Below are 1,153,433 nucleotides of genomic sequence, written 5' to 3'. Positions count from 1 at the left end.
ACACTGTACCACACAAGCGGCTTGTAGTGAAATTGCGTGCTTTTGAAATATTGTTTCAGTTATGTGACTGGATTTGTGACTTCCTGTCAGAGAGGTCGCATTTCGTAGTTATTGACCGAAAGTCATTTGGTAAAACAAAAGTGATTTCTGGCGTTCCCCAAGGTAATTTTATAGGCCCTTTGCTGTTCCTTATGTATATAAACGAATTGGGGCACAATCTGGGCAGCTGTCTTATATTGTTTGCAGATGACGATGTCGTTTATCGACTAATAAAGTCATCATAAGATCAAAACAAACTGCAAAACGATTTAGGAAAGATATCTGAATGGTGCGAAAATTGACAGTTGACCCTAAATAACGAACACTTTGAGGTCATCCTCATGAGTGCTAAAAGGAATCCGTTAAACTTAGGTTACACGATAAATCAGTAAGATATAAAGACCTTAAATTCAACTAAATACCTAGGAATTACAATTATGAGCAACTTAAATTAGAAGAAACACATAGAAAATGTTGTGGTGTTGTAGGGAAGGCTAACCAAAGACTGTGTTTTATTGGCAGGACACTTAGAAAATGTAACAGATCTACTAAGGAGACTGCCTACTCTACGCTTGTCCACCCTCTTTTAGAATACTGCTGCGCGGTGTGGGATTCTTAGCAGATAGGACTGACGGAGTACATCGAAAAAGTTCAAAGAAGGGCAGCACGTTTTGTATTATCCGAAATATGGAAGAGTGTCACTGAAATGATGCAGGATTTGGGCTGGACATCTTAAAAGAAAGGCGTTTTCGTTACGACGGAATCTTATAACGGATTCCAATCACCAATTTACTCCTCCGAATGCTAAAATATTCTGTTGACACCGACCTACAAAGGGAGAAACGATCACAACGATAAAATTAGAGAAATCGGAGCTGTTACGGAAAGATATAGGTGTTCGTTCTTTCCGCGCGCTATACGAGATTAGAATAATAGAGAATTGTGAAGGTGGTTCGATGAACCCTCTGGCAGGCACTTAAATGTGATTCGCAGAGTATCCATGTAGATGTAGACCTGCGATTGTCGAATAAATTGAAGCAATTTTATTGTTTGATTCCTGTATATGTTTCCCTAGAGCTTCATTTTCAATTCAGCTATAAATTTCCAATAATTCTCATAACCATCCGTTGGTAATTGTTATAGGAGGTGCATTCAAATTGCAACACCTTCGATTTTTTCTTCTCATGAAACTGTGTAGCTTATGTCACTTCTGACGTAATCTCCCTGCAGCTATAGAAATTTTTCGCATTGTCTAAACCATGATTCTCTAGCCGCTGCGGACGCTTCTTGAGGAGTGTAGTTTGACCACTGGAAAGTCTCATGCATTTCTCATCCGTTGTCACAGTCGATGAAAAAATGTCCCTTTCAACTCACATCGTGCGTCAACATTGCTTGGCATTCGTGGCATCCCACTGGAGGACATTTTTCGTCGTTTCAAGTATCAGAAGCCGGCCGGAGTGACCGAGCTGTTCTAGGCGCTTCACTCTGGAACCACGCGACCGCTACGGTCGCAGGTTCGAATCCTGCCTTGGGCATGGATGTGTGTGATGTCCTTAGGTTAGTTAGGTTTAAGTAGTTCTAAGTTCTAGGGGACTGATGACCTCAGATGTTGAGTTCCATAGCGCTCAGAGCCATTTGATTTTTGAAGTAACAGAAACTATCCCCACTTTCAGTACTGCCGCTAGAGTGCTATGTGCTGTACAGTGCCGCTATCTCCTTCACGCATTCAGAACGAGTGCATGCGTATTAAAAAAAAAAAAAGGAATGTTTCTACGAAGGGCCGGCCGAAGTGGCCGTGCGGTTGTAGGCGCTACAGTCTGGAACCACGCGCCGTTACGGTCGCAGTTTCGAATCCTGCCTCGGCATGGATGAGTCTGATGTCCTTAGGTTAGTTAGGTTTAAGTAGTTCTAAGTTCTAGGGGACTGACGACCTCATCAGTTAAGTCCCATAGTGCTCAGAGCCATTTGAACCATTTTTGTTCTACGAAGGCTGTTCGAAAAGTAAGGTTCGGTCGGTCGCGAAGTGGAAACCACAGTGAAAATGAAAAATGTTTTATGGTGTAACAGTTTGCTAAACCTTCCAGCTACTTCTCTACATAGTCTCCGCTCCAACTTTGACTTTGTAGTAGCGTATTACTGTCGTAGAATGCAGCTGCCTGTGGTTTCCGCCACTTCCATACGTTGGCCGGCAGTTCATTGTCTGTGTCAAAATGTGTTTATAGTCAGCAGTTCATGCAAGCAGAGATAAACATCAGAGGGAGACAAGTCCGGGCTGTATATTGGGTGATCAATCGCATCCCATCGAAAACGCTGCAGGGGCGTCCTCATTTCCCCTGCAGTGTGCGGCCGAGTATTGTCATCAAGATGGAAATGCGTGGCAGATACATGAAATCGCAGCGGACACCCATACTGGGCGGGAGACTTTACTGCTCTAGGCATCTTCACGTGCTGACTGTATGCTCAGAATTGAAAAGCGTGACGTGACGCGATTGCAGGCACACTAGACACACTGCCCAAAACATCTATCGAAAGCTTCATCGGATTTTCACTGTCGTTTCCATTTCGCGATCTATCGGACCTCAACTTTCCGAATAGCCTTCGTATCTGTTTTCAGTCCAGAGAAAAAAATCGCCGTTGTAACGTGAATGCACCTCGTTATTCACGTTTCGTGGACAATCCCACTAATAGCAGGTACGTCATAAAGACGTGAGTCAAACGCTCGTTTCTGTAGCAGTGGAAAAGGAGACTTGACCTTACTGCTCGATTGTGGCGTTCCCACTAATCAGTGAGTGGTGTTGGGCTTCGATGGAACCTTTTGTTAGCCGATTCTTTTATGGGACACAGTAGCCGAAGAGTGCTAAAAGGTCAGAGGTAGCGGGGCGGCTGCAGCACCGGGCAGTCCCCCGGCGTGAGTGAGTGCTTTACGGAGGACGGCTGCAGGCCTTCGCGGACTTAGCAGCGGGGTTAGGGGTGGTGGGGATGGGGTTCGAGGGAGGGATTTACTGGCGTGCAGAGGTGCCGGAGAGGGGCGTGATGAAGAGCTCACATGTAGCCGGAGCCGGAGCTGGGGGCGGCACGCCGGCAGTGGAGGCGGCCCTGGCCGGGGGCCAACTCGCCGCCTCGCCCTCCAGACCGGGTCCACAGCCGCTCGATATCTGCACTTAGGCGGCTGCTGCACCGCGCCGCGCCGGTTGCTGGCTGCCGGCGGCTGCTGGGTCGGCGCCCCGCCACGGCCGAGGGCCCGCGGGGGAACCCCCACACGTGAAGGGTGCGAGGGCGCATGCGCAAAGTCGCCACGTCAGCTGCTGCCTGCACTATCGTTTTGGCGCGTCTCCAGAATTTCCCAGCGGCACCTCGACCTCCAGGGTTAACATTCGTTTTTTTAATTGGCGTACATCGATCAGCTGACAGGCAACACTATTCTACAAGGGTTCTATTTCTGGGGTGAAAGTGCATGATTCTATAGGATTTGTTAGTGAGCATCTCAGATCTGAAATCATAATTTCACTGTTAGTGTTTGTTTTTCAGTAAATTGACCTTTACATAAAAAGCAAAGCATAAGTTACGATAAAAAGTAGTTGTGGGACAGTACTAGTTCAATTAGATCTACCAACTCTAATCTCTGGTATGGTTAGTTTTTTGTGTGTGATGACGTTTTTTCTAATAATTTCAATTGTCTCTTTAACAGGTATATTTGTGAACAGGTTGATAACTACTTTTCATTTAATAATAAAATCTATCAACAGAAAGAAGGCTTAGCTATGGGTAACTGCTTGTCAAGTTTCCTAGCTGACATTTTCATCAACCACTTAGAGAATAAGTTCTTCAAAGGAGAAAATAAACCTGTTCAAAAAAATTGTGTATTACAAGAGATATGTAGATGACACACTACTCTTATTTGATGGCACTAAAGATGAACTTGAAGAACTCCTCACATCATTCAACTCACTCCACAATAAACTACAGTTCACAATAGAACATGAAACAAATCAATCCATAAATTTCTTAGACCTCACATTTGTGAATGAGCAACAGGAACATAACTTGTACATTTACCAAAAACCAACCTATACTGACATCACAATACATGAATCCTCATACCACCTGAACACACAAAAGTATGCTGCATTTAGATCAATGTTGAACAGGGCACGTACATTACCTTTAAAACCCAAAGCACTAAGTCAAGAAATAGATATTATCAAAACAATTGCAGTAAATAATGGTTACTCGGTTAAATCAATTGATAAACTACTAGAAAAATTGAGACCAACATCATCCACAAAAACACTGAAAAGAAAACTACCGACACAAAACAAATCTTCACAAGCATTCCATACTTAGGCACAGTATCACAAAAAATAGCTAACTTATTCAAAAAAATCAATATTAAAATATCTTTCTCCACAAACTGCAAACTTGAATACCACTTACCTCACACAGTGAACACAAACCAATAACACAACACAGTGGAATATATAAATTACAATGTAACAGTTGCCCTGCATTTTACACAGGAAAAACTGGAAGAAACTTCCGCACACGGTATAAAGAACACACCGACGCCTTTCGACTAAACCATTTTGAAAAATCTACAATAGCTAACCACATGTATATTAATAAACACAGACTTGACGACATCCACAATAGCCTAACTGTACTTCACACAGAACCCAACAGTAAAAAACTTAATCTACTAGAACAGTTAGAAATAATGCTACATAAAGAAAAATATTCTGGAAATTTGTTGAATGAACAAACATAGTTTAACAGCCTCAATTTTTTCTACACCTTTAAAAGTTTATTTTTTCCTGAGAATCAAATCTATAATAGTACAACAACTGACAACCTACAACATGGTGCCAAATAATTATTTTAATAATACCTGTGTACTAGTAATACTATATCATATTATCTTCTGTGAAACAAGAAAATCGATTATATTTAGAAGTAGAACGTATATACTGTATTTGCACGAGAATTTTTGGCATGTTTCCGTTCTGCTACTACAATGTGCGAGAAAGTGTGTGACAATGTATATATCCCAGTATGTACCGCAAAATTAAAGATGTGTATTGTGTATACCAAATGCACAACAGAAGCAGACATCATAGAGTCTTAAACTGTAACTTAGTTTCATTTTATTAACGCTGTTAAACTTATATCTACAATTACCATGTCGTAACACTAAAATGTAATATCAAAAGGCAAACAACTAAAAAACCTGATGTAAATCACTAAAAAGCACCTGAAGATGAGCCTCCAGGGCTCGAAATGCATAGTAAAGTAAATAAACGCAACTTGTGACTGAAGGCGGTTTGTTCTTCATTTTACGATTTCTATATAATATTTGGCAATATTAAGTTCTGTAATTATGTCAATAATTTAAGTGTTCAGAAGTTGGCACTCCTGTCCTGGGATATCAGTTATGGCTGAAGCATCCGGTTTTCAGTTACATCCGTTTTTTTCAAAGCCAGTTAACCCCGAGTGTTAAAACCTCTCAAAATAATCTGGTTCTGAAATAACCGATTTTTGATTTTTTTATTCCTACTGGTTCCTATAATAAACGTAGAAATTGAACAAACATTCAAGAATTTTGACTTCTTCAGTCTCAAGATACATAGAATCAAAGTAATACATAAAATAGGCGATTAAGAGAAAGCTTAGCCTGTTCACTATTCGCTGCTTTTCGTGAAAAGTGATGAGTGGTTGAATACTACAAAAAATCTCCAGTAATCTCCTATTGATTCTAATTTATTAAAACTCTGCTCAAAACTCATGTTGCAGTCAAGGATCAAATCACGATTTGGGCATTACTAATAGTGCTAAAGGGTGAAAACTGAGTTTGAAAAACTTCGTATTAATTTGTTCGTTGGCTACAAGCAGATAAAGATGCGTTACATAGACACAAGTACAGGTCAACTACTTTCAGTTTTTACTATAAACTATGAATGAATTACTATAAGTTCTCTCCTTTGTTGTGGCCCTCCTGTTCTTAATCTTTTAAAGGAACTGGCGCCTTGAACTTCACTGCCACTGCACTTCATAAAACACTTCCAGACTAGGGATGTTGACACTCTATATTATAACTGATATCCCACGAATACAGCGTGAAATTACCATATAGACAAGGTGGGGCAAGTCTCGCAAACTTCTTTACACGTTTCCACTCGTTTACCACTCTACAAGCCCGCCACATGGTAATGATATATTATTATCTCAACGATGCTGTACCAGTTCTTGTGCCATATGTTTGCTCGTTTCTGTCGGAATTGCTATCAAAACAACACTGATCGCTTTTCACATTTTCTACAACAACGCTGTGAAAAATTTACGAATAAAAATTAGTCCTTTTTTAAAAGGCTTATTTAAAAACCAAAAATTTTAGCACTGCTAATTGATATTTCGTTATTTTTATCAGGTTATTAGTAAAAATAAAAAAACAAAATCTGTTATAACTGAGACCAAAAAAATACTGGGAATTACCGGTTATTCAGAACTAAAATACCGGTATTGCTTCCTGCTTCGGTCTCGATAGTGTGCCAACATAAACATAATTTCTTCAAACCTAACCTAATAGCCACTGTCAGCAAGCCTTAAGTGTTACTGCGTTTGAAGTGATTAATTTGGATTTTTTTTTGGAACACAGGAAGTAACAACTAAGTAAGTTCGTAACGAAGAAGGGGGTGAACAGGAAAGTATTTATATTGTACCAGCTGAAGAGTGTACTGTTAAGTGTTTGATATTTCTAAAAAAAAAACCCTAGTTGGCGCCAACTCTATATACTACCGACAGTTTCTGTTACATTTGTGGAGAAGTGCATTTGTAAAGCACAGAAAGAGAGTTTCACCTTTTCTAAACAAAGCTTACAAACATTATTGTGGAATAGCCGTTCGAGATAAGAATAAGCAATGGGCAACATATACTATGTTGCGCAACTTTTTGTAAATTAAGTAAGTGCTGGAAAGGAAAAGAAGAGACTGTTTTATTTGCTGTACGAATGAAATGGACAGAACCGAAAGACTAAATCTCAGATTGTTATTTTTGTGCGACGAATACTCAGGGGTAAATGAAACACTTTGTTTACGTAGATCTACCTTCCGCACGAAGACCACTGCTACACTCTGAAAGTTTTCCAGTTCCTTCAAGACAAACACACGAAGAAATCGATAGTGATGGTAAATTGGTTGGCAATGAGTAAATACTACCAACATTGGTGAAATTAGACACACAGAACGTATTCTTATTTTCCTACTTCGCAAGCGTCCGCCCACGGTAGCTGAGTGGTCAATGCGACAGACTGTCAATCCTTAAAGGGCCCGGGTTTGATTCCCGGCTGGGTCGGAGATTTTGTCCGCTCAGAGACTGGGTGTTGTGTTGTCCTAATCATCATTTCATCCCCATCGACGCGTAAGTCGCCGAAGTGGCGTCAAATCGAAAGACTTGCACCAGGAGAACGGTCTAGCCGACAGGAGGCCCTGGTCCCACGCAAGCGACGGGGCACTGACGTTTGGCAACGATGCTGCTGGCTTAATGAAAGCAATTGACTTCAAATAGAATCCACAGGAGTGGGGAATCTCCATAGATGCATCGAAAATTGCTCCACACTGGAAATGAAATGCTTCCTGTCCCAGTTGTATTTGCGTAAATAAAGGTACGAAATTTTAGAAAATATTCTCAAATTAATAATTAATTACAGTGAGGATACATGGAAGCTTTTTAGCGATTTAAAAGTACGGTATCTGCATTGTTATTGGGAATTCAACAAGGCTACAGAGAGTAGCCTACGTTCGTTTTGTGTGTGAATGTGATAGTCATGATAGAAAATCTCACTACATAAAAAATAGTGATCTGAACGAAATTGCAAAGTGGGTGAAAAATGCTCAACGTCAAATTCTGGTAGCTCGTGAAATTATCCTTCCTCCACCTCTTCACTTTAATTAAATAATTTTCAAAGGCGACAGATCAAACTGGCAGAGCGTTTGCACATCTTGCTGAAAAATTTATTCGTCTTTCAGCAGCAAAAGTAAAAGAAGGTGCATTTGTGGGCCCTCACATTAGGGAACAGAAGTGCGAGCATGGTAATGTTTCAAGAAAGTAAGAAAAAACGTCCTTGGAAGAACAGCTGTAAATTACTAGGAAGTAGTGAATCAGATGATTAATGCTTATCAAGATCTCGGCTGCAACATGTCTTTGAAATTACATTTCCTGGATCCTCACATTGAAATCTCCTCAGATAGCTGTTGTGAAATATCGGACCAATACGGAGAAAGATTCCATTAAGACATAGCTACCACGGAAAACCGGTTCAAAGCCAAGTGGACGCCTACAGTATATACGTGGACGCCTACAGTATATATTACTGGTGGAGTATCATTCGAAACAAGAAAGCCATTCCATACAAATGAAAAGGTAATTTTTTTGTTGCCACATTTGTATCAAGTTCTCTTTTTCTGTGTATCTTCCTTTAAAATATATGCTTGAAAGCGAAAGCTAATGTGAATACAGCCCCAGACATCAGCTTCTTAGGCTTCCCTACTTAGATTATTTAACTGAAATACTTGATCTTATTATTTCTTGAATTCTAAAAAAGAGGTTAGAAACAGATTTCGGTTGACTTTTGAAATTAGAGTATTCGATGTTTAAGTATCAATTTACATGCTCACTTCATAAATATGAAATATTTTGTATCTGAAAACGTCATCCAATGCCGATACAAAGAGTCGAAATTTTATGGACCATGCCTGCAGCTAGACAACTACTCCATCCTTTCGTTAGCAAGTATTGATTTATCAGGAGTAGTTATAACGTTTTAATTGTCAGATCTACGTGTGACCACGGAAACACCCCGAATAGCAGCGCGCGTTAGCACGTCGCTTCCGGGATTCGGGGAGGCGCGCTGGCTAAGGATCGAATCAGACCGACGTGTTGACGACGAGGACCGGTATGCTGGTCAGCCTGCATGTGGTTTTTCGACGGTTTCCCACATCCAGCTGGGTGAATACCGGGAGGTACACACGTCCCGCCTCAGTTACACTGTCCGCAAACATTCAGAAAGAGCAGCTTTCCAGACTGAGTCTCCAGATCGTTTGTCTTTATATCCACTTGACCGGATTCGGGCCAACTGCCCACAATGAGATCTATTACAAAAATTTAAATTGCAATTAGTTCAAATTACAGATGATTTAAGATTTATCACTAGAAAGCTGCAAAATCCTTAAAAATGTGCAAGTTTGCTTGGCCTTCAATTCTTATTGGTTTCGCCGTCTTAAACTTGCTGCAATTAATTAAAAAGAATTTTACACCAGACGCGTTTCGCTTTTATTTACGCAGCACTTTCTGTGGTCATTATTATGCGAACCACTGCCTTTTCCTTCTTCGTTAGCGGAGGTTAAGGGTGAAAGAAACTTCTTTGAACATATACACTTTGCTGTTATTTGCCTTTTTGCACTTACTTTTACGCTGCACTGGTGTTATTTGCACTTCTCCTCACTCTTGGAAATAGAACTGCATCAACACTGTGGTGAGTGCGAACACATATAGCTACAGTTCTATTTCCGAAAATGAGGTGAAGTGCAAATAGCGCCATAATAGCATAAGAGTATGTGGAAAAGAGGCAAAAGAACAACCAAGAGTTTATGTGCAACGAAGTTTCTTTCAACCTCAACCTCCGCTAACGAACAAGTAAAAAACAGTGGTTCGCAGAATATGTGAACAAGAGACAGAAATTCCAATGATCACGGAAAACGCTTCGTAAACAAAAGCGAAAAGCATTTGGGGTAACTCTTTAATTAACTGCTTTAAGCTTTAGACGGCGAATCCAATAACAATGAAATTAGTTACAGTACAACAGTTGAGTAATATACCTTGTGTTACTGATACAGAGTAACCTGTCGAACACAGCACTGAACATTCAATGTCCTAACTAGCTTACTGCGGTTTTATAAAAAAAAATTAAGAAAACTGATTAGTGCAACAGATACAGCGCTGCAAAGTGCCCTTTAGCTGTAAAGAGGGGACATAAAAAATGCTCCTAAGTGTAGAATGAAACACTGACGTGGAATTTAGTAGCATTACGACATTTTAAAAGAACTTTATGGAAGATTAACTTTTTTTTTTTTTTAATAAGGATCCTAACTGGTGCGAATTTCGTAGCGTCCAAAAATGCCCTCCATGGCCGGCCGCGGTGGTCTAGCGGTTCTGGCGCTGCAGTCCGGACCCGCGGGACTGCTACGGTCGCAGGTTCGAATCCTGCCTCGGGCATGGGTGTGTGTGATGTCCTTAGGTTAGTTAGGTTTAAGTAGTTCTAAGTTCTAGGGGACTTATGACCTAAGATGTTGAGTCCCATAGTGATCAGAGCCATTTGAACCATTTTTTTGTTAAGTCCCATAGTGCTTAGAGCCATTTGAACCACTTTTAGCCCTCCATGGACTTTGTAGTGGGACGCGAAATTGAAGCGTCACCCATCCACCAGTATCAGCCCAGTTTGCAGGTGAATATAAGATAATTTAGTGTTTGTTTATGTATTTTTGTAATATTTGTAATAGCTGTGAATTATCTAAAGTTTTGTATTTATTTTTTATGTTTCATGTACGGAGAGGGCGGCGCAACGAACGGAGACAGCATCTTCGCTGCCGGGACCAGAGAGAAAATGGCTGGCCACTATACGTCGCGGGTCGACAGCCAAAGAGCAACAGAAGATCCTGAAACCGAGTTGCGTCGTGTTTCTAAAAAATGGAAAAAAATAAGAATTTGTAATGTTTGTACAACAATGACGTCATAGAAAGTTTGATCATGTTGTAAATAGTTAGTTCTGTCTTGTCAAGGCTCAGGTTCACGTCTATATGTAGTAAGATAATAAATTAGTGGATGCTACTAAAGTTGAAATACATGTCCCGAGAATTTATTTATGGAGAATTATGTGAATGAATTAATAATATATTTGACAAGATTATTAAATTTTGACAACGTTCATCGCGAGTTTGAATCTCGAAAGTTTATTCAATGTGGTTCTAATATTTATTAAATCAGATAACGTGCATTAATATAATTTCTGAGGAGAAACAAACGACGTCTAAATTGAAAAAGTTTGCGCAAACCAATTGGACTGAGTGACGTAATTCTGCGCATACGACTCAAATGATGTTTTACAGTTTTGTTCAAGAACCATTCTGAGACAATTTAAAAAGGAATAAAAATAATTTTGAAGTGTGTTGTAACTGACGTAGGTGAAGAAGTCTGCACATGGTCATATAACAAAAGAAAACCGTTTATACAAAACTTCCATCGTTACACTACACCGTGGCGACCTTGGAAACAGGACTTGTGTGCAACTAAGGCACACAGGTACGAAACAATTAAAACATCAAGAGTCCTTCGGAAGTCAACACGAGTCTTCGTGGAGCCTTCACCAACCAGTGGCGACTTCGTGGGTGTGGGCAGCTGACGGAGCGCAGCCAAGCAGTACGGTCAAGCAGTTATCCCACGAGAAGGCGAATCTGTTGGGCAGCAGCTGAACGCTGCAAACCCCGACCACCTCTTTCACCCTAAACTAACAGGCCCAGTGCGTCAGCTGGGGGGCGTTCCTCCGACTGTTAGTAGAGGTGTTACTGAGGGCTTCGCCTGTCTACGGTGCGGCCGGGCGTAGTTGCAGCCAGTGACGTCTCCCGTGTTCGACTCAGCGCCCTGCCGGTTGCGGAAGCGGGGTCGCAGCATCTCAGCGGCTGCATCGACGGCTGTTACTTCTGCAGCCCATAGCAGCACACTGATCACCGAGAACTACAAACTACAATATTAGTGTCCGGCGAGTCTGTTTTAAGTTGTAAGTGGAGTGTTGTACATAGGGAGTGTGCTTTTAATAGGATTGTTGATTACAAGTCTGCGTGTAACTAGTCAATATCTTACAATAATGTCGGGGAGTGAAATGTCAGACGAAGAGCAATCTGTGTCCGATAGAAGCATGAGATCCCTTTTTAGGGCGATCGCTAAACTAAAACAATCTAACGAAGAACCCACTGCTAGATTAAAAGAGGAACTAAAACAGGAATTAAAAGTCTAACAAAGAATCTATTGCTAGATTAAAAGAGACTAATTAAAACAGTCTAACGAAGAGTCTACTGCTAGATTAAAACAGTCTAACGAAGAATCTACGGCTAGATTAAAAGAGGAACTTAAAGGGGAGCTAACAAAATCGACAGACAGGTTACAGGAACATCTTAATGAAACCAGTCGAGAATTAAGCGATAAAATAGAGGCTTCTAAAGTTGAAATGCAGGAAAAACTAGTAGGACTTAGTAATAAGATTGCTGATAATTGTAAAAGGTTAGAAGAACATATCCAGGAATCGCGTGAGGAAAAAACTCGCATGCGAAATGATATTACTGACTTAACCAAGAGACTAGTGTAGTGTAACGACGTATAGGTTTGTTTATAAATGATTTTCTTTTTGATATATGACCATGTGCAGACTTCGTCACCTACGTCAGTTACAACCCACTTCAAAATGATTTATATTCTTTTTAAATTGTCACAGAATGGTTCTTGAACGAAACTGTAAAACATCAGTTGAGTCGTAAGCAAAGAATTTCGTCACTTGGGACAATTGGTTTGCGTAAACTCTTGCAATTTCAGACGTCGTTTGTTTCTCCTCAGAACTTATATTGATACACGTTATCTTGATTTAATCGAAATTAGAACCACACATTAAATAAACCTTTTTAGGTTCAAAGTTGCGATGACCACTGTCAAAATTCAATAATCTTGTCAAATATACTATTAATCAATTCACATAATTCTTCATAAATAAATCCTCAGAACACGTGTTTCAACTTTAATAGCATCCACCAGTTTAATAACTTCCTACATACAGACGTTCTGAACCTGAACGTTGATACGACAGGACTGACATTTTCAATAAGAGTAAGCTCTCTATGACGTCATTGTTATACAAAAAGAGTACAAAACATTCTTTTTCGATTTTTAGAGGCACGACGCAACAACTCGGTTCCAGGATCTTCTGTTGCTCTTTGGCTGTCGACCCGCGACGTATAGTGGCCAGCAATTTCCTCTCTGGTCGCGGCAGCGAAGATGCTGTCTCCGTTCGTTGCGCCGCCCTCTCCGTACATGAAACATACAAAAAATACAAAAAACTTTAGATAATTCACAGCTATTACAAAAATATTACAGAAATACATAAACAAAACTAAATTAAACTTATATTCACCTGCAAACTGGGCTGACACTGGTGGATGGGTGACGCTTCCATTTCGCGTCCCACTACACTAGATAATGTCAATGTCTTAGTTGTAAATGATATAGAGAAAAATAACGACAAGCTACGAGATGAATTTTCAATGCAAACAGAAACTGTTCGTAGAGAATTATTAGAATCTATTAAAGAGGTTTCTACCAGACCTGTAGAGATTTCTTCAATAGATAATGTAGAATTAGAGATATTAACTCATCGAGTAGAAAAAGATCATACTGAAATAGAAAACATGAAATTTTTAATTACCGAAATATGCAGTAACCTTGAGACTTCCAAAGATAATAACATTGTTGAAGGTACAGAGCGTTCACATCGTGAACACAGTGAAGAATCGATATTAGCTAATCGCATATGGTTCATATGGCTCTGAGCACTATGGGACTTAACATCTGTGGTCATCAGTCCCCTAGAACTTAGAACTACTTAAACCTAACTAACCTAAGGACATCACACACATCCACACCCGAGGCAGGATTCGAACCTATCTATTAAAGAGGTTTCAACCAAACCTATAGAGATTTCTTCAATAGATAATGTAGAATTACCCCGGACTGATCGCATATCCGATACAGAAATGCGAATACAGGAAATTACTAAACGGTTGTCGGAATTAGATAATAATGAAAACATTTCCAGTAGTAGAAGTAATAACGTAATGAGAGACAACAGTCGCATCGTTATTGCTAGCTCGGACGACAACAACACAAATAAAGAAAATATGGCAAGCAAATCCGATGCAACTCCGTCTCTGCAATCTAAACAAAATCCAACTATGTCTCTCGCAGAATGTTGGGATGATATAACGACAAATTCAAATGTAACAAGTCGATTTCCTGTATTCAAACCAGGAGGAGAACTTCACTCTATAATGTTTATAAAAGCTTTTGAAACTTCATTATCTCCTAAATGGAGTAATGAAAAACGGATTCAATTTGTAATAGGACATTTAGAAGCAGAAGCTACGGAATGGGCAGTACTGCATAGAACTGAATTTAGGGACTGGGATGATTTTGTTAAGCAGTTTAAACAAAATTATTGGTCAAGAGGAAAACAACAACACTTAACTTTAGAGTTGTTAGACCCTCCTTCATATTCTATATGGTGTGGAGCTAATAGGAATTATATCGAATGGCATTTAAACCGTGCTAAATTAATTGAAGAACCAATTATTGAAAGTCATCTAATACGTGTCCTAATTAGTAGGTTGCCGTATTATGTAAAGGAAAGAATGATAGAAAGGGAATGGTCACAACCGTGCGAATTATTAGGATATTTAGAACAGCTAGATATACTTAATAGAGAAAGGGAAGACGAGAAATTTAGATTTGGTAGAAATGACAATCCTCGAAATAATAATAATTCAGAACCACGAGAATTTAACAACAACAATCATAGCCAGTTTTGTTATATAAAACGTCAATCTAAAGATAAAGAGAGCCAACAAAATCGTGGTAATAACTCTAAAATGCGGAAATTACACAATAACGATAATGAGATAAATCATCCTCAGGTAATTAATGAAGGTCAAGTTGTCGGTGACGTTATCATAGAAAGTTCGGAAAACTAGTAAAGTCCTTTAGTACTGGTCAACTAAAGGGAACTGTTAGTCAAGATTATACAAGACCCAATTGCAAATTATCATTAAGCTGCCAAAAGGAAGGTGATTGGCAACAAGATTTACTTCAGGAAGACAATCATATAAGGGAGAATATAACTTATAAACCCGTTATTAAAGGTTACATTAAAGATACCGAAGTAAATATTATAATCGATTCGGTTAGCGAAGTAAGTATTTTATCTAAAGAATTATTTCAGCTTAAAAGAAAATATTGGAATTTCCCAAAAAATGGTTCAAATGGCTCTGAGCGCTATGGGACTTAACATCTGTGGTCATCAGTCCCCTATAACTTAGAACTACTTAAACCTAACTAACCTAAGGACATCACACACACATCCATGCCCGAGGCAGGATTCGAACCTGCGACCGTAGCGGTCACGCGGTTCCAGACTGAAGCGCCTAGAACCGCAAGGCCACACCGGCCGGCTGGAATTTCCCAACATTATCTGTAACTGGGGTGAAAATTATAGGAGTTACTGGTAAAAGAAGTCAAAATATTATTAAGGAAGTTTATTTAACTTTTGAAATTGCTAAACAATTAATTGCTCACTCTGTACTTGTCGTAGCCAACTTAAAAGTGGCCATAATTTTAGGTATAGATTGGCTATGTAAATATAAAGCTACATTAAATTTTAAAGACTCTTCCTTAACCATTCATAAGGAGGCATGTGCTTTTAAAGTGCGGTTTTCTAATAATCAAGTACCCGAAAACTGCTACGAATCCTTACAGATTAAGTACACACAGACCATGAACCTATTAACAGATTTTAGTGATCTTGAATATGAAGTATATCAATGTGAGGCTAGTAATGGTATCGAAACCGAAGTGAAAGAAAAATGTTATTCTATGAATTGTCTATCCGAACGAGAAAAGGAAGAATTGGAATCTTTATTGTTAGAATTTAGAGCTGTCTTCTCAGATGAACTGGGGAGAATCAAAGATTACGTTTGTAAACTTAAGATTAAAGATCAAAAACCATTCTTTAAGAAACCTTATCCTATTCCAGTACCATTCAAAGAACCGGCTAGTAGAGAAATAAGTAAGATGCTAGAACAAAACATTATCGAACGATCATGTAGTGCTTTTAACAGTCCTTTGTAGGTAGTTAAGAAAGCTACTGGTGGTGTACGACTGGTTCTGGATGCCCGTGAATTAAATAAAACTATCGAGATGGAAAGAGACAGACCTATTCCTATGGAGGACGTACTCCTTAAGATTGCGGGTTCTCGTTATATGAGTACAATGGATTTAACTGCTGGCTACCATCAAGTAATATTACACCCGGATTCACGGCAATATATGGTTTTTCTTTTTGAAGGCAGATCATATCAGTTCCAAGTTTTACCTTTTGGACTTAATATATCAGTGTCAGCTTTCATTAGGGCATTAGATTCTGCTTTGGGTCAGCAATTATTACAAAAGATTATTTTATATGTAGATGATATTTTGGTAGCCACTAAAACGTGGGAAGAACACGTAACGATATTACGGGAATTGTTTAGCCGTTTCATTGACAGAGGAATTACTTTAAAATTATCTAAGTCTTACTTCGGAAAGGAGGAAGTGAGATTTTTGGGGCATATAGTGGACAGTACGTATTGAAGCTATTGCTCGATGCCCGAGTCCTAGAAATCGGAAACAACTGAAATCATTCTTAGGAATGGTAGGATTTCTGAGAAGATTTCTTCCATGGCAGGATGTTGTTAACCCTAAATTACTGGATTTATTAAAAGAGAAATCAGTATGGCTCTGGGGAAAAGAGGAAGAGGAAGTTTTTAATAAGATAAAAGGAGCGTTAACAGAAGCCAAAATGTTATACCATCCAGATTTCAATCAGGACTTTTGTATGTATACAGATGCCTCTGATTATGGTGTGTCTTGCGTAATATTCCAAGGTGATCTGACCAATGAAAAGGGATTATATCGGCCTATTGGATTCGCTAGTAGAACTTTAAATAAACATGAAAGAAATTATTTTGTAACCGAGAAGGAAGCTTTCGCAGTAGTATGGGGTTTTCAACGATTTAGAGGATTATTAATGGGAAGAAAAACAATTGTATATACTGATCATCAGGCTTTAACCTTTTTGAACAATTGTCGGTTACTTCACCGTAGATTGTTACGTTGGGTATTATGCTTGCAAGAATTTCAGTACGAAATTAGGTATATAAAAGGATCTCACAATGTAGTTTCGGATGCTTTGTCGAGACTTCCAGTAGGAATGGAGAATATTAACATTGCAGAAGAACCAGGAACAAATTACCATGTTTATTTCCTTTTAACTCAGGAGAACGAACGTAAGGTTAAACGGATAGTAACTGCTATTAGATGCAATCAAAGAAATGACGATCAATATAGGGACCTTATACAAAACCTTAATAATGGGGACGAAACAGTTAACACCCGGGGTGTGTGGTTATATTTCACCGACTTGTTGTATTGGAAAGCACAGAGGGAACACCAGAGATGGAAAATCTGCATTCCGAAAACTGTTGTGTACGAATTAATTACTCATATTCATGAAGGTTACGGGCATTTTGGAATTCATAAATGTGACGCTTCAGTTTCGCGTCCCACTACATACCCCACCCACAAGCTCAGTTTGTCAGGTTTCAACCGAAAATAAACTTTTTCTATATACAATATTTAACTGTAAATACATTTTTCTCACATTTTACGTAATCTAGAGTCCTTGCTTAATCCTTTTACTACAATATTGTTGTGACTATTTGTCATTTACTTTTAATTGTGCTATTATGGTAATTCACAATCGAATATATAGAGATTACTCCTTTTCATTTAATAGTTGCTGGTAAATAATAATTTAGTACGTTCTTTAACGTTTTTACATTAGGACAGAGCGTTCAAATTGTGATAGGTTAGTTTCAGTTTTATTCATTTACTAGAGTTATTCTTTCCAAAAATGTATGTTACTAATAAGTTTCTCACAATAACTAATAGTACTATTTACTTTACGTCGTTCTTTTCCCTAATGCTTTATTTATGCCTGAGGTCAAGAAGAAATCAAGCAAAACTTTCTTTAGAATCACGGCACGGCTTTCTTTACTTTCGGACACCTTGTTGGGTAATGGCAATTTATTTAGGAGAAACAAGCGAGAGAGCCCCGTTTGGTGTGTTCTACCTTAACACTATTACAAATCTCTATTAAAGGCACTCTGCTATGTTCTCGTGAGCCATATAGCTCTGGACGCCCATGGTCTCTAGAATTATTAACCATCCCCTTTGGTTCCTACTATCCGAGTAAATATGTATAATATATACAAAATTCCTTCTGACCTAATAACAAAACTTTCTTCCGTATAAATCCCCTTTTAGTTATCTTTCCCTTTTTGAAGTACCGGTAGATTATCGTAGAACACTTGTTTAAACTTCCTGTCATTTCTGTAAAATAACACGTAACTATCACGAAAAACTTCACATGAATAAACTATGAACGCTCGTCCATATGTAACATATACTAAATAATAACTTATTTAGGAATGAAGGGTTTAATTTGATCGACACTATATAATCCTTTAATTACACCTGATGAAGGTTCCATAAGAAGTAACATTTTGGGATGCACAATCTTATGAACAACATATGGACCTTCAAAGATAAAGAAGAATTTTCTACATTCCTCATTGATCTTCGAACTTTTAGGATGAGATCGTACTAATACAAGGTCTTCCTTTTCTCGTTCGGATGGACAATTCGTAGAATAACATTTTTTTTCATTTACATAATACGGTAACCCACTAATTAGGACTCGTATTAGGTGACTTTCAATAATTGGTTCTTCAATTAATTTAGCACGGTTTAAATGCCATTCGATATAATTCCTATTAGCTCCACACCATATAGAATATGGAGGAGGGTCTAACAACTCTAAAGTTAAGTGTTGTTGTTTTCCTCTTGACCAATAATTTTGTTTAAACTGCTTAACAAAATCATCCCAGTCCCTAAATTCAGTTCTATGCAGTACTGCCCATTCCGTAGCTTCTGCTTCTAAATGTCCTATTACAAATTGAATCCGTTTTTCATTACTCCATTTAGGAGATAATGAAGTTTCAAAAGCTTTTATAAACATTATAGGGTGAAGTTCACCTCCTGGTTTGAATACAGGAAATCGACTTGCTACATTTGAATTTGTCGTTATATCATCCCAACATTCTGCGAGAGACATAGTTGGATTTTGTTTAGATTGCAGAGACGGAGTTGCATCGGATTGGCTTGCCGTGATTTCTTTATTTGTATTGTTGTCTTTAGAGCTAGCAAACACGATGCGACTGTTGTCTCTGATTACGTTATTACTTCTACTACTTGAAATGTTTTCATTATTATCTAATTCCGATAACCGTTTAGTAATTTCCTGTATTCGCATTTCTGTATCGGATACGCGGTTAGCTAATATCGATTCTTCACTGTGTTCACGATGTGAACGCACTGTACCTTCGTCAATGTTGTTATCTTTGGAAGTCTCAAGGTTACTGCATATTTCGGTAATCAAAAATTTCATGTTTTCTATTTCAGTATGATCTTTTTCTACTCGATGAGTTAATGTCTCTAATTCTACATTATCTATAGAAGAAATCTCCACAGGTCTGGTAGAAACCTCTTTAATAGATTCTAGTAATTCTCTACGATCAGTTTCTGTTTGCATTGAAAATTCATCTCGTAACTTATCGTTATTTTTCTCTATTTCATTTACAACTAAGACATCGACATTATCTAGTTTCTTGGTTAAGTCAGTAATATCATTTCGCATGCGAGATTTTTCCTCACGCGATTCCTGGATATGTTCTTCTAACCTTTTACAATTATCAGCGATCTTATTACTAAGTCCTACTAGTTTTTCCTGCATTTCAACTTTAGAAGCCTCTATTTTATCGCTTAATTCTCGACTGGTTTCAATAAGATGTTCCTGTAACCTGTCTGTAGATTTTGTTAGCTCCCCTTTTAATGTAGCATTAGATTGTTTTAATTCCTCTTTCAATCTAGCAGTAGATTCATCATTAGATTGTTTTAATTCCTCTTTTAATCTAGAAAGGATTCTTCGTTAGATTGTTTTAGTTTAGCGATCGCCCTAAAAAGGGATCTCATGCTCCTATCGGACACAGATTGCTCTTCGTCTGACATTTCACTTCCCGACATTATTGTAAGATATTAACTAGTTACACACGCAGACGTGTAATCAACAATCCTATTAAAGCACACTCCATATGTACAACACTCCACTTCCAACTTGAAAGAGACTCACCGGACACTAATATTGTAGTTTGTAGTTCTCGGTGATCAGTGTGCTGCTATGGGCTGCAGAAGCAACAGCCGTCGATGCAGCCGCTGAGATGCTGCGACCCCGCTTCCGCAAACGCAGCGAAGATGCTGTCTCCGTTCGTTGCGCCGCCCTCTTCGTACATGAAACATAAAAAATAAATACAAGACTTTAGATAATTCACAGCTATTACAAATATTACAGAAATACATAAAAAAACACTAAATTAACTTATATTCACCTGGAAACTGGGCTGACACTGGTGGATGGGTGACGCTTCAATTTCGCGTCCCACTACGACTTGTAGCATACATGATATAACACCAGACGCGCACAAAGGGGTACATAAATTCCGAACGAGTGAGGTGGGAGGTGGAGCGACAGGAAATGCATCCGGCCACCCTCTACCATTAACACTGCCAAACCCAGAATAACATGGCGACCCCACGGAGCGGTGGGATAAGCCCAGGAAAAAGAAGAAATGAAACTTGGGGAAGGTGTTGGTCACCTACGTATTTATCCGTAATTCGACATATTTTTTTCTATGACGGATGGCTTGGCACCAACCTTGGTTGTAAAAGTCTGCATTTTGGCTATTTCAGGAAACGTTTAATTTCGAAAACCATTTCGTCATCTTTCTGGAAGTGCCTGGCACGCAATGATTTTTTTTATCCCGTCATGACCCGTAGAAAACATTAAAAATTTTAATTACCTGTCAGCTCAGAAAATGTTAATAATTTTAATTACGTCTCAGTTCGTAACGTAATAAGTGAGAATGATTTCGTGTGCGAGAAGATCTGTGCGTGTGACAGAGGGTAGTAATACAGGATATCAGAGACAGATAACGAGTATCAAAGCAGCTGTATACCATTTGTTTCTTCGAGGCTGATCAAATACGCCTGGAAGGAGTAAACTTGACACCTCACCAGTAGCACCAAAGCTTGAGGTCAACGGAAAGATAAGGCATTTTTCAATCTCGAGTACAATTTAGAATGATAGTTAAACATTAAGACGATCACATGTCGAGGAAAGTTTCTAAGAGAATATTCCTGACCGATCGCAGAGGGCAGTGTGCACCCAGAATGCGTGCAGAACGAAATAAAACCTCAGAGAGGGGAAAACTAAACGACAGTGACAGCAGGAATACAGTAGTAGCAGAGAGGAGATTTAGCGACTAATCCGAGCAGCCAGAGGGCGGTGACGCCCCTGGAGCAACAGACACTTCACCTATAATAAAATAGTGGTAGACTCTGGTGGACACAGGAACTGCGAGCTAAGTAGTAATTTTTAGAATTCAGTGGAACAGCATTAAACAGGGACTACCTGTCTCTGTCTTATAGAACTAAGTAGAGGAATTACAGTGAACAGCAGGTACAGGTTACTGATTGGTACTTGTCTCCTGTACTATAGGCCAAGCGGCCCTTTGTTGATAGTGAATTATTACAAAGTGTTGATGTGTATGATTTAGGTCAAGGGGCCAGTAGTTCGAAGACTGTCAGTGAAAGCACTGATCAAGGTCCTTCCTGGTGATCATTGAAAGCAGTTGACATTCTGTTAAGGGGTTCGGTTTTCTACCTCAAACCAACGTGCTGAGAGAACAATAAACGAAACGACTAAAAATAATTTGATACTTCGGCAGATCAATCCTGCCAACATCATGAAAGTTACCAATCTGTTGTAGCTGAATACCCAACTCTCATCTTCGCTATAAAGGTTGACAAACAAGCTAACTAAATGCATGTTGGCGTTAATGTCCTGGTTGGCTACACAGATAACACTGAAGCCAAAAGAGAGAGAGAGAAAAAAAAGATTGGTGTAGGAAATTGTGCCGACACGTGACACTAAAAAATTTCGTGTCAGATGTGTGGGGTGGTGTTAGCAAGCTGTCGTGGGTTAATAAGTTAGGTGAGTAATGGAAAAAAACCATTGTAAGCAGGAAAATGAAACATATCAGTTGTGTCAGTGAGTCTCATCGCGAGAAGAAGGAGAAGAAACACATACGAGTAGCAGCGCCCAAGATTGGAGATCAGCAGACTACTCGTGTAGCAGTATGCAAGAGTCCGCCCCATTAGCTGAACGGTTACCAGCATGATAGCTCAGCGTGTTCGGTCAGAAGGTTAGCTGCCCTCTGTAACAAAAAAACTCAGTGAACGGATCAACGAAGAGCCTGAACGGGTGTCATCAGATGTCCACCTCGAATGAATTCAACGAACAATATAGAATAAAATGAGATTAACGAAAATAATAATAATAAAAAAAACGGTAGGCGCGTTGGAATGCCACGCACGGGGGCGCGGGTTCAATTCCCGGCTGGAGTGGGAGATTTTCTCCCCCCACTGTCGACGCGCATGTCACCCAATGTGGCGACGCACTCAATAAGACTTGCACTTGGCGGCCGAACTTGCCGCCTGTGAACTCCCGGCCACTGAGGCCATACGATCATTTTCCAGTGTGCAAGAGACAGTGGATCAGCAGAGCCCAGCAGATCCGAGGAAGAACGGGAATAGTAAAGCGACAGACCAGGCAAGCCGGCGCGACAAATTAAGAATAAAGTCCCTTGGATTATAATAAAGTGACGACCTCCTGTAGCGATATCGTTACGTAAGTGCTTAGGATGCGTTAGTTTTGGTTCTGAAGACGTCTGATGGCAACAAAAGAGTATCGAAAGAGTTCGCTAAAATGTGAATATCGCTTTTGAAGTAGTTAAAATCGAGGATACAAAAATATTAATATGTTAAGTCTAATTTAACAAGGGATTCTAGAGCCAATTGACAGCAAGGGAAAACACGAATAATTGGCTGGAAGTAAGAAATATTTAAGTGAATAACAATTCTGATAAAAAAGTAAAGATTGCTATACCTGTTGTATATTTAAAGCCAGTGAACACCCTGAGATCAATTGACTCTTGGGGAAGCAGGATAGATGAGCTGTCCAAACTGTTCAGAGTTTCCGCCATGAGAGTAAGAGATAGGGAACAGCTAAAGGATACTATAGAATTAGGTTATGCACTAGACCGTGCACTTATTAATTAAGGGTTAACCAATGAGACAATATAAACGACTGTGCGCAGTCGAAGCGAAAACGTGAATTAAGGAATTTGGGCGATACTGTGGAAATAGCCCAACAGGAAGAGAGCGCTATTATGTCAGTGAGAGAAAAGAATCAGGCTTCAAGGGAATAATAATAGTAAGAATCAGCCAAGACATGTAAAATGTCATACGTCTGGTAAGACGCGACATGTAGCCAAATGTTCCCGTCACAGAACCCGAGTAAAATGGGTACGGACTCCCAACAGAGCAGCAGCATTGAAGTTCCAAAATTATTGTTATCATTGTGTTGAGCCAGGACATAGGATGCAAAATGTGACAGGTTTACTGTTACATTAAAAATGTCAAAGGTGGGGGCACAGAGAGAAGGACTATCGAATTCCCAAATGTCACAGATGTACTAAATATAGCCACACAGCGCCAGAGCGTAGAGAAACAATCGGAAAGATTCCAGGGAAAAGGACGGGAAACGAAACAGATGGTACGGACAACAGTTGTGCGTAGCCACCGTTCAATGGCACAAGATGAGGGTAGTAGGCTGCGAGGCAGAAAATGATGTAATGAAGACATATTGCGAGGAATTAGACACAGAACTGGAATTTTTAATAAATACAGGTGCACATATAAGTTTACACACGGAGGAAGCAATAAACACCGAAATATCGATAAATCATCAAGAAGTACAGTGGTTAAAAGGGGTATGATTAATACGATCCGTACAGCAGAACTGATCTTAAGAATTGCTGGAAAGTTGTTAGGCAAGCGTAGAGTCCATGTGTTAAGAAAGAGAACATATGGGCCATATAATGGTCTGGTAGGCAGACATTTCTTAAAACAGCAGAGAGCCGTTATTCATTATAACTGGAGACAAATGACAGTGAACAGGTGTGAAATTCCGTTGTTGACAGTACCAAAAGAGGAGATATCTCCAGTACGAAGGGGAACCTCGAAACTGTCAGATACAAAAGGGATTCCTAAAAGAAGAGATCCGAAAGATAAGAGCGAGCTAAGCGAGTTTTATGAGGAGAAATGATGGTTTAGGAAGTTAGGACAGCGATCTAAAAAGGGAAGTTACAGAATAAAACAAAGGTCCAGTGAAGGAGGTTTACTTAGTATGACACCCGTAGAAGAAATGGAAAGTTATGAACCAATGGAAAAGATTGGACCCAGATATGATAGAAATCAGCAGGTTCCGCCTGAAAAGGGAAGAGATGTTTCCGGAAGGCGAAGCGATAATAATGTCAAAACAAGAAGTACGAACGAGTGTATATATTCCAGAAGCCATATCGCAAGATGTTCAAGCAAATGCATTATTAGTATGGTGAACACTAATGAGGGAGAGTGAGATGCGAGTTCAGTATACTTAATTACGGAGCCCGTATACACTGAAATAACAGTACGGAGGGTAATAGAAACGCCGGAACGGGCACCGGATTACACGAATTTATAGCACAGATAAGAGATACTTTACGAACGGAGCACTTAAATGAGGAAGAGAAGTATGAAGCAGAAAAACTGTAGTGATTATTGTGATGTGTTTCGTTTGAAAGGGGGTAGATTGCCATTTACAGAGAAAGTAGAACATAGACTTCCGACGTTTCCGAAGTCCACAGGCAAGATTATAGACGCCAGACCATATCGGATACCAGAATGCCAGAAGGCGATATTATGAGAACATATAGAAAAAAATGTTAGTAGACAATATTATTGTAGAAAGTCAAAACGCATTGAAAGCAGAAGTATTATTAATTCCCAAAAAGTGGATTCCGGTGCAAAACTAAAGTAGGGGTTGGTGACTGCATTGCCGATCCCAAATACATCGGAAATTCAGGATCAGCTGGGGAAAGCTATACTTTTCCACACTGAATTTATCCATCAAATATCAACAGATGCTCATGGAACCCTAGAGCCAGGAGAAAACAGCTCTATCGGCACTATGAGTACAAGAGGGGTTTGAAAGAGCTCCTAGTACATTTCACTAGTTAACGAATGTTGCATTTTCAGGATTACGGGGAACAAAGTATTTAGTATATTTGGGAGGTATTATCCGTTTCAGAAATTCTTTAAGAGAACATAATGAGAAATTAAGAGAGGTTTTTGATAGAATAAAGAACAGTCCGAAGTTGCCGCTATACATTTGCGACTTTTTAGAGAAGAAAGTTATATTTTTGGGACATACGACCATCAATATATGAGTACACACAGACGAGCAGGAAGTGGAGAAGTTGTAAAGACTGCCAGTGTTCAAAGAAAGAACTGAAAGGTTGTCTACGTCCGGTAGGACACTGTCGAAAATTTGTGAAAGATTTCAGTAGAATTGCAGCTCCTTTACATGAGTTGCTGAAGGACAACGAACGGTATGAATGGGAAAGGAAACTTCAGGAAGCGTCAGAATATTTAAAAGAAAAGTTATCCTGCCATACTACACTATACATTATTCATTGTTACGACGGAAACAAGTGAAACAGCACTTGGCCAATATTATGACAAGATGAAGTCAGAAGCGCCTACTAATAGCGTATGCTTTCAGGGCATAAAATAAAGCAGAGAGAAACTATTCAACCACCGAGCTGGAGTGTTTAGTATAGGAAATGAAAGACTTTCTACCATATGTGTATGGAAGGACATTCAAAACAGTAACAGACCACAAACCATTAACGTAGATGTTTGTTATGAATGACCCAGCATCACAGTTATTCATACTTGATTGTACGTGAGCCAGACAACTGAATGCCAATGCAAATGCATTAAACAGAATGCGACAAAGTAATGAAAAACACAAAGCCAATTACAAGGATAACTGAGACTACTGAGTTAGATGAAGACGTGTTAGAGCTACACTAGGCGATATGCCTATACACAGATAGCGTCAGTATTGCGTACACAATGTATATAAGAGAAGTGCATTGGCAGTGCTGTCAGTTGTACTCAGGTGACTCATGTGGGAAGGCTGCAAACGTGATTCTGGCGGCACAACGGGAACCAATGGACTTTAAACACAGAATGGTAGTTGGAGTTACATGCAAGGGATAATCCATTTCGCAAATCGTTGTTGTTGTTGTGGTCTTCAGTCCTGAGGCTGGTTTGATGCAGCTCTCCATGTTATTCTATCCTGTGCAAGCTTCTTCATCTCCCAGTACGTACTGCAGCCTACATCCTTCTGAATCTGCTTAGTGTATTCATCTCTTGGTCTCCCTCTACGACTTTTACCCTCCACGCTGCCCCAAATACTAAATTGGTGATCCCTTCATGCCTCAGAACATGTCCTACCAACCGATACCTTCTTCTAGCCAAGTTGTGCCGTAAATTACTCTTCTCGCAAAGTCTACTGAGTACCTCCTCATTAGTTACGTGATTTACCCATCTAATCTTCAGCATTCTTCTGTAGCACCAAATTTCGAAAGCTTCTATTCTCTTCTTGTCCAAACTATTTATCGTCCATGTTTCACTTCCATACATGGCTACACATCACACAAATACTTTCAGAAACGACTTCCTGACTCTTAAATCTATACTCGATGTTAACAAATTCCTCTTCTTCAGAAACGCTTTCCTGGCCATTGCCAGTCTACATTTTATTTCCGTTCTACTTCGACCATCATCAGTTATGTTGTTCCCCAAATAGCAAAACTCCTTTACTACTTTAAGTGTCTCATTTCCTAATCTAATTTACTCTGCATCACCCGATTTAATTCGACTACATTCCATTATCCTCGTTTTACTTCTGTTGATGTTCATCTTATATCCTCCTTTCAAGACACTGTCCATTCCGTTCAACTGCTCTTCCAGGTCCTTTGCTGTTTCTGACAGAATTACAATGTCATCTACATCTACATCTACATCCATACTCCGCAAGCCACTTGACGGTGTGTGGCGGAGGGTACCTTGAGTGCCTCTATCGGTTCTCCCTTCTATTCCAGTCTCGTATTGTTCGTGGAAAGAAGGATTGTCGGTATGCCTCTGTGTGGGCTCTAAGCTCTCTGATTTTATCCTCATGCTCTCTTCGCGAGATATACGTAGGAGGGAGCAATATACTGCTTGACTCTTCGGTGAAGGTATGTTCTCGAAACTTTGACAAAAGCCCGTACCAAGCTACTGAGCGTCTCTCCTGTAGAGTCTTCCACTGGAGTTTATCTATCATCTCCGTAACGCTTTCGCGATTACTAAATGATCCTGTAACGAAGCGCGCTGCTCTCCGTTGGATCTTCTCTATATCTTCTATCAATCCTATCTGGTACGGATCCCACACTGCTGAGCAGTATTCAAGCAGTGGGCGAACAAGCGTACTGTAACCTACTTCCTTTGTTTTCGGATTGCATTTCCTTAGGATTCTTCCAATGAATCTCAGTCTGGCATCTGCTTTACCGACGATCAACATTATATGATCATTCCATTTTAAATCACTCCTAATGCGTACTCCCAGATAATTTATGGTATTAACTGCTTCCAGTTGCTGACCTGCTATTTTGTAGCTAAATGATAAAGGATCTATCTTTCTGTGTATTCGCAGCACATTACACTTGTCTACACTGAGATTCAATTGCCATTCCCTGCACCATGCGTCAATTCGCTGCAGATCCTCCTGCATTTCAGTACAATTTTCCATTGTTACAACCTCTCGATACACTACAGCATCATCTGCAAAAAGCCTTAGTGAACTTCCGATGTCATCCACCAGGTCATTTATGTATATTGTGAATAGCAACGGTCCTATGACACTCCCCTGCGGCACACCTGAAATCACTCTTACTTCGGTAGACTTCTCTCCATTGAGAATGACATGCTGTGTCCTGTTATCTAGGAACTCCTCAATCCAATCACACAATTGGTCTGATAGTCCATATGCTCTTACTTTGTTCATTAAACGACTGTGGGGAACTGTATCGAACGCCTTGCGGAAGTCAAGAAACACGGCATCTACCTGGGAACCCGTGCCTATGGCCCTCTGAGTCTCGTGGACGAATAGCGCGAGCTGGGTTTCACATGACCGTCTTTTTCGAAACCCATGCTGATTCCTACAGAGTAGATTTCTAGTCTCCAGAAAAGTCATTATACTCGAACACAATACGTGTTCCAAAATTCTACAACTGATCGACGTTAGAGATATAGGTCTATAGTTCTGCACATCTGTTCGATGTCCCTTCTTGAAAACGGGGATGATCTGTGCCCTTTTCCAATCATTTGGAACGCTACGCTCGTCTAGAGACCTACGGTACACCGCTGCAAGAAGGGGGGCAAGTTCCTTCGCGTACTCTGTGTAAAATTGAACTGGTATCCCATCAGGTCCAGAGGCCTTTCCTCTTTTGAGCGATTTTAATTGTTTCTCTATCCCTCTGTCGTCTATTTCGATATCTACCATTTTGTCATCTGTGTGACAATCTAGAGAAGGAACTACAGTGCAATCTTCCTCTGTGAAACAACTTTGGAAAAAGACATTTAGTATTTCGGCCTTTAGTCTGTCATCCTCTGTTTCAGTACCATTGGTCAGTACCATTGGTCACAGAGTGTCTGGACATTTTGTTTTGATCCACCTACCGCTTTGACATAAGACCAAAATTTCTTAGGATTTTCTGCCAAGTCAGTACATAGAACTTTACTTTCGAATTCATTGAACGCCTCTCGCATAGCCCTCCTCACACTACATTTCGCTTCGCGTAATTTTTGTTTGTCTCAAGGCTTTGGCTATGTTTATGTTTGCTGTGAAGTTCCCTTTGCTTCCGCAGCAGTTTTCTAACTCGGTTGTTGTACCACGGTGGCTCTTTTCCATCTCTTACGATCTTGATTGGCACATACTCATCTAACGCATAATGTACGACGGTTTTGAACTTTGTCCACTGATCCTCAACACTATCTGTACTTGAGACAAAACTTTTGTGTCGAGCCAACAGGTACTCTGAAATCTGCTTTTTGTCACTTTTTCTAAACAGAAAAATCCTCCTACCGTTTTTAATATTCCTATTTACGGCTGAAATCATCGATGCCGTAACCGCTTTATAATCGCTGATTCCCTGTTCTGCGTTAACTTTTTCAAATAGTTCGAGTCTGTTTGTCACCAGAAGGTCTAATATGTTATCGCCACGAGTCGGTTCTCTGTTTAACTGCTCAAGGTAATTTTCAGATAAAGCACTTAAAAAATGTCACTGGATTCTTTGTCCCTGCCACTCGTTATGAACGTTTGAGTCTCCCAGTCTATATCCGGCAAATTAAAATCTCCACCCAGAACTATAACATGGTGGGGAAATCTACTCGAAATATTTTCCAAATTATCCTTCAGGTGCTCAGCCACAACAGCTGCTGAGCCAAGGGGGCCTATAGAGACATCCAATTACCATGTCTGAGCCTGCTTTAACCGTGACCTTCACCCGAATCATTTCACATTTCGGATCTCCGTCAATTTCCTTCGATACTATTGCACTTCTTATCGCTATAAACACGCCTCCTCCTTCACTGTCCAGCCTGTCTCTGCGGTGTACATTCCAATCTGAGTTTAGGATTTCATTACTGCTTACGTCTGGTTTCAGCCAACTTTCTGTCCCTAGTACTATATGGGCGTTGTGACCGTTTATTAATGAGAGCAGTTCTGGGACCTTTCTATAGACGCTCCTGCAGTTTACTATTAGCACATTAATATTGTTATTCCCTGTTGCATTTTGCCTACTTCTACCTTGCCGCGTCTCAGGAGGCGTCTTGTCGGGCCTAGGGAGGGGATTCTCTAACTTAAAAAACCCCCATGTGCACTCCACACGTACTCCGCTACCCTTGTAGCCGCTTCCGGCGTGTAGTGCACGCCTGACCTATTCAGGGTGACCCTACATTTCTCCACCCGATAGCGGAGGTCGAGAAATTTGCACCCCAGATCTCCGCAGAATCGTCTGAGCCTCTGGTTTAAGCCTTCCACTCGGCTCCAAACCAGAGGACCGCGATCGGTTCTGGGAACGATACTGCAAATAGTTAGCTCTGATTCTACCCCGCGAGCGAGGCTTTCCGCCTTCACCAATTCCGCCAACCGCCTGTACGAACTGAGGATGACCTCTGAACCCAGACGGCATGAGTCATTGGTACCGACATGAGCAACAATTTGCAGTCGGGTGCACCCTGTTCTCTCTATCGCCGCCGGTAGGGCCTCCTCCACATCTCGGATGAGACCCCCCGGCAAGCAGACAGAGTGAACACTGGCCTTCTTCCCCGACCTTCCCGCTATTTCCCTAAGGGGCTCCATCACCCGCCTAACGTTGGAGCTCCCAATAACTAATAAACCCCTCCCCCCGTGTGCCTGCTCGGACCTTGCTGAAGGAGCAGCCACATGTCCACTCACAGGCAGAGCGGGCGATGCCACACGGCCAGCCTCCACATTGACCTTCCGCCTCGTGCGCCGCGAACGCCGCTGAACCCGCCACTCCCCTTGGGGAGAGGATGGCCCAACCGCGCCCGGTACCCGCGAAGATGTCTCGACAGCAGGGACAGTGGGTGGAAGCATGTAACACCTGGGGTGTACCTTGCGACGCACCAGACTCCCCACTACCGCTACACTCCGAGGCAGCAGCCTGAAGACGGCTGACCGCGGCCATCAACACGCTCAGCTGTTCGCGAACAGTGGCCAGCTCCTCCTGCATCCGTACACAGCAGTCACACATCCTATCCATCCTAAGGAATGAATTTACTGAAGAGAGTTAATCAACCTTTAACTAGACTGCTAATTCACTAAAGGCGGCTGTTTATTCACTAAACTGTGGTTGCTAGCCACTTCTTGTAGAAAACAATGAAAATAGCACTAGCTGTCTCTGGACTGTATTGAAAACAAACACTAGCACTACTGGCACTATGGTTGACTAAAGGGACTCTCTCTGACTGTATTAAAAACAAACACGAAATCTATGGAACACTATTAATAGCACCCGACAATTAAAGCTTCCTAAAAGCAAATACACACGGAAGAAGTGACAAGTAAGAAAAATACAGTTAATACTTAAATTATGGTAGCTCGCTGCACAGCAAACGTGAAGCAGACGGCAGTTACGACGACACTCCGTATCCGTATCCGTCATTGGCGAACCTTAAAGTTTTTATTTCTTCTCCATGGATTTTAATACCTACTCCGATTTTTTCTTTTGTTTCCTTTACTGCTTACTCAATATACAGATTGAACAACATCGGGGAGAGGTTATAACCCTGTCTCACGCCCTTCCCAACCCTGCTTCCCTTTCATGTCCCTCGACTCTTCTAACTGACATATGGTTTCTGTACAAATTGTAAATAGCCTTTCGCACCCTGTATTTTACCCCTGCTACCTTCAGAATTTGAAATAGAGTATTCCAGTCAACATTGACAAAAGCTTTCTCTAAGTCTACAAATGCTAGAAACGTAGGTTTGCCTTTTCTTTATCTAGCTTCTAAAATTAGTCGTATGGTCAGTATTGCCTCACGCGTTCCCATATTTCTACGGAATCCAAACTGATCTTCCCCGAGGTCGGCTTCTATGAGTATTTCCATTCGTCTGTAAAGAATTCGCGTTAGTATTTTGCAGCTGTGACTTATTAAACTGCTAGTTCGGTAATTTTCACATCTGTCAACACCTGCTTTCTTTGGGATTGGAATTATTATATTCTTCTTGAAGTCTGAGGGTATTTCACCTGTCTCATACATTTTGCTCACCTAATGGTAGAGTTTTGTCAGGACTGGCTCTCCAAAGGCTGTCAGTAGATGTAATGGAATGTTGTCTACTCCCGGGGCCTTGTTTCGACTTAGGTCTTTCAGTGCTCTATCAAACTCTTCACGCAGAGTCATATCTCCCATTTCATCTTCATCTACAACCTCTTCCATTTACATAACATTGCCCTCAAGTACAACGCCCTTGTATAGACGCTCTATATACTCCTTCCACCTTTCTGCTTTCCCGTCTTTGCTTATAACTGGGTTTCCATCTGAGCTCTTGATATTCATAAAAGTGGTTCTCTTTTCTCCAAAGGTCTCTTTAATTTTCCTGTAGACAGTATCTATCTTACCCCTAGTGAGATAAGCCTCTACATCCTTACATTTGTCCTCTAGCCATGCCTGCATAGCCATTTTGCACTTCCTGACGATCTCTTTTTTGAGACGTTTGTATTCCTTTTCGCCTGCTTCCTTTACTGCATTTTATATTTTCTCCATTCGTCATTTAAATTCAATATTTCTTCTGTCACCCAAGGATTTCTACTAGCCTTCGTCTTTTTACCTACTTGATGCTCTGCTGCCTTCACTACTTCATCCCTCAAAGCTACCCATTCTTCTTCTACTGTATTTCTTTCCCCCATTCCTGCCAATTGTGCCCTTATGCTCTCCCTGAAACTCTGTACAACCTCTGGTTTAGTCAGTTTATCCAGGTCCCATCTCCGTGAATTCCCACCTTTGCAGTTTCTTCACTTTTAATCTACAGTTCATAACTAATAGATTGTGGTTAGAGTCCACATCTGCCCCTGGAAATGTCTTACAATTTAAAACCTGGTTCCTAAATCTCTGTCTTACCATTATATAATCTATCTGAAACCTTCTAGTATCTCCAGGCTTCTTCCATGTATACAACCTTTTTTTATGTTTCTTGAACCCAGTGTTAGCTATGATTAAGTTGAGCAAAATTCCGCCAGGTGGCTTCCTCTTTCATTTCTTACCCCCAATCCATATTCATCTACTACGTCTCCTTCTCTTCCTTTTCCTACTATCGAATTCCAGTCACCCATGACTATTAAATTTTCGTCTCCCTTCACTATTTGAATAATTTTTTTTATCTCATCATACATTTCTTCAATTTCTTCGTCATATGCAGAGCTAGTTGGCATATAGACTTGTACAACTGTCGTAGGCGTGGGCTTCGTGTCTATCTTGGCCACAAAAATGCGTTCGCTGTGCTGTTTGTAGTAGCTTACCCGCATTCCTATTGTTTTATTCATTATTGAACCTACTCCTGCATTACCCCTATTTGATTTTGTATTTATAACCCTTTGTTCACCTGACCAAAAGTCTTGTTCCTCCTGCCACCGAACTTCACTAATTCCCACTATATCCAACTTTGACCTATCCAATTCACTTTTTAAATTTTCTAACCTACCTGCGCGAATAAGGGAGCTGACATTCCACGCTCCGATCCGTAGAACGCCGGTTTTATTTCTCCTGATAACGACGTCCTCCTGAGCAGTCTCCGCCCGGAGATCCGAATGGGGGACTATTTTACCTCCGGAATATTTTACCCAAGAGGACACCATCATCATTTATCCATACAGTAAAGCCGCATGCCCTCGAAAAATTACGGCTGTAGTTTCCCCTTTCTTTCAGCCGTTTGCAGTACCGGCACAGCAAGGCCGTTTTGGTTAGTGTTACAAGGCCAGATCAATCATCCAGACTGTTGCCCCTGCAACTACTGAAAAGACTGCTGCCCTGCTGCCCCTCTTCAGGAACCACACGTTTGTCTGACCTCTCAACAGATACCCCTCCGTTGTGGTTGCACCTACGGTATGGCTATCTGTATCGCTGAGGCACGCAAGCCTCCCCACCAACGGCAAGGTCTCTGGTTCATGGGAGGAAATCGTTAGGGAATCCAATATTCCGAGATCCACAGTGTCAAGAGTATATGAGAAAACCAAATTTCAGTCATTACTCCTCACCACGTACAACACATTGGCTGACGGCCTTAACTACGGCCTTAACTAAATGACCGAGGGCAGTTGCGTCTGCACAGAGTTGTCAGTGCTAACAGACAAGAAACACTACGTGAAATAACGGCAAAAATCAATGCGAGACGTACAATGAACGTATCGGTTGGGACAGTGCGGCGAATTCGGCGTTAATGGTGTATGGCAGCAGACGACCGATTCGAGCGTCTTTGTTAACAGCACAAAATTGCCTGCAGCGTCCCTTCTGGGTTTGTGACCATATCTATTGGACCCTAGACGACCGGGAATCCATTGGGTGATTATATGAGTCCCGAATTCATTTTCTAAGAGTTGGTGGCCTGGTTCATGTGTGGTGCAGATCCCACGAAGTCATGGAGCCAAGTTGTCAACACCGCACTTTACAAGACGATGATGACTCCATAATTGTGTGGACTGTATTTATATGGAACGCATGGGATCCTCTGGTCCGACTGAACCGATCTTTGACTGGGAATGGTTATGTCGAGCTACTTGATGACGATTTCCTACCGTTCATGGACTTCATGTTCCCAAACAACGATAGAATTTTCATGGATGACAGAGTGCCATGTCGGAACACTCTGGACAATTTGAACGAATGGCTTGGCCACCTAGATTGCCCAACATGAATCCCGTCGAACATTCGTCGAAAGTGATCGTCAGGTCAGTTCGTACACAAAACACCGACAGCTCTTTTGCAGTTATGGACGGCTATAGAGCCAGCATGGCTCACTATTTCTGCAAGTGAGTTCCAACTACTCGTTGAATCCATGCCACGTCGACCTTCTGCCTTATACCAGGTATATGACATCCGACATGATATTATGAGGCATCCCGTGACTTTTGCCTCCTCGTTGCAAGTGAGGAACGAAAGGCCGAAATTGTGGAGGAACTACAAGACAATCCATAGGGGACGACATCAAGGGATTCACAGGACCCTGGATCGTCTAAAGAGATATGGTTCGTGGAATGGAATAAAAGAGATGTCGAGGAATACATTAGAAAGTATGATAAATATAAACCTTGTTAGTTATTACGGAGCGTGCAGAAACCGTGTTTGACAAATGTATGGATACAATCGGTCCATTACATGTAACCGCAGCAGGCAACGGAGGTATTTTAATTTTTCGGGATGATCTGAGCAAGTTTACTGTAGCAGTTCAGATAGAGAGAGAAGTCATAGACTCAACTGCAGAAAAATTAATTGAAGAAATTGTGTTGAAGTATGGTATTACTTCAGTAGTGTTGACAGATCAAGGTTCCAATTTTCTACGTCAAGTATTCAAGAAAGTACGCACATCACTGAGAATAAAGAAAATACAGAAAAAATGGTTCAAATGGTTCTGAGCACTATGGGACTTAACATCTATGGTCATCAGTCCCCTAGAACTTAGAACTACTTAAACCTAACTAACCTAAGGACATCACACAACACCCAGTCATCACGAGGCAGAGAAAATCCCTGACCCCGCCGGGAATCGAATCCGGGAACCCGGGTGTGGGAAGCAAGAACGCTACCGCACAACCACGAGCTGCGGACCGAGAAAATACAGAAAACCGCCTCCCACCCGCAGACGAATAGAGCTTTGGAGAGGACGCATTGGACGCTAGTTAAGTATTTGAGGCACTTTATAAACGACGATTATAGCACCTGGGACAAGTAGGTTACCTACAGCATTTTTGTTTTCAATGCTACACCACAGGTTAGCACAGTGTGTATCCGTTTTGAATTAACTTTCGGAAGAACAGTGAATTTACCCGGAATGTTACAAAAGGAGACAGATACAATAGGAAATAGTAATGAGGATTGTGTGCGTCAGTTCAAAGCTGTGATGCAAGAAGCGCTTCGAGTGGTGAAAGATAAAATAAAAAGAGGCCAAAGAAGCAAGCAAAGTTCATTATACCAAGACGGAGTATCAGAGAACATTTCAGGTAGGAGACTGAGTGTTACTCCATGATGAGACAGTAAGACACGGGAGATCAAAAAAGTTGGATTCCCAATTCACATTCCCATAAGAAATAACACGAATCGAATTGTCTAATCTAGTAATCAAAAGAAATAGGAGACAAGAATGAAAAATACATGCGAGCAGATTGAGAACTTATTACTAAGATGAAGTTAGACGTGTAAGTTCCAGATTTCGCTTACAGACCCATCTTGATGCCATTGACCGCGATGACATGAATTCTGATTATCAGTGGCGGATGGTGGACCTACAGTTGTCACGAGTACAGAGAGGTGAATGATGTAGTGAAGATTCGCACGACAAAGACATCACCAAGGATATTCTACCACTAGAAAGGCGCCGTCGAGACAACCAGTACGATATGGAAATTAGTAATCTATGTGGACGTGAGGGCACTAGATGAAAAAAAAATCACGCTGTAAGAAGGGTAGGAGTAAAACTGATCAAGCAATGTAATGAGAGACTGGAGCAACGAAACAGTAGCCAAGAAAAATACTAGTTAACTAGTTTACCCACAATGTAAAACGATTGCAAGGGACCAAACGCCCCATAAATCCATTAAAGACCAGTAAGGAGACAAAAAGAGAGGTATTCTTAACTTTGTAGGGGAAATCGGTAAAATTTTATTCGGAGCCCCGGACCAGACAGATGTTGCTTATTATAAAACGCACATCAATACTACTTCGTCGAGATCAGAACAGTTGCTGATATTGTCCGAAGAACAAGTGGTCGTAGTCAGAGCCACATTGTCAGGTTTGTATGAAATCGTAGGTGCAATTGCAGGAGCAATTGCTCAAAACTGGAATGAATAAACGAGAAAATTTTATTACCTGTCCTCTGAGGACTACAGAGTACGGTCTAAAGTGGACTGCCGCATTCGTGGCGGTAAATGAACAACTTTTGCAATAAAAGTTTTATTTAGTAAAGTATTTATGGAATACGAGAAATTCGTTAGTGTGCCAATTAATTCACTCTCATAAGGCCATTATTACCCCTGACATTGTAAATCCACTACAAATTGTTGGATATCTAAGGATAATTCAAAATGAGTTAAGAGAAGTAAAATTCTCAATATCTCTAACATCAGAATGTGGATGCATATTATTCAAAATAATGGACCTCGATGTCTTTGTAAATAATGGGATATTAGGGTATGTGATTAGGATTCCATTAATTGCAACGAAGATTTTAATTTGTTTAAAATGTTACCGGCTCCAATTAAGTTAACTACTGGTACAGATCAATGCTTACATACAACCACACAAGGAATATTTTCTGGTAGATAGCACTAATAAAAAATACGCTAAGTTATCAATGATCAATTAAACTGTAAAGAACTGGACAGTCAAAGATGAGTACGTAAAAAAACATTTGAATGTACAACTAGCAGGAAGATTGCAAAGTGAAATTGTTACAAGACAAGCACATACCTTGTAACTGTGCCAAGAAAATGATTTCGTTAGAAAGAAGTTTGTGGACTAGTTTAAGAACTAATGGATGATTGATTATATGTAATACTTACACAGAAGAAGGCATGACTGTTTTGCGTAGCACGTATCCAGCAAGCGATTTTAAATTACTGTATACGAGATAGGAATACTCAAATTACGAAAAAACTGAAGGATACGGATCACATGTGTATATACAATCAGACGAAGTGATACAGATGAAATGCGCCAAGAGAGACGTAATACCAAATGTGAATATGAACTTAGATTGTTGTAACGAAATGGAAACAAAAAGCGTCAAAAATAATGGCAAACGAGAAACGTTAGAGTAATGAATACGGCTTTGTTACACACGCACACCAACCCAGCTTCACACCGCGAGGCCTTTTTCTCAGCTGATTTCGTCACGTTACACTGGCTGCAGCTGCAGCTGCCTTACACAACAGCTAAGTTACGCGCAGTGTCGGAACATGAGAGGAAATTGTTACGTCCCGCGCCACTGTTTGGAATCTGTTCCAGGAGAAATTTCCATGGCATTCTGCGCCAGCAAAAAGGACCATACAGGACCTGATTGAAAAATGGCGGAACACAGGGTTGTCAACATGCTCCCAGAAACAGATAACCACCTGTCTGCACACATAAATTAAAGAGGCATGTGCAGGAGATAATGACAGAAAGTCCTTGTAAGTCAACCAGGAGATTGAGTCATCTGGTTCATGCGAGTGAGAGAAGTTGTTGACGTGTTTTAAGGCAGTCTAAAGTCAAAACGTACGAGATAAGCGGTGTGCAAGAACCGAAGAAGCCTGACCTGCAGAAGAGAGGGCATTTCTCTTCATGCCTTTTGAGAAATTTTGCTAGTGGTGTCTTGTACACACTAAGGCTCATCATGAGTGACGAGACGTGGTTCCACCTGGCTGGGAACATCAATTCCCGAAACAATCGGTATTGGACGACAGCAAATCCACACGCGACCCACCAGGTTCCCAGCAAATCCACATGCGACCCACCAGGTTCCCTTGCACGACGAGAAGATTGGTGTTTGGTGTGCAATTTCGTCCACACGCGATGTGGGGCCCATATCCTTTGAGACGACAGTAAACAGTGACGTGTATTTGGGAATCCTGGAGGAGTTTTATTGAAACTTGACAGAAATTGAGAGTCAGTTACGTTACTTTCAGCAAGACGGTGCAGCATGCCACACATCAGCTGCATCAGCTGTGCATGAGGTGTTCACAGCAGAGAGGACAGTCGGCAAAGGGTTGTGGCCTCCTCGGTCACCAGACTTGTTCACTTGTGGGGCCTGTTAAAGGGAGGAGTATATGAAACAAATCAGCACCCACTTGCAGATCTCAGGACCAGGATGCACGACGCCGTCAGTAGCGTCACAACACAAGAACTGACAAATGTATATATGAATCTCCTCAAGCGTGTTCACATATGCGCTGAAGTTGGAGGGGAACACTTTTAGCACCTACTGTGAAGGCGAATAGTCATATTCAATGCATTACATTTCGTTTTATGTTAATGTTTCGACTTCACTGGGCGGTTTTACGTGCCGCATCCTTTTGTATTATTGTATTTTTATGCTGTGTAAAAGGTAATTGTTACAAGTACTTACATAAAAAATATTTTGATGAACCTAGAGATGGGAACTGCTGCCGATCCATTTGTGCCAAGACAACAGTAGTTCAAACACTTGAAATAAATGGAATATCCTTACTATCAGTAGAGAGAGGCGAGGAAACTGTCACATATGAAAGAAATCCGAGAGAAACAAAGGACCGACTAGCAATTTTCCTTCAAGTACATAATAAGGTCAAATAGATGTAACAACTTCGTAACTGCGATAAGATGTTTTCTTTCAGATATAGTAGTAAAGAAAATTGAAGTCAGTTTTTTTAAATGTATTAACGGCACTTTGGAAATGCACATCAATATTCTCTTGCGGGAAGGTCTCATAGCCTTGAAAAATGTTAACAATTTTAATTGTATGTTAGACCAGAAAAAGTTAATAATTTTAATTAATTTTAAAACACTTGTTCATAGAGCTCATACTGTCTCAGGTCTAGATAGGTTACCTCAAGAACTCGACCATCTAAAGACAGTATTCAGCGAAAATGGGTATTCCATCCGGCAGATTAACAGGGCACTAACTGTTAAAACCAAGAAGCAGGAAGTGAATAAAGAGGAGAACATGCCGGAACAATCTTCAGCTTTCCTTCCTTTCGTTGGCAGCACTTCGTTTAAAATAGCAAGAATTCTCGGAAAATTTCAGGTAAAAGTGGTTTCCCGCTCACCATCGAAGATTGCGGACCTTGTGGGATCAGTTAAGCACAATCTGTTACTACGAAAGGCCGGAATTTACAAGATACCGTGCCAATGTGGTATGGCTTACATAGGTCAAACCACACGCACCGTGAAAGAACGCTGCACTGAACATCAACGTTACACCCGCCTTTTGCAGCCAAACAAGTCCGCTGTTGCTGAACATTGTAGTTCTACTGGACATTCAATGAAGTATGAGAAAACAATGATTTTGTCCACAGCAACGTCTTTCTGGGACTCCATTATTAAAGAATCCGTAGAAATGCGACTGGCGGAAAATCTGTTAAACCGTGACAGTGGCTACCAGCTGGACAGTACATGGACTCCCATCATCTCCACGATTTGCTCTAATTGAAGACGACAGAGTGCGCCGACGGCCGTGGCAAACAGCAACGCAGAAGGCGCCTGAGTTCCGCTATTCCACCTGCGAGGGCGCTGCTGGCGGGCAGTGTGGTTCATCTATCAAGTTTTCGACGCATGCGCAGAATAGTTACAGTACGCTATATATTGCGGAACGGAGGACGTTTTCGTCATCTCCGGCGGTAATCCGGAAGGATACCACCCTTCGATGGTGTCATTCCAGCACTAATCGAAGCGTTAGGGTTTCAGGTGCCAGCCAGCCAGCCAGCCAGCCAGCCAGCCAGCCAGCCAGCCAGCCAGCCAGCCAGCCAGCCAGCCAGTCGAGCAGCAGCGGTCCAGCCGAGCAGCAGCAGCAGCAGCGGTCCCTGCCAGCGGCAGCGGTCCCGGCCAGCAGCAGCAGTCCAGCCAGCCAGCCAGCCAGCCAGCCCTCCCGCAGCAGCAGCAGCCCCGGCCCCGGCCCCGTCCGCGGCAGCAGCAGCAGCAGCTGCGGCGTTCCTGCCAGCCGTCGCCAGCGCCAGCAGCGTGGGACTCTGGTCTTCGTCCGTCTCCTGTTTTTGTCTCTCTTTTTCGTCCTGTGCTTTTTTCGTTCATCCCTGCCGTCATGTCAGCCCTCACCACCACTGCCACTACTACCACCACTGCCATTGTTTACACTCCGCCCTCCGCCGCCACCACCACCATTACATGGTGTGCCCAGTCACCCCCCTCTCTTTCCATCCCTCCTCTTCTCACTCGCCCTTCGCCCTCGCTCTTTGTCGCCCCCTCTCCAGGTTCTTCCTCCCGCTTCTTTCCCTCTGATCTTTTCCCCCCACTCCCCCAGCCTGTCACTGCAGCTCCAGCTAGGGTGGTGGCCCACTGGCCACTGCCCATGCCCAGCTCTCCCCATCGCCTTCGCCGTCGCCGTCGGCTTCACCGTCACCATCTCCGGCATCTCCTGCCACTTCCCGCCACCGCCCGATACCTCCCGTCCCTCATGTCAACACCGACCCTTCTGTCGCCGTTAAACGCCCTAGTGGCACCACCACCTCTTCCGCTTCCATAAAGGCACCGCCCCGTCCTCCTTCCCCCCCCCCCCCCCCGAGGATGCCATGGATGTCTCCCCACCTGGCCCTGCTCCCTCCGCCTCCGCCTCCTCCACCTCCTCCTCCTCCTCCTCCTCCTCCTCCTCCTCCTCCCCCCTCTTTATACAAATACCTCCTCTCCCATCCCGATCCTTCCCTTCTCGAGGCCTGGAACCTCTCGCTCCTCCTCCGCCAACAATTCCCTTGTGCCCCCATCTCACTCCTCACTCCCAGACGGGATTCCATTCTCATCTCCTCCCCCAGCCCCACCCTCCATGCTGACATCCTCTCCCACCTCCATATCACCCGGTTTGGCCCCAACACTTCCCTCACCCCTGCTCCTTCTCCATCTCCTACCCACCAACCCCAACCCCCATATCGCCTGCCGACCCTCACCACCGTGATCACTCGGCTTAGTCCGACGATCACGGAGGAGGAGGTGTTGGTAGAGCTCAAGGCGCATCCCTCGCTGGAGGTGCGGGCGGTCCACCGCATTTTCAACTCGGCCAGCCCCACCCGCCTTATGCGGGTTTTCTCTGAGGACGCCCCCTCCATAGACTGTCTCCTGAAGGAAGGTGCCCTCCTTTTCAACCAGCGCTATGAGGTCGACCCCTCCTGTTCCCCTCCTCAATCCCTGCGCTCCCAGAGGTGTCTGCGCTATAATGCGCACCCAACAGCTGAGTGCCGCGAGGCCCCCATCTACCCACATTATAGGCAAGCACACTTTCTCCGGCAGTGCCCTAACCTTCAATCCCCTCCCTCCTGCAATACTTGCAATCTCCCCCGTCCCACCCACTCCCAAAAGTGTAAAGCCCGACCCCCCTCTGACCACTCCTGACCTCACCGTCCCTATCCGTCCTCTGGACGCCCCCACCCCTCCTGGCAATTCCCTTCGTCCTCCCCCTCACCACTGAGGACATCATCAGGTTCCTCACCAATGTCCTGCAAAACGTCCACCCTTTCCAGCGCCCTCACACCTTCCAACAGGTCTCCCTCGGCGCCTGTTCCGTCTTCCACCTAAAAATGTATGCCACCTACTCCCACAACCAGGCCCACTTCACCTTCTCCCGTCTCGACACCCTCGTCTAAATCCCTGTCATGGTGCGACAGCACCGTATCCTGTTTAACAACATCCGTTCCCTTCCCGCCAACAAGAACCTCTTCAGGCACACCCTTGCCACCCACCACGTGGATGCCTTCCTCCGCAATGAAACCTTCCTCCAACCCCACCACACGGTCCACACTTCGCTCCAAACCTTCACCCTTCCCATTAACTACGTCCGTGTGATCGGCTCCTTTCTCTCCCACCGTCCTTCCTATGTCACCATCCATAACACGGATTCCTACACCTTTTTTCCCTCCGCTGGTGTGCCCCAAGGCTCCGTCCTCTCCCCCCTTCTGTACCTTTTGTATATGGCGGACATGCCGTCACCCCCCCATCCACCTTCTCCAGTTTGCCGATGACACCGCCTTCCTTGCCTTTGCCCCCACCCTGCTACATTCCCAACACCTTCTCCAATCCCATCTTGACTGGTCCACCACTTGGTGCAACCAGTGGTTGCTCAAGGTCAATCCCACCAAAACCCAGGCGATCATTCTAGGCAAAACCACCCCTTCCTTCCGCCTCCTTGATTTCTATCTCACCATCTATGACCGTTCTATCGCCCTCACTCCCACCCTTAAGTACCTTGGCGTCACCCTCGACTGTCGCCTCTCCTGGACCCCCCATCTCCCGACAATCCAAGCCAAGGCATGCTCCCGACTCCATCTCCTCAAGCTCCTTTCCGGCCGTACGTGGGGTCTGGACCCCTCCACCATACTCCACACCTATAAATCCCTCATCCGCCATATCCTCTGTTACACCCATCCTGCCGGGATCTCCGCTCCCCCTACCTTTTACCAATCCCTTCAGATCCTTGAACGCCATGCTCTCCACCTCGCCTATCGCATCCGTCTCCCCTCCCCCACACGGAACCTGTACGACCTCATTCCGTTCCCCCACCTCCTCCTTTTCCTTGAACGGATTCGGATCCTGTACATCTCCCGAAAACTCGATCCTCCTCACCTGCATGTCTCCCCCATCCTCTTCCACCCCCGCCCGCTGCAGCGCCTGTATTCCCACGTCCCACCCGGTCTCCATCTCTCCATCCTCCTTACCCTCTCCCAAGGTGGCTTCCGCCAGCTCCCTCTCCCTGATGATGCCCTCTTCACCTCCATCTACCCCTCCTACCAACTTTGATCCTCCCTTCCTCTTCCTGTGTTTGCTCCTTTGGGCACCCTCCCTCCCTTCTCTCCCTCTTGCCTCCCTCTTCCATTTCTCCCCACTCCTCCCCCAGGCTTCCCCTCCCCTGTCCCTCTACTCCTCCCCCCATCTCCTCAGCCATTGGCATCTTTGTTTTCCCCTCTCCTGCGAGCTTCTGTAAAGTTTGGAAGGTAGGAGGCGAGGTACTGGCAGAAGTAGAGCTGTGAGGACGGGGCGTGAGTCGTGCTTGGGTAGCTCAGTTGCTAGAGCACTTGCCCGCAAAATGCAAAGGTCCCGAGTTCGAGTCTCGGTCCGGCACACAGTTTTAATCTGCCAGGAAGTTTCATATCAGCACACACTCCGCTGCAGAGTGAAAATCTCATTCTGGAAACCCCTTGAACATTTTAGAATTATAGTTAAACATTAAGTTGATCACATGTCGAGGGAAGAGAATATTCCTTACACATGTCGCAGAGGTCAGTGTGTAGCCACAATCAATGTAGAACGAAATAAAAGCTGAGAGAGGGGCAGATTAAACAGTAGTGGTAGCAGGATAGCAGCAATAGTAGCAGTAGACTGGAGATTTAGTAGTAGTAGTAGTAGTAGTAGTAGTAGAGAGGAAGGTAATAGTAGACACTTCAACTACGAGAAGATGGTAACGGACTCTGGTGGACACGCGGCAACTGCAAGCTAAGCAGCAATTCTGAGTGTTCATTGGAATAGCATTTAACAGAGACTGCCTATCTCGGTCTGAAAGAAATTAGAGGAATTTCAGTGAATAGCAGGAACGAGCCACTGATTGGTACTTGTCTACTGTAGGGCAAGTTGCCCGTGATTGTTAGTAGTTAGCAGACTGAGTGACAGTGAAAGCACTCATGTCTGATAAGTGTTCCTCCTAGTTATTATTGAAAGTATCTGACTTCCTTTTAAGGAGTTTTGGTCTGACAACTCAATAAACCAATGTGTTGACAGAACAATAAACGAATTGACTAAAAGTAAGAACTTGCTACTTTAGCAGATTAGTCCTCTTAATTCCATGAGAATTACCAATCTGTTGTAACCGAACACCCATCACAAACAAGGAGATTTGCTCCCTATCACTTCCGCTATAAATAAAGGTTGACAAGCAAGATATCTAAACTCATATTATCGTTAAAGTCCTGGCTGAGCCAAGCAGATAACACCGAAGCCAAAAGAGAAAGAAATTTGGTGAACGGAAACTGTGGCAAGACGCGACAATCCTAGAAAGGAGTCGTTACGTGCCTTGCCAGGAGAATGTTTGAAGCGGGGAGAACCCGAGAGCCCAAAAAGGAGCTTGCGCGACTATGCCCTGTGCAGAATAAAATGCGACAGTCTTGTAGGAAAAAAAAAACCTCCACGCTGAACAGCTTCCCACGACGGTAAGTCATAACAGCCTTTTGTAAACTCATCAAGAGGTTTCGACAGTATGATCCTGTGACAGTTTGCTCCTTAAGTGCTCTGCAAGCACCATTCCACGGCAGGCCCAAAAAATCACTTAGCATCGCCTTTCCCGCTGACGGTTGGGTCTTCGCGTTATTTCGCGGATGTGGATCGACATGTTTTCACTGCTTACCGTATCACTTTGACTCGGGGCCGTCGTGATATATCCAACTCCCGTCCGTGCGGATTAAAAGACTGGAGAAATGCAGGGTGGGAAATGGAATGCCGTGTGGCTAGGGCCTCCCGTCGGGTAGACCGTTCGCCTGGTGCAAGTCTTTCGAGTGGACGCCACTTCGGCGACTTGCGTGTCTATGGGGATGAAATGATGGTGGTAAGGACAACACAACAGCCAGTCCCTGAGCGGAGAAAATCTCCGACACAGCAGGGAATCGAGCCCGGGGCGGTAGGCATGGTATCCTGTCGCGCTTACCACTCAGCTACCAGGGGCGGACATACAGGGTGGTTATGGTACTTACACTTTCCCTTGTTGAGAGGGCCCCCGCGCAAAACGAGTGATCGTAGGGAAACGAAACTCTCTGGAAACATTTGTAAGGACATGCGGGAGAAAAATATCGAATAAACAAAGGAAACAGTTTAATTTCCACATGAGAGGCTAAGTTTTGTTAACTGTGTGCCTTGTTTGCGTTCCATGTTACAAACGATGCTTTGTGTGTCGACTATACGCTTTCACGACAACCTGGAACTATTTTAGAGATTGCTCTCCTGTTGTCCGAAACGTATGAGGTGGAATGGAGGAAACACCTCCCTCGCTATACTCGGCTGCCACCTCCGGCGTACGTTAGTGTCCTGTTAATAAAAGCTGTCCTTCACGTAACTTCTTAAACAATTTGTGGGACAACTGGCCGTCGGCGTCTCCGAGAGGGAATTCCCAAATAGCCTGTTAATTCAAATTTCCAAATCATGTTCCTGAAACTGATGAGGAAAGAGGACAAGGCTGCATATTATTTATTTATTTTTCAAGACTACGTTTAGACGAGTAGGGTTCACTATCTCATAAATTTTGTGCGAGCCGTTGTGCTCCACTTAGTTCTCTTCGCCGGTACCCACGACCCCCACCTCCTAGCGAAATTTGACTACGCACTTGAGGCCGTGAGCACCGTTGTCCATATGGCGCGACGTGGTGATGGGGCTCCGTGGAGATCTTTTGTCCATTTTTGTATGAGATACAGCTGTGATTACTTCTTGAAATTATAACTCACGAAAATTCGAAGTAGAAAATTATAAAAAATTTAATTTTCAAGAACAGAAAAAAAGAGGACAGGAGATAATGGCGTTGGAGATGGCTGTCCCTTCAAAAGGCGCTTCTCAGGGAGATGGTCTCGGAACATGTTACCGTGCCTGACGTCCCTGAGCAGTGCGCCCGTTGTTAGTTTGTTACACAAGATAATTCACGACTCAGATGTGATGAGCCGACCCTTCTCTGATATCTAATTTTTATTTGCTATTTTATACTGTACGTGTGGTAATTAGTAATATTACTACACCTACCAATTCCTTCAACGAGATACTCGTGAGAAGGTGCAGCACTATTGCATCTGTTTTGATAAAACAACTTTACGAGTAAAGCCCTGCTCGCCTTGTCCAGACCTATGTTGACTGCAACTGCAGTGCACACTGATGCCTGTGCTTCAGCCCCATGTCGCCGTACCAGTACCAGCGTCAACACCAAGTCGTGGCATTAACACTACTAACAACGATAACCGTGCAGCGTACAGTCTGAACATCATTCCTATAAGCTTGGGTAAGCATATGGTAAATAGTTAACAGTCTACATCGGCTCTAGAGCAGAAGCTTAATTATAACAACACTGTATCTGTATTGATATGACACAACGGAAAATTTTCCGTTGCTCATTTCAACTGGCTTCTTGAGTGGATGTGGGCAGTGGCGGAACCCGCAGGCGAAGACAGTTGTCACTTTCAGAATGTAGTGAGAGATGCTGGCAACTGATCTAAGACTGATGAACATTTATTCCACTGTCGCTACGATAGTGATATGCCGGTCTTCGAGCACGGTGCCCACCTACTTCTTTTGCGATTCCCGGTTCCACACAGAAAAGAGACCCGTATGCTCAGTCTTCGTTACTCAAATCTGTTTGACCACTCTGGAAGCATTTAAGCCTTGTCACTACTCTTTCACATAATATGGTTAAACAAACCCAGCATGTACACTATGTGGCCAAAAGTATCCGGAAACTCCCCAAACATACGTTTTTCATATTAGGTACATTGTGCTGCCACCTGCTGCCAGGTACGCCATGTCACCTCAGTAGTCATTAGACATTGTGAGAGAGTAGAATGGGGTGCTCCGCGGAACTCACGGATTCACTGCAAGTACTAAAACAGGCGGGAGGAGAGAAAACTTGGCTTTCATAGTCAAGCGGCTGCTCATAAGCCACACATCAAGTCTGTAAATGCCAAACGACACCTCCCTAGGTGTAAGGAGCGTAAACATTGGACTATTGAAGAGTGGAAAAACATAGTGTGGAGTGACATAATGTGGGGATCCGAAGGCAGGGTGTGAGTATGGCGAGTGCCCGGTGAAGGCCTTCTGCCAATATGTGTAGTACCAACAGCAAAATTCGGAGACTGTGGTGTTATGGTGTGGTCGTGTTTTCCATGGAGGGGGGCTTGCACCCCTCGTTGTTTGCGTGGCACTATCACAGCACGGGTCTACGTCGATGTTTTAAGCACCTTCTTGCTTCCCACTGTTGAAGAGCAATTCGGGGATGGCTATTGCATCTTTCAACACGATCGAGCACCTATTCATAATGCACGGCCTGTGGCGGAGTGGTTACACGACAGTAACATCACTGCAATGGAGTGGCCTGCACAGAGTCCTGACCTGAACCGTGTAAGAACATCTTTGGGATGTTTTGGAACACCTACTTTGTGACAGGCCTCAGCGACCGACGTCGATACCTCTCTCAGTGTAGCACTCCGTGAAGAATGGGCTGCCATTCCCCAAGAAACCTTCCAGCACCGGATTGAATGTATGTCTGCGAGAGTGGAAGCTTTCATCAAGGTTAAGGGTTGGCCAATACCATATTGAATTCCAGCATTACCGATGGAGGGCGCCACGAACTTGTAAGTCAGTTTCAGCCAGGTGTCCAGATACTTTTGATCACATAGTGTATGTATGTTTCAACTTTAGATCTACTTTTAGCAACTACAGCAATGAAGTTATGTATTATTTTTACTGTTAGATATTAAATGTAGAATAAATTAACATCTGAATTCTCTGTTCATGAACAGCATCTGTTCCTCTCTCCTACAACGACTACAGAACTGCACAGCGTCGAAAGATGGCATACAAGGTTTAATATCAGATTTTTATTCATTTTTCTTATTAAATGCAGTTTAATAGCTAAATAGTGAGATCTTCTAATATATTGCGAAACATCTTAAAAATTCACTACTTGAGAATACTCGACTTACTGAATTAATTCTATAAAACTTTTATTGAGATGTTATGAGGTTGATTCCACATACATGCGGGTACCTAACAGGCACTTGTCGAACACATGCTAAGCAAGTAGGTGCTTTATTGCTTTTCGATGGTGGACCAACACGCTGTTATGATTGTAGTCATAATATTTTATCACATCAGTCTATAATCACACAGAATCATATTGAAACGGCACTATCTGCCACTTTCATGAGATTTGTCACTTAGAATTTCCGAGCGCGTTATTAACATTTGAGTCACACTCCATATCTCTCATTTACTGCAATATGAGCCTTTGGAGCAACGATGGGTTGGAAAAAATGTTTTTGTTATGTAGCTGTACCCGTGTGAAGAATTTTGCTTCCTGTGTACCCTTCTGGCTGAGTGAACAAATGGATGAATCAGTTTTAAAAGCTTCTTGGTGAAATAGAGAGCTAACCGCTGCATACCTGAGTTTTACAAATCCAACAGTGTTTTGGCATCTGGTGATAACAGTGCACGCAGGATGTGCCAGAGATATAGAGTTTCAATTTACGTGGCCCTAAGAGATGATTGTTACTGCCTAACGGTACTGTGCGCCCTTCCTGTCTTCCTCTCGAAAGACAGGAAGAAAATTCGCGACAGATCAGCCACTTCTGTTTCCGGGACATGCGAGTATAAGACGGTGTAACGGAAGTAATTCATTAGATTACTTTGAAACAATATTTCGCGGTTTGTTTTTATTCAGATTTTGCATTTAGAATACGGTTTAGTGAGGAAATCTTTATCCGTTCTCATGTACATGTACAAATTTAGTCTCTCATGAGTTGCTTCAATCCTAATTTAAACTCATTTTTATTTGCAAAGCTTTTGAAGATTTTTATTTGGGGACTCGCGTGATTTTGAACATGCTAGCAGTATTTTTTATCTTAGTCCTTTGTCTGTAGTTATGTCCCGAGGCACCACAGCCAACTTAAGCTCATTTTCAACTACGTATATGAAAAGATTAGCGCCTTCAGCTATCGTGTTCAGTTATTTCGCGTAATTTTGTACTGAGTTTTTTTATGTTAGTTAAGGAATTTTCTTTCGATGTTGAACATAGTCATGGTGAAGATACCATATAATGTGTGTTATTTTCTGCCCAGCGAATAACGTTTTCTTCCATGTTGTAATGTGTGTAATTATGGGCAGAACAAGTACCAACACGTGCCAAAATACTTCCTCATTGTTCATTTATAGATATTAATGTTTTTTTTTTTTTGCCAGTATGGTATCTGGGCAGTAACATGCCTGACGTCTTCCTGTTCATTATCCAGTGGGTTAGGTGAAAATATTTTTGAGCATCCAAAATGTCCCACCATAACTATTTCTGAGAGTTTGTGCAAACTATTCCTATGGTCACGTTCCAAGCAATCCTCCACATCCGCCACCACTTCTATAATAGTATCTCACGTCCATAGTCTAGTTTTATTAAGGTATCATTTACTCAAGATTACATTGTTACACTTGCGAGGAGTATTATAAGGATCCAGTCCAAGAGCCCTACAGTCGTCAAGATTGTACTAAGCAGGATGTGGTAATGTGAATGTGTTTACACTCGAGGGTGCCAATAAAACATTAGTCACAGTGACATGTATATTGCTGAGGCGTTGCTAGCTCAGTTGGCCTGGTGGTGTGCAGAACCCATCAGCAGTAGCAGTCACAAGTCCACCTGGCAGTATCGCAGCTTATGTGACAGCTGTTACATCACAGCATTTCAGCTTAGTGGAGCATGACGATGTGCACTGATACACACTGAAAAAAATAATAATTTCATATCGATTTGAAGATGGCTCATCAGTGAGTTGAAACTAGTTATCAATAAAGATATTTTTGCTATCTTAACCTAGGATTTTTTATCCACACATTTTAATTATAAGAAATCTAACCACATAACCCAAGTGCTATATATTTAAAACACGATGTATGTATGTATGTATGTATGTATGTATGTGTGCATGTGTGTATGTCCATGATCTCTTAAACTACTGGTTCTATTTCAGCCTAATTTGGCAAACATACTGCTCGCTATATAAGAATCTGTGCTGTGAGAGATAGAACCTCCCAGCTCCCAAAGGAGCAGAGGCAAAGAGAAAAAGGTGTTTTCTGTCCCTAATATATAGGCTACCAGTATGACAGCCATGTTGTGCATGTAGTATCAGCATGCCCTGCAGTGGCTTCATATGCGGATGAGAGCCAAGAGAGGGGAGGCTATGGATAATGAGAGAGGGGAAGGTTGATTTGGACAGGTAGTGGGGAGGAGCAGATTGACAGAGAGGGAATGAGGAGACAGAGAGCGAGAGTCTTGGCTGAGGATGAGGTGGATAGAGAGAGAGGGCAGAGGAGATGGAAAGAGAGATGAATGAGGAGGGCATGGAAGAGAGGTGTTGATAGTAGTGTCTTTGTCTCTTTAAATGCATTCTTGGCCGACATTAACTTTCCATGTCTAATCTCTAAGGCAACTAACGCTCACAGACATCACTGTCCTCACCAATAACGTGACGTCTTACGTTAGACTCTCTGAAAAACAAGTGTAAGTAATTGACAAAGTCTCTGTACGAAAATTTACATATTCTGGCCCTAGACGAGCGAGTCGGGCCCGATCGACCATCATGTTATTCTCTGCCAATTGCGTCTTTGGATGCTGTATGAATGGGCATGTGGTCAGAACGACGCTCTCTTGGTCGTTGTAGGGATTTATTGACCTTGGAGCCGCTACTAATCGAGAGCTCCTCCGTTGGCTTCAGAAGGCTGAATTCACCCTGTACTAGTCCTCAGACCAAGGAAAAATCTTTGTCACTTTTGACAGTTTCAGGAATCGAAGCTGGAACCCCCGCATGACAGTCAGTCACACAGACCAGTCAGCTGCGGAGACGGACATCAGCCTCTGTGTACCAAGTATTTATTTTTAATTCGTGTTTTCAATTCTAATATGCTTCACAATGGAAACATTGCCGCACAGAAGCTTGTATGGTTTCCTTTTTTATTAATGACGCCAATAATAAACCACTAATTACCTGTCATCTGTTTAATTCTCTAAATTAAAACTAGAATTATTGTAATTTCGCCACATTTGCTATTAACAGTAAGCTGGCATTGAATAATGTGTCATTTCACGCATCAATGAACTCTAATAATGGCACACACTCGTATTAACAATCAGTCGCTCTATGTGAACCAGAGTTGATGAAAAAGCCGTAGGGTATGTGGTGTTCGAAATATATAGTCTCAATTATTTCCGATATTGAGTAACTCGTATTCCTTCCTATTAAGAGAACCTGGAGGATACGTAGAAATTTTGCTGACTGAACAATGAGTTACATTTTCTCTTCCTATACAGGTGGGGAAAATTTAATTAATTACCGAAACAAATTGTCCAAAGTCTCTCCCTCCCGTTCACTGTCCAAAGTGCTGTTAGTATGAAAAATTTGTTCTGGGGCTAACATTAGCAAGTTGCGTATTTCACGAGGTGCCTGCGAAATAGAATTCAATATAATATTCACGCAGCCAATTCGTTTAAAGACCTGTAAAATATTTCCTGCAATGAGTGTTGCACAGCTTCAGTGTACGAGGTGCATTCAAGTTCTCAGGCCTCCGATTTTTTTTCTCCGGACTGGAAAGAGATAGAAACATGTGCATTGTTTTAAAATGAGGCCGCGTTCATTGTCAATACGTCACAGAGATGGCAGCTCCGTATGGGAGATAGAATTTTACCGCCAGCGGCGAGAATGAGAACTGTTTTAAATACTTAAAATGGCGACGTTTTCCATACTTGAACAGCGTGCAATAATTCGTTTTCTGAATTTGCGTGGTGTGAAACCAATTGAAATTCATCGGCAGTTGAAGGAGACATGTGGTGATGGAGTTATGGACGTATCGAAAGTGCGTTCGTGGGTGCGACAGTTTAATGAAGGCAGAACATCGTGTGACAACAAACCGAAACAACCTCGGGCTCGCACAAGCCGGTCTGACGACATGATCGAGAAAGTGGAGATTTTGTTTTGGGGGATCGCCAAATGACTGTTGAACAGATCGCCTCCAGAGTTGGCATTTCTGTGGGTTCTGTGCACACAATCCTGCATGACGACCTGAAAATGCGAAAAGTGTCATCCAGGTGGGTGCCACGAATGCTGACGGACGACGACATGGCTGCCCATGTGGCATGTTGCCAAGAAATGCTGACGCGCAACGACAGCATGAATGGGACTTCCTTTTTGTCGGTTGTGACAATGGATGAGACGTGGATGCCATTTTTCAATCCAGAAACAAAGCGCCAGTCAGCTCAATGGAAGCACACAGATTCACTGCCACCAAAAAAATTTCGGGTAACCGCCGGTGCTGAAAAAATGATGGTGTCCATGTTCTGGGACAGCGAGGGCGTAATCTTTACCCATTGCGTTCCAAAGGGCACTACGGTAACAGGTGCATCCTACGAAAATGTTTTGAAGAACAAATTCCTTCCTGCACTGCAACAAAAACGTCCGGGAATGGTTGTGCGTGTGCTGCTTCACCAAGACAACGCACCCGCACATCGAGCTAACGTTACGCAACAGTTTCTTCGTGATAACAACTTTGAAGTGATTCCTCATGCTCCCTACTCACCTGACCTGGCTCCTAGTGACTTTTGGCTTTTTCCAACAATGAAAGACACTCTCCGTGGCCGCACATTCACCAGCCGTACTGTTATTGCCTCAGCGCTTTTCCAGTGGTCAAAACAGACTCCTAAAGAAGCCTTCGCCGCTGCCATGGAATCATGGCGTCAGCGTTGTGAAAAATGTGTACGTCTGCAGGGCGATTACGTCGAGAAGTAATGCCAGTTTCATCGATTTCGGGTGAGTAGTTAATTAGAAAAAAAATCGGAGGCCTTAGAACTTGAATGCACCTCGTACTGTTTTAAAATGACAAATTGCACTATGAAACAAGCAAAACCTTTTATAATTTGTATTTATTCACGGACAACAAGTTTTGCTCAAGTGACCACCTCCAGATCACTTATTAACGTTACATCGGCTAGAAGGAATGTTCTGTTTCATCAAATAATTAATTGTTATAACTTGTTAAAAATCAGATACATCTAGCTAGTGAGGTGCAGCATTCCCTTGGTGGACGTGTAGCATTGACTCCAGAAGACAGTCACGCGGTTGGAAGATAGCCCGATCCATCAAAGCTCAACCGACGGCCTCGATAAATGGCAAGATTCCTGAAGTTACCGATAAGCTCATATATCTGCAGTCCGTACAAACGGACTAAGAAAATCTTCGGCTCCGTGCCGAACCACTCAGTTACGTCAAAGGGATGGTGCTCACACACATTTCAAGTTGAACCCGACGCTGAAAACTCTAAGGGATATTTCAAATTGTGAAACATGATTACACTATACATTCGCAAGATTAAAACAAGCTCTTGTTCCGTTGTGTACGTCGTTACGAGCTCCACGATCCTACAGAAAAAGCTTCGCAATGTGGGTGGTGTTTTCCAAGTCTTAGTTCACGAAGTTAATAAATTTACTTCAGAACGCGTCAGAGTCAATGCTGCAGAAACTTGGCGACTGTCAGAATCGTTTCTACCACAGGCACTTTCTATTTATAATAAATTAAAAGAAGCACAGAATCTCTTCTGAAACAATGAACACTGACGGTCTCATCGTAGATATAACTAAGAATTTGGAATAAAGTGTAATACCCGTCTCGACGAGAAAGTTTAATTTTTCTTCCGTAGAAAGAAAACATAGGAGTACCAGCAATCCCGGGCGTGAGAATCCTACTAGGCGTGACCACCTAGAAGAAGCCACTAGAAACCGTCCAGTCGTGCCTCTAGGATATTACCTAGCCAACCACAGGCACGACCGGCAAGAACATCTGTGCACTCAATCTACAAGAAACGGCCTACGAGGATAATCCACACGGAAACAGGCAGCAGCATCCACCCACCAAGAAGACACCAAACAAGAAAAATTGTACAAAATTTTTTTTTAATTTGTAAACGATGTTTTCCCTATACCTTATTCACTTGCAAATATGTATGACGAATTACTATTTCTCACATAAGGTTTCAATTGATTTCTGGGAAATACTGAAGATGAGAAATACTAGCAGAGGAAGTCCGGCTAAAATAACACAGTATTTTCATCAAGTTAGCTTCCATTCGGAAAGTGGGTGCACTCAGCAACTGTTATGTCACTTATAAATTATAGAGTGCTGCAATCAGTCGTCCTTTTTTAGATTTTATCTCGCAAGTCCAGATTTCGGTTAGTAGCAAGCCATTCTCAATGCACTATTTTCTCTTCTCAAACCCTATTGTTCTGGCGTCAATCACATACTACTAGATTCAAAGAACTGTGACTGACGCCGAAACATGCATTGAAAATAGAAAATAGTGCATTGAGAATGGCTAACTACTAATCGAAATCTGGATTTGAGTAATAAAATGTAAAAAAGGACGACTGATTGCTGCACTCTACAATTTATGAAACATACTATTTTGTTTTTGGTCTTTATTGCTTCATAAAATGTGATTTGAAATAAAATTTCTAGCAGGACCATGCCTCATTCACTTGTAGATTTCGCTATCTTGGTGTCATATTTTTAAGTGGATATGAAATATACGTTTTTGACATTCTTGTAAAAAGTGCATAATATGTCAATTTTAGACGGATGTCAGGTAAAATGACATAGGAGTAAGAAAAAGAAAGAAATTCAGATAAAATTAGGTAGTTGATATATTTAATAGATTTATAATTAAGAACAAAAAAAAACGCTGTTCCTGAAACAATTCTTCAACGGCATCAGTTCAGTCATACAAAAAGTGAAGACTGAAAGTATAATTACATATGTTAATCCATCGATCAACAAAATCAGTTCCGATTTACAAAAAAAAATAATTTTCACCCATCCTATCTATTTGCAGACATCACACATAAAGCTGTTTGTTATGTGGTTTACTCCAGCACATGTGTGCCCACAAATCGTACTACTGACGCCTTACCCAGTGTTCTCCGAGTTTTGAATGCGAGTATAGTTCCCAGCAGCACAAACAGCGACAAACTTCGGAAGCGTCACTGTTGTCAACAAGAAGGTCTCTTTTGTAGAATATATTCATTTTAAAAACTAAGTTTCCTCTTTCCTATTTTCTTTGCAGTGCTTTCTTCTTTCTCGTGTTTCTCTTCACGTCTTTACGTAGCGGCTGTTGGTGAGCACGGTAGGTGTCTTGTTTTGTTGTTGTTTCTTGGTAATCGATTTCCTAATGATCTGGAAGCGACCGGGCTGATGTCTACCACTGCCACTTGAGTGGGAGTCACATTCACTTCCACAGCTTCAGCGTCTTTATTTGGTTCCTTGTCTTTTGTTTCACAAAGAAAGGTGATCAACTCAGCAGACATTTCAGATGTCTTTGGGGGTTCACAATCCGGAATATTTGCAGACGCTGCTGGAGCAAAGAGGTGTTCTGGAAATACACACATCAAAAAAGTTTTGCATTACCTCGGTTCCGAGAGTTTCGGAACCTGTACAGAAAATTGGAATAGAGTTCAACATAAACATCATTTCTGCCCTTTCTATTGCTCATGAAAACCACACATTGCATGTTGTACCAGCAGACAGTGAGACCTTCAGAGATGGTGGTCCAGATTGCTGCACACACCGATACCTCTAATACCCAGTATCACGACCTCTTGAATTGATGCATGCCTTTATTCGTCTTGGCATACTATCCACAAGTTCATTAAGGCACTGTTGGTCCTGATTGTCCCCCACCTCAACGGCGATTCGGTGTAGATACCTCAGTGGTTGGTGGGTCACATCGTCGATAAACAGCCCTTTTCAATCTATCCCAGGTATTTTCGATAGGGTTCATGTCTGGAGAATATGCTGGCCACTCTAGTCGTGCTATGTCGCTATCCTGAAGGAAGTCATTCACAAGATGTGCACGATGGGGGCGCGAATTGTCGTCCATGAAGATGAATGCCTCGCCAATATGCTTCCGGTATGTCTGCACTCTCGGTCGGAGGATGGCATTCACTTATAGTACAGCCGTTACGGCGCCTTCCATGATCAGCAGCGGCGTACGTCGGCCCCACAGAACGCCACTCCAAAACCTCCACCTTGCAGCACTCGCTGGACAGTGTGCCTAAGGCGTTCAGCCTGACTGGTTTGCCTCCAAACAAGTCTCCGACGATTGTTTGGTTGAAGGCAAATGCGACACTCATGGGTGAAGAGAACGTGATGCCAATCCTGAGCGGTCCATGCGGCATGTTGTTGGACTCATCTGTACCGCGCTGCACGGTGTCGTGGTTGCAAAGATGGATCTCGCCGTGGACGTCGGGAGTGAAGTGGTGCATCATGTAGACTATTGTGCACGACGTCCTGTGGCTGCACGAAAAGCATTATTCAACATGCTGGCGTTGCTGTCAGGGCTCCTCCGAGCCATAATCCTTAGGTGTCGGTCTTCCACAGCAGTAGTAGCCCTTGGGCGGCCTGAGCGAGGCATGTCATCAACAGTTCCTGTCTCCGTCTGTATCTCCTCCATGTCCGAACAACATCGCTGTGGTTCACTCCGAGGCACCTGAACATTTCCGTTGTTGAGAGCCCTTCCTGGCACAAAGTAACAATGCGGACGCGATCGAAATGCAGTATTGACGGTCTAGGCATGTAACAGACAAAACGAGCCATGTACCTCCTTCCTGGTGGAATGACTGGAACTGATCGGCTGTCGGACCCCTCCGTCTAATAGGCGCTGCTCATGCATGGTTGTTTACATATTTGGGCGGGTTTAGTGACATCTCTGAACAGTCAAAGGGACTGTGTCTGTGATACAATATCCACAGTTGACGTTTGTCTTCAGAAATTTTGGGAAACAGAGGGATGCAAAACTTTTTTTGATGTGTATATGTCACGGTTACGAGGCTGGAGTCCAGGGTGTTGAAAGCCACTAGCAGCGCTAACAAGTACTGTTGCTTTCCCATAGGCTTTCGTAAATGGAGAACCCTTGTGATACCGCGAAACTGTTCTCCCTGGGTTGCACTTAAGCCACTTTGTTACCTCTTGATCAAAACAAATATTTAGTGGGCCAAGAAATGAGATGTAAGTGGCTGGAGCCTGTGTATAGAAAAACAGAGCATTATGATACCATTCTTCGTAGCAAAACGGACAGGTTCACCATTCTTATGACTTGTATGTGCATCTAGCAGGAGGGTTACAGTATTGTCTAGAGAGGGATTCACAGAAGAACAAAAATTCTTGATCCAATGCATAAAGTTTCTCCTGTCATCCGGCCTGTTTCCGGGGCAACTCCAACAGTTCCCAATGGAGAACCGTCGGTTAACTATTTTTTAAAAAATTTTCTACGTTAAATCAGCATTGGTGGTTACAAAGCCAGAGGGACTCATGTAGCAAACAACAGCAATATGAACACCTCCGTCTGCACTGGTTTTTACGCGTACATGGTTTTCTCATCTCTGTGGAACTACGTCCAAAGGTTTCTGGACACTACCCAGACCAGATTCGTCAACATTATAAAAATTACAAGGTGATATACCTTCGCTGTCCATTGCCTCTCCAAATATAGAAAAGAAGTTTTGGACAACAGGGTCCCTTAGCCGCAGGCGTTGCCTCAAATTTATGTAGGCTAGTGTCTGGATTTTGCTTTAAGAAGCCATCAACCCAATCCCACCAAGCCATCTTCTTTTCCTTGTTGAATCTACGCTCAATACAATTTTTGTGGGCTATTCGCAATACAAATTGTCTCACCTCCTTCACAATCATATCAAACATACGCGACGGCAATTGTTTCAGGTGTTGTGTCAGTTCACTCTCCAATGCAGTGTCGAAAGTTGTCTGGAATCTACCCAGTCCTTTCTGAACACCATTGAAGATTTTGCTCGTATTCCTAGTTCGTCTTCTAAGCATAGCCTGGGGAACTCTGAATGCTTTCGACGCCGGCAGGCATTCCATCTCGCCTCTGGTAACAGCATCTATGGCCAGCAGCATCTGCACCGCTCCCAACGACTGTCTTGACGATTTCCGTACTTTATTGCCTGCCATCCGAGAGTGGAAATTCCCGTACTTTTATTTGGCCTACGTAAATTCTTTGCATTTGTGTATCACTGCACACATACATCAATCCATGTCTAATGTTTAATTAATACTATTACAGAGTGACCTACGCTACTGTTGCTAAAATTGAAACAGATACGTAAACAAAACAGCTCAGTTAATATCGGAGAACACGCAGAATAGACCTAGAATTCACATAGTGGTAAAATGACATACTGTAAGTCATTTTACCCTCACACATGGTACGTCACTGTAGCCTTAAACGCATTCCTTCATTCATTTGAGAAACGTTCAACTACAGCACGCTCTAGAAAAAGATCCTCCCACTCAAAACAGCTAAAAGTATGCTTTACAAGGTAACATAGACTTTTCTCAAATATGTAATTACCCACAATACTAATGAATGAATATATGTGAACGAAAGTAAAAAGTTGGAGGATCACCTGTAAGTGTCCCGTTCACGGCACTAAGACGAAATCTGATAGTTCGTCGCCACACACGTAGGAACTAGTTTACCTATAGATTTTTCTACACAGCTTAGTGCACTTGGAGCCACTCAACTGGTCTCGTCCAATGCCTTGCTACACTGTGTGATCAAAAGTAGCCGGACATCCCCAAAACATACGTTTTTCATATTAGGTACATTGTGCTGCCACCTACTGCCACGTACTCCATGTCAGTTACCTCAGTAATCATTAGACATCGTGAGAGAGTAGAATGGGGCGTTCCGCGGAACACACGGACTACGAACGTGGTCAGGTGATCTGGTGTCACTTGTGTCACATGTCTGTATGCGACATTTCCACACTCCTAAACATCCCTAGGTCCACCGTTTCCGATGTGATAGTGAAGTGGAAACGTAAAGGGACACGTACAACGCAAAAGCCTACATGCCGACCTCGGTTGTTGACTAACAGAGACCGCCAACAGCTGAAGAGGGTCGTGATGTGTAATAGGAAGACATCTATCGAGACCATCACACAGCAGTTTCAAACTGCATCAGGATTCACTGCAAGTACTACGACAGTTAGGCGGGAGGTGAGAAAACTTAACCGGCCGTAGTGGTCGTGCGGTACTGGGCGCTACAGTCCGGAGCCGAGCGACCGCTACGGTCGCAGGTTCGAATCCGGCCTCGGGCATGGATGTGTGTGATGTCCTTAGGTTAGTTAGGTTTAATTAGTTCTAAGTTCTAGGCGACTGATGACCTCAGTTGTTAAGTCGCATAGTGCTCAGAGCCATTTGAACCATTTTTTTGAGAAAACTTGGATTTCATGGTCGAGCGGCTGCTCACAAGCCACACCTCACGTCGGCAAATGCCAAACGACGCCTCGCTTGGTGTGAGGAGCGTAAACATTGGACGATTGAACAGTGGAAAAACGTTGTGTGGAGTAACACAATGTGGCGATGCGATGGCAAGTTGTGGGTATGGCGAATGCCCGGTGAACGTCATCTGCCAATATGTGTAGTGCAAACAGTAAAATTCGGAGCCGGTGGTATTATGGTGTGGTCGTGTTTTTCGTGGAGGGGGCTTGCACCCCTTGTTGTTTCGCGTGGCACTATCACAGCACAGGCATACATTGATGTTTTAAGCACCTTCTTGCTTCCCACTGTTGAAGAGCAACTCGGGGATGGCGATTGCATCTTTCAACACGATCGAGCACCTATTCATAATGCACGGCCTGTGGCGAAGTGGTTACACGGCAGTAACATTACTGTGATGGACTGACTTGCACAGAGTCCTGACCTGAATCGTGTGGAACTCCTTTGGGATGTTTTGGAACACCTACTTTGTGCCAGGCCTCACCGACCGACATCGATACCTCTCCTCAGTGCAGCACTCTGTGAAGAATGGGCTGCCATTCCCCAAGAAACCTTCTGGCACCGGATTGAACGTATGCCTGCGAGAGTGGAAGCTTTCATCAAGGCTAAGGGTGAGCCAACACCATATAGAATTCCAGCATTACCGATGGAGGGCGCCACGAACTTGTAAGTCATTTTCAACCAGGTGTCCGGAAACTTTTGTTCACATAGTGTATGTCGTTTTACCTGGGCATATCATTACAGCGTGACTTCCCCTGTCATAAAATTTAGAATAGTTTTATTACACTTAAGGTGATGTGTACTAAGAATGTAAAGCTTAAAATACTTTTTGAAATATTTAAGAAGAACTATATTAGTAACGTAAAACTAAAAATATTTTTTCAAATTACTTAAGCTGCAATGTATTCATATTATAAAACTTAGAATAACCCTCAAGATACCTAAGGGCAAACAAAATTATTACCAGATCCATTCAAAAGTACCATCTATGTGAAATCTGATTTTGTAATACTCAAAAGTCACACCGAATATAATCCGCTCAGTGCACGTTTTGTGTTGGCTTTTCCTGCGACCTTTACCCATATGGGTGAGCTAATGTTAAAATTTTCCCAAGAATTTATCAATGTTTAAGGTTATTGCTTTCGGTGATAAAAACCTCTGTCTTATCTGTCATTAAGTCAGCGTTCCTTAGACAGATGTTAACAAAATATGTCAAATAATACAACGTGTGGTCTTGAAATAACACACTCTGAAATTATCCTGTGTAACGAAAAGTGACTTTGAGTCTAAGAAGGAGATATATTGAGGACTACTAGTAGCACGTTTCCTGCAGACATGTGTCTGGCAGCCCGTGGGTGGGGGGTGGGGTGGGGTGGGGGGACGTCGATCGTAAGCGATCTTATAAGCCTTCCTACGACAACTAGTGAAATTACGTGAGACACAAAAATATTTTAATGTCATTTAACGAGAAATATTAATACTTAGTGTAGTTTATATAATACAGGTACAAAAATGAATAATAAGAGTAATTGGGATAATGGTAGTTAAAAAAACAAAGAATACTGTATGTCATTATGTAAACTCAGTACTAGTGGTATACAAGCCATTAACTTAGAAGTATTCTGTGTCTTGTTTGTCTTGCTCTTCGTGTCTCTTGCTCTGCTTGTCTCTTGATGTGAGTACGTGAATTTCGCTCAAATGTAATGTGTATGTATGTACCTGAATGGTACTTTTATTCATTCGTGAAAATTATACACCTACGTATGGCCCCAAGATGCTCATGTTTCGTTTCCATAACGCTAACTTGTCACACATTCGCATGCGAAATAGGATAATAAAATCAATACGATATTTAAAGTGGAAGTTAAGTAGACTTTTAGTGTAGTTAAAGGTGATAAAGTTACAGTGTGGTAACCTTCTTTACTAAAGTGCAAAGAGTCATTAACGTAGCGATATTCGAACACAGAATTTTGTTCGCGCAGCCAGTACAATAAGAATGTGTAAGGTGCCTTGTCTGGCTCGCGGAGATTTTAAATGTTATTTGTGAACTTTAATTTACTTGGAATTGGGTTGGTGCTAATTAAATGTTGGGGACTTTATACAAGAAAGTGACTAATAAGTTACCAGCAGGGATAGACAAACATAGCTTCTTTTCTTATTTTTGTGAGGTTAGCCCGTACGTGGCACTATGCTGCGATAAGAGAAGTTTAAGGAAACAGCCAGGCTATGTCGGAACAGAGAGGAATAAATTACAAAAACAACAAATTCTAAGGGCCTAAACACTGAACGTTCACAAAACGAAACGAGAGAATTAATGAAAGATGTACGACCAGCGAGAGGATTGATGTTTCTGGTTGCCAACATGTTCATATCAGGTTCGTTTTCCTCTAGCGGACAGCCAGAAATTTTAATCATAATATTCCTCATAAATGGGCTTGTCCACTGTGCTCGCTACAATTATCTTCACTTACTTCCTTTTTAAACGGTCGTGGACACTATGAAAACGCTGTGTATTAATTTTTTCCTACAAGGGATGATGAAATGGAAGACCATATTCAGGAAACATTACATTCGATGCTGCTGCAGATTGAAAATTGTGGATTCAAAAATCGATTTCACTACAGCACCACATTCTCAGAATTATCCATTACCCTATACAGAATGCCCGTATGTTGTCTAAAGAGCTATTCAGCATCCCTTTACCAGGAACATTTTACTGATATAATGGAATAGTGTCAATATCAAAGAGATCTAAGACAAAGAATGCTCAACAATTAAGGTTTTTAATAATAAACTAGACTCAATCACGACCAATGTTACTTTGAAAATCGTGACAATAACCGTGGACTACAGAATCCATTCACTGACAAAATTGATACAGACGGCACAATAGACAGCAACCCCATACAAAAATCTCGTGGTCACAGAACCTCACAGAACTAGAGAAACACAAGAAAGACCGCAAATATAAAGGATGTTAGAGGTACAGGTGTAGATATTGCGTTTATTAGTACCTTAATATATACCCATTTCAGTGTACTAGTTGTTTTCTCCTTCGTGTAACAATACTCCCATGTACAGGTTATATAATTTACTACCTAATGTTTTCTGTACAGTCGTAACGGCACTACGTCTACGCCTGTCAGTATAGAATAACCGTTTTGCGTCCATGCATCAGCACTTGAACACCCGTCCTGCTGCCCAGGGGAAAATAAACATCAATGGAGTCCTCTTGCCACATTTACTTGAAGGTACTAAGCAACCTGAATACCTACTACACCCAAACACTATAATTATTTGTCTTCAAATGGAGTAAAGATGATGTAATGTTGTTCAGTGCAAATATCACCACTTATACCCATAATGCCCAGTATAGAGAAAGGTAAAACAGTTACATACTGCTATACTTCAGATAAAGAAAGTTCACAAGGAAAAATTTATAAGAGTAGAATTAAGTGTGGCAATTACTTTGCAAAATTTTAACGAAAGAAAATCAGAGCCCCACTGTTATTGTCACCGCTAAGAGAAGATAACGGCACTCGAAAGCACCCATGGAGGGGCACTAAAAGTAAAGCTGTATTGCATGAATGGCTTGGAGAACACAAAGGATAGGTTCAGTCACCTAATTGGACATGTTTCTCCGATCCTCCCCACCCGCAGGCACCTTTCCGTCGCCTATGTCTATTAAGTGTAGATGACTATAATGATGTGTATGGTGTATGTTCCTTGTGTGTGTATGTGTGTGTGTGTGTGTGTGTCGCGTTCTTGTTGGAGATGATGAGAGCAGGGAGAGGGTGAAACCTGCTGCCGACACAGGAAAGCATCACGGAGGCCTCCTAGCTTAACGTCCCCATCCGAAGGACGGATCATCATCAACAGTGTCATATGCCCTTTCTTCATGAGACACTGTGGAGACGTTTGGAATCTAGCCTCGGACACTGGCGGAAAACCAGAAACTTTATACCAGGACCTCTCCTCCCCTTGTCGGCCAAATACAGCCAGTGAAAATTTCATCCAGCTCTTGGATTCGAACCGCCTTACCATCGAGTCGAGCTCCTCTTCGCAGGAGTGCTTTAGCCACATCGGCTACGGAGGCGGGTGGAGACACACTGCAGAATATTTACCGCAGAATATCCTACCTTATGACTGTCAAAACACTGGTTTAAGGATCCACATCAACCTACGAGCAGGACTGAAAACTGAGTACAGAACATAAAACGGCACTTCTCTTGAATGAGATATTTTCACTCTGCAGCGGAGGGTGCGCTGATATGAAACTTCCTGGCTGATTAAAACTGTGCCCGACCGAGACTTGAACTCGGGACCTTTGACTTTCGCGGGCAAGTGCTCCACCATCTGAGGTACCCAAGCACGACTCACGACCCGTCCTCACAGCTTCAATTCTGCCAGTACCTCGTCTCCTACCTTCCAAACTTCACAGAAGCTCCTCTGCGAAACTTGCAGAACTAGCACTCCTGGAAGAAAGGATATTGCGGAGACATGGCTAAGCCAAAGCCTATGGGATGTTTCCAGAATGAGAAGAGCTTCTGTGAAGTTTGGAAGGTAGGAGACGAGGTACTGGCAGAACTGAAGCTGTGAGGACGGGTCGTGAGTCGTGCTTGGGTAGCTCAGATGGTGGAGCACTTGCCCGCGAAAGGCAAGGGTCCCGAGTTCGAGTCTCGGCCCGGCACACAGTTTTAATCTGCCAGGAAGTTTCGGCACTTGTCCTGTCACATGAGAATAGATCGCGTTTGCGATAAAACGGCTAAAATGAAAAAAGCTCCAGAAGATGATGGTATCCACCCGAAGTCCTACATTCGATCGCTTCGCTCATTACCCCATTTCTGACTTGAGTCCTAAATGATACCCTACGGATTGGAAGAATACCGATTGTTTAGAAAACAATGAACTCTGTAATCGTCAATAAAGCTGTGCACAAAGACCCAATCGATTCCAAATTATACCGGCAATTTTGCTTACTGAACGCACTGGCTAAGGTCCAGGAACGCCTACGACCACACAGGGAGCTAATGGAACTTAGGTCTCTTTAGTATGGATTTCGGAAAGGTAAGTCAATTGAAGACGTAGTAGTAAACATCACAAGTGCCTTTGGCAGCCTCCGGTTTCCTGCGACGGTCGAACGTGTTGAGGGAGCTGTGTGAATGGGCCATTGTTTACCTTATCTTACGAGATTTCTGCGGTGACAAGATTGCTCAGTAACGAGCAGGAACGGGAAAATAGCCAAAAGACTCACTAAGAGATGCCCACAAGAATTGGCCTGTGGAGCCACTTGCAGGGATCTAGCAATGGAACCTGTAATACCTCTCAGGGAGACCCATGAGTACCCTGACTGGCGTCGACCTACTGATGATACTCTCGTCAAACGCACGAGAAAAAAAAAGTCAGTGGTATACCACAACACATGAACAAATGGTGCACACAAAACTTCACTGCCTACTTATAGAATGACTCGTTAGAAAGCCATCGGACAAATTTGGAATCAGAAACACAGCGCGAAAACACACGACTTGATCTTTGGGAATTACGATTGACGAAGGACTCTCCTTCAAGACTCGCTTACAATTTACAGAAGACGAAATCGAAAAACTACAGCAAAAACTTGCACGAATGAACACCACAGAATATAAAAAATAGTTCAAATAGCTCTGATCACTATGGGATTTAACATCTGAGGTCATCAGTCCCCTAGAATTTAGAACTACTTAAACCTAACTAACCTAAGGAACTTCCTGGCAGATTAAAACTGTGTGACCAACCGAGACTCGAACTCGGGACCTTTGCCTTTCGCGGGCAAGTGCTCTACCAACTGAGCTACCGAAGCACGACTCACGCCCGGTACTCACAGCTTTACTTTTGCCAGTATCTCGTCTCCTACCTTTTAAACTTTACAAAAGCTCTCCTGCGAACCTTGCAGAACTAGCACTCCTGAAAGAAAGGATATAGCGGAGACATGGCTTAGCCACAGCCTGGGGGATGTTTCCAGAATGAGATTTTCACTCTGCAGCGGAGTGTGCACTGATATGAAACTTCCTGGCAGATTAAAACTGCCTACTTATAGAATGACGCTACGGTCGGGCATGGATGTGGTGATGTCCTTAGGTTACCAGAATGAGATTTTCACTCTGCAGCGGAGTGTGCGCTGATATGAAACTTCCTGGCAGATTAAAACTGTGTGCCAGGAAGTTTCATATCAGCGCACACTCCGCTGCAGAGTGAAAATCTCATTCTGGCAACCTAAGGACATCACCACATCCATGCCCGACCGTAGCGGTCGCGCGGTTCCAGACTTAAGCGCCTACAACCGCTCGGCCGGCCGGCCACAGAATACAGATTTCCACTAAAACACTGAGCGATCTTTGAAACCATTATATGCTTTGCTGCAACCACATGGGAAATAAACTCTGCCGTACGACAAACAGAACTACAGTGAGATTCTGGCAGAGGGATATGCTCCTATGATCATCAGGCGTCCTTACAGCTATATCGCTGTAAGGCCTTTCTGTCGTCCTGGATCTCTTCAAATTGACATTATCATCAGATAACATACTTCAACATACTGGATCAAGAAGGGTTCAGGTACAAAATTAGAGCGCTCACAGAACAAGACATCAGCGATAAACACCGTTTTTAAAGATGGCGAGTGGCTATATGACAAACACATATGATAAGGGCCAGGGAGTTTATGATTTCTTCATGAACACAAGGAAAAGATTACAAATAAAACACAATATCCAAAGCCGCAGAATAATACATCTCCTAACCAGACGTGGTTCTCATCCAATATACTTACATCGACTGAACATCTATCCGAGGCAAGAATGCGCATGTGGTGAAAACTTTAACGTGTAAAACTACAAGGCACCTCACTTATACAGGGCAGACCACAAAGGATGACACAAGATAAAGTAAATAATTTCATCTGGCATCTATACTAATGGGAAGACCTAGACATAACAGCGGACAACTGTAGAATATTACAAGAAGAACACGCAAGAGAGAGGATTTGTAGGCCCGCACCCTGACTAAACATAACTGGGACACTAAATGAAAGCAGTAATGATACACAAAATGAATCATCATACAGTGGTACAAATACAGGAGATGAAGCAGACACAAGCTGAGACAAGGTAACATACAAAAAAACCTAGCTACAAAACTACCTAATAATATTAAAGATAGAAATGCATACAAACACAGATACATAGAAGCTTATGTATAAAGAAAAAGCTGGCCATAAATGCGCAACTCGATGACCCCATTACGAGTTCTGCCTTCCTGATAGCAATAACTGCGATAATGATTGTTTTTGAAATGTATTTCGTAGTACTCTGTTAACAGTGACCGGCTGCTGTTGCCCAAAGGTCAGTTCAAAACTATCACAAATCAAGAGCTTGCACCACACTTTCTGTATAGCTTGGGAAAGTCTCTGGCTGTTTCTGATTAATGGTCAAAAAAATGGATCTGAGCGCTATGGGACTTAACATCTACGGTCATCAGTCCCCTAGAACTTAGAACTACTTAAACCTAACTAACCTAAGGACAGCACACAACACCCATCCATCACGAGGCAGAGAAAATCCCTGACCCCGCCGGGAATCGAACCCGGGAACCCGGGCGTAGGAAGCGAGAACGCTACCGCACGACCACGAGATGCGGGCGATTAACGGTCATTTAAAACGTGTAACTAATTTAGGAAACTAACAATACAATTAATCAACGTAACTCAGAAACTATAATAGTAAATAATTATACTTAATAAATAGTCCAATTACGTATAAAACTTGTAATGTGAAATCGAAAGTGAAATGTTCGATTTAACTCCAAGGCTTTCCCTCCTGGTCTACCATCTTATCTATCATTTCCTCTGTTTCTTTTTACTGTCTTCTAAATTACTAATATTTTCAAGAACATTATCCGTTTCATTCAACTAATTTGTTCTTAAATTTTGCTACATATTTTTCAATGTTAGTTTACAGGGTTTTAATTACGCAATAAATAAATTAATGACAAATATGTACCGTGCTCATTTTTGTCTACGAAGATATTAGGTAAAATGCGGGATAAACTACTTCCCAGGGCTAATCCATCGGTTTCATTGTATAATTTCGCATTAAGTTTTGAATACTTTTGATTCAATACTAATTCCTAGAGCTCAGTATGAGGTGCATTCGGCATCTTACTACGTCTGTAAAAGTTACGTTGTATTCCCTTGATGGTGGGTCCAGTAGGGCATTTGAGAATAAATTTCCTATATCTAAGGAAGTTAACCTTCGATTGCTTTGTATTGAGGGACATTAAACTGTTTTTACTTTTTCCACAAGGTACACCAGAACTCCACCAACACACTTTCAGATGTTGTTCAGGGAAATATTCGGAGCCCGATATTTTGGTATAAGGGATCCATGGTCCATAATACAACTATAGTTTGTTCAGTTTGTTACCCAAATTACTTTAGGATCTGTACAAACAGCGTCATACGAATGAAAAAGACAGTTATATTAAGCATCAAAACGTTGAAGGCATCCGGTTTCTCGTAAAAGCCTATGTACATATGCAAAAGGTCAGCGATAGGCACTTAACTATGTTAACAGCTTAGCCTAGTAGTCGTTGTGATGCTCTTCCACTGCAAACACTGAAATCATACATGAAGTTCAAATGAGTCAACTCTTCACCAGTAAATCTTTCCATAAGATAGTAAATTTTGAAATCGCTATTGAAAATACAAAACACGAACGGTATCAATAATCATTTCATTTGTTTCGTTATATTTGTGAAGAATTGCAACTCTGGCTACGATGGAAAATGAGAAAAGTAATGACTCTGATTGTAACGAACCAGACGTAGTCGCGTTATTGAAAACGCTGAGATGGTCTGTTTAGCCGACTCTCAGCGAAAAGAAATTTCCTTTGCAGCCGAGAGAATAAGGGAGTAGCAATTCTCGGAACAGATTTACCGCCGCGAGTTCACGTTTCATGCTATTCATGTTGACAGAAATCCGCAGCCGTCCCCACGGAAACGACGTGCTCTGTCTTCAACTTGTTGAAAGGCCACACTGAGCTGGAAGACAACTGTTTTTCTCAGATACTCTGTAAAAAGGAATCTCTGGTCTGTAGGGTTGTAATCCGTCTTAGAGGGGGCAACTGTATCCTCCTACGCCATCATTCTTCAAGTTGATGGTGAGGGACGTTTGTGTAGCGTGAAGCTCCCAGTATCGTCGTAGTGTATCTGAAGGTAACGAGAAGACGCCACAAGCTTGGTTTCACATTCTGTACACCTTAAGATGTAATAATGTGTAGGTGAAGTACCTACACAGATGGCCGCTAAAATTCTAACACCAGGAAGGGTAGCAAAAACCGAAATTTTATTTATTGTGCGTATTCATATATAGTCGGTCAGTGAACAGCAGGGCACTGCACTAATATGTTCCAAAACGATATTCGCGATAAACCAGTGGTTGGTATCTCGGGTTCTTTTGATCGCAGAGATAAGAGGTTAAGTGTTTTGGATAGCCGTTGGTCTAGCAACCATTTGTCTACCTATCGGAAGAACGGGCTTCTGTAGCAATCCTACAGTACAGGTTCAAAATTTGAATGTTACACACCTCCGTCAGACCAAGCAAACCTAGCAGATATTTAATACCTTAACATTTGGTGCGGTCTAGGGGGACCTTAGGCGGCTTATAAAAGCACCACTTGTTCATGGGCGCTTCCTGAGAAAGCCCCGAAAAAACATGATTTATTGGTACGAAAAGTACCGGTTGTGAGAATGGTCACTTCTATAATTTCTATGCATGATGATAGGAGAAATTTTTAACGTATATTATTAAGATAATATTCTCTGGGAACTTCGAAACTTTTTACAAGATCATTATCTGGTACTGACTTCGTATGTTAAAAAGTTACCGTACTCATGCAGGAACCACAAAAAACGGTTTTTAGCTTTTTACCGTTGTGGCCGTATTTAACAAAATAATTAACCATAACAAGTGGATCGAATTTTAACTCAACATTCTTTAGGTATTCACCAAGAAACACCATTTTCCCGTTTTCGAAAGTGTGTACCCGTTATCTAGACACACTCAAACAATCATTCTTGGCTACCAAAAGTAGCAATTGTGGGTATGGCCATTTCCATAGTTTCTGCTTATGGTACATCGTCAAATTCTTTACTATATGTTCCTAACATAACTTTCTCTGGAATACCTTGAAACTTTCTTTGATATCATTATCAGCCACCGACATCCAGAGATACAAAGTTACCGTGCTTACGCACTTAAAATATACATGCAGTGTCAGGGCTGAGGGTTTAATGTAATTTTAATGACGTGGTCAACACACGACCAGTGTTCTGAGATCATCACAAGGGTTCTGAGGTCACGTAACTATGTTTTTAGTCAGCATTTTTTCACCGCTAAAATTCATGGATGCTCTGTTACTGTATAACGGGGACTTTACGCCTATACAAATGTGCCCAAAGCGGTACAGTAGTGACAGAAATTGTGCAGTAGGCTGATTGAGCAGGAATGACTCTACAAAATCGAGTGGTGGTCTTTGTGCACCCACTGCAACATCTGCTAATCTATCACCGCAGTAGTAATTTCCTGTTAAGAACGTGACCGACAGAGACAACAAACAGTTTCTTACCTCTTACCATTCAGAATCTATTCCAAAGATAGATAGATCTAGTGAGAGCAGCTGTGGACATTGTATTGTTGTACAGCGCCGGCTCTCAGAGACTCAGCATTCATTTGTTAGGTAAGGGCATGGCGACCGCGGCGTTCCTGACCTGGGAAGTAGCAAGCACCGCAAGTCCCCTGGCACCGTAATCTCTGGACATGCTTCAGCGACCCCCGAGCGGCGCGGAGGTGGAAAGTTGCGTGTCGCAGAGAACAGGGATCTTAGTTCGACCGCTCTCAAGGTGTGCTGTACACTGATGAGATGCATGAATGTTGAGGTAGACCAGTCGTTAGCGGGCTACCTCTGGGGAACCTGCAGCACGTTAGTTGTATAAGCCTCACCTATCCACTCGGGGCTCTGTCTAGATGGGCTTATATTTCCCTAGCTGCTCTGGGGATCGAAAATTATCGTTGAAAATTTTCCCGTCCTTCTTCCAGCAGAAAGCGTGAGCCTGTGGATAATACCAACACCGAGTCTAACACGAGGGATCGTGTAGCCAGTCCTCCTGACTCAGTTTATTCCAAATGTATTGTCTCGAGTAACAGAGTGCATGCTGGTCATTAGAATGTGTTTTTAATAGTTTAGAGTAGGTTTCACCCTTCTGTATCCAAAAGGGTTTAGAAGGAATCTCTGGCTCTTTAAAATCTGTAAAGCACTTACGCACTGGGACGTTGTTAATGGAATCTTCTGATTCTCAGCTAACCTCCAAAAAGGTAGACGCCTCGAAGAGTATCGAATAGAAGCTGAACTGAACAACATCTTGAACTAAAGCGAATGTGCTGTGACTTGCAGGGATCCAGTTGACATTCCCAAGGAGGACTCGCAACGTGAGTGGGCTGCAGAAGGTATAGTCGACGTGCCAACATCAATAGAGGGTGGATGGGTATCTTGTAAAATCCGACTTCTTTATCCTGACACACAATAGCACGAACTTCCTCAGCACGTTAAGGTAGTTTGTCTAAGCTTTAAGCTTTACGTCCCGAATCTAATGTGCTGTTCCAAATGCCAGCGCTTTGAGCGTACGATTCTTAGGTGTATTGGGTGATAAGGCTGCCCATGGAGGAATCGCTTGTACATCTCCCGTGAAATGTGCAAGTTGCTCTGGGGCTCACTCTGTCTAAAGTCGAGACTACAGCGTATAACTCGAAGAACAAAAGATGTAAGGCTTAAGACTATGAAGGGCATCGGCTACACTTCCCTCCCCTCCTACAACAAAATGCCAGGAAGTTTTTGGCGGGGAAATGGGTCACTTGGGCTATCTCTACTAACCCAAGAAAGTGGTGGGAAAATTTATTTTGGAAAATAGGTTACTTGGGATACCTCCTCTAACATAAGTCATCCAACCACCACCATAGAATGAGACCAAAAAGGTGAATAAAACCATCCTACACCCAACGTTCGCTACCTCCTTTGCTTCGGTTCTTAAATAGCCAGTGCAGAAAAGCGATGCTTCTACAGAAACAGAGGTGGCTTGTGTCAGCACCAGTACCTGATTTTGTCAACGCATTTGTGCTACTGCAGTGATTCTGAAGCCTTCACCTCCCCCAGAAATTCAGAAAAAGGCCTGTTTGGCGACGCACGTCCAAAGAATCATTCTGGACCACTGTCTAGCGCTGCCACTACCGCCTCCACTGCTGTGTCTCCGAAGCCTCCTCAGACCAAAAGTCAAAGACAAACGCGAAGTGTCGCCCACTAACAGAGACGGGAAGTGCACAGTCCGAAGATGTCGACCTCATCCTTTCAGACGTCTCTCTCGACTCTTCTTCAGAGGCGAAGGATCTTGATATCGGACTGAGATTATCATCTCAGCATAAGGCTGAGCCTCCACCAACTGTGGGCTCCCTTCCCCGGCAGAAAATCAGGATGAAAGTGATATCTCCATGATAGGTTCCTGCCTTCCTACAGTGGAACGTTAATGGGTTCAGGATCCACGTGGAGGAACTAAAACTCCTATCACAGGCACACCCCCAGTGCCTGTGTTTTAAGTGATGCCCCTATGCTACAGGGCTATAACTTTCACCAAAAGGATGGCCTGGTTGAGGAAAGAACCAAAGGAAGGGTTCCTGAGTTTGCCAATAAAACACACCACTACTCTGCTCTGTCCTTGGTTACCGACCTACAAGCAGTAGCCGTTGCTGTCCATCTGGGTCATAAGATCTCTGTATGCTTCCTGTTTATTTACCTCCACAAACTCTGAAGCTCTCACAGGTCTTATTGCACAACTCTCCTGCCAATTTCTCCTACCGGGTGATTTCAATCACATAATGTATTATGAGGTTCGAAATATACTTGCCCCAGGGACCAAGTCTTTGAGAAGAACCTCCTGATGTCTAGGAGTTGTGCCTCCTCAACAATCCTGTTCGTTTCTCGGCTGCTACTGGGTCAGCCATCGGCCTCTCTTTCTGCTCTCCAATGCTTGCAGACTCAGCACAGTTGGAAGCGAATGATGAGCTTCATTCCAGTGACCACTTTTCAGTGTAGATCCACCTGCTAGATGAAGGTTGAATAGAAGCCACCGAAATGGATGGTCAGCCGGACTAACTGGATGCTGTTCAGCTAGTTGGCTGTGTTTGATGACCACGACAGCCTCCAGGAATGGGTCGATCACTTCACACATGTGGTCCATCACGCCGCTGACTTACCCACCTCTTAGGAGGCAAGTTGTTGCTTGTTGATCTGATGAGTGCCATTCAGAATTCCGGGACAGACGTGCGGCTCTTCAACTGTTTCAGCAGACAACCTCACAGTCTTCCTGTCGCGAGAGCCAAGGATCGACGTATAACTAAGGACAGCAAAAAAAGTCATGGCAAGCATTCCCAGTCTCCATCAATAGTTCCACATGTTCTACAAAAGTGTGGGAATCCATAAGGAGGATTCCTGAGCAGGTGGGGCGTGCTCCGAGTGCTAAATTTCTTGTTTGCTCCTATTCTCTGAGTGCCCTTCACTCTCCACAACGTAGATTAAGTAGTGTAGACTATCCAGGACGCGCTCCTTCAACTACAGCGGCTGGGAAAGGATATGTCTTTCTACTGGATACCACGACACAAGGGAATTGCGAGGACCGAAAGAGCGGATGTAGCAGTCTAGGAGGCGTGTAACAAGCCTTATTTATTTTAGTGTGCTATTTCCTTGTGTGCTATCAGATCGGTGTTGAGGTGAAGAGTCATGGGTCGATTGGAAGACGAATGGCAGGAAGTGACTGCCAGCAAGCCGTGATATGTAAAGGTCACTACGCGGCGTAGCGTACTTCTTTCGGCCACGAAGACGGGATGAGCTCCTGCTTACTCGTCTTCGCACAGGTCACAGTCCTATGACGCATGGCTTCTTGCTCAGGCGAGAGGATCCTCGAATTGTGGCGTTTTTAGCGTACATATAACTGTGCCCCACCTTTTACTAGACTGTGTCTTGTTTTCGGACCAGTGGGCAGCGCAGATTTTCCGACAGATCTGTCCTCTATATTAAGTGACGCTGAAGCGATTGTGGTTAGAGTTTTTAAGATTTTGTAATGTGTCCAACTTGTTTCCAAAAAACTGTAGGGCGATGTTCTTAATGTGTTTACAAGGTGACTGTCTCACTCACGCTTTCTGTAAGTGGTCAGCCACTTACGATCCAAGTGCCTTTGTTTTAGCACTTCTGAAGTTTTAATTCTAGTTTAAAGCCAGAAATGGCACCTTTCACCCTTCTCCGTTATATTAAAGCACGTGAGACAGCGTGATTGTGAAGGTCAACACGAGTGGGTTGGGAGTGAATGAATGAGTCGCATTTTATAGGTTTCTTTCACACTGTGTGACAACAATTTTAGACATTTTATTCACATTAGTTTCTTATAATATGTGTAAGGGTGCCCATAACCTCGGCATTGAGCGTCAGTAGGCAAAAAAAAAAAAGTACTTTCCACTCATATTCATGCGCAAATGGGATTCCCCATCTGCACCACTATCAGTCAGGCCGCAGCTCTCGGATGATATACATCTACTGAGCGGAACGTTAAGTGTTTACCTTCCCCTGTGTTGTCCTCGTAGTACTTTTATTAAATTTGAATCTCGCGTTTTTCAAGGGGAATTCATTCAGTCTGTAGCGCAACATTTGTTCACTGAACAGCCTACTACATTGCTCAGGAAAGCATCAGCGTTCATTGGTGACACATCAGGAGGGTAGCAAGTTGCATATCGATTCCGTCTGCTTTTATAGTTTTCTTCTTCAGTTAGTCTTGCTAGAATGATTAGGATGTGTGCTTGCTGCGTGCGGATGCAGGAGGAACCAGCCACTGTTCGCGAACAGCTGAACACGCTATTGGCTGCAGTCAGTTACCTTCAGGCTGCTGCCTCGGTGTGTGGCGGGGATTCTGGTGAGTCACATGGGACACTCAGGCGTCATTTATTTTGCCCACGGGCTCTGCTTCCGAGCCACCTCCTAGTGTACACGATGCGATGTATCTGCCCTCACAGTAGTCTGAGTGGCGGGTGGTAATGCGTTTGTCCCGCTCGAGACAGAGGAACAATGTGAAGACTGGCCGCTTGGCTTCGCCCATTCACCCTGAGAGTGGATGGGTGGCTGCTCCTTCTGCAGGGTCCGAGCAGGCACAACTAGGGAGCGGTTTACCTGTTATCAGGAGCTCCAGCGTTAGGTGTGTTATAGAGCTTCTTAGGTAGATAGCGTTCAGATCTGGAAAGAAAGCCAATACGCACTCGGTATGTCTGTTAGGGGGTCTTATCCGAGATGTAAAAGCGGCCTTGCCTCCGGCTATCGAGCGTGCATGGTGCAGTCGTCTGCAATTTTTGTCTCATGTTACCACCAACGACTCCTGTCGAATGGATTCTGAGGTCATCCTCAGTTCACACAGGTCGGCTGGCGGAAGTGGTGAAGACTGCTGGCTGTGAGTGCGGCGTGCAAGTAGAGCTCGCAGTTTGCAGCATTGTTCCCAGAGTTCATCGGGGTCCTTTGTTTGGAGCCAAGTGGAGGCTCTCAACCAAAGACTTCGTCGACACTGTGACGGCTTCAGATTTCTAGACCTGCGTTATGATGTGGGAATTTCTAGGACTTCCCTTGGTAGGACAGGTGTGCACAACGCGAAGGAACCAACTTCTCGGCTAGCAGAGTACTTGTGGAGTGCATATGAAGGTTATTTAGGCTAGAGGGTAGTCTGAAGTGATCTGATGCACTTTCGCAGTCCATACGCGGTAAGTGAAGTAAGACGGTGTTCGGAGTAAAAACAATTCGACTGTCAAAATGTTATCAGTAAACTGGCAAAGTATTCGTAATAAAGTTCCCGATTTTACTGGCCTCCAGGGAAGTTCTTGCGCTCAGATTATTCTTGCGACCGAGAGCTGGCTGAAACCCAAATTGGACATTTAGTGAATCGTAGAATGTGTGTCGGAAAGATAAATTGGTTCAAATGGCTCTGAGCACTATGGGACTTAACTGCTACGGTCATCAGTCCCCTAGAACTTAGAACTACTTAAACCTAACTAACCTAAGGACAGCACACAACACCCAGCCATCACGAGGCAGAGAAAATCCCTGACCCCGCCGGGAATCGAACCCGGGAACCCGGGCGTGGGAAGAGAAAACGCTGCCGCACGACCACGAGATGCGGGCGTGTCGGAAAGATAAATTGGAGCCGTAGGAGGGGGAATGTTCATTACAAAAAATGTTCAAATGTGTGTGAAATCTTATGGGACTTAACTGCTAAGGCCATCAGTCCCTAAGCTTACACATTACTTAACTTAAATTATCCAAAGGACAAACACACACACCCATGCCCGAGGGAGGAATCGAACCTCCGCCGGGACCAGACGCACAGTCCATGACTGCAGCGGCCACCCGACTCCGCTGTGACAGTTCTAGGGTCATCGAAAGAAAGTTTACAGTCAGTCGCTAGCGCCCTGATAATGCAATACTATGGAGGTGACTAATCTACCGAGTGTAGCCTGGAATATCTATAGATTCACTGCGTCGGGTACGGAAGACAATCACGCGAAATACTTTTGAACACGTTTTCTGAAAATTGTCTTGAGCATCTAGGTTGGCAGCCAACACACAACGGAAATATCTTTGATCTTGTAGCTACAAATAGGCTGGACCTTATCGATAATGTCGGTGTAGAAACGAGGATTAGCGATCCTGATGTTTGTGTAGAAACTATGGTTACGAAAGTTGACAAATCAATCAAGAAGGCTTACTTAGACAGTGAATTAGCAACATTTAGTTTAAGCAAAATGGACGTAGAGGAATTACGGGCAAAGTTTATGCAGACTGTAAATCGTGGTCTGGAGAGCTATGTGCCTAGTAAATGGGTAAAGGACGGAAAGGACCCACCATGGTCTAATAAAGAAATTCGGAAGATGGTTAGAAAGCAAGGGCTGTTGCACTCTCGGTTCAAAGGAGATCCCACAAATGACGACAAGCAAAGATTAGTAGAGGTTCTTTGAAAAGATGTAAACGCGGAGCGTACAACGACTACCACCGTCACTCCGTAGTAAAAGATGTGGCATAGAATCCAAGAAAATTCTGGTCCTATGTAAATCACTGAGCGAGTCTAAGGCTTTAATTCAGTCCCTTGTTGACCAATCTCGTGTGGCAGTTGAAGATAGAAAAACCAAAGCAGAGGTTTCAAATCTGTCGTTCAACAAATCGTTCACACAGAAGAATCGTGCAAATATAACCATTGGACAGACTCCCATGTGTACGACACGGTAGTAAGCATTCCTGGCAAAGAGAAACAACTAAAAGATTTGAAAGCTAATAAATCACCTGTTCGTGAATCTCTCGTCCAGCAGAAAGTACCAAGCGAGTGGAAAAAGTATATAAGAAGCCTAAAATAACGGACCTCCACAATTACGGACCAATATTCCTAACTTCGATTTTTTGCTGAATTCTTGAACATATTCTCACTTCGAATATAATAAACTTTCTCGAGACTGAGAAGCTAATGTCCACGAATCAACATGGTTTCAGAAAGCATCGCTGGTGCGTAACTCAGCTTGCCCTTTTCTCACATGATACATTGCGAACATTGAATGAAGGACAACAGGCAGATTCCACATTCCTAGATTTCCAGAAAGTATTTGACATTGTGCCCCGTTACAGGCTGTTAACGAAGTTATGAGCATATGGAATAGGTTCACACATATGTAAGTGGCTTGAAGGCTTCTTAAGTAATAGAACCGAGTATGTTGTCCTCGACAGCAAATGTTCATCGGATACAAGTACATTGTAAAGAGTGTTCCAGGGAAGTATGATATGACCGTAGTTGTTCTCTATATAAAAAATGATTTGGCGGACAGGGTGGGCAGCAATTTGTGATTGTTTACTAATGGTATTGTGGTGTACAGTAAGGTGTCGCAGTTGAGCGACTGTGGGAAGGTACGAGACGACTTAGACAAAATTCTAGCTGGTGTGATGAATGTCAGCTAGCTCAAAATGTGGAAAAATGTAAGTTAATACGGATGAGTAAGAAGAACAAACCAGTAATGTTAGGTTACAGTACTACTAGTGTCCTGCTTAACACAGTCAAGGCGTTTTAATATCTGGGCGTAACTTTGCAAGACGATACGAAATGGATCGAGCATGTGAGAACTGTGTAGGGAAGGCGAATGATCGGTTTACTGGGAGAATTTTAGGATGGAGGGGTTCACTGTAAAGGAGACTGCATATAGGATGATGGTGCGACATATTCTTGAGTGCTGCTCGAGTGTTTGTGATCCGTACAGGTCGGACTGAAGAAAGACGAAGCAATTCAGAGGCGGGTTGCTAGATTTGTTACCGTTTGGTTCGAACAGTACCTGAATGGTACGAAGATGCTTCAGGAACTCAAATGAGAATTCCTGGAGGGAAGACGAAGTTCATTTCCAGAAACACTAGAGAGAAAATTTAGAGAACCGACATTTGAAGCTGACTGCCGAACGACTCTATTGCCGCCAACATACATTACGTACAGGGTTATTACAAATGATTGAAGCGATTTCACAGCTCTACAATAACTTTATTATTTTAGATATTTTCACAATGTTTTGCACACACATACAAAAACTCAAAAAGTTTTTTTAGGCATTCACAAATGTTCGATATGTGCCCCTTTAGTGATTCGGCAGACATCAAGCCGATAATCAAGTTCCTCCCACACTCGGCGCAGCATGTCCCCATCAATGAGTTCGAAAGCATCGTTGATGCGAGCTCGCAGTTCTGGCACGTTTCTTGGTAGAGGAGGTTTAAACACTGAATCTTTCACATAACCCCACAGAAAGAAATCGCATGGGGTTAAGTCGGGAGAGCGTGGAGGCCATGACATGAATTGCTGATCATGATCTCCACCACGACCGATCCATCGGTTTTCCAATCTCTTGTTTAAGAAATGCCGAACATCATGATGGAAATGCGGTGGAGCACCATCCTGTTGAAAGATGAAGTCGGCGCTGTCGGTCTCCAGTTCTGGCATGAGCCAATTTTCCGCGGGCTACGCGTGAAACTTGCCCGCACGCGTTCAACCTTTTCTTCGCTCACTACAGGCCGACCCGTTGATTTCCCCTTACAGAGGCATCCAGAAGCTTTAAACTGCGCATACCATCGCCGAATGGAGTTAGCAGTTGGTGGATCTTTGTTGAACTTCGTCCTGAAGTGTCGTTGCACTGTTATGACTGACCGATGTGAGTGCATTTCAAGCACGACATACGCTTTCTCGGCTCCTGTCGCCATTTTGTCTCACTGCGCTCTCGAGCGCTCTGACGGCAGAAACCTGAAGTGCGGCTTCAGCCGAACAAAACTTTATGAGTTTTTCTACGTATCTGTAGTGTGTCGGGACCATATGTCAATGAATGGAGCTACAGTGAATTTATGAAATCGTTTCAATCATTTGTAATAGCCCTGTATAAGGACAGCGGAGATAAAATTCGAAAAATTATGGTTCATATGTAGGCATTGTAGACAGTTGTCTTTCCCTCGCTCTATTTGCGAGAGGAACAGGAAATGAAATTACAGGTAGTGGTACATGGTACCCTCCGCCCAAGCACCGTACGGTGGCTTGCGGAGTGTCTGTGTAGATGTAGATGTAGATCAGCTTATCTGTTACTTGGCTGAATAGGACCACTACTCTTTAATCGGTCGGATGTCGTTTAGCCCGCTCCATTCCATGGAGGCGGTCAGTCAAGAGTGTTCAGCTGTTGCCTGTGCTACATCTCTCTGGATTGTTAGAAACTGCCTTAACACAATGACACCTTTCACAGGACCAAGAATTCTACTGATAGTTTCTTACACAGTCGAAGGTTTTGTGGTGCTTAGGAAGTCTTGCTACGAATTTTCTTGTGGCTCCTCAATAATGCGGCGTCATTTGATACCAGCTTCCTGTAAGGCTGCAAGGTTATCAACAGTTGGCAGTTATTTAGAATTAAACTGTAATGTTGTAATTCCCCTTTCGTTGACACTGTCCTTGTGTTCCAAAGTAGGATATTGTGGCTTTCTCTTCGGCACTGCTCAGTCTGTCAGTTGAATAAAATTCGCTAAGTGCTCACTGGAGTGGAAGTCAATGACCACTTGCTACTGGGCAATACCTATGAGGGTTGCAGAGCACATCCAGAGATCAATGGCAGAGAGTCGCTCCAGAATGACATGTGGTGTCCCATATTCGGGAAATATAGATCTCCTGTTTATATGCATGTGCAACCAATTCCAACCCAAGGCCACATTTTCCCACTATACCCTACATTGCGCGGTATTTTTTTTCTTGGAGCAGATAGAGCCAATCTCGTCAGCAATTATACTTCTGCAGGTGTTTCATTACGTAATCTACGAGAGTCACTGAAAAATTTAGGCTGATTTTACATATTTTTTCAAATGTTCGTAAATATGATGAACCTAACAAAATTAAAATGTGAAGTGCAAAATCTTTCATGCCAAAAGCTTCTATAGGTATGTGATTTTTGTGGTTATGGCAGTTAAGGTTATGATGAATGGATTCTCGCTGTGCACGCGCACACTAGCACAAAGAAATACATCCGCACGCAAATTCACACATTACGAACAACATGGAATACGACAATTCTTACAATTTCATATGAAATTATGACCGAGATTGATAGATATGTAACTGAAATGTTGCTGCAGACACAAGTAAGTAATCAACGTACAAAACATGGAAGCGCCGGCCACTCAGCAACACACTAAATCTGTATACTAAACCTCTTTCTTTCAAGTATTAGCTGATGTCCATAGAGTGCACAAAATTTTAAAATATAATTATGCAAACGCAAGCATGGGGTATTTGGATGACGAGATTAAAAATAGAATAAAATTTGTTTACAGTTGTGAACCAGTAGAAAGAATATGCGAAATTGTTTGGTAGTCGTGAACACCTACTTTGAGTCCTGATGTACTCAGGTAACGCTGGAAGAAACGTCACGATCAGTATCCCTCTTACGCACATTTTATGAGTATCTTTCTTTGCCAGAGAAGGCAAGAGAAGGGCAATACCATCTTTGTGCTTCTTTATCCGCAGAATTTGAATACTTTTGTGTTGTGGTCTATAGAGAATGTTCAAGTTATCGTCCTCGCTTGCTGTTCACTTACACCTATGTCCGATAAAGCTTTTACAGTCAAAGGCAAACAGTTCGCACGTGTTTGTTTGTGACAGTAAAAGCCCTGCGGGAAAAAGGCGTAAACGAACTCCAGCCGAGAATGAAATGGCGAACACCCACTCACTGTTGTTCGCATCACTTCTCCCTCGCCCCGTAGGCCCCATCAGTGCTTTTGTAGAGGAACTTTTACACAGTGCGATGAGGTGACTGATTTATTGTGGTTTCTGTGTCTCATTTGGAGCTTCATATCTTATAACTGGCGTATTCTGAATGTGGATGTTGAAACATGCAGTGCAGTTGGATGCCACGTTTTGAAACTCGTTTCCGCTTGTTACTTTAAAGAATTTCCAATGAAATTATTGGTTTTCCTTGGGGTTCTGCGAATAATGTATTTCCAGAAATATTCAAGATGGATATGCGATTTTTTATTTTTTATTTCAAGGGAGAACAATGAACAAAAGTTTTCTCAAATTTTATAGGTCCATTTATTGAAGATTATTTAAATTCGGAATGGTAGCACGGGGAAGTCCTTTCTGGCGAACCATTGTGTTTGGATGTGAATATTTAGCAAATAATCACACATTTTTTGGCATGATTGGAAACAAGCTGCTATGAAAAACGCCTACTACGTTCGTGATTTATTCTAACAAAAAAGTGCATACCAGTCTAATTTAGGCATTTGAGAAGTTCTAGTGTATCGATCCAACGAATGCATATTTGAATGGATTTTAAATAGAATTACCAATTGCAGCAAGTACTGTTTTAATTAATTATGAAGTCAGAGTTAACTACTACGGAAAAGTAACTCATAATACTGTGTTTTGTTGTGGAATGAGTTAATGTAAGTATGTCGAAGAACATGGTAGCCAGCGGTGACGTACGAGTGTCTAGCCGTTACGATTCAACGTATACGAAATGAGGTTGATGCTCTCCATCAACAAAACACTGCCTGCGTTGGTTGCACTTATCATACTACCGCTGGTAGTCGGCGACCGAAGGCTAACCAGTCACTGCACCGCCGCCGTCTGCGTGATTCAATAATGATGTCACCTTCCATGGCTCCGTGTAGTCCTCTGCCCACACGCTTATGCGATGTACCTCGTCACCGATCGAAACCTTACGCTCATCCCTTCCGTGGGCAGTGGTCTCAGCTGGTCCATAAATGGCAGTGCTTTCGATCGTGTTTTCTCAGAGTGTTAAAACTGCCCCTTCATGCATTTGTTCCTGAATGTGAATTAAATATAATAATAGGTATACTGGTTGCAGAGGCAAACGGCTGCAAGTAGTGTGAAGGCAAAAGTAAAATGTTCAACAAAACTAACACAGGAAGGATAGCACATTGAAGAAATCCTCGGACGATGATTAACACAATTCTTTAGTATGTAATAGTCCAAACTTCTGCCGCAGTTCTAATAACTTTGCAGCTTCTTGTTTCGACGTTACTGCCGAGAGCTTTATGATATGGGTTGGTTGTAACAGCCAGATGGTGTACACTTTATGTTCACGTCACGGAAGTTCTTTCCACTAGCTTTGCGTCTTCTACAGACGGGTCCCTTGCGCTGAAGCTACCGCACGAGCGCAGGTCTATCTACATTTGACTACAATCATGCATGTCTGTCTACGGTTGACTACACTAACGATTGCTACAAATGATTAGCAGCCTGATTGGCTATTGAAAATGAGTATTCACACATTTTTAGGCAGCCCACATATCCTTCTTTTTTATCACGAAAACTATGCTTGTGGGAGGTGTACGACTCGTATTCACAGTCACGTAAAACAGCAATTACAAGCAAATGAGATTAGACATAATTAAAACGAGTACTATTTACAGCACGTGCCCACACTATGTACGTCTTCCTCCACTGACGTTGACCTTCAGACTGCTTAATCACGCCTTTGCGTCAAGTCGTTCTGGAGCCTCGATTCTCGATTGCTAGGCAGTCAGAGAGCAGTAAAAAGTTTCTCGCCTTTAACGGCGTCCTGAGGACAGCCGTCCGGAGACAGGAAACGTATTTTTCCGTCTTTTCACGAGTTTGACCATGCATCCAGTAAGAGATCACGACACAATAGGTGTCGTCTGTACTCCGATTAAAATTAATTACTAATTGAAGTCTGTCACTCGTCGCTACATTGTTGCTACACTGACTGCCTCCCGTTTAAAGGCGACGACAACACGAAAACATGGCGAGCCACTTCACAAGTGCTGAAGTGCTGTTACATGTAACGTGGAGCAATGTTGGAAGCGGCGTCATATATGACGGGAACGCCAGCTGATTTTAAGTGACTAATGACTGAACTGCTGCGGACGACGCGTTTTTAGCCCTGGCTTTACACTCATTTCCTAACTTAACCACAATCTCGCGATATTGAACGTATCCGAGAAAATTGTGGTGAATAAATTACGCCAAAACTATTAATCGCACTCGCTTTGTTCACAGTGATTGAAGCTGATCTCGCAGAGAAAACTGAAGACAGAAAAATATCACTTTCAGCATTAAAGGTGAACTGGAATTTCTGTCTTTAATGTGTCACCTGAAACCATCCACACATTGACTACACGAGCTGGTGCTACACCAGCCGATGAGCAGTCCTGGTTACAGCCGACACAGGTAGATTCTAAACGAAAAAAAGAATGATAGAATGAAATAAGAGCAGGTAAAAAAGTAAATACCATTATGGAAATTATGCAACAAAGAACAAAAAATTACATTTAAAGCAATCAAATGAATAAAAATAATAATCATAGTAGTTTTGTTATAGATTTAGAATTAACAAAAGTTTATTACCTGCAGAATTCCGAGTTTTGAACCAATGCCCTTCTACATGTCAGGAATGTAACTTACCCACTACGCTTCAGCACCACGTGCCATTGGCGCTTTATAATAATTCCTCTCCAGATTCATTCGTAACGATGATTTGCTGCCTTCAAAAAGTTCGGCCTTAAGGAATGCCACATGAAGCTTGTTTACTGTACGGCGATATCTGTGATCATGATAATTGAATATGTGGCACAGAATCGCGTCTTGTGCTAAATGATCCAGTACTGTTTGGTCAGTCTTGGGTGTAAAATGTATGTATTTCTTTATCATCGTTGTGTGCGCGTTGTTTTTGACATGGTTATCATGTGTGAAGAAATGCGAAATAATTTGGGATTCAAATACATCAGGACAGAAAGCAGAACATGAATGGTTGCTGACTGGTGTGTCTCGTACAAATCGCATGAATGCTGCAAGAGGAGCTCAGTCTCAGGTTCTAAGTATCTGAACGGGTTCAATAAGATAAGTGTCGAATATTCCCAGTTTGGCTGAGAAAAACACTGTATGGCTGGCATCCCGTGCCCGTCCAGGTCACGGAGAGAGTAGTGATAGTCCTCTAAGTTTCGTCAGTAATGTAAAAGGGTTTTGGTCATCATTAAAATATTGGCGATTTAAAAATGACGAGAAAATATAATTCCACAGACAAGTAGTACTGGAAGGGCATCAGGACTAGATGAAATACCTGTAAGATTCAACAAGGAGGAAAGAATTTTCTTCTCTTCTCGCAACAGTTTATTGTAGTTTGCTGGAGCAACGAAGAGTGTCTACGACTGGAAAAGAGCGCAGGTAAATTCCGTAATCAAAAAGGATCGTAGGACAGATGTACATAAAGTAGACCTATATCTTTAACGTTAGTCCGTGGTAGAATTATAAAATATGTTTTGGTTGAAATGGCTCTGAACACTATGGGACTTAACTTCTAAGGTCATCGGTTCCCAAGACTAACCAACCTAAGGACATCACACACATCCATGCCCGAGGCAGGATTCGAACCTGCGACCGTAGCAGTCTCGCGGTTCCAGTCTGTAGCGCCTAGAACCGTTCGGCCACGAATATGTTTTATGATAAATAATTATGACGTGTTTGGAGAATGAAAGTCCCTGTTATAGAAATCAACATGAATTGCACAAACAGAGATATTGCGAAATTCATTTCGCTCTGTTCCTCCATGAGACCCATAGCGCTGTAGACAACGGCACTAAGGTTGATGCTGTGTTCCTTGACTTCAGAAGGGCATTTGATGCCGTCCCACCATGCCGTTTAGTGAAAAAAATATGAGCCCACAAAATATTGGACCAGATTTACGACTGGGTTCAAGATTTCCTTGCACACAGAACTCAACAGGTTGCTCGTAGGGGAACAAAATCTACAGATGTAAAAGTAATATCCGCCGTACCCAAGGAATGTGTTATAAGATCGTTACCGTTTACAATGCATACAAACGATCTTGTAGAAGGCGATAAGAGCTCTCTAAAACTGTTCACAAATGATATAGTCGTCTATAAAGAGGTACCAAACCGAGAAAACAGTATCGATTTGCAGTATGATCTCCAGAGGATTTATGAATGGTGTCGGCTCTGGCAGTTGACTTTGAACGTAAATAAATGTAGCATTTCCCGCACACATGGGAAAGGAAATCAACTGCTGTACGACTACACTATTGATGACAAAGTGCTGGAAACAGTAACCGCCGTGAAATATCTAGGAGTAACTACCCAGAGCGATCTTAAGTGTACTAAGTGGACTGATCAAATGAAACAATCAGTATAAGAAACAGGTGCTGGACTAAGATTCATAGGGGGAGTCTTAAGGAAATGTAACTCATCCATAAAACAGTAGCTTATAAAGGGCTTGTTGGAGCGATTCTCGAGTACTGTTCGTCGATCTGGGTGCGACTGAGAGAAGAGAGAGAGAATATCCGACAACGAGTGGCGCATTTCGTCACGGATCGTTTGGTCGGCGCGAGAGCATGAAAGCGATGCCTAACAACTTCCGCAGTTGAAAAGTGCGTTAAGAGAAGAATGGGCGAAATTTCACTTAAAAAACTACAAACCCTAACAAAGTCAATGCCGGAGAGAATTTCTGAGGTAATTAGGAAGTTGATGGACAAAGTACTAACAATGCAATAACACAACAGGACAGCGAGTGCCTTTATAACAATTCCAGCCAGGCAATGCAAACGCCTTATTTTGTTACTCATGTTATGAAAGAAACTATATAATTCCTTTGTATTTGTTTATGTCTTATATGTATCTATTACTTCCATAATAAATTAGATAGAATATGCTACAGACATTGTACTATGATTGTCGTGGGGACCCTGCCCTGTGTACTGATTTCCACAGTTGTAGTGTATGATTGTAAATAAAGGGTACTCGTATACGAAAATAAGTTCACACTCATACGACTTGCATCCCCAATTCGACTCCACCTACACCCCGCACTTCAAATTGTAAATAACAACGTTACTGAAAGAAAATATGTAAACTGTGATAACATCGAACAAAACATTCATTTTAACAGTCAGTTTTCCTCACGGGACTTATCATCTAGAGTGTTTACTATTTAGACCGAGATCTTGGAAGTCAAATAACTGCACTGAAAAAGTGATTTAAAACATGAAGCCGATGTAACTGCGAATTTTCCATTAGACAATATGACTAGGACTAAATTACTACTAAAAACGTTTTGAGTATGTTCGACTTATGTGTTCCGTTTTTTCTGTGGGTCAATATTGCCTTTCGACGTTGTGGAATAACGAAATGTAGTGACGCAAAATTGTTACAAAACAATGAAAGTCGGCCACGTTTTATTTCACCAACAAAAGGTGATGATATATGTTACAGCACGGCCCACCGTGCACGTGGACAGCGCATCCTGACCGATTCTTCGCAGGAGGGAGGCGAGAGTGTATGATGCAGAGGACGACAGAGCGACAGTAAGGCCGTACCCCCGATCCCTATACAGTCGTGTAAAATTTAATGGAGGTGCGAATGGCGCCAGCCTGCAATTAACAGTCATAGTTACATCTCAGTTTAGTAGTAGTTTTGTGAGTGATAGGTGGATAACACATAGTGTTGAATATCAAACAGCGCGATAACCACACATTGGGTAAGGAACCCGCACCACCGTGCCTCACGATGTGAAGTATTATTTCTTAGTCCATGGGAGAGATCTTCGGTGAGGTTACGTTCCATTTCTACGTAGCTGATCTTTGAACAAAAGTTTCCTTTCTTAGATATGAGAAAAAGTATTGTAGACATTAGCTTCATTCATTGCTTACGTCTAATAGTCATCGTGTTAACTGTAACAGCAGAATTTCTGTATATAATGTCTCTGTATTCAGTACCATTTTAAGTACAACGAGAGTATTTTCTTACTGATATCTTCTAAGTAATCCTGTACCCAAATTTTATAAAAGTATTATAGCATATGGAAAACAGAGAATGTCAGCTGAGTTAGTCTACCTCGGAGTTACCTTCACCAGAATGATTATAGTAAGAGAGACATCAACGGGCGTTGCGCTGTCGACCAACGTTGAGTCAGGTGAGTGATAAAAACAACGAGGTGACATGTTTACTCATGAAGTATTCTTCGGAAACTCGCTTTGAAGAGTGTTTTCCATTCATCGTCTAAGATTATAAAGGATGATATTCGTTCGCTTTAGTCGTGTAGTTACCGTATTCCATGTTGTTGTGTCATATCACATCTTGGTCAGACTATCAGGATCATGGACGACCAGTGTACAGAATTTAATCGTCACACACGAATACAACAGTCCGACAAAACTGCTACTGCAGAACATTGTCTTTGTGAAGATCATAAATTAGCAAGTGAATTTTTTAACAGAGATGAAGATTTTACTTGGAATCGTGATGTCTTCCTTGTCAGACAACAGAGAGACACAGTTAATGCTACTTGCTCAACAGTTGGTAATAATATTCATTATCGATTACCTCTGACGTCGGTCATGCTCGGTTGTGTCATGGCACTAGTAGTTTAGTTGTTTACTGTGATTGAGTGTGTTACGTGTGTGTGTTGATCCTTAGGCAGTATTATAATTGCTGGTCGACGAGGACCGCCCCCCCCCCCCCCATCCTCTCCGTACGGTGATTACGAAGTGTGCCTTGAAAATGTCGAATTATCGGCGGTTGTCAAAGACATTCCCTAGTTGCATTTGTGTAAGTTGTCTGCGCACTTTACCTTGCATAGAATGCGCGTACACGTGCGTGTGCTTGTGTGTGTGTGTGTGCGTCAAGCGCCAACACACCGCCTACGGTGAGCACTGTGCAGTGTGTGAGGCGCACACGGCTGCACGGCGGGTTGCAGCCCCGGCGGTCCCCAGGGGATCGTGGGCGGTGTGCCAGGCTGCGTGGGGCGCCGTAACTCAGACCTGTGCGCGGCAGATTACGCGCAGTAAACAGGCCCGGCGTCCACGGCCATCCCTGTCCGACGGCTGGAACAGGGGGACGCATCGCGCTGCCCCGCTCATCTCAGGACGCCTCGCTGCATAAATACCGGCAAACAGGGACTGTATCGCGAGCATTCTTGATCACGGAAGCAACTCACAACCACCGAAGATAGCCGAATTCATGGTAAGAAATCGTGCGCGGATTTGTTTCAAAATCATTACGAGAAATTTAAATTACTGTCAATAGGGACTCCTTCGCACTTTCTTCATGATTCCGAGCTGCTGTATTAACTGATACATACGAAAGTACTCTAGAACCATAGCTTACCTGTACTTCTCATCTCTAGTCCCACAACTTGTAAGGACATTACAACGTGCCACATACCGAATTCTTCCGTTTTTGAACTTTTGACTGTTAATTTTTAAATGTTTATTTGCTGGAAATATTTTTTAAGAATGTGTTCGTGAGATGTAATCTGACAACAATGAAATGCTATCGAGAGAATCTGTGACATGTGCACTTCAATCTTGATGTTGGAATTCCAGAGACTTTATCTAGAAAAGTGTTCTAATGTATTTTCCGCTTTGCCAAGAAGTATTCTACTGCATATATGTATAATTGTATAATACACTGAGGCGAGATAGTTGTATGTACATATACAGATGGCGGTAGTAGAACGTACTCAAGGTATAAAGGGGCAGTGGATTGGCAGGGCTGTCATTTGCAATCAGTTGATTCATGTGAAAAGGTTTCCAACTTGATCGTGGGCGCACGACGGGGATTAACAGATTCTGAACGCGGGATTGTAGTTGAAGCTAGACGCATGAGATATCCCATTTTGGAAATCGTTAGAGAATTCTATATTCCGAGATACACAGTTTCAAGATTGTGCCGAGAATACCACATTTCAGGCATTGCTTCTCACCACGGAGAACGCAGTGGCCGACGGCCTCCACTTAAAGACCGAGAGCGGCGGCGTTTGCTTAGAGTCGTCAGTGCTAGCAGACAAGCAACATTGCATGAAATAAGCGCAGAAACAAATACAGGACGTACGACAAACGTATACATTAGGACAATGTGGCGAAATTTGGCGTTGATGAGTAGACGATCAACGTGACTGCCTTTGCTAACATCATGATATAGCCATCAGCGCCTCTCTTAGGCTCGTGACCATATAGATTAGATCATAGACAACTGGAAAACCGTGGCATGGTCAGATGAGTCCCAATTTCGGTTGGTAAGAGCTGGTAGGGTTCGAATGTGGCGCAGACCCCACGGATCCATGGATCCAAGTTGTCAACGAGGCCCTGTGGAAGCTGGTGATGGCTCCATATTGTTGTGTGTTGTTTTAACATGGAATGAACTTGATCCTCTGGATGTTCGGCTACTTGGAGACCAATTGCAGACGTGATGTTCCTAAAGAATAATGGATGACCATCCCCCCATGTAACCGGGCTACAATTGTTCACGACTGGTTTGAAGAACATTCTAGACAATTCGGGCGAATTGTTTGGGCACCCAGATATCCCCACATCAGTACCACCGAACATTTGTGAGACATAATGGAGAGGTCTTTCGTGCACAAAATCCTGCACCAGCAACATTTTGGCAATTTTGGAAGGCTTTAGAGGCAGCATGGCACAATATTTCTGCAGGGTACTTCCAACGATTACTTGAATCCATGCCACGTAGATGCTGCACTACGCTGGGCAAGAGGCCCGGAATGATATTAGTAGGCATCCCATGACTTTCATCACTTTGGTGTGTGCTGTGTGTTACCTTCCAGATGATGATGAGCTCCCCTTGAATGCGTCGATATTTTCTTGACGTTATTCTTAGGTAAATATGTAAATGAAATAAGAGAACTACAATTATTCTTTTTGAGTTATTATCAAAATTTTCTTTGCTATCTTGTCCTAATCGTATCATATTTTTCACTATGTTTGCCACTTCGTTAAAAATAAATCTTGTTCGGTAAATTTCTTAATCAATAGTCCCTTCTAAGTTGCGCTCTCAGTATGCTTTCAAAAACTGTTAATTATCTCAAAATCTCTACAGCACTCCCATATCATGCATTGTCGTTTACTTTCACGTCCTCCATTCTCGATGTCCTAGGCCACTCATTTGTGTTGTGATGCTACTTTGCCATCCCATCCAGAGGTTTAGCATCCCTCTATCGCACGCTATGCTTTTGACCCATTGCAAAACATTCTTACACATAATTTGCCGATAACTGCAATACTCTTCCAAACATTCGCCTTTACTTGCCATTGTTTCTTGTCATCCAATTGCTGCGTAAGGATGAAGCCGAATTCAGAATGAATTTAAACATTCATTTATCTCTACAAAAGTTTTAATTATTTGTCACTTCATAAAATTGTTTTCCAGTCTCCCTGTCGAGGAAGTCCTTTGAAGCATGTTTCTCTACACATTTGTTAGTGTTGCCCATTATAGCAACGGAAAGGATAACCTTTTCGATTCTTGTTTTTCACATTTATTTTTTATTCCTTTTAATATACAGAATACGCTGCGTCACTGTACCTAGAGGACCCAATTCATTCCTATACAGAATGTTCAGTATTACTCTGTACCGACCTGAAAGCAGGTACGCCTTTTCAGGAACTGAAGTGCACCTGCAGCTCTGAGATACATATTCCGCTTTGCGTCCAGACATGCGGAAAATTGCAGCTGGTCCATTGATAATGGTCGTATACCTTTTTATATCTCCTGTAATTAAACGTACAAAGAGAACCTTTTTCAACAGATTTATATTATCTTTCATTCTCTTAAACTTCGTACAGAAAAATCTGAGCGAACTTCGCAGGGTTAGCCTTGTCTACAGATTACGTAGAGTGCAAGCCCGAACATGTCGCGCGTTCTTTTTCCTGCAATCGTACGCTGTTAGCAAAGGAAATAGTTCTGAATGCACTGGCTCTCAGTTCGTCAAAATATGGATACACTGTCCAGTTACGCAGCCAGGAAATATTCACTCTTATCTGTTTCAATTCGTACTTGTGAAGTCTCTCTTCCATCAGCACAGATTAAATGCAAAACCCGATTGAGGTATCTGAATCACTGACGTGTCTAATAATGTTTCCTCCTAGAACAACAGAAAAATACCTTCGGGTATGCAAAAGCTTTTGACTGACTCTATTACGCTTTCCGATCACTAAGACACAACACTGTACGACGCTGAGCTCTGTACCAGCCACTGAAAATAATAAGTTTTTGACTGAAAGAAAAAGTAAATACGTATCAAGTCTTAGTATCCTTCGAAGTTTTTTCAGATACGTGAAATAATTAGTAAAGGACTGTTATAAAGAACAGCAAATTGGACTGAAAGCCATATTTTCTTATAACTAACACACTGACCTGATTATCTATAAAAAGGGTAATTACGAATGTTGGGCAGACAAATGACGGTACAACGAAGGTAACTCCGAAGATACATTCGGTAACGGATGAAATAATTAAAAGAATCATCAAAGAAATGAAATAAAAAGTTACGCAAGAAAAGGAAAGAACACAGAAAGTCGCTTAGGACTGAAGACGTCACGTTTTTGTTTACAAGTTAGAGAAAAACTGCAAATGTAGGTGTTTCATGGTTCACTGTTTTATAAAAGACCACTTACACATCGAACAGTGCTTAAAAGTTCTCCTGCTATCTGTTTATAAAACAGTCTCTGTAAGTGCTATGTACAAACGATGTGTGTTTTACTGCTTAAACGCATTCTAAATGAATAGAAATTTAATCTCATTCCGTGCGTCACCTTGAAAGTTATTTTAATCATGCCTTCCACGATAGCGCATCATCTAGCGTCTTGATTGAAATTTGTTGCTTGTACTTCAGATTTCTAATTTCAGTTTATAATAAGTGAACAGTAACATCTACGAAAAAATCTAGTAGCCGTCGTGCACTAAGTGTACGATTTCTACATGTACGTCATCTACGCTGCAGTGAAATAAAAGGACATGCAATTAGAAAACTGTGGTACAGGGGTCCTAGTTGTAGGTTTGCCAGAGTAATAGTTGTGCCTTTCTTTTTAATTTTAGTCGCAAATACGTTTATAATATGAGAATAAACGTGATCAGTTTGAGTCATATAGTAGCCTTAGTCAGATTCTAGACATCACAGATGCGTTGGACGAGCAAAACGTTATGATAGTATGTTAAATGAGCAAAAAGCTCGAACTGTGGCGGAATAAAAGTGGAAATACAGAAGTTAAGAAAGAATTACTAACATGGTATAGTATATCATTGATAATGTTATGCAATAAGTGTTTTCCAGAGCAGTTATTGTTTTGAAATTGTGGCGTTAAGTATGTACTAAGGCCAGCAGTGCATTGTAATCTCTGACACCACTCATTTGTACGGAGTCGTCATTGAGAAATACGTAATGTGTGAACACACTGATACAGAATGCGAATCTTGTGAGTCATTATGTAAAGACATGTACTTGTACGAGAACCACAAAGTACGCGATTTTGTTAATGTTTAATTCATAATTGTTTGACTGATTACCATAAGAGATTGACAAATGGTTGCCATCCTCCGCGGTGAGATAATAAAAAATTAATATTTGATGTTTGTCTCGATTAATTTTACATATCGATCCTTAATCAGGTTACGCAAATATTTACATCGTGTGATGATGATTGTCAGTTTGTGCTACAGTGACGATTTTCATTCATTCATGACTACAAACTGTTAGAACGACAGTTACTACAATCATCAGCCGATCACTAAGACACAGCATTATACGACGGTGAGCCCTGTACCAGGCATTGAAAAAGAGAAGTTTTTACACTGAAAGAATAAGAAAGTACATCACAAGTATTAGTAACGATCAAAGCTTTTTCAGATGTTTAAAATAATTAAGAAAGAGCTGTTCTAACGAACAGCAAATTGGACTGAAAGCCATTTTTTTATAACTAACATAGTGAATTGATTACCCTAAAAAGGGTAATTACGGATGTTGGACTGATAATGACGGTACAAGGGGACAACTCCGAAGATACCTTCGTTAACAGACGAAATAATTAAAATAATTGTCAAAAGAAGGAACAAAAAATTTATTCAGGAAAATGAAGTAACACAAAAAGTCGCTTGTGACTGAAATCAGTAGGAAGTGTAGCTAAACTAACGAAAGATAGCGGGAAGAACGTGACGATGTCGAAAAGGAAATGGTCGTCAGAAAGGTAGAGTCATCAAATGGAAGAGCCCAAATAATTTTCAATGCAATTTACTGCAAAATAGTTAACATTAAAAGTGAAAAACATTAAGAGTGTTAAACGCAGAAGGGAGAGCGGAGAGGTGGAGAGAGTACACTGAAGGCTTCTGCGAGGATGATATAGTCTTATCGCATGATCTATGAGGAAACGGTCGTCGATCTGGAAGACATAGAGTACAGTATTGGAATTAGAATGGACAGGGTTTTGGGAAACTTGCAAGCAGACAAGACAGAAGGTATAAGTAAAATTTTTTCGAAATTTGTAAATTCATTATGGGACGTGGCAACTAAATGGTTATTCAAGTGTGCAGAATCCACGAGACCGAAGGCATATGACTAAATTTTAGGAAGAATTATGAAATGTATTCGTGAATTGCGAATACGATATTATATCAGCAGGCACATAAAAATGCTTGTAGGACTGGGACTCGAACTCGAACCCAGATTTCCCACTTATCGCAAGTGGTCGTCTTAAACACTGCTTCTATCAGTGTACGGTTGGAGAACCGACCCAAACTCCCCTATGTCATAATGTCTACGTCCGGCAGTGCTAGCACGCAGTTCTTGTGTTTAAGTGAATTGCAGGAGTGATTTCTTTGATAGTAAAGCGAATCCAGAAGAGAAAGATATTGGAAAGCGTCGAAGTTCATCAATTACATTATCTTTCTTTCCTTGTTTCTAAAGGAAATTCTTAGATATTGAATTGGCAGCACATTTAGTAATGAAATCCCAGGTCGGCCAATTGTGAGTTTAATAGTGCTTAAAAAAAAAGAACTAGCTGAATATTTTCACGAGGAAGGCCTCAGCGTTCGAATATTTTACTGTGCAATGCTGACGTGTGCACGACTCGGCCGTCATCACGAAGAACAGGAAGAAGAGTTCTCACATCCACGCTCGTCAATAAACGGAGTGGCCCAAGGCCCTCACGAGGAACAGTAGAGGGGGGAAGGGGGGGGAGATTTTCGTGTAGCGTAGTCATAGAAAACCTGGCAGACGACTACCTGCCGGCTGACACGGTTTCAACTTGTCAACGTGAAAAAGTACGTATATTGTCAACAATGACGGAGATACTCATAATTGTCATACAAAATAGAAACAAAGTGTGTAGCCGTAGTGAATATAACACAGTGAAGAGCTGCATCCAAATTAAATCAGTATTTTTTTGTATTATTCGGCACGATTAACTATTAATTCAAGAGTGGAAGCCAAGAGATTGTGAACACGGTCATCCTGTTTGGTAGTAAACAAGCACCTAACGGAAACAGTTTTCAGCTAGTTTAATATATTTCTAAAACAGCACAGCACGGTTATATATGCATTTGCTTATTAGTGGGCTAGCCGTTGTGAGTGAGCGGTTCTAGGTGCTTAAGTCTGGAACGAGGCGCCTGCTACGGTCGCAGGTTCGAATCCTGCCTCGGGCATAGATGTGTGTGGTGTTCTTAGGTTAGTTAGGTTTAAGTAGTTCTAAGTCTAGTGGGACTGATGGCCTCAGATGTTAAGTCCCATAGTGCTTAGAGTCATTTGAACCATGTCTTGCTTACTGCTAAAAAAGAAACACCAGCTCGATACAGGTGCCATGATCAAAAAGTGTATAAGGTTGAAATGCTGCATGTACACTGAATAAACAGTAATGGGAAAAATGGTTATGGAATGAGATTAATATTTAGATTCTAACGATAGCAGCTGTGCTGGCGTAAGCTGGCACAAGCACGCTGGTCGGCAAAGATGTATCGCGATGATCGATAGCAGGCACTGGATCAAGTGCGCCTATCAGGAGAGAGGTCAAAGACACACTGACGAGCAATATACCGCCAACGCCTTCTCGACAGCAAGTATGTAGAACGCCACCACTGACCGGAGGGCCTCTCTAACTCTGTCACTACCTCAGTCACTAACCCACAAACTCTCACTTCACTTTGGCGTCTGTCAATACTAGCAGTGCGAGCTCTGTCACTGGGTCACACAAGTTACTACAGTATATAGCGACCAGATGTAGATAAGCGGCGAGATTAAAGTTGGTAATATCAAGACTACCGAGGTTGTCTGCAAGAGGACTATTATCACTGAGCTTGTACCACAACACATGGACTCTATTCAAGATAAGCAGCTTCCTCTTCTTGTAAATAAAGGACTGTGTTAATCCATGTGTGCATTTGTGTTGTAGAAAGAGAATATTGGCTACCCATAACAACATCATATCCCTTTCTCCCTTGGCGCAAGAAATTACAGTGACAACTAGGACACTACAGTGGTGACCACGATACTACAGAGGGGAAGAGGAAAATTAAGTGGCTGTCGAAGATAATCAACTTGGGCGCAGATTTTGCTTGCTTCGTTGTGTTTTGGTTTGCAGGAGCTGTTGTGTTTTAGTTTGCAGGGGTGTTCGTGTTTATACTTGTTAATTTGTTGTTGCATTATTGCATGTATTGCAGGAGAGGAGCCGCAGAACTAATCAAATACCTCTTTTTAGAGGCTTTGCCTGCTTTTTGCCTGTTAAATATTTATGTAAGCCATGAATTCCATGCCTCCTCCACCACCTGTCCCGTGCCTCAGCCGCAGACGGCCAATGTGATGGATCTAACACAAGGTTTTCAGTTTGAGAAACAACAAATTGCTGCTTTAATGACGACGATACAGCAACTAATGGCTGCACAAGCTACGTCGGCCACACAATCGACCAACCAACCAGCTCAACGAGTGCCGCCGACCAGCATACCAACGTTATGGTAATTTAACGACACAGAAGAGGAATGGCTTGAATACTTGACTCAGTTCCAAGCACATTGTTAAGTTCAGATTTTGTGGTCCAGTAACCATATTAGAGGAAAGATTGGCTAGAGGAGATCAAGAAATTAATCTATTGCATGAAACATGTAAAGAACTTGATATATCTTATAGACATAATCAGAATAAGAAAAAAAGACATGAAGTTGATAAAAAATTTCAATTAGTTGCAAAAGAAAAAATGCATGCAAGTGATGCTTATGTAAGGGAAAAAATTGTTTTAACTGCATTTACAGAAATGAAGTATGGAAAAGGAAGATTAGGCATGGGTTTAGAAGTTTATAAAAATAGATAGGGTTTATAAAAATTATTTATTATTTTTAATCCATATAAATGAATAACTTTTCTATTCATTATATTTTGCTACCAAGTGGCAAACCATATCATTTAAACTTTAACTCAATAATGAACAATTAAATATTGTTGAACCATTTTAGCTGATGTACAAAAAAGAAAGAAGAAGAAAAAAACTGAGGGGCATTTACTTGTTTTGCTAACTATTCCTATTGTGCAAAAAATTATTGAATATGTAACAAAAAAGAAAGACATTTCAGTACTAACAGAACATGAAGGTGGATTCCTTTCATTACTATTCACTGCATTACCTTATTCATCAACAGTTGGTTTACTTGCTGGCGGATTTGCGGCAATTGCAACTGCAGTTTTAAATGATAAAAAAGTGATAAAAATTAGAGGGAGAGATACGACATCGTTTCGAAATGGAAAAGACAGGAAAATGAGTAAAAAAGTTTCAATGAAATAATCAAAAAATTTAATAATCCTTTGTCTAATTTTGACATAAAAGAATTAGTTGAACACTTAAAAATTAAATATTTTTGTGGCGTTTTTATTATTGATGAATTACCAAATGAAACAAAAAATTTAGAATGTGGAACAGTAAATTTAGATACATCTGATCATGCAGCAATGCATTCGATTTCGTATTATAAAGTTAAAGATATAAAATATGTTTTTGATTTAGATAGTGGAAATATTGCAAAACAATTATTGAACTATTTGGGAAAAATAATTTTTACTACAACATTGAAACAATAAACAACTACGATGAAGTAATTTGCATACATTTGTGTTTATTTGTTTTAAAACTATTTGTATGTATAAAAAGTTTCTGATATTTTAAATTTAGTAAATGGTCCCTTTTGATAATAAACTCAATAACGATGTAGAAAAACAAAAGATTTTCAATCATTAAATAAAAATATTAATAATCAACTAAATTCAAAATTTCAAGATTTTCAATCAAACATCAAATATTTTCCATCATCAATAGATCCTAGAATATTTAATCTATTTAAAAAATTTCAGAAATAATTTAATGTTATATGATTTAAAGGTAGAAGACTTGTGAAGGTAAATCATCCAACAGATGCAAAGATGTAGTTAGGAAACACTATATACAGATTGAATTATCAAATCTTGTTACAATACCTGAACATACATGTATTTTAACACAGTTGAATATTTATATTAATAAACAATAATTAAGTAATTACTTCACAGAAAAGGAAATTAAAGATTTTTTCATCACTGGATTTAACTCCATACTTAAATAAATTAAAAAACTTAATAATAAAGTGTATGATGAACAAATTATTGAATTTACTTGGACTGGAGGTGAACAAAAATGCATAATTTCAGTGAATATGAAATCATGCTTATAAAGTTCTTGTTCCCAAAATCAGATTTTCACTCTGCAGTGGTGTGTGCACTTATATGAAACTTCATGCGAGATTAAATCTGTGTGCTGGACTGAGACTCGAACTTGGGGCTTTGCCTTTCATGGGCAAGTGCTCTACCATCTGAGCTACCAAAGCACGACTTATGCCCTGTCCTCACAGCTTTACTTCACTGCAAGCTCGAGTTTCGGTCTGGCACACAGTTTTAATCTGCCAAGAAGTTTCATATCAGCACACACTCTGTTGCAGAGTGAAAATCTCATTATGGAAACATTCCTCAGGCTGCAGTTAAGCCATATCTCCACAGTATCCTTTCTTTCAGTCTCGGTCTGGCACACAGTTTAATCTGCCAAGAAGTTTCATATCAGCACATACTCCGCTGCAGAGTGAAAATCTCATTCTGGAAACATACCTCAGGCTGCGGTTAAGCCATGTCTCCACAGTATCCTTTCTTTCAGTCTCGGTCTGGCAGACAGTTTTAATCTTCCAGGAAGTTCAATATCAGTGCACACTCCACTGCAGAGTGAAAATCTCGTTCTGGAAACATATCAGAGGCTGTGGCTAAGCCATGTCTCTGCAGTATCCTTTCTTTCAGGAGTGCTAGATCTGCAAGTTTCACAGGAGAGCTTCTGTAAAGTTTGGAAAGTAGGAGATGATGTACTGGCAGAAGTAAAGCTCTGAGGACAGGGCTTGGTTAGTTCAAATGGTAGAGCACTTACCCACTAAGGCAAAGGTTCAGAGTTCGAGTCTCGGTCCAGCACACAGTTTTAATCTGCCAGGAAGTTTCAAATTAGAAGTATTTTGAATATTTTTGAACCTGCTTAGGGCTATTAAAAAGTTCCAAAAAAACTGATGCAGTTTTTTCCCCAAAATGCTCTCTCAAATTGAGGTACCATTTAATCGTATGTTATACATTTGAAGGAAACCAAATTTTTACGAGCTATTCATGATATGATGGCTGAGGTACTATACCTATTTAATTCCATATATTATATAGATTACAAGGATAAAAACTATCACATCTTACATTTAAATGTTTATAATATTTCCTAATAAAAGGGTTATTTTTTCTATAATTTAGTTGATTCTGCAATAAAGCTAAGCTCTACTAAGTAAGTGTAGTGTATTGTAAGTCGTAGAAAAACATTAGAGGAATAGGAAAAATTTCTACCTGAAATCTGAAAAATACAACTTGCAGGAAACTGCAAATGAAGGTCCAATTAAACTGTCCTTCATAACATTCCTGAAACATAGTCTTCATCCTGCAGCATGTCTTCATTTTCAAGATTCCTCTCGGTATTCCTTTTAGCACTTCTTGCTTCTCTTATAACTTCAAGAGTGAATCTTTCAGCTTCATGCACCCTTTGTCTGTCACACGCAAGCAGCTGATCCTCCATAATAGAGCCACATTTTATGCCTGAATTTCTCAGGACTTCCAACTTTCTTACCACTCCATCATTGAAACATATCACTGCACATAGTACACCAATGTTTAATATATTTAGTCCTACAAAAAATTCTTGTGTAATGTTTCCCATATGAAATGGTTGAAACTTCCGTTTTCATTCTGAGTGCTGCCCCCATGAAGACATTAACTAAGCAAAACAGAGTCACTCAGATCTCTAACAATTGGTTTTATTTCATTCATAACAGGCTCAGGAAGAGAATGCTAATGATGATATATCTGACCATTTTCTTTTTCTTTTTGGTAACCACAACAAGAATCTGCTCATTTAGGTCAAAGTCCGTGAACTGGGTGGTCATCTGTGGACAACTTTTGAAAGTAGGTGACCCATACAGATTTTCCCATTGCTGTAACATCATTTAGAGGCGCAGTTCGTCTAATGGCCAGTCCATAATAACTCTGAAGTAGGTCTATTTCAATTTTTGTCAATCTGCCTCAGCCAGACAGAGATCTTACATCAGATAGCAACTTCCCTTTCATTTCTCTTAGTAGCTTCCTCAATCTAGCTTCCACCCTTTCTGGCACACGTCCACAACACTCCAGTTTTGTTAACAAGGTACCACCATAAACATTCAACTCATTAATTTTATTGAAAGCTTTAGAATTCCCATCGCATAGGTACTTCGTATACCTAACATTATAAACGAGAACAGACCTTTGAAATGTTTTTAGAGCTCCATCACACTCTGTACCTCTACTGTAACCATCAGAATTCTTAGAACACTGATGTTCGACATGTCCTTCATTGTTATCATGCAAGTTGTGGCAGCACTTAGGTAAGCACTCAACATCAACACCATTCAAGGAATGATGTCCTCATCGTTGTCATGTCCCATTAAGTGCAACAGCAGTATCCCCGGTTCCACCAATATTTACAGTTTCTTCTACTGCATGTATCATAGATGCTTTAGACACACCCGCCAAAATACCTAAAAGTATTTTTATGTACTAGCTGAACCTACTGGGAAGAGGAGGAAGGTCCATCAAACCACAAAAAAATTGAGCAGACTTTTTTTCCTTTTCCTATTGCACACACTGCAGACACTAACTTCAACTTAAAATCATATGAATTATGCACGACGTTCAGAGTAATTTTCGAGGGAGATTTATAGCACGATCTACACAGAATGACTACTGTTGATGCCAATCCCTTCCTGCTACTTTGTTGTTCAGTTATTTCTAGGCAGCCTACACCATCACATTGTTTACATTTCGCCACTTACTTTATCAAAGAAGATAAGATACCCACATGAACCACAACAAATCCATTACAAACAGTATTGTTGTTAACACGAAAATTTTAATTACCAAGAGGTATGCCTTGTAGGCTTTTCTTTCCTCAAGGACTGATACGTAGGATACTTTCAACAGTGTGGCTTGCTTTGTTTGTGAACTGGTTACCACAGCATTTCCTGTTATTGAATTTCTTGATGCATGGAATAGTTCATATTTATTGCACACTAAAGGATATGTACTTCCACAAATATATGAAGCACTTGGGCAACAAACATTCAGTAACATGTGAACAAACTGCTTGAGAAAAAAAGTAAAAACTAGTGAAGATAATCATTTACACACACTAGAAACTTGCACAGTAACCAACATATGTAGTGTACAGTATCATATGTATAAATTCTGGAAACAGAAAGTTCACAGTTCATTTCGAAATAACATTTTCGAAATAACACTGGCTTCTGTAACAGAAATAATTGGGCATAGCTGCATACATGACTGTAACTTTAAAATTTGGTATACATAGGTCATTTTTCATTTGAAACCCTTTAATATGTATAACAATGCAAACAGAAAATACTATAGCATTTAATAAAGTCATAAAAAAATTTCAATTTTTCCACCATTTATAAGTACCCTTATCCTTAAGATCTCTATAATGTTTTAAATTGATTTTTATTATAATTATTTACTGTTAATGATTTATGCCCTCCTTCTAGTGATTAATGCAAATCTTTATGTAAATCATGTAATTTCTTTGGATATTCAAACTCAATTTCGAAAATATAACCATATTTATAATCATCTAGAATTTTAAGTATTTTTTTTCAACATTAAAATATATTAGATCCATCCACTCGAAACATTTGGATGGTAAATGCTGAGTCATAAGATATCCATATAAATTATTTGTATCTAAATATTGTAGATAATTTGATTGTTTTTTTGGATAAAAATTTTTGTATTTTTGTAATTTGCCTTTTCATTTCTTTTGATACTTTGAGAAATTTCACCTCGAGCTCCCTCCTGAAGAAATAAAATCATATCATAATCCTGTAATAAATGTAATTCAACTTTTGGCTTTTTGACATCGAGTCCCAAGCTATTCCTGGTACAGTGAAATACCAAGATGGATCAAGGTTATGAGATTTGATACAAGTATATCTAAAGATTTCGAAAATATCTGCTAAAATTAAAATATCAGATTTGTTATATATTCTTGTATATTCATCTAAATTTTTTATACTGGATTTTTCCAAACTAGTTTTGCATGTTGATAAATTTCATCAGAAATATTTTCTTTATTGTTTCTCGAATAAAAGCGTTCTTTTTTGGGTGGTTTAGTTTATTCTATTTTTTCTTCAGTATGCTTATATTTGCAGGGATTTTTAATTATTAAATCTAATTATGGATCTTCAAAATATTTTTCTGTTTCTTTAAATTGTTCTTTTGTAAGATTGGAAGATAATTTATCAATATTTGAAGCTATAAAATTAAATGTACCTAAGCATCTTAAATTCAATCCACCTTCAACTTTACTAAAATAAATACATTTTTGTTCATTATTTGGCATAGCCTCAATATCTTTATTATCAATTCCTAATTCTTTAATAAACAGATGACAATCAGAATTTCTTAAATTATAAATGTAAACTGGATAAATTTATAATGTTAATAGTTTAGATTGCAATGTTGATGTGGAACTCCATGATATTTTCCTGTTAAATGGCAATGATCTCTTACTTTGTTTTCTCCAAATTCAAATTATTTTTCATAAATATGGCAAGTTTTTGAGTTTTTATAATTGTTTACACCTTCTTTTGTCAATTTCATTGGACCATTTCGACTATACTATCTAGCAGTTTCTCTTGAGTCTTCTTTTAACGTTTCAATTAATTTTTGTGGTCCATCTGTACCTATATAAGTAACTGGATTTTTATAATCAGGATTAGCATATTTAAAATAATAAGCAAATGTAATTGGTAAATGTTATTGACTTTTATAAATATAAGATTTTCAGGATTTTTTGCCAAGTTTGAAGATCTTTTAATAAAAACATTGGAAATCTGCATAAATTACAAAAGTAACTCGTAATGAATGATTATAATTTTTAAATTCAATTTTTGACCTTTGAAAGTTATATCTACTTTTACTTATTTATATTCTTTACAATCGTTTTCATGAATGTCTAAATTTTCTTCACAATCACAATACCTTAAATATCTGTTATAAAGATAAATGCTTCCGTTTTGTTAGCTAGTTTGCTTACTAATCAATAAAAATAAATCTTTAATGCAATAATAATGTGACTTATATTCATTTCGAATTAAAAGGAGATTAACATGTTTTTCTTGTTTATTTTGTGTATCATAAAGAGGATATATAATAATAAATGAAAAGCACCAGTTTGCTTTTGTTCTACAATATTATTTTTATTGCTAACCGGTTTTCAGCTTACAAGGCCATCTTCAGATATTTACTAAGTATTATCATCAAAGAAGTTAAATGTTAGCAGACAACATTGAAAGAGAAGTAACACATCTAGAGTGAAGTAGAAACATACAGTGAGCAACATCTTTGCAATGAAATAGTAAAAACAGAACAGTACACAAATAACAATGGAGTTGACAGGAAAACCTTTAGCACAAAATAGGAATAGCATGCCTACATAACAGTTTCTATTAATAAACAAAACTGATGAAATAAGATAAAATTAGTACTTGACAAGACTGCATCAAGAGGTATGAAACATGGAGAGTGATACAGAACCAATTAAAAAAGAAGAGACAGTTGTCAATGTAAATACAGAATACACGAGGAACTGAAGCAATATCAATAAGATAAACGGAAATTAGTAAATGCAGGAAAATTGAGGTGTTTGAGAGAACCTACAGTTTGAGAGTGTGGTGGTACTGCATTTTAACATTAACATTATAATGAAAGCAGTGGCTGTATACCAGTTTACATTAAATAAATGAGCAAAGTAAAATATGAACAGTATTTGATGAGACAACTACTAGGGGAGTTAAACATGGACAGTAATACAAGTATAAGTTAAAAGCAAACCCATAACTATTGAAATTACAGCATATGTGGAATACAAAGAGAACTGCAACAAATAAAACAAGTTAATGACTACAGGAAAATGGGAATATGTGGGAAGAGAGAGTGTGGGAAGTAATGAACAACAAAGATGATTATATGAAGTTTAGGAGAGGCGAAGTGTTGAGTTGTGTCTGGTCATTTAGGATGAGATCTGGAATGTGAGCAAGATGTTTGTTAATTTCCAGGGCTTCCAGCAGGTTGAGTTTATGGCCTTTGTTTGCTAAGTGAAGTACATGGGAAACTGGCTGGTAGTTGTGACACTCACTTAGTACATGCTCAGCAAATGCAGAGTCTGAATTCTGCAACCTCCAGCTGCGTTCATGTTCAGCCAGCCTAGTTGATATGTCTCTGCCTGACTGACCAATGTAAAATTTGTCACAATCAGAACAGGTGATTTTGTATACCCCACTGTTGGCTAATAACTGGATCTTGTCTTTGCTATTAAAAACACACTAGGCTGTAGTGTTCCTGACATACTAGGAAACCCTATACTTGCAGGATTTCAGTGCTTTGGCTACAGTCTGTGATACCTGACCTAGAAATGGTCCCTTCCAATAATTGTCAAAGCTATTAAATAGCTCAGCGTCGTTCATCATTTTTTCCATTGTATTTACAGAGAAGAAACTTTGATTTTTTTATCTAAACATTTTTAAATGAGAAATTGGTTTTATTGGGATAGGCATATGATATTTTTAAAATTTTGATGTTTTCTTTAAATTTAATCAAGATTTCATTTGCTACAGTTATCTAAGTTTTTTTTAAGTAGATCTAGTTTGTTCATCATTTTTGTTTCTGCTGTATTTATGTAGAATTTAATTTTTGGATACTGGAAAATGAATTTTTTTTGTCGTTGGGGGGGGGGGGTTGAAATTTGACTTAGAAATGCTCTTTGATCCAGAACTTTTTTAAACTTCCTATCTAAGACTCAATTGCTGCGGCAATGAGTGCACGTAGACTTTGCAGTCATGAAGCTATCCAAGCTATGCCCAACTCCTTGATTCTTTCCTATAAAACTGGAAACAGGCCAGGTGTCATATATACAGAGCCCATAGTAAACAAGCTGAGCGCTATAATCGTAATCATAATAAGCCAGGGGATCAAGTCCATGTCCACAATTTCCCGGGGAGGCAGGTGCGTGGCGGGAATCGTAGTAAATTTACTCCCCATTTTCTGGGGTCCTGCACCATCGTGTGTAGTTTAGGCCTAGTAAATCTGTTGGTCCAGGGTAAATGTTCGGGTAAGCAGTATGAGGTTCACCTTTGCCAAGTTAAGTTCAGGTAGCTCAGGGGTTGAGTCACGCCCTCCTTATGTTGAGTTTAGGGGGGAGTGGGAGAGATTGAGCCATGGCTGGCTCGTGTTATGCTTAGCATTAAACCTTCGTTGCTATACTGTGATTAGTCTCCCATGGTTATCGCGATTGCGCTGTTTTCCTCTCTCTCCGCGAGTGGCAGCAGCAACGTGTATCGATATTAGCACTCATGTACTGGCTTTGGCCTCGCGCTGATAGTTTCCGGCTGTGCCGCGTGGGGCAGTTGGTCGGTTGGCATGGAACAGCTAGGAAGGAACAAAGATATCAAATGCACACACTTATTGATACACTGTTGGTCAAAAGCAAAAATTGTTCTCATAAAGACAGTCCTGATCATTTATCACAATAGTAATTACAGTTTTTTCACGAAGTCTCATTAGTAAAAGAAATTGCACACAGAAGTAGTGGATTTCCATGCAGTCTTGAAGAAGTAGTGTTGTCCTTCCAACAGAAAGACAGTGCTGACTCTTGACATGCAGACAGGTAATGGGCCACAACAGATCAAAGCCACAGCAGAGTCAGTCGAAGTTGAACAATTATGGTAGGTAGGTCATCACAGAGCAGACCACTGTAGTCTTGTTAGAGAGTACGGTATTGGTGGGCCACCAGAGGTGCAGACCCACTGCAGTCCTTGTAGAAATAATGGTATTGGTGGATCATCAAAGTTGCAGACCCACTTCAGTCCTTGTAGAGACGGCCAGCAGCCATCTGTTGCGGCTGTGCAGGTGCACAATCACCATTGAACAGTGTTGTACTATATAGCAAGTACAGAAACCACCACTTGTGCACTCACAAAGGTTTTGGAATTATCCTTAGAACCAGCAATGCTGTTACCCAGTCCCTTGCTGAATTATCAACACACATGCAAACACTAACAGTCCCTACTTCTCACATGTTGTCCGTACACTATGACCAACAGAAACGTGTGCAGTGAAATATAACTTACAAGTTACTTAATTTTTGAACTGGTGTCAGTTACAATTTTATAACATAAGAATACAATAACAAAGGTACAAAATACATCATTAAAGAACATAACAATACAGATAACATTTGTAGTAAAACAGGCTTTACAAAAGAATAGAAATAAACATGTACATCAGTGTTACAATAATTATGACATAAGTACATACATAAAATAATGAGAATAGTTTTCGGAACATTGATTTCACACATGAGCATTGAAAGAGAACAGAATTAATAATGTCTATAAATATCTTTACAAAGAAAATAACATATTATTAATGCAAATTATATTTGAGGATAACAGTATTCCTCATCATAGTGGATGTAGCTTAGTACTAGAAAAATTCTACAACATAAATCTTATTAGCTAAACACATAAAGACAGGAAAAACACAAATACACAAGAGTACACAAACACATAGCATAATAACACAGGAGGAAAGGACAGGGTTTGTTTTCAGTGTAACATTTGGTACTGCATTCGAACCCAAAACTTCATTCCATAGATCTTTCGTCTTATTTCAACATTCGTTTCCACCAAAAAAATCCTATCCAAGCATGCTTTCTGTATTTATATGTTCACATATTTCTTACCTCATCATTTACTTCCAAGAAAATCCTACCTAAACCTGTTGTCCCTAAACCCTACTTTTTTGTTCATATCCTCTTTCAAAATACATTTTTGGCCAAATCATTTTCTTATAGCTTCTTAATGCATTTCTTCCAATTCATCACAACTCGTTCTCTTATATAGCCTACCCCATCTTCAGCTAACTTAAATCTACTGAGCTCAGATGCTAACCTAAGGGACGAGGCAATGCAGCAGCACAAAACAATTAACACAAACAGCAATGACAAAAAAAAAATGCAAATTGGCAAAGCAAGCAGCAGTATATCTAAATTAGCAGAGCAAATGCAACATTATCACTAATATGAGCCAATGTGCAAAAAAAGAAAAATAAATCAGTAGTAAAACTGGCTTAACAGAGTAATACAAAGTGAAATTTAATAGCACTATGCCTCGCAAGCAGCAGCAGCAAATGCTGTAACTTATACCTAAGTATGACAAAGCTCAAGCAGAAAAAAATATTACAGTAAAAATGGCCATGTTTAATACCTATGTCACATCTTAACACTAGAGTGATGCATCACGAGAATTTACTCTAGCAGACAAGTTACCAAATCGTAATAACTAGATATTATTTTCAGTGCTATATTAATGTGTTCTCTTATTTTTGCTCATTAAATTGTGCTTTTCTGTGTTATCGTGTGAAATATTGTGACAGTAATGGCGTGTGAAAAACGTAACACACGTAATTGTGCATAGGGAAATGGAGCGGGTGGCAAATAATGGTGTAGACAGTGAAACAAGTAGGGAACAGGGAAGCATTATCGATCGATCGGTCGGCAACAGCTCGCCTCAGGAATCCGAAATGACAGAACACAATATTGCAAATACTGTACACTCAGGTTTTGGGTCCTCACCGTTTTCTCAAATGAGTTTAGACACATTTTCTGCTTGTCAAAATGTGAATGTTGCCGGTAAAAATGCACTGCCAAAAAGCATAGAGAAACAGATTCCAGACACTAATACATTATTATTGCAATTAATGCAACAAATGGAACAAAATCAGAGACAAACACAGCAAAAGCTTCAAAAGTTAGACACAATGGAACAAAATCAGAGACAAACACAGCACAGCCAGTGATTTTCATACAGAGCGCTACGTGGCGTTACCAATATAAAAACCTAAACAGCCTACTTACAAACTGTTCATTCCATTTCGGAAATCATGTAATTCTTTCTCACTTTCATTCAGGGTGGCAAAGTCATCAGCGAATCGTATCACTGATATCACATTTACACAAAATTTTAATTTCACTCGTGCACCTTTCTTTAATTTACATCAATCCTTCTTCGATGTGCAGATAAATAGTAAGACCAAAAGACAACATTTTTCATTTGAGCACTTCGTTCTTGGTAGTCCACTTTCATTATTCCCTCTTGCCTCTTGTACATAATGTATATTACCCGACTCTCCCTATTGCTTACCTCTATTTTTCTCAGAATTTCGAACATCTTGCCCCATTTTACATTGTCGAACGCTTTTTCCATCTCAGCAAATCCTATGAATGTGTGTTGATTTTTCTTTATTCTTTCTTCCATTATCAACCCTAAAGTCAGAATTGCTCTCTTGTGCCCTTACCTTTCCTAAATACAAACTGATCGTCATCTAACACATCGTCAGTTTTTTTCCATTATTCTGTATATTCTTCTTGTCGCACTTGTCAGCTCTTGCAGTCTTCGGAACTGAGTGGATGATATTTCTCCGAAAGTGAGATGGTATGTTGCCAGACATACATTTTAGCAATTCTGATGGAATATTATCTATCCCTTGTCCCTCATCTGATCATAAGTCCTCCAAAGTTCTTATAAATACTGATTCTCATACTGAATGGCCTATTCGTCTATTACATTAGAAAAATCGTTCCCCTCATTAAGCCTTCAGTGTACCCTTTCCACCTATCCCTCTCTCCTCTGCATTTAACAGAGGCATTCCAATTGCACTCTTAATGTTAACACCGCTGTTTTTAATTTCACGGGAGGTTGTTTTGACGGTCCTTCCGACGATAATTTATTTTTCGATTTCTTCAAATTTTTCATGCAGCCATTTCGTCTTAGCTTCCCTGCAGTTCCTGTTTATTTCGTTCCTTAACGGCTTGTACTTCTGTATTCCTGAATTTCCCTGAGCATTCTTGTTCTTCTTTCTTTCATCGATCAACTGAAATATTTCTTCTGTTTCTTCGCAGTTATCTTCTTTATACCTATGTTTTTCTTTCGAACTTTTGTGATTGCCCTTTTCATAGATGTCCATTCCTCTTCAACTGTACTGCCTTCTGAGCTATTACTTATTGCTGTATTTATAGCCTTAGAGAACTTCAAGCGTATCTCGTCATTCCTTAGTACTTCCTTATGCCACTTCTTTGCGTATTGATTCTTCTTGATTAATCTCTCAAAGTACAGCCTATTCTTCATCTCTGCTACATTGTGACATGGGTTTATATCTACTCCTGGCTACGCCTTACAATCCAGTATCTGATTTCGGAATCTCTGTCTGACTATGATGTAATCTAACAAAAATCTTTCAGTGTCATCCGGCCTTTTCCAAGTATACCTCGTCTTCTTGTTATTCTTGAACAGATATTGACTATTACTACGTGATATTTATTACAGAACTGACTTCTCTTCTCTCATTCCTTGTCCCAAACCCATTTTCTTCTGTAAACTTCTCCACTACTCCTTCGCCTACAACTTCATTCCAGTCCCCCGTGACTACTAGATTTTCATCTACTTTTACGTACTGTATTGTCCTTTCTCTATTCTCATATACCTTCTCTATCTCTTCATCTACAGCTTGTGACGTCGGCATGTATACCTGAACTATGGTTGTCGATGCTGGCTTGCTTTCGATTCTGATAAGAATCTGAACTGTTGGCAATAGTACACTCTCTCTCCTACCTTCCTATTTATAACGAGTCCTACTCTCTTTATATCATTTTCTGCTGTTCTTATATTATTCTATACCCATATGACCAGACATTCTTGTTATCTTTCCGCTTTACCTCACTGACCTCTACTGTATCTAGATTGCCTTTGTATTTCCCTTTTCAGATTTTCTAGCTTCCCTGCCACGTTGAAGATTCTGACACTCCACGCTTCAACTCGTAGATCGTTTTCCTTCCATTGGTTATTCAATATTTTTCTTATGGTCACCTCTCTCTTGGCAGTACCCTCCCGGAGATCCGAATGGCGTACTCTTTTGCTAACGGAGAGATCATCACGACACTTTTCCAATTACATGGCAGCCTCGCTGTGCATTATGGATTTGCGATTTTGGCCACTTGCATTTTTCAACATCGACATGAAGATCTTTACTCGGCTGTTGGCTGCACGGTCTAAACCGACGGCCCGGTACGTGGTTTCCCCAGAACAAGCTTCTTTGGAAGGTGCCAGTAACATCCATACTGCCCTCTGTAGCTATCGGGACTTATCGCTCTTGTTCACGCTCGTCGTGAGCCTGGACTTTAGGCATCTCTTGACTTAAGCCAAGTGTTCGGTCGGGTCAATCACGACTACCTGAAAGGGGTGCTCCGAAGAGTGGTATACCCTGATGCTACCTCCAACTTCGTAATGAGTCTTCCTCGCCTTACTTTTGTCACCTTGATCCGTCGTTTGGTGCATCAAGGCTGCCAGCTCTCTGCACTGTCGTATGGTTTCGCCAATAACCATTGCTCTGCGGTCTCCGTCAACACCTATCTGAGATGTCTTTGTGGCCGTGTTGCACTGCTTATGCAGACGATCTCGTCATCGTTCTTCGTTGCGGTGCTAAGGTAAGGCAGTCACTGGCAAGGGTTACCACCTAGCTCGAAGCTTCTGAGCAAATTTGAGCTCCATGACTATAGGTGTGGGGATTCCTGCAGGCAGCGCTACTCTATTGCGTATAGCTGCTACCATCCAGTGCTTAGGACTCGATTTCGCAAGTGATCTGCGGTGCACGATTGCCCTCAACTGCCGGCGCCTGCTGTCCCAACTACGAGCTGCACTCCTAGGTTATCGTTTATGAACCCTCGATCTTCCGCTGCGAAACAACATGTTACTGGATCTTTGGCGTCTCATATCTACTATTACGCCGCCCATGGGCCGATGCATGCTAGCGGCATTGGGATCGTATGTTTGCTACATCTTGCTTTTCAAGATAAGGTACGAGATCCTCTCTTTTCCGCAGTGTAGGGTCGGTTTAGACCTGTATCATGTCTCTGACAGAGCGAGAGACCTTTTCGTCAGCTCTCAAATGGCACTGTGGCACCGTTGTCCTACGTGCCTACTAGCCTGTTGTTGGAGGCTCTTGCACCACTCTCTCTCTCAGCCCCCATCCAGCTTTCGGACGTACCGCCACCCTTCTTTTACTTGTGCCAGTTTTTATCGAACTGCGTTACGTCCGTACTGCAATACTGCGAACGCGCTTGACATCCAAGAAGGCGATCAGTGGCTTTCTTCAGCAGCACAGCTCACCGATTTGATTGAGGGGAAGCACCCCCATGTCGACTGGCTTGCCGTCTGGCGATCGGTGTGCGCTCCTTATCTTTCCACTGACGTCCAATTTGCATGATACCTTACCGTCAATGAGAAGCAAGTATGTCGGTCACGTCAACACGGGGTTGACGTCGCAGACACCCCGTTGTGTGTCCCCTGTGATGTTCTGGACAAGGAAGAGCGGATTAGCGAGAGGTGTCTGGTTCTTGATGCGACAGATGCTGGCCCTAATTACTAGTACGGCTCCTCATCAGATACCTACTCACCTGCTCCTCTTTCCAGACTTAGGATACTTTCCACAAATGAAGGAGAAGTCCGTGACGTGTTTGAGAAAAATGTCGTTGATTTTAGCACCTAGTTACTGAAAGCCATTGTGCAGTTGTCCGCAGTCCCAAATGCAGACGAATTTTCTCCAGTTTCATCTGTAGTGTGTTTCTTAATCCACCACAGAGTTGGGGTGTTACTGCAATGGGGATTTGATCCATGTCTTTTCCATGGCTTTGCTGGTGATCGGAACGTTTTTCTACGTAAAACTATGCGTCCATAGTTTCGCCGACTCTGGCGACTTGACGCTCTCTGCTTCTCACTATGTCGGTTGCCTGCTTTTCTAGGTGGTATCAATGTTAATTGAGAAAACAAAGCCGGCCGGCGTGGCCGAGCGGTTCTAGACACTACAGTCTGGAACCGCGCGACCGCTACGGTCGAAGGTTCGAATCCTGCCTCGGGCATGGATGTGTGTGATGTGCTTAGGTTAGTTAGGTTTAAGTAGTTCTAAGATCTAGGGAACTGGTGACCTCAGATGTTAAGTCCGATAGTGCTCAGAGCCATTTGAACCATTTTTGAGAAAACAAAAAATTAACAAATAATTCATTAAAGTTCTATGTACCTCTACTCCTGGGGGCAGGGAAAGGGGCATCGTGGCCAGGCACACATTTTTACTCGTTGGCGCTTGTTTCGCATAAAGTCCCTGTCTTTGACCGTGGCAGAACCGGGGAACGGAATCTACAGCAGATGTTTCAGCCAGGAAGTGGTTGCAGAATTAGGCTCAAAGGGGTGACAACTGAGAAATGACAGAGCTGCAGAACGTTTTATGTATCAAACCCTAAACACAAAAGAAACGGAAAACTTTTATCAAGTGGGAAAACGCCGATTCACAACGCTGGAATGTCCGTAGTGGTAGCTTGTCCTCCACCGGATTACGTACTTATAGAAGAAGAATATAAAAGACGAATAAAATGTTTCTCCTGGCCCTAGACAACTGTGATTGGTAAAACACGCGGAAAGCTCTGCTGAAAGAAAAATGAGACACATTGGTTGACGACGGGAGTGAACGATATTTGAATGCAAAGGGCGACATTTGCGCACAGGTCTTACCAAAGCAGTATCGGCGTGTGTTGTGCACACGGTACACAGAGCAAACTGCGTGAGCGAGTAATTTCGGCCACAGCTGTAGCAGCGGTCATCCTCTCGCGACGCGACAAGGTCCCTACCGTGATTACTCTATGAGTAGGTGACTCCAAGGTGACGGAGATCAGTACATGCTGCTCGCTAAGATTCCGGCAGACCTCCGCACCAATCTACACAAACGATCTAAAACCAAACGAGGGAGGCGATAGACCACCTAAGAGTGGTTTCTCCGTGAGTTTTACTGTCTAGGCAGTGTGCCTCTACCAGTAAACCAAAATCCGCACAGCCTACCTAACATTAGCGGCTGTGCTGACCCCTTTTACTACTTTTTTGCTGTGGATTGACGGTAACTGCCAGGCTCTTAGGTTGCCTGGTCTAAGGCGGCGACGCTCGGAGGCACCAAGAAAAAGATTTTTCTTCTGCACCAGGGTGGTTACGAAGCAAATTTGACCTTTAACTGTCCACACCATGGTGTTACTTGTTAATAATATGCATGGCGCGTATCAGAATTATTTTTATCTTATTTTCCGATGGTCCTATACTTCTGCAACGCATCGGTGGTTGCAGAATACCAAGCACACTTGATTTTGAAGGGGAAATCTGCATATTAAGTTTTCCATCTCATTTAACATGTAAGCAATCGAACCGTGGTTGCAGTCATTTGATATTGCAGTCATTGGATTCGTAATTTCACCTTCTGCCCAGACTGAATTTTTTATCAGTTATCTTTATATGTAAAGGCAGGACGAAAGGGTTCTTGGAGCTTCTATATGTGTGTGGGAGACACAGGCTCAGTTTCATAATCAATGAATCCACAACAATTTTTTTGAGAAACAGATTTAAACCTTAATCACCTCCACAACACAACGTAAATTTCATAGCAGCAATAACAAACCGAGAGGTTGGATTGTTGATTTTTTATCTCAATAATGTTCATGGGCTCGATCATGAAAGTCTGTAAAGTTAATAAGATTTATTTTTCTTAAGCTAATATTTGCAGTGGCGCCGATTTAATTAGTTACGCAGTAATTCTTGGAACCACATAAGGCACCCGTAACAGGTCTACTTTCGATAATATTGTAGTGCTTACTATTTGAACTCGTAAGTGGCTGGTTGAAGCTCATTTCAAAACTTTTGAAGATCAAAGTTTGAATTGCTACTTTTAAAGAATGTATGTTACCTCATGGGTTTCTCTCTCCTCCTCATGGGTTAATCTCTCTTGCCCACTGACATCCCGTCCCTCAGCATAAGTGAAGCGTTATCCGGTTGCTGGATCGATTTTTGAACTGCAAACGAAAATACTAAATTGTGGTCGCTATATTTCTTGTGAGAAGAAAGGACACGAAAGACATCATTACGGTACACCAATCTCTTGTTACCACCTTATGCATAGACTTCCTCATCACAAATTCTATCTGCAGTTCATGGTCTAGTCGCTAGCGTTGCTGCCTCTAGATAACGGGGTCCCGGGTTCTATTCCCGACCGGGTTGAGGATTTATTCTGCCCAGGGACTGGGTATTTGTGTTGTCCTCATCATTTCATCATCATCATTCGTAACAGTGACTAGATTTGACTGTGAAAAAATTTGGAATGTGTAAAAATTGGGACTTTGTACGGGGGCTGATGACCGCGCAGTTGAGTTTCCCACGAACCAAACAACATCATCATCACAAATTCTGCTGTTGCAGGCCGCTGTGGCCGAGCGGTTCTAGGCGCTTCAATCTGGAAGCGCGCGACCGCTACGGTCGCAGGTTCGAATCCTGGCTCGGGCAAGGATATGTGTGATGTCCTTAGGTTAGTTAGGTTTAAGTAGTTCTAAGTTCTAGGGGACTGATGACCTCAGATGTTAAGTCCCATAGTGCTCAGAGCCGTTTGAATCACTTTCTGCTGTTACAGACTTTCTTTACGAAAATATGTGTACCATAGTGAATAGTTTGCATCGTATTTCAAGCAAATTTTCAGTTACAAGCCGTTAATAGGAATATTATTATTAATTTCTGATTTCAAAACAGTACATTTTATAACTTCAAAAACATCTTGCACGACGTTTCTTCCGATCAGTTTTAGTATGTGCTAGGTGTCTATTCAAATGCGTCAAAAGAGAGAGGCAACCTTATTACACAAATGCTTAAAATTAAAAGTGGGATATCGCCCTGTATTTTTATAATACTGAAGTTTATCAACAGTTGTTTTTCCAGCGTACCAAAAAAATGCAAATGCAGATGTGTGTGAATTCATATGGGATCAAACTGATGTGGACATCGGACCCTAGACTTACACACTAATTAAACTAACTTAAACTAAGAACAACACACACACACGCGCCCATACCCGGGGGAGGACTCGAACCTCCGGCGGGAGCGGCCGCACAGTCCGTGACATGGCGCCTTAAACCGCGCGGTCATTCGGCGAGTCTCCAGCGTACCATTCGGACTAAATTAGGAAAGGGGGAAGTGACAGAGCATCCAGAGTGTGGATACGGAATTAGTCAGTATGAGGTGGGACGGAAGTTGAACGTGGAGAAAACTGCAGCTGTAAGGAAGGAAGCGTTAAACGCCTCTTTGAGGGAAGTCGACCAGGCGCTAAACCGTGGCGCTAGCGTCATTGTTCTGCTCTAAGACTCCGCAAAAATCAAACAGCCGCAGATTCGGCTATGACTAGAGATCTTGAATATATCTCGGGAACACTCATCTCTTGGCACATTGTCACAGTCCTGGAGAAGTTTTGCCGTACTCTCAGCGTGCCGGCTTAGCAAATACAGCATCTTGTTTAATGTGTGTAAATCCACAAACACTCTGATCGTCCACTGATCGTCTTTAAGTGGGAATGGGACGAAACGTGTTATAGCGTTACTAATAATAAGGAAATGTGTCGATATGTCTGTACCGGTGATTTCAAGCTGCATCGCTTTAGGCTCACACGAGTTACTGTTTGTGTTCCACATGGAGTACTGTGGTGCTTGCAGTCTGTGAATAAAACATCCTGTAACAGTATATGCGTAATTTTCGTGGTGAGTATGCATTTGCTGTCTATCTGTTGCATAGGATGCCCGATCATGAATGGCACATAGATAAGAAAAGCGTCCGCCGGAAAACTAACTGCAAGGCAGGAGGACTGGGAGCCTACAGCGCTATCTCGGACCATTGTTGAACATAGAAATGCATTTTTCCAAAATTCTAAACATCACGCTAAGGGATGGACGGCGTAAAAAACGTGGAATATGGCTCAAGGATAAATAGAGGAAAACGAAGATTGTAGAAGAAAGACTTTCTGGACACAAAAATTAGAAATGGAACTGCAATTAAAGAAGTTGAATTCTCCTGTTTCAACAACAAAATTACAAAGTATGGCCGATACAAACAAGATACCAGAAGTAGATTGGCACAAACTTTTCTTCAGTAAATAAGCCATTCCGATATCAAATATACACTGAAGCGCCAAAGAAACTGGTATAGGCATTCGTATTCAAATACAGAAAAATGTAAACAGGCAGGATATGGCGGTGCGGTCGACATCGCCTATATAAGACAACAAGTGTCCGGCGCAGTTGTTATATCAGTTACTGCTGCTACAATGGCAGATTATCAAGATTTAAGTGAGTCTGAGCGTGCTGGTATAGTCGACGCACGAGCGATGGGACAGAGCATCTCCAGGGTAGCGATGAAATGGGGAATTTCCCGTACGATCATTTCACGAGTATACCTTAAATGTTAGGAATCCGCTAAAGCATCTAATCACCGACATCAGTGAGTCGGGAAAAATATCCGGCAAGAACGAGACCAACGACGACTGAATAGAATCGTTCAGCGTGACAGAAGTGCAACCCTTCCGCAAACTGCCGCAGATTTCAATGCTGGGCGATCAAAAAGTGTCAGCGTGCGAACCATTCAACGAAACATCAACGATGTGGGCTTTCGGAGCCGAAGGCTCACTCGTATACACTTGATGACTGCACGACACAAAGCTTTACGCTTCGCCTGGGCCAGTCAACACCGACATTGTGCTGTTGATGACTGGAAACATGTTGCCTGGTCGCACGAGTCACGTTTCAAATTGTATCATACGGATGACGTGTACGGACATGGAGACAACCTCATGAATCCACGAAACCCGCGTCTCAGCAGGGGACTGTTCAATCTGGCGGAGGCTCTGTAATGGTGTGGGGCGTGTGCAGTTGGCGTGATATGGTACCCCTGATACGTCTAGATATGACTATAACAGGTGACACGTACGTAAGCATCCTGTCTGATCACCTGCGCCATTCATGCCCATTGTGCATTCCAACGGACTTTGACAATTCCAGTAGGACAATGCAACACTCCACACGTCCGAAATTGCTACAGAGTGGCTCTAGGAATACTCTTCTGAGTTTAAAACTCTTTCACTGGCCACCAAACTGCCCAGAAATGAACATTATTGAGCATATCTGGGATGTCTTGCAACGTGCTGTTCAGAAGAGATCTCCATCCCATCGTACTCTTGCGGATTTATGGACCACCCTGCAGGATTCGTGGTGTCAATTCCCTCCAGCACTACTTCAGACATTAGCCTAGTCCATGCCATGTCGTGCTGCGGCACTTTGCGTGCTCGTGGGGGGCCCTATACGATATAAGGCAGGTGTACCAGTTTCTTTGGCTCTTCAGTGTAACTGCGACATTGAGGGAGAAGTTCCTGTGTATGTTTGTCCGTAGCATAATCCTGTATGTAACGCAGTGAAAGGGAGACCATTCGAAATCACGAGGAGAAAAAACTGGAAACTTTCGAAATGCGGTGATATCGGAGAATGTTAAAGATTAAGTTGACGGATAAAATACGAAATAAAGAAGTGGATGAGAGTGTTGTTCGTTGCAACACTTTTCAGACTTTCACCTGTGGGCAATCCTGTAACAGAAGTTTAATATATCGTCTTATTCGATTCGCAAATGGTAGCATTCTCTTTATGTGTGCTGCTACCTTCTACCGAAATTAGGAACATTATTCCGGAAAAGTAAGGTTTCTCCAAATGTGAAAATCTATTCCAAGGTAAAAAATTGTCGCGTAGTCAGGAACAAATATTCTATTCAAATTTAAAAGTGTTACAATGGAGAAAATTTTGTCAATGTGGTATCTAATTATTACTCAATCACACAACAAATCAATTACATCAAATTAACAAGTTTTATCAAAAACCAGTTACACATTAAAAATATTTTGAAATAGAAGTTGTTGGCAACCAATACCATACAGGTATTTTGAAAACGTCGTATGCTTCGTGTTAGAAGACCTTCTCCCTTTCAAGGTGCAATATGGCACACGACTGACGAAGTATGGCTTAGTGGTCGACACGTTATGTAACTAGTTGTAAAATTATACGCAATTTTACTCACCATAAAACTCTGTAACTGAAGAAATAACTTTACCCTTCAAACAGCTTTAATATATTATACAGCAATTAATTGTGTAGAACTCTTATTATTTACAAACATTTATGTCTCACAAAAACAAAAACAGTAGAAATAGTCGGAAACTGCTTACGGTGGTTCCTTTGTCTGATTCTAAAATCAGACAAATTAAAACATCGGCCAAGAAATATCAAGTGTTCCTACGTAGACTGTCCACCAGATACAAGTCTCTCCCATACTAAACGTAGTTGGTGGGGACAGAAGTCTGTGGATGACATTTACCAAAGGGCTAGTAAAGGGAAACCAGAACTAGAGTATGCAGAACCGATTACAGAAGATGTTTAGCATAACAGTTGCTTATAGATGAAAAGAACGTCGCAAGACTGAACAGAGGGGAACATCGAACCAGTCGAAAGACTCATGACACACACACACACAAATATATATATATATATATATATATATATATATATATATATATATATATATATATATATATATATATATAAAAGAAAGAAGGCTATGACGTGGATCAGAGCACTGTTTGTTCCACAGGTGGACACACAATGTGTATCCTGCGTGTACCAGAGAAGTGAATACGACACGCACATACGCTCAAATACGCCTTCAGTAAATGTCCTGGTTGCGCACTAAACCTCATTGCGAGTCTCTCTCAGAAGCTAGGAGGAAGGTAGGAATAAACAGCGTGAAATGAAGTCCCTGATGACCGGAGGAACAATATTCGCTAGAAGGAAAAGTTACCGAGGCTTCTCCAAACAACCTGTCGCTGCGACACGTTGCCTGGATTATGTGTCACGGCTTACTCTAGCGTACAGTTCCGAGAAACGTGCGAATCAGACTATACTGAAATGAACTACGTGGATACGAACACACCAATTCAGCTTTGTTTCCAGGGTAACCACCATTCAAATGGCTCTCCGGTAATTCTCTTGAACGTATCTGAATTTAGCACGGGCATATCGGTAACGAACTTTTCATCTGCTATGGAAGTCTGGTTAGTATTTACTGAATATTATTCTCTTATATACTGAATATTGTCCTCTACGTTTTAATGCCTGTGATTACCAACAGAATGCATATATCCGAGTTAAAAAGAGTAGCTGACAAACTAGTCGGTGGCGTTTTTTACCTCTGTAAAAGATACACTTGTCATTTCACGTAATTAAAATAAAATCAACAGGCAGCAGCCTTGGCCGCGTGTGCAAAAAATTCTAGGTGTCTTTTCAAAGTAGGAATGAGGTATAGACAGATTAAAATTTTTACTTTGTGCTGGAGACGTACACAGATCGTTTAAATGATGAAATCATTACCCTCAAAACACAGAGGTTAGGTTTAGGCTACCCGTTGGGTATGCAGTTTTCAAGTCTGCAAGCAATTTCTTTTCTGTCTTTATTCCACAACACGCTAAAACATCAACTTGCAGTTGTAAGATTAATCAGTGTACTTCAGATATCAACTGCAGTCACCACACGTATGAATACTCTGTGGTGGTATCAAGACAGTGACTTCGCTCTAATCCTGCCTAATCATATTTAACAACAGGATCATTCTCATTCATTTTTAAGTCACTTCTCTCTATACGTTCTAACCAACCCCAATAAAATTCTCAGTCATTTCCTTCTGGTGTTCCACGCTCCCACTGCATAACAAGTCAGACAATATGACGTCTGTGAATAATTCCATCAACTGCACTGTACATTGCCAGAGACCCTAAATTTCCTTAATACTTCAACCATGACAAAATAATCAGTATTAGTGCATTTGACGTAATGTTTTTCACTATGGTCTTGTCAGGGATCGAAATTAAATTTTGTAATAATTAATTTAACGGATTTGGTAGCTTGCAGTTTTCAGTTTTTTACTGGTTTTGACCTTCCTACGCTTCTAACTGGGTGCACAAGAGGATCTGAAATTAATGGCTACACAAGAACTGTTACAATGGACGCTGGAGGACGAGAAAATCCTGTTAGCCTACAGTAAGGGTGTTCATAAGAGCGGCGGTTTTAATGTGTATTTAATAATCGCTGTTTAACAGGTTTTTACTGCTTGGAGACTATTCGCACGGCGTACTATGACGCGGAACTTCATCGTATGTCTAATTATTTATCCATTGCAGATCCGTAATCAACTGATCTCTCATCGTCCCACCAATACATCTCTACACATAAAACGACGGTACTGACTGACTGACTGACTGACTGACTGTCTGTCTGTTTGACTCATCACGGCCCAGCCTAAACCGTTAAAAATAGAGACATGAAATTTCACGAGAATGTTGGTCTTGCACTGCAGGCATCGTTTAGTATAGTTTGTTGAAATTCAACTGCTAAGGGGGTGAAGTAGGAGTTGAAACACTTGTAGAAACTATGTCGTTATTAGTGCAGTTTTGAAGCTAGAACATGGAAATGGTTTCTCAGTCATGCATATCGAATCGCATCCTTCAATAGACTGTCCCAAACACCCAGCATCTTTTGTTGAAATTCGGAAGTAGTTCTTGCAGGCCTTGAAGCACGTGTGAGATCCCTTTTCATCAGGTCCCATAGTGTACAACTGGGGAAGGATCTGATGATCTTGCTGACCAGATCAGTTGTTATATACCGCGAACAGCACGTTGCGTCGCAGTAACCATACGTGCATTGTCCTGATGAAAAGGCACATAGCCTTCCTGTCGAAAAAAATGACAGTAACATGGGAATAACAGCATGTGCAATGTAGAGGGCACGATTTCTTTTAGCTCCAGAAACACCAGATGTGACTGGAACTTACGGCCCCCCAAAATACGAAACCTGGGATGGGTGTTGTGTCGTGGGCGAATGCACTCTTGACTAGGCGGCTCACCAGGTCACCGTCATACACGTGCACGTCCATCACTCGCACACAGGCAGAACCTACTCTCATCACTGAAGACAACAGAGCGCCATTCCACTCTCCAGTCAACCTTTTCACAACGCCAGAGTATCCATGCTTGGCGATGTCCTGGTGTCAAGTTGTAGCCTGGCCAGAGGCAAACGCGATCTTAACCCTGCTGCAAACAGACGTTTCACAACGGTTCCTGTTGACACATCAGGTGCAACTTGTGCACCGATCCTCTCCCTGTGTGATGTTTGGCAACTGCTCACCCCATGCAGCGATCTTGACGTGCACTTATATTTCACGAACGTCCAGAGCCTGGTCGACAGGTGTGGGAATTTTCCACAGACCACTGCTGGGTCAGTGACACACAACCGATACATTGTGTCCAACATGTACAGCAGTCCATCGATATTGCCATCCAGCTTCCCACATGCCCACAATGCGACTCCGTTCAAACGGATGAAGATGATCAACCGGAGTATGTACTCACTGTGAATGGTGTGACATGGGACGTAGCGAACTGGATCCACAGCAAGGCTACGATGAGGTGGACTGCAAAGATTTATCGACTTTCGACACGGATACCGCTGGAAGTTCCTACTCTATGATCCGTTATCAACTTTAGTGGGGAACTTACAAATGACACGGCAGTGTACGTCTTGGCAAGAGATCTTAGTTTTGTTCCTACATCTGTTTCACCAGCACTAGCGGACTTCGTTAGTCCCATCGAAGTGACTGCACGCCGTCTTGCAACAGACGCAGCTGAGGAAGTTCGTCGGCAGTCTTGCCGTGTGTTGACAAGAGTACCACCACCGAAGAGCAACGTTTCGGCTATTTAACCGGATCCCTCAGTAACTTACCAGCAGACGTCGATTCGGTAGTAATGCTATTGTGCTAATCCCACGGGAGGGCTCTTGACGGAGGGAATCCCATTCATGCAGACAATGCTGGTCACTTGATATTGTAGTAAAATCTCTCCGACGTATTCTGATTGGTGGTGCCATCTACTGAACAACGGTAGGATCTAACACAATTCTGTCAGCCATTGTCTGCATTTACCACTTAAAAGCAAAGCGTTTTTTAAAGAGAATGAAATTTTCACTCTGATATGAAGCTTCCTGGAAGATTAAAACTGTGTATCGGACCGAGATTCGAACTCGGGAACTTTGCCTTTTGCAGGCGAGTGATCTACTCACTAAGCTACCCAAGCGAAAGGTTCGCAGAAGAGCTTCTGTGAAGTTTGTAGGTAGGAGACGAAGTACTGGCGGAATTGAAGCTGTGAGGACGGATTGTGAGTCGTAGGTTCTCATGACTAATCCCTCCAAAGCCCATGCAGTAATTATAGGACGAACTACAAGCACATTCCATCTCCATGACATTTACCTTACCATTTACGACTGTCCTGCCTAGTTCATTCAAAAATATCTTGGACTAACCGTCGACTGGCAACTAACGCGGAACCCTCATCTATTAACTATCCAACAGAAAGCCCACAATAGATCAAAACCACTAACAGGCCGAACTGCAGGATTACATCCCTTCCCCATTATCCACACCTACAGTACCCTGACATGACCCACTCTCTGCTGTGCGAATGTTTGCATAGATATCTGCTTCAACAATGTTCTGTAAATCTTTCCAAATCCTTGAACCCCGTACACTGTATCTCGCTTTTCGCATCCGTTTACCTTCTTGCAGACGTATCCTCTATCATCTCATAAAATTCTCACATCTCGTCACCTACATCGAGCACCTCCACATCTCCTATAGCATCCAGTAACTAGATTCAAATAACACCATTATCTCCCCTCTGATCACCAACCCTGGTATGCGGACGCGCCTTTCAAACACGTCAGTCCATACACCTACACATTTCATATACTATCCAACGAAATTTCAACCGACTCCTTGTCCCAGATAATGAGATCCGCCACGATATTTATCCTTCATACTTAGCTTAACTCTTCCTCACCTACCCCACTCCACAACAGGGTTCCTCTCTCTTTTTCCCTATCCATGCATCCCCACCCCTTTCTTCTTGTTACCACTACCAAACTAGCAACAACCAAACTCCTCCTCACTATCTGTCTTTTCCACGTTCTTCATTCCTACTACCCAAGCCAACCCCTAGCCCCGTCACCATAGTTTTTCAACCCAACTGACCCCCCCCCCCCTCCATCTTTTACAGCCATTCCCCTCAACCTTATGGAACATATTTTCTCCTCCCGAAATGCTTCTCACCCAGTGCAGGTCCTACAGATGCAATGCTTCAGGTTTCTTCTCAGAAGAATTTGACCATTCTGCGATGCGTTTTTAAAATATATACATTTTCGGTTTTTAGCTGTCTTTACTTTTTAATATACAAAAACATTCCAAATGTTTTTTTCATGTTATTGTTATATTTTTTAATGACCTAGAGTGAAGAGCAGAATATTGTACGACTGATAATTTATTCCCCGCCCATATGGAGCGAGAGGGTGAACTAACAAAAGAGGAAGAGAGGGGGGAGGAGGTTGGCGGTTACTATAATAGGCATTTCCTCCACGACCACCAGTGCCACACTCTCTTGATTTTAATCTCATTTAGATGGTAAGAAATCGTAAAAGAATTTCGAATAAGGCCATATGGACACAAGAGCAGCTGCAAGATACTATTAAAGCTTGTAAAGATGGGAAATCTATAACGTCACTGATAAAAGAAAAAGAAATTCGTTTCAGTAACCTTCAGTAGAGAATAAGGAAGGGAATGGAGGAGGCAAATCGATGTTCTCTGTTCTGCAGGAGAAAGAAATTGGAGAAAATTGTTCAGATGGCTCTGAGCACTATGGGACTTAACATCTGAGGTCATCAGTCCCCTAGAACTTAGAACTACTTAAACCTAACTAACCTAAGGACATCACACACATCCATGCCCGAGGCAGGATTCGAACCTGCAACCGTAAACATGGTTTACGGCATCGGTCCTTTGGATCTCAGAAGAACTGCTTGTGAATTTTCGGAAAGGTACAAAATAGTTAACATTTTCAACCCCGTGGCGCCTATGACTGGCAGAGATTGCTTAGAGTGTTTTATGAAGAGCAATCCCACTATTGTGCCAGATTCAATTAACGTGAGCCGGATTCTAGGTGTCAATAAGGAAGAAGTGTCCACATTCTATGACAATTTGCAAAACGTTATGAAAAACAACAATTTCCTTCAGTTCGGTATGTACATGGATAAAACGGGCACTGTGCAAGAAGCTAGCCACATTCTGAGCCCCAAAGGACAGAAACATGTGGTTCTGCAAGAAGGTGGGAACGAGCCGAAAACATGACTGTAATTTTCTCAGTGAGTGACGCTGGAACGTTTGTTTCTCCTATGACAATTACCAGACGCTGAGGATGAATCCAACTCTTGCGAAAGGAGGACCGCAAGGTGCTGTTTTTCACTGTTGCAAAAAGGTCAGAAGCAAAGAACAGCTTTTCACGGTCTGGCTAAGGCATTATGTGGAGAACGTGAAACCGAGCAGAAACATCGTTAATCGTAGACAACCACCATACCCACTTAACGATTGACACCTATGAGCTATGCATAAAAAATGGAACAGTGATGTTGCCACTGCCTCCACATTACTTTCACAGGCTCCAACCGCTGGCCTACTAAAGCAAAATTATAAGATGGACATATACATGAAAATAGGTCACCTGAAGATAATTAGATCGACGACTTTGCAACTCTTTTCAACTAATCATATTCAACGGTGGCTACCATTACCAAAGCAACTTCAGGATTTAGACCTACATCTACATCTACATCTACATTTATACTCCTCAAGCCACCCAACGGTGTGTGGCGGAGGGCACTTTACGTGCCACTGTCATTACCTCCCTTTTCTGTTCCAGTCGCGTATGGTTCGCGGGAAGAACGACTGAAAGCCTCCGTGCACGCTCGAATCTCTGTAATTTTACATTCGTGATCCCCTCGGGAGGTATAAGTAGGGGAAAGCAATATATTCGATACCTCATCCAGAAACGCACCCTCTCGAAACCTGGCGAGCAAGCTGCACCGCGATGCAGAGCGCTTCTCTTGCAGAGTCTGCCACTTGAGTTTGCTAAAGATCTCCGTAACGCTATCACGCTTACCAAATAACCCTGTGACGAAACGCGCCGCTCTTCTTTGGATCTTCTCTACCTCTTCCGTTAACCCGATCTGGTACGGATCCCACACTGATGAGCAATACTCAAGTATAGGTCGAACGAGTGTTTTGTAAGCCACCTCCTTTGTTGATGGACTACATTTTCTAAGGACTCTCCCAATGAATCTCAACCTGGTACCCGCCTTACCAACAATTAATTTTATATGATCATTCCACTTCAAATTGTTCCGCACGCATACTCCCAGATATTTTACAGAAGTAACTGCTACCAGTGTTTGTTCCGCTATCATGTAATCATACAATAAAGGATCCTTCTTTCTATGTATTCGCAATACATTACATTTGTCTATGTTAAGGGTCAGTTGCCACTCCCTGCACCAAGTGCCTATCCGCTGCAGATCTTCCTGCATTTCTCTACAATTTTCTAATGCTGCAACATCTCTGTATACTACAGCATCATCCGCGAAAAGCCGCATGGAACTTCCGGCACTATCTACTAGGTCATTTACATATATTGTGAAAAGTAATGGTCCCATAACACTCCCCTGTGACACGCCAGAGGTTACTTTAACGTCTGTAGACGTCTCTCCATTGATAATAGCATGCTGTGTTCTGTTTGCTAAAAATTCTTCAATCCAGCCACACAGCTGGTCTGATATTCCGTAGGCTCTTACTTTGTTTATCAGGCGACAGTGCGGAACTGTATCGAAAGCCTTCCGGAAGTCATGGAAAATAGCATCTACCTGGGAGCCTGTATCTAATATTTTCTGGGTCTCATGAACAAAAAAAGCGAGTTGGGTCTCACACGATCGCTGTTTCTGGAATCCATGTTGATTCCTACAGAGTAGATTCTGGGTTTCCAAAAACGACATGATACTCGAGCAAAAAACATGTTCTAAAATTCTATAATAGATCAATGTCAGAGATGTAGGTCTATAGTTTTGCGCATCTGCTCGACGACCCTTCTTGAAGAATGGGACTACCTGTGCTCTTTTCCAATCATTTGGAACCTTCCGCTCCTCTAGAGACTTGCGGTACACGGCTGTTAGAAGGGGGGCAAGTTCTTTCGCGTACTCTGTGTAGAATCGAATGGGTATCCCGTCAGGTCCAGTGGACTTTCCTGTGTTGAGTGATTCCAGTTGCTTTTCTATTCCTTGGACACTTATTTCGATGTCAGCCATTTTTTCGTTGGTGCGAGGGTTTAGAGAAGGAACTGCAGTGCGGTCTTCCTCTGTGAAACAGCTTTGGAAAAAGGTGTTTAGTATTTCAGCTTTACGCGTGTCATCCTCTGTTTCAATGCCATCATCATCCCGGAGTGTCTGGATAAGCTGTTTCGAGCCACTTACTGATTTAACGTAAGACCAGAACTTCCTAGGATTTTCTGTCAAGTCGGTACATAGAATTTTACTTTCGAATTCACTGAACGCTTCACGCATAGCCCTCCTTACGCTAACATTGACATCGTTTAGCTTATGTTTGTCTGAGAGGTTTTGGCTGCGTTTAAACTTGCAGTGAAGCTCTCTTTGTTTTCGCAGTAGTTTCCTAACTTTGTTGTTGAACCACGGTGGGTTTTTCCCGTCCCTCACAGTTTTACTCGGCACGTACCTGTCTAAAACGCATTTTACGATTGCCTTGAACTTTTTCCATAAACATTCAACATTGTCAGTGTCGGAACAGAAATTTTCGTTTTGATCTGTTAGGTAGTCTGAAATCTGCCTTCTATTACTCTTGCTAAACAGATAAATCTTCCTCCCTTTTTTATATTCCTATTAATTTCCATATTCAGAGATGCTGCAACGGCCTTATGGTCACTGATTCCCTGTTCTGCACTTACAGAGTCGAAAAGTTCGGGTCTGTTTGTTATCAGTAGGTCCAAGATGTTATCTCCACGAGTCGGTTCTCTGTTTAATTGCTCGAGGTAATTTTCGGATAGTGCACTCAGTATAATGTCACTCGATGCTTTGTCCCTACCACCCGTCCTAAACATCTGAGTGTCCCAGTCTATATCTGGTAAATTAAAATCTCCACGTAAGACTATAACATGCTGAGAAAATTTATGTGAAATGTATTCCAAATTTTCTCTCAGTTGTTCTGCCACTAATGCTGCTGAGTCGGGAGGTCGGTAAAAGGAGACAATTATTAACCTAGCTCGATTGTTGAGTGTAACCTCCACCCATAATAATTGACAGGAACTATCCACTTCTACCTCACTACAGGATAAACTACTGCTAACAGCGACAAACACGCCACCACCGGTCGCATGCAGTCTATCCTTTCTAAACACCGCCTGTGCCTTTGTAAAAATTTCGGCAGAATTTATCTGTGGCTTGAGCCAGCTTTCTGTACCTATAACGATTTCAGCTTCGGCGCTTTCTATCAGCGCTTGAAGTTCCGGTACTTTACCAATGCAGCTTCGACAGTTTACAATTACAATACCGATTGCTGCTTGGTCCTCGCATGTCCTGACTTTTCCCCGCACCCGTTGAGGCTGTTGCCCTTTCTGTACTTGCCCGAGGACATCTAACCCAAAAAACCGTCCAGTCCACGCCACACAACCCCTGCTACCCGTGTAGCCGCTTGCTGCGTGTAGTGGATTCCTGACCTATCCAGCGGAACCCGAAACCCCACCCCCTATGGCGCAAGTCGAGGAATCTGCAGTCCACACGGTCGCAGAACCGTCTCAGTCTCTGATTTAGACCCTCCAATCGGTTCTGTACCAAAGGTCCGCAGTCAGTCCTGTCGACGATGCTGCAGATGGGGAGCTCTGCTTTCATCCCGCTAGCGAGACTGGCAGTATTCACCAAATCAGATAGCCGCCGGAAGCCAGAGAGGATCTCCTCCGATCCATAGCGACACACATCATTGGTGTCGACATGAGCGACCACCTGCAGATGGGTGCACCCTGTACCCTTCATGGCATCCGGAAGCACCCTTTCCACATCTGGAATGACTCCCCCCCGGTATGCACACGGAGTGCACATTGGTTTTCTTCCCCTACTGGAATTTGTCCTCTCAGTGGATAATTCAATGAGAACGAGTTTTTGGAAACAACTCGAGTGGCTTGGAAAGATCAGTCTTGTACGTCAGCGAACCTTCAGAAGCACCAGCAGCAGAAGATCATCTGGGTGAAAGATCCAGTAACTCAAATGACACTCGCCATGTATCATCTTCCAGCAAAAGAAAGTCATTTTCAGAAATATTTCCAGTTTTTGAACCTAGCAACGCCTTGAAAAATAGACAAGGACAGAAACGACAGTAGCCACTAATCCAGAGTTCCCCATGAAGAAAATTATCAAAGAAGAAAGTGCAAAGAAGGTGGCAAAGGTAAACAAAAAGAAACCTAAGGCTTTGAAGGAGAAGAATGCAATCATTCAGAAGAAAACTGTAGGTCCCAGGAGTAACCCAGCTGTTGCATTCGATGATACTGCATCGCACAGTGACGTTGACAACCTGTGAGATGATAAATTGGACGACGACATTGGAACTGTGGGGAAAAGTGGTTTGGGTTGTGCAGACTAAGGAAGGCGAAATATGGTACAGATGTACAATCTATTGTCTATGAACACATTTAGATTGTTCAGGGTGTGACGAATCAATCTACTGTACGTGTGATTTTTATGTAAACAAAACTTCAAACTAAGTAGGAAATATTTACTTATTCCAATTTCGGCAGGCTATTATTTTTGTGTATTTCAAATTCCTTACAACCCATAATACCGAGTAGAAAGTTGATTCTGCTCGTATTCGTCTCGATTTGAGAGTTACGTTTTCCCATATTTGTGACCATGTTACATTTATTCCTTAAACTTTATTCCATAAATATTTCTCTGTCGTTAATACTCCAATCTGTGGGTGTTTCCAGTCAAAGCAACATCTTCATTTTATTCGCTTTGTACATAATAGCCAATACGTAATAGTGCAAGACAACATTGTTCTTAAATTGGTGTATTTTAATGAATATAAACATGCCACTTAATAAATAAACACCCAAGTTTTTGATAGTTTAATTTTAACTCCTCCTTAAGTGAGCGCCATTTCCCTTGTTAGTAAGATCAATGTTTTATTGTGTGACTCAGCATATCTCAAGATCGATGAGCATCCAAGTAACGACTGATGCGGAAAAGAGCAGAACTTCTATCTTACAGTGCCCTACCAAATATTACAACATGTGTGGGAAGAGAGTGGCTGAACCTTACACCTAACTAAAATAACACTAGTATGGCGGCCTAGTGCTGCCTGAAAATAAACGGGTTATTGTCCGACAGCCTAAACAAAATCTTAGTATTAATGGCCAGCGCCTTTTGCTTAGCGATGATTGGCACTAAGTTAAGAACTATCTTAAATAAGCTATAGAATAAGCGCTAGTTACTTCGTAAAGTTGCCGAGTTTGCTGGTGCTGGGTGATATTACCAGTAACTTTATTTACTGGAGGTATTGTGAAGCTACTGAATGTGAAGTAATCAATCTGGGTATTAATTTTGACCAGCAGTCACTTGGTCTTGTCCATTGTTGACTTGCGTTGGTTACACGTTGTTCTGTTTGTGTTGGGGTTGTTTCTGTATGCGGTGTATAAACTATATGTTGTATTACTGGAAGCCAGTTCTGGAAGCCGGAGAGATATGTAGAGATTGAGTGAGAGTCCCTAACCGTTCTTTCCACCAACCTATCGTCTTCTGAAGTTGTCCCCCCTGCGCAGAAGACAGTCGGTCGTGGGATCTTCTTCGGCGGAGGCTGCTATGCTGTCATCTCGAACTTGGACCTGTGTTTTTGCTTTTTTCTTGTGGGATGCCACTTGCACAAGTTAATCTCTATTTCTACATAGGGCTAGATCTCTAGTATTGACAATGATGATAAGCGACACCTCTCATTATTGTATCCTGTTTGTTTATATTTTAAAGTATCACTCGCCGCGCGGGATTAGCCGAGCGGTCAGGGGCGCTGCAGTCGTGGACTGTGCGGCTGGTCCCGGCGGAGGTTCGAGTCCTCCCTCGGGCATGGGTGTGTGTGTTTGTCCTTAGGATAATTTAGGTAAAGTAGTGTGTAAGCTTAGGGACTGATGACCTTAGCAGTCCTATAAGATTACACACACATTTGAACCTTTTTTTAACAAAATATCACTTCTTACACTGTCTTCTACGACACCCGACGTAGCTTCTTAACAGTATGGTAACTTTTCTGATAACGTCCAATATAGAGTACGACTTGTCTGTCCGAAACAGAGATACACGTCCGACTCTGAAGAACACCCGAATCAGATTGACTAGTGCAGCCGAAGTACGTCTCCCAGGCGTGCCAAAGCGACCTGAAGGTGTCCGAAGCACTTCCGTTGTAATATCATTACTCTTATGTTTTTCAAAACTAGTGAAATTTAATAAACAAAAACCGTAGACAAGTAGGGTAACCATGAGAGTCTGTCATAATGAAAACTGGGTTAAATACAATGAAAAGTATATAAATAATTAATAAACGAATTTAGGCGTTTTGGCACCTAGCACCCAAATGTGCCGACCAATAAGAAGCAAGTTCAGTGCAACTGGCAGACTCTCCCGAGGGAAAAGTACATATTGTACCACCTGCTGCTTGTACCTTACTCCACATATGTACCATATGCTGCTTCACGTATATCAGGCTGCATCAAGGCGAGCTTCTAGCAACATAAAATACTGGCGGCCACCGGTCAGGAATATCACAGGCGGTGCGTACCGACCGGCAAAATTTTCGAAGACTGCAAAGTTAAGGACTCTGTCAAAGCTAGAATTACGTGGAAGGCAGGTGTTTTTAGTGTTTCAGAGAACGTGCTAGTTGTTAAAGGATGCTGCAAAATCGTATAAAGTCTTAAGGAGAGGTTTCATTTCGTGGATGGGGCTAGCTAATATTTCAGATTTTGCCACCTTGCCGCAAGGAGGTGTGCCGATTAGAAAGGGCTTGTTATGTATGCCGTTGTCTGTTTCTCGTGCCTGGTTGCTTGCCGCCTCTGCAGAGGCTCTGTCGTCGGCCACCAGCGACCGTGAAGCAGGAAGCAGAAGACCCGAAGACACAGGCGGACTTAATTGCTGTTAAAAAAAATGGTTGAAATGGCTCTAAGCACTATGGGACTTAACGTCTGAGGTCATCAGTCCCCTAGAACTTAGAACTACTTAAACCTAACTAACCTAAGGACATCACACACATCCATGCCCGACGCGGGATTCGAACCTGGGACCGTAGCGGTCGCGCGGTTCCAGACTGTAGCACCTAGAACCGCTCGGCCACCCCAGCCGGCACTTGCTGTTAAAGTTTAATATTAAAAAAGGTATTCAGCTCAACTGTCTACCAGTCGATAAGACCCAGCCCTCCATTTCCATACCATGTTACATATACGAGTTTTTGTTAGGTGATAAAATACTGTCGTGATTCATAACAATTCGACTTGAAGCCATTTGTCTGTAAAAATGACTTAAAGCAGTTAATTTACGTTACTAAGCAATTATTAGTGAAGTGTGTGACGTAGTACACACATTAGCCACAAAATATTATCCGTCGGTTATTTAAAGTGTATCGAAAAAAGTCTTTAATAAATGTGTTTTGTTAAGGCAAAGGTAAGGGCTACGGCGCAAGGCCTGCCCGTGACGGGGCTATTGGCCCGACTGCAGGTATAGAACAACTTTCTTCGCGGCTACGCTAGGAGGGGGAGGATGGCGAACCCTTCGCCCGAGCCACATTTATTCCAGGGAAAGACCACGTTACTCATCTGATAGCAGGCTGAGTGGGCCTGGGATCGTCCTAGAGCAAATGGAACGATGAAAAATCGAAACCCTATTCGTAACTGAACCCAAGACCTCCAGGGCAATAGCCTAGTGGTCTACCCACTAAGGCGACTACAGCTAGTAATATTTTTTCAAAATCAGATAGTTATGCTGTTATACCTACCTCACGTAACACTATGGGCTATTTAAGGCTAGTGATGATATATGTAACTTATTCAATACATAAATTTCTGTTAATGGGGCATCCAAAACTGTTATGTAAATTGTTCATAACTGAAACTTCCGCTAAAGTTGTTCAAAATTTTTATTACTGAAATATTAAACAACCCGGTTTCGTGATCTCAGCCCCATCTTCAGATGCAACAAAATTCAGTACAAACTGTACATGTCCTAGTTAAGTTAAAAGGTAGCATATCTGCCTTACGTGGCTCATCAGTGGGAGTATGCAAAAGTGACACCGCCAAAACCATCTTTAAAATATGTCTAATGTAAGTCACATTTGAAAAGTAGTTTTAGTGTTGTCACTTTTCCAATTTACGATACGCGCTCTGATAAGCTATGGCAATTGAGCTGACTTTTACGTTAACCTGAAATTGTATATTTTGTACTGATTTTAGTTGCACCTGAAGATGGGGCTGAGACCCCGAAAACAGGTTTTGTAAGACTTCAGTAATAACTGTTTTATACAACTGTAGCGGAAGTTTCAGTTCACTTTGTCATGCACAAACAACATTATGAATTTTTCTATTTTCCTTTCATTTAACTTTCACAACTGCAGTGACATACCGCCTTTTCTAGCATAGTAATCACATGTTTCCGGCGTTGCATTGTTCACCGTTGTATTACATACAGTTAAGAGCCTTCAGTCCTGGCGCTCCATTACTACGTCTATTTGTTAAAAGAGCTACTTGTTTGAAAGTGTGGAAGTCGGTTGCGGCATTATCATGTGGGAATGAGGTGGCCGAGGGTGCCGCGTACTGCCGTAGCAGGTGCGCCACTCATAAAGCGCCAGAGACAGCCGTAGGCTGTGCTGCGTGGTGGCGTGTTCCTAGGGAGGCGCTTCAACCGCAGAAACGGACCTCAGGGTGCGGCGCTCCCTGGGAATATGGCGCTCAGCCCGGTGCGCTCGGCAGGTGCGGAGCGCGTGTCTGGGAATACACGGAGCCACTACACGTGCGCATATTACACGCCTGGATTGCTGGCCGGCGACCTGGCCGCAGCCGTCTGTAATTGCGAGACCGGCGCTATGTCGGAGCCAGAAACGGAGTCAGCGTGGGAGCACTGCGCATACAGTGTTTCGCGCTCCAGTGACGGCAGGTGTGCGCTTTACGGTTGTACAATTCGACATCCGTCTTGTACGTTTAGCAGCTGTGTTTATTCGTTCAACTTCATACTTCTCTTCATCAGTATGAAGCTTACGTCATTCAAAATCGGCCAATTTCTTTATAGGAACTAACAAATAAAATGCATTCTAGTTATTTTGCGTGATTTTTGCTTTTCCTTTTACAAGAACCTTTGTCTTTGTCAACCATCTACATCTGCAATTTTAAATTTATTTTCGATGTACTGGCTACAGACATTTCAGCAAGAATCATCTGTAAAGTCACACCGCCGGATGGGTTGGCCGAGCGGTTCTAGGCGCTACAGTCTGGAATTACAGTCACAGGTTCGAATCCTGCCTCGGGTATGGATGTGTGTGATGTCCTTAGGTTAGTTAGGTTTAAGTAGTTCTACGTTCTAGGGGACTGATGACCTCAGGAGTTAAGTCCCATAGTGCTCAGAGCCATTTGAACCATTTAAAGTCACACCGAAACTCAGAAACTTTGCTCCAGCTTTCGCATGAAACGAGCCAGTGTTTGCCTCCAGATAGTTGTTTCTATATTGAAAGGAGTGTACTGGGGCACACCTGTAAGTGGCACCAGAATATCATAAGAACATTACTGTAAATTGAAATGAAGCTATTATACTATAAACGATGTATATCTCTGATCGACTTTATAATGCGTGTCGCTGTCTGTGCACTACCGCAGAGTCAAAGATACGGCTTCTGGTCTGAGATTGTAGTGTTGGAGCAAGGGAGCGCTGGGTGCACAGTTGTAGGTAGCGGTCTGTGAGCGAAAGACAATGGTGTAGGCAGTTTTTTGTGGTGTGCTATGTGAAGCCACTAAGCGTTAGATTAATGTAGGAATTACGGGGTCATGTAAGCAGAAGTCTTCTCACAAGCAAGGTAAAGATATTAAATAATTATGATATTTGTATTTCCAGCGCGTTGGTATAGATGAGTTGGCTGATAATTTGTAATTGTTGAGTAACCCCAGAATGTATGTAAACTGATTTGATAAAAAGGATAGTTGGATATTTCACTTTTGTAATGCGTCTAAGATTTGTGAACAGATACATATGTAATTTGATGATTTGGATCTATGTTGGATTAGTGAGGTTAGATAATACTTGCTGTTTAAATCTTATTGTTTGTGAATCAATTGTGAGTAATGTAACTTCAACTGTGAGATTATTTTGAAAAGACGAACTTAACTTGCAATATAATTTTGCTAAAAAAACTCAGTGTTAGTAATTCACCATAATCAGTACCGCCTCCCAGTCCAGGTCATATTTTTTTCAACGAAGCTGGCTTTTTTTAGATCTGTGTGACGATGGTATGCTGATTATATTTATATGTTTTGACGATGCCATTACGGCCGTGTCACTTTAGGAGATGGTGTAAAAAAGATCTGAGGATTGTCATTACAGACTGAAACTGGTCATCGTCTAAAGAATTCATTTTGTGATCAGAGACTGGAATAAAAAAGCTTTTTTCATAAATGTCTTCATTTATGAAACAAAAAATTTTTTTGTGCATTTCAAAGTATTACAGCCAGCATTGCACATCACTGAGCCAGTAGCTCGCATATTTTTTCATGAGAGACCAGAACATATCGCGTTCCACCGTTGCTGCTTTAGAGATAAGACAACTTAATTTATTTGTTATGTGCACAGGTACCAAAGTTACCAGTTTTGAACAGGGCCAGAGGATTCAGTGCCTAAGAGGCTGAATGTATTTTGCAGTGACTGTATTTCTTTACTGGTATTCGGAGTTGCATTGCCCAATCGATTCGTATTACGTTTTGCTAACAATGTCACAGAGTAAGCACATTACTTGCACTTACAACACGCTACACGACAATTCCAGTTCAGTGACCATTCTACATTTCAGACATTTCCTTTTTGTAGAACGTTACAACATCTATGGTATTATAAGGTGCTTTGCTTTATTTACTTATGTCCTCGTTGTATTTGTACCTTATTCTGTCGATGCTCACGTTTAAATTTCGTATTTTTCAGTTTCCTATCGTTACTGTTAGGAGACCTCTATCAAAGTTGGCATTATAGTTTAAGCTGAACACAGCAAATGTTCTTCAGTTTGGATCTGTTTTCATGCATCAAGTCCCAGGCCTATCAGTTTCTTACAAAATATGTAGCTGTATATGAGATTCTGTGGCTGTATCTCCTCTAATTGTGTTATTGTTTTTCTTGTCAACATTTAATTTAAAATGTTAGGTGTTACGTTTGTGAACCAATACCTCCATTGTTAATTTAGTTACAAAGGAAGTAATGCTTTGTGATTCTAAGGTGCAGGACAAATATTTAATTAAATAACGTAACAAATAAGGACTGAAAAAGATTACAGTTCATAGATATATACTTATTGATTTGTTTTAAACTGTTACAAAATATTAGTTGCTTTACTGGAACTATAATGAATCTGCTTGATTTGTCCATCTAATTTCATTTTCGATTTTGTCAAACATATTTATTACTTCTATCTAAAAGAAAACAAAAAAAAAAAATTAAATGATAATATGGCATTGATGGCCGGGAGGCTCGATCCTGGGAAGTTCGGCCATCGGGTTGCAAGACTTATATCAGGTGACGTCACAATGGGCGACTTGCGTATCAGTGATGATGAGGTGATGATGCCGACGACATAACACCCAGTCCACGGACGGAGAAAATCTCCAACCAGGCCGGGAATTGAACCTGGGCTCACTGCATGGTAGCCAAACACATTAGCAGTCAGCTAAAAGGGCAGATCAAAACTAATAATTTCAGTAGCAGTTGAAATGTCTTCTGTTTAAAGATGTACAGTCCAAAAAGATCACTTCCAAGTATATAAAGAATGTTGCGTTCAATTATGTTTTGTACATTGTGGGCCAGGTGTCAGGATGTGAGGGTTAGAATTCTCCTCATCTGATCTGTGGATCATCTCCAAGTGTATGACTGTTTGCGAATGCAATGGTGGAAGGTAAATCTGTCACAGGCCGCAAGTTTGGTATGAAAACCACTGCTTTATGAGCCATGGTTGTATTGGAGGTCGTATGCTGCTGACGTCCTCTGACCTTCGAACTTACTTACTCCGTGAATACTAATAAACCTCAAGAAATGTGTGTTTGAAAGTCACTACTGTACTTTTCTTGACTCCACAATTTTCGAGTTATTCAAGAAAAAAGCATTTGAATGTAATACCTGTACGTTTTTCTTGAACAATTCGAAAACTGTACCCTCTAGGAAGAACGCATCCCACAAAATTTAACTAAAACTTCCTACAAATAGGTCCTGCTCATATTTTCTGTAGGACTAACAGTTTTCGCATAGCAAGCGAGAGAATGTGAAAACCTTACACGTGGTATTTGAAGGCATTGCGGATTGCATAAACTCATCAGTAGTACTTTGCATCCTCACTACAGGCAAAGCAAAATAATAATTCATAGATCTAGTAGTCTACATGATTTCGGGACAAAATTAGGTGATGAAATCTGTGTCACTATTTCTCTTTCATTCACTTGATTGATTTTTGACATTGTAGTTTTTTCCAATGATGCCCATCACAGGTTGATCATGGGGTATGTACAACCCCAGGGCGAAAGTGTCGATATCATAGATGTTCTGTGGCCCTCTCTCTCCCTACATGCTTCCCTGACAACGTGAAACCGATAATCAAAACATAATGATTCTGCGTAACATGCCATGCGTTCATGCTCCTTGTAATGAAGATGTAGTAGAGATTCCGCCATGATCAACTACCTTCAGCAGACGTGTCTATTCGTTTGAGCTAGTAGCGTAGTTAGTATTCATATATTCCGGAGCACAATTAGTTGTTAGCTTCGGTGTATGATCTGTCATTAAGGTCATCATTGACCAAGAAAAAGTCTCACTGATACTGAATATACAAGCACATCTAACTGATACCGAACGTGCGAACTCATCTGACTAATACTGAAACACTAGCTCATCTAACAGTGATTATTTAAGTGCAACGGCAAACAATTTTGTCCACCGTAGCATTCATCATGGAGGCCCATTAATTACGTAAAACGTGTACGGATATGGAGACAGCCTCACGAATCCATGTATCCTGAGTGTCTTTAGGGGAGGCTCTGTAATGGTGTGGAGCATGTGCAGTTGGAGAAATATGGGACCCCTGATACGTCTAGATACGACTGTGACAGGTACGTAAACATCCTCTTTGATCATCTGCATAAATTCACATCCATTGTGCATTCAGACGGACTGGACAATTCCAGCAGGACACGTCCAGAATTGTTACAGGGTGGCTGCAGGAACACTCTTCTGAGCTTAAACACTTCTGCTGGACCACAAACTCTCCAGCATGAACATTATTGAGCATATCTGGGATGCCTTGCAACGTGCTGTTCAGAAGAGATCTCCACCCCTCGTGCTCTTGTGGTTTTATGGACAGCCCTGCAGGATTAATGGTGTCAGTTCCCTCCAGCACTACTTCAGACAATAGCCGAGTGCATGCCATGTTGTGTTGCGGCACTTCTGCGTGCTCGCGGGGGCCCAACACGATACTAGGCAGGTGTACCAGTTTCTTTGGCTCTTAATTGTAGTGGTTTGTAAGATTTTTCATCTCTTAATCCGAATATTACTTCGTGCTTCTCTTGCTAAAACAATGTTTTAATTTTTAGGTGAAACTTTCTTTTATCAAAAAGTATCGAGGCTGTGTACATAGACGGAATGTGTTGAACAATTACAATATGTATGGATTCCAATTCTGATTAATAAGACACTGAAATATCGCGAAAACTACACAGCATATCAAAAATGTTATGATTCCAGTTTGTTTGTCTCGTCTTGGGACATCCAGCGATACCACACTCGACCTGCCACCGCACCACGTGCGTGGGTGGCGGGGACAACTTTGAAATCTTCATTGGGAACCTTAGTTTTATATTGCAGATCAATGCTACTGCAAAATCTATATTCGTTTTGACTCAAGCATTTTCTTCGTTTCGCCACGGATGCCACTGTAATCAAAGAACCGTGGCCGTGTAGCGACCTAAAACGTATTACAACAGCCAGTACACTGCGACCGAAGCTTACGTATCGTGGAGACATAGAACAGATAGCGGTTCTAAACATTACAATACTTGCGCAGTGTTTATCGCCTGCACATCTACCTATTATTTGGAGAACAGATGAGCAAGTGGGCGATAAATGCTGCAACCACAGATGAAAAAATTTAAACGCTCCTGATTTACGGAGAATGTAGGAGAATTGTTGAAGCTAATGTTGCATGCCAAGCGTTTTCCAGAGAAAGTTCTCTCACGTACGTTCTTTTACAAGGTTGTGAAGGCAACGTACAGTCCGGAAAAAGGGAAGGAAGTAAACGTGTTACAGGAGAAGCTAATGAAACAGCTGTACTATCAGCCGTGTATCACAGCTAACGGATAAGCGTCCGGAAATTACACCGCGAATCCGGTATGTCCACAGGTCGTATAATCACAGTACTGCATTTTCGTATCATCCATACCACGTGCCACTGCGTCAAGATCTTCATGGCACCGATTTCGATTAGCGGGTGGTGTTTTGTGACTGGGCACGTCAACAAATGAAAACGACCTCCACGTTCTTTGCCGAGGTACAATTTTCCGATCAGTCTGCATTCACAAACCATGGTAGCTTTAACCGACATAACATACATTACTGGAGCGTAGGCAATTCCCAATGGTTACGGTAAGTTGCTCAGGGCACTACGCAACTGAAAACATGCGGGGACGATATTTGACCGTGTTTACTGTGGTCGGTGGATCGGCAGAGATGGCCCTACTGATTAGCTCGCTGGCTCGCCGGATTTCTTTCTGTGAGGATATTTAAAGTATAAGGTGTACCAGCAAGCTTCAACAGGCCGTGAAGACATGGTCGACCACATCAGAAACGCCTGTGCTGACATTCCCACAGATATGTTTCTGTCGTGTGTATGGACATTTGAAAAGCTAATCACAGAGTGTACTGAAGTTGGCGATACTACGTTTGAACAGTGAGAGGAGAAGAAGAGTAGCGTTCACCTCGATTCACGGCCACAGTGGCGCGTCGAATAGTCCCCTGTTCGTTACATCGGAGGACTACGACGTTGTGAATCGGGTTGCGAATTAGAAGTTATGAAATACTGACCTGTCTTACCCTTGCAGCACAGAGGTGGAGTCCGACGTACCATTGGATATTCGAGGGCCACTGAGCAGCATTTCGTGAAGTACAATTGTGTACCCATTTCTATTCCTCCGATTACAGCGCCATCTGTGCCGAAACGAAGAAAATGCTTCAGACGAAAACGCATGAAGATTTTGTAGTAGAATCGTAATCTGCAATGAATAATGAGGGTTCCTGTTGAAGATTTCTAAGCTGCCCCCCACCACCCACGCACGTAGGTATAATTGGATTCCCCTCCGAGACAAGCAAATTAGACTCGTAACATTTTTTTTATCCGATGTGTGGTTTTCGAGATATCTGAATATCTTCAGTTAAAATGAACACTCTGTGTATTCAGAAACTGAATGGATTACGGAAGAAGTTACATGTTATGTAATTCCATAACACGAGCCTTCAGACGCTACATCGCGTTCAACACAAATATGTGACAAAAAGTTTTCACGTTCTCACAACTGATAGAATAAAAAATATATCGATATTGTCCTAAACCATGCAAAACGAGAGAGAATTCCTGTTTCGTAAACCGCACGAATTCAGGCTCACTAAATAATCCTGTTAATACATAGGGCATAGTGGTCAATAGGCACCATGCGGTATGCGAAATCTCCTCTTTATGTAAAAAAAAAAGTTACTGTCTTGAATGTTACGAGTATAAGACGTTTTCCAGCGTTACAAATTCCTGATCATTAAATAAGTGTTCGACCAACAAGTAGCCATTGTAACGGCGTTTAATTCACATAAGGGAACATGGCAAGATTTTGCAATCAACGTCCTGCTAAGCTAATCCACGAAGCATTACACATACAGAAATAAAAGTAAACAATCGTAAAATATTGCAAGTGAAAGATTTTATATGATGAATAAACTAGGTAACGTGGTAACTGACTGGTTGTCTGTGGGACACATGGGGATGAAAGAGTCACTACATAAGAGAAAGAATGTAGTTATCAATTTCATGAATAAATTTACAAGATGTTACTCAAATACTAGTTAATCTGGGAGGAGAACTTTAATGACAAAATAGTGAAAAGTTAATTCTTACCTGCACCAAACTTAGTGTGGCACAGCTAATATCACACCGTTTATGTAGAGTTCCAGCAACATTATCAAACGCGGCGTCTTCTACACAAGTGTGTAAGCCACTAGCCCGTTTCTTCTCCTTAGGTCCTATACATTACTAGCCTAAGAGGAAACATTTGTCCTGTAGTCACAGATTCTGCTCATTTCGTTCGTCCCATGTCTTACGGAACCACAGTTAACGTGCCACCATCGACCAACACGACAACCAGTATATGTGCGGGAAATGAAAAATTCTTTCGAGAAACAGAAAGCTTTCTCTCCCTGTTCGTGCATGTCGAATAGACATAGTGTAATAGATTATTTGTGACATAGTTTGAATTTGGATATGAACACTCTCAGGCATCATAAAAATCAGATTTTACGCTTTTAGTACCAGTCTCACTTTGTAAAAGCTTTTCTATATCAAGAACACATCTTACACCCTGGGAACCCATCCTCCTTTCCGCTACAAGACGATCTGCTTCTGCCTGAAAAAGTGAAACTTCTGGTGTTCATTTGGCATTCAAACGCCCGTAAAACTTCAAACGTAAAAGATCTCTATAAGAAAACTACATGCATTGAAGATAATACGTCAGTCAGTAGACAAAATTATATTCCTGAGGCGTAAATTCACAGCGATATGTTGTTTAAAACTGCGTAAAATGTAAAATATTAGAATGAAAACTTATGGAAGACAGTGACATTTGATTAGAAATTAAGAGACTTTAATTTTCTCGCCTGCCTATGGACCCACGTGCATAAACAACGAAAGCGAAAAGAAAGTGAAATTGTAGATGATACTTAAGGAAAAGAGTGGAGCAAGGCCACACAACTTACACTTTTCTATATGACATCAGATATCGAGGCACTTGTCTGTAGAAACTGTGTAAAGGCGAATATAAGCAAGGCAGTAACAGAAACTTACGTATCGTTAGATGCACAGGAAGTATTTGCAAATACACAAAAGTAAAACATTTGAGAATCGAGGGGATAAAATACAGTGGAGGCAGCAGTAGGATTTATGAATTGTCTGTAAAAGTATAAATATACCCAAAAACATTTGATATCAATCATCCACAGTAATAGGTGTCATGTATAATTTTGGTATGTGAATTTTTGGTATCTGAATCGATTGTGAGCGAGCAGCGATGTTGTAAGCTGTATCGCGGAAGTTAAGCTTACAGCTCTGAGCTGCGTGAAGGCGCAGTGGGGTCAGACAATGTTTAGCTCTGGTAGCGAGTTGAGTCTAAGTTCAACTAACACAGAGTTAAGCTGATAATTTTAAGCAGTGTTAGTGAGGGTGCTTTGGCAATTTTATGATTCAAATTAAAATTTATCTTTTGTTCAACAACATGATTACGAAACTGATTTGTAAAGGAAGAAATTTGATGGAATGTCAGGTAAATACAATAATGAAGTTATCTTTCACAATTGCTGCGCTATCGAACGAACTTGGTTATTGTACTGAAAGTTGTTAGATTTGAGAGATGAAATGGAATGTCGTGGGATTTGGGCTCCCGTCAGGTATACCGTTCGCCAGGTGCAAGTCTTCCGATTTGACGCCACTTCGGCGACCTGCGCGTCGGTGGGGACGAAATGATGATGATTAGGACAACAAAACACCCAGCTCCTTAGCGGAGAAAAATCTCCGACCCAGCCGGGAATCGAACCTGGGCCCTTAGGATTGACAGTCTGTCGCGCTGACCACTTTTTTTCTTTTTTTGTTAGTAACAATAATACTTTATTTATTCATTTCATTTTAATGTCCCAAAATAAAAATCATATATAAAAAAGAAGGGAAAGAAATATCGGGCAGAAGTGACATCCTCGTCACTTCACTGGGAGTAAATCCTATCCCTCGAAACAACGTAAACCTTTGACTTCCCACCGCTTCGGGGGGTTATGAAACATGCTGCCTAGAAAGTTCGCAAAATGCGTTTTATAGTTAGAGTGGCATCGGATGATTTCGTGTTGTTGTAGTAGATAATACCAATAGTCCATGCTCGATATCGAGGTCCGCGAGAGCACGTAGTGCGATGCGTGTCCTCCAATCCATCGGATTGCCGATGTTTTTTGTGAGGGGAAAAAAGACAGCCTCAGGGAAAAATAAAGCGCCCGTCGTGATCGTGGATTCGTCGGTGCGTCGGAGGAGGGCCATGATGCGTTGCCGCCAAATATCCTTTGCCTCACCGCACTGCAGAGAATGTTCGTCGGTGTCCTGCATGCCACATATAAGGCAGAGCGGGGAATCTACCATGCGAATGTCGTACAATCGTTGGCGGTTGACTGTCTTGCGGTTGATTAACGTATACCATGACGATCGCGCTGCTGTGGTGAGGAGAGGTGTATGGACAGCTCGCCAAATCTGTCGCCAGTTTCGTGTTGGGTATTTAAGTTCGACAACATTGCTGCCATGATGACGCCGCAAGTATCGATATATCTCACGGGTAGTGGGGATTCTTGTAGAAGGTATCTGTAACTGAACATAACTAAAATCAACAAAAAAACGCGCGACGTGAGAAAACGAGGGCGAAATTGTGCCTACCGCCACCGGTGGTTCAAAGGACGTGGGAAGAAGCACATCCAGGATGGCCGACGTGATAGCGTGTTGCCGTTGGTTCCAAGTTCGTAGCGTCACTCGCAGGTATAGAGCTAGAGCCTTGCTCCGCGCATCCGTGAGGTTAAGTTCTCCAGAATGGCGTGGGAGAGTTAAAGTCTTGTATTTGATCTTAAACAACATTCCTTGGCTGACATAGTATCCAAAGGCTGCCATTAATCTGTCAGCAATGCCATGTGGCATTGGCAGTACCTGTGCCAGGTGCGGCAGTCGTGAGGCCAGGTGAACATTAGTGTATTTCACCCTTTGGAGCAGGTCGTGCGTTCGGAGTGAATTGTTGCGTATGTGCAGTCGGACGTTCTGGAGGAGACGTCGATAGCTCGCCGCCGCTGATTGCCGTAGCGATCAGCTGAACAATACACCTAAGCATCGCAAGATGTCCACCGTCGTAAACGGACTGTGCAGAGCGTCCAGCCCTCGACCGATGTGCATGATCTTGGTTTTATTCATGTTGACCCTGCTTCCCGCAGCTACTCCGTACGTAGCAAGAAGGGTAACTACCTTACTGACTTCCTTCTCCGACCGGACGAGTATCATCAAGTTGTCGGCATATGCACGACACGTGAAGGAGCTTGCACGGAGTCGGACGCCTGTTAGAGTCCGCCTAAGAGTCTGCATCAATGGTTCGAGCGCTATTGTAAACAGTATCATCGACAAGGGACATCCTTGCCTAACTGAGCTGCAAACAGGAATCGTTCCTACCTCCCTGCCATTGACTCTCACCGTCGAAGAAGCGCCGCGAAGGAGACGCATGAGGACGGTAATAAAATCCTGTGGTATCGCCATGCGTCGCATGGTCGAGTCAAGGAAATCATGGTTGATCCTGTCAAAGGAACGATCAAAATCCACCGATACGAACGCCGCTCTCATGCGACAAGCTTCCGTCAGGGAAATTACGCCACGGTATTCGCCGAGGATAGAATGTATGTTGCTCCGAACCCCTAGACAAGCCTGGTCTGGTGGTATTGTCTTGGATATTACAATCTTGAGCCTTGCCGCCAACATTCGCGCAAAGATCTTATAGTCAGGATTGAGCATCGTGAGCGGTCTAAATTGATGGGCGCTGACACTCGCTGTCGATTTCGGTATTGGTATAAGCAGTCCCGCCATGAACTGCGACGGAACGTCCGTGTCAGGGCTCAATAACTCATTATTCATCAATACCAACTGGGACATCATTAAATCCGCAAATGCGCGAAAAAATTCGAGTGTCAAACCATCTGGCCCAGGGGATTTATGCACCGCACCCTTCGAGAGTGCGCCCCGGATGTCATCTTACGTTAGGGGTTCCAATAGCGCCTCTGCATCCGGACCATCCACCTCCGTTTGCATCTGTCGCAAAATTTCTTCTCTTGTCCGATTGTCCGTCGGCGTCCCAGTGAAAAGGAGGCGGTAATGCTCCAGAAACTCAGCAGAAATGTCCTGTTGTGACGTCAAGGGACGACCATCGTCATCATGGAGCACTGTGATTAGGGATAGGCGATTACGCGCATGTCCCTTGGACACTTTGTTGTGGGTTGGCAGGAGAGCCAACACCGGGTACTAGAGGAAGCCGAAAGGCACGCGTTTTAGCTCACGCAGGCTGGCGTGAGGTCTGGAACAGGACAAGGAAATTAGAATTTAGAAAAACGGACGTAGATGATGGAATACTTAACTTTAATCCATTAATGATGAGCGTCGCTCTTGACGGTACACGATTACAGTATCAATAGTAACTGGTACTGGCGCCTTGCTAGGTCGTAGCAAATGACGTAGCTGAAGGCTATGCTAACTATCGTCTCGGCAAATGAGAGCGTATTTTGTCAGTGAACCATCGCTAGCAAAGTCGGTTGTACAACTGGGGCGAGTGCTAGGAAGTCTCTCTAGACCTGCCGTTTGGCGGCGCTCGGTCTGCAATCACTGATAGTGGCGACACGCGTGTCCGACGTATACTAACGGACCGCGGCCGATTTAAAGGCTACCACCTAGCAAGTGTGGTGTCTGGCGGTGACACCACACACTTGATGCATGCTAATACGTTCTCCATCGACGTTGACCAAGCACCGAGCGCGGATCGAAAGTCCCTCCAGTCGACGTCTCGTGATCGATAAAATGCAGGCCTGAATGCGATGCTTGATGCTCGGGCGATGGGGCCCTGGAGGACAGGTCGCGGAGCACCATGTAGTAATAATCAAGTGTATCTCGGAGCCATTTCGCTTTTTCCTTGCCATACGTTATGAGAGCTCTTCGTATCGCCGGTTTTGCACACTGCAGCCACCATGAAAGAACCGTACGGTGCAGCGGCAGACGGCGAGTGCAAGTCTGCCATGTTTCTTCGATCCGCTGGCGACATTCGAGATCCACCAATAAGGATGAATTAAGTTTCCAGGAATTACGACTCCGCCAGACCCGCTGCCGTGGGAGAGTTAACGTGCAGAAATATGCAAGGTGATCCGTAGAAGCTATGGGCCAACGTTCAGCAGCCAACACGTGATCTCTTAATCCGTCAGAAACATAAATCCGATCCAGCCTGCTCGCCGAGTGGCTAGTAAAATACGTGTAGCCCTCTCGCTGCCCATGGATCTTTTCCCACGTGTCCATTAGGGCCATGTCCCGGCAGATCGCGTTCAATGCGTGGCAGGAGCCGAAATTAGGAGTTTGATCCTTCGGTGTGAGTACACAGTTAAAATCCCCCCCCCCCCTACCAAGATGTGGTCATACTTCCCATGGAATAGGGGGACAATCTCCTCCGAGTAGAATCGTGCACGCGCCTGTCGATTGTCAAATCCGGAGGGTGCATAGATGTTGACGATACGAATACCGTTCACGGTCATAGCCAAACCTCGAGCCGAAGGAAGATAATCGAGGTCACACATCGGACTCCCTTCCCGGACTAGTATCGCTGTGCCACGTCCTCCATCTGGATTCGGCGCTAGGTAAGTGTCGTATCCATGCACGTCGGGAAAAGCAGCATTGTAGGTTTCCTGCATCAGCAGAATATCAACGTCTGTGGCGTAGATCATGTCCCGGAGGAGTTGCATCTTTGCAAGCGAACGTGCGGTGTTAATGTTCACCGTGCCCACCTTATATGCTTGGTTCGTTGTCGTTGTACCACTCAGCTACCAGGGGCGGACAGATTTTAGAGATAAGAAAGTGTATTGTTTGGATGTTGAGAAGTACATTAAATTTAAAATCTGCCTTGAGTGCTTGTTCTCAGTATACAAAAATAAACAGAGTGTTGTCATTTATGCATATATTTCATTTTTCTTACCAACCTTTCTCTTACAGTTCTTTGTAATGTATGATCCAACCAAGTATGTTCGATTTGCAGTTAACAGAGAACTCATTGAACCTCTAGAGTGTCTCTGAATATACAGTAATTTTCAGCTTTAGCATAGCGGCGCGCAAGACAGAGCAGTACTGCAACGCGTTATCCAGATTTGCGAAGAATAGAGGTAAGGAGAAAAGATTATGATTTTTTTTATTTATTCAATGAGAGCCAGCTTATGTCAGAGACAGTAGTTGTGATCAAATTTTGCAAAATCAATTACCTAGTATCATGTCAAAGTTAATTATTCATGCGGTTTATACTGTTCAAAGTTCTTGCAGTCAGATCGCTAACTTTTATAGTATGGAAGACTTCTCGTTTCATTATGACAATTAATTACTATTAAAGTGCAGCATTTCTTTCACTATATGACAGTTGATTTATTATCACACCTCTGGCTTACAATAATAAACAGAATACTTCAGTCTATATTTTTGTTTATTTAGATACCTTTCTGTCAATATTTTTATTTATTCATATAACTTTCACTACATTTTTTATTATTTACATAACTTTCAACAGTAATAACCGATATTGATCATACCTCCTATAAAAGACATATTTATAGAAAATCAGTTTTGGATCAAAAGATTGGGATCACTGGAGCATATGACGCTCGCGTGGTACAACACAATAAGAGAAAAAAAACACTCATATGCTGGAGCTTTGGTTCTCGGTCCGGCGATATCTTTGATGCAACACTCCAAGCTATTCTTTCCTGCTGCGGCCTACTCTGTTTGCTGCCATATAATGCTGCACTTCAGGCAAATACTGTCAGAAAAGGCTTCCTAACACTTAAATTTGTGTTCGACGTTACTCTTTTTGTCTTTTCCAGAATAACTTTGTTATTACCACACTGTATTTTATTCAATTTTTACTTCTGCCATAGTTTTTTATCCCCCAATAGCAAAACTCATCTATTACTTTTAGTGCTACAGTTCCCTCAGCCACCTAATTTAATATCACTACATTCCATCATCTTTGTTTTACTTTTGTTCATATTCATCTTATAACCTCTTTCGAAGGCACTGTCAATTCCGCTTGACCGAAAACCCTTTCTTTCGCCGTCTCTGTCATCACTAAAGTTTTAGTCTTTCTTTCGTTTCCCTGAACATTAATTTCCATCCTAAATTTCCAGAACTCCTAATATTAACAAAATAATGAGCTATGGATTTTACAGCTTCAGCCACGCAAATTACAGATTTTTTAATTACATATTGTCTGAAGCGCACAGCTTATGAATTAAACCGCGGGCTATTTAAATTAATTGGAACTTAAATGTAGTTATACGATGACAATATTTAGATACCTGTAAAAACATTTAAAATATTTTACTTAATAACAAAAGTATACGTAATTCTGTGCCGATTTCAGAACTACAAGTTTCAACATAACATTCGTCTCTATAGCAAGGTCGTTTGCAGGGTGTAGAAAGAAATAAATATGCCCTTCGAAACTCATAATAATTGTGACACACGATCCGTGGCCACCTATATTGTGTGCATCTAACGCTTACACGAGAACCAATGGCCACACTAAAAGAAAGCCAACGTAAAACACACTGTTTTAATCCCTAATGTGAATAGGTGAAAAACGTTTCGTTAAAAACAAAACAAAAATTCAGTTTCAAGAAGACAAATAATATTTGTTGTTTCCTATATGGAAAACATAGCTGAACATTCTATGTTGATGTTGTTGAGTCAGATTCACGTTGCCGCTCCTGAAGAGAGCATATGTCTCAGAAAAATCATGAGAAGTCGTTGACGGAGTGTAATGTGGTCAACATTTCCACAGTGTAGTGTTTCCCCGTGAAGAACAAACGTTCAACTGAGCAAGAAGAACGAAATTTCATTTTTTCACCCAGAGGAACGAAAAACAAAATTATTTTTGTGATTGATTACACTTTAATGAAGGATGTGTAAGTTTTAACATGCTGTTGTTTGATGTAACGTATTCAAAAAATAGCAGTGCAGTTATAATTGTAGCTGCAAATGACCACCAATTTACTGTGTATCAAATTCGGTGTGCATTTATTTCGTACATCATTCCATTTTAATGCCATCTGTGAAAATAAAACTTTTCTACCAAGCAGTTGGAACTATGGACACTAGAGATGAACGATCAGACTTGATAAAATGTTAGGGTTTTAATTTTTGGAAATGCCTTCCGTGATTTTCTTCCACTTCTCAATCGCACCCTTAATTTAGTCATCGAAAGACTGTGCCATGTCCAAGCTTCTTTAGATCATCCGAAATTCTTCAAATAACCAGACCATGTTCATTTCCACCACTTTCAGAAAGTAGTCGTAATTTATTGGCGATTTTAAGTTTAAAAATAACATATTGTAAAGGATGCTGTTTTCTGATGAATCACTTCGTAGTAACAAATATCCTGCAAAACTGGTGTAGAGCTGTAGAAAATCGTTCCGAATAGATTCTTTTGCGTTAGTGCTTAAATCACCCATTATTTCACTTGTTTTACTTCTGAAAAATTTTCTATTATTCTTTGCTTCATCTTTTCGCGAATCCCGCGCATTTCAGCATGCATCTCAACAACTGACAGAGAATATGATTCAGTCTTTTTCTTTGGTGTTTCTACCGAAAACATTACGTTATGCTAGGTTTTTTTCTCTTCTTTTTCACATGTGATTATTCTTTTCTAATAGACGAGGACATTCATGGAGAAATTCCAGAAGATGAGATTTTAGTGTAGGCCATGTTTTTAATACTCTATCGACGACAGACCAAGAGACGAAAATTCTTAGCAACTTGTTTGATTATTCCTTTCCATATCACAACGTTCGATACAAACCGGAGTTGTAAGTCCGCTCTTTGTTTCGCAGACCTGCTGATGTGACTGCATGTTTTTAGTATCAAACTTTCTACATCCACTTCCAGTTTATCAACAATGTATTTTTCACCATTGTGGAGAATATGGACCGCGCAACCAGCTTTGACAATCATTTTTAGCAAAAAGAAGTGTATGAATGGAATGGCTTATGCCGATGTTTACATTAGTGTTGTCAGCGTCGAATGCCGGAACATTATTTAAAGACAATCCACTCATCTCTTGCGTGTCTACTAATATATTGGAAACTTGATATATACATTCAACGTTACATTCTACAAATTCCAGTAAACGCTTTACAACGTCAGTATCATAATTAAAGAATCGTAAGCAAAGTGGAAACATTTTTCTACTTTTTTTGTTACTTGCATCTGTCGCTATAAACAGGTAACTTTTTCCTTGGGTGATCTCTGAAAATTTGGCCAATACTTCGCATACAGCAGCTTCCGCTTTTGGTCTTCCGCAGTTAAAACTTATGAGCAATTTTTGAATTACTGCAGATATATGGTAATAATTTGTGTGAACAATCCATACTATTACGACTAAGAGAATGCTTGAACGTGAGATAAAAAGATGCAAGTTCTCTAGCAGTAACTCGTCTGTCTCCTAGGCAGATGGTTCAGGCTTCGAGAAATGTTTGGATAAGATACTACATGCTTTCTTACTGACAACAGACTTAATAGATGCATGTTGTTTTATACCAGCAACGCCACCATGAGCACACGAGAAATATTTATTGCACAGATGACAGTACGCCTTGTACGAGTTTCTTTTACTTGTCTTAACAAGGAATAACTATTTCCCCACTTTCATTTTCACAACTCCGTCTTGATCACATAGATTTCTTTACACTTTATGACCGGTTTCGGCTTATCGCCATCTTCAGATCTGTTGTAAATATATAAATTGTGTAAGCGACCAGGTTCTATTACTTAAGATTAAATCTATACAAGTCTTAGTGATGCATAAAATATAAAATATTTATAGCCATGTATGGCAGCCATACATTCCGTTAAAATATTCTGATATAAATCATCGTCAATTGAAACATGTGCGTGCTAACACTCAGATTGCGTCAGTATTTATACAAAAACCTAATGCCAGCAGAGGGCACTTAGCGAGAGTACATAGTAAACCTGTGTCGCCAATATGAAGATTAAAATGCGGTATCCATTGTATTTAGGTAAAAAATTTTCCCCCTTGTCTAAACGAGCGTCTGTCATTAAAAACGTATACTGATATACTATATACAAAATTAGACTCATACTTGAAATCCATAAAACGTACAAATAATGTACAATACAGCTCTTAGCCTGGTTAGGTAGCATACAACTTTTATGAATTCCAGTATAAAAAGTAAAAAATAAAAATAAAATAGGATTTTGTAATTTTCAACTAATTGAACCTGTTCGCTTACAAATTATTTATATTTAGAACAGATCTGATGGTGGCGATAAGCTGAAATCGGTCATAAAGTGTAAAGAAATCGATGTGATAAAGACGGACTTGTGAAAGTAAAAGTACTAAAAATAAAATGATCGCGGATTCATATACAGACTTCATGTCTTCAATTGAAAAAACTGTTTTCCCAATTGGGATTATACTTTGTAAGCCTTTTGGATTTCTTAGACGATGTTCCACATCTTTAGACAAATTATGTGTATCACTGTCACTTAAATCACTCATTTTTTCTACGGTTTTAGAAATAATTAACAAGCGGAACACGTTCAAAACTTAGCTGGTCTCACAAAACAATGAGCTAAGTTTTAAACTAGAATGACAGTCAAGAATGGAATTAAAAAATCCTTTCAGAATTGTTAACGTGCTTTGACATAGAATTTAAACGAGTTCGCAAACGGTCGAAAATGTTAAACACAAAATCGTAGGAAGAAAGTGAGATTGACAATAAATAAACAGAATAATGTAAGACAAAAAGAGGCAAACAGAGATGCGCGGCGCCGTACGCGAGGGTGGCAATCAGTGACTATCGGCCCCGCCCCGCATTATCATAGCTGAAGCTAGGTGTATCTTCACGCGGCACGTGCGTGGATAATAGGTACTAACCAGCTGTTGCACGAAAGATTTCGCAGTAATAATCTGGCAAGACATTCAAAATTATGGCGGAAGTACGGGACGTCCCGGGAATAATAGACGTCGGGCAGCACTACAAAATTGTCAAAATTTATATTACTATTCTTGCAGTTCGCTTCCTTAAGCCAATCAGGAAAGGAGAAGAATAACACGAGAGTACACAGAGAGATTACGTTTCTGCGTGGCATGAACACTCATACAGAAGCAATGTATTTTCTGCCGCATTTTCAGTTTTCACTTTTCAGATATCTGTGTGTTTTATATCTGAGAAGAGATTTGTGTATACAGATTTATATACTCTGTTTTAACAGTGAAATGAAAGCGATATACTTAGATCTTGATTTGTGTATGTTTTTCTTCAGAATATTGGAAAGACGATTCTGTCTTTAATGTTCATTCTGTTTCCTTTATATGGTCAACAGGCTCATTGGCTGAGAGTTATTACCGTAACCTCTATTATGTTGCTCATGTTGAATTTAGCAAACGTACTCAGAGTATCTGAAGGTTACTTAATTGTGCGTGGGCTTTCTGCGAGTGAAAATATCTTATTTGTTTTGTCACCATGTTACTGAGAGCTTGCTGCGAATACAGTGCTACCAATAGATATGGTCTCACAAAAGATGCCAGGGAGGGGTCCGCAGATCGCGCGCCTCGTTTGCCGGTTGCTGCCTTTGCGTCTGCTGGTTGTTGCTATGCGTACGTCTCGGACACCAATATATTGCGCGTGCTCCCTACACTGTGCGAGTGAGTGTATTGATGTATTCTTTTGCCTTTTTTTGTCAAGTTTAATCGCTTCAAATATTGCTGCTAGACGTCATTATTGCAACTGCGCCGAGACCTTGACTTTTCCTGCCGTATGTCGCTGGGGCCGGTCCTCAGAAGGAAACACCCTGTGCTTCTTCTTACTGTGCGAGTGAGTGTTCGGTTTTTTTGTTTTGGGTTTCCTGTCGAGTTTCCATTCAGTACACGAAGGATCAAGGAGTGATCCTTTTGTTGAACTATGCAAAATCATAATCGTATGTGGAATATTGGCTTGAATTCATACGAAAATTTCCAGGTGTGCATGTTCCCAATGATTCGACGATAGGCAGATTCATGAAGAAATTTCAAGAGAATGTTACACAAACGAATGCCAATAGAATCTAATGTTTTACCCAAAAATAAATTAGACGAAACAGTGGATGGCCTGTAAAGAATTTCGAGAAAATCTCTGCGCCGATTGGCACTTCAGACTGGTGTGTCAAGACCAACTGCTCACAGAGCTGTGCACAAACTGAAATTGAAACCATACATAACGGCGGTAGTGCATCTTTAGAGGAAATCAGATGTTGTTGCTCGAGGTCGTCATTGGAACTGGCTGTCACAGTCTGTGCACGATGGGGAAGTTGATCCCGAGACGCTTTTTTTCTGATGAAGCGTGTCTGTATTTGTCAGAGCATGTAAATTCTCAGAACAGTCAGCCATGGAGCTCCGGAAATCCTAATGTATCATGTCAACAACCTCCGCATGGTATGAAAGCAAGAGTGTGGTGTTCAATTAGTGGAAGACGAATTATTGAATCAGTCTTTTTCCATGAAACAATACGTTCTGACAGGTGCACTGTCGCACAAAAGATTTCGAACGCCCTAGAAGTAAGACAAGAAAAGCTAGTAATCAGATTAAAATACGAATTAGCTTTATTGTTTCCCCAGTGTCATGTTTAATATAAAGTTTAAGAGTAGTGTTCCACACTTGTAAAAATGAAATTGTTCAAAACGTAACTTTCCGTTCAGGTTCCAAGCATTACATATCGCTAATTTTGTATTGTGGTGGCATAATATACATTTTTCTCACCAAATGACGTTCATAGGACAAATCTGTAAATACGGATACAGGTAAGAATTGGGTGCGTAGATACGCATGAGATATCGAAGAGCGAACTTCATTGAGTGCTCGGTGTACACATCCATAATGGGAAGAAGAGAGAATCTTTCAACAGAAAAACGTTCTGCATTTGTGTCATTACGTGCAGTCGGTCTTACTATGTGACAAGTAGCACGTCAAGAACATAGTTTCTTGGGATGTGTCAACTATACTTTGCAGAGGCTTGCAGGTACTCGCCAGAATATGGACCGACCTCGAAAGGGTAGGCCTAAAGTCATATCAGAAAGTGATGTCAAATGTATGGTAGTCACAAGTAAACGTGATCACTTCAAAATAGCGCCAGCTGTAGTAGCAGAATTCAACCGTAATAGGGAAAAGCCGGTGAGCGTAACTACTACAAAAGGACTTCTTTAGGCAGTGAACCTTAACAGGCGTATGGCGGCTAAGAAACTATTACTTGCGGCTATTAGTAGACAGAAGAACCTACACTGGGAAAGACAACGTAAACGCTGGGCAGCAAATCAATGGAAAGGGGTACTTTTCAACGATGAATCCAAATTTGAGGTCTTCGCCACAAAGTGACGCAAGTTTGTTCATCGGTTGCCAGGTGAACGGATATTACACCGATGTGTATCTCCAACATCCCTCAGTGTCTGGAGCCATTTTGGAGGCGGTTAGACTTGCGATCTTACACAAATAAACGGACCAATGAAGAAAGGGGATTACCATGCATTGTACAGTATTACGTAAAGCTATGTGGAAGACGTTTTATTGGTAAGGGATTCGTCCTACAGCAAGATAACGACCCTAAACATACTTCAAAACTATGTTAAGCGTATTTGGTAAATTTATTACGAAAGAAGGAACTGGAAAATATGATGTGGCCACCCCAATCCCCCGAGGTGTAAGCGGCTAATCCCCACACGCTCGAGGAGTTGGAAGACAGGGTTCGGCTAGTCATTTCCCAGATTTCGGCAGCAGAAATTCGTCGAGTGTTTGTTAATGTGTTCGGATGTCAGGCTGCCATTACCACAGACAGACATCGGTTTGAACATCTACTGCAAATAAAGGTAAGCTTAAGTTAATGAGATGGTAACGCTGTTTAGGCTTAAGTCAGCGGAAGCGTTTCCGCAGACGACTAGCGGCAATTTAATGTCCGAGAGTCGCGAGCGGCGGTTCAAAATGGTTCAAATGGCTCTGAGCACTATGGGACTTAACATCTATGGTCATCAGTCCCCTAGAACTTAGAACTACTTAAACCTAACCAACCTAAGAGACGTCACACACATCCATGCCCGAGGCAGGATTCGAACCTGCGACCGTAGCGGTCGCGCGGTTCCAGACTGAAGCGCCTAGAACCGCTCGGCCACTACGGCCGGCTTTGCAGCGGTCGGGGAGACCATCCACGGCTGTCACACCTGACACACTTAGTCCCCTCAGACTTCCACTTGTTTGGGCCATAAAAGGATACCTTTTGAAGAAGAAATTTTGAGGACGATGAGGAGGTGATTCACACAGTGAAGCACTGGCTCCACCACCAGGACAAGTATTGGTACCGACAAGGCATACACGCCCTTCTTTCACGCTGCAAATAGGGCCATAGAACGGGATGGAGATTACGTGGAAAAATAGGGTGTGTAGATTTTTTCGAGTGTGTAATTATCATTACGTTCAATAAAGAATTGTTGAACAAAACAATTCGGTCCGTTACTTGCTGAGCAACCCGCGCATGCTTTAAAAGCACTTTTCGGCATTTTTTTCACACCATCCGTATTCAACATCGAAATGAGAACTTATGAACCTTAAGTAATATTTGTAAAAAAGTTTAATTATTTTATTGCTTTGTATTCTTATACCAAAAATTGATGTGCATGTGAGATAACGGAGCGATGAAAGTGAGGAGCTTGGCGCCTGGTGCTATCCACAACAAGTAAACCAGACTGTGGGATTCAAAGAAGAGTACGGCTTGCTACGAGAAATTAATAAAACCGACCATTACAAGTAACATGCATATGCAACAATGTCTGGTGTTATTTGTAAAGGGGAAATATCTATGTTTAGTGAAACTAAGAATGGTGAAACTATGAATGGTGAAACTAAGAATGGCATTGTATCTGTCTTTCAGAAGGGATACAAATTTCGAGAGCGGTATCGGTTTACCTGTCGACCAGAACGAACGAATTTTAAGGTAGAAGCTGCCTTTTACTGCTATTGAGATGAAGCATTGCGACTAAAACCGCTGTTGTTGATACTGTCCGATTTCTTTGCTGTGTGAAGGACAGTTGTGTGCTACCAATTAAAACTGTGTCAGACTGTAAGTCGAACATAGGACCTTTGCCTGTCGTATGCAAGTGCTTCAGCGACTGATCTATCCAGGCACGACTAACAATTCGTTCTCAGAACTTCAGTTCCGCCAGTATACCACATCCTCCCTGCCAAAAATCACACTTTGCTGCAGAGAGAAAACTGATTATGGAAAGAATTATGTAGTTTTGGGGTAGCCAGATTGCGCCGCGAGAGATCATATTTAATTATTGTTTGGCGGGAAGCAAGTGGCAACTTCAGAAGGAATTTTTTTAATCATCGTCTTTGTAGATAAAGTTGCTCGTTAACTTAGATAAACAGGAAGCTATCCCACACACGTAAGCAATATTCGCCAATATACGTTTTCTTTTGCTCAAATAGAAAATCGTGACTCCCTTTTACCCTGGGTTGTGTGGGCTAATTAATAAAATTGTACACTCCATGGAGTAAAGAAAACGTAAATATTGTAACTGAGAAGCCAAGCTATGAAGTATATTGCGCAACACAATTAAAGGGTCACTTCTTCTTAACCGTATAATAGTTTCCCATTGCGTCGCAGAAGTTTCATATTTTGCCTACAAACTTTTTGAGCAGTGAAGCATAAGGGTGGCGCCCTGCGGCGTAAACCTCGGGCTCGGCGAGTGTTCAAACAGCAAGCTGTCGACACATGCGAAAACATGCTAGAACTCAGAAGTTCATGTGGGGTGTGAGGTAGGTTTGATGCTGTCAATTTGGCACCAAATATCACCACAATTCCGCTAAACGCCACGGTAGATGTGTCATACATTTCGATCGTCATCACATCTTATCTTACCCTAATCTGACCCCTTTTTTTGACATCTCTGCGATGGAGGACAGAAACGGTGTGTTAGCGCTAAAATTACGCGATTTTCTTGTGGGCGGCCGAGGGAAACATTATCCCTTCCTTTGAGGGTGTTGATTCCACACACTTCGCAGTGGAAAACGAGAGTACGCAATGCGATGAGGAACAGTATGGTGTTCTCCACAACCTTTGACACTGCTGGCACCTTTCTCTATCGACGTCGGAGAAAGGGAGGGGCGGCGGCTGGTATACAGAATAGAACCAATACGGGCCGTCCAAAACCATTCACCGAAATCTGACTTGAGCGGAACCTTTTTCAGCCCTTCTGTTTTGCGCTCTCCTGTGGCGTGATCACGAGGCGTGCGAAATTAATACATGCGTAAATAAAACGGCAAACGAACCAGCTAAGATCTTCCAGTTCGGAAAGACCCTTGGGTTTACCCACGTATCTTTATTGAGCTCTTAAAAAAAACGTATATGTGCAGAGACAGCCAGCCATCTACCGACGTGGCAGGTACATATTTCGACACACCATAGCTTTAATTCAGCGACATAGCGTCACCCAGCGCCGGGTGACGAAATTACTGCTTGTGCCTCCCATCCGCCTCACCTCGGGCTGACAAAGCATGGAAAGCTTTTGCTGCTTCTGTTCACATTCAGATTTTTTCGAATCGTTCTGAATGGCCCCTCGTAGTTCAGCCCTGTGAACCAGAGCAATGACTGCGATCATGTACATTGCACAGGGGTGGGATCATGATCAACTGTGCTGCAGCCCCACGATGAACAATGTAGTCCGGTTGTTCACTGCACTGTAAATTCTTGTTTTCGACCACGCAGTATGAGGGAATCAACATCCGAAGGGAAGGGGTGGTTACACTGAACACCATTTACGCCCTCACCCCTGAGGCCTTCTCATGTTGATACTGAGCAGCAGTATGTCTGAAATGTTTCCCTCCGCTACCCAAAGAAAACAGCGTGACTTCAACACTGGGCGTCGCAGTTCTGCACTCCATTGCAGAGGCGTCAAAAGAAGGTGTGACGCCCTTCCCAACGTGTGACACTTTCACGGTGGCTTCGGACAGATTTGTGGTGAATTTTGACGAGAACACGAACTTCTGACCTGTGGCCTTTCTTCTTGTTTGAAGCGTCGCCGAGCCCGAGAGTGACGTCGGGGGGCGCAAGGCTTTTGTACCGTTACAAAGAAGACTGTAGGCAGCTTTGAGCCAAATTTATGCGTCGCAATGGAAGACTGTTACAAGGTTTCGAAAACCAGAGGTGTAGAAGTATGAAAATCCATTAAAGTGTAGTAAGTAAATGTTTAAGCCACCTGATAGTCGAGAAATTACCTAAATTATAGTGTTAAAACTAAATTTTCCAGATTACAAATATTATCTTTATTCAGTTAAATGCGTAATTATGAAACAAAGAAGTAGCGAGCGATAATGTGAACATCCCCAGCTTTCTTGTTCCATGAATGACTGTAAATGTCTGGTTTGAAATGAATTTATATATAGCACTACCCAGAACGAAACCAACAAGACGAGAAGGAAAAATAAATACTAACCACCATAGAAATACCTTGAGTTTATCACCTCGTAATTCTGAAGGCAATATTGTTGCGAAATCAGTGTTTTGCTTTTAAGCTTACGTTTGTATAAAGCAGCAAACACCAAATGCTGATAAAATAAGAAAAACGTATTACAACCAGAGAGCTGATTCGCCACTGCTTGTTGGGTTGTCGTTGAGCGAAAGTAGGTGCAACCCAACAACATGATTACAGTGTTAATTCGTCACTACATTAAAAAGAACTGACGTATTCCATTACCATCCTAAGGTCAGCCTGTCGTTGCCCTTGTACTGGATTGTGGTCTCTGCAAGTACTTTCCACTCACAATCTGCTGTTGTACCTCAATAGGTACGAGCCGTCCCCCAAGATCAAAGGACGCCCTCTGCTCAGGGATATCTCATCAGTCTATCATCGTGAACTTCTGCTAATGAGGAGATCAGAGTCGACTGCACTTCGTTTGGAGCGTCACTTTAGTGGTAAATCTTGGAGATGACGATTAAGCCACTCGAGATAATGTGGCAACCTTATCGACCATCGTAATGTAACTGCAACTATTTCTTCTTACTTACGACTGGTAGATGTAGGTATATTGGCCTCGCAGGTCTCTGGGTTGATCGATTATACTAGTTGTTGGTGCAATTGCTTGTACGTGCCTAATACACGGCGAAAGACGTCACAATCCCAGACAGCGGTAAGCCGCGCTCGTTTTTATTTGTCACGTGATACGCCACACACTCTTTATCAATGATCTTCGTATATCCATAATTGAAGCGGACGACTTGGGACGTCAGCTAGTATAATATATGTTAAAAATTGACGAAATTCCTCCAGCTGTATTAAGGTGTTGGTTTTATTGGCAAGTAGTTTCGATGTTGTTAGAACATCATCTTCAGACCCATACTTGTTGAAAGCTACCGTATGTGTCTAACACTAGTAGTCAGTGGTGAGATAGGCGTGTTCCATGCGGACGGCAGGTAATAACTGATATACAGCTGGAGGAATTTCGTCAAGTTTTAACTTTGTCAATGACGTCTTCATACCTCTCCCTGCCGTCTCCCCTACCCTTTTTCTTCGTTTCACCTACTCTCCCCCTTACAGCTTACCACAGCATAGTATTTTAAGTGAGACAGTGTAGCCGCCATGTTATGTAAACATCACTTGAATTGGCACCACACACACACACACACACACACACACACACACACACACACTATATAGCGCTCCATCTATGTACTTCATATCTCTGTCTCTCCGATTATGTCTACTATTGTACTTTCTTGACATTAAATTTCGTCTCAAATGTGTGCCAACACCATCAAATAACTGCATACAATGTTTCCACATCTTCGTCACCTTCATAAACGGTAAATTTTATCTCTCTGATTAATGCACCACAAAAAATATTTGTCACACACTGTGCTGCGTCAGTAAATTTCCTCTATCTCTCTCTCTGTAATGAGGCAACAACATTATAATACATCACAGAGGGAATGGGAGGAAAAAGCCCAAACAAAAATACTATAGACATAAATTCTATTATAAAAACTTGTTTTTGATATTTTCTTATAATAAATTATATTTCACAGATAGACTAACATCACAGCTACTCTGACTTGGCATCACAAATCATTTGTGATCTTATGCTATCGCACAGTGGAAACAAGTGAATGTAATACACATTCCAATTCAGCTCCAACACTTTTTAAAATGCCTTCCTATTTATTTCATTCCTCAAGACTTGTATTTCTGTATTCCTGAGTTTCCCCGAACATTTTTGTACTTCCTCCTTTCTTTTTCGATGTCTTTACATTTTTCCTGCAGCCATTTCGTCTTAGCTTCCCTGCACTTCCTATTTATTTTATTCCTCAGCGACTTGTATTTGTCTGTTCCTGAGTTTCCCAGAACTTTTTTGTACGTCCTTCTTTAATCGATCAATTGAAGTATTTCTTCTGTTACCGACGGTTTCTTCGCAGTCATCTCCTTTGTACCTATGTTTTCCTTCCCATGGTCTGTGATGGCCCTTTTTAGAGATGTCCATTCCTCTTCAATTGTACTTCCTACTGAGCTATTCCTTATTGCTGTATCTATAGTCTCGGAGAACTTCAACCGTATCTCGTCATTTCTTAGTACTTCCATATCCCACTTCTTTGCGTATTCATTCTTCCTGACTGATGATTAAATTTCAGCTTACTCTTCATCACTACTATAGTGTGATCTGAGTCTATGTCTGCTCCTGGGTACGTCTTGGATTCATGTATCTGATTTCGGAAACACTGTCTGACCATTATGTAATGTAACTGAAATCTTCCCATATCACCCTGCCTTTTCCAAGTATACCTCTTCCTCTTGTGATTCTTGAACAGAGTATTCGCTATTACTAGCTGAATCTTGTTACAAAACTCCATTAGTCTTTCTCCTCTCTCATTCCTTGTCCCAAGCCCATATTCTCTTGTAACCTTCTCTTCTACTCCCTACAACTGCATTCCAGTCCCCCATAACAATTAGATTTTCATCTCCCTTTACATACCGTATCCCCCTTTCAATACCCTCGTACACTTTCTCTATCTCTTCATTTTCAGCTTGCGACGTCGGCATGCATACCTAAACTATGATTGTCGATGCTGGTTTGCTTTCGATTCTGATAAGAACAACCCTATCACTGAACTATTCACTGTAACACAGTATACCCTACTTTCCTATTCATAACGAATCCTACTACCGTTACACTATTTTCTGCTGCTGTTGGTATTACCCTCTACTCATCTGACCAGAAATCCTTGTCTTCTTTCGACTTTACTTTACTGACTCCTTCTATATCTAGATTGAGACTTTGCATTTCCCTTTTCAGATTTTCTATTTTCCCTATCACGTTCAAGCTTCTGACATTCCACGCCCCGAACGTTATCCTTCCGTTGATTATTCAATCTTTTCCTGATGGTATCCTCCCCCTTGGCAGTTCCCTCCCGGAGATCCGAATGGGGGACTATTCCGGAATCTTTCGCCAATGGGGAGATCATCATGACACTTCTTCAATTACAGGCCACATGTCCTGTGAATACACGTTACGTGTCTTTAATGGAGTGGTTTCCATTGCCTTCTGCATCCTCATGCTGATTCTTCCGCCTTTAGGAGCAATTTCCCACCCCTAGGGAAAGAGAGTGCCCTGAGCCTCTGTCGGCTCCTCCACCCTCTTTGACAAGGCCGTTGGCAGAATGAGGCTGACTTCTTATGCCGGAAGTCTTCGGCCGCCAATGCTGATTATTAATCAAAATTTAGGCAGTGGCGGGGATCGAACCCGGGACCAAAGACGTTTTGATTATGAATCAAAGACGCTACCCTCCCTTTTTTTTCGAATAACCTGAGAGGACGGTCTGGGGCAAAGAGGGCGGGGGTCGTCTTCCGATGTCCCATTCCCGCCGTCCCAGAGCTAAAGAAGGGAATGGGTTCGACAGGATCAAGAGAAATTTATTCGATCAATTCATTTAATTATGAGTCACACACACTTGCGAGTCGTCTTCGAGTAATGAATGTAAGGGGAATCCAACCAAACCGTTTTATGAATTATTTTCAAGTGTATTTTCTGATGCTCAGAACGCCCCATTGGGCAGGAGGATCCTCGAATAATGCTCCTAAATAATTTGCTAGTCGTGTGCGGTAGCGTGCATGGTTCCGGAACGCCTCTTGAGTCTTCGTCAGATGGGCCCACAAGTCCAGAGTGTTTGCGGGTGCCTCTTGCTAATTGTGATACAGCACCATGCCCTTCAGCCAGTTGACGGCGTTAGTTCTGGTGGTGGGAAAGTAAACGGTATCTGTGAGTAGGAGTTCGTCCGACGTGACAGACTCTGGTTGTCTTCGCAACACGAGCGCCAGCATACGTTGTACAAGAACCCAGCAGCTGCTATCCACAGCAAATTTCAGGCGGTGCGCGTCCGAATCGACGACTGCACAGTGCAGACACAAAGGGTCGTCAGTGAGATGGATGGATTGGAGACGTTGGCGTGTGGCTAATTTGCCGTTCACCACCACATACCACAAGGAACGAGCGTACGTGGGTAGGTACGGGATGTGGATGGCTCGCCACACCCCGGTCCAGCGGATGGTTGGGTGTTGTTGTTCGACGTTGTTACGGGCTTGTCGTGTCTGATAGATGCGGTAGTAATCTCGCGTGTTCGGCTCCCTCGTCGGCGGTAGATCCTCTGTCATGTAGCTCAGGTCGACCAAGAAGTTGCGGATGTGGGCTAGAGTCGGAGCTATGTGGCCCACGGCGATTGGTGGACGAAGATCTCGCTGCGCGACGATCTGTAGGAGCGTCCCCGTCAAGCTGTTGTTGGCCGCGGTCCATGCGAGGCGGTTTTGGACGTGAGTCAACCCCAGACCTCTGCCAGTGGAGGCCTCGTTAAACTGGTGTAGCGAACTTTGAATATATGACCTGCACTCACAAATTGTCCGTACGCCGCCTGGAAACTGTGGGTCATGGCAAGTGTTAGCGGAAAAATTGTTGTTGTTATGGTCTTCAGTCCTGAGACTGGTTTGATGCAGCTCTCCATGCTACTCTATCCTGTGCAAGCTTCTTCATCTCCCAGTACCTACTGCAACCTACATCCTTCTGAATCTGCTTAGTGTATTGATCTCTTGGTCTCCCCCTACGATTTTTACCCTCCACGCTACCCTCCAATACTAAATTGGTGATCCCTTGATGCCTCAGAACATGTCCTACCAACCGATCCCTTCTTCTGGTCAAGTTGTGCCACAAACTTCTCTTGTCCCCAATCCTATTCAATACTTCCTCATTAGTTATGTGATCTACCCATCTAATCTTCAGCATTCTTCTGTAGCACCACATTTCAAAAGCTTCTATTCTCTTCTTGTCCAAACAATATACCGTCCATGTTTCACTTCCATACATGCCGACACTCCATAAAAATACTTTCAGAAATGACTTCCTGACACTTAAATCTATACTCGATGTTAACAAATTTCTCTTCTTCAGAAACGCTTTCCTTGCCATTGCCAGTCTACATTTTATATCCTCACTACTTCGACCATCATCAGTTATTTTGCTCCCCAAATAGCAAAACTCCTTTACTACTTTAAGTGTCTCATTTCCTAATCTTATACCCTCAACATCACCCGACTTAATTTAACTACATTCCATTATCCTCCTTTTGCTTTTGTTGATGTTCATCTTATATCCTCCCTTCAAGACACCATCCATTCCATTCAACTGCTCTTCCAAGTCCTTTGCTGTCTCTGACAGAATTACAATGTCATCGGCGAACCTCAACGTTTTTATTTCTTCTCCATGGATTTTAATACCTACTCCGAATTTTTCTTTTGTTTCCTTTACTGCTTGCTCAATATACAGATTGAATAACATCGGGGAGAGGCTACAACCCTGTCTTACTCCCTTCTTAACCACTGCTTCCCTTTCATGTCCCTCGACTCTTATAACTGCCATCTGGTTTCTGTACAAACTGTAAATAGCCTTTCGCTCCCTGTATTTTACCCCTGCCACCTTTAGAATTTGAAAGAGAGTATTCCAGTCAACATTGTCAAAAGCTTTCTCTAAGTCTACAAATGCTAGAAACGTAGGTTTGCCTTTCCTTAATCTTTCTTCTAAGATAAGTCGTAAGGTCAGTATTGCCTCATGTGTTCCAACATTTCTACGGAATCCAAACTGATCTTCCCCGAGGTCGGCTTCTACCAGTTTTTCCATTCGTCTGTAAAGAATTCGTGTTAGTATTTTGCAGCTGTGGCTTATTAAACTGATTGTTCGGTAATTTTCACATCTGTCAACACCTGCTTTCTTTGGGATTGGAATTATTATATTCTTCTTGAAGTCTGAGGGTATTTCGCCTGTTTCATACATCTTGCTCACCAGATGGTAGAGTTTTGTCAGGACTGGCTCTCCCAAGGCCGTCAGTAGTTCCAATGGAATGTTGTCTACTCCGGGGGCCTTGTTTCGACTCAGGTCTTTCAGTGCTCTGTCAAACTCTTCACGCAGTATCATATCTCCCATTTCGTCTTCATCTACATCCTCTTCCATTTCCATAATATTGTCCTCAAGTTCATCGCCCTTGTATAGACCCTCTATATACTCCTTCCACCTTTCTGCTTTCCCTTCTTTGCTTAGAACTGGGTTTCCATCTGAGCTCTTGATGTTCATGCAAGTGGTTCTCTTTTCTCCAAAGGTCTCTTTAATTTTCCTGTAGGCAGTATCTATCTTACCCCTAGTGAGATAAACCTCTACATCCTTACATTTGTCCTCTAGCCATCCCTGCTTAGCCATTTTGCACTTCCTGTCGATCTCATTTTTGAGACGTTTGTATTCCTTTTTGCCTGCTTCACTTACTGCATTTTTATATTTTCTCCTTTCATCAATTAAATTCAATATTTCTTCTGTTACCCAAGGATTTCTACTAGCCCTCGTCTTTTTACCTACTTGATCCTCTGCTGCCTTCACTACTTCATCCCTCAAAGCTACCCAGTCTTCTTCTACTGTATTTCTTTCCCCCATTCCTGTCAATTGTTCCCTTATGCTCTCCCTGAAACTCTGTACAACCTCTGGTTCTTTCAGTTTATCCAGGTCCCATCTCCTTAAATTCCCACCTTTTTGCAGTTTCTTCAGTTTTAATCTACAGGTCATAACCAATAGATTGTGGTCAGAGTCCACATCTGCCCCTGGGAATGTCTTGCAATTTAAAACCTGGTTCCTAAATCTCTGTCTTACCATTATATAATCTATCTGATACCTTTTAGTATCTCCAGGGTTCTTCCATGTATACAACCTTCTATCATGATTCTTAAACCAAGTGTTAGCTATGATTAAGTTGTGCTCTGTGCAAAATTCTACCAGGCGGCTCCCTCTTTCATTTCTTAGCCCCAATCCATATTCACCTACTACGTTTCCTTCTCTCCCTTTTCCTACACTCGAATTCCAGTCACCCATGACTATTAAATTTTCATCTCCCTTCACTATCTGAATAATTTCTTTTATTTCATCATACATTTCTTCAATTTCTTCGTCATCTGCAGAGCTAGTTGGCATATAAACTTGTACTACTGTAGTAGGTGTGGGCTTCGTATCTATCTTGGCCACAATAATGCGTTCACTATGCTGTTTGTAGTAGCTTACCCGCATTCCTATTTTCCTATTCATTATTAAACCTACTAGCGGAAAAATGTGTGCATAATAATTAAGTTTCGCCGATAGATAAGTGTTAACGAAACGCGTTCGGATAATCATACCCATATTTCGGAATCTGCTATCACAGAGCAGCGCCCGTGTCCTTTGTAGTAGCCGGCGACATGTGGCTGTCGCGGTTCGGCAAGCTGTACTAGGGAACCTTCTGGAAGGGGATGGCTGTCTGGTGTAGAAATCCTCTCCCGACATCCATGTATGTCGTCTTGCGCATGTTGACGACGCTGCCCGATACCGCGCCGTAGCGGCACAACCACTGAAGCGTCGCTTGGATTACGTCGCCCGACCGCACCAAGAGCACCACGTCGTCAGCCTTCGTCAGATGCCTTCGAGTCGTTGAAGGCCATACAGTGCAGGTTCGAGGGCCTTCGCGAATAAGACTCCTGATAAAGGACATCCCTGTCGTACCGACCATCCTAGAGTGACGTGTTCAGTCTGGTGGCCGTTGATCATAATCCGGGAGCGCGCCCCGTGGATTAAGCGTAAAATCACCCTTGTTTGGCGCCTGCGAGAAGCCCATGCGTTCGAGCACGGTGCGAAGGAAACTGTGGTCGATACGATCAAAGGCGTGATCAAAATCGACGACGACAAGAGCGCCTCGGAGGCGGCAGGGCGCTGCCAGTGCCGTGACGTTGCGGTAGGCGCCAAGTGCCCTGTGGATTTTGTTGTCACATCCCAAACATGTCAGGTCAGGATGAATCATATGTCCGATGGTGGTCTGAAGACGTGTGTCGAGGATACGGGCGAAAAGTTTATAAGCCGCGTTCAGGAGCGTAAGAGGACAATAGTCGTGACAACGGTGAGAACTGCTCAGCCTTCGTGGAAATCTGTGAGGACGGTAAAATCGTCACGGAGGAGGTCTTGAAACTTCTGAATCCACTGAGCGCCCATCAGGGGATATAAGGCGCAATAGAATTCGTTCGGTAAGCCGTCTGGGCTCGGTGACTTGTTCGGGGAATCGCGTTAAGTCTTCAACATTTATGGGAGCCAGCAGGTCGTCGTCCTGGGCCACTAATCTGGGGTCAGGCAGACCGCACAGGATGTCTTCGTATTCGCGAATAGTCTGTGTGGTCTCTGCGTAAAACGTTCTGCAATGCTGGACGAATGCCGCAGCGATGGTACACTGTGAGTCTACGCGTCCAACCTCTGCTGCCTCTACTGATGTTGCGGTGGCGTCTCTCTCTGATAACGTGATATATGGATGCCATTTCGATGGGGATGGTATCCTGCACCCTCGCCCGGACCCGGGCTCCGTCAAGCTGTTCCGCGGTGAGACGGAGAAGGCAAACTTTGAGATGATTAACCTCTATTTGCCGTTCACATGATGGCGGCTGGGTCATTAGTTCTCTCAGAGCAACGTAATAAAATTCCGACAACGCCCGGCGCCAACACGCTCTGTCACGGCCATATCTCATGAGTGTCGGTCGGAGGGCCGGCTTGGCGCGGTCGAACCACCAATGTAAGGTGGAAGGATGTGCATGCAAACGCCGGAGGCAGCGGTCCCACGTATCCCACGTAGCAGCGATCTCCCGCCGACATGCGTCCTCATACGCCCCTAGATCACGGAGGAGGGCGTAATGACGTCAGTGTTAAGGGAGGTGTCACTTATCACACGGTAGATTAAAAATGGGCATGGTTTACTCGCATCTTGTATTGTGACGTCCCTGCATGATGGCAACCTACTGTAGCGCTTGCACCGGATATCAGTGGCGTCACAAGGTTCAATACCGCGTACAAGTGCAAAGGTACCGACATCGGCACAGATGTAGTATTTACACCGATAAGGATATCGTCAAAAATCTATGTAGCGGAAATGTTATATAATCATTGGAATTGACATTTTCTTTCACAGTAAAGGACTGAAATGTGATAAAATCTATGTAGCGATTAACATTTAATGAACGATTTAGCTTTTAAGATAATTCAGAGTGGCACAGGTGTTACACGTGGGCTTGAAGTGATACGGGCTGTACCTTGTGGCTTCTCTATGACTGGAATGGAACAAAAGCAATGCTGGTATCGTCTACAAAAAACAGAAGAGATGCTGGTATTTGTCTACGAAAATACTTAGACTGTGATTGCATAGAAGAACATGAAACAGTGAAAAGGCGCTGCCTTCTTACCTATATAAAGAAATGTCTCACTGCAATTGAGCTACGAGTAGAAAAAAAATATTCATTGAGAATTTAGAAGCCAGTGACTACGTGGAATGTATAATTCCCATTCACTGAGAAACCAGTTTTCATGTAGGTCAGTTGTGTTTGAATCGATCTCACTTGATATTAATCATTTCGAAAAGTAATGTGTATCATAGACTCTGATTTTTTTAAACTGATCTGTATAGACTGGTCCGGTTAAGAAATTTTCAAGTTATCACAGTGTAGGAATGTCCGCAGATACTTTTTTTCTTTTGTTTAAATAGGTTAGAGAAAAGATTTATTGTAACAGCTAGGCGTGAAAGTTAAGCTGAAATGTGAATGTGAACTGCTGCAGATTTGATCTCTGGGGTTAGGCTTGAGCATAAAATAAGTGAAGCCAAATTTCTAGTTTATTTAACGATTTGAAAGTATCAAACGATCAATACAGTTTTGAAGAAGTGATAGATAATAGAAAATTAGTATATCGTAATGACAGATGTTTATCAAATTAACTTTAGGAGCATTCAGATGTAAAAAACACTGAAAGTGTGTCTAATTACAAGCTATTTTTTAAACACCACACTCCTGTTTGCGTGTTTGATATGTCCACTACTTTCTGTTACGTGGCGGTAATGTGTGGTGCGTAGTGCGGTGAGAAACAGTAATAAATAAAGCGTCTATATTCTGGTGTGGTTTCTCATGACTGTCAGTATAGCACGAAAAATACTAGGTGAATATTATCTTTGCGTTAGCAGAATTACTTTCAATACTGTTATCAAATGTCCTTGAAGAGCATATTACGTAACATGCCATCCTTTTTTTCTCACACCAAGAGTTACAAATTTTTTGAAACATGTGCTCTGTTATTTATCTCAGGTACGTGGTTCGATGTATATGTAAACCATACACATTTTATTGGTTAAGCTCACTGAATATCATTTATTAAGGTAATGTAAAATTCCCCGTTCTTGCTGTTATTAGATTACGTATTCGGCTTATGCAATCCAGTACGAGTGAAAGTTAAAACAAAATCTGAAAATATTTACAATTGTTATTCAGTATTTCATTGGATGTTAAGAATTTATGACTTCTCTTTAGCGAAACTTGGCTTTGTGTGTCGTATTTACTAAAAATATTGTTATGCACTGTAAAGGCGCCCATCAATGGGAATAGTCCCCTAGACTCATTGTCGCTGTATCCAGGAAATTATAGTACTTTTACGCAAACGAAAGATTATTATTTTGAAACACAAACCAAGAACTTATAAATGGATAGAGATCTTGAGAAACATACATCGAGAAAAAATGTTACCGTGTCCATTCAATTCAGCGGTAATAGCCAGAGAGATGAAACACTTAATCGAACAAAAAATATGCCATTTAGTTTTTCTAGTGTTTTTGCCTTTTTCTGCGAGGTGACACACACACGCTACTCAATATTATGTCATTGCTACAATTCACCTTGTGAATTAAATATATTTTTAACGACTTTTTTACTAATGTCAGTTCCAGGAGACGCTGCAATAGGAACTTCAAAATTACATGAAGTCGAGGGGGATGTTGTATTGTTCTGTAGCGGTATCTTTAATATTTCCTCTTCTTGTGCTCGACTGGCAAAACAGTTATTTCCAACAGTATTTGAACAGATTGTAATTGTGTACTTATTGAAAGCGATTAATATCAGGAAAGGTCGAAGTGTGTAAGAACCACACAACTTGCTGTTAAGAGCAGTTATTCAAGTTATTCATACAATATCACGCCAAAAGGCACAGCATAGCATACAGTGGGCGGCAAGTACACTCATTGATTTTAGACTATGCTTTCGTTGTTACTGACACAACCAAAAGTTTAGTTGTGTCAGTCAGTAGCAAAGGGTGCATTGTCTAAAATCAAAGTGCTTGTTTGAAAATGGCTGTGTCAAACGGAAACCGGTAAGCATTACAGCTGAATTTTATATCACTGCAACTGTGACAGACGAAATAAAAAAATTATCAAATTTCCTCAGTACTAAACAGTTGCGGTCCTACCACTCCGTGGCAGCATGAGCAACTTTCAGCAAGACTCTACGAACATAATGATGCTGACTGGGGAGGAAAAACCATGCGATTTCATTATTTTTGGCAAGCTGAAAAAAATCAGGGGGAAAGAGATTACCCAACGATTAGAACGGTCCAGAGCGATTCTCGAATGGCTCCGTGACCAGGGAACGGCGTTCAGTAGTCGAGGAACGTATGGAGTATGGAGAACGTTCAGATTATGTTTAGACAGACTTGGTGACTTTGTTGAAAAATAGCATTATGCTTCTTAGTCTACATCTACGTCATACTCCGCAAGCCACCTAATGGTGTATGGCGGAGGGTACTTTCGGTAGCACTATCTGACCCCTCCAATTCTGTTCCACTCGCGAATAGTGCGTGGGAAGAATGATTGTCGGTAAGCCTCTGTATTGGCTCTAATTTCTCGTATTTTCTCCTCGTGGTTAATACGCGAGATGTATGCGGGGGGAAGTAATATGTTGTCCGACTCCTCCTGAAAAGTGCTGTCCCGAAATTTCAGTAGTAAATCTCTCCATGATGCACAACGCCTTTCTAGTTGCGTCTGCCAGGGGAGTTTGTTTAGTATCTCCGTAACACTCTCTCGCCAGCTAAACGATCCCGTGACGAAACGCGCCGCTCTTCTTTGGATATTCTCTATCTCCTCTGTCAGTCCTACCAGATAGGAATCCCAAATAGATGAACAATACTTAAGTATCGGCAAATAAGCGCCTTATAAGAGACATCTTTCGTGGACGAGTTACATTTCCTCAAGATTCTTCCAATGAATCTGAGTCTGGTGTCTGCTTTCACCACTATCTGTTTTATATGGTCAGTCCACTTAAGGTCGCTCTGTATAGTATGTGGGAGGATTCCTGTGGGGCAAGCTTCAATAAATGTTACTTGAGCTCCCGTAATAAGGAACAACATTGTTTTTGAAGTACCATCAAAGTTACTGTTGAGTGTTTGTTAATCTTGCAACAACATGTTCCCTCGACAAAGCTGTTTCAGTGAAGACATGAGGGTTGTTTCACTTAAAGGCTGCGAGAATAATTGCGCCAAACCGTATTTCGAAACAGTTCCGTGTCACCGAACGCCCAGTTATCGGCGAATTACGTGTATGAGTGCCTGCCAAAGGAGCTTTCAAGCCTTTTAATGGTGGGTTTGGATCTTGATCTGGTATCGAGACCGTTGACTACGCAGTAGGAACGTTGAGCAGCAGAGAGTGAGCCAAAAGTTTTCTGGAGTCGATGTATATGTACACTTTGGACCCATATTAGTCTTTCAATAGCATGGAAACGGGACGGAGTATTGCGATTTCTAACGCCTTTACAAGAAACCTGGATGACTTCTACTATTTGAGTACATGTAGCCTTACGACGGAAGTTGGAGGACTGAACGATGGCTAACTAAAAGCACGTGTCCAGGAACAAACAGACTTTAGCAAGAAGGCAAAATTAGTTAGTTTCTCTGCGATATACCACCGCATAATCTGAAGAAAAAGTAGTTTTTCATCTGTAAAGCGTATTTTTCGTTCTGAGCTGTAGTGGAGATTTTTTGAAAGTCTGTTATTTAGCCCCTAGAGTATGAAGGTCCCATAGCATTGCAGATGTGTGAGATTCAACGTGAGTATCATGTGCTGATCTACAGAAATTTTGTTTGCGAAATGAAATAAGCCCTGTGAGCCGCGTGTCAGCACAACAGCCGGCCGCTGTGAACGAGCGGTTCTAGGCGCTTCATTCTGGAACCGCGCTGCTGCCACGGTCTCAGGTTCGAATCCTGCCTCGGGCATGGATCTGTGTGATGTATTTAGGTTAGTTATGTTTAAGTAGTTCTAAGTCTAGTGGACTGCTGACTTCAGATGTTAAGTCCCATAGTACTTAGAGCCATTTTTCAGCACAAGATAACGTCACTCGGAGTCCCTCTGTCGCTTAATCATACCAAGCATCAGACATCTCGCAACTAGAGCAAGCCTGTTTCTATAAAGTACGCGATTATCTTCTTCTTTTGTGACCATATCGGGTAAAAATACGTGATATTACGTTCGTGATCTGGATTACAGGTGTGACTATTTTGGGAAATACGAATGAATCATGCCAACTATTTCTCTGTTCATAAAAAAGTGTTAGTAATGGAAATCAGTTTTTGTACGTGATTTATTATAGCTGATTTTATAGAAATACGTTATTACAATTAAAATTACATTCTTTAGAGATTATTAACAGTTCACCTCGTGGCTGTGGAAACATTACATCAGAAATTTTAATGGTACTTCTATCTCAACTTGTTCTTGTGAAATCGTGTGGAAATTCGATGGTTGGTTCAAAACTGCTCCAAGCACTATGGGACTTAACATCTGAGGTCATCAGTCCCCTAGACTTGTAAGTACGTAAACCTGACTAACCTAAGGATATCACACACATCCATGCCCGAGGCTGGATTCGAACCTGCGACGTAGCAACAGCGCGGTTCTGGACTGAAGCGCTTAGAACCACTCGGCCACAGCCACCGGCTTCGATGGTTGGCTACATTGAGTTAATTAATAGAGAAAGAATACTTCCTTACATTCTCATAGTGGCTAGATATTCTATTTCGCGTAACTTACCAAACCTCCATCGCCTTTTCTCCTGTTTTCTGCCGAACCCATCACTTTCGACAGGCTAAAACAGCAGCAAATACTGAACTCACTGTAACATTTTTTTCTGCAAGTAAGTCAGCAGCCCGCGTGGACTATCCACGACCAGCGACTGGTGGGTTCATGTCCGCTAATGCACGAAAGCTAGCACGAAAGTTTGGGGCGCTACCGTATACACGCATCATGGGAACGTATTTTAGTATAATATGCAGGTGAAAATATTTCTACCTTGATATCAGTGAGATTTTGTTTGCTTGAAAGTTTATCTGCAGGATTTTTTCATTTCAAAACTTTAAAAAACTGTATGTATTTCGTTTGAAGGCGTCACAATTTTCTTTCCAGTTTGCACTTTCACTCTGCAGAGGAGTGTGAACTGATATCAAACTTCCTTGTAGAATAAAGCTGTAGACTCGAAACTGGGACCATTGTCATTAGGGCAAGTGCTCTACCAACATTTGTTTTAGTTATTTGGTGCTAGCGAGAATCGAAGTGTTGACAGCACGATATGAATTCTAAACCGCTATTTACTTTTATTTGTCTCCTTTATTTCGATTTCTCTTCGGTGGTTCTGTGCGGATTTCATATAACATCTTCCAAATTCTATCGATCAGAACTTCACTCACTTTTTGTTTTGTTACAAAGGGGAGCTAATCCCCTGACCGAACACGCTGAGCCACCTTGCCAGCACCATCAGAGCCAGAGCCATCCAATTACGAGTCAAGACCCGGCCTCACAGCTTAGCTTTCGTCAGTACCTCATTTTCTACCTTCTAAAGTCCACAGAAATTCTACTGCATACTTTACGGGACTATTACTCATGGAAAAATCGACACTGCAGACACATGGGATTTAGATACTGGTGGAATTGCAGATATGAGGATAGATGGTAAGTTGTTCTTGTACAGCTCAGTCGGTACAGCATTTGCTTGCAAGAAAGGCAAAAGTCCCAAGTTCGAGTCCCAGTTCGTCACATTATAATCTGAAGGTGATCCGCATGAAGCACGCCACAAAGCAGAAATCACAGAGAAAATATCTAGAAATGTATCAGTATGGTATTAAGCTAACGGTCATTGTAGTTGCATGAAATTTGTTACACCAGAAAAATGTCAATTCATTTCATATGATGAATTATCTGATAGTAAATTTGTTGAAAGATGGGAGCCACACTTGTTGAATACAGCAAAAAGGTGGATGTAGAAAATAATTTCCTTGAAAAAGTGCTAGGACCATTTAGTTACTACAAATGAGACGTAAGTCCAGCTCTACAAATCACTTACGAAACAACAATTAAAGCAATGGCTGGAACTAGATGGCCCTGCACCAAAAATCAAGAAGCTGATTTCAAGTGTCGATAATATTTTGTCAGGTTTGCCAAACGAGACTATACCTATTAATTACTCTACAAGGATTAAAGCAAAAATACATGAATATACTCCACTCTTCTAAAGCACAAAAATATTACCAAAGCGCGAGTGTGACTCGCACTCTTAGGGTTTCGTACAAACTTAATTACGTATATAGATAGGTCATCCATCACTGGGATCTAGAATCTCGACGATTTTTGCCTGTTGTCATTATCGATATCAATTCCGGGAATTCCTAGACTTTATGGAATATTTCAGTTTTAAGATTTAAGTTTCAATCTTTTGTGTTAGTTTGCACTTTCTTACCCCAGTAGTCATTCACTTTATCAATTCTGCAGTTATATTGACATGCTATGCTAATTAGCAACACCAATTACTTAAACCTTTTAGAAATTCATTGTTTAATTATGTTTGATGTAGCTGAACCAAGGTGAGCGTAATTTTTTGCGATTATATGCGCTCAGGCTTCATTTAAGTGTTTAAATTTTAATAAATGAGGTAAACTGATGCTGAAGTCCGGTACTTCACCGCAAACCACATGGAATTTAGTTCAGGTGATTAAATTCTCATTGAAACTAGAGGTAGATATTTTACACTTATATATTTCCCAAAAAAGCAGTCCCAGAAACGTATAATTATAACATTATATTTGCAAAACTGGTGTGTCTTCGGCATTATCTTCACTCATAATCACGTAGATTGCATTAGAACGCGGGTACCGTAGTTCGTATGAAAAACGAGAGTTAAATTACAATGATTGCTCAAGTATTAAATTTTTAACCATTTTTCTAAGTGATGACTGAAGAAAGAATGAATAGTACCGTAGTGTATATCAAAGTTGGGAAAAACATTTTCGATAATCGTGTTAGCACCTGTACTCGTATTTCCTGATTTTGTTAACGGTAAGATTCTTTCGGAGGAGAAATATAGCAAAATTGCATTTTAGGAGTTGGCTTTAAAATCTGTGCTGTAATCTCCAACAGTAATCAGACGAGAAATATAATCTTTGCGGTTGTTGTCGTATAGCAGCATCGGATAGACATTGTGGCGACCTATAAACAGCAATCAACCGGACCTTGAACGCTTCAAAATGTACACACTCACAATGGCTGTTTGTAGCGCCCGGGTTATTTATGCAATACTTTTACATGATCCGTCTCTCACAACATCTCTTAGATTGTGAGGCACATATGCAAGAACCCAAACCAGGATTTGCATTAGCTACTGACGGACCATCTGCTCCGCACACCTCATTAAAAATCATCAAGCTTAAAACATCCCCATGTTTCAACAACAATGCAGTAAGCTAAGAAATAATGGTAGAATCTTTGATGATGCCTGGCAAAGGGACAGTAGGTCACAGCATGGGACCCAAATTTCAACTTGATGTGACTACCTGTTTCTGAGAAAAAAGGATCGTTACAGACAAAAAGACGGGCTGATAACAAATGACAAAAATTTTTTTCTTCTGATAGAATTACAAATTAGCAATTATAGGATTTTTTCCTTTACTTGTACTGTGAAATTTTCCTTCTTGCCAAATTTTCTAAGTCAGTGGGAAATACCCTATAGGATTTGATGAGTGGGTTTGCGAGTATCCAAGTAAGTGACATAAATGGCCGTATTTCTTGATTGCATAGACTTAGAAGCTTAAATGTTTTACGTCACCAAGGGGCTATGGAGCTGGCTCGTGACGTAAAATTCATTTTCAGACATCTACCTTTCCTGAGAAAAATGTGTCTTTATACACGGTCAGACATATATACTTGGGAAGGCTCCTGGATTGTGGAAAAGGTCATTTTCCCCAGGATCGTCGTTGGGCCTGCTGCAAGTGTTCTTCTGATGAAGAATGGCAGTGAGATTCGATAGAAGAACTTTTAGAACATCAGTCCGTACCCTCTTCAGCGGATTTTCCACTCTCTGTTAGCTCCATACTTTCAAAAGTAAACCTATTTTGTGGCTTTAAAAACTGATCTCACTGAAGATGGTGCGGCAGTGACAGGTGACTATTTGCAAAAGGCTTCAGAGTCTGATTTCAGAGATGGAATGCACGCAGTGCAAACATATTTGATACAGCGCATTCACCCAAAACTTGACAACGTCGGGAAATATTTGCAGTTTATACTTCCCACCCTTCTTGCCCTTCCTCCTCTTGAATAATGTAGCTCTCCCCCAAGTTGACAAACTTTTACGTTGGTCTCTCTCTGTCATGATGTCACCATGCTGGCTCATGGGGCAGGAAGAAACTGAATACAAGATGTATAGTTAATGAGTTGCAACTGTTCTTCCAGAATCACATTATAATTTACGAAAAATATATAGACAACCTAGACCTAACTTGAGAAGCTGCAGTTTTCCAAATTAAACCCTTCCCAAAAACAAAGTACTTAACTCATAATGAGATTAGATGTCGAATACTTCAATCATAAAAACCCAATAAATTTATTTCTTTACTCCAATCTTCTGACTGGCTTGCAGTGGCCTGTCAAAAATTCCTCTTCTGTGCCAGCCTCTTCATCTTAGTGAGGCACTTGCACCCATTGTCCTCATTTATCTGTTAGGTATATTCTAGCCTCTGTCTACCAATACAGTTTTTACCGTCTACAGGTCGCTCAGCTACAATAGAAGTTATTCCTTGCTGTCTTTAAACGTTGTCTGTTGCTAGTGTGAAAGTTTTCCATGTGTTTCACTCATCATTGATTCTACGGAGAACGTCCTCATTTTTGCCTTTCAAGTAAAATTAATTTTCAACACCCTTCTCTAATATCGTCTGCAACTCGTGGTCTCGCGGTAGCGTTCTCGCTTTCCGAGCACGAGGCCCCGGGTTCGATTCCAGACGGCGTCAGGGATTTTCATCTGCCTCGTGATGACTGCGTATTGTTGTGTCGTCTTCATCATCATCATCATTTATCCCCATTACGGTTGGAGAAAGGCAATGGCAAACCACCTGCAGTAGGACCTCGCCTAGTACGGCGGTGCAGGTCTCCCGCATCGTTCCCCTGCGGTCTGTCAAGGAGTCTGGAACTTCATCATCATCTCTAATATCATATTTCAAAGTCATTGGTTCTCATCTTTTCCGGTTTTCCCATGTGCGTGATCAACTTCCGTATAATCCTGTGCTCCAAAGGCACATTCTCATTTTTTTTTATCAAGTTAAGGTCGATGTTAGACATTTGTGGACTTAAATGTTTATTGATGCTACAACAGTGAACCTATAGTTACAGTGCACAAATGATGTTTTATATTTGAAAATGACGAGATATTATCCCTTTTTTAAAGACAAAAAATGTACTGTGACTATTGCTTCACTATTGTAATGTCAATAAACATTCAAGTTAAATCTCGGTCACACTCCTTACGACAATTATGTCGGAATATGGAACTTGTTCACTTCTTTCGCCGGGGAATGCCTTGTCTACCTGTGTTCCTTGCTTCGTACATCATGTTTTATTTTCCCTGAGAGGTAGCAGAACCCCTTCCCTTCATCTGCTTCATGGTCCCCAATTTTTATTCCGTTTATCACTAATCCGGTATCTGTTACCCCTAATTGCTTTCGTCTATCTTCGGTTTACTCTCAGTCATATTCTGTGCTCATTAGACTGTTCATTTCATTCTGCTTGTTCTGCTAATTTTCTGTACTTTCATCGAGGATGGCAATATGACGACGATTCTTATCATCGATATTGTTTCATTCGGAATTTTACACCCATTGCTGAAGTTTTATGTTATATCCGTTACTGTTTGTCCCATATGTAGGTAGAACTACATCAATGTCTAATCCGAATGCTAAGTACTTATTCTTCTATTCTCATCTTTCTACTCTGTCCAGTCAGATTAATGTGATCACCTCTCAAAAGCCTGAACGGCTATCTTTTGCAGAACGAGACGCGTAGGAAGAGAGTCACTGAGGTTCTGGAAGGTACCCATAGAGATCTGGAGACACGTCGACTCCAGCTCCGTGGACAGCTGCGCTAGGTTTCTCGGCTGTGGATCCAAGGTGGCAATAGCTCGATCGAGCTCGTCCCACAAATATTCGATGGGGTTTAAATCGAGTGATGGTTCAAATGGCTCTGAGCACTATGGGACTTAAATTCTCAGGTCATCAGTCCCCCCAGAACCTAGAACTAATTAAACCTAACTAACCTAAGGACATCACACACATCCACGCCCGAGGCAGGATTCGAACCTTCGACCGTAGCGGTCACGCAGTTCCAGACTGTAGCGCCTAGAATCGCTCGGTCACCCCGGCCGGCTGTTCAGATGTCTGCGAGTCGTGTAACTGAGGCGGGAGGTGGGGACCAGCCCGGTATTCACTTAGTGCCTAACCCACATCCAGTCTGGCCGGCACAACGGCCCTCGTCGTTACTACGGATTCGATTCGGGGCCGGCGCGCCTATGCGAGTCCAGGAAGCAGCGCATTAACGCTCTTAGCTAACATGGCGTGTCAATTTTAATGTTGACTTTTCTGTGTGCTAAATCTGTCATATACAAAGGGTAATAAACCAGGTAATGAGTGAAATGATGCTCATTGGTTAGTAATATTTTTTAAACAATTTGCAGTAATTTAATGAGCAAGCCAAAATGTGTGATGTTACTAGAAGAATTTCAAGAGTCTGTTACCGCGGTTGATGAAGAGCGCGACTACTCCCTTTCGATATTATGGAATAATTCGCGAGCATGAGAGAATGTTAGCATCGCACCCTCCCAGTTGGAGGACATGTCGCGCGCAGCTGCCTGGCTAATGGAGTTGCCGTCCGCAACAGCGTTAGCCGCCGCGGCGCACCTGCTACCCGCTCTCTGCCGTGTTGCCATTGGCCCCTGCTGTGGACCGCCACTCACCGATTGGTTTCACTTTACAGATGCAGTTTTATGCAGTATCACATTCGCTGCTGATAATGAAAACCAATCAGCCGTACTGTAAGACACGCCACCTCAAAACTTTCGCCAACTGATCGCAAAGCGTAAACGATTCGCCCTTAATTTGTCTGACTAACAGGAACTTTCTTTTCTAAAAAGGCTTTATACTAGTGGCTGAGGCCCTCCGTGTGGTATTATAACGCTAGAAACTTCAATGAGGGCATTAATCTACGTCAATGTGTGGTTATAGTCGTCGTTGAATTTGAGATTAGCCTACGTTTTGGAGCAGAATCACAGTAGTGTTAAAGAATGTGAGTTTGAGTTACACGAATGTCTAAAAACATAGGCTACAAAAAAAGAGAGGAAAAAAGGAAGCAAAAAAATTGGGCAATTAAACTAATTGCACATCACATTTTTACAGAAAGTGCGATAGTGCTACTGAATGAAAACAGACCTACCACTTGCTACAGCTCTGTACGTCGTTAATTATAGCGAAACCCAGTGTGTTACATCTTTAATGTCTCAGCTGAATTTGCCCTGTCTTCATGAATAGATTCTAATCTGATGTTAACTCAGATATAATTACGCCACTTTGATTCAGTTTGCAGGGTACAAGTCACAGATCTTTTGCAGCAGTTTAAAAATGAACATTATAGCTGCGTATAGTATGCCACGCAATGTGTGATTTAAAAATTTTGTATAACCATGAATGGCGAGTGTTTTTCACGGATAGATCCAATTTTAGTTTGCACAAAGACTGTCGTCTATATTAGTTCGTAGTGAAAATTGTGGTTGGTAAAAATCGTAGCATTGTCGTGGACAGAGACCCGTCTGCTTCTGCTGGGGGTTTTGTGAGGGGATAATCTGTGAGATAGATTTGTTGCACACGAATATAAGTACGTTGAGGTAACAAAAGTCATGGGACAGGAGGTGCACATATACAGATTGTCGTAGTATCGAGTACGCGGGGCATACAACGGCAGCGCATTGGTGGAGCTGTCATTTGTACTCAGGCGATTCATATGAAGAGGTTTACAACCTGATTATGGATGCATGAGGGGAATTAATAGACTTTCAACGTGGAATACTAGCTGAGGGTAGATCCATGGGACATTTCATTTCGGAAAACATTAGGGAATTCAATATTCTGAGGCCTACTGTGTCAAGAGTGTGCCGAGAATACCAAATTTCAGGCATTATGTCTTACCACGGACAATGCAGTGGCTGACAGCCTTCACTTAACGACCGAGGGCAGCGGTGTTTGAGTAAAATTTTCGGTGCTGACAGACAAGCTACACTGCCTGAAATAGCCGCATAAATGAATGTGTGACGTAGGACGAACGTATCCGTAAGGACAGTGTGGCGAAATTGGAGGTTTGTGGGTTGTGACAACAGCCGACCGACGCGAGGGTCTTTGTTAACAGCACGGCATTGCTTGCAGTGCCAGCCCTGGGTTGGTAACCATATACACTCCTGGAAATGGAAAAAAGAACACATTGACACCGGTGTGTCAGACCCACCATACTTGCTCCGGACACTGCGAGAGGGCTGTACAAGCAATGATCACACGCACGGCACAGCGGACACACCAGGAACCGCGGTGTTGGCTTTCGAATGGCGCTAGCTGCGCAGCATTTGTGCACCGCCGCCGTCAGTGTCAGCCAGTTTGCCGTGGCATACGGAGCTCCATCGCAGTCTTTAACACTGGTAGCATGCCGCGACAGCGTGGACGTGAACCGTATGTGCAGTTGACGGACTTTGAGCGAGGGCGTATAGTGGGCATGCGGGAGGCCGGGTGGACGTACCACCGAATTGCTCAACTCGTGGGGCGTGAGGTCTCCACAGTACATCGATGTTGTCGCCAGTGGTCGGCGGAAGGTGCACGTGCCCGTCGACCTGGGACCGGACCGCAGCGACGCACGGATGCACGCCAAGACCGTAGGATCCTACGCAGTGCCGTAGGGGACCGCACCGCCACTTCCCAGCAAATTAGGGACACTGTTGCTCCTGGGGTATCGGCGAGGACCATTCGCAACCGTCTCCATGAAGCTGGGCTACGGTCCCGCACACCGTTAGGCCGTCTTCCGCTCACGCCCCAACATCGTGCAGCCCGCCTCCAGTGGTGTCGCGACAGGCGTGAATGGAGGGACGAATGGAGACGTGTCGTCTTCAGCGATGAGAGTCGCTTCTGCCTTGGTGCCAATGATGGTCGTATGCGTGTTTGGCGCCGTGCAGGTGAGCGCCACAATCAGGGCTGCATACGACCGAGGCACACAGGGCCAACACCCGGCATCATGGTGTGGGGAGCGATCTCCTACACTGGCCGTACACCACTGGTGATCGTCGAGGGGACACTGAATAGTGCATGGTACATCCAAACCATCATCGAACCCATCGTTATACCATTCCTAGACCGGCAAGGGAACTTGCTATTCCAACAGGACAATGCACGTCCGCATGTATCCCGTGCCACCCAACGTGCTCTAGAAGGTGTAAGTCAACTACCCTGGCCAGCAAGATCTCCGGATCTGTCCCCCATTGAGCATGTTTGGGACTGGATGAAGCGTCGTCTCACGCGGTCTGCACGCCCAGCACGAACGCTGGTCCAACTGAGGCGCCAGGTGGAAATGGCATGGCAAGCCGTTCCACAGGACTACATCCAGCATCTCTACGATCGTCTCCACGGGAGAATAGCAGCCTGCATTGCTGCGAAAGGTGGATATACACTGTACTAGTGCCGACATTGTGCATGCTCTGTTGCCTGTGTCTATGTGCCTGTGGTTCTGTCAGTGTGATCATGTGATGTATCTGACCCCAGGAATGTGTCAATAAAGTTTCCCCTTCCTGGGACAATGAATTCACGGTGTTCTTATTTCAATTTCCAGGAGTGTAGATTGGACCCTAGACGACTAAAAAACTGTGACCTATTAAGATGAATCTCGATTTCTGTTGGTAGGAGCTGATAGTAGGATCCGAGTGTGACGCCGAACACCATGAAGCCATGTACCCAAATTGTCAACAAGGCACTCTCCAAGCTGGTGGTGGCTCCATAACGGTGTGGGCTGTGTTTACACAGAATGGAATGGGTCCTCTGGTCCTGCTGATCCGATCATTGACTTGAAATGGTTACATTCGGCTATATGCAGCCATTAATGGTCTTCATATTCCCAAACAACGATGGAAGTTTGTAGATGACAATGCTCCACGACCCCGGGTCATAATTATTCGGGATTGGTTTAAAGAACATTCTGGACAATTCGAGCGAATGGTTTAGTTACCCAGATTGTCCGACATGAATCCCATCGAACGTTTATGAGACATAATGCAGGGAATTCGTGCACAAAATCTTGCACCGACAATACTTTCGAAATTATGGACTGCTACAGATGCAGCATGACTCAGTTATTCAAACACGCATCTGACTCACAGAATTATATTTCGTGGTGGCTTCAATTTACCCTCGATATTTTGGCGAAAATATCTGTTTAAATCTAGAGGTACACATAAAAGATCCTTCGAAATTTTAATAAAAGCTGTAAGTAGGCTGTTTATGTTTTCTTATTAGCAACGTTACGTAGCGCTCTGTACGAAAATCACTGGCTGTGCTGTGTGCAGTCTGTGGCTAGTTTGCATTGTTGTCTGCCGTTGTAGTGTTTGGCAGCGGCAGCTGGTTGTGAACAGCGCGTAGCGTTGCGCAGTTGGAGGTGAGCCGCCAGCAGTGGTGGATGTGGGGAGAGAAATGGCGGAGGTTTGATATTTGTAAAAATGGATGTCATGAACTGCTGTATACATTATGACTGTTAAGGTAAATACATTGTTTGTTCTCTATTAAAATCTTTCATTTGCTAACTATGCCTACTAGTAGTTAGTGCCTACCGTAGTTTGAATCTTTTATTTAGCTGGCAGTAGTGGCGCTCGCTGTATTGCAGTAGTTCGAGTAACGAAGATTTTGGTGAGGTAAGTGATTTGTGAAAGGTATAGGTTAATGTCAGTCAGGGCCATTCTTTTGTAGAGATTTTTGAAAGTCAGATTGCGTTGCGCTAAAAATATTGTGTGCCAGTTTAAGCACAGTCATGTATAAATTGTTCTAAGGGGACGTTTCAAAGAAATCTCTGAAAATGTTTTCGAGCATTTAGTTCATGAACTCGCTATAATAGTAACCGGTTGTGAAAACACACTTGACCTCTTAGCAATAAAAAATCCTTAGCTAGTAACGAGCATCAAGCCGGATACAGAGATTAGTGGATACAGGGTTGTACTAGCGAGACTGCATACCGTTACTCCCAAATTCTCCAAAAATAAACCAAAATATGTCTATTCAAGAAAACAGATAAAAATTCGCTTGACGCCTTGCTGAGAGACAACCTACACTCCTTCTAAAGTAATAAAATAAATGCAGACCAGATGTGGCTTGAATTCAAAGAAATAGTATCGACAGCAACTGAAAGATTTATACCAAACAAATTATCAAACGACGGAGCTGATCCTCTATACTACACGAAACAGATAAAATCATTGCTGCAGAAACAACGAAAGCAAAAACTTCAGGATCGAAAGTTAGTGCCGACTTCAATGCGAGATGCTTACAGTAGTTTCAACATCGAAAGTTTGTCTCGAAACCTATCAGAAAATCCAACGAGGTTCTGGTCGTATGTAAAACACGGTAGTGGCAAGACATAATAAATGTATTATCTTCCCGATAGTAATGGAAATACACTGAAGCGCGAAAGAAATTGGTATAGGGATGTGTTTTCAAGTACAGAGATATGTACGAAGGCAGAATACGGTGCTGCCGTCAGCAACGCTTATATAAGATAACATGTGTCTGCCACAGTTTTTAGATGGGTTACTGCTGCTACAATGGCAGGTTATCGAGACCTGAGTCTGAATTTGGTGTTGTAGTCGGCACACGAACAATGGGACACAGCATCTCAGAGGTAGCTATGAGTGTGGGGATTTTCCAGTACGACCATTTGACGAGTGTACCGTGTCTATCAGGAATCCGGTAAAACATCAAATCTCCGACATCGCTACGGCCGGAAAAAGATCCAGCAAGAACGGGACCAACGACGAACGAAGACAATCGTTCAACGTAAAGGAGGTGCAACCCGTCCGCAAATTGCTGCCGATTTCAATGCTGGGTCATCAACAAGTGTCAGTGTGCGAACCATTCAACGAAACATCATCGGTGTGGGCTTTCGGAGCTGAAGGCCCACTCGTGGACCCTTGAGGACTGCACGACACAAAGCTTCACGCCTCGCCTAGGCCCACCAACACCGACACTTGACTGTTGATGACTGGAAGCATGTTGCCTGGTCGGAGAAGCCTCATTTCAAGTTGTATCGAGCAGTTGGACGTGTGTCTCATAAATCCATGGAATCTGCATGTCATCAGGAACTGTTAAAACTGGTAGAGGCTCTGTAATGTTGTAGGGCGTGTGCAGTTGGAGTGATGTGGGACCCCTGCTAGATGTAGATACGACTCTGACAGGTGACACATACGTAAGCATCCTTTCTGATCACTGCATCCATTCATGTCCATCGTCCATTCCGACGGACTTGGACAATTTCAACAGGACAGTGCGACACCCCACAAGTCCAGAATTACTACAGAGTGGCTCCAGGAACATTCTTCTGACTTTAAATTCTTCCTCTGGTCACCAGACTCCCCAGACATGAACATTACTGAGCTTATATTGGACGCCATGCAACGTGCTATTCAGAAGACATCTCCAACCCCTCGTACTCTTACGGATTTTTGGACAGCCCTGCAGGATTCATGGTGTCAGTTCTCTCCAGCACTACTTCACACATTAATCGAGTCCATGCCACGTCATATTGAGGTACCTCTGCGTACTCGAGGGGGCCCTGCACGATATTAGGCAGGTATATCAGTTTTCCTTGGCTCTTCAGTGTACTATCACTGACAGTGCTGGTAACCATAGCCTTCAAAACTTCCTTCCCCAAAGAAGACGAAATAAATATTCCAGAATTCGAATCAAGAGCAGCTGCAAACATAAGTAACATATTAGTGGATATCCTCGGAGCAGTGAAGCGAATTAAACTACTTAATAAAAGTAGCTTTCAGTCTAGACTGTGTACCAGTTGGGTTCGTTTTAGAGTATGCTGTTGCTATAGTTCCATACTTAACGAACATACACAACCGCTCGCTCTACGAAAAATCCGTACCCAAAGACTGGAAAGTTGCACAAGTCACACGAATATTGAAGATAGGCAATAGGAGTAATTTACTAGATTACGAATCCATATTATTAACGTCGATATGAAGCGGGATGGAACACATATTGTGTACGAACATTGTGAATTGCCTTCGGTACTCATCGATACTGTGATGGGTTCTTAGTTACTTCTGTAATGTCCGATTGGATACTACGATACATACAAAATATTAGATAACTGTATTGTAACTTGAACAAGATGGAATACTTAACTTCGTAACAATCCATGTCCACTGGAATGTCATGTATACTGGTTACTGTCACGGAACACTAACTTCTACTTGATTCAGTACAAGATCTGCATGTACTACTGACTATAAACTGTAGTACATGAATAAGATTTTCACACTGCAGTGGAGTGTGCGCTGATATGAAACTTCCTGTAAGATTAAAACTGTCTTACGGAGCGAGACTCGGACTGGCACACAGTTTTAATCTGTTAGGAAGTTTCACTGTGGTACACGGTTCTGTGTAATAAGACTCTCGCATTGCTGGCCTAGTGACACCATTGCTAACTTCGCTCATTCGTCGCTGCGTCTGACGGCTACTATGATTACTTGTGGTTCCGTTTCCAGGTACCAGCCTGGCTTTGGGACCTCATTCTACGGACGACACCATAATTACTGCAAGTATTTAATGACTTAGACATCCACACTAAAGACATAAGGCACTGTACAAAGAGCTCCGTTATTTCTACCAACAAAATCTTGAGGAAACACCTCTGGGAACTGGGCCGGTCTAGACTGGATACAAGGTCTGGTGAACTTAGGATTCCCGCGCTTCATGCGGCTTCTGGGCGTGCTTCAACGCCAACTCACTTCGCGTTGTTGGTACTCTGTATACCACAGGGAATGGTGATCTTGCCTTAATTGTGCTGATAGTGACGGTTCTGAAAACTTATGTTTAAGAAAAACCTCTAATTGTACTTAGTGTCGATGATGTGCAAGGCTATTGGAACGAAACCGTCAATAGCAGGCAACACCTAGGATATGTGAGCCCACTGATTCTAACACCAACGAAACCAGTGGTTTGGACGGTCCGCTGAGCAACATTATAATCGAACAATCAATCCACAGATAGCCTTCGGTATGGTTGCACCAACGGTATCGCTATCTGTACCGCCAGGCCATGCAAGCACCCCCTTCGCTGCATATGGTTCGTGAGGGACATTTACTTACAAAAAAGTAACAAAAGTAGTTCATGGGATGAGAAGGATCTTATCAGTTGGAGCATCGATAAAGAAAAAAATTATGAGGAGAAACGAGATGTGTTAGACAATTATTATTAGTAATACAATAATGTATGCTGCACACACCTTGTTATTGTTCACTATGGATCAGTCCTGAAAACCTTCTGGATGGTAACTCAGCTTTAGCACCAGTGCATGTGACACATGTTCAGTCTTACAGAAAGTAATACATGGAACATAATGTGAAGAACACGTTTATATGTCCCTATGACATCCCTAAGTTTCAACAAACAGTGTGGCAGGGTAAGAAATGGTGATAGGGTCTGTGACGACGTGTGGCAAAGTGACTGTAGATCTCAGTATGTGACATAAATATAAAGTTCAGAAGTCTGTCCGTTCCCGAAAGAAAGGAGTCTTAATAGACGGTCAAACAGACTGGTAGACGGACAACAAAATAAAATATTTTTTTAGTATGATATAGTTACTGAACAACAACTTTCGTATTTTTTCCTTCAGTAGTCCTGCGAAATCTTACTTCTTGCAAACTCTTAGGATTCTAGGTCAACGTGAGGTATCCTATAGGTTTTGATAAATAAGTTTGCATCACAGTAGGTGACGTAAATGACCGTATCTTTTGACTGCATTAACTTAGAAGTTTATACTTTTCGCACCACCAAGGGACCACTGACGCTAGTATGTGATTTATACTTTAACTTGATACGTCCACCCGTTCATGACAGGAAAGGGATCTTAGCAGACGGACATACAGTCGGATAAAAAATGACAAGAACATGTATGTGTTTCGTATGATATAATTATAGATTAACAATTCTCGCATTTTTTTAGCTTACCTTTACTAAAACCTTGCAAATTGCCAAATTTCCTAATTCTAGGTCAACGGAGGCTATCATATAGTTCTGATCAGTGAGCTTCGAGTGTCAAAATTGGGATATAAATGGCCGTATTTTTCGACTGCATTGACTTCGAAGTGTAAATTTTTTATACCAATTAGGGACGATAGACTTTAGTATGTGACATAAATTTCATGTTCTTACGTGTACTTGTTCCTGAAAAAAAGGCGTCTTAACAGTCAGACAGACAGACAGGCAGGCAGACAGGCAGTGACCCTGTAAGGTCTCCGATTTTAGCGAATGATGTTAGGAACCCTAAAAATATGCAGCTTATGAAGTTCTTTACGTCTAGAGTACTACACCAATGGTAAATATAAGACACATTGAGAAAATAGTAAGTAGCGTGATAGCTTCAAAATCTTTGGTCTTTCCTATTGTAAAAAATTAAAACTAGTTAAACATATTCGTCAAATTCCAAAGCAACGCAGTTCCGCCACGTTTGTACGTCGAATTATTCCAAAATTTTTGCAGAGACAAATCTGTAAGTCAAAATATTCTGCACGTTTTAATTCTATAATGTTGTATAGGTTAAAACTCGCAGCCCATTTTTATGGAAGAACGTTTTCACTGCTCAAAACATGCTGTTAGAATAATATGTGATGCCCACACATGACCATCTCGTAGAGTTTGCTTCACGGATTAGACATTCTGGTTACTTCAAAGTATACTCATTGCATCATAAAGTATGTCGTAAATAACCCACTACAGTACAAAATGAGAAACGATGTACATAATTACAACTGCATAAGGAAAAATGAGATTCAGTATTCCACATTAATGTTATCTTTAGCACAAAAAGTGAGATACATATTGGCAGTAAAATGTTTGTCAAATTGCCGAATGATATAAAATGTCTGACAGCTAGAAAAGTTCAAATTGAAAACAATCTGAATATATTTCTCACCTTAAAAATGTCCCTACGATGTACCCAGGTTTCAACAAACACTGCGGCATATTAAGAAATAATAATATAAAACGTCTAACAGCAAAAGATCAGTTCCTATCCCTTATATGAATGTATAGCTATTTAATATCTGAAAGGTGTGGGTAGGAATTACTAGTTCCACGTAATTACGATTAATCGTCTAAATGATTCGTTTTAGCCCCAGATACAATGTAGTGGTTTCTACTCTTTGTACAAAGGACGACCCTCCGTTTTCATTCTTTCGCTGTCTCTATTTGTTATTTCTCGCGTAACAACTAATATATAAGATAAAATATGTTGCTACGAAAAGATACCTAAAATACTTTTTAGGGAGGCTGTGCAGTGACTTTCTTCGGATCATTAATTTTCAACAAAACAAAATATATTATGTTCTTATTATTCTTGATCTGGATTTCTATAAAACTAACATTGTTTCATTACTGTAACTCGCTATAAAGTTCAACTTATCTTCCTTACTTTACAATTATTGAGAAGGTTACTGAAAATTATTTCGTTATCAATACTGAGGTTACAGTACGCAATGTTTGTTCAACATGAAAATTTTGCAGTGGATCTTTGTTAACAGTAAAACAACAATAAGTACCACGACTAACACGAGAACGTGAGACTTTTATCAGAGAAAAAGATGTTTTTACTATGAACTTTGCCAGACCAGAACTACGCACAGCAAGATCTATTTTATGTTATGAAGGTAAATTATCTTTTTGCACTGTTAATCATACATCATCCACAGCCCGCGTCCACCTGTAAAACACATCATAAAATCTGCTGCTCTGCCCTGCAATCCCGAAAGCTGAAAGAAATAATTTTAGTTCACTATTACTTGTCCGCTTCTTTGCGGTATGATTGTTTTCATTTAATGCAGTTTGAATGCACCCCGGCAGCGGCTCGTTCGTTCGTAGCGCAAATCTGCATCACGAATAACATTTAAACAGCTGAAAATGTCTTAAAATGATGGGATAAAATACCAGGCAAGCTTATTACAAATCATACAAATCATAATGCAAGTTTTCACTAAGTAACTTTATTCAAAACATTTAGACAGATTAAATTCTTACACACCTTTACAAATCAATACCTAATGGCGTCCTTCTCTCAATCTTGACCAAAGAATGCTACAGAAGCATACAATATTGCGTCACGGGCTCTTCCTACTCACGTAACTCCAAGAATACGACAGAGAAATTAATGCTCGGTCACTACTATTTATACTCGTTGTGACATATTCTCATCTTTGTTTGATATTTAATAAGTATCGTTTGTGGCGGTTTCAGTACTCGCCGACACAGATATCATCTTTAAGAAAATCGGTACACAATTCTATACAAGGATAAAACATGACACATAATGGTTTCTCTTTATTACATGTAGTTCACACAATCATTGTCCACGCAGTTACAGTCATCCAGTTCAATTATTGTTTTCTCTTTTTTTTACCACATATAACATGTGTTTTGTCACGAAACGTTACAATACGTCTTTGACGACCACCGATTATTTACTTATGTATTTAATCCTGTTATGTGAGGCCTAAGGACTACGACAGATATAGTTATTTCTATTTTCAATGACACATTCGTTCTGGTTAACAGCCTACAATTAACGAACTGCGTCACTCATTGATGTGAACTTCGCTGTTGCATGCCCTACGACTTTAACATTGCGTAATAAATTGAAATTAACTTGCATCTATTCGAACTACAGTTATTCTTTACTAGTAAAAATAAATGTGACGGAAAAAACAGGAAATAAATGGTCGTAAATGACTGTATTCTGATGCTGATTTTGCTGTAATTTGGCCTTTCTTTCTTAAATGGCCGTGTCTATAGCACTCGAACCGCCGACTGTACCCAGAATTTATACGAACTCGTTGCTGTCTGCTGAGGAACTTCAGTCTGTCCATGGACATAATATTTGAAGTGAATTGTTTTCGACCACTCTGTCCATACCGAATGGTCTTTTTGTATATCTGGCACATGTTAAAGTCATTACTTACGGTACTACGTCTCTCTCTGTTATCTAAGGATTTTCATATGTCAGCGCTTCTGAAGACCTATACAGACGGTAAATAAGTAACGCATGAAGAGATATTTTCTTACGTCGAAAAACTAAACACATGTCCTATACAGACGGTAAATATGTAACGCATGAAGAGATATTTTCTTACGTCGAAAAACTAAACACATGTTGTCACGAATAAATAATGCAGAATTCTGAAGTATAGTTAAAATGCTCTGTTATCCACATACGAAATGCAGTATGCGGAGTTTTCTGAGAACTGAAAAAGAATACAAATGACGGGGCCGAGGCTGGATTTTTCGATAAACTGAATTGTCGGGACATAAACCAGAGAGAAAGCTTTTTTCAAATTTATTTATTTTTACAGCTGCAGGGCACGTAAATACGTAAGTAAATAAATAACTAAATAAACTTTTGCTGCTCCGTTTCTGCCAGCAGTATAGAATTTATCGGAAATCCGTGCACATCCCTCGATTTTTATTCTGTTTTAATAGACAGGACCCCGCTTACTACATTCTGTATGTGAATGAACGAGAATTTTAATTGCACTTCAAAATGAATGCGCTCTAACAACTAATACAATTATAGGAATTTTCGCCTATACAGTGCACACCTATAGTTCCATGATTAGCCAGTACTTACCTGAATCCAGTATTCATGCCACGCTCCATCACTAAAAATGTATTTACCATTACGATTTATTACCACCTTAGTTAGGAGGTTGCAAACGCGATAATTGCCAGAGCTGTAGTAAGCAACTAGCTATCATTTACATACCAGACGCTCGGGATAGAAACCCATTGTGCTACATGCATCATTATTTAGCGCAGAAATGATATGAATCTGTTCATGAGTTCCCATTTAAACCAATATCTGCGTGACGACCCTTACACATTTTAAGCTCTGTACGTGATATTATGATCATCCGGTGAACTTTATGATTTGTAAAGAGTAGAATTCTTAGTTAACAGAGTGTGTTGGTGGAGGTTTCCTTCCTTCTATATAATGAAAGCACGCCGTCTGCACAAGACTAACACGAATTCTTTACAGACGAATGGAAAAACTGGTAGAAGCCGACCTCGGGGAAGATCAGTTTGGTTTCCGTAGAAATGTTGGAACATGTGAGGCAATACTGACCCTACGACTTATCTTAGAAAATAGATTAAGGAAAGGCAAACCTACGTTACTAGCATTTGTAGACTTAGAGAAAGCATTTGACAATGTTGAGTGGAATACTCTCTTTCAAATTCTGAAGGTGGCAAGGTAAAATACAGGGAGCGAAAGGCTATTTACAATTTGTACAAAAACCAGATGGCAGTTATAAGAGTCGAGGGGCATGAAAGGGAAGCAGTGGTTGGGAAGGGAGTGAGACAGGGTTGTAGCCTCTCCCCGACGTTATTCAATCTGTATAGTGAGCAAGCAGTAAAGGAAACAAAAGAAAAATTTGGAGTAGGTATTAAAATCCAGGGAGAAGAAATAAAAACTTTGAGGTTCGCCGATGACACTGTAATTCTGTCAGAGACAGCAAAGGACTTGGAAGAGCAGTTGAACGGAATATACAGTGTCTTGAAAGGAGGATATAAGATGAACATCAACAAAAGTAAAACGAGGATATTGGAATGTAGTCGAATTAAGTCGGGTGATGCTGAGGGAATTAGATTAGGAAATGAGACACTTAAAGTAGTTAAGGAGTTTTGCTATTTGGGGAGCAAAATAACTGATGATGGTCGAAGTAGAGAGGATATAAATGTAGACTGGCAATGGCAAGGAAAGCGTTTCTGAAGAAGAGGAATTTGTTAACATCGAGTATAGATTTAAGTGTCAGGAAGTCGTTTCTGAAAGTATTTGTGTGGAGTGTAGCCATGTATGGAAGTGAAACATGGACGATAAATAGTTTAGACAAGAGAATAAAAGCTTTCGAAATGTGGTGCTACAGAAGAATGATGAAGATTAGATGGGTAGATCACATAACTAATGAGAAGGTATTGGATAGAATTGGGGAGAAGTGAAACTTGTGGCATAACTTGACTAGAAAAACGGATCGCTTGGTAGGACATATACTGAGGCATCAAGGGATCACCAATTTAGTATTTGAGGGCAGCGTGGAGCGTAAAAGTCGCAGAGGGAGACCAAGAGATGAATACACTAAACAGATTCAGAAAGATATAGGTTGCAGTGGGTACTGGGAGATGAAGAAGCTTGCACAGGATAGAGTAGCATGGAGAGCTGCATCAAACCAGTCTCTTGACTGAAGACCACAACAACAACAACAGAATTGTTAATTAACAGTGTGTGTTGGTGGAGGTTTCCTTTCTTCTAAATAATGAAAGCAGGCAAATGATAGAAGAAAAGTAGAACCCAAAATATTTTAAACCATAGTCCAAAATATTTAGTTTTACAGGAGAATTTAGTTAAAAAATGGTTCAAATGGCTCTGAGCACTATGGGACTTAACTGCTGTGGTCATCAGTGCCCTAGAACTTAGAACTACTTGAACCTAACTAACCTAAGACATCACACACATCCATGGCCGAGGCAGGACTCGAACCTGCGACCGTAGCGCTCACGCGGTTCCAGACTGAAGCGCCTAGAACCGCATGGACACACCGGCCGGCGAGAATTTAGTTTCTGAATGTTACATCCAATACTCTCCTTTATTAGAATCCTTTGTTTACCAGTAGTTACTGTGTGGGAAAATCTTTTTTATGTCGATTATCTATCTTAATAATGTTGTGGTACCAGAAACATATCCGTCACTTTCAGTACCCGGTGCTGAATAACACGCATTACTCACCTTTTACGGCTCCGGAACTGCCGTTATAGGACTTGCAGGATTTTGTAAGACCAAACATCATCAGCTGAAGGAGGCGCAGTGATCTGTATTATTTATTATACGCTTTAAAAGACATAATCACAGTATAACGTAATTATTACTTGATGATTGTCAGTTTGCCATGACTAGCAGCCATCCGCAAGTCCATGGAAATAAACTGAAAAATTGTCTTTTGATTAATCTGAACGCGCAACAATGTTTAAAAAAATTTTAAGACTTAAAAACAGTACAATCCCAACTATGCTTACTAAAGTCAGTAACTAAGTACATATTTGGCCACAGCAACGTTGTTGCTGATAAGATTAGTAACACACAACAGCAGCAGAAAGGAGAACCGCAAGTGAAGCGTCTAGGACGAACTACACGCTGGTCGCCGTAGATGCGTGTGAGTAAGTTTATCGTGTTCGAAACTCCTTGTAACCACGTATGACAGCATTGTTAACAGGTCATAAATATTGTCCCCTGTTATTTTTAAATGAAGAAATCTTATTAACGTTAGGCCTGTATCTTCTGAATTGCAGCTGCAGCTGTATGTGGTATTCCTTAAAGCGGTAACTGTACTTACCTGTGGTAACCCAGTCCCCTCTTTCTTATGAAGTCTGTTCATTTTTGAACGACTGGCAGGAACTGCCACGCTCTTGATCAAGTGCGAGATTTCGATTTTCAAAGTTAACGTAAGTTTGAGAACCGAAATGTCATACTTGATCCAGAGTTACTGTGTATGAAAATCTTTTTAGGTCGATTATTTATCTTAATAACTGTGTGGTAGCAGAAACATAACCGTCACTTTCAGTACTCGGTGCTGAATAACACTTATTTCCTACCTTTCACGGCTCTGGGGTTTCCGTTATATGACTTGCAGTTTTTTTTAAGATCTAACATCATCGGGTGAGTTTTGCACGTTTCCTATGCCTTCATCAACTCTAATGTCCTGGATGTCGACGGGGAACTGAGCCCAGATAATTCTTCCATCTTCTATCTCGTTTGAAGTCAAGAACGTTGTCTTCTCAGTTTGTTAGTTTATATTTATTAACTTTTTCATTTATTTCTTTAACTGTTTCTTCACCTTTTTCCTGTTAGATTAGTATCTCATACACTTGTGTACATTGTCATACATTCACTGTAAGAGAAAATGAAACGAGATTAATAAAACACTGATAGTGTACTTCCAGGAGGATAATTAATCTGGAACCAATTTTAGTATAATAATGATGATACCACTACGTAATAAATAAAGTATAAATGCATGAGTTTTGACATCTCAGTTTAAAACAACAACTTACACATATAAAAGCTAATGGAGTAAATTACTAAGTAGCTTAACAGATAGAACATGTTGGCACGCTACTAACCCCACTTTTGAGCACAGGATTCACACCTCCCACATTGAAGAGGAATCTAAAGGAATTTTGTATGACAGCAGATGTCTGGAAGTTGTTGCAACATGCTGTGATATTGGTGACGACTGAAAGAGTCATGAGATTCATGATTGCGTAAGGTATCACTTTATTTGAAATGATAATAAAGATAAGTATCAAACAATAATAAAGATAACATAAAATTTGCGTAATTATTTATTTCTTAATAACTTAATAATTCTTGGCCATGACCTGTTAGTGGGAAATAACCCAGAAGTCTCCTGACATTTGTTGAGATGACTAAGGTAAACCAAATCAGAATGTCTGAGTACAACATGCATCCTATTTATATGAAATTACTGCTTCTAAAGCACAAAAACGTAAAAAAATAAACAAGCAGATATAAAGTGCTATTGTATGTGCAATTTTATATACTATTCTATTCATTTCAGCCAGCTAGTTTCCATAAGAAATTTCGGGGGGGGGGGGGGGGGGCAAAAATACACCGGCCGAAAACAGAAGGAATGTCATTTGAGAAATGCCTCAACTTTTGAAGAAATGAAGTGTGTTAGTGATTGCTTCGAGATGTAACACAGCCCTTCACTTTTCGTACAGTGTCTTGCAGACCATAAATTTTCTTGTGGATCTGCCTATCCTTGCTTTGTTCCATCGTACAGGATCCGATTGGTTTCATCATTTGGCAAATTTATATGATTTTAGCTTTTCGGGGGGATTGTGACATCCTTCGTAAGTGAATGGTTGGAGTCGTTGCTTTTTCAGTGTGGAAGGACCCGGGTTCGATGCTCGGTACCTCCTCGGATTCTTTTGACGTAGGGAAGCCTGGAATGGGTTCTACGCAGTTCCCTGAGTCCAAGTGGGGAGCTTCTCTTATAAAGAAGCTGCAGCGTCATCAGGATTAAATGGCTGGCAATAACGGCTGTAGGGTTTGGCTAGATACTGATCACAAGTTCCATTATCATAGGTCACTCGTACTGCCTTGTACGCAGCAGTCGGCCACTTGGAACAGGCTTAATAAGCCTAATCCGCACGTAGCGCTTAATTTTACGTTTCTGAAGGACTGTCCTTCCTGCTACTACACTTGTCACTTAAGCTAAAGCCGGATTTTCCTAAGAGCAAGAATTTTCCGCCGCGTAGTACATCATGCGCCCGGTTTAGCCCGTCGCCTCCTCGACGGCGACAAAACAGTGAAATTAGTTTTCTAGCAGAGAGTAATGCTCCGGCGCATTACGTCAGGTGTGACACATCAGTTGATTCTGAACGAGTCTAATGAATTCTAGTGAAACAGTTGCTGCAAGTCAGGTACATTTTATGTGCAAAATGTAAACAAAGTGTACTAAAAGTTAGAAGTGCGCCTTATAAAAGCCTTATAAAAATATTGCTTTCCATTTTCCAGTGCTTGTCTCCAATCTGTGCAAATAATCTTCTTCTTCATCGAACGTTATATGTTTAGTTATCACCAAACCCCAGAGTTTCCTTCTCTTTTCTCACAAGCGATCCACCAATACTGTACAGCGAATTAGCACTTAGGTTAAAGTAACAACATTTTATTTGAACTGTCTTCCCAGACAGCACGTGTGGACTGAAAAGTTAATGCACTTGTGGTTTCATTTGGTGGAAAAAGAAAGTCTGCTACGTATTTAAGTTTTGCATCCCTGCGACGCTAATCGCCCTGTACTGTTCGCACAGCGTAAAATTCCTGCACCTAGAGAAACCCAGCGTTAGGGAGCGAAGTAGTGTGCGCTATGTCTAAGTCGGGTAAGCTTATTTTTGTGTGTTCCCGTATTTTAACTGATTGAGTATCGCCATTTCTGAGTCTGAGAGTGGGGATCAGCCCAGAATAGGGTTCAACGAGCATGGAAAGCTACATGGAAACCACACAAACGCCGATCGCTGTAACAGACCAACAGTCGTTGAATCACCACGTGGACTAGAAACGAGTCTGTCTCACTTCACTGTTTCGCAGCCTAACGCGCTGGTCGTTACGCTATACGAACAGGCTGTTACTGTCGATGTACATGAGCAAACTGCAGGAGCAATAAAGACGCCCGTGCAGCATTTTCGATGGAAAGTGTTTTGTCACTTATCATGTAGCCCTGACTTGGCTCCCACTCTGAGATTCATCTTTCGAACCGCTGGCAGAGTACGTTTTGTCTCAGACAACGAGCTTGAAATCGGCACAGAGAGTTGGCGGAAAGCACACACGGTTGTCTTCTACTACAGGTATATGGGAAAGCCGGTACAACGCTACGACAGATTTGTAAGTCGGAGCGGCGACTATGCAGAGAAGTAGCTGGAAGGTTACCTAGCTATGACTGAATAAACATTTCTAATTTTGGCAGTGGTTACCATTTTTCTAGCGATCGGATCTTAATAATCTTTTATCCTGAAATGCATGTAAGTTCTTCGAGTTTTTTTGTATGTACACACTTACTGTTACTTTGCTTGTCACAGAGCCTGGAGATGTAGTAACAGCGGGCTCGGAAACCATTTGCAAACGTTCTGAAACCAGAACAAAGAATAATGTGTCTGGTAGGACGAGACATAGTCAGGATGTGGCCTCATCTGAGAAAAGGACACGTTTTAGATAATCATTCTCTTCCTCAGTCTCAGCCAGCGTGGCAACAGCAGAGTCATAACGAGAACTGTAAACCGTTGGTTAGAGGGACTGCACAATCGGGCTTTGTACGTACGAAAAGAAGTTGTTTATGCAGGATGTGGTGCACTGATGTCTTCAGAATCACCAGCTCTCGTGAGACTATGCGGACTGACTTCTTGGGGCGTATTTCATTGAATTCTCTGCGCCCTTGGTACAGGCCAGCATTTTCTAGGTAGACCGCTTTTTGTGTGTGTTGAAATACCAGAGGACGCATTGGGCTTTCTCCTGGTTTGAGTACATGCTGTTTGCAGTTGGTGTCCGATTCCGCTGTTGTTACTTCACTAGGCCCTGTAACAAAAAAAGTAGCAGTAAGTACGTATGAATCCAAAAACCTGAATATATCGCATGTAATTCAGGGTAAAAAGTATTTGTCTGTGTACCTTACTTTATGCCTTATGAATGTTTGCAATCGGGGAAAGCTTCTGCAACTCCCGGTACTAAGTAGCTTAGCTTAGTAGTTTTACAGTACTCAGGATTCAAACTCACATCCCGGTTTTGCGTAGGCATAATTCGTAGGACGCCAGACAAGAACGTGAGCCTTACACCGTTTCTGTCAGAACTGGGCAATCTGTTAAGCTATCACAGAGAAGACCACAAGAGAGACTTCCGTAAGGTGATGCGTTCCCACCTCGGTTACCCCCTACACGAGTAGTGCTGTAGAAAAAAGGATCCTGTCTTCTGTGTCTCGATCTCAAAGAATGCTAAAATATAGACAGTAACATGATGGATAGGATCTCTGGAAGAGAATATTGTGGTTCAACAAAAAGAATTTGGAACCAAGAATTTATATACTACTAATAAAGTATGGATATTCAGCAGATTGATACCTCAGCCTCAACAGTTAACAAAGAATCTCAGATGCCAGCACAGATCCTCTGCAATCGACGCGTGTCCGCTTGTTGCAGGTATTGAAGATACTGTGCAGCGAGGAACACATTGTATTTCCTGGTCGGTGTTACAATCTAGTGAGCGTTTTTAAAATCGGATGAAGAAATGCGCACTAGTGACCTCCATATGCAGTTTCCGGTATTTTCTACTGTTTTGTTGTTGTGACGTCGCGTTTTTGCAAGACTTGTAAGTATTTCAAGCTCTACACATTTAACCGTTGCTTAAAGCTAATTGGAAGATATTGTTATTTCTTCTGTTACAGAACTAAAATTGTATATATTTTTAAAACTAGTCATATAACATGTGAACAGTTAAGCCACACTTCGTCGTACACGCGCACTCTTATACCTGCCAATGAATATGTTATACTCGGAAATTAACTAAGTTTTTTTTTTAACGTCTTAATAGTGTAACCTGTTTTCAACATCGAAATTTACGTTTTTCAATTGTTATTGATTCAAAATATATTTAAGCTGTAACTGGCTTTTAACAATACTTCTAATTAACTTCTTTTCACTTACTGATTATTGGTGCGAAGTAAAGAAATTATGCAACAGATGAACTATTAAATACAGTACTTCAAGATTTTTCTCAATTGCACCAGGTTCAAATTTCAATAAAATATTTGTTCCTAGATACACGACCATGTTCCACTTTAGAACATGTCTTCACATTTGGAAAAAGAACCGGATTTTTCCGGAGTAACTTTTCTGATTTTAGAAAAAGACTGCAGCACAAAAGAAGTGAATAATACCACTTAAAATGGAACAACGAAACTATTAAATTTCATTCACAGGGTTAGCTAGAGGTTAAGTATGAAAATTGTTTCAACGTACAACATTCTCTGCTGCCACTTGATGCAGAGCAGATGATGTGAAACGTTCACTGTTTATCACGTCTAATGTTCAGACAGCGCTAGGAAAAAGGAATCAGTAAGGTAACCGAGACGTGTGCGCTCTCGATATCTCTGCCGGTCGCCATACAGTATTCTGCTCGGCGGTCCGCAAAGGGGCACAGGCGCGGTCTGGGAGCAGACGTCCACTTGTGCTACCTCTACTGGCGGGTAATTTTGCTGATGAAGATGTTTTCGTCTCTGTTTTTGTTCGTGTGCTTGCTCAATACAGATGGAAAAGGCGTCACTGTGGAGCTTAAAATTAACTGCCGTTGTTCGTGGCTGTAGGAAAGAGCAGGAAGAAGCACAAAACACCGTCCTATTACTATACGTGCAAGGCGTCACTGAATACGTGGGCAAAATTCTCCGCCGAGCAGGTATCAAGCCAATTTTCTAAATCAGCGTCAAAGTAAAAGATGTTTTAGACTCAATGAGAGATACATTGGACAAGCTACAACTGCTGGAGTGTACGAAATCGTCAGTGAGAGTAGACTATTGTATATAGGGGAGATGGGCCAACTGATTAGCACACGGGTACCTAAACATTTATCGAAGACAACACACCAAAGCAGAAGTGGCGAAACACCAACACGAGAAATAATATTTCGAGAAGCCGACCAACAGGCGAAACAGTCCTTTACCTTGAGGAGGATGATTAGAGATGTGATAGAAATAGCCAAACGATGCGCCGGCGTGAACAGGGAGGTCGGATACAGACTTCCAGCACCTTGACTTCCAGCAATAATAGCGCTATGGGTTGACAGATTTTGCAAAGCAAAACCCAGAGGCGCGAGGAAGACCGCGTCGGCATACAGAGTACCGGCACCCCTCAACCGGCACTAGGCAGCAAGAAACAGCGCTACGCCAGTACTGCCATCTGTTTCTTATTAGCCTGTTTCCACCAATGGTAAGATATAAAGGAAACAGCAGTCAAGTACCTCTAACACCTCCGATACTCATCGTCAGCATCTAGAATTATAAAACTACCATAAGCTACTGTAGACTACTATAAGTAAGCGTAGACAGTCGTAGTTTTACTACTGGTTATGGTCAGTTAAGACTGTACCAGCGTTACCTGTGCGTTAGAAGTGCTACATACCTACCGGACGTTACCTTCTAGTGATAGCTCTCTTTAGGTACACGATCAGTGTCTTACAAGATCCCCCCAACAGCCCGAAATGATGAACTGTCTAGAAAGTGAGTGAGGATGTATGAAGGACCAGGTAATCTACAGAACATTTTTGTTCTTCATAGATATCCTCCTTTCTGTTACTAACGAATAAACAGTCTTTACATCAGAATCGAAATTCTCAATATTTAGCTCAAATTTTATTCAAAAATTGTTGATTTGTAACGTGAAAGAAGGGGATTTTGTCGTAAATGTTCCGGCATAACGACAAGCGCTGGCACGAAGATCAAGAACGATACAGCAGAGAGGGCTTCGAGACGACGTCAGCCAATAGCACGCAGACTGGAACCTCACCACGACAGCAGCGGCCTCTACACGAAGAGAATAATAGTGACCCGCCGCGTAGCCTCAGGGACTAGAAGAGCCGCACTAGAAGAGCCGTGACTTGTGATCCGTAACAATTACTTGCATGGAAATTGTATATTTCGAAGGACACTGATTATTTGCATGTCGCCAGTTACTTGCTACACCACCTTGTACATACACAAGTTAAGTATTGTCGATTCATTTACTGTAATAAACCCCATTAATATGATTTGCTTGTATGTTGTCTAGCTATCCGAGAAAACAGCTTCCTAGCCACCATATGAGAGACGAGTGGGCAGGAACGCACAGTAAATATAAGGAAAACAATACAGTCTTATCATATAGCAATAGAAAACGCCACTTTGTCAGTTGAAAAAGAAACAAAACCCTGCAAAACAAAAGTATATCAGACATCGATTCAATACTTAGTCGAACTTATATAAAACATGTTTCTGTTATTCACAAACAAATTTCTCCTTTATTGATAATATCAGGAAACTCTGGCCCTTGATCATCATGAAGGACATTCTGTTGAGTACAAAATAACAATAATTACATTTATTCTTTAATGTTTTGCATTTTTATCGAAAGTAATTGCGTTGGTTACATAAAAGCGCAGAAGTTACGCACTCAATTAATTTTTATTACTTATAGATGTAATTCATATCCTGTTGGAATATAAAATAGACAATGAATTAACATTGAATAATGTGCGCTTCTAATAATATGCAAAATAAATAACCGAACAAACAAAAAACAAAAGAGAAGCTGTCGGCTCCCAGTTTCTCTGTTACACATTCATTTACGTTTCTGCCTGTACCAATGGTTTCGGAACAATTTACTACGTTATTTATGTGGTATACTATCGAAGTGTAGTTTTGGTAGAGCGCAACTCTGTCAGTAAGCTCTCAGATTACGAAAACAGCTTCTTCCACTAGCATAGAGGGTGCCCAGAAATGTTACAGCCAACTTCTACGGGTGGGGAGGGCGTAGAGGGTGTCTTGAAAAACAAGCTGAGGACAGGAACCTATTTCCAAAAACGCCATCCAACGACATTACAGAGTGTCGAAGCTATAAGCTCCAGTTCCTGTCACTAGGCAAACCCTTCAGCAGCAAATGTGTCTTTTCAAGCAGACGAAGTTTGTTTTTCTCATGTATATCGAAAAGCATTGGGGTATTTAGTGGGTTCCAAGAGAGGAAAAAAAAAGGATATGGAAAGCAATGTTTGAAACAGTCATAAGCTAAGGCCACAGAGATCGCACTCGTAGGATAAAAGACCTGTCTACGCAGGAGCTACTTCCATCTTCTCCACCAGCGATCGTGACAATCAGTCACGATTACTGAATAACAAACAACATTCCGAGAGGTTCCCCCTACGGCTCATCAGCGCACATAGTCACGCCCGTTGCCGAAGGAGTGGCGCAGTGGCAGGCGTCAGCTCCTATGACTTCGACGCTCTTTACTGTCATTGGGTGACGTTTCCGGACGCGGGTTCCGGCCTTGCTGAAGATAATCTCTACGACGCCTCGAAGTCTGTCGCGAATGTATGGTACTACGCCTCGAAGTCTGTCGCGAATGTATGGTACTTGTTCCTTCGAATTGACAGACACCACGCACATCCCGCAGCTGTGAATACTGTATGTAAATGGATGGGGGGGGGGGGGGTCACTGCTGTCACCTGCAGTGGGACATTAAGCAGAATCAGCGGCGTCGAGTGAAAATGGGTACCTCACCGGGATTCGAACCCGTGATCTCCTGCTTACTAGGCGGCTGCGGTAACCACTGCGCCATCCAGGACTGCACCGCCTGTCCAAGTACGCCTCACGGCCGATCCACACTCCCACGAAGCGCCACCTATCCGCAGTCCCTGTCCATAATGTTCCCGTTCACTACTCACAGATTCCCACAGGAATTCGGACGACTTTCATGCATTCGCACTGAAGGCAATAGATCCATTGTACAGCCATGTTTATCGAGTATGTCAATGCATGGTGTCTGTTCCTTCGGAAGAACAGGCCCCACGCAGATCCCGCAGCTGTGAATGCTATTTGTAAATGAAAGGGGAATCACTACTGTCAGCTGCAGTGGGACATTAAGCGGTATCAGCGGCGTAGAGCGAAAATGTGTACCGGACCGGGATACGAACCCGAGATCTGCTGCTTACTAGGCAAGTGCTGGTACGTGAAGTTCGAATTTTGTCTTCAATTGAAACCGAAACTGAGCTGTTGAGACTGACTTTACGTGTTGGGAAATGTGCTGTGTCCTATGTCAAAGCAGGCCAAAATACATTGGACAATTGTCTATCAATCGTTAGCATTTTAAACGTTCACTGAATAGTGGTTCTCCCTTAAGAAAAGGCCAACGAAGATTCGGAAAGAACACCAGGTGAACTCAGTAATCATCCCTGGAAGTCTCACTCAATGTTTCCAAGAGGCTGTTCTGACAGCCATAGAGAGAAAAAATTGGAAATTTGTGGTAAGTTCTTGTGGGACCAAACTGCTAACTTACGCTAAGGAAAACACCCACACACACCCACACCCGTGCCCGAGAGAGGACTAGAACTTCCAACTGGGGGAGCCTCACGAACCGTGGCAAGGCGCCTTAGACTGCGCGAGCTACCCCGGGCGGCTGCCATAGAGGGAACAGCGTGCAACCAACTGCACATACTGGAATGATGCCTGTCTTGCATGCTCTGAGGTCATACGTAGATCATTGTAGTGACTGGCAGAGAAGGTTGAGAATAGTAGCCTTGCTCACGGAGTTTCAACGAAGTTCAAAATGTGTAGTATTGCGCCGAGAACAAATCATGGGCTCCTGGTTTTGAGTCTAATGGAAGGCTTTAATCAGAAACATCGAGGGTTCCTGAAAAGCTGGGCTATGAATACCTAGACTTGCGCCATAGGGTTTAGAACTTTGTGTCCCCCCTAAATGGGTCAGGTGTGAAGTACACATCAGAGGCTGCTACCCACTTAGCTGACCGTAGGTAGGATGCACACAAGAATTTTTAGATTACGCGACTCTCCATCCCAGCCCGATAACGACAGGTGTAGAAAACACAAGTATCAGTGTAAGACCAAAAGAAACGCGTCTCACATGTGACACTATTAAAATCTTAGTGGTTAACTGCCTAAGTATTCGCAACAAAATGCTAGAGTCTGAGGTTCTCGCAGTAATAGGAAGAGAAAGCTAGTTAAAACCGGAAGTTAACAGTACTGAAATTCTTGAGGAAAATCTAAGCCTGTACCGAAAGTACAGACTGATGGGAAAGAGTGGCTGAGTTTTTGTAGCAGTAGACATGAAACTCAAATCAATAAACAGACCTGGTCTTTTCGGGTATGTCCATATCGTACAACAATGAATACCAAAGCACAAAAGGCAACTAAAACAAGAAGAAAGTTGTATATGTTCAGTAAAGTAAACAGAGTAGTATCAATCTTGAAACATTATATCGAGACAGGAACAGTACAGGAACTTTGGTTCAAATTTAATAGAATATCTGATCATGCACTGGCTAGATGTACACCCAATAGGACAGTTCATGATCGGATGTAAGCTCCATGGTATACAATCTCTGTAAAGAAACTTCTAAAAAACAAAGACGTAGATAGAAAGATGCTCAATGAAACGCATTTTGCAGTCAAGAGAGAAATGCGTGAAGCCTTCAGTGACTAATGTAGCAGAATACTCAGGAGTTATCTTTTACAAAACTCAAAGAAATTCTTATCGTATGTAAAGACTGTTAGTGACACCTAAGTTACTGTCCAGACACCTATGGACGAGGCAAAAATTAAAATTGTGGAGAGCAAAACAAAAGGAGAAATGATTAACACTGTTTTCGAATTTTCGTTTATAAAGGGAAACCCAGAACTATTGTTCCTATTTAATTCTCGTGTCACTGAAAAGATGGATGAAATAGATACTACTATCAGTAGCGTTGAGAAACAGCCGAAATCGTTAAAATTGCACAAAGCCACTAAGCCCTATAGAATTCCTACCAGATTCTATACTCAATTTGCAGCTGAGTTAACACCTCTGTCAATTGTAATCTACGTGCATCCCTCGAACGACGGAGTATACCAAGTAGCCAGAAGGACGCACAGGTCACACCTCTGTACAATAAGGGTAGCACAAGTGATCCAGAGAACTATCACCCCTTTGACATACATTTGTTGTAGAAATATATTATGAGGTCAAATGTAATGAAATACTTCACACAAAATAAACTCTTTCGTGCCATACAGCATGGATTTCGAAAACATCGATCATGTAAAACGCAATTCGTATTTTTCCCACATGACATACTGAAAGCCATGGGTCAAAGCCATTACGTAGATGCAGTATTCCTCGATTTCCGAACTGGATCTGACTCAGTACCCCTCTTAGACTGACTATCGAAAGTATCATCGTATGGGACGTGAAATTAAATTTGTGACTCGATAAAGGATTTCTTGGTAGGGAGGACTAGCAAGTTATCTTGTATGGAGAGTCATCGACAGACGTACAGGAAGCTTCTAGTGTTCCGTAGGGAAATGTTCTTGGTCCCATGGAATTCACTGTGTAACAGGTGGTTGTAATCGATCTGACAGTGTTCCGAGCGCTGCAGTGCGGACTGTGTACATCGCAGGATATTGAAACTTCGTAGGCATGTATTAATCGGCCTGCCGCGGAGTATACCGAAGAAATAATAGTTCTACCTTCTTTCATCAGGTGAAAATATAGCGCTGTAAGCAGTCAGAATTTGATGCGAGTGCAGGAAAAGGGACGGAACGATCAAACGCATGTCAACGTTGGTTCTAGCACGTTTATTAGAACATAGTCACAAGTTACAAAATGTGTTGAGTATGGTCTCCCGACTCAACAACGTGCTGCATTCGTAACACGGACATGGTCGACAGTTGCTCGTGACATATCTAGCATAATCAGAGCGACAAATCATCGTACGTTATCCTTCAGATCAGGAAGAGTCTGGATACATCCCTGATAGACACGCTCTTTTAGATATCCACACCTTTACACCAACAGCCATTTTTAAAAAGATATCAACACACGTCACCATGAGACAAACAGCATGTTGACGTCAAAACAGGAAACAGTTCAGATTCTGACTGCTTACAGCTGGCGGTGGAAAGTGGAACCATTATCATTTTCAGCCTACTTCGTGAGCGCACCGATTAATGAACGTACCTACGATGTTTCAGCATGCTGCAGTACATACAGTTCACGCTGAAAGACTCGGGACACCGTCAGCTTAATTATAACCACCAGGAGTATGAATGAGGCTACAGATTGTGTTAACAGTCACCTCAGTGTTTTCGCAAATAATGCAGTTACCTGTAACGTAGTGTCTGAAAGAAATTGCACAAATATTGTCAGATCCTGAGAAGATTTCAAAGTGATGCACAGATTGGCAGCTTGCGTTAAAAGTTTATAAATGTAGAATTGTGCAGTTCACAAAATCCTACTATTGTATGATTATAACATCAGTGTGTCACAGCTGAAATGGGTAAACTCGTACTAATACCAGCGTTTATGACTCCGTAGGGGCATGAAATGGAATTATCACAAAGGCTCAGTCGTGGGTGAAGCAGGTGGCAGACTTCAGTTTATTGATAGAACATTAGGGAAATGTAACCCGTCTACAGAGGAGATTGCTTACAAATAACTCGTGTGGCCCATCGCAGAATACTGCTCAAGTGTGTTGCAATCGTACCACATCGGACTGACAGAGGGTATTGAATGTATAGCGTGAGGGGCAGCACGACTGGTCAAAGGTTTGTTTGACCTGCCGCGAGTCTTACAGGGGTACTCAAAGAACTGTATTGCTGATCTCTTGAAGATAAGGGCAGACTCTCCCCGGAAAACCTGCTTGCAAATTTTCAGGAATCGACTATGTACTACAACCCCCTACATATCGCTCCCATAGGCACCTTGGTGACAAGATCGGACTACTTAAAGCACACATAAAGGCATTACAATAATCAACAGCGAAGAAACCGATTTATTTGCGGATGCATTTGTCAATCACGTTTATTCTGAATATTTTAAACTAAAATTCCCCATAGTGAAAAAATCATCCTGTAAAACAGATATGTAGATGATATTTTGATCATTTTCAAAGTCAATCACGAAGAGATTGAGTCAATTATTGAGGAGTTTAATTAGTTGCACCCTAAGTTAATCTTAACCCATGAAATAATGGACCAAGATGCAATCTTAAATTATCTTGATCTCTCTCTATGGCTGAATGACGGTAAAATTTTGAGAAAGCGTTCAACTTGTCTTTCAACAGTGCACTTCTCCTCCAATCATCTGAGGAGGTATGAACTCAGCTATCTTGAGCTGCTGTAACACAAATGTGTGAACTCCGTCTCTCTGACGACGATATCAGTAAAGAATGACACAATCCGCCCTTTGTACCACTTAAAAATGATTACAGCTGTTTGCTGGCGAACCGTTTTTATGAAGAACGAGAAAACTCTGTAGTCTCCACTATTAATTCTTCGCTTACGTCCGCTGTGTGCGAAAGCACTGGTGTGGATATCGCATTTCTTGGGTCGTTTTCATACAGCTTGCCTAAACTATTTCGGCATACTTATGTTCCAATTTTTTTCGAAGGACTCTGCAATGCAATACACGTTCCCCTATAACGAGCAACCCATCAGATATTTATTCTGTAAGTCAAGTGTCTACAAAATTATGTGTACTGAATGTTCCACCGAGTATATCTGTCAAACAGGAAGATCTCTCGCTGTTAAGTTTAGGTGGCATCTACTGACAGAAAAAGGACAGGTGAAAAAATTTTACCCCCTTCGCCCAGCACCTTAAATCTTCTGTTTCAGTCCCCAGATGTAGAAAACAAAAAACGTAGCCAAGAACGGCAATAAACCGAATTTTCTAGAAGAATTTGAAATTTCCATGCATATCTTTTTAAAATTTCCGAATCTAATAAAAGAACATGTTAATTCGAAATATCAATTTTTTGATATTATGATGCATATCTTTAAATGACGGTTGCAATATATACAATTTATAGATTATTTTATTTAAGACTTAGTCGTTGGTCAGTTAAGTTTTAACTCCCCGCCTTGTGAGCCTTTTCTCACTATGACTCCAAAGAGTATTGACGCTTCCTTGGCAATCTACGAATGTTGGAACTTTAATAGTGGCAACTATTTATTTACAGGCTCGTACAAAATACATGTGTCTGTCAAAGTTTTACTGATCTTCAAAGTAGTCACCAGATTTGTGTACAACCCGTTGCCAGCGATGTTGAAGTCGTAGGATACTCTTAGCAGTGGCCAGCCGCTGTGACCGAGCGGTTCAAGGTGCTTCAGTCCGTAACCGTGCTGCTGCTGTGGTCGCAGGTTCGAATCCTGCCTCCGGCATGGATGTGTGTGATGTCCTTAGGTTAGTTAAGTTTAAGTAGTTCTAAGCCTAGGGGACTGATGACCTAAGATGACCTAGAGCCATTTGAACCATTTTTCTTAGCAGTGCCAGTTGTGTTGACAGTTCGAGTGGCGCGGTCTATTGCCCGACGAATTTGTAGCAGTTCTGAAGCGAATGACGTGAAGTGTTTCCTTCAATTTATAAACTGAGTTAAACTCACGAGTGCTGAAGTCAGGGGAATGCAGTAGATGATATAGCACTTTGCAGCCCCATCAGTCAAACAAATCGGTAACAGCTTGCACTGTACGTGCTTGGGCATTGACCTGCAAAACGGTGGTCAGGTCCTGCAGAAAGTATCATCACTTCTGTCTCTATGCTGTTCGTTTTTGGAACACAACCTACGACCAGCTTAGAGACAGAAGTGATGACACTTTCTGCAGGACCCGACCATCATTTTGCAGGACAATGCCCAAGCACGTACAGTGCAAGCTGTTACCGATTTGTTTGACTGCTATACCACCTACTGCTCTCCCCTGACTTAAGCCCTCGTAAATTCAACTCAGTTTCTAAACTGAAGGGAACACTTCACGGCATTCGCTTCACAGATGCTACAAATGGGTCGAGCAATGGACCGAGTTGCTCGAACTGATACCCTTTCACCACTGCTAAGAGTATCCTACGACTTCCACATCGCTGGCAACGGGTTATACACAATGCTGGTGACTACTTTGGAGGGCAGGAAAATTTTTGAAACACGTGTCTATTTTGTACGAGCTGTAAATAAATAGTTGCCGCCATTAAAGCTCCAACCCTCGTAGATCCTGACATGACAGCGAGCGCTCACAGTATTATAAACAGACCATATTTGTGTTGATATGGAGGTATCTTCATGGGTAAGTTACCATCGTTACAGTTATTTTTCCGGCTTAGCGTTGCTTCTGGCTTCGTTGCTTCATATTTTTACTAAAATTTTAGCTGTTTCTCTATTCTTATTGGTGCCAAATCATTTGTCGAATGTGTATTAGTCTAGCCATTATGTGGTGCTTTTTGCTCTCGCGAGGTTTTCCGCGCACTGAGTATGCCTATTTGCTTAAGTTAGGTACCACTTTCAAGCTTCAGTACTTTCATTTTCCCACTGTCATTAAAATGAAGCATTAAAAAGAAGCATTAACAGTGGCGGTCTGGCTCTTACCTTCCAGTTCTTTGGGCCCCTTAATCACCTTTGACGCCTTAGTTACGTGTGGGATGAATTTTATCGGTGATGTAATGAAGCATTTACATTGGCTATCTAACTTTTACCTCAGAGTTCTGTGGGACTGTTAATTACGTCCAGCGACTGGTTCGATTAGCAAGAATTTTTATCGGTAAGCTCAGTTATGGTGCAATATTTTTGTACGTTGAAATTTATATCCCTCATAAACCCCTGAAACAAAAATGTGGCCCTGTGCTCTATCGTCAGATCGGTGTATGTCATCCTTTTTTCAATTTTTTTTAGTCATCAGTCTTCTGACTGGTTTGATGCGGCCCGCCACGGGCTCCTCTACTGTGCCAATCTCTTCATCTCGGAGTAGCACTTGCAACCTACATCCTCAATTATCTGCTGGACGTATTCCAATTACTGTCTTCCTCCACAGTTTTTGTCCACTACAGTTCTCTCTAGTACCATGCAAGTCAGTCCCTGATGTCTTAACAAATGTCCTATCATCCTTCCCGTTCTCCTTGTTCGTGTTTTCCACACATTCCTTTCCTCTCCGATTCTGCGTAGAACCTCCTCATTCCTTACCTTATGAGTCCACCTAATTTTCAACATTAGTCTGTAGCACAACATCTCAATTGCTTCGATTCTCTTCTGTTCCGGTTTTCCCAAAGTCCATGTTTCACTGCCATACAATGCTGTACTCCAGAGGTACATCCTCAGAAATGTTTTCCTCAAATTAAGGCCTATGTTTAATACTAGTAGACCTATATTGACCAAGAATGCCCTTTTTGCCAGTGCTGATGACAGACAGTGCTTTTGATGTCCTCCTTGCTCCGTCCGTCATTGGTTATCTTGCTGCCTAGGTAACAGAATTCCTTAACTTCACCTACTACGTGACCATCAAACCTGACGTTAAGTTTCTCGTTGTTCTCATTTCTGCTACTTCTCATTACTTTCTTCGATTTACTGTTAATCCGTATTCTGTACTCCTCATAAGAATATCCATTCCATTGAGCAGATCATGTAATTCTTCTTCACTTTCACTTAGGATAGCAATGTCATCAGCGAATCATATGAGTGATACCCTTTCACCTTTAATTTTAATTCCACTCCTGAACCTTTCTTTTATTTGCATAATTGCTTCTTCAATGTACAGATTGAACAGCAGGGGCGAAATACTTCATTCCTGCCTTATTTAATTCGAGTATTATTTTCTTGGTCATCCACACTTATTATTCCATCTTGGTTCTTGTACATATTGTATATTAACCGCCTCTCCCTATAGCTTACTCCTAGTTTCCTCAGAATTTCGGAGATCTTGCAGCATTTGACATTGTCGAAAGCATTTTCTAGGTCGACAAATCCTATGAACGAGTCTTGATTTTACTTTAGTCTTGCTTCCATTATCAACCGCAACGTCAGAATTGCCTCCCTGGTGCCTTTACCTTTCCTATAGCCAAACTTTTCCATTATTTTGTGTATTATTTTTGTCAGGAACTTTGGTGCATGAGCTGTGAGCTGAGTGTCCAATAATTCTCGCACTTGTCAACTCTCGCAGTCTTTGGAATTGTGTGCCTTATTTGATCGTAAGTCCTCCAAAGCTCTCTTAAATTCTGATTCTAATGCTGGATCCCCTCTCTCTTCTAAATCTGCTCCTGTTTTTTCTTCTATCACACCAGACAAAATCTTTCGCCACATAGAGGACTTCCGTGTACTCTTTCTATCTATCCGCTGTCCCCTCTGCATTTAACAACGAAATTATGGCTGCACTTCTAATGTTCTCAACTTGCTTTTAATTTCACCGAAGGTCGTTTTGACTTTCCTATATGCTGAGTCAGTTCTTCCGTCAATAATTTCTGTTTCGAATTCTTCACATTTTTCATGCTACAATTACTATTATTTTCATTCCTCAGCGACTGGGATTTCTGTATTCTTGAATTTCCCTGCACAATTTTGTACTTTCTTCTTTCATCGATCGCCGCGTGGGATTAGCCGAGCGGTCTCGGGCACTGCAGTCATGGACTGTGCGGCTGGTCCCGGTGGAGGTTCGAGACCTCCCTCGGGCATGCGTGTGTGCGTTTGTCCTTAGGAAAGAATTAGGTTAAGTAGTGTGTAAGCTTAGGGGCTGATGACCTTAGCAGTTAAGTCCCATAAGATTTCACACACACACTTTCGTCGATCAGCTGAAGTATGTTTTTCTTGCTTCTGTGATTGCTTTTTTTTTAGATATGTGAATTACTCTTTAACTGTACTGCCTACTGGACTATTCTTTATTGTTGTATCTACAGCCTTAGAGAACTTCAAGTGTATCTTGTTATTATTTGGTAGTTTCGTATCCCACTTCTTTGCGAATTGATTCTTCCTGATTAATCTCTTGAACTTCAACCTATTCTTCATCACTACTACATTGTGATCTGAGTCTATATCTGTTCCTGGGTACGCCTTACAATCCAGAATGTGATTTCGGAATCTCTGTCTGACCATGATGATATCTAACTGAAATCTTCCCGTGTCACCCGGCCTTTTACAAGTATACCTCCACCTCTTGTGATCCTTGAACATCGTATTCGCTATTACTAGCTGAAATTTGTGACAGAATTCAATTATTGTGCATTCTCTCTCTCGTTTCTTGTGCCAAGCCCATATTCTTCTGTAATCTCTTCTGCTACTCCTCCCCCTGCAACTGCATTCCAATCCTCTGTAAGTATTAGACTCATCTCACTTTGCGTACTTCCGGAATTAGTTCAGTCCAAATTGCAGATAAAAAGTTATAAGCAGTGGACTGCGGAATGAGCACTAATAGGCGATAGACATTAAAGTTCTGCACAATCTATCAAACTGATGCTCTTAAGTTACTATAAAATCGATAGTGGTAAGTTGCCTTTTTATTAAATACTACATGGTTGATAATTATGTGCCAAATAGTGCGTTATAGTAAAATTTTACGTGCATCAAAGAAGCTAGTCGGAGGAAATCTAAATACATAACACATCGTTTCACATGTTTGGGAATCAACATTTAATTAATGAGTTTGTAAATTATCAAGGTTTTAATGCACCGAATCCTATGAGTCAAAGCTCAGTTTATGATGTACGTATCTTTATTATTGGTGTAGAGTTATTGTTTATAACTACAATGACATTAACTGACGTTTTATAGAGGTGGTGGTTTAAGGCCAGCGATAAATCGACGTGTGACCATGAGACGCTTGACAAGAGTCGGCCTGAGTGTGTATTCTCTCGATACTTAGAAAATTTCACGGGTACCCAGGAGTAATGCAGGATTCTGATTTTTTTTCATGTAGCTTCATGGAGTCGAAGTACCTGTGAAACAAGAGAGATGTGAATTGTGTTATTCCAGCAGCGAACTGAGAATGTCATCTTGGGTATTAATGAACCGCTTCAACTGTATTTAGTCCTTTATTATTCGATCACTACCGGTTTCGTGGCACTAAAAGCCACATCTTCAGGTGAACATATAACTTTTAGTGCCACTAAACCTGTGGTGATCCAATAATAAAGGACTAAATACAACCGAAGCGGTTTGTTAATACCCAAGATAACTAGTCATAGCATTGGTTGTCCTACCTACAAGGTTGTCTTCAGAACTTGGAAGGAACTTACTATTCTGTTACAGCTATCGAACATTTAAATTTCTTCTGCGTTTCGGGTGAACACTGATTAATAAAAAAAAGTATCTTTCGTGTGAACTTGTCTACATAATGACTTCCGAATTTTACAGGAATTTAAATGATACCAAATTGTGAAGCGAGCTTTTTCCACCACGTTAGTGATTCTTTGTTTCACCGTGTTGAATAAATGGGACATTGTGAAATTTTAAAAGGTATGATTTGTGTTCACGTATTCATTTAGAATTACCTTCGCTGTCTGTAAATTTTTAGTTTTTATGGAAAAAAAAGAAATGAAATTCAACAGGACAGGTTTCACCGATTATGCCCCCCCCCCCCCCACCACCCCACTGTTTGTTTGTTTGTGTGTGTGTTCTTTTGAACATTCCTAAAAGAACAGACACATTCATACACAGTTAATTCGCCTGGCTGTGCAGTGGATCTACCTTATTCTGTGCGGATGCACAAATACGTCTGTCCTCCTCTGGGAGCCTGCAAGTAGTGGCCATAGAAGAAATGGACAGATGACGCTCAGTGAGAGAGTGGATCGGCCGCGAGGCGTGCCGAGACAGTCTCCGCAGTTGCGATAGTGCTGTGTCCCTGACGGCGCAGTAGTTAACACATCTACCTAGTAAGTGGGAGACACCGGTTCGCATTCTGGTCCGCTACACATTTTAACTCATCGTCAATGCAGCTGACAGCAGTGATCCTCTCCATTTCCTTTCTCCCCCTTCAGTTTACATACAGTATATGCTGATGTCAGACAGTGATGCTGTGTGTATTTTTACGATAGGTAGATATCAGAAACTTTGTAAATGAAGTAGAAATTACAATAAAAATAACTGCGGATCAGAAATTTCAGTTGACGCTACTTTTTTATTGGTCTTGAGTTTCGTAATTGTCAGAGACTTCACTACATATGGATGTAACAGGATGGTGTGACAGGGAGGCAGTCAACGTGTGACTGAAATCTGATGAAATGTTATCAGTATCTTCTACCATACTGAATCTTAAATATTTCAGAGCTCTGCGAAATTCCAGTTCTGAAACATCGATCTGCTATGAATAAAGGTCATGTGAAAACAAACGTCTGGGCATACCGTGTCAGTGCTAACATCACACAGCGGCGTCATTACAAAGTGATTTATGATGATTCCAAAGGATGGAGGATTGTATCCTTTACTCTGCTGGTAACTGAAAAAGGTAGTTTTTCTGATAACTTATGGCACTGTTTGATGATTAATCGTGGGAATGTAGTTAACATATTCGAAACTTTTTAAACTGTATCAGTATAGTGTAAAATCGAGTTACGAATAAATTGAAATAATAGTATAATAATGATGACAGTTTCTAGATATCATTGCAGATAATCCCTTTACATAGAATGAAAGGATAAGGAAGCGTGAAGGGGCAAACCACAGTAGTGTCATTTGCCTTTGATTACATTTATTCAAATAACAACAAATAATATTAAACACAGTAATCCCTCTTACCAAACAGCAACCAGAGGGAAAATACATCAAAGTGTGTAAAAGAGATACACACAAAATAAAGAACAGTACATTTAACATTAAGAAAATGGTAAAAATGAGCCCTCGGGGTCTATTTTCACATTCCATCTGCACTCGACCAAGGTATGTTGCTAATCGCAGAAATTGCTACAGTTAATAGTCCACTCAGTAATTTCCCAAAATGTAACAAGTTCTTTCATAATAACATTAACAGTTCCTTAGACCAAGGAAAGAAGCAAATATAGTTTTAAAGCAGAATATTCCTCCCTTTCTTCAGCAAAAGAATTTTAAATGAACAACACTAAAATTCATCTAGAAGATACAAGGTGAAAGCAATACATGGGCAGCTCATGCTAAAGCCAGTTAACAGGAACACCAATTAAGAATTGCTGATGGTTCAGAGAAATATGGTACAGTACAGTTACTTAAATCTAAAACTCTTATAAGCAAGACGTAGTGAGGCAAAGGGTACAGTTTTGAATAAGAATACAGCATGTAAAATACACAAGAGAACTTTAGTTGCTCGTTCCAACAGGCGGCCTGAATTACAGTGCTTAGGGCAGTCCCCCGCGCCACGAGATACTAAGTCAACAAACAACAAGGCAGTGCATAACATCAACAGGTCCCCGCGCCCATGATGCGTAGAGAAGTCGGCCGCAACCTGAGTCAAGTTAGTGCTGTTAACAAAGGACACTAAATTACTGAGCGCCAAAGAAGCAGTTTAACCGTTATATATGAAACCCTTACAAGAACATACGAAATAATGGCAACTTATATTTAACTCTCGTAACAAAGATCTCTGTTCAAGAAAAGTGACAAGAGAATTGAAGGCAGCCTCAAGCTTTAATCAACTGGCTAGTTACAATTATAGTCAGAGGCTTAGCGACAAATAAAGCCGAAAAGTGTCAGGCCACCAAGCCGTTTTTTGGCGTATATTGCAATAAGTCAAGAAGGAATGAGGTTACGTCTACGGAACAGGAATTAAACAGATTCTCACGCCCATTAACCGCTTGTGCAACACTTTAAGCAAGTAAGTCTATAACACAAAAAAAATGGTTCAAATGGCTCTGAGCACTATGGGACTCAACTGCTGTGGTCATAAGTCCCCTAGGACTTAGGACTACTTAAACCTAGCTAACCTAAGGACATCACACACATCCATGCCCGAGGCAGGATTCGAACCTGCGACCGTAGCAGTCGTGCGGTTCCAGACTGTAGCGCCTTTAACCGCTCGGCCACTCCGGCCGGCTCTATAACACAGTTTATACACATATTAGACATACAAGGTTTAAATTCATTCCACCACAAATAAAAAATAAAAAAGGCAACTGCTTAAACAACCAGCTGCCGAAAATACAACTAATAAATTTAAATGGATTTAGACTCAGTTTTCATATGGCTAATTAAACATTTCAGTTCATGTCACGTAGCCATCCATAAGAAAACCCTGCCCCGCTACAGAGCAAAATTGTTTAAAGAATACTAAAGGACTAAACTTTAATTACCAACACTCTAATTTTAAAAAAGGTGGCCACCAGCATTTAAATAAAATTGGGCAATCCGCAAAGTACTCATCAAGACAATAAAAGGATGAATAACATTAGTTAAATAACTGCCTTTGGCCACTGTAATTGAAAACATGCGCGGAAAAACGGGCTAACCCTCAAATGTGGCCGGCCGGAGTGGCCGAGCGGTTCTAGGCGCTACAGTCTGGAGCCGCGCGACTGCTACGGTCGCAGGTTCGAATACTGCCTCGGGCATGAATGTGTGTGATGTCCTTAGGTTAGTTAGGTTTAAGTAGTTCTAGGTTATAGGGGACTTATGGCCTCAGAAGTTAAGTCCCGTAGTGCTCAGAGCCATTTTGAAACTCAAATGTAAAAGCTTAAGAGACAAGTGTCGCCATCTGTTTCTGGGTAATGGATTTATCAAAAGTGAATTAGTATCACTCCTAAATATAAACATGTGACATTTAGGGACGATATCAATCTCAATTTTGTTAATTACCGTACTCACCAACAGATGAAAACACTTATCTCTAAGGTTTTACATTTGAGAGTTAGCCCGTTTTTCCGCGCGTCTTCAGTTGGGGTTAAGCGACCAAATTATATATGCAATAATAACGCAGAAAACTACTTTTAGATAGCCACTGAAAGGCACAAATACACGATTAATGAAAAAATACCAATAAATAGTAAAGGGGACTCAATCATTAACCACATTAAATTCAGCCCTTCACGAAGCCACCAGGACCAGGCAAAGCCAGAATCTCTCGTAGTATGACCACTGTGCATGAAAGGTACAAAAGGCGAAGGCAAGCTGAATGTTGTCAGGGCATCCAGCATTAAATATCCAGTCGCACACAGCACTGAATCGTCTGAATCACAAAGCAACGGACGTCAAGACGAATGGAATTCATATGCCGTCCGCCAAAGATTGCAGCAGGCGAGAAACACTAAGACCGTGACCAAAACAAGCACCCGAGAAACATAGGTGCCGCTGGCAGCAGGGCCGCTGGTCATCAGGTCCCCATACCCAGCTGCTCGCTTGCCCTCTTCGTACTGGCTCACTTCGTGTTCCGCGGCCACCGCCGTCGCTGCCGCCTCCTCCTCCTCCTCCTCCTCCTCCTCCTCCATGCACCGCCAGAGTTGCTTCTTTACGAGGAGAATCGATACACAGAGGGAAATGTGGCGCCATATACGCACACGATTACGAAAGACAGGGAAGAATCGGTAACGAGACGTCACAGGTCAACTGCCAATAATCCTTAGCCGATTATCCTATCACAAATCTAAACAATGGAAACAACGCACGTGGATCAGACTTATGCACGATGTGCAAATGTACAACTGAACATTGGGTTTTGGAAAACATGCTAATACTCATATTCAGCTTATTTAGATATCACAGTTTGAAGACCTCTGTGGTATTGATCAGACTGTCGTTATTAAGTGTTCCGTCACACCGTTTCACTAACTTTTCTAAGACCTAACAGCCAGGTAAGGGGCTTCTCATTTTTATCTTGGGGAACCGATCTAAAGATGGAAGGTTAGGATTTAACATGGAGTCGGCGACCATTTTTGGAGACAAAGCGAACCCTCGTATTGGAGAATTATGGGAAAAGAAACATGGCACGCCCATGTCGTACGAACTATCGAGGCATTCGTTTTAATCAATGTAGATACATCACCGAAAACTTGTATCTGGTAGGCTGGACAGGGATTTTGACTTCACTTCTCCCGGATGAGAATCTACGTCTACATCTATTCAAAAAGTGGCTCTGAGCACTATGGGACTTAACATCCATGGTCATCAGTCCCCTAGAACTTAGAACTACTTAAACCTAACTAAGCTAAGGACATCGCACAACACCCAGTCATCACGAGGCAGAGAAAATCCCTGACCCCGCCGGGAATCGAACCCGGGAACCCGGGCCTACATCTATTACTCCGAAAGCCGCTGTATGGTGTGTTGCAGAAGGTACTTCTGGTACCATTATAATTTTCCCCCTTCCCTGTTCCAGTTGCCAATGGTGCGTGAGGAGATCTATTGTTGATAAATGTATGAGCTCTAATTTCTCGGATTTCCTCGCCGTTACTTATTTGCGTGTTTTACGCAAAACACGATACATTTATGGACATTTAGGGTCAACTGTCAGTATTCTGCCGTTGCAACGTCCCATTGTCTGCCAACTGGCTCATGAAACTTCTGACGTTACCATTAGATCATTTACATATAATGTAACGGCCCCATAACATTACTTCGAGGTACTGCTTAAACTACCTTTACATTTGTCGATATTGTCATGTCATGAAGGACGCGTTCCGTTGTATCTGATAGAAAGTTCTAAATTCGTACTCAAATCTGGTTCGATTCTCTGCAATAAGTTATTTTGTTCACTAAAACGTCAATTCGGAACCTTATAGAATGCCTTCCGGAAGTTAAGGAATGAGGCGTCAACTTCGGCGCATTTTCCGCGCTGTGGAATTTATGGGCGATCATAGTTATCAAGTGTTTTCTCATTGCACCCCCCCCTCTCGCCGGTACACTGAAGCGCTGAAGGAACTGGTATAGACATGCGTTTTCAAATACAGAGTTACGTAAACAGGCAGAATACGGCGCTGCGGTCGGCAACGCCTGAGTAAAACGAGTGTCTGGCGCAGTTGTTAGATCGGTTATTGCTGCTACAATCAAGAGTTAACTGAATTTGCAGATGGTGTTATAGTCGGCGCACGAGCGATGGGACACAGCATCTAGGAGACAGCGATGAAGTGGGGATTTTCCCATACGATCATTTCACTAGTGTACTGTGAATATCAGGAATTTGGTAAAACTTAAAATCTCCGACATGAATGCGGCCTGAAAGAGGTCCTGCAAGAACGGGACTAACGATATCTGAACAGAATCGTTCAACGTAACGGAAGTGCAACGCTTCCGCAAATTGCTGCAGATTTCAATGCTGGGTCATCAACAAGTGTCAGAGTCCAAATCATTCGACGATACATCATCGATCGTGTTGAAGCAGATGGAGGCTCTGTAATGGAATGGTGCGTGTGCAGTGGGAGTGATATGGGACCCCTGATACGTGTAGATACGATTCTGATAGGGGACACGTACGTCAGCATCCTGTCTGATATCTGCATCCATTCATGGCCATGAGCTTTCGGAGCCGAAGCACACTCGTGTACCCTTGATGACTGCACGACAAAAAGCTTTATGCCTCTCCTGGACCCGTCAGAACCGATATTGGACTGTTGATGTCGTAAACATGTTGTCTGGTCGGACGAGTCTCGTTCCAAATTGTATCGAGCGGGCAGACGTGTACGGATATGGGGGCCCTGGATGTCGGCAGGAAAGCATTCAAGATGGTGGACGCTCTTTAATGGAGTGGGGAGTGTGCAGTGGGAGTGATATGGGACCCCTGATACGTGTACGTGATACGAATCTGACAGGTGACACGAACGTAAGCATTCTGTCTGATATCTTCATCCATTCATATCCATTGTGCATTCCAAAGGACTTGGCCAACTGGAGCAGGACAATGCGACGCCACACGTCCAGAACTGCTACAGAGTGGCTCCAGACACACTCTTCTGAGTTTAAACACTTCCGCTGGCCACCAAACTCCCCAGACACGAACATTATTGAACAGATGTGGGATGCCTTGCAACGTGCTGTTCAGAAGAGATCTCCACTCCCTCATACTCTTACGGATTTCTGGACAGCACTGCAAGTTTCATGGTGTCAGTTCCCTCCAGCACTACTTCAGACAATTACTCCAGTTACGTCACGTTGCGGCACTTCTGCGTGCTTTCGAGACAATTTCACGCCTACAGATGACTCTGTGGGAAGCAACAGCTTTAGTAAATAATATCCGTTAAATATGTTTGTTTAGTTTTGGCGTTAACTGTAAGTTATAAACTTAAACTACATACAGAAACTCTCTTTTCACCCTAATGTAACCTAATCTGTTATTTTTAAGATGTTTGTGAGAACCGCTTTCATGCACATGACACGGAAAGAAGTACATCAGTTTACGATGATAAGATTGGAAAATTGATTACAGCACCTTTTGACCGTCCACGGCTAAGAAAAGATTAGTTGGATGTTTATTGAGTCTGTGTTAAAATATTTAGTGAAGTAATCTGTTTCCCTTATGTCTTATAATGTAAGATAATTGAAAATAATATATTTGTTATAGGTGAGTACCATAACGATTTCCTCGATATCACTTCTGCTCTAAAGGAATGTTTGACTGGTTATGAAGAACATACAAAATGTGATCAAAAATATCCGGACTCCTGGCTGAAAATGACTTACAAGTTCGTGGCGCCCTCCATCGGTAACGCTGGAATTCAGTAGGGTGTTGACCCACCATTAGCCCTGATGACAGCTTCCATTCTCGCAGGCATACGTTCAAATAGGTGCTGGGAGGTTTCTTGGGGATTGGCAACCCATCCTTCACGGAGTGCTGCACGGAGGAGAGGTATCGATGTCGGTCGGTGAGGCCTGGCACGAAGTCGGCTTTCCGAAACATCCCAAAGGTTTTCTGTACGGTTCTGGTCAGGACTCTGTGCAGGCCAGTCCATTACAGGGATGTTATTGTCGTATAACCACTCCGCTACAGGACATTATGAACAGGTCTTCGATCGTGTTGAAAGATGCAATCGCCATCCCCGTATTGCTCTGCAACAGTGGGAATCAAGAAGGTGCTTAAAACATCAATGTAGGCCTTTGCTGTGATAGTGCCACGCAAAACAAGAAGGGGTGCAAGCCTCCTCCATGAAAAACACGACCACACCATAACATCACCGCCTCCGAATTTTAATATTGGCACTAAGCACACTAGCAGACGACGTTCACCGGGATTTCGCCATAACCACACGGTGCCATCGGTTTGCCACATTGTGTACAGTGATTCGTCACACCACATAACGTTTTTCCACTGTTCAATCGTCCAATGTTTACGCTCCCTACACCAAGCGAGGCGTCGTTTGACATTTACTGGTTTGATGGGTGGCTCATGAGCAGCCGCTCGACCATGAAATCCAAATTTTCTCACCTCTCGCGTAACTGTCATAGTACTTGCAGTGGATCCTGATGCAGTGTGGAATTCCTGTGTGATGGTCTTAATAGATGTCTGCCTATTACACATTCCAACCCTCTTCAAATGTCGGCGGTCTTTGTCAGTCAACAGACGACGTCGGCCTGTACGCTTTTGCGCTGTACATGTCCCTTCACGTTTCCACTTCACTGTCGCATTGCAAACAGTGGACCTAGGGATGTTTAGGAGTATGGAAATCTCGCGTACAGACGTATGACACAAGTGACACCCAATGACATGATCACGTTCGGAGTCCGTGAGTTCCGCGAAGCGCCCCAATCTTCTCCCTCACGATGTCTAATGAGTTCTAATGTCGCTGATATGGAGTACGTGGCAGTAGGTGGCAGCACAATGCACCTAATATGAAAAACGTAGGTTTTTGGGGGTGTGCGGATACTTTTGATCACCTAGTGTATGAAGTGAATATCGTTCTCTTCCGTGGACGACTTACATGATAAAATTAATACTAGTGTTTTGAGTGAGTAGATCTGCGTTAAAAGGATTTCTAGTGTATGCCTTTTAATTAATGAAGTGCCATTTCTGAAAGTTCAGCATCACGTCACAACTAGTGCAAACTTAAGCATCACTGTTCATATAAACGATCTGCAGATTGGTCAAATAGCGAACTACAAGTTTACAGTAGCTATAAGTAATGCAGCAGAGTTACCTCATAAGTTTAATATTTTGAAGTTAAAATTTAGCAATAGAGGAGACCAGAATTGATTTTATATTTACTGTACTGAATACTTAATCTGAATAGTTTCCAGATAAATAAGAAATTATTATATTTTTGAAAGAACAGGTTTCACTGCTAAATTGTAAAAATAATAGGGCGAGATATTAATGGGATATTTTAGTGTTATTGGCATTATTTCATTCCATTTCACCTCACTGTCATAAGTTGTTAAGAAGCATTGGAATAACTAATGCCTAGCCCTGCTACTCTGGATGGAATTCGTCGTGGACTTTCTAGTAATCCTGTTCTTGAATAGGTTTATGCACATTTTCTAGGATACATAGCTAACAAAGTGTTATTTTTAACTGAACACGACCGATCAGTTCTCCTCTTGATTCTTACGATAAAAGGAGATTAGAAAATGTACAGGGGGATGTTTATTGTCAGTCATTTGATATCGTTGAATTGTAGGTGTTATGCTACTAAATTTCCTTGTGTAGTCCGCCTGTGCTCTGCATGGTTGTGAATTTCCTCCTATACGTTAGAGTGCTGTATTTCCCGTTGTTATAACTTTCTACCTATTCAGTGCAGGGTGGAGGACTAGACAGCCTCGTGACTAATGGAACAATGCTGTCTGAACGTGATGGAATTTCACGCGAATTAGCGGAGGTCTGTGACTTGGCTGGAGACATCTCATACTCGTCGAAATGAAGTGAACTGAAATGCTATATGTCGACAACTGGAAGATTCGTGAGAATACGGTAGTTAAGCGAAACTCAGACGAGGGGGGAGCGGAGAGGTGAACTCTATACCGCAAACCTATTACAACCTCTCACATAACGCTTCATATTAGAGGGTACTACGAAGATTTTTACCAAGGGACAATCAGCAGCATATTCTCGATATATATGAGGCAGCTCGCTTCCATGACTCTTGTATGCCTATAAGTGGATGGAGTGACATCTTAATAGGTACATTACATTTACATTTATGTCTATATGATTACTTCTCAAGCCATCGTACGGCGTGTGGTGGGAGATCCCCTGTACCACTTAATCATTTCCTTTCCTACTTCATTCGCAAATAGAGCGAGAGAAAAGGACTGTCTATATGCCTACTTATGAGCGCTAATTTCTTGTACCATGAAGATGGTCCTGAAGCAAAATGTATGCAGGTGGCAGTATAAACCTTCTGCATACAGCTTCAGATGTCTGTTCTCTGAATTTTATCAGTAGTGTTCCTCTAAAAGAACACAGTCTTACCTTCAAGGACTCCCGTTTGAGCTATCTGGCAAATGTAATCCGACTGCAAGAAAGAAATTACTCCCGTGCAAAGTGATTCTCATGATCAGTTTAATTAACTAGTCAATCAATCTCATATCAATGAAGTGCTACTGAACAGGTGGAAGCGAGGGCTAGAGAACCACAGATATGATTCGCGAGTTGGAGCAGTAACCAGGTTTTTTTTGTTACAGTATGATCTTTTAACGAAATTTCGATCACCCACCTATGCAGGGAGATACGACCACCGTAATAAATTCTGTATGTCGGTATATTACTGAATTCACAAAGTGATACATAGCAGAACTTGATATTTACAACTCGTGTGCACTGCTATAGTAAGAGACTTTGTAAGTAACAAAGGATTTGGTGACTTTAAAAGAGCTCGAAAATGAGGAGGCAACCTGTGACAGAGGTAGCGCATGCTCTTAGCATTTTGTCATAAGGCAAAGACGAGTTTAATGTTCCAGTCCTGTGATGCAGGATGTAGCAGATATTAAAATGATAAGAAAAGATATATTTTACCTGATGAGAGAATGCTTAGAGAAAATATACCCTTTGCAGTACCGTTGCACAGAATTTTCACAACAAGTGACGATATCCCATCGATGTGAAACTATATGTATGCTCCTATTACTAGCCTTCGAAAATAGCTCGTATAAAAGTGAGGAATCAACAGTCAGCGTGAGAAAGTCGAGGTGTATGGACAACAATATCCCCGTCTCGGATTGGATAATGTTTGGAATTGCATTTAGAGCTATATGTCCCAGTCGCACCTGCTTGTCTCACAATGTTCCGCGGCCAGCGGCACGAATGGGCTAGAGGCTTCGGTCGATCTGCAGTCTGCGATGGCCAGTTAATTACAAGTTCTTGCACGCAGCCGCGGGGACAAGTCTCTGTAGTGGTGCCGTTCCAGTGACTGAATAGCAAAGGAGCTAGTACGCTGGGTGAGCGGCGACAGAAGCCGACATTGCGTGAGAAGATTCAATATGACAAGTATCTGTGCTGGAAGATTATTATTATTAAATTGACCAACTGACGGCTTGGCAGTCAAGGTGGCAGCCGCACCGGCCTCTGAACGTCTGGTATCGGTGGAGACGTGCACAGAAGTGCCGGCGTGGCTAGCGAGGGTGCGGGTCCCCGTGGCGGCCATCGGCGCTACTACCCGTCAGTCGGCGAACAGCGCTCGCTTCATGCTCACGAATGGGAGTGATCAGAAAGTTGTTTTCGTCAGATATGTTTAGTGGAAACGTTGTGGTGGAGGAGGGTGGTTATGATGTAATACGTCGGCGCACACAAAACCTCTGATGTGTTCAGAACTATGATCTATATGTGGTGGATATTTAATTACTTGATTTGCTAAATGTTTACATGTGATACGTAAACTTTGATAATATGTTTTATTACGAATATGCATCATCGTGAAGCGGTGGAGAATGTTTTAAATGGTCAATTTGACTCTTGTAAATTGTTAATCAACTGATTTACTAGAGTAGTGCAAATGGTCTATTTCCTATCATTATTGATATCACAATTGCATCACCTCTCCCTTTTGTCACCAGCATTACCGACAGGAATCGAATATTCTGGATGGTAAGGAAAACCTCCATCTGCATATTTGGCACTTTGGTTCACAACAAACAGGAAACAGTCACTTGAGGGAGTCGGGAGGTGGTTTCCTGGTTATCGAATATCAAAAGATGCCAACCGCCCATTCCGCGGTCGGTCGTATTTAGTAGTTGTCACACCATAGAAAGTGGCGGAGGGGAGAGGAGGAGTCCTGTCTCCTGCAAACTAATTAAATAAAAATGTGCACCAATACACTATTATTATTGAAAATTATTTGAATTCTGTGTCGTTAGATCCTTCCTCTCCGGCACAGACTGAGAATTTTCCCCACTAATTTCCGGATGGGGAGTGGAGAAGAGGAGGGGAAGCTGGAGGGATTTCCCATAGGAAGAGAGGTAAGTAATCGATCAATTCAATTAATTAGTCATTTACTTTGATATCAAAAGTGTCTTTGTATCGGCGTGGAGGAGGAACATATATTAACCATTGTACGGACCGCAGACTTGACCTGTACTGGTTGCGCAACCACATACGATAGATGTCAGCGTAGGGGCCAGTCTAATATATATAGCTTCAGAAGAGATGAAGAATTGGGATGAGATATATTGCATTGTAACATTAACTAACATGGCCTTTTCGCTATTGGTAATACAGTACGGCTGAGAGGATGGAGAATGTACAGGTACTAAATTTCCTCTGGATATGCAGCTTTATTGTGACGTTTAATGGCCATGGTATCATACTGGTAATTTTTTGTGGAGGTAAAATAGAATCAGATGCCCAGATGATGTTTTAGTCAGAAGCACATTGGCGTTCAATGGGTTAGATCCATTAATAGGGTTGGTGGGTTGGAGAACTATAAAAGAGCAGATGTGGGAGGAGGGACTGATGTTAAATCTGTAATAAGAGAAGGGTGGAATTTCTGATTAGGTAAGTACAGGATTATCATTACCAAATAAAATAGAGGTAACACTGAATAAAAAGTTACGAAACCAGGTGAAATACTACGAACAACATAGCAAACATATTATCATTGTTGAATGAGGCACAAAACCGAGATTGTAGCCTCCCCCTCACTTATCGACCTTAATGACAGTGAAAAATTAAACCGCGTATACCTAATGGAAATTTGGGAAAAGCTATCGTCACCGAAGTTAATTTGTCGGTAAAGAGGGAGGAAAGGGTTACATCTAAATGAAAGGAAAAATGCAAATGAAACTGGTGGAAATTAATTTTGAAAAGGGGTAAAGTTGATAAAGAAAGTAAATGTGGGGCCATTACGATAACAATTAACTAGCGGTAATTAGATATTTGAGATTTGGGGGAAATTACGGTCGCCAGTCCTAAGGGCAATTACTATAGTAACTGAAAAAGAAAGGTTATTACACATATAATTAGCACTAGAAGCGTGGCAACTGAAGGTTGACATGTGTAGTGTGAAAACTGAAAGTTTGTGAGAAGTAATAAATTTCGCTACACTCTGACTTACTTTAGCAAAAGAATTAATAAAACTGGAAAATCGAAAGTTAATTTAGTGACTGAAGTTAATAGTGAGCTTTCTTTCTGAAGCACATCGAAATTCAGTAAAATACGGTTAGTCTTGGACTACCTCAACAATCATTTCAAAAGCTACTTGAATCTACGCAATTTAGAAATAAGAGATTTAACTTTGAACTTGAATTAAATAATTCTGAACAATTAACAATAGTAAAATTTAGTACGTACCAAGCTGAGCTGCAGTCACAGGTAAGCTAAAATACGGTAACAAAACTCGCACTCTTAATTTGTGCTTGTGTAATCTAAATATTGTAGCCAGCTAAGAATACCTTAACTGAACTTTGAAATTAAATTTGAAATTGAATGATGCTGGCGTTTGAATTTCAACGACACTCGGGTTCATTTCGGAAAAGGAAGGGACCCTGCTTGGTAATTCAATTGGGACAATGAACAACAAAGGTTCATGCTATGTTGCTGTAATTTTGTGATTTGAACAGTTTGAAAAGCTGAGGTCTGCCATACTATTCTAAAACTTTGCGTGCTTCCAGTCTTCCTTGTTGGTTGATTGAAGGTTTGAAGCCGTCGATCAAGGAGGTGGCGACAGTCACTCATTGTCGGCCGTCGCTGTTGCAGAAGCTGGATGTTGGCGCGCCTCCTTCTCGACACGGTCACCAGGCGAAACTGGCTCTTGATGTGCGCCAGCTAATGCTTCCCGTCCACGACACCGTGTCAGAAACTATCATAGCAAGTTGAGCGCAATTACATGCTGCCAAACCCCGAAAGCGCGGCAACTTGCGGGAGCGTCACACAACACACCTGCTCCCCTCGCTACTCCAGGCAGACTCTCGCTGCTCTGCCCGCGCTCCACGCGGCAGAGTTAACACTACCAAAGATCCTAAACACTTTGGTTCTCCACACGACCTATCGGTGTAATCGTTCGATAGCATAGTTTTGCCTAGGCAAGACCCAGCGTAAAATTACAAATAATATTTACAAAACAAACCAATTATACACCAACATAGATGAATAAACATATATACAAATAGTAAAACAATTACAATATACGAAGGCACAGAAATGTCCCATATTCAGGTAACAAATAAGGAAAAAATTTATAGTACAATAGATGGAAATAGGAGGATGTGCATTTCCGGCATTACAAGATCCATCACTATAGTGGTTAAAAATGTGTATGACGAGTTAAAAAAATTACTCAGGACGATAAGAGAGATGAAAGTATAATCGTGATGGAGGACTGGAAATCAGAGAGCGAAAAAGAAGTGGAAGAAATGTAGGAGGTCTACATAGATTGGGGGAAGCGAATAGAAGGGAAAGCTACCTGATAAAATTTTGTAAGGAGCACAGATTATTTATTGAAAACAGTTGGTTTATGAATCGTGAAAGAAGACTGACTATATGGCAGAGACCTAAACACATTCTACGGTTTCAAACAAATTACATATTACAAAGACAAAGGTTTTAAATCATAGACTAAATTGCGAAACAGTACTTGGCGAAGACGTGGTCGATAACCATAATTTATCAGTTATGATATGCGGAGTAAAACTGAAGAACTTGCAAAAAAAAGTAGGGAACCAACGAGATGAGTGTTAGAAACTTGAAATAACTAGGGATTGTCGAGGATTTCAATGCTATTATCAGACAACGACTAACTTTAAAATGGAAAGGGACCACAAAAGAAAAGAAGATTGGCTTTTGGAGATGAAATAGTTAAGACAGCAGAGGAAAACCCAGGTAAAAGCAATGCCCAGCAGAAAAAATAGCATTACAGCATAATATATTTAATTTAGTTGATGAAACGAGAGAACTAAGGAATGCAGCAAATTCAAAGAAGAAAAATGGATTAAAGAAATTTCAAAAAAATGTGAAAGACAGTAAACAGAAAATGGCTAAATAAAAACAGGTAGAGGAGAAATGCAATGCTGAAGCATACTTGAGTGTATGAAAGACAGATTTAGTCTTTATGAAAATTAAAGAAACCACTGGTGGAAAAGACAACCAGCTGTATAAATAAGAAGAATTATATGGCAAGTAAATACTCAGTAAATAGCAGAAGGCCGAGAGGAATGTATAGAACCGCAATATAAATAAAAATGACTTTTTAACAGCATTATGGAAAAGGAATAAAAAAGTGGATCAACATGAGTTAGTTGGTGCAATACCTCGCGAAAAATTTGATATGGATTGTTAAGCAGCCGCAATTGTTTCAAAAAACATGACAATGTTTTGAGAGACCTCTGTCAGCCAAAAAATTTGTTGATACTTAAATTATTTAATGAAGCATCATAATTCAAGGTATTTCCTCATCGTCAAGCTAAAATGGCAATAAAGAAAACATTTAACGAAAGTACACATCGAAGCTGAAATTGTTCTGTACAGTCTTGGCGTGTGTTGTGGTCATCTAATGGAGGAAGAGGAGGATAACCTAATATGAGCTACTGTTCTTTTTAAGTTGGTCTGCTGTTCGTAAAAAACTCATTTTAAATGATCCATCGCTTTGTTCATAAAAATGGCTGTCTTCTTGTAGTGTGTTCAGGTACCTCCATTGCTGAGGGTCTTTCAATATTGTAGACAACTTTTATAAACTTGAAATGGATGTTTAAGGCGCGACATCACAATCAAGATTACTGTGGAGCAAAGACAAGATGGCAATCAAAAGAAAGCTTGTTTCGATATAACTATCGATGTGTCGATGCAGGTGTTGAGAATTACTTGAAGTGTCTTCTGTCCATCTTGCTGTTGAATCTTTCTTGTTGACTCATGAAGTGGATTACAGTAAGACGGACTGTAACATTTTCATGTTGAAATAATAGGGTCAAAAATTATTTTTAACAACACCAAAGACATGGCTGCGACACAGATTCATAAATATACTTAATTTTATGTGTTGTCTGTTTTAAAAATATTGTTGGTAAGGAAATGTGAGAACTTGAGCTCTGTAATCTCTTATAGGGCCTAGTGTTTCCAATTTTGGCCATGGACGAATATTTCCATTTCCTCCAAGGTTCTTACTAAATCACTTATTTATATTTCGTTGGCATAGGCAGCACTTTATTGAAGCTGTCTCTTATATGAGAATGCAACAAGATATGCAGACGATGGGGTCTAGCTTTATGGTATACGTTAACATTGTCTATTTCGAGATTACGTTGGTTCTCAAACAACCGCAACTAGTTATCAAATTTTATGTCATATATTGCTTGCTGTCCACACAATTAAAATTATTATTTTTGTTAAAAATGTTCTTTAAAATTTTTTAATGGAATATGGTCGAATTAACTCATTTGATGCTGACAGAATTAGGTAAGGAAACTAGATGCAAAGTAACTAACAATGGAAGAAGAAAAGATATTATAAAACGTAGGCTGGCAATAACCAAAAAGCATTCCTCAAAGATAGAAACATGTTGACATCGAATAAAAATAAATTTGTTTGTTATAAAGTCTTACTGGAAAGTACACGGTCCGGTCACATTAACGTAACTACCGCCTATTTTGGATGTCCACGTGCAATAACCACTCGCAGACGGCAGCTGGCAACTCTAGCAGTGGAGGGAAAGTATGTAAAGCATGTTGGGGAATGTGTACAACAATGCGGTCACTGTAGTAATGCCAAACCAGAATGATTCACCTGAAATCCAGAGAGGCATGACCAGTGGCTTTAGGGTCGAGGGTAGAAGCATTTCCGAAATGACTACGTTTGTAAACTGTTCGCATGCCAACATGGTTACATATATCACCCATGGCAACATAGAGCTATCCAAAAGCAGTTCCAAGGCACTGACAGGGTTTTAAGATGGCTGTGGGCATATATACGAGCAAATAGACGTCAAATTGGTGAGCAAGTAACTGCCCAGATAAACCAAGTGTCTACCAGCAGCGTCTTCTCAACGGTTGTTCAGCGAACGTTGCTGCTACGGGGATCCGGTCCCCAACTCATACATTTGTCAGGAAAGAGCCTGGTGGAGTGCGATGGTGAGCACAAAGAAACCATGATTCACAGTAACGCATTTATTAGGCAATAGTACAGAATTTTCTTCCAAAGAACGGCGCCACAACCAGGCCAAGGGAGTAGCGGCTTGTTAATGGCGGAAGCCTGGCTTACGCTCGTCTTGCAGTATCGCCAGCACAGCGAAGTGTCGAGTGGTGGCTGCTACGTCATGGGCGCCATTGAATAAGGCGCTACGGAAGAATGCTCACAATTTTATTTTTAGATCAGATAACTGATGAAGAAGTGGTGAATCCAACCTGACAAAAAATAAATCTATGGCGCTACCGAACCAAACAGAAATGATTTGTTGATAGGATACATTCTCAGATCTCAAGGAACAGTCAGTTTGGTAACGGAGGGTGTGATTGATAGGAATTTATACAGTAATTTCGAAAAGCGTCAAGCCATTTCTGGCCTGAACTTCTCTTTCTTTTAATAAGCAGATTAAATTAATCGTTGAACAAAGTCATGTTTAAACTGATAGTCACTTTTAATTCGAGTTACCATTGATTGTAAGTACCAAGCAGTAATTTAAGGTTCTTCTGTATGTTCTACCTGGGTTCCTGTGAATATAGTAGCAGATTTTTCGCCTGTGTCACTAGAGGTATTGGGAAGCCAGTAGCTAGAGCAGGGGCCTCGGGCTGAGAGGTTCCGCTCTGTCAGTCTCTAGGGAGCCACAGTAATTCGAGAAGATTTCACCACCTGTCGGTATGTGGCAATGAACAAGCCGGACACGTCAGCTACGCAGTTGGCCAGTATTGGTCCAGCTCAGGAGTTGTCTCCCAACTGCAACTAACTCTTTTCACGTGCTCTAGGAAAGAGGACACAGTACGAGTGTCCAGCAGTACACTAAAAATGGTGACCTGTGGAGACTAATCCCAGTAAATACTCGCAGAAAAGGTGTTTTTAAAACTAGCCCCTTTTGTCAAAACACTATGGCCCTTCCTCAAAAGATTTTCTGGAGAGGACATTGTACCTTCCCCAGTGAATTCTCGGAAGTCAGGTGAAAGAAGGACCCATTAGAACAGATCGCTGTCTCCCTGCCATTCCCACAAGCTTCTTAACAAAGTAGTCTCTGTGCTTTTTCACCGCTCGGTGGAAGTGTCGCTACAAACAGACGCCAATACCCAGTGGGTTGGGAGCCTCTTTTCGCCACCCAAGAACAAGAAAGAAATGCGTTGTGTGTTCTCAAAAACAGGGAATGGGATACCAGGAACCTTCTGTGAAACTTCGTACGCGAACGAACTGTGGATTGGTGGGATAAAGGAGCAAGCTGATGATGCAGCCTCACAATTCCAGAATACACGGAACACCTTAACAGACAATTACAGGGCGTCTTTTACACAATTTTTGTGTGAGAAAATTAGTAACATAACAATCATGCCATTGGCTTGAGCAGGACGAACTTTTTCATAACTGATGGCAAATTTTGTAGAGGTGAACTCAATTGAGAGCCGACACAGAGTGGCTAACATACTCGAACATGCAAATTTTGTGATTTGAAAATTTTTCAACTTTTCCTGGAGACACATGTCGGATGTGAGGTGCGAGCGCAGACACTCTTGACTTGGCGGCAGATGATAATTCTCGCTGCTTGTGAGGGAGCCTTAATTGGCAGACGAGTTCCATTGGCATTCACTTACACCATCCACAGTCTGTTTGTCAACACACATCAACTATGGTGTGAATATCTTGTAGTATCGGCTGGTTAGTATGGGACGGAGGAATGAGCGATTTTCCAGCACTTCACTAAATTCTCGCTGACGCAGGCATGATCAGGCGGGACAGGCATAGTTGCATGTTTAATTTCATTTCTGTTTCCGGTACGATCGCACAGTCACTGCTGTCGACTAGCGACTATGAGTGCCAAATTGATATGATAGGAAACTGATTACTATGATCTCATTCTTTGTCAGAAACTTTGCTAAAGATATCGGAGTTTAGAATAACTTCTTTTCATGTTTCACTTGCGTATTATTTGACGTATGTTTACCAAATTCTGTGCAATGTCCTTTATTAATACGTGCACACGAATATTTTATTTATAAGAAAATTTGGTTTACAGGGGCCAAGTCTTCGTTTGTACAGTTAGTGCATTCAATTCATATAATTTGTTAATACTGAATTATGGAAATGTCAGTACCCAAGACTCACTACAAGTGTTAACTAAAATCTGTTGCTTAACATTTTTTCCGAGGACATGCGGTTCTACTTTATGGTTAAATCATCCTCTTAGGTAAAACATTCCGGTGGTAAAATAGTCCCCTATTCGGTTCTCCGAGCGAGGGGACTTCTCAGGAGGATGTCGTCATCAGAGGAAACAAAACTGGCATTCGGCTGATCGGAGAGTGGAATGTTCCGTCCCTTAATCACGCGGGTAGGTTAGAAACTTTAAAAAGGAAACTGGATAGGTTGAAGTTAGATATAGTGGGAATGAGTGAAGTTCGGTGGTAGAAATATCTAGACTTCTGGTCAGATGAACACAGGATTATAAATAAGAAATCAAATAGAGGTAATGCAGGAACACATTATCGTAGCCAAGATAGATACAAAGCCAACATCCATCATGTAGTACAAGTTTATATGCCAACTAGTTCTGCAGATACGGAAGATGTTGCAGAAATGTCTGATGGGATAAAATAAATTATTCAAATATTTAAGGGAGACGAAAATTTAATTGTGACGGTATTCTGGAATTCAGTAATAGGAAAATGAAGAGAAAGAAAAATTGTAGGTGAATATGGACTGGGGGAAAGCAATGAAGGAGGAAGTCACTTGATGAATTTTGCACGGTACATAATGTAATTATCTTCCTTTAAGAATCATGAAGAAAGGTTGTGTTTGTGGAAGAGACCTTGACACATATGAAAGTTTCAAACTGATTATTCAGTGCTGAGACACATTAAATTTTAAGACATTTACAGGGTGGATGTGGACTCTGACCACAAATTAACGAATTTGAAAAAAGGGAGGATATGAAGAGATGGGGCCTGAATAAGTTCAAAGAACGAGAAGGTTTTGAGAGTTTCAGGGGTAGCATTAGTCAACAACTGAGTAGAACAGGAAAAAGGAATACAGTGGAAGACGAATGTGCAGCTTTGAGAAATGAAATAGTGAAGGGTCAGAGGATCAAATATGTAAAAAGACAAGGCCTAGTTGAAATACTTGGATAACACAGAAGATATTGAATTTAACTGATGAAAAGAGAAAATATAGAAATGTAGCAAATGAAGTAGACGAAAGGAAATAGGAATGTCTAAAAAATGACATTGAGAGGAAGTGCAAAATAGCTAAGCAGGAATATCCTGGGTAGAAATGTAAGGATTTAGAAACATATTTGACAAGAGGAAAGACAGCTACCGCCTACAGGAAAATTAAAGACGCCTTAGGAGAGAAGAGAAGCAGCTGTGGGAAAATTGAGAGATCAAATGGAAAACCAGTCCTAAGTAAAGAAAGAATCGAGTATCTGACCTCTTCTGAGACCGATCTGCTTCTCAGCAGCCCAACTGATGTAGATCAGAGGTCACCAAACTATTTTCACAGTGGGCCGGATAATTGACAAAATGACGAACGTCAGCCCCGTCATCATTCTGTACACTTGTTAGTCAGAACGAAAGTTCTGGGGAAAGAGATGATAAACAGCAATGGTCAATGAAAAACAAAGTTCAGCATTTCTTGTTACTCATAGTTGAGCGGGATTCAGTGCACAATAGACAAGGCCGACCGATATATTTACTTAATAAAAAAAATTATCAAGCAGGCGACTTTGGAAAAAAAAGTTACACCTGATGGTTCAAATGGCTCTGAGCACTATGGGACTCAACTGCTGAGGTCATTAGTACCCTATAACTTAGAACTAGTTAAACCGAACTAACCTAAGGACATCACAAACATCCACGCCCGAGGCAGGATTCGAACCTGCGACCGTAGCGGTCCTGCGGTTCCAGTCTGCAGCGCCTTTAACCGCACGGCCACTTCGGCCGGCAGTTACACCTGACATTCGTAGTGCCCACATATCCGAAATTTGTGAAACTGACGTTTGGATTTCAAGAGATAATCAATGTTTTGTTGGGTATTTGCTGCATCCAGTCAAGAGAACAGCTTTCAAATGTTCATCCGTCAGCCTCGTTCGATGTCCTGAGGTAACACAGCACACTCGTGAAAATGTTTGCTCACAGGCACTAGTTGTTCTAAACATTGATGCCATACCAGCGACAGATTCCTTTAGTTTCGGAAACTCGACATCGGCAGTAAACAACAACTTTTCCTTCTCTGTGCTATACTTTAACAAGTCATTTGCTTGCAGATCAATTAGCTGCAACTGTTGTTCAACTGGCATGTCGTCAACATTCTGGAACAGAAGAATGTCACTCTCATTCCTGTCACGTTTTGAAATCTCTCCAAAAAATGTTTCGTCAGGCCGTGAATAATTATTTTCGGCACCGGTAAATAAACGTTTACATCTTCGGTGAGAAAAGCACAAACTCGTTGAAGCTGTGAAAATGAGAAAAGTTTTCTCCTTACAATTGTGATACAAACAATGACAGCTTTCTCCGAAATCCGTTGATGATTCTGCAGAGACCACAGACGAGGGTATTCTTACCCTGAAGTTTCACGTTCAGCTCATTCATGTGGGTTTTGATGTCGACTAAAGTGGCTTGTGATGTCGATTTAAAAGAAAACTTTGACAACCAGGTAGCATCTGACAGCTACTGATCAGATCTACCTTTTTCATCAATTTCGTCTTTTCGGAGCTCGTAAAAACGGCACAGGAGTTTACTGCAATGCTTTGTGATAAGGCAAGTCACAGAATACAGAATTAGTTTCTTCACCGGCCAGAGTGACCGAGCGGTTCTAGGCGCTACAGTCTGGAACCGCGCGACCGCTACGGTCGCAGGTTCGAATCCTGCCTCGGGCATGGATGTGTGTGATGTCCTTAGGTTAGTTAGGTTTAAGTAGTTCTAAGTTCTAGGGCACTGATGATCTCAGACGTTAAGTCCCATAATGCTCAGAGCCATTTGAACCATTTTTAGTTTCTTCTAGCAAAGCGCGGATCTGACGGTGATTGAGAGCATGTCCCCAAGCGAAGATCAGAGCAGATGAAGAATGGTTTCAGTACACAAAAGGTATCTGCGCCGTTTTTCCCACAGAGTGTTTGGTGATGTATGATGCAGTGTGTGTTCAGATTACCCGGAATTTGCAGATCTTCCAAATGAGTCCTGATCATTGAACATAGTAAATTTAATGCACATAGCAGCCAGGAGGTCTCCGCACGTGTGAGGATGTCCTAGTGTTCTAAACATAATACTTAAATTTAAATTGTATCGCACCGTCTCGTGTTCCCTACGTTTTATCAAGCCAATTCGAGTACCTTCGGCTGACGGGATGTATTGACAGCAAGGGCCGGATCCGGCCTGCGAGGCGTAGTTTGGTGACACGTGATGTAGGTCATTGCACCGTTTAAAAAAAAAAGGGTCAGCTCTATTGGCATTTCGCAGTTATGCAGTTACTTCGCTATATTGTTCAAATATAAACAGGCATGGAAAACTGCATCAAACTAGTCTTCAAAACGATTGCTACAGCAATAAAGGAGGAGATGGTTGACGGCAGCAAACAGGATGAAAACTTTACAAACATTTTCTAAAATATCACAATCAAGTCCGAGTCATAAAAGAAAGTGTTATTCTACAATTAAAACTGACCTTTTGAAAGCAGTTTTCTTAGCCTAACCTCGTCACAATAGCAGCGAAGCCAGAAGATTACAAACTGATACGTAGATACGGAGAAAATCACAGGCTACAGTTGTTGGTAATATTCTCTGCCCCTAAACTCTCGACTGCGCGGCATCACCGCGTTTGTGTATCCATTATTTCGGCAACGAAGCGTGCTCCTTCCATCTGACTGCTCCTCGTTGCTCCAAAATTAGGGGCACCTCGCTTAACATAACAACATTAACTGCGAAAGCACCTCGTACCCATTGTGTAAATTGTGTTGCTTTGAGGTCAAGCGCTGCGTCTGAAGCAATGCGCTTTGTTATATCGCTGCGGCTTACGTTTAACGAACCGCAGCCACACAGAAGCTATTTTGTGAGACAAATTTATATGTACCTGTACAAGCTGCACCACACAACATACCGTACGTTGTTATCCGAAATATTCATGGGGCGATCGCCAGAGACTATGATGTGTCGTGTCCTGACATAGGTGGCAGAGGGAGAAAAGGGGTTACTGGTCAGTCTGCGCTCCCGAGCGCTACAGAGCAGAAGCATAAGGACAATTCATAGTGAAGGCATTTGATTGTTTTCTCCTATCTGAGCCAACACTGGTACAGGCATTTACTAGAAATGCAGGTAGTTGGTGAGACTCGGTAGGGAACTCGTTGTGGAGACTCTTGGACAAACAGGGTTTTGAAATAGTTGTTTATTCCAGACAGGACTAACTAATACACTGAAGGATAGTTCTAGGGTTAGAAAAAGCATGAATAACACTGTTACAACAGAAGCCAGTGCAGAAGTCTCAGGAGTGGATGCTGACCACAGTAGCAAACACCAGCAGCATCGTAAGGCAAGAACTTAGTTGCAAAGCAGAACGTACTGAATGTGACACTGTTCACTGAGGCACTCAAAATGAGAGAGCACACTTACACGGAGCTGGACCGAGGCTGGAGACGATGGACGTGGACGTGGCGCCCAGATCGTCTGACTGAGAACTCTGCCAAAATGCGGAATCTAGGGGTTTTAAAGAGTAGCGTGGGGGCACTGTTTTTCTCACTTAAAGCCACCAAGCTAATACCTTAGGTCTCTTGCAGGTGCCTGCCAATCACGGTTTAGTTAGGTCCCCTCTACTGCTCCTAAGGCGGGGATGTTAATGCAGTTACACTAACTAGTTTGGTGTCAACATTGTTCAGCTGAAAGCTAAACTTAGCTGCCCTACCAAATAAGGCTTGCAACATTATTGTTATACTTCATTTAGCCCCGCCCCTCGGGCTCCCCGGAGTAGGGACTGCTAGGTCAACAGTTCTTTGGCGTTTTCGCTCTCTTGTGAGCCTACTGACGTTGCTGTTCTCCGAGCTGGTATCAAGCTAGCTTTACACGCTAGTACGTGCCTGTTGGTTACAAAGTTCTACGGTGGCAACCTACTTTAGCGTCTAGACGACATATGAGGTTACTTGTTAATTCCTTAGTGAGTAACTAACGCCCTGTGACCGCTTCTTGGGGCGTCTGAATTTTCGCAAGGCGCTCCCCTTACGGTTTACTTCATGTAACAATATCTCTCCTAGTTTCGTCTTCCCTCAGCATCGTCTCTGCTTCCGCGCCTTGGAACGCCTGTGCTCCTTTCTCACAGCTTCAAGATAACACTACAGTAGCAAGGAATAATCAATATATTACAGATGATCATGCCTTTTTCGAAAGCCGTGAAAAACAGCGCCAGTTTAGCAGGAGGACAATCTCATTGGCCGTCGACGCAGGAACCAGCGCATGAAATTCGTTCGATTCATTTATTAATATTCGATAGGATATAATTTTGATTTTAATGTCTGTCATGTTGTATATACGTATTCCTAATAGCAGGCATTAACTCACTTATTTCAGCTCGCAAATATAATACCAGTTTTTATTAATAGTAGCATAATTATATTCAGAAAAAACACTTCGGGCACCTTCAACTCCCACCAAAAGTGCGTTACAAAATTCAGTGATTCGGACTGTCTGGTCATTGTGGGACGAGGGCTTAAAGGGAACGTTTCACGTAACTGGCCGCACAATTAAGATTTCAGATGCGCTCCACATAAAATTGTACTTAAATAAAGCGACTCTGCGTGCAAAGCAGAGAAGAACAGAGTAACAGTCTGTACAGGGTGCCAGTCTTAAATGAAGTCACTGAAATATCTCAGAAACCACACATCGGATCAAAAAAGTTATAGTTCCTATTTCTTTTGTTTCGGAGGGAGACATCTGATGGTACACACTCGACCCGCCACCCCAATCATCCCACTCCGGGGGTGGGAAACGGGGTGGGGGGAGGGGGGGGCACTATGAAATCTTCAATGGGAACCCCCATTTCATTGCAGATCACTAATCCACAGAAAAATCTACATACGTTTTGTGTGAAGCATTCTTCGTTTCCCACAGATGGCGATGTAATCGGAGGAACAGAAGCGGGTACACCATCGTAATTTACAACATGCTGCTCAATGGTCTTGAAATAACTAATGGCACGTGGGACCCCACCTACACCCTATGAGAGTAAGACAGGCCATTGTTTCATAACTTATAACTGGAAACTTCAGTTGCCACGTCGCATATGAAACAGTGGACCACTCGACGTGCAATTGTGGTCGTGGCTTCAGGCGAACGCCACTCTAATTTTCCAATTAGACTAAATAATCGCCAGCTTCAGTACACTTACTGATCCTCTTTTCAAATGACCGGTCACAGGACGGACGCATTTCTGCGACAATGTCAGCACAGGTGTTTCTGATGCTGTCGACCACGTCTTCGCGGCCTGTTGGCACTTGCTGCTACACCTTATTTTTTAGGTACCCCACAGAAAGAAATTCGGCGGCGTCAAATACGGCAATGAACCTAGCGAGCCAGTTAATAGGGCCACCTCTGCCGACCCACCAAGTGTAAACATGGTCTAATACACCGGTGCTTCAACTGCGGAATGCGCTGGGAAACCGCCACGCTGAAACCACGTACGTTATCGAACGTCCAGGGCAACATCCTGCAGTATTACCAGTAGTTCCTGTACCGAAAACTAAGCGTCCATCCAACGTGTCACTTGTAAAATACGGACCAATGAGATTATTCCCCAAGATTGCACAACATACGTTAACTGACCAAGAACGTTAATGGTCAATTTGCCATAACCAGTGGGGATTGTCTACATCTAGTAGAGCACGTTATGTCTGTTAACGCTACCATGGTTTGTGAATGTAGACTTACCGGAAAATGATACCCCCGCAAAGAACATTGGGGTTGGTTGCATTTATTGACGTGGCCACTCACAAAACGCTATCCGGTTACGGAAATCGGCTCCATTGCGTTCTTCATGCCGTATACTTATGACGATGCAGTATTGTGGCAATACAACCTACGGTCATACCGGAATCACGGTGTAATTGCCGGACGCTTATCCAATGGTTATGAAGCACTGCCACTAGTGCAGCTATTCATTTAGCTTCGTTTCCTTTTGCGGGTCTGTACGCTGCCATCAGATGTAAAGGCATTAACAACCACCGTAAAAGAATGAATTCTCAGTGCTTGGCATTGGAGGCTTTCAAATAAAAATGTGATGTGACGTGGCCCTCAACTAAGCACCATCAGACTCAGAGTTGAAATATTAGAAGTTTTGGCTGGTTTCGTTGTCTAGGGGCTGGGATACGTAGTTGCCGCATTACAAGCCTAATGCTGCTGAGTCTACAGTATACAATGTGAATATACACATGAATCGAATGGTCGAAGGTTGCTATCACTCGCTGTCGTCTCCCATACTGTCCCTCGCGCCGCACTGTTCAGAACTCCCGCTCCATTCACTTTGGTAGTCGCCTCCCTTAATAACGAGCGCTGTGATTGGCGATAGCGCTCCCGTCATGTCTCCAAGCCAATGCACACTCACAAACATTTTGAAACACATTAGAAATACAGAATTTAAATTTAAATAACTAGAAATTAAATAAATATTCCTACGGCTAGACCATAAACAGCCAGTCCTGACAAAACTCTACCATCTGGTGAGCAAGATGTACGAGACAGGCGAAATACCCTCAGACTTCAAGAAGAATATAATAATTCCAATCCCAAAGAAAGCAGGTGTTGACAGATGTGAAAATTACCGAAGTATCAGTTTAATAAGTCACAGCTGCAAAATACTAACGCGAATTATTTACAGACGAATGGAAAAACTGGTAGAAGCCGACCTCGGGGAAGATCAGTTTGGATTCCGTAGAAATGTTGGAACACGTGAGGCAATACTGTCCTTACGAATTATCTTAGAAAATAGATTAAGGAAAGGCAAACCTACGTTTCTACCATTTGTAGACTTAGAGAAAGCGTTTGACAATGTTGGCTGGAATACTCTCTTTCAAATTCTAAAGGTGGCAGGCGCAAAATACAGGGAGCGAAAGGCTATTTACAATTTGTACAGAAACCAGATAGCAATTATAACAGTCGAGGGGCATGAAAGGGAAGCAGTGGTTGGGAAGGGAGTGAGACAGGGTTTTAGCCTCTCCCAAATGTTATTCAATCTGTATATTGAGCAAGCAGCAAAGAAAACAAAAGAAAAATTCGGAGTAGGTATTAAAATCTATGGAGAAGAAATAAAAACTTTGAGGTTCGCTGATGACTTTGTAATTCTGTCGGAGACAGCAAAGGATTTGGAAGAGCAGTTGAACGGAATGGACAGTGTCTTGAAAGGAGAATATAAGATGAACACCAAAAAAAGCAAAACGAGGATAATGGAATGTAGTCGAATTAAGTCGGGTGATGCTGAGGGAATTATATAAGGAAATGAGACACTTAAAGTAGTAAAGGAGTTTTGCTATTTGGGGAGCAAAATAACTGATGATGGTCGAAGTAGAAAGGATATAAAATGTAGACTGGCAATGGCAAGGAAAGCGTTTCTGAAGAAGAGAAATTTGTTAACATCGAGTATTGATTTAAGTGTCAGGAAGTCGTTTCTGAAAGTATTTGTATGAAGTGTAGCCATGTATGTAAGTGAAACATGGACAATAAATAGTTTGGACAAGAAGAGAATAGAAGCTTTCGAAATGTGGTGCTATAGAAGAATGTTGAAGATTAGGTGGGTAGATCACGTAACTCATGAGGAGGTACTGAATAGGATTGGGGAGAGTAAGTTTGTGGCACAACTTGACTAGAAGGAGGGACAGGTTGGGAGGACATGTCCTGAGGCATCAAGGGATCACAAATTTAGAATTGGAGGGCAGCGTGGAAGGTAAAAATCATAGAGGGAGACCAAGATATGTATACACTAAGCAGATTCAGAAGGATGTAGGTTGCAGTAGGTACTGGGAGATGAAGGAGCTTGCACAGGATAGATTAGCATTGAGAGCTGCATCACACCAGTCTCAGGACTGAAGAGCACAACAACAACAACAGACCATAAACACGCTCTAACATACATTATTAAATACATAAACAAATTAAACAAACTCTTGTGAAAGGAATAGAACAGCAGTAAGCCAGTAGCCTAATGTCTCTGTGCTTTATAAAACCCAGTAAATAATTCACCATTTTTTTCATGAATAGTATATATCGGATATAGATTAATAAATATATTTACAAGCATGCTGCTGCCGTTTTTTCGTGTAACTGTGGAGTACTTATGGCCTGACGCGATTAATAGTAATCGGCCACTTTGACCTCCAATAACTCACATACTATTCAAGTTACATGCCTGTAATTTATACTAATGTAGGTTTACACTAATTGCTTTCTAAAGACACGTCGATCAACAAAATCGGAGGAACTGTTTAGATTTTGGAAATTGCTGGGTGTTACTTCTATAATTTATCATCAGATACTAAACATTAAACTAATAAAGATATTGAAAATTTGATTTCACCATCAGAATCGTCGTGCTAATAACGGTAATGTACATGTTTCTTTTTGAGGTACCATGATTCATCTGGCTACTATTAATCTCTATACGAACTGTGAAATGTCTGCCGTTAAAGTTTCACGAAGTCTGCCATCTTTGGCACTCCCAGCATGTCTCCTTCATCGACACAACGTCACCATGGAATTCCCAATCACGCGGTCCCTGACCACGAGCTTTGGCTACCCCTCTTGTCCGGCACCACGCTGTCGGCCTGCCGAGCTGCCCTCGCGGCCACGCCAACTCCGAACTTAGAATGTTTTCAGGGCGTCACAACTCGCCCGTTACTTCAGAGCATACAAGGCAACAGCAACTTAACATTTCTCCTACATTCTCCGTAAAGCAGGATCATTTAAATGTTTTCTTCTGTGGTTGCAACATTTATTGTCGACTTGCAAGTCTGTTCTCCAGATGATGGGTAGGTTTGCAGCCAATAAACACAATTCAAGTATTTTGGTGTTTAGAGCCGCTATCTTTTCTATGTCTGCACTATACGTGAGTTCCAGTCGCAGTGTACTCTCTGTTATGATGCGTCGTAATTCGCTACCTGCTCTGGAGGCGCGTCGTGCAGTCCTGTGTTTGATATCTCAGAGGAATACAACGTTGCGAATGGGGTTTCCAATTAGAAGTTACGAAATACATCGAGACAAACGAATTGGGATCATAACTTTTTCTGATCCGATGTGTAGTTTTCGAGATATTTCCGTGTCTTCAGTCAGTAGTATTAATTTGGTGAACATGTTCTCTACAAGACAGCGTAGCAGCATTGCGACTGGCTCTGATGCGAAATGTGAAAAGTATGACTTTGTGATCGAGCCTGCGCAAAATGCCTTACTAACGGCTTATAGCTTTATCTGTATTGTGTGTCAATTAAAAAAAAGCTATTGGCATCCCTAATTTTGAACTTATCGTGTCATTTGGTAAATTTGAGAGTTTTAGCCATCTCACCACTTATTTTACAGCCTCACTTCAAGAACAACGAACTCGCTACCGGCTCACTGCAACTGTGGTAGGACAAACCCAACTGTACAAGATACGTGATTAGTGATGTGTAACAGAATCTCTGCGTTTTTCCTTGACGTGGCATGATACGATTAAGTCCCTCGTATATCCTGTAATTCCAGTACAAATAGTCAGATATGCGTTGTTAATGGTAACAGGGTGCGTGGTAAGCGAAGGAAGAATTCCTGTTGGGAAGGATTGTTAATTTGGACAAAGACTAAAATCATCATATTCAATACCCAACTCACTTAAAATCTTCTCTTTTCTCACACTCACTACCTCTCCTCTTTTCCTTTCGTACTGCTGTAAGTGTAACGTACTGTGCCTGCGCTGACATACGGCAAATGTCAAGTGACATTTGATATAACGATGTATGTTTGCACTGAGAAGGATCATTGCACATCAAATGATCATGCTACTCCCGCATCTTGAGCTTCAGTTTTCCTGAAACTGTACATGGGTGCAGACCTATCCTAGAAATCAAACTGTGCAAAATTTTAAATCATAAGCTCAAGTATACGATAAATAGTGGCCTTCTATTTGGATGGCTTTTTGACGAATGTGCATGACAATCAACAAAACCCAATGTTTGAAGCGCTTTTATTACAAACAAAGCAGGTAGGAAACTACTACTTTCAGGTCTTGGATAACTTTTGGCAGTAAATCAGAAAAATACAGTATTAAAGAATTTAAAGCATTTTGTGAGCCAGCACAATGCATGAAAGTGGGCTCAAAAAACCTGCGGAGAAAAAGGCGCAAATTTTTTGACCCACGTGGATTCAGATATCTCTGGAAGAAAAAGGTCAAAGGAACTTTAACTCAGTACATTTGTTGACAAAGCCTGGTTCATGAATCTAGCATGTCTTCCAGCTTAGCCAATTATTTTCGATTATATTCAGTCACAAACATGGCGACAAATTTAAGATTACAATAAATGAGGCAAGTTCAGCCGTAAATATTGAAAAAGGGTCATTTCAGAAATTCTTCTTTCTAGTACCATTGGGAAGCGCACTTGTTATAGCTTTCCTTCGTCTTCTGTTTCTTGGCTTGTAACAAAAATGAACTTCATTCCTTGTATTTGATGGTCACAAAATGTGAATAAATCTTCTGCGGTTAAAATTTGATCATCTGTTGTTTGAAACTTCCTGGCAGATTAAAACTGTGTACCGGACCGAGACTCGAACTCGGGACTTTTGCCTTTCGCGGGCAAGTGCTCTACCAACTGAGCTACCCAAGCACGACTCATGGCCCGTCCTCACAGCATTACTTCTGCCAGTACCTCGTCTCCTACCTTCCAAACTTTACAGAAGCTCTCCTGCGAAACATGCAGAACTAGCACTCCTCAAAGAAACGATATTGCGGAGACGTGGCTTAGCCACAGCCTGGGGGATGTTTCCAGAATAAGGTTTTCACTCTGCAGCGCATAGTAAATGTTTTCCAGCTGCTCCAACACTAATGCACCATTTTAGTTGCAACGCAAAATTTATGAAATCCAGCTTTTTGTTCCATGTTTTCAACACTGAATATGCAACTCTTTCAAATTTAAAAGCAGTAGTCCTTTTTGTTTCTGTTCCATTACGACTTCTAACAGAGCCAAAATCTTTCTAGTAAAATGTATATCGAAATCATATATGAACTTCACAATATCAGATTAAACAAATGTCCAGTTGCTTCGCAGAGCATGTCTTTAAATGGAAATTGTGTAGGTCTTCATGGTTAGTCGTGCATCAGCATCAATTTGCCAATCACCAATGTTGCTTTACCTGGCTTTGTGCATTTAATAACCCGCACCAACCTGCCGCGTGAGCGTATTATATATGCTTTTTGTTGAAATGTCACCTTACTTTTCATTCGTTTGCTGGATCGACTCTAAGATACAACAAGATGTTCCTAGTGGAGAAACGTGTACGCTTTCCAGTTGGCTCGCTTTCTGCAATTTTATATTTGGCATCACGTTGATGCACAATTAGCCATTTTCCAGGAAAATGTACTAATAGTTCTGCCCCAGGTACCATTAATATATGTTAATATATGTGTTACGTTGCAGTTTTTTGTGTTTTTTCTTCCGGAGACATCTGACTCAAAAAAAGAATGATTTCTCTGCACGTTTTTTGGAATACTTTGATGCATTATACTGGCTCACAAAGTATTTTGCACACTGGCACACTGTGTTTTTCTGATTCAAGGCCAAAAGTTGTTTAGGTTCTGAAAACAAGAGGTTCCTAGTTGCTGTTCCCTTGAATTAAAGAAAGGTTCAAACACAGGGATTTTCTCGCTTTGATTTTCTCGCTTTCACCGTACCCTTGTCGAAGAGCTTCTGAAATATAGGGCCACATTTTCAAACACATAGGGTACTATGAGCTCTAATTTTGCATCAGTTCATTTTTTAGTATTTCTGTACCCATGGTTAATTTGAGCAAAGTCGGAAATGGAAGAGAGGGAGACTTTTGAAAAGTGTGAGAACTAAATCTCAGTACTACACGTTCACGAAGTGTTTTACATACTCCTTTATCAGTGACAAAGCTAGATCGTGATACTGGACTCCTCCTCATCTCCCCTCCCCCTCCCCCAAAATCGTGGTTGTGGTGACAATATGATATGTAGTGTAGCGTGAGAGTACGAGTACATGCTGAAAAGTAAAGCCTCTGAATTTTTTAGGTTAAAACTCTTAAAGTTTTTTAAAAATAAAATTCGCGTTATTAACATTCTGCATCTTTATTCTTCATGTCTAAATTTTTTTTTCTCAACATTGTCACTCTGTCGAAGAATACATTTCTCCCAGTGAGATACTAGTTTGATGCTATCGTCATAGAATGTTTAACTTCGTTGACGGAGCCACAATCTCACCTCTGCTTGCACTGCTTCATCACCATCAAAGTGAAGTCCTCACCATCAAAGTGAAGTCCTCGAAGGCATTCTTTAAGTTCTGGAAACAGACGAAAGTCGAATGGAAGCAAGTCATGATTATATGGAGGATACTCGATGACACTGAAGCAAAGGCGTCGGGCTGTTGCAGATGTCGCAGCGCTCGTACGTCGTCTGGCTTTGTCATGCTGAAGCAGAAGGTGCTCCATGTGTGGTCGATCTCTCTGAATCCGAAACTCGGTTACAACACGCTGTTAGTCACTTACCGACACTCTTAAGTTACACGCCGCCATATTAACGCACTACATTTCGAAGGTCTCTGGCGGTAGTGTGCGGGAAAATGTAGAAATGAGGAACAAAGATGTAGAATACTAATAACATTTGTTTCATTTAAGCAGCTGTAAGAGTTTCACATAAAATATACCGAGGCATTACTTTTCACCAGCCCCTCATAGAACGGATGTAGCGATCATGGTGTTCTTGGTTTTCATTTGTGATGCCAAGTTCGCCATTCAGTGCCCTCTCCCTTATCTATGACCAGTCATACCTACTTTTTTATGACGTAATATCATGATGTTACAAGTCACACCACCTTCACATAACGTCACGTTGTTGGAAAACACAAAAAATTCTGGTGGGAAAGACAATTAGTTTGTAGCCATCATGATCAAAAGTATCAAAAAGTCTTGTATTATTTATCACAAATAGGTAAGTTTCATCTGAATTCCGGATAAATTGGAGTCATGTTAATAAGTATCTCTATGACTTGATTTTCCCCCCACCATGTTCAAAAGTATCCAAAAAATTGGTATTATTTATAAAAAAAGATATAAGCACACACGCACACACAAATACATACAATTCAAGAAAGCAGTGTTCTCAAATTATTCTGCACAAATTGAATCATGATCAGAAAATGATACAAATGAAAACCGCTGGGGGTCTGGTAGAAACGTGTGACTGATACCCGTACTTTATGCAAAGCATCATTGTAGATTATTTGAATTCAGGTATACTGTGTTTCAAATAACTGTCCGGCCAACCAGATCTGGATTTTACCTTCGTTTTTGTACGTCGCTTAAGGCAGATACCTGCATTTGTCCTTCCCCAGTTCTCACTTGTATTCTCCCTCTACTGACCTCGTCGGCGACAGGACGTAATCTAGTCATCCATTATTTGTAGCAGGTGCTACCATTTCTGCTCAGAGTACAGAAGGCAACTACTTTGATTACAAACAATGATGACTGACATCGAAAAACAGCCTCTCGTCCAGGCCATGAACGCCCAAGAGATGTCTACCGGCCGGTGTTCAATCTCTGCCTTGTGGCGTCATACAGGTGCATCATAGAGTGGATGTGGTGAGCACACGCTCTTTCGGCCATTTTGCAGACTTTCCAGGCAGTGGAGCAGCTACTGTCTTCAAGATAGTTAATCAACGGTGGTCACGAGGCTGACTGCATCTCGTGCCACTCCTGCCACCAAGGAAAACCACCTGGCAGTTCCGGGTATCGTACCCGTGTCCTCCACATGTTTGACGTCTAATTACATGAAACAAAAATCCCTAAACTAGTTTCAAAAATCTTCCAGGCGGTTTCGGTAGATTTCGAAATAGTTTCGCGTGCTGTGGACTACGATGATCATGCTAAAGGCGCAAGAAGACGCTGTGTGCACATCTTTCATTATTTTGTTAAGGGTAGCGCTAACTCGACGTATAGCTCACAACTCGGATTGTGATAATTCTGAAATTCATTTTGCGTGGAGGGAGCTCTGTGTAACTTAATGTTAAGCATTTCGTATTTAATATTTGAGTTCCAAGCGGATCCATAACCTATACAATTGTCTGAATCGTAACACTCAGCCAGAAAGACTAGTAATGGATGGATTTATACAGTATATTCCTCTACAATGTTTACACAGCCATGGAGTTTTGGCTGAGAAGAAATGTTCATACGAGTGTATGATATGCCTATAGCCTATCAAAATGAAAAAAAAAAGAATTATAGTCAAAGTACTCACCAAATCACACGACGATAATAGTGTAGGAGGTTGGCCGGACTTCAAAATTAAAGAAATAATCCCATATTTTTGTCCAACGGCAGTGATATCGCGTTCCATGTGTACAGATGTACTAGATGGTATATAGCGAGAGTAGCCTAGAAACATCTCGCGAACCGCATTCAGCTTTTGTTGCAATCTATAGGACGGTTGTAATTAAAGTTTTGCTACTTGTACCAGTGTAGACGGAAAACTAGTTACCGTATGAGTACTCAGTTTCGTAGGTACGAAGTTCGGACTGTGCGCTGCAGGATTTGGGCTGTTAATACAGCGTCATAACTTAACGTTACACGCAGTGCCTTCCGCTTTTAACCTGTTCATGTTTGCTGTAAATTTAGAAAGCCTATAAACTGCTAAATAGCGGCAAGTCCTTAGTACACATTTCCATACACTCGTCTGCCACTACGTCTTTGTCCTCCTTCAAAATATTTATGGAGTGAGGAAATTGCTGGTCAAATTTAGAAACATGTCGTAGCATGCTCGAGGTTCCCGAATGGGTGTTTAGTAACTTTTACAAATTTTGCATTGCGAGATAGCTACCGATCTTTTTGAAGCTGCTTCATAAACACACAATAACTTTTCCCCTGCTGGACTTGAGTTCTGCTTCGTGACTGGTTTACATTCCCCATTCTTAATTTCATCTCAATCTCCTCTAACTTTGGTTTCTTCATTTTGACTTATGATATATGAACTGGAGCTAAAGTACCTTTGTAAACGTGTAACTGGCTGGTGACGTGGGATTGGTAGTACAACCTGTGTGCAGGCGCATCCGGCTGAACGGGTATCGTGAAGCTTGCCAGGCATGCAGAAACCCAGTTTTGCCTACTTTAACCACTGTGCGTCAATACACTTGGACTCCTCTATCTGCGTTACGGCAGGTTGAGCTGCTTTATGGTTGCGACGCGGATAGGAACGGGCAGGCTGGAAGGAGAATTCGTGTACTTCTGCGCGCCGGTAACGGTACGACGATGCAGGGTTGAAACACAGGCCTCAGTGTTAAGAAAAATTGCAGACAGTCACCAAGGGCCTGAAAAAGGTAAGCAACGCTTTACACGTACAGCTATTTCTTCAAAACAACAGCAATATTGCTGCTGTTCTTCGCTATTATCGACGCATTAAAGGAATACGGAGAGGTCCGCTTTCACACGGGACCTGTAGAACATAATTCCAAGGTACGAGTTAAATGGTGATTTGGCAGTTGCTCCTGGAAGCTAACTGCGCCACAGATTGTTGGAGAAATTACTGCTTGGGTGGCTGAGAAAGCTGAATGCAGTGTGTGATCTTTAAGAAGCGCATGAGCTGTGTTTATGGTAGCTGAACATTCTATGGTTCACCATTGTTTCCGAGAGCAGTAGCGCAAACTGTAAAGCTCTTCCAGGCTGTATTGGATGCAGGTGGTTGTCACAATGAGCAACGTTTGTAACCTGGAACATAAACATGAAGGCTATCGGCACCCAATGTTCTAGAAAGATAATTCCAGTTACTGGATCAAATCAGTCTCTGCAATGTTGGAACAGCTCTGCCTCGGACTGGTAACCCACAATGGTTATTAGATGTGACTTTCGTTATAGATATGGTTCAGAATTTAAACTGTAACGATATGACTAGAAATGAATGGAAACCTTTTTCTAATTTAACACTGAGTGTTTAGAATTAATAAAAAATTAAGCCTGACTGGTAAACACTTTGTGACTAAAACGTTCATTCATTTCAAACGTCTGGAGAAGATTACTGAAATGTTTTTTGAAGAAAACGGAAGATTATTTAATTCAAAAATGGTTCAAATGGCTCTGAGCACTTTGGGACTTAACATCTATGGTCATCAGTCCCCTAGAACTTAGAACTACTTAAACCTAACTAACCTAAGGACATCACACAACACCCAGTCATCACGAGGCAGAGAAAATCCCTGACGCCGCCGGGATCCGAACCCGGGAACCCTGGCGCGGGAAGCGAGAACGCTACCGCACGACCCCGAGCTGCAGACGATTATTTAATTAAAATGTAGGACGTTGTTGAAGAAATAAGAAGCAAATTTAGTTATCTAAACATATTTAAATATTCATATTCAATCCTGGAACGCCCGTTTGCTATTGGTGTTGTGCTTCGGCCAGAGTGGAACGAAATCTCGTTGCCACAAGAAGTTCACTCGCTACCAGACATTATGAAAACTCAGTATACATAGGCATTCACTCACTATGTTATTCTAGAATGATACGCATGGGAAAGAGGGAAAGCCTTCCAATATAAATACATGTTATTAAGTGTGGGGTGGTACTGGAAGCACAGTACGTAATAAACCAACACGTGGATATGAAATAGACATAGAATAAATATTAATTCAGTGAATGTGTGCAGTTATGGCTGACTGGAACACATTCAGCTGCTGATTCTTTCTCCTGGCATGTGTAATGAGTTAAAGCGTAAGGTGCTGAAAGAAATGTAAAATGACGTTCAACTTTATTGGAACATTGTCAAGAAGCTCATGTAGGGACCCTTCGTCACCCTCATACTCTGGGGGAAAGACTGTGCAGGGACTGTCGTTGCCATGCTAGTACAGCAATCCACTAATGTAGTGGTGTCAATGAAGTGATGCACACAAAAATTTAGATTAAAAATTTGTATGATAGATCACATGCCACCAGCACTATAAACCAAAAACCTGTTTAAGAAAATCCACTTAGATTATAAACTTGTTAATTTTGTGTCACCTGTTTAAACTAATTAATTTATTCATTTTTAATTGGACATTGTACTGATTGTTAAAATGCACTGGAGGCTGTTATCCTCGTATGGTTCACCTCATATGACTCAATGCAAGAATAAGCAAAGACGCAGGCCATCAAAACCAAAAAAAATTACAACATTATCAATCAGAGCAAAACTGCCACATCAAGCTATTTAAATAAACGATTAACAAAAGCAAAACATAACAGAACATAACATAAACATCAATAAGTAAAACAAGACAACAGTGGTCCACTGAACCAACAGATGACAAGAGTATTACTTGGAGTGTCGTTATCGTATTTTCTTTAGAACACTCACAGTACTACGTCAGTATTAGACAAATATTTAAGAAAACATTATCAAAGGAAGGTACTGTACATGTCAAGATCGCGACTAAGCAAAATCATAACCAATCGCAAGTCCAATAAGCAAAAATTATGCACAATAATTTTAGATTTGGATTACCAGTTGTGATAGTCTTTTCGGTCAAATACTCTGGTGTTTGGATTTAAAGATGTGGTCGTTAAAGCGCATCATCATGAAAAGAATTACCAAGATATCAAATGAACATGAATAAGAAAAACAATATTACATCAGTTAAGCCCACAATTACTAAGGTCATTCTAAACCTTGAGTAGGGTACACAATTTTTGTTTTACAACTCCAAGAGTGTGAATGTCATTGGCTCACTTGTGCCCAAGCAAAATAAAGTCGGAGTGACTCATGTGTCAATAGGGTTCATTATTAATGACAGACAACAAAATAGAACAAAACAGAATCGGTAAATTGATAATATTCAGTTTTGATGTAACTCTTCAGGCTTTCCCGGCGATCTAATGACATCTTGGGTTGTTGGGTGTTCTGCCGGATATCAGCGTCGTACTTGCACGATATTTCGGTCACGTAGCTCGTGACCTTCATCAGGTGCGACCTGAGACTGCTCCTAGAGTGGACCTGGTCCAGTATTTATGCCTATGGCCTTCCCCCTCCACCAACGGCCGCAGGCGCTTCCTCTATGGTCCGCGCCCATTCCCTGCGACCTGCTGGAGCGTTGCTGCTCCGTTTTCCGTCCGGTGCGGTTCTAGGTGTTCCCTCTGCGGTCCGCGCCCACCAAACCCACTCCTGGGGGTTTCATCTACCGTCTGGGGTACCAAGCGTTCCCCCTGCGGTCCGCGCCCGCTCACCTCGACCTGTTGGAGCGTTGCCGCTCCGTTTTTCGTTCGCTGCGGCTCTGGATGTTCCCTCTGCGGTCCGCGCCCACCAGTCCCACTTTAGGGTGTTCCATCTTCGGTCTGGTGCGCCTGGCAGTCCATCAGGGGCTCGTTTTCCATCTCCATGTCTCTGGTTCTTCTGTTTGTGTAGTGTTGCAGCTGGCCCCGTTGCTCCTTTAACAATCCCAATCTTCTCTTGTTAAGGAGGCTGCCATGTACAGATGAATGTGTTACATTCAAAGACGACCATGGGTTACGAAAACCAGGGATTTACAATATACCTTGTCAATGTGGCATATCCTACATTGGCCAGACGACAAGAACTGTGGAGATCAGGTGCAAAGAACATCAGAGGCACACTAGATGAAGACAGGTGACTAAGTCAGCCATTGCTGAACACTGTCTAGAACTAGATCATGCCATGAAGTATGAGGATACCAAGATTATAGCACAAACACTCAGATTTTGGGGCAGTATTATAAGAGAATCGATAGAAATCAAAATGGCTGACGATCTTATGAACCATGACACAGGGTACCAGCTAAGCAGAGCCAGGGATCCGGCTCTGGAATTGTTAAAGGAGCAACGGGGCCAGCTGCAACACTACACAAACAGAAGAACCAGAGACATGGAGATGGAAAACGAGCCCCTGACGGACTGCCAGGCGCACCAGACCGAAGATGGAACACCCAAAAGTGGGACTGGTGGGGGCGGACTGCAGAGGGAACATCCAGAGCCGCAGCGGACGAAAAACGGAGCGGCAACGCTCCAACAGGTCGAGGTGAGCGGGCGCGGACCGCAGGGGGAACGCTTGGTACCCCAGACGGTAGATGAAATCCCCAGGAGTGGGTTTGGTGGGCGCGGACCGCAGAGGGAACACCTAGAACCGCACCGGACGGAGAACAGAGCAGCAACGCTCCAGCAGGTCGCAGGGAATGGGCGCGGACCACAGAGGAAGCGCCTGCGGCCGTTGGTGGAGGGGGAAGGCCATAGGCATAAATACTGGACCAGGTCCGCTCGAGGAGCAGTCTCAGGTCGCACCTGATGAAGGTCACGAGCTACGTGACCGAAATATCGTGCAAGTACGACGCTCATATCCGGCAGAACGCCCGACAACCCAAGATGTCATATTCAGTTTTGCTAAAACAATCACGTTTCAGACAGAAGTCGCCCTTAACTCAAAGCTTATCGCCCGAAGAACCGTCTTGAAGCAAGCACCTTGAGATAACTCTTCACTCGGACGAAACGACACCCCGTATTCACTTTACATGGTTTTATCCACTGTTACGCCTTCCATATCGGACAACTGTCATTGCGTTGCCAGTTGTCTCTCGTCGGTTGAATTATTACGGGGGTCAGTCGACGTAGCGTCATCACCAGGTGGTGGATCAGCATTCTTATTCTTCCGAACAAGCTAATCACGGGAACGGTCGTAGTTTCCGTAATTGTACTTCTGCCAGTTATGGCCGCTGCCACCATCAAATTTGCCGTTCCGATATTTTCGGTTATTGTGGTTGAAGTTATTCGGATACGGCTGGTGACTGGAGCTATTCTCGTCACCCCGCCGTGTGCGCACGCCTGTCCTTCGCGGCTGTTGTCACGCGGCCGTGGTCCGTGATGGCCTTGTGCACACTGAGCTCCATTTCTTGCGCGCTCGCCCGTACTGTATTCTACCTCTCGGAGCACAGCTTATGAACTCTGGACATCATCTCACTGTCCTCAGTCTCCATCACGACTATCGCGCCTACTTATTCTAGAACTCGCACCTCTTTGCTTTCTGTTTGTTTCATGTGGGTTCAGTTGAAAATTTAACACCAGCCTCATCTCTTCCGTTTCACCAATGTAATCGGACCTTTGCAGCTTCGTCTCCAGATTTTAATTTCTCCCTTTCGCTGATTAGCCTTAAATATATACAATATTCTTCCAGCATTAAACAGGCCGCGTTATCACTCTCGTCATTTCCAATCATGGGTGCAATTTTCATCAAATCGGCGCTCATCACCAAGGTTAACGAATCCTCGCGCTTGCCGGCACACACGTTCCCTAATGCTTATCTGCTCCCCTTCTGTACTATGACACCGGTCCACATTTACAAATTTAGCATCGAGGTCGGCCGCCCTTTGCGTCTGAATGTCACCTGTCAGGTCATTCAGCTTAGCTTGACTTCTAAATTTTCTGGGAATGTTGCGTTGTCCGCAGATAAATCTTTCCTGAGCTTCAAGAGAATGTTCAGATGTGTATGAATTCCTAAGGGACCAAACTGCTGAGGTCATCCTCGCCTAGACTTACAAACTACTTAAACTAACTTAAAGTAACTGATGCTAAGAAGATCACAGACATGCCCGAGTGAGGACTCGAACCTCCGGCGGGAGGCGCCCCGCAATCCATGCAGGGCGCCTCTAGCCGCGCGGCCACTGCGCGTGCCTGAGCTTCACTTTTCTCCTCGGGCAGATCTTTAACTTGACTATTCAAAACCGAGAAGATCTGGTCCAGATTCACCAAATTACATTCCTTATTTGTGGCTGTGCAAGTTGCGGATTCTGCCCCCCCCCTCGCCCCTTCGCTAATGCTCTGGGAATTTTCATTATCTTTGTTCTCCTCACTTCTTAATAGGGCGTTCTGCACGTTTCTCATGTTTAGGACTGACGCAACGCTCTGGTTCAATAATCAGGTCATGAATTTTCTTGTTTACGGAAGCAATTGAAACGTCACTTCCTGCATTCTTTACTTGTTCTAAATCAACATTGGAGACCTTTCGTGCCAAATTATACTCAGAAATATTGCGTGTGGAACTGCTCTTCGGGCAGTTGCATGTTTCCATGTTTCAGGTGAAAAGAAACTACACCGAAAAAAATCCCCTGTAGAAAATTACTTCCCCCAAAATACAATTACAAAAGGTCTGCGCACTCAACCTAACGCATGGAGGAATGACAAACTGCACACGCAGCTTAACATTCAAGAAAAGATATCTTCACACGGAAATCACAAAAATAAATTCCCACACAATAAAATACAATAATAAAAGCCCCAAAAGGAAACACAAATGCATATAAATATACAAAAACAAACAAAGCAGCAGAAAACAACGCCGTTATCACGCTGAGTAATACTTAATGGACGACTTAGAAATTGCGTGCGTGGTAAAAAAATTATTGTTTGTTGATGCATATTGTGAAACTGTAACCACTTGTTAGAGGATTCCAGGAAGAGCGGAATCAAAGGAGAGGGTGTCTATAGAGACGATGAACGGTGTCTGTAAAATTATGGAGGGTACCTATTAATATTTCGTGAACAATAAACGATTTTAATTTACACACGGGGAATAAGACTCTCTCCTCAAACGGGAGACTGCATTTTCTTCTAATGGAAACTCTCCATCGCAACAACCCCCGCCCCCTCAGATTTAGTGATAATATCGCCCGCTAAAAACTGAACACAGATCAAGAATGAAAGCAGGGAAGGTGTACTGAGCTACGAAAAAAAGGAAGCAAAAGAGAAACAGTGAACGCTCCAAGATTAATATGTGCAGCATCCAGCGCCGTGGAAGGACTGCGACGTGGTGGCTGTGGTGACGGGGCAAGACTACAAAGCAGCAGATCTGGATTCAAATCTCCCTCGTGCCCCACTTCTTTTTTTTTCACAAATTTATGAACTGTTAGTCCGGTCGTTGACGTGTCTGTTCTGCTTCTGTAGTCTTGGCGGTTGGCACACCGTACTTTGGTTATAGAAAATATCGTCGCAAGTAAATGTGATGAATAGTGAGATCAGTCGAGATGACGCAGAGACCTCTCAGAGAAAAGAAAACAACAAATAAACGAGTGTGAACCAAGTTACAATAAAGCAATTCTAGAGTCACAACTTACAAAACGGAAAGCGAGAGTCTTGACATGTGGTACTTGTGTAGAAAAAATAGGAGGTTCAGTGCATCTCTTCCTTACACCTCGCTTTTCCAAACGGACGTTACACCAAGGCACAGACACAAATCTGAATACATCAAAAAGACACATCAATGGCCCGATGGACATAATTTTGTGAAACAAAAAAGAAGGGACGAGAGAGATCTGTACACGGACCTCCCGCAACTACTCACATTCACTCAGTGTCGCACAATTTGCGCTTGTACCGTTCACTGTTTCGAGTTTTCTTCTTTTTTTCGTACTTCAGTACATCCTCCTCCTGTTTTCATTCTTGATCCGTGTTCATTTTACGACAGACTGTTCACTGGGCCACCTTACCGCTATATCTGAGGAGAGGGGGTGCGATGGGGAGTTTCCCTTGTCAGTCATGCAGTCGATCTGTTCATAGGCATTGCAGTTTATAAAATTCAAATGTTGCTTAGCAAGCAATTAAATAAATAGGCGTGCATAAATTGTACAAGGGCTATAAAATGTATCCTATGAAAAAGAGTTTGGGATACATGGGATAAAATATTAACAGTGAAATTTAATTTAAACTAGATTCAACATTTATTTTATGTAACCAAATTAAAAGAGCTCTACACGTTTATATAAAAACAAAACAGTTGCTGGTGTCTACTTTAAATAACTATGCGAGTGCATCAAATAACAGATACTTTGCCTGACTGGCTTGTAAACCGGTGTCTCATAAAATAGGAATTATTTAATGGGAAGGAATCACAAACAAACTTCAGATTCACACTAACGCCACACAGAAAGAAAACTAGCAGAGGTGCAACATATCACTGGCCTAACGCAAAACACAGAAAGCTCAAGCCGAGGGTTTGTGAAATTTACACTCTACCATAGTGTATTGTGTTGACCTGGGGACCTAGAAACGTCGGAGAGGCTTCATCCCGTCGTAGCCCTCAGTAGTTCACAACCCCACATCAGGCCACAGCAGCGCCCCCCCCCCCCCTCCACCCCCGCCACTGCCGACCAACATCGGACGACTGTAACCCAAAATGTTCAAATGTTTGCATGGAAGAGTAATCATGGTGTACGCATACGTGGAGACAGTGTTTGCGCAGCAATCGCCAAAATTGTGTAACCGAGGCGTAATAAGGGCAACCAGCGCGCATTCGCCTACGCAGATGGAAAACCGCCTGAAAAACCATCCACAGGCTGGCCGGCACTCCGGACCTCTACAATAATCCTTCCCGCTCGGGAAGCTGCGCGTTAGACCGCGCGGCTAGTCGGGCGCGCACACTGTACCATGCTTACTACTGCGAATGAGCTGCCACAAGCGACCTCTCTCTTAAAACTCTCAGGACTGAATGACCAGCACACTGGCCAAATCAGAGTCTACGCACAGGGAGCGGAAGTTGTCAGAGAACACCCTTGGCGCACCTCACCGACTTCAGCACAACAGCGCTTCGACCAGAAGGGAACGAAACCTCTTTGCCACTCAATAGGCTTACACGAAAGTTGGTCAAACTGCCACAGCAGCAGACAAGAAGTTTACACGTCATCAGACATTATGAAATGTTAGTAATCATACGCATTCACACACATTGTCATTCTCAAATGGTAGGTAGGACAGAAGAGTAGCGGTACAAGTTAAATATATTGTAATTGAGTGTATTATTTTTCTACGCACACACAAGCACGCGTACACGCACACCCATAGCACCCATACACACACAGACACACACACACACACACACACACACACACACACACACACACACACAAGCGCGCGCTCCCATGCACCCTCATTCAACCTTACAGCATGTCAGCAACGTCAGTACATTGCACAGCTGAAAAGATTGTATGTAGTAAAATATGTAAGTGCTACAACGTACGTGCTGTTAATATGAGTGTCTGATGCCTGCAGTAGAGGCATTGGACGCATGGGAAGAGCGGGGATATGAAAGTATCAGAAAAATTTCAACGTTTTAGTTTTAAATAATTAGATAAAGTAAATGTAGTGGTAGGAAACAGTACAGATATCGTAACACAATACGTATGTTTAAATCATTTTCCTTACATGGTGCCGGCCGAGGTGGCCGAGCGGTTCTAGGCGTTACAGTCTGGAACCGCACGACCGCTACGGTCGCAGGTTCGAATCCTACCTCGGGCATGGATGTGTGTGATGACGTTATTTTAGTTAGGTTTAAGTAGTTCTAAGTCTTAGGGGACCGATGACCTCAGAAGTTAAGTCCCATAGTGCTCAGAGCCATTTGAACCTTACGTGGTAGGGAACTGATGGTGCCGATTATGAATGAAAGAAAAATCTTTCGTTAAATCTAAAATATATAGTAACTATGAAACAGACTTTAAAAATGCTGTAGGTTAGCTCAAAAATATTCTCTGATTTCTTGTGAGTTTCTTTATTGTTTCTTGTCAGAACGCGTTTCAGGATTCTCCCATTGCCCGATTACCCGATAAATGAACAAAATTTGCTTTTACACACAATAGGTATTAGAAGAGTTTTATAATGGTCGTTACAATAAAACAACAATCAAGAGGTATAAAACATAAACCACCGATATATACCACAGACGACTTTGACACATCATTAGTGTAGCGTCAGTTGAAGCTTAGGCTTCATCAATTGAAAACTGAATGCCAACAAGATCCTAACAGGTGTAAGGATTTCTTGTTAGCATTCAGTTTTTCATTGATGGAGCATAAGGTTCAATTGACAAAACGCGACTGGCGTGTCAAAGTCGTACTGTGCGTAAGTACTCTCAACATTTTATTACTCTTGACTGTTCTTTTACTGTAATGACCATTATAAGACTTTTCGAACATCTACCACGCGTAAAAACAATTTATATTTACTTATCAGGTCATAAGATGATTGCATAATCCCGAATCGCGTCATGACAGAAAACAATAAAGAAATTCACAAGAAAGCAGTGAATATTTTTGAGTAACGTCACAGTAATTTTAAAGTCTCAAATGGACCTGAGCACTATGGGACTTAACAGCTAACGTCATCAGTCCCCTAGAACTTAGAACTACTTAAACCTAACTAACCTAAGGACATCACACACATCCATGCCCAAGGCAGGATTCGAACCTGCGACCGTAGCGGTCGCGCGGTTCCAGACTGTAGCGCCTAGAACCGCTCGGCCATCCTGGCCGGCTTTAAAGTCTGTTTTTTAGGTACTGCGATAATGGTTGCATTCCTCTTTAAGGATTTTCAATCCAATTTAGATTAAAAAGATGCATTTGCTCTTGTCCATACCATAAACATACTGTAAGCAACCACTGAGGAGGAAAAGCTGTAAATACAGGGTGTTTCAAAAATGACCGGTATATTTGAAACGGCAACAAAAACTAAACGAGCAGCGATAGAAATACACCGTTTGTTGCAATATGCTTGGGACAACAGTACATTTTCAGGCAGACAAACTTTCGAAATTGCAGTAGTTACAATTTTCAACAACAGATGGCGCTGCGGTCTGGGAAACTCTATAGTACGATATTTTCCACATATCCACCATGCGTAGCAATAATATGGCGTAGTCTCTGAATGAAATTACCCGAAACCTTTGACAACGTGTCTGGCGGAATGGCTTCACATGCAGATGAGATGTACTGCTTCAGCTGTTCAATTGTTTCTGGATTCTGGCGATACACCTGGTCTTTCAAGTGTCCCCACAGAAAGAAGTCACAGGGGTTCATGTCTGGCGAATAGGGAGGCCAATCCACGCCGCCTCCTGTATGTTTCGGATAGCCCAAAGCAATCACACGATCATCGAAATATTCATTCAGGAAATTAAAGACGTCGGCCGTGCGATGTGGCCGGGCACCATCTTGCATAAACCACGAGGTGTTCGCAGTGTCGTCTAAGGCAGTTTGTACCGCCACAAATTCACGAAGAATGTCCAGATGGCGTGATGCAGTAATCGTTTCGGATCTGAAAAATGGGCCAATGATTCCTTTGGAAGAAATGGCGGCCCAGACCAGTACATTTTGAGGATGCAGGGACGATGGGACTGCAACATGGGGCTTTTCGGTTCCCCATATGCGCCAGTTCTGTTTATTGACGAAGCCGTCCAGGTAAAAATAAGCTTCGTCAGTAAACCAAATGCTGCCCACATGCATATCGCCGTCATCAATCCTGTGCACTATATCGTTAGCGAATGTCTCTCGTGCAGCAATGGTAGTGGCGCTGAGGGGTTGCCGCATTTGAATTTTGTATGGATAGAGGTGTAAACTCTGGCGCATGAGACGATACGTGGACGTTGGCGTCATTTGGACCGCAGCTGCAACACGGCGAACGGAAATCCGAGGCCGCTGTTGGATCACCTGCTGCACTAGGTGCGCGTTGCCCTCTGTGGTTGCCGTACGCGGTCGCCCTACCTTTCCAGCACGTTCATCCGTCACGTTCCCAGTCCGTTGAAATTTTGCAAACAGATCCTTTATTGTATCGCTTTTCGGTCCTTTGGTTACATTAAACCTCCGTTGAAAACTTCGTCTTGTTGCAACAACACTGTGTTCTAGGCGGTGGAATTCCAACACCAGAAAAATCCTCTGTTCTAAGGAATAAACCATGTTGTCTACAGCACACTTGCACGTTGTGAACAGCACACGCTTACAGCAGAAAGACGACGTATGGAATGGCGCACCCACAGACTGCGTTGTCTTCTATATCTTTCACATCACTTGCAGCGCCATCTATTGTTGAAAATTGTAACTACTGTAATTTCGAAAGTTTGTCCGCCTGAAAATGTACTGTTGTCCCAAGCATATTGCAACAAACGGTGTATTTCTATCGCTGCTAGTTTAGTTTTTATTGCCGTTTCAAATATACCGGTCATTTTTGAAACACCCTGTATGAGCGAGGTTTATGTACTGTTACATGTTTACAGGGCTGGAGGACACGGTAGGCTCTAGCGCGGCACGCGGTCGGCTCTTCCACGGCGCAGGATGGGCCCTAGCCATGAGCCGCGGCCCAATCCAACGCGTGAGGCCATTCATTCATCGTGGAGGCCGGCGCCCCGACATACAAGAGCCGGACGCTCATAGCCGGTCGAAGGCCACTTGAAAACATTAATTGATTCGTTTGACTGCAGCAGCAGCGGCAACGGCGGCGGCGGCGAGAGAGAGAGGAGCCCCGCTGGGAGATGGCGGCGCCATTGATTCGTGCCCGAGCCTCTGTTTGCCAGGCAGTCGGGCGCGGGATTAGAGAGGCAAACAAACTGCCGGGCGCTGCGTGGCCCGTGGCTGCGCCAGAGCCGCTCGCCCGCCGCCTGCCTGCTGGCTGGCTGGCCTATACACACAGGCGCTGAGCTCAGCCCGACCCAGTCTAAGTGCTACGGTCAGCATAACAGCCGGGCGCGCACCCACCCACCCACACCCACACTCCAACAGCTGCGGTTGCTTCAGAGCTCGAGAGCAGATCAACAGGCCCCTGCCTCTCTCTCTCTCTCTCTCTCTCTCTCTCTCTCTCTCTCTGTATATCGACACTGCCGTTGCTTCCTGCAGCGTTCCAATTGCACCTCTCTCAAGCTATTAAAGAAGACGTGAAATAGAACGTGGCAAATGACTGGGGGCATATTAACAGCATACTATTTTGCAATTGGGTTATACATGTCTATTTATTTCACTCTGTCACAGCACTTTCAGAGATGTCTACCTTCAACAGTTATGGTCTGACTGAATTTCTCGTTTCGAGAAGACCGAAGGAGCGATCTGTTTTACTTGCTAAAAACATTCAACAGTCAAGGTCGCATTAATATTTCTTTATTTAAAACAAACTGTTTCGATAGACTTTGCTATCATCTTCTGGTCTAAAAGAATATTTTGTTATGAAACATCTTAATTTACGTTGAACCTCACACCAATCTGTCATGTGGATAAAAATCAGCACATTACAAAAGGTTTATCATAACTAACATATTTAAAAACGTAAAGCACCTAGTTGTACCTTATATGCCGCTTAAGGTGGATGTTCAGTGTCTATAATATGTCCAGCCACTGTGTACTGTGCTTCTGTGACGTAACAAGCATCTATCAGCGATATATACATATACAGGGTGACTCACTAACTATTGCCACCTAGAATAACTCCAAAAGTATGATAGTAGCTGAAAAGTGTGTCGGAAAAATGTTGCATGGGGCAATGTGGCCCATAATATGACGTTGGTTTTTTGTTGCTAGGTGGGATCGCGTTCGAGATATGAAGGTCAAGTTTTTTTTTTTTTTTTTAAATGGTGTGCTATAGTTTGGTACTTATTTTCTGACAGCGGCTATCGTGCCGAATCCAATGATGTGTAAGGTCTTTGAAGGTCAACGAAGGTCAAAATGGTGCCATGAACATACATTTACAGAATGTTTTCAAAGTGATGACCATTGGTATCAATGTAGTGCTGCAATCTTCTTAACATGGATTGAGTAGTTCCTTATCACATAGCCACTTATCTTGGCACATTCTCTGACAATTCTCTCTCGCATCTCTTCAGGTGTAGTTGGAATGTCTTGATAAACAATGTCCTTTACGAATCTACACAAGAAAAAATCCAGAGGCGTCAAGTCTGGCGAACGAGCCGGCCACGACACATCTCCTTCGCGTCCGGTCTAACGATTTGGGAATTGTCTCTGCAACTCATTTCTAGCCAACAGCGAAAAATGTGCTTGACACCCATCGTGTTGATACCACATTCTGTTCTTCGTTCCTAAAGGTATTTCTTCTGGCTTTTTGCAGGAATGTGGTGTACTTCCTACCGTTAAGATTTCCTTCGATGAAATTGGGGCCTCTTATTCTGTTCTCCAGAATCCCACACCATTCATTCACCGACCACGGTTTTTGGTGTCCAACTTCCGGCAGTCGACATAGATTTTCAGTTGCCCAATAATGCATGTTATGCAAATTAACATTTCCATGGTTCGTGAATGTAGCCTCGCCAGTAAATAAAATCAAATTAATAACTGTGTAATCCCTCTGAAACTGAAGTTGAGCCCATAGGTAGGATTCAATGCGACGAATACAATCCGTACCAGTTAATTCTTGGTGGGGACTCATATGATAAGGATGATATTAATGGCGATGCAGAACACGAACAATGCTACTCTGGCTCGTACCAGATTCCTTTGCGATTTGATGCGAACTGATATAAGGATCTCGAACCGCAGTATCAAGGGTACCAATTTCTGTTTCCTCGATAGTAACTCTCCTTTGCCGGATATGTTTCCGATGGTGTTAAAGATGCAGTTGTTCTCAGTTTATCACACACAAATTTAAATGTGCGACGTGTAGGGTTAGTACGTTGAGGATATCTTGCTGCGTGTAAGTCTCTAGCTCTCGCTGAATTTCACTGGCATTCTCAGTAAAGGAGAAGCATATCGACTTGTTCTTCGAAGGAATACATCATTAACATTCGTTTGATACATTGAAAGTAGCAGTTTTTATACGTTTTATTAGGAATAGTAATACTGACAGTGACTTCTAACCTCACTTGTATACGTTTGACTAGCGCAACCTGCGACCGTTAACTGTTAAACAAACGTATAATACGTGGTAAATTAGTATTGAAACGTCCCCTTAGAAAATTGTACAAGACTGTGCTTAACCTGACAGACTGTGCTTAACCTGACAGACTGTGCTTAACCTGACACACAATATTTTTAGCGCAAAGCAATCTGACTTCCAATAATCCCTACAAAAGAATGGCCCTGACTAACATTAATCTATACCTTTCACAAATCACTTACCTCACCAAAAATCTCCGTTACTCGAACTACTGCAATACAGCGAGCGCCACTACTGCCAGCTAAATAGAAGATTCAAACTACAGAAGGCACTAACTACTGATAGGCATAGTTAGAAAATGAAAGATTTTAATAGAGAACAAACAATGTATTTACCTTAATAGTGTTGAAAAAGCATAATATACATAGCAGTTCATAATATCCAGTATAACAAATTTCAGAACTCCGCCATCTCTCTCCCCACATCCACCACTGCTGGCGGCTCACCTCCAACTGCGCAACGCTATGCGCTGTTAACATCCAGCTGCCGCTGCCCAACACTACAATGGCAGACAACAATGCAAACTAGCACACAGAGCGCTACGTAACGTTGACAATAAGAAAACATAAACAGCCTACTTACAGTATTACACTACAATATCTGAGTAAATCAGTGCTACAGTACAACTTCTGAGCCCTTTTTACATACGGTTTAGTTAGCAGAAACTTAAAACTAACCTCGCCGTCTGCTTAAATTCCTTAGCTTGTTGGGGGCTTTAGTGAACGTGTACTGTAAGCCTATTGGTTCCTGTTAAGTAGAATTTGTATTTGTGCTTTATATTCTGAACACTTATTGTTAGCTAAAGGTTTTGTTTTGTACCTGCATCTGTCAGTGTACAATACTCAGTGTTTACGTTTATTAGTGTCATTTAGACTTGGTACATTTAAGGTAGCAGTTTTTATAGTTTTATTAGGTCACTTTCACTTTCGCGTGTACGTAAACGCTTGTTTAAATCACAAATACGAGGGATAATCAGTAGGTGCAGCTTACCGTAGGTCACTGTTTAATTCGTTTGTAATATTCACTAGATACCCTCTAGCAGTTTACTGTAGGTCACTGTCTTATTCTTTGGTATTCACTAAATAGCCCCTAGCAGGAAAATAAGCACCAGATCTCGCTTCTACCATAAATTTGTATTTTCATTACTGATTGTTCTTTCTGCCAACTAGAGTGTAGCTGTTAATCTTGTGTGACAGTAGGTTTCCTTAAGTTTTTTATAGTAAATCAGTTATTAGATAGATGGATAGGGACTATGTCTGTTGTGTGCAGATGCAGGAGGAGTTGGCCAAAGTCCAAACGCAGCTGGAAGCTTTGTTGGTCACAGTCAATAAGCTCCACAGTGCCACCTTGAGGTGCGGTGGGGATAGGGAGCCTGGGGCAGCCTCTGCTGTTCTAGATGTGCGGGGGGGGGGGGGGGGGGCGGATGTCACAGCTGTCTGTTACTGAGCCGACCTCAGGTGCGACTGAACCGGCTGGCCCACTCTCACCTCAGTGTGGGTGGCAGACTGTGTCGAGGTCTCGAGCCTCAAGGGCAAGGCTGCATGGGGGAAGCAGGCTCCTGTCAAATCCCATGCACTTTGCTAATAGATTCAGTGTGCTATCTGATGCTGGAGGAGGGGGGGGGGGAGGCTGACCTGGATCAGAATGCAGGACAGTGGCTGCTCCTTCAGCAAGGTGCGGACAGGCACATGGGGGTAGAGGTTTGTTAGTTATTGGGAGCTCCAGTCTTAGGCAGGTCATGAGCCCCTCAGGAACACAGCGGCTAGGGCGGGGAAGAAGTCCAACGTTCACTCGGGTTGCTTGCTGGGGGGCCTTGTCCAGGATGTGGAACAGGTTCTGCCGGCGGCTATCGAGCGTGCGGGGTGCAGCCAGCTGCAGATTGTTGCGCATGTCTGCACCAACGATGCCTGTCGTTGGGGTTCCGCGGAAATCCTTGGGTCCTTCCGACAGCTGGCTAAATTGGTGAAGGCGGTCTCCATCTCTCGAGGAGTGGAAGCCAAGCTGACGATCTGCAGCATCGTACGCAGTGTGGACCGGGGTCCTTTTGTTTGGAGTCGACTGGAGAATCTAAACCAGAGGCTACGTCGAATCTGTGACGAAAATGGTTGTAGATTCCTCGACCTACGCTATGGGGTGGAAGATTGTAGGACGCCCCTCGATAGATCAGGGGTGCACGACACACAGGTTGGTTGGTTGGTTGTTTGGGGAAGGAGACCAGACAGCGTGGTCATCGGTCTCATCGGATTAAGGAAGGATGGGGAAGGACGTCGGCCGTGCCCTTTCAGAGGAACCATACCGGCATTTGCCTGGAGTGATTTAGGGAAATCACGGAAAACCTAAATCAGGATGGCCGGACGCGGGATTGAACCGTCGTCCTCCCGAATGCGAGTCCAGTGTCTAACCACTGCGCCACCTCGCTCGGTGTCACTACACACAGGAAGCAGCTACATGGGTAGCACAGTAATTGTGGTGTGCACGTTGGTTTTTTTTTAGATTAGGTTCCTGCCCATGGGAAACAAACCGCTGGCCCGAAAACTTACCAGTTCATGACACTGATGCGGATCTGCCAACTGTAAAAATTGTTATTTCGCCTAAACAGGTCATTCCAAAGGATTTAAATATGCTTAATCTCATGTTAGCAAATTGTCTAAGTGTCCGTAGCAAGATCCCGGAGGTAATCTCCGAAATAAACAGTAGCAATGCCAATATTGTATTAGGTACCGAAAGCTGGTTGAAACCAGACATAAAGAGCAGTGAAATTTTGAACTCTGATTGGACAATGTTTGGGAAGGATAGGACTGATGCTATGGGAGGTGGTGTGTTCATTGCAGTTAAAAGCTGTTTAAACGCAGTTGAGATCGATACTGCGTCGGACTGTGCAATAGTTTGGATAAAGCTGTCAATTAGACAAGGATTGACCATTGTATTAGGATGTTTTTATAGACCACCAGCATCACAGGAAACGTCGCAGAACGTTTCAGGGAAAGTCTTGAGTACATAGGAAGTAAATATCCAAATTATCCATTAGTTATAGGTGGAGACTTTAATTTAGCATCAACTGACTGGGAAAATTCCACGTTTATCACAGGGGGCAGAAGCAAAGATTCGTGTGAAGTTATTCTAGGAGCGCTCTCAACATAGAACCTAGAGCAATTGGTTGGAAAAACAACTCGAGATGGTAATATATTAGATATCTTGGCGAAAAACAGACCTGATCTTTTAGAGGAAGTTATTAGTGACCATAATGTCGTTGTGGCTTCTATGTCCGTGGAAGTTGCAATAAAAAAATAAAATAAAATAAAATAAAAAAGCGTAGAGTTTTCGTGTTTGGGAAAGGAAATAAATGTATCATTAATGAATATCTTCATAGTCAGCTCCAAGCATTCTCCGCGGGACACAAAGGTTTCAATCATCTTTGGTCGGAATTTAAAGGTATTGTCCACCATGTGCTAGAGAAGTATGTGCCTAGCAAAAGTAAAGGGGAGGGAAAGGATCCACCTTGGTACAACAAGAATATTAGAAAGTTGCTGAGAAAGAAGAGAATTGTGCACAGTCGTTTTAAGCGTAGTCACTGCCCCACCGCCAAAAAGAAATTATGCGAAGTGAAAGCAGCTGTCAGAAGGACAATGAGAGACTCTTTCAAATCTGAAAGCAATATTTTATCTGCAGATTCTAAAAATAACCCCCAAAATTTTTGTCGTACGTAAAACCTACGAACCTTACAAATAATTCAGTACCTTCTCTTGCTGACAGTACGGGTAATATAACTGATGATGATAAACAAAAGGCCGAAATTCTAAACCTAGCTTTCAAAAACTCGTTTACGATAGAGGACTGCAGCACCATTCCCCCTTTCAATTATCGAACAAACGAAAGGATGTCTGACATAGTGTTTAGTGTATCTAGGATTGTAAAACAGTTAAGATCCTTAGACGTCAGAAAGGCATCTGGCCCAGACGGTATTCCCGTAATATTTTATGTTGACTATGCTACAAATATAGCACCACTCTTATCCGTCATCTATCAGAGATCATTGGAACGGCGGAAAGTTCCACGGGACAGGTAGAAGGCCCAGGTCATAGCAATCTATAAAAAGGGTAGAAAATCGGATGCACGTAATTACCGGCCAATTTCACTGACATCGATTTGTTGTAGAATCATGGAACATATTTTGTTTTCAGTCATAATGTCCTTTCTAGACTCTGAGAAGCTTATCTGCAGAAATCAGCACGGTTTTAGGAAACAGCGATCATGCGAGACACAGCTGGCCTTCTTTGTGCATGATATACAACAGGATCTAGATACCGGCTCCCAGGTTGATGCCATATTTCTCGACTTTCGAAAGGCGTTCGACTCAGTTCCGCACTTGACTGTACCCCATTCAGACCCCAGATCACAGCCATTCTCAACATTGTGAATAATGACCTTTTGCTGTCTGTTGCTAATGTTAAGGAGTGAAGCAGTTGTGAGTTACTCCCCGTGGTCCAACTTTTGGAGCAATATTTTGCGATCAACACAATCAAACGCCTTAGTTAAATGAAAAAAATGTGCCTAGCGTTCAAAACCTTTTGTTCAACACATACAGTACCTCACAGAGAAAAGAGAATATAGCATTTTCAGTTGTTAAACGACTTGTAAAGCGAAACTGTACATTTGACAGGAAATGTGTGATATAAAATGATCAATTGTCCTTACTTACAAAGCCTTTCAATAACTTTAGCAAACAATGATGGCATAGAAATAAGTCTAAAATTGTCTACATTATTCTTTCCTCCCTTCTTATAAAGCGACTTTACTACTGAGTTCTTTAATCGTTCAGGAAACAGACCATTCCCAAAGAAAAAATTACAAATATGGGTAAATACAGGGCTAACATGTGCAATACAGTACTTTAATATTATACTAGGGACTCCATCATAACCATGAGAGTCGTTAGTCTTCAGTGATTTAATTATTGACTCGATCTCCCCCATGTCTGTATCACAGATGAGTATTTCAGACATCAATCTCAGAAAGGCATTTGTCAAGAAAATTATAAAATTCCCTGTACAAACTAAATTTTTATTTAATTCACCAGCAATGCTCAGAAAATGATTTTTAAATACTATACATATATCTGATTTATTAGTAACAGAAATATATTTACTACGAACTAACTTTATATCGTCGACCTAGTGCTGCTGACCAGACACTTCCTTCTCAACTGACCATATCGTTTTAATTTTATCCTGTGAATTAGCTATTCTCTTTGCATACCACATACTCTTTGCCTTCCTAATAACATTTTTAAGCGCATTACAGTACTGTTTGTAAATGGCTACTGTAGCTTGGTTGTGACTACTTTTAACATTTTGATATAATTCCCGCTTAGTTCTACATGACATCCTTATCCCACTAGTCAGCCACCCAGGCTGCCTGTTACTGCCAGTATCCCGTTTAGAACGTTATAATGAAAAGCAACTCACAAAAAGCATGAGAAAAGTGTTAAGGAGAGCATTATATTTATCATATATATTATTGGCACTCTAAAAATACTGCCATTCTTGTTCCTTGGAAAGGTTTAAAAAACTCTTTATGTCTGCTGGATTAACTTTCCTACATAGTTTGTATTTATACGTGACATTTGTTTGAGTACAAAAGCCTTTTAGTGTTAAAATTTGTGCATCACGGTCTGAAAGGCCATTCACCCTTTTACTAACAGAATAGCCATCTAGTAATGAAGAACGAATAAAAACATTGTCTATGGCTGTGCTACTGTTCCCCTGCATCTTAGTTGGAGAAAGCACAGACGGCATCAGGTCATATGAATTTAGGAGAACTACCAACATCCTTTTTCTTGCACAATCTTATACAAAATTTATATTGAAGTCACCACATGTAACTAATTTCTGTTACTTCCTACAAAGTGAATTAAGAACCCTCTCTAGATTGAGCATAAATGCTCTGAAGTCAGAGTTAGGCGACCTATAAACAACAACAGTAAGAAGTTTAGCTTCACTAAATTTAGCTGCCCCTGCGCAACGTTCAAATATCTGTTCAGTGCAGTGACGTGATATTTCTATGGACTCTAATTGAATACTGTTTTTTATGTACATAGCCACTCCCCTACCCCGCAAGGAACTACTTGAAAAACAGCCAGCTAATCTGTATCCTGGTAAAGGATGCCTCTGAGTTGTCAAATTATTTAAGTGGTGCCCCGACATACCAATAATCTCAGAGACAACATCTATAAGCAGTTCTCCGAAATACCAATAATCTCAGAGACAACATCTGTAAGCAGTTCACTAACTTTATCTCTAAAACATCTTATATTTTGATGAAGTATTCTAATTCCTTCTCTACATGGAAACGTGACGTCATTTGAAGGTGAGCCCTTAGTAGATGGACTTCCTTTAAGCAGGTATACTTATCAGCTGACTTCAATCTATAAAAGGTGCAGCTCTTAACACCAACTACTAAAGGAATTTTTCCATGAGTAGTTCCACCACTACTCATTTCACTGTCACCTATAAGCTTTGCCAGCGTCCCCTTCCCATACCTGTTGAGGTGCAGGCCACGCCTAGTGAAACCCGATCTACTGATAGACCCAGCTGGCACCATTGAAATGTGACCCCTGTCCTTTGCTGTCAGCGCATCCTCCAGTCCCATGCTGACGCGCCTAAAAGCCGTATTACTCGTAAGATGAGGCCGATCATGATGCTGAAGTAGCTGTACGAAATGCAAGTTAGTGCCACCAGTTTGAGTAGCTATCTTAACCAGGTCACCACCTACATCATATTCCCCGTCCCAATCAAGACTGTACCCTGCTCCACCCACTATCACTATCTGATCCTCCTTCGTAAAATTCCTACATAACTCCCCTATGCTGTCAGTCACCTGAGCCAACCCTGTACTAGGCTTCACAATGCTGGTGGCGCGGTACTCACTCCTTAACACTTCCTGCAACTGTTGGACCACACCTCTACGTGCGAACTACCTAGCAGCAGAACTTCTTCCTTCTGTTAGACTTTGCAACTGACATAGGCCTCCTAACTGCTGAGGACTGCTGCATGTTCGCTACATCTACAGCTACAAGAGGTTCCTGCTATGGGACAGGACGTAGAGAGGCGACATAATGATGGAATGGACAGAAAGGATTTTGTTCTGGTGGGAACGAGTGGTTGTGACGTCTTGTTCAGAAAGGAGAGGAAATGTAGAGAATAGATGAGAGGACTTCGCACGTGCAAATGGTACGAAAGGAAATTTTCACTCTCTACATCGATATGCTTGGCTACTGAGACGTGTGTACTTATGAACTGCCCAAAAATGGTCTTCGATCAGTTCACTGCAGTAATGTTTTATTTAAAGTTTGCGTATTTCCTATGAAACCTAGTTCGTATTCCCATTATCACATGCTCATGAAATACATAATTACGTGGCTAATCACTTCCAGTGTTCAAAATACTATTGCGAAAGAGTTTTTCTTATCAAGACAACAGGTACTACGTGACTCACATGGGTAATACAGACGTTTTTCAGCAATGTGGTTGATTTTTGCGAGAAACGACACCTTCTGGCATTATAAACTGCGATTAATTTCCGCATACAAAAAAATATAACTGAAACCTGATAACAGAGATTACTTATTTCAGTTTACTAATATCCCAAATCAACCGTTATGGAATTCTATTTGTAAAGAAAATTTATATTTAATGATTTTAACTTGTGTTTTACATGTTATGGCGTGTACTGGAGAAATGCTAAAATTACGTACGCCAAGGCAAAAGACGGCGACTTAACGACAGCCGACCAGGTGGTGGCGGTTGAGGAAAGAGCGCATATGTCAGGGGTCAATGTCGCGGTGAGAACTAATTGTCATAGTAATTTCAAATAGGCATATGTATGTAAAATAAATGGGAAGGATACTTTTATCGAATATTGCCACTGGAGTATTTAATGTATTTTCGTTTATTACGACATACCATCATTAGTTTAAAAACCTGGAACTGGTAAGCGAAGGTCAATGTCAGTTGCAATGAAATCTACATCCCGCTTCGTTCTAGGTTTTACTGCAACTGACACTAAACTTTATTTTACGGGCTCTACTTCCTGGGTCTCATGATGACAATAACCGAAATATGTTACGCTCGAGTGTTAAGAAATGTAAATGGTACTATTTTTAATAAATTACAGCGATCGCAAACTCATTTAAGGAATTTGTTGCCTTTATTAAACATGTTAAATCATTTCATCCCAAAAGATTCGTTTACGTAAAATGGTTTGGCTAAAATGTACTATAACGTTTACTGAAACGATTTATTTAGTGCTTACTGTGGTAGGATTGGCAGCGAAAGCAGTACGAGGAGAAATAAAAAAATCGACTTGATTCGGTTATAGTGGGAAATAACATTTCATTTAAAAAGAGGGACAATATTATTTGTTTCACCAGGAACATAAAATGAATCATTACTGAGGCAGGCCTACCGTCGGAAATCACAAGTCACGGTTAGTGAAATGATATCAGTCTAACTGAATTACGAAAATAAAAATGTCTTAGTACAGAACTTCGACCAGTTAATTGTAGTCATTTTTCATCTAGAGGTTACATATTTCGTATGAAACCTAGTTCATATCGTCAGTATTAAATACCCATAAAAAGTAGCCACTCAAGCCCAGTTTTGAGTAGGGGGGCATGAAACTTCACGAAGAGGCCAATAGTTTTGTATTTTAATAGTTGATCAATTTTTTAGTTGATCGATTTTTGTGGCTCTATGTGTATTTTCGCTTTCCTATTATGTTTCTTGGTGTAAAAGGATTTGCATATTTTCCCCACATACCCTAGATATAATGTAGTCGTCGGCAAACATTGCTGACACTGGAACTGTGATTAGTAGGATCAGTATGATCCTCCAAATCGGGATATCGTAAAATTACGTTTGTATATGTAATTAGACAAATCCAGAATGGAAGTGAGCGGAGTGTCACGGCCAGTGGAGTAATACTGGAGTGGAGCAGACTTTCCTCATAGTAAGGCAAATGGCAGTTGGATTCTTTTAGTAAGGACAGCAAATATACCCTTCTCTCATCGCGATTGGTTGAGGTATTACTTGCTCTCTATTAACTTCGATGTTGACACTATTAGAATGATATCAAGTTCTAGCGTGAACTGTAGGCTGAAAATGATGGAAATGTGAGAGTGCAAAAGCAAGTGGTCACTGCCAAAGGCGACCATAGTCAATCTCGAGGCAAGGAATTGTGCTATCTTCCTCTGGAAGCAAGCGCTGAAAAAGAATGCATTGGACGCATAAATTCTTTGTCAGTGCATTCAAATTTGTTGTGATATTACTGTGAAAGTAAGTCAGAAAGCCAAAGTAATTTTTAAAAATAAAACTTTTACTGGATAAACAAAGCGTCAAGTTACCTCATCAAATTCCATCACTTTAGCACATATTCATTTTTAACCTCTATACACTTGGTCCACGTGTTGACAAACTTACGTCCTGGAAGAATATCTATGGCATAATTCACTTGTGTCGTCAGAGTTTCCTCAGTCACTACCAGCCGTGACCTGAAGTCATGTGACTTGAAGTCATGCCCGAGAACACGACGCCAGGAATAACACGACTGCGCCTCTGCAAAACACTGGAAGCTTGGGACCTCTCCTCAGGTCGCCGCTATACTCGTCCATGATGGTTATCAGGGGAAGTATAGGAAAACGAAATTTTGCTGAACACAGTGCAATACTATTCATCAGCAGTCCATGCTTCCCGGTGACGGCACTTCTTCAGACGCAGCCGTTTGTGTTCTGTTGTTAACAGCAGGCTGCACGTGGGACTTAAATGTCCTAGTAAGGTTGATGATAGTCTCCGATCAACGGCAAAGCATCGAGCGTTTTACCGGAGGGAGTCCATTACTTGTTCCCGGATGGCAGGTACAAATGCGGAGGGGTTTCGATGTGCTTGATGCGCCATACGGAGACCATCCCTCACATTCCCATACAGCCCAACATCGGCCCATTGCCAAGCCCAACTGCACCTTAACATCTGACGCTGTTCATTTCCCTGTTGCTAGATCCATAAGAACACCTAACACAAACATTCCAAATGCACTCTGGTGACCACTCTCCTTGTCACTGGAACTCTAATCGTTTACATATATGCTGAATGAGTGAATGTGCACCACGTTAGAGTGCCTTCCGACCACGTCTTCTACGTGGCATAGTTTTTTTTTTTTTTTGTCAGGGCGCGTGTATATCTGTGCTCTTGATCGCTAGACGCATGCGGCTGTTGAGAGCTAGTTCGGCTCCTTTTGAGTCCATCGAATCCGTATTCCCATCACAGTACTGGGATCCTGACCGACGCGAACAGTACAGTCGTGTAACGATAAACCACAGACTCAATAGGCCAAGATTTTGTCGCTGTTTAATTCCGACACGTGCTGGTAGACGTAACTCCTCCTCACATAAGACGGACACTTTTTCCTCACAATCAATCAGTATTAAAATACGATTTCTGTGCGAGAAACACACTGCGTAATACACGCAGAATGCAGATGACGTTACTCCTGTGTTTTCTTAGGGTAGCAATTCACTGACACGAGGACGTACTGAAAAGTAATGCCTCAGACCTTTTTGTGTGAAGTCTCTCAAAGCCTAGTAAATAAAACAAACGTTATTAACATTCAGCATCTTTATACTTTATGTCTACGTATTTGCAGCCCCCTTACACATGAGGGCTCCGAATTGTAGCGTATGTCACGGCTGTGTGTACCGTAACTGTGTCGGTGCGTGACAAACAGCGTGCTGTAACCGAGTTTCGAATTCGAAGAGTTCGTCCATACATAGTCCACCCTCTTCTTCAGCATGGCAATGCCAGACCGCACAGGAACTCTACGATATCTGAAATAATCCGACTCCTTGGGTTCACTGTCATCGAGCATCCTTCATATTGTCTCAGCTTGGTCCCATCCGATTTTCATCTGTTTACAAAACTTAAAGAACACCTTCACCGGCTTCACTTTAATGATGAAGCAGTGCAGGCAGAGATGAGGTTGTGGTTCCGTCAACAAAATCAAACATTCTACAGTGACTTTATCAACAAACTGCACTCTCGTTGATAGGAATGTGTTCGTCGCCATGGTGACTATGTTGAGAAATGAATATGTAAAAGTGAGAAATAAAGTTTTTAAAATGTTAATAGCGTTTGTTTTATTTAACAAGGCCTTACAAATTTTCACATAAAAAGCGTTCACTCAAAAAGATTTTCAGAAAACCATCATAATTTTTTTATGTATTTAAGCAATCAGTATACACCAAGCCAAGAGCAATTTTGTTGCAAGGTACCTTCTATGTGCGGCGGTTTTAATAGGCAGAAATGTAGTTCCATAGTTTGGTAGTGCATAACGTCAAATACCTTATGTTTTTTTAGGGTGTTAAACACATTGTGTTTTAGCTTTTTTATTGTACTGGAACTGCTTGGTTTGCAAGTATTTTGTCATTATGTTATTATTTATTTATCTTGGTTTCTCAGAACCTAACGGTATCCTAAAAGTATATGCAAGGTTTCTACCTAGTTTCATTCAATTACATTCTATCTTCACTGTCACCAGGACTGTTTGCAACTACCCCAGCGACCTCTGTAGTTATGGATTCGACTCATCACTTTTACATGTCACTTGTTTCTCATTCCCATTCCCGTTCATAGGGGTGTGGCCCACTTTAGTAATATGTGTACCAAGCGTAGTTTAAATATCCCCAGGTACCCAGAGCTATGCTTATGTTAGTCAGCCCTTTCTCATATCAGTCTTCATTTCTAGGGATGACAGGAGTGTATCAGACTCACAGTAATTGTTTGCAGTTTACATTCGGTTGAAATTGCTCCACATGTTGACAGGCATCAGTCAATTCCGAGCCTAACATATCTCATTTTCATTCCGCGAAATCCATTAATATCAATTACAGTCACGTATCTAACGATCGATTTACGACTGTTCCTAATTGCGGTAATGATATCAGTGACTGTAACAGTTAAGTCATATCCTCCAACGCACTGATGAACCTAAACTTTATGACCACCTAATTAAAAGCTTGTTGGTTCACTAGTGGAATGCAATTTAGCAATGATTCTGCGTGCCATGGATTCGAAAAGTACTTGAGAGGTGTCCAAAGGTTTGTGGCACCAGATGCCTTCCCATAATTTACGGGCGGTTGGTTTGTGGGCACGTAGCTGGGACCCGATAGCGTCCCACTTAAGGTTCACTGGACTCAGATAAGAGAAATTTGATGGCCAAGACATCAGCGTGAGTTCTCTATCATGGTCCTCAAACTTTTGCTGCACGATTCTGGCCTTGTGGATCTGACATTTATCCTGCTGGAAGATGTCATCGCTGTTGAGGAAGATATCAAGATACTGGGTTACAGGTGGTCTCTAATAATGTTCACGTAGTCCGCAGAAATCTTGGTCCCCTGGAACCCCAGGTGAATGTCCCCCATAACATAATACTGCTCCTACCTACCTGCGTCCGTGGCATGCTGCTGGCTTCGAACAGCCATTCGCGTTCACGACGGCGTATCTGGACACGACTGTCGACCTAGTTTAAAAATAAACGGGATTCATCCGACCAGGCAACGGGATTCCATTGATTCACGGTCCAGTCTCGATGATCCTGTGTCCATTGTAATCATAACTGTCGATGTTGTTGGGTCAACATGGAAACACGTAACAGTCCTCTGCTGCGGAATACCAACACTGTGCATTGAGCGGTGTGCTCCAAAACACTTGTTCCTGCGTCAGCACTGTTCTCTTTCGTCAGATCAACTACAGATAGCAGCCTATCGTGCTTTAGAGTATGGGCAAGCGTCCGATGCCTATGTTCTGTTGTGAGGCAAGCACGTCCAAATTCTTGTCGCCTACTCGTGGTTTCAGTATTCTTCAACCGCTTTCCATAGATGCTCACGACAGTAGCACGGGAGCAGCTGACCAGTTTCGACGTTTCCGAGATGCTCGCTCACAGGTACTGGGTCACAACAATCTCGCTTTTGTCAAAATCGCTTATGTCGGTAGATTTCCACACTTGCGCCACTTATCGTAGCTAGAATGATTCCCCATTAGTCTCTGCTCCTCTCATATACTTCTCTTATCGCGTCAAGAGCCCTCAGAGCCCCCAGCAGCATACAACCTTGTGGTGGGCAGCATTCATAATGTTTTGACTCTTCAGTCTATATTGGGTTTCTCTGATTGCGAATGTCAGCATGCTGAATAGTCCACTTGTGAGCCTTGATCCAGGGAATCGGTAGATGCCACAGAAGGGGCTGCTCCGAGATCCCTGCAATTTCTAAACGACGGGGGCTGACTTCTGAGAACTTGCAGACAGAAGTAGGGATCGTGCCTCTGGTCAGGTAGGTACCCAGCCAACCAATATTGTTGTGAGCGGCAGCTTTCCAGTTGCGCTTCATTTTTTTCCCGTGGCTATAGGTGCCCAGTGCAAACAGCACAGGTCTGGTTATAACGCCAAAATAGCCCATTCGATGGCTGAGCAGTTCGCCAAACCCGACTGCGAGCGGGTGTGCCTTGAAATCTCGCCTTTGTGTAGACGATTTTATAGCGATTGCTTCCGCACACACTGTTACCTGCCAGCACCGAACGCTATGTGCCACCCCACACTCCGCTTTTTTGGAAACTGTTTCGGCGTGGTGAAAGTCGTCACACGACTGGGTACAGGTAGTGCCCACACACAGACGAGTCGACAACCTGCTCAACAGGCAGCTGGCCAACTCGTCGGCCTGTGAATGGGTGGTATGAGACTAATGTATTGTGGCAAGACTCGCCTGAAGCAAATAAATGGCCATATTTAAATCAGGCTCAGCTTGGTCAAAGCACTCTCAGCAGGGAGCATTTTACTCTGCCAAATGATTTCTCAGAAGGATGGTGGAGAGGAAAACGGTTTGAACAGATCCATGTCTCCTACCTTCCCAAAGGAAATCACGCTGTCCATCTTGGGTCACTAAGTTTTCTGTAGCTGGTTACTCAACCAGACGCCAGCCTCTTTGGTATGAAAAATTCTTCAACCAAAAGGCGGGGGAAGTTCCCACTGGGTATTCTTAAAAGGAGAGCAGGAATCTGGGAGTTGACTTCCTGAAAATTTTGTACGAGGGAAAACCAGTGATTGGCGGACAAAAAAAATGCCATCGATGACTTAGCAAAGTGACTTAGAATGTTCTAGAAACGTCTTTGGTGGGAAGCCACCTGGTTTCAATGGAGGATTATATTTGGGGCAGGAGATGCAGAAGAAAGACACAGGAGACTCGCGTTAGTAAACATATCAGAGTCAAGACAAAAGGTTTCAGACTTTATCGACGGTATGGAGCAACGAAAGGAACTTTTGTATGGAGAGGCAGACTGCGTCTTCTCTGACGACTTGGAGCGGAAGCCACCTCCACTGTACGAGTTGCATTCCTTCACAACGAATACGGTGAGATTGTCCGATAGCACCGGCTGGTTAGGATGGAACGAAGTGTATCGTTTTGCTATACTTAATTATATTCATACGTGTTCGTCCATGAACAGGGGCACAGGAGTTGTTGCATGTTATTTTCTCGTCTCCAGGCGGTACCACCCTGCATCACCGTGTTTTCACCCATAGCTACGTTTGACGTGATTAATTTGAAAGGAAAATTACTTTTGAACTTCAATTCCTTTAACAAAAACTTTGCCACTCTATAAGTGCTTGTAATGTCTCATTTATTTGATCTAATCTGGTCCAGATCTTCCAGTTTCACTGTTTCACTTTAAGGTGCTAATAGTGTCTTGCGTTTTCATAATTTTTCTCCAGTTAGTTAGTTACATGGGTACTAAATTAGACTCAAAATGACAGATGGTTTCTAACTTGTTCTTACTTTTAAATTTCACCTTGCTTTCGCCATGAACTCCCAGTTTGACTCAAACCTTTTGGGTCAAAATCATACTTATAGGTGGATTGTATGCCAGTGAGAATTTGAATGACCTTTTTGAACACCTGAATTCAATCCATTCGAATATTCGTTTCACGATGGAGGTGTAAAAGAATGACTGTCTTCCCTTCCTTGATGTGTTGGTTAGGAGGTAGGTGGACAGTATTTCGGGATATGTCGTACAAAGGAAACCTAATCCACTGATTTATATTTGCAGGCTGATGGTTGTCAACAACCGACTCAATGTGAAGGGGTACTTCGTGCCTAGGTTCACAGGACCCATGTCATCTCGGAACTTGAGAGTTTCTCAGCTGAATTAGCTCAAGTTTTATTTTTCAGAATAGACGTGCGTTGCGTTATCGACTATACTGTGGGTGAGTGATGATACTACCGAGGTAACACCAAAGTCTACGGCCCTTTTGGCGTATTCAGGGAGCATGTTGAACAGGATTTGTCGTAATTTGCGGAAATATGTTGTGGAGTGTGTGTTTCCACAACCATCTAAGATCAGGGTCCTTGGTTTGCTAAGGCGGGCGTCTATCGGTTCCTTGCTGTAGTGGAATGTCATATATTGATCAGACTATCAGGATGATGGAGAACCGACTTACTGAGCACAAGCGGCACACGCGCTTACGACAGCCATCAGATCCACCATTGCAGAACATTGTCTTGATACCGGTCATCCTATGGAATATAACAACATGGAAATTATGACATGCAGATCCAGCTGTTGATCGTGTGCGTGTGAGTGAGTGTATGCAAGTGTGCGTGTGCGTGTATGTGTGTGTGTGTTATCTTTATGGAGTTTCTCTGAAAACCGAGGTTTTAAACTGACTTACGCACAGCTTACGTGATGCACTTCTTCCTATAAAATGGCAGGGTGTGCTCCTATCGCAGTATCGGCAGTTGCTGACGACGTCATCTGGCTGTATTCTCGTAAGTTATCTGAACCATGTGTACGCTTGGAGCAACTAAGAGCTCATATACAGGACCTGTATTTATCCTTTCCGAGAGGACTGGAAGCTGTTTTGAATGTCAACTGCTGTCGTACATCGTATTAGTCATGATAGAGCTGTGTTTTTGGTCTTTCCATGTTGTTCTCACACCTTGTCTATATGCAGTGCATGTCGGCCACAGCTAATATATAATAAAAAAGCAACATGAATCTCATGGTGTGCTGCACGCCTATGAGATCGATGTCTGTTACGGCGAAGTAGTCGTTAATAGGCAAACTCTGACGAACCTGCCACACCTCGTTTGTGTAACAATAACCCAGGGAAGCAAGACTCTGTCTGGGACCTCATGGGCTGTTGATAAAGATTCTACTAACTCAAAAACAGTCCCAGCAGTTCGGGTGACCTTTGGACAGTAATTAACATCCAAATTCCAAAGAGACATTGCGTGAGAGGTCCGCTTGACAACTCTGTTAGTATACAGACGTTTTCAACTTTCTGTACAAACAAAACTTTAGAGGGACGTGCAGGACAGCTTAAACCTATGCAGAGGCCGTGGAAGTGTACAGTCTTGGTCGAGACAGTGAAATCTGCCCAAGTAAACAAGATGACGAATACCAGTTTACTTGGAGAATGTGCCAGCAACAGTGAGCTGCACACTGCGGTGGAGTAGTGGCCAAGGGACTGGAACAGGATTGCGAAAGCGCCGTTTTATCTAAGTAAAACATTTCGTGAAAAGGGTAAATTGTAAGCTTGAGAAGATTGTTTCTTTTATTCTGGCGTTTAATTCGCCAAAAATTTAGGCCCTTCGTAAATTGTGCTCGCGGTACACGCGGATTTTGTTGTTAAGTAAGTAAAGCATTGTATCGGCGTGGATTTCTAATTCTACGATTCAATAGTATTTCAGAGTGATGTAAGAAAAACAATAAAGAATAATGTAGTAATAATATTTCATCCCTAGTTTCGAATGTTTTTGTCGTTTACGTAGGACATCCAACTAATCATGATTTGTGTTTCTTTTTGTTTCTGTGTAGCTTACGAGCTAAAAATTGAGACAGACTTGAGCCATGTACTGAAGTGTTATTCTGGATATAACAAATGCACATGTTACTTCTCCAAGCAACATTTTCACCCATAAAATTTTCGTTCTCTGCATAGGTGTTCACAAGGGGGCCCAGCAGAGGACAACTGTCCTGGTAACAGGGTTACGCACCATTATTCACTATAGGATTCTTACCCTTTTCTAGAAATGATTGTTAGTGATGCTACTAGACGCTAGATTTCGCAATTTAGAGTGTAAAAGGAAACACTACAGCTTTAAGAAGTATGACATAATTAACTTTTGTTAGTTTCTCAGGATGTTCCTGAAAAGTCATGGAGTTTGCTTGGTGCTACAGAAGTTTCGACGCTGTTTTTCAGTCATGGCGCATTCGGACATATTGACAATATTATCGAAATATGGAGTCCAATCTCTTGGTCGCCGTGCAACATGCAGGCATCGTGTTACCTGTTGTGCAGCCCATTACTATTATTATCATTATTATTATTATCGTATGAATCAATTACAGTAGTACACAGTTAGCAAAACAAAGAAATAAAAATAAACATGTGAAATTGTAGTTTTGGCAGAAGAGCCAACACCGTGTTACGAGAGGAGGCCGAAATGCGCGCGTTTTAGCTCACGCAGGCTGGCGTGAGGAGGGAAGAACTATACTGACGTGAGGTCTGGAACATGACAAGGAATGAGAATTCAGAAAGCGGACGTAATTAGTTTGATACTTAACTTTAATCCATTAATGATGAACGTCGCTCTTCACGATACATGATTCACAATATTATCTGTTCAGAATACATTATTGAAGAATATGGCGCCTTGCTAGGTCGTAGCAAATGACGTAGCTGAAGGCTATGCTAAACTGTCATCTCTGCAAATGAGAGCGTATGTAGGCAGTGAACCATCGCTAGCAAAGTCGGCTGTACAACTGGGGCGAGTGCTAGGGAGTCTCTCTAAACTAGACCTGCCGTGTGGCGGCGTTCGGTCTGCAATAACTGATAGTGGCGACAGGCGGGACCGAAGTATACTAACGGACCGCGGCCGATTTAAAGGCTACCACCTAGCAAGTGTGGTGTCTGGCGGTGACACCACAGAAATTATATACAGCAGACAAGTTTTAAAACGGCTCAGACTACACTCGGATGCTGATTGACTCGATCCAGCGGAGTGCCTCGTGGGATGCTTAACGGAGCCTCTGAATGCCACCAGGGAAGTGTCTGATTGGACATTCATTCACAATGTGGCTCATTGTTTGGGTGTCACCATAGTCACACACACTGTCACTTGAAAAGCCCCACTTGTGCATGTTGTATTTGATCCTACCCTCTTCAGTCCGATATCTGTTTAACTGCACCCACACCTCCCTTGGTTGGCGGAAGCCTGGAACTGGAACTGTTGGATTGGCTACAAGGTCGTGGTTTCGGGTTCTTGTAGCCTGGCCCTCACGTTTCCTCTCTGCGTCCTGGTCGAATCCTGTGGATAGCATTTGGACTCCCATTTCATATGCTGATCTTCTAGATCTGATGCGTTTCCTGGGCAATGATAGCAAATCGTCAGGAAGAGGGATCGGGTTGTGTTCAGAAACTTGCTGACTGAGCAGCCTTTCGATGAAGGTCTGGTGGAGAGATGTTTGAAAGCACTGGTAGCCAGCAAGTAGGTGTAGATCTGACTGTACCACTAATTACTCTCATAACTGAGTTCAGCTGGACGTCTACTTTCACTACGTCGGCGCTTCGGAGCCAAATTGGTGCACAGTATTCTGCTGCAGACTATACTAGTGCAATGGATGCTCCTCAGAGGACTGATGTGGTTGCTCCCCATGTACTGTCTGCCAGCTTTCTCACAAGGTTCACTCGTAATTGTATCTTCTTGGCCAAGTTGGAAAGGTGCTTTTTTGTATGTTTAAGATCTGTCCAGAGTGAATCCCAGGTATTTTGGGCTTTCGTTGTATCTGACTGTGCCAAGAGGGCCAAACTGTGGACTGATCTTAGCTGATGAAAGGCGATTAGAGAGGTGGAATAGGTTTACCCTGGTTTTAGAAACATTTGGTCTGAGTCGCCATGTCTCAAAACACTCGTAAAGTTTAGTAAGGCTGTTCGTTAGGTGTTCTTCACATTCAGAAAGGTCTTATCTTTGATATGAAATTACCAGGTCATCTGCATATTGAAATTTTCGGCAGGTCAAATTCGGCAGGTCAGCTGTCTAGTGGTTGAACAACACTGGAGCAAGAACAGAGCCCTGAGGTAATCCGTCATTGAGTACATGCCATTTGCTTTTCTCTTCTCCTTGGTGTACTTTAAACCGACTATTGCTTGACATGTTACTTACGAGGTTGCCTAGAGTTTTGCAAAAATTTCAATAATATGCCCTCTCACCACACTGTGTCATAAGCTGCTGACAGGTCAATGAACACTACTCCAGTTTTAAGTTTCTTTTGGTATCCAGATTCGATGTGAGTAGACAAGGCGAGCACTTGTTCACAGCAGCTACTATAAGGTATGAATCCAGCTTGTTCAGGTGGTATCATAGCATTAATTTGATCTGGGATTCGGTTTAGAATCATTCTTTCCAATAGCTTGTAAGCACAGCTAAGTAGAGATATTCGGCGGAAGTGTTATGCAGTTGTTCCCTCTTTCCCAGGCTTTTTGATAGCGATAATTTTTGCTCTTTTAAATTTTTTGGGTAATGTTGCTGTACAAAGAATATCCTTAAAAAGGCAAAATAGCCAATTTCGCGTTACCGGTCCACTGTACACCAAAAATTCAGGATAAAGCCCATCTGCATCTGCAGTTTTTCTACATTTAGTATGCTTAAGGGCTGTCTCTAGTTCAGTGATTTTAAATGAAGAAGAGAATTCCGGGTTATGTTACAGAGATTTCTTGCCTTCCGTAGGCTCTCTTTTTACTTGCCGAAGATTTACTTTAGGTGTTGGGACCTTGGAAACTCTCACTACGTGACTGGCGATTGAGTCGCATGAGGCCGTTGAGTTTTCTTTGTTGTGGGAAGGGTCTTCTCCAAGTTTTTGAATCAGCGTCCGTACTTTCCTGCTGGAGAGTGTGAAATCGAGGTTCCTTGTTCCTTTATGCCATTTTTCTCTCCTTTGTTCATTCAAGGAATTCATAAGGTTAGTAGCTGTTTCTTGGTCTCCACATTCCTTGAACTCGTTAAACAGCTGGTTGGCTCAAAAATGGCTCTGAGCACTATGGGACTTAACATCTGAGGACATCAGTCCCCTTGAACTTAGAACTACTTAAACCTAACTAACCTAAGGACATCACACACATCCATGCCCGAGGCAGGATTCGAACCTGTGACCGTAGTGGTCGCGCGGTTCCAGACTGAAGCGCCTAGAACCGCTCGGCCACACCGGCCTGCTAAACAGCTGGTTTATCTCTTCATTCCAGCCAGGAATGTATTTTTTCAGGCATCCTCTGGGTATGCTCTTTTTGGCAGTAGATATTACTATCTTTAAAAACTTTGGGCATGATTTTGGAAGTGCAGGGACCTGTGTTATTGACTCGTTCAGCAATTCAGAAAATTTATCCCAATCTGCTTCTTGAAAGTTCCAGCGGGATACAGGAGCAGATCGCACTGGGGGAATGTGTAGCCCGTAGGAAAAGTGGGAAAGTCATGCAGTACCTTTCTGCTGATAGTTCCGCTACTACTCTCCGAAGGGTCCATAGTTGACAGGCAGAGGTCAGGCGTGCTCTCAGTACCCCGTCTTCCAGACCTGAATGTGCCTTTTCTCTTTGAATCATAATGGAGCTTTAAGTTGTTTGCTTCCATCCATTCTGCAAGACTTCTACCATTTCCATCCTCTTCGGCATAGCCCCACTTATAACTATGGCTCTTAAAATCGCCTACATATATTGCAGGATGTTATAACACTGGGAGTTGTTTGCACCAAGTGCTATTCGGTGATTTGTATATATCTGCTATTTTTATATTTCCGAACTGAATCACCGCTACTATCACGTGCTCTTTGATTTCTCCTCGAGAATAACTGAGACATCCTTTGATTTATTACGGACAAAGCTGGCAACTCCATATTGAGGGTGGTTAATTCGGGACACTAATTTATAGCCTGGGATGCGCCCTCGCTTCCACAGATCGTCGTCATCTTCAGTATGAGTCTCTTGCAGCGCTAAAACGTCCACGCTATTCTCTCTCAAAATTTTAGAAAGTATTTTTCCGTTATTTCTGTACGGTCCCTCAACATTCAGTTGAAATATTCTGAGCACGTTTCCAGGTTGATTCAGAACATTGCCGTTTGTATTGGGTTTTATATTGTTGTTAATTTCGTAATCGCTGTTGGAAATTATCTATAAACCGCCTTCTGCGAGAGTTAGCCTAATTGGAAAGGACCAATTAGTTGCCCAGGGAGCACCGGCAGTGATCAAGGCACATGAAGATGCATACGAAGGCGAAAAAAGTGACTGCTCACGTGGAGGTCTTTCGCCTGCTCCCCTGTGCAGCCCATTTGACATCACAACGCAACAACGTATCAAACTGTGGAGACGAAGACTGTATTTGTCCAGTCCTACAATATTAAGAGATTCTAGTAGCATCCCGCTCTATGGAAACCCCTAGACGTAGGTTGTCAATTTCGAGGTCATTTTAATCAAATGTAGGAGTGTGTATTCCACTGCAGGGACAACAGTAGGCAGCCAAACTTACATACGCTATGTGTTACATACGCCATGGGGGTTTACAAATCGGTTCTGCCGGATTAACTTGAGCGTTGTTTTGGAATAGTTCTCACATTCCTCTCGTAGAACGCTGGCTCTGCCTTAAATTTTACGCAACAATCCTAAATAATTTAAATTTACAAGCAAATTTTGTTGAACTTTTGATATTATATCAACACTAAAAAATATATGTCATGAAACTAACGAAATAAATCCATTTAACATGATCAGATTTTGTGAGCGAAAAAGATGGTATCAAAGTTGAATAACCAAGTTTATATAAAGTTTTTTTTACTTAGAGAAGTATCAAATAGAGGTATTTTTTACTATTTATTTTTTTCTGATATCCTGTAGGATCTCTTCAATGGATCTGACATTATTTGATATTCAAGAATTCTAATTTTCAGAATTAATCCAATTTTTTGGCGTATGAATGAAAATGCGGTGTTTTGTCAAATATTTTGCAATTTTTTGAGCTGATTTTCGTAAATCGTTGGTTTTAATAATATTGAAAAACTTTACTTCGCAAATACTAACAAAATATGCTTACCTTTTAGGCAAGAAAGTAATATTATGTCAATAAACATATTGAGTAGGTAACGATAGAAGATCTGAGTTATAATACATTTTCTTTACTTTTTGCCAAGGTAGGTTCTTAGGGAACAAGTTCTTAAGCTCCCAGATTCAGTTATAAAAGAAAGGGAAATTTAAAATGTTGCTCCCTCCTTGATAGATTCCTGCGGTTCTCCATGGTTCTCTGTGAAGTCGACTTGGGGATTTCCTATAATCTGCGAACTCTTCAGATATGCTATGGACATGGGTGTTATTTTTAGCTGCTTCAAATCTTGTGAACAGCATCATGAGGGTTTGTGTGTAATCCGTATCAGCCGTTAGACCTTGGATTATATGAAGATGATTGTACAGTCATTCGATCTTAAATCGTTTTCAAGGATTACATTTGCTCGTTAATTTCATTCAGAGAGGTAATTTACTATTCGTTTCTAAATATATACAGTGGTACTTAGTTTATGAGGTATTGTCCACCTTAAAGAAAAATGTACAGGGATTGAACAAAATACGGAAACACCGCGAGAAATGCATGCATGATGCTAGTTAAGTCTGCAGCTTGCATTGTTGTAGATGACCATGATCGCTTCCCGTGCAATATTGTCAGTACGTTGCAAGTGTCGGTCGTGGTCAGAACGTGTTCTGTGTATTTGTGAGGGCATTGTTTCGGAGCTAAGTGAATGCGAACGTGGGAAAATTGGAGGTGCTCGTATGGTAGGTGCTTCCATAACCAAGGAAGTTAAAGTGTTTGATGTTTCAGGAGGTACCATATCTAAAACTTGTACTATACACATGAAAAAGAAAACTTCATCCGTTAAGTCACAACGCGGAACTGAGGGTTGAGTGATCGTGACACATGTTCATTTAAGAGGATTGTGACCCAAAATAAGAGGACGTCAGCTGCAGAAGACACTACAGAACTGAACGCCTCACCCACGATCGCTGTTATCGCCAAAAGAGAACAAAGGTAGCTTCTTAAGCAGGGGCTTGCAGGGCGAGCTTTAATCCCAAAACTACTTATCAGTAATGCAAGTATCTGTAACAGAAAAACGTGGTACCTAAGCCATAAATCCTGGAGTACAGAGCAATGGAAGAATGTTATTTGCTTGCTTCAAACTGTTTCCAGTTACTGTCGGAGTTCACATCCCAAAAATGAAACATGGTGGGGGTTCGGTGACAATTTGTGCAGCCATGTAATGATATTCTATGGGCCCCATGGTCACTCAGGAAGACCGCATTACTGCCAGCTTGGTTGATCAGGTCCATCCCTCGGTACAACGTTTTTTCCCCAGTGGTGGTGCTCTGTTCCGAGACGACAGGGCTCTTGTCGACACAGCTCGCATCACTCAGGGCTGGGTTTGTGAACACGAGGACGAACTGTCGCATACATTTAACTCCATTTCTATCGCCTTAGAAGCTCATAGTCGAAATTAATCACTCTCGACCAACAAACTTAAATTCCTTCCGTGTAACATAAGGAGATTAGTTCACCACTGGATTACACTTCATTGGTCCATCGAATCATTTGGCTATGTGTCGTTTACAGTCACTGTTTCATTCTCATTACAGTCATATTTCGTATTCCACTCTAATTGGCTTGTGATACCATTATTTCTTTTCCGGTATATTTCTGAAATTACCAACATGAAACTCGCCATTTAACTGATATACACATTAAAGTCTCATCCCTCACGACCATAGGTCATAACTGACAATACACGCTGATTCTGTACTTCCGCCGGCCGGAGTGGCAGAGCGGTTCTAGGCGCTACAGTCTGGAACCGCGCGACCGCTACGGTCGCAGGTTCGAATCCTTCCTCGGGCCTGGATGTTTGTGATGTCCTTAGGTTAGTAAGGTTTAAGTGTTTCTAAGTTCTAGGGGACTGATGACCTCAGAAGTTAAGTCCCATAGTGCTCAGAGCCATTCGAACCATTCTGTACTTCCTATTTCAAGTACACTAAAAATTTGGTTCTAAGAATTCTGTTTAGTTTCCAAAACAACCCCTGAAGGTTTATACTCATCTTTTTATTTCTCTTTGTTTGCAAATATTGTTCCTTATTGTAAGTTCATTATTAATTTGGACAACTTTTCCTACTGATACATTACTTATTTGAGCTTGACGATTTATTTTTAGGACAGATTTCAGATTTGCTTTATCAAGTTAGTAGTTTGGGCATTTGTTTTACTGAAATATGAAACTGGTAGATTTTAGTTCATAAATTTCCGAATGTAAAACAAATATAGAAAGAAAGGTTCAGGTGTGGAATTAAAATTCAAGGTGAAAGGATATCAGTGATACGACTCGCTGATGACATTGCTATCCTGAGTGAAAGTGAAGAAGCTTTACGTGCTGTGAACGATCTAATGAGTACAGAATATGGATTGAGAGCAAATCGAAGAAAGAAGAAAGTAATGAGAAGTAGCAGAAATGAAAACAGCCAGAAACTTAACATCATGACTGATGGTCACGAAGCAGATGAAGTTAAGGAATTCTGCTATCTATGCTGCAAAGTAACCTATGACGGACGGAACAAGCAGAACATCAAAAGCAGACTGGTCCTGGCAAAAAAGGGCATTCCTCGCCAAAAGATGTCTACTAGAATCAAACACAAGCCTTAATTTGTGGACATGTTCGTAGACTCGCACGCATACGATGCAGACGAGTTACCACGTGAGACACATGATAAGCTTCGCGCATAATATGTAACTTCTTTCGGTACGTTTCTATGTATTTAGTATGGTTCTCTGAACACCACAAGTTTTGTTAACACGACTAACATTCCATGAATAGTCTATCTGAGAAATTTATTCTTTGTAGAGATGTTGATCATATAAGATGTCTATTATATGCAGTACAGATGTACTTTTCGTAGATTTTTAAACAGAAACAGAATGAAGATGATAATCTTTGTATTACAACAGCTGTAGCTATACCGTGTCATTGATATGTGAGACGTTTTATGTTCATCAAACTGTCTGTTGCGCAGCACAGTAAAGAGATTTGAAACGTAAAAATTCCTCTGGAATACGAAGATATGAAACGATGCGTGTCGTTTTCACTCTTTGCAGACTGTGAAATGGAATGCATTCCTCCCACAGCTGCTAAAGCAGACGGCAACCTATCTGAATATGCCACGTTTAATTTTCCTCTTCCACTGCATCACCGCATACGCTGCGGTGAATTCCTGAAACTCTTCGAATAATCAAATTCCTGCGAAAATTCTCGTTTTTATTACATTTGTACGTTTTGAATAATCTGATCTGTGAACACTACAAACTAACAGTACAAAAACGAAAAGTACTGAGGATCGCGTGCTGCGAAACCAACTAACACTGGAGTTTATAATTGACTGTGTGTTCGAAAATATAAGGTTTATATGAAGTTCTTTTTCATATTCTCATATGATGTTCACGTATGTATCTAGATATAAGAAACAGAATTTTTCGAGGAAATATTCCTCTCCGCCGTTTAAATATTTTATGTAACATAGAGTAAAATATTTAACAGTCAGCCGTGGCCTAGGGGTACCGTCTCTGATTAGCTATCAAAACGTATCGGTTCAGGGTTTTAATCGCCTAAAATTGTGAGTGAAAATCGTCACTATTGCCTAAGACGGTGGAGGAATTGACAGAGGTTGAGGGCACTCACTTGTCCTTGGCGTGGGAAACTGCCCCTAAAGACGGAAGACTCAGCAATGATCAACGACATTAGGATTCAGAAGATAATGGAAACCACTATATTAAAGACAAGTAATGTGTATCCACAGAACAGGTCGCCTGTAACTGAGAACGTGCTGTAGTGAGACGTGAAATTCAAGCGTCACCCATCCACCAGTGTCAGCCCAGTTTGCAGGTTTAATTTAGTGTTTTGTTTATGTATTATGTAATATTTGTAATGGTTGTGAATTATCTAAAGTTTTGTATTTACTTTTATGTTTCATGTACGGAGAGGGCGGCGCAACGAACGGAGACAGCATCTTCACTGCCGGGACCAGAGAGAAAATTGCTGGCCACTATACGTCGCGGGTCGACAGCCAAAGAGCAACAGAAGATCCTGAAACCGAGTTGTTGCGTCGTGCTTCTAAAAATTGAAAAAAATAAGAATTTTTAATGTTTCTACAACAATGATGTCATAGAAAGTTTAATCATGTTGTAAATGTTCGGTCCTATCTTGTCAAGGCTCAGGTTCACGTCTATATGTAGTATATAGGAAATAATAAACTAGTGTATACTACAAAAGTTTAAATACGTGTTCCGAGAATTTATTTATGAAGAATTATGTTAAGGAAGAAGTATTACTAATTTATTTGACAAGATTATTAATTTTTGACAACGTTCATCGCGAGTTTGAGTCTTGAAAGTTTATTCAATGTGGTTCTAATATTTATTAAAGCAGATAACTTGCATTAATATAATTTCTGAGAAGAAACAAACGACATCTAAATTAAAAAAAGTTTGCGCAAACCAATTGGACTGCGTGACGTAATTCTGCGCATATGACTCAAATGATGATGTTTTAATTACAGTTTCGTTCAAGAACCATTCAGCGACACTTTAAAAAGAGTTTAAATAATTTTGAAGTGTTTTGTAACTGACGTTGGTGGCGAAGTCTGCACATGGTCATATGTCAAAAGAAAATAATTTATAAAAAACTTACGTCGTTACACTACAGTGCACGATGATCTCTACACTGGCGAAAGATTCTGAACTAGTCTCCCATTCGGATCTACGGGAGGGATGTGCCAAGGGAGAGGTGACAGTGAGAAAAACACTAAATAACCAACGAAAGGGTAACATTCTACGAATTGGGGTGTGGAATGTTCGAACGTGGTAGGGAATCTAGAAAATATAGTGGGGATCAGTGAAGTAAAATGGAAAAAAGAAAACCATTTCTGGTAAGATGGCTGTAGGGTAATATATAGCTGCAGGGAATGGTATAATGGGAGTAGGATTCGTTACGAATAGGAAGAGGGGTAAGAGAGTAAGTTACTGTGAACAGTTCAGTGATAGGGCCGTCCTCATTAGAATCGACAGTAAAACCAACACCGACAACGGTAGTTCAGGCATACATGCCGATGTAGTGAGCTGAAGATGAAGAGATGAAGTGTATGGGTATGTGAGGATACTGAACGGCTAATTCAGTACATAAAGCGAGATGAAAATCTAATATTCATGGGGGACTGGAATGCGGTTGTAGAGGAAGGAATAGAAACAAGAGTTACAGGAGAATATGGGCTTGGTAGTAGGAGAGAGGAGAAAGACTAATTGAATTCTGGAATAAATTTCAGCTATTAATAGCGAATATTCTTTAAGGCTGGGTGATGGAAAAATTTCAGTCAGATTACGTCAGGGTCAGACAGAGATTCCTAAATCAGATACTGGAATGTAAGGCGCATCCGAGGATAAATACACACTCACATCACAATTTATTAGTGTCACCGAGGAGATTAGAGTTTAAGAGATGAGTCATGATGAATCAATATGCAAAGAAGTGAGACGCAGAAGAACTAAGGGATGAAGAGATGCGCTTCATGATCTCCAAGGCTACAGACACTGCCATAAGGAAAGAGCTGAGTAGTTGGTTCAGTTGAAGAGGAATGGACATCTCTAAAAAGGACAATCACAGATGCTGGATTGGAAAACATAGGTAAAAAGAAGGTAACTGCGAGGAAACCACAGATAACAGAAAAAATGCTTCAATCAAGCGATGAAAGATGGAAGTACAAAGAGTTCAGCGAAATTCAGGAATACAGAAATACAAGTCACCTGGGAACGAAGTAAATAGGATGTTCAGGGAAGCTAAGACGATATGGCCTGCATAAGAAATGTGAAGAAATGGAAAAAGAAACGATTGACAACAGACAGAATAGTCAAAACAATCTTTGGTTACATTAAAAGCAAGGTTGGTAACATTAAGAGCGCAATGGGAATTCATATGTTAAACGCAGAAAAGAGAGCGGACAGGTGGGGGGAGTACTTTGAAGGCCTCTATGAAGGGGAAGACTTGTCTTATGATGTAACAGAAATAGAGTCAATATAGAGGAGATAGGGGATTCGGTATGAGAATCAGAGTTTAAAAGAGCTTTGGAAGACTGAAGATCAAATAAGGCAGAAGGAATAGATAACAGCACATCAGATTTTCTAAAATCGTTGGGGGAAATAGCAACATAACGATTATTGAGGTTGGTGTGTAGAATGTATGAGTCTGGGGATATAACATCTGACTTCGGAAAAAGAACCACACAATTCTGAAGCCTGCAAGAGCTGAGAACTGCAAGATTTATTGCATAGTCAGCTTAGCAGCTCGTACATCCACGTTGCTGACAAGAATAATATACAGAAGAATGGAAAAGAGAATTGGAGGTGCGTGAGCTGACTCGCAGTTCTGCTTTAGGAAAGGTAAAGGCACCAGTGAGGCAGATCTGACGTTGCGGTTGATAATGGAAGCAAGACTAAAGACAAATCACGACACTTTCGTAGGTTTCCTCGACCATGAAAAGGCCTTTGGCAGTGTGAAATGGTCCAAGATGTTCGAGATTCTGGGGTAAATAGCGGTAAGCTATAGGGAAAAACGGGTAATATTCGACATGTACAGGAACCGAGAGGGAATCATAAGGCTGGAAGACCAAGAACGAAGTGCTCGAATTAAAACGACGTAAGACAGGGATATATTCTTTTGCCACTACTGTTATTTCTCTAAATAGAAGAAGCAATGCTAGAAATAAAAGAAAGGTTCAAGAGTAGAATTAAAATTCGTAGTGAAATGCCATCATTGATAAGATTCGCTGGTGACATTGCTATCCACAGTGGAAGTGAAGAATAATTACAGGATCTGCAGAATGGAATGAACAGTCTAATGAACAAAGAATGTGGAATGAGAGTAAATCGAATAAAGACGAATTTAATGAGAGTTAGTAGAAAGAAGAACAGCGAGGAACTTAGCATCAGAATTGATGATCACGAAGCACATGATGTTAAGGAATTTTACTACCTAGGCAGCAAAATAATCAATGACGAATTGAAAAAGGAGAACATCAAAAGCAGACTAGCACTAGCAAAAAGGGCATTCCTGGCCAAGAGAAGTCTACTTGTATCAAACATAGGCCTTAATTTGAGGAAGCAATTAGTGAGGAAGGGCGTTTGGAACTCAGTATTGTATGGTAATGGAGAGGTGAGTCTCCACAGAATCGGAGAGGAAGGGACTATATGGAAGACACTACGAAGTAGAAGATGGGATAGGTTGTTAGGCCATCTGTTAAGACATCAGGGAATCTCTTCCTTGGTACTAGAGGGAGACGCAGTGAGTAAAAACTGTAGAAGAAGGTAGAGATCGGAATGCATCCAGCAGGTAATTGAGGACGTAAGTAGCAAGTGCTTCTCTGCAATGGAGAGGTTGTCAAAGGAGAGGAATTTGTGGAGGTCCGCATCAAGCGAGTCAGACGACTGATGACTCAACAAAAAATTAAAAAGAAAGAAGTAGAAAATGTAGAGCATGTCTGCGTCGGCCACTCAGTTACTTCGTAGAACGTAGGTTGACAATGTAAAAGGTGTCTAAATTGGCCGTGGATGGAAACTGCCACCTTTTCAACAGCAGCATGAACTGTGTTTGAGAATCATAAACGACTGCATCTACTGGCAACGATGCATTTCTGGACACACATTCATATTTTCACCTCCATTTCCCGTCAGGAATCCGTCCCCGCAGATTGTCGCTACATATATGTAAGTGCTCTGATGTCACCCACGAGGACGCAGAATATCACGTGGCATGTACTGTGCAAAACAGGTATGCAGTTGTAAATTAATGCAACACCCACACGGTTTCTCACTCCTGGGTGATTGTGATTACGGTTTGTTTCAAATACTGAAGCAAGATAGACCCAACAAACACAATGGGTTGTCTCTGGGGGTGAAATTAGAGTTAAGGGTAATTATATCGGCGCCGAAAGTGCTGAAGGGCAGTTGAAAGACCAAAAGCTGATTCGTTAGTATAAAAACTGAAGAAGACTCAGTAACATGAGAGCTGAAAGAATACTCATACTAGAAAAGACAGAAATAGAAATAACGAGGAAGATATCAGAAGAAGATTGGATCAGAATTGGGACACGTTCTTTAATAGAAGAATTCTTTTATTATTGATAATTGACATGAAACTGAGCAAGAGGTTCGACATAGTATTGACTACATACGGGCAGCCCGAACTGGCCGCACTGACTCGCTTATGCTCACGATCAAAGTCATGGCCTGTCTTAAACTGATAGTAGACAAGCCACATCTGAGGCCTTTCTCAACAGAAATACGAATCAAAGCGTCTCTCATCACGGATAAAATTGACATGTTGCCGTGAGACGCGAAAGCTCCTTCCTATCTTGCTGTTCTACAACAATTCACATTAGGCATTCCTTTACTTTAGATTAACGACTTTGTTTATGTATTACACATATAAAACTACCTGTTACCAAATATAAACACAGACTTCCGTAGCCATTGTCACATTCAATAAAATTTTTCTGGGTTTGTGACCCCATTGTCAATATATATAAAACTACCAACATTTCGGTCCCTGTTGCAAGCGACCTTCTTCAGGGTGTTTATGTTTACTACTGAATGAGAAAACTTTTGTTTCTTATATACCTGCAGACATGGCTGTTATCAATTTCTGATAGGCTGTTTAAGATGAAGGGGCGGGATGTTAGAACTCTTTATTGGTGTTTTTATTATTTGCTTTCATTGTTGGAAACCAGACGTTTTGATTGGTGTTCACATTACTCCTTGTGATTGGTGGAAATCGGCGCATGGGAAACCAGGCGGCAGCTGTGACGTGGCGTAGATGGTGTAGCTATGGGCTCCCCTCTCCCACCTATTGCAGCAGACTTCTTCATGGAAGCATTTGAAGGAACAGCTCCCCAGTCTGCACCACTACGCCCAGAATGTTGGCTCCGATATGTTGACGATACTCTCGTTATCCGGCTACATGGAGAGGAAATTTCCACCAACACCTCGAGCAGCAGCATAGCAGAATCCAATTCACTATGGAGATGGAATGAGGTGCTGCCTTTCCTTGACGTGGAAGTTTACAGAAAGACTGATGGTAAACTGGGCCATAGAGTATATAGGACCAACCAGTACTGATAGGCAATTGCATGCCTCCTCCCATCATCACCCTACGCAGAAGATCCGCCCTGCGCACTTTCATCAAGAGGGCTCACAGGATCAGCGATGAGGAACATCTAAAGGGCGAACTACAAAACCTCAAGTCCATTTTTTGTGCCAATGTTTATGGAATGAAAGTAATAGACAAAAATTGGCGATAAAGAATGAAAGCAATAGAGGAGAGCAAAAGGAAGCACAAAACATCACTCTGTTACCATATGTTCACGGTGTCAGTGAACGGGTGAGCAAAATTCTTCGCTGAGCAGGAATCAAATCGATTTTCTGAAGCAGCAACAGAATAAAAGATGTTTTTCGCACACCGAAAGATGCAGTTGACAAACTACATGCTGCTGCAGTTTACTAAATCAGGTGCAAATGTGAATCAGTGTATGTAGGCGAGACGGGGCGACTAATCAGCACAAGAACATCTGAACACAAAACATATATCCGACTGAGACAGCACAAGTCAGTGGTGGCAGAACACCAGGATGGGTGAGGCAAACAGATTGATTTTGGTGAAGCTCGCGTACTGGCGAAACAGCCTCTTCCTTTCAGGAAAAAGATTGGAGAGGCAATAGAAATAGCCAAGCGACCAGCCAACATGAAGAGAGAAGACGGCTACCGACGTCTTGGCTGCCAGCAATAACAGCGCTGCAGGACAATAGCTCACGGGAAGCAACACATACACGCGCGCGGGAGACCGCAACGGGTACAGGTACATAGAGTACTGGCGCGCCTCGGCCGGCGCTAGAAAGTAGGAAGACAACGCCACGTCACAGCTGCCGCCTGGTTTTCCATTCGCCGATTTCCATCAGTCACAAGCAGTAATGCAAACACCAATCTAAACGTCTGGTTTCCACCAATGAAAACAAATAAGAAAAACACCAGTAAAGACTTCTAACATCCTCCCTTTCATCCTAAACAGCTTCTCAGAATTTGATAGCAACCATGTCTGCAGGTATATAAGAAACAAAGTTTTCTCATTCAGTAGATGCCCGTACTCTCACTGTGGAGATACTTTAAGTATCTACCTGGTGCTCCCATCTCCCAACTGATTCCCCATGCGTCCCTGACACCCTACCTCTTCTCTTCCTTTCCTCGTCAGTCCCAGCCTCCCTGTCGCCTCCCCACCTACACCGCAATGATCACCAAGCTCAGCCCGGTGATCACGGAGGATGAGGCGTTGGTGGAACTGAACTCACATCCGGACCCGGAAATCCGCTGTGCCCTCCGTATCAACAATGCCTCCGGTCCCACCTACCTGCGGGTCTTTTTAGAGTCCAGTGCCCTGATTTTCCAATGCAGCCAACCATCTGAATTCTCCAAATCCCCTCCCCAATCCTACCACTGCCAGTGCTGCCTCGAGCACAACGATCACCTGACTCCCAACTGCAAAAACCCCCCGACCTGTCCAATTCCAAGGCCTCCCACTTTCTCAAAAACTGCCCCAACCTTGCCACCCCTCCTTCTTGCAATGACTGCAATTGCCCCAATCCCACCTTCTCCCAGAAGTGTAAAGCTAAACCTCCTCCTGCCAGCCCTAAACTTACACTGTCCCTGTCTGTTCGATCAATAACCCCCATCCATCCCAACTATTCCCTTCATCCACCCCCTCACGGCTGACACCATTCAGTTCCTCGCCATAGTTCTCCCAAACATTCACCCTTTCCAATGCCCCCACACCCTCCAACAGATCTCCCTCACCACCCACTACATCTTTCACCTGAACACCTTCACCACTTACTCCCACAACCAAGCCGACTTCGCCTTCATCCGCCTTGACACCCTAGTTTATGTCTCTTCCCTCCCATGCCTTCATCCCCCTCTCTTCCCGTCATCGGTCGGCGTGGGTGTCGCATGCTATTCCAGAACATCTGCTCCTTCCACACCAACATAAACCTACTCATGAAGACCCTGTCCCACCACCGGGTCGACACCATTCTCCTGAAAGAAACCTTTCTCCAGCCCCACCATACTATTAGCACCTCTCCCTATATCCTCCACAGCACTGATGCTCCTGGTCCTCAAGTGCAGGGTGGAGTCGCCATCAGCAACCTTAAGCATATCCCGATCTGGCCACAAGCCTTCCTTACCAAGCCCACCGAACACCTTATCCTCAGTGCCTCCTCCTCCCTCACCATTACCTGCACCACCATCTATGTCTGATCCACTACTCCTCTTTCCTATCACGTCATCTCCTACATTGACCACACCTTCTCCACCTATGTGATTGCCACTGACATCAACATCCATAGCCACTCCCCTGTCACCCTTCGACAGTGGCATCAGTTCGTCCCAATGTTCCAAAGTGACCTTGTTCCCCTTCCCCAGCATACCCGTACCAAAAGGGACACCACCCTCGATGTTGTCCTTGCCTCTGCCAACCTCCTTGTGCATATGACATCGACATCCTTGACCCCACAGGTAGCGACCACCTCCCCATACTTCTCACCAAAACATCTGCTCACGACCCTCCACCAACCACCCGCCCTGCACCCCTTCCCAAGGTAGTCCATGACTACCGTCGCGCCAACTGGAATGACTAGTGGAAATCCATCGCCACCCAGATCGAAAGCCGCCCTCTTACCTATCATCATCTTGATGACATCATCCATGCCTCGTCCTTCCTTTGGAAGGCCGTTACTGACACCATGGAGGCCTGTGTACCTACTAAAACGATCCATCCCCACCATCTGGCTCTCCCTCCATGGGCTGTCCTCCTCCTCCGGGAATCCTGCCGCCTCTATCGCTCCTTCCTGCACACTCGTGACAAGGATACACTCCAACGCCACCAGCAAATACAGCAACATGTACTGAACCTTATTACAGCAAAGAAACGCCAGGACTGGCGCCAGACCTGTACATGACTCAACGCCACCGAACCTATCAGCTATTCCAAGTACTGATCCACCTTCCATCCCCTTACTTGTTCCCATTCTGCACCCGATTACCGCCTTCTCCATAACGAGTTTCCCTCCCAGCAACCTCAGTGAGGTCAACCACTTTGCTTCCCACCTTTCTGAGGTCTTCTCCATCCATGATGATCCCCACTTTGATTAATCAATTTTCCCCACCGTTACGGAACGCGCCAGTCACTCCACCCGCTCCTAGTCTCCAGTGCTTGAGGCAGTTGCCCCCCTCCGACACCAACACTCCAATCACAGCACAAGATATTAAACTTATTTTCTGGTAAAAATTCTACAGAGCCCTGGTCACGACTGTGTCACCTACCGCTACCTTAGAGAGAGCCCCCTTCTCCTTCCTGATGGTCCTCCACAACCTCATCCTCTATACCAGTTTCTACCCCGCCCGACCTGTGGAAGACTTCCGGTGTCCTCTTATTCCTCAGACAATCAAACCCCCTTCTGTTGCTTCTTCCTATTGCCCATCTGCGTCACGTCCGTCTTCAGTAAATTCTTCGAATCCATCTGCTCCTGTTGTATCCATCAGCACCTTAATTGACACCATCTCCTCCTCGTTATCCAGTGTGGCTTCCGACACTCCTTCTCTGCCAAAGACCAGATCCTTAACCTCATCCACCTCTCTCTCCAGTTCAACTCCCATTGCTCCACCATTTTTGTTTCCCTTTACCTCCAAAATGCCTATGGCCGCATACAGCATACTGAACTCCTCTTTAAACTCCTAACCTGTGCCCTGCCTATCAATTTTGTCCATCTGGTTTCTTCGTTCCTCTCACACCATCCTTCCTATGCCACACTCCACAACACCAACCCCCTTATCTTTTATGTCACTGCTGGTATCCCCCAGGGCTCTGTCCACTCCTGTCTCCTCTATCTCCTGTACACTGCCAATATACATAAGCCATCCCCTCCGTCCACCTCCTCCAATATGCTGATGACAACGCCTTCCTGGCTCTCTACCCTACCCTTCAACGATCCCAATGCACCTTCCAAACCCACCTTGATCAAGTCACCACTTGGTTTAACCAGTGGTTCCTTCATAACAACCCCTCCAAAACACAGGCAATCACAGGTCGCACCATCCACTCCTTCCGTCTCCACGATTTCTACCTCACCATTTACGGTCGTCCCAGCCAGCTCACCCCCACCCTGAGATGCCTTAGCCTCAACCTCGATTGTCACCTCACTTGGACACCTCATCTCCTGACCATCCAGCAGAAAGCCCATTCTCACCTCTGCCTCATGAAACTCCTGTCCAGCAGGACATGGGGATTGCATCCTTCCACCATCCTCCACATCTACAAATCCCTCATTCGCCCTAACCTCTGTTATCCTAGCGTTGCCTGGATATCTGCACCCCCTCCCCCTTCCCACTTTTACAAGGCCTTCCAAATCCTCGAACATCATGCGCTCTGCCTTGCCTTCCGTATCCACCTTCCTTCTTCCACATGACTCTTGTATGACCTCATCCACATCCCCCACCTCCTCCTTTTCCTCCAACATCTCTGCATCCTTTACACTGTCCACAGGCTTGATTCAACCCACCCCCTGGTTTCCTACTTCTTCTCCATCAACCCACTCATTGCCACACTTCTCTTGTTGTATCCCTCCCTCTCTCCACCTCCACACCCTCCATCACCTCTATCAGGGAAATTTCCAGAATGTCTCCTCCCAGATGTTGAACTTTGCCGTGACCTCTACCCTTCCTTCCTACTGTAACCTGGCCTAGTTGGCACCACTCCCCAGGGCCCTCCATTTTCCTTGCCCATCCTCCTCCCAGAGCGGATTTCCCTCCTTCATCCTGAGTCCCTTCGCCTTTTCCTTGGCTGTTTCCCTTTCCTGTCCCTTCCTTCTCCATCTCTCCTTCAGGGCACCCCTCACCTCATCCCCCATTCTCTCCCCTCCTTCTCACCTCCTTTTCCCTTTCCCCTTGCCCCCCCCCCTCCCCGGAAGATCCTACCAGATTTTATCCGTTATCAGTGTGCTGTGTTAGTGTTGTATTTTGGTGCCGTTATAAGTGTCATCTAGTGATGTGGTTTAACCTATGTGCGCGACATGTTTATCATTCATGATTGTTCCATTTTACGCCGTCTGTTCGCCTCGTGGCTGTTTTACTCGTTCTGCAACTTTTTACGCTTCAGCCGTACTGTGCCTGGTGCCTTTTAATCTAGCGTGTGTTTTTGGTGTAAAATACTTTTTAGATTTTCACCTCCATTTTACAACCACTTTGTATGCATTCTTTTCCTATATTCCGCCTTTTTTGTTTCTATATTCCGCACTGTTTTCTTCTTTATGTTGTTTTAAATGTCTTCCTGTCGATTTCTGTCTCTCGCCTGAAGAGCAGCGCTTATGCTGCTGCCACCCCGCCCCCGATGGCGAATGGAAATTACAATAAAGGAAAAAAAGAAAAAAAAGGAAACTGTTTCAGCAGTAAGCAAAGACACCCTGAAGAATGTCGCTTGCAACAGGGACCGGAACGTCTGTAGTTTTATATATATTGACAATGCGGTGACAAAAACAGAAAAATTTTATTTAAATACCTGTTACCAACTTACGTTACTCTTGAAAAAGAACATTATTTTTTCAAGAGAAAAACAGAGATTTTTCCAAATCCGGTCATTCAAAAAGCAGTCCATAGTAATATTTAAAATGCTAATATCGGTTTTCAGCATCTGATCCCCTGTAAAACTCTGGGTGCCCTGTTGTAGAAGTGGTTTATAGCCGCTGGGCATAATATACCGTGGGACGCGGCATGAAGGTTAGTATACTGAGGGCATATTAGATCCCCATACCGCAATCCAGATTTCGGTCCTCAGTTTTTTCCCTAAAAGGTTAACTTGATATGGTCTCTTTGCAAAGGATGTGGCCAATTTTCTTCTGCATCCTTACTAATGTTGCGATTAGAAAGATGGAAAACGGGAGACTGGAGTCCGAGAAAGTGTGCTTCGTCTCTAAACGTCAGGTCGTCGATGGGACGTTTACTCCTATTCTTTCTTCCTCCCTTCATTGGATAAAATTCTGCCCTGTCTATCGTGTGCTGTATGTCATCTGTTGTTCAACAAGATCTTAAGTCCTCTGAGGTCGCCACTTTCGTCTGGTGAGATGCAACCTTTCCTGCCTTCTCTCCTTCTCTATGTAGATAAATGTCTTCATGAAATGTTGGCCATGAAAAGAAGAAAAAAATTGTGGTGGTAAGAGATCAGGTGGGCATATTAAGTACAAAATGTAGGTATTCTTCAAAGAAAAGATTTGATTCTGTAGAAAATCGTTAACAGACAAGGGTTTGGCTAGAAGGAATGCGACGTCAGCCTTTATTCATCTTGGTAATACGAAGATCACTTGAGGTTAGACAAACATGATTGAAATGTGGTAAAAAGATTTCGCGGTTGTAAGGAATAATGAGTCCGTGCAGGCGAGAAAAAATTTGAGATGGTGCATACAAATGGACATAGACTAGAAGCAATTGAAAAATAGAAACGTTAAAAATAAGTAACCACTAAGAGGGAAATGTTTTTGTGGCATCTCAACCCTGACTATCGTATCACGCACTCTTTCAACACCAGCACGAAACTAGGCTCGAAGAGCTACACATATGACCAAAACATTTGTAAATCGGTTATTTCAGCAGAATGAGCGAGAATATCACAATTGACTAAATCCCACTGACATGTGTGATGAATATTGGTTCTGTTAGTAAGGTGGTTTTCGTAGAAAGGTAACGACTTGTGAAAAGGTGTATAACATTTTTAATTGTATATTTAATTATATATTCCTCATATCTTAGGTAGAAACTGATTACAAAGATTATAAATGATTAAAATCATGTGATAAGTTTAATTATCTAAGGTTAGACGAACAGGAGCTTCAGAGCCAATTACAGGAGTTCTTTTGAAGATGACAGCGCAAATTGCATATAATCACAATAAGAGAATCAGTGGACCAGAAAGAATTTGGTATCATACAGTTAGTAAGTGCATCAAATGTTGCTTACAGTGTATAGAAATATGCACTAACTCGTTATGAACTCAAAATTGGTAGGTGCATGGCATAAAAGCTACTCTCAAAAAGACTTTCCCTACATGTTTTCACATTTGAGTTGGAGAGCAAAGTACTCTTTGGGCAGTATAGGTCATCCCCCCCCCCCCCCACGCGCACACACACACACATCTCGCTCACCAATCATATCCCAGTATTGTACCACCATAAAAAGTGAAAGAGCCAATCAAAATGCACTCCAGAGCAGTCATCATGCTCTGCTAGCTTCAACTCTGAGCTCTAGTCTGGCAGCTTTGTTTGCGTGTTTGCGCTCTGACCCCCAAAGATGTTACAACGGTACTTTGAGCTGTGACCTGCTCTGCCATATTTATTACCGTAGTTCGTTCTACGACTGGAGGTAAAAGTAAGGGGAGTTGTCGTGATATCAAAAACTTCAAGCTGAAGTTCACCATCTTTGTTGCCCCAGAACATTTCCTTTAGGTGCTACAGTAACACATGCGTATTTCTTCTCAGCTTACCGAGAAAAACTCCTATTCCGCCTACTGTGGATGAACAATGTGGTGCAATTTTATATCGGTCTTTGTTTCATTACTAAACAATGTAACCGTTCGAAATTCCTTTTCAGTGTGTGAATGACTAAGTATTGATGGAAAGGTAGTAATATGAAGCTGCAGCATAATAAGATGAAATATAAAAGGGGAAGAAAAAAGTTCTGAGAAGAAAATGAATCCTGATCGTACCCCCTTAGCACTAAGTGGACCTTGATCATTTTTTTCTTAAATACATCAAAACTTTAACACAGATTTTCGGAGACGTTGATCGTTTCTACAAAAATACTAATCTTGTCGCATTGTAGTAGTGTCTTTTCCTCTATAGGATGGCATTATGAATAAATTTCAAAATGTTGATAGACCTTGATCATCATCGAGAACGACTTCAAGAGAAATAACATGAGAAATTTATAGAGAATTTTCTGGGAAAATATAAGAGTTATCAGCCTCCAAATCTTTGCTGAAAAAGAACGGACGGACCTCTGGAAGCAAATACTAAGAAAAACTGCAAAATTCTTGAAAATTATTGCGAGAAGCCTAAACAAAAATTACTCATCACGAGTACCAAACCAACAGTCAAAGCTGCCTTCAGTGACAGAAGTACAAGAGATTATAAAACAACTATAAAAAACAGAGCCGTAGGAGGAGAAGGCATTATCTCTGACATCTGCAAAACGTAAAGACCAAACGCATCACAAAGAAAACACACATGAAATTGTTACTGAAATATGCAATACAGATAAAATTCCTCAGTAATGGAAAGGTGCGTTGATTCACGCACTCCACGAAAAGGGCACCAACACAGAACCTAATAACTACAGTAGTATCTCATTATTACCGATCACCTACAAAAGTCTCTCCAAGGCATTACTCAACAGACTAGAACCACAAGTTGATACAAACATAGATGAATACCAAGAAGGCTTCAGAAAAGAAAGGTCCTGTATTGAATAGTTTTGGAACTTGCGAACTCTCCTGAAGGTCAGACAGACCAACAACAATGTAGTCACATTCGTGGACTTTAAGAAGGCCTACGAATCCATAGATAAGGAGATCCTCTTTGACACGTTAGAAGAATAAGGAACAGACAGAAGAAAAAGGACACTCATACAACAGACCCTTACGGACACCACAACCAAAGTAAAATTTATGGGGAAATCTCGGACTCAGGAGTCAAACAAGGAAATTGTCTGTCACTGCTTTTATTCAACGTTTTCTTGTACAAAGTTATCAAACAATGAGAAAGGAAATAAAACGAATTCAGTTAGGATTTAGCAATGGCGGGGTTTGGGGCCGCCTTTCGAATTTCTGAAGCCACTAACTCGATCTGCCGAGAGATGTCCTCTGGTTTGTGGCCACTAAGATCTTTGCTCGAGGTTGTTGACGGGGGACGGGGCGTGTTGTGGCGTGGAGAGTTGGGGAGTGGTAACGGAGCGAAGAGGACGGTGTGAGAGGTCCGGTTGGCAACTAAGGCGAACACTTGCGCAAGCGTTGGGCATGGAGTCCGGCCAGTGGTTGCTGGGCACATTTGTGGGCCGATTTGAATCCGTGGCTGACGTCGAGTGCCGTCTTCGTGCATGGCCTGACCAGTCGGCTCTGGGACGCGGAACACCGATGAGAGAGTTAAAGCCACCTTCACTGTGCTGAAAACCGGTAGACTTCAGCTTGGACTCGTGAACTTCAGTTAAGTTTTGGATTTTGAGGTCTTAGCTGTTACTATTGAAGGATTGTCTGTTGCCTATTTGTAATTTTACTTAACTGTTGCTGTTAAAGAAGGCCAACCTGTTTTCTATTTAGTAATTTTACTTTACCAAAGCGGTTATTATGGAGGGCATGCCTGTTTTGCATTTGGTAATTTTACTTAACTGAAAGTGTTATTATTGAAGACTTTCCTGTTTGCATTTGGTAATATTGGTTAACTGAAGCTGTTAGTATTGAAGGCATCCCTGTTTTCTATTTGGTATTTTTATTTAACTGAAGCTGTTATTATTGAAAGCCTGCTTGTTCCCTTTTTAATTGAATTAAGGGCTTTTTCATCATTTGGGTTAGCTGAAACCCTTATTAATCAAGGCCTACCCGTTTTTATTGGCCTATTACTGGGATTTGGTATCTTACTCAGTCTGTGTCGTAATTGACCGAAACAGTGATTGCCAAAGGTCTACCTGTTTCAGAGGTATTGTGCCAACTAGGCAGTAATAGGAATGACACATGCGGTCTCACCTTTCACCTTACACTCTTTTATCTATAATTGTAGTTTCAACTGGTTCGCACCTAGCGTGGTCGTGTTCTGTGGGCAGGGGGGGATTTTAGAATCGTCTACCCCTTTATCTGGTCACTTGTCATTTCCTGTGATCATTTCCGTCGTGCATAAGGATTCCATACTGTCTGTCGAGCATTGTATTAATTTATTCCGTTGTCCGCAGGGAGCTAGCTTGCTATGGATCCAATGGGATGCCCTGGAATCGGTGGCATCCAAAGAACGTGTACTTTCAGTATGAACTTAGAATTCGGGAGCTTAGCTCCGAGGATAGTGTTCCAGCGCTGGCGGCGAAGTTGCGCTCAGCGTTGGTCATCCCACTTTGGGTTTTGGTGAGCACCATTGGGGCGGTAGATGTTTATCTCGACAATATTTTTCGCGGCGTTGAGTGAGGTGCAGCGCCACCCGTCCTTTCTACAGGATAGTCAACCTGCTGTTAGGCAAATTCGCAGAAATGAGGCCCACCTGGCACATTCGGGGAATCGTGCGAGGGACGGTATCTCCTTGCAACTTAGCCAGCCTGAAGCTGCAACGGTGGTGTAGTTGAGTGATCGAACGAGGGATTTGCAGGTGAAAGCAGTGTCCTTAAGCCTGGAAAGTCAAGAAGAGGGTGCAAGTCCAGAAGCTAACCCCACGAATCAGTTCTTTGATCAGGCGTCCGGAGCCCAAGGCTTAGGTAGCCCTCTGGCTAATAACTTCGCTAGATTACCCAACCCAGTAATGTGCCTACTCAATGATATATCAGAGCTTTCACTCAATACCTTCGGCTGTGTCCAGCAGTTTTTATAGCTGTTGGTGCGATTTGAATTTCATGCGGATGTCTTGGGGACGCCTCACCATGTGATATTAGCATTACTTTACCACTTGGCGAAAGACACTCTTGAGTGATTCTGTATCTCTGGTCCTCAAGCAGGAGGCCCCAATAGGACAATTGTCGCGCCACGGGTGCGTAACGAGCTTGAATGCAAATATTACTGGCGGGTGCAGGCACCATTCCAACAGCTGAGCCAGAATGTCGAGCGAGTGCGCCTAGCTCTTGGTATGTCGGTTTCGGAACTCAGTACTGTATCAAACATTTTGAAGGACATGCGTCCTAAGGATAGGTCGCGCTTGGCTTTTTCTTCCCGCCTCCCTAGTTAACTGGAATCTTTGTCATCTGCCAATGAGGAGCGGAGGCGTGAGGAAAACTTGGAAAGACCTCCGCCCACTTCGAGAATTAATAGGGCTGCTCAAGCATGCAACACATTTTCTGGGAAATGTTGTTTTCAGTGCGGCGCCCTGGATCACTTGGTGCGCGAGTGTCCCCTAGCCCGGGATCTGCCCTGCCTTTTGTTTGAGCCCGTCTAGGAGAAGAACCCTTGTGCGTATTGTTGGATTCTGGTAGCTCCGTATCCTTGTTGAATTCTAATTGGTGTTTGGAATTTTGGCATTTGTGTAAATTATCTTCGGTGCACTCCTGCCGTCAGAGACGTCGTGTGGCCAATGGGCAAGAGTTGCCTCTGGTCGGCGAGTTGCGTTGTACTTTGTCCATTTGTAATTTCTCATGGCCCGTTACGCTCTTCCTTGTTATAGATCTAGCGGCCAATTTGGTGCTTGGGTGTGATTTTATTCAGAAAACTGGACTAATTCTTGGTTTGTTGAACCGCACATTCTCTTTTAGGTTTTCGCTTGCTGACAGGATAGCCTTTTGCTCTTGATGTTGCGCAAGTGGGGAGTAGGTGGGATTCGGCGAATTGTAACTTCGGTGAATTTCATGTAGCCCATCTTGAGGGGGCCAGGCAGGGCAGTTATTGAATTTATTAGGGGAGTTTCTCGAGGTGTTCTCCAATAAGTAGGGGTCACTAACGTCATACGGTACAGTACACGCTTGGCTGATGACACTCCGGTGCGACAGTCTCCTTATTGCCTCTCGCCACCCAAAATGAAAATGGGCAAGTACATTGAAGGGGAGGGTCATTAGACAATCCGAATCTCCCTACGCGTCTCCGGGATTTCTCGTTCCGAAAGCTCAGCGCCAGGACTACAGACCGGCGGTTGATTATACACGCGATTATATCGCAGTTGGTGATTAAAAGCGTTACCTTGGAATCTGTCCCCTTGGCGGTTTCTCACAACCGCTTTACCGGGTTTTCGGCGATTAAGTGGTTCACGGTGTTTTGTGACATCAAGCAAGCTTACCAGATGCCCCGTACCGAGGAGTCTAAACATATCATGTGGTTCTGCACTGATTGGAATCTTTCTGAGCTCAACCGAGTATCGTTCGGCTTGTCCACTGGGGCAGGGGTTTTGTTCGTTTGTTAGAAATAAGCCCATTACCTTGCGCGTCTAGAAGGTTGTCTGGTCCCGAGATGAATTACTCCGTTCATGAGTGCGAGGCACTAGCTGTGCTTATCGCCTTAGAGAAGTTTCAGTTCTATCTTGAGCATAGGTAGTTCGATCATGAGACAATCAGGTCCTAAGCTGGGTGTTGATTCGACCAAGGAAACTGGTAGGATTGCCGGGTGGGCGGTCAGCGTCTCCACGTTTCATTTCAAGGCGCGATACATAAAAGGATCTGATAACCAAATCGCCGACTCCCTCAGTCGCATATTTCAGGAGGACTGGGCTGTCGAGAATAAGGGCGTTAGTGAGCCTCACCCGGCTGTGTGTATCGTTTTAGCCAGTCGTTTGTCGACCTTAAAGCCAAACAGGATCAAGATCAGATGTGGGTTACATTAAGAAAGCAACTCTTATCTGGTGGTGAGGTTATCGACTACACCATCATGAATGGCATACTATGTTAACGCGTTAGCACAGCCGAGGATTTTAGAATTGTTTGCATTAGGAGCTGGTGCCTCCCATTTTCCATTATTTTCATATTTCTCTGGTGGGAGTACAACTGGGACTCCATAAAACCTTGGAAACGGTTAATAATCACCTCACTTGGCCCACGATGTATAAAGATATCTGGCGATTAGTGAGTGAGTGTGAAGCCTGCAAGAAGGCTAAACCCTCTGAAAGGGTGGTTACAATAAGAGAGCGGGGAGAACTCTATGGACAAACTCTCTATCAATCACGTAGGGCCTCTTCCTCGTATATACCAAGAAGGGAAACCGTTACATTCTGGTGGTTGTTGACGGTTTTTTCAGATTTGCATGGTTAATCCCTAGTCGTGGGGGGTCACGGGGGCCATTACCACTCCATACCTGACCAACATCTTCAGCCAGTTTGGACCCCTAAGGCTTAGGTTAGCGATAACGCTCCAGCGTATTTTTCCAAACAATTTAAGCAGTTTTGCTTTCGGAAAGCTGTTAAGCACCTAACCAACACATCATTTAGCCATTTTATCCCCTGGCATCTTTATCCGAGGGAGTGAATCGCCACCTTGAGCCAGGTTTGATCATTTACCATCATAAGCGGTAGGTGGATCAAAACAAAATGTCCAGACACTCTGTGACCGAAATGGTACTGAAACAGAAAATGAAATACTAAAGGCCGAAATACTAAATGTCTTTTTCCAAAGCTGTTTCACAGAGGAAGACTGCACTGTAGTTCCTTCTCTAGACTGTAGATGCCGTGTTTCTTGACTTCCGCAAGGCGTTCGCTACTGTTCCCTAGAGACATTTAATGAACAAAGTAAGAGCATATGGACTACCAGACTAATTGTGTTATTGGATTAAAGATATCCTTGATAACAGAACGCAGCATGTCATTCTCAATGGAGAGGAGCCTTCCGAAGTAAGAGTGACTTCAGGTGTGCAGCAGGGGAGTGTCGTAGGACCGTTGCTATTTACAATATACATAAAAGACATTGTGGCTAACATCGGAAGTTCACTGAGGCTTTTTGCGGATGATGCTGTAGAATATCGAAAGGTTGTAACAATGGAAAATTGTACTGAAATGCAGGAGGATCAGCAACGAATTGACGCATGGTGCGAGGAATGGCAATTGAATCTCAATGTAGATAAGTGTAAAGTGCTGCGAATACATCGAAAGAAAGATCATTTATCATTTAGCTACAATATAGCAGATCAGCAACTGGAAGCAGTTAATTCCATAAATTATCTGGGAGTAGGCATTAGGAGTGATTTAAAATGGAATGATTATATAAAGTTGATCGTCGGTAAAGCAGATGCCAGACTTTCATTGGAAGAATCCTAATGAAATGCAATCCGAAAACAAAGGAAACAGGTTACAGTACACATGTTCGCGCACTGCTTGAATATTGCTCACCATTGTGGGATCCGTAGCAGGTGGAGTTGGTAGAGGAGATAGAGAAAATCTAACGGAGAGCAGCGCACTTCGTTACAGGATCATTTAGTAATCGTCAAAGCGTTACGGATATGATAGATAAACTCCAGTGGAAGACAGCAGGAGAGACGCTCAGTAGCTCGGTACGGGCTTTTGTTGATGTTTCGAGAACATGCCTTCACTGAGGAGTCAGGCAGTATATTGCTCCCTCCTACGTATATCTTGCGAATAGACCATGAGGATAAAATCAGAGAGATTAGAGCCCACACAGAGGCATACCGACAATCTTTCTTTCCACATACGAGACTGGAATAGAAGGGAGAACCGATAGAGGTACTCAAAGTACCCTCCGCCACACACCGTCAGGGGGCTTGCGGTGTATGGATGTAGATGTAGATAAGTCTGCGAGTAAGTGGGATACCACATTGCCTTGGCTCAATTTTGCATTTAACACTCCGCACCACGTAGCATCCAAGGCAGTTCCTGCCGCTCTCTTGTTTGCGTTTCCCATTAATTCCCCTCTCTCCAACTTGTGGGATACGAACGAGTCCCTGCCTTCGTCCGTTACTCCTGAAGATCTTAGGGGCCAGGAATACCATTAGGTTAGCCCAACGCCGCCAGGTATGGCAATGTAATAGAAATAGACGCACCTTTCAGAGCAAGGTAAGAGATGAGATTCTCGTGAAGACAAGCACAGGTGAAGGTCCGCCCGGTGACTAAGGCGAGCACTTGCGCAAGCGTCTTAGGCACGGATTGCAGCGAGTCATTGCTGGGTGTATTTGTGGCCAAATTTGAATCCGTGGCTGACTTCGAGTGCGTTCTTCGTGCTTAGCCTGGCCAGCCAGCTCTCGGACGTCGCACGCCGATGAGAGAGGTGAAGCCAGCTTTGCTGAGCTGAATTCTGGGCCCCCTTTGGAACTGGCAAACTTCAGCTTCGATTTCAGAACTTCAGTTGAGATTTGGATTTTGAGATATTAGCTGTCACTATTAAAGGTCTGCCCGTTGCCTATTTGGTTTTTACTTAACTGAAGCTGTTATTACAGAGGGCCTGGCAGTTTTCTATTTAGTAATTTTACTTAAGTCTGGCTGTTATTATTGAAAGCCTGCCTGTTTTGATTTAGATAATTTTGCTTTACTGAAGCTCTTATAATTGAAAACCTGTTTGTTTTCTATTTGGTAATTTTACTTAAGTGAAGCTGCCAAAGGCCTAACTGTCGCAGAGGTATTATGCCAATAAGGTAGTAACAGGAAATGATACATGATGGTAAATGGGGCCTAACCTTTCGCATTACATCCCTTTATCTGTAATTGTAAGTTTCAAGGGAGAAATTGTGCAAACAAGACGATCATTCATAAAATGTCTGACATTTGCAGATGACCTAGAAATACATACCTTAAATAGACAAGAAGCACGAGAAACATTAGAATTCTTCCATTAAATCTTCGCGAAAAGAGATCTACAGGTATCGAATGAGAAGACGCAGTACATGGAAAGAAAGAACAACAACAACCAAGCCATGTCCACATAATTCCGAACAGTTAACATAGTGGAAAAAGTAAAATATCTTGGGGAATATATACAAATAAGAGGATCAAACAAACTACAAAGAACGGAAAAACTTCAGAAACCATAAAAAATGCCATGGACGCACTACAATAAAAAAATATTTCAAGACAAGCTGAACTCAGGCACTAAAGTACAGTTATTCTACCAGAAGCACTCTACGCATCAGAAAGGACCACAATTGGAGCGTCAGACACTACAGAAACAGAAAAAATAGAACCTATAAAAATATGAAAATTTTTGGAGCAGTACACAAAAATGGTATATCGATGAAGAGACTAACTGAAGAATTATATAAACACAAAAACAGGCTCACAGACATGATCAGAAAATGCTAGCTAAGGTTTTGTAGACACATACATAGAATGAACAACAAAAGCCACAAAGAGGGTTTTTGATGTAGTAAACAGCTCAGTCAAAAAAAAAAAAAAAAAAAAAAAAAAAAAAAAAAAAAAAAAAAAAAAAAAAAAAAAAAAACCATTTGGCTTCGCAAAATAGAAGAAAACCTAAAACAAGCAGGGACTAGTATTGAAATGATAAACGAAAAAGAAAAATTCAGAAAAATATGAATATGAAATCTGAAGTAAAAGAACGGATGAAAACAGGCAGATTATGGACAGAACAAAGGAAACAGGAACACAGCCAAAGAAAGAGAAAAAGAAGATGGAAGCAACAAGAAATTAATAATCGTGCAACCATCACCCCGGTTCCTAGAACTCCTGAAGATACACTATGACTGTGGATGTTGTATCACAGACACAATCCCTTTGACTGTTCAGAGATGTCATTAAATCCACCGAAAGATGTAAACAATCATACATGAGCAGCGCCGTTTGGACGGAGGGTGTCCGACAGCCGATCAGTTCCAGTCATTCCACAAGGAAGGAGGCACACGGCTCCTGTTGTCTGTAGTTCAGTACCGCGGTTCGATCGTGTCCGCACTGTTACTTTGTGCCGGGCAGGGCTCTCTACAAGGGAAGTGTCCAGGCGTCTCGGAGTGAACCAAAACAATGTTGTTCGGACGTGGAGGAGGTACAGAGAGACAGGAACTGTCAATGATATGCTTCGCTTAGGCCGCCCAAGGGCTGTTACTGCAATTGGTGACCGCTACCTACGGATTATGGCTCGGAGGATCGCTGACAGCAACGCCACAGGTTGAATAATGCTTTTCGTGCAGCCATAGGACTTCGTGTTACGACTCATACTGTGCGCAATAGGCTGCATTATGCGGAACTTCACTCCCGACGTCCATGGCGAGGTCCATCTTTGCGACTATGACACCATGCAGCAGGGTACAGTTGGGCCCAACAATACGCCGAATGGACCGCTCAGGATTGGCATCACGTTCTCTTCACCGATGAGTGGCCCATCTGCCTTCAACTACACAATCGTCGGAGATGTGTTAGGAGGCATCAGGGTCAGGCTGAATACCTTACACACCCTGTCCAGTGAGTACAGCAAGGTGGGGGTTTCCTGTTGTTAGGGGATGACAATATTTTGGGTCGACGTACGACCGCTGTCATGGAAGGCACCGTAACGGCTGTATGATACGTAAATCCCGTCCTTCAACCGATAGTGCAACCGTATCGGCAGCATATTGGCGAGGCATTCGTCTTCATGGACTACAATTCGCGCCCACATCGCACATGTCTTGTGAATGACTTCCTTCAGGATAACGACATCGCTCAACTAGAGTGGCCAGCATATTCTCCAGACATGAACCATGTCGAAAATGTCTGGGATAGATTTAAAATAGCTGTTTACGGACGACGTGACCCACCAACCACTCTGAAGGATCTACGCCGAATCGTCGTTGAAGAGTGCGGCAATGTGGACCAACAGTGCCTTGAAGAACTTGTGAATAGTACAGGCATGAATAAATGCAAGAGGACGTGCTACGGGGGGTTTGAGGTACCGGTGTGTACAGGAATCTGGACCTTCACCTGTGAAGGTCTCGCTGTATGATGGTAGAAAATACAGTGTGTGGTTTTCAGGAGCAATAAAAAGGGGGGAAATGATGTTTATGTTGACCTTCTATTCCCATTTTCTGAGCAGGTTCCGGATCTCTCGGAACCAAGGTGATGCAAAACTTTTATTGATGTTTGTATATGTATCTTATTATGTCATCTTCTGTAAGATGGATGAATGAATAAATAAAACCTGCATGGTATCGAAGTATTATTATTGGCTTAGTACACAGACTAGTGTAGGCTTATGTATTCTGGAAACCTCAAAATGAAACTGAAAAGTAAAATCAAGCAGGACATTCCTCAAAACAAGGAGTTAGCAAGAAATATTTTGTGGAATGAAGCAGAACGGCTACTGTTGAAAAGGTACAATAAATTAGTGAGAAAATCAAGTGAGACTCTACATGGTATTAATTAAGTATTTATTACAATATTTTCTTCTTTTGGGGGTCCAAAGCCTAAATATGTTTTTAAAAAAGACCACATGGTGCAAACAGGCTGTGATATAGTAATTTTCTTGCGATTAGCTAATATCAATCTTAAAGCACTTGTTACAAATTTCGAGCTTCGTGTCACATTGGACCCATTTATTGATATACCTGAGACACACCTGTAAGAGAGACTTGTACATGTTACAGAGGTTAGGCCGTCATTACTAAAAAAAATTGACTTAAATACTTGTTGAAGTAAAATATTTATTTTACAGGGTCTAGGCTACTAAAATCATTCCATTTGAGCCATTTTGAGCTCGCATTCATGCCGTCATTTCTTTGTCATTTTGTCGCAATCGAGTGGCGTCTCATTTCTCCCTGAGTTACCACCATAACGAGTTGCTGACTTGCTTCCATCAGTGGCAGCAGCAGCGCTTATCGATACTGGTACTGCTGTACCATCTTTGGTGTGACCACTATATTTCCATGTGGTGGTATGTGTGGCAGTCAGTCGGTTGGAACAGAGCAGCGAGGAAGTCTTCGTGGCACAAGGTCATGCCGGGACCACTGGCGGCGTGCACGCGTGGTCGGATTGTGAGGCACTAGCTGTGAGAGCTAGTAAGTTCGTTGCCCACCGAACCTGGACACTGGAGTTGAGTGATCAGTTAACCTGTTATGAAACCTCAACTGCTGTGACATCTCTTTGTCATTGCCGGCTGTTGCTTCCTGGGCCTTTCCGGCTAGCAGCAACGTATGGTGTCTTGGAGTCGGCGAAATTCTCCAGCTGTCTTCCTGTATGGTCTTTAACTATTAAATTGGTTGTTACTTATCAGTGAAGTGCACCAGCGCTATTTCCTGCCTTGTGGCCATTAACACACCAGTTACCTGCCCTGGCCGTTAGCATAGTTTTCCAGCAATGTGTTTTCCTCATCGTGTTGATGCAGTCCAGCACAGCATGCAGTTCGACAGCCTTTTACTTGTTTGTTCATATTTTTTTCTTAGGAGTGGTTGTTGTTTCTTGGTTGTTCCTAGATTCAAATTATGAAGATGTAGTGTGGCTTGTATCTTCGTCCTCAGCTGATATTTTCCATCGCTGCACCGTTGGACTGGCGGAAAGGAATTGATTAGGTTGTTGATTGGTCCTTCATCCACCCCGGGTCGGGTTACCATCCGATTATTTAACCTTACTCTGGGCTGCCTGTCTCACCGCTCCTTACGTTAGAGCTACCTCCTCAGGTCACCCTTGGAACACTTCTGAGCATCACTTTTCTGTTGGTTTCAGATTGTGATTTTCATTTTAGTCTAATGTACTGTGTGACGCCTTCAGTTGTTTATTAATTTAGTTTCTTTTAATTTTAAAATAAGGCCTTCAGCTGACTTAAATTAAAATTAGAAGATTGATTTGTTTAAAAACTAAATTTTGAGAGTTTGTTTTATCTGAATTTCTTGTTATCCAGGCCTTAAGCCCTGAGTTGTTCAATGTCCAGTGTGTTGTCTTCAGCCGAGCTTTTACGTGAAATATTTTTAAGATAAGACTTTCAGCCGTCTTAAATTAAAATTTTGAAAATAGATTTGTTTAAAAATTACTTTTTTTAACAAATATTGCTCTATCTGAAATTCTTGTTATGCACGCCCTAAGCCCTGAGTTGTTCAGTGTCTTGTGTGTGGCCTTCAGCCGAGTATTTACGTGAAATAGTAATGCCTTCAGCCACGTGCATTCTTTAAAGTAATTTTTGTAACTTGTGTTCAGGCCTTCAGCCGTTCTTGCTTTTGGTGCGGTTTTGGGCCTTCAGCCCAGGAGGTATTGCAAGTTTTCTTAGCTAGGCCTTCAGCCATATTGTTTTAATTCGATCCTTTTAAGGCAATGTGTAATTAAGTGGTTCTTAGGAAAATAAAGTTTGTCTGTTTTGTGCAACTAACAGTAACTGATTAAGGCCGCCTCCACAACCATAATCTGATCCACCCTATGCAGCAAAACCAAATTCCACCTTTATTGGCACTTCAGTAAATAATATAATAGGTATTAGTTTGAACGCTCATTAATACCATCACAATTGAGTATTAGTGACATTTATTGAATTGCATATTGTTGGAACGTTCTTCCAAAATCGGATTTGCGTTTTTTGCTATTATTGGCCCCACACTGAATAATATTTCATAGGTAAGATTTCAGAGTGAGAGGATGTGTAAACAACAATGACACTGTCTATTGATAACTACACTCCTGGAAATGGAAAAAAGAACACATTGACACCGGTGTGTCAGACCCACCATACTTGCTCCGGACACTGCGAGAGGGCTGTACAAGCAATGATCACACGCACGGCACAGCGGACACACCAGGAACCGCGGTGTTGGCCGTCGAATGGCGCTAGCTGCGCAGCATTTGTGCACCGCCGCCGTCAGTGTCAGCCAGTTTGCCGTGGCATACGGAGCTCCATCGCAGTCTTTAACACTGGTAGCATGCCGCGACAGCGTGGACGTGAACCGTATGTGAAGTTGACGGACTTTGAGCGAGGACGTATAGTGGGCATGCGGGAGGCCGGGTGGACGTACCGCCGAATTGCTCAACACGTGGGGCGTGAGGTCTCCACAGTACATCGATGTTGTCGCCAGTGGTCGGCGGAAGGTGCACGTGCCCGTCGACCTGGGACCGGACCGCAGCGACGCACGGATGCACGCCAAGATCGTAGGATCCTACGCAGTGCCGTAGGGGACCGCACCGCCACTTCCCAGCAAATTAGGGACACTGTTGCTCCTGGGGTATCGGCGAGGACCATTCGCAACCGTCTCCATGAAGCTGGGCTACGGTCCCGCACACCGTTAGGCCGTCTTCCGCTCACGCCCCAACATCGTGCAGCCCGCCTCCAGTGGTGTCGCGACAGGCGTGAATGGAGGGACGAATGGAGACGTGTCGTCTTCAGCGATGAGAGTCGCTTCTGCCTTGGTGCCAATGATGGTCGTATGCGTGTTTGGCGCCGTGCAGGAGGGCGCCACAATCAGGACTGCATACGACCGAGGCACACAGGGCCAACACCCGGCATCATGGTGTGGGGAGCGATCTCCTACACTGGCCGTACACCACTGGTGATCGTCGAGGGGACACTGGATAGTGCACGGTACATCCAAACCGTCATCGAACCCATCGTTCTACCATTCCTAGACCGGCAAGGGAACTTGCTGTTCCAACAGGACAATGCACGTCCGCATGTATCCCGTGCCACCCAACGTGCTCTAGAAGGTGTAAGTCAACTACCCTGGCCAGCAAGATCTCCGGATCTGTCCCCCATTGAGCATGTTTGGGACTGGATGAAGCGTCGTCTCACGCGGTCTGCACGTCCAGCACGAACGCTGGTCCAACTGAGGCGCCAGGTGGAAATGGCATGGCAAGCCGTTCCACAGTACTACATCCAGCATCTCTACGAGCGTCTCCATGGGAAAATAGCAGCCTGCATTGCTGCGAAAGGTGGATATACACTGTACTAGTGCCGACATTGTGCATGCTCTGTTGCCTGTGTCTATGAGCCTGTGGTTCTGTCAGTGTGATCATGTGATGTATCTGACCCCAGGAATGTGTCAATAAAGTTTCCCCTTCCTGGGACAATGAATTCACGGTGTTCTTATTTCAATTTCCAGGAGTGTATGTTGCTTTCTTTCTGAAGCACCAGTGGGCTATGCCCGTCTAGCTACATATCTACGGTTTGGTCAGGGACGGCGGTTTTTGGATATGTGATTCCTTGATATAAGCCTATTTGGCAAGGTATTAATCTTATGGAAAATAACAATGTCATTAGATGATGGCTGCAAGGCGTGTTGGAAGTTGGCTGCCTATTTCAGCAACTGCATCTCGCAGGGTAATAGGGCGACGGCTCCCATCTTCTCTAGAATAACTTCACTGCACCACTCCGTTATGGAAAGGGACCGGATGCCCAGGCTGATATACATGCACCTCTTCTCGACTCCGTCGAGCTCCTTCTCCGTTATTTCGAAGGAAAGTACCTCGTCTGCTAGGGAGCTCGCGTCGCCTTTGTGGCTGCCTCAGTCTTCTCAGCAGATCGCGTTGTCTGTGTGGCGGCCTCTGCGGCAGCCAGATCGGTTTGAGTGGCAGCTACCGGGCCTCCAAGTCAGCCTGCGTGTCTGTTCCGACGGTGGCTGTCTTCTCCGTCCTTGTGGCTACTTCGACATTTGTTATCGTGATGGCAGCCCGTTTGTCGTCGTTTTCAGCGCGTTTTGCAACTGCCAATGACTCTGCGCGTTTAGCATTGCGCTCAGCAGCCCTCTCGGCATTTTTGCACAGTGTAGTGCAATTTTTCTTCGGTGGTGGTGTGGCGGACGGACCGACTCTACAGCAGGCGTGCCGGCGGACCACACTGCCTTCTCTGTGGTCGGCGTGGCGACGCTCCGTGTCTGGCTTCCCCCTACGCCCACTCCCACCAGGTGAGGGAAGTGATTTCCACTTAGTAGCCCCGAGGTCGCGTCTGCGACGTGGTTTCTGAAGAGAGCGGTCCGTCTATGTGGGCAGGAGTTCGTGCCCGAAGCTGAACCGAAGCTCGTCTCTTCCTGCCCGTGAATCGGCTGTTCCGCCGGAGTCGTCGTCTTCTTCTTCTTCTTCTTCTTCTTCTTCTGTCGCCAGACATCTCGAGTTTTCACCAGATTCTTTCGCAGCGCGCTCAGCAGCTATGGGCACGCCTTGCTGGCTCACACCGATCTGGTCTGCCTCCCTGTCAGTCTAATAAAACAAGAACTCAGTTCCGAGCGGAGGTATACGTTTATGCAGTTCTGTTCCTATGACATTTGAAGAATCTTTCGTTTTTACACATCCACAAGTCATGGTAGCGTCCTTGCTTCTTTCTTTCCTCATTGCTTACTTCTATGGGTTGAGAAGACGTACTTTTACAAAGTATGTTATTCATAGAATTGTAAAACCACCGTAGGCTACCGTAGACTATCATAATAAGCGTAGACTAAGGTATTACTCATAGTGCACTTGGTCACTTAATATGCCACCTGCGTTAACTGTACGTTGTGTGTGATGCTTACCTTACGGACGTTACTTCATTCGATTGCTTTTTTTTAGGTATGCGATCAGTGTCTTACTAGATTCCCCTCGTAACCGGAAGCGTTGAACCGTCTAGAACTGAGTGAAGATACTGAAGGGCCGCCCTATCCTATAGAGCCGGCTAGAGGGCGCTGTCGTCGGTGTCTGTCGTGGTGCCAACATAAGCAGTGACATCGTAGCTATCGATACCACATTCCTCCCCCCTGAAATGACGGCCGTCGTTGAGTATGGCTTCCGACGGCGGGTGTAGGGACCCAGGGGCAGCGCAGCTGAGGGGGCGGACCGCAGAACTGCCGTGGCGCACTGTCCACCCGCGACCCCGAATTGCTCACGAGGGGGCGAGGAAAACGACCCGTAGAAAACCTGCCCAGGCCGCGCACCGCTACTGGGTATACTCGGATGAGGAGGCGGAGCAACAACCTCCATCGACGACGGCGGCGGCGCCGGCGTGACGGCAGCCTCAGTGTCCATTGGTTCTGGCACTGCGGAGGAACACGGCGGCGGTAGCGGCAGCGGCAAGAGGCGCCCGTCCGGTGCTGGTGACGGGACCGGCAGCGGCGACGACGGCAGGTGCGCCCACGGCGGAGGCGCTGTCGGTGGAGTCGCTGGCCATGGGGGAGGAAGCCGCGAAGCTTCAAGTTCCGCTGGAAAACAACCAGCGGCAGAAAACCCGAGGACGGCACAAACGAATCTGGTTCTGGTGTCGCTTGACAGTGCCGGAGGGACCAGGAATGAGAAATAAGGCGCTGCCAAGCTGGCGAAGAATGCGCCCCTGCTCCCAGCGCTGCCTGCCAGAGAAAGTTGTTGTTGGTTGGTTTTGGGGAAGGAGACCAGACAGCGTGGTCATCGGTCTCATCGGATAAGGGAAGGATGGGGAAGGAAGTCGGCCGTGCCCTTTCAGAGGAACCATCCCGGCATTTGCCTGGAGTGATTTAGGGAAATCACGGAAAACCTAAATCAGGATGGCCGGACGCGGGATTGAACCGTCGTCCTCCCGAATGCGAGTCCAGTGTCTAACCAATGCGCCACCTCGCTCGGTGCCAGAGAAAATGCGATACAACACCAAATCATGCGGCGCCAAGCCAGAACGATGCGAAGCAGCGGGAGCGTGCAGCGGCGCGTGCAATAGCTGTAGGAGCGACCGATGGGCGCGGCCATGAACCAATTCCGCTGGGGAATGGGTGCCGCGCGGCTGAGAGCGATGCGAAGCAACGGAAGTCCAAAGCGCGCGCTCGCGGGAGTGCGTGGTGCTCAACTTGCAAATCAATAAACATGCATGACAATTCCGAAGAATCGAACACTTCGTCAGGACCGATAGGCAGACTAGGCAAAGCATCCGCATTGCCATGGTATGCGAGCATCGCTACAAATTCTGCCCATTTCATCAGCTGCAGCCTGCCAGGACACTTCGCTTCAGCATCGCATCTACGTACAAAGTTGTGTAATCGTTTATCACCTTGTTTTTGCACCAGTAAACCATTTTCTTGCTGTACCGACTTGTATTACCTTTTCCCGTTCCTACCTACGCGCCGCCTTCCAGGCAGGATACAAAAAAGTGTAAAACTGTTTGTTTACTTACAGTACACCACACTTCTGCGCTATTCCAATTAAACCGTGCTGATTTTGATGAAAGTCTTTTCCATGACGTGGGGACAGTTGCCGCAAATAATGTTCACGGAAGGGCGTATCCAGTAAACCAGTTTGCGTCACTTGACACTTTTTAGATATTTTTCACTAAAAGTGTAACTCACCAAGCAACATTTTAGGAAGAAGATAATGCATCGTGTTCTACACCATAAAAACGTTACTCACGTTATTGACTGGTTAATGCAAGATTTTTATTATTTTCGATTTTAGAATTACTTGAGGTTATGTTGCAATGGTCATCAAACAAACCAGTTTTCATCAACTTCGGTATTCAGAAGTTTTTAAGTAATGCTTCACCTTAAAAAATTCCATTTTATGTAGGAACAAGATGCTGCATCTTTTAAATCACACACGGATTCTCTGTGATATTTCAGCGTATTTGGACCAGTTGCAATAGGTTGTCCAGCTGTAGTAAAATGGTGCTAAGAATTCGATTTTGCTACTCAGGAGGGAAGACCATCGACAGCAACCACACAGTACAATGACCTGGCAAATGAAGAACATCTGGGGGAGGGAGGGGTGAGGTATTCCAGTGATGACGACGTTGACACAGTGATTCTTAAATGTCTTTGCGGCCAAGGAAACAATTTCTACCGTTGAAAATTGAAGATTTAGAAGAGTGTTGTGAACATTATTTACAGAGACTTGGCAAAATGATGTGTTACTTTGCCTCCCATAATATTCTGTAACTAACTCTTCGAGATCGTCTTGTGTAGCAGGCGTTATGAGCTGGGTAAAAGAGCTGGGACGGAAAACATTTGATCTAGTCTAAGTGATAAACATAACTGAAGTACCAACTGAGAGAGAATCGCTGATTTCATGCTTTCAAGTATCCACTTTCAAATACTATTCAAAAAAGAGGGTATTCTGCGAGTACTCCAGTTTATTGCCACTTTCCATTCTTATTTACCGCAAATGCTGCTGCCTTACATTTAACATTCATATCAAAATTTTTCCGTATACTGCGTTGAAATTAAATAGGTAAGCCTCTTTGCACATCTGCAGCTTCTTCTTCTTTTTCTAGTAGTAGTTATATTCTTACTTTGTGGCAACTGTTTTCACCAGACACTTCAAGTTTGTCTTTCTTGACTTTACCCATAGCATCCCGATTTCAGTTTTTTTGTAGACATAACGCATTAACTGCACTTCAAGAAATACTGTCTTTAATAAGGAGTGATTGTATCTGGGAGCGAGCGCCAGTGGTGTAGGGGTAGCATCTTTGATTAATAATTAAAGTGTTCTCATTTCCGCGTTCGAAACCCGCCACCGCTTTACATTTTGATTAATACTCAGCATAGGCAGCCGAAGACAACCAGCAGAAGAAGTCACCCTCATTCCGTTAAAGGCCAATGGCCTTTTCAAAGACGGTGGATGGGCTGACAGAGGTTCATGGCACTCTCTTGTCCTTGGGTTGAGAAACTGCCCCCAAAAGGTGGAAGAAAGAGCAATCATTAAGGGCATGAGAATGCAGAAGGCAATGGAAACCACTGCATAAAGAGACTCAACGTGTATCCACAGGGCATGTGGGCGGTAACTGGAACAAAGTGATGATGATATCTCCACTGCCAGAAGATCCTGGAATAGTCACCCATTCGGATCTCCATGAGGGGACTGACAAAGGTGAGGCGACCACGAGAAAAAGATTGAGTAACCAACGAACGGATGACATTCCACGTATCGGGACGTGGAATGTCAGAAGCTTGAATGTCGTAGGGAAGTTAGAAAATCTGAAAAGGGAAATGCAAAAGCCCCATCTAGATATGGGAGGGGTCAGTAAAGTAAAATGGAAAGAAGACAAGGGTTTCTGGTCAGAGGAGTACATGGTAATATCAGTAGCGTCGGAAAATGGTATACCGAAAATAGGATTCGGTATGAATAGGAAGGTAGGGCAGAGAGTGTGTTACTGTGAACAGTTGAGTGATAGGGTTTTTCTTATCAGAATCGACAGTAAAACGACAGCGATATCGATAGTTCAGGTATACACGCTGACGTCGCAAGCAGAAGTTGAAGATACTGAGAAAATACAGTATATGTGGATATTGCAAGGGTAATACAATACGTTAGGGAAAATGAAAATCTAATAGTCATGGGGGGTGGAATGCAGTTGTATGGGAAGGAATAGAGGAAAAGGACTTGGGACAAGGAATGAGAGAGGAGAAAGACTAATTGAGTTCTGTAATAAATTTCAACTAGTAATAGCGAATATTTTGTTCAATATTCACAAGAGGAGGAGGTATACTTAGAAAAGACCGGGTGATACAGGAAGATTTCAGTCAGATTACATTATGATCAGACAGAGATTCCAAAATCAGATACTGAATTGTAAGGCGTATCCAGGAGCATATGTAGACTCATATCACAAAGTAGTAGTGACGAAGAGTAGGCTAAAGCTTAAAAGATCAGTCAGGAAGAATCAATAGGCAAAGATATGTTGTACGGAATCTCTAAGGAATGAGGAGATACGCTTGAAGTTCTCAAAGGCTATAAATACGGGAATAAGGAGTAGCTCAAGCAGTACAGTTGCAGAAGAATGGATATCTGTAAAAAGGGCAATCACGGAAATTGGAAAGAAAAACATAGAAACAAAGAAGAAGCAGTGGGTAACAGATGGAATGCTTCAGTTCATCGATGAAAGAAGGAAGTATATAAATGTTCAGGGAGATTCAGGAATACAGAGGTACACGACGCTGAGGAAGTGCAGGAAGCTTAGACGAAATTGCTGCATGAAAAAGTGAAGAAATAGAAAAAGAAGTGATTGTCGGAAGGACTGACTCAGTATATAGGAAAGTCAAAATAATCTTCGGTGAAATTAAAAACATGGGTGATAACATTAAGAGTGCAACGGGAATTCCTCTGTTAAATGCAAAGGAGAGTGCGGACAGGTGGAAACAGTACTTTGAAGGCATCTATGAGGAGGAAGATTTGTTTGATGTGATAGAACAAGAAACAGAAGTCGATTTAGAAGAGATAGGGAATTCAATATTAGAATCAGAATTTTACAGAGCTTTGGAGGAGTTAAGATCAAATACGGCAGAAGTGATAGGTAACTTTGATCGGAATGTCTAAAATCATTGGCGGAACTGGCAACAAGACGATTACTCACGATGTGTGTAGGAAGTATGAGACTGGCGACATTCTTTCTGATTTTCGGAAAAATATCATCCACACAGCTGTAAAGACGGCAAGAGCGGACAAGTGTGAGAAGTATCGTACAAGCAGCTCAACAGCTCATGCATCCAAGTTGCTGACAATAATAGCATACAGAAGAACGGAAAAGAAAACTGAGAATGTGTTAGACGACAGTCAGTTTGACCTAACGAAAGATAAAGGAACCAGGGAGGCAATTCTAATCATACGGTTGATAATGGAAGAAAGACTAAAGAAAAAACAAGGCACGTTCATAGGATTCGTCGACCTGTAAAAAGCGTTCGACATTGTGAAGTAGAGCAAGATCTTCTAAATTCTGAGAGAAATGGGGGTTAGCTACTGGGAGAGACGGATGATGTACAACACGTACAAGAGCCAAGAGGGAATAAAAAGAGTGGACGACAATGAACGACGTGCTCGGAATAAAAAAGTGTATGACAGGGATGTAGTCTTTCGCCCCTCCTGTTAAATGTGTACATATGAGAAGCAATGATGGAAATAAAAGAAAGGTTCAGGAGTGGAATTAAAATTCAAGGTGGAAAGATATCAATGATACGATTCGCTGACGACATCGCTATCCTGAGTGACAGTGAAGAATAATTACACTATGTGCTGAATGAGTACAGAATATGAACTGAGAGTAAATCGAGCAAAGATGACAGTAATGAGAAGTATCAGAAATGAGAACAGGGAGAAAGTTAACATCAGCATTAATGGTCTAAAAGTAGATAAAGCTAAGGAATTCTACTACCTATGCAGCAAAATAGTCAATGACGGACGGAGCAGAGAGGACATCAACAACAGACCAGCACTGGCAGAGAGGGCATTCCTGGCCAGGAGAGGTCTACTAGTAACAAACATAGGAATTAATTTGGCGAATAAATTTCTGAGAATATACGTTTGGAGTCCAACATTGTATGGTGGAGGAACATGGACTGTAGGAAAACCAGAACCGAAGAGAATCGAAACATTTGGGACGTGGTGCTTACAGAACGATGTTGAAATTTTGGTGGACTGTTAAGGCAAGAAATGAGGATGTTCTGCGCAGAACCGGAGAGGAGAGGAATATATGGAAAACACTGACAAGGAGAAGGGACAGGTTGATAGGAAATCTCTGAAGACATCAGGGAAAGACTTCCACGGTACTAGAAGGAACTGTAGAGGGCAAAAACTGTAGAGCAAGGCAGAGAATAGAATACTTCCAGCAAATAGTTGAGGACGTAGGTTGCGTGCGATACTCTGAGGTGAAGACGTTAACACAGGAGAGGAATTCGTGGTGGAACTCGTAAAACCATTCAGAAGACTGATGACTCAAAAAAAAAATCTGTATGACACATTGTTACTTTGTCTTCGGACCTGTGGGATATTATTCGTTGTAAACAGTCCAAATATGGCAATATCTAAATTTGGTGGTACAGTACGGAACAATCTCTTGAATGGAGAGAAATAGATTTGCCTGGTTTTAATAGAACATGTTTGTGTATTATTTATGACGTCATTTTTTCCCGGGTTCGATTCCCGGCGGGGTCAGGGATTTTCTCTGCCTCGTGATGGCTGGGTGTTGTGTGCTGTCCTTAGGTTAGTTAGGTTTAAGTAGTTCTAAGTTCTAGGGGACTTATGACCACAGCAGTTGAGTCCCATAGTGCTCAGAGCCATTTGAACCATTTGAACGTCATTTTTGGTATCAGTGTTAATAGGTTAGTGTAGTTTACAGGTAAATATTATATCAAAGGCTGACAGAACATTGTTTTTAACCTTTTCTAAGTGTTGATTGTCTGGAAGCTTTATTTGTACACTAGTCAACTTCAGTGTTTTCTTATTGCCTGAGTACACAAATTGCAGAAAACTGTTCACACAATACAGAAACTCTTCCACGAACTGCTTAATAGTTTACACTGCAAAGAAGTATTTGGCAAAGAGTACTGCGAAGAACATTTTATATACTGTGTTTTGGCGTTTAATGCACTTGGTCTGTCATGATGTCAAAAACTTCACCTACTTATTAATTAGAAATCGTTTCTTCCGGTCTTGTAGTACGTTGATCTTTTGCTAAGGAAGACGTAAAAGATTCTCTTAGATGTATGTGAACCACACTTCATAGCAGTGATAAAGTGACTACAAACATTTTTGTTCACACCCAGATTTTTGATCTGATATTTAAATTTTTGTATATCTTTATTCTACAATTGGAATTCAACACCATTAAACTGTCTATTATATCTTATCAAGTTGTAAATGAGATTTCTGCTCCTTTGTTAGTCTTCTTGCACACTGGAAGTGTGGTTTCAGGTTAGTTAACCTCACGTCTCTATTTTGTCAAAAACCCGGTGAAATGTTTCGTTATATCCAGGTCTATATGATAATAGCCGTCTACACAGATTTGTTGCAATATCCCTGATAGTTTCTTCTTCTTCTTCCTCTTCTGCTTTTACGGCCTCATTGGACCACTTCAGTCAATCATTTCTGGTCCTCTTCTTTGGTATTTTCCCCTTCCGAGTGGCCCAGTATCTCTTCATTCGTTCCGATGCTTTTCGTCGTTCCTCATCTGTAAATACCCTTTTCATTGTATGTCGTTTGTCAATTTTTGGTTTAAATCTTATTTCTGTGTCCCTCAACTTCTTTAAATTTGGCGTTTTGTTCTGCAAATCATCCAGAGTTATTTCCAGTTCTTCCATATCCTCTCTTATTTCCTTAAGCCATCCTCCTTGTTGTTTCAAATTCCAGAGTTTCTCAATAATTTTCCTTGATAATCTGGTTTCTGGTGTCCTCAGAATGTGACCACAAAAAGAGATCCTTTTCTTTCGTATAGTATCGGTGATGGGCTCCAGTTCTCTGTATACCACTTCATTTGGAACTATCCGCCATTGCCCAGCTTTTTGATATTTCTTATTTATGCATGTTCTAGCAATTCTTCTCTCTACTTTTAAAATTTTGTCAATTCTGTTTTTCTGGGTGACTTTAAAAAGAGTTTCACTTCTGTATGTAACCTCTGGTTGAACCACCATCTTGTAATGTTTTAATTTTGTTTTAATTGATAGACATTTTTTATTGTACGTAGACCATGTTAGTTTTTGAGCTTTTATCATTTTATTAGTTCTTGCTCGCCATGCAGGTTTCTCGTCCAATTTATGTGTTATAATTTCACCCAGGTATTTAAATTGTTTCACTATTTTAATTTCCCTATTGTTCACTGTGATGTGATCTATTACAAGTGGATCGTTACCATTATTTCAGTCTTTTCAAATGATATCTGGAGTCCTAATTTTTGTGCTATATTTTGTAAGCTTGTTATTTGTTTCGTGGCTTCCTGAATATTATTAGCTAGTAATGCTAGGTCATCAGCAAATCCCAAGCAATTTAGGTTTATTTTATCTTTCTTAGTTCCAATTTTAATATTCATAGGATTTTCCTTGTACCATTCTCTCATTACATATTCAAGAGCACAATTGAATAGCAATGGTGATAAACAATCTCCCTGTCTCAACCCTGTTTTAATCGTAAATGGTTCAGATATTTCTCCTCTAAATTTTACTTTGGATTTGGTGTTTGTTAAGGTTAACTGTATCATTTTTATTAATTTAGGATGAAGTCCAAAATTCCTTAATATTTTCATCATTGAAGATCTATGGATGCAATCATACGCCTTTTTGAAATCTACAAAGGTTATGACTAGTTGTTTTTGCCTTCTTTTGTAGATATCCATAACTAACTTAAAGGTGATTATCTGTTCTGGGCAGCTTCTCCAGGATCTAAATCCTCCTTGATATTCTCCCAGTTCCAGTTCTAGTTGATCTTTACAGCGGTTGTATAGTATTCTTGCCATGATCTTATACGTGCAGTCCAAAAGGGAAATTCCTCTATAGTTGTCTGGATTTGATTTTTCTCCTTTCTTATGTAATGGATGTATTATAGCAGTAGTCCAATTTTCTGGTAATTTCTCTTCATTCCAGATTTTTACTATGCATTGGTGTAATGCTATCTTTACTGGTTCTGCTGCATATTTCCAAAGTTCAGCAAACGTTTGATCTTCTCCACTTGCTTTGTAGTTTTTGAGTTCTTTCAAAGCTCTGTAGACCTCATTAATTGTAGGTGGATTTATATTTTCTGCTGGTGTTTTAATTGGGGTTTCTGTGTTTATCTGAAGAAGTTCTGGGGGATCTTCACAATTTAGTAACTTGTTAAATGTTTCTGCTAGAATTTCTGTATTTTTACTATTGCTATGGGCTAGGTTATTATCTTTATCTTTTAACATTAATGTTGGAGGATCATATCTTTGTAATTGTCTGCCAAATATTTTGTAATAGTCTCTTGAGTTTGTTTTTTCACTATTTGTTTCTATCATTAGAAGTATATCTTTTTGGTACTGACGTGTAACTCTCCTTATTATTTTTTGTGTTGTCTTCCTTTGTTTTGTGAGTTCCAAATATGATTTTTCTGTTTTTTTCATTTTGATGCCTTAACCAGGCTTGGTGTCGATCCAACACTGCTTCATCACATTCATCGTTCCACCACTGGTGTTTTTTCCTTGGATTTATAGGGGCAACTTGTTCAGCTATTTGTTTCAATTTGGGAATTATTTCTTCCAGATCATCTGCTATTTTTATATCCCTGGTTTGTGCTTCATAATCCTCATTTTGTATCAGTTTATGAGGGTCATAGGTTCTCTTCTTCTTCTGGTGGGATTTTTTCTTTGCTAATGGGATTAATTTAATTTTAGTTTTTATCATGTAATGATCTGATCCGGTATCTGTCCCTCTCAGTACTTTCACATTGTAAATTTCCTTGTGGTAGTTTTTGTCCATGCAGACATGGTCCAGTTGCCATTCTCCTTTTTTCCAGTCTGGATGTTTCCAAGTTTTTAGTTTACTTGGTCTTCTCTTAAAATACGTCGACTTTGAGATCATGTCATTGTTTCTGCAAAATTCCTCTAGTCTTATGCCATTTTTGTTTGTTCTTCTTTGTGCTGTCCATTTCCCTATTATGTCTCTATATCTATTTTCCCTTCCTAACTGGGCATTGAAGTCTCCAATTAAAATTTTGATGTGATTTTTATTAATGTTATTCGTCGTTTGATCTAAGAGCTACCAAAATTTTTCTACCTCTTCTTTGTGTTCTTTTTTATTATTTTTATCATTTGTCGGGGCATGGGCATTTATTATTGTGTACATTTTATTTGCAGCTTTTAGAGTTAATGTTGAGAGCCTGGGAGATTGTGCTTTAAATTCTATTATGGACTCTATTATTTTCAGACTCACCACGAATCCTGTTCCAAATTGTGGACACTGTTTCATGACTCTTTTCCCTGGTATTCCCTTATAAATCCTATATCCTTGTGATTCTATCGGCTCCTGATCAGTATTTCTCATTTCTTGAAGTCCGGTTATGAGAATCCCCTTGCGATCCATTTCATCCGTCAGAATTTGGAGTTTGCCTGGTTGTATGAGGGAATTTGTATTGTGTGTCGCAATGTAGTTTATTTGTCCTGTCTTGAGTTTTGGTCGTCTGTCCGTTTTGGGTATTTTCAGATGCTCCAACTCATCCAAGTTATCTTTCAGGTGATTGCCCACCGTATCCGAGTGCAGTCTTCCTTGGTTATTGCCAAGCGGTGGATTTTTCCTTGAAAGATTTCCTTCCATGTTTGACTTTCAAAGGTAGTCAACCTTGTGTGGAGCAAGCTCCGAGTTACAACTACGGTTGTTCGCCGTAGAGGTTGTTTAGCGTTTGGTCCACGAGAGCTATTTTATTTCGCTCAAGTCCGCCGGTGAACCGGTGAGGACCACCCTATCCGCCACCTGGGACGCGCCACGTCGGAGTATCACCTCTCCGCCTGCTACGACACCGTATTAGGTTCGTAGCCCTGATAGTTTATCCATAAATACCTTTCAATAAATGAATGTGTGACACTGTCTTGCTAAGTGTGGTTGATGAGGACTCTATATGTATTGTGTTCCCCTTTGGGCATAAAAAAGACACAAAATATTGTCATTTAAGTTAATCAAACCTTCTCCCCGCACAGAGAAATAAATTTGTAATTAAGTAAAACTCTGTAACCTAACGTAAAGGCGTCAGATGAATTCTTAGATGGATAGTAAATTAAATTATTTGTGAATGAAGCCAAAACGCAATTTTTGTGAGTATATTACCTCTGGCGTCGCAATTCGTAACGTTCTGTGGATCCGTAAGACGAGTTTTTAAAAACCAAATGATGCAAAATGGTTCAAATGGCTCTGAGCACTACGGGACTTAACTTCATCAGTCCCATAGAACTTAGAAATACTTAAACCTAACTAACGTAAGGACATCACACACATCCATGCCCGAGGCAGGGTTCGAACCTGCGACCGTAGCGGTCGCGCGGTTCCTGACTGTAGCGCCTAGAACCGCTCGGCCACTCCGCCAAATGATGCAAACGATGCGAAAAGACACTGTAAGCGGCGTCTGTGTTTAATTATCCCTGGAGTCGTCCGTAATTAATAAAGATGATTAACAGTATTATGTAAATAAATTGTGCAATGGCCAATACTGTCATGGTTATACTACAGTATAACGGCCTAAAGTTATACTCTCGAGAATTCCTTGCATATAAATCCTGGTGCAAGTAACAACGATTATTACCAGACGAAGAGAAAATAAATTAATTGTACCCTAACATAAATTTTTCTTGTCGCACACTTGGGTATTCTGTGTGCGCCTCCATCCTAATATGACTGCACCTATTTTTCAGTGTAATCCACCAAATGTGGACGTCTTCCTTCGAACACTATCCTGAACGACATCGAGGTATCTTGTCCACTAAGTCAGAGTAAGCTTCCTGGATGGTCCTGGCTTCGATGACAGGTCCTGGGACATAACGCCATTGCGCCTGTAGTCATACGCACCTGGCCCATCGGCTGAAATGCCCACGACGTCAGTCGACCGCGAATAACGAGCTTGGGCTATGTTTGTTTAGCCGCCACTGCGGCAATTTCATTGTCTAGATAACTACGAATTGATTAAAGAAGTCCGATTGCCCAGTAAGAATCAAACTAGCACACTTGAAATATTATAAACTTTCACAGTCACGAAAGTATTATTCTGGTTCAATGATATTTTGTGTGTTACAAATTTTAATCCGTAGACTTTTCGTCAGTTTAACTCGCCCAGTGCTAATTAGGGTGAGGTAAATTGCGCGTTCGACAATATACACCCAACATGAAACTGAATGCTTTAACAATAACGTTGCAAGAAACAACAGGTAAAATTAAAATACCTGAACGAAATTGCAACATTTTACGGTCAGGCCATATGACAGTTTACTGGAAAAAATTAGATGCGTAATAGAAATTGAGAACATACCTTCTTTGTTTTTATTGAATTACTGACTGGAGAACGAATTAGATGATTCAGAATGTAGATTTAAGTTATCAGTTAAAACTAAGCTGTATACTCTTAACACTACATGAACCAAAATAAAGAAAAAATATTTTCGGTGTGTAAACGTATATCCATTTATCCATTAAACATTTTTACAACAGTGCTTGTTTTCGTATTTACTACTCAAATCAGAAGTCCTAGAAGGTCTGTTTACGATAATCTACATGTATGTTTTAAATGTAATGTAGTTGAAAGTGGGTATCTGAAAGCATAGCAACCCACATTTCTGAATAGTATTTGCTATTTGCAGCCGTTCTTCCTCAGTTGCTACGTCTGCTATATTTACGTAGATAAGAGAAAATTTTGTGTATCCCAGTGGAATATAACCTCAAGTAAGCATAAAATCGCAAGAAATGAAAAACCTAGTTACCAGTCAGTAATGTCAATCATATTTTTCTAATACAGAACGTAATGCATTATCCTTTTCCCCCTCAATGGTGCTGACATCGAGAAGAATTACTGAAAAACTTATGGAAACATCAGTCGATCAAAGTTTGTTTATTGTACCACTAGGCAGTGGAGAGTCCCCAGTTAGCTAAAATTGAGAGTATTGAAAAGGTATATTAGCCATTCAGTAACACAGTATCAACTTTCTAGTGTAGAATGTGAGGCATTATCTGCTTCCTCCCTAAAGTGGTGCTAGGCGAGGTGAAACATTACTGAAAACTGCAAAATATTTAGTAATGGAAAGTTTTTGTTGTACTAACCATTCCTCGAACTTTATTTGCTATAACAAATACTGTCCCCACACTGTAGATAGAACTAGCATGGAAATTCAGCGTATTTTCATTTGAATATCACAAAACTGTAGTATATATTAAGTAAACAAGACTTTTACATTTTGCTCACAAATGCTTTCAATTACAGCAAAACAATAATGTGTTATTGGTTTTTCTACGAAAACAGCAGTATATCAAATCTTTTTTCTCATAAAACAAAAAATACAAAACAAACAAAAAATAGGAAATAAAGCTACCGTCCTATTGTGACGCCCACAAGGTCAAGACATACATGTTTCATCAGTTACAGCTCCCAATAACTGTATGGAAAACGGAAACCTAGCACAAAATTCAGTAACATTCCGGTATTTTCGTGTGTTCTTGTGACGGTGACGTTGCAAAGTAGCCGAATATCGGCTGTTGAAGGTGCAGCAGGCTTTGTTTCGCACCTATATGAGGCATTGAGAGCTTGTGTGAGCCTCAAAAGTTAGATGACCGGCACTTAGCAATTTGCACGCTGTTAGTTCATTGAGTATATAAAACAAACTGTGAGAATAAATATGGTTGAGTACGGGTAGGTGGTCGGACTACCATTGTAACGGGTTTGGGGGTCAGAGAGCGAGCCGGCAGAGTAATTGAAGTTCAGCAGGATCAGAGGTCAAAATATGGGAACAAAGGTGTCTGCTATGAGGTACCAGATGGTTATAATTAAAGTGCAGCTACTCATACAGGTCCATGGTGCGGTTTAATAGTCTTACGGTACCGAAAGTCGGCAGATATTCTAATACATTAATGTGGAACCAAGTTATGCTGGAAAAAAATTATTCCAATTTTGGCCACCAGGTGCAGATTTGTGCGCTGAGAATACAAGAAAGACGTATAGAAATATCCTGTATCTAATGGATTAGGAACGGAACTTGGGCGGAAAAGGTCAAACAACTTAGAGAGGCATACTGTTGATTTTATTCTTAATCACCATTTACACAATTTCTTCAGTACGAGCACCGGAGAAATAGACGAGGTACAGCACGGTGCCATACTTATACCTGGTAGCCACAACTGGAACTTTTTTCCAGAGTAAATAGGCTCTGCACTGACGTATTAGCATATCTACCAAGTTTCACTGTCATGCGATAACTACAGGCCACACTGGACCACCTTGAGCAGGTGCATTATAATTATAATCTTTCGGTACACGGACTGAACTACCATTGTAACATTTTTGGTGACAGGGGTCGAACTAGCAAAGGAAAATTTCGGAACAGTGAGTCAGAGATCGAAATATGAGAAGAAATATGGCAGCTGTGGTGTACATAGAACAAACTACGAGAAAAAAATGTGTTGGAGCAGGTGTCAGTAATCAAACTAGCATAGCAAAATGGCGGCTTTTCACATTTATGGTGGGAAATTACTGGACTGTGACTGAGAGAACAAAATGTGTGTGTGTGTGTGTGTGTGTGTGTGTGTGTGTGTGTGTGTGTGTGCGTGCGTGCCTGAGTGTGCATGCATGCGCCATCTCCCATCACGCCGCTCTCCATGGCTCCACCAGCCACTGTCCAAGGAATGGCCAGAGTGCATTCTTGCTGCGAAGAATAAATTGCAGTCCTACTGTAGCATTAAACCTTTCATGTCCTATACTCATCAGCGTGTTTCGAGAGAATATGCTTACGTTATTCGGTTGTCAAACTCAGTTCATGAGGTTAAAACACTAAAACGTCTAGCAACACATTTCCAGCGTTCATAAAATGAAATAGAATAGAAACATATTGGACTGTGGATTCTCGTATTACATCAAAATCGTCGATTTCTGTCAGTATCGTCCCGCCTCACACGAGAACTGTGCACAAGGCTGTGTCCATTTGATCGGCTGTGGATTCAAAGAATGTCTAGTTGACACTTCTCCAAGTCTCCGGCAGTTGTTGTGAGCTGAGATTCCAAAATATTAATGTGTAAGCGCTGCTGCTTAATTTTGCTAGCCTTAAAGATATGTTGTCATCTAAGAGCGTCAGACTCCAGTTAATAGATCAAAGAAATACTGCAGGTCTATAAATATGCATCTGCTCTAAAATAGTTCTGAAAATTCCATAGATAAAGCTCGTCCCATTCTCTTCTACTTGCGTGTTAAAACATGATATTGTCATATTTATTTTCATGAGTGGCAATCTCGTTTCTTCTAGCAATTCTAGTTTTTGTTCCTTCTTTTTTATGTGCAGGATTCCAACCCTTAAAACGGTAGTCTGTGTCACAGATAGCTGAGATTTTGTAGTTACTTAGTCTGAAAGCATCTTCATGTTCCTTCTATCCGATCGGTAAAGTTCTTTCCGACTCTCCAATACACTTTACATAACAGGTTGCACAGTGTATTTTGAAAGCTACTGATCTTTCTATCTTGGTTATCTTCTTACCTACGTCCATCTTCGAGTTGTATAATCACAAGACTATTTACCTGGAACGCTATTTTGACATCTTTAAACATGTTCACTATCTTTAGTGATATTATCATATAAATCGGATACTGCCGACTTTCATTTTTTGCTTTATTGTTTAGTTTATTCTTTTCAGCCTTATTCATTTTGCGCAGCAATTTATAAACAATATCTGCTTTGCAACCGTTGTTGCTTGCTACCTTCTTAATGACTTTCAATTTTTTCGCCTAATCTTTCTTACTAATCGGCACCTTGAGTGCTCTGTGTAAAAAGCTACGAAAAACAGCCCCAATATAAGCCAGCGGTTGGCATGAATCACCGGGTGATGTTTGGCGTTAATTCGGTAAGACGATAAGCAAATCTGAAAGACCGGGTGTTTGTAAAATACACTGCGCGACTTGTGATGTAAAATACATTGGACACATAGGAAGGACATTTTCAGTTAGATACAAGGAACATAAAAATGCTTTCAAATTAAGTAATAGGAGAAAACAGCTGTTGCGAACAATGTGTATGAAACAGGACAACCCCTTAAAGTGAACAGAATGTGACTCAGTAATCCCGCACGCAGGAAAGAAGAACTAGAACTTTAATTGCTATAAGAACTGGTGATTACCATTCATGAAAAGAAATATGACTGTATTATTAACAGGCAAGTCAAAGACATATGAGCAATACATACCTGGACATGGGCATTTGCACAAGGTCTTATTTGTTTGCAAATACATTAATAATGGTAACCCATTTATAAAGTGCTGATTTTTATGCACAGGACAACCTGGCGTCAGGTCCAAGGTAAAATGAACACGTTTCATAACAAAAAGATTTTTTGAAGACCTGAAGATGACAGCAAAGTCTATTCGAAACCGGTTGTCTTTATTTATGTGATACTGGCTGGTGAATATTTTAGCAAGCAAACAGATCGCTCCTCAAAATGAGAAAATTCAACTATGTATTGAAGAATTTGTTCTATCTCCACGCAATTTCCTTCCTGTTTATTGGCTTAGATAGGCCTATACTCGCCGTTTGCAAAGGACGTGAATCAAAACTATCGCCGAAAGACGATCATGGTGATCCGAAGGGCCGGCATAACAAGAAATTGTTTTAATACGAAACATGAAACGTATTGTGATCTCAGCCAAGTCATGTAAGATAAATTGTGGTTGTGTCAAAATCAAACTTCCTGGAGGACTTTGTGTATGGGATGAATCGGGAAAGGCCTTGTGATATTCAGTGCACGTTTTAGGTACGTGTTAATGGCTACTTTGCTTGAAGCTAAGTAATTGGTAGTGATAGGCCTATACATTCCGTCTACAAAGAACGAGAGTAAAAACTAGCGCGAAAGACACTCATAAAGGTCCAACCACCCGCTTGGCTAGAAATTATTTTAATACGACACAGGAAGAGCTACAAATTGATCCGTCTTCATTTTTTTCTGGAGAAACATCCATGGTGGAATAATAAAGTAAAGGCACCTGAAATTGAGTATCATACAAGAAACATTTGGCCACTCATTCACTGAGTATTTCATGACCTCATGGAGTCTGGTGGTTAAATGACTGTGGATGGGATGATTAGGAGAGATCTAGTGGTATTCAGTACACGTTTTGGCTGTATGTTAATGGGTACTTTGCTTGAACCTGGTAGCTAGACTGAGCTGCTGAGCAGTTTATCCTGTCGATCGCAGTAGAATTTTCAGTTTCGTTTTACAAAATAAATGATTTCTCATCCACTTGAGTAAATACGCATCACCCAGCGCAGATAATATTTAAGAACTGTGACACATGCATGTGGATCTTTCCCCAAAAACCACCGGAAAAATTTCGCATCCACTTGAGTAAACACATATCGCCCAGCGCGAATAATATTTAGGAACAATGACAAATGTGGGCCCTCAGCCAAAAGCCACCGGATGAAAAGCTTGGGAACTCGAAATATTAACAGTACCTTCACAATACATTTATTCACTTATCAACTTTGTTATTAATAACCCATCCCAGTTCAAAAATAATAGCAAATTCCATAGCTATGGCACTAGAAGAAAGGATGATCTTCACTCTTCTGGTTTAAATCTGACTTTGGCAGACAATGGGGTGAATTATGCTGCTACAAAAATCTTTGGTCATTTGCCAAACAGCATTAAAAGTCTGATAGCAAATCGGCGTTTAAAAACCAATTAAAATAATTTCTGAACGACAGCTCCTGCTGCTCAATAGGTGACGTTTTAGATATGAAGTTGTAATTGCAATGAAAATAAATATGTAAAAATTATATAGCGTGAAGAAGACTTATGTTAAACTAACACGTTCCACATCATTACGAAATGTCGTATTCATGAATTCATGATCTATGGAAGGAGTTTTAATGTAATGTAATCTAACTGTACCGGCGCAACAAAGTTATTTTCAGCAGCCATACAAGTTGAATGACCAGTGCGGGATGATGGAGGGAATACTTGGACGTAAATGGCTCCTGTTCAGTTTTTGGCAGCAATCATACAAGGTGAATGACCAGTGTGGGATGATGGCGTGAATACTTGGACGTAAATGTCTCATATGTCCAGCCCCTTCTCCAGTCCATGCCATAGCCAAAAGTAGCTGTTAGAGGGTAACAAGAATGTTATTAGAATGAAGGTTTTTAGTCAAGTGGAATACCTTTGTTCAATACTGTGACTCCTGATTTCTTACTATGCGGCAGCGTGGAAGAGTGCCACGGCATTCTCCCGCTAAAGTGGTAGCCGGTACGTAGAATAACATAATAAGTTTAAGGTGACAAATTACAAGTAATGGAATAAAATTTTCTATTTTCGAACAGCCAGCATTACTGAATCACAAGGAAATATCAACAACCGCCAGCCGGGAAGCACTAACATTTGAACACCGTTACTCAGTCAGAAAGATAGCAACCTCGACACTTTTGCATGCGACTGCGACCAAACTCAGCAAAAAATGGTTAGAAGGCCACACACCGAACTGCCTTTGTTACTCTCGTAACGTTATGTCAGAGACACTAGTCGGACACAAAATTATCTCGCAGGAATCTGACTAAGCAGCAAAGACCTGTAACAAATTCGTTAAGCAAATATAGCGAAACTGAAGACTGCTGACAACTAGAGAACAATAGAACCGATTCGGTCTCTCCTCTGCAACATGCAATGTACAGTACTCCACTAGACAAGCTTAGGGAACTCGACCAGTCGGATCAATGACGTCCATGTCGTTCGCACTCCATTATCTGTTTATGGTATGAAACATCATGTGTGTAAGGTTGCTGTAGTGTTGGTCATATCCTTGCTGCCTCACGAGAAGATCAGTGACCGATAGCGGAAGATAATGCATCTAGTATTGAAGTCAGCACAGCAGACAGCACCGATGGGTAATCCAGGTTTTTACCAGCGCTGCTTTGGTCCAGGGCAGAAGTTGCTCTAAAACTACAGCGTCACGAGTTTGACGGCCTGCAATCCAGCGGACCAGATTCAGCATTCTTCACGACATCGCTCCATCCGATATCGCAATGCATCTGAGGAGACAACAAAGTCTGTGATCTGGGAGGGACTGAGCACTCCTAGATACATCGTGTGAATTCATACGTCGCTGTCACCGCCATCTCCTAGCAGGGCTACAACGAGGTGTGCCTACCTCGCCAACGGGTGGCAAACTGCCTGACCAGTGTGTCATCGGCATCCGCTCCGAGGTGATGCTGCGTCCTAGGCAGCCGTGAGTCCGCTTTTGAAGTCAGTGGCTTCCTCTCCGGGCTACACAGACAGCGGCCGTCGAAGAAGACACAGGAGTGATTAGATTAAAAACAGCCGACCAGTTGCAAAGGATAAAGTAATCTTTACCTAGGTTTCGATTGGTTTAAACCTATCATCTTCAGAAGTGTATTTGAACTAATGGAGCTATGGAGATGTTTGTAAAAATGGCAATGACGTATCACTCCGTGTTAATGTAATACTGCCGCCTTCTGAAGAAGATAGGTTTAAACCTATCGAAACCTAGGTAAAGATTACTTTATCCTTTGCAACTGGTCGGCTGTTTTTAATCTAATTACGTGGAACCGTTGCTGGTACGCACCTATGTTTAAAATAACACAGGAGTGACTTGTATTCTGAGTAATAGGTGGAACAATGTTGAATATTATTTTATTGCGTCTAATGTCACTACACAGGTCCTAAGTCTGCATTCTGACGATGCAGAAGGGATTTTAAGCCCAGCAGTGGGCAACCCCTAGAAATTGGTGGTCAGAAGTGTTCCAGCCTAGTGCCTGCAAGAGTTGTAGGGCAACGATCCGTCACACCAACATTAGCAACAGTCACACAGATTAAGTCAGAGGGAAAATATATTCTTTGCCCCGTTCAAGTTAGGACTCAAAGGCTCTGCAGTGACCTTCTATAGATTGAGATGAATGGCAGATTTATCGTAGTTGAGGCATAACAGTCGGCAACAGTCTCTTGTTTCGACATTTTATAAAATCTGTAATTTAACAGGACATGGTGCACTATGTAACAGATTTGTATCAGCAATATTTACTATGTACAGGAAATATGGACACGTGGCAGATAATTATTCAGAATGTTCTTGGTTAATGATTAGGCGTAGGAACTAGGTGCAGTTATTTCATTTTCGCAACTGTGGTTACTGAGTTTTTTTCAGGAGCAATACTAGTCTGACTCGTATAAAGGGGAGAAAAGTAAACTAATTAAAAATGGCAGAGACACCATCATCTGGTACTAGCGAGCTGATAGAAGCTCTTACGAAGCAAGTTTCCTAATTTCTGGACAGTAATGAGCAACAAAAACGACTTAATGAACAGCTAAGTTATCAGTTTCAAGTTTTATTGACAGGTTTGAATGACATTAAAGCCGTAGTAAATGATTCCCCATCATCTGTTGATCCTTAAGCTGTGAAATCATTACTCGCTTCGGACAAAGGAGAGAAAGATAAATTGCACAAAAGTGGCAGACGACGTTATAGACGATGTAGCAGCCACTATCGTCTTAAGTAGCTGGCCAGATGAACCGTGCTTTCGGATGGCCAAGTTACCTATTACAAATGAGGCAGAAACCTGTATCTGGCATCATGAAGTGTTTAATAAGGCAACCACATTCAGTGAGTTAGCCGAGGGTTTGCGTCAGAGGTATAGAAAACAGAACTATACACGGTTCTTTTTAGGAAGAAACTCAGTAATTTAACACAGAAGACGAGTGAAACAGAGGAACCATTTTCTGACAGAATACGCAAACTCAATGCACAGACTTATGGCCTAACGCACAAGCCATATGCAGATAGGGTCTTGCTCAAAGAAATGAAAAATAGAGTACTGGACGTGTTTCTCAGAGGGATTCACTCAGATTTTTCCTGACGGGTGCAAATGGAAAACCCTGAGGATTTTTCCGCAGCATTTCGTGTTGCAACGCATTTAAATGAGGTGGATAGTGCTGCTAGGGTGTGTAGTGAATAGAAGATATTTAGATCTGCTAAACAATGTTACCATTGTGGTCAGCAGGGCCACTTAGAGGCACAGTGTCGCTAACCACAAAGTTATGATTGCCAACAGTTCTGGCATAATGCTTGGGATTGTGAATTTAGAAAACAATGCGAGAAAAATAACAGTTAAACGCTAATCGTAGTGTTCCTTCCATCCGGAGGCATTCCCAGTACATCACAGTACTGCAAAAATGTACGCAGAGACAGATAATTTTGGTATATAGCTTAGATAAATGAAAGGAAGCATACGTTTTTAGTAGATACTGAGGAGTATACACTATGTGATCAAAAGTATCCGGAAATCCCGAAATACATACGTTTTTTACATTAGGTGCATTGTGCTGCCATACTGCGAGGTACTCCACATTAGTGACCTCAGTAGTCATTAGACATCGTGAGAGAGCAGAATGGGGCGCTCCACGGAACTCACGGACTTCGAACGTGGTCAGGTGATTGGGTGTCACTTGTGTCACACGTATGTACGCGAGATTTACACACTCCTAAACATCCCTAGGCCTACTGTTTCCGATGTGATAGTGAAGTGGAAACGTGAAGGGACTCGTACAGCACAAAAGCCTACGGGGCCGCCCTCGTCTGTTGACTGTCAGAGACCGATGGCAGTTGAAGAGGGTCGTATTGTGTAATAGTCAGACGTCTATCCAGACCATCACACAGGAATTCCAAACTGCATCAGGATCCACTGCAAGTACTATGACAGATAGGCGGGAGGTGATAATAGTTGTACTTCATGGTCGAGCGGCTGCTCATAAGCCCCACATCACGCCGGTAAATGCCAAACGACGCCTCGCTTGGTGTAAGGAATGTAAACATTGGACGATTGAACAGGGGGAAAACTTTGTGTAGAGTGACCAACCTCAGTACACAATGTGGTGATCCGATGGCAGGATGTGGGTATGGCGAATGGCCGGTGAAGGTCATCTGCCAGCGTGAGTGGTGCCAACAGTAAAATTCGGAGACGGTGTTTTTATGGTGTGGTAATGTTTTTCATGGAGGGGCTTGCACCCCTTGTTGGTTTGCGTAGCACTATCACAGCACAGGCGTACATTGATGTTTTAAGCACCTGCCACTGCTGAAGAGCAATTGGGGGATGGCGATTTCATCTTTCAACACGATAGAGCACCTGTTCATAATGCACGGCCTGTGGCGGAGTGGCTACACGACAATAACATACGTGTAATGGACTGACCAGCAGAATCCTAACCTGAATTCTATAGAACACCTTCGGGATGCTTTGGAACTCCAACTTCAAATTTAGAGTGGGAAACACATGGTTTCGGGCTCAAATGGAAGCGTTTTCAACTGTGGGGCAGGAATTTTCTGCAGTACTCGGATCAGACTTATTGGCTAGGCGTCATACTAAAATCGACATTGGTAACAAACAATTGAACTCAGTGTGGATACCTTTTTTATAGGTCCAACTGTTGTGAATGTTTTGTGCCATGACGTACACTCATTGGTAATGTAATGCCAAGAAAACTGTGTACAAGTATGTTAAAATTTGTTTTGAATGACAAAGTACCAGTAGATTCAGGAAAGTTAATATAGGCTGTGATAAATGTCGATGTTCCACAACAAGCTTTGTTTCATAGGACCTCTGTCACGTAATGACATGATGGATACACAGCACTATTTTGTAGAAGAAGTTTAGGGTAAGCTAGAACAGTAAATGGCCAGGTTATGGTGCCAGTAAGCCGGGATAAGTTTTTAATGTACGAAGTAGGTCTTCCAAAGGGGCTGATAGTAACTACAATGCATGGACTCGACGAAGAAAACAACGATGGGTGAGACAGAGAGCACAGTTTCAAGCAACTGTCAAAATGTCTGCGTTACTTAACGATTTGTTTGATTCAAAGGCCCTTTACCAGCCACATACACAACACAGCGTCATATTCCAATGGCTAGTCATGCACCATTACACCATAAAAAGTATAGGTTGCCAAAAGTTTTCCTGCAATTAATAAAACAGTTCCTAGATAAAAAATTTAAAGAAGACATCATAGAGCACGCTTATAGTCTTTGGTCTGCAAGTACAGTAATTGTGCTGAAAAGGTCACTTGATGAAACGCGAAAATACAGATTGTGTTCTGATTATAGGTTTTAAAACCAATGTAATGTAACCAATGCGCATTCGATTCCAAATATAACTGTAACTTCGGATAACCTGGGAGAGCGTAAATTTTTTTATGCGATAGATGTAAGGAGTGGGTATCAACAGATTGAAATGTATCCAGAAGAGAGACCGAAAACAGCTTTTACTGTATAATCCGGTCACTAGCAGTATAGTAAATTGTTTTTCGGGTTGAAAGATGCATCTGAAACATTTCAGCACTTGTTGAATGTAATACTTCAAAGGTTAAAACCGAAAAAATGCATGGTATACTTAGAAAATGTCATCGTTTTCAAAAAGATATAGATGAAATCGCAGTGCGCGTAAGTGAAGTGTTTGATAAACTGAAATTCACGTTAAGCATTGACAAATGTCATTTTGCCCACATGAAGGTACTTATCTGGAAAAACTATTTGTCAAGATGGCATGAGAATAGGGATACCGTTTGAAGTTAGTTGTACATCAATTTTTTCGGTTCCACAAACAATTAAGTAAATTATTTCCTTGATCCTAAAATTATATTACAGAAAATTAGTCAAAGGGTTTGCAGAAATTGTGCGACCATTGACTAGATTATTGAAAAAAAGGGGTTACATTTCAGTGGACATCACACTGCCAAGCAGCATTTCAAAATTTGAAAGAGATATTGTTTTCACATCCTGTATTAATCTTTCTTGAATTGACAAAAAATTTCTATTATCATGTGTTGCAAGCAATAAAACTTTGGGCATCATTTTAATTCCGACTATAGAGGGATAAGAAAACGCAGTAGCTCATGCATCTCACGAGCTGAAAAAAATCTGAGCACAATTGTTCTACTACAGGAAAGTATACGTTGGCACTGATATATTGCATTTCATATTTCCGTTGCTACCTGTATGGTCCTCAATTTAAAGTCATTACGAATTATGCTTCAACAAAGTGCCTTTTCTTTTCTTGAATCATCTGTCTTCTGACTGGTTTGTGCAGCACCTAATGAATTCCTCTACTGTGACAACATTTCCATCTCAGAGTAGTATTTGCAGCCTACATCCTCAATTATTAGCTGGACGGATTCCAATCTCGAGCTTCCTCTACTACAGTTTTAAACCCTCTACAGCTCTCTCTAGTACTGTATAAGTTACTACCTGATGTCTTAGTAGATGTCCTATTACCCGCTCCCTTTTTCTTGTCAGTGTTACCCAAATATTCCTCTACTCATCGATTCTGTGGAGAAGCTCATCGTTACTTATTTTATCAGTTCATAAACCTTTAAAAATTCTCAAACACTTCGATTCCCTGTTGTTCCGATTATCCCACAGTCGAAGTTTCACTATCATACAGTCCTGTGCCATAACGAACATTCTCAGAAATTTCTTCCTCGAATTAAGGCCATGTTTGATACTGGTAGACTTCTGCTGGACATGAATGTCCTTTTTGTCAGTGCTGCTCTGCTTTTTATGTCCTCCTTGCTCCGTCCGTCACTGTATATTTTGCTGCCTAGGTAGTAGAATACCTCAACTTCATCTTTCGTGACCCTCCTACTACTTATTAGTTTCATCTTCCTTCGATTTACTCTGAAGTCATTTTCTGCACCCATTAGACAGTTCATTCCATTCAGCGGATCATGTAATTCTGCTTCACTTTCACTGATTTTAGCAATGTCATCAGCAAATTTTATCACTGATATTTTTTCAATCCGAATTATAGTCTCACTTTTCAACGTTTCGTTTATTGAGTCCGAATTATAGTCCCACTCTTGAGCGTTTCGTTTATTTCCGTCACTGCTTCTTCGATGTAAAGATTGAACAGTAGGGGGAAGGTGTACGTCCCTGTCTCACACCTTTCTTAAACCGTGCACTTCGTCCTTGGTCTTCCACTCTCATTTTTCCCTCTCCTTTACTGTAAGTATTGTGTATCACTCATCTTTTCTTACAGCTTACAACTGTGTTTCTTAGAATTTCGAACATCTTGCGCCATTTTACATTGTCCAGCGCTTTTTCCACGTCCACAAATCCTCTGAACGTGTCTTGATTTTTCTTCAGTCTTGCTTCCATTATCAAGTGCAACGTGAGAACTGCCTCTTTGGTGCCTTTATCTTTACTAAAGTCACACTGATCGTTATGTAACACATCCTCCATTTCGTTTTCATTCTGCTCTGTCTTATACTAACGAGCAACTTGGACGCATGAGTTGTCAAGCTGATTCTATGATAATTATCGTACTTGGTTTTTCTAACTACACAGTTGTGTGGATGATGCTTTTCTGAAAGTGTGCCAATATATCACGTTTCACCCATTCCAAAGACCAACGTGAATAGTCTATTTCCCACTTCTCCCAATGATTTTAGGAATTCCGATGGAAAGCTATCTATCCCTTCTGCCTCATAGATGCCTTCAGTGTACTCTTTCCATCTATCCATTCTCTCCGTTGCCTTTAACACTGGAATTGTCATTACACTCTTAACGTTAAAACCCTTGTATTTAATTTCACCGATGGTTATTCTGACTTTTCTATACGCTGTATAAATCTATCTGACAATTTTTTTTTCTTCCCATTTATCATGCAGCCGATTCTCATCATCTTCCCCGAACTTCCTGTTTATTTTGTTCGGGTGTGACTTGCGTTTCTTTATTACTAAATTACCCTACGGGTTTATGCTCTTCCTTCTTTCTCGAATCCGCTGAAGTATTTCTTCCATTAACCATGGCTTCTTTACAGTTACTTTCCTTCGATCCATCTTCTTTCATTGCCCTTTTTAAGAGATGTCCATCCCCTTCAGCTGAACTACCTACCAAGCTATTCGTTACCACAGTATCTATAGCTTAGAGAACTTCAAGTGTATGTCTTCATTCTTTAGTTCTTCTATATCCCACTTCTTTGCCCACTGATATTTCCTGACTAATGTATTAAACTTCAGCCTATTCTTTATCATTACTGAAGTGGGATCTGAATCCGTGTCTGCTGCTGGGTGTGCCTTAGACTCCAACATCTGATTTCAGAAACTTTACCTGACCATAGTGTAATCTAAATGGATCTTTGTGCATCTCCCAGCATTTTCCAGGAATACGTCCTGCTCTTTTGATCTTTGAATAGGGTATTCACGATTACTAACCGATTTTTATTAAAAAATTTAATCTTTTTCCCTTCCTTCGTACTACCAAGTCCATATTCTCTAGTAACCCTTTCTTCCACTCCCTCCCGTACAACTGCATTCCAGTCCTCCATAACAATTTATGCACTGAATTATCCTTTCACTAGCCTCACGTACCTCTTCTGTCTCTTCATCTGCTGCTTCAGGCATCAGCACGAATACGTCAGCTATTGTTCTTAGTGTTGGTTTGCTATCGATCTGTCGATTCTGATGGGAACAACCCTGTCACTGAGCTGTTCACAGCACCTCATTCTGTGTCCTACCTTCCTATTCGTAAATGGAATCCTACTCCCATTACACCTTTTTTGCTGTTGTTGATATTACCCTATTCTTACCAACCAGAAATTCTTTTCGTCTATCCGTTTCACTACGTTTATTATTACTAAAAGTCCCTTCAAGTCGATTATGAGATGGGAACGGAAATTGTCTCGCTGAACTGTAGTTAAGAAAACTTGTGTCAAGCAGACGAATGCGGATTTGTTTAGTAGGAGAAGGACGGTTTTCGCGTATCAGGACTGAGTTCAGTAGATTTGGAAGAAGCACAAGCAGTGGATACAGAATTCCAAGTGTACAGGGAGCAAACAGAATTTCAAGTGTCCCGTAAACAACCATAGTTTCTTATGCAAGAACATGTATAAGTAAGCTAAATGTAGACCATGCATCGTCATTCCTGTAGCACTGTTAATGGAAGTGTTACACCAAGTATGTGACTGTGTATCATCGGGGCATGGAGGGAGGAGAGCTACTGACATATGAGTCGCAGACTGAGTTTGCTGGGGAACATAATGTTGTGATGTGGAGCAATATGTTAAAACTTGCATTCCATGTTCCCAATGAACAGATTTGAATCACCAAAAGATACAACTTCTGAGATTACCAGAATCAGGAAAAACTTCTCAAGTGATAGGAACTGACGTATTGGGACCGTTTAATAGAAGTTTAGTGAGTAGTTACTAATTACTGACAATGACCGACCATTTTCTAGTTATCTTGCAATGACAGCAATACCAGATGAAACAGCGAGCATTGTAGCTCAAGCTGTGGTTAACAATTGGAAACTTAAGTTTGGTATACCAGAAACCTTAGCCACAACTCAAGGAACTAATTTTGTCTGACCTGATGAAACAGATGTCACTTATTGAAGGTAGAGAAATTGCGCACTGGTCCATTCGACCTAGAAACTGATGGTTGGAACAAATCCAGTGTATCATATCGAAGCTGTTAATTGAGGATGTGTACAGCTGACCTTGAGATTGGGATGTCTACGTAGACTATGTGGCGAGTGCATGCAACTCAAAAAATGCGTACAACTTAAAAGAAATTTGGCAATGAGTGAAACGTGCTAATACAAATGCATTGGAGCATAAAGAGTGAACTGGGAGAGTATGATGTAAATAAATTAAAATACAAAATACGTTACTGTTATTACTTCTTAAGTAGTTTGAGTGGTGGGAAACGGTAGATATCTTATTTGGCTGCATAAATTCGCTATGGGAAGAGCACAACTGTTTATCACGTGACGATGATCTCTGGATAATTCAAGACTTGATGGAGTAAAATATTTCTCAAGTCTGAATACCATTAAACGATTTCACACTGTACTTTCTTACTCTGCATTACGAAACATATTTTGTGTCTAAAATGTCCACTGGAAACCAAAGTTCAAGTAATATTGGCTTGTGGGATTCCTTTGAAATTATGTAAAGAGTAATCATCGTGTAGCTTGTAGAAAAACTATCAGGCTTCTTTAATGCAATTTGAAAAACATGCAGAATCCGATTTTCAGGTAAATTTGACTCAAACTGTCGGTGAGGCCGACAGAAAGTTTCTCCAATGATAGCTTCAGTTATTACAATGTCGAAGGCCACTTCTACTAATTAATTCGAGTTGAATACACTTACATTAATCAACAACGAAGAACAAGAAAAACAATCGCAATAGGAATCACCGGAGGAAAAGAAATGAGTAAATGTGTCGTTTTCCATGGTTTCATCAAACTTATACTTTTAAAAAATAAATGATTTAAGCACTTTATGAGCTATTCTGCATCATATCTCTGGTTAACTTACAGTACTGTACTTTATTCTGTTACTATATTATCTTACGCACCATGCCTCATTATTAATCACAATCTAGTAGTCATCAGGAACGAAGCACGAATAAAATTACGAAATATAACATAAATCTAGAAAATTGACTCCACACAGCCCCCTTGAACGATGAAAGCTCGAGTGTGAAATACCTTGCTTTCAACAGTCAACCCCAAATTAATTCTGTTCTGCATTTTTGAGGATAATGGTATTTAATTATTTAAAATTGGGTTACTTAAGTTTTTTAAGTTTCATCATTATCCTCTTTCCACACATATTATACTTTGATTTGATGGAATCACAGTTTCCTCGAGGTATGTGAGTCTCAACTTTATCTTCAATAATGATAGAAGGTGAAGAAATGAATTGAAATTTGTGACAGCGCCGGAAATTGAATGAAGGTCTTCTGTTTACTAGGCAGATGTGCTAACTGTTGCAGTACCGTAGCAGTATGGCTAACACAGCTCTGCAGATTACTGTATTTCAAAGCCCTCCCCAACACAATACCGATGTGGGTACTAGTGATTTAAAAAGGGGAAAGTGGGCTGAAAGTGTGAACTGAAGTTTCTGATGAAGAGGGCAGTGGGCTAGGGTAGTCCATGGAGCTATGTTATCCATTCTGCTTTGATGATACAGTGGTAGCATATCTACCTAGTAAGCAGTAGACCTGGCTTCAAAACCAGGCTATCACATAAATTTTAATTCATTTCTTCAGCTTCTGTCATTACTGTACTTTGCTTTGTAATCCTTTGCTACATAGTGTTTAGTTTCTTTAATTGCATGATATTTACTACTGTATTCGTGCATGAATAGCCCTTTTTGACACTCGTCGAGAATATTATCGTACATTGTTGGGAATCAGTTTCATCCGTCTCGTCCGTAACATCCTCTGCTGAAGTTCAGCTTACATTTTGCTACGTAGTTCAGCGTTTGTTCAGGGATCTGCCCATCTACCCCTTCATTTCTCAGTACTTTTACATGAGTATTTACTCTTTCAATATATAATCTCAAAGAGTAAAAGTTATATATATATATATATATATATATATATATATATATATATATATATATTTACTTACTTATCGCGAATGGACCCAGAAGGATCACGCAAAGCTTTCTGACGTCGTTTCCTCCATACTTCTTTCATTCGTTCTCCATGTTTTCTTTTTCTTTCTTCTGTCCATTTTGTTCCTGGTCTCTTTGGTGCTTCCTTCTCCGACAATACAATCCACTTTTCCACCTTATTTCTAAAAGTTTTTCTATCTTTGACATCTTTAAGTTCAATATTTGCTTTTTGTAAATCTAATTTTACTTGGCTAATCCATGGTGTTGTTGATTTGACTTTTTCTATGTAAGTGAGAACTCTGTTGGTGAGTCGTGTGGGGGGAAGTCTAGTGACATGTCCACAAAATTTTAATCTTCGCCTTCTTATGTCTGCTGCCAGGTTTGATATAGTTTCTGTGGTTCTTCTTGATTGTATCCGGTATCCTTCTTCTGTTAATTTTGGACCTAAAATCTTTCTCATAATTTTGCGTTCTTCTTTCAGTATTTTTTCTAAGTCACATTTTGTGTGGAGTGTGAGCGTTTCACTAGCATATAGTGCTGCTGGCTTAATTACTGCGCAGTAGTGTCTGGTTTTTGTGTTCGAGGAGATGCATTTTTTATTGTATATTTCATGTGTCATACCATATGCTCTCTTCATTTTCTGTTGTCTGATCTTCTGTGCAACTTTCTCTCCTCCGGTTGGCTCCAAAATTTCACCTAGGTATTTAAAATGTTTTACTCTATTTATTTTTCCATATTTTGTGTTCAAACTGTGTATATGGAATTTCGTACAGAAAAATTCTGTCTTTTGAAACGAAATTTGTAAACCTACTTTATCCGCGCATTCCTTAAGGATCTCTATTTGTTTGGTGGCGATTTCTTCATCATCTGCAAATATGGCCAAGTCGTCCGCGAATGCTAAACAAGATACCTCCACGTTGTCTTTGGTTCTACCAAGATGGATTGGTTTCCAGTAGGATTGATTTTTTAATTCTTTTTTCCATTCCTTAATGACTTTATCCAGGACTATATTAAACAGAAGTGGAGATAGCCCGTCACCTTGACGTACTCCAGTTTTTATAAGAAAAGGTTCAGAGATTTCTCCCCTGAATTTAACTTTAGATACAGTGTCTGTCAGTGATTCTTTGATAAGCCTTAGTGTTTTGGAGTCAAGTCCAAGTTCCTCTAAAATGTTAAACAAAGATTGCAGGTCAATTGAGTCATAGGCTTTCTTAAAATCTACAAATGTACAAATTATGGGGGCATTTCTAATTGCTTTGTGTTTTAATATTGTCTTTAAATTAAATATTTGTTCTATGCATGAGCGACTGGGGCGGAAGCCTGCTTGATAATCATATATATATATATATATATATATATATATATATATATATATATATATATATATATATATATATATATGCTTCTACATGTTTCTCCTTACGCTACGTGGAATGAAAGGTAGAACCAAAAAAGTCATTATACTGCTCAGGAAAATCGAAAACAAGTTTCCCACATTTGGACAAGGTTCTCTGAAAATCCCGAGGTAAACACCAGGATGGAGATGCAAGTCTCTGCCCTTCGCATTTACTTCACAATCCTTCAAAACATGAATGATCAGTTATATTAAATATTTTCCGAAAATTTCTGTTTGGAAGTGCATGTTGCACCAAAAAATTTAATTTGCATTTCCTTTTGATCGCATTTTCATTGAATTGCATAATATATAATATCCTCTCAGAAGAGTTAGAAGGTCATATTACATTTCTGACATATACAGCAGTTATACATAGATAATGCTGTGGCATTGGTAGATGAAGGGTTATCATTTTCTTTACTTTTCCGCTGATGGCCGTTGTGCTGCTTGTTGGAGTGGTCTGCTCTGACTAGAGCATGCGTCATGAAGGTGCGGCGACGGAGCCTCTGATGTGGTGGGGGCCTCATGTTATCTCTGCCTGTCAGCTGCAGGCGATGAAGATCACACAGCAGTAGCGTGTTGGCAGCATCAGGGTTGCCACACACCTCGCCGCAGTTCGTGAAAACGGAAGCTGTACAGCAGTACCACACCTGTTTCGTCCAAAAACATCTACATTACATTGGAAGAGTTTTCTCCCACTACATCAAGTCATAAAATGCGGAACAAAACTTTTATATATGTTCATGGTTTAGGTTATATCCCTATACAATCGAGGATCCATTAGTATTCGTCATATAGGGCCTACAGGTAGAATATATAATTGAGTTCTGCAATAAGAAAGCATGAACTACATACAACAGACAGTAACTGTTGTATGCAGTTCATGATTCTCTCTGAAAGCTCATAGATATTTTACACTGGCACACAGGGCACACGCAGTTACATTTGTACATTCACTGCATCTGTGAACGCTATCACTTTTATTATAATACTGTTTGTCAATGAATATTACATTTCAAAACAACTGTTACTCTACCGTCGTTCCTATTGTTCTGCGATCACCTTAATGAGCAGCCAAAGTCTTTTGCACTACCAACTTTGTTTACCTGACTGAAGAATTTGTACTGCAAGCTACACGCGATGATAATCTACAATACAATCTTACAATCTCTACCTCTCAGAAGGACAGTGTACTTGCGTCTGAACATAACATCTCCACGCAAAAATAAGTGACAACTTAAGTGACTACACGGTGATGTGATATTCTCTGGAATATACGCTCCTGGAAATGGAAAAAAGAACACATTGACACCGGTGTGTCAGACCCACCATACTTGCTCCGGACACTGCGAGAGGGCTGTACAAGCAATGATCACACGCACGGCACAGCGGACACACCAGGAACCGCGGTGTTGGCCGTCGAATGGCGCTAGCTGCGCAGCATTTGTGCACCGCCGCCGTCAGTGTCAGCCAGTTTGCCGTGGCATACGGAGCTCCATCGCAGTCTTTAACACTAGTAGCATGCCGCGACAGCGTGGACGTGAACCGTATGTGCAGTTGACGGACTTTGAGCGAGGGCGTATAGTGGGCATGCGGGAGGCCGGATGGACGTACCGCCGAATTGCTCAACACGTGGGGCGTGAGGTCTCCACAGTACATCGATGTTGTCGCCAGTGGTCGGCGGAAGGTGCACGTGCCAGTCGACCTGGGACCGGACCGCAGCGACGCACGGATGCACGCCAAGACCGTAGGATCCTACGCAGTGCCGTAGGGGACCGCACCGCCACTTCCCAGAAAATTAGGGACACTGTTGCTCCTGGGGTATCGGCGAGACCATTCGCAACCGTCTGCATGAAGCTGGGCTACGGTCCCGCACACCGTTAGGCCGTCTTCCGCTCACGCCCCAACATCGTGCAGCCCGCCTCCAGTGGTGTCGCGACAGGCGTGAATGGAGGGACGAATGGAGACGTGTCGTCTTCAGCGATGAGAGTCGCTTCTGCCTTGGTGCCAATGATGGTCGTATGCGTGTTTGGCGCCGTGCAGGTGAGCGCCACAATCAGGACTGCATACGACCGAGGCACACAGGGCCAACACCCGGCATCATGGTGTGGGGACGATCTCCTACACTGGCCGTACACCACTGGTGATCGTCGAGGGGACACTGAATAGTGCACGGTACATCCAAACCGTCATCGAACCCATCGTTCTACCATTCCTAGACCGGCAAGGGAACTTGCTGTTCCAACAGGACAATGCACGTCCGCATGTATCCCGTGCCACCCAACGTGCTCTAGAAGGTGTAAGTCAACTACCCTGGCCAGCAAGATCTCCGGATCTGTCCCCCATTGAGCATGTTTGGGACTGGATGAAGCGTCGTCTCACGCGGTCTGCACGTCCAGCACGAACGCTGGTCCAACTGAGGCGCCAGGTGGAAATGGCATGGCAAGCCGTTCCACAGGACTACATCCAGCATCTCTACGATCGTCTCCATGGGAGAATAGCAGCCTGCATTGCTGCGAAAGGTGGATATACACTGTACTAGTGCCGACATTGTGCATGCTCTGTTGCCTGTGCCTATGTGCCTGTGGTTCTGTCAGTGTGATCATGTGATGTATCTGACCCCAGGAATGTGTCAATAAAGTTTCCCCTTCCTGGGACAATGAATTCACGGTGTTCTTATTTCAATTTCCAGGAGTGTATATTCCAGAGAAGATCACATCACCAATTTCTTTGAAATTCTCTGCACTCATTAGAGTGGCCATCGAACATCACTGTTGTTGTTGTTGTTGTGGTCTTCGGTCCTGAGACTGGTTTGATGCGGCTCTCCGCGCTACTCTATCCTGTGCAAGCTTCTTCATCTCCCAGTACCTACTGCAGCCTACATCCTTCTGAATCTGCTTAGTGTATTCATCTCTTGGTCTCCCTCTACGATTTTTACCCTCCAATACTAAATTTGAGAACCCTTGATGCCTCAGAACGTGTCCTACCAACCGATCACTTCTTCTAGTCAAGTTGTGCCACAAGCTCCCCTCCTCCCCAATCCTATTCAGTACCTCCTCATTAGGTATGTGATCTACCCATCTAATCTTCAGCATCCTTCTGTAGCACCACATTTCGAAAGCTTCTATTCTCTTCTTGTCGAAACTAGTTATCGTCCATGTTTCACTTCCATACATGGCTACACTCCATACATATACTTTCAGAAACGACTTCCTGACACTTAAATCTATACTCGATGTTAACAAATTTATCTTCTTCAGAAGCGCTTTCCTTCCCATTGCCAATCTACATTTTATATCCTTTCTACTTCGACCATCATCAGTTATTTTGCTCCCCAAATAGCAAAACTCCTTTACTACTTCAAGTGTCTCATTTCCTAATCTATTTCCCTCAGCATCATCCGACTTAATTCGACTACATTCCATTATTCTCGTTGTGCTTTTGTTGATGTTCATCTTATATCTTCCTTTCAAGACACTGTCCATTCTGTTCAACTGCTCTTCCAAGTCCTTTGCTGTCTCTGACAGAATTACAATGTCATCGGCGAACCTTAAAGTTTTTATTTCTTCTCCATGCGTTTTAATACCTACTCCGAATTTTTCTTTTGTTTCCTTTACTGCTTGCTCAATATACAGATTTAACAACATCGGGGAGAGGCTGCAACCCTGTCTCAATCCCTTCCCAACCACTGCTTCCCTTTCATGTCCCTCGACTCTTATAACTGCCATCTGGTTTCTGTACAAATTGTAAATAGCCTTTCGCTCCCTGTATTTTACTCCTGCCACCTTCAGAATTTGAAAGAGAGTGTTCCAGTTAACATTGTCAAAAGCTTTCTCTAAGTCTACAATTGCTAGAAACGTAGGTTTGCCTTTTCTTAACCTAGCTTCTAAAATAAGTCGTAGGGTCAGTATTGCCTCACGTGTTCCCATATTTCTACGGAATCCAAACTGATCTTCTCCAAGGTCGGCTTCTACCAGTTTTTCCATTCGTCTGTAAAGATTTCGCGTTAGTATTTTGCAGCCGTGACTTACTAACCTGATAGTTCGGTAATTTTCACATCTGTCAACGCCTGCTTTCTTTGGGATTGGAATTATTATATTCTTCTTGAAGTCTGAGGGTATTTCGCCTCTCTCATACATTTTGCTCACCAGATGGTAGAGTTTTGTCAGGACTGGCTCTCCCAAGACTGTCAGTAGTTCTAATGGAATGTTGTCTACTCCCGGGGCCTTTTTCGACTCAGGTCTTTCAGTGCTCTGTCAACTCCTGCCGAACATCACTATAAACATTAAACAAATACTTCCAAAGTTAATGGCAGTATCTGCAAACGCTCTGCTTCTGGTAACATACAGTGCTTGACCGGTAGCTAATATATTTCCCCCTCTCATGGATCGTGATAACGACAAGTACGTGTCTTTGTTACGATCTAGGTACAAAATTTTGAGTTCACATAAGATTGCTTCGACATCAGACCAGGTGAACATTGGTCTGAACTTCAGACATTCTCACAAAAAGTGTCTGTACGGTATCATGACTTAGTTTTATAAAATACTCAGGACATCAGTGCTCGCGCTTCTGATCGTGAGAAAGAACCTCGCGGATACCGATGGAAACGAACTCATCGAAAACTCTACAGTTCGACAGAAAAGAGCACCTGGAAACAAAAATGCCCCATAATCGCAGTTCTAAACTGAGATCCAGACGATCTATGTATGGGTCATGTTGAAGTTTACTATTTGCCTATGCAACCGTATACAATTAATCACAAGACATTATCATAGTGAATGATGTACCTTTTCCTCAAAAATAGACGTCAATACTATTAATCAGTTAAACATGAAAGAAAAATCGTAAGTTTCGCCTCAAGAATGTATTACGCCTTGTAGTATTGTACTATAATCAGACTCCAGCTTGTGGAGGATAAATCACTTACTTTTGTAATATGAAATCTGTTTTGCACGTGTGTTGTGTTAGTTATATTCTTTTAGAGAAATGTCCTGGAAGAAGTTTCGGTACATTTACGTGCCTAAATTTACACATTATTTTTCAGAAATTTATAAATTAGTATGCCACTTCGTTACTACTGCGTATACATGTTACATCTCTCAAGGCAGAGGTCTCTGTTAATTGTCTTTACACACGTTCTTTCCAGCGGTAGGTCACTGACCTATTATAAACTTCAGAAAAATCTTAACATCTAATGTAAAAAAAACCTTCTCTTACGTAGTTACTTAAAAAAGCAATTCAACACAATGAAAAAAATCTTATTACTAGATAATATATTTTTTCCAAATGACTGTGACTGTACAGCCCTTTTTACTTCAAGGTTTCTGGATATATAAGAAAATAACTTCCTTTGTGTAGTATACTGATGCCTTCATACTGTAGTGTATACAATTGTTGCCATTTTTGTTCTTCTTCCTGAGCAGCGGTATCGGGTAGGCTTCAGTAGTGCCTTTTTCCAAGTCATATATGTGTCAGTGTTATGTAGTTTTCTGTCATATTATGATTTCCTTGCTTTAGCCCTCTACTAAGTGATACTATATCCTGATTAAAATTACTTGATAGTTGACGTCTGTCACTTGTCACTAAGTGTCGCAAAGTATGCGAGATCCTCTATCGACAGATGTTTTTAAGTGATCAGTGACTTAACTGCGGCAGACGGAACATTTTGTAGCCCTGAATTTAAACTTTGTCGTAAGCTAAACGCCGCTTCGTGATGTGCAATATATCCCAGGAAACGGTGGTCAAAATCTGTGGCAGAACTAAAATCACGGTGGCCTTGTTCACGGTTATTAAAGCTGTCCTCTACGAGCAAACTCAAGACCAAAAAAAGAAAAAAAAAATCAGTTTCAGTGCAAAAAGCAGACTATAATTGCTCGCTGTCATTGATTACTTGAAAGTATCCTCACACTTGCTGCACAAGCTGCCACGTTACCAACCTATGAGCAGTCGTTGGGAGACAGAGGTAAATTCCAGACGATGAAAGAATTATAGAACGAAAAATAACACGAAATGAAAACTCAATACTATGATGAGAAGGACGTGGCGATGAATTATAAATAAAAAGTTACATTTAAAGCAATTAAGTGAATAAAAATAATTAATTCTTCTGATTAGATTTAGAGATAAAAAAACTCATTGCCATTGAGATTCATATCTACAACCTTCAACACGACATTTTAATATCCCAACCATTGCACTGTGATACAATACAGAGCTTCGCGATTATGTGTACGACTTTGGTCACGCACTCGCTGTGATTAATTGCAGGCTTAAGATATTCGGCAATGTCATGTGAAGTTTATCCGATGTAAGTCGATTTCTGTGGTTATCGTACGCGTATATGAGATGCTGAATCGCATTTTCGTGGAAGTAACCAGCAGTGTTAAGTTAGTGCTGTGTCTAAAACGTGTCTACTTAATTAGCAATGTTGTGTGTGTGTGTGTGTTGTTTTTTGTATGTTTATCATATGTGATGAATTACGGAATAAAAGCACCAGACCCATGGTTAGAAACCCAAACATATCCAGAAAGAGTGCCGGACTAGCAATTGAAAGTAAACTGATCAGTTGTTGTGGTAATTTGGCAGTCGCGAACGGTTTGGGTCTGATGTTCGGTGCTCTGACTGGAGGAAACCAGCTCAAATATGTGAAGTGTCAACTATCAAGTAATTTTGGTCAGACTGTAATGCTTTTCGTATTTTCTCTTCCCAGTGATTTTCCTCTCTGCGTGTTTTTGGAAATGGATCTATTCACTCATTTGAATCTTTCTGCTTTAACATCAATTCTGCAGGTGTATACGTTGCTGAAAAATGTGGCAAATGTTAACGATCTGTTCAAATAATCCTATGTATACCACTCACTCAGTCTGTTTATATGCACGTAAGTTCTAAATAATCTGTTGAATTCGTGGAATCTGATGCATCGTCGAACAAGGTCACCTCTTGTTTTGCTGATGTGTGGTATGTTATCCTTAATTATTTTCTTTATGGTTGGTCCTACTGCCGTGGATTTTGTTGTTTATAGTCTCAAGTACTTCGGAAACACATCATTGACTGCCACCAAATACTTACCTCCTCCCCATGCAGATAGAAGAGGACCACAAACGTCAATACATGTTAATTGTAAATACTTAGTGGCTGATGTGGGTGTGATTCAGTTTTACAGTATACTTCGAAACGCTGAGTTTTCTTGTGTGTTAATCATGTTCTTAATATCTGTAGTACTCTTCTATGCAGATTCCGCTAGTGACATTATCACCATAATTTTCTGGAACACTTAGTAGAACTAAAATTCCCACATGTGTTGAAAGTGTTGGGGTTGGGTTGTTTCTGGGAGGAGACCAGACAGCGAGGTGATTGGTCTCATCGGATTAGGGGAGGACAGGGAAGGAAGTCAGCCGTGCCCTGTCAAAGGAACTATCCCGGCATTTGCCTGGAGCGATTTAGGGAAATCACGGAAAACCTAAATCAGGATGAACCGTCGTTCTCCCGAATGCGAGTCCAGTGTGGTTGAAAGTGTAACGGTACGAATTACTCTACACAGCCTGTCGCAATGTACACTCTCCAATTGTCTGAATGTACATTACATTTATAAAACAACATATTACCGTGAATTTTGTAGTGCTACACAAGTGTGTCGTCCTAGTTTTCTGTCACTAACTATCTTACCTTCTTTCCATCTTAGATCAAATTCCTGCAATTTTACTACATTTTTACACAAACCTGGAACATTTTGCCTATTCGCTTCATAATTCATCAGTAGTACCTTAAAATAGGATGCTTCTTCACTTAAATCGTTGCATTCCGGTGAACTTTGTGGTAACCTAGATAAGGTATCAGCAATGATGTTGTGTTTTATGTTAACGGCTATCACTTCACAATCGTAGTCTTGGACTGTAAGTATCCAATGTACTACAGGTTATGCAGTAATTTACACATCATAAGAAAACATACGGCTTGATGGTCACAGTACACTTGGATATGTTTTCTGTCAACATAATAACTGAATTTTCTTAGTGCCCAGACAATCGCTAAAACCTCTAATTTATTTTGATGTGGTATATTATCGCTCACAATGTGATAACATGTGACTCGAACAATCAAAAACCCTAACTTCAGTGTGACCATTAATTTCTTCTAGTTGGAATAGACATGCACCGAGAACACACTGTGAAGAATCGGAAGCTAAACTAAAGTTTCTTTCCATATTTGAATGAAGCAACATTTTGGAGTTACCCAAAGCGCGCTTAATTGCATCACAGTCTCTTTCACATTACTTATTCCAGATCCAAGATGTGTTTTTACGTAATAAATTCAATAATGAAATGCTGTTCAGTAACTGTTCAGGCACAGAAATGAGAGCAAACCTAGAAACGCTTTCAACTTTTTCCTAGATGTTTGATAGCTGATAGCGTCAAGTTTCTTAGATCCTGGTACTACACCAGTGGGTGAAATTGTATGTCCTAAGAACTTTACGGCGTCCTACTGAATTTAGATTTTTGTAAATTCACAGTCACCCCTACTTCTGCAAATATGTTGAAACTCTATTTACTAGCTCAAAATGTTCCTCCTAAGTAAAGTTTGTAATCAGTCAATCACCTACATATAAAATCACTTTGTTTCCCAGTTCTTGGCCTAAGGCCATCTCTAACACAGTAATAAATACCCCAGTGCTGACATTCAAACCAAATGGCAATACATGGAACTGATAGCTCCAGCCTGCAAATAAGAATGATGTGTACATACATGAAAGCTTCGAAACTAATATTTGTCAGTACAACAATGAAAATCTGTACTGGTTAAGTACTTCACAAAATAAAATCTTTCTATCTATTCCTCTGTTACGTGTATGTACTGGCACAGTTATCTGATTGATTACTTTGGCATCCAACGCACTTCCATCTGGTTTATCCACTGCTAAAAGTGGACTGCTATAGTGTGAATAAGATGGTTCAATTATCCCCCACTGTGACATCATTCTGATCTCTTTACTAACCGCTTCTCTCTTAGCCTACAGAACAGAGGAAGTTGTGCTGCAAAATGCTTTATGGGATCCACTTCCACATTATACATATCTCCTTTAAAAACATCTGGTTTCTCGTAAAATACAAATATCTGGCCAGAAAGTTAAATAATTGTGCGTTTCTGTGTTCCTCCGAACATTCAGGCTGGTTAGCCTTGTCACCTATGTCTACAAGACTACTATGAACATCCGCATTCACTGTTTGTTTGCTCCTCATTCTATTCTGGCTACTTGCATTTAATACTTTAGGCTCTATGTGCATAATAAAAAATGTACTCTTAACAAAGTCGAGTCCAATCAATTTCTCCCTGAGGAATTCGAGACCGAGGATGCATATTACAGATAAATGTTATACTGTGAGGAACCTGCACATATAGGTTCAATTTCCCATTGTAACTTCCACCTGTATCTGCTCTTTAACACATTGCAACCTGGCACCAATAGAACTAGTCACGATACCATTGTGTACTGCAAAGGTAGGTATATCATTCCCACGACTTACCCTTTTACAAAACACGTCATACATTACATTCATAGTAGCTTCCGCATAGAGTATGAATGTAACTGGTATTCCACATATCATAGCTCGGACTGCAGCTTGTACTTTTCCAGTATTCTGTTCTTTCACTTTGTAGCTTTAATCTACAAATCTACTTTCATATCCTTTCCATCAGTGTAGCTGAGCATATCTATGCTGTTATTGGTGTTCTTGCTCTTGTTCTGTGTAAATGTGTGTGTTCGGTTGTGGTTGTGGCACCCATTCTGTTCTGTGAACAATATCAGAGAGCAGAATGCAATAGCTTCCAGTTTGACTGTAGTGAAATACAAGAGTAGTTATCAGATACGACTTCAGCTACCCATATAATGTGTTTTTGTTGTTGCCAGTTTTGCATTCCGTCTATTTCCTGTGGTTGTCTGTGATTCTGTTTTTTCATAGCATGATCTGCACGGAGGGTGGACCACTATTTTGTTGCCACGGTCCTGGCCCATTTCCTTGACACCGGTTACTGGAAGAATTTCGATTATCGTTACCGTTATTGTAATGAGAATAGTAACAGGGGCGGTATCTATCGCCATTTCCACGTCTGTGGTTTTGCATTAAGTGACTGGTTGCTGTTAAAGTGAGGTCGGTAGTTGTTACCATTGTGACCTGGTTGCATGTAAGAGTTGTTATTACCATAGTTTCTGTTTCCTTTGTCGTTATGATTACTGTTGTTGTGACTTACAGACAGCGAAGTAATGGGTACATTACTGTTATTCTGGCGCTCGTAACGATTCTTGTGTACTACGTCTATGGAATCTAGTAGGGTTACAAAATTTTCAAAATTTGTTTCAGGTACATGAACTAATTTCTCTTCAATACTGGGTGGTTAATTTCATCTTCAATATTCCTAGCACGTCTCTCTGCGAGACAGATTCATACCAGTACTTCGTTATATTTATGGAGCGTTCGAAATATTTATTAGTGTCGCTGTTTTTGGTAGTATGGTTTGGAATGCTTGTAATTTTTCTTGTTTGTAGGTCGATCAGTATTTGGCTAGAGAAGCCTTCTCAAATTCTGCAAATGTGTAACAGCGTTCAGCTGCCTTGGGTGGCCAAAGAGCAGCGTGGCCTTGAATATATGCTACTGCGAATAAACTTTTCAGTTGTTCTGTCCTTGTTTATGGCAAGAAACCACTAAATCCTTTTAAGAAGGCACTAGATATGGACTTCTTCTCTAGGATATGGGTTTCAAATTATTTGTTCCTTATTAGGCTCTGCTCGGCTAGTAGCGTGGAGATGGAAGTCACTGCCACCGCAACATCAGGCGAGTTGCTGTTTGATACATTACTCTGATCTGGTGACTCGTACAGATTGTTTGTGATTATGTTCTAGTCACATAAGGATATGAGTCTGTATTAGGCTGTGCTATATTTTTTACATCTTTTAGACTTTCTTGTAGCTTTTTTGTTTTATTGTTAATGTGTTCCTGCCTCTGTTCAGTAATGGCTCTGAGCACAATGGGACTTAACCTCTGAGGTCATTAGTCCCCTAGAACTTAGAACAACTTAAACCTAACCAACCTAAGGACATCACACACATCCATGCCCGAGGCAGGGTTCGAACCTGCGACCGTAGCGGTCACGCGGTTCCAGACTGCAGCGCCTAGAACCGCTAGGCCACTCCGGCCGTCCTGCCACTGTGATAAATGTTTAATCTGGTGTAGTTCTGCCTTAAAAGTTTCAATATTCTTATTTTCTCCCAATATGTTCTGTGAACTGATTTGATGTGTAATATTAGGTCGCTTTGTATTTAGCTTTTCATTAACCTTAGCATCATTTTATGATATTCACTTATTAAATTCACCTACGATTACCGGCTCCTGTACCACAAATTGGTTTTAATTACATCTCGGCTCTTTATTGTTACGTTTTGAATTTTTTTGGACAAACTACTCACAGTGGTTTCTAGCTTATTAACTGTGGATTATAAAGTGGGTTTTCTACTACTCTCAACACGTCTGCTAGTGAAATCATCTTCTTTCGTCCACCAATCTTTCCCTTAGCCTATCGTTAACTGAAGTCCCTGGTAAAATTTTATTCTGCACCTCACAAATACTTACCTACTGATAACAAAATCACAAAAATGGAAAAAAGCATATCAACAATTACTTCTCATGGGATATTTATTACCATTTTGCGAGACATGTGAATGAAGCGGTCACCTTGTGTTTGCAGCACGGTTGGCCTCGTAATGAAATGCTAGCTTAGGAAAGTGTTCCGTTATACACTTACACACCACGAGTCGTGGGTCTTCTGGAAAAGTAATGTTCCGAATTCTCTTTCCAACGCTTAGGATCTAGCATTGATCTCCTCAACTTGGTTTGATACAGCATTACGTAGTTGAAATTGCATATATTTTCCTTAAAATGGCGATTATCTGAATTCGCCCACTCGAAGCTGGAGTTCGAGTAACCTCAGCTTCTGAGATTCCTTTGAAATTAAGAAATGAAAATCCCCATGTCGCCTGTAGAAAAACTATTGGACTCCTTTAATGTAATTTGCAAAAGATGCAGATTTAGTTTTACAGGTAAATTTGACTTACTAATTGTCAGTGAAGTCGATCAACAATTTCTCCCATGATAGTTTCATTTATTGCAGTACTGAAGGCCAATTTTACTGGCTATTTGAAAATGAAATATGTTTCAGAATATCTTAATAATGCACATGGTTCCAAGTAATATTTTTCTTTCAAATTATGTTTTCAATTTGAACGCACTTACATGAATCAACAACGAATAATAAAAATAGCAGTCTCAATAGGAATCGCTGAAGAAGAAGACGAAGTGACTCATTTTATATTGTTTAGTCACATTTAAGCGCATTTTACATACTCTGCGTCATGTATCTGGTTAACTTACAGTTCTTTGCTTTGTTCCTCTGTTACCTTAGGCACCATACCTCTTTAATAATTACAATTTATAAGTTGTAAGAAACAAAAGACGATGAAAAATACTCAAAATAACTTATATCTAGAAAAGATATAAGTGCCGAGTAAAACAACAGGTTCTACCACTAAATCCGTGCACCCCAAAGAGTAAAACTGATACATTCTTGTGAAGTTTCAAGGACTGTACGATGTATTGGAGACGACCTCAGTGGTCATAAGGAGTCGAATTACTTTGTTGGGTTACTTAGATTAATCTTATTTGTTTTAGTCTGCTATAGTAGTTTTCCTGTGAGATTTTCCTAAGGAGGGAGGGAATTCATGGTATTTCCTTTCTTCTAGATGGTGACGAAGATGACGTCGCAATATATTGTCATGGGAGCAATGTTCTTGCACGTAACCAAAACAGAGGTGATTAAAATTCATCCATCAGAAAATGGAATCTTCTTCTCACTACATGAGATGTACTTATCACGAACCACAAGTGGTCATTGAAACTCATGTTTGACAGCTAGGAGGTATGAAATGAAAATCAAGGTTTACAGAATATGTTCGTAGTTGTATCTATGTAAGCAGAAAAAAAGGGAAATGCAACAGATATAAAGAACTAACACCAGGAATCGAAGTGTTGCTATGAGAAGCTTAAGACTCAAATGACAGAGATAAATCCAGAAACGCTAGTACTAAAGAAAAGAGGTTGGTTAGATGCTGGTGGGAAATTATTAAAAACTATATGGGGGCTCGTATGTAGTACGGTAGGGATAGTACAAGAAACGGAAATAAACACAGAAACAACAGTTATCTGGTGTGCAATACAAATTAAAAATGTGGATCAGGGAGTATTAAACATAATAGAAGTATGCTCAAAATAAAACTGAGTTGTAACAATATACAAAAGAAACAATGGAAACATTGAATAAAGACTTAAGAGATATAGAGAATCAGTTAAGGACGTTAGAGGATAAGCTGATAATAGCCATCTTAATATGCGAAAGCATAGCTTGGGAGGTGCGACTCCGCCACATATGGACAGTTAAGTACAATGTAGTTAACAGCATAGCATTTTCTGTTGGGATAACAGAAAGCGGAAAAAGAATTTCAATAGAAATACGACACTCTGTACCACTGGCGAAAAATAATATTGCATTCATCTTTTATGTTTCTATAGTTAAGGTTTATTCACTTCGAGCTCGGGTGTATATTACAGTCTCCAGTTGAAACTTCAAATTCTTGTTACAAATCTTTCATGCTTAATCTGTATCCACTCAAATGGAAATTATTAAAAAAGTGGGTATAAGTGCAAATTAACGAAGAGTTACTTGTATCTGAACAAAGATATATACATGTTGTTATGTCAATAATAAATCTCAACAATTTTGTCAAGGAGCCAGTCACCATTTATCCAGAGCGTGTGCTTCGAACTGGCAAGCGATCATGCGAAATTCAGTTGTTCCTAGGGAATATAAAAGCAAAACAGTGTGAAAACGTAGTATGAACGCCACAATCACATTTTCGGTGAATGGGTAGTCTCTGGTTATATTTTATGTTCCTGCTAAGAACAGGAATAGTCTTACCACAAACACATCACATGATTTACTACCTGATGTCTTCTGCACAGTGGTAACTGTGCCGCCGAGTGTGCTACCCCTGTCAGTATAGACTTTCCCTTTTGCGTCCATGTACGCACACTACAATACCTGACCTGCTGCCAATGGCAAAATAAACATTAATGATCTGCTTGTGCCACAAGTACTTTGAGCAATAACAAAGCTAAAAGTGGACTACTTGTAGTAGGTACAATTATTGGCCAACAAATGAAGTAAATACTGATGTACTGTTGTTCAGCACTAACGTCAGTCATCTACAGAAATATGGGACCATATACTCTTAACACTATGTATATTGTATTGACAGTTAGAAACTGTACAAGTTTCATAAAAACTTATACACAAGGTCCTTTCTTTCTTAAATCTGTGTTGACTCTTTTGACTCCTTACACTAATACTGATTTACAGTGTTATTAGGCTATAGTTTCTGTTCCTTATTCACACTAGTTGTTTCTCATGTTTGGCATCATCCTTTGTCTATTAAGTGTTTTCTTAACGCGCTTTTTGGCATGTCGTATGGAACTTGTTCTCGAAACAGAAGTGTTCCTTAACGTTTTCTGAAACACACATCCGTAAATCCCGTGGTTATGGTAGTACCATATTCAATACACTGAATATACTGGTTATTAGCTTCTGTTTCCTTTCTTATTCTACAGCTGCTTACAGACTGATTATCCGCTAGACAGCCCCGCTTTCTAATTTCTTCCATTTTACAGCCATCTTCCTTGTACTCTTCAGAATTTTATCCTGTGCATTGAATCTTACTGATGGCTTAGACAGTTTATGTGATACTACTTTCATGACAATAAAATCTTGTGGCGAAATAACACTTGCATCTGCCTCCTTCAGCTGAAGCAATGCCTCTTTGAGTTTGACTGTGCTTTTAAGAACAATTTCTCGACATCTTTTACCCCATTCCCTGTAATATTGCAAGTATCATAAAATTTATCCTTATCTTCAGACATAGAGTCCTGAAGGAAATAAACTTTATCAGCTCGATATTCAGACATACAAGCGTTTTTCCTCCTTCTTCCCTTAGCCCTTTGGAGAAGATGGTGCCACTCCAAGTGACGACGAATCTGCGTCCTTCGGAATGTATCTGTATTATTTCATTATCCACAACATTCGCGACACAAGTAACATTATCAGTAGATTCCTGTGAACTCTACACAGTACATACCTTAACAGCCCAGTCTGCAGTTCCACTCTGCATGACGCAAAAATCAGTGGCACACTTACTTCCCTGTACATGTAGCACAGACTCCATGGCTACATAACAACTCTATTATCACGATATGGCACAGATAGTATTGCATCTAAGTCAGTACTGTACAGTTTGTTACTTGCACACCCCCTCACTTCCATGAAGCATATATTTTATTCATTTGGCACTGCAGATACTTCACACTACCAAATTCGCAAAATATTTGACACACCCCATCTGTCCGCTGCTCGTAGTCGTGCGGTAGCGTTCTCGCTTCCCACGCCCGCGTTCCCGGGTTCGATTCCCGGCGGGGTCAGGGATTTTCTCTGCCTCGTGATGACTGGGTGTTGTGTGATGTCCTTAGGTTAGTTAGGTTTAAGTAGTGATAAGTTCTAGGGGACTGATGACCATAGATGTTAAGTCCCATAGTGCTCAGAGCCATTTGATTTTTGAACACCCCTCATATTCACAAAATATAGGAACTGATAATTTTACATTACCCTCCATTACTTCGACAACACGAGGGTACTACGTACCAAGAAACCTACAGGAACATTAACAAGCTTCGATTTCTGACACCCATTCCCACTTTTTACTCCCACACGAATACCTTCCAACCATAATTCCTCCTGCTTCCTCCTCTCTGCTTCCTCTCTTTCATTTCTTTTCCTTATTGCTATAATCTTCCTATTCCTGATGTTCTAGGTTACTTTTTCAATCCTCCAGTCGACAATACATCTCTGTACCACATATAAATACTATGGAGCCTTGTGATAAGCTGTTTCCTTCTCCCTGATCTTTTTTTCCCTTCCACAAAACAGCTAGATCTACTGTTATAGCCTGTCCTTTGATTAACTCCTAAGACACAGATACAGTTTTGTAGAAATTATAAGCGAAATTGTTATTTTTGTGTTCCTTTAGGCCTAAAACTACTTGGGAAAACGTTTAAAAAATATTTTACTGACAATTTTCGTGAAATGGTGGCTACAGTATGCTGTAATTCGGGACTCTGTACAATTAAAGGTATATATATGACATCCAAAGTAAACAAATGGAATATTATTCAAACGTATTTATTGAAAGTAATAACATCGATTACAGTGTATGTTGAAAACAATTTTTAATGTAACTAAAAAAGTAACACACATAGTAAATAAAACGTATAACACAGTTATGGGAGCTTTTTTTCATGAAACATTTTAAAACAGTTTATTTTCACTGTAAGACACAGGAAAATGTTAAAAGTTGTGCATTATGTTCTTGTTCTTTCTCTGCAGCGTGGTCTTCTAAATGTTTGCCAGTCTTTAATATCAGAAATTGCTGGCATGTGTGGAGATTTTCGTGAGGAAATGGAACAGATGCTTTTATTCATTTTGTACTTGGTTATTCTCCTTCATCTTGTTCACTGTTTTCTTCTTTGTTTCTTATTTCTTTGGTATCATTGTACAGAAGTACTTTCTCTTTTGAATTTGGTCCATTCTGAATTGTATCCAAGAATTAACTGTTGACACGTCGATGAAATGAAATATAGTTCAAACAGTCAATTTCTTGGTTCTGGCTCTCATGGGATAGTATGAGAGCATTCTGTCGAAGAGGACCACTCTCCGCCATTTTAGCACTGTAAGCTAGGATGGCCATTGGTCTGGTGAATTCAATATGACTCTTGCTGTTTGTCTGTTGGGTCCACACCATGGACAGAAGACATCACCATTACACTCTCTCTATCCATCCATTTAATTAAACATACGTATATTTCCGTCATAATGGACAATTGACAATCGTATCTGACGGCCCTCTGCCCTCCTTAGTAAGCTCCTTGTCAGCTTTCAGTTTTGCCTCCTTGGGAATCTTATTTTTTTGGATAGTGCCAGTTTCACTGAAACCTCTTTTCAGAAGCCCACTACCAGCTTCAGACGGCTGAAAAATCTGTCATGATAGATTGAATTCCGGGGGCAGGACTTTCAGTCAACTACACTCCTGGAAATTGAAATAAGAACACCGTGAATTCATTGTCCCAGGAAGGGGAAACTTTATTGACACATTCCTGGGTTCAGATACATCACATGATCACACTGACAGAACCACAGGCACATAGACACAGGCAACAGAGCATGCACAATGTCGGCACTAGTACAGTGTATATCCACCTTTCGCAGCAATGCAGGCTGCTATTCTCCCATGGAGACGATCGTAGAGATGCTGAATGTAGTCCTGTGGAACGGCTTGCCATGCCATTTCCACCTGGCGCCTCAGTTGGACCAGCGTTCGTGCTGGACGTGCAGACCGCGTGAGACGACGCTTCATCCAGTCCCAAACATGCTCAATGGGGGACAGATCCGGAGATCTTGCTGGCCAGGGTAGTTGACTTACACCTTTTAGAGCACGTTGGGTGGCACGGGATACATGCGGACGTGCATTGTCCTGTTGGAACAGCAAGTTCCCTTGCCGGTTTAGGAATGGTAGAACGATGGGTTCGATGACGGTTTGGATGTACCGTGCACTATTCAGTGTCCCCTCGACGATCACCAGTGGTGTACGGCCAGTGTAGGAGATCGCTCCCCACACCATGATGCCGGGTGTTGGCCCTGTGTGCCTCGGTCGTATGCAGTCCTGATTGTGGCGCTCACCTGCACGGCGCCAAACAGGCATACGACCATCATTGGCACCAAGGCAGAAGCGACTCTCATCGCTGAAGACGACACGTCTCCATTCGTCCCTCCATTCACGCCTGTCGCGACATCACTGGAGGCGGGCTGCACGATGTTGGGGCGTGAGCGGAAGACGGCCTAACGGTGTGCAGGACCGTAGCCCAGCTTCATGGAGACGGTTGCGAATGGTCCTGGCCGATACCCCAGGAGCAACAGTGTCCCTAATTTGCTGGGAAGTGGCGGTGCGGTCCCCTACGGCACTGCGTAGGATCCTACGGTCTTGGCGTGCATCCGTGCGTCGCTGCGGTCCGGTCCCAGGTCGACGGGCACGTGCACCTTCCGCCGACCACTGGTGACAACATCGATGTACTGTGGAGACCTCACGCCCCACGTGTTGAGCAATTCGGTGGTACGTCCACCCGGCCTCCCGCATGCCCACTATACGCCCTCGCTCAAAGTCCGTCAACTGCACATACGGTTCACGTCCACGCTGTCGCGGCATGCTACTAGTGTTAAAGACTGCGATGGAGCTCCGTATGCCACGGCAAACTGGCTGACACTGACGGCGGCGGTGCACAAATGCTGCGCAGCTAGCGCCATTCGACGGCCAACACCGCGGTTCCTGGTGTGTCCGCTGTGCCGTGCGTGTGATCATTGCTTGTACAGCCCTCTCGCAGTGTCCGGAGCAAGTATGGTGGGTCTGACACACCGGTGTCAATGTGTTCTTTTTCCATTTCCAGGAGTGTATATTACATCAGATTCACCTAAGCCAAATCCTAGGTTAGTATAATCAGGGTATGTGGTCTTCCCCTGATAAAATGTAAAGTCTATCACAAGTCGATTGGAATTTCAAGAACAAACACTTTCAGAACATCAGGATTTGGCTTGTTTGGGCAGTACTGCTTCAGACTACTTGTACCAGAAAATGGTACCATCATCTCATCTACTGCCACATCTGCCTCTTTTTCTTGCTTCAAACACACTTCTGTAATTTTTATGACAAGTGGGCGTAATTTCCATAGCCTGTCCTTTTTCCTTTCATCTTCTATGACATCATCATCAAACACAACTTTCAAACTGGTGTAGTGGGACGCGAAGTTGAAGCGTCACCCATCCACCAGTGTCAGCCCAGTTTGCAGGTGAATATGAGTTTAATTTAGTGTTTTGTTTATGTATTTTGTAATATTTGTAATGATTGTGAATTATCTAAAGTTTTGTATTTATTTTTATGTTTCATGTATGGAGAGGGTGGCGCAACGAACGGAGATAGCATCTTCACTGCCGGGACCAGAGACAAAATTGCTGGCCACTATACGTCGCGGGTCGACAGCCAAAGAGCAACAGAAGATCTTCTAAAAACTGAAAAAATAAGAATTTGTGACGTTTCTACAACAATGACGTCATAGAAAGTTTAATCGTGTTGTAAATGTTCAGTCCTATATTGTCAAGGCGCATGTTCACGTCTATATGTAGTATATATGGAGATAGTAAACTAGTGTGTACTACAAAAGTTTAAATACGTGTTCCGAGAATTTATCTATGAAGAATTATATTAAGGAAGAAGTTTTACTGATTTATTTGACAAGATTATTAATTTTTGACAACGTTCTGCGCGAGTTTGAGTCTTAAAAGTTTATTCAATGTGGTTTTAAAATTTATTAAAGCAGATAACTTGCATTAATATAATTTCTGAGAAGAAACAAACGACGTCTAAATTGAAAAAAGTTTGCGCAAACCAATTGGACTGAGTGACGTAATTCTGCGCATACGACTAAAATGATGATGTTTTAATTACAGTTCCGTTAAAGAACCATTCAGAGACAACTTTAAAAAGAATTTAAATAATTTTGGAGTGTTTTGTAACTGACGTAGGTGACAAAGTCAGCACATTTACACAAAACTTACGTCGTTACACTACACAGGTCCTAATTACAAATAATCTGTTCCTAATAATGTTATCACTTGTCACAAGTTTTCCTCATACCAATATATATGGATAATATGATATTGTAAGCAGCTCTTGACCAGACATATCTCAATAAACACCTTCAGTTCAGCACTTCTTACAGAAAGGGGCAAATCTTTCGAAATTTTTGCAAAATTTTGGGACAGTAAAATTATTGTTTAATTGCTGTTCCACAAATATGTTGGCTCAGATTCCTTTTCTGATTCTTCACTGTCAGATTCTTTTTCATTTATATTCTATAGCAGTGGCGGAGTCACTATTGCACTGGCATTACCATTTTCTGAAACATCATCAGCGTCAGAAATATCTCCTTAAGACGCACCACAGCGGTCTAGCAATTCCTCCAGATAAAGTAAAATGTCATCATCTAAAATAAAAGCAATTACCACTATTATATTTAAATTTTTTAGTGTAATGGTTACTATTTTGATTATTAACAATATTAGTAATATATTATTCATGAATATACTGTTTCATAAATTTAAAAAAAACAGTCTTTGGATATGAGACAGTAGTATAAAAGTTTACTAATGAGAACAGTTAAGCTTAGTCCCAAAGTACAGGATACTGAACTTCTCGATTGTGAAAGTCATTACCTCAAGTAAAACTGAACTCAAAATTATTCTTTTCTTCTTAAAATAATCCTCAGACATTTATAAGTAAGTCTTGGTTTGTTACATATGCTAAAACTAAAGCGATAAACTGTAATTCACACTTACTTCGAAGAATGTTTCTTCCAGGGCGCGAACTGATTGCTGCCATTCCCTGAAATGATGGCTTAGAAACACACTGTGAACATAAGATCAGGTTTTAGTAGACAAAATGCTTCCTAGATGTCAGCACCAAGTGTTGAGCACAGAAAGAAAGGTTATTTCATGTTGCCATCTGGCGGAGAATTTTTTGAACTTGAAATACAGCATATTGTATCAGGGGTCCCAGGAGGTTAATGTTATCTATACTGCTTGCGAGTTTCTCAGCACTGCTCTCCTGGAAATGAGCCAATGCAATTGATAAAATTCTCAATGTTTCCTCATGATAGTCCCCTATGGAATCGAGAAGTATGTGGTTGACCCACTAACAATTATACAAAACTCAACAAAGGAGATAAACCAAAAACAACGCTGCAGATCACTTAAATACATGATTATCGTACACTTACTACAGCATCATGTTTCACCAGAATGCCTACTCATGAATGTAACGACCCCATACTTAAGGACAATGAGGCAGCGAGGCTCACAATAAAATACAGTGCACACTGAAAACGGTACGAACTGGTTCATACAGTCTTTGATCATCATGATCATCACCTGCATTCAATCTACCTTCAGCACAACTATACATTAAAAATAAAAGAAAAGCCATTGACTCAATACAACCCCTGTGGTCAGAGAAAAATGCCTCCCCAGTAAGATGACACTTTGACTGTGCTCCAAATATCCCCAGTAAGCCAGTGGCATAAGATTCCAATCTTCACAGCACCAGAAGAGAGGCTGGCAGCTCGTAGTGGATGACCAGCTGATTAGCTTGGCTGCAGTATCGAAAGTATTAGCCGTCTGGCGAATGGTGGTCAGCACATCACAGGTACTACCTCAAAGCTGGCTTTCTATAAGTAGGATATAGAAGGATTCTGTACCCTGAGTATTTATGGCTGTCTGGTGGAGGTAATGCCATTATGTCTTGGCGAGCTTAATCGAAAGTGTCTCGTTTTCTGGGTTCATCAGCAGTCTTAACTGCACCTCAGTGTCTCAACTGTGGCTCTCAGCTTTCCTACTTGGCGCTTTCTGCAGTGTCACCGGGTTGAAAGGTGTTCTTGTTCAATATAAAGATGTTGTTATGGCACCTTGCAGTGGTGTCAGAGTCACGTTATATTCCCTTCACAGTGAGGTCATATTGCTTAATTGGTAAGTCAGTCATCATTCTTGTATGACTTGTGTGATATGTAGCAATGACCTCTGCTGCGTGCCACGATATTTACAGTACCGGCTCTCCTGCCTTTTTTTATTCTGAGTACGACACTGCTCGAATCTATGTTGCCTTTACTTGGGGCTGCCTGTTGACAACTCTAAAATTTCTTACATTCACCCAGTATATTTTTCTCTGGCACAACAGAACATTTCTCTACATGCCTTTTTTTCTACTGCACAGTAGAGCTGATTGTGGAGATATGTTTTAAATGTCCTTTGCAAGTTTATAAACAGTGGTCAGCAGGATCCGATGTACATCAACATACCACAAGGAGACAGCAGTTTAATAGGAACAAAGTCAGCGATTATTTCGAAAAATTATGTGGACTGCAGACCAACAAACGATCACACTACGTTATCCTTCTCTTTGTTAGTAGCATGACCTCAGTATATTCAAAGACTTCAGAAAACCACTACTATATTTGCTATATATATGTTACAGAGAACGCATTAACAGAAGGTGAGTACAGAAATATAAGGTTGAGCCCTTGCCCAGTTAAGGCAATGGATCCTCCTTCTTCAGAGCGGATGCACAAATACGTCCGACCTTCTGTGGGAATATCTGAGTAGAATGGGAATATAATGGACAAGGACTGCGGAAAGATGACGCTCGGTAGGAGTGTGGATCGGCCGTGAGGCATGCTGAGATAGACAGTGCAATTGCGATAACGCTGTGTCGCGGATGGCGCACTGATTACCGCACCTGCCAAGTAAACAGGAGGTCTAAGGTTGAAATCCCGGTCTAGTACATATTTTCGCTCGTCGCCGTTGATTCCGCGTAATGTGCCGCTGCAGCTGGCAGCAGTGATCCCATTCAATTTACATACAATTTGAATTGGTCAATTCATAAACATACCGGGGTGAAACAATATACCAGTATATAAAATGATATGATCATGTAAGTTAAATTGTAAGTAAAGCAGATAGACTTCGGTTCATTACCAAGATAATGGGAAGCTGCTATCAGTCTACAAAGGAGATTACTTACAAGACCCTCGTGCGACTCATCCGAGAGCATTTCTGAAGTGTATGGGACCCGTTCCAAACAGCGGTGAGAGAGGGGATATTGAATGTCTAAAGAGAAGTGTAGCTGGAATGGCTTGTTTTTTCATCGCTAGCGAGCATAATGGAAATGGTGACGAACGTGAACTGGCGGACGCTTGAAGATGGATCCAACTATCTTACAAAGTTTCAGGTCAAAATTCTATGAATATCTTGTGTCGTATCTCTACTGCTGGCGTAGCGAGCTTGAAGACTGTATTAGACTAATTACAATGCTCACAAAGTCTTTTCAGCAATCAACTTTTCCACACTTCATATGCAGATGTAATGGTAAGAAATTCTAATACGTGGTGCACTGGTAATACCTGATGCCAGTGGTTTGCAGAGCACGAATGTAGGTCTATGTAAGCGGAACACATTTTTGAAAACGACTTAATCTTTCTGACCAAGCGTTGAATGGAGAGGGCAGCGTCCGTAGTACCCAAGCTTAATTAAAGTTAAAGAAAGCGACGATGAAGAAAAGCTACATCTCAAACATCAGATTTGGAGAATACTGCACAATAGAATAAGTGACATGGTTCTCCAGTTGCAAGTAAGAGTACGCACGTGGGTGAAGTAAGAAAACATCAAAAGTAAAGTAGTGCAAACCAAGGAAACTCTCAACATGAAGGCTGGAGAGTGTAAGAAATTTATGAAATAGTATTTTTGATGCGCTGTGCGGAGGTTAAAAACTGCAAAACTGTGAATAAGAGAATGGAAGTGTCAGAAATACTACCCCCGTACTTCTTGCAGTTACTGGTAGTTTTGTTGCCTTTGAGAGAGATAAAGGCTCTTCTGGTAAAGCATCTAAAATCTGTGCAATTTATTACAGATAAACACTGTTGTTTCCAATTAAATGTCCTGTTTATTAATGATGAGAGACTACGGTACATGAAGTCCTCTATTTCGAACACACGATTGTCTTCTGGCAGGAGAAATATTTTTAAAGATTTTCTTAAAGCTAGATAAAAATTCGTTTACGTATGATCATTCTTCTTTTACGCCTCGTAAACTCGATGCAAACTGTACACGATACAAATAAAATGTTTTAACGTACAGAATACGGACATTTTTGAAATGAAAGTAAAATATAAGAAGAATGGTCTATAAGCACCAGCAGCACTGAATAATTTTTTACCACATCATGCCAAAAAACAGCTTTGCTTCAGTGTGGCATTGTCTGTTTCGTACAGTAAGCAAGTTAAAAATAGGAAATGTTTATTTTTCGTTATGGGGTCCCACTAAAATAACCAACAAATTTCGGTACCGCTTGTCAGGGGCTTCATCGAAATAAAATGCACTTGTAATTCAGCTACAACGCGCCTCTTCTGCGAAACATTTTCCACTCTGTAGAAGATAAAGCTATAACGTTCTTCAAGTACTTTCATCAGGAACAGACACTACAGCACACTTCTATAATTGAGATGTTGTATGGGATTCTTGAACACGGGAAGGGGAATGTTACACGCTAGAAATGCTGTCATTGTGTTATAAAAATCATTTTTATTTTTTAAACCTGATGATGCCAGTTCCTCAGCAGTAAACTAATGTCTCACCGTTTTGTTGCGACGCTTCATTTCCTTACTCTTGGCACGACATTCGCTTTGCACGTGCTGCTGAACATGATTTCGTTGAAGTATTTCGTGAATTATTGATGAGACATTACAAATCCTGGTCTTCTAACAGATCCGTCATTGTGAATACGCAGTTACTGAAGTTTTTAACAGTTCATATATTCTGCCAGCGCTAATTTTGAATTTCAATGTGTTAGATGCAGACTAAATGGAATAAATAAAAAAATCAGAAGAGGACGAAAAGCTGCACAAGCTAACACGCTGCTGTGTTAACGTTGAATCTTAATCCGCTTCTCCTCGTGGAGCAGTCGCGAAGAAGTTGCCCTAATTGTTAGAATTGACGTACTGAAGTAGGCAGGCAGTCTTGCAAACCATATTTGAAATTTATTTTTGGGTAAATAACAGAGATTGGTATTATATTTTTTCACTTTACTTCTTTGCAGTTTATTCACTCACAGTTACTATTATCGTGTGATCAGTTTTCTCTTCTATAACTTACTTCCTCGTTTCTTGAAAACGAAAGTTTGGTGTGTTGTTCATGGTGATTCATGGTGATATGATAGTAGTATCTCCTATTAGTAAATTATGTTTCTTTCTACGCCATGCATCAAGTGTCAAAACGTTTCTACCTCCGATGGTTAAATGGTAGATGAAGAATCAATACGTTTTCCAACGAAATAAATCGATAGATAAGAATAATCCCGAATACGTTTCATCTCTTTCTGGCAGTCAACATGAGAGAGAAGACGTGGAGGACGATAAAGAGACAGAAAATGAACTTTCGGGCTCCAACCATGGCGTTCACTGGTGCTGAAGATGAATCAGAATCACAGACGAACAACCTACAAAGGAGGCCCAACTTCAGATACATAAGCCGTTATTGAGCGTACATGTAAGCATGGTGTCACGTACTTGGAGTATATAATCAAGAAGAAACCTAAATTTTGAATTAGTAGGGAAACTCGTTTAGACAAAATAACAAATTTACATCAATGGGTAGCCAAAATAGAGTAGACGAAATATTTCATGAAAATATTAATTGTATGAAATACTAAAAAAATTCTACAGTAGCCACTGAGCCTCAAAAATATTCAACAAAATCACAGTTAAGGACTGCTTGATGTCTTCTTATGATGATAAGTCATTTACAACCATTCAAAAAGCAAAAAGAATTAAGTACAGTATGAAAAAATTCTGGGTCTAGTCATTAATCGTGACAGCAGACACCCCAGCACCTCAGCACCTTACTAATACTTAATGAGTTCCTATTTACAGTGAATACCTAATTATCACTGCACATAACACCCTCACAAAATTTAATTATGGCATAAATTATATCCTAATGTGGAACTAACAAGGACTATGCTATCATATTTGTAAGGAATTTGTGAATAAAAGCAATGATTGTGAGTTCAGTGTTACAGAGAAATGTGTGAACACCATGTAGCGGACGATAAGGTTTCTAGAAATTTGGAGGGCCTAAGAAGGCCGTAAAGCAACTGTGATCTAGGTTACGTGAAATGTGGAAACATTGCTCTATGTTTTACAGAGGTTTCGTAAGAATGTTGCATAGGGTTAATGTGATGTTTCTTGTAATGCTCAAAGATGACTGCAAAATATATCAAAGACTTATAGCTCGTTGCTGCAGTGCAAGATCAAAAAATATTCATTTTGCGCATTTGCACTATTTTCGTGAAATGGTATGTGAAATGCAGCTATATATTTATATGTCGCATTGTACATTATTTTCTTTCAGATAGGTACGTGAAATTATTTTGAATAGTTGTCGTTGTACCCACAAATGTTCTGCTTTTATACTTCAATATTTTTTGATAATGGTTTTCCCTTATGGACCAGTATGTATTTTTTTCCAACAACGTTTTTACCTCTTGTCCACGAAAGATAATTCTATTCAACCTAACCATGACAGTGTCTTAGTAATGTAAAGTAAAAGAAACAGTTGTGTCATTAAACTAATGAATGACTAGGACGGAGATACTAGTTCTTCTTAGCAACATCCACCACATTTCAACGTCTGGAAAGTAGATGAGTCATTAATACTGGGCATGAAGGAAATTATCAGTATTTCAGACCTTCTGTGAAGGTGACCATTACCTCAAGATGCTAGGAATGTAAATCTGCGGTATTCATCAGCTACATACTGATGGGAAGAAATAGTCTGACACAACGCCAATGTTACTGAATACGACTACGATAGCACATGAACCATGATAGTCTTATTACTTGAGTTCATTGAATTTCTAATAAAATATTGCCTCGTTTTCTTAACACAGTCTGATATTAATGAATTGTAATTAGTCACAGTGATAGTCGTTAATGTTCTCATGTTGGCTTTCTAATAAACGCGGTCTGTCGATCTTGACAGGTTGCAAGATAACTTACTGTAACCCATAGTAATATTATAAATGCAGAAGTAACTATATCTGTCACGTTTTCACGACTAAAAAATGAACCGAATTTGATGAACTTTGGTATGGAAATAGCTTGAAAGCTGAGGAAGAAACATATGCTACTTTAGAAATTATATAGTACAACACATTTATTGATTTGGAGATATAACGCGAAATAAGCAGCAATAGTCTCACTTTTGAACTTTATTGTTTTGTGAAAATGCTTTGATATTGTCTGTATAACACTATTCAACGTAATGACTGCAATGCTGATACAATCCTCTACGTGTTTAATCCGTTCATCCATACTAATATCGGTCACAAAGTCGTTGCATTTTAGCCGCTGAGCGTCATTATAGCTTCTAAAATGAGAGCTCACGTTAGTCAGGTGTTGGTTGTGTGCTGATTAGCATATCTGACATTCGTCGGTGGGGTTCCGGGTCCGATTCCCGCCTGGGTCGAATGTTTACGGCTCGCTCCTGGGCGTGTGTTTTGCCCTCCTAATACTTTTTACCATTCTCTGCACGAAAGTCGCCGAAATAGGGTCAGATAAAAAGGCTTTCACCAGGCGACCGGACTTACCGACCGGGGTCTCCAGCCCAATAAAGCCACACTCACATTTCATCGCACTTTACTGATGTGTCACAGCAGCCGCGGGTAATGGGTAGTATCATATGAATCCCTTGGCAGGGACACAAAAACAGCGGCAGACAAGACGATAGTTCGCGATTTAGAAGTTTTCTGCTCGTTCATGAAGTGTTTAGTATTAACAACGTTTGCTTTTGTAATAACTTCCTCAACCAGGAACAATTCAACAGTTACACGTAACTGAAGTATTTCTTTCAGAAAAATACAGCAAAAAATTGGAGCAACTGTGACGGAACAGTTTTGCACCAGTAAAGAAAAAAAACTCAATTTTCCATAAAGCTGAATTAATTTTAAAAAATAATAACAATGGTTTTTTACTGGGAGACTTTTTCACATAAATCCCCTCACGTCAGCTAACTACTTGCCTTCGTACAGCGCAGTTAATAATTCGGCCGCTGCCTGGTACGTCGAACATTCGCAGAGAACATCAGGAAAAGAGAACACGGAACGTGATAAAGCGACGGCTGTTTCGGTGCTGTTAGCATGCCGTGCTGATCCGCCGAATGGCGCCAGTAACCGGATTACTTGCGCCTGTGCAGCAGGAAACCTATTTCACAGAGAGCGGTTAATGTCGGTTTGGCTTCCAATAGTAGAAGTGGGAAAGGACGATGCAGTGAAATGGTGTGGCTATAGCCTCTGTATGTCCTTTGTATACAATTTGAATTATGGCTTATCTGGAAACGGTGATTAAGTAATGTATGCAAACGGTATAACATTTTTGTATACGTTGCATATAACTTGAATGACGCCCAATGATTAAATTTAAAGTGTGATTTAATAATATATGCAAACGGTATAGAACATCATTTCAGTTGAAATACTTACTTACTCCTCGGCGCTAGAGCCCATGTAGTTCCTTGGTCTCCTGGACAATCTACATCTACATCTACTTTATTACTCTGCTATTCACAATAAAGTACCTGGCAGAGGGTTCAATGAACCACCTTCAAGCTGTCTCTCTACCGTTCCACTCTCGAACGGCACGCGGGAAAAACGAGCACTTAAATTTTTTTGTGCGAGCACTGATTTCTCTTATTTTATCGTGATGATCATTTCTCCCTCTGTAGGTGGATGCCAATAGAATGTTTTCGCAATCGGAGGAGAAAACTGGTGATTAAAATTTCATGAGAAGATCCCGTCGCAACAAAAAAGCCTTTGTTTTAATGATTGCCATTCCAATTCACGTATCATGTCTGTGACACTATCTCCCCTATTTCGCGATAATACAAAACGAGCTGTCCTTCTTTGTACTTTTTTGATGTCATCCGTCAGACCCAACTGATGTGGATCCCACACCTAACAGCAATACTCCAGTATAGGGCGGTTCAAATGTTTCAAATGGCTCTGAGCACTACGGGAGGTCATCAGTCCCCTAGAGCTTAGAACTACTTAAACCTAACCAACCTAAGGCCATTACACACATCCATGCCCGAGGCAGCATTCGAACCCGTGATCGTAGCAGTCGCGCGGTTCCGGACTGAAACGCCTAGAACTGCTCGGCCACAACGACCGGCCTATAGGGCGGACAAGCGTGGTGTAAGCAGTCTCCTGAGTAGACCTGTTGCACCTTCTACGTGTTCTGCCAATGAATCGCAGTCTTTGGTTGGCTCTACCCATAACATTATCTATGTAGCTGTATTTACAACCTTCAGATTTGTGTGACTTATCGCGTAATCGAAATTTGGTGGATATCTTTTAGTACTCATGTGAATAACTTCACATTTTTCTTTAGTCAGGGTCAATTGCGACTTATCGCACCATACAAATATCTTATCTAAATCATTTTGCAATTCGTTTCGGTCATATGATGAATTGACAAGGCAGTCAATGACAGCATCATCTGCAAACAATCTAAGACGTGTACTGAGATTGTCTCCTATGTCGTTAATATAGATCAGGAACAATAGAGGGCCTATAACACTTCCTTGGGGAACGCTGGATATTGTTTCTGTTTTATTCGATGACTTTTGGTCTATTGCTACGAAATGTGACCTTTCTGACAAAAAATCACGAATCCAGTCGCACAACTGAGACGATATTCCATAGGCACGCAGTTAGGTTAGAAGACGCTTGTGAGGAACGGTGTCGAAAGACTTCTGGAAATCTAAAAATTTGGAATCAATTTGACATCCCCTGTCTATAGCACTTATTACTTTATTAGTATGAAGAGCTAGTTGTGTTTCGTAACGATATTTTCTGAATACGTGTCAATAAATCGTTTTCTTCAAGGTACTCTTCTATACTGGCTGCCTTGGCTCTCTGTGTTCTCCCATTCTTCTCAGTTCCTCCTCCACATTGTCTATCCACCTGGTCCTTGGTCTGCCCCTACTACGGCGTCCACCTGGTTTTCTTTTGAAAACATTGTTGACTATGCTACTCTCCACCATTCTTTTTACATGTCTCAACCAACGTAGTCTATTGCTCTTTATTTCTGTCACGATATCTAGTTTGTCATACAACTCTCTGATATCGTAATTATTTCTGATTACCCAAAAAACTCATCATTCACTGCCACAAAGATTTTCCTACGTATCTTCCTTTCCCATCTCTGCAACAAATCCTCATCATTTTGCGTCGTTGTCCGAGTCTTTAAACCATTCATCATGTCATACTACTGTACGATACACAGTCAGCTTCAGGTTCTTATTGAGGCTTCATGCTTTAAATACTTTAATCAGTGCTAAGTAAGTCCTGTTACCAGCTGCCATCCTTGCACGTATTCCTTCTCTCCTATCATTATTCTCGTTTCACAGTAACTCAAGATATCTAAACCTCTCACAGCATTCATACTCTTTCCCGTTCAGAGTCATGCTTCTTTCTCCTTCACTATATCTTTTCTTAGATGTTAACGTGTACTTGCATTCTGCTCTTCTCAAAGTCATTTGACCAGTTTTATGAGTTTTTTGGATACGCCTGCCTCTGGCATTGCCATCAAGAGTTGGTCCCTTTTGACACTAAACTTGTTTGACATCAATGAACCGCTGATGGATTTCGGTGCTATACTCATAAAATTTTCCAGCGATCTGTCTGATAGCAAAAATCTGTAGTGGATCTATTACTTCTGAAGCAGCATTGGTTGTCTCATACATACTATTCTACGTATGTTCTGAGTCACCCAGCCATGATTTTTCGTAATACTTTGTTTGCTGTACAGAGCAGTCCCATTTCTCTATAATTCGCACAGTCGGCTTTGACATGTTTCTTATGTACAGGGCAGAATGTTGCTATATTCCGCCATATTATCTTTCCACCATATTTCCACTATAATCACGTGCAAAATCCTTAGTAGTTTTCCTCCGTCATGTCTTCTCCCTGAGCTTTATTGTTTTTAGGAGTCTTGTTACGTTTACTTCCTGCTCAGCTACTTATTTCAGTTTAAGTAAGCAACCTTCTTCTTCTGTGGCGCTTTACTCCAGGATGAACCTTGGCCTTCCCAACGAGCTTTCGCCATCCATCACGATCACATGCTACCCTCCTCCAGTTTCTGCATCCGAGTTTCCGTACGTCTTCTTCCACTCCATGCAGCCATAATTCTCGAGATCGACCTAGCCCTCTTTGTCCTCCTGGATTACCAAAGAGAATCTTCATTATACCAGAGACTCCTCCATTCTTGCCCCATGACCGGCCCATCTTATCCTTCCTGATCGTATGATTTTTGTTACAAGAGCATCGGCATATATAGTGTATAATTATGCATTCTACCTTTTCCCCCACTGTTCTGTCATACACAGGTCCAATTATTCTCCTCAAAACTTTCCTCTCAAATCCGTCGAGCAGCCTTGCATCTGTTTCCATCAAGCGCCATGTTTCAGAAACATAAGTGAGGACTGGTTTAACAAGGGTTTTATTAATAGTGAACTTTGTTGGGCCGCTGATGAGTCTTGACCGGAGATAAATTACTCAAGGCGAAATGTGCCTCATCTGCTGATATCAGCCTAATCTTACTTTAGTTGAGATGTCATTAAAGCAAGTGACAGTGGAACCTAGATACTTGAAGCTATCACTCTTTCAAATGTGTATCCATTCACACCGAATGTTGACGGCATATGGGGTTGATATGCTTTCTCACAGGCTATGTATTATCATTATATCATAAGATCCATCTTATTGCGTGCCTGACTTAAAGCTATGAAAGCTTCTTTTAGGGCTGGTACTGTCCGTGCTATGATGTCCACGTCATCTGCATATGCTGAAATCTGCACCGACTTGTACAGGGTGTTTCAAAAATGACCGGTATATTTGAAACGGCAATAAAAACTAAACGAGCAGCGATAGAAATACACCGTTTGTTGCAATATGCTTGGGACAACAGTACATTTTCAGGCGGACAAACTTTCGAAATTACAGTAGTTACAATTTTCAACAACAGATGGCGCTGCAAGTGATGTGAAAGATGTAGAAGACAACGCAGTCTGTGGGTGCGCCATTCTGTACGTCGTCTTTCTGCTGTAAGCGTGTGCTGTTCACAACGTGCAAGTGTGCTGTGGACAACATGGTTTATTCCTTAGAACAGAGGATTTTTCTGGTGTTGGAATTCCACCGCCTAGAACACAGTGTTGTTGCAACAAGACGAAGTTTTCAACGGAGGTTTAATGTAACCAAAGGACCGAAAAGCGATACAATAAAGGATCTGTTTGAAAAATTTCAACGGACTGGGAACGTGACGGATTAACGTGCTGGAAAGGTAGGGCGACCGCGTATGGCAACCACAGAGGGCAACGCGCAGCTAGTGCAGCAGGTGATCCAACAGCGGCCTCGGGTTTCCGTTCGCCATGTTGCAGCTGCGGTCCAGATGACGCCAACGTCCACGTATCGTCTCATGCCCCAGAGTTTACACCTCTATCCATACAAAATTCAAACGCGGCAACCCCTCAGCGCCGCTACCATTGCTGCACGAGAGACATTCGCTAACGATATAGTGCACAGGATTGATGACGGCGATATGCATGTGGACAGCATTTGGTTTACTGACGAAGCTTATTTTTACCTGGACGGCTTCGTTAATAAACGGAACTGGCGTATATGGGTAACCGAAAAGCCCCATGTTGCAGTCCCATCGTCCCTGCATCCTCAAAAAGTACTGGTCTGGGCCGCCATTTCTTCCAAAGGAATCATTGGCCCATTTTTCAGATCCGAAACGATTACTGCATCACGATATCTGGACATTCTTCGTGAATTTGTGGCGGTACAAACTGCCTTAGACGACACTGCGAACACCTCGTGGTTTATGCAAGATGGTTCCCGGCCACATCGCACGGCCAACGTCTTTAATTTCCTGAATGAATATTTCGATGATCGTGTGATTGCTTTGGGCTATCCGAAACATACAGGAGGCGGGGTGGATTGGCCTCCCTATTCGCCAGACATGAACCCCTGTGACTTCTTTCTGTGGGGACACGTGAAAGACCAGGTGTACCGCCAGAATCCAGAAACAATTGAACAGCTGAAGCAGTACATCTCATCTGCATGTGAAGCCATTCCGCCAGACACGTTGTCAAAGGTTTCGGGTAATTTCATTCAGAGACTACGCCATATTATTGCTACGCATGGTGGATATGTGGAAAATATCGTACTATAGAGTTTCCCAGACCGCAGCGCCATCTGTTGTTGACAATTGTAGCTACTGTAATTTCGAAAGTTTGTCTGCCTGAAAATGTACTGTTGTCCCAAGCATATTGCAACAAACGGTGTATTTCTATCGCTGCTCGTTTAGTTTGTATTGCCGTTTCAAATATACCGGTCATTTTGGAAACACCCTGCTGAAGAGGGTGCCCCTGGTCTGTTGGCCTGCTTCCCTAATGACCTTCATGAGTGCTACATTAAATGCTATCAGTGTCGGCGGCCTTTTCATGGTGAGGGGTTCCTGTAGTCATGTCCTAGTTCATGAACCACGGGCAACGTATGAGTAGCCAAGTAAGTGGTCCCGACAGTCGGGATACCAGTTACTTTGGAAGAAGGCTGAGCATCTCGGACCTATTCTGAGTCGTGGTCACCTTTGTGCTCATACAGCAAAGACTACCAAATCCACCGATTAGTCCCACAACCGTTAGGGGTAAAAACCAATGGGACTCGGGGCAAGTAAGGCTAGCAACCTGCTTCCCTGGTACTTTAAATATGATGCTGGCAACAATCAGAGCAAAATGCCTTGGACCTTTGGAGGTGACGAAGTCCCACCTCTAACTGACAAACCAGGGACTCCTAAGATACGACTTGGCAAACAAATGGTAATGAGATGGGGAGCTATTAATATCAATGGGGCTACTCTGGGAAGAAGGTAGAACTGACAGAGGCTGCAAGTAAGATGGGCCTGGACGTTTTAGCTGTTAGTGACATTCGGGTATGGGGTGAGAAAGAAGAGGAAGTGGGAGAATACAAGGTCTACCTGTCAGGAGTCAAAGCAGGAATAGCACAATTGGGTGTAGGGCTTTACATCAGGAAAGAAATGGAACCCAGCGTAGTTGCAATAAGGTATGTAAACGAACGACTGATGTGGATAGATTTGACGGTGTCTAGCAAGAAAATTAGGATTGTGTCAGTATATTCGCATTGTGAAGGGACAGATCAAGGTAAGATGGCAGCCTGATGTAGTTGTTATAGTAAAGGACAACGACAGTGTTCTGCTCATGGGGGATTTTAATGCCAGGATTGGAAATCGAACAGATGGGTATGAAAAGGTTATGGGTAAATTTGGAGAGGATATGGAGGCCAACAGGAACGGGAAACAACTCTTGGATTTCTGTGCCAGTGTGGGCTTAGTAATCACAAACTCCTTTTTTAAACATAATAACATTCACCGGTATACATGGGAAGGCAGGGGAACCAGATCTGTCATTGACTATGTAATAACAGAACAGGAATTCAGGAAGGCTGTGAGGGACACACGTGTATTCAGAGGATTCTTTGATGACACTGATCATTATTTAATCTGCAGTGAAATTGGGATTGTGAGGCCGAAATTGCAGGAGGTCAGGTCCATACGTAGGAGGATAAGAGTGGAGAAACTTCAGGATAAGGAAATCAGGCACAAGCACATAACAGCGATCTCAGAAAGGTACCAGTTAGTTGAATGTAGTCAATTACAGTCATTCGAAAAGGAATGGACAAGGTACAGGGACACAGTACTTGAAGCAGCTAATGAATGTCTTGGAACAGTTGTGTGTAAAAGTAGGATGAAGCAAACAACTTGGTGGAATGACACAGTCAAGGCAGCCTGTAAAAGGAAAAAGAAGGCATATCAAAAATGGCTACATACTAGAACTCAGGTAGACAGAGAAAGTTATGTTGAAGAAAGAAACAAAGCCAGACAGATAATTGCAGCATCCAAGAAGAAATCTTGGGAAGACTTTGGAAACAGACTGGAGACTATGGGTCAAGCTGCTGGAAAACCGTTCTGGAGGGTAATTAGCAGTCTTCGAAAGGGAGGTAAGAAGGAAATGACAAGTATTTTGGACAGGTCAGGAAAACTGCTGGTGAATCCTGTGGATGCCTTGGGCAGATGGAGGGAATATTTTGAAGAGTTGCTCAATGTAGGTGAAAATACGATCAGTAATGTTTCAGATTTCGAGGTGCAATGGGATAGGAATGATGATGGAAATAGGATCACATTTGAGGAAGTGGAGAAAATGGTCAATAGATTGCAGTGCAATAAAGCGGCTGGGCTGGATGAAATTAAGTCGGAACTCATCAAATACGGTGGAATGTTAGGTCTTAAATGGCTACACAAGATAATTGAAATGGCCTGGGAGTCGGAACAGGTTCCATCAGACTGGACAAAAGCAGTAATCACACCAATCTTTAAACATGGAAACAGAAAAGATTGTAACAACTACACAGGTATCTCTTTAATCAGCATTGTGGGTAAAATCTTCTCAGGTATTGTTGAAAGGAAAGTGCGAGTATTAGTTGAGGACCAATTGGATGAAAATCAGTGTGGGTTTAGGCCTCTTAGAGGTTGTCAGGACCAGATCTTTAGCTTACGGCAAATAATGGAGAAGTGTTATGAGTGGAACAGGGAATTGTATCTCTGCTTTATAGATCTAGAAAAGGCATATGACCGGGTTCCTAGGAGGAAGTTATTGTCTGTTCTACGAGATTATGGAATAGGAGGCAAACTTTTGCAAGCAATTAAAGGTCTTTACATGGATAGTCAGGCAGCAGTTAGAGTTGACGGTAAATTGAGTTCATGGTTCAGAGTAGTTTCAGGGGTACGACAAGGCTGCAACCTGTCTCCACTGTCGTTCATATTATTTACGGATCATATGTTGAAAACAATAGACTGGCTGGGTGAGATTAAGATATGTGAACACAAAATAAGCAGTCTCGCATATGCGGATGATTTAGTTGTGATGGCAGATTCGATTGAAAGTTTGCAAAGTAATATTTCAGAGCTAGATCAGAAATGTAAGGACTATGGTATGAAGATTAGCATCTCCAAAACGAAAGTAATGTCAGTGGGAAAGAAATATAAACGGATTGAGCGCCAAATAGGAGGAACAAAGTTAGAACAGGTGGACGGTTTCAAGTACTTAGGATGCATATTCTCAAAGGATGGTAACATAGTGAAAGAACTGGAAGCAAGGTGTAGCAAAGCTAATGCAGTGAGCGCTCAGCTACGATCTACTCTCTTCTGCAAGAAGGAAGTCAGTACCAAGGCTAAGTTATCTGTGAACCGTTCAATCTTTCGACCAACTTTGTTGTATGGGAGCGAAAGCTGGGTGGATTCAGGTTACCTTATCAACAAGGTTGAGGTTACGGATATGAAAGTAGCTAGGATGATTGCAGGTACTAGTAGATGGAAACAATGGCAGGAGGGTGTCCACAATGAGGAAATCAAAGAAAAACTGGGAATGAACTCTATAGATGTAGCAGTCAGGGCGAACAGGCTTAGATGGTGGGGTCATGTTACATGCATGGGAGAAGCAAGGTTACCCAAGAGACCCATGGGTTCAGCAGTAGAGGGTAGGAGGAGTAGGGGCAGACCAAGGAGAAGAATGATTTTGAAATAATAGGTTTAACATCAGAAGAGGCACCAATGTTAGCACTGAATAGAGGATCATGGAGGAATTTTATAAGGGGGCTATGCTCCAGACTGAACGGTGAAAGGCATAATCAGTCTTAAATGATGATGATGATGATGATGATGATCTAACCCTAGGCCATCCAGTGGCTATTCAACATCCAGTCCTTGGTCACAACCATTAGAGATAGCCTCTGCTTGCTCTATCTCTCGATTCAGCAGGTCATTAAAGTATCTTCGTCATCTTTCCAGAGTCTTTTTCTCTCACTTATTACGTGTCCTTCTTCATCTCTAATCAAGCTGATTATTGGAGCAAATTGTCCTTTAGCATTGTTTACTTTTTTAAAGAACTTCCTTTCCCGGGTTCGATTCCCGGCGGGGTCAGGGATTTTCTCTGCCTCGTGATGGCTGGATGTTGTGTGCTGTCCTTAGGTTAGTTAGGTTTAAGTAGTTCTAAGTTCTAGGGGACTTATGATCACAGCAGTTGAGTCCCATAGTGCTCAGAGCCATTTGAACCAAAGAACTTCCTTGTTTCATTCTTCTTCTTGGACAATTCCATTCGTTCTATATCAGCCTTAGTCCATTCCCTTTTCTTTCGGTGCTGTTTTATCTTTTCAATCCTCCTTTTTTCTCTATAATCCTCCAATAAGCTTATTGTGCAGTTCGCCTGTAATGTCTTTTGGTAAGCAGTGTTCTTTTCTTCATTCACTCTCTTAGACTCTTCATCAAACCATGTGGGTCTTACTGATTTTCTCTTCATCCCCAGTGTTTCCTTAGCTCATATGTCTATAGCTCTTTTTAAAGTCAGCCATTTTTGTTCTATATCTTTACTGTCTCGCATTGTTCCTTCTAGGGTCTGAGGAACTTTCTGACAGTACGATTCCCAAGTTTGATTAATGGTTCCACAATCAGGTGACTTCCATGTGCCCTTGTGGATCTCCTTATGGGGAAACCTGTCCCACTATCATATTCCGGGAGGCCGCGATGAGGATCAATTTTATTCCATTATCATTAATGGATCCATGTTTACTATGGGCTCCAATTACGGGCTGGAACATGTGTTCTCTTCCAAGTTGTGCATTAAAATCACCAAGCACGATCTTGACGTCATTCTCTGTACACTTATCACAAGCTTTTTCAAGGGCATCATAGAAATCATCCTTTAGGTCTTCAGTAGATTCTTCTGTTGGTTCATGTCCATTAATTATACTATAATTAAAGAATCTTCCTTTAATTCTAATTACTGGTAGCCTGGGATTAATGGGTGTAAAATTCATCACCAAATGTTTCAGATCTTAATGAACAAGGAAACCTGTAGCAAACTCACGTCTATTGTCATCATAGCTATAGAACACAGTGCCGTCTTTCTTTTCCAGTACCGCACTCCTGTCCATCGGATTTCTTGGATGGCAATAATGCTCTCCCTGAGCATCCCCCGCTGGCCTAATAACTTCTTAAGAGAGCCTGGGCAGTATAAAGAGTGAAAATTCCCGGTACCAGTTCGAAGATCAGTTTTCAACTTTTTAATCATTCGTTGTCCAAGATCCGTATAATGTCGTCTACTATTAATCCGTCCGGCTTCTGTCCTTGGGTTTTCGTGACATTACTTTTTTTTTTACAGGAAGAGGACGTTAGCCTCGAGACCAACGCCCAATCCGGAGGACCAGTATTTGTATTAGATTTACTCCCCTAGGGAAGCTGGCTTCACTACGCTGTATTTCACTGTTCCGCCATATTATCTTTCCACCATATTTCCGCTATAATCTCGTGTAAAACCCTTAGTAGTTTTCCTCCGCCATAATTTATCATTTCTGCTGTAACGTTGTCTTCTCCTGGGGCTTTATTGTTTTTAAGAGTCTTGATACTAGCTTTAACTTCTCTAGTGTAGGTTCCTCGGCGGATTCCTGGCACTATTCTTCTCTGTTTAATTCCTGCCCAGCTGAAGTAAGTAACCAGGAAGAGGAAAACGCTCATCAGAATTAAAAATGAGAAGCCAGCTTATAATTATGAGATTTGATGTGCGGAAATAAATACCTCTACTACTTGTACATTCCGTAAATCGCTTTCACGTCTGTTGTTTTAATTTGTTATCCATAACGTGTAGATACAGCCAATAAGGAAAGAGTGTTGCGCGTTGCTCTTTACATTACTTGGGATGTGTGCCTTATTCTCTGTCGTAGTACCATTTGTCTGAAGGTGGATTCTGTGCTATGCAACTCTACGCTCTTCCCCGCCCCCTTGCCTCAGGCTATTAAGCAGAATCATTCTGTATAGCTGCTGCGTCCCTCAAAAGAGGATCGCTGGAAAGCGATGGAAATGTCTGCTTTTCTTGATAGTTGGTATTCAGTTTGAAAAACACGAGGCCTCATGCCGATTTTATTCAGTAACGGACTCCCGTGGAAGCCTATGCATTTCTCTGTTTTCGACTGTGAGCCAAGTACTTTCTTCGTTTCCATTACTAGATAAAACTGCGTGTGTAATCAGTCTTATTTTCTCATTTCTGTCCAGGAAGTATTTATCTCAAATTGCGTTTATGAACTGGGCTCTTAACGACTGTGGGAGCTTTTTTGCCTGAAAATTTGTTTGCTGTTGGGAGAAAATAACTCATTTTTTTCTTTCAGTATTTTTGTTACTCACGTGATCTTATTTTATTTTTATGATTCTGTCACTCTAATCGAGCAGGCAATAAAACATCAAAACACAGCTTACAACTGAAGATTCCCATGTTATGTATTTATGGTAGGGTGGGGGTGCTTGGAGAAACACTCATCAGTCACTGTGGTAATGCGCTCAGTATAGAATTTCCAGAAACTGCTAATTCTTTGTAGCACGCCTCTACCTCATTTTGACGGAAGATGTGACTAAAGTCATTCATTGACATAACACCGACATTAGCCATGAGATGTCATAACATATGTAGAATGATTCCGCGATGATATTAAAAACTTTCAGAGATGATTAAGAAAGGTAAATGTATCGATTTGAGTTATGGGACCCTGGTCCAGAAATAATCGAATCGTAATTTCTAAGCGAAAATCGTTCTGATGCCTCTGGCGGTGGGCCTCTTCTACAGATGTCCATATTTCGACAGGAAGTAGTACGGACAAAAACAAAAAAAAACAAAAATTCCTTTAAACATGGGCACTTAAAAACCATATGCTGAGAGCTACGAGAACCTGTTCATCTTTGCTAATGTGAAGCACATCTCTTCTATTGGACAAGTGCTCATAGCACTTAACGTATGCAGTTTAGAGCCGATGTTTACTGAACATTTTCTTCTTGTCCACGCTACCTGTTCCCAAAACATGGAAAGCAAAAAGCTCACAGTAGAAGAGGTCTACTGGCAGAGGTATCGAAGTTTTTCGCCTACAACTTTCACCTCGATCGTTTAAAATCCGGAGTTACTTACCTCAAATTGATACATTTACCCTTCACCATTATCACTGAAAGTTTGTAACATTATTACGGACTCACCGTGAATAAATTTAAGTTTCGTGCACTGGCTTGCAATACTGACAAAGACATTTTGAAATACCAGCAACAAATCAGTTGGGAAGAGGTTAAGATATCTGACAAAGATTATTCTCAGTACACTGACAAGGCTATTACAGAAGACGACGTAGCGGTTAGGATGAAAAAATGCCTTCAAGTTTCCGCCAGTCTCAGTATCAGATAATTCAACAACGAATTTCAGGAGTAGATAAGTTGACGAAAGTTGTGTTTCTCCATCGCCGAAGACCTTACGGCAATCGTAAATATGCGTAGGGTGAAAAATTCGTGTTACGAATGGAACACCTAATGCAAATTCTCAGAGCAACATTCAAGCGACCGGCATTCATCAAAAGCATTTGAGAGAATCCCGGGAATCCAAAGTGCGAATAGTGTGTATCATAGTAATGCAAGTGGCGTTATATGAGGCAAACAACTGATTTATCCAGCACCAGCAGCGTCGACGAGTTTCTGCTATAGACAGTAGGAAATATTTCTACAACAAGATAGTTTGGTTTGTAAGTCTGTCCTGATGAACCATTACAGTGTCAAAGAACTAACATAAAAACGAGTAAAATAGTCAAGACAATTGTGTCTGACGAACATGAAGCAACGCTACATTTAAATAGAAAAGTGAAAACTTACCTTTTCCCTTGACAGCGAATTTATTATCAATATTTATAGCTTCGTGTGTGGTAGTGATCTATAACGATAATGCTAAACGTATGGTTATTAATCGTGCACGTTTTAACATTTACTTTGGCAAAATTTCTGTCGAGGATCAGTCTTCAATTAATTTTGTACTGCTGTTGGATTCTAGGAACGTTATATACTGCGAACTAAATGTAGACTCACGGATTATCGACGCACCTTAAACTGTACAGTAACTTTATATATAAATATTTACTTTCAAGGTAGTGCATGATCATTCAGTTAAGGAATGAGATAATTATCTGTTGGCGAATTTTTCTGGATTTTAGGGAAAGTTAAGATGTTCTTCACTGTATAGCGTTCCTTCACCGAAACATATTTTTAATGGAGACAGGATCTTATCTTGTTGGAAAATAATGAATGATCTCTGTGCTTGGTGTCAATTTAAAAACTTTAATGTCACTTCCGTGTCGGTAATGCAATAGAATGTACGTTTCGTATCACAACGAATCATATATCTATAATAAATGAAACATGTCTCCCAATCACCTGACCTTCAATGATTTGTGTTATCACATAGAACTCTGCGTATTCCATGTTCACCTTTAATTCTTTATACCTTTTCCAGAAGTGCCTCAATATATTACCTGGGCAGTCTAATTCCCTGTAATGTGTGACACACACACGAAACCTGCCATTCTATTCCTTAAAAACTCATAAAGAAAATGAAAGTGACGATAGTTAAATGGTATTTGAATCAGGTTCTAATTTGATAAAATACAGATTTTACCTCTTATAGACAGACTGCCATTTTCAAAGTGTTTCTTTATTTTCGGTGTATGCTGTCATCTAACATCGAGAAACGTATATTCACTGCCGTGACATGGCTGTAGTACTTCTATGTTTGCATGATACCGAGTTCTATATTTTCTCTTCACTTTAACTTCTTTCTAGTGTTAATGCCAAGTTAATTTATTCCTCGATGTATGTTGAACTGAGCTTACAGCATGAGAAGGGGAATACATTGCTGTGCACAGGAAACAGATTGTAAAGATTGTTGCTAAATGCCATTCAACTGGTACTTTTCCATAGGGGATAGACAGTCATTTATAACTGAGTTTATAGATCAAAATGAAAATTCTGTCATCTTTTTGTACTTAGTATAATAGTGTACTTTACGAACTCTGAAACTCCCAGCCTTCCCAGTATGTGTATATTAGGACAATTAGGGATTCCACACAACCGAAAAATGAAAGTATGTGCATCGATTTCCATTTCTCTTTACAGCTTCAACACAGTTAGTTGGAAACTATTTGCTATCATACACAAATGTCGACCACTATAGTTGTTTTTGTATTTAACATAAACTTTTATTGAAAAGAAAGTTGTATCAGTCGCTACATACATTTTATAATTCAGTTTGTCCTTTGGTTTAAACAATCTCTCGTTACATTTTCAACACTTTATATTAACTATATGTATCTTATCTTATGAATCACAGGTAAAGAAGGAAGAATTTAGATTTCCCTATTAGGTTTTCTCAACTTCAAACTTATAATTACGTATGGAGAATATTTGACATTTGGTCACAAGTATTTACATTAATTTACATACAGTGTTGATTTAATAAACATTTATATAACAGATTTTGTAAATTAGGTACATTTACACATTCACTTGTAGGTATCTTCAACAAAATGAAAATGAAACTTGTGAAATCATAGCTACAGCGATTTACTTCAGGTAATGCTGCTTCATTGGCAGCTGTGTAATTTTCTGAATACGTATATTTTAGCTGTGCGTTTGTTTTGAACGATATGCGTCCAATAATATTTTCAGAAACACATTTTGAAAGACCAAATGTTTTCTAAGAATCCCTAGTAGGACAGAGCTAATACTAAATCCTTTTTTTAAAAGGTCATGTTCAACTAAGCCTTCTATGGAACGTTTGTGTGCTCTAAATGGGTTATTACGTAAGCGGGCAGCTTTGTGGAAATATATGAGTCGATAAACACGTAACATTGAATTCCTGAATGCTAAGTATTTTAGTGGTTTGCTATTCTTTCAATTTTCGGGTACCTCCACTTTTCAGTGTCAGTCATAAAATAGCCGTTTTGTTCGTCGGCTACCAACTTTCTATCATTTAAATGGGAAATCATTCCACTAGGATCATACGTGTACTCACGGCACACAGAAGTTCTACAGAGACGGAATTGTTTTGTTACCACAGCTTTACTAATGTTTCAGTCTGAATTAGTAAGCAGTAAAAGCGAAAATTCCATATTTCAGCACTAATACTGAAGTCTCTAGTGTAGTTGGTGTTAGTCAGATCATTATGACACATTCATACATTCAGTCGTTCGCATACATGAAATATACTTGCATTTAATACAAAGTTTTTTTATCTGTTTTGATGGATTCATGTTTCGAAATTCGCCTACAGATTTTAATTTAGTTAGATTGATCATTCACGTGCTTCGAGTTGGCAGAATATCGAGTCCGCCACCCGAAGATAGTTAATTTTAAGCTTCTCATGAAGCACTAAATACGAATCAAACTATGGTAGACTTAACGTGTTACTTACGTTAGAGTAAGAAATGTGGTGGAGGCTAATGACGTATTTCATCAAGACTCATGTAAACACTGAAAATTTTGATAATCTCTTCCATGGTGTCTGGTAATAAACAATCTATTACGATGAAACTGCAGTAACAAATAACGATAATAAAAGCTAGCGATGTGCTTCCTCAGAACTCATGTAAGTACTAAGAAGTTGGAAAATTTCTTTCGTGTGCCAATTTATTATGGAGGAACTCAAATAAAAGATGGAACCATAATATACTCTTTAAAGATAAATGTTTCAGGTACTCGTACCGATGTGTGAATAAACCGTTGCACATGCGTTTGAAAGTTATCTGGTTCAATAGCTCCTATCTTGGTCAAGTATATGTGTTGAAACGGTTTCATTACTCACTGAATTTTACATTTTTACTGAAGTCTCGAAGACACTGTGTAGCAGAATCAAAAATCAAGTGGTAATTGTTAAGCGCTTTTTGTAGCGTATTATCCCACTCATTTAAGGAATTTTAGGTTGTGCTACAGTTAGCTACTTCATGTACCTATTTAATGATGTTTGCAGATGCGTGTTTACGTTCTCATATTATATGTAGTAATTTTATGTATCTGTTAAGGTGACGACTATGCTTGTGAATAAATACTGTGAAAATTGACGGAGTGCCTCTGTCATCGACGAAACAATATCTATTTCGAAGATCGGTTGATACAAATTCACAGCACAAAAGCGGCACTTGCTTTATCATCAAAATGTTTTCTCTAACACTTAAACAAGTTTTCTAATAAGATATAGCACCTCTTGTTAAAATGAATGCGTGAATATAACCTATAGATTGTCAGTTCGAGCAAATTACCCGTTATACGTTTAGTATTTAACACGTACTACTCATATACGTCCATTTACTTCACACTGATTCTCCAAATTCTCTCCCAATATCTGGTATTTCACAGATACAAAAATATTTCCTAATTCCACGTTTACGCTACAACGGAGATTGTATTGCAAGCTGACATCATTCAGCACACAATGTGCTAAATGTAAACTAGTAGAAACATTTATCATATTCGTGAGACTTCTTATTTCTACTATTTGGTACTAGCTATTTCTGCGCTGTTTTCAAAATTAGGCTTAAAGTCATCAAAGAAATTACTGTTGGAGTATCACGCAGCTGGAGACAGTCGTCGTTAGCAGGAACACAGCGAATCTTCTTATTGTTGAGAGTATTTGGAAACTTGTTTTATCCAATGAATCTGCTGATCACAGATATTGATTCAAGAGTAGCAGTTTTGTTTTGCTGGTAAGAGTATCGCGAGGTTACTGCTTGACGTAAATGCCCCTTGATTATTGCACGATTCCGTTCTTAGAGTCAATTATTTATGTTAATATCTTGTCACTTTTGTCACAGGAACTGACAGTAACTTATTTTACGAACGACAACGCAAGCTGCAGTGGCACTCCAAATGTCAGCGCATTCTAATGAAAATTCTACTGCCTGGTATCGCATACAAATATCATTATAATGAGGACAATGATGTTCACAACAAGGAAATTTCACAAACGGGAACACTGTTATTTAGAACCTTTATCAGGGAGGACTATGTATGTTGATGAAAAATAAAATAAATTGTACAAATAGGTTATTAGAAATCAAAACAAAATTGTGACTCACTCATATAAAACAGAACTTCCTATAAGAAAGATTGTCGTTTTAGAAGAACAGTAATGTTCAGAATGTTTCCTGACTTGATGCCGTTGCCACAGCTGCAAGGAAGTTTATCAATTGACGCTTAAAACCTACTGAGGAGTGTTCATTTGGTGTCTGTAACACTGACTAGCTTCACAGCGGCATTTGTTTCACGTAATCCTAATAGTAGTCGCTTCACTTCACAGTACACGGCCCGGCTGACGAGCTCACACCAAGTCGAAGAAGTTCAGAAAATTCTACAGAATATTACCCGCTTTCAGTAAGTAGAGCACCTATTTTGAAGCCAGTGTTGTCCATTACCATACTGAAAAGATACAAGTAAGCGTAACAGATGCTGTTTCCCTTTAATACGACCACTCCGCAAAAAGTGCGCTGCCTTGACAGCCACATCTCTGAGCATGAGTGAAAACGTGAAAGCAGTAAAGTCTGTGTCTCCTTGTTTTTATTTCGGACGCGTTTCTATTTGTGCGCACTCGTATCAATCTGCGCAGCTCATCCAGTGCTTACTCGCTTCTGCCACTGCGTTTCTGATCGGGATAAGAAATCTTAACTTTCCTGTTCTGTGCCAAATACACCAGATAGTACTCCAGAAATTTTAATACATTTAAAAATATTGCTTTAAAAGCTAAATCCTTTACATCGAAAATATTATGGATCTGTCACAGATAATTCAAAACCGTAAAACTTCACGCTTCTCACGCAGTTTCATTGATTCCTTGTCTAAGAAGTCATGCACCATGGTCATACACGAATCAGAAACATTGATTAAATTTATACGCAGCAGTTTTAATCATTTCTGCCTGGACTAGTCAGTCAAAAGAATAACATGACAATAATAATAATAAAAAACTGAGGGCTCATTGCTATGCGAAAGATTTTGTGAGACAAATTTGATGACTGGATATTCCTTCTCTGATGTTACCTATTGCGATTCCTTTTAGCGACGCTCCTAAATTGCTGGGACTGAAATGGACCAATATTTCAGCAACACTTATTCGTACCCAAATGCTCACATTTTTTGAATGTAACACCACGAAAGTAAAAATAAAATATATAAAAGAATATGAAACTGCTGCAGTGTACTTATTGGCTTAAAATCAGGAAGATGGTAATTAGCAATGACTGTTAGCACATCATCTCTCGTGTCTGATGTTATGGTGCACCGTTCTTCGACAAATTTGTTTATTACAAGCGCATATATTTAGATTTCTGTTCTTTAATGTTTTGTTGCCTGCATCAAAAGTTACAGTAGACGTTTGCGCGTGCTACAAAACGAAAATGCCGGACAGCAGTATATGATGGCGTTACGTAAATTAGAATTTATCCTGTTTCAGCAAATGAGCATTTATTTCAAAATTTATCTTGCTTCAGTGAATGAGCTGTTATTTCAGAAAAAAGAAGTGAGGGAAACGGTGTTTACGTTTCAGACCAGTGAGGAGTAATTTTTAGATTGAGGGTCTGAGGTGTGCTTACTGAATTAGTTCGCCTGCTAGCTACAGGCATAGTGTTACACAGGATGATTCCGCGATGATGTCACGAAGTTTTGGGGATGACGGGGAACAGTAAACGCAACAATTTTGGGGAACGCACCATGGTCTGGAAACGACTGAGTCGAAAGTTGGAAGCGAAAATCGTTGCGACACCTTTCATAGTCGACTAAAATTGTTATTGCTAAGATTATAAGACAGGTAACTTTCAGAGGTGGTAGTATGGATCAAAACAAGAAAGAAATAACTAGTAAATATTGGCTCTAAAAAGCATACCTTAAGACCTCTGAGCAGTTTTTATATTTGCTACCGTCGTTGGTTGGTTGGTTGAGTTGGTGGAAGGGACCAAACAGCGAGGTCATCGGTGCCATCGGAATAGGGAAGGATGGGGAAGGAAGTCAGCCGTGCCCTTTCAAGAGAACCGTCCTGGCATTTGCCTGGAGTGGTTTAGGGAAATCAGGGAAAACCTAAATTAGGATGGCCGGATGCGGGTTAGAACTGTCGTCCTCCCGAATGCGAGTCCAGAGTGCTAACCACTGCGCCAACTCGCTCTGTTTGCTGTTGTGAAACACATCTCTCCTACAGAACATGTGCTCACGTGCTCGTTGCTCTTATGGTACGCACTAAAGAGCTAATGTTTACTAGGCCTTTTTTTCTTGTTTAGGTCCATATTGCCATCCCTGAAAGTTGCCTCTCCTACAGTCTTAGCGATAACAACTGGATTCGACTATCAGAGGTATCAGAACAATTTTTTGTATAATTTTCGACCCTATAGTTTCTGGACCTGGGTCCCTCATTTCAGATTGATACATTTATCGTTTTCCGTCATTGGTGAAAGTTTGTAACATCATCATGGGATCAACCTACACTGGCAGATTTGTCAGGTTTATGAGCTCTAGGAACATAATACTAGGTGTTCACTGGAATGCGACCACTAATAAAAAAAAGGTGACACAGTGGCTTTACACGTCTTCTTTACACAGTTTCCGACCTGTATAGCGTTCACATCCACATATTTATTTTTATTTGTAGCATTTACACAACACCTACGAATCACAATTCGCTGTAAGCGTCAACTCCTAGTGGCACGACAGCCGTGTTAGCAAAACTGTATCTCGGGCACAGAAAACACTTGGCGAGACGGGGCTAGAGAGCTGGGGAGGACCACTTGTTGCAGCCGTGGGTATCGCCCTGCAGTCCGTTATTGCTTTGTGGAGAGGGTACGTAGCACCGCACTCTAGAAGGCATCGACTGCGATGCGGCAGTGCCGAGGCAGCGAGCCCGGCAGCTAGAGCGCGGTGGCCTCGGATCACAGGCTGGAGCCGAACTCGCTGGAGCGCCGGCGGTCGATGTGCCTGAGGTACGTCTCCGAGTAGATGCTCCGCGTGCGCTCGTCGTAGCGCAGCGAGTGCCGGCGCACGTCGAGCGCGTCCAGGTCGGACGGCGGCCGCCGGCACAGGCTGCAGAAGGCGCACTGCAGCGTGTTCTTGAACGCCTCGCGGAAGTCGCGGTTGAAGTACGCGTAGATGATGGGGTTCAGCGTCGAGTTGAAGTAGCCGATCCAGAAGACCAGGTCGACGACCAGGTCCGGGCACGGGCAGGTGTCACACAGCGACGTCGAGACGTACCACAGGAAGAAGGGCAGCCAGCACAGGATGAACGTGCCCATGATGATGCCCAGCGTCCGCGCCGCCTTGTGCTCGCGCTTCATCTTGATGATGTTGCGGTCCTTGGTGGGGGTAGAGTGCACCTGCAGACAGAAGGCGACCAGCAGTCAGCGGCCTGTAGCTCCCAGCCGTCCCGTAAAAAATATATAATTCGAGGCAGCCGGCTGCAATGCGTCTGGACACTACATTAAGGTGATTACAGTTGAGCGGTAGAAATGTGCAGATATGCAGATGGCGGTACTCTCGCATAAGGAGATATAAATGTTTAGAGCAGGGGTTCCCAACAAAATTTTCTCGAGGACCCCCTCATCGAGCATGATTGGTACATTGTCATATCACATTATCAAGTACCTAAAAAAGCCAAATTAAGTCTTTTTTATACGTATTCTATTTTTGGTCCTTAGAAAAAACATTGACATATTCATCATTGAAAAAAATATTGAGCTTAAAACTTTTTCACTTTAGCCATCATTGTTATTGTTAAATTTTCGATTATTGCTCAAAATCTTTGTCTTCAAATGTGGGTGTTTACCATAACAAACTCCTTAAAAAAATAAAAAATTGAGAATGAACTGAAAATGCCAGGAAAAAATTAAAACTGAGTGCATTGGTCTTTCAAGTGTACTACACTTGAGATTGCATTGAGTAGACACCTGTGAAAAATAAGAAAAAACTAATTTCATACAAGGCATTATTTATCTGAAAAAAATACAGTCACAACAGAGTACCCCATCAGTAGATAGTTAGTTTTAATTTTCAATTCTTAATGAGATGAGTTCAATCTGACCTTTGAGTCCATTATTTCTCAAATATTAGGTTTCAAACTTGAAACTTTAACTCTGAAATCCGACAGCATGTCGAGCTGATTCCTATATTTGTTTTTCATGAAACACATGGAAGAAAATGTGGTTGCAAATGGAAGGATCTTTTTCATTGCCTTATCTCCAAGTTTCTTGTAGTCCTTGCGTGCTGATTCCCATAAATCTGTAATTTTATCACCGAAGAAAATTTTTATCATCGTACCACAAACGGACAGATCCACAAGTTGATCTTGCTGTTCTACAGTGAGGCCTTGGATTTTATCTATTTCTTCACAGCTGAAGGGATTTCGAATCCATCTGTCGTCTGGGGTCAGGTTCAGGGAAATACTCTCTAAAAATGGTGGCTAGGCTGCGTAGATGCTCGGCTACATTGATCTTGATCTGGTCAGTCAAACTCTCCTCTGATCACTCCACGAATTGTTTCAAAGTAGAAAAGTGAGTTAGTGACTCGTTTTCTATCCTTGACGCCAATATCTGACACTTTTTGACCATAGCACCGATCTTATTCTCAGCTTTGAAGTTGTCTAAATTTTTCTTGTAAACTGAAGTATAACACATTCAAGTGTTCAAACACATTAGTTAAGTACGCAACTGAGCAAATCCAAGAGAAGTCAGTGAGAAAATCCGCGTACCTTGTGTCAAGAAGGAAGACACGAACCTCGTGTCTAAGTTCAAAAAATCTTGACAAGATTCTACCTCGAGAAAGGTACGAATAAGAAGTTGCTCATGCTCACTGCCGATCTCTTTACACTCTAGGAAGACGCTAGACGGAGAAGTTAACGCTCGCTAAAGCTCTGCTTATGCAGGAAGCGACTAAAACAAAAAATCTGTTATCATACGAAATGTATTTAATATATTTTTTATTCTAATAGCATCTTGCGGACACCTCTGGCATAGCTCGCGGACCCCTGGGGTCCGCGGACCATCTGTTGGGAACCACTGGTGTAGAGCATTGACGGAGCTGTCATTTTACTCATGTGTTTCATGAGAAAAGATGTCCAGCGTGACTATAGCTACACGTCGGGAATCAACAGACTTTGAACGCGGAATAGCAGTTGGAGCTAGACGCATGGGACTTTCTAATTCGGTAACTGATATTCCGATATCAACAGTGTCAATAATCTCCCGAGAATATTACATTTCAGGCATTACCTCTCACCAAGGACAACGCGGTGGCCGACGGTCTGCACTTAACAGCGGCGTTCGCGTAGCGTTCTCAGTGCTAACAGACAAACATCACTGCATGAAATAACTGCAGAAGTCAATGTGGGACATATGAAGAACGTATCCCTTAGAAGACATGAGAAGAATATAAATCGTTTTATTATTATTGTTGTAGTATTTACTCTTTCAATAGGATTTTTAAGCGTTAGTCTTAATTTGTTTAGAATTTTAGCACACGACCGACGTGAGTGCGTTTGCTAACAGCACTGCATCGCCTGCAGGATTTTCCTGGGCTTGTGACCATATCGGTTGGACCCTACACGACTGGAAAACCGTGGCGTCGTCAGATTAGTCCCGAATACAGTTGGTAAAAGCTGACTGAATGGTTCGAGAATCCATGGAGCCAAGTCGTCAACAAGGCGCTACGAATGCTGGTGGTAGCTTGATACCGGAGTAGGCTGTGTTTACATGGAAGCCGTGTGGTCCAACAGAACCGATAATTGACTGAAAATGGTTATGTTCAACTACTTGGAGACAATATGCAGCCGTTCATGGACTTCCCAAACAACAATGGAATTTTTGTGTAAGACAGTGCGCCATGTCACCGGACAAAGGTCGTTCGCGGTCGATTTGAAGAACGTCCTGACATTACGGCAAATGATTTGGCCTTTCAGATGGTCCAACATGAATCCCATAGAACGCTTATGGGACATAATCAACAGATCAGTTAGTGCACAAAATCTTTCACCGGCAACACTTCCGCTATTATGGACGGATCAATATTTCTGCAGTGTGCTTCCAACGTCTTGCTCAGTCCATATCATGTCGAATCGGTGCATTACGCCGGGGAAAAGGAGGTCCGACACGATATTAGGAGGTGTCCCATGATTTCTGGCACCTCAGTGTATTATGATATTTAACATGGCACTGGGGTGCACTTGCGAAGGCGGAAGCACGAGACGATGTGCTCAGAGAGAGAGACAAAAATACTTGTCTCTTTCCCACGTCTCACACTCCACTCCTTACCTAACCTGATAACAGGCAACCCAGTCACTGTAGCTGCTTCGGACTCTGCCTATCACAATTTATATGCTCGGAAAATTATCGCTGTTGCTTCTTAACGTAATACTTGTGTTTACTTTATGTCACCCATAATGCACAGTACTGTACTGTGGCTCAGGAGCCTTATCAAAGGTAAACTAACATGAAAAAAAATTAATGTTGTTACACGCACCAAAATGCGTGAGCTGCAGTTTAGTTTCCATATAAAAACCAGAAAATGACGTAGTGCAGTGGGCGTATATACGAGAAAGATCAGTAACATGTCTTCGCATTTGTGCATGAGGACAAACTTGTTGTTTTTCAAGATGGAATCCTGTTCGTAAATGTATAGTTTCGGCCCTAAGGGTCGTTGCAGTTTGGGAAGAGTGGCCCCAACCCTTTTACGGAATTTGTACATCAAAATTTATTATGCTACCCAGCACACATCAGTGTAGTGTCGACACACGGATCACGCCTCCCGAACATTTAGTGTGTTGAGAAGGATGGTAAACTGTTGAACAACTCACAGGCGATGAACGACTCCATGTATATTTTCAGCAAAATAGCAACAGCACAAACTGTCTCAACAAGCTTGAGACGAGCGAAAGAGTAGTTTGGTGAAGAGAGGGCAATCAACAGCGTCAGCACAATATTCTGATCAACTCGGTCCTCTGAGCTCTCTTTGTGATTTTTACCTGTAGGAAAAATTAAAGGGCCATGTGTATAAAAAAATCTTTACACACTGTTAGAGCTACAAAAGAAAATTTAAAATGGAATTGCTGCAATCCCTGAGGTACTGCTGTCATCTGTGTCTCACAGATATTTAAATCGAGCACATAACGACATCGGCCACTTCCAACATCTTAATGATGTACGTTGACAAATGTCAATCCCACGTCAGTCTTACTGTAAATATTTTGTCGACCACTTGTGTTTTACACACCCCGTATTTCTGTTTAAAAACTGGAAACAGCTGATGAAATCACCACAAAAATATTACAAATAACTCACATTTGACTATTCGTGATCCAAGAAAGAGTACTGAACAATATCCTCGAAAAATGTGATGACATTTCCATCAGAAGCAATGTTTACTTTACCTTAACTGCCAAAACACAGTAAAAGCAGTTTGGTGCCCACATTTACCTAACACTGGTGTCTGATGTGTAGTCATGGCTAAGCTCCCAGCTCACACACAGATAATTTAGGGCAGTTTGGTTGCTAGAAAAGTGTGATATATATTTTCACGCACAATTAATGTTTTTAGGACTTCATCCACAGTAATATATGCCTCCTGCCCGCTACTGCAACCCACCGTCTTTATTGAGGGTGAGATCACTGGATGCAGCACGAATGCAGTAGATCAGGATCAGCCATGGAGTGCAAAACTACACACAAGCAGGGTGTGTTGCACTCCTGCGGGCCGATGATCAGCCGATCTCAGTCAGTGTTGCTCGATCCTTCTCAGAAGTACTCAGTACAGCACAACCGTTCATTTAGCATTACGGTGTGGCATTTTTTAGCTGGCACGACATTCTTCAGCTCGGAATTTACCCTTCGCTATTTTTTCATGGTACAAATGAAGTTCACAAGTCCAGTGGTTTTTCGCACAAAAAGCGGCAGTCTTGCGAGCTATCGTCACAAGCTTTTAAAATGAATGCAAATGACGGAAGAGAAGGATGAGAATTCTTAGTATCTATTATGGAGTCATATAAGGGATGGGTAATGCGACTTTGATATGAAAAGATATTACAGTACAAAGTAGAAAAAATTTAAAGATTTAGTTGACAACGAAAGAGCAAAAAATTATAATGATCAACAGATGGGATTTATTGTTCTGCACACTAAGAAGCATTTCGTGATAAATTTTTCAGGCACGGAGAAAATAATGTAATTTGCAGTGTGAATAACAAACTTTCTTAAGTCACATGCGTTATTACACTATCAGCTGCCACAGTTTTCGATGGATCTGAATTAAGAGTATGGAGACTTTGTCCTCGTATATCACTGCGAAATATGTTTGTTAAATCAAGTTGCAGGCCTGAAACGGTTTTTCGATTTAAAATCCGTTATTGTTGAATTTATGAAGGAAAAAGCAAAGTGGGAATGAAAATTAGAACATCCAGAATGGATTTCAGACCTCGTGTTTTAAGTGGGCTTGACTGCCCACTGCCTGCATTAAGGCGCTGCAAAATGGGAAAAAACTTATTTCTGATTTCATAGGGATGCATTTAAAAAAAGAATCGCTCTTTGAAAGGCAAAAATTCTAACAAAAAGCACCACCCATTTCGCTAAGTACACGCGAATTTTCGGGAAATTATTATGGCCTTAAGGAGAATTACAAGGATATTTAAACCTTTGAGGACAATGCTAATTTTACACATATTTTCGAGCTGCTTTCGGGATTGTTTGGGATTTCAGTTGGTAGTGCTCTGTGCACGTGCAGATGTAACTGACTGATCTGCTGTGTAATTCCCATTTAAAAGACAAATTCCTTAACGTGCCAACTGTCCGGGAGGGCTACGTTATTTTCCACAGCAATAGTTTTCATATCTCCACAATGAAAGGCTTTTTTCGATTATGAAACTGAATAAGTCACGATTACATCTGAACAGCAGTGCAAAAGCTTGTGAAACTGTCTGCATTTGTTCCTATTCCGACAGTGTGTGACAGATAAAGATTATATTATGTCCTCAGCGTGCCAAAAGTAATTGAAACTACTGAAAATTTCTTTTATTTGTGATTTGTCTTGCAGAGAAATATGAAATACGAAACCAAATAGTATGTAGTGCAACTCCACTGCCATCTAAACGCGGTGCATTCTCCGTTTCTGTCTTCCACCCCCCCCCCCCCCCCCCCACCCTCACTCACAGACTCTCAGACAGCAAGGCACGGCAGTGGTAGAGGACTGCAACTACGGGAGAGAGTTGAGCACACGTCCAAGAGCACTGCTCGCATTCCAAATTATTGGCTGTCCTTGTATGAGATGATGCAGCATGGAAGAAATATACTATATACAATCAACACAGTGAACTTCATGTTGCAAACTTTAGTGAAATGACTTTCTATACGTTGTTTGCTGATCGTAATATTAACATTATGATTCTTACTGTTTATTCACTTTCGGTTTGTGAGCCATGAAGATGTTATATCTCAGAACATAATTACGCAATAGCTCAAGATTTAGTTTTTTGTGTCAAAACCCACATATGTCAAAACATTATTCAGTTCTTGAGGAAATTTGATTTGGGAATTAACTGGTTTCTAGACCAAGCACCTCATTAGAAAAATACATAATGTTTCCAAGAAGTAATACAGATCATTTACTTTGACGCCAGGTATTTGCGTCTTTGATGAGTTTTGAATTTACGGAGATTAGGGGGTGGTACTAGGCATGTTGTGTGGCTAATGTTATGTGTATTCTAATGCTGGAGACATCATCATAGGCTATAAACACTCAAACAGCAGTTTCAAGCCAAAAAAATCGGATTTGCTCTAAGGTTTCCACACTAACTTAATTATGTATACAATAGAGCATCGATAGGTGCTTTTGAGTGAGTTTGCGAGTGTCAAAGTATGTGACGTAAATGGCCACATCTTTTGACTGAATTGACGTAGGCGCTTAAATTTCTTACACCGCCAAGGGACCGTATACCTTAGTATTTGACATAGATTTTAATTTGATACCCAAGCCCGTTCCTGAGAAAAACTGGTCTTAACAGACGGAAGACCAATCAATAACAAAGTGATCCTATAAGGGTCCCATTTTTACTGACTGAGGTACGGAATCCCAAAAAGGACAGAAAGCCAAACTTTTTATACGTATCCACACAAGTTGCGGGCCTTAGTGCTAAATAAAGCAAACATTGCCCACACCTCCCAACTACTGCACAATCATCATCACACACGTTAGCGCGATTGCTCCATCTTAGATAGCAGTCTGATGACGTCACTACTCGAGCATTCCATGCGTACTTATACACAAAGTCACTTGATGAATTTGTTATTTCGAAACTGTTGAGCCTTTATAGCCTCTGATTGAGTCTCCAGCGTTAGGAGAATAAACCTTAGGCACAGAAGTATGCCATGGACCATGGCCTAATGCCCATTAAACAGGAATCGCCAAAGATTTTAAGAGAATTGTTTATCCACGTCGTACGTAATAAAAGACACCACCGCAGATGGTAACTGCGTATTTTCCCCACACTGTAAACAGTTTGTGCTTCCTTAGTAAGTTACTTGGTGAAATATTCAATAGGAACTACATATTATTTGTCCTACGAGTATATCAGTTTTTACTCAACTGTCGTCAACTTTATGACTGATAAGTAAAAACGGCTATCGTCACAGGATTATTTTCTCATTACTGGCTGCACTATACACAGATAATTATGCTATGAGAATGTTTACAGATTTGGAAAACACTTTAAACACCATTGATTAATAATATCAGAGGCAACAAAAAAAGCGAGGTTACGTTATGTATGCAGCTTTAATAACGTTGACGGTGTCCAAACAACTTCTATCGCCCCTAGTGTATAGCTGCTTGAACATACATTAGTGGAGCACAAAGTGTGATGTTTTTAAAGCGCTGAAATCGCGCTAAAAGCATTTTAACGGTGTTAGGTGAAAATCAGATTGTCGAGAGCTATTGGAGTGATATGTAACTAGACGGCTCGCAACAGCCAAGTACTGCGAAGTTCTCACTTTTCTATTTTACGGACTTACCCATTACCAAATATTACACCATCTACAGTTATCATATGTGCGTAAATTGAGTTTATGAATTGCCCTCTGTACTGGGTCTCTGACATGTATATGTACCACAAAAATTACAGTAATTTATAGTTGCTTCCCGTCTAAAACTTCCTCTTGCCAATTCTGACGAGGTTAATTTTTAGGCAGCTTCTTTATAGAACACTCCTCAGTACATTAACGGAACGTTACTTAACCATTTTCCGGAATCTCATAACTAGTACAGGCTTCTATTGATGAAATGATTACGCTTTAGTGCATAAGAGTTGTTTCTAACAAAGGAAGAAAGGGAAGACTCTAACTAAATGACAAGTACATAATTTATATGTTAGTACCAATACGTTAAGAAGTAACACAAATCGTTTACTGTTGTAAAACGAAGAACTTTTACAACCAGTGGAATTAAACTCTGACGAATGCGCCATAGCTTTCAAAACTGACGGAAAATTCAACATCCAGGAATATTGTTTGGTACGTGGATCACAATTTCACGAAGATTGAAAGGAATAGCGTAGGTCTTTTAATACACTCAAACCCAATAAATGAACAGACCCGTATATTGATAACCGTCGTTTCTTCCACCAGTTTTATGCTCAAGCTACTACATAAGCTCGACTGCCACAATTTCTCTTATTAAATCTTATTTATAGTAAGTAGACAACAATGAGAGTTACAATACATCGTTTTTATCATTACTTAAAATAATGTCCCATTTTTCTATTGGATACCTACAATGGTACCTCAACCTCGATCAACGAGCAGGGTTACTAGGTCCTCGTAGCAAAGGGGCTATACAGCACAGAATATAAATCAAGCACAGACCTTATTTTCTATAGCAAATACATTTCCTATCATGGAGGTATAATAACAGGAAATTGGCGCTGCAGACTTAGGCTGCACGTTGTTTAGACCCAGCGGCGCCATGAGAGACCGCACTACAGACTCCTATTTACGATTGCTTCTTGCTCTCAGTTTTTCTCGTGTGCTCGCAATATTTGTTTTGAACAGGATATTAGAACGCATCCGTGAAACACATAGCATCAGAAACTATATTATGAAAAGGATAGTTGCTACTCAACATACAGCGGAGACGCTGAGTTGCAGATGTTGTTGTTGTGGTCTTCAGTCCTGAGACTGGTTTTATGAAGCTCTCCATGCTAGTCTATCCTGTGCAAGCTTCTTCATCTCCCAGTACCTACTGCAGCCTACATCCTTCTGAATCTGCTTAGTGTATTCATCTCTTGGTCTCCCTCTACGATTTTTACCCTCCACGCTGCCCTCCAATACTAAATTGGTGATCCCTTGATGCCTCAGAACATGTTCTACCAACCGATCCCTTCTTCTGGTCATGGTGTGCTACAAACACCTCTTCTCCCCAATTCTATTCAATACCTCCTCATTAGTTACGTGATCTACCCATCTAGTCTTCAGCATTTCGAAAACTTCTATTTTCTTCTTGTCTAAATTATTTATCGTCCATGTTTCACTTCCATACATGGCTACACTCCATACAAATACTGTCAGAAACGACTTCCTCACACTTAAATCTATACTCGATGTTAACAAATTTCTCTTCTTCAGAAACGCTTTCCTTGCCATTGCCAGTCTACATTTTATATCCTCTCTGCTTCGACCATCATCAGTTATTTTGCTCCCCAAATAGCAAAACTCCTTTACTATTGTAAGTGTCTCATTTCCTAATCTAATTCCCTCAGCATCACCCGACTTAATTCGACTACTTTCCATTATCCTCGTTTTGCTTTTGTTGATGTTAATCTTATACCCTCCTTTCAAGACACAGTCCATTCCGTTCAACTGCTCTTCCAAGTCGTTTGCTGCCTCTGACAGAATTACAATGTCATCGGCGAACCTTAAAGTTTTTATTTCTTCTCCATGGATTTTAATACTTACTCCGAATTTTTCTTTTGTTTCCTTTACTGCTTGCTTAATATACAGATTGAATAACATCGGAGGGAGACTACAACCCTGCCTCACTCCCTTCCCAACCACTGCTTTCTTTTCATGTCCCTCACCTCTTACCACTGCGATCTGGTTTCTGTACAAATTGTAAATAGCCTTTCGCTCCCTGTATTTTACCCCTGCCACCTTCATAATTTGAAAGAGAGTATTCCAATCAACATTGTCAAAAGCTTTCTCTAAGTCTACAAATGCTAGAAACGTAGGTTTTCCTTTCATTAATCTTTCTTTTAGGATAAGTCGTAGGGTCAGTATTGCCTCACGTGTTCCAACATTTCTACGGAATCCAAACTGATCTTCCCCGAGGTCGTCTTCGACCAGTGTTTCCATTCGTCTGTAAAGAATTCGCGTTAGTATTTTGCAGCTGCGATTTATTAAACTGATAGTTCGGTAATTTTCACATCTGTCAACACCTGCTTTCTTTGGGATTGGAATTATTATATTATTCTTGGAATCTGAGGTAATTTCGCCTGTCTCATACATCTTGCTCACCAGATGGTAGAGTTTTGTCAGGACTGGCTTTCCCAAGGCTGTCAGTAGTTCTAATGGAATGTTGTCTACTCCCGGGGCCTTGTTTCGACTTAGGTCTTTCAGTGCTCTGTCAAACTCTTCACGCAGTATCATATCTCCTATTTCATCTTCATCTACCTCCTCTTCCATTTCCATAATATTGTCCCCAAGAACATCACCCCTGTATAGATCCTCTATATACTCCTTCCATCTTTCTACTTTCCCTTCTTTGCTTAAAACTGGGTTTCCATCTGAGCTCTTGATATTCATGCAACTGGTTCTCTTTTCTCCAAAGGTCTCTTTAATTTCCTTGTAGGCAGTATCTATCTTACCCTGAGTGAGATAAGCCTCTACATCCTTACACTTGTTACCGACAGTAATAGCGTTATAATTAATATAAATGACGTGCATTCTGCCAACCAATTTTATGTGACGCAGCATGTCAATGTTGCTGGATTTGGACGGGTTACTCCTGTAACTGCAATATCAGGTACGTTCTGGTGCATTTGAAGTTGATTAGATAGGATGAAAATATTTGCTTCCGTGAAATAGTAAATTAGTATTATTATCATTACAGATCTGAAGATGGTTCTGAATGAACCGAAACCGGTCACTGCCGGCCGGAGTGGCCGAGCGGTTAAAGGCGCTACAGTCTGGAACCGCACGACCGCTACGGTCGCAGGTTCGAATCCTGCCTCGGGCATGGATGTGTGTGATGTCCTTAGGTTAGTTAGGTTTAAGTAGTTCTAAGTTCTAGGGGACTTATGACCACAGCAGTTGAGGCCCATGGTGCTCAGAGCCATTTGAACCATTTTTTTGAAACCGGTCATATGAATTATAAAAAATTTTGCAATCAAGACGGATTATAAGTAACATTATACAATCGCTGATTGCTGCTATCCCATCAGACGTTATGTCTGTTTTTGCAAAATCCTTACATTTGTCCTCTAGCCATCCCTGCTTAGCCATTTTGCACTTCCTGTCGATCTCATTTCTGAGACATTTGTATTCCTTTTTGCCTGCTTCACTTACTGCATTTTTGTATTTTCTCGTTTCACCAATTAAATTCAGAATCTCTTCTGTTACCCAAGGATTTCTACTAGCCCTCGTCTTTTTACCTACTTAATCTTCTGCTGCCTTCACTATTTCTTCCCTCAAAGCTACCCATTCTTCTTCTACTGTGTTTCTTTCACCCATTCCTGTCAATTGTTCCCTTATGCTCTTCCTGAAACTCTGTACAACCTCTGGTTCTTTCAGTTTATCCAGGTCCCATCTCCGTAAATTGCCACCTTGTTGCAGATAGGCACAACAAAAGGTTTGTCACAAATTAAGCTTTCGGACAACAAGGCCTTTGTCATATGCATATTGGATTTGGCATCGGAAAGACATTTTCAGTCTATTTCTGGGCTAAAATGCATATTACATCCGATGAAACGAAGAATTTCACCTCGTTCATTTAACTTTGTTTTTGGTACACGTTTTGAATAACCAAGAAGTATGTGATGAGAATAGGCTGCTTCCCTAATCCATTGTTGTCCTTAATTTGCACTAACGAAATTGGCCTCCGGTGTATGTTCTCTTCCCGAAAATGCTGAGAACAATTTTGCTATGTTTGGTCGGTTTCCATTCTTTTCGTCTTATAGCTTTTCGATTTGGACTGATAGGAAATCTAAAGTCTAATGACAGAAATAAAACCACTTCAGTAAAAGTACACAGTGCAACTAAAATTCATGTGTATAAAAGAAAATGTATCTTGAACGAGCCCTCTTACACGAATGAAATGTGATTCCTGTACACTTTGCAGTCAGAACTATTAATATGCCGTGACTGACGTAAGCTGGCATTTTCGGAGAAAGCCCTCCACCAGACACTAGTGTTTGGCGCAGCTAACGAGGCAGACATCGGTTTCAAGTCTGTGACGTCATAAGAACTCCTCTTAATATATCTCCATGTTTCATATTCATCAAACTGTTAATATGCGAGTACTCGAAATTATTATGATTTTCCATAATATTTTTCCGTACTTTCTAACCTTATATAACTTATTTCTCGACATTATTCGACAGCCATACGAAATTAAAATCCCAATACGTCAATTTAAAATTTCTTAGTACTTAAACTAACGTTATTTATTACTCCTAGAGATTAACACGTTAGGGCACTATCTATATTGAGCTACTAATACATGGTAGAATGACACACTGTTCGCACTTGAAATATGTAGCTAGTATGAAGGTATCACGCCTGGAGGCCAGGGCCTTCGAATTAAATTGTGGCGTTACAAAATTTAAAAACTGAACGAAAGGAAAATATAATGCAAGCTATGAAGACATTCTGGGCATTACGTGAACTCTCTCTGGCTGCAGTGGTGCCACATGTAAATCAGAACGAAACAAACTCAGTAGCCTAGAAAGTCAACAGCATTATCATGAACACACGGCGTTTCCGGTACAAGAGACCACATGTGAAATGGCTGCGCAACATTTGTACATATTCATTAAAAGCATTATCTATCCCTGCATCACCGACAAACAGAAATAGGAAGACATATTTGGTGCTGTTTCCATTTTCCAGTGGTGTCTTTCTTACACGGTTGATTTTAAGGACAAAACATGTGCTGCTGTGTACGCTGCATTAACATACGATGCATATGGATAAGACTGGTTACATGGCGAGATTGTGCCGTTTGCAATACTGAGCGTTGGCGGGCCGTGTTTAGCGGAAAATTGTGCAGCTGGCAACTGTCAGATGCTACGAGAAGACCGGTTGCAGTCTAATAATGAATATCATGGGGAGTTGCGTACATTAAGATTTCTGAGGAAGCAGCTGCAGGCTTATTGCACAGTGTAGAAAAGTTTATAACAACTCTTTGGCTCATCACTCGTTTCAACCGATATGTTACAATCCGCAAGTACTCATTATTCTAACGACCTCACATTCCGAAAATATGGAATACCTTTTTTTCTGTCCTAAAATAAGAATTACTATAACTGTTAACGTCATCATGATCATTATACAGGGTGGTCCATTGATAGTGACCGGGCCAAATGTCTCGCGAAGTAAGCATCAAACGAAAAAACTACAAAGAACAAAACTCGCCTAGCTTGAAGGGGGAACCAGATGGCGCTATTGTTCGCCCGCTAGATGGCACTGCCATAGGTCAAACGCATATCAACTGCGTTTTTTAAAAATAGGAACCCCCATTATTTATTACATATTCTTGTAGTACGTAAAGTAATATGAGTGTTTTAGTTGGACCACTTTTTTCGCTTTGTGATAGATGGCGCTGTAATAGTTACAAACATATAAGTACGTGGTATCACATAACATTCCGCCTGTGCGGACGGTATTTGCTTTCGTGATACATTATCCGTGTTAAAATAGACCGTTTACCAATTGCGGAAAAGGTCGTTATCGAGTAGATGTATGGCTATTGTGATCAAAATGCCCAACGGGCGTGTGCTATGTATGCTACTCGGTATCCTGGACGACATCATCCAAGTGTCCGGACCGTTCGCCAGATATTTACGTTATTAAGGAAACAGGAAGTGTTCAGTCACATGTGAAACGTCAACCACGACCTGCAACAAATGATGATGCCAAAGTAGGTGTTTTAGCTGCTGTTGCGGTTAATCCGCACATAAGTAGCAGACAAATTGTGCGAGAATGGGGAATCTCAAAAACGTCGGTGTTGAGAATGCTACATCAACATCGGGTGCACCCGTACCATGTTTCTATGCACCAGAAGTTGCATGGCATCGACTTTGAACGTCGTGTACAGTTCTGCCACTGGGCACAAGAGAAATTACGGGACGATGACAGATTTTTTGCACGCGTTCTATTTCGCGACAAGCGCCATTCACCAACAGCGGTAACGTAAACCGGCATATAATGCACTATTGGGCAACGGAAAATCCAAGATGGCTGCGACAAGTGGAACAGCAGCGACCTTGGCGGGTAAATGTACGGTGCGGCATTATGGGAGGAAAGATAATTGGACCCAATATTATCGATGGCAATCTAAATGGTGCAATGTATGCTGATTTCCTACGTAATGTTCTACCGATGTTAATACAAGATGTTTCACTGCATGACAGAATGGCGATGTACTTCCAACATGATGGATATCCGGCACATAGCTCGCGCGTGGTTGAAGCGGTATTGAATAACATATTTCATAACAGGTGGATTGGAGTCGAAGTACCATACCATGGCCTGCACGTTCACCGGATGTGACGTCCCCGGATTTCTTTCTGTGGGGAAAGTTGAAGGATAGTTGCTATCGTAATCCATCGACACCGCCTGACAACACGCGTCAGCGCATTGTCAGTGCATGTGCGAACATTGCGGAAGACGAACTACTCGCTGTTGAGAGGAATGTCGTTACACGTATTGCCAAATGCATTGAGTTTGAAGTGCATCGTTTCGAGCACTTATTGCATTAATTTGGTATTTACAAGTAGTCACGATGTAACAGCATGCGTCCTCAGAAATGATAAGCGCACAAAGGTACATGTATCACATTGGAACAACCGAAATAAAATGTTCAAATGTTCTGTATTTTAATTTAAAAAACCTACCTGATACCAACTGTTCGTCTAAAATTGTGAGCGATATGTTTGTGACTATTACAGCGCCATCTATCACAAAGCGAAAAAAGTGATCCAACTAAAACATTCATATATCTTTACGTACTACACGAATATGTAATAAAAATGGGGGTTCCGATTTAAAAACACGCCGTTGATATCCGTTTGACCTATGGCAGCGCCATCTAGCGGGCCAACCATAGCACGATCTGGTTTCCACATTCAAGCTAGACAAGTTTCGTTCCTTGTAGTTGTTTCGTATGACGCTTATTTCGGGAGATATTTGGCCTACTCACGATCAATGGACCACCCTGTGTAATTAATGAATTACTGATATTGAATAACTATTACGTATTTCTTTTTGTTAAAAAATTATAAGCACGGGTTATTAAGACTTGGGACATCAAAACTTTATTAAATAATGTCGTCAGAGAACAATAAACTCCTACCGAATGTAATCCCACGTTTACAACATAGTTCTAAAACTACTTACGTCTTTCATCTAACAAAACAGTTCCTATTTTAAAAATAATTGCTATATATTACAACACACCATATACTTCAGCTGCCTGCTCCGTCATTATGGTGTATTTTGGGCCAGCATTAATATACCCATCTCTTCTTTTCTCGTTACGAAAGTGAATATAGCAGGTACCCCTCTGATGTATACATCAGAGGGGAGTGGAAGGAATAGGATTTCATTTCTTTCCAGAAGCAGATTTTACATTCTCAGAAGTTCACACAGTTCCATGGCTTTCTGAAGATGAATCCTTCTCTGACAAATATTATCCACAAAATCTTTACCCTTCACAGGAATCATAAACAAACACTTGGAAAACCACACAGCTTCTTCAATCCATGGACTGTGCCTGGGTAAATTTGACGGCCATCTCTACTATAAATCAGGTTAATTATAATGACCGTTATGGGCCTTTGATTATGTCCTAAATAAACAAACTAAAAGCGATTTCTTTACCTAGGGGCCATTAAATTAGTCTAAGGTAATTGCCTACATAAGGAGGACAATGCCTCTTTGGTATCGAACTTGTACAGCCCCATAGCTGATATGCATTGCCCTGTTGTAAAATATCATCAGCTTCCTGTAGACGAAATGGCTGTGTCATGGGGATAACAGTCTGTGGAAAGTAATAGACACTGGTTACGTTACCCTCAGAAACACCACATGCCACTGTAAGATATAACTGAAGACCCACAAACCTTGAAGTCTAGGATGGGACCTGTGTGTCGTGGGTGAGTGCACTCTGGAATAGGCAGCTCACTGTATCTACGCCACACACGTCAATGTCCATGGCTCATATACAAGCAGAACCATCTCTCATCACTGAAGACAAAAGAGTGCCATTCGACTTTCCAGTCAACTCTTTCATGACACCACAGCAGCCATGCTTGGCAAACGGTTGTGTCAGTGGTAGCGTGACCAGAAGCACACGCGATGTTGGTCCTTGTACAAGAAGAGGGTTCCCTATGGTCTCTGATGACACAGTGGGTGCAACAAGTGAGTGCATTTTGTCTGTGGATTAGGTTCGAACGACCACCGCTGTTTGCCCAGTTTGTGAATCTTCACATGCGTCTGTACTACAAGGGCGTCCAAATGCAGGACTAAAGGTATAGAAATGCTCTACATACCACTATTGAATCTAGCAACACACTACTGATAATTTGTGCCCAACGTCTGAAGCAGTCCATCGATACATCCATCCAGCTTCCCACATGCTTTTTAGTGCCACCCCGTTCAAATGGCTGAAGCTGCTCAACAAGAGTATGTACTTCTAGGTGGAGTAGGATTGTGCTCGAGAATGTATATTGCGAACACTGTTCATCTGTAAACTTAGCACAGTTACTGCTTGCAGAGTGAAAAAAGAGAGTGCACAGACAGGACTCCTAAGCACCATCTGATTGCTGATGATTGTGGCAAATGGCTCACTAACAGTTCAACCTCAGAGTACTCACATTTACCCTGGTGTAAAGGAATAGAGCCTCTGAGGGTATGTATCTTTTTCCGGCGGTATACTACAGTGGAGCATTTGCACGTTATCAACAAAATTACAGGACGGAATGACGAGTGTACTTACCACATTTCTGGAATTCATAATTTTGTGGAATCTTTTCGTTCAGTTTATCAAATCTATTCCAACAGCACTTGACAAACAAGGCATTGATTCAAACTTCCGTATTCAGTATACTGAAATAGACTTTCCTCATTGCTACAACAACCATTAGACTTCAACAGAACACCGAAAATTGTAAAATGGTAATGAGAAGGCAAGCGAGGAGATTCCAAGTCAGTTAAACCATATTGCCAGATTCTCGGCTGGGAAAATGAGGAAAAAATATGTGTTAATGGATATATGGGAGGCATTCGTTTCGCGAATAATATTGCAGACTACTGTTTGCCTTTAGTGCAGACAGAGTTGAACAACGAACGGAATAATTTAAAAAAGGAAATTTCATGGCACTTAGAAATATTGAAGTGGAAATCGTATATATTAACAGTGAAGGCTTGGAGCCAGTTATGCTAGCTGGAGACGACGAATCAATGGAAACTACATGAAAGATGAGCAAAAGAAAAAAAAAGGCCGGCAATTTAGGTGGTAAAATACATCGAGTTTAAAAAAACTAAACATCCTTTGTGTATTCAAAGGAAAATTCACAATTACTGTGTATTACCAATTTTGACTAAGGTCACTAAGACGTGCATTTTTATTGTCAAAATTAATCCAGAAATATGTGTTTTCTAAACGAGGTCCTTAAGAGATATTTATGTATGTTGAGAATTATCAGGAGAACCAAGATAACCAAAACAAAAGAAAAAAAGCAACAGGAGACAGACTGATGTGGGAGATACAGTTATGACCACAGTGTAATGAAATGGAGGTGACCAGGAGCTGCTAGAAGGCGAAACGTTCGCACAGGGACCAAGGAAATGCTCCAAAGTGTTAAGAAAGTCCGAGTCGATGCCCTAAGGGAAGATGGATAGACGACGTTCAGAGTGTTCGGAATAAAGTTCCTGAATTTACTGCCCTCCAAGAAGCGTGTGGCGCGCAAATTATTCTCGCGACTGAGACCTGGCTGAACCCTGGGATAGGAAGTTCTTAAATATTTAGTGAGGGTTGGAACGTGTATCGGAAAGACAGATTAGACACCGTAGGAGGTGGTGTCTTCATTGCAGTTGACAAAAATATTGTGTCTACTGAGGTCGAAGTAGAGTGTGATTGTGATCTGGACACGTTTAACAGGGCTAAGGGAAATAAAGTTAATTGTGGGGTGTTATTACCGGCCACCAGGTTCCACAGTGATAGTTCTAGAATCATTCGAAGGGAGTCTACATTCCGTATCGCAGAAGTGCCCAGATCATGCTATATTAGTCGGAGGCGACTTCAACCTACCTAGTGTAGACTGGGATGTCTATGGATTCATTACAGGTGGTAAAGACAAGCCGTCGTGTGAATTACTTTTGAACACATTATCCGAAAACTGTCTTGAGCAGCTAAATCGACTGCCAACGCATAATGGAAATATTTTAGATCTGGTAGCCATGAACAGACCAGACCTCATCGACGGTGTCAGTGTTGAGACAGGGATTAGTGATCATGATGTTGTCATTACGACTATGGTTACGAAAGTTAAAAAGTTGGTCAAGAAGGCTAGGAGACTATTCTTACTAGAAACAGCAGATAAGCAGCTTAGAATCCCACATAGTAAATGAATCGACTTCATTTACTTTCGGTACGATGGACGTGGAAGTATTATGGGCAAATTTTAAACGCATTGTAAATCACGCATTGGACAAGTATGTGCCTAAAAAGTGGGTTACGGACGGAAAAGACCCACCGTGGTTTAACAGCGCAATTCGGAGAATGCTCAGGAAGCAAAGCAGTTGCACTCGCGATACAAGAAAGATCGGGAGAATGAGGACAGGAAGAAGTTAGTAGAGATTCGTGCTGCTGTAAAAAGAGCGATTCGTGGAGCATTCAACCACTACCACCGTCATACCTTAGCAAAAGACCTTGCTGAAAACCCAAGGAAATTCTGGTCTTATGTAAAATCGGTAAGCGGGTCGAAGGCTTCCATCCAGTCACTCACTGATCAGTCTGGCCTGGCAACGGAAGACAGCAAAACGAAAGATGAAATTTCAAATTTAGTATTTGAGAACTCTTTCACGCATGAGGATCGTACAAACATACAGCCGTTTCAGTGTCGTACAGATTCCCGTATGGAGGACGTAGTGATAGACATCCCTGGGGTTGTGAAGCAGCTGAATGGGTTGATAATAAATAAATCGCCAGGTCCTGATGGGATTCCAATTCGATTCTTCAGAGAGTACTCTACAGCATTGGCTCCTTACTTAGCTTGCATTTATTGCGAATCTCTTGCCCAACGTAAAGTCCCGAACGACTGGAAAAAAGCGCAGGTGACGCCTGTATATAAGAAGGGTAGAAGGACGGATCCTCAAAATTACAGGCCAATATCCTTAACATCGATTTGTTGCAGGATTCTCGAACATATTCTCAGTTCGAATATAATGAATATCCTTGAGACAGAGAAGTTTCTGACCATGCATCAGCATGGCTTTAGAAAGCATCGCTCCTGCGAAACGGAACTCGCCCTTTTTTCACATGATATCTTGCGAATCATGGATGAAGGATATCAGACGGATGCCATATTCCTTGACTTCCGGAAAGCGTTTGACTCGGTGCCCCACTACAGACTCCTAACTAAGGTACGAGCATATGGGATTGATTCCCAAGTATGTGAGTGACTTCTTAAGTAATAGAACCCAGTACGTTGTCCTCGATGGTGAGTGTTCATCGGAGGTGAGGGCATCATCTGGAGTGCTCCAGGGAAGTGTGGTAGGTCCGCTGTTGTTTTCTATCTACAAAAAATTGGGTCAAATGGCTCTGAGCACTATGGGACCTAACTTCTAAGGTCATCAGTCCCCTAGAACTTAGAACTACTTAAACCTAACTAACCTAAGGACATCACACACATCCAATGCCCGAAGCAGGATTCGAACCTGCGACCGTAGCGGTCACACGGTTCCAGACTGAAGCGCCTTTAACCGCACGGCCACACCGGCCGGCTTTCTATCTACATAAATGATCTTTTGGATAGGGTGGATGGCAGTGTGCGGCTGTTTGCTGATGATGCTGTGGTGTACGGGAAGGTGTAGTCGTTGAGTGACTGTAGGAGGATACAAGATGACTTGGACAGGATTTGTGATTGGTGTAGAGAATGGCAGCTAACCCTAAATATAGATAAATGTAAATTAATGTAGATGAATAGGAAAAAGAATCTTGTAATGTTTGAATACTCCATTAGCAGTGTAGCGCTTGACACAGTCACGTCGATTAAATATTTGGGCGTAACATTGCAGAGCGATATGAAGTGGGACAAGCATGTAATGGCAGTTGTGGGGAAGGCGGATAGTCGTCTTCGGTTCGTTGGTACAATTTTGGGAAGATGTGGTTCATCTGTAAAGGAGACCGCTTATAAAACACTAATACGAGCTATTCTTGAGTACCGCTCGAGTGTTTGGGATCCCTATCAGGTCGGATTGAGGGAGGACATAAAAGCAATTCAGAGGTTGGCTGCTAGATTTGTTACTGGCAGGTTCGATCATCACGCGAGTGTTACGGAAATGCTTCAGGAGCTCTGGTGGGAGTGTCTAGAGGAAAGGAGGCGTTCTTTTTGTGAATCGCTATGAGGAAATTTAGAGAACCAGCATTTGAGGCTGACTGCAGTACAATTTTACTGCAGCCAACTTACATTTCGCGGAAAGACCACAAAGATAAGTTAAGAGAGATTAGGGCTCGTACAGAGGCATATAGGCAGTCATTTTTCCCTCGTTCTGTTTGGGAGTGAAACAGAGAGAGAAGATGCTAGTTGTGGTACGAAGTACCCTCCGCCACGCACCGTATGGTGGATTGCAGAGTATATATGTAGATGTGGAAATAGATGTAGACGTAGGAAAACGTGCAGGAGCAATGTCGATGCTGTAGCTGAAAACCAAAATGCATGAAAAAGGCTAGAGCGAGCCTCAGTTCAGCAACGCGCGTGTAATGGCTGATGATGATACTAAATATTTCCTTACTAGTGCCGAATATACGCAATGAACGCAAAGGATACCACAGTCACAGAACTACAAATTCGTGTTTTGTGATTCAATAATTCGACAGATGTAATCATAAATGACTTGCGTGAAATCATTATTACGCCCTTCGTTATGTTCGACTAGATGGTGGCACTATCAACGGGGACTGGTTTTAATCGTTACGCCTTAACATTCCTGCAAGAGTGATGACATATTGACACATTGTGATGATTACATTATAGAAACACTGATTTGTATTAAGTATTTTTTTTATGCGGGAAAAGGTTACGATTCTATGCTGAAAACGAAACTCCTTCCTACAAAGATAATGTGACAATCATTCCAGTTTACAAATCATTTTAGTAAAGGTAAATGCCGAAGGAAATGTCATATTCCCCAGTATCAATGCAGTGGAATGTATCATATTCGGAACTGGAGGGCTGAAACGTGCTCTGAAGATTAAACATTTGTTAAATAAACAGGAGAAAGTTTTGGGTGTTAGATGACTGTTGAATAGTAACGTAGTCGAATTGAAACAGATAGATTGTTATACAACAGAATAGGAAATTTTATCAACATCTGATGAATTACTACGTAGTCACTACTTTCTGCTATGATGTGAGAGCTTGGATATTAAACTTAGTCTTTGTAAACCAATTAACGTTCTGAACTAACGGTAACGTCAAAATTTTGAGAATACCATAGGTGGAATACGCTAGCTGCTGACGGATTCTATTGAGACCCAACAGAAAAACAGAGTTGCTGACTACCATAGAGCGCAGAAATGTGTGACACCAGTGACATAGCTGACAACTAAAAATTAAAAGTTGTTTCATCTCATTTTGCAAGATTAAGTGGAAGAACATGGGGAAGAAAGTATACTGGTGTCCAAAATGAAAGCAACAAGCCAGTATTTCCCCGTCCTGTGACTAATTTACGAAATAATAATACCAACATGGAAGAACCCTGGAGATACTAAAAGGGATCAGATAGATTATGTAATGGTAAGACAGAGATTTGGGAACCAGGTTTTAAATTGTAAGACATTTCCAGGGGCAGATGTGGACTCTAACCACCACCACAAACTGAAGAAACTGCAAAAAGATGGGAATTTAAGGAGATGAGACCTGGATAAACTGAAAGAACCAGAGGTTGTACAGAGTTTCAGGGAGAGCGTAAGGGAACAATTGACAGGAATGGGGGAAGAAATACAGTAGAAGAAGAATGGGTAGCTCTGAGGGATGAAGTAGTGAAGACAGCAGAGGATCAAGTAGGTAAAAAGACGAGGGCTGGTAGAAATCCTTGGGTAACAGAAGAAATATTGAATTTAATTGATGAAACGAGAAAATATTAAAATGCAGTAAATGAAGCAAGCAAAAAGTAATACAAACGTCTCAAAAATGAGATAGACAGGAAGTGCAAAATGGCTAAGCAGGGATGGCTAGAGGACAAATGTAAGGATGTAGAGGCTTATCTCACTAGGGGTAAGATAGATACTGCGTACAGGAAAATTAAAGAGACCTTTGGAGATAAGAGAACCACTTGTATGAACATCAAGAGCTCAGATGGAAACCCAGTTCTAAGCAAAGAAGGAAAAGCAGAAAGGTGGAAGGAGTATATAGAGGGTCTATACAAGGGCGATGTACTTGAGGACAATATTATGGAAACGGAAGAGGATGTAGATGAAGGTGAAATGGGAGATACGATACTGCGTGAAGAGTTTGACAGAGCACTGAAAGACCTAAGACGAAACAAGGCCCCAGGAGTAGATAACATTCCATTAGAACTACTGACAGCCTTGGGAGAGCCAGTCCTGACAAAACTCTACCATCTGGTGAGCAAGATGTATGAAACAGACGAAATACCCTCAGACTTTAAGAAGAATATAATAATTCCAATCCCAAAGAAAGCAGGTGTTGACAGATGTGAAAATTACCGAACAATCAGTTTAATAAGCCACAGCTGCAAAATACTAACACGAATTCTTTGCAGACGAATGGTAAAACTAGTAGAAGCCGACCTCGGTGAAGATCATTTTGGATTCCGTAGAAATACTGGAACACGTGAGGCAACACTGACCTTACGACTTATCTTAGAAGAAAGATTAATGAAAGGCAAACCTACGTTTCTAGCATTTGTAGACTTAGAGATAGCTTTTGACAATGTTGACTGGAATACTCTCTTTCAAATTCTAAAGGTGGCAGAGGTAAAATACAGGGAGCGAAAGGCTATTTACAATTTGTACAGAAACCAGATGGCAGTTATAAGAGTCGAGGGACATGAAAGGGAAGCTGTGGTTGGGAAGGGAGTGAGACAGGGCTATAGCCTGTCCCCGATGTTATTCAATCTGTATATTGAGCAAGCAGTGAAGGAAACAAAAGAAAAATTCGGAGTAAGTATTAAAATCCATGGAGAAGAAATAAAAACTTTAAGGTTCGCCGATGACATTGTAATTCTGTCAGAGACAGCAAAGGACTTGGCAGAGCAGTTGAACGGAATGGATGGTGTCTTGAAGGGTGGATATAAGATGAACATCAACAAAAGCAAAACGAGGATAATGGAATGTAGTCGAATTAAGTCGGGTGATGTTGAGGGTATTAGATTAGGAAATGAGACACTTAAAGTAGTAAAGGAGTTTTGCTATTTGGGGAGCAAAATAACTGATGATGGTCGAGGTAGAGAGGATATAAAATTTAGAGTGGCAATGGCAAGGAAAGCGTTTCTGAAGAAGAGAAATTTGTTAACATCGAGTGTAGATTTAAGTGTCAAGAAGTCATTTCTGAAAGTATTTGTAAGGAGTGTAGCCATGTATGGAAGTGAAACATGGACGGTAAATAGTTTAGACAAGAAGAAAATAGAAGCTTTTGAAATGTGATGCTACAGAAGAATGCTGAAGATTAGATGGGTAGATCACATAACTAATGAGGAAGTATTGAATAGGATTGGGGAGAAGAGAAGTTTGTGGCACAACTTGACCAGAAGAAGGGATCTGTTGGTAGGACATGTTCTGAGGCATCAAGGGATCACCAATTTAGTAATGGAGGGCAGCGTGGAGGGTAAAAATCGTAGGGGGAGACCAAGAGATGAATACACTAAACAGATTCAGAAGGATGTAGGTTGCAGTAGGTACTGGGAGATGAAGAAGCTTGCACAGGATAGAGTAGCATGGAGAGCTTCATCAAACCAGTCTCAGGACTGAAGACCACAACAACAACAACAACAACAATACCAACTGTCAAACAGGTGTCCGTACGATCGTGTCCTGCACGGAAGATGGTATTCTGGTCAACGGATAACTATATCAACGATGACGTCAGGGTACCTATGAAACAAGATAGTGTATGCTGCGTAGCGTCACATTCACAATCACTGTGCTACTATTTAGATGACACTGCTAGTTATAGAGAATTTTATTTGTATTTGAGCTAATACTAACAGAATTCCTAATATTTTTGTAGCTGCTTTCTATGAGCTATAGCGGTAGAAAATATTTTACTACAGTTAAGACACTATTGGTAAATCTCAGTATTATGTTATGAACCACGCACATTTGCTCAAATTTTACACTAGAACAACTCTACATGATGGATAAAAAATATTTTACAGAAACTCACGGCATTCTCCGTTACAAAAAATTGACTGCTTTGACGAGTGTCATGGACAAAACATTAAAACTACCACTGAATAATTTTGTCAATGAAATAACCATATAAAACGCTGAAGTCGAACATCAGTAGCATTATTATCCAAAACATCGTGAAGGACAAAACACTACATGAAAAATTAAGGAAAAACTGTATCACAGTGTCCCACTAACAATTAACATTTCGTACCAAACCTCCAACAGTAGACATAAGTTCTAATGAGGTGTGTAAGCTTCATATGTTGTGAAATGTGGATCACTACCACTTTCTCTACGGGGAAAATCTAGGGCACATACTTCCAATTACAGTAAGAAATACCAGCATAGAGTTAACAAAATCGAATGTATGCGTTTTCAGCAGACATGATGCCGACATAATACCAGGTGCATTGAAAAGCTGGAAAGTTCTAATAAATGTAGCTAGTCACGAATTGCAGCTACACGGCTCATGTAAATTATCTGGTGGCAACTGAAATCTGTAGCCACTAGATATTTCATGGTATTCACTATCAGTTGAAATTCGACGTCTCGTGTGCATAAAACGATACTACAAACGAGAGAAAACGGCAGGTAATTATGGAGTAATATTTTGTTCAAGCAGTAGATGCCAGCTGTAACATATTTAAGAAGTTTATCTTTACGTGAAACACATTCACTTCACCAGTAGTAGATGAATATGACAGTCATCTAAATATCGCGATATCTTAACGCTGCAACCCAGCTGGTAACCCGGGAGTTTTTCATCAACACATTCATTTGTTTATTAATTACTTAGTATGACAATGATTTATCTCCATAACGGACAACCTCGAGACTACCAGTATTGCAAAGGAAACAACATTACAAGCTTTCTAATATGCAGGTAGTGGTTCAGGTAGCGTTCTCGCTTCCCGCGCACGGGTCCCAGTTTCGATTCCCGGCTGGGTCAGGGATTTTCTCTGCCTCGAGACGACTGGGTGTTGCGTGTCTTTCATAATCATTTCATCATCATTGACTAGCAAGTCGCCGAAGTGGCGTCAGCTAAAAAGGACTTGCAATTTCGGAGGCCGAACAGCCCGCATGGGGTCTCACGGCCATTTCATTTCTGCAAATTTAATGTTTCACATTGCTCTTCTGCAGAACATTAAAGCAATTTTATAGATTCTACCGGCGTTCATTTTCTAATACCTACATTTACGAACTAACCTCCAACAGTTCACATAAGTTCTAATGAGGTGTGTAAGCTTCATATGTTGTGAAAAACAGCCACTCAACTGACTTTATTTGTGGGTCCTTTAATCTATACAATAACTACAACAATGTTGTGGCACGACAAAGAGAATATATCTCGTCATAATGAAGGAAAAACGAAGCAGTTAACACCTGGTACTTTTATTGGCATTACCAGTTGTTGGTAACAACTTGACTGTAATCAAGGGTAGGTTACATAAAGTCTTTCGCACGTATCACTGAATAAAAATTACAATTTTATGGTGACAGAATACCTTCGCTGTAGTGACTGCATTATACCGCACCATACAGTTTGTGTTCCAGAAAAAAAAGACACGTTTCAGTTTCACGGAAAAAGTATCTGTGAGGAGAGTCATAAATCATTGCACCCGATATTTGTTCCAATGGGCGCAGATCAGGAACATTTGCTTGCCGAGACATAAATGTGAGTTCACTATAACGCCCATTAGACCACTGTAGCACGTTCTGATTTTGCAACAGGAACAATTATTCTGGTGCAAGATGTCCTCTCCTAAAGGAGAGACCTCAAACGTGAAGTGATGCAGTTGGTCCGCAATAATGTTCACGTAGCTCGCTTCTATCGTGATGCCTTCGATTACCATCACAGATCACATGGAAGCCGAACTCAGTGTGTCCCACAGAATAATTGTTCCCTCGCTGCCCTGCCCTGCGTCTGCGGCGCGGCGAACGTTTCGTGCAGCTGTTCTCCTGGATGACAGCGTGAAAGGGCTCAGCCATACACCTGCGATTAATTCGACAGGCGACACGTTTCTATGACCCACAGTGAAACCTCAGTGTTGCTGTGCCAACTACCGGGTGATCAAAAAGTCAGTATAAATTGGAAAACTGAATAGATCACGGAATAATGTAGACAGAGAGGTACAAATTGACACACATGCTTGGAATCATATGGGGTTTTATTAGAACCAAAAAAAATACAAAAGTTCAAAAAATGTCCGACAGTTGGCGCTTCATCTGATCAGAATAGCAATAATTAGCATAAAAAAGTAAGACAAACCAAAGATGATGTTCTTTACAGGAAATGCTCAATATGTCCACCATCATTCCTCAACAATAGCTGTAGTCGAGGAATAATGTTGTGAACAGCACTGTAAAGCATGTCCGGAGTTATGGTGAGCCATTGGCGATGGATGTTGTCTTTCAGCATCCCTAAAGATGTCGGTCGATCACGATACACTTGCGACTTCAGGTAACCCCAAAGCCAATAATCGCACGGACTGAGGTCTGCGGACCTGGGAGACCAAACATGACGAAAGTGGGGTCTGACCACACGATCATCACCAAACGACGCGCGCAAGAGATCTTTCACGCGTCTAGCAATATGGGGTGGAGCGCCATCCTACATAAACATCGTACGTTCCAGCAGGTGTTTTATCAGCCAGGCTAGGGATGATGCGATTCTGTAACATATCAGCGTAATTCTCACCCGTCACGGTAGCAGTTACAAAACCAGAATCACGCATTTACTCGAAGAAAAAAGTCCCGATAACGGTAGATGTAAATCCAACCCATACCGTGACTTTCTCGTCGTGCAATGGAATTTCCACGACAGTTCTGGGATTTAGGGTAGCCCAAATTCTGCAGTTGTGGGCGTTGACAGACCCTCGGAGCGTGAAATGAGCTTCGTCGGTCCACAACACGTTACTCAACCAATCGTCATCTTCCGCCATCTTTTGAAACGCCCACACCGCAAATGCCCTCCGCTTCACTAAATCGACAGGTAACAGTTCATGATGCCGATGGATTTTGTACGGATAGCATCGGAGGGTACGCCTCAGTGCCAACCAAACAGTAATGTATGGAATGCCGGTGCGACGTGCGACTGCACGATCGCTGACTTCCCCGTGCATAGACGAACCCGCTACAGTCTCCATTTCTTCCTGAACTGTCTCAGCCTAGTGCTCGATCGGCCACTACGCGGTCTATCATCTAAACAACCCGTGGCTTCGAACTTCGAAATCATTCTCGCCACAGCTGCATTTGTCAACGGACCTTTATCCGTTCGAATCCCCTTCCTATGGCGATAGGATCGTAATGCTGAACTAGCACATTCCCCATTGTGATAATACAGCTTCACTAAAGGCGTCTTTTCAGGTAACGTCAACATACTGCGACTGCTGGCGCATCTGATTCTCTCTCTTTTTTTTTCTTTATTGATTTTCAATTCCCCCGAAGGGGTCGGGCTGGCAGCAGCTTAGTACGCTGCTCTACAGCCTACAGACTTTAAAAAAAAAAAACGGAAGAAGAAAAGAAACAAGAAAACGGGTGATAAAACGGTGACTTAAAGTGTAAAATGGCGGAAAAATGTGGAAAGCTAAAACAGAAAGCAAAAGGGGTTGGCAATGTTAATAAAAGACACAGGAATCAGACAAGTAACGTAGTACACACACAATTAAAAAACATGGCGACAGTCTGGTTTCTGTTCGCAAGAGATAAAAAGCACACCCAGCGACAGTATGATGGCCGTTCGCAACACTTCCCAAAAAAAAAAAAAAAAAACACTACACGGAACACTCACTGTAAAACACTGCACGAAAATTGCGGCACAAAGATGACACTCCCGAGCCAAGGGCAGATGGGGGGCGGGGGACCTGGAGGAGGGGGAAGAACAAGGAGGGAGGAAGGAAAAAACGAAAAGGGGGGGGGACCAAGAAGGGAGAGGACTCATAAACGGGGAGAGGGGCAGGGCAGACGCGAGAGGTAATGAGAAGAGGCAGAGGAGGGAAATGCAAAAGGACTCGGGGGAGAGAAGGGGGCAGAGAGAGGGGAGGTGGGGAAAAAAGAGGATGGAAGGGGGGAGAGGGAACCCGGGAAAAGGTCAGAGGAAAGGAGGGGGAGTGAGGATCAGAGTTGATAGGAGGGATAAATGGAGGGAGAGAGGGCATCATCCAGGAGGGGGACTTCATGGAAGCCACCTTGGGAAAGGAGATGAAGGGTGTAGAGATGGAGGGTAGGGGGCACACAACAGTGAAGACGTGGCAGGGGACGGGGATGGGAGAGGAGAGGAGCAACCAGGGGGTGAGGGGGATCAAGGAGGCGGGAGGTGTAGAGGATGTGCATATGTTCGAGGAATAGGAGCAGATGGGCGAAAGGAATGGGACCATAGAGGATCCGCGTGGGGGACGGGAGGCGTATAAAGAAGGCGAGGCGGAGTGCATGACGTTCAAGGATCTGGAGGGACTTATAGAATTTGGGGGGGGGGGGCAGATATCCAGGTAGGACTGGCATGGCAGAGGATGGGACGGATTAAGGATTTGTAGGTGTGGAGGATGGTAGAGGGGTGCAACCCCCATGTCCGTCCAGAGAGGAGTTTGAGGAGTTGGAGGCGTTTGTGGGCTTTGGATTGGATGGAGTGGAGATGAGGGAACCAGGTGAGGTGATGGTCAATGGTGAGGCCAAGGTAGGTGAGGATGGGGGTGAGGCGGACAGGATGGGTGCAGACAGTAAGGGAGAAATCCAGGAGCCGGAAGGAGCGAGTGGTACAACCTACGATGATTGCCTGGATCTTGGAAAGATTGATTTTCAGGAGCCACTGGTTACACTGATTATCTCTCTCAAGCTCCTTTTATACACGATTGTCATGCGCAGTCACTGACGTTTTGCTGTCCAGCGCCATCTGTCGAACATTTTGTGAACTTTGTTTTTATTTTTGGTTCTAATAAAACCCCATGTCATTCCAAGCATGTGCGTTAATTTTTACCTCTCTATCTACATTATTTCTTGGTTTATTAAGTTTTCAAATTTTTACTGACTTTTGATCACCCGGTACTATCATAAGTGACGATGTCGTAGGGTCAAAACAGGAATACACAGAGGTCGTGTGATGTGAATGTTCGTGTAGAACAATGGCCTTTGAACCGCGTGCTCCGAAACACTCGTGCCTGCACAACATTGTACTCTATTGTCAGATCTGCCACTGATCGCTGCCTATCGTGGATTACACAGTGGGAGGACATCTACGATTTATGATGAGATGTGGTCGTCCAATGCCATAAGGCGTACTCGTCATTTCACTACCCTTCAACGAGTTTCAGAGACTCCCAATTTCCAGCCGCAGCACCACAACACTGTGCCCTTCGTCAAAACTGCTTATTTCAGTGTTTTTTGGCATTTTTGGCCCGTATCTTTGCTATAATCTATCTTTCGCTTATATTCTTTTCTTACTGCGTCACGAGCCCGCAAAACCGCAAGGAGACATTCAACCTCGCGTTGGGCAGTGGTCGTAATGTTTTGGCTCATCAGCACATATCGACCGAAATTTCGACTTTTCTCATCATCAGGTGGTCTGGAAGCAATCGCTCGGCAAAAGAATTATACGAAGTTTACAAATTAGAGCAAAAAGAAGAATAAGAATGTACAATTACTGACGTGTAGCAATAGTAAAATGGCTCTGAGCACTATGGGACTTAACTTCTGAGTTCATCAGTCCCATAGAACTTAGAACTACTTAAACCTAACTAACCTAAGGACATCACACACAGCCATGCCCGAGGCAGGATTTGAACCTGCGACCGCAGCGGTCGCGTGGTTCCAGACTGCAGCGCCTAGCAATAGTACCCACTTAACAATATGAAGTTATCTTGTATGGCTTCATGGTACTTAACATTCAAATATAAACAACATATGCTTGTGTGAATCCGTCCATTCTTCTGAACTGATGATGACAAAATGTCTGAACTGCAGTAATGAAATATAAAGAATACAGAGTTCTGGTACAGCCTAAGCGGAACTACACCTTCCAGTATGGTTTACTGTAACTTTAAAATCTTCTGTGCCAGACCTGTGTCGAGACTTTTGTCCAACTTCATCTCCACAGATTTGAAGTTGCATTTTGATGCATGCAATAGGTAATGGGACATTTTATTGCACCTCGGCTAGCGTGTTTTACGGACAAAGTATGTTTCATTAGGCTATGTGTTTACCGGAACGTAACTTTCAGCTGGTACAGCTGAATATGGACATCAGACAGATATAAGCCCAAAATAATAAATTATAAAATTCAAATAAACTCTAGTTTATAATAGACGTCGACATTTTATTAGCAGTTAAAGTCCCGAAAGTTTATACGTAGTGCACTGTTCCGCATGTATACAAAAAGTATGAAGTGAAATTGTGATTTGCAAGGTATGCTTCTTCAGCAAAAAACCAGTGTAGGATATGAGCTTACGTCAAGGAATAAACAACTATACGTAATTGCTGAGTTCGTTCAGAAACCAAGGCAGAATCAAAGCAGGAAGTGTTTCTTGTTATTTTTCTTGAAAAGCGGAGCATTCTACCATAACCAGCACTGTCTTCGTCGGAATATTACCCGACTATCAAAAGAAGGAAAGGAATCACGCAAATGTGTTATTGCCCGCTGTGACCAAAGGTCAAATTGACGCCGACGATGCAATGTCAGTCACAGCATCTTTGTTGCTACCATGAGAAGTAATATGTAACACTACCCTACCCTCGGCACCGTGAGAAAGGACAGATTGTTTATTTTCTCTTATTTTACTACTTCTCATTGTCTTGTTATAGCAAACTGATCCAGTGATGAACCATGATTTTTAGCCAACTACCAGGTGATCAGGTACTCAAGGAGATGGATTTACAGTATGGAGTATTTGGACGAAAATTTCCAGTTAAGCCATTTTGTCTTACAGCCAATGAAGATCTTCGAGGGCACTGGTTCGAACCAGTTAATGGAAAATACGTTTAGTTTCATTCTGGGACGATTTGTCGCAGAAACTTTTTTCAAAATTTAATGCTGCATAAATTCTTTTTAATGCTTTTCATAGCCTACCACAAGAGGTGGAGCGGCTTTTTAGAGTAATGGAGTATGGAATATTACTGACTTTTGCAAGTACCAAGCACGGTTTGAAAGGGGTAATAAAAGGGAAACCCCGCGAACAGATGTTAAAGCTCATTTTCCACTTTTTTCATAATCACATGAATCACGGGAAACACACAGGAAAAAACGTAGCAGCATTACATCGAACGCTTTCTTATATGAAATGTTCAAAATATACTCCCGATTGCGTTAACTTAGAACGTATGGTTTAGTTGTAATTCGTAGGCTCAGCGCCAGTGTTCTCTGTTCCAGGTGAATGAAGGTAGTACTGACATGTGACTCACTTCACTGCTTGTGTTGGCATGCGACGAAACATGTTCTTCATGCACGATGGAGCTCCTCCTCATTTCAATTTGAATGTCCGTAGGTTTCTAAATAACAGATTCCGTGAGAGATAAATTGGTAGACGTTGACAAATTCCTTGGTCTCCTCCTCTCCGGACCTAAAGGCGCTAGACTTTTATCTGGGAGGGCATTTCAAAACTCTTGCCTACGGAAACCCGTTATAAGAACCTAAGATATACAGAGTCTTAATGCCCGTACATGATTTTGAACGTTCCATTTAGGATAGTATTTCGTATTGTACTGGTACCTCCTTTTCTCGTGTGTTTCCCCTGATTACTGTGATTATGAACAGAAGTAGAAAATGAGCCCTGACATGGAAATAAATCGTTTCTGGACTAATGTCCACATAACTAATTTTCATCCTCTACGTGGAAAGAACGTTTTCTAAAAGTCTGACCACACCTATTTTGTTTGACCCCGTACTTAAGAGAGGATTTCTGTTTGCACAATTAGCCTTAAAAGAAAGTATGTAAATAGTATACTTTTTATTGCTAGTCTCGCTTTCTGTGTTGTGATGGAAACAATGACGATACGGGTGACATTTCATCTCTGGTGTCAATTGAATCTCCTCTACCGCATGAGTTACATTTGTGAGATTCCTTCTTCAACAGTTTGTTTCTTTCCTGACAAAGACAACGGTGATTATTGCCGAGAGCTCGAATAATTATCGCTGTAAATGTTTGGAGAACTATTCGTACAAAACAGAGACTGCTTCACATTCACAAATAATTTTTCTTATAAATCCTATAAATGTCAGACGTTCTGCACAGTATCCCAGGTGGGGGCAGTAGGGCGAATCGTGCCAACGCCGAGAGCGGCAGGTTTTTGGTGGTGACAAATCTTAAATTTTAATATGGTTCCAAAAAGATGAGTTAAACAAGACAATGAAAGTTTTACGTAGACAAAGAAATGTCAGACTAGTTTAGAAATGCAAATCATTAATAAATTGTTGTGTCTTACTGAAAATTATCTACGAATCTGTGAAACAGATGACAAATGAAGCACTGGAATGGTCTCCTGGGGTGCAGCTTTCAAAATAGCAAACCTTGCTCGTGGCAGGGTTGTCAGTTCAGTTTCCATTATGCGTCTACGCAACACTTTAAATGTTCCTGTGTCAGCTAGGAAGCCCCTACAGAAGCGAAAAGCTTTATAAAAAATAAATAAAGGTCAATATGTGATGGCTTAACAACATCTGTACAGCAATACTGAGCACGTATAGCAGTATCGCTAAGAAACATGATTTGCAATAAATAAATAATTAGTAAAACTTGCACTGTAAACGCTATACTTTTGTTTCACTGACTAGTGCTCCATACCTGGCCCTGGTTTTAAAAACGTTTAAGTAAGTGTGATATGTGAAAATAAGAGGTCATGAATTAATGATTTTGAAAAAATGTTGACTACGTCCGAGATCATTTAAAGGGGGGAGGGGGGGGGATGGAGCTAGAAATTTTCGCACGAGACGGCAAAATGTCTGGAGCCGGCCCTGACAATATTCTCCACGTTTGGAGTACGGAAAAGCTCCTGTTTGATTACCGTAAAGAGGTGTGTAATTTGTTGCTAGAGTAGGCTGCCACGAAGCATGAATGTGTGCGCACGCCACTTACGTCCCCGTGGTGGACCTCGTGCAAGGTGAGCGTCTTGGAGGAGCCGCCACTGCTGCTCATGACGTCCCCGTTGCTGTTGGCGTACTCGCGGCTGTTGCGGTGATGGTTCATGAGCATCGCGTTGCCGATGCGCGAGTGCAGCTGCTTCTCCTGCCGGTTGGCCTCGCGGAAGATGGCCAGGTACGTAAAGATCATGATGGTGCACGGGATCCAGAAGGAGATCAGCGACGAGACGACCACGTACCACTTGTTCACTTTGAACTCGCAGAGGTCGGGGTTCTCCTCGCGGAACCTCTGGTTTTCGAACGTCGTGTACCAGCCCATGAAAATGGGAAGAAAGGATATGATAGCCGGGGACAACCAAGTGCCGACCAGCATGAAAGCGACGACGCGCTTCGTCATGTTGATGGGGTACTTGAGCGGCTTCACGATGGCCCAGTAGCGGTCGACGCTGATACAGCACAGGTGAAGGATGGACGCCGTGGAGAAGTAGACGTCCAGCGAGTTCCACACGTCACACATGAAGAAGCCGAACAGCCAGCGCTCGTTGATCTGCACGCTCATGTTGAACGGCATGACGACCATGGCGACGAGCAGGTCGGCGAACGCGAGCGACACGACGAAGTAGTTGGTGATGATGCGCAGTTTGCGGTGCCTCATGACGCTCACGATGACCAGGAGGTTGCCGAGGATGGCGGCGACTATGATGCACGCCATGGCGGTGCCCTTGAGCGCCAGGATGAGTACTGACGACCAGTGCTGCTCTGGTGATTCGTAGGCGGCCAAGACGCCCGTGGCGTTGCCGTCGGAGATGGCCGCGGCGCCGCCGCCCGTCACGTTGGGGCTGAGCGGCGCGGGCGCCGTCAGGTTCTCGACGGGCGTCGGCAGGGTGACCGTCAGCGACGCCACGGCCGACGCCGCTGCCGCGACGCTGCTGTAGTCCATCGCCGGAGACGCCGGCGAGGCAGCCGCCGTCTGCTCGGACGCGGCTACCGTGGGGGTGCGGGACGGCGCCGCCTGTTAGCGACGGCTGCCTTCACTCGTCTGCATCGACACTTTACTCCTGCAATCATAAATCACATGAAAAATGTTAGTGTTTTACCTGCAAGAGTTTGGAGCATGAAAAATACGACAAACAATAATAAATGTTGTGCGGTTTCTGAATTTCACAAAACTGTAATAAACGTCTGCATACAATGGTGGTTCATGAGCACAGAGTTGCCGATGCGCAAGTACAGCTGCTTCTCCTGCCGGCTGGCCTCGCGGAAGATGGCCAGGAACATTCGGAATATTCTTTCTAATGCACTACTGTTGCTCTCTATACGCTATCTAATTCGACGTATCCAGACACCTGTTAGCGGACACGAACATGCTGTGTCTCCATCCTTCGCCTTTATGACGGCTTGAGCTTTACTTAGAACACTTTCAATGATGCGTCTGGATATCTGTGGAGGATTGGAAGTCCATTCTCCCTCGAGGGCGGGAACCAAAGAAGGTAATGAAGCTGGGCGCTGGGGTCTGGAGCCACGTCAGCATTCTGATTCATCCCAAATTCTTCAATTGGTTTCAAGCAGGGGATCTGGGTTATTGTTGTTGTTGTTGTGGTCTTCAGTCCTGAGACTGGTTTGATGCAGCTCTCCATGCTACTCTATCCTGTGCAAGCTTCTTCATCTCCCATTACCTACTGCAGCCTACATCCTTCTGAATCTGCGTAGTGTATTCATCTCTTGGTCTCCCTCTATGATTTTTACCCTCCACACTGCCCTCCAGTACTAAATTGGGGATCCCTTGATGTCTCAGAACATGTCCTACCAACCGACCCCCTTCTTCTAGTCAAGTTGTGCTACAAGTTCCTCTTCTTCCCAATTCTATTCAATACCTCCTCATTAGTTACGCGATCTAACAATCTAATCTTCAGCATTCTTCTGTAGCACCACATTTCGATCTATTCTCTTCTTGTCCGAACTATTTATCGTCCACGTTTCACTTCCATACATGGCTACACTCCATACAAATACTTTCAGAAACAACTTCCGGACATTTAAATCTATACTCCTTGCCATTGCCAGTCTACATTTTATATCCTCTCTACTTCTACCACCATCAGTTATTTTGCTCCCCAAATAGCGAAACTCCTTTATTACTTTAAGTGTCTCACTTCCTAATCTAATTCCCTCAGCATCACCCGACTTAATTCGACTACATTCCATTATACTCGTTTTGCTTTTGTTGATGTTCATCTTAAACCCTCCTTTAAAGACACTGTCGATTCCGTTCAGCTGCTCTTCCAAGTTCTTTGCTGCCCTTGACAGAATTACAATGTCATCGGCGAACCTCAAAGTTTTTATTTCTTCTCCATGGATTTTAATACCTCCTCCGAACTTTTCTTTTGTTTCCTTTATTGCTTGCTCAATATACAGATTGAATTACATCGGGGATAGGCTACAACTCTGTCTCATTCCCTTCACAGCCACTGCTTCCCTTTCATACCCCTCGACTCTTATAACAGCGATCTGCTTTCTGTACATATTGTAAATAGCCTTTCGCTCCCCGTAATTTACCCCTGCCACCTTCAGAATATGAAAGAGAGTATTCCAGTCAACATTGTCAAAAGCTTTCTCTAAGTCTACAAATGCTAGAAACGTAGGTATGCCTTTCCTTAATCTTTCTACTAAGATATGTCGTAGGGTCAGTAATGCCTCACGTGTTCCAACATTTCTACGGAATCCAAAGTGATCTTTCCCGAGGTCGGCTTCTATCAGTTTTTCCTTTCGTCTGTAAGGAATTCGCGTTACTATTAACAGCTGTGATTTATTAAACTGATAGTTCGTTAATTTTCACATCTGTCAACACCTGCTTTCTTTGGGATTGGTATTATTGTATTCTTCTTGAAGTCTGAGGGTATTTTGCCTGTCTCATACATCTTGCTCACCAGATGGTAGAGTTTTGTTAGGACTAGCTCTCCTGGGATCTGGGTAGTCCACTCTAATTCAGGAATGTTATTGTCCACGAATATTTCCTCATAGATGCTTTCATGCTTATACCAACAGTCATCATTTCCGAACTGTTCCTCTATTGTATATGGTGCACAATGCTGTAAAATCTGTTCATATCCTTCTGAATTTAGCGTCTTCTTAAGCGCAATAAAGGGATCACATCGCATCTCGAAAAGCACTCCCATATAGTAATACTAACTCCTCCATAACTCACTGTTGGTACTTCATAAGATAGCAAATGACTTTCTCCAGACATTTTCACAATCAAGACCCTTCCATCGGACTGCCACAGGGTCTAGCATGACAAGTTTATTTATCTTCTTCTAATTCTAATTTTGTGTATGTTTTTCCTTTCCAGTCATCTACTTCCCAGTAGCGTAGCTTAAAAGTAACTGAACACTGAGTGCAGATATTTGGCTGATGAAGAGCTATTCGGCCACGGTGCCTCATTCTTTTCAACTCCCTTCGCACAGTCAATGTGGTAGCTGAACTGCTGGTAGCACATTCAAAATCACGACTAATTCCTTTCGCACACTTCTTGTGACTGCTTGCAGCCAGCGTCGCGACGCTCGGCGCTGCCTGTCCCTCAGAACATGATGTCTGTTCGGTCGCGGTGTAGCTGTGGTTGTCCCTTCGCTCTTCCACTTCAGTCACATCATCAACAGTCGAGTTAGCCACCTTCTAAAGGTTTGATAAATCCCTGATGGGTCTGTCAGGTGTCAACGAATGTCTAATTCACGTTAGAAGTCAATGAGCTCTCGTGACTCAACGGTTCTGCTATTGCTGCTTCTCTACCGACAACACAGTTTACTCGTCGCCTCCTTTTACTCTGGCAGGTCTGCCTTCCATGACATCTAGTGGTCAATTCCGCGTTACATACTTTTCATCAGATTGTGGACGGGTCATACACTGGTAAACATGCAATCACGTATGCATTAAAATAGTCTCACACTGCAACAAGTAATGGCTAAGAGAAGTATGTATGTTTATTTGTATACAATGTGTATCATTATTAATAGAAGCTAAAACATTTCATGAAACAAAATTCGTAAACGAAATGTTCGCAAGACAAATTTGAATGTGTGGTTACCAGCTGTAGTTACTTCAGTATGAAATATTATCATGATTAGTGTACCTGTATTTGAAATGGGAACTTTCTATTATTTCAGCTAGTAATTTGGCTTGAATTTTGCCTATTCCCCTTGGTTGGAAAACGTGCCACATTCTGCCGCTGATGTAAGATAACTTGCAACAGGTTAAGGTGCCTTAGCCTCCAGGAGCCTTAGGTGGTGGCTTACAAAACACTCGTTCGACCTATACTTGAGCATTGCTCATCCGTGTGGGATCCGTACCAGGTCGGGTTGACAGAGGAGATACAGAAGATCCAAAGAAGAGCGGCGCGTTTCGTCACAGGGTTATCTGGTAAGCGTGATAGCGTTACGGAGATGTTTAGCAAGCTCAAGTGCCAGACTCTGCAAGAGAGGCGCTCTGCATCGCGGTGTAGCTTGCTGTCCAGGTTTCGAGAGGGTGCGTTTGTGGATGAGATATCGAATACATTGCTTCCCCATACTTATAACTCTCGAGGATATCACGAATGTAAAATTAGAGAGATTCGAGCGCGCACGAAGGCTTTCCGGCAGTCGTTCTTCTCGCGAACCATACGCGACTGGAACAGGAAAGGGAGGTAATGACAGTGGCACGTAAAGTGTCCTCCGCCACACACCGCTGGGTGGCTTGCGGAGTATAAATGTAGATGTAGATGAAGAAAGGAGCCCTTTTCATATATAATGTTTTCAAAACATAAGAAATCGAACCCGATTTTTTTGTGTGGATGTAGATCACCTGACCACTTCCTGCCTTGGGTCATCTAAAAAGTGAAGTGTCCAGCTGTCCCGTTGATACAGTCCAGGAACTCGAGTAATGAACTTATTCATAACTCACTAAAGAGACGAGTACAGTATTTCATATACATGCCACAACTACACATGAAACACTTCTACTAACAGAAAAAGCTAACAGAAAAAGTTCACAATAGTATGTAACGTCCTAAAGTAGTATTTTTTTTCCTGTTATGGTAGGGTATGGGTGAAATTTGAGCCCGATTACATGAGGAGTTAAACAGACACATGTCTAATAACAGGGGAAATAATTTATTAATTTTTTAAAGATATAGATATAAGTAGAATCCCTCAGAAGGAATAGTCAGTATTCAGGCATATGACAGGAACAACCTTTCGAAACAAAAATTTGTACTAAACAGGAGCTCTAAAATGTGTATTTTACGATCCATGAGCACTACTTCGACATCGATACAATGACACAAGTTTCTTCTACTGCAAGCTCTTTGTTTTCCATATTTTGGGTAAAGATATTATGAACAAAATCAAGAAAAATCGTAAAATAAATGAGGGTTCCAAAATGGATACTGTAAGAGCTATGAGCCCTTATTGTGTAGTAAAGATGTGTTTCACACTAGCAAAGATGAACAACGGCTCCTAGCTCTGAAGGTACGCACGTTAGAGCCCATTTGCACTCAATAATTTGTTCTTATTTTGGTCCACGATGACATCTCTCAAAATATGGAAAGTAAAGAGCTTTCAGTGGAAGAGATCGGTTTCACAGTATCGAAGATGAAGCGCTCATAACTCTTAAGGTGTGAAGTGTTGGCACCATGTTCACTAGACTTTTACGCTTCGAATGATATTTCCTACCATACCCCTGAATATGGTACCGCTCCTAAGAGACCTCAGGAGCATTTCCTCTGGTGTTTGGGCAGACATTTCCAACTAGTTTTTGCATTGTGTAACAGTAGTCAGCCCCAACGAAGACTGCTCCTCACATCTTTCATGCGACGCCCATTGTCGACGGAAAGAGTCGCTTGTTTCCCGTTACAGACGAAATGATTTTTAAAGCTAAATTTTACGTATGCATTCGATAGAGCGGTCCCAAATTAATCTAGTGGGATGTTTGTTTTAGCGATATCTCGGCACGGACAGTAAGGCACGAAGAAAAAATATCGCACTAAACTAATTTGGGAACCCTCTCTTGAATGGGCGTGTAAAATTCCGCTTTAAAAATAATTTATTTTTGTAACAGAGAACAAACCGTCTCTTTCCCTCGAAACTTCGTGTCGCCTGAATGATATAATGAGCAGTATTTGTTTGGGCTGACACCAGCTACTCTCTGAAGAAACGAAATTGCAAATATAAGCACAAACACCTGACAAAATGCGGTGACGCTACATTCGTAAACCTGTGGCTCAAATCTGGAGATTCAATACTTTATATAAAGACGACTTAGTCAAAGGGACGACATAATTTCGATTTTTCATCAAAAAATCTGCGCAACTTAGTTCTACATTCCATATACCTAAGGCTTATGAAAGTGTTGTCCGAGGTGGCAGAACGGTTTAAAGATTAGCCTCGCATTCGCGAGGGATGAAGCTCCAATGCCCACCTGGACAATTTGTGTTCTAAGTGGTTTTCCTAAACTACTTCAGATGAATGCTGGGATGGTTCATTTTAAAAATCTACCGCGGCTTTCCTGCCTCACCGTCTACTCTGTCAGTAATGTACTTTTGAACGACGGGGCTTTAAAACATAATCTTCTTATTTCAGTTCATTTTTCAGTGTGGGACACTCATTCTTTACATTCCCTTAAATATTCATTAGTACGAAAAGGTAAAGGGAAACATTTTTCGTGATCCTTCTGTATCAACTTCGCAGACCCACAAATCAGTTTTCTTTACTGTGGGAATTTGCAGTCTGCAAAACACTCGTTTAATCAGTGCTGTACTGCACGAATTCTTAAGAAATAAACATTTACTGTCAAGCATTGTAAACTACCGCGATGCGATGTTAGGACATAATTTGGTAACTCAGTTGAGGCAGTTAAGAATTTTTGTAGGCCCATCGTAATCTGAGGAAGCAGAATTATTTTTATAGAGCTGGTATTTACACGTTAACTAAATCACAGTCTTAGTTAACATCCTACTGACAAAATAGTCGGTTGTCGCAGTTATACCATCTAACTGGCACGCGACCAACACTGCAAGTGATAGTGGGACCGCTGTGTATATCACAAGAGAGCTCACAACAAAATTTAGTCACCCTCTGTTTTTTCTGTACTGTGTTGGGGTTTTAACTGATATTTGTTCTTCTATTGAACTTACTACAGGAAAACCTCTGTTAAATTTTGCACCCCCTCTCCATCTCTAATCTTCTGCTTCTCACATTGTTACTAACGAAATTTAAACCTAAGGTTGTTCGTAATATTTCCCGTCTCCATGTAACTTACATCATAAGTATCTTTAATATTTACCCGGATACTCTTTTTGCACCTTACTCATTTAAATTCCGAAAATTTGTTGGAACTAGATGAATATTTAATAGAAATAAATCTCTGTCCCGTTCAACTTATTATCTAAGCAAATGAGCCCCATTATCTATGCAACGCATGTGATAGCCATGTATACCCTAAAATGTCCGTACGTCTTTGCAGCAAAACAGCACTCTCCAGAATGCTGTATTGTTAAAAGTGTATGCAGTCTTCATTAAGTAGTCAGATATACAGTATCACTCCAAAAGCTTCCTCTTCTGTCTTCTTTTGTGACCTGTTGTTCCATCATACTTCATATGCCTTTCTCTTCTTTCTGCTCCGCTTATCCTTTCTCTGTCAATATTTCTTAGTGCTCGTACAGTGTTCACCCAGCTGTAAATCCTATTGCCTTCAGAACTTCACACTTCACACTGTTCCCTTGGTTGTAGTTTGCTATTGCATCATAAATGCCAAAGTGCAGTGTTTTTATGCTTACAAACACCCTTTTAGGAATCACTTTCCAAATCAAATTGTTTACGCTCTCATTAGGATTCTGCGTCTTTCCGTGTAGACATTTGTGTAACAATTCTGGCTGTGCTAAGTCATGAAAAATTGGTTTTATTGCATTTATCACAGCTGCTGGCAAACAATGTTTGTGATCATAGTCCTTTTTTGCATTATATTTGCACCAGGGATCTTTTGGGCACAGGCTGTGTTGAGGGTATTCATTGTAAGAGGCAGTATGAAGGAACAATGCCCACACTGCTTTTCGCATGTCACTAACATTACTAGTATTTTGCCTGATAGCATACCCATAGTATCTCTGTAGATGTTCAATCACCTCATCAGTAAGCCTGTCTCTCCCTCCTATTGTCTTTCCATCACTGAGCTTACTTGAACCCAAAGTTTGTTTGAGCCTTCGAAGCCGTGCTCCCATACACTTTTGCACATGGCCATTGCATTACAACTTTTCAACTAGAAATTCATTTCCATATGGTTTCAGTTCCTCTATAGTCTTGAAACCTTTGGAGTCACCATCCCCAAGGTAGTATTTGTACCTAATGTTGTATCTGGGAACTGAACGTTCAAAAATTTGTTTCACTCCATCCACTTCCATTGCTCCACTTGATCCACTAAAATTTGCCTCACAGGTTCCACTGTGCTCTCCTTTGATTTTATTTTTGCACCTACAATGTTTTGATAATATTGCAACATCTGTCACTTTTGCACTATCACCACAAGTAGCAGTTACAGCCCCATTCAGGGATTTATGACCCCTCTTTTGCCAGGAACCATCTAATGCCATTACCAAATCCCTAGAACCACTGTTCATTTCTACAGATTCCTCCACTGCTTCCTTCATGGTTTTCAAAGCCACATCCTCAACAGAGGATCCTACCAGTTCACAGTAGTACCCAAATGGCAAGTTCATAATACCACAAAACAGTTTACCAGCAGCAGACCCTTTTCCAATGGATCAAAGACCATTCACAAGTCGATCATTCACATCAAACACTCTAGATCGTCCATTTTCACCAAAGAGACTGGCATGTGAATTGTAGAAAGTCACTTGATACTTGCATCATGCACAGATTATCTTCATCTCACAAGCTAAACCAAAGTCCTTTGTTACCTCTAGTCTCACTCTACACTTGAACACATTTTGCACAGAACACTTTCTTTCAGCATAGAAGATAATAATCCAATATTCAGTACTTCGTTAATATCATCACTGTCACTAACATATTCACGAAATTTGTCACTTCCACCAGTCAGCTCCTTGCTAGAAGATGTCACAGGGCTATGGCCGGCCATGTGTTGCTTAGCAGAAGAACGCACTGTTTCAGTAATTGTAGTATCGCAACTTGGTATTAATGTTAATTTTCTTTTCCCTACGTTCTTCCTCTTCTTATATACACGGTTACTAAAACGTGGCATCGTAACCAGAACAACGCTTTACAGAAGAAGTATAATACTACCAACAACAGGCGCAACACTAAACTAATTCGAAACGGTAAACAGCAAAGAGACGATGTTCCGCGCTCTTAGCGCTTCATTTGTCACAGAAAACAATGTAGCCAACCCTTGCACACTCGCTGTATGCGTAACATAAGGCGCTATATGCGTAACAGGCCGAGAAAATCCCAAGCAGTTCACCAGGAAGTCACGAGAGGGTGTAGCCGGCCGGAGTGGCCGAGCGGTTAAAGGCGCTACAGTCTGGAACCGCACGACAGCAACGGTCGCAGGTTCGAATCCTGCCTCGGGCATGGATGTGTGTGATGTCCTTAGGTTAGTTAGGTTTAAGTAGTTCTAAGTTCTAGGGGACTTATGACCACAGCAGTTGAGTCCCATAGTGCTCAGAGCCATTTGAACCACGAGAGGGTGTTAGATGCATTCAGCGGCCGCCCATTTCCTCTGCAGGCGTGGGGGAAAATGGTAATAACTCCACTTCTAGGGCGAGTAGAACAATAATTCAAAGTTTACATTAAAGAGGAATGTTCAAATTAATTTTCGGTAGCAAAAAAAAAAAATCGTAATTTTTTTGGATTTGACCACCTCCGGCTCCCCTTAAACCCAACCTTCTTTCTTTTCTTCGTACAGTTGTACAATGACATCACAAAGGAGTGCTTCAGATTTGAGACTGAGTAAAAGTTCCCTTGACAGACAGAAGTAAATATTTCCTCTGGTACTCAACTTTATTCACAGATAAAGATACAAAAATTCATGTTTTAAGAAATGCCCTCAAAACAGTCTGAGTAGATATCTGACTTATCAGTCATATTAAACTCAATTCCTCCTTTTCGGGAGTAATAAACATCCTAAAATCATTGTTTTACAGTGACACCATCTAATTAAAACTATCATATGGGAAATACAACTGACACTGAGATTTTGGTACTAATCAGATCGAAGTACGTTGCGCTGCACAGAGAGTCAACCACAACATACACTTCCGGGGTTGCACGTAGGAAAAGGAAAAGTGATAGGATCACTACACTTTCTTTATATAAAAGTAACGTTGTGATGTTTGGTGCAAACCTTTCTCCCAAATAATACAGCTACGTTATCTGACGAAAGAAAACGTTGCACACATACGCAATCTAATCTTTGGCAACTGTCTCGGACTCAGCCATATCTTATATATACACACTTAGGGAAAATATAGTATTTAAGGTTGGTCTTTGCAGAAAGTGTAAAGTGGTTCACTATGGATTAAACTCAACTGGGCAACACACATTGTCTCGTGACGTGTCGTCATCGCGTACTGGATGTTTGGGCAACACGTTAAACGACAGAGAGGCTGAGTGAGTAATCACGTGAAAGGAAAGAGAAATTCGTTTCTGTGTCTCCCACTGGCTGTTCACAGCACATCCTTAAAAGGAAGCGCTGGTTACTCGTCTCTGATAGGCAAAAAGTGGAGAGCACAGACAGCAGTTTAGCTGAAAACCAGTTTCGTGCAATCACTTCAGTTTTGGGACTTGAGTATGTCAGTTCAGTCTTCGCATTTAAGATTAGAAGTTCGCTTTTCGAAGTTCTGTTCGGCTGATATGTACGTAGTGCGGCAGCGCGTTTTCATTTCATATCTACTTTTTGGTTTATGATTAAGATGAAATGTTGCAGCTCACATTGCACCATGGCAATAAATTATTATGTTACCAATAAAAATTACTAAATGATCCAGCAAATTTAGAGAATCATCATCACAATCACGTTGGATGTACTGAACGACGACCATGCAAGATATTTTAAGATTGGGACACAAGTGCATTTAAGAAAAAAAGAAACAAAAAGGGAAAAAAAAGAATGCCGGTGTATCATGAAGGAATTTTCCGAATAGGACGGAAATAGGTAGAGTAATGTAAAAACAGGGACAAACAAATGATTACAATTTAAGAAAACAATGGAAACGAGCGTATGGCATCGTTGGCCGGGAGGCACCGTCCGAGGACGTTCGGCCGCCAAGTGCAAGTCTTATTTCAGTCGACGCAAACATTGGACGACTTGCCCGCCGATGATGGAGATGAAATGATGATGAGGACAACACTAGTCCACCAGTCTCCAACATGGCCAGGAATCGAACCCGGCGCTTCACTGGAGGCAATCACGTTACCACCCAGCTAACCAGGCGCACAATTTAAGGAAAAGTCGATGGTTTTACCAAATTGAGCATGTCACTATCGCGTTTGTCCACCTCTGTCCCTTATGCAAGCAGTTACTGGCTTGACATTTATTGACAGAGTTGTTGGATGATCTCCTGAGGGATATCGCACCAAATTCTGTCCGACTGACGAGTTGATCGTTTAAATCCAAAGCTGGCTGGAGTGCCCAGCTCACATAGCTGCAAACGTTCCCAATTGTCAGCCCGTATCGTGGTTGGTATTCCACCGCTGTCCGGGGCGATCCAGACACATCTTCGCTGGTCATTGGGGCTCAGTTCGGCACTGAAGACAATTACACTCCAATCAATGAGACACCAAGCCGAAAACGTGTCTGGAGACGTCTGAAACTTAGATTAAAACTGTGTGCCGGACAGAGACTCAAACTCGGGACCTTTGCCTTTCGCCGGCAAGTGCTCTATCATCTGAGCTAACCAGCCCTAGAAGAGCTTCCGTGAAGTTCGGAAAGTAGGAGACGAGGTACTGGCGAAATTGAAGCTGTCAGGACGGGCCGTGAGTCGTGCTTGGGTAGCTCATGTGGTAGAGCACTTGCATGAAAAAGGCAAAGGTCCCGAGTTCGAGTCTCGGTCCGGCACAGTTTTAATCTGCGAGAAAGTTTCACATCAGCGCGCACTCTGCTGCAGAATGAAAATCTCATAACAGCCTGTCTGTCGCCCGCCATTTGACCCGACAGGGAGTGATGGTCTGGGGTGCCATTTCTTTTCATGGAAGGACGGCTTTGGTTGTCATCCGCTACGCTCGTATAACACACAGCTACGTAGACGACATTCTACGCCACTTTCTGTTGCCCTTCAGAAAACGCCATCAATGGCTTACATTTCAAAAAGATAATACCCACCCGCACGCGCGAGAGTTTCTGCTGTTTGTCTTCGTTTTTCCAAACCCTACGTTGGCCAGCAAGATCACTGGCTCTGTCTCCACCTGAGAACCTTTGGAGCCTTACGGATAGGGGCCTCCAAATTCCAAATACACTCCTGGAAATTGAAATAAGAACACCGAGAATTCATTGTCCCAGGAAGGGGAAACTTTATTGACACATTCCTGGGGTCAGATACATCACATGATCACACTGTCAGAACCACAGGCACATAGACACAGGCAACAGAGCATGCACAATGTCGGCACTAGTACAGTGTATATCCACCTTTCGCAGCAATGCAGGCTGCTATTCTCCCATGGAGACGATCGTAGAGATGCTGGATGTAGTCCTGTGGAACGGCTTGCCATGCCATTTCCACCTGGCGCCTCAGTAGGACCAGCGTTCGTGCTGGACGTGCAGACCGCGTGAGACGACGCTTCATCCAGTCCCAAACATGCTCAATGGGGGACAGATCCGGAGATCTTGCTGGCCAGGGTAGTTGACTTACACCTTCTAGAGCACGTTGGGTGGCACGGGATACATGCGGACGTGCATTGTCCTGTTGGAACAGCAAGTTCCCTTGCCGGTCTAGGAATGGTAGAACGATGGGTTCCATGACGGTTTGGATGTACCGTGCACTATTCAGTGTCCCCTCGACGATCACCAGTGGTGTACGGCCAGTGTAGCAGATCGCTCCCCACACCATGATGCCGGGTGTTGGCCCTGTGTGCCTCGGTCGTATGCAGTCCTGATTGTGGCGCTCACCTGCACGGCGCCAAACACGCATACGACCATCATTGGCACCAAGGCAGAAGCGACTCTCATCGCAGAAGACGACACGTCTCCAATCGTCCCTCCATTCACGCTTGTCGCGACACCACTGGAGGCGGGCTGCACGATGTTGGGGCGTGAGCGGAAGACGGCCTAAGGGTGTGCGGGACGGTAGCCCAGCTTCATGGAGACGGTTGCGAATGGTCCTCGCCGATACCCCAGGAGCAACAGTGTCCCTAATTTTCTGGGAAGTGGCGGTGCGGTCCCCTACGGCACTGCGTAGGATCCTACGGTCTTGGCGTGCATCCGTGCGTCGCTGCGGTCCGGTCCCAGGTCGACGGGCACGTGCACCTTCCGCCGACCACTGGCGACAACATCAATGTACTGTGGAGACCTCACGCCCCACGTGTTGAGCAATTCGGCGGTACGTCCACCCGGCCTCCCGCATGCCCACTATACGCCATCGCTCAAAGTCCGTCAACTGCACATACGGTTCACGTCCACGCTGTCGCGGCATGCTACCAGTGTTAAAGACTGCGATGGAGCTCCGTATGCCACGGCAAACTGGCTGACACTGACGGCGGCGGTGCACAAATGCTGCGCAGCTAGCGCCATTCGACGGCCAACACCGCGGTTCCTGGTGTGTCCGCTGTGCCGTGCGTGTGATCATTGCTTGTACAGCCCTCTCGCAGTGTCCGGAGCAAGTGTGGTGGGTCTGACACACCGGTGTCAATGTGTTCTTTTTTCCATTTCCAGAAGTGTACCTCAGGATTTTGAAGATCTAACTCGCCCGTTGGACAGAACTTGGCATGATATCGCTCAGGAGAACATCCAACAACTCTGCCAATAAATGTCAAGCCAATAACAGCTTTCACAAGGGCCAGAGGTCGACCAACGCGTTACTGAGTTGCTCAGTTTGTGAAGCTCGTTCTCTTTGATAAATCATCCAATTTTTTCTGAAATTGTAATGAATTATTTTTCTGTACATGCACATCACATCTACCGATTTTCCTCTTATTGGGCCCCTGGTAGCTGAGTGGTCAGCGCGACGGAATGTCATACCTAAAGACTCGGGTTCGATTGCCAGCTGGGTCGGAGATTTTCTCCGTTCAGGGACTGGGTGTTGTGTTGTCCTTATCATCGTCATTTCATCCTCATCGACACGCAAATCGCCGAAGTGGCATCAACTCGAAAGACTTGCACCTGCCGAACGGTCTACCCGAAGGGAGGCCCTAGCCACACGGCATTTCCATTTCCACTCATTGGGATATTTCCTTCCTTTTTTGTCTTAAAGTGTCCTACAAGATGTAAGGTGGATGGACTGGAGGAATTAAGAAAACATTCTGAAAAGTGATGCCTCCGATTGAAAAAAAGAATGCAATTAACAGTTTACGTCTTTATCTTTATTCTTCATGTCGACATGCTTACAACCCTCTGCCACTAGAGAGCTCAGAGTTGTAGAATGTGTAACGTAACTATGTCGGTGCGTGAGAAGCAGCGTGAAGTAATTAAGTTTCGAATTCGAAGAAATCGTTCACTGGCGGAGCACCCTCTACTCACATCAGCATGACAATCCCACACCACACATGAGCGTTGCAACATCTGCAACGATAATCCTCCATACAGTCCCTACTTAGATCCATCTGAATTTCATCTGTTTCCAGAATTTGAATGACAACTTCTCTTTTATAGTCATGAAACGATGCAAGCAAAGGTGAGTTTGTGGCTCCGTCAACAAAGTCAAATATTCTACAGGGACGATATCAACAAACTGGTCTATCGGTGAAAGAAATGTGTTCCTCGCCGCGGTGAGTATGTTTGGAAATATTCATGTAGATATGAAGAATAAAGACGTATACCGTTAATAACGTTCATTTTATTTTAAAAACTTTAAGAATTTTCATACAAAATATTCGGAGGCATTACTTTGCAGGACGCCCTCGAATTGTGAAACGTGTATGGCATCTTCATCAGCAAGTGGCTTGTGAACTTGAAGCTCTAACAACGAGTCCGACCATCGAGTTTTCAAAAGCAACTTCAGGAGGATATGTCGCAACATGTTGTGGAATTATTGTATAAGGGCAGTCCCAATCTTTTATGGTTAAAATTATGTAATCCCCTTATTCTGTTTATGATGTATGGGTAGCTGCAGCTCCACCAATTCCCTCGGCGCTGTACTCTTCGAAGCGTACATCTGACTTACTTACTGATGTATCTTCTCTCATACGATGCAGCACCCTTTCATCACGTTTCTCTGTGTGAGAAACTTTTTCCGGCACGCTCTAGCTTCAACGACTCTGTTTTTCGTTAAGCTGCGACACACGGCGCTTAAGTTATTCCATTAGGACGAAGTTTGTCGTGAAAGTTGTCTTTATGTAAACGTTGAGATATCCGGGCACTATACCCTGGATAGACTGTGTCTCGATGTTTTTGTAACAATATCCAGCCAGTAACTATAGTAGAGTACACCGTAGGCTGATCAGAAACTATTGTGTACTGATTTTTCGGAGTGGCGCCATTAACGGCGAGGTGGCAGACAGCTGCCTCCTATGAAATTTCAACAGTTTTACGAACCTGTACCGAACACGTATTGCTCATTTAATGCCTCTTACCGCATGATATATTCGTGCTGACTGCTGCTTCGTCGTAGAGTACTAGGAAGTTGTTGTATGTCTACAAAAGAAAAACTGGTTCAAATGGCTCTGAGCACTATGGGACTCAACATCTTAGGTCATAAGTCCCCTAGAACTTAGAACTACTTAAACCTAACTAACCTAAGGACATCACACACACCCATGCCCGAGGCAGGATTCGAACCTGCGACCGTAGCATCTCGCGGTTCCGGACTGCAGCGCCAGAACCGCTAGACCACCGCGGCCGGCTGTCTACAAAAGAGGCTTGCATTAACTTCTTGTACGCCCTGAACTGAAACAATGCTATATTAAAATCACTCCACGTTGGAGACAGAAGTTGCTAGGGAAGTGCAAATGTAGAAAATGCAGCTGGAAGAGCGAGGGATTACCTGAAAAGAGTCGTTGGAATGGCCATAAGCTAGTCTACCAGACGGGAGAGCATAGGCCAACAGAGGTGTTACGACTTCTTCTGTTATTAGAGAAAAAAGAAAGCATAAGGCGTGCTACAAAAAGAATTATCCTCTTCCACTCGACGTGCAGTGATTGCAGAGCATAAACAGATGAAGCATACACGAAGAGAAATGTTTGCCGATCTAATCCATTCTGTCACATCTGGATATATTGTTTCTGTTTATCGCTGCTGATGGAGTTCAAGTATAGTTGCGCCTAAACTTCTACCTTATTTATGCAAAGTTTCTTTCAGCAACTGCGTTTCTCGTATAGTTACAATGGACGATGTAAAATCCGCTCATGAAGGTCCACAGCTTGGTTCCTCTTTTGGGGCGATGCACCTCATACGGCCGTTGAGATATCACTGGAAATGAGAGACGAATCGTTGCCAAGAATTTGTAAGTATTTTATATTTTCTCCAACTTCATTCGTGTTGTAAGTATTTCTTTCATGGAGAAATATTATTTTATGATAAATAGTGTGTAGGACTATTTATGGCCACGTAAAATAAAAAAAATAAGAAATTCTTCTATATGTAGACAGCATTCTTTACAGTCCCCTCCCCTCCAAAAGAACCATTTAGTAGGGCACGGTAGACCCGTTTTATGGGCCGCTTCTAGTTTGGATATTGGTTTTCCTTGTGGTAGCTTAAGTCTTTATAAACGTGTAACCCATTGTTATGAAAAACATCATATAGCAATCACGAGCAATATTAAAGAATTAGAGGAAGGAGGTGTTAGGCCTCCAGTTAGAATTTTGTGGTACCAACATTTTATCGTGCACAGTCATTTACCAAATAACAATTAATCATTAACGTAGTAAGTTATCATGGCTGTTCTTGCTTACAGGTATGGAACGTACAAGCGGAAACGGCAGCATGGAAGCGGTAATACACTCTGCTCATAAAAAAAACAGCTTATTCTCTCCATCGCCTTTCCCTAATTATTCAGTTCCTTTGGAATGATGAGACTCGTGTTCATGTAGAACATGCCGGAAGATGACAACCGTATCAATTGCGTCTCCCTTTGTGATATACGAACCCTGTAATTGGAGCCTTGTGGCGCAAGAAGTCTCTGAGAGAAGAGAATTTACCGAAATTTCCTCCCGAGATAACGACAAAGAAAGAAGAAGGAAACGGTTCCGCAGTCACGGAGAGAAAATTTTGTGGAAGCAATCACAGACACAGCCGATGTCGGAAAACATTATCGTCTTCCGTTCAGTGGGTTCTGGAGCCTGTAATTTCTTTCCTCCCTTTTCCTGCGCTTTCGGCAGCGGGTTGAGACAGACAGAGAGAGAGAGAGAGAGAGAGGCGGCTGGCGTCAGAGGGCGGCCGTTCCCTTTGTGTAGGCGGCGACTGCAGCCCCGCCGTCTTTGTAATGAGCTTCCCTGCGGCTACTCACAGTAGCGACAGCGTCAGGGAAGTGGCCGACACGTGTGCGCGCGCTACCAGCGGCAGAGTTAGCGACCGGCGTAATCACGTTACGCGACAGGCTGCTAGTTAGGCTCCATTTGGCTGAACGCTGTGCCGCGGCTGCGTGCTGCGCCAAACAGGATGTTTCGACTGGCTGGTACTTGTCCAGTTCAGGCTGCATTTAGACCAATGGCATTAATTTGTCCGGCTGGGACACTGGCAAAAATAACTCACAAGTTTGTTGACACATGGAACATGGAACCTCAGAAGATGTCTCCCGCAGATGGAGACGAAACGTCAGCTGGAAATTTTATACATCGACCACGGCCTCTCAGCCCGGAAGTTTTAACTGAAGACAACACCGGCCGTGAAAACTTACATTGTATGATTAAACGCCTCTACGGGGAGGAAGTGTCAGTTTTGGTTCGGCGACTGGAGGGACTGCGCAAGAAGAAAGCACAACAACTGTGTACGCTTACTTTCCTGCTACGCTGCCGGGACACTGCGACAGTGCCGAAGTTTCTGAAGGCGAGGAGAATGTCTCACTCGGCGCAAGCGCACCGTATTTTCAACCGCATGGAACTAGCGATGCTACGGGAACGAATTCACCATTCTAGGCGAGAACTAGCGGAAAATAGCAGTAAGCTGTTACATCTCCATTTATATATCAGTAACATAATGCAGCGTTATGACTGGAATAAGGTGGACTGTCTAACGTTCAGGACCATGGAGCTCAGTGCAGAAATGGCAACTAATAGGCAATAGAGGAAATTCGATGGCCTACAGAAAGGCAGAGGTGAAACATCAGTCGCTGGCAACTCTCGTACTGTGATTAACATGTCTGGGAGAGAATTAACAAAAGAGGAACATTCAGTTCTGTCGAAAGGAGGCAACTTTGCAGTCACGCCACTAAAGGTTCCTACGGGGGACATTATAGCGATTATGGAGGCAGGAATCCGTTTGTTACCATCGCACTCCGCGGATGAAATCAGGACTGAAACAGCCAGAATATTACGCCAAGCGAAACCACCTACCAGCAATTTGTCTCAATCGGAAAGGAGGGCACTGAGGGAGATCAATGCGGATTAGAGCATTATTGTACTTGCAGCTGATAAAGGAAATGCAACGGTTTTGCTGAACACCGAAGATTATCACAAGAAGATTAGTGACGTTTTGGATCCCACTACGTACAAAAAACTTCAGAAGGATCCTACAATCAAAATTTTGAGAAATACCTATCAACTGGTGAAACAATCCTATCTTTCTTCGGATGATAAAAAACAACTCTGCAAAACGGAAGCTTATCCACCCAGACTTTATGGACTCCCAAAGGTGCATAAACCACAGGTCCCGTTGAGACCGATTGTGAGTGCCATAGGATCTCCAACACAATCGGTGGCCAGATATCTGGCCTGCTTGCTGCAACCACACATCGGCAGAACGGACAGTTACATTAAAAACTCGGCGCATTTTAATGAAAAACTGACGGAGATTAACGACAGCCCAAGTGATATTCTTGTGAGCTTCGATGTAGTGTCATTGTTTACCATGGTGCCTGTAAACGAAGCTATTTCATATATAGCAGATATTTTTACGACTGACATAGTGGCTTTATTTAAACACTGCCTGACGACAACTTATTTCCAGTATAACAACGAGTTTTACGAACAGATCGACGGGGTGGCGGTGGGAAGCCCTCTCGGCCCAGCTGTTGCCAATTTATTTATGGAGATCTTCGAACAGCGAGCACTGCAGACTGCCAGTAAAAAGCCTGCTAAATGGTACCGCTGTGTTGATGACACATTTGTAGTGTGGACTCATGGTGAAGAAGAGTTGGATGTCTTCTTGGTGCACCTGAACAGCATTAACCCGAAGATACAGTTTACGATGGAGAAATAAAGCAATGGTGAACTCAATTTCCTGGATGTGTCGGTAATTAAACGGGTGGATGGGACGCTGGGCCACAAGGTATATAGAAAGAACACTCACACGGATCGGTACCTCCACAAGGACTCTAACCGTCATCCTAGACAAAAAAGAGGTGTCATTAAAACCTTGGTGGACAGAGCCAACAAAATCTGCGAGCCGGCTTACTTACAAGACGAACTGAATCACCTACGGCCTGCCTTCATCAAAAACGGATATACAAGTAAGGAAATTGATCGAGCCCTCCATCAAAGAAGAAAAGAAGCCAGAAGTCCAGAGCAACAACGGACACCTACTGGAAAAGTTTTCCTACCGTTTATTAATAAGATTACGGACCGTGTCGGGAAAGTTCTGGCCAAGTATGGGATCGAAACAATCTTCAGACCCACCAAGAAGATTAAGGAACATTTAAGAACTGCAAAAGACGCCCGACATCCCCTAGCAACACCTGGGGTATACAAATTTCCATGCAGTTGTGGACAAGTATATATTGGAACAACGAAAACAAGTGTAAACACCCGCTTAGCCGAACATAACTGTCGCTTAGGACACATCGAAAAATCGGCCGTAGCTGAGCATGTTTTTCGAGATGGGAATCATGAAATTAAATTTAATGAGACAAGCGTTCTAGCACGAACATCCCATTATCATACGCGCATGTATAGAGAAGCAATAGAAATTCACAAGCACCACAACAATTTCAATAGAAAAGAGGAAGTTTTAAAGTTGGACAAAATATGGATGTCGACGTTGCGCCCGCAGAATGACAATCGATTACTCTTAATCGGGAATGATGACGCCTTCCAAAGATAGGCATACCGTCGGCATCACGTGACGAATGGTGGAGCCCTCTATGCGCTCTATAAATGCGAGAGTACCAGCAGCCTCAGTGGCAGTAGCCGCACGACCTTAGAAGATGTCTCCCGCAGATGGAGACGAAACGTCAGGTGGAAATTTTAGACATCGACCACGGCCTCTCAGCCCGGAAGTTTTAACTGAAGACAACACCGGCCGTGAAAGCCTACATCGTATGATAAAATGTGTTTATCTCCGGTTCTACGTAAAGTATCATATGTAAACTGAGTTCATTTGTAATGCTACTGGCCAGAGAAACCATAGCGTTTACTCCCACACCTCACCCAGTAGTAAGGTTAATTTTAGTTGATATGACGTAAGTGATAAAATGAGGTAAGAACAATTTTCGTTTATTTCTATTCCTTTATACATATATTCCGATTCCACCGATACTTATAGCAGATGTCTTCAATAGTTAGAGATCAAAGACAATACGCAGCTTTCTTACATTACATTATTTTCATGTCGTTAACATGATGCTATGTAGACGAAGCATTTCTGGCGCCTGCGGCGCGCCAATAATGAGAACCGAATGAAGTCTTTCGGGCTGCGATGGAGTAGTGTGTGTGAAGCGAATGCATGAGCGCTCTTAGCAATGGCTGCGCTTTTCGGGGTAGGCAATGCCGCACGGGTAAGATATTATCTGACCACCAAGTATGTAAACATTACTGTAACGCGGCTCTGCACACAATGCAGAGCAGCACACAATACAGAGCAGCATGACCATGTAGGAGTAACTTTTTAATGTGCTCTGTAGGAAGACTTGTGAACTACAAGAGGACTGTTAACTGTGTGAACAATATTACGTGTGACTATGGCTGCGACTATTTATTATATTGGATGTACGCAGTTTACAGCTAGCCTTAGCTCACTCGCTGGCAACTTTCCACACCAAAAGAGCCTGACGCTGTGATCTACGTGCTGCCTTTTGCGCTTGGACATGATCACCAAGACACCAGGTCGGTGGACATTTAAAACTTTTGTGTGTCCTACGGTGACGCAGTACGTTACAACCATGGTCCCTCGCTCGCTCTGCATCTTACATTCTAAGTGTAAAATTAAACGGGCGTGTGTAACGTGTAGCATCACAGAGAACGGAATACGGGGGATGCTAGGACGTTATTTGGGAAGAACTTTGACACTCGTTTCCGTCAGGCTGCTAACATTTTCCAACAAGATATAGGGACCACACGTACGAGTCCAACAACAGTTTCTAGAAACATAATCATGTCCTTGTTGCAGGAAGCCTTAAAATCTTGTATAAAGCGCTCAAAGCCCATGTACTCAACAATGTGGAAGAACCTGAGACATAATCTCATAGGAAAAGGCAGTCACAACGAGTAAAAAACAAGCAGACAATTTTTTGCGTTTTGTATGAACTGTTGCGACGTTTTAGTGATTTAATAAACCAATCCTCCAAGCCCACTTTATTTTTTATTGGCTCCATATGGATTACGCACTGATTGCCTTAGAGTAATTTTACCCACAATTTTGTCATTGCGTTTTATTATATTTTTATTGTTGATTGCCATTTTTTCCCTCCGCTATATCTCTTCTTTTCGTCTGCAATCTTGCATTTGGTGCTGCAACATTTTGCTGCAAGATGTCTTATGGTGTGCTAGTCGAATATTACAAGTTTATTAAACTCTCACGAGAGCTATACAGATGCGTCTGCATTAATGCATATTGATTTTTCATTTTATTGTTCAATTAACGCATTAACGTAAAAAGAAAGCATGTTTCAAATCTAAATTACATTTTATTTATGTCTGTGCTTATGTGTCATCTATCAAATAGAGTGAGCTGTTACTGTGCTTGATGGCTGTTTAATAACTTACCTTCTTACCGGTAAATCTGATTGTTCGAAGATATAAATTTTGTTGATGTTTTAAATTATTTGTTATGTATTTTACTGTGTTTTTACCCTATTCATTGCGTGGCACCATTCATTTTGTAAATCTTTTTGTAAAGGACTATGAAAAAAGAACCGTACATCCCAAATTTCTACCTTTCATCTCATGAGTGATCCGATTATTACAGCCAAAATGCGTACTCAAGCACAGAAATAATTAATTGCGACGAAGACTGACAAAAATTATGCTTGTACCTAATGAGTTCACTATAGTTACATGAAAATTCATCTAAGAGTTTCGAATACGATGAGAACCTTAAATGAATGTGTCAAAACGCGCGAAATCTTTCCGCGGTTCTAAATTTGAATGAAAATCTTTTGCGCACAAGACCGCATTATTTTGAAAGTAAAACCAGTATTAAAACCTCTTAATAATGGCTTCAGTTTGAAAATGACGCAGCCTTAATCCCAAAAGTATTTATTCGTTTTTGTCAAAACGTTACTTCTTTGGAACGAAATGTTACCAGTATTTGTACTCTTTCGCTGTTTTGGATACAACAATTATTGTGGACATTCAGTCTCTTCGAAAACTGAAAATTCAGACTATTCAAGTATTTTCTACCTTAAACCCCATGGTTTGCTCCAGCAATTTTTATTCCCTGTCACTCATACTTTTCAAAATCCCGATACTCTTCCAATTTCATTCCTAATTCAGAGAGATGACCGTCAGCTCGTTCATCGTGTAGTGTCTGAGGGGTAGTCACGGTAGACTCAGATACCATGTAGTTGACCGAGGTTCACGTATTCTACCATGGTTTTTCACCTAATTCTAAAGTCCTGAAAGCTACAACTGTATACCAAGCGCAAGTAGCGAAATATCTAAAGCAACATTTTTCTTTAATATAGAACAATGGCACTCGGACTAGAGTATCAAAAGAGGGAGAAGATTTGTAGAAATAGTTTTTGACTACAAAGAGGATTCGTTGCAACAGCTGCGCAGCGTAACGACATACAGGGCGTGCCATAATACACAAACCTAGTGAAGAAACATACGCTACCTCAATCCCACCAGATAAGTTTGCTAACGAGCAAAACAAGTTTTATTTCATAGGCGCGGTGTAAAGTCATGGTATATGTTACCTTTAAAAGGAAGCATACGAAGAGAATCCAACATTCCACTAGAAAACGCACAATTTTTAGATATGAGAATAACTTACTGAGAACTACATTTCTTAATTCATTGAAATCTTGATAGATGCAGGGTGGTAATGTTTTGTGTATCTACCACCTGAAAGATTTTGATAACCAAACCAGATAACCTCCACTGAAACTAGAAACTAAGAGAACGGGCTACAGTAATTACAAGAAATTTTCGTTCGCCTATATATAACATTTAATTGTCATGTTGGTGTTTTAGCTATCATTTCGTTGACAAACAGTCCATGGGAATTGGAGCTATAGATAATGATTATATAACTGAATTTGGAATCGAAAATCGACTTTTTGTGAAGAAATATGTATGAGTCGAACACACTTGATATGTACCTGAGCTTGAAGTTAATTAAAACAATAATAATAAGGAATTATAGCACTCATCGTCATTGACAGTTCAAAGGATGTTTAAATCACGTAGATAACTTACTATTGTACATGTGTCTCAGATTATATATAAACTTCGAAAAAAGTTACGTACAAATGATCTGCAGATGATCGCAGACATCTGAAAACAATGGTAAATTGAAAAAAATACAATAATACTAACTAACTGTAAACAAATTCGAATAAAACTTTTCAGATGCGTCCAGTTTATACTGGCAACAGAGTTACAGTTGCTATATAGCAACTCAAACAGATATTCAGAGAAGCTGACAACAAAAGCAAAACTATTACATTCAAAGTAGAGTTTCTTAAATTTCATATACGGCTTTAACGCACTTTTGAATTCTCTTAACAACACCCCGTGTAGCTCTTCAGAGGTGCTCTTGGTGTTCTTTCATGGGGTCGCAGCTATTCGTAATTCGAACCAGCGATTCGTCTCTTGTATTTAGTTTTTCTTTGTTGACTACGCCTTTCAACCATCGCTATAAACAAAAATCTAAACGAATAAGAACCAGAAATCTTTTTGGTGACCAAGAAACGTGACCATTTCTACCGACCCATTTTCCGGGGAAAGTTAGATTCAGTCGGAGGTGGAATTGATGAAAATCAACTTTGAAGTCAATCTTTTGCCTTTGCTTGATGCTTCTGTAAGCATTTGTTTGGGTTACAATCTAACTGCTGTATCTCTGTAGCCAATGAAAGCTGGACACATGTTGTATGGAATTTTTTATTCGAATCAGTTTTTACAAGCACCTCCTAAGATATTTACTGTAAGTAGTCTGTTTATGTTTTCTTATTGGCAACGTTACGTAGCGCTCTGTATGAAAATCACTGGCTGTGCTGTGTGCAGTCTGTGGCTAGTTTGCATTGTTGTCTGCCATTGTAGTGTTGGGCAGCGGCAGCTGGATGTGAACAGCGCGTAGCGTTGCGCAGTTGGAGGTGAGCCGCAAGCAGTGGTGGATGTGGGGAGAGAGATGGCGGTGAAGTTTTGGGTTGGACTGCAGTACCAAATGTTACACTGAAAACGAACCCTGTCCTTTCCTTTTGTGTTATCCCACTATGTGTTTGTGTACCCTTGTGTATTTGTTTTCTTCCTGTCTCTGTGTAGTTTCATAGAATTTTTTCTTCTTCTAATACTAAGCTACATTCACTATGATGAGGAATACTGTTATCCTCAAATATAATTTCCATTAATAATATGTTATTCACCTTGTAAATATGCTTAGACATTATTTATTCTGTTTTGTTTTAATGCTCATGTGTAAAGTTGATGTTTCAAAAGTTATTCTGATCTTTTATGTATTTACTTATGTCATAATTCCTGTAACACTGATTTGTATGTTATTTCGATTCTTTTGTAAAGTCTGTGTTACTACAAATGTTATCTGTATTGTTATGTTCTTTAATGACACCAGTTCATCAAATTAAGTAACTTGTAAGCACTCATTTCACTGCACACATTTCTGTTGGTCATAGTAATGCACCATATGTGAGAAGTTGGGACTGTTAGTGTTTGCACGTGTGTTAATAATTCAGCAAGGGACTGGATAACAGCATTGCTGGTTCTAAGGACAATTCCAAAAACTTTGTGCGTGCACAAGAGGTGGTTTATGGACTTGTTATCTTCTCTGCAAGAGTCTTCGATGGTGATTGTGCACCTGCACTGTCACAACAGATGGCTGCTGGCCATCTCTACAAGGACTACAGTGGGTCTGCATCTTTGATGATCCAACAATACCATTATTTCTACAAGGACTACAGTGGGTCTACACCTTTGCTCACTCACCAGTACCATTATTTCTACAAGGACTGCAGTGGGTCTGCACCTCTGGTGGCCCACCAATACCGTAATCTCTACCAGGACTACAGTGGGTCTGCTCTGTGATCACCTTCCTACCAATCTTCTTCAAAACGTCGAATGAGTCTGCTGTGGGTTTGCTCTGTTGTGGCCCATTACCTGTCAGCATGTCAAGAGTCAGCACTGTCTTTCAGTTGGAAGGACAACACTACTTCTTCAAGACTGCATGGAAATCCACTACTTCCGTGTGCATTGTCTTTTACTGCTCCGACTTTGAAAAAAAACCACTGAAATTTTACTGTGATGAACAATCTGGACTGTCTTTATGGACTGTGAGAAAATTTTAGCTTTTGACCAACATTGTATAAATAAGTGTGTGCATTTGATATCTTTGTTATTGTAATTATCAAAAATTTTTTCAAATCATTATTGGCCACTGCCCAAAACAATTTGTAAAATTTTTTGTGGGGAGCATGGGGGCTATGTAAGTAGGCTGTTTATGTTTTCTTATTGGCAACGTTACGTAGCGCTCTGTATGAAAATCACTGGCTGTGCTGTGTGCAGTCTGTGGCTAGTTTGCATTGTTGTCTGCCATTGTAGTGTTGGGCAGCGGCAGCTGGATGTGAACAGCGCGTAGCGTTGCGCAGTTGGAGGTGAGCCGCCAGCAGTGGTGGATGTGGGGAGAGAGATGGCGGAGATTTGAAATTACATATATTATGACTTTTGATGATATTAAGGTAAATACATTGTTTGCTCTATATTAAAATCTTTCATTTGCTAATTATCCCTATCAGTAGTTAGTGCCTTCAGTAGTTTGAATATTTTATTTAGCTGGCAGTAGTGGCGCTCGCTGTATTGCAGTAGTTCGAGTAAGGAAGATTTTTGGTGAGGTAAGTGATTTGTGAAACGTATAGGTTAATGTTAGTCAGGGCCATTCTTTTGTAGGGATTTTTGAAAGTCAGATTGCGTTGCGCTAAAAATATTGTGTGTCAGTTTAAGCACAGTCGTGTATAATTTTTCTAAGGACGTTTCATTACTATAACCTGTAACGGTACGGATATCGATCCTGTTCCTGATAAATCGAATCTACCCTTAGGCATCTCTGATCCAGCTAATTAGTGGTACTTATGGGAAAACCCCGTTGTACTAGAAGGAAGCTGCTTGGCGCTCGCCGTTATCTCTGACTCGTAAGTGTGTTAATCCTGCCTGAGACTTCTCATACAGACGATCGGAGTATGCACGCGGTACACAGTTGAGAAGAAAAGGCATTAATTAGTGGAACTCAAATTACTTAGATAGTCACGAGATGGTATTTAAATTATGAATGATCGTATGGAACTTACCAACAATGGCAAATTCGATGATGATGATGATGATGTTTGGTTTGTGGGGCGCTCAACTTCGTGGTTATCAGCGCCCGTACAATTACCCAATCTTTGCTCAGTCCAATTTCGCCACTTTCCTGGATGATGATGAAATGATGAGGACAACACGAACACCCAGGCAAATTCGATTCAAATTGGTAAACGCATGAATGCGGTTGTAGAGGGATTACCGTGCTTGTGATTAAAATACAATATATCGAATGACGTCAAATCAGGTGAAATCCATTTAACCTAGCCGTAATAGCAATAATATTTTGGTGGGAGTCTTGGTTATTATGGGAATTGTAGATAACGGACGTGTCAGCAAGCACACAGTTAAGACCTTTCTCGAATCGGCGCGTGTACCCCGAGTAAGTTCGCCTTCGATGCTGTCGAAACCGTCAAGTCCGTTTGCCTATTAAAATTCAGACGGACAAAATTCACGAATTAGTTTAATGGCAAGAAGAAGCAACTTACAACCTTCTGAAACAACCTGTAAAGTCTCTTCTGTTATCACTCTCTCTCCTTCCCAGTCTATGTGTCAGACTTTTAAAGAAAAATGGAGTGCAAAGAATTAGTCTGTACTGTCTTAAAGTCTTTACTATTCTTACGTAAAACACCTTTACGGTAGGTAGAGTCGCGAGAGCATAGCCCAGGGTCTGAGAGAGTTAGGGGAGGAGAATGGCGTTCGGTGGGGGGAAGCACCCGTTTCTCATTTCATTTTGAATGGAGAAGTATTTTTTAGATTTCACAAAACGCGGCCCTGGGTGCACTTGCTTCTTATCGATATACACTACATGTTCTTGACTTTCTTCAAATACTGATTTACTGAGTGATGTAGCGCAATGATTAGCACACTGGCCTCGTATTCGACGGTTTCTTTGAAAGGCTACGGCCGATTTCCTTCCCATCCTTGAAGTATTACGAAATTCTCCATTGTCTCTAATGACCTCGAAATCGAAGGGACGTTAAGTGTTAATTTTCCTTTAAAATACTGAATTGATACGTCTGTCGGTTTGGAGAGGCAGTATGTGAGGTTTGCGAAAAAATGATACTGAAAAGGTGGGGGAACAACTGCCCTTTCCTGCTGGCTTCGCCCTTGCGGTGGCAGAGAGAGAGAGAGAGAGAGAGAGAGAGAGAGAGAGAGAGAGAGGGAGAAGTGGGAGGGGAGAGGGGAGATTTATTCGATTCAGGAACGGGACGAGTGCGGCTTTAAGATAACGTTTCCCCGGCCCGGCTTGGCAGCGCGTCGCGGCGCTATGAATGATGCCCTTTTATCTGGGCAGGAGTCACGCCAAGTGGCTATTGAGCAGCCGATAACCGCGGGCCAACTTTCATTAGTGCTGGGACCGCAATTGGTTCGCGACCCTGCCAGCGCAGGTCGACGCCGCTCGGCTGGGGAAGCCGCTCTGGGCGGCTTTCCAAATGGGACCGCAGCTCTCTATGCAGGGACACTGCCGTGCTACCGCCCTGTCTGTGGCAACGAGGCAATGAAAGTATGGCTCCACTCAGCCAAACAGTCAAGATCGCAATACATTATTTATTTTTAATTCCAGTACCATGCTTCCATCTACAGGGTGAAAAGTATTTAATACGACAAACTCTTGGAGGTTGCAGGGGACATCAAAACAAATATTTTTCCCTAATGTCATTTTTTCCTATGAGGAGTATTTAAACCGGTAGAGGAAGATTTATCTGGCGGCAAATTAATGAAACCAACAAACACTTTTTCATTTTTTTATGACCAAGAGACAACACATTAACACAACCCAATTTCAATTACAGTAGATTTTCAAAAATGCCTCCATTGACACGTAAACAAAGGTCACACCGTCGGATCATGTTCTGTCTGACACGGGCAAAAACCCCAGGAGTATCCTGAATTGTTCCTGCTACTGTTACTATCCGGGCAACCAGATCCTCTTCTGATGCAACAGGAGTTGCGTAAACAAGGTTCCGCATCTCTCCCCACACAAAAAAGTCCAGAGGGGACATGTCTGGGATCGAGCAGGCCATGGTAGAGGACCACCTCTGCCCATCCACGTGTCTGGGAACCGTCGGTCCAGGAATCGACGCACACGACGACTGAAATGTGCCGGCGCCCCGTCATGTTGGAACCACATGCGTTGTCTTGTAGGGAGCTTGACGTCTTCCAGCAATTCTGGCAATGCTCTGGCGAGAAAATTGTTAATAGTGCCTGCCATTTAATGGCCTAGGTAGCAGATACGGCCCAATTAAACAGTCCCCAACAACACCGACCCACACATTAACGAAGAACCACATTTGATGAGCGCTAGTAACTGTGGCATGTGGCTTATCCTCACTCATACATGCGAGTTGTGCATGTTGAAGATTTCATCACGCCCGAACGTTGCTTCATCGGTAAACAACACAGAGGACTGAAATACAGGATGCATTTCACACTTCCAGGTACCACTGCGGAAACTGTGCTCTGGGTGGATAATCAACTGATTCCAGGTTTTGGACACGCTGTAAGTGAAATGGATTTAACAACTGCTCTCGAAGGACTGTTCTTACATTCGTCTGATTCGTCCTCATGTACGTGCAATTGCACCATTGCTGACTGAAGGATCCCGCTCCACATGCAGCAAGAAAGCTTCATCAAATTGGAGCGTTCTTACCGTGCGACGGCGCCCCTGTCCAGGTATTCTGCTAAATGACGCGGTCTCACGCATACGTTGGTACACAGCAGCAAAGGTCGTATGATGCGGAATACGGCGATTAGGATATTGTTCTCGATAAACCCGCTGTGCAGCTCTTCCGTTGTGGTGTGCTACGTAGTACGCACCAACCACATCAGTGTTCTCACTCCAGGTGTATCGCTCCATTAGTAAACAGAGACAATGCACTACTACATTGGTGGACAGCAGTTGCCTACGACTGAATAGCGTAATACGCCCTCTAACAACTGAAGATCGTAATACGGCCTCTAACAACTGAAGAGCGTAATACGGCCTCCCGGCACACTAAGACGCCGTGAGTACCAACTGTTACCTGTCACCACCGCAGTTGGTTTCATAGTTGGTCTGAGCACTGTCTACAAATATATTATCAAACAGGGTCCTCCTCTCTTGGTGCACACGTGTTGGAAAATTAACTATTGAAATTTGATTGAAACATCTAAATAGTGATTCCAGTTCATTTTATATGTTTGTATACGATAATGGAAACTGAAACTTTTTACTAGATACGCGTGAGCTACCCAACCATTTGGAAGATAATTTAGAACGTGTGCTTTCGAGCCATCTCTGACGTCACTATGACGGATTGCCCTAGTTGTATATGAAACGAAGAAACTTCAACTAATTCCACCTCTAGCTGGGCTCAAATTTTGCTCATGATCTACATTAATAAGGAAAACGCACGACACACGTAGAAATTTGCTGAACACTCGCAACTGTTCCACGCTTCGTCCTCGCATTTGGATGCAGCACTGCACTTCCTCATGCAGTGTATTAAGAACTGTTTAAAACACTGCAGGATTACCTACTGCAGATTTACGAGACTGTGCCGTACGCCGCTCAAATTCGTCTATTTCATTCATAGAAGTGCTGTACACTTTACTCTTGAGATTACCCGAGACAAAAAATTCGGAGCATTGAGGTCACAAGGTCTTGAAATCTTCGATCATACTGGCGTGTTACGTGTCATCTTATAGCATCAGCAGTTTGTGCTGGTGCTCTGTCATGGTTGTACCACACTCGCCAATGTTGCACAAGGGAAACATTCTCAAGCAGTCTTACAAGATTTAACCATGGGCATCACAGGTTCCCTTTCCCATCAAGTTTTCTTAAAAGGACATATGAGAAGATCACACAGTACTCCTAACCAGACAGTCAATGAAATACGTTGCTGAAGTTGGAACTGGTAAGGAGCATGTTGGTTTATGTTGTATTCGAGCTCGATTAGATGGGAATTAAATCGAAAACTCATTCAGGTACATTTGTACTAACTAGGTCAATACATCTGACGAAAAAACCAACGGCTGTTCGTAAACATACATTGAGATACACCTCCTAAACGACTCGTATGTCTACCCCTGTACACTAGATCGTTTTTGCTCCCGTTATCATCTTTTGCTTGTGTTTGTTATATCTGTGATGTTGAGTCTTCATTCATATCTCACATGCATATGCACAGCTATCCTATCTGCGTGTAGAAAACTGCAGATTTTCATACCCTCTGTCTGCTCTACTGCCTTATCAACTTACGCTGACCCTCATATCTCCCATCGACCTGAACGCTCTTGTCTGAACAACATGGCAGAAACACCCGTTCCCGTCAGAGCAAAATCCTTTCTGCCCACAGTATCGTTCAGCAACTTTCTTGAAGTCTCTGTCAACAGCAGGAACCCGAGTCTGGAATAACCTCCCGCATTACATTAGAGAACTGAATAACATCTCCAGCATCAAAAGACTATTAGTGACATACCTACTAAAGGAAATACAGTTATTAACATTGTCCCTGTACGCACTCATCATCCCTACACACACTTCCTTCCAACTAGATCTTCACAACAGAAAACATCTATTTTCTTAGCTGTAAATTCTTTTCATATCTGCCAATATCATTACTGATATTATTATCATTATTACTATTATTATCATTATTACTATTAAGATTATGGATGACAGTAGCAGCATCAATAATAGTAGATGCATTGCCAGTATCAACTTTATTAATTCATAATGAGCATTATTTACTCACCTTCTCAATTCGGACAGACAAATACGACTGCAAAGACGTCCTCACTTTTAAATTAATATTTTATAAACAAATCTCCGTTTTTGATTTTCAGAAATGCGTTGCTTGTTATTGTCAAACTGAATTTTACATCCTCCATACTCTGGTCATCTTCAGTTGTTCGGCTGCCCATTTATCAAAACTCATGTACTAATTTTTGTGTCTCACTCTAATTTAATTTACTCAGCGTCGCCTGACTTAACTAGACTTTTGTCCATTACCCTTGTTTTATTTTTTTCATAATGTTCGTCTGTAAATGTCATAAATTAAAGTCCCCAGCCGCGCTTTTCAGTCTGCATCTGAACAATAATCTAAGCAACTACAGAAGGATTTGACATGGTTGCCGCTAACAGACAGACTGATTCATGAAAAAGTATGTATATGTAATTATTACCGTTACGCAAGGTAAGTCTTTGGGTCGTGTCCAGGAGGAGTAGAGTATTAAGGAATATGACAGGAACACTCATTTGAAGCATAAACTTTATATTGACATATGTCCTTGAATGAGATTTTCACTCTGCAGCGGAGTGTGCGCTGATATGAAACTTCCTGGCAGATTAAAACTGTGTGCCCGACCGAGACTCGAACTCGGGACCTTTGTCTTTCGCGGGCAAGTGCTCTACCATCTGAGCTACCGAAGCACGACTCACGTCCGGTACTCACAGCTTTACTTCTGCCAGTAGAGCACTTGCCCGCGAAAGGCAAAGGTCCCGAGTTCGAGTCTCGGTCGGGCACACAGTTTTAATCTGTCAGGAAGTGACATATGTCCTTGTCAGAGTGATTTCAGAGATAGAAAACAATTAATGTGTATTTATTCTGTGGGAGAGTGATGTGCCTGTTTTTGACATTTTAGATTAGCGAATGACGTGACAGAATTACTTAAATTTTTTGGGAAATTAGTTTGCTGAATACGTTGAGGAAATTCTTTTGGTCACTTGGACTGCAATGTGTCTCCTGCATGTGGAATCCCTCCATAATTTATCAGGCGCACTTACCCTACTCGCTGGTTTGGTCGTCGACTATTACATTTTTGTTCATGATTCAGGAAAGTATAGGTGGTGGATTTTGGGCCACGCATGATCAAATACCTCATGTCATGGGAAGGAAAAGTAAGTCTTCTTAGCATAAACCCAGACAAAAGGTTCTCCTGCCTAAAGAATATCTCCGCCTCTTTAAAAAATGCTGAAATAAACACTCAAAAGACAGATTTTAACACTCCAAATATCACACATACCAGATGTGACAAAAAAAAATATTGGAAAGAGTTGTAACGCCGGAACTGCATATCCTCCTATTTCCATCTATTGTACTATAAATTTGTTTTCCTTATTTTTGTTACCTGAATATATAACATTTCTGTGCCTTCGTATATTGTAATTGTTTTACTATTTGTATATATATACTTGTGCATTTATGTCGATGTATAATTGGTTTGTTTCGTAAATATTATTTGTATTTTTACGCTGGGTCTTGCCTAGGGAAAACTGCTATCGAACGATTACATCGATAGGTCGTGTGAAGAATCAAAGTGTGTAGGATCTTTGGTAGTGTTAACTCTGTCGCGTGGAGCGCGGGCAGAGAGAGAGTCTGGCTGGAGTAGCGCGTGGAGCAGGAGTGTTGTGTGAAGCTCCCGCGAATTGCCGCGCTTTCGGGGTTTGGCAGCATGTAATTGCGCTCGACTTGCGATGATAGTTTCTGACATGGTGTCGCGGACGGGAAGCATTAGCTGGCGCACATCAAGAGCCCGTTTCGTCTGGTGACCGTGTCGAGAAGAAGGCGCCCCGACATCCAACTTCTGCAACAGCGACGGCCGACAATGAGTGACTGTCGCCACCTCCTCGATCGACGGCTTCAAACCTTCAATCAACCAACAAGGAAGACAGGAAGCACGTAAAGTTTTAGAACTGAATGGCATACCTCAGCTTTTCAAACTTTTAAAATTGCTGCATCACAAATTACAGCAACTTAGCATGAACCTTTGTTGCTCATTGTCCCAATTGCATTACCAAGCAGGGTCCCTTCCTTTTCCGAAATGAACCTGAGTGTCGTTGAAATTCAAACGCCAGCATTAAAGTAACATAATTCAATTACGCTGCTTTAATTTCAAAGTTCAGTTAAAGTATTCATAGTTTGCTACAATATCTAGATTACACAAGCACAAATTAAGAGTGCGAGTTTTGTTACCGTATTTTAGCTTACCTGTGACTGCAGCTCAGCTTGGTACGTACTAAATTTTACTATTGTTAATTTTTCAGAATCATTTAATTCAAGTTCAAAGTTAAATCTCTTATTTCTAAATTGCGTAGATTCAAGTAGCTTTTGAAATGATTCTTGAGGTAGTCCAAGACTAACCGTATTTTATTGAATTTCTATGTGCTTCAGAAAGAAAGCTCACTATTAACTTCAGTCACTAAATTAACTTTCGATTTTCCGGTTTTATTAATTCTTTTGCTAAATTAAGTCAGAGTGTAGCGAAATTTATTACTTCTGACAAACTTTCAGTTTTCACACTACACTTGTCAACCTTCAGTTGCCACGCTTCTAGTGCTAATTATATGTGTAATAATCTTTATTTTTCAGTTACTATAGTAATTGTCCTTAGGACTGGCGACCGTAATTTCCTCCAAATCTCAAATATCTAATTACTGCTAGTTGATTGTTAACATAATGGCCGCACATTTACTTTCTTTGTTAACTTTACCCCTATTTCAAAATTAATTTCCACCAGTTTCATTAGCATTTTTCCTTTCATTTAGATGTAACCCTTTCCTCCCTCTTTACCGACAAATTAACCTCGGTGACGATTGCTTTTCCCAAATTTCCATTAGGTAGACGCGGTTTAATTTCTCACTGTCATTAAGGTCGATAAGTGAGGGGGAGGTTACAGAGTAACGTGGGAAATTTAACAGACTTAACAATCCTCCATCGAAACATGCAACCCATTAAATAAAATACTATTAGAAATTGAGCTCCAGTCTTTGAACTGCAAAGTAGTGAGTGTTACTGAGCACTGGTGTACAGTGACAGAAATCCAACATGTAGTTTCATCATCGTTTGAAAGGTTAGACTCTTACTGCATAGCTACTTCAATAGGTGTAGGATCAAGCATTTATATCAGGAAAGGAACTAGTTCAAATCAAGATATGACCTCAGTAAAGCAAGTGAAGACAAATATTTTGAAATGCCAGCTATTGAAATTACAGGGCTTGATATCACAAAGAAATTAATTATTTTATGTGTGTATAGATCTCCCAGTGGTAGGGTGGACACTTTTCACAACAAATCAACAGAAGTTCTAGATACAGCCCCAGGTACAAAGGTCAATATAATTGTGTGGGGACATTAACGTCAACACTAATATCATAAATGAAATCAGCAGAACCCTCATAAATATCCTTCAAAGTAACCAGAATGAGATTTTTCACTCTGCAGCGGAGTGTGCGCTGATATGAAACTTCCTGGCAGATTAAAACTGTGTGCCCGACCGAGACTCGAACTCGGGACCTTTGCCTTTCGCGGGCAAGTGCTCTACCAACTGAGCTACCGAAGCACGACTCACGCCCGGTACTCACAGCTTTACTTCTGCCAGTACCTCGTCTCCTACCTTCCAAACTTTACAGAAGCTCTCCTGCGAACTTCTGTAAAGTTTGGAAGGTAGGAGACGAGGTACTGGCAGAAGTAAAGCTGTGAGTACCGGGCGTGAGTCGTGCTTCGGTAGCTCAGTTGGTAGAGCACTTGCCCGCGAAAGGCAAAGGTCCCGAGTTCGAGTCTCGGTCGGGCACACAGTTTTAATCTGCCAGGAAGTTTCATATCCTTCAAAGTTTTGGCAGGTCCCTATTGGTGAATAGTGCAACAAGGGTTATTACAATGACTGCATCAGTAACTGGCCATGTGGCCACAGATATGCCCAGGGAAAAATATGATGTAGCTGTGACAGGTCTCGGACTATCAGACCATCTCTGTCAAATAACAACAGTAAAATCAGGCATCGAACCATTCCCTAAACTACAAGCCTACAAACGACATCCATCAGAAATCAAAATAAAAGATTTTTCAAAGGAGCTAGGAAAACAAAGTTGGGATGAAGTGCATAAGTTCTCCACATTACTTAAATTGAACTTTGAAAGGCATTTCAAGAAGTATGCATGACTGTATCACATCTCACAAAAACAGACGTATAACAGCAGGTATTAAGAAGTCCTCCCAAACACTTCAATACCTCAGTTCCACGAAAAAGAGTTGCAATTGTCCAGACTTCTTAAATTTCTATCATAGATACAAAAAGATCTTTAGGAAGGTGCTGATAGCTGCAAAAAAGACATTTACTGTCTAAATAATATATAATGCAGGGAAGAAAAGCAAAGCAGTCTGGGATGTTACAAGAAAGAAAACAGGGACAGAATAACATACTACTGCGGGAGGGGGATAAGGTTATAAATTATCCACAACACTTAGAAAACTATGTAAATGAGTATTTTTCAAGTATTGCAGAGAAATTGCAGCAAAAATTCCCTAAAACAAATAATATAACACCTGTAAATAATGTTGCACTAAATGCAATGATGTTACTTTCAACCACAGAGAAATGCCAATAAAACTGTTCAAAAAATAAAAAATAAAAAGATCAATAGGCTTAGACGATGTACCATTGTGTGTACTGAAACAATGCACAGAGATTATACAAGGCCCTTTGTCATATGTAATAACTGAATCCTTCACATCAGGGATATTTCCAGAGCAGTTAAAAAGGCAAAAGTTATACATTTGGTTAAGAAATTTAATACAGAAGACATGGAAAATTACCAGGCCATTTCCCTGCTGTCACCATTCTCAAAAATAGTGAAAGCAACTACGAAAGACAGATTAATGACTTACCTGAATAAATACAATCCTTTACGCAAATCACAGTTTGGCTCAAGCGGCAAAAATACAGAGTCAGCCATAGTAGAATTCACAAAGGTTGTATCTGATGCTCTTGACAAAGATGAGTGTATCACAGGCATATTTTGGGATCTTTATTTGATACAGTTGACCACAACATTCTATTAAATAAATTAGAAGCATAAGGAATAAGAGGGGTAGCTAATGACTGGTTCTGATCTACCTCGGAGATAGGGTACAAAGAGTAGAGATAACACATACTTGAAATAGATCCAAACATTTAGTAAAACACTTATCAGAACCAAAATACATTAATATAGGTGTTCCACAAGGTAACATATTCGGACGAATATTATTCCTGATATACATCAATGACTTTCACAGTAGTGTTACTCAAGGTGAAAAAATTCACATCGTTGATGACAGCAATATTATAGTCACTGAGAAAACAAGAGAACTCCTTGCATAGAAAGCAAATGAAGTTCTCAAGGAGGTTTACTATTGGTCAATAAGAAATAAAGTGACATTGAACATAAAGGAAACTAATGCCATGAATTTCAGTTTGTAGAGGAAAAATTATGATGTTAAATTAAATGTAGATGGTACCCCTGTAGGCTGTGTAGCAAATGAAAAAGTTTTAGGAATGAATATTGATTCTCAGATGAATTGGTGTGAACACAGAAAGATACTTACAACAGAATGTCATCAGCATGTTATGCCCTTAGAATCCTATCATCAGTACATAACATGCAGTGTCTTTTAGTTACATACTGTTCATATGTACACTCAGTTCTTAGCTATGGCATTGTTTTTAGGAGAAAAATTCACAACATATGAACACAGTTTTGAACCTCCAGAAAACAGTCATAAAAATCGTAACCAAAAATGTCAGTCAAACTCATTGTAAATATCTATTCAAAACACTGGGGAGTTTAATTGCTCCGCGTGAATACATTTGCCAGTCAGTTGCACACATCAAAAATAACATTGGTAATTACTGCACAAACCATTATGTCCATGACCATGGAACAAGATCTACACTCAACTTACATTTGCCAAGAAAAAATAATTATAAAAAACCAGCATTTTCTACCAAGGAATAAAAGTGTACAACAAATTACCAAAAGAGATAAAAGAAATTGCTAAAATACACTTATTTAAAAAGGCAGCTAAAATGCACATGTTATGCAATACATTTTATTAAGTCAATATTTTTCGGAAGGCCACTAACAATGACCACCGGCAATCACGGTGCTCAGGGGAGCTAGGGGAAGGACACATATGTTTACTCCCCACCACTTCCATTGCTGCAAAAGTCTGGCAGAAGTTCCCTACAGCAAATTTCCGCCTTACTATTGACCCTACAAAACGTGTTAATGAATTTGTTCCTCCTAGGAAACTTAGGACAGCTCTGAATCCATATGTTACAGAGAATGGAAGATGAGGAGACTGTCTGTATCGCTGAGGCTTCAAGGTCGCCACGACGTGCGTCTGTGGGATCGCTGTGCAAGCTATACAGCACGTGGATGAAGAGTGTTTATTGCGAAAATTTCCTGGTGGACTCTATGAACTTCATTTGGTGATACATACAGTATTCAGTTATAAAATTTTTGATTGTTCTTTTTGTACTGTGTTTGTTTTGGTATTACGTAGGTTTTACAGGGACGATCAAAAAGTTTCCGTTCGAAGGCCGAAATCGTTATGCCAGTCACGTAGTCTTTTGGGAACAGATGCTATCTTCGTATAATTAAAGGCTACCCGGCTATTGACCTACTTCTGTGCGAATGCAGACGCTTTGTCCGAACTCTTACGGGACTCGGCAGCTTAGTCTGCCGCGAGTAATGAGTGCATGGGCAAATATCTATTAGGAGCACTATGAATGTAGGTTGTCGACAGTTGGGACTGTGGGTCTCACGGGAAGCGTGCACGTGATAAGTCCGAGCAGTCGCATTATTCTCTGTGCACTCGATGGCTCAGATGGATAGAGCATCTGCCTTATAACATCGAAGCAGGAGGTCCCGGGTTCGCGTACCAGTCGAGGCACGCATTTTTAACTGCCCCATTGATGTATATCAACACCTGTCGACAGCTAAGGGTTTCGATTTAATTATCATTTGATTCTAGAGAAGCTGCACGGTCATCAATGGTATCTGTTCTATCGGGAACAGATACTGTCTTCATACACTGTATATGTATTTATGCATTTATATTGTAAGAATGTAGCATTTTCATGTAAAACAATAACAAGTTTTCTGCTGAACTGGAAATGGACTACTTATGGACCAGCAATCAGTGCGTCGACGGAATGAAAACTGCAAGAACTCTCGGGTGAATCTCCCTCACCGAGTTCCTATTATCAAAGAGAGAAAAGTACTCGAAAAAGAGTGTGAAGGAGGGAAAAAGAGAGTTCAGTGCGGTGAGAGAGGGTGAAGAGTTCCTTTGCATATTCGCGGGGCCGATGTCGCGCGAGCTGCCACTCTGACAAGTGAGAGCGGACGTGCCGTTCTAAAGCGTGGCGTCGCGCCGCGGCCGACTCCCATTATTCCGCGCGACGCCGGACGGCGGGGGGTGGAAGAAGGGTGGCTGAGGGGGGAAGGAAGATGGCAGAGGGAGGAGGGAGGAGGGAGGCGGGAGGGAATTCCTCGGGGCTCGACCGCACGGCGCAGGAATTTTCATTTGCGCCGGGGTTGGCCGGCCTGGCGCCGGCGCGACCTGCGCTTAATATGCGGCCCGCGGGATCGCCTCGCCCGCCACAGCGACGGGCCGTCCACTTAGCGTCGCGACGCCTCGCCCCACTTTGCATGGCTCGCCCGCTGATGGGAATGCCCGCCGAAGCCTTCAGCCCCGCTCATCATATGTTTGCTTAATTAATTACTCTCTCGCCGCGCGACAGGAACGCTTCTCGACTGGCCCAGATTTCCGAGGTGCTGTGTCGCAAAAGGCTCCTGTCGGCTCATCTCGCCTTGATACTATTACTTTCCAAGTCTTTTAGTTTCATCACGTTACTTTAATACCTCCTCGTATAGCGTAAGGGACTGCGCACTATCTTTCGAAACGGCATGGTGAGCCATATCTATATCGAACACGAGCTATGGATTAACGATCGTGGCTGGTGCACCAGCCAATAGGGATTTAACCTGACTGTTAAAACCGTTCAAAATAACCGCCTGAAATAACCGCGTTTCGGTTTTTTATTCTTATTATTTTCTGTAATAAATGTAGAAATCAAACAAAGATCGAATAGTTTTGAACCTCTCAGTTTCAAGATTCATGGAACCAAAATATTAAATTAAATAAGCAAATAAAAGAAAAACCTAGTCTGTCCACAGTTCACTGCTTTCCTCGAAAAGTAATAAAAATAGTTGAATTGCACAAAAATTCACCAATATTCTCGTACTGATACTAATTATTCGAAACTCTGTTGAAAAATCATCTTGTAGATGTTACCACTATTTGCGCACTACGTATAGTCATTTATATAGGGAGAAAACAGAGGTTGAAGAACTCTGTTTTTCATGTTAATTTGTCTGTTTTCAACGGCAGGCAGATAAAGGCATATTATGTAGTGACAGGCAGCAAATCAGCTACTTTCTGTTTTTGTTGTATCCTAAGAATGAATTGTTGTTTAGTTTTTAATTTATTACTTTTAGCGCAATTTAGTCCCTCTTTCATTATTTCATAGATATGCCAGACAAATCTTTCGTCTTTTAAAGCTAATGAAGCATAGTACTACATTGCTACGTCACTTCATAAAAATACTTCCAAAGCAGGGTTGGTACCATTCTGTAGTACAACGGATGTCCGGCGGGGACAGCGGGAAACTACTGTGGAGACCAGTTGGGTGCGAGTCTTACACACTGCACGTACAGGCGTACGTTAAGCCATGCCACACGGTCAAAGGTGCACTATTGTCCCAGCAATGCTGTAATAGTTCTTGTGCCATGCGTCTGTTGCTTGTTTCCGTCGGCTTTGTTATTAAAACATCACTGACCGCTTTTTCCCCATTTTCTATAATAACGCAATATCTTAAACCAATGCAAACTTTACAAACAAAAATTATTGATTTCTAAAAATGTTGTGTTTAAAGATCAAAAATTCTAGCACTGCTGCTACGCCTAATTGATACTACGTTTTCTTACTCGGTTATTAGTAAAAAATGAAAAACGGCAAAAAATAAGAAAGCTGTTATAACCGAAACCAAACAAATACCGAAAAATACCGGTTATTCAGAACTGAAATACGGGTATCGGTTTTAACCAGTTGGTTTTCCCTATCCCTGAAGGACAGCCTGGCTGTGATTCCTAGGTGATTTTCCAAGCTCGTGTAGGCAATACAATACCATTACAAACCGAACAAACTTTGCACAATACACAGACGGATGGTACACAGGAATTTCCTTCCTTACGTAGAATAGATAAATGCTAAATAAAAGAAAAAGGTATTGTGTTATGGATACGTACAACACTATCGACACCGCCCGTGATTCGCACGGGTTGTACTAAGTATATACGATGTTCCAGAAAGAATGATCAATATTCAGGATTATGGCAGGAACGCCGGCCGTGGTGGCCGAGCGGTTCTAGGCGCTTCACTCCGGAACCGCGCGACTGATACGGTCGCAGGTTAGAATCCTGCCTTCAGCATGGATATGTGTGATGTCCTTAGGTTAGTTAGGTTTAAGTAGTTCTAAGTTCTAGGGGACTGATGACCTCAGATGTTAAGTCCCATTGCTCAGATCCAATTTAACCATGACAGGAACTATCATTAGAAACAAAAAGCTTCACTTGCACATTTGTCCTATTATGAATGGTTTCAGAGATAGAATACATTCAGTGTACAGTGTTATATCTTTTCTGTATTGTTCAGTATACTCTTACATTTGCACATGTGCACATGTAGAACAGCCATGAAACATTACGACATGCGTTATGCAAAGTAATAATTGAAAAATACCTGTTTTTAATATATTCAGCCGTAAGCATTAGCGCGCACGCCACATAACAGCTATTGTACAGTTCACAATAAATTTTCCGATATCCCAATGTATCAGGTATCAGTTTAAATGTATCTTTACATTGTTATGTGAACATGTTGTGTTCCTTGTCTGATTGTCTCTCCACGTTCGCTAATGAGAGAAGCAAGTCCATCATGCGACCACGTAGTTCATCTCTCGCATATTCCTTTAATTTATAAACCTCAGGATTCATCAAACGCAATGTAGTAGTAGTAGTAGTAGTAGCTTCATTCATGCGTAAATCTCTTTTTAGAAGGTTATGGGACATGTCAAAGTATTTACAAGTTTACACCAATTTAAAATAAGCTAATTCGGAAACACATACATTTACAGAATTCTGGTTAGAGACAATAATTAGATTTACTCCTAGTAAAAAATAGTTTTCTTACTAATAATTTATTAAATAATGGAATGCCACACTGTTCTCTTGTAACTCACTGTCAGTCACTGCACACTCTATAACACACATTGTTGCATAACAGCCGGCCGATGTGGCCGTGCGGTTCTAGGCGCTGCAGTCTGGAACCGCGAGACCGCTACGGTCGCAGGTTCGAATCCTGCCTCGGGCATGGATGTGTGTGATGTCCTTAGGTTAGTTAGGTTTAACTAGTTCTAAGTTCTAGGGGACTAATGACCACAGAAGTTGAGTCCCATAGTGCTCAGAGCCATTTTTTGTTGCATAACACTTCACTCACCAACACACACACACACACACACACACACACACACACACACACACACACACACACACAACCACACTGGTGATCTCTGGACCATTTTCTACTTCCTAGTTATTTTAGGTGTCCTGGAGCCTGGAGAAACTGTCAATTCAGCACTCTACAAGACGACACTCACTAAGCTGAAAGCCCGATTTCCATGGTAAGGCCAGAGAATGAAACCAACATTCACCTGCAACATGATATCGCCAGGCCCCACATCAGTTTGGCGACCACGCAACTCATTGTGCAATTCTGCTGCACTGTCTTACCTCATGCAGATTTAGCGTCCTCAGACTTCCACCTCTTTGGGCCTCTGAAAGAGGGGCTACGTGGAAAACATTTTCAAGACCTGAGATGCCGTTGTCAAAGAAGTAGCTGTTCCTATTTTTACAAGCGCGGCATGCATGCTCTGATTCATCGTTGGCAAAAGTGCATAACGAATGGTAGTGAATATTTGGGAAAATGACAATCTGAAATATTGCTTTATTTAGCTGTGCTGTGGTGATTTATGTATCTCCTGTGGATACCATGAGACATTACCTTCGGCGCAGGTTCGAATCCTGCCTCGGGCATGGATGTGTATGATGTCCTTAGGTTAGTTAGGTTGAAGTAGTTCTAAGTTCTAGGGGACTGATGACCTCGGTAGTTAAGTCCCATAGTGCTCAGAGCCATTTGAACCATTACCTTCGGAACGACCCAATCATCTGTCGAAAACGACCGTTATGGAGTGGTGCGCAAAGTGGTGCGCAAAGTGGTGCCGCTGCTCCGTGATAACACACGTCCCCGTATCGCAAACGTCGTAACGCAGAAGTTACGCCAATACACGTGGGAGACACTCGAGCACGCTTCCTATACTCCCGAACTCTTCCCATGCGATTATCAGGCCTTCTGTTGCTTAAAAGAGGCGCTGAAGGGTTGACAATTCTTGTCGGATGAGCAGTCAATTACAGGCTTCTTCAGCAGCAGGATATATGATCGCTCGTGAGTGGGATGACTATCTCAGTGCTCACGGTGATTTTGCGTGACTAGCATAACGATTTCGGCCTTTGAACGGAAACTGTTTGATTGCCCCCTGTAAAAACTACGTAGTATGAAAACAAACATAGTACAAAAAGAACACTCAAACTTTTTATAACTGAATACTGTATCTATGTCTTTAGTGTCACCAAATGCAGTTTATAGAGTTCACCAGGAAATTTTCGCAGTAAACACTTTTCAGGCACGTGCTGTGTAGCTTGAACACCGCCCGCACATCGCACGTCGGGGCGACCTTCAAGCCTCAGCGATACAGACAGGCTCCATATTTTCCATGCTATGTAACGTATCGATTCAGAGCTGTCCTAAGTTTCCTAGGAGGACCAAATTCATTAACACTTTTCGTTGGGTCAGTAGTAAGGCGGAAATTCGCTGTATGGAACTTCTGCCAGACTTCTGCGGCAGTGGAAGTTGTGGGGAATAAACATATAGGTCCTTGCCATAGCTCCCCTGAGCACCGTGACAGCAGGTGGTCATTGTTAGTGGCCTTTAGAAAAAATATTGCCTTAATAAAATGTATTGCATAAGAGGTACATTTTAGCTGCCTTTTTAAATAAATGTATTTTTGCAATTTCTGTTATCTCTTTTGGGAATTTATTGAGCAGTTTTATTCCTTGGTAGAAAATGCTGGTTTGGTTTTATGTTTATTTTTTCTTGGCAAATGTAAGTTGAGTCTAGCTCTTGTTCCATGGTCATGGACAGAACTGTTTTTGAAGTAATTACCAAAGCTATTTTTGATGAGTACAATTGACCGATAAAAGTATTCACCTTTACAATGAGCTCGACTACCATTTTCGGTTATGATTCTTATGGCTCTTTCCTGGAGTTCGAAAATTGTGTTCATAGTTTGTGCATTTGTTCTCCTAAAAAGAATGCCATAGCTAAGAACTGAGTGTACATATGAATGGTATGTAACTAAAAGACACTGCATGTTACGTACTGGTTACAGATTCTAATGGCATAACATGCTGATAACATTCTGTTTGCAAGTACCTTTTTGTGTTCACACCAATTCAGCTGAGAATCAATGTTCATTCCTAGAAATTTTGCATTTGTTATACAGTCTATACAGGCGCCATCTACACTTAACATTGTAATTTTCCCTGTTCAGTCTGAAATTCATGGCATTAGTTTCCTTTATTTTCGATGTCACTTTATTGCTTATTGACCAATAGTAAACTTCCTTGAGAGCTTCATTTGCTTTCTCTGAAGGAGTTCTCTTGTTTTCTCAGTGACTATAATATTGCAGTCATTAGCGAAGAGAATTTTTTCACCATGAATAACACTACTGGCAAGTCATTGATGTATATCAGAAATAGTATTGGTCCTAATATGCTACCTTGCGGAACCTCTATAATAATGTATTTTGTTTCTTATCAGTGTTTCTGTAAATGTTTTGATCTATTTGAAGTATGTGTTGTCTCTACTCTTTGTATCGTTACTGGTAGGTATGATCAAAACCAGTAATTAGCTACCCCTCTTATTTCTAATGCTTCTAATTTATTCAATAGAATCTCGTGGTCAACTCTATCAAAGGCCTTAGAAAGATTCAAAAATATGCCTGTGACACACTCATCTTTGTCAAGAGCATCAAGTACAACCTTTGTGAATTCTACTATGGGTGACTCTATATTATTTGTCAGTATGTGCTAAGCCTCTGTAAAATGGTGAAAGTACGTAAAAAAAGCAAAAGAGGTTATAAATGCAAATGGTCTTCACATTATTTTCTTAGTTACAAAAACCTGTGGTTGTAAGGTGTTGCTTAGTTTTGTTTTCAAATTTCCAACAGGGTTCTACTGGTAATTTCCTTCTTTCAGATTTTGTCTTCTGATGGCTGAATAAAATGATCGAAATTTTTACCATTAGCTCTCACACAAGCTTCTAAATACCACATCATAGATTATCTTCCTCGCTCCCACATTCCATGTGTCTGCTGTATCTGCTGGAATGCTTATATAGTACGCTGGTGAAGAATGTTAACATTCGCAATAGATCGGCAATACAGTTTTGTTTTCTTATTTTGAGTCTCAGCCTTCTGACTGGTTTTATGAGGCCAGCCACAAATTCCTCTCCTGTTTCAAACATTTCCGTTCAGTGTAGCGCTTGCAACCTACATTCTCGCCAGCCGCGGTGGTCTCGCGGTTCTAGGCGCTCAATCCGGAATCGCGCGACTGCTACGGTCGCAGGTTCGAATCCTGCCTCGGGCATGGATGTGTGTGATGTCCTTAGGTTAGTTAGGTTTAAGTAGTTCTAAGTTCTATGGGACTGATGACCACAGATGTTAAGTCCCATAGTCCTCAGAGCCATTTGAACGACCACCTACATTTTCAATTATTTACTGCATGTATCCCAAGCTCTGTCTTCTTCTACAGATTTTTTTCTCTACGGCTGCCTCTTGTGCATGGAAGTTATTCCTTGATGTCTTAACAGATGTCCTATCATTCTGTCCCTTCTTCTTGTCAGCGTTTTCCATATATTCCTTTCGTCGTCGATTAAGCGGAGAACCTCCTTATTTCTTACCTTATCCGTCCTCGTAACTTTCAACATTCTTCTGTAGCACTACATATCAAATTCTTCGATTCTCTTCTGTTCCCGTTCTCTGTCCATGCCTCACTAACGTACAATGCTGTGTTCAAAACGTACATTCTCAGAACATCCTTCTTCTTCAAATTAAGGCCTATATTTGATAGTAGTAGACTTCTCTCGGACAGGAATACCCTTTCGCCAGTGTTAGTCCGCTTTTTATGTCCTCCATGCTCCGTCCGTCAACGGGTAATTTTGCTGCCTAGTTATCAGAATTCCTTAACGTCATCTACTTCGTGATCACCATTACAATTGTAGTTTCTCGCAGTTTTCATTCTTTCCACTTCTCATTCTTTTCGTCTTTCTTCGATTTACTCTCAAACAGTAATCTATACTCATTGGATCATTCCATCCAACAGATCCTATAATTCTTTTTCACTTTCACTGAGGACAACAATGTCACCTTAACATTGATATTCTTTCACCTTGAATTTTAATCCCACTTTTGAAATTTTCTTTTATTTCCCTCACTGCTTCTCCGACATGTAGATTGAACAGTAGGGGCGAAAGACTACTCTCTTACCTTACACTCTTTTTAATCCGAGAACTTCGTTTTTAATCTTCCAGTCTGATTGATTTCTTCTGGTTGTTGTACTTATTGTATTTTATCCGTCTTTTCCAATAACTTACCCCTAGTTTTCTCAGAATTTCGAACATCTTCCATCAGTTTACTCTGTAGAACACTGTTTCCAGGTTGGCAGATCCTATGAGCACGTCTTGATTTTTCTTCAGTCTTGTTCCATTATCAACCACAAAGTCAGAACGTTTCCTAAAGACATCTGATCGTCATATAACAAGTGCTCAATTTTCTTTTCAGTCCTTCTGTATATTAGTCGTGTCAACAACTTGGATGCATGAGCTATTAAGCTGACGTGCGATAATTCTCGCACTAGTCAGCTCTTTCCACTTTGGAAATTGCGTGGATTATGTTTTTTCCGCACGTCTTATGGTATATCGCCAGTCTCATTCATTCTACACGGTAACATGAACAGTTTTGTTGGCATTTCCTCCAGTGATTTTAGAATCACCCATGGAATGTTATCTATCCTTTCCACAGTATTTTATTAAAAGTCTTCAAAATCTCTACTAAATCCTGATTCTAATACTGGATCCCTTTTCTCTTCGCTATATACTCCTGTTCTTTCTACCGTCACATCATCAGATAAGTCCTCCCCCTGATAGAGGATCTCAGTGTACTCCTTCCACTTATCCGTGCTCTCCTCTGCATTTAGCTGTGGAATTCCATTGCCCTTGCTTTTAATTTTGCCGAGGGTTGTTTTCACTTTTCTGTACTCTGAGCCAGTCCTTCCGACAATGATTTCTTATTCGGTTTCTTCACTTTTTCATGTGGCCATCTCGCCTTAGCTTCCAAACCCTTCCGGTTTATTCCATTCTTAAGTGATTTGTGTTTCTGTACTCCTGAAGATCCCTGAACATTTTTGTACTTCCTTCTTTCGTCGGTCAAGTGAAGCATTGTTTCTATTCCCAATAGTTATTTCACAGTTACCTTCTTTGTTCCTTTATTTTTCTTTGCAACTTCTGTGACCAGCCTTTTCAGAGATATACATTCCTCTTCACTGAACTGCCTACAGAGCTATTCATTATCGCAGCATCTATAATCCCACAGATATTCGAGCGTATCTCTTCATTCCTTAGTACTTCCGTATCACACTTCTTTGTGAATTGATTCTTCCTGAGTTGTCTCTTAAGCTTCAGCCAAATCTTCATCATTAGTAACTGTGATCTGAGTCCGCATCTCCCCCTTACAATCCAGTATCTGATTTCGGAATCTCTACCAGATTCATGAAGTAGAGCATCAAATATTCCTGTATTTCCTGGCCCTGTCGAATTATACATCCACGTGTTGCGATTTTTGAGCAGAGTATTCGCTATTTCCTCGCTCTATCCCCCCCCCCCCCTCTTGTCCTCCTGGCCGACCATGAACCAGGAGGCTTGAGAGGCCAGACAAACGTATGGTTCCTGAAGAGGGGCAACTGCCTTTTTGTAGTTGCAGGGGCAATAGACTGGATGACTGATTGAACTGCCCTTGTAACATCAACCAAAACAGCATTGCCGTGCTGGTACTGCGAACGCCTGAAAGCAAGGGAAAACTACAGCCGTAAGTTTTCCAGAGGAAATGCAGCTTTACTGTATGTTTAAATGATGATGGCGTCCTCTTCGGTAAACTATTCCGGAGGTGAAACAGTTCCCCATTCGGATCTCCGGGCGCGGACCACCCAGGAGGACGTCGTTAACAGGACAAACAGCGTTTTACGGATCGGAGCCTGGAATGTTAGATTCCTTAATCGGGCAGGTGGGTTAGAAAATTTAGAAAGGGGAATGGATAGATTAAAGTCAGATACAGTGGGAGATTTAGTATTGGAGGGCAGCGTGGAGGGTAAAAATCGTAGGGGGAGACCAAGAGATGAATACATTAAGCAGATTCAGAAGGATGTAGGTTGCAGTAGGTACTGGGAGATGAAGAAGCTTGCACAGGATAGAGTAGCATGGATAGCTGCATCAAACCAGTCTCAGGACTGAAGACCACAACAACAACAACAGTGGGAATTAAGAAAATTCCGTAGCAGGAAGAACGGGACTTTTGGTCAGGTGAATACAGAGTTATAGATACAAAATCAAATAGGGGTAATGCAGGGGAAGGTTTAATAACGAATAAAAAACCAGGAACATGGATAAGATTCTACTAACAGCGTAGTGAACGCATTATTGTAGCCAAGATAGACACGAAGCCCACGTCTACTACAGTAGTACAAGTTTATATGCCAACTAGCTTCACAGATGACGAAGAGTTTGAGGAAATGTATGATGCGATAAAAGAAATTATTCGGAGAATTAAGGAAGCCGAAAATTTAATAATAAGGTGTGACTGAAATTCGATAATAGGAAAACAGAGAGAAGGAAAAAGATGAAGGTTAATATGAACTGGGGCAAGAAATGAAAGAGAAGCCGCCTGCTAGAATTTTGCGCAGAACATAACTTAATCATAGCTAACACTTGGTTTAAGAATCATGAAAGGAGGTTGCATACTTGAAGAGACCTGGAGATGCCCGAAGGTTAGAGATCGATCATATAATGGTAATACAGAGATTGAGGGACCAGGTTTTAATTGTAAGACTTTCCCTGGAGTGGATATGGACTATGACCACAATTTATTGTTTATGAACTGTAGATTAAAACTGAAGAAACTGCGAAAGCGTAGAAATTTACGTAGATGAGGTCTGGATAAACTGAAAGAACCAGAGAGTTTCAGAGGGAGTATTAGGAAACGGTTGGCGGGAACAGGGAGAAGGAATACAGTAGAAGAAGAATGGTTAGCTCTGAGAAATGAAATAGTGAAGGCAGCAGAGGATCCAATAAGTAAAAAGACGAGGGCTGGTACAAATCCTTGTCAACGGCCTTGCAGCGGTAACACCGATTACCGTCAGATCACCGAAGTTATGCGCTGTCGGGCTGGGCTAGCACTTGGATGGGTGACCATCTTTTCTGCCGAGCGCTGTTGGCAAGCAGGGTGCACTCAGCCCTTGTGAGGCAAACTGAGGAGCTACTCGATTGAGAAGCAGCGGCTCCGGTCTCGTAAACTGACATACGACCGGGAGAGCGGTGTCCTGACCATATGACCCTCCGTATCCGCATCCAGTGACGCCAGTGGACTGAGGATGACACGACGGCCGGTCGGTATCATTGGGCCTTCCAAGGTTTGTTCGGACGGAGAAGAGTATAAATCATTGGGTAACATAAGCGATACTGTATTTAATTGATGAAAAGAGAAAATATAAAAATGCATTGAATGAAGCAGGCGAAAAGAAATAAAGCGTCTCAAAAACGACAGGTAGTGCAGAACGACTAATCAGGAACGGCTAGAGGACAAACGTAAGGATGTAGAAGCATGTATCACTGGGAGTAAGACAGATGCCGCCTGCAGGAAAAATAAAGAGACCTTTGGAGAAAAGAGAACCACCTCTATTAATATAAGAGCTCAGATGAAAAAGCAGTTCTAAGCAAAGAAGGGTAAGCAGGAAGGTGGAAGGAATATATAGAGGATCTACACAAGGGCGCTGTACTTGAGGGAAATATTATGGAAGTGGAAGAGGACGTAGATGAAGTTGAGATGGGAGATACGGTCTTGTGAAAAGGATTTGACAGATCATTGAAAGACCTAAGTCGAAACAAGTCTCTGGGCATAGACAACATCCCATTAGGCCTACTGAAATCCTTGGGAGAGCCAGCCATTACAAAACTCTTCCATGTCGTAAGGAAGATGTATGAGACAGGCGAAATATCCTCAGGCTTCAAAGAGAATATAAGAATTCCAATTCCAAAGAAAGCAGGTGCTGACACATGTGAAAATTACCGAACTATCAGTTTAATAAGTCACAGTTGCAAATTACTAACACGAATTCTTTACAGACGAATGGAAAAACTGATAGAATGCGACCTCGGGAAGATCAGTTTGGATTCCGTAGAAATGTAGGAACACGTGAGGCAATACTGATCCTACGACTTATCTTAGAAGATAGGTTAAGGAAAGGCAAACCTACGTTTATAGCACTTGTAGACTTAGAGAAAGCTTTTGACAATGTGGAATACTACCTCCTTCAAATTCTGAACGAAGCAGGGGTAAAATACTGGAAGCGAAAGGCTATTTACAATTTGTACAGAAGCCAGATTGCAGTTATAAGAGTCGAGGGGCATGAAAAGGAAGCAGTGGTTGAGACGGGTCGTAGCCTATCACCGAAGTCATTCAATCTATATTGAGAAAAAAGTAAAAGAAACAAAGAAAAATTTGGAGTAAGAATTAAAATTCAGGGAGAAGAAATAAAAACCTTGAGGTTTGCCGATGACATTGTAATTCTGTCAGAGACAGCAGAGGATTTGGAAGAGCAGTTGAACAGAATGGACAGTGTCTTGAAAGGGGGATATAAGTTGAATATGAACAAAAGCAAATTGAGGATAATGGAATGTATTGGAATTAAATCAGGTGGTGCTGAGAAAATTAGATTAGGAAATAGACCAAGTAGTAGATGAGTTTTGCTATTTGGGTGGCAAAATAACGGATTATGGCCGAAGTAGAGAGGATGTAAAATGTAGATTGACGATGGCAAGGAAACCGTTTATGAAGAAGAGAAATTTGTTAACATCGAGTATAGATTTAAGTGTCAAGAAGTCGTTTGAGTGCAGCCATGTATGGCAGTGAAACATTTACGTTAAACAGTTTAGACGGGAAGAGAATAAAAGTTTTTGAAATGCGGTGCTACACATGTATGCTGAAGATTAGATGGATACATCATGTAACTAGTGAGGAGGTACTGAACAGGATTGGGGAGAAGAGGAAACTGTGACACAATCTGACTAGAAGAAGGGATCGGTTGGTAGGACACATTCTGAGGCACCATAGGATCACCAATTGGCTACTGGAAGAAAGCGTGGAGGGAAAAATCGTAGAGATAGGCAAAGAGATGAATAGACTAAGCAGATTCAGAAGGATTTAGGTTACAGTAGTTACAGTAGGTATTCGGAGATGAAGAGGCATGGAGAACTGCATCAAATCGATCTATGGACTGAAAACCACAACAGCAACATTCGGTATCAGCATCTCAAATTTACTGAAGAACACAAGCAGTCTTCCTCCTCTCTAATTCCTAGTACCAGATCCAGGTTCTCCTGTAATACTTTCTTCTACTCCTTTCTTCACAACTGCATTCCAGTCCCCGATGACTATTAGATTTTCATTTTTCATTATGTACTGTTTGCGTGTTCAGTATCCTCAGATATTTTCCCCGTCTCTTCATCTTGTGCTTGGGAAATCGGCACGTATATATGAACTATTGTTGTTGATGTTGGCTTGCTGTCGAGTCTGATGAGAACAACCCTATCACTTGTCTGCTCACAGTAACTCACTTAACTCACCCTTTGTCCTACGTTCGGGTTCATAATGAATCCTACTCCCGTTATACCACTTTCAACCACACTACGCCCTTCAAAATCCGCCAAAAAATTAAGATCTAGTGGACTGAGATCAAGAGATCGAACAGGCTCATATTTCGCCTGCCCCATGAAAAATTGATTTAAAATTATTTTGGCTTTCAGATCAAAATGAGGTATGTTCCACTGCATGAAAAACATTTTCTGACGAAATTATAATAAACGTTCTCCAGAAGTACATTAAAATGTCCTATTATAAATTCGCTGTATGACACTCCAATCATTGTTCCATGAGAACTCGTACATTCAGTTAATCTGCCTCCAATTATGTCCAGGAGGTAAGTTCCGATCGGTCGCTAAATGTAAACCACAGTGAAAATCAGAAACATTATTTGCAAGAATTATCTACACTTACCAGATACTTCTCTACATAGTCGCCGCTCCGACTTAGACATTTGTTGGAGCGCTATAACAAATTTCCAACACCATCGTCGTAGAAGCCAGCCGCATGTGCTTGCCGATAAATTTCGACGGTCTATAGCGCATAACCTGCGGCCAAATGTTGTCTTCGTATCCAGCGTTTCGTGTGAATAGAGATGATATTTAGGACGAGCCAATTAGGGCTGTGTTGTGGGTGATCGAACACCTCCCATCTAAAAGGTTTCAGGAGCGTCTTCACTGCCCCTGCAGAGTGCGGCTGAGAATTGCCATGAAGAAGGAAGTGCGTGTCTTGTGTTAGGTGGGCTACATTCATTAAGGCGAAGCCTCTGAGCGGACCCTCCTACTTGGCGGGAGACATCGTTGTTGTTCTAGACACCTTTAATGGCTCACAGTGCGCTCACAATTGAAAAGAGCGTCTTGAAGCGATCGACGGGAATACTAGAGACACTACCCAACACATCTGTGCAAAGAATCAATGGGGTTTCATTGTGGTGTCCACTTCGTGACGGATCGGAACTTACTTTCTGGGCAACACTCGTATATATATATATATATATATATATATATATATATATATATATATATATATATATATATATATGAGTGATGTGAAACTCCTATGCTTTAATCTTAGTAATCTCTGATTTTCTGCTTAGCAAAGTGTTGGTCCAGAGAATACATGCACAGCAACAGAGTACAAAATTCTTTTCTGGATAGAAACCCTATTTCAATAAAACCTTGCACTCTCTGAACACAGGAGTTGCTCTGTTAGCACCTTCCACGCTGTCACACGACATACATTATCAGTTTGTGTTATTTATCTGGTACTGCTGCCAATATTGTCCTAATATAATGAAGTACCCCTCTTCTAAATCAGGGTGTTCTTACATTATTTGGCTTCCATAAAGGTATTCCATTTCCTTAAAACAGGCTGTCTACGCAAGCCATTCACGAATTCTTGAAATGTCTTATCCTTCGGCAAATGTTTGTTAGCAAAACTCTCAGCGTACAATCGTCTGTCTTCAAACGCTTTGCAGTCTGCAAGTCCATGCATCATTTATATGCCCACCATAGCTCAGTAGAACACATTTTAGCCAGAAATGCACTGTACACTCTAGTCTAATAAGAATGCGGCCGAGCAAGGGTCATGCCCGTGACTGGCGGTCAAACTCAAGACGTCGCTCTCTAGAAGACGTCGTTAACGCACTCTAGTTCGGAAGCGCCCCTCTCGGAAATAGCCGATCTATCCCTGATGGGGGAAATTGTTCAGTAAATACTTAACACTAGTCCAATAACAACTGTAATGTAAGCTTCTACTTCTCATTATGTTCTCAATACTACAAGGATTTATCTACTTAATGGTACAATGGAAGCTAAGAAAAAATACCGTATCTTTGAGTTAACACTGCTCAAAACAAACAACATTTGAAAAGAAAACTATCTGCAGAACCGAGATGAAAATTTTAAAAGAAAAAGATAGAAACGTAGCAGCTATGTAACAACAAAAAAGTTTTGTAACTATGAAAATAAAAATATTTGACCAGATGTATATATGAACCTTTTTGCTTCTTTTCGAATCCTGTACCCTTTGTCCAGACTTTTCGTATCGTAGTATTTCGCTCAGTACTTCAGAAATCTCGAGAAACGTAGACTTTGTCATCACTACTTACCGGAATCCCTTGGATAGTGGCCACTCCCATCTAGTACAGCTTCTAACTGAGATAATCATTTGCAGGCTGCTATACATAAGGAATGTCACATAATACACTTTCTCATAAACCCGCTGTTTACAAGAGAAAAATGCCAACATTTACAGATTTCACACAGACGAAAATTGCATCTGGGTCGAATGAATAAGAGACAAAAGAAATTGGTTGCATGCACCTCGGCGCAAGCAAATGCATTTAACACATTAAACCGCGTATCGTCCCAATTTCAGTAATTATTTATCTAATTTAGGAAATGCTTTGTTCTACCGCCAACATATGCGTATTGCGTTGTGTCAGTTTATGCGTTATGCAAATTTGGGCAACACATCGTCCGCGTGTTGCGGTTTGCGGCTACTATCTTTTACGATGTTACATAATACAATTAATCGTAACTGTTTACAAAAAGGTGCATTAGAGAAGTTATACATTTAATGTCTAAATGGGAAATGCGTTCACTGCGGCAACATTTTGTAGTTTGGGGTCACCTTTTCTTCACGTGTGACAGATTTCATATTTAAGTGCCCTCGATCTTGAGAATTGAAGGTTTTTTTTTTAAAATTAACTTAACGGCTTAGGCCCTTAGAATCTTTAACATATAGAGAGAACTCCATTCCACGTATCTTCTGGCTTTTGGAGACTAATTCAAGTAACGAAACACTTTATAAGTATGATAGACCGAAGAAGGATTGTTTTTAATACAAAACCGCTTTTATGTGAAATAAATGCAATCACAATATTCTGAGCAAAACTATTAGATGCACAGCACAATTACTTAATCTGACCTCATCTGTGGCATCCTTTTTCCTAAATGGGAAGTGTTAATTCAACGAACATCGCCTGTACGATATCTGCGGTGCTCTGGCCACGTCTCTGGTGTGTACACTAGCGCTGAAAGAAGTTCAGACAACGCATCACGAGTCCCGATATAGAAATGGAATCATTAATCCCGAATGAAGGGAGGAAGATTATGGTGTAATGAGATCATTAGAGACGGAGCACTGTCTACAGTTGAGGACGGAAATCGGAAGTTTTCTTTTTGAAGACATTTTCTTTAACGGAGACAGGAAACAACGGGAGACCTAAAAGTGGACGGTGGGACAAGGGTTTGAACCCCTGCCCTCCCGAATTCGTGTCGAAAGCTCTAATCGGTTATTTTATTTATCGTGCTTGTGTTCTGATTTTCTCCTCAGGTCCTGACACCTAAATTTTGCTCCCATGCATTTAGGTGGGCGGAACAACGCGTTTTTTGAAACAAGCATTTTTGTCTTCCTTGCTTTATTTTTCAGTGGTCGCTGCACTGCAACAACATTACGTTCAGTTTCGACTCATCTATCAGTTGCGTCTCTGTTAATCTTAACATTTTACATTTTGCAACATAAACAATGAATTTATTCAAGGATGACTCCATCCGGGGACTAGGCGTTTGTATTATCCTCATCATTTCATCGTCATTCGGGAAAGTGGCGAGACTGAACTCTGAAAAGATTGGGAATTTGTACGGGTGCTGATAACCACGCTGTTCAGCTCCCCAGAAACCATCATCATCAATAAAATTTTGTTGCCTCAAAGGAAATTTTTAGTGAAATGCCATATTTTTGTGATATATGCTATACGACGTACATCAATATTCTCTACATATTTTATGCATACGAGAAAGGGAATACAAAAGATCGTCTTCACCTGTTCTACACGTGATGCACTCGAATAATTTCATCCCAGGTAAACAATTTATTTTTCAGTTACATATTGTCAGTACTGTATATGTATTAGCACGTTGGACACGTTGTAGTAGTCGTCTTAGTTGCGACCTGATTGGCGGTACTGAAGTTTATTTTCATCTTAACCTTAGCTCAATGAGGAGACGCTCCAAAGAATTACTTGCTTCGCTTGTAACGGTCTGGCTGTCGGGAGGCTTATGCAAAAAGATGTTCTGAGATTGATGACCCAGCTAACACCTTCCTTACCCTTGATGCACAACAACGATAAAGTTCAATGTAGGTGCAGACGTCTTCAAACGTGCCATAAAGTATATTCCCAGTAAGAGCGCAATGTTCAGTAAGGTGTTAGAACTGCCAAAAAACTATCTACGCACCCCGATAAATTTACGGCACTGTACTCGATCAAACAGTTAGTTCTGATCACAGTGACCATGTAAATTTCTAAGAATAATTAACTTTCAATAATTCGTAATCGTTTCTCCACCCGGAATTTAATAAAATGTTCAAAGCTAGACTTCAATAAACGGTGACTGGAGACTGATATCGTTTCAATAAACACCAGACTATAAATTACAAGTAACGCATATTGTTGGTAAATCAGTACCTGTATTGCCCCTCTTGAGCCCCTGGTTATCATTTAGTTCAATCATAAATACAATTCGGAGCTACTTCAATCAAAGCTGACCTGGCGCCTCAGTCCTTCAGTATATGGTCAACATTGAACTGAATGTACAGTAGTGGCTTTTTCGTAGCCTTCATCATTCAGCAGTGTCTTGTCGACGCTCTTTAACGGCTGAGATCTAATGACGTAGCTTTCTTTATTTGGCATGTGTACTTCGTTATTTTAGCGCTTTTTTTTAAATTGACGATACCTTCTATTGTCTCTACTGTTGCATTTAGCCTGTCGTACGGGTCCACCATTTTCATGATACGACAGAATATGATTTTATGTGAAATTTGCGACAGGACCCAACTGTTGGCGCCACAACTGTCAATTAACCTAAACGATGGAAGTCGTGTGTTCCATATTTCTTCGCATCGTGCAAATTTATTTTGTGTTTTCACATATTTGAACAGTTTTTGCATTGTATTGACATAGTGCACCAGCTCAGGATTTCCTAATTATAATGATACAATAAAAGAACTTCCTTTCTATTTATGTGCAATTCAATACATTTCTCTATAATGAGGGTCAAATGACAAACCCGGCGCTAAGTATCGATATCCTGCTGGTCTTTCTGTATTTCGTCACTATTTTAGAGTAATGATTTCTCCGCATACAACAGCACCAGCAGCGAACAGCCTCCTACATTATCCACTAGGTCTTTTATGGACATTTTGTGCACTAATTGTCACATAGGAATTAATTAGGTCGATTTGATCCAGTAATCACTCGATCGATACCTCAGTCCTAAATGTTGCAGCAACAATTAAATTAAAGGTTAATGATTACACCTCACTTTCATGTAATGCAGAAGAAACAGATTGCAGTAATAAGAAATGTAACAAAGCTATAAACAAAATTTTAAAGCATAGATCTTGCATTCACAGAGCATGGCATATGCTAGTCGCAACATAGCGTGAAAACTGTTCGACATTTAAAAAAACAAACATTTAGAATTAAGTGGCATGGTTGGAATCGTCACGTAGTTTGACAGTTTACTGTAAATACAGGATTTATTATTACCTTCTTCCTAATCTAAAAATTCGTTGTTTATTAATGAAATTAGTATATACTAATCACTGCTCATTAAGACATTAACTACCGGTGGGTAGGTTATACAATGAAAGAGGAGAAAGTCACGGGAAGTGAAATCTCAGTATCCAATAAACTTCATATCACCAGAAATTTTATTTTATTAAAGGACCAGTGGCAGGGTACTTACTCCTCATTACATTTGAACTTGAGATATTTTAAACATTAATGCCGAACTGAGATTCGAAATTAGATCTTCCGTTCAGGACGATACAATTCCATTGACTGGTCTGCGGACCGAAAATGATTGTTCAATAAGCAAATGTTATCAGCAGCTCTTGGCGGTAATCACGTTCTTTTATCATTTCGTGTCTGGATTCGAATCCTGGCCCGGAACAAAACTTTTCATCGTGTCATTTCAACTTGTAGTGTGCACACCCTCACGTAAAACGAAGGTGAATAATAATTATTGTTTTTAAAGTCTCTTCGTGGGTTGTCAACAATAACGATAGATACCTGTCTCAACTCCCAGACAGACAGAGAACTTTTCATTGCACCTGCCACTCCCAGCTGATAGTGAAAAAGATTTCAATAGATAACATCTCTCCATCTGTAGTCAACAGCGACTCCCAGTAAGAAGAGAACTTTTCGTCATGTTTCCAGTTCAAACACTCGCACACACGCTATTGGTGAAATGACCGATATTTAAAGTCTGTTCATGGGTAGATGGAAACAGTAGTGGGTGCCGGTTGCGAATCCCAGCGTAAGCAAAGCCTTTTCGTCTCTTTCTTTCAGTTTCAGTTATTTCACGACTGGTGACAACATTCGATATCAAACATCTGACGGTGCTTAGTTAACGGTCTGATTAGGTACTGGGTTCGAATTTCCATCCAACACAAAATCATTCAAGTTTAAACAAGCACACAATTCGTTGTTTGAGATTTAAACCATATCTAAGAGTTTGTGAGTAGCTGCTAGATATGAGTCCTGGATCCCGGTCAACTACAAAAATTTTAGTTGCTTTTTGAAATGTTATCTACTGTAATAAATTTGGATCTACAGAGTGTGCCATCTCTAACAACGTATGTCCTGATATTTGCATTATCGTGATATTTATTTGCATCTTTACTGATACCCATACGGAGAAATGTTCCCTAGTGGTTTCGTGTAGTAACCATTTTCTGTAGTGAAAGAGACTGCACCGAAAAGAAATTAGAGGGCTTGCAAGGATGTTGCGTTATGTGGTTTGCATACAAATAAGGCGGAAGGCAATTCGGCCATTCGAATACTACTTAGCATGATTGCCTATCGTATAAAAACTTTCATAATTTCCCAGTTTGTAGAATCTTAGATTTGTGGTAGCCGCGCGCCGACTTCAGCTTCATTTAAACCTCGTTCAAAATTTTATGTTAAGTGTCCTCAGCAATATAGAGTCTTCGTATATCTTGTATGGGAGAAAAAAATTAGCGTAGTTATAATCTCAGTCCTAAAACATAATAATTTAGGTTTAAATTTTATAACATATGTGACCTGTACGTTATCATATCAATGGAAGTTAGACACAAAAACGTCCGCAAAGAAGTAAAATGTTAGGGAACATAAGAGAGAGTATTTATCTGTTATTCGATTTACGATACACCAAGCAGCCAATTCTTAATAGAAATAAAGATTGCTGACGTCAAAGAATATTACTATCTATCTTGATAGAACACCGATCATGGGATGAAACTTACAAACCCATCGCCGACAAACATCAGTCTCCATACCATCGTCCAAGGTTCGTTAAACGCATGAGCAACGATATCCATGATACGAGCCGAGTCTAACACTACTGAAGTGCGGGAAAATGAGTGTGAAAACTTTCGTCTTCTTGTCGCTTACTTGGAAACTGAAGTCATATTTTACTGGGAACTGAAAAATAGACTGACAGGAAAAAATCACAACTCCAAAAAATGATTAATGTAGAGTATCGAAATGTCGGCAATACCTTTGTTTAGTTAACATACTTAAGTGTTTAACATAGCAAGATCAAATATTAATGCAAGCGCAATATAAGCCATTACAAATGTGAAATCCTATTCGTTAATGGCCAGTGTAACCGCTAGAATGTTGAATGCAAGTATGTAAAAGTGCATGCATTGTGTTGTACAGGTGTCGGATGTCAGATTTGGGATAGAGTTCCATGCGTGTTGCACTTTGTGGGTCAACACGGGGGTGATAAATGCGGTTTGTGGATGATGCTGGAGTTGTCGTCCGATAATGTCCCATATGAGCTGGACTGGAGACAGGTCTGGTCATCTAGCAGGCCAAGGCAACGTGTAACACTCTGTAGATTATGTTGGGTTACAAGAGCCGTACGTGGGCGAGAGTTATCCTGTTGGAAAACACCCCTTCGAATGCTGTTCCTGAATGGCAGCACAACAGGTCGAATCACCAGACTGATGTACGAAAATACAGTGAGGGTGCGCAAGATAACAACGAGAGCGCTCGTGCTGCAGCTCCGATCGCAATTCCATGTGTAGGTCCTATGTATATAACACGCTGACAGGCTGGTTGCAGGTCCTCAATTGTCCTCCTAGCCAACACACAGTCGTCGCTGGCAATGAGGCAGAACTGACTTTCATCAGGAAACACAACACTCCTCCCACCCTGTCCTCGAATTAGCTTTCGCTTGACACCACAGACGTCGCAGATGCCGGTGGTTTGGCGTCAATGTAAGGCAATCTACGCCTGGGCTGGAGCTTTCCTTGAGGTAACCGATTTGTAAACAGTTCGTTACGTCACTGTGGTGCCAGCTGCTACTCAGATTGCTGCTGCAGGTGCAGTACGATGCGCCAGAGCCATACAACAAACACGATGGTCTTCCCTCTCGCTGGCGCCACATGGCGGTCCGGAGCTCGATGTTCTTGCGAGCATACTTTCTCGTGACCACCGCTGCCAGAAGTCACGTAGAGTGGCTACATTCCTGCCAAGTTTTTCTGCCGTATCGCAGAAGGAACATCCAGCCTCTCGTAGCTCTATTGTGCCAGCAGCCATGTACAGTGGCTACATTCCTGCCAAGTCTTTCTGCAACACCGCAGAAGGAACATCCAGCTACTCTTAGCTCTGTTACACAACCACGTTCAAACTCCGTGAAGTGCCGATAATGGCGTCATTCTTGATGCACATCAACTCATCACGTCCAATCTCAAACGTAACCAGCGCTCACGACCGCTGCAGCGTGTATAAAAAGCAAACCTAGTTTGCGTCCTCACAGTGGTGCTAATGGCCCACTCTTATGCGACTGGAGCGAAATTTCAACAGACGCCATCTTTCAGATGTAGAAAGACGTCTACCAACTTTCGTTTATGTCGCAAAACGTTGCGATTTTTTTCCCGTCAGTATATGTTCGGAACACAGTGTAAATGTACTTACGTGACACCGTATCTGAACTTGAGATAGAAGGGTTAGGAGGAAAAACACTTTTTACAAAAAGGATTTAGCTTAAGATTTTCGTAATAGTCAGAAAGTAATTATAACCTGTGTACTGGGTTTATTTCACTTCTGGTGGGAAAAGTACACGCGCGGGTAATTCGATCTGCACGGCAGTGGTGACCGACGGGGCGGCTCTAAAATTATGACGTGCGCGTAGCGGCCTGCCGCTTTGACTTATTTCAAGTTCCTGAGTAAGGCCAGCCGCCCAGCCGCCACTGGCATGCGGCCCGCGCCGTAAACCGCCACCCAGGCGCGCCTTCCGCCCAACCTCCACCCCCCACCTCTTCCCTCTCAAGACTTTCAACACTCGCCGTGAAGTGGGCGGTCGTGTGGGCCTGGGAGAACTGTCGTGTCCAGCGTCTTACGTTTAACGATTCGTGGAAGTCATGTTTCTTTAGTTTAAAGCCTATACTACAGGGCTAGATTCGCATGACCTGACTCCGTCAGACAAAACAGGGACATCGATTTGTATAATTCGCAAAACTTTTAATGATAATGTTCGCAGCAAAAAATAAAAGTGTAAATTGTTAATTACTGATTCCAGATAATTAACAACCATCCTCAGATCTGCGGAATGCACAGGAAATTGCCTTTCAGTTAAAGCGAGTGCTTAACATCTTAAAAAATATGCATTATTTAACAATAATATTGAAACACAGAAACAGTAAATAAAGCGTACCGTGATTGATAAGGAATCATTGCCCAATTACAACGTTGGCCAAGTCATAGTCCGAAGTGTAGATCGTCAAGGTAAACAGGTGGTCAAAAATGTGGATTTTCAGCGCCGATGTGGCCGAGCGGCTCTAGGCACTTCAGTCTGGAACCGCGCGACCGCTACGGTCGCAGATTCGAATCCTGCCTCGGGCATGGACGTGTGTGATGTCCTTAGGTTAGTTACGTTTAAGTAGTTCTAATTTCTAGGGGACTGATGACCTCAGATGTTAAGTCCCATAATGCTCAGAGCAATTTTTTTGTGGATTTTCTTCATCTTCATTCCCTATCGGCTTTATCCCACGCCTACGCGGTGTCGACATGGTTATTACTGTATTTCGCAATTTTATGTCATGTGAACATTCTAATGATTACAGAGTGCACTGGGGTGACCGAAGTCATGCAACAGCGATGTACACATATACAGACGACGGTAGTGTCTCTGACACAATGTATACAAGTGCAGTGCATTGGCGGAGCTATCACATGTATTCAGGTGATTCATGCAGAAACATTTCCGAGTTTAGTATGGCAGCAAGGCGGGAATTAACAGACTTTGGACGCGGAGTCGTAATTGGATCTACACGCATAGGACATTTCGGAAATCATTACTATCCGGACGGCTGTTAACGTATAAAACCATCAGAAAACCACCCTTTCCGCATGCACGTTGTCTTATGTGCTTCGTTCTCGACACTACGTGTTCGTGCGTGTTAAGTCTCACTTCGAAGTAGTGTAATAGTACATTAATGTTCCTGAGTGCACGAGAAAATGTAACAATAGCTATCAGATAATTATCGACAGACGTTACATACACCTCAGGAGACGTAGTTTCTCGACAAGCCAGTTACTTTGAGCAGAGACGCCTGTGTGCCGAACATTCGGCAACGAGTGCCGTGCTCACGGCAATTCTGTTACGGAGTCGTCAGGATTGCGACTGAGCGATGAGTTAATGGAAAACGTACTCTTGATAGATGAACCCCTCTTCGGTTTCTAATTGTTTAATTTGGTCCTAATATTCTGTATGTCTTAAGTGGTCTTGTGTTTCTGGCTTTTTTACTATATCAGTCTATGCCGTTTTCCTCAGTGACAGAGTCGACAAATTTGTCTTATGATGAATTATTTCATGTAATCCTGTCGCATCGGCCTGCAGTTAAGTACTCAAAGCTCTTACTTCGATTTTAAGGTATGCTGCGTACTTTCGCTGCAGATAGATGTCATTTAGGCCTGCAAGCTCGCGAGGAATTGACTCGAGAGGAATTCTTCGATTTTGTTTGTCAGTCCGGGATCTTTACGAGGTAGGCTAACAGAAGAGATGGGCTAGGCCCAACGAAAAGTGACGTCTTTTGTCATAGTCTTCTTGTCATTGTTGTCCGATATAGACATTGAAGAGTAATGGCGAAAGACTGCATCTCGTCTTACACCCTTTGTTACTGTTCCCTCTTGGTTCCCGTAATACTGTATATCACCAACTTTCCGTACAGCTTACTCCTGTTTTTCTCAGAATTTCGAACACCGTGCACTGTTTTAACCGTATCTTGATTTTTATTCAGCCTTTCTTCCATTACCGAGCGCAACGTGACAACCGTCTCTCTGGTGCCCTTAATTTTCCTAAAACCAAACATCGTCATCTAACTGATCCTCAACTTTCTTTTCCGGTGATCTGTATATTATCCTTGTCAGCAGCTCGGATGCTTAAGCTGACTGTGCTTGTCTGCTCTTGGGCTTATAGCAATACCTAAGTCGCAGTTGTAAATTATGTATTTTCTGTAACGGATATCATCATTATCTTGTAATACATCTATCTCTATGTAAGGTTCATTTCAGCAACGTATACGCACGTATTATCTTCCGAAGAGTAACTGCCTCCAGATGTATGAATAACACAACAGGATGTGCCAGTTAGTTCAGAATTCTCATCGGCAATACTGATAATATTAGGCGGGCAACAAAACAACGTTCAGAATAAAAACGGTCTTGGCTGCGTAATTATTTAATGTCAATTCGCATTATACCCTTTTAGGCATCACTATATTATAAAAACAAGAAACCAATCAAATGGAAATAAAGAGAGGAAGGATTATAGCCTTTTTTTGTACGACTACGCAGGTAAAATGAACTAAAAGTAATATAAACTTGTGTGAAAGTAACTGTAACCCAGCCGCCATAAAAAAAACTACATCCACCTCACATCTTATATGTTTTTATGACAGATAGATTACACACCCAGTTATTGAAGCGTCCTTTTTCCACTTTATATGCCTTTATGAAGGATGGGTTACATATCCAGCTGCTTTTATTTATGTTAAGCTACATTTAGCTCTTTTATCTGCATAGTCGTACAAGACAGGACCATGTCCCGTCCTCTATTTGCTTATAATTGAATGGGTTCTTGTTTTTTTACACAATCTGATGATTTCCCAAAACGATGAAACGCGTCACTGATATTATTAATTTCATTCCGAATTAATTTGAAGCCGGTGCTACAACGGAATGGAATAATTTTTAACAAAATAAAGCGTATTTGATTCTGCGATGACGATTTATTTTGTTGCATATGCTGATACCGAAGCCTTACTTTTGCTCTGCTGGAGAGCAGAATGCATTATTGCTGATACCTAAGGGATTTCACAGGCATGTTGTACAGGAAAGGACAGTGTGTGTTTTGAAGTTTCTGTTTTTGTCAAACAGTGGCACAATGCAGATAAGCAAAGAAATTCGGGTCTTTTGTCAACATACGTCTGGTATCCAGCCGGGCGGAAACGCGCCACTGTGTAAACAGCAGAGTGGCCGCGGGCGGCCCCTGCGATCCGCCTCTCGTTTCCTCACTTCTGCATATTTCGTAATTCCCTGCGTCGAAAAAACTCTTTATGGTGCCTTTCTGTTTGCATTCCTCTTATTGGTGAACATGGATGTTTGTTTCTGTCGGCACAAAGCTTCCATATGCCGAAGAATTTCGTTACTTTCTTTTTTTCACGTATGATTGTATGAATTTTTTAAGGATTTCTTTCCCTACGTCTGAAGTGCATATTTTCCTTTTCTCTCGCCGATATCCCACACACTTCAGATTCACATACGTTCTTCGAAACAACACACTGAAGCTACGGGTGGTTGAAAATTGCGAAAAACTATTCAGTAAGTGAATACATGAACTTCAGCATAATTAATTTGACTGTTTAAAAGCATATATGCATGAACAAGATTCCAGAATGAGTTTGGAAGGTAGGAGACGAGGTAATGGCAGAAGTAAAGCTGTGAGTACCGGGCGTGAGTCGTGCTTCGGTAGCTCAGTTGGTAGAGCACTTGCCCCCAAAGGCAGAGGTCCCGAGTTCGAGTCTCGGTCGGGCACACAGTTTTAATCTGCCAGGAAGTTTCATGAACAAGATTATTTTTCGTTTTGAACGTTAGATTTAGGTCACATTCAACATAACATAGTACACTATAGTGGATATAATCGACAGGTGAATAAATATATAAATGAATACTGTAAAATATCACAATCATAAAATATTTATTTTAATTACAATAGCTTTATGTAAGCCGGGTTATCAAAACGGACTCGAAATTTCACTTAAAGCTTTCTCTCATCAACTATTGAATTTCTCGCTGTGTTGACGGATCTACACTATACACTAGTAGTACCCTGCAAAATAATCAATTCCGTTCTACTGTATGCCAGAATTCATGACACTGTAAAAATTTGATTAGGCGTGTGCTTAATTTCAACAGTAGTATGGTTATGCGACTCCAGTGGACCCCTCGAACCTGGCTTCAGATCAAGAGGTTCCTGCCTCAGGAACTGGTGAAGGCAGGTGGCCTAAACAGAGGGCGTGGGTAGCGATGTCACAATCCAAGATGGAGCTCGCAGGAAATTAATAAATGCACTATGGCAAAACTAGGTCACTTGTGCTAGCGCTCATTAGGGCACCATATTAAACACTATGCAAATAATCTGAAATCTGATTCATGTTCAAAAATATACGAAGATATGTATGTAAGGATATTGTCACTACTATTTATGTTATAGTATTCGCACATGTAAAATATATCTCTATTATTTATCAAAATACCTGTGACACTGTTGTTGATTGTACTTACACGTTAAGCAAGCCACTTAAGTACAAAAAACCATACGTAAAATGATGCATTTTAATAAGACCTTTAAAACATTATATCATGTAATCAATATATTTTCGTAAAACGCACGGATAGATTTATAAAGCTCTAAATTCTTATTATAAACACATAAGATGGGCAAAGATAAAGATGGACGGTGTTCTGTACAGGTAGGAAAGATTAATATCTCAAAAATACTATCTTTGTATCAGAATAAAATTATTTATTTAATACATAAAAACTGCCAGTACAAGACAAGTGTAGGATGCTTATCACACTACGCAAGTGTAACTTTAATTTCCAGGCTACCAGACGACATCAAGAGCAGTTTGAAGGCATCACTGTTGACGTTAGGCGTTCTTCTGTTTTTTTTTCTTCTATTTTTTTAAGTAGTTTGTTCTATGGGAGTGAGGATTGAGACTTGCAGCAGTTATATCACACTGAACACATCTTATCTGATGTGAGTAAGTACTGTAACTGACTCTGAACATTGTTCGTCTTATTTTGAGACTCGAAAATGTCGTAGATGGTCTTTACTAGTGGCTGCGAGACACGCTGAGAAAATGCTATAAGGTATAGTGGTGAGAGGTAGTACAATGTTTCCTTTCACGGAGGACAATATGTATTTTGTCAATTAGTTGCGATCAGTTTTTTATACTCCCTATTACTTCTTTAATGCTAACTATGGATACCCAAATTATCTCGCCTTGCATATATGAGCGTATTGGTGGCCAGTCGTATGATTTTATGTGTTGCCTCTTGTCAGAGACTATATGTATTTGACCACTCCTGTGTAATGTGGAATTGACCACTAGATGTCACTACAGGAAGACGCATATTGTGTTCTCAATACCGAAGCAGTAATAGCTATACTGGTCTGTAAGGAGAGCTCAGTAACATCACACGTGGATTAGTCGTTGGAAGCTACCTGAGTAACGAATCCGTCAGCGACATTTCATTCTAAAGCTGGACAAGTCGACTTTCGATCATGTATTTCTGAAGTGTAAACACAAAGGAATAACGCAGCTAATTCAAGACAAGGCAAAGCTCATGTACTGATAAACAGGGAGTGTCGAGCACTGTGGAATATGGTTCTAAAAAATCGCATTAATTCAGTAGAAGGAATCAGTAGTGAGTTCCTAAGAGTCACCGGCAGTCCAGCTAGGGACAGGGAGTTAAAAAGAGTAGGGCAGAATGGTCGGGTTATTCCTCATGAACCGCACACTTTGGTGGTCAGTGCTAAGCGACACTCGAGGTGACATGAAGGGTGACGCCACTCGACAGCGGATGACTGGAAATGAGAGTTTGCATTGTGAATCACGCTATACTCCGTGGCAGTCCGATTGAAGGGCTTGCTGTTAACGAATGCCTGAAGAACGTTGCCTGCCATCACTTTCCATAAGTGAAGTACAGAGGAGTTGGTGTTACGGAATGCGTGTATTTTTGTGGTTAAGATGTGGTACCCTTATTGTGCTTAAGAAAACATTAAACGCGGAAGGATTTGAGCACATTTTACGGCGCTATGTACTGCACCGCGTCACAGAACAGTATCTGGGAGGCAATGGCTAGTTTGCAATAACATTCCTGAAATAGGCTAGCCTGCTGAGAATCGCGTCTTGAACCTAATGGACCACCTTTGGGAGGCGATTCGCTCCAAACCTTCTTTGGTTCCACTTGTTGAGAGAGAATGGGCTGTCATTCCTCCCACACATACAAAAATCTCACTGAAAGTGATCACAGCAAAGCTGCAGCCGTCATAAAGGCGAAGGGTGAATACCCCCAACATTTATGTCCGTTGATAGGTTTCTGGATGCCTTTGATCAGATAGTAGGCGAAGGGTGAATACCCCCAACATTTATGTCCGTTGATAGGTTTCTGGATGCCTTTGATCAGATGGTGTATCGTAGGTACACAGATAACTTTGACAAACGGCCTACGCCAGTTTGTGTCTAATATTGTTCAATGGGGAACTAATGAGTGGAATATCAAAAGTTTAAGAAGGAGTGAAAGGCGTACTCAAGGTCGCTATGTACTTATAGGAACGAATGGTTGTCTGATTGAAACTCCTATACTTTATCTCTAGAACATCCATTTACATGAGCGTGATGTCCAGGCAGCATAAAACACGCAAACATTTAAAACTGGATAAGAAGCGTTTGAAAACAGACAGAGTATTGTACAACGAATCATCACTTAAAAGAAAAAACTTCAATGGCAAAAGAGTTATGGACAGTTTGCTCAACCACAAGTACGTCACAGCTAGGTATTGAACTGCGCCACCGGACATCCGCAGATCCCGGAATTTCGTATTCGGCTCAGGGCGCCGCTCGGCCGTCGTGCGCTGCCGCAGGGGTGATGAGTTGCTTGCAGCTGGTTCGAGAGTTTTGGAGGCGCGAACTTGGCTCCGACGCCGCCGCATTCAAACGACTTACAGCGCTCTGAGCCAGCGGATATTTTCAAGACACCACATTCGCTTCTTCAGTTAGCGAAGTATTCAACTGACGTCATTTACACGTTTAAACTCAAGAGGCACTTGGAAAACGCGCAAAAGTAGCTATTAAATTATCATCACGTCTAAAACTTTCTTAATTCTGTCGTGTAGAGTCGTGGCGACGTAAATAAGGAAAAGTATGGTTAATTCGAAGAATATTTTATCCGTAATTTCACAATAGCAACTGTAATAACATATTTGATGTTCGAAATTCTCAGAAAAATAATAATAAGTTACAGGGAGTGATCGGTAACATACAATGCGCACATCAATCGAGAGAATGGAAGACAGAGACGAAGTGCTCAGATTGAAAATAGTGTTGGAGATGCAATCTTTCGCACCTCCTGTTCAGTCTGTATATCGAAGAAGCAGTGACAGAAATTTCAATTCAGGTTAAAAAGATATCGACAGTAAGATTCACAGATACCTAAGCAATCCTGAATGTAACTGAAAAAGCACTGCAGGACATCCTGCATGAAACAAACCGTCCAGTGTGTATAGATTGTGGACTGAGAGTAAACCGAGAAAATACGAATGTAATAGAAGTAGCAAAAGTGAGATTATCGATAAAAATCAAAATTCATGACCACGACATGAAGCAATTTTTTAAACTTGGATGCAAAATAAAATATGACGCAAAAAAGAAGAAGATGAATAACACATCAGCAAAGGCTAAGACGGCATTCCTAGCCAAAATAAGTGTGAGAGTATCAAACATTAGTTTTAGTTAAAAATATTTGAGAATGTTAGTTTGCTGCATTCCATTTTATTGGAAGAAAATCGAGGACTGTGTAGGTGCCGGAAAAGAAGAAAATCTAATCGTTTAAGATGTGAGGCTACAGAAGGATGTTGAAGATAAAATGGACTAATAACGAATGAAGAGGTTCTCCGCGGAATTGCACAAGAAAGGAACATACGGAAAACACTGACAAGAAGAAGGCCCAGGATGATAGGATATGTGTGAAGACATCCAGCTGTTACTTCCATGGTACTAGAGTTATCAGCCTTGTGACTGGTTTGATGCAGCCCTCCACGAATTCCTCTACTGTGACAACTCCTTCATCTCAAGCAGCGCTTCCACACTTCGTCGTCAGTTATTAGTTAGACAGATTCCTCTCTCTGTCTTTTTCTACAGTTTTTAGCCTCTACAGTTTTTAGCATGCTCTGGTACCACGGAGGCCACTCATTGATGCCTTAACGCATGTCCTCTCGTCATGTCTCTTCTTTACATCAGTGTTTTCCATATGTTCCTTCCTTCGTCGATTCTGCGGAGAACCCTTATCAGTCCACCTAATATCCAACATTCATCTATAGCACCACATCTGAAAAGCGTCGGTTTTTTTCTGTTCTGGTTTTCCCACAGTCCATGAAGAACGCCCTCTTGACCTGCATTAGTCTGCTTTTTATGCAATCCTTGATTCGACCATCATGGCTTATTTTGCTTCCACAGAAGCCGAATTTCTTAACGTTTAATTCACGATCGTCGACTTTGATATTAAGTTTATCGCTACTATAGTTTCTGCTACTTCTCATTTATTTAATCTTCCTTCGGTTTCTTCTCTAATTATTCTGTACTTAGCAGACTGCACATTCCATTCACGAGATGCTGGAATGCTTCTTCACTTTCGGTGACGATAATAATGTCATCAGCAAACGTTATCTTTGATATCGCTTCAACCTAAATTTTAATCCAGCTCTTGAAATTTCTTTTCTTTCGGCTTTGCTTCATCGATGTATAGATGAAACAGCAGAGTTGAAAGAATGCGTTCGTACCTAAAACCCTTTTTAATCCAAGTGCTTCATACTTCGCTTTCGGTTTTAGTGTTCCCTCTTTGTTCTTGTACATGTTATATAACACCCATCTTCCCCTGTAGCTCATTCTTACTTTTTCACAATTCAAACATTTTGTACCATTTTACACTGTGGGAACGCTTTTTCCAGACCGACTAACCCTATGAACGTGTCTTGATTTTTCTTCAGTCTTCAGCTAAATTTATCGTCATGTAACAGACCCGCAAAGTTCACGTACTTATCAACAATTGCGACCTTCGGATCTGACTGAATGATATTTTGCGAAGGTCTGAGGGTATGTCGGCAGACCAGTAGATTTTACACACACACCTGAAATTCGATTTCCCCAGTGATTATAGAAATTAAGATGGATTACAATGTGCACCTTTTGTCTCCTTTGATAAATTTTCCAATGCATTTCTGAATTCTAATACTGGATACCTATCTCTTCCATATTGTGTCCAGTATTTTTCTTCTAACACGCCATGATACAATTATTCCTTCTCCTACAGGTCTTCAATGAGCTCTATACACCTATCCGCACTTTCCTCTGTGTTTAATAGTGGAATGCTCATTGCTCACTTAAATTTGCCGTCCTTGCTTTTAATTTCACCGAATGTTGGAAACCGGTGACCATAATAATTTACATAGGAATATAAAGAACAACTGAAGATATACTGGACAAATATCCGTTTTATTCCAAGAGAATCAATGCTGTCATTCCTCTTAGCAGTTCAATTCACAATGAAAAAAAATCAGAATAATCTTCCTACAATTACAGGTGTAGAAAAGCTTTCGTCAGTGTAAGATGGATGAAGCTGTTAAGAATCCTTATGTGATTGTGTCTAAAGTACAGAGACAGATGAATGATCTTGAATGTTTATGAAATTCACGTGGGAGCAATAAAAGTGGAAGATCAAGGAAGAGAAGTTCGTGCTATTGAAGATTGTAAGACAGCTTATCACTACTGTATTGCATCATGTACATCAGAGAACCAATGAAGATAATTCAGAAGTGCATTAAAATTGCAAGGAGAACCGACACCGACGCTAAGATTTTCAGAGAAATGCTGCCCAGGAGTAGAAGATTATAAATGAGAAGCACAAAAGCCGGCCGTTGTGACCGGGCGGATCTAGGCGCTTCAGTCTGGAAACGCGCTATCGCTACGGGCGCAGGTTCGAATCCTGCCTCGGGCATGGATGTGTGTGGTGTCCTTAGGTTAGTTAGGTTTAAGTAGTTCTGAGTTCTAGGGGACTGATGACCTCAGATGTTAAGTCCCATAGTGCTCAGAGCCATTTGAACCATTTGAACCAAATAATTACAATTTCAGAGAAGTTGGATGAGTTATTCACGAGAAAGAGCTTCACAAGTTGAGCAAGTCAATAACTCGTTGATCCAGCTATGGCCAATATTCAATTATATATTACGGTGCTTGGGTTTGATTGAAAGAGTTGTTATGTATCGAGCCAAATTCTGTCCAATCGTCAGAATCCCCTGCTGGTAGGATGGTGTTTCCCATACTACTCAAAACCTTCTCAAATGGGAAGAGAGCCGGCGACCTGACTGGCAAGGCGAAGTTGCAAGCACAAAGACAAGCAGTATAAACTCTCGCTGTGTGAGAGCTGGCATTATCTTACCGAAAGGTAAGCCCAGGATGGCTTCACATGAAGGGCAACAAAACTGGGCGTAGAATATTTTCGACATACCGCTGTGCTGTAAGGGTGCTGTGGATTACAATCAAAGGGGTCCTGCTATGAACACGAATGGCACCCCAGACCATCAGTCACAATTGTCGGACCGTATGGTTGACTACAGTAAGGTTGGTATCCCTCCGCTGTCGAGGGCACCGCCAGACACGTCTTCGGCCTGGAAGCTCAGTGGAGTAGAATAGTCTACAGTGATGAGTCCCGCTTCGAATCAAGCCCCGATGACTAGCAAAGACATGTATTAGAGTATATTAAAAACAGACGGTTCAGATGCAAATTACAGCGAGACCTAACAGTCAGTTGCTTAGTATCTGCCCTTCAGCAGCTGTTCACTAACGTTCTCCCGGGAAATTGCAACAAATTCTAACTCACAATACGAATGTGCAAATTTGTTCTCAGTCAGTCTGCATTTCTATAGTTGCATTCAACAATTTCTCTGCGACTACTCGCGTCATTTTATCAGTATCTACGTTTATTGGCGTTGCAGGCGGGGTCATTACTTCGAATGTGATTTGGGTCACGAAAATCAAGAGCCCTTGCCATTCTCCAAGAGGTAATTCCGTGTGTCTGCAAAGAGGGAGGGGGGGGGGGAGGAGGGGGAAGGTCGTGCCAACACTTGACGCCGGCCGCACAGCTGCTAAATGGGAGAGCACCAAAAAAATGAAAAAAGGGTCTTCCACTTAATTAAGGAATAGTTTCCGCCTCCATTACTGGCGCATCTCCTCTTTCCACGCTAATTAAGACCCACGGGCGGTCATATAATGCTGAAGCGAACAGTCTTTAGCAGCGCCGGTTTCTGTTTTTAAGCAGCTTCAAAATAAGCGTTAAACGATTCATCTGTGGGACGGTTTCTAGAAACATCGCATACTTGGATCCTACCTTTTCCCTTATCACGCTGCAGTATTCAGAGACAGTATGACGAAAACGTCGGTTCTGGAGGCTTGCTGGGTGAGCTAATTTGTAAAGCAATGATTTAAGCTCGACTCCCGTCCTGAAAAAGTTGACCATAAAGTATCAGTTTTGTCTAACATTTACTAAAATTTTACCATGACTCATAGCCATTTCAGTATTTTTAACTGGGCTAATGATTTACCCCCATAGTACTATGAGGACCGAGCGAGGTGGCGCAGTGGTTAGCACACTGGACTCGCATTCGGGAGGACGACGGTTCAATCCCACGTCTGGCCATCCCAATTTAGGTTTTCCGTGATTTCCCTAAATCGCTCCAGGCAAATGCCGGGATGGTTCCTTTGAAAGGGCACGGCCGACTTCCTTCCCCGTCCTTCCCTAACCCCATGAGACCGATGACCTCGCAGTTTGGACTCTTCTCCCAAACAACCCCCAAGTACTATGAGGTGACCAAAATCATGGTGTAGCGATATGCGCGTATGCGGATGGCGGTAGTATCGCGTATACAAGGTGCAAAAAGGGTAGTGCACAGACGGAGAGGCCCTTTGTACTCAGGTAATTCAGATGAAAAGCTTTCCGATGTGATTATGGCCTCACGGCGGGAACTACCAGACTTTGGACGCGAAATAGTTCATAGATCTACACGCATGGGATTTTCCATTTCGAGAATAGTTAGGGAATTAATATCACGAGATCCGCAGTATCAAGCGTGTGCCGAGAATCTCAAATTTCAGGCTTTACCTCTCACCACGGACAGCACAGTGCCCGACTGCCTTCACTTAACACCAGAGAGCAGCGGCGCAACACAGTGTGAAATAACAGAAGAAATTAATGTGGGACGTACGACGAACTTATTCGTTAGCACAGTGAGGCGAATTTGATGTTAATGGTGTATGGCAGTAGACGACCAACGCGAGTGCATTTGCTAACAGCACGACATCGTGACCCAGTCAAATGAGTCCCGATTTCAGTTGGTAAGAACTGGTGATAAGGTACAAGTGTAACTCAAAGTGAAACGTCCCCTTAGAAAAATTATGAATTACTGTGCTGATAAACCTCTTACATTATTTGATTTTCAAACAGCTGAGCAGCTCTGAACGTACTCAGACATTTCTCCATTTACTTATTCTGATCATCACTAAACTCACACACAATATTTTTAGCGCAACGCAATCTGACTTTCAAAAATCCCTACAAAAGAATGGCCCTGAGTAACAATAACCTATACCTTTCATGAATCACTTACCTCACAAAAATCTTCGTTACTCAAACTACTGCAATACAGCGTGCGCCAATACTGCCAGCTGAATAAAAGATTCTAACTACTGAAGGCATTAACTACTGACAGGCATAGTTAGCAAATGAAAGATTTTGATAGAGAACAAACAATGTATTTACCTTAATACTTTTCAAAAGTCATAATATATATATATATATATCAGTTCATGACATCCATTCTTACAAATTTACTGTCTCTGATGGACACACATCCAGATCATCCGCTCTCAAAACTCTGCCATCTCTCTCCCCACATCCACCACTGCTGGCGGCTCACCTCCAACTGTGCAGCGCTACGCGCTGTTAACAGCCAACTGCCTAACACTACAATAGCAAATTCCAACAATGCAAACCAGCCACAGACTGCACACAGCACAGTCAGTGATTTTCATATAGAGCGCTACATGGAGTTACCAACATAAAAACCTAAACAGCCTACTTACATAGCTCCCATGCTCCCCACAAAAAATTTTACAAATTGTTTTGGGCAGTGGCCAATGCAGATTTGAAAATTTTTTTCATAATTACAATAACAAAGATATCAAATGCACACACTTATTGATACACTGTTGGTCAAAAGCAAAGATTTTCTCACAGTCCATAAAGAAAGTCCTGATCATTCATCACAGTAAAATTGCAGTGTTTTCTCAAAGTCTGAGCAGTAAAAGAAAATGCACACGGAAGTAGTGGATTTCCATGCAGCCTTGAAGAAGTAGTGTTGTCCTTCGAACGGAAAGACAGTGCTGAATCTTGACAAGCAGACAGGTAATGGGCCACAACAAAGCAGACCCACAGCAGAATCAGTCGAAGTTTTGATGAATATTGGTAGGTAGGTCATCACAGAGTAGACCCACTGTAGTCCTGGTAGAGATTATGGTATTGGTGGGCCACCAGTTGTGCAGACCCACTGCAGTCCTTGTAGCAATAATGGTATTGGTGGACCATCAAAGGTGCAGACCCACTGCAGTCCCTGTAGAAATAATGGTATTGTTCTGCCATCAAAGGTGCAGACCCGCTGTAGTCCTTTAGGCTGTTTAGGTTTTTATGTTGGTAACGCCACGTAGCGCTCTGTATGAAAATCACTGGCTGTGCTGTGTGCAGTCTGTGGCAGGGTGGCATTGTTGGAATAGTCGCTATAGTAGTGTTGGGCAGTTGGCTGTTAACAGCGCGTAGCGTTGCGCAGTTGGAGGTGAGCCGCCAGCAGTGGTGGATGTGGGGAGGGAAATGGCGGAGTTTTGAGAGCGAATGATCTGGACGTGCGTCCATCAGAGGCAGAAAATTTGTAAGACTAGTTGTCATGAACTGATATGTATATATTATGACTTTTGAACACTATTAAGGTAAATACATTGTTTGTTTCTATCGAAATCTTTCATTTGCTAACTGTGCCTATCAGTAGTTAGTGCCTTCACAGCCTACTTATGAAACCTCACAAAAGCGATGGACACAAGTTCTCAACAAGGTACTATGCAAGCTGGTGGTGGCTCCATAATGGTATGGTTTGTGTTTACATGGAGTGGGCTGGGTCTACTGGTCCAACTGAATCGAACATTGACTGGAAATGGTTATATCTGGCTACTAGTTCAAAAAAAAAAAAAAAATAGAAGGAATTTTTACGGATGACAATGCGCTATGTCACCGAGCCACAACTGTTAGCAGTTGCCTTGATGAACATTCTGGACAATTCGAGTGAACATTTTGGTCAACCAGATCGCCCGACATGAAATCCATCGAAAATTTATGGGAAGTAATCGAGAGGTCAGTTCGTGCACATAATCCTGCGGCGGTAACATTTTCGCAGTTATGGACGGCTGTAAGGCAACATGGATCAATATTTCTACAGGGAAATTCCAACGACTTGTTAAGTCCATACCAAGACGAGCGGTTGCACCACGCCGTGAAAAAAAAGGTCCTACAGATATTGTGAGGAATCCCACAACTTTTGTCACCTCAGTGTAATATGGACGTTGTGAAACCTTGGTCGATATCCCGAAATTTGCGACTGTGCGAATAATTGTAGGACTGCTACAGTATTCGTAATTTGCTTTGAATAATAAAAGTCGGCTGCCTGTCCATGATGAGGTACTTGAAGGATGACAAAAAACACTGCTTCTGCATTGCACATGAGTTACCACTATTTCGTAGAATCAATATGCTTTTCTGTTATAATCTGTTCAATAGATAGCATCAGAAAGAAACTGTAAAACTTTCCGACCGTTAAACTGTTACTAAGAAGTATGGTCATAAATAGGTAAATGGCCAGCACTTCAATACTTTTTTATTTTTAGTATGTGAGAACTCAAGAGCACAAATCTTGTGGTCAAAGTTTCATGTTTCCGCAAGTCGTCTACTGATCATTCAGCGAACATTTCGAAGAAGTCGCATAAAGTTTGAAAATAAGAAATAACCGCAACGTCGCCTCGCCTCGCAGCGGAACTTGGCTGCCTTCCGGTAGGTAACGTCGCTTGCCAAGTTGAAGCGCCAATTGCTTCGCCGGCTCTGAAGCGCACGTCCGCTCTGTTGAAGTTACAGCACTGGCGCGGCAGAAATGAGGTTTCCCGGACACCCGTCTCTGCCGGCGACGTTCTCTTTTCCCAGTTCGAACATCTTTATTATTTCTCGCTTGGTCTTCCCGCGGCGGCGAAATTTCCGCCAAGTTTGGAGTGCAGGTAGCTAACCTCGTAGCTTCTGCGATGGAAGTTCAAGATGCTGCGGAGGCAAGCCGTGTCTAGTCTGACTTTTGACATTTCTTGTGGAGTGAACGAGTCAAGGAATAAAGTAAAACTTTTGTCATCCCCTCGAATCCCCCGTCTTTTTTCCCTTCTCGACTTAATTTTTCCTTTTCACAAAATAATTCCGCTATGAAGGTAGCACGAAGACTCAGCACGTAGAATAACTTACGGGACAAGAACTTAAAAGTATCTTCCGGTGTAAAAGCCACTTGATGTATTGTATCCATTTGATTATGAATATAAGAATAATGTCTTCCACGATTTCCACATTCCATTAAGAAGTGAGTCCTGATGATTATTTTTATTTTCGATAAGAGATGTTTATATGAAACGGTCAGCAGCTCGTTGACTTGCGGTTAATGTACCTGACTCTCGACCATGGGGCTTCGGGTTTGATTCCCGACCGGGCCGAGGACTTCTTCCGCTCGGGCTTGGATGTATGTGCTGTTTCGTTATCGTTTCATCATTATCGACGTGCAAGTGGTCGAAGTATCGTCAAATAAAAAGACATGGACCAGCCGGCCGAACTCTCCAAATGGGGTCTCCTGGTCAAATACGCCAGGCGGATATTTTTTTAAATAAAATGGTTTACTGATTTATGAAACATTTAGGAAACGTAAAGTTCCAGCCATTAAAACTGCAAAACGCGGAAAAATAGCAATTATTGTATGTACCCAGCGTAAGAGGAAGAATACGCAATTGAATTTGTAGATGAAATTTAGCACAGAAACCTGTCAAATCTGGCATCAACAACGGCTACAACGCTGTTAGCTACCGAATAGAACTACTGTACTTGGATACTACATAACGGTATTTTTGGTTACGTATTCCATGACGCTTCGGCTCTTCACTCGATTTTTATCATAGTGGCTGGCATGTGGTGGTTCGCCATTGTCTGCAAGCCATGACCAGATAATTTCAGAGACAGAATCATCTGGAGAATGTGCTGGTCAGGCCAATAGTTGAACACCCTCTTTATTTAAGTGGCTCAGAACAGTGAGAGCAACAAGCAGTCTTGCATTATCTTGTTGGAAGACGACCTCACGGAAAATTCACAGCCATCGGCCTTACCACGTCAGAAACATAACGTCTGCTCTTCCAATCATCAACTTTTTGAATAAGAGATGATCGTGTTGTGTACCCAACGGACCCCGTGTTAGGTTCTAGGCGCGCAGTTCGGAACCGCGCGACTGCTACGGTCGCAGGTTCGAATCCTGCCTCGGGCATGGATGTGTGTGATGTCCTTAGGTTAGTTAGGTTTAAGTAGTTCTAAGTTCTAAGGGACTGATGACCACAGTAGTTAAGTCTCATAGTGCTCAGAGCCATTTGAACCATTTTTTGGACCCCGTGTTATCGCACTAAATGTATGAGAATGACAGTGCTATCTGGTTACGTTCGTTCATCTAGGTGGCTCCACACACGGAGACGTTTATAGCGCTGCTGTATGAAGAACTCGTACACTTCTGAAATGACTTCCGTGCCGCGTGCTGCTGTTGAGTGCATCATTGTCAATGCGCCTCTCTCTGCTGTGAATAAAGACGAAGTGGTAACAATGGTCGCAGCCTCGGCAATCTGTTGTCCTTCAGACGTTGTCAAATTCCCTGTACAGATACTTTCCCCGCTGTAAAGAAGTTCATTTCAGCGCTCAAGGTACATGTCCGCCGCTCGTGGTCTCGCGGTAGCGTTCTCGCTTCCCGAGCACGGGGGCCCGGGTTCGATTCCCGGCGGGGTCAGGGATTTTCACCTGCCTCGAGATGACTGGGTGTTTGTGTTGTCCTCATCATTTCATCATCATCCAGGAAAGTGGCGAAATTGGACTGAGCAAAGGTTGGGCGCTGATAACCACGCAGTTGAGCGCCCCAAAAAAACCAAACATCATCATCCTCCTCCGCTCAAGGTACATGACGTAGGTGTTAGACACTGCACGCCTAAGAGAAAACTGTCTGTTCTCTTGGGCGCTAATCGTATGGGGCCATTGACATCCTGCATGACGTTGAGTATATCCGTTATGGATGCTTGTGCTGCTGTAAAGAGGTCCTTTTCAGGACTCAAAGTAGATGACGTGGCTGTAAGACCTTGCACGGTAACGAGAAAACTGTCTGTCCTCTGGGGCGCTAGTGGTATGGGGCCGTTGATACCCTGCATGGCGTTGAGTATATCTGTTCTGCACACATGACTACAAGTTCGCATAATAGTCCTGAAACAGTGACGAAAGGGAGCAGAAATATGGTGGGCACCACAGTATTGATAGGCTTTCATCATGCCACTACCAAATTGTGACAGGTGGCGGCAGAGGTTTCTCATGCTTACACGAGACATACTATCTTCTCATAAACAATCTACATTCAAATGCGACTTCTGAATGAGAAACCCAATGCGTAATCGTACCTTATATACTGTGTATATGGCGCTCCTCCTAATTGCTTTGTGTGGTTGTGCTCAAATGCACACAATAAATTTCATGCCAGTTCGACGTTTGCTGCTTGTCAATTTCACGATATTGCTGCTTCAATGGCCAGCAGTGTAGCTCTACTAGCAAACATTACTATGTGCTAATCACAATCGGTCGCGATGTAAACTATGAAAACAAGTTTTTTGATATATCCATTTGGAATTACAGATACCATTTTACAGGAAACATAATATGACTAAATCGGGAGGACAGTACCATGCGCGTGAGAATAAGAAATTATATTAAATGTCTTGGTTTCAGTTAAAATAACAATTATCCCGAATGGTTGTAATTAAATTGCAGGTACGCACAGACGTACAATATGGGCTCTAATCTTCGTATGTCAGTGGAACTTGGCAGATACGCTAATGTGTTGTGTGGAACTGTGTACGCTGACAAAAAATTAGTTACAATTTTAGACATCAGGTACAAATCTGGCGCTCTATAGCGTTCGTCGAAGTCTTTGGTGCTCACATTGAACAAACTGGGTGAGCAGCGGTTAATAATAAACTCAACAGTATAGCTTTCTCAGTTCTCTGACTTTTCTGTTCACATCCAATTCCTAATCCATAACGCACAGAAACATTCCTATACGTCTTTCTCGCATTCGAGCCCCAGATGCGAACTTGGTAGCCAAAACTGGAAATATTTTTTCCAACGAAAATCAGTTCCACATTAACGCAATGTAATATCTGCCAAGTTCCGCTGCCAAACGGTAATAACGGCTCATATTGGAGCTCTGTTAGCAGCTGCTATGTGATTATACTACTCGGCATAAGAGTCGCTCTCTGATGTCACAAAGACATTATTCAAGTGGCTCTGAGCACTATGGGACTTAACATCTGAGGTCATCAGTCTCCTAGAACTTAGAACTGCTTAAACCTAACTAACCTAAGGACACCACACACATCCATGCCCGAGGCAGGATTCGAACCTGCGACCGTAGCGGTCACGCGGTTCCAGACTGTAGCGCCTAGAACCGCTTGGCCATACCGGCAGGCACGACATTATTTCACGCAAATGAGAATTCATATTTGAGTAAAAAGTCATATGGAACTGGTGTCAAAATCTATTGGTAGGCATAACAATTTGGCAGTATGACTCATGAAGAAGGAATTTGTTAAGGAAATTCGCAGAAAGTTAATACTTGAAGAGAAACTCTCAGTTCAATCGAAGTTTGCAAATGATAATGCTTATTCTGTTGTGCAGTGGTTTCTCATTGTGTCAATTACATTGATTTCCTGTTTTTTTGCATTCGTCAAAAATTTATGAAAATACTATTTTCAGACGTGTTGCCATTGTCGTAATCAAGCCTTCATCCACATGGCCAACAATCACGGTCACCTATAGTCAGCTAGTCACATACAATCAACGCATCTTTCGCAAAATATAGAAAATTTAATTTCTACGGAGAGGCTTGGCGATGGGGAATTATACTCCACAACATAAAATCCCCTTGCTGGTCATATCCTACCGATCACAATTGCCTTCACAACCTGAAGTCTAGTTCTTATGACACTGGGGAATGTTCAGCTACAGACATTAGCAGTTGGTCTTCGTTTAGCTCTTCATGAATGTGAGGAAGAGCAGTCCACTCTCAGAGTAACATAACGCCTATGGTGCGCTGTAATCATCTCCGTCGTACCGGTGCGAACATTTTTGGTTGAGTAGTCTTTAATCAACTGACTTCGTTTTATGGCGTACCGGTATTCGAATTACAAGCCTTTCTCAAGCTACTGAATTATTTAATTGCATAACTACTCTCTTAAATATATTTTCACTTGTGTAGCAGCTAATTACAGAAATCTTTAAAATATTCATACTAATAGTCCGTGAAACTCTCGTGTCTTCTGTGTTTCTGTTTCAACACGCTTCCCCAAAACTACTAGACAAATATTCATGGGGTTTCGCAAGTAACTCGAGCACAGTTTGTGGCACCGTATAGGCTTTTCTTAATCAAAATCGGATCACGGCAAAAAGATATCGTGATTTAAAGTTTCATTTAATGTAGTCGTATCTGTCTATCGCTGTTTGAACACCCTGATCTCCAAAACTACTAGACGAATTTCTATTGAGTTTTCATAGGTAACTTCAGCAGGACTTGGTGGTACAGTACAGGCTTCATTTCATCAAAATCAGATCACGGAAGAAACACCTTAATTGAAAATTTTACTCATACTAATATTATAAATGCGAAGGTAACTGTGTCTGTTACATTTTCACGACTAACCCGCTCAACCTATTTCGATCAAAATTAGGTACAAAGATAGCTTGAATACCGAAGAAGAACATAGGTTAGTGTGTGTGGTACAAGACAGTTATTGATTTGACAAATATTAACCTAACTAGGAACTGAACACTACTCTCTCAAAAACCTGTTTACTCTTTGACTTTTGAGCTTTATCGTATTTGTGAAAAAGCTGTTATTGGTTGATACGTGATACGGTCCAAAGGAATGAATATAACGCTTATACAGGTTCACTTTATTTAATCCATACTTCAACAGTATTTGTTGCTTTATGTACAAGTTGTATAATGTACAGAAACTTCAGTACCACAATGCATAGACGCATGCTCCTCCCATGCGACTGTGTATGCAGCGCTTGACATAGACGTTGCATACGGATTGATAAAGCAGTCAGCGTAAGTGCGTTCTCTTTCTATGACTTCATGTGCCCCTTGGCGCCACATAGCAGCAGCTGCTATTGCATTGTTTTGAGACACGTTCTCAAAAGTAGGCGTCGATTTTGAATATCACTGGATGTTTGTTGTGAGTCTAGTGGAAAGCACATTGTACATTTGTTAAGGATAACTGAAAATTCTAATTCTAAATCATCATCATCATCATCATCATTTAAGACTGATTATGCCTTTCAGCGTTTGTGATTGTAAAATGTGTCCTAAGGTTGTGCGAACGTACATGTGAAACAGATAACCTTGTGAAGTTAGAAGAATCTTTTTGAAACACGCAGTCTTATAACTTGAGTTAAATGACTCTCAAATTTATGTGCACACAGTGAACGATTCACGGTGCCAAAAATTGATTTATGTGAAATCTTTGAGTATTAAAGTATAAAGGCCTACCGTAACAGTGCGTAGTGAAATGAGTGGGAGTGAAAAGATACTGTGCATTGATGTTCAAGGTATATCATTCGGCTTCACCCCTTTATTGTAACATATATTTCTCAGTTTTTTCTTGCATATTATAAGCCACAGATCGGATGATTGTGTAATCAGATACGTGTATAACCAAGACAAGTGAATAATCACAAAAGAGGAAACGAGGAGGAAGCGCTAATGATTCCAGAGGCTACGTCAACTCGAGTTGTGCTCCAATAAATTTCAAGGCTGGCATGAGATCTCAGCTGTGACGTGGATCACGATACTGTCGCTACTTTTTTACTCAAGTATCTCGTCTCTCGGCTTCAAAATCTGCGTCGATCTCGCTCCATACCTCTCTGTTCCGGAAAAACCTTGTTCGGTCTCGTCAAACTGGTTTCGTCACGAAAGAGTTATGTCAGTTGCTACATTAAGTAGTTGCACTTGAGAGAGAATTCTCGTCGTTGTTATAAATTAGAGCCTAAGACTCATGCTAGTTATCCCTAGAAAAAGTAAGAGGTCACAATATAAGTTATGACTGCCGAGTAGAGGGGATATACTCGTATAACAGTAACGGAAAAGAACAGGAAAAGCATTGCTGGCTAAATAAAGGAAAAAAAAAATCGCTGCCTTCGAAAACATGCCGATGGAAAAAAATCGTAACATCAAAAAATAATTAATGTAGTGTAATGAAATTTCAGGATTACATGTGTCTACATAACATATTTAAACGATTAACAATGGAAGATCAGAGGTTAATGTAAGCGCGAGAAAAGTCATGGCAAATGTGAAACGTTGATACATTAATAACGTGTGTAACCGCCAGAATGTTGGATGCAAGAATGGAAACAAGCATGCGATGTGTCGGTCACGTGCCGGATGTCAGTCTGTGTGATGGAGATCCATGCCTGTTGCACTCGATCAGCTAATACAGGGACGGTTAATGCTGGTTGTCGATGACACTGGGATTGTCGTCCAATGGTGTACCATTTGTTCTCGATGGAGATAGATCTGGTGGCTGAGCAGGCCAAGGGTACACGTCGACACTCTGAAAAGTGTGTTAGGCTACAACAGCGGTATGTGGGCGAGCGTTATCTTGTTGGAAACACCCCCTGGAATGCTGTTCATGAATGGCAGCACAACAGATCGAATCACCAAACTGATGTACGAATATACAGTGAGGGTGCGTAATGTAACCACGAGAGTGCTCCTGCTGTCATACGAAATCGCACCCCAGATCATAATTCCAGGTTTGTTTGGTCCAGTGTGTCTAGCCCGCAGAGAAGTTGGTTGTAGATCCTCAGCTCGCCTTCTTCTAACCAACTCGGGGCCCTTACTGGCATCAAGGCAGAACCAGCTTTCATCTGAAAACACAGCAGCCCTTCACCCTGCTCTCCAATAAGCTCTCGCTTGACACCACTGAAATCGCAGATGGCGGTGGTTTGTTGACAATGGAACATAAGCTACAAGGCGTCTGGCTCGGATCTGTCCTTAAAGTAATCAATTTGTAACAGTTCGTTATGTCACTGGGGTGCCAACTGCTGTTGCTGTTGTAGATGAAGTACGGTGCACCACAGTCATACGCCGAACACTATGCTCTCCCCTCTCGGTAGTGCCATGTGGCCATCCGAGGCCAGCAATAACGTACAGTGGCTACATTCCTGCCAAGTATCTCTGCAATATCAGAGAAAGACATCCAGTTTCTCGTAGCCCTGTTACAGGGCCTGGTTCAACCGATAGTGCTGTCTTTGTCGTCGTAAAGGCGTTCTCGAGTAACATCAGCTCACCACGTCCAAAGGTACCGCTCACTACCGTTATAGCGTGTACTTAAATTAAACCTGATTTGCATCTCGATAATGGCGGCACTTGTGCCACTCCTATGCGACTATTGCGAAATGTGAATTGACATCACCTTTCAGATGTAGAAACTCACCTACCAACTTCCGTTTATGACGCACAATTCTTTCTTTGTGTTGATACTGTTTTCCTGTCAGTATGTATTTAAGTGTTAGAAAGTATTTTCTGAATGTACGAGTATTTATCTGGAGCGTCACGTCGTACGGAATTGTAACGTGGAACATGATCAAACCACACAAGAAGAGACTGGAAGCTTCTGTAATGTATCTTGGAATGAATCCTGAAGATGAAATGGGTATAGCAGATGACCGATGAGGGGATACAAAATCGAATTGAAAAAAAAAAAAACTTTTTGTACTAATTTACTAAAACAAGGGATCGGTTGATACAGATGTACGGAGTTATCAAGGAATCGTCAATATGCTAAAGGAAGAGCAGGAGTTAAAATCTGTGGAGGGAGAGCATGGCTTGACTACACTAAGTAACTTCAAACGGATGTAGGTTTCAGCAGTTATGCAGAGATGAAAAGTTGGTGAAGGTATTTTAAATCCGTTTGAACAATTTCTTGGCGTGAAAGAGGACGCAACTGATTTGGAAGTATTTCACGTCAAGACATACGTAGTGATACAAATTTAAAAAAAATTGCTGGACCAACGCAGGAATGCCACAAAGCCTAAAAAATGTGTTAGTTAATGATGTACGGAAAAATGGAGACACAAAACAACATCGATAAGGATGTTTTACATCAATAAAACGAAAAGCGTTTCGTGACAAAAATATTTGGCTTTTTCGGGTACACAGACTGATTTAAAATATTTTCATATTTTCAACGACCGCGCTCACTGTGGCCAAACAAACGAAGAGTTTAAGAGAGATGATGAAGCTTATGCGGTACAGATCAGCTTAGACGGCTTGCACGGGTGGTATCATCGATAAAAAGTTCTCTATCCTTATTAATTATTGGTAAAAAGTTCCCTTATTAATAAAACCCACCTACATGCGGTGACTATCGTATCGTTGAGCTTCTAAAGTGCTTCAGACGGGACAGTTTGCACCAACGATCGGGGTGCCATCTGGTGGACTGTGCACATTTGGCAAAGGTTGGTGAGACATCTACATCTTCATGACTAACCTGCAGTTCACACTTAAGTGCATAGCACTTTCACACCATTCCTCTACCGTTCCACTCGAACAGCACGCGGGGAGGATGAACATTTAAATCTTTCCGTGCTAGCTCTGATTTCGCTTACTACGATGGGCATTTCTCCGCATGTAGGTGAGCGTGAATGAAATATTTTCACATTCAGAGAAGAAAGTGGGAAATATAAACTTCGTAAAAATATTTCGCAGCAAATAAAAACACTTTTGTTTCAAGGATAGCCACCCACTTCGCGAATCTTTTCCCGTGAGACTCTCTTTGCTGTTTCACGATAATACAGAACCAGCGACCCGGCCCTTCTTTGAACTTATTCGTTGTTGTGCATCAATCCTATCTGGTAAGGGTAACACACAGTACAGCAACTCTGTAACTGAGACAAGTGTAGTGTAGGCAGTCTCTGTAGTGGGGTAGTAATCAATCAAGCCCCTCCTGCCCACTGCCGGGCGCTCCAGCTTTGATGGTAGCCGCTCCGTCTTCAGTCTGCAAGTTGGCCCATCGGTACCATCCGACCGCCGTAACATCCTCAGTTGAGGATGCGGATAGGAGGGGCGTGTGGTCAGCACACCGCTCTCCCAGTCGTTATGATGGTTTTTTTTTCTTTGACCGGAGCCGCTACTATTCGGTCGAGTAGCTCCTCAATTGGCATCACGAGGCTGAGTGCACCCCGAAAAATGGCAACAGCGCATGGCGGCTGGATGGTCACCCAGAGGTGCTTCACCCAGAGAGCATCCCAGAGTGCCCCTGAGAGCATCCCAGAGTGCCCCTGAGACCTACAACACTAAGAACAATGGCTTCTCGGCTTTTGGCAAGACCACGCCCGACAGCGCTTAACTTCGGTGATCTCACAGTAACCGGTGGATCCACTGCGGAAAGGCCGTTGCCTGTTTTCATGGTAAGGATTGTAAAAACATTTTCATCAGGTTTTCATAAAATTTCTACATAAAGCGTTAGGTAGGTAATTATTATAATAAGATTTATGTCATACGTCCCAAAATCCTACTGCAAATCGACGTCAATGATATGGCTCTGTAATTCAGCGAATTACTCCTGTTTCCTTTCTTGAGTAGTGGCGAAACCTGTGTAACTTGCCGTTCCTTAGGCACGGATCTTTCGTCTATCGAGCGATTGTATATGACTGATAAATATGCAGCTAGTAAATCAAAGTACTCAGAAAGGAACCTAACTGTTATGGAGTCTGGTGCAGAAGTCTTGCCGTTATTGATTTGAGTTGCTTCGCTGCACAGAGGATACCTGCTTTTAAGTTATTCGTGTTTTCTGCAGATCTTGATCAAAATTCTAGAATACTTACTTCGTCTTCGTTGACGAAGGAATTTGGGAAAAACGTATTTATTAACTCCGCTCTAGTGGAACTGTCATCGTTAAAATTACGATCGCTATTTCGCAGTGAAGGTATTGATTGCGTCTTGTCGTTGGTGTACTTTACATGTGACCAGAATCTTCTCTGATTTTCTGTCAGACTTCAAGATAGACTCTAGCTGTGGAGTTATCATCAGTGGGTTGAGAAGCGGACGACTTTGTCGGTCGGACTGTGGACCAGAATAAGAATTAGTTATTATAGTTGCGGAAATATTAGTTCGTACAACGAAAAACCAGTTCAACGTTACAAGTCGTACTTTTTTTATTCATGACTAGTTTCGGGACGAGACCCATTTTCGAATGACCGTAGCATAGTCAAAAACAGTATTTCCGAAGATATGGAAACCATGTCAAAAATGTGCAACGAACAGTTACAGTGAATATAGCATGCTGGAAGTTGGTAAATATTAGTTCGACTGCAAATATGAGAATTATGGTAACAGAGGATGTGCTTAGATATTCGTGAAAGAGGTTTTATGAATTTATGTATGACACCGAGAGAAGATGCCACAATTTTCGCTTCTACATGAAATTATGATGGGAATTTAGAGATTTTCAAAGCGAAAATGTGGCACAAGTTGGGCAAGGTTTCGTCAAACTGAAATTCTATGTATGTGATAAAATCAAAACTTTCATTTCCTGTAATAATTTTTACAGGTTGGCACTAGGCATGACACACTGAAGATCAGGGTAAGTTGCTGAAATAAATTTTATAACATCATGAATATCATTCTATATTTTCCTGTCAAGTAATACGACCCAAAATTTGTTCAGCAATTACTGACAGTTCTATGGTCGATATTGACCGTTTCACAGCACAGTCTTCACACGTACCTGCTTTACCTGTGCGTATTTTATGAAGCCACATCGTACAGTAAATGCACTGAATGCAGTCCACTGACTCCGTTTCTTTTCATAGTACTTTCTTTTACACACGAAGCAGTCTTTGTCCATTGTCTTCTGCGGTCGATTTTACTTTTCTCCCTCGTTCGGTGACTGGAGCACTTTCTTTTTTGGAGGGGGGGGGGAGGGAGGGGGAGGAAGGAGATGTTAGTCCTATTCTGTTGCGCTGCTTTCAAACTTTGCATCGAATTTGATTGACCAAAAAATCCTAGAGTTTTCGATCTCCATTTCCCCAGTGTTCCCAAAATTAGTACTCGAGGTATCTTTTCAAATGTGGTATAGATCCCTGCTTTAGCTGTAACACTTGCGTCAGATGTAATTTCTGGGCTAAGAGTTCATTAGGAGTGTTGGTTTCTGAGTTTCCAGATCCAGTAAAAATGTTAGTTCCATTAGCATGTTTCTCCTTAATTTCTAGGCATCATCTGCAAATAAATAAATGTATAGAAAAGGTATTGCGGGCGCCCTTCTTACCCACGAAAAAATATGGTATCATGGCGAGATAAAAATTGAAATACGTATTCCAGTACGGCAGCAAACTAGAAGTAAATGGACGCAAATGTAGTTCAAGACACGAGGTTAGGAGTGGTAAAAATATACAGAAATCACTAAAACTGTTTTAAATAAATCAACCACTATTTACACCGTAAATTTTAATACACACCATTGTTTCTTGGCTCCCAAAGACGAAAAATATCGATTACAACTCCACCTTCCACTTGCCCTCTGAGACTGGACTCTAGGATGCAGTGGACCGCCACATGCTGCGCTCTCTTGATTCAGTGAAACAGGCATCACACCCAGCTTAGCAACTTCGCCTGATTCACTCGAAGTGAAGCATTGAAAGTTATAAGTACTAAGGATCGTGGAGTAAGGCGTGAGTGGTAGCCATTGTTGGAACACGGCAGAATGAGTATTGCAAAGGTGAGTGTCGACTTAACTGGATACCGGAAGAAATCATACAACTTATCACGGCAGCTATAGAGAGAGTTAAATCTTTCTGGATGTAAGTTACTTTGTGACTCAATCGTTGTGGGTAGACAGAATAAGTGATGTGAGAGTGTGCGAACATGAGTTTGGACCACATGAAGGGTGACAATTATTGAACTATATGAAATGAAATGGTCATAACTTCTGAACGGTTTGCGTTAGAATATTCAAACTCCACGGTTGGCCGCGGGGCATGATGGGAATTAGTATGCGCATGTGTACGCGTCTTGTTGTTGTCGGCCATTTGCACGTGAAAATGTCACGGCGTACTATGCCTGAGCATAAAGCGCCTGTGTATGCCTATTATGCGAGCAATTATAGCCAACTGCGGCTCAAAGGAAGTTTGCGACCGACTTCAAACAAAAGACAACCGATCTAGATGTGCTAAGAATCAAGAATTTGATCCGGAAATTTGTGACAATGGGTACTGTTCGTGATGTCAATGTTGGCAATGTCGGCCGTCCAGAAAGGGTGAAAACACCCGAAAATACTGAGAAGATAAGCGCTTTGTTTCAAATTAGCTCCAGGAAATCGATCAGACGAGCTACAAACCAGGTGGAAATTGCGACACTGCGACCAATTGTTGTTGAAGAACTGCATCACTTTCCAAACAAAATTCAAACCCAGCAGCCTTTAAGCCCCTGGGCCAGGGAACAGCGGTTGTGTTTCGCCAGCATTATTGTCCACAGAATTGACGAACAGGACTTTGACGTGAATATGTTATAGTTTAGCTACGAAGCCCACTTTCATTTAAATGGGTTCTTCAATAAGCAAAACTGACGCATTTAGGTGACTGTGTATCCGCATTTCCCTATCGAGAAGTTTCGTCATCTTCAACGGGTGACTCTGTGGCGTGCAATGTCCAGTCACGGAATAATCGGTGCTATATTTCTTGATGGTACGGTGACTACCGAGCGATACGTAGAGGTTTTCGAAGATGATTTCATCCCAATTATCCAAAGTGACCCTGATTTGGACAAGATGTGGTTCATGCAACTCGAAACTCGACCCTATCGAAGCACAAGAGCGTTTGATGTCCTGGAGGAGCCCTTTAGGGACAACATTCTGGCTGTAGGGTACGTAGATGCCACTTGCATGAGCCTCGACTGCCCGCAAAATTCTCCGGATCTGAACACATGCGACTCCTTTTTGGGAGGCTGCATTAAAGACAAGCTGTAGAGCAATAAGCCCAAAACGACTGCTGAACTAAAAGCAGCCATTCAGAAGGTCATCGACAGCATCGATATTCCGACACTCCAGCGGGGCATGCAGAATTTCCATATTCATCTGCGCTACATCATCGATAATGATGGCAGGCACATCGAATCTGTCATAACCAAATCCGAATATCTGACGTTTTCTTGTTGAACAAAGTGTGCACGCCATAGTTTGTAACTAATATAGGTTTTTTTCATATACTTCAATAACTGTCACCCTTCAATTGCCTCAAGGATTAGTAAAACGTGTTAAAATTGAGTGACTCTTGTCATTTTAGTATTGTTGTTGAGCGTATATCGCCGTATGTATAGAAAGCAGCTCGTATATTCGTTTATGCACTCGAAGAAATGCAATTGTCGCCTACGTACGTGATGTAAGCGACACCTTTTCACTCGTCCGATTTCCATGAAAATGGATTTGTCATTATTAAAGTAGATGTAAAATGAACTAACTGGGGGGGGGGGGAGGGGGGAGGAGGGGGGGAGTTGCATCAAAGCAGTCGTCGGAGTGAAGACAACAACACTGTGATCGTAGGCCTAATTATTGCTGTAGTATTGCATGTAGCCGGCAGGAGTGGCCGAGCGGTTCTAGGCGCTACAGTCTGGAACCACGAGACCGCTACGGTCGCAGGTTCGAATCCTGCCTTGGGCATGGATGTGTGTGATTTCCTTAGGTTAGTTAGGTTTAAGTAGTTCTAAGTTCTAGGGGACTGATGACCGCAGCAGTTTAGTCCCATAGTGCTCAGAGCCATTTGAACCATTTTTTATTGCATGTATGAACACTTTTCGGAAGGTCTGTATTTCTATAAATTAGTTCGAAATCCACACCAAGGCAATGGAAACTGTTATTGAAGCGAATTACACTCGAGTTGTTACGAGATTCCGTAGCAGAACGTCCCACAAATCAGCCCTGATATTCAATTAATTTCGGTCGCTGTTGTGCGTCGTGCCTCGGTCGGAACAGTGGAGGAATACCTGCGGTAGATACCTGGCGTCCTCTGCAGGCAGCCTCCCGAAGCACGGAGCCGCCACTTGGCGGTTTACGGGGACGTGTGGCGCGCGGCTTCCCAGCGAATTACACGGGCCGCGCTCGCGGGCCTCGGCCCGGCGCTTCTGCGGCTGAGCCGCGAATATACTCGGCGGCGCCGCTGCCGTGTGCCACCTGAGCTTAATTAATGACTCAAGTTCTCCAAACTAATTTCCTGCACCAGCGGCAAGGCCCGCCGCAGGTCATGACCACCCGCATTCACCAAAAACTGATTATTATCGCATCCAGTTAAGACGCCACCGAGCTGGGAATTATGCACAGAGTTTCGGGCTTTCGACCACTAATGCCGCCTCACAGACTGACGGTTAGGCGCAGGTCTGCTGCGAATCTCCCCCACCCTGGGCTGTCTAATAACGCAGGCAGCCTCTCATTTAGATACCGGAGAACTAGAACGTCAGAACCGCCTGTAGTTTTGATTCGGCTTGTCCTTCACTTAGGGTGTCAGAAAATTACCCACTTTTTGTTATAATCCTAACAAATACTTAATTTTCAGAATACAAAAACAACAATGTACTTTCAAAGCTGTTACATTATGTATAAATTACATTTTAACCTTACAACAATATCTGTAAAAACGCAAAGAAAACGATAAAAAAATCGGGTTCGATTTCTTATGTTTTGAAAACATTATATATGAAAAGGGCTCCTTTCTACATCTACATCTACATTTATACTCCGCAAGCCACCCAACGGTGTGTGGCGGAGGGCACTTTACGTGCCACTGTCATTACCTCCCTTTTCTGTTCCAGTCGCGTATGGTTCGCGGGAAGAACGACTGTCTGAAAGCCTCCGTGCGCGCTCTAATCTCTCTAATTTTACATTCGTGATCTCCTCGGGAGGTATAAGTAGGGGGAAGCAATATACTCGATACCTCATCCAGAAACGCACCCTCTCGAAACCTGGAGAGCAAGCTACACCGCGATGCAGAGCGCCTCTCTTGCAGAGTCTGCCACTTGAGTTTGTTAAACATCTCCGTAACGCTATCACGGTTACCATTATTAAGATAACACAAAAACTGAAGGATGTTAAGGACATAAATACGGTTATTTCTATTGGCGAATGAGGACGTTGTACTCAACAACATCACATCAGCATTTACTTCATCTGCAGGCTAAAAATTATAGCTATTACTAGTAGTATGTTTTTAGTTCAGTTAGTACCTCCAAGTACTCATGGCACAAGCAAGGCATTAATTTTATTTTCTCCTGGGCAGCAGATCAGGTATTGGAGAGTGGACGTGCGTACACAAAACGGGAAGTCTGTATTAAAAGGCGTAGTGCACTTTGTGCCACAGCCATAAACGTGCAGAAAACATCAGGTGGTAAACTGATGAGTCTGCAGGAAGACTGTTAGATACAAAGAAAAAAGAACTAACATACGAAAGTGGGTATATATTTATGTGCCACTTCTCAGAATATCTGTATCTATACCCCTAACATCCTGTATATGAACATTTTCCGAGCTAAATTTGGTATTACACGTTCGCAGTAATTTACAACAAGCAACGGCGTGTTATGAGGTTGAACCATGTCACCAACACTACTTAAAATGTATCGTATATGTAAGAGAATGGAATTATAAATTATAGCTACAACATACCTACATCACTGAAATTGAAATTATAGCTAGAACACACCTACATCATTTATTATTTTCTGATGACCATGTCGTCATAGTACGAGATGCGGAGCATGCTATTACGTACGAAATGAGTTAGAAATATAATAAAAAATTGGGATCTGTAGGTTGTCAAAAAAAGGAATACCTTACCAGTAATGAACTCTACACACGATAATGGAAATCAAAAGAGAATAATAAATTTTGCCATCCATATATGTATTAGAAAAGGGGGAATACCAGATGATTGAAGTGTTAAACGAATTGTTAACGGTCGGAAGCCAATAGGATGTTCAGCTCAGTCTTATGGAGCAGTGATGAGAAGACTTAAAGAATAACATCAAAGTCGATTTTAACGAATATAGTCTTGTATAGAGTAAAGACACCGAACAGTAATGAGAGACATTCAATAAGACGAAAGTATTTGAGGTGAAGTTTTGGAGAACATGAAAAAGAGACTCAAGTAAAGAAAAAGTAAAGAACAATGAAGTTTTGAAGAGAACTGAAGTGAAATAAGGAATATATGATGTGTTGGGTAGAAGAAAATTGCCGTATTATGGACAAGTATGTAGGAAACACTTTAAAGCCATATTGATTACTAATCGATAGTGACAGTGTCAAAAATGTGAAAGGCTTTGCAAATACCGCTTTCAGTCACAAATGTGTAACTGCTTAAATTATTTGTTTCGAGGTTGGACCTCATCAGACAACAGTGGACGTACGTAAAACAAACACAAGCGCACATAGATATTAAAGTTCCTTTGTTAGTCGCGTCATGTGATGTGGTCATCCTATGGAGAAAGAGAAGGATAAGTAATACCAGGCATTGTCACATTGTAGCTGTTCTGCTGTTCGCATGAAAATTTTTTCTAAATAATCATTCACAGTGTGAACAATGATGTGTTGAGGTACTTCTATTACTATGGCCCTTTTTAACTTATTAGCCATTGCTCACTAACCTCTAATTGTAATTTGAAACGTAACATCACAGACAAATCAACAATGCAAAAAACAAGATGGTATTCAAACCAAAGCTTATTTCGATTTGACTCACGTTGCGTCGATCCTGGTGTTGTCAGTCAAAAAAATGGCTCTGAGCACTATGGGACTTAACGTCTGAGATCATCAGTCCCCTAGAACTTAGAACTACTTAAACCTAACTAACCTAAGGACATCACACAGATCCATGCCCGAGGCAGGATTCGAACCTGCGACCGTGGTGGTCGCGCGGGTTGTCAGTCAGTTACGATGACTTCTACACGTCTTTTTGTCACATGTTCGTTGACAAAAGATATTACTAAATGAACGACTGTGGCAATTTTATAAGAAAAAAGACAGCATAGCAATTTTATATGAAGCACTGAAAGGACATCGTTGGGCCTTTGACTCATTATAATCTTAAAGTTATGTATTTTCTGTTTTAGGAGTAATGAACTAAAATGTATGAAGAAATGTGAAAAACCCAATTAAACCGACACATTGTAGACAAGCTTTGGTTTTCTCCTAATATTTCTGCCCTTCGACCTCCCACCACATTTCCCACAAATAAACTGACGATGCCTTAATTGCTCAGGATATCTCCTGTCAACTCACCCTTTGATCCCTTCGCTTAGTCTAGTTGTGCCATAGCGCTTTCTCACCAGTTCCATTCAATGCCTTTTCATTTGTCATTTGATCTATCAATTTAATCTTCAGAATCCTTCTGTTGTACTGCAGTTCAAAAGCTTCTATTCCCTTCTTGTGTAAATCGCCTGACGTCCAAGTTTCACTTTCATACAAGGCCACACTCCAAAAACTTTCAGAAAATGCTTCCTAACACTTAAATCGTTATGAAACGTTAAAATATATCTCTTTTCCAGAAAAGCTGTTATTGCTATTAACAATCTGCTGTTTAAGTCCTCTCTAATTTTGCTTTCATCAGTCATTTTGCTGCCCAATACCTTTGTATCATCCACTGAACTAATAGTTCAGTGAGGCTTACGAATTACAACACAAAGGTCTGAGAGTTCCTATTTTGTGCAGAATAAATCTACATACACCAGTAAGTGTCCATTTTGTAAGACGTTAAACGAAGCAAAGTGGCGCGTAGTTCGCATGAATATTAACTGCACTGTCTCCCACTCTATTCGCGTTGGGTGTGATCGCAAACACCTCGCTCTACATTGAAGTGACAAATATCATTGGATTCCTCCTAATATCGTGTCGAACCTGCTTTTGCCAGACGTAGTGCAACACTTCGACGTAACATGCACTCAACAAGTCTTTGGAAGTCCCTTGCAGAAATATTGAGCCATGCTGCCAATATGGCCGTCCATAATTATGAAAGTTTTACCAGTGCAGGAGTTTGTGCAAGAACTGACCTCTCGATTATGTCCCGTGAATGTTTGATGGGATTCATGTCAGGAAATCTGGTTGGTCTAATCATACGCCCGAACTGTTCAGAATATTCTTCAGATCAGTTGCGAAAAACTGTGACCCAGTAACATGAAGCATTTTCATCACAAAACAAAAAAATAATCGTTGGTTGAGAAAGTGAAATCCATGAATGGCTGACATAATCATTACCAGTTAATGATCGGTTCAGTAGGACCAAAGAACCCAGTCCTGTCCATATAAACACAGCCCACACCATTATGAAGCTGCCATCAGCTTGCACAGCGCTTACTTGACAACTTGGGTCTATTTCTCCTTGGGGGTCTGTGCCACACTAGTACCCTAACACCAGCTCTTACGATCTAAGATCGAGACTCATCTGACCAGGCCACGGTTTTCCAGTCGTCTATGGTCCAACGGTGACGGTAACGAGACCAGGAGAAGCATTGCAGTCGAGTCGTGTGGTTAGCAAAGGCACAGGCTTCAGTCGTCTGCTGGCATAGACCATTAAGCCAAATGTACCGCACTGTCCCAGCGGATACGTTCACCGTACGTCCACATTGATTTGTGCAGTTATTTCTCGCAGTGTTGCTTGTCTGTTAGCAGTAACAGCTCTTCGCAAACACTGCTGCTCTCGGTTGATAAGGGAAGGCTGTTGGCCACTGCGTTGTCCATTGTGAGAGGTATTCTCGGCACACCCTTGACACTGTGGGTCTCTGGATGTTGAATTCCCAATCGATTTCCGAAATGGAATGGCTCATGCGTCTGGCTCCAACTATCATTCCGCGTTCAAAGTCTGTTAATTCCCGTCGTGCGGCTGTAATCACATCGGAAACCTTTTCACATGAGTCTCCTAAGGAAAAATGACAGCTCCACCAATGCACTGCCCATTTGTACCTTGTTGCTTGCAGTATTACTGACATTTGTGTATCGCATGCGCTACACGAAGTATATTGTGGAGGCAGCAGAAATGTTGCACAATCTACCAAGGTTGCTAGTTCTCTGATCTTTTCCAGCAGAGTTCTGTGAGATCACCTCAGCCTCTCTTCCAGTAACCGAGCGAGGTGGCGCAGTGGTTAGCACACTGGACTCGCTCTCGGTATGACGACGGTTCAGACTCGCATCCGGCCATCTTGGTTTCGGTTTTCCTTAATTTCTCTTAATCGTTTCACTCAAATGCCTGGATGGTTCCTTTGAAAGGGCACAGTAGATTGCCTTCGCCATCCTTTCTTAATTCGAGTTCGTGCTCCGTCTCTAACGACCTCGTTGTCGATGGGACGTTAAACAATAATCTCATCCTCCTCCTCCTCCCTAACACTATTTTAAACTGAGGTTTCCTGAGTATGTAAGGTCTGTTTAATAAGCGTCCCAAATGCAGTAGCAATGAGTCTAGAGTACAAAGCGGTCTCCTATGCAGTACCTCTCCAACGATCTCGTCGACGAAGCGACATAAAACCCAGTTTTTGCCCTTCTTGCATTTGTTTTACTTTCTAGATTCAACCCATATTCTTGACAGATATTTCTTATACCTGTCTTTCCTATTTTGAAACTCACATGCTGGTTTTATTTCACATTACGTCATGGTATTAACCGTAGATATCCAAACTCCACTGACGGAAAAAAATCGCAACATCACAAAATAATCAATCTAGAGTAATGCTACTTGAAGAATACATTTGTTTAGGTAACTTATTTGAGTGACTAACATTGTAAGATCACAAGTAAATGTAAGCGCGAGACAATCCTCCATTGAAAATGTGATATGCTGGTGCATTAATAACAAGTGTAGCAGCCAAAATGTTGAATATAAGCATACAAACGTGCATGCTTTGTGTTGTACTTGTGCCGCCGGTCGGTCAGCACAGGGGCAGTTAATGATGGTTGTGCATGACGCTGTTGATGTCCCATATATGCTTGGTTGGTGACTCATTTTGTGATCGAGCTAGCCAAGACATCGTGTCGACACTTTGTGGAAAATGTTGGATAACAAAAGCGGTATGCGAGTGAGCGTTATCCTTTTGGAAAACATCTCCTGCAATGCTGTTCATTAATTGCCACACAACTGGTTGAATCACCAGACTGACGTAAGGATTCCGCAGTAAGGATGCTTGGAATAACCACGGAAGAGCTCCTGCCCGCAAGGGCACGTACCTTACGTGACGCGGTTGGCTCCCGCGCGGACCCTTAGCTGTCTGTGTTGTTTCTTCACTTTTCCATTTCGCGACATAGTCCGTCCTATCCACTTTCATCTGACAACTTTCAACCGAACAACGCCTTTTGCAGTCTATTGCCCGGGCGTATCCTAACACAAAACTTAGTTATTGATGTGTTATTTGCAACAATTTGATATGATATTTGAGTACTTCATTTTTATATTTTCATGTTTATGTAAGAATTATGGTCAGGCTAAAAGGGATTTCATAGGAACTTTGTTATGAACCAATTTACTAATGTATAATGTAATTTTAAACAGAACCCACTATAACAACTCGTCTAGCTAGATGTCACGCGTAATCCCACTCCTGACACCATTTGTTCGTCAGGATAGAAGTCAGGAGCGGAGGGCGTTGTAAAATGACAATTAATTGACTGGAATGGACCCAATTTATTCTGGTAATGATGGTACAGGGGTGCCTACGTAGGGCTGAGCAGCCCCAAGAGGGGTTGCTGTCTGCTCATCAGTGAGGCAGAGGCTAGAGGAGCGACTACTCGGGGCCGAGGTCAGAAGCTAAGAGAGCGCGGAGCTGATTCCGAGCCGCCCTCGCCGCTCCCGGCCGCGTCTCCACGTGATCACACGATTAGTCTCTGACTGGAGGATTGATTCCGCCAACGCGCCTTGCTAGTAGCGTACCCCCGTCAGCGCAACCGACCCGTGGGACTCGAGTCTGACCGAGGAGCACGTGGCAGGAATGTGCCGACCATGGTCTTCTGGTCAGCACTTTCCACCACAGTATGCCCAAGCCGGCTACGGCTGAACATTATGCATGGAAAATTCTATTTAATAAAATTTTGTCGGCAATGATTCCTCTTGGGGAGGTCTCCTCCCTGCACAGTGTCTAGCACGTAGACAGATTGGTTGGAGGTCTCCTTCTAACCAACACAGGGCCATTATTGGCACCGAGGCAGTACCAAATTTCGTCAAAAAACACAAGAGACTTCCACCCTGCCCTCCGATGAGCCCTCGCTTGACACCACTGAAGTTACAAATCGTGGTGGTTTGGGTCAGTGTTATGCACGCTGCAGGACGTGTGGCTCGTAGCCTCCCTTGAAGTAACCTATTTGTAACAGTTCGTTGTGTCATTGTGATGCCATCTGCTGCTCAATTTGCTGCTGCACACACAACACGCTGCATCAGAGCCATACGCCGTACACGATGGTCTACCCTCTCGGTGGTGCCACGTGGCCGTCCACAGCAAGTTCTTGCGTCCGTACATTAACGTCACCACCGCTGCCAGCAGTCATGTACGGTGGCAACATTCCTTCCAATTCTTTCTCCAATATCTCATAAGAAATATCCAGTTTCTCGTAGTTTTATTACACGACCTCGTTCGAACTCAGTGAGGTGCTCATAACGGCATCTTTGTCGCCTTAAAGGTATTCTTCTCTAACATGAGCCCACCACGTCCAATCTCAAAGGCAGCTAACACTCAAGATCGTTACAGCACGCATTTAAAGCAAACAGGATATGCATCCTCATAGTGGTGCTACTAGCGTTATTCTTAGGACTGGCATGAAAAGTGAATAAACATCATCTTCCACATGCAGAAATACACCTGCCGACTTTTGCTTATGTCGCAAACCTTGTTGGTGTTGCGACTTGTTTCCCGTCAATTACGTGACAGCCTCCAGTTATGCACTCGGCTACTAATCTTGTGATTGGATACTTCCGGTTTCTTTCTGTCTTTTCTGATCATAATTTAGCACGATTTTTTTATATATATAGAATTACAACGCAGTGCTTTCAACAAGTTTCCTCCGATGTGTTCTCTCCGCCACGGTTCTTCTGTAACTGGTAATTTATGAAATCATTTTTGGTTTCAGGCATCCACGGCGTTCGTTGCTTTTCCCTCTGTCTTCTTTCTGTTGGGGTCTATTCTAAAATTTTGTTTATTCATTTTTCCGTAATCGGTTCTAAGGACATGGTGAAATCTTAAAAGGTTGGCAATGAAGTGATCAACCTTTTGGGAAATTTAAACAGAATTACTCTGATCCATCATTAAAACTTGGTAGCAAATGAAATTAAGCTGAAACCTATATTGTAATTAAAGACGGCTAAAGGATACTAGACCACTAGCCCTTGATACTGGAAATCTCGGTTCCAATTTTGGTAGTTGAAAACTTTCTGGTAACCCTTTTTGAGCAGAAAGAATTGCTAAAATGGTGGCATACATTTTTCGTCGTAGAACAATGTACCGATGTTCGGGATTATATCTTAAGCCTCTCTGCATTGTGCTGTGATTGGAAGGCTGGAAGGTTGGAAGGTTCCACATTCATTCTTACGAGGGAAAGATAAGATCGTTTGTGCCGAGAGACACGAAAATTGGATTTCAGCCTTACTTTCATTCCGCCACCATCCATAGTAACAACACAAACACAACTGCACTTTACAGCCATTCACTCGTTGCACACTTTAATGACATGTTGCCGGAAGGCACTGGTTAGCTAACTCCGCTGTTTTTCTTTCTTTCTTTCTTCCTTTTTCTTAATAACTCCAAAAGCTAAGGATTAAGTGCAAAGCATGCATAACTGTTCAACAAGACGGTGTTCTTATTGGCTGTATTTTACACAGGTGTGAAATTTTTGTACGAGTATATGACCCAGCTATAAAGAATCTCCATTAACAAGTTAAATATCGAACAAAGTGTTCACAAACTCTTGCCGAAGCTCTTAATTATACAACAAAGTTCGACGTTCGTAATAATTTAAATTTAGTTATCGTACTTCGGCAAAACCACATGGAGACCGTATTTATGGCAGTCGACAAAGTTAAGCACATATAACGATTTAATGTATTTGTGAAAGGGAGAGTCTTTAAAGTGAACCAAGGGACAAAAATTAATATAGCAGGCCTTCATTAAAACGAAGAGACACTAAAAGGCTATAAGGGTTTTTATTACAGACGATGATAAAACACAGATTTAACAAACAATATTCCTCAGAAATGGGACGGGGAAGTATAACCACCAAAAATTGACAGTAATTCTGTCTTTTGTTAAAAGCCCTCTGTGCGCTCTGACTTCGCGTAAAATTTAATAAAAGTTCTTTGGGCGCTGCTAATCCAAATTAAAAGGCATTCGTAAATTGAATAAGATTTTAGCAGTATTATTGAAATTCCTTAGCTTTGCCTCTCGGCTCACAAACGCCTTCAGAAACCCGTCCACTACACGCTTTATTACTTTCTTTCAGTGAAAGACCAGCTCTGTATTACAAGAAAGGTCATTGATGGGAGGACCTCTAACTTAACATAATCCGGTGGAAATATTGCAGGAAACCATTGTTGCACTGTTGAACCAGGGTTTCTCATGTGCTGAGACTAAATCACATTTCTGCTTTCAATATCACACGTAGCTTCTTCTAACCGTAATTTTAATGCTTTCTCGGAGCAAATTATATTCTGCACACAGCCATCAAAATAACGATACGCGTTAATAACGAGAGTCAAAATAACTCTTTTTACTATGAGCACCCACTACTGTAGAGCTCTACAGCTTCGGATGTGTGATAAATATTAGAACCACATCTTCACTGCTACATATTTATTTCATAATTTAGTTCAAGCGATAACCGGTAAATGACTCAACTTCGTTTTAAACTGGACAAAGAATGCTGGGTCGTTTACAGGTTGTCGCCAACACTAAATTGCAAAATGAATATGTATCAGTGAAGACGTGGCTCTAATGCCGCGAAACTAGTTGGATCATAAACAAATATTTTATAATACAGCTAAAGCGGTCGTTTTCACAATTACTCAAAATGTTGTTCTTGTTTTTGTGGTCTTCAGTCGAGAGATTGGTCTGATGCAGGTCTCCATGCTGCTCTATCCTGTGCAAGCTTCTTCATCTCCCAGTACCTACTGCAACCTACATCCTTCTGAATCTGCTTAGTGTATTCATCTCTTGGTCTCCCTCTACGATTTTTATCCTCAACGCTTCCCTCCAATACGAAATTCATGAATCGTTGATGCCTCAGAACGTGTCCTACTAAGCGATCCCGTCTTCTAGTCAAGTTGTGCCACAAGTTCCTCTTCTCCCCAATTCTATTGAGTACCGCATTCTTCTGTAGCACCATATTTCGAAAGCTTCCATTCTCTTCTTCTCTAAACTATTTATAATCCATGTTTCACTTTCATACATGACTACACTCCACACAAATATTTTCAGAAAGGACTTTCTCACACTTAAATTTATACTCGCTGCTAACAGATTTCCCTTCATCAGGAACGCTTTCGTTGCCATAATCAGCCTACATTTTGCATCCCCTCTACTTTCACCATCATCAGTTACTTTGTTCCCCAAACAGCAAAACTTTTCTTCTACTTTAAGCGTCTCATTTCCTAATCTAATTTCCGCAGCATCACCTGATTAAATTCGACTACATTCCATTATCCTCGTTTTGCTTTTGTTGATGTTCATCTTAAATCCTCCTTTTAAGCCGAATATGGCGATACGTGTAAAATATGACAGAATGAAATGAAAGCCGAAATTGGGACCAAAAGTTCAAGATCTGCAATGTAATGCCACATAATTTGTGTTGCAATTCGTGATAAAAATATGAACCACTCTCACAGAGCGTTGAATCAGATTCTCCTCCGCAGCGCTTCTAGGACAAAGGATTGCCGAACGCTGAGAAACGCCTTGGTGTGCATTAACCCATATACTTTACCAACCGCATTTTAGTGTCCAACTTGTTACACAAGTGGGTTCTCGTTACGCAAACTAAACTGTAACCGCGATGTTGTCACTCCAGCCATCAACTATCAACTAACTTGAGGAACATTCGAAAGACAACGTCAAAAAATGTGTATCACAAGGATGGACATACAAAAACTTTCCAATGTAGTCCTGAATGCTGTTAATGTCACCGCGTTCTGTGGCCCAAAAGCATCGGTTTTTTGCAGCCCAAATACTTTTTTATTCAGTTTTCGCTTTTGCGCTTTGCTCGCTGTATCTCAAAAGAGGAGAGCAAAACTTAATAAATTTTCAGCAGTTTTCAGTTTCACTATGCCTTATGAAATAAGAGATTCGATAGTATTCAGAATTATTTGAGCTGGAGCGATCCGTAGTTACTGGGGTGCCAGAGTCAGCAACGACATAATTGCCTGTGCGTAACAGGTAACAACTGTGAGCTGAACATTATTGTATTCCAAGTATTTTGTAGTATAATACTATGAAGTACCTATGGTGTTAACTTAAATGAAAAATGGGATGAAACTAACAATGGGAGACACCTGATTTCGAGTATTAGTCACTCCGTCCAATATTCTATCATGGACGGTAGTAATTTCCTTTCGTTATGACTGTCTCGTTTTAACACTATTTTAGTATTCTTCGTCCGGTTTGATATTTTGTACTTCCAGCACTTACTATGTATTCACGCTCTATGACCCATACGGAATTAAATTAAACAGAACTTGGATGGCGTGTACAGGTACAGCTGCCCATGCAGCTTCAACACGATATCACAGTTCATCAAGAGTAGTGACTGGCGTATTGTGACGAGCCAGTTGCTCGGCCACCATTGACCAGACGTTTTCAATTGGTGAGAGATCTGGAGAATGTGCTGGCCAGGGCAGCAGTCGAACATTTTCTCCATCCAGAAAGGGCCATACAGGACCTGCAACGTGCGGTCGTGCCTTATCCTGCTGAAATGTAGGGTTTTGCAGGGATCGAATGAATGTTAGAGCCACGGGTCGTAACACATCTGAAATGTAACGTCTACTGTTCAAAGTGCCGTCAATGCGAACAGGAGGTGACCGAGACATGTAACCAATGGCACCCCATACCATCACGCTGGGTGATACGCCAGTATGGCAATGACGAATACACGCTTCCAATGTGCGTTCACCGTGATGTCGCCAAACACGGATGCGACCATCGTGATCCTGTAAACAGAACCTGGATTCATCCGAAAAAATGACGTTTTGTCGTTCGTGTACCCAGGTTCGTCGTTAAGTACACCATCGCAGGCACTCCCGTTTGTGATGCGGCGTCAAGGGTAACCGCAGCCATTGTCTCCGAGCTGATAGTCCATGCTGCTGCAAACGTCGTCGAACTGTTCGTGCAGATGGTTGTTGTCTTGCAAACGTCCCTAGGGATCGAGACGTGGCTGCACGATCCGTTCCAGCCATGCGGATAAGATGCCTGTCATTTCGACTGCTAGTGATACCCTCCTGAACCCACAGATTCCATATTCTGCTAACAGTCATTGGATCTCGACCAACGCGAGCAGCAATGTCGCGATACGATAAACCGCAATCGCGGTTATCAAAGTCGAAAACGTGATGGTACGCATTTCTCCTCCTTACACGAGGCATCACAACGTTTCACCAGGCAACGCCGATCAACTGCTGTTTGTGTATGAGAAATCGGTTGGAAACTTTCCTCTTGTCAGCACGTTGTAGGTGTCGCCACCGGCGCCAACCTTGGGTGAATGCTCTGAAAAGATAATCATTTGCATATCACAGCATCTTCTTCCTGCCGGTTAAATTTCGCGTCTGTAGCACGTCATCTTCGTGGTGTAGCAATTTTAATGTATGATGATGATGATGTCTGGAATAGTGGTACTTCTGGCAGATGCCGACGTATCCGTGAGACGGGACCCTCGGCTGTGTACAGTCGCCAGTCGCTCCCCGAGCTCTGCGCACTCGTGAGGAGCGACGGGCAGACAGCCGGGGAGCATTAGCGACGCTAATGCGCTTGGCGGAGGCTTAGCTCAGCGGGCCCTTCTGCCCGAGGCTTAGAGCGAGTGCGAACCGCCGCCCCGCGATCCCAAGGACTGACAGCTGCGTCGTTCGGTGACCAGGCTGCTTGTATCGAGCGGATGGCGACACTCTACGATCTGCAGTTCTAGTCTGCGGTTACATCTTTAAAGTAGCGTAGGAACGTAAACAATATGCGGTACGAAACTTCCTGGCAGATTAAAACTGTGTGCCCGACCGAGACTCGAACTCGGGACCTTTGCCTTTCGCGGGCAAGTGCTCTACCCTCTGAGCTACCGAAGCACGACTCACGTCCGGTACTCACAGATTTACTTCTGCCAGTGCCTCGTCTCCTACCTTCCAAACTTTACAGAAGCTCTCCTGCGAAACTTGCAGAACTAGCACTCCTGAAAGATGGTAGAGCACTTGCCCGCGAAAGGCAAAGGTCCCGAGTTCGAGTCTCGGTCGGGCACACAGTTTTAATCTGCCAGGAAGTTTCATATCAGCGCACACTCCGCTGCAGAGTGAAAATCTCATTCTGGAAACATCCCCCAGGCTGTGGCTAAGCCATGTCTCCGCAATATCCTTTCTTTCAGGAGTGCTAGTTCTGCAAGTTTCGCAGGAGAGTTTCTGTAAAGTTTGGAAGGTAGGAGACGAGGTACTGGCGGAAGTAAATCTGTGAGTACCGGACGTGAGTCGTGCTTCGGTAGCCCAGATGGTAGAGCACTTGCCCGCGAAAGGCAAAGGTCCCGAGTTCGAGTCTCGGTCGGGCACACAGTTTTAATCTGCCAGGAAGTTTCATATCAGCGCACACTCCGCTGCAGAGTGAAAATCTCATTCTGGAATATGCGGTACGTTTCTTACCCTGTGTTGCAATATACGCTGGGCGATCAATAAGTAAAGCAACACCTTTTTTTGTCTCGGCCCATTTCGGTTGAGAAAAACGGAATTTGATATAGAATCATGAAGTGCCGATACATGGCGGCGCTATACGAACCCTTCAAAATGGTGTCTTTAACGGAGGTGTGTTCCAAGCACAGAATTGTCACAGATTTTCTTGGGTAGATAACCGGAACATCGCAGATATTCTCAGGCGCTATCGGAATATCTACGGAGACCTGGCAGTAAACAAAAGACGGAGAGTCGCTGGGAGAGGCATTTATCAACATCGCAACAAAGTCACCCAATCTCCCGCGTGCCGGCCTGCCGCACATAGCTGTAATTCTAGCAATGTTGGAGAAAAGACCTCAGTGGGTTGGTCGCCACAAAATTGGAAATTAACTCCTTCTACAAGGCAACGCAGGGCCTCAATCAAGTCTGCGCACCAGAGAGGGGCTCACCAAACTTCATTGGACTGTTCTTCCCCATGCATCCTACAGCCTGGAACTCGCACCTTCCAACGTTCACTTGTTTTGCCCAATGAATATTGCACTCTGTGCGAAGCAGAACGTGGATGATGGGGAGCTTTCTGATGCAGCACGCTGTCTCCGGCGCGACAAGTGGAGCGATACCACGGGCCATCAAGCCGTCCCGGTAAGGTGACATAAGGCTCTCGCGTTGGACGGAGATTATGTTGCAAAATAGGGTGCTGTGCCAAAAGGATGGGGAATGATGTGTATTGGATTCCTAAATAAAATAACCTGCTTTCAGAAAAAATGATATGTTGCATAACTAATCGAACGCCCCTCGTACATCGCTGATCCACTCCAGCGACAATTCTGAGATATATCCTGAGGATTTTCATTTGAGGTATCCTTTTCCCGATTGATTGTTTGGGAGTAGCTCCATTTGGTTCGACTTCTTACATGTGACGAAATTCGATGGCTGGAGTCCGATTCCAGCGTTCTAGTCACACAGTTCATTTGTGCTACCAGTAATAACAGTCGTCATTCATGTCACCAATCTATATGGGGATGACAATCACATAAACTAAAAGTATTGTGGGTGAACTATGACATCAATTCATTGCCCTTAGGCGTATCTTTAAAATTTATTGACACACCTCCTCTTACCAACAGTGCAAGGAATTTGAAGTCCCCAAAAATGTGTTCAATAACAGAATAAACTGGAGAATATTGCTGTTTTATTTCATATTAAAATTAAAGTAAAAGAATTTTTCCTATGCATATTAGACTTTCTGAATGTATGTTACTGTGGTAGGTAACATACTTGAGTTCACTAAGTATTTCTGCCATCTTAGCAAACTAAAATAAATGTAATATTTACGAAATTTAAAATGACTTTAATGTTTAAAGAGTTTCATCTTGAATGTCGTAAAGATTCTAAAACTGGTATTAGATTTCACTAGTCTGTAATATTTTCTAAGTTATAGACAATTTAATATTATGTTTTATATTTTAGTAATAATAACACAGCTGATGCACTCGCTTTGTAATGGCTTGTGTGAAACGTGATATTTTGTCTTTCAGAATCAGTTGAATTTACGTTACTCTTCAAAACATCGTTTAACTGAATTTTAATACTGCATCACACTTTCTTTCTTAATACATTATACAAATTCCGAATTAGCCAGTTGATTACGTTGCCCATAGAACCTATTGTTTCATTAAAGTCTTTGTAGATTCTAAACTGATGGTAGTAAAATGTTGGGTGATGATTTAAACTGGTTCCAACATTCCAAATACGGATTTTGTATAGAAATCGTAAAATGCAGTTTCTGAAGGTTTGTGTGGCACCTATGGAATCAGTAAGGCGAAAATAGATACAGTACTAACCTGACTACAGGAGATATTGAAAGTGACCACCATTAATCTTTTGGCACTTTTGGCCCTTGTCACCAAGTTGCTGAAGGCAAATCGTAATTGGCCCCCTGAAATTGCTGCAGACTTATCCGTAATGTTTTGCTGCAGTTCTTGAAGACTGTGAGGGTTTTTGCGATATACACCTTAGATTTGAGGGCTCTCCTCACAAAGCAACCGCACACTGACACATCAGGTGACCTGGCTGGACAGCCAGGCCGTGATAAGACTGACCTCTGCTAGCAGCTCTGTCAGGTGTGAAGATTGTGTAACCGTGAGCTAAGGTCCGGCCGGCTGAATGGGCAGTTGTTCCATCCTGTTGGAAGTAATTGTAGGCATTTTCCTCCTCCATTAATGTTGTCACAAATGGTTTCAACAATTAGCAACATAACGCCCTGAAGTCAGCGGCAAACGAAAGAAGATGGGACCAATAACACGGCGTGTACACTAAACCCCAACCTTCTGATCAAGCAATGGTGTTTCGTGAAAGTTATGCTGATGCTGGGTTGCCAAGAACCTGTGATTCTGTGAGTTGACATAACCGCTCAGGTGAAACCAGGATTTATAAGACAAAAAGAACAAATCCATGTCGAAGTCATTCATTGGTATCTCAGTGAACAGCCACTCACAAAACTGGAGGCGCCGAGGAGCATCATCTGGTTTAAATGCATGAACAAGAGACACTAGGTAGGATACTGAAGCATTTTTTGGTGAACTACAGCCACATTTTCTGGTGTGCGGATACGTATCGGAATGTTTTTTGAGGTGTTCAAAACAGATTCTGCCTGATGCCAGTTTAATACTAAGCGTTGCATGACACTCTTTGCCGGCACTTTGACACCATTAAACTCCTTACCAAACTCCTTACACTTGGACGAGGTGTAGTGAACGCTCCCATGATGTCATTAGTAATTCCACAAGTGGACATTATTTACGTAGTGGACTTCTTCACGCATCCATTCTACCTAGTGCTAACAAAATGGCTCTGAGCACTATGGGACTTAACATCTGTGGTCATCAGTCCGCTAGAACTTAGAACTACTTAAACCTAACTAACCTAAGGACATCACACACATCCATGTCAGAGGCAGGATTCGAACCTGCGACCGTAGCAGTCGCGCGGGTCCGGACTGAGCGCCTAGAACCGCTAGACCTCCGCGGCCGGCTCTAGTGCTAACACATTTATTTTGTCTGCTGGTATTCAATTTTTAATACTTATATGTAGTTTTATATCTGGCATTAGTCGAGGGACGTCTTATCCATTTTTTTACTATCTATGATTAACTTTGGGGGTATATTTCATAGTGCATCTCACATAATTTCGTGTCAAAATCGATGTTTTATTACATTAAACTCATCGGTGATGACATTTTCAAATATTACGACAGTTGCACTAGCTATACAATGAATTATTTCCCCAACCTCTTATGAATGTATATCACTTCTTCTATATACAACTATCATCTGGGAATTAAGTGTCTTAAGCCGTCATACATGATTTAACGAGTCTTCATCCCTTATATAATTGATCTTGTTAACATATAGTTCGATTGTATGAAGAAATAGATTGTTATAGTACCTTACCTATGTGGGCATGAACAGCCTAAGCAAGCCAGTCAGTACAAATTAGGCACAAATATCACCTCCGTACGTGAGACATCAGAATGATTGTATGCAGTAAGGAAGACCTGCGTTCCATTAACGGTGCTGCCAGCTATTTCTTTCTACATGAAACGACCCTTTTAAAGCCTTATGAGGAACTTATTGAAGTAGAAGGTAATACTCCAAGACTGGAAATCTGAGCACAGCTGGGAAAACATGTTGTCAACATTCCCCTCCATACCGCGTCCAATGAGTCAGCTGGTAATCTGTTTGCAGCGTGTAGTCTGCGTGGTCTGATCATGAAGACTTTCATTGGTCGAGAATTATCGTTGTAGAAATATATACCGATATTAACTAGTAATTTTTTTCAAACGATCATTGTACGACTAAGTATTTCTAATAGTTACATGTTTTCCAATCTTCGATAACTAAACATGCCTGTGTTCACTGAAATTCAGATTAGATTGCATGTATTCATCCAAGAAGAAGTAATTACATACTTCAGTCAAATATCATTTGTTTCACCTTGGGAAAGTGTTCACAAATTAGTGAAATATCTGCACAGGTGCAGAAACTGATATGTCGGAAGTAATAACGGTGTTCTTGCAGAGGAAAAGGACAGAAACCCGCCATTGAGCCTAGATGGTCTCCATACTCTTAGACCATACAAACAGCTCTCTGGAATGTTCATCTTTCTCATAATCACCGCATCTCATCGCCAGGAGGTGCACTTACAATGGCGAAGGAGCGCAAAGGTAAAATATTTCATCACTGCGCTTTCATTGTGTCTCCGCGGAAGAAGAACAACGTAATAAAGGAAGGATCAAAAGAAAAGCTGTTTAATTAAAAATTTAATCTTCTAAATTATGTTATACTTGAGTACACCTTTCATGGAGGACACGCCCTAGAATTACTACTAAACAGAAGAGATAACAGTTTTGTACAAAAGACATTTCATTTTCATTTCTTTAATCGCTTTTTATCTTTTTTAGCAGGTTACTTTCATCTCAAAATTTCTCGTTAAACATCGTGGTAAGATCTAACACTTGGGTAGGTACAAAGTTTTAACAGTGCCTGTATTTGATGTGCGAGTTTCGCCCTGTATGCGAAATAACCTATAGCACAACGAAAGAAGATTCACAGAATTCGGGCTACAAAAAATTTAATTTCGAATCCTATTATTTTGGAATGCACGTGGATGACGAAATGTTTATATTTCCAAAGGATTTGTTAATTCATTTGTGCTCAGTTCTGAACTTAACTGGCGAATCTTCTGTGTGCTTCTTACACCAGCCATTCGGAAATTACTATTCGCCAACTACATGTTGTGATTCACTTTTTCTCTTCTATGAACGATCAAGTCAAGTGAAAGATGTAGTCACACGGGAAAATACAATAATCACATGGAAATATATAAAAACGTCCTAAGAACTTCCGCAGGTAAAGTGTCGACCTTGTCGCAAAAGAAGTTCGGCTTATTTCTTTATATTCCGAAAACAACAAAAATCGGTTAAATCTTAAGAACGATGCGAACTGATAAATTGGGTATTTTGAATAATTGACAAAACAGTAACCCTGCATGATAATTATCGTTTTATTTTTTTCGCAGCGCGGAGTGGCCGCGCGGTTTGAGGCGTCATCCACGTACTGCGCAGCTCCTCCCGGCGGAGGATTGAGTCCTGCCTCGGGCATGGGTGTGTGTGTGTGTGTGTGTGTGTGTGTGTGTTGTTCTTAGCATAGGTTAGTTTAACTTAGTTTCAGTAGTGTGTAAGTCTAGCGACTGATGATCTAAGCAGTTTTGTCTCTTAAGAATTCACACACACACGTTCACACATTTTTTTCTTTTCGAGAGTACTGCAAAGAGACGCGTTCGTTTTGTTCGTAAAGCTTATTCAGCGATGACATGGCTAACATTGCGAATAAGTAATAATTTTTTATCTTTCGATTACTATAGAGATGGAAACGTTTTATGAAGTATGTAGTACTCTTTAATATTTGCTGACTGCTTTTACTGTTGCTTTTCAAACGTAACAACGGAAAACAAGTTTGCATCGACATATATGAGAAACAACAACAAATGCTATTATTAAATTGTTAAAACATTATATAATAAAAATGTTTCTGTCTTAATAGTAAGCTAAATATCAAACAGAATTCGCAGTGTTTATAGTATCACCTCCGAGGATGTAGTAGAAATAATAGTCCAGCTTCGTGCCAACGCCCTTACAAAGTAGGCCTCCTCTACATAAATATCTAACCTGTCTTGTTTGCACGAAATTAAGAGAAGAATTTCCTCGAATAATCGCCATCAAATGCGTACCTTTCGTATCATATCGTATGCTCTGAATAGGACCCACGCATTTTGTTTAGAGCTGTAAGGTGACCTTCATAAATTGTAGCCGGTATGTGTTGTTTGCGCATTTATCTGTTCGAGACAGTCTTAAGTTTCCCGCGTGGAGTCGTAGACCTGGGGCTATATCAATGATGTTTGCCATTTTTAATCAATCTATTCGTTTTAATCGACGTAACAACCGAAAGAATGCACATATCTCCGATGGCAAATAAATCAAAACAATATTATTACATTTGCCAGTTATTTATACCATTTATTGTAAATCATTATCAAACTACATTGAGCATATGCAGTTGAGCATTTTGTTTTGTTTTAAAATCAGTGGTATACTGTCGCAACCCCCCCATGAACCATGGACCTTGCCGCTGGTGGGGAGGCTTGCGTGCCTCAGCGATACAGATGGCCGTACCGTAGGTGCAACCACAACGGAGGGGTATCTGTTGAGAGGCCAGACAAACATGTGGTTCCTGAAGAGGGGCAGCAGCCTTTTCAGTAGTTGCAGGGGCAACAGTCTGGATGATTGACTGATCTGGCCTTGTAACATTAACCGAAACGGCCTTGCTGTGCTGGTACTGCGAACGGCTGAAAGCAAGGGGAAACTACAGCCGTAATTTTTCCCGAGGACATGCAGCTCTACTGTATGATTAAATGATGATGGCGTCCTCTTGGGTAAAATATTCCGGAGGTAAAATAGTCCCCCATTCGGATCTCCGGGCGGGGACTACTCAGGAGGACGTCGTTATCAGGAGAAAGAAAACTGGCGTTCTACGGATCGGAGCGTGGAATGTCAGATCCCTTAATCGGGCAGGTAGGTTAGAAAATTTAAAAAGGGAAATGGATAGGTTAAAGTTAGATATAGTGGGAATTAGTGAAGTTCGGTGGCAGGAGGAACAAGACTTTTGGTCAGGTGATTACAGGGTTATAAATACAAAATCAAATAGGGGTAATGCAGGAGTAGGTTTAATAATGAATAAAAAAATAGGAGTGCGGGTTAGCTACTACAAACAGCATAGTGAACGCATTATTGTGGCCAAGATAGACACAAAGCCCATGCCTACTACAGTAGTACAAGTTTATATGCCAACTACCTCTGCAGATGATGAAGAAATAGATGAAATGTATGACGAGATAAAAGAAATTATTCAGGTAGTGAAAGGAGACGAAAATTTAATAATCATGGGTGACTGGAATTCGTCAGTAGGAAAAGGGAGAGAAGGAAACATAGTAGGTGAATATGGATTGGGGGGAAGGAATGAAAGAGGAAGCCGCCTTGTAGAATTTTGCACAGAGCATAACTTAATCATAGCCAACACTTGGTTCAAGAATCATAAAAGAAGGTTGTATACGTGGAAGAATCCTGGAGATACTAGTAGGTATCAGATAGATTATATAATGGTAAGACAGAGATTTAGGAACCAGGTTTTAAATTGTAAGACATTTCCTGGGGCAGATGTGGATTCTGACCACAATCTATTGGTTATGAACTGCAGATTGAAACTGAAGAAACTGCAAAAAGGTGGGAATTTAAGGAGATGGGACCTGGATAAACTGAAAGAACCAGAGGTTGTAGAGTGTTTCAGGGAGAGCATAAGGGAACAATTGACAGGAATGGGGGAAAGAAATACAGTAGAAGAAGAATGGGTAGCTCTGAGAGATGAAGTAGTGAAGGCAGCAGAGGATCAAGTAGGTGATGATGAGCGTTTGGCGTCATAGGCCGGGAGGCCCCTCGCGGGGCAGGTCCGGCCGCCTTGGCGCAGGTCTTATTACATTCGGCGCCACATTGGGCGACCTGCACGCCGGATGGGGATGAAATGATGATGAACACAACACAACACCCAGTCCCTGAGCGGAGAAAATCTCCGACCCAGCCGGGAATCGAACCCGGGCCCGGAGGACGGCAATCCGTCACGCTGACCACTCAGCTACTGGGGCGGACGATCAAGTAGGTAAAAAGACGAGGGCTAATAGAAATCCGTGGGTAACAGAAGAAATATTGAATTTAATTGATGAAAGGAGAAAATACAAAAATGCAGTAAATGAAGCAGGCAAAAAGGAATACAGACGTCTCAAAAATGATATCGACAGGAAGTGCAAAATGGCTAAGCAGGGATGGCTAGAGGACAAATGTAAGGATGTAGAGGCTTGTCTCACTAGGGGTAAGATAGATACTGCCTACAGGAAAATTAAAGAGACCTTTGGAGAGAAGAGAACCACTTGTATGAATATCAAGAGCTCAGATGGCAACCCAGTTCTAAGCAAAGAAGGGAAGGCAGAAAGGTGGAAGGAGTATATAGAGGGTTTATACAAGGGCGATGTACTTGAGGACAATATTATGAAATGGAAGAGGATGTAGATGAAGACGAAATGGGAGATAAGATACTGCGTGAAGAGTTTGACAGAGCACTGAAAGACCTGAGTCGAAACAAGGCCCCGGGAGTAGACAACATTCCATTTGAACTACTGGTGGCCTCGGGAGAGCCAGTCATGACAAAACTCTACCATCTGGTGAGCACGATGTATGAGACAGGCGAAATACCCTCAGACTTCAAGAAGAATATAATAATTCCAATCCCAAAGAAAGCAGGTGTTGACAGATGTGAAAATTATCGAACTATCAGTTTAATAAGTCACAGCTGCAAAATACTAACGCGAATTCTTTACAGACGAATGGAAAAACTGGTAGAAGCCGACCTCGGGGAAGATCAGTTTGGATTCCGTAGAAATGTTGGAACACGTGAGGCAATACTGACCTTACGACTTATCTTGGAAGAAAGATTAAGAAAAGGCAAACCTACGTTTCTAGCATTTGTAGACTTAGAGAAAGCTTTTGACAATGTTAACTGGAATACTCTCTTTCAAATTCTGAAGGTGGCAGGGGTAAAATACAGGGAGCGAAAGGCTATTTACAGTTTGTACAGAAACCAGATGGCAGTTATAAGAGTCGAGGGGCATGAAAGGGAAGCAGTGGTTGGGAAAGGAGTAAGACAGGGTTGTAGCCTCTCCCCGATGTTATTCCATCTGTATATTGAGCAAGCAGTAAAGGCAACAAAAGAAAAATTCGGAGTAGGTATTAAAATTCATGGAGAAGAAGTAAAAACTTTGAGGTTCGCCGATGACATTGTAATTCTGTCAGAGACAGCAAAGGACTTGGAAGAGCAGTTGAACGGAATGGACAGTGTCTTGAAAGGAGGATATAAGATGAACATCAACAAAAGCAAAACGAGGATAATGGAATGTAGTCAAATTAAGTCGGGTGATGCTGAGGGAATTAGATTAGGAAATGAGACACTTAAAGTAGTAAAGGAGTTTTGCTATTTAGGGAGTAAAATAACCGATGATGGTCGAAGTAGAGAGGATATAAAATGTAGACTGGCAATGGCAAGGAAAGCGTTTCTCAAGAAGAGGAATTTGTTAACATCGAGTATAGATTTAAGTGTCAGGAAGTCGTTTCTGAAAGTATTTGTATGGAGTGTAGCCATGTATGGAAGTGAAACATGGACGATAACTAGTTTGGACAAGAAGAGAATAGAAGCTTTCGAAATGTGGTGCTACAGAAGAATGCTGAACATAAGGTGGGTAGATCACATAACTAATGAGGAGGTATTGAATAGGATTGGGGAGAAGAGAAGTTTGTGGCACAACTTGACTAGAAGAAGGGATCGGTTGGTAGGACATGTTTTGAGGCATCAAGGGATCACAAATTTAGCATTGGAGGGCAGTGTGGAGGGTAAAAATCGTAGAGGGAGACCAAGAGATGAATACACTAAGCAGATTCAGAAGGATGTAGGTTGCAGTAGATACTGGGAGATGAAGAAGCTTGCACAGGATAGAGTAGCATGGAGAGCTGCATCAAACCAGTCTCAGGACTGAAGACCACAACAACAACAACTGTCGCAAATGAGACAACGGAATAAGTACTAATGAAAGGAGACTATTCAAAAAATAACTGGTACATATAATATCCATTACCGTGGCAAGTAGTGCAAATACATAAGAGGAGTAATTTTTACGAAGTTATTGTCAATAAAATAGAAAAGGAACATATAATATTTAGCAGTATAAACGTTTTATTGCTGTAATCAGGATCCGTTTCCGGTTTCAGGCACCTTATTCAGTGGGATGACTAAGTGAGTTGTTAATGTGGCCACAGAGGAGTTATTTAATTCATCCCGATCGTCGATCATCTCTCTCTCTTTAATGGCTATGAGTGTGGAAAATATGTGTACAAACTTTAATCTATGTCGATTTTCATTTTTTGGATGTACTGCAATAATGCTTAATTGGTCTCCGTAGGATCATGAAGATGCACACTTAGTGCTTCCCATTTTTCAATCACAACCGAAAGTGAGGACAGCCATTTCCCGTTCACACACACACGTCTGTTAACTGACCCCTGATTCTCAAAGCCGCTAAGCTGTGCTGCGAATTCTAAAAGTGTGCACTTACACGGTTGCCGTCATCGGTGGTGAACCCTCAGACATTATTTGTCAGACAGATTCCGCAGAGAGCACGGCTGATTTCTACCTCCAGCTTTATTCAATTACGGCTTGTTCTCCGTCTCGAATCACTTTGATTACTTTTACATAAAAACATATTTGTGGAATGAGATTCTCACTCTGCAGCGGAATGTGCACTGATTTGAAACTTCCTGGCAGGTTAAAACTGTGGGCCGGCCAGGGACTCGAACTGGGGAACTTATCCTTTCGTGGGAAAGTGCTCTACCACTGAGCTACCCAAGCACGACTCACGACCCCTCCTCACACCTTCAGTTCTGGCAGTACCTCACCTCCTACCTTCCTAACTTCACAGAAGCTCTTCTGCGAACCTTGCAGACCTAGCACTCCTATATTGAGGAGACATGGCTTAGCCAAAGGCTGGGGGATGTTTCCAGAATGAGATTTTCACTCTTGCACTTGCCCGCGAAAGACAAAGGTCCCGAGTTCCAGCCTCGGTCCGGCACACAGTTTTGACCTGCCAGGACGTTTCATATCAGCGCTCACTCCACTGCAGAGTGAAAATCTTATTCTGGAAACATCCCTCAGGCTATGGCTAACCATGTCTCTGAAATATCCATTCGTTCAGGAGTGCTAGTTTTGCAAGGTTAGCAGAAGAACTTCTGTGAAGTTTGGGAGGTAGGAGGCGAGGTAGTGGCAGTACTGAAGCTGTGAGGACGGGTCGTGAGTCGTCCTTGGGTAGTTTAGTTGGTAGGGCACTTGCCCGCAAAAGGCAAAGGTCCCGAGTTTGAGTCTCGGTCCAGCACACAGTTTAAACTAGCCAGGAAGTTTCATAAACACATTTGTGTTCGGCGTCTGCGAAAAGGCCATTGATGTGTATTGAAGGGACCGCGCGGAAAGGAGGGCAGCGATCCTGCACACGTTACGTCTCGTTCACGAAATCTGATATCCTGTAACGTAGCTGACGGTCAATCCGAACAAAGCGTAACCAGCGTCAACATTACACGGCCAGACCTTGCCACAAAGCAAATCGGCGCGTCGCAGGAAAAGCTAGGCGACACAGTATGCGCGCTCTGTGGTACCACACAGTATTCCGCCGTCAAATAATGGCTGTACTCATGAATCTGGGTTTGGAATTGTATTCTGATGAGCAGATTGACATGGTGATGTTGTTATAGATCCCTCCGGAACCGAAAAAGAGAAAAACTTTGGGTGGATTAGGTTTGACGATTATTTCTGATAAATGGTCCGCTAACTACTTCCATTTGGACTAGAGCCATTACTTTCTGAAATATCTTGAGCGGATCACGGATAGATTTCTGAGGATGGAGTAACTATATGGAATTATCTGTAATAACTTTGACTATATCATAATTTACACCATATAACATCGAAGTGGGCACCGAACATTATCAGTATTTAACCAAGAACTACAGTTATGAACACAGGTCTGCAGGGTTTGCCTATGCGAAAGTGCAACGCGTGAATAACGGGGGGCGGGGTGGGGGAGGCGGGGGAGAGAGGGAGGGAGAGGTAGGTTGTCTCTTTCAGTCATTTCCACTTAAATTTGTGAAGCCAGTAACTCGGAATTTTTATTCTATTTTTGCGGAGGAGTTTATGTTTCCCTTTCTGTCTTTCCTTACTGGTCTTTCCTGGTTCGCTTCCGGTTTTGTCTGTAGACTGGCGAACGGTATTAGATGTGTTGTTGACAACAGGTACGATCTAAAGCGTGAATGTTGCAGCCCATGCAAGTCGATAGAGCTTTACACAAATTGTTGATAAGTATCCTGTTGTAGGACGGCTTGCAGTTGTTAGAATTCCTTGCCATTTCCGAGATTCATATCGTCATGCTACTTAATCTTCCGAAAGTTACCTGTGTAATTTGCAGACTGCAAAAATATAGAGTCTTTTGATCAAATACTGGGTTGGGAGTGGGGTGTCGAGACCTCTCTGCCTCGCCGCCACTCTCCCCCCTTTCCTACTTCCCCTCGCAGCAATACTGTATCCGCGCCTGTGGTACACCAATACCAACTGGAAGTGAAGAGAAACTGGCTGTTTTCTTGAGATACGTTTTATTGAAATTTACTAGGGAAAATACTCAATATAAATTCATTGTCATGTTTGAGTAGTTAGAAGAAAATAAATAAAGAAGCCGGACAAATGCCAGTAGGATTCGCACTCTGAAGGTTCCGTACAAACTATGCATACAGATAATAGTAATAGGAATGGCTCAGTGCCAGGTGCAAGGCTTTCGATTTGACGAAACTTCAAAGAATTGTGTGCCCCTAACCCAGTCCACTTAGCCAGCTGGGCTATTGGAACCTGCAGTTTAACTCGTAATCCGAACCACGTGATGTTTCTAGTGACTCCACACATCGCTGAGAGGTGAAGGCTAGTTTGACACAAACAGTGAAAAATCCGTCGTCCGACAGACATTCTATCCCGCGACCTCTTGGTTTGCAGGCACCCTCTTTTCCGTTAGACTAGCAGGCCCGACACATAATCTATGAGCTTTGATGAGTGAGTTTTCTACTAGCAATACTTGATATACAATGAGGCCACAAAAATCATCGGATACCGATATACACATATGCATATGGCGGTAGTATCGCGGACACTAGGTATAAAAGGGCAGTGCATGGGCGGAGCTGTTATTTGTACTCATTCATGAAAAGGATTCCGACTTGATTGTGGCCGCACAACAGAAACTAACAGACTTTGAACGCGGAGTGTTAGTTAGAGATACACTCATTGGACATCCCATTTGGGAAATCGTTAGGGAATTCAGTATTCCGAGTTCCACAGACTCAAGACTGGTCCGAGAATAACAAATTTCAGGCATTACCTCTCACCGCGGACAACGCAGTGACCGACGGCCTTCACGTAACGACCGAGAGCAGTGGCGTTTGCATAGAGTTGGCAGTGCTAACAGACCAGAAACACTGTGTGAAATAACCACAGAAATCACTGTGAGACGCAAGACGAACCTACCCGTTAGGACAGTGCGGCGAAATTTTGCGTTAATGGGCTGTGGCAGCAAACGACCGACGAAGTGCCTTTGCTAACAGCATGACAGGGCCTTCAACCCCTCTCCTGGGCTCTTGACCACATCGGTTGGACCCTGGTCAGATAAGTTCCGATTTAACTTGGTAAGAGCTGGTGACAGGGTTCAGTTGTGATACATATGTGACACAGACCTCACGAGACATGGACCGAAGTCGTCAACAAGACACTGTTCAAGCTAGTTGTGGCTCGATAATCGTGTGGGCGATCACGGACTGGAAATGGCTAAGTTCGGCTACTTGCAGAACATTTCCAGTCATTCATGGACTTCAATTATGGATAACATGCGCTGTGTCACCGAGTCACAGTTGTTCGCGATTGGTTTGAAGAACATTTTGATCAGTTCGAGTGAATGGTCTGGTCCAGATCGCCCCACATGAATCCCATCGAACATTGCTGCGACATAATCGGGATGTGACTTCGTGCACAAAGTGCTGCACTGGAGACTCTTTCGCTGTTGTGGACGGCTGTAGACGGCTACAGAGGCAGCATGGCTCAATATTTCTGCAGGAGACTTGCAACGAATTTTTGAGCTGCTACACTAAGCCATAATGAAGTGCGACACAATTTTAGGAGGTATTCCATGTCAGCTCGGTGTATATGGTCGTATCTATTGACTTCATTGATTTAGAAGCTTAAATTATTTACACGGCTGAGGAATCGTTGACCTCAGTAGTTGACATAATTTCAACTTAGTATCTCCGTCCGTTCTTGATCCCATCCAGCGACAGCAGGTGGTCTTTTAAGTCGCCCGTCAGCATCTGGCGCCCTCGCAGCACACTTGCGACCTGGACACCGCGCGCCGCAGGCTGAAGCCGGTGGTCTGCTGTCCTGCCCTGTCCTACGACGCAGTATGCTCTGATGTATTTACAACCGTTAGGCACAGAAAACTTTCCCTGCACTTTCCTGCCCTTCATCGGCTGCGTACTAATATGCGCCTGGCCTGTATCTCTAGGACTGTGAGTGTGCAGGATAGCTGCGAAACCATTTCAAACTTTTTACTTCGCACGAAAATCTATGAGTCGCACGCGAAGTGAGCTGTCTCTTGAACAGCACGTAGTGTACGAGGAAACAGGCCCGGATCTCTGCCTTGCTGCCCTGAGCCTCAGACGGAGTTGTGCGTTGCACAGAGAGAAACATTTGAACCATTCGAGCTGCGCCGCGCTGCGGTACCAGGCGTCCCATTGTACACCTGACTGAAAGTGCCATCAGGTCCTGCGAAGTGAGCACTCACGTCGACTGAGTATCGGAAAAGGTCTCTCCGTATCTGATGTTCAGTCCGAGCTCGATACTGCCACAACCGCCCAGAATGACAGTGAGTACAATTCTTGACCAACGAGCATCGGAACATCCTTACGTTACATGAAGAAAGCAAGTAGATCGCTACGCATGATGACCCTAGGCAGTCCAAAATGTTGCGCTCGAGTTAGCGCTGCACCTCGCACGCGACTTCCCCGCCAGTGAACCGCACATCGCTGCCAGCGCCGCCAGCCCCCGAGACACGTTCTGCCAGACCGAGCGTGACTTTGATCAGAAAAATCGAACGTGCTATCCAAGGGAAGTCCCCGAACGTTAGAGGCTGAAAAAATAGCTATATAGCCACACTTTACGACGACCAACCTACGTGCGACCGAGTCTTGGAGTAAGGAATCAGATACGTCCACGATATAACCTTAACTAGAGATCACAAACTAGTATAAAGGATTTTGAAGCTTATATTATTTTATCATCTTTCTATACCTACATGTATACTAATAATAACTATGTAAAACTGTCATGTCTGTCTGTTTGAGCGCACTTTTTCAATGTTACTATATGATTTTTCCTGGGGTATTCACGGGTAACTTGAGTATAGCTCGGACACAGTACAGGCTTCCTTTCATCAAAATCGGATCATGAAAAAAAGCTATCGTAATCTAAAGTTTTATCTAAAACCGTCGTACGGGTCTGTTTATTTGAACACGTTAATCTCTTTCGTGGGTGTTTCACAATTAATTTGAGCATACCGTGGGACACAGTTTAGGCTTTAGTTGATCGAAATCGGACCACAGAAAGAGAAAGATACGTGATTTAGAGTTTTACTAAATCTGTCTTGTATCTGTTTGCCTGTTTGAGCAAGCTTATCTCCAAAACCGCCAGGTGAATTTTCATGAGGTTTCAACAGGTAACTTGAGCATAGCCTGGAACACTGTATAGGCTTTATTTCCGCAAAATCGGATCACGAAAAAGATTTGATGGACCGATTTTGAAGAAATTTGGTATGGAGACTGCTTGAATCCTTAGGAAGAGCATGGGCTACTTCATAAAGTGTGTAGTACAAGATCTGAAGAATATTACGTGAATCAGGGGAAAATATTTACAGTTTGGCATAGTTAATTACTATTTACTTCATGATGTTTGTGAAAATGCTTTTATTGGCTCAGTAATATGATTAAGAGTAATGAATACAATGTTTATACTATCTTCCGTGTGTTCAACCCATATTTTCACACTATTTCTTGCATAATGTACACATTTCATGATTTATATCTATTTCAACAGCACGATGCTCAGACGTGCGCTCTTACCCAATCACCTCTGTATGCAATGCTCGGCAGTGACACTGCGCATGTCGACGCGTGACGCGCTTTGGCTGCTTTGGAGGGGGGAGAACGGTGCACACATCACAACGTATGATTACTCGAACAGGCAGACACGTGAGGGCAGCTGATGTTATTGCCCATACTGCAGCTTACTTACTCACCATCACTCATCGTAAGAAACCTGCTGATATGCTAGCACAGCTATGGGAACTGATAGTAATAACTAATCCAACACAGCATGACAATTGCTCATATCTTGATTACTCACTCTTAGTGATGCTAAAATTATGATTGCATGGCTAGGGTATGAATGTTTATGGTAGCGAAACGAAGCGTCTCATCTAAGCGTTCGTCGCTATTTCCATCATGGCTGATTATTTTTTCTTACGTTTAATAGCTCTAAAGCCCCGCTTGTCAAAAATATCATAGGTAAGTGCTTCACCCTTTTCTCATCTATCTGCAGTAAGTATTTTCGACATGGAAAAATCTTGAAGCTCCTTTAGATGATCATGCAGAGATCGATATTTGTGTGTGCTTGCGGTCGAGTCGGGTATAAGTAAATGAGATCTATTTTCTTAAATAAAACGCTCAACATAAGAAAAGTTTCAGGTTTGTCATTGTCTATTAAATTTAAGAAATAATCTACTATCCATAAAATTTATTTACAAAATGAGGTCCTACAAATGTTATCAGTAATTTTGTAAACCATTGTACTAGTTTATTGAGTTAGCGAACAAAACTGAAAATGTATTTAACCATAACTACAAGGTTTTTTCGTAAGGTACTATAAAGTGACTCTGTTTTCTTGAATGAAATCATCACATGGTCATTGTTTCACACGGTCAGTAGGAAACATTGCCACAGCTTCGAACTTCTTGAACAATGGTAGGAATACCAGCTCAGACTTTGATTTCGGATAAATAAATGGACTTCAGTATTCACACAGATGATTTTAGGTAATATCACTAATAAAATAAATATAGCGTACATATCCGATAAAATCAAATCTGCGAACAAGTCATTAGAGCCTTGAGAAAATAACCAAGCGCTTCTCAAGTTCAGCGACCTCAGTACTATACTCACTTTGAATAATTTGAAGCAACTGGTGTTGGAAACAATGTGTTCGTGAAACAATAATGAAACGGTTTCAATTTCGGGAATATCCACAGATATCCCAGCTTGAAATAAGAACACCGTGAATTCATTGTCCCAGGAAGGGGAAACTTTATTGACACATTCCTGGGGTCAGATACATCACATGATCACACTGACAGAACCACAGGCACATAGACACAGGCAACAGAGCATGCACAATGTCGGCACTAGTACAGTGTATATCCACCTTTCGCAGCAATGCAGGCTGCTATTCTCCCATGGAGACGATCGTAGAGATGCTGGATGTAGTCCTGTGGAACGGCTTGCCATGCCATTTCCACCTGGCGCCTCAGTTGGACCAGCGTTCGTGCTGGACGTGCAGACCGCGTGAGACGACGCTTCATCCAGTCCCAAACATGCTCAATGGGGGACAGATCCGGAGATCTTGCTGGCCAGGGTAGTTGACTTACACCTTCTAGAGCACGTTGGGTGGCACGGGATACATGCGGACGTGCATTGTCCTGTTGGAACAGCAAGTTCCCTTGCCGGTCTAGGAATGGTAGAACGATGGGTTCGATGACGGTTTGGATGTACCGTGCACTATTCAGTGTCCCCTCGACGATCACCAGTGGTGTACGGCCAGTGTAGGAGATCGCTCCCCGCACCATGATGCCGGGTGTTGGCCCTGTGTGCCTCGGTCGTATGCAGTCCTGATTGTGGCGCTCACCTGCACGGCGCCAAACACGCATACGACCATCATTGGCACCAAGGCAGAAGCGACTCTCATCGCTGAAGACGACACGTCTCTATTCGTCCCTCCATTCACGCCTGTCGCGACACTACTGGAGGCGGGCTGCACGATGTTGGGGCGTGAGCGGAAGACGGCCTAACGTCGTGCGGGACCGTAGCCCAGCTTCATGGAGACGGTTGCGAATGGTCCTCGCCGATACCCCAGGAGCAACAGTGTCCCTAATTTGCTGGGAAGTGGCGGTGCGGTCCCCTACGGCACTGCGTAGGATCCGACGGTCTTGGCGTGCATCCGTGCGTCGCTGCGGTCCGGTCCCAGGTCGACGGGCACGTGCACCTTCCGCCGACCACTGGCGACAACATCGATGTATTGTGGAGACCTCACGCCCCACGTGTTGAGCAATTCGGCGGTACGTCCACCCGGCCTCCCGCATGCCCACTATACGCCCTCGCTCAAAGTCCGTCAACTGCACATACGGTTCACGTCCACGCTGTCGCGGCATGCTACCAGTGTTAAAGACTGCGATGGAGCTCCGTATGCCACGGCAAACTGGCTGACACTGACGGCGGCGGTGCACAAATGCTGCGCAGCTAGCGCCATTCGACGGCCAACACCGCGGTTCCTGGTGTGTCCGCTGTGCCGTGCGTGTGATCATTGCTTGTACAGCCCTCTCGCAGTGTCCGGAACAAGTATGGTGGGTCTGACACACCGGTGTCAATGTGTTCTTTTTTCCATTTCCAGGAATGTGTTTTATATAATTTCTTACCTCTTCTATTCTGCGCCAAACCTCCTCATACCTTACGTTATCGGTCCACTTAATTTTCAACATTCGTCTGTAGCACCACATCTCAAATGCTTTGATTCTCCTTTATTCCGTTTTTCCCACAGTTCACGTTTCACTACCAATGCTGTGTTCCAAACGTACATCCTCAGAAATTTCTTCCTCAAATGAAGGCCTATGTTTGATACTAGTCGACTTCTTTTCGCCAGGAACGCCCTTCTTGCCGCGGTTACTCTGCTATTGACGTCCTCCTTGCTCCGTCCGTCGTTGGTAATTTTGTTGTCTAGGTAGCAGAATTCCTTAACTTCATCTGCTTCGTGAACACCAATCTTCATGTTAAGTTTCTCGCTGTTCTCAGTTCTGATACTTCTCATTAATTTCGTCTTTCTTCGATTTACTCTCAACCCATATTCTGTACTCATTATGTTATTCATTCCATTCAGCAGATAATGTAGTTCTTCTTCGCTCTCTCTCAATGTAGCGATGTTACCAGTGAATCGTATCATTGATATCCTTTCACCTTGAATTTTAATTCCACTCCTGAACTTTTCTCTTATTTCCATCATTGCTTCTTCCCTGTCTTACACCCTTTTTTATCCGAGCACATCGTTTTTGGTCTTCCACTCTTATTATTCCCTTTTGGCTCTTGTACATGTTGTATATTACCCGTCTCTCCATGTACCTTACCCCTATTTTATCTCAGAATTTCAAACATGTTGTACCATTTTACAATGTCGAACGCTTTTCCAGGTCGACTAATGCTATGAACGTGTCTTGAGTTCTCTTCTGTCTTGCTTCCATTATCAACCGCAACGTCAGAATTGCCTCTCTGGTGGCTGTAGCTTTCCTAAAGCCAAACTGATCGTCATCTAATGCATCCTCGATTTTCTTTCCAGATCCGCAGTTTTCTTTTCCATTCTTCTGTATATTATTCTTGTAAGCAGCTTCGAGCATGAGTTGTTAAGCTAATTGTGCAATAATTCTCATGCTTGTCAGCTCTTGCATCCTTCGGAATTGTGAGGACGACATTTTTCCGAAATTCAGTTAGTATATCGCCAGACTCATACATTGTACACTCCAACGTGAACAGTCGTTTTGTTGCTACTTCCACCAATGATTTTAGAAATTCTGATGAAATGCTATCTATCCCTTCTGCCTTATTTGATCTTAAGTCATCGGAGCTCTTTTAAATTCTGATTCTACTACTGGGTCCCATATCTCTTCTAAATTGACTCCTGTTTCTTCTTCTATCACATCAGCAAATCTCCCCACTCTTGGAGGTTTCAGTGTACTTTTTCCATCTATCCTCTCTCCTCTCTGCATTCAACAGTGGAATTCCCGTCTCAGTCCTAATGTTACCACCCTTGCTTTTAATTTCACCGACGGTTGTTTTGACTTTCCTATATGCTGAGTCAGTCCTTCCGACAATCATTTCTTTTTCGACTTCTTCAAATTTTTCATGTAGCCGTTTCGTCTGAGCTTTCCTGCACTTTCTATTTATTTTGTTTGTCAGCAACTTGTATTTCTGTGTTTCTAAATTTCCCTGAAAATTTTTGTACTTCCCTCTTTCATCGAACAACTGAAGTATTTCTTCTGTTACCCACGGCTTCTCCGCAGTTATCTTCTTTGTCCCTACGTTTTTCTTTCCAACATCTGTGATTATCCTTTTTAGATATGTCCATTACTCTTCACCTGTAATGCCTATTGAATTCTTCCCCTTTGCTGTATCTACAGCCTTAGAGGACTTCAAGCGTATCTCGTCATTCATCAGTACTTCTGTATCCCACTTCTTTGTGTATTGATTCTTGCTGACTTCTCTCTTAAACTACAGGTTACTCTTCATCACTATTGCATTGTAATCTGAGTCTATATTTAGATATTTGCGAACGCTGAAAAAACGATCTGCAATATCGCTGCGAGTACCATCTCCAGTATGGATCTAATTACTTACCAGTCGTATTTACATTTAATAATTACAGCTGTAATGAAACTATGAATTTGCTCAGATCCTGTCACTAAGCAGGTGAGCCATATGAAACCATGTCTTGGCGCGACGACTAGCAACGTAGGTCGTGCGGAGCTATGGGTCGAGACCCACGTTCTAGAACGACCAGTTCAGTACTTATGGGAACAACCGAATGAAAATAATCGATTCAGTTGCTTGTGGGAAAAAACCGACTCATTCGTTAGTAGTTTAACTACCAGTTGAGTTACTAATTTGCTCTTTTATTGAAACCACTGTACGAGAGCAAACGAATTAAAAAAAAAAAAGAAAGACTAATTCGTTTGTGGTTTTACGTACTGGTTGCATTATCATTCATTAATTTCTGTAAACTGAAACTAGTATGTGGGAACAGCCGAATGAAAATAATAGACGCTGTCCATTGTACTTTTGCATGTTAACTGAATTATGCAGTATTTCCTTTCAAGTGAAACCAGTCTGTATTCTTTCTGTCGGTTGAACCATGTGCTGACTCGTTCACTCTTTAGCATTTTGGTTAATTTAGATATACGTTATGAATAAGAGCAGTCTGTAGCAGTTTCACTGGTTGAACTAAAACAGGGGTATATAACCGGGACATTCATGCACCCAGAGGGTATCCTCCAACCCTAGGGGCGCGGGGCGGCGGGTGGTACGTGCTATGTGCAGGCGTCTCAGAGAGTACAGGTGACATAGAATAAAAACTGTAGATGTTCATTTAGCTATGTACTGAATCGGTTGATTCTTCTCTTCATCATTTAAAACTGATTAATAAATTGTTGTGGGCTCTTCGAAATGTAATTAACTCTTAACTAATTAAACTGGTGCATCATTGGGGGTACAAAGACAAAGGTAATAATTCGCGGACGGTAGATTAATGAACAACTGGAAACGAAGGACCACCAATTCTCGAACATGGCATTTGTGGTTAATCAGTCAGCACTTTAAAAATATGAATGTCATTTATTTATTTACTTATATTTTCGTGTTGTTTATTGCTCTATAGGCCGTTCGTCGAAACATCGTATCCAATTCCTTCGACCCTTGTACAAAGCTTCTTTCAAATTTCTTCGTTATCTAACCTCCTTCACTAGATTTTTACATTCTACACAAGGATTTCATCTTCCTGTCTTGTGTGACGGTTGCCAACGAAGTACTTTTTTCGGCCATCGTTTATACCCTAATCTCATCACATACCAATACGAACGCCGTTTTCCCACCTCTTCGGTGATGTACGTGAGAGTTTTCATTCGCTTTCTTATTTCTTTATTTGGGAGTTTCTTTCGTTTTGAGATTGTAAAAAATGGCTCTGAGCACTATGGGACTTAACATCTGTGGTCATCAGTCCCCTAGAACTTAGAACTACTTAAACCTAACTAATCTAAGGACACCACACACATCCATGCCCGAGGCAGGATTCGAACCTGCGACCGTAGTAGTCGCGCGGTTCCGGACTGAGCGCCTGAACCGCTAGACCACCGCGGCCGGCTTTGAGATTGTACTACTTCTCAATTTTAAGGATTAATAAAAATGTTTCCGTTTGAAGGCGCTTCTGCTGCGTATGAATAACGTAGCGCGACTCCGAAGTTGGTATATAAGCACCGACATACAAGCAAGAGATTTGTGTGGGATTGCTGTCATCCCAGTGTGCGTGTGGTAAGTACGGAAACGTGAACTAGGGAGACATTATTACAAATATCTATCAACGGTGACAGTTGAAAATGTTTGACCCTCCTGGGACTCGAACCCGGAATCTCCTGCTTACATAGAAGACGCTCTATTCATCTGAGCCACAGAGGTGACTACGGATAGTGTGACTGCAGGGGTTTATCCCTTGCACGCTCCCCGTGAGACTCACATTCCCAACTTAATATCCACACACTACATTCGTAGTGCCGCTGCCCATTACACTCATTACTCGCGGCAGGCAATCGTACCGAGTCCCGTAAAAATTAGGGCAATGCGTGTGAATCCAGCACAGAAGAAGAAGGTCAATGGCCGGTTAGGCTTAACTGTAGATGAAGATGGTATCTCTTCTTTCGGACATGTCCGAAAAAGCGTCCAAACAGGACCAACGTGCTGTTTTTCTTTCCTTGGCTGCCGTAGGAGAAACACCGGTAGACATCCATTGGTAAATGAAGAATGTGTGTGCGGCAGTGCGTTTGACGAAACCCATCTTAGTGTAATCGTGAGCCAATTCTGTGCTGGTTGCGATTCGACACTAGATGTCGTAACGCGTAAGTTACGCCAAGTCAAATTAGAGACACTCGAGTAGCCACAGTACAGTCCTGGTCTCTCCCCAGGGGTTATCACCACTTCGATCCCTTAAAAAAAGGCATTGAGGCGTCGAGGTTTCCTGATAGACAAGGATATGCAGCATGCAGTTATGGACTTCTTCAGTCAGCAGGACACGCTGTAGTATCAAACGGGTTTCTTCAGCCTACTTCGTCGGTGGGACGATTGTCTCAGTGCTCATGGCTATTTTGCCTGATTCTTCAGTCAGCAGGACACGCTGTTGTATCAAACGGGTTTCTTCAGCCCGGTTCGTCGGTGGGATGATTGGCTCAGTGCTTCCGGCAATTTTGCCTGATCGGCTTACCGATTCTGGATAGTACGCTCTTCGAACGGAAGCTTTTTGAACGCTCCCTTATTTTTTTTACAATCGTATTGACAAAGTAGGATCACGTTAACAACTTCAGTTCCTCTTCTTCCTTTGTTGTTATTTCCAATTTTTCCAGTATTCCCTCATTTTCTCTTCATGAAGTCTCTTCCTTTCTTCTGTCCATGTTGTTCCCGACTTTTTATGTCTTCTGCTTGGAAAGCCTTCCAAATTTATGGTTTTATTTTTAAAACGGTTTCGTTCTGCTATTTCTGATTCTTTGATGTTGTTTCTTTCTAGATCTTTCCCTACTTCTGAAATCCATGGTATTGTCGATTTCTTCTTCCGCCCCTTATATTTATCTCTTAATTATTTATCTCCCCTTGAAATATTCACTGTCTGTTTATAAGTTGCTGCTCTAGTCATGACTGATGCATAACCGATAACATTGAACAACCCTACCCAGAAACCGAATGAAAGCACTCATAGGTCTGATGTAACCGTCAGGGGCTTGTGTCAGCCGGTTGTCTCACATCAAGTGAAGCCACTCAAATCCGGAGAGCGAGTGACGTGGCCGCAGAGATTTTATTTCATTCGAATGGAAAAAGCCAGTGAATGAAGAAGCAATCGATGGTCAATCGCTTGGTGAAAGAAGTCGCTTGTTACCATTACTACAGTTACAAAATAGGCTTTAGAGTGCCAGATATGAACAGCATTAATAAGAAAGTGCCAATAGTTATGTCGAACGACTGTATGATGAAAAAGTTCTCATGGGAATTGATCACAAGCCGATAGCAATTCAGATCAGTCAATAGTTTCTCTAGTGAAGTATTTCACAAATTTACTCTGTTGTCGGCGAAAATTCATTATCTACCCTTAGGACGTTCAACAGCTCAATGTTTTCCGTATGTTGCAGGTACCCGTAGATCCTGGTCCTCTACTGAGGATTCTGTGTACACTGCCAAGTTTATTCGTTGTCGTTAATGTCCGCCTGCTTACCTGGGTGGTAACGTGCTCGCCTCCCATGCAAGTGGGCCCGGGATCGATTCCTTGCCGGGTTGGAGATTTTCTCCTATCGGGGACTGGATGTAGTGCTGTCCTTACCATCATTTCATCCTCATTAGCGGCGCAGAAATCGCCCAATGTGACGTCGACTGAAATAAGACTTGGTGGCCGCACTTCCTCGGTTGGATCCTCCCGGCCAACTATGCCATACGCTCATTTCAATTTTTGTGTTTTTGTTGTTAATAAAAATATCCCCTAACACTGCTACCATTTTTTAGAAATTGTCGAAGTTTAAAAACTTGGTTTCGTTGGAGAGGAATGGTGTTCCCAAAAAATTACAATTTTTTTGTATAGCATAACTGGCAAGTTTTACCCATGATGGCATTTGATGAGTGATATCACGAATATGATGTAATGTTTAACGCTAAAATTAAAGAAGACATCCTTACACAAAGCAGTATGTTAACCAACCAGATTTTGGTCAGAAGACGAGATATTTATACTGCAAAACGAAGGAAACGAACCAGCGTGTCACGGTCGTATGCCAGTTCGCAACGAAATGCTGAAATTGCTTCAGTATCGGAACTATCGTGTTTCTTTCAAATCACAGTCTATGGCGGAAATGTGCGCCGAGAGCGTTCACTCCTTTGGTTTCCCGTCGCAGTCTCGTGGGACGGTCCCTCGTTCCAGGGTGAACTCGTCGGAGCTCTCTGCTGCCGGAAGTGTCGGCGAACCGCAGGCCCAACTCCTGGCAGAGTCGAAACTCCGAAATGCTCCTCACCCACCTCTGTAGCTCACCTCCACAACAACCGATCCTCACTTCGCTGGTTCCCAGGCACGCTACCGTCCCGTTTAATTGACGTCGTTTCTGCCACTCAGACTACGATTAATTGTGTTGTAGGGGGAGGAACAAATCGCAGCGCAATTTATGGTCTGTTATGTAATGCAAACAACGCATGCCTTCGGCGTGGACGGAATTTCGGTTATCAGTGATCTACAAATATACACTGCCCACGTATGCGTTGAAAAATGATCCCATGTCTTCCCATGTATATGTATGGAAATCACCACCGTTTGCTATGCCTTTCTTAAGTTCACCTACATCTGTATTGCTAACCCACTGTCCCTGTTCATGGTTTATGCTTTACAGACCAGTCGAACGTTGTCTGTCTAAAGTCGTCCAGGGGCAACGAGAATTGGATTTTCAATTTCTCACACAATTATTGACCGAATTTAAAAACATAAAACGCTATCATAATAAACTCATTAAGGGGTATAAACGTTTAACACAATAAGACGAGTACTGCAGTCACAGCTATGTGCATGTACAGAGGTAGCGCAAACTACCCCGAATATATTCATCCAGTACTTGAGAATGAGAGCACTCAGCGGGATCCAACAAACTTTACACATAATTTCATACCTTTTCGAAAATTTTTCTCGTCCACACCCCTCCCAAAATGGTTAAAGGATAATCTCCGATCGCCGAGTGGGGTAGCCGCGTGGTCTCTTGTGCCTTGTCACGGTTGGCGCGGCTCCCCCCGTCGGAGGTTCAAGTCCTCCCTCGGGCATGGGTGTGTGTGTAGTCCTTAGCGTAAGTTAGTTTAAGTTAGATTAAGTAGTGTGTAATCCTAGGGACCGATGACCTCAGCAGTTTGGTCCCAGAGGAATTTACCACAAATTTAATCTCTGATCGCTTATTACATTTTCGTTGTTCTTGGAGTAAAGGTCATGGATAAGGCATGACGTTTTATTTTATTACTTCTTCACTATCAACCTTACTACACATTTTGCCGACAGTATTCAAATATATATATATATATATATCACTGAATATAACTGCAATAGTATGTCATCTTACGACACATATTGATGGTTTAGGAGTTACGACGTCATAAACATTGAAAAGCGATAAAAAGTAGCTTTTGATTAAAATCGGGCACAAATTACACAGACTATATTTACCCATATGTGACAATGAGAGCACTTAGTAACTTCCACCGAACTTTAAGCGTAATTACAAGCATTTTCTAAACCATTTCTTGTTTACACACTTAAATCAGATATTTACCACACCAATTCATTTTTGAGGAGCCAGACCTTTGGAGCCGTCTCATAACCGGGATCTCGATTCTTTTAAGAATTAAGGATTTACTGATTACACTGAAGAATCCACTTGCAGTGTCCGTGTGGCAACGGTATGGTGTGGGCTACTGGATCGATGTTTGATCTGCTGACCGAAGTGAAGACAAAATTCTTCTCACTTCAAACATTTGAACATATTTAACACTATAGAACGCTGTTGGATCTACACAACAAAATAATCATCGTTTTCCCTGACATCAGAGCGTCCTGTAGTCATAAATGATTCACAACTTTACAGGTTCTGTAATGTTGTCTTTAACGAACGTTACACACACACACACACACACACACACACACACACACGGGCATTCACAAACAGAGAGAGAGAGAAAGGAGGGGGGGGGGGGAGGGAGCGAGTGAGAGACAGGTGAGGCAGAAGATATGAGACTCATCAAAGCTTGCTGTTAAAATAAAGTTCTACGTACCACACAAGGACACAAAAAAATAGGGTGATGGAACAGTTGAATGTTTTATAAACGGTATACAGTGTGTGTTAGAGATTACAATGGAAACTACAAAAAGAACACACGAACTTACGGACCCAATCACGATTAATGTCTCTTATAATCAGCAAGCAGAAACATTTTTCGTTAACCAGTTTTTGCATTAGGAATTAGCAAACGAATACTAGCAATGAGATATATAATATTAACGAAGTTTAAAATAATCTAAACACCAATAGTTTCTGTTGGGCAATCAGCAACTAATACTTTTAAAATGCATTATTTTAATACCATAACCTGTTTAGGACTGCCATACCCACCGTCAGATGGCTAACGTAAGTACCTGCAGATGGTTGCGTTATTCACCAACAATCCTTAACTGTCAAGGAGCTCACGAGACCCAACGTGGGTACAACAGAGTACCAATAGTTTCATTTGAGATCTAAATTTCGCGTTGAATATAAGCAAAGTACTATGCAGAAGCCCTTATTAGTTGTAGATGACAAACTGTACCAAAATATCGGTAGTATCGCAGATGACAGACAGCTACAGCAACAACAGGATGCGCTGTTATGTTACGTATTTCATTAAAATATAACGGCAACAATTCCAAAACTATATGTATTATCATACAACTTGCTGCCTGTTATTCGACAGAAAAGTAAGGATGGTACTTCACTGAAATATATATCAGTTGAAAAAGAAGAAAATTGTGTTTGCTCAAGTAGGAATCCTTTTAAAAACTACTGCTTTAACTGAAGCGAAAATCAGACGCAATAAGTGAGCTTTTGCCTCTGGATGAATCCCTCAACCGCCCATGCGTGTCTCTTCAAAAACATTTGACATGTTGTGCACCAGTCATTCATACACGAGTACGAAGAAAATAAAACACATATATGAATCACAATAATAGGTTTCTGGTTATGTATATAAGTACGAGGGCTATCCACAAAGTACATTACGTTTTGGAATTAAAAATAAATATTGGAAATTTTGGGACAGAAAAGGTGTGATTTTTGTGGATTTCCTGGAAAGAGGCACTACAATAAACTGTCAAAGGTATTGCCAAACTCTGCACAACCTCAGAAGAGCAATACAAAACAAGCGCAGGGGAAAGTTGGGCTCATAGATCTTGCTGATTCACGACAACGCCCGGGCCCACACGGCAAATGCCACTCGTGAAGTTCCCGAATCTTTTAAATGGGAGTTGTTTCCTCATCCGCCGTACAGTCCCGATCTGGCACCGAGCGACTTCCACTTACTCCCAGCAATGAAGAAGTGGTTGGCTATGCAGCGTTTTGATGACGACCCACAGCTTCAAGAAGAGGTAACCTCATGGTTGAAGGCGCAGGCGGTCGAATTTTACGACGAAGGAATTTCCAAGCTCGTCCATCGCTATGATAAGTGCGTTAATTTAAATGGCTACTACGTAGAAAAGTAGTATTTAAGTGTGGCTTTCATCTGTATATAATAAAAAAATTTCCAACACTTTATTTATTTTTAATTCCAAAACGTGATGTACTTTGTGGATAGCCCTCGTATAATAAGGGAAAATCTTTGCTCGTATTAATTAATTTTGCAATTGAGGAACACACAAAAAGAAATTATGAAGAAAGACGAAGATTAAAGTACATAGCAAAGTACACTTACACAAATATATTGGTAGACACTAAACATAAATTTAGAACGGTAAGGACAAATTCCAAGGAATTCGACGAAAGAAACAGAGTTGATCCAGTCAGTAGAAGTTAACTTATTTGTTGGAATTAATAGGTTTGTCTGGCAAAACCTGTTGTATTACTGTGAGAAAATGGATAGTACATAGCTTCCAGCTTACATAAATTTCACATTAAGGAACAGCAAGTAATATTTCGATACTTACAGGAGCTGCTGACGACAGTATACACGCGTGAAATGCGGAAGGAAACAGTTTGCTGGCTGTTCCGCCTCTAGAGAAGCTGCCCCCCCTCCCCTCCCTCCCAAGCAGGACAGCTCTCATAATCTGCAGAATTACGGCTGGGCGTAGCGCTTATCAACACAGCTGCGCTTCCGAAAGATGGACGATGAGGAATGGGCGTGGTGAAGGCCCAGGCGAGAGCTCGTACATAACCTCCTTCTCCTGCAGATGACGCGCTCCCGCTTTTAGGAAGGTATTAGGAGTGTAGCATTTCCACTCCTTCTCAAACAGTGGCAGAAATGTCATCAATGGAGATTATGTCGTCTTTTCCTTCTCCGAAAACCGCGAACTGAATAAGTTTTCACTTTGCACGGTATACCTGTATTTTATTGTTACTTTATTAGCTAATAATTTCTGCTGTGAAAACGGATCTGCTGTTACAGCTGCAGTTTATTTGTTAGGTTAATGTCGCAGGTACAGCAATCAAAAAACATGCTGCCTTGACAAGTTGACCATGACAAGTTTCGAAACCAATTGTAAGTAGGCTGTTTAGGTTTTTATGTTGGTAACGCCACGTAGCGCTCTGTATGAAAATCACTGACTGTGCGGTGTGCAGTCTGTGGTTGGTTTGCATTGTTGGATTATTTGCTATTGTAGGGTTGGGCAGTTGGATGTGAACAGCGCGTAGCGTTGCGCAGTTGGAGGTGAGCCGCCAGCAGTGGTGGGTGTGGGGAGAGAGATGGCAGAATTTTGAGAGCGGACGATTTGGACGTGTGTCCATCAGAAGGAGTAAATTTGTAACACTGATTTGGACGTGTGTCCATCAGAAGGAGTAAATTTGTAACACTGATTTGGACGTGTGTCCATCAGAAGGAGTAAATTTGTAATACTGGATATCATGATATGATGACTTTTGAACATTATTAAGGTAAATACATTGTTTGTTCTCTATCAAAATCTTTAATTTGCTAACTCTGCCTATCAGTAGTTAGTGCCTCAGTAATCAGAATCTTTTATTTAGTTGGCAGTATTGGCGCTCGCTGTATTGCAGTAGTTCTAGTAACGAAGATTTTTGTGAGGTAAGTGATTCATGAAAGGTATAGGTTATTGTTAGTCAGGGCCATTCTTTTGAAGGGATTATTGAGAGTCAGATTGCGTTGCGCTAAAAATATTGTGTGTGAGTTTAGTGTTGATCAGAATAAGTAAAGAGAGAAATGTCTGAGTACGTTCAGTTTTGCTCAGCTGTTTGAAAATCAAATAACGTAAGAAGTTTATCAGCACAGTAATTCACTAATTTTTTTAAGGGGATGATTCACAATCGACTATAACGAGCCGCTGTTGCAACTGACATTGTGGTTTTATCATTGCTATCATCATATAGTTGAGGATTGCTTCCCGCTCTAATTAGAAAATTCCATTGCTATATCGTGATTATGACAGCTTAGTTATATACATTGCTTGACCACTGTTGAGGAACAACTGAGTCTTGCTAAGGAACAACAGCCACTTGCTACGGAACAACCGAAAATTCTCACGGGACACACAACCAATGACAGTAGAAACGAAGAGGGCGGAACGTGTTAACAGCAGTGAATATACGAGTGCTTTGTATGCATTCGACAGATCATACACTACGGTGTGTGGCAAAGTTTGTTGTGGAACCGAGTAGCGCGACATTCTATATGCTACAGCCACATGTCTGCAAGACATCACTTGAGTGCTTACGACCGTGAACGAGCAGTTGGACAGCTCGACGCCGGTCAGGGTGTCACTACAGTGGCCACAGTAATGCTTGTGTCGGAAAGTGTTAGCTCACTGTTAAAAAGACCGCTGAAGGTGGGAATGCTATGCGAAAGCATGCTGGTGGTCGTAAACGGACCATCACACTGCAAGAGAATCGATCGATACGTAAAGTGGCGTAAAGGAAGATACGTCTCACTCCTAAGCAGATTGATGCAGACCTTGCAATCGCTATCAGCAACTAAATCATGCTGGTCTGCATGCTTGGAAGCCTGTTAAATCCATCCCAGTTCAACTACACCATCGTCAGGAAGGACTTCTATGGTGTGGGGAGCGTGTTTGTTGGGGTCAGCAACAGTGGTTCTGAGATCTCCGACCAATTCCACTTGACTGTGGCATTTGATTCTGGCCACCAGTAGGTAGGCAGAGAGAGAGGGGGGAACACGTTACACCTCACAATATGTTTATGAACGTCATCGGTGTGGCCTAGCCATTATGGTGTGGACATGCGTTACGCGCAATGGTCGAACACAGCTGCATATTTCCTGAACAAGATTTTCACTCTGCAGCGGAGTGTGCGCTGATATGAAACTTCCTGGCAGATTAAAACTGTGTACGGGACCGAGACTCTAACTTGTGACCTTTGCCTTTCGCGAGCAAGTGCTCTACCGTCTGAAAAACCCAAGCACGACTCGCGATCCCTCCTCACAGCTGCACCTATACCAGTACCTCGTCTCGTACCTTCCAAATTTCACAGAAGCTCTCCTGCAAAATTTGCAGAACTAGCACCGCTTTCTTCCAGTACTCCTGCTAGGTACAGTATACGTGGAAGACCAATGGATTGTACATTTTCAGCCTCGGTATTTTATCTGCTCTTTCCAGTGGCAAATTATCGATCGTAGATTCCTTAGTATGCGTGCCGCCAGCTTCTCACTTCTTCTAGGCAGGATTTACTACATTCTTCATTTCTTCCCGTTATATGTAATACCATAACAACCTTTATCCACAATTTAGTTTCAGCATCCTTCTCTTGCACCACTTTTCAGTTGCATTAAGGTCTTACTTTTAAATACTGCCAAATTATTCAGGGATGGCATTCTTCTTCAGATGCTCTGAGAAAACAGCCCTAAAACGATGGTAGATAAGAGTTTAAAGTCACGTCCTCGACGAGTTCATTAGGGACAGAGAACAAATTTGAGTGGGTTAAGTATGCATAAGGAAATCGACGGTGCCCTTTCAAAAGTATCAACTCGTAATTCGCCTCAAACGATTTATGGAAACCAAAATACGGACAGTCAGAGCGGAATTTGCACTGCAGTACTCCAAAACGCGAAACTATTGTACACCAACTCGCTCGGCGAAATCGGCTCGAAACAAGATGGCAAGAGGACGTCGATAACTTATGGGAAGTTTAACACTTAATTCATTTGTATTTCACACTTTTTCTAAGGCCTGTCATACATTTTTTGCTGAATATTTTCTGAATCTGAAAACTGTAAAATGTAATAATAAAAGTAACATATTACCTGCAGGATTATTGCGTTTGAGATGAATTTAACAGTATGGGTCGAGATGTTGGCTACAGGTATACATAGTAGGTAGCCCTGTTGATCTAACATAATAAACTGTCGCCCTCCAAAATAACGAATGAATTTAAACGACAATCACACTTAGTTTATTACATTAAAGGTGCATGATGACTCACCTGAAAATACATTGACAAAGCTTGACCAATAACTTGGAAAGTCTGACTAAGCGATCAGCGGGTCTGAGTGTAATAAACACATACAAACGTGAAACAAGTACATTCGTGAAGTCGTGCCGTTATTGCTGAAATGTTAGTAATAAAAGGCAGATAGCGCTAGAGAGGGGCATACGTTTGCATCTGTGGCCAAAGTTGAAAGCATGTTGATCATAGCACTAGAGAAGGGTATATGTTTGCATCTGTTACCAAATTTTATAGGATACTGATCGTAAAATCTGCAAATAAGTGCCGGCCGTGGTGGCCGTGCGGTTCTAGGCACTTCAGTCCGGAACCGCGAGACTACTACGGTCGCAGGTTCGACTCCTGCTTCGGGCATGGATGTGTGTGATGTTCTTAGGTTAGTTAGGTTTAAGTAGTTCTAAGTTCTAGGGGATTGATGACCTCAGATGGTAAGTCCCATAGTGCTCAGAGCCATTTGAACCATTTTTTTGCAAATAAGTTTTCAGAACGAAGCTTGGAATTACTGAAACTCAGAAAAAAATGATTTGATTTTTCCTAGAGCTCTGCTCGTTGTTGCGGCTAGATCTCACCATATTAATAGGCAGATGGAAGCTGAAGTGGCTGCAAAATCAGTCAGTCATTGGTTTCGTACTAACAACGTGCATCATTGCGTCTGTGGCTAAGTTCGAATTAGCCAGAAATTTTTTTGGCCCTGGCTCATCTACTTGAAGAGCCGCCTGGGTGCCTAGAGGCTTAACTGATGATGTGTGGAGAAGATTGGTGCAGATAGATCCTGGTAGAGAAGTGACTTTGTATCAGATGCTTCCACAAAGGAAGACTTGTATTTTCGCGTTTTTCGTTCATCACATCATTTTGATTAGCTGAAGAAAAATGCTTCGAAAAAAACTTGTCCCCTATCCTGACCCTTATTTCAATCAGCTAACCCGTAACATGCTCTCTAACATTTGGTGCTGCTGTCCTGCTCTATTTCTGTCTCTGTCTACGCCCAATGAGAATGGACCCCAGCAGCGTAGTCGAATTTCTCTCTTTAAATCACGTTAGCCAGTCTTGGTTCTTTTTATAACGTGATAACATTTGGTTTTCGCAGTGGTTGAACTTCGCAGCATCACACACTCTCAAAGGTGTTCAAACTCTTGGATTCTCACTCCATTTTCCAGTGTTATATACGACAGTCAGTGTACTTCGAAAATGCTCTACTTTCTATTTTAAAAATCACAAAAGAATACTTCCTGGTCTCACCAAAAACGGTACATGTTCGCGTTCCACATGCAGGTGGCTAAAACAGACTCTGCCGGTTGCCCAGCATTACAGTAGTATTGCAGAGTGTGCGTGGACATTTGTTTCATGTCACAAACCATACAGAATAGGGTTCTGTCCATACTGTCACATTCCGTTACTGCAGTCTGTAGGACGCAATACAACCGGGAATTGTGTGAATATGACTACGCAAAGATGTACATTGCCTGACAGATTATCCAGCACTGTGATCACATACATGAGCTGTGCGTGGCTCGTGTTCCCGCCATCATGTATTTTACACCCTGTTTTTAAGGTACTTCCACCTCACTACGTTAATTTAAATTACTGGTGTCACTGAGTTGTTTCTTGGTCTGACAATGAGCGGCGCTAACAGTGCGTATCAATATATACCCTCTCGTAGTATCTTTGCTCGACTGCTATTACTTCCCGATCGTTGTCTGTCATAAGGAAGTTCGGGTCGTGAGTTCGGGCTTCCAGCCAGTTGGAACGCGTTTGGGGCGCAGTCCGGACCTCCCAGTTGGGGAGTTGCAATGCGGCTTTAGTGCAGTTGGGTTGGAGCTGTGAGGTCTGCATTGGCATGGCTCGCCCAACCATTGCCACCACACATCACTTGAGGCGGACCACGGTGTTGGTGGATCATCGGTCGGTCGTCCTACCGGACGACGCGTTTTGGCTCGCCGATCGTTCATGAGTCGGCTGTGTGTCTGTGTGTACATCGACTCCAGATTTGTCTTCGTGCATGCTTAGTTACTGTTGGGTATCGTTCAAGTCTTCATGCAAGTGTTTGTCAAACTGTATGTGTAGTTGGTGTGATTTCCACTGACAACATATTTTAAATGTTGTCAGCGTACTGGCTCTGAGAGGTCGGTCGTCTCATTGGGTGACGTGCAACTGGTTCTCTGAGCGCTTATCGGCCCCTTCATCTTGTGTAACTTGGGTCGGTCCTTTCCTGGTGCATGGATGTCGGTTAGCCAGTGGGCATGTTTCCTCTGCATGGTTGGGTCCGAACCAGTATTTCCGTCGTCGTGTGTCTGGAAGTGAGTGGGAGACGCACCAGCAGTGCAGTAGCGACGGAGCAGCAGTTGCGGACGGACCAGAAGTCAGTCAGTCGGTTGCTGCCGACCAGGGAAGTTATCTCCGCGCGGTGCAGTCGGCTGGGTCCGCTGGCGGTCCCTGTGCAGTGTCGGAGCGTGTGTGGAGCTGTCCGATTGCTACGAGCCGCAACACGACCTAGCATGGACTCGACTGACGTCTGAAGTAGTGCTGGAGGGAATTCAAACCATGAATCCTGCAGGGTTGTCCATAAATCCGTAAGAGTACGAGAAGGTGGAGATCTCTTCTGAACAGCACGTTGCAAGGCATCCCAGATATTCTCAATAATGTTCATGTCTGCGGAGTTTGGTGGCCAGCCGAAGTGTTTAAACTGAGAAGAGTGTTCCTGGAGCCACCCTGTAGCAATTCTGGACGTGTGGGTTGTTGCGTTGGCCTGCTGGAATTGCCCAAGTCCGGCGGTATGCACAATGGACATGAATGGATGCTGGTGACCAGACAGGATGCTTACGTAAGCGCCACCTGTCGAAGATGTATCTAGACGTATCAGTAGTCCACTATCACTCCTGCTGCACACACCCCACACCGTTACAGAGCCTCCACCAGCTTGAACAGTCACTTGCTGACATGCTGGTTCCTTGGATTCACCAGGTTGTCTCCATAACCGTACAAGTCCTTCCACTCGATGCACTCTGAAACGAGGCCCGTCCGACCAGGCAACACGTTTCCAGTCATCAATAGTCCAACGTTGGTGTTGACCGGCCCAGGCGAGGCGCAAAGCTTTGTGTCATGCGGTCATCAGGGGTACACAAGTGGGCATTCGGCTCCGAAAGCCCATATGGATGATGTTTCGTTGAATGGTTCGCACGCTAACACTTTTTCATGACCCAGCCTTGAAATCTACAGCAATTTACGGAAAGGTTGCCCTTGTGTCACGTTGAACGAATCTTTTCAGTCGTCATTGGTCTTGTTCTTGCAGGAGCTTTTTCCGGCCAAAGCGATGTCGGACTTTTGATGTTTTGCCGGATTCCTGACATTCATGGTACACTCGTGAAATGGTTGTAGGGGAAAATCCCCACTTCATCCCTACCTCTGAGAATCTGTGTCTCAATGCTCGTGCGCCGATTATAAAACCACGTTCAAACTCTCTTTAATCTCGATAATCTACCGTTGTAGGAGCAGTAACCGATCTAACAACTGCACCAGACACGTTGTTGCTTTGTATGGGCGTTTCTGACCGCAGCGCCGTATTCTGCATGTTTACATATCTCTGTATTTGAATACGCATCTTTTGATTCAGGACGATCTCACACCACTACGGAAAGTGTTTCTTTCGTTCTGAAAGACGACAGCATTGAAATACAGGTGACAAATTTATTCAGTAGTAAAAAGTAGGCAAGTGGACTGCCATCTTTGATCTTACAATCTCTGCTGTGTAGATTTTGAATGGAGCCTGTTTTACCCATTTTCTCAGTTTCGTCTGTTATGTGCTTCACAGATGTTAAATTTTTTCACTATCAAAATTCTGCTGATTAATTTTCAATAAATTATGAACCATCTCCATAATTTATGCAGAAACAAACGATTCTCCAGTGGGTATGAACAAAATTGCATCAAACAACAAGTTGCATAAAAGGGTGGAAAAATGGCAACGTATCTAATCAGCCGAAATTCGAGAACTTCCTTTTAAGTAAATTTCCGAGAAAATAAGCGTTTCATGTGGGTAATACATCATTATGAACATGCTGCCATCGTAAAAGGCCGATAGCTTCTTTAAATAACGACTGGTACGCCTCGAAAATAGCTAAGTCATTAATCCAGTTACAGCAATTTTAAAGGTGACTTAAAAACGTTGTTTGTCCAGCAAGTTGAATAGGTAACAACGTAGAAATGAAAAACAGACCAGCATTGAGGTTTATAATGATACAGCTTTACTACTTAATTAGCTATCGTAAAATGTTTCACCTGTTTTTCAGCTCGCTGTAAGACCACGTGCCGGTTATGTGTAACTCTCAACACAGAATTTGGACGATTCTACTCCTCATGAATTTTTCAATAAGTAACGTTGGAAATAAATGTATAATTCTGATCTATATAAAGCGGCTAGTGTAACATAGCGTTGTGCAGTTGATATTAGCCGTATTAAATAAAATTAAATGCTGGTCGTTGATCTTAGCGACAAGAAAAGCATGACAATAGTGTCTTTGTTGGAATTTAGGGAAGAGTTAATGTTCAAGAAACATGGTATTTGGTAGTTTTAGGGTATATGAGCGTAGAATTCCTGGAATTGGATGACTATTTGCACGCTTCATTATAGTACGGCTTCATCTGATAAATTTATGAACTGCGTGTTGTTGGTCAATGGAAATTTTGGAAATTTGTGGTAAGGTGTTATGGGACCCAACTGCTGAAGTCATCGGTCTCTAAGCTTACGCACTAGTTAATCCAAATTAAACTAATCTATGCTAAGGACAACACACAATCCCATGGCTGAGGGAGAAGTCGGACCACCGACTGGGAGAGCCGCGCATTGGTGAATGAACAATATTGCAGTGAGGCTACAAATATGAATGCGTTTTATAGCTCAAACTAGTTTGTACTGAATGTCTTTGTTACAAATAGAGCTGCCTAGTTATAAGAAGAATTCAGTGCTATACGTGTTTGAATTTTAGACAGAAATAGTTTTAACTTTGAATATTTGATTAAACTAGTTTCAACTAGATAAACTTTTTTGGAAGAAATAATTCAATCAAAAACAATTAAAGTTTTATTCTGTCTCCACCTCCAAGACCAAACGTCACATGAACTGTTTCAATAGTGTCGAAAATTTCGTCTCCATGTACGTAGTACCTCATGGGGTCTTTTTTTGTCACTAAACTTTCGTTTCCACAAATTTTAAAAGCCTTGAAAAGATTTAATTTTCTGTAGTGTCTTTTTTGCAGCTAATGGTGCTTCTGCAGTTTCATCCACTAATTGATGGTAAGTTTCTATTGTCATCACTGTGCAGTGCTTCTCCTTTTGTCTTGCTGATCAGACTGTAATATCTTTTTTTTTTTTTTAATTCTTCTATCCATCGCATTTCTTGATTTAGATCTGCCATGAGAAATGTGTACAAGTCGATCTACAAGTGTTTAGCGGAAGCTTTACTGAGGAGGTATGCGGAGGCGGGCGGCGCGTCAGCGACACGCCCCGCCCGAGACGGGCGACGCCGCTCGACCCATCAGAATCCATCTAGTACGTCACGGGTAAGCGAAATGAACCTTGACCTGGATGGAGACAGTTATAAATCATATTGTCAAATGCGTTTTATCCAATTAAAACCAGTTTTTAATTGAAATTCATTTTCGACTAGCGATAAACTACAGTTGTAACAAAGGTATTCAGTGTAATCAAGTTCTAAGTAGTAAGAATGAGTTCTAACTAAAAACAGCGTGTTACTGTAACATATATCAATATTATGCCACCACAGTGATGTCCTCCAAGTATTATTAAGAAATGTAAGAGGCCTCTCTGATATTTTTTAAGAAATGTTTGTGGGACAGGGTTGCCGGTATTCTAAAACGATGTTTTCGGTTACCTTGACATTAAAAAACATAGGTGTGGTTGGTTCAAGACCATTATGAACGGACAACTCTAGAGGAAACATTAATTTGGCAGAGGCTGCTAAATGCGTAGTGCTTTCATTAAGAGGGCACATACACAAGATAATAACCCACAGCAAAAGTTAAGTTAAAAGACCCACACTTGTTAATTACTTAGTACTAGCCGAGAAACCCAGTATTCCCTGTGTATTTCTTTCAAGGTGTGTACGAGACTTCGTATTTGTGGAATTTATTTTTGACTAATACAGGTACTTGGCACAAAAAGTTTGAAGGGGTATGATTGGGGACATGTACAAAAAGCTTTTTTACTTCACTAACTTGGGTGAAAGCCACACAGTGCTGAAAAGCAACTGACGCTAAGGTCCACACCTGCAACACCAAGCCTCTGGCCTTGTGCTCTGGCGTAACAGAGGTCCACCAGAAATTGTACATGTTTAAAGTGAGATATCAGATTGTTAGGGATAAGTAGGATTAGACGTGCAAACCTCTCACATGCGCCACTCTCCATCAACATTTCTGCTTCTGCGATGATACGCTGAAGAGAAGTAACTTCAGCCCTCTGTGAGGATAGTGTTCTGAGGAGCTTGATAATGCATGACCCTCTCGATCTAAGTTACGTGGCACCCCGCTTTCGAAAGGAGTTTTCAAAGAGTGACGTAAAGCCTAAATTCTCGAGCAGCAGCAAGTCTGGCCTCACGATCTCATTAGAAAAAAATGTTCAAATGTGTGTGAAATCTTATGGGACTTAACTGCTAAGGTCATCAGTCCCTAAATTTACACACTACTTAACCTAAATTATCCTAAGAACAAACGCACACACCCATGCCCGAGGGAGGATTCGAACCTCCGCCGGGACCAGCCGCACAGTCCATGACTGCAGCGCCTGAGACCGCTCGGCTAATCCCGCGCGACCGATCTCATTAGATTCTCACACCGCATAGTACTCATAGTACTCGGTTTTTCTTAGGTGTCCTGGTGCATTTATAAAGATTCGACCATTTACTGAGCGTTTTTATTTATAAACAAAACGAAATCGAAATGTAATTACTAGGCACCCAAATCACAAAGCAAATTTAATAAATTCAGTTTTTGTACCAAAGAACATAAGTAATGGAATCTATCAAACAAGCAAAGCAATGTCGTTAACTATTTGATACACAAAGAAAACTCAGTAAATCCATTATCTCGTAGTCAAGAAAATTCGCTGTTAGTTTGTATTCTTAAAGATAATATTGCGACGCTTAATTTTGCCACTGACGTAAACTTCCGAAAATATATCTGTCACAGGTTCTTTAGTGTACTACTCCGTGATGATCAAACATCGTAACCGCTAAGCTGAGCAGACGATTTGAGATAAAACTTTCAATTACATCTTTTCTTTCGTGTTCGGATTTTGATGAAATAAAGCGTATAATTTTCCCGAAGCTGTGCTCAAGTTACCTGTGAAAACATTATGACAATTCGTCTAATAGTTTTGGAAATTAGCGTACTCAAACTGACCAGCACACAGATACGACGTTGCCTGTCTTTGATGCCACCGCATGTCTACGGCGGACACATGCAATCGGCAGAGACATTCAGTCATTTCAGTTCAGATCACTTGCCGCGGCAGTTGCTTGTGTTTTGGCAGTGGAGACTTGGCCCGTGCGGTTGCCTGGACACCGGGTGTGTTGCCAACTCTAACTCACTGCCACCATCTTTCAAAGACGTGTCAGCATTGCATGTAAACAAGTAAGCGAAGGTTATTTTAATACACACTCAGAGACGCTGTAGTGAAAGCAAAGTTCAAATTAAATGTGACTGTAGATATTTGTTTCTGTCGAACCCTCACTGCAGAGCTTTGTTTACGTCTGTCTCAAGCGGCTAACGTAAACAACGCAGGAGACATCCCAACTGTGGGCACAAATCTTTCCATTAAAATATATGATGTGGCTTACTCGTATATTTTACCCGAACATATGTTTCTTTTTGCTAGTTTTAGACCACACGCAGCCTAAATGCAAGTGAAAAAATAGTAGATGTGCTACAAGTAACAGTGTAGTCACGGAACAAAGGACGCAGGCCATTCTTACCCTACTATGCACGTGTAGCGTTGACGGCCAGAAGCAAGCAAATCTATCTCGTCAACAACATTAATACTGATCTAAACAGTTTCGCGTACTCTCGTACGCCACAGAATTTCTGCGGCTGAGCAGATGTGAGGAAATGCTTGTGACTGTACACCGCCATGTGTCTTTCATGCAAGTGTCCCGTCTCATCCACTGTGTGGGAACCAGTATCCCCGCTGGTAGACCCCAACCAAAGTAACTGCAATGCATCAGCTGACAGCGTCAGATGCCATTAATCGAGTCTGTCCCCAAATGGCTACTGAAGTTTGTGTATGATGGAGTTCTCTCTCACTTCCTATTTTACTAAATGGAGGCAAATTAGTAAATTTTTGCCACCGACACAAAAGTGGCGCTGAAGAATACACAAATATTCTTGTGCAGCGCAGGAGCGGACGGCATGCTGCTGAAGGATTCATTATAGTAATTGGAATCTGAAGAGCGGCATGATATCCCGATACGAATAATGGTGTTAAAATGAAGCTTTTTACAAATATTTGTGGCTGTTTATGTCCTTACCAACAGTTATTAACGACTGCGGAGTTCCACAAGACCATGCTTCGACAAAATAACATAGAGGCAAGAAATGTTTGTACTGACAAATTAGAGTTATCTATCGAACGGAGATATTTAACACAACTCTCCCACCACCCTCTTCCTTCTACCGATAAACAAACACTGCTTGTATTACGCACCCTATGACAACCTTGACAATGTATTAGATAACCAAATTAAATTTTTATTTTTGTGGGGAGTCCACAGCCTCAGCGAGTTTTGAGAATGAAAACATGGTCCAGATAGGCTGCTTTTCTTTTTTTATTTATGCGACTGGCCAATTTCAATCTTTGGTTATTTTCAGGCATGAAGGTGGAAGCTTGAGATAAGTGCTTGAAAATGACTAAAGGTTGAAATTGGCCAATCGTGTAGCTAATAAAAGTAATGCAGCCTACCTGGACCACGTTTCCATTCTCGTCAAATTAACTTCGCTGTGTTACCGTGGTAACAGCGGCATCACTCACACAGCAAGAAAATCCTATGCTGTCTGCATCTATATTCCACAAGACACCTCGTAGTGTTCCATTCGCGAACGGAACGCTGATTGTTATATTATTACTATTATGCAACGTTAAAGGGGTAACCACGCAGAAAAATATACTTCAGTCCTCATGACGTTTAGTGAGCTGCTCCCGAAAATTTTGAACGCAATCCCATGTCACGCGTCGTAAATTAGACCGAATACATTCATTAAAACGTAACAATTAAAATACGATTAATGCACTGTAGAGAATAAGGTAATATATACTAAAAAGTTACTGAGTCATAAAATTGTAATAATAGTTGTTTGCTGTTTTTTGTTTAGGAGCCAACCCTTGGAGCTCACGCAGAATTAAAAGCTTGTCGTCCGATTAGCATACCATACTACACTCCTCTGTAATACTTTGGGTTGGCCATACAAAAAATTCACTGTTTAAGAGTTTGTTCGGTGTAATGCATTTGGGAGAACTAGAAATTCTGCACAAGGCAAAGCTGAATGCCTTATACAGAAGAATGTGATTCCTTTCTGCACGATGGTCTGTCATAAATCCATATTTATTTTTATATACACCGCACTTCTGTTGTGTGCCGAATCAGACACCATATATATGAGGCACCTTGTGGCAAGCTCATGTCTCAGACGACCATTGAAAATTACTGGTAAGCGGGAAGCACAATGGCCACAAATAGCTTGTGTGATTGTGTGACTATAAAAAATACCATTGTTAAAATGTGCTCCATCGTGGTCCTTGCTAATGGAAAAGCAAACCTCAACAGCTTTGATGTCGTCTGGAATATCTGAGGCAAAACAGGAACGTTTCTGCACAGTTCCATAACTCGAATCTACAGCACGTCCCTTATATTCATTTATCCATTTTGCTGGTTGCTCAGCTCTGTGGATGTGGATTATATTACTTCAAGAACTACAGTAATCGCCAGTTTCTTAAATGTTTTTATTTACACCAACAAGCGTTTGAATCTCACTTATAAATGTGGAATATTGGTACAATAAGCAGAATCAATGTTTTTAAGGATGCGCTAATTGATATTTGTTAAGTATGACAAGGCGAGAGAAATCTGTTAGAACTGTTACGCGATGACTTTGCAGGACATGTTTTATTATTAGGACAGTGATTTAAGATTTTATACCACCTATTACAATTGCGGCAAGTCGCTACGTGGAAAAAAAATCGTTATTAGCAGTTAAACGTGTATTACGGCAACTGAAGGAGGGTGAAAGCTCGAAACGTGTACTGATATAAATAAAAATGTATAAAAAAGTGACTGGGTGCTTCATATCTTCAAGTAATAACTTACATCTTCCTGGTAGGGACCGCCCTATGGTTTCACAGGTCGTTTAATTTCGATACTAGATGCTTGAAACTCCTAGGTCCTGCAAACACACATGAAGTTGTCATATTAGTTCCAGTGTTTTTATGCTGTTCACCTTGCTAGACGGGTATACACGCCCTCTGAATGCAGTATGTTCCACCACGTGTACATATTCTTCCAGCGGTCAAGATATTTTCAGAAACTTATTGCTTATGTATTCAGTGTTTGCAAACACGACTACGCCATACTTAATTTCGAGACAGATAAATTTGATTACTCTTCATGATCCTGCTGTATAAGTATGTGAAATAATAGGGCTGAGGCTAGTGGGCCAAACAGTTATATCAAAGGATCAGTTACCGCAGTATGGTTATTTTTTAAAAATCAGTTACTTTTAACAGCTATTTATAAATGTGAGTTATTTTTACAAACGAATTCGCCAGACAGGGGTGCCCTTAAATAATTAAGTAGGTGGACGCCATTAGTTTAGTTTACCAGTATAACTAAATCTGTGGATACTGTGAACTGGCAGGAATGTCTTTTGAATCATGACGTAACCATATCTAGTTAACTGTCTGTTACATTTCAGATGATGTTTGAACATGTAGTTTTGACACATCACTAGTAAAAGTGAAATGTTGAAGATGTGCTTTTGCAGGTCTTCTTCTACTTCTTTTGCTTTCACTTTGTTCCCGCATTTTTCGCAGGGTCGGCATGGTTACAATCGGTTTTGGCACGGTTAATTTGAGGGGTTGGCCGGATGCTCTTCCTGCCGCCACCCCGTATCCCCTGGGACAGAAGTAATGTACCCCAGCTGTCTGCGTCTAGTGTAAATCGTGAAACGGTGCGGGCGTGTTTCAAACGTCTGTGAGTCATGTAACTGAGGCGGGACGTGGGGACCAGCCCGGTATTCACCTAGTGGAATGTGGATAACCGCCAAAAAAACACATCCAGGCTGGCCGTCACACCGGCGCTCGTCGGTAATCCGCCAGGCGGATTCGATCCGGGGCCGGCGCGCCTACCCGATTCCAAGAAGCATAGCATTAGCATTCTCGACTAACCTGGCGGGTTACGTGCTTTTAGAAGTATGAACTAATATATAAGCTTAACACTGTAGGCAAAATTAGAAGCTTAATTTCTGGTGCTGTTCACTTACCGTAATACGTATAGAGCCATGAAATACAGCACAATAATAAAAGTAAGGTGGTAGATTTGTTCACTCCAGTGCAAGATATTCCATTTGAGAAAATTGAGAGTATGGTAATAAAGTTTTATTTTACATTTGAAAACCTAATCGATTTCTGCAAAATTTCTTCAGTTATCGATAATGTGAGACTGACTAGTTACAGTTCTCCAAGCCATCAGAGTGTTTCGCACCTATTACGTTTAGCATTATTTATATAACGCTTCTAAAACTGACTAAAAATTTCTGACTTCATACAGATAGTCTTGAAAATTTGTTCTTGAGAATTTTTAGTACCAATGACAACACTTGTAAAAATACACCGAAATATGTGGGGTGCATGTAATAGACGATTGATGAATGAATAGTTCACATACGTCAATAACGATTTGATTGTACTGCACATGATATGAACGGTTGTGTGACTTTTCTGAAACACAGCTACTATCTGCGCTCCTTACTATTATCTCATGGCATGCGTCCCACGTTTTTCGTTTTAAATTGTAGATGTATTGTCATAGCTATTAAACATTCAGTACCGTAAATTTTCAGGACTATTTACGGGGATTTAGGAATCTGTATGGGGCTAGGAGAAATTATAATTTTTAATCCGTCTTAAAAACGTTTTATATTAAAAGATTTTTATTTGAATGATCATTTTCTGCTTTTAAGTCTTGTATTGTGAAAGTTTTTAATCGCTATCCAACATTTTCATGAGATTATAACAGAAAAATTTGGTCGGTTGCACGTTTAGTTCAGTTTCACTTCATCTGAGCCCGCCAGTGTCTTGTTTCAGATACTACGCATATATCGCGAAAGACCGTGAAGGTAAAAGTTAGAGAGATTCGAGCTCACACAGAAACTTAAAAGCAATCGTTCTTACCGCGAAACTTTCGTGACCGGAACGGGGAGAGGTGCAAATAGTAGTGTTACACAAACTACCTTCCGCCATACACAAGATATGAAATCGAGTTAATATTGCACTGTCTTCCGCTGCTGAACTATGTTGAAAGTTTCGGGTCTCGGGCTCACCAGAAAGGAGTACTATGAAATCAACTTTGTGGAATCCTCGACGGCCAGCGGTTATTTCTGTAGAAGTACGAAAATACTTGTTTCACAGTCCTCTCTGGAAATATCGCCGTCTGTTACGACCTACTGGAATCCGGGACACAGTTTTCAACTTCCAGGTTACCTGTAGTGGCAGCCCGTAATTAACAGAGAAAAAGAACTGAGACCGAAAAATAACTTACAGGTTTTCTTATCTATTGATTGTTATTTCCATAGTCGCACAAATTATTTCCGGTCACTCTATGTAGTTAGATAGAACAAAACCGAAGTACACAGGTCAATTAACAGCTTGTGTGCAGTCTAACAGAAATTCCGCAGAAAAATAACTTATACTCATCTACCGACGGTAATTTCCATAGTCGCACGAATCTTTATGGTCACTCAACGTAGTTAGTTATCACGAAACGCAAGCATGCACTTCGATAAACAGATGACGAACAGTCTGACAGTTATTTCCTTGAACTACAGAGTATCTTACAGATAGTCCGTCCCTCTGCTCTGTTCATTTATATATTTATATGAATTTTAATTTTCCACATTTAGTTAAGATATTGCCCCTGTCACATAGGGGAAAGAGAGAAAGAAATAGGATAATCTGTAATCGACAGACAAACTAACTGTCGCGCTTCTGTGTTATCTTCGATTACACGTTTCCTGTTTGATCGTCTTGCAAAGACAGGTGGACGTGCTTTAGCTAACTTAAATGTAGAGAGCCTCAACAACGCAACACGTGTGAACTTCGAATAATAACAAGTTAACAGCGCCGCAAAACTGATGTCCCAACGTCAGGAGAAGAGCGTCCATGAGAATCAGCCCTACTGTACCAACATATATATATATATATATATATACATATATACATATATATATATATATATATATATATATATATATATATATATATATATATATATATAATATATTCGTGTAATCATCATTTTGAACGCCATGTCTTGTGTGCAAAATGTCACCGACCACTGCTACATGTCACAAAGCAATTCTTGTCTGTCAACACTGCTTGTTAACTTCATGAGGACTAATCGCAGCAGATACCTATGTTATAAGGCATTTCATGTCTTCGGGAGTCACGTGTCTTCACTTGTAGATATTGCTTGAACTTGGAAATCTATGGTTTCTCTGAACTTCCGATACCGGGCAAATGGTTTGCGACTCCTTCATCTTGTTACTGTTGACGAAGGTCGACACATATTTAGTCACTGACGTTCTCTTCGGAGGCTCTTTCCAACGACTGTATTTCTTAATATGTACCACACAGTTATGAACAGAGAATAGAGATCAAAATCTAGATATTCACCCTTCTTCCGTGAGTCATATCACAGTATAATTTGAACGTCCAAAATCTGGATATTCATCCTTCTTGCGTGAGACATATCACAGTATAACATCAAACATTAACGTACAGCACGAAAGCATAGTTTGCTATTACCTACAGCAAACTAGGCAACCTTGAATAAAACAGTTTTAGGCTGCTGCTATAGTGAGACCTACTGAAGAAACATCGTAAAGTCTGTTTTTAACAAAAACTCTATTTTAGATTTAACAAAAAACTCACCTCTGTGACATTTTTCTCACTTTTCACATCAGCTTGAAGGGAAATACTACGCTTGGGGCTAAAATCGAAATAGAGGCTCTTAAATTCCAAACAGTTCGTTACCTCAGTTTTTATTAGCTTCATTGTGAGACTCAAAAATTACCCGACAGGTTAGCCGAGTGTGCTAATGCGCTGCTTGCTGGACTCGGCTAGGCGCTCCGGCTCCGGATTGAATCCGACCGGTGGATTTACGACGAGGGCCGGTGTGCTGGCCAGCCTGGATGTGGTTTTTAGGCGGTTTTCTACATCCCACTAGGTGAATACCGGACTGGTCCCCACGTCCCGCCTCAGTTACACGACTCGCAGACATCTGAACACGTTGGCACTATTCCATGGATTACATTAGACGCAGACAGCTAGGGTACACTAATTCCATCCCTGCGGGTACGGGGAGGCGGCAGGAAGGGCATCCAGCCACCCCTTAATATTAACCTTCCCAAATCTATTCCTAACCATGCCGACCCTGCGAAACTGTGGGGTAGAGGCACAAGCGAAAGAAGAAGAAGAAGAAGAAGAAGAATTGTGAGACGATGACGGTGACTGGTATTTTTAAGTTTTGTCTTTGTAATGTGTAACGAAAAGAAAGTGCTTCTATCAAATAAAGGCACAAACATGTACTCACCCTCCCACCCACTCACCCACACACACACACACACACACAGCGAGAAAGAAAGAGAGAGAGAGAGAGAGAGAGAGAGAGAGAGAGAGACGACATGGAACAAATACCTAAACTTACCAGTTCGAATTTGATTCCAAAACTTTAAAGCAAATTATAACTGTCTAAATTCTTCCTAAACAAGATCATTAACACATGAGAAGGAAGTGCTTGACCAGATCCGTAATCAGTCAGTCTGAGTCCCTTTTGCATCATGGGCAGCCTAAGTACATCCATAAGAAAACCGCATGATGTCAAAGCTGGGCGTCGCGGTTCTGTCCTCCAACCCAGAGGCGTCAAAAGTAGACGTGAAATTTTGATAGCACACTTGACACTCCATGGTGGCGTTAGGCAGAATTATGGTGCCAGTGTGACATCACTAACCCACTTTACACTTCACAGGAATTTCTGAGCTTTGTCCTTTTTTCTTTTTTTTTTGCATGTGTCGACGACTTCCTGTCTGAAGCATAGGTGAGCCTGAGTGTGACGTTTAGGGGCGCCACGCTTGTGCACAATTATGGAGAAAGGTTATAAGAACTTTAGAGCCAAACATCAAGCCACTACATTGCAATGGGAGACAATTTCGGGGTCTCGAAAAGGTGACCGTTTAATTGTGTTCTGCAGTATATAATGATTGGTCCTGGATCTCCCCCCAGTCGCAATATGGTGATGGTACGAGGCATTGCAAGAGACAGCTGTAGTTGAACTTCAACCTGACAATGGTCCTCACAAACTGCGTTTCAATCCCTGTGCCAGATTGATTGCATTTCAGAGCCCACTTTTCAGCCTCATGTATATGTAGGTGGATTTGTTTGTACCAGGTGCCTTTGTGTCAATCTTTGGTCGCTCTCACCTTACCCCATTCGGTTTGGTGATGTCTTTAGTTGAGGAAAATAGCTCATAAACCGTGACCTCTTGCTCTTACATGCTATGCGTCGTCATGTCTTCGGCCAGCTAGTCAGATTTCTCATTCCCCACAGTACCCAGCATAATCCTTGATCCACTCAATTGATACCTGTGTACCGATGTTTAGCATTTCTCATAATGTTTAGCATCTCTCAAATAGGAGGTGCTATTTGGTATGGTAAATAACAACTCACTTTGCCCTTACTGATTGATGTTATGTGTCCACCAAAAGAGAACAAGTCTGTATGTATTACGACATGGGTACGCTACGGTCATTGTCAGTTCAGTAACTACGAGTTTCACTGTGTAAATTGACGCCCCTTTTAGTAGGAGAAATAGCTCACTCTTCTTTTCAGTTTCAATGTCTACGACATAGGCACAACCGATGGAGTGCTTGAACACTGCCACGAGAAAAAGTCAAAAAGTCACACTTTTAGAGGCTTAAAATTTATTGCTGCAACAGTGAATATGGAGTACATGAAATGATTTTACTTATAGATTAATAGCGCAAGCAGTTCTAAGGTTTCATGTGTCGACCCGCGCTGGAACATCCATATTAGTGCGGACTGTAGCCTCCACAGACGCCAATACAGGCGCTGACTCTGGCAATCGGTAGATTGTACAGATGGCAAATACTGTCCTGGGATATGATATGCCACGCCTGATAGACTTGTTCTCGTATGTTTGTGAGAGTAGTTGGATGATGAGTCGCGCGAGTCACTTCTCGTCCCATCGTATCCCACACGTGCTCTTGTTCTCCAGGGGAGTTGCTGCACGTCTTTCAGAGTACGGTGAGTTTCACAAGCAGTCTATGGGGGAGCATCATCCTGTTGGAACAACATGTCACCTTCCTGTTACAAGAACGCCAAAAGAACGAGTCTAACAGCATTCTGCATGTACCGAACGGTGATTAGCGCTCCCTCCAGAAACGCCAAAGGTGAACGAGAGTTGTAGATTATCGCACCTCTGCCCATATGACCTGGGGTGAGACGAGAATGTCTTGGACGACTGCACTCTAGAGGACAGAATTCACGAATTCTACGTAGTAGAGGCAGACAACTATCATTTGCATACAGGCAGAATCCGCTTTCACCGCTGAAGTCCACGGCATGCCATTCCATTTTCCAAGTGATCCCGTGATGGCACCAGTTGAGCCGTGCACTTCGATGCTGTGGCATGAGTGAAAGACGGGTAGAGGTGTGTGCCCATAGTCTCCCTACTAATAATCGTTCTGGAACAATTGTGTCGACACGTCTGGGTTCACAAGCTCTCTTATCTGTGCGATAGTAGCAGTACGAACTGCCACTGCTGCCCTTGCAATACGACGATCCTGGCGAGCGTCTATGCTATCTCGTCTACGGGTGTGAGAATGTTCACGTGACCACTGGTACCAACGTCGTTGCACAACTGACGCATCACGTCCAATTTGAGTGACAATTCTCCGAACGAACCTTCTATCATTAGTGGAAGGTACAATTTGACCCCTTTCAAACTTGCTCTCTTGGCTATAGGAAGCATGATTGCGTCTCCATGGCTTGATTCTCGCTTGCTTCACACGTTTCCACCACAAGAGCCTTCTGACTGTGAGAATTTCCTGTTTAAGGGCAGATGCAAATGGTGCCCTGGTAGCTATGCCACTACACTATCTGTTGACGGGTGATGTTGAGACGAAAGAAGTAAACCTACTTCCCCTCATGTGGCATATTCCGTCTCCGGATCAAAACCGGCGTCGTCTTCCATGATGCATTAATTTTTTCCGACACTGTTTTTAGACCCGTCGGTAGATACACATGCGGCATCTGGGCGTTCTTCAACATGTCTTTCTAATTTGTTGTTGTTCATTACTGGGCTGTGAATACTCGAGATTAATAAGTACATCAAGTACCTTGTTGATATATTCGTACTCTTGTTGAAATCCGGATAGGAGTCGTGTTCTTTGAATAAGATTCTAGTACTTACATAGCGTTGAAAATGTCTTTACGAGTCGTGGTGTTGATGGATCAAGTGACGCTCGTTGTAGCATCACACTGTAATGCCGTAAATTTTGTTTGTCAGCACGTACCTCTACCGTTGGAGGTGATAACGAATAAATTTTCCGATGTCTTATTCTCTAAGTACGGATGAGAGTGCTTCCATTGTTTTAACTAACAGTGTGATAGTCGCGGTGGATCAAAGAGCTCCTATGCATAGTCACAATGTCTGCAGCATCTGCCTTGCCATTCAGCATGTAGAAGTAATCAAGATGAGGAAGCATTAGCGCGATCTACATTTGTAGAGCTATTAGCGGATCCACACTCCATGCATTACCTGTCGTGGCACAAAGTATCAGGACGCTTTCATACTTGGCTTCTTAGCAGATTACATGACAGCACCTTCGAAGTTTTTTGTCTATGTGGAAGCCAAAGTATTTAACAGTTATACGGCTGAAAGATGACATCACCGTCGGGAAAGATATCTAGCGTGAAGGGACGCTGCTCTCAGTGTGTCTTCAGTTACTATCACAGCTTCCGTGCAAGCGCAGGAGAATGTCCCCCATAGCATAATACTGCTCCCACAGGCCTGTTTCCAAGAAACGACCCGCCGTTCATCTAGATGACGGCGTTTGTGGAAACGACCAGCGACCTAGTGAAAGAAAAAATGTGGTTCACCCGAAGAGCTGTCACATTTCCATTGATCTAAGATCGAATCCCAATGGTCCCGTGCCCACTGCAATAGAAATTGACCATGTCTTTGGGTCAACATGTCAACAGGTAAGGGTGGTCTGAACGGAGCTCGATGCTGAGCAATGTATGATGAACGGTGTACTCCGAAACACTAGTGAGTGCACCAGCATTGCGCTCTTTCGGCAGATATGCCACACATCACAATCTAGTCTACTTTACAGCGGAAACAAACTTCCGGATCTGAAAGAGTCGTGGACATCCAAACATTTAGCCCACTTTCCGTACATGCCATGGCAATAGCACGAGAACATTCGTCCTTCACAGTTTTTTTTTAAATACTCGTTCACAGACTCTGCGTAACAATAATCCGCCCCCGTCAAAGTCGCTTACCTCAAACGGTTTCCCCATTTTCAGCCTATGTCTTCGCTAGGTTTATCCCTTGTCCGTTTCTGCCCAGCTTATGTAGTTTTGGTAACGCATTACGAAACTGCCACGCCATCAGGTGAGATCCAACGTCGCGGTGGGCAGTGGTCATAATGTTTCGGCTTATTAGTGTACGTAGAATGTAATGCAAGTGGTTAATGTTGTGCATTGTGAGTAAGCTGAGGCATGTCACCCAAAAATATGGAAACTGTGTGAACAGATGGAGGTGCAATTTTCGCTAAGTTGTAGCCAACAATGTAGCGAATTTTCCGACGCAAGGAGGTAATTTGAAACGTTTATTGCTGCCGAATTATGACACCTAGTTTTTTTAACGGAACTGCTCTGTCGGAAAAAAATTAGTACACCAGTAAATACATGGTCCATTTTTATACAAAGACAGCATACGCCAGGAGGGGCATAGTTGACGTACTGATAACGGTTTCAACGTCGTCCGCTAACATATAGCGTAATTGCATATCTAACAGAGCGCCATCTGTGTCTACCCTTTAATATGGTAAGCTGACAGCCAAGAAGCTCAGTGCGATGAAAACGTGTGAAGCAAGTAGACAACCAACAAGGAGACGCACTCGTGCTTCTTATAGCCAAATGAGCGAGTTCAAAACGGGACCAAACTGTGGCATTCCCAGTGACTGTACGGTCCTTTTGGATAATTGCCACACAAGTTGGACGTGCTGTGTCTGTTGTACAATGATACTGGCATCAATGTTCACGTGAAGATTCTCACACCCACAGACGACGTTCTGGAAATCCACGCAGCACATTTGTCTGCCAGGATCGTCGTATTGTAGGGCCAGCAGTGGCAGATCGTACAGATTTCACACCACAGGTAAGAGGATTTGTGAGGCCAGACATGTCAAATGGAACTGTTGCGAACCAGTTGTTAGCACCGAGACTACGGGCATGCACACCTCTAGTCCGTCTTCCACTCACACCACAGCATCGTAGTGTAAGACTAAAATGGTGCCATCAGAAGATTGTTTGGAAGATAGAATAGCGCTCCATGGTCTTCAGCGATGGAAGCGGATTCTGCCTGCACGCAAGTGATGAACACTTGCGCGTACGATGTAGACCTGGTAAGCGTTGTCTTCTAAAGGCATTCGTGCAAGATACTCTAGCCCCATCCCAGGCCTTATAGTCTGGGGTGTGGTAAGCTACAATTCTCGTATACGTTTGGTGTTCATGTGGGGAACGCTAACCAGCTCTCGGTAAGTGCGGGTGTTGTTATACGAGGGCTGTCCAGAAAGTAAGTTACGATTGATCGTAAAATGAAAATCACAGTGATAATCAGAAATGTTTCATTCGTAACAGTTAGCTACACCTTTCAGCTACTTCTCTACGTAATCGCCGTTCTGACTCAGACATTCGTCGCAGCTTTGTACCAACTTTCCAATACCCTCATCATAGAAGGCAGCCGCCAGTGCTTTCCGCCAATTCTCTACGCTGGCCTAAAGCTCGTTGTCTGTGCCAAAATGTTGACTTCATAGCCAGCGGTTCGTTTGAGCAGAGATGAAACTCAGTGGGAGACAATTAGGGGCTATATTTTGGTAACCAAACATTTCCAATTGAAACGATGCAGGAACATCTTCATTGCCCCTGCAGAATGAGGCTGAGAATTGTCTTGAAGAAGAAACCGCACGACAGTTATGTAATGTTGGTTGCATAGCTTCAGGGGAAACTTCTCACCAGGCCCTCGTACTTGGCGGGAGACACTATTTTCTATATCTTTACGCGCTCACTAAGAGCTTAGGAATGAAAAGAGCGACATAATTCTACCTAGAGTTATACAAGAGACACTGCCCAACACATCTTTGCAAAGCTTTATCGGATTTTCATAGTCGTTTCCATTTCGCGACCGGTCGTAACTTACTTTCTGGACAGCCCTCGTACATGTTCCTTTGCTGTTTATGCAACAGGAAGGTGATCTGCTGCTCCAACAGGATAATGCTCACCCACGCACTAACCATGAAACTCAACGTTCCCTGCAAGGCTTCCCGGGCCAGCACGATCTCCGGACTTGTCTGCAATCGAGCACGTGTGGGAATAGGTTTAAGAGGCGTCGAACAACGTTTCCCTGGACAGTATGCGTTATCTATACGATAGACTGGATACCGGAATCAGCGCCTGCATTGTCGCCTCTGCGAGTACACCAAATATTAATATGAATGCTCCAAAATGGGTCGATACCTGGTACCTCAGAAACGTTTGTGCTATTGATTGTAAATGTAATCATTTCTAGTACTCCATACGCACTGCTGCAACGATAGATCTCGAGTGAATTGGAAACTTGTAAAAGGGTGTACTAACTTTTTCCGGCAGTGTATATACTTCTCCTCCGGCACTGGAAGAACTTTCAAAGAAGACCTCTGTGACACGACATGTGTCGTACTTGATCAATAATAAAAAGATAACAGCGCTGAAAACTACTTTTCGATCGTCGGGAGATCAGAGAAACGTCTGTCCTGCGATACCAAACTGAGCAAGGTGGCGCATTGATTAACAAAAATGGCTCGGAGCACTATGTGACTTAACTTCTGAGGTCCTCAGTCCCATAAAACTTAGAACTACTTAAACCTAACCAACCGAGGCAGGATTCGAACCTGCGACCGTAGTGGTAGCGCGGTTCCAGACTGTAGCGCCTAGAACCGCTCGGACAACCAGGCACTTGGGAGGACGACGGTAAAAATCACCGCCCGGCCATCCAAATTTAGGTTTTCCGCGATTTCCTTAAATCACTTGACACGAATACCGGGATGGTTGCTATGGTATTCGGCAGTTTACCTACAACGCGGCTACCCGCGGTACACCCGCGGCCAGCAGGTCACGATCTGATACTGCAGGCGTCTTCCGCCGAATGAGGTACTAACGGAAGTACAGTGTCAACGACGGATCGCTGGGTAGCGCTTGACAGCTGAATTGGTTTATCACTTGCCCACGAAAGACAGAGGTCCCATGTCCGAGTCCAGGTCCCGTCCCAAAATTGCAAATCTGTGTGCATTCCTCTGCAGAGCGAAAATTCGTCTGGATATGTAGGTATCCGACAATATCCAAAGTGGCCTCCTACTGTTTCCACTTTCATGAATTTATCGGCTCGTTATGTGGGGACTTCAAAAAGCAAAATACACATTATTACGGTGGGCCACACAACTTTTACTGAATGCTGTACTACACTTTATAGTGACACAGATACACAACACGAGGACTCTGTAAACAACGGTCGATGCGTTTTAATAATCAGTTCCTCGGCAATAAAAAAAGAAACACTACTTGGTCACGCAGCTACTCGAGAATCATTGTGTAAACATTCTTGTCGTTGGGAAATCTTTTCCTCTCTGGACCTCATTGTCTGTGGTCGTTGTCGGTTACCACCTTTCTCGATCAGCCTTGGTCACATTGTTGGCACCATTCATTACCGCTGGACGTGACATTGCATTTTGTCTGTATACCGCCAGAATTTCACGGTGAGTCTGTGAGCAGTTGAGACGTTATGCCCACAAGAATCGTATTGCATCTCGTACTTCAACTTACGTTTCTAGCTGCCAAATTATTTTATTGACACACTGTGATGCGCCTGTCGTACGTACAACAGCAGAACTGTGTCTGTGGGAAACCTCGTTCATGTACTTTCTTTCCAAAATGCACCACTCTTGTATATCTTATTTTGTAAAGTCCCTACATGTCAGCATTATCAACAATTTTGACAGGCAGTGATGTTTTGCCATTTAATTTCTCATTTCTTCACACATAGGACATCAGGACCTGATCAATGAAACAGAGCAGTAAGTGAGTGTTAAACTAAACATTTTTGTTAATTTCAGATTCTCACAATCGTATTTCAAAATATGTCTGATACCTGTTTCATACAAGAGCATCTTTGAAGTGATTCGTCAAAGTCAGAAATTTAGAGTCACTGAAAACATGTTCAGTTGTTCAGGATTCTTTAATAACAGTTTTATAATGCGTCTCAGCGTTTGAAATACTCCTAGAAAAAATTGTTTCTCTTAGATGCTCAGATGAAATAAATGTCCCGCCGTTAGAATAGGTCCTGCCCCGCCTTTCTGATCTGGCGCATCGTGCTTAGTGCCTGACTAAAACGTGCTGCTGCTCGATAAAGCAAAGCCATATAATTCTTGGTATTGTATTCAACGCATTATACTGGAAACCGGACAAATGTTCTCATTCAGGTGCCTGCAAAAACACATGTGACAGATGTTCAGAGAATATATGAACCTACCAGACAGCTGCCGATATTATCAGACATGAAATTTCAAATGCATAGTGTTGTACAGCGTAAGTTACGTTTTTTTTGGTCATCAGTCTACTGACTGGTTTGATGCGGCCCGCCATAAATTCCTTCCCTGTACTAACCTCTTCATCTCAGAGTAGCACTTGCAACCAACGTCCTCAATTATTTGCTTGACGTATGTCTTCCTCTACAGTTTTTGCCCACTACAGCTCCCTCTAGTACCATGGAAGTCATTCCCTCATGTCTTAGCAGATGTCCTATCATCCTGTCCCTTCTCCTTATGAGTGTTTTCCACATATTCCTTTCCTCTCCGATTCTGCGTAGAACCTCCTCATTCCTTACCTTATCAGTCCACCTAATTTTCAACATTCATCTATAGCAGCACATCTCAAATGCTTCGATTCTCTTCTGTCCCGGTTTTCCCGCAGTCCATGTTCCACTACCATACAATGCTGTACTCCAGACGTACATCCTCAGAAATTTCTTCCTCAAATTAAGCCCGGTATTTGATATTAGTAGACTTCTCTTGGCCAGAAATGCCTTCTTTGCCATAGCGACTCTGCTTTTGATGTCCTCCTTGCTCCGTCCGTCATTGGTTATTTTACTGACTAGGTAGCAGAATTCCTTAACTTCATTGACTTCGTGACCATCAATCCTGATGTTAAGTTTCTCGCTGTTCTCATTTCTACTACTTCTCATTACCTTCGTCTTTCTCCTATTTACTCTCAAACTGTACTGCGTACTCATTAGACTGTTCATTCCGTTCAGCAGATCATTTAATACTTCTTCACTTTCACTCAGGATAGCAATGTCATCAGCGAATCGTATCATTGATATCCTTTCACCTTGTATTTTAATTCCACTCCTGAACGTTTCTTTTATGTCCATCATTGCTTCCTCGATGTACAGATTGAAGAGTAGGGGCGAAAGGGTACAGCCTTGTCTTACACCCTTCTTAATACGAGCACTTCGTTCTTGATCGTCCACACTTGTTATTCCCTCTTGGTTGTTGTACATATTGTATATGACCCGTCCTTCCCTATAGCTTATCCCTACTTTTTTCAGAATCTCGAACAGCTTGCACCATCTTATATTGTCGAACGCTTTTTCCAGGTCGACAAATCCTATGAAAGTGTCTTAATTTTTCTTTAGCCTTGCTTCCATTATTAGCGGTAACGTCATAATTGCCTCTCTCGTCCCTTTATTTTTCTAAAGCCATACTGATCGTCACCTAGCGCATTCTCAATTTTCTTTTCCATTCTTCTGTATATTATTCTTGTAAGCAGCTTCGATGCATTAGCTGTTAAGCTGATTGTGCGATAATTCTCGCACTTGTCAGATCTTGCCGTCTTCGGAATTGTGTGGATGATGCTTTTCCGAAAGTCAGATGGTATATCGCCAGACTCAAATAGTCTACACACCAAAGCAAATAGTCGTTTTGTTGCCACTCCCCCCAATGATTTTAGAAATTATGATGGAATGTAATCTATCCCTTCTGCCTTATTTGACCGTAAGTCCTCCAAAGCTCTTTTAAATTACGATTCTAATACAGGATCCCCTATTTCTTCTAAATCGCCTCCTGTTTCTTCTTCTATCACATCAGACAAATCTTCACCCTCATAGAGGATTTCAATGTATTCTTACAACCTATCTTCTCTCTCCTCTGCATTTAACAGTGGAATTCCCGTTGCACTCTTAATGTTACCACCGTTGCTTTTAATGTCACCAAAGGTTGTTTTGACTTTCCTGTATGCTGAGTCTGTCCTTCCGACAATCATATCTTTTTCGATGTCTTCACATTTTTCCTGCAGCCATTTCGTCTTAGCTTCCCTGCACTTCCTATTTATTTCATTCCTCATCGACTTGTATTTCTGTATTCCTGATTTTCCCGGAACATGTTTGTACTTCCTCCTTTCATCAATCAACTGAAGTATTTCTTCTGTTACCCATGGTTTCTTCGCAGCTACCTTCTTTGTACCTACGTTTTCCTTCCCAACTTCTGTGATGGCCCTTTTTAGAGATGTCCATTCCTCTTCAACTACACTGCCTACGGCGCTATTCCTTATTGCTGTATCTATAGCGTTAGAGAACTTCAAACGTATCTCGTCATTCCTTAGTACTTCCGTATACCACTTCTTTGCGTATTGATTCTTCCTGAATAATGTCTTGAACTTCAGCCTACTCTTCATCACTACTATATTGTGATCTGAGTCTATATCTGCTCCTGGGTACGCCTTACAATCCAATATCTGATTTCGGAATCTCTGTCTGACCATGCTGTAATCTAATTGAAATCTTCCCGTATGTCCCGGCCTTTTCCAAGTATACCTCCTCCTCTTGTGAGTCTTGAACAGGGTATTCGCTATTACTAGCTGAAACTTGTTACAGAACTCAATTAGTCTTCCTCCTCTTTCGTTCCTTGTCCCAAGCCCATATTCTCCTGTAACCTCTTCTTCTACTCCTTCTCCTACAACTGCATTCCAGTTGCCCATGACTATTAGATTTTCGTCCCCCTTTACATACTGCATTACCCTTTCAATATCATCATACACTTTCTCTATCTGTTCATCTTCAGCTTGCGAAGTCGGCATGTATACCTGAACTATCGTTGTCGGTGTTGGTCTGCCGTCGATTCTGATTAGAACAACCCGGTCACTGAACTGTTCACAGTAACACACCCTCTGCCCTACCTTCCTATTCATAACGAATCCTACACCTGTTATACCATTCTCTTCTGCTGTTGATATTACCCGATACTCATCTGACCAGAAATCCTTGTCTTCCTTCCACTTCACTTCACTGACCCCTACTATATCTAGATTGAGCCTTTGCATTTCCCTTTTCAGATTTTCTAGTTTCCCTACGACGTTCAAGCTTCTGACATTCCACGCCCCGACTCGTAGAACGTTATTCTTTCGTAGATTATTCAATCTTTTTCTCATGGTAATCTCCCTCTTGGCAGTCCCCTCCCGGAGATCCGAATGGGGGACTATTCTGGAATCTTTTGCCAATGGAGAGATCATCATGACACTTCTTCAATTACAGGCCACATGTCCTGTGGATACACGTTACGTGTCTTTAATGCAGTGCTTTCCATTGCCTTCTGCATCCTCATGCCGTTGATCATTGCTGATTCTTCCGCCTTTAGGGGCAATTTCCCACCCCTAGGACAAGAGAGTGCCCTGAACCTCTATCCGCTCCTCCGCCCTCTTTGACAAGGCCGTTGGCAGAATGAGGCTGACTTCTTATGCCGGAAGTCTTCGGCCGCCAATGCTGATTATTTATCAAAATTTAGGCAGTGGCGGGGATCGAACCCGGGACCGACGACGTTTTGATTATGAATCAAAGACGCTACCCCTAGACCACGGGTACGTAGTGAGACAAATATAAGCTTACACATTTACGATGCCTCCGCTTGGAAAAGTTGCAGAATCTGGAAATCGGTCTGCAGAAAAAAAGAACAATTTAACGGTTGGCATAACAAACCATTAGTGAACATTCTCCTGTGGTCTACAGACGGAAGGTCGTGCCACGATATGTGCTTAACACATCCTCGGTCAAATGTGTTGGCCTAGTACCTCCACCTTCTGGGACAGCTTTTGGAATGAACTTCTCCCTATCTGAAGTACGATGAACTCTTGTTATTGTAAGATGCTCTCTACGGATAGCAAAAACCCTGCCTGTTTAAGGCGACGAGGCACAGCAACAGCATTTTCGTGAATTAGACGATCTCTAGAAAAGTTGTTTGGAACACCCAATCCGAATCCTCCTTTCGACGTTTAGGTGATCGTAGCTAAAACTGAAATCTGATAATTTACGAAATAAACATCCTGCCATGTTAAACCAAAGTCTCTTTGGTGAGGACATCAAACAGTAACAAATGTACTGACATGACAAATGTAACGGAACTTACTCATCACAATTATTCAATTATTTGTTTATTCCTTCGTCATTTAAAAAGTGAATATTAATAAAGGGAATACACCATAAAATAAGATACATTCAACACTGCATAATAGAAAATTTTACACAGTAAGACTTACCCTTCAAACCAGTCAATAACTTGGTCTGTGAATTGGTATGTGTCCTCAAGTTCACATCGAATCCATGCATAGTGCACTCGATCAGGTGGATCTATCTATTGAGTCCACACGCGCGCTGAGGGTCTTTCGAGAGATCCCATGTCATCATCTCCCTACACCTTCCGCCGCCTGCCCTTAGACGGTTCAGGATACTTCATACTCTTCTCGGAAGCTTAAAGTCTTCTATTGGTATGGTTGGTTCATCAACCGGACTTATATTCCTGACTTTGCTGCTATTCCACAATTTTTTCTGTCCCTTTCCTTGGTCGTAGGGAAACGTTTGTTGCATGACTTCGTATCGATAGAAACACGTAAAATGTCCTTTTTAAATAAATATGTTTTCATTATTTTAGTGTCAGGAATGTTTCTCATTGATTTTCCACACACAGAGATATTCCGAGCGTTCAGCCACTTACCATACTTCTGAGAATATTTCGAAGCCTGATCTAGTCATTCGACAGGAGGGTGGAACTGTCAGTCTGTCTCGACAGCTGAAAATATATATTCAACTGTACAACATTTGGAAGTTAGCCCAGCATCTTGAAACCCTCAGTGTTTTCTGCTTTTCATAGAATCGGAGGTACGGTACTCTACGAACAAAACTGTTTCAATACAGACACTAATTCCATGCCCTCTTACCGTGTCCTTAGTGGGACTTCTCTGTATGTTTGTTGTTGATAACTATACTGTTGTTTACAAAGCGCCGGTGTTTTCCTGCAAAACACGTTCGTTTAAGATAAAGAAAGCTTTGGTCAGGTACCCCAGTTAAAGGAATCTTTTTTTTCTTTCGTTTAGTAACCAGAAAGTTATTGCTCTCCGCGCTTTCAGGGTTGTGTCAATGACTTGCGAATCTCAGGTTGCACGTCGAAGTTCTGTCAGTGGTATAAACACGCGTTTCAAACGTGCCGGAGAATTATTAGAGCAATAGCAATATGTACCCATGAATACTAAATATGTTAAAATTTACATTCTTAAGTACGTTAGTTCGCAAATATTGTAATTTGAAACAAGTTATACGTCTTGTAAAACAACGAGCATTTATCGACAGTGGTGGTCTCGACAGTGAAGGTCTCGTCAAAGAGTAACATCTATATCTGTATAGGAAGTTTATTAACTGTATAATATTCTAACTTGCTGATACGGAGCATTAAGTGACAAATCTAAAAGGCCGCCTACCTCATAGATGGAAGCAATTATCTATCAAATAAAGAAAATTATGCCTTGTCGGGCAGTGCCTAAGATGAAGTTGTGGTATTTGACGAGACAGAAGGTCATGGGTGGTCTCATGAAGTTTAGCTTAACAGGAAGTGTTTATCACATAGCGTAGCACCAAGGTATGCTAGAATCGACTTCTAGAATCGCTCAACTAACATAAGGATGATTATACACAGTTTTGAAGTAGCGTTGATTAAAAGTGAGCTTACGGAAGGATACAAAAATAAATCCCGTATGATTATGAGTGAACTCGAGCTAAAACGTGAAATAGAGCAAGTAATCTCCGAAACAGTACTTTTCAAGAACGTTAGACTTCTATCTGCTGCTACTGAACAAGAAAAGAGCATAATATTTCACATGCAAGAGCGTAAACTCTCTAAATTGTGTAACGATAGTGGCTCTGTGAGCTTCTGTGAGAAATGCGACCACAAAGTTGTTGATAAGTTAATTAATCTAACAATAATTTCTGTTGTCGAAATGGATATTTTGAATAAAGACCTCAATCAGAGTGTTGCTCATCGTATGAGTAAACAACAACGGAAGTGAAACATGAATGTCAAAGTGCTAAGTTATCAAAGTGTCAACGGGCTGGAACCGTCACACCAACAAATACGGCACTCAGGTGTTATAACAAATTGCCCATTTACCAGGTGAGCTATGAAAGAATCTGAAGCGGATTAATACCAAACTTCAAGAAAAACAAACAGTATTTACGAAGTCTGATAAAGCTATGTTCTGATGATAATGATGATGATGCATCGAAGCGTGTCAATAAACAAAACTGCGACCAAGTCGTTCCTCAATTCATAAAGTGCCAATAAAGCAGCGGTATGTGAACACACACATAGACAATATTTTCGGTGCTGCGTACTGTCGCATATTTCTTGTGTTATTCATTACAGAAATTATCGGCTATTTCCAATATATCATTTTCACCTAACGAATTATAAATTTGCTCTTGATACATTTTTAATTACCGATGACGAGATAAACAAGGATCATCACTCGCTAAGAAGGGTGGCCGATTCCATTTCACTCAACGAAAGTTATACAGCAATCAGGCAGAGCATTATGACCAGCGACCTACTATCGGTATAAACCCATCCAAGCGATAGCAGCGTCACCTGTCGAGGGATGACTGCCAGTCTGACACACGCACGGTGCATGTAGTATCAGTGAGCGTGCTGTCCGTTTGCAGAATGGGGAAGGCGCGCGATCTGTCTGAGTTCAACCGCGGGCGGATTGTGATGGTCCTTACGCTCGACACGAGCATTTCGGAACACGCACGACTTGTTCGGTGATCAAGGAGTGCTGCGATGACTGACTCGCCTTGAACATGGCTGGGAGGTTTGTAGCCGAAATATCGCAAGAAGAATTGTCGCTGTCCCGAGTGCACGCCCGAAAGATGATGGAACAAGGTGAAACCATGTCCGGATGTCTTGGGATTGGCCGGCCACCCCTCATTACTGATTTCGGACACCGTAGGCTGGGCAGACTGGTTAAACAGGGCAGGTGACGAACTGTGGTGGAACTAACTTCAGACTTGAATGGTGTGCAGAGTACAAGTGTTTCTGAATACACAGTGCACCAAACACCCGACGACCTTTGCATTTGCCAATGTTAACACCACGACATCGTCACCTACGACTGAAATGGAAACATGTACACTGGCACTGGACTTTGGCACAGTGGCAGAGCGCTGCATGATGTGATGAATTCCGACACTTTCTTCATCATGCTGATGGGGCGGGGGGGGGGGGGGAGTGAATCCGTCGTCTTCCACATGAACAGCTCCTTGATTCCTGTACTGCGGGACGGAGACAAGCTGGCGGTGGCTCCGTTTCGCTCTGGGGAACATTCACGTCGGCATCTATAGATGGAGATCGTGCAAAGACTATGACAGCCAAGGAATATCGTACAGTGGTCGCAGATCACGCACACCCCTTCATGACGATCATGTTTCCCTACGGCAATGGCAATTTTCAGCAAGATAATTCGCCATGTCACATTGACAAGAGTTTGATGGACTGGTTGGAGGAACGCAGTCGCGAGTACTAATTATGTTGGCATCCCAACTCACCAGATCTGAAGCCTGACGAACGCCTCTGGGATGTGATTGAACGTGGTGTCAGAGCTCATCACGCTTACCCCCCACCTCCCCCCTCCTCACGCCCCCACTACCCCAGCCCCCGCTCTACCCCCTTGCCCGGATTTAACGGAAAGTAGGTGATTTGTTTGTGCAGATGTGGGACCCTCCAGGTGGACGTACCGGTTATTATGTAGGTGGTCATAATGTTCTGGCTGACCAGTGTATTTATTTGTCGCGACATAAACTTTACAGCTAGAATATAATTAGCTATGACGCTAGGAAGAAAAAAGTTATGATTTTCGATGTCACAAAATACCCAGCACAACTACAACAAAACAATGAATTTCAAAATACGTTAAACTGACATCCCACAACACAATCATGAAACCAGCGTTTCTTAACAGCCTGAAACACTCATTTTAAACAAGATAGATCATTAAGTAGAAAATAGAGAATGGCAAGTAATCAGTAATCTTTTAGATTCTCAACAGAATGGAGAAGAAACATACAAAGAGCAAATAAGAGATTTCAGAAACATAATCACCACTACATATTAGCTCTGTATTCATACTGTAAGAACAGAACAAAGCAGAGTAACTAGATAACATTTAGAATATTATGAAATTCGCAGTAAAGCCACGATTGATACAATACAATTGATCGCAGTAATAAAAAGTCTGAAAGAAGTTTGAATAACACGCTATGAAATAAAAGACAGAGAATTTTTTGGCAGGTAGCTTATAGCTTTACAGGTGGCCAAACAGAAAAACCCTTAAAGACCGGAGGCACAGGGTCCGACGATAGGAAAAGAGCCTTTTGTGAGGGTATGAAAACAGTATTTCCAAAAAAGAAAGACTAAAAGGAAAATCTGAAATTCTGTTTGCTGAAAACAGTTTGGTCCGGTAGCACTCAAACGAGAGTAGTAATAATAATAAAGATTCTAGTTGTAAGAGTATAGTAACAGCTTTCGCCAGACTGTGATTTGTCGTCCCTCCTTAATTTTGCTGAAATCTGAAACTGCGCGGCCGAAGGAGCAGAGAATGAAGTAGGAGGCAGTAAAACACCGGCAGGGAATTGCCCTGCGAGAGGTAGCTGCGCGGATTAACCTGTTGACCAAAGTCCCCAGAGTCGCATAAAAATGATAAAGTGCCGCCCAAGAAATGCATAAAACATTCCTCAAATTACTGGGCTACAGGTTGGAACTCTGCACCAGTGCGTTAATTAAAGCCGCATTTCAACCGTACGCTTTGGATCAATTTCTTTGTAGTAAACGAAAGTTACCGTAACGTGCTAAGATACCATGTTTCTCCATTGAGTTGGCTATGAGAATAATTCTACCACTGCACGTAGGGACCATTATCTGAGTCCATTCAACACCTCTTCAAACCTTGTTCAATAAATTACGGATAGGTCGCTCAGAACAAAACTTATGTTCAAGCATATCGTCTACGTATTCAGTTAAAAATACTTTCCTGGTTGCGTAAGAGTCTGCATTAGCATGAAAAATGATTCGGTATGTTCAATATTTCTTCTGTCTTGTATGGAGAAATACGTTGCACTCAATAAAAAGAATCAAAATTCCGTAATTTTTTCCAGAATCAACTGTATACCAAGATCTCTGTATTTAGTACAAACAATGATGCTGACAAATTTTGTAAAAATAATGCTGTTCGTGATAGTGCGGTCATCAGCCCAAGGAGTTGCTTGATGGCTCCCTCCATAGAAGTCTAACCAGTGCAGTTCACTTCATCATTGCATAACACTTCAATGAAGTTAGAACTTTTCATTACTTTTTCTCAATACTATGTTTTGTGAACTGTGATACGTTCGGTTACGTTCCTCCACCATTAGAGTTTTAAATGTTCGTAATCAGATTGATGCCTTTTTTAGGCATGAAACAAGTTGGAATGTAACCTCATTGACAAGATAACCAGAATAATGATGTATATATAAGACTGCAAGAATATTAGCGATGAACGAAGAGACTAGCCGTACTAAGTGTTTTTATTCAAATGTAAAATATGATTCGGAATCGTACTTACTTAAACGACGCTTTAAATTTATTTGCCAGGTCTGTGAAAGCTATTTCTCATCTTCATGTAGTCGTTCATATCCATAATTTCAGAAAAGTATATTACTAAAAATTAGTTCCTTAGAAATTCAAACAGCTGTGTAAATTCACTCAGAATACGAGCTGACATGAACTTAGAAATATCTCTGTGTTGTAGTCTTCTCCTATTAAGGAATGCAGTCACGTAAGAGACGAGTATTAGACGATTTACCATCTTCTTTGCAGTAAAAACTGTTACTAAAGTTTACAAGTGTTTTAGCAAATATATTTAAATGTAAGGTACTCAAAGTAAAGGAACTGTTAATAGTAGTCAATGTTGTTTTGGTGGATAATTCTCGGAAATAACTGGTTGTCTGTTATTAAAGAAACAGATATAATAACTAAATTCATTTTTCAGAAGTTAATGCTGAATCTATCAACCTTCGTTATAAATATCGTATTCAGGGTTTAGTGACGGAAATAAAACTGAAGTAAATACGAACACTGAAGTTTCATCTAACTGACTTAATATTTCCGGTTTAAATTACAAAACACTTCACTTGGGATTCAGTATTTTAAAAATTCGTTGAAAGTAGTAGTAAAAGTGTACATCAGTGTTCCAAATGCCTCCAGAGCCTCCTGATCCACGCCACCGACTCCTGTTGTCACTAAGGATTAATAAAAGTTCTGCTGATGGTATTATAAAAGAATCAAACCGTTCACCAAAGGAATACATACAGCATTATAGCCATCAGAATTGTTTTATTGAAATAATTTTAATACAATTCTACCGAACTCTGTTTTTCCTGAGGACAATCTTGAAAAAAAATCTTATAATTTATTCTAGGTTTAGCAATGCTAGCTTTGACTAATTTTTGGATAATTTCACAAAACTGATAATTTAGAGGGCACCTTACAAGCAACCTCCTGTTTCTACAGCGTTAACATGCAGCACCTCATTTTCATCAGGCTTAACAAGTCCGCAGTTTCACTGAAGTGGTCTTCTTTAAACGTACTTAATGATTTTATTTTGCCTGTGTTCAGCATAAAGGAGTTTATATCTTAAGTTCAGTAGGTTGCCTTTAATATAAAGTGTTGTGAAGCTGCATTTAAGCTACATGTGTTTCGTTTAAGTGACTTCTCCAGAATTATTGAAATTTATATCCCTCAAGTTTGTGAAAACGCTTCGATATCTAGGACAGCCTTTAAATTAACCGTTAAGGCCATTACGTCTGTATGTACGTATCAGTTATACGTTTGTACATGAGAAAATATTATTGGTAACTGTAGATTGCAAATATGAAAACTGTCGATTAAATGATATCCACAGGAAGGCGCATTTTGTGTTTGAAAATGGCATCATATTGCTTGCTGATGCTGTTGCCTTTTCGCTAAAACATCTGTATATTTTTTGTGTTATTTTGTAAAGATTGTCATCAAGGCTTTTCTAGTGTCAAGATAGTTTACATACCAGAGACGATATGCGTTTCTACTGAATCCATTGCCTTCGTCAACGATGATGCCCAAAAGATTCATAAGTACCGACCATGGTGGAAATTTTTGTCTCCCACACGCAAAAATTCTCTTGAATAATGAGTTATAGTTGTCCCCTTATGATCACAGAGCACTCCTTCACACAAGTTCAAAATGGCTCTAACCACTATGGGACTTAACATCTGAGGTCATCAGTCCCCTAGACTTAGAACTACTAAAACCTAAATACCCTAAGGACATCAAACACATCCATGTCCGAGGCAGGATTTGAACCTGTGACCGTAGCAGCAGAGCGGTTTCGAACTGAAGTGCCTAGAACCGCTGGGTCACAAAGGCCGGCTTCGCACAAGCGTTTCATGTTCTTTCTACCCGAGATCTCTAAGATTATTACTGGCTCACTGTATGTAGGAAAATTATAATTCTACAAAGGAGACCAGTTCTTCGCTACTCGCTGACTGAGGCCAAATCTTCCAGTTTGGAAAATAAGCACGAAAATATCAAGAGTTGAGGAATGACTATTGCATATGTTTTGGACTAACAACTCTACAAAGACTCCAGTGAGATTTTCAGAACGAGGTAAAACTGAAATTCTAAGGAAAAACTCACAGGGGTGTAACTTAGATGTGATTGCCATATGTACAACTTTTAGATGTGCACACATTTTGTCACGAACACGATACCATTTCTTCATTTCTTCCTTTATCCACGTGTATCTTTCGACGTCAACGGCTTTGTTTTGCAGCGACGTATGTTCCTCTTGAGTTTATGGAGACGTATTTTGGCGTAATTTTGCGTTGCAAAAACTGTTTGATAAACCAAATGTGTTGTGTTGAGTTTGATTTTTGTCTCAGTAATCTACTATAAAAGACGGATAATTGTGCTGTTGTGGCACATTTTATCATATTAACAGAATCTTCCGTCGGTTCTTGGTAGAACAACATTATAATAAATGAAAAGCACCAGTTTGCTTTTCTTCTAGAATATTACTTTTATTTTTAACCGGTTTTCGGCTTACAAGGCCATCTTCAGACATTTACTGAGTTTTATCACCAAAGGAGTTAAATCTTAACAAACAACATTGGAAGAGAAGTAACACATCTACACTGAAGTAGAAACATACAGTTTGTAACATCTTTGAAATGAAAAAGTAAAAACTGAACAGTACATAAATAACAATGAAGTAGACAGGAAAACCTTTAGCAGAAAATAGGAATAGCATGCCTACATAACAGTTTCTATTAATAAACAAAACTAATAAAATAAAATAAAATTAGTACTAGACAAGGCTGCGTAAGAATGTATGAAACAAGGAGAGTGATACACAACCAATTAAAAGAAAAGACAGTTATGAATGTAAATACAGAATACATAAGGAACTTCAGCAATATCAGTAAGATAAACAGAAATAAATAAATGTAGGATAATGGAGGTGTTTGAGGGAACCTACAGTTTGAGAGTGTGGTGGTACTGCATTTGAACATTAACATTATAATCAGAGCAGTGGCTGTGTAACAGTTTTCATTAAATAAATGAGAAAAGTAAAATATGAACAGTATTTGATGAGACAACTACAAGGGGTGTTAAACATGGACAGTAATACAAGTACCAGTTAAAAGAAAGCCTTAAATATTATAAAACTACAGTCTATGTGGAATACAAAGACAACTTCAACAAAACATAACAACTTAATGAATACAAGGAAATGGGAATATATATGAAGAGAGATTGTGGGAAGTAATGAATAACAAAGATGGTTATATGAAGTTTAGGAGGGGAGAAGTGTTGAGCTGTGTCTGGTCATTTAGAATGAGATCTGGACTGTGAGCAAGATGTTTGTTAATATCCAGGGCTTCCAACAGGTTGAATTTATGGCCTTTGTTTGCTAAGTGAATTACATGGGACACTGGCTGCTAGTTGTGACCCTCACTCAGTACATGTTCAGCAAATGCAGAGTCTGAATTCTGCAACCTCCAGCTGCGTTTATGTTCAGCCAGTCTAATTGATATGTCTCTGCCTGACTGACCAATGTAAAATTTGTCACAATCAGAACAGGTGATTTTGTATACACCACTGTTGGCTAGTAACTGGACCTTGTCTTTGCTATTAAAAACGCACTGGGCCGTCGTGTTCCTGACATAGTAGGAAAGTCCATACTTGAAGGATTTCAGTGCTTTGGCTACAATCTGTGATACATGACCCAGAAATGGTAGTGTACACCATTTCTTGCAGACAGTGGGTGGGTGAGCAGGCGGGGCATAGAGGAGGGGTGTAATTTTCCGTTTTTGTTTCCTGTGCAAGATGTGGTCAATAAGAACGGGATTGTAGCCATTGGCTGTGGCAATAAATTTTATTGTATCTAACTCTGCTTTAAAATCATCTCTGGTGGTGGGGACAGATATGAGGCGGTGTTCCACTGAGTGGAAAGCTGCATGTTTGTGAACTATGGGGTGTTGTGACCAAGAAGGTATTACCATGTCTGTAGTTGTTGTTTTTCTGTAAATTTTGAAACAATGTGTGTGTGTACTGATATCAATGGTGAGCTCTAAGAAGTTTATGGATTTGTTGCCAATCTCCATTGTAAACTGGATATTTTTATATTGACTGTTTAGGTTTTTCAAGAATGTGTTGAGTTGTCTTGTAGAACCAGTCCACATACACAGGACATCATCTACATATCTAAACCAGTATTTGATGTTTGCACTCAAAGGTTCTGTTTTTAGACAATTTTGTTCAAAATGGTCCATAAATATTTCAGCTAACATTGGACTAAGAGGGGAACCCATAGTTAAGCCATCTAATTGTTTAGAAAGAGTCTCTTGGAACTGGAAACAGTTCTGTGCGAGGCATGTCTGTGTGGCCAGCCTCAAGTCATTCAATTCTACAGGACTGACATCAGACTTGTGCATCAGCTCTGTCAGAATATCAATGCATTCTACTACTGGTATGTTAGAAAACAAACTGCTGACATCAAAGGATACTAATTTATCACTGTGTGAGACAGATACACCTTTTAACTAATTTTCTAAAAACAGAACCTTTGACTGCAAACATCAAATACTGATTTAGATATGTAGATGATGTCCTGTATATCATTGCTTCTTCGATGTACGAGGGTGAGTCAAATGAAAACCTTATATTTGTATTAACAGATCGAAATTTCGCGCCGTTATCCTGTAAGTTGGTAAGCGTGCTACAAACAGCGTGCAGAATGGCCTGTAGGTGGCAGCATAGTGCAGATGCACACATACCGTCGCAGTATCAGTATAAAAATGACCGCCCCAGTTGCGACTTGCACCAGGGAAGAACAGCGATCTGTTATTCGGTTTTTGCGTAGTGAAGGTGTGAAACCTATTGAAATTCATCGGCGAATGAAGGCTCAGTACGGTGATGCATGTTTGTCACAGCAGCAAGTCTACGAATGGAGTAGGAAGTTCGCAAATGGTGTGACATCAGTGGAAGATGCTCCTCATCCAGGTCAGGCACAACGGGTTGTGACTCTACCGTATATTGCAGCAGTTGAAGCCATAGAGAAGGAAAACCGACGAGTGACACTAAATGACATTGCAGCATGTCTACAGATTAGTCATGGGTCAGCACACCACATTGTGCATGATGTGCTCCAGTTTCACAAAGTGTCTGCAAGACGGGTGCCACGGCAGCTGACTCCTGAAATGAGAGAACGGCGTGTTGATGCTTGTGAAGAACTTCTTCGGCGCTTGCAAGAATTGTTACTGGGGACGACACCTGGATTCACTTCCACCAACCGGAAACGAAGGTAGCGAGCAAGGAATGGCGTCATTCTTCATCACCAAAGCCAAAGACGTTTCGAACAGAACCATCACCAGGAAAAGTTATGCTGACCCTCTTTTGGGACGAAAAAGGCGTCATTTTGGAGCAATACATGCCTAGAGAGACCACTGTCACCAGTGCATCATACACAGATCTCCTAAAAAATCATCAGCGGCCTGCAATCAAATCAAAGCGACCTGGATTACTGTCAGCAGGTGTCCTTTTGCAGCGTGACAACACAAGGCCCCACACTGCCTGTACAACAGTTGCAACAATCACAGACCTGCATTTTGTGTGTCTTCCTCATCCACCATACTCACCAGACCTTGCTCCAAGTGATTTCCATATGTTTGGACCACTCAAAGACGCAATTGGAGGAAAGAAGTTCCGTTCTGATTAAGAGGTACGCCATGTGGCGCATGAGTGGTTGCGCAGACTAGCAAAAGAATTTTTTTCTAAAGCAATTTATGCACTTTGTAAGCGCTGGAGGACTTGCATTGTGCGTGGGAGAGATTATGAAGTGACACAGCTTTGTACCACTTCTGCACAATAAATAATATTGTAAAAAATATTTAAGTCTTTCATTTGACTCATCTTCGTACATATCGAACAGTAGGGGTGAAAGACTATATCCCTGTCTCACACCACTATACCATAGCAAAGCAATAACTTAACACATACAGTAGCTAGAGCAAGTTAGCTCCATTCACAAACACATGCGCACACACTCTCTCTCTGACACACACACACACACACACACACACACACACACACACAACCACGCAAAGATAATTGCCCGCACTGAAAAAAATAAATTAAAAAGTAAAAAAGAAATTGAAAAAATAGTGTAATCTCTCTCTGTCTCTCTCTCTCTCTCTCACACACACACATAACACACACACCCACAGACACACGCATGCACTCATCTCTCTCTCTGTCTCTCTCTCTCTCTTTCGCCCGCTCGCTAGTCTGACAATATACTCACAGAGCTATAGCAGACGCTTCCAGCACTATCAAAACAGACAAACTACGAACGCATCTTACAATAGAAAAACAAATCACGCGAAATGACATGAGGACAGTGATACTTGAAACACTGAACTGTGAACGTATGTAGTCCAATGAAAGTGCTTTGGGCTAAAACTCAACGCATACACGCGGGAGACGAAGAAGAATGCGAAAAACAACAACAAAAAACCGTGGGTAAGGAAAAGAATAAAAACTGTTTACAGCAATACGTAAAGCATGCGAGGTGTTACTGATGATAACAAACAAGTTGTAAGAGACAAAACCATATTGTCACAGTAACCACTGAAAATATTTTAAAATAAAGTGAAAAGCGACTGCCCTTAATAGGACTTTTATTGCAGTTGCTAAAGACGGCAGTTAACTTGTACACACTGTTACATTGTTTATAATTTGAGCACAAGTATTGTTTAAAAAGTTTAACTCAAACCATTACCGGTTTCATATTTATTACAAAAAATTGGTTTTTATCACTCATGCGAAGCTAGGCCACGTTTTGTAAATGCTGAGCGTGTGTTCTGCCAGGAAACATAAAACTTAGAGCACTTTACAGGCAATTAATTGCCAATCACTTAGTGCACGTCTAAAAAGCGTCAGCTTTGTAATGGGTAGCAAAAATACAGGACGAATTCCTCGCACAGAACATTTACCACTACACACAAGTTGTTAAGAGACATCTGGAGATAGATGTGTAACAAATCTATAACTGGAATTGGTTTGCGTTAAATAAACCTTTTAAAAGCAGACTTCTGGCAAGTTGCTGCTTAAATTATAAACCTTATAAGAAAGAGCTGTTGGTAAACCTTTCGGTATGTAAGGCTGTCGTCCAAGAAACTTCTCTGTTCGCGACGTTTCGTCCATCCCAGTCATGGACGAAACGTCAGGAGCAGAAGAGTTTCTTGGACCACGACCTCACATCCCGAAAGGTATACTAGCAGCTATGTCATCCGGTCGTGAAAGCCTTCATTCTATAATTACAAGAAAAAGATTTGTTTCATAATAACTCTGCTTATAAAACTTGTTTTGATTTCTACTGAGTAGAATTAAGCTCTCCAACAACATCATAATAGTCCATAATGCTGGAACAGACGTAATCGACGTAGATCTATGATTACGTACATCTGTCTGTCCACTTCTATGAAGACGGGAATGACATGTACTTATTTCCAATCCCTTGATACGCTTCGTTGCTCCGACGACCTGCAATAAACTGCTGTCTAGATATGGACATTAAAAACTTAGTGAAGCAGTAACTAAGACGACACCATCGTTACGTAAATTTTCTTAAACTCCTTAACAATATACAGTACGCGACAGACATACGCAAACGTATCTTCTCGACTGACTGTAACTTCTAACCGAGTCCGTACTCCGTGGCCTTGAGTAGCTGGTACCCAGGCCTGCGACAACTTGTTTACACATTCAAGAAAACAGCAGATCTTAGGCTCACGAGGCAAACGAGGCGCATCTTAATTAAGATGAAAGACCCTCTACGCTGCTTTTCACCATCCCAGTTTTTCTCTTACCTCCTTGCGGTGGCGCAATATATCGAGTTAGTGTCTGCTTAGATGTAGCTACGCTAACGGGGAGAAAACGGATTTACAGCACTCAGTGGAAACGTGGAGGTCAAATTAAGCTAAATGGGGCAGGATGAAGGCTTTCATAACTGGTAATCAACTCAATCAGTTTCCATTTGCGACGTCTTACGGTACTACGTGGAGGTTATCTCTGGAAATGAAGGAAAATGAGACCGATAATGCAGCCTAGTTCGTTTAAATAGACAAGTGTAGCGCCTCATAGCATCGGCGCAAACGTACCTTAGCGAGATTCTGTTTCTTCCTATGACATTGTTCTTTATGATTCGACTATTTCAACACTGAGGTAACGCAGATTTGGCAAGAGCATTTTCTTGGATAATTACAGACTACTATTAGCCGATCCTTATAATTACACTTCTCAAAGTCACGAAATATTTAATTTCGAAAAACTGACAATCGTATGTTATTGTCTATGGTAGGGTCATAATCCGTTTGAGATTTATTTTTATATGGTAGCGTTTTCCACACTTCATCACGGATACATGTACAGTTGCGTAAGCAGTCAATCTCATTCTTTACTAATTAGATGGAGTCAATCCTTCGGGTCGGTGCTAACTAACAAATGAAGCGGCTGGAACGGACGGGAATCTTCTAAACATACTGAGTAATTTAGTTAGACGTATACCGGTAACCACAGGTTTCTAGACTCTTTTAGTGAAGGGTTGGTATGACGAGATCAAAAAATTCTTCTGTTTGCATAACTGTATTATAATAACCATATGTTCTAGCGTTTTAGCCATCCCTTTACCGGGGAGATATAGCTCTGAGCACTATGGGACTTAACTGCTGAGATCATCTGTCCCCCAGAACTTAGAACTACTTAAACCTAACTAACCTAAGGACATCACACACATCCGTGCCCTAGGCAGGATTCGAACCTGCGACCGTAACGGTCGTGCGGTTCCAGACTGTAGCGCCTAGAACCGCTTTGCCACTCCGGCCGGCCCAGGGAGATACAAGGTTGTTATAGATCAGATGAAAATATATGGTCCAAATTCCTTCTCAAGTCTCAAACGTCTATGATGTATATGTACAGACTGAAGCAACTAATGAAAATTTGTACCAAGGCTGAGATTCGAGGCCAGGCCTCCTACTCACTAAACCACCCTCACACAGTGGCTTTATACAACTGCACAAGGTACCCTATCACGTTTCCCTCCTCAATCCAAATTCCTATTCATGCCTCATTCCACTTGGTATTTCCACTAAACTTAGACGCCACTGCCGAGGTTCTCCAGCTCTATTAGAATAACACGAGAATGTTGAATGAATTCCATGCCTTTCTGCAAAGCCACTACGCCTTGGGGGTGTAGTGATGCCGACATGGTAGCTCAGCGTGTTCGGTCAGAGGGTTAGCCGACCTCTGTAAGAAAAGAACTGAGTGAAAGGATCGACAAAGAGCTTGATAGGGTGTCATCGGACGTCCGCCCCAAACGAATTCAGCGAACAATACAGAACAAAACGAAATTAACTAAAATAAAAAAAAGAAAACCAAGTGGTTAACCCATCTCCCTAGTAAGGAGGAGACCCAGGTTCAAATCCTGATCATGGCAGAAATTTTCATTTCTCGCTTCAGTCTGCATTTACGCATCACAGTCGTTTGAGACTGATGGGGGTGGTTAGTGTTTAACGTCCCGTCGACAACGAGTTCATTAGAGACGGAGCGCAAGCTCAGGTTAGGGAAGGATTGGGAAGGAAATCGGCCGTGCCCTTTCAAAGAAACCATCCCGGCATTCGCCTGAAACGATTTATGGAAACCACGGAAAACCTAAATCAGGATGGCCGGAGACGGGATTGAACCGTCGTCCTCCCGAATGCGAGTCCAGTGTGCTAACCACTGCGCCACCTCGCTCGGTTTTGAGACTGAGAAAAGTTCCTGGATCCATGTAATTTCATTTGAGTTAGGCACCAATCCCTAGTTTTCAGGGAGGACCCCCTTTCCATTTGATGCTGAGGTGCTACTCCAGTACAGTTGGAGACCCTCTGCAATGCTGTTTGAGTTCAGGGGGAATATCAGGTGGGCTGAGGTGTGAACGGGAATTTGGACTGAGAAGGGATGTGCGCTAAGGTGGTGCAGGCAGTTGTTCACCGCCACTAGGCCAGGGTGGCGTAGTGGTTAGCGCATCTGCCTGGCAAGCAGGAGACCTGCCATCCAGTTTCATCCTCGGTTTAAAATTTCATTCACGGCATCAGTTATTACACATGACTGAAACGATTTCGTAAATTTACTGTAGCTACAGCAGAAAGGTCAACACTCATATGGCATTGTTGCAGCTGAACTTCAGATTTCTGCAACAGAGCGCAGCAGTGAACAGTTAGACAAGATGGCGACATGCACCGAGAAAGCGTACGTTGCTTTTGAAATGCATTCATTCCAGTTTGCCGTAAGAATACAACGACACTTCAGAAAGAACAGCGACAAAGATCCACGAACTGGCAACTCCATTCGGCGTTGTCAATGCACATTTAAGGCTTCAGGATTCTCACGCAAGGGGGAATCGATTGGTCGGCCAGCAGTGAGTCAAGAAACGGGTGACCTCGTGAGGGTGAGTTTCTCTTTTAGCCCACGTGAACGTATCACAACCGATCGTCTGGAGGACCTTAAGGAAACGACTGGATCAGAAGCCTTGCCGCTCTCAACTCCTACAATCCCTGGCTTCCGACAACAAAGTCCGACGATTTGAATATTAGGCTCAGTTGTAAGAGCTTTTTGAAGCGAATAGTTTTTGTTAGAACTCGTCTTCAGGGATAAAGCAAAATTTTTTGTGAATGGCACATGGAACTGCCACACTGTCCGAATCTGTGGGACAGAGAATCTCCACACTATAGTGCAGCACATTCGATATTCACCAAAAGTTAAACTGTTCCGTGCAGTCTCATGGTTTTACGTTTACGGTCCCTATTTCTTCTGTGAAAAGACCATTACGGGCCTCGTGTATCTGGACATGCTGGAAAATTGGTTCATGGCAGAACTGGATACCGTCAGTGTGGACTTAATCTACCAGCAGGATGGTGCTCCACCCCAATTCGTCCGCCATATTCGTGAATTCTTAAACAGAAAACTGAGAAACCTATTTTTCGGTCGTAGTGTGGTTTATGCTAAGCAGTTCATGTCATGTTCTCCATGCTTTCCCGATCTAACTCCATGTGAATATCTTTGTTTAGGGTTGTGTGAAACATTCAGTGTTTACGCCTCTACCAACATACCTACGACAACAGCGAGTTCGCATCAACAGTGGCTTTGAACAGACTGGCAGTGACATTCTGCGCTGAACATGGGAAGAACTTGATTATCGACTTAATATCTGCAGAATCAGTAGTGCATCACCAATGAAGCTTTTCCAATACGCAAAAGAAAAAATATTTGAGTTTTTCTCTGGGTGCGTGCAAAGCTCCGTGACAGTATCTCAAATAATATAACTACAGCAAATCCTGTGTAATCGCTCCTGTCGTTTATAATAAACTTGTAATTATTCAGACCAGTTTACTAATTCGAATGTAATCCAAAAGAATTGAAATGTAAACACATTTCAGTTAACTCATATGTAATAATTTCGCTGTAATAGCCAACAGATTTATATCTAGTACCGTGACATAGCTGACATGCTCAAAATAGTTTGTAATCGAATAATGAAAATATTCTTGGTACAAAGTAACGCTAATATCACCTCTGGTAGTCCCCAACGAAGGCGTTTTGCACAAAAAATTTTATACCTATTCTAAGTGCCGAGCCCTAATATGATTACTGCGTCTATTCAGCGAGTATAATCTGTTTACCACTTTAATACATTCGTCGTAACAAATTGGAGCCAGAAGATTCAAATTCAAATGGCTCTGAGCACTATGGGACTTAACTTCTGAGGTCATCAGTCACCTAGAACTTAGAACTACTTAAACCTAACTAACCTAAGGGCATCACACACATACATGCCCGAGGCAGGTTTCGAACCTGCGACCGTAGCGGTCGCGCGGCTCCAGACTGTAGTGCCGAGGACCGCTCGGCCAACCCGGCTGGCGGAGCCAGAAGGGTTATGACTCATGTTGTAACGATAAGTCATTTAATTCACTCTGATATGATTCATAATAGGATAAACTTTCATATACAGTATCACATAGAGGAAATTTACTGATACGCATACCTTGTCATTCTTTTCTAAGGAATTTCTCAGGTCAACGAAGTGCTTGAGGTAGAAACTTTCGACTACCACCCTGTGCCTTCAAATGTAGCTACGAGTCACTTTATGATGTTTGATACGCAGGAACGTGGGTATATTTGTTGAACACTATTTAACAATGTTCTTTTGTACACGAAGTATTACTTATGGGGCATAGCACGGGTAACATGTGACAAATTTCTTTAAGGTTTCATTCCCAAAGACGGAAAAATTCTGACGAACGTCTCCAAGTGGCACAGAGCGTGCAACGCCTACTTAGCTAGAGGTCTAGTGATTATCGGGACAGGCACATCACACTGAAGTTAAAGGCGGAAGCTCTCTTTGCAAGAGGTAAGATATTGACCCTGAAAGCGAAAGACCCGTGTACGGTCATAGTATGGCAATACGAAAGGCTACAGCAAACTATTGATTAGGATCCATAGGGATATCGTGATCGTCACGCGATATGTAGGAAAATAGTGTTGATATATCGACGGATAAAATATCGACCTACTTGCCTCTAAAAATATCGGCTGCACAATGTATATTTAAGTATCGATTTATTATCAGATATTCTGTACATGAATAAGTTTCCTATCCCCCTTAGAGCAAGAACTGAAAGGAAAACTCTGCAAGTTTACGCTTTGCGATAACCACTTTGCTAAGAATGGTAACTGCATGTAAATGGCACATCAAAATGTGTCCAATGGGTCTGTCGTTCGGTTAAGTCACATATTGAATTTACCAAGAACAGTTCATGTCGACCTCCCTGTTTCTTCATTGCTGCCAAAGCCAGGGACTTAGCAGCTGCACTGTAAAAATTGCATGGTGAAGCTAAACGTTGCAGTTTCTGCGGGCAGTGCCGAGCGCCAATTACGTCAGCACTTTCCCTCACATGTCTCCGCCCTGTGCAAAGACCAGTCTTCTCATTTAGATTTTAGTTCACCATTTTCAACAACTGTTTTTGAAGAAATCCGGTGTGAAGAAATAGCATACTGGAGTGCTAAATCTTGTTATTCTGTTCACACCGCCACCCACCGTTGCATCGGATTACTTCGTTTGTGTCACCTATACTTGTTTCACACAGTCGGAGGGAAAGATTGGACGAGATGAAAGCTCAAGAAGTTGTAAATTCCTGCATACAGTGAAAGAAAACTTATGTTCTACTACAATTTCGAAAGAACAATTTAAAATATTTACCGAAAAATGTTAAAAAATATAATATAATACAAAAATATTGGCACTCAATATTTCCATTTTGATATTGTTATATAGATACTGGTGAAAAAACATCGCTAATATACATATATCTATATATTATTGAAAAATATCGGTATACTGATATATAGATATCTTATCAACACCACCACTAACGTGATTTTGGGTACCGACGGCAAATGTAGATCTGGCTTGCCTGATGTTGATAACTATCAAGAATCTCCCAAATGCACTAACAGTGTCTTCACAGCTGCGTCTTCCCGCTCTGTTACTTTTTCCAAAAACATTTTCACTGTATGATACTCGGTGCACGACACTGTACCAGAGAATTTCGAGTGTGTCTGCGATGGATTTTCTGGCTGTCGGAACATTTATTGTGAGCCCAACCCAGTTTATGTTCCCTGTGAATGGAGAACAACATAATTTCTAGAGACAATACCATTCATGACTTAAGATGAGACAATTATTGTACCTGATAGGCAAGCTGGTAAGCGGACAGACTGACTATAATAATCTACATCTACATCATACTCCGCAAGCCAGCTAATGGTGTGTGGCGAAGGGTACTTTTAGTACCATCAACTGAGTCCTCCAATCCCGTTCCACTCGCGAGTAGCGTGTGCGAAGAATGATCGTCTTTAAGCCTCGGCATGGAATCTAATTTCCCGAATTTTCTCCTTATGGTCACTAAGCGAGACGTGTGCAGAGGAAAGTAACATGTTGTCCGACTCTCCCCGTAAAGTGCTCTCTCGAAATTTCAATAGCAAATCTGTCCCTGATGCACAACGCCTCTCTTGTAACGTTTGCCAATGTAGTTTGTTGGGCATCTCCGTAACGCTCTAGTGCCGACTAAAAGATCCCTTGCAAAACGTGCCGCTCTGCATTGGAACTGTTTCATCTGGTAGGGATCGCAGATGGATGAACTGTAGTCAAGAACCGGTCGAACAAGTGCCTTATAAGCCACTTCCTTCGTGGATGAGTTACATTTCCTTAAGATTCTGCCAGTGAATCTGAGTCTGGCACCTGCTTTTCCCATAATTTGTTTTATATAGTCATTCCACTTAAGATCGTTCCGGACACTTGCCCCTAGATATTTTACGATGAATACGGTTTCCAGCAGTTTGTCATTAACAGTGTAGTTATACAGCAGCGGAGTTTTTTTCCCATGTATGCATAATATGTTACATCTATTTACGTTCAGGGTCAACTGCCAGAAGTGGTTCAAATGGCTCTGAGCACTATGGGACTTAACATCTGAGGTCATCAGTCCCCTAGAACTTAGAACTACTTAAACCTAACTAACCTAAGGACATCACACACATCCATGCCCGAGGCAGGATTCGAACCTGTGACCGTAGCGGTCGAGCGGTTCCAGACTGAAGCGCCTAGAACCGCTCAACTTCCAGAGCCTGCACCATTATCAGTCCTCTAGAGGTTATTCTGCAAATTGTTATTATCTTCTGGCGTTTCTACTTTGTTTTAGACAACCGCATCATCTCTGAACAGCAGTACGTCTACATTTACATCTACATGGATACTCTGCAAATCACATTTAAGTGGAAGAGGGTTCATCGAACCACCATCACAATTCTCTACTATTCCAATCTCGAATAGCGCGCGGACAGAACGAACACCTCTATCTTTCCGTACGAGGTCTGATTTCCCTTATTTTATCGTGGTGATCATTTCTCCCTACGTCGTTCGGTGTCAACAAAATGTTTTCGCATTCGGAAGAGGAAGTTGGTGATTGGAATTTTGTGAGAAGACTTCGTCGCAACGAAAAACGCCTTTGTTTTAATGATGTACAGCGCAAATTCTGTATCATTTCAGTGATGCTCCGCATCCGACGATTTCTACTCGATTATTTGTATGTAATGTAAACAGTAATGATTCCATCACACTTCCTCGGGGTACTCCGGAAATTACCTTTACATCTGTCGATTTTGTTCCGTTAAACGCTACGTGTTGGTTCTGTCTGCAAGGAAGTCATGAACCCTTGCGCAAATCTGCTCCGATACTTGATAAGTATTATTCTTTCACTAAACGGCAGTGTGGGACGGTTTCAAATGCTTGTTGAAGTCAAGGAACACGGCATCAACCTGAGCGCTGTTGTCTACGGCATTGTGGATCTCATGGAGGGACATGGTGAGTTGAGTTTCGCAGGAGCTCTGTTTTCGGAACCCATGTTGATTTTTATAGAGGAGATTTTCCTTCTCCAAGATCGTCATAATTCTTGAGCATGAAACATGTTCCATAATTATACAACAGACTGACGTCAGCGATATAGGTATATCATTGTGTGCATCTGTACTACGGCCCTTCATAAAAACGGAAATGGCCTGCTTCCAATCGCTAGGTACCCTTCGTTGCTCAAGCGATCTACGATAAATTACGCCTAGAAGGGGAGCAATTTCTTTGGCACTAACTTTGTAAAATCTTATAGGCATCTGATTTGGTGCTGATGCCTTTCCACAACTAAGCGATTGTAGTTGTTTTTCTATCCCGCGATCGGTTATCTCAATATGTGCCATTTTGACGTTCGTACGACGATTGATAGGAGGGACCGTGTTACGATCTTCCGCTGTGAAACAATTTTGAAGACCGAATGCAGTATTTCGACCTTCTCTCTGTCATCTTCCTTTTCGGTGCCAGCATGGTCACTGAGTGAATGGATAGATGATTTTGAACCGCTTACTGATTTTACATACGACCATACCCTGTTAGGGTTTTTAATCAGATCGGTTGACAGTGTTTCACTTTCAAAGTCATTGAACGCTTCTCTTATTGCTCTCCTTACGCTCATTTTCGCTTCGTTCGGCTTTTGTTTGTCTGCTAGGTTTTTACTTCTCTTAAATCTGAGGTGAAGTTCTCTTTGCTTACGTAGCGGTTTTCCAACACTGCTCTATATACTTGGTGGCTCTTTCCTATGCCTTAAGACCTTACTCACATATTTGCCCAGGGCATATTGGGCGATAATTTTGAATTTTTTCCATTTGTTTCGTCCTCATCGCCGAATGTTTGATGTTGACTTCTAAGATACTCTGAAATTTGAATCCTATTACTCTTGTTAATCAAGAATATCTTCCTACCTTCTTTAACATTCTTAGTCAGACCCGTTGTTATAGATGCCAGTACAGCCTTATGATTACTGATACCTTCCTCTACGTTAACTAATTTGATAAGTTCAGATCTGTTTGTTGCCAGGAGGTCTAAGACGTTACCCTAACGAGTTGGTTCTCTAACAATCCTCAAAGTAATTTTCGGACAAGACATTCAGAACAACTGCACACGAATCCCTGTCTCTGGCACCAGTTTTGATACAATGACACTCCCAATCTATTCCTCGCATGTTGAAATTACTCCCTATTACAACGGCATGATCAGAAAAATTACTAACTATATTCTGCACGTTCCATCTGAAGCGTTCTGCCACTAAAGCTCCTGAGCCAGGAAGTCTATAAACGCTTCCGATTCCAGTTTTCACCGATCTTTGATACTTAACTTCACCAATATTAATTCATAATGTAATCCGTGATAACCTCGCTATATATTATCAAATTCTTTACTGCAGCAAACACGCCTATTCCAATCCGAACGTAGGATTCCGTTGTCATTAACGTCCGGCTTCAACCAACTTTCTGTTCCTAATAATATCTGTGTTTATAACCTTCAGTAAGCAACACTAATATTGGGACCTTTCCTTGGACGCTCCTGCAGTTTACTAGAATCATATTAACCTTTTCTATCTCTGATCTGCAACGACGAACGTTCTCTGAAGTCATTATTGATAATTTATCAGTCAAATCGTCTTTGATCATAAAGGATTGTTTCTCTAACCTAAGAAAGCCCCATGTTCACGCCACACGTACTCCGCTACCCTAGTAGCCGCTTTCTGCGTGTTGTGCACGCCTGACCTATTAAGGAGAACCCTGCAATTCTGTTCCCGATACCGGAGGTCGAGAAATTCGCATCCGATTTTCTTAATATCATCAGAAACTATACAGCAATGACCAGAACTATACCTAAGACTACAAATGCCTAACGCTGAATCGCACCAACGTTATATGATAATAATTATCTCCTGAGTAACTACAGTGATAATGCTTAAGAACAAAACTCTACAGTCACAGAACAATTGTAAGAGATGTTAGCCAGGCTGCAATTCCAAACGATTTAATTTCAATAGGTTACGAGTCGAAGGGGCATGATTTTCAACTAACGCTGCCTGAATGTCAAACTTTTGAACAATAAATACAAGTTTTATGCTGTAATCTAATGAAATAATTCATTACTGTCAGTCTCATAAGGGGTCCGCGCTTACTCGGTATCACAGATTTCGTCCAAATGTATATTATGTGTAGGGCTTGGCAAAAAATGAAAGTGACAAAAGTGGCAGCTTCAGATAGCTAAGAATTAATAAATAAAAGCTTTTTTTGAGCGGGTCGGGCCAGGCATGGCCCTGTATGTTAGCGCGATTTCCACACAGCGGATGACACAGCGGAAAGAGTACAGACGGGTAACCAATGGGAAACAATCTTTTTGAATTTCTTATTTTCAGTTTTTACGTCGCTTATAGTGCATATGAACCAAAATGATAGTCAATACATTGTATTTATTAATACTTTTGTAAAAGGCATGCAAAGGAACGGAAAAGTAGAATTTCGGATTGCAAATAAATCCCTATGTGCAATAGAAGGAATTTCTTCTGTTAACAGATTCGCTGGGGAGAGGAAAAAAATCCACAATTACGCGGCCAAATTTTTCAAGACGAAGAAGGATTCCCATTGCACAATTTTAAAATGATTCTCCCTAAAAAGAATATGTTCAAAAACCACAAAACTGCTTTTATCTTGTCGAGAGAGAAAAAGAAATCGCATCCCGAGAAGGCTCCTTCAAAATACATCCCATTGTACAATAGCAGCTACTTCGCCAATATTTGATGAGACGATGGGTTACGTGTGATTTGCTGCCAGACTCTGTGATAAGAGAGAAACCCTTATGACTGTAAATCAAGTCTGTTTTTGTTATAGATATGAAACTATCATTTAATTGTTGTTGTTGTTCTGGTCTTCAGTCCTGAGACTGGTTTGATGCAGCTCTCCATGCTACTCTATCCTGTGCAAGCTTCTTCATCTCCCAGTACCTACTGCAACCTACATCCTTCTGAATCTGTTTAGTGTATTCATCTCTTGGTCTCCCTCTACGATTTTTACCCTCCACGCTGCCCTCCAATACTAAATTGGTGATCCCTTGTTGCCTCAGAACACGTCCTACCAACCGATCCCTTCTTCTAGTCAAGTTGTGCTACAAACTTCTCTTTTCCCCAATCCTATTCAATACCTCCTCATTAGTTATATGATCTACCCATCTAATCTTCAGCATTATTCTGTAGCACCACATTTCAAAAGCTTCTATTCTCTTCTTGTCCAAACTAGTTATTGTCCATGTTTCTCTTCCATACATGGCTACACTCCATACAAATACTTTCAGAAACGACTTCCTGATACTTAAATCAATACTCGATGTTCACAAATTTCTCTACTTCAGAAACGCTTTCCTTGCCATTGCCAGTCTACATTTGGTATCCTCTCTACTTCGACCATCATCAGTCATTTTGCTCCCCAGACAGCAAAACTCCTTTACTACTTTAAGTGTCTGATTTCCTAATCTAATTCCCTCGGCATCATCTGACATAATTCGACTACATTCCATTATCCTCGTTTCGCTTTTGTTGATGTTCATCTTATACCCTCCTTTCATGACACTGTCCATTCCGATCAACTGCTCTTCCAAGTCCTCTGCTGTCTCTGACAGAATTACAATGTCAACGGCGAACCTCAAAGTTTTTATTTCTTCTCCATGGATTTTAATACCTACTCCGAATTTTTCTTTTCTTTCCTTCACTGCTTGCTCAATATACAGATTGAATAACATCGGGGAGAGGCTACAACCTTGTCTGACTCCCTTCCCAGCCACTGCTTCCCTTTCATGGCCCTCGAATCTTATAACTGCCATCTGGTTTCTGTACAAATTGGAAATAGCCTTTCGCTCCCTGTATTTTACCCCTGCCAACTTCAGGATTTGAAAGAGAGTATTCCAGTCAACATTGTCAAAAGCTTTCTCTAAGTCTACAAATGCTAGAAACGTAGGTTTGCCTTTCCTGAATCTAGCTTCTAAGATACGTCGAAGGGTCAGTATTGCCTCACGTGTTCTACTGAATCCAAAACTGATCTTCCCCGAGGTCGGCTTCTACCAGTTTTTCCATTCGCCTGTACAGAATTCGCGTTAGTAGTTTGCATCCGTGACTTATTAAACTGATTGTTCGGTAATTTTCACATCTGTCAGCACCTGATTTCATTGGGATTGGAATTATTATATTCTTCTTGAAGTATGAGGCTATTTCACCTGTCTCGTACATCTTGCTCACCAGATGGTAGAGTTTTGTCAGGACTGGCTCTCCCTAGGCCGTCAGTAGTTCTAAAGGAATGTTGTCTACTCACGGGGCCTTGTTTCGACTCAGGTCTTTCATCGCTCTGTCAAACTCTTCACGTAGTATCGTATCTCCCATTTCATCTTCATCTACATCCTCCTCCGTTTCCATAATATTGTCCTCAAGTACACTGCCCTTGTATAGGCCCCTTTATATACTCCTTCCACCTTTCTGCTTTCCCTTTTTTGCTTAGAACTAGGTTTCCATCTGAGCTCTTGATATTCATTCAAGTGGTTGTCTTTTCTCCAAAGGTCTCTTTAATTTTCCTGTAGGCAGTATCTATCTTACCCCTAGTGAGATAAGCTTCTACATCCTTACATTTGTCCTCTAGCCATCCCTGCTTAGCTATTTTGCACTTCCTGTCGATCTCATTTTTGATACGTTGGTATTCCTTTTTGCCTGCTTCATTTAACGCATTTTTATATTTTCTCCTTTTATCAATTAAATTCAACATTTCTTCTGTTACCCAAGGTTTTCTACTAGCCCTCGTCTTTTTACCTATTTGATCCTCTGCAGCCTTCACTATTTCATCCCTCAAAGCTACCCATTCTTCTTCTACTGTATTTCTTTCCCCCATTCTTGTCAATTGTTCCCTTATGCTCTCCCTGAAACTCTGTACAACCTCTGGTTTAGTCAGTTTATCCAGGTCCCATATCCTTAAATTCCCACCTTTTTGCAATTTCTTCAGTTTTAATCTACAGTTCATAACCAATAGATTGTGGTCAGAATCCACATCTGCCCCTGGAAATGTCTTACAATTTAAGACCTGCTTCCTAAATCTCTGTCTTACCATTATATAATCTATCTGAAACCTGTCAGTATCTCCAGGCTTCTTCCATGTATACAACCTGCTTTTATGATTCTTGAACAAAGTGTTAGCTATGATTAAGTTGCGCTCTGTCCAAAATTCTGTCAGCCGGCTTCCTCTTTCATTTCTTAGCCTCAATCCATATTCACCTACTACCTTTCCTTCTCTCCCTTTTCCTACTACCGAATTACAGTCACCCATGACTATTAAATTTTCGTCTCCCTTCACTATCTGAATAATTTCTTTTATTTCATCATACATTTCTTCAATTTCTTCGTCACCTGCAAAGCTAATTGGCATATAAACTTGTACTACTGTAGTAGTATCTGTTGAGGGGCCAGACAAACATGTGGTTCCTGAAGAGGGGCAGCAGCCTTTTCAGTAGTTGCAGGGGCAACAGTCTGGATGATTGACTGATCTGGCCTTGTAACATTAACCAAAACGACCTTGCTGTGCTGGTACTGCGAACGGCTGAAAGCAAGGGGAAACTACAGCCGTAATTTTTCCCGAGGACATGCAGCTCTACTGTATGATTAAATGATGATGGCGTCCTCTTGGGTAAAATATTCCGGAGGTAAAATAGTCCCCCATTCGGATCTCCGGGCGGGGACTACTCAAGAGGACATCGTTATCAGGAGAAAGAAAACTGGCGTTCTACGGATCGGAGGGTGGAATGTCAGATCACTTAATCGGGCAGGTAGGTTAGAAAATTTAAAAAGGGAGATGGATAGGTTAAAGTTAGATATAGTGGGAATTAGTGAAGTTCGGTGGCAGGAGGAACAAGACTTTTGGTCAGGTAATTACAGGGTTATAAATACAAAATCAAATAGGGGTAATGCAGGAGTAGGTTTAATAATGAATAAAAAAATAGGAGTGCGGGTTAGCTACTACAAACAGCATAGTGAACGCATTATTGTGGCCAAGATAGACACAAAGCCCATGCCTACTACAGTAGTACAAGTTTATATGCCAACTACCTCTGCAGATGATGAAGAAATAGATGAAATGTATGACGAGATAAAAGAAATTATTCAGGTAGTGAAGGGAGACGAAAATTTAATAGTGATGGGTGACTGGAATTCGTCAGTAGGAAAAGGGAGAGAAGGAAACATAGTAGGTGAATATGGATTGGGGGGAAGGAATGAAAGAGGAAGCCGCCTTGTAGAATTTTGCACAGAGCATAACTTAATCATAGCTAACACTTGGTTCAAGAATCATGAAAGGAGGCTGTATACATGGCAGAAGCCTGGAGATACTGACAGGTTTCAGATAGATTATATAATGGTAAGACAGAGATTTAGGAACCAGGTTTTAAATTGTAAGACATTTCCTGGGGCAGATGTAGATTCTGACCACAATCTATTGGTTATGAACTGCAGATTGAAACTGAAGAAACTGCAAAAAGGTGGGAATTTAAGGAGATGGGACCTGGATAAACTGAAAGAACCAGAGGTTGTAGAGAGTTTCAGGGAGAGCATTAGGGAACAATTGACAGGAATGGGGGAAAGAAATACAGTAGAAGAAGAATGGGTAGCTCTGAGGGATGAAGTGGTGAAGGCAGCAGACGATCAAGTAGGTAAAAAGACGCGGGTTAATAGAAATCCTTGGGTAACAGAAGAAATATTGAATTTAATTGATGAAAGGAGAAAATATAAAAATGCAGTAAATGAAGCAGGCAAAAAGGAATACAAACGTCTCAAAAATGAAATCGACAGGAAGTGCAAAATGGCTAAGCAGGGATGGCTAGAGGACAAATGTAAGGATGTAGAGGCTTGTCTCACTAGGGGTAAGATAGATACTGCCTACAGGAAAATTAAAGAGACCTTTGGAGAGAAGAGAACCACTTGTATGAACATCAAGAGCTCAGATGGCAACCCAGTTCTAAGCAAAGAAGGGAAAGCAGAAAGGTGGAAGGAGTATATAGAGGGTTTATACAAGGGCGATGTACTTGAGGACAATATTATGGAAATGGAAGAGGATGTAGATGAAGATGAAATGGGAGATAAGATACTGCGTGAAGAGTTTGACAGAGCACTGAAAGACCTGAGTCAAAACAAGGCCCCGGGAGTAGACAACATTCCATTAGAACTACTGATGGCCTCAGGAGAGCCAGTCATGACAAAACTCTACCATCTGGTGAGCACGATGTATGAGACAGGCGAAATACCCTCAGACTTTAAGAAGAATATAATAATTCCAATCCCAAAGAAAGCAGGTGTTGACAGATGTGAAAGTTACCGAACTATCAGTTTAATAAGTCACAGCTGCAAAATACTAACGCGAATTCTTTACAGACGAATGGAAAAACTGGTAGAAGCCGACCTCGGGGAAGATCAGTTTGGATTCCGTAGAAATGTTGGAACACGTGAGGCAATACTGACCTTACGACTTATCTTGGAAGAAAGATTAAGAAAAGGCAAACCTACGTTTCTAGCATTTGTAGACTTAGAGAAAGCTTTTGACAATGTTGACTGGAATACTCTCTTTCAAATTCTGAAGGTGGCAGGGGTAAAATACAGGGAGCGACAGGCTATTTACAATTTGTACAGAAACCAGATGGCAGTTATAAGAGTCGAGGGGCATGAAAGGGAAGCAGTGATTGGGAAAGGAGTGAGACAGGGTTGTAGCCTCTCCCCGATGTTATTCAATCTGTATATTGAGCAAGCAGTAAAGGAAACAAAAGAAAAATTCGGAGTAGGTATTAAAATTCATGGAGAAGAAGTAAAAACTTTGAGGTTCGCCGATGACATTGTAATTCTGTCAGAGACAGCAAAGGACTTGGAAGAGCAGTTGAACGGAATGGACAGTGTCTTGAAAGGAGGATATAAGATGAACATCAACAAAAGCAAAACGAGGATAATGGAATGTAGTCAAATTAAGTCGGGTGATGCTGAGGGAATTAGATTAGGAAATGAGACACTTAAAGTAGTAAAGGAGTTTTGCTATTTAGGGAGTAAAATAACCGATGATGGTCGAAGTAGAGAGGATATAAAATGTAGACTGGCAATGGCAAGGAAAGCGTTTCTCAAGAAGAGAAATTTGTTAACATCGAATATAGATTTAGGTGTCAGGAAGTCGTTTCTGAAAGTATTTGTATGGAGTGTAGCCATGTATGGAAGTGAGACATGGACGATAACTAGTTTGGACAAGAAGAGAATAGAAGCTTTCGAAATGTGGTGCTACAGAAGAATGCTGAAGATAAGGTGGGTAGATCACGTAACTAATGAGGAGGTATTGAATAGGATTGGGGAGAAGAGAAGTTTGTGGCACAACTTGACTAGAAGAAGGGATCGGTTGGTAGGACATGTTCTGAGGCATCGAGGGATCACAAATTTAGCATTGGAGGGCAGCGTGGAGGGTAAAAATCGTAGAGGGAGACCAAGAGATCAATACACTAAGCAGATTCAGAAGGATGTAGGTTGCAGTAGGTACTGGGAGATGAAGAAGCTTGCACAGGATAGAGTAGCATGGAGAGCTGCATCAAACCAGTCTCAGGACTGAAGACCACAACAACAACTGTAGTAGTGGGATTCGTGTCTATCTTGGCCACAATAATGCGTTCACTATGCTGTTTGTAGTAGCTTACCCGCACTTCTATTTTTTTATTTATTATTAAACCAACTCCTACGTTGCCCCTATTTGATTTTGTATTTATATCCCTGTATTCGCCTGACCAAAATTCTTGTTCCTCCTGCCAGTGAACTTCACTAAGTCCTACTACATCTAACTTTAACCTATCCATTTCCCTTTTTAAATGTTCTAACCTATCTGCTCGATTAAGGGATCTGACATTCCACGTTCCGATCCGTAGAACGCCAGTTTTCTTTCTCCTGATAACGACGTCCTTCTGAGTAGTCCCCACCCGGAGATCCGTATGCGGGACTATTTTACCCCCGGAATATTTTACCCAAGAGGACGCCATCATCATTTAACCATACAATAAAGCTGCATGCCCTCGGGAAAAATTAAGGCTGTAGTTTCCCCTTGCCTTCAGCCGTTCGCAGTTTCAGCACAGGAAGGCCGTCTTGGTTAGTGTTACAAGGCCACATCAGTCAATCATCCAGATTGTTGCCCCTGCAACTACTGAAAAGGCTCCTGCCCTTCTTCAGGAACCACAGGTTTGTCTGGCCTCTCAACAGATACCCCTCCGTTGTGGTTGCACCTACGGTACGGCTATCTGTATCGCTGAGGCACGCAAGCCTCCCCACCAACGGCAAGGTCCATCGTTCATGTTAATTGTGAAACTGTGATATTTATGGTATTTATATTGTCCGCAATATACCGAGATATTTGTGTGTAAAATGAATATCACCCCAAAAATCTTCAACTGTAAAATAATAAAAGTATCTAATTTTTATATATGAAGTGCTCGTGTGTACCTAAGAATTCCTTCCTGGAAAACTATTTGCAATTGCAAATCGTCCGTTGCCTTCCCTTTTCACGGCTTTTATGGAAATACTGGAAAATATGTAGAGCATTGTTTCGGTTTACTTACATGTAACTAACGTAAAAACCGATGATGCAAAAAGAAAAAAGTGATCCGCCCAGCGACTCGACTCGACGACCTTTGGTTTACTGGTTTGAAGTTTTTCGGTTGCGACAGTCGCTGTCTGGAATGTAACCTAACATAAATCGCTCAAGCCTAGCGAGACCGACCCCGAAAAGGCCTTTTTGTGTAAACGCACAGCCATAGGGAACTTCAATGTGTGTCACTTTCACTTCTGGTCAAGCACTGTGTAAGTATGAATTTCGGTGAAATCGGTGATGACGAGTAGGCGCAGTCCCCTTGTCAGAATGCACCTCTAACCGAAATGTGGTCAACTATTAGCCCGTTTGCCATTTGAGGTTTGTGTGGACGATCATCGTAGTTCATAAAAAAGAAACGGTCCCCAAAGAGTCCTTTATACGACACAAAAATCGTAGAAAACGTCTTTTTCCTCGTGTAAGGTCTGCAAGACATCTGCCACATCAAGATATTTTATGTTCATTAGTCGGATGTATTGCATTTCACGTTCACATACAGTCAGTGGTCAGGGACGAAGCCAAGGCTGCATTGGATGAACTCCCATCCCCGACTTTCAAGCGTCTGACGTGTAACACACATTTATGTGCCCACCGCTAAAGCTGTGTAATTTTTCCGCTTTAGCGCAGTGTGTGGTAATCCAGCGTTGCAACGGAAAGCTGTCACAGCAGTTTGGTTGCTGCACATCAGCGGTGTCACTGTCGTAGGTAGTTAACGCTTGTCTGATGTGCCAGCGAAGCCACCACTGTTATCGTTTGGCGTGGAGTGTGATTACGCGACGTCAGCGCGTTTTTGTTGTCGCGTCGCTACGTTATACACAGAGAATGAAACATCCTCACGTCAAACAGAAAACTTTCACAGCTCAGTTCGCGAAATACAAGCATTCTAAACAACAGTTAATGGACTTCTGTGAGATACATTTTCTAAGCGGAGGCTATTCCAAGCTATTAAACTGATCAAAAACTCCTCTCCCATCTGACGTCACTGCCGTCTCTGCCATTTTGTATCTACTGTACTATACGTTTCTAGTTATGTTTGTACAGTTTCAACGAAAGTCGTGGGTACGACTCTCGGTCACTCGTAGGATTTTTGTCTGCCACGTATTTCTTCCACCTCGGGATATGGAGGTTAATGTGAAAAAGAGCACGTTACACCGTGGTTCAGAATCCACGTTAGACTTTAACCTAAGTTCCCCTATTGCTGATTGGTAAGTCAGTACAGAGATCAGAGGGAGGGGATGAAATACCACCTCCAGTAGGACCTCGCCTAGGAGAACTGTGTATTGTGTAGACCAGCCCGTGGATATATACTAGATTTACCTTTACGACAACTCCACAGCACTAAACAGGGTGAGGCAGAGTGACGGCTCCTGGAAAGACCTATAAAAATTAAGCTAAACCTATACCAAACGTACAAATATGAAGTGTACAGAAAGTACAAAACTGAGCGTTTCTGGCGATAAAGACAGTAGCTACTACGACAGATAACTATAAAACTTAGTACTCGTTATTATGACATTTTTTTGTGCTAAAATATTAATAAAATATGTATTTTAGTAGCAAAGAGTAACTATACAACGTAAAGATATTCTTTGTAACCATTGCCATCTTGTGTCATTAAGGTTAAAAAAGACTTGGTTCAAAGATCTGATACTACTTTTGTTTTGGCCGTCGAAGAATTAAGTCGCTCAGCTGTTCTGATGCACTAAGTATTTGATGTACAGTCGTGCTCAAAAGTATCCGAACGACCTGAATTGCATTTCGCCTGATTCGCATACAACCCCCATAACGCAGCCGTCTAGCAGGTCCTCTAATCGCTCCTCGGTACAGTCGTTTGACTATTGAAAATAGTTCAAACAAATTGAAACGTACATCCCCTTAGAAAAATTACTGAATTACTGTGCTGATAAATCTCTTAAATTATTTGATTTTCAAACAGCTGAGCAGAACAGAACGTACTCAGACATTTCGCTCTTTACCTATTCTGATCAACTCTAAACTGACACACAATATTTTTAGCGCAACGCAATCTGACTTTCAAAAATCCCTACAAAAGAATGGCCCGATTTTGATAGAGAACAAACAATGTATTTACCTTAATAGTGTTCAAAAGTGATAATATATATAGCAGTTCATGACATCCATTCTTACAAATGTACTGTTTCTTATGGACACACGTCCAGATCATCCGCTCTCAAAATTCCGCCATCTCACTTCCCACATTCACCACTGCTGGCGGCTCACCTTCAACTGCGCAACGCTACGCGCTGTTAACAGCCAACTGCCCAACACTACAATAGCAAATTACAACAATACCACCCAGCCACAGGCTGCACACAGCACAGCCAGTGATTTTCATACAGAGCACTACGTGGCGTTACCAATATAATAACCAAAACAGCCTACTTACAAAATCACCACTAGAAAACACTGCTCTATGTCGCAATAACACAAGATGTAAAGTAATACCACGATACTACAAATGTCAGCGAACACCTTATCACAGGTAAGACTGTCCTTAAGGCTTGTAAGCTCTCATTTATTACAATAAATGACATACCTGAAATGTTACCACTCTCATTATTATGTCAGATAGGTAACGCACGTAATAAGTTCGTCTGATTCATGATTTCCTCTTCAAAGGAACATACCCTACTTATTATTAAACACAAAATGACATTAAAATTTTAAGTTTTTCACGAACTGCTAGTTGAAAATATGTATGAACTTCAAATGACACGACGAACCGTGCATGCACACTTTCTTACTTCTGAATGGAGGTATATCAGACATCTTTCGTGGTTAGTTAACAGAGACGAAAGGGTCTTGATAGGAGTCCTGGTTTATTACAAAAACTGTGGTCTTTTATTTTCAAGTTTAGATTTGGTTACTGATATTGGCGAAAATTTCGGTAATTCATGACTCTTCATGGCTAGTCAGCAATATGATTAGATTAGATTAGATTAATATTTGTTGCATAGATCATGAATACGACATTTCGTAAAGATGTGGAACGTGTCATTTTAATGAAAGATTTCTTTACATACCATGATGGAATTTATGTACAACAATTATTTACTCTCTCTCTCATTATTTTTTATATTTATCTCTATCTCCCTCTCTCTCTCTCTCTCTCTCTCTCTCTCTCTCTCTCTCTCTCTCACACACACACACACACACACACAAACAAACATTGATTTTTATTTTTATTTGTTTAAGGTGCTCGACTATCAGCCAGGCACGAAAACGTCTATGAATGAGTTTCTTAGTTTTAAGTACACGTATGAAAGAAATATAAAAACATCTATGAGAGTTACTGATTTATGATTCTTAGTTTATAGTGAGTTCTGAGTATTATTAGTAACTACGCTCCAGTCCCTAAAACTAATTACAGAAATGCGAATCAGACGCATTATGTATTGCAGGCCGTGGCTGCCGCGTCTTTGAGATGCCAGCTATGGTTACTTCCCAGCCCTTTGTAGGAACACATCGGTTCGTCTTCTTCCTGCTGGTACTGTAACTGAGATTTGGCAACAAGGCAAGGTACGTTTGGCAACTCTGTGATCGACGAGTTACTTCCTGGTGTGAACGGAATTAAGCCTCAAAGTTCACTTAATTTTTCCTGTCATTTCCATTGAATAATCTGAGTTATTATCGCTTGAGGTGTAACAAACGATTTTTAACTTTACGGTTTTCAGTCCAGGAAAGTCGTTGCACGTGGAAATCGCAACTAATCTTGTCCTTCAAATAGCGATTTACGAGGTCTAGTCACTATTGAACCCGTAATAGGAATACCAGACACATGTCTCTTCGCTAGCTCTGTGATAACATGCTGACCTCTGAAAAAAGCGTCTGTTCTGGTTCGCGGTTCCAGTCTCGCTGAGTGTGACGTTTTTATCTCTTCTGTGAAAGAGCTACAAGTAGGCAGATCAAACATCGGTAAGGAAAACGCAAGAAAATACTTTCGGCTCATAGTGCAATGGTGAAAAAATTTAAATTGCTACACAACAGGTAATGCCTCGTTCCATTGCTGACAAGCAAATTTTGTGTTTCTAGAAATAAATAACTTTACTTATGACATGATACATTTGCTTCCCTCTTGAGTATGACACAGTATATCAATTAAACACAAACCCAATCGAAATCTAATTGAGTAGTATTTTACTATTTCAGTTCGGTGGGGGAACGCTTGTGTACAGATACTCGGCTTTATTAAAACAGACTTTCGTCGTAAGGTTATCGTGGGTAGTTTTACTTCATTTCTTATAATACAGTGCACAATTTTCGTAGGGTTTCTTTTAGTGTTATTTACATAATAGTAAATATGAAAGAGAAAAAAATCATCATCGATATTTGCGAATTCTCTGATGTTATCTACAACAGTCTGATAACGCACATGGAGTTTATTGATTACATGCATGTAGGAAACTTGTTATGAGTTAAAGCTGTCAAACGAGGTTTGAAGAACGATAAAATGCAACTACCACACGACAGCTAATGTAGAAAATACTTTTCTGAAGTATTTTTGCACGATGCGCTTTCCCCATACATAATACAAAAGTTTCGAGATGCATTTGCTGCTTGGCCGTCTATTAAACCTGAAAAGAACAAAATGTCACAGTTGTTGGCCCTTTTTCCACATGTGACTATTTTGGATTGAGAAGTGAAGGGAATTATGTTCAAAGTTCCATTAGATTGATAACTTTGGCAGACAGCAGAACTGAGTTTAAAAAAATGTAGCAGTGAATGTATTTGAACTCACGGCGTATTGTCTATGGTGCACTACAATTAACGTTACGCTAATAGCTGAACCGTAGCTACAGCACCTCCAGGAGTCAACATAAATTCCTCCAGAACTTCTGCATTCCACAGTGTTGTGAGATAATGCATATGGCCGGATGTAGACTTCTGAGAGGCAGACAGTTACAGCTTTTTTTTGCACTGCATGATGTTTTCAACAAACATATAGCACAATAGAGTAGTTCAAGTGGAATGGAACACTTCCTATTTATATTTCTGCATCCTACACTGTTGGCAGTTCTGTGTAGGTGGCAGTTACGTGATTTTATTTCGGTGATTACAAAGTAGCCGAGGCAGCTAGTCCATGGCGATTCGGTCAACCAAGTAAATGAATGTACTGAACATGCTGCAAACAACTACAGGGAGCCAGTGTGTCAGAATTCTCATCCAGTGTGGCGCATCGGCGTTACAACAGAAAAATGAACCACAGACAATAGGAATTGGTGATCTGTTGGATTGCTGATGGATTCATATACTCATGGTGTGGGTTCGATTCCAACTTCTGCCGATGATTTTTGATAGGTAGAGACAGGTTCTATTCTCTTCTGGCTACGCTAAGTGAAGAAGTTATAAAGGCATTGTGGTCTGAAATTCGCATTAAACGTGATATTCCTTCTCTAATACTAGTTATTTATTTCTAGTGACGAAACAAACGCTATATAGGATCACAGGACTCTTATTCCATCTCTTATTTGAGCTTCTGTATGTCGATAAAATTGGTTCTGAACTGGAAATGCAACTCAGACCGCTCTTAACGCGGAATTTGATCCCTTCGTGACAATACAGCGCGACTACAATTTGTTGTTTCCAGAATGAGATTTTCGCTCTGCAGCGGAGTGTGCGCTGATATGAAACTTCCTGGCAGATTAAAACTGTTTGGAAGGTAGGAGACTAGATACTGGCAGAAGTAAAGCTGTGAGTACCGGGCGTGAGTCGTGCTTCGGTAGCTCAGATGGTAGAGCACTTGCCCGCGAGAGGCAAAGGTCCCGAGTTCGAGTCTCGGTCGGGCGCGCAGTTTTAATCTGCCAGGAAGTTTCAATTTGTTGTTTGTTCAAAACTGCAGATTCCTCAACATCTCCACATATTGCGCGTGAATGGGTTCGAATCCAAGCCCGGCACTAGAGTTTTCATTATGTATTAGCAAGCTCTAGTATGAGAACACCTATCTGCTGGTGGTAATAATTTTGATTTTCAATGTATTTTCTTTCGTTGTTAACACTAACGATATCTGACGTTTTTGACTTCCAGTGAGACACAGAACTATTTGCGAGATCACTGGAAGTTCAAGGATGGTATTCCGAGCTGCCGGTGGAGAAAAATTCGGTAGCTGACGTTCCTTTGTGTGTAGTCAACAACGATATGTGTGGGGTTCGATTACCAGTCAGTACTGAACTCTTCGTCATATTATTTCTAGTTCAAACATGCTCACATGTCGCTTCTGGAGTGACAATCCCATATTTAACGTTCGTTTTCTCTACAATATAACAGCGATAGGTTCCGGGTTGGAGTCCTGGGAAGGAAAAAATTAATGTTCCGTCTCATCATTTTAGTTAAAACATCTTTCTACTGCCGAGAAAATCCGATATGTCACAGTTAACTGTGCTTCGATAACAATCCGATTGGGTTCTGGGTTCGAATCCCTGTCCAACACAAAGTTTTACCTCACGACATTTCAAGTAAGTTATTTGTGAAGAAGCAATATTTAACATCTCTCGTAGTTCGTTAACAGGGACAATAGATGCTGGATAGGAATTCGTGTACGTTCAAGATGTTTACGTTACGTAATTTAATATTGATATTTCCTAACTCATACTATCTAAAATCGAGGTATATCATTCTCTATATTCCTAGTCAGGAATGACTGTTAGTTTCCATCAGTCACGAAATCTTTGCTTAGCCTGCATGACCTGGGTTTGAATCCATATGCAGAACGAGACGGCTCGTCGCGTCATTTGTTCTCAACTAGCAGTTCATGACAAACTTAAAATTTTAATGTCATTTTGTGTTTAATAATAAGTACGGTATGTTACTTTGAAGAGGAAATCATGAATCCGACGAACTTACTACATGCGTTACCTATCTGACGTAATAATGAGAGTCCGCCGCTCGTGGTCTCGCGGTAGCGTTCTCGCTTCCCGAGCACGGGGTCCCGGGTTCGATTCCCGGCTGGGTCAGGGATTTTCACCTACCTCGAGATGACTGGGTGTTTGTGTTGTCCTCATCATTTCATCATCATCCAGGAAAGTGGCGAAATTGGACTGAGCAAAGATTGGATAATTGTACGGGCGCTGATAACCACGCAGTTGAGCGCCCCACAAACCAAAACATCATCATCATCATCATCGTAATAATGAGAGTGGTAACATTTCAGGTATGTCATTTATTGTAATAAATGTGAGCTTACAAGCCTTAAGGACAGTCTTATCTGTGATAAGGTGTTCGCTGATATTTGTTGTATTGTGATATTACTTTACATCTTGAGTTATTGCGATACAGAGCAGTGTTTTCTAGTGGTGATTAGTTGGAACCATTTTCAATAGTCAAGCGACTGTACCGAGGAGCGATTAGAAGACCTGCTAGACAGCAGCGTTATGAGGGTTGTATGCGAATCAGGCGAACTGCAATTCAGGCCGCTCGAATACTTTTGAGCACGACTGTACGTATTTTCTTTCACAATATGTGGTAAAAAGTGGATGTCTCCTGTTCTTATTCAAAACATCTTTCTCCCTGTGGAAGTATTTAAGTGAAAATAGTTATTTAAAGTGAGCTGTGTAGAAGATTACCCATTTGGCTTTCCTTTCTCGTAATGGTGCACAGGCGGTCATTACGTGGAATTTAATTAAAATATTGAATATTGGGCTTCACTCTCAACCTAGCATAATAAATTCTTTGAATATGGATAACAATTTTCAAACATTTGATTCCTATTATAAGTTAAGTGGGTAGTAAATTTATCACTGCAAAAACAGTTTCATGGATTTTACAAGTTACTTTCACGTGTCTGCAAGTAATTAATAAATCAGATTTGTAATAACGGCATCCAATTTAATTAATGTTTGTTTGTGTGAAATTGATCGCAGTGTCATATAACATTTCCAAACGACATATATACTTAAAACAGCGGTTACAAAAGTGGTCAAACTAAAATACATCATTTTCTTTAACGATGATGTTCTGTCAATCCGCAGTTGCTATTAATATTAGGCTATTGATTTTTAGATTAACACAGTCTTCACGCAACTGAATAAAGGCAATATTTGTTTTTCCAAACGCGTTTCCCGTCAGTTTGTTGAAGTGCCATCAGTGGCTGTGTTTGTAATTATCGTTCTGCATACGTATATCCTGTTGCTGTACTGCTGGCGAAGCTGTTGTTCTGCCCGTAGCACTAAAAACAGTTTTCACCTCTAACACAAACTACACCCGCTCACTTCTACCGTGTTAATCTATTTGGAGTGCGTCTTGTGGCCTTTGGTGAATACTGTTTTTAATACTACAGGCGAAACAACAGTTTCAGTTTTTCCGTCATTCGTGTAGGCCTCGTAAACAGGATGTCCGAAGTAGTCATTCTACAATACAAAAACGTATAGCAGTCCGCACAAGAGCATTAATTTGGAAAAGTTCGCTGCCTGATACATGCAACGATGAGTCAGTCAGCGCGACCACACACTTCCGGCTAGTCACTGGGACACAGTCAGCAAACCCTCATTTCCTGAGGCACCATTGGACTCCCGTGGTTCGTTTCGGTATTACAACGTGTTTCTGTGAAAATACGTTCGCACCAATGAAAAAGCCTGTAACATGGAATCACCACTACACGGAAGGAGAGCAGGAGAGCTTCTGTAAAGTTTGGAAGGCAGGAGACGAGGTACTGGCAGAAGTAAAGTTGTGAGGACGGGGCGTGAGCCGTGCTTGGGTAGCTCAGTTGGTAGAGCACTTGCCCGCGAAAGGCAAAGATCCCGAGTTCGAGTCTCGGTCTGGCACACAGTTTTAATCTGCCAGGAAGTTTCATATCAGCGCACACTCCTCTGCAGAGTGAAAATCTCATTCTGGAAACATCCCCCAGGCTGTGGCTAAGCCATGTCTCCGCAATATCCTTTCTTTCAGGAGTGCTAGTTCTGCAAGGTTCGCAGGAGAGCTTCTGTTAAGTTTGGAAGGTAGTAAACGAGGTACTGGCAGAAGTAAAGTTGTGAGGACGGGGCGTGAGTCGTTCTTGGGTAGCTCAGTTGGTAGAGCACTTGCCCGCGAAAGGCAAAGATCCCGAGTTCGAGTCTCGGTCCGGCACACAGTTTTAATCTGCCAGGAAGTTTCATATCAGCGCACACTCCGCTGCAGAGTGAAAATCTCATTCTGATATATGGTTCATTTCATTGTGGGAATACCCGAGAATAGAATCGTAGTGCCGCGCTTCATCTGCATTTAGAGAAATCACGCACTAGGTGCATATCATCCAACCCTTCACCTGTGAGCCCTTCCATACCGCTGTGTATCACTATCAACGTTCAACAGACACTGTTAGAAGAACAAATCCGAGGCAGAACGTAGTAGTACTGAATGTAAGATCGAGAGCGAAGAGTACAGCGGGCATAATTGCTATTAACAGCAGAAGAAGTTTTTTCCTGACAACAAACACGGCACATATAGTCGATTTTTGCGCTGTTGCGCAGATATTTTTACTGCAATAGGAATACAAAGATAAATGGGGCTAAAAGATCAGACGACGTGCATTTTCCGGGTGGTTACAATTAAAGTGTAGCTACTCACGGAGGTTAAATGTGGGCTGTAATTAATTAATGGGTCAAAAACTGGTAGATGTACTAATGTGCTAAGGTCGAACCGATTTACGCAGGGAAAAAAATTAGTTCAAACTGTGGCCATCACGCATAAATCTGGCGCTGTACACGGTTTGTATGACGGTATTACGTCCATGCTGTCATTCGACTACCCATATCGTGAGCGAACAGTATGGCTGTCAAGAAGAGACACCGTGCGCCGTTTGTGAAACTGTTTTATGTGAACGGTAGCAATTACAGTACGGCAGAGAGAGAGAGTATCGGCGACGGAAAGTTCTGAGCAGAGGCTACATGTCATTAAATAGTTTAAAGAGGGTGATAATAAAATTCGAAAGCACGGGTGACCTTGGTGTCGCGTCCTATCCGGGTGGCAGTTATTGACGACACTGTTGTTGCTGTAACAGATCATATAGCACATGCCCCGCGTAGAGCGTCACGAGAATTGTCCATCCCATGGTCAACACTACGGCAAGTTTTGAAGTCAGTCTTACGCTGGTATATTTTACGCTGGTACCTGTGCGAGATCCAGACGGTGTAGCAACTGAAACCTCATGATCCTCAGCAACGTTCTGAATTTGCTCTTCGTTTCTGGGCACGGATCTAAGTTGATAACATTTGGCTGGAACGAAATTTTCCCTCTGCAGCGGAGTGTGCGCTGATATGAAACTTCCTGGCAGATTAAAACTGTATGCCGGACCAAGATTCGAACTCGGGACCTGTTGGCTTTCGCGGGTAAGTGCTCTACCGGTCGAGCTACCCAAGCTCGACTCACGGCCCGAACTCACAGCTTCAGATTAAGAAGGCAGGAGACGAGGTACTGGCAGAATTGAAGCTGTGAGGACGGGTAGAACACTTGCCCGCGAAAGGCAATAGTACCGAGTTCGAGTCCGGTCCGACACACAGTTTTAATCTGCCAGGAAGCTTCAACATTTTGCTAGTTGTTTGATTTGGGGGAGTCCCCATGTAGCTGGGTTACATTTTTTTGGATTAACGAGGCAATTCCACATCACAGGATGCAGTGAATACACAGAACTCCAGAAACTGGGGTACTGTTAAACCGTATGTTGTGTACGAAGAGCCACTGCACGTGCCGTATGTGACTGTGTGGTGTGGATTCACTAGCACTTTTACTCTCGGTCCGTTCTTCCTTGAAGAGGATACGTACAGATGACCCATCAGGTGTACCGTGATGTGTGAACGTTATCGAGACCTTCTTGTACACTAGGTGACTCCTGGTTTGGAGGCCGGCCGCGGTGGTCTAGTGGTTCTAGGCGCGCAGTCCGGAACCGCGCGACTGCTACGGTCGCAGGTTCGAATCCTGCCTCGGGCTTGGATGTGTGTGATGTCCTTAGGTTAGTTAGGTTTAAGTAGTTCTAAGTTCTAGGGGACTGATGACCTCAGATGTTAAGTCCCATAGTGCTCAGAGCCATTTGAACCATTTGAGGCCTGGTTTGGAAGAGCGCGAGCGTGCTGAAAGCACTGTTTTCATGCTAGATGGGGGAACACTTCTTGTCGCCCGGCCAGTGAAAAATCTACTTAGTGCAACCTTCCACGAACATTCTGTCGCTAGATGTTTCCAGGTACATGGCATGCAAGATCACCTTATCTGAATTTATGTGAATTTAGGCTCTAGGTATATTTAAACGAACACGTTTTTCAAGGACACTTCCAGTCTCTGCCTGATCTTAAGGTCAATATACAGGAACATGTTGCTCGCATTCCTATGGAGCTGCTGCTAGCAACTGATGATAACGTCGTTTTACGGATGCTGCATCTCGTCTCCGGTGCCTTCACTGAACAAACTGCATAAGCGTCGATTAATAACAAAATCAAAAATTTGCCCTTCTCATTTTTTTGCCCTTTCCTTCCCACGTCCTGTTCCTAATCCATTACAGATGGAAACATTTCTTTAGATCCCTCTTGCATTCACATGCCAGATTTGCACCTGCTGGCCAAAATTGGAGCTAATTTGTTTCCAGCGTGAATCGGTTCCGCATTAATGTAGTATAATATCTAGCGAGCTTCGTTGTCATGCAATAATTACAACCCATACCGGAGCTCTGTTAGTAGCTGCACTTTAATTACAGCCATCTGATACTTTGCAAAGAGCGGTCGGAGAACATGAGCCCTGACACCAAAATATTCGGGTAATATCGCTGAACAACTTGAGATACTTTGACGGTCTAATTAGGGTTCACCCCATTTTTCAGTACTCCTTCCCTAATAACAATGCCTGTCTAGATCTTAATATCGCACCCCAAGATAGGTGCGCTGACTAAGCATTCCCTCTTTGCGTAATTGAGCGAAACTGAACTGATGCTCGGTTTTAGCACCTGGAGTGGCGCAAAGGAAGTCTGGTGCCGTATTTATTTGCTGCCTGGGTTGCTTCCAAGTGCGCAGACGTAATATATAGACGCGGGCGCTCCTGATTTATACTCTGGACACAGGTTCGTGACAGATATACTAACCAGAGAACTACTTCCAGCCTATTAGTGTGACGTCTCGGCGCCACTTGCGCTTTTGCACGTTTTCCGCGTATTAATTCAAACTCGCTCTCTCAGCCATAGTTCGGTTTCGTTTGTCGTGGAATGTGAACCACACTCATTTGCCAGGCTGTTTCCTTGGAGGAGCTCATCTTGGCGAATTAGCTCTAACGCGTGGAACGTTTAAGCTTACTACTCGCGAAAGAGTGAGGCCTAGAAAGACGATGGGACCTCAGCTGGAGGAGGGATTTCTTCGTGCAGCTGACGATAACCCTAATGTCAAAGTAAGATAATTAGCTGCAACAAGTAATGTTAAGCACGTGACTGACTGGTGACAGTTATGCGAGAACGTGCTACATCCGTACCACGCACAGTTGATTTTCCTGCACGGGTACACTTCTACGAATAATTCATTCACCATTGTGTCAGCCTTCACATTAGTGAAAATGTTCTGCTCATGGATAGGGCTTCGTTTCAGCATGATTAGACAGAAAATTTCAACAGTCAACACTTATGAACTGTCTAGAATCTTCACGAAATTGTGTAGACACGTCATCAACAAAGACTATCTGTGAACTTTTGGGCGAGCATTGTTGGTGATTGTTTGTTAGGGCCTCGTGCTCCAGAGGAATTGACCATATGTTCTTAGAGAATAGTCGACCTGTTCTGCTAGAACACGTGCACTTCACGCAAGGTGGAACTCCTCATTTTAGTGTTAATGTTCGTAGGTTTCTAAAATGAAGACTCCATGACAAATGGGTAGGTAGAGATGGACAACTCCCTTGGTCTCCACGCTCTCCACTAGACTTTTATTTGTGGGTGTACGTGGAAGATGATGTGTACGGAATCTGGCTTCAAGATGTTCAGAGACTTCGTGGCCGTATAGTGGAAGGTTGTGAAGCAATATACAGTGCTCCAGGGATGCACCCGCGCATCCGGGATTCAATGCGACGGAAGGTTGATGCTTCTGTCCTTGCTAACGGAGGACTTCTTGAACATTTCATGTAGAAAATGTTTCATACTGTCCTGATGTGTTGTTTCCCGTGTGTTTCCAATGATTAAAGTATCGAACATCTGAACAAACTGATCTCTATATGGAAATAAAACGTTTCCGGATCCATTTATACTTAACATATTTTCTTCCTCTACGTGCGGGGAATGTTTGCTGAAAGTTTTGCCATACGTTCTTATTGATCCCTGTAGCATTCTGTTTTTCTTTCTATTACAATTCCTGTTTGTTCAGATGAGTATTCAGAGCATATTTACCTCCTGTACGCAGTGAACATTGTCATATAGGGCTGAAATCGGCTGTATTGGCAGAATGTCTCACGTTTAGCACATTTCACGGCAAGCCTTATGCTAACAGGCTCCTCTTCCTGAAAGGTACGTCACTTACGTTTAAAAAAATCTTCGTTACTTTAGCGTCTTTGTGCGTAATGATTCTGCAACCCCGAATTAAAGTGCAGCGCGCTGTGCGTCATCCGCCATTATAGTCACCAAATGTTTGCTTAACATCAGTTTAAAATTTGTCACTGCTCCAAGACTTTGTTTAATTGCTCCCAAACGCTTATTCAACCGTGCCATCCAAGTAAATGAAGGTGTTTGGATGCCATGTAATGACATACTAGATGTTATGTTTGTCGACACGGTCGGATCCCATTCGCCGGCCCGTGTCCAGAATCTGCCGCGAAGACTGTAGCATACTTGAAATGCTCCTGACTCACCGATACTTTTCTATCCATTGGTAATATGAAAACTGGAAGAGGTAGCGGATTGTACTCGGGAGCCTGCCCGTGGAGGCGGTGGCTCTTGCCTAACTTTACTGAAACCAAGGCGACGTCGCTGGCTTAGATACCCACTGACACCCCCAAACGCGGGGTTACTTCCAGCTCCTGTAGCATGATAATAATTATAAATAACAGAACACAGCACGTGGCAGTGCCATTCTTGCTCTTTTACGTTCTCAGTGGTTGATAGTATCATTCCAGTATCTTGTCGATTTTGCAAATATTAGAGGTACTCATGTTACGCGTATATAGAAGGTGTTTTAGAATAATTCGGAAAAATTGTTCGAGATAACCTCTGACACATTAAGAAACGAATCAGATCTGACAAACAAATTTGGGGGAATGATATAGATCCCTTTGCGCTGCCTGACAAAGAAAATGCGGTACCCAGAAGACACGGTCGGGTGTCAATGTAACTTCGTATTACACGAGTTCGGCTGGTATATAAAGTTAGTTAGTTACATGTCTCTTGTATCATTTGAACGATTCTTTTATCGAAATGATGTGGAACGAATCTGTTTACAGGATATGTATACATGATTAGTGTTAACATTAATGAACACTTTGTCGGTTTATTACTACTCATGCTCCTACACTTAAAACAAACTTTTTTTCTTTTATTGGCTACCAGTTTTAAGTAGTAATTTGTCAATGGGAGTAGAAGGAGCTGTCCACGAGAAATAATTTCAAATTAGATTTGAAACTTGCTTTACTATCACTCAGAAATTTAATGTTATTGCGCAAATGATTAGAAATTTTTATTGCCGCATATTAACTCCTCCCTGAGCCACTGACAGCTTTAACAACGGATAATATAGATCATTTTTCCCTCTAGTGTTGTTGGTAGGTACATCACTGTTCTTCTCAAATTGTGATGGATTATTTCCGACGAATTTCGTCAGCGAAAATAAGTATTGATACGGCGCAGTTAAAATGCCTAGCTCCTCGAAGACGTACCTACATCACGTCTGCCGGTGAGTAGCACATATTATATTTAATGCTTGCTTTTGTGCACTTAGTACTTTCTTTCTAGTGATGAGTTACCCCAGAAAATTTTTCCGTGAGACACTATTGGGTAGAAATACGCAAAACATGTCAGAAGCGTGATACGTTTTTTCCAAGATTAGCAGTTACACGAAGAAAAAAAGTATCTGCACTTAATTGTTTGAGAAGCTCAATAAAATGATTAGAGTCACAGTTCTCTGTGAAAGGTAGAACTTCCACCGGAGTGTATTAACGTTGTTCTTAATTAGTGGTGTTACCAAGCCTAGGAGGGTATATAAGGGGCGTTAACAAGTCATATGTTCAGTGAGCGCTACGAAGGACATAGAAATGCTGCGTATTGGTGTGAGACAGCGTTATCCAAGCCCAACACAGTTTGAAAGTGGCCTCGTTGTCAGCTTCTGGTCGAATCATGCAGTGTGTAGATTTGTGGGTCATTCGGATATTGCAGTGGCGCAATGTTGGACTACATGGATATTTCTTTGAGTCATCATTCTTCTGACTGGTTTGATGCTGTCCGCCACGAACTGCTCTCCTGCGCCATCCTCTTCATCTCAGAATAGCACTCACATCACACTTCCTCAATTATTTGCTGAAAATATTCCAATCTTCTGTCTTTCCCTACAGATGTGGCCTCTAGAGGTCCCTCTAGTCCCATGATGGTTATTCCCTGGTGTCTTATCATCCTGTCCGTTATTCTTGTCAGTGTTTTCCATTGGTTACTTTCCTCACCAATTCTGCAGAGAACTCCCTCATTCGCTACGTTTCAGTCCACCTAATTTTCAACATTCTTCTGTAGCGGCCACCTGTGGAGAAGTCCTACTCTTATATTATTTTGGAGAGGCACAGTAGTGTTACTCCTTGCGTCGTGTTGTGGGGAGCCACCGATTATCATCTCAGGTCTTGGCTGACAGAGATTGAGAAAATGACGCATAACGGTGCGTTACGGACATCGTGCGTCCTCACGGGTTACCCCTCGTTTTACAGTATCATAGTGCAACTCTTACATGTCTATGAAATGGCTGCTTCATCTTGCGGTACTCCCCTGGCTGGCAGGATCCCCATATCTGTCCCCAACAGAGTATGTATGGAGCCATCTCGGACGTCAACTCCGTCCCACTGCCAGTATCTAGGAAAGGCATAATTCCCGACCGAATCAGTGCCTGCATATAGGCAAAAGGGAGTTCAACATCATGCTGATAAACGGACTTATACTGCTAATTTCTTTGTAAATTTGACTTGATTTTGTAATCATTCCACTAATATCATATGCCTTGTCACCTAATGAAATTTTGTTTCTTTTTTCTCTTCTGGGTACTTAATTTTGTTTGTCGGGCGGTTTAGTTATACCATACACCACCTTGTTCATTGAACCTGAGTGGACATAAAACTGAACATCAGCTATCTGTAGGCTACGCAGAATCTCCGGGGTACAGTAGCTACCAACCGTCAGAGACGGTTAAGCCTCATGAACGGCAGGAGATCATCGTCGGCCGCCTAACAGACAGGTTGTGCTTTCACGAAGCGTTGCTAGAGCGACACGTATGCCATTTCTGCGGCGCACTTTCACTCCCCAACGCAAACGACAGACGTATGAAGAATCTTAGAGGAAGGTAAAAGTGGAAAATTGCTGAAAGGAAATGTTGCAAGTGATAGGATGCTGGTCACAGACAATTAAATCGGAAGAAGAAGATGAAAAATAAGCTGACGGTAAGGAGAAAAAGAGCAAAAGGGGAAATGATGAATCCTGTAAATTCGATAAAAGATAGCCTTAGGCAACGACGCAGCAGAAGTGAAAAATGGAGACAGAATTAAGCGGTATGTAGCGAACGGGGAAAATAAGAGAGGATAGTGACTCTTGAAGTACTACGACAGTGCAGCGAACGTGTTCCAAAATCATAAGGGAAAGCCGTGAGTTGAGATTAAGTCATCGCTAGACTATTTAAAACCGAAGGAAAGCGCACACAGGAACCGGTATAGGTTCAGATGCTTGGTGGTGACAGACAACAAATTTAAATGCAAAATAATATACAGAACGAAGTGTGTGATACAATGGAATACTATTAATCAAGAATCATTTATCTCAGGAAGCTATCAATGGAATACGAAAATCGTCAAGAATAGTTCATTGAATAGTACACTTTATTTTAAAACAGCTGAAGCAAGTGCGAAAAACATGAGAAAATACTAAAACGTATTGTGAGAAGAAGTAAGTATAAGGATATTAAGGACATCACAGGCAGCAATCAGTATATATGGCTTGGAAATGAAATTAACTGGAAGTGCAAAGAAGCTAAATAGAATTATGACAGTCGAATTATGTTATAATATGTTTTTAAGTAGCGATAAATTATGTAGGAAGGAACGAACCACTTACAAAAGAAAATATTACTGCCCATTCCCCCCGGTTACTCACTTTTCTCCTTACTCTCGGGTGTCGTTCTCACGAATCTGCCTATCCGGCAGTACGTGTCAATACACACGACACTAACAGTATCTCATACAGCAAAGTTTTAACTGTGTGTAACATCAGATAAAAACACTAGCTTTCAAGGAGTTGCAAAGTGCTCCACCGAGCACAAGCCGAAAATCATTTACTGGTAGAGAGCGCTCTCCTGGAAGAACCCCCATCCCCCTCACCTAAAACTTTTACGATTGGATAAGGTGCCTCGCAGCACCATAAAGACATCTCGAGCCGACTTGCTCGCGCCCGACATTTACGCGGGAGGTCGCTTATACAGAGGCATGCTCCCCAACACATACTTAGTGGGTCGTAAACACGTTAACTCACTCTGCCGTGAAGCCTCCTAGAGACACGATCCCTCGGGTGCTTCGGGATTACAGGGAACCGTAACTCAGTAACGACTGAAGCGTTGTGCAAACTACTGTATCACAACCCTGAACTATCCCCCTGCAGTCTCCCCTCTCCACTCACTCGCTCCTTGCCAGCGTTCATATCCTCAGATTAGCACAACGGTATGGTACATCATCGGCGAACTTGTGGCTGGAAGAAAACCAGAAGCAGCTTTCTGATACAACTTCACGCAGAAAAATGATGCATGGGACTTGGTACTTGACATAATTACGTAGGCTTCTTCCGCGGCCGCCGCCAGTCTTTTTTAAATGCTTCAACACTGAAGCGCCAAGGAAACAGGTATAGGCAGGCGTATTCAAATACACAGATAAGTAAACAGGCAGAATACGGCGCTGTGGTCGGTAACACCTATGTACGGCAACAAGTGTCTGGCGCAGTTGTTAGATCGCTTACTCCTGCTACGATGGCAGGTTATCAAGATCTGAATGAGTTTGAACGTGGCGTTATAGTTGGCCCACGAGCGATGGGACACACCATTTCTAGGTAGCGATGAAATGGGGATTTTCCCGTACTACCATTTCACGAGTGTACCGTGAATATCAGGAATCCTGTAAAGCGCTAAATCTCCGACATCGCTGCGGCCGGAAAGAATATCCTGTAAGAACGGGACCAATGACGACTAAAGAGACTCGTTCAACGTGACAAAAGTGCAACCCTTCCGCAAATTGCTCCAGATTTCAGTGCTGGGCCATCAACAAGTGTCAGCGTGCGAACCATTCAACGACTCTGACAGGTGGCATTTACGTAAGCATCCAGTCTGATCACCTGCATCCATTCATGTCCATTGTGCATTCCGATGGACTTCGGCAATTCCGCAGGACAACGCGACACTACACACTTCCAGAATTGCTACAGAGTGGCTCCAGGAATACTCTTCTGACAATTTTGGTAAACATTTTTGGAAAGCAGTGATCAATTAATTGTTATATTTTGACTAAAGTTCAGTCTTGATCACTCATGTATGTTTTAATGATATAGGTAACCGGTTTCGGTTCTTTCTACAGAACCATCATCAGACCCATGGCTCCCTTGGGATGGTAGGCGTAGTTGACTGCGTAGCAGCGAGGAGAGCTCCGCCTACCATCCTAAGGGAGCCATGGGTCTGATGATGGTTCTGTAGAAAGAACCGAAACCGGTTACCTATATCATTAAAACATACATGAGTGATCAAGACTGAACTTTAGTCAAAATATACTCTTCTGAGTTTAAATACTTCCCCTGGCTAATAAACTCCCCAGGCATGAACATTATTGAGCATATTTTGGATGCCTTGCAACGTGCTGTTCAGAGGAGATCTTCACTAAATCGTACTCTTACGGATTTATGTACAGCCTTGCAGGATTTATGGTGTCAGTTCCTTCAAATGGTTCAAATGGCTCTGAGCACTATGGGACTCAACTTCTGAGGTCATTAGTCCCCTAGAACTTAGAACTAGTTAAACCTAACTAACCTAAGGGCATCACACACATCCATGCCCGAAGCAGGATTCGAACCTGCGACCGTAGTGGTCTCGCGGTTCCAGACTGCAGCGCCTAGAACCGCACGGCCACTTCGGCCGGCTCAGTTCCTTCCAAAACTACTTCAGACGTCAGTGAAGTCCATGGCACGTCGTGTTGCGGCACTTCTGCGAGGTCGCGGGAGCCCTACACTGTATTAGGCAGGTGCACCAGTCTCTTTGGCTCTTTGGTGTAAGTGTACTGCCACGTCATTTTACAAAACAGCGATCCTCCACAGGCGCGAATCAGGGTTTCGGTTCCGGGGGCAGGGGACACATACTCCGTCCTCTCCGCCAATGTTATTTACTTCAACCATAATTTTTAATCTATCACAGGTACATTTTAATAATAATAGACTCCGTTCGATTAGAAGACCCAACGCTAATGACCGACCGTCGTGTCATCTTCAGCCGATAGGCGTCAGTGGGTATGGATATGGAGTGGCACGTGCATGTCGATATGGAGGGAGATGAAACGCACCGCTCTCCTGGCCGTTGCCAGTTTTCAATTCCCGATCAAGTAGCTCCTCAATTGGTCTCACAAACGCTGAGTCCATGCCGCATGCTAACAAAGCTCAGCAGTCCCAGATGGTCACTGATCCAAGTCCTAGCCAAGCCCGGAAGCTCTTAATTTCGGTGATCTGACGGGAACCGGTCTTACCATTGCGGCAGGGCCGTTGGCTATAATGATATAATAATAATAATATTAATAAAATAAGTAAAATATTTTCATATCATAATAATTCTTCTGCCTCTTCTTTTCGTTAGCGTTTATCCCGCTTAGGACTTTGAAATTATAGTTAATTTAACTTTTCGGACAGATACCACTCCTACAGTCACAATATTCAGCTACTTAAGGGAGGAAAGTCGTATACGGTATCTTTCTCTGAAATGCGTAAACTTCGTTCTGTGTGGCATCGTACTTTAACTGTTTATGTATTGTATTTTCTGAGGCACATGTAAGTGTGAGTTCCTTTTCAGTACGGGGGCTAATGTGCTGAGAAAAAAATCGTTTATTTCGTATGCTGAGACTTGAAAAATAATTTATGATTTCTTCTTTCAAGTTTGTTGATACTGCCAACCCGGATATACGTAATCTATTGTAAACGTTTTTATTTATATTAAGGATATAAAACCCATGAACTCAAGATCGCACATGAAATCTTTATTTGTATGGTTTACTAGTTTCAGCTAACAATCTAGCCATCTTCATATTATAAAACATTCTTGATTGGTGTTGGTGCGATTATGGCTTCACACAACGTTAAAATCTTTGTTAAAATGACAACATCCGTACATGAGATATTTAGAAAACAGCCTTCCATCGTTTGTGGCCAGCTAACTTAACGATGGTCATGAAAGAAAAGTTACAACTTTGTAATTGACACTATTAATGTTTACATCGTTTCACTGATTGTGTCAGTTACTAAGTTGTAACGACATAACGCCTTTATTTTATGACCATTGTTTAATTACACTGGCCACGAACAACAAATAATTGTTTTTCATTATGTCCTATTTGGATGTTGGCATTTTAACAAAGATTGTAACGTTCTGTGAAGTAATGGCGTCGACCCAATCAAAAACGTTTTATGATCTGAAGATGGCTAGACTGTTAGTAGAAACTAGTAATCAACCAAAATAAAGGAGGTTTCATGTGCGATTTTGATTTCATGTGAGTTTAATCCTGAACATAAGTAAAAAATTTCTTCCTCCTTACACAAAAATTATTTCATTCTTCCAGCTTAGTTACAATATTCTTATCATTGTACACAACAAAACTAGCGCGCATGATTTTCAAAAAATGGTTCAAATGGCTATGAGCACTATGGGACTTAACATCTGAAGAATCAGTCCCCTAGACTTAGAACTACTTAAACCTAACTAACCTGACGACCCTAGAACCGCTCGGCCACAGCGGCCGGCGCGCATGATTTTCTCAGGCTCAAGTTTAACTGGAAATGTCTGTGAGCAGCATTACTGTTATTCAGCTTTTGACGCAATTCAGTTGTCAGCCTGGGAGCAGGAGTTTTTCTTATTCAATATTGTACTGGGACGTATAGGAGCATGTTTGTCATAGAGCGCCATGAGCTTATCAGTATGTTAACCAGTTTTGCCATCAAATGCGAGTTCATTGATTCTTCAGTGTCAATTCGGAGCAGTCGGCTGTTACAGCGTCATGATCTTTACGTTCGATATTCCTACAAAGTTATGTTGCTTTGTTATGTTACTATTGCATCAATAAGAGCATGACTGCGAGCTGTTTCGTGTGTGTGTTGTAATCGGACATTGCGCATGTTGTAACAATTTTCTTGGGTTTATTGTGGATAGAGTCCCTCTCAGCAGTTCTATGTTAATGTCTCCCGCTACGATGATATCCTAATATTTCCACTGAACGTAATTCCGGCTGGAAGGACGTCAGTGCGCTGAATTTTGGTACATTGTCGCGGAAGGTATGGCCAATAAGTAGATATATCATTCGAAGTAAAGCAGTCTAAATGCACGCTTTAAGATCTATGAACACCTCGAAAATGTGAAATATACCTCTTCTACTGCAAGCTCTTCGCTTTCAATATTTAGGGAGGCCAGAGCAAGTAGTGCGGACCAAACACGGCCATTATAATGCATACCTAAAGAGCAATGAACAGTTTTTTTCAGTAGAGGAGACGTGTTTCACAGTAACGAAGACGAACAAGTGCTCATAGCTCTTAAGGTAAGCACTTTAGAGCCCAAGTTTACTAGACATTTATTTCTTGATTTGGTAACTACTGAATTCACTCAAAATAAGGGAAAGCAATGAGCTTATTGTAGAAGATATTTGTTTCACAGTATCGACTTCTTTACTAGACTTTTCTAATTCGAATGTTCGTTCCTATCACATCCCTGAGTATTGTCCATTCCTCCGGGGACGCAACGGAGAGCTCAATAAAGAAGGGATAGATCTGTAGAGTTCTATCGATAACTACGAATTCCACTACATTTGTTATTGAGGTTCGACCGGCTTAGGATTTTTCTTGAGATCGGATAGTCATATATGCAAAAATTTAGCGTTACGATAGCCGTTAGTACGTCCATATTCCGCGAAAAGCGAGTTGCGCTACGAAGGGCCACTTATAATTTTTCATTTAAATAAAAATGTGTCAGGAAATTTCATGTGCCAATGATAAGTAATGCGTAAAATAATTACTAAAGATGAACGATAAATCTTTCTTTGTTTTAATGATATATTACGAGAGATTCCAATCAATTTCCGTTACTGTAAATACAGAACAGAAGTTTCCTGTGTGTGGTTTCTTCCAGTTTGCAATATCTCGCACTCTGCACCGAGATGACAGATATTTATTCGCTGAATTTCGTGTTGAGCGGCGACTAATCGACATTTCGTTAAGGAGCCTAGCTTTGCCGGGCAGATAGATGTTGGAGAAATAGCACACTGAGAGGAAGATACGACGAATAAAGCGGACTCTAATAACACTTTCCGCCCATTCTCGGCGCCTACATTGGCGTGACAAGGGGCTGCTAACCTGGGCCATCGATCACGAGAGGAGGAGGCCCAGTTCCCTCAACTCGTGGGATGACCCCCGCTGTCGCCTCCTCGCCCCTCCTACTCCGACGGGAACTGGCAGCTGGCAGAGGTAATAGAGTGGCAACTTTCGCTCTGAATCACCCCACGTGGGCCCTATCTCCTCAGCCGTGCCCTACGAGCTTCTTCCCACTGGACGCCTTAACGACACCACCCTACTCTGCTTTCGTCGCATTTTCAAGACATCAACCTGCAGTCTGACTTAGCTACAATGAACTTCAACAACATGCAATTTTGCTTCCGAAACACTGTCTCCATTTCTATCCATGGAGGTGGGATTTTTAAAAAGCTGATTTATTGTTTGTATAGTCACAGAAAAATCGGTGATACACACAGATTTCAAATGCGCATATCACATGCAACCGATCACAATCAACGATTACGTTATGACTCTATGTGGTATGGATGACTGTCGTAACTTTGTGTTTTAGACTGTGGGTTCCATATGTATTGATGTATAGAATCTACACGGTAAGCCGGCCTTGTGGCCGAGCGGTTCTAGGCGCTTCAGTCTGGAACCGCGCCACCGCTACGGTCGCAGGTTCGAATCCTGCTTCGGGTATGGATGTGTGTGATGTCCTTAGGTTAGTTAGGTTTAAGTAGTTCTAAGTTCTAGGGGACTGATGACCTAGGGGACTGATGACCTCAGGTGTTAAGTCCTATAGTGCTCAGAGCCATTTGAACCGTTTTACACGGTAAAACAAACTCATGGGTCACCAGTCAAACCGTAGGGAATAAAATTATTTTTACCCTTACTCCACTTACCTTGTAAACCTTCCCATAACTGTCACCTTCTTACTTTGTCGCAGATAAGTAACTTATAAATTCGAGGGAATTTCTCCTTTCACCATGGCAGAAGCGGCGTCAGACTTCTTGTGTTACTGCACGCGTTTCTGACGAAACTTGCTGTTAAGAACTTATTCTGACAAGTGTAACAGCTATAGACGAGAAAGAGCAGAACTCTAACTTAATTTAAATAATGTTTTCAATACTAATGAAAGCTGAGGCAGCCTTTGCGTCACGAGAGCCACTAATACACAATGCCGGGTTATTAGTGGAACAGCGCTGTTGCGCATGTGAAATTACTAGGACAGACAAATGTTAAAGAGGTAGAGAAGTTCGATTTCTCCAGTCTATAGAATGTCAGAAACAAAACGACAGTATGGCAGCAAATCAATTAAATACCATGTTTGCGTAAGAAACAATTCAAATCGTTCTAATGTAAAATGTATTCGGGAGAGTACTATACAAAGAAAGAATGTGAGTCGAAAGTAGTCTGTTTACAACACACTGAGTAAAAATATGAATCTGAATATGTCAAAATAACTAAGCTCTATTCGTTTTCGTGTCTTATAATCCGAGCACGGTGAAGTTATTACTGAACATAGGAAAGACATCTGACCCTGATGAAATACCTTTACAATTTAATACATAGTATGCAAAATAACTAATTGTGGTTGACGTCAGCAGTGAAGATTTCCATGAGATTGTAAAAATGTGCAAGTCATTCCCCCTTTTAAGAACACCTACAGGACTATACCACTGCGTCAGTCTGTAGATCCTTGGAAGAGACACTTTAACCTCGCGTATTATGAGCTTTGTGAGAACGTAAATATGCGCTTCAAAAATCAATATGGATTCCCCACACAGATATACAGTTTGAACTGTTGCCTAGTGAAGTATACTGGTCTAATCTTGTCAGCAAATTCAGGACTTTCAGGCAGATACGACTTAACCTGTCGCTCTTAATGGGGCTAAATCGTCAGATGTGAATGTTAAGTTCGATAATAACGCAAGGAAGTGTTATAGATCCCTTACGGTTTATAATACGCAGGAATGGTATCCTGTACAGCGCTAGAAGCCCAGTCAGGCTTTTCGCAGATGATGCTGTTGCTTTTGACAGCGCTGCAACGTCAGAAAACTGTCGCGTCCTGAAGGGGCGAAGCGCTTCGCACGCGGACTGACAGCTGACCCTTAGTATAAATAAATGTAAGGTACTGCGTATAAAGGTTTAAGAAACCCGTTACTGCTTGACTGGACTTTTGTCGATAAACGAATGGCATCAGTAACAATGTTAACCATCGGGGATTATCCGTTTGAAATCTAAGATAGCATGACCACATAAAACTAGATGTAGGAATAGCAGACAACTGGCTAACACTCACTCGGAGAATCCCAGGCAAATGTAACCCATCCACGAAAGAAGTGTCTCGTAAAACACTTGTTCGGCCGATTGTTGAGTATTTCGCAGCTGTACGAGATAAATACCGGGCATAATTAGTAGAGGTGATACAGAAGAGCGAATGACGATTGACTACTTTCCACGCGATTTTGTTTAGTAAGGCGTAGAACGTATGTAGTGACAAATATACTGCTGTGCGCAATTTAAAGGCGAAGTATATACCGTGGTCTATGGAACCTGGCGCGGTAACTCAGCGTGTTCGGTCAGAGGGATAGCTGTCCTCTGTAATAAAGAAGTGAGTGAATGGTTCAATGATGAACTTGAACAAGTGCCATGGAATGTCCACCACGAGCAAATATAACGACCAATTGCGAACAAAACGAGATTTTTTTTTAAAAAAAAGGGGTGGGGAATTGCGTATTTGATTGGTAATCAAAACGTCCGTGGTCCTGAGTTCGAAACCCGCTTCTGCTTCAATTTCAATTAATAATCAGCATTGGCGGCCGAAGACTTCCGGCTTAAGAAGCCACCCCCATTCTGCCTTGTCAAAGAGGGCGGAGGAGCGGACAGAGGTTCAAGACACTCTCTTGCCCTTGGAGTGGGAAACTGCTCTAAAGGCGAAAGAACCAGCAATGATCAACGACATGAGGATGCAGAAGGCAATGGAAATAGCTGCATTGAAGACACATAATGTGTATTCACAGGGCATGTGGCTTGTAATTCAAAAAGTGTCGTTTCGATCTCTCCATTGGCAAAAGATTCCGTAATAGTCCCTCATTCGAATCTCCGGGAGGGAAATGCCAAGGCAGAGGTGACCAGAGAAAAAGGATAGTGTTCTACGAGTCGGGGCGTGGAATGTCAAAAGCTTGAATGTGGTAGGGAACGGAAATACAAAGGCTCAATCTAGATATAGAACGGGTCAGTGAAGTTAAATGGAAAGCAGACAATGATTTCTGGTCAGAGGGGTATAGCGTACTATCAAAATGGTTCAAATGGCTCTTAGCACTATGGGTCTTAACTTCTGAGGTCATCAGTCCCCCATAACTTAGAACTACTTAAACCTATCTAACCGAAGTACATCACACACATCCATGCCCGAGGCAGAATTCGAACCTGCGACCGTAGCGGTCGCGCGGTTCCAGACTGTAGCGCCTAGAACCGCTCGGCCACTCCGGCCGGCCGTAATATCAACATCAGCGGAAAATGGTATAAGGTGAGTAGGATTCGTTATGAACAGGAAGGTAGGGCAGAGAGTGTGTTACTGTGAACAGTTCAGTGACGGGATTATTCTTATCACAATCGACAGCAAACCAACAACAACAACGATAGTTCTGCTAAACACGCCGAAGTCGCAGTCTGAAGATGGAGAGAGAGAGAAAGTATATCAGGATATTGAAAGGGTAACACAATACTCAAAGAGAGATGACAATCTAATAGTCATGGGGGACTGGAATGCAGTTGTAGCGGAAGGAACAGAAGGAAAGGTTAAAGGAGAATATGGGCTCGGAACTGAGAGAGCAGAGAGACTAATTGAGTTCTGTAATAAATTTCAGCTAGTAATAGTGAACAATGTGTTCAAGAACCACGAGAGGAGGAGGTATAAATGGAAATGGCAGAGTGATACAGGAAGATATGACTTACATTACGTCATGGTCAGCTAGAGATTCCGAAATCAGAATCAGGATTGTATGGCGTACCAGGAGCAAATATAGACTCAGATCACCATGTAATAGTGATGAAGAGCGGGCTGAAGTTTAAGAGATTAGTCAGGAAGAACCAATACGCAATGAAGTGGGATGCAGAAATGCTGAGGAATGATGAGACACGCTTGAAGTCCTCTTAGGCTGTAGGTATAGCAGTAAAGAATAGTCCAATAGGCAGTAGTCTACTAACATCAAACATACGTCTTAATTTGAGGAAGAAATTTCTGAGAATACACGTTTGGAGCACAGCATTTTTTGGTAGTGAAACATGGACTCTGGGGAAACCGGAACAGAAGAGAATCGCAGCGTTTGAGATGTTGTGCTACAGGCGAATGTTGAAAATTAGATGTACTCATAAGGTAAGGTAAGGAATGAGGAGGTTCTGCACAGAATCGAAGATTCAAATCAAATGGCTCTAAGCACTTTGGGACTTAACATCGGAGATCATCAGACCCCTAGACTTAGAACTACTTAAACCTAACTAACGTAAGGACATCACACACATCCATGCCAGAGGCTGGATTAGAACCTGCGACAGTAGCAGCAGTGAGGTTACGGACTGAAGCACCTGGAACCGCTCGGTCACAGCGGCCGGCAGAATCGAAGAGGAAAGGAATATGTGGAAAACACTGACAAGGGGAAGGGACAGGATGGTGCGATATCTGTTAAGACATTAGGGACTGACTTGCATGGTACTAGAGGGAGCTGTAACGGGCAAAAACTGTAAAGGCAAACAGAGATTGGAACGCGTTTAGCAGATAATTGAAGACGGAGACTGCAAGTGCTACTTTGAGATGAAGAGGTTAGCACAGCAGAGAAATTCGTGGCGGGCCGCATCAAACCAGTCAGATGACTGATGACTCATAACGAAAAAAAAAGTGGGTAGGAGTACAGTGGTACAGTAAGGCTGACGGGTGGATTTACCGCTTTCAGAGATCTGGAGGTCAGTATGCCATTGCAACATAGCATCTCCCTACACGTGAACCACCGAAACGATCATACTTGACGTCTCTTCATTTGGTGGGAGGTGAGAACACGTAACGCACCCAGGAGCACTGTCTAACGTGATTGTTTTGCTAATCCACGTTTTATGGTTTGGCATTATGTTGCATACATGTTCTGCACTTCAAAGCTTTGACGACGGTACACTCAACGGTCAACGGTACTTACACTGAGCTGCTTCCCCACAAACTAATCAGGGGTGCATCCGGCTTTGATACCCTTTTCAAGGATGAAAGTGTGCGACCGCAGCAAACAGCGCAGGTGGAGGAGCTCTTCGTCCGAGAGGATATTCGCAAATGGATTGTCCACCCAATTTCCACAACTTAAATTCCATCGAGCACTTGTGGGATGCGTTGGGGATACATGTTGCAGCATATACACGTACACTAGCAGTTGTCAACCGCGCTGTGGAGGAAATGAACGCCCTACCATAGAACTTCTCACCAGCTTGACGCCCGCGGTGATCACTCACCCTATTAACAACTATGTCCCGGCTTTTGCAATGTCCGGGATACCGCTCCGAATCGCGGTGCCTACAGTGTAGTTACTGTCATTGACCGAATGTTTTATTTCTGTACATGTCATTGCGTACTTTATTCGGCTACCTCGTGTAATATATGGCGGCATAGTTCCTATGTACGGTTCCAGATTCATCGAGCTACTCATACTTGAGAGTGTCACATCTTGCGAAAGCTTTTTTCGACCATACGTTTTGCCCACTGTTGTATTATTTGCAGGCGTTCTGCATCACGCAGAGGGCTATTATTAGAACTCCGACATTGTCCGTTCCGAGAAGACTAAGGCAAATACTACTTTCTCTCACATTCATATAGTGAAATAACCACACAAAGGACTATAGTTTTATGTTACATCACATTATACAGTTCACACATTCCTCAAAGATATATGGATTATGTATTTGTTACTTATAAGGGCGTCTATAAAATTTTCATGTTAGAAGGCCTTCAGGTCCAGAATCGGTATGGCAATCAGGAAAAATCGCCGTGAGCGTAAGGACAATCATACCACCAGCGCACGAGGCTGAAGATACACGTTCGTAAAGACATCGTGTCCTGCTCGTGAAGAAGTCAGTAACTGCCTCCAGCACATCCGCATCCGACATGAATCGTCGATCCATCAAGGCCTTTTTTAAGGGACCGAAGGAGTGATAACTGCGTGGGGAGCGATCTGGACTATATGGCGGGTGCTCGACGCTCTCCCGCTTGTCGTAACTTCTGCGTTACGACACCAGCAATATGGGGATATGCGTTATCACGTTGCAGCAGCAACCCTTGTCACACGTTTTCCGGACGTTTCGCCTTAACTGAAAGCAGTAATTTGTGCAGCACTGCGTCGCACCGTTCCTCAGTGACGGGAACACCAGGTTTCTAGAATGGTTGAAGGTTGCCTCCCAGATCGACCGGCATCTCGTGTCGAATCGCGACCAGCACGGCATTTGGCGCACCACTGCACAACGGTGATTTCCAACAGACATGCTGCCCTACACACACCCTTCATTGTCCGATAGATGTCTACCGGTGTTTGTACTTCTACAGCCGAGAAAATATAATGTAGGCCCTCTACGGACGCATTTGATAATAAATGGCCGTATTTGAAATTTACGCATTTACCGCACGTACGCCGGAAAAACACGAATGCCGCACTAAACTCTTACCTTCATATCAGGGATTGTATACCCGCATCTGAGTCATGCTACGTTGCATACATGCTACGGCAACATCCTCAAACTTTTTGATCATCCCTTGTGCTTTCGGTCTTGATAGTAATATTTGGGCACTACGTTTAGTAGCTACAGGCTTCCATTATCAGCTTTCCTGTGCGTAACACGATTAAAAAAATATGGCGAGTGAATATCGGAAATATAATCATCCGGATCAGAGCCAATTTGTAAATATTAATCTGATCTATTCTGTAAAGCTTTAACGGCAGCTTTTGTTTCCATTTTGATGTATTTTTGAGATAACTCTGCATTAGTAAACCCGCGATAGTTCAGTTATTAAATTTTTTTCATTCCCTTATTACACTTCATATTTGCAGTTTAATGGAATGTGCAACTTTGTTTTTACGCGCCTTCCGTTCCGCTATTGTGCAAATAAAAAGTATTCAGGCACTTATGATGACGTCAAATTTGCACGCCGAGATGCTCCCAAACATGTGGAAAAGAAATTTCGGGGTTAATTCACGGAAGATTGTCTCTTGCCTACGCTCATCAGTTTGTTGTTGATCATATCTGAAATACACAAGGTGGTCAGAAACAGTCTGAAAAACTTGTAAGGGTGTTATAGGGTAGGTTGTACAGAGAAATAATTTTTCAGAAAATAGTTCGATACGTTGCGCCGTTTCCGAGTTATTTAGCAATGAAGTTAGCCAATCAGGAAGTCTTGCACGCAGATCATGCATCCTTCCAGAAGCAGTGTTGCCAACGTGATCTTCACTTCGTTTTCTCATACCGAACAAGCGTATCTTTTGGTCACCTTGTTCAAATTTATCACTTTGGAAAAAAGAAAATTTCAACTGCTGATGGGTATTTGAACAAGTGGTAGCTCACGAACCCACAGATGCCAATACATTACCATATTTCAGCGTGCGAAAGTGCTTGTATTTGCACGGGCAGTGACCTGATTGGCTAACTTCAATGCTGAATAACTCGGAAACTGCAAAACGTTTAGAATTTTTTTCTTGTCATTTCTCAGCAGAGTCTTCCCTGCAACAGTCTTACAAGCTTTTCAGGCTGTTTGAGACCACCCCGCGTCCATACAACTTCTGGGAATGTAAAATTTATTTTAGTTATTTAATTACGACTTAACCACTATATACTACGTACTTTACGATGAAATGAACTGTTTTCACGGTTTCGCAAAAACCGTGGACAATATTAACTACGACGTTGGCAACTTCCGTCTGTGGAAAACATGAAAAAAAAGAAGTCTGATAAATGGGAGTAAATGCAGGCTCTTGATGATATATTTGCTTTTTAGTGTGTGTTTGTAACAAACTGTATTCCGTGGACATGGCCTTTCCAAATATGAACTATGAACGTGCAACGTACAAAGAAGCATCACTGTCTTCCCAGCCTGTCAGTTTAAACTTACTTCTTAGGCTCAGCCGCTGGATACGGCGGTGTAGATGATCGCAGGCCGAATGGTTTCGTGTATACGTAATTGGAGTCTCTCAGGGCACAAAATTAACGTTTACCTTGTGAAATATACGACAGAACATCAAAAAGAAAGGTACTCACTATTTTGGCTAGCCAAGTATTTTTGATTCAGTGCTGGGCTTCACTTCAAAGAGTCACAGATAGCTGACACTATTCTTCAGGATAGTACCAAGTTTCTGTAAGTAGCCATCGGAAAGTTCTACCAACCGTTCAGTTTCCAGACGATACAAATCCGATACTCGGTGACGGAACGAAATGAGGTGACAATGTTTAGCACACTGGACTAGCATTCGGGAGGACGAGGGCTCAAACCCGCGTCCGGCCATCCTGATTTAGATTTGTTTCTCTAAATAGCTTCAGGCAAATGCTGGGATGTTTCCTTTGAAAGGACATGGCCTATTACTTTTCCCGTCCTTACCCCGTCCGAGCTTGTGCTCTGTCACTAATGACCTCGTTGTCGACGAGACGTTAAATACTGATCTCCTCCTCCTCTTCCTCCTTGGTGACGGAGCCATTCGAGAACAGCGGGTGAACGTCCTCATTGTCGGGAAACCTGCGACTGTCACGAATCAGTTCCGCGATTGCCTGGACGTTGTAGTCTATGTTCGATGTCGACGCCTGTCCTGGTCAGCATCACCTATGTCCGTCTGACCATGGTCAAACTGTTGGCACTGCTGCTAGACGCGACATTGCATTTAGTCCATATAACGCCACAATGTCACGGTGAATCTTTGTGCAGTTCAGAAGTTTTGGCCCAAAAAGGATTAGCCGCATGGGGTAGCCGCGCGGTCTAGGGCGTCTTGTCAGGGTACGCGCGGCTCCCCCCGTCGGAGATTCGAGACCTCCCTCGGTCAGGGCTCTGTGTGTTGTCCATAGCGTAAGTTAGTTTAAGTTAGATTAAGTCGTGTGTAAGCTTAGGGACCAATGACCTAAGCAGTTTGATCCCATAATATCTTACCACAAATTTTTTACCCAAAAAAATTGTACTGCCCCGCGTACTTCAGCCTTAGAGTACGTTTCCAGATACCACAGGCACTGTGATGCATTTGTCACGCCTGGTGCAGGAGAACTTAGTCTGCAGGAAGCGCAGAACATATACTCTCTTCTGATAATGCGCCACTCTTTTTGAGCGATGGTCTTAGTGTGATGTGACACTTGTAACTTGGTTGTTGAGGTACCCTCGTATTAAGAAGAAGAGTTTCGTTGGCGTGGGAGGGTTACACGATTTATTTAACTTGTAGAAAATTGTTTCCCATCGACAACTTTTAAACAGAAAGAAGACGCCTGCAACAGTTTTGCAGTATATGAAAAAAGGACATAGGCGTTTTCTTTTTATAGAATAATAAGTAAATAGAGTTTGTATACCCGTGAACAAAAATATAATAATTTAGTCACTGTCTACCGACGTGGAAACCAAGGCCCATTCGTCAAAAACGGAAAATGCCTTTAGAGCTAAGACCGAAAAAGTTTGACAAGTTCAATCACAAGTAAAGGCTGTTCTCACTTTCTTCTTGGACTACAATGGGATAGCCGATCATGACTTCCTGGGTTATGGTAGTGTGGTCAATAAGGAATACCACCTGGAAGTTATGCGCCGTTTGCGTGAAGCATCAGAACAAAACGACTGGAATTGTGGCAAAACCACTAGTGGAAATTGCATCACGATAACTGTCCCCCATACTCCTCAACCCTTGTTCGTGATATTTTGGCGATAAACAAAACCGTTATGTGTCCTCAGCCACCGTATTCGCTGGATATAGCCCCCTGCCCCTTCTTTTTGTTCCCGAGGCTGAGGCAACCATGAAAGAACGTCGTTTTTCCACCACTTATGAGATAAAACGAATCGCAGAAGGAGCTGAACACCATAACGAAATTGAGTTCCAGAAGTGCTTCCAAGATTGAAAAAGGCGCTGACATAAATGTATTATATCATAGGAGGATTACTTTGAAGGGGACAAAGTTGATGTTGATGAATAAATAAAGATTCGTGAAGAAAAAACAAAGGTTCCCCTTACTTTTTCATCGCACGTCGTACATACATATAAAGTAAACTGGACTTTTGGCCTCGGTTATGACTCCGGAGAAAGACAAAAGTACGTATTGGTTTACCTGCAGCCGTCGAGTGACTTACAGGAAATAAACAGTTGGAACACTAGTTTTTCGGACTCTCTTCGTGGTCCTGAGGTGCCTTTTCTATTGTGGCACTGTTACTTAAACAACTTCACAAACCATGTCATCCACAAACTTTATCCAGTCTCAGCTAGAGCTTCGCTAGAAATGTAAACGCCGCACATCAGTTTTCCTGCAGCCAGGCATTGCAGCAATAGCGAATCTGGAGACTGTGCTATTACACCGATAGCTTACGTGTGTCTGCATTACAAGTCGGGAACAGAAGTCGGTTAATGCAGGCGTTAGGTCAGGGAAGCTCAGCCAAAATAGAAGTGGGTCACTGATCTGCCGCGGGACGCACTCTCGGCGGGAGAGTTGGGACGTAACAACGGCGCGAGATGTTGCGAAAATAATGTCACTGTCGTTGCCAGCACTGCAGTCGCGGGAACGAAAAACAACGGAGCGAGAGGCGAGCGAACGCTCGAGGGGGCTGGCCCGGCCGCGAGATGATGGAGCAGCGCCCGCTGCTCCTCGTCTCTTTCTCCGTCTCCCGTTCTCTGTCTCCCTCTCTCCCTCTCTCTCTGTCTCGTTGGCGGGTCAATCGATTGGCGGCGTGGGATCGACTCGTCCGTCGCGGCGGTTGGCCCGCGACGGCGACGTCGGTAAATAACGCGGCCCGTTACCAGCCGGCCGGGCCATCGCCACTGCCAGCAGTTCGTTTCCGAGAAAAACGGCCCCCTTCTTCAGAGCGCCTCATTGCCGCCTGTAACTAGAGGACTCGCCGCGAATCCCCGGCGCTCTCCAGAGACGATGGATGAGCGCCGACGCGGGACGGCAAACGAATAAGGCCGCGTCGCCGTTATAACTCGGTGCAGCTGGCAGTCGCTATGTTGTAACTTCCAGCGCTTCACAGGAAACCAAAGGGAGGTCTTCCTGAAGTTATGATTTCTAACTGTCTCCATTCTTTTTTATACACTAATGGGAATATTTTAACATTTCGTAAACGAAGCAATTTATCGCAAGATTTGTCGACACATAACATTTGAAAGAGAACCAAAAAGAGTTTGTGCGCCACATTTCAAATATGAAGTACCTTTACCTACCGATATTATTATTAGTATACAGAATGTCGTACCTAGCTTTGCCACCTCATTTATTTCCAAAATGAAACAAAGAGTGAAAAGGACGACTGGCCATGGGTGCATCTGTGTCAGGGGCTGTTACAATACGCAGAAATACACAGTCCCTACAAGTAAACAAACATCGCTTTGAAAGCAAAAACTAAGATTTTTAATTTTTTACTTTTTTTATTTTTATTTCTATTTTTTTAGTGATACAAATCATATACATTCTGGAACACTTAGACTTTAAGTAATGGAAATGGTGCTCTAGTTTCTAGCGTTGCCTGCACTGTCCTGATACCTGTCATAGGCAAACCGTGCTATATGCATTACGGCAGAAACTGTGGTGCCGTTGCCATCCTTTTAAATCGACGTATTTCCGAAGATAATACCTTCAGAAAAGTGAAAACAAGTCTACCGTCGCTGACTGTCATTTGGGTAGAAAATACGTACATGTGTCATTTAAAAAACCGTAACTTTGTGTTGAAAGTGATGTTCGTTTCATTTACGAATGGTGCATTCCTGCTCACATGTGAGCCCCTGTGCCAGAGTTAGATGGAGCACCCTGTAGATCTGTGTTAGAATACCTTCCAGCGTTGTTCGACAGCCAATTTTCGTAAACGTCTAGCGTTCCATTCATCTTCTCTTAACTCTCTCGATCTCATTGCTTTTACAGTTCCCTGTACTTGTGATTTCTCCTGCCTTCAGCGTTTCCTGCGGTTCGGTTGTATACACAGAATGGTCTTCTTAGATAACCAGGACTCATCCATCTGTCAGACATAAACATAACATGTGTAAGGTGTTCCATATTTTCACTCTGCAGAGGAGAGGCAAAGGTCCCGAGTTCGAGTCTCGGTCCGGCACACAGTTTTAATCTGCCAGGAAGTTTCATATCAGCGCACACTCCGCTGCAGAGTGAAAATCTCATTCAGGAAGTCCAATATTTGCCTCGAAGTTCAGATGGGTCATCTACTGCAATACAGGGTATTTAAAGGATTGGTTCAAATGGTTCATATGGCTCTAAGCACTATGGGACTTAACATCAGAGGTCACCAGTCCCCTAGACTTAGAACTACGTAAATTTAACTAACCTAAGGACATCACACACATCCATGCCCGAGGCAGGATTCGAAACTGCGACCGTAGCAGCAGCGCGGTTCCAGACTGAAGCGTCTAGAACCGCTCGGCCACAGCTGCCGGCTTATTTAAAGGAGATTCATCTGGTTTCACAAGGCTATATCCTCTGCATGAATAAGGGCATATATTTGGGGTGAATTTTAAGTTACACATAAGACTACGAACACTGTACTTTATGGCCGAACTGTTCTAGGCGCTACAGCCTGGAACCGCGCGACCGCTACGGTCACAGGTTCGAATCCTGCCTCAGGCATGGATGTGTATGATGTCCTTAGGTTAGTTAGGTTTAAGTAGTTCTACGTTTTAGGGGATTGATGACCTCAGATGCTGGGTCCCATATGCTCATACCCATTTTTGATCACTGTCCTTTCAAAAGAAGTTTTACATTTAACACGTGTGCTCATACAAACTTGGGATGCTCTTTAGTTATGTTTGAAATCAACGTTTAAATTTATCTTTTATAAAACTTCAATGTGCTGCATCCCCCCCACCCCCACCCCCTCGCACAACGCACCCCACCACCCAACTACATCTCCCGTTCTGATGACGATAGTCAAACTCCTGTCAGCATGTCTGGAGTTACTACATTCACTGATGTTACTATCGGCTGCACAAGCCACCCAATGCTTCTGCAGGTCTTTCATAAATGCCCACGAAAAACTTCTTTTTCGGTCATCAGTCTTCTGGTGGTTTGGTGCAGCCCACCACAAATCCCTCTCCTGTGTCAACGTTTTCATCTCAGAGTAGCAGTTGCAACATACTTCCTCAATTATTCGTTGGGTGTATTCCAATCTCTGTCTTCCTCTACAGTTCCTATCCTCTACAGCTCCGTCTAGAACCATAGGAGTTATTCCCTATGTCGTAACACAGATCCTATCGTCCTGTCAATTGTTCTTGTCAGTGTTTCCACATGTTTCCTTCTTCCCGATTCTGAGGGAAAACCTCTTCATTCCCTACCTAATCATTCCATTTACTTTTTGACCTCATGTCTCAATCGCCACATCTAACACGCTTCGATTCCCTTCTATTCAAAAAACATTACCTACCATCGGCTCAAGCGACTTCAGAGGGCAATAGTGCAATGCGACTTCCGATCGTCCATTATGGTTTTCACACTTCTCACTGTTAAGAAATGGTGCAACATGCACAAGACTGTGCAGTAGTAGTTCATCACTGACATTTTTGTAATTTTCTCGCAATCACAGAAAAGGAATATCCGACATATGTGGGAACTTGATACCTGTAGCCGTCTCTTTTAACCACCTCTTCCATAAAAGAAGGATGGTGTGTGAATGTTCTCTCGTTTAACGGCACAAAATACTTGAAGCGTATAAAAGTCTCTACTGCACTCGAATAGGGTTTATGGATGCTGTGAATCCATGTTTTTACTTGTTCACTTTTCCACGTATGGAACGCAGCATCATCACTTACACTAAAAGTGGAAGGATAGTGTTATCCTTATCTCCATACTCAGAGTGATTTCGTAAAAAAACCATTAGTTGTAGCATCTCACCAACATGAATTACTTGTAACAACTGAGTCCTGTACCGCCTGAAATTGAAACCTCACCTCAAAACATGCTAGACAGCCACATGAATAACAATTCGCGGCAGGCATGACGAGAATCGTTTGTCGACTACGCGAAAAACGCTATTGCATGCGATTTCTTGATTGGGTCTATGACAGTAACCTGTTGATCGCCTCTTTCACAAACAACGACTGTCTTGCTTTGAGCTGTAGGAAGAGAGGTGTCGCACTCTCGGCCAGAATCACACCACACAGTTATAGAAGAATTGCACCTCCTTAAACGGTGAATTCCAAACGCCTTTGGATTCCGTGTCATCAAGGTATCGACGCTCACTGGGTGATGAACCAGGGAACGAGCGAGGTAGCTGTACAAGGGAGAACCTACCAGCAGCCATATGAAACCACAACTTACAACCGCAGCCAAAGAAAACTTCTAGATTCGATTAAGTTTGCACAAAATATTAAAATCATTTTTTGAGACATTATTCATGGACACCATGTGTAAAATGTAAACAGTATTCCCTCTTAAATTACAAAAAAAAAACAAAGAACGACATGTATGTAATAACAATGAATGTAGGAATAACGTAGCGCAGAGTTTTAGCAAGCTATACTTACAGGTACGTGTACATTGTCTCGTAGGCTGCTTTAACGCCTCCGCTTAATCTGATGTATTGCCTGCAAACAACAGAGATACAGATTTAGAAAGATACAGTTTCGCTAATTGGCGACTAGGTAATTAAATATAAATAAGTCAAAGGTAACATGGAAACTAATAAAATTTCGTAATCAGGAAGTCATATTAGGGAATGGGACGAGGTTCTGGAGCGTGCTTATTCTATTAACAATTTCACCTATAGAATCATTGAAAAACTAATTAGATGTCTTGAAACTGAACAATTCATTTTTACAAGGATGTAATAGACCTCCCAAAAACTGAAGTATAGTCATGCAACAGTTTTAACTTTCGCAGTGAAGCTATCAGAAAATAGAATAGGACGTGCTTAAATATTGAGGGCAAAATACATTTTCTTCAACTTTTTTCCGCGATGTGTCATCAGAAGCTGAGCTTCACAGGAAGCTTAATCAGTTGTACCCTAATTCACACAAACGCCATTCCAGGTTAATAATAAGCGTTTCACTAACGAACCATGGACCTTGCGGCAGTGGGATGGCAGACTGAGTAATGGTTCCTAAAGAGGGGCACCACCCTCTGCAGTAGTAGCAGGAGCAAAAATCCGTATAAATGCCTGCAAAATTAACCAATATAGGCATTCCATATGGCTGAAAGCAAGGGAAAACTATAGCTGGTATATTTTCCGGGAACATTAGGCTCTTCTGTATGAGCTTTATGGCATTCTCTTGGATGAAAGATCTCCAGAGGGGGACTAGCCAGAAGGATGTACTTCAAAAAAAATGAAAAAAGAAATCGGCCCTCTGCTGGACAACCTGTGAAATTACACCCATTAATCGAGCTAGTAGGTTACAGGATCTATAAACGGATAGGAGGAAGTTATATACAGTGAGAATTAATCAATGTGCGCTCGCAGGGAAACAGAACTTCCATCAGCTGAGTACAGATTTATCAACAGAAAATTGAAGCGGTAATGCAAGATCAGATTTAATAATGAACAAGAAGATAGGTATATGGATAAGCTACTATAACACCTTAATGAACACAAACGGTTTTCTCGTTATTTTTTGTGTCATCATTCTTCTGATTCGTTCGATGCGGCTCGTAGTGAATTTCTCTCCAGTGCAAAACTTTTCATCTCAGAGTAAGCACTTACAAACTACGTCCACCTGCAACCTGCGACCTCAGTTGCTGGATGTATACCAATCTCTGTCTTCCTATACAGTTTTTGCCCTCTACAGCTCCTTCTAGTTCGATGGAAGTCAGTCCCTAATGTCTTAATAGATATCCTACCACACTGCCCCTTCTTCTTTGTCAGTATTTTTCACATACTGGGTTCTTCGTCGATTCTGCGATGGACCTTCTCATTTCTTACCTTATCAGTCCGACTATTTCTCAACATTCTTGCGTAGTATCACGTCTAAAATGCTTCGATTCTCTTCTGTTCTGGTTTTCCCACAGTCCACTTTTCACTACCATACAATGCTGTGGTTCAAACGCACGTTCCCAGAGAGACTAATGGAATCCTGCAACAAATCTGAGATGGTAATAGCCAAGACTCTGTTCAAGAATCAGAAGACGGGGAGGTATACTTCGAAAAGGCCAGGAGATAAAGAAAGATTTCAGTTAGATTACACCTTGATAAGGCAGAAGTTCTGAAAACAGCTATTTGATTGTATGGCGTACCCAGGAGCAGATGTAGGCTCAGGACACAATTTGGTAACGATGAAGAGTAGGCTGAAGTTTAAAAGACAAGTCAGAAAGAATCAATGCGCAAAGACGTGATATACGGAAGTACTAAGGAGTGAAGAGATACGCTTGAGTTCTCTGAAGGTATGGCTGCTACGATAAGGAATAGCTTAGTAGGCAGTTCAGTTGAAGAGGGACAGACATCCCTAAAAAAGGGAGTCACAGAAGTTGGAGAGAAAAACAAAGTAGCTAACTGCGAAAAACCATGGCTATCAGAAGAAATACTTAAATTTATCGATGAAGAAAGGAAGTCCAAAATGTTCAGAGAAATTCAGGAATACGTAAATACAAGTCACTTATGAATGAAATAAATAAGAAGCGCAGGGAAGCAAAGGCGAAATGGCTGCATGAAAAATTTGAAGCAAAGCAAAAAATAATTATTGTCGGACAGACTGACTCAGCATATAAAAAAGTCAAAACAACCTTCGGTGGAATTAAAAGCGAAGTTGGTAACATTAAGAGTACAATGGGGATTCCACCGTTGAAATTAGAAGAGAGAGGGGATATGTGGAAACAGTATATTCAGCGCCGCTATGACGGGAAGGAATTATCTGACGATGTGATAAAAGAAAAAACCGGAGTCGACAGGTAAGACATAGGGGATCCAGGACTTGCATCAGAATTTAGAAGAGATCTGGAAGACTTGAAATCAAACAGTGTAGAATGGATATATAACATTCCATCAAAATTCCTAAAATCATTGGAGGAAGTTCCAACAAAATTATTATTCGTGATGGTGTGTAGAATGTATGAGACTACCGATATACCATCAGACTTTCGGAAAAATATCGTCTACATAATTCGCAAGATTACAAGAGCCGACAAGTGCGAGAATCATCGCATGATCAGCTTAACAGTTCGTGCATCCAAGTTGCAGACAAGAAAAATAGCAGAAGAATGGAAAAGGAAACTGAGTGTCTGTTATATGACGATCAGTTTGGCTCTAGGAAAGGTAAAGGGACCAGAGAGACACTTCTGATTTGCGGTCAATAAATGAAGCACGACTGAAGAAAAATCATGCCTCATCAAGCGATCGATAATGTTAAATGGTGCAAAACATGTGAAATCCCGAGAAACATAGAAGTAAGCTATAAGGAAAGAAGGTACAAGAACCAGTAGGGAAGAGTAAGAGCTTATAACCAAGAACAAAGTGTATGGATTAAAAAGGGTGTATGACAAGAGATGTAGTCTTTCTCTCGTGCTATTCATCTATATGTCGAAGAAGAAACTACAGAAATAAAAGGAACGTTCAAGAGTGGGATTAACATTCATGGTGGAAGAATATCAACGTCAAGATTCGCTGATGACATTGCTATTCTCGGTGAAAGTGAAGAAGAAATACAGGATCTGTGAAACGGAATGAAAAGTGTAATGAGTATAGAATATAGATTGAGAGTAAGTCGAGGAAAGACAAAAGTAATGAGAAGTATCAGAAGCGAGAACAGCAAGAAACTTAAGATGAGAATTGGGGATCACGAAGTAGAAAAAGTTAAGAAACTCTAACAAGGCAGCAAACACTAATGACAGACGGAGCAAGGACAGAAAAAGCAGACTACCACTGCAAAAAGGACATTCCTGCCCAAATGCAGTCTACTAGTATCAAAAATAGGTCTTAATTTGAGGAAGAAATTTTTTAGAATATACGTTCGGAGCGCAGCATTGTATGGCAGTGAGACATGTGAGACATGGACAAAGAGAAAACCAGAACAGAAAAGAATAGAAGCATTTGAGACCACAGAAGAATGATGAAAGTTAAGTGGACTCATAACGTAAGGAATGAGGAGGTTCTCTACAGAATCGTCGAAGAAAGGAATGTATGAAAAACACTGACAAGAAGAAGGGCCAGAACAGTAGGACATATATTGACACATCAGGGAATAACTTTCTTAATACTAGATGGAGCTGTGGAGGGTAAAACCGTGGAGGAAGACAGAGGTTGGAATACATCCAGGAAACAATTAAGGACTCAAGTTCCCATTGCCACTCTGAGATGAAAAGGCTGGAACAGGAGACGAATTCGTGCCGGGCCTCATCAGACCAGTCGAATGACAGATGGCCATAAAAAAAATTACAGTGTGAAGATACGTGTAACTAATGCAATGCTAATTTATATCTGTGGTGGACTTTATAGGATTCATGTTAAGAAAAAATTAAATATTGTGACAATTGTTGAGCGGCTGCAAGTAATAGAAGTGAAGAGAGCTGCAGAAATTGCTAAAGAGGAGGCTAGTGCACTTAAAAGAACGAAGATAAAGGGTATGGAGGATCAAGAAACAGATGACCAAAAGGAATATGCAGCTTTTATGTTCTAAAACTGCATTGTGGTAAGCTAATAAGTTCATGAACTTTGATTTGCGATTTACGGGAAACCTGAATTTTTATCTTTCTGTTACACTTTTCTCCTAAGTGGCTGAAGTGAAATTCACTAAAATTGGCACATATAATTAGAACGACATTCTCTACCCCATTTGCCTACTATTTTCAGAAAACTCTGAAATAAGATGATGAATTTGATCTAAATTTTAAATATATTTCTCACAGAAAAACAAATTTTGTAGATTTTTCGCAGATAAACGCCAGAGGAAGAAATTTGCTTGTCTAAGCTGTGCAGCCAGTGCTTCCAAAGAAAATAGTACCACCGTTTAACAGTATTTTTCAAATATTGTGGTCAACATTCAATTTAAGAAGTACCTATCTAATTTTCCCAGAAACACTTTGACTAATAAACCTTATTGCCTGCACATTTTTTGAGCTACTTCTGCTTTACAGACCAGTGACGCTGTGTGAGGAAGAGAATGCTAAAAACACAACCTTTTACGGGACAGGTCCCCTGAAAAGACGACGTGGAGCCACTGTTGTGTTCAGTGTTGTCGTTGCGTTCATCATTGTCGGCACCTCACTATCTGCTGCCACGTCAAGAGAAGCCGAAACAATACTTGCTGTGCAGAGAAGGTGTGGTGCTCTAGATATTGTTGTTCTGTTCAAGGGGATGCTTGTCTTACTGCACATGACGTGGCTGAACGGTTCTGTATTGGCAAGCGAACAACAGTTAGTGAGTCAGTTACATGATCCATAGATCATATGAGAGATTCTTTTCTCGAAATGATGCGAACGAGACGGTTTACGAGCAGGACGTGTATACATGATTAGTGTTAACATTAATGAACACATTATGTCATGCAACCACACTTGAAAGAAAGCTTTTTTTCATATCCTGATTACGAGTTTGTAAACAGAAATTTGTCTATGGAACAGATGGAGGTGTGCAAGAGAAATTATTTTAGGTTAGATTTAAAATTCGCTTTGCTATTTGTCATACATTTTATGTTATAGGGAAAATTATCAAAGATTTTTTGTTGCTGCATGTTATGCTCATTTCTTACGCGCTATCCGCTTTAATAATGGGTCATAATGGTCGTTTTTTCCCTATGCTGTTGTGGGTGATTACCTCACTGTTTTCTCAAATTGTGATTAATTATTTATGACGAATTTCATCAGCGAATAAATGTACTGTGATCGCGCAGTTAAAATGCGTACATGCTTGAAGAGGTACGTAGCTCCTCCAAGACTTAGTACCCACATGACGCTCGTGGGAGAACACCACATATTATTCTAATTGCTCGCTTTTGTGCAGTCAATACTTTCTTTCCAGGTGGTAGGTTACGGCATAAAATTATTCCCTGAGACATTCTTTAGTGGAAATGTGCAAAACATGTCAGGAGGTTAATTCGTTTGTTTCAAAATTAGCAATTGTACGAAGAGAAAAAGTAGATGTACTTGTTTGAGAATCTCAGTAATATGCTTCTTTCAGTTCACCTTTTCATCAGTAAGTACACCCAAAAATTTGCGGTACTATGTTTACCGACTCCTGTCCACCTGCTACAGCAATTGTTGGTCTCAGTATTTGTCGTATAGAGTTGAATGTAGTGCATTTTATCAAAATTTAAAGAGAGTCCATTTTCTGAGAATCACTTTATAATTACTTGGAAAATATCATTTACAGCTTTCTCTAGTATTTCTTTTAAAGCCAACTAACGGCCACTCAGCGTTATTTAAAAACAGGTGTACGTGCAACTGACAAGATACAGTGTATCGATACTTTAAAATATGCCATGTCATCATTTCGGTTTCATACAGTGTATTATTTTAATTATTTTAGGAAGAGTAATTTTCATTTCTTATGTTTATCTAACAGATTTTAACGATGGCTGCGGCTGAAGTGCACTAAGGTGTATTTCAAAAAAGTAATGATTTTATAGCGATCAAGACGGACAACTACACTAACAATGGTACTGATTCAGGCCTCATACAATGATTTTAGGTCACTTATAGAACTGTTAGTTAATACAAGCAATTTAGGAGTGGGAAAAGAAAATGTGACTGTGCTTACATTGGCCAGCAAAGGAGGCCGGAGTAAAACATACACATCTTTAACTGGTTAACATCCTAAAATCAGAATAAGGAGGGGAGGCGAGGGTCTTGCATGACAACATCTTACTGATCAGTAGTTACAAGAAATAGTATTCCTCTAATCAAAATTACCATAACACAGATCTGAATATTTTCTGCGTCGAAAGCACTTCTATCCTAGACTTCGCTTCTAGACCACACTTCGACGTCCCACGTCTTGAGGAGAGGGTCTCATCTGGCTGAGGTTAACTTAGGTAGTAATCGGCTATTCCTATCGAGCCAATGACTGATCTTGCAACCACTGCAGCCGTCACTGCCAGATTCAAAATATTGTGAGACATAGGTGTAACAGAAAAACGAACTGTGAGGAAAGCCAAAGTTTAGGTAAACATATTTAGTATCTCCAATTTTCATTTCTAAAACTGAATTGCAGTTAGAAGTTAAAAATGCTTTCAACTCCAGCAGTAGATGCACATACAAATCCCTATATAGTATTTTTTAAGGCAATCATCTGCGCACGGAAATATTGTGTTCAGACATGCACGAACTTTGTATTACCTGTCGAGATCCTTCATCTCAGTCTATAAATATGAAAGATATTGATTTTCACAATCATTAAATATGTTTTATTGTGAGAAGTCATGACATTCAAGCAGAGAGGTAACTATTGTAATAAGGTGAGTGTATAGTGCCCATTATTTGATTTCATAGTCTGATGCTTTCCTTGATCATTGGTTTGATAAGTGAAAATTTACATGTCTCACATATTGCAGGGACAAATTCATCTTTTTAATTAATGCATCCAGTTCAAAAATATCGGTAGTCGAGTAGTCAGTAGTCGAGAAATCAAACTATGTACTCTTAAAATGCCTTTATTTTATCAACTTATGTTTTGTAGAGTAGGTATTTTTGTGCAGAGATTTGTTAATTTAATAATCTGAATGATATTTCCGCCATTTAACTGAAATATTTCTTTATTTTACATTACTATCATGATTTTGGCCTTAAGCCAATATAAAGTACAACAATGTTGAGTTTAATTAGACTTTGTTACAGGAATTTATAACAAGATAATAAATAATTTTAGATATTACAAAGTATCTGAAATCACACTAACTAAAGATGAAACAAGATTAATTAAAGATAAATTTGATTGAATACCATACAAGAGCACCATTTCTGATAAAATATCCAGAGTCCTTGGTAAAACCCATATACTCATTACATTCCTTACAAACGACAACTTAGGGCAGAATATCAAGCCTCACACATGACAGGAGGATCTAATAAATAGATTAGGAATATATAGGATAAATTGTGCCATTTGTGAAAAATGTTACATGGAGCACACTGGATGGGTTTTTCTAGGCATGTTTAAAGAACATAGAAGGAAAACAGAATGTAACACCTTCACATTCAGCAAACACTTAAGGGAAAATGACCAAAACGCTGAAGGTATTAAGAAGGCTATAGATATAGATATTTTACATAGTCTGCCAAAAGGCAAAAAGATGAACATACTTGAGGAAATAGAAATTTACAGTGAACTAATTACTACCCTCGACAGATCATTAAATGACCAACTGGAATTACAGAACAAGAAATTTTTGGATAATTTTAGTTTTGTATTATCACATTTTGTTACAGCCTAGCTGAAAATCACAGTTACATTAACGTCCATTCTTTTTTATAACATTACATAAATATATTTAAAATGTAGTGGAAATATCATGAGGATATCCGCCGCCGGTAGTTGAGTGGTCAGCGCGACGGGCTGTCAATCCTATGGGCCCCGGTTCGATTCCCGGCTGGGTCGGAGATTTTCTCCGCTCAGGGACTGGGTGATGTGTTGTCCTAATCATCACCATTTCTTCCCCATCGACGCACAAGTCGCTGAAGTGGCTTCATATCGAAAGACTTGTACCAGGCGAGCGGTCTACCCGACGGGAGGCCCTCGTCAAACGCCATTATTATTATCATGAGAGTCAACGGTAATAAATATGTAACGGGTGAGATGTAAAAGCAAACAGAGTTGGCTCGTCAGGGTATAGGTCGTAGGGCATACAACAGACTCTTATGGCCAACAAAGTCTATTTATAGCCAACGTTGTTGCACTTGATGACGGCTAAATCATGGTAGTAATATAATATAAAGAAGTTGCACAGTCGTATGGCGGACATATCATTCAAACGCTGTTACCTTATTGTAGCCCAAAAATTAAAAAAAAAATATTTATTTTAATATTTGTGTGGCACTTGTAGTTTTCTGTAACCCTTTTCCAGGTGGATAAACTTCATGTGAAATCACTCCCAGACAGTCGCGTGTGTCTGTCGAATCGTAGAACCTGTGGAATTTACACCGGAGTAATAGCCGGCGGGGATTTTAAAACGGCACGCAGACCTACCCGGAGGTGTCTTCGCAGTCGGAGTCTGCCGCCAAGAGTTGGCACGTGCAGCTCGTTGCTCACGTTCCCCGAGTGCGGCGCAGCCAGCGCCGTCCCCCCCCCCCCCCTCCCGGCCCGCCTCGCCATCCGTGTGTGTGTGTGTGTGTGTGTGTGTGTGTGTGTGTGAGACAGGGAAGATTCCGTGCAGTGCGGGCAGGTATTCAGCTGCGGAGGGGATCAGCCCCTGCGGCCACACTGGCGCTGTCAGCCCGCGGGGATAAATTTCAGGACTAATTACGTCTCTCACTGCTAACAAGGGCGTCACTGCACGGTGAAAACGTGAGCGTTCAGTTGTAAGCGTACTAGACGAGCAACTAAACATCCACGGCTGTGGAAGTGGTCAAAAAAGATTAGGATTAACGTCCCGTCGACAGCGCGGTTATTAGCGACTGAGCACAAGCTGGGATTACGGAAGGACGAGGAAAGGAAATTAGCCTTGCCCTTTTCAAAGAAACCGTCCCGTCATTTGCCTGGTGCGATTTAGGGAAATCACGGAACTCCTAAATCTGGCTAGGCGGACGCGGATTTGAAGCTTAGTTCTCCGAATACGGGTCCAATATGATACCAACTGCGCCACCTCACTCGGTGGAAATGGGTCACGGGATCGAAAAGACAGCAGTAATCCTCTTATCCTACTGCATGTTGCAGAATAGAAACAGAAAGTAGACACGAAATCTCGGCGGTTGTTTACCCCTTATAAGTTCAAATGGCTCTGAGCACTATGGGACTTAACTTCTAAGGTCATCAGTTCCATAGAACTAAGAACTTCTTAAACCTAACTAACCTAAGGGCATCACACACATCCATGCCCGAGGCAGGATTCGAACCTGCGACCGTAGCGCTCGTGCAGTTCCAGACTTTAGCACCAAGAACCGCTCGGCCACTCCGGCCTGCCCATATAAGTAATTATGGTGGAATCTTTATAGTACTATATTCTACTTGCTATCAACTTACGGTTTTCAGTTCGTTTACAATCATTAGGCTATTCTGTAGATCTTAATCTTAAGTCTTGGCCCACGGAAGAGCAACACTGAGTGAAAAGCCTTAATTGACAGACGCATGAAGATGGATAACCATCTCGTGAAAGCCTGCTTACGAAGTTTCGACAAGTAGAGTGAGTTCGGGAATCTTTGAGTATGCAATAATTCCCTGTAATTAAATCGAAACTTCTACTACAGCTATACAAAATTTTTATAACTGAAGTGTTACAAACCCGGTATCCAAGTCTCGGTTGCATCTACAGGTGCAACTGTATAATAATGTAACCACATTTCTGAACAGTAAAAGAGAGTGGTGTGGTGACCGTTGTTGTAGGAAAGCTGAACAGGAGCAGAAATGATTAGCGAACAAGTTACACAGTAAACAGAAGATTTACTTAACCAGTATTTCTCCAAGCGTACGAAGACTCATTATAAATAACGCAGCAAGAACCAGAGTCCAACAGTCTCAGTCTGAACAAGGATGATACTTTCTGTACTAAAGAACGAACTAAAGAGATGGAATCGCTACTTGGTGGCGTCGGCGTAGTATCCCGTAGTCGAGAGGCTCAAAGTTTGAGAGGGATGAGTGGCTTTGGCTTCTTCGGTTTCGACATTACCAAACGACCAACTAGAGCTCGCTGTTGAGCAGGATAAGCGAAACGGTGTCGCTGTGCCTGCAGGCCCTCAGGGGGACGAAAAAAGAGGTGACTCAGGGGGTGGATGGACCTGGTGGACGCAAGGCGTCCAGGAGGGGAGGAGAATTCCTAAGAAATTCGAAGATCATTCCAGATGCCTGGGGATGGAGCGGGTCTGACGTGGACAGGAACTGGACACCTGGCTGAAACCACAAAAACGTGTTCCCAGTCAGAGGGCTTGAAGACAGGGTGGCTATTAATGAGCTTGAGATATCTCGTCCACACTAAGGAGCATAGGATCTGGTGATGCCAAACGGGATCATACGGTTCATGAGGGGATGGAGCTTAGTCTGGGTGGGAGGGTTAAAAGGATACGGATTATCCGTGTGGGGGTAAGACCCATCACGGGAAGATGCAGCGACCATCTGCAATGCAGGTTGAAGGCTGTACTCATCAGGAAGCGGCAATCATGCATTCAGAGTGGACTCAGACACTGCATCAAGAAGAGGGGGCGCCGCCACGGGCGTCTGCCAGGCATCCTCCCTGTGGGAGGGAGAGCGGGCGTATCCATATCCCGCGCTTGAGCGGGGGCGGGACTAGGTCCATCTGAGCAGAGGCGTCCATCCCCACCGGCTGCCCCACAGTGGGGGCCGACGACTTCCGTAGAGCCCACAGCCCGTCGCGCAGCGGGGCTGTGGCTGCCACCAGCCTTCCTATATCGTGGTGGCAGAGGGCGCTCATGGTATGGGGTCACTGCAGGCGTGGCTTAGCGGGTGTGCTTTATTGTGTCCACCGAATCCCACACAACAGCTGTTCGCGTGTGATGGAAACTTGAAATTCCGTTGCCAGCTTAAAGTGATACTAAATGTTCATTGTTGTCTGTGTGTTTTTGACCTTATTTGTTTTTGTACTACTGGTAGCTTTTTCATTGGTCTTAATGTCCAGATATATGGTTTCCTTCGTAATTTACATTTGAACCTGAGGATGCGGCTGAGACCCGGAAACCAGGTTGTGTAAGACTTCAGGAATAATAATTTTGTATAGCCGTAGGGGAACTTTCACTTATGAACAATTTACATAAGAGTTGTAGACCTCCCTCTAACAGACATTTACGTAAAATCCCCACGAATCGCCAAGACAGAACTAATTGCAGCGTGCAAAAAGGGATTTAAGTAGTCATTCCTCTGGCACCCCATACGCAAATGGAATGAGACATACACTTCACTATGGTTTACGAAGTACAAATGTAGACGTAGTAAGAAAAATACACAAATGACCCCAAAACATCTGAATCAAATGCAGACGCTGTGTCGGTGAGGATTCTCCCGTCGCCACGCCAAATGGAGTAATTAGGTGAGTCAAGTAGCATATGTCGTCTTACCTTTTACTGATCTTGGCATAATAATGACCTGTAGGAAGGGTAGGCTATGTGATATCAACGCATGTGGTAGCGGTTAGGTCATAGTAGCCCACTGCGTGATACATTCCTCCTCGAAGTTGGCTCAGATTCTGGGCGTTTCGCTAATATATCACGGGTGTATAATTCAATTTGGGGAAAACCGCCGCTGTTAGAGTCAAATGCGATTGGTAATAGCGCTAAAGTGATTGTCCTCCAAATAAACCGCCGAAAGTTGTAAGGTAGTGGAACGAGTCACTCTCCGATGCAAAGCAGGACGGCAACAGTTATCACGTACTTCATCAGCGTCAGTGAGACAAAAGTTACATAGCACAACCAACAAGAACGGCGCACTGTACGCCAGTGATACTCACTCTGTAAGGTGTCCACACTTACGGGTCGTAAGTAAGCTGCATAACGACTATACTGAATAAAATTCCTAGCAAATTACGATATTATTGACAACATGAAACAATTAGAGCCATCTCATGTACGGAATAACAAACAATTTACCCTTTTAACGACAAGGACATGAGTAATATAACAAAGTGAACGCAGCTTGGAAACGGAAAGGACAGGAGGCCAACGACATTGGAACGACTCAATTAGCTTTAACAAAAGAAAGCCCAGGTGCACTGCAGAAAGAAATAAGGGAAAATCAATATAATACCTATCAGAATAAACACGGCGGAGACACAAGTAAGTAACCAAAATACATGAACGAGTGGAGACCCGGCCAAGAAAAATAAGAATTTGCCACACGTGTGACGTAGTAGAATCAAGGTGGGGATGACAACGTCATATAGAAGCACTTGTCGGAACTCAATTCAGACACAGAGTCAGAGAGAGCGGGCCCACACATCTAGCGGCGGGCCACACACCTGCGTGTGGTAAAGGCGAGACTCTGACTCTAGGTTTGCGAAGTGAGGGCGATACACTTCACGTATCGTGGCGACAAACGTAAAGCAATAGTTAAATATTCCTGCGGGAATCTTTTATGGCTGAATTTTACTCACGTCACTTCAACCCAGAGCGAGTGTGCAATTGGCATAAATTTAGACTAGGGAAATTTGAACGTTCCACGGAACGCAAAGCGTTTGAGACTGATTACTTTCAGTCAACGCCAGAGTAGGGAATTAGTGATTTCAAATCCAGCAAAGAGATAACGCCGCAGCAGTTGCCGTTTGGTAATGTACGAAGCGCTTTTTGCGAGAGTTTCATACTCCAGCATGCATATGCTTCGAATATAGAAGTTCAAGAGCTAATTACTAACATATCCTCCAATGAGTTTATGAGAATGGATTAGATAAAGTCATCCTCCCTCAACGTAGTTCATTGTACAGCTACGATGTAAGTGTAATTTTCACTGCTAAATATTTGTTTCAGTTGATAACATTTTTCATATATAGTGATATAGATTGATTAATTACATATTCAATGTTTAAAAATTAATTGATTTATTGAGAGAAGACGCAATTAAATTTAGTTATTGATTATAACTTGATTCTTGAGAGCTTAGGTAAATTTAATGTAATATGGGAAAGGGAGAGATGGTGTTATCATTTTAGGTTAAATCCCAAACTTGTCATTAATATCAATTTATGTATTCTTGGAATGTCACAGTAGCATTTTTGATTACTTTGAGATGGGGCCAGAATTAAAAGCTATGTGGAATGTCTGTTTTCCACCCTGGCTTGGGAAGACAGTCAGAACGTATCCTATGCCTCAATCAAAATTAACAAATCCAGCGACACATTACAACTCCTTCTGCAGTGACTGAATATTGTATTTCCTTTAATCATGCCGTAGATTAGAGTAATGTGAAGATTCCGCTGGGCCATCCTGTTCGGATTCAGTGGTCAAGGAGGCTGTGAAATACAATTAGCAGACAACCTGTTGAACTGAGGCGCGAGTTTCCAGCTCGACCACTCATTTCACATCTGCTCTCTCAGAGGAATCAATATTCTGAGCCTTCTTTTCTTGGAATTCCACCAGAAACCCTGCATTTTATTTATTAACCACACAAATCCTAAGAACTGTGTGTTTTCTGACTGGGAGCCAGTAATGTTGCAGTCCTCGAAGCATAAAGTTTCACATATGACTGACGCTCTTGTGACGATTATGTTATTCTTCACCAAAACCCATTTACTCGACGGTACAAATGCATCAAGTGATTTTAGCTCAGTCATCGAATCACCTTGAAGACGTTTACCGGTCATCAGCTTAAATATCGGAATAAGGAATAATTTTGTTCGGGGTGCATGCCTGAAAGACAGTGAAATATTCCATTAGCTGGGAAAATTTCCATGGATAATGGCAACACCATGAGGACCATATCCAACTGTCGATCGTAAAGCCACTGATGTACAGGTGATAGGCTCACCAAAGGTCTTAAGGTTCAGAGTTTATCACCGACATCGGTTAACTACAATTCTAAAATCGGAGTTTAGAAAAGTAACTTCCGAATCAAATCTAATCATTGGAAGAACTTATGTGACATACGTTAAACTAAAAGAGAAACGTATCGAAAAAAGTAATTTTTTGTTTCCTCTTTTATATAGACAATGAGAAATGTTTCCTCGTCCTCATAATTATTTTATTGCTATGACAGAAGAACTAGCGGTAGATTTAACTATTCAGAATTTATATGCAAGGTGGAGATGAAGCAATGGAGACGGTTAATATTGATGCAGCACGAAGTGCTGGTAACAGGAGAAAAAAAACGTTGTAGTACGTGTCGAACGTGGCTAATGCGAAAACTATAATCACTACGATTTGTCATCAGTGGAATAGATGGAGGGAGTAGTCTTCTTAAATGAGAGGCAGAGTGGACAAAAGATATCAGAAACGGCGTTCAAGTTATAAAAACGTCTATTACTTCATGGAGAAATAACAGAAACTAGTGCAATGATTTGTTCCAGAAAATCTGTAAATCAACTGGACGAGTCAGTGACTTGCTACGAATATGTGATGAACAAGTTGTTTACATGTGTGAAGTTGTACCTGTTTGGTTGGGCCCTGGAAACATATACCGACATTTACTCAGACGATGATCTTATGCTCAAATGTGTGTGAAATCTTAAGGGACTTAACTGCTAAGGTCACCAGTCCCTAAGCTCACACACTACTTAACCTAAATCATCCTAAGGACAAACACACACACCCATGCCCGAGGGAGGACTCGAACCTCCGCCGGGACCAACCGCACAGTCCATGACTGCAGCGCCTCAGACCGTTCGGTAAACCCCGCCCGGCGATGATCTTATCCAGTGAGCATCACTACACATGACGTCTCTTCCTAGGACTATTTGCGTCGAGTTTTTACAATATTGTAACTTTTCTAGTCACTATAAATATCAATCGCCCACTGCGATATGTTACTACCATGCAGCATAATATGACAATGACAACAGCCATCTGCAGGTAAGACACAAATCATACATGAATCACGACTGTAAACAGGTGACGGTCGTTGATACGATTCTGATGTGTCTCAATGAGCATCATTGAACTGAAAGGGGTGGTAATGAGAGACTCTCAGTTATGTTAGACAATCATCACCGCGAATCGCTCGTCATCGATGTCACTTGCTGTTTCGGGAACCTCGAGAGCGCACGTATTATTGCTTCGCAGAGGTGCTGGAACTGCTTTTACTCGGGACTTTGAAGGTGGGTTACCTTCGCGTGTTTGCAGTAGAAGCCTTTTCTTTTTTATTTGTGCTGCTGCGCTAATAGAACTAGTTCTGAACTAGATTCTTTTACAATAATAAAACATCTATGGAATCTGTGTCGGGAGCTGCAGAATATTCGCAGAATCTCAGATCACTCATTGCTGTATTTGAGACAGTAAGAATAGTGGAACATTAATAGTGAAAAAGAAATAAAAAAAACCAGACTGTGGTAATAAAATATTCTTGTGTTACAAGCCGTATCAAGTTGTGAACTGTCCACGAGCTAGTGAAAAAGAAATACGAGGATCACTCCAAAACAAATGCACATTATTTTTGTAAAAATACAGTTCTCATTATGCATGTGTGAAAGTTTTACAGTGTGTAGATACGCCTTTCCCGCTTGTTTTCAAACTTAGTTCAACCTGTTCCCGTGAGTGGCGCCGTCACAGCATGTCTTCAAGATGGCTGCTACACTTGACGTTCGTCAGAAGCAACGTGCTTTCACAGAATTCCTGTGCTGTGAAAACAAGACAGTGGGAAACATCCACAAGAGGTTGAAAAAGGTGTATGGAGATGCTGCTGTCGATCGCAGTACAGTTAGTCGGTGGGCAAGCAGGTTACGTGATGAAAGCGTGCACGGCAATATTGAGGATTGTCCTCGCAGCGGCAGGCCTCGTACTGCACACACTCCAGGCACTGTGCAGAGAGTTAACGAATTGGTGACTGCTGACAGACGCATCACAGTGAAAGAATTGTCATGCTACAATGGGAAAGGGGAAGGAAGTGTTTGCAGAATACTGAAAGTGTTGGCGTTAAAAAAGGTTTGTGCCAAGTGGGTTCCCAGGTTGTTGACAGTGGCTCACAAAGAAACAAGAAAAACCGTATGAAAGGTATCCATCGAACTTTTGGAACAGTACGAGAATGGTGGATATGAATTTCTTGGAAGAACTGTGACAGGTGATAAAACATGGCTCCATCATTTTTCACCAGAGACGAAGAGACAATCAATGGAGCGGCATCATGCAAATTCACCCACGAAAAAAAAAAAAATTCAAAACCACACCTTCTGCTGGAAAAGTCATGGCTACGGTGTTTTTCGATTCCGAAGGACTCTTGCTTGTGGACATCATGCCAAGTGGAACCATCATAAATTTTGATGCATATGTGACGACACTGAAAAAAATTCAAGCTCGACTGAGTCGTGTTCGACGACATCGGCAAAATCAGGACGGTTTGCTGTTTCACGACAATACACGGCCACATGTCAGTCAAAACATCATGGAAGCGATCACAAAACTCAGATGGACAACAATGAAACACCCGCCTTACAGTCCAGACCTGGCTCCATGTGACTATCATCTCTTTGGGACACTGAAAGACTCTCTTCGTGGAACAAGGTTTGAAGATGATGACTCCCTTGTGCACGCTGCCGAATAGTAGCTCCAACAGGTTCGTCCAGAATTTTACCGTGCGGGTATACAGGCGCTGGTTCCAAAATGACGTAAGGCAGTTAAGAGGGATGGAAATTATGTGGAGAATTGAAAATATTGTTCCTAGAGGATGTATCTACACACTATAAAACTTTCAAACATGTAGAACAAAAGATGGATTTAAAAAAAATTGTGTACATTTCTTTTAGAGTGACCCTCGTAAAAAAAAGAAAAAAAAGCTGACTGTGGTAATAAAATATTCTCGGGTTTCAAGCCTCATCAAATTGTTAACTGCCCACGAGCTTTCGGCAAAGATTCCCTCTGCCAGTGTCAAGTTGTTGCCTCTCGTGTGGATGCCGCTGCCGTACCTTCATAGCTGCACCGTCGCTAGTGACGTCACTGATGCTCAGTCCCGCACCACATATGGTAACGTTTTGGTGCCACGACCGCCGCGCCCGCTTTAACTCCCCATTCACAGGAACCTAAGCCGTACACACCTGCATTGCACCGTCTTTCTTGAGGTTGTTATCCGATATTTCGATCTCTATTACTTCGTTTATTACGATATTCGGGAAGCCACTGGTTTGTTTAACAACAGAAGTCTGGTCGAATGCAATTCGGTGTCTCTTTGCCAGTGGATGTTCCGCTACAACAGATTTTTCGGGGTAGCGTAGGAGGAAACACCTTTCCTTTTCCATACGACGCTGTTTAATAGTGACGACAGTTTGGCCGATATAAAACTGCTCCCATCCACACAGTACTTTGTATATTCCAGGTATTTTGAGGCCTACATCGTCTTTCACAGGCTTTATTAGTTGCCGGATCTTCGCTGGGGGCCTGAATATTGTAGATTTTATATATCTCCAGGAACCGGCTAATCTTCCCTGTGATTGAGCCACAAAATGGTAAAAACGCAATGTTGTTCGTGTCTTCTTCGGAGGCCTTCTGCTTTCAGGACTTATGTGTAACTGCTTTCGAATTTTTGTAACTGTTTCCCTTTAAAACTTTATTTTTAAGTGGATGAGTTCCTTCGGCAAGTTTTCGGCATCTGAGACTGTTTCAAGTCGATGTACCAATGTTCTTAGAACAGACTGTTACTGTGCTAGGTGGTGGCAGCTGGTGGCGAGCAGATACAGAACCGTGTAGTTGGGTTTGCGGTAACACTGTGAGCTAGACACCCACTGGCCGTACGGCGGACGAGGACATACAGAAACGGCAAGGAACAGTCCTTCTCTACCTACATAATCAAGTTTATCTGATTGTGGATGTTGTTGATGTGGACCAGGAACTGTTCTAGCACGGAAGCGGCATCCAAACGACAGTCACTCACTTGACAATGGCAGAGGAGATCCCTGAGGAAAGCTTGTGTGAAGTTAACAACTGGACGTGGCTTGAAATCCGAGCATATTTCATTAATGGATATCGCCGTGAGAGCATGCATTCCTACAGACTGTGGTGTTTGTGATACATCGCATTTCTATACAGAGTTACATTCACTGCTATGGATGCGCGTGTCAGAAGAGAGGGGCAGGTTAAACACTCTTCTACGACAGATGATCAAGACACCTGGACATCGACTATCAGAAAGTGTTATTCCGTTGGGTAAAAGAAATTAGCGTTCAAAACTGGCGGCAATATTTACATCTAGTGATAATAATTCATAAGTAACTTATTAAAAAGTCAGGCTTACCATACTGGGATACTTCCTCATCTTGAAGTTTCATATTACTGCTCATTAAAAAGAACTTTCGGTAGATAATGAAGTGAATCAAATCAACTTGAAGAATGCCGGAGAAGGGCGAGCAAGTGGGAAACTGTTGACGGTGATCATTAAGCGGTCTCAGTGAAATTAAGAAATTATCTTGCTATCGGCAACACAAGTTAAATTTTTGAAGTTACATGTGAAATAAATGTTAAAAACGCCCCGAGAAACTCTAGATGTGACTTTAAATGACTCTCACGAAAAGGTAGTAATACTAAGTATTAGAGTTGGATCACTCGATACTGTGCTCATTGGAGTCGTAACATTGGCTTATGGACTATTATGGCTCTCAAGGAACATTGATTTTTACAGTATCGCCAGATACGTTACCTTATTTCACATAAATGGGCCAGTCAGTAAGGTGGCAACCAATCAAACAACATTTTTGAATATTATTATATCTACAATAATAGCAATCCCAATGAACACATTTGCTCTCATCTTTGAAAAGAAGGAGTGATCTACAGAGAAGATTGCCAATGGGGCAATGAGACTTCTTTAGAAGTCAAGAGGTTAGCAGGCCTCTCTTCCAACAAAGAGCGAACCACGTAGTTCGGTTTACTCTCGCAGTTTTTAACCAATGTATTCAGATTCAGCGATATAGCACGTCGTTAACATTCCGTCAATTTTTCAAGGTTCAAGTGACCCATATCGCACCCTATTCTTAGGTAAATCGAGCCTGCAAAGGAGTTTCATTGATGTAGCGCGGCGCTAATATTCCATCAATTTTTCCAGGTTCGAGTGACCTATATCGTACCGTATTCTCAGGTAATGCAAGACTGAAAAGCAGCTTTGGTGGGGCTATGCTGCTGTGAATGTTTCAGAACAAAATTTTTACAGTACGTTACCTGTCAAAATAGCTACACAACTCCACAGTGGCGTCGCGAGTTAGTAACGTCAGCAGTACAGCTGTTCACTGGTCTATCGGTTTGGTGAAGGTCACGTGAACGCATACGACGGTTTACATTGCAATAAGCGAAGAGCTTTCTGAGGAAATAGTAATTCCATCAATGTTAGTTACAGAATTCGGCTAAATGATGTACAGAAGACAAACGTTTCTAAAAATGTGCAGAAAATTGATAAACGAGGCTGGGACACTCATCTCCAAAGACTTTTCACCACGCACATCGCACATGTCATAGCAGAAATGGTACCGTTCGGACGTAAATGAGTCATACCTGAGTAATCCTAGAAATTAACGCATCCTGTTCGTGGACGTTTTATTTCCAGTTCAGAGTTTCCGCCACCATTACCAGTGTACTAATAGAGACATACAGATGTTGTCTTCGATGAAATTTCCAGATGTTATGATTCTTTTATTGAGAAGTAGTGAGACCATAATGAAGCAATATAAGAAGAAACAGCAGACTAAAAATCATGTTAAGTAAATATTACTTCTGAAGTGACTCTTGTAGTTCGGTATTCGGGATCCCGTAAAAAGTAGCTCAGTGAATATACATAACACGTCGTCACAAATTCCCTTATGGGAATGACGCGAAATTTGTTTCGGTTACCAGGTTATTTTATACGATGAGTGCTTAGCGACAAGAACTAAAATAATATAACTATTCTAAGTTTATCTCAACTCGTAATGTAGCCATTCGTATTTTCTTGACACCTTGTTCTCTTCACTCTGTTCATAACAGCACAAAGTTAATTCGAAATCGGAATAGAGACATCTAGATCCTTATACGATCGGAAAATAGCAGTTAACCAGTAGCAGATGTAACGTTTTATTAACCCTTTGCCATGGTTTCGACAAATATAAATTTGTCTTCTTCAGGAGGAAAATGGTCTGGTAAAATCACATATTGACATGAACGAATGTCGAAGCCATAAGGAACTTATCTAAAGCGATGTGCGTATCACCAACAAATATTAACAATGTGGGTGACACGCATATTCTACTAGACAAGAGCCTTATGTATTCATCATCCGTTCATTTCAATATGTGATTTTACAAGTCCATGTTCCTTCTGAAGAAGATAAATTTAATCTGTCGAAACCATGGTAAATGGTTAATAAACCTTTAATTCTGCAACAGGTTGGTTGGTATTTTCAAGTCCTATCAAATTTATACGTGCACCGTTGCTGAAGCGTAGCCACGTCTAAAATTTTAACTTCCAGTTTCGGTTATTATGTAAAGATAGGTTCTCCTAATGAGTAACTACCTCAGCTCATTTCTTGTTACATAAAGTTGCTGGACTAGTTTTATTTTAGTCAAAGTGTACACATTTCGTGAAAGTTCGTATATTATTCGAAGTAACCTCTCATTGACTTCTCGCACTTATTACCTTCATTATATCGTAAGTTATTTTATATTTGCAACGATATATATTTCGACAACCAAACGGGAAGAGTCACTTTATTGACTCTCTTCAGTCTCTTTCTCCGATGCTTCGTGCAAATCATTTGCCTCCTACAGTGGTCAGCTGTTGTAACTAGTTTAAGCTCAACACGACACTTATCCATTTCTATCGACTCTGATCCTTCGTCTTCCTTCAGGGATTCGTATCTGTTTTCATCTGTGTCTTTTGATATGCAGATGTAATGTGCAGTGTAATGTGTTGATATCGTAACTATTATCATGGAAAAAGGAGCCCGCGAGTTAAAGACTGCTGTGCTCTCCAGTGAGACACCACGAGGGACGTGCGTGGCCACACAGTACAGTACAGCTTGCCTATGTTTCGGCAGTACTTAACTTGAAAGTATACATGTCGAGGCCACATCTCATATTTCAGTTATTAATAAAGATTCCGGAGAAGATATTGGACATAATTAATCTTTTGTCTCGAACATAGGCGACTATATTCCAAAAGGAAATTTTCTACTACTCATTACGAAGAGAAAAACAATGTGTAAGCAGTAACGGATAGAGGACAAATGCAAGACTGTGCAGGCATGCACGGGTAGTGGAAAGACAGATATCGCCTGTAGAAAAATTAACCGAACTCGAAAGGGTTCGTAAGTCATTTTTTGTCTTTGAGGAAAGTTAATGTTCAATTAAGATTCTTTGTTGTGGGTTAAGTTTGCTGAAAAAACTTACAGAAATTAACTATTCTATAATTACTTTCGTTTTTAATGTCCAATTCCGACTAACGAATACAAAATGACTTACGCTGGCATCTCTGCTACGAAATGTCCACTTCTCTTCAGTGTAACTCATACTCAAGTACAAAGTAGAGCATACAGTAGAATAATTTCACGAAACGAAGTATATATCAACCACACATTGTGAATTGCGTTGTGCACCACTAGAGTATGTGGAGCGAGGTGTGGGTGAATAACATGCGGAATGACAATTTCAAACCATTACTAATTAAAACTTACATCCGATAAAAGAAAATATTTTAATACGAATTTTATATGGCCCTATACAAGCACAAAATCTGTACAAGTGCAAAACAATACAAACAGAAATAATGATTTTAAGAATTGAATGAAATTGATTTTAAAAATCAGCCACTGTTTGTCAGTTTAATAAAATACTCTTAGTCAGTAAAACAATCTTTAGCAACCAGGTTCAGTGACCCAACGAAAGTAGAATAGTCTATCGCATACTATCATGCTGAAACAAATTGTGCTGGGAAATGGACGGAGTGAGTACACCGGAAACCAGATTCAATGCATTATTTCCTCATTGCCATAATAACAGATACGTACGACAATAACCTTGATCGTCAAAAAAGTAACAATTATTAGCCTTCATGAAACAACCATTACATGCGATATTGAACCACTCTGCGCATGTGTTATCATTCCTCCAGAGTGTGGCACAAGACTAGCTATAATAAATCAGTGACACGCAAAACTACTCTCCAAATTGCAATAAGCTATTTTAAATAAATTCTTCAATATTGTTATCACGCACTAGACGATGTGTATTACTAGGCAGGCTAGTTTTTATTTTAATCAATGGAACAAACAATTTAAAACTGTACCCCATAAAACTACTGCACGAACGGAACTGCGTTGATCTTCCAAAAGAACTTGGCACCCGTTACAAGGAAATCACATATTCAAACAGTAACGACTGCAAGACACCTTTTAACATAAATCGTCACTGGGTGCACTAAACGTGAGTTAAAATTACGAAGGTTAATACCTTATTAGACTTTACGACTTGTAAATTTATGCCTTCTACACATAGTGACAAAACTTTCGTAAATATAAGCCCCAATAACTACCAATGACAGCTGCTACTTCTCTGCACCGTATTAAAACTGTTCACCCGAACGGTAGTATTTGTCAAGAAGGTTCATGTGCAGTTACTGAAATCAGACCAGCCAGCAGTCAAATACAATTTTCTGAGCAGAGCACTTTCAGTTTCAGAGGAGTCGTACAGGTATATTTAACGTTCCTTGTACAGGCAAGACTCAATAAGGAACCAACTTCCCTCCTGTAAGTTTAGCTCTACCGATGTGATCCACCACGGAATCGTAGTCAAACCCACTTCAATCAGTACTGACCGATAATGTCAACTGTGATACCAATGCTACTCTACTACTAAGTTGCGATACGGCAGGCATGGCCCAGCTCAACCATAACACTTCTCATGTAGCTGCCTCGGCTAACCACGCACTCCACTGCAAGTGGTTAGTGGAACATGCTGCTTTAGGGCTCATCACACACACACACACACACACACACACACACACACACACCGGTTTCTGAGATAGCCGATTTTCGGTTTCCATTCCTAATATATCCTGTAATAAACGCGTAAATCGAACAAAGATTGAAAAATTTTGACTCTCCCAGTTTCAAGATACGCAGAATTAAAATGTTATATAACTTAGTCAGCCCACTGTTCGTTGATTTTTTTGAAAAGTAATAAGACGCTGAACACTACAAAAAATCACAAGTATTTTCCTGTTACAGAGATCATATCACTATTTGGGCGTAGCTAATAGTCAGTGCTAAAGGATGGAAAATTAGGCTGAAGAATGGCGTTTTTCGTGTTAATTTGTCAGTTTTCAATGGCTACTAGCTGATAAAGGCACATTATGTAGACACAGGCTGCAGATCAACTACTTTCTGTTTTTATTTATACTATGAATTAATAAGCCACAGCTGCAAAATACTAACACGAATTCTTTACAGACGAATGGAAAAACTAGTAGAAGCCAACCTCGGGGAAGATCAGTTTGGATTCCGTAGAAATACTGGATCACGTGAGGCAATACTGACCTTACGACTTATCTTAGAAGAAAGATTCTAAAGGTGGCAGGGGTAAAATACAGGGAGCGAAAGGCTATTTACAATTTGTACAGAAACCAGATGACAGTTATAAGAGTCGATGGACATGAAAGGGAAGCAGCGGTGGGGAAGGGAGTAAGACAGGGTTGTAGCCTCTCCCCGATGTTATTCAATCTGTATATTGAGCAAGCAGTAAAGGAAACAAAAGAAAATTTCGGAGTAGGTATTAAAATCCATGGAGAAGAAATAAGAACCTTGAGGTTTGCCGATGACATTGTAATTCTGTCAGAGACAGCAAAGGACTTGGAAGAGCAGTTGAACGGAATGGATGGTATCTTGAAGGGAGGATATAAGATGAACATCAACAAAAGCAAAACGAGGATAATGGAATGTAGTCGAATTAAGTCGGGTGATATTAAGGGTATTAGATTAGGAAATGAGACACTTAAAGTACTAAAGGAGTTTTGCTATTTGGGGAGCAAAATAACTGATGATGGTCGAAGTAGAGAGGATATAAAATGTAGACTGGCAATGGCAAGGAAAGCGTTTCTGAAGAAGAGAAATTTGTTAACATCGAGTATAGATTTAAGTGTCAGGAAGTCATTTCTGAAAGTAATTGTATGGAGTGTAGCCATGTATGGAAGTGAAACATGGACGATAAATAGTTTGGACAAGAAGAGAATAGAAGCTTTCGAAATGTGGTGCTACAGAAGAATGCTGAAGATTAGATGGGTAGATCACATAACTAATGAGGAAGTATTGAATAGGATTGGGGAGAAGAGAAGTTTGTGGCACAACTTGACCAGAAGAAGGGATCGGTTGGTAGGACATGTTCTGAGGCATCAAGGGATCACCAATTTAGTATTGGAGGGCAGCGTGGAGGGTAAAAATCGTAGGGGGAGACCAAGAGATGAATAGACTAAGCAGATTCTGAAGGATGTACGTTGCAGTAGGTACTGGGAGATGAAGAAGCTTGCACAGGATAGAGTAGCATGGAGAGCTGCATCAAACCAGTCTCAGGACTGAAGACCACAACAACAACAATGAATTAACTGTTCTTAAGTTTTTAGTTTATAGTGTTACCATAATTTCCTTCCTCTTTTGTTATTTCATAGAGATGGCAGCCAAAACCGTAATTTTTTTTAAAGCATATGAAGCATTGAACTTGATTGCTACGTCACCTCGTTAGTAAGATTCCACATTAAGGTTGGAGCCATTCTGCAATACAACGGCTGTCCGGCGACGACTGCGGAAAGCTACCGTATTGACCAGGTGGGGGCCAATTCTTGTACACCGCAGTTACACCCCTATACGCGTACAAGGCTAAGCGCAAATTGATACGCTTGTAGCACGTGTGACGTGACACGACACTACAGCGCGAGGCGCGCGTTCTGCACGTGCTGCGCGGGTCCAGCACATATTGAGACGCTTACTCATACGCACCGATTGGCGATGCTCAGCGCTGACAGAACCGAAGCGCGCGCATGCTGTGACCTTTCTCTAACAATTTTACACAAACTACTAGTAAAAATATTTGATTTTTACCTTACTTATATGTCAGCTTCGTGGCGAAGTGCTCATCATCTTGCCAATGGTCATACTTAATGTGATATACACATTTTATTAAGACACTCCACAAAATTCGAAAAGTTTGCAATGAAAAATAGGGGTCGCCCTGATTTTGCGTTTGATGCGTATTACACGATTTGTTGCTGCGTATGAAATTTAGCTAACATACTGAACTTTTCTTTAGGCTTCTGAGGAGGTCTCTATTTGCCTCTGATCTCGAGAAAATGGATCCTATGTAGCGCGTTCACTCCCGATCTCACACTCTCAAGAATGAAATATTCACAACATCTCTCTTATCTCCTAAACCTCTCGATATATCAAACCGAGATTTTGGCGAATGATGAAGGAGAGTATTCTGCGAGTTCGTAAACACACTGAACTTTTTTATGTGTGACGATATATCAGAAGTTATACTTTGTAAGTAGGCTGTTTAGGTTTTTTTGTTGGTAACGTCACGTGGCGCTCTGCATGAAAATCACTAACTGTGCTGTGTGCAGTCTGTGTCTGGTTTGCATTGTTGGAATTTGCTACTGTAGTGTTGGGTAGCTGGCTGTTAACAGGGCGTAGCGTTGCGCAGTTGGGGGTTAGCCGCCAACAGTGGTGGATGTGGGGAGAGAAATGGCGGAGTTTTGAGAGCGGATGATCTGGACGTGTGTCCATCAGAGACAGTAAATTTGTGAGACTGGATGTCATGAACTGATATATATATATATATATATATATATATATATATATATATATATATATATATATAAAATGACTTTTGAACACTATTAAGGTAAATACATTGTTTGTTCTTTATCAAAATCTTTCATTTGCTAACCATGCCTATCAGTAGTTAGCCCCTTCAGTAGTTTGAATCTTTTATTTAGTTGGCAGTAGTGGCGCTCACTGTATTGCAGTAGTTTAAGTAACGAAGATTTTTGTGAGGTGAGTGATTCATGAAAGGTATAGGTTACTGTTAGTCAGGGCCATTCTTTTGTATGGATTATTGAAAGTCATATTGCGTTGCGCAAAAAAAATATTGTTTGTCAGTTTAGTGTTGATCAGAATAGGTAAAGAGCGAAATGTCCGAGTACGTTCAGTTCCGCTCAGCTGTTTGAAAATCAAATTATGTAAGATGTTTATCAGCACAGTAATTCATTAATTTTTCTAAGGGGACGTTTCAACTTTCTGTTCAATTTTTTTCACTCCAGTGACTGCAGCTTTTTATGAGTTATGGACAGCTAGTGAAACAAGAGTTTCCTTGTATGAAAATAAACATGATATTTCTTGTCTTATGTTACTGCAAACCGACACACCGAGGTTTTTCGTAAGCTATTGAGCTCTCTAGTAGCCAATTGCTTGTTTCATGGGACACTATGTTTGAGAACTCTGTCACAATAGCTACTGCATAAATGAGCTTGTGCAGACTATACTGTGGTTTGGCAAAAGAAGTGCAACTCATTTGTCAACAAGAGAAACTTCGCCGTTTCTCGTAAATGGTGATGCTTCTTCGACTGAAAAACTGTTAACAATTCACACAAAAATAAATCGCCAGTTCTGTCGGAAATTTGGTTGAATCCCCATAATCCATCCTATTTTAACACTGAACGACTGGAATGAAAACTTATCAAAGGATTTTATTCCTTTGTATTCCTTTGTATCATCTGAGCAGAATTAAAGTAATGACGAGCGTACTCTTCAGGCGGAATGACACGCTCATGCCAGATGCTGGTTACTCACTTACGGCTTGCCAATGTGTGATTCGCGTATAAAATAGCTGTTATTGAGAAACGTAAACAACTGATACGTCGGACAACACAACGGCCAGTATATCAGCAGCTGGGAATAATGCGCGCGACAGGAATTTGGAAGCTAGCCAAGCGTGCTTTGTGAGAGGAAGAGTTCACATCGTTCTAAAGACATTGTAATGAAAGTAGATCTGCATCTGTCAGCAGAACATTTCCATAAATTAAATATGTCATATCGCCACACTCTTTCGGGTTACTCACACACAACTGGCCATTAAAACTGCTACACCAAGAAAAATACAGATGAAAAACGGGTATTCATTGGACAAATATATTATACTAGAACTGACATGTGATTACATTTTCACGCAATTTGCGTTCATAGATCCTAAGAAATCAGTACCCAGAACAACCACCTCTGGCCGTAATAACGGCCTTGATACGTCTGGGCATTGAGTCAGAGCTTGGATGGCGTGTACAGGTACAGCTGTCCATGCAGCTTTAACACGATACCGCAGTTCATCAAGAGTAGTGATTGGCATATTGTGACGAGCTAGTTGCTCGGCCAGCATTGACCAGACGTTTTCAGTTGGTGAGAGATCTGGAGAATGTGCTGGCCACGGCAGCAGTCGAGCATTTTCTGTATCCAGAAAGGCCCGCACAGGACCTGCAACATGTGGTGGTGCATTATCCTGCTGAAATGTAGGGTTTCGCAGGGATCGAATGAAGGGTAGATCCACGGGTCGTAACACATCTGAAATGTAATGTCCACTGTTCAAAGTGCCGTCAATGCGAAGAAGAGGTGACCGAGATGTGTAACCAATGACACCCCATACCACGCCAGTATGACGATGACGAATACACGCTTCCAATGTGCGTTTCTTATTTGTCACTTCTTCTTCCGTGTGTTTTTGCTTTTAGGAAACTTTAATTGTCGATTGCTAGTGTTTGTTTTCAATACGGTCCAGAGACAGGTAGTGCTACTTTCATTGTTTTCTACAAGAAGTGTCTAGTAGCCACAGTTTAGTCAACAATCAGCCGCCTTTAGTGAATTAGCAGTCTAGTTAAAAGTTGATTAACTCTCTACAGTAAATTGATTTCTTAGGAAGTGTGACTGCTGTGTACGGACGCTGGAGGAGCTGGCCACTGTTCGCGAACAGCTGAGCGTGTTGATGGCCGCGGTCAGCCGTCTTCAAGCTGCTGCCTCGTAGTGTAACGGCAGTGGGGAGTCTGGTGCGTCGCATGGTACACCCCAGGTGTTACATGCTTCTCCCACTGTCCCTGCTGTCGAGACACTTCGCGGGTACCGGGCGCGGTTGGGCCACCCTCTCCCCAAGGAGAGTGGCGGGTTCAGCGGCGTTCGCGGCGCACGAGGCGGAGGGTCAATGTGGAGCTGGCCATGTGGCATCGCCCGCTCTGCCTGTGTGTGGACATGTGACCGCTCCTTCAGCAAGGTCCGAGCAGGCACTCGGGGGGAGGGGTTTATTAGTTATTAGGAGCTCCACGGTTAGGCGGGTGATGGAGCCCCTTAGGGAAATAGCGGAAAGGTCGGGGAAGAAGGCCAGTGTTCACTCTGTCTGCTTGCCGGGGGGTCTCATCCGAGATGTGGAGGAGGCCCTGCCGGCACCAATGACTCCTGCCGTCTGGGTTCAGGGGTCATCCTCAGTTCGTACAGGCGGTTGGCCGAGTTGGTGAAGGCGGAAAGCCTCGCTCGCGGGGTGGAATCTGAGCTACCTATTTGTAGTATCGTTCCCAGAACCGATCGCGGTCCTCTGGTTTGGAGCCGCGTAGAAAGCTTAAACCAGAGGCTCAGACGATTCTGCGGAGATCTGGGGTGCAAATTTCTCGACCTCCGGTATCGGGTGGAGAAATGTAGGGTCCCCCTGAATAGGTCAGGCGTGCACTACACGCCGGAAGCGGCTACAAGGGTATCGGAGTACGTGTGGAGTGCACGTAGGGGTTTTTTAGGTTAGAGAATTCCCTGCCTAGGCCTGACAAGACGCCTCCTGAGACGCGGCAAGGTAGGAGTAGGCAAAATGCAACAGGGAATCAGCGATCATAATGCGGTTACTGCATCGATGATTTCAGCCGTAAATAGAAATATTAAAAAAGGTAGGAAGATTTTTCTGTTTAGTAAAAGTGACAAAAAGCAGATTACAGAGTACCTGACGGCTCAACACAAAAGTTTTGTCTCAAGTACAGATGGTGTTGAGGATCAGTGGACAAAGTTCAAAACCATCGTACAATATGCATTAGATGAGTATGTGCCATGCAAGATCGTAAGAGATGCCACCGTGGTACAACAACCGAGTTAGAAAAGTGCTGCAGAAGCAAAGGGAACTTCACAGCAAACATAAACATAGCCAGAGCCTTGCAGACAAACAAAAATTACGCGAAGCTAAATGTAGTGTGAGGATGGCTATGCGAGAGGCGTTCAATGAATTCGAAAGTAAATTTCTATGTACTGACTTAATGTGCTAATGTGCTAATAGTAAACTGCAGGAGCGTCTATAGAAAGGTCCGAGAACTGCTCTCATTAATAAACGGTCACAATGCCCATATTGTACTAGGGACAGAAAGTTGGCTGAAACCAGACGTAAAAAGTAATGTAATCCTAAACTCAGATTGGAATGTATACCGCAGAGACAGGCTGGGCAGTGAAGGGGGAGGCGTGTTTATAGCGACAAGAAGTACAATAGTATCGAAGGAAATTGACGGAGATCCGAAATGTGAAATAATTTGGGTGAAGGTCACGGTTAAAGCAGGCTCAGACATGGTTATTGGATGTCTCTATAGGCCCCCTGGCTCAACAGCTGTGGTGGCTGAGCACCTGAAGGATAATTTTGAAAATATTTCGAGTAGATTTCCCCACCATGTTATAGTTGTGGGTGGAGATTTTAATTTGCCGGATACGGACTGGGATACTCAAACGTTCATAACGGGTGGCAGGGACAAAGAATCTAGTGAATTTTTTTTAAGTTCTTTATCTGAAAACTACATTGAGCAGTTAAACAGAGAACCGACTGGTGGCGATAACATATTAGATCTTCTGGTGACAAACAGACCCGAACTATTTGAAACAGTTAACGCAGAACAGGGAATCAGCGATCATAATGCGGTTACTGCATCGATGATTTCAGCCGTAAATAGAAATATTAAAAAAGGTAGGAAGATTTTTCTGTTTAGTAAAAGTGACAAAAAGCAGATTACAGAGTACCTGACGGCTCAACACAAAAGTTTTGTCTCAAGTACAGATGGTGTTGAGGATCAGTGGACAAAGTTCAAAACCATCGTACAATATGCATTAGATGAGTATGTGCCATGCAAGATCGTAAGAGATGCCACCGTGGTACAACAACCGAGTTAGAAAAGTGCTGCAGAAGCAAAGGGAACTTCACAGCAAACATAAACATAGCCAGAGCCTTGCAGACAAACAAAAATTACGCGAAGCGAAATGTAGTGTGAGGATGGCTATGCGAGAGGCGTTCAATGAATTCAAAAGTAAATTTCTATGTACTGACTTAGCAGAAAATCCTAAGATATTTTGGTCTTATGTCAAAGCGGTAGGTGGATCAAAACATGTCCAAACACTCTGTGACCAAAATGGTTCTGAAACAGAGGATGACAGACTAAAGGCCGAAATACCAAATGTCTTTTTCCAAAGCTGTTTCACAGAGGAAGACTGCACTGTAGTTCCTTCTCTAGATTGTCGCACAGATGACAAAATGGTAGGTATCGAAATAGACGACAGAGGGATAGAGAAACAATTAAAATCGCTCAAAAGAGGAAAAGCGCTGGACCTGACGGGATACCAGTTCTATTTGACACAGATTACGCGAAGGAACTTGCCCCCCTTCTTGCAGCGGTGTACCGTAGGTCTCTAGAAGAGCTTAGCGTTCCAAAGGATTGGAAAAGGGCACAGGTCATCCCAGTTTTCAAGAAGGGACGTCGAACAAATGTGCAGAACTATAGACCTATATATCTAACGTCCATCAGCTGTAGAATTTTGGAACACGTATTACGTTCGAGTATAATGACTTTTCTGGAGACTAGAAATCTACTCTGTAGGAATCAGCATGGGTTTCGAAAAAGACGGTCGGGTGAGACCCAGCTCGCGCTATTCGTCCACGAGACTCAGAGGGCCATAGACACGGGTTCACAGGTAGATGTCGTGTTTCTTGACTTCCGCAAGGCGTTCGATACAGTTACCCACAGTCGTTTAATGAATAAAGTAGGAGCATATGGACTATCAGACCAATTGTGTCATTGGAATTGAAGAATTCCTAGATAACAGAACGCAGCATGTCATTCTCAATGGAGAGAAGTCTTCCGAAGTAAGATTGATTTCAGGTGTGCCGCAGGGAAGTGTCATAGGACCGTTGCTATTCACAATATACATAAATGACCTTGTGGATGACATCGGAAGTGCACTGAGGCTTTTTGCAGATGACGCATGGTGCAGGGAATGGCAACTGAATCTCAATGTAGACAAGTGTCATGTTCTGCGAATACATATAAAGATAGATCCCTTATCATTTAGCTACAAAATAGCAGGTCAGCAACTGGAAACAGTTAATTCCATAAATTATCTGGGAGTACGCATTAGGAGTGATTTAAAATGGAATGATCATATAAAGTTGATCGTCGGTAAAGCAGATGCCAGACTGAGATTCATTGGAAGAATCCTAAGGAAATGCAATCCGAAAACAAAGGAAGTAGGTTACAGTACACTTGTTCGCTCACTGCTTGAATACTGCTCAGCAGTGTGGGATCCGTACCAGATAGGGTTAATAGAAGAGATAGAGAAGATCCAAAGGAGAGCAGCGCGCTTCGTTACAGGATCATTTAGTAATCGCGAAAGCGTTACGGAGATTATAGATAAACAGTGGAAGACTCTGCAGGAGAGACGCTCAGTAGCTCAGTACGGGCTTTTGTTAAAGTTTCGAGAACATACCTTCACCGAAGAGTCAAGCAGTATATTGCTCCCTCCTACGTATATCACGCGAAGAGACCATGAGGATAAAATCAGAGAGATTGGAGCCCACACAGAAGCATACCGATAATCCTTCTTTCCACGAACAATACGAGACTGGAATAGAAGGTAGAACCGATTGAGGTACTCAAGGTACCTTCCGCCACATACCGTCAGGTGGCTTGCGGAGTATGGATGTAGATGTAGATGTCGCCAAACACGGATGCGACCATCATGAAGCTGTAAACAGAACCTGGATTCATCCGAAAAAATGACGTTTTGCCATTCGTGCAGCCAGGTTCGTCGTTGAGTAGACCATCGCATGCGCTCCTGACTGTGATGCAGCGTCAAAGGTAACCGCAGCCATGGTCTCCGAGCTGGTAGTCCATGCTGCTGCAAACATCGTCGTGCAGATGGTTGTTGTCTTGCAAACGTCCTCATCTGTTGACTCAGGGATCGAGACGTGGCTGCACGATCCGTTACAGCCATGCCATGCCATAATACGCCTGTCATCTCGACTGCTGGTGATACGAGGCCATTGGGATCCAGCACGGCGTTCCGTATTACCCTCCTGAACCCATCGATTCCATATTCCATAGGGGAACTACTTCCACTGCCCATATACGCCATGCCGAAGTGAGTATATGGCAGGACTGCCCTCTCGCTTCCCACCTCACCCCCTACCTTCCCTACGAACGCAAACATATCTTATTTTTTGAAAGCTAGAAGTGTGAATAACGAAGCAGTTGTATATTTTCAACTTAATTCTTTCCTCGACAGATGAACTGATGTCTGTCTGTTTGTACGAAAAATGTAAGTAGGCTACCTCAAACGACGCCAACTTCTCACCCGCAAGCGGAGTAAAAGTGTAATGGACCGTACAGTGGTAGAATCCAGCAACATAACGACGCCCCTGTCCTGTCTGAGCCTGCTAAATTCGTCGTCGTTGTGCGTTGTGAATGTGTACAGCAGAGCCGTAGCGGTATTTGAATGCAGTGGTGCCTTCCGTGACTCACGGAAATCGCATTAATCCACCAAAATTACGGGTTTATTGGCTGGCACCGCACCGGGCGCTCCGGCGCCACATAAAATCAACCGATGGCCGCGCTACGGCGGTAACAGAACCGTGGCCAGCGTAACGCCGCCCGCCTAATTTTATGTCGGCGAGCGCTGCACGCGAGGCCGCCGAAAGCTCTTAATGGCTTTCTCGTTCAGTGCTACACATTACGCGATGTTTTCTGTGATATAGCGTGATCGCAAATCGCATTGTGTTCTGATACAGATTGGAAAAATCGATTAGGCTTTACATTGTGTGTAACACGGAACGTTAAACATATAGCTTCCATATTTTTTACCCCACTCGCTGAGTCAATAAATGTAAGGAAAGTCATTTCTGCTTTATATCCTTAGGGTTCTACCTAAAAATGCACAACCATATTGTGCACTTGAAGCATAAAAATACGAAAGACAAACCAAAGTCTAACATGCACCTTCCAAACACTGCCATTCGCAGAAAACCCTATTGGAAAGTCTAGCTGGCCGAACATCTCGATTGATTCCCACAGTCATATTGCACGCATACATCCCTCAGCCATGTCGGACTCAAATATGTAATTGGCATAACTACGTGGGCTTCTAGTGTCATGATAATTAAAATTCTTCTTGATGTTTTATCGAGTCATTCTAAAGAATGCTTTAAAACCAACGTTTAGACCGTGCTACATTTGGCCTTCCTCAGCGCATGACTGGTCTTGGTGGAGGATGGGTACCAATACGTCGTATTTTTAAAACTTTATTCGCCCTAGAATATAAAAGGTTAGTCATTACGGAGCAGGAGGGTAGGAAAGAAGCTATTCGCGGTGTGTTTGTAGCCGTCCTTTGTATTGATGTTGTCAGGTTGCTTAATAATAATCTCGAATTTTTCGTTGGCGCGTCCACGACTCATTCGCCAGCACGCGTGCTTCCTGGAACAAGACAGGCTGTCCGCAGCACGACGGTGTTCCGCTATCGCCATTTTATTAAGCTCTGCTAACCGCTGACGCTATGGCGTGCATGGTCTGCTATTCGTGTGCTAACCAGACTCCCTATCTCCACTATGCAGGCAGCTCCGCTCTTACAACGTAGTTCTTATACTACTGTAGTATCTAGTATGTTGACTGCATCCAGGAAGAAAACGCGCCCACCACAAGCCAAACGATGATTTGCAGGCTGTTGACACTAACTGACAAGCCTGCTAGCCTACGAATAGCTTCCTTCCTACCCTCCCCATTTCTTCATGACTATAATATTATATTCTAGAGCCAATAAAGCTTCAAAAATTTAACGCATTGGCACCAATCGTCTGTAATAAATAGAGCAACCTTTCCTCCACGAAAACGAGTCTTACTCTGAGAAAGGCCGTTGTAATACGATCGAAACGTTGGTTTTACAGTTTATAATGGCAGCGTGTCATACAAATAAACGATAAAACACCTAAGAGATTTTTAACCATCGTAATTATGTAATTGTTGTACTGACTAGGGTACCTCCCAACTTTCACTGTTCACTCCAAGTCTCAGAATGTCACCCACTCCACCTCTTACTTCGTACTTGATTATTCTTTCGCATTAGCAGCTGTTATTAGTTCAAAAATATACATCAACACTTCACGCACATAGAACATTTCTCCTGCAAACATCTCCCGTACCGCTGATTATAGGTGCAGCATAGTTGATGCCATGCATCTGTCAACATATCACTCTTCCATTGCACCTTCAAATGCTTTGATTTCACCCCAGGGCAATTGTAATCGCCTCTTACCCACAGACAAAGGTATTTCGATATTATTAACCTTGAGAATCAACGTAAACCAATTTTGTGATGAAACGAAGACGATGTGTCCACATCTGTTACTATAGGTGCACTTTAGAATGGGCAGTGCCCGAAACTAGTAATTCGAATAAAATAATTTCAAACACAGCCTGGTAGAATAACGGCGTTCTTTAAAGTTATTGAGATTGTGGGGCACACCCAGAAGAAACTGATCGATTTAACGTAAACTACGCTAACTAATCTAAAACGCGAGCTACAACTTCGAATTACTTAAGTAGGTGGGAACCGTACCCATATATAAGAATTTACATCCATCAGAATACGCACATACATACAAAACCCACAATTTTTTTTACAGTCCCCTTCGCAATATTCGCTCGGAAACTGGTTCAGAGGGACCTGCGTTCACAGCACCAATACTGGTCAAGTTTGAAGCTCATCGCCATTGACTAAGCGTGATAACCGCGTCCTGTTCATGTCGATTAGGAATTTGTACTATCATTGTTCAATTCACGCAAATTCATCCAGAATGTGGTCATAAACACGTCCAAACACGATATCTCATTTTGCCAATCTATCAGTGCTGGCCGTCGAACCATGTTACTGCGATGATTCTGTTCAACTGATTGGCACATACACACCACTTCGCTACCATGATTTCCGTCAGTGGTGGAAGGTCCCGGGAGCGAAAGTGTCAATTCTGTACCACAGGAGACGGCCAAAAATAAGGAGACCCGCGAGAAATGCAATCTTGAACATAAATACTGATACAAGCTGTCTGTAGCTTGCACTGTCCTATTTGACTTCGGACGGCACCTGTGTAATGTCCTCAACATTTTGGAAGTGTCAGTCGAGATTAGAATAGTGTACCGTGTAACTGTTATAGCGTTACATCAGAGGCAAGTGAATACGAATGTGAACAAGTTGTTGATGCTCGTGTTGCGGGCGCTTCCATATCGAGTTAACCGAAGTGTTTGGACCTTCAGGAGTCACCGCATTGACGATTTATACGGCGCACGTGGAAAGTGGAAAAGTAAATTCGTGCTCTGGAAAAGTAAATTCGTGCTCTATGTCACAGCGTGGTCGAAAATGTGTGTTGAGTGATCGTGATAGACGATGACTGAAGAGCATTGTTACGAAAAATAGAGGGCGACAGCTGCAACAGTCACTGCAGAACTGAATGTTGCACTCGCAGATCCTGTCTCAGCCAAAATAACAAGAACGAAGCTCCAGAAGCGGGTAAGCCAGGGCGAGATGGAAATTCAAAGCCATTCATCAGTGATGCAAGTGCCCGTAAAACTTGGTGCCGAAGCCATTAAACATGGACAGTGCACCAATGCAAGTCTGGTCGGTTGAGTCTTGTTTCACACGATTTACAAGTTCTGGTCGAGTTTACGTTCCAAAAGTGAGGCTCGTCGGGGTTCATCTCCTATTCGAGAGCCATATCGGGGTATTCCATGGGCCCCATGGGTCGTGTTAGTGCCAGGGGTAAAGTGAACATTTTGGCTGTTCAGGTCCATCCGTTGGTTCAAAAAATGGTCAAATGGCTCTGAGCACAATGGGACTTAACATCTGAGGTCATCAGTCCCCTAGAACTTAGAACTACTTAAAGCTAACTAACCTAAGGAAATCACACACATCCATGCCCGAGGTAGGATTCGAACCTGCGACCGTAGCAGTCGTGCGGTTCCGGACTGAAGCGCCTAGAACCGCTCTGCAACCGCGGGCGGCCCATCCGTTGGAAGGTTGTTTGTTCCGTAATAGTGACGCTGTGTTCCAAGACGAGAGGGCCCTCTTCACACAGCTCGCATCATCCAGGACAGGTTTCTTGAACACGAGGATGAACAGTCTGCATCTTCCCTGGTGACCACAGTCACAAGACCCCAATATCATAGAACGTTTGTGATCTACTTTGGAGAGAATGGTGCGTGATCGCTTTAGTCCTCCATCACAGTCACCTGAACTAGTCACTATTCTGCTGGAAGAATGGCGTAAGATTGCCTTGAAAACCATACAGACCCTGTATTTATTCATTCCGATACGACTGCAAGCTGTTTTTAATGTCAATCGTTTTCCTACAACGTATTAGTCATGGCAATATGTTGTAATTTTGTGTTTTCTTATTTTGTCCACCACTGTATCTAAGACGTTCCAAGGAGGGCAGCGTGCTATGGGGGTGATTAGTATTTCGGCCGGTCAGTTTAGTTTATGGTTTTTCTTGTTGCTTTATGTGTCCACAGAGGTCTCAGGTCGAGTGCCTCGTGCTGCTTGGCCGCCCGTGCGATAATTCTCGTTTTTTCCGCTTAACCGTGGCGCAGCAGGATTCTGCTCAACGGATAATCGTGGCTGCAGTCGAGCCTTTTATCCCAGCTGCCCTCCTGCGGGGTATGCGCTGTCGAGAGCCTTCCAATTACAATGGACGTCGGCGCTCTAATTTCCGGGTGCCAGCACGGGGCGCGCTGGGGCTGGGGGCGGACTTCGACTGCCGGCTCTCCTGCACGTGACTCGCTCTGCTCTCCCACGTGGCGGCTCTGAGATGGGTGCGCTGCACTCTCTGTACCAACGACACCGTCAGACCTAACAGAGCTGGCCGTTTCCTATTTCGTAAGCAGTGTAGCGCTCCAGTAATATCCGATTCTTTTAATCCCCCTGGAAATACACTGACGGAAGAAAATCGCAACGCCAAAGAATAATTAATATACAGTAATGAAATTTTCAGAATACATTCGTTGATGTAACATATTTAAGTGATTAACACTGCAAGACCACAAGTTAATGTTCGCGTGAGATAAGCTACTGCAAATGTGAAATACTGGCACTGTTGCACTTGACTGGTCAGCACAGCTGAACCGTTGAGCGATCGATAGCTCGCACGTCTCTTCACACAATGTTTGGTGTGAAGGGAGGAGGTGAAGGTGGCACGTTTGCCGCGAGTGGCGTTGAGGGCGTGATTCCGGAGACGCAGTCGGTGAAGCAGCACGAACAGCGCAGGTCTCTAAGGCAATGGGCCAGCCGTTCAGTTCTACCGCACGTCTGACTTCTAAATAGGTCTGACTGAGCAGTTTACGGGCACGAGGTACGTGCGCTGAGAACGGGAGAGGACGCATTAATCCTTTGGCCTAACAGTTGGGTCGTCACCCACACATCTCCTGGCGCCTCCAATTTTCCCACGGTTCGTCATCATATAGCGGCTTTGTATGCTGGGTGAGCTACTTTCGTTGCTTCGGTAACTAGTTCAAAATGGTTCAAATGGCTCTGAGCACTATGGGACTTAACACCTGAGGTCATCAGTCCCCTAGAACTTAGAACTACTTAAACCTAACTAACCTAAGGACATCCCATCATCCATGCCCGAGGCAGGATTCGAACCTGCGACCGTAGCGGTCGCGCAGTTCCAGACTGAAGCACCTAGAACCGCTCGGCCACTTCGGCCGGCCGGTAACTAGTCCCCGCGGATTCGCGAAAACTGATGTGGGGGCGATAATTGTGACCGGTTCGCATCTTGCGCGTGTTTTTGCCCTGCTACCTCAATATCGGACTCGGTTCAGCCTCCTGCTGTTATTGTTCCCTGTTCCTGTGACTGGCCAGGTGATCTGAGGAGCTTGTCACTCGTATCAAAACATAGTAGCTTCCATTTCGTAGTTGTCATAGAGTTGTGATTTGGTTGACCCGCCACGCCAGGTTAGCCGACATTGCTAATGCGCTGCTTCCTGGTCTCGGGTAGGCTCACCGGCCCCGGATCGAATCCGCCCGGCAGATTACCGTCGTCGGTCGGTGTGCCGGCCAGCCTGGATGTGGTTTTTAGGCGGTTTTCCACATCCCGCTAGGTGAATACCGGGCAGGTCCCCACGTTCTGACTCAGTTACACGACTCGCAGACATCTGAACACGCTCGCACGATTCCATTAATTACACACGACGCAGACTGCAGGGGTACACTAATTCCGTCCCGGTGGGTACGGGGTGGCGGCAGGAAGGGCAGCCGGCCACCCCTTTTCACTAACCTTAACAATGCCGACCCTGCGTCAGCGCAGGACATGGCACCAGTGACAGAAAGAAAGATAGAGATGTCATTTGATTGTGTGCTTTGTACATTGTGCAGTAAATCGCCAAGTCACTTTCTTTAGTTATAAGGATTCCAGAAGCTTATGCGCCTAACCGGGGCAAATATTATTGTAAGCATTTTGGTGGGTTATACTTCCAAGCCAAGCCCGTGTTAATGTCATGAGCCATCTGTTCGCGCCTTCCTTCCGCCTATGTTTTCGGTCCCACAAGATGGTTAAGGATTCACCGTTTCCGCCTCGTGGCGTGATTTGAAGCTGAATCTCGGGTTTGTTCTGAACTTCTTTAATGTCATGTGTAAGTGGAGGTGGTTGCCTTGGCCATTTACCTTATCACCTTTTAGCGATTTTTCGCAACTGTTTTCCTGCGCTGCCAGCGTGTAATCTGCTCACTCAAATTTTTACTCGTTTTACTTAATAATTACACTGAAGCGCCAGAGAAACTGGTATAGCCCCACGTATTCAAATACAGAGATATGTAAACAGGCATAATACGGCGCTGCTAACGGCAACGCCTATTTATGGCAACAAGTGCCTGGCGCAGTTGTTAGATCGGTTACTGCTGCTAAAATGGCAGGATGTCAAAATTTAAGTGAGTTTGAACGTGGAGTTGTAGTCGGCGCACGAGCGATGGGACACAGGATCTCCGAGGTAGCGATGAAGAGGGGGATTTTCTCCTTAAGACCATCATGTATATCAGGACTCCGAAAAACATCAAAAATCCGACATTGCTGCGGCCGGAAAAAATCGTGCAGGAACAGGACGACTGAAGAGAATCGTTCATCGCGACAGAAATGGAACGCATCGGCAGATTGCTGCAGATTTCAATGCTGGGCCCTCAGCAAGTGTCAGCGGGCAAACCATTCTACGAAACATCATCGGTATGGGCTTTCGGAACCGAAGGCCCACTCCTGTACCCTTGGTGACTGCAGGACACAAAGCTTTACCCCTCGCCTGGGTCCGTTAACAACGACAATGGACTGTTGATGAATGGAAACTTGTTGTCTGGTTGGACGAGTCTCGATTCAAATTGTATCGATCGGATGGACACGTACGGATATGAACCCTACATGTCTGCAGGGGACTGTTAAAGCTGGTGGAGGCTTTGTAATTCTGTGGGGCGTGCGCAGTTGCAGTGACATGGATCCCCTGATATGTCTAGATACGACTGTGACTGGCGACACGTACGTAAGCATCCTGTCTAATTACCTGCATCCATTCATGTCCTTTGTGCGTTCCGACGCAGCAGGACAATGCGACACCACAAACGTCCAGAATTGCTACAGAGTGGCTCCAGGAACACTCTTATGACTTTAAACACTTCCGCTGCCACCAGATACCCCAGATACGAAAATTATTGAGCATATTTGGGATGCCTTGCAATGTGCTGTTCAGAGGAGATCTCCAACCCCTCGTTCTCTTACGGATTTATGGACAGCCCTGTAGGGTTCATGGCGGCAGTTCCCTCCAGCAGTACTTTAGACATAAGTCGAGTCCATGTCACGTCGTGTTGCGGCACTTGTGCGTACTCACGCGGGCCCAACTCGATTTTAGGCAGATGTAGCAATTTCTTTGTCTCTTCATTGCACATCTCTGTGCATCGGCCTATCATTGTATGTTTGTGCCTTGGGGTGTGTTTCCACCGTTTGCGTAGATAAGGAGGTGTGTGGTGAGCAACGTATCTGGCCAGACCTAAGTAATTTTTGGGGACCATTCGTCCGGACCGCATTGCCCGAAGCTTAATGGTTTCATATCAAGAAGGTTTAATTGTTTTTGTTTCCTTTTAATGAACTCCCTTTCAGCTAAACCTGAATTATTTGTTGTATGCGCCAGAGCCGTACAGTAGTCTTCCCTCTCGATTGTGCCACGTGGCTGTCCGGAGCCCGGTATTCTTGCGACCGTACATTCTCGTGACCACTGCTGGCAGCAGTCACGTACAGTGGCCACATTCCTGCCAACTCCTTCTGTAGTATCGCAGAAGGAACATCCTGTTCCTCGGAACCCCACTACACGACCTCTTTGATAATGGCGTCTTTGTAACCTTAAAGTGATTCTTGATTAACATCAACTCATAGCTAACTAGCGCTCACGACCGTTACGGCTGTGTGTTTAAAGCAAGCGTGATTTGCATCCTCATAGTGGCGCTACTAGATCCACTCATATGCGACTGCCGTGTAATCTGTATAGACATCAACTTTCAGATGTAGAAACACGCCTACTTACTTTCGTTTGTCCCACACTTCCTTTTTGGTGTTCCGATTTCTTTTCGTCATTGTAAGAAGGTATCTAAAAAGCGGATCGTTGATGAGTGATAGTAAAAGAGGAACAATCGGGAATGTACCTTTTATTACTCCGAGGGACCAGACATGTTTCATATCAATGGCTGACAAAGAACGTCTGAGCCATCACCCAGAATCGCACACCGGAAGACTAAATATCGAGAATAGTGATGCGCATGCGGTGGAGAACAGGCACAGAAAACGATGAGACAAACTCCACAACCAGCAGTTATATTTCCTGAAAGGATACTAATAAAGTCTGTCGTTGTTTTATATTCTAACTGGTCTGATGGCTTTTGGTTTCGCCAGGCAACAACTATACTGATTTACTGCTTTACATTATGAAGGTTCTGACATAAAATGTGGTCAGGGGCAGTGTGGAAGGGTTGTAAACGTGTCTCAGGGCAGGTTTTGCTGTGAAACAATTGTTAAGAACAAAATTGATATGTTACCCTGTTTCCGAGTCAATAAGCATTGGAGTTCGCTCATCACGCTGCTTCGTGCCAAATTGAAACGGAACGCGAGGTACAATTAGTGTCAGTTGTTCTCATAGTGTAGAGGACAGCACAACAAACTGCTTAGCGTCTGTCTCGCGTTCGATCCTTACTACCGTCCCACGTCTATTTTTCTTTTCATCTCTCTCTTGTTCGGTTTTAGACAACGAAACAGAGGACGTGTTTACCAACACCGTCTCTCGCGGGCCGCCTGAATTTGCTCTCGAAATGGTCTGATTTGCTAACTTGAACGATAATCACCTGGAAAACGGCGCAGCTTATCGAATGTTTTTGCTATCAATCATTTATCACCACAACCTACCCTGCATCACCTTCACAAGGATTTCCGTCTGTTTCTGACCATCCTGTACATCAACGCTCAGTGTAATGTTTATGTTCAAACTGTCCTTGTATTTTAAGGAGTGTGAGTTAACTGATAAAAAATGTGTGCTTTCTGCATTCATAAGTAGTTTTAAAAATTTCCTAACTATCTGAAATTTATGATACAGGATGTGTGTAACTGAAGACTTCTGCACTCCTAATTTCGTCCTTATCTCAAAAGGTTAAGACCTCTTAGCTGGGCACGACCAAGACTGCATGGCCTTTCTAAAATTCACGAAGGAGCTCCTTATACATGGCTAATATTAAGCAACATTGGTGCCCCTACATATGACTTAATCAAGGCTGAGACCACCGATGGGCAAGTTCCCAAACCATTTGTGTTCTCAGCTGATTTTTTCAACGGACTGAGGGCTCTCCCACTAAGTAGTTGATACTGTTTATGTTAGCTTTGATGTAGTATCTCTTTGGGCAAGGTCTGACAAGCAAATTCATTTGCATTAATTGGTAATAAGTTTCAAGTGGACATTACTGCGGTACATCTCTTGTCTTCAGTTATTTTAAATCAATTTTTGCGGCTGTTGGACTCAAGTGTGGGGGCTTTACATAGCGAACACGCTTCGCTACGAAATAAACCTACCACGTCCTAAAGCGAACATGTGCCTCTCACACTTCTCAAATATTGAAGTTATTCAGTTGAAAAATGGAGAATGTCACACTGAAATAATAGTAGTATAAGACACATTACTTTGATTAATTGTCTCTGTTAGCACATAAGCTGGGTTGGGTTGGGTTGTTTGGGGAAGGAGACCAGACAGCGAGGTCATCGGTCTCATCGGATTAGGGAAGGATGGGGAAGGAAGTAGGCCGTGCCCTTTGAAAGAAACCATCCCAGCATTTGCCTAGCACATAAGTCACTTCCCTCATAATGCCTAAAGTCATCCTGTCTTGTGTTAATTGTTAAGCTTGTTTCACGTCTGGGCTGAAATAGCCGTTGCTGCGATGCATTCCAACATTAATTTATTAAGTGGTTACTGATCACGGAAGCCTTTTGGTTGGTTGGTTGATTGAGGTTGAAGGGAAAAACAGCAAGGTCATCAGTCCCTTGTTTCAAATGTGGTCCATTCAGACAGTTTGATATCTCAGAAAAGTCAGAACGATAAAAGGTAAAAGTCTAAAAAAACGTAAAAGTCCAGTCGTGTTGTCAATGGTAAAAACACAATGAGGGAAGCAACGCCCAAGGCTATGCTAGAGGCAGGAAAATCCCGTCTCTGATGCAGTAGAGGCAAGACCACCTGCTATTTAAAAGCGTTCAACCACTAGAATGTAGAAGTGCGTATTGTAAAAGGAGACTAGCCAAGGCTAAAAGTGATAAAAACAGAGTAAAAAGAGAGAGAAAAGACGATTTTGGCCAGGGAGGGCAGTCAGGAATCTTCAAACACAGCTGACAGTGGTAGACACCACGCCCCTCACCGCCCTGCCCCTACTCCAGAGTGAGATTAAAAACCTTAAAACTCAGAATAAAAACCACATTCACGGAGGAAACTGAGAACCAGTTCGACCATCCGGGAATCGTCTGCCAATATTAAAGATAAAGTGCGGGGAAGTCAGTACTTAGGACGCACAGCCAAAAGAAGGGGACATTCCACCAAAATGTGGGTTAGTGACTGGAAGGCTCCACAACCACAAAGTGGTGGTGGCGGCTCATTACGCAGAAGAAAACCATGGGTCAGCCTGGTATGGCCGATGCGGAGACGACACAGGATGGTCGAAGCCTTTCGGGAGAGGTGGAAGGAACAACACCACTGGACAGGTGTCACCTTAATCACACTAAGTTTATTAGAATGAGAGGTATCTTCCAAAGAGTTGGCCCATGATTGTTCGAAGTGGGATTTGATGTGAAGCCGTAAATCAGCTGCAGGAAAGGTTACAGAGAAGGGGGCGTAAGTGACTGCTCCCATAGCCAAACGATGAGCAAGCTCATTACCTGGGATACCAATATGGCCAGGGGCCCAAAGGAAGTCAACGGAACAAGCAGCAGGGTGAAAATCAGCAAGATGGTCATGGATGGCCAAGACCAAGAGATGGCGGGAGAAACACCAGTCAATAGCCTGAAGGCCCCTCATTGAGTCCATACATAGCAAAACACAATGGAGTTGGGACTGTTTAATAAACGTAAGAGCCTGGGAAATTGCCATCAATTCCGCAGTAAACACCCCACATGTAGTTGGGAGGAGATGATTTTCCTGCCAACAGAGAACGTGAAGGCATATCCGACACGATCAGCAGATTTAGAGCCATGTGTCAAAAACAACAGCACCCCGAAACTCTTATAAAATTCGGCGGAAAAAACAACATCATCGGGGGAACGGAATCTTTCGGACCTCGACAGAGATCCATCCGAATTCGGGGCCGAGGAACTAACCAAGGGGGGGAGGGGGAGGGAACATGGGAGACAGGACGAAGAAGGAAGCTGAAAATCACGGCGAAGAGACGCAAAGTGGAGCCCAACCGGTAAACTCGCCAGACGGCGGGAATCAGGTGGGTGACGTCCTTGGTCTGGGAACAGGTTAGAATAGGTAGGATGAGTGGTAGAGGAACGGACACCAGTTGCATAAGAAACCAGAAGCTGGGACCGCCGAACAAAAAAAAAAGGGGGGGTGTCCTAGCTTCAACCAGGACACTATAAACAGGGCTAGTAGGGAAGGCACCAGTGGCCAAACAGATACTACGATGATGGACCGGATCCAGGAAGTGCAGTATGGAAGGAGCAGCCAAACCATAACCTTGACAACCATAGTGCAAGCATGACAGCACTAAAGCCCGATAAAGGCAGAGAAGGATGGAGTGGTCCGCACCCCAGGAGGTTTGGGCAAGGAAGCGAAGGACATTGAGCTTACAGAAACATCCTACCTTCAGAAGTCTGATATGAGGCAGCCAAGTTAGCTTGTTGTCGAATAGAAGACCCAGGACACGAAACTGTGGGACCAGAGGTAATTGTTGTGCATCGAGGTAGAGCTCTGGATCAGGGTGAACCATAGTACGGCGACAGAAGAGGACCATCTGCGATTTTAAAGGAGAGAATTGAAACACGTGTGAAAGGTTCCATGCAGAGGCACGCCGTATAGCTCCCTGGAGCTGCTGTTCTGCAATCGATGATGAACTAACCCAAATGCATAAATCATCCACATACAGAGTACGGGTGACCAAAGGACCGACAAAGGCCACAAGTCCATCTACAGCAATGAGGAAGAGAAGTACACTCAATACAGAACCCTGTGGGGTGCCATTCTCCTGGGTCTGTGAAGAACTAAAAACAGTACCAACACAAACCCTGAACGACCGATGGAACAGGAACTGGCGGCTAAAAATCGGGAGTGGGCCCTGAAGACCACACTCATGAACTGCAAGTAAGATGTGATGGCGCCAAGCCATGTCATAGGCGTTGCGATGGCCGAAAAATACTGCGACCAAATGGTGGAGCTGGGAAAAAGCCTGCCGAACTGCGGATTCCAAGTGAAGTAAATGATCGATCGGAGACCGTCCCTATCGGAAATCACACTGGTAAGGGGACAATATACCCCAATATTTGAGGACCCAACTGAGCCGACAGGCTACCATCAGTTCAAGTGACTTGCGAACAAAGTTGGTCAGACTAATTGGCCGATAACATTCGACAAACAGGGGGTTCTTACCAGGCTTAAGAACAGGAACCACGACGCTATCCCTCCACTAAGAAGGGAAGTCACCCTGGACCCAAATACGGTTCAACACCTGGAGAAGATGTTGCCATTGAGGAGCACTGAGATGTAGAAGCTGTTAGTTATGAATGGAGTCTGGGCCAGGGTCCGTATCATGAGAAGAAGAAAGTGCGTAAAGAAGTTCCCATTCAGCAAAGGGTTCGTTGTAAGATTCTGACTGACAAGGGGTAAAACATAAGGCGGAAGCTTCGGACCACTGTTTCTGCTGAAAGAAAGCCAGATAGGAGGCTGATGCTGTTGCAAAATGGGTCGCTACATGTTCCACCAGAATGAACGGGTCTGTGCAAAGGCCATCTAGGAGGTGAAGGCCCGGGAGGATAGACTGCCAATGGCAACCTTGGAAAGAGAGAAATGAAGCCCATACCCGTGACATAGGACAGTAGAACCGAGGGAAGAAACAAAGCTTCTCCAAAACATCCATTTGCTCTGTTTGATAAAGTAACGAGCTTTAGCGCGAGGCGTTTAAATGTAATAACTTTGGCAACAGATGGGTGACTCTAAGGTGTTGCAAAGCTCGACGGTGATCACAGATGGCAATGGCAATGCCCATACTCCACCACGGGACTTGCCGGCGGCGAAATGGTCCAGAGAATCTCGGGAAAGCAAGGCTAGCAGCGCGAACAATCGCGTCAGACACTTCACGTAGGACCTCATCAATACAACCGGACAAGGATCGAGAAAAAACGATCTATGCAGTACATAGAGGCCAATCGGTGCGTTGGAAAGACCAACAAGGTAACCTGTTCATTGGGGAGCGGGAAGGGAGCGAGAGAATCAAAGGGAAGTGGTCACTATCACAAAGGTCGTCGTGTGGCGACCAGTGTAATGAAGGGAGGAGGGAGGGAGAAGAAAGAGAAAGATCAATGGCAGAAAAGGTACCATGACCGGCATTGAAATGAGTAGGGGAACCATCATTAAGAAGGCACAAGTCGTGGTCTGCAAGAAACTGGTATATGAGAAGATCCTGACTAGATAGAAATGCACTGCCCCACAAGGGATGATGAGCATTAAAATCCCCAAGAAGGAGGAAGGGAGGAGGAAGATACTGAAGAAGGACAGTTAAGGCATCAGGTGTAAGAGTCCTGTGAGGAGGGAGATAAATATTGCAAACCGTGACCTCAGAGTCCAAGTGGACCCTAACAGCAACCGCTTCCAGTGTAGTTTGAAGAGGAATCCACGTGCTAGCAACGTCCATATGGACCAAAGTACAAACGCCACCAGAGGCCCACAGGGGGCCGACCCCATTTCGATAGAAAACATGGAACCCACAGAGGGTCGGTAAGTGATCATCAGTAAAATGCGAATCCTGTAGAACCACACAAGCTGCAGAGTAAGAGGAAATAAGGGATTTCAACTGGCAAAAGCCAGTCATGCTGCCAGGTCACCACCAATCACCAACAAGGAGGGGGCGACATCCGTGAACAACAGGTCAGAATCAAGTTGTGTAGGTGGGGATGGGACCTCTGGTGACACCAGAGGCTCCTTGTCCCGCGACTTTTCTTCTTCTTTTCTGTTTGAGATCAAGGAGGGCTGTGCGGCATAAAGGAGCCAACTGCAGCAAGATCTGGAACAGAAAGAGATCAGGCAACCTGGGGGCCCACAGACCATGGTTCTCATGGTCGACATGTAGCAGCAGACCTTTGGCCTGGAAGGTGCCAGGAAGGGGTATCCCGGGAGGGGCGCCCTTGACCGGCAGACGCTGAAAAAGTGGGACACTTCTCTGGCTGGGGAGGGGAGCAGCGCCCAGAGGGGAGGGTGTGGGAGCCGCAGGGGAGGGGAGGAGGAGAGGGGTTCGGAACTGGGATAAGGGAGGGGGAGGAAGGGCTGAAAATGTAACTAAAGCATAGCTAGACGTCATGGACACAGGGTGAAGGCATGCATACTTCTTACGAGCCTCAGTGTAGATTAGATGATCAAGGGACTTATACTCCCGTATCTTCTTTTCCTTCTTGTAAACTGGGCAATCTAGTGAACGTGGAGAATGATTGCCATGACAATTAACACACATGGGAGAGGAACACAGGAACTACCCTAATAGAGTGGACATCCACAGTCACCACAGAGTGGGGTCTGCAAACAGCGGGAAGACGTGTCCAAAAGGCAATCACTTCAAACATCTCTTAGGATGGTGGGAGGTACGGCTTCACGTCACATCGGTAGACCATAATCTTTACCTTCTCAGGGAGGGTATCCCTTTCAAAGGCCAGGCTAAAGGCACCAGTATCAATGCGATTGTCCTTCGGACCCTTCTGAACACACCAAACGAAGCGAACACTCCGCAGTCCAAGATTGTCACGAAGTTCCTCATCAGTTTCAAGGATGAGGTCCCTGTGAAAAATCACGCCTTGAACCATATTCAGAGACTGGCGGGGGGTAATGGACACAGGAATTGTGCCAAGTTAATTACAGGTACAAAGGGCTGCAGACCGGGCAGCTGAAGTACTTTTGATCAACAACGAACCTGACCGGATCTTGCTCAGTCTTGTTTTCAATGTGTTCCACAAAAAATAAAGCTTTGGTATTGGTGAAAGTATCCCCATGAGTCCTGGTGCAAACCAGACAGCGGCAGAAAGGTTTTGCTCCTAGCCGACGAGCCTGACCTTCCCCCCAAGGGGTAGCCATAAGAGGGAAGACCGAAGGGGCAGATGAAGCAGCACTAAAAGAATCATTTAAATACAGAGAGAGGGCCGCAGAAGAACGGCCAGAGTTCTGGATACGTATGCGTTTCATTTGCATAGCGTCCTCCCTGATACCACACACTACGATCAGGGGCTCTCCCCACAGGTGCCACCCAGCCACAGCAAGGGCCGTGTGGCACGGCAGCCATTGCTAGGAGTTCCGATGCTCCAGGACTACAACCAACCACTCCTAGGCTTACATGAGGAGGTCACTGCTCAGGTATCAGAAGTGCGATCCCTGTGTTTTCAGGGGGCTCAACCAAAACGGTACATAGCGACCCCACCACACAGGCTGACTACTGTGTTGGCTATGCACCCTAGCATCAGACAATGGCGTGAAGGTAAAGGTGGAATGAAGAACTAGAACGGCACACGTCGGAGACACTAGGTAAGGTGCTCTTCCCCAAATGGCTCTCACTATGGAATAGAAATTTAGTAATCCAGGTCAGATCCTAGAGGGGGACCAGGGAATGCCAAAAGGATGAGGGGAATACTCAACAAAACCAAATTGCAAAGCCAACATAACCGGGAGGATAGTGGGGCCAACTTAAACAAGGACACCTAGAGAGGGTGAGGGGAGAGTGAAGGGGAAGGAACACGGAGAGGAAAGGAAGGGAAGGGCAAGGAAGTGCAGCCTAGAAAGAAGGAAGGCTGCAATAGCTCGGGGCCCTGTGCTCGCCACGCACGTACTCACGAAAGGACCGTGAACCCCTGGGGGAAGGGAAGCCTTTTAATTTACGTTGTCCTATCAAAAGTTGTTAACAAAAGATGTTAATAAAAACAATGCTGTTTGAAGCATAAATCTCACAACTAAATCCGCACTCCTCTTCGCGAAGTGAGTGAGTTACTTAAACACTTTTCTGCTAAGATGCGACGTATCACTTTCAAATATTAATTATACTTTGTACCATTTTCTTCATGCTACTTATCCGCGATGCAGCTTCGTGCGTACGCTCTGTGCAGCGGCCCAACAACGACACTCCTTGCACTAACTCGGTGGCCGAGCGGTTCTAGGCGCTACAGTCTGGAATCCCGCGATGGTTATGATCGCAGGTTGGAATTCTGCATCGGGCATGGATGTGTGTGATGTCCTTAGGTTAGTTAGGTTTAAGTAGTTCCAAGTTCTAGGGGACTGATGACCTCAGAAGTTAAGTCAAATAGTGCTCAGAGCCATTTGAACCATTTTGCACTAACCCGGCACGCGAGACAATAGTGCTCCTTCCAGAGAAAAGATGCGCTTAGCTCCGAAAATACCAGAAGCCAGCGATACATAAGGGGTACAATATCGTTTTCTCATGACATTAGTGCTAACAATGCTGCTTACATGGCTTTGTTTCAGGACGGTCTTTGTCAACCTGTTTTATGATCAACCATGAATATGCTGAAGAAACTGTCAGCGTCGCTATGGGTAGCCCTTTGTCTCCTCTGATGACCAACCATTTTCTGTAGGACTTCGAGGAGAAAGCGCTTAAATCAGCGGCCTTTATACCACTTACACTTTGGAATTATGTGGACGATATCTTCATAGTGTGGCGTCATGGGGAAGATAAATTAATGTTTTTTCTTCATCACCTCAACTACATTCATAATTTTTTGCGATTCACTATGGGCTTATAGAAAGATGGTTGTCTGCTGCGATTGTGCTTAAAACAATTGTACAAAGGGCTCATACCGTCTCCAGCGCAAATAGTTTGCCTAAAGGTATCGCTTACCTAAAAACAGTTTTGAGGGAAAATTCATATTCTACTCGGCATACCGACAAGGCATTATCAGTTAAACTCAGAACCAGGAAGTGGGTAACGAAGAGAGCACGCTTTCAAAACCTATAGTCTGTCTGTCCTTTGTCGGTGAAATTTCGTTTAAAATATGGAAACCACAAAATGTTCTCCAATACGTGGCCATGGTTTCAGAAGTTTCGCTTATTGACATCGAGCGGTGGCAAACAGAATCTGTTCTCCATGTTAGGAGCGGCTGATATCTTGAACAGCTTCAATGCTAACAACTCCGACGGTTAGAAACTTGTATCCTCAGACAGCCAAATATACACGCTTCTGTGAGAAATTTTGTACTACATGAAGCACATACCTAATACTGACAGATCCCCAGGTAGCAACCAATGTATCGCTGCTCACGAGAGAGCATGTAGGTCTTAGGATTATGGAGGACCTACACCTTCATGTGACCCAGACAGAACTAAGAGTAACCATAAAATGAACAAATTGATTGAATGTTCTCATGAAGTACTTGGTAAAAGCTTTCTGTAGCCAAAACCGCAAACATTCCTCTTTATTTTCGGCAATCGATTTCGACGCACTTTGCTCTCATGTTCCGGTCTTCATTTTTGTTACAAAACGTGTTCGTTTTGCGTTAGACCCTCATGCTATGTTGCCATATGAGTGGATAAAATATAACACATTATACAAAAGTTTGTCAGAAATAAAACATTTACAATTAAAAAGACCTTGTGCACATCTCTAAGCCCGCTTATGTAGCATTCACAGAGGATGGTTAAGTCTTAAAAATCACTTTATACAGTAAAATGAACATTTGCACGTCTTTATACGTTTGCTTGACATGTTCTGTTCATTGATGATTCACCTTAGACGAGGTATATGGTATGTTTTATTTCTGACCAACTTTTGTATAATGTGCTACATTTTATCCGCTAATATGGCAACATGCTGTGAAGTCCTAACTTATAACGAACACGTCTTGTAACAGATAATTTTTGAATTCCACAAGATGGCAGTAAAGTTTGTCGAAACCGGTTGCAGAAAGAGAAGAATTTATGCGATCTTGGCTATAGTAAGTTTTTTACCTTTTAAAAAAGAAACAACACTTACCTTGTTACAGATAATATAAATTCCCTGAACGAAAATGGCAAACATAAACATACACTGGGAGTTCTGAACAACAAAAGCCTTAGTGTAACAGAGACCACCAAGTGACCAGATTTCCAGATGAAAATGCCCTGGCATCTCAAGGACATATAATACATAAAAGAGAGTTATGAAGAATGTATCCTTCCTGAGGATTGGGTTTGCAGTACATCACAAATGGGTTACAAGCATATTTGACTTCTCAGCTAGTGACCGAACCACAGTGCTATCCTTCAGATCCTAGAGGAAGGGAGGACTGTGGTTAATCTCCATGCTTCTACCAACGGGCTAACATAAAAAAACCAGAGACGGCAAAGTAATACCGAGATACCCTTAAGGAGAACCTGAATAAGGCTATGCACCATCATGTGACTATACTGCTATGAGCTTTGAACATCGTGATCGGGAGAACAGAAATATTGGTAGGTTTCTGGAAGATATCCTGTCCATAAGAGACCCGAAAGTATAGCAAATGCTTAATGAGCCTATGGACAAATTATGAACTAGTCCTGCTGACCACAACCTTCAAACATCTACCGAAGAAGGCCAAACCATGTTGTACCCCAAACTACATGCTCGGTGGGTTCTAGATCAACCACGTGCAATAGTCAGGTAGAACACAGCGACCTTATGATTGTCAAGGTGATTAGTGGATCTAACATCGATGACTATAACTACCTAAATCTAAATCCACTAAAAGGGACCAATAATGTTCCATTGATGAATTAGAATATCCCTAGACTTGATAGCACGAAATTTAAAACTAACAGTACTAGCTATCAAGGGAGACTGAACCAGAATCCCAGAAGGATCAACACCTCAACGAATTGGGGCCAACTCAGGGATGCCACAGTAGCAACAGAAGGCCAGCCGACTAGCATGGGTCAAACGAAAACAGGATAAGAATGAAAGCTACCAACTACTCTATTACACAAAAGAAGCCAGCATCGTATGAGGGGCAAAAAGAAAGTGCAAGAAACTGATTCAGCAGGTAGAGGAGAACTTTCAAAGGAACAGCTCTAAAGGTCCGAAACAACAGACGACCCAAATTCGAACTCCTACTTTAGATCTCCTCCTAGCAGTTGAATCACTAAGCCTCAATGATAGACAATGCATTAAAACTCTGGTTAACTGCTTCCAGAAACTTGTCAATGCCAAATAACCTTCTCGACTTGCAGGGAGAGACCCATTAACCCCAAAACAGAACGCATCGCTCCTCCTACATACGAGGAAATAAAGGAGGTCGTAAATCTTCCCAAAAACAATAAGGGACCTGTGGAAGATTGGATGGTGGCAGAGATGCAGAAACTCGCCGGAGAAAACACACACGTGCATATACGTCTACATACAGTAATCCTGGACATATCTGCTAGCGACAAACTCCCAGTCTACTGGATCACAGCCGTTGCTCATCCAGTTCTCGAAAAAGGCAGTAAAACAAAGACCTGTAACTACAGAGGAATATTGTTCCTTTCAGTCACATAGAATACTTTTTCTGGAATATCGTAGAACACACGTAACGAGACAGTTACGGCATATCAAGTAAGATTCAGAGCTTCGAGATCCAGGATTGAACAAATGTAAGACCTCAAGACTATCCTCTAATACATTGAGAAACGTGCCAGACAGTGTATATCTTCGTAATCGTCCAACAGACGTACGATATAGTGGAAAGAAATACTCTCTTTGGAATACTTACAGAACTAGCGCTCAACGAAAATCTCATGTTGGTGCAGGCCACCCTACACACTAAATCCAAAGTAAAGTTTAAAGGACAGTCAGAGAATTTCCCAGTCGTTACAGGAGTGCGACAATGTTAATTACGTATTATTATATAATATTACAAATTATTTTTTAACTATGTCCTGGAAAAAATCGTCTGTGAATGGATAACATCACTGCCAACGAAAACAGGATTCAGGACGGGGATCAAAGCAGATGAGACAAGGATCCCATGCCTTCTTCTACTGATGAGCAGACCTTGCTGCAAACGACGTGCAAGTGGCTTCTGCTCAGTTCCAAGCATTGCATTTAAAAGCAATGAAAATGTGTTTACTGATGAACTTCGGTAAAACCGAATGTTCAGTACTAAAAACGCCACTACAATGAGAGCCAGCATTACCAAGCATATGAAGAAAGCCAAAAACGCAAAGTGCCTGATGATATCAGTGAAACGGTAGCTGTTCAACAAAGTAGAACCGAACTAGATAGGGCATACTATGCTTACAGCAATATGTACGCGCAAAACATCTATCGATTAGTATTGAACATCGAACTAAGACACCATAACACAAGACCTTCCTTTACGCAGGAGATTTCCTATCCCTAATGAAAGTTATCTCAATAAGAGTCGTCGAATTACGAGGAAGGAAATTCCTGCGAAATATTGTCGGACCAAGGATCCTACAAGATAGGAGACGATGGCAAAAGCCTTAATGTAAATCCTACGAACACCAAGGAAACGTCACCGATGCCATGAGAAGAAGACGGCTACGTTTATATGGTCATTGCACAGAAAAAAACCAATAGGATGTCCAGTAGGATCTTCAAACTAGCCGACGAGGGTAAAACCACTTGATTCGTGTATATCAAGAAAGTAGAGAGAAACCTTGTACAACTGATATTAGGCAAGGCATGGTAATTAACAGGGGTGACTACCACACAGCTGCTGCACCCGGACCCGTCGTACCATCCCTTCTAGTAGTTAACTACAATCAGGCCAGGAAATGATATGAGGAACGCAAGATAGAGTTCAGCAGGAAAATAAAGGAATACAGAAAAGCTCAAGGTAGTAACAAGAAAGCAACTACTGAACCTGACCAAGAACCCAAGGACTAGCAAACAACAACACATCTAAAACACAAGCACTGTGGTCCGCAGGTGACCCAATCGAGTTTTAAGAAAAGCAATGAATATGTTCTAGGACTAGGTTTTCAGTTTTCTTTCCTGACTGTGATCGCAGATGAACCTGTCTTCAGTTTCAGTTTTCTATTTCTTCCGATTAATATATTGGATGAAATTTTTATGTCGTTTACTTAAAATGTGGGAGCCAATCTTGCCATTAATTTCTTTGATCGAGCTGGGTATTTTTCCAGAAACAAATCCTACATATAGTAGACCGGTAAGCGACTGTGCTGTGACGTAAGTGGAAAAATGTGTGGTTGCAAGAGTGCCTCCAAATACTTCGATCGCGTGCTACTTTGCCTGTATGACTAGTTATTATATTTTATACATCGTCGTCCATATTCCACAAAAGACTTCATGGTATATGACCAAGGGTACTACCTAACTTGCCCTTTTCTGTTCAGTCAACAAGTGTTCCTCGGGAAGAACAATTTTTGATAACCGCCTGTGTCAGCTCGAATTTCACTAGTTTTACCTTCAAGGTCTTTCAATGAGATAGATCCGTAGGACGAAGAAATACACTCTAAGGGGTAAGGAACGCACCATGGAGGAATTATCTGCAAAGGATGGAGATCGGCAGATGTGATGTGTATGTACAAACAAATGACTACACTTTCAGAAAAATTGGATGATTTATTCAAGAGAAAGAGCTTCACAAATTGAGCACGCCATTAACATGTTGGTTCACATGTGGCCTTTATGAAAGCAGTTATTCGGCTTTGGTATCCACAGACATATTTATTAGATGTCCTCCTGAGGTATATCGTGTCAAATTCTTAACAAATGGTGCTGTAGACCTTCAAAATGCCGATGTGGTTGGAGAACCTGCACATAACGCTCCAAAAGTTCTCAATTGGGAAGATATCTGACGACGTTTCTCGTCGAAGTAGGTCTGGCAAGGACGAAGACAAACAGTAGAAACACTCGCCGTGTTGCGTGCGGGCACTATCTTGCTGAAATGTAAGCCCAAGATAACTTGCCGTGAAAAGCAACAAAATGGGACTTAGAATATCGTCGGTGTACCGCTGTGCTTTAACGGTGCTGCAGATGACAGCCAAAGAGGTCCTACTATAAAAAAAATGGCATACCAGACCAGCAGTCCTGGTTGTCGGGTCGCATGGCAGCTGACAGCTAGGTTGCTTCCCCATCGCTGTCCGGGTATTCTCCATAAACGTCTTCGCTGGCCATCAGTTCATATTTCGAAGCGGGACTCGTTACTGAAGATAATTCTACTCCATTTTTTAAAGGACATCATACCCGTAGTTGACAGTACAAATGATTTCTTTCACAACTGCAGTTTCGGTCTTTGGGGCATTTTCAAATGGTATTGCAGAATATTTTGTTTCAGCACGTGTCAGATTTTAAAATCCTCCAACATGTATCGTATACATGTCATAATGCGAAAGATCTTGCTTCAGCACATATCAGATTTTAAAATCCTCCAACATCGCCGAAAATAAACCTTTTCACTGTGTGGGTAACATCAGTCCAGTCAATCAGATTCCAGGCTGAAGATGTGTCTGGAGACTTCCCAGATAGCGATGGGTCACCACCCTGACCGTCACCATACAACCCGACAGTCAAGAGTGATGGTTTCTGCTGATTATCTTCGTGATTGACAAACCCTACCTTGGCCAGCAAGGTCGCCAGATCTCTCCCTAGTTGAGAAAGTTTGCAGCATTATGGGCAAAGCCGTTCAACCAGCTCCGGATTTTGAAGACATAAAGCACCAGTTGGAGAAGATTCAGTATGATATCCTTCAGAAGAACATCCAACAACTCTGTCAATCAAAGCCAAGCTGAATTACTGTTTGCATAAGGGCCAGAGGGGAACCGAGGCGTTATTAAGTTACACGATTTGTGAAGCTCTTTCTCTTGTAAAAATAACGCATTTTTTCTGAAATTGTAATCAGTTGTTCATATATGTACATCAAACGTACCGTAGCCGTCTCATTTGGGTAATTCCTTCGGTTGCATCGTTTTTTTATTTTTTTGCTTTTATTTTTATTTACTTCGTACGCTCTCAGAATGTTCATAGTAAACCACACCATGATACACTATTCCTGTCTTACAATGTCTGCCACTAGAGCTGGCTGAGTACCTAAGTGAAGCTTTCGCCACTGTTTAGATTACGAATAAAAATTCTGTGAAGCTTTGGCCAAAACTTAGATTAAGAAGAAAAAATTCATCAGCAGTGGCTACCGAAGACTTCCGGCACAGGAAGTCACCCTTCCTTCAGCCCACGGCCTTGTCGAAAAGGGCGGAAGAGCGGACAGAGGTTCAGGACACTTTCTTGCCTTTTCGAGTGGTAAACTGCCCTAAAGGCGAAAGAACCAGTAATGGTCAACGCCATGAGGATGCAGAAGGCAATGGAAATCACTCCGTTAAAGACCGATAATATGTATCCACAGAAGATGTGGCCTTTAATTGAGAAAGTTTCATTTTATCTTTCCATTGGCAAAAGATTCTTGAATAGTCCCCATTAGGATCTCCGGGAGGGGATTGCCAAGGGAGAGGTGACCATAAGAAACAGACTGAGTAACCAACGAAACCATAACTTCATACTAGTCGGGGCGTGGATTGTCAGAAGTTTGAACGTGCTAGGGAAGCTAGAAATGGAAAGAAGAGAAGGTTTTTGGGCCAAATGAGTATAGGCTAATATCATCCGCAGCAGAAAATGGTGTACCGGGAGTAGGATTCGTTATGAATAGGAAGACAGGGCAGAGAGTGAGTTACTGTCAATAGTTCAGTGATACGTTTGTTCTTACCAGATTCGACAGCAAACCATCACCGACAACGATAGCTCAGGTACAGATGTCGACGTCGAAAGCCGAAGATGAGGAGACAGAGAAAGTATATAAAGATACCGAACGGGTAATTCACTACATAAAGAGAGTTGAAAATCTTGTAGTCATGGGGGATATGAATGCGTTTGTAGGGGAAGGAGTACAATAAAGATTTACGGGAGAATATGTGCTTGGTACTAAGAATGAAAGAGGAGAAAGACTAACTGAATACTGCAATAAATTTCAGACAGTAACAGCAAATATTGTGTTCAAGATTCACAAGAGGAGGAGATACATGGTACTTCGGAAAGTCCGGGAGATAGCGGTGGATTTCAGTTAGATTGCTATCATGGGCAGGAACAGATTCCGAAATCAGATACTGGATTGTAAGACGTACCCAGGAGCATAGACATAGATAACAATTTATTACTGATGAAGAATAGGCTGAAGGTTAATCTGGAAGAATGAACGCGCAAAGAGGTTCGATACGGAGGAACTAAAGAAGGAAGAGAGACGTTCCAAGTTCTCTGAGGCTATAGACATTGCAGTAAGGAACAGCTCAGTAGGCAGTACGGGTGAAGAGGAATGGACATCTCTCAAAAATTTTTGTATGTCCATCCTTTTGATTAAAGGCCTTGGGGACCAAGCCCGTTTACTATTGTAAGAAAATGAAACGCCTAAAGCCATCCCTACGGTTTTATTTATTTGGTAGCGACCAGTTTCGGAGCTTCAGTGCGCCATCTTCGGGCCGTAGTTGATGCTAAAGGGGTTGTCACGATCCCTATGTATACCGCATAAGTGCCAATATAACTGGTTACGCAGACTATGTGTAAACTTTGGTGTCAGCCACTTAGGAATGAAATAAATAGGAAGTGCATGGAAGCTGAGGCGAAATGACTACATGAAAAATGTGAAGAAATCGAAAACGGAATGATTGTCGGAGCAACTGATTCAGAATATACGAAACTCAAAACAGCCTTGTCTGAAACTAAAAGCAAGGAGTCTAGCATTTAGAGTGCAATGAGAATTCCACTGCTAAATGCAGAGGAGAGGGCGGGCAGTGGAAATAATAAACTGAAGGCATCTATGAGGGGTAGACTTGTCTGATGACGTGAAAGAAGAAGAAACAGGAGTCGATGTAGAGGAGATAGGTGATCAAGTAATAGAATCGGAATTTAAAAAAGTTCTGGCAGACTTAAAATCAAAAAAGGCAGAAGGGATAGATAAAACTCCATCGGAAATTCTAAAATCATTGGGGACAAGTGATAACAAAACGATTATTCACGTTGGTGCGTAGAATGTACGAGCCTGTCGATACATCGTTTGACTTTTGGAAAAACATCATCCACACAAATCCGAATATCGCAAGAGGTGCGAAATTAGCGCACAATGAGCTTAATAGCTCATGCATCCAAGCTGCTGACGACAATATGGAAAAGAAAACTAAGGATGTGTTACATGGTGTCAGTTTGGGTTAAGGAAAGGTAAAGGCACCAGAGACGCAATTCTGACGTTGTGGTTGATAATGGAAGCAGGACTAAAGAAAAATCAAGGGATTTGCCGAGCTGGAAACAGCGTTCGACAATGTAAAATGGTGCAAGACGTTCAAAATTCTGAGAAAAATTGGGGTAAGCTACAGGGAAACTGGGTAATATACAGCATGTACAAGAACCAAGAGGGAAGAATAGGAGTGGAAGACGAAGTACGAAGTGCTCGGATTTTTCGCCCCTACTTTCAATCTATGCATAAAAGAATCAATGACGGAAATAAAAGGAAGGTTTAAGAGAGTAATTGAAATTCAAGGCGAAAGAATATCAATGGTATGGTCGAAGGAAGACGAAAGTAATGAGAACTGTGAGAAACTAATCGGCAGTATTGGTGATCACGAAGCAGATGAAAGTAAGGAATTCTGCTACCTAGGCAGCAAAATAACCCAAGACGGACGGAGTAAGGGCGACATAAAAAAAAAAAAACCAACTAGCGCTGGAAAGATGGGCATTCCTGACAAAGAGAATTCTGCTAGTTTCAAACAAAGACCTTAATTAGAAAGGAAATTTCTGAGAATGTACGTGTGGATGCATCGCTGTATGTTAGTGAAATATGAACCTGTAACAAAACGCCTTAATTTCATTTTGATCTTCTGTAACTCCTCTATCAGTCATATCTGTTACGGGTCCTGGATTGGCGAGTAATATTGAAGTATTCGTCGAACGATGGTTTCGATAAGCTACCTGCTGTGTGAGTGTCCGCCGCCTTATCTCAGTGGTCAACATATCTAGCTGCTTTGCGGAGGAGCTGGGTTCGATTTCCGGTGGGACAACTGGAAGGGGGTACTCTCAGCCATGTGATGCCAACTGATGTTTTCCAGGTAAGCCTGCGTTTGGCACTGATGTTTTAGATGAAATATTTCATATTTTTTGGCGTGAACTAACGATTATTTACGTTCTCCTGACTAAACGTATGCCTGTAGAAATCAACAGATTCCAGTCTTTGAAAGCTGCCAACAGATTCCAGTCTTTGAAAGCTGGCATCTATTTTGACCGGAACCGAGGTTGGAATTTTCCTACGCTTCGGTCAGGGGGCCTAAAGATAGCGTAATATATCGCTGAAACTAGTAGCCCAATAACATAACAATTTAGAAACTTAGACGGCTGAAAGTGATATTCTTTCTAGAAGGAATCAATGTTGAGAAGAAACTGACTGTTCAGAGGAATAGCGAGAAGTAATAGGGTAGTACTAGCAGATGTGATGAAAAGAAGGAAAGTAAACAGAAAAGGAAAAGTTTTCAAAATGATAGAGATTTTAATGTTATTAGTCGAGAGCGAAGCTACGCCGATGATAAAAGAGGAAACATTCATCCCATATTAAAATGCAGAGCAGTTCTGGATAAGACGCAGGTTTTCCGATAATTTGTGCCACGATCGTATCTCAGAAATCGAGAATGGCATGGAGAAAGATTTAGTGTTATGGAAAAATATAGCTAAGGTGCTGGAAGTTTGCGAACTGGAACTGCAGTTATGGAATGAAGACTGGTATTTCATACGTGGGGAGAGGCGTTGAGGACATCAAGAACTAATAAATCAAAGGAGTTAACAGAGCCTGTGAATAATACGCCACATATTCGTTTGTATCATACCTAACTGAGTCCAGGAAGGACTGATATGATCAAACAACCGAATGTTACACGCATACTTTACGCAGGTGTTCATCCCTAGCTCGTCTTGAGCTTTCATTGTGACGTGTGGAACATCGGCAGTGCAAAGGACTGGACTAATTTTAATTTAATTTGAGGAGGAAATAGTTTTCCAAGCTATTGGGTTGCATGTAGGCAGGAGAGAGATTTCTTGCGTGCTGCAGCAGTATGTCCTTCCCAGTTAAGATGCTCATCCAAGATTGCGACAAGTGCTTTTACTGTTTTCTGAAACCATAATTGGATGCTAATGAGAAAATGTTCGTTGGTCCACTTTCGGCATGTTACTGGGATGACCTGTGACTTCTTACAGTTAACGTAAAGACAAAGATTTTAAGTCCATAGTTACACTTATCGTGATATACTGCCGTATGGTACAGAAAATATACTGTAACTTAAAAATACTGTTCCCTAGGCAGTAGATTGCAAAAGTAACTTGATAATTGTTACAATTAAACTGTTAAGTTCGTCAGTTAAAAATGTGGCCCTTACAATGAATATCTGTAGTTGAACAGAGTATGTTAAGAGATACTACGCTCATGTAATTACAGATGACTTCATTCACTCTCACTACGCCGGCGATATTCAATCATTTTAATCTCAGCAATTAATAAATCTACTTAATATTGAAAAATAATAAAGATAAACAATGTAAGTAGCCTTATCCTATGATGTGTTATCGGTTCGGGCTGGTTTTAATATACTAATTGCCCGTTATTAGCTATGCGTTTCTGTTGAGCATTTTCATCCCGGAAGCAAACGATTTTCGTGATTCCTCTCCCCCCTCCTCCGCCCCCCCTTTCTCACCGCCACTCTTCCCATCCTTTTCTCACTCGAATCTACAAAGCGCTGAAAGTCTGCAACTGTTTTGCTCACTGACTTGTACGCTTGGGAAAATCTCCTGTGTATCGTGTCACCCTGAAAGAGCATTGGCTAAGATGTTAAATTTACAGTTGAAACTCACGCTCTAAAATTTGTAATAAATACTATAATCTACGATAAGAACTGTCATACATCGTTTGTTAAAAGGTCTTTAGCTACACATCTATTAGGTGTCTATTGGAGACTGTCATTTTTTCAACTGTTTCATCGTGCGTACTGTGTGTCGATTACTCACGACGTAGTGAAACTGTGCTTTTTGCAACTAATAGTCTTACCAGATCAACGCTTTTTGGCAGTACGCATAACAATTCGGTTCCACTTAACTCAGCTCTGAGGTCTAATATTTACACCACACTGTCTGAGGTAACACAGAAGAGCGTTCCTCTTACTGTTTTGGACAATTACACTGTAACAACGGTCTACAGGAGGATAATCCATGAAAATGTATTTTTTTGCATAACCAGGAAGGTTTATAGTAGTTGCTCGAAAGCTGTTTCTAATATTAAACCTGACATGGAAGTACTTCATATATCCTAACTTCCTGAAAAACTCAGTTTAATTAAGGTAAGCGTATGCAGCCAACTCGTACTACTCGTACCTTTTTATGTAATATGATTACAGCTTGTTTTGTTGCAGCTCTCCACGCTGGTCTATCCTATGGAAGCCTCTTCATCTCTGCATAACTACTGAAACTTACATCCATTTGAAGCCGCTTACAGTTTTTATACACGATTTAATAACAAAGTTCATTTAGCTCCCAACAGTTAGTTTGTTTGAGTGCCAGCTTTTAATTTTTCGTGTGTATATCTCCGACCTGAAGAAATGGATACTCGTTACGATTCAGAGCTGTGCACAGTTGTATGTTAGTAGTGTCTCCTTTCGGTATTAAACTTTAATTATCCTCTACTCATTTACTTGTTCTTTCAGTGCTTCAAAGAGGCATAGACAGCTCATGTTACACGTAAACTTCGCTTTTTTAATTGTTCTAACAGATGCCCGCTTCGTACTTATGTACCACTTCACTTAAAATCAGCAGTTCTAATATATTTTCTTCAGATCACCAAATGTTTCAAGCGTAATCATCAGGTCTTAGCTTTGAGTAATTTGAAGGCATAGTGAAATTGTTTCGAAAGTGCTCTTTTCAGTTGGGACAAGACCTCTGACATAGCATTAATTTGCTTCAAAATTCCCAATCTATGCATTTCATTTGACCAGGTTACAAAATACAGCTGCAAGACAAATCTTTATATAACGCAGACAAAATTAAAACACGAGTAACTTCTCAACAGAAGACCCTTCGAGGCCTTCTTATGGTTCATACAAAATTTGCATCAACCTAATTCCCTTCGGCTTTCATTAAATTTCAAAAAACAGCTCATCCTTCAGATTGATCTACTTTACAATTAATTGTATGAGTAACTAAGAAGTTTACACCAAAATTTCCGATTTTCCCGTTTACTTTTCCACTGTAGCTCGAGTGGCTTCAAATGGGTTAATGTAGCGCTCACTAGCTTTTATACTGTAAGATATGGTATAGGAGATGTCTTTACGTTTTAGATGAAGGGTAGAAATATTACAGAGACACAGGAAATTATGGCTTCTATACCTATTAACAAACGACATTGTTTGTTAATATACATCTATTTCACATGAACCGTTCGCCTCTGAAGCTGAGTGGTTAGCACGGCTGACTGCGATGAGGGGACCCAAGTTCGATTCCCGATATTGCCTGGGATTTTTCCTTGGTGGGAGGACTGGTATGTGGTGCACTCAGTCTCGTGAGGCCAACTGGGGAGCTACTCGACCGATTAGTAGCCGTTCAAAGAAAGGTCTAGATACAAGCTGGCCTATCGTGGTGGCAAATGACTAAATGACTAAAAAGTCGTAGTAATGAAAGATTGCGGTGCCTTCCAGGTGGGCCACTGCCATGGTAACACCTGTCAGGTACTTCCTCTTTCATTTTGTTTCAGTTATTATCACACAATTTGATTCGCCTTACTTTTCCCTGACTGATATTAATCTGATGGACTATTTGGGTTAGGGTAAACCCCTGATTGATCTCACAGTACTTGCATTACTTGAGTAGCAGTAGTAGAATTAAACTCGGCTATAGAGACAGATTTTTGAACGGTGCATGTGACCATTGGATTAGGGGCAGCTTTAGAACTTTCCCCAAGCTGCAGGCAAGGTCTTGGAAACTTCTCATTGCTAGCCTTCCTTAGTAGTCGCCGAAATGGTCCGTGGACCCTGCAGGGCAGTGGTTTATTAGTCGCCATTCAGGCGGTCAGCCTCGTTTCGCTAGCAGCCGAAGCATGAGGGCGCGAACGCCGTGGCTGAATGCGAAGTAAGACTTCGTTAGGAACTGGCGGCGCCAGGCACCCTGGCGCCCGCCTAACCGCTTTATTAGTGATTGGACGTCGTGTGGGGGTCTGGTCTCCTTGTGACGTGAACGAATCCAGGTAAAGCGGAGACGGACTGGCGCTCGGCTTATGTGTTTATTACAAGAACAGCATACCTCTTGAAACGGGACGACGAATTTCTCGGGAAGTCGCGTTTCTCAGATGTCGCTGCGCCTCACTAAAACGGCGTCCACCAAGTCGTTTTATGGACGAGACGGAGCTTGTTTTCACTAGGAAGCTTCCCTCATCTTGTGAAATGTGCCAGGTGTTTGGTTGCAAGACCTCCAGGGATCGCATGTTGATTTTCGGAGAACAGAATGTGTACTGCACTGCAGTGGTTGGTTGAGGAAGATAGGGTCTCCTTGGTAGAAATCATTGTTGGCACAGTAACTATTGCTGGGCTATGACAGGCTTATTGAAGAACATCTGGATGAACGGCTGTTTTTGGAAAGGTGTTGAGCAACGTTAGAGGCAAGGATTTGCTTCTCGGTCCTCGTGGAGTACAGACGCTAGAGCTCTTCCGTTTCTATGGAGAGAGCAGTTAGTTGTTGTTGTGTACATAGTTCCGCGTAGTCAGCGCGTACACAACTTTCTCAATAGAGCGCACCCTGCTAAGCACAACAACGCAGGCGCAGCGCTCGTCCGTCTCCGCACTACGAGATGGCGCTGTCTTAGAGACGGACCAAATTCTGCTTCCGCCGATCCGCGTATTACTATGTAACGCAGCCAATGAGATTGCTGCTAACGTAGAATCTTTTCTCCTCGTGGATCACACTCGCGCAGTGATACCTGAACGATCGACTTATTATAACGAGTGTACAGACCTCCTATTAGTCAGTCTGCATTAGTCTGCATTAGTCAGCATTTGTCTGTACCAGTCTATAGTCAAGTTTCGGTCTGTACCTAATAAGATTACCATATTCCTGTACATAGCCATGAAGATAAATCTATAGACACTTTGTCAAGTATCAGAGATATGTGAGAGTAAGATTAACGTACCAAGACCAAAGGAACTTCAGATTGTCAGTTGTAAACAGCATCCATAATCAAGTTAAGTAAGGTTTATGACTGTTATTATTTTAATAAATGTGTGTGAAAATTAATCAAGTTCTGTTTAAAGTTGGTCACCGTCAATCTGATACTCTAAGCGTGCAAGTGGCGTTTCTATCGTCTGACCTAACGGCAGAACATAAACACGCCACGATAAGACCACGAGACATATTGCTGACACTCGCCTACTTCGTTAGAGCGACAAGTCAAATAATATGATGGTGTGTGTACCAAAGGTCTTACAGTATGCACACCACAGTTGTAAACTCGTCTAGACACCTAGGTGAAACTCTAACATTTTCGCAGATGTGAGACATTCACCGACGGACCTGAGGTTTCCTCCTCCAGTACGACGCGCCACTGAACCTTGCGGCTTCGGCAGTGTCCACATGCAGATGACGGCATTTCATCTTTCACTGGCTACATCAGTAACATTGTACAGTATCGGCAAATTCAGAAGCTCATCAATCTTCTTTATAGCAGCCTTGTACTCGCAGTAGTCACTCCCAGTGTCCATTTGTTTGCTTATTGATAATTTGACGCGAGTGACCAATCAGTGGAACGATACAGCATAGTGTGGTTGCCTAGATTGGCGTTCTTACTCACAGTAGCCAGTCTTATCTACATGTAAATTCCAGTTAAGTTCCCCAAGTCTATTGCCAACCAACCCGAGTTCATGTTAATGAAATGTTATACAGCTGAAGTTTCTGTTTATATATTTGTTCTCTCTTGACCTTGATATTAGTTCATAAATCTCTTTGTGATAACGTAGGTCCTTGTTATTATTTTTTCAGTGACACTCATTCTATTTCTCTATGATATCATTTATTTTGTGGTCGGTTTGAAGGAATTAAATAAATTTTATGTGAAGTTAGTCAACTCGTTAGGTGATGCACACAGGGGCCACTTTCTAATGAATATCATATTTCCTTGCGCTATTGATAAACGCGGCACCTCTTGGATGTGGTGGTTACGACTTTTTATTGTTTGACAGACAGAAAACTCCCGTCACAATAGGCCAGTTTGCAAAGAAACCTGAGAAACCCGACAGCGACAGCAAGAGTGGTGTGCTGACTACAAGCCCCCCATACCACATCTGATGACACCATTGGCAGAGAATGACATGGCGCTCGGTCGGGTCCAATTGGTTCGTCTAGAACCAGAACGCGAATCTAATTTTTACTACTGCATCCCAACCACTGGCACCAGATGGGGTAAAAAGATTTTGAAGCGTCAGCATCATTTCTACCAAACTGCAAAGCTCACTAACAGTATTTTAGCGCTTTGGTGGATAGACTGTCATACTGCGTCTCTCGTATACATATTCGAGGAATTACTTTCACCTAAATAAAAATCAATTGTCAGCTGCACAATATTTCTAATTTCACTTTGCCGGTTTCATCACATTACTCTGTCACCTTCAAAAGTTTGCTAAAGGCTTAAATCATGAGTAAGCAGACGTCAGGTAAAGATCGGATGATAAAGAACAATAACCAAAGTACATAATACAGAGTAGCAATCAACAGGCTGACGTATGATGTTATTCTCCATTAATGAAGAACGTCTTCCGGTTCTTACTTGACATCGGTTTCCCTATGATTTAAGCCCATATCAAACTTCTGAAAGCGTCAGATTAATCTGTGAGACGGGTAAAGGCAACTTTTCAAAAAAAAATGTTGTAGAGCTGATGACTGGTGTTCATTTTCATGAGAAGACTACACATTGCAGCCACTGAACAGCAAGTGTGAGAAAAAAATTCGGGGAAACAAAACTTGTGAACTCTACCAAGATTTCGTAGATTTCCTATGTATTTTTTCTATCAATACTTTGTACATACGAGTTTTATAGGAGACAGGAAAAAAATTGTAAAGAAATTATGCTACTGAATTGAGTCTCACTATTTACATAAACCTAAATAACATTGAAAACTTCTTTCATGACGATATATGTTTTGTAAAGACGGACGATACACATATGTTAAATAGTGAATTTGTTAGTATTGTATTAATTATCTGACACTTATTACAAGGAAAATGTTCTATTTTTTCACAGCTGTGTAAAGAATTCAAGGCGTCTCAGGCTGCAGTTTTTTGTCTCTAAGGGTCCTCTGATGTTACTGATCATTCACCTGATAGCTAATGTCCGCTTTCAGAAAATGTGCTTCCGTAAGCTGTCACCGGCATACTGGTTGGCAAAGACGTAGCAAGAAGGTCGGTAGTAGCCGCTGGATCATGCGCGATTATCATGAGAGAGACCAAAGACATACTTGGAAGCAACATGCCACGAACGTCATCTCGATCGAAAGTATTTAGATTGCTGACCGAAAGGTCCAGTCTCAGTCTCAGTCACTAGTGCAGTCGCTCAGTCACTAGCTCAGACACGGATGTACTAACTCGCGCTGCAGGTTGGCGTCTGTCAGTGCATTGCCACCAGATTAGTCTGCACAGTGGGACTTGTACTTCACCAGCACTGAGGCTAACGAGGACTATTATGGAAGAGCTTGTACCACAACACATGGACTCTCTTAAAGATCAGTAGCTTCCTGTTCAAGTAAATAAAGAACGTGTTAATCTACCTTTGCAGGTGAGTTGTAGAAAGAGGATACTGACCACCCACAACCACCTCCTCACCCTTCTATCCATGGTACAAGATTCAACAGAAAATATGAACATATGTACCTTACCCGCAACGTTTCGTTGCGACACTTCCCCTAATATCGCTACATACGTCATTACTGCTAAGAACGTGAAAGTGCGACAGGTAGTAACAGTTCTACAGTTCACGGTGTGTGTAGCAAGTGAACAAATGCACTTCAGGCACACGCGGCAAATTTCTGTAACGGTCGATCAGAAAGATTCCGCTTGAGAGTGTTGCTGCAGCGAATATGCAACGTAGTGCGGTAAATGCAAAAATATGAGAAATGCCAATGTTTTTACCAAATGCGTCCAAACATGACCAACGTCTTCTTATTCTTTTCTTGGTTGCCGAAGTACAAACACCGGTAGACACCCACTGGAGAGTAATGAATTTTTGTGGAGCAGCATGTATTGTCGAATACTACCGTTGTGCAATGGTGAGCGACAAAGGGTGTTTCTGCTTCATGATAACGCACGTCCTCAATCGCAAATATCGTAACGCAGAAGTTATGTCAACTCAAGGGGAGACGCTCGAGTGCACGGCCTATTGTCCCAATCTGTCCCAATGCAATTATCACGCCTTCGGTTCCTTAAAAATGGTCTTGAAGGGTCGATGATTCCTGTCGTATGAGGACGTGCATCTTGCAGTTAGGGACTGGTTCCGGAGCAGAACACGATGTTTCATCGTACGGTGATCTTCAACCCGGTGCATCGATGCGCCGGGCGGGGTGGCCGAGCGGTTCTAGGCGCTTCAGTCTGGAACCGCGTGACCGCTACGGTCGCAGGTTCGAATCCTTCCTCGGGCATGGATCTGTGTGATGTCCTTAGGTTAGTTAGGTTTAAGTAGTTCTAAGTTCAAGGGGACTGATGACCTCAGATGTTAAGTCCCATGGTGCTCAGAGCCATTTGAAACATTTGCCTCAATGCCCACTGCGATTTTGCTTGACTGACGTATCTATTCTGGACCGTACGGCCATCGAACGGAAACTTTTTAATCGCCCCTCATAATTTGCTCTCAACTCGAATCTCGGGTGATATCTCGTGTCGCAGAGGACAAGCGTGGTCGCCGTTGCGTTGGTCCCTCTGACACGACGTTGATCACTACGAAGAAATGTGCTACACGGCAGTTTGCTGTTTTTTTAATAAAAGACTTGGGACACTGAGGCATTTTTAATTGAGCGCAACAATGGCTGATGCATTTCGTTAAATGAAAAGTACCGTTTCCAGTCACTGTGACATCCTATTGCACACGAGTAATTGACAAGTTCGTAAAAAATTACGCAGTATTTCTACACATAATATGAATACTCTCATTTAAATAATCTGCAATGTTCGCAGATGCGCGGCCGAATCTAGCACTTCCATAATCTGGGACCGCCAAACAACGTGTGTGTGTGTGTGTGTGTGTGTGTGTGTGTGTGTGTGCGTGTGTGTGTATGCGTGATCATTCGAAAGCAAGGAAAACCTCGTGTTTCCTTACAAGATGATGTGACACATTTGTTGCTGTGGAATTAAAACCGTCGGTGGGAGAAGAGGAAACCCGACGTTACCTTATAAAGCAATATGAAGTGTTTCTTTATGCTGTAAGCACATGACTTATTACAAACCATGCCTCACGGTATCGCGTTTTACTGAAGTCTACCCCTGAAACAGTTTCAATGGTCTGGATAACGTATAGAATTAGCCGTAAACATTATAGCGTCCTACACAAACCTGCCTTCAGGACGGAACTGTTATGCTGTGTTTCAGGAATTCTGTGTGAGGATATACTGCGTGTTTGTAGTCTGGGGCTCAAAATATGACATAGGACGCTAACATTGTTTGAGATTAATTATGAAGGAGTATGTGTCTCAGACTTCAAGAGATGTTGCTTATGAAGAATATGATTGCCAACTGTTTTAGTTGTCATACCAAACAGCTACCTGTCGCACTGACGTTGTAGGCGCTTGTTTGCACAATAATTTTCTGCGATGTCTCCACGGAGGAGTATGACACTTTTCCCACTTTTATCTTTGTTACAGACTAATTAATTTAGAGACTAAAACGTCCCTGCATGTCAAAAGCAAATAATAAAATCTTTATTTATGTCGCGTTTTCCCTTTCGCAGAATATCTAGTTAATGTAAAATACGTTGCTCTAACAACAAAATTAGTGGTGATGGCGTTGCATTTCCTGAGAGAAGAACGTTCAAAACGCAACCGTCGACTTGCTCGGGAAACGCACTGATATAAGGTTACTATTGGAACAGTAATTAGTCTCGTGCTATTTACATCAAGTGCAAGCACGGCGGTCAAATATTTTTTAGTTTACAGTAAAGATATGCCAGTGGATTAAACCGTCAGTGCTGAACATAATAACACTTTTTAATCTCTCCATTTTTGTTAAAGACGGCATCGCGGAGGCGAGCTGGCTGGTATTATGTGAAAGACTGCACTTTCTTGACGTTTATTATTCATGCAACATACGTGATCTATTTCGAAATGCAGAGTCCATCATGAAGACGAATTTTTGGAACGAATCACATCTATGTCCATTGAGGTATCCTGCCATATCACTTTACCACATAGGTAACTTCACGGAATGTCATGATAAAACATTTTTGTTTAGCTTTACTACGCGTGTGAAGCCTAAACTGACAGTTAAGCGTACCGACCTAAGGTGAACTGTTTCAGCTGTTACACTCCTACATTCCACGGTGAGTTCGAGTTTCGTACGTGCTTTTAAAAAAAGATAGTCAATTTGTAAACGGAGAAATTGTGTATCGAAAAGGAGTGTGGTGGATGGAGGGGGGGGGGGGGGAAGAGGGCGGTGGGTAAGGCCATAATTCTAGAGGCAGAACAAAGCTTGATACAGCAAGTAGGTTCAAATGAATGTAGGTCGCGGTAGTTTCGTAGACGTGAAGACGATTGCACAGAAAGACTGGCGTTGACAGCTGCATCAAACCACAACGACAGATCGCTCACGAAAGAGGTCTAGTTTCAGCTCGGACTGTGTTTCTGTATAAATAGAATAATGTAATTCATTTTAATACCCAATGCAAGGTGCTGCACAACAATTTTGAATCTGAGGCATTGAGAAGAGTCCTGTACCTCTGTCAGATCAATAACTATTTTCTAGACCAAGAATTGCTATCAGTGTAGAGCAGAAATTACTGCGATCTGCCAGTAAGTGAAAATAAGATTCTCAAATTTTAATTCACTGCAAATCAGAAATTAATTGCATCACTTGCTCCATGACAATGATTAATGTCAATGGGTCAAATCTCCCAGGCTCCACCCCGAACAAAAACGACTTTGAAAAGGCGGTGGCCTCAATGGGTAAGATATATAAGCAGATCCCAATGTAAATGTATAGATGCAAATAGAACAAGGTGCAGCCGATATGTCAGCTAATAATTTTTCTTGGGAGTGTAGTCAAATTTACAAAGCTGTCGCTTCTCGGTGTAAAAGTTGCACAAACTTCCCAGTACTTACAATTTATCATCAGAGATGAAGTACCCATCATCTCATCACAGCTGCAACATTAGGACTCACTTACCTAGCATCCTATGTGTGCCCATCTATAAAACAAGAAACATCCGCGCTCTCTTTCTCTGTTAGTAGAATAAGTTACCCTCTTAGCCAGATTCAATGTGCTGTGTTAGGCGACCATTCCTTCCAAAAATCTCCTATATCTAATATAAACCAAGAATATGACAACCCATCTGCTCGGAATAATTAATTAACACTGCGAAATTAAATGCATGTTAGTTCCAGTGAGTATCAGTAGTTATCTATATTAGTTTACATTTTATTAGGATCTGCATAGTGTATGTAAGTGTGAATCCATTTGGAAGCTGCCAGAGCTCGGGCAAGCAGCATGGCTCCGTAGCTGGATACGGGGAGCCCCTGCAGCGGATTTCTCAGAAGGGCATGCCGGATGGGCGGTAGGCCAATGCCACTTGGTTGACCAGACTTTCATTTGAATTGCCACAGCTGGACGTTTGGTATCCCACATGCGGCATAGATACGATGTCCCAAAGTGTAAGGACCCTGGCAGCAACAGTATTTACCATTTGAAGGTGGAAAAATGTGAAACGCTATTTTCAGTAAGGTCCAGGTAATGCACTATTGTGAACAAAACGTACAAATCCGTGTTCTTCTGGAACGCACAGGATGCCACAGATAAAATGTAGAAAATGGAGTGAGAGCCCGCCATTTGGGACCTCTTTGTAAGCATGCGATACCACCAAGCGTTGCGTCAACGAAAACTAAATGTTTACGCAAAATAAGAACTGCCAGGATTGACTAATGTAAATAAAGTTAGAGAAACCCGATTGTGCTGCCAAGTCCCACTTCATTAGCCACAGAATTAGATTTAGCACTAAATGGTAGGTAGCTTGTTACTGGTTGACCCCTGAAGGAAATCTCAGAGAAGGCGACCAGCATCTTGGAAGGAATTTTTTAGTGGTCGGCGCTCGGAATATCTGCAGCCTAGCCAATCCGAGAAAAAGCAAAATGCAGAAATAAGAGTTTTCATTTTAAAAATCAGTCAGTACAAAATCACTTCTAGTCCGACCTTCTTCGATTCACTACTAGGAGCCATCTCTTCTCCCACCCTCCGTCCCACCATGGTCCATCTCCTAGTAGATGAGCTGAGGGACTTAGAAAGATTTCGGACTGATTTGAACCTAGCTGCAGGTGTGGGTCTGTGCGCCACCAATTACTGATTCTGCAGCCGCTTCAGCCTCTACTATCTACAGACTGATGTAATGAGATGGAACCACAACAGCGAGATAATTCATACAGACAGTAAAGTCATTTTAATAGATTACCAGTAACCTCAAAATTCACTCTGCAGTCTTGCTTCCAGATTCACATGACCAATTTGCTTCGATCTTTGACCACAGGTGGAACAAATTCCCTTCTCTAATACTGTGTTTTATACTAAAATCACGACAACGATGATACCACTTCGCAACTGCAATTGTTTCTTTTTTTGTACACGATTATTATAATTTTACCCCAGACCCTTTAGTCAGTTGTTCCAAGGTTTTACTTTAGGAGCACTGTTACATATTAGATGATTTATGAGTTACTTGAACGCAAAAAACCAACTTAGTTGTGATTCTTATATCGTTTTGTAGTAAATGGATTCTAATTCATTACTTTGGAAGATGTCTAATTAATTTAAGTCAGACAACACAACCATTAAGCATACATTTGTACTGAACAATGCGACCATCTCCCCACACATGTTCATTTCAGAAAAAGCTGAAGAACTTCCTTCTCTCAGCCTCATAATTCTTCCCTAACTCTAAATGCTTATCGTGTACGGACAGTTTCCCTCTGTCGAAAGTAAAATAATATTCCCATATTTTTCCAGTTAGCTTCCTTTTCATTTCTCAATCAGTCACACAACATTCTGTTCCCTTATCTTCATTGCTTGTGTTCTATCACGTTCCTCTTACATCCTTATCCTCACATCCGTTGCTGCTACAGCTCCTTGTTTGAATCTACTGGCCTGTATTTTGTCTTTTTCTTCTCCTTTTCTTGAACGAATACAAACTTATTCTTGTGTTGTTGCTACTACTTTTAATGTCATAATAATTTCTAAGTACTGTATTACAGAGCATATATAACATTTTTTTAAACTGCTTGTCGTAATGAATGTAACGTAAGTTATGTAGAATGCCTGATTAAGTGTAAGGGAATCCGTATGACTTTATTCTTTCCGGGGAAAGTAAATAAATAAAGTAAATAATAAGTTTATTGTAAACTTATCAAGATGAATTTTGCGACAAATGTCTGACAATAAATGAGTGTTCTCGCTAAACACGTCATATTCATCTGTATAAAGTAGCTGCAAGTAAGTAAATAGTTGTAAGAGTTTATAAATTACGAATAACAAGAAATGTGTGTGTATTGGATTTTTCGGTACCACCAATGTGTTGGTACCTCAGTTTCTGTAGCAACTAACGACATAGTGCAGTACTCACAGGGTGGACCAAATAAAACTGTCCCGGAAGATATTTACAAGAAGACCGATCCAGGAATGACCCTCGTTAATGAACAGAACGGTTCTTATTCGCTGTAGAGCCCTTTTCATTGCCATTTCGCATTAAATTCGCGTTGCAGACTTCGTTGGAGGTTTCTCCAAAACATTTCCAGTTTTACACACTTGGGTAAGCAGCTGCGAAGACGTTTCCCACGAACTGTGCTTCGCGTAACACTTGTCAGTAAAATCACGTGCTTTTTATCGTGAGCGACATTTCGTGTTCAGGGCGTGCGGGAGATGCGTATGCGCAGATCTGTGACAGCAGTTGACTGGTGCATCGAAATCACGGTTTCCAGCATTTTCTATTATGGACGGTACTGCTGTTCATTAACAAGGATCAGTTCCGAGTTATTACTATCCGGACCAATTTTATTTCGCCCACCTTGTGTACACATGAATGGTCTGAAGGATAGGCTGGGCAGCAGTCTGCGGCTGTTTGCGACGACGTTGTAGTGAAGGGCATTTGTCGTTGCTGAATGAATGTCGGAGACAGAATTTATGTTCGATGTGATGAATGACATCTTGTTCCAAATGTGAGAAATGTAAATTAATGCAGATAAGTGGAGAAAACAATCCTGTAGTGCTGGAATATAGTATCAGTGTTGTGCTGTTCACATAGTTACCTCGATTAAATACGAGGTGCATTCAAGTTCTAAGGCCTCCAATTTTTTTTCTAATTAACTACTCACCCGAAATCGATGAAACTGGCTTTACGTCTCAATGTAATCGCCCTGCAGACGTACACATTTTTCACAACGCTGACGTCATGATTCTATGGCAGCAGCGAAGGCTTCTTTAAGAGTCTGTTTTGACCACTGGAAAATCGCTGAGGCAATAGCAGCACGGCTGGTGAATGTGCGGCCACGGAGAGTGACTTTCATTGTTGGAAAAAGCCAAAAGTCACTAGGAGCCAGGTCAGGTGAGTAGGGAGCATGAGGAATCACTTCAAAGTTGTTATCACGAAGAAACTGTTGCGTAACGTTAGCTCGATGTGCGGGTGCGTTGTCTTGGTGAAGCAGCACACGCGCAGCCCTTCCCGGATGTTTTTGTTGCAGTGCAGGAAGGAATTTGTTCTTCAAAACATTTTCGTAGGATGCACCTGTTACCGTAGTGCCCTTTGGAACGCAATGGGTAACGATTACGCCCTCGCTGTCCCAGAACATGGACACCATCATTTTTTCAGCATTGGCGGTTACCCGAAATTTTTTTGGTGGCGGTGAATCTGTGTGCTTCCATTGAGCTGAGTGGCGCTTTGTTTATGGATTGAAAAATGGCATCCACATCTCATCCATTGTCACAACCGACGAAAAGAAAGTCCCATTCATGCTGTCGTTGCGCGTCAACATTGCTTGGCAACATGCCACACGGGCAGCCATGTGGTCGTCCGTCAGCATTCGTGGCACCCACCTGGATGACACTTTTTTCAGGTAGTCATGCAGGATTGTGTGCACAGAACCCACAGAAATGCCAACTCTGGAGGCAATCTGTTCAACAGTCATTCGGCGATCCCCCAAAACAATTCTCTCCACTTTCTCGATCATGTAGTCAGACCGGCTTGTGCGAGCCCAAGGTTGTTTCGGTTTGTTGTCACATGATGTTCTGCCTTCATTAAACTGCCGCACCCACGAACGCACTTTCGACACATCCACAACTCCATCACCACATGTCTCCTTCAACTGTCGATGAATTTCAGTTGGTTTCACACCACGCAAATTCAGAAAACGAATGATTGCACACTGTTCAAGTAAGGAAAACGTCGCCATTTTAAGTATTTAAAACAGTTCTCATTCTCGCCGCTGGCGGTAAAATTCCATCTGCCGTACAGTGCTGCCATCTCTGGGACGTATTGACAATGAACGCGGCCTCATTTTACAACAATGCGCATGTTTCTATCTCTTTCCAGTCCGGAGAAAAATAATCGGAGGCCTTAGAACTTGAATGCACCTCGTACCTAGGCGTAACGTTGCAATGCGACATGAAGTAGATAGATTATGTAAGGTTGGCTGCAGGGAGGAGAATGATCGACTTCAGTCCATTGGGGCAATTGTAGGCAAGTATAGCTCACCTATGAAAGAGACACTTGTGCGACCGTGCTTGAGTACTACTCGAGTGTTTTGTGATCCCCACGTAATTCAGAGGTACTCGTATGTTTCTAGATTTGTCGCTAGCGGTTTCGAACAGCACGCAAGTAATACGGAAACGCTTTGTGAGCTCAAAGGGAAATCGCTGGAGAGAAGACGTTGATTTCGCAAAACATTATTGAGAAAGTTTAGAGAATCGGAAATTGCGGCAGACTGTAGAACGATTTTGCTGCCACCAACAATGAAAGGTGTCTGCATCAATTAGTCAGCTTTCATATGTTCCGTATATTTACGTCTGGATTGGTGCCACACAATTTTGCTTTGTATCGCTAACACAGTTATCGATTTCCTCATTTTTTCTGCTACATGGGCTACAATAAGGTCTTTGCCTGTGATCCTTCCAGCGGATTTGTCTCAGCCAATGAATAGCGAGGCGTGGTCGCCCCACTCGGGCAGGTTAGTTTTCGAAACGAGGAGGTAGCAGTTGGAATGTAGTATTCAGTTGACTAGTGTTTGTTGTTGTGATTGCGTGCAGACAGACAGTGTTAGCCAGAAAGTGTCTCTGTGACATTGGTATGAAGTAACGAGCATCGTTAGAAAAGGACGCGCTAATGAGAGAGAGCTATACACGACTGTAGTAATAATTTCATACTGAAGACGTGAGAACAAGAAGCATATACCGCTCCTCTACATTTGTCTGCTCAGCAACACAAAGTAACCTCTACTTTTTTTCACGACCTGGAGAGTTACATTGGAGCAGTGTGGTTGCTTAGGTTTTCTTGTCGAATGTGTAGCATTCACGCAGTAACGGCTACGATCATTGTGTCGCTGATCTTACTCCGCATATGAACTGAATTTTAATCGTGACTGGGTATAGTAAGTCCGTACTTTATTCACCAGATAGATATTGTACTTATCATATCATTTTCAAGCATGTATTAAGGCACTGATCTTTGCATGATTATATTTGTACATTAATCAGTTGAGCTATGTAAGGCTTTTGAAAATTTAGAAGTACAATAACAATTATAAACTTAATTAAAAGCTCATATCTTTACTTCAAATTCACACCTTTCGTAAATTTAAGTAACTGTAGCATAATGTCGTACAAGCAAGTGTGACACGTAACCCAGTTCCTACATGGCTGTACTGAAACAAAATATTCTCGTACCCGGTCCGTCAAATTTTTTCAATCAAACACCTATTTTTACTTGTAGTTAGTGCTTTCAAGAAACAATTTTGTTGGATTAGTGAATTATTTTCGGTTCAGATAAGGTAATTGACTTCGAGGCAACTTGGACTGTGGGAGAGTGTAATTTCTCTCTAACTTTATGAAGTGGAAAATTATCACCTGAAGATGCATCTATAATGGTATGAAACCCTTTGTGTTGCCTAGTGGAGGAACCTCTATACAACTAATGTCACCTTGAAGAAATTTCGTTCACTTTCAAAACAATAGTTTTGGAGTATTTTTGGACATTTGTGTACAGTAACAGTAGACAGTGGCTACTCGACATTTTATTCTGCTCTTTTGAGGTGTTATGGCACTGAGAGATTGTTCCAACGAAATGTAACAACTTTATCGATGAAAACAAAAGTGTCTTGTTATTTTAGGAGACATTAAATATTCAAAATTTTCTGTTATGGCATGTGCTACCTTAATATGTACACAAATGAGTGGGTTGGTTGTTTTTTCTCTGTACCGAACAGTCTTCCCATAAACCTTGCACGTAATATACTGCCTGATGTTTTCTGCAAGGTCGTAATTGCACTAGTAAGTGGATATGCCTATTAGTAAAGGTAAGCCGTATTCTGCCCACGCTTCCGCACTTCAGCTCCTGATCTTCTGCCCAGGGGACAATAATCGCTAATGGCTCGCTGTTGCCACATGCACTTGGAGGTACTACCAAACCTAAAAACATACAACTTGTAATATCTATAAAAATTAGTCTGCAAATGACGTACATACTGATGTAGAACTTTTCAGTACATTGTCGTCAGTCACCAATAGAAATATCTGCACGTAACGCTGTTACACGCTGTATGTATATACAGGATGGATCACCTAAAACTTGCATTTTTTTAAAATTGAGTTGTTCCTATTGACATTAACAAACTGCAAATAGGTGAATTAGAATGTCAGTGGTGTTTCTTGCGGGATTGTAGCGCGTGTTGTTTACCAGATATCTTATTTTGAAAAGTTCCCACATCGACAACACCTGTGGTTGTTGTTGTTGTTGTGGTCTTCAGTCCTGAGACTGGTTTGATGCAGCTCTCCATGCTTCTCTATCCTGTGCAAGCTTCTTCATCTCCCATTACCTACTGCAACCTACATCCTTCTGAATATGCTTAGTGTATTCATCTCTTGGTCTCCGTCTAAGATTTTTACCCTCCACACTGTCCTCCAATACTAAATTAGTGATCTCTTGATGCCTTAGAACACGTCCTACCAACCGATCCCTTCTTCTGGTCAAGTTGTGCCACAAATTTCTCTTCTCCCCAATTCTATTCAATACCTCCTCATTAGTTATGTGATCTACCCATCTAATCATCAGCATTCATCTGTAGCACCACATTTCGAAAGCTTCTATTCTCTTCTTGTCCAAACTATTTATCGTTCATGTTTCACTTCCATACATGGCTACGCTCCATACAAATACTTTCAGAAATGACTTCCTGACATTTAAATCTACACTCGATGTTAACAAAGTTCTCTTCTTGAGAAACCCTTTCCTTGCCATTGACAGTCTACATTTTATATCCTCTCTACTTCGAACATCATCAGTTATTTTGCTCCCCAAATAGCAAAAATCCTTTACTACTCATTTCCTAATCTAATTCCCTCAGCATCGCCCGACTTAATTCGACTACATTCCATTATCCTCGTTTTGCTTTTGTTGATGTTCATCTTATATCCATTCCGTTCAACTGCTCTTCCAAGTCCTTTGCTGTCTCTGACAGAATTACAATGTCATCGGCGAACCTCAAAGTTTTTATTTCTTCTCCATGGATTTTAATACCTACTCCGAATTTTTCTTTTGTTTCCTTCACTGCTTGCTCAATATACAGATTGAATAACATCGGAGAGAGACTACAACCCTGTCTCACTCCCTTCCCAACCACTGCTTCCTTTTCATGTCCCTCACCTCTTACTACTGCCATCTGCTTTCTGTACAAATTGTAAATAGCCTTTCGCTCCCTGTATTTTACCCCTGCCACCTTCAGATTTTGAAAGAGAGTATTCCAGTCAACATTGTCAAAATTTTTATCTAAGTCTACAAATGCTAGAAACGTAGGTTTGCCCTTCCTTAATCTAGCTTCTAAGATAAGTCGTAGAGTCAGTATTGCCTCACGTGTTCCAACATTTCTACGGTATCCAAACTGATCTTCCCCGAGGTCGGCTTCTACTAGTTTTTCCATTCGTCTGTAAAGAATTCGCGTTAGTATTTTGCAGCTGTGGCTTATTAAACTAATAGTTCGGTAATTTTCACATCTGTCAACACATGCTTTCTTTGGGATTGGAATTATTATATTTTTCTTGAAGTGTGAGGGTATTTCGCCTGTTTCATACATCTTGCTCACCAGATGGTAGAGTTTTGTCAGGACTGGCTCTCCCGAGGCCGTCAGTAGTTCCAATGGAATGTTGTCTACTCCGGAGGCCTTGTTTCGACTCAGGTTTTCCAGTGCTCTGTCAAACTCTTCACACAGTATCGTATTTCCCATTTCATCTTCATCTACATCCTCTTCCGTTTCCATAATATTGTCCTCAAGTACATCGCCCTTGTAGAGACCCTCTATATACTTCTTCCACCTTGTTTCCATCTGAGCTCTTGACGTTCATACAAGTGGTTCTCTTATCCCCAAAGGTCTCTTTAATTTTCCTGTAGGCAGTATCTATCTTACCCCTAGTGAGATAAGCCTCTTCATCCTTACATTTGTCCTCTAGCCATCCCTGCTTCCCCATTTTGCACTTCCTGTCGATCTCATTTTTGAGACGTTTGTATTCCTTTTTGCCTGCTTCGTTTACAGCATTTTTATATTTTCTCCTTTCATCAATTATATTCAATATTTCTTTTGTTACCCAAGGTTTTCTACTAGCCCTCATCTTTTTACCTACTTGATCCTGTGCTGCCTTCACTACTTCATCCCTCAAAGCTACCCACTCTTCGACTACTGTCTTTCTTTCCCCCATTCCTGTCACTTGTTCCCTTATGCTCTCCCTGAAACTCTGTACAACCTCTGGTTCTTTCAGTTTATCCAGGTCCCATCTCCTAATTCCCACCTTTTTGCAGTTTCTTCAGTTTTAATCTACAGGTCATAACCAATAGATTGTGGTCAGAGTTCACATCTGTCCCTGGAAATGTCTTACAATTTAAAACCTGGTTCTTAAATCTCTGTCTTACCATTATATAATCCATCTGAAGCCTGTCAGTATCTCCAGGCTTCCTCCACGTATACAGCCTTCTTTTATGATTCTTGAACCAAGTGTTAGCTATGATTAAGTTGTACTCTGTGCAAAATTCTACCAGGCGGAAGGAGGAGGATATTGGTGTTTAACGTCCCGTCGACAACGAGGTCATTAGAGACTGAGCACAAGCTCGGATTAGGGAACGATCCCGGCATTTGCCTAGAATGATCTAGGGAAATCACGGAAAACCTAAATCAGGATGGCCGGACGCGGGATTGAACCGTCGTCCTCCCGAATGCGAGTCCCGTGTGCTAACCACTGCACCACCTCGCTCGGTTCTACCAGGCGGCTTCCTCTTTCATTTCTTAGCCCCAATTCATATTCACCTACTATGTTTCCTTCTCTCCCTTTTCCTACTACCCAATTCCAGTCACCTATGACTATTAAATTTTCGTCACCCTTCACTATCTGAATAATTTCTTTTATTTCATCATACATTTCTTCAATTTCTCGTCATCTGCAGAGCTAGTTGGCATATAAACTTGTACTACTGTAGTAGGTGTGGGCTTCGTATCTACCTTGGCCACAATAATGCGTTCACTATGCTGTTTGTAGTAGCTTACCCGCATTCCTATTTTTTTTTATTCTTTATTAAACCTAGTCCTGCATTACCCCTATTTGATTTTGTGTTTATAACCCTGTAGTCACCTGACCAAAAGTCTTGTTCCTCCTGCCACCTAACTTCACTAATTCCCACTATATCTAACTTTAACCTAACCATTTCTCTTTTTAAATTTTCTAACCTACCTGCCCGATTAAGGTATCTGACATTCCACGCTCCGATCCGTAGAACGCCAGTTTTCTTTCTCCTGATAACGACATCCTCTTGAGTAGTCCCCGCCCGGAGATCCGAATGGGGGACTATTTTACCTCCGGAATATTTTACCCAACTTTAAATCTCACAGTAAAGCTGCATGCGCTCGTGAAAAATTACGGCCGTAGTTTCCCCTTGCTTTCAGTCGTTCGCAGTACCAGCACAGCTAGGCCGTTTTGGTTATTGTTACAAGGCCACATCAGTCAATCATCCAGACTTTTGCCCTTGCAACTACTGAAAAGGCTGATGCCCCTCTTCAGGAACCACACGTTTGTCTGTCCTCTCAACAGATACCCCTCCGTTGTGGTTGCGCCTACGGTAGGGCTATCTGTATCTCTGAGGCACGCAAGCCTCCCCACCAACGGCAAGGTCCATGGTTCATGGGGGGAGGACACCTGTGGTAGCAGAGACTAAAGAACAACAAAAGTGCGTACACTAGGTATTCTTACAAGTAATGTGATAATCAACCACCACAAGTAGTGTTCAAAATGACCGCAGACAGCAGCAATGCACGCTTCAAGTCTGGTATGAAATGTCTGCTGCACACGTCCTAACATTTCTGCGGAGATGTCCGAGCAGGCTGCAAAAATGCGTTGTTTTATATCATCGAGTTTGTTTGGTATGTTCTTGCAGACAGCATCTTTCAGCTCTTCCCACAGAAGGAAGCCTACTCGCGTCAAATCCGGGGAATGGACCGACCACGGTACGGGCCCTCTGCATCGAGGCCAGCGATATGGAAACAGTTCTTGAAGACTTGCTGTAGTACTAGACACCCATCTTCTTAGTACCAACAGTTCCTCCCGGTCTGCAGAGGAAGATGGTTGTTCGGAGGCTGCGATACTTGTGGCCATTCAGTGTTCCCTTTATGAAAGATGGAGCTGGGAGCTGATTGGCCCTATCACACACCACTTGTTTACACTCCGTAGACACTGACGTTCCACTTGAAGAAGCCAACAGGGATTGTTAACAGGTAAATAGTGCATGTTTCGGTAGTTCATCTGGCAATGACTCGTAAACGTGACTTCGTGCCTAAACAAGATACGTGATACATCTGGAGTGTACTGTATTAATGGCCATGTACAGAAGTTAACACGAGTCTCATAACCGTTCCCATGAAGCTCTTGGTGGAGAGATGTGTGATAAGGATGGAATCTATGTCGATGTAGAACGCGTAACACACCTGCTTGCCTCATGCCGCTTTCTCGTGCGATTACGCGGTAGGTTACATGTGGATTGACTGCAACTGCAATAAGAACATTAATTTCCCCCTCTTCTGTCGACTTGTTTCCTTCTGTTCCGTTGTCTACATGTTACAGCACCAGTTTCACGTAAGTGGATGATAATGATAACAAATAATTGACGAGATGGTTGATGTCGATTGGGATATCTTACTGCTTACTGTATACACCGTACAGAGCGAACAGCAGACTTCCTATACTCTTCATACACCACAAGCATGTCCGCCCTCGGTAGCTGAGTGGTCAGCGCGACAGACTGTCAATCCTAGGTTCCATTCCCGGCTGGGTCGGAGATTTTCTCCGCTCAGGGGCTGGGTGGGTGTTGTGTTGTCCTAATCATCATCATTTCTTCCCCATCGACGCGCAAGTCGCCGAAGTGGCGTCAAATCGAAAGACTTGCACCAGGCGAGCGGTCTACCCGACGGGAGGCCCTCGACACACGACATTTCATTTCACCAAAGCATGTCGGCTTTTCCTGCACTGGTAAGTCCCATCGACAACTCACGATCAACTGGTTGGACTGACACACACTGACTGACTAGCAAGTGACAGTGCACTGAAGGAACACTCAAACACATCGTAAACAAACGTAGCAACGTCGTGCCTAGCAGATCAAACGGCACAAACAAGTGTCAATGTGGAAATTTTTCAAAGTACGGTATCTCGTTAACGGCTAACGCTAGAGTCCAGCAACAACCACCACTAATTTATTTTACTTTTAGTGTGTTAACGTAAGTAGGCATTTTTTCATTTAAAAAAGTGTATGACTGCACAAAAAATAAACTTTCTGAGTATTATTAAAATCTGTTGACAGCTAACAGTACGAGCCCCTGGCTACGAATCCACTGTATGAAAACCACACATAAAATAGCAGTTTCCATTTTCCCTACATCTGTGGTGCAATATGTATTTAACACACGCTCTATAAAGTACATCATGTGTAAGGACCGCGAAGACGAGATAGGCACATATAAGCAGTCGTTTTCCCCTTCTGTATTTGCGAGCGGAACAGGAAGGGGACCGCCTAGCAGTGGTACAAAGTACCCTCCGTCATAGACCGACCATATGGTAGCTTGCAGAATATTTTCGTAGCTCTACGTTATCTTTAGATGATAATAGCTGAACAACGCACCGATTCGTAGTGGTTGCGCCACTCTGAGTGTATGGTGGCCTGAACTCACGTCCCCAGACTACATTTCTATCCGCATTGTGAGCCGGTGCTCTCATCCTGTTAACGGAGGTAAACCGCTGCGTAGCCAGCGACGGCCCGGGCGCTCCCTTACGACTTTTTAATGGTGGCTTACAGACCTTTAAGGGCACTTAAATTCATGTTACAACCCTCTCTTATGTGATGAAGCTGCCATATTCTCCGAGCATGGCCGGAGAGGGAAACTGCAGAACTCCTCTTGGTAACGTATAAACATGTAACGCAAACCTACGAAGAATACTGAATGAGAGCGAACGAAGCGTTTATGCCTCAATGAACTGATAATCTGTGCGCTTTAGAAGAACGTTCAGTGATACCTTTACTGGCTCATAAACACTACATGAAGAGTTATCTTACTAGCTGCAAGACATACAAAATGCCTCTCTCCGACATTAAATAACATGAATTTTGGAGATATTGTCAAGTAATGAATGTGTGTGGAGAGACAGTCATCATTGCAGATGTACAGACATCTTGCTTTATGTTGAGCGTTGAATTATGCTTACAAACGTGTAAATGGCTTCCAAATAACAATGCACCGTCTGAGTTTACTGTGGAGAAAAATATCAGCATCATCTACAGTCATGGATTAGGTTTGAAGAACCTGTTCTAGGCTTCAGTTTCTTAGTTCTATTTCTTTACAAGGCCAGCCTACGTTCCCCTCACCTGTGGATGTATGTTGCAAATCTGTATTAAGATATCTGCCTTGATACATTCTGTTTGTATTTTCCTCTCATTTCTGCTTATGTGTGCCGATTTTTCTGTTATTTCAATTACTTCAAGCTCCTACCTAATATTTTTATTTATTAATCTATCTTATGATTTACATCCTTCAACTAATCCAAGGAATTACATTTCTTACGTCGCTATTCGGTTCAGTATCTTAGTTCTATTTCTTTACAAGGCCAGCCTACGTTCCCTTCACCTGTGGATGTATGTTGCAAATCTGTATTAAGATATCTGCCTTGATACATTCTGTTTGTATTTTCCTCTCATTTCTGCTTATGTGTGCCGATTTTTCTGTTATTTCAATTACTTCAAGCTAATACCTAATATCTTTATTTATTAATCTATCTTATGATTTACATCCTTCAACTAATCTAAGGAATTACATTTCTTACGTCGCTATTCGGTTTGTGTCATCCTTGTTTGCTGTCCAAGTCTCAAATCCGAAAAGCAGCAACAAAATAATCAGTGCTTTATAGAATTTCAGTTGTGTTTCATATTTGTCTTTTTGTTTAATGTTCTTTTTGTTACACATACACGCTGGAATTTAGTCCTTGTGTTGTTTATATCTTTATCGTGGTCAAAAGAAGTTTCACACTCCAGATGGCTAAAATGACTTACTTGCACAGTTCTTATGTTTTCTATTACTATTTTTGATCTGACCTTTCGTTTTCCTCGGACTGCCATTACAAGTGTCTTTTCTTTAGATATTTTGAAATTATAATTTTGACCAATTTGGTTTAATTTAAAAATGTTTCTTTACAAATCTTCTTCTGATATGGTTATTATACTTTGGTTGGCAACATAGATTCCTGTTTTCATTACAAATACATTCTCATTGTGCAAGCTTTTTACACCCCACATCAAGTGTCACTGGATTATATTTCTTGTAACATTGACCAGAGTTTTGTTGTGTTTAATTTGACAAATGTCTTGATATATTAGATAAAAACTGTGTGTATTTCATTACTAAATTCTATTCTTTGATTTATCAATATTTTTAAAGTGAATTTATCATCCACTTTTGTTCTTGTTAATCTAAATCAACTTTGCTCTTTAGTTAAGAATGTTTTGGCTTTTGGTAGTAAATTCAAATGGTTCAAATGGCTGTGAGCACTATGGGACTTAACTGCTGTGGTCTTCAGTCCCCTAGAACTTAGAACTACTTAAACCTAACTAACCTAAGGACATCACTCACATCCATGCCCGAGGCAGGATTCGAACCTGCGACCGTAGCGGTCGCGCGGCTCCAGACTGCAGCGCCCAGAACCGCTCGGTCACTCCGGCCGGTTAGTAAATTCAGAGCTAAACTTTATGTATATACTTTACACCCTATGTTAAAACACTTATTAAAATTATTAAAGCCTTTTTGATCTCATTTAATTAAAAACAAATACACAACAGTTTGTTTCCAGCATAAATTTAGCAAATTTAAAATATAAGTTTAAGGATAATTCCACGATATTTTAGAACTCGCTCTTTATGCCATCATTACCAGCTTTCTTTCTATTTTTCATTTTTTTAAAGCTTCACGAAATTCTGATAATGTTAGTACATGTGCCTCTTTCGCACATTCACACATTTCAGTTTGTTTCATTAACTTTTGGTCATACCACAACTTTTGTATTGTTCTTCCATTGCTTTTCGTTGATTGTTTTAATTTTTAAAGTTTCTTTTTCTTGTCAGCTTAAACGTTTGCTTGATTTATAGGCAACTGCTTATTGCCCATGAAAGTCACTTTCTAAATCACTTATATACATTTGCACTTTCTCTCTATGTTTTCTCTTGTACTTGTTTAGCTGTTTTTCGATTATATTCTATCCTTTTCTGTGTATTGTATGTATTTCGTTTTTCTCTCTTATCACTTTTTCTGATTCTTAATCCCTTCTTATTATATCTTTGAAATCTTTTTCCAATGCTATAAAGAAACCAAAAAGACTGGGACCCTTTTGCAAACGATCACAGCTAGCGATCCATGTTAAATCATTAGATGATTCATTTCTAAGAAGCTATACTACTCCGCAAATGTGTACTAAAGTAATAAATAACTGTTCTGGTTACTAAACCTTCTTTATTTTACTCCACGAGCAGCTTCGGCTTTTATATTGAATTAATTTTCTAATGGAATAAAATTTAATAGTAGAATGTGAAGCTGAGTTTGTAAATATATAATACGTGAACATCCTATTATTAAAATTCCGACAATGTTACAAAAGCGACTGTGGGACCGTAATCTATAGACTTTGTACCCCATTTTATCATGTTGTAACGTCACTAGTGTCCATCAGGTGACGAAAAAGCCTACATCAATACAATAAATATTCATTTTAGTGTACACCTGTAACTGTTAAAAGAGTCTCGTCCTCACATGTTGACGCAATAACTCTGTAGTGAGTTACGAACAACACCCTCTCATCAACTCGTAAATCTTAGCAAGGTTGTACAGTTCACTGCCCAGGTGTTCGACCGTATCAGTGGGAGTGCTCCACACTTTGCATTTCAGAAGACTCGATGGAGAAAAATTCTGAGGACTGAGGTACTCCCGACGCAGTGGTTCAGTCTCTACTTGACCTACATATCTTGGACAGTACTGGGAATTCAGATGTTGTCTTAAGTCAGCTGCAGAATGTTCCAGTGCTACACTACGCAGCTACTGCATTCCCCCAACTTGGTCCGTTGGTGAAATTTGATCCGAATTATATTAGACATATTCTGAAAAACTGTATCCACCCGCCCCCCTCCACTCCACAACTTCCGTTAGAGTAGAACCATAACTATGATTCAATCAAATGAAACCTGGTCAGTTCGTCTACATTTGCCTCACAAGTAAGGTAGCACCACGTAACTGCGGGCATGTTGGCGCCATCTATTGGTACAGAGAGTGACTTGTGCGCACCGTTTGATGTTGCATAACGCCAGTGTGGTTTCACGCCGAAGAGAAGGTAGTCACACGAGTTATCGTCCACTACCGAACATGCAGGTAGGTAAGCAGGAACAACGAGAAGTGATTCGATTTTTGGCGGCAGAGGGAGTTGGAGGTCGTGAAATGTATCGATGGATGAAGGCTGTGTACAGTGAGTACAGTCTGGGTCGTTCAAGGGTTGGCCAGCCGGTGTGGCCGAGCGGTTCTACGCGCTTCAGTCTGGAACCGTGCGACCGCTATAGTCGCAGGTTTGAATCCTGCCTCGGGCATGGATGTGTTATGTTGAAGTAGTTCTAAGTTCTAGGGGACTGATGACCTCGTATGTTAAGTCTCATGGTGCTCAGAGCCATTTGAAACATTTTTTCAAGTGTTGTGGAATGGCGCAAACGATTCCTGGAGCGGCGCGAGTCACTAGAAGATGATGCTCCTCCTGGACAGGTTCATAGTGTCATCACACCGAAAATGGTTGCGGAAGTGAATACTTTAGTCTTGGTCAACCGCAGAATTACCGTGGACGACAACGATCGGTTACTGGGTATTGGCGTGGGCAGCAACCACACCATGATGCATCAACGCTTTAACTTTCGAAAAATCTGTGCGCAATTGGTTCCCCACAAACTGACCGCCGAGCAGTGCAATACTCGAATGGCGCTGTTTTTGAGTGATCTGCAACGTCATCATGAGGAGGAATACGACTTCCTGTGGCGTATTGTCAAGTTGACGAAACATGGTGACACCATTTTGAACCGGAAAGCAAGCGTCAGAGTAAGCAGTGGAAACATGCGACTTCACCACCTCCAAAGAAATCGAAGGCCGTGCACACCAGTTCTGGTACGGTCATGATGTCCTCCTTTTTGACCTCAAGGGCCTACTGTTTGTCGAGTTCCTGGAACGGGGAACCACCATCAATGAGCAGCGTTATCAAACCACTTTACAGAAACTTAGACGAGCCATCAAGTCGAAACGCCGGGCATGTTGTCCAATGACGTTATCGTCCTTCATGATAACGCCCGCCCACACACGGCCAGTATGGTGAAGACGACATTGCAGCAATTTCGATGGGAAACGCTGGAACATCCACCGTTGGGTCCCGACCTGTCCGTGTTGCTTTCATGTGTCTGGACCTCTAAAACAAGCTATTCGCGGACATCGATTGGCAAAGGACGACGAAGTGTGTGACTGGGTCCAGGCCTGGATCCGACAGCAGGCTACTAGCTTCTTCAAGGATGGAATCGAACGGCTAGTATCGCAATGGGATAAATTTGCCAACAGCTTTGGCGACAATTTTTCAGTACGTGTACTGTGTCTAACTACATTTTTGAGTTAATAAAGTCGTTACCGTTACTTTACGCTAGTGACTGGGTTACATTTGAATGCGTCTTACATATTTCTGTTATTATTTCTACGCAGATTTATCATGTGTTTTCATTACACTAAAGCTCCGATTTCTTCGTGGTATCTGCAGGGCTAGGCCAGTAACGAAAGTGGGAGAATTGGGAGCTCTAGATGGCCAAACGTTTAAAAAGAATAGCACTTTTGGCACGGGTCAGTTGAGGCATGAGCCACTTATGATAACGTAGTTTCCAGTCAGCGACTGGGGCAGCGGAAAAAGTAAAGAACGTTAATCTGATGATTGTGGGATCGAGGCCATATGCGGAAAATAACGACTGCAGGATCATAATCTACAGACCCTGTTGGCATATTAGCCTTTTGACGTGATTAGCGTCTGTCACGTGACCAAAATTGCCTGTATCAAAGTTTCGTTTCGACAGATTACTGAGTTCCTTGTTAAAGAGGAAAACTTTGCTGCTGGAATTCACCTCAGTCTTCAAGGTGCCTGTGGACATGTTTGAATGTGGCCCAGCAGTGTGAGGAGGTGGGTTAAACATTTCAAACATGGTGATACGAGTATCCAAGAAAAGCCCCGTAGTGGTCGCCATTGGACTGGGATTCAATAGGTTATACTGTCACCGATTTCGTGGACAAAATATAAACGCTGCCCACGATCTCCAGACGTACTTGACGCTCCGTCGTGCAATCGCTCCATCAACGCCACGGGAAGATCATTCTGCAGCAGGATAACGCGCGTCCGTTCGACGCTCTTGTCACTGTGGGACAGATCGGGACCATTTTGTGAGAAAATCTTCCACATCCTCTCTACAGTGCCGACCTGATAACCTCCGAATATCATCATTTCGATTTCCTTACATATGAAGCCACAGCTATGAAAGAGTGGAGGATTTTCGGCGAGTAGTGCGTCATTTCCCTCAGAGAGCTTGAATGGAGTCCTAAGGCTATTTTCCAACTTGCTAGGCGATGAGAAAAAACTTTTACAAGTATTTTTATGGAAAAAGTGACGGAAAGTATGTAGATCAAGATTATGTACTTAAAGAGTGTAAAAAATAAAGATAAGAATTTTAAAACCTGTTACCCATTTCTTTCAGGCATGGTCCCCTCTTTGCATTACAGGAATGTAGAGTTTCGTAATGAGAAGCTTTTGGTTTTATTATGTACAGTACAAGTATAGAAAAGATAAAAAGAAAAATGAAGCTTTGTTTATGTTGTGGTGAAACTACGTCAAATAATTAAGAAAGATTAATTTGAACATACTTAAAAGTGATGTGCCTACTAATATCGTAGAAGCAAATGGGGTGTCATGATCATAAAAACCGTACATTATGATACATTAAAAGTACTGACAAGATTTAGCATCACAAGGAATTATGCTCTGACGTGTCCTAAGAAAGGGAACGCGTTTTAAAGTACGATTTTATGAATGCACACAATTGAAAAGGTAAACCATAGGAAGCAAATCCACCTTCGCAGCTCAAATCACACAACATCTTCACACGGTGCGCAGAACTGAAAACAGCCTTTTATTTCTTAGAACAAGGAAGAGGGGATACCTTATCGACGTATAGAAAAAACACAAATTTAAACTCGGCTGAAAAAACCCTAGGATAAGATGTTCAATGAGCGGAACACAAGCAGAAACGCCAGTTACCTGCTTTCGTATGCCGTCTCATTGCTATAGTCTCCTTTAAAGGCACTCTGTGACTTCGTAGTTGCGTTCAGATACTTGTAAGCATAAACATATAGTGTAAGTAGTCCACGTCGCGTCTGTGAAACACTAGGAGCCTTTACAGTTTGCTGTGTTCTAACTTTTGTGCGCTGACATTAGAGAATGTTACTTTAGGCACGACTTAGTAAATGGACCGTTCTTTGCTACTGTTTCAGTCTAAACAACTGCCTTAGGCCTTTCAGTGGTAAGGCCAGCAGTTTAAAACTTAACATGTCAAAATATATTTCCTTTTAATACAAAAGTATGCAGATGTTTTTAAGAACCATGGCGTACAGGCTTTGTTATCGTGACACGACAATTTTTCGTACGGTGTTACTGGAAAGATAACTTTTAAATCTATCGAACTTAAACCTCTGTAATCATTTGACACTGCTCCCTCACAGCGCAATGTAAATTCTATTTTTCTCTGTTCTTTTTGTTTTTCTGTTCTTGTATTGTACATGCGCAAATTAAAAGTTTTCATGTCGGAACTTCACACCCCTGTTATATAAAGTATTTAAATATTCATTTTAAAATTCATTTAAAATATCAGTTTCAGATCCACTACAAAATGGTTTCAACGTACAACGATAAAAAGCTCTTAGATTATAGTGCAGAACTAAGCATAACTTTTGGCAGCAAGTCTTTGGATGTCGCGGCTAGCTTGTGTAACCGGGTTAGCGCAGCTCGAGGCGGTTCGCCAGCAAATCCGTTCGGAATGACGCCAGTCGCGACTTATGACTACGCGTTGGGTGGTCGGAACAGAAGCACATCTACATCAGTTGCTGCTGCTGGTGCTGCTAGCCGACGTCAAATGAATTACGTCTTTTGGTGATGCCCGTCCATCTGTAAGCAGCAGCGCAACACGAAACAGGTGATGAAGCAATATATGTACCTGTAACCGAGTTGGCGCAAACTGTGACAGTTCTCCTCGCTGATTGATTACGCTTGCGGTACCTAACATCGACCGACATTTATCCAATTTACGGCTTAAAATGTACGATTTGAAAATATAAAAAAAAGGTCTTGTATCTCAAAGACGTCTATTAATTTGGCTGCATAAATAATTGACCATTTGGAAAAACGCTTTCCTCAGTATGTAGGTCTGAAAGTCATACTATAATACGTGTAGGAACAAACAATGGAAGCAGCTATTGTTAAAAAGTCTTTTTTGTAGGGTTTGGTTACTTTATACATTTAAAATCCACATAATAGCAAAGAAACTCTTCCTTCCACGCAGCCTTTAATGCCACAAGATCTAATTTTCAGCCATTACGAAGGATGGGTGGACTGTCAGAATTCAGTAGAAATAACACCTTCAGGTACAAAAAAATATTTTCATTACAGTACGCCATCCGTCGGGTGCTGTAAGAGACAGATGCTGAAAACTTAAGTAAACGGTTTATTATTTCAAAAGCAGTCGCCGTAACTGTTAATACATTTATCCCAATGTGAGACAGGACGGTCAAAGTCCTCATGGAAAAATGTTTGCTGTTGCCTACAGAACCACGATTGTACGAGGGTGAGTCAAATGAAAACCTTAATATTGTAATAACAAATAGAAATTTCGCCCCGTTATACTGTAAGTTGGTAAGCGTGCTACAAACAGCATGCAGAATGGCCTGTAGGTGGCAGCATAGCGCAGATGCACACACACCGTCGCAGTATCAGCATGAAGATAGCCGCCCCACTTGCGACTTGCACCAGGGAAGAACAGCATCCTGTTATTCGGTTTTTGCGTAGTGAAGGTGTGAAAGCTATTGAAATTCATCAACAAATGACGGTTCAGTACGGTGATGCATAATTGTCACAGCAGCACGTCTACGAATGGAGTTTGCAAATGGTGTGACTTCAGTGGAAGATGCTCCTCGTCCAGGTCAGGCACAACGAGTTGTGACTCCACAGAACATTGCAGCAGTTGCCGCCATAGTGAAGGAAAACCGCCGAGTGACACTGAATTGACATTGCAGCATGTTTACAGATTAGTCATAGGTCAGCACACCACATTGTGCATGATGTGCTCAAGTTTCACAAAATGTCTGCAAGATGGGTGCCACGGCAGCTGACTCCTGAAATGCGAGAACGACGTGTTGATGCTTGTGAAGAGCTTCTTCGGTGCTTTGAACGAGATTGTGATGGCTTCCTTGTAAGAAATGTTACTGGGGACGAAACCTGGGTTCACTTCCACCAACCGGAAACGAAGAAAGCGAGCACGGAATGGCGCCAAAAAAGTTTCGAACAGAACCATCAGCAGGGAAGGTTATGCTGACCTTCTTTTGGGACGGAAAATCCGTCATTTTGGAGCATTACATGCCTAGAGCGACCACTGTCACCAGTGCACTATACACAGATCTAAAAAACCATCTGCGGCCTGGAATCAAATCAAAGCGTCTTGGATTGCTGTCAGCAGGTGTCCTTTTGCTACATGACAATGCAAGGCACCACACTGCCCGTACAATAGTTGCATTTTGAGTGTCTTCCTCATCCACCATACTCACCAGACCTTGCTCCAAGCGATTTCCATATGTTTGGACCACTCAAAGACGCAATGAGAGGAAAGAAGTTCCTTTCTGATGAAGAGGTACGCCACACGGTGCATGAGTGGTTGCGCTGACTACCAAAAGAATTTTTTTCTAAAGGAATTTATGCACTTTGTAAGCGCTGGAGGACTTGCATTGAGCGTGGGGGAGATTATGTTGAAAACTGATACAATTTTGTACGACTTCTGCACAATAAATAATATTTAAAAAATATATTTTAGGTTTTCATTTGACTCACGCTCGTACTCTGGCATGGATGGCAAGGTCTGAAGCAAATCCGCCTGTTGCCAAGATAGTTTCGGTGGGAGGTCCTTACACATCCTCGACAGACTCCCAGTCCCTCTCCATGCGATTTACATATTTTTGGAGCCCTGAAAGACATTCGTTGCCATCGATTTGCTTCGGACGAAGGGGTGCACGCTTGGTTACAATCACGGATCCGGAGGCAACAGACAACATTTTCCCATGAAGATTCTGACCGTCTAGTCGCACATTGGGATAAATGTATCAACAGTTACGACGATAATTTCTGAAATAATAAAATTTTATTTATTTTTTAGGGTTCCGCACCTCAAGCTGAACGAACGGAATTCTTACAGGGTCACATCGTGTTTTATCTTTACAGCTGCTCGTCTGCTGTCTGTCCGACTATTAAAAACCCTTTTTCTCAGGAACGGGTAGACGTATTAGGTTGAAATTTATGACCCATATTAAGTTCTACGTTCCTTCGGTGGTGTAAAACATTTATACTTCTGACTAAATGCAGTTAAAAGATAGGGTCACATCTGTCATATATTTTGGTACTCGCAACTCATCAAAACCTACAGGGTACTTACCGCTGGGTACTTCCCGTTGAACTAGAACCATGAAATTTGGCAAGCAGCTAGGTTTCACGGTATGAGTAAGGAAAAAAATTCGATAATTGTTAATGTTACTACTGTTTTGGCTCGTCAGCCTTCTGACTCGTCTGATGCGGCCCGCCACGAATTCCTCTCCTATGCCAACCTCTTTACCTCAGAGTAGCACTTGCAACCTATATCCTCAATTATTTTCTACATGTATTCCAATCTCTGCCTTCCTATACAGTTTTTGCCCTCTACTGCTGCCTCTAGTACAATGGAGTCTTAACAGATCCCCTATCATCCTGTCCCTTAGCCTTGTCAGTGTTTTCCACATATTCCTTTCCTCTCCGATTCCTTATGTTATCAGTCCACCTAATTTTCACCATTCATCGGTAGCACCACATCTCCAGTGCCTCAATTCTCTTTTGTTCCTGTTTTCCCACAACCCATTTTCACTACCATACAATGCTGTACTCCAGACGTACAGTCTCAGAAATTTCTTCCTCGAATTAACACCTGTGTTTACAGTATCATACGAAAAAGATAATTTTTTGTCTTTTTTCCGACTTTCTGTTCGTCCGTCTTTTAAGATCATTTTTCTCAGAAATTGCAATAGCCAATGCGAAATTACACAAAAAACTTAAACTTAAAACTTGATAATAAAACATTCTCGAAAAACAGGCAAAATTTGAGAGATTCTCTATTACCAGGGTAGATGAACTACCTACATACATAATTAATTTTTTTACGGTACCCTCAAGGCCTGAGTCGTGTTCGCACTTGACCAATTTCTTTCTGTGTCTCGTTTTCATTTGACTGTCTTTTATATAAGTGCACAGCCGGCCGGTGTGGCCGTCCGGTTCTAAGCGCTACAGCCTGGAATCGCGTGACCGCTACGGTCGCAGGTTCGAATCCTGCCTCGCGCATGGATGTGTGTGATGTCCTTAGGTTAGTTAGGTTTAAGTAGTTCTAAGTTATAGGGGACTGATGACAACAGATGTTAAGTCCCACAGTGCTCAGAGCCATTTGAACCATATAAGTGCACATCCTCAGGTGTACAAGGTCATGCAACCATGCGACCATGTTCGTTGTACCTCTGCTTACTGATCTAACCCTAGTAGGGCAATCTGTAGAGAATCGCTTCGAGATAGCGGAGGTGCAGATGAGGCGGCCTTTGACTCGTGTGAGGTGTAACTATTGTCGGGATGAGGACTCGCAAAAATCACGTGGCATACCGTACAGCTCAGTGGAGACGGCGATGAACTGATGTTACTGATGTTGATATGCCCCCATACGTCTCGGTGCGAAGCTAGCGTACATGGCTCGTACCGATTTACCGAGGGATAACCTGGATTTGGTGTAACTATGTTAGCAGTAACCCCCCCCCCCCCCCCCCGTGAACCATGTACCTTTCCGTTAGTGGGGAGGCTTGCGTGCCTCAGCGATACAGATGGCTGTACCGTAGGTGCGGAGGGGTATCTGTTGAGACGCCAGACAAACGTGTGGTTCCTGAAGGGCAGCAGACTTTTCAGTAGTTGCAGGGGCACCAATGTGGATGATTGACTGATCTGGCCTTGTAACACTAACCAAAACGGCCTTGCTGAGCTGGTACTGCGAACGGCTGAAAGCAAGGGGAAACTACAGCCGTAATTTTTCCCGAGGGCATGCAGCTTTATTGTATGGTTAAATGATGATGGCGTCCTCTTGGGTAAAATATTCTGGAGGTAAAATAGTCCCCCATTCGGATCTCCGGGCGGGGACTACTCAGGTGGACGTCGTTATCAGGAGAAAGAAAACTGGCGTTCTACGGATCGGAGCGTGGAATGTCAGATACCTTAATCAGGCAAGTAGGTTAGAAAATTTAAAAACGGAAATGGATAGGTTAAAGTTAGATATAGTGGGAATTAGTGAAGTTCGGTGGCAGGAAGAACAAGACTTTTGGTCAGGTGAATACAGGGTTATAAACACAAAATCAAATAGGGGCAATGGAGGAGTAGGTTTAATAATGAATAGGAAAATAGGAATGCGGGTAAGCTACTACAAACAGCATAGTGAACGCATTATTGTGGCCAAGATAAACACGAAGCCCATGCCTACTACAGTAGTACAAGTTTATATGCCAACTAGCTCTGCAGAGGATGAAGAAATTGATGAAATGTATGATGAGCTTAAATAAATTATTCAGGTAGTGAAGGGAGACGAAAATTTAATAGTCATGGGTTACTGGAATTCAAGAGTAGGAAAAGGGAGAGAAGGAAACATAGTAGGTGAATATGGATTGGGGTTAAGAAATGAACGAGGAAACTGTCAAGTAGAATTTTGCACAGAGCATAACTTACTCATAGCTAACACTTGGTTCAAGAATCACAAAAGAAGGTTGAATACATGGAAGAATCCTGGAGATACTAGTAGGTATCAGATAGATTATATATTGGTAAGACAGAGATTTAGGAACCAAGTTTTAAACCGTAAGACATTTCCAGGGGCAGATGTGGAGTCTGACCACAATCTATTGGTTATGAACTGTAGATTAAAACTGAAGAAACTGCAAAAAGGTGGGAATTTAAGGAGATGTGACCTGGATAAACTGAAAGAACCAGAGGTTGTACAGGGTTTCAGGGAGAGCATAAGGGAACAAGTGACAGGAATGGGGGAAAGAAAGACAGTAGACGAAGAATGGGTAGCTTTGAGGGATGAAGTAGTGAAGGCAGCAGAGGATCAAGTAGGTAAAAAGATGAGGGCTAGTAGAAACCCTTGGGTAACGGAAGAAATATTGAATTTAATTAATGAAACGAGAAAATATAAAAATGCAGTAAACGAAGCAGGCAAAAAGGAATACAAACGTCTCAAAAATGAGATCGACAGGAAGTGCAAAATGGTTAAGCAGGGATGGCTAGAGGACAAATGTAAGGATGTAGACGCTTATCTCACTAGGGGCAAGATAGATACTGCCTACAGGAAAATTAAAGAGACCTTTGGAGAAAAGAGAGCCACTTGTATGAATATCAAGAGCTCAGATGGAAACCCAGTTCTAAGCAAAGAAGAGAAAGCAGAAAGGTGGAAGGAGTATATAGAGGGTCTATACAAGGGCGATGTACTTCAGGACAATATTATAGAAATTGAAGAGGAGGTAGATGAAGATGAAATGGGAGATACGATACTACGTGTAGAGCTTGACAGAGCACTGAAAGACCTGTGCCGAAACAAGGCCGCGGGAGTAGACAACATTCCATTAACACTACTGATGGCCTTGGGAGAGCCAATCCTGACAAACCTCTACCATCTGGTGAGCAAGATATATGACACAGGCGAAATACCCTCACACTTCAAGAAGAATATAATAATTCCAATCCCAAAGAAAGCATGTGTTGACACATGTGAAAATTACCGAACTATCAGTTTAATAAGTCACAGCTGCAAAATACTAACGCGAATTCCTTACAGACGAATGGAAAAACTGGTAGAGGCCGACCTCGGAAAAGATCAGTTTGGATTCCGTAGAAATGTTGGAACACATGAGACAATACTGACTTTACGACTTATCTTAGAAGAAAGATAAAGGAAAGGCAAACCTACGTTTCTAGCATTTGTAGACTTAGAGAAGGCTTTTGACAATGTTGACTGGAATACTCTCTTTCAAATTCTAAAGGTGGCAGGGGTAAAATACAGGTAGCGAAATACTATTTACAATTTGTACAGAAAGCAGATGGCAATTATAAGAGTCGAGGGGCACGAAAGGGAAGCAGTGGTTGGGAAGGGAGTGAGACAGGGTTGTAGCCTCTCCCCGACGTTATTAAATCTGTATATTGAGCAAGCAGTAAAGGAAACAGAAGAAAAATTTGGTGTAGGTTTTAAAATCCATGGAGAAGAAATAAAAACTTGAGGTTTGCCGATGAAATTGTAATTCAGTCAGAGACAGCAAAGGACTTGGAAGAGCAGTTGAACGGAATGGACAGTGTCTTGAAAGGAGGATATAAGATGAACATCAACAAAAGCAAAACGATGATAATGGAATGTAGTCGAATGCAAGGAAAGCGTTTCTGAAGATGAGAAATTTGTTTACGATTTAAGTGTCAGGAAGTCGTTTCTGAAAGTATTTGTATGGAGTGTAGCCATGTAAATAGTTTGGACAAGAACGGAATAGAAGCTTTCGAAAAGTGGTGCTACAGAAGAATGCTGAAGATTAGATGGGTAGATCACATAACTAATGAAGAGGTATTGAATAGAATTGGGGAGAAGAGGAGTTTGTAGCACAACTTGACAGGATGAAGGGACCGGTTGGTAGGTCATGTGCTGAGGCATCAGGTGATCACAAATTTAGCATTGGAGGGCAGTGTGGAGGGTAAAAATCGTAGAGGGAGACCAAGAGATCAATACGCTAAGCAGATTCAGAAGGAAGTAGGTTGCAGTAAGTACTGGGAGATGAAGCAACTTGCACCGGATAGAGTAGCATGGAGAACTGCATCAAACCAGTCTCAGGACTGAAGACCACAACAACAACAACATGTGAGCGGTACATATCTGCCTTAACACCCGCAAAGGCTAAAGAAGTGAGGCAACCTGGAACAACATCGAGCGGGTGAGTCTGGGCAGCTTCCACCTAGAGTCCACATACGCTCTTCGGATGTGCCATGCCCTCAACGGAGAGTTCTGATAAACCTGTGAGGTTAGATAGTTAATGTTTAGTTTGCTTTCAGGCACATGTCTGCAGTCCAGTCCTGGTACACAATGAAATTCCAGCTCCGCACTACAATAGCACAGCCCACCATCGTCGTACTACAGTCCAGTATTTGTAACGCATCTTTTTACAACAAGATGCAAATGTGTGTTACCATAACTTTTTCCGTAGTGCTGTCTCCCCTATTAGGCCCTATGAAGAGGCTGTATACGTACTGTGTGTAAGCCAACTTCTATTTATGGTAGAAGGTTCTCATCTTACCACATATTTTATACTTGACGCTAAGAGTATTTAACGAAACAACAAAATGTTATCTCATAACCCTCCCCACCCCATTATTCTCCTGATGTGGTACCCATCCAACAACTACTTCATCTTCCCTCTGATGAAGAAACCATTACGTGGCAGGCATTTCCGGAGTGACGACTGCTTCATTATCGAGGTGGAACATTTCCTGAAACGCAGAGATCTCCAAACAAGGTCTCCGCCAAGTCATCTGTCGCTGTCACTTTCTAGAGTGAAGGCGTAGAGGATCATCATCAGCAGTTGTCATGGCTGCAGCTTGATTTTCTTCCAGAAGATAACTGAAACTTTACAAATACTCCTAGTAGTTGATGTCACGTGGCCACTGATCAGCTATTGTGGATAGATTGAACATAAGGGGATGCTTAAAGGGGTTGGTATTTTAGAGGGCAGTTATTACAGGACATATTATATCATCTCTCGTGTGGATGGTTTGTACGGAGTTCTTAGTGTGTAACCAGAAGGTACTTCACAAGCTAACCGACATTAGCACGTATTTAACATGTGATGTTTCATTAGTTACGGTCCTACCGGTGGTACAATGTGTTCATCTTTTGAGTCTCTGACTTTTTTATAGGGGTAATTTTTCTCAGCTTGTTTCGGGGAGATGGACAGCTCGAGGATGGTGATCGCAGATTTGTGACCAGCTCTGTGTGGACGAAAGAAGGAATGAAATGAAATCAAAAGTAGTAATAACGGAACATCTGATAGATGCGATAAAGTGACCTATAGGATTGGAGAAATTCAAGTTACATGTGTGGGTTGGCGTAATAGGACAGGATCTGGTTGTCCTTGTTAGGGGGATTTGGTCAAGTGGAATTGGAGGTCTAGCAAGTGTTTAAGTAGGAGTAAGTAAAATATGACTAGTTATAGGAGTATGTGGCGTTGGCATGTAGGTGAAATACAAAGGAACCAGCTATTGTGGCTTGATTAAACGTAAGGGGATGCTCAAAGGGGTTGATATCGATATTACGATGTATTTAATATATGATGTACAGGAATCTCTCGTAAATACCTTCACGGGACGACTCAAGTATTTTGTAAGAGAGTGAGGGGTGTTACATACTAGAAACGTGACGTGTGTTTTAATATCCTTTATACCAGCAGTGTTTATTTGCATCAATGTGTACTTGATTTCTTCTTTTCATATCGCCAAGTGATTTATCAAATCTGATTTACGCAATCCATAAAAGTACAGTGCACACTAACCAGTCACATTACAGTGACCTTATGCGAAAAGCCTTAATACCCACCTACTGCGGCGCCGACCTTTGTAAGACGTGCGCGGAGAGATTCAATGAGGTTCTGGAAGGTACCGACACGGATACGGGGCCATGGCTGCGCTACGTTTGCTCTGTTGAGGATGCATGCCGCGTACAGCTCGATTGATTATCGATTGAGTCTAACTGTGGGGCCCTTGGTGGCCAGGCCAGAATTGTGAACACACTATGAGCTGTATGATTCTTCGCATTGTCCTGCTGGTAGATGTCACAGTGCCGAGGAAAATCAAATTGAATGTAGGGGTGGACATGGTGCCCAAGGATCCAATGTGCCTTCCAGGCAAGACCACACAAATGTTCTGAAGACCATAACGCTCCCTTTTCCGGTTTGTAAGGTTCCCACGATTGTTGCAGCAGGTTGCTTCCAGACATTTCACTTCCACAGAGCATGAAACGCGATTCATCTGAAAAGGACACCTGTCGCAACTCGGTGGACGACCAGTTGCGGTCCTGGCGTTCTGATTCCAGCTTTCGTCGCCGATAAACAGCAGTCAGCATGGGGTGTGAACCAGAGACTTGCTGCGGAGGCCTATATGGAGCAAAGCTCGTTGAACGGTAGTTGAGGGACATTTTTGGTAGCTCCTTGGTTCATCTGGCCGGTCAATTGCTCAACAGTTGCACGTCGGTTCGCCGGTACACATCGCCGCAGCAATTTTTCACTGCTGTCATCTACGGCCCGTGATGCACCACTGTTGCCTTGGCACCGGTTTTGGATAGCCCCATTTCATTAAGCACGGTACATTGAACAACGGAGGCACTGGAACAGTTTAAAACTTAACCCGTTTCGGAAATGCTTCGGCCTGAAAGCCATTGATCGTGCCCTACCGGATGTCAAATAAATCGCTGCGTTTGCACGTTACTGCACTGTTTCTCCGCGTCCCCTGCCGACACGCTGTATGTACCCTCCACAGCTAGCGCAGCCAGCTGGTGTCTGTGGGTGGTTATTGCACGTTGACGTCGAACATCTAACATAAGCGGCTGTCATATTAATGTGACTGGACGGTGTATAATCAGCAGACAAAAGTAGAGTACACGACACTATACGCAAAACCGTTCCAGGAATAATGGAGCTGCAAATGAGCCGTTAGAAAGATAACTGCAGACGTGTAGTTTCGAGCCGCCAGTAATTCAAGTATGAAATATTGTCCTACTTACTATAAATATGTTTCAGTTGTAAACTATTCGATTAAGTCTTCATCTAATTGTGCTCGAATTTCACCCTAGGCCTACCATTAAAAAGTAATACAGTAATTGTTCATTACATTACGTGTTACATTTTAGCGCACACGTGCAACTGTTAAGGGTGCTCCCCGTCTCGTCCTCGCATGTGGTTGAAATATTGTACTTGTCTCGGAAGTGAGTTACGAAAGGAACCGCGGAGTGGCCGAGCGGTTCTAGGCGCTCAGTCCGGAACCGCGCGACCGCTATGGTCGCAGGTTCGAATCCTGCCTCGAGCATGGATGTGTGTGATGACCTTAGGTTACTCAGGTTTAAGTACACTCCTGGAAATGGAAAAAAGAACACATTGACACCGGTGTGTCAGACCCACCATACTTGCTCCGGACACTGCGAGAGGGCTGTACAAGCAATGACCACACGCACGGCACAGCGGACACACCAGGAACCGCGGTGTTGGCCGTCGAATGGCGCTAGCTGCGCAGCATTTGTGCACCGCTGCCGTCAGTGTCAGCCAGTTTGCCGTGGCATACGGAGCTCCATCGCAGTCTTTAACACTGGTAGCATGCCGCGACAGCGTGGACGTGAACCGGACTTTGAGCGAGGGCGTATAGTGGGCATTCGGGAGGCCGGGTGGACGTACCGCCGAATTGCTCAACACGTGGGGCGTGAGGTCTCCACAGTACATCGATGTTGTCGCCAGTGGTCGGCGGAAGGTGCACGTGCCCGTCGACCTGGGACCGGACCGCAGCGGCGCACGGATGCACGCCAAGACCGTAGGATCCTACGCAGTGCCGTAGGGGACCGCACCGCCACTTCCCAGCAAATTAGGGACACTGTTGCTCCTGGGGTATCGGCGAGGACCATTCGCAACCGTCTCCATGAAGCTAGGCTACGGTCCCACACACCGTTAGGCCGTCTTTCGCTCACGCCCCAACATCCTGCATCCCGCCTCCAGTGGTGTCGCGACAGGCGTGAATGGAGGGACGAATGGAGACGTGTCGTCTTCAGCGATGAGAGTCGCTTCTGCCTTGGTGCCAATGATGGTCGTATGCGTGTTTGGCGCCGTGCAGGTGAGCGCCACAATCAGGACTGCATACGACCGAGGCACACAGGGCCAACACCCGGCATCATGGTGTGGGGAGCGATCTCCTACACTGGCCGTACACCACTGGTGATCGTCGAGGGGACACTGAATAGTGCACGGTACATCCAAACCGTCATCGAACCCATCGTTCTACCATTCCTAGACCGGCAAGGGAACTTGCTGTTCCAACAGGACAATGCACGTCCGCATGTATCCCGTGCCACCCAACGTGCTCTAGAAGGTGTAAGTCAACTACCCTGGCCAGCAAGATCTCCGGATCTGTCCCCCATTGAGCATGTTTGGGACTGGATGAAGCGTCGTCTCACGCGGTCTGCACGTCCAGCACGAACGCTGGTCCAACTGAGGCGCCAGGTGGAAATGGCATGGCAAGCCGTTCCACAGGACTACATCCAGCATCTCTACGATCGTCTCCATGGGAGAATAGCAGCCTGCATTTCTGCGAAAGGTGGATATACACTGTACTAGTGCCGACATTGTGCATGCTCTGTTGCCTGTGTCTATGTGCCTGTGGTCCTGTCAGTGTGATCATGTCATGTATCTGACCCCAGGAATGTGTCAATAAAGTTTCCCCTTCCTGGGACAATGAATTCACGGTGTTCTTATTTCAATTTCCAGGAGTGTAGTTCCAAGTTCTAGGGGACTGATGACCTCAGAAGTTAAGTCCCATAGTACTCAGAGCCATTTTGAGTTACGAATTGTGTCCAACACCCTCTGATCAGCTCGCAAAGCTTGGCAACGTTGTACAATTCGCTGCCCAGGTGTCCAACCGTATCAGCGGGAGTCCTCCACACTTCGCTTTAGGGAAGGCCCGACAGAGAAAAATCCAGAGGTTAGAGGTACTGGTGAGGCCTTGATTCAGTCTCTGCTTTACCTACATATATTGGACAGTTTTGGGAATCAGATGTTGATTTACGTCAGCTGCAGAATGTTCCAGTGCTAAATTGTGCATCTACTGCACTCCCGAATCTTGGTCCGTTGGCGAAATTTGATCCGAATTATTTGAGACTTAGTCGCAAATCTTCAACACATCTAAGTTTTTTAATAAAACTACAGCACAGCGGAAACGGCTGTGCAGTGGGATTTCATACAAGAACTACATAGGTAACGCATATACCACGGTGATTAACAATAAATTTAAAACTTTGGATGTTTTAGCGTATGTTACAGTTTCATTTGCGCCTAATACCCAAGTATTGTCTAGTTTTAGTGGTCTTGCGACACTAGATGCCTGAGGAATGCAGCCTATGCCTATTTTTACCAATGACAGAGCATATGTTTGTTGACGTGAGGTCATCTTACAAGGGGACCGCGCCTACTTGTCATCACCGATTTCGTCCATACTTGTAGTATATGCAGAGCATGGCCAGTAACGAAAGTGGCAGAACTGTAAGCTCTGGACGGCCAAGCGTTTAAAAAGAATACATTATGGCGCGGGTCGGTCGAGGAACGAGCCAATTATGGAAGTCTAGTTGCAAATCAGCGATTGGGGCAGCCGAAAAAGTACAGAACTGTAATCCAACGGTCGTGGAATCGAGGCCCTATGCAAAAACTTTTTTTTTAAATTTTCTGTTTTACATTAATTATCCTGCAAATAGACCGTGATAATGTTCAATGTATTTTGATGTGAAGAAACCTACGAAGAAGAGGACAAATTTCTTCTGTTAACTGATCCGCAGGGGTAAACAAATCAGCAATCGTACGATGAGATTTTCCAAGATGAAGGCGGGCTGTCATACTGCAGTATCAAAGTGATTCGCCTCAAATGCGCACCACTAGTACAACCCTGCAATGCCTGTTTTTATCGTCTAAAAGCTTCAAAACAGCTCTTGTCGAGAGAGAAAATAAATCACATCCCGAGAAGGCTGCATCAAATTACATTCCACTGTGCGTCACCAAGTACCCTCGTCAGTATTTGGCGAAATGTCGCATTACGCCTGGTTTCGTCCCAAACTGTGCTATGGAAAAGTACCTTCCACAGTGTAAACTAAGTTTGCTTCCGTACAGAAACTTTGAATCAACCATGCATCTGTAAAAATCTGTTGTTTATAACGTGTAAAAAATGCCGAGAAAATTACTGCTTCCCCTGTTTTTACTATGAATGTTATACCACCGTGTGTAAACCATCAACAGTAAAAGAATAAAAGTATCTAACGTTGTATTCGAAGTTCTCACGTGTACCTTACAATTACTTCCTCTAAATTTGCATGCAGTCCAAAATTTAGCTTTGCCTTTCATTTTCATGCCTCCTTAAAAATATTAATAAACACAAAATATTGAACATTACTACGACTTGTTTGCGCTGCAAGTGAAGTAAAATTGAAAAGGAAGAAAGAAATTTCCCCATAGTGACTCGAACTCCTGACATTCGTATTACCGTTCTGCACTCTTTCCGCTGCGCCAACTGCTACCTCGAAACAACACTGCCGTAAATGGCTCATGTCGCACCCAGCCTGTTCCAAAAATGCTATTTTTTTATGCATGGTGCTACGGTCGCAGGTTCGAATCCTGCTTCGGGCATGGATGTGTGTAATGTCCTTAGGTCAGTTAGGTTTAAGTAGTTCTAATTCTAGGGAACTGATGACCTCAGAAATTAAGTCCCATAGTGCTCAGAGCCACTTGAACCATCTATGCATGGTAATCTGCAGCTCCCACGTCAGTCAATTTCATTTCTAGCCAAGCCCTTCATATACCATAAATGCGGACAAATGCCATAAATACCACAAATGTGGGCAAAATCTGTTATAAGTCAAGAGAGTAAAGGTGCTAGAGGCAAAACGATTAAAAGCTCTTGAAATGTTAACTGATTCTTCTGCTGCTTCTCGGTAGTATAACTTCACAATTAAAATAAAAAGACAGTATTGTGGATATTCTATAATGTAGATAACTCCTGTAACATTATTAGTCACGGATGGCGAACCAAACAAAACTTTGGGAGCAGCAGAAGTACTATCTGGTCAGGCAATTGAGTTATGTATCCTCTCCCCCGTTTTTGTTAGTTTTCTCCACTGTCATGCATCACTGCAGTCCTCAGTGGACAGAAATCGTCAACAATAGGAAGTCTTGGCTCAAACTTCTAAAGTAATAGAACCCAGTACGTTGTCCTCGATGGTGAGTGTATCATCTGGAGTGCCCCAGGGAAGTGGGGTAGGTCTGCTGTTGTTTTCTATCTACATAAATGACCTTTTGGATAGGGTGGATAGCAACCTGCGGTTATTTGCTGATGATGCTGTGGTGTACGGAAAGGTGTCGTCATTGAGTGACTGTAGGAGGATACAAAATGACTTGGACAGGATTTGTGACTGGTGTAAAGAATGGCAGCTAACTCTAAATATAGATAAATGTAAATTAATGAAAATGAATAGGAAAAAGAATCCCGTAATGTTTGAATACTCCATTAGTATTGTAGTGCTTGACACAGTCTTCAGGAACTCGGGTGGGAGTCTCCAGAGGAAAGGAGGCTTTCTTTTCATGAATCGCTACTGAGGAAATTTAGAGAACCAGCATTTGTGGCTGACTGCAGTACTATCTTACTGCCACCAACTTACATTTCGCGGAAAGACTACAAAGATAAGATAAGAGAGATTAGGGCTCGTACAGAGGCATATAGGCAGTCATTTTTTCCCTCGTTTTGTTTGGGAGTGGAACAGGAAGAGAAGATGATAGTTGTGGTACGAGGTACCCTCCGCCACGCACCGTATGGTGAATCGCGGAGTATGTATGTAGAAACAATATATTTGCTACAGCACCCGCTCATCGACCTTTGAGATCCTACAATACCGTAGCGAAGTATCAACAAGGCTTCCTCTCGTAGTCGGAACATAGGAACACGACCTCTCGCATTTAATTCTGAATCTTTTTTTTTCTCTCTCTCTCTCTCTCTTTTTCCGATCAGCTTTTGTGTCTCCTCTGTGTTTGTGCGCTTGGCGGGGACCTACTTCGCAATACCATTCGCACGGCCCTTACTAGGACAATGTTTCATAACAAAGACAATGGCAGCTAATAACTGGACATTAACTCGCAAACAGTTTGTCTGACTCATGCTTACTGGAACGCTCCGGCTTCTATTATCGTATAAATTCACCCGTGTCAGTTTTCGCCACTAATTACGATGCCTCGTGTATATTATACCAAGATGGATTCACTCACAACCGTTTCACATGAGGGAACGCAAACTCTCCCTAGGACAGCGAGGCCGGAGCGATATGACGCCATCCGCTTGTGCAGTGTAACCGTGGAGTGCAATTTGTAAACTCGCAACAGCGACTGCAGTTAACTGCAGATTAGGGCATTAGCGCGGCAGCAGTTGCGTCGGCTGCGCATGCGCCGGGCTCGCGCCAGCTGGCAGCGCGCAGCGCTGCGCTGGCGGGCCGACATTGTCTGCGCGCGCGGAGACGTGCATTACGGCACAAGTAGGCACCGTCCCATTGTAGCGGCGCACTCCCGCCTCGTAATCAGCAGGCACAATGCGGGCCTCGGCGGTAAGAGCTCAGCTCGTGGCAGCCCCTCTGATAAAAGGAGCTGCGAAATAATTACGGCCGGCCAAAGGCAGCAAGGGGGGGAAAAAAGAGAGAGAAATAATAACACGTTTCTGTCTCTGGGCCGCAACAAAAGCGCAGCTGGTACTGTTACCGCTCGCAGACAAAGACCAACATTTATAGAAAAGTGCTGGCTGTTTTTTCAAAGCTGGAAACGTCTGCGAGGGGTGCGGTTAGGTGAGGCAGTGCCGACGGGGCCCAGCAGGTGGCGTCTGCGGAGGTACCCTCAGGTGACCCCATTGTGCAGAGGCCCGGGGTAGGCTGCAGCCCCACTGTGCGTCGCATTCACAGAGATGTGTCGTCTACTGTGCCTGCTGCGGCTATACCACACAGCAGCTGTGGTGCGGTCTGTGCCGTTCGGTGACAAAAGATTCGTCCGTGCTGTTCTGCAGCGCGTAACATTTTGTTCAAGCGCCAATATCCGTTACGTTTCTGTGTCCGCGAAACGAGACATTCACAAAGCGTTGTTGTTCTCCGCTTTATTGGCGCGAGCTTACATTGGCCCTCCCTATGGCGATGATTGGAACTTTTTCTCAAACCTGAATACGACGTGTATGTGTGTCATAGGTTCAATTATTCATTTCAAGAATTTCGAGAAACGTTACTTTTTACCCTACGTATTTACAGAAAGCTTTTGATAATGTTCGCAGGAAAGCACTATTTGTAATTCTGAGGGTACAAAGAATACAATTTACAGAAGGCTTTTGATAATGTTCAGGGGAATGCACTATTTGTAATTCTGAGGGTAAAAAGAATAAAATACAGGGGTCAAAATGTTTTCCGCAACTTGTACAGAAGCCACACTGCTGTTGCAAGAGTCGAAGGACATGAATGGGAAGCAGTATTTGAGAAGGGAGTGAGAAAGGGTATTAAACCCTCCCCCTATGTTAATCACTCTGTACTCTACTCAAGCAGTAAGGAGAAATTAATGAAGGAATTAGAGAGAGGAGAAATAAAGAACTTTTGAGGCTTGATTATGACGCTATAATTCTGCCAGAGATAGTAAAGGACTTTAAAGAACAGATGAACGACATGGGTAATGTTTTGAAAGAATATGTAGGTTGCTTTTGTTATTCGAAGACGAAGAGGCTTGTGGATGATACAGACAGAACAGTGCGGAGAACTACACGAAACGATTGTGTGGATTAAAGACAACAACAACAACTGTTAATACAAAATATAAAAATATAGAGGCACCTTAATATTCACACTTAACCATGCAATACTGACAGCTTCAGCGGAAGACCTGCATGATAGCCAACACACATTTTTTAAAGAATGATAGTACAATACTGCTTAAAAGGATGCAGATTTGGGATATTATACTCTAACGCTCAATACAGGCTCAAATCTGTGTTTAAATGAGAAAGCCCCTGCAAATTACACCCTTTAATTATCGTGCTGTTACAGAACTTGCAAACACGACTGACAAACTGAAAAACATGTAGTTATTTTCTTACAATACACATCTGATAGCTAGGGTACTGTGGAGATGCCATAGAAAAGAGACGTCATTTAAAATTATGAGTACGATGAAAGCTTTAGCTGTGTTGTGTGCTAGTGAAATGAGAGTTCTACGTACAATAAAGGGTACATACAGACGATTAAAATCGGAAACTGAATTAAACGACAGTTAGACGTATATATAACATACGTGTGTATCTATAACCAACGTAAGTTCCTTTTCTTTTTATCCAACAGGACATTATGGTTTTTCAGTCAAATACAGACCACTGCTAGTATTAAATCTCTCAAAGTGTTTGCCTTACGACCAAAATTTATCTGCTTCTTATCTAAGTTTGATTAATTAAATTTTGAAGTAGTGTACAGGAATATAATGTATAACCAATTTTGATCTATTTACTGTTTTCGATTTCAATGATGGACTTCTATAACACTTCGTATCACAGTCACACAATTCATAATGATTAATTCGTAGATTTATTTCATAAATGCGCTATTTGTTTACTACCGGTACTCTTAAAAATTCCAGCTGAAAATCAATTCATGGGCACTATTAATTAATTCGTTTGTGACTAATATACTTGGAGAACACAATGACTATCGTTCGTTAACGCGATTCTCTGTAACTATACAACAAATTTTCTTAACCTTACCTAACATTAAGAATATTTCCTTGCTATTTATTTTAAGGTCTCATATAACACGATTAGCTCATATACGGTACCAATGCTTTATTCTAGTGCCACATGCAACACATCCACAGAATGGAACCTGAGTTTACCGTGCACACTCCAACGGCGTTCGAATGACAATACTGTCCTCGACAACTCTCCACATGAAAATAACGTGACCCTTAGTAATACATACAATATTGTGTAAATCAAACCATTAGATGTTTAAAGGGACGTTCGACCACTGAATAGACCCTACTGGTCTCCAAAATACGGTATCCTTACAATGAAGACATGCAGTTAGATGGTACTAAAACAAAAGCGTCTATCACCATAAATAATGTATTAAAACTGCTAATAAAATCAGCTGTTAATGCAGAGTTGGTTTTTGTGAGCAGTTTTCATCCGTTCATTATTGTGATTTACGCCTTTGGTTAGCAGGATCTATTCTGCGTCTTAATGAATGACCTTGCCGCATCCTAACCACTAAAAACACCCCATACCGAAACACTGCCTCACCCGTACTTCACTGACGCGATAGCAGGTAATGTTCCTCAGGTTTTCGCCAAACCCAAACCCTTTCGTCGGACTACCACAGGTTAAACGTCGTTCATCACTCCAAATCTCTTCTTTCCAGTCATTCAGTGTCCATTGCCGTTCCTCTTTACGCTGCCACAAGCGCCGCTTGTCATTGACGTCAGAAATGTGTAGCTTACGAGGAACTCCTCGGCCACTACACCCCATTGTTTTTAAGCCCCTACGCACAGTGTTTTGCTAGGTGGACTACTAGAAGCACTTTGTAACTCACGAGAGAATCTTTCATCTGATTTCATGAAATTTTTTACAGATACCCTTCGCAATGCTCGACCTTCCCTGTCCTCCAGTACTTGAGGTCTGGATGGTGATCGGTTGGACGTGGTTCTTCCTTCGCGCATTTTCTTTCGCGCATCAACTTCTCAATCAAAATGGTCTACTTGGACTTATGATGGAGTTGTTATGTGGGTGACATCCAATAACTAATTCACGTTCTGAGTCACTTAGCTCTCATGACTGACCCAATCTGCCGTTACTGCTCTTCTACTGACAATAGCTAGGTGGACTACTAGAAGCACTTTGTAACTCACGAGAGAATCTTTCATCTGATTTCATGAAATTTTTTACAGATACCCTTCGCAATGCTCGACCTTCCCTGTCCTCCAGTACTTGAGGTCTGGATGGTGATCGGTTGGACGTGGTTCTTCCTTCGCGCATTTTCTTTCGCGCATCAACTTCTCAATCAAAATGGTCTACTTGGACTTATGATGGAGTTGTTATGTGGGTGACATCCAATAACTAATTCACGTTCTGAGTCACTTAGCTCTCATGACTGACCCAATCTGCCGTTACTGCTCTTCTACTGACAATAGTCCTTGACTCTCTTTACTAGGGTTGCCCAGTAAGTAATGCACTGCATTGTTTTCTTGAACAGTTCTTTATTGGACATAATGAGAATTACATACAAGAAAGAATGGTGTTTTATCTACATACCTTTTTTTTCCACGTAATCTTAATCCAGTTCTATGGCCTTCCTCCAGCGCGAAACAAGAGCGTTGTATGCCCTGTCGGTACCAATCCTTGTCCTGGTGGCGGAGCCAGTGCTTCACTGTGCCAATTACCTCCTCGTCGTCGTCCTCAAAATCTCTACCACGAATAGCGTCGTTTAATGGCCCAAACACGTGGAAGTCCGAGAGGTCTAGGACATGTGTCAGCCGTAGTTGTTCTCACCGACCGCTGCAAATCGTGGAGCTCCGCCGAACCGCCTTCTTGATGACCTCACCCTCCGTGTCCAGCGACTAACTGTACTTCTGTCGACAGCTGATGCTCCATAGATTTTGCACAAGCGTTTGTGAATATTCCCCACGGTTTCTTTCCCTGCAGTGAAAAATTCAACGACGGCACATTGCTTGTATCCTACATCACCTATAGACGCCATTTTGAAACGGTCTTGCGGCTACACTATCTATTGGAAGTGACGGAAACTTGGCGCGCTCATTTCAAATAATACATACGTAACGTTTCTCATTCATAGCACTGTTTTCGGCTCCAAATTATGTACGGGTATCCGAATACATTTGATTTGACAGTGTGAGTGGGTTATTAAGACGCAACAGGTAGAAGACTCTTACCGAAACTCTGTACATAATGTCTGGTCTTCAGATGTGAAATCGTACGATGTTCGAATTTAAAAACATATTTAGGTTTCGCTACTGCAATATAATCATCTTGGTGTCTCCTCACATCCTTAAAATATGTGAGTGATTAAAGTTTTGTGTCATTTGAGATTATGGAGCTCCTCAGCTGTACAATGCTCATGAACTGATCAACAGGAGGTAGAATTATATATGACTGTCTCGAATTACACAGCCAAGAATATTCAAATAGTTATTTACGTAAATTATGGATAATCCTAAACAGCATTTGCAGGGAAAACCATGGTTATGCCGAATTTACTATGCAGAAAGGAAAGGGCGAACATTCTTTGGAATGTCTATGTACTTACCAAAGCCATTAAAACTCAACTCTCAAAACAAAACAAAAAAGATAAGGCGAAAAACCAAGCTAAGACTGAAGGAACCACAAGACTTAAATGTACTGTGTAAGGGAATAAAACGTGAATATAAGCGTCAACATATAATCTCGTGCACATTCCTATCACTGAATATAGTCAATTACTGATAAAATTAACAACAGAATGTTTCAGACGAAACAGAACCTTTCGCCGTTGGGGTTACAAATACACGAATTTTCGGATGCTTGTCTCTGAGCTGCCAGGTTGTTTTGTGTAGTTTTCGAAACTGATATTTATTACAGAACTCTATGAAAACCTCGTTACAAGTGCTATGTCCTGTGGAAAGCTACGTGTTTGCTTTATCATAATCAACGTATTACGAGAGCCACAGATGATTGAAGCTTAGGCCTGTTGTCACGACCGTCTGTCTAAATGTCAAAGGCGCAGAGTGAAGAAAGTAGCCGTTACGTCCAAAGTAAACAAGTACTGAGACATGTAATATAGGTCTACTTTGTTTTGTTTGCAACGTCAGTAATTTATAAATTTGTTTTGAAGGAAGAGTGCAGAAATCAGCAGAGAGAGAATTCTTCTGTGAACATGTCCTCTTTTCAGTACGATAAAATTAATTCCCTCTCTAAAATTATCCTTCGTAACAGTTGTCGCGCGAAGTGGCCAAGCGGTTTGAGGCACCAGGTCACTGATTTCGCGGCCCCTCCCGCCGGAGTTTCGAGTCCTCCCACGGCCATGGGTGTGTGTTGTAATTAGCATGAGTTAGTTTACGTTAGCGTAAGTAGAGTGTAAGTATAGGGACCGATGACCTCAGTAGTTTGATCCCTTAGGAAGTCACACACATTTGAACACTTCGTAACATTTCTTGCTCGCTCAGTGTACAGGTTGAAAAAATTCGGGGATAGGCTACAACCTTCTCTCAACTACCGTCTTTCTTTCACGTTCGAGTCCTATAACTGCAGTCTGGTTTACGTAGAATATGTAGACCGCCACACGTATTTTATCATTGCTACTTTCAGAATTTCAGAGAGTGTACGTTCGGCAAATACTTTCAGTGTTCTTTAAGTCTACAAATGCTATAAACGTAGGTCTGCTTTTCTTCAACCTATCCTTTAAGATATGCCTTCCTCGAAATCGACTCCTATCAGTCTTCCTTTAATTCTATACATAATTCATGCCAGTATTTTGTAACCCTGACTTATTAAACCGATGCTTCTGTAATATTCGGACTTATCTTCACGGAACTCGAATTACAACATTCTTCTTGGAGTATGAGGGTATGTCCCCTGCCTCATGTACCTCCATTAACAGGTGGAATATGTTTGTACTGATATGTTCTCCCTAAGATCTGAAACGTCTTTCAACGCTTTGTCACAATCGTATTTGTCAAACGTATGAGCAGAGCGAAAAGAAGACATGCAATGGATTTTTCTCCGAATTTTACAGGAGCACAAAGTGTTCGAAACTGTAAAATGGGGTATAAAATTGACCAATGTGAGGTCTGGGGTTGCAAAAAATATTTGGTCAATGTAATGTAGAAAAACTGAATTAGTTGTTTTAGGAAAAATTGAAATATTTCACCAGCAGTAGCTCCCAGCTATGAAAATGACGTGTCGGAAAGTTCGTTTCTTTAGCCTAGTTATTTTGTGCGTGAAACGTTACGTTGGTGCGAGAGTTAACTGTCAATAAATAATGTAGAACTAATAGTTTTGGAAAAAGAAACAACGAAAAGGGCGTTCAAATAATTTGTGAAATGAGTTGTCTGAAAGTAAAAGGTAATACTGGTCAGAGAAACATTTGACATACCCTTTATCTGATGCCTTAAGCCATGTACAGCACAGTGTTTAACCTAGAATTTAAGAAAAATAACAAAGTATATTTGTTTGGGTCATTACGTAGCCCGAGCAGCCATATTTGCCTCACATGATTTCTGGCATTATTCGAAGATTCGTCCAGTCTTTCTCTGTTTTATTTCTGACTTGTAGGCAAATTATTTCACGAATCTTTTCATCATCATTTTATCAAAAAAGAATCACAGTTTCATATCTCTTATCTCTTTTTCATCTAATTTCTCTTTCCTCTCCGTAGCACTGCCTTAAGATTCGAGTTTCATTGTGTGTAAAATGCTCTCTTCTTCCACCCCTCTCCCATTTTCAAGTGTCCTCGAGTGCACACACCTTACTGTTTAAATTGAGTGCGGACACTTTACTGTATAAATCGAGTGCGGATACCTTACTGTATTAATTTCTTGACACCTTACTGTATAAATCGAGTGCGGACACCTTACTGTATTAATTTCTATGTCGTAAGACAGAAATTAAGTCTCATTTGATGAGTAAACTTGTGGGACCGTTGCAATTGAATAAGATTTAATTCAAACGTCTTTACACTATTAACGTTATTATAAAATGTTCTGAAATGAGGGGATTGGCACAACAGAGAAAGTTGTGGCGGGCCTCATTAAACCAGACATCGCTTTGATAACATAAAATAAACGGTCACTTGTAACCAAAACCGAATTATGAGTGGTGAGAGGCTTTGATTAAACACTGTGGACGAATACAGAAGACTTAACCTGGTTGGATATAAAAAAAAAACAGCTGACGGCTGAAGAGAAAGGGAAGTTTGTGGCAGAATGCTCGAGGTACACGTATCTTTCAAGAAGCTTCTTGTTTTCCAAAGGTATTAAATTTAACAACCTCTATACGTGAAGAACGACAATGTTTACACCGGATATTATTTTAAATTACACCTTTATTAAGCGCTGCTAGCTAGTTTCTACCGTGTACACTTGAGAATAAGCACATACTATAAACTAGCTGATTAATAAAGATCTAATTTAAGATAATAGCTTGGTGGAAAAACAAATGTTTATGTGGAAAGACCACTAGCTTTCTTACTTTCCGTCTCATTTAAAAAGTCTCCGGCTGCTTCGTTTATTTGTCACAGATAAATGGAAATGAGTCTTAGAACTTAGGGTAACATTGTTAACATGGATTTATGCTTAGAAAATAGTTCTCTTAAGTGTCAGAGGACACACTTTCAGAATGTCCAGCAGTGGGGCTGTATTGGCATGTCAGCCGTGGACAATAGCCAACCACGGCTTATTCTGGTCGGAGCGTGCGCACGGGCCGCCGCGTGTGTATCAGATGTTGCCACCGGCCCGTCTAAAATACGTCTCCGGCTCATCTCGGCGAATTTTATATCGCTTTCTGAGAAGTGGCTGTCCCACAGGGAGTATTTTGGTTCGGCCTGCCCCACGGCGCCGCCGGCCCCCCGGGCTCCGCTTGCCAAGCTAATTAATAAAACGGCGCCGGCGGCGGTGGCGGCGCCTGGCGCCGGCCGCAATAACCACGGCCAATAGTCGCCAGCGAGACCGGGTCGCCATTCGCGTCAGCGGCTGCCAGCCGTAGCACGGCGGTAGCGCCTCATAACTACGGGTGTCTTGTAGCCGGCGATGCTTAAAGCTTCCCCTGCCGTTGGAATCGTCAATTAATTTTCATCACACTACTCCTAATACAAAACATGCGTGTTAAGAAAACATTAGTCTCATTTCACAAGACTACATCTTCTTCAAGATAAAGATAGAAAATAGGGATGGATTTAGCTAAACACGTATGACTACAAAGTTTTCATTTTCAATAAAATCTGCTTTACATAGGATACTTCATTGACATGTGTACCCATACCACCTTGGGGTACTTTTTATTATAAAGTACATGTCTCCAGCTTGCTCAGGTTCTAACGTAACCACTACTTCTTTGTGAAAAACAATCTAATGAAGCACAAGAATAACGTTTACTAGCTGATGACTGGTTTCGGACTTCCTGTCCAGTATCAGAATTCTGTTCTCGCTCCGACTGCGTTGAGCACATGTGGAGGCCGTTGTGTACGACTTCGTACACTACAGTAAGGAGAGGTGGGTTACAGAGTGATGTGGTAACTGTCGTCTACATCTACATCTACGTGATTACTCTTCTATTCACAATAAAGTGCCTGGCAGAGAGTTCAATGAACCACCTTCGGGCTGTCTCTCTACCGTTCCACTCTCGAACGGCATGCGGGAAAAACGAGCACTTCAATTTTCCTGTGCGAGCCCTGATTTCTCATATTTTATCGCGATAATCATTTCTCCCTATGTAGGTGGGTGCCAAAAGAATGTTTTCGCAACCGGAGGAGAAAAATGGTGATTGAAATTTCATGAGAAGATACTGTCACTACAAAAAACGCCTTTGTTTTAATGATTGCCAATCCAATCCACGTATCATGTCTGTGACACTATCTCCCCTATTTCGCGATAATACAAAACGAGCTGCCCTTCTTTGTACATTTTTGATGTTATCTGTCAGTCCCACCTGATGCGGATCCCACACCGCACAGCAATACTCCAGAATAGGGTGGGCAAATGTGGTGTAAGCAGTCTATTTAGTAGACCTGTTGCACCTTCTAAGTGTTCTACCAGTGAATGACAGTCTTTGGTTTGCTCTACCCACAATATTATCTATGTGATCGTTCCAATTTAGGTTACTTGGTTACTTGTATTTGTAATCCCTAAGTATTTAGTTGATTTTACAGCCTTCAGATTTGTGTGATTTATCGGGTAATCGAAATTTAGCTGATTTCATTTAGTACTCATGTGAATAAGTTCACACTTTTCCTTATTCAGGGTCATTTGCCACTTATCGCACCATACAGATATCTTATCTAAATCATTTTGCAAGTCGGTTTGATCATCTGAAGACTTTACAAGACGGTAAATGACAGCATGATCTGCAAACAATCTATTAGGGGCTACTCAGATTGTCTCCTATGTCGTTAATATAGATCTGGAACAATAGAGGGCCTATAACACTTCCTTGGGGAACGCCGGATATTACTTCTGTTTTACTCGATGACTTTCCGTCTGTTACTACGAACTGTGATCTTTCTGACAAGAAATCGCGAATCCAGTCGCACAACTGAGGCGATACTTCATAGGCTAGCAGTTTGATTAGAGGACGCTTGTGAGGAACGGTATCGAAAGACTTCTGGAAATCTAAAACTATGGAATAAATTTGACATCCCCTGTCGATATTACTTCATGGGTATAAACAGATAGTTGTGTTTCACGAGAACGATATTTTCTGAAACCGTGCTGACTATGTGTCAGTAAATCGTTTTCTTCGTGGTACTTAATAATGTTCGAATACAGTATATGTTCCAAAACCCTACTGCAGATCGACGTTAGTGATATAGGCCTGTAATTCAGCGGATTACTCCTACTTTCCTTTTTGAGTATTAGTGTGAATGGAGCAATTTTCCAGTCTTTAGGTACTGATCTTTCTGTGAGCGAGTGGTTGTATTAATTGCTAAATATGGAGCTATTTTATCAGCATACTCTGAGAGGAACCTGACTGGTATACAATCTGGACCGGAGGCCTTGCCTTTATTGATTTAAGCTGCTTCGTTACTCTGAGGATATCTACTTCTATGTTTCTCATCTTGGCAGTTGTTCTTGATTGGAATTCAGGAATATTTACTTCGTCTTCTTTAGTGAAGGAGTTGCGGAAAACCGTGTTTAATAACTCTGCTTTAGTGGCACTGTCATCAGTGACTTCACTGTTGTTCTCGCGCGGTGAATGTATTGATTGCGTCTGGCCACTGGTGTGCTTTATGTATGACCAGAATCTCTTTGGGTTTTCTGCCAGATTTCGAGACAGAATTTCGTTTTGGAAATTATTAAAAGCATCTCGCATTGAAGTATGCGCCATATTTCGAGCTTCTGTAAAACTTTGCCAATCTTGGGGATTTTGCGTCATAGGAAAGTAGGACCGGAGCAGAAATGACCGATGAACAAGTAACAGAACACGTACTTAACTTGTATTTCTCCAAGCATTCGACAACTTATAATAAATAATGCAACAAGAAACAGAGCCCATCTCACAGTAGCAACAAGGACTAGGCTCTCTGAACAAAAGCACAAACAATGGCGTTGGAGTCGCAACAAGGCGGCCGCTAGGTAGCGTCACGTAGCGAAATGGCTCCAAGTGTGGGTGGCCTGTGTGGCTGCCGCTGGCCACTCTGTGTTGCGGCGGCAGACAGCGCTTAAGGTACGGACCCGCTGGAGGTGTGGCTCAGCACGTGTGCACCATTGAATCTGCCGGATCACGCGCAACTGTTCTCCGCATCTGATGAAAACTTGCAGTTCTGCTGACAGCTTCGTCACAGCTGCAGGGTGGTATCGAAATGTGACACCACGGAGGCCACATTATCTATTATCATTCATATTTTTTCATGGCCAATTTTCGACTTCCGTTTCTACCGAGCAGGGTGGTACAGTTGTTTGCACTGGAGTCGGATTCGGGAGGACGACGATTCAAACCTGCATTTAGGTTTTCCATGATTTTTCTTAATCGCTTGCTGTGATGGTTCCTTCGATAGGGCAAGGCCGCTTTCCTTCTCCATCCTCGCCTAATCCCAGCTTGTGGTCCATCTCTAATGATCTCGTTCTCGATAGGACATTAAACACTAATCTCCCCCTCCGCTTTTATCACTGGTGTGACACATGGCATACATTTATGGCTGATACGATAATGGACAGCATTCCGAAACTGATGACGGTGATGGTTGGTTTGTGGGGCACTCAAATGCGCGGTCATCAGAGCCTGTACAAAGTCCCATTTTTTTCATACTCCAGTTTTTTACGCAGTCCAGTCTAGCCACCATCACAAATAATGATGATGATGATGAAATGATGAGGACAATCAACGCGGCCGGAAATCGAACTCAGGACCTCGTGAACCAGAGGCAGCAACGCTAGCCACTAGACCACGAGCTGCGAACCATTCCGAAACTGAACACCAATAAATAAAGGTTTTTCCTGTGCAATTTAAGACGGTTTTCTCTAATAATATTTTTCGTTTACCTTACACAGCTGTTCATTGTTCCTTTCACTGCACGCGCTACAGACATCACAGCTGATAGACAACCTCGTCCCTTGCATTTTCGAGCATGCCCGCATAACCGAGGTGGACTGCAAGTACAAGTAAGATATCGATTGTACTCTGCATACAAATACTCGTACACACTTTCACCCAGAACAGGCCTTTCTGGAATGTATTGTCCTGGAATTGAATTGTAACTAGTTCCTATCCCTTGGGTCCGTCCGAGGTTTTCTGGAGACTTCATTGATGGAATGGCAAATGTCAGAACCGGAAATCTCTTTCAGATGTCGTCCCTGCATGAGTTAACAGTTGCGAACGCGTCGTGGCTCTGTGAGCGCACGAAAACATCAAACAGTCGCCAGTGGTGGATCTGTCCTACGTGAACGCACACGCACGGGGAATCGTGCGACACATGATGCAACGAAGCAGACGCGATCAGTCAGTTCGACATTTTCACGCGACGTGGACGCGATATGTGTTTCAAGTTACTATCTCCGAAATTTTGGTCACTGCTGTTCAAGAAAATTGTATATATCTGCGTCTACATTTAAATCCACGAAAAATTGAAGTTCATGGCAGATGGTACGTTCCATTGTACAAGTTATTAAGGCTTTTCCCATTTTTTTCTGCAGGGGAGCTTTTTCTGGTAACTTCAAATATCATGCAGCCATACGCAGGTCGAGCAATGATGACACTAACTTCATATGAATCAACGTCTTCCGCATACATTGTTTGCAACTCACTCCAAGTTCCATCTTGTGGCAGCTTCCAAACTGGACAGGTCAGACTGTCCAGTACAGTCTGCTCCCTGTCGACAGACTTTGCAACCTACGTGCAGAAGTAGATCTGGCTCTGAGCACTATGGGACTTAACTGCTGAGGTCATCAGTACCCTAGAACTTAGAACTACTTAAACCTAATTAACCTAAGTACATCACACACAGCCATGCCAGACGCAGGATTCGAACCTGCGACCGTAGCGGTCACGCGGTTCCAGACTGTAGCGCCTAGAACCGATCGTCCACTGCGGCCGGCAGAAGTGGATCTCCCAGGTCCTTCGTGTACACAGGTAAGATTAGCACCGTTGTAACAGGCGGGCAAGTAGCTTCGAGACCCCGTAGTGGACGGGCGTGTATGTCTCCCAGATAAACCAGGAGCCGCAGTTGGCGTACTGCCTGTGCAAGTTGTAAAGTTTATTAGAATAAACACTTATACCTTATAATATGTGCCGTGCAGTTAGTCCGAGTGGAAATAAGGGCAGGACGTGAAGTTCTCACACTGTAAACTCAGTCTCCAAAGTACCACCACGGGAGGAAGAGACCATGCACACATACATGTTAAGTGCATTTGATATTTTGACAATTAAGTGGCGAATGACCCGTCGTATAATTACAGTTGCAGTGGACACGTTGATGCTAATTTTGTCTCCACGTAAGTACTAAACAGTCTTTGATCAATGGGAACGCTGATATAGTATGCTGTATTGTACTGCAGGACGTTTGCATTCAGGTAACTTGGCTTCAGAAGACAGAATAAACTAAAGTAGAGTATCAGACAACTCCATCTAAAGGCGATCTCGATAGCGTTCCAGGAGAGAGCAGCTGGCAGGCTGATATCATTACATGCAGCTATAATGCATTGTCAAGGTTATAAATAAAGTATTTAGATGAAAACTGAAATAATGAAAATTTAAGAATAAACTGTTTAGCGATTGAATTCGGTTATAACTAAGTAGAAATATTAATCCTTTAAACAGTACTGGTAAATATACACTCCTGGAAATGGAAAAAAGAACACATTGACACCGGTGTGTCAGACCCACCATACTTGCTCCGGACACTGCGAGAGGGCTGTACAAGCAATGATCACACGCACGGCACAGCGGACACACCAGGAACCGCGGTGTTGGCCGTCGAATGGCGCTAGCTGCGCAGCATTTGTGCACCACCGCCGTCAGTGTCAGCCAGTTTGCCGTGGCATACGGAGCTCCATTGCAGTCTTTAACACTGGTAGCATGCCGCGACAGCGTGGACGTGAACCGTATGTGCAGTTGACGGACTTTGAGCGAGGGCGTATAGTGGGCATGCGGGAGGCCGGGTGGACGTACCGCCGAATTGCTCAACACGTGGGGCGTGAAGTCTCCACAGTACATCGATGTTGTCACCAGTGGTCGGCGGAAGGTGCACGTGCCCGTCGACCTGGGACCGGACCGCAGCGACGCACGAATGCACGCCAAGACCGTAGGATCCTACGCAGTGCCGTAGGGGACCGCACCGCCACTTCCCAGCAAATTAGGGACACTGTTGCTCCTGGGGTATCGGCGAGGACCATTCGCAACCGTCTCCATGAAGCTGGGCTACGGTCCCGCACACCGTTACGCCGTCTTCCGCTCACGCCCCAACATCGTGCAGCCCGCCTCCAGTGGTGTCGCGACAGGCGTGAATGGAGGGACGAATGGAGACGTGTCGTCTTCAGCGATGAGAGTCGCTTCTGCCTTGGTACCAATGATGGTCGTATGCGTGTTTGGCGCCGTGCAGGTGAGCGCCACAATCAGGACTGCATACGACCGAGGCACACAGGGCCAACACCCGGCACCATGGTGTGGGGAGCGATCTCCTACACTGGCCGTACACCACCGGTGATCGTCGAGGGGACACTGAATAGTGCACGGTACATCCAAACCATCATCGAACCCATCGTTCTACCATTCCTAGACCGGCAAGGGAACTTGCTGTTCCAACAGGACAATGCATGTCCGCATGTATCCCGTGCCACCCAACGTGCTCTAGAAGGTGTAAGTCAACTACCCTGGCCAGCAAGATCTCCGGATCTGTCCCCCATTGAGCATGTTTGGGACTGGATGAAGCGTCGTCTCACGCGGTCTGCACGTCCAGCGCGAACGCTGGTCCAACTGAGGCGCCAGGTGGAAATGGCATGGCAAGCCGTTCCACAGGACTACATCCAGCATCTCTACGATCGTCTCCATGGGAGAATAGCAGCCTGCATTGCTGCGAAAGGTGGATATACACTGTACTAGTGCCGACATTGTGCATGCTCTGTTGCCTGTGTCTATGTGCCTGTGGTTCTGTCAGTGTGATCATGTGATGTGTCTGACCCCAGGAATGTGTCAATAAAGTTTCCCCTTCCTGGGACAATGAATTCACGGTGTTCTTATTTCAATTTCCAGGAGTGTAGATACTACTAAACCATGATTCTGTTATAGGAAACACGGGGTGACATGTAGAGCGTAGAATAAGAAAAACGCATCGAACTGTCAATGATTTCTGGTCAGTTGTGTGTGTGCTATCAACCCCTACTATGCATTGACCTACAATAAACCGATCGAAACTTCCTCACTCCGAGGTACAATGATATTGTGGTCGACTGATACCACTGGTCTTAAGGGCCGTTTACTACTTTATTTACTATAAACAGCCGAATTTTTTGGTATTCATACAATCATAGTAGCTGCTCTGATAAGTATTTATACAACTTTTATGCCCCTCAGTCGGTAGGCTTCAGATATCAGGGAACAAGTATAATGGTATGAATGATGGCCTCTGAGACACTCGCCTTCAGAGGCGCTTTCGTCAGCTTTGGATTTACTCTTTTGATGCAAGCAAAGGTAAGTTCAATTCACACTAACATTTCCTACACTTTAAAGTACAAAATCAATACCAGAGTCGTTTTTCAGCTTATTTTCAGTAAATTTTCCCTCGCGCCGTACGTGCAAGCAAACTGATACTCGTCAATCCATTTCGTAATTACATCCAATTGGTATATTTCTCCTAACGAAGAGTGAACATTGCGTATAATATTGTTTCACAAATTACCTGGAGAAGTGGCGGCTGAGATACTAACTTCCACATACAGTACTGAGCGAGGTGGCGCAGTGTAGACAGGCATTCGGGAGGACGACTACTGAAACCCGTGTCCGGCCATCCAGATTTACGTTTCCCGTGATTTCCTTAAGTCGCTTCTGCAAATCCCGGAATGGTTCCTTTGAAAGGGCACCGCCGATTTCCTTCCCTAATCCGATGGAACCTATGACCTCGCTGTTTAGTCCCTCCCCCCAAATCAACCAACCAACCAACCTCTGACAGCGTACATGTAGGATGATTACTGAAGTATGCAACATGACAAAAACAATTCTGCAATCAGTTATAGTCAGACGGACTCTTTCTTTCCTGCTACTATTTCCGTTTACATGGTCAATAAATGTTGTTTGCTCCACCACCGTAAAGTTTGTTTCTATGACTTTCTTATATTTTGATGCGCTCTGGAGGTAGAGTATTTGAATAGTAGTCAAAACGTCCTGCGCCCTGGGTTCGAACCCAGCCTCTACATATATTTGGAATAAATTCCGGTGTAAGGGGTCACCCTCGATCTGCCAACGATCTCATCAGAGAGGGTGAAGGAGCGGGCAGGATTCAATGGCAACTTATTGCCCTTGAGGTGAGAAACTGCCTCTAAAAGACAGAAGAATCAGCAACGCCATACGGTATGATGATGAAGAGGGCAATGGATACCAAAGTATTAATGACACATAATCTGTATCTACAGGACATGTGGACTGCAAAAGATTTCGGAACTAGTCTCTCGTTCGGATCTCTGGGAGGGCCTGCCAAGGGAGAAGTACGCACGAGAAAAGATGGGAAAACGAATCAAAGTGTAACGTACTACCAGTCAGTGTGGAATGTCTGGACGTGGTAGAGAAGCTAGAAAATCATAAAACGGAAACATAAAGGCTCAGTCTAGATGCAGGACAGTGATGTGAAATTCAAAAATGGTCCAAATGGCTCTGAGCACTATGGGACTTAACATCTATGGTCATCAGTCCCCTAGAACTTAGAACTACTTAAACCTAACTAACCTAAGGACAGTACACAACACCCAGCCATCACGAGGCAGAGAAAATCCCTGACCCCGCCGGGAATCGAACCCGGGAACCCGGGCGCGGGAGCGAGAACGCTACCGCACGACCACTAATTGCGGGCAAATTCAAAACAGACAAGTATTTCTGGTTATATGCTTATAAAGGAACATCAACAACAGCAGAAAATGGCGCAACGGATTCATTATGAATTGGAAGGTAGGGCAGAGAATCAGTTACTACGAAAAGCACTGTGATAGCGTTGTTCTCGCCAGAATTGACAGCAAATCAACGACATTGACGATAGTTTAGGTATACATATCAACGTCACAAGCAGAAGATAAAGGATAGAAACAACATATGGTGATATTTACCGGGCAATTCACTATGTAGACGATTAATCTTAATGGGATAATGGAACGCCGTAAATGGGGAAGGAATAGAAGAAACGATTACGAAAGTAAATGGACTTGGTAGCAGAAATAGTAATTGAATTCTGCAATACATTTCAGTTAATAAAGGCGAAAACATTGTTCAAAAATCACAAAAGGAGGAGGCGTACTTTGGAAAGGTCCGAAGACATGGAAATATTGCAGATGGAATGCATCATCGTCAGAGATTCGTAAATCGACATTGATTTCTAAGGTGTAGTCAGATTCAAATACAGATTCGGATCACAATTTTGCAGTGATGGAAAACATGCTGACGTTTAAGAGACCTGCTCTAAATAGTCAATGTGCAAAGAAGTTGGATGCCGAAGTAATGGGGAATGAAGACATGTGTCTGAAATTCTCTGAGGCTATAGACAATGCGGTAGCGAATACCACAGAAGAGAAATGGCTATCTCAGGAAATTGGAATCATGGAAAATGGACAGAAAAACATTAATACAAGGAAGGTAACTGCGACAAAGCTTTAGGTGACATAAGTAAAACTTCAACCGATCTACGAAATAATGAAGTATATAAACGTTTAGGAAAATATGGGAGTACGGCAATGTAACTCAGTTATAAATGTAATAAACAGGAAGCGCACTGAAGCCAAAACGAAATTTCTGCAGGAAATATGATGAAGAACTCGAAAAAGAAATGGTCGTCGGAACGACTGATTAGAAAACTCAACCTTCTGTGAAATTAAAACGAGGAGAGTAAACGTAAAGAGAGAAATGGGAATTGCGCTTTTAAACATAGAGGAGAGTGCGCGTAGGTGAAAAGAGAACATTGAAGGCCTGTACAAGTGGGACAAATTTTCTGACGACGTAATACAAGTGAAAGTGATGGCATAGGGGATCAAATATTGGAATCAGTTTAATAGAACTTTGAAGACTTAATATCAAAGAAATTGGAAATGATAGACTAAAAACTGAGAGGAATGGCAAACAAATAGCCAAACAAACCGATATGTAGAATCTATGACACTGAAAACATATTATCAGACTTTCGGAAAGCTATCACCCACATATTTCCCAAGACAACAAGAGTTGATAAGCGCCAGAAATATTGCACAGTAAACCTAACAGGCGTACTTGGGAAAGGTCCGAAGACATGGAAAGATTCCAGATGGATTACATCATCGTCAGAGATTCGTAAATCAACATTGATTTCTAAGGTGTAGTGAGATTCAAATACAAATTCGGATCACAACTTTGCAGTGATGGAAAATATGCTGAAGTTTAAGAGACCCGCTCTAAATAGTCAATGTGTTGAATGGAATGGACAGTCTGATGAGTACAGACTATGGATTAAGAGTAAACCGAAGGAAAACGAAAGTGATGAGGAATAGCAGAAATGAGATGCTGCACACTTACATTAAAATTTGTTGCTGAGAAGAGTAGTATATCGAATAAGGAAAAAGAAAATCGAAGTGCTTTTACATGGTGATTAGTTTGGCTACCGCAAAGGTAAGTCACCAGACAGGCAGTTCTGACGTTGGTACTGAAGCAAGACTTCAGAAAATTCGAGACACATACTTAGCATCTGCCGACATTGAAAAATCGTTAGACAATGTAAAATAATGCAAAATGTACGAAATTTTGAGAAAAATACGAGTAAGCTATAGGGAAAGACGGGTGATGTATAATCTGTAGAAGAATGAAGAGGGAACAGTAAGAATGGAAGAGTAAAAAAGAAGTGCTAGAATTAAAAAGGGTCTAAGATAGGGATTTCACCATTCGCCCCTATTGCTTAATCTATACATCGGAGACGCAATGACGGAAATGAAAGAAGGGTTCAAGAGTGGGATTAAAATTCAAGACGAAATGATATCAGTGATAAGATTCGCTGATTACATTGTTATCCTTAGCCCGCATCTCGTGGTCGTGCGGTAGCGTTCTCGCTTCCCACGCCCGGGTTCCCGGGTTGGATTCCCGGCGGGGTCAGGGATTTTCTCTGCCTCGTGATGGCTGGGTGTTGTGTGCTGTCCTTAGGTTAGTTAGGTTTAAGTAGTTCTAAGTTCTAGGGGACTGATGACCATAGATGTTAAGTCCCCTAGTGCTCAGAGCCATTTGACCCATTTTGTTATCCTCAGTTAATGTGAAGAACTGGAGGACGTGTTGAGTGGAATGGACAGTCTGATGAGTACAGACTATGGATTAAGAGTAAACCGAAGGAAAACGAAAGTGATGAGGAATAGGAGAAATGAGATGCTGCACACTTACATTAAAATTTGTGACTGCGAAGTATATGAAGTAAAGAAATACTCTTTCCCTGGAAGTAAACAACACATAACGAAAGAAGCGAGGAACATATAAGAAGCAGACTAGCAAAAGCAAAGAGTGCCTTCTATGAGGAGCCTGCTGGCATCAAACGTCGGTCGTAACTTAAGAAGATATTTCTGAGACGTAGCATAGCATTTTACGGCAGTGGATCATGGCCCGTGGGGTAACTGGAAAAGAAAAGAATCGAAGCGTTTGAGACTGGCTGCTATAGAAGAATTCTGAAAACTAAGTGGACTGATAACATAAATAATGAGAAGGTTTTCTGCAGAATCGGTAAATAATACAGTGACAAGAAGAGAGCGCAGGTGGACAGGACGTGTGTTACGATATATGGTATTAGAGGTAGCTAACCGTTGGTTTGGCGCAAGAGAGGAATTCGTGGCCGATCGCGTCAATCCCATGAGAAGACTGTTAACTGAAAAAAAAGAAAAAAGAGGAAGCAGCCACAGGAGGCAACCATGCGGTGCAGGTCGGAGGCTTCTCTGTTTTTTCGATGTGGCATATCTGACTATAGATTATGAAGCTGGTGTAGGCAGAACGTTTAGGACCTATCGATGAACATGGGGTCCGTAGCAGACCGAGCGAGGTTGCGCAGTGGTTAGCACACTGGACCACATTCGGGTGGACGACGGCTTAAACCCGCGTCCCGCCATACACATTTAGGTTTTCCATGGTTTCCCTAAATCGATCCAAGTAAATGCCGTGATGGTTCCTTTGAAATCACACGGCCAGTTTCCTTCCCTATCGCAGACAAAATCCTAGCTTGTGCTACGCCTCTAACGACATTGACGTCGACGGGACGTTAAACCTAATCTTCCTTCGTTCCTTCCTCCGTAGCAGACGTGAATGGAAACGTTTCGCTTGATGGAATGAATTGCGTAATGTCGATGGTAGTGGCAGAAATCGCCGTCATTCAGATGAACAGCTGCTCGAAGCATGCACCACGCCAAGACACAGGCCGGGGGAGGCAGTATCGAGTTATAATGGGAAATTCATCTGTTCTTACACGGAACATATAGTAGAAATCGAAGGCACAGTGTTAGCTGAGGATTACCTAAACATTGCTGCCGATCACCAGCACCCCATCATGCTTCTTCCACCAGGATAACTATCGGTGTCAGAATGTCAGAATCGTGCTACAGTAGTTTGCGGAGCATGAACTACTGTTAATTTCTTAGCCACCATATTCGCCTGACCTGACTCCGAAGGAACAAATATGGACCGCTATCAGGCGCCAACTTTGAAACCGCGAACTACTAACCGTAATTTACGGGAATTTCTTGACCTGTGCATATAAATATGGTGCCATATATCTCCGGAAACATTTTTGCATTGTGGTGCCGTACACATTAGAGCAGCTGAGTGGTCAGCGCAGCTGATTCCCATGCCCTGAGCCAAGTACGATTCCCGCTACCACGAGAGATTTTTTTATTGGTGGGTGGACCGGAACGGTGGTGCACTTAGCCTCAATAGACTAACTGAGCAGCTATTTGACCGAGAAATGGCGGTTCCATGTCACGAATACTCATAACGGCCGGGAGAGCAATGTGATGGCCCCACGTGCCTCCATACCTTGTCCAATGACAAAAATGTAAGAGGATGATATGGTCCGTCGGCCAGATGAACCCGCTGGGGCCTGCGAACAGGGTTCACGTTTAAGCTATTAAGCACTTGCTAATATTGTTTTGGCTCATCAGCGTGGTTTACAAAGATTCGAATGAGCTGTTTTCCTAAGACACAGAAGAGTGGAAATAAGAACTGAAGAAGAATTGAAAAACAGTCAGTTATTGTCTAAAATTTAAGTTCTTCGTAAGTAACGTCGAATTTACTTCTACTTTCACGAATAACTACTGTAAAGTTCCTCTGTAATAGACAGTGACCAAGATGAAGTTTTCAGATGTGTGGAATGTGAAACATCTTTGATATTAAGTTTGTTTGCGTGGCCATCATCTGCAGCAAGAGCAGACATATTCCTTTTGTAAATAAAAACTGCCTTTTCTTGCTGCAGTGTATTTTATTTCTTCCAGACGGGTTTCGCTTTTTATCTTAAGGCATCTTCAATGGGATTCAGATTGATACAAATATTTTTATATGTGATGTTTGCAGCTTATAAAAATTTTGCGTCTCATGTTTGACGTAAATAAGTGATTACTTACAACACTTCGCTTTTTTGTTTGGCATCTGTGTTTCCTCCTATCAGGTCACATGCTGGAGGTCGCACTATCTAAGACTAGTGACAGGAGACTAATAGTGCTCCTCAGTAATAAGGGTAAACAATTTGAGAACTGTGAAAAAAATTTTCGTAACATGAGTATGTGCTTATGTTTCGTAAGTGAAGTTATAGTGCAACCTACAGCATGTGACCAGATGACAGGAAACGCAGGTGCCAACCAAAAAGGCGAAGAACTGTAAACAACCGTTTATTTGCGTAAAAATCGATACATGAACTGTTTTATTATCTACAAATACTACATAAAAAACAAAACTGTCATTCTAGATGATACTGAAGATGCCTTAAAGCAAAAGGCGAAACGCGCCTGAAAGAAGAAAAATACATAGGAACAAGAAAAGTCGGATTTTATTTACGAAACGAATACATCTCTAACGTGTTTCACGGAATCAGTTGTGACGTATATTAAAAAATACAGAAGAAAGAAAGGAAAGAGAAACGTAATGTATGTCTAAGGACATGCAGAGTGATACAATTGTCGATTCTAGGAAATTACATGGCCACAACGAGATAGCATGTTGGTACATAGCAAACCTGCTGACATCAGATATTGACTGCTGTAACACAGAGAAAAGTGGAAGCCGAAAACCCAGAAAGGTACAAAACGTATACCGTACTGAGATGCAATAGATGAACTCAAAACAATTAAGAATGAAGAAAGCCTCAACTACACAAGTCTAAAAGAGACAGTAAGAGACAGGTAAAAATTTCCCAGAAATATACTTAGAAGTACGTGTGCAAAGGCTGTAAGTACTGATTAACTTGACAATATTACTAATGACGCTGCCTGTGGCTAGGATTCAGGAAATCATATGCAGAAACAGAAATGAACCAAGAGCAGAATGTCAAATTACATCAGCAGAAAACTTTCCTCACGACCGCTCCCGATAGGTGAAAACTGTATGTCCGTCCAATGGCACCCTTACGAGAGTAGCTTATAAGCTGATCTGTATAGCCAGATGTCATGAAATAATGACTACTTTTTTCAGCTGGTTGTTCCTCCCTACGCATCTAAGACTCTGGAAAACGCTGCAGTTCCTCTTGCATGACTATGATTAGGGAAACTAAATGTATAAAAACCCATAATAAGTGATGTGTTACCAACTGTATTAATTTTAACTATATTTTGTAATTAACTTTGTTTGTCTTTTCCTCAGAACTTTTCTCTCAGTTTAACAGGGTTTTCAATGTTCTGCATAACACGTGGCCTTTGTACAGTCTTCATTAAACTACGCTGATGACCTTGACCGGACGCATTTCCTCTCAGATATTTTCTACCTAGATGGCGACCTACTCTCTCAGTGTGTGTATACAGTATATCACCTCCGCAATAAATGTCTAGACTGTAGTCGGTTAGAAGTTAATTAATTTTCTGCGGTTAACACTATTTGTTTTTCCACTGCAGTAAACCTCTTCCCCACAACGCGTCCTTTTGCAATCACGATTTGCTTCTCGGCTACGTAATAATGTGCGGTTGTATGAAAGATAAATTCTCGGGACATATAAAATTAACTTTAGAATTTGTAGCTTTTTTCGCTTTAGTTACAACCAACCAGAAAGCCTCTCACACAAACGTAGATTAAAACATTTATATGTCGCTAGTATAACAGTTCCGCGCAAACTTTATATTTACGACAAAACTGCACAACTATGATACCATGAAATTTCGGGCCCTTTTTATCAGAAATAAAGATCTCATTGCTGTAAATTAAACGTTTTTAATTTATTTGTTTCTTCTGTTTCATTCTGGCGCAGTAACGATAAGTAAATGAAGTAATGGAAATACACTCCTGGAAATGGAAAAAAGAACACATTGACACCGGTGTGTCAGACCCACCATACTTCCTCCGGACACTGCGAGAGGGCTGTACAAGCAATGATCACACGCACGGCACAGCGGACACACCAGGAACCGCCGTGTTGGCCGTCGAATGGCGCTAGCTGCGCAGCATTTGTGCACCGCCGCCGTCAGTGTCAGCCAGTTTGCCGTGGCATACGGAGCTCCATCGCAGTCTTTAACACTGGTAGCATGCCGCGACAGCGTGGACGTGAACCGTATGTGCAGTTGACGGACTCTGAGCGAGGGCGTATAGTGGGCATGCGGGAGGCCGGGTGGACGTACCGCCGAATTGCTCAACACATGGGGCGTGAGGTCTCCACAGTACATCGATGTTGTCGCCAGTGGTCGGCGGAAGGTGCACGTGCCCGTCGACCTGGGACCGGACCGCAGCGACGCACGGATGCACGCCAAGACCGTAGGATCCTACGCAGTGCCGTAGGGGACCGCACCGCCACTTCCCAGCAAATTAGGGACACTGTTGCTCCTAGGGTATCGGCGAGGACCATTCGCAACCGTCTCCATGAAGCTGGGCTACGGTCCCGCACACCGTTAGGCCGTCTTCCGCTCACGCCCCAACATCGTGCAGCCCGCCTCCAGTGGTGTCGCGACAGGTGTGAATGGAGGGACGAATGGAGACGTGTCGTCTTGAGCGATGAGAGCCGCTTCTGCTTTGGTGCCAATGATGGTCGTATGCGTGTTAGGCGCCGTGCAGGTGAGCGCCACAATCAGGACTGCATACGACCGAGGCACACAGGGCCAACACCCGGCATCATGGTGTGGGGAGCGATCTCCTTCACTGGCCGTACACCAATGGTGATCGTCGAGGGGACACTGAATAGTGCACGGTACATCCAAACCGTCATCGAACCCATCGTTCTACCATTCCTAGACCGGCAAGGGAACTTGCTGTTCCAACAGGATAATGCACGTCCGCATGTATCCCGTGCCACCCAACGTGCTCTAGAAGGTGTAAGTCAACTACCCTGGCCAGCAAGATCTTCGGATCTGTCCCCCATTGAGCATGTTTGGGACTGGATGAAGCGTCGTCTCACGCGGTCTGCACGTCCAGCACGAACGCTGGTCCAACTGAGGCGCCAGGTGGAAATGGCATGGCAAGCCGTTCCACAGGACTACATCCAGCATCTCTACGATCGTCTCCATGGGAGAATAGCAGCCTGCATTGCTGCGAAAGGTGGATATACACTGTACTAGTGCCGACATTGTGCATGCTCTGTTGCCTGTGTCTATGTGCCTGTGGTTCTGTCAGTGTGATCATGTGATGTATCTGACCCCAGGAATGTGTCAATAAAGTTTCCCCTTCCTGGGACAATGAATTCACGGTGTTCTTATTTCAATTTCCAGGAGTGTATGTGCGAAAATAATACTGTTCTTATAAATCGTCACGTATGGCTGAGGCATAAACAGGTCATAAAACTACATAAGTGTTCCTTATGAAGGAAACACTGAAATTAAAAAGAAAACATGGTTTAAATAACTGTGTGATTTTGAATGTAGGATTTGATGTTGCATTTGGCTTGGAATTTACTTCGTGAGGAAAATAGTTGTAGTTTGTTCATCAAGTAGCGTACTTTCTTCATCAAATAGCTTCGACATTTTTAACATACAGTTTTTATCTTTCAGAGTGCTCAGATACGCATTACTTACCCCAGAAGAGAGACATGATGATTAATGATAAATGTATGTGTCCTGTAATGCGAGTGAATATTTCACGCTGTTATCGACGTAGAACTTCCCCCACCTATCTCTTACTCTTCAATGTCTTTCTTCCACGTTTCAAAGCAATATTCTGACAATTTCTGACGTTCACATCCTACCTCTTCCCTAAAGCTCTTTTGATTTTACTGTAAGCAGCAATATGTCTTCGTTCCAGTCTTTAATTTTTGAATTAATCATATGTGTTACTTGGGTTTAAACCATTGCAATCCCTGTTGATTTCATTCGCTACCGGTAAGCAGTTTCATGTTTCACTGTTTTGTCTTCAGTTTTGTATACCAGTAACGTTTGATCCTTTTATAACTAGGATCATTCCGTTTCATTTGAAAAGTTTACATTGTATTATGTTGCATTGTATTAAACTGGGCACCTAGAAAGACCGGAGAGGCTTCGTCCCGCCGTAGCCCTCAGTGGTTCATAACCCCACAACAAGCCACAGCAGTCCACCCACCCCCAACGCCGCACCACACCGAACCCAGGATTATTGTGCGGTTCGGCCTCCAATGGGGGTTCCCCCCCCCCCCCCCCCCCCGGGAATTTCTCATACCACAGACGAGTGTAACCCCAAATGTTCGCGTGGGAAAATAATTATGGAGTATGCTTACTTGGAAACGGTGTTTGTGCAGCAATCGCCGACACAGTTTAACTGAGATGGTGTAAGGGGAACCAGCCCGCATTCGCCGAGGTAGATGGAAAACCGCCTTAGAAACCATCCACAGGCTGGCCGGCACACCGGACCTCGACACTAACCCTCCTGGCGGATTAGTGCTGGGGACCGGCACGCCTTCCTACTCGGGAAACAGAGCGTTAGACCGCACGGCTAGCCGGGCGGGCGAAGTTTACATTGTCTCTACTTAATATCTGCAGCCACCTGACGATGGTATTTTATAGGTAATGTACAGTTATTTTCAATTTAAAAATTCTTCTCATTGCGTTCCTTTTGTTATTTGAAGTAATAATGCCAGAACATCCTCTTCATTTACAGCCTGCATTTCTTTATTATCACCTTGCGATGAATATATGTATACAAAGATATTCATTCTATCACAATTCTTTCCAATCTTAACCAAAATGTCTACTATCTAGTCGGCGGGAAAGTTTACTAAAATGCCATAAATTTGTCATAAATCTTTGTTTTACTTTCTTGTTCTCTGTTAATTTACATGGAAAAAATAAGCCGGTCCATATCTGTCCAAGTTTTCTCGCAGTTCGTAAAACGTTTAGCGTTATAGCGTTACATGTCGTTCCAATACGATCCCAAAGTCCTCTTCCTTCACAGACAACTCACGGAGACTCGAATAAGAAGCTCATCTTGGGAAAACTTGACCAAAAATAGCTAGGAACACGAAAATGCTTTTACTGAACTTTCTTAATTCCAATGCAGTTGAATCCTTTAGTACTTTGTAACGTGGTATTGATCAGTTTTGATGCTGATGATACCTGGGTACAATCCCACAGACAGGGCGCACGAACTCTTCATAACTGTACTCCTGTACTCGTTTCAGAGAATGAGTTGCCTGTATTGGAGGGGCTGCAAAGGACGACAGAATACAAATATGAAAGACTTATTACTTGCGGAGTTTATCCGCAAGATCAATACACGATGATGCCATTCACTAGATATGTTTCGCAGAACCGTCACCCAAATATTTGAATTGCTGTTTGCAGACTGATTGCTGTTTGCAGTTAAGCCACTGCGATCAAGTGACTACCGACCTCGACTAGTACTCAAATGTTCTGGATTCTTGTCAACCACGGTTTCGGACGGTAGCCTAATCAACGCGCCGCCACTAGTAAAGTTCTGATGGGTCAGGTCTGATTCCAGGGGTGTATCCATCCAGATGGTGCCTCAACTGTTCCACAGATACCAGCGCCAAGGCAGCTCCAAACGGTAATTACCCTCGTGATCAGCTAAAGAAAGAGTTAATATGAGACCAAAAGCAGCACGAAGCCATCCTTGTACCCGTGGATGTCTTAAAATGGCGACAACGCATTGACTGTTCTACGTTACTTCATCTACTTAGTGTCGTGCTAGTGTGTGCCTCTGTTCATTCCTTGGATTTCGTGGCCTATCATCGTTCATACCTGCGTCTGCCAAGCCTAGTTCATATTTTATCCATTTTGTTTTTGTTTCCCTAATGTCTGCTCTTTCATTTACTTGGCTTGTTAAGTGATGCTGGCCTCTCGACTATACACTCCGGTCTGAAAGTACATAGCGAGTTTTAGTAGCCGAAAACTTAGTGTACTACGCTTCAACATGGCTGCTGTCTTGCTGAATTTTTGGATTTACCGCCATTTTAACTTAGCACAACGTGGCTATTTCTACAATCTTGGATTTCTGTATTTCCTGTTATCGACGTCATCTTCGATTTATCAAGGTAGCAGTCAGCACCTATAGGATTGTGGCGTCAGAAGATGAAGTAAGGTGGAGATTTGACATGTTACGTCAGTCTTAGTACTGGCGTAACCACACTACTCTTGATTTGCAGTGTTACACTCCCAATACACATGATGGAGAGAAACGACTTGATAGTATGGCCAGAGGATCTCAGGGGCTGTCGAAAGGTGCAAAATTATCCTAATAGATTGCAAAAACACAATCTGGGATCTATGGCCTCAAAACGAAGACCAATCAGCGATGGGCGAGCAAATATGTCCTGTAAATGCATATTTATGGGTGTGTATTTCGGCTCTGCTGCTGCTTTACGCTGTGGTTGATACGCTACACTGCTCTTGAATAAAAGGTCATTAAAACATGCGGGCCGGCCGCTGTGGCCGAGCGGTTCTAGGCGCCTCAGTCGGGAACCGCGCTGCTGCTACGGTCGCAGGTTCGAATCCTGCCTTGGGCATGGATGTGTGTGATGTCCTTAGGTTACTTAGGTTTACGTAGTTCTAAGACCTGGGGACTGATGACCTCAGATGTTAAGTCACATAGTGCTTAGAGCCATTTGAGCCAAAACATGCGGCCTTCAAATTTCGTTATTAAAAGCGTTGTACCTTACAGCAATGATGCTTCTGCACCTACACGCAATTATATTAACAAAGTAATAGGCTGTGATACATCTGCCGGGGGCCATCTTCTCCGACTTATACCAGCAGCCGCCCAGGAGAAAGCCGGCCGGACTCCATGGGGCGAGCGACCGAGATGCGGACACTGGAGCCATTCTGTAACAAGGGGTAGGCGGAAGGACGCCCTCGCTTCGCTTAAGAACGGACTCGTTGCAAAGAGCCTGGTGGACATAAGCGTGCCAAAAATTCATGGGTTTCTCCAGCAATTATGTTGGGACATCAAGATCGTACACGCGTAAGGACATTAATTCGTCGTACACAAAGCGTCAAGAAGTGGCACAGGGAAGCGTGTGAAAGAAGTCAGACTTCTTAAAAAGATGCTTTCTGGACAGTCAGGACGTTTCTTACAGATAATGGGTGCCAGCAGACTCTGAGATGAAGCACATAGATGAGTCTATGGAGGCCTCATGCAGAGATAACAATTACAAGGAAGTGCTGCATGGCTGCTTTCACAACAACTTCGGAATGCAGAAAAATGTCGGAAGAATATGCCAATACCGCATGTGAATTGGTAAGAAAGATGCCAATTTCCGAGTCACACACCAGCACCTGCAATGAGAGGCTTGGTCATCAGTCGTTGAGCGGCACTGGAAAGTGAGTCCGCCAATGACAGCAGCTAGCGGACAAAATTTCGAGGAACTGTTGAGCTGAGAGATGGATGAGGAGCGAGGGAAGGCAATTGGTGAGACGGCACTGAAGCAAGACATCCATCACCAACATCCGCCCTCCGACACCGTAATATCGCGGCCCTGGGCACGCAACCCACATATGACAGACAACGCGGAAATCGTACCTGGGCCTCTCAGCAAAGCCACAATCGCTGATGGGGGCTGTCGACTCGCGCCCCACAAAAAAATGGCTCTGTGCACTATGGAACTTAACATCTGAGGTCATCAGTCCGATAGAACTTAAAACTACATAAACCTAACTAACCTAAGAACATCACACACATCCATGCCCGTGGCAGGATTCGAACCTGCGACCGTTGCGGTCGCGCGGTTCCAAACTGAAGCGCCTAGAACCGCTCGGCCACTCCGGGCGGCCGCGCCACACAGTTCCAAGGCGGCGTCGTACCGACGCTGCACCTGCCGCCGGCTGCACTACACGACGAATGATCACCAATAATGGTAAGATGATTCGTCCAGCCCCATGCCTCCGCATAATAACTGAGTCGCGTCCACGGCCAGTCAAATCAGCCTTGAGATCTGTAATTTTGCTTTGCTTCGTATAAACAGTACTGAAACAAATACATTTCTTTCATGTTTTAATCGTTTAAACAATATGTTCCATTAATACATCAAGCCTTTAATCTCATAACCTTTTGTGTTTGATTTCATTTACTTATTGATGTCACTTAGTTATTGGCTCCCAGCGTGAGACGATCTCATTAGAATTTGCTTACTATGTGATATCACAAACGAGAATTTCTCGATTCACTACAGGGCATTCGGTACTTTTCGCATATTTGTTTTAATGGTCAACTTGCACTCAGTAAACATCGCATTGAAATCACGTTTACTGTGATAGAAATCCAAATTTTACCTAGCAAACACTGCTCAGCCAAAGCCATGATCTTCAGTTAATTAGATTATTAACAGCATTCTTCGTCGTTATAGGTATTAGATGCTGCAAACTGGTTTAAATGCGAACACGTCTGCACGCTCGTCGCCGACTGACTGTCTTTTTATGGTCGTAGCTCCAGAACAGTGCCTTCCTCAGCTGTTTTTATCTGGAAAACTTTGTTCGAATCCATGTCCTGTACCGTGCTTAGATCTTATTATCACGCTGTTGTTTTCCGCGCTGTATCAGGATTCGCACCTGGGAATGAAGGGGCAGTGGAAACAACTCCACTAAGCAATTGACAATTATATTCACAAGGTATGTAGTATTACAGTATTCTACCTTGGAGAACGTTAGTCTCATAAACATTACCAGAAAAATGCTGACCTTTATGCAGTGCTCTCGGGGATCGGTGGGAGTAGAGGAACACGAGACTGCGAAAAGTACTGCTACTGAAAAACATTGTAAAAGATGATCAAGTAACAAACACTGTATTAATTTCTTAAGTCTACCTGGACTTGAAATCTACCAGTCGTGTGTCAAAATCTTATTACGAGCCTGAGCAGCTCAGTTCTAGCATACACTTAGAGTTCAAATAAATTCAGTGATAAATTTAGAAATAAAATGCGGTTTATACAGGGTGTTACAAAAAGGTACGGCCAAACTTTCAGGAAACATTCCTCACACACAAAGAAAGAAAATATGTTATGTGGACATGTGTCCGGAAACGCTTACTTTCCATGTTAGAGCTCATTTTATTACTTCTCTTCAAATCACATTAATCATGGAATGGAAACACACAGCAACAGAACGTACCAGCGTGACTTCAAACACTTTGTTACAGGAAATGTTCAAATTGTCCTCCGTTAGCGAGGATACATGCATCCACCCTCCGTCGCATGAAACCTGATGCGCTGATGTAGCCCTGGAGAATGGCGCATTGTATCACAGCCGTCCACAATACGAGCACGAAGAGTCTCTACATTTGGTACCGGGATTGCGTAGACAAGAGCTTTCAAATGCCCCCATAAATGAAAGTCAAGAGGGTTGAGGTCAGGAGAGCGTGGAGGCCATGGAATTGGTCCGCCCCTACCAATCCATCGGTCACCGAATCTGTTGTTGAGAAGCGTACGAACACTTCGACTGAAATGTGCAGGAGTTCCATCGTGCATGAACCACATGTTGTGTCGTACTTGTAAAGGCACATGTTCTAGCAGCACAGGTAGAGTACCCCGCATTAAATCACTATAACGTGCTCCGTTGAGCGTAGGTGGAAGAACATGGGCCCCAATCAAGACATCACCAACAATGCCTGCCCAAACGTTCACAGAAAATCTGTGTTGATGACGTGATTGCACAATTGCGTGGGGATTCTCGTCAGCCCACACATGTTGATTGTGAAAATTTACAATTTGATCACGTTGGAATGAAGCCTCATCCGTAAAGAGAACATTGCACTGAGGATTGACACATTGTTGGATGAACCATTTGCAGAAGTGTACCCGTGGAGGCCAATCAGCCGCTGATAGTGCCTGCACACGCTGTACATGGTACGGGAACAACTGGTTCTCCCGTAGCACTCTCCATACAGTGACGTGGTCAACGTTACTTCGTACAGCAGCAACTTCTCTGACGCTGACGTTAGGGTTAACGTCAACTGCACGAAGAATTGCCTCGTCCATTGCAGGTGTCCTCGTCGATCTAGGTCTTCCCCAGTCGCGAGTGATAGGCTGGAATGTTCCGTGCTCCCTAAGACGCCGATCAATTGCTTCGAACGTCTTCCTGTCGGGACACCGTTGTGTAAATCTGTCTCGATACAAACGTACCACGCCACGGCTATTGCCCCGTGCTAATCCTTACATCAAATTGGCATCTGCGAACTCCGCATTTGTAAACATTGCACTGACTGCAAAACCACGTTCATGATGAACACTAACCTGTTGATGCTACGTACTGATGTGCTTGATGCTAGTACTGTACATCAATGAGTCGCATGTCAACACAAGCACCGAAGTCAACATTACCTTCCTCCAATGGGGCAGCTGGCGGTGAATCGACGAAGTACAGTACATACTGACGAAACTAAAATGAGCTCTAACATGGAAATTAAGCGTTTCCGGACATATGTCAACATAACATTTTTTCTTTATTTCTGTGTGAGGAATGTTTCCTGAAAGTTTGGCCGTACCTTTTTGTAACACCCTGTATGAAGTATTAGTAAATAGGGCCGGTGTCATATTGCTCTCGACAACTAAAGTATGAAATGAATACTAGAAAGAACAGGCAAGGATAGAAATCTGTGGAAATCCCTTACCAGTGAAAGGAGTAGTTCGGTGGGAAACAGGAACGACAGCCAATTGTTGACATGACGCTGAAAAGGGAATATAAGAAACACATTATGGAGTATGTCTGATGTACAAAACAAATAGAAAGCGTCAGTATGAGATAAAAATAGAGAAATAATTACATCAAACGAATAAAAATAGGGATGTAATAGAGACAGAATGGAATGAAGCTAATAAGAAGAACACTGAAAAAAATTTGAAGAAATAACAAAAATATAATATCGTATGTGATACCATAGTCATACAATGAATGAAAAAGCTCACCTAAAAGACGTCAGGAGGGAAAACAAGCCATTTATTTCTTATGTGATATTTTCTGAAATTTGTCTTTAGATAAATAAAAACAGAAAATCAGAATAACAATGATCTTCCTGGGATTCACACGAAGGATGCGTTTGGAAGCTATTAGCACAAAAATTTTTCCTCATTTTTGTCTACAAATGATTATCAAGACATGAAATCCAACCCGAATCAGCGCATTAAAGAAACATAGTACTTGAGCGTATAGTTGTTCATTGCTGGGTGATTCCAACGTTGGACACATGTGAAGAGCATGGTGTGACCATGCCACCGGCGTAAAAAGAATTTGTCACTGTACATATCACGTTACGAATAACACTTGTAACGTTAAACATACGTATAGCCAATATACATTGCATATTCTGGAATCCGATCACTAAATTAATCGTGTTATCAGTACCCAAGGCACTAATCAGAAGTAAGTGCCAACAGCAGCATAAGGCATGATCGATCAAAAGATGCCCTGCTGGTTAAACACAGGCGATGGAATTTCCTCCCAGAAGCGATAATCCAGCTGCTCGTCCCCGTATTTACAAGGGAGCATTCCCAAGTGTCAGAAAACGATTTTGATCAAACTTGGCGGGTGTGTACGGTAGTGGAAGGGGGGATAATGTGAAACATGTTTTTTTGGTTGTGCTTCATTTCACATTTAATGGGTAAAACACACCTCGAAAGGTAATTTGGCATATCAGGTTTGGAGTTAATATATTTTAAATGATAGTATACAAAAAATTTTTTCTCATATAAAAATTTATGTGTAATTAACGTTCTTGAAATCTGTGTAACGGAATTTTGTAATAACTTCAAATTCTGCAAAATACCCCAGCATCATTAACTAATTCTGGAAAGTGAAAACTTTTGTTAGAACAGAAATTGAAGACTTTTTCTTGCCAGATACATCCATGTGTAATAAAGCTGGTTTCTGAAATGTCACGATTGGAAAAAAAGATGTACACATTGTACTGTCAGAGAATTTTCAAAATACCTAATTAAAATATCCAAACATTAATTAGTAGGCTAGTTACTGATTTAATTATATTTGTTTCATGACTTAAATCGTTATTTTATGTTTTACATTAGTTTTTATGTTTTTTAGTTTACCGTTTCACGTACGTGTATTTTGTTAATTGTACCGTAAATAACAACTAATTCATTATTATGATACAAAATCACTACAATAATGATAATCTGTAAGTAAACGCTTAACGTAAAGTTCTCATGCACATAAAATTAACGAAATTTCTTCACAAAATATACTTGATAGAGAACACAATATAAAACAAAATTCAGCAAGATTTCAAGTTGTTGTGGGTGATCCTCTAAACATCCTGACTTTTATCAGGCATATTTCAGTGCATTGGTAAGCCGTGGCAAAAATAATTGATTATGTAATAGTAACTGCAGCGTAATTATATTGTTTCTCAAGTAGAGACAGACATCAAAATCGTTCAACAGAACTAGATCTGAAATACTTCTCACAAGGTTCTTCCAACATCGAAAACTGTTTACGTACTACGTCTGTACCTGTGACGTCGAGTCCTTTGGGATCACCAGATGAACAAGTTTCTTGTCCTCGGGTAGGAAGGTAAAAATGGCTCTTCGCAGAGACCACTCGCTTTTTCATAGGTCTGAAAGAAACTAATAGTGTGTGTGGACCGAGAATTCGAGAATCTCTTTTTGAAGCCTCAAATGTCCTCGTGAAGGTTTCTAAGTCTGGCAAACAAACGTCTGATCGTGTCCAAGAATATCTGAAAGATTTTTTTCTTACCTAGAGTGCTATAACTGTCAATGTGAATGAACCGTATACAGCAACATGCCTGACTACAAGGAACTTGTTCATCTGGTGATCCGAAAGGGCTTGACAGCACAGGTATAGGCGTGAGATGTAAACGGCCTTCAGCGTTGGAAGAAGTATATGAGAAGATTTTCAGATCCAGTTCTGCTGAATGATTTTGATGTCAATTTCCGCTTGAGAAACAATATATTTAAGCTGTAGTGACTAGTACAAAATCAGTTGTTTTTTGCCAAGGCTTACAAATGTACTGAAATATGCCTGATACAAAGCAGAATATTCAGAGGGTCACCCACGATAGTTCCAAATCCTGCAGAACTTTGTTTTATATTGTGTTCTCCGTCCTATATATTATGTGAATAAAGTTCGTTCATTTCATGTGCATGTTGTGAAAAAAGTGATGTTTTAAGTGTTTATTTACTGATTATCATTACTGTAGTGATCTTGTATCACAATAATGAGTTGCTTGTTTTCTCAACCAAGAAAATACACATATGTGAAAAGGTAAACTAAAAATCAAACAAAAAATTAATGGAAGACGCAAAATATGAATTTAAATAATGTAAGAAATATAAGTGAACCAAATAATGAATGCTTAGATATTTTAATTAGGTATTTTGGAAATACTCTGACAGCACACTGAATACAGCTTTCATTAATGTACACGTATCAAAAGAAGTTTTGCATCACCCCGGATCCAAGAAATCCTGAAGATCGACGTTGACTGTGGATATTGTATCACAGACACAGTCCCTTTGACCGTTCATAGATGTCATCAAACCCACCCAGTGATGTAAACAACCATGCATGAGCAGCGCCTATTAGACGGAGGTGGTCCGACAGCCGATCAGTTCCAGTTATTCCACCAGGGGGAGATACACGGCTAGTGTTGTCAGCGGTTCAACGATATCTAGACGCTCAATACCACGGTTCGACCGCGTCCGCGTTGCTACTTTGTGCCAGTAAGGGCTCTCAACAAGGGAGGTGTCCAGGGGTCTTGGACTGAACCAAAGCGATGTTGTTCGGACATGAAGGAGATACAGAGAGACAGGAACTGTCGACGACATGCCGCGCTCAGGCTGCCCAAGGGCTACTACTGCAGTGGATGAACGGTACCTACGGATTATGGCTCGGAGGAACCCTGACTGCAACGCCACCATGTTAAATAATGCTTTTCGCGAGCCACAGGACGTCGTGTTACTACTCAAACTTTGCGCAATAGGCTGCATGATGCGCAGCTTCACTCCCGACGTCCATGGCGAGGTCCATCTTTGCAACCACGACGTCATGTAACGCGGTACAGATGGGCCCAAAAGCGTGTCGAGCGGACCACTCAGCATCTCTCAGGACCGCTCTTCACCGATGAGTGTCGCCCATGCTTCCAACCAGACAATCGTCGGCGACGTGTTTGAAGGCAACCCGGTCAGGCTGAGCGCCTCAGACACACTCTCCTGCGAGTGCAGCAAGGTGGAGGTTCCCTGCTGTTTTGAGGTGGCATTATGTGGGGCCGACGTATGCCGCTGGTGGTCATGGTTACGCCGTAACTGCTATACGATACGTAAATGCCATCCTCCGACCGATAGTGCAACCATTTCGGCAGTATATTGGCGAGGCATTCGTATTCATGGGTGACAATTCGCGTCCCCATGTGCACATCTTGTGAATGATTCCCTTCAGAATAATAAAATCACTTGACTAGAGTGGCGATCATGTTATCCAGACGAACCCTATCGAACATGCCTTGGATAGACTGAGAAGGGCTGTTTAATGACGACGTGATCCGCAAACGACTCTGAGGGATCTACGCCGAATCGCCGTTGAGGAGTGGGTCGATCTGGACCAACAATGCCCTGATGAACTTGTGAATAGTATGCCTCGACGAATGCAGGCATGCATCAACGCTAGAGGACGTGCTACTGGGTATTAGAGCTACCGGTGCGTACAGCAATCTGGATCACCACCTCTGAACGTCTCGCTGTATTGTGGTACAAAATGCAGTGTGCGGCTTCCACGAGGAATAAAAAGGGTGGAAATTATGTTTATGTCGATTTATATTCCAATTTTCTGTACAAGTTCCGGAGCTCTCGGAACCGAGATGATGTAAAACCTTTTTGGATTTGTGTATGTTGTAACAAAAGATTTCATTCTTTAAAATTAATTCTTGTTAGTGGTGTATTTTGTAAAATTTCAGATTATTACAGAACATGATTTTATAGTTTTCAAGAACGTTAATTACATACCAACTTTTATTTGAGAAAGATTTTTATATATCTTCGTTTTGAAAGTATTCCCTCCAAACTTAATATGCCAAATTACCTTTTGGGGTGTGTTTTACCCCTTAAAAGTGAAACTGGGCACAAATAAAAATGCATGTTGCATTATTTTACTCCCTCTACACACCCGTCAAATGTCGTCAAGATCGTTTGTTGAAACTTTGGAATTTTCCCTTATTAGTGCGAGGGACTTGAAATTTGGCTCGAAAGTGCCTACAACGTTCCCTGTAATCCTTCACAAGATTGGCGCCCTGCGACGTCAGCCTTGGGCTCGGAGACAGAAAGGTGTCGACACAAAAAAAAAAAGGCCACTGCCCGCAAATTCATGTGAGGTGAATGGTGGGTTAATGATGTCACCAAACTTCACCACAATTCTGCGCAACGCCACCGTGACAGTGTCATGCGATGGGAGGTTGTGACACCCCCTCTTACCAACACGTCATCTCTTATTTTCACGCCTCTCTGACGATGATCAGAACCCGTTTTTCTTATGTGTGACCGAGAAAAAAATTTCAGGCACAAATGGTTCAAATGGCTCCAAGCACTATGGGACGTAACATCTGAAGTCATCAGTCCCCTAGACTTAGAACTACTTAAACCTAACCTAAGGACATCATATACATCCATGCCCGAGGCAGGATTCGAACCAGCGACCGTAGTAGCAGCGCGGTTCCCAACTGAAGCGCACCGCTCGGTCACAGCGGCCGGCGTTTCAGGCACACGGCCGCTCAGTATCGAGAGGAAAAGACCTCAGCGGGTGCCACACAGGGCGTCGATTCCAAAACATTTACTGGTCGAAATCAACAGTTCACTGTAACATGTCCAACAGGACGCCATTCGTTGACGCTGCTGACTTCTTCAGGACAATTCAACCTTTGTTTTGGAACGTCGTGGGCCTGCAACCGCACTGAAGGTGATCGCACGCCTTTGGCGTGTAGTGCGACCGCAATTTTTGTTCTGCTGTACAGAGTGGAGCTACCAGGGACCGTTCAAAACCATTCGACGAAGTTTCACCGCGATCTGAGGCAACAAAGTGTGATTACGCTCTTTCAGCTCTTTTATTTCGCACCCTCCTCTGGCAAGATCTCGGGGGTGGAATGGGGAGGGGCAGAGGCTGCTCTAAATTGACACATGCATGAATAAAATGGAAAGGTTCTCTCAGAGATACCTTTCTCTGGCAACACCCTCGAAGCCAATCGTGCACCTTTGTTGAGCATTTTGAAAATGATCCTGTACAGAGACCGCTACTGATATGTAAGCACCGACGTGAGAGGCAACCATTTCGAGTCCCATGGGCTGAATGAGCCATGTCGCTGAACTAGCGCCCCTGGGCCACATATTAAATGTAAGGGGTATCGAAAGGAATGCCTGTCCGCTGATGCCTAGTAAACAGTGACGGGCGTTCTCTGTACAGGCACAGTTTTAAATGGTTCAATAAAGCTAAGCATGTGACACCGAGGGTGGCCTAACCGGAGCGTCTCAGAGGGACCCGTTGCCATTTTATTCACGCATGTCCATACGCCCCACCTCAACCGCTCCGTGAACACGACAGAGAAGGCGCAAGGCAGGAGGGCTGAAAAAGCAGGAACACCCATTGTCGCTTCGGATCACACTTAGATTTCATTCAATGGTTTTGAATAGTCCCTAGTCGTTTCCACCCTATACAACAGATCAAAAATTGCGGTCACACTACAATGCAGAAGGGTGTCACCATGTTCAATGATAGTGCAGGCCCACGATGGCGTTAGAGAAGGATTCAATCATCCAGTGTGGAAAGGGTTCAGCAGTGCTAAAGTTTGTCAAGAACGTCTTCTTGTTACTCATTGCACTGTGATCTGTCGTTTTCGACAGCAAAATGTGTGGTAATCAATGCCCCAAGGGAAGGCGTCGTTTCATTGACACCCTCCATGCCACCTCCAGAGGCATTTTCCTGTCAATACTGAACGACGATGTGTCCGAAATGTTTTCGTCGACTATCCGTTTTAACGCTGGGCTTCGCGAATCTGATCTCCGCCGGAGATGGACCGAAAGAAGAATATAAGTAAGAAGGACTGTGACGAGCTTCCCATCGAGTGCTGCAGGCGTTGGGCAGAAATATAATGAAATCTGATACCAATGTGACATAATTAATCCGCCTTAGACCGTATACGAAATTCCGAGCTGTGGACCTTTCGTCTCTTGTGTCAACACCTCTCAATTTGAAGCGTTGCCGTGCCCGAGGATATCGACGGGGGGCGCCACGCTTTTCCACCATAACGCAGGAACCTTATAGCCACCTCTGGAGTCAGGTCACAAATCTCTGTGTCGCTATGGGAGAGAATTACGTTGTTACGAAACGCTGCTCCTTCAATTGCTTCCTTTATTTGTGTTGCACATTGTAGCTTCCAAAAGTCTTGTTCTACAGTTACATGAACGTCATGACAGGTGCGGGACCCTCATCCGACAAAATCGATACAGGAAATAGAAAATATCCAATTGATGGTCGAGGGGCGGGGGGGGGGGGGGGGAGAACGGAAAGGGAAGGGATTACCTATATTCATACAACTGATTCGCTTAGATGACCGATGGATCCACTTTCTTCAGTGCGGATTCACAGGTACGTCCGACCTGCTGCGGCAATCTCAAGAGTAGTGAGCATGAGGAAATGAACAAGGACCGCAGACAGATGGCGCTCGGTGGGAATGTGGGTCGGCTGGGAGATGTGCCGAGATAGTCCTCGCAGTTGCGTCAACACTGTGTCTCGGATGGCGCATTGGTCAAAGCACCTGCTAAAAAGCAGGAAATTCAGGGTTCGAATCCCGAACTGGCCTACATTTTCGCTCGTCGGCGCTGTTTCCTCGTAATGTCCCGATTCAGCGAGCACCAGTGATCTCTTCCCTTTACTTTCTCTTCTCTTTCCCCCCCCCCCCTCCCCCCCACCTCAATGTACACACAATGCTTCACAGATGCGGGTTCAGCATGGTGTCTTTTCTTTCGGACATGTAAACACCAGCATTCATGTATTTTGTAGAAGAGACACGCGTATTCTGTTTAACTTCACCATCCCAGAAAACTTTTTGGTTAGAAGCAGATTAAAACAGTACCAAGCAAATATTGTTTAACTTTCAAGGTTATCTCAATTAACACAATCGCCTTAATTGTAACTTCGTCCCTAATGGTCAGACGAACTGCTGTGTCTGCCCGCTGCAGACATCGCAATACCTACGGTATCGGCATCCCACTTCATGTCCCACCATCGCGGGATGCGTACATCACAGGGCGAATATTCACCAGGAAAACCTACGTCGTCTGTGTTGTCAACACAAGTATTTACCGCCGGCCACAACGCAACGCAACAACAGATCTCCACCAACGGCCACCAGGGACCGCTACCCGTTCGCGGTGCCTGCACAACAGCTTCACCAGAGATCGCAGCTAGCGCAGGAACTACTTTGCTACGCCAGGCACGTGATCGCAAATAGTTCCGGCAGATACATCCTCCAAACGGGCTTTACAGGGCGGCGCACTGCCGGCAAAGGGCTGTTCGACGCACCGCTTGGAAGTATACAGAGCTGCCACCCCGGCAGCCACGGACAGACGCCTCTTCCAGCTGCCCGATCTCTTGCAGATGGATTTGATATAGTCGACGAACATCTTAACATTGTAGACTTGTCTGATAGTGATCACATCCCGTGAAGAGTCGGGTCTTTTCTATTACTATTTGTTATTGTATATTGGTGACGATCCGCAGCTGGGATCGAGTATGTCGTTCTTTTGGAGATTGTATTACTGTTTCTTTTTGATAAGTCCAATGAATTATTTCCGGAGCTGTGATTTCCGCATTTCTATTCTGCTAGCGCAGATACTTCACGAACAGTAGCATTTTTCTAATGGCACGCTATAGTGTTTATTGAACACTTTCACTCCTCGCGAGCTGTTCAAGCTCGTATCACTGTGTACCATTCCTGTAAACATGCCGTTATCTAAAACGTAACACAAAACTAATTTTGACATCCATGTATCAGCACAGAGTGGAAGTACACTATTGGCCATTAAAATTGTTACACCACGAAGATGACGTGTAACAGACGCGAAATTTAACCGACAGGAAGAAGATGCTGTGATATGCAAATGGTTAGCTTTTCTGAGCATTCACACAAGGTTGGCGCCAGTGGCGACACCTACAACGTGCTGATATGACGAAAGTTTCCAACAGATTTCTCATACACAAACAGCAGTTGACCGACGTTGCCTGGTGAAACGTTGTTGTGATGCCTCGTGTAAGGAGGAGAAATGCGTACCATCACGTTTCCGACTTTGATAAAGATCGGATTGTAGCCTATCGCGATTGCGGTTTGTCGTATCGCGACATTGCTGCTCGCGTTGGTCAAGATCCAGTGACTGTTAGCAGAACATGGAATCGGTGGGTTCAGGAGGGTAATACGGAACGCCGTGCTGAATCTCAACGGCCTCGTATCACTAGCAGTCGAGCTGACAGGCATTTTATCCGCGGGGCTGTAACGGATCGTGCAGCCACGTCTCGATCCCTGGTTCAACAGATGGTGACGTTTGCAAGACAACAACCATCTGCAAGAACAGTTCGACGACGTTTACAGCAGCATGGACTATCAGCTCGCAGACCATGACTGTGGTTACCCTTGAAGCTGCATCACAGACAGGAGCGACTGCGATGTTGTACTCAACGACGAACGTGGGTGCACGAATGGAAAACATCATTTTTCCGGATGAATCCAGTTTCCGTTTACTGCATCATGATGGTCGCATCCGTGTTTGGTGACATCATGGTGAACGCACATGGGAAGCGTGTATTCGTCATCGCCATACTGGCGTATCACCCGGCGTGATGATATGGCGTGCCATTGGTTACATGTCTCAGTCACCTCTTGTTCGCATTGGCGGCATTTTGAACCGAGAACGTTACATTTCAGATGTGTTAACGACCCGTAGCTCTACCCTTCATTCGTTCCCTGCGAAACCCTACATTTCAGCAGGACAATGCACGACCGCATGTTGCAGGTTCTGTACGGGCCTTTCTGGATACAGAAAATGTTCGACTCCTGCCCTGGCCAGCACATTCTCCAGATCTCTCACCCATTGAAAACGTCTGCTCAATGGTGGCCGAGCAACTGGCTAGTAACAATACGCCAGTCACTACTATTGATGAACTGTGGTATCGTGCTGAAGCTGCATGGGCAGCCGTACCTGTACACGCCATCCAAGCTCTGTTTGACTCAATGCCCATGCGTATCAAGGCCGTTATTACGGCCAGATATGGTTGTGCTGGGTACTGATTTCTCAGGACCTATGCACCGAAATTGCGTGGAAACATAATCACATGTCAGTTCTACTAATATATATTTGTCCAATGAATACCCGGTTTTCATCTGCATTTCTTCTTGGTGTAGCAATTTTAATGGCCAGTAGTCTACTTCTGGCTGACAGATCGTCAGTGAGAATTTTCCTTGTGTTTTCATCTGTTTACTGTCAGCTCCAGCATGTGGACGAGTTACGTTACGGCGGATACGTGCACATTGTGGTAGTACACGAGAGTCCACGTGAAATTGGTATTACTTTTGCAGTGACGTCACGTTTACATCACTGATGTCCTCCGATACCTTTTTGAACAGGTGTTATGGAAATGAGATGGATCACCGAATAAAAAATATACGTTTCTATTTAAAAAGGATTTGCTGCTGTCCATATCTTGTTACGAACAAAAGTACAAGAAGGACAATCGTGTCGTTTGATGTCGTCTAGGACAATCGTGTCGTTTGATGTCGTCATGGTACGTAAACATTTGATTGTTACGTTTTTTACTTTTCATCTGGAAAGTTATTTGTGGCGCTGAAAATAAATGAGACACTCCACACTGCCCTCTCCTGCGAAAATATCGTGAAGGTAAAATCAGAATGCTCATTCAGAGGCTTACCTACAATTGTTTTTTCCATTACAACGTTCGCGACTGCAGCAGGGTAGGCCGTAAGTAGTGCGGCACTCAACGTACAGTCTGCAACACACTATAAGGTGGTCTGCGGAATAAAGGTACAAATGCTGCAAAAGTACTGTAGCCAGATATGAAGACGACTACCGGAATTGTTAAAATGAGACACCCTGTACTGGTTTCTCGAGCGAAAATAATACGAAGGTAAAATCAGGAAGATTCGGGCTCACTCGGAGGCTTACCTACAATTGTTTCTCCACCACACCATTCGCGACTATAAAGGGAAGGCCGTTAGCGATTATGGAACACAATGTACAGTACGCAACTCACTATATGGTGGCTAGGGGGACAAAGGGGTAGATGCTCAAAAAGTTCGGTAGCTATACACGAAGTTGACTACCGGAACTGCCGAGATGGGACGGCAGCGCCGTTTACTCTCCGCGTCTCCATTTCTCGGCGCCAGACACTCGACGCGCGAGCGGGCTGCGCTACGCGCTACGTAAGCGGCATGCGCTTCCTCAATGCTACGGCGTGCCGTATTGACCGAGGCCGGGCCCTCTGCGGTTGCGACGCCGGGCGTCAGACGGGACGGGACGAGGCGCGGCGGCGTGTCGGCGTCGCGCCGCTGCTCGCCAACCCGCACCTGTCGCCGACGCATTTAGAACCTCCTGGTGGCGCCGCGCCAGCTGATATTAAGCTCTCCCACTCGGCTGGCACTCTCATATTTACTAACACCTTGGCCGATGGAGGGAGAGCTGCCCTAGCACTGTCGCCGTTCCAGAGCGACAACGGAGCTAGAATAAAAGGGAGTCACTTCTAGACCAATCTGAGAACGAACACACAGTTATAATTGCAGCTACGCATTACATACAGAACCTTGTGTTTAAAAATACCTTATTGCCAGTAAAACCAACAACACCGGTAAGGATAACAAGTAACGAAATTTTACAAGCTGCGGGTAATAGCGAATAAAGTAAGTAGTCCTGGGAGCACAGAGTTTGTTTCTTTAATTGCACTTGATGATAATAAAAAACTGTCGCCACACTATTGATTTCATAATGAGCACATACGTGCTTTGGGAATTTCGGCTTGACGGGAAGCGTGCCCGGATAGCCAAAGCGATTTAGGAGGACGCTCGCGTGAAGCGGGAAATCCGGGTTCGAGTCCTCGTCAGGCATAATTTTTTACTTGTCACCATTAAATTCATTTCGCGCTTTACATACTACCAGTCCTGTTAAAAAATATGTTATTGGCCAGCACCAAAGTGAAGTATTACAAGTTTACAAGCTGCGACATAATCGCGATTAAAGACAATGGTCCAAGGAGCACAAAAATTGTTTCTTTAATACCAGTCAATGATAACAAAAAACTGTAGTCACTCTGTCGATTTCCATGCTGAAAACATTCAGATCCGTCAACAAAAGGGAAACCAGAGCAGGTGCACAGTCTGCATGTTAGAAACAACTAATTTTGATTTATATATTCTTTTGAACATGTCTGAAAGAATAGACACCATTGTCGATCTCAAAGATGTATATTTACCTGAAGAAATGGAAACAGAAATTCTGACATCTTCCACAATGGGGCATTTAAATGAATTCAGCAGCAACAAGTGAATATTTGTGCTAGACCGTGATGCGAATACCGAGTTCCAGCCTTAACCAAGCTGCTGCCTTAACCACTTCGGCTATCCATGCATGCTTCCCATCCACCTCCAATTCCTAGCTTGTCTCACACTACTTACGTAGCGCCCCCTGTTCATGATACTGCCAGCACCATCGGGCTGATTCCTGCGAGAGTTCGGCAGGAGAGGGAGTATATCTGCACGGGAATGTTCTTCATTGCAGTCAAGACATGTATACAAAGAAGCGCCAAAGAAACTTGTATAGGCAAGTGCATTCAAATACAGAGATATGTAAACAGGCAGAATATGGCGCTGCGGTCGGCAACCCCTGTGTCAGACAACAAGTATCTGGCGCACTTATTAGATCAGTTACTGCTGCTACAATGGCAGATTATCAAGATTTCAGTGAGTTTGACATATTGTTACAGTCGGTCTCCGACGTAACGCAAAAGTGGGGATTTTCCCATGCGACTATTTTCACGAGTGTACCGTGAGTACCAGGAATCTGGAAAAACAACAGATCTCCGACATCTCTAGGGCCGGGAAAAGATCCCGCAAGACCGGAACCAACGACAATTCAAGATAATCGTTCAACGTAACAGAAATGCAACTCTTCCGTAAATTGCTGCAGATTTCAGTGCTCGGCCATCAACAAGTTTCAGCGTGCGAACCATTCAACGAACGTCATCGATATGGGCTTTCGGAGCCGATGGACCACTCCTACACCCTTAACGACTGCACAATACAAAGCTTTAAGCCTCGCCTGGATCCATCAACACCGACATTGGACTAATGGCGGTTGGAAACATGTCACCTGATCGAACGAGTCTCGTTTCAGATTGAATCGAGTAGTTGGACGTGTATGGGTATAGAGACAACCTCATAAATCCATGGACCCTGCATGTCAGCAAGGGACTGTTGAAGCTGGTGGGGGCTCTGTAATGGTGTGGGGCATGTGCAGTTGGAGTGATACGGGACCCCTGATACGTCTAGATACGACTCTGACAGGTGACACGTACATAAGCATGCTGTCTGCTTATTTGCATCCATTCATGTCCATTGTGGACAATGTGCACAATGTGGCGAAAGATGGTTGGGTGTGAGTATGTCGAATGCCCGGTGAACGTCATCTGCAAGCGTGTATAGTGCCAGAGTAAAATTCGGCAGCGGTGGTGTTATGTTGTGGTCGTGTTTTACATGAAGGGGCCTTGCACTCCTTGTTGCTTTGCGTGGCACTCACAGCATAGACCTACACTGATGTTTTAAGCACCTTCTTGCTTCCCACTGTTGAACAGCAATTCGGGGATGGCGATTGCATCTTTCAGTACGATCGAGCATCTGTTCATAATGCACGGCCTGTGGCGGAGTGGTTAGACGACAGTAACTTCTCTGTGATGGACTGGCATGCACAGCGTCCAGACCTGAATCCTATAGAACACCTTTGGGATGTTTTAGACGCCGACTTTGTGCCAGGCCTCACCGACCGACATCGATACCTTTCCTCAGTGCAGCACTCCGTGAAGAATGGGCTGCCATTCCCCAAGAAACCTTCCAGCACCTGACTGAACGTATGCCTGCGAGAGTGGAAGCTGTCATCAAGGCTAAGGGTGGGCCAACACCATACTGAATTCCAGCGTTACCGATGGAGGGCGCCACGAATTTTTCAGCCAGGTGTCCGAATACTTTTAATTAAATAGTGTACATCCGGTACTGCTTGTAAAAATGATTTCCAGATGAAATGGTCTTAACAACTCTAGAATCGAATGGTATGTATATCAGTTGAGCCTAAAAAGGGATTAAGATTGCAAAGAGTTAGTTTGCATTTGAGCCCAGCAGCGCCCTCATGTGTGTGTGTGACTGATCAGGTCGGAGTTACGGCGTGCTCAGTCGGTGCAGGGCCGTTGTGCACAGTGGAAATGTGCAAGCAAATACCAATATTTTCAGTAGACGTGAAGAGGTATAATATCAACATGTGAGTGACGTCGAACGGGGCAGAATGACTGAATGCTGGGGAACGGGTTTGTCATACAATAGTGCAGGGCCCGCAGCTGCTACAATGATGCGTGTGCGGAAGCAGTGAATAGAAAAGTGTTCCAGACAGAAACGAGTGGGTTCTGGACCACATATTGTGACCACAGCGTGTGATGACATCCATCATGTCCGCGTAACCGTAAACAACAAATCAGCTTCGTCCACAGTGAAGGCTTGACGTTGATTACATGTGGTGAAATAGACTGTCTCACAAAAGCGCCCATTTAAAATATCAAGTTTGCATCATCAGATCTAAATGGTTCAAGCTCATACATTGTCACATAAGAAGAAACACTTGAGTCACAAATTCTTTCTGATTTTCAATGGACCTTACAGAATCCGACGTATACCACGTGATAATTGCGTTGAAGGTGAAACTGTGCATACTAGGAAGAGTAAAGGGTTACGCCACATTTCTCATGTAAAGCCGTTTATTGAGAGATAATCAGCTTTTTAACTTAGTCTTTGCCACGAAATTTTTCTCTTCACGTTACTAGTATGCTTTGTCACACTTAGAAGCTGTTAACGTGCAACAATGTTTTGAAGTTAACTATCCAGTCAAGAAACTAGGGATCTATTTAGACAATCATTACGACTGCATTGTTATAGTGAACAGACGACACAGTGTTATTGTGTGTACATCTTGCTTGTTAGTTGCACTATAATGCTTACATACTTGTAACATATACTGCGAATGAGATTTCAATGCAATATTTTGGTTCACTTGAAAATCCATTCAGGATTTAAAGTACTTTCTGAGAGATTACAGATGACTTAGTATTTGGTTTGTTTGACAGCTACACGATTATATCACGATGCTACTAATGAGTGACACAATTTATTTTCTACATTCTTTTGGAAAGTAAAACATATCCTAGTAGTAAGTTTTGTGGTATAGCTACAATGAGACAGCCTTTTCCGTAACACAACAATGCGTCACAGTACAGTACTTTCTTGGTCACAGTAATGAGCGTAATAACTACGACATTATACGCATAGAATTTCACTTTTGCTTATAATGAGGTAAGTACATTGACTTTTGCTGAACTTTGCTTATGGATGACGATAACTACGACACTCGGAACATTTTTACCGTTAAGTAACGACAGAAATTATCTTACAGCAAGACGCACAGTTTAGCGCTACAGAACACACATTTGAGTGATTAATTTTTGTTCTTAAAACATTTTTTTAAAAAAGATTCTTGGATTACAATGATACAAAGAAGGTTTTTGGTGACACATTTCATTCCATTGCTGTAAGCTGTAACACCTGATGGTATAATTACATTTATCCTCAGGGGGTACACGCCTACTTGATGTACTAAACGTGTGGCAAGCGCTAGGGGCCCTAGCTAACATGGTATTTGCTTACTCAGAGTTACACATCGGTACCATATTTCTCTAACACAGAATTACGCAGCTATCTGATTATTTAACAGAGAGACAAATGTTTACGCAGTCACATAGTTGGATGATTATTTTCATTATGGCAGCAGCACCAGCAACCGTTACAAAATTGTTTCGATTAAAAACAGCCCACAGTTGCACTAATCATGTTTATACTAAATCTTGACGATCGTTTCAACTATAATAATATAGCCTTCTTCAGAAGTCATAAGCTATTAAAAATGAAAAACATCTTAGCCCAGTGGCTGCATCACGATCAATGAAATAAAATAACTTCAACAGACATAAGCCTGTTTCGATCATAAGAAAACTATATATGTAGTTTTACTTATGATCGAAATATTTTTTTCTTGACTCTCGCAATTCCTTCGTCCTATCTATAAGCGTGGTTGGCGAATTAGACAATTCATTTACACACATATTCCGCAAGCCGCTGAATGGTGAGTGGCGGAGGGTATCTTGCCCACTACTTGTCGTTGCCTTCCATGTTCCATTCGCAAATGGAGTGAAGAAAAGACAGCTTTCTGTATGTCTCTGTACAAGCCCTAATTTTACTCATATTATCTTCATAGTTCTTAGGCATCTTGTACGTCGGCGGCAGTGGAATCATTCAACAGTCAGCTTCCACCACCAGTTCTCTGAATTTGTGGGTAGTGTTCTTCGAAAAGAACGTTGCCTTCCCTCCATTCCCATTCGAGTCTCGACCCATCTCCCTAACACTTGTGTACTGATCGAACCTACCGGTCACAGCCTAGCAGCCTATCTCTGAAATGCTCCGATGCCATGCCTTAATCCGACTTGCTGGGGACCCGAAACACCCGAGAATTACTCAAGGATGGGTGGCATTAGTGTTTTATACGCCGTCTCCTTACATATGAACCACGTTTTCCTAAAAGTCTCTCAATAAACCGAAGTCGAATATTTTCCTTCCGTACTACAACCTTACACACTCGTTCCATTTAATATCGCTTTGCAGTTTTGCGCTTAGATATTTAATCTATGTTACTGTCAAGCAACACCCTACTGTATTCGAACATTAAGAGGTGATTTTTTACTAAACTCAAATTTCTCTACATTTAAAGCAAACTACCATTATCATACCAACTAGAAATTTTGACGTAGTCATTGTGTATCCCCACATGCTGGGTGACAATTATTGAACTATGTGAAATAAAATCGTCGTAACTTCTGAACTGTTTGCGTTAGGACGTTGAAACTGGACGATTGTCCTCGGGGCGTGATGGGAATTAGTGCGTACTGTATGGCGTGGTTTAGCGACGAAGACCTCTTTCTTTTGGATAGGTTCGTCAATAAGCAAAATTGGCGCATTTGGAGGACTGAGAATCCGTATTCCGCGATCGAGAAGTCTCTTCACCCTCAATGGGAGACTGAGTGGTGTACAATATCCAGCCACGGAGTAATCGGTGCGATAGTCGTTGATGGCACGGTAACTACCGAACGGCACATGAGGGTTTTGGAAGATGATTTCATCCCTATTTTCAGAGTGACCCTTATTTCGACAAGATGTGGTTGATGCAAGACGTAGCTCGGCCCCATCGAAGCAGGAGAGTGTTTGATGTCCTGGAGGAGCACTTTGGGGACCTCAGTCTGACTCTGGGGTACCGAGAGGCCACTGGCATGGGCCTCGATCGGCCGCTATATTCTCCGGATCTGAACATATGCGACTCCTTTTGGTGGGGCTATATTAAATGGGTGTATAGCAATAACCCCGAAACCATTGCTGAGCTGAAAACAGCCATTCAGGAGATCATCGACAGCATCGATGTTCCGATACTTCAGCGGGTCATGCAGAATTTCGCTATTTGTCAGGGCCACATCGCCAAGGATGGAAGGCATATCTAAAATGGCACAACCTGCATCTGAACATCGTAGTGACGTTTGTATGTTTTGTTCACGCCGCAGTTTGTAACTAATTTGATTTCTTTTTCATATAGTTCAATAACTGTAACCCTGTACCACAGTATCAACAGCAAACAGCCACAGGTTGTAGCTCACCCTGTCCGTCTGATCACCTGTGTTCCTAGAAAGTAAGGGCGCTGCTATCGCACTTCCCTGGAGCACTCTCTGCTGATGACCATGTCTGACGAACGCTTGTGGTCGAGGGCAACGTACTGCCTATTCCGTATGCTCCTACCTTCGCTAGCAGTTACACTGAGACATCCTGTCAAAAGCTTTTCTGAAATTTGGGAATATGGAATCTAACTGGTTCCCTTCACCCATGGTTCTTAGGATATATGTGAGAAAAGGCCAAGCTGAGTTTCGCACGAGTGACGCTTGACGCTTTCTAAAAGCGTGATGACTTGACGACAGATTTTCCGTCTCAAGCAAATTTATTGTATTCGAAATGAGAGTATGTTCACGAAATGTAAAGACAATGTGTAGATGTCTTACAGCACAACGAGTGCTTCAGACTTTATGTGTAATAAATATTGTGTTTACAAAGCACTGTGTTAATATTTTGATAGCAAAGCACTTGAAGAGGCAGAAGCGATATGTTAGTGTTGATAACAAATACTGCATATTCTGTTTACAGAATAAACTAAATTTGCATCTTCTATACATGAATCTATATACACCCTGAACCAGTAAAAGATAACTGAATATAATTTTTTACATACTGACAGGTTACAGTAAACGAGAAACCTTATTTTTATTGCTTACGTTAGCTACTTGTTCATTTGTTTCGTAGCACATTAATGTGTTCTGGTTGATTTTTATTTTATTATCCTGGCGTACATTAAAAGAGGAACGAACATGCTGCACATTGTATTTATTCACGGCTCATAAGTTTGTTTAGAACTAGAATCATAAAAGTAATGTTCGTGTACGTCCTACTCTCGTATATAAACGTTGTGTGTGTGTTTTTTTTTAATGACATGCAATGTACAGCCGACAGCTGCTTGGTGGATGTAATCGTTAGCCCATGTCCATGAGTCTTAAAATTAAATACGGTCTGTGAGCCGCTTTCTATTTATTTCACACGTATATGAGTATGCATGTGTCACATGAAAATAGTTTCTAGGGCCAAAACTTGCTAGAAGTGACGCAGCAGACCTTATATGTTATGAAGAAGGCATATAGCATGGACGGAAATACGGTATTATACATAAACCAGTGTATCACAGTATAGCAAAAACATAGCGATAACCTCATCTTTTTTGCAGAACGCTATTAGCTGTAGCCGATGATCAGGTTTTAATGTCTCGTAAATGAAGAGACATTACAGTAGTTGAATTGGACTGGACTCAGATGAGGATTCCATAGCTGAATCATTCTGAACCCTGCCTACCTACGGATACCAATGCGTCACCTCTCTCAGCTAAATTGTCTTAGGGGGCCTGAAGTAAGATGTTTTCAACCTACGGGCGCCGTGTCTGAAAAAAACTTGTTATTTTTAGTGTTGGCTGGCTTACAGTACGATTTTAAGATAAAGTGTTGACACTAAAAAGGCATCTAATTGGTAACTAGAAGTATTCTGTATTGGCTGCCTGCTTTGAAACAGAAACTTTATAGCATAACTCAAGAGAGGAGAAAAATTCGTGATGTGATGCCCACTCAGAAGTAAACATCGTTTTTTTTTACGGCGGTTTCTTAATAATACCCTGCGAAGTGAGAACCCGGAACCGACCTACGCGAGGATATTTTCACTGCTCGAGATTTTGGTAGCACGCCAGCAGGGACGACAGGATTAATTTGTGTGGCGTGTCCCCTACTTAACGTAATAGCTTGAGAATTCACTTGGCATGAATCGAGTAGGTCAGGGTTTGGTCGGGTTGCTACTACAAGACGCTATACACATTTCATGGCGAGTCTAAGACATAAGTATATGACAAATAAAGAAAGTAAAGAAAACGGTCACATAGCAACCGCTAACTCAGACTGCTACTAGAGATGGACACTGAATGTTTGCTTTGGATTTTGCGCATAATGAATCTAACATCGTAAAATTAATGCCCAAAAAGAGAACAACATGAAATAGTATATCACTTTGTGTTATTGAAAGCTGTGCCGTCAGAAAGTCATTCCCTTAGGAGATGCTCAACAAAATCCGGTGGCAGAAGCTTCAAAAGTGGCCTTGGGCATCAGGGCGAGCATTAGTATTGAAATTTAAAGAGAGCACTTTACGGGAAGAGTCGGATAACACATTACTTCCTTCCATACACATCTCGTGAAGTAACTGGGACAAGAAACATCGAGAAATTAGAGCTAATACAGTGGTACAGCGGCTTCCCGACAAACTGAAGCGAGTGGAACAGGGAAGGGGGAATAGGTAAGTGGTGCCAAAAGTACTCTCCGCCACACACCGTTGGATGGCTTGCGGATTGTGATGTAGGTTAGATCCATGGGAAATGAGAAAGCATATCCATTGGACAACACAACATAACCGATGTACAGTCGTATAGGACATCTGTAAGTTTTGACGGCAAGAATAGCACAATGACTAGCCAAAAGTATGACCACAGCCCACTGCGAGAATGAACGCCGCCTAATGTACCTGTAGATGCGTGAGGCCGTTAGGGAAAGTGTATAAACGGAGCAGAGACGAATGGGGAATCACTTAACGAGAATAAGGCCGCAAATGGCAAAATCCACTGTCATAAGCGAACTTTGAGAGCACAATATGATGGCTCGGCGCCTAGAGACAAACATCAGCGACACGACGAAGCTGAACGGCTGTCTACGTGCTCAGACCGTGAGCAAGTATGGAAAGTGGTTGAACGACAGCCAAACCGCGAGTAGGGGTCAAGGTGTTGGACGCCCCGGCCTCATCACAGAACGTGAAGTTCGAAGGCTTTCTCGCTCTGTACATCAAATTCCCCACACATTATAAAAATTTATGCATTTATGTATGTTCCGCGACCGAGTTCAATAGATTTGGTATACACATTACTTACTGTCTGGAAATCATCGCTGTGGAAACATTTCCAGATGGGTGAGTGGGAGGTGAAAAGCAATGTAGTCCACGACGCTCGAGTAGCCATAATTTAGTCACCCATTACTTTAGTATAAGAGCACTTCTTTACTTCTAATAACTATTCACGACATATTTCGTAGACAGTAGCCACAAACAATCATGAATGAATCTGTGATATTATATCATTTTATAGCTCATAGTTCAGGAGGTACGACTTCATAAACATACAGTTGCTTGAAAACGAAACAGGATAAAATTCCCTAGAGATGCAGGTGAAATATGTGTAAAAATATATTTGAAATACGTCACATATACGGGAAATATATTTGACGTGTAAGTTCACACGCAAAGCCGCAGGTAAAAAGTTTGTCCTAAACCCCCAGGTCGATTTCAACCAGATTCGGTACACCTATTAGCTACAATCTGGAATGAAATAGTGAGAGGGTTACAATGTGGTGCGAAAAGGGGGTGGAGGAGATGGAGGCGTAAGGGTGGGATGGGCGCAGAGGAGGAGATCGATAGACCGAGGGGAGGAGAAATGGGCAGAGAGAGAAAAGAGGAGATGGACAGAGAAAGGAGAAAGGAGGAAATGGACAGAGAATGGAGAAAGGAGGAAATGGACAGAGAATGGAGGATAGAAGAGATAGGAGAGAGAGGGGGAGGAGGAGATGAACAGACACGGGTGGGGGGGCGGGGAATGAAATGGACAGAAAGATGGGAGAGGTGGATAACGAAAGAGAAAGAAAAAGAGGAGAAGATGAACAGGTTGACGGGGGAGGAGGAGATGGAAAGAGAGAGGGGCTGGAGAGGAGATGGGAAAAGATAGGGGAAGAATTAGATGGAATTAGAGGGGGCAAGAGAGGGACAGAGGGGAAAGGACCAGATGGACAGACAGGAGGAAGAGCAGATTAACGGAGAGAGAGGGATGGAGGTGATAGAAAGGGGATGACAGAGGAGATGGACTAATTGAAGATTGGAATAAATACATACCTGGGCAACGCCAGGTAGTCAGATAGTACTTTATAAGAGAAAACATGATCCGTTGTAAGCTATAATGTAAACGTTCCTTCGCTGAATTGTACGAGTAGCTGATTTTGACCGTAAGTCATTGTCAGGACGTGTGTGGTGTTGCGTATTACATTGCGTAACTTTCGGATTCTTTTACGTCACACATACAAAACGTGATACTATATTTCATAATTTTGGTGGGACTGAATCCACTTCGAAAATGTTACATCCCACGTGATGTAACGCGTTCGATGTGGATTCATTACTGATGTAACTATAGGTTATGACATCTGGTTTTGTATGATGTAAAAGAATCTGATAATAACACTATGGTCGAAATTAGCTAATCGAGCGATTTAAATAAATAACATTTACATAAAAGGCGCCAGAGGACCATATTTTCTTTTAAAGTATTTACAGGTTGTGGACCTTCATGGAAATAAAATTTTAAAGCAGAATATGCAGCGATCTGGTGGCAGATCTGCCAGAGTGTAGGCAAAAGTATCGGAGCACACTGTTCAGTGCACCGAGTTGAAGATGGATTTCTGCAGCAGACCACTCTGTATTTGTCCCCTTGTTGACCCAACGAAATCGCCAATTACTACTGCAGTGGGCACAGGCTCATCGATACTGAACCGAGGATCAACGGATACGTGTCGCCTGGGGCTCTATTCTATATCGTTCATACCGATCAGTGCAGTAGGTTAGTCTCGGTACTGACTTCATTTTCGGTTCTTTATTCGAATTTACTATTCAGTAAACTTCTGAGACCTGTTACTGAACAGTCCTCCTGCCGATTTTTCGACAACTGTACCGAGAGGTTTTGTATTTCGGTATGGTCCTGTCGTTGGGTTATCTGTGGTTTATTTAAATCAATAATTTGTTATTTTAAACATATTGAGCGGTTTTAACTTTGTATTTAGTGATTGTGTTACTAAAGAATCACCACAGGACGCCTCCAGTTGGAAAGTGAGTTCATAATAGACAATTTTCCTTCGTTAGAAGTACGGTTAGGTTATATTGTTACCGAGAATAATTGCAGCATCAAAGAAAAAAAATGGTTTTTGTTCTATATTCTCTCAAAATAGCTGTTATTTTATGCAATTAAGAGTTTAAAGATCATTAAATATCTGGACATGGGCTGTGCTTAAGTATATTACATGAGTGTTAGCTGAAATTACTAGTGACTTCGCGTACTCTTTCTCGCAAATGGTTTACTTATTAATTATCGAAATGTTTTTAATACTTTAAAGTAATAAAGTAATAATTTCATCCATTGATGGCTTCCGCCCACATCATTCGGCAACGTCGTCAGCTTGCGTCTCCCTCACATTGACTTAATTCCTTTGGCCCCTATGGGGGCATAGGGCATCCAGGAGAATTCGCCATCCGTCTCTGTCTTTGGCCATTTGCCTCAATTCTGCCCAGGTCTTGCCAACTCTTTTTGCTTCCCCTTCCACTGTCCTCTTCCATGTGCCCCTTGGTCTTCCTCTCTTCCTTGTTCCCTGGGGATTCCATTCCAATGCTTTTTTCTCGATGGCTCCATCTGGTTTTCTCAAGGTGTGCCCCAACCAGCCCCACTTTCTCTCTCGTATCTGGTCTTCTATAGGTATCTGGTTTCTTATTCGCCAGAGCTCCTCATTACATATTTTTTCTGGCCACCAGATATTCATGATGCGTCGAAGACATCTATTTGTGAAGCTTTGTAACTGGGTTGTTATCTTTTTATCCATTTTCCAGCTTTCACTGGCGTACAGAAGGACAGCCTTCACATTTGTATTAAAAATACGGATTTTTGTTTTGTATGTGATATTTATATTTTTCCATATTGGATACAATTGTATGAAGGCAGCATTTGCCTTTTTAATGCGGTTTTTCACGTCATCTCCAGCTCCGCCATCTTCCGCCACTATACTACCCAGATACAGGAATGAGTTGACAGTCTCCACTCGCTGCTCACCTATTAACAGGGGCATCTCCATGTTACCTGAATTTACTCTCATTTCCTTTGTTTTGCCTGTATTTATCTTGAGGCCAGCAGTCTCTGCTTCTTCTTCACATGGAATTACATAAAATAAAGGACTAGCAGCTGCGAGTTGTAGTAGCGAAGTTGGTACGGTGAGGAACTGCTGTGGCAAAGGTTCAGATATCGGTGGATGCGAAAATATTTTTTTCTTCTTCGTGTTTGCAACACAATCTGAGACTTCGTTAATCGTCAAAGTTCACCATTTATCTGAAATATTCGTTTAAATTCACGCGTAAGAGTTCGCTTTATCAGCAACGAGTATCACCGGTTCCGTGACTTCCATATGTTTAAGAAATGAAAGCTGAAATTAATGTGCGTCAAACAACTGACAGTGACATTTGTACTACTTCTTGTCACAAATAATTCACCATTTTTTTTCGGAGTACATAGCGATTTCCGAGAGTGTGGTTTAAATGGTTCAAATAGCTCTGAGCACTATGGGACTTAACTTCTACGGTCATCAGTCCCCTAGAACTTAGAACTACTTAAACCTAACTAACCTAAGGACATCACACACATCCATGCCCGAGGCATGATTCGAACCTGCGACCGTGGCGGTCACGCGGTTCCAGACTGTAGCGCCTAGAACCGCTCGGCCACACCTGCCGGCTCCGATAGTGTGGTCAGACAGGAATCTAAGAGCACAACGTAAGTTACTGCGAATGAAACTAGCAGCAGTCGTCTTTATACTCTAGCTTGACCCAATTACTTATCTGCGATCGAATCGTAAACAGTAGACAGATATAAAAGGTTCCCGCCACAATATTTTCAGACTATACCACCATATACGAGTATGAAACATTTTGATTCAACATATGCATGTTATAAACCACAACGAACTTCTATAGCTGCACTCGCCACAGGCTCTCGAAAAGCCGATTTTTTTAAATTTTGTTTTTATGTACCAAATCGTTGATGTATTATATAGGGAAATAGGCTACTTCATCATTTGGATCTCTAGGAGCGAACTACAACCACATTCTATGCATCTTCTCATTCTTTGACACTCTCATAAACAATTTTTCAGGTTCGAGGAGATGTGTTCCATCTATGCAACTAACTGAAGGCAGTTCATTCCCATACGCGTTTCGTTATTTTATCTGTGAAACATCATCACGAATAAAGGAAGAGAAACGTGTATGGCAGTAAACAAACTGCCTTCAATTAGTTGCATAGACGAAACATACCTCCTTGAATTTTGAAGCAATTAAAGAACGACGGAAAAAAGAAAAAAATGACGAAGTTTTCGGGTGTTTCTATAGATGTATTTGTTCAATGTGGTACTACACTCCATTCCTAATTCATATTCCGAAACGTAAAATCCAAAACAAGACGTTGATGTAAATGAGAATTAAATGACATAATGTGACATTTACGACAGTTTCCAGAACACAGTCAATATCCTATCGCCATCATGCATTCATGGATGCTCGTGGTCAGCGAAATTTGAACAGTGTTACGTACTCTAACCATACTTATCGGTACTGTGAAGAATGGCATGCCTGTGTCGGCTGCTAGCCGCCTCGAGTTTGTACCGCTGTGGCGCTGCAGTGCACATGCACGTATCCGAGGCAGATTTTCATTGGTTGGCGCGAGAAGAACTGACAACAGCGTTTCGGTTCGTTAGGACTGTTTGGCATCGCTTTCGAAATGCTTTCTGAATAATGTTGGGGCTCTATTTCGAAAACAAGACCGTTTGGAGCGCTCGCGTACCGAACCGATCGGCAAAATGGTGGAAAGATACAGAATAAGGCCCAGTCGGATGACTCATAATTCTAGTTATAATAGGTCAGTGGTGGTGTCCGTGTCGTCGTCCGGACAAACAGCTGTTCGAAATAGGTACGACAACACGGTCACAGGCAGGTGGCACGTTAGTATGCTGTGGGGAACATCCACCTAGGCTATCAATATACTTGTGGTAGTAACCGATAGAAGTCACCATGACACCTGTGGACTAAGTGAACACTATTGCACACCACCTGCATCCCATCATGGTCGACGTCTTTCCAGATGACGATGGCATTTTACATGATGATAACTGTCTGTGACAGAAAAGCAAAATCTTCTTACAGTGGTTTGAGGAAATGACAGTGATCTCATGCTGTTTCCTCAGGTAACGAATTCGCTTGATCTAAACCCTATGGAGCAACTTTCGGGGGTTATCGGACGCCAACTCTATGCCATAAACCACTAGTCTATAATTTACGGGAAATGTGTGACCCACTCTTTCACACCTGCTGCCGTATACGTTCGTAGACCTAACGACTTATAGAATCTGTGCGTCGAAGATTCATTCCTGTATTGCGTTACGAATATGAACATTTTACTATACAGGTGGTCAAGGCACGATAGTGTATTTAATTAACTATAATGCCATCCGATGCGACTGTATGCATGAGGAGTTTGGTGCTTGCTAGATCATTTGACAAACATTTTCTGTTTTTCGATGGTATTTATCGGACCACGTTAAAGAGTGTTGTGGTTCAAATGGCTCTGAGCACTATGGGACTTGGCATATGAGATCATCAGTTCCCTAGAACTCAGAACTACTTAAACCTAACTAACCTAAGGATCTCACACACATACATGCTGAGGCAGGATTCATAACTGCGACCGTAGCGGTCGCACGGTTCCAGACTAAAGCGCCTAGAAAACCTCGCCCACACCGGCCGGCGGACAGTGTTGTGTCTAATGGCCTGTTCTTTAGAAATATCTGAGTTAGAGAAATGTAATACCTCATCACTTAGTTCCTATTTCATCCTTCAGTTACAAATAATCCCTTTTTACTATAACTCTCTAGACCTTCCTGGCCCACATTAAGATGAATTGTTTGGTCACCATGATCCATTGCTATCGAGCGGAAGGAGATGGAAACTGCGCTCCGCTTATGGACCGATTACATGTTAATGCCTAGAAATACTCCAGATCCGCATAGATTAATAAAATAAAGGAATAAAGTAAAGTAAGCAGTATCAGTGATAGAGAGTGGTGTTGTACATATCGGAAAAAAGGGAAACACGGACGGACGGATATCAGTTGTCAATGTAATATCACACACGTACACACTATCGGCGAGTATGTAAATTGTAGTTAGAACGGTCATCAGAGTGCATTCGTTTTCTTCGTGTTTAGTGATGTTACCAAGTTCGCTAGGGTCGTTATTAGCACTCGAAAGATATTGAAAGGGCTTCATTGTTGTTCTCCGTTTGGCTAGGTGATCGTTCCGTCCAATATCCAGATATTTGGGGCATTCTGATGCGATAGTAGCCCGATATTTGAATGCATGGGAACGTTATGGTAGGCATACTCGTTTTCAATGTTCAGTTCGACCACAGGGACGGATCGTCGTATATTGCGTCAAGCATATCCTATATCCAGTATTGTGTCTGCCACCGAGAATAAGTAATGGACCCCATGTCATATTCTCTCATCCTGCACCATCGGTCGGAGACTAGCGGCAGCTCGACCAGGGAATTACAGTCCAATGCTTAGGCTGTCGATAACAAGACAGCATAAACGGCTGAGTTCGTAGCGGTGCCTTAATTGGAAAGAACGGACTGCTAGTTAACGGCATAGCATTGTGCCAGCGATGAATCGCAGTTCCCCAGTGTCCTTTCTGACTATCGTCGAGTTTGGCGGCGACCTGGAGGGAGTTCCCATGCTTCCATTGTTTTGGAGAGACCCAGCGATGTCACTCATGTTGTGGAGAAACACCGATTATGACTTCAGGTCACGGCTGATAGTAACTGAGGGGCCTTTGATGGCACAACAGTACATCACGGATATCCTGCATCATGTGTTACTCTCATGTGACAGTTTTGTGGTGCCAGTTTTCAGAAGCACAATGTTCGTCCACACGTGGCATGTGTCTCTATGAACTGTCTGAAAGATGTAGAGGTACTCCTTTACCTAACAAGGTACCTAGATGTGTCCCCTATAAATCATGTGTAAGACTGGCTTTAACGTCAACTCTGTCCCAGTGGCAGTATCTAGTAAGGATATTGTGAGCTATGGTATCTTGCCTCAGGACAGGATATAACGACTTTATGACGCCATTCGCAATCCTATGAGTGCATTCATCCAGGCTAGATGTTGGCTCATACTGCCATGTTATTAGTAACACTGATTCTATTTTTGTAATCATTGAAATAAAATCACTTACACTCTCAGTGCCTGAAAGTTCATTACGTTTACTCTTCCCCTTGTAGGTGCGTCACCCTTCTTCTATCTGGCGGTGTATACAGGGTGAGTCTGTGATGATGACACAAATATTGGGGGATGATGAAGAAGGTTAAATGTATCACTAGCCTCGTCCGTAAGCGGCCAAGTTATAAGCGGAAATTTTTCTGATGCCTGTGACAGTGCAATACATGTACCAATGTACGTAGTGTTTACCAGAGACATAATACTCATGTTCCTGGAACATAACCCACTTGTTATTCTTCAACTGATATAGAGACCCACATTACTTGGACTGAGGGTTCTTGAATACCTGAATCAGACATTCCCCGAAAAGTGAACAGGCAGAGGAGGTCTTCTTTCGTGTCCAGCACATTCACCTGATCTCATCAACTGGATTTCTTCTTGTTGGCCCGTGTGAAAAGTCTCATGTCGGAGACGCCTGTCGACATTGAAGAGGGTCTCCTGGCAACAATTCTCGCTGCCTACCACACTGTATAATCGACACCAGTGATCTTCGAACGGATACGACAGAACATTGTGCAACGATGTTCTGCCTGCATTGACGCTGGGGGATGTCATTTTGAACAACTGTTGTAAATATAGCAGCTTGTGAAACTTCTTTAGGTAGGTGGAACTCTTTATTATTGTACCGGAGATTTAGGAATTTCGGTCTTTCCAATACCAAGTTACGTGCGCCGTTACTAGTTCATCAACAAGGATAATTGTCTGGCGGTATTGGGGAGTATTCAGCGAGAATTTTGTTTGTCATGATCAGGATTGGGAATTTGGGGCCTTTAGTTCGAGCGCTGCGCGAGGCTAAGGCGGAACTTAAGTAGATTTTCCCATATGCCTTTCGACTTGGTTGTTTCCGGACTAGGATCTCTTAACTTAGATTGCTACATCTAGCCTTCTCCGTCATCCCTAAGAATTTATAACATAATCACAGAATAACCCTGTATATGCAGTACATTACGTTTCTGATTCTTGGAGCCTTAGTTTTAAACCCACATGTAATATTTCAGTTGGGCGTAGATACAGAAGATGACGCATGACGTTATAAAGAGACATGAGGTACGAACGACAGATGTTACTACCTAATTACAGCAGTCGTTGGAGACTGCACCAACTGAATTGACTTGGGTTATTGCAGCTTGCTGCAATAAAATATGAAGGGATTACCTTCCGGCCAGCGCGCCTAATCTTCTATTTCCAATTACAAATCAATGCTAAATTAACATTTAGATATTTTTATAGAAATATAAGCGAACCTCTTAATACAGTGCTCTCATTACGTAATCAAAGCATCATTTTATCATTTACTTGTAACAGGCATTTGAATAAGCCAACATTTCATCTGAAGATTTAAATATACAGGTCCTAGTCATACAGACAACTGCACCTCACTGCAGAACCAATAACTCTGTATTATTGTTTCCTAGGGATTCATGTAAAAAAAAAATACTAATAAAAAAATAAAAAAAACTGCCTGTAACATACAAATAGAAATAACATAACAGATCACCTGAAATTTATTCTTGTAGTAGTTTATTATTATTTTCTCTAGTGCTCTCATGTTATCAACATTCTAATGAAAAAACTTGCCCTTATATCGACTTTAACACATGTAAAGAACAACAAATTACATCTCTGTACAAAGTAGGCTTATGCCATATCTCTCTGTCAAGATCTTTGTTATAAGCAACGGTTGTAAAGCGCATGCTGGATGCTGGTAAAGTGTCACTGTTAAAGTGTGAACTAATATAGTTCGTGTGAAAGTGTTCTGGACATCAAAATGGAGGCAGACAGATACGAAAAAAGCCGCCTATACTGTCGCAGTAAGTAAAAACTAAATTTACATCGATATCGAAAGATAAGGTATAGTCACGGCGATACATTGAAGTGTGACCCATCTTTCTGCCATAGAACCAGCACCCAGCATTATGCTACTACCAGTAATGATGTAACTTCCCGGATTCTGCCGAAATCATCTGAAGATGCACCTGAAAGGGTTCGAAAACCGGTTAATGTAATAAAGCATTATTAATGAAAAAGTGACTGGTTGCAGTTGTGTATAATTTATTTACATTAATATACAGTCACGGTTCTAAAATATCCGTAATGGATAAGCATAATCACTTGGTATCTGATCAGAATTCGTATTTAAAAAGTTTTATTTCGCCTTCAATTGTAGTAGACATATTATCATGATAAAACATTCTCTGCTTCAAATACTGCACTGCAATCAATTGTAAAGCAAACAACAGATGATAATGGAAAATAAAAAATAAACTGCGGGAAACAGTCACAGTTCCTATTTCTTTGGAAAATAAAAGGTGGGTAATCTTTCCTCAGATAATCAAAAGAGCGTTAAAATTGTATTTTATCGTCATTTAAAACAGTCACAGTTCCTATTCCTTTGGAAAATAAAAGGTGGGTAATCTTTCCTCAGATATTCAAAAGAGCTTTAAAAATTGTATTTTATCGACATTTGAAACAGTCACAGTTCCTATTTCTTTGGAAAATAAAAGGTGGATCATCTTTCCTCAGATATTCAAAAGAGCGTTAAAAACTGTATTTTATCGTCATTTAGTTTGTTTCACTGGATCGGGTAAATCCATGTGATTCGGTTCGGTCTTACAAGCAACTGAGCTCAGCAAAGTCACTTAACTAAGGGATGATCTGTAAGAGCCCCGGTTCCCTCCAGTCTTCATATACACCACATAAAAGAAAATGTCCTGACTGAGTCACTATCTCATCATCACCCAGCCGAAACGCTAAGGATACAAACTTACTTTAAATCTGGAGAGGGTTTTGATCCTATACAGTAGGCATTGGTTAAGGAGGGATTTTTCGAAATTCCACATCTAAGTGGGTGAAACAAGAGATGAAGATATTTTGAAAATATGTCGCTATGAAGGCAATTTTGAAGCTATAACTACTAAAATTGGTATTTGGTTTCTTGGTCAGAAAAAAAAGTGTTTTAGCATTTTTGGAAATTCAGCGTGAAGAGAGTGAAACAGTGGATGAAAGTTTCCTTTTTTTTTTTGATAAATCATCATTAAAGAAGTCCCAAAGCATATTTAAAGCCACAGCTATGAAACCGTCTCAGTAAGAAATTAAAAAAAAGTTTCACTTTTTTTAGAGATTCAAACCCTGAGGGTGTGCAATTGGTAATGAAGATTTTTAAGGAAATATCTCATTATGAAAGCAGAGCCGCTTTTTGGTCGAAAGTATAATCGGAGAAGACCGTGCTTCTATGACCGTAATTAAAGTCCGACGAAGGTTCGAGTCCTCCCTCGGGCATGGGTATGTGTGTTTGTCCTTCGGATAATTTAGGTTAAGCAATGTGTAAGCTTAGGGACTGATGACCTTAGCAGTTAAGTCCCATAAGATTTCACACACATATGAACATATGAACGTAATTAGAGTGAATATTTTAGGTGCTGCACTTTGTGAGCTAAGCCAGAAAAAGCTATTTAACAGCCACCACGACAAGTCAGCTTTGTCAGAATTGCATAGAAAAAGAAACTGGTCTTAAACACATTAATTTTTCAGTAGGCGTAATGTATGTCAATAAAACTATGTTTGTTGTAATTATTACGCAAACTAATCATTACTGATGACAGATACCACGTTTAAATGCGACTTCATGTACAGGAATGTCCGTTCGAGATGAGTGGATTCAGTACCGGAATTAAGACGGGCGCTAATAGCTATACGACCACTTATCCAGTCTGCCTCTTCCTTTTTTTAACTCTCTGAGCGAAATCGAATTAATCGCGTTGGAGTTTTTTTGTTCAACTACTGGCGGCCATGTGAAGGGTCACTAATTATTTTATGGTGTGTAGATTGACAAATGAGCAATGGACGTAACAAAAAAATTCTAATAAAGAAAAAGAATCTATGTATACCATGCAGAAACTATGTAGACCTTAACAACATTAATAGTGAGTTCAAATGATGTGGAGCAATGCTGACTTCTTGGTCTTCTCCCAGGGGCGAAACTCGTAGAATAATCATCGATTTAGGTCTCGTCTGAGTCCTGAAATGAAAAGATGACAGCCGCATATTCGTTGGAAAATCCATTTCGTTCTGTCTGGTGAGTAGCGATATCAATTAGCATTTTTGCTGTGAGACTGCAATTAATTTCGACTGTTGTACGCGCGTTGCATGTAGAAATTTGCAACTTCAAGATGACTTTTTTATAACTGAGAATGCTGGTCATTAGCTGTAAAAAAGGAGTACGCAGATTGCAGATACGTACCCTTTGTGTCTCAGTCTTCAGGCGTGACGCGAGGGATGGATTTCCGCAGCCGACTGCAACAAAGACAAAAGAGGATACCATGTAAATGGATAGTGAAGAGACACCGCTCGCTCGCGCGGACACACACACACACACACACACACACACACACTCACAAAGAGAGAGAGAGAGAGAGAGAGACGAGAATACACACAGACCTACCCTGCTGCATGCGTGTCAGCTGGAAGACAAAGACAGAATCGAGCGCCAACAAGCAGAGTTATCAAAAGGCGAGTGCAAAAAGCCGGCTGTCGACGAGCTGAGGGACAGAAAAAGTGAGGCAGACACCAGCAGACAGAGCCCGTGCTGTGCCGAGCCGTCCTTGAAAGCTCAGTCACGGATCTCCCCACGCAGCGCCGCCTTCCTGTAACGGAGCGGAACGGCTCGCGCCCGAATCTGATACACGACCGCCGCTCCGCTCCCAAAATATTTTGCCCTTTCCGAAAAGCACGAAAGTCAGCACAGATCTGAGATTCTTCAGTTCCGACTTAAGTGCTTGATTTAAATACAGTAGCAGCGCTTTAACATTAAATCGTACAAGTTAATGGCCTTCTCCACGCGTAGTAAGTACTGCAAAGTGCCTGACCTAGTTATATCATAGTCTTGGCTAGTCAGTCCAGTGCCAGTTTCAAAGAGGGGTGTACCTGCAAGTTTTGCTTTGTGTATCTGTCGTTCTGATTATTCATGCTTACTGCCTGACGGCGTACCATCTGGCCCATCATACGAGGGTCCTTCAATAAGTAATGCCCACACTTTTTTCTCTGAACATATTTATTGTTAAGAGTCAGAACTGGGTGACAATATAAGTCTAAATGTCTTGTCCTTGTCCTATTTTTCTACATAGTCTCCAACACCTTCTATGGCAGTACGCCAACGTTGTGAAAGAGCATGTATTCCGTGCTGATGAACGATCTTGTCCTGTAGGTGTAACAATGTTTTCACTGCTGAACTGACACTCTCGTCATCTTCAGAGTGTGTTCCCTGTAGAGAATCTTTAAGCTCCAACAATTCAGATGAAATGACCTTTCCTTGAATCTTGTAGTTCTCTGTGAGCATTCGTGGGACCCATCGTAAGCACGTCTTTGAATATCCGAGAGTTTCAATCATCGCAGACGCACCTCCAATGCTGACCGACAACTGTAGAGCTTATTATCGAGTTGTGATGCTGCGGTCGACACGAATAATGGCATCCACACGATTCAGCACGTCTGGGACAATGGCTGTGACAGGATTTTCCGAGCGAAGCTGATCATGAAGCTGTGTTTCTGCATTTCCTGAGACTGTAACTTTCTTTACCCATCGCCCAACTGTACTGCTATCAACTACAGCATCGCTATACACTGCACACAATCTTTTATGGATGTTCACCACGGTTTCTTTCTCTGCACACAAGAATTCAATAACAGCACGCTGCTCGTAACGTGGTTCATCATACTTATAGAACGACTGTCGTAGATCAACCGACAGCGAGCTCTTTAAGCGCTACGCCGTGCGGCTTGTAATGCCATTTAGGCATGGCTACGTCCATAACATTAAAGCTCTCGTATCCCCTCTTCCGCCTGTCATATCGTCATTCAACATAAATTCTCGCTAACTTATTTGACCTATTCGGCGCACTACGTTCTTGATTAAAATAAAGGATGTTTTGCGAGTAAAAGCGGGACCAGTCATTTTATAATGCAATTGTTTTTATATTATACGAGGCGTGTTTTTTTAAGTAAGTACCGTTTTGAAATTAAAAAAAAAGACGTGCTAGGATATGTCAATAATTTAATTTTTACGTGAAGGCCTGCTCCTTAATCTACAAACTGACGCCATTACAGTCTGATTCGTCCTTGTTTACGTTGTGTACTGAGTGTTTAAGATGCTCCGACGATCGTGAGTCCCGCCGACTGTGAAGTACGGCCTGTAATAAGATTTCTTAGTGCTAAAGGCCTAAAAGCGATCGATATTCATCGTGAGATCTATGCAGCTTACGGAGAAAACATTATGAGTGATGGAACGGTAAGAAAGTGGGTGAGAGCATTTAAAGATGGCCGCGCAAATGTGCATGATGAACAACGGAGTGGGCGTCCTTCGGTCGTTAATGAAAGTTTGGTGCAGGAAGTAGACAATAAGGTGAGAGAAAACAGACGCTTTACGATTTCCTCCTTGCGGCATGACTTTCCTAATGTTTCTCGTAGTGTTTTGTATGGCATTGTGACTGAGCACTTGAATTACCGAAAATTGTGCGCACGTTGGTTACCGAAAATGTTGACGGATGTGCTCAAAACCAAACGTTTAGATAGTGCATTGACTTTCCTTGAGGTGTACCACAACGACGGTGATGATTTCATAAGCCAAATTGTTACGGGCGATGAAATATGTGCGGGCTACGTCACACCAGAATCAAAGCAACAGTCCACGGAAATTGAGCAAGGGAATCGTTTTGCTGCAAGACAATGCCCGTCTGCACGTGGCGAATCAGACCAATGATCTCATCACATCTTTTCGATGGGAAACTCTATATCATCCTCCGCACAGCCCCGATCTTGCGCCCAGTGACTACCATCTGTTCCTGCACTTGAAACACCTGGGCGGTCAGCGTCTTCAAGACGATGACGAAGTCAAAACAGTGGTGGTGCAGTGGTTAACAATTCACGCGGCAGACTTCTATGAAGAGGGTATACAAAAACTGGTACACTGTTATGACAAATACCTCAATATTGACGTAATTTATGTAGAAAAGTAGATTAAGGTACAGACTTTCATGTAAAAATAAAATCACTGAGATATCTTAGCACGTCTTTTTTCATTTCAAAACGGTACTTACTTAAAAAACATGCCTCGTATTTCCTCATAATGTCCGTCGCGCCACTTCAGGCTGCTATCCAGACAAACTTTAAATTTTGTACCATTTCTCAGCGGCTAGACAAAAGTAAGGATTCTACAAATATTAAGCATCTGTTTGTTTAATTGAAATTATGAATGATTAATTTAATCCTTTCTACTTTCTTCCTGCCGCCATCAAGCCTCCTCCCCCCCCCCCCCCCCCCAAGTCTCATCCCCGTCTTCGGCCTGGAGTCTCATTGACTGGAGTAGAATTGTGTTCACTGACGAGTTGCACTTCGAACTGAGCTCTGATGACCAGCAACGATGTGTCTGGAGATGTCCTGGACAGCTGTGGGATACCAACCTGATCGTTGCACTTCGAACTGAGCTCTGATGACCAGCAACGATGTGTCTGGAGATGTCCTGGACAGCTGTGGGATACCAACCTGATCGACAGAAGATCCGACAACAAGCACTGATCGCCTGGAGTGACATTTCATTTCTTAGCACGACCCCTTTGATTGTTACACGCGGCGCCCTTAAAGCACAGCGTTTCGTCGACAATATTCTACTCCCCGCTGTGTTGCCATTCGTGGAAGCCATCCTGGGCTTACATTTTGCAGGATAATCCCCTCCCACAAACAACCTGCCAAACCCTGCCTTGGTCAGCAAGGTCTCTGGATCCCTCCACAACTTGGTTCAAATGGCTCTGAGCACTATGGGCCTTAACATCTGTGGTCATCAGTCCCCTAGAACTTACAACTACTTCAACCTAACTAACCTAAGGATATCACATACATCCATGCCCGAGGCAGGATTCGAACCTGCGACCGTAGCAGTCGCACGGTTCCGGAATGAGCGCCTAGAACTGCTCCGCCACCGCGGCCGGCCCTCCACAACTGACAACGTTTAGAACACAGTAGGCAGGGCTCTCCCAGCAGCTCGGCATGTTGACGATCTAATGGGCCACATTTGGCAGAATCTGACACGATATCTGTCATGAGGACATCCAACGACTCTGCAAATCAGTGCCAAACCAAATAACCTCTTGAATAAGTGCCAGAGGCAGGCCAACACGTTACTGACTTGTTCACTTTGTGAACCACTTTTTCTTGAATGAATCATCTAATTTTTCTGAAATTCTTTCTCACTCCAACGTGCGTCCGTTAATATAATTGTTCACTATATTACTTCATTCGTATTACGCGTGATAAATATTCACTTTCTATAAAGATTAGTCTCACAATCGTCTGAGTCTGCTGAAGTGATCCAATGGAATAAAAACCAAAGCAAACAGGGCAATCTGTTGTACCTGGAGGATAGTGTCCGTACGGACACATGATGTTTCCTGGTCGGTGATTCAATCTAGTGAGACTTTAGGCTCAAGTGAAGGAACGGGCACTAAAGACAGCCAAAAGCAGTTTCCGGTTTTTTATACTGTTTTTGTTGTTGTGAGGCAAAGGTTGTATTTTGTTCAGCGACTGTAAATATTGTGCGTTCTGCATATTGCTGTATACTGTATTAAAGTTATTTTGAGGAGTTTGATAATTTCTCTGTTAAAGAGTTTTTGGTGAGTAAAATTCTGTATACTTTTCGAATAAATTAGGTAACGTGTGGACGGTTAATCGATTCTCGGCAGTCGTGCACCGTCTTGCACCTTTAAATAGAATGTTTCTTTACCGTGGACATAGTGGCATTCGTAATTGTACTGAGCTTATTTAATGTCTTAACAATTTTCCCAGTCTTGAAAGTGGGAATTTCTATTACCTGCGAATAGCTTGTGCTTAGAACTATTATTACTTTGTAGTTAATTGTTATTAATACTTCTTTCTAATTTCATTTCGCTCACTGATTTTTGGTGTGTAGATGAGTAATGTTAGACACAGACTGTTAAATACATTGAGGTAACAAACGTCGTGGGATAGCGATATGCATGTATACAGATGGTGATAGTATCGCGTACAGAACGTATGAAAGGACCGTGCGTTGGCGGAGCTGTCAATTCAAAAGATTTCCGACGTGATTATTGCCGCACAAGGGGAAATAACATACTTTGAACTCGGAATGGGTATAGACAGATGGGATATTCCATTTCAGAAATGGTTATGGAATTTAATATTCCCGAAATCCACAGTGTCAATAGTGTGCCGAGAATACCAAATTTCAGACATTACTTCTCGCCACCGACAATGCAGTGGCCGGTGACTGTCACTTAACGACCGAGAGCAGAGGCTTTTCCGCAGCTTTGTCAACGCTAACAAAAAAGCAACACTGCCTGAAATAAAGGCAGAAATCAATGTGCGACGTGTGAGGAACATGTAAGTTTGGAAGGTGTTGCCAAATTTGGCGTTAATGGGCTACGGCGTTAGACAACCGACGCCAGTGCCTTTGACAACAGCACGACATCGCCTGCAGCGCCTTTCCCGGGCTCGTGAACGTGTTGGTTCGACCCTCGATGGCTGGAAAACCGTTGCTTTGTCAGACGAATCCTGATTTTAAGTGGAAAGCGCTGATAGGAGGCTTCTATTGTGATGCAGGCGCCACGGAGCCATGAATCCAAGTTGTCAACAAGGATCTCTGCAAAATGGTAGTGACTACCACTAACGAGTAAATTTTAAATATAGTAAATACAGAGAACTTTTAACATTGCAGCGCGTCAGCAATCATGTTTAATAATTATAAAGAATCCGCCTCTATTGCAAATAGAAAGCGGATGTTGACCTAGGTTCCGGCGCGGATAACCACGTCTTCTGCGGAACACACTAAAACTACAAACTGCCTAAAGAGGCATGGTCCAACATTAATACAGAACGCCCACAAGGGCAAAAGAATCGCATAAAATGTAAAATAAACGGTACGTGTGAACATGTCAATTGCTGTACTTCGCTCAAACGTCAGGAGCTACTGTTGACGTTTGAGCTAAGTACAGCTATTGACATGGTACACGCGTACCGTTTATTTTAGGCTAGTCTTTTGCCCTTTTGGGCGTTCTGTATTAATGTTGGACCATGCCTCTTTAGGCAGTTTGTAGTTTTAGTGTGTTCCGATGAAGCTGTGGTTATCCGCGCCGAGACCTAGGTCAACATGCGGTTTATTATTTGCAGCCGAGGCGGATTCTTTATAATTATTATAGTGAATACACACTCGCAGGGATAGAATCCGACCACTTGAAGTGTCACAGTGGGTTAGACACACGGCTCACATATGGGTGGAGGAAGGTTTCAATCACGATCTGGCCACTGTGCTTTCAGCCATCTACCTAGATAGTTTTAGTACAAGATGGTTCCTATATCGGACCATGACAATTTCTTCTCGTCTTCCTGAACCATCAGTTTCCATCTCCGTGAACACTAACTTTTCTTCCGCCGTCTCCCCATTTTACAAATTTCACGTCACTGAGATAGGCACTATTCGATGTTGCCAAGTTCATTTTCAAACATATAGGCGAGAGGGAGGGCTCGTAAATGCGGGAACGCCAGCTGCGTGCAAGGCACTTGCTGTCTCCTCGTTTGCTCGTCACTAGCGCGGCTGCATCGCTTTTCAGTAGAGTGCTGTTGCCACACGCGGCGTGCGGCAGGCGGCTACTACATCAAGGGTGGTGGATGCGGCAGCAGACGGCTGCGTATGCAAATTAGCCCCCCATCGATCGACCTAATTACCGGTCTGTGGCACACGGGCCATCACTCGCGTGCACAGGGACGCAGCCTGCGGTCCGCTCAGGATATGCAGGCGCGCCGCCGCATGCCCGTCTGTGCCCTGGGCGGGCTCCCTGCTCTGTGGCGCCCCCGCAGGGCCGTCTTTCTTGCCCTGGGACTCGCCTTTATTCGCGAAATGGTCTTCTGCTGGGACGACAGATCAAAGGCGGCCAGAGTTCCGATCTACGTAACTGGCCGGAGAGACCATTAACGTGACTTTGCAGCACAGAACCAATCTTTTCTCTCTCTCCTTCTTCCTCCTCCCTGCTCCCACTCTTCTCTTTCTACGTATTTTTCCTTCTCTTCGCACATCAATACACACTGACTTGGTTGTCTGTTGCTGTTGACCGTCGTCGGTTGTCGGTGAGAGCATCTCTCCGCTAGAATGGAGCGAATTATCCGTATTATCAGCAATTAAATGAAATTTTTCAATGTCAGATTGGAGCACGATGAGCACTAGAGAATGCCTGACGTGTTGCACTCTGTGTCAGATGATCACTTGACATGTTACCTTCACAGGAAGATACTCGTTCTGATGATTACTGGTAAACTGTCGTACCTGTGAATAAACGAATATTTATAGGGATTTAAAAAGGGACGAATTTTATTTTCTGGTGCGTTATCTCAAGGGATAAAATGTCTCATACTTCAGACTACCGAGGGCTGCGATGTTCTGCTCATATACAGCTGTCATAAAATTATACAAAACTGCCTACATGGCATCGTTTTTACGGTGGCGTCAGATAAAATAAACATCCTCCGTCACTTTATACAGTGTGAAAGGTTTATACATTAAATGAAATAGTAGTCACAGTTAGTTTGGTATTTTACAACTCGGTGCCTCTTTGAATGCAAATATATTGAAAATTACCTATTTATTCGGAATATTGTCACTTAAAATATCTTTACATGCCGTACACATGAGTGCTACGCAGTCTCTGGTTTCCGCAGATTGTATTATTAAGAGAAACGTGAAGAAGCTAGTAGGTAACAGTAGAGTCGAGCCGTAGCTCTGCGCAGTAGTAGGGGCGAAGTCATGGAGATAGTGTTGGTTTTTGGTGGAAGGAGCAGCCTGGATAGCGAAGGTGCCGCACAGATATTTCTGAGTGAGATGTTCCACAATCTACAACGTGAGGCTAAAGGGTGATTATTAGGATGATTGTATAGAGAAACCACACTTCAGAGAAAGATAACTTATACTGAATTTGTTAGCGGCAAGCGTGAGTTCAGTAATTGTTGCGGAGCAAAGATTTCATTGTGTGTGGGGTAAATATAAATCATGTGTTCAGTACTGTTACATTAGTTGAATAATATTGCATTAGAAATTCATGAAAACAAATTTTTGGAATAGAAATATTTTGTAGAAGCATACTTTGGACGTGGAGAGAGAGAATGCTGATTGTTCGTATTAGCTGGAGTTCACTTTAGTGTCATTAAAAGAATTTCAAAACACTTCCTTTTGTCGTTTAAAAGATATTTCACAAAGCGTATTCCCACTGTTCAAAGAAATATGTTCGATATAATTTGCATTGCCACGCCTTGGATTTTTGTATGGACAAAAACTGAACACCAACTTAAAGAAAAAAGAATAAGAAAGCAAAGTGTCGCTCAGTCATTTATTTCAGGCCATCATTTGCAGGGCAGCTGCAGAAGAGTCACCGTAGTCCGTTTCCAAGTGAGAAGTTGTTGTAGATCTAAATGAGCATTCTTGACGGAATATTTGGAACAGTTTTCAATCAGTGAAATATCATGTTAACTCAAGAGATGTGTGTTTTGTAATACGGTACATGTAAATTACGTAATAGTCATTCTGAATATTCTTGTGAATTTTTCTTTCATACAATCCGATTTACTGTTAGTCAGATGCATTTCAGATTAATTAAAACCACATTCCTAAAATGGAATTAGCATAAATAAATTCTTGTTCAAAAGTATGGTAGCTACGCCGATTCCATATCTGAACCTTTACTCGGAATTTAGAAGTCTGACAGTTGGCAGATTGTTAGTGAGGAATTATGGCTTCTTAATTTTATTTTACACCAAAGAAAGAATGTCGCCATGTAGGCTGTTGTAAATTTGCCTGAAAATGATTAGAAGATAGCGGAAAGTAGTAAACAAAGAACTATTATATCAGAGAACTTAGTGGTTTTGTACTTGTATTTCAAATACTTAACTGTTGTACGCCATGTGCACAAAACATTATGCTTAAAAAGGCCTTCTCATCGGCTGTGAAGGAATTAGCAGCATACGTATAACTTACATGTGTCTGTCAAAAGAGCGTCCACTTCCTTCTAGAGAAAATACGCAGTCGAGGCCACTCACCAGCTGCCCCGACCAGTAGCGAAGATAATGCATGATTTCATTGTATGTTATGAATCATACTATCCTATGTAGGAGACCCTGAGAAAAGCAGGGAAAGTAAATAATGAATATTACAGTTTGAAACTTCCTGGCAGATTAAAACTATGTGCCGGACCGAGACTCGAACTCGGGACATTTGCCTTTCGCGGGCAAGTGCTCTACCAACTGAGCTACCCAAGGACGACTCACGCCCCGTCCTCACAGCTTTACTTCTGCCAGTACATCCTCTCCTACCTCAATATTACAGTTTGCTTGCTGTATGACAGAATATCTTTAAAATGATAAAATATTTTAAGAAATAGTTTGAAAATATTCCGTAATAGAAGAGTAGATGCTGGGCATATTAATTCACACTTCAACACTATTTTCGCACAATAATTTCCTGCGCTGTAAGTAAAAAGAATATATAAGTGCGAGAACTATCACAATAATCAGCTCATGCTTCTAAGTTCCTGACTAGAATAATGTACAGAAGAATGGAAATGAAACTGAGGATGTTTTAGCCCTGATCAGTTTGGGTTTAGGCAAGGTAAAGGCAACAGAGAGGTACGGCTGAAGTTGCGGTTGATTGTGGAAGGAAGACTGAAAAAAAAAAAAAAAACTGAGACACACTTACAGAATTTCTCGAACTGGAAAAAGCGTTCACCAGTGAAAACTGATGCAAGATGTCCCAAATTCAGAGGAAAATTGGTAACCTACAGCAGTATGCGATATGTACAAGAATCAAGAGGAGACTCGAGTAGACATCACAATGATACAGCTGTTCATAGTCGACCGCATGTGTGCGTCTGCAAGGTAGAGACCAAGATTCGAGTCTGTCACGCACGCTGCTATTTTCAGGAAGTATGTTGAAGGCCTTTTTAGAGCAATCGGTTTCTGACTTATAGGTAATTTATAAGTACATAGAGCTTGAGCAAATGAAACATATGAAATATCTATTTCATCATCACACAGTTCGTAGCGTCATTGTCAGAGAGAATGATAGTGATACTGCATCTTGTTATTGTCAACCAAGACCGCCATGTCGGTTCCAATAGGTATTTCTGCATTTCATCTTTTATTAAAGCTGTCAACTCCCCTGGCACCAAACAAATTTAATTCGTTCCCGTGAACTTTCAACTTTCCTACCGCCTCTTGATTTTCTGTTTGCATTGGCCCCCTTGGGCGCCTACCCACGCCGCGGATTCCGTCGCTACTAATTGAATTGTAGGAGCTCGCTGCACTTTATTATTTCTTTCCAGGTAAAAATCTCCATAACCCCGTTTCTAGGGTCAACCTGAGGCATCGTCTCCTGGGAGTCGGCATTTCGGCTGCTATTTCATTGCTGCCATTACTGCTTCTGGTTTCTGTCTTTCTCTTTCAGTGCAAAATTTTCTCCTCAGACCTCGATGTGACTTTGTCCTTTATGTTGGGGTCATACGGTCTGAACAATGATTTCGCCCGAAATAGCCAAAAGGCATCTAAAATTTTTGCTTCAACAAACTGAATAACTTGTAATTATCATTAAATCTAATTCTGAAGCCAAAATTTGCGTTATATTGTCGATTTACGCAGATTCAGTACCCTTGGTTACTCTTTTCGTTTGGCCGTCCGCTACGATTTGTAAATATCGAAAATTGCTTAGCGTCTCCAGAGATGCATTCAAACATTATATTATTTGAATTCAAGACTGAAATACTTTTAACTTTAACTACAAATCTGCATTGCTTACGCCATCCAATAAACATTTTGACAGAAAATATACTAGAAATCGTCTAAGTACAGTGGTTAGATTCCCCTTTGCTATACCACCTGCTGAATGTCAGACAATGTCCTAAGAAATATGTGAAGAACGGTTTTTGACCAATATTTGAGGCATTTTAGTGTTAATCTGTACAGTACTTCGGTATGAAATTCAGGACCTTCGGGCTCTTCTTTCAAGACACATAATGAAAAATCATGTACGTGGTTCCGTTTATATTAGAAGCATTTAACTAATTCAAGGCGTCAGAATATTCTTGAAACATTTTACCAACTGATAAATAGAAGTAGTTGTGATTGCACTGTGCGGACCACTACGGACCGTTAGCATTGCGGTCGCAAGGATTATTTAGTGTTGCTGTTGTACTACCGGGGGGCGCCGCTGTCTGCACGTTTCTCTCTGCTGCTGCTTCAAGGACAGCTGCCGCAACGGTCGCCGTATTACATTCCATGATGATACAAATATCGTCGCTCTGCCAATGTGCATGTCTTGCTGCGATGAAGTTCATTTCCGGACTCCGAGTATGTGACGGTGTTGTACGGTCCTGCACGATGGTCGAACAGTATTACCATCATTTCAGGCGCTAGCAGCGTGAGATCGTTGAGATCCCATACGGTGTTGAATACGGCTCTCGTGAAACCATCGATTCCCTATTCTCATGACAGTAATGACATACCGATCAACGCGAGCAGCAATGTTGCCACAGTCCTGCCACTATGGAATTCACGCTCTTGCTGCTGATGTTTTTTTTATCCGTCTTACACGATGAATAACTATAGCTTCTTAAAAATCAACATCTCCCAAATGCCATTTGTAATCTCTCAAAAAAAAAAAAAAAAAAAATACAGCAACCAGCAGACGTTGTTGCTTCTACCTACATTCTGCAGTTGTTATTGAATGTTGACGATTTTCTGACACAAGCATGTAATACAATGGCTCCAATTTTATGTTTGTTGGATGCCGCCTGTATGGTATTGCAAGTTTATAGCTAGCAGATAGACAGTCAACGTGACGACGTGGTCCAGTACTCGCGGAAATGTTACTGAAGATGATAATGTCTACGGAACCCATATCTACATGCTACTACTATCTGTGAAACGTTTTATTTACTTTGGCAATGTGTCAGAGAATTCTGTAGTTGTAAAATTCAATCGATGTTCTGACAGAGTTGCAATTTGGAAATTTATGGTAAGTTCCTATGGGACCAGATTGCAGAGGTCATCGGTCTATCCTAGTCGTACACACTACTTAATATAACTTGAACTAACTTACATGAAGGACAACACACACACCCATGCCCGAGGGAGGACTCGGATCTCCGACGAGGGTGGAGGGGGGGCATGAGTTGGGGGGAGGGGCGAACCGTGGCAAGGCGCCCAAGACCGAGCAGTTACCTAGCGTGGCTTGTAACTGAGTTAACAGCCACAAGAGTGGTAATTCAGATCATTTTTGCAACCTACGTCCTCAATTATTTGCTTGACGTATTCCAATCTCTGTCTTCCTCTACAGCTGTTGCCCTCTACAGCTCCCTCTAGTACCATGGAAGTCATTCCCTCATGTCTTAGCAGATGTCCTATCATCCTGTCCCTTCTCCTTATCAGTGTTTTCCACATATCCCTTTCCTCTGCGTAGAATCTCCTCATTCCTTACCTTATCAGTCCACCTAATTTTCAACATTCGTCTATAGCAGCACATCTCAAATGCTTCGATTCTCTTGTGTTCCGATTTTCCCACAGTCCATGTTTCACTACCATACAATGCTGTACTCCAGACGTACATCCTCAGAAATTTCTTCATCAAATTAAGGCCGGTATTTGATATTAGTAGACTTCTCTTGGCCAGAAATGCCTTTTTTGCCATAGCGAGTCTGCTTTTGATGTCCTCCTTGCTCCGTCCGTCATTGGTTATTTTACTGCCTAGGTAGCAGAATTCCCTAACTTCGTTGACTTCGTGACCATCAATTCTGATGTTGAGTTTCTCGCTGTTCCCATTTATACTACTTCTCATTACCTTCGTCTTTCTCCGATTTACTCTCAAACCATACTGTGTACTCATTAGACTGTTCATTCCGTTCAGCAGATCATTTAATTCTTCTTCACTTTCACTCAGGATAGTAATTTCATCAGCGAATCGTATCATTGATATCCTTTCACCTTGTATTTTAATTCCACTCCTGAACTTTTCTTTTATTTCCATCATTGCTTCCTCGATGTACAGATTGAAGAGTAGGGGCGGAAGGCTACAGCCTTGTCTTACACCCTTCTTAATACGAGCACTTCGTTCTTGATCGTCCACTCTTATTATTCCCTCTTGGTTGTTGTTCATATTGTATATGACCCGTCTCTCCCTATAGCTTACCCCTACTTTTTTTCAGAATCTCGAACAGCTTGCACCATTTTATATTGTCGAACGCTTTTTCCAGGTCGACAAATCCTATGAAAGTGTCTTGATTTTTCTTTAGCCTTGCTTCCATTATTAGCCGTAACGTCAGAATTGCCTCTCTCGTCCCTTTACTTTTCCTAAAGCCAAACTGATCGTCACCTAGCGCATCTCAATTTTCATTTCCATTCTTCTGTATATTATTCTTGTAAGCAGCTTTGATGCATTAGCTGTTAAGCTTATTGTGCGATAATTCTCGCACTTGTCAGCTCTTGCCGTCTTCGGAATTGTTTGGATGATGCTTTTCCGAAAGTCAGATGGTATATCGCCAGACTCATATATTCTACACACCAACGTGAATAGTCGTTTTGTTGCCACTTCCTCCAATGATTTTAGAAATTCTGATAGAATGTTATCTATCCCTTCTGCGTTATTTGACCGTAAGTCCTCCAAAGCTCTTTTAAATCCCGATTCTAATACTGGATTCCCTATCTCTTCTAAATCGACTCCTGTTTCTTCTTCTATCACATCAGACAAATCTTCACCCTCATAGAGGCTTTCAATGTATTCTTTCCACCTATCTGCTCTCTCCTCTGCATTTAACAGTGGAATTCCCGTTGCACTCTTAATGTTACCACCGTTGCTTTTAATGTCACCAAAGGTTGTTTTGACTTTCCTGTATGCTGAGTCTGTCCTTCCGACAATCATATCTTTTTCGATGTCTTCACATTTTTCCTGCAGCCATTTCGTCTTAGCTTCCCTGCACTTCCTATTTATTTCATTCCCCAGCGACTTGTATTTCTGTATTCCTGTTTTTCCCGGAACATTTTTGTACTTCCTCCTTTCATCAATTAATTGAAGTATTTCTTCTGTTACCCATGGTTTCTTCGCAGCTACCTTCTTTGTACCTATGTTTTCCTCCCCAACTTCTGTGATGGCCCTGTTTAGAGATGTCCATTCCTCTTCAACTGTACTACCTACTGCGCTATTCCTTATTGCAGTATCTATAGCGTTAGAGAACTTCAAACGTATCTCGTCATTCCTTAGTTCTTCCATATCCCACTTCTTTGCGTATTGAGTCTCCCTGACTAATGCCTTGAACTTCAGCCTACTCTTCATCACTACTATATTGTGATCTGAGTCTATATCTGCTCCAGGGTACGTCTTACAATCCAGTATCTGATTTCGGAATCTCTGTCTGACAGTTATGTAATCTAATTGAAATCTTCCCGTATCTCCCGGCCTTTTCCAAGTATACCTCCTCCTCTTGTGATTCTTGAACAGGGTATTCGCTATTACTAGCTGAAACTTGTTACAGAACTCAATTAGTCTTTCTCTTCTTTCATTCCTTGTCCCAAGCCCATATTCTCCTGTAACCTTTTCTTCTACTCCTTCCCCTACAACTGCATTCCAGTCGCCCATGACTATTAGATTTTCGTCCCCCTTTACATACTGCATTACCCTTTCAATATCCTCATACACTTTCTCTATCTGTTCATCTTCAGCTTGCGACGTCGGCATGTATACCTGAACTATCGTTGTCGGTGTTGGTCTGCTGTCGATTCTGATTAGAACAACCCGGTCACTGAACTGTTCACAGTAACACACCCTCTGCCCTGCCTTCCTATTCATAACGAATCCTACACCTGTTATACGATTTTCTGCTGCTGTTGATATTACCCGATACTCATCTGACCAGAAATCCTTGTCTTCCTTCCACTTCACTTCACTGACCCCTACTATATCTAGATTGAGCCTTTGCATTTCCCTTTTCAGATTTTCTAGTTTCCCTACCACGTTCAAGCTTCTGACATTCCACGCCCCGACTCGTAGAACGTTATCGTTTCGTTGATTATTCAATCTTTTTCTCATGGTAACCTCCCCCTTGGCAGTCCCCTCCCGGAGATCCGAATGGGGACTATTCCGGAATCTTTTGCCAATGGAGAGATCATCATGACACATCTTCAATTACAGGCCACATGTCCTGTGGATACACGTTACGTGTCTTTAATGCAGTGGTTTCCATTGCCTTCTGCATCCTCATGTCGTTGATCATTGCTGATTCTTCCGCCTTTAGGGGCAATTTCCCACCCCTAGGACAAGAGAGTGCCCGGAACCTCTATCCGCTCCTCCGCCCTCTTTGACAAGGCCGTTGGAAGATTGAGGCTGACTTCTTATGCCGGAAGTCTTCGGCCGCCTATGCTGATTATTTATCAAAATTTAGGCAGTGGCGGGGATCGAACTTGGGACCGAAGACGTTTTGATTATGAATCAAAGACGCTACCCCTAGAACACGGGTACCATGCAACTACCATTTCCAATATCAACTGGATTGCTGGGATCCAATTAGATTTCTGAAACAATTGCTGTCACTGTGTAGTTAATGCAGCTGCTTAAGCAGTGGCATAAGAATGGATGGGAATGAATTCTAAACTTATTTCTAATTCCTTTCTTTAGTGTAATGTCCTATATTTTCTACTTTTGCCACGACGATTTTCAGGTGGTTTTGGCCCTAAAAGTGAATGAAACTGTGAATTTGATAAATGTATTCGACCTCTGTAGCATCGATATAATCTTATTCTTTTTAAGTCTCATTTTGAAACCACAGATGTTGGTCAGAGAGGTTACTTCTTTGAAGTATCAGCTTGTCTTATTGAGTCTGGCAATGCTCGTTTGAAAAGGATGGAAGCTGACCTGCCGGGTACTGGAGGCAGCAATATTTAAAAAGGGATTTTTTAAGAATATGTTTTAAGGAAATTTATTGATGGGACTATATTAGTGGAAGAATGATAAAACCATGTGTTAAGGTAAGGAAGGCAATTATACCCAAGAGTGTTATTAAGAAATATTTTGCTACTTGGTCTAGGTGTTGCAAATGTATGAAAAGGTGTATTGTTGTTATAGATTAAAGAAGCATAGTTATACTTGACTCATTGAGTTGAAGAATTCGATGTTGTTTATTTACTATATGTCTAAAGGTTCTAGTTTTTTAGTACATTTTGAAGTAACGTAGATGCATTCATTTGTTTACACATCTCACATGAAGCTACTGGACGATTATGCTAGTTACTACTACGCAATTTACAGCTTGTCATCTGGAAACAGCAAAACGTTGTTTCATTTTTCTGTTTGTTAGGCATTTCCGACCGAGGATTACTATGTATCTAGTTAATTAGTGTGTCACTTGCAGTTTTTAAAGTTGAGGTGTTTTTACTTTTGTTTGTGTCGAGGCAACACATTTCTAGCGCCTTTGTCGACACATGTCTCAACTCTGCTATGTATGCAAACCAATGTAAAATATTTGACAATACTCGCTCATTTTACAAATGTAAATACTTCTACCAAATTTTTAAAGGTTTACATGTAACAACAATTTTGCTGAAGGAAAATTGAACAAATAAACCCACTGAATATAGCACAAAAAAGTGCTGAAACATGTCCACGTGAAAACAAAACTGCAATGTTGTCTTGCACAGGATGCCACTTCGTACACTTACGTTTCCCTTTCAACTGATAGTTGAGGGGAACACTGATGGCAAGAGGGGAATTGGTAGGAGGTGATCATGACTCTGCAACGTCAGACACTGGATAGGAATAAGAAATGCGGCGGACCTTACCCATACTGGAAGAGACAGAGAAGACTGGGCAATGTGATCGTAAACATCCATTAGTGGACATGTAACAGAAGAATAAGAAGTTGAAGAATTACTTATCCCAACTACTCAAGTGGGCGGAAAGGAGCCTGCAGTTTAACGTGTAATCCGAACAACGCGTTGTTCCAGTGGCTCCTCACAGTGTTGAGAAATGAAGGCAGAAAAAGCCGTGGCCCAACCGTGATTCGATCCTGCGAACTCTTGGTTTCCGAGCAAGCGCTTTAGCTTCTCTCTCTCTCTCTCTCTCTCTCTCTCTCTCTCTCTCTCTTTCCACATATTTCGGTATTGTTCACTTCATTTAGTCTTGGAGGACGTTACATGACACCCGTTCTAGTACATCGTTGAATACTTCACTCAGTCTTTGTTTTTTTTTTTTGTATTTTAATTCAGAAGGCAGTTAGTCCTCTGACCCACCACCCTGAGCTACCGAGCCGCTATCGCTAGACTACCAAGCCATGTACAATACGAAGTTATATATGTGTCAGCGATTACCTGTATACATAGGACACGTATGGCAGTATCTTTTGATTTAATTGATTAGATTAAATTTTTTTACACCGACAAGGGACCGTAGACCTTAGCATTAAGGGTAAGCTGCAACGTGATATCTCTACTCGTTCCTGAGTATAAGTAGTTTTGACAGTCGGACAACAATAAAGCTAACGTATAGGAGTTCCGTTTTTACCCAGTGAGTTACGAAATCTCTAAAAACGACTTATTCCATCTGCTGAATCGAGTCCATAGAGAGATCATCAATACAGAGGAGTTATTGAACTGAGAGCACTTGCAGATGATATCGCAAGAAAACGTGAACAGCTGTCCTTCTTCTGTACCTTTATTGTTTGTCTTCACACCAGTGTACGGGAAACGTTTTGACACTGTGAAGGACATTCTGTACGGAAGGAACTAGGGCTGTCCGCTGAGTCCTGCAGGAACCGGCAGCGGCCAAACTTTGTCCATTGTGCGCGCCAGAGATAGCGGCGGGGTGGCGCGTGGCCTGCGGCCAGTGCCGGGGACGTCGCAGATAGCGGTCGGGCGGCGCGTCGCGGCGCCCGGACACCTGCCAAGTTATCTGGCGAGGCGGCAGCGCGCCGGCCGACGCAGTTGCCGGACATCGCCTCCCGTGATTTCGGCAGTTACACCTTCGATTGAATGCGTCGCACAAGCAACTGAAGATCAAAATACACCGGTGGACACAAAAACTGTGACACCATGAGGTGGCATGAAAGAAATTTCAGATTGGTAATCGATTGTGATTAGCTTTTCACCAGCGCAACCATACATACCGGGGGTGGTTATACACTGAAGAGCCAAAGAAACTGGTACACACTTGCTAATATCGTGTAGCTCCCCCCCCCACCCCCCCCCACCCCCCCAGTGCTGGAGGGAATTGACGCCATGAATGCTGCAGGGCTGTCCATTAATCCGTAAGAGAACAAGGAGGTGGAGATCTCTTCCAACAGCGCGTTGCAAAGCATCCCAGATATGCTCAATAATGTTCATATAAGGGGAGTTTGGTGGGTGATTAAACCCAGAAGAGTGTTTCGCAATTCTGGACGTGTGGAGTGTCACATTGTCCTGCTGAAACTGCCCAAGTCCTTCAGAATGTAGAATGGACATGAAGGGATGCAAGTGATGAGATGATCAGATAGGATTCTTACGAACGTGTCACCTGTCAGAGGTGTATCTAGACGTATCACTCCAACTGCACACGCCACACACTACTATGGCGGCTCCACCAGTTTGAACAGTCCTCTGCTGACATGGAGGGTCCATGGATTCATGAGGTTGTCTCCATATCCGTACATGTCCATCCGCTCGATACAATCTGAAATAAGACCCATCCGACCAGGCAATATGTTTCCAGTCATCAACAGTCCAATTTCGGCGTTGACGTGCCAAGGCGAGGAGTAAAGCTTTGTGTCGTGAAGTCATCAGGGGTACACATCGGTGCTTTTTCGTTGAATGGTTCGCACGCTGCCACTTTTTGATGGCTCAGTATCGAAATCAGCAGTAAATTCCTGAAGGGTTGCACTTCTGTCATGCTGAACGATTCTCTTCAGTCGTCGTTGGCCTAGTTCAGGCAGGAACTTTTGTGGCCGGAGCGAAAAGGAAATTCGATGTTTTACCGGATCCCTTACATTCGCGGTACACTCGCGAAATGGTCGTACGGGATAATCCCCACTTCATCGCTACCTCGGAGGCGCTGTGTCCCATCGCCCGTGCGCCGACTGTAACACCACGCTCAGACTCAATTAAATCTTGATAACCTGACATTGTAGTAGCAGTAACGAATCCAACAACCGCGCCAGACTCTTGTTGTCTTATATAGACGTTGCCAAGCGCAGCGTTGTAGTGTCTGTTTACATGTCTCTGTATTTGAATATGCATGCCTATACCAGTTTCTCTGGCGCTTCAACGGAATTAAAGTGGAGCTACTCGCGGAGGGCCTGTGTGGGCTCTAGTTATCGTACAGCAGCGAAACTTGGTAGATATGCCTATGCGTAAAAAAACTACTTCCAATTTTGGCCACCAGGTGATAATCTGGCGCTCTACACTTTTTGTATGACGGTATGACTTCCATGCTGTCAATTGACAAGCCTTAACGTGAGTGAACAGTATGACTATCGGGAAGACACCGTGCGCTGTTAGTGAAACTGTCTTATGTGAACGGCGGCAATTACAGCGCTGCACGGTGTGAGTACCGCCGGCCGAAAGGTCTGAGGAGAAGGCCGATCTCGTTAAGTGGATTGAAGAAGATGACAACGTAATTGGAAAACACGGGCGAGCTCGTTGTATCACCTGGAAAAAGATGGCATCCTATCCCTATGGAAGTTATTGACAAGGCTGCTTTTGCTGTAAACGACCACGCAGCATGTGCCCTGGGTGGTGCTGTTGCTCGCAAAGTGTCACGAGAATTGTCCACCTTGGTTAACAGTATCAAAAGGTTTGTCGTCTGTTTTAGGCTGGTACCCATACAAGATACAGACGTTGTAGACACTGAAACCTCATGATCCTAAGCAACGTTCTGAATTTGCTCTTCTGTTTCTGGCGGGATCGAAGTTGATTAGATTTGTCCGCGCCAAGGAGGGGAAGCAGGACAATGTGCGCTCCGTGTGCATACCGCAGGGAGTCATTCCGGATGGGCCGGCCGGTGTGGCCGAGCGGTTCTAGGCGCTACAGTCTGGAACCGCGCGACCACCACGGTCGCAGGTTAGAATCCTGCCTCGGGCATGGATGTGTGTGATGTCTTAGGTTAGTCAGGTTTAAGTAGTTCTAAGTTCTAGGGGACGGATGACCTCAGATGTTAAGTCCCACAGTGCTCAGAGCCATTCCGGATGTGAAAAGGGTCCTTCCGGATGCCATGAAAAGTACAGGGCGGGCCATGTCGGTACCAATGGCGTGTGTCGCTTTGGATTGGAAGAGAATCTGTCTGGTTTTGGGCGGCTAGCGGAAATAGTAAGGACTGCAAGTCTTGCTTGCGTGATTAAGGCGGAGCTCACCATCTGCAGCATCGTCGACAGAACCGAATGGTGCCCTTTGGTGCAGAGCAGACTGAAGGGTCTGAATCAGAGGCTCAGGCGGTTCTGTTACCGTGTAGACTGCAGATTCCTTGACTTGCGCCATCGGGTGGTGGGTTTCCGGGTTACGTTTAAGAGGTCAGGAGCCCACTACACACAGGAAGGTGCTACACGTCTAGCGGGGGTCTGTGGAAGCGATTGGGTGTTCGTCTAAACGGGGGCAGGTAAAACACAGTAAGGTAGTTGTAGAAACGATCGGTATTGTAGTTGTACATTGTCTTAGCTGTGTAGAGAAAGAAACAGAGATCCGAGCCCTAATAGGAAGCAAGACTAAAGAAAAATCAAGACACGTTCATAGGATCTGTCGACCTGGAAAAAGCGATAGACAATGTAAAATGGTGAGAAAAGTAGGATGTAATGACACAAGGAGTAACCTATATGGAGAGACAGGTCATATACAATTTGAGCAACAGCCAACAGGGAGTAATAAGAGTGGATTACCAAGAACGAAGTGCTCGAATTAAGAAGGGTGTAAGACAAGGGTGTAGCCTTTCACCCCTGCTGCCCTGCTGCCCAACGATGGAAATAAAATAAAGGTTTAAAAGTGGGATTAAAATTCAAGGTGTAAGGATATCAATGATACGTTTCGCAGATGACATTGCTATTCTGAGTGAAAGCGGAGAAGAACTACATGATCTGCTGAATAGAATGAATGTACTCATTAGTACAGTATATGGATTGAGAGCAAATCGAAGAAAGACGAAAGTAATAAGAATTGATGATCACGAAGAAGATTAAGTTAAGGAATTGAACTATTTAGGCAGCAAAATAACCAATGACGGACGGAGCAAGTAGGACATCAAAAGCAGACTAGAACTGATAAAAAGGCAATTCTTGGCCGAGAGAAGTCTACTGGTATTAGACATAGTCCTTAATTTGGGGAAGAAATTACTGAGAATGTACGTTTAAATCACAACATTGTATGACAGTGAAACATGGACTGTGGGAAAATCGGAACAGAAGAGAATCGAAGAATTTGAGACGTGGTGCTACAGAGGAATATGGAAAATTAGGTATACTGACAAGGTAAGGAGATTCTGAGCAGAATCGGAGACGGAAGGAATATGTGGAAGACACTGATAGGGAGACGGGACAGGATGATAGGACATCTGTTAAGACATCAGGGAATGACTTCCATGGTACTAGAGGGAGGTGTAGAGGGCTAAAACTGCAGAGGAAAACAGAGATAGGAATGCGTACAGCAAATAATTGACGACGTAGGTTGTAAATGCTGCTCTGAGATGAAGAGGTTGGCAAAGAAAGAGAACTTGTGGCGGGTTCCTACCGAAAGGGTCACTAGCCCAAGAGAGGGGCCCCAGGCGATGTTGTGCTGCCACCAAAAGGCATTCGTTTCGGTTGTCTCCTGCCATGGCCCATTAACGCGAATTTCGCCGCAGGTCCTAACAGATATGTTCCACATTGATTTCTGCGGTTATTTCACTTGTCTGTTAGCACTGACAACTCTACGTAAACGGCACTGCTCTCGGTCGCTAAGTGAAGGCCACCGGCCACCGCGTAGTCCGTGGTCAGAGACAATGTCTGAAATTCGGTACTGTCAGCACTCTCTTGACATGTGGATCTCGGAAGACTAAATTCCTTAACGATTTCCGAAATGGAACATCCCATGCGTCCAGGTCCAACTGCCATTCCGCGTTCAAAGTTCCTTAATTGCTGTTACGCGGCCTTAATCTCGTCGGAAACCTTTCACATGATTGGCACCAGGGTACAAATGATAGCTCCGCCGATGCACTACCCTTTTTATAGCTTATGTAGGCGATACTACCGCCATCTGTATGTGCATATCGCTGTCCCATGACTTCTGCCACCTCAGTGTACATGTTTGTGTCTTCATTTTCTGTTGGATCGATTTGTGCTTTTTCTAGGTCATGGTGTTGTTGACCAGACCACATTTATTCACGTCAGAATTCTGTCGGTGAGTCTTGCTGGTGGTAACCTGCTAATGTGGCCGTAGGACATTAACCTTCGTTTTGTGATATCTACTGCTAGTTCTTTTGTTGCCGGTTTTGCTAGAGTGTAATCTGTATCATTCTTCCGTCGTACTAGCAGAGATTTTTCTTATAATTTTACTTTGTTCCTTTCAATGTCGTTTTCAAAAATGGTTCAAATGGCTCTGAGCACTATGGGACTTTACTGTTACGGTCATCAGTCCCCTAGAACTTAGAACTACTTAAACCTAACTAACCTAAGGACAGCACACAACACCCAGCCATCACGAGGCAGAGAAAATCCCTGACCCCGCCGGGAATCGTACCCGGGATGTCGTTTTCGCGTGGAATGTTAATCTCCCATTCGCATACGGTACATAAGACTTGACTTATGTGGTATAGTATCTGAACTTATTAGGTATGTCCTGTGTCTTGCCATACACTATATATTTTTTTGCACTTGAGACTATAGTGAGATTTTGTCTCCTCCTGTAGGTTCGTGGATTTCACATAGATATTTCAGTATGTAACACAGTTTATCTTGTCGTATTTTGGCGGAATTTTTGTATGTTTAACTTCGAGCAGGAAAATTCAGACTTCTGGAAAGAGATAGGCATTCAAACGTTTTTTTGAGCATTTTTCTAGTATATCCATTTGTTTGGTTGCTGTTGCTGACAGAATAGCCAGGAGGTCCACAAGCTGGCTCGGATGGCTATGCTGCCCCGGGACCGCCCTAGATTTGTCCTTGGCTCTTCGGTTCTTTTCTCCATTCCCTCATTGCTTTGTCCAGGACTAGGTTGAACAATAGTGTGGATAACCAGTCGCCTTTGCGTACTCCAGTTTTGAACATGAAGGGATCGGAGATTTTTGCCATGAATTTAATTTTCGGTGCAGAGTCAATAATGACTGTTTCATTAGAATAGTATTTTAGGATCGAGTCCCCATTCTTGTAAGATACTGAACAAGGACTGTCGATCAGTCTCGTATTTTAGAACTGTTTTCAAATTGAAAATTTGATCTCATCGTAAACGACCGGGCGAAATATTGTACGCTATTCGTCATTTTTGTGTTCTAACTATTATTGTGTTCTCTGGAGTAAGCATGGTGACACAAAATTGTGGGGGAATTGTAGCAGTGGGCAGACGTAAAGCACTGGCAGTGTGAATGATTTACAGATATTAAGTCTATGTATAGCACAGTTATTTTAATTTGGCTTATTTTAAGTGGGGGGTGAAGTGTTTTGGTGAAGTAAGAGTCATTGGACACAGGAGAGTGAGACAGAGGAGACACATTTTGTAAGAAGTTGTAACCTCATCGTGGACTTCTAAATGACTTTAAGGTTTCTTTCAACAAGTAGGGCAAGGCCACATGTTAACCTGGTGTCCTGACACACCTCTAAAGCATTTGCTCACGGTCTGCAAAGATATTGAGTTAACAACAGATAAAGTGCCCATTGAATTAAGAGTCTGACGCGTCATGAAGACATCTAACGCTGTCAATTATTTCCCTCTCAAGCAGCACCTTGGGGCGGGTGCGCGAGGTGGAGAGGGGCAAAACTGAGATTATTCAGTTCATTTAAGTCGTTTAACATTATGTCTCACAAGCGATCACACTATAGACGTAAGAACTTTTACTTTTCCTATGTAATTTTAAGTAGTATAGATTTAAAACGTCATACTCAACAAGGCACCTTACGATGTGTGGCGCAGGGTACTTTTCGTACCAGCAGCTCCCCCTTTTCCCTGTTCCGTTTGGCAGTAGTGAGTGGGAAGAATGGCTGGCGGTAAATCTCTGTATGTGTTCTAATTTATCTTATACCGTCGTTGTGCTCATTTCGCGTGACGTATGTGGGAGGAAGTGATATAGTGTCCGCCTCTTCCAGGAATCTCAACAGCAGATCTCTCTGTGATACACAAAACCTCTCTTCCAACGTGTGTCACTGAAGTTTGATGAACGTCTCTATAAGAGTCTCGTGCTTACTAAACGATCATGTGACGAAACGGGCCGCTCTTAGTTAAACCTGATTCTGCAAAAAGGCAACGCTCTGCTCTACAGGGACCTTCACGGTGGTTGGAAGAACCACAAAGAGGAGGCGCATCTCCAACAACCAGGAATTTAACTGACACTCGATTCAAATATCGTCGCCACAAATCTAGAAGTTTTCGGTTACTGTAAACCACGCACACAGCTTTTTTGTAGAGTCACGATCAAAACTATGTTTCTGTTGTAGCTTGCTGCAATCGCGAATGCGGACAACCCTTCTTCCTGATCTTCTATCTTTAACGGTATGCCGATATTCGAAATGAACTGACAGTGTATGTACAGCACATCGACTGTGAGAACTTATCATTAGCAATTTGCGCTACTTTACGCTCCATTGGCAATTACCGTTTCACAAGCGACTATAGAAACCCTCAAATGTATTGCACTTATAACTTCATGCATTTACTGGGTGATATATAAAGAAAAAACAGCTTTAAATTGTTTATAACAGACAAACTATAAAAGACAGAAACACATCGCGCATGTCACTGGATAGAGGGAGGGTCAAAGTCTTACTAAAGCTTCGTTGTTATTTGTTTGTACCAACATTGCGACTACACCGCAAGAGAAATAATTTGGTGTGTTGGAACTTGAGTACGTCATTCCATTGTTTAAGTGCACCGTGCATTCCACCGTCGATTCAGCAAGAAGCCGCCTCTGCACAGGCAGATTTATGACCGGTATACAAAATTCTTAGAGGCTGGTTGTATATGCTGGTTATATATGTTGAGCACATCCGAGATGCGTTAACAGGGATCCCTCGGAAGTCCACAAGACGGACAGGTCAGGAACTTCAGCTCCCTCAAACAACGGTGTGGCGTGTCCTGAAACAAGGCCTGTATAAGACACCTTACAAGCTGTATTTACTGGAGCAATTGCGTTCAGTCGACCATAACAGGAATGAATATTGCATTTCAGTTGTCCAGAATATGGCACACACATTTTCCGAACGACTCTTCTTTTCGGACAAATCGATGTTTGATCTGTCGGCTAAAGTAAACAGCCATAAATTAAGAATTTAAGGGGAGGGGGGGGGGGGCACAAAATTCTAGCGTCACCGGAACTGAATATGTTTTGCGCTTTTCTGTCCACAAAGTTTATGAACCATTCCTTTTTGTGAAGCATTATGACAGGAATATCATACAAGAACAAGCGACAAGATTGGTTGTTTCCTCAACTTCACGAAGATTTCAACAATTTAATTTTTACGCACGACAGCGCTGCGCCTCACTTTCACCATCCCAAAACGTTTGATTGCAAGAGGTGAATGACAAGATCTTGTTCATTGTTTCTGGCCTTCCAGGTCACCAGACCTCCAGAAGTTGCGATTTTGTTTTTCTGTGCAGCCACACAAAAGCTATAGTCTTTGTCCCACCTATGGCGCCTACTCTTAAAGAGCTGAGAAATAGAATTGTTGAAATGTCAATTCAGTAAATAGGTAGCCGTTGATTCGTGTGTGGAATGAAATGGACTGCCGTTCCGATGATTCCGGAGCAACGCACGATGTTCATTTTGAGTGTTGGTATAGTGTCTAAGCGTCCATAAATCTTTGGACATTCCTTTACCTAGTTACATCGGACAATGTGTTTCTATCTTTCATAGTCTGTCTGTAATAAGCAACTGAAATCTTTTCTTTTAGAATCACCCCGTATTTACCTGAAAATATAGCTGCCTACGAAACTGCTGATCAGATTTTATATCGATTTCATTGCCTTCTTTCTAACTTCGGCGACTTTTAAAAAGATAATTTTTATTCCGCTGTCCCTGCGTGCATTTCGGCCGACGGTGCGTCACGGGTGGCAATAGCCGGTTTATCGCAACGTAAACGACAAAATAAATGGAAACACGATTCGTCGACCTCACGCCGGGGGAGGAAGCGCCGCACCAGCCAAATGGTGTATTTTGTGGCCGTCCTTTTTTGCCGCACGTGTTCAGCATCCATTACGAGGCTGGCGTCCCGTGGCATGGTATGTTGTCATTGCCGCGGCGTGGTGCTTTATTTAAGCGACAATGGCGGGCGCAATAATCACGCCAGCGGGCTGTGGCGAACCGCCAGGGTCACGTCACGGCTCGGCAACACAAGGGAACCCAGAGAGAGGAAACAACACACCGTGCGATGGCGTCCGTGATGTTGCTGTAGGCGTGCATACAGTGGTGCACACACACACACACACACACACACACACACACACACACACAACAAGGAGAGAGAGGGAGGCACAGAAAAAGAAGGGGAGAGAGAGAGAGACCACACTCGTGAGGGGCAGCGGCAAGAATTTCCCCGCGAACGAGCAGGGAAGGAATAAATATTCGAGAACAGAGTACTACATTGCGTTCATCGCAAGAATAAATCTGATGTAAACATTACAATAAGTTTTCTGCCGCGTTTGCTGGCACCTCTTTGGATTTCGTTTCACGTGGAGCGTCAGCCAAGCTGTCTCGAGTACAGTCAGCTCTTATAATAAGGAAACGCCACGTTTCATGCTGTGCTTTAAGCATGCATCGACTCAAGCGATGGTAAGGGACAAAAGTCTTACCGGTGAATTTAACTTAAACACCATTGCCCAGCCAGCTGGTCTAGCTAACCTGCAGTGATGTGAACAACTGCTGTTGAGACTTAAAAAACAAAGACGAGCAGAGAAACAAATACAGCTTAGAAAGTAATTTAATTTTTAAACAGAGTGAAGTAATACTTGGCAAAATTCTGGCAATACGCTTATTAGGTGACCAAGCGGAAAACTAACATGCTCACGCTCTTAGCTAACGCAATATTAAAAAACAAGAGCGATGAAAATCCTAATTTAAACACATGATAATCTTTATGAGTGAGCTTCGTGTGACGTAAAAGCATGTTGCACGTATTTCACATAATAGTTCAATATTCAAACCATTGATGGTATTACAGCCCAACCTCAGGTAATCTTCTTATACATATATCAGAGACCAAAGAATACATGTCACTACTGGAACTGTCATCTGCTATGTTGATAACAAGACAATCAACAACGGAATCCGCGAAGTCACCCAAAAATCGCATTTATTCCTCTTCTCTCGCTCGCCGGCGCTCAGCAGTGACGTGTGCCAAAGCTTCGTGCATTGATTCCAGTACGTTCGGCAGTTTAAATGTCTTGTTAATTCTCGCGCCAAATTCCTTAACTTGACTCGAGATATGTTTTATTGGGTTGAGAGTGCAGTGGTATGGTGGCAAGTATAAAAATGCAGCCGGCCGGAGTGGCCGTGCGGTTCTGGGCGCTACAGTCTGGAGCAGCGTGACCGCTACGGTCGCAGGTTCGAATCCTGCCTCGGGCATGGATGTGTGTGATGTCCTTAGGTTAGTTAGGTTTAACTAGTTCTAAGTTCTAGGGGACTGATGACCACAGCAGTTAAGTCCCATAGTGCTCAGAGCCATTTGAACCATTTTTTTTTATAAAAATGCAGGATTTGTACAGTGTGCTCGATTTCGTGTAAAATTATAGTTTTCCATATTTCTACGAAGCTTATCACTTGGGCTCAAGTGTGACCACATCTGTGACATCAACCAATGGACATGTCCATTCTCCCAAAAATTTAATTGCGTAATGTTTTATTAACTTAAACGATCTTTATTTACAATCTTTTATTAAATATCGGTAAGTAATAATTTATATTTGCAATGGAAACTGGTAGTTTGCGTGTAATGTGTACTTAGAAACAAGAAGATGTGCATTTTTAATTAAAAATGAAGATTTCCATTTGTTTATTACCATATACATGATGAATTTCCGATTTAAATAATCTAGGTTTTCAAAATAAATATAGTTCTCGAAGAACTTCAAAGCCAATTTTCTTTGCAATTTTGTGAAAACATGAAGAGCAACTTCTTTCTCTCCATTTTAATGATGTTACGAGAGTGTGTTTCACTACGAAACAGGAAGCAGTGTCAGCCTATTCATTTTCACAGCACATACTAACAGCGTTACAATCAGAACACATCTAGCGATCACGGAGATGCGACTGTACACGATTTTTTAAATAAAAACTACACAGCCAATGTGTGATTAAGAAAACCGCTGATTGCCTTTAGGACATCAGAATATCTTGTAGTGTCATTTATAGTGACACAGTAATGAGATACTTTATACAAATTTGAACCTACTCCTAAGAGCAAAATAACACCAGTGTACGCGTTCTCTGCCAGCTGACCAATCATCGCGTTTGTGTTTGTTTACATCAGTTTTATTCTTATGATGAATGAAATATAGCACAGCTTAGCTGCTAACAACATTGTAAACTTCAGCCACGCAGTCATCTGTACTCGTAAAACTGTTAGTTCGCCTACAAGTAAGTCCATGTTGTGGGGTTGTATATCATATTCTGCAGATCCAGAGAAAATTTCTCATATACAAGGGTTGTCAGAAAGTAAGTTCCGATCGGTCACGAAATGGAAACCACTGGAAAATCCGGTAAAGCTTTGCACAGATGTGTTGGGCAATGTCTCTAGTGTGCCCGTCGATCGTGTCGCGTTGCTCTTTTCAGCTTTGAGTGAACGGTGATCACGTAAAGATGCGTAGGTAATAGCGTCTCCCGCCAAGTGTGAGGGCCTGGTTAAAGATTTCGCCTGTGTCATGCAGCCCACATAACACAACTGTCGAGCAGTTCCTTCTTCGTGCCAATTCTCGGCCACACACTGCAGGGGCAATGAAGACGCTCCTGCAGCGGTTCCGATGAGAAGTGTTTGAGCACCCACAATACAGTCCGTAATAGGCTCCCCCTGAGTCTCATCTCGGCTCACAAGAACAGCAGGCTAGGAAGACAAAATTTTTCCACAGACAACTACCTTCAGACCAGTGCAGAAAACTGGCCGAAAACACAAGTGGCTGCTTTCTATGACGGGGATATTGGGAAGTTGATACAAAACTACGACAACACTCGAAGTTGGAGCAGCGACTATGTAGAGAAGTAGGTGGAAGGTGTACCCAACAGTCGCAAATAAAACGTTTCTGGTTCTCACTGTGGTTTCCATTTTGCGACCAATCGGAACTTAGTTTCTGGACAATCCTCAGGTGTACATGTTATGGATTGGTTATTTAGTGGTAAAGCGAGTGTGCAGAAACCGAAAGGCCGCAGTTTCGATTCCTGGTCGGACTACTGAACATTTCGGTTTGCGCTTAACCCAGTCTTCACTTCTCAGTGATGTGAAGATGCTCCAGGAACGTGGTTTGGGTTTCGTTCAACTATAAACCTTCTTTGTGTGGAAGCATCACTGAGTAGGACAGAGAGATGTCAAGTCACAGAAGTGACCTGCAATTGACAGGTTTGGACGATGCCTTTGATCTACATGGAACTAGAAACTACCCGTTAAGAAATAATTTTGCACTTATCACGGTTTCAAATCTCCGCTTGAGGCTAAATGAGGGGCTAAATGGTATCTAATGTGGTACTGGTCTATTCTTCATCAGTTCTCGACAACACACTGCAGTTGAGAAATTGCCGAAGATCATAACACATGCACAAGCTCACAGGACTGATCACTGCAACACTCGCACTTGAAAAGTGAATTTGGTTATAATCACAGTATATCAGGTATACCGTCTTTTTCATGCATCTTATTCAGCTCCGGGGTTGGGTGTTGAATTGTTCTTATCTTCGTACAGTCGAAACAGACACGAAAATCGCCTGCATGCCATCAAATGCAACTGCAAACCTATGTAACCTCGTAATGGGGTACGGCTTGGCCCTAATGAATCTTCTGAATCGTCGAAACACACTGGTAACTTCCAATGTTTAGATGGCTGCATGGGTAAGTCCCGAAAGCCAATTTTAAAAACAAAAACGAAAATATATCTTATTCAGAGGATCAGTAACGTATGGCACCTCATTATTATACTATTAATAGGTCTCTGTAAATAAAATTGTCGGGAAAACTAAAAAACAGCAGGACTTGGTATCTAACGCTCTACTTATTACAGCATTGTTCATCTCGTGGCTGGAAACGCCAAGCAGGTGTTCTATTCACGGAAAGTCGATGAGGGTCGGTTGTCAGAACATTGTGGATTTAATGACCTATTAACGTATCTGCACATTGACAACACACTGGGATTTATGTTAACATTCGTGGTTATATGGATGCTAGTTTTGTGACACAATAGTAACTTGTAAATTAATCTGATACCAAAATAGTCCAAGTACTCGAGGAAAAAGCCGCGTTATGAAAATATGTAACTCCGTAACTGTGTATAAAGCAGGAACATCATCAAAATAGCACCGATATCTATTCATGTGCGCTCGAATAAGTGTCCTACACTCATCACAGGGATGCAGTCTCCATGGAAGCAAGTAAATAAATATTTGGCAGCAAAATATGTCAGTAAGACAACTAAATATTGTCGTATTGTGGACGGATTACTGTTCCACGATTTCGTTTCAATGTGGCTCACTTGTCTCCGATCATGTATTACAATGCGGCTTAGATCCTTGCAATTGTTTTTGCATTTTGACGACGAGTGAAATTGAATAAATTCACATATGTGCAATACAGGGTTCAATATCGAAAATCCCATGAACGTTCTCATACGAAAGCGACTTTGAACATATTTTATACTTTCGCATATGTGTTGTACAACAGACCCCCTTGATTTTCTGAACCGAAATGCTAGTCATTGTCATTTGCAATAACACGGAGTTCGTGTGGACGTTTATTTCTTTAAGTATATGAAGAAGCGGAATGGATCAGTATAATCGTGGTAAAGGCCACTTGCTGTTTGCTGATTTCTTGGGTATAATATCACCGTTTCAACCTAGGTTCTTCACCAGAGTAGGTAGTGCTTAGTGGCCCTCTCACTGTCTCGGAAGATAATTTTACGCAATAATCACAAATGTAACAGTGAATGTATAATACAGCTCAATGTATTCTTCTTACATCAGTACACATCAACTTTAAAATACCCCTAGCTGGTGGGACAAATAAAGAGGACATTTATTTACAATAGAATATCTCCCGTTCGAAATTTTAAATACTTTTAATCTCTATGAGAACTGATAAGCAGATTTATTGGACACGTAGATTTATTTGACAAGTAGCCACTCAGTAACACTATGCAAATAATGATGCTGTTATTCTTAAAAAGCATTAAAATGTTAAATAACAGCTTAAAGCTGGACTAAAGAAAATCACGTCTTCGACGGGGTCTGTAGAAGTATAAAGTTTTTGCAGCCATTGTGTACGTGACAGGCATAGCAAAGATCACTTGATATGCATTGGAATGTTTCTCTGTGTCGGTCAGGCAGAGGCGCAGCGATATCGGATTACCTGCGCGATCTAGTATGCGTTGCAGGTTTTCCTGTCTTCTTCCGGGGACCCGTGTATGAGATGTACACAAAAGACTGCACAGAATACGTTCTCGTTTCGTGTTCACTGTCGTTTGGTTTCAGTTGTCTCATCCCTGTAACACTGGGCTGCTCTGTAAAACTTCAAGGATAGGTAGAATACTACGTCACACGGAACATAGTACTACGAAAACACAATTCCTAAAGAGGTACATCGTGTTGTGAGTAAATGATGTTTGATGGGTCAGTCTAAATTTTGGAATTTTCGTGTGGTTTACAGTACAGTTTGGCCAGAGGGCGTGCGCATGCAACTTGTCACTACGGTATCTGTATTGTCGAAGTATTCGCATGTGTATCATGGGAGCATCATTCTGACGCATCGCGTAGACAGCTGGTCGTAGTGTAATGACTGAAGGACGAATAGTGACCGGATCTCAGATCAAATGTGTGGCAAAGTGAGTACACGCTTTCTTCCAGGATTACATCACGAGACTGCAGCGAAGGACTGTTCAACATATTAGCTCTGACGTGTAGTTGGATGACAACATCTGAAATTCGGGGAAAAGTTACAAACAGAGGGGCCCTCTCAAGGGACAACAAATCAGTCATGAAGCCCATACGTTGCATTTACTGTGGCCTGTAACATGGCAAATAACTCAGCTGTTAGCTCCAATGTTTCTGTGGGTAACAAGAGGAATCGGACGTGAGCAACTACATCAGTGAAGAACCCAACTCCCACAGAGAAACATGGTTGTTTTCGAGTCATCGATAAATATTTTGTGCCAGCTGTTCGAAATTCAGTGTATTTTTCACAGCGTTGAAAAGCTCAAGTCGTTCCTGTTTACAAGCTTCGTGAGGTTATAGGACAATATTTTTGAGAAAAATACCCCTGGCATTTGGAAAATTACATCCCAAATAATAACCCGTGGCGTACGTCAAATTTTATAGAAACTAGCAGTCTACAGGTCTTAAGATTGATAATACAATGAGGCGTTGTTCAAATTAACGCTGAGGACAGTGCACGTATTTTATAGTAAGTCAGAAATACAGTCATCTAATAAGGACAGTTACACTGTACAACGTTTTAAAAATTGCGGATTATTTTTGTCTTGGACTGTCTCTTAGCTTCAGTTCTGTTGCCCAATGTTATTATTATTTCATTCGTTTATATCAGTGTTCCCCAGTCTTGGAATGAATAGCCCCTGAGGGGAAAAAAAATTATGAGGGCGTTCGATTGTGTTCCAGTCACGAAACTAAATTCTTTTCTGAAAGATCATTACTATTATCACACTGTTATACTGATTACCAATAATTACATAACGGAAGGCAGCACAAAAAGTTATTACAATTCAATAATTTCGGCTCATAATACAATTACTCAATAGTGCGGAATCTGAACATTATTCCGAATTTGACGCTCATCCGAGTACAAGCAGCGATTAATTCACTTCAGAATTGTAAAGCGGCAGGTGAGAATCAATTAGTGATAGAACCTTGGAAGTCCGCAAATATACAACCTACTTTGAATTTACATAAGCATCTTACTGATATTTGGAATACTGAGAAATTGACAGAGGAATGGAATGTTTGCAATAATCCATTCAATAAAACAAAAAAGGAGATAGATCGGATCCAAATTATTACGTAGGCATATCCTTACTGGATACTGTTTACAATATTTTCTATAAATTCCTGTATTTCAGAATTCATGAACAGCTTGAAGGTGAATTAGGTAAATATCAAGTAGGTTTTCGTCTTGCACGAATCTGTCCAGATGAAATTATTGGTCTTAAATGGATAATGACACACCAAAGGTATGGAACAAGTAGCTAGTTGTCACCTTTCGATTTTAAAAAAGCCTCTTGGTATCCATCGTGAAATTCTACTGTCTATCCCTACAGAATTTGGTTCACATCAGAAACTTGTCAACCTCATTAGAAATATTAAATCTAGAGTATGGTTCAGAAACGAATTCTCTGAGTTTTTTAAAATTCGAACTGGCCTTCGACAAGGTGATAGATTGTATCAATTTCTGTTTAATTGTGTGCTGGAGAAAATTATACGTGAATGGAACAAGATGTGCCCACCATGTGTTAGGATTGGAAGAAAGATTCGACTCAACTGTCTTGCATTTGCAGATGATTTGGCGTTGTTAGCAAACAGTACCGATGAAGCAGAGTTTCAGATAGAAAAACAAGGACGCTCAGCGCGGAGGTTGGGTTGCAAATTTCTTCTGAGAAAACAGAAATGACGCCCACCTTTCCAGCTCACGTATGCCATATTATACTCCATAAGACTCAGAAAATTAAGATGGTAAAAAGGAGTTCAAATATCTTGTTGAGATTCATGGAATGAGCATCAAGAGACAGGAGAACATCAACACCTCAATCACCACAGAGATGTACGTTGTCAACTTACCATAAACGACATCTACACTCCTGGAAATTGAAATAAGAACACCGTGAATTCATTGTCCCAGGAAGGGGAAACTTTATTGACACATTCCTGGGGTGAGATACATCACATGATCACACTGACAGAACCACAGGCACATAGACACAGGCAACAGAGCATGCACAATGTCGGCACTAGTACAGTGTATATCCACCTTTCGCAGCAATGCAGGCTGCTATTCTCCCATGGAGACGATCGTAGAGATGCTGGATGTAGTCCTGTGGAACGGCTTGCCATGCCATTTCCACCTGGCGCCTCAGTTGGACCAGCGTTCGTGCTGGACGTGCAGACGACGCTTCATCCAGGCCCAAACATGCTCAATGGGGGATAGATCCGGAGATCTTGCTGGCCAGGGTAGTTGACTTACACCTTCTAGAGCACGTTGGGTGGCACGGGATACATGCGGACGTGCATTGTCCTGTTGGAACAGCAAGTTCCCTTGCCGGTCTAGGAATGGTAGAACGATGGGTTCGATGACGGTTTGGATGTACCGTGCACTATTCAGTGTCCCCTCGACGATCACCTGTGGTGTACGGCCAGTGTAGGAGATCGCTCCCCACACCATGATGCCGGGTGTTGGCCCTGTGTGCCTCGGTCGTATGCAGTCCTGATTGTGGCGCTCACCTGCACGGCGCCAAACACGCATACGACCATCATTGGCACCAAGGCAGAAGCGACTCTCATCGCTGAAGACGACACGTCTCCATTCGTCCCTCCATTCACGCCTGTCGCGACACCACTGGAGGCGGGCTGCACGATGTTGGGGCGTGAGCGGAAGACGGCCTAACGGTGTGCGGGACCGTAGCCCAGCTTCATGGAGACTGTTGCGAATGGTCCTCGCCGATACCCCAGGAGCAACAGTGTCCCTAATTTGCTGGGAAGTGGCGGTGCGGTCCCCTACGGCACTGCGTAGGATCCTACGGTCTTGGCGTGCATCCCTGCGTCGCTGCGGTCCGGTCCCAGGTCGACGGGCACGTGGACCTTCCGCCGACCACTGGCGACAACATCGATGTACTGTGGAGACCTCACGCCCCACGTGCTGAGCAATTCGGCGGTACGTCCACCCGGCCTCCCGCATGCCCACTATACGCCCTCGCTCAAAGTCCGTCAACTGCACATACGGTTCACGTCCACGCTGTCGCGGCATGCTACCAGTGTTAAAGACTGCGATGGAGCTCCGTATGCCACGGCAAACTGGCTGACACTGACGGCAGCGGTGCACAAATGCTGCGCAGCTAGCGCCATTCGACGGCCAACACCGCGGTTCCTGGTGTGTCCGCTGTGCCGTGCGTGTGATCATTGCTTGTACAGCCCTCTCGCAGTGTCCGGAGCAAGTATGGTGGGTCTGACACACCGGTGTCAATGTGTTCTTTTTTCCATTCCCAGGAGTGTATCAATAAATTCCCTTCGATATTATTTCTCCGTCATTAAACCAGAGGCAAAATATGCAACGGAAACACTATTTAAATTAAACACTCAAGCAACACCTTATGAACTGCAGGAAGTTGATGGAAGAATACTCCGAACGATTATCAATTAAAAAAAAAAAGACACGAAATTCATGGTCAATTTCTTGTCTAGTTCAGTGGTTTACCAAGAAGGTGAATCCATTGTTGATACCATGCGTAAAAGGAGCGTAATTATGTTTGGCCACGTTTCTCGCTTGTAGACTCCTGAAACAACTTTTTGATTCTTTTGGAATAGTAAGACAAGAAACGACTTTTTTTAAAGAAGTACAAATGGATAAGAATAATTGAACGTTACGAAACATCAAATTGAACATAGAGGAGACAAGTTGCTTCTGAAGAACCAATACGCAAGACTGACACTAAAAATGTGACAACGGAAGAAGTAAGTCATATATACCTGAAGAAGACCAAGCCGCCATAACATTTTGGGAAAGAAAGAAACTGTTGACCGCTAAGATGTAAGCTTATTCATTGTACACTCAGCTGTATAATGTTTGATTTTAGTCTTCCATTGTGAGGGCAAACTACGTAAATAAATTAACTAAACAATTAATTACATTTTTGTTCAAATAGTACCATTAAAAATGGTTGAAATGGCTCTGAGCACTATGGGACTTAACATCTGAGGTCATCAGTCCCGTAGAACTTAGAACTACTTAAACCTAACTAACCTAAGGACATCACACACATTCATGCCCGAGGCAGGATTCGAACCTGCGACCGTAGCGGTCGCGTAGTTCCAGACTGAAGCGCCTCGAACCGCTCGGCCACACCGGCTGGCAAGCATTAACACGTGCCATAATGTGGTGGACGGTACAGCTTATGAAACGAATGTACGAGCACACTCTTCCTCACATAGTCCATCCAGTACAGACATACTATGTATCTTGTGCCATGCATCTGTGACAGCAAAACTGATACATATGTTCCTAAGTGTTTCCTGATTTGAAAAAAACTTACGGTAGCCACGTGTCGTTCACACTCCCTGCCGAGATACGACAAAGTGTCATAATGGTTAGGAGCTGCGGCTCCACAAGTGCAGAGAAACATGAATGGAGTGGTTGTGTGTGTGTGTGTGTGTGTGTGTGTTTTGGAGAGGAGGAGGAGTGCTCCTGGAGGGTGTGAGTGCCCGCTGGCGCCTGGGTGTGAGTGAGCGGTCGCTGGAGATGAAGAGCTCCCCTCCGCGCCGCGTTATCTTGGGGGGGATTTATTTCTCGTCTGTGCTGTCGCCGGCCTCTTTAGACGGCCGCCCGGCACAATGGCCCGCCCTCAGCCGGGGCGCGATAGCCGACGGCCGCTTCTCAGCTCCGCTGCCCCCTACAGCCTAGTCCCCGCATCCCGATCGCACAGACTCGCGCGTCGCACAACCAACCACTTTTGGATCCTGGTACGAAAAGCAACTTACGGCGCTGAATTCGGAATCGAATCAGCCATTCACCACAGACGGATTCAACTAAGCACTCTATGATGAATTTAATAACTCTCACTGCATTATTTCCACCAGCTCTTTTTTTTTATTTATTTTGTATTCATCCTTTCAGTCATTAGTCTTCTGGCTGGACTGATACGGTCCGCCATGGATTCCTGTCCATCTCCTTCCTTCGTTTCACCCCACTTTACGATACGTTAAAGCTGTTAGTTTTTAATATTCTGTGCTTTCCTATTAGCCCAGTATTGATTCATTCCTTCTGATCTTGCTTTCCTTTCTTCTTCAGAGATTTAACTTGTTCGATTGGTTTTAATTTTGACTTCTCCTTCTGGTGTCTTTGGTCTCTTTTTTTTTCTTCATTTTGCAGTTTTATCTATGAGCATATACTGATGAGCCAAGACATTGTGACCACCTGCTTAGTAGCTTGTTTTTCCGTCTTCGGACCCGAAATACATCACTGATTCTGCGCATCAGGAACCCAACAGTGTGTTGGTAAGTTTGTGCAAGTAAGTGGCGTTTGAAGCCTACGCACAGGTCATGTAATACGCTTAAATAATGGGACGCTGATTCGCGTACGCAGTAATGTCGCCCGATAGCGACCCAGATGCGTTCCATGGGATTTAAATTAGATGAGTTTGGTTGCTTGGACATCAACGTGAAATCACTACAATGCTCCTGAACCCACAGTAGCACGGTTTTGACTCCGAGAAACGGCCAATTATACTGCTGAAACAGGACATCGCAGTCAGGGAAGATATCAAACATGAAGGGATGTAGGTTGTTTCCAGCTGACATTGTGTCTTCGATTACTACCTCAGGTCCTATGGAAGCGGAAGAGAATACCTCACATAGCTTAACACTGCTTCCACAGCCTGCGTCCGTGGCACGCTGCACGTTGCGAGCTGCTGTCCACCTCGATGACCGTGTTTAAGAAGACGACAATCGACCTAATGCAGCAAAACTGCGATTCAAGCGAAGAGCCGACACGTTGCCACTGTCCTGTCTCTTTTCTTACATGATCACGACAGTAGAACCTGAACATTGGACCTGTTTTGCAGTTTTCGAGATGCTGGTTCACAGGCTCTGCGTTATAATAATCTTCACTTTGTCGCTTATCTCAATCGATTTCCCGGTATGCAGCCCAATCTTCGCTAGGAAGATCCCCCGCCTGCCTCTGCTCCCCGTACATTCTTTTGTTACTGCGTCACGTGTCCGCAGAGCCATCAAGTGGCGTCCAGCGTCGCGGTGGGCAGTGTTCATAATGTTTTGGCTTATCAGCGTATTTATGTGATTTAAAGTTGTCATTCTCCGATTGCTTAGATCAGTTTGGCTGGGTGTTTTTGTGTTGTGGACGTAGTCCAAAAACTTTTGGTGTCGATCTGTTTGGTTTATTCTCAGAAAGTGTCCTTAAAAATCTATTCATATTTTATTCCCTGTGTCTCAGATTTTTTCGTTACATTGGTAAAGGGTTTCATTTTTCATGTGAAGAAGTTTATTGTTGTCGGGTCTGCAGCCAAGGATTTTTCATTGATGTCTAGCCTTTCAACTGGTCCTAGGCTGGCGAAGGACAATGTTTCGGCTGCATAGGCAGGGCTTCATTACTATATTGTAATGTCTTATTTTTCCATTGCATGATATACCTTTCCGTTATATGCGCTTTCGGTGAATTAGGTGGTTCAAATGGCTCTGAGCACTATGGGACTTAACATCTGAGGCCATCAGTCCCCTAGAACTTTTAACTACTTAAACCTAACTAACTTAAGGACATCACACACATCCTTGCCCGAGGCAGGATCCGACCCTGCGACCGTAGCGGTCGCGCAGTTCCAGACTGAAGCGCCTAGAACCGCTCGGCCACCCCGGCCGGCGGTGAATTAGAAGGTCAGTTCAACTATACTTCCTCCAGATTCCGTTGCGTTTTTCTTGATCTTGTCAAAGCAGTTCTTGAGACCTATTTTTCAGCTAATTTTTGTAGTTCGAGGGCCTGTTCTTTGGCTTCTTCTCAAGTCTCGGCTAGTAGGTCTGCGAAGATTAGACACTGGATTTTCATCCCTCTGTTGCTAGTCGGATACCGCTATGGATCTTTCTGTTCTACGCGCTGATCAATTTTTCTAGGGCGCAGTAGTGTGAGGAGGGCTATGCGAGAGGCGTTCAATAAATTCGGAAGTAAAGTTTTATGTACTGACTTGGCAGTAAATGCTAAGAAACTTTGGTCTTATGTCAAAGCGGTAGGTGGATCAAAACAAAATGTCCAGATACTCTGCGACCAAAATGGTACTGAAACACAGGATGACAGACTAAAGACCGAAATACTAAATGTCTTTTTCCAAAGCTGTTTCACAGAGGAAGACTGCACTGTAGTTCCTTCTCTAGACTGTCGCACAGATGACAAAATGGTAGATATCGAAATAGACGACAGAGGGATAGAGAAACAGTTAAAATCGCTCAAAAGAGGAAAGGCCGCAGGACCTGATGTGATTTTACACAGAGTACGAGAAGGAACTTGCCCCCCTTCCTGCAGCGCTGTACCGTAGGTCTCTAGAAGAGCGTAGCGTTCCAACGGATTGGAAAAGGGCACAAGTCATCCCCGTTATCAAGAAGGGACGTCGAACAGATGTGCAGAACTATAGACCTATATCTCTAACGTCGATCAGCTGTAGAATTTTGGAACACGTATTATGTTCGAGTATAATGACTTTTCTGGAGACTAGAAATCTACTCTGTAGGAATCAGCATGGGTTTCGAAAAAGACGGTCGTCTGAAACCCAGCTTGCGCTATTCGTCCACGAGACTCAGAGGGCCATAGACACGGGTTCCCAGGTAGATGCCGTGTTTCTTGACTTTCGCAAGGCGTTCGATACAGTTCCCCACAGTCGTTTAATGAACAAAGTAAGAGCATATGGACTATCAGACCAATTGTGTGATTGGATTGAAGAGTTCCTAGATAACAGAAATCAGCATGTCATTCTCAATGGAGAGAAGTCTTCCGAAGTAAGAGTGATTTCAGGTGTGCCGCAGGGGAGTGTCATGGGACCGTTGCTACTCACAATATGCATAAATGACCTTGTGGATGACATTGTAAGTTCACTGAGGCTTTTTGCAGATGATGCTGTGGTGTATCGAGAGGTTGTAACATTGGAAAATTGTACTGAAATGCAGGAGGATCTGCAGCGGATTGACGCATGGTGGAGGGAATGGCAATTCAATCTCAATGTAGACAAGTGTAATGTGCTGCGAATACATAGAAAGTTAGATCCCTTATCATTTAGCTACAAAATAGCAGGTCAGCAACTGGAAGCAGTTAATTCCATAAATTATCTTTGAGTACGCAGTAGGAGTGATTTAAAGTGGAATGATCATATAAAGTTGTTCGTCGGTAAAGCAGATGCCAGACTCATTGGAAGAATCCTAAGGAAATGCAATCTGAAAACAAAGGAAGTAGGTTACAGTACACTTGTTCGCCCACTGCTTGAATACAGCTCAGAAATGTGGGATCCGTACCAGATAGGGTTGATAGATGAGATAGAGAAGATCCAACGGAGAGCAGCGCGCTTCGTTACAGGATCATTTATTAATCGCGAAAGCGTTACGGAGATGATATATGAACTCCAGTGGAAGACTCTGCAGGAGAGACACTCAGTAGCTCGGTACGGGCGTTTGTTAAAGTTTCGAGAACATACCTTCACCGAAGAGTCAAGCAGTACGAGATGCATTCAAGTTCTAAGGCCTCCGATTTTTTTTCTAATTAACTACTCACCCGAAATCGATGAAACTGGCGTTATTTCTCGACGTAATCGCCCTGCAGACGTACACATTTTTCACAACGGTGACGCCATGATTCCATGGCAGCGGCGAAGGCTTCTTTAGGAGTCTGTTTTGACCATTGGAAAATCGCTGAGGCAATAGCAAAAAAATGGTTCAAATGGCTCTGAGCACTATGGGACTCAACATCTTAGGTCATAAGTCCCCTAGAACTTAGAACTACTTAAACCTAACTAACCTAAGGACATCACACACACCCATGCCCGAGGCAGGATTCGAACCTGCGACCGGAGCAGTCCCGCGGTTCCGGACTGCAGCGCCAGAACCGCTAGACCACCGCGGCCGGCAGGCAATAGCAGCACGGCTAGTGAATGTGCGGCCACAGAGAGTGTCTTTCATTGTTGGAAAAAGCCAAAAGTCACTAGGAGCCAGGTCAGGTTAGTAGGGAGCAAGAGGAATCACTTCAAAGTTGTTATCACGAAGAAACTGTTGCGTAACGTTAGCTCGATGTGCGGGTGCGTTGTCTTGGTGAAACAGCACACGCGCAGCCCTTCCGGGACGTTTTGGTTGCAGTGCAGGAAGGAATTTGTTCTTCAAAACATTATAGTAGGATGCACCTGTTACCGTAGTGCCCTTTGGAACGCAATGGGTAAGGGTTACGACCTCGCTGTCCCAGAACATGGACACCATCATTTTTTCAGCACTGGCGGTTACCCGAAATTTTTTTGGTGGCGGTGAATCTGTGTGCTTCCATTGAGCTGACTGGCGCTTTGCTTCTGGATTGAAAAATGGCATCCACGTCTCATCCATTGTCACAACCGTCGAAAAGAAAGTCCCATTCATGCTGTCGTTGCCCGTCAACATTGCTTGGCAACATGCCACACGGGCAGCCATGTGGTCGTCCGTCAGCATTCGTGGCACCCACCTGGATGACACTTTTCGCATTTTCAGGTCGTCATGCAGGATTGTGTGCACAGAACCCACAAAATGCCAACTCTGGAGGCGATCTGTTCAACAGTCATTCGGCGATCCCCCAAAACAATTCTCTCCACTTTCTCGATCATGTCGTCAGACCGGCTTGTGCAAGCCTGAGGTTGTTTCGGTTTGTTGTCACACGATGTTCTGCCTTCATTAAACTGTCGCACCCACGAACGCACTTTCGACACATCCGTAACTCCATCACCACATGTCTTCTTCAACTGTCAATGAATTTCATTTGGTTTCACACCACGCAAATTCAGAAAACGAATGATTGCACGCTGTTCAAGTAAGGAAAACGTCGCCATTTTAAGTATTTAAACAGTTCTCATTCTCGCCGCTGGCGGTAAAATTCCATCTGCCGTACGGTGCTGCCATCTCTGGGACATATTGACAATGAACGCGGCCTCATTTTAAAGCAATGCGCATGTTTCTATCTCTTTCCAGTCCGGAGGAAAATAATCGGAGGCCTTAGAACTTGAATGCACCTCGTATATTGCTCCCTCCTACATATATCTCGCAAAGAGACCATGAGGATAAAATCAGAGAGATTAGAGCCCACACAGAAGCATACCGACAATCCTTCTTTCCACGAACAATACAAGACTGGAATAGAAGGGAGAAGCGATAGAAGTACTCAGGGTACCCTCCGCCACACACCGTCAGGTGGCTTGCGGAGTATAGATGTAGATGTAGATTAAAATTCTGTCTCTCACTCCTGTCATTACCCACTACAGATCGCTCTACAACAATGGAAGTTAATTCTGATATATTAACGAATGTTCTATCATTCTGTTTCTTTTTGGCAGTATTTTCCATGTATTTTTTTGTTCTCATCGAATCTGAAGGTAATCTCATCATTTCTTATCTCCTCAGTCCACCTAATTTTCATCATCCTTCAATAGCACCATATTGCAAACTCTTCGTTTCTGTTCTTCTCCGGTATTCCCACTCTCTGTTATTCACTTTTATACGTTGCTGGAGTCCGATTTATTTTCTCAAAAATGTCTTCCTCAAATTAAAGACAACATTTGATACAAGCAAACTTCTTTCGGCTAGGAATGCCTGCTTTGCCTGAGCTACTCTGTTTTTATGTCCTTCTTCCTTCAACCGTCAAACGTTATTTTACTCCCAAGGTAGCAGAATTCCTTCAGCTTCTTGATCCCCAATTTTGATATTAAGTCTATCACTAATCTCATCTCTGCTACTCCTCATTACTTTTGTCTTTATTGGGTTGACTAACAAAGCACTTTCTGTGCTCAGTAGACATTCGTTCAGTATCTGCTGCAATGCTTCCTCACTTTCAGTGAGGCTAGCTATGTCATTAACGAATCTTAATGTTGATATTTCTTCGCCCTAAACCTATCTCCATCATTGCATCTTGCACGTAGAGACTGAACAGTAGGGGAGAATGTCTGCAGGCCTGTCTCACACGCTCTCTAACTACAGCACTTCGTTCTTGCTCTTCCATTCTTATAGTTTCTTCTTGGTTCTGGTACTTAATGTACGTTATCCATTGTCCCTTCAGCTTATTTTGTCATCATTTCGAACATCTTGCACCATATTACACTGTCGAAATGTATGTATAGGTCGACAAATTGACATACTGAAACGAAAACTTCCATGTTCACGTTGAAACAACCTCTACAGATACAAGCTGTGCATTAACTGATACTGAAAGTATGCGACAACAAAAGAATGCCGGCCGCTGTGGCCTAATGGTTATAGGCGCTTCAGTCCGGAACCACGCGGCTGCTCCGGTCGCAGGTTCGAATCCTGCCTCGGGCATTTGTGTGTGTGATGTCCTTAGGTTAGTTAGGTTTAAGTAGTTCTAAGTCTAGGGGACTGATGACCTCAGATGTTAAGTCCCATAATGCTTAGAGCCATTTGAACCATTTGATGTCCCATAGTAGAGCCATTTGAACCATTTGAACACAGGAAGAAACTAAGTAAACACGGATCCGCGAACGAGGCGTCTGTGTAAACTCCAAACGTGTAGTAAGGAACTACCGCTTAATTCAGCAGAAAATATTGTCCTATTTAGTACAATTGCCACAGAGAACGGGCTAGTTCCCGCTTCATCACGTTCCATACGTGTTCAATTGGCTACAGATCTGGTGATCCCGAGCACGTCGCGTCGCAGCAGCCGTATGTGGACGAGAATTGCCCTGCTGAAGAAGCAGCTTCCTATCGAAGAAATGACAGTAGCACTGGGACATCGTCCTGTGAAACGTAGCGAGCACTGCCTACCTTACCCTGCTGAAAGACCAAACATGACTGCGAGTTGTAACTGATGGCCCCCCACGTGATTAAGCATAAGATTGGGTGTCGTGGGCCAATGTGCTATGGAATAGGCAGCTCACCAAGGCTACACCAAACCTTCGTCCATCAGTCGCATACAGGCAGAACCTACTCTCATCACTAAAGACAGCAGAGCACCATTCCACTCTCCAGTTAACTCTTTCACAACACCAGAGTAACGATCCTTGGGGATGTCATGACGTCAGTGTTAGCCTGGCCTCAGGCACACATGACCGTAGTCCACGTACAAGCAGTCACAGCAGGTGCAAGATGTGCCCGGATTTCTTGCCTGGATAATGTTCGGCCTGCCACGGCTGCTCTCTCAATGCGTCAGTACTATGCGGAAGTCCTGACCTTGGTCTACGGTTGTGATAATTTCCAAGACCTATACTGAAACCCGTGACACACCATAGAGTCATTGTGACAATGTGTGCAGCAATCCGTCGATACATCCATGCAGCTTACCACACAATGCGATCCCGTCCACTGGCTGAATTTGTTCGACAGGGGTACAACGCTCATCGGCTGGCCACGGTTGTGCAAACAGTGGATCGTGCTCGTCCAGTCCATCTTGAGCTATTTTGGGGCCTTAGATGCTGTCGTAAAACAGCAGGAAACCGCGCCGACGCTTAGACATGCACACTATACGTCCCATCCGTGGAGCATAGTGTCGATCAAAAAGTTTCCGTTTGAGGGCGTTGCTGCAGCGTATTTGCAACGTAGCGCGACTCTGATGCGGATATATAAGCACCGATATGAAGGCAAGGGATTCGTGATGGCATTCGGTCTTCCCGACGTCCATCGGTACATGCAGAAACGTGAACTACGGCGCCGGTGTTACCAAATGCGTCCAAACAGGACAAATGTGGTGTTATTCTTTTCTTGACTGCCGGAAGACACACCGGTAGACATCCATCAGAGAACGAAGAATGTGTATGGGTGTATGTGACATTATGTCTCTCGAAAAACACCGTTGTGAAATGGTGCGTCAAGGAGCGCGGTTGCTTCATGATAACGCACGTCTCTATATCGCAAATATCGTAACGCAGAAGATATGTCAACTCAAGTGGTGGGTCTCGAGCACCCAGCATGAAGCCCCGATCTCTCCCCATGTGATTCTGAAGCCTTTGGTCTCTTAAAAAGGCCCTCAATGGTCGACGCTTCCTGTTGGACGAGCACGTGCAGCAGGCAGTTACGAAGTTTTTCACGCAGCTGGCCACAGTGTTTTACCAAACGGATATCTCCCGACTGGAGCGATAGTGATATGATTGTCTCAGTATTCATGGCGATTTTGCTTCATTGTGATACAGGTTCTAGATTGTACGGGCGCCGAACGGAAATTTTTGACCGCCCCTTATAATATGAATTTTATTTCCACTTGTACATTTAACTAACATATGAAATTTCAGTGAATCAAAAATGGATATTTGTAGACTGTGGCACGTAATTTCTTCAGTAGCTCAGTAAGATAACATTTTCTTAAAGAATATTTCTTAGTCGTACACTACAGGGTTTTTTTATATTCTGTCATAACATAATTGTTCTTGAATACATGAATAACGTTGGCACTCTCTGTTTCATATTACCAGCTACACGGTTCAGTGACGTTAACGCAACCACCACGTGTATTCGACGTCAACGTGCCGTAATCATCAGGGACGGCAGGTGGTAGCATTAGCAGTGGTGGGTATATAAACCGTGTCGGGAGGACGCGGCCATAGCGCAGACGTCGTGGAGGACGCGGCCATAGCGCAGACGTCGGCGTAATGCAGAAACCAACAATTTATCTGACGCTCAAAAGTGCACGACCATTGGCTTTCTGGCCAAAGTTTGAAGCATTTCTGAAACGGCTAAGTTTGTAAACTTTCCACGTGCCGCCGTGGTTAAAGTATACCGTGTATGCCAAAATGGCACTATCCAAAACCGTACACAAGACAACTGTCGTGCACCACAGGCCGTATTTGATAGGGTGAACGAGAACTGCTGAGATGTTTACGGCCGAATAGATGTTGAGCACCTGACGGCCCAGATGAACTAAGGGGTTACATCAGTGTCTCCTCAAAGACCGTTCATCGAACGTTGCTGCCTATGGTCCTCCGCAGCAAGCTCCTAGTTCATGCACCTATACTGACTGCAATTACAATGAAATCCAGACCTTCAGCTGCTTACAGGCATTAATAAATACCAACGGGGACAGCTGAAAGTGTGCGCCCCGACCGGGACTCCAACGCGGGATCTCCTGCTTACATGACAGACGCGGTATCCGTCTGAGCCACCGAGGACAGAGAGCATACTGCATCTGCAGGGACTTACCTTGCTCCCGGTGAGACCCACATTCCCAACTTAATGTCCACACACTACAGATGTAGTGCCCCTGCCCACTTGCTCATTACTCGCGGCAGTCAATCTACCGATTCCCGTAAGCACGCAATGTGAGTGCATCCGTACTGAAGAAGATCATTGGCCGGTAAGCCTTATGTACGTATATGAAAACATGTCCGAAAGAGCATATACCATCTTCATATATTCATAGTCATTTAACTACTGATTGCTGGTAGCCGCCAACGAAGGCTGGAACTTGCACGCCCGTACGGTAAGTTGACGCCCGCTGAGTGGCGACGGGTGACCTTTTCAGATGAATCACTTTTTATGCTCCGTCGGCGTGAAAGGTCTGAAAGCAAACACCCGCAACATGCGTCGGAAGGATCCAGCCCGAAGGAGGGAGAGCTATGGTCTGGGAAATGTTTTCTACATCTACATCTACATCCATACTCCGCAAGCGACCTGATGGTGTGTGGCGGAGGGTACTTCGAGTACCTCTATCGGTTCTCCCTTCTATTCCAGTCTCGTATTGTTCGTGGAAAGAAAGATTGTCGGTATGCCTCTGTGTGGGCTCTAATCTCTCTGATTTCATCCTCGTGGTCTCTTCGCGAGATATACGTAGGAGGGAGCAACATACTGGTTGACTCCTCAGTGAAGGTATCCTCTCGAAACTTCAACAAAAGTTTTCGTTGCATTCCTGAGGTGGTCTCGTCATTCTGCATGGCACAATGAATCAACAAAAGTATGCATCTATCCTTGGAAACATGTCCACGCCTGCATACATTTTGTTTCTCCTCGACGCGTTGGCATCCAGCAGGAGGACAGTGCAACGTGTCACACAGCTCGCAGAGTACGTGAGTGTTTGGAAGAGCACCTGGATGACTTTACCGTACTCCCATCGTCGTCAAACTACCCAGATTTAAACCCAGTCGAGGATCTGCGGTAGCATCTCGATCGGACTGTTCTCGAGGTGGATCCTCGAGAGAGATGCCTAGTGCAGTTAGCCTCTGCACCAGAGTCGCCACAGCACCACATCCCTATCGGAACATTCCAGAACCTCGCTGAATATCTTCCTGCACGGCTTGCAGTCGTCCAGGCTGCACAAGATAGTTATTCAGGCTTTTGAAATGGGGACACGTTAATGTGGCTGGAGATTTTATTTTTATAGAGTACTCAGAGCCAATCACTTCTCATTGTCTGTTGTACTTTTCCTGATCCTCCTACCTAGTTCGTCCGATAAATTCTCTGTGGCGTTAAGTCCGAAGAAGGAAGGAAGATTATGTCTCAACTTCAAGTCGACGTCGAGCACATTAGAGACGTAGCAAGATACTGGATTGCTCTCAAGGATGGAGAAAAAAATCAGTCGTGCTCTTTGAAATTCCGGCTATTGCGTCATCGATTTAGGGAAATCACAGGAAACCTAAATCTGGATGACCGAACGCGGATTTAAACCGTCCTCTTCCCCAATGCGAATTCAGTGTGTTAACCGATGCACCACTTCTGTCGCTGAGTTACGTCCAATCCACTATGGAGGTGTCTCAATAACCTTTAGGACAGCTATAAGAAATCCATACTTGCACAAGACGTGAGGTTTGTTCCGACTTATTAAATTTGAAAAATTTGGATGTATATCTAATTCCCTAATTTTCTGCACTCCTGAGCAAATGTTGTCAAATGTTGTTTCGGGATGTGAAGACAGCCCTCGTTGCTTAATGTGCTGTGAATGAAAGTAACATCACCCGTAGCAGAGGACGAAATGGTGTCGCATTTTTTTTTCAGTTGATTGCAAATGTTTAGCTTTGCGCTCGTCATTTGGATTACACCGACATGTCGTTCTACCGCCTTTCAAAAAGAAATCGAGTTTGCTCTCCTCAAGAATTAACATCATTAAACAGTGACCTTTCTTTAAAGCTCGCTTTTGGCTCAGCTCAATTAATTTTCGTATTTTCGTATGACTTTTCACTTGCCTGTCTTCCGTTATACCCTTCTTCTCTGATGACCATTCCAGCAGTTGATTCTTTTACTTACTTCCCAAATTGTTGTAGCGATTGTAGGGCAATCAATCAACAACATGCTTAACCTTTCCTAAGATTAATCAATTTTACCTTCCGTTTGCGTTGATAGGTTTCCTTTCTTGAGGATTAGATTCTGTAGGATCCTCCTCCTCAAATCGTCTTATAACATCCTTGAAAATATTCCTTGCTACGTTCAGCAAACTAGAAATGACTCTTGATTGTAGTCCTTCGCACGGTGTAAGATGACTAGTCGTCAATATCTGAATGTCATTTTAGTTCCCTTACGTCCCAATGCGACCTACTAGGTCACGCGCCAAGATGGGGACTGTAACGAGTGATTGGAGAGCGAGAAACAGGCGGTATTATACCACAGACAACGCGCGTCCATTCAAGAGAAGTCAAATGTTGCCCTTATGTGACTCAATATTATAGAAGATTTCCTTTAATGTCATCGTAAATTAATTATTTTCTAAAGTACGCTTACTACCATTTTACAATAATTAAATGGCGCTTGGTTGTTTAAAAGCTGTCTCCGATCCGGAGAATTTTTGCGTACGTAGATGTATGATAATTTAACTGACATCCAAAATTATTAAAAATAGATCAGGTCTTGATCCCATATTAATGACACATTCCGTATCTATACTCACGAAATAACTATAAAGTGTGTGTGCCAGAACGTATCTATTATTTCGGTATACTTGTAAGTTTCTTGGAGTTATTTCTGCGGATGGAGAGTTTTATCTTCGCTGTCTCTACAGAATCAGAATAGAAGACGCTGATTAGTATCCGAATAGTTCCGCAGGAAAACCTGTCCTACGGCCGGCCGAATTGGCCGTGCGGTTAAAGGCGCTGCAGTCTGGAACCGTAAGGCCGCTACGGTCGCAGGTTCGAATCCTGCCTCGGGCATGGATGTTTGTGATGTCCTTCGGTTAGTTAGGTTTAACTAGTTCTAAGTTCTAGGGGACTAATGACCTCAGCAGTTGAGTCCCATAGTGCTCAGAGCCATTTGAACCAGCCAAAACCTGTCCCTGAGATTTGTGGATAAGATCTTTACGGAACATTCGGTTTTTTCCGCCAGAGTGGAAAAGGACAATTATGTTGAATTTCCTTTAAGCTCTTCCTGACCAGCATCCTATGCGCTCGATGCCCTGCGGTAGTCTAACTTGATTTGGATTACATTCACCTGAGCAATGTAACAGTGTACAAGTGGTCAGCGCGCACTCACTTCCTTAGGAAAGTGTCAGTTTCCACCGTTTTACCAATAAAGTGAGACCTGGTCAGTTGTTATCCGATGCTTCCACACACCGTTACTCTCAAGTATTTGCTTGAAGCTCGTGCTCTAATTGCTACTAGCTGATCGTGTAGTTAAGTTTCGCGAAACACGCAGGTTTACATTTGTCAATATTAGAACAAACTGCCAATTTTTGTACCAGACTGCCGTAATGTCAAGCTTTTATTCGACATTTTTTACATTTGCAATAGACAATATATAAAATTTTGCGATTGCTATAAGTACTGAACAGTACTGAAGCTGTGTGATTCGTCTCTTTTCATTTTGAGATACTTTCATGTGCAAATCAGCTACATTTTTTGATACGAAAATTAGAGACAGATTGATAAGCAAGTTAATAACATCTCAATTAATGCCAATCGAAATCATATAGATTGGGTAAATGGACGTTTATTTCTGTTTTCCAGTATAATGAGTGACAGGGTAGGCGATTTTTGTTCCTTTTTTATTTCTTCATTTGAAGTTAGTTTTTGCTTGTATACTGGATACGGTTTAGGACAACTTTAGCGAGCAGTGTCCGCCCCAAAGGAGACAGGAGATTCCAAAACACGGACCACCCTACCCGTCCCCCCTCACAGCCCCGTCAGCTTAGGAGGTTGGGAAATCACCAGGCCGCAGTTATAGGTTATGGGAGACTGCCACTGTGCCCTGAGCCCATTGTGCGAGGAGATGGGCCGCACTGGGGGGGGGGGGGGGGTCGGAGGAATACAATACACACGACACTGGCTGTCTGTAAGACCGACGCTTGTCAGGCGTCTCAGCCAAAAGTTTTATTTCTCTGGACATCCGCAAAACGCTTCCCTGGTGGAGAATTCTTAAACGACATGGGTGGTTTTCTGAGCCAGTTGTAAGAGGACCTTTCTAAGGGAGATACAGAACTTGGAAACTTTCTAAAAGACACGCGCAGTCTCTGAAATAATGGTCACATGGCTCAGCCACCACTTCGGCGCCTAGATCAGCATTTTTGCTTCTTTTGGTGTTCCCATCTCAGAATTTCTTAGATGCAAATTGGGCGATCATTACATTCAATTGGGATCGCCGAATATTCACTGCTTTTCTTCATTGATGGGACGCTGTGTAACTTTTTGATTGGCAATTGCTACTTGAGACACGAAAACGTTTCGCAAAACAGACACACTATGTGTTCTTTCGACGCCTCAGATTCTGGCTTCATTTGGAATATTGGTTTTAGATTCTAATAAAGTGATGTCGGTTTTTGTCTTTAACCAGGGTGCTACGGGTGGAGATTTCACCTACGAGACGTCTCGTTTTAACTGGCTGCAATCACGTTTTCGAAGAAAGCACTTGAGCCACGAATTGACGACATCCAGAAACATATGGCCCCAGTACAGGACGCCAAAAAAAAAAAAAAAAAAAAAAAAAAAAAAAAAAAAAGTTTCAAATGGCTCTGAGCACTATGGGACTTAAAATCTGAGGTCATCAGTCCCCTAGACGTAGAGCTACTTAAACCTAACTAACCTAAGGACATCTCACACATCCATTCCCGAGGCAGTCTTCGAACCTGCGACCGTAACAGCAGCGCACAGGCATGCCAGTATCGATTATTGTTGAAAGTTGCATATGGGGCCTGAAGATGGCATAATGATTTGCCGAAACTGGTATCGAAAATAAAATAAAAAAACTTCTCAATTGCACGGCTGTTTGGTGAATTCCATAGTTAAATATTTGACAACCCGCTGTCCCATATCCACAATGAAATTCTCTCATTGTCGCACACTATATCCGTAGCGCACCACTGTCCACCATCCCTATTACCCACAGCATTTAGCATGATTCCCGTTGAATATATATCAAGAAATGCCGCCAAGATGTATGGATATTACCATCATAGGTGTAGTGTTGTTCTTTCGGATATGTCCAAAAGAACAGACACCGCACATACAACAGAGAACCAATAGTTGCAAAGCACTTTACTTTTGCATAAATCAAAGAACTAGAGTGGAAAAATCTTAAAATATTTGATCCAACACAAGAAAATGGGATCTGGATTAAGACTTGAAAATCTGGACTCTAAACAGAGATAAGATCAATAGCGCCGTGCAAGAGACAGTTGGAACTGCTTCGCTATACAAGTACAGAATTGACAAAAAATGAGCAAAAGGCTACTCGACGTCGTTATTTCACAAAAGATCAAAAGAAACTGGTTAGAAGAAACTAGGGAAGAATTACAAGACGGGAGCACCACAGAAGGATACTTAACAAACCGTTTACTGTTTGGAACACTGACTCACGGAGGAGCTCAAAATGAAGACTGGTTATATTTGCTTCATCATCAGATTCTGGGACAGTAAGAGGGCAAAACCAATATACCAATTGTCACGTTTCCCCTGAAGTGGGAAAAACGAAGACAGAATATACGAGAGAACTATATCATTCAGTCTTGTTCGTGTTGTTGTTGTTGTGGTCATCAGTCCTGAGACTGGTTTGATGCAGCTCTAAATGCTACTCTATCCTGTGCAAGCTTCTTCATCTCCCAGTACGTACTGCAGCCTACATCCTTCTGAATCTGCTTAGTGTATTCATCTCTTGGTCTCCCTCTACGATTTTTACCCTCCACTCTGCCCTCCAATACTAAATTGGTGATCCCTTGATGCCTCAGAACATGTCCTACCAACCGATCCCTTCTTCTAGTCAAGTTGTGCCACAAATTCCTCTTCTCCCCAATCCTATTCAGTACCTCCTCATTAGTTATGTGGTCTACCCATCTAATCTTCAGCATTCTTCTGTACACCACATTTCGAAAGCTTCTATTCTCTTCTTGTCCAAACTATTTATCGTCCATATTTCACATCCATACATGGCTACATTCCATACAAATACTTTCAGAAACAACTTCTTGACACTTAAATCTATACTTGATGTTAACAAATTTCTCATCTTCAGAAACGCTTTCCTTGCCATTGCCAGTCTACATTTTATATCCTCTCCACTCCGACCAACGTCAGTTATTTTGCTCCCCAAATAGCAAAACTCCTTTAATATTTTAAGGGTCTCATTTCCCAATCTAATTCCCTCAGCATCACCCGACTTAATTCGACTACATTCCATTACCGTCGTTTTGCTTTTGTTGATGTTCATCTTATATCCTCCTTTCAAGACACTGTCCATTCCGTTCAACTGCTCTTCCAAGTCCTTTGCTGTCTCTGACAGAATTACAATGTCATTGGCGAAGCTTAAAGTTTTTATTTCTTCTCCTACTCCGAATTTTTCTTTTATTTCTTTTACTGCTTGCTCAATATACAGATTGAACAACATCGGGGAGAGGCTACAACCCTGTCTCACTCTCTTCCCAACCACTGCTTGCCTTTCATGTCCCTCGACTCTTATAACTGCCATCCGGTTTCTGTACAAGCTTTCTCTAAGTCTACAAATGCTAGAAATGTAGGTTTGCCTTTCCTAAATCTAGCTTTTAAAATAAGTCGTAGGGTCAGTATTGCCTCACGTGTTCCCATATTTCTACGGAATCCAAACTGATCTTCCCCGAGGTCGGCTTCTACCAGTTTTCCATTCGACTGTAAAGAATTCGCGTTAGTATTTTGCAGCCGTGACTTATTAAACTGACAGTTCGGTAATTTTCACATCTGTCAACTCCTGCTTTCTTTGGGATTAGAATTATTATATTCTTCTTGAAGATTGAGGGTATTTCGCCTGTGTCATACATTTTGCTCACCAGATGGTAGAGTTTTGTCAGGACTTGCTCTCCCAAGGCTGCCAATAGTTCTAATGGAATGTTGTCTACTCCCGGGGCCTTGTTTCGAATTAGGTCTTTCAGTGCTCTATCAAACTCTTCCCACAGTATGATATCTCCCATTTCATCGTCATCTACATCCTCTTCCATTTCTTCTCGTCTTTTTACCTGCTTGATCCTCTGCTGCCTTCACTACTTCATCCCTCAAAGCTACCCATTCTTCTTTCATTGTATTTATTTCCCCCATTCCTTTCAATTGTTCCCTTATGCTCTCCCTGAAACTCTGTACCACCTCTGGTTCTTTCAGTTTATCCAGGTCCCATCTCCTTAAATTCCCACCTTTTTGCAGTTTCTTCAATTTTAATCTGCAGTTCATAACCAACAAATTGTGGTCAGAGTCCACATCTGCCCCTGGAAATGTCTTACAATTTAAAACCTGGTTCCTAAATCTCTGTCCTACCATTATATAATCAATCTGAATCCTGTCAGTATCTCCAGGCTTCTTCCATGTATACAACCTTCTTTTACGATTCTTGAACCAAGTGTTAGCTATGATTACGTTGTGCCCTGTGCAAAATTCCACCAGGCGGCTTCCTCTTTCAGTTCTTAACCCTAATCCATATTCACCTACTACGTTTCCTTCTCTTCCTTTTCCTACTATCGAATTCAAGTCACCCATGACTATTAAATTTTCGTCTCCCTTCACTATCTGAATAATTTCTTCTATCTCATTTCTTCAATTTCTTCGTCATCTGCAGAGCTAGTAGGCATATAGACTTGTACTACTGTCTTAGGCGTGGTCTTCGTGTCTACCTTGTCCACAACAATGCGTTCGCTGTGCTGTTTGTTGTAGCTTACCCGCATTCCTACTGCTTTATTCATTATTAAACCTACTCCTGCATTACCCCTATTTGATTTTGTATTTATAACCCAGTATTCATCTGACCAGAAATCTTGTTCCTCCTGCCACCGAACTTCACTAATTCCCACTATATCCAACTTTAACCTATCCATTTCCCTTTTTAAATTTTCTGACCTATCTTGGTGTATTAAAACTAAAAATCATTACAGTGTACAACATTATGTATGTGCGTATTTTCAAGACTTTCAAGGGAATCAACATTTACTTCTGAACGCAGATGTGTAACCGGAATTTATATTACTTGCCACATCAACGTACTCGTTCTTAACATTTTAGAGTACAATATTTGATGGCATACGGTTATTCTCTTAAATAAGATACAACTTGCGCGGCTGACGTACAGATTTTACGGCTTCTAGTCCAGCTGAAGTCCAGAATATTGTTGATCTATGTCTCTGAACCACTCGTCGTAAAAGGAGCCCTAAATTTCGGCTGCACGTTCTACATTTACCCACGGCTTAGAGGTTCGTGCCGCGAAGTGAGGGCGTCAAACCTTCTGTCTAATAAACAAAATTTACGACCTATAAGAAGATTAAAATCGAAGCGGAGCGCAGAAGGGGACTGCGGTAGGAACAGCTGAACTGCAAGGACTAAAATTATCAGAGGGCGCTGGAGGAGTTCAGTCCGATTTTTCTCCGCACAGCAAATTTAACATTTGTTCCTATGTAGTTACCTAAGAAATACTCGGATCAGTGGCCGTTTTTCTAGTAAAAGCTCCTTAAAAATTGTTTTATATTAGTACTCATTACGTATGTGACCGTTAGGAGTTTTTCAATATTTTATTCTCATATAACTCTTTAAAGGGCGGCCGTTGCGGCCGAGTGGTTCTAGGCGCTTCAGTCTGGAACCACGCTGCTGCTACGGTTGCAGGTTCGAATCCTGCCGCGGGCATGGATGTGTGTGATGTCCTTAGATTAGTTAGTTTTAAGTAGTTCTAAGTCTAGAGGACTGATGACCTCAGATGTTAAGTCCCATAGTGCTCAGAGCCATTTGAACCATTTTTGAACTCTTTACCGTAACAACATTTGGAGGTGCAAACGTTTGGCGCCTATAACCAGCTGTTCATAATCTAGAGCAGATGGCGTCTATTTAATGGCAATATTAAATTTTAGTTGCCATTTTGGATACAACATCTAACAGTTGCGTTTATTCCATAGGTTCTTCCGAGTTACATGCGTTTTTGGCTGGAGTTAATTGTTATTTAAATAATGGAAATTAAAAAGGAAATGACATCGATTCACTTTAAGAGACTATGTATCATGGTAACAGTGATGTAAACTTAAAGGAAAAGTTAAAACCGAGTGCAGGAAGACACGTTTAATGAAATTAATTCCTGAATATTTAATGTTTTATTTAACTAGTCAAGTAGACAATCCCTTGTGTTATGATGAGCTCGAAATGCAGACTGACGCAGCGACGGCCGACACCAACATAAAGTAAGCCTGTAAACCCATATTACTGTATCGCTCTGAAGTATGAAAAAGAGAGAGAGAGAGAGAGAGAGAGACAGAGGGAGAGAGAGGGACAGAGCGCTCTCTCTCAATCTCTCTCTCTCTCTCTCTCTCTCTCTCAATCTCTCTCTCTCTCTCTCTCTCTCTCTCTCTCTCACACACACACACAGCAGCACATCCGCAAGCCAATTCAATATTTACAGCAACTTGAAGAGGTCTGGAAGTCACGTTGGGTGAGAAGGTTACAAAATGTTATTTTACACAGTCCACTCACATTAATGGGATCACCGTCTATGTTCGACGTTAACGTGCAATAGCTAGTTACAGGCAACAGGTGGCAGCACTAGTAGAGGAGCGTACATAATGCGTGTCTGTGGGGAGGGATGGGGGATGCAGAAAACAGTGCTGCTGCTGTGTTACTGTGGTAATGAAGAAACGGCACTGACGCCCAAAAGGGCACGGTCATTGGTTTTCGGGCCAAGAGTGGAAGAATTTCCTAAACAGCGTGGATAAAGTATACCGTACCTGGCAAATTGATGCTATCCAAATCCAGCGCCGCGGCAACTGTTGAGCAACCGATCGCAAATGAACCAAGGGGCTATCCACAGTGTCTACTCAAGACCGTTCAGCAAACGCTGTTGCGTATGAGTCTCCGAATCAGGCGCCTGATTCGTAGGCCCACTGTTCATTCGCAACGAATGCTGGAATTTGCACGTCATTATCGTAACTGGACGTCCACTGTGTGGCGACAGGTGGTAATTTCAGGTGAATCACGTTGTATGCTCCATCGGACAGATGGCCGTTAACGTGTACAGTATGAAACGTCTGAAAGCAAAGACCTTGCAACAACCGTCGGAAGGGTCAAGGCCGGAGGAGGGAACGTTATGGTGTGGGGAATGTTTTCGTCGCTTTTCCTGGGTGATCTAATCATTCGGGAAGGCGCTATGGATTATCACAAGTGTGCATCTATCCTTGGGGATCACATTCACCCCTACATATTGTTTGTTTTTTCTCGACAAGGTGGAAAGTACCAGCACCACGATTCCAAATTGACACGCAGCTCTCACTGTACGTGCATCGTTCGCAGAGCACCAGCATGAGTTTACAGTACTTCCCCGGCCACCAGACTCCCCGGAATAAAGCCCTGTGGAACCAGCAGCTTGATAGTGCATTTCGCGCCATGTGTCTTCAACAAAGAAACCACGCGCAGCTGGCCGTGACAATGGGGCCAATACTGCTTCACCCTTGTAGGTATCTTCCAGAATCTCACTTACTCTACCCCAGCACGTCTCGCAGTGGTCCGCGCTTTTGGCAAGAGGTGCTATTAATATGAGTGAACAGTGCACGTTCTTACTCCTACTGTATTAAAAATGGGAATATGGTCATCGTGAAATCCCAGCATCAAATCAGCTCAGAGTTCAAACTTCATACATAACAGTTGTACGTGAAGTAACATTCCTGAACGTAAGCAAACAAATTTGTAAAATAATCTTGTACTACAACCGTTCCAGTCATGTTTTCCCTTTTCCCAGACAAGAGTCAGTGAATACAAACTGTAGAAAGGAAGTGAATAACTCATTTACTGATTGGGTATCACCAAAATCAGATTGCACAAAAGACATCACTGGGCGTACAGTCGTGGATCCTGTCACCAATGCTGTGTTTGACGCCTCCCACGCCGATTCTACGCGTCTTGCATTAATCAATTAATCCATACAGTGGGACTCAGAAGCACTTACTAATAGTGCGTTTGCAACGAATTCCCGTATCCTTGTAAAATCGTGCGCAATATCACAACTACAAGATTTGTTTTATCGTATTAACGATCGGTAAATGTTTTGTTAAATGCTTCCTACAGATATTGCTATTGGATGCGTATCTTCCGTTACCCTTTCTACAGTTGAACACACATTCATGTTTATGTATGTCTGCAGGTCGGGATATTCAGCCACCAAGTATTAGTTAAAATTCATGGTGGAACATTCAACTGTCTTTTATTTTGCACAATTAGCTACTAGTTTCGATCAATGAGCATTATCAAGCTTAGCTGGCATAAGTGGCAGGACAGGTATACCATTCTTTTCAAATTATGGCATAACTTTCCTGCTGTTTATGACAGCTAAGCTTGATAATGGTCATTGACCAAAACCGGTAGCGAATTGTGCAAAATAAGTCATAGATGAAGGTCACATAATCAATTTTAACACTCATTTATTTCTATGCAATCTTACACCTCCAGCTATCGGTACAGCTACCGTCCAGGCAACATTTCAGAGATCTCTAGAACAATTAATAAGACGCATTCCATTATGCCGTAGCTATATGGAAATCGAAGATGAAAATGTGCCACAGCATGTGGAGCAAACGCTGGAGATGTTCAAATGCGTGTGAATTTCAAATGGTTCAAATGGCTCTGAGCACTATGCGACTTAACTGCTGAGGTCATCAGTCGCCTAGAACTTAGAACTAATTAAACCTAACCAACCTAAGGACATCACACACGTCCATGCCCGAGGCAGGATTCGAACCTGCGACCGTATCGGTCATGCGGTTCCAGACTGAAGCGCCTTTAACCGCACGGCCACACCGGCCGGCGTGTGAATTTCGAAGGGACCAAACTGCTGAGGTCATCGGTCCCTAGACTTCACACTATTTAAACTAACTTATGCTAAGAAGTTGGGAAGGAAAACATAGGTACAAAGAAGGTAGCTGCGAAGAAACCATGGGTAACAGAAGAAATACTTCAGTTGATGAATGAAAGGAGGAAGTACAAACATGTTCCGGGAAAATCAGGAATACAGAAATACAAGTCGCTGAGGAATGAAATAAATAGGAAGTGCAGGGAAGCTAAGACGAAATGGCTGCAGGAAAAATGTGAAGACATCGAAAAAGATATGATTGTCGGAAGGACAGACTCAGCATACAGGAAAGTCAAAAGAACCTTTGGTGACATTAAAAGCAACGGTGGTAACATTAAAAGTGCAACGGGAATTCCACTGTTAAATGCAGAGGAGAGAGCAGATAGGTGGAAAGAATACATTGAAAGCCTCTATGAGGGTGAAAATTTGTCTGATGTGATAGAAGAGGAAACAGGGGTCGATTTAGAAGAGATAGGGAATCCAGTATTAGAATCGGAATTTAAAAGAGCTTTGGAGGACTTACGGTCAAATAAGGCAGAAGGGATTGATAACATTCCATCAGAATTTCTAAAATCATTGGGGGAAGTGGCAACAAAACGACTATTCACGTTGGTGTGTAGAATATATGAGTCTGGCGATATACCATCTGACTTTCGGAAAAGCATCATCCACACAATTCCGAAGACCGTTAGAGCTGACAAGTGCGAGAATTATCGCACAATCAGCTTAACAGCTCATGCATCGAAGCTGCTTACAAGAATAATATACAGAAGAATGGAAAAGAAAATAGAGAATGCGCTAGGTGACGATCAGTTTGGCTTTAGGAAAAGTAAAGGGACGAGAGAGGCAATTCTGACGTTACGGCTAATAATGGAAGCAAGGCTAAAGAAAAATCAAGACACTTTCATAGGATTTGTCGACCTGGAAAAAGCGTTCGACAATATAAAATGGTGCAAGCTGTTCGAGATTCTGAAAACAAGTAGGGGTAAGCTATAGGGAGAGACGGGTCATATACAATACGTACAACAACCAAGAGGGAATAATAAGAGTGGACGATCAAGAACGAAGTGCTCGTATTAAGAAGGGTGTAAGACAAGGCTGTAGCCTTTCGCCCCTACTCTTCAATCTGTACATCGAGGAAGCAATGATGGAAATAAAAGAAAGGTTCACGAGTGGAATTAAAATACAACGTGAAAGGATATCAATGATACGATTCGCTGATGACATTGCTATCCTGAGTGAAAGTGAAGAAGAATTAAATGATCGGCTGAACGGAATGAACAGTCTAATGAGTACGCAGTATGGTTTGAGATTAAATCGGAGAAAGACGAAGGTAATGAGAAGTAGTAGAAATGAGAACAGCCAGAAACTTAACATCAGGATTGATGGTCACGAAGTCAATGAGGTTAAGGAATTCTGCTACCTAGGCAGTAAAACAACCAATGACGGACGGAGCAAGGAGGATATCAAAAGCAGACTCGCTGTGGCAAAAAAGGCATTTCTGGCCAAGAGAAGTCTACTAATATCAAATATCGGCCTTAATTTGAGGAAGAAATTTCTGAGGATGTACGTCTGGAGTACAACATTGTATGGTAGTGAAACATGGACTGTGGGAAAACCGGAACACAAGAGAATCGAAGCATTTGAGATGTGGTGCTATAGACGAATGTTGAAAATTAGGTGGACTGATAAGGTAAGGAATGAGGAGGTTCTACGCAGAATCGGAGAGGAAAGGAATATGTGGAAAACACTTATAAGGAGAAGGGACAGGGAGGGAATGACTTCCATGGTACTAGAGGGAGTTGTAGAGGGCAAAAACTGTAGAGGAAGACAGAGATTGGAATACGTCAAGCAAATAATTGAGGACATAGGTTGCAAGTGCTACTCTGAGATGAAGAGGTTAGCACAGGAGAGGAATTCGTGGCGGGCCGCATCAAACCAGTCAGTAGACTGATGACCAAAAAAAAAAAAAAATGCTAAGAACAACACAAACACACCCATGCCTGAGGGAGGAATCGAACCTTTGCGGGAGGGCTCACGCAATCTTCCCAGAGAGCAGTACCTTACAGAACTGTATGCGTATTCTTGGGAAATGTTGATTAATGTAATCGTTTCATCCAGAAACTTGCTCAGGTTTCTAAACTATTAAGATCAATGCAGAAGAAAGGCTGTACCGTTCCAGCACAGGTCATATCATCAATTTTAGACGAAGGTGTGGTCTGCCTTGACGACAATGTGCGCAGAGGTCTGCTAAGTTAACTTGAAGGGAGTGAGAGCGAGAACGTCAGCTTAGGATGATCAGCACAGATGACCGTGGAATGGGAAGGAAAAGCTTCTGGCTTTGTAGGAAGTGAACAACTATGGAAACCTTTGACGATACAACTTAAGAACAATTTATTTCCCAGTACTACAACCTTACTCAGAGTAGTGTCTTACTGCGACTTAATATCTTCATATATCAAAGATTACACTCCCAGTTTCTGAGTTCTGCCTTGCATTATCAGAGATGACTACTCTGCTTGCATAATAAACTGTAATCAGTGCACATAAACAAATTCTTAATCTTCATCCATTTCTGCGTCACGTGTGGTACCGAACGCTCATGACTGCTTACTACAAACAATAGCACATTATAATCGTTTTTGCTTTGAACTGCTTCTCTCGCTCACATTCCACCACAATTGATATGTTGCGTCGAGAAATGTGTCTACAAAGTGTAGATTTAAATTGTCACCCGCCCCTCCTCCTTCCCCAAATTGCGAACCTCACAAAAGTATCAAATGCAACATTTGTTTATGGTTTTTTTATTTGCATGATTGTCTAACCAAACTATAATGTTGACTACTTCGCAAACAATTTTTTATGTGTCAAAACTAATAAGTAAAGCACATTAATACAACACACACAGTTAACTCATTATGAAGAAAGCGGAAGAAGTAACCGAAGATTTCTTTAGTGACAGTGAATAATACGTAGCTTAAAATTTCTTAATACATTTTTGGCTGTAAATTGTTGAAACTGCCTCTTCAATATCGACGTCTTTATATAGCCCATTTTTTATTGACTAGCTACTAAATTAGACACTCATGTCTTAGTCATAGGGAACTCAAGGTAATTCTTATTTAATTTAAAAATGCTATCGAAAAGCTCAAACTTAAGAAAAATCTAAACTCCAAAATAAACTTGGTAACTGTTTGAGAAAAAAATCTTATTAGTCGAGAAATTGGTGCAAGGGATCTCATAATGACTGTCAAATTATTTTTGTATAATCATGGGAAGTTTCGTTTCCGAAGTTTTAATAAAATGACTAGGATCTGATACAACACCTGATATACATTCCACAGTTACGCAACGTGTATCGATTTCTTGTGCACTCTTAACACTGACCTTCACAGTTCGCAGCGTTCTGTACAGTAGTGCTTGAAAAGGCAAGCCCGGAAACCTCCAGGCAGCATCCCTCCGCTCTTCTACCTGCTGGGCAAGGGTATTAGTGGACCCTTCCTCGACTCTTTCTGAGCGCAAATATCACTGGGCGCAAATTTCAATGAGTGCAGTCTATAGTACGCCATTCTGGAGTGCATTCGCCCAAGACACAAAGGTCCCACTGCAGACTTCATGGTCTGAGGAGGCCATCAGATGTACCATGCAATCGCATATCGTGATTTCTGCAGGATAAAGTTATCAATACCGGCTGCATTGCACGGGTTGTTATCCCAGTGAAAGTGCCATTTCTTTGTCAACAGTATGACGTACGTTTCCAGCAGGACAATGTAGTTCTGCAAACGGTTGTTGCGACGAAATGTGCCCTTCGTGATGTAAAACAACTGCCCTGGTACAGCAACTGCACTGGCCAATAACATTACAGGATCTCTCGCCGATCCAACATTTATGAGACAACGTGGAGTGGGAACTTAGTCGTTCTTCAGGGTGTGCTAGAACGTTTGTCGAATTGCAACAAAAGATGCGAGATGCTTGGAACATTCCATAGCAGGATGCCATTCAGGACCTTTGTTTGCATGCGAGAATACACTGTGTACACCTTGTACTGATGCGACTGTTTGGGAATCCTTTACTGTGAGATGTGTACCTCAGTTGTCTGAATTTGTTGCCTCCTACGACGATGAACTACCCGCTACATCATTTGTCAATAAAATAATACAATGCTTGAAGGTGTTGCATTTTTTTACCGGCACTGTATTTTGTAGGGCTCCATGAAACGCTGTCTGAGCACTGCCCCTTCCAAAATTTTAGTGATCAGTGTCGCCGCAAAGCTATAACAGTGAGACAGTGAGCGCAATAACTCCAGTGTTACAAAGGTAGCGGACGATTCTGACTACAATACGCATGTTTGTCGTGCGTCCTACAGGGGGAACATTAAAAAAATAGCGTAAAATGTGCAAAGGAAAACATAATTATAAGAAGTACACAAAAAAATGTAGCGTCGCTAGGGCCTCCCGTCGGGCAGACCGTACGCCGGTTCCAAGTCTTTCGATTTGACGCCACTTTGGCGACTTGCGCGTCGATGGGGATGAAATGATGATGATTAGAACAACACAACACCCAGTCCCTGAGCGGAGAAAATCTCCGACCCAGCCGGGAATCGAACCCGGGCCCTTAGGATTGACATTCTGTCGCGCTGATCACTTTTTTTTTTCATTTGTTCGTTGTTGATCGTTGTGTTTGGTCGTTGCGGACGTCACATGACGTCCGTTCAAGTTCGTTGTTAATCCTTTCACTCAGTTTTTTTTTTCTATTTCAGAGGCCAACCAGCTCTCTGACCGAACACGCTGAGCTACCGTGCCGGCATCACTCAGCTACAGGGGGCGGACGAAGTACACAAATATTCACGCATGTAAAGATATAGCCTTGTAAAATTAGATAATTTGTTTTGGACATAAAAAAAGAAACGCTTTGAATTCCTACGCGTAAGTTATAATTCACTATGGGTTTCTTCTCTAGATATGTAGAAGGCGTCTGGTGAAACCAGATGAATCTTTTGTGAAACAATCTGTATTAAGCAGAGATGAAAATAAAGCATTTCTGATGAGTCAAAGGGTGTTGAATGCCAATGGGACACATGTATTCAAATCAAGGATGCTTAAGTTTTCATTTCTTTTAATTTTGTGAAATGTGTCTCTGTTTTCCAACATTCTAAGTGCCGCGAATTTCGCCATTATATGATGGAAGTGACACTCAGCGAAACTTCTCGCCATATCGACGGAAATCACTCGGCTGTAAACTCGAGAATTTTGTGAAATACATGAAATGTATTCGCATTTGCGAATATGGACAACCATGAGCTGTGTAATGGAACGAAGACAATGAAAATTGGTTTTGGACTGTAACTCGAACCTGGATTTCCCTTTTATCGCGGGCGGTCGCCTTACAATCAGGCTATCCGAGCACGCACCACAGCCAGACCGAAACTTCCAAATGTCGTCAGCCATGTGTCCACAACCTGTACTCGTGCAGGGGAGACATTTTAATTGAAAGTTGCATGCCCGGAGCCGGCGGATAAATATGATATTGCGGTGTCTCTGTTGTTCAAAAATACGATGCGTGAAATGTCTTCCCTGTACTGGAATATGCATAATGAAGGTAAGGTGCAGGTTTTCTGTCTGTGAGTCCTGCTCCGACAGCCTAATGTTAATGCGACCGCTCTCGATGAGCAGTAAATCTGGGTTCGAGTTCCGGTCCGGCACAAATTCTCATTGTCGTCATTCCGTTTTACAGCTGTCAGTTGTCCATATTTGCAAGTGCGAATATATTTCATTCTGCTGTAGTCACCGCAGCGCCTGTGACTTCGCATTGCTCTTCTGAACAGCACAGGTACTCCAATGTCACATTGACAGCTTTATAGTCATCTCTCCGAGATAGACAACAAGATTGTAATATGTTTATTAGTGTTTTTCCTACCGGACTTATAGCTTCGGCAGACTTGCAATTTCGGATGGGCGTTTGAAGAAGCCACGAGTAATCATTTCTAAATCTTTCTTAGCCCTCTGAAGATATGTGAATTAAGAGGATTGTCTGTGAAACAAAGTTAACGTCGGGAATACGACGGTACAATATATCCGCATACGCATCTGGCACGCCTGGGGGAAGCATTACATGCGGGCATCCATATTCATAAAGACTCGTGGCGCTAGCTGTAGAAGTCGCGGACAGCTTTTTCCTTTTTGTGACTAGTGCGGCGTGCAGCGTGCCAGAGGAACGAGTCATCCTGCGCGTGCGCACTGCAGCTGTCGTGTGCGCTGCAGTAATGTGCTGCATTAAACATGGCCGTCGTCAGCGCTGCGACCCGCCGATTCCAAACTCGGCTGCCGAATTGGGTTACCGCGAGCGGCTCGTAGGGTGTACCAAATGCAACACTGCTAATCCTCTATCCCTAAGCTACTACTACAGACTCGGCTAAACTATTAAGCTACAAACGCAGGGTGTGCCGCAAGGCTCTTATGACCTGCTTATGTTAGATCATAAACAGAGAACCTCAGAAACGGGTAAATGATAGCAAGTGGAAGTAGATTAAAAGTGTGAACTGGGTCGGGACTCGAAACAAGTACCTTTGCCTTTCGCGAGTTAGTGCTCCAACAACTACGCTATTCAAGCACGACATACGACCCATGCTATCAGCTTTACTTCTACTACATCTACATCCATACTCCGCAAGCCACCTGACGGTGTGTGGCGGAGGGTACCTTGGGTACCTCTATCGGTTCTCCCTTCTATTCTAGTCTCGTATTGTTCGTGGAAAGAAGGATTGTCGGTATGCCTCTGTGTGGGCTCTAATCTGTCTGATTTTATCCTCATGGTCTCTTCGCGAGATATACGTAGGAGGGAGCAATATACTGCTTGACTCCTCGGTGAAGGTATGTTCTCGAAATATCAACAAAAGCCCGTACCGAGCTACTGAGCGTCTCTCCTGCAGAGTCTTCCACTGGAGTTTATCTATCACCTCCGTAACGCTTTCGCGATTAATAAATGATCCTGTAACGAAGCGCGCTGCTCTCCGTTGGATCTTCTCCATCTCTTCTATCAATCCTATCTGGTACGGATCCCACACTGCTGAGCAGTATTCAAGCAGTGGGCGAACAAGCGTACTGTAACCTACTTCCTTTGTTTTCGGATTGCATTTCCTTAGGATTCTTCCAATGAATCTCAGTCTGGCATCTGCTTTACCGACGATCAACTTTATATGATCATTCCATTTTAAATCACTCCTAATGCCTAATCCCAGATAATTTATGGAATTAACTGCTTCCAGTTGCTGACCTGCTATACTGTAGCTAAATTATAAGGGATCTTTCTTTCTATGAATTCGCAGCATGTTACACTTGTCTACATTGAGATTAAATTGCCATTCCCTGGACCATGCGTCAATGCGCTGCAGATCTCCTGCATTTCAGTACAATTTTCTATTGTTACAACCTCTCGGTATACCACAGCATCATCCGCAAAAATCCTCAGTGAACTTCCGATATGATCCACAAGGTCATTTATGAATATTGTGAATAGCAACGGTCCTACGACACTCCCCTGCGGCACACCTGAAATCACTCTTACTTCGGAAGACTTCTCTCCATTGAGAATGACATGCTGCCTTCTGTTACCTAGGAACTCTTCAATCCAATCACACGATTGGTCCGATAGTCCATACGCTCTTACTTTGTTCATTAAACGACTGTGGGGAACTGTATCGAACGCTTTGCGGAAGTCAAGAAACACGGCATCTACCTGGGAACCCGTGTCAATGGCCCTCTGAGTCTCGTGGACGAATAGCGCGAGCTGGGTTTCACACAATCGTCTTTTTCGAAACCCATGCTGATTCCTACAGAGTAGATTTCTAGTCTCCAAAAAAGTCATTATACTCGAACATAATACGTGTTCCAAAATTCTATAACTGTTCGACGTTAGAGATATAGGTCTATAGTTTTGCACATCTGTTCGACGCCCCTTCTTGAAAACGGGGATGACCTGTGCCCTTTTCCAATCCGTTGGAACGCTACGCTCTTCTAGAGACCTACGGTACACCACTGCAAGAAGGGGGGCAAGTTCCTTCGCGTACTCTGTGTAAAATCGAACTGGTATCCCATCAGGTCCAGCAGCCTTTCCTGTTTTGAGCGATTTTAATTGTTTCTCTATCCCTCTGTCGTCTATTTCGATATCTACCATTTTGTCATCTGTGCGACAGTCTAGAGAAGGAACTACAGTGCAGTCTTCCTCTGTGAAGCAGCTTTGGAAAAAGACATTTAGTATTTCGGCCTTTAGTCTGTCATCCAGTGTTTCAGTACCATTTTGGTCACAGAGTGTCTGGACATTTTGTTTTGATCCACCTATCGCTTTGACATAAGACCAAAATTTCGTAGCATTTTCTGCCAAGTCAGTACATAGAACTTTATTTTCGAATTTATTGAACGCCTCTCGCATAGCCCTCCTCACACTACATTTCGCTTCGCGTAATTTTTGTTTGTCTGCAAGGCATTGGCTATGTTTATGTTTACTGTGAAGTTCCTTTGCTTCCGCAGCAGTTTTCTAACTCGATTGTTATCCCACGGTGGCTCTCTTCCATCTCTTACGATCTTGCTTGGCACATACTCATCTAACACATATTGTACGATGGCTTTGAACTTTGTCCACTGATCCTCAACACTATCTGTACTGGAGACAAAACTTTTGCGTTGAGCCATCAGGTACTCTGAAATCTGCTTTTTGTGACTTTTGCTAAACAGAAAAATCTTCCTACCTTTTTTAATATTTCTATTTACGGCTGAAATCATCAATGCAGTAACCGCTTTATTATCGCTGATTCTCTGTTCTGCGTCAACTGTTTCAAATAGTTCGGGTCTGTTTGTCACCAGAAGGTCTAATATGTTATCGCCACGAGTCGTTTCTCCGTTTAACTGCTCAAGGTAGTTTTCAGATAAAGCACTTCCACCAGTATCAAATCCTTTACCTTACAAACTTCACAGAAATTTTCCTGCCTACTATGGGGGGTTAGCACTCCTGGAGACATGACTTAAGCGAGAGCATGACGAAGTGTTTCTAGAAAGAATTTTCACTCTGCAGCAGAGTGTGCGCTCATTAGAAACTTCCTGGAAGATTGAAACTGTGCCGGGCAGGGGCTCGAACCTAGGACATGCCCGCAAAGGACGGAGGTCCCATGTTCGAGTCCCGGTCCGGCATACAATCTTAATCTTCCTGGAAGTTTCAAATCAGCACACACTCGGCGTCAGAGTGAAAATCCCTTGTGGAAGTAGAGGAAATGAAAATTCGTAGTACTAGAGGTATTTAAATGGTTTTTTAGTGATAACGGAAATTTTTCAAAACCATTTTGCTTGACAAATAGATGAATGTGTAATTTTCTTCTTGTGTCAAATCACCAGAGAACTCACTATTGTGGACTTGCACGTTGTCAGACAATTAAGCTACTAAAAAATAAATGGCTCTGAGCACTATGGCACTTAACATCTATGGTCATCAGTCCCCTAGAACTTAGAACTACTTAAACCTAACTAACCTAAGGACATCACACACATCCATGCCCGAGGCAGGATTCGAACCTGCGACCGTAGCGGTTCGCGGTTCCAGACTGAAGCGCCTAGAACCGCACGGCCATAGCGGCCGGCTAATTAAGCTACTATTATTATATTTAAAATGTTTGTATATCGTTTATTTTTTTGATATGGCGAGTTTAAATCACAATCACCTTCACATCTCAGTTGATGCTTAGGCAGCCTGTGCTGAGCATACAAGAACTGCAGTATTTTGATGTGTCGTTCTTGTATAGACACTAAGGGTTGCTTATGCAACTATAGAGATCTGACGATGATTAAGTGTGATCGAAACTAGTCATGCCATAAAATTGTGCAACTAAGACAAAAATAGACGATATAAATGATTTTTAGATGCGGAGGAACTAATGAGAGCTGTTGTGCTGTGTCTGCGCCCTGATTTGATAGAGTTAGTCCCATTTCTATGTGCGATACGTATAAGCAGGAAAGCAGATCGGATGACGTAACCGAGATGCAAGCACCATGGCTGTGTCAAAGCTACCCGACAATGTGAATCGATGATCTTTCCCATGGGACAGCACAGTCGTAGGTTACAGAGAGTGCAGGTACTAACCGCACACACAGTGTTATTCTTACAACCGGTGCGCTGTCACACAGTACACGTATATACTGCAATGCCCTACGTAGTAAAACAATTAAACGCTGACCGGCACTACTATTTCACAGTATTGCTGGATCACCATCTTTATCACAACATTTATGCACATTCTAAAGAGTATGGATCCTTGTTTCATGTGAACTCCATAATAATGATGTCTTATAATTTTTGTAAAGGACGTCTAATGTAGTACGTTAGTTGTTTTTTTTTTTAACTATGTCGTTCGTTTCGCACATGATGACTCGTTTATTTTGGCACCTTCTGAAAAAATTGGAAATTTGTGGTAAGGTCTTATGGGGCTAAACTGCTGAGGTCATCGGTACCTAAGCTTGCACACTACTTAATCTAACTTAAACTAACTTACGCGAAGAACGACACACAGACCCATGCCCGAGGGAGAATTCGAACCTCCGACGGGGGAAGCCGCGCGGATTGTAACAAAAGCCTGAGATTGCGCGGCGTACCCTCCGATTTTCCCTGCTTAACGTTCAGTTATGTGCGACAAAACCTGTGGAGTTTTCGCAAACTTGTTACTTATTTCTATCTATAGTGCTAATCGCCTAAAACGGCTTGAACCCCAAATTCCACTTGCATGTTGCTTATATTACAGCATGCAGGGGCAATGATTTTTTTTTTTTTTTTTTGCAGTGCTTTCTATAATTAATGACCGAATTTAAAACTTTAAATTGCTGTCATAATTTATGCAAGGATAGGTATAGTCTTACGTTCAATATTTAACTCAGTAAGTCAAGTTTTAAATTAGAAACCGTTTACGTTTTAGGCAGCATGACTCATGGCTCGCAAATTACATTCACGGACTGCAACAAACTTTACAAACAATTTCAAACCCTTTCGAGACTTTTTCTCGCTGTCCCACAAAATGATGGAAGGAAGAAAGTTTATCACTTACTATATTTTCGCTGTTAATTCAGTAAAACTGCCGCATCAGGAATGGCGTTTTAATTTACACACATCAGTTTTTGAATATTCAAAGAACTGTGACTGACACCTGAACAACAGGGACTTACAGGCATTGAGAATAAAAAAATAGAGAATGGCTAGCTACTAGCCGAAATCAGGATTTGCATAATAAAATCCCAATAGAACGACTGATTGCTGCACTCTAAAATTTATATTATTTTATTTATTATGATAACTGCTTACACATCATTTATAGTGCGTTCGAGGCAATTCAATAAACAAAATTTTTGAATAATATCAAGACCCATGAAGTCTCGTTAGGCTTTAGCTTGACATCTAATGCGCACATAGCTATGTCCAATACAAATTTCTAGCCGTAAGGCTAGCATGGACAGACTGCATATGATAACACGTCTATACTTTTATTTGTAAAACAAAGAGCGAAAGCTGAGCAACTCGAGAAATCTTGAGGTAATTGAGCATGTGCCACAAAGTTATCATCTAGTTTTGGTAACTGAAATTAGCACTTCATCTGCCCTAAGTGTCACGTTGTCCTCCAAATTACTTATGAACGCAACTCTATATTTACATCTGCACTCTGTCACGAGGGATTAGTCGAGCGGTCTGATGTATGGCACCATATTTATATGCACAGGTCAAGAAATTCCCGTAAATTACGGTTAGTAGTTTGCGGTTTCAAAGTTTGCGCCTGATAGCGGTCCATATGTGTTCCTTCGGAGTCAGGTCAGGCGAATATGGTGGCTAAGAAATTAACACTAGTTCATGGTCATGATTCGCAAACCACTGTAGCACGATTCAGACATTATGACACCGACAGTTATCCTGGTGGAAGAAGCAAGATGAGATGCAGGTGATCGGCAGCAATGCTTAGGTAATCGTCAGCTATCACTGTGCCTTCGATTTCTACTATAACTTCCGTGTAAGGACAGATGAATTTCCGCTATAACTCAGTACTGCCGCCACCGGCCCGTGTCTTGGCGTGGTGAATGCTTCGAGCTGTTGTTCATCAGAATGACGGCGATTTCTGCTACTACTATCGACATAACGCTATTCATTCGGGCCGCGCGGTATTAACCGAGCGATCTAGGGCGCAGCAGTCTGGGACTGTGCGGCTGGTCCCGGCGAGGTTCGGGTCCTCCCTCGGGAATGGGTGTGTGTGTTTGTCCTTAGGATAATTTAGGTTAAGTAGTGTGTAAGCTTAGGGACTGATGACCTTAGCAGTTAAGTCCCTAAGATTTCGCACACATTTGAACATTTTTGAACATCTGCACTCTGCAAACTATCGTGCTTGGCAGAAGTACGTCCCATTTTACCAGTTATAAGGGTTTCTTCTCGTTTCATTTACGTATGGAGCACGGGAAGAATGTTTGTTTGAATGCTTCCGTGCATGCAGCAATTATTCTAATCTTATCCTGACGATCCCTATTCGAGCGATATGTAGACGGTTGCAGTACATTCTTAGAGTCATCATTTAAAGCCAGTTCTTGAAGCTTTGTTAATATTCTTTCTCGGGTTAGTTTACGTCTACGTTCAAGAGCTCCTTCACTATCTCTGTGATCTCAGTACCCTACCCAATTTGCCCCATGCTTTGCAACACCTCCGCTCTTTATGTACTTTACACTTACTCTATGAAGCTTTTACTAAGTTGTCAGTAATTACACCATATTCCCTCGCCAGTTTTGTGTTATTCTTCATATTTACTAATATAAAATTGTGCCAATTGATAAACAAAAGGAATTTCATTTTCAGTTTCCACTACGTTGCCACACAACCAATAATCTAATTTGCCTCAATTACACATTCTATTGTGCTATATACTCATTCATTCCTTAATTTATAATCTACTGCAATACTGAGCCGGCCGATGTGGCCGAGCGGTTATAGGCGCTTCAGTCTGGAACCGCGAGACCGCTACGGACGCAGGTTCGAATCCTGACTCGAGCATGGATGTGTGTGATGTCCTTAGGTTAGTTAGGTTTAAGTAGTACTAAGTTCTAGGGGACTGATGACCTCAGATGTTAAGCCCCATAGTGCTCAGAGCCATTTGAACCATTTTCTGCAATACTGACCTGTACCATCAAATATAGTAGCTCGGTAAGGAAAGCATATGAATGGATTCAGACTAACGGGGAATGATTCTAACGATAGTAGGGACCGAAAATGGTAAAATATGATTATAAGCGATTTTAACAAAGGGCAGAATGTTATTGCCCATCTCCAAGGAACGGACATCTCGGAAACGTCGGTGCTTGTCAGTTGTTTCCGCGGGATTGTCGGAAACGGTGAAATCACGAGTGGGTAACTAGTTACTGGACGTTCATGCCTCATTGTAGAACGTGCAGGTCGAGGCCTGCTCGCTCTGTAAATCAGTATAGGCTGCCAGCTGTGGCAGATGCAACGCCACAGTGGAATGATGGTGCAGGCAAAAGTGTTTCGGAATAAACTGTTCAGCGCACACTGTTGAACATCGGGCTCTGCAGCAAACGACCCCAAAGTGTTGCCGTGTTGATGTATCTACATTGTCGGTTACGATAGCAGTGGGCACAGGAACGTCGAGAATGGATCGTGGATCACTGGAAACGTGTCACCTCATCGGGTGTTACAGTGGGTTGATGATCTTGTCCAGATATGGACGCAGGCCTGGACGGCGGACAGTCACTTTGGGTTCCAAGGGACTTATGGTAGTAATGGCGGGGTACACTGACAGCTGCGGGCTACGAGACCTATATTGCGGACTGTCTGCATCCCGTTGTATTTGATATCTTTCCTGACGGTGATGGCCTCTTCCAGCAGGATAAACATCCTTGTCAAAAGTGAACTCACGTTGATGACTTCGTCACCAAATCTGCCTGGCCTGAACCAAATGGAAACCATCGGATACACTAACGAGTACCACGCTCAACAGCCAGCAGTCCATAATTTCCGAGAATTGTGAGACCTGTGCATAGATCCGGTTCCCTAGACCACAGGAAGCTTATAAAGACTCTGTCGAGCCGATGCCTCATAGAATCTGTGCTACAGTGCGTCACAAAGATGGACCAACATGCTGTTAAACATATGATCATACTGATTTGGTTCGTCAGTGTATAAACCTTACAAATTTTTGCAACATCTTTTTGACTATGTTCCCCTCCTGTGTTGTCCCCGATCAAAAAGTTTCCGTGTAAGGATGTTGTTGCAGTGTATATGCAACGTAGCGCGAATGTGATGCGGGTATAGAAGCACACACGTTTAGGCAAGGGATCAGTGCGGCATTCATGTATTTCTGAAGTGCATGCAGTAATTGCGGCATTGTGAATCTTGGCGACGTTATTAACACATGCGTCCTAAAAGGACCAGTGTGCTGTTATTCTTTCCTTGGCTGCCGAAGAACGGTTTACGCCCATCGGAAAATGAAGAATGTCTATGGAGCAGCATGTTTGTCGAAAACCACCGTTGTGGGATTGTGCTGATCGCGTCGCGAACCAAGACGCCGGTCGATCTGGGAGGCCAGCATATCCATCACGAACAACAACTTGGAGATACTGTGGTAGCCGCCGTGCGATTATCACACCTTCGTTGTCTTAAAAACGGCCATCAAGGGTCGACGATTCCTGTCGAACGAGGATGTGCAACAGGCAGTTACTGACTTCTTCACGGAACATGACACGTTGTTTTGCTAAACACGTAACTTCAAACTGGTGCGTCGGTGGAATGGATACCCCAGCGGTCACGGCTATTTTGCCTGATTCGTATACCGATCCTGCACTGTTAGGCCTTCGATCGGAAACTTTTTGATCGCCCCTTATACTATTTCATGACGTCAGCCTTGTAAGATGAGCAAGACAAATAAATGCTACGTAACTTTCATAGCTTTTGCATTCATTCATACATCTCCAGTGCACTCCCCCTTGCGAAGGTAAACGTATGAGGAACATATCGAAGGCTGCATTACGGGTTATCAGAAACATAATCTGGGAACAACCTGATTAAAGTTTACTTATTTCTCTTCTGTACACAGTATAGCCGGGATTTAGCATACTGAAACTGTGTTTAGCACATTTGATACTTGTGACTCATAATACCGCTAACAAATGCGTAGAGCTAACTCATACAATGTTAAAGTAGAGCCAACATGTTAAGCGGTTTGAGAAAATTTGTCTTATACTGACCAACACAAACAAAAATGGATGCAAATACAGTGTTTCATTGAATTGGCTTTAAAAAAGATTATTGACTAATTAAAAAAACCTTTAAACAGTCTAGTGAAACTTGATCTGTGGGACTTTAATTACAAATTTCTGCCAGTTGCGGGTTTTGTTGGAAGGTTGTGAGATGGTGAGCCCAACTAATGTAGTGTAATGAGGTTAACTGTAGTTACTGGTATAGTGTGTATGTTACGCATAGTAGACTTCGATGGGATTTTTATGTTCGTCATATTGACGATATCATGGGTCAAAGCAGATGAATGGTATCGATACTTTCAGTATCTACTTTTCAGTCGTAGTACTGAGCTAGTACACTGGGTATAAATGCAAGTTCATACGATTAACAGTATTTTAGTGAGGCTTCGCTATGGTTAGGATTGACTGAACAGTTCCCCCAAAGAATCACACAATACTTTGTATAAGTATTTGGGTTGTATGAAAGTATTGGTGGCAGCAATCGAAGCAAGGCTAAATATTGTGTTTCAGGAAGGCAGTGACATCCATATTAACGCCTAGACTTTTTATGCCGACAACAGCACATATTTAGATTGATAGTGCACGTCCGCCTCCGTTAGTGCAACCAAAGACGCAGGTGGATGTGTGCTTAACCATGACAAACTTCTAAGCTCAGGCCGATGATGTCCGTTCGCTAGTGTGCCGTCGAACCATAGTATATCATTTAAACACAGGCCCTATTCGTGCTTTACAGTAGCGGGAATAATTGTGGGCAGCAATGGCCATAACGTCTCTTGTTTATGAAATGAAACCTTTCATCTTCAGAGGGTCGGCCCGTTATTCTGGATGTGGTAATTTTAGTGGATGAGGGTGGCCGGATACTCTCCCCCTCGCCATCCCTTCCGCCCCCGCTCCCCGCGAAAGTGCGAGAACAAAATGTTTGCGAATCGTCTAATTAAGGCAAGGCGTGGTTACGAGCCCGGTATTCACCCATTCGGACGTGGAAAACCGCCCAAAAACCACATACATATTGGTAATCACACCTTACGTCGTTAATTCGATCCAGGAACTCTACATCTCCCTGGATCGAAGGAATCGTGTATTACCGTGCGTGGCTATACGCGAGGATAGGCAAAAACATTTGTATTGTAGGAAATACCCACAAAATCGCTCACCTCATTCTGTCGTCTTCGTTAGAAAATCAGGGATTATTCTGTTCCAGCAGGACAGGGCCCCTGCACATAGTCTTCACGTTACCCAACGCGTTCTGGCAAACAGTCATCTTCACCCTTGGCCAGACCTGTGTCATAAGGAGCAGTCGCACTAAAGGATGAAATGATTACTGGAACCGCTTACACTGCTAGCATTTTATCCTTTGTAGTTATGACGAAAGTAGCGATGAAATAAGTCTCAAATGGCATCTGGTAATTCGTTCATTGCCTTTACACTCCTTTGCAGGCATCCGTTTCACTTAGAGAATGCTATACATGAAACGGGTAACCTATGTTCTATTGGATTAGTACGTGGATTATCTGCTTCCACAAAACACTCGTTTCACTTAGAACGGAACCATTTGAGACCAGAGCTCAGGTAGCGACAGAAGACGGACATAAGATTTAAGCACTGGTCCCCACTAAATAAGCTACCAATCGCTGACGACATGGACATCCACGAATAGCCTCTTTCCTTCCATTTTTCCTTACGTCATGACTTGCCAATCAAACTAGAGGGCTAATTAAAAGTTTTACAACAGTGACGTCAGACATCGATAGTCTGTAATAAATAGAAGCACCTATCACCATGCAAAACCAGTCGTGCCCTGAGGAAGGCCGTTGAAATTCGGCCGAAACGTCGGTTTTAGTTTATTGTTGTTGTCAGGTTTTAGCAACGACGCGGCATAATACCCAGAAGAATTTTAATCACTAAAAATAAGTTAAAGTTTAACACGTACTAGTTAGTTGCTGTTATCGACTTTTCAGCTCTATCACTAACATTACTCGTGGCTGAAATCATCGAGTTGCAGTGCCTTGGGGCTGAACGGTACCCAGCTAGTTTGTTTGTAATGAACTAGTAGCTGACGGGAGCCGTTAAAACTTAACGTTCCTTCCTTTTTTTCCTTCGAAACGAACTTGTTTGGTCCCAACGGTCGACTGAACTTTTGTGCCACTGCAGTTTAATCGGCAAGTTGAAACTGCATTTCCTCCCCTCTCTCTCTCTAAGAATTGCTAATCTCACAAGATGGTGGGTTAGCCTCTAAAGACTTGGATGAAACGGGGAGCAGCACGTGAATAGGCAATTTGCAATCGGTTCGTGCAGCTTGAGTAGTTGGTGTGACTGGTAGCGCACGGCAACGCGAGTTAGGGATCCGAATTCGAATTTACCTTCGGCATGCAGTTTTAAACTTTCACATGTGTTATTTACATTTACCAAACAATGGTACAGCGAGGGCGATTACCAGTTACTTGTAGTAATTTAATTCACTTGGATAACACTTCCTTAGGCCCTGTACATATCTTCTTCTTTCAGTAAATCTGTCCTCAGACAGCTATCAACCGGACGTCCTCCATATTCGCTATTCTGAGACTCCTTCTTCATTTGCTTTTAACTCCTTCCTTTCTTCACATCAGAGCACTCCAAATCTGGTTTTTACTCTGCCTCTTTTCTGTTCTATTTGTTCGTCCTCGATTCCCTGTAGTAGGCAATTCCTAAGTAATCTGTGTTCCATCCAAGAAGTTTTTTTTCTTCTGTATCATCCTCAAGAAGTTCCTCTTCCCTCCTGCCCTTCTCAGCATATCTTCATTTTTCAGTATGTCGATCCATTTCAGTTTCTCCATTCTTCTCTATAACCACATTTCAAAACTTTCTAAGTATTTTCGTTCGTTTTGTGACTGTCCTAAAACACCACACTCCACACAAAACATTCGGCGAACCTTTTCCTAGGGGGACGCAGGTGCTTTTGGCTGTCAGCAAACCGTTCACTCTGCCGAAAGCTCTCTTTCCAAAGGAGAGCCTGCGTCTCACTTCCTCTCTACAACTTCCACTGGAAGTAATCAAGCTTCCCAAGCACTGAAATGACTGAATCTGTTCTAATACCGTTCCGCCCGGGGATACGTTAATCGTATAGTCTCCTTCCCCGAATTTTTCACTTTCATGTTGTCAATGTTCATTCCAAACTCTTTACCCACCCCTGCAATGTTCTCCATCATTGCCTGAAGCTCTTTCGCCGTTTCTGCTAGGGCGATCATATCACCAGTGTATTTGATGATTTTCGTTCTTTCTCCTTCCACTACAATCAATGAGTCCCATTAGCTTCTCAGCACATTTGTTACCAAGTGCTGATGACATACAGAAAGCCTGTTTCACGCTTGTTGTACTCGAACTACCAATCTGTGTCCCATATAGAGCTACTTTATCAAGCTTCTATCCTTAAAGTATATACAAATAACGCTCAGAATCTTCAACAGCTTACACCAGTCGGTTCTGTCAAATGCTTTTTCCCTGTCGGCAAAACAAAGATTCATTTATCTATTCACTTGAAATCCAAATCTTTCCGCCGTAATCGTCAGACATCCAATTGGACCTATAGTCTTCTTCCTTATCTAAACCTGAAATTACCTTCGCTTATGTTCTCCTCAACTTTCCTTTTTATTCTTCCCTAGCACTATTCTGGTCACAGCCTTGGTAACATGGCACATAAAACTAATGTTCCTATAATCCTTACATTGACTGGCATCGCATTTCTTTGATAAGGGAATCATTATTTTCTTCAGGCATCTTCGTGCCACATAACATATATTCTGATGATCAGATCTGTAATTCTAATTTTAGCATCATTCCCTAAGACCTTCAGGGCCTCAGACGGTATTTGATCACAGACCATGGCTTTCCTCCTTTCCTTACAATCCTGGACTGCTTTCTCTACCTTCCATTTTTCTATTATTAGTCCCCAGTAGTTTTCATCGCATTCTTGTTCATCCTATAACACGAATCCTTCATGACCAGCCACATAATTATATAGATATACGTATGCCTACCATACATCTTTGTTTTCTTCAGCATTCATTGTCACCTTTCGCTGATTGTTTGGCGCTCTTTGCTTGCTGATATTTTGCAGTTCATTCTTTGTTATAGTCTTACAGCACTGCTCATTCATCTATTTTTCCTTGTCTACCTTGTAGTCCTATTTCCGCAGTTTGCATTTTCATCCACTCTTCTCTTGCTTTGTAGGAAGTTCTCCTCAATTCGTCATTTTCCTTCTACTGAAAAGTAACCTTTTCCATTTTTTCCGCTCATCCACTTTATCTAATACATTCTGTTTTATCCATTGTTTTTGATTCCTCCTTTATTCTATTTTTCCAACCACTTTCTCTGATGTTTCCAGCACTGAGTCTCTGATACCCATTCTTCTGATGTATTCAAACTCGGTCACACGCTTCCCACGTTTCCTTCCACACTGTTTGTAAAGGGCTCCGCATCTTCATTTTTCAGTTTTGCCAGATTTCAGACTGATTCTTATAATATGTTTCAGCCTAGTTCTTATATCTATCACAGACAAGTTGTGGCCTGTATTGGCACCTCCTCCAGGGAGAGTTTCAGAGACCCGGCAAACTGATGCTGTTATTAAATCTCTGATTGGTTAAAATGTAATATATCTGCTACCTGGGTTTATCACCAGGACTTTGCCATGTAGTCTTCAATTATGATTCCTGAGCTGGGTGTTAACAATCCAGAAGCCAAGACTCTCACAAAGCCATGCCAGTTTACCTCCTCTTTCATTCCGTAGTCCTAGTCCATAATGTCCAACATTTCAATGCTACATCTCCCCTCCTCACGGTTCCAAACTCCCATCATCACTGTTCTTATTTGACCTTTTCAATTTTCTTCAAATAGTTCTTCTATCTGTTCATATTTCTTGTCCACCTCTTCATCATCTGCTTTGGATGTGAGTTTGTACATCTGAAAAATTAAAGCATCTACAGGATAACTCAGTATCTTCGCTGCTATCTACCTTTCTCTGACAGGCATTGTCTTGATTATTTTCTTATACAGATTCTTCTTGTACAATAAGCCTATTCCTCCTCCTTTTTGGTCCCTTCCCTTGTAAATCAGAAACCAACTCTCCTTCTCTTTCCCATCGCACTTTACAAATTCCTAAGCCGTTGATGTTACATCTCTTCATTTCCTTGTCCACATCTACTGTTTACCTCATTCACTCATTGTTCTCACACTCCAGGTCCCAATCCTCGGTCCAGAAATTTCCATGTCTTGATTAAACCCTTAGCACGCTGTTTTCCTGGGGTAGTCCTCACCCGGAAATCCGATTGTGGGCATATTACACCGGGGTACTTCTTTTCAAGAACAGCCATTCCATGAAGGGTGCCCATCTGGAAATCCAATTGTGGGCATATTACACCGGGATATTTCTTTTTACGAACAGCCATTCCATGAAGGGTTTCGTCCAGTGGTACTAGAGACACCACACGGGCGTTTAATGCGGTGGTTTCTTCCTTGTTTCCCGCATTTTGTGCCTTTGATCTTCAACAGATTCTTCCGTCTTTGGAAGTGATTTCTCATTGCAAGGGCACGAGGGTGCCCTGGACGTCAAACCGCACGTTCACGCTCTAAAGAGACTATCGGCACTTAGTGGCTATTGGCACTTATACGGGTGTCACTCGGTGTGTAGTCGCAGTTTAACGTCATGTCCGGTACAGTTATACAGACACGTGCGCACTGTTCAGTGGGTTTCGTTTTCAGTAGACCTTCAGCAGAAATGAAATCTGATTGATAAACCCAAAGTATTTAAACTCTTGTGACACACATCTTTTCTGTACAGAATCCATTCAACTATTTGAGAATTTTTCCCTGTAGTTTATTATTTGTTCATATACTCTCTCACACTCTTTGTGTTTTATTAATTCTTACGTCAGGCAAATGCCGGTATGGATCCTTTCAAAGGACACGGCCGACTTCCTTCCCCGTCCTTCCCTAATTCGATGAGACCGATGACCTCGCTGTCTGGTCTTCTTCCCCAAAACAACCCAACCCAATTCTTACGTTCATAAATTTTCTAAGCAGACCAAATAGCTGGGGCTGGCGAGAGACGAGCTAGAGTAACCCGTGCAGCTGCGATAGCCATTGTGTCCAGATGGCGCAGTGGTGAGTGCATCTGCCTAGTAAGCAGGATACTCAGGTTCGAATCCCAGTTCAGCACAAATTTTCAGCTTTCCCCATTAATTTAAACCAATGTCCACTTGCAGCTAATGCCATTAGTTCCTATACGTCTTGATAAGTGAGTTATCACGAGGGTACTACTTCAAGCAGGCAAACTACATGCGACGCATTCTGATTAAATAGGTCGGTGTGTAATCGACCGGTGTAGATATATCTACATTTGGTGGAGAGATAAAGGCGACAAGGCATTAAGTTCACTGAAATGCTTAATTACCTCAATTTTTCTAGTAAGTAGAAGACATGTATTCATATTCTATGGTGCCATTTCAAAATAGCTCATGTTCAAGTACCCTGTCGGCTTGTTTACGGAACTTCCGTATGTATTAACTTATGAGTTCATCAGTTCTCTTCCACGGATTATAATCGAAACAAATCCATAAAGCCGGCCGGTGTGGCAGAGCGGTTCTAGGAGCTTCAGTCCGGAACCGCGCTGCTGCTGCGGTCGCAGTTTCGAATCCTGCCTCGAGCATGGATGTGTGTGATGTCCTTAAGTTAGTTAGGTTTGAGTAGTTCTAAGTTCTAAGGGACTAAGTTCTAAGGGACCTCAGATCTTAAGTCCCATAGTGCTCAGAACCATTTGAACCATTTGAACCAAATCCATAAAAGTAAAGTCATGTGGCACTGTTAGATGCAATCATCCATGGGGCAGGATGTGGAATATGTAGTGGGCCACAATATTTTTTTATTGACGCATTGCGGTTTTTCTGCTCGCCTTCCCTTATTACGTACTGCAATTTACGTTAATTTTTTTATACTCCGTGTTTATTGCATTGTGTGATTATGTTGTACTAATGTTTGTGTGCAAATCATTGTTGTAAATGTTTAATGAGTAACCTGGGCGGCCGTCGCATGACGTAGTTGCCCTCTCCTTGTCAAGTAGCCAGGGAGGCTCCAAAGAGCAGCGAATGAAAAGCTGCTGACTGTCATAGCAACTACCGATAGCTTCGATAAAAAATGCACTGTTCTTTTATTCTTTCAACGATCCAGTAATGAAATCCATATTGATTTATTACTGTGCCTCTTCTCAGTTTTCCATGATGTACACTCCTGGAAATGGAAAAAAGAACACATTGACACCGGTGTGTCAGACCCACCATACTTGCTCCGGACACTGCGAGAGGGCTGTACAAGCAATGATCACACGCACGGCACAGCGGACACACCAGGAACCGCGGTGTTGGCCGTCGAATGGCGCTAGCTGCGCAGCATTTGTGCACCGCCGCCGTCAGTGTCAGCCAGTTTGCCGTGGCATACGGAGCTCCATCGCAGTCTTTAACACTGGTAGCATGCCGCGACAGCGTGGACGTGAACCGTATGTGCAGTTGACGGACTTTGAGCGAGGGCGTATAGTGGGCATGCGGGAGGCCGGGTGAACGTACCGCCGAATTGCTCAACACGTGGGGCGTGAGGTCTCCACAGTGCATCGATGTTGTCGCCAGTGGTCGGCGGAAGGTGCACGTGCCCGTCGACCTGGGACCGGACCGCAGCGACGCACGGATGCACGCCAAGACCGTAGGATCCTACGCAGTGCCGTAGGGGACCGCACCGCCACTTCCCAGCAAATTAGGGACACTGTTGCTCCTGGGGTATCGGCGAGGACCATTCGCAACCGTCTCCATGAAGCTGGGCTACGGTCCCGCACACCGTTAGGCCGTCTTCCGCTCACGCCCCAACATCGTGCAGCCCGCCTCCAGTGGTGTCGCGACAGGCGTGAATGGAGGGACGAATGGAGACGTGTCGTCTTCGGCGATGAGAGTCGCTTCTGCCTTGGTGCCAATGATGGTCGTATGCGTGTTTGGCGCCGTGCAGGTGAGCGCCACAATCAGGACTGCATACGACCGAGGCACACAGGGCCAACACCCGGCGTCATGGTGAGGGGAGCGATCTCCTACACTGGCCGTACACCACTGGTGATCGTCGAGGGGACACTGAATAGTTGTTTATATACTTTCCGGGATGCGAGGTCGTGGTCCAAGAACTTTTCTGCTCCTTACGTTTCGTCCAGGACTGCGCTGGACTTCCTCAGAGGCAAGACTCAGCGGAGCAGCGCCTCTGAGGAAGTCCAGCGCAGTCCTGGACGAAACGTAAGGAGCAGAAAAGTTCTTGGACCACGACCTCGCATCCCGGAAAGTATATAAACAGCCATGTCAACCGGTCGTGAAAGCCTTCATTCTACACACTGAATAGTGCACAGTACATCCAAACCGTCATCGAACCCATCGTTCTACCATTCCTAGACCGGCAAGGGAACTTGCTGTTCCAACAGGACAATGCACGTCCGCATGTATCCCGTGCCACCCAACGTGTTCTAGAAGGTGTAAGTCAACTACCCTGGCCAGCAAGATCTCCGGATCTGTCCCCCATTGAGCATGTTTGGGACTGGATGAAGCGTCGTCTCACGCGGTCTGCACGTCCAGCACGAACGCTGGTCCAACTGAGGCGCCAGGTGGAAATGGCATGGCAAGCCGTTCCACAGGACTACATCCAGCATCTCTACGATCGTCTCCATGGGAGAATAGCAGCCTGCATTGCTGCGAAAGGTGGATATACACTGTACTAGTGCCGACATTGTGCATGCTCTGTTGCCTGTGTCTATGTGCCTGTGCTTCTGTCAGTGTGATCATGTGATGTATCTGACCCCAGGAATGTGACAATAAAGTTTCCCCTTCCTGGGACAATGAATTCACGGTGTTCTTATTTCAATTTCCAGGAGTGTATTTGGATTATTGGCCGTTGGTAGCATTCAACAGTTACTTGGTAAGAAGAAGATCGATGCAACACTGAAGTCGGAAATAGGTGGCACAGATGGCGAGTCAAAAACTCGATCTCAATCTACCTGACGTTCGAGAGATTTTTGTTAATGGCTGATGGTCTCGCCCATGGCGGTTAAAGACGCGTGGATAATTTGGGGAACCGGGCCTAGATAACAACTAGCTTATGTTAATTTTATTCAAAATCTCACGTTTTAATGTGGTACGCGGGTGACTGCCAGTAGGGGAGGCAATACTGAATTTGGCGTTAAATTTTATAATATCGGAGCAGAGATCGATACATACGATAGTTCCGATTGTTTAGAAGGGGAGATTCCACTCGGAATGGCAACTGGGGGACTTTTGGTTTATTTGGATGACTTATGCTGTGAATAGCTGCAATGAGCATGAACTGAGGTCCGAATAGCATTGGTGATATTTTGCGCAGTATCCTTCCCCTGTTTTGCAGGATATTGATTTGGAGGTACAGATGAATTCCTAGCTATTGTGACGGAATGCATTCTTGAGAGAATGTATGATTACTTACTATTAATCGAAACAGTTCAGCGTTTTCTGGACCTTTATGAGGTTGGGTTGGGTTGTTTTTGGGGAAGAGACCAAACAGCGAGGTCATCGGTCTCATCGGATTAGGGAAGGACGGGGAAGGAAGTCGGCCGTGCCCTTTCAGAGGAACCATCCCGGCATTTGCCTGGAGCGATTTAGGGAAATCACGGAAAACTTAAATCAGGATGGCCGGACGCGGGATTGAACCGCCGTCCTCCCGAATGCGAGTCCAGTGTGCTAACCACTACGCCAGTCCGCCGCTCGTGGTCTCGCGGTAGCGTTCTCGCTTCCCGAGCACGGGGTCCCGTGTTCGATTCCCGGCGGGGTCAGGGATTTTCACCTGCCTCGAGATGACTGGGTGTTTGTGTTGTCCTCATCATTTCATCATCATCCAGGAAAGTGGCGAAATTGGACTGAGCAAAGATTGGATAATTGTACGGGCGCTGATAACCACGCAGTTGAGCGCCCCACAAACCAAACATCATCATCAACCACTACGCCACCTCGCTCGGTTAACTTTACGAGGCGTTTCTTTTCTTCAGCAGTGCCAATATGATTTTAAATAGGATAGCAACCAACGCCTGAAGAGGGAAATAATTTTCGCTGTTGCAATTAAGTTACGGAAAAAGCAGCCGTGGCGTCAGGTATTTGTTTGGAATAGAAGAGGTTTACGAGTAATGTTGGGCATTATAAAATTTTTATCATTCTTGCAAAGCTACTGTATAAGCCGGGTGTATCTAAAGAAAAAAAACAAAATCAATAAAGGACTAAAAAGGAAAAAAAGAGGAAAGGGACGTGGAAGACAAAAGAAAATTATGGTTTTTTGTTTCTTATATATTAAGATGACAGATTTTTCGATGAATAAGCACCTAATCAAATTCATTACCCAAAGTGCTCATAATCTTAACTTTAGACCCTGAAGCAGTAATTCTAGAAGGATAGGTTCTAGTATTTAATTATTAAAGGGTCAGCATCTGTTAGCTAATTAATTCAGAACTAACTGATTTCAGAAATATTGATATTGCTCTCAAAGGAAACGAGAATTTAATGTCAACTTATAGAACTCATTCATAACTGCTAAAACAAGAAAAAAGCAACTTAGAAGTTAAAAAACCCTTATTATTACCAGCTTACAGTCTTACAGACTACTGATAATTCGCATTTCACTAAATAGTTTAATTTCGAAAAGAGAGTACTAATGCATTTATATCACCACCGTATAATGTGAGATATTGGCAGACTTTCACAATATCTCTGAAACAGCTGTTGTGAAATAGTTGCATCTGGAGTTGCCAGAAGTTTACGGGGAAGAGGAAAGGCAAGTCATTTGAGGTATCTGGGCAATTTAAGTGTAGAAAACGTAGAAATGCAAATTGAAACTTATATTAAATAAAATACTAAAAACTTCCTATCGTAGCGCAGTTACGGGAATAGAATAGCTCTTCAGAGATGTACCGATTAAGGCTTACGGCATCGCACGTGATTAGGTTTACATTGGCGTAAGTGTGAAGTATAACGTCTATTGGAAAAAATACGCCTTACTTCAAGTTTTTTTTAGTACGCGAAATAACTAATTAACTCAATTTTCGTCTTGCATCCAAACAAGAAACGAACTTAATGAAAATCGAACTCTAGCAGATCAGACATGGTTTCATATAGTAATTCAGACATTTGCTAAGTGAGCTGCTGTCTTTTTGTTCACGACGAATAATGGAGGGCTCCCTTGAGCTACTATTTACGAAGTCACGATAGCGGTGTCCAGAACAACTCAGTATTTTGAACAAACTGAACAAAACTATAAAATAGTCTGTAGCACTCTCAAGAAGGGTAGATTACAGGGCGTATGCCTTGCAGATTGTGATAAACACTGCCGAACAGCGTTGTCTGACTTGATGAGTGAGTCAGAAATTACCCTAAACGTTGCCGGCCGCGGTGGCGGTGCGGTTCTAGGCGCTCCAGTCCGGAGCCGCGCTGCTGCTACGGTCGCAGGTTCGAATCCTGCCTCGGGCATGGATGTGTGTGATGTCCTTAGTTTAGTTAGGTTTAAGTAGTTCTAAGTTGTAGGTGACTGATGACCACAGCAGTTGAGTCCCATAGTGCTCAGAGCCATTTGATTTTACCCTAAACTAGAAAATTACTGGAGATTTTAACAGTTCTGCCAGTGTACATATAATCCCAGATCTGTCACTGCAAATAGTTGGTTCCTCCTCTATTTATGACAACGTGTGAGTGCTCTACGTTAAGCAAAAGCGTTTCCTGTTAATATACTAATGTAGTTGAATGTTTGTGTTGTTGACAACGATGAAAGAAGGTAGCAAATGGGGCATGGCCGCATAGGTTAACCCCCTCATCCGAAATAGTTATCACCAGCGACTGTTCCACATTCCATGCTCCTTGAGGCACCTCTACTTCATTATCCTTGCAAACGTCTTTCATCCATAAGAATCGAACAAATATCCTTCGATCAGTCAGACACTCTCCACAATTATTATTATGGGATGACAACCGTATCTACAAAGATAAGACAGATTTTAAGGCTCACTTATGGGTATGAAAACCCATTTAATCCATGTACACTTGGTTTGAGATACGAATACAACTAGAAAGTAAACTCATGGAAGCATTAATGAAAATAAGTTATAATAAGAAGTGAAAGAAAAAGATAATTACATTTCTATTAACTATAAAAATATAATGACTGAAACGTCACGACTATATAATTTCTTGGAAACCTAGTGTATCTAAGTGATTAAATGAAATATTTTTTTTTTATTTTGTGTCATGTAGGATTCGCTTCTTTTATTTATGAAGCGCCCCTCCGAAAAATCAAAAAAAAAACTTATTTGCGGTTTTCATCACACATAAAAGCACAAGCAGGCACACAACAAATAAACGAATGTTGAACTACATACAGAGACCACAGCGCAAACCAAAGACAAACGACAAACGCATAGCGTCGTTTGGCAACACAATATGAAGTACTCGTCTACCAAAAATAAAGCAAAAGTGAACTGTGTTTGAGAAGGCCGGAAATATGTCATCTTGCTTTATACACGCCAGCTAAGTATAACATTAAAACGACACATGTGGAATAGTAAGATAATAAAGTCGTTAGTAGAACCAAATAATAATTTAGCCTTATGAAATTTGAGTTCCGAAAAGATGTTTGTTGCTTACCAATAAGAGAATAACAGAAAACTCTAATACAGGAAAATCAGAATTCATCACATATTGCTTTTATCAGATTCATAAAACTCCTAGAACATCTATTACAGGAAACCAAAACTAACAGACTTACATTGAGTTTCATAGGCGGACCACATCTCCACGTACATAGAAGCACTACGGAACGACAAATAACACAAAAAATGACGATTTGTAGCTACTTTTTACCAGTCTACGATGCCCTCTTAGCAACTGATCGAAGGGGAAACTTTCACTCATTTACGTCGTCATTTAGCAGAACCAAAACAGTTACCCGTACACAACAAATGCAAGACGAGAAATGAAGCTTTTCAAATGAATTTCTGTAGAAGTATGCTGTAGATTACATGGGAAGATCAGATAACTATTGAGGAAATACTAGCTCAAATCAGGGAGAAAGTAAACACATCCTGAGACATCAAGAAATCAATAATTTGGAACTCGAGGGAAGGCCGTGATAGTAGAAGGAGAACAAGGCCAGCATGCCGTAAAGTAAGCATGTTGGAGGTTGCAGTATTGGGAGCTTGAATTAATTGGTTCAAATGGCTCTGAGCACTAAGGGACTGAACATCTGAGGTCATCAGTCCCCTAGAACGTAGAACTACTTAAACCTAACTAACCTAAGGACATCACACACATCCATGCCCGAGGCAGGATTCGAACCTACGACCGTAGCGGTCACGGGGTTCCAGACTGAAGCGCCTAATACTACTCGGGCTTATCGGCCGGCTTGAATTAATTCTCGCCATTGGCGAAGAGAGGGCAGTAGCTGTACTAGAGCAGTGTACTGGACAGCGAAACAAGATCTATTTGACAAGAGGAATAGTAGGTTTTTTAAACTCTACCTTATGCAAAACTCAGTGTACTTCGTTTTCAGTTTACGAAACATTTATGTGTAATTCTCTGTGGGTTTCGATTTATTCCTATAAAATACGGAATAAAGTTTGTTGTTGTTTCTCTGTTTTAGGCCTAAAACCTATAAAATGTGCATTTCGAAAATTTGTTTCAGCCACCCCCTCTCCCCCTGAGACCCTGCACGCCATACTTGCCTCTTTCCTTCCCACGTCCCTCCCTACCTGGCCCTCTTCAGCGCACCCCCCGCTCATCTCCCCCATCTCTTCCCCTCCCTCCCTTCTTCCAGTTTCCCTCCTCTCCTTGCGCCTGGCAGATCCTCTGTCTTGATCATCGTCAGTGTGCCATATCAGTGTTGTGTTTAGTGCTGTTTCTCTTGTGCGCCAAGAGGTGTGATTTTAATTGTGTACTGCCTTGAGGTTCGCCATCAGTGTTTGTTATGTGCTACACCATCCGTCGATACCTTTCATGCTCCAGTCATACTGTGCCTTGTGTTCTTTTAATAGTCGCAGTGTGTGGCTTTTTGTGTGTGCTACTTTTAAACAGTTTTAACAGTTTTTTTATCTCCATTTTACGGTCACCCCGCTTTTTGTCTATTGCCTTCCATGATGATCCCCCTTTTTTATATCTATGTTCACCATATTCTCTCCTTTGTTCTTTTTAAATGTCTTCAATAGTTTGTTCTATGTCTTTCGGCTGAAGAGCAGCGCATATGCTGCTGACAGCCCGCCCCGATGGGGAATTGAAATACAATAAAGAAAAAAAAAATTGTTTCAATTGCTCAACTAAAATTATGTGTGAAAGTGGTTTGTTTTTACGTTTTTTTATCGTCAGCAGCGTAATCGTAAAGAAATTTGCGTATTTTCGAAATACATTTTTGTTAATAGTGGTTGTGTATTTCGCTATACTTACGTTTTTCGTCTAATTGCGCATCTGTAAGCTTTAAGAACTGTGTTTGACTTTCGAGTGGAGTGAAAAGAACGCTATTTAATACCTTGCAAAAGTCGGGTTTTGTGCCTGCAGAACAATATTTGCGGGAGGTGTCACTCTTCTGCTTTCATCTCATATCAAGAAATCTGCCGGGAAAAGTCATTGTTTGCTAGGTGGAAGCGAATGGAAACATTCTCTTTCGGAAACAACGTGCATCGATTGGTTTCGATGATTGAAAGAGATAATGCATCCTGGTCGGTATGGTATGCTCAGAGACATGACAACGTCACACTGCTTCAGGAAAACGCTAAACCACGTGCTGCAAACCGAGTGGAGGAACCCCTGAAGGCAGCACGGTACGATGTCTTACTCCACCCACCATATCGCAGATATCGCTCCTTTCGATTGCCATTTGTTTCGGTCCATCAGCATAGCCTTTCTCAATCAAATTCCGCGTGCTTTCACGAAGACTGGCTTCATGAGTGGATTACTTGAAAAGGACCTGGACGTTTTGATCTCTGAATCCTTTTGTTACCTCAAAAGTTGTAACAAGAAATAGTTGGCGAATTACACTGCTTTCAGTAAATTACCGTTGTATTAAAATAAAGGTGTGTCTTCTGTTCAATAAATAGCGAGAATTACGAGGCACCTTCAGTAAGTAATGCAACCTATTCTTCTTCCTGAAAGCAGGTTTGTTTTATTCATTATTTCAGTATATCACATTATTCTCCATTATTTCACTACGAAGCCACGTTTTTCAATATAATCCCCGTTCAGAGCAACGGCCACCTTACTAGAAAGGCATTTGTACCCGCATGATATCACTCTACTTGTCGGCGTCGGAGCTAATGCCTTAATGCACCAGTAACCTCCCCATCATCCATGTACTGGTTCCAGCAGAGTGCATCCTCCATTGAGCCAAAGAGATGGAAGTCGGAAGGTGCGAGATCCGGGGTGTAGGGTGGATAAGGAAGAATAGTCCAATGAAGCTTTGTGAGCTCCTCTCCAATGTGCCAACTAGTGTGACTCCTTGCACTGTCATAGAGAAGAAGTTAGTTAGCGTTTTCGTGGTGACGAAGAGGGTGAAGACATTTTTTTAATTTACCGATGGTTCCACAATACATGTTTTAGGTGATCTTCGCACAACGGTTTCTGCCTTTTCTCAACCGACATTGGGCGAAAAAAGTGTTTCATTACTTACTGAACGCCCCTCGTAATTCAGGTACCCAATAGTTATGCAAAATGAAGAGGCTTGCACGCTACAGACAAGTGTGGAGAGATGCTTCAAAAGAGATTGGAAACAGAGGCGTGCACGGAACCTCCGCGGCGCGCCCTGGACCGTAACCTTGACAGCCGGGCGAGCCTCGACTCGCCGCTGGCAGGTCAGCCGGTCGAGCCGCACCGAGGCCCGCGGGGCAGTGCGGTGCTCCGCAAGAAGCCGAGTCCGCCCGGCCGCCCGCGCGGCTCGGCTGCTCGAAAAGTCGTGCGCCCGCCAGGCATCACACTGCAACGGGCGAAAAACGAAATTTTTGTGGCCCATTTGCAAGCAGGATTTTACTTCGCACACTACCTACCGACACAGTATTTCACCTCCGGTATTATATTAAAATAACTGATGGCTGTAACATCACCCACAAGATGGTTAAAAAAAATGGTTCAAATGGCTCTGACCGCTATGGGACTTAACATCTGAGGTCATCAGTACCCTAGAACTTAGAACTACTTAAAACTAACTAACCTAAGGACATCACACACACCCATGTCCGAGGCTGGATTCCTACCTGCCACTGTAGCGGTCGCGCGGTTCCAGACTGAAGTGCCTAGAACCGCTCTGTTACAACAGCCGGCCAACAAGATCGTTACTTAAATCGTTACTTAAATCTTCACACTATGTGATGAAAAGTATCCGGACACCCGGCTGAAAATGATTTACAAGTTCGTGGCGCCCTCCAAAGGTAATGCTGGAATTCAATATGGTGTTGGCCCATCCTTAGCCTTGATAAAAGCTTCCACTCTCGCAGGCATACGTTAAATCAGTTGCTGGAAGGTTTCTTGAGGAATGGCAGTCCATTCTTCACGGAGTGCAGCACTGAGGAGAGGTATCGATGTCGGTCGGTAAGGCCTGGCACGAAGTCGGCGTTCCAGAACATAGGGTTAGGACTAGAGATGGGCAAAACTGTTCTTTTCAGAACTGTTCACTCCCTGAAATGAATTAGCTCTTTTTCATGACTCACCACTCATTTACAATAGAAAATAAATGGAAGGCACATTGCCATTTAAACTTGGTTTATTCCAGTACTATGCCTGTATTTTGATCTTATTTGATCCTATTTTGAAGTAACACAGATAATGAGTAAGAATTTTGTATTGTTTATTGAAATTTCCACGATGTGACAAAGTTTTTGATTATTGATTTATTTTGCACTATTGTGGTTTTTTGGGTGATCGGAAAATGTTGTAACTTGAGATTTACATTAACAATATATTTGGCTATAATGTATTAAAATTTCATTAACCTCATACAAATACATCATAAGCCATATATTTTTAAAGTGAACTTTTCCTTCCGAAGACGCCTAAAATCGTTAAATCCGTACCAGAATAAGAAAAAAAAAATATAAATTTGACTGTAAAACGAAAGTGCTGCATATAGCCTTACGCAGAATAAAACAAGGAAAATATTGGTGTATCACATTTTGCGATAAGTTTATCGGTTCGCTCGTAATTAAAGCATAAATTCGAGTGTCCATAATAAAAATCCTATAGTAAGAGGAGTCATCAGGAACCTAATCTGATCAGTTTAAACAAATAAAAATAAAATAAAAACAAATGATGTATACATAACATAATAATGTAATATACATAGCGGTATTACTACGAAGAACAATATCCAGTAGAGACGAACTCCGATGCAGAAGCACTGAAACGAGCAGGTCGAGCCGCGAGCTGTATTACTGCGTGAGCTAAGACCGCAGAGACCAGAGTGACACCTGAGTTGCTTTGCTCAACGCTCTGGCTAGAGTCGAGAACGGTGGGGTGAGCGTTGAGCGGGCGAGTTCCGAGGGTGGGGGGAGTGGTGAATGGCCACCACTTACCCGCTCCGAGACAAATCGTCTATTCCCTTGCGAGCAGGTTGTTGCAAGTAGCTCCTATGTTATCCGCTAGGTGGCTCTCTGTCCTGTTGCTCGCATCAACTGACCAGAGGGCAGGATGTGCGACTGAAACGATCGCCGACAGGGTGCGATGCGAAGTTAAGCTGTGCCAAACACTGCACGCGGCAGACGACGCACAGAGACGGCACGGCATATGTGAAACACAAAATCCAATGGGGCACTGCACAATGCAGGCAGCCAAGGTAGAAGCAGGGCAGAGGCCGGCGCTGGCTGTGTTGTGTGGCGTGCACTGTGCTGTGACCAGCAGAGGCGCTGCTGATATGCTCCGTCTCTCTCTCTCTCTGCCGTGGGAAACGTTTGGAGCTACCGTTCTTTTTTTCTCAGTCACTGATTGTTCACTCCTTTGAAAGATTCAACTCTATGAATCAGTTCAAGAGCGGATTCCCCATCTCTAGTTAGGACTCTGTGCAGGCCAGTCCGTATTGAAAGACGAATTGCCATCTCCGAATTGCTCTTCAACAGTGGGAAGCGAGAAGGTGCTTAAAACATCAATGTAGGCCTGTGCTGTGATACTGCCACGCAAAACAACAAGGGCTGCAAGTCCCCTCCATCAAAAACACGACCACACCACAGCACCACCGCCTCCGAATTCTGCTGTTGGCACTAGACACGCTGGCAGATGACGTTCACTGGACATTCGCTATGCCTACACCCTGCCATCGGATCGCCACATTGCCGACAGTGATTCGTCACTCCACACAACGTTTTCCACTGTTCAATCGTCGAATATTTACGCTCGTTACACCAAGCGAGGCGAAGTTTGGCTTTTACCACCGTGATGTGTGGCTGATGAGCAGCCGCTCGAGCATGATATCCCAATTTTCTCACCTCCCGCCTGACTGTCATAGTACTGGCAGTGGATCTTGATGCACTTTGGAATACCTATGTGATGGACTGGATAGATGTCTGCCTATTACACATTAGCAAACTTTTCAAGTATCGGCAGTCTCTACCAGCCGCGGTGGTCTAGCGGTTCTAGGCGCTCAGTCCGGAACCGCGCGACTGCTACGATCGCAGGTTCGAATCCTGCCTCAGGCATGGATGTGTGTGATGTCCTTAGGTTAGTTAGGTTTAAGTAGTTCTAAGTTCTAGGGGACTGATGACCACAGGTGTTAAGTCCCATACTGCTCAGAGCCATTTGAACCATTCTTTTTTCGGCAGTCTCTGTCAGTCAACAGACGAGGTCGGCCCGTACGCTTTTGTGCTGTCACGTTACCACTTCACCTTCATATCGGGAACAGTGCACCTACGGATGTTTAGCAGTGTGGAAATCTCGCGTGCAGACATATGACACAAGTGACACACAATCACCTGACCAAGTTCGAAGTTCTTGTGTTCCGCGGAGCGCCCCATTCTTCTCCCTCACGATGTCTTATGAGGTCGGTGATATGGAGTACTCGGCCGTAGGTGGTGGCAGAACGTACCTAATATGAAAAACATGTTTTTTGGGGAGTCCGGATACATTCGATCACATAGTGTGATTATTAAATGATCTTACTATTTAGGTACATGAGAAAAGCATCTGTACCTTACGGTCTGGTGAAAATAGATGATTTTATAAATGGTCATCCTACTAACCATCGATTTTTTGCAGTAGTAACCTAAAAATCATTACTGACTGACACACAGGTGAAAGATGGTTGTATCATACCAGATCTATTCTCATACTGTACGACGTTTATATCTTTCTCAGCAGGTACGTCTTTCCCTAGGTAAAGTCTGGCTTCTGACTGTGGCTTTTCTGACATAAACTTTGTTAAATATCGACAGTTGAAATTATTATTTCACCGACCAAGCACATACCTTTGTTATGTGCAAGACCGTTCGAATCGTTCATTAAAAGCCTTGCAGTTTGGGAAATCTGTCTAAATTCCTAACAAACCGAGTGCTTCGATAGCGTTCACGGTTTCCTAGTAGAAATTCATCTTACTTCGGACAAAAATGTCAAGAATAAGATTAAGGAAGATTTCAAGGGATCTGGAAAAATGTAAAACACGATTTCCCTGTCTATTTAGTGACAACAACTGGATTGGCAATCACTTGGAAAAGACATTAATTTTGGAATTCACGTGAAGTGTTAATTGAAACGAGCAGCTACTCGTAACTTCCAGTCACTAAGATACAGAAAATAAATCTTCATCACGGATAAGTGCCTGCCTAAGTTTAAAGACGGAGTTTCCAGTGTTATCACCGTCACCTAATGCGGTAACAAGTTTCCAGATATCTGTACGAAAGGCTTTTCCTTCTTACACGAATATAAAAAATAAATCCAGGAACAAACTTCACAACAAGAGCAATCTGAGGCTGTCTTTAGATTCTGTGGTTGCTGATTTCAAAGTTATGTCACATGCAAAGCAGGCGGATCCTCCTCAAACAATTCCTAGGAAGGGTTAAGCTAGTCGTTTCCATAATGGAAACTTTTAGATTAACAGAAACGTACAAAATACTTTAATATTGCATACCAGACCTACCCATTGTGCAAAAGCTTCTTCAGCTCTTTGGATGTGTTACATTTGCAATGTAAAGCATTATAAAAGCGTAAGGGCTATTAAACCACTGGTTAATAGTACATAAAACTGCAACCCAACCGCCGGCCGCGGTGGTCTCGCGGTTCTAGGCGCTCAGTCCGGCACCGCGCGACTGCTACGGTCGCAGGTTCGAATCCTGCCTCGGGCATGGATGTGTGTGATGTCCTTAAGTTAGTTAGGTTTAAGTAGCTTTAAGGTCTAGGGGACTGATGACCACAGATGTTAAGTCCCATAGTGCTCAGAGCCATTTTTTATGCAACCCAACCAGTCACTTTTATGAGTTATTTAGTGATTCCGTGAGCCGATTTTCGAATCTTTAAAGGACCATCTTCAGATGGTGTACAGGACGTTACACAGATATTTTCAAGCATAATGCTGGGTGCTGCCTCTGTGACAAGTAAGTAAAAAACTAAATTTTTTGGAGCCAAATTGGCATATAAACAATACTCATATCGATGCATTATAGCATGTTGCGTCTTCCTGTCGTAGAACCAGCACCCGGAATTCTGTACACCATCTGAAGATGAGCCTGGAAAGGCTCGAAAACCGGTTCCTTGAATGAACAAATAAGAGAATTTTAAAAAAAGTACCTGGCTGCAGTTTTATATGTTTATATTGGATGAACAGTCACAGGTTCTGTAGCATCCGTAATGCATAAGCTAAGTTAAACCATCTGCTCTGAACTCAATTACTTACATGTTACAGTAAGTACTTTTTTGTGTTGCATCCGTCATTTTACATTACGCGTTATTTTTCTTTGTAAAGGATCACGAACGCCCTGTTCCTAGCATATCAAATCATCACCATCCTCGAAGGAGTGCAGAGGATTCTGAAAACAATTCTGCATTCCTCACGTGTGTGGCCAGTCAGTCCCGCCCTCCCAGTGCTGCCTGTTTCCCGGTTGCATCGAGCCTTGTTGACACCCGGGATCGACCGGGTACCGACCGAGCCGCGTGCCGCGACGAAGCATCGCGGGCGGGTAAATACGGGGCGATGCACGGCTGCGGGTGGAAGATTTACACGGAGTGACACTTGCACGGAGCTTGGGGCTCTGCCAGGCTAACCGGCTTTTCGCAGATACAGGCACACTAGGAAGTCTAGCAGTTCCGCACAGCTGCTCGTCTGACTCGCGCTCACACCATAGCTGTAAGCAACCGTGTATCGCTTTAGGGTGTCTCATTAACGCGTTTCGTGACAAATTTATTTTTGAGACTGTTGTGTTAATGAAAACTGACTATGAAATTCAACATAATGACTGACAATGAAATTCAACGTTGAAAGGTGGCTACACTGAGCCACAGCGCCAGAGATTGCGCCAAAGAGTATTATTCAGCCGCCTCCACTGGCAGTGCTTGTTGAGAAGCGGTGGTAGGCAGTGCTTGTCGTGAAGTCGCAGTGTAGAGTGCTTATTGAGAAGTAGCAGTAGGCAGTGCTTGTTGAGATGTAGCAGTGGTGAGTCGTTGTTGAGAAGTTCCCATGGAGAGTGCTTGTTCAGATGTAGTCATATTCTTTGATGGGCTAGACACCAGATATTGTTGGATTGGGGATGCTGTAATGATCAGATTGTATGTTTCGTCAATATATATGAAGGTAAAGAAAATCTTTTATTTTTTATTTCAAATGTGCTAAATAACAATGCCTCTTGGTCACAGGTTCAGTCAACAAAGCATCTGGCTTGTGTTCATGTATCAGAGTGTAATTCTGGTTTCTGTGTGCAATTATAGTATTTCTGTTCTTTTTTAATTACTTAAGTGTAAATGGTGCTTAAAATACCTTGTCTTATTGAGGAAGAACCGTGCCAGATGTGGACGTTGAATCACACTTCCACACATAGAACAGTTACACTTGTGCTTTGTTGTTTCGTAGGTTTTATAGTTGCTGGGGACTTAATTAATTGTGTTAATGGAAGTTTTCTTTCATTCTTTGTTGTTATTCTGTGCAGTCAGATTGCGTACTAATACCAGAGAGGGCCAACCGGTTACGAGACTGCGTAACCGGACAGACAGCTATTAAAAAAATAAAATATTATTTGCAATATATATATATATATATATATATATATATATATATATATATATAATTAAGCCCCCATGCAACGTCTCTTTTAAAATTTTAATGGTGAGAAGAACGGGAGGCGGCTAACTCAGAAACACGGTACTTCTTACGACTGTTGCAGTTTTATGATGACTGCCGTTACGGGACCAAATTTAAATTGACAAATTTATATTTCGTTACCGTTTTATTTAAACCTTGACTATAATGTTCGTGAATACCTAAGGGACCAAACTGCTGAGGTCATCGGTTTCTAAACTTGAACACTACTTAAACTAACTTACGCTAAGAACAACACACACACACACACACCCATGCCCGAGGGAGGACTCGAAGCTCCGGCGGTGGGTGCAGCGTAATCCGTGACATAGCGTCTCTAACCGCGCGGCCACTCAGCGCTGCAAAATTAAAATCACAGTGTCAATGAATATTACTACTTTTGCTTATCACTAAAGGAACAATGTCTGGCACCACTTTTTGAGTAATACTTATTCGAAGAGAAACTCTTAACTTAAAGGTGGTGAGCTTCTGTGGGCGGATTTCATTCTCTTCATTGCGTAAAAAAGCAGCGGTTACATGTAAGTATGAATATCGACGTAATCGCAGCTGCGGACTTGCAACGTCGTGAAAATTTATATTAGTGAAACAGAAATGTATGAGACTAATTTTACTACGAAATTATCACGGAAACGTCACACTATAGATGTATAAGTTCTGACTGTAGCCAATTTCCCACACTGTCAACATAACCCGAAAATCAGTGAAAATGTTGGGAAAATTATAATGGGACGCTTATTTCTATGCTCCTATCTGATGAATACTTTCTGAAAAGCGGGCCTTTTTCTTCCTGTAGAAAAAAATATTTGTACATTGGCTTCTCGCTGTTTGCCTTCCGACTATCCATAATATTTGCACGGAATCTGTTGATTTGTAAATTTAATTTTTTCATTGTGTTCAAAGTATTGAAGTATATAAATAGAACACTAAGCGTATCAAGACATCATCGCGAACAACAAACATACAGACTTGGCATCCTGCACTGATACGTTGATGATGCTGATGTGTCTGACCGCTTTGACAAATGGTTCAAATGGCTCTGAGCACTATGGGACATAACATCAGTGGTCATGAGTCCCCTAGAACTTAGAACTACTTAAACCTAACTAACCTAAGGACATCACACACATCCATGCCCGAGGCAGGATTCGAACCTGCGACCGTAGCGGTCACGCGGTTCCAGACTGAAGGGCCTAGACCGCACGGCCACACTGGCCGGCTGACCGCTTTGAAGATCATACTACTTTTCATCCATTGAAAAACAGCTACTCCCTTTTCATTCCAGAACGAAAAAAAAAACACTATTTCACATCTGTGGTGTCACCGCCAGACACCACACTTGCTAGGTGTGCCTTTAAATCGGCCGCGGTCCGTTAGTATACGTCGGACCCGCGTGTCGCCACTATCAGTGATTGCAGACCGAGCGCCGCCACACGGCAGGTCTAGAGAAACTTCCTAGCACTCGCCTCAGTTGTACAACCGACTTTGCTAGCATAGGTTCACTGACAAAATACGCTCTCAGTTGCCGAGACGATAGTTAGCATAGCCTTCAGCTACGTCATTTGCTACGACCTAGCAAGGCGCCATTACCAGTTACTATTGAGATTATGAATAATGTACCGTCAAGAGCGACGTTCACCATTAATGGATTAAAGATAAGTATTCCACCAGCTACGTCCGTTTTTTCTACAGTATAATTTCCTTGTCCTGTTCCAGAACTCACGCCAGCCTGCATGAGCTGAAACGCGTGCCTTTCGGCTTCCTCTCATACCCGGTGTTGGCTCTCCTGCCAACCCACAACAACATCTATGGAGCATTTACTCTTAGATCCCAAAACGATTTGGCTGTATTCCAATTAATTCCAAGAAATGTCTGAAAAAAGGACTGCGTAAGGATGTCAAAGATAATTTTTGATTTCTATCACCATCAAACAGAACCATCTTTACTCCGACCTTGGTATAAATTTAAACTGGGAAAAACAAGTTGCAAGATTTCCAGGAAAACTGAAACCAAACAATCGGCATCCAGTCTTTGGAAGTCAGTTACTTTGCACATATGAATTTAGGGAATACAGGAAGTCCTGTTCAATACTCAGCAAACTCCAAGGAAATAGACGCTAGCTTACAATCAGATATCCCTACCACTGTAGCTCCTCAAGAAGACTGTGAGTAGCACTTATTCAGAAAATTCCAGACTTGCGCGAGAACAGGGATTTTGTGCAGGAAATGGGCTTCGGCCTTCCCGGAATAGTCGCAAACGGGCCGGGGTCCTACTTCTGGAACACCCCGTCCATTACACACAGTGTCCTTGGCTCCGTGCAGATGTCAACCCGTCCCCTCTCCGTACAAGTGTCACTCCGTTCTAATGTCACAATCTCAATCAAAGCAATCTTCGTACACAATCACAAAAACTGCTACAAACGCAAATCGTGGTCTATATTATTCTCCCTACACCTTCTGGACACGGTTGGCCGTCGGCGTCCCGAGCTGAACGTGACCTTAGGCTACTGGAAGCCGTGTGTGGTGGTGCCGGACAGCGGCGAGAGCGGCCGGCGTGGGATGACGTCAGGCGTCGCGCGGCCCCCGTGGGAAAGTGCGCGCCTCCGCCTAACGACACCAATTGGGAACAAGTGCGCCGCTCAGGCCGCCGGGCCAAGCCAGCTGGGGCCGGAACGGCTGCCCGGCCACAGCCAGGCCGCCCACGCGGAGGCGTCTGCAGCCGCGGACTCGTATCGCGCGCTGAAGGAACCGAGAGGCCCTTCGCTCTGCCTCGAGAAAAGCCGTCCTCACAAGGGACGTATTAACTAACGCTGACGTGCAGCTGTAAGAGTTCTGTAGCGCCATTTCCTGCTACGTTAAGGCCGTCGTCACACGGGGTGAATTAGCTCACATTGACGTGGCGCTCGACGAGTTTCGTGACGTCACTTCCTGCTATTTCATGCCAGAAGTCCTTTCGTCACGGGGAACACAAAAAAAGTTCTGTGTTATTTTGACAACGTGCCCCATAAAGTAGAATAAATAAGGAGCAAGAACGATCCGAACGTCACATGTTACGCCATATTGTATTTGCCCTGTTCAGTAGTACCCTATATTCGGTGGATTTCACATTATACATTGTCCGTCCCGGTAGCTGAATGGTCAGCGTGACGGAGTGTTATGCTAAGGGAGTCGGATTCCAATCCCGGCTGGTTCTGAGCACTATGGGACTTAACATCTATGGTCATCAGTCCCCTAGAACTTAGAACTACTTAAACCTAACTAACCTACGGACAGCACACAACACCCAGTCATCACGAGGCAGAGAAAATCCCTGACCCCGCCGGGAATCGAACCCGGGAACCCGGGCGTGGGAAGCGAGAACGCTACCGCACGACCACGAGCTGCGGACAATCCCGGCTGGGTCGGAGATTTTCTCCGCTCAGGGACTGGGTGTTGTGTTGTCCTATCCATCATCTTATCCTTATCGACACGCAAGTCGCCGAAGCGACGTCATATCAAAAGACTTGCACCAGGCGAATGGTCTACCCGACGGGAGGACCTAGCCACACGACATTACTATTATTATGTCACACACTAGACTATATGAATATACGCTGTTTTCTAAGCGCAGAACCTTAGCGATCTTTCGGTAACGTGTCCTTAGTGACCATTTGTTGTAATAAAATGACGGGAAACGATGTTTTGAGAGTTAGATCATTTTCGTAGCCGGCCGGATCGGCCGAGCGGTTCTAGGCTCTTCAGCGCAGGTTCGAATCCTGTCTTGGGCATGGATGTGTGTGATAGTCCCATAGTGCTCAGAGCCATTTGAACCAGCCATTTTCGTAATTAGTTATTTTCGTGTAATAATTGACGCGTTATGAGCATTTTAGTGCAACGGCACGTTGAAGACTCACGAAGACCGAGTCGTTCTTGGTAGGAATTCGTTACATTTAAATGCCATTTAATAACGTATCTGCGATTAAAAAGTTCAGAGGATCGTACCATAATGTAAAAGGTCGTTCTCTACTGAAGGACAGTGTAGCCTACGTAATGGAGTCACTGAGTTACGAAACAATGTGTAGCGGGTTCACATCTAGCTGTATCAACATGGTCGTCTCACCTCTGCGCTACCTAAAAGCTTGTTTTGTTAACTTTGTTAATAAAAATCATTTCCACGATAACTGATTTTATGTAACTGTAAGGCGCTCTCTCTCAGGAGAGAATTTGTACGATCTTCTTACTAATTGGACATTAAACTTTCTTTTTCGTCTTACAAGTTCACAGATACTGAAGATTTTTAGTCATATGTACACTAGAGAGAGCAACATGATTAGGATTTGGACAAGGAAGAAAATATGCTTTGAACAGAGCTAACGTAGGAATTTTACGCGCGTTCATTTTCGTTAAGAAACTGTGGTCTGCGATCCGGATACAGCCGATGGCTGCCGCTGGGGAGCGCTACAGCCACAAATAAAGTTAGCCGGCAGGTTCCATGTGACGCGGGCGCTGTGACTGGAGTGAGTAGATTTCTCATCCTCGTCCATGTCAGCGATAGCTGCGTTATACCTTGTGTGGACGGCGTAACACTGGAACGTCATGTCTTTCGTCCTACAACATGGCGGGGGTCTGCGGGTAGCGACGACTGGGATACTTCCCTTACGGGTCGTCGAATTGATGCACAAAAGAACAGAACTATGTCGTTGACCTCACTCAATTGTGAAATTTTAGAGCACGTCTTGTGCTCCCGCGTTGACCATAACGGTGACCAAAAATCTCCTCTGTACCAATCAACATGGATTCCGCAAATAACGATTGTGCGAAACTGAGTTCGCTCTGCTCGTCCCCGAGACCCAGAAAGCAGTATATACCGGCCTCCAAGTTGATGCCTTGCCGAACAACGTGTTTTAGTTCATAACGCACAATTTCGTATTCATCAGACTACCGTAATTTTGACAGCAAGTGCTACTTTTGTAACGACAGCATCGCATTAATCTGTACTAATAATAAAACTATAAAACTGCCGAGTCTGTCTGTCTGCTAATCTCCGAAACCACTAGACGAATTTTAATGCGGTTTTCACAGGTATCGCTGGGCACCGTATAGGCTTTATTTCTTAAGTACTGGATTACGTTAAAAAGACAGAGACGATGCAAAGAAGAGTAGCATGTTTCGTCACTGCAGAAAGGCCAAAGGGATACTCATCCAACGCCAGTGGCAGACGTGAGGCGTGATGCGTTAAGATGCATTTTACTATTACGAGTGTGTTCGTTGGCGGAGGAGTTAACCAATAAATTGTTTCTTCGTAGGCATACTGAGAGATGCGAGCTGACACGGATTTCTATCAACAGTCATTCTTCACGCGATCTCGTCATTAAATAGGAGAAGTGAAAAAAAACAGTATATGAAGTACCCTCCGCCAGACACCACACGGTGTGTTACGGAGTATACGTTGATGTAGAGTGTTAAACGTTGCGTGTATTACCGGTATAGTGGGCCATCAAAATTGCCCCTGTAACATCACTTTTAATTTCCCATATCCAGCTTTTCCTACTATATTGTTTAGCTGCTTCACTTGGACAACGACTAATACCGTTGCATTGCTCTGCATCTCTGCGTTGTACCGGGATCGAGAGACTTCAAACATATGGAATTGTGTGATGTACAGAGCGCGGAAAAATAACGTGAAAATAAGGTCAGAGCTATAGGGTACATCGAATGGAGAAAAAATTTCCCCATAACCGCGGGTCGGGAATACGCCACTGTGGAGCTAGGAACGTAAGATGACAGTCAATCTGCGAAGAGCGCTCGGAAGCGTGTCTGCCAAGTGAACTTGTATGTGTGTATCTAGCTGTGTATTTTATCCGACCTAGCTGCTGCTGTGTTATGCTTATTATCTTGATACTTTAATGCCATTACTATCCTTTTAGGGTGGTTGATTAAATTACTAATCTTTACCCATAAACATCACACAAATTCGCGTTTAAAGTAATCTACCATGACTGTTCAGTTCATACCAGTAACTTCAGGTAATCTGATTAGTAACTTCGCTCTTTAACGTAACAGGTATTAGCTCGGGTAAGTGAATTTAAAAGCACAGACTTTCCCCGAAATCGACGCCGACTGGGTATCGTTTCATGGCTGTACCTTGTGACGTGTCTGGGACTCATGTTTCATTTATTTTTTATCGTATGAGTAACAGAGTGCCAGTGCCATCTGTACTGACAAACTCCAATAAATTTACATTTCCAGTGTGAAAGGTACTTGAGATACGAATATCAGAAATGATGCTCATCACCTATCTACGTAACGATCGGAGCAACTTTGTGTATAACTAATGGTACCATCTGCATACTTAACTGTTGTATGATAATTACTAAACGTCAAAGGTAAAAACTGCAGGAATACAAATAACAGTTTACGTATTCTTAATACTTTAAATGTTCACTGCAAATGTCATTGTAGTGTTGTATATACTGTGATACTCTGTTGTAAACCCATGTGTTTGTTGGGTGTATTGCTGTTTTCTGTAAGTAGATTAAAAACACACACTGAGACGAGAGAAGCAACACTATCGAAGAGATAAAGACTTTGGAGATCTTGGCGGGACACGCACTAACCCGACCTGCAGTAATTTGGCCAGAAGATTAATTAGTAACAGTGCATATCTGTGGCTAGTGGTTGGAAAAATGATTGCGTGGAGAAGGCATTTTGGACGGGAATAAATTTACAGACGTTCTGCAACAAGAACCCAATGAAGTACTTTGTTGAAAAGCTACTGTAGCCTGGAATTAACTGGAAACGAAGCCGCCAGTTGGCCCGGGAAAGATTATGACATGTCTCGCGTCATATATTACGAGTGGACGAAGTTATCAGCAATGCGCTGATTTTTCAGAAAGGCCGTGTTTCAGTTTATTCTTTTATATATAGTATTTGTGTTCTACCTCTCAGGTGTTAGGGCAGTAAATAACATAAATGGTAGCAGTAATTAATACTCTTTCCGGGTTACCTACGTTCATTCAAGTGTCGTTGTTAGGTCTCACGGAAGGAGGATGCCAACTATAACAAATAGAGAGAGGCTGAGATGTCAGCTAGTTCAGCTAAAGGTGTTGTGTTGCCCTCTGTACTTTAAATAGTGTAGGGTACTGTTGTGGGTTGGCAAGAGAGCCAACCCGGTATACTAGAGGAAGCCGAAAGGCACGCGTTTTAGCTCACGCAGGCTGGCGTGAGGTCTGGAACAGGTAAAGGAAATGAGACTTTAGCAAAAAACGTACGTAGCTGCTGGAATACTTAACTATAATCCATAAATGGTGAACGCCGCTCTTGACGTTACATGTTTTACAGCATCAATAGTAACTGGTAATGGCGCCTTGCTAGGTCGTAGCAAATGACGTAGCTGAAGCCTATGCTAACTATCGTCTCGGCAAATGAGAACTTAATTTTGTCAGTGAACCATCGCTAGCAAAGTCGGTTGTACCACTGGGGCGAGTGCTAGGAAGTCTCTCTAGACCTGCCGTGTAGCGGCGCTCGGTCTGCAATCACTGATAGTGGCGACACGCAGGTCCGACGTATACTAACCGACCGCGGCCGATTTAAAGGCTACCACCTAGCACGTGTGGTGTCTGGCGGTGACACCACAGCTACAGTGTGAACAATTGTACTTAGCACGTGGAAGTTAAAGCCAGGAAAATTTCTGGCATTAGTAACTGGTGAACTTAAGACCTCAAATTTTAAGTATCATTGCGACAGAGTTACTAGAGTCACTGAATATAGAACACGCAGTTATTGCGTTCTGTTATAACTGCAACTCTAGGAGGACGTGCTGAAATGTGATTCTTCCGATCGTTTTTGTGTAACCTCATCAACCTTTCTAATTAAAATAAACTTTATTAGCATTCTTCATTTTTATTCTTCATGTCCAAAAACACAGAAAAGTAATAGTCTGGGACGCTATTCCTTTTCACAGTAGGACCCCTTTGGTTATCACACCCTTACAACATAGCGGTACGTCGACGATATTCTACGCACTGTTTTGTTGCCCTTCGCGGCAAGACATCCTAGGATTACATTTCAGCAAAATAAAGACCGCTCGCACACAGCGACAGTTTTTACTGCTCTACGCGCGTGTCAAATCCTGCCTTGGCCAGCAAGGTCGAAGGATCTTTTTTCAGCTGAGAACGTCTGGAGCACTATGGGTAGGGCCGTCCAACCATCTCGAGATTCTGATGATGTAAGGAGCCAATTGGACAGAATTTGGCACCACATTCTTCAGGACGTCCTTAAAGTTTGTCAACCAATGACAATCCGAATAATTGCTTGCATAAGAGGAGGACCAACGTATTATTGACTTGCTCAATTTGTGTAGGTCTTTTTTTTTGGATGAATCATCAAATTTGTCTGTTCCTCGAAGTTGTTTAGGTTCCGGTAGCAGAAAAAAATCACATGGGGTCAAGTTGGAACTGTATGGATGATGATCGATGACAATGAACACAAGGCTCTGGATTGCTGTAGATGTCCCAATTCTCGTGTGTAGTGTGGCACTGTCAAACTGAGGGAGAGGGCGCTCCGTGAGTGGACGAACCCTTCTGCGGTTGGAAACTGTTACAGCACGCTCTTCGTCTCGCATCGACATAGTTACGTTATACAGGGTGTTACAAAAAGGTACGGCCAAACATTCAGGAAACATTCCTCACACACAAATAAAGAAAAGATGTTATGTGGACATGTGTCCGGAAACGCTTAATTTCCATGTTAGAGCTCATTTTAGTTTCGTCAGTATGTACTGTAGTTCCTCGATTCACCGCCAGTTGGCCCAATTGAAGGAAAGTAATGTTGACTTGGGTGCTTGTGTTGACATGCGACTCATTGCTCTACTGTACTACCATCAGGCACATCAGTACGTAGCATCAACAGGTTAGTGTTCATCACGAACGTGGTTTTGCAATCAGTGCAATGTTTACAAATGCGGAGTTGGCAGATGCCCATTTGATGTATGGATTAGCACGGGTCAATGGTCGTGACGCGGTATGTTTGTATCGAGACAGATTTCCAGAACGAAGGTGTACCGACAGGAAGACGTTCGAAGAAATTGATCGGCGTCTTAGGGAGCACGGAACATTCCAGCCTATCACTCGCGACTGGGGAAGACCTAGAACGACGAGGACACCTCCAATGGACGAGGCAATTCTTCGTGCAGTTGACGATAACCTTAATGTCAGCGTCAGAGAAGTTGCTGCTGTACAAGGTAACGTTAACCACGTCACTGTATGGAGAGTGCTACGGGAGAACCAGTTGTTTCCGTTCCATGTACAGAGTGTGCAGGAACTATCAGCAGCTGATTGGCCTCCACGGGTACACTTCTGCGAATGGTTCATCTAACAATGTGTCAATCCTCATTTCAGTGCAAATGTTCTCTTTACGGATGAGGCTTCATTCCAACGTGATCAAATTGTAAATTTTCACAATCAACATGTGGGATGACGAGAATCCGCACGCAATTGTGCAATCACGTCTTCAACACAGATTTTCTGTGAACGTTTGGGCAGGCATTGTTGGTGATGTCTCGATTGGGCCCCACGTTCTTCCACCTACGCTCAATGGAGCACGTTATCATGATTTCGTACGGGATACTCTACCTGTGCTGCTAAAGCATGTGCCTCAACAAGTACGACACAACATGCACGATGGAGCTCCTGCACATTTCAGTCGAAGTGTTCGTACGCTTCTCAACAACAGATTCGGTTACCGATGGATTGGCAGTGGCGGACCAATTCCATGGCCTCCACGCTCTCCTGACCTCAACCCTCTTGACTGTCATTTATGGGGCATTTGAAAGCTCTTGTCTACGCAAGCCCGGTACCAAATGTAGAGACTCTTCGTGCTCGTATTGTGGACGGCTGTGATACAATACGCCATTCTCCAGGGCTGCATCAGCGCATCAGGGATTCCATGCGACGGAGGGTGGATGCATGTATCCTCGCTAACGGAGGACATTTTGAACATTTCTTGTAACAAAGTGTTTGAAGTCACGCTGGTACGTTCTGTTGCTGTGTGTTTCCATTCCATGATTAATGTGATTTGAAGAGAAGTAATAAAATAAGCTCTAACATGGAAAATAAGCGTTGAGAAGTCGACCGAGTGGCGTGTAGTACCTCAACCTATATTGAGAACAGAATACTTTTCAGCACCCAGTCGGATTGCTAATTTCTATTGTGATAGTCGCAGAGTAAACTTAGAAGCGATTAAAAGAAAACAGTAATTGGGTTCTACGGTTTTTTTCATTAAGTAAATCGATGGATGTTTGCACTAATTAGCCAAGTTGCTTTGTTTGCTGACTGTAGTGTTATACGCCCATGATGTGGAAGGACCTATAAATTAGAAAACTGGAAGTAATATCCTTTAAAGTAAATTTATAGTATGACAGTGATAAATACTCGATAGTACCGATTTTTTAACAACAAAAGTAGATAATTATATTTTTGGTTTGGACACTGACTTGTGAAAGGAACTTTTTAGGGCCACATATTACTGTTCGCCGTTTATGTTTGGTTAGTATTTTTCGCTGTTTTTGAAGCTAAGTGGATGAATATAATACTCATACCAGTCACAATACCTATGTGTTATACCACAAGGTTTACACAGGTCACCATTATTTTTAATCTTAATGTCATTTCTCCTGTAAATATCTCTGTCATACTGTTGCTCACATTTTGCTCTGAATAAGCTACAAATGGGACCATACCAATCTGCCTTTTTCGTATACAAATATTGATCTTTTTACATTTTTTTGTGCTAGTAGGACTAGATGGGGCATTACAAGCTGTTTGCGATCTAAGGTTAGCTGGAAAAGTATCTTTGATTCTACGGCGCCTGTCCTGTTCTGGCCTTACTATCAGGTTGTTTTTCTGCCAGTATACCATTTCTTACCATCGACGACGAGGTCATTATTATTAAAACATTAGCAAGGACTGCGAAAGGCGAGAGAAGGAATTTGGTATTGTTCTTTTCAAAAGACTATTGCGCATTTGAAGTGAGCAGTTTGGGGAAACCACAGGAAACCTAAATCTTGATGGACACAGATTTGAACAGCCACGATTAAACTGAATACGCATTCAGTATCAACACTACGCTATCTCACTTGGATTTCGAAACTTTTTAAAAATTAATTGGCTTTAGGGACGTGCCTATACAACCATATCAACAGTGAAATGTCATTTCCGAAGATACAAACGTAAGGCCAACATAAAACTAAGAACCCGAGCGGAGAAAATCTCCAACCAGGCAGGGAACCGGACCTTGGCTCCTTTGCGCAAGAATCCGCTGCGCTGACCGCGTTGCATAGCAGTGAAACAAGTGGAAGGAGTAACTCACTACCCAGCTCGCAGATAGACACCAGAGTGCGTTAGTGTAGTACGTGTTTAGTGTTCTTAGCAGGCATCGTAGGGTATTTAAGACCATAGCCACACCCCCTTACTGACGGTTCATTTGCACCATAGGGTTCAGTCCACTCCATGTGAACACATCAAACACCATTATGGAACCACCATTAGCTTGCACAATGTCTTGCTGACAACTTGGGTCCATGGCTTCGTGAGCTCTGCGCCACGCTTGAACCCTACCATAAGCTCTTACCAGCTGAAATCGGGACTCATGTGACAAAGCCACGGTTTTCCAATCGTACAACCGATATGGTCACGAGCCCAGGAGATGTGCTGCAGGCGATGTCGTCCTATCAGTGAAGGCACTTGCGTCAGTCGTGTGCTGCCATACCCATTCAAACAAAATTTCGCCGCGCTGCTCTAACGTTTACATTTGTCGTACGTCCCGTTCGTCGTACGTCCCACATTTATTTCTGTGGTTATTTCATGCAGTGTTGCTAGTCTGTTAGTGCTGACAACTCATAAAAAACGTCGCTGCTCTCAGCCGTTGTCCATGGTGAGAGGTAGTGCCTGGAATTTGGTATTCTCGACATGCTCTTGATACTGTCGATTTCGGAATGCTGAATTCCCTAATGATTTCCGAAATGGATTGGCCCATGCATATAGCTCGAATTACCATTCAGCGTTCAAAGTCTGTTAACTCCTTTAGTGGGGCCGTAATCATTTCGGAAAACTTTTCACATGAATCACCTGAGCAAAAATAAGAGTTCCGCCAATGCACTGCGAGAGAGGTTGGAACTTGTGTACGCTATCCTATTGCAATCTGTTTGTGTGTGTGTGTGTGTGTGTGTGTGTGTGTGTGTGTGTGAGTGCATATCACTATCCCATGACTTCTGTTACCGCAGTGTATTTTAGTTGTAATTGTCTTCTTGAGTCTTTTGGAACATTGTCAGATGCTGGTCCTTATAAGTGCTGTACCCAGTCGCATAATCATAGCTTTCAGTACATTTTAAGTTGATTTATATTTTTCTTTATCAAATTATATTCACGCAGGAAAAGCATGAAATATGGACATTCTACACAATAAATCTATTTAGTGAGCCGGTTTTTAGCTTAGAAGCGATCATCAGACAACATGTCTTATTCAATAATATTTACCTGTGCGCTAATGTAGGGCTGGAAGGAACGTAGCAATGTTTCATCTGTATGTGGAGAAAGATTTACAAAACTTTTTAATCTCGTTTTCATTGCAAAAATGTCTCTTCCACGGTTCTCACTCAGTGTCTGCAAAGTATATTGCACTCATTTGTCAATACATATTTCATTCATTGTCGTTAAAAATATGCTTTCGTTTTGTAAGTTAGTAAACGTGAACTCTGTTCACCTGTACATCTGTATCCGCAGCACTCACCTCCACGAGTCTCCTGACGAAATATTTACGAATTATGCACGCTGCTCAGAGAGGATTGGCACTTAACGAAGGACTCATACTGCTGACGACTGGTAAGATCAAATCCATGGAAGCGTGTTAGCTTTTATTGCGTATGGCAAGGCTAAAGGTACCTAATAAACGTGTGACGTCGGTTAAGACGCTTTTTTCTAAAGAAATTGCTGTAAAATAGATGCAAAATTAGTCGGTGAACCGTGGGTCTACTGCAGCGTGCAACGTTTTAAAGGTTGCGTACGCAGACATCCGCAGAGAAACAAGATAGGCGGGGCCGAAATTGTACACCGTAATAAGTAGGTGCTGGCTGTAGCTGATGACGTGTGCATAGCAGTGTACGTCATGCTCTGACGAATTCGTGCATGACGTTACCAGTATTGCGTCTGGTCTGTGGACGTCAATGCTTTGATTTTTTTTGGGTAGAAATCTGCGTCTACACTCTGTAGTCTGACAGTTGCTGCTTCAAAAGTGTACCTGTAAAGTTACTGTTTGTAGCGGAATCTTAAGGCACAGTGAATAATAGCTTTACTGTATTCTGTTCTGTATTCAGTTGTTAAGGCTGAACATACTTTCACTTTAAAAACACCGCACATATACGATCTCTGAATTTTGAAATAACTTCTGTTTGATGCCTATGCGGCTTCTCCCATTGTTCCTGGTGCGAGTAGCAATAATTATTAGTTTTGTAGAAATCTATTCCAGAAGAAATAGTATTGCACTATCTTGATCTGTCATGTACGGCTCCTCAGCAAATCTGGAAAGCTGCTTTAACAATTATTTGCTTTTCAACTAGTTCTCGTGAAGAGAAAAAACTGAGGTTACTAACTGGCCAATACAAGAAACGAATCACAAAACTTATGACAAAAGATTATAAATTTGTAAATAAAAGAAGTAAGGTAATGTAGTGGAGAACCACATGTGCTAAGCATAGAACGTAATGAAGGTTTCCGCGGTGTCAAAGGTTTACCTCAGCAACAACGTTCTTAATTTAATCAATACTGCAGCTTTCAACTGTTAATTGGGTGAAATAAAAGTGAAACAAAGACATATGTCGTTCTTAATGGTCGCGCACAACTCCATTCGGGCGAAATTGATTCAGCGGAAATGTGAAATAGATTGGTTGGTTGGTTGGTTTGGGGGATGAAAGGGACCAGACTGCTACGGTCATCGGTCCCTGAAATAGATTGGTCAACCTACAAATCACAGAATTTGTCTGAAAGACAAACAGATCTAATACAACTACAGAGATGGCACACCAAACAGAAACATTCTGTATAATATGGAATAATACCTTGAAAACTAAGAAATGTATAATCTACTGTATGGTAATGAGTTTATTTCCTTCCATAAATATTGAAAAGTCTCAAATACTATAGCTCGTGAAACTATATAAGGACTGTCTTTCGCAGTTAACTGTAACATGAAGATACTGTGTTTGGGTTTTCAGCCAAATTGTCACAAATCTTCTTCAAATCCAAAACCCAAAAACTTGTAAACCATTAATTTCGCCGGGAAATCTCGAAGGAAACGCTTTTGGAGACACTGTGTTCCAACTGTTTGTAACGGACACTGAGCTTCTTTGATAAGACAAAGCATCCAGTCGAGAGTAACTATGTACTGGCACACTCACATAACATTAAATCACTATAACCGTGCTTCTGTGCGTACATGATCTCTCCATTCATCGAAATTTGATGGCGTCCACAAGATCTTAGCCTTCATCATCGTGCTACAGCTGTGGCTTAAATTCCATTTAAGTAGTAATTTACTACAACGATGGACTATTTTATTAATCATGGTTTATTTACTCAAAATAAATCAGTACCTTTATTGAAGGAATATGGTTTTAATTTTGTAACACGAACTGAGTTCTCCTTCGGTTCTTGTATGGCAGATGAAGATAATAATAAGAAAAAGGAAATAATTTTCTGATGTTTTACGAATTCTTCATATTTGAATAACGCCGGTGAAGTGGTTCCTTTCTAACATTTTTAGTTTTGCGTTTCTTCTTTATTGTTTTGTCCTATTCTATAAGCATTGTCGAATATGTAGTAGCGTAAACTGTGTCGTAGTACTATATTCAACATACAATGTGTCACGTATCATCTGTCACTGTGAACTATTTAGTATGGCGTTGTGAATTCGTCTTTCCTCTGAATCTTTCGTATCGTAGCGCAGCCTAGCAATATAATTATACACTGTAGCTTTCCGAGAAATGTTCTCCTATGGTTAAATATTATTTTCATCTTGTTTAACAGAAGACTGTTGCCTTTGACGACGGCTACCAGTTGCCTCATGATGTTCTTGAAATTGAAAAACTTCTAACAATGAAAATACCCCTGAAATGTTTCGAGAATAAAAATACATATTTCCAGAAAAGTATTTCCCGCCTGTGACAACGGGAAATTATCAGAAATTACTGCCTACGTAAAGTATGTAAGGCGTTAGTGCAACAGTAACAAATGCAAAAAGACGAGTAATTAAACAATTGATTTCTTGATTTTCAAGAAAAGAAAAAAAAAGATGTAGGAACAAATGAGTGATAGACAGAGAGAGAGAGAGAGAGACAAGGAATGGTTGCTATTGAAATGAATCATCGAATGATGTCTTATTGTGTGCGCTATTGTTCTTTCAGCTGTAATCTAATCTTACGTTATTACGGCTCACTGTAGGCCCATTCACTAATTGATTACGTTATTAAGTTTCAGCCACTAATTAGAAGACAATGCGTGCATGGTATTGATTCCAGGGAAAGAGGCGAACGAACCCATGAGAGAGGAACCAGTGTCTTTCGCTAATGACGTATATGCCTTTTGATTGCTGGCCGACGAACAACTGCGTTGCCCAATTATTTTAAATGAATGGAACAAATGAGTGGAAAAATTTTCCTTTAGCGGGATATTTGCGAGACCAATCAAACTCTCCTCTAATATCGATGGACGGTAATTGCGTTCTGCCATTACACTGACCTCGTTCTCTTCACGTCGACCTATATTATGGATTAGTATTTGAGATGCCAGAATTAATTGCAATGAAGCCAATATAATGGAGAAAATAATCTAGCTACTCAATAAACCTTCTTTATTCTTTGCCAAATTTTAGTTCTATAATGCCAGTATTCTGTCAGTAATTTCGAATATTTTCATTTCCATTGCGCGTAGTACAATGCTTTTATTATCACCAATTCCTATCACCCATTATTTATTTTTGTTTCAGTGCCTACAGTGATGAAATTATGGAGATTTTTTCGTACTTTCAGTATAAATGTCTAAATTATAATTGCACCAGATCGTTGATGGAAAATCGCGCAACGCTGTCGTATCATAAATCGTATCCTGACGAACCATGTTTATAGTACTTGGAGATCAGAAAACATTAAATTAATTTTACAAATTATATTTCGAACTGTCTGTCACTCGAGGTAAAAACTTATTTTTCTATTTTAGAATTCCATGACAGTTCATGGTGAAGTTGTTCGTTAGCTGGTATGTACAAAGATTATCATCATCTAGTTGTTTATAAAGTTTGTTCCTAAAATACTCCTACAAACTTTGCTTATGAAATCCTTATTCAACGAATTCCAGCGGAATTTTCATGGACACGAGCCCTTACGAAGCTGGATTAATGGAAGATATCAATGAAGAGCTCTTTGTGTGTCGTCACCAGTTCGTGTCACAGAAATGTTCAACAAACTGCGATGGAAGACGCTACAGGAAAGGCGTTGTGCACCGCGCGGAGTCTCACGAAAAGAAACTCCGAAGGCGAACGCTTAAAAACAAATCGAGAACGTATTGTATATTCCGCCATACATACTCGTGCTGTGCAGTGATCGAGAAAGAAGCATAGAAATTCCAAGTTACGCGGAAGATTTTCGACCGTCTTTCCCCACGCATATCATCTGTAAATGGAAAAGCATGGGGTAAAATCTTGTGAAAGTGGTGCCAACAACTCGTGTTTAGAAAACGTCATAACTCAAGAGATGTTAAGAAATACTCCTTTATTCACAACCGGTTTCAAGCTTCAGATGCTCGTGACATATACGGTAAAGGAAAGACGTGCAGTATTGGCCGGCTTACGTTACGGAGTTTTGCTATTTGGGGAGCAAAATAACTGATGATGGTCGAAGTAGAGAGGATATAAAATGTAGACTGGCAATGGCAAGGAAAGCGTTTCTGAGGAAGAGAAATTTGTTAACATCGAGTATAGTTTTAAGTGTCAGGAAGTCATTTCTGAAAGTATTTGTATGGAGTGTAGCCATGTATGGAAGTGAAACATGGACGGTAAATAGTTTGGACAAGAAGAGAATAGAAGCTTTCGAAATGTGGTGCTACAGAAGAATGCTGAAGGTTAGATGGGTAGATCACATAACTAATGAGGAAGTATTGAATAGGATTGGGGAGAAGAGACGTTTGTGGCACAACTTGACCAGAAGAAGGGATCGGTTGGTAGGACATGTTCTGAGGCGTCAAGGGATCACCAATTTAGTTTTGGACGGCAGCGTGGAGGGTAAAAATCGTAGGGGGAGACCAAGAGATGAATACACTAAGCAGATTCAGAAAGATGTAGGTTGCAGTAGGTACTGGGAGATGAAGAAGCTTGCACAGGATAGAGTAGGATGGAGAGCTGCATCAAACCAGTCTCAGGACTGAAGACCACAACAACAACAACGTTACAGCTTCCAGATGGCACTAGTGTACAGTAGCAGTAGCAGTAGCACGCTTAAGTATCCATGTGCACTGGAGTCATATATCTTCTTCCTCTCTTCAGTGCTTTATTTGCTCTTGAGTGCCTGACGATGACTACTGCTGCTTTTAGTGCACGGAAAATAATTTGAGGCTTGTGGTACCATACTATAAGGCAAATTTGAGGCCTGTAATATCCCGTTATAAGGCAAGTGATCAGTTTCGTTGCTATATTTCGGTTATCTATGTTACGTAAGCAATGACATCTAACAAACGTTTCATGATAATTTTTATAAAATAACTTACAATATGAGTAGACCCTAACGCTTGTTTGTCTTTCAGTATCGGCCAAAAGTAATTTCCATCTTTAAATTATATATCCTTATTCTTACTTCTTCTCAGGTTGACGTGGCAGTAAATGAGAAAAAAGTAAGAGTCAAATGAAATGAAGAGTGCATGAAAATGGCTGAGAACAAGTTTATGTCTAAAGAAATGACCTCGAGGGAGGTAGCTGAAAAACTATCTGTACCTCGAAACACATCTGCAGTCAGGATAAGAGCAGTTAAGCAAGGTAATTCCGTACCAATAACTCCTGGGACGGGCAGATACATGAACAGTTTAGATAAAGAAATGGAAAAAAATAATGTACCGTATGAAAGCTACAGATAATAAGTTCATTCCTCCCAATAAAAAGAAATTCTTGGAACTTGCATTTGGTTTGGCTGCACAGCTGAAGGTCCCTCAAGAGTTCAATAAACAGCATAAGGTTACTGGAAAGCAGTTTTACTATCATTTCATGTTGAGATATACTGATCTTACGACGCCACAATCTAAAACTCACCAAAGAGCTATTGACTCCGAGTGAGCCTAACGTTGGTGAACTGAGATGAAATAGTGACAATAAGTTCCCATACTTATGTGTACTGTTATTACTCAGTAAGTATTGTAACCTCCCCACAAAATTCTATTCTTTCACATTTGTAACCTCCCTACAAAATTTCGTTACCATTTTAGTGTAACCTCAAAACAGAAAAATTCCTAAACCTCTCAATTAAATTGTCGCTCACTTATAACTTTTCAATAATTGACTGTGAATTTAACCTGGTAAATTTTGGACGTCAGCAGTGCTGCGTCATGGCCCTGAAAGATCATTCTGAATAAAAAGAGAAAAATTCGTACCTCAATGAAGTCGCCGGATAACGCATATATATCTGCTCTTACAATAAAATTGTTTTATAGCACAGCCCTGTGCAATGCTGGCCGATAGATTTGTCATTTATCAAAGGAAGCAACTGATTTTTCTTTTGCAACAATCGGAATGATCATGGATTGGAGAAATTAGTAAATTCTTTAAATTTAAATGAATGCTAGTTAAAAATTACTTTATATGAGAAAGATTATTATTAGGACATTTTTAAAACATTTACATGGAAGTTCAGATAACATTACTAGATATGCGCGAGGCTGCTTTTTACCTTATACAATAATACTCAGGCTCCGGCATCGCTGTACCGCGACCGGCCCAGCCAACACGATACACTATACCAGACCAGAGTAGACTGCAGACTAGCCACTAGCAACAACTTACTCCTATAGCTACACAGTTCCTACTACGTCAACACTGCTCTCTGGTCAGCGATTCTCTTATACCTTGCATATCGCAGGCAGCGCATGAGCAATACATCGAAATTACATCTGCTCGGACCTCTTACAGTATCAACCCACTGTATCATTAACAACTGATACTATGAAACAAAAAACCATGACTGATACTGCAAGATACTTTCTAGAAGCCTTGAAATTGTTGCTCGTACTTTCTCTTTAATTAAGTAATATAAATAAAAAATAATAACCATTACATTTTGCAATTCATATGACATATCTTCAGGTGAGAGAATAGTATATTAATATTCAGATTAACCGACACAGTTACACAGTAAAGACAAAAAGATCTTAAGCTGGCCTATAGTGCATGACTCTGCCCTATACAAAGGGAGCAAACACAAGAAAGACGTTTCATGTTTAAATGTTAATACAACGCTATCTAACGCACAAGAAAATTCTGATATTACCGAGTCACGTAGTCACCTAGTCATTTATAAAAGGCTGCATGGAAATATCGGATCTGTGGCGTCGTAGCATAAGGTCAGTACAGCATAGCTAAAATGAAATAGTACAGCACATAAAACGGACTGTCTGTCATCATACATGTAACGAAGTGAAGCATTTGTGAAATATGACCTGTCGTTAATTAGTAAATTGCATTGCATTGTCAGTAATGAAATGTACCATATACTTAACCTTTATTCTACACATGCAGTCGGCTTTCAACACTTTTTTGGCTGTAAAGATCAGTAATATTGATCAGGATCTCAGTGGCAGGATTAAGAAGTGCGAATCACACACAGGAGCTAAATTCAGTACTTTTACTATAGCCGTTATAGTGACAGGAAGAAATAAAGAGCACCAAATCTTCAGGAAAAAGGCGCAGATCGTTGAAAACAGATTGCATAAGTTCGTAAACAGTAATATAGTTTCAGGACTGGCAGCAAGTGTTTTGGGTGCACCTACGTGTGAGCATAATAGTATAAAATGTTTTGCTGTGGATGTTAGATCATTCGTTGTAATCAAATGAGTGAGTCCTTTACCAGTTTTACTATTTTTAGAAATGTTTTCTGAACAAGTTCTCTATAGCCCAAGGCTCCAGAATGAGTTTCTGATTGGGCTAGCGTATAGATGTGGTCCTCAGTCTGCCACAATATTTTATGTAAGAGTAGCGGAACGACCACGAACTCTAACGATGAGTCCTCGATTCCACTGAGAAACAAGATCACACAATTCAGCACAGGCAATGTGATTCAAACCGAAATCGTTCTGACTCGTAAACTGTGGTTCAGAGCAGTAGCACGATGCTAATAGCGTTTGAAACAGTAAAACTTGTACCAGAACAGGCCACGTAATTATCAGACTCAGCCATGGAATAATTTCCAACATGGCTACGATCATTAAAAACAACAGAAATGTATAAAAAGGTTCCAAATCACCGTTGTTCACAGATTAGGGATCATAGTGGTCAGACCTCAAAACAGCAACAGCATTTCGGAAAACTAGAATTCACGTAATCGCGAAATCACTCAGTTCGCAAAGCGGCTGTGCTGAGTTGTCTAAGGAGTAGACATGCAGTAGTACCGGTAATAGTGTACGACACGGAATAAAATATATTTTAGCTTTTGATTCTGACATTGCCCTTACAGTATATATTTTCTTTAATGTCGCTTGCTGTTAGCAATATTAGCTTATTCCCAAGAGTTAGCAGCTTTCACTCAGTTAATACTAGGCAGAAATCAAATCTGCATGTGGAATGCACTTCCTTGACTCTTGTGCAGAAAGGAGTGCAGTATTCTGCTGCATCCATTTTCAATAAGCTACCACAAGAACTCAAAAATCTTAGCAGTAGCCCACACGCTTTTAAGTCTAAACTGAAGAGTTTCCTCATGGCTCACTCCTTCTATTCTGTCGAGGAGCTCCTGGAAGAGCTAAAAAATTAAGCAAATTCCAGTGTTACATTCTTGATTTTCTTTATTTAAACTAATGAAGTGTCGCTTGAATATGTTTCTTATATTTCATTTTATCTGTTTCTACAATCGTGTTATAATTTCATGTATTGACTCGTTCCATGACCATGGAGAGTTCTCCTTAATGTGGTCCCACGGAACAATAAATAAATAAATAAATAAATAAATAAATAAATGGCGACGTGGCTGCACGTGGTCAGCAGCGGGCGACAACGGAAGTCGCGCGTCATTTGAGTTGGTTCATGACACGAGTCTCAGTTATGACGAAGATCCGCTGTCAGGGGAGGACGTGCTTTTGATGTAATTGGTGAATATACATATGAAGAAGTTAATGTTATCATTTATACTACCGAGAATGGAATCAGCACATTTATTTGCGCAGATGGAGGCGAGCCATCAGCTATTGACAGGCGTGTCAAAACGGCGTGAATGTCGAAAGACGAACAAGATTTTAATGAGGCAGACTGGAGATCTTAAAGAACAGAGCTTTTCTTCACAACTGGTAGGAAAATCCAAGCACAGAAACCTAAGAAAGTTTGAGAAGTACAGTGGTGAAAGTTGCTTTCAAATGGTGTTCAGTGAGTTCTTTAAAGGCGATGTTGAGATAGAGAGTGTAGTTTTTTGAGAGACGTGTAATTAAGGCAGATAAACAAAGTCGTGATATAGGAGACAATTTACTGTAGGGTCTGTGCCTGGAGAGAAGGGCTATTGAGGGTGTTCAGCCTGCCAACGACGTTTTTGTCCGTGGTGTTCGAGCAGAAGAGATTTTAGCTTTGGAGAGCAAGCTGTCAGCGATACCGCAGTTTTTTGAGCAAATGAAGATGTAACAATGAGTCATCCTTACAGCTGCAGGTATAAAAATAAAACGGTTACATGTGGTCTAAGTAAGCCTCTTAACCTAGAAACATTGTTGGTATTTGTATGTAATAAAGTTGAATTTAGTGTAAGTTGACTAATTGAGAACTTATCTCAACTGTAGGGTGAGGTGCCTCGAGTTAGAGAAGGAAAAGAATAGATTCTGTATAAAATATGAAGACTCTTTTCGGGTGCAAAGTGTATCACACACGTGAAGGTGACCGATGAGAAGCATGGGGCACAGAATATGAGGGAACAATATCAGAGCAATCTGGAGTCAGTCGACAACTTAACGAGGGCTCAAAAGGAAGAATTGTGAGGGTTACTTAATATGATGAAGTTCCCTGCTCCCCCCCCCCCCCCACCCCCACCACCAAAAAAAAAAAATGAAAACAGGCAGGATGGTGGATTTAAAATATTAATTGAACACTGTACCACACGAGCGGATAAGGTTAAGCCAAATCCTGTCGCAATTGCAGGTAAAGAGGCTGTGCATGCCAGCTTTAATCAAAATCTGGAATGGCATTTTGTGGAGCTTTGTAGTAGCGGTTAACCCAATCTCATAGTATCGTAAGGAAAAGGGATGAGTCGCTGTCAATTGTTCTAGGTGCACCTTAGGTGAAATAAAGAGAAAATGATTAAATGGAAAATAGGGAAGAATTCATACAGAACTTTAAAACTGTAAAATCCATGTCCAGTGTAGACCTCATGTCTGCTTTTTGGCGGGTACTGTTGGTGGACGAAAGCAGGTGATACATTGGAGTCATATTTGACAGCCAAATTTACCATTTGAAGGTTGTCCTGTTTGGACTGTCAGTTGTAGTAGCAGTATTCGTTAGGATGCTGAAACATTTATTAGGAGCTAATCTGATGTGAAGGCTTTTTCTTAGCCACAGCGCCATGAGAAGAGGATTGTAAATTGCAGGAGGAAGTGTCCATTGTTCTGGAGTAGTACCACAAAAGTGTGAATTCATCAGAACGCTGCTGAATAATAACATATGAGCAATAGCAGAATGCAGAAAATAAACTACACGAAAGCAATTGAAGTCGTTCATGGATTTATGCAGGTTCTTCAGGAAATTTCTGCTTGACTAAAGCTGGAACTCTGCTAGTGTCTACAAGCTCTTGAACTAAAACGTAACGTGGGACTCAACTGACGAATGTAAAGGAGTTTTCGGGACAATGAAGAACAATTTGTCCAACAGTCCGCTGTTGTGTTACTCTGACAAGTCTCTGATATTCTGTCTTTGACCCGCACAGTTCAGATTATGGACCTGCAGACGATCTATCACAGGTAAATTTTGTGGGCGAACGAATAAAGCATCGAAGCGCGACATTTGCTAGCCGCACGCTTTCTGAATACCAGCCTGGCTACAGTATCTTCGAGAAGAAGGTGCTGGCAATCGTGTTTGGTTTTCAAAAGTTTCAAATAGGGATGAAAGGTATTGGCGCTCTCTGATCACAAAATTCACAGCTACTTAAAGGAATGTAAGCTGTTGAGTGTTGACCTCATGTGATGGGTGATGATTCTGAAGCACCTCTATTCCACAATCTGGTATATTAAGAGTAGCAAGGAAACAGTCACTGATGCGTTGTCGAGACTGCAGGTTGAGGAAGGAGACGATAGTGGAATGGAATCTGCTGATGGGGAGTTAACCTCTGCTTCCCGTGATGTGTAAAGACATGCGTCCATTGCCGACTGAGTAAAGAAAAAATTCTACAGTAATGTTACTAGGAGTTACGGTACGAGGAGTTGCTCAGATTTAGCAAATTCATAAAGGGATTCTATTTAGAAGACAAAATGAGCAAACAAACCACTGGAAATTTTGCTTACAGATCATCACGTGAGCGCTCTAATAGATTGTAGCCATCAGAGTTATACTCATTATCGAGCACGAAAGTGCACAGTCACCCTCTGTACCAGGCGTATTTTATGTACCTGTCCCTAGAAACCAGGCAATTTTGTCAATATTTACAAAATCACTGCATCAAATATACTTTTTGGATTGTGGCAAATTTGGTACCATTTTGAAGCTGCACTTTTCATCTTTAATTCTGTGCAAAAGAAACTGCTTTGGAATGTCCAGCTATAAGGTACAGTTACAGGAATTACATAGGTATTTTTAAGAATTTAGAAAAGTCATACGGATAAGAGAATGAAATTGTTATTTATCTTTAACTAATATTATGAAACTACATAACATCTTTCTGTCAGTCTACAATAATTGCATACAAATTTCACACAGATTCATATTGTTTTTTTTAATGTGGAAAATTTTGAAGCAAGGTTCCAGGCAGGGTGAAACACCACACTGTTCACATTCGTACCGTGTCTCTTTACGAGAAGCTTTGCCATTCCCTTTCACACTCCTGGCACTGCACACATGACTCACACGAGCAGCGTATTTCTTTGTAGTTGGAGGTATGTGCTGCAAAAAATCTCTCTTTGTTAGCCGACTTACAGTTCCTTCATTCTTTTGTATGACTTCAAGTGCATCATCTTCAACAAGCTGAGATGCAAGCACAGCTATGAAGTCTGTTATTGTTAGTTTCTTGTTGTGCATTGCATTGTATAGCCAAAAAGCATTTGGTACTCCCAGCAGCAGATGGAAGTATAATTTTCACCACCATTTCACTGTTCTGTGCTGGAATGGATTGTACTGCAGGCGATGGTCTCCGATATCCACTCCATTTTTGTTCAGATTGTAATCCAGCACCTGAAGTGGTTTCATTACTACCGACCCATTTTTCTTAGTATGCGTACCAAATGTGGTCTGATGCCTTGTGTACCTCTTATCCTTCCACTTCATTGCTAATACATAATCGTCACGCCGAAAAGACATTTCGCCCTTTCTAGGCATATTAGATACTAAATGTTTAGGTAGTCCTTTCCTACATTTGTTCACAGTATAAACAGCTCCAGTACCTTTGTCAGTCAGTTGTTGAAAAAGCTCTGGACTGGAATAAAATCGGTCTAAATACACAGTATGACCTTTATTCAGCAAGCCGCCGTCAGACAACAATCGCAATACAACAGCGGACGAAAAATTGTCAGCAATATGTTTACCAGCATAAACTTCAAAGTTTACAACGTAGCCACTACTGGCTTCAGCAACAGCATAAACCTTCAGTCCATACATATGAGGCTTATTTTGCATGTAAAAACGGAAGCTCACACGACCTCGAAATGGGTATATGCCTCCATCAATTGTCAGTTTTTGTGAGGGACGATATGCCTGGATATATCGCTCCTTCAAATTCTTATAATAAGGTAAAACTTTATTAAGTGGGTGAAATCCATCTTCACCTGGTTTTTTTCTGTTTAGAACTGTCTACAAGGTGCAAGCAGCACAGTATCCGAGTAAAACGCAAACGACTCATAACGTGGGGACAGAAGTTACATCTAAGAAAAGGATTGGTGCTCTAATGGTCCACAATTTTTGGCTTTCTTGAAATACACATGTGGAAAAGCATACCCAATAAACGCCTCATCTCACTTGTAGTCACTGGCTTCCAGGAACTCAAAACTGAATTAGGCTTCATGTTAGTTCCTCTTCTTTTCTTTTGGATTGTCTGTGAAGCATACAGAAGACCCAGAAGAAGGCCACTGCAGTTGTGGCCCATACATTGGTTTTTCTCCAGCAGCAGTAATTTTTACATTATGACACGCTACCAAACCCAGAAAACTTTTATGTCGACTCTGGCCGCGGAAGCCTACGCAATTATATCACACAAATTTGTCTGTATCTTGAGTTCTTATACGTCACTGTCAGTAAGGAACACATTACTGCAAACCAGTACAGAACTTGAGTCATCAATATTCACTGGAATCTGCCTGGGTGTAGTGTTAACAGGCAGAGGTCGATAGGTGTCAAATTCAGTTCAGTCAACATCTTTTGGATGTGGCGCAGCCGCTGGATTTGAAGTAACACCTTCAACATCATTCTCGTCTGCATCTGAAGACAAGCTGTCGTCGATCTCACACTCTAAAAGGAATATCACAAACTATGTAACTACAAATATCTCTTACAGAAGACATGTTCAGCAGAAATGTGTGTACTGCACAATTACGAGCAGTGATATGCCGTTGAAAATTCGGGAATACGTACCTTCAAACACACCATTGTATTCAGAATCGTCAGAATCACTCTCTACATTATACCGAGTGCCGCTATCATTAATCAAATCCGAGATTTGTGGTCTGATAAACCCCGCCAAGTCATGATTATAAACATGAAATAACAAAACGACGTAAGAAAGACTGAGAAAGCAAAGATAATTTTTAACACGAACTACAGTGCTGTAAACAACATACCTGTGTTATCTATGGACGCTTACTAAACATCTGTAAAACGGATAACGCTGGCCAATCCCACAGAAATAACGTTGCAGTGTTTGCATTAAATTTAATGTAGCGTCCCGTAAATTTTTCTGGTTATTTTCGCGCCATCCTAGGCCCGTAAATTTTACGGGTTTGGCGCTTAGAGTGCTAATAGATTGTAGCCATCAGAGTTATACTCATTATCGAGCTCGAAAGTGCACAGGATTCTCAATGACTTTGTATATGGGGTAGTGAAGTGAAAACGAGCTAGTCGGAGAAAAGTAAGTAAACTGTATGTTATGATAGTTCTTGCCGTATACCTGAATATTAACCATTCCTCCTGGTACGACCAGTACAGAACAACAAAAATCATTAGGCATGGTATGAAAGGTACCGTATAGAATACTAAAAATCATTAGGCATGGTATGAGAAGCATATCCACGTTATCAGCCCCACACCAATAGGAGATTGCTGTACTTCTTTCCAGAGAGTAATATGTGCACCAGGTTTGGTTTGAATCGACCGGAGGAGCTTTTTACCTGTGGCTTTGCTCAGGTATTCACACGTCGCAATATATTTTACATATAAAACATTTTAAACATATTTGTACACATAATCACCTGTATCTCTAGCGAATTTCGCCACGTCGTTTCGTTTTTAAGCAGCTCAATATTTATGACATCACATTTCCTGAACTATGAGTCGTACGACGATACAATTATTCGTATACATCCAGTGATATAGATACTGTTTGCAAAACGTGTTGCGAATGGAATTAAAAGCAAAGGACTAATAAAACGACATTCTCGATGCGGCAGTTTTACTGCAGGAACAGCAAAAATGAAGTAAGCAATAAACTGTTTTCCTTTCATCACTGTGTGCGGTATCAGCGACAAAAAGTCTCACAAAGGTTGTGGGTGAACTTAGTTGCAAGTCACTAAATGAGCTCATTCTCAAATTCTGTACGAATATGTTCCTGCTATTCGTGCGTCGTGAGTTACGCTTCTTTTTCACCCCCAACCCCACTCATTTGGGAGGTAGCTGGTTCTTACCCCCCCCCCCCCCCCCCGTGGTTCTTCCTGGACAGTGTTTCACATATGTACCAAGTTTTTTTAAAATTGAGCCTGTGGTTTAGGACAAGTTGTGGAACATACACACATATATCTGCTTTGATAAAATGGATGGGTTCGGTATGTAGTTTTAGTCTACTGTGTTAATCAGTTTTCTTTGTATCTCGTGTGTTAAAACTGTTCATGAACCGTACAGCCCAAATTTTTTAGGGGAGTAGACAAAGTTGGTGCGTAGGGTTAGTACTTCTCGGGAGCATTTTCTACTGTGTTGTGAGGAATTAGTTTGTTAGTTTCGTTTTGGGATACTTCATGTTGTTTATTTGTCATTTGTTCAGTTCCTGGTTGTTTTTCTGTATGGTACGCAGATGCTACTGGCAAGTCATTTTCAAATCAGATCAGAAAGTATTATTAGTATTTTAAGCAAGTTTGGTGTGTTTTAGTTTTTTGAGACAATTGCATGGGAAACAATTGATTAGGGTTTTCTTAATTCTTTTTTTCCTTATTTTATGGAGAGACGGTGGGAGTGGATGTCTCACATAATAGTTATAGAGCAGCACGATTTGTATGTGCGGTAAATATAACAGAAGAAAAAGATAGGAAGCAGCTGCTAGACAATTTGATATAGGCGAGTTGCGTGAGTCGGCCTTTGTGCTTGTCATTTGTATAACGCTTTATTAAACTATCTGTGTCCTCACAGCTATATGCTATACAAATACAGGCTAATTAAAAGTTCTGATGGTAGTAATCTGAATTTACAGTAATAGAGAAGTTTCTAAATTACTTTCCACTCGCATGCTATCATAAAAGCGTGCTTAATTCTTACAGTTGAGAAATTCTTTCAGAATAATTTTCAACAAACGTTTAAGAGGTGTCTGTAATCAATAGGGAGTTATTTATGGGCATGTTACGTTTCTCAGCCATGCTGGCTTTGCGGCTATCGATAACTGTTCAGAGATGCTAATCTTCGTCGATTGTGAGTCGGTTGCGAGATGGCGCGGCAGAGAGCGGATCGAGAGGCGAGCGCCAGTGAGTTTATTTGGGAGGTGGAGAGAAGACGGTGCGATTGCCCACGGAGGGTAGGTAACCCGGTCGGTAAAGAGGTGTTTAGAAAAGGCATTGTAGAGGTGACAGTCGTCACGACTGTGTCTTGAGATGGTTTGCGCAGCCGTTAACCGATTACATCTTATTGGGAGATTGTAGCGGCGACCTACTTATCTGATGCTATTTGACGATTATTTTGCCTACCTGACAAGGAGATATGATTCTAGTTACGTCTTTCACCGGCCATGCACTTTCTGCACTATTGCAAGTGTACCTCACCTGTGTCAAACTACACTCCTGGAAATTGAAATAAGAACACCGTGAATTCATTGTCCCAGGAAGGGGAAACTTTATTGACACATTCCTGGGGTCAGATACATCACATGATCACACTGACAGAACCACAGGCACATAGACACAGGCAACAGAGCATGCACAATGTCGGCACTAGTACAGTGTATATCCACCTTTCGCAGCAATGCAGGCTGCTATTCTCCCATGGAGACGATCGTAGAGATGCTGGATGTAGTCCTGTGGAACGGCTTGCCATGCCATTTCCACCTGGCGCCTCAGTTGGACCAGCGTTCGTGCTGGACGTGCAGACCGCGTGAGACGACGCTTCATCCAGTCCCAAACATGCTCAATGGGGGACAGATCCGGAGATCTTGCTGGCCAGGGTAGTTGACTTACACCTTCTAGAGCACGTTGGGTGGCACGGGATACATGCGGACGTGCATTGTCCTGTTGGAACAGCAAGTTCCCTTGCCGGTCTAGGAATGGTAGAACGATGGGTTCGATGACGGTTTGGATGTACCGTGCACTATTCAGTGTCCCCTCGACGATCACCAGTGGTGTACGGCCAGTGTAGGAGATCGCTCCCCACACCATGATGCCGGGTGTTGGCCCTGTGTGCCCTGTGTGCACCAAGGCAGAAGCGACTCTCATCGCTGAAGACGACACGTCTCCATTCGTCCCTCCATTCACGCCTGTCGCGACACCACTGGAGGCGGGCTGCACGATGTTGGGGCGTGAGCGGAAGACGGCCTAACGGTGTGCGGGACCGTAGCCCAGCTTCATGGAGACGGTTGCGAATGGTCCTCGCCGATACCCCAGGAGCAACAGTGTCCCTAATTTGCTGGGAAGTGGCGGTGCGGTCCCCTACGGCACTGCGTAGGATCCTACGGTCTTGGCGTGCATCCGTGCGTCGCTGCGGTCTGGTCCCAGGTCGACGGGCACGTGCACCTTCCACCGACCACTGGCGACAACATCGATGTACTGTGGAGACCTCACGCCCCACGTGTTGAGCAATTCGGCGGTACGTCCACCCGGCCTCCCGCATGCCCACTATACGCCCTCGCTCAAAGTCCGTCAACTGCACATACGGTTCACGTCCACGCTGTCGAGGCATGCTACCAGTGTTAAAGACTGCGATGGAGCTCCGTATGCCACGGCAAACTGGCTGACACTGACGGCGGCGGTGCACAAATGCTGCGCAGCTAGCGCCATTCGACGGCCAACACCGCGGTTCCTGGTGTGTCCGCTGTGCCGTGCGTGTGATCATTGCTTGTACAGCCCTCTCGCAGTGTCCGGAGCAAGTATGGTGGGACTGACACACCGGTGTCAATGTGTTCTTTTTTCCATTTCCAGGAGTGTATTAGTGAGTGCTGAGTTATGAAAATCTGTTAGTAATCCATGTTGTGGTCGGACCCTTCGCAATTTGTTGCACCATTTTAACGGAACTCTTGTTGCTTTGTGTCTAGTAGGGTCGGCATTCTGCCTTACCATCCAAGCCTTGGGGCTTATTGTGTGTAATGTCTTAAAACTGAGTGTTTAGTTTATTCCAGAAAATCGGGTGATACTTGAACTGTATGATATACCGAAGTATGCTAACTCTGTAGCACTTTTTCGGAAGTCTGAAGGTCGGAATCCACCAAGGGCTCAATTATCGTAAGAATAAAATATCATTTGGTATTTTTTTTGGGGGGGAGGGGGGGGGACATCACGCGTGGAAGTGAGCACAATCGGTTACTTAAAGTATCTAAACCCAGAGTGTTCAATTGTTACTTGAAAGCTAAGTTTAGCAATCACGGTTTGTTTTAACTCTTGCGATACTGCTGCTATACCCTTTTATTTGAAGTTGTTTTAAGTGGCTGACTTTGGTCTTATTAACAGATCTCTGTTTGAGACATTTGGCTGTAGCGAGTTGTTGCTGCGGCGGCACACGCGATTTGTTGGACTACAATTGTTGACAATTCGTGCTACATCTGTGCCTAGGTGGTTGGTCTGGGCTACATCTTCGGATCCTGGCTTGTTCCTGAATCTGACGAAACTGAACTTTCCGTTAAGACCCATGTGCACCCAATAACAGCCCTCTGGATTGACCGTTTGAGAGGAGGGGGAGAGAAAGAAAGAGAGAGAGAGAGAGAGAGAGAGAGAGAGAGAGACCTACTGTACTCCGCGCCCTCGGTCGGGCCGATAAATCGGCCCAAACGGCACAACCAGGTGTGGCCCGTGTTGGCCATTCTGCAGGACGTTCATCTGCGCACTTGGCAGAGCCGTGAGTTGGGGACTATTTGTAAGGGAGGTGTCTCATGCAGATTGTCGCCTGTCTAGTTGGGAGTCCGGTTGTAAGGTTACTCTTTCTTTTAAATGAATACATTTGGGCAGTGTTTTAAAACTCTATGTAAGTGAACTTATTGCAGCCCTTTAGGCGTTGTTCTGTTTTTTTTTTTTTAATATCAAAAGGTATTATATTTCTCATCTGAAATGTTGTTATACTTGCTTTGCTATCGAAAGCTAACTGATGGGTTTGATCTACAAATGTTACTCACTTTAAGTTTATGACAATTGTTATCTGTTGATTGACTTTAATAAATATTGTGAAACAATAAAAGGTGAATGCTCCCCCCTCCCTAAGGTCCAGTCCTTCTGCTTAGTCCTTTGGGCGTTTTATGATACGCCGTGGTAATACGGGTTTGTTTCCACTGGGGAAATAATAGAGCAGTACCCAAGGGGCACCTTATTGGCCGCTAGCGCAGCAAGTAAAATATCGTCATATTTTGACAACCAGCTCTGCTCACATTTCCGTAAGGACATGTCTGCGTGGGAGCCTGTGAAAATGTATTGTACGAGTATGTTAGGAGAAACAGACGATACTGCTTAGATTGCTCTATGGTCACAGCGCTGGATAAATACGAAACGTCTTAATTTATAATTGCTTAAGAACAAAATATTCCGAAGTTCATCAAATTATGAACTCTTGCAGTCTTTTGGATGTAACTTATTTTTTTTTTTAGCAATCTCCAGTTTTACTATTCAGTTAGTTCTTTTATGATTAACTGGCCGTTTATTGCTTTATTCCAGTTGGTGTGATGAATAGCAGCTAATAGCAAATGTGGAAAAATGTAATGTAATGAGGATGAGTAGGAGCAACAAACCTGTAATGTTCGGATACAGTATCATTAGTGTCCTGCTTGACGTAGTCAAGTCGTTTAAATATCTGGGCGTAACATTGCAAAGCTACGTGAGGTGGAAGGAGCATGTGAGAACTGTGGTAGGGAAGGCGAATCGTCGACTTCAGTTTATTGGGACAATTTTAGGAAAGAGTGATTCATCTGCAAAGGACATTGCATATAGGACGCTGGTGCGACCTACTCTTCGGTACTGCTCGAGTGTTTGGGATCAGTATTAGATCGGATTGAAGGAAGACAGCGAAGCAATTCATAGGCGGGTTGAAAGGTTTGTTTGCGGTAGGTTCGAACAACACGCAAGTCTTATGGAGATGCTAAGGGAACTCAAATGGGAATCCCTATAGGGAAGGCGACGTTCTTTCCGAGAAACACTATTGTGAAAATTTAGAGAACCGGCATTTGAATCTGACTGCCGAATGATTCTACTGCAGCCAACATATATTGCGGGTAAGGATCACGAGGTTACGAGAAATAACGGCTCATAAGGAGGCATATAGATAGTCTTTTTCCCTCGCTCTGTTTGCGAGTGGTACAGGAAGGGAAATGGCAAGTAGTGGTACAGGGTGTCCTCCACCACGCACCGTACGGTGGTTTGCAGAGAATCTGTGTGGGTGTATATATTGTGTTACCTTTAGTCTACTAATTCCTTTGTAAAGTTGCAAGCACTTTCTTTGTTTCGTTACTAGTACACTTGTTGCTTCATGACACCACAAAATATTCGCGCATAACTTTTTGCTCCGTGATCTACAATTAAAGACATCAGACTGCGGCAAGTGAGGCAGGATTCGGTGCTTCATAAGATGGTTACCAACCAGATTAGAACCACCTTACGTGAGGGTCTGGAAACATAACGGATGCTGAGAAAGCGCACAGGAGCGCTCTTTTTAACGTTGGTTCTTGCAAGCGGTGGTGGTGACAGACAAGCACAAGGAGCGAACATTAGTTTCAGCTCCAGGTTACCAGGTAAACGGCAAGGCATGGGAGGCACTGAACACACAGTTTACTTCCCAGCCGCACGGAACACAAGGGGTGTCATGGCGAGAGTACTCACTGAAATAAAATGTGTATCTAAAAATTTCAACGCTCCATGAATTCCAAAGCTACCCAACTGGGCGCGTCGACTAGCCGAGTCCATCACCGCTTAGAATGTTTTAATACGCATTAAACTACGGAAATTGGATTAATATTAATCACTATCATTTACCGTTCTTTTAGTAACAGATTAACTGTGAGAACCTGAGGGGATGCGAAGGAAAACGAAGTGACAAATGGAATATACTTGTTTGTACTATAACTTTTGAGCGCCATGTTTTAATTCACTAATTAGTATCAATGTCACAGGCAGGATGCAATTTTGCAGTTAAACAGATTAAGACAGATTACGCAGTTCTCCACAGCAAGACGTATTATGTAGTCAGCACGGTCAGCACTTTTTTACTGTCTTAGCGATTTTGTAATGTCAGTGTTTTGAATAATAATATTAAATTTATCTAAATCAGCCATTAATAAAGGCTTTTGCATATGTTGTATGTTCTGAGGGCACTGGGAGAAAGTCGAATTACGATTCGGCATAACTGGCCATTTAAATTTTATGTTTATTTATAGACAGGTCTGTTTTGTGTAAACCAATGTTGCAAAATGGTTTCAGTATCTATTTTGTCAATAATAAGGGAGCCATTAAACTTATAATGGATGTAGGCTCAAAATGGCTCTAAGCACTATGGGACTTAACATCTGATGTCATCAGTCCCGTAGACCTAGAACTACTTAAACCTAACTAATCTAAGGACATCACATCACTCCCGAGGCAGGATTCGAACCTGCGACCGTAGCAGCAGATCAGTTCGGGACTGAAGCGCCAAGAACCGCTCTGCCACAGCGGCCGGAGTTTTTAGGAAAGAGGGATTTCAGTATACAGTGTAGCTTGCTGTTTTATTTCAAATATTGGAATGGTGGTCGTAAAAGTAATTTCCGTTGTGACGCACAGGGCTGTCTGACGTCAGCGACGGTTTATTAGCGAGACCAGTGCGGAGGCGTCTTTTGCGTCTGAGTCGCGGTCGCACTGTCAGCTATGAGTTGTTTCGTGCGGCGCAGACTGCCAAAGCCTACGTTTTGCGGTATGCTTTGAAATCCGACTAAATCGTTTACTGGTGACAACTGTTCACAGACTGGGAGAACTTCCGATAGGTGTTGGACGTTGAACGAGCTGCAACACTACTTTTTAGTGTCGCAAAGAGCTGCAGTGAACTAAAGCCTGTTTAAATTAATTTATCGCGAACTAGTAGCCCTAACGAGAGACCAAACAAATATTGAAGGACTGGTTTTTTACCATTTTTCAGCGACCACAAAACTATTGACCTTTAATTTCTGATTTTTCGTGATGTTAGGGCGCTCTCGAGCTTCGAAACTGAGCGCCCACGTGTGATACATGCTTAGTATGGGAGTCTGCAGTGTACCGTTTGATGTAATGGTAGCTCTGCTGCGCGGGTATATGGATCTTGATGAGTAATTGTTCTCGTGAAACTTATCGCCTTCTGTTACTTAACTATCCTAAATTTTCTTTAATTTTGTCTACAAATGTTATTTTGGAATTAACATCAATTGGTAGGAAGCGCAGAAAAACATTAACGATCCTACAGCAAGTTGGCTAAAATATGATAAATGAAGCCATATAAAGTCACCACTTAGACATGCGCTCATGCCCAAATTTTTGATGTCGTCTGCAATTTCGATCCCAGTATGTAACACTAATTTTGTTAGTTCAAAGAGAGAAGGGAGCTCACAGTGTGACATCGTATGTAAAATTACTGAAAGATAGTATTTCTGACCCGGAGACTCCTCCTAATGTGAGTAGAAAAAGTCAACTTTTGTTAAGAGTTGGTTATTAATAACGATTACTTGATTCTTGACAGACTAAATGTATCTTCCTTCCGTATCTCTTTGCTGACGTCAAGAGCCATTTCCGCTTCGGTACCTCATCCCTCTGGCTCTGAAAGTGCCAGATGGCCAACCGCCTCTGCTAGCCAGCTTGGGAACCTACTGCATATATACTGAAGCGTTGATACATTCACTTCACGTATGTGAAACTAGAAATAAAGTAAAATGTGCTCTTATTTGCAAATAAGGGGTTCTTTACAAGGTATAGTAGAATTCTTTGAACTTACAGTGTGTATTGAAGCGGTTTGTGTTCAAATGGAATGCGGCGACAATGTCGATATTGTTAGGCGTGAATCACATGGGCGTGTTTATTGACTGGTATTAGTCGATCACAATATTATTGCACCTGGGAATTAGGGCACTTCGGTCGCCATTTTATCGTGGTATTTCTTGAGGAGACTCTGAACCACCTTATGAAATATGTACAACTGTCCTGAAAGTATTTACAGTGCCAAATGTTTTCCTTAGTCACCAGTGTACTTGTTTACAGTAAGATATCTGCTTGTTTCCAATAACAGGAGGCCAATAGCAGTAACATAGTGGATGGATAGTAACTGCCTCTACAACAACAGAATACCACTTGTCTCATTTTCTGTGTGGAATACCATAACAGCATTTCAATATGTGCATTCTCCACAACCTACAACCTCCGTAATTACCTTCTGACACCAGAAAATCGTTATGGTGCAAAAGGGATGTCTTATTTGCCGTGCAGACTCGTGTGTCAAAGCTGACGTCAACACTAAGATCATGAGTGGAAAGGCAAATATAACCATTAAGAAATGAGAATGAAATTCAACAACAAGGCAGCCTGCACCAAGAAATACTATATATTGTTGACCCAAGTACATTTACCCATATGTCATCACATTTGTGTTAGAGACCACTCAGTTCTAGGGCAACATTTTATAATTTTGATCAACACCCTCGGTTTAAATTAGTATGTTACGTTTTCTACACGACTCCTATAAGAACTGTCATAGCAAATCCAACACACCGAAAGAAAAACTCAGAGTACAAGACCTCATCAACATAAGATATGAGTTATCCCATCCCTCCATTCACCAAATACATAACCGTTGGTAAGTAGCTAGGTATCAAATTCAGGTCGTGGGCTACAGAAAAATAATCCATCAATACTACTTCAACATTTCTCTTCATTTCATGTACATATGCTTACCGGAGGAAGATAATGATATCAATATTAATTAAAATGTTGCCAAACAATAACATTTATTGACGATGAAGAAATTACTACACTTATACTTCACACTTTCAGATGTTTGTTTCGTATTACTTTCCTGTTTCTGTCTTTACGGGCAGGAATTACATTAGCTACATACGTCATAGCACACTGTTCCAGCAAGGATTTTCAAGACATCAGTGATGTGAAACTCAATTTACGCTTTTCTCACACAGCATCCTGAAAGCCATTGGCGAAGGCGATCAGGTGGATGTGGTATTTTTTTTTACCTTCTGAAACGCATTTGTCTCGGTACTACACCGAAGTCCACTGAGAAAATGTCGATGAGATTGGGTACCAAACATAATTTGACAGAGCTGAGGATTTCTTAGTAGAGAGGATGCAGCATATTATCTTGGAAAGTCATCGACAGAAGAAGAAGTAATCTCAGGTGTGCCATAGGGTACTGTGTTGAGATCCTTGTTTTTCATGTTGTATTTGAATGACTTGGGCAGACAATATTCGCAGAAGATACCCACAATGAAGTACTGTCTGAACAACGCTACATAAACATCCATTCAGTACTTCAAGAGATTTTAAAGTGGTACAAAGGTTAAGCAATTGGTTCTAAATGTAAAAAAAAAGTAAAATTATGCTCTACGAAAAACGAAAACCCGAACAGAGGCTGGGCAAAAATATGGACACACGTCGAGAAATGCATGTTTGAACATAAATGCAGATGTTAGCCAAGCCTGCAGGTTGGGCTGTTGTTTTTGACCGCGAAAGGCAGCTATGCCTAACGTTCTCAGTACGTTGCAAGTGTTAGTTATGATCAGTGTGGTGTTCTGTGCAGTTGCGAGTGCTAATTGAATTTGAACATAGGCAAATTTTTGGTACTCGTATGGTGTATGCTTCTGTAATCAACGTGGCCAAAATGTTCAGTGTTTCAACAGGCAGTGTATCGAAGATTTATATCGTGTCCAGAGAAAGCCGAAATACATGATCCCCTAAATCATAATGCGGACTAAAATGAGGTTCAAGCGATGGTGACAGTCACTGAAGAGGATTTTGACAAAGAATAAGAGGACAAGCGCAAAAGTTTCAGCAAAACTGAGTTTCGCACTCATGAATCCTGTCATCACGAAAACAAGAAGGGAGCTCTACAAGCAGGAATTTGAGGGTGAGCTGGAATTCCAAAAACGCTTGCCGATGTTGCAACTGACCATAACAGAAAAACACGGTTCCGAAACCATAAAACCTCTACTACGAAACAACATAAGAAAATATTTTGTTCGAATGAGTCTTATTGCACACTGTATCCAACTTCTGGCAGCGTTTACGTCCCAGGAGCGAAACATGGCGGGGGTTTCGGTGATAATTTAGCCAGCCATATCGTGGTACTCCATGGGACACATTGTTACTATGTAAAGACACGTTACTACCAAACATAATGTGACGGTTTTGGCTGAACAGGCTCATACCATGGCACAGGTTTGTTCCTCAATGGTAATGCTGTTCCGAGACGACAGGACTCTTGTTCTCACTTTGCATCGTCCAGGACTGGCTCTGCGAGCAGGAGGATGAATTTTCACATCTTCTCTGGCCACTGGTCTTCTTTGGAGACAGGGGGGCGTGACCGCTATTCACCTCCATCATCGCCGGCTGGTGTGGCCGAGCTGTTCTAGGCGCTACATTCTGGAGCTGCGTGACCGCTACAGTCGCAGGTTCGAATCCTGCCTCGGGCATGGATGTCTGATGTGCTCAGAGCCATTTTAACCATTTTTGAACCTCCAGTATCATAACCTGCCACTATCTTGTAGGACCAATGGTATACAATCCCACTAAATATTGTACAGGACCTGTATTTATCCAGTTCGAGACGACTGGAGGCTGTTTCAATGCATCCCAATGCTTTTGAGACACATTCATGGTACTGTGTTATCTTTGCAGTTTTTCCACATTTTTGTCCATCCGTGTAATACCCTACGACTAGAATATCAATATTTAATACTTAGTCAGTAAGCTCTTACTAATTACACTTTGTAGGGATATGAAATCGAATAATCACAAAGGCTCAGCCATTCGTAAAGCAGGTGGCAGACATCGATTCATTGACAGAATATTGAAAAAATGTAGGCCGCATACGAGACGTATTAGAAATCACTGGTGCGTCCCATCTTAGATGTTAGTCAATTTTATGGGACCCATAACAAATAGAACTAACAAGAGATCTTAAACTTACGCAGAGAAGGGCGGCTCGAATGTTCACAAGCTGGGTTGATTAAGGGCCACGAAATGTTGAAAAAACCTGAACTTGCAGACTCTTGGAGAAAGACTCAAATTATCCCTTAAAAGCCTAGTTACTGAATTTCGGAAACCGTCATTGACGTATCTGCAGATTGTTTTTAACCTCTTTCCGTCGTTCCATTAGGATTGATGAAAAGATTAAGCTAATTATAACTCGCACGGAAGCATTCAAACAGCCATTCTTCCCGCAGTCCACATGCGATTGGAAGGAAGAAACCCTAACAAATAGTAACATGTGAAGTATCCTCCGCCATGCATTTCGCGATGGTTCGCAGAAACTGTATGCAGGTACAGATGTAGATTATAGGACGGTGTCATATAAACACACTGCAAAAAATGAGACCATGTCATAACAGTGAGATAAAAGGTCATATGCGACATCTGCAGAGCACTGTTTACATCGTGTTTCCACCGCGTGTGTCAGCTGTCAACTACGAGAGCGACAGGCCATCCGGCACCTCTGCTACGCCGCTGTGGTGCCAAATAGGTAGGCAGCTGTACCAACAGCGCAGTCATGTAGCCTGCCACGGGAGCAGAATGGGGCGCGTAGCGCTGTTCATTATCTGCCCTCGGCAGGTTGGCAGGCCTGTCAATATCACGGCGCCCGGTGGTTACGAGACGCCAGGCGCTATTCTGGCGACAGCGGGTAGTAGCAGGCACCAGCACCAGCCTCCGAACCCTTCTTTTCCGACGCGCGCTTCGTTTAACTCCCCAGCAAACTCGCAATCTAATTACGGTGACGTTTTCTCCGGCGGGCGCAGTGTTGCTTTTGGAGTGTTACGGAATCGAGTTAAGCTTCTCCTTGCTCCCTTCCGATACTGCCTCGCACCGTCTCCGTCGAGCCGTCGCCGTTCGAATTTCCGGACCAGGAATAGCTGCGAAGGAGAAGACACTCGAAGGGAACACGGAAGGAGATGATAATTTAGGCAGGCGCTGAAATGAAGCTGGAACAATACTTAGTGAAGCTGTGAAACCGTAGGAAAAAAATCATTACAGTACCGTCCAGCCAGCATCCACTGTCAGGTCAGGTGGGTATAGAAGATATAGACTTCTGAATATCTTTTCTTCTTGTGCCCTATGAATGTAATGTATTGTTCGTATGACATCCATCCTTTCCTTGACTTCTCCATTTTGGGCTGTTATTTATTTGTTTACGAACCGGCTTTCGGCTTCTTAGATCTTCAACTGTATATAACTGGAATGGAGACAGTTGTAATTAGCTCTAAATATACTTTTCCGATACTGTTTGTGTAAAAATTACGATAAATGAAGACAGTAATTTGGAAATAATGTAATTTTGGCATTAATAACGTAAACAATAAAATGACAATGACCTGGGGGTTCAGCGTAAGTATTATTTTGCTACGCCCTACGTCAGTAGCAAAATATGTTAATTTAGTAATAATGATTAATACAAGTACTTAATTTCAATGTGTAGCCTTAACCACGGCTCTTCCACATTCCGTAAGACGAAAAAATGTACAGATACTCTTCTCAAGGAAACAGTGCACAGTATGTATTATCTACTACTAGCACTTCTCTTTAATCATAATACCCTAAGTAATTCCAGATTACTCCTTAACTTAACCGATCACACGTTGCGTCAATAACACTGTAGAAATGAAGCAAACAACGCTTAACTACGTGAGTTTATGACAGCAGTGTGTTTTGCTGTTGATCACAACATAAAATAGTAAATAAATATTTCTAATCTATTACAACTGATTTAACTAAATCCCCTCCTTGAAAAAGACAAGCAACAGTCTTTCATTGTGTAAAGCGAGTGATAAATTTGTAGCTTTTATTCAGTTTTTCTTCCCAGCATTTGTGGCTGCCCTTTTTAGAGATGCCCATTCCTCTTCAAACTCTCTTCAGCCGAACTGCCTACTGATCTATTCTTTATCGCAGTATCTATGGTATCAAAGTACTTCAAGGGTTCATTCCTTAGTACTTCTGTATCTCATTTCTTTGCGCATTGATTTTTCCTGACTAGTTTCTTAACCATCAGCCTACTCTTCATCGCTACTGAATTTTGATCTGAATCCATATCTGCTCCCGGTTACGGCTTACAATCCAGTATCTGATTTCAGAATCTCTGTCTGACCATGGTGCAATCCAACTGGAATCATATCGTATCTCTTAGCCTTCCCTAAGTATACCTCCTCCTCTTGAGATTCCTGAATAAAGTATTCAGTATTATTAGTTGAAATTTATTACAGAACTCAATCTATCTCATTCATTCGTAGTACCAAGCGCTTGTTCTCCCAAAACCCTTTCTTCTGCTCCTGTATTCCGCACTGTATTCCCCGATGATTATTAGATTTTCATCTTGATTTACCTACTGAATTACCCGTTCAATATCTTCATATACTTTCTATATCTTTTCATCTTCGTCTTGCCACGTCGGCATGAATACCTGAGCTGTTGTTGTCGGTGTTGGTTTGCTGTTGATTCTAATGAAAACAACCCTATCACTGAACTGTTCACCGTAACTCACTCTCTGTCCTACCTTCCTATTCATAACGAATCCTGCTCCCGTTACACGATCTTCTGTTGCTGATGATATTACCCTACTCTTATCTGATAAGAAATCCTTGTCTTCTTTCCATTCACTTCACTGACCCCCACTATGTGTAGACTGAGCCATAGCATTTCCCATTTCAGATTTTCTAGCTTCCCTACCGCGATGAAACTTCTGACATTCCACGCCCCGACTCGTAGAACATTATCTTTTCGTTTGTTAAACAGTCTTCCTCTCATCGTCATCTCCCCCTTGACAGTCTCCTTCCGCACATCCGAATGGGGGACTGTTCCGGAATCGTCGTGACACAAAGGCCTTATGTCCTGTGGATACACATTATGTGTCCTTAATGTAGTGGTTTCCATTACCTTCTGCGTCCTCACGCCGCTGACAATTGCTGATTCTTTTGCCTGTAGGGTCAGTTTCCCACCCCAAGAGCAAGAGAGTGCCCTGAACCACTATCAGCTCCTCCGCTCTATTTGACGAAGCAGGTGGCAGAATGAGGGAGACTTCTGATGCCGGAAGTCTTCGGCAGCTATTGCTAATGATTTTTATTCGAAATTTAAACTGGCGTGGTTCTAACTTGGAACCGAGCAAGTTTTGATTACTAATCAAAGCCGCCACCCCCTATACTTTGCCTATCGATGCAAATAATATGGACACGATGGAGATCGAGGATATGGATTCGTCAAACACCAGTATCTTCAAGTATTGCCTTCTCACTCGTTCCCTATATCACAAACGGCGCTAGCAGTACATGGCTAATATGACAGACAATGAATGACACGGTTTGTCAGAAAAAATCCGATACCGACTGAGGTCGAAAAGAGACTGTTCTCCAATCCTTCCAGTCTGTTTGTACGGTGTAGAATACTGGCCTGCAATAAAATAAGCAGAGCAACGAATTGTTGTAATGAAAACCAAAATGTTTCGCTGGACATCAGGCCAGACACTTCATGATCGTATGACTAAGGATGAAATTAACAAATGTTACGGAAGGACACCTGTCGTTAAGAAAATAAGGGAAAGCTGTCTACTGTGTTGTGGACATTCAGTTCGCGGGTTTTCGTTAAAAAATAGTAAACAACGTGTTCGGAGACCGAGGCAATGTTGGCTAGGTACCCTCCTTAGGCCATGTTGGGAGACCGAGGCAGTGTTGGCTTGATACTCTCCTTAAGCCTCAGAACAGCGGTTCTCCAACCTGATGAAGCACAAGATTGAGCCAAATGTAGACAGACGGTCGAAAGGGTGGACCCCACTACACTGCGGAACAAATGCTGAGGAAGAAGAGCTTGTTAAATTATATGGTTTATTTCTGGTATCCTTGTAACATTTGTATATAATATTACAACCTAAATAATTACAACGTTTAACTTTTTCTGTCAATAAGATTTTTTCCATGACGACTTTTTGCTTTAAAATAATAGTTTTAGTTCTACGTTTTAATGTCGTGAGTCTATATTCTTAACAACTATGCCAGACATGGAAATTCCTGTTGTAGGTCTCTTTCTCTTTTTCTCTTTCTCTCTTTCTCTCTTTCTCTCTTTCTCTTTCTCTTTCTCTTTCTCTTTCTCTTCTCTCTCCGACAAAAGTTTCGTATCGTCAGCGTAGAGAAACAGCGCTATCTGCTTAATTAATTTTTTTGGTACAGCTACGCGTATGTCGATCTGATGGCTGTGTAATGTTTATTCAGAATCTCCTGTAACGTGTTGTAGAAAGGTGTAGACTAGCCTGTTTTTCCTTCTGTAGATGCATAAGCTCCAAACATTATTAGGCTACTCTTGGCCACTTTTAAAGTTAATATTCTGTCCATGGAGCTTACTTTAGACATTTTTTTGTGAATACAACCTATCCCTTTACTTAAATTGCAGTGTAGTTTCATTTGGCTGTAAATCGTGATGGTTTTAGATACAAATTAATTTCTTTAATAAATAGTTACCAATTAAACTTTGTTTCATCTGTTGTTCCGTGTTTTTAATTAAATTTTCAAAAATGTACGTTCTTTATCTACTATAATCCTCGCAACCCCCTTACGAGTTGCGAGGACCTTAGAAAGTCATATCGCTTGCGCATCCTTACTGTATTTTTTTTTTTCGATAACTCAGAACAAATAATGTCGGAGACAGCTCGCCACTTTCCAGTCGTAGTTCCCATTTCAATTGAGAGCGTAAGAGAAGTAGCTGTAATGGTTATATCGCCTGTACCAGGGTTGAAACCCTAGCTTTGTTTCTTAGACTGGTGGTACTACAAGGCAGCGATATAGATATTTGCATGAGAGACGCGATGTGTTCTTATCATTAATAATCATTCTCTGCAAATAATTCTTGTAAGAATAAGAGTTGTATATATTACGCATTATATTCAGACAAAAAGGTTCGTTGTGTAATTTCTCACTGCTTATATACTATATCTTCAGACTTCTGGTTTGTCTGACTGACGTTACTTTGAGTGAAAGGCGGCAATCCCTTCAGCTCATCTCTATTCACTTACTCACTCTTAATTATGCAACTGGAAGGAAGTTGAATTAGTTTAATGGGAGTCTTGAGATCAGAACGTCTGTATCGGGTGATTTCACTTCCTTATTTTAACCTTCCGTCATGTAACATGGTACTGGGCATATTAATATGCTTTAAGTGCGAGCACTGGAAGTGAAGAGTGCCGCGAATTGTCCTCACCATATAAGGGGGTGAAAGTCATTTTGCTCGTCGCGTGGTCTGCGGGACAGGCGAGATAAAAAGCGTTCGTTCCTGAAGAAGGAACTCTGTCAGCAAGGTAGTTGGCTTTAGGAGCTTGTTAAAAGAAATACACTCCTGGAAATGGAAAAAAGAACACATTGACACCGGTGTGTCAGACCCACCATACTTGCTCCGGACACTGCGAGAGGGCTGTACAAGCAATGACCACACGCACGGCACAGCGGACACACCAGGAACCGCGGTGTTGGCCGTCGAATGGCGCTAGCTGCGCAGCATTTCTGCACCGCCGCCGTCAGTGTCAGCCAGTTTGCCGTGGCATACGGAGCTCCATCGCAGTCTTTAACACTGGTAGCATGCCGCGACAGCGTGGACGTGAACCGTATGTGCAGTTGACGGACGTTGAGCGAGGGCGTATAGTGGGCATGCGGAAGGCCGGGTGGACGTACCGCCGAATTGCTCAACACGTGGGGCGTGAGGTCTCCACAGTACATCGATGTTGTCGCCAGTGGTCGGCGGAAGGTGCACGTGCCCGTCGACCTGGGACCGGACCGCAGCGACGCACGGATGCACGCCAAGACCGTAGGATCCTACGCAGTGCCGTAGGGGACCGCACCGCCACTTCCCAGCAAATTAGGGACACTGTTGCTCCTGGGGTATCGGCGAGGCCCATTCGCAACCGTCTCCATGAGGCTGGGCTACGGTACCGCACACCGTTAGGCCGTCTTCCGCTCACGCCCCAACATCGTGCTGCCCGCCTCCAGTGGTGTCGCGACAGGCGTGAATGGAGGGACGAATGGAGACGTGTCGTCTTCAGCGATGAGAGTCGCTCCTGCCTTGGTGCCAATGATGGTCGTATGCGTGTTTGGCGCCGTGCAGGTGAGCGCCACAATCAGGACTGCATACGACCGAGGCACACAGGGCCAACACCCGGCATCATGGTGTGGGGAGCGATCCCCTACACTGGCCGTACACCACTGGTGATCGTCGAGGGGACACTGAATAGTGCACGGTACATCCAAACCGTCATCGAACCCATCGTTCTACCATTCCTAGACCGGCAAGGGAACTTGCTGTTCCACCAGACAATGCACGTCCGCATGTATCCCGTGCCACCCAACGTGCTCTAGAAGGTGTAAGTCAACTACCCTGGCCAGCAAGATCTCCGGATCTGTCCCCCATTGAGCATGTTTGGGACTCGATGAAGCGTCGTCTCACGCGGTCTGCACGTCCAGCACGAACGCTGGTCCTACTGAGACGCCAGGTGGAAATGGCATGGCAAGCCGTTCCACAGGACTACATCCAGCATCTCTTCGATCGTCTCCATGGGAGAATAGCAGCCTGCATTGCTGCGAAAGGTGGATATACACTGTACTAGTGCCGACATTGTGCATGCTCTGTTGCCTGTGTCTATGTGCCTGTGGTTCTGTCTGTGTGATCATGTGATGTATCTGACCCCAGGAATGTGTCAATAAAGTTTCCCCTTCCTGGGACAATGAATTCACGGTGTTCTTATTTCAATTTCCAGGAGTGTACATGAGCAGATAACTACCTTCCCGCTTACCTAAAAATGACAAAGTTGCAGATAAGTTGGCGAGTTGCCATATCGATAGTTTTTAGTATTTACACAGGATCTATACCGTGGCTGAATTAGCACCGATTGGTATGGTAGAACTGACGTCTTTTTTAAATAAAGAGGGAATAAAGTTAATGTCATTGGCTTTTTGACGTTCCGCCGTACCATGACGCTATATTTTGTCGAAGAAACCATTATATAATTTGATTAACTTCTCATGGTTGGGATTCACAGTCATTTAATATTTCTTAAAATACTTCACAGTCGCCGTTGACCGTATAAAATATTTATTGTTACTATTGTAATTTCGGCCTTATGGCCATTTTCAAGTAATACTGCAAAAGCTACATTCTGTCAGAATATAAAACTAGTTAAAATGCAGCCTTTTGAGTGTGATAGTCCCACAAGATCCGGTGAGTACGACGCTTATTAATCGTATAAATATATACTGAACTGTCGATGTTACCATCATTCTAGTAATCTAACACACGTACAAGTTCAGGTGCACTGACAACATGTGGACTTAGCTTATCCTTTCAATAGAAGAATTTCGAAATTCGACGGTTTGGGAGAAGTTACAGGAAACGTATCTGTGAATAGCCTGAGGGGAATTTTAACCGCCGACTTCTCAAATACCGGGCTAGAATCATCTCGGTCGTCATATCTACTAATAATGGGAAGCAGAGGAATGTTTGTATGTACCTATCACTACCCGTCCTTATGTAACCAAACTAAGTACTGCATTAGGTAAAAAAGGCGAGATTTTTGCTATTTACTTCCTGCAGTACCCTACTTATGTAGATTTGCGTGTTATTCGTAACATAGTACAAACGAGGCAAGTACGTTGGAAAAATTCAGCCATGAGAAACCGCCTCAGCATTTGTATGACCACTGTCGGAACGTAGTCTTGCACATACGACAGAAAGAAATTTAAATGTAAATGGAGTTTCTGCAACAAATTTACATGCAAATGTGAAAGAAGATGAGAAGACGGGGATTCGAAAGCTAGTGTGTACAGCAGGGCAAAGGATATAACAGGACAGAAATTGCAAATGAATATTTTCTTTACGGAAAAAATAAAACAGACGACGTTTGCTTTTCTACGCCGTAAAGCCTTGCGTTCAGCAAATTTGTTTGTTTCACTGAAATATCGAACAGAAACGTGACACCGTAGCACTGTCACTTTCATTCCATTTACGAACTTAATTTTAATAGACCCCGGGAGCGACGACTTCTGATTCGTTATACAAATTGATTCAGCTGTTATTCATAGTAGAATTCAGAATAATGTTTCCCTTGTTCAAGCTACTAGATTCATCTCGTTTTTGATTAAATTAAATTTCGCTTTTAAGCAATGGTCCTCCACACTGAAAAGTTGCACAAAAAGAAAATCTGCTGTCGTAAATAATATTTATCTTCATTACTACACTTCATTACTTCAGTACATCACTACTGCATTGGAGAGAGAATTCCTATATTTCCTAACCTCATTCCTATGCAAAATCGTATAGATAATGAAAGCACTTTGTGAAATCGTTGAAGCGGTCGGAGTGTAGAATACTGTTGACTATACGAGTAGAAAAGTTACATCTGCTTTTGCCAGAGGTCTCCCAGAAGTGCTCAGAAAGCTGGGTGTCATGTAGTGTGGTTAGGGTAAGAATAGCGCCAAATGGGCCTGGCACACAACTGGAGACAGTTGAATGAACGGGAAATACACACTGTCAATCAGAGAGCAGGTACGGTGCACTGTGGTGGTGGTCTTCATCACATCACGGTCCGGAGACAAAGTTTAGATGGCCTCACAAGCGCAAAAATCATCAGGAAACTAGAAGGAGGCTGAGGTATGAAGAGTGTAGCCAAGGAGATTGGTATTGCTCTCAGCTTTGTTTCACGTGAATGGGGAGCGTTACGAACCATAGGCACAGCTTCCCGAAGGAGGGGAAGTGGTCGACCATTCCTATCGCTACATTGCGCAACAGGCAAGAAGGGACCCATTTCAAACGGTGGGTGAAACTGCAACCATATTTAAGAAGAATCCAAGAAATGTAGTGTCATGCTCCACGGCACGTTGAATCCTTAGGAGTGGCCTCTTTGACCAGTATTCCTGGCAGCAGCCGGCGATCAAGACAGAGCAGCTCCTATTCAGGAATGAAATTAATTTAATTTTTGCGTTTTCCTCTGTGTCCACAGTAGAATTCCGTAGCGCATGTCGATTGCCTTTGTTCGTCTGTGTAGCGTAGTTGTCCATCGTCTTTAGTATGGATTGGGACTGTGTGCGGATGCGAGCTGAGTTGGTGACACTTCGCTCTCAGCTCCAGGCTGTCCTGGCTTTGGTTACACTGCTTGATACTGCTATGGATGGGCATCACTGTTGTAGACTGGATGTGGTGTTCCAAAGGACGTCCAGGAAGAGCCACGAGTCGGCCGGTTCGTCAGCAACAGTGGCCAGTCCAGTTACCGCTCCCATGGAGGTTGACACCTTACCCGTGGTCGAATACGAGGGCGTATGAGGGCGCTGCAGTCTGCGAAAGACTTCCTAGGGGACCGAACGTAAGACTCCCTGGTTAGCCCGACAAACAGGTTCCAGGTGCTATCTGTGGCTGATGAGGTCCCTCATACAGATGCAGTCGCTTGTCCTGTTTCAAGGGAAACCTCTCAACCTGCAAGATCCTGACAGTCACAGAGGGTGGAATCACTGGTAGCGGGAGCACAAATGTTAGGCGAATTATGGTTGCTAAGGAGCATGAACCATGGACCTTGCCGTTGGTGGGGAGGCTTGCGTGCCTCAGCGATACAGATGGCCGTGCCGTAGGTGCAACCACAACGGAGGGGTATCTGTTGAGAGGCCAGACAAACATGTGGTTCCTGAAGAGGGGCAGCAGCCTTTTCAGTAGTTGCAGGGGCAACAGTCTGGATGATTGACTGATCTGGCCTTGTAACATTAACCAAAACGGCCTTGCTGTGCTGGTACTGCGAACGGCTGAAAGCAAGGGGAAACTACAGCCGTAATTTTTCCCGAGGACATGCAGCTCTACTGTATGATTAAATGATGATGGCGTCCTCTTGGGTAAAATATTCCGGAGGTAAAATAGTCCCCCATTCGGATCTCCGGGCGGGGACTACTCAGGAGGACGTCGTTATCAGGAGAAAGAAAACTGGCGTTCTACGGATCGGAGCGTGGAATGTCAGATCCCTTAATCGGGCAGGTAGGTTAGAAAATTTAAAAAGGGAAATGGATAGGTTAAAGTTAGATATAGTGGGAATTAGTGAAGTTCGGTGGCAGGAGGAACAAGACTTTTGGTCAGGTGATTACAGGGTTATAAATACAACATCAAATAGGGGTAATGCAGGAGTAGGTTTAATAATGAATAAAAAAATAGGAGTGCGGGTTAGCTACTACAAACAGCATAGTGAACGCATTATTGTGGCCAAGACAGACACAAAGCCCATGCCTACTACATTAGTACAAGTTTATATGCCAACTACCTCTGCAGATGATGAAGAAATAGATGAAATGTATGATGAGACAAAAGAAATTATTCAGGTAGTGAAGGGAGACGAAAATTTAATAGTCATGGGCGACTGGAATTCGTCAGTAGGAAAAGGGAGAGAAGGAAACATAGTAGGTGAATATGGATTGGGGGGAAGGAATGAAAGAGGAAGCCGCCTTGTAGAATTTTTCACAGAGCATAACTTAATCATAGCAAACACTTGGTTCAAGAATCATAAAAGAAGGTTGTATACCTGGAAGAATCCTGGAGATACTAACAGGTATCAGATAGATTGTATAATGGTAAGACAGAGATGTAGGAACCAGGTTTTAAATTGTAAGACATTTCCTGGGGCAGATGTGGATTCTGACCACAATCTATTGGTTATGAACTGCAGATTGAAACTGAAGAAACTACAAAAAGGTGGGAATTTAAGGAGATGGGACCTGGATAAACTGAAAGAACCAGAGGTTGTAGAGAGTTTCAGGGAGAGCATAAGGGAACAACTGACAGGAATGGGGGAAAGAAATACAGTAGAAGAAGAATGGGTAGCTCTGAGGGAAGAAGTAGTGAAGGCAGCAGAGGATTAAGTAGGTAAAAAGACGAGGGCTAATAGAAATCCTTGGGTAACAGAAGAAATATTGAATTTAATTGATGAAAGGAGAAAATATAAAAATGCAGTAAATGAAGCAGGCAAAAAGGAATACAAACGTCTCAAAAATGATATCAACAGTAAGTGCAAAATGGCTAAGCAGGGATGGCTAGAGGACAAATGTAAGGATGTAGAGGCTTGTCTCACTAGGGGTACGATAGATACTGCCTACAGGAAAATTAAAGAGACCTTTGGAGAGAAGAGAACCACTTGTATGAATATCAAGAGCTCAGATGGCAACCCAGTTCTAAGCAAAGAAGGGAAGGCAGAAAGGTGGAAGGAGTGTATAGAGGGTTTATACAAGGGCGATGTACTTGAGGACAATATTATGGAAATCGAAGAGGATGTAGATGAAGACGAAATGGGAGATAAGATACTGCGTGAAGAGTTTGACAGAGCACTGAAAGACCTGAGTCGAAACAAGGCCCCGGGAGTAGACAACATTCCATTTGAACTACTCATAGCCTCGGGAGAGCCAGTCATGACAAAACTCTACCATCTGGTGAGCACGATGTATGAGACAGGCGAAATACCCTCAGACTTCAAGAAGAATATAATAATTCCAATCCCAAAGAAAGCAGGTGTTGACAGATGTGAAAATTACCGAACTATCAGTTTAATAAGTCACAGCTGCAAAATACTAACGCGAATTCTTTATAGACGAATGGAAAAACTGATAGAAGCCGACCTCGGGGAAGATCAGTTTGGATTCCGTAGAAATGTTGGAACACGTGAGGCAATACTGACCTTACGACTTATCTTAGAAGAAAGATTAAGAAAAGGCAAACCTACCTTTCTAGCATTTGTAGACTTAGAGAAAGCTTTTGACAATGTTAACTGGAATACTCTCTTTCAAATTCTGAAGGTGGCAGGGGTAAAATACAGGGAGCGAAAGGCTATTTACAGTTTGTACAGAAACCAGATGGCAGTTATAAGAATCGAGGGGCATGAAAGGGAAGCAGTGGTTGGGAAAGGAGTAAGACAGGGTTGTAGCCTCTCCCCGATGTTATTCAATCTGTATATTGAGCAAGCAGTAAAGGAAACAAAAGAAAAATTCGGAGTAGGTATTAAAATTCATGGAGAAGAAGTAAAAACTTTGAGGTTCGCCGATGACATTGTAATTCTGTCAGAGACAGCAAAGGACTTGGAAGAGCAGTTGAACGGAATGGACAGTGTCTTGAAAGGAGGATATAAGATGAATATCAACAAAAGCAAAACGAGGATAATGGAATGTAGTCAAATTAAGTCGGGTGATGCTGCGGGAATTAGATTAGGAAATGAGACACTTAAAGTAGTAAAGGAGTTTTGCTATTTAGGGAGTAAAATAACCGATGATTGTCGAAGTAGAGAGGATATAAAATGTAGACTGGCAATGGCAAGGAAAGCGTTTCTGAAGAAGAGAAATTTGTTAACATCGAGTATAGATTTAAGTGTTAGGAAGTCGTTTCTGAAAGTATTTGTATGGAGTGTAGTTATGTATGGAAGTGAAACATGGACGATAACTAGTTTGGACAAGAAGAGAATAGAAGCTTTCGAAATGAGGTGCTACAGAAGAATGCTGCAGATAAGGTGGGTAGATCACGTAACTAATGAGGAGGTATTGAATAGGATTGGGGAGAAGAGAAGTTTGTGGCACAACTTGACTAGAAGAAGGGATCGGTTGGTAGGACATGTTTTGAGGCATCAAGGGATCACAAATTTAGCATTGGAGGGCAGTGTGGAGGGTAAAAATCGTAGAGGCAGCCCAAGAGATGAATACATCAAGCAGATTCAGAAGGATGTAGGTTGCAGTAGATACTGGGAGATGAAGAAGCTTGCACAGGATAGAGTAGCATGGAGAGCTGCATCAAACCAGTCTCAGGACTGAAGACCACAACAACAACAACAAGGAGGGAATATGGTTGCTAAGGAGGGAAAGAAAGCCGTTGTGCACTCCGTGTGCATACCGGGTGAAGTCTTTTGAGATGTGTAATGGATCCTTCTAGATTCTATGAAGAGCACAGAGTGCAGCCAACTGCATGTGTTGGCTCATATTGTTGCTAATAGTGTGTGTCACTTTGGGTCGGCTATCAGAATTGGTAAACGCTGCCAGTCATGCTTGCGACATGAAAGCAGAGCTCACGATTTGTGGTATAGTCGGCCGGACCGATTGCGGCCTGTGGTACAGAGCCAAATGGAATGTCTGAATCAAAGGTTCAGACGTCTCTGCCGTCTCGACTTGCACCCTAGGATTCCGCTAAATAGGTCAACAGTCCATGACACGCAGGAGGCGGCTATAAGGGTAGCGGGGGCTGAGTGGTGTGGTCTGGGTGGTTTTTTAGGTTAGAGGGCCTCGAGGAAATACAGAAAGGGCTTCAGTGTAAAAGATGCAGGTCGAACACAGGAACAAAATCTAGAAACCATCGACATAACTGTTGTAAATTGTCGAAGCTGTGTTGGAAAAGTGCCAGAGCCCGAAGTGCTAATAGAAAACGATGATGTTCAAATCGTTATAGGCACTGAAAGCGGGCTAAAGCCGTAGATAACTTCAGCCGATATTTTTGCGAAGTACCTAACGATGTTGAGAAAGGATGAGCTAAACACAGTTGGCGATAACGTGTTTGTTGCTGTTAGAAGTAGTTGATCCTCTAGCGAAAACGAAGGAGATAGCTCTTGCGAATTAGAATGAGTATATGTTGCTATTGGTAACCAGAGCAAAATAATGATTAGATCCTTTTATCGATCTCACAACTCAGACGATAAAACTGCTGCATGTTTCAAAGAAAACGTCGTCTAATTTCAAACACACACCTAGATCATACAATTATAGTTAGTGGTGACTATACTTGGTGCTGACGTAAATTTACCCTCAATATGTTGGCATGAATACGTGTTTAAATACGGAAGCACGCATAAAACGTCATCTGAAATTGTGTTAAACGCATTCTCTGGTAATCATTTCGAGCAATTACTTCATGAGAACTCTCGAATTGTAAACGGCTGTGAAAATACACTTCATCCCTTAGCAATAAATTTTCCTGAGATAATAACGAGCATCAAAACGGATACAGGGATCAGTGAATACAGGGTTGTCGTTGCTAAACTGAGTACCATAACTCCCAAATCTACTAGAAATAAACGACAGTATATCTCTTAAAAAAAAGCAGGTCAAAATTCGCTTGATGCGAGTGGTTCGAATGGCATTTTTGTGGATGAAATACGCGACCGCGTTGAACAGCGCAAGGCAAGCGTTGGGGAGACTTTTTGCAGCACGGTCCTAGTTTTATCTAGCTATGTTACCTGGCAGTGACACATCATGCGAAAGTTACTTTCGGCCTTAAAGTTTTGCACGCCAGTGTAAAACCACGAAAAGCATTGGCCGTTCTTCTGTGGTTGCCTTCACGGAGTCTCCTACAACTTGTTCTCCTGTGCTGACAACCCAGTTGGTCATGTAAGCACGCTCCATTCTCAGAAACAACAGAAGAATCTCTCTGTCTGGCAAGGTCGTTACCTTCGTCTTCTACACCGAGCCTAATCGACCTCAAATGGTTAAAATGGCTCTGAGAACTATGGGACTTTACATCTGAGGTCATCAGTCCCCTAGAACTTAGAGCTACTTAAACCTAACTAACCTAAGGACATCACACACATCCATGCCCAAGGCAGGATTCGAACCTGCGTCCGCAGTGGTCGCACAGTTCCAGACTGAAGCGCCTTGAACCGCTCGGCCACACCGGCCGGCGATCGATTTCAACTAGTGGCCGTTTCGTAAATTCGTCGCGACTCGCAACGAAGAGCAATGTGTGGCCTATCGTGTGGAATAGTTGTTCCTGTACCATGTTCCTCGCTCAGATCATTGTTTTTAAACTATATTCATGAATACGTAAGTTGTCTCGTTAGTACGGGTCAAGTTGCGTCTTAATTAATGAAACTCTCTTATCACTATAACGTTTGTGAAATTATCGTCAAATCAAAAGAGTACAAGAAGATGAAAAGTGTTCTAATTGAGAGGTATGACTAAAACTCTTCTCACATTCCAGGAGTTGCAGTATACTCATCTACACGATAAAGTAACACATTAAGGTAGTTAGTTAGTTTCTCATATTTTCCATCATAGATTATTTCAAAGATTCATTTCTCGAAGTGATGTGGAACTAGTCAATTTGTAGGACATGTATACATGATTAATATTAACATTAAAGAACTCCTTTTTTTTATTCCTGCTCATGCAGCTACGTTAAATATTCTTTTCCTACCAGTTTTTAAATAGAAGGCTTTGCCGAGTGAAATTATTCATAGTTAGAATTAAAGGTTGATTGCAACCTGTCAGACTTTTATGTCATTGGCCAAATGATCAAAAATTTTTGTTGCTGCATATTGAACTCTTTTCTGCGCCAATGAGAGCTTTAGTAACAGGTAATAAGTCACTTTTCCCTCTCGTGTTGCAGGTATGGGCGTCACTGTTTTTCTCAAACTGTGACGTATTATTTATAACGAATTTCATTAGCGACTATACATCTGGTCGCCGTGCAGTTGCCGGCCGATGTGGCCTTCCGGTTCTAGGCGCTTCAGTCTGGAACCGCGTGACTGCTACGGTCGCGGGTTCGAATCCTGCCTCGGGCATGGATGTGTGTGATGTCCTTAGGTTAGTTAAGTTTAAGTAGTTCTTAGTTCTAGGGGACTGATGAGCTGAGTAGTTAAGCCCCATAGTGCTCAGAGCCATTTGATTTGAACCGTTCCCCAGAGACGTATTCCATAATACGGCATTGAGTAGAAATAGGCAAAATAGTACGGATTAGCCGAGCGGTCTAGGGCGCTGCAGTCATGGACTGTGCGGCTGGTCCCGGCGGAGGTTCGAGTCCTCCTTCGGGCATGGGTGTTTGTCCTTAGGATAACTTAGGTTAAGTAGTGTGTAAGCTTAGGGACTGATGACCTTAGCAGTTGTCCCGTAAGATATCACACACACATTTAGGTTGGTACGCTTGTTTCCAAGATTAGCAATTACACGAAGAATAAAAGCAGCTGAACTTCATTGTTTGAGAAGCTCAGTGATATGCTTCTTCGACTCCAAGTTTTATCGGTATGTACACCCAAAAATTTGGAACTTTCTAGTTCATTTACTGACTCCTGCTCATGTGCTACGTCAATTGTCGGCGTGTCCCTATTTGCTGGAACGGAATATAGTACTGCTTTTTTCCCCCAAACTTAGCGAGATAAGAAGGCGGGCCAGCAACGAAGGAATGGAAATGTGCAGACTTGGTTCTTAAAGTCGTCAGCGGCGAGGCACGTCGTCCTTGGTGGAGCAGCCGCCGCAAGGCGAATGTCATCACGCGCTACATTACATCTCTGATGGTCTGCTGCGCTTGAGCTGCCCTGAGCTGCTTCACCGAGTCTTCCGCGACGAGGACCAGCTGGAGACTCTGTCTTCTTCTCTGTATTCTGAAAACACTAGCTTCGTAAGTAGATACGAAGGAGAGGGAGTGCTAACTCCTACTTACCCCTTAAATTCTACTCACAGAGGTAGCATGTTAGTATCCGTACCAAGAAGAAAAAAAAAGCCTTGTGCAGATATTCGAAGTCAGTAATGTTTACCCGTACAGAACATAAGACCCAAAGCTGACATTCAACCAGTGACATGCAGAACATCAAATTTGCGCTTATTATTTGATTGTGGTGTTGCGTAATGTCTCTTTTACAATTACAGTATCCATTATTTCGTCATAGAGTTAACTGCAAAATTCGTTCGTCTTTTTCCTAAAATAAATTAGGTTTTTTTTTAAATTACTGTTTTAAAACTTTGTGACGTAGAGTCAACAGATTTTCATTGACAGAGGATCATAAGAGCTAGTCCCACCGATTTGATCCATGTTAACAGGTTGTGTGACCGAGCGGGGTGGCGCAGTGGTTAGACACTGGACTCGCATTCGGGAGGACGACGGTTCAATCCCGCGTCCGGCCATCCTGATTTAGGTTTTCCGTGATTTCCCTAAATCACTCCAGGCAAATGCCGGGATGGTTCCTCTGAAAGGGCACGGCCGACTTCCTTCCCTAATCCGATGAGATCGATGACCACGCTGTCTGGTCTCCTTCCCCAAACCAACCAACCAACAGGTTGTGTAGGGCACGAATAGGACTTTAACGTATGTAAACAAGAAGACGCAACTCTCAACAATTTCTGGGGAACATAGAGTTCAAAAATTTTAGGTGTGTGCATATACTTTGTATGGTCGCCAATATTCACAGAGTTCTCAGCCGGATTTTCACACACCGAACAGTAGGTTGCTCCACTACTGCAGTTTGTGGGAAAAGGCTGCTCTGCCATATTGTGTTTTAGTGTGTATTAGTGACATCGATAAGGTTGGCTTCAGAGATATATGTTCTGTGACGTGAATTTAATTATATGCCCTTCGGACTCCTAAATGCACCTAGCACACTTCAGAGGTTTATACACGAAGTTGTGAGAGAGCTGGATTTCTGCTCTCCGTATCTGGATGATATTTTAATAGCATCAGAATCTCCAGAACAACATACTGAGCATCTAAATTTCCTCTTTAAAGAATTGAATCAGTGTGGTCTGGCAATAAATTTTGGGAAATCCGTATTTGGAGTGGAAGAACTGACATTTTCAGGACAATTAATCACACCTGCAGGAACGAAGCCGGATCCAGAAAATGTGTCTGTGCTGATTAACTACAAGCGACCTGAAACTGTTGGCGAACTTCGAATATATCAAAACTAGACATAGTTGTCTCACTGGGAATTCCGCGATCGTTCAATAAGTAAAATATGGAGTTTCAGTCTTCGATCGCTATTCTTTATTTTCAATTACCGGTTTCGGGCTAGCTGCCCATCTTCAGATCATATGTTGTAGTTACAGAGTAACTTGTCCGTACAAAACACACTGTTCACTGTCATAAGTAAAGTAAATTTCAATCTGTTAAAACATTATATCGCAGTATTTAAGAGTAATATGATTGGTAACAGTAAAAAGTGCCCTCTACCTATAACAATTGTGCATCTGTTATTATTTCGCCGTATATATTATTGGCGAATATTCTTTTTAATAAAACAATTTTTAAGGTAATAACAAATGAATAATCTTTTTGAGTGGACCATGAAACGAAAAATTTTTACATTAATTTAAAATTTCTTTATAAAGAAAACATAAAATATAATTAAAATGTAGATGGGCAGCTAGCCCGAAACCGGTAACTGAAAATAAAGAATAGCGATCGAAGACTGAAACTCCATATTTTACTTACTGAACGATCGCGGAATTCCCAGTGAGACAACTATGTCTAGTTTTGATAAACTTGTGCCTAGTCAGGCTGTGGGAGATGTGAAAACATTTTTTAAAGCTAAGCTTAATATAATGAAAGCCAATTTAAAAATACATTTCAATAAGAACTGTTTGCAATTAGGTGTTGTGCCGAAGTAAGCAAGGTTAAAGATAAATAACAGCAGTATCTCAGCCACAAAAGTTAAGAAGAGAGCAGAACAGTCATGGATAAGACAGGAGATCAAATCAGGGTACATCGAGAAAGACAAACTCAATAAGCTTACGCACGATTTACATATGAAGTTAGGTAACCTATTGTCGCCACTGCAGTTTAGACAAGTTGAGTATGAGATTGAAGCAAGAATCCAGGTACATAGGGACGAAATCATAAAAAGACACAATAAGAAAATTACTAATCTGTGTAGAGCAATAGCAAAGGCAGAGAGGGAAACAGATAAAATACAGTATGTACATAAGTTTTATGACAGAACCGTTAACCTAACAGATATTGTCTTTTCTAAAGAAGAGCAGAAGCTTTTGGATAAAGGGCTTAAGCATAATCCGCGAACGAACTTGCAAGATCGAGACATCAAGAGAATGATCGCAGAAGTTAAGGTAGCATGTAGGGATGCTAAGTTAACTAAATTCCAGGAGACATGTATCGCCATCAAAGCCAAAGAGGCAATTGAATGCCAGAAAACTTTACATAACGGTAAATATAGTGAGATGAGGTTAGTGAAAGAAATTAACTTAAAACTGGATTCTAATAACGCAATCGTGATTAAGTCAGATAAGGGCAGTACCTCAGTTGTCATTTACGAAAAGGAATATATAGATAAGACAATGCGGTTTTTTCAGGAAAATGGAATTAAAGAAGTCAAAAAAGATTTAACAAAGAAGTTTCAGACAGATTTAAAGGCAAGGATAGAAGCAATACAATTTTTATTCACTCCAAATGAAAAAGCTAGATTAGTAAAGATGAATCCAAGAACACCAGAAGCAAGAGCGCAAATAAAATTGCACAAGGAGAATAAACCAATGCGTGTTATTTGCAATGGGAAGGAAGCCGTTAATGAGCTCTTGAATAAAGCTTTGTACCGTAAGTTAAAATCTGCGTATAAATACGAGCAAGTTTACAACGTAAAAAATAGTGTATGTTTCGCGAACGAAGTGAAGGACATTGCAATCCCAGAGGATGCAGTCCTAGCCTCATTGGACGTCGTGAACCTCTACACTAATATACCAATACCAGAAACTTTGCAAATTATAAGGAAAAACCTGATAAAAAATAAGTCAATGAGCATGGGTGAAATCGTCGAACTCGTAGATATGCTAGAGTTCACACTGAGTTTTAATAGTTTTATCTTTAACGATAAAGTTTTTATTCAAGATGAAGGTTTAGCTATGGGTAACAGTCTATCAGGCATTTTAGCTGAAATTTTTATGAATGACTTTGAGAACAAAGTTTTTAGCTCTTTTCCAGAAATTAAGGAGAAGTTAATTTATTACAGACGGTATGTTGACGACACTATTTTATTATTCAAAGGGGAAAAAGAAGACGTAGAGGAAATGACTAAAGTTTTAAACGAGCAGCATCCAAAAATTCAATTCACACTAGAAATGGAAAACAACAGGACGATTAACTATTTAGATTTGACTGTCAGAAAGGAGGGAGGCAGGCACGTTTTCGGCGTCTATAGAAAAGACACGTGCTCCGACAACATCAAAGTAGCGACGTCGCACCACCCGGCACAGCATAAAAGAGCGTACTTTCATGCAATGTGCAACAGAGCCCTCAGATTGCCACTACAGGAAGATGAGTTGCAGAAAGAACTGGGTATTATTAAGCAAGTAGCAGCAGCTAACGGATACAGGACACAAGATGTTACGCGTATGTTTAACAAAATCAAAAACAAATCCGCAGGCATCATTAGCGATTCTAGGAAAATTAAAGTTAAGAAGAAGTTTGTCACCCTGACATACAAAGGGCGTGTGTCGGAAAGAATTGCTAAATGCTTTCCAAAAAACATCGCAGTGGCATTTCAGAACGAAGGGCAAATGGCACATAGATTAAGACATAAACCAGCAACGACGAAACAAATGAAATACAATAATTCCGGAGTATATAAGATTAAATGTGCTGAATGTGACAGTTATTATATAGGACAAACAGGGCGGAACTTTGAAATTCGATACAGGGAACATTGTAGCCATAGCAATCGAACAGCATTTGGAACACATGTAAAAGAGAGTAGACATGAAGTTAGTAATATAAATCAACAAATGGAGGTGCTACATAAAGCTCCAAAAAGTCTCTATCTCAACGTGCTAGAAGAGCTTGAAATATACGCACATCAAAGAAAAACCCCAGGGCTATTAAATGAGCAAAGTGATTTTATGCACAGGAATTATTATGAGATTTTTAAAGACCTGTTTTAGGCTTACTCTTGAACGCAGCAGCACGCCCCAGTAAGAAACAGCTACAGCGGAACGGCCCTCAGCGTACTAGCGGCGAGGTGAATTGGGCGCGGCGCAAGACAACTCGGCGTGGCGTTGTATACGCTCAGGCGTAGGGAAATCCACTCAACCACCAATCAAAAACAAAGAAGAGTAAACGCACATTTTCGGAAGGATATCTACATTTTAATTATATTTTATGTTTTCTTTATAAAGAAATTTTAAATTAATGTAAAAATTTTTCGTTTCATGGTCCACTCAAAAAGATTATTCATTTGTTATTACCTTAAAAATTGTTTTATTAAAAAGAATATTCGCCAATAATATATACGGCGAAATAATAACAGATGCACAATTGTTATAGGTAGAGGGCACTTTTTACTGTTACCAATCAGATTACTCTTAAATACTGCGATATAATGTTTTAACATATTGAAATTTACTTTACTTATGACAGTGAACAGTGTGTTCTGTACGGAAAAGTTACTCTGTAACTACAACATATGATCTGAAGATGGGCAGCTAGCCCGAAACCGGTAATTGAAAATAAAGAATAGCGATCGAAGACTGAAACTCCATATTTTACATATTGAACTTCGAATATTTTTAGGAATCATCCATTTTTATCGTAGGCATTTAGAACATGCTGGAGAAAACCAAGCCTTGTTGAATGGTTTCCTAAAAGGAACAACTAAAAATGACCGAAGACATATTGACTTGACAGAAGAAGCTATTGCTCAGTTCCAAAAATGTAAGGAAGATCTCGCAAATGCAATTCTTTTAACATTTCCGGGTTTGCACAGCCAACTCCCATTATCTGTGGATGCATCAGATTTTGCTGCTGGTGCTGTGTTGGTACAGTGACAAGATGAACAATGGAAACCTATTGGATTCTTTTCAAAAAAGTTCACAATACCACAGGAGAAGTATTCCACATATGACAGAGAACTACTTAGTATATATATGGCTGTCAAGTATTTCAAATATCTGTTAGAAAGGTAGAAACTTTGTTATTTATACTGATACTTCTAACATATGCATTCAAGCAGAAGAAAGAGATAGCAACGTCTTTCCAATTACGTTATCTCCAATATATTTTACAGTTTACAACAGATTTGCGACATATTTCTGGTAAAGAAAATGTTGTGGATGATAGCTTTTCAAGGCTTGAAGAATTAGTTCCAATTAACTATGAAGAGATAGCTCAAGCACAAGAAAAGGACGAAGAGCTTCATCAACTGCAATGTGGCAATAATACTTCGCTTGAATTAAAATACTATTTGACTCAGACAGGAAAGCAATTGTGGTGTGATGTCTCGACACAAAGTATTAGACCTTATATTCCTGAACAATTCCGTCATGCTATTTTTCAACATTATCATAATTTGGCTCATCCAGGTATCAAGACAACTTCAAGATGTATCTGGATGAATACGAAAAAGGACATCGCAAATCGGTCACGAGCATGTAACGCATGTAAAAAAAAAAAAAAAAAAAAAAAAAAGCCATCATGACATGTGAATTCACCAATAGGACACTTTCCCGACACTGATGAACGTTTTAAAATAATTCATCTGGATTTGATAGGGCCAATGCCTCCTTTTGAATAATATACATATTGCTTAACATGCATCGATAGAGTTACGAATTGGGCAGAGGTAATAACACTTCGGGATATACAAGCTGAAGCTGTGGCCCAAGCTTTCTTCAATTGGATTTGGCACACCTTATCAAATAGTAACCGATGGCGGAAGACAATTTACTTCTGAGCTATTTCAAGCACTATCAAAAATATGTGGTTGTAATCAAACTCAAACTACTGCATATCATCCTCCATCCAACGGAAAAACAGAAAGATTTCATCGTACACTTAAAGCAGCAATCCGTTCACATTCAACTAAGGAATGGACTCAAACAATATCTGTAATCCTTCTTGGTCTTCGTTGCTCAATCAGAGAAAACACGAATGCTACGATAGCAGAAATGGTTTATGGTTCACCCATCAGGATACCTGGTGATTTATTTTTTCAAGAAGACAGCACAAAAAGGGATTCAGACTTACCCCAGTGTGTTTATTTACCAAAACAATATAAGAACTGGCTGAAACCTGTGCAAATAGCTCACAAACTAAAACAGACACCATTTGTATACAAGGACCTCAGCACGACAACACACGTATTTGTAAGGGTTGACAGAGTTAAAAAGTCGTTAGAACCTCCATATGAAGGCCCATACGAGGTCGTGGAAAGAGCACCAAAATTTTTTGGGCTCAAAATGAAAGAAGTTATGTCTGAATGTTATTGTCCACAAACAATTACCTCATAGAAGCTACTATATGACAAGATGCCTTGTCATACTGGCGCAAACAGTCATCGTCTCTGTACTGTTCCTCCATTGTATACGGTACACTATGCAGTAAAATGTATTCATGGCCTTCCAGCGAAGTTAGGGGTCCACTTCCAAACCTCGCAACAAACCCACATACCGCTAGACCACCTCCTCCGTTCTTCACCGATGACACGATGGCAGGGCGCATTCACCAGATATCACCCAAGTCCAATCGGTACATGGGATTGCCACATGATTCATCACGCCAAATGGTACATTTCCAGTTACCCAACCACCAGTGACGTCTCTCTTTTCACCACCTCTAATGTCGCTTAGCATTAATCACAGAGATGTGTGGTTTATGATGGCCTGCTCAACGATTTTACCACTTTATTTTGAACTCCCTACGCACAGTCATTTGCCTGATGGATTGCGGGTAGCATTTGGGATGACACAACTGATTTGTTCGGCTAATTTCATGCGATCTTTATATCTACGGTGTCCAATGCTCGGCAGTCCCTCTCCGTCAGTACATGACATCTGGCTGCTCTTTGTCCAGCTCTCATTTCACAATAGTCATGGAAAGCTTTACAAAGTTTAAAATGTCCTTATAGATTTGTTACTTAGGTAACATCGAATGACTGGTCTACGTCCAAAGTGACATCTAATGATCAATACTTCTGATTAGATATATTTATGTGCTTCGCACAAGCTGGTATCATAGCAACATTCGGGCACTACTGTGGCCTCTTCAAATTTATTATCTTCATAACATATGGGTATTAGTTTGGACCCTCCAGATTTGTTATCATATGTTACGTAAGGCGATCATTTTTCAGAAATCACTCAGTGTGAATAAACTGAAGTGAGGATACTGACCGGACATGTAGGTAAGATGTCAGTGATTTGAAATTCACTTGGAGCGACTTAACATATAACTGGGACCTAATACCTCCTTATCAGCGTCGTCACGAGAACATTTCTAAGAAACCAAGAAAAGTACAATGTTACTGTCAGTTACTGAAATCATCAACCATTGGTAGCTCTACGCTCGAGTGAACAGGGAAAAATGAATAAAGCTTTACCTTTGTGGACTTTAGCGCTCCAGGTCAAGATCAGATGGGAATATTAACGAAAAATCGGCTTTTGCATTCTCAAGGAAACCACCTTGACATCCAGAAATAGTAATTAAATACGTTGTGGGAAAAGGAAATCAGAATGGTAAGATTTTGTTGTGAATCTCTCGCCTTTGGAAACTCAGTCTCATGTCACCATTTTGTGTGTTTGTGTATTAAGAATCATTGTGATTCGTTTCAAGCGCTTGTCAGCAGACGGCTCTCCCAGCCAGTGTCAGCTTTCCATTCCTTGAAGCTGCTAATTCTAAACAGCTCCTCAATGGGCATCACGAGCCTGAGTGCATCCTGTTCTAGCCTTACCACTAACGAACAAACAAGAAATGTTTTTTTTGCGAATTGTGCGGCGTTCGTCGCCTGGATGATCCGAAATGTTTGTAAGGTGTGACAGTAATATTTGTACTTCTCAAAAAGTTTAGAATTGTTCTCAAACTTTTAGGCACTGCAGGGGACCTAAGGTCAATAACCCGGAACATCAAGGTGATTTCGGCACCATTACATATGTGGGTCTTTGTTCCCTGACAGAGCCGTTTCCTGTAATAGGGAGCATGGTGAAGTGGGAGGCAATGCAACGCAGTTTCTTAGGTTTCTCAGATGGAAGAGAACAATGTCTTGCGATGAGGAGTTATGGTACACTTTCAGGACAACACGGAGCAGTTTGTAAACTTGGTATTTACATTTAGCTCTGTACAGAGAACTGGAGAAAGAGTAGGGTCCCTAGTGACAGGAAGATATTGAGATCACTACCGCGACATTGGAACGTTGGTTTAATTTCTGATGTTTTGGTAATCAGTGGTACACTTCACTTGCCAGCTATAACCATTAATAACTTAGCATAATGAAAGTGCTTACATACAGACTGGCACAAACAAAGGAGGCTTTTTATTATTAATAATCGTCAGTATCTTACAAGGCGGAACTGTATAGGACCATTTTTGAATGAAATGAAATCAATGTCACTGAAGAAAGTGCAATTACATTGCTACCTCGTATTATTTGTTTGTAACCATGTTTCAGTAAAATTTACGTTTAAATTCAAATAGCTTGTGAGAGTCCTCTTGGTAACCATAGTGGAAGTGAAATAATTTCATTATTTCAAGCTCATAGTGACACTTGAGATTGTAAAATTTCCCTTTATTTACTTTCTGACACAATCGTTTATTTAAAAGGGTACGTGGGGATTTCTGGAGGTAAGTTACTTATTTTATTCCACGTTAAGTCTATTGCGCAACGGGAGTGGCGCATTGTCAGCTAAGAGAGATCATGCTCAAAGTTTCCTTATGACAGTTCTGCTGCGGTATATATAGTAAATGTGTCGCAGGGTGTAAGTGAAATGGCGTGGCAACTGGAATTGTACTACATAACTGAAATACGCAGAAACGTACGATTCTTGTGGACAAAACGTCTAAACTGCACACAGGTTCATCGTGAAATTAGGGCATTAAACAAGTAAAATGCATTGACGAGCCGGACGTTGTGAAATGATGCCGAAAATCTGATGAAGGCAGCACAGATGTGGTTAACGCTGATCGGGAATAAAATCCATCGACATTGATAGCAGACAACAATGTCCTGGCAATCTCTTTGGAACAACGAAAACTTTCACACATTTGTTGACGAGTTACTCCGGACCAAGGAAGAGGTTTCTACAGTAGAGGAATACTAATGCCAGAACGTTACGATCGTTGTTTACATAGACTGGATGACTGTGCAGAAATGTAGTGTCATGTATTTGTGTCACTTTGAAGTGTAGTACAAGATTTAATAAAAGTTACTTGGCCTGACGTAATAATATATATATTTTGATGTCCCTTCGCATTTTACTAGACTAACATAATCGAACAACATACTTCTGTTTACCTTTTGATGTAGTGAGTGATTACATAAAGAATCCATATCCATGTCATCTAAGTAGCTGGTAAACTACTTACATAAAATTAAGAAAACTAAAACTATCAAGTGAAACGTTTACTCACAGTTTTAAGGGGTTACATCGTTATTTTTTCTATTTTTAACATACTACAGTTGCGCCGCAAAACACTCGCACATCAGTGGCCAAAGTTCACTAGTAAGGACATCGCTGTACAGTGCTGTGAAATGGCGGAAAAGAGATGATGTTTTGTAAAAGAGAAACGTGTTACTAACTTCAACCTTGTATATTTTCTATCATTCTCATCCACGGATAAGGAACACAAATAGAACATGGAGAAAGCACTTACGAAAAGCGAGGGTAAAAATACCACGTACAAAAGTTTTACACTGTTTAGAGGTGACTGTTTTATGGATCCCGATAGCCCTCCATGCAAATTTTGACGCTAGCGATGTTCAGAGATGCCGTTCAAACTGCCGTGTGACCAGTTTTATTCTAGAGCCATTGCTGAGAATGTCGTCCGTTTACATTAATGCTCAACTTGTATCTTCCAGTTTAACATACTGAAAACAACCAGGTGTTTCACGAATAATGGCTGCAATTTCACGCAAACGGGTAACCAGCTCTCCCGGCCTTTGTATTTTTGTCTCGTAAAACAAGTGCTTCATTTCCCCCACCCCCCACCCCACCCCCCGCCACCGCCCTGCACCTGAAACATCCCCTTACAAAAATTAGTGAATTACTGTGCTGATAAATCCTTTAAGTTATTTGATTTTCAAACAGCTGAGCAGAACTGAACGTCTCAGACATTTCGCTCATTACTTATTCTGATCAACACTAAACTGACACACAATATTTTTAGCGAAACGCAATCTGACTTTCAATAATCCCTACAAAAGAATGGCCCTGACTAACATTAACCTATACCTTTCACAAATCACTTATCTGTCAAAAATCTTCGTTACTCGAACTACTGCAGTACAGCGAGCGCCACTACTGCCAGCTAAATAAAAGATTCAAACTACTGACGGCACTAACTACTGATAGGCATACTTAGAAAATAAAAGATTTTGATAGAGAACAAACAATGTATTTACCTTAATAGTGTTCAAAAGTCATAATATATATAGCAGTTCATGACATCCAATCTTACAAATTTACTCTCTTATGGGCACATGTCCAAATCATCCGCTCTCAATAGAGAATATTTCAGCAATGCCAACCAGCCACAGGCTACACACAGCATAGTCAGTGATTTTCATACAGAGCGCTACGTGGCGTTACCAACATAAAAACCTAAACAGCCTACTTACATAGCCCTCATGCTCCCAACAAAAAAATTTACAAATTGTTTTGGGCAGTGGCCAATAATGAGTTGAAAAATTTTTCATAATTACAATAACAAAGGTATCAAACGCACACACTTATATGCACTGTTGGTCAAAAGCAAAGATTTTCTCACAGTCCATAAAGACAGTCCTGGTCGTTCATCACAGTAAAACCGCTGTGTTTTTCTCAAAGTCTGAACATTCAAAGAAAATGCACACGGAAAGACAATGCTGAATCTTGACAAGCAGACAGGTAATGGGCCACGACAGAGCAAACCCACAGCAGAGGCAGTCGAAATTTTGAAGAATATTGCTGGGTAGGTGATCACAGAGCAGACCACTGTAGTCCTTGTAGAAATAATGGCATTGGTGGGTTATCAAAGCTGCAGACCCTCTGCAGTCCTTGTAGAGATGGCCAGCAGCCAACTGCACACAGCACAGTCAGTGATTTTCATACAGAGTGCTACGTGGCGTTACCACCATAAAAACCTAAACAGCCTACTTACACACAAAAAAAAAAATAAAAAAATAAAATAAACAAGAAATCCCTAGGACGTCAGCAGAATAATATTCAACACACGGCAAACGCCATCTCTGAAAATCATTAGCGTCACAACCTTCATAAATCCCTAGGAGATTTTCGAGAAACAGGGGAGAGAGTGCCCCAGATATGATACGCGAATTGAGGTGGCAATCTTTCGAACAAAGGTTTGTTTCGTTGCGGCGGCACCTTCTCATGAAATTTTAATCACTAACTTTCTGCTCAGAGTATCAAAATATTTGTTGCTGCCCTCCTCCACGGGGAAGAATGAATATCACATTGAAAACAAAAATCGGAGCTCGCACGGAAAGGGGGAATGATAATCACAATGAAAAGAGAAATAGGATCTCGCACGGAAAGATTTAAGTGTTTGTTTTTCCACAGCGCTGTTCGAGAGTGGAACGGCAGAGAAATAGCTTGAAAGTGGTTCGATGAACCCTCTGCCGGGCACTTAATAGCGAATTGGAGAGCAATCATGAACACGCAGATACAGGAGGGAAATGAGACGTAAGGAACATTTTTAATATACCAAAAAATGTTACTCTCATTTTCGTCTAAACACGCTAATATTTTATACGTGTAGTGTTTTTGCATGAACGAAAAATGAGATAGAGCGGTAGTAGTAGCCCTCACATAGTTCGCGAACAAATTTGTGTTCAGGGCAACCGCAGCTGTGAAAATACATCTCGTGGAATAAAAACGGCAAAAGGATGTTTGTGAGATCAAATGGTTGAGGTGGCTCTGAGCACTATGGGACTTAACTTCTGAGGTCATCAGTCCCTTAGAACTACTTAAACCGAACTATAAGGACATCACACACATTCGTGCCCGAGGCAGGATTCGAACCTGCGACCGTAGCGGTCGCGCGGTTCCAGAATGTAGCGCGTAGAACCGCTCGGCCACACCGACCGGCTATGTAAGATCCTCATTTGGGACCACGATAGGCTTTGTAGCTTAAAAGCACATTTTCAGGTGGCCATCTAAAAAAGAGGAATATTTACTGAAAAACTTAATGTTAACGCAATCCAAAATGACGGGAATAATCAATAGATACACATATAAGTTACGTTATATGACTCAAATGTAGGGATGGATAATAATAACAATAATAATAATAATAATAATAATAATAATACGGCAAGCGAGCTACTGTCGATTTAATGGTTCCGTCAGCATCCCCTATCAGATAGTTTCACGGGTGTATTCTGTCCTTTTTACACTTAGTCCGATTTTGTTGTAGCTTGTAACCTCCCCAGAGAAATTTGAATGACAATATTTAAATGTTAACGAGAATAGAACAAAGTGTAACTTCCCAGCAATTAAATTTAAAGACAAATGACAATAAAGGAGAACTAGCAATCTGTGCCATGTGTAAGCTCACCACAAAAATGTAAGACAATTCAATGATAATGAAATATCGGTGACAATGAAAACGCAAATAGACCGAAATGTCGATCTTAGGCCCCGTGCAACTTTGAATTTAAGTGAAACTTTTCTTTAGGGAAATGCATGGGAAACTTTCTTTCAGTTCAAATGATTGTTTTCTAAAAAAAAAATTGCTTTGAAAACAAAATTATTATTGGGGCATTTCTTGAACAAATTAATTACAATTACCATACATTATTAGCTGAGCGCAATGCTGCTTCATTACCTTATTTAACAATATACCTTGTCCTGAATCTCGACCAGAGACCCATATCGACACCCGCGGACTCCTCACACACAACTCCGGCCATCTCTCGCGCGCCACTAGCACTGACAGAGCGCGACTAGCAACTACTACTACTACTGACTCCCTACATGCAACAGAACTCTCGCGCTACAGCTCTCTGGTCAGAGATTGTCATGGCTCGCCATCGCTGCTACAGAACATACGCGTTTCAAGCTTCCAGTTCGATTTCCCGTGAATGTCGATGGCATAATTCAGCCAATATAACTTTACGCTCACTTGATGTATTTCTATTATGTGGACAATGAATGTCCGATCTTCTGTCCACTCGCCCTTCGGATCTCATATGAAGTACTTTATGTGAGAATTGAATTGTTGCAACTGGGTAAGACGCAGATTTTTAATGGGTATTCCTCTTTTTTAATTGGGGCACCGAACTGAAGATGTAGCTATAAGCTGTAATGTCGGTTGTAGTCCCAAATAAAGGATCTTACACACAGATGTTTACGCTTTTCATCCCACTTGTCGTATAATTTAATTGTATTCATAGTGAAGGAAGGGCAGAAGTTAGTCGCCAAACCCATACTATATTGCAGATGTAAATTTCGACTACAACATAGTCATTATCGATGTTATAGTCGAAAGTTAGATCTGCAATTAAATATGGATTTTGCAAGTGACTCCTATTTTTCTTTCAGCTTGAAAATTCAGTGGTCACTGCGCATCCAGGCATCCATTGGATTCAACTTCTTTAATTATATCCTTTTACCAATTCCCTGGCCGCTGACCATCCTCAGGACGACATGAAAGTGTCTAATCAGTGTTGTGCCATTGGCTGAAAACATAAAATTATTTAAGCATACAGGATGTAACGGGTGTAAAAGCAGATAGTTTTGTATGTGGTACCTTAAAATGCAGTCACGTTACTGTGTGAGTTGTTTTTTTCTTTGCTATGAACAGACTTCCCACAAACTTGTCACTAAATTCACAAACCGATGTATTCTGCGTGGCTGTAACTGCACCATTCACAAGGGTAAGGTCTCAGACATTGCCAACCGATTCGGCTCAAATTTGGCAGGTCGCTTGTGTACAACCTAAAACGAAGGACTCTAAGATATTTTGTGTTAACACCCCCGCAATTTTGAGAAAGTCACCCCTAAAGCTTATGACGAGCAATCGACTCAAAATTGGAGGGATCGATAGATAATTGTAAATAGAGCAGTTTTCATCATCAGGTATGGGGTCCGCAATCGCAAACTTTTCCAGAAATCGAGGTAAGAAACTTTTACAACTGCCGCTTTTGTACCAACATGGTAAACACATCCCGCCGCCATCATCGATAGAGCAACGGCCAAGGTAACTGGCTGGGAATCGGAGAACCCGGGTTCGAATCTCGATGAAACCTGGCTGATGTTATTCTTTTCGTTTTTTTTTTCGTATCTCAATTGATAGGGATAGGAGGGTTAATAAGGTAAGTAAGTCAATAAGGAATGATAATAGTAAGGTAGGCAAACTAATGTCCCAAATGCCGTGAGTTACTAAAGTATTAAACTTTTGAGCCTCGTCACATGAAAACAACTCCGAGTAAGAGTGTTGCGAATTCCTCACGAGGGATCACATATAGCCAACAGCGCGACGCTTGTTTACAGCGAGGCACGGGACAGAGTCCACGCGGGGTGAGTTACGTTGTCCCGGTTGCCTCTTCGTCGTATCATACACTCCTGGAAATTGAAATAAGAACACCATGAATTCATTGTCCCAGGAAGGGGAAACTTTATTGACACATTCCTGGGGTCAGATACATCACATGATCACACTGACAGAACCACAGGCACATAGACACAGGCAACAGAGCACGCACAATGTCGGCACTAGTACAGTGTATATCCACCTTTCGCAGCAATGCAGGCTGCTATTCTCCCATGGAGACGATCGTAGAGATGCTGGATGTAGTCCTGTGGAACGGCTTGCCATGCCATTTCCACCTGGCGCCTCAGTTGGACCAGCGTTCGTGCTGGACGTGCAGACCGCGTGAGACGACGCTTCATCCAGTCCCAAACATGCTCAATGGGGGACAGATCCGGAGATCTTGCTGGCCAGGGTAGTTGACTTACACCTTCTAGAGCACGTTGGGTGGCACGGGATACATGCGGACGTGCATTGTCCTGTTGGAACAGCAAGTTCCCTTGCCGGTCTAGGAATGGTAGAACGATGGGTTCGATGACGGGTTGGATGTACCGTGCACTATTCAGTGTCCCCTCGACGATCACCAGTGGTGTACAGCCAGTGTAGGAGATCGCTCCCCACACCATGATGCCGGGTGTTGGCCCTGTGTGCCTCGGTCGTATGCAGTCCTGATTGTGGCGCTCACCTTCACGGCGCCAAACACGCATACGACCATCATTGGCACCATGGCAGAAGCGACTCTCATCGCTGAAGACGACACGTCTCCATTCGTTCCTCCATTCACGTCTGTCGCGACACCACTGGAGGCGGGCTGCACGATGTTGGGGCGTGAGCGGAAGACGGCCTAACGGTGTGCGGGACCGTAGCCCAGCTTCATGGAGACGGTTGCGAATGGTCCTCGCCGATACCCCAGGAGCAACAGTGTCCCTAATTTGCTGGGAAGTGGCGGTGCGGTCCCCTACGGCACTGCGTAGGATCCTACGGTCTTGGCGTGCATCCGTGCATCGCTGCGGTCCGGTCCAGGTCGACGGGCACGTGCACCTTCCGCCGACCACTGGCGACAACATCGATGTACTGTGGAGACCTCACGCCCCACGTGTTGAGCAATTCGGCGGTACGTCCACCCGGCCTCCCGCATGCCCACTATACGCCCTCGCTCAAAGTCCGTCAACTGCACATACGGTTCACGTCCACGCTGTCGCGGCATGCTACCAGTGTTAAAGACTGCGATGGAACTCCGTATGCCACGGCAAACTGGCTGACACTGACGGCGGCGGTGCACAAATGCTGCGCAGCTAGCGCCATTCGACGGCCAACACCGCGGTTCCTGGTGTGTCCGCTGTGCCGTGCGTGTGATCATTGCTTGTACAGCCATCTCGCAGTGTCCGGAGCAAGTATGGTGGGTCTGACACACCGGTGTCAATGTGTTCTTTTTTCCATTTCCAGGAGTGTAGTTGTGAACATGGAAGAGTGAAAGTGTCGAGCACGAGCCTTATAGAAGTCAATGGGAAAGAGTTGTTTTCCGTCACTAGGCTGTCGTGAACCTCGCGGATACATGTAGTGATTTTTCCATCGTTAATGCACCGAATGAAATAAGTTTTGTGAATGAATACAGTGTTCTTCCGTCAGTAACATATGACGAGTACTGTATGTAGTTTGTAGTAATTAGCTCGTCTGTTTATGACGTAGTAACTAGTTATTGTTTGCTGTGTCATCTCTTTCAGGTGCATAACTTGAATAATGGAGGATGTACACCCTTCGACCGGCGCTGTAATACATAGTTGGGAGCCTGTCACAGACGATGGCAAGCGGGAAGTTATCGACGCTGTGTTTTGGTTTGTAAAAATGTTGCAAGACGGATGCATTATCAGTGCACTACCGGAAGCAGGCAGTTCTGTTTCTCGGCGTTCCAGATTGATAGGATCGGCACTTGTAAAATATTCTTACCTCGATTTCTGGAAACGTATGCGTTTTCGGACCCATACCTGATGATGAAAAATGCTCTATTTACAATTATCTATCGATCCCGCCAGTTTTGAGTCGATTGCTCGTCATAACCTTTAGGGGCGATTTTCTCAAAAACGCGGGGTTGTTGACCCACAATATCTTAAATTCCTTCGTTTTAGGTTGTAGACAAGTGACTTGCCAAATGTGAGCCGAATCGGTTGGCCGTGTCTGAGGCCTTCCCTTGTAAGTGGACTATACCTGTCAGTATAGACAAACTTTTTAGCGTCCACGCGGCTGCACTCTAGCAACTAGCCTGATGTCGAGGGGAAAATAAGCATTAACGACTTATTAAGTAATTGAAGACGGGGAGGAGAGAAAGGAGAGGGAAGGAACTGATATTAGCTGCATCAGCAATTCTTGCGGAATCAACAGCGACGAGTTAAAAAGTGTGCTGGACCAGGATCTCGTGCTTGCCAGGCAGATGTGTTAAACACTGCACCATTGACACACATTGTTCATCGAAACTGTCCCGGGACGCTCCTGGCGACTCACATTCCCACCTTGCGCCATCTATCTAAAGTTCCTGTCCATGTCCGCTAAGTTCGCTAATTTTAGATTCTCTCTAGAGGTCGAACGTGCAACTGCATTGTCGTTTGTAGATTGATTGTCCATTTAGGCGAAGCAGTTACATGTAAATACGACGCCTTCGTACAATATCATTAATTACTTGCTCCTGGCACATGTTCATGGAGGTACTAACCAACCTAAAAACATACAATTCCTTATGGGTATAATTATATGCCTGCCAATGAAGAAAATACTGATGTAATGTTGTTCAGTACACTGCCCCTGTCACCAATAGAAGTATCAGCATCTATACCTGTTGCACCCTGTACGAGATAAAAGCCCTTGTTACACTGAGGCACGCTGTTTCCTTGGTCCACAGTACATGAGGTGCCCAGCTGCGTGTACCTTGCCTAGTGCACAAGAATAGTCTAGCGACAGGCGACTGAATGTTTCCGAAGTATCGTGGCTGCCTGAATGCAAAGGGGCAGTTACGCAAGCTCACGGCTAATACAGCAGTGCGCTAGACAACGATCGTGGCAGCATGTTCACGCATCTAAATGTGTCACAACGTTAATGAGCTGGATAAATGGATGACAAATTAACCTGGTCAGAGTTAGCCGTGACACAACGTGGCATCAATTTAGAGCAAGTGGCGACTGCCCGCCCCTCGCCAGTTAGCGCCGAATGCACAGGCCGTGATTCGCCATACGCCCGCGGTCGCGCGAAATCAGTCCGGCACTCAGCGGGGCATCACATTCCGGCGCCTCGCTGCATTCCGACAATCGCGGCGCGGCCCACTGGCGCGCAGGGAGCTAATTGGCGGTCAGTGACGGTGCCAACGTGCCAGGGAGGGCGCCACTGCGTGCGACTCTCCGGAGTCACTTCTTGCTGCAAGTCGTCGCCGAGGACCCTCGCGCTCTCGCAGGCGCATCCGAGTGCGCAATTCTGGCATCTAATATCGCTGCTGCCGCAGTTGACCTCAATTACGAAGCGTCCACCAGCCTGCGAGGGACATTCCATAGATGCTCAGATGACAGCAAGCGAATGAGTGTTGTAATCGTATTCCGCCATCTGCAGCTGAAATTAAGATCGGCGATGTCCTCGCCAGAAGGAGGTCACAACCGGTTCAACTCAGACGACAATTACACACAGTCTGCTTGTGACACACTATACGATCAGAAAAAGACGGCGGGACAGAATTCGCATAGTCCAACGACAACTTTGCCGATTCCACAATGTATGATACCATACACAATTACTTTAATGATTTCACTATATTTTTGTGTTTAATGGAAACAATGAAGTTTTTTTTCACGTATGTCTTGGAGACCAAAAGAGCGCTGAAGCGCACAGTTCATTCGACCCATGTCTGTCACGTAGCTAGATTAAATAGCCAGAAGGTCGACGCTACACCAAACAAGAAACCCCAAACTATGCCACATCACCTACGGCGAGTATAATGAGATAACTGGATGAATAATTCAGTCCCTTCTTGGCAATAGTGGAAACAAGTTCACCTTTCCAGAAAAGAATTGAGATTTTTCCTACGTGACATACTATTGTACTCGTGTGTCTCTGGTGGAAATAAAACCAGCTGAAGTGTTCGTGAAAATAACTAGTAATCACTGAATTACGCACGCTGCCTGATGTTGTATGTAACTATGAGTATTATGAGAATCGCTAAGGTGGCAAAAGTAATGAGACAGCGATATGCACACGTACGGATAGCGGTGGTAGCGCGTTCACAAGGTACGAAATGCCTGTGCATTGAGGGAGCTGTCATTTCTACTCAGGTGATTCAAGCGAAAAGGTATAGTATCCGATGTGATTATGGCCGCATGACGGGAGTTAACTGACCTTGAACGCGAAATGGTTGCTGGCCTACACTCATAGGACATTCCATGCCTGTAATAGTTAGGGAATTCAGTATTCGGGCACATACAGTGTCAGCAGTGTGCCGAGAGTACAAACTTTCAGGCAGTACCTCTCACCACGGGAAACGCAGTGGCCGACGGCATTCACTTAACGACCGAGAGCAGCGGCGTTGGCGTAGAGTTTCCAGTGCTAACAGACAAGCAACACTGCGTGAAATTCAAACAGTAATCAATATGGGACAAACGTATCCGTCAAGACAATAAGGTGAAATTTGGCGGTAATGGACGACCGACGTGAGTGCCTTAGCTAACACCGAGCGAGGTGGCGCAGTGGCTAGCTCACTGGACTCGCATTCGGGAGGACGACGGTTCAATCCCGCGTCCGGCCATCCTGATCTAGGTTTTCCATGATTTCCCTAAATCGCTTCAGGCAAATGCCGCGATGGTTACTTTGAAAGGGCACGGCCGACTTCCTTCCCCGTCCTTCCTTAATCCGATGAGACCGATGACCTCGCTGTCACCTCCCCCAAACAATACAGTCCTTAGCTAACAGAACGACATCGGCTACAACACTTTACCTGGGCTCGTTAACCACTCGTTTGGATCCTAATAGACTGAAAAAGCATGGCCTGGTCAGATGAGTGCCGATTTCAGTTGGTAAGATCTGACGTCAGGGTACGAGTGGGTGCAGAACCCGCGAAGCCATGTACGCAAGTTGTCAACAAGACACTGTTCTAGCTGGTGATGGCTCCATAATGACGTGGGCTATGTTTACATGTTTACATCGAATGGACTAGCTTCTCTGGTCCAACTTAACATATCATTGACAGGAAATGGTTATGTTCGGCTACTTGGAGACCATTAACAGCCATTCATAGACTTCATGTTCCCAAACAAATATAGAATTTTTATGGATGACAAAGCGCCTTGTGACCGGCCACTGTTGTTCGTAATTGGTTTCAAGAACATTCTGGAAAATTCGATCGAATGATCTGACCATTCTGGTGGCTCAAATGACTCAAGCACTATGGGACTTAACCTGTGAGGTCATCAGTCCCCTAGACTCAGAACTACTTAAACCTAACTAACCTAAGGACATCACACACATCCTTGCCGGAGGCAGGATTCGAATTTGCGACCGTAGCAGCAGAGCGGTTCCGGACTGAAGCGCCTAGAACCGCTTGGCCACAGCGCCGGCATTCTGATGGCTTGACACGAATCCCATCGGACTTTTATGAGAGGTATTCGAGAGGCCAGCCTGTGCACAAAATCTTGCACCGGCAACACTTTCGCAATTACGGTTGGCTATAGAGGCAGCAAAGCTCTGTATTTTTGCAGGCGACTTTCAACGACTTGTTGCACTATATAAGGAGGTATCCTATGACTTTTCTCACCTAAGTGTATAATATACTGCTTATATGGATGTGATAAGGTATTTAAATTGTGATAAGGGCGGAAACAGAAACATTATCTCTGGTTGCACAATACTTCGCCGAGGTCTATCTCCGAAATTGTGTTACGGTGATTCAAACAACGGAAACGGCTATAAGCTGAATGTGAATGAATGATACATACGTTAATAGCCATAGGATACATTGACGTGGAAAACTACTACTGCCAAGTAAAACTACTAGCTCAAAAACCATCGGTTCACCGACTTTACTTAGGCGCCGGCTTAATTATCGCTGATATTTGTGTGGGCAACGAAGAAAATCAATAGTTTAATATTACGAAAACTACTGGTAGAGATATACTAAAGAGTTCCTTTCTTAGCATGTTCTTCCTCAAAGGAGGCGAACTACAACCATTCATGTTATTAACGACATATAGTCAAAATGATTAAATATGGGAACAAACTGTGGTCGAGACGGGACATCAGGACAGACTAACAAATTATTTTTTATGTACGTTTAAGACGTCTGAAAGGAAACCATTTCACCAAAAGGCCAGTACGATGTTGATATCGAATTCTTTTATTATGTCCGTCTCATGCAAGTACGTAAACTCCCATTTTGCAAAATTCTGCACTCATACAGGGTGACAATTACTGAACTATATGAAATAAAATCGTTATAACTTCTGAACGGTTTGCTTTAGGACGGTCAAACTACACGGTTGACCGCGGGGCATGATAGGAAACAGTATACGCATTCTTGTTTGGTTTAGCGACGAAGCCCACTTTGATTCAGTGAGCAGGCCAGACCTCAAAATATTGTCAAGAGGACATGCTTTTGATAAACAGGCGAAAATCAATTGGTAGGTTCGGCTATAAGCAAACTAGGCGCATTTGGGTGAAAGAGAATCATCGGTGCGATATTCCTTGATGCCACGTAGACTACCGAACTGTACGTGATGGTTTTGGAAGACTATTTCATCCCCATTATCCAAAGTAACCCTTATTTCGACATGATATGGTTGACGCAAGACAGAGCTTGACCGCATCGAAGCAGGAGAGTGTTCAATGTCCTGGAGTAGCACTTAAAGGACTTCATTCCATCTCTGGGATACCCAGAGGCCAGTGGCATGGGCCTCGATTGGGCGCCATACTCACCGGATCTGAACACATGCGACTCCTTTCTGGAAAGGTATGTTAAAGATAAGGTGTGCAGCAATAGCCCCAAACCATTGGTGAGCTGAAAACATCCATTCAGGAGGTCATCGATTGCATCGGTATTGCGATACTTCAGCGGGCCATGCAGAACTTCGCTATTTGTCTGCGCCACATCATCGCAAATGATGGTAGGCATATCGAACATGTCACAACCAAAATCCCAATACCCATAATGACGTTTGCCTGTTGAACAAAGTGTGTGCACGCCGTAGTTTGTAACTAATTTACGTTTTGTTTCATATAGCTCAACATCTGTCACTCTGTAACACCAACAACACACTCTTTTTATTTTATTTTATTTATTTCTGTGCCGGCCGCAGTGGTCTAGCGGTTCTGGCGCTGCAGTCCGGAACCGCGGGACTGCTACGGTCGCAGGTTCGAATCCTGCCTCGGGCATGGGTGTGTGTGATGTCCTTAGGTTAGTTATGTTTAAGTAGTTCTAAGTTCTAGGGGACTTATGACCTAAGATTTTGAGTCCCATAGTGGTCAGAGCCATTTGAACCATTTATTTCTGTACCACCCTCCCTCAAAACTGACACTGATTTCCTGATACCCACAGTCCACCTCCTCTCGTAAAATACACTTCCCAATCTACTTTTACTAATCCATAGTTATAACGTATTCACATACAATGAGCAACGTCATCATTTGCATGAATGGATTTTATTTCAGCCTTGTCATCACCTTTTTTACCATCGTAAAGTGCAGCTACTCACACAGGCCCAGAGTGGGCTTGAATTATCGTAAGGCAGCGAAAAATGGTAGATATGCTGATGCGTTTATGCGGAACCAGCTCACTGTTAAAAAAAAAAGTCAGTTCCAATTTTGGTCACCAGCTGCAACTCAGGACCTGTACACTGTTTGACATCCACGCTGACGTTTGGCAAACCATAAGGTGAGGGAGCAGTATGGCTATCGAGAAGAGAGACCGTGCATTTTTAGTGAAACTGTTTTATGTGAACGGCAGAGATTGCAGTGCTGTATTGAGGGAGTATCGCCGACCGAAATGTCTGACGGGAAGCCCGAAGTGATTAAATGGTTTAACGATGGGGATAATGCTTGGTGTGGCATCTCGAAGAGGAAGGTGTCCTATAACGGTGAACTTTATTTACGAAGATGCTGTTGCTGTAATTGACCATGCAGTATATGCCCCAGGTAGTGTAAGTGTCACGAGAATTGTCCATCCCAAGGTTAACAGTACGGAAAGTTTTGCGGTCTATATTACACTGGTACTGGTACAAGATCCTTGTGGTTCAGCAGCTGGAACTTCATGATCCGCAACAAAGTTCTAAATTTTCTCTTCGGTATCTGATAAGAATCGTAGTTCCCAGAGTGAAATTTTCACTCTTCAGCGGAGAATCGAAGTTGATGTCATGTGGCCTCGCAGTACTCTGTGGAGCACATAATACACTATAGGGTGCAGTGAATACACAGAACTGTCGAATTTGGGTTACTTTTGAAGCAAATGTTGGGCACGAAGGGCCATTATACTCATCGTATGTTACTGTGTGGTGGGGTTTCAAAAGAACCTTTGATCTCGGTTCGTTCTTCTTTGAAGACAGGGCCTGTTAAATACATCGTGGCATCTGCACGTCCTTGTACAGCAAGTGATAACTGCTTCAGAAGAGCGCGGTTCTGTGGAACCCACTGGTTTTTTTTTTCCGAGATGGGGCATCAACTCATCCAGTGAAAGATGTTCTTAATGCAACATTCCACGTACGTGCTATCCCCTGAGGTTTCCTAGATACATTGCCTGCAAGATCACCTGATCTGAATCCATGTGATTTTTAACCTTGGGCGCCGGCCGCGGTGGCCGAGCGGTTCTAGGCGCTTCAGTCCGGAACCGCGTGACTGCTACGGTCGCAGGTTCGAATCCTGCCGTGGACATGGATGTGTGTGATGTCCTTAGGTTAGTTAGGTTTAAGTAGTTCGAAGTTCTAGGGGACTGATGACCTCCGATGTTAAGTACCATAGTGCTCAGAGCCATTTGAACCATTTGAATTTAACCTTGGGCGTTTTCAGGAGTAGTGCTCGCCTTCGTAGCACGTATTTTTTCAGATTTCCTCCGAACTTCTTTTCAAGAGCTTCGTTCTTATCTTTAATTCGAAACAATGCATTTTCAGAAATAGCCGCATCGTCGACTGGTTGATTGAGCAGATGTTATATTGGACTTTCGTGAAACAAAATTCCGTAACAGTTAACAGGGGAAGCCAACCAAGGTAAAAAAGAAATAATTTACTCGTTTGTGACTGCCATCGCGGGTGAAGGTAATTACCAGACCTCTGAAGTTTTTATTACTCATTTCCCGCTTGGAGTAGGTGACTTCCCAAATTTACACGAAGTTATAATGATCTGAGTTTAATTAGCTGATGCATTCCCGAATCAGATGTTTAGCTTTCCTCGAGACTGGAGTAAATATTGGGACTCCAAACATTACGCATATACATCTCGTATATTTTGATTAAATGAAATATTGACTTGCCGTGAGCTACGGCTCTAGCTGTTACTGAGGACACCATATTCGTTCGGATTAAAAATGACCATTTCACAACTTTTACACCCCATTCCGAACTTTTCGTGCAGTTATCTAATTTTTTTCTAGCAAATAATGCCCAACACTTTTACCAACTAATAAACTGTAACGGGAATTACACAACTGCTTTCTAAAATTGTGCCATGGTTTACTGTTTTATTATTGAAAATTCCTAAATGAAAGTAACAATGATGATAACAATCATAATGAAAATATATCATAAAAATCGTACTGCGAAGTTAAATATTGGTTGACGAAGGACGTAGCGGGCGCCATGGCTTACCAGGAAGAGCCATCAGGTATTCGAATGGAATAATTGGGGATAACTTGGAAAAATAAAACCAGGATGACTGAAACTTCTTTACGTGAACAGCTTTTTTAATCTGCATAAATTTCAGTCAGTTAAAATTAAAATTTTTCGGACCTAAAGTTTTTCTCCACGAAAACTATTTTCCCAATTTACCATTTTCCTGAGTGCTTTGCATTAACCAGAATACAATCACGTGCCGGGAAAATGCTTTCGTCTTGAATCGTAACGACATTTTTTCCGTAACATATTATTTTTCCGACGACTGTTGCGCAATTTATTTGCTATTCTACTTTTTAAGCGAATTCTTGGTATTAATATTTGAATATCGCCTTGTCAACATCTGTGTACATTTTCGTCTACAATGAGTAAGTACCTCAGAATATATGCAGGTAACAAGTAGCTTTCTGTGCAAATATCCAAGAAATATTGAGTTCATGATAACATTCCTAATACATATGCACATACAGATCACATGAAACTGGTCGTTGGTGTGCGTATGTCATATACACCTCTAATGTTTTACTGTTGAAACCTTCAGTCTGAAAACTTGCTTGAAACATTTCTTCCCTTTAGTAAGTTGTACGTTAAGTCTCTCCATAACTATTGCACCCAACAAGAATTTGAATCGGCTTACTGTATTGGTCTCCCTTTACAGTTTTTACCCAGAGCATGGTGGTGCAGTAGCAAGACTCGTTTCAGGAAAATGATTCGAAATCCCTTCAGGTCATCTCTACATTTTCTAAATCACTTGGAGAGAGTGCCTAGACGGTCTCTTTGAAAACGAGGCAGCTGACTTCCTTTCACCATTCTTCTGTCGTAGGAGCTTTTACTCAGTCTGTAATGACCCTGCAGTCAACACGACGTTGAACGCAAGTCTTCCTTCCTGCTTGACTATAGCTTTACTCCTACCGAGAACGGATACACTCACACTTCCCTCCGTTACTAACTACCTGATTCCTCATGAGAGATCTTCATTTAGTCAAGTTGTGCGTAAATCCCTTTTCTCCCTGGTGTGATTCAGTATTTAACTAATTATTCGATACACCTATCTAACTTTCACAATTTCAAACTATTACATTTTAGTACTTGCCGTCCACGCTTCAATTTTGTGCAAGGCAACGTTCCAAATGCTTTCAGAACAGATGTCTCTGATATGTAACTTGCTAACACACTTCTATTTTTCAGAAAAGCATTATACATTACCTAGAACCTACTGCAAAATGGAGCAATTAAATTAATAATTTCAAATTGGAGCATGAGAACAAACGTACACGTAAATTTCGTATGAAATTGCGTCCTGTCGGGTGTTCTTGTTCGGCGCAAATCGACCTCTTTTCTTGCGAATACATGAGAGTTGTGTCGTGAGCGCATACGTAGAATGTAGTTGAGTGTAATGTATGCGTGAACACAGTAGAGTTATGTTTATGTTGTGTGACGACGATGATGTTGATGGTGATGACTATGAGAGAAGGGAGAACTTATTTCTCCCGGACAGGACGAAGTGTTCCCCCGAGCTTAAGGTCCCCATTCAAGACGGATCACCATCAACAACGTCAAATGCCCTCACTTCATGAGACTATGGAGAAGTTTGGAATTTAATCCAGGTCATTGGCGCAAAGACTGGTGATCAGAAAATTTGCATCGCTATAGCTCCTCCTTTGCCGGCCGAATACTGGCGGTGAAAATTTCATTCAACAAGGATTCGAACCAGCCTACCTCCGAGTCGAGAACCACTGAACAGGTGTGCGTTAGCGAACTTCCAAATTACGTGCTATAGGAATACAATAGTGCCGTTGAAAGGAGCTGTTTCTAGACGTCTCCATGACATTGACAAAAACTCTTTGTGGATCTGACGCCTAAAAAAAGCTGCGGGAAAGAAAGTTCGAATATGTAAATCTCCAGGAAAGAAAGTTTGAATATTTAAGGATGCCCTTTTTACTTTTTACTTTCTATAAGTTTTATTTGTTATTTCAACATTTGTTTGACGTGGCACCGTCTCTTATAGCTGACCAGACATACTTAGTGAGACAGCTTGTATGATATATTACATTTCATTACATAGCAATATGTAATGATCATGATACTACTGCTGTAAGGTTTTAGTATGTTTTCTGCCATTGTAATAATTCACTTTTACAGTATTTGGAGAAAGATGCATGAGCACGCTGCACGAGCAGTGGATAAAGATCCCGGACACCGTGTTTGAACGTAATCTGGGGTACGCTTGCTTGCCAGTCAGGTAACACTGCTATTAGAATCATGGTCAAGAGCAGTTGAGCTTTCGGAGCAGATGATCTGATATTTGTGAATCTGGCAGAAATTATCTGCTATATTATGGCGACGACAACTCGTTTGTTAATCTATTTTATTGATTGTATTGGTAGAGAAGATTTTTGGAGGAATATTTCGAGATAACCCTTGCACGCGCAAGAATGAAATGTTTGTTTGTAAGAAGGAAATCTTTGTTCCTTAGATAACTAATGATAGTCACGAATTCTGTTAATTTGATCTCTTTGTTTTCATTACGCAATCGGTTTAAATTTCTGTAATTTTGTAGTGAGAGAATTTCGTAACTGTTAGTCTTCTTACGTCTTACAGTCTTTTTTGACATGAGTCAGAGTTTAATTTTTCAAGAACGATTTTCTTCAAACTAAAACCCTCCTCCTCCATAACTCTTAATTTAAAAGTTTTGAATATTTTGTCGTGTGTGCATTGCACCTTACGCCATACGCAGACACAGATTATTTCTGACAAGGAAAGAAAAATTTAGACTAGATTATTTTTTCTTAACTTGCTGCATTTGCTAATTTGAGTTTTACTTTCGTGAACGGGACAACAGACACAAAACAGTTTGCTGAGAAAGTAAGCAGATTCGTTTACAGTGAACAGTGTGAAGTAGTTCAGTGAAATAATTTTCACTGAGTGCACAGTTAGTATTTTTGGATTTAACTAGATCAATTTTCACTAAGCGTTTCACTAAGATTAAAGTTCAGTTTTACGACACTGTTCAAACGTTTTCCAAGCAGACACACTACAGACCCTCGGTCATATCCACTACTTTCCATCTCTCGAAGGTAACCAATCGTAAAGCAGATACATTTAAATTTCATTATTGAGAAATAAGCTGAAGACTTGACGGAGACAAAATAAACAGCAGCATAAGGAGAACTGTTGAGATCGTATAGAGTGCGATTACTTAGTGTATTAGAACCATGAAATGTTTTACTGAAATATGTGAGTGTTACTAACTCGCGGTCGAAGTCGATGATCACTGACATTATTGCTTAGCTATTCTACGCGATTTCACGACGCTTTTTCACGGTGATTCGTTGAGTCTTCCCACAGAGCATTCTCACTCGCGAAGTCAGGAAATTTTATGCTATCTTCTCGCTTTAAGGACCTCGGGGCCCGAAATCTTGCAGTCATTTCTAATAGCAGCTCTGTTTAATTTCCGCGTCTGCCCTACATAGCAATAAACGTAATGCTTACAGACAGCTTGTGAGTTATCTTATATAACGATTTCGTGACAGAAGTATGTACAAGGCCGCTTATGTGGGCCTATGTATGTCATCCCAGGTAGACTATTGACTGTATAGCATCACAAACACATGTACCGTGCATACTGTAAATTGCTGTAAATGTATAATTATGGTGACATCACAATGCTGTGTAGAGATCCTCCGTCCACTATTCAAAGAAATAATTCGCCCTGGGCCTACTATGAAAGGTATCATGGAATGTAGTTATTATAGCCCCGTTGAGTACGTGGTGTTAACTGCTGATCCACTCCGTGAATTGAACTCCGTAGTCTCAACTGAAAGAGAACGACAAACGTATTGTAAAGTGTCAAAATAAAAAATACACAAAGTTAATACCACATCGACTGTTATTTCATTTCATCATTTAATACAAGCTCTCTTCATTAGGAAGTCATTCGTTAGATACATGTCATGTATGAAGAATTACATTATTCGTACCATTATGGGGTATAAGGCCAAGTTAGCAGATTACAAGGGATACCTAACAGGAAATAAACAGTCATTGTGTCAACGCGAAGAAGGAATATTGAACTTTTCCAGGAAACTGTACTGAATAGCGTATGTGATTATGCATCGTGTCACCACTTACCACAGCTTTTAAACCGTCTTGAACCAAAAAGAAAAAAGATGGTGGTATTAACCTTGAATACAGTTGCTTCTATTAGAACTGCCAAGGAAATGTAGTTTCACGGTCAGTTTAGTCCACAGTTTTCCCTTTTCGTGATAGTACAACACGGTATACATGTTAACGTCTGGCGCCGGCCGGGGTGGCCGAGCGGTTCTAGGCGCTACAGTCTGGAACCGTGCGACCGCTACGGTCGGAGGTTCGAATCCTGCCTCGAGCATGGATGTGTGTGATGTTCTTAGGTTAGTTAGGTTTAAATAGTTCGAAGTTCTAGGGGACTGATGACCTCAGATGTTAAGTCACATAGTGCTCAGAGCCATTTGAACCATTTTTTTTGTGTAGGTGACTGTTAAAATTCTGAGAGTGACGTTCTTTGAAGTTAGCCACTATACTCGTGCTTCCGGAAAACGAAAATATTTCCTTACCTCTATCTCAGTTAAGAATCAGACTTTGCGGAGTAATTATACCTTTCTTCCCATATCTGACTTTTCGGAGTAATTATACTTTTCCTTCCATTACCTGTATACGGAGGATTATAGTTGTCTTTGTGAAGAACGAGCGAACAAGCACTCTACAAGTGGCTTTATATTTTCACGTAAGACATCCTCATATAGTTATTTCCAAGCGTTTTCTTGTAGTAAATTGGAAACTTAGAACATTTCCTGCAGCAGGTATTAATTACAGTGCATATATGATATGCAGTACCTCTGATACGCTCTGCGAAACCAACAGCCGTAAGTTACACACAGTCGCGTGTCAGTAATATATTCCGCTTGGGACAAACACATAATTACTAACTTGACGGTCGGTAACTGTTTGAAGAGTTTCTCTACCGGACCGTTGGATGTTTGACCTTCTACCGAACTTGAACCTCTCGTGACTGAAAACTGACACCCCAGCTTCAGCTACGCCTAATTAGCAAATCTCTCTCTCCCTCTCTCTAACCTCTTCCTCTTTTTCCGGGATTTGCAGTTAGCATAAATTCGTTCTAATTACCTCTATTACGCTTCAGCAGCGACATTAGACTGATGATACATCACGCAGTGCTATATCACGCGAGCCGTTTCCAATTAGTGTGAGTCTAATAGCCCATGCTGTATTGAGTGGGTGTTGCGTTGATGACCACACAGGAACTAGAGAGCGTGGGATTAATCCAGACAGATCCAAGTAAAATGATAAATGTCAAAAGAATGGTTCTAATTTTGGTTTGAACGAAGATACCTCCGGCATTATGATAACCATGCCGTCCCTTGTGGCCGAGCGGTTCTAGGCGCTTCAGTCCGGAACCGCGCTGCTGCTACGGTCGCAGGTTCGAATCCTGCCTCGGGCATGGATGTATGTGATGTTCTTAGGTTATTTAGGTTTAAGTAGTTCTAAGTCTAGTGGACTGATGACCTCAGATGTTAAGTCCCTTAGTGCTTAGAGCCATTTATGATAACCACAAACAACTACATCACTCCTTTTGTTATCTTTGAGGGAAACAGCAGCTGCCTCGGTCCTGAATATACAGGAGATGAAGTAGTTAAACCACGTCTCATCACTCCGTCAACAAGCTGATCAAAAACGATAAGACAGCCTTCAGTTTCGACGTGTATGCAGGATGCAAAGGAATTAATTTAGAAAGAAAAATACATCAAAACAAATTACTTTCTATAAGGAACTTTGGGTAAGAGATGACTACTTGCGTTTTTCGAGCGTTGTCTTTGGAAGTTATTAACACGTAAGGCATATACACGGTAAACCTGTGCATGTGCTTTGGTGAAAGGCAGCTTACGTGAGCAACTGAAAAGAATACCAAATACTTTCGTTTTACATTTCATATAACAGGGAGAGCAGTATTTCATCTTGTGAAGAATATTGACCTGTGGTCCTTGAAACCTTCAGTACTGATTTAAATGCCGCTGACCTCAACTGTCGTATATATTCGGCTAGGATACCAGTTACATCCCAGTCACTTACGTAAATACTAGCTGCCACAAGATATTCCTTTGAGGTGACGGTTTACTGAATTAGTGTTTACTGAATCAATGTTTGATTCAGAAGCGGCAGAAGAGGTGAGCTTCGAATCTTTTCTCCTTTCCAATTTGTTTTATTACTTTGACAGTTAGGTTAAAAGAAAGTACATGTAGATCCCTACTGACAGTACACTGCACTTGACGGTTGACATTCAACAAACCGGAAAACAATTAGCGGTGTGCCATGGACAAGTGCTGTAAGACAGTTAATGTTGTTGATGTATTTACTCTATCGTTCATAGTACATCAGCAATTCTTTAAAATTTCTTTGGTGGATGATTCCGTCTAAAGTGTATAGTAATCAAAAGCTATGTTGCCATATGAAATGGGACGAAAGTGTGAAATCAGCAGAAGAGATAAAAGGTCACAGCTATTGGGAAGATTCTGTGAAAGTGCAGCGCAACTGTTGTGGAAACTACTTTGCGAGACGCCATTGATATTGATTTAAAAGTAGACTACTGCCCTAGCGTTACTAGCCTTCACCAAGTGAGTATGTCAATAATCGTCGAGCACGTTCGGAAGCGTTGTCTGTGTTGCGTTTTGCCACTAGAAATCATATAAAACTGTGACGGATATGCTAAGGCAAATTAAATGGTAATATTTAAACGAAAGGGGCATTTGTTCTCACGAATCCCTGTTGCTCGAATTATGAGAGCTACTGTTCTTGAAAGACTGCTACCATCATAGTACATATCACGTGTGTAAAATGAGAATTAGCTAAGAGAGAATAGAGTGACTGTGCGTATCAGGATATAAAGGCAATTTTCACACCACGTGTCCACAATGGGACCGTAACTCGCTAATGCTAGTAAGAAGCACCCTCCGCTATGCACTGTGCAGTTGCTTTAAAGCCATATGACGCAGCTTTTTACTCATCTCGACTGACTACCTTAAGATAAGGAAGAAAAGAAATGAATGGAAATTTAATGGTTCGCTACTGTGGTTCGCATGCTCTCTCGTCGCTGGATAGTGACCGGGCGATCCAAACACACGTCATGTACACCGTTACATACGTCGTGAAACACAGGGGATACGTTACTGCTTATGTCTTTCTGTTGTTATTTCAGCATAGGTTACATAATATTTCCTTATATATCTAGTTAGCATTTCGGTATGACTTAAATAGTAATCAAATTAAAATTATGGAGCAGACACAAGTCACATTTAACTTTTCTTTAGTGACGTGTTACACTTGCCAGACGTGAGCACCTTCAGGAATGTGGGAAATTACAGTGTTTTACGCCAATAATTAAATGAAATAAATGTGCAGATTCAATTTACAACATGTAACTAACAATTAGTAGCCAACGGCCACATGTTGAGTTTATTTGGCACTGCACAGCGCCGATGTCAGACATAAAATGTAAGTTGGCAGTGTTACAGGTATCGTAAACAATGCGGTCAAGGACATTCAGAGATAAACCAGCAAAACATATCATTCCTTTCTGGGTTAATAAGGGTGCTTTCGATATACGTTGTGATGGAAAACTAAATTGAGCTTTTTGTAATACAAAAAACAATATCATTAAGTTGTTGTGAAAACCGCCGCTTATACGAGCAGTAACATACATGTGTCTAAAATTCGTAGCCAGATATTAAAATACTTTTAAATTACTCAGTATTGTCTATGGACTCTTAAGTATGTATTTATCAAAAATTACAAAAAAAAAAAAGTTCAAATGGTTCTGAGCACTATGGGACTTAACATCTGAGGTCATCAGTCCCCTAGAACTTAGAACTACTTAAACATAACTAACCTAAGGACATCACACAAAGCCATGCCCGAGGCAGTATTCAAACCTGCGACCGTAGCGGTCGCGTCAAAAATTACGTATAAGGGAAAGAAATCAAAGATCCCTGAGGCTGTTTTTGAATTTCCTGACAGATTCCTAGACACAAAGTGACTGTGAAACAACAGCAGATAACCTAGTAAAAACCCAACAATTTTTATTAATATTTTTCCTCTTCTTTTGTGAGTCCTGAACCCATTCGAAGGTAAGTGAAGTCAAATAGGCTTTATAAACTCATATTTCTGTTCATAGGTTAGTATTGTGAGCGGGAATACATTTTCAAGACAGTGAATGCGTAACGTAAATCGTGGTATTTTCTTACGTTGACATAGCTTCTCATGTAATGTGTATGATCGCATATTATGGTAGATCACGCAGCACCTTGAAAACATTTGCATAAAATAACCACAACTCGGAAACCGATCCCAAATCGTAACTCTGTCATCTTGTGTTTAAAAAAATCTGATATTTACGTCTGAATCGAGAATGTATGTAAAACGTGTTTAATGAATCCAAGCATCTCCAGAAATAAGATGAAAATGATTGTCATGAAAATTTCATGTATGTGATGCGTGGTCAATCTACGAGTATAGTAACAGAGATGATATAACCATCAATCAAGCAAGTATAAACTCTATTAGTTGCATTTTTAAGAAAATTATGCAATATGAGCATCAGTTGATTAACGCTGAAATTCTTCCAACCATCAGCCACCCAGAAACCACACTTTCTATCCTTAAACATGGCACGAAAGTAATAGCGCATTTTGTTCAGATAAACGTTTCTTCCTTGCAAATAAACCCCTCTTTCTGCACACCACCTCCTAATTCTTTTATGAAATCGTCGTTCTGTAATATTACCTCAACAATCCCATTCCTCTGTATATGCTATACTTCACTGGTAACAGATTTCGTCTGGTTCTAGTTGGAGTTTGTGTCGGTCGTCAGAACATTGCTGTATGGCCACAATCACAAACAGCCTAGTTTTCACCGTTTCCTTCAGAACCTTAATCGTAACTAGTCCAGTGCCATCGCATGCCACCTCTTACATTTTGTCACCCATATATTCTATCTTCTCCGTCTATCGTAGTGACACTGGTCTAATCCATAGACTTCGTCACACATATATACCGATCTTCTTCATCTGTCGCACTGTTACTGATCCAACCCATAGCCGATTTACTGACTCACTTCAATGTGAAGCACTGCCCTCCCAACAGCAAGCCCCTTTTGAAAGCAGTTACACAACTTCCATCATAGCATTTGCTTACCTGCACGAAAAAAAAACATGTTTATACTATGTATATATTGCATAATAACCTTCCTATACCTCATAATACTGTACACAACTTATCACTTCCCATCTAATTTCTTTCATATCTTTACTACACTACTGGCCATTAAAATTGCTACACCACGAAGATGACGTGCTACAGACGCGAAATTTAACCGACAGGAAGAAGATGCTGTGATATGCAAATGATTAGCTTTTCAAAGCATTCACACCAGGTTGGCGCCGGTGGCGACACCTAGAACGTGACGACATGATGGAAGTTTCCAACCGATTTCTCATACACAAACAGCAGTTGACTGGCGTTACCTGGTGAAACGTTGTTGTGATGCCTCGTGTAAGGAGGAGAAATGCGTACCATCACGTTTACAACTTTGATAAAGGTCGGATTGTAGCCTATCGCTATTGCGGTTTATCGTATCGCGACATCGCTGCTCGCGTTGGTCGAGATCCAATGACTGTTAGCAGAATATGGAATCGGTAGGTTCAGGAGGGTAATACGGAACGCCGTGCTGGATCCCAACGGCCTCGTATCACTACCAGTCGAGATGACAGGCATCTTATCCGCATGACTGTAACGGATCGTGCAGCCACGTGTCGATCCCTGAGACAACAGATGTGGACGTTTACAAAACAACCATCTGCCCGAACAGTTCGATGAAGTTTACAGCAGCATGGACTATCAGCTCGGAAACCATGGCTGCGGTTACCCTTGACGTTGCATCACAGACAGGAGCGCTGCGATGGTGTTCTCAACGACGAACCTGGGTGCACGAATGCCAAAATGTCATTTTTTCGGATGAATCCAGGTTCTGTTTACAGCATCATGACGGTCGCCTCCGTGTTTGGCGACATCGCGGTGAACACACATTGGAAGCGTGTATTCGTCATCGCCGTACTGGCGTATCACCCGGCGTGATGGTATGGGGTGCCATTGGTTACACGTCTCGGTCACCTCTTGCTTGCATTGACGGCACTTTGAACAGTGGACGCTACCCTTCAGATGTGTTACGACCCGTGGCTCAACCCTTCATTGGATCCCTGCGAAACCCTACATTTCAGCAGGATAATGGACGACCGGATGTTGCAGGTCCTGTACCGGCCTTTCTGGATACAGAAAATGTTCGACTGCTGCCCTGGTCAGCACATTCTCCAGAACTCTCATCTATTGAAAACGCCTGGTCAAAGGTGGCCGAGCAACTGGCTCGTCACAATACGCCAGTCACACACCCTTGATGAACTGTGGTATCGTGTTGAAGCTGCATGGGCAGCTGTACATGTACACGCCATCCAAGCTCTGTTTGACTGAATGCCCAGGCGTATCAAGGCCGCTATTACGGCCAGAGGTGGTTGTTGTGGATACTGATTTCTCAGGATCGATGCACCCAAATTGCGTGAAAATGTAATCACATGTCAGTTCTAGTATAATATATTTGTCGAATGAATACCCGTTTTATTTTGACTAAAGTTCAGTCTTGATCACTCATGTATGTTTTAATGATATAGGTAACCGGTTTCCGTTCTTTCTACAGAACCACCATTAGACCCATGGCTCCCTTAGGATGGTAAGCGGAGCTCTCCTCGCTGCTACGCAGTCAACTGCTGCCCTGGTCAGCACATTCTCCAGATCTCTCACGTATTGAAAACGTCTGGTCAAAGGTGGCCGAGCAACTGGCTCGTCACAATACGCCAGAGTTGACTGCGTAGCAGCGAGGAGAGCTCCGCCTACCATCCTAAGGGAGCCATGGGTCTGATGATGGTTCTGTAGAAAGAACCGAAACCGGTTACCTATATCATTAAAACATACATGAGTGATCAAGACTGAGCTTTAGTCAAAATATAACAATTAATTGATCACTGCTTTCCAAAAATGTTTACCAAAATTGTGAATACCCGTTTATCATCTGCATTTCTTCTTGGTGTAGCAATTTTAATGGTCAGTAGTGTAATTGGTAAAAGTTCGGCATTTTGATGTCGAAAGAAGCCCAGAAACAACTGCGTTTGTGACAAACGGTTGTTTAACAGTCTGCCGCCTCACAGTTGACAGACAACGCATCACAGACAGAACCTATCAGTCGCAGTACAAGTAGGTGTAACACTGCATCCAGGCCCGACTGTACGCGCAGTAGACACTTATAATGTCATCCTTCATGTCTTGCTTTACCTTGACCAAAAATGTTTTCCCTAAAACAAGGTATGACGATTCGCGTCGGCACTGGTAGTAACCGACATTAAAGGTCATTAGCCTCTTTAAAGATGTCCAGATCTAACCAGACACGTTCCCACGACATTGTGTAGAACCGCTAATAAGGAAGTTCCAAGACTTCTTCCTCTCCTTGCGTTTTGCTGTCGTTTATTCACAAATGCTCCTCGTCTTACAACAAGACGACCAGTTACTGCACATGCTGGCGGACTACAACAGGAATGCCAAAGCCAACCACGGTTCAAGGACGTCACGACCGACGACTGCACGGCCGTGCCTTTCGCTGGTTTCTGTCACACTGAAGTAGGATCGCAAAAAGCACGGCAGAAATATTTACTTCATTTTCTAAGTGAGCTGCATTCATCAACATATTACTCTCAACCGGAAGTTTATTATCCGATACCAAAAAGGCTATAAATTTCGCAAATACGTCCAAATTGCCTTACAGTGCGAGGTGGAGGGTACTTCTAGAACGACTATCCTTTCTACTTCTCCCTGTTCCATTTCCTAATGGCGAATTGGAAGGATATGAATACCAAAATAATATCTACTTATATTTAAGTCAGCATATGAAAAAGCACAAATAATAAAAACAAAACTCGACAGAAACATTAAAGAATGAACAAACCACCAACAATTATTTAATTAACAAAGAGGGATCAAAAAAATAATTATAAATAAATACTTTAACACAAGGATAAACCAAAAGAATTAAAAAAATCATTACCATGAGACCGAGTTATTGAAACCAAAATAGAAAGACCTAAAGCACCTTCACAAACAGAAAAGAGTAAAAAAATAACAGGAAAGAAATAATCATAATCAAATTCAATAAGAAAAACAATTCATGTAAACAAAGAAAGAACAATATACTCCAATCTCAGAAGAACCATTAATAAATGCTTGGACTTGCTTTCGGGAGGACGACGGTTCAAAACAGCATCTGGCCATCCATATTTAGAAACTCGGTGATTTCCCTACATCGCTTAAGGCAAACGCGGGTTCGTTTCTTCGAAAGGGCACGGCCGCTTTCCTTCTCTGTGCTTCCATTATCCAAGCTTGTCCTCCGTCACTCATGACCTCGCTGTCGACGGGAAATTCAACCACAGTATCCTTCATTAGTTTCTCTGTCTCGGTATATAAACAGATAACTTCTTAGAGGTCACAAAGCCTCTGCTGTAGTGTATGCAACATAAGTATGTTGAAGATCTCCGTGACGATCTCGTGCTTCTAAACGATGCGGTGACGAAACGCGACGCTCTTCGTTGGATTTTATATTCCTTTCTTATTAATTCAAACTGGTAAGCTTTCCACATGATGAACAGCACTCAGAAATCCGTAGTTAAAATCTTCCGTAAGTCACTATTTTGAGGACGAATTACGTTTCGTAACGATTCTTCCACTAACTCCCGGCCTGGCACATGCTTTTCCAATAATTTGATTTACGTCATTATTTCGCTTTCCGGCCGCGGTGGCCGAGCGGTTCTAGACGCTTCATTCCGGATCCTGCTGCGGTCGCAGGTTCGAATCCTGCCTCGGGCATGGATGTGTGTGATGTCCTTAGGTCAGTTAGGTTTAAGTAGTTCTAAGTCTAGGGGACTGACGACCTCAGATGTTAAGTCCCACAGTGCTTAGAGCCATTTGAACTATTTTTTTTATTTCGCTTATGTCGCTCCGGATAGTTACTCGAATGTGTTTTACGGTAGCTTCTGTTTCCAGTTACTTCTCGCATTTCTTGTATATTTGTGGGCAATACATCACTTTCACTTAAGTTCAGAGTCAACTGCTAGCACCTGCGCCAATGATCGATCCTCTGTGCTCTTTCTACAATTCTCTACATTCTTCTGCAGTCACAACACCAAGAAGGAGTTGTGCGATGTATGTGAAATTTGGTAGGCGTTTTCCTGCATTTGGGAGATCATGTCCATTCCAGTTTCGCACCATGCGCATAAGAGTGGCGCTAGTAGAGCCACTACGAGGACGTGAATCAGGTTTGCTTTCTATACATGCTGTAATGGTCGTGAGCGCTAGTTATTTTTCAGATTGGACGGGATGAATTTATTTTACTCAAAAATGCCTTTAGGGCGACAAGACGCCATTATCAACACCTCACTGAGTTTGGACGAGGTCGCTAAATAGCACTACCAGAGGCTGTATCTTCCTTCTGCGAAGACAAGGGAAGAAAGTAGCCACTGTACATGATTGCTGGCACCGGCGGCCAAAAGAATGTACTGTCGCAAGAAGACCGGTCTCTGGGCGACCACGTGGCACTAACGAGAGGGAAGACCATTGTGTTCGGCGTTCGACTCTGCAATTTGAGCAACAATTGGCATCACAGTTATACAGCGAATCGTTACGTTAAGAAAAACTCCAAGCCAGACGCCCTGTTGCGTGCATTCCACTGATCTCAAGCTATCGCCATCTGCTACTTCAGTGGTGTCAAGCGGAAGCCCATTGGAAGGCACGGTGAAGGTCTGTTGTGTTTCTGACGAAAGCTGGTTGTGCCTCGGTGCCAATGATGGCCGTGCGTTGGTTAGGAGGAGGCCGGTTGGGGGTCTGCAACCAATCTACACTCCTGGAAATGGAAAAAAGAACACATTGACACCGGTGTGTCAGACCCACCATACTTGCTCCGGACACTGCGAGAGGGCTGTACAAGCAATGATCACACGCACGGCACAGCGGACACACCAGGAACCGCGGTGTTGGCCGTCGAATGGCGTTAGCTGCGCAGCATTTGTGCACCGCCGCCGTCAGTGTCAGCCAGTTTGCCGTGGCATACGGAGCTCCATCGCAGTCTTTAACACTGGTAGCATGCCGCGACAGCGTGGACGTGAACCGTATGTGCAGTTGACGGACTTTGAGCGAGGGCGTATAGTGGGCATGCGGGAGGCCGGGTGGACGTACCGCCGAATTGCTCAACACGTGGGGCGTGAGGTCTTCACAGTACATCGATGTTGCCGCCAGTGGTCGGCGGAAGGTGCACGTGCCCGTCGACCTGGGACCGGACCGCAGCGACGCACGGATGCACGCCAAGACCGTAGGATTCTACGCAGTGCCGTAGGGGACCGCACCGCCACTTCCCAGCAAATTAGGGACACTTTTGCTCCTGGGGTATCGGCGAGGACCATTCGCAACCGTCTCCATGAAGCTGGGCTACGGTCCCGCACACCGTTAGGCCGTCTTCCGCTCACGCCCCAACATCGTGCAGCCCACCTCCAGTGGTGTCGCGACAGGCGTGAATGGAGGGACGAATGGAGACGTGTCGTCTTCAGCGATGAGAGTCGCTTCTGCCTTGGTGCCAATGATGGTCGTATGCGTGTTTGGCGCCGTGCAGGTGAGCGCCACAATCAGGACTGCATACGACCGAGGCACACAGGGCCAACACGCGGCATCGTGATGTGGGGAGCGATGTCCTACACTGGCCGTACACCACTGGTGATCGTCGAGGGGACACTGAATCGTGCACGGTACATCCAAACCGTCATCGAACCCATCGTTCTACCATTCCTAGACCGGCAAAGGAACTTGCTGTTCCAACAGGACAATGCACGTCCGCATGTATCCCGTGCCACCCAACGTGCTCTAGAAGGTGTAAGTCAACAACCCTGGCCAGCAAGATCTCCGGATCTGTCCCCCATTGAGCATGTTTGGGACTGGATGAAGCGTCGTCTCACGCGGTCTGCACGTCCAGCACGAACGCTGGTCCAACTGAGGCGCCAGGTGGAAATGGCATGGCAAGCCGTTCCACAGGACTACATCCAGCATCTCTACGATCGTCTCCATGGGAGAATAGCAGCCTGCATTGCTGCGAAAGGTGGATATACACTGTACTAGTGCCGACATTGTGCATGCTCTGTTGCCTGTGTCTATGTGCCTGTGGTTCTGTCAGTGTGATCATGTGATGTATCTGACCTCAGGAATGTGTCAATAAAGTTTCCCCTTCTTGGGACAATGAATTCACGGTGTTCTTATTTCAATTTCCAGGAGTGTATTTGCGTGCTAGACACACTGGACCTACACCTGGAGTTATAGTCTCGGGTGTGATTCCATATGACAGAAGGAGGACTCTCGCACCCTGACTGAAAATTTGTTTGACATTTTGGTGATTCGACCAGTTGTGCTGCCATAGATAGAGAGCATTCCACTGAGTATTTTCCAACGCTCCCCCACGTACCTGTTTTAACCCACAATAGTCTAAAGAGTGTACACCTGTTGCCTTGGGCTCCTCGATCATCAGATATGTCTACAACCTAGCACATATGGTACGTCATCTTACAACAACTCTAGCATTAGCTCGACAATGTGCATCAGCATGGAACTCCTTCCCACAAACTGAGATCTGGCACCAGTACAACAAAATGCGTGCACGTTTGCACGCTTACATTCAACAGTTGGCGGCTACATCCATTATTAATGTATCAGCATTCCATGTTGCCATGTCTTATTCGCGCTTACATTAACCTGTGCTCTTACAATGTTAATCGCTTACATTGTTACCTTGACAAATGTATTCCTGAACTTCCATTACTCTACATTACTTAATATTTTGTGTCGCAATCTTTATCCGTCAGCGTACATTGATACGGCAATAGCTCTATCACCCTTGTTTACAGTACTGTTGAAATTAGCTCTATATCTGTTGATTTGTTCCATTAAGAGTGAAGTGGTGAGGTGTGTCTACAAGGAAGTTCTGAATCCAACAGCAGTTCTGGTCCCATACTCGGTAAGCTCATATTTTATTCACTAAACGAAAGAGTAAAACTGCTATCTACATCTACATCTACACCGATATTCTGAAAATCACATTTAAGGGACTGACAGAGGGTTCATCGCACCACCTTCACAATTCTGTATTATTCCGATCTCGTATAGCGCGCTGAAAGAACCAACACCTATATCTTTCCGTGCGAGCCTTGATTTCCCTTATTTTATGGTGGTGATCGTTTCTCCCTATGTAAGCCGGTCTCAACAAAATATTTACGCATTCAGAGGAGAAAGTTGGTGATTGGAATTTCCTGAGAAGATTCCGTTGCAACGAGAAACGCCGTTCTTTTAATTACGTCCATCCCAAACCCCGTATCATTTCAGTGACACCCTCTCCGATATTTCGCAATAATAAAAAACGTGCTGCCCTTCTTTGAACTTTTTCGATGTACTCCGTCAGCCCTATCTGGTAAGGATTCTACACCGAGCAGCAGTATTCTAAAAGAGGACCGACAAGTATAGTGTAGGCAGTATCGTGACGACAACTTATAAGATATCAAACTCTGGACCTAATGGGTCGTGTTTGCTGGCGTCATGGTAAAGAAGGTGGGCGATACAAATCAACATACGGCCATTTAGATACAGATTTTAGTTGTTTCACTGAATTGTGTAAGGAAAATGAGTGGATGGTTCATTTGAAAGAACATAGTTTTTGATCCTCGTAATGCACAAATTTTGAGCTTATGCTTAGTCGCTAATGACCTCATCGTCGACGGAGCGTGAAACGCTAACGTTTCACTGTTTAATGGAACTGTTAGAGCTAAATATTAAAGTATTAAATGGTCCCGAGTTGGAGTCTCGGTGCGGCACACGGTCTTAATCTGGCAGCATATCAGTGCACACCCCGGTGCAGAATGAAACATTCATTCTGGAGTCTCAGTGATGTTCGTTACTGGCTGCACCATTTTATGAATGGGTGTAAAGACCGTCATAAAGCTGCTACGAGTAGACACGTCATGGAACCAGCTGGCATCGACACAAGTAAGCACTTCACCGTCTCTACAGACGTTGCTCCTGTCGGATCCATCACTGTCGTTATTATGTTCCTGCTGTAACTGCTTTCCCACCGTTGCCTTTGGACTTTTACCGTGAGCCGTTGACTGTCCGTATTCCAAATAGTATGTTGTTTTCCATAATGGCAATAGGAAAAGCTTGACTGTCACGATTACTGCTGAGGAAATTTATTTCACGATTCGTTACAGTTTCTGATGTGTCATACTCATCTGCTAGAGCTGTATTTTTCAGTTTGGCTACAGACACTGAGGTGACAAAAGTCATGTGTTGGCCACCTACACTTATACAGATGGCGGTACTATCGCGCACACAAAGTAAGAAAGAGCAGTGCTTTGACGAAGCTATCATTTGTGCTCAGGTGATTCGTATGAAAACGTTTCCGTCAATCTTATTGGCCGCACGACGGCAATTAACTACTTTGAAGGCGGAATGCTAGTTCGACCTAGATGCATGGGACATTCCATTTCGGAAACCGTTAAGGAATTCGGTATTGCGAAATCCACATTTCAAGAGTGTGCCGAGAATACTAAATTACAGGTATTACCTCTCACCACGGAAAACGCCTTCATTTCACGACCGAGAACTGTGGTGTCTGAGTAGAGTTGTCAGTGCTAACAGACAAGCAACACTGCGTGAAACAGCCGCAGAAACCAATGTGGCACGTATGGCGAACTTATACTTTAGGAAGTGCGGCGAAATTTGGTGTTAATTGGCTGTGGCAGCAGACTACCCTCGCGAGTGCCTTTGCTAACAGCACGACATCACCTGCAGCACTTCTCCTATATTAGTAACCATGTCGTTTGAACCCTAACAACTGCAAAACCGCAGACTGGTCAGACGTGTACCGATTTCATTTGGTAACAGCTGATGGAAGAGTTCGAGTTTGGTGGAGACCCCATGAAACCATGGATCCAAGTCGTGGAGAAAGCACTGTACAAGCTAGTGGTGCCTCCATAACGGTGTCGGCGGTGTTTACGTGGAGTGAACTTGACCTCTCGTCCAACTGAACCGATCATCGACAGGAAATGGTTATGTTCGGCTAACCATTTGCAGCCATTCGTGGGCTTCATGTGCCCAGACAACGACAGAATTTTTATGGATGACAATGCGTCATGTTACCGGGCCACAATTGTTCGCGATTGGTTTGAAGAACATTCTGGACAATTCGAATGAATGATTCGGCTACCCGTCGAGCTTTCGTGCCCAAAATCCTGCACTAGCACAACTTTCGCATTTATGGACGACTGTAGAGGCAGCATGACAGTATTTCAGCAGGTGACTTCCAAGGTGTTGTTGATCCATGCCACGCACAGTTACTGCACTACGCCGGGAAAAGGAGACCCGATACGATATTAGGAGCTATTATATGACTTTAATCACTTCAGTGTAAAACAAACATAATCCAAGATATTTACTCAGTAAGCGTGGCTGCCAAACCGCACCAAGGACTGCAAACACAGTTTGTACGTAAATGCGAGGTTGCAACACAGTAACATGTAGGACTGACCTCTGGCTCTGCTACTGCTATAGGTGAGCCCACAAAATCATCGGGTATGACTGTAGAGATCTTTGAGGCATGCGTAGTTAAGTACAAAGTAACTGTCAGGCTATGTCAATTAAACGACCTCTTTCACGTTTACTGAATTGCCACTTCACTGGTTTTTCAATGGCAGCAGCAACCTCGTTTATCTTTAACTTCACTATCGGAAAAAAATCGCAACACCGAACAATAATTACGTTAGAGAATGAAATGTCGGGAATAAGTTTGATTAGGTAACTTATGTAAGTGATTAACATCGAAAGATCACAGGCTAATTCAGGCGCGAGATAAGCAAGTGAAAATGTGATAGGCTGGTACATTAATAACTGCTGTAATCACCAGAATGTGGAATGCAAGCTTGCAAACGCTCATGCACTGAGTAGTACAGGTGCCGGTTTTTTCTGGGATGGAGTTCCCCGCCTGTTTCACTTTGTGGGTCAATACAGGCTGTTTGTGGGTGAAGGTGGAGATGGTCGACGAAGACTCATATGTGCTCGATTGGACACACGTCTGGTGGTCGAGCAGTCCAAGGCAACATGTCGACACTCTGTAGAGCGTGTTGGGATACAACAGCGGTACATGGTCTTGCGTTATCCTGTTGGAACGCTGTTCATGAATGGCAGCACAGAAGGTCGAGTCAGCAGATTGACGTACAAATTTTCAGCCAGACTGTGTTCGATAACCACGAGGGTGTTCCTGCTGTCATACGAAATTTCACCCCAGACCATAACTCCAGCTGTAGGTCCACTGTTACTAGCAAGCAGACAGGTTGGTTACAAGCGCTCACCTGGCCGCCTTCTAACCAACACACGGCCATCACTGGCATCGAGGCAGAATAAACTTTCATCAGAAAACACAACAGACCTTCACCCTATCTTCCAATGAGTTCTCGCTTGACACCACTGAAATCGAAAATGGCGGTGGTCTGGGATCAGTGGAAAGCACGATGCCGGGGCATCTGGCTCGGGGCTGTCCTTGAAGTAAACAATTTGTAACAGTTCGTTATGTGGCTTTCGTGCCAGCTGCTGCTGAAATTGCTACTGCAGATGCAGTACGATGCACCAGAGCCATATCCCAAAATGATGGTTTTTCCCTCTCGGTGGTGCTACGTGCCCATCCGGAGCCCGGCCTTCTTGTGACCGTACATTCTAGTGATCACCGCTGCCAGGAATCATGTACGTTGTCTACATTCCTGCCAAGTATTTCTGTAACGTCGCAGAAGATACATTAAATTTTTCGTGGCCCTACTAAACGACCACTTTAAAACCAGTTAGGCGCTGATAATTGTATCTTTGTCGCAGTCTTGACTACCATCAGCTCACCAAGTCCAGTCTCAAAGATACGGGTAACTAACAATCATGACCGTTACAGCGATTATTTGATGAAAACCTGATTTGTAACCTCATAGTGGGGCAACTAGCACCACTCTTATGCGACTGCCGTGAAATCTGAATAGACATCGTCTTTCAGATCTAGAAACACGCCTATCAACTTTCGTTTATGTTGCACAACCCGTTCTTGGTGTTGCGATTGTTTTCCGTCAGTGTGTTTATTGAGGTTCTGAAGACAGTGCTTCTTCGATAGCTCACTTTAAACTGAACTAAGTTAGCAGTCGAATCTGACAAACTGTTTTATGTAGCCCGATGTGGACCTAACCCTTTGACGTCTACTTTAAAAAAGAATTTAGTTATCTTACGTGTCGTGCAGTGCAGCAAGAAAAGGCGGTTTTATTTACAAAACAAATATTCATGTAGTTACCGCCGAAGGGGGCCACGCAAACAAACTTGTCATCTTACGTTTCTTTCGAAATGAGGAACGCACACGGGATCATGCAATATAGTTCAGATGTATAATATCCACCTATCACAGAAGGATGATAATAGGCCTGTAAAAAGTTTATGTTGCGTAATGATGACTAGATCATTTATCAGTGCTCGAATTGTGACGGTAGCCATAAATGTAAGAACTTGCCATCAACGGAGCAGCTGTCTTGTCAGCACCAGTCCTAGGGCTATTCGCACCTTACACGAGCAAAAGCTCGGCAGTACTATGGAATAAGCCTTTCCACAGCAAACAGAAAAACATGCCATTTTAACTGGTGGAGAATTTCGCGGAAGCAGGACGTAAATCCCCAAGGCGCTGTTAAAGACTGCGCACACGTTTTACAGCCGTTATTAAGTCCAACGTTGCCGTCTACATTATGCCAGACGTGTGAACTCTTTATTCTTAGAACATACAAACTTTATACCATTCGTTTGGAAAGAACGAATTACTTACACTTTATGGTTCCTGATTTCTAAACGCATATGCGGCTGTCAGAGCACCCATCGGATAGTTTTATTACGTTACTTTTTCAGATTGCCTCACCAGTGAGTCATCACAGCGTGCGAAGTATACATTTATTTGCATCACAGAAGTTACGTGGCCGTGCGCTGTGAGACGAAGGTAAGGCTATCTGCAATGTTACACGTCTCAGCTGGAGTTATTATATCTGTTGATCAGTGATACGTATGTCTACAACATCGTGTCATTATCAATAACTGTCAAATTAAGTTTTACTAAACGGTTCTAGTGGTTTTTGATCAAGAATGTTGTCAATGGTCGTCTCGTGGTGGAAACCGTGTCAGTAACATAAATCATAAACAGTATAGGGTAATGTGAATATTGTACACTAATTTTCTGTGTTTTATATCTGCCATCCAATCTTAGATTACTTAATGCTATAAAATCCTCAGTTAAGTACTTTAAAAACGCATTTCCCAAAACTTTACACTAAACAATTCTTCCAGATTACTCTGCGTTCTATGACAGCCATTCCATTAACATTCTTCTTCTTCTCTTTTCCGTCCACTATTTTCTCGCTTAATCTTTCTAGTCCAGCTTCATTTAGTTTTTTTCCTATATAATTTCTGGAGATCGCATTGATTCACGGAAGCATATTTGATTTCCATATAACACTACTCTACATTTGTGCACTTATACGTCAGTGCTTGAAACGGGGGAACTTGAGAAGGTTAGTTACACAAGTCATCCTACGCCGAGATAAGTGCGTAACAAGAATGGTGCATTGTCAGAGGAGAATACATGTTCCGCTGTAGTACGGGTAATACACTCCTGGAAATTGAAATAAGAACACCGTGAATTCATTGTCCCAGGAAGGGGAAACTTTATTGACACATTCCTGGGGCCAGATACATCACATGATCACACTGACAGAACCACAGGCACATAGACACAGGCAACAGAGCATGCACAATGTCGGCACTAGTACAGTGTATATCCACCTTTCGCAGCAATGCAGGCTGCTATTCTCCCATGGAGACGATCGTCGAGATGCTGGATGTAGTCCTGTGGAACGGCTTGCCATGCCATTTCCACCTGGCGCCTCAGTTGGACCAGCGTTCGTGCTGGACGTGCAGACCGCGTGAGACGACGCTTCATCCAGTCCCAAACATGCTCAATGGGGGACAGATCCGGAGATCTTGCTGGCCAGGGTAGTTGACTTACACCTTGTAGAGCACGTTGGGTGGCACGGGATACATGCGGACGTGCATTGTCCTGTTGGAACAGCAAATTCCCTTGCCGGTCTAGGAATGGTAGAACGATGGGTTCGATGACGGTTTGGATGTACCGTGCACTATTCAGTGTCCCCTCGACGATCACCAGTGGTGTACGGCCAGTGTAGGAGATCGCTCCCCACACCATGATGCCGGGTGTTGGCCCTGTGTGCCTCGGTCGTATGCAGTCCTGATTGTGGCGCTCACCTGCACGGCGCCAAACACGCATACGACCATCATTGGCACCAAGGCAGAAGCGACTTTCATCGCTGAAGACGACACGTCTCCATTCGTCCCTCCATTCACGCCTGTCGCGACACCACTGGAGGCGGGCTGCACGATGTTGGGGCGTGAGCGGAAGACGGCCTAACCGTGTGCGGGACCGTAGCCCAGCTTCATGGAGACGGTTGCGAATGGTCCTCGCCGATACCCCAGGAGCAACAGAGTCCCTAATTTGCTGGGAAGTGGCGGTGCGGTCCCCTACGGCACTGCGTAGGATCCTACGGTCTTGGCGCGCATCCGTGCGTCGCTGCGGTCCGGTCCCAGGTTGACGGGCACGTGCACCTTCCGCCGACCACTGGCGACAACATCGGTGTACTGTGGAGACCTCACGCCCCACGTGTTGAGCAATTCGTCGGTACGTCCACCCGGCCTCCCGCATGCCCACTATACGCCCTCGCTCAAAGTCCGTCAACTACACATACGGTTCACGTCCACGCTGTCGCGGCATGCTACCAGTGTTAAAGACTGCGATGGAGCTCCGTATGCCACGGCAAACTGGCTGACACTGACGGCGGCGGTGCACAAATGCTGCGCAGCTAGCGCCATTCGACGGCCAACACCGCGGTTCCTGGTGTGTCCGCTGTGCCGTGCGTGTGATCATTGCTTGTACAGCCCTCTCGCAGTGTCCGGAGCAAGTATGGTGGGTCTGACACACCGGTGTCAATGTGTTCTTTTTTCCATTTCCAGGAGTGTATATACATTACGCGTTGCAGTGCAGATGGGAATTACTCCAAACGTGAAATACGCGGACAGTACGATTCCTGTGCGCAACAAAATTGCACACACTTTTATCCCTGCAATTCTGGCGGTATATGGACCAAATGGCTTCTTACAGTAGTGACCAAGGTCACGCAGACGTGGCTGGCACTGATCGGGAAGGCAGACCGTCGGGATCAATTACTAACGGCAATTTCCAGGCAGTAGGGGAACTGATTCACAGTAGTCCCCGATTTTCCGATGATGGTGACCCCGACAAAGCACTTTTCGAATGGTTCCTTGACAAGGAGTCTGTATCTTTCGTACAGGAATTGAACAATTGGTAGCACTTTCCGACCGTTGTTAATAGAGACTTGGTGATGCTGTCCAGAAATATTGTCATTTATCTGTGTTGCTTTGAATGTTCGTGCTGCATTCAATAAAAGTTACTGGGCCTGCTATAATAACAAGCAACTTTTTTTCTATCCTCTCGTACTTTTAAAGTTCTTTAGTTGAAACCGCTATGACCGTTAGATAACATAAATATTATGGGAATTCGCATTGAGGAGGAAGGCGTCCTAGGATAGTCCGTGCAGTTGTGCAAATCCACTATGCCAGGATGGCGTTGTGGTTAGCGCATCTGCCTAGTGAGCAGGAGACACCGGCTCGAATGCCGACCTTGTTGCAAATTTTTGTATGTTGCTACAGTCTGCCCATGTACAGCATGGATGTCTTAGACTTGAAAAGTGCTCTGAAACTATATAGTTCCATTTGACATAAATATTACACTGAACACCGCTTCGTATCGCGATAAACTGGTGTCGGTTTATTGCAACTGTCAACCGATTCGCATTGGGCTATCCCTTACCAGCAAATTTTGTAAACGACCGACAGTCTCCCAAATATCTCCTTTTTATATTCTGCGACCGATCAATGGTATTTTGGAACCTATAGAAACCTCAACAACAGACGTCGTTTGTCTTATGACACCGGTACAAACACAGTATATTGAAGTACTCATCACCAGCTCTATTGTATGGTAAAATGATGAGGCATCTTCTTGGGTGAAATACTCCGAAGGTAATATAGTTTCCCTTCGGAGCACCGGGCGCGGACCACTCTGGAAGAAGTCGTCATCAAGAAAAACAAGTGGCTTTCTGTAGGTCGCAGCAGGTAGGTTCAGAAATTTAAAAAGGTTAGTGGATAGGTTGAAGTTAGACGTAGTAGGAGTTAGTGAAGTTTGGTGCAGGAGGAACAGGACTTCTGGTTAGGTACGTACCTTATTTGAAATAAAGGATCGAATAGGAGTAACGCAGGACGAGGTCTAATAGTGAATAACAAAATGGGAATGCTAGTAATATACTATGAACAGCATAGTGAACGCATCACTGTAGCGAAGGTACACGAAGATGACAACCATCACAGTCCTCGACCAGTATGTTTACACGCCAACTAGCACCGCACATGATGGAAAGACAAGAAGAATCTAGGTTGAGATAAAAGAAATTATTCAAATAGTTAAGTGAGAGAAAATTTGATTCAGGTGGTGACTGCAGTTCCAAACAGGAAATGGAGGAGAAGGAAAATAGTAGGAATATGTGGACTGGGGGAAAGGAATGAAAGAAGAAGCTGCTTGGTAGAATTTTACATAGAGCTGAATTTAATCAACCCTAATAGTTGGTTTAAGAATAATGACGTCTTGTTATAAACTTGGAAGAGACCTGGAGACACTGGAAGGTTTCAGACAGATTATATTACGATAAGACAGAGATTTAGGAACCAGATTTTCAACTGTAAGACATTTCCAAGGACTGATGTATACTCTAACAGCGCAGAAATTTATTTGTTATGAACTGTAAATCAAAACTGAAAAAATTGCAAATAGGTTTTTGTTGTTGTGGTCTTCAGTCCTGAGACTGGTTTGATGCAACTCTAAATGCTACTCTATCCTGTGCAAGCTTCTTCATCTCCCAGTAACTACTGCAAACTACATCCTTCTGAATCTGCTTAGTGTATTCATCTCTTGGTCTCCCCCTACGATTTTTACCCTCCACGCTGCCCTCCAATACTAAATTGGTGCTCCCTTGATGCCTCAGAACATGTCCTAACAACCGATCCCTTCTTCTGGTCAAGTTGTGCCACAAAATTCTCTTCTCCCCAATCCTATTCAATACTTCCTCATTAGTTATGTGATCTACCCATCTAATCTTCAGCATTCTTCTGTAGCACCACATTTCGAAAGCTTCTATTCTCTTCTTGTTCAAACTATTTACCGTCCATGTTTCACTTCCATACATGGCTACACTCCATACAAATACTTTCAGAAATGACTTCCTGACACTTAAATCTATACTCGATGTTAACAAATTTCTCTTCTTCAGAAACACTTTCCTTGCCATTGCCAGTCTACATTTTATATCCTCTCTTCTTCGACCATCATCAGTTATTTTGCTCCCCAAATAGCAAAACTCCTTTACTACTTTAAGTGTCTCATTTCCTAATCTAATACCCTCAACATCACCCGACTTAATTCGACTACATTCCATTATCCTCGTTTTGCTTTTGTTGATGTTCATCTTATATCCTCCCTTCAAGACACCATCCATTCCGTTCAAGTGCTCTTCCAAGTCCTTTGCTGTCTCTGACAGAATTACAATGTCATCAGCGAACCTCAAATTTTTTATTTCTTCTCCATGGATTTTAATACCTACTCCGAATTTTTGTTTCCTTTACTGCTTGCTCAATATACAGATTGAATAACATCGGGGAGAGGCTACAACCCTGTCTTACTCCCTTCCCAACAACTGCTTCCCTTCCATGTCCCTCGACTCTTATAACTACCATCTGGTTTCTGTACAAATTGTGAACAGCCTTTCGCTCCCTGTATTTTACCCCTGCTACCTTTAGAATTTGAAAGAGAGTATTCCAGTCAACATTGTCAAAAGCTTTCTCTAAGTCTACAAATGCTTGAACCGTAGGTTTGCCTTTCCTTAATCTTTCTTCTAAGATAAGTCGTAAGGTCAGTATTGCCTCACGAGATCCAGTATTTCTACGGAATCCAAACTGATCTTCCCCAAGGTCGGCTTCTACTAGTTTTTCCATTCGTCTGTAAAGAATTCGTGTTAGTATTTTGCAGCTGTGGCTTATTAAACTGATAGTTCGGTAATTTTCACATCTGTCAACACCTGCTTTCTTTGGGATTGGAATTATTATATTCTTCTTGAAGTCTGAGGGTATTTCGCCTGTTTCATTCATCTTGCTCACCAGATGGTAGAGTTTTGTCAGGACTGGCTCTCCCAAGACCGTCAGTAGTTCCAATGGAATGTTGTCTACTCCGGGGGCCTTGTTTCGACTCAGGTCTTTCAGTGCTCTGTCAAACTCTTCACGCAGTATCGTATCTCCCGTTTCATCTTCATCTACATCCTCTTCCATTTCCATAATATTGTCCTCAAGTACATCGCCCTTGTATAGATCCTCTATATACTCCTTCCACCTTTCTGCTTTCCCTTCTTTGCTTAGAACTGGGTTTCCATCTGAGCTTTTGATGTTCATACAAGTGGTTCTCTTATCTCCAAAGGTCTTTTTAATTTTCCTGTAGGCAGTATCTATCTTACCCTAGTGAGATAAGCCTCTACATCCTTACATTTGTCCTCTAGCCATTCCTGCTTAGCCATTTTGCACTTCCTGTCGATCTCATTTTTGAGACGTTTGTATTCCTTTTTGCCTGCTTCATTTACTGCATTTTTATATTTTCTCCTTTCATCAATTAAATTCAATATTTCTTCTGTTACCCAAGGATTTCTACTAGCCCTCGTCTTTTTACCTACTTGATCCTCTGCTGCCTTAACTACTTCATCCCTTAAAGCTACTCTTTCTTCATCTACTGTATTTCTTTCCCCCATTCCTCTCAATTGTTCCCTTATGCTCTCCCTGAAACTCTGTACAACCTCTGGTTCTTTCAGTTTATCCAGGTCCCATCTCCTTAAATTCCCACCTTTTTGCAGTTTCTTCAGTTTTAATCTACAGGTCATAACCAACAGATTGTGATCAGAGTCCACATCTGCCCCTGGAAATGTCTTACAATTTAAAACCTGGTTCCTAAATCTCTGTCTTACCGTTATATAATCTATCTGATACCTTTTAGTATCTCCAGGGTTCTTCCATGTATACAACCTTCTATCACGATTCTTAAACCAAGTGTTAGCTATGATTAAGTTGTGCTCTGGGCAAATTCTACCAGGCGGCTTCCTCTTTCATTTCTTAGCCCCAATCCATATTCACCGACTACGTCTCCTTCTCTCCCTTTTCCTACACTCGAATTCCAGTCACCCATGACTATTACATTTTTGTCTCCCTTCACTATCTGAATAATTTCTTTTATTTCATCATACATTTCTTCAATTTCTTCGTCATTTGCAGAGCTAGTTGACATATAAACTTGTACTACTGTAGTAGGTGTGGGCTTCGTATCTATCTTGGCCACAATAATGCGTTCACTATGCTGTTTGTAGTAGCTTACCCGCATTCCTATTTTCCTATTCATTATTAAACCTACTCCTGCATTACACCTATTTGACTTCGTGTTTATAACCCTGTAGTCACCTGACCAGAAGTCTTGTTCCTCCTGCCACCGAACTTCACTAATTCCCACTATATCTAACTTTAACCTATCCATTTCCATTTTTAAATTTTCTAACATACCTGCCCGATTAAGGGATCTGACATTCCACGCTTCGATCCGTAGAACGGCAGTTTTCTTTCTCCTGATAACGACATCCTCTTGAGTAGTCCCCGCCCGGAGATCCGAATGGGGGACTATTTTACCTCACCCATGACTATTACATTTTCGTCTCCCTTCACTATCTGAATAATTTCTTTTATTTCATCATACATTTCTTCAATTTCTTCGTCATTTGCAGAGCTAGTTGACATATAAACTTGTACTACTGTAGTAGGTGTGGGCTTCGTATCTATCTTGGCCACAATAATGCGTTCACTATGCTGTTTGTAGTAGCTTACCCGCATTCCTATTTTCCTATTCATTATTAAACCTACTCCTGCATTACACCTATTTGACTTCGTGTTTATAACCCTGTAGTCACCTGACCAGAAGTCTTGTTCCTCCTGCCACCGAACTTCACTAATTCCCACTATATCTAACTTTAACCTATCCATTTCCATTTTTAAATTTTCTAACATACCTGCCCGATTAAGGGATCTGACATTCCACGCTTCGATCCGTAGAACGGCAGTTTTCTTTCTCCTGATAACGACATCCTCTTGAGTAGTCCCCGCCCGGAGATCCGAATGGGGGACTATTTTACCTCCGGAATATTTTACCCAAGAGGACGCCATCATCATTTCATCATACAGTAAAGCTGCATGCCCTCGGGAAAAATTACGGCCGTAGTTTCCCCTTGCTTTCTGGCGTTCGCAGTACCAGCACAGCAAGGCCGTTTTGGTTATTGTTACAAGGCCAGATCAGGCAATCATCCAGACTGTTGCCCTTGCAACTACTGAAAAGGCTGCTGCCCCTCTTCAGGAACCACACGTTTGTCTGGCCTCTCAACAGATACCCCTCCGTTGTGGTTGTACGTACGGTACGGCTATCTGTATCGCTGAGGCACGCAAGCCTCCCCACCAACTCAACGGCAAGGTACCCATGGTTCATGTTAGGCGGGGGGGGGGGGGAGGGTGCAAATAGGTAAGACCCGGATAAGTTGTTCGGAGTTTCGTAGAAAGCATTGGGAAACAGTTGAAAGAAACAGTGGAAATGATTGCAGTAGAAGAGGAGTAGGTAACACTGAGACGTGGAGTAACGAAGGCAGCACAGGATAAAATAAGCAAAAATAAAAGCTCTAGTAGAAATCCCTTGATATCGCAGGAGGTAGTGAATCTAATTGATGAAAGAAAAAATATGAAGCAAGCAAAAGGGAATACTGACGTCTAAAAATGACAATGACAGAATGTGTAAAATGACTAAGCAGGAATGACTACAGAAAAAATGCAGGGCGATAGAATCATGTGTAACTAGGGGAAAAATAGACAGTGCATACAAGATCCATGTACTAATTTATATTTACGTGGCAAACCCTAATTCTAGGGCTATATTTTAATTTTGACAAATGGATCTATGCCGACATTTGTAAAAACGGCGATGGTACATGAGTCGTTACTAATGTAAAATTTGCCACCTTTTGAAGAAGACAAATTTACATTTGTCGAAACCTAGGTAAAGAATTCTTTATCCATTGCAACTGGTCGGCTGTTTATAATTTTATTACGTGGAACCGTTGCTGTTGTACAGCTATGTTTAAAATACTGAAATTAAAGAAGGTTTTAGAGAAAAGACAAGCTCAAGTGGAAAACCGATACGAAGCAAAGACGGGAAATGTGGAAGGAGTATACAGGGGTTCCATAGAAGGGAAATGAACTTGAAGGCAATAGTATAGAACTGGAAGCGGATATAGATGTAAATGAGATTGGAGATACGATACTGTGAGAAGAATTTGATAGAGCAGTGAAAGACCTAATTCGAAACAAGGTCCCTTGAGTAAACGAAATTCTCTCAGAACTTCTGATAGCCTAGGGATAGCCGGCTATGACAAAACTCGTTCATCTGGTATTGAAGCTGTATGAGAGAGGCACAATACCCCCACAGTTCAAGAAGAATGAAATAATTGCAAATCCAAAGAAAGCTACACTCTGAAATTCTCAAGGTATCAGGGGCAAAATATAGTAGCCAAAGGTTATTTACGCGAGTTTCAAAAGTCGGGCGGCAGGTAAAGAAATCACTGGTTGAGAATGGAGTGAGACAGCGTTTACAGACTATCCCCGATATTATGTGACCTGTACATTCAGCAGGCAATAAAGAAAATCAAAGAAAAATTTGGAGGAGTTAAGCTGAGTCATAAGAATTAAAATCTTTGACAATTGCCGATGACTTTGTAATCCTGTCAGAGACAGCATAACAGTTGGACGGAATGGCAGTGTCTTAAAAGGAGTGTGCAAGGTGAATATCAACTAAATATAAATAAAGGTAATGGAATGTAGTAGAATTAAATTAGGCGATGTTGGGGGAATTAGATCCGGAAACAAGACAATGAAACTAGTAGATGATTTCGGTATTTGGGCAGCAAAATAACTGATGATGGCCGAAGGAGGGAGGATACAAAATTTATACTGCAACAGAGAGAAAAGCGTCTCTTAAAAACAAAAAAATATTAACACTGAATATAAGTCTAAGTATTACGAATGTAGTTATGTGTAGTCTCGTACGTAAATGAAACGTGGACCATAAGCAATTCAGATGAAAGATAATAAAAGCTTCTGAAATGTGGTGTTACAGAAGAATGCTCAGTAGTAGTCTGTGTACGTAATGTGGAGGCGTTGTAGTTGGGAAGAAATTTGAGGCACAACTTAACCAAAGGGATGCTTTAATGGAACATTCTAATACATCAAGGAATCATCAACTTCGTATCGTAAGGTAGTTGGGAGGAGGGGCTGAAATTGGAAAGAAGGAGACAAAGGGATGAATAAAGCAAACAGAGTCAAATGGATCTAGGTTTCAGCAGTTATTTGGAGATGAAGAGGCTTTCTCAGTTAAGAGTAGCGTGGAGAGTTGCATCAAACCAATTTTTGGACTGAATACCACGGCGCAACGACACTCATCAGAAGCAAAAACATTCTACCGCCGGAGGAATTCCGGCAAAATACTTCCGAAACGACTCTTGGTACTACTTGAAGTGTTTGATCTGATGATGTGGAAGTGCCCCCGAGTCAGTTTTAATTAAAGTTACATCGGCGGAGGGAAAAAGAATGTTCAGTTACTGGAGCGAAAGTTAGTAACTCCGAAAGCGTTCGCTAAACCAATAGGCTTTTCTTATGCGTAAATTCATCACTTCTGTTTCATGCACACGACAATCTTTCAGTAGTGGGTTACCCTCTCGATTCTACCGGATTGTATTCGTGTAATTCTGTACATACAAACACGATTTATAATATCCTCAGTTCAATATAATCATATCAGCCAGTAATCTCTACTAGAAATTATCTTTTTGGCTACGCTATTTTTGTAAAAAATAAATGCTTAGGAGGTAGCAACGAAAGGTATGACATTAGGTCTTATTAGCGGTTAGGTATCCCGTCCTGTTACACCAATACGACAGAATCATCTCTCCTTTATCGTGAGTTGTAAATTAAGTGAGTTGCTGTGCCGAATGAAGAACACAGTAACGTCTCATTCTCTGTTCTTCGTTTAACTAACTGTGTCTGATAGCATCTGGTGAGGGAATTCACTCATGTCAACAATGATTAAATTGACTAGTGGAGAATTAATCAATGTCATTTGCTAGTGCAATCTATTGCTTGCAGTTAACTGTTAACTTCCTGCCGGTCGGTGTGGCCGTGCGGTTCTAGGCGCTTCAGTCTGGAACCGCGTGACCGCTACGGTCGCAGGTTCGAATCCTGACTCGGGCATGGATGTGTGTGATGTCCTTAGGTTAGTTAGGTTTAAGTAGTTCTAAGTTCTAGGGGACTGATGACCTCAGAAGTTAAGTCCCATAGTGCTCAGAACCATTTGAACCATTTTTTGTTGACTTCCTGTACCGTTACCTGAACAAGACTGACATGCAAAATTAAAGAATAGTATCACGTCTGCCCGCATCTCGTGGTCGTGCGATAGCGTTCTCGCTTCCCACGCCCGGGTTCCCGGGTTCGATTCCCGGCGGGGTCAGGGATTTTCTCTGCCTCGTGATGGGTGGGTGTTGTGTGCTGTCCTTAGGTTAGTTAGGTTTAAGTAGTTCTAAGTTCTAGTGGACTGATGACGATAGATGTTAAGTCCCATAGTGCTCAGAACCATTAGTATCACGTCTGATTATATTGTTTATGAACTATGCCTCCACTTTCACAAGGAAAAACACGTAATACAAATAAAAATTACGAAATAATATGAACATAAGTCCGCTAACGGCAAATGGCCGACTGATTGGTCATTACTGCACAGGATAAAAAAGGTAAAACGTATCCTTAGGAAATGAGGGCGTCTGCTTCGAAACGGTTTAACTCCATTGAATCTGGGTTTCCATGAACAGCTTTTGCACTTAGATTCTGCTCCGTGTCATCATTCCAGCAAACTTTGGTATGTTATTAGGAAATTTACGTGGTGTGCAGGAAGATGTACAACTCCTTTATTATAAGCCACCTTTTATTCAGCAAATACAAATGCAAATCAATGTTAAAGGACGTTGCGTCGATAGAAGATTATTTCATCACATAGTGTAAATAGTCTTCGTGAAATATGGAACTATATAATTAAGCAAAGTCTGTTATTAAAGATAAGAAGGAATACATTCACCAGGAAGCTGCACTATTAAACTCCAATATGTGAGAAGCTTCTACTCACAAATATTAATTAGTGGAAGATATTCTATTATGCTTAATAGAAAGCTAGATCAGTTACTGGAAGAAGAAGATTGATTTCAAAGTAAATTCAAAATAGGCAACGCAGCTTTTTTAGTTAGGATGACGAATTCTGTCTCTGACAGCACGTTAACTGAAGCTCGTTATGTATGTTTGGTAAAGATGTTAAAACGTTCTGAGGTCCTTGGAAATCGCTTAGATTTCTTTCAAGAGAAAGATAATGGCTGTAAATAACGCCGAATATCACAGGTGGTTGGTGTTTGCACACTCCGTACCGATGATTGTACTACGTCCCCTCAAAAGCAGGAACAGAAAATCATATTAAAGTTGATACAGACACGCGAAAAGGAAATTGCTACCGTCTAGTCAAGTAAGAAGAGTACTGGCAGACCAAAGATTAGACCTCGTGAATATCGCATTCATTGCTTTTTTCCATGACTGTGCAACAAATGTAACAGTGAAGCTCTGTTTCTACCATCTTTAGTTTTTCGCTTATGTTTAGTCGATCCTTAGTCACTGTCTTCTTAATATCTGAAGTTCTTCGTAGTAAAAATATAAAAGGCCGTTTGTTTATCTGACATTCTCAGTGGATCTTAGATTCTAAGAAGACAGTTATAAACATTCGCAACATTTATCAGCATTTTGATAGTAATCTGCGATATAAGGGTGATAGAACCTATCAGTATTTTGACAAACACTTGCTGGTTAAGGCAAATATAAAAGCAAATAAAGAAAACCGGGGGTTCAATAAGTTATTTAAATGTGTCCGAAGGTGTTGTATTATTGGGCCACGAGAATTGGGAAACGCTTCTGAAAGCAAAGTAATATGAAGCTCAGGCTCAATTAAGAAGTCGTAGTGTACGCAGTCTTGGAATTAAGATTGATTGGTTGGATGGTTGATTTTGGGAGGGGACCAAACAGCGAGGTTATCGGTCCCACCGGATTAGGGAAGGTGGGGAGGGAAGTCGGCCGTGCCCTTACAAAGGAACCATCCCGGCATTTTCCTAAAGCGATAAAGCGAAATCACGGAAAACCTAAGTCAAGATGGCCCGACGCGGGTTTGAATCATCGTCCTCCCGAACGCGAATCCAGTGTGTTAACTGCTGCGCCACCTCGCTCGGTCGGGATTACAAGTAACACAATCAGGAGGCATAGGCTCGTAAACGTATAAGCTCTGAGCACGTGCTCAGAGAGTTAGCAAAGGCAAGCGGGAGGTGTAATTGAACTGCCGTAAGGCAAACATCGTTTATATGATGGGAATCTCAAGGAAGTTCTGGCAGATACCGTAAATAAGGGAACTTCCAGAAAAGACTCAAGGTCTCGATAGAGAACATTGTCCTGGACAGGCGACGGTCCAGTTTGGTGTCTCGGTTTGACATGCAGCTTTAATCGGAAAGTTCCCGTTGGAATGCATCGAATTGTAACATTAATATTGACACCAAAGAGATTTAATGCTCAATAGTGACAGAGTATGAAACAGTAACGGATGATATAAGAATAGCAACCCAGCGGTAGAATACAGCGTTACATTACCGCTTATTAATTTCAGTAAACCGTGACTGTTATTTGATATTTCAAATTCGAACACGAAACTTCATTTATCCAAAAATATAATTATATAATTTTTAACATATATAATACATATACTTCCAGAATGAGACCGTTCCAAAGACCTGATTGTAATCCTATTAAAATGGTCTGGGAGGAAGTATATAGGCTAATCCGGAAAGTTCACATACAAGCAAGGAACGTCTCGGGAATGTCGTTAAGGAATCATATGGACTCACAATATCTACAAAAACTTACTGACGGCGTGGCTCGACTCTGTGAGGAGGCATACTTTGATGAGAGTAAAATAGTATATGTATTGAAACTTTCTGGCAGATTAAACTGTGTACCGGACCGAGACTCGAATTCGGGACCTATTCCTTTCGCGTGCAAGTGCTCTACCAACTGGGCTACCCAAGCACAACTCACGCCCCGTCCTCACAGCTTTACTTCTGGAAACATCCCCCAGGCTGTGGCTAAGCCATGTGTCCGCAGTATCCTTTCTCTCAGGAGTGCTAGTTCTGGAAGGTTCGCAGGAGAGCTTCTGTGGAAGGTAGCAGACGAGGTACTGGCAGAAGAAAAGCTGTGAGGACGGGGCGTGAGTCGCGAAAGAAAAGGTCCCGATTTCGAGTCTCGGTCCGGCACACAGTTTAATCTGCCAGAAAGTTTCAATACATATACTATTTTACTCTCATCAAAGTATGCCTCCTCACAGACTCGAGCCATGCCTTCAGTAAGTTTCTGTATGTGAACTTTCCGGATTAGCCTATATACTTCATCCCAGACCATTTTAATAGGATTACTATCAGGTCTTTGGGACGGTCACGCTGTATCCTTCAGTACCTTCTGTTTTCCCTTTTATGCAATGTATTTTTTAAATTACGTTGACCGATTTTTGGGATCATTATCTTATTGTAATGTGAACGCTACCCTATTAAACGCAATCCACAGAGTGTCGTCAGACACTGAAGTACGCCGCGGGAGTGCTTCATACATCCTTCTGTTTTCACGATATCGCCAACTATATCTCCTGCAAACACCCCAAAACTATTATAGAGCTCTGACTGTGTTTAACTGTTATTAGAACGCCCTGTTGGGCCATCCTTTATCAGATCGACGAAGAAATGTCTTCAATCTGTTGCCAAAATATCCGAATTTCGGAACACCTGTGAATAACACTTTCTTCTACTCTTCATTTATACACTTACTATGCTTCCTAGCCCACTCGAGTATGTTCCTTTCATTCACGGTCTTCAGAAGGGGTTTCTTCGCTGCCACACGTCCTTTCAAGCCGGCACCAATCTTCTTTTTACTGTTCCAAACAGATATGAATTTCTTGGCCATTTCCAACAGTTCTGCATGAATTTTTGCTGCTGCTTTGAAGCTATTCTCTCACTAGTAATTCTCATGAATTTGTCATCACTTTTAGTCTTTTACGAGGTCTTCATGGTCGTGGTAGGTCCTTATAGCTACCTGTTTTCTCCTGGGCGGTGGAGAGTGTTTTATGCTTCCGCTATACACGCACCACGTTGTTTCACAATTTGGGTAGGTAAACCTGGTGTCCTGGTGCGACAATTGCAGCACTTTTATCTATGGATATCTCCACTCTTGGAGCCATAATAACGGTGTGCACACTGTCAACTGTCACTAAGAAAATGAAGTGCAGTATCCATGGTACCACTGATCGAAGTACTCTGCGGATATCGCAACAGTACAAGGAGTAACAGGACAGTATGGAATAAGCATTCATTCATCACACAGGTAAACAAATATACCAAAAAATGGTTCAAATGGCTCTGAGCACTATGGGACTTAACAGCTATGGTCATCAGTCCCCTAGAACTTAGATCTACTTAAACCTAACTAACCTAAGGACATCACACAACACCCAGTCATCACGAGGCAGAGAAAATCCCTGACCCCGCCGGGAATCGAACCCGGGAACCCGGGCGTGGGAAGCGAGAACGCTACCGCACTACCACGTGCTGCGGACCCAAATATACCAGTTCAGGTAACTATTTTCTATGCAGACAACACTATTCTGGATAACATGCATGTATATGAAAAAAAACATAAACGTGACATGTTTACCAATATTACCTTATTCCTTTGCTGACTCAATCGTAACAACAGTATTATATGATATCTACAGGGTATTAGAATTCAATTATCAGGTTTACTGAAATTAATGAGCGGTAGTGTACGTGACTGGATGTGATATATTACAGTGTGATTTTCTAATGCGTGGAAAGAAGAAGGATAAGCGCGTCATTACAGCATTGTCTCAAATTCAAAATGTTGGATAAGAAATCTGTTAAAAAACTGTCGCAGAATTTCAATGCAGTAAATAAATCCATGTAAAACTGATATCGGGGCGAAGGAGAAAAATTTTATTTATTATTTTCCTGAATACGCGCACAGTGACTTAATCAATAGCCCGCCTTATTTTAAATGTCAGAGGTAAGATCAAACGTTCGGAAATTTGGTAAGTGACTGCCTTGCACGTCTCAATAGGAATACCTAAATTTGCTTTTCTGATAAAATGGTCTTCAGAAGGAAGTGTCGAAATATCACAACAGTTCGTAAGATATTCCATAGTAAGTGCTTCGTTGTTTCACGGACGCTTGCCTCAAATTGATGAAGAGAGTAGGCGTAGTCTTACTGAATGGTGCACGGATTTGTCTTCCTTCAACCTAGAACCTGATTTATCTGTCCAATTTTTTAAATTGGGGGCTACAGTTAACGTTGAATCCACACTTACTTATTTGCACATGCACTGTCTGACAAAATAGTTAAATATCCAGAATGAGAGGCGAAAACTAAACGTGAGGGACTGAAAGGATACTTGATGTTATATCGGTGATTAAAATCGAGTTAAATTTAGAAAGAACTTGATAGTAGGAGTATACTTACCAGCATGCCGCTACACTGTCTCTGGCCTAGATGCACCCTCTGAACCGATTAGAAAGGCTGCCATAAAGCCACTGTATCTGCCTTGGGTGAGGCAAGCTGGACCACTACTTTTGTAGCTGGTCTGTGATATTGGCACTGGGGCGGAGTTGGCGTCCACGTTAGTCCTGCACGTTTTGTATCAGGGACAGACCTGGTGATCATGTTGGCCACAGTAGTACCTCAACACCATGCCACCAGTTCATTGAGATATATGCAATGTGTGGACGAGCAATCTCCTGTTGAAAAGATGGCACCACAATACGACGATTGAGAGATAATATAAGAGGACGCAGGAAGTCTGTGATTTTCAGCAGTGCCGCCAGAAATCCCTCAATCACTTTCAGCCGTGATCTGGTGGCTGTCCACGCCATGACACCAGTGGTAACACCGTTCTGCCTCTCTGAAACACTGGAAGAATGGAACCTCCCACCCGCTTAGCCACCGTACGTGCCGACGACGGTCATTCGGGATAACGAAGAACAAAGATTCGGTGCCGATCACAATGCGAAGGCACCCATGACCATTCCTTGCTTTTGCTATCACGGTGCCACTCTAAATGCAGCCATTTCAGTTGTGATGTTATCGACGGCCTACACATGAGATAGTAACTCCCCAGTTCTGTCGTTGATAATAGCCGACCTATGGTGCGTGGTGTTGCAGGAAATCCACTGCTTGTTATCTGATGATAAACATAGATTTTAACGGGTTATGATGTGCTTCGTGCAATACGGTGATCCTCCCTTGGAGGGATTAAACGAGGTTGTCCCGAGCTTTGGCCGTGAGTGCACCTGCCCACACACTACAATCCAGTACAAAATCGCCCCTCTTCACAAATACAAATATTGCACGATCTACCCATCGGGCCAAGTGGAGAGCCAGTATGAGCCCCATTTCCAATTCTATCAGGTGGAGATAGCGCTGTCTCACGCGAGTACGCGGCAACACCGTGTCCTTCACAGCGAGCACTCAAAATCTGATGGTGTTAACGCCCTCTGTATAACCCACCAGGTCTGGTGAGAACACTACACATGAACAGAACTAGTGAACTCTGGTGGCCTCTTCAATGGTACCTAACGGTTTTCTGTTGAGTACTTGCTGTTCCAAACAGCATCCCATTCCAGCAAACCAGATGCGTCTTTACCTGAGGTTACTCGCACTTAGGTACTTGCACTATGCGCGAATCCGTTTAAAAAGAATAGCTAGATGTAGTCATAGGGTCGAGCTGCGGACGTCTGCTTTTATGCCCCCCGCAGCTATTTGGCTGCAAATAATTACCTATGATCCTTCAGTCAAATAGTCTAGTTCAGAGGATTGGCTAGAACTGCGATTTAAAAAAAAATCAAATATAAAAGTTAAATGAATAATTTGATGACAAAAGATGTGCTCTAATGTCTTTAACTGATGTAGACGATAGAGAATTATAATGAATAACGTTTATTTAAGAAATTACATTGCAAGTAAACGGGAAGTGGTATTACAACTTTCATTTGAAATACAGACAGAAAATACGATTATCAAATGCAGGAGAGTTACATTAAGAGCATTATGAGAATCATAGCAAAATCCCAAAACTAAACTATAATCAAAGATACATGACATACATTTCGTAATCACAGTACACCAAATATTCACTAGGTCAAAACAGTTCAGAGTGCAACATGATGAATTAAAAATTAATAAATGCGAGTGACAAATAGACACTCATACTCTGTTAGTCCACAGTTCCGTAATTCAAGTGGAAAAGTTAGAGCCCTACTTTAGAGCATATTCAGACCACTCTATATACAAGCTCAGTGCAGACGTTAAAGTATGGTGGCGGCTGTTCAGCAACCAGAATAAATCATCTACATAAGAGAATACAACTCGTTGCCACAGGCAGGTCTACTTCCTTCAAGCAAAAATGGAAAAGTGTCCAGAATCGTTCATTTGAGCCCTTCCCTCTCAAAGTTCCAGTCTCCATTTGACTCCCATAGTGCTCCACTAACTTCCATTGGAAGAATCTTCGTTAATCCATTATGTCTTCGTTGATCCATTATGGATCAAGAAGTCCATAGGAAGAAGGTTGGCCGGCCGCTGTGGGCAAGCGGTTCTAGGCGCTTCAGTCCGGAACCACGCGGTTGCTACTGTCGCAGGTTCGAATCCTGCCTCGGGCATGGATGTGTGTGATGTCCTTAGGTTCGTTAGGTTTACGTAGTTCTAAGTCTAGGGGAGAGACGACCTCAGATGTTAAGTCCCATAGTGCTGAGAGCCATTTGAGCCATTTTGAAGAAGGTTGTCCCCATCAAAAATACATCGTTCCCAAATTTTACAGACGTGATTTGACTCAGGTTGACCACTTCACAGACTAAACCAAAATATGAATGTCGTTCACACTCAGATCATTAACAATAATTACAAATAAAGGTTTGTTCATAAATAAATCAGCTAGCATTATTGTACAAGAGCGCACGTTTTAAATGACAACGAATTGTCATTAAATTTTCTTTAAGCAATTGTTTACCCTTCTTGACAGAAGCGTGTTTTGGTTCTGTTTTCTATGCTAGTGTCTACTAACACATGCAAGTGACCACTTTTAAATTAGCGCAGTTTTTTAAGCAGCTCTTGCAATCAAAATTTAAATAACATTACTGGAAAAATGATGAACTGCTCATTAAATAACTAAACGAGTATGTCAAGATACGTGCCCACGCTGCATTCATATACTGTGGAATTGTGGAATACGACGTTTTGATAAACACTTGCATAACAAAAAGGGTATTAATGATGTCATGAGCAGTAAATAACGTAGATACACACGAGTGGCTTTCTGAGACGAAGGCTATTGTGCAATGCTATCATCTGAGATATCGTTTGTTCAAGTCGTATATAGCGTTTAAAAGTTGTTATTTCAGAAGTTCATTGACAAAATGTTTCATCACTGTGTAATACTAACTTCTGTAGTTTTAAAGATATTGAAATATTGTTGTGTCATTGGATTGCGGTTTTAAAGGTACTCAAATATTGTTCTGTTATCGGATGCGCCTCATTTCTTTGAGATCAGAGACGTATTTAGATTTCATTTCATGCTTGACTGTGAATTTTTATACATTGAAGCGCCAAAGAAACTTGTACACGCATGCGTATTCAAATGCAGAGATATGCAAACAGGCAGAATACGGCGCTGCAGTCGGCAACGCCTATATAAGATGACAAGTGTCTGGCGCAGTTGTTAGATCGGTTACTGCTGCTACAATAGCAGGTTACCAAGATTTAAGTGAGCTTCAACGTGGTGTTACAGTCGGCGCACGAGCGATGGGACACAGCATCTCCGAGGTAGCGATGAAGTGGGGAATTTCCCGAACGACAGTTTCGCGAGTGTACCGTGAATATGAGGACTCCGATAAAATATCAAATGTCCGACATCGCTGCGGACGGGAAAAGATCCTGCAAGAACGGGACCAACGACGACTGAAGAGAATCATTCAACGTGACAGAAGTGTAACGGTTCCGCAATTGCTGCAGATTTCAATACTGGGCCATCGGCAAGTTCAGCATGTGAACCATTAAACGAAACATCATCGATGTGGGCTTTCAGATCCAAGGGCCCACTCGTGTACTCTTGATGACTGCACAACACAAAGCTTTACACCTCGCCTGGGCCAATCAACACTGACATTGAGCTGTCGATGACTAGAAACATGTTGCCTGATTGGACGAGTCTCGTTTCAAATTGTATAGAGTGGATGGACGTGTACGGACAGGGAGATAACCTCATCATTCCACAGAACCTGCTGTCAGCAGAGACTCTGTAATGATGCGCAGTTGGAATGATATGGGACCACTGATACGTCGAGATACGACTCTGACAGGTGACACGTACCTTAGCAAGCTGTCTGATCACCTGAATCGATTCATGCCCATTGTTCTTACCGATGGACATGGCCTGCAGGCTTTGAGGTGTCAGTTCCCCCCAGCACCACTTCAGACATTAGTCGAGTCCATGCCACGTAGTGTTTCTGATCTTCTGCATGCTCACGGGGGCCCTATACGATATTAGAAAGGTGTACCAATTTCTTTGGCTCTTCAGCGGAGATTCTTGAAGAACTGTCAGAAGCAATCTTTCAGCTTGTCTGACACTCCGCCACTTTTGGTGTATCTGCTGCACTAAGGTCATGCGAACAACAGCTCTCCTAATTCCCAGCTTTCGGATTTACACAATTCCCCCGACGCTGCTCGTCTTTGTACCGGCATTCGTGCGTGGTCACGTAGCTGGATCTTCTGCAGCGGGCACGCTAGCACTCAGCCTCACCTCTCCTCATACCACCCCCAGACGCCCGAATCGCTCGCCTACATAAACGTAACGTGTCATCGTTCTCCCTGTCACGGGGAACTGCAAGGTTACGTTGACATCTGACCATGTTTTCCGAGTGCTTCACTTATTTTGCCAGGCAGTTTACATTGCCAGAGATGAACACCACATTAACAGTCCAATAGAATGGGATCGAATACACGTCGATTTCCAGGCGGCTGAGTACGACTTCCTAGCCGCACACTTTACTGGTGTCTCTGGGTACAATGTAATTTCCCTGGATTTTATGCTTTCTCGCGGAAATATTGCGTTATTGTTTTCTGCGGTCTGCATAAGCGTGGCAACATTCTCGGAAGTGTTTTCCTGCAGCCCGACCGCAGATCCCCACATTAAACACAGGCGCCTCAGTAGCGCCGGCCAGGGTCAGGTTCGCGACCGCTAATAGCAGCCCAGCGACACTTTTTCCTGGCTCTCGTCAGCGTCTCTAATCCGAGTGCGGTATTGAGTCATTAAGGAAACGACGTCAAACCTGTCATCTCTTGGCAACATTTAGCATTGATACAACAAATTTATTTTTTTCTTAAGTTAACTGTTAATGATAAAAAACGGACAAATAAAAAACTGTTGACATTGCGAGTAATTTGCAGATGGAAAGACACAAGAATCGTCGTAGACGTTTCCACCGCTGCCTGGGGCCTCCGACCTAATGTTTGTTAGCTCGTTGCCAGTTACTCAAAGCAGCTACCATGAAGACCCGAAAATGACGTCAGCATCAGAGAGAAACTTTTCGTAATAGGACACACAATTTTTCTGTAGATCAAATAGCTGCTGAACAGTTCTCTCTTTGAAAACAAGAAGCCGCAGTAAGCACATAATAAATGACTAACGTCGTCCTATCAATATTGCTCCTATGTTTTTCAGTGCTATACTTCTCCAAAATTCTCTTACCTTTTCAGCGTGCGTCGCTTTTGTGCTGTCCAAGAATTCCAGGAACTGAAGCAGTGGAAATGTGCACCGATATATGTAATGGGATGTATCTATAATCTTATTGGAGCCACAGGACGAAAGCCTGAGACAGAACGCTCATGAGGAGTAAAAATTAAAAACCGGAACTTGATTTCATGAATCTCGGCATGGAAATGCTGTTTGTCACGTGTAGTTACTCTAGAGAATCATGTCAGAGGTAGAACCATATGCTTGAGGCCGAATTTATCTCTACGCAATTAATTAATAATTTTTTTTCCGATTTACGATCGTGTCCCGTTTTTTGTGAAGAAAACGAAGTACAAAACGTCTTTCTCTTAATTCTCTCTTTTGTTCCGGACACCAAGCTGTAAGGTCATGTATCTTTTACATTAGGTACTCTTGTCTGACTAATACATGACATAACTTTAACTAGGTTTTCAGTCTTTAGCTATGTACTTGAGCCTTTTTACTAATCTTGCATAAACCGTATTACGTTACAGCCTTTCAAGTTCATTGGAAGAGTTTCTTTCGGTGATACAACGGTCGTGCGCCATCAGCATGCTATCATTATGAATTTCACTTGTACAAGTCTAGCGTCTAAATATCGCTGTTCTTATCATGTACGTCATTTTGTTGCGCTGAAACTAAATTTTAACACTGTTTCCTGTCACTAAATGTATCCCCTCTCCAGCAATGACTTCTGAATATGATAAGCCACTTAAATGAATATGACAAGTGTGTAACCCTGTAACAATATTAGACGACGTAGAAGAATGTGATTGCAGATAATGCTAATACTCAGATTTTGGTAAGTGTAATATTATCTCAATGTGATGCGGCTTTTTATTTAAATCTGAAAGAACAGACGCCAAATACGCATACAAGTGAGTCGCCTAGATAGGCTATGAATCCACAGCCTTTAGTGTGAATGCACAATCACGTTCGACTTCCTGCAGAAATGTCGAAGTAACGAGCATGGAGGACATGGACGGCGACTACGAGTGGGTACTCTCTAGGTGAGAATGTGGGTCGGCCGTGGGGCGCACCTAGCTCGTCCGCGCAAGCGCGCTAACCAGTGTGTGCGGGTGACGCAGTAGTTATCGCAACTGCCCAGTAAGCAGGAGATCTCAGATTCGAATACCGGTCCAGCACACATTTTCACTCGGCGCCGCTGACTCCGCATAAAGTCCCGATGCAGCTGACATCATGATTTCTTTCCCTTTCCTTTCCTTTCTTCACCCTCTACGTTCAGTTTACATAAAACGATGCGGGCTTACTTCGCAAACATTTAACCTTCAGATTAAAACTGTGTGCCGGATCGAGACATTGCAAGGCAAAGGTCCCGAGTTCGAGTCTTGGTCCGGCACACAGTTTTAATCTGCCAGGAAGTTTCATGTCAGCGCACACTCCACTGCAGAGTGAAATTCTCATTCTGGATTTAACCTTCAGTCCTAAACATCTAATTATTCCATACAGGTGCGAATATAAAATAGCATTAAATTACGCCACCTACACTAGGCCAGAATGACACTCTGCAGAAGCAACAAATCGAAACAAACTGTCAGTAGTCACAATGAGGATGGTGTAAATCTTCGAAATATCGAATTTCTCCTGAAATTCGATGTCGCTTGAACACTGACTTTTACACAAAGAAATACCTTAATTCTCTTCGAAAGCTTACAAAAGATGTAACAATGCGTTCTCTTATTGACGGTGTATTCCAAAACATTTTTACTGGCCAAATACTGATAATACATTTTATTGAGTGCCGCTGTTCCTGTATGAATCGTAGCTCGAGAGAGAAAAACTGCCATACAATGGTCTGAGATTGCTCTGCACCCGAATATAGCAAGGTTCTGGAGAAATATTTGTAGAAGTGCATTTTTTGCATGATGCAATGATATTATGATCTTTAGAAATTCAGTAATTCATGTCAACAATGGTGTGGTGGAGGTGATGTGGGAGGGGAGGTGTCCGTAGTTGTCTAAAGAAATACCAAATTGGAATTTCATTCGTCAGTCTCAGCCGTCTTGAAAACCATACCGGGACATCTATATCCGCTAAGATCAAAGAAAGCCAGTCTAGTTTCATATGTTAGTTTCTTCGGTATCTGTTAACATTACCATCACGTGGTCAATACATCTTTACAGTAAATGGTACTCTACTGTCAGTTCAGTTTGCTATGTTAGTTTGTTTGGTAACTATTAACATCACGACGACGTCGTCGATTCACCTTTACAGTAAAGGGAAATCTACTGTTAGGCCATCGCAAAGGCATATGACCAGACGTGACTTTCTCCCTCAAATATTTACGCCCTCCTCTGTTAATCAATGTCACACCTACGACCTTCGCAGAGAAACCACATAACACACAAAATATGATACAGAATTTTCTTTTGTTTGCATCAGTCAGTATGATTTTTGGTTTTGACGTGCCTGTAGAAAGGTATACACTGTATTAAAGCAATTAGCGAATAGAAATACTTGAATAAAAATATTAACTCTAGCCTGCTCATTTTGTACTGTGTAGCCATCGACATGATGGTGATGAACTTAGAGATTGTTACACTGGATCGGGCACTGCTGTTAGGATGTTTGTGGAACGAGTCTGAATGAATGCAAGAACACAATTACTCACAAGTCGCGCACTTGACGGTAGACCACAAGAAGCTAGTTTCTCTCCTCTGACGCCAGTGGGTGACGCCTAAAAGAGAGCTACTACATTACCAGGAATTCGCTAAGGCTCCTTAAATCACCGTAGGATGATTGTAGCTTTGTAACATCCAGAAAGCGAGCGAGGTGACATAGTGGTTAGCACACTGCAGGACAACGGTTAAAATCCATATCCTGCAATCCACATTTGGGTTGTCCGTGATTTCCCTAAATCACTGCAGTCTAGTGTCGCGATAGTTCCTCTGAAAGGGCTCGCCCGATTTTGTTCCCCGTCCTTACCTAATCCGAAATTTAGCCTCGTCTCTGAAATTTTAGGCGAAGAATTGATGACTATAGTGAAGAGAGTGTCATGATTTGTACCAGTACTGTAATTCAAAATAAATAATATGACTTACATATTGATATGTGGGAAAAGAAAAAGGGACAAATAGATGAAGAGGGTTAGAATGTCTCATAACATGTGAATGAAAAGGTGTCAGAGTTAAAGGGTTATAAGGAACACTATGAAAGTAAACAACGGATTACAGTTGCAGGCAGACTGCTACTGAATCCCACAAACCATGTGGTCCCTCTGTTTACAGACAGGCGATTCCATAGAGGAGAGATCAATTACTGAAATAATTATTAACGTTTGCGTCTCAAGAGGACGATGGAAAGTAATGGTTCAAATGGCTCTGAGCACTATGGGACTCAACATCTTAGGTCATAAGTCCCCTAGAACTTAGAACTACTTAAACCTAACTAACCTAAGGACATCACACACACCCATGCCCGAGGCAGGATTCGAACCTGCGACCGTAGCAGTCCCGCGGTTCCGGACTGCAGCGCCAGAACCGCTAGACCACCGCGGCCGGCGATGGAAAGTAATTTAGTGATTAAGAATCAAGTCTCTTTCCAAAGTTGTCGGACTTGTAACCTAATGCATGTGCACACATTTGCGAGATTTTGGTTAATGACAAGACAGTGGGGTAAATCGTCCGTGTAAATGAATACATAATTGGTAAACATTTGTATAATCATATAAAAAGTCTCTGTACATCGATCGCTGAAACTTTTATGGGCTACAAAAACAAACATACTTTGTCAAGAACGAACGTGATGGTTCAAATGGCTCTGAGCACTATGGGACTAAACATCAATGGTCATCAGTCCCCTAGAACTTAGAACTACTTAAACCTAACTAACCTAAGGGCATCAAACAACACCCAGTCATCACGAGGTAGAGAAAATCCCTGACCCCGCCGGGAATCGAACCTGGGCGCGGGAAGCGAGAACGCTACCGCACGACCACGAGCTGCGGGCAACGAACGTGATGCTGAGGCTGACATTGAATTGCAGTTGTAAGTGAACTGTAAGTGCTTTTGCTTTCAAATGCTTCCGTAGAAGAGAGAGCGATTTAGTTTTCAGCAGCGTGTGTAGTGTTTGTGTCATGTTGATATCTGAGAAATGTATAAAACTTATTCTGATATCGAAATATGTAAATTTTAGTGCAGGGCAACAGAACTATGAAAATTTAATTCTGAACACATCTCTGGTTTCAGATACAGTCTTACAAAGAATATGGTTATATCGCTACTACAGAGGCTGAGTACATTTATCAAATTCGCAACTTCATTCACATTTGTGGTGAAAACTTCCTGAAAAAATGGAAAATACACTACTGGCCATTACAATTGCTACACCAAGAAGAAATGCAGATGATAAACGGGTATTCTTTGGACAAATGTATTATACTAGAACTGACATGTGATTACATTTCACGCAATTTGGGTGCATAGATCCTGAGAAATCAGTACCCAGAACAACCACCTCTGGCCGTAATAACGGCCTTGATATGCCTGAGCGTTGAGTCAAACAGGGCTTGGATGGCGTGTACAGGTACAGCTGCCCATGCAGCTTCAACACGATACCACAGTTCATCAAGAGTAGTCACTGGCGTATTGTGACGAGCAAGTTGCTCGGCCACCATTGACCAGACGTTTTCAATAGGTGATAGATCTGGAGAATGTGCTGGCCAGGGCAGCAGTCGAACATTTCCTGTATCCAGAAAGGACCGTACAGGACCTGTAACATGCAGTCGTGCATTATCCTGCTGAAATGTAGGGTTTCGCAGGGATCGAATGAAGGGTAGAGCCACGGGTCGTAACACATCTGAAGGGTAACGTCCACTGTTCAAAGTGCTGTCAATGAGAGCAAGAGGTGACCGAGACGTGTAACCAATGGCACCCCATACCATCACGCCGGGTGATACGCCAGTATGGCGATGACGAATACACGCGTCCAAAGTGCGTTCATCGCGATGTCACCAAACACGGATGCGACGATCATGGTGCTGTAAACAGAACCTGCATTCATCCGAAAAAATGACGTTTTGGCATTCGTGCACCCAGGTTCGTCGTTGAGTACACCATTGCAGACGCTTCTGTCTGTGATGCAGCGCCAAGGGTAACCGCAGCCAAGGTCTCCGAGCTGATAGTCCACACTGCTGCAGACATCGTCGAACTATTCGTGCAGGTGATTGATGTATTGTAAACGTCTCCATCTTTTGACTCAGGGATCGAGAGGTGGCTTTACGATCTGTTACAGCCATGTGATACGAGGCCGTTGGGATCCAGCACGGCGTTCCGTATTACCCTCCTGAACCCACCGATTCCATATTCTGCTAACATTGGATCTTGACCAACGCTAGCAGCGATGTCGCGATACGATAAACCGCAATCGCGATAGGCTACAATCCGACCTTTATCAAAGCCGGAAACGTGATGGTATGCATTTCTCTTCCTTACACGAGGCATCACAACAATTTTTCACCAGGAAACGCCGGTCAACTGCTGTTTGTGTATGAGAAATCGGTTGGAAACTTTCCTCATGTCAGTACGTTGTAGGCGTCGCCACCGGCGCCAACCTTGTGTGAATGCTCTGAAAAGCTAATAATTTGCATATCACAGCATCTTCTTCCTGTCGGTTAAATTTCGCGGCTGCAGCACGTCATCTTCGTCGTGTAGCAATATCAATGGCCAGTAGTGTAGGACATGCCCCTCTGAAGGGTACATAAATGGTCGCGCATGTTTTAAATAATCGATTCTTAAATTGACTCCCTGTTACCTGTTATCTCCACTTAACAGTTTGAACCCTCGTTCGAACGGTAGTTCCTATGGAATTATTTCGAGAGACCACTTTGGAAAGTATTAGTCTGGTCATTTGAGGTTCGCCTTTTGTTATTCGTGAAGAATGGACGTTAACCGTAAGTTATTGGCAGACCTGTAGTGCAATAATATCCTATGGAATCGTCATTTGTGTATTACACTGTAGGAACTGCTACCAGCCACAAGACTTTTCGAAATGATTTTATTATACCATTACTATTTTCGGGCTTGACATGGGAGCGTTGACTTCTTTGGAAGTTTTACATTTGTGTCTTCCTGTGAAGCCCTCGTTTACATGTTTTAAGACAGAGGTTTGATTTCCTTTTACATTCCGTACTTATAAATGAAGTAAACTACATACGAGAAGTTAATTCAGTTCATTGATAAGAATGGATTGTAAAAGAAAATCAAACCTCTGTCTAATAATACGTAAAGGAGGGCTTCTCAGGAAGTCACAAATGTAAAAGAAAATCAAAGCTCTGTGTTATAATACGTAAAGGAGGGTTTCTCAGGAACAAATGTAAAACTTGCAAAGAAGTCAACGCTACATTATCACGATGGGCTCAGAGCCGAATTTAGTAATGGCATAATAACAATATTAAAAAAATAACTTGCGACTGGTCGAAGTATTTCCTACAGTGTAATTTACGAAAACATCTGCGGTGCTCTCCAACCACAAAGGACAAAATAATTTATTTGCTACCCATAACTCCTTGCGATCAATAGTAGCTAGCAATATGGTAACAGTGTTGGACACCACCTCAAAATTATTCTAGGCTGTTCGTAGCTCTCTCGACAGATTTTAATGCAAGCATTATGTAATAAATACAACGCCCTCAAAGACGTGATAACCAAGGAGGTCTTGATATGTTCTTAGTGAATCGTTCGTGGAAGCTATGAGGACTAAACAGTGGTTTCTGAGGGACTCTGAAATTTGCAGGTTAATCATTACTTGTTCCATGGGCACGTTCTATCAATAAGTCTCGTTAAATGTAGCAGGACATTATCGAAATTTGGCAAGTGGAGTTTGCTAAACGAGAGACAGTACCGTGTGCACTAAGAGCTCCCTTTCTGTAGAGGTTGAAGTTCAGATTTTCGTCAGTTCGTAGGAGCTGTGGTTACACTTTGGTTGGAAACTACCGCACTTGGAGTTTGTTTAGTTTGCTTCTCAGCCGTATGGGCTGCATGGTCGCTGTGGCTACGTCACTATCGACAACACGCATGTGGCCGTCACGGCGTTATACTACGGGTCGACTATGTCGCTACTCAGCTAGTCGGCGGAGTCGTTCACGCGCAGACTGCAATTTGAGGCTTCTGCGGTTTCTGCACGGTGTAAGCGGACGCAAGGGCGTACCTGCTGTTAGCCAGACCGCGGCCAACCAGCAACAGACAATCTAGAACTTTCGACACGCAAAGAGCCATTACGCTGCTCCATCTTCGAGACAACGTTGCAGGGTAAGCAGTAGTATTCGTTACAGCCAAGCGAATTAAATAGCTACATTCACGTACCGTGAAAACATTGATGGTTCAGTAGCTATTAGCACCGTCTGTCACAAGCTGTAGCAGTACTATGCCCTGAACTGAATAACTAACTGAGATCCCGAAAACAGAGCAATTTTCTCCGTTCCAAAATTGCCAGTGTGACTTCGAAAAGTCGTACTGATTTCAGTTTCTATTTATTTGACGGTCTTCAGTTAATGCGTCTAGCCCCATCTCTTCGCTATTTCAGTCACCTGCTGTACAGCTCTACACATTTTTCAGGACTGTATTAATTTGCGTTGCGTTGATATTTCTCACCTAGGCTTTTCTGGATGCCAAAGGAAGAAGGAAGGTTACAACTTAACGTCCCATCGTCAACAATTTCATTAGAGACAAGGCAAAATTTCGGATTAGGTAAGGACGGGGAAAGAAATTAACCGTGCACTTTCGGTGTAATCAACCCGGCATTTGCCTTAAGCGATTTAGGGAAATTATGGACAACCTAACTGTGGCTGGGCAGATACGGATTTGAAACGTCGTTCTCCCGATTCGAGTCCATTGTGCTAACCACTGTGCCACTGGGCTCGATTAATGGATGCCACAAAGCCACAATCATCTTACAGTGATTTAAGGGGCGTTTAGTGAATTCTTGGTAATGTAGTAGCTCTCATTTGGACATCACCCATTGGCGTCAGACGTGAGAAACTGGCTTCGTGCAGTCTGTCGTGAAGTACGCGACTTGTGAATAGCTGTATTCTTGCCTCCAGTCTACTGACTGGGTTGATGCGGCCCGCCACGAATTCCTTACCTGTGCTAACCTCTTCATCTCAGAGTAGCACTTGCAACCTACGTCCTCAATTATTTGCTTGACGTATTCCAATCTCTGTCTTCCTCTACAGTTTTTGCCCTCTAAAGCTCCCTCTAGTACCACGGAAGTCATTCCCTCATGTCTTAGCAGATGTCCTATCATCCTGTCCCTTCTACTTGTCAGTGTTTTCCACATATTCCTTTCCTCTCCGATTCTGCGTAGAACCTCCTCATTCCTTACCTTATCAGTCCACCTAATTTTCAACATTCGTCTATAGCACCACATCTCAAATGCTTCGATTCTCTTCTGTTCCGGTTTCCCCACAGTCCATGTTTCACTACCATACAATGCTGTACTCCAGACGTACATCCTCAGAAATTTCTTCCTCAAATTAAGGCCGGTATTTGATATTAGTATACTTCTCTTGGCCAGAAATGCCTTTTTTACCATAGCGAGTCTGCTTTTGATGTCCTCCTTGCTCCGTCCGTCATTGGTTACTTTACTGCCTAGGTAGCAGAATTCCTTAACTTCATTGACTTCGTGACCATCAATCCTGATGTTAAGTTTCTCGCTGTTCTCATTTCTACTACTTCTCATTACCTTCGTCTTTCTCCGATTTACTCTCAAACCATACTGTTTATTCATTAGACTGTTCATGACGTTCAGCAGATCATTTAATTCTTCTTCACTTTAACTCAGGATAGCAATGTCATCAGCGAATCGTATCATTGATATCCTTTCACCTTGTATTTTAATTCCACTCCTGAACCTTTCTTTTATTTCCATCATAGCTTCCTCGATGTACAGATTGAAGAGTAGGGGCTATAGGCTACAGCATTGTCTTACACCCTTCTTAATACGAGCACTTCGTTCTTGTTCGTCCACTCTTATTATTCCCTCTTGGTTGTTGTACATATTGTATATGACCCGTCTCTCCCTATAGCTTACCCCTACTTTTTTCAGAATCTCGAACAGCTTGCACTATTTTATATTGTCGAACGCTTTTTCCAGGTCGACAAATCCTATGAAAGTGTCTTGATTTTTCTTTAGCCTTGCTTCCATTATTAGCCGTAACGTCAGAATTGCCTCTCTCGTCCCTTTACTTTTCCTAAAGGCAAACAGATCGTCACCTAGCGCATTCTCAATTTTCTTTTCCATTCTTCGATATATTATTCTTGTAATCAGCTTCGATCCATGAGCTGTTAAGCTGATTGTGCGATAATTCTCGCACTTGTCAGCTCTTGCCGCCTTGGGAATTGTGTGGATGATGCTTTTCCGAAAGTCAGATGGTATATCGCCAGACTCATATATTGTACACACCAACGTGAATAGTCGTTTTGTTGCCACTTCCCCCAATGTTTTCAGAATATTCAAATAGTGGTGCCTGAAGCAATATCACTATCTGTAATTTCACCACTATCACGCAGGTGGCTACAAAGTACAAACTGAGCAATATAGACAGGAGTTTTCAAGTTAAGTAATTCCCCTCAACTCACAAATTCCGCGGACTCTTCAAAAACCAAAAATCATATTTTTCAAAATTAGACATGATCGTCTTAATGGGTTTTCCGCGATCGTTCATTTAATAAAAATATGGCATTTCAGTCTTTTGATCGCTATTTTTTATTTTCAATGACCGATTTCAGGCTAGCTGCCCATCGTCAGATCTGTTAGACAAAGTTAAAAATATAATTAACAAAAGAGATACAGTTAGTGACAGAAATATCTTAGTTTACAAAAAGAAATTTTGGAACGTATTTAATGCCAACATACCATATATTGCAGTTACAGAGTAACTTGTCACTACAGAACTATCGGTTCGCTGTCATAACTAAAGTAAATTTTAATCTGTTAAAACCTTATATCGCAGTTTTAGAGGAACCTGATTGGTAACAGTAAAAGTGCCCTCTGCCTTTAAGAATTGTGCATATGTTATTATTTCGCCGTGCACATTAATGGCGAATATACTTTTTAATAAAACAATTTTTAAAGTAATAACATATGAATAATCTTTTTTGAGTGGACCATGAACCGAAATAATTTACACTAATCTAAAATTTCTGTATAAAGAAACTTAAAAATATAATTAAGATGTAGATATTCTTTCGAAAATGTGCGTTTTCTCTTCTTGGTTTTGATTGGTGGTGGAGAGGAGTTCCCTACGTCAGAACGTATACAACGCCACGCCAAGTCTTCTTCCGCCACGCCCAATTCACCTCGCCGCCAGTACGCTGAGGGCCGTTCCGCTGCAGCTTGTTCTTACTGGAGCGTGCTGTTGCATTCACGATTAAGCGTAAAACAGGCCTTTAAAAATCTCATAACTCCTGTGCATAAAATCACTTTGCTCATTAAGTAGTAGGCCTGGGGTTTTTCTTTGGTGAGTGTATATTTCAATCTCTTCGAGCACATTGAGATAGAGACTTTTTGGAGCTTTATGTAGCACCTCCATTTGTTCGTTTATATTACTCACTTCATGTTTACTGTCTTTTACATGTGCTCCAAATGCTGTCCGATTGCTGTGACTGCAATGTTCCCTGTATCGAATTCCAAAATTCCGTCCTGTCTATCCTATATAATAACTGTCACATTCAGCACATTTGATCTCATATACTCCGGAATTGTTGTATTTCATTTGTTTTGTTGTTGTTGGTTTATGTCGTAGTCTATGTGCCATTTTCCCTTCATTCTGGAATGCCACAGCGATGTTTTTTGGAAAGCGTTTAACAATTCTTTCCGACCCCCCCCCCCCCCCCCCGACCCCCTGTATGTCAGGCTGACAAACTTCTTCTTAACTTTAATTTTCCTAGAATCGTTACTGATACCCGCGGATATTTTTTTGATCTTGTTAAACATACGTGTAAAATCATACTGGCCGATGCAAAAAAAGTCAGTATCACATTATCACATTTTGTGTGTTATGTAGTTCCTGTGCAAAGGTCGTAGGGATGGCTTGTAGACTCCAGTGTGACATTGCCATAGATTTGAATAAACAAATTTTCTCAAAGTTATGGTTTACGTAGTTAGCTTTTTGTAAAGTTAAGATTTATTAACAATTACTTTCAGCCTTCGGATGGACTACCATCAGTTGGCAAATACAGGCATAATTATCTGGGCTTGCACGGTATTTACATAGGAATACAGGTAAATCCTCTGGTACATACGTGGTGGTCATAAAGTATATGACTCTGTAAAGCACAGCTAATTATGTTAACATTTCCTGACTTGTGATGGACCATGCCACAGTCCTTAACAAAATTTTTGTTCGTATACAGCTGAGTAAATAAACCACGATCTCCAAGAAATTCTTAATAGCTTTTGATAAAGGAATATCAATGTTATCAAATAAATAACTAAGTAAATAAATGTACTACCAACGAAAACGTTTTCTGAAATACGTTGACTGCTATATTTTATAATATTTCTCGTAATAATTTGCTTGTTTTTTTACTAATGTTATTAGTCATCAATTTTTTAAATAATATATACAATTTTGGTAACACCTACGCTGGTAATTGAATCATTTCACGCTTTTTATTGTTCTTCATTCCATTTCATTGTTCTTCATTCCCTGCAGGTGATCAGAATATTGCGATTCCCATAGCCTTAGCAGCAATGATAATTGATCACTCTCCTTCTTCTGCGGTTATCATTCACTTGGTCGTAATTAAATTAAGCACGTGTTGTAACAAGAGTTTCCAGTCCCACTGATGGACGCCCTGTACACGTTAGGTTTGATAAAGTGGCCACGCCATGATTAGGTTACGCAACTCAATTCAGTAAGGAGTCGCAAGGAATAATAAAGACAGATTTACTGAACAAATTAGCGCTTTGGAGAGTAGCTATGACTATCCGATTATTTAGGTTTTAATGTCGTTTTTAAGCATAAATTTATATAAACGCTTCGCATTAACCATGTCGAGGTCTCATTACAGCTGTAAACTTGGAGTACTCTCTGTGAAGAAACTATGGTATACTACATTAATATTCATTGAAGAAAACCCAATACATATTTTGCCTTCTGTACCTGCAGTACTTATAGTGAACACAAGTCGGAAAAATGAAGGTTCTGGCTGCGTGTCCCTATTCGTAAAATGTGCACGGAGAGATTCAATGAAGTATGAAGTGTAGGAAAATAGAACTGAAGCTGTGAGAGGGCTGTGACCCTTGTCTGTATAGCTCAGTCACTAAAAGCACTGTCTGTAAAACACAGCCGGCCAGGGTGGCCGAGCGGTTTTAGGCGCTACAGTCAGGAACTGCGCGACCGCTACGGTCGGAGGTTCGAATCCTGCCTCGGGCATGGATGTGTGTGATGTCCTTAGGTTAGTTAGGTTTAAGTACTTCTAAGTTCTAGGGGACTGATGAGCTCAGCACTTAAGTCCCCTAGTGCTCAGAGCCATTTGAGCCAATTGTAAAACACAACATTAAGTTCGAGCCGATGACCGGTTAACACTTATAATATTTCAGAAGTTTCGAGCCATTACACACTCCAGAATAACAAATTCATTCCGAATTTACAGCACATACGGCTTTGAAACATATTTCCTTCTCAGTCGATAATGAATCAACGGTAATTTTTCGAATCCAGTAGCTAATTTGGAGAATAATAGGAAAAAAATTAGAGGTTAGTTCCTCAAAGAAAACATAGACAATTTATCATAATATGATTTCGAGGGACTATAAAAACTCAAAATAGTTCTGGACGACGTAAATGTGCACCTCGTCCCTAAACTCAGAACCACAATCTTTATTTGGCAAAATGTGTTTTAATTCCTGCACAATTACATCTTTCCGTCTAATGAATTCTTATTGGTCCTTCACTCATGGTCCGACTATTTGGCATGCCAAAATAAATGCTAAGAGTGAACTAGGATTATTATGTCTCGAATTCTGATAGTCTTTTGAAGTCATATTCACCTGCGTTTTGTATACAAATCAGGGTTCTGCACGTGGACGGTGGATATTATTCTCTGTTTGCTTAGTTGGCCTACATCATTGTAACACATCAATACCTCACCATCAAAAGCAATAATCTTTTAGTTTAGTGGGATATTATGTTGTTTCATGGTGATGTATTTTTGGTGGGATGCTATTTCGATAGCATTTATATCGAATGAAGGAAGAAAGGCCAGGATTTAACATCCTGTCGGCATCGAGTTCATTAGAGAGAGAATTCAAGCTCGGACTGGTTAATGGTAGGGAAGGAAATCGGCAGTGCCCTTTTACAGGAATCATCCAGGCATTTTTCTGGAGCGATTTAGGGAAATCACGGAAAACCTAAATCAGGATACCTGGACGCGGATTTGAACCGTCGTCCACCCTAATGCGAGTCCAGTGTGCTAACCATTGTGCCATCTCGCTCGGCAACAGATATACCGCTGCTGCCGTTATCTTATTTTGCTTCCTGGGGATGAGCTATTGGACGCCGCACAAGAACAACTCACAGTTGTATTTCGGGGCGTACTTCTAAACGGATAGGCTTTTTTGAGTAGTTAATACAAACATGACTTTCCGCTTTCGTTGTTGAGCTACTCAACCATTGGTACAGAAAAATTCACAAACGGATCTCTTGTATTTACTCGACGATGTCGCCATTTTCCTGAAGCAAAGCAGAAATAATACGGTGAATAAATACGATGGTAAGTATCCCTAGTTCCCTAAACAGGCCTCCGCTTGATGTTCTTCAGTTCTCACCACAGATAACTACTATTACACGTTTTTGGACCCGCACAACTTTAGCTTAGCTTGATGAATTACCCCAAAAAATAATCCCATGTGACATTATGGAATGAAAGTAAGCATACGATGTCAAATTTTTCATTTTTGTATAGCCTGTGTGCATTATAATTACATATTTCTTAATATTCGTATTACGAACGAAAATAACGATATGTAACCATTTAAATACCTGAAAGAAGAAATATACTCACAAGTAAGTGTAACCCTGTTTTGTAATTACATTTCTGTTTGGGTAGGATGTCGTACGAGATACATAATGAAGTCCGACGCTGCTACGTATCAACGTACACCATCAAAAGTAAGGGATGCAAGCCTACCGTAAAATGCAGAATGTGACGAAGTACAAACAGTAAAAAGTTGAAGTCTGTGGCTCATGTCCATGATTGGTACAGACTTTCGTCGCCGCAGCCCTAGGAGGGGGAGGGTGGGGGGGCCAATCATCTGGCCGAGGAAGAATGCCCTCCTTGTTTGGGACTGAACAGAGGCCCTCGAGGGCGAGAGTCTAGCACCCTACCCTCTGGACCAACACGCTTACGAACTACAAAAGGTACCTCATCAAATTCTCAAAATTTCTTCTTAAATGTTACGGTGAAAATACTCGTTGATGTGATTAGAGTTCGTTAATTCTCCATCGAAAGCCTAGGTGAAAATTATATCTAGCTAATTCAGCTACTTGTGAGGTTTTTCCACTTTATCAAGTGACATATACTTATCATTTTCCTAAGAGCACAACTTCTGTCTACGTGATCTTCTTATTTGTGATAGGCTGAATGTCAAAGTTAGTAGGAGCACATATGCTGCGCGGTGATGAGTATAAGACTACCGTCTTAGCTCAGTTACATTAAGGAGGAGCTAAGGATACAGCATACCATGATGGTCGAGACAGTAGTCACCATTCCCTTCGCTAAATCGGACGTACCCCATTTGTAACATTAACTATCTGGACAAAAAAAAATTTTAATCGCTTAAGAGGATGCTATGTTGCCCAGAACTAATAGTGACACCAGAATGGTACCAAATGTCCAGCAATACTGCACGTGACTTTGATACTGTGCTTCGCACAATGCCGTAATGTTCTCCATAAAAAGTTACGTAGGTGGCCCAATGAATACACAGCTGACTGATTTAAAAATTTGGATTATCCGCATGATGGAATGTACCTGCAAGATTTGAGCAATTTACATGAATTGCAACTTACAGTGGCGAGCAAAATTGTTGTGCCACTCATCTCTGCGAGACTGAATGCTGCCTGTTAGCGTTGCAGGCATGCGACTTTAAATGGTAAGTACACGACCAGCGGAGAGACTAATGGGAAATCACTCTAGCGAAGATACGGGTCGGAAATGGCGAAATACGCCGATATGAGCGTACTGCTATGCCCAATGACTGGGATCGAAGGTCTCGGAAACGGCGTAGATAGTCGGTGTCTGCATGCTCCGGTCGTGAGCACCTATGGAAAGTTGTTAAAGGAAGCTGTAACCAGCCTTAGGCGACAGATATTACACGTTCGCAGCTCATCACAGAACGTGGACGCCGGAGGCTTCCGCGCTCTGTAAATCAGGATAAAATCAAGAACTACAGCGGAAGGTGGGACAGCATTGCTCGGTTTGCCAACCTCAGGTGCAACTCTACCACAGGGGCTATCAGGCAGATATAATGCTGCAATATTTATGATCGAAAGCTAGCCCAACCTCTCCATTGTCATCCCTCCCCTTCCTTTTTGGCTAATTGGTTGAGGTATAAATGAATTGACATTCATAAATGGGAGATGGGGCATTGTCTTATTGACTGGGGGCACTGGAACAGCTTGCTTAGTCGCCAGATTTATCCAGTACGGACGACATTATAGTGTCGTTGTCAAACATGGCAAATTCAACATGACCAAAGGTCAAATATTCAGCATTCTGTATAGTCGTGTAAGTCCACCCCAGGTCATCCCTAGGACGTTACAGTTCACGTAACACAGGTAAAAATGGAGGGAAATAAAAATACACATTTAGGAACATTTCAGACATGTATGCACCAACATTATGTTGAAAACTACGCTGCAGGCTTCAGCAGCATTATGATTTGTATAAAATGTAGAATATCTTGCTTGTTAAAACAATGACTGATGCATTTTATTGCAACGTCTATTTATTTAATACATTTCCGAACTTTTGGTGCAATGCTTTTAAGGTAGTTCTGTAGGCATCCTTTTTAAACGAGTACGTTCTTGCTGTGCACCATTTACGCTTTGTGCGTGTGGGGGTGGATATGTCTGCAAGAATCAAACATTGCTGCCTCTATAATTATATTTTTCAGAGATAGCCACATCATAATTAGTAATTAGTAAAATAGCACTATAACAGCACTATCAAACACAGCTGCCCAAGGTACGTCCAACACCATGACGCTATAGAGGATAGGTAAAAATCGTAAGAAATGAAAAAGACGTCACAACTAGACTGGTTGACATAAGTCTAAAACTGCATGGCTTACAGGTGCAATCTGTATTGTTCCCAAATAACTTGCTCTGTCACGTGTATGTAGGATGAGACAGGAAATGGCAGAGATCTACACTTGCATTTCTTTTATCATTACTAGCGCCAGTCGGTTTGCAGAACAGATCCTGTGTTACACAGTGTCCTGCATTTCTCCGTCCACTACATTTGTAGACCAACTGCGGACAGGCGTACAGTGTACCTCCAGTCTCTGTCAGTCGACATTCTCTTCTGAGATGCTGGTGCTCCAGTGCAGTCTGCTGGCTTTAATCTCCCAGCTGCAGCCACAGGCAGACTGCTGCGACCTACGTAGGAGTAGCAGTCTCACATCCAGTGATTTATAGAGAGAGCATATACTTCACTCAGTACAAACCGGCGATATTTCAAGAGCAGTCAGAGCTCACATAGAAAAAATTAGCTGTGTAATAGACGCATTTTTTTCGTCGACTGTATACAAAACTCATCAATCTCTCCACAATTTACTGTATACAGTCACGTACAACTAACAGGTCTGCAATTTTTGTGCCACTGTAATTAAAGTGCCCCAGATAGCAGAAACAAATGAACATTATTTACTCTCAGTAACGGAGTACAACAAAATCGTCTTTGGGACTTGTATAATCACTACTTAGTTCCAGTCCACCAAAATGGTCTGACAGAGAACTGGGATAGTCCTGGCAAGAGCGACATCGGAGTGGCTGTATCGGTGGAGAGCAGTAGGGCTTGAGGATGGTCCAATTGCTGCTTATCTTGCAGAGAGATGGGCTCCATCTGATGGGCCACTGATGCAACCAGCATACTCTAAGAGCAGTGGTGACATGTGTGCAGTGTGCTGTGGGTGTGGCCAATGTCGAGCTCAGTTTGGTGTGAGATCTGGGCCGAAGACTCAGATGTGACTCAAAGAGAAGGACAGCACCAATGTCAAGGGACTTCCAAATGATTGACTGTGGGCAGTCGGCGCTTGGCCCCCAGCAACTCCCGGTATGAACTGGGTCTGGTCATCTTCAGAGCACTGAAAGAGTTCTGACAAAGACAACATCAGTGTGGCCACATTGGTGGAGAGCAGTAGGGCCTGAGAATGGTTCAGAAGAGAGGTCCCAGGGAGTTGGTCAGAAGTATCATGCTGTGGACATTGAGGAGAGATGGGCTCCATCAGATGGGCCAGAGACATGCCAGGAGGAGGTGCTCCAGGACTAATGAGCTGCCACAGGCACCTAATCAACAGCAGCGGTCCAGGAGATGATGATGCTGGTGGGGCAGTGCCATTTCCAATGTATCTCTGATGCGGTCTATAGTGTAAGCCACCATTATTATGGGGCTGAAAATTACAGACATTCAGGGTCATCATTCAGGAAGGCATACTGGCTACTGGGAGGTGCCCATGCAGATGAGACCAGGTGGTGTCAATGTTTGTTTGCATCATAACTTCCCTCAGCACCCCACCAAATTCTGGACGAAAATAACAGTGGAAGGAACAGGATTGAGGAGTGACTCCTCAACCAATAGTGGTATGTGAAGAGGAAACAATGCAGAAAGCCCAGTGGTGGCATCAAGAGGGGTGGTGGCTGTGGATGCTGCAGTGGTGAGTTCAGCATTGACAGTGGAGGCTGGTGACATATTTCCAGTAGTGCCAGAAATGGCCAGGAGAAAGCACTCACACAATGCCCAAGACCAGTGCATCAGTTCAACGATAACAGTGTCTGTGAAAGACACTGCAACAGCTGGGTATCATGGCAGCAGCGGCCAGAAACCCCATGAACGGTTTCAGGGGTTGTGGAGGAGAAAGCTTCAGCATATGGCCCTACCTGAGACCAGCACAGCAACAAAGGCGGCTGCAAAAGAGTCAGTGGTGTCAGCTACAAGCTGGTTAGAAGTGGCAGATTCCTACAGTCTTGGATGGAAGGTGTTGGGCCAGTGGGAAACGAGGGACTCAGATGGATGAAGAATGGCCCATAGAGATGTGGAGAGTGACATGATGGGCTCAGCAGAATGCTGATGTGTTGATGGAACCTCAGAAAGGTACAGACATGGTCGGCTGGAAGTGATGGATCAGTGGTATTTCAGTGGGGAGCCAACAGAATCTGCTAGCTGTTAATGTGATAGCGGGACATCAGAAGATTACAGATAGGCTTGGTAGGTACTGAGAGTGATGGCATTGCCCTCCATTTTGAGTAGCATGCAAGTTAGCTTCCGTACAAGTTCGTTGTTCTGTTGCATGTATTGTAGCAGCAGCGACTTCGCTGATAAGCTCAAAGGCCCTCTATGGACAAAATGTGTAAACTTAGCATGCAGCTTAGATAATAGGGGTTGGCAGCCAGTGTGGGAAACTCAGATGAGCCATGCAGAGACAAGTCGTATGCAACTTGAATCTGAGATGTCTGCAGCTGTTGTGGAGAACTATATCGAGGTGCAGAGCGAAGAGACAGATGTGACTTCAAGTAAAGGACTGAGTGGGGCAACAGGAGCTCCAATTGAGCAATTGTGGAAGGCCAGCGCTATGCCCAGAGCCACTCATAGTGCCAGCTGGCTCTGGCCAGCTGGGTAGCATCCTTTATAGAACTTGCTGGGAGAATACCACTGTGGTAATTGGCGGAAACGTAATCTCTGGAAGATGAACTGATGGCCACAATGGCAGGGACAAACTGCAGCGCCTGTTCACATCTCTAGCAGCGAAGCTGGTGCCACCTGTTACCAAGGCAGCTGTGGGGGACAAGATTGCCACAAAAATGGTGTGCTTATGTCGTAGCCATACTGTTTATCCAACATCTTCTACAAAGATGTTGCTAGTGGCCTGGAGACGCAGCACACCACTGTACTCATCTATTTTGTATAATGGTGGGTCCCAGGGGTACCATAGTTATTAAACAGGTTAGAGAAGGAATCTCAAGCTTGGTAGAGTTATGCAGTATTAGTTCTCCCAATTCTGTCATCTAAAGAACAAAATATGCGATGATTAGGAAGAAATAGGCTTCCCACTGTCGCGCAGCTGCCCATGGGGTACACAAACCGTGTGACACTGTCCCAGCTTCCGCTTTGCTCTATTGCTGTCAGTCTGCGACAGATCTGCCAACAGAGTATAATGCTGGTGCCAACTCAAGTATTTCAAAGCACATCGTTGAGCGAACATTGTTGAACGTGGCGCTCCCCTACTTGTTCTCCTGATGAGCCAATTCCATCGTCAATTACGATTGCGGTGGGCAAGGGGTAACTGACATTGGCCCATGGTTCAATGGATGTGTGTCACCAGGTGAGACAAATCACATTTGTGGCTACGTCATGCCGATGGTCTCCTCTGGAAGTACCGTCATCCATGCGAAAGGCAGTTCGAAATATGCACTGCACCATGGATGCAAAATGCTGAGGGACATTCATCTAGGCTTCCATGGCACATGACTATCTGAAGTCAATATTATTGCAAACCATAGGCACTACATCATGCTGTATGTCTTCTACAACTGTTCATGTTACAAGGCCAGATCCGTACTACAATAGTTTAATGAGAATGATAGTGAACTCACTTTGATGTCGTGGACGCTAAATCCGCATGATGTGAACCGTATGGAACACGAACGCTATCGGGCACCTTCACCACGCCCACAAGGAATTGGCCCTTAAGTGTCAGAAATTACGTGACCTTTGCTTAGCCATCTTTTACGTCCGCAAACCTGCCGAGGATATATCGAATCCACGCCTCGCTGAATCATTACTATATTGCGTTCTGTAGTGGAAGCAACACGTATTAAGCAAGTGGTATAATGTTGAGGCTCATCAGAGAGTTTCTACCAAAAGATATTTCAAACATTAATTTGCTATGAATTCCTGCTTCTGAGTGGTAGATTACTATGAATTTCATTGTTTTTTCCTGCTGTGAAAATTTTCCATTCATATCTGAGTATAGAATTAGTGCTTCAAACTTTCTGGTTCAATGGTAGAGTAATAGCTCCCATTATTTTTAGTAGTGCGCGTAAAATGCACGTGTTGTTTATTTTTTCGTACTTGTTCTGTTTGTCTCTTCATCGCGGTAGGTGTGTGGGGTTTGCCCAATGGTAGTCCTGACTAGCGAGACGTTCTTCTCTTCATGGACACAACAGGTTGTAACGGGGTAATGAGATGGTTAAAATCTTGCTCCGTCAGCCTGATTAGGTTTCCAATGTGACCTCTGCATTGTGCAAGGTGAATGGTTATAGGAAACAAAACCATATCCTCTTCCACCGATATCCAATTCAAACTGCTGCTCGGATCACCTCGATGTCAGCCACGCATTCATTTCTACCCTAACGGCAAATCCTGTCAATTGCAGGGAGATCGCGGTATCTGTGTCTTCAATTCAGTTTGTGTCTGATAGGCTTAGGGACTTAGGAGGGCCGCGAGTCACCATAGTTTACTTCAGTTTTTCTCAGACAAGTTAGATGATACGATACTGGCGTGAATTTTGTTTCGTTGTAGTAGAATTATACATTATTCTCTATCCTTGAGGTTGTCTCTTGCTTTTCTTGAACCATAATCTTTCACTTACCACAGTCTTTTCATTTCTAGAGTCCACACCGAACGTATATAAGAATCAGTATTAACTTCAGAACCACAGTTATACCTGAAAATGGTTTTCTCCAGTAACGCTTTTGTGGCGTGTGTACTATTCTTGACATATGTCCCATTAACTTATTGCTTATTTTGGTGTTACATTTCTCACCTGTCACAACAACACCTCTTCCTTTTACACTTATCTGCGTACTTGATTTTCAACGTCCTCCGGTACAGTCAGACACTCCAAAATTGCTTCCATCTGTTTATTACACTCTCAAAGTACGATAGCATTTCTTACATAACTGAGAAATCAATCGTTAGCAGGTTACGCTTCTGTACTGCGTCGAGCCCTCTGTCACTTCCGAGTGCGAATTTAAGCACCATTGTACTGAAGAGTCAGTTCTGAGGTGATCTGTTCGTCATCCACAACCGGTTCCGATTACTGAATTAGTAACACGCATGCGCTGTACTGTCGTATATCAGCAGATTATTTATGGAAAGTACAGTTCATTGTTCTGCCGCTATATATCAAGTGTCCCTCCTAAGAGTCGTCAGGCCCTTTTTCTCTAAGGTTCCGTTAGATATTTGCAATTTCGGTTTTGCGATGTGTAGCCCAAACAAATACGTCTCATCAAGTCATTCGCGCGACGCCCAATGTTGACAGAAAGCGACGGTACCGGTGTGCTTCCCGTTCACAAACAAAATAATTTTTAAAGTGAAATGTTTCATGGCCGTTCTAAGGAGTGGTCCCAAATTAGTCTAGTGCTAAGTTCTTTGTTCTATCTACGTTAATGAACAGGGACAGTAAGACACTCCTGCAGTGACTGAGCAGCGCCGCTGCGTGATGACAGCAGTGAACGGGGGCCCGTGGATCCCTGTTGGAGTACTGGTTATTCTTCATGTTTTACTGTCCCAGGCACTTGTCATGAAGAATGGTTCAGGAAGTCGTCTGGCTTTACTCCATGCTGGCAGGCCAAATGCCTGATGCAAATCTGGTTCACTGTCACGGATCTTTAATCTCTACTTTCAGGTGTATGTACCAGCCTTGACGCATTTCCTGCTGTATGTCCATATGAACTTTTTTGCTTCTGTCCTCTCAGAGATAAATTCTGCAGTTTGTCCCCATTTAGTAAAATCACCTTGTGTTATTTAAGTTGGTCAGTCTCGAAGTTCATCCCGCCATCCATGTATAAAATGTTATCAAAATGCAAGCCGTATCACGTCCCAGCCGAAATGCTGTCACACGGTCAACAATAAGCCGGCGCATTGCTGTACACGAAGCACATCTTGGTTTTGCAAAACCGGTATTATCTGAAGAACAAGTTAATGAATACTGGGTGGTCCATGATAGTGACCGGGCCAAATAGCATCAACCGAAAAAACTACTAAGAAAGAAACTCGTCTAGCTTGAAGGGGGAAACCAGATGGCGCTATGGTTGGCCCGCTAGATGGCGCTGCCATAGGTCAAATGGATACCAACTGCATTTTTAAAATAGGAACCCCAATTTTTATTACATATTCGTGTAGTACGTAAAGAAATATGAATGTTTTAGTTGGACCACTTTTTTCGCTTTGTGATAGGTGGCGCCGTAATAGTCACAATCATATAAGTACGTGGTATCACGTAACATTCCGCCAATGCGGAAGGTATTTGCTTCGTGATACATTACCTGCGTTAAATTGGACCGTTTACCAATTGCTGAAAAGATCGATATTGTGTTGATGTATGGTAATTGTGAACAAAATGCCCAACGGGCGTGTGCTATGTACGCTGTACGGTATCCTGGACGCCATCATCCAAGTGTCCGGACCGTTCGCCGGATAGTGCGTAATTTAAGGAAACAGGAAGTGTTCAGCCACATGTGAAACGTCAACGACGACCTGCAATAAATGATGATGCCCAAGTAGGTGTTTTAGCTGCTGTCGCGGCTAATCCGCACATCAGTACCAGACAAATTACGCGAGAATCGGGAATCTCAAAAACGTCGGTGTTGAGAATGCTACATCAACAGCGATTGCACCAATACCATATTTCTATGCACTAGGAATTGCAGGCGACGACTTTGAACGTCGTGTACAGTTCTGCCACTGGACACAAGAGAAATTACGGGACGATGACAGATTTTTTGCACGTGTTCTATTTAGCGACGGAGCCTCATTCAACAACAGCGGTAACATAAACCGGCATAATATGCACTATTGGGCAACGGAAAATCCACGATGGCTGCGAGAAGTGGAACATCAGCAATCTTGGCGGGTTAATGTATGGTGCGGCATTATGGGCGGAAGGGTAATTGGCCCCCATTTTATCGATGGCAATCTGAAAGGGGTAATGTATGCTGATTCCCTACGTAATGTTCTACTGATGTTACTACAAGATGTTTCACTGTATGACGGAATGGAGATGTATTTCCAACATGATGGATGTCCGGCACATAGCTCGCGTGCGGTTGAAGCGGTATTGAATAGCATATTTCATGACAGGTGGATTGGTCGGCGAAGTACCATATCATGGCCCGCACGTTCACCGGATCTGACGTCCCCGGATTTCTTTCCGTGGGGAAAGTTGAAGGGTATTTGCTACCGTGATCCACCGACAACTCCTGACAACAAGCGTCAGCGCATTCTCAATGCATGTGCGAACTGTCGTTACACGTATTCCCAAATGCATTGAGGTTGACGGCCATCATTTTGATCATTTATTGCATTCATGTGGTAATTACAGGTAATCATGCTGTAACAGGATGCGTTCTCAGAAATGATAAGTTCACAAAGGTACATGTATCACATTGGAACAACTGAAATAAAATGTTCAAACGTACCTACGTTCTGTATTTTAATTTAAAAAACCTACCTGTTAAAAAATTTTCGTCTAAAATTGTGATCCATATGTTTGTGACTATTACAGCTCTATCTATCACAAAGCGAAAAAAGTGGTCCAACTCAGACATTGATATTTCCTTACTTACAACACGAATATGTAATAAAAATGGGGATTCCTATTTAAAAAAACGCAGTTGATATCCGTTTGACCTACCGCGGCGCCATCTAGCGGACCAACCATAGCGCCATCTGGTTCCCCCCTTCAAGCTAGACAAGTTTCGTTCTTTGTAGTTTTTTCGTTTGACACTTATTTCGTGATGTATTTGGACAGGTCACGATCAACGTACCACCCTATATATTTGGAAACACCAGTCGTAATTCATGGAGCTGTTTTTAATACTAGAATGATTTAGACAAATTAATAATAGAGGAGTACAGACATGGAGGACTATTAAGTCTACGCGATTGTCAGCTAGTGAAAAGTTACATCAAATTAATATTAGTCATGATCAATGGACAACGTATTTTAAGAATTTATTCCAGGAATATCAGCCTTTGTTTGTACCTAGATGTGAGGTGAGTATGCTACAGGGGGTTTTATAGAGTTTAAAAATAAAAGTTCTTCAGCTCAATGTGCGGAGCTGCAAGATGAAGAAGGCACGAGGACTCCGAGCAGGAAGATCGGTAGTGAATAATATCTTCTCAATGAAACTAATCAGTGAAAAACCCACAAAGGTTGGACTGGAGACTCATGTTGCTTTGATTGACCTAGAGAAAGCGTATTATAAGGTACCCACCAACGAACTGTGGGATCAGTAGAAAGAGATGGAGTTGGATCAAAGATTGCTGAAGCTATTTTAAAATTGTATGAAACTAACACAGCCAGAGTATGGCTAGGCAACTGCTGGACAGAAGACCCTCTTTAAGCTCTATCTAGGAGCGATACCGCAGACTTGGCATAGAAAATGCCAGATTATAGCAATGAAAGTATAAGACAACAAGATATTTGCCTGTGACCACATCGTACCAGCAGAAAGCGATGTTGATCTGAGCTATATGCTAAGAAAGCTTAAAGAGGCATACAATAAGGCTGGTCTGAAGATGAACGTGGAGGAGTCTGCATACTAGCCTGTTGAAATGGAAAAAGGAAATAAGAGGTAGGTGGAGAAGCTATCGTAGGTGTGAAACAGACAAAATATTATTTAAAAAGTATTATTTAAAAAACAGGGTGCAAGCAATGATGAAATTACAAGCAGAATTAATAAAGGACTAGCTGTAACAAGGACAATGGACTATGTTCTCTGGAACAAACATGTAAGAGGAATAACGAAGAATAGAAAACGGAGCAATGTCCTGGGACGTTAGCAAAAGAAGTAAGAGTATACTGCTTGCCACTGAAATAGTTCACTTAAGACGAAGTTCAAGCTGTACTAGGATGGATAGGATAAGAAAAGATAGTCCGACAAGGTATGGAAATGGATAGGGATATTTATGACTGCATGCAAGGAATACTTCTGATGTTGTTTGGTCTTGTGAATTGGATGAGTGAAGAAAGGATATGCGACGATGGATACTATCCCGAGGAATAAAAGGGTCAGCAACGACGCAATTGGCAAAATTCTGTGGAGCCGGCAATGGAAGCAAGAAATACACTACTGGCCATTAAAATTGATACACCACGAGGATGGCGTGCTACAGAAGTGAAATTTCACCGACAGGAAGAAGACACTGTGATATGCAAATGATCAGCTTTTCAGAGCATTCACACAAGGTTGGCGCCCGTGACGACACCTAGAACGTGCTGACATGAGGAAAGTTTCCAACCGATTTCTCATACACAAACAGCAGTTGAGCGGCGTTGCCTGGTGAAACGTTGTTGTGATGCCTCGTTTAAGGAGGAGAAAGGCGTACCCTCACGTTGCCGACTTCGATAAAGGTCGGGTTGTAGGCTATAGCGATTGCGGTTTATCGTATCGTGACATTGCTCCTCGCGTTGGTCGAGATCCAATGACTGTTAGCAGAATATGGAATCGGTGGGTTCAGGAGGGTAATACGGAACACCGTCCTGGATACCAACAGCCTCGTATCACTAGCAGTCGAGATGACAGGCATCTTATCTGCATGGCTGCAACGGATCGTGCAGAGACGTCTCGATCCCGGAGTCAACAGATGGGGACGTTTGCAAGACAACAACCATCTGCACGAACACTTCCATGACGTTTGCAGCAACATGGACTATCAGCTCGGAGACCATGGCTGCGGCTACCCTTGACGCTGCATCACAGACAGGAGCGCCTGCGATGATGTACTCAACGACGAACCTGGGTCCACGAATGGCAAAACGTCATTTTTTCAGATGAATCCAGGTTCTGTTTACAGCATCATGATGGTCGCATCCGTGTTTGGTGACATCGCGGTGAACGTACATTGGAAGCGTGTATTCGTCATCGCCATTCTGGCGTGTCACCCTTGCTTGCATTGACGGCACTTTAAACAGTGGACACTACCCTTCAGATGTGTTACGACCCGTGGCTCTACTCTTCATTCGATCCCTGCGAAACCCTACATTTCAGCAGGATAATGGACGACCGGATGTTGCAGGTCCTGTACGGGCCTTTCTGGATACAGAAAATGTTCGACTGCTGCCCTGGTCAGCACATTGTCCAGATCTCTCACCTATTGAAAACGTCTGGTCAATGGTGGCCGAGCAACTGGCTCGTCACAATACGCCAGTCACTACCCTTGTTGAACTGTGGTATCGTGTTGAAGCTGCATGGGCAGCTGTACATGTACACGCCATCCAAGCTCTGTTTGACTGAATGCCCAGGCGTATCAAGGCCGCTATTACGGCCAGAGGTGGTTGTTGTGGGTACTAATTTCTCAGGATCTATGCACCCACATTGCGTGAAAATGAAATCACATGTCAGTTCTAGTACAATATATTTGACCAGTGAATACCCGTTTATCATCTGCACTTCTTCTTCGTGTAGCAATTTTAATGGTCAGTTGTGTATGGACAGTACGTTGAGGAAAGTGATGACAGAAGAAGATGGTGACCGGGGGCGAAAAAGCGGTGCCAGCCGCAGATAACCCGAAAGAAGTAGTAGTTCAGGTATAAAATTATACTTTTTGGAGAGCATTAGTCAGGTGTTCGAAACTGGTTGTGAATGACTAATAAACACTTTTAACAGACTGAGTTTCTTTCAGTATCGTATATGAGAGCAGTAAGAGTAAAATAACTATGTACAAAATAAATAACGATCTGTATGGTGTCACAACTGAATCATGGACAAAATGATGTAAATTTTATGGCAACAATGTTCACTCAAAACACAATTATAACCAGCCTGCCCTTTTTATGGACACGGTTATCGGTTTCCACCTGGTCCATGACAAAGAAATTAGTAGGCATCTGTTTGATAATGGCTACTTCAGGCGCTTGCATCAAATGTAACTCTACGCCTGCACCCGAGAGACTTGATGTAGCGACAACAGGGCTAAACCTTGGCGCTCGTGTGGGCATTTGTGCGGCTTCGTGGCCGTGCCGCGGGACCGTACATCATGTTTACGGGACAGATAGCACTGGGCGCGCGGCCGCGGCACGCCGCGCTGTTTGCTCCCGACGACACTAACTCCGCGAACTCGGCCGGCCGGCGCGCCACGCCTTATCTCGCCGCCCTCCCGCAACGCCGCCCCTGCGCGTCTATTTTCCACCGCGGCCGCTTTTCAGCACGACTGACGCCGCCTGCACCGGTGAGCGGGGCGCACTCCAGACACAGCCTCTCTCGCGCACGCTAGAACTGGACTCCCCGTAGTCCGCAGACTTACTTTTTTTATGCGCTGCGCTATTTTTTATCACTGTGTTGCAAGAACACGTAAGGGGTGTTCTCCTATTCTGGTCTGTAGATAAGAAAACGGCTGCGTGGAGCCCTCTGTGCAAAGAGGATCGCGAATACTTTGCGACGTAGCTACTGTACTCTCTCTGTCCTACGCCTCACAGTTGCCTCCCCTGGTATGTGGCAACGCTAGGACCAGCGCCACAATGAATCACTGCTTCCGTTTTGGATTCTCTTTAGACAAATTCACGTGGTCGGAAAACAGTCGCTATCTCTTGATAATGTAATACTTATGAGGCGAACGTTCGCAGCTGAGGATCAAATTAATCAATTAGTCTTAAGTAACAGTACCCAGTACGTTGTCCTCGATGGTGAGTGTTCATCGGAGGTGAGGATATCATCTGGAGTGACCCAGGCAAGTATGGTAGGTCCGCTGTTGTTTTCTATCTACATAAATAATAGGGTGGATAGCAATGTGCAGCTGTTTGCTGATGATGCTGTGGTGTACGGGAAGGTGTCGAAGTTGAGTGACTGTAGGAGGGGCGTGGTCGATCGGTTCTAGGCGCTACAGTCTGGAGCCGTGCGACCGCTACGGTCGCAGGTTCGAATCCTGCCTCGGGCATGGATCTATGTGAAGTCCTTAGGTTAGTTGGGTTTAAGTAGTTCTACGTTCTAGGGGACTGATGACCTCAGAAGTTAAGTCCCATAGCGCTCAGAGCCATTTTCGACTGTAGGAGGATACAAGATGACTTGGACAGGTTGGTTGTTTGGTTCGTTGGTTTGGGGATGTTGTGAATTGGCAAGACAGCCAACCCACTATGACAGGAAGCCGAAAGGCACGCGTTTAAGCTCACGCAGGCTGGCGTGAGGTCTGGAACAGGACAAGGAATTTATAGTAGCAAAGAACGTACGTAACTACTGGAATACTTAACTTTAATTCATAATTGGTGAACATCGCTCTTGACGGTACATGTTTTACAGCATCAATAGTAGCTGGTAATGGCGCCTTGCTAGGTCGTAGCAAATGACGTAGCTGAAGGCTATGCTAACTATCGTCTCGACAAATGAGAGCGTAATTTGTCAGTGAACCATCGCTAGCAAAGTCGGCTGTACAACTGCGGCGAGTGCTAGGAAGTCTCTCTAGACCTGCCGTGTGGCGGCGCTCGGTCTGCAATCACTGATAGTGGCGACACGCGGGTCCGACGTATACTAACGGACCGCGGCCGATTTAAAGGCTACCACCTAGCAAGTGTGGTGTCTGGCGGTGACACCACAGGGGAAGGAGACCAGACAGCGTGGTCATCGGTCTCATCGGATTAGGGAAGGATTGGGAAGGAAATCGGCCGTGCCCTTTCAGAGGAACCATCCCGGCATTTGCCTGGAGTGATTTAGGGAAATCACGGAAAACCTAAATCAGGATGTCCGGACGCGGGATTGAACCGTCGTCCTTCCGAATGCGAGTCCAGTGGCTAACCACTGCGCCACCTCGCTCGGTACTTGGACAGGGTTTGTGATTAGCGTAAAGAATGGCAGCTAACTCTAAATATAGATCAATGTAAATTAATGCAGATGAATAGGAAAAAGAATCCCGTAATGTTTGCATACTCCATTAGTAGTGTAGCGCTTGACACAGTCACGTCGATTAAATATTTGGGCGTAACATTGCAGAGCGATATGAAGTGGAACAAGCATGTAATGGCAGTTGTGGGGAAGGCGGATAGTCGTCTTCGGTTCATTGGTAGAATTTTGGGAAGATGTCGTTCATCTGTAAAGGAGACCGCTTATAAATCACTAATACGACCTATTCTTGAGTACTGCTCGAGCGTTTTGGGATCCCTATCAGGTCGGATTGAGGGAGGACATAGAAGCAGTTCAGAGGCGGGCTGCTAGGTGTGTTAGTGGTAGGTTTGATCATCACGCGAGTGTTACGGAAATGCTTCAGGAACTCGGGTGGGAGTCTCTGGAGAGAAGGAGGCGTTCTTTTCATGAATCACTACTGAAGAAATTAAGAGAACTAGCATTTGAGGCTGACTGTAGTACAATTTTACTGCCGCCAACTTATATTTCGCGGAAAGACCACAAAGATAAGATAAAAGAGATTAGGGCTCGTACAGAGGCATATAGGCTGTCATTTTCCCCTCGTTCTGTTTGGGAGAGGAACAGGCAGAGAAGATCCAGAATGTGTAATGCTGTGAGGACCGGGCGTGAGTCGTGCTTCGGTAGCTCTGATGGTAGAGCACTCGCCCGCGAAAGGTCCCGAGTTCGAGTCTCGTTCGGGCACACAGTTTTAATCTGCCAGGAAGTTCCATATCAGCGCACACTCCGCTGCAGAGTGAAAATCTCATTCTATAAACATCCCCCAGGCTGTGGCTAAGCCATGTCTCCGCAGTATCCTTTCTTTCAGGAGTGCTAGTTCTGCAAGGTTCGCAGGAGAACTTCTGTAAAGTTTGGAAGGTAGGAGACGAGATACTGGCAGAAGTAAGGCTGTGAGGACCGGGCGTGAGTCGTGCTTCGGTAGCTCAGGTCTCAGAACCGTCTAAACATCAGAATCAACTTCTCCACTCCCATCAGTTAATGGAGGCAAGGTCGAAATCAATATACCACGTGAAATGTGATCCAGTGTAAAGGAGAAAGGATGCCATTTATTGTTGTTGAGAGAAGATACTATTCTCATTCAATTTAGTCTACTATGCTATTTATTTTTTTGTTATGTGCTATCGATCTCGAACCAACAATGAATCTATCTTTGTAACTCTGTGACCGATGTGATATTCGACCGCGAGTACATCCAGATAATACTCTGATGTGGCAACTTCGGGACGATCAAGTTCATATCACTTTTCCGGCCTCAATGATCGAGGTTCAGTCCCAAATTCACTGGTCACTGAAGGTGTGTTTCTGATTTAAGTGGTACAATAAGTGACGTTTGTCGAGTTGGTGTTGATGAGGAGGATGTGAAACATCGTAGAGGACTGTGCATTCAAGCCTGCTGTAAATTTTTCACGGTTAGCTATTAGTTTACTAACTGAGTACCCAATGTTGCCCTGGTCCGTATTTATTTCAATTCCTCTTAGTCCATCACCACTGAACCGTGTGCGGCTCGCGTTGATGCCGTTCATAGCTTGGCATCTTGAAATAGCGACAGTGGCGTCTCGTTTTCTTAGTGTGTTCACTGGCGCCACTACGTTTGCTCGCCTTGCCTGTCCGTGAGTGGCAGCAGTAGCGTTTATCAATAGCGAGTACTGTGGTACCATCTTTGGAGCGGCATCTTGTATTTCCGGGTCGTCGTGGGTCGAGGAAGGGAGTTGGGACGGAGCGGCAGTGAGGTTCGGACAGCCAGTACCCGCCCGACCGCTGGAGACACACTTGCACTGTCAGACGGAAAGATGTGGTCGCGAGAGTGCACGACCACGTCAAGGACCTGAATCAGCGAGTTTTAGTTGAATGGACCGTGATATTCGAGTAGTGCTACTTTCACTTGTGCGTGTGTGTGTGTGTGTGTGTGTGTGTGTGTGTGTCGGCTCGTTGAAGTGACCTCATGGCAATAAGTTGTCAGTCGACGAATTGTACTGGGATCTTTCCCGTGCCTGACCTGAGTGGGGACGACCTTTGGTTTGTCGTTCGGTCGGTCGTCGCAGCGGACGACGTGCATTTGTCTTCCCACCGCTTCTGGCTTCTCTTTGTTTGTGCCGACTTATAATTCATCCGTGTTGTTTCATAGTGACTGGTTTTATTATTGTGAGTTGTTGTTGGAATTGTTTTCCTGGATCCGTGTGTATCTTGTGGTTTTGAATGAGCATTTATTTTAATGCTGTCTGTCTTCTGAATTTGGCGAGGAGTTGCGAACGGACATCAGTTCGGTTGGGCCGCAACATAGAGCAGGTCCGCGCAGCGCGGTGCAAGCCGGGGCCGCTGGCGGCGTGCTGCCACTGCCGGATCGAGGAAGGCTAGCTGCGACAGCGACGACTTCGTTGCACACTGAACCCTGGATGTTTGAGTGAAGAGTTAACTGCTAATGCAACCTCGGCTATTCTGAGATCTCGCCTTTGGTCAGCGGGTTGTTGCTCCCAGGGCGGCTGAGACTGGCGGCAACGAGTGAAGTGTTTCGAGGCGGTAAAGTATTGCAGCCGTATTTCTCTATTTGTTATTCATCATTGAATTTAGTATTATTCTTATTAGTGAAATGCAACCAGCGGTATTTTCTGCCTTGTGGCCACTCACGCCCCAGTTACCTGCCCTGGAGGTTAGCATACAGTGTACCTTTCCTCGTCGTGTTGATGCTGTCCTACACAGCGTGTAGTTCGACAGACTCTTGCATTGTACTGCGCATGTTTTTTGGGAGGTCACTCTTGGTTGTAGTGTTTCCTCCAGCCTTGCGTGTTTTCTGGAGACGTAGTGATGTCTGCCTCCTCACCCTTGCCTAAAAATTCCATCGTTGTACAGGTGATCGGACGTTAGGCGGATTGGTTACACAGTCAGTCGGGGCTTAAGCTGCCCCTAGTTTGAGTAGCCATCCTGTTACGTGAGTACAACCATTGGCTGACTGTCTCACCTTACCTTCTCAGGCCGACTCTTGCAACACTTGCTTAGAACCGCTTGTCCTGATTCCTTAGACTGTGATGTTTTCTTTAAGGATATTTGTAATTTTCTAGTTATTGTTGGTGGGGCCTTCAGCTGACCAAAAATTTCACTGCTTTGGTGATAAGGTCTTCAGCCATGTTACAGTAAATTCTTCTAAGCAAACTTGTTTCAAAATCACGGTATTTATTTTAAAAGTGCTATCTGGAATTGTTCTTCTGACTTCTAATTCAGGCCTTCAGCCGTTTGTGATTTGAAGTTGTGTGTGGCCTTCAGCAGAGGAATAATTTCACTTCTTTCATAATAAAGTCTTCAGCTGTGTTACAGTAAGTTGTTTAAAAGTAAACTTGTTTTAAAAGCAAGGTATTTGTTGAGATATGTTCTATTTGGAATTGTTTTCCTGATTTCTAATCCAGGACTTCAGCCGTTTGTTATTTGAAATTGTTTGTGGCCTTCAGCCGAGTGATAATTTCACTTCTTTTATATTAAGGCCTTCAACCATGTTACAGTTTGTTTTAAAACGAAGTATTTATCTTAATATGAGCTACTTGGAATTGTTCTTCTGACTTCTAAGTCAGGCCTTCAGCCGTTTGTTTTTTCAGGTTATTGTTGGTGGTCTTCGGCCCTAAAATTGTGGAATTTTTTTTGTGACAAGGCCTTCAGCCGTCATATAGTCATATGTGTTTGTTAAGGGATTGATTTAAAATTTTAATTTTACATATTTGTTGTGCAACCGAGAGTATCTGATTACGGCCCCATTCACAATCGTTACCTTATCCTGCCCCATCCTGAGAGACTAGCTCAACGTGCTTCTCCCATTTTCTGTCCATCTCCTCTGCCACTCTCTCCTCCTCCCCCTCTTACTGACCATCTTCTTCACTTTCCTTTCTTGTCCATCTCCTCTTTGAACACTCTACTTAACCATCTCCTCCTCCCTCTATCTCTCTCCCTCTCTCTCTCTCTTTCTCTCCCTTCATCCTCTCCTTCGCATGGTGTTGTCATTGTTGTTGTTGTGGTCTTTAGTCCAATGACTGATTTGATGTAGGTCTCCATGCCATTCTATCCTGTGCAAGACTCTCCATTCCCGAGTAAGTACTGTAACCTACATCCTTCTGAATCTGCTTACTATATTCATTTCTTAATCTCCCTCTACGATTTTTACCCACCACGCTTCCCTCCAGTACTAAATTGGTGATCCCTTGATGCCTCAGAACGTGTCCTGCAAACCGATCTTTCTTCTAGCCAGGTTGTGTCACAAGTTTCTGTTCTCCCCAGTTCTGTTCTATACCTCCTCATTAGTTACGTGATCTACCCATCTAATCTTCTGCTGGCTTCTGTAGCAGCACATTTCAAAAGCTTCTATTCTCAACTTGTCTGAACCGTCTATCGTCCATGTTCCTCTTCCTTATATGGCAACAATACAAACCAATACTTTTAGAAAGGACTTCCTGACACTTAAGTCTATACTCGGTGTTAAAAGATTTCTCTTCTTCAAAAACGCTTTCCTTGCCATTGCCAGTCTACATTTTATATCAAATGGTTCAAATGGCTCTGAGCACTATGGGACTCAACTGCTGTGGTCATAAGTCCTCTAGAACTTAGAACTACTTAAACCTAACTAACCTAAGGACATCACACACATCCATGCCCGAGGCAGGATTCGAACCTGCAACCGTAGCGGTCGTGCGGTTCCAGACTGTAGCGCCTGTAACCGCTCGGCCACTCCGGCCGGCCTTTTTATATCCTCCCTACTTCCATCATCATCAGTTGTTTTGCTATCCAAACAGGAAAACTCATCTACTATCGGAAGTGTCCCATTTCCTAATCTAATACCCTCAACATCACCTGATTTAATTCACCTACATCCCGTTATCCTTGTTTTGCTTTTGTTGATGTTCATCTCATATCTTTCAATATACTGTCCATTCCGTTCAACTGCCTTTCCAGGTCCTTTGCTGTCTCTACAAAATTACAATATCATCAGCAAACCTCAAAGTTTTATTTCTTCTCCGTGGACTGTAATTGCTAGTCCCAACATTTCTTTTGTTTCCATTACTGCTTGCTCAATATACAAATTGAATAACATCGGGGATAGACTACAACTCTGTCTCACTCCCTTCTGAATCACTGCTTTCCTCTTGTGCCCTCGACTCTTACAACTGCCATCAGGTTTCTGTACAAATTGTAAATAGCCTTCGCTCCCTGTATTTTATCCGGCCACCTTTAGAATTTGAGAGTATTCCTGTCACCATTGTCAAAAGATTTCTCTAAGTCTACAAATGCTATAAACGTAGCTTTTCGTTTCCTTAACCGAGCCGTTGGGGGTAGCCGCTCTGTCTAGGGCGCCTTGTTACGGTTCGCGCGGCTCCTCCCGTCGGACGTTCGAGTCCTCCCTGGGGCGTGTGTGTGTGTGTGTGTGTTGTCCTTAGCGTAATTTAGTTTAAGTTAGATTAAGTAGTGTGTAAGCCTAGGGACCGAATACCTCAGCAGTTTGGAACTTACACCGAATTCCCTAATTTCCTTAACCTATTTTCTATGAGAAGTCGTAGGATGAGTATTGCCTCGCGTGTTCCTACATTTCTCCAGAATCCAAACTGATCTTCCCCGAAGTCGCTTCTACGAGTTCTTCGGTTCTTCTGTAAAGGATTCCTGTTACTATTTTGCACCCATGAGTTAGTAAGCTGATAGTTCGGTAATTTTCACACCTATCACCACTTGCTTTCTTTGGAATTTGGATTATTATATTCTTCTTGAAATCTGCGAGTATTTCACCTGTCTCATACATCTTGCTCACCCGATGGAAGAGCCTTGTCATGCCTCGCTCTCTCAAGACTATCAGTAGCTCTAACGGAATGGTGCCTACTCCCGGGTCCTTGTTTCGACTTAAGCCCTTCAGTACTTTGTCAAATTCTTCACGCAGTATCATATCTCCCGTCTCATCTTCATCTACTTCCTCTTCCATTTCCATAGTATTTTTTCCCTATAACCCCTGAACTGTGGGTCAAGCCATGATGTAATTTTGTAGGTACATTCAGCAGCGTATGTGGATGCTCTCTGCAAAATGTATTACGAACAGAGTAAATGGCACAGAAGCAATAAATGTAACGTCATGCAGATGCGGCAGTTTTACTGTATGAACAGTGAAGATGTAGTTAGTGATAAACTTCCTTCCTTTCATCATATTGTGGGGCATATCAGCGAAAATATTTTTCGTAAAGGTTTGAAATTGCGTGTAAAATTGCTGCAAATCACTAAGTCCTCTCGTTCTGGATAACGCAGGTAGTAGCTGTACATTATGCCACGTGTATTTTATGTAACAAATAGTTTGGAAATGTGGAATAAAATACGTTGGAGACTGTATAAGTGTTGCATTCGTTACTTTTATTCATATCACATGTCACATGTCATCCAAGAAAACCATTTACTCAAAGCCTAAATAACTTTACCTAAGCGTAAATATTTTTCCCAATAAGCGTAAATTTCTTGAAATCAATAAGTCTCTTGCACTAAACACTTTCTGAAGCAATCTATGTTCTTTCTCAGGGTTCAAGCTATCTCTTTACCAAATTTCACAGAAATAGATTCAGCCGATTAATAATAATAAATTTAATCGTTATACCTAATGCGGCAGTTTTTCGCTCAGCTCGGAGTTCGTAACGTTATATATCCTGAACAATGACTCGTACGTAGATAAAATTTGCAGGTACATTCAATGGTGTAATTTAACACTGTCTGCAAAAGTGTCGCAAACAGAATTAGTACTGAAGAAGCAAAAAATTAAAGCGTCATGTCTGATGTGAAAATGAACAGCGAAAATGTAGTAAGTGATAAACTTTTTGTGGCCTACCTTCTTTTTCGCGTCCACCCCTCAATGGTTCGTCCCCCCGCCACCCCCCCCCCCCCCCCGGTTCGCATTAATTATTTTCAGACGTAAGTGATATGTGTACCAAGTTTGATTGAGACCGGTCCAGTGATTTCGGAGGATGGTTCAAATTGCTCTAAGCACTATGGGACTTAACATCTGAGGTCATATGTTCCCCAGACTTAGATCTGCTTAAACCTAACTAACCTAAGGACAGATCCATGCCCGAAGCAGAATTCGAACCTACGACCGTAGCAGCAGCGCGGTTCCGGACTGAAGCGCATTTCGGAGGAGATATGGAACATATATACATACACTTTTTATAATACGTATGAACGTCTTTTTTCCGTGATCCGATTTTGATGTAATACAGTCTATACGAGGACCCTAGTTAGGCTGAAGTTACCAGTGAAAAACCCATGAAAATCCATGTAGAAGTTTTGGAGATTAGCGTGTTCAATGACGAATAATCAGACCCGACGTTTTCACAGATTTATTATTACTTCAGATCAATTTGCAACCCGCTTGCGACATTGGGGAAGTTGCTTCAACACCGAATCGATCCACCTGACGTATTAACGATGAGGGCCGGGGTGCTAGCCAGCCTGGATATGGTTTTCAGGCGCTTTACCACATTCGACTAGGTGAATACCGGGCTGTTACACGATTCGCATTCCTTTACTAAACGATCGCAAATTTTCACATGGGACAGCAATAGAGGCAGATAGCTGGTGTACATAAATTCCGTCCCGGGGATACATTGATGGTGACAGGAGAGGCTTCAAAAATACGATCCTGTAACATTATCAATGCCAAATCTGAAAAATTTCCATACTGTGTCGATGTGGGAACAGAAGAAGATTTTTGTTAGCCTCCTTTTGTTTATTGAATCGCAACAATATAATAATGATACAAATAAACAAGGATGAAAAGAAGCAGCAAAATACCCTGTAGTACGAGGACTGTCTTCGTGGAAAATGTTGCTTAAATTTGTGTAATGGTTCCAGAAATATTTATCTTTAACTAATTTGATGACTCTACCTGTCTCTACGACAAATGAAGTTAATTCCTTGTTGTAGTTAAACATATTCAAATAAAACTCTTACGTGGTAACACTGCTCCATGAGTCATATAAGTATCTGAAGATTTGTCCCAAATGTAGTCTTGTGTGGTAGCAGTAATTCAACAGTGACCCTTTCACTTGTACAAATGCATCTGAAGTACAAAGGTCGGCGTTAAGACCAGAGTGATTTGAAGGTCGACTTTAGCCAAAACTTCGCTGACTGAGGCAAACGTTGTCAACAATCCTCCCTCTGGATTGGGACGAGGCCAGGTGCGTGAGATGAGAAAAGTTTTACCGTGCACCCAAGGTACTCCTCTTGAAGACTGAGATTATGCAATTCCTCATATCCGCCAAGAGGTATCAAAAGAACGCCGCCATAAACTTTCCCCGTGACGGAAATGAAAAGCGTATCGGACAGCGAATTCTCATTAGGGATCTCGTGCGTCGCAGGTGGTCGCTAGTGGGAGAGGCCAGGGGCTGTGTGAACAGCGAAAAGCGAGCTGGGAGGGAGGGGTCTTCTAAGTCGCAGGCGGGGAGCGATGAGGCCTGGAGATTGCTGAGCTTCACGCCTCCGCATTGTGCCGGGAACGAGGAATAGCCGCCGAGGTGATCAAAGAAGGCTGAGACGACGCGAAAGTGCAGCGTCTCAGGTGGCGTCATTTGTGCGGGATTCAGCCGAGGAAGGGGAAATACCGGCGTGCGGAAGGCATTGTTTGCGCGGGCGCGATTAAGTCAGCCTCATCACGCGCAGGCGCGCAGCACCTGGCGCGGCCAAGGTCTTCCTCCACATCCTCCTGTCCGCTCACGCCTCGCCGCACTTTCTCAGGCCGAGAATACCCGTCTACTCCATTCTTTACACTGGACCTTTGTTGGGAGGGGGAAGTCAGTATGTAGTACAGAAGTGGGAAGGAATTCACATACATGCGAATACGAATTTTAATACCACGAATAATAGTGAAAGTACCTTACTGAACAGACAGTAATATTACTGGAGTAAGGGGCCGTGCTGATATTGTCATCTTTACCTCCACGGATTAGGCGTGGCATCTGTCCCATATTCGTGGGACTTGTTCATGTCATCTTTTCATGGGAGTTCAAAAAAATGGTTCAAATGGCTGTGAGCACTATGGGACTTAACATCTTAGGTCATCAGTCCCCTAGAACTTAGAACTACTTAAACCTAACCAACCTAAGGACATCACACACACCCATGCCCGAGGCAGGATTCGAATCAGCGACCGTAGCAGTCCTGCGGTTCCGGACTGCAGCGCCTAGAACCGCACGGCCACCATGGCCGGCTTTCATGGGAGTCGCAAGATTGCCTTTCCCATATGGTTAATATTTGTCACTTATTTGGTAATCACCGCTCTGACATTCTTTTCAAATGATTATGCTACTGAACTGTATACTTTTCTATTACAACTTGAACTGGTTCAACGTTTAGTTTTTTCTTCTTTTTCGGCCAAATGATAGGTTATCAGGCTACATGAGCTAAGCGCCAGGTTTGCTTAAATTGTGTTTTGTACTTCGTTAGTTGGTAAGTGAACAGGCTATTTACATACTTAAAGAGCTATCTCCAATTATGGCTGATATATGTGCTACGAAGGCCAGTAGATAACTTGAGAGATAACTCCTACATCTCATTCATATGCGAAATCGCATATACGATAATTTCCGCCAGGTTGTTAGAAGTTGGCGCGTGTGTGACAGTGCCAGGACGCAGAAACTAGAGTGTGGCTGTCTGCGTGGATTGCAGACGACGGAAACCGTCTCGTGTCTGAGCGCATGGCTAGCAGGCACGCCTGTCGAAGGACAGAAGGCCGTCGGTTTCACCATAAACACGCGGTGGAACTCTCTTCCGCGTGGTTGAGCACGGCTTGCAATCAGACCGCGGTTTGAAACCGTATTCATAAATCCAAATACATGACCTTTTAGAACAAGAAATAACAATTTAGAGATATCTGAGATGAAACAAGTAATGCGTCGCTGGACTCCATTAGCATTATTAGTCTAGAAAATACATAGCACTAAAAGTGAATAACTAACCATAAATTTACAAAATGCTATATTTATTACAGTTTCGCCATAGATAAAAGCGATAGCTCAAATTTAAGATAAAGCAGTGTAGAACGCAAATCTATTCCCAAAAACTTTGAAGTTCCTTTAAGCAGAGTAAATTTAAGACACCCTAAGTAGGATGGAAAAACAAAGCTGAACTGAAGAGCCACAAACCATGCTGCACATCGATCTGACTCCAAAAATCGACATTGAGCCCGAAAAACAAAACCCAAAATTAGGACACGGTAGTAATGACACACAACGTACAAGCTGGTGGTCCTTTCTTTCATACCACGTGAGACAGTAGTAACATTGCATAAGATTCAGGCAATTACCTTTCTGTAAATCTTCGTGTTGCTAAAAATTATTAAAGCATTTTAAAGTTTGCGAGAAAAATAATATTTGACGCTGTATTATCACACGCAATATTATCCTTAGCCTGTGAAGCAGAACGTTCAAACAGAGGGTTCAATTACATTCCTTACTAGGTTACTTAATGAGGTATGAGTGTATTACGTGGGTATTATCGAGATTATCGATGAACAGTTTCATCTAAAAACGAAGTCTGTGCAAAAATAATTTGAGATCATAACGTCGGTATGGTTATTCAATGTAATCAGCACAAACAAAGGGTTCTAATATTTCGCCAAAAATCACGAAATGCTGCCACTACTATTACTGAGATTTCGCCAAAAATCACGAAATGCTGCCACTACTATTACTGAGTTCGGCGAAAGAGTGACGTATAACTTGTAACTGTTCGTGTGGATTGTAGTCCAGTTATCTTTCTGTATGCTATCTGACACAGTTCGCGTTTAACTCGTTTAGAGCTCTAGGTTAATTTTGTAACGTGACAGGAGAGACTAACGCGTGGAATTTTGACGGACAGTGCGTGTGTTCGGAAACAGACGGGGGAGGAGGCGCAGTGTGTGAAGCTGTTAGATTTGAGAAAACAACTGAATCACTGCTACTGGAGGATGTACCATATACGAAGCACACCTCTGCTGTCATGAGGTAAACCGAGAAGCTGATGTTTGTGGAATTTTCCCCAGAGAGAATCTAAAAACGATGTGTGATATGAGAGATCTATATGGCGGAAACATAGGGGGGGGGCGCAAATTATTTCATTTTCGCCGGAAGAATAAAACCAGTAATAATAAAATTAAATAGCAGGCAACAGCACATTTGAAAAAAAAAGAAAGAAAGAAAGAAAAAGTAGGTGGAAAACAGTATTAGTTAGACACAGTAAAAGATATAGTAACTATCATTCTTCGAAAATTAATAAATGTGAAACACCCTAAGCGGTCAAAACACGGCGTATACAAAGACAGCACTTGACCAGCACTATCGATATACAGCACCAGAATTTCTATTAAATATTTATAATTGGATATTCAAATCAAAGATATTTATTATTGTTTCTAGAGGGAAAACCGGTCACTCCAACTGGAAGAATTAGGAAAGACCTTGACAAACGAGAAATCCACCGCAGCTACATTCACGACAAAGATCCGTACAGAATGCTGATCCACCCATTGAATTCTCTCCAGTCACTAGTTCTAGAGCCACACGTACATGGACACGGAGAGATAACCACACCGCGCCAGGATGAGCGAGTGCTGGACTAAGGGGAATTAAGAACTACGTAGTCCATTGTAGGCCTCAACGGAATATAACATTTATTATTACAATGTGAATAATGAGCGGGAGTGTTGATTCCAATCATTGAAAACCAAATATAATTAAAAATAAGTTGCAAAATAATAGTTAACTGTTTGGCACAAAGAATCACCTTTTTCACCCTTAGATATGGCATTTTGATTATTTTAAATAGTTAAATTAAGAGTAACACCAAATTTGATCGATTAGTTATAATGTAATGCAAATTGCTTCATACAAACAAGAACACCATTTCAAAACTGTTGAATTTTTAGTCCAGACTGGTACGTAACACGTGCTAGCGATGAGTTCCCGTTACAGTTTTTATTCACTGAAAAGCCCTCGAATGACGGAAAGAAACAGTGTGTAAGATTTACCTGTGGATCGAAACGAAATAGCATATATTAACATGTCAGAAGTATCATCGTGTTAGATGATATGTTGTATGTATATTTATAGTTTTAGTAGTAACTTTTGTACTTTTGCGAGTTTGCCAGTGGCTGACCGAAAGCTAAATAAGGGCTGAAACCATATTGGGTCGTTCAGTCAGATGTATGAGCTCTTATGTAAGACACGTGTGGATGTGCGCACAAATCACTCCATGAAGTGTTTCGGTTATACACAGGACACGACTATATTTTCAAAGATAAACCTATCTGGTCATGTTGCACATCACAGAGAGCTGTAATGAATATGGTCCACGGAATATGAAGTAAACAGAGCTTAACTAAACGTCAGCTTGCTATCCTTTTCTCACATTTTTTGAAATAGCCTGTAGTATTACACCGGCCTTAGGTAAAAACTACTTCTTCAGATGTTTCGCTATTGCAGTGACATCTTCAGTCCGTATACTGTTTGCTGCGAAATTTTTGTTAATATCTGCTGAAGTTATCACATACATGCTTTTCTCTCTTCACTTACAAATTGCCTAAATTTTATCATCTAGTGCGTTATTTTATACTACAGTATGCACATTGATACGAATAGGCTATCATTACTGTGTATCTTCTGCACCAAAAAATAACTTACTTCCACATAGATTTGTTCAGTCCTTGCACATTAATTTCCTTCATGGTAGATATTTCGTAGAAGTAATAGTCCGACACCTAAGCACAGGTATATGGCGTTTCACACATACGCACGCAACACTGGTGCAAGAATTAGTAGTAGTAGCAGCTTTGTTCATCGGTAGATCTCTTTTTACAAGGATATAGGACACATCAAAGTATTTACAAGTTAAGACCAATTTAAAACAAGCTAGCTCGCATACACATATGCTTACAGACTTCTAGTTAGAGACAATCAATAGATTTACTTTTTGTTACAAATAATTTATTAAATAATGTAATGCCACATTGTTCACTCATATCTCACTACCAGTCACTGCACACACTATACACACATTATTTCATAACACTTTACTCACTACACACAGACACACAGACACACAGACACACAGACACACAGACACACAGACACACAGACACACACACACACACACACACACACACACACACACACACACACACACACACGAGCTCAGAAAGAGGTGTTTGTATTGAGCTATGCATAGCTTGGGGGTAAGTATTTCTAGAAAGTTAAAAAGAAGGCAAAAACATAAAGTGATGGTGTTACATGGACTTTTGGATGTTTTATAATCATTATTATTTATTTGTAAAAGACATTTTTTTTATAAAACTCCTATTCTGTTTTATCTAAGTAATCCTTCAATGCATAAAATGTATTGCATAAGGGGTCCTTTTCAGCTGCCTGTTTAAATAAGTGTATTTTTGCAATTTCTTTAATCTCTTTCGGTAATTTATTGTACAGCTGTATTCCTCGGTAGAAAATGCTGTTTTGATTTTTATGTTTATTGTTTGTTGGTAAATGTAAGTTGAGTCTATCTCTTGTTGCATGGTCTTGGACAGAGCTGTTTGTACAGTAATTACCAATGTTATTTTTGATGTGCACAACTGACTGGTAAATCGTTCCTATCCTGTATGGTTACTGGCGATGAGAAATGGTCTTTAAGCTAACATAAGGCTGAGGCCAAACACAGCAGCGACTCCCCACCCAAAGACTTGCGCGCATCCACAAAATATAGTGTTATGCATCTGGTGGAAAAGCGACGGTGCGGTGTTCTACGAATTGCTTCCCCGAGGTGTAACCATCACTGCTAACATTTATTGTCAACAACTGAGACGTCTTGCAGACGCAACTCTAGAACAAAGACCAGGAAGACAGCGTGAAGTGGTGCAACTCCAGGATGAAGCCCAACCGCATTTTGCAAGACTGAGAAAAAATACTGTAGAGGAGTAGGATTGGGAAGTCATTCCGCCCCCACCTTATTCACCTGTCCTTACGTCCTCAGATGTTCACCTCTTTCGCTCTCTGTCGAACGACCTGTAAGGAACTTCCTCCGCGGATGAAAATGCGCTCCAAACACGGCTCGTCGAGTTCTTCACCTGAAAACCACTGATTTCTACAGTCACAGAATCGAAAAGGTACTCCAGCATTGGCAGACTGTTGCAAATAGTAAAGGAGAATACAACGGGTGTCCGGGAAGTAAGGACGAATTTGAATTTAGCGCCATTTTGTCGTACGACGGTTGGCAGCTGTGGTTTTTTCATACTTGTTTGTGAAAAATGCTACGAACTTATGCACTAGCCCTGTAGATGAGATGTGTTTCACTTTAGCGAAGTTCCAGTACTCTTAAGGTATGCATTTTAGAGCCCATGTCTGCTGAATTTTTGTCTTGTTTTGTCCCGTACTATCACCTTTCAAACCACGAAGTACTTTTTATTAACTTCCGGTATAACCCTTGCAAGCCCCAGTCCTCCATCAAATCCGTACCTTCATTGATGTTATTTATACAGACCCCTTGAGAGAGCCTCTGCCACTAGTGTATGGAAATCAACGGTGGAAACATCAGCGATAATGATAGTTTCAGTCAGTTCTAGAAGCATGCTTAGATAGCGGAGTGGTTAAGACTGACCGCCAAAAATACACTGCGTGCTAGGCATTTCTGACGGGTTTTCTGTGACATTATTTCGTGTCACTGCATTTTCAGTGACTGCTTCCACATTAACCGTTCAGTTCTTTTCACTGATTCTAAATGGAGCGTGAAAAGGTGGTACCACTACCAGTCGAGCACCAGCGCATGTTGTTTAGGCGCTAAGTGAGACCACACGATTCGCACTCGCTTGGGAACAGATGCGGCTCGGATTGCCAAGGATAGCGGAGGGCCGTGGCGGGCAGTACGGGACGAAGACGAATTGCATCCGGTGTAGTCAGCTGTGGGTCGTCGCAGGCCGGGCACGCCCGCGCCCGCGCCATTGCGGGCCACCTCGCCGTCTCCGTGCCGGCAGTGGGCGCTTCCGCCCTCCCGCCTTGTACTCCAGCGCGCATGCGCACTGCGCATCCCTTTCCCTGCCAAAAATAGTCAAGCAGGCAGAAGGGAGGAGGGAACGAAATGAAACTTCATAGGTTGAGACAGTGTCTGATATTATTTCAGTGCTTAAAATATTTGCAAACGACGTGGCAATATGTGTCCACTTATCAATGGGACTGCACCCCCTGTGGTCCAAGTCCTTGCACTTTTTCGGATGGGTAGTGTTTCACGAAGCCGTTGTGTCGTCTCCTGAGACAGGCTGGCCCACAACGTTGCATCTGGTGCTCGATATCATGCATACTGACACCTGACACACACACTAATGTTCGATCTGGTGCCACACAAATTCTCTCAGAAAGAGACCTGGAGATCATGCTGGCCACAGGAATACCTGAACATGAAATAGGCAATTCATAGAGACTATTGCCATGGGTGGGCTAGCTTTGGCCTGATGAAAAGTGCCACCACCATACTGTCACGTGCAAGGTAACACATGACGACTCAGGTAGTCCGTGACGTGCCGTTGTTCCCTCAGGTTTACCAGCGCTAGCTTGACGTCATACCCGGTGGCTTTCCACACTATAACGCCAATAGTAAAACCGCTGTGCTAGCCCAAAACAGCAGAAGAATGTGAAAAAGAATACTATTCCACCAGGCTGTGCTTAAAATATTTTATTTGCATTACTGGTTTCGGGGACTGGTTATTCACAAGTGCATCTAAAAACCATAACGCAACATAAAGAGGGGGGAGCTCAGACATTGATCGTAAACGAACATAGTAATTACCTATAGTAACAGATGTGAATACATCGTCGTCGTCGTTGCGGTAACAAATGGCTTGCCTTGCATACTGCGCACAGCAGGGTCGTCAGCAGTCATCATGTAAGATGTGAGGTGTATGACATGAAAGTGCTTTCGAGAACAACAGCATTTGAATGTTATTAAAATGTAACATGTAGCCAGAAGCGGTAAGGAAAGAAACCTCGTGATGTTCACCACTATTCACACTATATCCACTTGTTCTTTTAACAGCCTCGTCTGCACGACTGTGTGTGACAACTTTAACTGTCAGGCAGAGCATAAAAATTCAAAGATGTAACGGTACCATCGATACTATTTCTGAGTATATCTCTGTCCTATACTAACAGCCACCTGGGAAACAGGTTGACAAGTATTGAACTACATAAAATAAAATCGTCATAACTTCCGAATGGTTTGCGTTAGGGTGTTCAAACTGAACGGCTGAATTAATGAGGATTAGTATGCGCAATGTTCTTTGGTTTAGCGACGAAGTTCAATTTCATTTGGATGGGTTCGTCAAAAATTGACACATTTGGGGGACTGAGAATCCGCATTTTGCGATCGAGAAATTTCTTCACCCTCAACGGGTGACAGTGTGGTGTGCAATATCCAGTCACGGAATAATCGGTGCGATATTCCTTGATGCCACGGTGACTACCGAACTGTACGTGAAGGTTTTGGGAGACTATTTGATCCCCATTATCCTAGGTGACCCTAATTTCGACAAGATGTAGTTCACGCAAGACGGAGCTCGACCCCATCAAAGCAAGAGAGTGTTTGCTGTCCTAGAGAAGCACTTTGGAGACCGCATTTTGGCTCTGGGGTACCCAGTGGCCACTGGCATAGGCCTAGTTTGATCGACATATTCTCCGGATCTGGACACATCTGATTCCTTTTTGTGGGGCTGTGTTTTAGACAAGGTGTACAGCAATAATGTCAAAACCATTGCTGGGCTGAAAACAGCCATTCAGGAGGTCAACGACAGCATCGATGTTCCGACACTTTAGCGGGTCATGCAGAACTTCGCTGTTTCTCTGCGCCACATCGTCGCCAATGATGGCAGCCACGTCAAACATTTCACAACCAAAATCCGAATATCTGTAGTGACAGCCGGCTGCGGTGGTCGTGCGGTTTTAGGCGCTCCAGTCCGGAGCCGCGCTTTGCTACGGTCGCAGGTTCGAATCCTGCCTCGGGCATGGGTGTGTGTGATGTCCTTAGGTTAGTTAGGTTTAAGTAGTTCTAAGTTCTAGGGGACTGATGACCACAGCAGTAAAGTCCCATAGTGCTCAGAGCCATTTGAACCAATCTGTAGTGACGTTTACATTTAGAACAAAGTATGTGCACGCCATCGTTTGTAACTAATTTACGGTCTTTTTCATATAGGTCAATAATTGTCATCCTGTACATGGTATTCGTACACACATAAGAACCGGTGCAGAACTTTTAGTACATTTCTGAAAATACATTTAAGGGACAGAACATAAATATTTATACCATACTTTCGTCCAGTATTGGTAAACGACATACATAGTGTCGAATCTCGAAATTAATACCTTAATAAATACATGAAGCTGAAGAATGTTTGAAATTATTACATACACTCCTGGAAATGGAAAAAAGAACACATTGACACCGGTGTGTCAGACCCACCATACTTGCTCCGGACACTGCGAGAGGGCTGTACAAGCAATGACCACACGCACGGCACAGCGGACACACCAGGAACCGCGGTGTTGGCCGTCGAATGGCGCTAGCTGCGCAGCATTTGTGCACCGCCGCCGTCAGTGTCAGCCAGTTTGCCATGGCATACGGAGCTCCATCGCAGTCTTTAACACTGGTAGCATGCCGCGACAGCGTGGACGTGAACCGTATGTGCAGTTGACGGACTTTGAGCGAGGGCGTATAGTGGGCATGCGGGAGGCCGGGTGGACGTACCGCCGAATTGCTCAACACGTGGGGCGTGAGGTCTCCACAGTACATCGATGTTGTCGCCAGTGGTCGGCGGAAGGTGCACGTGCCCGTCGACCTGAGACCGGACCGCAGCGACGCACGGATGCACGCCAAGACCGTAGGATCCTACGCAGTGCCGTAGGGGACCGCACCGCCACTTCCCAGCAAATTAGGGACACTGTTGCTCCTGGGGTATCGGCGAGGACCATTCGCAACCGTCTCCATGAAGCTGGGCTACGGTCCCGCACACCGTTAGGCCGTCTTCCGCTCACGCCCCAACATCGTGCAGCCCGCCTCCAGTGGTGTCGCGACAGGCGTGAATGGAGGGACGAATGGAGACGTGTCGTCTTCAGCGATGAGAGTCGCTTCTGCCTTGGTGCCAATGATGGTCGTATGCGTGTTTGGCGCCGTGCAGGTGAGCGCCACAATCAGGACTGCATACGACCGAGGCACACAGGGCCAACACCCGGCATCATGGTGTGGGGAGCGATCTCCTACACTGGCCGTACACCACTGGTGATCGTCGAGGGGACTGAATAGTGCACGGTACATCCAAACCGTCATCGAACCCATCGTTCTACCATTCGTAGACCGGCAAGGGAATTTGCTGTTCCAACAGGACAATGCACGTCCGCATGTATCCCGTGCCACCCAACGTGCTCTAGAAGGTGTAAGTCAACTACCCTGGCCAGCAAGATCTCCGGATCTGTCCCCCATTGAGCATGTTTGGGACTGGATGAAGCGTCGTCTCACGCGGTCTGCACGTCCAGCACGAACGCTGGTCCAACTGAGGCGCCAGGTGGAAATGGCATGGCAAGCCGTTCCACAGGACTACATCCAGCATCTCTACGATCGTCTCCATGGGAGAATAGCAGCCTGCATTGCTGCGAAAGGTGGATATACACTGTACTAGTGCCGACATTGTGCATGCTCTGTTGCCTGTGTCTATGTGCCTGTGGTTCTGTCAGTGTGATCATGTGATGTATCTGATCCCAGGAATGTGTCAATAAAGTTTCCCCTTCCTGGGACAATGAATTCACGGTGTTCTTATTTCAATTTCCAGGAGTGTGTGTCTTTAACGTACAACAAAGCGTTCACAATTATAGTGCAGCAGAACACAGAAACTGTGGATGAAGACCGTTGAGTAATGTCCTGGGGACAAATATGCAGGGCATGCGATTTTTTAACGAAACGACGACGATGTAGCCACACTTGTTACTATAGGAAGCACTATGTTTCTTTAATGCTGCATGTGATGTAGCTGTACGAGCTCTATTTTGTTTTTTATGATATGTTGTTAAGCTTTTTAGATGCATTTGAGAATGGGCAGTGTCCGAGATTTGGTAGGAAAATAAAATATTTTAAACACAGCACTGTGAAATAATGACTTTCTTCAAATTTAATGAGGTTGTGACGCCCACCCAGAAGAATATGATAGAGGAAGGGTTCTCCCCAGGTTGCTGCCATACTCGCGATGGGCTTCCGAGACATAAAAGAGCCGACACTCACTTGTGGTGTGCGTACTGTAAGACCTTCGGTACACACATCATCAGATTATTTGACTTGTCGCTCTAACGAAGTAGGCGAGTGTCAGCAATATGTCTCATGGTCTTATCGTGGCGTGTTTATCTTCTGCCGTTAGGTCAGACGATAGAAATGCCACTTGCACGCTTAGAGTAGCAGATTGACGGTGACCAACTTTAAACAGAACTTGATTAATTTTCACACACATTTATTAAAATAATAAAAATCATTAAACTTACTTAACTTGATTCTGGATGCTTTTTACAACTGACAATCTGAAGTTCCTTTGGTCTTGGTACGTTAATCTTATTCTCACACATCTCTGATACTTGACAAAGCGCCTATACATTTCTCTTTATGGCTATGTACAGGAATATGATAATCTTATTAGGCGCAGACTGAAACTTGACTAATGCAGACTAATGCAGACTGACTAATTGGAGGTCTGTACAGTCGTTATAATACCTCGCGCGTTCAGGTATCACTGCGCGAGTGTGATCCGCTAAGAGAAACGGTTCTACGTTAGCAGCAATCTCATTGGCTGCGTTACATATGTATACGCGGATCGGCGGAAGCAGAATTTAGTCCGTCTCTAAGACAGCGCCATCTCGTAGCGCGGAGACGAACGAGCGCTGCGCCTGCGCTGTTGTGCTTAGCGGGGCGCGCTCTAGTGGGAAAGTTGTGTACGCGCTCACTACGCGGAACTATGTACACAACATCGCTGAACTCGCAGACCATGCTTCCTGGGTACGGCAGCACTCCAAACCAAACAGTTTGTCTCTTGGTCATCATGGCACCTTATGCATGGGACAGTATTTTCCCAGTCACATTGCTGCTAATCTTCAACCAGTGGTGTGGGATGACACGGAATGTTCCGGGGACCTCAGTACATGTTGTGAGATAGCAAGCGCAGACGTATTTCACTAGGTAGCTAGAAGAAAACTCACAAACCCTGTCACATGCTGATAATGCTTTCTCAAGCGAACACGTGGCATCTCCATGACTTCACTATGATCGGTCAATATATATCCCACACCAGGCCTGTTAACATTACCAAACACAGACGATACTAATGCATTGTGGTGACCATTCTACCAGTAGCAGAGAACTGTACCTCTGATCGTTTACATACTCGCCGCTGGTGTGTACGTGTACGAAACTACATTGATATCCGAACTCTCTATGATGCTTAACTTTGCTTATGAGGCAGTTTAATAGCCAACAGTTTTCCCCTAAAGACATCAATATTTATCACTGTCCAACCTGTACTTATGAGGTCGCCGGTTTTAAATCTGTCACTGGTGAAAGTTTTCCACGTTGACACATACAAGGTATGTTGTTAGATGCACCTGAGACCGAAACTCATAGTGCCAATAAAATATTTAAAACACAGCATGATGGAGTAATGTCTTGTGACTTCTGCACCTGGGCTCTTCAGTAGTTGTGTACTCACCTGATGATGGCCGGACGTCTCTGGGCCGAAATATCGTGGCAGAATGTCGACGGGATCCGGCTGCATACCCGGAAATTATTAGAAGAGTAATGTCTTTCTTTAAATTTATTGAGGCTGTCGGGCCCACCCAGACGAAAACGATTGGAAGGAAGGTTCTCCCCTAGTCTCTGCCATACTCGCCACCGGTGACCTTCAGTGTTAGTACAGAATGGTGTAAAGCAGCAGAGAAGGAATAGGGACGTGCCGACGTAATACAGTGGCACAAAAAAATTATCACACTCGCTTAGAGTTTCCAGTTCACTCAGGATTTATCGTGGAAACAGTGCTCATGGAGTACCTGAAATGATTATATTTACAGTTAAATAGCACTAGCGGTTCAGAAGGATGAGGTATCGACCCATGGTGAAACACCTATGTCACCACGTGGTGTAGCCACCGCAGGTGCCAATACAGGCACTCACTCTGACATCCAGTCGATCGTACAGATGGTGAATACTGTCCTGGGATACATTGTGCCATGCCTGTTCGAACGGTTCACGTAGTTCTGTAAGAGTTCTAGGCTGACGAGTCGCTTCTCGTCCCGTCAGATCCCAGATTGCAGACAAGTCCGGAGGACAAGTCAGGAGTTAGCCGACCATTATCCTTTTGGAACAACACATTGCAAGAAAGACTGGGTGTTACAACATTCTGTGTATACCGAGCGCTGGTAGCGTCCCCTCCAGTAAATTCAAAGGTGAACGAGAGTTATTGCTCATCGCACTCCAGACCATAAAGTTTGGGAAAGGTGTGCCTTCCCGCAGTCCAACCGGTTCACAAAGGTTCGTATCGACGCGCCTAGGCTCACAAGCCTTTTTATGCTGCTCTTACAATACGACGATGCTGGCAGGCTTCTGTTTTGTGTGGATGTCCACAACCTCGTCAACAGGTGTGGGAATGTTCAAGTGGCCACTGATACCAGTATCGTTGTACAAGTCGTGCAGCACGCCTAACATGTGTGTCAGTTCTCCGAAACGACCGTACCGTCACTCTGAAGGTCAAATTTTGACCCTTTTCAAATTCGCTCAGTTGGCTGTAGGAAGCATGAGTGCATCTCTGTGGCACGGTTGCCTTCTTGCTTCACACTTTTGTAACACACTGAGCCTTCTGACTTCGAGCATTTCCAATTGAACGGTAGGCACAGAACGCGCACTTGTAGCAACGTCATTACGCTATTTGTGGGCGGACGACGTTGAAACCATAATTAATATATTTACTATCCACCAGCTGGCATGTGCCGTCATCGGATCAAAATCGACGTCGTCTTTCCAGGTGCACTAAGTTTTTTTCCAGAAATATACACCCAGTCTCAGCCAATTCTTGTGTTGCACATACGTCACGTCCTATTTGAATTCTTCCAATTATATCGCAGCAGTTCCTGTGTGTATGTGCACTCGTTCTTCCAACAGATACGGCATCACGTGTTTTCTATATCATGCTAGACACTAAGGTACAGACAGTATATGCATAACGAAACTGGTCGCCATTTGGATATTTTCACTTCGTGTACATTTATACGTATTCTGAAAGGTTGAGTATAAAATCATCCGAGTCGCTAGGCCATGTCATAATTCTCTTCAAACTTGTTCAATGCTCGATGTTCCTATCTCAGCAGAGGTATCTATAGGTAGAGCCGTAAAGTCTGAAGGAGAGTACAACGCTGTCAAACGACTCGGTATATTTTACAGAAATTCTTCATATCCATATGTGGCATAAAGCAAACCAGTGCTTAACAACATTGGTTAAAAACAGTCTTGGTTGCAATTTTAGTTTTCCATTTTTCAACTAAACTTTTCGCCTTATTTAGGCTACTTCAGGTTGATCTTAATTTGGTACTTCTTAGACCGATCCTTTAGACAGTGTAGCTAAAGGGCATCGTTGAATACATCAGGCCAACATCGCCTTCGTTAAACTCAGTAAAAACTTTTCTCGATGGACGTGAGTGATTCCAAGACCTGCTTAACACGTTCCCGTTCACAGGAGCGAGTCCCGCCGACTGTGAAGTACGGGCTGTTGTAAGATTTCTTAGTGCTAAAGGCCTCAAAGCGATCGATGTTCATCGTGAGATCTGTGCAGTCTACGGAGAAAACATTATGAGTGATGGAATGGTAAGAAAGTGGGTGAGAGCATTTAAAGATGGCCGCACAAATGTGCATGATGAACAACGGAGTGGGCGTCCTTCATTCGTTAATGAAAGTTTGGTGCAGGTGGTAGACAATAAGGTGAGAGAAAACAGACGCTTTACGATTTACTTCTTGCGGGATGACTTTCCTAATGTTTCTCATAGTGTTTTGTATGGCATTGTGACCGAGCACTTGAATTACCGAATATTGTGCGGACGTTGGGTACCGACAATATTGACGGATGTGCACAAAACCAAACCTTTAGACAGTGCACTGACTTTCCTTGAGCGGTACCACAACGACTGTGATGATTTCTTAAGCCAAATTGTTACGGGCGATGAAACATGGGTGGCCTACGTCAGACCAGAATCAAAGCAACAGTCCATGGAAGTTGAGCAAGGGCATCGTTTTGCTGCAAGACAATGCCCGTCCGCATGTGGCGAATCAGACCAATGATCTCATCCCATCTTTTCGATGGGAAACTCTAGATCATCCTCCGTACAGCCCCGATCTTGCGCCCAGTGACTACCATCTGTTCCTGCACCTGAAGAAACACCTGGGCGGTCAGCGTCTTCAAGACGATGACGAAGTCAAAACAGTGGTGATGCAGTGGTTAACAAGCCAGGCGGCAGACTTCTGTGAGGAGTGTATTCAAAGACTGGTACAACGTTGTGACAAGTACCTCAGTATTGGTGGAAATTATGTATAAAAGTAGATTTAAGCATAGGCATTCATGTAAAAATAGAATTATTGAGATATCTTAGCACGTCTTTTCTTAAATTTCTAAACAGTACTTACTTAAAAAACACGCCTCGTATATGAGTGCCAGACACTCTACACCTACTCATGTAGTTACGTCCCGCGCACCCTGACTTCAGAACTGTACGTCAGTGTGCTAATTTGACCTGTTGTGTTGCATTCATCGAAAGCATTCGAAGGAGTGTTTTCTCACGAGATAACGCTCGCCTACATACCGCTGTTGTAATCTAACATGCTCTACGGGATGTCGACACGTTGGCCTGCTCTATCACCAGATCTGTCCCCAATGGAGCACATATGTGACATCATCGAATGACAACTCCAGAGTCAGCCATGAACAGTGCTAACCGTGCCTATACTGACCGACCAAGTGTAACAGTCATGGAAATTCTACCCTCAAAATTACATCTGCCACTAGTACAACACAATGCGTACACGTTTGCATTCAAAATCATAGCCGTTTCACCAGTTATTAATGTAGCAGCGTTTCACATTTCCAATGTTTATCTCTTGCTTACATTAAGCTGTGATCTTGTAATGTTAATCACTTAAATATGTAACCTCGACACACGTATTACCGAAATTTAATTATTCTGCATTAATCATTTTCGGGTGGTGCGATTCCTACTGTCTGATCTGGTTCTTGAAGGTGGAAGTTCCTCACCAATATATGTATAGGGAAACAAAAACTTTAGGATATAAATGCAGAGCTTTGATTAACACTGATTCATACAAGAAATGTTTCTATGAAACTAAAGCTGGTAGCATAGTACCTGAGATAAAGGGGGAGTGGTACAGGCATGCTGAGACTTATTACTAAAAAGAAGTGTAGTTGGAAGTTTCGTGGAATGTTGGTGCAACGAGGGAGGATATGCTCGATCTAAATAAGGACGTGCCAAGAAACCTCCCATGTCCGTTTCAAAGAAGCTTTCCTGGCAGTCGTCTTATCGACTAGGGAAACATAAAAAGATATGGTCGGAGGAAAGATCTGAACCTGCAGTCCCCAAATGTGAATAGAGTGCCTTGGTCACTATGTTTCCCTTTTCTCGTCCCCACAAGTCGGTGGAGTCGTGGTGAGGGGTAGGCTAAGTAACTCGAGCTGTGCTGGGAACAAAAGTGATAGGTGGAGTAGAAACGGTTCAACGCTAACTTATAAGGAATCCATCGCGTTAATCGAACAGCAGGGTAAAAACGACTATGTATCAGTGAATCGATTGTTATTAAGTGCATGTACCTTGAGTTGTGAAAACTATCACTGAGAAAACTGTAGATAACAGTGGCTTTCGAAGAGAACGGTTAGTGTATGAATATGTAAATATTGTTTTACTGACAGTGGAAGCCATGATAGATTTTAAAATCATTTTGAAAATCTGAATCATGGTGTCAAGCAAGTGACGACCTTAAATTTTAGCAAAAAGGGGGAAGGAAAGATTCGGTTTAACGTTTCGTCGATCAGAAGAGCGACAGAGACGAAGTCGAAACAAGCTGGGACTGGACAATGCAAGGAAATGGGCGGTAGCTTTTTCAAAGAAACCCAGTCGGTGTTCACTTTAAGCTACTTACGGATATCCTAGATCTGAATGGCTGGATAGGGATCCGAAATCAATTACTCCGTCATACGGGTCAAGTATTCTAATAAATTAATCACTTCTAACTGCTTTTAACACTAGTGAAATGTTTGTCTAAATCTTTTAGGTGTAGTCGGTTTGTTGCATCGATACTCTGGTCCGTTCATACTAAGATGGCGTACCTATTTCTTGGGCAGCTGATCTGAGTGCTCATTTACACAAACAACAGACGCCCACGTTCTTTTATGGTTATACTCTATTAAATCGTGTGTTCCGAAATTCATTTGACAAAGTACGTTAAACGTGGTAAAATTATATTGTTGCGTACAGCCCACAAGAATGATTGAAGTAATGAATTTTCGACTGTGTTTTAACTTTGTGGCATGAATTTAACTGTTTTATGTCCCACTTCTTAGGTAATAAAATCAGACCCTAAATACTGCAGCCTAGATTCAAAATGCAAGTGGCACTGAATTTGTGCAACGAGAATACTGGGTATTCTGTGACGTTAGCCAAATAGACGACACCGGCTGCGGTGGCCGAGCGGTTCTAGGCGCTTCAGTCCGGAACCGCTCGACTGCTACGGTCGCAGGTTCGAACCCTGCCTCGGGCATGGATGTGTGTGATGTACTTAGGTTAGTTAGGTTTAAGTAGTTCTAAGTTCTAGGGGACTGATGACCTCAGATGTTAAGTCCCATAGCGCTCAGAGCCATTTGAACCAAATAGACCACCCACTGTACACGCTATATAATTAAATACACGATGACAAAGGTGTAACCATTTATAAATGTTCTGTCCATATTTCCTTTCACAACGTTGGTGGACTTACAATGAGTAATAGTGCGAGGGGTATTTTTTTCCCAACATTCAATCGGTCGCACACTGAAAACCACAGTGAAAATTAAAAATGTATTATTTGCAAGATTTAGCTACACCTTTTAGCTATTTCTTGGGTAACGACCTTGCCGCAGTGGATACACCGGTTCCCATCAGATCACCGAAGTTAAGCGCTGTTCGGCGTGGCCGGTGCTTGGATGGGTGACCATCCAGGCCGCCATGTGCTGTTGCCATTTTTCGGGGTGCACTCAGCCTCGTGATGACAATTGAGGAGCTACTCGACCGAATAGTAGCGGCTCCGGTCAAAGAAAACCATCGTAACGACCGGGAGAGCGGTGTGCTGACCACACGCCCCTCCTATCCGCATCCTCAGCTGAGGATGACACGGCGGTCGGATAGTCCCTTACATTGACGTCGGTCTGACTTAGAACTTCGTTGTAGCGTGGCACTAACTTTCCAATACCGTCGCAGAAGAAGGCAGCCGCCTGAGATTTCCGACAATTCACTACGCAGGTCTGTTACTCGTTGCCTGTGACAAAATAGTGTCATAGCCGACGGTTTATGTGAGCGAAGAGACGAAAATCAGAGGGAACCAAGTCTGGGCAGTATGATCGGTGAGCAAATATTTCCCATCGAAAACGCAGCAGAAGTGCACTTGGGGTATGCAGCCGAGAACTGTCATGACAATGAAAACATATGACAGTTACGTTATGAGAGCTGCATGAAATCAGGCGAAACCCTTCAGCAGCACTTCAGACTTGGCTGGAGACACTACTTTCTAGCCACCTCTACGTACTCGCTATGCACTCAAAACATTGCGCAACACACAAAGGTTCACCTAGTTTTCTCTGTTGTTTTATTTCGTGACCGATTAGAAGCTGAAAAAGTAATAGGTCTCATAACTCACTGGAGTTGCCACTTTTCGAATAGCGATTACAATGTAGTAGAAAAAATGGCACGATACAATTTTACATGTACAGAGGCAGTGTCTCCTCAATGGAAGGAAGAAGAAAAATTAGAGTTTAACATTCCGTCAACGCTTAGGTCATTAGAAAATCTTATTGAGCTACCATGGGAAAGAAAATCGGCTATGGCCTTTTCAAAACTGCTAAAATTTGACTATTCAAGTCTACGACATGGTCAGATGCGACTTCATTGAAATTAGTTGCTGGTTTCGGCTTTGCTGATAAAGATGCGGAGCACACTACTAGGAGTCACGTCTGTCAGAACTTACAGACAAATCATACATTTCGTATCGTCACATTGAATTGGTTCACGCTTGCACATAGGCAACCCAACAGACAGATTTCCAAAGCGAGCTGGTGTCACTGAACTTTCCGAGCAGCAGCTGCGATTTGAATGAACTGCACATCTGCCGTGTCACAAATGGTGACCGTAATGTGTACCGGGGAAATGAGTCAAAACCTGGATAGATGCTCCATCCACTGAGGTACGAGTCTGTCTATTTTCCATACGTTGTGTAGTTTCCTGTAGTTTCCATGCAGTCGTCTTCTGACACCTCACACATACGAATAACGCTCTGTCAGTATTGACTATCTTCTAGTGTGTCACTGCTGTAATTATTGGATATGATGATGGCTGTAAAGCTTACACCAGTAACCAATTTTAATGAAGTGGTCTATGATATCGACAAATAAAATACAAAAGCAACAGGTCTCCTCCACAGGTTACGATTTACCTATTTATTTTTTGCACTTATTACAACTGAGTTTCTTATCTTGCAGCCTGTAGTATTTCTTTCTATTTTAAAATGGCGTCACCAGCTTGTATTCGCTTGGTTCCAGGAAAATTGTGACATCATCAAGCAGATGATAGCGGCTTACCTGTTATTTGATTAATTAAGTGATATTTGTATGAAGAACTTGCCCATTTATTCAGAGGTGAAGATACATTTCAGAATACGGCATGGTAACGACTCGAAACATGTACAATGCGTCCTTCTTGTATGGCGTCCAGAAAACGAAAAATAACTGTCTGCCTTTCATCATAGAAAAGAAGGAAACGCCAGCTGCGACAGAATTACTCCAAGATAGCACGCTACCCAAAACGTATTACCAGGAAACAATATAATGTCCTGTAAAACTAAGCTGAAAGACTGCTGTCGGTAATGGGAGAGGTGTAGGTACGACAATGTTCGGGCAACCTCATTTCGCTGCTTATACTTTTGTTGCTCTGAAAGTACGTCCAGTAAGTAACAAAAAACATTTTTTAAAAGAAGGTTGCTTTTATTCAGGATTCCATCACACCAGATTATTCCACACTGTTTTTGCTAGAAGTCAGTATTTTCCAACAAAATCTCCATTCAAAGCGACGATCTTACACCACCTTACTGTGAGGATCTGTATGCCTGCATGGTACCATATCACTTGTTGGCGGCGAAGCCAACTTCTTGCTGCTTCAATAACAGCCCTACCATTCACGTACTGCTCCCAGCGGAGAGCGTCGTGCATTGCGCCAAACAGTTTAAGACGGAAAGCTAGGAATCCAGCGGACACACACCTTTGAGTACCGCAATTGGTGGACAAGTGTGTTAGCATTACCAACAGAGACGTCCAATTGAGCAGCCATGTGTTTGATTGTGACCCGTCAGTCACCTCGAATGAGGTGAACATTGGAGGGGTAACAGTTGTAAGGGGGGCGGGGGGGCGGGGGCTGCCGACACTCGGGAGTTCGGACAGGTCTGCGCGACCCTGTTGCGATGAAGACGACTCACCGTGCATTTGTTCACTGCCAGGTCTCCGTAGATATTCTACAAAGCGTCTGAAATATCTACGACGGATTTTTTTTTTGCATTACTTGTTAACGCCTTTCTTGTTTTCAACAGTATACGATCATCTGGTGAAGGCCCCGTACTGTTGTGGGGCTTGTGCAGTTGGAGTGATATGGGACACCCGATACGTCTGGATACGACTCTGACCGGTGACACGCACGTAAACATCCTGTCTGATCAACTGCATCCATTCATGTCCATTGTGGATTTCGACGGACTTGGGCAATTGCAGCAGAAAAAATGCGACTCCCCAAACATCGAGAACTGCTACAGAGTGGCTCCAGGATAACTCTTCTGAATTTAAACATTTCCGCTGGCCACCAAACTCCCCAGACATGAACATTATAGAGCATATCTTTGATGCCTTGCAACTTGCTGTTCAGAAAAGATCTCCACTCCCTCGCACTATTACAGATTTATGGACTGCCCTGCAGGATTCATGGTGTCAGTTCCCTTCATACATTAGTCGAGTCCACGCCACATCATATCGCCGAACTTCTCCGTGTTCGCAGAGGCTCTATACGATATTAGGCAGGTGTATCAGTTTCTTTGGCTCTTCAGTGTATCTCAACAGCTTAGTGATAGTTATCAATAATGTAATTTACGCAGGATGTGGAGTACATCCATCATTGAGGAAATTTAATTTCTTTTTTAAGAACTTAACGACGATTGGAGGAATTAATGTACATTTATTTCTACGTCCTTTTTCATTTTCACGTAGCTGTTAATGATATTTCATAAATAAAACATGGAAACGGCATGTTTTGCTTCTAGAGGCACTCTTTCAGTTTTCCAGCTACTACGGATAAATTCAGGTCATTAAATTTTGTAAATTTCTATCTCCATCTGCACTTACTTTAGGAAACAGCGTATCCAGAGCGCCAACACCAAACGCAGCGCACCGAATCTGAAAACCATCAGAAACACGATTATTTGTTACCGTTCAATTAGAATTCTCTTAATCTATTTATTCCTATTAAACAGTGTAGGTGCACAGCAGGTTAAATTTGTTGGGAACAAAATACTAAATTAATGTTGTGTCTACAATCTGGCTTATACAACAGCACGACGGTTTCATGCGTATACTGTGTGAGAAATTACCACGCCCTACAGAGTTACTGTTTGCGCGGCCCTGACGCTGCAAACAGTCATCAAGGACAATGGGCAGGCCGTGCGCTATGATTGAAGCGACATTCATTTACGCTCTGCGCTTAATGGCCGCCATGAATATGTAAAGCGCAGCAAACGGAGGGTTTTGGTACTGCAATTGCAACAGTTTCCCTGTGACGCGACCAATTCTGCCTAATGAGAACGCAGCGGGGTCAGGGATAGAGGAGCGTTAGCGCCCAGACAGGCCGTGTGTGGGTTGCCTCACATGCACTTGAGAGCATGCGACTGATGCTGGAAGGAATACTACTCGAACTAATTAGGTACTCTATAGAAAGCGAAACGTTGTTACACGCTCCAAACGTTTCCTCTCTTTTCTCTGACTACCACGGGCCATATATGTCCCACAATGGGTTATCAGAGACCCAATTGGAATTTGCTGCCGTGTTATTGCTAAGCATCAGTGTCCCATTGGTAAATGGAAGCCTACTAACGGTTAGCAGAGTTATTATACTTACAGACTGCACTTGCAGGTTGGTAACCCTCGTCACCAGTATTTTCACATCGAATTAGTCGCTGTTGAGCACCTGTAGTGTGAGTTCCAAATTTGTTGGTGGTGATAAGTTCCTATGGGACCAAACTGCTAAGGGCATCGTTCCCTAGGCTTACACACCACTTAATAGAACATAAACTAACTTACTATAAGGACAAAACACACACACACACACACACACACACACACACACACCCAAGGGAGGACTCAAAACTTCAACGGGGGGAGCCACACGAACCGTGGCAAAGCGCCCTAGATCAGGCGGCTGGATTCTCTGCCCAATGATGTGAGTCTGTTTTCAGTATGTCTTGTAGTTGTTACGCAGTCCTCTTCTGAAACCCTGGAAATACTTATGAATAATCCTGCTTATCCTACTCTCCCCCCCCCCCCCCCCCCGCCTCCAAACCCTATTGCAAAAGGAAATGGCGCGAAATGCTCTTCCCATATTGTTACTTCCGACCAAGACACTAACTAAAATAACCATACATTAACGTTTTTTAAATAAAATTGGTGATAAAAGGGTTAATTCTTTGGCACTCCGCACCCACCACCTCGCGGTGAGCGATACATCGCAGATCGAAGGCAACACTCTCTGGTTCCTACTACGTACCACCTCAAGCTAAATGTTCTACATTCATATACCCGACAGCCACAACAACATTGTGAGACGAAGTAAAAGATACATACTCATTATATTCTAAAATTATACTCAAATACCTCTCACCATATGAGCAATATTCATTCCCTATATTTCTAATGTTTTCACAATTGTTGAAGCAATACCTACCTGCTGCAGTGACTTCAGGAGGAAGTGACTTATGAATGAAAAGCCCTACAGACTCTCTTACATCAGGAGTGTATATAAAATGAATTAAGAGCTTTTATGCTTGTTACACGAAATTTTTACATAATTAATGTCAGACATTTTAAATTAATGTGATGTCAGTACATGGTTGTTCAGAGGTACCGTCCGTACAACAAGAAAAATATACAGCCCTGAAACTTGTTACTTGTCCGGATATAAGGAAAAAAAAAACTGTTTCACTCGGCGCGACATTGAATTAAAAGCTGGCGCTAACTTACCCGCAGAGTTGACGAACAGTGATAAGTTGCTGAACCGTTCGGCAAAGCACTCTGTGACTCGGTTGCAAATAGCAGGCACGTGCTGGAGGCCCGCCAAGAGCAATTGTGTTTATAGAAGCTGTACTTGGACGAAAATGCCAAGGGTAAGTGCCTCTCTGCGTGCGGTTTTACGACTCAACGACTATCGGTAGATTGATAATAGCTCTGAGTGAATAACTTCCTTTGGTTTCTGTTGGAGTGTAATGTCCGTTCACGACTTCGGCGCTGAAGTCATTCACAACGAAACAGTTCTGGGGCACATGCAACGGGCTCCGAAAGCATTTGGTATAGCAGTATCACTTACTGACATTTACATGTCAGAATGTTTATGGAATCATTCTAGCATATCCTTGCAGTATAAGCATGGAAAACTGCCTGAAATCTAAAAACAGAATTCCTGGCGCTGTACTACAAACCAACAACTTGGATTGGTTTTGGGATTTGAACAATGCACTCCTCTGTATTTGACGAAGGGCTTACGTCCATATAATGATTTAGGGAATCAATGTGATAGACCGAGGTAACATCTGAAAAATGTAGTAAATTTGTTTCATACTCTGGGTGTACGTCTGATGAATGTGGTTTATTGTAGGAATTTGGTTATGTACCAGATTTTTCCAATATTTTTGCATGTTCCTTCTTTTTCCCTTGAAGAGAATGAATAAAACAGGAAAGTATGAGTAAATCATTGTAGTACATCTCTTTAATGTTATTATATGATCTTCTATAATTATCATTTTTTCAGTTGTAATAAACACACTAAAAAGATAAACATCAATTTTCATTTTAACCGTGTACAGGAAAGTTAATTACAGAGAAGCAAAGGAAAGGAGTTCGATATAGAATTTTCAGGGCACAGACTCGTATTTATGCGACATTTCTTACTTGTCTTGGAGTGGCCAATCGATATTTTTTTTAGAACCCATATGTTCAGATTTGTCAACATAATTAATTGTCTAGTGCAATTAGCGTCAATTACTGGAGTTTTGGAAACATTTAATTACGAACGAAATTTAGCAGTAAGCAGAGAAAGACTCAGTTCGTTAACGAATAGAAAGTACATGCGTTACTATTGCTCTGTCATATTGTCATATTATACTTATGGATCAAAATAAGTTGTTTCTTTCACAGTGTAGGCTCATCTAACTTGATATAAAACCTCCTTGCTAAATGAGCTGGGGAGGGAAGAGATCAAATATGTAGCAACAAAAACACAATTTCACCAACGTGGCGAGAAGTGCGTACATTGCTTGGACATGAACCTCAGAATTGAAATGATACTGACTTTAAACGCTACGAGTGTCAACGGTCTTTAATTTCTCCGTCCACAGCACTATAAGGCACAGACCATTCACAAGTTAACATAAACTGATGAAGCAAAACATTAGGACCACCTGATTTACAGCGCGTTGTTTCTACTCTGGATCACAATCCAGAAGCAATTATGTGTATCATGGAGTCCTTGGTAGGTTTCCGGTAGTGTGTGGCGTCAGATTTCTACGCACATGTTCGCAATTCCAGTAAACTATGGGGCGGGGGTCTGTGGGCGCGGAGCATGTGCCCGATAGGGTCCCAGATATCTTCCATCGGATTCAGATCAGGCGAATTTGATGGTAAGACATCAACGTGAGTTTACTGCCAAACTCCTCAAATCACTAATACGATTGTGCTCTTGTGACACAGACAGTTATCCTGCTGGAAGGTAATGCGCTGTCGGGAAAGACATAAAGCATGGTAGGATGCATGTGATCCGCAGTTATGTTCACACACACAGACGCCATGGTTCTCTCAGTTACTACAACAAGTCTTAGGCGAATGTCCCCCATAGCATAACACTGGCCCCAGTGCCCTGCGTCCGTCACATGGTGCATGTTTCGAGGAGCCATTCGCTTAGATGACTGCGTATTCGGACACGACCATCGCTTAGAGTAGCAAGAAACGTACTTTCTTCGACCACACGATTCGCTTCTATTGACCCACGGTCCAATTTCGATGTTCCCTTGCGGACCGCAATAGCAAGTGACGATGTGGTTGGTTAGCCGGTATCGTATACTGAGGAACCCCGTGTCCAACAACGTGCAGTCAACAGTGTGCTCTGAGTCACTTGTGCCTGCACTAACATTGTAAAAACTCAGATTTCTACGTTATGTGGTGAGATGTGGGCATTCAGTTCCTTATCACTTTCTTACGATTTCACTACACTTTAGATACCTTCCATACAGGCTGAAGACAGTATACGTGACGAGTCGACTGACGTTATCGTTTCTGAGATGCTCGTTCTCAGGTGTCGGGCCATAGTACACTGTCAAATACGCTTACGTCAATAAATTTCCCCATTTGCGGCCCGTATTGGTGCTACGCAGATTCAAATGGCTCAAATGGCACTGAGCACTATGGAACTTCTGAGGTCATCAGTCCCCTAGAACTTAGATCTACTTAAACATAACTAAACTAAGGACATCACACACATCCAAGCCCGAGGCCGGATTCGAACCTGCGACCGAAGCGGTCGCGCGGTTCCAGATGCTACGCTGATTCCTCAAACGTCTCTGCTCCGTTTATATGCTCTGATGGCCAAAACATAAGGAAGAAAGAAACTTTCGCATGATGTGTCACTACCAGATATCATTGCTCGATGAGATTTGAACGTTACATAGCAAGAACTGCTACAGTATACTATAGAAGATTACAATTACGAATAACTTATGTTGGAACCGTCACTTAGGATGTGGAAAACGAACCAAAGACTGCGATTTATTGGCAAAACACCAAGAATAGGCAACTAAAGAGACAGCCTATTTTACGCTTCTCCTTCCTTTTCTGGATTATTCCTGTGCAGTTTGGGACCCGTATCAAATAGGACTGATAAAGGACATCGAAAAAGTTCAGAGAACAACGGCACGTTTACATGATCGCGAAATAGGTGCCACGGATGTGAAGAGCAAATTGGGGTGGCAATAATTAAAGCTAAATCTTTTTTCGTTGCGGCAGGATCTTCTCGTGACCTTTCAGTTACCAAATTTCTCCTCCGAATGAGGAAATCTTGTTTTGGTGCCCACCTACATAGCGATGAATGATCATCATAATAAGAGAAATCAGAGGTCGCAAGGAAATATTTAAACGTTCGTTTTTCCCGAGTGCTCTTCGAAAATGGGGCGGTAGAGAAACAGCTTGAAGTTTGATCGATGGACCCTGTGCCAGACACTAAATTGTGAATTGCACTGTATTCATGTAGATGCAGATACAGATCTAAAAGAAATACGCAACGGAAGGATATGACACTTTTATTCAAAAACAGTAATTACACTTAAGACACTCCGGTTTGTTAGGGTCCGCTGGACATTACAAAATGGGGGAAATGCTTCTTAAAAACGTTTGTGATCATCAGGGACGGCAGTGCATGCTCTGGATCGCGCTCTCGTGCTGGTCACAAGTTTGATAAGCAGTTCTTGTGACAGCGTTCCAGTCCGCCATCAGCGTCTTTTACAACTGCTGGATGGTAGTTGCCGGATGCCGACGTGCTGCAATATGCCTTCCTAACGAAACCCACACGTGCTCAATGGGGTTTAAGTTGGGGGAACGGGTGGGCCGGGAGCTTCCGAAAATCCTCTCGTTGCAGGAGTTCCTCTATCAGCACAGTTCGATCTCGTCACTCATTGTCATTCATTAAAATGAAGTTAGGGTCGAATGCACACCTAAAAACAGGAAAAAGGTGAGGACTAAGGTGTCACGATAACCTTGACCAGTGCGTGTACCGTGTTCAAAGATCTGAACCTCCTTAGGATCATGCAAATTTATGCATCCTCACAGCAGCACACCTGGAATGTAGGAGTACTTTCTATGTATGCTATGTTTCTAGGCAGTGACACACACTGAAGCGCCAGAGAAACTGGTATAGACATGCATGTTCAAATACAGAGATATGTAACCAGGCAGGATACGGCGCTGAGGTCGACAATGCCTATATGACAACAAACGTCTGGCGAAGTTGTTAGATGATTACTGCTGTTACAACGACTGGTTATCAGGATTTAAGTGAGTCTGAAAGTAGTGTTATAGTCCGGGCACGAGCGATGGGACGCAGCGTCTGCAAGGTAGGGATGAAGTGGGGATTTTCCTGTACGATCATTTCACGAGTGTACCGAGAACATCAAGAACCCGATAAAACATCAAAACTGCAACATCACTGTGGCCGGAAAAAGATCCTGCAAGAACGGGACCAATGACGACTGAAGAGAATCGTTCAGCGTGACAGAAGTGTAACCCTTCTGCGAATTACTGCAGATTTCAATGCTGGGCCTTCTACAAATTTCTGTGTGCGAACCATTCAACGAAATACAATCGATAAGTGCTTTCGGAGCCGAAAGCCCACTCTTGTACGCTTGGTGACTGCGTGACACAAAGCTTTACGCCTCTCTTGGGCCCGTCAACGCAGACATTGGACTTTTGATGACTAGAAACGTGCTGCCTGATAGGACGAGTCTCGTTTCAAATCGTATGTAGCGGATGGACGTGTACGGTTATGGAGACAACCTCAATGAATCCATGGGCCCTGTGTGTCAGCAAGGAATTTTTCAAGCTGGTCAGGGCCCCATAATTGTGTGGGGCTTGTGCAGTTGGAGTGGTATGGGACGCCCGATACGTCTAGATACGACTCTGACAGGTGACACGTACGTAAGCATCCTGTCTGATCACCTGCATACATTCATGTTCATTGTGCATTCCGACTTCGGCAATTCGAGTATGACAATACGACACTCAGACGTCCAGAATTGCTACAGAGTGGCTTCAGGAGCCTCCCTGAATTTAAACATTTCCGCTGGCCACCAAACTCTCCAGACATGAACATTATTGAGCATGCCTGGGATGCCTTGCAACGAGCTGGTCAGAACTCCACCACCTCGTACTCGAACGGATTACCGGACAGCCCTGCAGGATTCATTGTGTCAGTTCGCTCCAGCACTATTTCAGACATTGTACGAGTCCATGCCTAGTCGTATAGCGTCAGTTCTGCGTGCTCGCGGAGGCCCTACACCAAATTAGGCAGGTGTACCAATTTCTTTGGCTCTTGCGTCCTGACGTTTTGCACACCAGAGTTTACTTTCCGCACCGTGGCAAGTTCTTCAGTGCCATCAGGTGGTTTTCAATCTCACTGTGAAGGTAGTCCCAGTAACGTTCCATTTAATATGCTGTTCGATTTAATATGCTTGCATACGCTTTAATGGCTGTTATGACCAATCGGAAATAGGAGAATGAATGAATTAAATCAGCTTTGTGTGTGATGCACGTAACTCCTTTGCACACTCTAGCCTAGCACGTTGAATGAAGCTGAGTCAGCCAGTCCCCAGAATACGAATGTCGAAGTACGAAACTAACCCATGTAGCCGCAAACGGAAACCCACGGCCGAACGTTACTAATTGACTCATACCTCAAAGAAGTTATTGCATACAGCGACCAAAGATAAATTTTGTACTTAATTCAGCGAGTAGTAAACATTGTAAGCGCCATTTGGTTACTATTTATTCTCACTTTTTTTAAAACGTGTCTAGATTATAAAACAGATGAAATAATACACAAGTGTGTACTATATTAAATACTAAAATAAAATTCAAATAAATTAGTGTATCTACGGATAATGCTTTTCTGCGGAGGAAAATAAAATAAGTAGGAAAGATGAGGAATTGAGAGAGAAGGAAACAGGGAAAAACAAAAGATTTCTGGAATAGAGGAGATTCATACTACTTGACTGTACTACGCAACACTACACTTCACTATATTTCTGTACATGACATCAGAAGCAATACTTATTTTCTCATTTGTCTGGAGATTTAGGCTTTGTGATCCTCTTATGAAATCCTTTAAAGTTCTTCCCTAGGTTAATTTCCACACTTTTACGCAAGAACATTGTGTTTCGATACGTGGTCTTGGCGCATCTCATCGTGTGACTTCTAGTCTGTCTTTTGGCGTGGTAGACTTGCATATTGTAAGCCGACATTTTGTCTATCAGCAGCTTCAGCGCATCTTATGGCACACTTCCAGACAATGTGGTTCAGGGCGTCGACTGCCCACGTTCACTGGCGTATGTGGTGCAATTTAATTTTAGTAAGCATGTGGTATATGGACCTTATGAAGAAAGCTAGTGTATTCCTCGCTTGATCCGTGAAACGCAGGACAGTTTTGATCTTTCTTTTCTGGTATGTAGGAAGTCATAGTTTCTCATCCGTGTTTCTGCCCTGTCTCGGATTTGTTTTCTTATCATTTTCACCCTTTTTAAGCCAGAATGAGAATTTTTCTGTTTTACAGTAGATCCTGTGGTAGTTGGTGTTTCTCTAAATGTGACTGAAGTTTCTCATGTTGAGAGTATCGACCGTTCTTTCTGAAGGGCCTCCACTGCCTTTCTCTATGTGCCATCACCGGCATCACATTATGATTACATGCATACTGAAAGAATTTGGGAAGTAGTTACAGCAAAAAATTGACTGACCTACTTTTAAATTCACTGAGAAATTGTGGAACGTTTCGAGTAATCAGGTCGAACTGAAACTACGGAGCTCGTCGACTTCGACAGTACAGTTCAGTCGCTGGAACAGTCGACATTATGCCCTCAGCTGGCTCATATTTGCCTCACCGTAGCAGTAACAGCGATAATCGGTTGAATTACCTTTTCAATGTTTGTAAAACCTGACTTGATGTCCTTAGAGGAAATCCGCAATCATTGGTAGCGAAACTGGGTTTCTTGTTGTCCGTCTTGACTCCTTGAATATTTTTAAATGACCGGTTTTGGTTCAAAATGAGCCATGTGATCTCTCAAGTTTTCTCGACCTGGGCGGTTAATATTGTGGTTTCGGGTATTCGGCCGAGTTCTTGTTCCCATTTGATGCATAAAATTTAGACGACCGTTCCAGCCATTTGGTTGGAGTCCAGGTAGGGAATAAACAGCAAAACTCGCTGAGTCAGATCTCTGGTCGATCATCAGCGATCGGCTTATCTTTGGCGCGTCCCCGGGCATGAGTATCTTCGCGTTTTCGGCTGGAGCGCGCGGGACGGCGAGAGGCAGTCGGTGTGGGGTGGCCGGTGGGACTGGCGGAGTTGTGGCTCGGGCGTAAGCACATGTGTGATGTCTGTTACGCTGGGGCAGTTTGCTAATCGTGAAACTCCTGCGGCGGTTACTGGTTGCTTTGAAGGCATTCCATATAAACTGTGCCAATCCTCGCAGTGAAAGGGGAGTCCGGAGTTGGTGTTGGCCTAGATGTTGGTACAAATTGAGGTGCCTGTGTGAGAAGCACGGCGTGGGCCTCTTGGTTGCTTCGTCCTTCTAGCAGCCACCGCAAGCGGATGTTCGTCCGGAATGTCTACAGTTTGTGGTGAGCATAGTGTGAACAAGTTATCGTAGGATGTGCTCCCGGCCTGACTCTTAGCCTGTGTTATTTTTGGGTGCCGATACCTTGTCTGTTACTGCTTCCGGGTGTCCTGTAAGATTTCACAGCAAAACTGTGTTTTTGTGGCATTCTGTGTTTCTGGCTCAGCCTCCACCTAGAAAAGGGAAAGATTTGGAATTCCTTAATGCTGTAATTTAAACATATAAAAAATGTTTTTTTTTAATTCCTGTTTAATGCCAGACAGATTCAAATTTAGTTTACCTGGTTATTGGCTTAACTCACGCTTCACGCACTAAATCAGCTGATATTGAAATTTTTTTATTCCTGTTTAATGTCAGACATATTCAAATGTAACTTCATTTATGTATTTGAAATAAATGTGTCGGATTGACCTTAATGAATTATGTGCACTCGAAGTAAGGGAGCCAGTCCTTCATTAGTGCTTAACAGTGGCGTGTGGTTCGGGTTGTGAGCCCCGTACTCGGACCACTCGCCGCACTTGAAGAAGACGACAGGGTTGGCCACAGATATACTGGGGATAAAAGGAAAACAACACGACAGAACCTCAGGAAGGACACTACGAATCAGGGTTGACGATCCTCAGATGTGACTGTATCGATTAGAAGAACCCTTGCAAATTATAAGCAAAATTTATATGCTACGTCACACGATAACTGTGATGTGGTATGAAAAACTTGCTGATAACTTGGACGGATTACTCTTGTAACCAGTACAGTCAGACCTGAGGGATGGTTCATGTTGAATCGAAACCGGTCATTATAAGAAATTAAGGGAATCAAATTGGGCTATAAGAAAACTTTTATGAAATAATACACACTGCAACAGACAATTGTTACTAATAATTGTATAGCACGACTCGTTTCGGTAGCACACTGTCATCATCAGGCGCAATTAAAGTTACTTCACTTTGTAGTTAAAACGAAGGAGGTTAATTTCCTCTGTTGTGTGTGCCAGTGAGACGTAACGTTAGCAACAGCCCCGGACGGTGCACAAGTCCCACCCAATCACCCCCCTCCACACCAATCCATATCCTTAGCTCCGTCCATGGTCTGCCGCATGTTCCAACATCAAAGTTGTTCGTATCATAGATATGCCAGTCATAACAAGGGAGAAAATCTCAGTAGTTAGTACGAAAAACAGTTTTTCCGGTACCATTGTGAAAAGAATTAGAAATATGTTCATTGAATATGCGAGTTGAAAAATCATCATTAAGAAAGAAAAATAAAAATAGTATCCACTCAGCCGTTTTTATTTCATGAGCTTTCATCTGCACTATACCAAAAAATCTGAAATTTAACAGCAGTGAGCGCAAATTTCCGTCACCTCGCGTAGTGTAAGAAATTCTGTTGGGAAATATTAATTGGTAGTATCGCCAAGGATGCTGTCCATTATCTCGATTGTCTAAAGTCAATGTTGTGCATAAACAAGGCAAAGTCGATTTCTTGGTTTGTTTCTGATTACCTCATTAAGACTAAAGAATATAAGAGTGGGATAATGTGGAAATGCGTAATGCAAGCAGTCAAATATTTATACAGTGACATTCTTCATTAATATTTGCCTGTGTAATGGGTGAATTTTTACTTGTGAACTCTTACGACTGCTTGCTTATAGCAGACACGAGATTACTTTGAGTTCTTCTTCAGTGTTTGAGAGCTTTATTGTTAAACATATGTACATAATTTCGTCAGTGTCCTTCCAACACATCTTATCGTACTTTAATGTCTGTTAGATACCAGTTTTGACAGCAGTTGGCCACAACAGTCAACATTAGGTACCTTGTGTATGATAACTTTATTGAGAGTGCATATCTATATTTCATTTTGACAGTATTACACAAACTGCTAAGAAGTAGTAACAGCACAACACTGCTAGTATGAACAACCGCGGTAAAACAAAAATCGACGAACAAAAACACGACAGCGACGAGGACTACCAAAGATCATATTGATGCGCTCTTGGTTGATGTGGCGGGGGGTAGGTAAATGGGCGGGGCTTGTGCAAATGTCCAGGGCAGTCGCTAACGTTTCCTGCCAGTGAGACTATGGATCTAAAAAGACACCTGCTCAGGAAGATACAGGGTGTTTCAAAAATGACCGGTATATTTGAAACGGCAATAAAAACTAAACGAGCAGCGATAGAAATACACCGTTTGTTGCAATATGCTTGGGACAACAGTACATTTTCAGGCAGACAAACTTTCGAAATTACAGTAGTTACCATTTTCAACAACAGATGGCGCTGCGGTCTGGGAAACTCTATAGTACGATATTTTCCACATATCCACCATGCGTAGCAATAATATGGCGTAGTCTCTGAATGAAATTACCCGAAACCTTTGACAACGTGTCTGGCGGAATGGCTTCACATGCAGATGAGATGTACTGCTTCAGCTGTTCAATTGTTTCTGGATTCTGGCGGTACACCTGGTCTTTCAAGTGTCCCCACAGAAAGAAGTCACAGGGGTTCATGTCTGGCGAATAGGGAGGCCAATCCACGCCGCCTCCAATATGTTTCGGATAGCCCAAAGCAATCACACGATCATCGAAATATTCATTCAGGAAATTAAAGACGTCGGCCGTGCGATGTGGCCGGGCACCATCTTGCATAAACCACGAGGTGTTCGCAGTGTCGTCTAAGGCAGTTTGTACCGCCACAAATTCACGAAGAATGTCCAGATAGCGTGATGCAGTAATCGTTTCGGATCTGAAAAATGGGCCAATGATTCCTTTGGAAGAAATAGCGGCCCAGACCAGTACCTTTTGAGGATGCAGGGACGATGGGACTGCAACATGTGGCTTTTCGGTTCCCCATATGCGCCAGTTCTGTTTATTGACGAAGCCGTCCAGGTAAAAATAAGCTTCGTCAGTAAACCAAATGCTGCCCACATGCATATCGCCGTCATCAATCCTGTGCACTATATCGTTAGCGAATGTCTCTTGTGCAGCAATGGTAGCGGCGCTGAGGGGTTGCCGCGTTTGAATTTTGTACGGATAGAGGTGTAAACTCTGGCGCACGAGACGATATGTGGACGTTGGCGTCATTTGGACCGCAGCTGCAACACGGCGAACGGAAACCCGAGGCCGCTGTCGGATCACCTGCTGCACTAGCTGCGCGTTGCCCTCTGTGGTTGCCGTATGCGGTCGCCCTACCTTTCCAGCACGTTCATCTGTCACGTTCCCAGTCCGTTGAAATTTTTCAAACAGATCCTTTATTGTATCGCTTTTCGGTCCTTTGGTTACATTAAACCTCCGTTGAAAACTTCGTCTTGTTGCAACAACACTGTGTTCTAGGCGGTGGAATTCCAACACCAGAAAAATCCTCTTTTCTAAGGAATAAACCATGTTGTCTACAGCACACTTGCACGTTGTGAACAGCACACGCTTACAGCAGAAAGACGACGTACAGAAGGGCGCATCCACAGACTGCGTTGTCTTCTATATCTTTCACATCACTTGCAGCACCATCTGTTGTTGAAAATTGTAACTACTGTAATTTCGAAAGTTTGTCCGCCTGAAAATGTACTGTTGTTCCAAGCATATTGCAACAAACGGTGTATTTCTATCGCTGCTCGTTTAGTTTTTATTGCCGTTTCAAATATACCGGTCATTTTTGAAACACCCTGTATATATGTTGTAACATAACCTCACTGGCACACACAGCAAAGGAAACTAACCTCACTTCTGTTTAATGACAATGTAAAAGGAGCCGTAAATGCACCTGATGATGGCAGCATGCTGCCGAAACACGTCTTGTTAATAAGATGTGGGAAACAAGTGATTGTTGCAGTATACATTGTTTCAGAAAAATCGCACAGCACAGTCGCAGCTCTCAAGCAACATTCATGTAAAATGAATAAATTTAAGTCAGAATAAGAGTACTGCTTTGCAGCGGTCGAGCCTGGTCACAGCTCGCACTGGCTACCTACGCAGACCGCGGCGGCTCTTGGCACGCGCCCCGCTGGGAGGGAGAACGATGTGCGTGCGCCGGTTGACGCTAATGGCGAGTACCGCGGGGCGGGACGCGTGGGCACAGGACGCAAATACTCGTACGCTTCTGCTCTCCACACTAATGGCCGCCATCCGCCGCGCGCTGGCTGGCCACTGCGCTCCGTTTTGGCAGCCGGAGCTGCGCTGCTGCTGCTGTTGAAACCATTCCAAAGAGTCTCCCTCTCGTAATATAGTTCGAAAGACTCCGTTGTACGAGGGCGTGCAGGAAAGTAAATGGCACCACACTCAATATCTGTCCTATCAACCTGCAGTCTACAATTCTGTTTCCTTTCCTATTCTCTCTTTTCACTTTGTTTATGGTATCTAGGGCGGCAAAGAGGAGGGTGAGTTGGGCGGGGGGTGGGGGTGGGGAGAGGAGGGTTCAGGTGGGGGGGTGGCGTTAGGGGAGCGAGGGGCGTAGCAGGCACCAGTCAGTCTGTTCAGTTCGCACTCTTAATGAGATGGGATGTATGATACTGCAAGGAGAATATGAGTGCTGAAAGACCTAAGCCTAAAGGACACCGGAGTCGACGTCATTCCCCCAGATTTATTGACATCTTCGGGAGAGCCAGTAAAGTCAAAACTATTCCCCCTGGTGTGCAAGATAAATGAGACAAGCTAGATATCGTCGGACCTCAAGCTAGAAATGCAAATGTGTGTGAAGTCTTAAGAGACGAAACTGCTCAGGTCATCGGTCCCTAAGCCTACACACTACTTAACCTAACTTAAACTAACTTACGCTAAGGACAACACACACACCCATGCCCTAGGGAGGACTCGAACCTCCGACGGGGGCAGTCGCCCGGACCGTGGCAAGCCGCCCTGACCGCGCGGCTACCCCGCGCGGCAGGTCTCAATCTGAATGTAGTAATTCCATATCTAAGGAAGCAGGTACAGACAAATGTAAATATTACCCAAGTACCAGGTTAATAAATCGTTCTTGCAAAATACTGGCGCGAATTATTTAGAAAATAATGGAAAAAGAAATCCGGATAAATTTGAGTGGTAGTCTGCACCAGCGATTCCGTACAAACTGGCAAGATATAGGTCCAAGAAATTCCAAGACTTCCGAAAAAAAGAATTTTTTTCCTATGATATAATTACATTTCAACTTTTTTTTCCCCCTTATTTGTACTGTTCCGGCTGATGTGGCACATCAGTCTGGAACCGCGCGAATCCTACGGTCGAAGGTTCGAATCGTGCTTCGGGCATGGATGTGTGTGATGTCCTTAGGTTAGTTAGGATGATGATGATGATGATGATGATGTTTGGTTTGTGGGGCGCTCAACTGCGTGGTTATCAGCGCCCGTACAATTACCCAATCTTTGCTCAGTCCAATTTCGCCACTGTCCTGGATGATGATGAAATGATGAGGACAACACAAACACCCAGTCATCTCGAGGCAGGTGAAAATCCCTGACCCCGCCGGGAATCGAACCCGGGACCCCGTGCTCGGGAAGCGAGAACGCTACCGCGAGACCACGAGCGGCGGACAGGGTAGTTAGGGTTAAGTAGTTCTAAGTTCTAGGAGACTAATGACCTCAAATGTTAAGTCCCGTGGTGCTCAGAGCCATTTGAACATTTGAACCATTTGAACTTGTATTGTGAAATCTTACTCACTGCCAAATTTCATGATTCTAAGTCAAATAGATGTACCCTGTACGTTTCGATGACTGACTTTTCGAGTAGCAGACATGTCAGTTGAATGGCCGTATCTTTTGCTTCATTCTCTCGGAAGCTTAAATTTCTTTACACCAGCAAGGGACCGTAGACATTAGTGCGTGACACAAATTTCAACTTTAGACGTGTACCCGTTCCTAAGACAATAGGGTCTTAACAGTCGGACTGACAAATAGTAGGACAACAGATGACGCAAAAAGATTTTCGTGTGCTATAGTTACAAATTAACACTCCCCGGATTTTTTTCCTTTAGTTCCGTGTGAGGTAACTGCTTGCCAAGTTTCATGATTCTAGATCAACGTGAAGCAGCCTATAGTTTGGGCGAATGAATGTGCGAGTATCAAAATATGTGAGTTAAATAGCCGTATCTTTTGACTGTATTGTCGTAAAAGCTTTAATTGTTTACACCTCCACAGAACTGTAGATCTTCCTATGTGAAATAAATTGCAACTTTCTACGTCCAACCGTTCCTGAGAAAAAAGAGACAAGGACAACAAAGTGATCCTATAAGGGTTACGTTCTTACCGACTGGCTAAGGAATCTTAAAAACGGTAGAAGTCGACCTTCCGGAAGACTAATTTGGATTTCGGAGAAGTACAGGAACAAGTGAGGCAATAATAACCGTATCTTACAAGATGTGTTAAATGAAGATACACTCAGTCGTATCTTTATGGCATTGCTGACTGGAATACACTCTTTGAAACTGTAAATGCAGGAGAGATGAATTTAACGGAGTGATAGGTTATTTACAATTTGTGCAGGAACTAGACTCCAAATGTTAAGGAGACCTTTCTGAATGTCTTTGTGAGGAGTAGCCTTGTACGAAGTGGACGGTAAGTACTTAGTAAAAGAAAAAAACGGCACCCTAAGATACAACAAAAATCATCAGTTTGGTAACGGTGTAACGGTGGGAAATCAGTCTGTCTGCCTGTGGGTGGGTGTGCGTGTGCCTGTGTGTGTACGTGTGTGTGCGTGTGCCTGTGTGTGTGTGTGTGTGTGTGTGTGTGTGTGTGTGTGTGTGTGTGTATCGTGGAGGAGCTAAAAAATGGTTCAAACGGCTCTGAGCACTATGGGACTTAACTTCTGAGGTCATCAGTCCCTTAGAACTACGTAAACCTAACTAACCTAAGGACATCATACACATCCATCCCCGAGGCAGGATTTGAACCTGTGACCGTACCGGTCGCGCGGTTCCAGACTGTAGCTGGAGGAGCGAATGGAGTTAGAAACTTTAAAGGCCAACCAAGGGATGAATACAGTGAGTACGTTCAAACACATGTAGGCAGCAACAGTTATTCAGAGATGAAGAGTCTTGTTCAGGATAGATATCAGCATCAAACCAGTCTTCGGACCGAGGAGCATAACAACAACAATAATTTGAGAGCTGATTTACTTCACTTCGTCTGGTTACGGTGGGGTCTGTTTTATTAAAGAAGTTTCCTATTGAGCGACACAAGTGCGCTATCTGATATCACAGACACAGAATTTCTGAACTTCCTGCCTTTGCGACTGTGTCGTAGCTACTTCAGAACGGTAATTCGTAGAGACCTTAGAACGTTCTGCCCCAAAATAAACGGAACCTAAAAACCCAATCTACACATTGGTCTCGCATAGTGTGCAACGCTTGTGCCATCTTCTTCTTCTTCTTCTTGTCGCGAAGCTCCCATAGCTGTTGCCGCATCCCGCATCTCACTTGCCAAACGCATCAGCGTCGCATTCTTCCTCATCCTATTCCTCTTATCTCCATAGCATTTTTGGTACTCATTAAGCAACCTCTCCATGGTCTTCTCCTTCCAGGAGGTTACCATTAAAGTATTCTCTCTGGCACTCGGTTTTCTTCCGTTGTTCTGAAATGCGCTAATCTTCCAAGCTGTCTTTCTTCTATTGCATCCGTAAAACTACAATGGGTCTTTTCCTTATTTTCCAATTTCTTACTCGGTCAGGTCGGGAAATTCTAAATACTCTTCTCAAGCGGCCCATTTCTTAAGTTTGGCGCAAGGTCTCAGTCAAAACCCTTGGGCGCCACTGAGTTAAATGCACATTGATGAAAAGTAAGGGTGCTCAAAGACACACAAAAATATTTATTGTGTTCCCACGTGGCTCAGCTCGCGTCAGATGCAACAGAAAACCAATGAATTATTCATCCTTTAGTGGAGTGTCCACTGTTAAGAAACTTTCTGACAGACTGAAACTGTTTGTTGGACCGGTAGTCGTATCTGTATGCTTCCCCTTCTCAGTCAGGGCTTTTATTGAGGAAGTGTTTAATCATGGCGTTTCTGGTGTGCTAAAATTAATTTTGCGAAATACAAAGATTGGAAGCGTAGGTGACTGACTTTTACAAGTTCCGAATAAGACAACAATGAAACGTAAAGTACAAAGTTAACGGGTTCTGCTGAGATCGCTACGTCAGCTCTCCACCAGATTACGTTTTATGAGCAGGCAATACCTGGTGGACTTCTAATTCGGATCATTTAAGTATACGGACAGAAATTTTCTTTAGTGTGGATTGGTGTGCTTTCGGACGCTTCAGATAAGGAAACTGATTTGTTCAATAACGACTGCAGCACCGGGAGAAGATATACGGTTCTTATGAATACAATGAAGTCAATGCTTCCTGCAACAACCTACATTTAACGCGCACGCATATGGGAAGATACATTTGTCTCTGACACGGTATCTCCGCAATTTGCACTGCGCTCTGCAAGTCGAAACATATGGCCAAACATTTCCTATTCCCATAAATGAATCTACCAACTATAGCCATTTTTAACGTGTCCGCTAAGAGCGCTATTCAGTTTTTGATTTTTGCAACAGTGTCACTGTCGGTAGTCTTGTAGAGTACTAACAGAGATGCGCACTGCGATTAAACCTTTCATAGGACTAGAACGCTACTCATCCTCATAGTGAAATATAGATATCCAAATCCTCCGTATTTTACCACTACCGTAACTAGGCACACTCCACCTTGCTTTCCATCGTTCAATCTAATTGACTCGTTTACCTACAACACCACTATGTATGTTGACCTTCCCGAAAGCTGCTCCATCGGAATTCTATAGTTTCCCCACTGCTCATTAACAGCGTTGTATTGTTGCTTACGATGACACCACATACTCCAAGTTTTATACCAAGGTGATTTTAACGAGTGAGCGCCTGTTAATTTAGTGTCGAGGAGAAAATGATTACAATTGCAGGTTAACTGAACTACAGAAACGCCAAATTTCAAATTATGAAAAAGAACATCCTTCACAGATAATAACCGTATTGATTTCTACATATGCTTCGGCTTCGTGTTATGTTCATTTAACTTAATGCGCACACAGGGTTTGACAGTTACGGAAAGCAAGACTGCTTCTTCTTACAGCTGAGCTAGAGTTTTGCCTTTAGTGACCTCGACAAGAATACCTACATCAAATACCTATATCCTATCGCTCAGAGATGACTTGAGCTATGTAGGTACATTAACACATGGCAGTTTTATGTCTATTCCTCAATACTTACCGCTTCCTAAGGGAAAGTTAGCATAGTAGTTTATAGTCTTCGTGATAAAATATTCATTAGAGCACGGAAGCCAAGTAACCCCTGATTTATACTCAACGGCATCGTATCTCTGTAAGCCTCTACCCACACAGCAAAAGGTAGTATCTCGCTCTGGTACCAGCACTCTGTTAACAGAAATGCAGTAAAGTTGAAAATACCTGGAAACGAATCTCGCGCAATATTAATCCGAGGTAGCAACAAGTCGCTACGTTAAATGGTTTTTTCCGCTATTGAAACATTCACCAGGGTGGATATACAGTTCGTAGTTTGCTTGTTGAACTCAGCCTGCTGTTGTTTCCGGGAGCAGAACACCTGTAAACATCTATGCTCTACCTTTCCGTAAAACAATTATTTACGTTCCGCTCCTCTGCACTCCAATGAATTCGGCAACCGGATGCTGAGAACTCAGCTTCTCCGTTAACGACGGTACAGCGCCGTCGATAAATACTTTATGGTGTTCGTAGCGTGTACCAGTATTTCCGGCGCAGAAATATGTTTTCCGCCTGTTGCATGCGCAACAGATGGAACGCATGTAGAACAACTGGTCGTTTGTGTATCAAAAGTTCCCCATCCGTGTGATCGAAACCGAAGCAGTCGTAAAAATTTCGAGTTATCTTTACGATCAGCGGTATTTAGCCTCAAAATTTAGAGCAGATGTATCTGCAGCGGCTTGGATGGCGATACCACGGTTGAGGGCCCAGTGCTATAAAACTGCCAGCACGTACAGATGAAAACGTCGACCACCAATGTGACAATCGTAATAACAGTAGTACTTATTAATGTTTCGTATTTAAGGGAATTGAAAGGCTTTCCGCCCTAACAGTCCCACAGTGAGACTTTAGTACAAGGGATGTCATGATGTCAGTACCCTCTAAAGTGCCCGCCCGCCAAGCCGCGCGTTCTAGCGTGCTGTTTCCCGAGCGGTTAGGCATGCCGGTCCCCGGGACGAATCCGCCCGGCGGTTTAGTGTCCAGGTCCGGTGTGTTGGCCAGCCTGTGGATGGTTTTTAAGGGGGAAGGGGGGCGGGGTAGGACGTCAAACGGGCCGATTGGAGAAGGAGAGACATCTCAGGACATTTTAATTTCCAGTGTCTATACTTTTACAAATAAATTCATAAAACTTTGTCAGCATCATAAGGAAGGATTCAGAATTCACACTCATTGCAGTGTAAGTTCGAAAACATAACAAAATATATTTTTTCACGTTTTAAATTTCATCATTTTTTCACTTACTAATGGCTGCATTTGTTGCTGTAGGTACACTTTTCTTCACAAGTTACAGAGGTTCTTCGATGAATTTTGCACAGCATACATACCATACTCACAGGTGTATGAATCTCTAGAATTTATTTAATATATGAAAAAACGAATGAACTTTTATATTTTAAACCTCATGTTTAGAAAAAACACAAATTTTATAATTATTTACCTCAATTTTTACCAGAGTTTTTAATAGGTTCGGAAAATTCTAGAGTGTCATACACCTTTAAGTATGGTTTGTACGCTGTGCAAAATTCATCGAAGAATCTCTCTTACTTATGAAGAAAAGTGTACCTATAGCAACAAATGCGGCCATTAGTAAGTGAAAAAAATGATTAAATTTCACACGTGAAAAAAATTACTTCGTTATGTTTTAGAACTTCAACTGCTATGAGTGTGAATTCTATATCCTTCCTGGTCATGCTGACAAAGTTTTATTAATTTTTTTGTAAAAGTATGAACACTGGAAATTGAAATGTCCTGTGGTGCCTCTCCTGCTCCAAGTCGGCCCGTTTGACGTCCTACCCCCCTTAAGGTGGTTTTCCTTCTACCTCGGCGAATGCGAGCTGGTTCCCCTCATTCCACCACACACTATGTCAGCGATTGCTTTGCAAACGCACCATAATTACTGTACTATGCAAACGTTTGGGCTACACTCGTCTGGAATAAAATGTGACGTTCACGGAATGTGGGGGGGAGGGGGGGGGGGCGAGGTCCACTGGGGGCCGAACCGCACAATAGCCCTGGGTTCAGCGTGGGGCGGCGGTGGGGTGGGTGGACTGCTGTTGCATGTTGTGGTGATGTGAACCACTGAGAGCTACCGTGGGACGAAGCCTCTCCCTCTTTTGTAGGTCCCCGGTTCAATACACACTACACACACCCTAAAGTGGCTCCTAAAATTATGTGACATAAGTTTCATTACATCAAAAACAAAATTTACGAGCGTTAAATACTTACTCACCTGCTACATTGTAACATTCTCTAAGCCGGTGTACCACCTTGTAATGTCCCCTCTGCAGAATGACAAATACTAACTTGTAACGTACTGGACCCCTTGGACTGTCTGGTACGGTAAGCGGTAGATTTACAGGGGTGCATCGCAGATCCTGCGAAGTGGCAGCGTAGTCAGCCTCCGCACTTTCTCGACCGTTAATCTTACCTGCCCTTACCTGCAGTTCAGCCGCTCTTACGTCTTTCGGCACCCTGTGGATTCATGACTTAGCAAATACGTAGAACTAGGGTTTTGGAGAGAGATTCCGTGCTACTAAATAATGAAACGCGGTTCTGATAAAAGCAATTACATTCTAGAGACACATTGGCCTCAAAATTCTTTGACACAATTTATTACAAACAAATTGCAAAGTTGTAGTTTGCACGCCAGAATCCAGCCAGACAGCGGTCAGACGGATATGTCCCTCTAAGTGGGTTTAAGACCGCTTTTGGTTGGTGTCAGTCAGGCTACTCCCAATTGTGATCGTATTAATGTAATTCACTCAGCTGCCACGCGGGTCTTTTAATGAACCAGGCCAGGATATTGTATTACCAGATTCCACGGAACTCAGTCTTTACTTACACTTGATACCCCATATAAAAATAAGCATGATCATAACCAATTGGTCATAACGATCACTGGCAAAAAGCAAAAACAGAATTGCAGTAGCAGGAGCGACCAAAGCAGCTAACTTACCGTGTTCAATGACTGTCGTGTTGTTGCACGCAATAACCTTTGCTCAGTTAACTGTTTACGTCTGTGCCTCAATAATTGTTACGTATTTAGATAAACATTCATTCACAGTCAAAATAACTTCTACACGTACGCGATCATTACTTTGTCACGGTCTTATTCAGATTTATCCCAAACTCAAAGTTTAGTTTGTAATCTTGATGGAGCGCAACTGCCGTCCTTCCATAGTGCTCCACGGTCGAACCGCTAGTCGTCGACAGTGGCGAGCTGTGCGCCCTTCTCCCCCACTAAAACGCTTGTGGAAATTTTTTTGGAAATTTGTGGTAAGGTGATATGGGACCAAACTGCTGATGTCATCAGTCCCTAAGCCTACACACTACATAATCTAACTTAAACTAACTTACGCTATGGACAACACACACAGCCATGCCCGAGGGGGACTCGAACCTCCGACGGGGGGAACTGTACGGACCGTGACAAGGCGTCCCAGACCGCGCGGCTAAACCACTTGTGACATCAGCCACCATCTCTTCCCTTAAAAGAGATACTGAGCCCTGGTAAATTTGCTGTTTTTAAGAGCGCGCCGCGGCGCGTAGTGTGAAGCAGTCGCCTTCCGTTTCTGGCGGTGGCGCCGTTGAGGCAATCGCGGCTTTGGTGTCTCCCTCTGGTTGGAAAGGGAAAAGGTGCATTTAAGGGGCGCTATGAGTCGGCTGAGAGGCAGTCTGAGTCGGTCAGTCTGGGCGAGTCTGGTCAGTTGGTCAGCCGGGTCAGTGTGGGGCAGTCAGTGTCTGTCTGTCGTTCGGAGTGCTAGTATGTGTTAGGCCGCCAGTCTGCTCGAGTTTGTTCAGGCAATGGTCATTGGCGGTTGGATCGATCGGTTGGTCGGTCGCGCACTGGGACACAACATGACCTGTCCGTCTTGAGCGTCGGCGCATGTGAGGTCGCCACGTCAGTCCAGTTGACCGCGCCGTCTAGCGAAGGGTAGTGGCTTCGCGGCCGACACGAGAGCAACAGGAGCCAACCTGCGACATCGGTCTGGCCGGAGCGAGCTGCGACGCCGTGAGACGGGAGATCGGCGCGCCTTCCTGCGTCCGTTAAAGCGTCTGTGGTGCTCCAGGTTTTCGCCAGACATCGTAGTTTATTAGACGTTAAGTGATTCGTGATATGTTGTTTCATTTTCTTGTTAAATTCTACTTGTTTTCTTAGTCAGTCTCTCGTCCCCAGCTTGCTCGCTCGTCTGTCCCTCGTCCTCATTTTTTAGGCAGTTAGTGTCGGTCTGCCGTACGTTAATAGCTGCCTCTGTCATGTTTGTCGGATTCGGTGTTAACGAATTTATTGCTTGAAGTCTAACGGCCGAATTCCTGAAAAATGTTTTTATCTTGCCTATCATCTTGAGAGGCGGTATATGTGTAATGTAGAGCATGTTTGTATATTTTATGTAAGACTGCATTTCATGGGTTTTTATTTAAATGGTCATTTTAGTATATAAAGTTGCCACCCTTCCTTCGTAAGGTCTTTTTTTAATTTTTTTTAAATCAAGTTTCTCCTTCGGTGGCAAGTTAATATTCTTAATGCTAGTGTTTTGTACCATTTTCATCCCTCCGACGGGGTGCATAGTTTATGTGCTTGTGTGAGTTGTTAAAATTTTTAGTTTAAAGTAATCTGCTGTGTTGCAGATTTGCACCAGTGTAGCCTTTCAGAGGTTGTTGTGAGCGACCGAGCGAGGTGGCGCAGTGGTTAGCACACTGGACTCGCATTCGGGAGGACGACGGTTCAATCCCGTCTCCAGCCATCCTGATTTAGATTTTCCGTGATTTCCTTAAATCGTTTCAGGCAAATGCCGATGAAAGGGCACGGCCGATTTCCTTCCCCATCCTTCCCTAACCCGAGCTTGTGCTCCGTCTCTAATGACCTCGTTGTCGACGGGACGTTAAAAAAAACTAACCTAACCTAACCTAACCTGTTGTGCGCGGTCGTGACTACGGCCGTATCAAAAGGCAGCGGAAAGGTTCTCAGCCTGAAAGCTCATACTGTCAATATTTGTTCTTTCTGCCTCTGAATAAAATTGTTACTTGATATTTTATCGTGCTTTTCTGATTATAATTTTAAATCTGTTAAAAAAATATGGGGGCTTTTAGGAATAAAATTTCCATTTGTTGAAAGAAATTTAACTTGTTTTCATCAGTTACCCATTGGCAACTACTTCCACGCTCACATAGTGTGATTAAATGTGTTAATGTTCTTGATGAATCGTTAGTAAATAAAGAAAATTCGTAAGAAAAGGTTTTGAAAGTAAATTCACGGTACAGATACATTTTACCGTATACTTTCCCTGCCGCTTTCTGGGCATATACACTTTGGATTTGCACTCCTCTGCAAATTTCACTCTGGCCCTCTGCTCTAATTTAATGTTATTTCAACCGAACTACTTTTTTACCCTTCAACAGCCTCTGGTAGGACCATTCCACCTTTATCCCCAAGGGCAGTCCGCCTGTGGATGCTGCGTCGTATTTCTAAGCTATCCCTGGCTTTTATGTGCCCCTCCTCCTTCACGGTCTTGCAAGTCACCGTGCTGGTCTACTGCGACCGACTCTGCACTTATCGAACCCTTCGGCACGCTACCTCCGCTCCGGCCGTCCGTCTGCCTGCCATCCCGCTGCGTTCTAATCGGCGCTCACTTAATTAAAAAGGCTAGAACTTTAGCTTCATTGCCCGTACAACAACCGGGTTTCTTTCTGAAGCCACCTCATATTCTTAGCTATCGAATGAAGTTCTTAAAGCTATTGCTTATCCTAAGCGTGGTCATTCGTTCTCAGCACGTTGCCACGTTTCAACCTTATAATGATTCTGAATGAAACAAGTAATTAATGTGTCTGTTACATTAGGTTGGTATAATCTGGCAACTGTTTCTTCCAAAACGTAATTTATTTGTATGGTAAGTGCAATAGCAACTTAGTAACAATGTTAGTTACGTCTCAGGGGTTCTTCAACAATTTTCGAAGTAGCTGAAGTGTTAATACAGATGGAAGAAATTGTATGCCCGGTGCCTTCAAGAGTGAGTTACTAGTTCGTCTTTAAAACTAAAAATTCTGTTTCATGAAGCATCGCACTGAACCGCCAATGATCAAAGAAGAATGGAACAATCGTCGCCCTACCTCAAGTTTCTGGAAAGGCTACGAGAGTAGAACAAAACGAGTCTTAAAAAAATTTAGTTAGATGTTTTGCTTACTTGTAGATTTCTCCTTTTCTCACACACCGGTTCACCGAACAGCAACACAGAGCTGAAAACATTGGTTGATGAAACAACTAAGAAAAAGTACTGGGTTAATGTACTAAATAAGAAGAAACAATATACAGATTTACAACTGTATACATCTATATATAACTACATACACGACTCTGCAAAAGTTAAGGAACAGCTGGAGTTAGTAACATGGAAACGAATGAAAGAGTGAGAGCATGTTTCCATAGCTCTCCCAATCGTACGCAGAAACGTTGACGTCTCATGGTGTGAGATCAGAGTCACTAAGGCGCAAAAGGGGGCTATCCCCGCAATACTAGACGGTTGAAGGAACGGGAGAAGAAGTGTGGGTCAATCAGGAAGCAGCTACGGTGCACTGTGGTGGTCTTCTCGAATATAATGTGGCTCGGAGACAACATTTTAATGACCTCACGCGGGGAAGAATCATCGGGAAACGGGGATAAGGACGTTGCGAGACGAGTGTACCCCAGGAGTTGGACGTTGCTCACAGTTTTACTTCAGGTGCATGGAGAGCATTCCATATCACAGACACTGCTGCCCGAGGGGGAGGAAGTGGTCAACCATGGTCGACTACAGAAGCAGGTAACCAGTAAGCGGTGGAAGACGCGTTATCCCACGCTCCACAGTGGCACGACGACTGCGTGGAGAGTGCTCGAGGACCAGTATGCCAATATGTTGTGTTCCGTTGACACCCGCACATCGGGAGCAACGTTTGCGATGGTGCCAAGAGCATGGGGACAGGACCAGCGAGGAGTGCCAAGTGCTTTTCGCAGGTTAACTTACAGCAGATTCGGTCTGAGTAGAGAAGTACGAAAGGACAGACACTGTTGGAAGGATAGACACTGTTCTTGATCCCGCAGCCGTACGTATACGCGTTGGAATAGAAATTCTGACATCGAGGGCTTACGGGCACTCGAATTAATTAGGTGGCTCCAATTCGTGTTCGACCGGGAAGAGAACCCGTATTTCCCACTTTACGCGAGCCGCCGCCTTAAGTGCTTCTGCTCTCCGAGCACCTTTCCCGTCCAACGCAAATACGCAACTTGTAGGACATTAATTACGCAGCGTCCTCTGTCCGCATACTCCTTGCTCGCAGCTGCACCCTGATACCAACAAGAGCCAGGGAAGGATAGCGCATCTGCAAGGAAATCTTTTGGACGCATCCGAAACAACCGATACTACATATGTATAAATATATACCCCTTAACAGCCATACAATATCATTTCCGTGCGGATGCAATCTTGCGGGAATCAGCTTGAACCTGCGAGAAGTGACGGACAAGGGGTGCCACGTAAGCAGTTTGCTACAAGTTGTGAATTTCGGTGGTTGAGAAATTTGTTCGGATAACGTAAGCGCTTAAGGGACCGCTGGCGTAAAGCGAGAAATTCAGGCTCGATTTCCGGTCCGGCACAAATTATCACTTGTTGCGAGAATTCGTTTCAATGCGCGATTGTAGGCGAAATCTGAATTATGTTCACTTATATGGATGACAAGGCGAGACTACATGGAAATGCACAGGTGGAGGAGCTCTTGGTTCGACAGATTATTCGGTGAATGGAGTGGTCTGCCCGCTCCCTTCAACTTAAATCTCATCGAGCACGTGTGCGAAGCCGTGAAGGGGTACGAGGGGGGTGGGGGTGGGGGGGGGGTCTTCCCGCATGATACTGTGAAACTCAGACAGGACTATATACCGAGACTCATATAACCTGAGCTGAACTACCCGCCATGTTTTCCCCAAAGTACAGAATATTCATACTTGTTTACATACGAAAAAAAAAGGTTGAAATGGCTCTGAGCACTATGGGACTTAACATCTTAGGTCATCAGTCCCCTAGAACTTAGAAATACTTAAACCTAACCAACCTAAGGACATCACACACATCCATGCCCGAGGCACGATTCGAACCTGCGACCGTAGCCGTCCCGCGGTTCCGGACTGAAGCGGCTGGAACCGCACGGTCACACCGGCCGGCGTTTACATACGAGTCACGATTCTAATGCAGATGTCTAATTAAAGGTATCTAAGAATTCGTCGTAAGTATGGGTGGCTGCTCAGCTGTGGATTGCAATAACTGTTGCAAAAATGGTTTTTGCATGTTCATATTCCATTGGGACCCTGAATGAAGTAAAAGATGAGTCATGGGCTGCCGGCGAGTCAGTTGGGAAACACGCGGCGCTTAGTTGTGTACAGGGCGAGTCAAAAGTCCTTGGACACCTTCATAAGTTGGAAGATTAAAGGGAAATAGAAATGTGGTGATGGGAAAATAGGTTTGATTTGAGGCCGTAACTTTTGGAGTGAATGTCATTCATGGCCGCCATCTTGAAATCTGCCGTTTTGGATTCAAGTCATTTTTTTTTTAATGGGAAGGGGGGTGTATGACACATCATATAACACTCGCTTGAGCTATGGAATTGAGTGGTGTAATTTGTTTTTGTCTATCTTGTACAGTTTAAAGGTTGTTAATGTTCAAAGTTGGGATATTACCTTCATACCGACTGCTACAAAATATGTTCTATGTGTTGTCCATCCCGTGCAATGCACGACTGTAGTCGCCGCAACCACTCTGACTGCACACGGAGGTGTGTGTCCCCTGAAATTTGGTTAGTCAGTATCAAGGTAACATTGAACTTAAATAACTTCTAACTGTACAAGATAGACAAAAACAAATTACACCACTCAATTCCAGAGCTCAAGCGAGTGTTATTTGATATTTCATACATCTCCCTTCCCATTTAAAAAAAATGGCTTGAATCCCACAAGATGGCGGCCATGAATGACATTCACTCCAAAAGTTGCGGCCCCACGTCAAACCTATGTTCCCATCATCACATTTCAATTTTCCCTTTAATCTTCCAACTTATGAAGACGTCCAAGGACTTTTGACTCGCCCTGTAATATAAATACACGTTAATAAATGTATTTATAAACATGAAAGCAGTTGTATGCAATTGCGTCTCTTCCCACTCGAGAACTGTACTGAAGCAATCCGTCTCAAAATTTTTCGGTTCCTGAGATATTTTCGCAATTGGAAAAGTGGAGAGGAATATTTTCGATGTATTTATAAGTCTTATCATAAAGACACATATACAAGCTGAATAATAGTTTACTCCATTTCTTATATAGACACGGTAAAACGAGTGATAATTCAGATATTTTTATAGCGGATTGCTCATTGTGACGAAACCTGCACAAGTATCGTAACCTTCAAATAATAAAGTTTTTACCACAACTCAGCAAGCAACAAACTATCATGAAGTACATAAAATGAATATTGGTTAAATGATGGATGAAACTATTAATAAAAATTCGTTTCACTGTAAGATGAAACTATACTTTCCCCCACCTCTGTACCTTAAAAATGTGGCATTTCTTAACTTACCTCCCTTTGAGGGAAAAATAAACACCTCTTTTACAAATGACTATATACAGGCAAACTAATAAATAGCAGCAGACTGTTACTACATAGCCGGCCGAAGTGGCCGTGCGGTTAAAGGCGCTGCAGTCTGGAACCGCGAGGCCGCTACGGTCGCAGGTTCGAATCCTGTCTCGGGCATGGATGTTCGTGATGATCTTAGGTTAGTTAGGTTTAACTAGTTCTAAGTTCTAGGGGACTAATGACCTCAGCAGTTGAGTCCCATAGTGCTCAGAGCCATTTTTTTGTTACTACATAGCACCCATATTTGAAGACAATGGTGCCGCGTTCTTAACTCATTACATGTATTATTTACAAACCATCACGCAAGTTCCAAGCTAACGTTTCTGTAGCCATTAAGCATATTACAGTTCAATTTTTCTGTAATGTGAAAAGGGCATTCGAAATATCTCTATAAACATTAACTACCTTTAGGTACACTTCATACATGTAATATCAAATATTTTATAAGAAATACTGTAAGAAGTTCCGTTAATGGGTTAATCACCCACTTGGTAAACATTGTTGAATCCTCAGAGATGGAGAAAACATGGCGAACGTTTCAGCCTGTTATATAGGAGTTCTACTACACACATCAAAAAAAGATTTGCATCACCTTGATTCCAGGAGTTCCGGAACTTGTACAGAAAGCTGGAATAGAAATGAACATAAACATCATTTCCACCCTTTTTATTGCTCATGAAAACCACACATTGCATTTTGTACCACCATATAGAGAGACAGGTGGTGGTGGTGCACATTGCTGTACACACCGGTACCTCTAATACCCAGTAGCACGTGCTCTTGCATTGATGCAAGCCTGTGTTCGTCGTGGCATACTTTCCTCAAGTTCAGCAAGGCACTGTTGGTCCATATTGTCCGACTCCTCAACGGTGATTCGGCGTAGATCCCTCAGAGTGGTTGTTGGGTCACGTCTTCCATAAACTGGCCATTTCAGTCTATCCCAGGCATGTTCGATAGGGTTCGTGTGTGGAAAACATGCTGGCCATGCCAGTCGAGAAATGTCGTTAACCTGAAGGAACTCATTCACAAGATGTGCACGATGGGGCCCGAATTGTCGTCCATGAAGACGAATGCCTCGCCAATACGCTGCCGATATAGTTGTGCTATTGGTCGGAGGATGGCATTCACGTATCGTACAGCCGTTACGGCACCATCCATGGCGTACGTCGACCCGACATAATGCCACCCGAAAAAAGCAGGGAACTTCCACCTTGCTGCACTCGCTGGACAGTGTGTCTAAGGCGTTCAGCCTGACCGGGTTGCCTGCAATCTATCTCCGACGATTGTCTGGTTGAAGGCATATGCGACACTCATCGGTGAAGAGAACGTGATGCCAATCCTGAGCGGTCCATTCGACATGTTGTTGGGGCCACTGTACCGCGCTGCATGGTGTCGTGGTTGCAAAGCTGACCTCGTCATGGACGTCGGCAGCATCGCGCAGCCTATTGCGCACAGTTTGAATCGTAACACGACGTCCTGTAGCTGCACGAAAAGCATTACTAAACATGGTGACGTTGCCGTCAGGGTTCCTCCGAGCTATAATCCGCAGGTAGCGGTCATCCACAGCAGTAGTAGCCCTCTACCGGCCTGAGCGAGTGATGTTATAGGCAGTTCTTGTCTCTTTGTATCTTCTCCATGTCCGAACAACATCGCTTTTGTTCACTCCGAGACACGGACACTTCCCTTGTTGAGAGCCCTTCCTGGCACAAAGTAACTATGCGTACGCGATCGAACCGCATAATTGACCATCGAGGCATGGTTGAACTACAAACAGGAGACTTGTACCTCCTTCCTGGTGGAATGACCGGAACTGATCGTCTGTCGGCCCCCTTCGTCTAATAGGCACTGCATAAGCGTGTTTACATGTTTGGGCGGGTTTGGTTCAAATGGCTCTGAGCATTATTGCACTCAACTGCTGTGGTCTTCAGTCCGCTAGAACTTAGAACTACTTAAACCTAACTAACCTAAGGACATCACACACATCCATGCCCGATGCAGGATTCGAACCTGCTACTGTAGCGGTCGCGCGGTTCCAGACCGTGGCGCCTAAAACCGCTCGGCCACTCCGGCCGGCTGGGCGGCTTTAGTGACATCTCTGAACTGTGAAAGATACTGTGTCTGTGATACAGTATCCAAATTCAACGTCTATCTTCAGGAGCTCAGGGAACCGGGGTGATGCAACACCTTTTTTGATGTGTGTAGATACCGTGACGCTGCTTGGAAAACACGGCGCAAACCTGCCATGGTTGCTACCCAGTTTCTCCAAGCAGTATTTGTTCCGCGTGCGGCCAATGCTGTGATTTGTTTGCGATTACTAACTTTGTTCTCAAAGACGAACTGCCACCGAAAAATATAAAAGCAAGAGTAATTGTGCCGTTGCTCAGTGCAGCAACATTGCCTATAAAACTAGGGATGTTATGTTTCATTATCGTTTACCGAAACAATAATTCTTAAAATATTTTCTTGACTTTTAAACTGCGATTGCCTGCTCTTCCGAGAGAACTCTTCTCACTTTTGGGATATCTTAAGTTCAACACGAGTCATTTAGGAGTTCAATAAAAAACTTTCACATTTCACTACTTGCGCAGTGCGACGTAAAAGTAAGTGAAGTTACTGTATCATTTCAGCGTACATTTACAATAATATTTCTATAGGTCTGATATAAAAAACGCAACTGAAACATCATTCTTATGATGATTCCCTATTTCTGGTACTGACTTATTTGTCTTAGGAAACTGAGCAACGGATACGTTATGTCTTTATGTCGACTTCCTGCAGCTGCTACTTAGCAAGAGGACTAAAACATATTTTCTTTTTTACTCCTTCCGGCTGTGACAAATGAAATGAGTCGGTAGTGGAGATGTTTGCTCAAGTCAGTGCCTAATTGGTAAGTAAAGAAACATAAAAAAATAAAGCAAACGCTTCTTACAGACACCAAACTAAACGCCGGCCACAGTGGCCGAGCGGTTAAAGGCGCTACAGTCTGGAACCGCACGACCGCTACGGTCGCAGGTTCGAATCCTGCCTCGGGCATGGATGTGTGTGATGTCCTTAGGTTAGTTAGGTTTAAGTAGTTCTAAGTTCTAGGGGACTTATGACCACAGCAGTTGAGTCCCATAGTGCTCAGAGCCATTTGAACCAAACTAAACAGTGATACTCGTGCGTTGCGTAAAGGGAGGTGTGATATATTACATATCAGTAGAAAGGTCGATGGTTCGTTGAGTGGGGTAAAACAGTAGCCTCTGCAGCCAGCAGAGCGACTGCTACGTGCCACAGCGCACCGTAAAGTTTCTCAGGAACACGCCGCGCTACTTTGCTACTCGCTCTTCGGAACAGTTTCAGCCGCTGCCGGAGCCGCGGCCCGTGCAGCCAGCGCCCTCAGACACCGCTATCGACGGGCCGCTGATAATGACCTTCCCTAATTTACTTTCTGCTGGTCTCAGGCGCCCACAATGGCCGGCCTAACGAAGGAGCGCCGTTATTATTGTGTGTTTTTAATGAGGCGTTCCCTGGCCTGGCCTGGCCTCGCTTGCCGTGGCGCGGCGCTGCACGCGGGACAGCCGCATCAGCGCCCTTCTTCAGCTCCGGGATGAGACACAAGCGATCACCGCGTCAGCCAACCGGAAACGGGCGAAAGTAACACTGCTCTCCAGCGAGAGCGCAAGGAAGTGCTGATGCAGCCCTTGCGTAGCTGTTCTCCTCCTAACATTTGTAATTACTCCAAGTATGGACACTAATCGGAATACAACAATTACTTGTGTACTTTCTGTTACTAGTCACTTTTAGTGGTTTTGTTGTTAATTTAACGTACTGCAACACGTTTCCAGCATGTTATGCACGTACCCGGCGTTTACTCGTACAGAAAATTGTTACTTAAAAATAAAATGTGTTATACTAAATCAACATACAGTGCGTTTAAAATTAATTGCGACTTTTGACAGTTCAGTACACAGCGAATGTTGGGCATCGTAGTTGCCAGCGAGTGCTGACCGCGGAACTTGTCAAACTTGCTTGACTGCCTTCTAGCAAGCCGTGCAAACCGGTCTAATTGCAGTCTTTCTTAAACGATTCTAAAGAAACTATTTGGGAATTTACTCTGGTTCTCGCACATCTTACAACTTTATTGGTCAGCTTGATGATGAACTGCCCATCACTTCGTTAATAGTCAAAGTTAATGTGATACTTTGATATCAGGTGAACTACTGTGCGAAATTATTAGAGTCTGTACTGAAAAATATGGGGAGCCCTGAATTTCCGTTCGGTGCGTGTTAGATCATATGTAGCTGCGTATGAAATTTAGATATTATTTTGAATTATTCTTTGAACTTGGAAGGTTATCGCTATCTCTCTCCAATGTCGAAAAATGGAATGTATGTAAAGGGTTCTGTCTGAACATACGTGCTAGTGAAAAAGCCTGAATTAAATATTAATAAATCCCTCATATCTTATAAACGGTCTGAGATACTGAAACAAGTTTTTGGCAAATGATACCACTCAAAGTGGAGAGTATTTCGCCATATTAATGATATGCGAAACTTCCATATCTAACGCGATATCCAAGAACTACAGTTTTATGGATGAAATAATGTAACTTTTAAGGGCCATCAATAGCTGTTGAAACGAGATTTGCTGTGAGTTTTGCAACATTACAAGTGAAGAAGTTACAAGTTTATTTTAATACTGAGAATGGGCTTTCCCGTACCTATTGTCCTGTGTTGCTCTCAGTTGTTAGTTTAATAAGACACTGTTTTAGGATTCTGTCACTGTTTCAACAGCATTAGAATGGTAGTGAGATGAATCTTTGTAAACTCTGCTGTGTTTAGACATGTTACAAGAGAAGTTACGTATTACTCAAAACTTGCCATAATCATTCATGAATGCATGTGTCCTCAGTCACATTACTTTTCACCTGTCACTCATATATTCCTCACATTACTTTTCACCTAGGCTCATATATTCTCAGCCAAATTATTGTTAGCATATGAGACACAACAGTCTGGCAACATACTGCAATGTATAAATGCCAAGAAGGAGATGATCAAAAAATTTGTGTATAGTGACGAAAGGCGATCGAGAAGTCTAGGTAAAGCAGATGAAATAAAGTAGATGAACCTGTATAAAGGTTAATTGCATCCCCTCAGCTTCAACCAGAAGACCTAGCAGGGAACTTAGTATCGCACACAACACTTTGTGGAAAATACTGCATTTCAGACCGATTAAACGTGACAACCATGTTCCACCCTGAAGTTGTGGGCAATGCAGCTGCACAACCTAGGTGTTATGAATAACTGGATGTCCTTAGAAATGCTAATTTATTCTTTAGGGCCAGCAGCATAATATAGTCATATAATGATATAATTATTAGGAAGATGCTCCAGAGTAACTGTTTATAATAATTAATCTTTGTTAACGACATATTATTTCGGCATTTATCGCTATTGTCTAGTACTTCGAGAATAATGTGACGTCCATATAACGCCGTTAGTCTTACAATTGACAATGTTTTGATTATGTGATAAATGACGTAAATATATTGAAAATAATACGCTAATTATGGTTTGACAGTAGTTACACAGTTCTACTCTTACGACGTTATATCATAATCAAAATATCGACTATTATAAGACAATTTATTAACAACGTAATATGGGCATCAAATCATTCTAGATGTACTGAAAATTGCAATAAATGCCAAAACAGAATGTCGTTAATATAGATTAGTTATTTACAAGCAGCTATTCTGGTGCGTCTTTCTAACAAACAGCACATTCACTTCAGCAACGAGACCACATCTCTCATCTGTGGACATGTGCACCGAAATAACTGTAGGATTTCAGCTAATGAACAGCCAGATGCATTACGGAATGGGAAAATACCGAAGGTGGATGGGAATTACAAAATGAAAAATATATAAACCGTTCATATTTGCTGAGGAAAAAGTAACTGTGTAGCACCTGTCCTGGCCAGCTGGAACAATTTGTGGAGTCACAGTTGATTCAGAATGATATTTTGGATACTGCTATCTACGATTAAGATGCAGCCCCTGAACATTTTTCCGTAACTGTCTGGGACTACCTGAAAGCCACTTTTCCTAGTTAGTGGAATTGCTATGCATTCCCAAAATGTTGGGTTAACCTCTCTCCCAAGTTGATTTTTTCTTCAGGGGATTGATCAAGGTCAAGGTGTGTCAAGTAAAAATCAATAATCTTTAACAACTGAAAGGCCATGTTTTGGCAGCTTTGTAACAGATAACATAAGTTTTGATAGCAAGTGTCTTTGATATGCACTAAATGTTTATTAAGGAATGTATCAATGCATGTTAATGTTGTTAATAGTCCATAGTCAACTGTTTACGTGGGAAATGGCAAGTGACTCTGGAAACACCTGGTATTTGTTTTGGTAACAGATGTGCTACTGTTACATTGTTTTTACTTTAGTTATTTATCTTTTTTTCTTTGTCGTTAGCTTAGGCAATAGCAGGCTGTATCTCAAGCAGTCACTTCTGCCATCAGCGAAGCCGTCAGGATGGGATATGACATCACCGCTACTCATGACCACTATTGCTCTTCCGCCAGAGCGCTAGGAACTATTAACGTAGCTCTTGTGTGAACACTACTGCACGCATTCGTTAGCTATTCTGGCAGTTTACATTTATATTGGCTCCAAGTATGGGTATTGGTAAAAATAAACAATTTCAATTACAATGCTGATGCCAAGTACCAGTCTGACGCTTGGATTATGGCGAGAATGAGTGCTAGAAAACGGGGCTACAACCACGAAGCTAGCAGCAAGAACGAAAAAGAAAAGAAAAAAAGAAAAAAGCGTAGCTCTGCAACGTCCTTTTCCTAAACAAAGACATACTGTTCTTCTTGCACTTGCAAGTCGCAACGTAACGTCTTAACAACATAATGTTCCTGCAAGAGACGTCGATGCTTGTCATAAATATCAGCGACGTAAAAGGTGTCTTGCACCAGTTGGTGATAGTGCTGAAGTAACTGTCGAAACACCCAGTAGATGCATTATAAAGACTATGCGATTGACATGCAATTTTTTTCAAATTGATAATACGAACAAAGACACCACGTGACTCAGTGACATAAAATACCTGAAACATTTTTAAACCCACTAGCCATCATTAAATCATAATCAGAAACGTCATCACATCAAGATAAAACACATGTAGCTGTGTGAATTTCTTCTTCTTCCACTAGGTCCGAAGTTTCTGCCTCTCCTGAAGATTATCCTTTATATTAATCGGTAATACGATCTCTTAGAATCACTATTTTTCTCATCACTTTAACGATGTTTACAGACCTGAACGTATCATCAAGCGTTATTTTTCAGGGGCCACCATCATGTCACTGCGCTTGTAGCTTTAAAAATATATTGCTTTAGTGGATGTTCAGAATTCGTAGCTGCATGTTTTTCCAAAAATCTGGAGGAAGAAGGAGACCGTAACTATACCAGTGTTTTTTGTTGACTCGAAGCAATTCTGATACTCGCAGAGCATCAATGAATGAAATCGAGCTAGCTGGCATTTTTGTTAAAACAATGGCATTGTGAAAAGCCAATGATGTATAAAATTAGATGTGTCGTAGTTAAATGCAAGACAAATCCATTCTCAAGAATCAGTGATTTAATGTGCACAACTGATTAAATTAATGCTTTAGGAGATTGTCGCCCTAGCAATGGGACTGAAGTATTCACAATTTTTAATTACAAAAAACACTGATCGTAATAGAGGATTTGTTGACTATGTTAATCAAAATCATTATTTGCACGATCTCTGAATTTATTTCAAAATTCAAATGCCAAACATGAAAGGAAGCATAAGATGAAATTACTGGAGGTGCAGTTGAATACTGATTATGATGAACCTGAGATAATTACCTGTAATTCAAATTAGATTGGTAAATAGTTGGTACGGAATCGGAATTTGCTAAATGTCATCTCCTTTTCGTAACTAACTTATTACATCTATCTACTCATCAGTAGTAGTGATTGTGTGCTTGCAAGAGAAATTGAACTTCTCCATGTAACTGTGACTGTAGTGTCAAACATGAGAAGACTAAACCGAAACTGATGTTAAATCCTTAAGTTCCCTTCATTCTAATGTGATGTGAGTGCTGCAGGTTGCTCTCACTACACTCGTTAAAATAACAAGAGCAGACTTCTGATGGTGTGGTTGGCTGCCATCAGATGCACATCTACAAGTGCTCTACTGTGAACTTTAACAATATACTCTGTTAGTCTCCGCTTCAGAGAAGAGGTGCTTTCTAAGTTTCTACCATCTCATACCACCTCAGAAGCTCAAGACTTCCTGTTCGATGTTGCAATGACTTATCTCCACGTTCTGCACCTAAGATATTTCGTCTAACAATCCTTAAAATGTTACATTTTCTCCTGCAAAGATGTAACTGTTTTATTGTTAAAAATCTCCACTAGAAGCTCGCAAAAATGTCAAATACAACAAGTTCGCATTCCGCTCCCTATGCTCGAAAAAATTAAACCCTACATCACAGTCATGACACACTACAACCACGAATCAGTGGTCCTTTTCAGCTTGTAGTGCATTTTCATCTAGTTGTGGGAAGATACATAAGAGAAAAAGGAGTTATTTTACTTCCTGGTAATAGCCTACCATCCATCTACAAAACTACCATGTCTTTCACATCACCACGTGTTTTAGGATGGTTGAGAGATACCTGTCTAGAAGAATGTTTCTGTGACACAGACCTGACTTCCACCCTCTGCATTGCAGTATTCCTTGTTGTAGAAATGAAGCTTTCAGCGCACATTTTTCTTAGAGGACACAGGCCGTTAAAAAAAAAAAAATTCGCCAGCTATATCTCGCCTTTTGTAATGTGTCTGCCCCTCGGGTGCTAGTGAGCCTGCGTCCACGGGACAATACGGATGTTCCCAGTCATCGTACCTGTGTTGGCAAGCAGCCAGTTCTCACAACATCTCGCCCCTTACCTGCAAGGGTTCCATTTCACTCACCATTTTCTAATAGGGCACAGGCCATAAAAGAACATTCACCCAGCAGCATCTCGCCCGTTTAATGTGTCTGCCATGTGGGTGCTGCTTAGCCAGAGTGCAGTGCCTTGCTTTCATGGGGACAATGTGAATGTTCCCAGCCATCCTACCTGTGTTGGCCAGCTGCCAATTCTCAGAACTCTTCGTCCCTTATCTGCAAGCACTCCGTTTCAGTCTTATTGTCTTGTCCCACGAATTGCGGCTACAGCTTGAAAGTTCACCCAAATAAATAATTATAACAGCATGCATTAGTTTAATAGTAGTACAGTAATGAAAAGGAAGTGAAATCACTCCTTAAAATCACTGTTGTAGCTTTATCCAACACGAATAATATTTTTGCCCATTTCGCATAACACAAATTACGTTAAGTCAAATCAACATAGCAAAATAAATGAAGTGTGACTAGCGGAAATGGTTTGACGCTTTCCTGTATTTAGGAGTATTAGAATCTCAGTTCCTATCACAATCGCTGTTTGCCAGCGACTGACAGCTAATAACGTAGTATGGTCATCAAACCAAAACAGTCTGTCTTCGTGAAACAAACATTGTACATAGGCAAAGCGACCTTAAGAATATCTAGTGCTAAACCGCTGTCAGTTCATATTTTCTACAATGTTTTCAAATATTGTGTACTTACTAATGTTCTGCAGTAATAGATCTGGTGTTTAAAAGAAGGATATGTATCATAAATATCGTCCAACCTTAATACGCTACCAGTCTAGCGATGTGGAACAAGGCCATGAGTATAGCTGAATGTGTATGTGGCACATGTTTCCGCTTTCGGCATGCATGTCTCCAGAGATCGCGCCAAATAACGTCCATGGAGATGCCCGTTGGTCAACATTAGAAGTTAAATACATGGCTCTGCGGCTAGATATGTTAGTTAAATCCCTGCACGTTATCAAATACAGCTGTCATCTTGCTTCTACGGAATTTCTAATACCCTCGGAGCACTGTGTGATTGCATGTTGCTTTGTTCGTTGGTATTTGCATTCGTGGGGTTTGAAACGTGGAACAACACGCTTATAACGTTTTGGCTCTTCAGTGTATGTGATGCTGATGAAAAGACCATCAGAATGGTGAGGTAGAAAAGCGGACGCTTTATTAAAAATAACAAAAACGGAACCGTTCCATTTGAGCAGCCACGCAGTTATTTGTACCATCTCTTCCTAAATACGAGCCTAAAGTCTTAGTTACTGTGACAACTAGCTCATGTTAATGAATAAAAATAAGACTTGGTGTATATACTTGTTGTGTTGAGGAGGCGAGTAAAACGCACTGAAGTCAAAATGTGGTCGTCAAACAACCCACGCAAAGTGTCTTATAGGTACAGACGCAAAGACTTGATTTTCACACGTCCTGTACTTACTGGCGGTACTCTTCGTGCACTTTACCGATCGTGTATAAAATCAAGCTGAACCTAATATTCAGTAACATGCAATTGAGTAATCTCTATTTGAGACTACGGATAATAGAATACACGGCAGGGATCACGAGGTGTAAGCGCAGTAGCAAGCCGCGGCGCTGACGTCACAGTGAACTCAATCAACGCTCGGTTGCCCGCAGGTGCCATAGCATATTGTGTTGTAACTGCGTTTACCGGCGAAAACGATGTTGTTAACGGCAGTGTGAATTTTTATGAGGGACTAGTGACTGAATGCACAGACGCGCAGTAGTTATCTGTTTATTGTGAGATACTTTAGAGAAAGTTTCAAAGTGATCGCAAATTGTACTAAACACAGCAGACAAGGAAGTAAGTTAGAAATCTACAGGAAAGTGAACGCGACAAAGAAGAAGTTGAAGAGATTCTCTCAGATGCGGGAGAAACTTTCTCTAAGTCTACAAATGCTAGAAACGTAGGTTTGCCTTTCCTTAATCTTTCTTCTAAGATAAGTCGTAAGGTCAGTATTGCCTCACGTGTTCCAGTATTTCTACGGAATCCAAACTGGTCTTCCCCGAGGTCGGCTTCTACTAGTTTTTCCATTCGTCTGTATAGAATTCGTGTTAGTATTTTGCAGTTGTGGCTTATTAAACTGATTGTTCGGTAATTTTCACATCTGTCAACACCTGCTTTCTTTGGGATTGGAATTATTATATTCTTCTTGAAGTCTGAGGGTATTTCGCCTGTTTCATACATCTTGCTCACCAGATGGTAGAGTTTTGTCAGGACTGGCTCTCCCAAGGCCGTCACTAGTTCCAATGGAATGTTGTCTACTCCGGGGGCCTTGTTTCGTCTGTCTTTCAGTGCTCTGTCAAACTCTTCACGCAGTATCGTATCTCCCATTTCATCTTCATCTACATCCTCTTCCATTTCCATAATATTGTCCTCAAGTACATCGCCCTTGTATAGACCCTCTATATACTCCTTCCACCTTTCTGCTTTCCCTTCTTTGCTTAGAACTGGGTTTCCATCTGAGCTCTTGTTGTTCGTACAAGTGGTTCTCTTATCTCCAAAGGTCTCTCTAATTTTCCTGTAGGCAGTGTCTATCTTACCCCTAGTGAGATAAGCCTCTACATCCTTACATTTGTCCTCTAGCCATCCCTGCTTAGCCATTTTGCACTTCCTGTCGATCTCATTTTTGAGACGTTTGTATTCCTTTTTGCCTGCTTCATTTACTGCATTTTTATATTTTCTCCTTTCATCAATTAAATTCAATATTTCTTCTGTTACCCAAGGATTTCTACTAGCCCTCGTCTTTTTACCTACATGATCCTCTGCTGCCTTCACTACTTCATCCCTCAAAGCTACCCATTCTTCTTCTACTGTATTTCTTTCCTCCATTCCTGTCCATTGTTCCCTTATGCTCTCCCTGAAACTCTGTACAACCTCTGGTTCTTTCAGTTTATCCAGCTCCCATCTCCTTAACTTCCCACCTTTTTGCAGTTTCTTCAGTTTTAATCTACAGGTCATAACCAATAGATTGTGGTCAGAGTCCACATCTGCCCCTGGAAATGTCTTACAATTTAAATCTGGTTCCTAAATCTCTGTCTTACCATTATATAATCTATCTGATACCTTTTAGTGTCTCCAGGGTTCTTCCATGTATACAACCTTCTATCATGATTCTTAAACCAAGTGTTAGGTATGATTAAGTTGTGCTCTGTGCAAAATTCTACCAGGCGGCTTCCTCTTTCATTTCTTAGCCCCAATCCATATTCGCCTACTATGTTTCCTTCTCTCCCTTTTCCTACACTCGAATTCCAGTCACCCATGACTATTACATTTTCGTCTCCCTTCACTATCTGAATAATTTCTTTTATTTCATCATACATTTCATCTATTTCTTCATCATCTGCAGAGGTAGTTGGCATATAAACTTGTACTACTGTAGTAGGCATGGGCTTTGTGTCTATCTTGGCCACAATAATGCGTTCACTATGCTGTTTGTAGTAGCTAACCCGCACTCCTATTTTTTTATTCATTATTAAACCTACTCCTGCATTACCCCTATTTGACTTTGAGTTTATAACCCTGTAGTCACCTGACCAGATGTCTTGTTCCTATTGCCACCGAACTTCACTAATTCCCACTACATCTAACTTTAACCTATCCGTTTCCCTTTTAAATTTTCTAACCTACCTGCCCGATTAAGGTATCTGACATTCCACGCTCCGATCCTAGAACGCCAGTTTTCTTTCTCGTGATAACGACATCCTCTTGAGTAGTCCCCGCCCGGAGATCCGAATGCGGGACTATTTTACCTCCGGAATATTTGACCCAAGAGGACGCCGTCATCATTTAATCATACAGTAAAGCTGCATGCCCTCGGGAAAAATTACGGCCGTAGTTTCCCCTTGCTTTCAGGCGTTCGCAGTACCAGCACAGCAAGGCCGTTTTGGTTATTGTTACAAGGCCAGATCAGTCAATCATCCAGACTGTTGCCCTTGAAACTACTGAAAAGGCTGCTGCCCCTCTTCAGGAACCACACGTTTGTCTGGCCTCTCAACAGATACCCCTCCGTTGTGGTTGTACCTACGGTACGGCTATCTGTATCGCTGAGGCACGCAAGCCTCCCCACCAACGGCAAGGTCCATGGTTCATGGGGGGGGGGGAGGGGGGGGGGGGGAAATGAAAGCTATCAACAAGAAAAAATTGCAAAGGTAATAATCGAACTCCGTGAGTCAACAAAAAACTGAAAAAAATTTGTAACAACACTTTCCATAACAGAAAAAAACTGTTAATGCAGTAAAGAGTTTAGAATTACTTCATAAAGGGTTTCGCCTTACTACAGGTCGTGTGGTCTACACCTGTGTCAGCCTCTTCCCCAGAAAAAAAAGCAGTGCTCTCCAAGATGGTGGAAGAGGTTGACGTCCTTCAGAAACTTAACGTTAGCATTTCACCGATCACAGAAGAATGTAGTCTAACTAATATACATTCTAATTAATATGAACATTAAAACATGGCAAATTTTGATTACATTCACACATGAGTGTGAGTTAAACATGTGTGCGCTCTGTGTCTGTATGTTTCAAAGCAGTATGGCATGGGGAGAGTGCTCCCGGTGACGTCACAGTTCACAGCCCGCCTGCGCATGATCTACCATGTATTCTAGCATCCGTGGTCGAGACACCTAAGGTGATCCCTGACAGATGGTACACCTATTGCCAGCTTTAAACTGCAAAGCGTTAATGGCTACAGGTGAAACGAATAGCTGTCTACAGACCAAACGCAACACTGATGATTTACCATAGGGCTGTTTACAAAATAGCGATGAGTAACTGGCTGAGTTAGGTGTGCGAAGCAGCCGCACCCATCCCACTGCAGCTATCAGGGATCAACCGGTGACATCTCGACTATAAGAATGGGACTTCTATCAGTGAAACAGAGTTGTGTTGCGTCTCTTGAAATTCATCGGAGAAATCTAAAATTTCCTCTAAATACCTGAGGGTAAACTTAACAGTGCCAAATGGCAAACTAATTACAAGTTAATGGGAGAAGTGTTCTCTGAATCAGAACGGGATATGATGGAAGCTCCACATCTACAATGTGTTGTTCAGTGATGGCTTCGGTTACAGTCCATTGTTGCACATATTGTTTCCTTCCAACTACATTTGAGCATTTGGCGCGAGGAAATCGAGTAGTTAAGTGCCTCAGTGCGAGATGAAATTTATGTAATCGTGCCTTAGCCGTAAATAAGCAAGCGATACTTAGGGGATCGTAATATTTTCCAATATGTCTCGTTTAAAACTGTCTTCGAAATTTTTTAAATATGCCTTCGAAAGGTTTGTAACCAGTAACCTTCGTAGACCTCAATTTCCCGGTATCACAATATTGAAGCGTGAAGTATCGGCATTTGCTACGTTTGAGCCAGTGTGATCGTGTAGCTTCATTGCTGAGCTCTATTCTGGAAGGAAGGTGAAGAATATGTATCGAATCAGTGATATCCCATGTGCACTGGAAGCGAGTGCATCATACACCATCCGTCCGAAAACTTCCAAGACTTGTTTCAGTTCCTGGCGTTTAAGTTTCAACTAACACCAGATGTGTTTTCGAACAGTCAGTGCAAGCAGGTAGGTTAAATACTGAACGAGCGGCATAGTGTGTCACCGTTTTTGCGTCACAAATCGCAATAGAGCAACGAAGTGAACAACTGTAAATGAAGTCAATAAAACGATATAGTTGCAGAGTCCTTTACAAGCCTCAGCTGTCTGTTATGTATATATGAAGACTGAAACGATAAATTAACATATAGACCAAGGCAGGTATGTCAAGCCACGTTTCCTGCTCAATGTGCAGATTCTACGCCATACTGGCATAGTGGCTTTGTGAAACTGCACGGACTACCCTATGTAGCCGCCCTCTGTCGATCTGCTGTCGTCGACTTCTCTGACGTACGATGTTTACCTTGTTGTCTACTGTACATGCTCCATTGTTCGTTATATCTGTATCTCAGATGGAGCAGCCACAAACATCTCCACCGTAACCGCGACTAAATTCCAGGTTTTCATGATAATTAATGTTAACTTTTCGCTCAGTCGACCACCCTCTATATATGTTGCTGCATTCCCGAAGACACGATAGTTTATAACGTCTTTGGATGTTATTTACACACGTAATTATGGAAACCACTTTAGTTTTTCATTAACAACATTCATTAATGAATAAATGATATGAATGATTGCGTTTTGTATAGAGGGAAAAGGAGGGTCGATCCTACAATTACGGCAACTAAAATGTCCGCGACTTTTATAGTTCGTCACTCAAAGATGTTATACCAAGGACCATTGTCCATTACTGTACTTCGATACAGTCACTCAAAATTCGTACGCTTTTACTGTCACAAAGGTAAATGTCCTGTTTCGTTCTTATGTTCAATTTGACGTCCCTTCGCATAGCCCACAGATCCTTTTATTGGTAATTCGGCATGTAATAGAATTTAATACTAAGCGCTACTTTTTCTCGCACAGTTCAGATAATCTTAGGCCGTGACCTTACGGCAAAAGTCTGTCCCATATAAATTAACTATAGTCAATCTTCTTGCAGTTTTCCAAAAGTGCCCTTATCCCTTCCGTAGTACCGGATGACCAAAAAGTCAGTATAAATTTGAAAACTGAATAAATCACGGAATAATGTAGGTAGAGAGGTACAAATTGATACACATGCTTGGAATGACATGGGGTTTTATTAGAACCAAAAAAATACAAAAGTTCAAAAAATGTCCGAGAGATGGCGCTTCATCTGATCAGAATAGCAATAAGTAGCATAACAAAGTAAGACAAAGCAAAGATGATGTTCTTTACAGGAAATGCTCAATATGTCCACCATCATTCCTCAACAATAGCTGTAGTCGAGAAATAATGTTGTGAACAACACTGTAAAGCATGTCAGGAGTTATGGTGAGGCATTGGCGTCGGATGTTGTCTTTCAGTATCCCTAGAGATGTCGGTCGATCACGATACACTTGCGACTTCAGGTAACCCCAAAGCCAATAACCCCACGGACTGAGGTCTGGGGACCTGGGAGGCCAAGCATGACGAAAGTGGTGGCTGAGCACACGATCATCACCAAACGACGTGTGCAAGAGATCTGTCGGACATTTGGTGAACTTTTTTTGTTCTAATAAAACCCCATGTTATTCCAAGCACGTGTGTCAATTTTTACCTCTCTATCTACATTATTCCGTGGTTTATTGAGTTTTCAAATTTATACTGACTTTTTGATCACTCGGTATATCACACAGAACTGTCCGCTATATCGCACGCCGTGGACTTATTCAGAGCGCATAAAAGAAGAGAGCTAACAATATATGCGCATGGTTTATCACAGTAGAACTTAGAAACAAATGTAGCCACGTTAAACCCTCTTTGATTACCCTGAAGCGCTACTTTGCTGCGGGCATTATTCTGATGAGAGATTATATACCGATAATTTTAATTAACATCTTTTCAATGATTCAAATGGCTCTACGCAATAAGGGACTAAACATCTGAGGTCATCAGTCCCCTGGACTTAGAACTACTTAAACGTAACTAACCTAAGGACATCACACACATCCATGCCCGAGGCAGGATTCGAACCTGCGATCGTAGCAGCAGCGCGGTTCCGGACTGAAGCGCTTAGAACCGCTCGGCCACTTTTCAATGCTAAAAACTATTGACAATATTATCGATCACCTCTCCCCTATATGAAAATAAGCTTGATAATATTGTTCTTATTTTTTTTAAAAAAAAGCGGTTATACTCAGCACCAAATAACTACTTGGTAGGGCACCTGCCAAGTGAGCAGGATACCCGGGATTGAATCCCGGCATTGGTACAAATTTTCACTCGTCAATTCAGTCCAGATTAAGTGTTCAAGATTTCTCCAGACTGTTTTGAAGAAGAGAAAAATGTGTGGTAAGTTTATTCCGCAACACCTTGACTCTCGAACAAAAACAACGACGCTCGGACGTGTGCCGCGACTTGATTCAAAAGCAAGCCGCGGACAGTTTTTTTTTCCTGGAATAAATCATCACGGTTAACGAGATAACGAGACGCGGTGTTATTAACACTAACCTAACACACAACGACAAAGTGCAGAAATTAGCATGAAGAATCAACGCTTTGAAGACAGAACCGACATCAAGCCAGTGTGTCGCACTTGTGGAAGAACAAGAACACCGCGAAGATAGACTTTTCTGACAGTTTCACGTTGTGTGTGTTGTACTCATATAGAGGGAACCTGTCTAAAGTATCTGATGCATTAAAACTATCATGTTAACTTTTCCGTATTTTTTTATTAATCTAGTATCGAAACTTCTTGGGCGAACGAAGTATCATTACACAAAAAAAGAAAAAGTTGCAGGGTATCTTTTCCAGTGCGCAGTAATACATCAAATTAGAGTACAATAGCATAATAGTTCTTCTACGACATTTCCTTCTTATCTCTTGAAATTCAATACAGCGTTTCTGGAATGTTAGACGTTATCAGACGTTGTGTATCACATAACTTTTCGGTGCTGATAACGATGCCCAACGACGCAAGTACGCAATTTATTATGAAAGAGCGCCGCATAATGATGCCCAAGTCTGCTTGCTCCCCTAGACACTCCCACCACCGTCCCTCTCACCCCCACACGCCATTTTCTCCTCCAGCTGTCACCACCGACATTTATCATACGAGAGACGGAATAATTAATATTGCGAATTTGAACGAAACGCGAAAGAAATTTAGAATAAATTGGTGTAGAACAGTGTCTTTGAGCTTTGTTTATGGTTTGCAGCTGTGCTGCATGTATTTCATGTTAAAAGTTCGCCTTGTATTCTGTGCTGTGGGTGGGAGGCTGTTCCATTGCCCAGTGACAGTTGGAGCCACCTGGTCCGATCGCAGCGAGGGCTGCCCGGCGAGACGTCGCCCTTTGCAGTCCCTCCGCGTGCGGACATCGATTGGCGTCAGACAGCATGGTTCGCGCGCGGCAGGCCCGTGATCCCATCTGCGGCATTAAGGGCTTAGCGGCCAATCCCGTTTCGCCACGCTCCTAGCACGCGGAGACTATTGGACTGGAAGAAACTAGCGTGTAGTTCCGCAGAGCGACGGGCACATTCACAGGTTAAGCACAAACACCGGTTGTGGGGTTAATTTTATGGCGTTCCTCCCGGTTATAATATTTTGTAAAAGATGGTAAGCACTTACTTAAACCAAGATCGTTTGCGTACTTAAAACTCAGTCGGAAGTAAGGAGTGTCTGCTTATTCCAGTCCAACTACTGTACGGTGAGAGATCAGTCATTCTCGAGCATCACGAAATCAAGAAACATTTCTTCCAGAATAAACCCTTTAGTTAATTTAGTACTAATATCTACAAACGTAATTAAAAGTATTAATATCCGATCCTGAAATGTGGAGCTTATTGTGTTTTGTTGTGTGTCGAGCGGGTGTTGTGATGGATGCTAGGGCAATATGAAGCTGATTTTTCGTTGTTCCAATGAGAAGAGAAATGAACGGAAAGGTAGAGATAAAAGCTGACATTGGGTCGTTGCAATCCATTAAATTTCACTGGTAAATATGTATACCACTGATCTTAAATGCCGTTTATTATGACAAAATTTTGTACATGGCTGCACGTTCAGAGAGCGTGAATAGTTATAATTGAATGAAAACAGCCCTCGGTCACTATTTTCAACGAATTAACCGGGTTTCGACACTGCCAGGAGTGTCTTCCTCAGAATTCAAATCAGAGAATGGTCTATAACATGGTCACAGAATTATGACTAAAACCGTATGATACAGAGTATAAGTACAGATTCATCGTGAAAGATTGACAGTACTTATATGTCATTTACAAAATAATAAATATGCCAAAAGGGCATTAGTCACAAAGAAATTTAAGATAAAAAATTGTGATGGCGAGCCACTAAGGGCTGCTCGTTACTTG

At 42.4% G+C, this 1,153,433-nt stretch overlaps 1 protein-coding gene and 1 long non-coding RNA gene across 2 annotated transcripts; both read right to left on the bottom strand.

The window, feature by feature from the left end:
• Window positions 1-388,469: 388,469 nt before the first annotated feature.
• LOC126175244 (octopamine receptor beta-2R) lies at window positions 388,470-428,965 on the bottom strand. Its single transcript, XM_049921885.1, has 2 exons — window positions 428,207-428,965; window positions 388,470-394,642 (listed from the first exon to the last, which is right to left on the bottom strand). Exons 1-2 carry the CDS (start codon window positions 428,921-428,923, stop codon window positions 394,202-394,204), a joined length of 1,158 nt encoding a protein of 385 aa, XP_049777842.1. The 5' UTR covers window positions 428,924-428,965; the 3' UTR covers window positions 388,470-394,201.
• A 227-nt stretch (window positions 428,966-429,192) lies between these two features.
• On the bottom strand, window positions 429,193-1,106,423 carry LOC126176749 (uncharacterized). Its single transcript, XR_007535652.1, has 4 exons — window positions 1,106,370-1,106,423; window positions 829,883-829,935; window positions 659,990-660,049; window positions 429,193-429,269 (listed from the first exon to the last, which is right to left on the bottom strand). It is a non-coding gene; the product is annotated as an uncharacterized LOC126176749 (long non-coding RNA).
• Window positions 1,106,424-1,153,433: the final 47,010 nt, after the last annotated feature.

Source organism: Schistocerca cancellata, chromosome 3 (assembly GCF_023864275.1).
Source record: "Schistocerca cancellata isolate TAMUIC-IGC-003103 chromosome 3, iqSchCanc2.1, whole genome shotgun sequence".
Taxonomy (NCBI): Eukaryota; Metazoa; Arthropoda; class Insecta; order Orthoptera; family Acrididae; genus Schistocerca; species Schistocerca cancellata.
This window is presented reverse-complemented; position numbering and strand designations above follow the sequence as displayed.

Bases quoted from the DNA above. Each gene is read 5' to 3' on its own strand.
- LOC126175244 (XM_049921885.1), bottom strand. From the start codon at position 428,923: ATGGCGTGCATCATAGTCGCCGCCATCCTCGGCAACCTCCTGGTCATC. The intron at 394,643-428,206 runs GTAAGTGGCGTG...TTCTGTCTGCAG, and splicing joins ACGAGGTCCACCACGGGGAC to GTGCACTCTACCCCCACCAA.